Source organism: Prenolepis imparis, unplaced genomic scaffold (assembly GCF_030444845.1).
Source record: "Prenolepis imparis isolate NDT839.2.m4 unplaced genomic scaffold, iyPreImpa1.0 SCAF_7, whole genome shotgun sequence".
Taxonomy (NCBI): Eukaryota; Metazoa; Arthropoda; class Insecta; order Hymenoptera; family Formicidae; genus Prenolepis; species Prenolepis imparis.
The window spans coordinates 12,062,142-13,215,574 of NW_028141165.1; the positions used below are offsets into that span (position 1 = coordinate 12,062,142).

General features: G+C 36.1%; 19 protein-coding genes and 6 long non-coding RNA genes across 71 annotated transcripts in view; 10 read left to right on the top strand and 15 right to left on the bottom strand.

Moving 5' to 3' along the window:
* Positions 1–40,782, bottom strand: part of Trol (terribly reduced optic lobes) — a 157,158-nt gene extending 116,376 nt beyond the window's left edge. For 6 of the 8 annotated variants that reach the window (XM_083042631.1, XM_083042630.1, XM_083042629.1 and 3 more), the window contains exon 1: positions 39,638–40,782. In XM_083042631.1, coding sequence (XP_082898757.1) covers positions 39,638–39,715 — 78 coding nt within the window. In that variant the 5' untranslated portion in view covers positions 39,716–40,782. The remainder of the gene's footprint in view (positions 1–39,637) is intronic. The other 2 variants (XM_083042634.1, XM_083042632.1) reach the window with 1 other exon arrangement.
* Positions 40,783–45,914: 5,132 nt separating this feature from the next.
* Positions 45,915–51,384, bottom strand: LOC145939029 (uncharacterized). Of its 2 annotated transcripts, none has more exons than XM_083043064.1 (5): positions 51,251–51,384; positions 50,533–50,630; positions 50,253–50,457; positions 49,631–50,110; positions 45,915–49,532 (listed from the first exon to the last, which is right to left on the bottom strand). In XM_083043064.1, the coding sequence occupies exons 1-5, from the start codon at positions 51,324–51,326 to the stop codon at positions 49,408–49,410; spliced, it is 984 nt and encodes a 327-aa protein (XP_082899190.1). In that variant the 5' UTR covers positions 51,327–51,384; the 3' UTR covers positions 45,915–49,407. The 2 variants fall into 2 exon arrangements, with proteins under 2 accessions (XP_082899190.1, XP_082899189.1); XM_083043063.1 differs by having other exon boundaries at positions 50,848–51,366.
* A 165-nt stretch (positions 51,385–51,549) lies between these two features.
* LOC145939030 (putative rRNA-processing protein EBP2 homolog) lies at positions 51,550–54,102 on the top strand. Of its 2 annotated transcripts, XM_083043066.1 has the most exons (5): positions 51,550–51,657; positions 52,013–52,064; positions 52,144–52,230; positions 52,318–53,109; positions 53,945–54,102. In XM_083043066.1, the coding sequence occupies exons 1-4, from the start codon at positions 51,629–51,631 to the stop codon at positions 53,086–53,088; spliced, it is 939 nt and encodes a 312-aa protein (XP_082899192.1). In that variant the 5' UTR covers positions 51,550–51,628; the 3' UTR covers positions 53,089–53,109; positions 53,945–54,102. The 2 variants fall into 2 exon arrangements, with proteins under 2 accessions (XP_082899192.1, XP_082899191.1); XM_083043065.1 differs by lacking the exon at positions 53,945–54,102 and having other exon boundaries at positions 52,318–53,194.
* A 1,338-nt stretch (positions 54,103–55,440) lies between these two features.
* LOC145939027 (uncharacterized) lies at positions 55,441–356,360 on the top strand. 7 transcript variants are annotated; one of them, XM_083043056.1, is made up of 15 exons: positions 55,441–55,614; positions 74,207–74,499; positions 75,298–75,342; positions 112,600–112,645; positions 148,892–148,980; positions 242,474–242,548; positions 285,495–285,633; positions 316,481–316,548; positions 316,956–317,216; positions 318,996–319,226; positions 323,337–323,574; positions 343,826–343,968; positions 346,764–347,036; positions 350,712–350,915; positions 351,312–356,360. In XM_083043056.1, exons 6-15 carry the CDS (start codon positions 242,482–242,484, stop codon positions 351,419–351,421), a joined length of 1,734 nt encoding a protein of 577 aa, XP_082899182.1. In that variant the 5' UTR covers positions 55,441–55,614; positions 74,207–74,499; positions 75,298–75,342; positions 112,600–112,645; positions 148,892–148,980; positions 242,474–242,481; the 3' UTR covers positions 351,422–356,360. The 7 variants fall into 7 exon arrangements, with proteins under 7 accessions (XP_082899182.1, XP_082899181.1, XP_082899186.1 ...); XM_083043055.1 differs by lacking the exons at positions 55,441–55,614; positions 74,207–74,499; positions 75,298–75,342 and adding an exon at positions 88,155–88,606; XM_083043060.1 differs by lacking the exons at positions 55,441–55,614; positions 74,207–74,499; positions 75,298–75,342; positions 112,600–112,645 and adding an exon at positions 88,155–88,606.
* LOC145939033 (uncharacterized) lies at positions 243,098–243,785 on the bottom strand. The gene is made up of 2 exons (XR_014425775.1): positions 243,467–243,785; positions 243,098–243,279 (listed from the first exon to the last, which is right to left on the bottom strand). It is a non-coding gene; the product is annotated as an uncharacterized LOC145939033 (long non-coding RNA).
* On the bottom strand, positions 350,247–350,766 carry LOC145939036 (uncharacterized). The gene is made up of 2 exons (XR_014425777.1): positions 350,560–350,766; positions 350,247–350,488 (listed from the first exon to the last, which is right to left on the bottom strand). It is a non-coding gene; the product is annotated as an uncharacterized LOC145939036 (long non-coding RNA).
* A 319-nt stretch (positions 356,361–356,679) lies between the features above and the next one.
* Dnc (phosphodiesterase dunce) lies at positions 356,680–506,029 on the bottom strand. 13 transcript variants are annotated; one of them, XM_083043043.1, is made up of 13 exons: positions 494,061–494,574; positions 469,739–471,030; positions 420,481–420,669; positions 418,674–418,706; positions 417,402–417,422; positions 396,980–397,081; positions 396,827–396,891; positions 395,843–395,955; positions 366,865–366,958; positions 365,384–365,613; positions 361,231–361,494; positions 360,925–361,024; positions 356,680–360,823 (listed from the first exon to the last, which is right to left on the bottom strand). In XM_083043043.1, the coding sequence occupies exons 2-13, from the start codon at positions 470,701–470,703 to the stop codon at positions 360,006–360,008; spliced, it is 2,994 nt and encodes a 997-aa protein (XP_082899169.1). In that variant the 5' UTR covers positions 470,704–471,030; positions 494,061–494,574; the 3' UTR covers positions 356,680–360,005. The 13 variants fall into 13 exon arrangements, with proteins under 13 accessions (XP_082899169.1, XP_082899166.1, XP_082899171.1 ...); XM_083043040.1 differs by having other exon boundaries at positions 469,700–471,030; XM_083043045.1 differs by lacking the exons at positions 469,739–471,030; positions 494,061–494,574 and adding exons at positions 436,798–437,279; positions 437,374–437,510.
* Positions 386,498–388,055, top strand: LOC145938859 (uncharacterized). The gene is made up of 3 exons (XM_083042675.1): positions 386,498–386,656; positions 386,974–387,084; positions 387,175–388,055. Exons 1-3 carry the CDS (start codon positions 386,578–386,580, stop codon positions 387,432–387,434), a joined length of 450 nt encoding a protein of 149 aa, XP_082898801.1. The 5' UTR covers positions 386,498–386,577; the 3' UTR covers positions 387,435–388,055.
* LOC145939034 (uncharacterized) lies at positions 437,311–441,936 on the bottom strand. Its single transcript, XR_014425776.1, has 2 exons — positions 441,826–441,936; positions 437,311–437,566 (listed from the first exon to the last, which is right to left on the bottom strand). It is a non-coding gene; the product is annotated as an uncharacterized LOC145939034 (long non-coding RNA).
* A 7,191-nt stretch (positions 506,030–513,220) lies between the features above and the next one.
* LOC145938205 (uncharacterized) lies at positions 513,221–693,259 on the top strand. Its single transcript, XR_014425689.1, has 5 exons — positions 513,221–513,258; positions 522,384–522,417; positions 577,714–577,746; positions 692,883–693,041; positions 693,120–693,259. It is a non-coding gene; the product is annotated as an uncharacterized LOC145938205 (long non-coding RNA).
* LOC145938129 (uncharacterized) lies at positions 529,890–558,414 on the bottom strand. Its single transcript, XM_083041530.1, has 4 exons — positions 558,337–558,414; positions 548,450–548,510; positions 545,490–547,023; positions 529,890–530,258 (listed from the first exon to the last, which is right to left on the bottom strand). Exons 1-3 carry the CDS (start codon positions 558,412–558,414, stop codon positions 545,948–545,950), a joined length of 1,215 nt encoding a protein of 404 aa, XP_082897656.1. The 3' UTR covers positions 529,890–530,258; positions 545,490–545,947.
* On the bottom strand, positions 558,130–562,387 carry LOC145938130 (uncharacterized). The gene is made up of 3 exons (XM_083041531.1): positions 562,010–562,387; positions 560,915–561,453; positions 558,130–560,662 (listed from the first exon to the last, which is right to left on the bottom strand). Exons 1-3 carry the CDS (start codon positions 562,194–562,196, stop codon positions 558,446–558,448), a joined length of 2,943 nt encoding a protein of 980 aa, XP_082897657.1. The 5' UTR covers positions 562,197–562,387; the 3' UTR covers positions 558,130–558,445.
* On the top strand, positions 569,139–571,517 carry LOC145938364 (uncharacterized). Its single transcript, XM_083041885.1, has 2 exons — positions 569,139–569,595; positions 570,056–571,517. Exons 1-2 carry the CDS (start codon positions 569,581–569,583, stop codon positions 571,253–571,255), a joined length of 1,215 nt encoding a protein of 404 aa, XP_082898011.1. The 5' UTR covers positions 569,139–569,580; the 3' UTR covers positions 571,256–571,517.
* On the top strand, positions 598,375–604,024 carry LOC145938131 (uncharacterized). Its single transcript, XM_083041533.1, has 4 exons — positions 598,375–600,438; positions 600,664–600,735; positions 600,967–602,706; positions 602,878–604,024. The coding sequence occupies exons 1-4, from the start codon at positions 598,375–598,377 to the stop codon at positions 603,919–603,921; spliced, it is 4,920 nt and encodes a 1,639-aa protein (XP_082897659.1). The 3' UTR covers positions 603,922–604,024.
* Positions 640,795–691,253, bottom strand: LOC145939032 (uncharacterized). Its single transcript, XM_083043068.1, has 5 exons — positions 690,990–691,253; positions 689,848–690,854; positions 677,110–677,308; positions 676,248–676,362; positions 640,795–640,965 (listed from the first exon to the last, which is right to left on the bottom strand). The coding sequence occupies exons 2-5, from the start codon at positions 689,920–689,922 to the stop codon at positions 640,962–640,964; spliced, it is 393 nt and encodes a 130-aa protein (XP_082899194.1). The 5' UTR covers positions 689,923–690,854; positions 690,990–691,253; the 3' UTR covers positions 640,795–640,961.
* A 26-nt stretch (positions 693,260–693,285) lies between the features above and the next one.
* Rcd-1 (Required for cell differentiation 1) lies at positions 693,286–694,785 on the top strand. Its single transcript, XM_083043067.1, has 3 exons — positions 693,286–693,612; positions 693,996–694,390; positions 694,472–694,785. Exons 1-3 carry the CDS (start codon positions 693,286–693,288, stop codon positions 694,668–694,670), a joined length of 921 nt encoding a protein of 306 aa, XP_082899193.1. The 3' UTR covers positions 694,671–694,785.
* Positions 694,786–695,850: 1,065 nt separating this feature from the next.
* Positions 695,851–703,167, bottom strand: LOC145939026 (sodium-coupled monocarboxylate transporter 1). The gene is made up of 14 exons (XM_083043054.1): positions 702,942–703,167; positions 702,277–702,475; positions 701,250–701,409; positions 701,112–701,177; positions 700,677–700,796; positions 699,879–700,033; positions 699,524–699,664; positions 699,344–699,452; positions 697,662–697,771; positions 697,068–697,251; positions 696,857–696,943; positions 696,321–696,502; positions 696,065–696,251; positions 695,851–695,978 (listed from the first exon to the last, which is right to left on the bottom strand). Exons 2-14 carry the CDS (start codon positions 702,468–702,470, stop codon positions 695,928–695,930), a joined length of 1,746 nt encoding a protein of 581 aa, XP_082899180.1. The 5' UTR covers positions 702,471–702,475; positions 702,942–703,167; the 3' UTR covers positions 695,851–695,927.
* A 76,718-nt stretch (positions 703,168–779,885) lies between these two features.
* Positions 779,886–848,385, top strand: LOC145939077 (uncharacterized). Of its 2 annotated transcripts, XM_083043156.1 has the most exons (7): positions 779,886–780,123; positions 780,244–780,594; positions 780,703–780,761; positions 782,098–782,145; positions 809,815–810,025; positions 810,111–810,154; positions 847,501–848,385. In XM_083043156.1, the coding sequence occupies exons 2-7, from the start codon at positions 780,572–780,574 to the stop codon at positions 847,515–847,517; spliced, it is 402 nt and encodes a 133-aa protein (XP_082899282.1). In that variant the 5' UTR covers positions 779,886–780,123; positions 780,244–780,571; the 3' UTR covers positions 847,518–848,385. The 2 variants fall into 2 exon arrangements, with proteins under 2 accessions (XP_082899282.1, XP_082899281.1); XM_083043155.1 differs by lacking the exons at positions 810,111–810,154; positions 847,501–848,385 and having other exon boundaries at positions 809,815–810,107.
* LOC145938384 (tumor necrosis factor receptor superfamily member grnd) lies at positions 782,615–797,109 on the bottom strand. Its single transcript, XM_083041930.1, has 5 exons — positions 796,881–797,109; positions 790,814–791,277; positions 788,568–788,633; positions 787,469–787,623; positions 782,615–787,143 (listed from the first exon to the last, which is right to left on the bottom strand). The coding sequence occupies exons 2-5, from the start codon at positions 791,043–791,045 to the stop codon at positions 786,844–786,846; spliced, it is 753 nt and encodes a 250-aa protein (XP_082898056.1). The 5' UTR covers positions 791,046–791,277; positions 796,881–797,109; the 3' UTR covers positions 782,615–786,843.
* LOC145939075 (growth factor receptor-bound protein 14) lies at positions 799,381–1,044,746 on the bottom strand. 7 transcript variants are annotated; one of them, XM_083043150.1, is made up of 14 exons: positions 1,044,297–1,044,446; positions 1,009,536–1,009,659; positions 998,107–998,363; positions 966,036–966,214; positions 965,368–965,524; positions 964,056–964,186; positions 962,822–962,902; positions 962,593–962,724; positions 902,279–902,308; positions 839,153–839,380; positions 834,151–834,258; positions 808,425–808,693; positions 804,728–804,821; positions 799,381–804,390 (listed from the first exon to the last, which is right to left on the bottom strand). In XM_083043150.1, the coding sequence occupies exons 3-14, from the start codon at positions 998,351–998,353 to the stop codon at positions 804,121–804,123; spliced, it is 1,926 nt and encodes a 641-aa protein (XP_082899276.1). In that variant the 5' UTR covers positions 998,354–998,363; positions 1,009,536–1,009,659; positions 1,044,297–1,044,446; the 3' UTR covers positions 799,381–804,120. The 7 variants fall into 7 exon arrangements, with proteins under 7 accessions (XP_082899276.1, XP_082899275.1, XP_082899270.1 ...); XM_083043149.1 differs by lacking the exon at positions 1,044,297–1,044,446 and adding an exon at positions 1,032,968–1,032,983; XM_083043144.1 differs by lacking the exon at positions 1,009,536–1,009,659 and having other exon boundaries at positions 1,044,297–1,044,746.
* On the top strand, positions 981,974–1,135,323 carry LOC145939074 (protein-lysine N-methyltransferase SMYD4). Of its 9 annotated transcripts, none has more exons than XM_083043135.1 (13): positions 981,974–982,107; positions 983,999–984,359; positions 992,311–992,590; positions 992,732–992,780; positions 1,054,618–1,055,104; positions 1,055,878–1,056,022; positions 1,068,852–1,068,979; positions 1,079,338–1,079,569; positions 1,080,228–1,080,349; positions 1,125,915–1,126,382; positions 1,126,744–1,126,945; positions 1,128,920–1,129,135; positions 1,130,499–1,135,323. In XM_083043135.1, exons 2-13 carry the CDS (start codon positions 984,290–984,292, stop codon positions 1,130,818–1,130,820), a joined length of 2,721 nt encoding a protein of 906 aa, XP_082899261.1. In that variant the 5' UTR covers positions 981,974–982,107; positions 983,999–984,289; the 3' UTR covers positions 1,130,821–1,135,323. The 9 variants fall into 9 exon arrangements, with proteins under 9 accessions (XP_082899261.1, XP_082899262.1, XP_082899263.1 ...); XM_083043136.1 differs by having other exon boundaries at positions 1,079,359–1,079,569; XM_083043137.1 differs by lacking the exons at positions 1,079,338–1,079,569; positions 1,080,228–1,080,349.
* On the bottom strand, positions 984,351–989,939 carry LOC145939078 (uncharacterized). The gene is made up of 3 exons (XR_014425782.1): positions 989,897–989,939; positions 989,381–989,562; positions 984,351–986,680 (listed from the first exon to the last, which is right to left on the bottom strand). It is a non-coding gene; the product is annotated as an uncharacterized LOC145939078 (long non-coding RNA).
* Positions 1,135,324–1,136,520: 1,197 nt separating the features above from the next.
* Yps (Y-box binding protein ypsilon schachtel) lies at positions 1,136,521–1,146,525 on the bottom strand. 4 transcript variants are annotated; one of them, XM_083043152.1, is made up of 7 exons: positions 1,146,359–1,146,525; positions 1,144,375–1,144,438; positions 1,141,373–1,141,406; positions 1,141,027–1,141,288; positions 1,140,575–1,140,879; positions 1,138,333–1,138,395; positions 1,136,521–1,137,982 (listed from the first exon to the last, which is right to left on the bottom strand). In XM_083043152.1, exons 1-7 carry the CDS (start codon positions 1,146,417–1,146,419, stop codon positions 1,137,938–1,137,940), a joined length of 834 nt encoding a protein of 277 aa, XP_082899278.1. In that variant the 5' UTR covers positions 1,146,420–1,146,525; the 3' UTR covers positions 1,136,521–1,137,937. The 4 variants fall into 4 exon arrangements, with proteins under 4 accessions (XP_082899278.1, XP_082899277.1, XP_082899280.1 ...); XM_083043151.1 differs by having other exon boundaries at positions 1,140,569–1,140,879; positions 1,146,359–1,146,524; XM_083043154.1 differs by lacking the exon at positions 1,138,333–1,138,395.
* Positions 1,146,526–1,146,609: 84 nt separating this feature from the next.
* Positions 1,146,610–1,147,738, top strand: LOC145939079 (uncharacterized). The gene is made up of 3 exons (XR_014425783.1): positions 1,146,610–1,147,029; positions 1,147,182–1,147,240; positions 1,147,475–1,147,738. It is a non-coding gene; the product is annotated as an uncharacterized LOC145939079 (long non-coding RNA).
* A 1,692-nt stretch (positions 1,147,739–1,149,430) lies between these two features.
* LOC145939073 (uncharacterized) overlaps positions 1,149,431–1,153,433 on the bottom strand; it is a 5,854-nt gene continuing 1,851 nt past the window's right edge. Inside the window, exons 3-5 of one of the 2 annotated variants that reach the window (XM_083043134.1) lie at positions 1,153,031–1,153,433; positions 1,150,398–1,152,842; positions 1,149,431–1,150,148 (exon numbers count right to left, since the gene is read on the bottom strand). The exon at positions 1,153,031–1,153,433 is cut by the window's right edge and continues 143 nt beyond it. In XM_083043134.1, the coding sequence (XP_082899260.1) occupies positions 1,149,979–1,150,148; positions 1,150,398–1,152,842; positions 1,153,031–1,153,433 (3,018 nt within the window). In that variant the 3' untranslated portion in view covers positions 1,149,431–1,149,978. Of the gene's footprint in view, positions 1,150,152–1,150,397; positions 1,152,843–1,153,030 lie in introns of both variants that reach the window. The other variant, XM_083043133.1, reaches the window with a different exon arrangement.

Below are 1,153,433 nucleotides of genomic sequence, written 5' to 3' on the forward strand. Positions count from 1 at the left end.
CATAATCGCGCCGATAATAGTAGCAGTATATTTAAAGAATGAAACTACAATTTTCAATACAATCAAACAAGAAGATTGATAGATTGACTGGTTTTCTAAGGAGAAATCTGTGTTTATTGATAAATGGTATAATATTCAATCATATAAATAAAAATTAAAAAATTGAAGCAAAGACAAAAGACGCGATAAAAACATAAAGCAAATTGTAATCAGTAAAAAAAAACTTTTGTGGTCAAATTTATATAATAATACGTGACTCGAATTTTGAAAATATAAGCGCCTTCGGATTTTTTCTTATTCTTTTAATAAACAAAATGATATTAATTTATAAATGTTATTAATTAAATGTTGTTAATTTATATAATTACAGATTGATAAAACTTGACGTTTTTTATTCAGTGCATTATTTTTATTATTTCATTAGTTTAATAATTATGTAACCACTGTATGAAAAAGTGAGAATATCACATTACATGTTTTATGTTTTTTGTATTGATACTGATAATGTTTTGCAATCAAAGCACTTGCAATCTACAGGTCAAGCGTACAGCAGATAATCAGCGACCTATGAGAATTTGTAAATTTTTAGCACATAAAAATTAAAGATGATCAATTCAGAATTATAATTATAATTTAAATAATTATTACAAACGTAAAAAAAAGAGAGAGAGATTTTCTGTTTTTATATTGTATACATATAGATTTGAAATACATTAATAATTTATTATAAATACTATAAATGTTTAGTATTTTAATTATAATATTATATAATATATAATATTAATACAATGAAATATAAGGAAAAAGCGTGATATGCATAATATATATAATTCGATTCTCCATTTATTCTTATAGCATTATTTTTAATTAATTTTAAATCTCTCAATCAGATTGAACTTCTTGTCATGCAGATTGAACTTCTTGTCATGCAACGATATTTTTAGTAGACAGATTATATATATAAAAATTTTCCAATAATATCAGTTCCAATAATATCAAAACATTTTATTACAAGAGATAAATCTAATTATTAAATAACAGTTATTAATATCACTGACATAAATGTGTATGTATGGATGTGTATGCGTGTGTATCTGACGCCGTTTACAATACAATGGTAAACGTAACGCATTATTAATGTGACTAATATCAAACATCTATTCATCAACTGGCTTTTTAAACTGACTGTAAAAGTCACAGTGCCTGTATATAGAACAGCTTTGTGTGATTTAGTAGCGTCGAAGGCTGCGTCCCGAGGAGAAAAAGTGCTCAAAGGTCAAGATCCAGCACGTACAAGGCAGGTCGGAACGAAGAAATCCCTCCAATTTAAGGGACTCTTCTCCGAGGCTTTGACTTAACGAATATATACGTCCAGTTTCTCGCGTCCTCCAGGACGCGCGAAAGAGAAAAGCGATATGACGCAGGAAGAACGGAGTCGATAAGAAGAAGGGAAGAGGTGATAGCGAACGGAAGAGAGAAGGACGAAGGAAAGGGGAGCGAGATGTTGGCCGATCGTTCTTTGTCTTAAGCCGTGCTATATTAATGCGAAGAACATGTTACATGGAGTGGAATAAAGGGGTAGCAGCAGAGAGGGAAAAGGAAGGAGATGGGGAAAAGGGTGGCATCGTGGCGAAGGAAAAGAAGAGCGGCGTCACGCGGAATACTAAGAAGGGTCGCACACGCTCGTCGAATCTACGTCCAGGATGGAAGAACGGCCTACTCATTTAACCTCGCCTTTGCATTTTAACAGCTTCTCGTCGCAGGAACAAGTCCTTCGATCCGAAAGATACGGAGTCCGGCGAACGGTTAAATAATGTGTGAAATTGCATAACGCTTCGATCGCGTTGATTTCGATTGGAAATGACAAAGATATGTTACATCTCATTATTATTAATTCGTTAAATATGATGAACCAAATTATAGCGCAAACACTGACGGACGCGAGTTTTTTATTGCATTGGTGAACGTGGCAATAATTTTTGCACGTTATCCAAATCAATCGTGATGTAACTGAAGAAATGAAAATGAAGAAATAAAGAAACAAATATAAAACGAAACAATTAATAAAAAAGGGAGTACATTTTAGTTCAATAAATATCGACATTTTGATGTATTGTATGTTACACGGACAAGCAAAACAGCTAAAAATCGCGTGTGTCAGTAGATGTTAACAGATAACACACGCGCGCTTAATTCCCAACAAGCGGATCCACAAGAGTTCGTGGGACCACCGAAGCAGGGATGATCTTATATGAACCTTCATATCCCCCGTGTTTTAGAGGACACGACGCGGTCAAATAATTCCGGCTCGACCAAATATCTCAATCCTCTCTCGGCCATGGCCGCGAAATTGCGGAAATCATCTCGGTCCGATTTCCCGAGGAGAATGCGACGTCGATTCTCTCACAGCGACCGACGGAGCCGCGGGCTGCGGTCTGCCACTCGCACGTCAACCCCTCGACGCCGGAAAAAGCGCATTAACCAGTTTTCGGGAAGATACAGTCTTCGTCGACAGCTCTTTCGCGAGGAAGATCTTGAATGACGAGATATCAATTCCTCTACAATTGCAACGAAAATCGTCTCTCTCTCTCATATTATTTAATGCTTGACAAAATGTTGATAAATTTCGACATGTCGATGCGATGGCAAATAATTGTGCAATGTCTACCGAGAAAATTGATATAAATATCTCACTGCAAATAACGATATTTATTTCTCCAGTCGCGTCTGCATTTGATATTTTGTGAATCCGTAAGCATAATTTTAAATTCTTTTCCTTCTTAATTCTGTTAAGTTTAATGATAAGTACGAGGAAAACACGCAATTACATTTATCACAGACAAATATAGATCAGATTATTTGTTAACGTTAATTCACTAAAAAAATTATCTTGAAAATAACTTTTTATTCAGAAACTGCTGCATTAATCAATAGAATCATTAGAAATGATCAAGACGAAAAGATTCTCGAGAAAAAATTTAAAAAAAGAAAAATTTTCTCAATTATATTATCGTTATTATGTATGCATAAATTCATCGAGCGATATCTTAAATATCACTTATTCTTATACTAAAATTGCATAGTTAAATCGCATAATTTGTCTTTTTCTACCATTATTTTTATAAACTTGTATTGTTAAATAAAATTCTATTTTAAAATCGATAATATCATTATTTGATATTTTTATTTATACAAAATCAAGCACAATCGTTTTAATATATGCAGCAAAAAGATCAAAAATTTTTATAATCCGATCGATATCTGTCATTCTTCTCTTGTCGCTTAAGCGGTATCCGCCCGTTTTTCTTGCAGCGTGTCACGAATGAAACCCGAAGCGACGAGTGGCGCAACAAAGTACGAAACTCCACTTAACACTTACCACCCCAACGAGAACGCTCTCACGTGTCGTCTGTTACGATCTGCCGCGCACCCGTTTCCCTATAAAAGGACCGCGTTAAGCGTCATTTCGACCAATCGCGAGGGGTGAATTACAACTACCCCGATTACAGAGATTTCTCAAGATGTAATCCTCGACTACTAGAGGGGTTAATTCTTAGTAAAGTAACTTCTACAGTGTAGGTCCGGGGGTTCCGTCTATATTTTCTCAGTGAAATTTTATATGTTATATACATTCTCAAAAATATTCAAAAAGTTTCAATATAATTCCTACATTTATCGAATATAATTTGAATTTGTGAAGTGTTTGCTCGTAGCATTTAAATACTTGTTAAATATATTAAATTAGTCGAATAATCTCTGTTTATTAAATATGTTCTGTTTATAAATGTTATTCAAATAGTGTATAAAGTATCCTACACAATCGATGGAAAATTGAATAGATTATATTATCTCTTAAAATTTGTAATAAGCTACTAAAACTGAAGGACCATATTTATAAAAAAATTCAGCGAAAATAAATAATAGAATATTATTCTATTCTGAATAGAATTTTTGAATAGAATTGAAATATAATTTTAATTTAAAGTCTAGAGTCCACGCGGTAAAATGTCAAATTTAAAAAGTTGTGAAAAAATAATGCTCTTACATAATTCTCGTTAAGGTAAAATTATCGTCAAATCTTAAGAAAGAATGCTACGTGTACATTTATATATATATGTCAAAATTTCAACTTATTATGTAAATATAATATGTCGGCGAGACTAAGTATCTACGCTCATCCTATAATAACGAATGAGATTGATGATTATAAAGTGAAGTGAAAGGCAAGAGCTCTTAATGGATACCCACGAATCTCGTGAGAAATCAATCGGCTGTCCGCCGATCATCGCGCTGCTCTCGCTTCAATTAGCTTACGTAACATATCTCACGTTTTTATTTGCCCCAGCCAGCCTCTGAGAATAGTTGTTCCGACGGTCATTAACTCTATTAAGTCGTTAAACCATGATGCACCGACCAAGCATAGTCATCGCACGTGCTCTCATCGTATTTACGCGCGCGAGATGCCCAGCGGCAATTGTGCTCGCTTTACGTTTATCTTGGCGGACCTTGAAGATGCGCGATAACCGCCAAGTAATTTCGCAAGTCTTCGTATGCTTGTTTCGAGCTTAGTAGAAACCAAATATTCGATTTTCATTAAAATGCTAGAAGCTTTTTTACGACTACTGAAATATAAATCAGAGATACTTATCAATTAATTGATTAATTAATTAACTAGTATGTCTCTTGTTATTTCTTCATTCATTCATATTATCTCTTCCTGTAATATTTAATCATCAATGTCAACGCCGCTTCGATACCTCGAAATTCTCAGTATTGATAATACACATATACTTATGCACGAACGATTTTATCAAATGTGAATTCTATCATGTGGCCTGCGAGAGAAGTTACACTGAATACGTTTCACAATCCTCAAAACTAATCACTAAAAAAAACGAATAATTCATATGTTAATTACAGCACGACAGTAGAAATTTTCTGAAATGCAATTTCTTATGTTATAATATTATTAATGCAACTAAATTTTCAAAAAGATTAAAATAAGTCCGGCTCGCGAATCTAGTTTAATCTGCAATTTTGTGTATTATTTTTATATGTGTATGTATACATATAATAATAATAACAATGTTAATAGAGAATCTTTATATAGTAGATGTTATTTCATTAAGACAAACATACTTCGAAGCAAATATAGCAAAAATATGGCAAAAATTCCTTATATTTCCAAACCTCGTACGGCACGCACGAATGGACTCTATTGAGATATCCATTCAACGATTTCCTACTGCCGCAACGATACGGATTTCGTTAAATAATGTTCCAGCCAGTGTGTATGTGTGAGATCGCCGCGAACGTCTACGTCGACCTGCAATTCGTCGACCTAATCGATGGTGCCGCCCGCAGCATGAACAATTGTATCGGCGGTGTGTGTTTTGACGGGCGTCCATATATGCTTTCAGTGAAAATAATGTCTGAAGCGTTTCGCGATCTCACTGCCGCCTCTCGCGAGGGCAAATGTGCCGTAAGGAGTGAGCAGCTAAACCTCCGCAAACATTCGAAAATGAATACCAGGTGATCGAGAGGTCGCGAAAGCGCAGAAGAGGGTTTCGATGTAGTTCATAGTGTTTTAAAATATATATATCGCCGCTGTTTATATAATCTCGTTAGTTTTCCTGTGCTAAATGTTTGTCTTCAAAAAAACTATATTTTACGTATAATCGTATAAATTGTCAGAACGCAGATAAATATTATTTTTTAATAAGATATTCAATTGATAATTATTATACTTAAAAAAAATTTTTTTTTAGATAATTGTGTGAAATAAGTCGGGAAGAATCCATAAAAAATTAAGACTATTGAGATTTTTAATAATTAAGACTTTTAAGACGCATTGATATTATGGAACAGAATTTCGTATATGCTCTCGTCATAATTTTGCAACTTTTCTCTGAGACAAAAATACTTTTCGTGATATGACATTATTCTTTCTCCAAATGCGTAAGATAAGAAATAAAAAATTGAACATATATTTAAAATAGATTAAAGTTTCAAATAAAACAAATTGACACAAGTAAGCTTTCAGGATTCATTTCTGACAATAATAATTCTAAAATCTGTTGACAAAATTCTATTGATATTCGATAGATCTATAGTTGGTCAAAGATAGATCGCACCTGCTCAATGCAGAATGAATCGCGAGATTTTCAGGTTGAATGCACAGGCGGTTACATACAAGAAGGGCACTGTTCCCTGTCAGAACTGGTATTCGTACATCGCCCTGGATAGAGACCGTGTGGCCGCTTTGTTTGGCAAAAGCAAACAGTTCCCCGAGGAGCCCATTTCCGGGCGCGCGGATCGAGAATAGATCAACGAGAGAACTGGAGCGTCGCGTCGAAGAGAAGCTCAGAAGTAGCTTTCGCGTGTCATGTCGGCTACTTTAATCCTCCGATTGGCAGGTTGTTCGTTTCTCTACATAATTCGAGATGATCACATCAAGCTAATTCGCTAATGTCGACCGACCAGTTTCAATGGTTGGCAACGAAGATGTATTGTCTGACCAATATACGTATGATGCGATTACACAAATATGGCCTATACTTGTAGAAAAAATCTTTAAATAATTTTATCCCATGAAGAGAATTTATGTGTGATTTGACTATAAATATATGCAGCAGATATTGTCGTTGAAACGCATTGTGTGGCGAAATTCGTTGTGCTAACAATAAACGTCCGTAGCTACGCGGAGAATGACAAAACCACATACTATTTTACATCACAATCTTGGCGTCAACCTCATCTCAATCTCCTCGTCTCGGTTACCTCACCGAGTTTTCGTAACGGATATCTCGCGAAGCGCCGCGATTGTTCCCAGTTAAATTTTTGGCAGAATCGATTGTGTGAGAAATATACGCTTCTGTTTAATTCTCGCTCGCGCACCGCAGATGTTTGTTTTTACATCATCACGTAACTAACCGCATTACGACATTTAATTCAAATGGAGCGTATCGCTTTTCCGTAAACTTGCTACACAGCAAAAATAAACGAAATGCATTACACATACACATATATTGAATGGCACGAAAAATAGAAAGAGATTAACGAGACAGAGAGAGAAAGAGAGAGAACTTTCGACATCTTTTGAGAAAAAGAAAAACTGATGCATTTAATTAAAAAAAATAAGATATATAATTAGAAAAAAATAAATATATAATTGGAAAAAAATGATAGAGTAATGATACATCGTGAGATTTATTTAAATAGTTATTCAATGCGTGAGAAAGATTCTTTTTTTCTCGAGCAACAGTTTTGAAAAATCCATATCTTCGAACAGAGCTTAAGTTTCCTCTCAAGGCCGGAGAATTATACATTCATGTTCAGCTTCGGATTGAGTAACGGACCAACAATTATCGTATGTAATTTAATCATCTCACGTGAGTATCGACTTAATGCAAATAGAACACGTGTGCGCGTGATTGTAGTGCCCAGTTCACGAAAATTAATGAGCTGAAATTCGATATTGCCGTCCATATTGCTCGTTGTAAGTCATGCAGAAAATTGTTTTGAATATCCTAAGTATAAATCCTCAACGAGGATAAATATTAATAATAATTGTAGTGGTAATTAATTAGAGTTCATCAAAGATTGAGAAAGTTGACACTTTGATAGAATTTATTTACTTTTTTCTGCATAATTAGAATCATCGCGAAAAGTTATCGTAAAAATTATCGTGAAAATACGATGTTTAAATATCATGATATTAATATATCATAAAAAATTTGAAATTTGCGATGAATGTCTATCAGATTTGAGAGAATGCTAATTATGAATCTTCTATAAAATGCGTAGCTGACAATAAGCATATTTCATAGATAATCTATATTTATCAAATTGTTGAAAATTCGATCCAAATCTACCTCAGACCATCCATCGATGAAAAATTAAGCGGATGTCGCAAAATAGATGTACAATGGTCAGAAAGTGGGTCATCCAGCATCAGAGAAATTATTGAAACGCTTTATGATTGATTATAGTACGAGACTAGCTCAAATACAAAAATAATGGAGCATAAAAATTTATTATATCCACATCGTAAGAAACTTATTCACATTTATATGTCACATATAGATTTACTAAATTGACTAATTTAACTTTATAAGCAAATAGTTTCGTCTAGTTGTTTCATCATGAAATAATATATCAGTCGCACATTATGATAATTAGAATGAATGTCAAGACGTCTCCACTTCTTTATGAGAATGTATGTATCATTGATGAAACTGACCTTTGCATTAATTATCGTCACCTTGCATGGCGTATTATATCATTAGAACGCGCGGAATTTAGACAATTATGCCATTTCGATTCATGAGCACGTATCTTGATATGCGTAGGTGCTAAGGCATGCTAGAAATTATGGCAATTGACGTTGGTACAATGGATGATCTATTCATAAACTATGATTATATATTTATTAAAAATTGTTATCACAATAATTTTACCTTAAAAATTATATCTTTAGAATTGCATTAAGATATCAAAATTTATGTAAACTATTTTTATTTATACAGCTGACATTTATCGAACATTATAAAAGACAAACTCAACGATGACGATCAATACTTTATGATTTTTATCGAGTTTTATCTGTTTTGAAAATGTTGAATCTCTAGAGAGAGCGATACGTAATAGAGTTTTATATAAATCATATAATAGTAGAACGAAAAAGTTACATTACCTTTTTTTTAAATAAAACGAAAAGAGGGCACAAACAAAAATATTGCTTTAATATCTTTGGATTTAATATTTACACATACACATATACACATACATACAAAAGAAAAAATACAAATATTTTATGAAATAAAATAAAAATTATTCTCTTAAATCTCATTTTGTCGAAATAATATTTTATTTGTGTGCTGCTTTTTCAATCCCTAATTCTCTAATAGCACCCCATAATGATAAATATTTAATAAAGAATAAATAATGAAGCATTATTAGAAAATTGAAATTAGAAGATTGAAAAGAAGACACATAAACATTATATCGAGAAAAGTGACATTTGAGAGAAATATTTTTCTTTTATTTAATAAGATATTTTTTCAACATAATGACAAAAAAGAGAATAAATTTTTAAATAGGTATATTTTCCGAAAATGTTGCAAAATATCGAGCAGATTGATCATCATCCCTAAGTCAGTGCCTTTTCCTATAGAGACGAGTTTAAACCGGAAATCTCGCAACAATATGCAGACGTTTCCGCGGGGTGATGTAAAATCCGTCGATCTTTTCACACAAAGCGACGAATACCTTCGTCTTTTTCCTTTCTCGATGAAGTAAACAGCCATAGAAAAAGAGCGATGAATGTAGGCTGGTAAGGGTGTACGAGTGCTCTCTCGGCCACCCTCACCGCCATCCTCACCACTACTTCGCACCCCCTTGTAAAGAGAACTGTGGCTTACCCCAAAACTGCTCTAATAGCCCATTGTCTAACATCCGAGCGACAAATTCTCAACCGACCTTTCATTGTCGCGGTTTCATTTCGCAGCTTCGCGAGGACGAAAGTTTCGATCTCTCTTATAACGAATTCGAAGCTGTATTGAACGGAATATCATTCCGTTCGATTTAACACTAATTCAAAGTTGAATCATCGCTTAAATTCGATTCTATAAGTGAGTTGATTTTGTGAGTCACAAAATTTATGTCAACCGAGTTAATAAATATATGTAAACGTACATAAATCTTAGGAAAATAGGTAGATTAAAAGTGTCAATCGTAATTTTCTAATATTTTTCGAAAACGGAGGGGGTGTACAATAATTTATAGAAGTGCAAAATCAATGTGTTTAAGCGGCGAAATTTCCAAGTCTATTTGCGTGACATATAATTGAAATACAACAATGTCCCAAAACCGTCGCCCGTGCCTCGTAGTGATGTCTCAATGATGTAGTGAAAGCATGCCGAGACATGAGTCACCACCCACAAATACACTCTGAGGAAAAGGATAAATTTATCTGATTTCTATTTTATTCCGTATATTGAGAGAGAGATACCAAAATCGAATTATACATTTTTCACACGCACACAATATTAATTGCTTTGATCTAAACATTTAGATAGATTTCTAAAAAATTAAATCATTATTTAATTTTTATATCAAAAATAGGTTTTGCGCCGTCCAAAAAAGATTTCTTACAATATGATCAAATAAAAATTCAGTCGTGCGAGTGGACGTTTTTAATATTTTTCACGAGCAAGCGATTTAGTGAAATCTCTAAAACCGAAAAGCAAAATTATTAAACGGATGCCTTTTTTCTGCGAAGATATCGTGAAACGATTATTTATATCGAGATGTAAACGAGTTTTCATCATTCTTTTTCCGTCTGTTTCGTACAGTTTTATCCACATGCAACGCGCGACAAGCGCGTCGCTATAGAAAGAAAAGGGTCCTGTTAAAAGAGTCGACCGGGGAAGGAGAAAAAGACCGCGTGATTCAGACACGCGGTGTCGCACCGAGGCCAAATGATCGTCGTTCCGACTTTGGATGTGAAAAAGAATACACACACGTGTGATGGGATGTTGCGTCAAACATATTTCTTTCCCTCGACGTTCTTTTTACAGCGATTTTATTTCCAGACACCTAAAATATTCTAGAATCGATACCTCGAATATTCTAGATTTGTCAAAATATTATAAGGCACGATTGAAAAGAGCGATCGTTACATCGCAAATCGTTATACATTTAAATAATCGCTACATCGAAGCAGATTTCATATATTAATCCCGGAATCAAATACTATTTCGTACAACCCTATAATGCAGCAACCCATTTGAAGTTAGCGCGCACCCTGCAGACGAAGCTAATATACCGAAGAGTATCGAGTATCGAGTTTCCAATTAAGCGCCAATTATTCTAGCATTTTCAGCGCAACACTTTAGCCGCTGGTTCATTACCGAACCCATCGACAATTGATTATGAAGAACATGCACGAGGATATGCGCGCTTCGAAGACCGATCTCTGTACCAATCTCGCAGTAATTTGTGAAGGAATGAGGTCGATCGAGATTTCAGGATATAATTTTTTTCAGATACGATGAGGATTATACTATCAAGTAATTAAATTTTATCGAATCTCTCCCTTTTCTTGATATGATTATCAATTCTTTCTCCCTTCTATTCTTACATTAATATTACTATTCATTTTTATTATTTTGTCTAAAACGCGATAGTATCAACTTAACAAAAATAAAAGATTATTTAAATAATTGTATCATATTTGCACTCGTTTGTCTTATAGAAAACGAGAACTCCGATATTTGGAATACAAGATGATTAGTGACTCGGTTATTCCGATAATATTTCAGCAGTTTACGATATCGGGCTTATGTACAGTGTTGGTTGTTTGCATCTTACGTCATCATGTAGCATGACATCATTGGTTCAGCGACATCGTACTGTTTCGATAATAGAATATTCGACAATCTTTGAATGGATTAATCGCGATAAATCGAAAAAGATATGTGGATCTAATTTTAGAAAATAAAATTCTCGATGATAACATTAAATTAAATTACCTATAGCAGCTTCAAATTGTAGAAAAAAAGTAAATAAATATAATTTATTTAAATATATTTTAAAATTTTTAGAAAAACTGAAGCAAGTAAAACCGACATCTTGGAGAAGCAATCTGACTAGTTTTCAATCCTTGCATGCATTTTATCTATCGCTTTATGCATCACACGCTTCGCGTATTATCGCGGCGATGTTAATTGCTTGAACCGGTAATTTATTCAGACTCGGTCCGTTAGAAAACCCATAAACTTACAAAACCGACTGAAAAAGTTTCGTCCCTTCCTCCCACGAATCAACATGCCGAGTCCTTTCACTTTTTCCATCGGGCGAGAGAAGAACAAACGATCCGTTCCTCGGTGATCTCGCTGAGTTAAGAGTAAAACGGTGTTTTTCGGGAGGAGCCGCGAGAGTCTGCGGCCGCGGTGAAAAGAGCCGCGGGCAAAAAAGGCAAACAGAGGTCACACATAACGTGTCCGAGAAGTCGTCGCGGCGCGTGCCTAAAACCGGCTTTCCTTTCGAGCCAGTTTCTTGACAGTACACGAAGACGGAGAGAAACGAATAGCTAGCTGATCGGTCGGTCGTCCTCAAAGTCAAGAACGAGAAGCACGCTCTCGTCTGCGGCCTGCACGGTTCGTTACATCTTATCGGCGACGCGTGTTTCGCGCGTATGTGGTAAAGTCCCTTCTGTGATCGAAGAAATAAACGAGAACTTACCGCAAACCTGATAGAGGAGACCACTGTACATTAATGAAATGGGGAAGAGGGATCGGGAGGGTTGGTGACAGTAGAGCGACTGTGAAAATCGTTATATACAGTTGCACAATTTGTTCGATCTATAATATTCGTTTTTTTTTATAAATCGTAAAATATTTACAAACACTGAACAAGAAAGTTTTCTTTAGCCTTTAGCGATTATAAAACCTGGCTAGGAAAGAAAAGTTTACTTAATTCGAATAAATCCTCTATTCATGCTCGCGTTGGACCAATTATTATTAAACAAATCAAGTTGTAAACATAATATGACGAATCGAATTTTGTAAAACATATTTTACTCACTTTCTATAATAGCGTGAGCAGACTGTTTATTTTCGAACTACCAAGCCAATTACAAAGCACCAATAAATTTGGAAATACGATACGCGATAATACAAACAAGAGTGTTAAGTGCTTTAACTAATGGCCAAATGAGATGCGAGACGGTGTAGGTGATGAATCTAAATTAGTATAGTGGCGAGGATTCACGTAATGTCAGGGTCACGCGTGGTCGTTTCCTCATTATTATCGCATATATTCCCTTCAGGTCGCGTGGAAGTCAAATAAGAATAAAATTGAATGATTCTCCTCTAATGCACTTTGTTTAAGCACGATCATTACTTCTTCTTCGATCGTGGAATGTCTTTATCTGATCGATATTTGCAAAAGCAAAAAGATTAGATTCGATCGGGTCGCCAATGTATGGGACGACATCGCGTAAATAAATCATTTCCTCGCCAACGTGAGATATTTGATTTTATCTTACAATCGTATTGCTGACATATGAGAATTTTTTATAAACTATCAGTTTTCAAATACTTTATTTATTGCAGCGCTTCTTTTCTATACGATCTTTCACATGTTGATGCATGATATACTGCGATTGTACCAACTAATAATTAATCGCAAGAATAAAATCATTTCGAAAATAAAATTGCTCGCAGAACAAGACGATTCCTTTTCGCAAACGATTTTTATCGCAATCTACATTCCTGTAATTCGCGCAGATACTTACGTCTCGCGTGTCATCGAATTTCTATAAATCACACCGCGGACAATTTTATCTGCTAACGTCTTCGTTAGACAAGACAGACTTTCGAGGTAGAAATCGCGGATTCGTTTTGTAGTTCGCGTATGAGTGAAATGCTTGCCATCTGTCTGTGAGCGTAAACCGGAATTATTTATACAAAGGCACGGTCCTTACGCGTCAATATTGCGTCAACTATTATCCACATAAAAAGTTGAAAATTCCAATGTGGTCATTGAGAAATCATCGCCAAATATATGGTGATTGTTCTTAGAACTCTCAATATAACAGCGTTTTTATTTTGCAAATATACAAGTATAATAAAAAGTATATAATATTTTTTTTATCTTTCTTTTTTTATCTTTTTTTATTTTTTTAGCTTTCGATTTTATTTTCTGATGCATTTTGTTAGCAGAGGTCGAAATAAATTTAACAGTTGCAAGACACTATCGTTTTAAAAATTTGACATGTTAGAACAGTGAGTTTTGAATTGTATTGTCAAATATTATTAAATAAAATTTTTATAAACATAAATCAAAATAATCTCAAATGATAAATTGATAATCTCAAATAATTGAGCGAATTTATATTTCTATTTATCAATTAGAATGTATCGCGAATATATATATTAAATTAACATGCACCGCAGAGCACGTATAATTGCTCACATGTCTGTCATAATTTAATTTCAAAATGAATGTAAGCTTCGCATAAGATTCGAGGTGCCGCGTATTTTGCGACATACAATGCAAATTCGCGGCAAATTGAGAGAAACTGATTTCAAATATAGAAATAATCAATCGATGATTCAATGCTATTTCGCAGTTTGATTCACCGTTTTTTTAAGACTATTCTCTAGAAATATCGTTTTGGTTGCCAAAATCCACTATCGTTTATGACCTGTTCGTTTTCAACCTAAGCCGTGTTTCGTCGAACACCCAGATTTGACGGTTTCGCAGAAAAGTCGAGCAGAAATGTATTTTTACACCGTGAATATCAAATGCAGAAAATTGCATTAGATTCGGTGAACTATATGCACTGCATATACATTGCAATGGCGAAATTTTTATAGATATCGTGTCTCTCCATACACTTTAGTGAATTATTTCGTTTTGTTGACATATTTTATTTATTTGTGCTTGTTTTTAGCCGCCTTTTTATCAGTCCTCCCGCGATTATTTTCACCAATAAAATCTTGCGCTTTAAGGTAATCGTTATTAACGCTACATCGAAAAAAATCAAGCTTCGGCAAAACATGTTTTTTTAGTAGCAAATCAAACGTGTGCATGTATGATAGATAAGTAATTACAATTCTGCGCGAATAAAATTCTCTCGTCGCCGTGTGGTCTCGCGTTTATTATACCGTTTAATTAACTGTAAGAAAAACGAGATAGACAGAGATTTAAATTTTGCATTTATATTCACATTATTTCGCATTAAAAATTCATTAAATCTCATTGCAGTCTCTCAATTTTGCTCATATCACATTCTCAATCACTAAATCGAATCTGTTCAAATTTTGCGAATCGAAAAAAATTTTGATTAAAAGGATCAATTTTAGTAATAACAAAATAATTCTGCATAATATATTATATAATAAAATAAATTAGTTATATGCAGTTCTCTGCATATAAATAGAAATAAAAGAAATATTAAATTATTGAAAATCTTAATAATTAACTTATATTATATGTTTAATTGTATACACATACTTATAACATACTTATCATTATAAGATTTAATAGCACAAATTTTATATTATTAACTTTAATATAGAGATATTTTTTAAATAGCGATATATTAATATTTCTTATATACTCTTAATGTTCAGTATATGTGTGTGTATGCATGTAAATATATTAATATAAAACGCGAATGTAAATTTATCGCAAAAAGAAGAGAATTTGTTCGCAAAAAAAACTATATACTAATTAGTAGCGGATTAAAATGCTGATAATTACGAGACAAACCGAACGGAATAATCGCGATTACGTGACCCAAGTGTTACGAGCGTGTTGATTTTGCGATCGTACATGCGAATAAAAAGGGGCCAAGATATCCCTCTCGAGAGGAAGGAACGAGTCGAAAAAGAATCGAAACGAAGCGATAAGACGGTCGCCGACTAATTGATGGCAGTGAGTTCATAACGCGATCGATGTGCACACTTGTACACATTACACTATTCGCTCCCGTAAGCGCGTATTTATAGAGCATCGCTCCACAATCCGGTGGAGAGAACTTTTTCGGCGGTTGCGTGTGACGGGATTGCTGGAAATAGATGACGATGCCAACCAGTTTCTTCTTAACGCAGGCGTCGTCTCATCCCGAACGATTTTCTCCCCACCGACTTGCCACCCCTCTTTTATTAATCCCTCCGATATCAGCGGATAATCGCAGAAACGAGAGCGATTCTATAGTGTCTATGTGTATAATTTAGCTAGAGTGATTAGCCGACGATGATAAGATGCGCGATAACGTAAGCTTGTACGCGGGTACTGACGATAAATACTTGCTGTTCGATGTTCAATGAAATCGGAACATCGTGAAGAAGTTGATACTTATTTTTGCGATATTATATAAGGTCAGATTTATCGGGCTTGTAACAAATACTTGCGAGTTTTAAGTGGCAATATTCCGCTCAGACAGAAACTTCAACGTCTTCGCGATCGTGCGCACAATAACACGTAGCACGTTCGCTGTAAGTTTCTTTAAGTAGGTCGCGTTGCAGAAACTGAAATTAAGAGAGAGAAAGAGAGAGAGGTGTCGCCAGCTTTTTATGGTTTTCCATGTAACCATTTTGGTGTGTGGCACTTCTTAAAGAGAATTACTATAGAGCCTACTTGACTAAACTAGAAACATGCAAACGTAAAGCGTAAAACATGTCATTATATTCTTTATCATTTAGCTATACAAATGCGAAGAATTAACACGTGCTGAAATTGTCGTTAAAAAAATTTGTGATAAAAAAAGAGAATTTATATTAATATTAAAATATGAAACTTTCATCAAAGAAGTCTGAGAAAAAGCTTAAAAGGTTAAATAAGTGCGAAATATTAAGAATCTTGCAATGAGATGTAGCTCATGTCGATCTTGCTGCTCCTTGCTTTATAAATGACGTGCAGCAACATCTGCATTGTCTATCTAACTTACGGAAGCTGACACAGCTGTAAATGAGATAGACGGCTCTTTTGCATTACAAGGTATTTAGACCATTCTTTTAAATGAACACATGAAGGAGAAATTTATGAAATTCTTTAATTAAAAAATGTTATATATAAAAAGGAAAATTTATGTAAAATATTATATATAATTAATATAAGATTAATGCATAATATAAAAATATAAGATAAATGCATAATATAAAAATATATTATAACAGACTAAAATTATTTAAAATTATATTTATACAAAATATTCTCCAGAATAAAAAGAAATAAAAAGAAATAATCATAATTCTTGATATATTCTTATTAAAAACAAAAATAATTCGTTACTCTCACAGTGAGCCATATCCTTTTCGTCTCCTGTGTCAGACACGTTATCGTCCTCGACGATAGTGAAGAGAACTAAATTAAACGATGGCTAGACGCCGAGAATATGATGATAAAGAAAAAAAACAAAGGGAAAATGGAGCAAAAATTTCGATCGCCGGGGTACGCATATATGTATTCGGTAGTGTAGCGCGTGTACGCATATGCCCACGTGAGCAAACGTACAGGTTGGCTTAGACGCACAGATGTGTTATACGTAATCTATATTAACATCTGCAATTAACTTCGATATAGGCGAAAGATAAGGCTGACCTAAATACCACGCGTGTAGGAAAAGAGGATATTTTTCTCAAACGTGGAAGTGCTCGCGTCGCATTTCTCTCTTTTTTCCTCTCTATGAAAAAAAAGAAAAAACAAACTTCCTTCCGTCTTCTATTTTCACATACATGTTATTTTTAAAATGTTATTTTTGAAACATATTTATAACTTGGTTAAATTTTCGTTCAATATCTGTTTTCTTGTGGACCGTAATATTTCCTACGTTAATTCAGTATATTTCTGTGTAGATGGGAATAATTATTATCCCTTATTAAGTTTTTAATTCAATTATAAAGATAACGAAGAAAGATAATTGAACGTTTACGTTTGATATCTTTTAACTGATTTGATTATATTGCAAAATAGTGAGCGTGCACGAAGAAGTCAAGCCGATTCTGTGCACCCAAAGTACATTGACCGTCGCCGTTACCTAAGCAAGAGCTCGGCGCATATATCATACCACACGCGGCGCGAAAGCAGAAAACGGCGCTGACAAAGCTACGAGATAAAGAGAACTCTGGGCGTCATGTATTACGCTATTAACCTTCAGCGGCGCGAAGAGAAGTAGAAACCATGTTTTCACAGCCCTCAGGCGTACGGCGATAAAGAATAGGGTACATTGTAAATAATTGCAGCGGCGGGACACTCCATTTACCGTAATTCTCTCTAATAATTCAATAGCACACTCAGCAAGATGATTGAATAGTGAAGGAAGCTCGTCTGAGACGAAATATATGATTAAGCGGCGATAGAATGTGTGCGCTTTGGGCATACAAATTGCAAGTATGATTTTAGAAAATTCCGATTGCAATGTCGCAAATTAGAAATTGAAATCAAGATAATCTAAAAATCCAGGAGAAAATCTTGATAAAAAAGTCAATCTTCTTTTTTACTTGTAGATTTTTTCACGCCATTATGTAATTACACAAAATAAGTAAAAATTATTTTAACAAAATCCTGTCTCTCTCACATATACCACACATATACATATAAAATAAAGTAACATAATGAGATAGAAATAAGTAGAGAGTTAGAGAGACACACCCAAAAGAAAGCACTTTAATTTATATTTTCTATTATGTAAATTTTTCCTTTTATAATCCTGATTTATTTTGAAGAGATAACTTAATTAATGAGAGACTAATGCACACATATAGCCTAAGACGCGACGGTGCGGTATTCGAGGACTACAAGATGCGAAAACTAGGAAACGAGTGCGTCCGTGACGCCCTTCTATACTTGGAACGAATTATGCGAGACCACTGCATTAAGTCACGCGTGGCCTCCTGGGGGCATTCTCGCACACGTATATACATACATGCGCGTGTATAAATATCTACCTACAAACATTCATTTGTGCGGGATACTTTGAATATGCGAGATGCGTTAAACGTTTCGACAAGTAGTCAGCATTGCGTCTGATTAACTTCGTATTGCTGCGCGTGCATGCGCATCTCTAATGATCGCATCATGGTTCGTGTCATTTAAATCGACTTTTCTCGAGGACAGACTCTTTAAAAGTGCGTCTCTTCCGAGTACTTCCATAAAATTCTCCGATTCTAACAGTAAAATGTGATTTTCAGACCTGTATTTTATGCAATACTATTTTAATAAAATAATAATATAATAATTATAAAATATAATTATACAATTTTGAGCAAATATTTTGGGAGCATTGATACAAGTGTATCATGAATAATTATTGTTACGACTATCTAGTTAATCACTGCGGTCGAGTATTCTGCAACATCACTTTAGATTCTGGTCGGTGATTCACGCGATTTAGATACGTCGCGCCTTATCGAAGCACGCGCAAACATCGGAGAGAGAATATAAAGGAGTTACAAATAGAGGAAGAGCCGTTTACACGCTGTCGGTTATGTTAATCCATGTATCTATTCATAGATCTGACAATAATAGGTCCCGTGACACAAAAAACGGCGCTAAGTGATCATAGATTGTCGTAAGACGGCATTCTGTGCTATAAAATGCTAGTTTAAGATTATTGACACATATGAGATATAAAACGTCTATTACAAAAATAAAAAATATATTTTTTTATTATTAGTTTTATTTTTTTATATTATTATAATTTTTAATTATTAATCATTTTTCCTATATTATTGCAATATGGTTATTATTTATTAATATATAAAAAATATATAAAACTATTTAAAAAAATTTTAATAAATTTAATTTTGTATATTGAATTTCTCAGAATTATATAATAATCACGGATGACGCATATAAAGTGGCGCTATTACGATATATCAGATAGTAAGACTGATCTTTATACAGCGATAATTTTGCACTCAATTAAATCATTACTAATGATTTATTGACTGTTACATCAACCATGTGATGTAGAAGAACATTGAATATAATCACGCCTCGTGACTTTTAGATACCTTCAATCCTACATAACATATCGATGAAGTTACCGATTTAAATAAATCATACTTTTTAAATATCATATTTGCAATTTAAATTAATATGGCAATATTTACCTTAGGAATAATGTTATAATAATTTTTTAAACAATAACTTCTGCAAATGCAAAACGTATTTCTTTTTTAACCCTTTTTTGCAGATTATAGACAACTAATAAGTGCGTAATTACGAACGTCATTAATTATTTGCAAATGTAATTATCGTTATTATCGAACAATATAAATCTAAATATCAATCAATTTTTTTAACATTTTCACTGTCGTCATGCGATGCAGTGGCTGCACGTGCCACAAGCAATTGTAAATTAACCGGAGAAAAAACTAATTATAAGTATGCAATAATAAGACAAAATAAACCGGTTTATATTTGCAAATTTATTCGCCGCAGTACTACCGCATCGGATCGAACGCGATCGCGGATAAATCATTGTAATTTCATAAATAAACGATCAAGGCAGTTCATGAGAATACGCACATGATGTCACCGCCTACATTTGGATCGACGTCAGACATATATTATGTCATACGCGTATGTGTATGTACAATGGAACAAATAATATGCGATACGCGGACGCATATGCACTTCCAACTTTGTCGCCGAGATATAACGAGTCGTTTCGCAACTGCATAATTGTTAGATTGTATTTTGTCCGTAGCACGGGGTGATTTGTGTGATCAAATACTTGAAATTTTTATTTTTTATTTCAAGTACTACACAATCTTCAAGTGCGATGACATTATTTAATTATCGTTGCCTCAATAAACGATTCAACAAACGACAATGATTAATGAATCTCTCCTTATAACGAAAGTTAAAATAACGAGAACTATATCGCGCATGTCCCTTTTTCATTTCTGAACAAGCAATATTTGATCAGGTTTTAAATTTACAATAAGATTAACCCAAAATGATTGTAACTATATAATGCTGTATAAAAACGTGTGACTGCTATAATTTTCTCACACATTATTCTGATATTCTTCCTCTCCCGAATCTGAAAAAAGTGCGGACGAATACACAAGGTGAGATTATACGGTTGTAAGTCCGTCTGACGTTTCTCGTTAAGATCCCCTCATGATAATTGCCGCGAACGTATATTCGCTTTTCATTGCCCACAGTCTTGTCGGACAAAATTAACGGCAATTAACGCATTTCTTCGCTTCAAGATTCGCGCTCCTCCATCGGCATTCCATCGTATTCCGCTAATCGCGCATTCGTTAGCGGATTTACTTCGAATATAGTAGACAAAAGAATCGGCACTTGTCACACACGTTTCAAATCTCACTGAGCGAAATACGTATTAGATAAAATTATGTGTCAAAAGAGAAGAAATCGACAAATAAAAATTTTTTTCTATTTAAATATATTCATCGATATATTGAATAATTTTCTATGACATTAAAATAATTTTGCATAATTAATATTTTAGATTTGTTTGAATGTCACAGAAAAGACACACGTACGCACATATATTCGAGGATAATTTCATGTCGAAATTAATGTTATTCATGAGTATTTTAGCATGATTGAGTAATATATGCGTCAGTATATATCGATGAGAAGTTATCATTCTCATTAATATTTAAACGTTCATGTAACTCCCAAGTGCAGGTTTTAATTTTGCTCGATGATCGCATGTATCCCGCCTGCTCCATATGCAGCGCGACTAAACCGTTAACATTTTACGAGATAACTGTGCAAATCATCGATATGACATTGTCATCATTACGTAAGCACCGCGTTCGTCCACTATATACTAAATATGTAAATTACGTCTTGCATAAGATGCCGGTGGCCGCCACCGGCCAAGTCTTTTCCGGCGATTAGTTTTCAGAGATACGCCAACTCCGTCACTCGTACCGTGACATAGGTAGTCTTTTTGTGTCAGCTTGGGTGTTCGGTTTGCTGATGTTTGCACGCACTTAGTGGACTTGGCAGGTAATTTCTGCAATCGCGCGGCTCTCACGTATTCTCGATTATATCCCTCTTCGTCGCGGTGTACCGTTTGTGTGCCATTTTAATTTAACAATCGTAGAAAATTATTGGTATGACCTACAACTAATGTCGTGTGTATTAAGGACGTGCAATCGTCCAACAAAATAATGTGCAACATTTAACGGAGTATTACGGGCACGATCTTGTTAACAATATATGAATGAAAAAAATACTTGTCCCCCCAAAAATTGCAAATTTTTATTCTCGAAAAAAATGCGAATTCCAATTATTATCTTTTATTATTTAAATTTTTTGAAACTAATTAGAGAATATTAAGATTGTCGCAAAATCATAATCTCTGTATATCAGTTCGTTCAGGTGTTAAGCTCTAGCTTGACTTTTACAGATTGCTTATTTAGCATTGACGGAAATTCATCGTTAACCTTGATCAGTATATCTGATGTATTATTACATGGACAATTTAATAACGAGTAATCAAATAGAATCAGCAGCCAGAGTGCAACTTGACGGAAAACGCACGGATATCCTTACGTGTGTATATAAACGCGTGCCCGTGGCGAATACGTGCATACACGCAGGCTCCCAACAGTACGACATGCTTGCATGCTTCATCGAGCCTCAAAGGCTGGCGCACGGATTTATGGCGGCAGATAAAGCAGAATTTATTGACACCGTACTTTTTTCACAATCGACCCATTCTGCATCCACGTAACCGCGTACACGCCTCGATCTTGAGAAATGTTCGCCGGGATTCGATTGTAGCGATGTCTCGAAGTGATCGTAAGACATAGACACATTGTTTATTCCTGAATGATAATATTATTAATATGAATTTTATTATTTCGTTATCCATTACGAGATAAAGATTTCACTGATACATCAATCATTTCGTTTAATCGGTGCGAAAATAGGGCACAATGTCTTACTGTGTGAAGTAATATCGCGCTGATAAGGTTGCGAGAACACGATATCTACGCACATTGTAATTATAGAAATGATCGCCATGGAGTATGAAAGTATATTTATGATGCATTAAATATATTAAGAGCGTGGAGAGAGATTTGCTTTAAATAAAATATCTCATCAAAGAGAAAGAGACAGAGAGAAAAAGAGAAGAGAGGGGTTGAATCGATAGATTTTTTTTTCGAAATAGCTTTTATCATTTAGGGGGGGAGGTCTACATTTTCATTATTTGTTAAAAACTCAATTGTTGGAGTTTTTCAATCCATGCAGATTATACTCAAAATATGCAGAAATTTGTGTTATTAATAAAAAAAAAAAAATAAATTTATTTGACTTTTTAGACGTAAACACAAAAAAATTTGGCAACAATTTAACAATTATACATGGCGCGTACAAAAAATCATGCAAACATTGAACTCTTGAGTCTGTTGAAGGCAATGAATGAATGGTTTACTGATTAGAATCAGAGAAGGCTCATTGCACTCAAGAGACTGGAGGAGACTGCAGTTAATGCATGAGTTGTCAGAGTGTGTTCTGTGCGGGTGCTAAGCATGAATTCTTATTTTCACTGTAGCGTTGCATTACAATAAGAATCATAATATCAAATGATATAATGCAAAACAAGATATACATACACAATATGTGATAAGAATAAAAATAAACAAACGAAAATTCTTCTCGACAGACGGCTGGTTGCTTCAATATCGCTTTATATATTTTTTATAGAATTTTTGAACCGAATTATGTCATTTCATCCGCGTTAATTTCACGTCCGACAAGATTTGTCGATCATCAGTAAATGTTAACGTCGTTCCCAGAATCGTTGCAGCCTCCCTTTTGCGAGAAACGATCTCGGATGAGATCCTTCATCGACGTATCAACGGCAATAAAGATGCGTCTGGCTTCTTCAACGAATAGCAATAAGCGAGCTCGATTTGTTTAATAGTCGATGACGTGCTGCGTGATACGAGCAAACTACATTCTATACTTGTGTCGCAGCCACTTGCAAGATTTTATAAAATTTTTCTATAGTGTATATTTAATTATTAATTTCAGTTTCATTCATGCGTAGCTGTATATATCTTAAATGGGATAAAACAATTTATGATTCAATAATCGAGGTTTAAAAAAATATTCTTTAATAATTTAGCTTTATGCTTAAACATTATTTTTGTCATATATTTTTATCGTAATACCGCATTTTTATAGATCGAATCCAATTGTTTTAGTCATTATAAGTTTTCGTCTTTGCATATTTTCTAGCTCAAAAGAATAATATTTTAAGATGATATTATATTTCGAGATAATATAATATTTTTTTGCTCTTGTTCAACTTATTTAATTTAGGGAATTATTTTTTCAAATCTTTGCATGCGGTTCTCACATAACCGCGCCCAACTACGAATCCAATTGCGTTGCATGACGTAAGACTTTCTAAAAATGCGATTTATAGGCTGACGAGGAGAAAAAACGGTCGACTGGCAGTTTCGAGGGATAGTAGTCACACGAGCATCTCATAAACTTGATCGAGCTATAAATCTTAGACCATTCGGAGAAACGAAACGGTTCCTATCTGCAGGATTTTATTTGCAGTATGGTCAGAGATTGTTTAAACAAACGAGAAAGATGTTCGTTTGATCCTAATCGTAAAGTGTGTAAACTCTCCAGTTTTGCATACCAGCAAGACTTCCGGAAGACAATAAAGGTTCATTTTAGCGAATTAAACGGAATTTCAGCAAATATGGAAACACACACAAGTTTGATGAAATCAAACGCAATAAGAGTAATGCAGTAAAACATATTAATTTTACGAAATTCGAGACGTTCCAAAATTTATGATCTTAAATTTTTTAAATTTGTTTGACAAATGTAGGAAACAGAAAAATATATTCATTAATTTATTAATGTGCATTAATTTATTTGTAGTTTTAGTGCACTAATTTATTTGTAATAACTTTATAATACTCTCATGCTTTAAAGAGGAATGAATATTTGTGTAGAGAGACTGTATCTTAGGTTCACGTCGGGAAGGAAGGAAAACCTAAGGAAGATATCTAAGAATAGTCAAATATAACGAATCACGTCAGCTAATAATATGAATCTTTTATTTGATATTTTAATCTCATGGCGGATAGACTTCGCAGACAACGATTATAAGTTTGGAGACGTGCTAATTTTGGCCAAGGTAATTCGACTCTCCGACGAAAGTAAAATAAAGAAAAATTACAGAATATAAACTGAATATAGATTGTATTGTCTGCTTTCTATATGTTATAAACTAGCTTTTATTAAGGATAGACAATCACAGAAATACATATATATATATATATATATATATATATATATATATATATATGTACATTATATATTATATATACACACAGACATATAATTGAAAAATTACGACTTAAAACGATTTTAATTATATGAGAATAGTTCTGCGACGAAGCCCAATTGTCAAATTAAATAAACCTAGTCATTAGGTCATTATTTGCAAATGTTTATATCATTCATTTGCTGCTAAAGGTAACTTTTTCTCTCCTGATAATATTTTAATGACATTTTTAATGTATTTCAAACAATATAAAAAACATTAGGAAAAAGCTTCATAAAAGCACAAAAACAGAGTTTTAAATAAAATTCAAAATATTTTCTATATTGATGTATAAAAAAGATTTAAAATTTTAGATTTTTAAATAAAAAAATTTTTGTATTTTTGCACGAAACTAAAGATGTGTAACTGGTTCTTTTTAATTTCGATCATTGTTTTCAACAATCTCTGCATCTGACAGATAACTTGAATCTCGCGCGATGTTTTATCACAAATTTCTTTCCTCTTTATTGCTTTTTACAATGAATTTAACAATGAATGAAAAAAAATGCGTCAAAGTTTACGTTCATACATATTTTTTACATTATATTATTCACACTATCTATGAATTCAGGATACATTCTTGAGAATTTGAGTTTGAGACAGTGCAGCTAGTCTTTTCGAAAACTTTGTATGGGAAACACTGTTCTGCAAGAAAATTGCTCCCTCAATAATAAGCTCGGCGATAATTGCGATAATCTTGCATACACTTGAACCTGAACCTGACTTCGATTTTAAACTTAATTTTGATGCTACATTGTATTAACTTTGTACTTATAGTTTCTCTATATAATATGTACAGGATTTACTTCTTAGAAATTATATTATGATATTATTGCGCTATTTCTCAGAAATTTTATAATGCTATTGCGCAACAAATACATCACATCTTTTTTTATAGATAATAATTTCAATGGAATGCATTAACTATCAACTTGGAAGTTCTAAGCGTCAATTAAATAGTAATCAGCTGGTTGATAGGTATTTTAATGAAACAGCATATATGTTAAAATAAAACTTACTTAGGGATATCTTTACGCAATGAAATAATACGAAACAAAATAATTACATTTTTCGTGCATTATATATATATATATTTATATTTATATTTTAGATTAATAAAAAATTCATAAAACAATTAAATTTATAATATATTTTTCTTCCTTAAACAATTAGTAAAGAATTATCACTCCTATTTAGTAACATCAAAATAAAGTTGTTTACACATTCTAATACAAATCTGTTCTGCGGAATTTTTATTTCTAAAATGATTCTCCTCTCACAATCAGAAAGTTCAATGATCTATATTATGACGAAGCTCAGTTAAAATGTATCTAACAGTGCGAATTACGAGTTTAAACATTCGAGATGTCACAGAGGTTAATAAAAGAGCAAAAATATCAGTTATATCAGAAACAAGGAGCATGACGTCGTTTTCGTTTATACCATACATTAAACTCTATTTACGGACTCTTTCTTTCTTCATTTTCGCGCCCCATATTTTTTGATTGATATTAAGTAACTTAAGTGATGTGGTAATTTGACTCTCTCTCCTTCTACTTATTTCAATGGTGCTCTGTGAGCAAAACATAATGATCGCGGCATGGCGATAGAATCATCGAGTTTAAGATCAATATTTATCAGTATTATCGTAGATAATACCTTTTTTTTCTTTAAGAACTCCATATAATTTTGACTACGTTTTCTACGGTGCAATTAATCTCCGAGGTGGAGAATTCCAAAATGGAAAATTACTGTTCGTCCGACAGCAAGAAGGGAATTATTAACACTCTACATGCTAAACGCGAAGCCGCATATCGAGTCGCGGTCTCGCGGCAAGGGAGAAAAGAGAAGGAGAAGACTCGAGCGCGCGGGCCCCTCGTCCTCTGCCTCGGGCGCATATGCATACGAACAGGCCCACGTATGGGGGCACGTCTGACTCACATACCGGATCGGCACGATGGGACGGCGACACAACGGTGTTGCCATGAACTCGACTCCGGTTCGTAAGGCGACTGATCTTTGCGAATGCAGGCCCTACGGCACGGACCGAACAAGCGGATCACGTTAGAATCGCGACTTCGCATGAATACGTAGGGTGGGAAACACACGTGCACCTGGTTGACACGAGCACGGGTCAGCTTCTCTTTACTTCCTCCGGTGGTTTTCTCTGGTGAAACGAGAGAGATCTCATCTCTCAGGTAGAGACAAGGCGCTCTTTCTTCGTTTCTTTCAGTGGACACGCGAGAACCAGTTTTACCCGCCCACGTTTCAGACAAGACAGTCCTGATGGGACCCTTTCTTTTTGCCTCCTTCTTTCTGGGGCGGGATAATTCGTGCAGCGACACGGGCTCTCTCTTTCTCTATCATCTGTTTGATTCGTATATCTTTCTACTTAAATCAAATGAATAAGATTTGATTCACCTTTGGATGTGCGCCGCATGCTCTTGGATTTATTAAATTGCGTATATTTTATGTAATATATATAGGTATTTATGCAATATTATCATCGACATTTCATCCGTGACTAATGAGTACTATGTTTAGAATATTAAATAACTCATTTACGCGCGGTGACAAGTATCGTTCGATTATCTTGTTATATATTATAATTATTTCTAACATGTGACTCTAGACAAAAAATACACCTTTTACACTGACTCTAGACAAAAATACATTTTTTACTTTCTGCAATTTTAACGACATATATTATTTACATACATCAAGAATTCGAAGAATTTATAATATTACAAAAATTCACAAGAGAGATTCGTTTTTCAAATCGTTCATTTACTCACAAAAGCGAAAATAAGCAGAACCGACAGATGCAAATATAAGATTTATAAAATGACTAATATATCATGATTTAGCAATTGAGCCTAATGCTCGTGCCAGACTCTGTGCGTATTCGCGATTCATTTATAATTCATATATAGATAGTGTTGATGTAAGATTCTTCAAATTCGACTATTCAGAGTTCTTTATATTTTATAAATTACGAATAAGCGCACACACATAATTTGGCGCTAGTTTAATAATTAATTCTCTCATTATGCAATTTATATTCCCCAACTTCGCATCAGCTTTGAAGCAAGCATCGTATCGTATCGGCTAGGAAAATAGCCAATGCGGTGGCAGTCGGGGGCGGATGGGCTGGTGAATGCGCCGCACAAATACGTTATTTACCAGTGCATGCGTAGAGATGCGGCAAAAGCTCGAGCCGGGATCCTACCTGCCCGGGCGTCGAAGTTACTTTATTCAGGGGATAACGACCGACTTGACCAGACTAGAGTCTGACGCGCGAAAGTCTTGTTTCTACTACTCTGATAGTCTCGCTATATTTCTGTCTAATCACTAGTTAATAACGAGAAATCAGTTCTTTTGTCATTTTAATCTCTAAATAGCTAAATTATAGTTACAAATTAATTGTTATAATAATTCACACACAGGAAAATGATTATTTTACTTATAATGCCTTTAATTATTTAATTAACATTAATTATTTTTTTATTTTATTATTTTATTTTTATATTATTATTGCTATTCCGGTTTATTGCGGTTAAAAAAAATACTGTTAGAAATGTTAATTTTATGCGGATAAAAACGATCTAGATTGATTGAAGCAGGCGTATTGTCAGGACTCTGAATTTGACTATCCGAAAACAGACCTATTGTCAAAACTCTGAATTTAACTATCCAAAAATCTATAAGAGATAGAGATGCGTGCCGATGAATTCAATTCGTGCCAAAAATGGAAATTATTTTCGGTTTTATACCGGCGAATACATTCGATCGCCGTTTAATTTTACGGCCGACCGCGAAAGTCGGCCGGATATATCCGATTAATTTAATGACCAATATCGTAGGAGTCGCGCCGTTCGCCCGAGGGAAGATACACGGACGTACACATATTGTCGGGAGGGGAATGGTGAAGAAACGAGCTGAAAGCGACTGCGAGAATAGGTTCAGCGACGTTAATACTCCGATAAGGATTATATGAAAAATCGATTAGTCGAGCGAACCGGTCGGATAATATTTATGCCGTCCTGCAGCCGAACCATATTACTTGTTTTGAGGGTATACTTGTTGTGCGGCATATACGACCCATTATAACGCTTGTAATACGACGTACGTAATACGCGTGATGACTTTGAGCAACGGTATATCAAAATATTCTGCGCCAGAAATGTTTATTTTTATACAATGAGGGAAATGACAATATTTCTCCACGACGAAGAAGTTTTGTACTCATTGGTAATTCAATAAACTTTTAATTTATTTCTGAAATATCGGATATATTAAATTCAAACTTCCGGTACGGTTCTCTCTAAATAAATGAATGTTCTATACACGCGCGCGCGCGTAAAATTTAATAAACAAATCATATAATTTAATTTTCTTTTATCTCAAATAATGTAAAACAAAGGAGAGAGAAAAATATAGATCTTATTAATAGATATGTAAGCGAATAAATTTGTTTGGATGTCTTAACAGAGTAGGTACATACATTATCCAAATGCATTGCATCATTTAATTTCCTTCTCTCTCTCTATCGATCTGTTTGCACAGAACGTCATCAATAGCAAAACATACAGTTACAAAGGTGTTGCTTATGACACAGTTTTTTTTACGATAACAAATTGAACTAATTACCGCGTATTCAAGGCAATTTCATAGCTGCAAGCATTTTCCTAACAAACATAATTGTCATATGTCATGTATATGTATATAAAATTCATATACATTAAATGCATTGATAACTGATTTAAGATTTAAGTAATAACATTAATGGTATATATTATATACATATATATATATATATATATATATATATATATATATATATAAAGGCATAAAGAAAGAGAAACAAAACAGATACAAAATTAAATATATATGAGTAGAAATATCTTGAATAATTAAATCGAGCCTGATACCGTTTATTCGGCAGAGGCAAACTAGTTCGAGTTTGGATCTTTAATCCCGCAGCATTTCGAATTTGCAGGTGATATACTCTCAACATTCATGATGCAATTTCATGTATGTTACTTTTGGTCACGGTGCAGGTCCATTTTCGAAAGACCCGTCCGAAAAATGGTAAGAAAAGAGGGTTGACTTTTGGGAGCGACTCGACGGAGCGTGGATGAAATGATTTACGGAATCGTTTGCATAAAACTCCACACCCGTACATCCACGATTACGTCACATCCGAGATGCGTCAGAAACAAACGTCGCTGATTTCACCGAGCGCACGAATATAAACGTATTCGAAAAAAATGACAAGTTATCGTTGATCAAGATAATAAGTTTATATCTTAATTAGAATTTGCATAAAACAGTAAATAAATAATAGGATTGTTGAGTGTATAAATTAAAAATTTGCAAATAAAAATAAAAATCTTAAACAGAATATTCTTTCACTAAGAATATACACTAAGAATATTCTTTGTTTAAATATAATTATATTTGAGAAAATACTAGAAAAACTTTTCAGGAGAAAGTTAATTTTAAGGATATTTATTATATATGCAGTTTTCTTCGTAATTATAATAATTAATCAGGGCATCAATTTCCATATCGATTTAATGTCAAACTTGATTTGAATATTTTATCTGTTGTAAAATCACATTATTTAACATCAGAAGGAAGGCTTAAACAATTTTCGGTAGTCAATTTCAAACATTAAATCGGTAGTCTATCGGCTCGAATTAATATCATAAGGTATAACATACTGATCGATGCACTTATTCAATTGGATCTGAGTATAAATACTAATGCATTTATTTAAATTGCTCAAATATGAAAGGCCTTTCATATATGATAAGCATAATTCAATTTTTGCACAGTATAAACTGATTTTCGTCAGTAAAGTAGATAAAATTAATAAAGGCAAGATTGCAGACGATGTCTCACTCGAGAATCTCGAATTAAAACAAAATAAATTTTAATTCTCACTGTATAAATCAGGAATTTAAATGCAGGTCAGAATATTATATATATATATATATATATATATATATATATATATATATTGAAAGAGAGAGAGAGATATATATATCTCGCGCGATGTACTTCTCACAATGTCGTTGATTTTGAGTACATAAAAGCGCCTTAATTGTTCGGTCGGCACGGGACAGGCTCCGACTTTAATTAAAGGCACGCACTCTACGCGCATCCTCACGCAGACCTAAGTAGATGTTTATGTGCCTTCTCTCTTATCCATATCTATTTACGGCCGCTCCCGTAGACGCGAGACCGACGGCGAGACTCTTGCCTTCGTTATTCTGTCCAAGACACTTAATTGACCGCAATGAATAAGCTCCCGCGACTTCTTTCCAAGGGGCTGGGATAAATATGAAATATAGGAAGCGCGGGGTTTTATCATGCGCGATACAATCGCAACGATAGGCTATCGAAGATAGCCTTGGGCTACCGCACGATTAACCCATTAACTCATATACGTCGTACAAACAAGTTTGATCGCATAGAATCATTCAATATAAATGTACTGTTGGATACCTCCGTTCTATTGCATAAATTATTTAGAATCTCTGTTTAGTATCGTTATCATCAAATTCGAGACTTAAAGTAAGAGTAAAGTAATTGAAATTTTCTGAATAATATGATCTTGTGTTACTTAATCTCGAATTTTGATATTTCGTTACAGTACTTTAACTTTCATTATTAACTAACTTCGTAATTAAGAACTCAAGTTTCTCTCCAGACAAAATCGATTCATATTTATTAAGAAATTTATGTTCTGTTCGGTCGGATTCCGAATTCAGTAATATTATTAATATATCCATGAGCTATAAATATTAAATTATTCTAGCTAAAAGCACCGTATAACTTTTGAGGCAACCGTTTATAATTGACGGCGCATGATATCGCGTTGTATTGTATATTTATCTCCTTGCTGTGTGTGTGTGTGTGTGTGTGTTCATCATCCGCTATAGATGTAAAATATCCTGTTATACGAAAGGGAAAGAGAGAGACGGAACGATGTCCAGCGATAATTGCCGGTGGTAGACTGCATAAGTAACGTAAATGTCCTTTCAGCGCGCGGATATACTTATACAAGTGTCCGGTAAATAATCGTTCGTGAGGCCCGACGTAGCAAAAAGTAGATCCCTTCTGGCGATACGACACTTAACGTTTCACTCGTCGCCGGTCCTCGAGTACCCGCCGTTCGAGGACTAGAAGTAGTACTTGCAAACGACTTCTCTCGACAGTCTTTCGAGAATTCCAAAAGGCGTCAGCCAGCATGAGAGATGCGAATGATAGTAATGGTGCGAGAATATTGCATTGAGCATCGCATCCGTTCGTAATGAGAGTCGATATTAATGGAGAAATTAGAATATGTCTTTAATACATGATAAACGAACGCCATTCATCGTCCAATTACTGTCAAATATATTCATCGGTTTTTAAATACATAAAAAATTAATAAGACATTTAAATATGAGCATAAATATTAACTCGTATTATACTATATCTAATAGTATATTATATAATAGTTTTTGATTAAATTTTCGTCAAAATAAAATCGAGTTTTAATAGGATAAGTATATAGTCACATTACATAGTCACATATAACGAATACTCTGTGCAAACGATAGGTCCTGGCGTTTTTAATCTATCTCTGATCAAACCGATCAAATAAATTTTACAAAAAAGCGATAATTTTTTTTTCAACGCGTATTGGAATTCTCTAACGAAAAGAATTTAATATTATTCAGACAAGTAGTTTTCTGTATTTATGTTCTTTTGTATTACGTTCGATGAAATAAGATGAAATGTAATAATCGATAAGAGAAACAAACATTAATTAAGCAGATTTTAATGTTAATCTCAGGCGAATAATCGCGCTGTAACATGATATGGTTTCGCAATATTATCGAGAGCGATGAAATGGACCTGGGGCTCGTCTGAAATAATTAATTCGCTCCTGCGAACGCGCATAATGATGTGGAAAAAAGACTAAAGCTGCCGGGCACACCATTGCGGAGTTCGCACGGTTAGGTAAGCGATTTATCGTACATGCCTCTCGGATGAAGGTCCCTTCACGTTCCATCTGCTTGCATTATAGCTTTCTTGCGATCTTTTTTTCTTTCTCTCGCGTCTCCCCACATGCATCCCGATTTTTCGACCCTGACAATTTACGTAATATCAGATACCGGCCTGATCCTTTTAGTGCCATAAAGCGAGGCGAAAAACTTGTCGCGTTGCATGTCGTATTACTTCAATTGACGCGCCCAAATTATGTCGAAATTAGAAATTATGATTATAATTAAATGTGTGAATCATTAGTGCTTGAAACATGCTAATTATAACATAATTATTCACAAATCGACAATTATATTACATTGTGCAAAATAATAATGATGTAATGAATTAACTATACATTTTATGTCTGTGTAACATTTAAAAACTATCGTTTTAATTTTTATTCATTTTCATGCGCAATAAATGTTTTTCAAGATGATTGTGTGATAGTTATAATAAATTAGTTTGTTACAGAAATGTTAAAGAAGTGCGTCACACTAACAATAAGTGACACATATGCAATAAGATTGCACGGACGATCGTGTTGAATTATCATACCGAGGTTAATTTATGAGTTCCTTTAAATTTGGGTTAATTCGACGCGACAATCAATTAAGTATTCGAAATGCATGCACGCTCCTGTGGGAATCATCTGAAATATCCGTATGACTTCATTAGGGTCAACCGATCAAATTTACGGGGCTCTTTAATAAGTGTACTTGTGTAGTGTTAAAGTTATTATCCGATATATAATTTTCGAGTTATTTTTAAACTGTCCATTTTATATCGTTTTCGTGCACAGGCTCAATTACCTACTTAGAGAAAAATTTATGCGTGTCACTCATCGCTTCGTCACTTTTGCGATGCAAAATACTTTAGCCGTTTTCCATATTTATAACACATTTTTTCTTTCCTTCTTGATTCTCTATTATGTAATAAATAAATGCATTGTAATTAATAAATAAAGTTTCTAGAGAATACTTTTCTCCCGCATTTTCTGACATTTTGGAAAAATATTGTCATTAATTTACGTTCTTAATCATTTCTATTATTTTTTTAAAAATCTAATTTTTTATTCAATTTTTCCCGAGCGTAATATGTCACATATTTTGCTATATTATGCTTTACTATATGTATAAGGAAATTACATGTTACACGGGTAAATTACAGCCGCTGTAAGACTTATCATTAACGTGTGTATATTAAGCTTATGAATATGAAGGATAACTCTCCATAAAGATACTAATTTATTAGCAATGATAGAAATGATATAAATTTAAAACTTTCAAAATTTGAAAGAAGATATATCTGAATCGAATTTTTAACACAATTTGTATTCGGTAATTGTTCTCTATGTTCATCGTGTCTTTGGTATATGCGAAAACTTGCGATAATGTTAAACAAATGTTTAACACAAACTGATAATTTTTTTCATCGAAACCATCGTAATAAATCATTTTTATATAATATAATTATTCTAATTATGTATTTCATCTACCGATAGAAATCTTATTAATGCTATATATTTTTATAATATATATTTTTGCGAGCAGATGCTCGCACTTGTGGAAGCACTGTAACCGCAAGTTTGAAATTCTTCCTTACTCAATGAAGCCCTGCAAGAGTAAATGATGATCTCCATTTATGTAGGAACCTGAACTTTTCAAATTATCCGTACCATGCGATATTGCATGCACTTAAATGGGAAGACCCGTATGATTTTCTGTAAATATATTCTGTCAATCTTCGTATAACCGCGTCAGGTTGGACAAAAATTATACCGAAAATATGTCGACAAGTGTGCGCGTTTTTGAGATTTTTAAATAATAATTAATTTGCAAGAGATTCTAAATATTTTTCACTTAAAAAAAAAAATATATAGTTTATACACTGTTAAGAAAAAAAAATGTGAATTTCAATGGACTTTTTTACATAATATTTAATGTGAATCCTCTGGGACAGAGGAGCATTGCGGTATAGAGCAACAGTGCTGTATCGAATGCGCCGCCAGACCACAACACTATGTGCATTACCATATTTTTCATAAGATACAAATCTTTCAAATCCTTCGCCCGTGCGAATCCCTCGCAATTCAAGCAAGAATGGTCAGGAATGGCGGAGGTAGGAGCGAGAAAAAAGGGTGCAATAACAGAAGGACCGCGACTTTTTCTTTCGCGTACATCGTCATTTTTACGGAAGGATAATATTCCAGAAGAGGATTCGAAAAATCGTGACGGTCTATTCCTCTATATGAGAGAAATAACGAATACGAGAATCTCTCAAATCTTGCTGATTTCGCGATGAAATATTTTGACAAAAATAAATAAATATAAGCACTGAAAAAGCTTTAGCCGAGTTCTTCAGAAACGCTAACATACTAATTTTCATAATAATTACGAATTCAAAGAAAGCGATATTTTGTTTTGATATACATATATTAAAATAACTTTCACGGTTTTTAATTTATTTTTTAACACGAGTTATACGATTTCTGAATTAACATTTATTGTCATCTAAGATTTTTATTTATATTAAACAGAAATGTTAATTAAAGCAGAAAATTAATTAAATTGTAAAGAGTATTAATGTTTGTCCAATTTTGTCCTTATTTGAATAGTACTTTAAAATGCACTGTCAGCGCATATAAATTATTTAAGATGATAAAAAATGTCGAAACATGAATATTCGAGGTTACAGCTAAGTAAGACTTAAGTGATGAATTAAATTGTAGTATGGCCTCTGTTTTAACGATATTCAGAAGTCGTCAGACAAGTGTCGGGATTTAGCTTTCTCTCTGTACATATATGCACTGTATGTCGCAATGACACAGTTGGTTCCTTGATAGAGATTAAAATGCAGTAAAATCGCTTGTCGATAATTCGTCGAATCAAAAATTTAGACAATTACTTTCCGCAATATATTATAAATATAATAATAGTATTGCCTCTTTCTCTCTCTCTCTCTCATCTCTTCTTCTCTCTTGGATATGTATATAGCTTTAGAGAATCTAATCGACAAATTTGTGATAAGGTGAATTTATGCCAAGGGCGTCACTCTATGCGTACGTTGATAAATCGAGCACGATCAACTAACGCGAGTAATAATATCTTCAGACTAGTATGAATATGTGTATATATGCGTGTATATGTTGGAGCAAGATATTATTATCAAATATAAACTTAAAAAATTTATATTTGACACTTATAAAATTGCACAGTTATATATTAGTAAATTATATTATATTCTATAAAATTCGGGATAACGATAATTTAACTAAACTTGTTGAAAAAAACATCTGGAGGGAGATGCACTTGCATTCTATTTCATCATCGCGCTCATTTTCGCGTCTTATATCGCTTTACGACTTACAACACTTGTTGTCAAAATGTCGATTAGCAAAATGATCATCTATGCATGCAAATATATTTGTAAGCGCGGTGAAATAATAATTCGACTCCAAATCGAACGATTCGAAATTAATCAAGTTACCAACGAACCGTGGCGAACGTGCCGTTCCGAGAATAACTATTTTAATTCAATATTCGTCGACTCGCGATTCATCGAGTCAGTGTCTCGTGGATCAGGACGATTATCCCTAAAAAATTTCTCTATCGTCATGAAAACGCACGAATTGAAATCCTCACGTCTTTGACGAATTTGGTCTCGGAATTAAAAAAGAACTTACTATACATAGCTTACTCTCGAGATACGATTATATCGTACAGGTACACAGAGTTAATTCAATACTTTAAATTATTATTTCAGATTATTACTCCAGAATTACTTTAGACTTGTTTTCTCCCAAAACAATATCGATGTTTGCGATATTCTGTCAAGAATTAATAGATTTATCGAAGTTAAATTTAAATATTTTTACTCACAATAACTTCGCGTCATCGCTATTTACGAATGCAACGAGGATGCGACCCTGCGTGTTGGAGCAGCGTGTTGGAACTCAAATAGAGCCATTTACTATGCGAATAGCGCACATCGCGGAAGACACATGTGTCACTACAGGTTCCGAAGAGAGAGCATCACTTGTGATTCGTAATTTGCCCGAATAAAGTGTGAAAACTTTTTTTGCATCGTGGGTTACAATTTGCACATCTTGCTGCTTTGCCTTTCTATCGCTGATATCTCGATATTCGATACTCATGACGGAAGATAACGCAATCATTGTCAAGTTATTATGATAAATAGGTACGTATACTATAACGCAAGTCTTTCGATCGACGATATACCGAAGTCTCTCGATGCACATTTAGTGGTGACAGAGATGTATTTGTTTCAATCGATTTGCACACGCGCGAGATTGAAATACGTTTTATTCTATTATAATTTGATCATTTGTGTCGTCGAAAATTTTACTTGGGTTCCAAAATCAATTCAGCAACGCGATAATGATATCGTAAATCGTTTATGCGGCTGCGGTTGCATTTTGAAGCAGTATTACTTTATTTAGATCATGATAAATACAGTACGACGCCGAGCGATATTTTGTCTGGTTTTCAAATGGAACAATAAATAATTCCTTCTATATGTAAAATTAATTATATTTTTATTTTTGGTAAATTTTACTTTTCAAAAATAAATATTCTTAATTCTCGAGTCAAAGTTGGAATCTAAAATTTTCTTAATTGATGAAAAACATATAATATTTATATTTAATCCACTTTAATTTATATATATATAGCAATTTAAAGTACTAATTAAAAATATATAATATGACCTAATTATAAAAATAATTGCATAAAAAAGAGAAATTGAAAGAAAAACATTTCAGAAGATGCATATATATAAGATGCATGTATATCTTTATAAGATCTTCACGAATTTTGAATATTAAAGTTTTAAAATTGATTATAAAATTATATATATATAATTATATATAATATAAAGTTATATATTATATATACATATATATAAGAAACTTTTGACTGTAAATAATTTCTTAGCAATAATTCGAGATTGTCTTCATTTGCGCGCTATTATAGGCATGAAAAAAAATTGCGTTGTAGAAGTTATTATGAAGAAACTGACCTGAAGGATCGTCACGTCAGTCCGTCGACGAAATGTCGCTTCGGCGGAAATTCGCCCCGTGCGGAATGATATTTCGCTAGATTGGCGGGTTCCAGAAGCGATCCGAGTTCGCGATGACACAAGTTGTGTTGCTTATATCGTATCTACGGAGTTCGAGGTGTGATCGGAATATAATCGATTCACGCGAATTATCCTAGAGTGTTTCGTACCGGATTGTCGGACAAGTTCGGCGGTGTTTCGCATAACAATTCGATCTGTATTTTCCCAATCCTACCGAATCTTCGACGATTCACGGAGACACATTTGGTCCTCTTTCCCTATACCTGTTGATCGTCGTTAAATCGAGAGACTTTTTTGTGTAACGTAATCAATGTATCTTCTTCTATTTTAGAAAAATAAAACGGAAAAAAGAATATAAAATCCCCCCGAAAATTATAGAACTTTACTTCAAATGCTTTCTCGAGAAGAAGAAATCGAGTTTCTCATTTAAAATCCTTTTTTTATACGACTGGTTTGCGGAACAAACTTTAAATTATTGAATAATATTTGTAATTGTCATAAGATATATAGTGTTATTCATATAACACATACATTGTTATATTTTATTTTATTCTTCATGTAACGTGCATTTTAACGACTGCAAAGCATCATTATCAAAAAAATTCCAAAATTAACATGAAGATCGCAAACAGCAGGATATTTGAATATGATAAATTTTAGATGTTGAAGAAGTATAATATAACTATATCAATACAGATGGTGACTTAATGAATTTACAATGGTGCCTGCGTTGGTATAAGCAGAACTTTTAAATAATTAATCAATTTTTTTTCGACTTCTCATATCGGATTTTATTTCGACTCTTCAACCATCAAGAGCTCGAACGAAACAGAGCACAGCTGGAGCACAAAGAGATGCTCGGATCGTCTACGCAAACTTTCTATCACAAATTGCACACAAATGGAAGAATGTGACAAAGTGTCATGATATACAATCGAAGGAAGAGAAGATACCTTCGACATCTCTACAAAAAGGCGGGAGATCATTTGTAACACTCTAACATACGAATCGATCGTAACGATCTACGAGAACGATAAGTATGTTTCCACGTGAGGTATGCGGCGATTCTTATCATCAGACGTAAGTGAGATACATAACAGGTATAATCGCGGTAATTGAACCGCATGAACTATCTAATCATTATCGCGCAGAATTTCGGAAATTCTCCGCGAGTTTCCAACTGATAAATTCTCGCGAACGTTCGCAAGAATGATAACAAATTTATAATTTAACATAATTTTGAATTTTTATCATCTAATTTCCATCGTCAAAATAATTTTAAAAGTGATTATTATTTTTTTTTATATATTGAATTAAATGATATATTACTACGAGCTTTTATTTCGTAGCGTCATTTAAAAGTTTTGCAGTGATAAGTTACATTCTCAAAATTCTTTCCTGTCGCGCGCAATTAAATTGACACGAAATGTCAATTAATATCTCTTCAATCATCGTTCAGTAGCATTACACGTGCAGTTTTCCGAAAGGAGAACATTGTCGAACCATCACTGCGAAGCTTTTTTCGGAGCACCGTCCGCTTCAAGGAGGAATTTCGCGAGTTACGAACACCGGAAATTTGAGTTCGGGGACCAGATGATCGGATACCATGAACAATTTATTTTAAAAACTCACCTCGGATGCTGCCACGAGGACGTCCGCCGCGATCAGCAACAGGAACAACGCACTCTTTAGCAACACACGGTTCTTCATCTCGTCGCTGGTCGTCCGTCGCCGACCGGCAAGGAGTCACTTCTCTCGACCTCTTCGTCCTCTTCCTGACTGACCTTCCTCTCTTCCTTTCTCTTTTTACCGTCTCCGTTCCTCTTGCTCTTTCTCTCGATCGACACTACGGGACACCTCAGCGACGATGCATGGCGAGACGAGCGATGGAAAAATGATTCCTCCAAGGACGGCTGCTCTCTTCGTCCTGTGAATGACGCTCGTCGAGAGCTTGCTCGATGGTCCTCGGTGGTCCTTTCGCGCGAACGTTCGCGAGCGCGTGGGTGGACGAAACGGACGGAAGCTGATGCCGGAAGGACCGACCAAGACCGGAAATCGCGGCACACGACTTGGACTTTTTCTCTTCCTCTCTTCGTTCTTTGCTCCGTTTTACTCGTTACTCGTCGCCGAGGAGGCCGCGCGACCACGTCGTGGCCAACAACACCGTACCGGCGTTCGGTAGCGTCTGAGAGGCCGAGCGCACCGACAAGATAAAACTTTTTCAAAAGCCCCGTGGTTTCCCTCTCCTCTCTGATGGATCCGGCTCTTTCTCTCACACTACTTGCTCTCCTCGTCCCGTTCTCGCGGGTCGACTTCCTCTTTCTCCACGTCGGATTCCCTCTTGCAGAGGAGAGTTCGTCTTTCCCCCTTCTTCCATTCACTCCCTCTCTCCATCTCTTTCTCCCTCTCCTTGTATTTTGCCGCCGCGATCTCGCAGCCTCTCCCACTACTCTCTGAATCGGCACATTCCCACCCTCCGTCAGATTCTTCTGATCTGCCGTCTCGTTCTATCGAAGTTCACCCTCGTCTCGTTCTCTCTCTTCCCCTATCTTTCTCTCCGTTCCTCTCCTCTGCTTTCTCTCTCTCTTTTGATCCCCACCGCAATAAGGGTGGCTGCGTTTCTCCCTCGGACCAATATCCCCTGGGATTCTCTTCTCGTTCTCACCGTGGTCAAAGTCGCTCCCTGCTGCCGTAGCCGCTGAACAACGGGGAGATCGCTTAGGCAGCCAGCCCGCGAGTGAAGATCACGCGGTTGCACATTTGCACGCCCGCACACTCTGTAACCAAAAAATGTTCGTGATATAGTGATGCTTCGATACCATGAAAATAGAGATTTTTTAGTTATTGATAATAATAACAATAATTTTTCGCATGTCAATTACTCCATTTTTAGCTAAGCATATATCTGAATAATAGCAAAGATAGCCCAGCCAATTGAAGCCTAATTAAGATAGCAAGAACATTACGTAAATCACATAAATTTTCAATTAAATTAAAAATTTCAATTAAATTTACTGACATAACTAAAGATCATACAATAAGTAATTATAATTTTTGACACATATAATTGTTATCATTTAATTGACTTTATATATATGACATGTGCAGCCTTTTAAATATATATAATTAATTGCATTTTACATTTAAATTTAGTCGGTATATGATTGAGTATTAATTATACATATATACACATACACATATATACAAACACATATTCATAAATTTACATATATTATCATAATACTCTTAAAGATATTTAAATATTAAAAATAGAGTGTTTGCGATATTATGAAAGAATCGATTTATTATTGATCAATTTATTTTTGATATCGGATTTAATTTGCCTTTCCAGATATCTAATCTATTTTTAATTAATTTACATATCTAAATAATTGAATGCTAGATGTCATTTGAAACGTTATTATAATTGAATATTAAAAATTGGAATGTAATGAATTAGGTTTCTAGGACATGAGAAGATAATAAAATCTTGCAATTTGATTAATGATTTGCAATGGATTTTAACTTAATTGCTAAATAACTTAGTTATCAAAAGTTAATATACAAAATTTAAATGTATGGAAAAATGAACTGTGTTTGATTAAATCTTCACGCAATATTTTCAAAGTTTGACAAAATATGTTGTCATATATAAATAAGACATTTAATTTTTATAGGTCATCTTAATAAAAGATGCATTATAAAATTACTTTGTGTGACATGTACATTATGCGAATTTACATTTCGCACAAACTGGAGCCAGTCGCGACAGAGCGTTTTAATCGCCGGCCCACGCGTCTCGTCACTGCTGAAAAAGAGCATTAAAAAATAACGTTTCCTCGCAGACTGCTTCGCAATAGTCCTTTCTCTTTCTCTCTCTTTTATCGTCTCAACAACGTTCAACAGATGCAAGGGAGATGATATTTTTTAAACGGGTCAAGCGTCACCACGCAGCCGCACTGTCATCGTTATTCGCGCTCTGGCTATGCATTACATTCGTCCTCTGAGTTTTGCAAACTCTTCGACAAATGAGATGCATCTGTTCGTAAAACGTCATGACATTCTCAATATAAATTTAAGCCAGATACATGTAATGCCTCGACAATTACTATGACGATTATCTAGAAAAATGTTGTATAGTTTACATTGATATATGGTAAAACTTCACATAGAAGATTTAATACAATTAAAATTTACAATAATCATATAAGAGACACTCTAAAATATACTTGCATGCATAACTGCGACGAATTCATTATCATATAAATTATCGAGGAGGGAAAATTATTTTTTTTTAATTATTGATTAAAAATATGGAGAAGATTATCTTTTACTCATAATAATTTCTATAAATAAAAATTGTTATATTTTTTCATTTCTCAGAAAAAAAAAGTGTTAAATCAATACTTATAGACTCGTATATACGCAACAATATCTTCTTACAAGAATTTGCTAAATCTTAAATTTCAACAATATTACAGTCTTATTTCAATATTATAAGTGTCATCTGAAGAATATGAAAAAATATATCATTTTATATGAAAACATGTTATTTTCTATCCAACATTTTTCTTTTCCATTCAAGAAATTTATTCTTAAATAATAAGATTAATATTTTTCTTGGTTGAACTATATAAAATTTGCTTAAATAAAAACATTTTATATAGTTCAACCAAGAAAAATATTAATCTTATTATTTAAGAATAATTTTCTTGAATGGAAAAGAAAAATGTTGGATAGAAAATAACATATTTTCATATAAAATAATATATTTTTTCATATTCTTCAGACACTTATAATATTGAAATAAGACTGTAATATTGTTGAAATTTAAGATTTAGCAAATTCTTGTAAGAAGATTATAGCTATTGTTGCGTATATACAAGTATATAAATATTGATTTTACACTTCTTTTTTTTCTATAGAAACTTTCAATTATTTTCATTAGTTATCAAGACAATGATGCGCTTAAGTTTTTATGTAGCAAAATTATGATCGATAATTGAACGTATAACAGTAACGATTGCTACTGTTTGATCAGGATTTATACTTCAAATTAATTCAGTTTAAATTTTAGTATACTTCAATTGTTTTTAAAAATGCTACAAATTTCTCGAAATTGACAAAGTTATAAAATTATTTATACCATATTATAAACAATATAATATTGTGACGCAACTGTTTTTATAGTTATTATATTTATATATATATAATTATATAAAATTAACTTATATCTCTCACATAGATTATTCTAATTTTAAGATATGCAGGATAAAGTATCCTGAACTTGTTGAATTATATTATTTTTTTATTATTATTTCTCACTAGATTTAATCAAATTATGCTCATGACAGACTTTATTCTTTATATAATATATGCATCTCAAAATCGTACTAATCTTCAGAATGTCAATAATTATCACTTATAAAGATAAAATGCCTTCTGTGTAATTAATGTTTACAACTATAAAAAATATAGTATTGTTACATCAAGACTGAAGGAATGTTGGTGGCGATCAAACAATAAATTTTCAAACTTCTGTTGATAAGAAAAAAAAAAGGATTAATCTCCCCGAATCGAAAGATTAAGATACATGGACAGCACGTGGACAGAATCGTAAAAAAAGATTCGCGAAAAGATGCGACAAACACACATAGCTACAATCGTTGCAAGGGAGGAAAAGTTATATTAGGTAATACTAACAAATACTAAAATAAATCTTAGACGAAACAAGCCCAATTGCTCGGATAATTTACGACAGCCGTATGGTCCATGATCGCACGTGCCTTTCGCAAAATATCGAAGACGATTACCTCTTTTTTCATATCACCGATTTGCTCTGCCCGTTTATTTGGCAGATAATACGGCAGTCGAAATCGAACAGTTGCATATTACAACGCTAAAATAACGATGGCAATGATAACGAGCATGTACGTGACTTTTAAAAGAATGTGTAATTTATCATTCGGTGTAAATCAATCTTTCATACATAGATATAGCCACTAGCGGATCCTGACGTCGATAATTGGGGGGGGGGGTTTGCAAAATTATTTTATTTTATTTTATTTTATTTAATATTTTTGGTTTCATGATTAGCTTTTATTCCAGGATCAACGACATCGATAGCTCTTTAACGTTTGTTTTTCTTTACTTATTTATTTTATATTTTTATTATATATTTTTTAAACAAATTCAGCAAAACTGTTTTTTTTTTATTTGCAAGGGGGGGTTTTTAACCCCTCCTCCCCAGGATCCGCTAGTGGATATAGCATCTGCTCGATTATATGCACATTTATAAAAATATGGTCATATACATCAAATGCACATGTTACCGAACATCGTGCTTTCTATATGATAAGATTAAAATATTAATTCAATAAAATTTAACAAAAATAAGAACTAGTTCAAAAGAGAATAAAATCACACGAGAAATTGTTATATTTCAAAAATGGAGTTATATCGAATTTGATAATATATGTATGTATAAAATCATCCGTGACTATGTGAAGAATTATTTATTTGATTGAATAAAAAAGTGAGCGTTTTATCGTCGTTATGCATCATAGATGATCGATCAAAAATACGGACAAAACCGATTATATTCGCGTTTTTCATTTGCAAAAGACTTGAAATGCGATGCAAACATGGCAATAATTGTGATAAGCAACCGCGCAAATTACTTGCCTTGTCATTAATTCGTTGCAATGATCCGCCGTTTGTTTTCTCCATGCTCCCTATATTCTCGATAACTAAACTCACTCGTGATACTGATCAAACAACGAAATAATATCAAATATACGTATATTAATAGATTATTTGTACGACAAAACGATCGTGCGCAACTATCGCGCTTTCACTCTGAAGTGAGAGATTGAGCGGCAAATTGTCGCTGTATATCGTGACGTATGTCATACGTAGCGATGACGTATGCGCTCTTTCCCGCGCTTTATATAAGGGCGCGAAATTTGACTCTCCATGAGACAGTTTAAAAATAATGACACAATAAATGTGTTAATTTTTCAAGTAATAATGAATTTTGATTAAGAACTTTATATGTATAACATGTCAATATCTGCAAAATAATGATACATGGAACAGATTGTGTAAAAAAGTTTATATATATATGTATATATGTATATTGAAACAAGCGGCTTACAAACGAACACATCGATTGGAATCGTCTAATTGCTCAAGTTATATCATTGGTTCAAAGAAACTATTTATAGGGTCAAGTTGTTAATATTTCTTCCGAGTAAAAGCACGGGAACATTAAAGATGCCAATCTTCAAGCGTCATGCGTTCATTTATTTTTATTGAACACGAAATTGTTAGCGAAATATTCAGCGCCTATTTGTCTGTATTTAGACCTGTGAATTATATAGAAACAATAAATATAATTAATCTTAAAGTCTCGTTTTCGAGAACAAATCACTTGCATAATTTTGTAGTCACCATTTTTTATCAAACAATTTATGCATATTTAAAAATTTTGTATTTTGTAACGCACAATAATTGTAAAAGATTATATATATATAAATAATTAAACATAACAATTAGATTTGAAAATTATATTCTATATATATAGAATAATATAGTATATTATATATATTTCAAAGTTATTATCAAACTATATAATCGAAAAAAATGCACGACATGATGAGTATTATATGTATTTTAAACATTCAATTACAAATATTATTTTATCACATGTGTTGTTGATACACGTGACTATGTCACATCAATATTAGTTAATGTATGTTTCATGTGTATTGTGAAAATAATTAAATAAAATAAAATAAATTATAAAAATTCACTAGGTTTGCAAAAAAACTCTTTAGGCGTTAAGTAACACAATTAATGTGTAATAATAAATGATAAGAATTATATGTAATAATAAGGCCAATCAAAATACTTCTCATTGTTTATGTAAGTACAATTATCTGATCCTATATATAGAACTACACACTTACAATTTTTAGCTACATCTTCGATGTAATTGATGTTATCATCAAAATTTTTACTAACATTAAAGTATTTTAATAGAACTTAACAATTCACATCTTCATACAATTTTTATCTGTAAAAGAATAAGAGCATATGGAATAGTAACATATAATCGGAGTTTATCAAATCCGTCATATTCAGTTTACAAATCTCTTCTCAAAAATATATATATACGAAAAAAGGTACATTATATATATGATGGCTTTAAAATTAAAAACTAACTAGTCTTGGAAAAATCACTGTTTTTTTGCGCCAGAACATTAATTGCGTTATTGTATTAGTTTCAGTTTTGTATTAATATATTCATATGTCTGTCGTTGTATTATTTTTTATCAAAACTTGCATGTTGTGTAATAAATGCAAATGTAAATTAAATTAAAATATTTAAAACATTCAAGTAAAAATAAAAGTTTATTATGTCTTTTTATAACTTTATTGGAAGTTAGGCACGACCGAATTTTTCAATTTAATATATATTAACATATATATTTAAGATATATATAATATTAAAAATTAAATAATTAAATAAATACTAAATTTTTTTATTTATTGAATTTTCTAAATCGATCAATATTATCTGTTAAAATTAAAAGTGACGAGCGTGAAATAAAGAAAAATATACTTAGAGAGAAATAAGCAATTATATTCAAAATAATAAATCACTTAGAAAAAAATTTTCTCAGAATATCTATACATTTTTTTTTCGATGCTACCGATGTTAATCGGTCGTGCCTATTGCAAAGAAGTTTTGCCTTTTTATGTGATAATCCAGGAGGTGAAACCGCTTGTCTCTTTCTCACCAAACTGCATTGCACGCTTATCAATCTATATTAATTATAAAAAAATTGGTTTTGCATCAATTTGTTTTGGCGGTTCGCGAGTTCTCTGGTATTTTTTCTTACAATCAATACATACTTAGGCTGCAGCAAAGAATATAAAAGCTAAATAGTATGCACAAGCTAATTAGTATATTATATGTATATAATCGCATATGAATAATCACTTAAAATTACAAAAGTATGTGTATGCACAAAATCATTGCAAATTCATATTTCGCATAACAATCTGCAATTAAAGTAGTTTCATTTTGTTAATCGAGACGTAACCATTTCCATTTTAAATGCGCAATTCCTTACTGTTTGCATCAGAACTAAATGATAGATCAATATATATGTGTTATGTATGTTTGATCATGTAATGTAAAACTATTTTAATTCATGCAGTCCGCATATTAATCAGTGTCTTATCCCTATCATAAAACAAAATCATAATAGGAAACGAAATCTCACTGAAAGTAAATATATCACAAATATTGTGTCTGATGACCAGATTAATGGTAGAGAAAAAAGAAGAATCATAAAGATGAGTGTGACTAGTGTATGATTACATTATCGTCATTACAAAAGTATTAAACTTATGAAATCTATCACGCGCAGTTCAGTAGTTTTTATAGGATTTGACTGCAAAAACTTGTTAAACTAACGATTCTATAATTACCACAATGTCAATTCATCGGCATATATGTGAGAGTACCAAATTCAATTTTAAAAGATTCAAATATATAACTATTCTACGGAATACTCTATTATATATTGTACAAAAATTTTTTAACTGTTTGAAACTCATACTTTCTTAAACTTTTGTTTGTAAATTTTTTTGACATAATACAAGTACCTTTTTTTGACATGGTACAAATACCACAAGCCCATATCTTGTGCGTGTAAACGCAATAATTTATATATAAGATTAATATTTTACCATAACTGTGATATTTTAACGAATACAATATCAAATTTTACACTCATATACGTAATGCGATTTTCGTAATCATAAATTTAACAAGAATATAAACAGATTATTTTATAATATGGATAAGTATTTATACTCTTTTTTTATATAAGGTGTATGTATATATATATATAACAATTTTTTAAAATGCAGTGTAAAGTATATCACATGAATGGCGTTAATAATAAATTGTTACTGATGCATCTATATAAAGTAATAATATAGTATTAATGCGCAATGTACAACTCGATAAACACTGCTATTGTAGAAATAAAAATTAGAATTATAAATAAATACTATATACAATTAAAATATAGCCCAAATGCAATAATATCTATTCGCCTTAAAATATCATAAGAATAAATGTAATAATACAGTGTAATTATTTATATCAGTAATGATCTTATCTGAAACAAAAATGCATATATATTAATTATTAAATTTGTGCTTCCCACTTGTACAGTCTCTGTAAATGTAAATGGTATTTAAACATATTGGAAATACTTAACATTTAATAAAATTTGTGAAACATCAGCTTATAATAATACTTAAATATTTCTTTAAAAAAACTAGTAAGTGAAAATGTTAAATGTTCAAGAGCATCTTTTCGTTTAATAATAAAATCCAATTGGACACATATTCAGCACATAATACCACTGTAAATTTTTAACATAGTAAAAGAGTACGCGGATAATTTATAAAACGCTGTACATTTTCATGTTTATAATGCGAATACTTTTAATGTTACGGACTGTCAGAATTTTGCATTGAAAATTTTTCTTTGTATGTATATATATATATATATATATATATATATACACACGAAGATTATAATGATTAGAAAAAAACTTGTTACTTCTTAGTCCTTAGATGCAATCCTATCTGTAAACTTATTCTCTGGAATGCAGCATCTATAATACTTTTGGTTTGATTTTAATATATGTCAAGTTATTTTCATTAAAATGTCATTTGCTTTTATTATAATGCATCTGTTCAGTTGACAAGCACAATATTGATATAATTGGCATACAATTTTGTTATGCTAAACGTAAGAATGGCAGATTAGGCTGAAAAAATATCTCAATATAATACTTAACTACTTGTACAACCAAATTTAGAAATTGTAGAAAAAAGAGAAAAAACTATATAGATGGAAGAAATAATCTTAATAATTCTCTATCAATCAAATCACATTACTATAAACATTAATAACTCTTTAGTTTATCATACAAAAGTTCGTAAAAATTTGTATTTTTCTCTTTTTTATAAATCACAAAATTGTATAAATAAGGGAAAAACACGTTATAAAAATCTTAATCAATGAAGTTAATGAAGCGTATTAAAAAGCGTTTCCTTTTTTCGTTGTTAATACAAGTATGCAACTAAAACAATATAGTAAAATGAATGCAGAAATATATTCAACTCAATAATAGAAATACTTTATCTATAAGCGGATAATTTATAAAAAGCTTAAGTCTTATATTATACAATTGTTTTTAATATAAAATTTGTCAATAATTGTCAATGTCCAATGAAGAAACAAAGAAAAGAAATAATTTCATTCAATTCATAGCCTTTCAATTCATAGCTTAGTATAAATTAAAAGTAATTTAAACTTTTTCTAAAACTTCAATTGCTTCACCATTGGCCATTCTATTACTAGTTTTGTGTCGATGATTGTACATAGTCTGCAGAGGTACATGAAGTAACTCCACAATCTTTATAAAGTTAGGCTCTGTAACAAAAGTGTATCAATAAATCAATGTCATACAACGCTTTTTGCATATTTAAAAATTTTTTAAACAAAATATATGGAATCAAATGAAATTTTACCATTTTCCGCTGTGATGTATCCATGTCTAATTAAGAAGTCAAGAGCAACTGGTACAGATGTAGTCTTGAAATGTGGAGAAAGTATCCTCTCTAAGCATTCACTAACAGGGAGTAATTCGAAGGTTTCTACTTCCCCATCGCTGTTGTTTGGTACGAAATCAGGTGGCAATTCAAGATCATATACAAATTCCGTGTTGGGAAACAAACCCCTTTCACTTTCGAAAAAGAACGACACACAACCAGCACTCTTTAGCTTTGCAATAAGATTATTTGGAATACCAGCTTCCTCGCCAGCCTCTTTTATTGCAGTTTCATTTATGCCATAACCAACACTCAATCCACCGCTCACCATGCTATCCCAATATGCTGGCCATGTTTGTTTATTAGGACTACGTTTTTGTAACCATATTGATAAGCCTTTAACGGGATCCATAACATAGCCATTTATATCGACTCCATATTTCCGAATTCCAAATAAACCTATTATTTAAAAAAATACATAAAACATAGATAAAACATAACGTTGTATGACACACATAAAACATAGATAATTATTCATGATTCTTCCAATTATCATATAATAAATAAATAAATAAAGTAGCTATCTTTTTCTTATACATACATGTAGCTGAGCGATCCATCTTAAACAGCGGTAATGTATTGAACTGAGCACGCACTTCATGACATTCCTCCCTCCAGCCTCGTAGTGTTACAAATTTTCCACCTGCTTTCCATTCTCTTAATACTTCATCGACACGGGCGCTTCTTTCAGCATAATCCCGAAATGCTGGATTTAATTGTACATATTCGGGATGTACTTGAAATACCTTTGAATCAATGTTGCAATAAATATAAATGTATAAATTATATTGTTATAAAGAAAAGAACAAACACACACTCACTTGAGGGTAATTTAATATTTCTTTCATTACATCTGGACGCACAAGACCAATTTGTTGTCCATCGACAACAAAAGCTCTGCATTCTCCTGCATGTAGACCTAAAGAACAAATGTATTTTTGCGATTGATATAAATTTCATATTAATTATGATTCTGGCATAAAATATATATTACTAAAATCTATTAGTTACATAAAAAGCACTGAATGCTATTTAGAAAATAGTTTTTAAAGAACAGTGTATCTTAGATGATAAATTTATGTATTTATTATGTATTTTACAAAATTTTAAATGTAAATTTACTCAAATAGTTGTACCTTCCCTGAAAAACGCTACAAATTGCAAAGTTTTTCGATGTATAACGCTGTTTCCATCCTTAAAACAAGTATTAGTTATATCTGCCATTACAAAAAAAAAAAGTCAAGAGCGATTTTAGGAAGACTATGTTGTTTTTTTCGAGAGAAACTGATAACCCTGGTCGATGATCCGAAACACAACAAAAACGCGCACGATAATCGCGCGACACGATATGTATTTGCATGTTTTTTTTCACTATTTTGCTCCGAAACGCGAACGACAAATACACATAACACTCGAAATCAATATTCTTGTTGGCCCGCACGAACGGCAGCCGCGCATTCTTATCGATCATGCGACCGGGAGACGCGTCGATTGAGATAATACGGAGCACTGCAGGCGCGACTCATCGTTTTCGCTTACCTGACAGGTAGAAGCAGTTAAATTTGTTCGCGAGTTTCATTAAACGTGACATCGGCTTTTTATCGTTGTCCGCCATGATGTTACGTCGTTGTCATCCGGCCAGCTGCGACACGCTAGCCGCTAGACTCTCACACTGGCATCGAATATAGCATATATGAGATGGGAAACTTCGGTGAATATATATATATATATATATATATATAGGCATTGCGCAGGCGCGGAGCGTCGCGATTGATTGGTTCGTTTCCCAGCTTACTACGCTAACCAATCAGGAGCCGCAATTAGACTTTCGTTTATAGATCCCATTATAACGGTTGACGGTGTGTTAGTAGCTGGGAAATCGCAAGAATAACAGACAAGTGAGATAAATGATAAATCATGGATATTTCATCGCCAACTCGGAATCGGTAATTGTTTAATTATTCGTACTTAACTCTCAATTTTTCGCATTCTTTTATACTTATTGTATATATAATTCGCGAAATGATAATAATATCACGCAATAACACGCAGAGCAGAGATGAGAGAACACGTGTGTGTCTCACAAACATGTTGCATATTTTTTTCTTCGCAAAAACATTTATCGATGAAATAAATTTTGAAATCAATAACGGCTTTATAGATAGTCTTAATTATAAATATAGTTGAAGAGATATTTCAAGAGATTTTTTTCGTAACGCTCGCACGCTATTAAATTTAAGAGTTAGATTGCACACAGTATTAATTAACTTTCCTTTTTTTTCTTTTTTTTTTTTTTTACAGAAAGAGGTCTTCAGATACGTCCGAATCGGAATACAATTCGTCTGATGAAGAGGTAAAAAATATAATTTCCTTTTGTGTTCAAGATTATTGCGTGCCTATTTTAATTTCTAATCTTTTATTTATATCCTCAGCTGCAGGAGGCCTTCGCAAAAGGATCATTGAAACCGGGTCTCAATGCTGTGGTCGAAACGAATAAGAAGCAGTTCAAAAACTGTGTGGTAAGTAGTTATTTTGTTGTCGAGGAATATAATATTTTGGAATGATTTTCTAACCCTAACCTAATTTTTTCTGTAAACAAATTTCAGGGTCTCATGAAACAAAAGTTGAGTGATATAAAGCTAAACTTGCCATGGGTTGAAAGACTAGATATGGTAAATGCCCCAGCACCATTGGCACCAGAGTTAGCTCTTCAAATGCAGGAGCAAGAAGTGAGACGGGCCAAACAGTTGCAAGGAAACAAGAAGTTGCCTCAATACGAATTGTCTCAAGATCCTGTTTTAAATGACTTTCGCAGAGAAACCATGTTTCATCGACAAGCTCAGGGTGCTGTTATGGATGGTATTGCTAGATTAAAGAAACTTGGCGTATCAACATTTAGGCCAGACGATTACTTTGCCGAGATGGCTAAGTCTGATGATCATATGCAGAAAGTGCGAGAAAATTTGATGAAGAAACAAGTAGTAGCACAAAGATCGGAGAAGGTGAGACAATTGAGGCAACAAAAGAAAGTGGCCAAGCAAATGCAAGTAGAGGCAACTTTGCAAAAACATGCAGAAAAGAAGAAAATGCTGGAAGAAGTAAAAAAGTATCGTAAAGGTATAAGGCAGGATCTTAATTTCTTGGAAGATAAGAAGAAACCGCAAAATAAACAACCAAATCGTAAAATGAATCTAAAGGCACAAATGAAAGCAAAATCGAAGGCTGATAAATACGGTTATGGAGGCAAGAAACGTGGTAGTAAATGGAACACGAGAAGCAGCTCGGCCGATGTTTCCGAATACAAACGACCACAGAAGGGAAAATCAAGATTAGGTAAAGATCGCAGGAAACAAATAAAAGCAAAAAGAAAAATGTAAGAAGGGACTTCAGTAATAGCGGTAAGCTTAACTTTTATTTTATATGATTCTGTATACTTGAGTAACTGTGCGACGGGACTTTTCGTCAATAAATTGTATACAATTACACTATCGTATAATTAATATAAATTATATGATAATGTATTTATTTTCCTGTCTCTTCCAGAAATTATCCAAAATTTCCAACTAAATTTCAAAATATTATGACGCGCGTAATTTTTCATGATTAGATGCAAATTTTGCTACGTGAAAATTTTATATCGCTAGAATTCAGATTCATAAAATGCATCGTGCCAATTTGCAGCATTTGCTTTAATTCTGGTCTTACAATAGCATGATAATTAATATATAATAAGAGTAATATTAAATATTTTTACTTTGTAACAGTAATCGATAACATACATTTACATTTATATTGCGCATGAGACTCGATCCCATATCAACAGTTTTTAAATTAGAATTAAAATTTCAGTGATTGCATATTACCATATATTACGGGTTCCAACTAAAAATCGCACAAAAAATATATTTTTTTTCTCTCTTCTCCCCTATATCAGCATAATAGCGGGGAAAAGAGCGGCTTGACGCGGAATTCACGCTGCAGAATTCGATCACCTAACACATGTTCCGCATTAAACAATCCGTTGTATGTACACACGGTGCTACACGCGTAGGATGTCGATTACATCGTCTATTAGACCCTTCCCGAATCGTGCACACAGATACATACATACATACGTACACGACTGCGCTGCTCTTGCGATATCCCTCTCATTCCCCGGCGGTGGATCCATCGACATATATATATCCCGACATCGATAACGATCTAGTGAACCTGTCGTCGTTCTTCTCGCAGGCTGGGTCTATCGTTCGGACGTGCCTTGGCAAACATGGATTGAAAATTCGAAGGGCGCATCGTACGTGCACGTGTGGAAAACGTACATACAAGGTGAACCAGGAAGATGCTCCGAAAATTCCGAGTTTACTGTACAAATGATTAGAACGATATTTAGTTATATAAAAAAACACAACATTTAAAAGTAAAGAAATTTTTTTTTTTTTTTTAAATTTAAATTCCAATTTCTCTTTAAAGTAGAATAGAATGTTAACTTGCAATAACTTTTTAAAATGCGATGTATTTATATTGTTTTGTACTTTTATAACTACTGTTGTTGTTGTCAATCTGAAACGCATAAATTATTGAAAGAGCTATATGTCTCGGACAATAATAGTCGAATTTGGATGCATCTTGTCTGATTCACCCGGTATGGAACGCGAGTTTGTCGATGTTTCGAATTGTCGAAGTACGAGGCGGTTCGTAGAATACTGGATAATACGCGTGATTGGGCTCCGAATGTATACAACTTGTTATTTGACGAACGGAAATACCGCCGTTACGAGTTGCGTACATAAGGTTGGGACTCTCTTCTCCCCGCGGCTGTATGCAAGCACTCTATATACATATAAACACGTATATCGTATTACACGGAGGGCGCATATATTAAGAGACAATGTATATATAACTTCTCAAATATATATAAATGATGATCGTGAAAAAATAATAGCTATTGTCAAGCACTAGTGATTTTCTATGAAAACGCGTGTGGGCGATTTAAAGAATTTATGTATAATTTATATATAAATTATGAAATTTATTAAATTTATATATAATTTAATGTTTTAATTTATAATTTATACACAGGGAATTTTATCTTAGAATTTACCCTGAGAATCATGGTAATCATGGGACAATACGATGGTATGGAAAGAATTTTATGAGAAGTTCTCTAATTAATATTTTTGTCACAATAAAAATAATAATATCTATCACAATAAAATATAAAACATGTTTGATTAATTTTACTAAACTGCATAGTAAAATTAATCAAACGTATTTTATATTTTATTGTGATAGATATTATTATTTTTATTGTGACAAATATTAATCAGAGAAATTCTCATAAAATTCTTATCATATCATATTGTCCCATGATTACCATAATTTTGGAAATATTATTTATTACACGATTGTCCGCCGCAAGTTATTATATTTAAATTTCAGTAAAACATGCATCTCTCTCTCTGCTGACATGTCTTTCGTTTTCGTTGATGCGAGCATACGAGAGCTCACCCTGGGAATTCGTCTCCCAGGTAACAGCTGTTTTCGTAACACCTCTCGTGTTTTGAAATTTTTGTTTTTTCGCGCGGCAATTACGTAGGTACGCGTCAGCAGGGGGGTGGCGGCGCATGCGCAGGTTGGTACGCTTGCTTTCTTATTCCAACGGCTCGCCGCGTCTACGTTTCGTGTGCGCGATATTTGCTCGATTTTTAAAACGTATTCGTACCTTCCAGTGTGTGAACGTATGCAAAAATGCAACGCACGAAAAGCCGACATCGCGAGGAAAAGAGAGCATTAAAAAGAATCGACGCGGGAATTAAATTCGGACGCGAAATCGACGATCTTCGGAATCGCCAGCAAAGCGATCTTCGAGAGCGCCGAATGCCACCTTCACTTCTGTGTTTAAGGTACAGATAAATCTATATAGATAATCAATTTTGTGATATTTGCAATATTTGTAACATCGAAATATCATACTCATATCCGTAACTTGTCGCGATATTCTGTATGCGGAATAAATTCGAGCTTTTTTTTCTACCGCTCACGCATACACGCGCGCGCACACACATATGCGCATATTTATGGTGGGAATTAATATGGTCGCATCTCGCGGGCACAGATATTTGTATCGACAACAACTGCGGCGCGACACGTATCCTCCGTCGGTTGCTAATGGGCAAAATTTGTTTCATCCAGTGTCTGCGGGCAATTTGGCCGATTTCAAATTTACTGGAACCGTACATATCGTATCGTAGGTACAGCTATTTATGTGTATGTGTGTGTATGTGTATGTGTATGCATGTGTGCGCGCCCGAACGTACATATCTCGACACCAGACGGCAATGAGCCCACGGAAATGTGACGCGTCGATGAGTCAATATCCATCTCAATTATTCGCCTCCGAATGCCGTTTCTGAAATGATCTCGTATTACAGAACGTGATGCTCTCGTTTAATCGATATTCATTTCGCGGTTTACGATTATCGCCATCGTTAATTGCCGACTCTTTTTATAACGAAGCTTTTTGTAAAAGATTTCACTCTCGTTTGGCTATCAATTTTAATTGATTTCTCTGATGAAAATTATATAAATTCGAAAATTATATATAAAGTTATAATATAAAATATATAGATATATATAAATATAATACATGTATATATATTTTATATAATATAATTAATTATAATTATAATTATAATTAATTATAATTTATATAATAATTAATATATATATATACACACAGAGAGAATTTTCTCTTAAAATTTACTCTGAAAATCATGGTAATTGTAGGACAAAATGATATGGAAAGAATTTTATGAGAATTTTTCTGATTAATATTTATCACAATAAAAAATATCTCACAATAAAATATAAAATATGTTTGATTAATTTTATTATATAGTTTAGTAAAATTAATCAAACATATTTTATATTTTATTGTGATAGATATTATTTTTTATTGTGATAAATATTAATCAGGGAAATTCTCATAAAATTCTTTCCATACCACAGTCTCACGATTACCAAGATTGTCAGGGTAAATTCTAAGATAAAATTTTCTCTGTTTTGTAGATATATATAAATATAATATATGTATATATATTTTATATAATATAATTAATTATAATTTATATAATAATTAATATATATATACAGAGAGAATTTTCTCTTAAAATTTAACCTGAAAATTATGATAATCGTGGAACAATATGGTATGGAAAGAATTTTATGAGAATTTCTCTGATTAATATTTATCACAATAAAAAATCTCTCACAATAAAATATAAAATATGTTTGATTAATTTTACTATATAGTTTAGTAAAATTAATCAAACATATTTTATATTTTATTGTGATAGATATTATTTTTATTGTGATAAATATTAATCAGAGAAATTCTCATAAAATTCTTTCCATACCATATTGTTCCACGATTATCATAATTTTCAGGGTAAATTCTAAGAGAAAATTCTCTCAATGTAACATATATGTAACGATAATGAAAAAATATAAAGATAAATAACAGCTGTCTCGACATTGAATAATAGACAGGTTAAATTAGAATTCATTCAATTAAAAGATAAGATGGTCAATGTGAGCCAAGTATTTAAAATCATGGCCGAATTTTAATTAACAGCCGGTTAAATAACAACTTTTAAAAGGATATAAAGACGCTAAAACAAAATGATAAATATAATAAAAATCAGATCTTCACATCAGAATCTTCTCTTGCATTTTGCAATCTTTTTCCTTGGCATTTGAAAATATTTTTTCTATGTTTTCTCTATGTTAACTAAATTTGTTTCAAGTAGTATTTGTGCCAACCTCGTGCTTTTAAGATAAACGCGATTTATAAATATAGACGGAAACTGAAAACTATACGTATAAAAGCTATTTCTACACATAGAACAGTAGTTGTAAGAAAATATTATTAGTTTTTTTTTCTTCTATAGATCATAATATCTGAAAAATTCGACGCGTATCGAAATATATAATAATTTGAAATATAAAATTTCGTCGGGGAGTGTTACATTAATTTTTTCTTATTATAAATCTAAATATCTACGATATTTTTTCGAAATATATTAATATCCTACAAAGAAGAAAATCTCACACACAGAAAATTTTCTCTGTTTTGTAGATATATATAAATATTATATATATATTATATAATAATATAATTAATTATAATTTATATAATAATATATATATATTTTTATATAAATTATATAATATATATATATATATATATATATAATTATATAATATTGTATAAATTTATTAGATTACAATAGCACATTTCTACGTTCAATTTTGTACATCATTATGAATATTATTTTACGAGTATGCAAAAACGAGTACGAAGAGGAAACGGAATTCGGAACTGCGGACAGATTCCACTTCTCTCACCCTTGACAGAAATGCATGTTTCCCGATGCGCGTCAACGAGCTTTCCGTGGAGGAGAGCCTAAAAATCGTTGGTTGCATTACGCGTGTACGTTGATACGTGGGCGCGTGGCCCGGGATAGTTTACGGGGAATAATACAGTTGCCCTCCTGTGGTAGATGCGGGATAGTTAGCCGTAGGGTACTTCTGCGTGCTCTCGCACACAGTGTGTACCATAAAGCTCGTAGTAAATCGACTGTGCAGAACCCGAGCTCTCTCGTGTTGCATGTACGTGGAAAGAGGAGGAAACGATCAGGACGGAATGTAGAGGGGCGAGGGGGTGGATGAGGGAGAGGCAGGATACGCGGCGATGCAGTAAGAGGCGCGGAAAGGGGTGCAAAGGGTGAGAGAGAGAGAGAGACGGGAAACCATTATTGAAATGCAGTAAATGGCCGTGAGTTTCAATTGCCCCTGGGTGCCGGGTGCTTCCACTGTGCCCTACGAAAGAGGCAACGGAAGGGAAGTAGTGAGAGTCCCGGGGGGAAGAGAAAGGATAGATAGGAGCAGGGAAAGGCGTCCCCTTTCTACCCGCTACCCTCTTGCTGTTACGCCCTGTTCGCGTCTGACCCGTTCTGCCGCAGATGGGAGAGAATTACGATCGTTCGCCATGATTCGCTCCTGTCGGCACGCGAAAACATACTATGTCGGCTGATAGTCGTCACAATGACGATTAGCGCATTCAATTTGTTCTCATGAGACTGGAATGCGAATTATCTTTAAAGGGATGCGATCTCTTTATCTATTCACGATTATTTGTTTTGACAATAAAAATCTTGATGCATATCTTCAGTATATATTTTCGCTATGCGCTTACACATACGAATACAGATATACACGCAATGTCTAACGGACATCTAACATAAGAATAGCTATTGTGTAGCCATGATGTATAGCAAGAGGAACTTTTCCTCAAAAGTATAAATCGCGTTGACATTCATCTCTAGACATGCTTTCATATGCACCTTCATGTATTCCGCGAAGCAACATTCGACGGAAATGTCATGTGGTAAGGGTTGAATCTACTCCATCCTGTTTTATATTATAGAATCTATTGCACAAAACGGGGATCCATAGTATATGTTAAATATATTTGGAATTTTTCTCAAATTACGCGTTAATTACACACACATCATGACGCAAGAACTTTTAATTCTTAAGATTTTATAAAAATATGCAAATAAAAATTGCAACTATTAAGAATTATCTTTAAAATATTATATATTTTATATATTATTGCACATACATACAACGAATTCTCTTCTTCATAGCACGATCTAGTTATTATTATTTATTTATTTGTTCATTCAGAGAATTTTCTCTTAGAATTTACCCTGAAAATCATGGTAATCGTGGGACAATATGATATGGAAAGAATTTTATGAGAATTTCTCTGATTAATATATATCACAATAAAAATAATATCTATCATAATAAAATATAAAACATGTTTGATTAATTTTACTAAACTGCATAGTAAAATTAATCAAACATTTTATATTTTATTGTAATAGATATTATTATTTTTATTGTGATAAATATTAATCAGAGAAATTCTCTCATAAATAAAATTCTTTCCATATCATATTGTCCCACGATTACCATGATTTTTGGGGTAAATTCTAAGAGAAAAGTCTCTCTGTGTTGTTTTTATTAATACACACATTTTTAAAAACCCACGATGTCATAAGCATTAGATAAAACAAAAGTCGCCGCGCTTTATTGTTACGTAGTCACGTTCTCAGGGGAGAACAACGGGCACCAAAATGCGAGTGTTAGGTAATACAGTCAGAGAGACAAATGCGATATCACGCGTCTCATATCTATACCGGAATTTCAATGGAGTATATGATATTCGGCGATTCGCAGACACCGGTAACCAAATTGGACCCGTGTGTCAACCGGCATATCAATAAGCGATACTCGGCCGTCGTCGGTTTTATTTTCTCCGAGTGATCCATTCACGTGCAAGCACGCAATAATTCACGCTTCTGCGAAGATTCGCGAATATGTCACGCAACATAATTTTTTTCTATATATTTTATCCCTTGATTAATATTTAGCAATGTAAAACATCGAGATCTCTGTGTATCTTAACGCTTTTGTAAAACTGAATTGTATCGTGACGTGCATCATTATTGTGCGGTGAATGCTATAAAATATTATATAATGGATTCCTGTTTCTGGGATATCTGTTTTTGTTTAAAGCAAACGAGCCGCAATTTCGCACAAAATATTTATTATATATGCTTGACGTAAAAAATTTTAATCAGCTCGGTCGGAACTGTAATTTTAATCCATGCGCGTTTACATACGTAATTAAATTAAGCCGCAATTATTTGCATTTTTAATTAATGGCCGCATTGGAAAATATTATTAACGACCTACGCAATGCATCGGGCGCAAACAAAATTCTATCCTTTACGTCATGATTGATTTCCATTTTTTATGAAGTTCTGTGTATTTAATATCTCGTCAATAAAATTATAATTTAGAATCAATCAAAGTTTTTTTACAAAGAAAAAGCATCTTTGTGTTAATAAAAATATTAATTCTCGGTTCTAATTAGTTATACTAGAATAATGAGTGGGCGAGTTAATTAGCTGAATGTATGAATTGCAAATCAGCTGCTTTCTTCATGACTCGCATAGGTCCTGGTTCTCTCGCGGTGGAATTGTCTAGATAATAATTCGTCGAGATCCATAACTTCGATATAGAACTAACGAGCTTAATACCGGCGCTTTACTTTTGCAAGGGTAATCACGTCGCGCAACGCTATCAAAGAGATGCAATAAAAGAGGGTAAATATCAATACAAGATATCTCCGTGAAGGAAATGAACGGTGAAAAGGAGATCGCGCAAAACGGTAGGACGAAAGAAGTTCAGGGGAGAATGGGGAGAAAGTCAGTTATCCCTCTTCGAACTGCGCGTCATAGTGACGAGGAAATAACTCTTTGTTAGGACGAGCCTGCTAATAATGAAGTCGATATTAATCGTTTGCGCTCTCGTCTCCAGGAAAGCTGGACCAGCTCGTTCGTTACCCTGGATGAGTAAATACGTGAAACGTATCCGGTAAAGAGCAAAAGCGAGGGTGGCAACGGGAGGGCCCGTGATATTAACCGCGCGGATCGTCGTCGACAGACAGACAGTTGCATATATTTACAGTAAGAGCTTATTACGCGATCTCGAGGGCGTAATTTTTCTTTATAAATAGCCGTCGCGCGAATACGGGAAACTCGCCGAGGGAAACCCGTCGGGGTTCTGACGTATGGTCGGCATGTCGACCACGATAAAAACTTTAACTGGCCCGAAAGATGATCCACCTCATTTCGCCCGCGGCAACTAACAATAGATCTCTCGGTTTGCTTTTATTCTTTTCTTTTTCTTTTACTTCGTTGTGTTGGAAAGAGAGTTGCCATGAAGCACGCGAATTTCGATATTTCGTTTCTAGGTCTATCATGTACACAAAGAATTTGCCAGAAACATGAAATTATTGCAATTTTTACTGAGCTCATATTTTATTTAATTATATTTTATGAATGTTGTGTGTGTGCAATTTTATTTTATTTTTTTAAATTTAAATTTAAATAGATATTTAATTTTTTATATCAACTCAGTTAATGCAACAAAATTTTGGACATTTTTTTCATATTATCTGTGACATATTTCTTTATTCTCTCGTTTCTAATATTTAAATATTAAAAAAAGAAATTTATATGTATAAATCTAAAATCTCATTAAAAATATATTTATTATTTATCGAATTTTATCATTTTTGAAGAAAATAGGACATACTATATATTCTTATATTCATCCAATCTGTGTCATTCTAATCGTCGTCGCTGTCACAGTTACAAAAGTATACAGTTATACGAAATTGACATTTCAATTACACTGTAGTCGAGTTTGGTTGTAAATACCTTGTCAGTGCTTCTAGCTATTTCCTTTTGGTCCGATTGTTATGTATTGTTATATATATATATATATATATATATATATATATATATATATAGGTCTATACATAATCCATAGCCTATTTTATATATATACATATATGTATAACTGCATTTCGCTTCCTCTCTTTTGCTTTCTCGCGTGCATTGCTGCGTTTACATGTAGGTGTAAATATGAGATTTCCGATATTCGATAATCGTTAACCGCGAATGGTAATGAGTTCTCAGTCTGTTATGATTTCGTGTCATCAATATGCGACTGATTGTTGCAAGAATATCTTGTCTCTATATTACTAGATTGGTCATTTGATTACATTATAATTTTTCTCGCGACGCGATCGATGTCCTTTTAGATTGAAATCTCAAGTCGTTTTTCGTCCGCTCAACGATTCGACTCTTCGCGAATATCGTGCATGTTGATTTACGAATTTGGAGTTTTGAAGTACCGCGAGCGACGTGAGTGTATCTGACAGCGGATGTCTACGCTTAATTGCGGAAAGCGGCGGATTGAAACTTTTTCCGTACCATCCGTGTCAAAATCGTTTAAATCCTCGAAATCTAATTATTGTGCAAACGTAGCACGAAAAGTTTCGCTTTATGTTTTTATCTTTTTTTTATGAACTTTTGTAGCTTCTCCATGAAGCTGTAAATGATAGATTTACTGAAAGTAGACTGGCTGAGAAAGAAATAGATATAGAGAAATTAGACAAACACTATTTAAATAATTATACCTATTAAGGAAGGATGAATGATATCAATATATTATGTTTTGAGAGAACAACTAGCCACCTTGTGTGCGCTTTGTGTTTAAATAGTATATACATTTGCGAGAGCTCGTTTGTCGGAAAGTGGCCGGAATATGGAAATGGAAGGATACAATCGAGATTACGTTTGCGCTTTATGTTCCTTGAGATAGCACAAGAAACCTTTTCAAAAAAGATGAATAAAAAGCGCCAAGTGTGTGCATCGAAAAATATTTTATATAAAATAATATTGCTTTATTATTGATGATTTAAATCTGTCAAATTTATGATATTGAAAAAGAAATTGCACTAATTAAAAGTTATTCCTAAAAAATTAGGTGCATAACATAATATTTAATTCTTTTATTATTATATTTCGAAATTAATTTATAAATTTTATATTCAATAAAATACAGATTGTGTACATTCTATTTGAATATTGATATATATATGTATTTTAATACAAAATCAATAGAATTAATTAGAAGTAACGAACATTTAATTTAAAAAAAAACTTGGCATAAAAAAAACAACGAAGTAAAACAATGTGATCAACAAAATATATGAGTAATATAGTCAAATTATTTATAAAATAGTATCTAAATAATTAATATTTTAAACATTAATTATCACAGCCAATTAAATATTTTATTATTATTTGTCGTTTAAACAAATAATTCATAAAATCACACATATTTAAAAAATAAATTGTAGAATGCTTTACACATATATTATACAATGATGTAAAATATTTTAGAAGATAATTATCGTGCAAATAAATAAAGCACTTCATTTTTCAAAGAACAAATAATAAATTAAATAAGTTATAAATTACTCACTCCATAATTGCTCCGCTATTGTGTATAGATTTTGAGCCTTTCCTTCTTCTCTCGTTCTCTCTACTGCTTCTTTATGATACTAACACGACACTCACGAAAACACGATTAATTACGATCGCGCGCTAATCAGTAAAATATGACGATTGCACGAGATTTTATATCGACGTTAATTCTACGCGACGTGCACTTTATTATATTGTGATGTACAATATTTCAGGCAATTTTGTTAATTTTACCTTATGCTATAAGTGAACAAATATACAAGTTAAAATTAAAGATAAATATCTGTGAACTATAAAATTCAAAAATATAGTTAAATGTGTCGACTATTCATACAAAGAAGATCAAATAAATTTTGCGTCTTAACAAATTACAATCATGTATAAATTCTGAATTGTTTGCTACGCAATATTGATAAATATTAAAATCCATGCTATTTTAAAATGCGATCCTATTTCCTATAATTATTATAATTATTTTTTAATTAAACATGTTGTAACGCAATTTGATACGAGTCGATCCGTACTAATATCTTTTGGCATATTTTTATCTTGTAATATGTTGTATCAGGCCGGGGCGAGTTTATCGACTAAAAAGATTTCTTATTTTTACCTGTATTAGTATTCGCGCTACTGTATTCCGATAAATAATCTATGCGCGAAAATCGATGTGAATAGAATTTCGCGTTTATCTGTTACCGTTTTCTCTCTAAATAAGATGATGGAGAGGAAAAAATATTATCGATTTCATCCTGATATTGTATAATACTACGCGTATCGAATTAATAGCGAGTTAAGACGCGATCCATCATAAAAAATATATATATTTAAAATTCAATATTACAAACATAATAGATTTTTAACGCATACAATCCGACAATTGATTATCTGGCGATAAACATAATATTATCGCAGCTATTTGATTCAAGTAACAAAAAGACATAATATATCGATTATTGTTTATTAATAATATGTCTGTTTGTGATGGAATTCACACACGCGTTTGAAAATCTACTATTCTTGCAATATTAAATTTCGATTATAGTACATATTTTTGATGATTTATTGCGTTTTAACTAGCTACCATTATCTTGAATCAATGTTATTTTCGCGTTTTTCAGTTACTAACAAAATCGCGAACTACTGATTGACTCTGAATCAAGTCGCAATCATAACGTGTTTAATTAAAAAATACAGTATTTAATTATATTTTTAATGCTTGTAAATTAAATTATTGTGAGGAAAAGTTCAGCATTGTTAAGATGCGAAATTTATTCAATCGAATTTTGTTATACAAACAGTAGTCGATACATTTAATAATATTTTCGAGTATTGCAGTTTGCAGATTTTATCTTTATCTGTAACTTGTATCTTATCTCTCTTCACATTTATGCTATTACGCAAAATAATAAAATTGCTTTTCCGTTGCAATATAATAAAGTGCGCGTCGCGCGATTAACATCATACAAAGTGTTGCGCGATCATCATATTTTGTTCATTAGTGCTTGATCGTAATTAACCATATTTTCGCGAGTAAGTGCCATGAAGGAAGAGAACAAGAGAAGAGAAGAAGGAAAAAAGATTTCGGATGACATATACATATATCATAAGGTGAACAATATTTATAACTTATTTAATTAATTAATTAATTGTAAAATTTGCTTTATATTTTTACTTCTGCTTTATTTTTACGATTTATCTAAAAATTATATAAAATTACGGAATTGTATAGGTATTGATTACGTATATTTAATACACAGAGCGAAGCGATATTAAAAAATAATAGTAATATTTATTCCGCCTATACATAATGTAATGACAAGTAATATAATGCATCCGATAGCTATCCCCGTTGATCCTTTCATCGGACTATCGGCATAGCTTTTCATAAACTTGCCGGTGGAATAGGTTTTTTCCGTGAAACAACTCCTTTACATCTATTATGTATGAATCTGATACGCGGAATTGATTTCCATGTTAAAAACCGCCTGTAATATTCAGTATGCTACGTTAGCCCTTTAGGGTACCAATTTGGTGTAACGTGCGTTTCAAATTCATGCATGAATAATAGATCCATGTATACCCATCGTCGGTGGTACCTATATGCGGGTTGGTAAACGGGCGAATGCTCATTTCTTTTTTCGTCGATACTATCCGCCTCTATCTCGGCAAAGTGAAATTAAAACTGCTGGCTGCGCAGCCATGCGATTTTTGCCAAAGAGACGTTCGAATACGACCAATATATTTTTCGCTTATTAAACTATAATATTGAATCTTTCATATGCAATTTGTAAATTATTCAATTGGATTTTAATTTAAATATGCGACTGCCACATTATTGTGTTGTAGAAACAGTGATGCAAATTGTATCCTTCACATTTGAAAGATGAAAACGTAGCCTACTTTAGAATTCTGTATAAAATAAGGATTTGCGCGAAAAATTTAAAATTTCGTAGCTTAGGTATTATTTATTAATAATACAAGATATAAACGTCGTGTCGCGACATGATTTATAATTATAACAAAACGTGGACAAATATTAACGAAATTATTCAAAGTTGCTAGAGAGCAAATAATTTAAAAAAATTTGTCCCCAATCTTCGTGTAACATTGATCGTATATTTTCTCTCATTTAATAAATTTAAACACACGGTCCTTTGACGTATTATATCACTTCGTGAGGCAGCGGATGATTAAAAGACGGTTAAGTTTTATAACTGCTTCCACATAATAGCTTGCGTATCATTAAATTCTTTATTTCTGTAAATGCTGGCTGTAAATTCTATATCATTAAATGAAAATCTGTACTTTCGAGTGACTTTGCGCGAAGTTGATACACGATATAACTTAGCGATGCGGAAATAAAAATGTGGTACACTTTATTCGTTAGATATTAGTTTCATTCAGCGGAAAATTTGTTTCCGGAAAACCGCGTACTTATTAGAGGCAGTAATAAATGTTTCATGCTTTCTATAAAACATTTTACATATTTATCCAATATAAAGCTTTTTCAAATAGCATAAATTTAATATAGTTTTCTTTAGTACAGTCTTTTTTTATTGATTGATAAGAAGTTATGTGAACATTCGCAATAAATAGGTAAAACCAAATTTATAATATTTAAATTAAATTTATATTTGGATATAAGTAACTTTAATACCATCTGTACATTCTTCTATTAATCTCGCGCTTTATTATAAAAAAAGATTCACGAATTATTTCGGTATAAACACTTCACGGATCACACACGCGACGTCGAATATCGCGTTTATAGACACTCTCTGTATTAAAAGTTGAGGCAACACACCCCAGATAACTAACTTTCGTCTTTAAGACGCGCGAATGTGTACATTAAGATTCTCATAAGACACAGCTCGATTATACCTCTTAGGTCTTGTGCATCTTGCATCAGGTCTTCTCTTTCTCTCTTTCTTCAGGAAGCGGCTCGACTGCGCCGACTGATACAGTAGTACTTTCTAATTAACTCTCTGGATTTCCTTGCACGTCTCTTCCTTGCAGTGTCATTATCCTTGTTCTTCGAAGACTTGTAGGCATCGCTTGCACGCCTGCCGAGCGTAAATTGTATCGATCGATGGCAGTCTTGCGATTAGTAATAACCCTTCAATAACAATTAATAATTATTGTTAGTAATTATTTGTGCTCGAAAGGCAGAGAAATAAATGTTAAATTTTTCATGTTCGAAAAATTTCGAAATCGCGTAGACGCGACTTAAAATTAATTTTACTTTTAAAATAAATTAATTAAATTGCATATAAAATAATATAGATGCTAAATTTTCTTTCTTTTAATTAATGATTACGTTAGTTTAATTAAATCATCTTTTGATTAAAATATCTTACAAGAGATGTGATTTGAGTATAACGTAAAGCTCAAGCGACGTGTATAAAACTCCAAGATGATATCATTGAAATGCTTGAAAGTACGCAATTCGAGGAGGAGGAAGAGAAAAGAAAAGCTTGATTTTCCACACGATGAAGAATGTCCGAAGATGTTCAGTATTTCTAACATAGTTTCCCATATCCGGATGGAAAGTGAAGTCGCCTGGGATGACCCTCGGTCCGACGATATCTGACGCGCGGACGGTGAGTCCCATGAGCGTTTCACCCATCAAAGTGGTTTCATGTCTTGCAACTTTAAAGTCGCCGTCAGATGTAAAGTCGCCGTTCATTTTTCTTTCATATCGCGCTTGTTAGAGAATAGATACATCTTTGTATTACGCGCATCCATTGTTAGAGAAACGCAAATGTATATACATATACATATATAAAAAAAATCTTTATATGCGCATGCTAGGAAACAATTTATAATGCTTTGGGAGCAGCCCTTCCTTTCCCGGATTCTCGTTGAAAATTCCCGGATCATCGAACCGTATCCGGATTTGTCGAAATTATTTCGTCGTTGATGCCATATATACGAGCCGCGAGCGTGAATTAGGCACAATCTCAGGGTATTACATTGCATAATTACATACCCACTTCATTATTGCATATCAGAGGAGAGAAAGCCGGATCGCGCGCCTCTGCCGAGCCAGATCAAGCCGGATCGGACGAGCGGATGGCCGGCGGTTAAGCATTGGGCTTGGGGGAATGAAAATTCAGTTCGACGTGCAATCACCGAATTTCAGACACGTGTACGTCAGTAAATTGCCGCCGATACACGGAAATATCGGGTGAACCCATGAATCGCGAACACTCGTGTTCGCGCCAACGAGCGTGCACGCGCGTGCGTTCATCTTCCGTGTTACGATTATATATTTATATACACACGAGGGATTCGATTATACGGGTACTCGGCGCTTGCGTCGATGATGTTGAATGTTATAATTTTAGGGGATAATAAATAGCGCCGGGATTGTGCGCGCGGCGGATCTACCCGAATTCGATGTAAATATTCATGGCCGTGATGCGTGTATGCGTATGCACGCGCGCGAGGATTATTGTCGCGGATGAGCCGTGGCACAGCCTGCGTGTTACGCGTGTACACGGCCGATTTTAAGCGGCCTAACATTTTTCGCGCGTTAAAACTATTGACCAGAGTGGGTGTTGTGGAGTATTTCACCCTACAAAATTGTGGCACGTTGGTGGCTCCAATGCTCGCATTTTTATTCCCATCGCGCGTATAATACTGATTTTCGCTTATGACAATGCCGTTCGACGACTTGCAGATTATCTTTTTCCGTATATAGCAGACCACCACATGTTAATGCGATTTGCGACTTCCCTTCCTCCCCCAACACGTACATGCAAACATTTTGTTTCGTACTTGACTTTGGTTAGTTGTTTTTCATTAATTTTTTACTTTGCTGGAAGTTTCCACGAAAAGAGCTGAATATTAATAATGTTAAGAAGCTGAATTAAGAAACTTATTGATGTATATTCAGTTTGCACTAAGGCATATGCATTTCTGTAAATTATTTCGATATTTTTAATAATTAATTTTTAAAATGACATTTTAAATAATTATTTCGAATAATATATATTAGACAATAGTATAATAAATATTTTATAAGTTGCGATTTTAGCAGATTGATAAGCTGTTGCGATTCTTATTTTGTGATCTAATTCTTTGTATAAAACTTTTAAAATTTAAATATTCTATATAATAAAATTTATTTGATTAATGCAAATAATTCACATATGCCATACTGCCATACGTATTACAGTTTATTACAGTTTTCTTATTAATATCTCTCTCATATATATTATTATAGTTTCATTTCATTTTTTGTTATTTAATAAAATTATAATCATTGTTTTATAAATATTATACAACTTTACACTTTTCCCGAAACATAAAAATTTGGAAAAAAGTAATAATAATAAATATTAATTTTATTTATATATATTACATTTATAAAAGAAGAGTAAATTAATATTTATTATTACTTTTTCAATTTTTTTACATTCTGATAAATTGTAGAATTGTAAAAAATTAATAATTATGATTTAACTAAAAAGAATGAGTTTAAATTGTTGCAAAACATGTATCATGTGTGATTTATTGACATTAATGAATTAAATAATGAAAAGTTTATTATATATAAAATATTTATATTTAGAAAGTTCGATATAAAAGATGTCAAGAAGGATAGTTATAATAGCTTACTAATTTACTAAAATTGTAATCAATAAATTACTTATTATACTAATATAAATATTTATTATATTCTCTAAGATTTTATTTTATATATATATATTATTCAAAACTAAAGTAAATTTTATTCTGCAAACAAGCATTAGATTTAAAATAATATGAATCCAATTTAGCTATGTGAACCTAGCATACGACTTTTTAAAAATTAATTTTTTAAAACGGAAAATGATAGCATTTCGTTCGTAGTTGTTTGTAGTAACAATAATTTCGTTTGTAGTTTTATCAATTAATAAATTAAAAAAATTTTTTTAATGACTCGCACCCGACATTGAGATATCGCAAATCCGCTTGCACAGTCTTCTTTAGAATTGTTTGTAGTTGTTTGTAGTGATTTTCCTTTCGTTTGTAGTTGAGCGGTTCAAAAGTTATAAACAATTGTTTATTCGTCCAATAGCTAACTTCGTCAATTTTTAAGATTTTTCAAATCCGCTTGCGCAGTCTTCTTTAGAATCGTTTGTTAACAAATTGTTTATAACTTTTGAACCGCTCAACTACAAACGAAAGGAAAATCACTACAAACAACTACAAACGATTCTAAAGAAGACTGCGCAAACGGATTTGAAAAATCTTAAAAATTGACGAAGTTAGCTATTGGATGAATAAACAATTGTTTATAACTTTTGAACCGCTCAACTACAAACAAAAGGATAATCACTACAAACAACTACAAACGATTTTAAAGAAGACTGCGCAAGCGGATTTGAAAAATCTTAAAAATTGACAAAGTTAGCTCTTGGACGAATAAACAAATTGTTTATAACTTCGAACCGCTTAACTACAAACAAAATTCATTACAAACAACTACAAACGATTCTAAAGAAGACTGCGCAAGCGGATTTGCGATATCTTTAAAATTAACAAATTTACCTTTTGGACGAATAAACAATTGTTTATAACTTTTGAACCGCTCAACTACAAACGAAAGGAAAATCACTACAAACAACTACAAACGATTCTAAAGAAGACTGCGCAAGCGGATTTGCGATATCACAATGTCGGGTGCGGTCATTTAAAAATTTTTTTTTATTGATTAATTGATAAAACTACAAACGAAATTATTGTTAGTACAAACAACTACAAACGAAATGCTATCATTTTCCGTTTTAAAAAATTAATTTTTAAAAAGTTGGGTGCTAAGTTCACCTAGCTCGTCGTGTGCGAATAATATTTTATTACTTTATCAATAGAATTTATTATTTAAATATTTGTAAATAAAATTTAAAAAAATTGTAAGAAATAATAACATTATTAATGCTATTATCACGATATTTGTCAAAATTATTCGAACGAGGAATAAAAGCGTGCAGGGATGAAAAGAGTCCGGCGCGTTACTATTGTCGCTTATATCGGTCGGATAATCACTGAATCGGCTGACCAGTGCTACTTTCTATCCCTAAAAAGTTTTATATCATATGACATCATGTATATATGAGCGTTTCGACAAAATTATTTAACAAATCTCGCTCAAATGAGTCATATTATACGCGCATATAATATGCAATAATAATGAGAAAGTGATTTTTTCCGAGTCTGGCGATTAACCAGGGATAGAAAGTAGCACTGGTCAGCCGATTTCAGTGATTATTCGTCCGATATAAGCGACAATAGTAACGCGTCCGAACTCTTTTCATCCCTGCACGCTTTTATTCCTCGTTCGAATAATTTCGACAAATATCGTGATAATAGCATTAATAATGTTATCATTTCTTACAACAATTTTTTTTAAATTTTATTTACAAATATTTAAATAATAAATTCTATTGATAAAGTAATAAAATATTATTCGCACACGACGAGCTATGTGAATAGCACTCGACTTTTTATAAATTAATTTTTTTAAACGGAAAATGATAGCATTTTGTTTGTAGTTGTTTGTAGTAACAATAATTTCGTTTGTAGTTTTATCAATTAATAAATAAAAACAATTTTTTTAATGATTCGCACCCGACATTGTGATATCGCAAATCCGCTTGCGCAGTCTTCTTTAGAATCGTTTGTAGTTGTTTGTAGTGATTTTCTTTTCGTTTGTAGTTGAGCGGTTCAAAAGTTATAAACAATTGTTTATTCGTCCAAGAGGTAAATTTGTTAATTTTAAAGATATCGCAAATCTGCTTGCGCAGTCTTCTTTAGAATCATTTGTAATTGTTTGTAGTGATTTTCCTTTCGTTTGTAGTTGAGCGGTTCAAAAGTTATAAACAATTTGTTTATTCGTCCAAGAGCTAACTTTGTCAATTTTTAAGATTTTTCAAATCCGCTTGCGCAGTCTTCTTTAAAATTGTTTGTAGTTGTTTGTAGTAATTTTCCTTTCGTTTGTAGTTGAGCGGTTCAAAAGTTATAAACAATTGTTTATTCGTCCAAGAGCTAATTTGTCAATTTTTAAGATTTTTCAAATCCGCTTGCGCAGTCTTCTTTAGAATCGTTTGTAATTGTTTGTAGTGATTTATTTTTGTTTGTAGTTGAGCGGTTCAAAAGTTATAAACAATTGTTTATTCGTCCAAGAGGTAAATTTGTTAATTTTAAAGATATCGCAAATCTGCTTGCGCAGTCTTCTTTAGAATCATTTGTAATTGTTTGTAGTGATTTTCCTTTCGTTTGTAGTTGAGCGGTTCAAAAGTTATAAACAATTTGTTTATTCGTCCAAGAGCTAACTTTGTCAATTAAGATTTTTCAAATCCGCTTGCGCAGTCTTCTTTAAAATCGTTTGTAGTTGTTTGTAGTGATTTCCCCTTCGTTTGTAGTTGAGCGGTTCAAAAGTTATAAACAATTGTTTATTCGTCCAATAGCTAACTTCGTCAATTTTTAAGATTTTTCAAATCCGCTTGCGCAGTCTTCTTTAGAATCGTTTGTAGTTGTTTGTAGTGATTTTCCTTTCGTTTGTAGTTGAGCGGTTCAAAAGTTATAAACAATTTGTTAACAAACGATTCTAAAGAAGACTGCGCAAGCGGATTTGAAAAATCTTAAAAATTGACGAAGTTAGCTATTGGACGAATAAACAATTGTTTATAACTTTTGAACCGCTCAACTACAAACGAAAGGAAAATCACTACAAACAATTACAAACGATTCTAAAGAAGACTGCGCAAGCGGATTTGCGATATCTCAATGTCGGGTGCGAGTCATTTAAAAAATTTTTTTTTATTATTAATTGATAAAACTACAAACGAAATTATTGTTACTACAAACAACTACAAACAAAATGCTATCATTTTCGGTTTAAAAAAATTAATTTTTTTGGGTGCGTGGTTCACATAGCTATCCAATTTATCAAAATTAATTTGCTATATTAAGAAACATATGTATATTTATACTATTTTTCCACATGAATCTCGTCATAACAATACTACCGCATATTGGATTATATTTGTGGAAAAGTAGGAAGATTAATGTCTCTGTTTCTCTTGAAGTATAATCACGACAATTATTAAGAGAAATGCTAAACAATTATTATCTCTACAAATTAGACATTATCAGCTTGCAGAATTAATTAACTTTCGCGTAATTTATATATAATATTTATTATAAATAAACATTTTAAGTAGATACAACAGAGAATAAAAATTATAAATTATTATAATTTTATCACGATGCTTACGGATGATAATTGTTTCTTTAATGATATTTGGATTCGAATGTATCTCGCATCACGCGCTTTGAATTTTTCGCCGATTACATCTAATTTGTCTATCATTATCGAGGAATAAGACTACTACATGTACTACATGTTTCATCTGATCGACTGATTTAAATAATGGAAAGCTGGCATGTATCGAAAGTTTATCAGTATTTATTATAATTAATTTGATGTACATTGAATAACACGTAGTGAACATATGCTTACATTTGCCATTAATTGTATCATATAATTTTATAATATATATAATAATTTTTATTTTATTTAATTAAATAATATCTTATATCAATAAGGCGAATTGGCTGGTGCATTCCAATCAATTCACCGATGAAACCCTCCCACTGGGTACACTTTGACGTTAGTGGGAGGCTCAATACCCGGAGGATTTAATCTGAAGGAGAAGCAAAGTACCCAAATTTTTTTTATCCACATCCCTTTTCGCACTTTTAATTATAGTCGACGGTTGCACTTTTGATGCCGATGGAATTGCATGTCTGATTGAGACATTACTGGCCAACGTTTACATGCCAAGTGCTTCGTGGCCGACGAAGTAAGATTTCATGTATATACATCGGCTCCGAACTGCAATCGTGCGAAACGAGATATTAGTTCGCGATATTCATAATCATGAAATCTGTATAAAGTCATACATTAAAAATAAATCAAATGATAGATTTCGAAAACGGTTTGTTACATTTTAATTAATTTTAATTTCAGGAGGGCCGTATGAAGTGTCGCACGTCTATTTCTATTAACATGCCGCGAACGATCCGTATAAAGTGTCGTACGTTTATTTTTAACATGCCGTGGACGATTCGTCGCGTGTTTAATTTCAACTTCGGGAGTGCCGTATAAAGTATCGCGCGTCCGGGAGTGCCGTGTAAAGTGTCGCGCTTCCGGGAGTGTCGCGGATGGTTCGCGCGGTTGTATTTTCGCGAATGTGTGCGACAACAACCTGAGAGGAGGAGCAGGCCTAGGAGGCATCGGGCGACGGCGCAACAATCCTGAACGTAAGTAAAATTTATTGTTTGTACACCATTTGTTATATTTTCATAATCACGTACTTACTCTGATATATTTAAATGAGTTAAACAAGAATTAGTTGAGAATTAAACAAAATTTTTATATATATCTTGTAAAAGCTTATAATTAAAAAAAAGATAAAATTGGATATTTTTAGAAATTATATATTGTATATAGTTATTTCCGGTTATTTCATTAAATATCTACTTGTGATTGATAATTTGGCTTTACAGCTTTACATTAATTAAAGCAAAGTTATATTCAAATGACATGCGATTTAATAGATGTTTTGCCAATATTTTCATGCAATTACATTTCACATATATTATATGAAAAATAATAATTATAAAAAACAATTTTGATGCAATGCGTTGCGTAAATGTAATAATGAGATATTAATATTGATGTAAAATTTTATAAAAGTATATATGATGTGAAAAACATAAAATTATAATTGAGTTGTACACTGGTTGTACGGAAAATTCACTTTTTTTTAGAAATCTCATGTTATTTAAAAATTGTCTTAACGCTGAGATATGCTTTTAAGATGAGATTATGTATAATAACGATTACGAGTAGCGAAATATGAGCTTATGAATAAATATGAATATAAATATAGATTGTCGGTTCGCATTAGCAAAATTCGTTTATCATTTTTTAAACTTTATGGTTTCATATTTATAATGTACATATTTATACGAATATAATATCGCTTGATTAGGATAATTTATATTTGATAAAATTTTGTGATATTTTCCAACTTTAAATGAATTTCTTCTTTTCAGGTGGAAACGTGGCAGCGACAAGAGCAATTCGCAACGCTTCTTTCTGTAAGTAATACAAACAATTTTGAGATAAGTAGAGAAACAATGACGTTTAATAGGATACTAATGATACTATTTAAGAGATCAATGTGATATATGTTCATGTGGAAATGGATAACTTCCACAAACACAACGAATATAACATCTGAGGAAAGAGATATCGTGTATATATCAGATTTTTTTCAAATAATAGATACAGCGAACGCGAACATTTTCGCATATTCGCGTTCGATCGCGTGTTATTCTTATACGATATGTACCCCGATGCGGAACGGTGTATCGCGACCGTGTGGTAAATTCAACCAGAAATATCGCTAAGTCCACAAACGATATTCACGTGTGCGAGAAAAACAATTCGGGATTCGTCTCTTTGCCGAATGCTACGCATATGCACAATGAAAATGCAAATTTGGAAACAATATATGTGCGTATATATGTGCGTACGTGCATGTTCGCCGGGGATGTATTCGACAAACAAATGATACGGTTCAAAACACGATCTGCAGTGATTCGCAAAGCATAGAGAACAGCCGTCGATAAAATACACCGGAAATAGGATATTCTTGTCTCCCTTCGAGACTTTCTGTGTTATAGTAGTCAAGCTGGATGGATGCACGTTTGATATACTGTCTACGCCGATCGATCACGCACCCTATTCTACTCGTTTTGCATTCACAAACGAGCGAATGAGACAAACATACCTCGATTCGCGCCGAACGACCGTCGAAGTTTACGGCCGCTCGTTTAATCTAAAGAGTCTTTGTTGATTTTTAACGTGTAATCGTACATGATCTTTATAATATATACCGATGTCAATCATTGCGCAAAGTATCATTATTAACAGTGTAGAAGTAAAAAATAGCATGGCCTATATTTGAATAATTTTTCAAGGAGATAATTAAAATAATGTTTTTTTTTTAATTGGATTAATGAATATGATGAGTTTACTCTCAAGTAAGATGTCTCTTAAGAGTTCGCAGACTTACTAGCTCACACAATTTTAAGCCAACCACACTTCGCTGTTTCTCGCGTATTCTATACGCATCCGATTAATCTTGGTGTCCTTAAAGTATACATAAACGAGCGGCGTCGGTCGTCGTTTCAATTATTACTCAACTGCCTTCTGCCAGTCAGCCGGAAACATAGTAGCGGCGGCGAGCGCAGCTTGATTTTCCGCGTCGCGTATACTGCGCAAGGTTTCACGGGACTCAAATTCCAACACTATCCGCGAGGTCGGTCTCGAGTAGGATATGGGCCTTGCATCGTTTATGATGGGTTTCTGATTCGGAGATGAGTGTACGTGGGACGCATAAGATAGGGTCTCACCTCGGCAAATCTGCACGTGACCCTAATACGGGTTACCGCGTCATCCGGATTCGCACGTTCCCATGTGCATCCTAAAGTCTAAACACTCCTATATGAGTCGAGGCTTTGGTCGGCGGTACTATCGCGCACACGTGGTCGCACACGTATATACATACATATAGCTGAGATGCAAAGAAGCCATATAATGCATCGATGTACATCGCGTATGTACGAGGTACACGGAGAAAATATAGTAAAATTTTTACAATATACTTTTTTTGTGATCGTGGAACATAATAACATATGTAAATAAAATCACGACATTTTTATTCACGATAATATTATATCATATTTTATTAAAGAGTGTTACGACTTATGATTATTCAAATATTTTGATGCATAATCAAATGCGTAATCGTAATATCAACTGCATAATTTACAATTTCTATAGTAATAAATATCCTAATGTAGTTACACATTTCAGCTCTACAATAAACATTGTGAAAGAGAATATATTTTTCTCTCATATAGTTTGTACTGTAAATTTTCTCCGTGTACATGCATTTTCACAAACGGCTGCAATGACTTTTAAGAGATAAATTATTGAATCATCGCGATTTTTCAAATCAAATTGTTGTTTCTATAATCCTTTTTTTCTGCTCGATTTTTATTTGTCTCGATCTAAATTATTTCTTATTTTAATGTGAACGGTATACCGAACTTAAATTGGCAGCGTATCGATCGCTTGCATATTCCCAATCCCGTATCGCGCGTTACAATTTCTATGAGATCTCGCTGCACGGCGTGTTTATCAAGGCATGGACATGCAAGTGGGCTATCTTTTTCGTCGACAAGACGAATGCTGATGCGGCGGGGCCAAGATCTTTGGAATATACACGGTGGTTCGGGGGTCGCGGCCGGTTGGTCAGTCGCTGTTGTTTTATTCAAGAAGCTGAATATTGAAACGAAAACCAATACCGGCCATCCGTTTCCACACGAAGGAAAACGGATGCGCTTATATTCTCGCGCTTACATAAATGCGCCCGGAAGCGATGTCTATATGAGAATGCGTCGCGTCGTATCGGACCGCCTGCTCTCGACAGGCGTCTCGTCAGCGGCAAATTATCTGCTTGGCTAATTGATCAGTCGTCTAACGGTGGCGATTACGGTGTCGCTAACGAGCATCTACCGCCTAATGAGCGTCGAGTTGTGTTATCGTTTGATGCCGTTTATAGTTAAGTATCGATATATACGCGGAAACAGATAATGCTTTAATGTTTTATTAAAAATTTGGATACAAAATCATGGTAGGGGGTAAATTTTTTTATTAAAAATGGTACAACTTTTTCGCAACAATATGACTTGCAATAAGTTTATACATTAACGTTGAACTTCTTACTTTAATCGGGACATGTGACGTTGGATATCTAAAATTAGACGCGATATTTTTGACATTTATTGTCGATTTTTCCTAGTCTGCATTATTGTTTTAATCTTAATCGATGGTTTCTTGAAAATAACGAGCCATTGAAAGATTTTCTTGAAATATTTAGTCAATTTATCAGATTTCCGATAACAAAAGGTCAGATACTATATCGGACGTAACATTTTGTTTTATGTATTCATTTGCTTGACTTATTGTTGGACGATACTTTAACTACTTAACATGATTGATATAGCCGAATTCGTTTTTAAACACTATTAATTGAAGCAAACCGTTATACGTTTGATTAATGCATTAAAAAAAATAAGAATATATAAATTAAATTAAGTTTTTTTATAAATGTTATGAAATGAGTAATTAATATCGGAATAAATTGAACAATAAAAACAAATAAATATCTTAATTATCGAGATTTCCATGGTATATATGTATGTATATACATATATCACGATGTGTGAATAGACACAATCGATTTCATCATCAGCTATGATCGCTTAGTTAATTACCGATCAAATGTGGAATCGGTGAAACGCTCATCCCCGTTGACGAGGGTTTCGTAATTCCTACGACATCCTGCATTATCCTGCATTAATGGCGACAATAAGAGAACGTGCCGTCTGATAATATCATTAAAGGCTCGGTGACAACCGAGTTGCCTGAGGAATTAGGATGATTACAGAATTTAGTGAAATGTCACAGTCGGATCGTGAGCTTATAAATCTTGCGCAGCGAGCCGTCCACTTGTATCAGCGTCTAAATAGATTCGTACAGGACACAAGTCTGTTTGTATTATTTCATTTATATTTAAATTTTTGCATATTTATCTGCATCTAAATAAGAATTTTTTTTATTAAATTATAACGTTGAGGGAGAATAGAGTTAATCGTTTTAAAATTAAAAATTTCTTTTTGACATATCTGATATAGGAAATGCTTTACAGAAATAATGCACTTTGCGTCGGTTATATTTACATTAAACTCGAAATACATTTCAAGGGAAGAATATCGTACATATATTCAAGATATTCAGACAGCTGTGACGCAACACGGTTCAGGAAGAGTACTTTAAAAGACACTTACGGGAACTGTATCACATATGTCAACAGCGTGGATCGAGGAATTCACGAGGGGGATATTCCGATAGAGAGGGAGATAAGCAAGAGGCTAGTTATTCGAGGTTTCCTTCTATCCGCGAAAATCTGGAAAAACTTTTCCAGTGCGTTTTCTATAGAGTATGATTGATTGTTCGAAGTCGATAGTCTGTATCTCTGGGTGCGTTCTATCACATCTTTTTCGCTCGTCAGCGACGCGCATTACCTCGCCGCGTTTATCACACGCTTCTGCGGCCTCGTAGCGTAATATTGTACATAGCTTGCATGCGTATGTATGTACTTATTACAGCTATGTATTCGCCTTCTCGTCGCTGTGTATCTACATATCTCCGCCGCTCGGGAACTGTTGCGAAACGTTCCGCGTCTGAACACGGTAATGTAAGTTTAAGCACGAGGGTGTAGCCGTTACAAACATGTCCCTAGATATGTCCTTAGCTTTTGCCCCCCGTCCCCTTCCCTCCCCTCCCGTCAAACTCTTGGAGATGAGTCGCTTTGGACCAGGGTGGTTACCAATGGCGAACAACGCAACTCGCGGATGATAAATTGTAAATCTGTGTGATAAATTATAAAATGATAAATTGGCAATCTTGTGCGCGCGAAAAATACACCTCGCGACGTTCATTTGGCAAAATAAATGCACGATGCGCTGCGGTAAGCGCTATCTAAAAACATCATATGGATGTGACTCGCGTGAATTTTTTGGTGCACACGTACATATGTATATGCACATATAGTTATGAATGTACATATATTCGGGAGAAGCAATGTTCATGACTGTGCTTTTTTTACATAGTATATATGTAAAGTGAAATGAAATGCCCGGGATAAAAACAAAAGAAAACGCGATATACCGTTGTATCGACGAGTCCTTTTGACTTTGTCGTATCCGCGACACACGATAAAACGTACGAGAAGGCCATTTCGAAGCCGGCTACGTATACCTTTAAGTTCGTTAACGTTCAACCAACGCGGCTACGTAGGGCTACACTTTTGCCCGGTGTATTTTCGAGAGGCAATTTCCTTGCGATTGGTTCAGAATGGTTCCATTACACAGGGATATCGATGTGGCTGTGCGGCGCGAGAGATGGAATACTGCCACTGCGCGAAATTCGATCTACAATCTACGTTCTGTCGTCGCATACTTCCATATCCGGTTCGTACAATTGGTCAGGGATACAGTAAGCGATACGAGGATATAAAGATAATTTCTGCAAACAAACGTATATTGTTCACGCGTTAATTAAACATCGATCTTATCTCTTTAATTCTGTCGATATTATCTCCAGTCGGGGAAAAATGGATTTCAAATACATCAAAGAATTTATTCGAAAGCAGGAATATTGTGTGCGTAAAAGCGAAGTTACCTCGTCCGGATTAATTTTTGTATTATAATGTTATAAATGTGTTTCAACACCTTTTTGTCAAGAAAGTCCAATAGCAAGTAGCAAGAAGCAAGTAGTAAGATTTCCGCGATATTAAAATTAAAGTTGGTTGATTACTTTCTTAATTATTATTAATTCTCTACTGCAATCGATGTTTTTCTCTGACTGTCGGTTAAAACCGTCGGAATAATTTTTCGCCTCCCCGTTTAGACAAACATTAGTGCGTCGTATAATATATTAATCATAACTAGTTTTTACTATAATGTAAAACAAAATAAACGCGCTGAAAACCATTATATGCGGCTGCATTATAGCCGTAACGCGAATTTATGACGTGTACACCCTGCAATATTTGCAGCAAATTTGTCATTTTGCCATGCGGTTATTACTTTCTTGTTGCTGTTGTTCACGGCGGACAATGGCACAGTCACCCTTAAACCAAGAAAAACGAACTTTAAACATGCTAGATTCGAAACGGGAAAATCGGATAATACGTGGCTAGTGTTCCGAGCAAAGATAAATGGAGAAATTATTTCTGATATATGTAATATAATAGCATGCGCGTTATTATAAATTATAAAAAATATTAAATTTATATATTTATTTATATAATATTAAATTTATTATTTATTTATATATTTACTTTAATATATTCGCGTAATATTCATTTAATTATACGGCGGAGAATGATCAAATATTCAAATTTTACGCTTGATCGTTGTAGATGATCAGCTATATCGTTTAGATTGCTCGATGATGGGATATTCGCGTACGCGATTACGTATTCTCGTAAATTGTCTAATCGCTCTTGTCACGTCCTGCATCTCGTAAGCGCGTAGTTGACTGAAGACATTATCAACAGAAGCACTTTGCTAAAAGGCTCTTACAATTTTGCACGTGACACCGACTTTACGCAAAGTCGAGAATATGGGACCGTCTTTTACATGAGCGTCTATTACAGACGCCGCACTCGTAGTCTGGTATCGCCTTAGGAGATTGCAGGATCAACTTGAGATCTAATGGGGTCTCAACCTATCTACGTTATACTAAAGCGAATTGTACCAGCAAATCGGTCGTCGCATCTCTCCCCATTCGTTGCATCGCGAGCTTGATTATAAATAATATAAAATATATATTTATCAACTATAATATAATACTTATCTTTTACGTTATTAATAACAATCCGCGTAAGAGAGAGAAACTTTTGCGAAATATTATTATCGTTTAAATAATAATTCTTGTCGGAAATGGACTTTTAGAAACGTGTCTCTCGAAACAAAGAATCACGGTAGAGCTTGTTAAGAAAAGTTGTCGCGAACTTTGCGTTTAACGTCTGCGAATGAACTACGCTTCGAAATGTGACTGATAAAAGGCGTAGTAATAGCTATCACTTTGAGAAGTTTTACTCGTCACTATTCAAAATATATATATTTAATGTATAATTTACTATATTTAATTATAAATCTGTATTTAATTATGTGGCACTAAAAAATATCAGCAGATATATTCGTTTACAACTTTTATTGAGAATAACTTGTAAAATAAAAAATAATGTTAGTTCATTGGTGTAATCTCGCATTCAGTGACCAACATTCGCATTGACTAGTCTCTATAAATGAAGGACTCTCCGCATATGGACCGCCACTTACAGATAAAGCTAAAGGATCGATCCAAAAGGTCCCCACCATTCTCACACGCAAGCGCAGCAACACTGTCCTCGTGTTTATTTTACATATTTTATACGCGACAACCGACGAACAATTTGTTCTACTGTCAATTAACGGCAACTATTAATTTTGCTATTGGAAATAAATTGTATGAACTATTTATCTAATAATTTCAATCATCTTTACGATACATATTATGATTCATATTATTTTATTAAAATTTTTAAGTATTAATAATTAATATAATTCTTTTTTTAAGAAATTGAAAATTAGAGCGTTATGGGCAAGTCTTTATTTTTAGAGATTAGTTTTATATCGTTTTTAAAAGATTTCACCAATGAGGCACACATACATACGATTATTAAAAATTAAAAATTAACTTATTGAAAATAAATTTATTAAATTATTTGATATTAAATTATTTATTTTATTTGATTATTTTATTAATTTATTTGGTTAGATATTAGAAAATTGTAACATTATAACATTCACTTAAAGATAGCAATTAGTTCACATTTTATTCTCTTGATTGGCATTCACAAAAAAATGTGAAAAGATCTTAGCAAGTCCGCTTAAGAAACGGTTTAACTCTGCAAAACTCGGCGAATTGTGAAACTTTCGTGAATTTCTCATATGTTAAATCGCGAGTTTATTGTTGACAAGATATTTTACATGTACATATGTACATTTCGGACGAACGTATTTATCTAACCATCCACCTACGTTGCTCGGATGTTAACGGGTCACAGTCATAAGGTATTCGGGAAACGAATGCGGATTTTCTGCAGGATTCTCGCAAATTTCTCTATTTCACGGACGATTTGCTCGCGGCGGAGGTGAGCTTTGTCGCGCACAGGTCACTATACTATGGCAGAGCATGTTGAAATCGACCTCCGTTAGTCGTCATCATCATCGTCTTGTCCGTCGATTTGACTTCGCGAGTTGATCCGCAACATCGTAAATAGCTCATCGTTAAGTCTTTTACTCGTGAAGCCACTCGTCAGCATTGGATTTTTCTGGCTGAAGAAACACGCATTCCTTCTCCGTAAGAGCAGGCTTGCTAAGATCATTATTGAATCTCTGCAAGAGGAAATGCATGATGATAATTCTATCGATGCAATTTAGTCATTAAAGAAGATATGACCAATCCTCACAATAAATTATATATTTCTTGTAAACTCTTTTTTTCAATATTGGCTTTTATCTTCTTCGTTATGACACCAATGTAAAATTACATATTTTATATTATTTATTTATTATTTTTTGTTTCAATATACGGTGCTCATTATTTTACGAATCGATTAAATAATCGATCGATGCTCTAAACGGTTGTGAGATCTTCTTTCATGCAAAACATTATGTACTTTGCACGAAGAAAAGTCGAGAGTCATCTATCTGCCAATGGCGCTGCTTTCGGTCAGCTTTAAAACTTCTTTGGTGATAGTTTGTCGAACAGCGGGGCGAACAAGCGATGCTTAAGGTTCTCTCCGTGCCAACTTCGACTTCGGAAACGCCGACAGAAAAGTAGATAAATCAATTGCTTTCCACGCGGCTTGAATACGTGCGTTTTCGTCTAGCACATTTTTTTCAGAGTAAGATGCGAACTGCGAATGATTGAGTCATTAATTTTGGATAATTTCGAGAATACATTGTATTTAACAGTAATGTGCAAAATGTATAGCTTATACAATTTATGCTTTTTTAAACGAGATCTTTGTGAAGCGGTATTGCAATTTTAAAGTTCACTAAAGTTTTGAGTTCAGATTGAATAAGCTAGGATTAGCTCAAACTACTGAAAATTCAGATTATATCGGAATATCGTGGGAAAAAAATGAACGAAAGGTGACTGTTACTTGAAACTGTACAGTAATATACTTTGTATCAATAATTGCATTTAAATACTCAAGTATGAGATTATCTAATCAGGAATAAAAAAGTTACTTTATTTTTCGAAAAAAATTATCGATCTTTTTAAAGCTGAATCGAACTGTATGAGACGGCGCGTCGGACTATCGAGTTTTAAACTATCCAGACTCACAACAATGTAACTTTTGCTCTTTTCTCACGTTTCTCTTTTTTATTATCTCTTACTCTTTATACTTTATCATATCAAAATTCATCCTATACATTTTTTTCGGTTGGATAAATAATCCGTAATATTTATTGTCAAAAATACCTATTTTAAATTTTGCAGTTAATCTGTAGAGGATCTTAATGCTGACGCGAAACTATCGTAATAACATGGTATGATGTATAAAGATGTAAAACCCAGCCAAAGTTCGCGAAACTGACGTTCCTGTAATTAGATTCAACGGTGCGAAAGGGCGACGAAGGGCAGCGGAAACTTGCCCCGATCCAGCTCGATTAGTGATTATAAAATCCGCCTGCAGGCGGTACCGCAAGTTCTGATCTTTCACATCTTTTACAGCGCTATTTACATACGTTCTCGTACTCTGAATAACCTCAACAGATGCGTATTGTTTCAAATAATTTTACGCGAGTAGTGTCTCGAGCGCGATTGCAAAAAAAAATATTACGCGTTAGAGATGTAAAAGCACGATGTATGATTTTATGAATAGCCAAGATGTCAAACAAAATATTTCTATGTACAACGCGTGCAGCAATAGACAATCGTAGATTTTTCAGCTGAAATAGCGGTGGATATACGACAAAATCATAAGTCCAGAACTATAACAAAAATTTTAATTGAAGGAATTTTCGCGAATTGTTATATCATTAATTAAAGCGATTTCCTTGTCGAGCGCAGCTTAAATTACTCCGGAATAAATTTTCGCGTTTATATATAAATATGTCGGATGATAGAGACGCGAGCCCACGATCATCGTGGCCGCGGCACATAAATTTATGCTAAATTATAATGATCGGATGAATTCTTATCTCGATATTCCACGTTATATCGCGGCGTACGTGCGCGGAAGCGCAGGAAGCGCTTCACGAAGCGGGAGAAAAAAAAGTCGTTATACGTTGAATCTCCCGTACATCGTTTGATCCCTGGCTCCGAGACGGCGATGCGGTTTACGTATAGCGGCGATATATACGTCCGGAGAAAATGAAGGAAGTACCTTTGACGTTAATATTTCCCCGTCATCGGCGAGCATGTTCCCGTAAACCGTGAGGCATTAAAAGTAATACATAATTATTCACGGTTCATTTCGTTTTCCCATTTCCTATGTGATGTAGACGTGTACGTGTACATACGTTGCGCGGGCGTGTGCGACGAGCTCCGATCTCGCCATCACCGGTAGCTCGTATACCAAAGAGGGACAAAGGAGCGGTATGGAAAGAAAAAGAGCAAACCGGAGGTGGGTAGATTTAGAGGGAAAGAGGGTGGCGATGGTGGCGGAGACGAGATCTAACTGTCTGCAGGCTTGTTTCTGCGCGCTTTGAGTACATGCATTCTACTCTCCCCCGCAAACCGTGGACGAGAACCAGCTGCGCGAGCGCGAGTTAACCAGCTCGCGAGTACGGCGAAAATAACGCCGTGAAAATCCGCTTAAGCGGAAACAGCCCGTCATCGTATTGATCCGTACCGTTACCATCCCGCAGAAATGAAAGATGAAATGAAAAAAAAGAAAGGAAGAAAAAGATAAAAAGAGAAGAAGAAAGGGAAAGGAAACAACAAAAAGCTCATTTCGCCGGACGCGCGGTTGAATTTATACCGGGTGGGTGTGAGACGCGATGTATCGCGACAGTGAGATCTATACGAAGAATTAAACGACGGCTTACAAATGTATGTATGCGGTCGAGTCTCTCTTGCACTTCCCCGGCACGTAGATCCAATTAGCATAACTAATATCGAGTGCTGTTATACCTCTTTCTGTTATCACGTGATATAATCCCATACCGATATTTTCCGCCCGGCGTGGATTATAATCCTTTGGAAGAAACGAATTATACTTTAATTAAACAATTAGCTAATCCATTATTAATGGATATGTGAAACTCTGATATTTTAGAGAGAAGACTGCAAAAAAATATATACTTTGACCAAATATGATTTCTATATCTCCACGATATCATCGGTTCTCTTTTCCCCGAGAGAGACTTATTCCACTATTATGTCGGTGCTATTTAAAACCTCGCTACTTAAAATACTCTCGCGAGTCTAGTCGCGAATTTTTCGGTCGGTTAATTATCCCCGATAAAATCTGACGCTGTAGTAACGCAAGTGGACACATTATTGGCGCAATTTTCCGCGTTGAAGTATCGCCCGTGGATGTCGTTAAGTCGAGTTATCTCGAATGCGAATAATTTCGACAACGCTCGCGCCACACCGGCGGATGCTGCGCCTGCATTCTCTCGCACAACAGAGCGCGCACTACATTTCACTATATCTCCTGTCATAGCTCGCCGTACGTATGTATATGTGTACGTACATGAAACATACGTACGTACATACATGTGCGACGATTTCATGCAGCCAAAGACGAGATACACCCGGTGTATGTGCGCCGCATATACGAGGTGGGATACATCTTATGCTGCGGTCCGCCCACACACTATCTCAGATCGCTGCTTATGGCCAGACACGAACCTCCGCCGCACCCCTCACATTTTTCTTTTCGTAACCTTTTTACCTCGTATTCTAATAAATTGCAATTTGGGTCATCGATGCGCGTCGACGTACATTTTCCCGGTATCTTGCTGCGGGTATAACAAGTATAACGTACGATCGCGTTTCATTAAACAGCATGATGAAACCAATGTTATTTAACTAACGTAGAGCAAGTGCGTGTTCGGTATCTTGCGTGTTTATCTAATACGAAATAATTATGTGTTGTTAACATGCGCGAGTACGTTAAAGCTAAATTAATAGTGTATTTAATTTTTACGGATCAACATTATAGGCGATTGTCGGGCATTAATAGCATTTACATGATTGATTAATGCTAGCTATGTCATTAATTATCTATGGGTTCGATACTATTGTCAACCTAGAGAATTGCCGATAATACTATGCCAATGTATGTATGTAGCCCTATCGCATCTACATAATTAATGAATTGTATCGTGAATCTAATTTCCCGTTGAAAATTTTTTTTTTCTTTTAGTAAATATGTAATGTGATGTCTTGTGTTAATTTAAACATATTTCTGATCGATTGGCAGATACGCTGCCAAATTTAAAATACTTTTTATAAATACGAAATGGCAAAGTCTTGGAGATCATTTAAAGTGCGTAATGCGCCGAAGTGACACGTGTCAATGATGTATGTCATTGCTGATACGAGATGTACGTGCGGAACGTGAGAACGCGCGCGCATTGGGAAAAGGGTATATTGTTTCTTTTAAAAATGTTCCCGACGACATAGAGAGAGACTTTCGGCACTTAACTTATTCATTCGACTTATCTTTCGTATCTACATTTATCGACTACGCCGTTTTAACAAAGATTTCCAAGCACACAACCGAGAATATATCTCGTTTTGTGCATGTGTCAATAGTACAAGGCGACGCTAATACTTTTAAGTAAAAAGAGATTCGCGAAACAATTCTTTTCTCCACCCTCGCGTTATAACAGGGGAGGAACGCGAGACTCGATAGTCGGACGCAAAGCAGCAGCGATTTGCGACGCGCAGACACGCGTTTCGTCGTGTCACTCTTTCATTATCATTTAAATTTTCCGTCTTTGACACGTACCGGCAAGAGCGCATCCTTTTCTGGGAAAAAACACCGCCGGAAAAGGCACTCTGCCCTTTGTTGCGGACACTACCTTTTTCGAGACATTGTAAAAGCAGTCGTGATTGGCGGGCGAGGGGGCGAAGAAGTGCGGCAAAAGGGTGGACGACGGAGGGTGGCGGCGCATCTAAGGGTGACGCGCATGCGCGCGCCGAAGGGTTGGTCGCGTTGAACAACCGTGGACGCCGTCGCTGTCGCCGTCGAGGAACGTCGTCGGCAGTCGGCATCGGCGAGCCGCTGTTCGTACGTCGTCGTCGCTTTTCCGCGATCCCCGATATCTCGCGCGGTCCCCGGCGTCGCCGGCGAGCCAAGCATTTCTCTTACGCGGCCAAGTAAAAGAATTAACTCGTTCTTCTCCTCCGTTCGCGCAGCGTATCAGCGACAGCGCAGGCGAAAGCGCGTCGCGTGCTGGGCCCGAAAATTGCGCCCATTCGCACGTAAAGTCGTATTGTTCGTGGTTTCGCGCGTCCCAGGTGTGGTGAGTGAAAACGGATTTTTGTGATAGGACCTTCCAACGCGCGGACGACAGGCGCGCACACCACCGACCGATCCGATCCGATCCGGCGCACAACGGCCCTTTGGTCCTTTATCCCCCGAGCGAGTAGAATTCGTGACTAATCGGCGAGGCGAGTAGAGTTGGAGCATGTAACGGTGCGGATGGGGTGAGTAGTAGTCATTCTGTTGCGCGATCACGGTAACGCGGACCGTGCCGCTTTTGCGGCCAGTAATTGTTACTCAATACGTTGCGGTCGCGACGCGGAAGGAGCACCACCGCTGGCAAATTTCGAATTACACCGCTGACAACGATGACAATTTTATATAGGCACTAGTCGAATCCCCCGGAGAACATGCTTATTTTTATTGCACAGCATTGCTGAAACGTTTCTTTGAAATGTTGAAATTTGTTTCGATTGCCAGTTGTATCAACAGCCGAATTAAGCAGCACTTATTTAAGTCTTAATATTATTCAAAACTAGGAATCGAAATTTCCGATAATCAAATTTAATGTTAAATGTGCAGTGAAAATACTTGTTATACTTTTTAAACTTTTTATTGATCCTTAATCTTCTGCTTACAATAGTGAAAGCAATAGTTACGTTTTTCGGTTGAATAAATGTAAAAATAGATTTGCAACAGAGAAAATCTAATGTAAAAAAGTTTAGCGCTAAACTTAGAAAAGTCGGAAGACAAACTTCATTACTACGTAACATTCAAGTAGATATCGAAAGTTTAGATCGATCGACAAAAAGATTATTTAAGATAAAAGTCTATAGTTTAATTTTCTATGCACTTGAAATATAGTTTTCATACTTTTTTGACATTTTGTGTGTGTATATACATATATGTATATATGAATGACAATATCGAACAATTTTATGTAAAAGCATGACAATTGTATTATGCCATCACATAGATTGGCACATTCGAAAACGAGAGATTCATGTTTTTGACAACAAAATTGGATTTATATTTTCTAGAGTAACATGATTTTCTTTAATCTATGGAAACTGAGAAAACATTAAATATTTACAATAATAACGCGTTATTATACTTATTTTCTTATTAGTATATGTATAAAAATATGACGAAATATATTTCTCGCGTAAAAATCTATATAACATTCGTGAATATTACATGATTATTTTCGAAAATAAAAAGTTCACATTTTAATGGTTTAAATAAAACTCTTTTATTTCATATATATAGATAGATACATTTTTTTCTCTAAACTAATCTTTGTATTTTAATCTTATTTTCAATAAAAGTAGAGGAAAATTGAATTTTTAAAACAAAATATATAAATATATTGTCTGTTAATACGATTGATATTTTTCGTATGAATAACAATATTGAAAAAATTTGCTTGCAAAAATCTGATTTTGTTATTTATTATTGCAACTCGAAAGCAAGGTAAAGGATTCATATTTTCAACGATGGCTTATCAATTAAATTTTTATTTTTAATAGATTTTCTATGAAACAATATTTTTTTATTTTACTCTCACATTAATACTAAGAGAATGTCGAATACTAAGAGAACGTTCTCCTACAAAAGGCATAATACATTGTTATTTCTTGTACGATTAGCAAATATCGAGGAAATTTCGAAAGATCTGATAATCGCATAATGTCATTACATGGATTGCTAAATCGAATGCAAGAGGTTCATGTTTTTGGCGATGTCGGCACTCCATATTACCCACCGCATGTTCGATCGCTCGAAGTATAATAGGTCGCGAAATATAATCGGGCTGCGGCATCGGTATGGCCACCGTTGCAGTTTGTAATATACTGGCAATACAATACGGTGTTTCTCAAAACTTTGAAGTGGGCTGCGGTTGCAGTTGAATTGCTTCATTAGATCTTACTTGTACGGGGGTTAAGACCGTCTCGATATTACTATTCCGCGCGTAACAGCCGATTCCGCAGTGTGAGTTCGCACATCGAATTAGCCAAATTTCCGACGCGAATGCGGAATAGCAACTCCATCTTGAGTCGTTGAACAATCTTCTGGATGATATATGAAATGCGAGTAGTTTTAGAAAGAACGTTTGTTTCATAAATACGCTATATGTTATTACAAAAATAACCAAATTGTTTCGAAAAATATATTCAGCATTTTAATTATTGCGTCAAAACGAAGGATGAACATATAATAATTAAGGAAATATATATATAATCGTTGTATGAATATATGAAAGCATAGTTTTTTTTCGGATGTAATAAACAGGTTTGGTAATAAATCGCAATTGTTTAGACACGTAAAGACAGAATGTGCGTGAACAGTGCAGGTGGAGAACTTTTTCATTCATTCTTTTTCGTACTTTTATTGGGCAGACGTCGATTAAAATCGGACATGTTAACAAATTCGTAGAAGCAGTAACTATAGTCGTTCGTATTATGGTTTAGCGGCACGTGATTCCGTAGTAAAAGGGCGCGACAAATGGGCTGCAATTTTGTTCTCAATATCATGCGTAAAGTTTCAGAACTCGACGGGTGCGTTGTTTTATGTTTGGATGTTTTATTTGCGTCCCGAAAGGATACTAAAATGTATCTATTAATTATTGCTTAATTTGCACAATAAAACGCTAAATTGAACTAAAATTTATTATCTTTTATTGATTTTTAAATTAACAGCAATTTTTAATTTAATTAAAGCTTTTAATTTATTTCTTTGTTAAAAAAATTTGTTGAAAAAATTAATTTATATTTTTGTTAAAAAAATGTTTTTTATTAAATTACGTCTACAGAATATTATTTCTCTCTCTCTCTTAGCTTTTATATAAATTTTTTATAAATTGCGAAAAAAGTTGTATTTTACGTTTATACAGTTATACTTCAGCAATGTTCATTTTTAAACTAAAACATGAACTAGAATATTATAATGTAATTATATGTCAAGTTAATTACTTTTGAAATTTCTGAATACACCGAATGCAGAATAGTAATAATGGCTGACGCTAAATTAAAGCCTGGCTATGTATAAAATTAGTTTTAATTCAATTAAATAGTTATTATTTTGTTATGTATTAAGAATTCTTAATTATCGTGGAATCCGTGCGAGAATACGTATGAGTCTTAACAGGATACGTCATTGTTAAATAAGTGGGCTCGTTGTTGAATAAATTGGCCGGCGAGATGCGACGGTTATACGCAATGCACTTACGTTGGATATTCAGTGCGATGATGTGTAAATAAATATCAGATAAATTGACCATGTTAGCGAACGCGAACGAATAAAATTCCATTCGTCGCGGCGACCTTTATTAAAACTCAAAAATAGTGGTAATTTCTATAAATTTCCGACAAAGCGTTTCGCGCTCGCGGTTGATTGAACGTACTAATTCGATATTTAATATTAACCCGATGTATCGTTGAATTATGAATACGGCGGGCAACAACACGGCGCACAATAAATTCGACGTAAATTGATCCGCGCGTTCGGTAGACGCGTATGCGATTGCACGGACGCCAATATCGGAAGTTAATTAAATACACTTCTGCATTGTAACTTTAATAATATCAAGGCCGACGCGCGTATTTAATTACGCCTAAATTTACCCGCCTCTCTCTCTCTCTCTCTCTCTCTCTCTCTCTCTTCCTCTTTGCGATATCTGCGCAACTGCGATTGTTAGACGATCTGTAACGACGACGGTAACCATTATTAACGTTCTTAATGAAAAGTGCTGAATCGCTGAATACACATACGGTCGGATAGATTCGGATATTTTCGAGAGTAATTCTGCGTCTTCGCGATAAAAATGTTTATAGATCTCACCGCATTTTTTCCCCAAATAATTACAGGTAATGAAGCTATGCATTTTTTCCGAATAAAATGCATCAAATGACGAAATATATATTAGTTTGAACGAAAGGTTAACAATAGTTTTGCCGTTACGCGCACGCTTATCACACAGAGCAGCAAAGTAACTCCATTTGGCGGTACACATGAAGTCGAGACACGGCGCGAAGTAGAGAGCGACGGAGTGCGAGAAACAAGGTCGAAGGAACGGGAAAGGTGGAGAGGGAGAGGGTGCGAAGAGTGCCTTGAGTAGTCTAGTGGAGTAGTGCAAGGAAGAGTGTGCGGGAGGTAAGAGAAAAGGGGTGGCGAGGGGTGCGTCTGGGGAGAACCGAGGGTCGGACGATGCCTCTGGTTCCTCCACTTTCCGTGCATCTTTTGCTCCTTCTCTTCCTTCCTTTGCCGCCCTTTCTTCCTTCTTTCGACTCCTCCATCTCCGTTAACTCTCCTCCGCCTTTTCTCTATCGTATCCTTTCGCGAAACCTACCCCATCCCCGATAGGGAAGAAGCAGAGGCGGTCGAATGTCTGCCGGTCTACCGAACTCGCTTTGGTTTTACATGGTGGCGTTCGGGCGGAACCGGAAACCGCGCACGAGATTCGCGACATGTGCAGGGCTGTTCCGTGCATTTGCAGTAAGTTGCGTGTCATTTTATTTGCGCTTTCATATCCGATTGATCGTTGCATCGAATCTAGATTGTTAGGCAAAATTAGTATCATTTATAGCTCGAAAATATTCATATAGCATCTAGATAATGAATAATTTTTATATTATCTGTAATCTCTTATTTTTAATATTTTAAATTTGTAAAGTTAATATATAGTGTATAATTCAAATTTTCCGGCTTTTGGCTAATTACTAACAAGAATTTATTGTTATATTGAATTTGATAATCTCGAATCTGTTCTTACAAAATAGAATTTTTCCAAAACATTACGTTCTTGTAATATAGTCTGCAATTGTTAGATGAACATGTAGTTTGAAAATTTTCCAGAGTTTTCTAATGGCGGTTTCAGTACGATATAGACATCTATATATCAAGTGTATATACAAGTAAGGAGATGAGATAGCTAGTTTCATATTACACTGTCGCATAATGCTCTGCCATCATAAAAAGGGAAAGGATATATGAAACATAGGGTTTTCTTCAAAGGGGAGGCACCAGCAAGAAATAATGGATATAATGAGGTAGACGTTATTCGTTTATCGTGTCAGTCTAGGGTACTCGTAATATTCTAAGAGAATACCTTTTCCCTCTATTCCTGTGTAATAAAATCACAATTTTTGTTATGAATACGATGCTTCCTAGCAATTTTGACAAATATTTTTTTATTCTCCTAAATTTGATTCTAAAGATTTCGATCGAGCCATTGTGGTTTTTTTTTGGTCTGTTTTTTATTATAAAGTTTCGACTCGCGAAGATCGGTGCCATGATAGCTACATACGAGAAATTGATAGCACTTTGCCGGATAACGGTTAACGATAGTTTGATATTAGCACGAGACTGCTTTGAACGGACGCGAGCTTTTGCTTGTCCTAAACATTACCTCAACATTATTCAACTAACTCTCAACAACAATCGAAAATGCTGTTACACGATCACGCAGACTAGTTGCACCGTTGTCACTTCGAGTCTCGAGGCTCTATAGTGATATTTTACGCAGGTACATGTTAATAATTTAAGAAACACAAAATTTGTTCGATATGAATATGTTTGAAGAATATAAATCGCAAAGAATCTTTCGTTTGTGTGAAAAATAGCGAGAATATCGTGCGATCAATCTGATATGGTGAAGAGATTATGATCGCGGCCAATTTGCGCTTTATCGCGCAATCTCGATTACGATAATAGTATACTCGTCGGATAAAGCAAGAGTGATATTAGGTATTCACGGTTTATGTCATAATTTATGCACGTTATACTGCTGCACTATTTTGTTAGATGCATGGTTTCACTATGTTACCGCATATTATTTTGTCAGATACATGGCGTTCCCTCTCTCTTTCTCTCTTTCTCAATATCTCGATATTCCGCGGCGCGTAATCGAGATTTATATCATCCGATCGACATTACATTCGCGGATAATACTCTGCTTACCCCCTATGGTTCCTTGCTTTCATATCCGTTATTTCTGACCTCAAAAGCGCGTTTGTAAAATTCGATTTACCTACACGTGTTTATCAGATAAATGGCGAATGTATCGGTGAAAATATGAATCTCTGGTTTGTAACAAAGTAACAAAAGCCACAAACGCCGGAACGAAAACTATCAGTTTGTGCTGCGCGTTTGTGCGTATTATTTCAGTGACAATATCATCCAACGAATTTTAGATATATGTACATATATCGAAGCGAATGTGCTCTCTCTCTCTCTCTCTCTCTCTCTCTCTCTCTCTCTCTCTCTCTCTCTCTCTCTCTCTCCCTCTCCCTCTCTCTTTCTCTTTCTGTAAAAGAATTAAATTGTTGAACAAGGATATTCCTTTGCTTGTTGCAGTTTTACGCAACAGTTTTATTTGATAGCTCTGTAAATATGGAAAAAGCAAATAAATTTTTAAATGATAAAGAATATGAAAAAGTATTTCAATTATTGATGTAAATGTTCATGAATACACAAGCATTTTTACAAGAAGAATAAGAGAATGAGTTTTCAGAATAGATAAATTTCAAGTTATTATTTTGCGACATTGGAATTAAAAAAAAAGAAAAGAAAAAGAGATCCCTTTCAAAATATCTGCGGAAAATAATCAACAAATAGCAAAGGTTAATAGTCACGGCTAAAATTTTCGCGACTTTACTTTTTCTTAAATATTAATCGGTCTTGAAACTATGTATTCCACCGTGAAGTTACCTCGCTGTCGCCGGATGCACACTCTTTAGCCTACCTTTAGCCGTATAACAAATTCCGACCGGGCCTTGGCAAAATCCGCGACGTGGAATAATGTACAATTATCCGGTGAGAAAGCCTGTCCGTCGTTGGACGCAATTAGAGCACATCCGTCCGTCGTCGCCGTCTCGGTCGATTTCATTTTTTTTCATAAATCTCCGCCGCACTTTATAAGCGGTCTGATCCTAGATTAGAGTTAATTTTGAAACGGCGAACCGATGGCCGAGCTATAAGTGGATTTTTCTCTGTCGGCGGTTCAGCCCATCGCCACCGATGAGTAGGTCGGATTATGTATCAGCTGCGGAGCTGCGGTGCGGATATTTGATCGGGGAATAACGAATGATGTAGCGCGCTTCTAAATGCATCATCCCTCTCCGCACCCTCTCGAAATATCGATCCCTCGATCGTTACCTGCCGTAAGAAGATACCAAGCGGATCCGCCCAGTCGAAAATCTCGCGTCGTATACCACATGCATCGAATAACACAGGTTTAATTTTCCGTACATGTTGTTTCACATGCAACATATTGAAATGCATTGTCGAAACTGAACTGATTACTCGCTTCCTACGCGCGCGGACGCAAATAGGCATCTATCAAATGCCATAATGCCCCGTAATGCAGCCAATCTCATAATCTGCAAATTCAAAATGACTTATGTTCTCTGCGAGAAAGCAGAGGGACAAGAGAAAACGAGGAAGAGAGAGAAAGAGAGAAGGAATTAAATAAATTATATAATCGTCATGCTTGAAAGTTGGAGCGAAGAACCTTAATCGCCGATCTGATTTTACCGTTGCAATCGAAATATCAAACAAATCAGCTGATGTTAGTAAATGAAGCACCGCGAGTAGTTTCGCGACAGAGAAACAATGACGCTTCGCAAAATGCAATTTAGCTCGTGATTATTGATTGCCTTTGTGCCGACAAGCGTACGCGCACAGGATGTGTCTTCCTTTGATTATCGCTCGGAAGGATTGCAGCCTTTAACTAGATCTCATCTCGATGCACATGCATTTCTTAGGTAACATCCAAGGAAAGCGAAGCGATGAATGAAGCGAAAAATAACGAAATCTGAGAAGATTGTTTTCTAGCTTTCACGTGTCAGCGTGACATTATCATTTGCGTGATTAATTTCGATGAAATATATTCTGGTCCTGCGCCTTGCTTCGAACATGTGCGGAGAATGAGAAGAATTTGCGTCCCTTTGTATCCCTGTCCTCTCGTCGCGCAATAGATCGTGAAATAAAGTACGATATCGCCACCACCGAAATTGAGCGTTACGCGAAAGCCCGGTCGGAAACTAATGCAAGCAATAACGTCGGTTTAAGCGTGGCTTAATGACTATAACTATGGCTAGGATTAGCAGCTAACTTGGTCGTAAACGTTTCCTTCGGGACCCGGAAGGCTTACTTAGACTGGCGTGGATACACGGACCCACGGAATATCGCTAACCGAAAACGTGCTCCCGCACTCGTTGGCCGAAGTGTGAGATACGAGCTACTCGGAGGAATATTCTCGCAGATATTCAGTGGCGGATTTCCCCATAGATTTTTCTTTTGAAGAATGTAAACATTTTGACTGTACGTGGCAGGCTGTGTATAATTCACGTTCATATCGCTACACATTAAATCTCCTATATGTATAAACATTTTATTTTATGGCTTAATTCTCATATATCTATACTAGAGAGTGAGGAATATTTAAAAAATATTTATATCGCCAGTATCTCATATGTTATTAGTTTTTTCTTTAATTATAAAATGTTGATGTTATATATATATATATATATATATATATATGTATATAAATCGTCTCTTTCACTCGATAAACGAAACTTACTCATTTTCTCTCGAGCTATCGATCGTTTACATTTACGTAAATCTGCGGCATCGGTAAATCTGCCATTCACGGATGAAAACGAAAATCCAACTAGTCTTCGAGTACCATGGAGCTATATGTATGATGAAATAGGATTTAGTCATGCGCGTAGGAGTAGTAATACAAATTCATCGTATATATATAAATTACACATTCGCGGCGACGATTTTATTCTCCCCCGTCTCTAAACGATAAATGCGTTACACATCCTGCGTATCCCTTTTCTATATAATGTACATTAGAATTTGTCTGTATAATAGAATGCGCGTATATATGCGTGCACATTTCGATTTTAATCTTTCTTCCATGCATGGGAGAAAGTGTCAAGCCACGTGAAATGGCGCGAGAACTCAGTACACGCGCGCTCGGATACACAAAGTGGCATCTCGCTCCGGCGTAATCGTTTACCTTAATTGCAATGGTAAGCGACGAAGTGTCGGAATGCGGTTACTTCGACGCGGTAGTTCGAGTTGCTCGAGAGTAGTCACGGTGTCACTGGCACTTCTTCTCGCATACGTCCGTTGATATATTGTTCGAGTGTTCCCGCTGAGAAATCTCGTTTCCGCCGCGAGATAGAGGCGCGAGACGATGTTAAAACGCGAGATTCCGAAAGTTATATCTTGCCGAGTTATTTTCAATCTTACTTGGGGCATTACGGAGTACCTTGAGTGGCTAATTTATGTCAGATGTAAAATAAATTTTCCCTCGTTGACATTCCTCCCGTCGATTCCGATTAAACAGCGAATAACGATATATAAAAGTCTGAAGAATTTTTTTTAAAGGAAAATTTAAAAGAATTTTTTCAACGCGCAAAATTCTCGCGGGCGGATGGCGATTTTTTTTCGTGCGCAATCTTGTATCGACTACACTGTCGGATAGATTACCACCAACGCGGGCTGGTTAATTGCACGTGAACGAAAGAGCTCGTTCGTATTTTTTTTTGGCGAGCCGCGTCGCGCTGCTGAAATCGCAGAACCGTAGAAATATATAAAATCGCGCACGTTTGCGCGCGGTTGTTGAAAAAAAATCCCGTTTAAATAGTATGATCGATTAAATTATTTTGATGAACATACTTTAGAAACGACATCTCGCGCTGCCGTGAATTGTTGAATTTTTTAATCCTGTCAACGGGAGAGAGGCCGGTTCAACCGAAAACTGCGTACGCCGCTTCGCCATTAATCTTTCACACGTCTGTCGCGTACGAAGATCATATCTCCATATCGAAATGCATTCCCGGCATTGCGCATCGCGGTAACTGTAAAAATCGAGCGCTTTTTTTTAGAGGACTGCCGGGATATCTCTTTTACAGAGCCGATTATGATGCTTTTATTTCGCGTTTCGATGCAGCAGAAAATAGTTCGATTTTTGTTTTCTATTGTTACATCAGCGACCGCGTCAAAGAATCGCGAATTCTTACATTTTATATGGTGTTTTTGTTAATGACGGTGGTCTTTAATGGAAACGCTACCGTGTTTTACCAAGCGAAAATTTGATAGATGAACTTATCGCTATCGTTGCTGGTAAGGTTCTTTTCAGTTGTGCAATCGAACGCTGTCGATCGAAGGTATCTAATGATTGAGGAGATTGCAGGTTACTCGTTGAGAATTTCAAGCGGGTATCACAAGAGGATTCTCTGCAATCCAATGAACGTTTCAAGTAGATACTCTGATTGCGATATATTCCGAAGAATAACGAGTATGATAAATTTGCACTTTCGCTAACAATTGTGCTTGTCTATAAAAATGATATTATGTTTTAATGATGAAGTTGTGTGTGCAAATCGTTTTAAAAATAAAATTTTGTTATTGTGTGTGCTAGATTCTGCTCTTTTAATTACGATATATAATTCTAAATTTATATATATATCTAAATTGAAATATTTATATCTAAATTTTTGAAAGCAGTATAATTTTCCGTTTAAACGATACACAATGATACATAATGGTGTTAGTTTTTAGTAAATGGCAGTTTGTAATTTTACTTTGATCTGACTTTGCTTGTGCGAGCTTTATTTTCATAATTATCTCACTAATTGTATCGTGTATTATTCAACGAGCTCTTTCGCGCGATGTTGTATTACGGTGGCTCTTTTTAGAAGCGCTCAAATACTTAAAAAAAAGAAAAGAAAAAGAAGAAAAGCTAGAAAGAATGCGGCGCGCAGGAGAATCGTTTCAGGAAGGGAATATAAAAATATGTGCTTAAGCCTTCAATCGCCCCAGCTACGTCGCGATTTACATGAGAAGACAAAAACTTGCTTTCGAGGCGTCTCTTCCCAACCGAGTTTTCGCCGCACCCGTAGCTTCTCTCCTTTCGCTCTCACACAACTACGCACGCTCGTTCCACGCATACACACACACACACACACACACACATACACACACACACACACACACACACACACATATATATATATATACACAGGATTGCGTAGTGGAGTGTGCGAGCGCGACGCAAGGAAAAGCTGGCTCAGCGGGACTCTCTCGCGCGCCGGTACTTTGCATTTTACAATAGCAAAGATATTATGTAAAGCGTCTGTGCACGCGCAAGCACGATCACGCACGCGGCCTAACACAGCACGCACACGTATGTAGATCCGTAGGGCGTTGCGTGTACTTAGTATACCTTATAGTACACCTGGAGGAATACGGTATCGCTGTGCACATATACACATGTCACCCATATAATCTTTACATACGTACATATATATTTCTGCGCGCACTTGAGCATTTAAACTCTCTTCCTCCTTTTCTTCCACCGCGACACCGCCGCGTCGTCGTCACTTATTCCATTCTAAATTCTCGTCCGTGTACAAACTATCTGCGCGAGAGCCTCTGCGGGAGAATGCAGATTCTTGCATGTGTGCATACGACGCATCGGCAGAAAGACAGAATGAGAGAAAGGGAACAGAGAAAAGGGGAAGGGTAAATTATGTCGTTCGCGTATATGTATACATACACACACAGACGAACATTTAAATTCCCTCGTCTTTTTTCGCGAAGCGCTCAACCTTATCTTACGTAACATTTCCCGTCTATATCGCGAACATGTATATATGCGTGCTCAAGAGAGATATATTTATTATTCGATTAAGAGATGATAAGGGAAACAGCGTTCCGGGTTAAGCTAATACTCGAGATGTACTTAATAAATAATATTACAATGCGTGAATAATCTTATTACAATGGAATTAAAGAGGGATAAAGCGGTGCCACGTTGCATCGTATACGGACTTCTTATCGTTCCCCTCGTTTGCGTAATTGTTAATTAAAGCCGTGTAATAGATATTCAGTCTGTTATATAATAGCAGATCGCGATTATAACAAATTGAAAAATTCCATTTATAAATCCTTTCGCACACACGCGGTAATTCTTCTATCGCACAATCGGAGCAGTAGAGTATTTTTATGACGGTCAGACGCAAGAGGGATGCAAATTGCACCGCTCGAGCACGAGAAAGATGACATATTTCTTCCATTTACAATCCTCGGAGGACTTGGCTTTCGTGCCGGACTCAAAGGACGAAATATACGTTATGTACGAAGAAAAAGGAGGGCCGCGCCAGTATCGGGCTAATATAGGGGTCGCAAAAGGTGAAAGGATCTTGACGTCCTGCATCTACCTTCCTGACTTAGCCTCCCGGGCAGGGTTCCTGTCTTCGCCTTTCGTCCTTATTGCCAGTCGTTGCATTCCCTTTATTCCTTCCCGCCGACGGCCCGTAAAAGAAGAGCAGCCTAGCGCGGATATCGATTCTCTTCGCACGTGTATGTGTATTATGCATGTACGGTATGCTCCACCAGGGCATCGGGTTATCTATACGAGCCATTTTAACGCGGTGCATTGTCTTCCGTGAATTGCATTCCGTAGATACTGCCGCCCGGCTGTCGCTGCACCAAGCTATCGCTCGTTGTATCGAGGCTGTTATGCGATTCACGCACCGCCGCAATAGCGGCGCGTTGCGCGGAGCGGGTTTGAAAAAGTCGACGCGGATACAAAGCGCGAGGTCGAACGCACGAGCGAACGCGGGGCGCTTAACTCGCCGGCGACCGGCGACGAGCGAATGAATTTCGTCGTACATGGAAAAAAAATTCAATCAAAATGGCACATACGAGCGAGTCCCCCTTCGCTACCCAGAGTGCTTTTTTCTTTTCCCTTTCAATGCCTCTAACATATACCGTTCTTGCGAGAGCGATCGTCGGTCCATTATCGCTTACAATCCCGCGATACACGAAGATTGAGCTCGGCCAAAATTCAATTTTTGACGTAATGTTTTTCGAAATTGCTATTGGAACCGTTTTGTTTTCGTTCTCCGCATTCAACTTTAAACGTGCTAACTAACGCTATGCGTATTCGGATATCAAGTACGTCTTGGTTCTTTTTATCTGTTTGCACTGTTTTTTTCACAGACGCTATCTAGAGTCATTGCAATGTTTATAGTGTATTCACTCAGGGATGCATGGAATTTTTTTCCGTGAAAATTACATTGATTACTTCTGAGAATATCCGAGTACATACTTCTGTCGCGAAAGTTTGTAATAATTAATCATCAATTTTTCTCTAGTCAAGTATTGAGCGCCAGTTACAAAAAAGTCCGACAGTTTATTATGCTAAAATTAGTCTCTTTATTAAATCGTATAAAAACTTAATATTTCCGATTTTTAAAAATTTATCGTACAATTTATATGCAAAGGAATGTTATAACAATTTTAAAAAAAGAAAAAAGAATATATATATTAAAAATATATTTTATACAATATTTTTGTAGGGGCTTGACTGATATTTATTTTTTCAATTTAAAAATCGATTTTTTTAAAATTATTCTATTTATAATTCATTTTTCTTTTTATTTTATTTTTTTTATTTTCCGTATGCAAACGCTCGCGCAAATGAGTGCACGTACGTCGATGCATATGTATGGACAAAGTAGTAAATCATAATTAACAAATTCTGTGTACTCTTTCCTATTCGTATCGTCGCTTCTTCTTTTTTTTCGGAGTGAAGAGACGCGAGGAATTCGAGTAGCGTGGGATTACTCACGTAACTCGCGCACTTGACAATGCGGAAGGTGAAGGTTATTTATGTGGCAGTCCTTAATTAAGTTCGTCCTGTAATCGGCGTAATCCACTTTACGGGGAGAACGGTCCCGTATGTTCGCTCGATTCTCCAGTACGCCCACCGAACTGACCCAATACTGTGCAATGCGACGACATTGGTATATATAATATACGTACATGTAGATACACACATGTGTGCGAAGGTAAGGCTTATACGCGAGACACGCTGCTTTGTATTCATATCTCAATGGCGGGAACTTTCTAACGATATTATGAACTAGGCTAATCCTTTCCTCCTACCAGTTTCCACGTCGATCCTCGCGTATCTCCGCAATTTGTATCCCCGATACAACGATTCGGGTAATTGTGTTTTATTACCCTATGAATTCCCCCGCGTTTTCCCTATCAAATTATATCAGAGTTTCGAGGGGTAGTTGTGTACTAATGGTTGACCCAACTTTGATTGCTTACTTTATTAGTGCGTCGTTACCGTCACAAGCTTATCAAGCCACTCGGCAAAATCCAACGGATACGCGAATAATTATTTGTTACATATTGAAGTCTAAATCTCTGCATCGAGTCTCTGTATAAAGTACTGTTCGAGAAATTAACGAGAAAGTGACAATCTTGCGCTCCCGTAACATTAATAACGTTGTTGAAAAATGTAGATTTGAGGAGCTAGTGGCGGCGCTAGGTAGCATCCGAGTAGCTCTAAGTGATGAAAAACTGTGAGACACACGAACTAGGTTAAGCCCTCTACGGTCTAGATTTCGTATTTTCAATCTTCTTGGAGCTGCCTAGAGCCAAGACCGCGCCATCAAGTTGCATAAAAGCGCAACCTTTGAAAAGGGCACATGTGTGCTTCATCCAGCTTTCGACAAGAGCGACGAGGAGCACTTAGTTGGCGACGTAAGATGAAATACGTTCCCTTGGCGTTACACCAATTCCTTTCGAGCGGCGGTCAACTTTAAACACTCGAGTTGTATCTCCTATTTCAAAACGTTTCGCAAGTTATTAGGATTATGTGCGGATACTAGCGGCCGTAACATCTGACAGAAAGATACTACCGTGCTAGTAATTGTGCGGTTAATGTATGCAAAAAGGATGCAAATTTATCGCTTGTTGCGCGAACGATTTGCATATCTGATGACGGATGCTTGTTGTAAAACGTTGCTATGCATTATTTAAGTACGCCCGCCGCATTTAACCCTCGCGTTTGCGGCGGCATAATACGTATACCAAAGTACATCTCCTCTCGTCAAACGTTATCGCACGGTTACGTTGATTTAAGTTTATTTAGAGCACGTCGATTTATAATCCTCTCAAAATTGATCGACCATCTGCTCGATTTGCAATCCGGCGAGATTATTATCGCCACGTGTAACGCCCTGCCGCGCGTACGTTAATGTACTCGCAATATCCATCCCAGCGATTAATCAGATTTTGCCTGTTGTTCGTGCGTTTTTAATGCCTGACGCTAATCGCGGCTCGCGTTTTGTCCAAAACGCCCCGTGTGTGAACCAGCATCGTGCGCACCAGGACCGATAATGAATGTCGGCCCATGCAAATTGGGTTAATTGAGTTTCAATCCGTGCACCCGCGCGCGCGCGAATGCGGATCGCTTTTTTATCGTAAATTTTTATTCGTGGCTTTTTGCGACTATTAATTCCGGTGTACAAAATTTCAATCTAATGTACGGGGGTACAGCGATACAGCTGACACAGCAGCGATCATCGAGCGTGCATCTTTCGCGACTCGACGTTGTGTATGCGCGCACGGAAAATTATTAGATGATATATACGGCGTCACATCGTCTCGTCTCTGCTTAGTCTCTTTTTTTTTCTCCAAAGTTACCGCGCGATTTACTACGCTGTCATTTAACCGCTCTGTAACCGGTGGGTTTAATCTCCGCTCGTAGGGTGCGGGCTCATTAGACTCGATTAGTCTGCAAGCAGACACGCTTCTTGATGTTCTCCACGCGCACACGGGCGTGCATGTATACGGCAGCGGGACGTGTACACACCGGCGTGCAGTCTGCACAAACTCGATGTCACCATTAGAATTCAGGCAGCACGTTGGTATGTATTTCAATGTATATATTCACGTGCGTTATCCCGCCCAAATATATGCACTGCCAAGTGTATATATATGTACACGTAAATGCGGTGAATTGTCATATATGCGTGTACGCATGTGTATTCACAGAGGGTCTATCTTTGGTATTACATATATAGGGGGTGAATAATTGGGTTAAGCAATCCTACAGAAACTGTATCTAGAGAGAAAGAGAAAGAGATGAGAATTCTATTATATTATTTTGTACAAACTTTCGTTATAAATATATGATGATTTAGGTTGACAGTTTATTAAGACTGTTGACATTTTAATATTCAATTAGAATTCGATATATACTATTTGACGAAATAAAGCGTACTATATTTAAATGACAAGCCGTGTCACTTGTTATATTGTCACGATGGTTGCATTGTCATTACGGTAAGACATTCGCTTCGGCATAGTGAATATTTGGCATGCGGTACGAATAATAGGAGCACTCGTACATTTTGCGCTGGAATCACGCGGTGCTCCGTATAGGCTCGTTAAAATGTATCACGTGCCATGGCTCGCGTGTCGCACGAAGACCGACGCAAGTCTCTGGATTTCCGACTTGTAATGTCATTGGCATACGGAAATGGCACTTTAATCAGTTTCAATCAGTTTGTGCCATGTACGTGTGGACTTGTCGATCATCTGCACGAAGCTGAGTTAAGATTTAAGATCGGATCGGTAAAAAGAAAAAGAAACAGTAAAACTTTACGTGACGTAATATATCATAAATAAAATTATGAAATGAATATAAAATCTGTAAAATAAATGTAACTGATTTAACGCGTTAGGATTATCAGTTTAAAACTATATCGTTTGCTCTGCCGGCGTTTAATGTTAAATCTTCAACGACGTCTGTAAGATAATATTATTTTAAGTAATACAGATAGCATCTCTCAGAATCGCGACAATCGCGGCAATCATGTTGTATATCGCAAAATGATTTTGCGCGTGCGAGTTATTCTTCAAGTTCTTCAATTCCCGTTGCTCGTTCAACGGTAATAAATTAACATCGTAGCGGTGAAAATCACGATCGAACCCGATATAAATATTTGATAAAAAGGAGCAGCTCCAACGAGGCGCATACTGATGCGGAAGTAACAAAGTCAAATGAATCGTATCCGAATAAAACTTTGACCGGGTTCATTTAACTAGCGTCGTCTCTTGTTGCGAACTTTGCCATGATTAATCTTTCTCTTGCTGGTCGATGCATTCCTGACGTGTCAGCGAGTCAGCGCGAACGGTCAAATCTTTACAGAATGCCGCCGAAAATAGAGGTGGTCATTGGCCTTGAGCATACCGAGAGTGTTTCGCATTGCTCGGTGACGAATGTTTCGTTTGTCAGACCGAGCGAAAAACTTGGAGCGTGACACGAGACTCGGTCACGGTTGAACACGCGGAACTCAATACCGTTCGCGACGATTAAGCATGGCCGCCGAAATGCACATTGAAATCGAGACTATAAATACTCGAGTATCGAGTTGAATTATTCGAATAATTGAAATAAATTGAAATAAGAATTTTTTTTCCCTAACGCAAAATACGTGCGCGAGGTATCATTGGAAATATTCGAATTACACAATATATATTACCTCTCATATCCGTAAAAGCAGTCAGTTTGTCAGAAAATGCAATAAACCGGTTTCTTATATGTTCTTGTTATATATTTCGTAACATATGTATTGTCATATTGAGATAAATTTTTATTCTGTGAAAAGGAGGGAAAAGGTTGCGAACGTCGATATAGAAGCTAGCAATTCTCATATGGTCTTCTATGATCTTTGTCGCTACCCTAACATTGGGATAAACTCATTTTGTCGACAGCTTTCGGCATTCTTGTTATCCTCTTTACGCCTCAGTATTCTTTCTCGCTCGCTCGCTCACTCGTTCTATTTCTATATAATTCTCTTTTTTTTTTATTTTTATATCTCTTCTTTTTCTTTCATCCAGGACACCAGGAAGGTCCATTATCTCGGAACAGATGACGAGTAAGCGTTCGCTTAATGAAATCTTCGTAGTGATTTTACGAGGAAAGTTTTGTGAACCGGATGATAGGTGCGAGAGACAGAGAGAGAGGATTTTGAAAGGATGAGCAAACGAAAAGAGAATACTTATACTTCTCCTTTCAGCTTTGTACATGTAGTATAAACGATATTTCTATCCGGCGGTTTCCAAGATTCCGGAGATAAATAAAGCGTGCTTGAATGTCAAGCGGAGATATGACGGTGTTAAAATTTCACTCATTAAAATGTTCCAAATTATATGCGCACGCAAGAGATATATTATTTATTCTATAAAAATGGAAAAGAAAATCTGTTCGAATTAATCTGTATTCGAAAAGTTATTAATATTTTTACAGTTTACAAAAAAAGCATAAAAATTATCTAAATAATATTTCTTAATCGAGCATTGGTTCGTCTTTTCTATTTTTCGCAAAAAATATACCTACATCCTCTCTCACGAGAAAGGGTCAGATCTTCACTCGACAAACCCGCATTAAACGGCTCCTTCGTTACGACGGATGATGCTCTTTGCCGCAAGAATTACTTATATTATGCAGAGACCGCGCGTGCTGCGCGTTTAAAATTGTAAGCATCATTCGACCGAGTTTCCGCGCTCGCCGCGCCAAGAGAATACTGAAATAATTTATGTCGGTCAATTTCTCTCGGCACGACCCTGGTCTGAATCTTTCATGCGGTCGTCCCGCGCGAGAATGCAATCGCTGCACCGGCTGAATTTTAAATAATGAAGTTCAGATTACATCCGCGAAGGGAGTTAAGGCCTTTAATAAACCGGAAGGGAGGATCGTAAAGGATATAATTTACATTGTTTGGCGCGAGGATATTTTTGAAATATATGTTGAATATATACAATATATTGACACGCAAATGCTTCGCAAGACGTTAATTGCCGAATCGTGGTTATAATCAAATCTCGAACGAAACAGACACGTTAATTGAGAGGTTTCGAGACGAAAAGTGAAACGTCCGACCACTTGCGCGCGCGACCTTATTCTCGATCTAAATTTTAGAAAATCGAACACCAGGTACATCGCTCGGGCACTTAGTAATCTTTTATTAAATCTCATCCTTCGCTACCCTTTTGCTTCTCCCTCCCTCCCCCTCTTTCCTCGGAAACTTACTTCGGCCCCAATCTTCTTTACGCCCCCTTTCGTTCCTTTTCTCCGGCAGCCGGTTGCCTTCTTTTAACCCATCAGACCGAGTTCCGACTACTTTAAATCCGGTTTCCGCACCACTAATGACAAACGTCTGCCTGATTTCCGTACGTTTGCTTTCCGTTTCGTCGACCGCGAGATATAAGATTTTACAGGAGACAGAAATCTCGAAATTCTGATGCTTACACGATGTAGTTTTGATAATAGTTTCGCGTGCAATACGCGCGTGTACTTAAACGTGTAATTATACGGTTAATTGAACTCAATATTCTGCATTAGCGTTATCATTTACGATCGCAAGACAGTGCTACTCGGCAACAAAGATTGCAGAGCCAATTATGTGCGTTTTACGAGCTGCGCTATTGATGTGCTGAATCGATAGCGCATAAATGACTCAGGTGAAAATCGGTATCGGTTCAGATCGAATATAAGCCACGTATCTGTTCAGTGACATCGTTATTCCGTGCAAATAACAATATAACTGAATATTACGAATTGTTGATCAAAGTTATGATTAATTGGTTCAAATTATCAGAGCGCTAATCATTAGTCGTCACTGTTGCTTCTAATTAGCGGCAAATAGAACGCTGACTGTCCTGCGTCACACGAGATGGTTTATTACGAATGTTCGAAAATGCGATTCGGCAATAAATGTTGAAAAAGTGAAAATTATGACTATGTTAATGGAACTTCGAGTGATACATCTCAGGAACGAACAAAGTCCAGCCAAGACGTTATTATTAAATCCTCGGTTCTGATATTTAACGTGTTCAATTAATTTCGATATTCTCAAAAGGAAATTTAAACCTTCTCGAGTACAAAGAATTCAGATTTTGTAGAAATGTAAAATTCTCTCTCTATGCACACTCGTTTTTTTCTCTCTCTCCCGCGCATGTATTAGAAACTGTTTGATGATCTGACAGATTCTAATGATGATACATTGTGGCGTAATTTGAACCAAACGATCTCTTGAGAAATCTTTCACAGCGTTCTTTATTCTCTTCTTTTCCTTATATACGAGCTTTTATTTAATATATTATACTTACATAACGCAGAAATATCACATTCGCGAAGATAGCGCATACGAATAGAGGGAATTAAATCGCTCTCGTATATTACTCGGCAAAGGAAATTTGACAATTCTACGGAGGTTGAACATTTTAATTTTTTGTCAAAGAGATAATGATCAATATAATATGTGAAAACTTCTGGATATACGAATGTCTCGTATAGATATATTTCAGTCTTCGTACACGTAGCTTTTATCAAGACATCCTGTATAAAATATGCGCATTTCAGAATCGAAAGAAGAAAAGTCTTTTTCTGAACATTTATCCACAGAGTCTCATTCGAAGAGTTGTTTAGAAGAGGAATGCGTAAAGGATAAAGGATTAAGAGCGGTTTAAGAAAACAGGTGCGCCGAATAATCCGAGACTCGTCTAAAGAAAGGTCTTCGGCGGGTAGAATGGTATAGGATAGTTTAGCTCGTTCATGCGATCTTCCCGGTTCTAGTAGAGACGAAGTAGATAATTTTCTTCCGCGTCGCATCGGGACGTCGGATCTCTTCAATCTGTATCCGCCCCAATAAACTTACTGTCACGTCCGACAGATCCTCAAGGCAGCTTCTTCTCCACAGTGAAAAATCTCTTTTATCTCCACATCCCCTGACTTCCTGCCGCAACTAGTCACTTCCGACTTCTGCCTACCTTCGATCGGAGCACACGCGCACGCGAAGATTTCTTTTGCCAAATTGCCTTGATACCCATAATGGCTGCATTTCGGGCAGAGCCAACCATAAGAGCAGTGAGCAATGAGATTTCGAGAGTGACGTATGAGATTGTATGATGTTATATGTAACTTACTATTTTATGTAATTTTTATAATTACTTCATAATAATGCATTAAAGCTATTTTATTAAATTCTGTGCTTTTTATAATATAAAACGCGTGCCTTCATTATAATAATATTTAAGTTAATTTGTATTAGCCGAGTCCCTTCTGCTTTATGCACTGGATTCTAACTTAGCTTATTCATAAAAGGAGAAAATTGACTTACTCTTTTGACAACTTTGAAATCGATCGGTTTCGTCTTAGTGACTATTTTAATTTGAGGCCATTTGTTCCAACTTCTGAAAGTTTAAAATTAAATATCTTGATAATTAAATCAAACATTAAAATTCTATTAAGATAAACTTTCCAGTACTCTAATAGACAAATAAAGTTTTAATGCGTTTATACTTTTGAAAGTTTAATCGCGATATTAAGAAGCTCTATGCTCAGCTCTATGCTTTAATTCTTATCGGGGATAAAGTTGATTGTAAATATCGCGCGATACTGTATTAATTATAGTGCTGAAAGGAAAAAAATAATACTTTAATATATACTTTCCAACTTTGCACTATAGACCATACTTATCGCATTGGTTACAACGGCGACATTTATTTGATTCATCTATTTTTCTGTTTCGTTTGACTTTGAATGAATTGCCGCGTTCCTTCAATACTGCGAGAAAGAGTTTCGTGCAACGACTTTGTCTTTGCCCTCGGCTCGCATATAATATTCACTAGGAGCTGCGTTACTTTATATTCGTAGCGGCGCCTCTATCCGCGTCTCCGTCTCTCTCCCGGAAGAACGAACTTCCCGAGGGTTCGAGTACGTGGCGTAAAGGGTGTACGAACCGTCTGCCGGGGAAGGTTGGCAGGGTTTGTTGGTGACGCGCGGGGGAGTAGCAGGTATATTAGATAAGTTCTGTCGCGCGAAGTAGTGCGGTGGAAACTGCGTTCTCTCGTTGGGGGATGACGACAATCTTAGGACAAGGGGGTAGAGAAACTGGTTACCCGTGTCAAGGGTTTTCTTCGTGTCACCTTTCTCTCGTAGTTCGCGAGGCGATTCTTCATTACGAGCCAAGTGGAGAAAAAATTGAAAGTGCCGTATCAGGCACTAGGTGCGGCATTCTCAATGATCTTCGTTGCCAAGCGTGTGTCACTAAATTTATTTCTAATTAATTTCATTATCATAAGTATTCTCCATTTTTCCACACATTTTTAAATTTACATTATACACATCTTATTCAGCTTTGAATAAAAGTTATTAATCTTTTTTTTTACATGCTCTTTTACATGCAAATTTTTCTCTATTATTTTTCTTTTAATTTAAATGTTCTATCGCGAAAGATTTTCTTTTTCAGATATGAAAAAATTATTATAGAATTTATCGTCAGAAAATTCGAAGCGTTATTACATGATTTAGAAATACTTCATCGCACATTCGTTTCGTTCATTGCTCATCCTTGAGCTATGTACATATAATTGAGTGCGTAGTTAATGATTCGTTAAGCGAACCGATAAATCTGTATTTACGTACCGCACCGGGAAGACCGTTGAAAATTGCCTTTTCTGCTGAAATATTACCGGAAGAGCGGAAACGCGCGAGTAACCGTTTACCCGCGTCAAGGGTTTCTTCCTCGCCGCGCTTTGCTATAGTCGGAGGTAGGGCTGCTCTTCATTAGAACCTAAATAGAGAAAATTGAAAGCACCATATTGGAGCCGTTGCTCGGCGTCGTAGAAAGCTCAGTATACTGCTTAGTACGTCGACTGCTCTCGATGAAAATTCACGCGCACGCCAGTAATGTATAGAGATTGCGAAATATGATAAAGTTCAAGTTGCAAGAGAATGGAGGTATGTATTTCGAAATGAGTCTAACGAGAAAATCTCGTCACACGTGGAAAGTTGCTGGAATAAATACTTAAAATAATTTCGAAAAATTTTTTTCACAATATTAATTATATAAAATATTTTGGCAATAATTTAGGAGTAAGAGAGTTGGTTCTCTTAATACTATTATAATTGAAATCACAATCTATGAAAACAGGAATTAAACGTGATGAGCGTTTTGCAATTATCATCGTCATATTACCCGTTTTCACACTGTAGTTTTCTGCATCATTTCTCACTCTTTCCCTTCTTTCTTTTCCATTTGATAGTTCGCATTTAGAAAATTATCGTAGAGGATCTTTGTTTAATCGAGCGTTATTTTAAGAACGACGGCAATTAACACTCTCGACAGTTTAGTCGAGAATGTAATTCACGACAGAAACACGAATATTTTCAGCGCATCCTTTGAAAACTGAAAAATGGAAGACTTTCTCAAGGATCGGTCTTTTTTTAAATCCGGGAAAGAAATTTTTGTTCCTCACCAGTTTGGCTGCATGCCAAACGTCGCATTAGCCCTCTCTCAGCTCCTGCATTCGGAGTTTTACGTTTGCGAAGCAAAATTGAACCCGTGATTTCTGATTAACATATATGTATTATAAAATACCGATAACACATGTGCGATTTTTTAAACTAGACAACCCAAGCGCGCGCTACGCGCGCGTCATTCTTCGGTTTTGTATTGAAAAAAATGATATTTAAAAAAAAATAATATAAAGATTATTTAAACTCAAATAATATTTTTTTACAGAGATCAGTTGATTAAAGCGTTAATTTACTAATTAAATTTTAAAATAAAAATATGTTATAGAAATTAAAATAGTAATATGTTAATTGTAAATAATATGTAATACCTTATTTTTGATTAATATTTTTTGACAGAAATCAGCTGATAACTGTCAAAAATATTAATCGAATTTAAAGTATTATAACATATTATTTAAAACATATTATATTTTTCTAATTTTTATAACATTGTTATTTTAAAAATTAATTAGCAAATTAACGCTTTAATCAGCTGATTTCTGTCAAAAAATATTAATAAAGCGAAAATTTGCTAATTAAATATTCTAGCTTACATATTTATGGGTATATAATATTACAGGGTGTTACAAAAGCATCGGATTTGCTTAGCACCATGCGATAGCGAATGAAAATCTAAGAAGATTTTTCCTCAACGAAAATGTCGAGGGAGGTCATCATTTTTTGCAAGTTCCCAATTTTTGTCATCATATATCTTAGTAACTAAGCCTTAAATTAAAATTCTAAATTAAACTCGACCTGAAATTAACTGAAGAATGCAGTTTTGTTAATATTTTAATTCCATAAAGTTTATTTTGCGAAAAGCCCTTCATTTTCAATCACTTATAACTTGAAAATTATTGATGCCTCGACATTTTCATTGAGGAAAAATCTTCTTAGATTTTAATTCTCTATCGCATGGTGCTAAGCAAATCCGATGCTTTTGTAACACCCTGTATGTATATTTTGTGTATGTATGAGATATTCGACACACACACATGTATAGATATAATTTGAATATTTTGTTTTCAGATCAATATGTGTGCTGTGTACTGCAACTTCGCTATTGCACGTATCGGTGAGTGAGAAATTGTATATTTTATAACATTTTTATAGCGGTAATGGGGGTGTATACATATAATATGTTGAAAATATTAAAATAATATGTATTGAATAATATGTTATAATATCTTATCCACGATTAATATTTTTTGACAAAAATCAGCTGATAATTGACAAAAATATTAATCGGAATTTAAAATATTATAACATCCCTTTCTAAAAAAGGCATGTTAATTTGTAAATCGATTCTCGCAAATATTGTTGCATTTTTTCCGCGATGCTGATTGACTGTTTCGATTCGCATTGTGCGTTATATTCGTAGCATCGAGAGGCTGTCATCGCGAGGGTTAGTAATTTAACAGTTTGTTCAAAATAAAATTAAATAAAATAATGTTTTAAATAATATGTTATAATACTTTAAACTCGATTAATATTTTTTGACAGAAATCAGCTGATAACTGTCAAACATATTAATCGAGTTTAAAGTATTATAACATATTATTTAAAACTAATATTATTATTTTATTTAATTTTATTTTGAACGAACTGTTAAACTGCTAACCCTCGCGATGATAGCCTCTCGATGCTACAAATATAACGCACAACGCGAATCTTGACAGCCAATGCACATCGAGAAAAAGCGACAACAATAAACTTCGATATATGCGAGTATCGACTTTACATATCTTTTTTAGAAAAGGATTTAAATATTAAAAAGTTTCGAAAAAAAGACGATTAATTAAATTTTTCTGCCGTGACAAAATCGATTGAAAGCAAGTATTTGCTCGGAATAAAAAATCGGCAAAAATATATCGATGCTTAAGTTTTCGGATCGTTGCTCGCACGAGAGAGACCCGGGCATATACGGCGCTAAATCTCGCAGATACGCGCGTACATAAAGCTTACGCTGCTAAATCACCGGGGTGCCGGAGGGGATGGTTAATTCGTTCGTTTCAGGCGCGTGTTTCGCGTGATAAATTCGGTTCTTGCCCATGCCTAAAACTAAACTCCGTGAACTTTGTCGGCGCTATCGCGAGCCGGGGCAAAACGACGGACGGGGAGATTCTCGGTCAAAGCGTTTCGTTTAACCGGCAGTTAAGCCCGGCCGCGTGGAAGTCGCCACAGGAGGAACAAATCGCGTCTCTGTAAACGGTAATTCAAGGATACCACGAGGCGGACCCGTCGTCTGAATAATGCATCGCGCCGCAGCCGTGTGAGATCGTTTCCCCGATGCTGTGCAACCGCATGCATCGACGACACGACACGCCAGGCCACGCCACCGCGTGTGCGATGTTGCGCGGCAACAACAACAACACGACAATCGAAATAAAATGCGAGCGAAACCACTCCGGGCGGTTAATCAGCGAAGCCGCATCGCCCACACGCGACGAATACAGAATAATCGGCCGCCAGTCATCGTCGATCGATAGCGCTTTTAAAGAGTTGGCTACGCTGCGCGATTCTAGACGCATGATATTTCGCCCCCGCGATATCACTAGGCTGGACTGGACTGGGCGTTTGTTCGCGACAACGATTTTATCTGCATCGACACGATGTAAAACATACGCGATAAGTAATCGAGAAACGGTTAAAAGCTATGTCGATAGCACGTAGAGAAAAGATTTAATCATTTCCAAGTAAATTAAAGAGAGAGATAGGGGTGGCTTTAAAGCCGGCGGATTGCACGCCCGTGTGATGTCAACCACTCGAGTCACGATCCGTAGCTGAGAGAGAGACACGCGGCGATTGTGCACGCGACATTAGACAGGAATGCGCGCATTCGCCATTTCCAGCAAACAGTTTGCTTAATTAAAGCGGGCAAAGATTCGTTCCGGCAAGTGGAAATCGGTTGATAGATACCGTTGCAAAATATATCATTGCGGCGGCCCGCCACAAAGGGGCAGCGTTTCGCTTTGTGGCGCGCAATTATGTCTGAAACGCGTCACGGACTTTAATGAAACCCCCTGTCAGCGACAAGTATTCGACTATTTCCGTACTTTGCGCGTTGCGCCAACTATTGATCGTTATTTATTGTTGACGAACAGCGTTATCGCCGACGCGTTGTTTGTAACCCACCTTTTCGTATAAAGCGTGTTGGGAGAGAGAGAGAGAGAGTGCCTCCGATCACATAAAAACGATAATGCACGCGCGCGCTTTTACGACCTGTAAAGAAATTAATTGAAATTTTGCAAAGTATTCTAATTACGCGCATCGCACGCGGTCGCGCGATAACGCGAAATACCCGAAAGGTATTTCGATCGCTCTCGTGATTCGAGACAGGTAAATCTCTATCGAAACTTGTGTGTTTATCCGCATGTGTGAAAAAAAAAACACGCGTCGCATAAAACTATCAAACTTGTCCCGGAATTGGATAGCGCATTTCTTTCGCATTTTATTTCACGCGTTTCACGACTAAACTCGCGCGTCCCGACTTCCTCCTATCTCGCGTTCCGTAATCGATATCGCGAAATCACGGAAAATACAGTTTCAGTTTTAGTTTCCGAGCTTTCCTAGATTCCGCGGCTGGCTCAGCGGCAAATAAAATGGATAGACGTGGTTATGGGACAGTAAATTTTAATTGTGCGCCTCCATCTACTGCCGGGCAACCCCGGGTTCGCTACTACTGCGGCTATGATCTCGGTATCCTGATTCTGCCGTTGGCAGTCCCACCAGGCCGCATATTGCTGCCATGCCCGTGTACACACGCGAGTCCACACGACACGTTTATACACGCGCGCATATATACATGTATGCATGCCGTACCTACATGTACGTACGTGCACTTCGTTCTCAGCTGGCACGAGGACAGATTAGTTTGCAAACAATTTCATTTCTGTTGCTGTCGGCCATTCGGCGAGGTTGGATGGAAGGAAGAGGGAAAACCGACGAAACAAGGGCGGCGGGGAATTCATGTGTATGAGCGAGTACATAAAAACGAGAGAAAGAGAGAGAGAGGGGAATGGATAGTGTAGAGAAAAAAGGAAAAGAGAAAAGTTGCAGGGAAAAGTCCGTGGAAATCGGCAGATGGAATTTGCATACATCATACGATTTACGCGAGGACGTAAAACGTTTGTAGCAAAAGCGGCCAGTCTTGTCTGGGATAGAGAGAGGAAAAAAAAGTTGTATAACGCTTCTACAAAGTGGGCTCTCCAAGATTCTCGACGATAGTAACGGGCGAGTTGTTGCGCTTTATTAAGAACGCTTCTGATGCGAAGCGATTCGCACGCGAGAGGCTTTATTAAGTTTATTATAATAATGTTGAGCGTGCATGCAACACACACACAACATACACACATACAGTAGATTCAGTTGATAATTAATCCTTTCAGTCGCGCGGCAATATTTTTACATGCGATCTCTGTCCCTATACGTAAACGCGTTTAATTTTTGTTGGAGATAAAAATATGTAGGTAAGCAAATAGCGTTATTATTTTCCCAGTTTTTACTGACGTTTGTGCAAAAATCTTCTCCGAAGATTCATTATTAATATTTGCTTTAAATGTAATATATTTCTCTGCAAAGTTTAAATCAATTTGGAAATCGGAAGATTACATAAATGTGTGTCTCGACCTCCGCGTTTTCAAAGAGGATGATTTCAATCCGTGAAACATTCCACAAAATTAATAAGCTTTCGTAGAGAGATATTGCCGCGCTTATTTGCCGAATATCCGGAGTTGGAATTATTTTGAACAATAATATCGTTCCGCCGGTTGAAAGTTGCGGCGGAACACAATCGCGGTGCACGGAAGCGCACTAATATTCGCGTTTGCGCTCAATGGCGGAATAGAGAAGGGTTCTCGCTCGAAAAAGGGGAAAGGGAAAAGCGTAGTCGTATCGCGAGGAGCGATTTCCCTGGGAAATTGAGTCGACGGCATGCGTCCGCGGATGAAAAAGTTGTTCGGGAAAGGTTACATAACCGACACACTCTCTGGCCACTTTTCCGCGCGCGCGACGAAGGGCGGAAGGGAGGAAGAAGGGAGGGGGTGTAAAAATCCGCGCAATTCTGCCAGCGCACCCCGGTACTAGTTGGGCAGGCTTGATTTATTATGATAGCGCGTGTTGCGCCGGACAATTGTCCAGTCCCGGTGGCCGTAAGACGAGAAGTGTAATTTATCGCGAGGACCAAGGGATCGGAGAAGTGGGTCGTTTGCCGATCGAAGAACCGGCAATTCAAGGGAGATTTAGTGCTGTAATATGTTTGTTTAAATTCTCGGGGCACCCAACTTTTCATCGTGTCGCGTTCGTTTTACGTCTGCGGAAAATCGCACCCGTCTGACCATCGAGGACTTTTACTACTTGTCAGAATTATTATTTTTAGATTCGCCACGTAATTATATAAACCGTCATAAATTTTTTTTTACGTGCTAAAGAAAATTTTAATATAACGAGAAAATTGTAAATTTTTAAAAACAATAAATTAAGTAGAAAATATAGGGCAAAGCTTGCATTTAATTAAAATAAAATTTATTCACACGTACTCTTTTCTCTCTCGTTCTCTCCGCTGTAATTAGATAATATGCGCGCAGATAGCTCGCGTAGTTTCCGATTTACGTTCGATCATGTTAAATCTTGTCGGATCACGTTGGCATAACGGATGTGTCGATAAGCGTTGCATGTAGTATGTATACGGGTTTTATTTGATGTCGGGAGCTACGTCAAAGTTTCATAGAAGTTTCACACTTTCGGTGCTCCGCCCAACTTTGCTTCGACGGCTACGTTGAAACGCTGTCGTCATTGTGAAACGTTGCCAAAGGCTGACGTCGAGACTCCTCAGGTGTGACCAGGTAATTCTCCTGAGTCTGACTTGCTCGAACTATCGCGATCCCGGTGTGGGCAGCGAGATCAATGCATTATTCGATAAACGTCAGAGGGGTGTAACACCTGAGAAAGAGAAACACATCGAACTTTATGGATTTGCTCATTATTTATTCCCGCTTTTACTACCTCTCTTGTATATGTTTGCACTTTTCCATCTGTAATCTAGCTGAAAGGTCACGAATATAATACGAAGTAGCAAAAATAGAATTTCCCGGATTTTATAATTTTTTCATATATATATAGTATAAATATTCAAAGTATGAGAGAAAGTGACAATAATATTACAATATGAGCGAATCGAGTACTTCATCAGAAGCTGCGGGGAACGATGTCCGCATCGCGAAACAACCACCGTGTTTTGCGCAAGTGTTGCGAGATAGAAAGCTTTAATTTGCGGTGCGCAAGGAGAGGAAAATATTTCTTCCTCAACCTCACGGAGCTGCCCACGTTATCTCTTCTCTCCGCAGAATATTACGGATATCGTTTCGCGTATATAGTGTCTCGACTTTCTCCTCCTCCAACGTGCTCCAATTACCTACCTATCTTCTTCTTTCTTTCCCCGCCTTGTTGCGCAGAAGCTCCGCTTTCCACCCGCGCAAATCCGACGCTGTCCGGATGAAATTCATCAACCCTCGGCGGTAAAGAGCAGTAGAGCCCCGGGTGGGAGGGAGAAGAGGGAGAGACGGGAGGGTTAGTCGGTCTACCCTCCGGCCATGAGGGGGAGGATGGGGTTTTGCATTCCTCGGCTTGTACAGGAAGCACGCACACGTATGTACGTACACGCACAAACCCGTGCAATGGTGGCCGCATGGCGGGAACGGCGGCAGGGTCGAAAGTGGTGTGGTTTCATGTCTATCGTGTTCAACGGCTTCCGTCGTTGCATGCCGCGCACGAGATTCCGAAAGTACAGGTCAGCCGTGTTTCACGTGGCGACGCTTTGCTGACAGTGTGCCGCGGCAATGCCAGTTATTTCTCCCTTTTTTTTACCCTCCTGCCACCGGTTCCGTTGCGAATTACGCCTGGGGTATGCGGAATGTTTGTCGGATGCGCGAGAGGCGACCAAACAGAATTTCGTTTCGCGTTTTTTCGTCAGCGAAAGATGGAGCAAAAACTCGAAGCCCTCTCCCTCAAAAAAAAAAAAAAAAAAAAAAAATAGAGAAAAAATAAAGAAAAAGTTAAAACGGCTCGTTTCGCGCAGCGTAATACAATCTTTGTACACGGGGAACTCCGAGTTCTCGCACGGAGTGACTGTAAATGGAAATTTTGCACGCGCGCGGGAGAGAAAAGTTTCGGAATCCATTATAACGTATTGCGGCGCGGCGGGACGTTATCGCGATATCGTGTTTATCGGTAATAGAAAATCTCCGTCCTTCCTCGCACACGCGCTCACGAGGGAGTCGTCACGCGTACGCGCGCGGGAAGAAAAGCGCGTGACATCGTCGCGAGCGGAGTCGTCGCGTTTCCTTCGCCCCTGCGGCCTTTTAAAAGCCTTGGCCACCGCCAGCAAGAGCGGTGGGGGAGAGGACAGAAAAAAAGAGCGGAAGAGAGCATTTAAGAACGAACGTGGGTCTTTACCACTGAATAACACAAAGAGACCCCCGATGGCAGCAGAGGTTCCGTTCCATGGCGCCGCAGTTTTGTGGTGCGGACTTAATGGCGTAGATAGCCACTCTCTCGCCATGACCCACCTCTTCCTCCCTCACCACCTCATCCTCTTTATTCCTCAGAATCGTACTCTTTCTTTGCGTGGAAAACGCGATTGGTTCGGGAATCTGCCGTTACTCGAAATGTTCGTAGCTTCCGAAGCGAGCCTTCGGCTCGTTCGCTCCTTCGGAAATGTCTTAAAACAATTTTACCAGAAGCACTTCGCTCTCTTTTGTGCGCGCTAGATTAGATATCCTTCTCGAGAGTGGATGATAAGTATAATTAATTAATTCGAATTGCGGCGGAAACTACAATTGCGGGATAATTCGGTAATCCCGGCGAACGATTCTGCTGAGAGGTCGCGAACAAAATTGGAATTCACTGTATTATTGCGAATAACAATTCTCAATACTAAATTACGTGGAATAATGTTAATTACATAATTTTATCTTCATGAAATATTCTTCAATGCAAAAAGTTGTAAATACCTTATAATTCCACGGTTTTGACCTATCTTCTACGAAAAATTTACTTTGCAACTCCGTGAGCGCCATAAATTTTCCTTTACTAAAAAACGATGACGCAGTAATCTATCAGAAACTTTTAAGACGAGCACAAAATTTCGTTTATTAAAATTAAAAAAGTTAGATTGAACATTTTATAATAGATATTTAATTTTTATTATCATTTAAATGGTCCTTTGACATTAATATAATTACGTGTAATAAGAGAGATGTAACATAATATTATATATAACATAACATGAATGTGAAATTTATTTAAATTTTATTCATGTTGTTTGATATAAAACTTACATTTTGTGATGCAGCTAAAGCGAAATATATCGCTAAAAAATGATGTTGAGGTACATAGTTCAGTGGTAACAGTACATAGTTTGATAAATACAGATTCGGTTGTAATAGATTGATTTAATGAACTCTCAGATATTAATTTCATTAATGAGAAAGGTTATTAACAGTCATTCATTATGCATCTATTTCTCATAACAATATACGATGGACAAGTGTCACCCGATTTGTTAGCGTAACAATTATCATATATATACATATATATAATTGTATCAGAATTCAGTGCAATAGCAGTGAAGCGCAAATCAATCGATAGAAACCTGTCGGTAACGCTACAAGGTGCATTATTCTCGATGTACACAATACAAGACAGATAGCCCGCGCTATATAATTGTTTCTTTATAGAACGGAATTGTACTCGGAGAAAGAAGAAACTCATTTTGCGAGCACAGAGCGAGTAATAAGTACAGTCGCATTAACGGATTATCTCTTGTTTCTAAATCTGAATGTGTATTTTTTTGAGAAAGAGACGTAGACAATGAGATGTATTTACGAATAAATAATTTCTTTTGTTCGTCAAGAGAAACAGGCACGTACATTGTATCCTCCACCGAAGGAAAATTCAATATAATGTACTGTTGTATTTTCTTTGCCACATCTCCGCTCTCTCTCTTTCTTTCTCCGTCTCGTTAACGTTTTATTTATATCAACGATAATTAACTACAAATCGTGTTTATTCGCCGGCAGTTTTCCCGATAACGCGCGCAATCTTACTTCATTAAGCGAATCGTACCAAACACAAGCTCGATCGTGCCACTCATTATGAGAACGCCGTGCTCGTTACCGTTATACAACGCCAACCCCAATGTCGTATATACCCGGAATCGATGCATGCGACGACGGAACGCACGGTAGTAGTAACACAGTAGCGCAAATCAGCCGGTCTAACCCCGACGGTGTCGCCGTCGGCGCTCTGCTGCACAGAGTGCATTATTATCAGCACTAAAGCAGAGGGAGAGAGAGAGAGAGAGAGAGAGAAGAGAGTGCCGTAATGGGTGTACTGTCGAGACGGTGTGTCTTTCTGTTGTATCTTTGTCGGTCATACGCGAGACTATGGCTAGATCACCGCTTTGCGTCGTCTCCTCTTCCTTCCTCGTGGCCTTTTTTCCGCTGTCTCGCCGCCTCCTCTTTCAGTCCAGGCCACCCTTTCTATGCGACGGGAGGGCGAATGTCTCTTTTTCTCTCCTTCTTCCGTTCCTCTCGCGTACTTCCTCTATTTCCGTCAGAATCCATCCCTCTCTGTTAGGATGACCATCACAGAGGAATTTTATAGAGGCCGTCCGCGTTGCTCGTTGCTCGTTGCTCATTAAAGTATTTAGTATCTGCTTCCGGAGCAATATCCCGGCTCATTTTTTCCCATCTCCATCTAGGAGCTTCCATTTCCTTTTTCTCGTTTTTTTTTCACGTTGCGTTTCCGTGTGTGAACTTATAAATCTGCGATCCGTCAGTTGCGATTTGCTTCGCATGAAACCGGAATGACGGAATACTTATCGATAAAATTGTATATAACGAACATATCTCAATTATTTTATATACATAACGCATATATTCTTGGTACAAAATATTTTATTTTATAATCGTAACTTGTATAATTTATATCTTCTCTATGTGCAAAGTATTTTGTTCTATAATCGTAACTTGTTTAATTTGTTTCTTATCTTAATTATTTTATTGCAAATGCAAATTTTTGTAATATTATTTGTTAAAATATTGTTCAGATCATAGTGACTTATTGTCAAGCTTTTTAACGTAGATTATGTTCCCTTCTATGCTTCGAGATAATGCGTGTTTCAGCCGAGTTATGTGACGACAGAATTAGTGCGAAAGCAATATTCGCCCAAACGCTTTTTGTTAGTGACCCAATTAATTAAAATATCCAGCTTCGTCGGCAGTAATTGCCGGCACAATTTTGTAAGCTTTTAACAACATGCAGCGCAACAGTAATAATGCAATAAAGACATAATGCACGTTTGTTTTCGCAGTAGAAACGATTATTTTGTTTAATTATTACGGCGCTCATTTATCTCGCGAACGTATTATTAATATATTATCGATAATCCTACATATGGCGGACGTATTATTTCACCGCAAACGTGCGGCGTGTCGGAATGAAGTTAAATTTATGTAACCGGATATGTCGAGATGCAAACTATGCGTAATATAATTATGCGGAATTATTACATGCCAATAACATGGTTAACAGACGAGGGATGACGACATCTTAGCGTATCTCTGTTCTCTACGGAATAGATTTTATCATTTTCGAAATGACAAACTGACAGTTTGCTGGCGGAATATTACCAAGGAACTCACATAAAACGGCATAAAACGGATTTCGGAAACCGTTATTCTTATGGAGACAGTAGACGCGTACAAATATTCGTCCGGAACGGATATCGAATTCTGCAATAACAATAACGAGAGACTTCGGAGATACATCGATCACGAAATTTCTTATCTTTTTCATATTTCTGTTATCTACTTTCATACTAGGGTGTAATGTAAATACATAGACTGCATTCTGTGGACTTTTGTAGACTGTAGTCTCACATCTCAAGCATTGTCAAATATGTTATCTTCTGCTTTCAAGCTGTCGCGATTATGCTGCTACGGTGACGTGTTTTCTATCCATTTATTTTATTCAAGATACAAGATTCTATGTATGTAGCATCTGACGACGTCACGCGAGATCAACAGAAAATGTATACCGTACAGTGATTCAATATTCTGTGGGTGGACAGAGACACGTGCATTGTCTTGTTAATAAAACGTCAGGGAGACCCTCGCGTCTGTTGCGCGATTCGAGCGTATCAATGGGAATAAATTGAGTGGAAGGGGGGAAAAAAAGCTGAAGTGAAATTCGAGAGTTAAGTTACGCCAACTACGGTCGCATTGTGGCTCGCTTAACCTGGGGGTTATTCCATTCCTCCATTCGAGGAGGGACGCGCTTTGCATTGTCTGTCTCCCCTCACTGTAATTTCGACCCCTCGGTGTGTGTGTCGCGCGTGTTACACATAAAAGGTTTCTCTTTTTCCTTTTTTTTCGGCTTTCGCAGTCATCTCGTCAAACTGACAGGTCGGCCGCCATCCAGACACGGTATCGTGATACTACGGTGATCGACGTTTGATAACTCGGAATACCTTGGCAAAACCCGGAAAAGTCAATTTTATCGAACTGAATACCTATGCTCGCGCGCGTTTCTCAGGGGTTTTCCGGTCGATCGTAAGAAAACACGCTGAAAGACATACGTCGTCGACTCGCTGGAAAAATTTGCCAAGTTAAAATATAAGTATAAAATGTGTTAACTTAATAATTTTTTTCGCGACATATTGATCGGTATAAATATGTTTTCACGTATATTCGCTACTGTAGTATTAAAAATGAAACAATAGCCAATTCGATGTAAATAAAAAGTAAATGAAAAAGAATATTCTGCTAATGTATATATTATATACATATATACGAGTATATTATCACTACATGTTCTCTTATCGGTATATGTATATCCGCCAATTATCGATAGTCCGACAATAGCTGACTTTGCGTAAATAATTCGCTTAAATTCCATTCGAGAAGTTTATCCCACTGAAATTAAATGATCTCAATGGATGAACGCTCCATCGATATCGTTTGTTCGTTCCGGATCGGAGTATTCTTGGTAAGCACGGGGGAGCGAAAAGTGAGGCAAGATTCTAACCGATAATAGAGATGTGACTATATCTACCAAGCCACTAACCCCTGTTCTAATTAAGCCAGGCTAACCCGCGAGTTAGGATTATTACTCGCGCTCGATGGGTACAGGGAAAGAGAGACATACACGTATTCGCATATATACGTTAAACGTGTCGGTGTAGGTGAATGCGTTGATGTGGGCTCGTAAGTTAGCGGGAAAGAACCCGGGGTGTCGTCTGGCATGGTGCCAACTATCCGCTTCCGTTATCGTTCCTGCGGGAGTCTCCGACAGGAATTTAACACATTTGGATGTTGCGGGGAAAGAGCGGTTGTTCAAAAATTCCTGTAAACACTAATGTAAGCCTCGTCCGACCGATTTAATATAACACACGGGATCAATATTTAATATTTAATATACGCGTGCGTGATAAAATAGACAAACAGTTCACTTCTTTAGCTCTTTTACAATTACAATAACATAATATTCAACTTTGTGATAAATTAATCGATTCTCCGAAAGTCGCGGAAAAGCGAGTTTTATATATAGATAATGCAAATCAAATGCTTTTTATAATGCATCATATTAAAATTTTTTGTTCCGTCATATTTCGTGCGCATCGCAAAAATATAACAGGCAGTGGATATTTATACTGTGTCACATAATTTGTATAAAACATATCATTGCAAGTTAATGTGAGATTTATTCGTTTCTCACTATGCCTCTTAGCACGTCCATCTCTTTCATATAGGAAAATTTTTTGAGAGTACTATTTCGTTATTCTGTCATTAGGCACGGCAATATTTTACATGGAGTGTGGTCATTTTTTTCTGAAAGAAAATGGTTTATATAAGGAGAAGGTTAATGATATACTTTGAATTTACGAATGCTGAATAAAATTTGCATCAGACATTTCAGAATGTCACACGTTGTGAATAATTCTACGATTTACTTGCGACGGGAGAAGAGGTTGGTTCGATCGATCGGCGTTACCGTATAATGAGAGAGGTCACAAGCCATCAGCCGACGAAATTACGAAATGAATGACGTTAATCATTATCCGGAATGAATCCGGATTTAAAACCGCGTACTTTTAGCGGCAGAAAATGTTTTGTCAAATCTGAATTTATTATCGCGTGCCAGATAGCAGAGCGTATTTCAACCACAATTTTATTTGACCCACATTCTTCAAGAGATCTGGCTTTCCATTTCTCAAGAATCTTGCAGATAAATCATCTCTGCATCAAGTCAGATTATAATAGCGAAATCAAACTCATGGCCGTTTCATGACGGCGATAGATCTTAGCTGAAAAATTTGCAAGAACACATATATTATAATATATCATTTATCATTTCATAATAATAAATCATTTTTACTAAAATATTTATTAATTACGTTACACAATGCAATTCCTTAATTAGATCATATTATTTTATCACGAAGAAAATGACAAGTTTTTAAAATTAATTTGAACTTTACACTCACATTACGTTTAGACAGTTTCGCAATTTTCCCTGTAAGTCAAACGTTGTTTGCATCATACTATAGCGATCTGCTTGGATGGGAAATGAGTTAGACTTTGTCACATTCTGGATATCACGCGGCAGATTCGCGAATAGCGCGACGATACTCGTGGAAGCAATCCGAAAGTGAGAGATTTATGGTTAAGAAACGGCCACGTAAGAGAGCGAATCTCGAACAACGGAGGATCGGGAGATCTATGACCTCCTGCCGGCTCTCGCACTTTGTCTCGCAACGGATATAAACGCCACACTATGCTTCCATGGACGCGGACAATGGGACACCCGCTAGTTCCCGGCGGGATCGTCCACTCGTGCGAGAAGAAATCCTAGGAAATCGGGCGCGCTCGTACCTACATACAAACGTGGACGATTTTTCTACGATCACATTGCGCGCAGACAACTCGGAGATGTCTCGTGAAAATATGACATTGTCGAGTCGCAAACATTGATTACCGTTATCAACGTTACATCGCCAAGAAAGAAATATATGTCAGGCATTATATCCGCGTGTTATATACGGACGATCATTTAAACAACGTTGGTTAACAAGGGATAAAGGCGTTTATTGCATTCATATAATCTTATACGATAAATCTCAAATCTCTTGTGCATATCACGATAGATCTAAAATATTAAATTTTACTATTGTCACACATACACACACATATCCTGCGTTACACACAATGAGATGCATATGTATAAAATCTCTTTCAGCGTCTTGGGTAGATATTTAACTTGACTATGTCAGTTGAAACCGCCTAGACCGAGTCTCTCTTCTCTCGCGAAATGTTTTTCTCAGGATGTCGTCCGACGTGTGCGCTTCTCCGTCGTCGTGAAATATTAATCTTTGCGCTGAGGACTGGCGGAGGAGTACTAACAGGAACGCATGTAATATTTAATTATGTCACGAATGTCGCCGCCGCGCCGCCGCGCCGTAGGAAAACTCACAGATAAACTCACTGAGATTTTGCTAAAATTTTACTCGCCAGATTATCCATGCTTTGCCTCGAAGACACTCTGTGCCTCTATAAGCGTCAATTTAATTGCTTATAATATTTTCAGCTGATCGCGAGACTGTGTTTTTTGATAGATGAAAGATTTGAGAATTGAGAGACACTTTCTAAATAAACAACTATCTTGTCCTCTTGATCTGGTATGATTTCGCTCGGCTGTCATTAAATCAAACTCGATCTTTAGAATCTCGCGATATATAACATTAATTTCTCCATCACTTTGTCGAGGTATACTAATCTAACCAGCGGTAACGTGCATTTAGCTGTCGCTCGAATCGAACCGGAAGTGGATCACGCTTTTGGCAAACACTCGGCGATCACGTGCACACCCCGCGTATTGAACCTTCTCTCATGCTAATTGCAGATAGGCACACCGGGTTAAGCATCGTACCCGTAGCCCACCGCGCTTGAAACCGAGAACCTCCATTAGCTGCGATAGAGAGAGAGAGAGAGCCCGTGTTAAGAGTGTTAATGTGACTCCCGGGGCTCGTCGGGCTTCGTCGGTTCTAGTCAGGGTCGATTTCTAACGTAAGCTGTTCTTCCGATTAGCGAGCGAAAGTTCCTCCCCTATTGTGGTGTGTTCATTCTTAATTTATTATATGGCGTGCGTAGAGTTAAATTAACGAACAAATAATGGGAATAACAATCTGCAAAAATCCAAATTGTAATTTGGATAATTATATTATTTTAAAAAATTTTCAAGAGAGTAGCTCTTTTTATATAGTAATATTTATCAACATTTATCTCCGCGTACTATCGAATGTAATATAAATTGATTATAAGACACACGCGCACGTTAATAGATTATATTAATATTTTAAAATATTTATATTAATTAATATTATATTAATATAACAATCGTGTGCAGAAAAATACTTTGTGAAAGATTAAACATTTTGATAAATATTGAGAATATATTAGGAAAAGAATGTTTACAATCTACATTGTAATAGTGAATAATATTGAGATGATATCATATTATGACTGTTTTCGATTTCATAAAATTATTTCAATTATATATTTTAACATTAGTATTTATAACATATTTATTGACAAATATCCTAATTTGACACGAAGATGGCGAGGTGGACTGTTGGCTTGTTCGTGTGCGTACGGCGTGTTGGCTATGTTTAAAGAAGTTATATACGATGAGTCGAATCGAGTTATCAGGGCACCGAGGCTAATCGATATTCCGGGGAGGAACGAGTGAAGTGCATGCACGTCGGGACGTCGATTATTTGGATTACTCGGGCGTGTTCGACGAGTGGTTTCATCTTGAACTTCGTTCCTCCGGAAAAGTTGGAGCTGTTAGTAGCCCCGGCGCGGCTCGGCGCGGCACGGCAGCGCGCGAGCGCGTAGATCGGGCACGGTCCAAGAGTATCAAAGGCGAAAGTTGGGCTATACTTACGGAATATCGCTTTTAACGCTGGCAGCCTTCGTAAATGTCGGGGCGGAGTTGCCAACTTGTACGACGGAATTCAGTTCATACCGGTAAATTATTCCGCCTTTTCACTAGACTTCCTCTCCTTTCGCGAACTTGCGCGCATTGTACCGGCGCTGCCGGCAACCACCTCATTCCTCCCCTCTTCCATTTTACCACTTCTCGGTTATGCGTACGATTTTATACATGTAAAATGCTACGTAAACCGCGGCTTGTTCTCACAGAGGATTTATAATTACGTCGCTGCTGTATATCTCTGTGTCTTTTCTTATTTTTCCATATTAAAATTACAAAATCGCGTAATATTTCTGTACATTCTCGAGATACATGTACTGTATTTTAGACATTTTTTCGCTTCGAAAGAATTATGGGTCAGAGCAGCTTTTTACGTTGTTTCCGAAAGAATTAAAAGTTGTATAACTGAGATGAGAGTTTCCGCGGAATTGACCATCGAAATTATCCGTCTCGTTTTCTATTCTCTTACATGGTCCACTGCTCTAGTCATGCCGTCTTTAGTCTCGGGTTCTCTTTCCGTCCTTTATTTCTGGTTTTCGGTCAGCACTGAGACCCGGAAGTGCCCGTGGTCCATCGTAAGAATGCTCCGCTCCGCGTTGTCTTCTACTTTCCTTTCCTTACTCCTCTTTTTGACGTCTCTACTGCGTCTTTATCTCCTTTTCTTTCTCTTGCTCTAATACATTCGACGTAACGTTTATCTTCTGAAGCAAAAGATTTTGTCACGATACGTAAACTATGTCGATTCAAAGGGAACGCGAATTTTTCTGAAGAAGAATAGAAGAATCACAAAAGCTGTCGTCTCGTTTCGATTCCAACCCTTTATACTTATTACGATTTTACTTTTTACTACTACTCGTTCGATTCCTCTTTTTCCCAGTTCGTTCAGTGTAAAGTCCCGCCTCGTTGCCTGTCGAAAAATATTCTTCCCCTTCTCTTCCGCTCTCGCCACTGCCTTCGACAGTGTTCATCGAATTTCCTTCCTCTCTCTGCTCTCGCGCCTTCTCGTAGGCACGTTCAATATGTTTCGTGCGCGTATGCAGGGAAATTTAAATATTTACTCTTTGTCATAAAGTTTGGCGGAGCAAGTAGAATGGGAATTCTGCATAGAGATTGCGCGATGCAAAGGGATAGACCGAGTTTGTTTGTCCGCGGAAACGGCGATCTTCATATTGATCGCTACTTCATTCTTCTTCATTCCCGCACTTCGTCGCTCGATATATACACGCTTTAGCCTCGCCCCGGTTCGTCTTTTCCTTTCTATTTTTCGTTTCCGGTCAGTCACGAATCCCGCGGGAATATCCCTAGTACCCTTGTCGTGTTGAGAAACATTCTTGTTTTATCCTGCTCACCTTTTAACCTTTATATAGCTTTTTTTTTATCAATATCGTGCATTTCAAAAATCTCCTAGGACTCCGTTATCCATTTGGAGCTATATAGTATAAATATTTACGCAAAGCGACGAAAGCTCAAAGAGCTGACATAATACAATTTAATGAAGTTCTGAAAGTTTCTTTCTAGTTACAATTTTCCATTCCTTTATTCATTCTTTCGTTTTATTTTTTATCATTTCTCTTTTTTCGTCTTATCACGTCGAAAAAATATATTGCCGCCTTATTTTCTCGTTGAAGCTTTTATCTTTAACTTGCTACTATTTTTGTTTCGCGTATTCTTTTGACCTCCCTTTCTTTTCTTGACGTACCCAAACGATGTCCTTACAGCCACTTGCCATGAGAAACGATCCTCTAACGTAATTTTTCACAGTAAGCGCCGTGACGATTGTCGTAAAAAGAGAGGAAACGTCGATCGGAATTGTCGACGGCGACCCGAGGAAATGAGGAGAATTTCGTGTTTTTCGTAGGAAACTGCTGCTCTCGTCTCGATTCCTATTCTCTATTCCCTTCCACGCTCAGCTACTCCCGAATCGTATCGCTTTAGTCTCGTGTCTTCTTTTCTCTTATTTCTTGCTTCCGGTCAGCGCCAGATCCTGCGGGAATTCAGGTTCTCGTGATGCGTTGAAGGATATCCTCGCTTTACTCTCTTTGCCTCTTTTAATCTTCACTCTTGATTCGCTGTTGTTTTCGTATTCTTTTAATTTCATCTCTTTATGCGTAAATAATGTCTTTTAGTTACGGTGCAGATTAAAAAATTGATGCGAGAATATTATATTACATTATCTATTGTGAATTTTATTTATTGACAATAATTGCATGTCAATTATTATATCATTAGTTTCTATAATTATTGAAGATATACCAGCTTTATTACCGCAATATTAATCGTTTTCATTATTTGATACTAGAAATTATACATGAATATAATTAATATCGTATTTCTGTAACAATTTATACTATAACAAGATACATTTTTTATTCAAGATTTTTTCGCGGATCTAAAAATGATATAATTTTGTACTACTATAGTATCACAACGATCGCCGGAAGAGAGAAAAAAAGTTGTCGATCGGAATTGTCGACAGAAAGAAGAGGAATTTTGCATTTTTCCCTGCACAACGTCTGCTCTCCCGTTTCGATTCCCGCTTGCCATTCCCTCCTCCACGCTCGGCTACTCTCGTCGTATCGCTTTAGTCTCGCTTCGTCTTTTCTCTTCTATTTCTGGCTTTCGGTCAGCGTCAGATCCCGCGGGAACCTAGGTACTCGTGGTCCGTCGAAGGATGCTTCTCGTTTTCCGCCCCTCTTACCGGTTGGTACCTCCGCCTTCCATCTCAATGTCTCCTCCGTCTCTCGCCCTCTTGTCCTCCCTCATCCTTCTCCTTTACCTTCATACTTCACGGGATAACGTCGGGCGACGATGGCATTCCCGAGTCCAAGACCCGTTCGTTCGAGTTCGTCGAAATCCTTAAGGACGTCGTTGACCTCCTTTCCTCGACCGTTCTGCAGCTTCCACGTTTTCAGACTGTGCAACCTTCCCTTTCCCCTTCCTCCATTGACTCTCCCATCTCCTGCCGTTGGTCGCTCCACTCCCGAGGTTGCTCCTCTTAACTGGTCTGTGCAGATTCAATCTCGGGTACAGTGGATCCTGTCGTCGTCGCCATCATCCTTGTCGTCGTCCTTTGTCAGGGGTTTGAGTAACTTAGGATTCGGCACTCAACGGGAACCGCCACGCGGATGGCTTGTCAGGTTTCATCAACATATCCAACGTTATCTTACGATTCAGCAAGGTGTCGCGAAGTCGGAAGTAACATGCCGGATGAGCGGAAGGACTCTATTAAACTCTGAAATTACTGTCTCGAATTAAAGGAATTTCTATTGTTTTCTTTCTATTGTCTCTGAATGATATTATATACAATCGTATTTCAAAGATTCTATAGTTCAGCTCTATATACAGAACGAAAATAAAATTTATTTGCATAAGAGAAAAAAATAATAATGATGACGAAAGATGATAGAACGTCGTTCGATCTCTATAATAATGAATTTATGAAGGATTTTAAATTATTTGTTTGATGATTTGCTGCTATTGGGACAAGTCAGTCATCGCATTAAAAATGAGGAATTGTTTTCAATTTTGTACATAATTTTTTATTAGTCCATCTTCTAATAAATATTAGATAATTGGCACAAACACATGTTAAAACAATTATCGCAGAAATTATTGAACAAGAAAAAAATATTCATCTATCTTTAATTTCTATAGCTAGCGCATTAATAAGACTTGACACAAACTATAAATATATAATAGTAATTATATAGAGTATACATATAGAGTATACACATATATATATATATATATATATATATATATATATATATACACATTTTATATACTTTATATAATTACTTTGTTCGTATCTCAATCTCTGCGCCTTTTTCATCAATATCTGGTAACACGTATAATTATCTGTTAATAACTAAAATGCATTTAATGAACGTAGCTCGCGATACACAGGTCTAATTAAATCGCGCAAAATCTTTTATCCGAAAACGTATATTAATTCAATCACAAAGTCGCTGTGTCTGGTGTTCTCTCTCTCTATTTATGATAGAATATTTAAAAAATTGGACGATGTAAAATGCTATCGCAGCTGATATTTTGCGAGAGGAAAGGAGTGGAAGAGGAGAGGGAGGGGGAATTGTTACATTTATCTTATCGAGTTTCACGATCGTGACGCTCATTTATCTTACGCAGGCCACTCCGTCATCAACGACGTTATCGCCAATGGGGTAATTTAACTAAACGAATCGATTTCCGTACCGTGAGAGCATCGTAAACAGGACATCGATTGGATTTCGATAAATCCGCTTAATGAATAAGTTCAATAAGTCAAATCACGCCGGCGCATCTCCGCGCTGAAATCGTTTGTTACACAATGCGGCTAACGTTGCACCTGCGCCATATACAAATATTACTCTTGTTGTTTCGCGCGCTTGTTTGTTTGGGCCGCGCGTATACTCGCGCGAAATAATACACGGCTACTCTTACGCGTTGAAATATATTTCAGCTCTCTCGCAGATTAGTAATTATGCGCCGCGACCGACGATATACGCACGCAAAAGTTATTCGCGTAAATGGACATTAGCAATGCATCGCTCAGAGAACACGCGGTATTAATTCTTCTCTTTTCTCTTCTCCTTTTCATTATATTTACATTTCTCTCCGGTAAAAGAATTTTAACTGGAGAAGCGGAATTTTTCTTTCGCGCACAAGTACATACATAACGCGATATCGTCGAGGGTTGATGGTTTAACCTCCGCCTGGAATCCCAGCGTCGAGCACAATGGAGCTCCAACGTTTCAGAAATGCTCGCATGACGAGACGCCGCCACCGTTCGCACGCCACGTCTGCCCGCGAACAAATCTTCATTGTCCGATCTAACGAGTGTAACTTCCGAAAACAATGCGTCGACGAAAACGATGATAGAGATAGAGGTAGCTTCCTCAAATTCTCGTCGCTGTTCTACCGAGCGATTCAGCTGGTAGCTATCGTTTATCGAGAATCTCTGATTGCAGACCGTCCGTAAGACTTGCTCGATTCATTGAGAATTTCATCGGTATAGATGCGAGATATGCAAGGAAGATAATTGAAAGAATGAAATATCGCGCTTTGCGATTCATATTTCTCTTTTATCATTCGCGAAATATTCTGTCCGAATGTTCTTTTAATTTACTATTTAATCGATTTAGCGCCTTCGCGCTCGGAGACAATTAAAATTATTATGCACCGTCTCTCGTAAGGCGTTTGCGAATTCTTGGCTGACTCGTGGCGGAGAATACTACTTGTCTGGCGAGAGGCGGCTGTCGTCACTATGGCCGCCGCCGAGGTTGACAAAGCCCTGACCATTTCTTCGTGGCTTCTCGTCTTCGGAACGACGACGTGTCACCGCCACCGTGAAAATGCGGTTCATTACATCCCTGGGGAGGGAGGGAAGCCGCCATGACGGGAAGCTGCCGTTGAACCCCGATCCCTCCGGAGCGGGCGGTTTGGAAGGGCGCTGACAAATTGGCGCGACATTGTTGACGAACGGCGAGAGGAGGACGGGTAGCCGGTGTGTCTGGTCTGAATGAAACCGAGACAAAGCCGTATTCTTCCGCCTTATTTCGTCGCTTTAACGGTAACGCAATTTCCGCCATTTAAATAGCCGTAAGGAATCGTTCTTCCCGGTCGCTAGCTTCGCGATTAATCGCCATATTTAATGGGGCAGGGAATATAAAAGGAGTAAGACGTATTAATGAAGATACGACAGCAAAAAGAATATACATGTGTTTGATGATATAAACGCATACATATGTGGTAATCGATTTAATATGTATATATTGTTGATAAACCACCAAAGGGACTCTCGATTATGTCACACGCTACCGTGCGATAGTAATGTTGCCATATTCATCGCGGCGATCGTGATTCACCGACGACATGTTACCGCACCGTTCACCAGGGTACATATATATATACGTGTGTTCTCTACTGCATTAGGTTCGTGCGCGCGGACATGTCGTGCGAGCCACATAAATATCTCGCTAATTGTCCGCCATGAAATAAATCCCGCTATGTAGAAACGTTCGCCTCATACTTACACACGCGCACCACACGCTGTCCCGCACACTCCGACGCGGATGTTATCCGGACGCGTCGTGTAACAGAGCGAGGGAGGAAGAAGAGACGCACGGTAGCGTTACACGCGGCTACATCACGCGATACACATATGCACCCTCGTAAATCCGGCGACACGTGCGCGGGTGTGCGTTCGCGCGTCTTCGGCTTCCGGTCGCTGACACATAAACATCGCAACGCATTTGTCAAACATTCGTGTAACGCGCATAAGTCGGGGAAGCAAAGTGCGTAGTTATGTATAGTCGGACGTGACTCATTTATGAAAACCATGCGTATCCGGCCCTCGAAAGTAACGCGCGCGTTACATGTTACATTACGAACCGAATACTTGTAAACGCTGTATAACGGAGCTGTAATTGGCGCGTGGAGTAAAATTTCTCGCTGCGTTCGAAGATACGTCATTCACGATTCCGACTATAAATCGAGCTTTGGAAGCAGCGAGACACGGTCCATATGGCCCATATGCAGATTCCAAACGCGGAAACGCGATAATCGAGAGAAATGGTCGGATCGAGCGGGCGCAGAGACGCGAAGGGCGTCGGTTGAGTAACCGTCAGAATGAAATTGTCGACAGTTGGAAACGGACGAGTAGCTATAATAATCGATTTCTGTACCGGCAATTCATGGAGAAGTAACATTCGCTGTTGATTCATATGGATGTTTTTTTTTTTTGCGAAACGTCAAAAATAACATCTGTATATATAAAATATATATGTTGCTTGCAATTAATTAATTACTTGTTTGGAGAATTTACATGGGCGACGTAACTAAAACTTCTTTCGTGAAGCTTTTATGTACAGTTCACGCTTCTCTTTACTTTTAGTAATATTAAATGCCAACATTATTTTTCATTATCGTAAGGAAACTACAAATCTACAAATTTTATCATGTATATTTTAAATAGAAAGTAACGTAAAGCTAAACTCTACACAAATCCTTTTAAGATATTAAAAGCTTGAGAATAAAATTTACGAGCCGATCCGAAGTACGTCGTTTAATGAAATTGTTACAGACAATACACAGTTACAGAAAACATAGACACTCGCTTCCATCATAGACGATGCGATGCGAATTCCGCGGAAATAGTTCTCTCGATCGCGCCGTATTTTATTTAGTACCGCGTAAACGTGCTTTATTTATCGACGCGAACAAGCGAATAGTCCGGAACGGTATCGACGTTATGCCCGATAAAACGTTCGCCGTTGGAGAACGCAGAGAAAAGTTTGACATTATTAACATCTCTGATATTACGGAGAACTGCCCGGCGGAAAAGTAGAACGACCTGGATACACAAAATAGCTCCGACGCCTGTCGCCCTTTATATTAAACTCGACGATATTGAACGCGCCCGCACGCGGGAAACCCGGCAGGGTTCTTTTCTTAAAAGTCGCGAGTTTCGCTCTTTTATCGCCCGCCGAAATCTCTCGTCTGAAAAGAAATGACACGGGCTGGCGGAGAAGGGGTTAGAGCCGACGCGGCCCTTTCACCGTTCGGAATGACAAAGAAGCCGCAGCTATCCGTCACGGGGAAACTTCTTCACGTGACAGGAAAAACGTCGCTTCTAAGCTGGCGCACGTTGTGACAGCTTTCTGACAAATCCTGCTCGCAATTCTGAAACAGCTGATTCTCAAGCTTAAAGGTTCGAAAAAGATATCGATAGTTTTTGCTTCAAATTTGAGAAATTTATAATTTTGTTTATTATGTACAAAGAACATTACCACAGTGGAAAAAATAGACTGTAATCGTAATTAATAATAAATATACATATATACGGTATGCACAATATATTAATCATATATAGTAATAAATGTATGCATATCAATCTGTATTATTCGTGAAATTTTCGTGTACGGTCAATATTTGAAATTTTCGATGAAAAGCTCCAAGAATATCAATGCCATTATTAGATGCTGTATTACGGCATTGTTGAATAGCATTCATTATTGCGACAGGAGGGAAATCGAATGAAAAGAGAGACGGATTGAAAAGCAAGAGAGAAAGAGGGACAGGCGATAACGAAGGCGCATATTATGATTATGTCGGTTCTCATATCGAAAGGGTTGACCCAAATATACAATAGCGAGAGAACAAGTTACACGTTACATATGCGCGCTGCATCGATATATCTCCTCCGGCTTTTCGAGAGGAATGAAGAGGCCACGGGGGATCTAGGGTTCTCTTGTGTTCTTGTATCGCCCAAGTATGTCGAAGCCCGCGGTAGGCTAACAAAAAGCCATTGTTATCTGCCGACTAAGTTTTCCCTTCTTCTTTTCCACGTTCTTAGATGATAGACGCGCCCTTTTTCCGACCGACATCGTGACATGAATCTGCCTTTATAAAACTTTGACTGATCAACTTGACATCGATATTGTGTGTGATGTGTCGTAATTTAATTTCCATATAGATACCGAGAAAGATAGGTCATTACTGAGATAAAATCAATTATTTTCAAGCATAAAAAGGAAGATACGAATTTCTTGCATTTTTCACATTAATCGTTTAGATTTTTCCTCGCAAAAATTAATCGCATAATATTTCCGAAATATGGCTTTTCTGTATCATGAGATGCCAGTTATTGAATATCACTGCTAATTGTTAAGCTGTCCTTTTTAATGTATCGCCATTGCCGGAAGTAACGCGTAAATCACACTTTACAAATCGATCCTGCGTATATATGTGAATATTATTAAGTGGAAGTAACGGCGGGACGCGCGTGCACACTTATTCGCATAACGTGGCGATACATCGCAATGGTACATATTGCATGTACTGCAAGCCGGTATTATGGGCTTGTGTACTTCCTGCGGTACCCGACGTCCCGCGTGAATACGTGAAAGTCTAATGCCGGCATACTGGCGAAGCATTGTGTGCGCGGATGCATACAGTGTCGGGGAGAGAAACGCAGGTAACCCCCCGGTACACTCATCGTGCCGGTGAAGATGCACAGTCGCTACTGTCATGCGGCTCTCCTTGCAACGACGAGTAAAGTATTTCAGAAATGTGTTTATGGTGACAAATGTGTAACGATATTTTGCAACCGAGATCGCGCGACTTACAGAAAAGCGCGGTTCGAGTAAAAATACAAAATCGTGCATTTTGCTTTATTGTACCGTCGAAAATCCCGAATTTCAGAAAACGCAAAGGGGAATCTATTTATTCGAAGCGATGTAAAAATGTTTCTTGCGCTTTATAAATTTTAAGGTTTTTTTTTTATTCATACTGTATTTTGTGAACGAAGAGGCGCCCTTTCTTGGATGGAGGCGACATGCTGAGCTTCAATGTAGATTGATGTGCTATATTGCGCGTGCACTTTGCGAAGCTGTACATATTTCGGTGATTTTATTTTTCGCCAGGATTGCGTTCAAGATTTGCAAACTTTTACACAAAATGCAAATTTATGCATATTATTTGTCTAGAGTGCAGCCGCTTTGCATTTTGTTTGCCTGTCAAAATTTAAGATGACTTTCCTTCTACGGGTATTGCACGAATATTTTTCGCCTTTTTATAGCGTATTATGAAACTTGGATATTTTTCTTTCGATTTTCGCGAATAATTCTCAATCTTTACAATATGATTGAAGAAAGGGAAACGCGACAATAATAAGAAGCAAGGAGAGATTTTTGTAGACGTAAATTCATAATTGCGTACAAGCTTAACTTACATCAAGAAGACGATATAAAAATAAATATAATATTAATTGAAAAAAATATATCAATACATTTTGTCATCATATCAGAAATTTTCATCATTCACGTATATCCGTTCACTGTTTGATGATTCATTAAATATTTAATAATTGATATTTAAAAAATTTACTTTATTTAAAATCTAATGATAATGATGAAATTATCCGAGGATTATTCCTCTCTCTTACAACTTGTAATGTGTTTTCTGGGAAACATAAGCAGAGGGGAAGTATCAACCTTCCGTTTCACATACGATCAGTGATTCCCGCTATCTCCTCTGGTGCTCATCTCGAATTTAACCTATCAAGATTCCGCGCGAGATAGTGATAACGCCCCGACGGCATCTCATCTTTCTCTCTCTTTCCCTCTCTCTCTCTCTCTCTCTCGACGGAATGTCTGATATCGATTATATCACGCACATTATATCGTGTATATAAAACCACAGAGTCGCGAGAGAGGAGCGCCAAGGGGCTTCGACTCCCGCGGTGCCACGGGAGACTTCGTGACGAGAAGCTATTCCTGGAGTATTTTAGGGTTACAAGTTCGTTAGATTGCGGAGATAGGCCTCCACGGGCTTATTTATGGATCGAATTCGCGAGATTTCCGGGAAAACTCGTTTCCACCACCCTTCTTCCCCCGTGTTCGTAGTCACGGTGTGCCGCCCCGTCGATTATGATACGACCGTTCGATCGAGCGCGGGAACGTGATATCACTGACTAACGAATCCAGACTTTAGAAATCGGATTTAGGTGCTGCTGGTGGACCGCATCAGGTATATAAATCACGAGCTCGGATATCCCGACCTCGACTAGCTCGTCGAATGACCGCGTCGAGAAAAAATCGCGAGGGCTCATTTCGGGGGGAAAAAAAAGAAAAAAAACGCATGTCGAATTTATCAGTCGGCGCAAATTCTTCGCGGCTAAATGCATTTCGCATTTTATATCTAAAGCACAATCTAAATAATTACGCGCGACCCAGATATTTCATTTCTATTTCATCGGTGATAAACGTGTTTTGCGCTCGCTTTGAAATGCGCTTACGCTAAATCGGGCAACCGCGGTGTACATAAGTAATACATAAATGTCGCGAAATGGGAAGAGACAGGACCGAATTTCGTAATCGGATCGCGTCGACGAATGACAAGGCGCGTTCGACGACAGCAACGGAGCTGAGACGACGACGTTAGCGTCGGAGAACGCGGGTTCTCGCAGGTGTAGCGTGGCAAACGCCGCCGAGAACTCGTCTCTCTCTCTCTCTCTCTCGTCGGTTATGACACGAAGCTCTTGTAGGGTGTATCGTATCAAGCGGCAAACCAATCAAGTTGCCACAATGGGATCGACATAGCGGCGACGGCGGCTGTTGCCTCCGATACCGCTGTAGAATTTTCCTCCGGGCTGCTTCGGAAACGGTCCTCCTCTACTTGGTTGCAGTGCTACACAGATGATAGTGTACGTTCCACCGAGCCGTGGCGAGAGATTTTCACTAACAATAAACGCCATCTCTTTGTCTCTCTCTCTCTCTCTCGCTCTCTTGTCAGTAGTCGACAACGACCACCCTATACGTGAAGAAGACCGTCTCCGTCGCGCGGAAGGATGGAGAAGCAAATGGAGGCATCGATTTGCCATTTGTCTCGCTCTCGTCGAGCGACATCATTTCCTCTCGCCCGCTTTCCGTCTTACGTTTCTCCACGCTATTTACCTCGGAATTTGACACGCGGAATTTGCGTCGCCACGAGCTACAGTCCGTTTCTCCAATGGACGGTGTTCTACGCGATAGTATAATAGCACAAAGCTGCTACGATACGAGCTTGAGGAAACGTTTGAATTTCTAATGGCCTCGAGGCGTCGATGGTATCGTCGCTCGAGGATATCGACGTCATCTTTTGCAAACAATTTGCATTCGATTGTATCGGCTGGCCGAAATTATATCGAGCTTTTACTACGAAAACGAATGATCGTACAAGTTGAAAAAGATAAATCTCACCTACAATTTGCGAGAAGAGCTGATGAAACGTTCACCTACAGGGCGAATCTGGTAGAAGCTAACGTGTTACCGTGAAGTAATTTTTCTGAACGAAATAATTCAAGTATTAAGCTCACGACGCGAGTTTACGGCGTTGTTAAAGCACGACGCGAAGATTATCAACAGTTTGAAAGAATCACGATGATCGTCACGGAATGTCCGAGCCGTGGATTTCACTCTACTTAACGTAGGCACACGCAGCGCGGGGAGGGATCGGACAGAAAAGTCAAGGGGCTCTCGTTATCGCGGTCGTTACCAAGATAATATCGTCTCGTTGTAGTACGAAACACAGTACACCCGCGACATTCGCCAAGTGAGCCTGCATGCAACGCCGACTACGTGGTTACACAATGGTGACCTAGCTGTAAACCCGCTAACGAGGACGTACTTCGACACCTGGCGGTAGTTTACTTTGTCAGTGTACTCTTGGACTATATAAGCGAGGAATAACGAGGGATAACTGTTATTAGATGTAGTTACTCCATCTATCGCGTTAACGGTAACGCCTCGTGTCCCGGCTTATACGAGTAACGCAAATTCGAAATACACATAGTACGTTCGAGTTATGCCCGAACTATTATGCTTTCGGATTGATGTCCGCGTTGTACGGGATGTTTACTCGCTGTCGCAATTCGTACATAGAATGTATTTGATTCCTTTCAAAAATTACAATAATCGTTACGTCGAAATTTAATTAATACCGCCGTTCTCTGTGTGCAATTTCTGAAAATTCAATAATTTAGGTAATTAATAATTTAGGTAATTAATTTGAGAAATAAGATTCCATTAAAATGTGTTTACATAAAAAAATTAAAAAATAAGTATTTGCGATCTCTCTCCCCATTACTTGCATATTTTTCGAATTTAATTCATTAAAAATTATTGACACAAAATCAAGTTTTTTTAACCTATTGCCGGTACTCATGTTTCTCACTGCATATTTGAATTTTCGCTTGTTTGAATAAATATTCTCCGTTTGTTTGAATAATTGGAGAGGGAGAGAGAGGGATGCGTTCATGTGCGCCGTGGGCTAAACGCGTTGTGCATAAGTATTCGCATCGATAAAGCGGCTTGCATGCGCTGCGTGTTTTGAGAGCGTTGTCGCTCTACAATCGCGGTTAATTACTACCATATTCATGCACACGATACACGTTTCTTAGTCGCGAGGGTAGGCTGCACGGAGTGCCTACTAATCCGGCACGCAGATGGGACCGTGATTCGTTAGTTGTTCCGAACACGTACATTGAATTAACACTGAGCTTAATTAAATCGCCAACATAAACAATCATCGCTGCATTTTGAGTGCAATGCCATGCGCGACCTCAGGCGCTACCAAGTTTTAAAAATAGCAAAAAAATTTCTCGAGTTTTTTCTCTTTTTTCTTTTTTTTCTTTTTTTTTTTGCACATGCTATTATTACAGTTGTGCAGAATGCGCCGAAAGCTTTCATTTTTTAGATGGATCTGGGAGTTGAATTTTCCGTAGGAAATATCGGAAACTCGCCATTTATCACAGCGTTTTAATTTATGATACACTCTCTAGCAACTGAACCGCGAATTGTCATCAAGGCATATCTCGATGAACATCGCGATGACTTTAATATTAAAAATAAATCAACGTGAAAGAATATTCAGGAGAATATAATAACGTGAGACTGCTCTTCGGGCTCATATAACAAGGATCTGTATGATTTTTTTCGAGACACAAGCTCGAAAGAGTGGAGAAAAGGTGGTTTTTTCCCCTATGGTTTTTTCCTAACGGGAAATGTTATGACTCTGACATTTCCAATACGTCCGAGCCGCCGATACGGCGAGTACAGTAATGACATTTGACCGTGAAATATAATACTCGTATAGAGAGAAACCGGATCGACGGTATAGTTCTCTTTCAGCGGTCATAAATCCGGACCGGGTGAGTGCTTTCGCGAAGTGAATACTTTTCTCTCGTGACGGGGGTGTCGTTCTCACCAACGCGACGCGACGTATCACAATTTGATACACACGATACAGCGATAGGGCTTGGCGGAGAGTCGTAATCGTAAACAGCAATAGGTGTGAAAAAAAATAACGGTAGAAGAGATCGCAAGCTTCGCTCTTCGCGTTAACATTCTACATATACCGTATCGCAATTGACCGCCGTCGTCTAAGTGTTCCTCGTGTCGTCTTAATTAAACTTTAATCGATTCTCGCAGCTGCCAGCCGACGCGTAACTGATGTTTATACGCTTGTAAACATCAGTTGGTCGACAGTCGGTCGCTAGCTCGTCGTATTTCTATTGGAAATCACGTTCCAACTCAACAATTCAATCAAATTAATTAATTGTAATTAATTTGATCGAATTGTTGTTACAGAAGAATTTCATACAAGGGAGAGTTTGTATCGCTACGTGAAAAATTCCGACACGCCGTTGCCTCCCGTAAGTTTTTCCTCACTTACCGTCTCGCGAGCCGTCCATTACTGTCATTTGTCATGTCTAAAAAGGTTATACCTATAATGTGTTTCGAGATAAGAGCGGCGACCTATTTTCTCATACGTGTTTCGTGAAATATAGTTCTATGTGTGTAGAGAGCTTACATTTACTTTTTGAGTATAATCTAAGGTGCAAAATGTGCCCCAGGTGCGCTATACACGGTGCATGTGCACTTATTCGAGATACGCTATCAGTAATACGGTCGCAATCTCCATGGTGCTATATGTTTCTTGTGACATTTTCCGCGATTGTTCCGCGGATTCACATGGATTGTTTGCCTTTCGATTGTTAACGTATAAAATCTTGGGTAATTCGTATATCTTTTTATCTTAATATTGCGAAATAATTGCTAAAGCAGGACATTAACGATACGCTGCGCTGTATGCGGTGCATTAAATAAATGCATTAAAGATGTATACATATATCGATTAAAATTTCATCAAATATATTTTTATCGTATAAATTTTTATCATATAAAAATATATTCATTACTTATTTCATTAAATATTTTATAAAATGTAGTAATATCAAGACTGATACAAATGTTTGGTGTTTGTACTATGACATTTTATACAGTTATAGTATTTATATTTCTTTTTGTAAATGTAAAGCTAGAAATGTAAGGATGCAAAGCAAAATGTAGGAGAGACTTGAAATTTTATTTAATTCATTGTCAACTTTTTAGCAGAACGCGAATGTAAATCAAATTTAACACTACTTTGCAACAAAAACAACATTAACTATGAGAGATGTGTAATAAATATTATAAGTATTTTATAGTACGAGCATTTATTAACGATCTGTATCGATGTCTAATATAATTACGTGGATCTTTTTTAAAGAGAACTAGTCAAATTTTTTATTCTTTATTTTTATTTGTTAAATATAATATAAAATATCAAATAAAATGTTATATTGACGATATTCTTTTGCGATCGTTCTATTTTTAATGGCGTATGAGATAAAGGTGCTTGTTTGACATTACAAACGATTTTGGTTTGGCGTCGCTTATGTGATATCTGGTGGATTTGATCTTGGATGATACATATGGCTTCTCGTACGACGTAAAACACATATGACGTACAAATTGGTCATCACGTATAACTATACGAAGTACGACGGCCGAGTTGCACAGTCGATACTGCATATCTATGACATAACAATTTTAGAATTGGCACTACTGCTGACTACCAAAACAATGACAAGAGTTATTTCCTGTCTGACAGGTGTCGGTAAAACGTCGATCGCGTTTTGTTTTTCTCTTTCTCTCTCTCTCTCTCTCTCTCTCTTTTTTTTTAATATCGTTCGCTACAAGAGCAGGCAATTGGACGGACACAGTGTGTAACATGGCAGATCGAGAACCGAATATGTCTGCAGGGATGGGCGATATTTTGCGTATCAAAATTTTTCAGATGTAATGAAAGAACTATGATATAAAGAATTAATGCCAATTCATCTCGCCCAAAATGATTAAACATAAATTAAATATATAAATATGTTAAAGTAAAATATAAAATAATGTAAAAATAAAAATTAATTTTTTTTCTAATAAAAAAAAAGAGAGAAAATTGCGCTACAATGAAACAATTTCTTCACATATTAAGAATTTTATTATGACCTGTAGATGAAGATCAGAATGTATTTGTCGATTTGAAATGCGCTACGTCTCGCGTCCAACGTGAAACGTATTTTATCTAATTCGCAAAGTTCACGCGGTCGTGCAGTCACGTCGGCGATCACGTGAAGGACGTGTGCGCGTCGTAAATGCTTTCGTGTGCGATATAGAAAATTTTATCTGTGCAGCAAATATCAATTATCGTATGCTTCTCCTCGGCGCGGTCGACACGATTTAGATCGCAGCGTTTAGCTCGTTCACAGCTTAACGGCTTCCGCGACTAGTTTTGCTCTCTGGGCCGCGATACGAAGGGAAACTCGTAAAACCGGTCATATCGGTCACACCGTAAAAGCTGTGGTCGTCGAACTGGCTCGGAAAAGCGCGATTACAGTTACCCTGAAACGAGAACAAAGAGGTGGTCCAGATTAGACAATGTGTGCAAAAAAATTGTTTTTATTTTTTCATCCCTTATTTTGCGCGCGTTCGACGGGGAACGAAGAAAGATCCGGTCGGAAATGTTTAAAGAGGGCCGATTGGCTCATCCGTATCTGTATCAAATGAACCGAGTTCTCCACTCGGCTCTTTTCTTGCTTTCATTTTCTCTATCGCATATATTTTTATTATTTACAATCTGTATAACTGTCATCTCTATTCACTGACATACATCATGCGTGATCAATAGGCTTTTATGCGCGGACAAATTTTTTCATCTTCTTCCTTTTTCTTTTCTTTCCTCTTGCTCCTCGACAGAAAGTGTCGCGTTGGCAATTATAACTCCCGGACTTCGTCTTAAGTCTCTATTTTCTAGACGAAGCTCGCGTTACCGTCATCCAGCGAATTTCTCTCCTCTTTCCACGGTATATAATACTTAGGTTACATTCGGTATTTTATTTCTTTTTCGCTGTCACTTCCGCGTAAAATAGAAAACGACGCGTAAGAGTCGAGATGAAACGAGAAGGAAAATAAAAGTTAGCTGCGCGAATGGAGAAACGTTCTTCTCTACGTGAGCGTGTCCCTCAAAACGGAAAAATTAATTACTCCTGCAACTAGTTTTCTACCACATTTTTCTACGTACATTTATTGTACAAATTATTTGATAGAAAAATTATAACGAAAATCACAATGTAAATAATATTTTCAAGTTTCTTTGTGTGTGTGAGATTTTGTCTTAAAATAAAAGCTACTAAAAATAAAAGCTCATATTTCTTTTTGTACGGACATTTCAACAAAGTAAATCCAAATGCAACATAATATTCTTCTCATGTCCATTTATTTACGTTACATAAAGGAAGACTGTGCATTCTTCGTATAATTCAGTGCTATTGTTATTAGAGTGCTAGACTTGCTAACAATGATGCTCTCCTTTGATAGACTTCTGGTACGATGTTTTACTGATGAATAGTGCTTACATTATACTTTATTTGAACTCCAAGTATATTTAAAAGTCTATTTAATACATGCGTATATAATTTATAAGTATATATTTAAAATATGTGTAATTTATAATTAAAGTGTCCAATGCAATTCCTGGCAAAACGGTCTGACATTTTTCGAATAGAAAATGGTGGTACACCGAGGTTGATATTCAAAAGGTTAAAATACGCTTCTCTATTCATCCCAGTCGTGTATATTTCTCTCTTTTTTCTCTCTCTCTTTTTCTATCTTTTTCTCGCTAATTAAATATTACGCGTTATCGCGCATCATTTAAATTCAATCGCACGTGGAAGATAAAGAGGAGCCCTTACAATTAAAATCAGTGCGATACACGTTTTTATTTCAACGTGCAAATCATCCCAAGTGCTGGTCGAATTTCTAGCTGAATCCATCAAGCGCGGATAACTGCTTGTGCATCTGATGTTTCAAGCACTTCGTTAATCGAAATGTTTGATCTCTCGGGGATACTTGTTTTTTTTTTGTTTTTTTTTTGCATGCTACGCGATCGTTTTCCCATAGTGCTCTCGACGAGTCCGCTGTTTTTTACGCGCGTGAAACATACACTCTTGTATGTGATGAATTCAATGCTATTCGTTTTGTCAGACTCTTAACTTTTCGCGGATATACCCTCGGCTTGAAACGACGTATCGGATAACTTCCGCCCGTTTCCAGCGTCTTTTGCGTTTGACATTGCCTTAGGCAAATTTCATTAACGAAGTCTTTCCGTTGTCTTCAACGAATGTGGATGCTCGCTAATTAAGAATGCGACTTGACTAAAAGAGGCAACGTAATATGGCTCAAGTGACGGTATTCTTTTCAAATAGAGATATACTCATCTCGATATATATTGGATGATTGCAAAAGTTCGTGCCCGATTTGCATAGATGGTGGTAACTTCAAATCGGGCACGAACTTTTGCAATCATCCAATATATAAAACAAGTTTTTAAGAACATTGCGTTGCATTGCATCTTTAATGGATCGTTGATTTCAAAATTGATGTATCATAAAAACCAAAATTATTTTACGACATGGTGTGGATATTGTATTCTCTTTGTAATACGGCATGGCATTTCTTTTTAATCGGCATAGAGTGCGCACAATATGCAATTTATTATACTATTTTATTACTTGGCAGAGTGTTCAGTAGAAATAGAATCTCTAGATATGTCAATATAACTTGAAGAAATATATACGCTGTGTCATAAAAACTATTCTATCACATAGTAATATCGGATTTCGAGAACATCTGAAAAGAACGATTTTTTTATATCGATATCGGATACGAATTTATCGATTTTGAATCCGTTTTTTTTTATACAATATTATTTCGAAGCTTGTGTACGAGCTCGTAAAGAATCGAATGCAAACATATCAGCGTGTAACGTTTTCGTTATTTTTCTTGTGTTATTTTTCTCGTTCGTTGAATTTAACGCAAATATTTTTTGAATCCACGCACCACAACCGGTGTGAGTTTTGTTCTTTAATTATTATTGGTTCACACGCGTCATTTTTGTTCGCGGCATAATAAGGATGAAATTACGGAATCCATAGGATAAAAGTTTTTGCGACGCAAATTTGCGCGTCGAGTTTCTGCAGCTAACAGCGCTGTTTTTAGTTGCGTCAATCTAGAGTGCAATGTTTCTTACTCTATGCTCCAGAACTTTGCAATAAAAAAAATGATATTTTTTCGTCTAAAATTATTATTAAATTTGGAAAATAACACGTAATTTAAAAAAATTTTTAATAATTGGATTTTTTCTGTAAAAGTAGAGTCTAAGAAAAATATTTTCTATAATAATTTGTAAACAAATCTATATTAAATCAAATCTTATTTGTATGTGAAAAGTGCTGCTTTAATCTCTCTTAAACGCGAACTAGAGCATTTTTCAGAATTATTTGCGCAAGAAACCATTTTCGAGAGAGCAAGCACAGAAACGGGACGTGATGCGCGGATATTGACGTTCAAGATTTCCTTCAGGATGTATTAGTCGTAAACTGAAATTGTCGCGTCAAAATATATTCCGCTATTTATTCCTATCGCCAGTCTCTCAATTCCTTTTTCGCCGATCCGCGTTTCGTCTTCCTCATAAATTCCGTGACGGCCGGGAAACTGAATGTTATTCGTATGAATATCGCGTCTGTGGCGGACGCCGCTGCAAGGGATTCTCTCATAAAAGGAATACGCCGCCCCATCGAAACGAAGTAGTTCGCTCTAGGAAAATGCTCCTCCCTCACAGTGCGTAAACATAAAAATTACGAAGTCCATGGAAGACAATCTCGTAAAAATTCGTCAGCGCGATGGAATCTTTCTCGAGAAAATACACAAATTTCGTTATATTGACATTAAAAGAAAAAAACAAATTTTAGATTAATTTTATTCTGCATATCTAGTAGAAGTGGTGAATATGTTTTATCATATATTTTTTTACTTTGATTAGCAGTTGAAACCATTATTTTGGATTACATTGCAGCAGTTTATTTTCTTAAAATATATGAACACAATTATGCCGGATATAAAAAGGGACAGAATTATGTCAAGTATACAAAACTGCGATTTCGGGGATGCGATGGTATTCACGAATATCCCGAGAATTTGCGGTGGAAAAGTATTGCTCGTAAATTCTGGCCGAGCATTTCACTACTTATTCTCGCGAGGCGGCTTCGCACCTTCCTTTCTCCATTCAGAAATTCCGCTCAACTTTCTTCGTTTTAGGACACTCAAGTAAGGGAACATCAATGAGTGAACTTTGCCGAACGTTTACGTGCGAGTATCATTATTTTTTCTTTTAGAGATAATATCTCGGTATTATTACATAGCATAAGATTGTATATTTTACGCATATTTTATGTACTTTCAAAATCTCCACTTTTTTTATCTTTTTTTATCAGATGGCGATAATATTAATCTCCTTTTTACTCTTCTTTTAATTTATTTTTGACTATCTATTCATTAACTATAGAAATATGTCGAACAGATCATCTTTTTTTTATTTATTTACATATTAGATAAATGCAACGAGAAATGATCGATTTATCGACGAAATTGCAGACCTTCGGCGCGATGTCGTTTTGTAACGATAAAATAATTATACGAAGAATGCGCGGAATCGGAGGAGGAAAAGAGAGACGATCACGCGAAATTCTCGTCTAAGACTTCGTTCAGAGGATTTGCGTGAACTTCGGTCGCCGACTTGACGCTCGACTATTTATTCCCGCTGCTTTACGATTCGCTTCTTCCACTTCGTTATTCGCCCACCTTATCGGGCGCGTCCCTCCCCTCACGCAAAAGATTCGCACTCTGCAGAATGATTATTTATCCAAACGCTCCCTTCTTCGGCGATTTTACACGGCTTTGTAAAGGCGAGCGAGAGGAGTAAAATCCAGACGTTATCTCTATTTTTCTCCCCCTTCTCCCTCTTTCTGCACAAGTATCGATTTTAATTTCAGCAGAGTACACGCCGTCGCGACATCGTGCAAGAATCTTACGAGTATTCCTGTAAAGTTTGCGCGAACAAGATTGTCGATATTCGACGGACTCGTGAATAATGCCCGGCTCGTTCCTTTCTCGCGAAAACGCGTTTCGCTTCAATTCGCCAGAGAGTCTAAAGTTAAAAGTCCCCCGAGTTTTATTTTAATACCGCTGTTCTCTATACGCGCGTGAAATTATCGGGGATAACGGGATAACACGAGCGCGATTCAAATTTCTCTGCTATATTAACCGAATAATGATCATTGGATGTTTGGACTTTGAAACGATGAAGGTATAATGATTACTCGTTCGCGGTTATGCATCCAATTTGTGGTTTTGTTACGCGTAGACATGTGTATGTGTGTATATGTTTCATATCATTTGAATGCATGAATATTTAATCCTTTTAGAGAGGAATTTCCGCTAACTTTATATATATCGCGTGAAATTTAATGTATGATATTGTTGACTCTTCTAATCAATTTTTATTTTGTATGTTGCAGGAATCGAGGCGGAAGACTGAGAGAAGGCATCGTCGCCAGAATACGTAGTCGAGATAAATAGGATGATCAAATAACCGTTGGATAAAGATGTAAGTAACGATTATGCATGTTGGATTAGACTTTGCATGATATATAACGGGTACAAAGCTCGACGTGTAATTACATAACTCTGCATTAAATGTCATAACCGTAATTACGTTTTCCGATAGCTATGCATGAAAATCGAGCATAAATTGAAACATAGATATTTAATCGGTACGATCTATGCGTTTTCATCGCAACCCACTAATTACGCTGGCACATTTTGAATTACATTTAATGGCACCGATTCCCCGTCGAAAATTGTAATTTAAAATCAGCTACAAAGATAATACTTATTGGATTAATAAAATACAAGTTAAAATATCGTTAAGTTATCGAGCTGATAGAAGTAACGAAATTTACGAAATATTTACAAACTCAAGCTCGCACGATAGATGAAAAGAGATTTGGGAGATATGCATTTTTTTTCGAATCAATTAATACATATAAATTAATACATATTAATATTGACGAGCTTCGTTAAGCATATTTAACGAATAAAATCATCGCGATATATTTCGAAATTAAGATTTTACGGAGACACTTTAAAAGATTGCGACGATCATAGCAATGCGGCGTGTACGGAAAATCCTTATGCGTAGAATACATTTACAACACGTACGACGCAAGGTGTGGTTTAAACTTGCAAGCGGACTCTCCGGATATATCGCGGACTACAAAGTCGTAGAAAATCTTTGCCAGGCGGGACCGAACGTGATATCCGAAGTCACTCACGAATTCATAGGATATTTTTTCCCTCTCGCTCGATTCCTCATCTCGTGCGGTTCCCTCTGTCTTTTCCATCTCTCTCACCTTTATGTAACACATTCCCTTTCTTCATCTCCATCTTCTTTGTTGGCGCGACTTACTCCCGCTCACGTGCGCCGATTTGGTAATGTTTCCGAAGATTTTCCACAAGAGCATCTTCTCCTTTCTTATCCACTATAAATTTCACGGCAATCAGCTATAAGCTCTTTCGCGCGGTTCCACTTTCTCCGAGCCGCTCCGAAAAATTTTTTATTAAAAAATAGACGGCGAACGTATCCTTCCGGAATTTATTGTCTTCCACATTTTTCAAGTTTATGTTTTTATCTTAATTAATTAGTATAATAATTTGTTAAGATAAATTTTTATTACATTTTCAACAATATAAATTAACGAAGTAGGAAGAAGAGATCGTACAATCGAAATGAAAAGAATCGCGGAGATACCCAGGCAGTATTTCCTTGCTTCTCATGGTGTTGTTGCTTTCCGTAAATTTATTCCCCCAAAATGTTCGACATTCGTAAAAGCGCACTACGGGAAATTGTAGAATGTAGCGTTTGTGGAGCGACAACTTATACCGGTACGGATTTATCGCGCGTGTATATGTACTACTGCGAGTAGTGCGAGTCAACAATGTAGGAAGTCTTGTAGAAATAACTCCGGGGAATAGATGGTCGTAAGCAATTGAAAGTATCCTATTCTCGATTTGGCTACGACTCCGCGGAATCTCTCGAGCGTGATAATAATGCCCGTATCTATTCGTGCCTTAATGGTAGTTACATCTGAGGAAGATAATCGTCTTGGCGACCCAGTTTACAAACGCATTTGTCGCCTCACAGAGAGAGGTACAGAAAGCGGAAGAGAGAAATAGAGAGAGAAAGAGAAAGATAGAAGGCATGTATGAAGCGTTGCACACGTGCTTGCAACTCGAGCGTAAGGCGTTTGCGCTTTTGAAGCAGTCTTAATAGCCACTCCGTCGCGGTGCTCCAACTTTCGAGCGTTTTATTTGAAATTCTGAAGCACAAGTTCTTCTACTTAATCCAAGTATAATAACACGAATTCTGCGCTGACATAACCGAAACGTAAAGATCTCTGCGTGCACGAGCATGTCTCACACAGAATTGGCAAATGACAAGAAGAGCTAATCGGATCATCTGCCTTCGCAATCTTAATATATAATTATATTAATTTAGTATAATTATATTAATATTAATTTAATGATATTAATTTCGCGGAATTAAATATGATAGTTTTGATAGAATTATAATAAATCATCGCATCCACGTTACGCGAATTACGAAAATTTTCCAGTTTATATTTTCAGCATTTTTGGGTAATTATATTATTTATTTCGAGGCTCCGCTCGAGCTTTCGCTCCCTATCTTTTCCGAGAACATTGCGATTTCCAATCAATAACTGCAAACGGGTACGGGAACGATATTACAGATAATGCGGACAGAACGAGCGGCTGCTCGGCGACGAGCCTTCGCATTATTTGAATTACCAGATCACGAAAGCTCGCGCAACGGTTAACGACGATCCGTTAAATTCTCCTTCGTCGCGATGCGGAAAAGTACGCGAAAGCAGCATTACTGCAGCAGCTGCCGCGTATCGTCGTTCTATGACAACGACGACGACGACGACGACGACGACGACGACGACGACGATGACGATGGGTTTTGACTGCACTTCGGTGTCAAAGATGCAATAAACTCCTCTGCATCGATCGAGATGTTTAAGTGCCTCCGGAGTTCTACGAGTGCTTCCTCCGGAGAGCAGGCAGCCTCGCAATGACCTAGTTCAAATAAAAACATATTAGATATACCACATAAAATGATCAGCGAACGTGACTTTTCTTCACCGAGAAGCTTTCTTGCGGGATTAATATCTATTGACAGATTGAAACTTGTTTAAAGATTACGAGCTCGACGTCGCGCTGCTTACTGATAGCGTTTTCCTAAAATTGAAGTTAAGTACAATGTTGCGCGATAATTAAATTTCTTAGATGCGACATGAGATATTTTCAAGGATTGTTTATATTTTTATATTTTTACTTTCCGCATTACAAGAGGGGAGAGTTTTGATAATATATTCACATATTTCGCGATAGCAGGACGCATTGTGTACTTTGGACAGTATGCATAAACACCGGTCTTCGGTAGGTCAAACATTTTTCCTTCCGTCCCTCTTTGCTATCTTTCGCTTTTCATCCTCATATTTTGTTTTGTTTCTACATCCTCAACTACTTCTCTTTATTATCCCAGCCTTCTGTAGCCGTGAGGGTCCAAGAGTAGTTAGTTATGTCATCCGATTTGCATTTTAAAGAAGCACTTCGGAATTTTACGGCGACTAACGACGCGTATATTTTGAAATGGAAACAAATCTAAGGGGAGACGATAATTATTGCCGGATTATTCCTGCATATATGCATTAACGATGAGGAATGTTCTCGCAAAAATATTGGCTTCGATTTTATATAAACAAGTCAAATACTTTTAGAGATGAAAGCATTTTTTAAGTAATTTAAACATCACAATCTACGCTATACATAAATTATATTTATTCAAAATTTGTTTCCTGAAAGTATACGCGTGATTTAGAGACATTCGTAGACTCATACCGAGAGACGTCTGAGCTATTGTCTTTCTTTTGGACTTGTATCCATCTGTTTCTTAAGTACAGAATTATATTTTCTTCCGTTTTCTCTACCCTTTGCATCTGCGCATCGTGATTACAGCAGTGTCGAATTTCGCTCACCACCTCTGGTGTAGACGATGCTCTCGAAACGTGCACCCGACTACATAGGATTACGCGCGAGCATCTGCCGCCGCGTTCCCGACTCGTATTACGCCTCCCTCTATTACGAGGGCATTAATGCTCCCGATGGTCCCTGCGCGTTTTCGGAACGGGGAAAAACAATAGGTAATTCCCGAGACACTTGTCCGCTCACTCGCGCGCCCTGGTACCTGTCCATTGTTCCTGCAGACCAGGACAACTAGAAGTAGAGACAGAACGAAGAGAGGCAAGCGCGTTGAAAGGCGGAAGGAAAGCGGAAAGAGCGTACGAATGTATCGTTGCCCTCTGAAAAATTCGGCGCGCTTCTTTTTTTATTAGCAGCAACAATTATCGTCAGAAGCGTTGATAGAAGAATGGATAAAACGTGAAAGGGGCGGCGTAGGTATTAGATAAGGGCAGAGAGCTTTCGAAGAGTAAATAACGTCTCCGATAGATTCGAATCTTCGCGCGCGTTTCTGCGTCGTTGATAGCCTCTTTATCGGCACCATTACGCTCGGTTTGCCGTTATCCAAGTTTCCGAAATCAGGGAAAGCTTCGCCAAGTATTTCCGGCCATTCGTCTCTCTTCTTATGTATACTCTCTCTTTCTCTCTCTTTCTTGTTTAATATTCTTTTCCGATAATTCTCCGTTCCGTTTTGAAATCTGCCGTGATTGCTGATTTTACAACGGATAAAAGAGGGATGATCTCCTTAAAGAGATCTTATTATTGGTTTGAATCACTGCGGTCATTTCTGGTCATTTCGCGCGATGCACCAGGCGGCAGATTTGACGATTCATCGCGCGACACTGCAGATTAGCCCATTCTGCGGCAACACGTAATGAGAGTGGGTAGTTTCGAACCGCATGGTGAACCTGAGTGCGCCAAATTTGGCCGTGCGGGTTGCAGTTCTCATCAGCGTCATAAGCTACATCAACCGTTACGTTGCAACATGTTAGTTCCTAATGGCTGTTGCCATCGGACACGACACATTTTGATTCGGAAGAAAATTATACCAGATATCATTGAACTCCAAATATGGATATCAATTTCGATATACAAGAATAAGTAGAAAAAATGACTCTAGAACATTAAAATTTTTTTCTTTGTAACAAATTTATTTTTTACATGGTTACTATCATATAAACTTTTTAAATTAAATAATAAAATATAATAACATATATAATTATATTATAAATATATAAATTTAAATGTATAATATATATAATTATATATAAATATTATATTATATAATATGTGATATAATAAATTACATAATAATAATATCGCGTAAAAAGATTGCATGTAGAGATCTTGTCGATACTTGCTCAAAGATTTTATTTTTGATATCTGAAAAAGATAGAATTCTACCATCGTATATAAATAATATTTTTATATATAATATTTTTACTATATGCATAACTTTGATATTCCAAAGTCGTAATTGGATGAAACATCGTTCGAGAAGCGAGTAAAAAATAGAGCCTCCTTTGTTGAGAATTTTATTTCTCTTTTAGCACAATAGCGAGCACTAGATTTATTCATTTACACGCACAGCGACTAATTAGTGCTCCATTGTTCGCGGTTTTCGTTGGGCAGTTATCACGCCGCATAATTAGATGCTTCTCTAAATACCACGTTGTTACGTTTCTCACATCTGTGCATACGTGATGTACGTCATATATATTCGTGATATCGCATCGAGCGCAAGAAGATTCATCTAAATAAACGTTTGAATTATCGCCTAATGAATCATGTATTAGATTTGCATCGTTCGTGCAACGTATAGTAATAATAATAGTGCAAATAGTATAGTAATGAAATAGTAAATTGTGCAAAAATTAACACAGTCCGTATATCCGAAACTGCCTTTCAGCATTTCTATAATCAGACGATTATTGCGATACATTTATTTGAGAAGACGATTTTCATGCGATTTTAGGGAACCTAGCTATTAGGGGACTTATATATCGAGGAGAAAAAACTTGTCCGCACGCAAACTTTCCTGAACGACAGAGCTACTCCCCATTATCGGAGAATAATGCCGACGATCCTCGTGACCGAGCATCGGATTCGCATTCAAATTCGGAAGGCCATTTTCGCGGGATGAATGGTTTTCCGTGAAAGCCGCAAATCCCGTCTTTTTCATGCGATCGTACGGAATCGACCGTAATGATTCGGTTTACCGTGATACGTCTTTACTAACGCCAACGCGTGCAAAATAATTTCCCAATTATTCATTGATAGTGTATTAACTTATATATCGTTCAACTGGTCGTAATTTCACCAATTATCGTCGGAGACACCCCTCTCCGGTCGCATAAAATTAATGCTGATATCACCCGTTTGCGTTTCGCCGACGCGTATTTAGCACGACCGACGATGCGTGCATGCGAAAACAAACCTGTAGTAAGCCTGTACACGCTAATTATATTACCCGAATCGATGTTTTGGGAAGAGCGACTGTTTGCATTGAGAGAATTTCACTGTCAATTATGATAATGTATTCGCGCTGCATTTGATAGTGAGCGATCACGATCGGTGACAGCGATCTCGATTGATTTCATTGTTCGATAAATAGCACGATGAAAATGACTTTGGACTCCAACTAATTGTAAAATAAATACTTTTAAAAAGTTTATTCTCTCGATTACGCTTCCTCTCATTAGTTATGAAGCGCGCAATGTCACGTGTGCAGGTACATGCATAATTCTGGTACGGCGCGACATCCTTTTTCTTTCCGCCCTTTTGTAGGAGTACTCCGACCAGTCTCGCGAGAATTCGCGTATCGACCGTCACGTATTCGCGGGGCGAAACGACGAAAAGAGACTACGAGAAACGGCCGGAGTCGATGGATGGCGACGTGGGACACGCCGCGCCAGCGACGCAGTTTCTTGAGTAGATTTATCGCCCTTTAAGAACGGTCGATTCAATTACGGCCGGCTAGCGTCTCTCCCATAACAGCATATACCGGGATAGAGTCCGGTCGCTCCGATACCGTTTCCTCGTTCCTTCGTTCCGGACATCGCGCCGGTGACCGAACGAAAACAAAGATGTAAGCCGGTAATGTGGCGAATACTGGCCGAGTCTGACGGTATAATGGCATTACCGGGGAATTACAAGATGAACAGAGATTATCTCTTTTCATCGTTCTCCGCGCCGAGTCCCGCCCTTTTCCTTTCGTTCTCAGCCCAGCTTTTGTGCCGTCCGTTCGGCTTTTCTTTCTCCCTCCCTCCATTTATCCGTCTCTTGTCCCGTTTCTCTTGGCGTCGTTTCTTATCACTTCATTTTCGTGCCAACCGCGCGACAACCTTAGCTTTACTAGCACCAATCTCCGCCCCCGACATTCTCTTCAACGAGCCTCTTCAGGGAACGAAACGAGCTCCTCTTCTCCGTCGCTAGACGCTGTACACGACGACTCGGCGATGATGTAAATCGGTCTTGATATTCGTTACGGTGAAATTGTCTTAACGATAATCTACCGCGCGCGGCTCCGGTTTCCCGTTTCCGGTACCAACGCGCGCGCCACGCCCGTAATTTCGCGCTCCTCTCCGTCTCTCTCTCTCTCTCTTTTGCGGGGATTTTTTAAAATCTCTCCCCGCGTCGGTCGTTAAAGCTGACGGGACAATTCGAGTAATAACGTAAGAAGGATCGGACAATTTTTATCCCCGAGGCCGGTAAGTCGCTGCTGGAAGCGGAGCTGAGCGCCGTCGCTGGAATAAATTTATGGCAGTCGTCCTGGACTACTCGTGCGACGAGTAGCATCCGCGTTTCAGAGCGATAAATTATATACCGCACTTTTGCGGCTACACGGAGGATGATCGTTTGCGTAATCGAAAGAATTATTCTCTTCCCGAAAAATCCGCTCGCGTCGATTGGAAGGAAATTTGCCATTCTTGTTTCTCGAGCGATTCCATTCCATTCTCGCGTCACTTCGATTCGATAATAAGATTCGCGAAGCTAAGTAAATGATGCAAAGGGAGGAGAAAAGTAACTTTATACTTCTTCTTTCGCGGAATAAAAATATCGTGGGATCATTGTACCGCCGTTTATCTTGTCGTTCGTCTTATTTACTCGGCGGCACTCTTTCATCGCAAGAGAGGTCGCTATTTTTACCGTCAAATAATTCACAACGGCCATTTTTCTAACAGCCAAACTTCGACTCGCGCTGAAGGGATAATATTTATCCCTTATCTCGTTTCGAAAGAATTTGGGTGGCGATTATATGTATATATTTTTTTTTTTTTACGTCGACGAACTAATTAAACTCCTATAGAGACATAGAATTAATAGTATATCCGAGAATTTCAATGTAACGGACATGTAATAACATGATATTAAAAGGTGTACAAACCTGTGAATCGCGAGTATAAAATGTCTCATATTCCTATTTTCTCTTTTACGTGCTTTCATCGTGTTCCCGTCGTCAATTGTCGTTTGCCGCGCTACAGCGATTTTTATCGTCACCGGTGCATGTGTGCCACTGGTTTCCACAATTCGCCCCGCGTATCAACTTAAGCCAATGGCAACGTATGCAACGTGTGCCGTGCGTATCCGCGCATACGGATAATTATTTGTGGCACGATTGCCAATTAAACATTGTTCCGGCGCCCGGGCTCGCCTCGCAACCCTCTGCCTCGCCGCCTATCTCTCTGCACCTTCCCCCGAGAGAGAGAGAGCCTTTTCTCTCCTCCAGCTCGTATACGGGATGGTGTGGCTGCGACAGACGACAGCCGCAACGTTCGTCGCCGAACAAACTGTGTTCATTCACCCCTCCTCCCTCCGCTGACTGGTACAACCGCCGCGGCCTCAATCCTCACCCTGTATCTCTCTCGTCTCCCTTGCTCCCTTTGAACTGCCCATCCGACCGACGACTCGCGTTAACTTCACGCTGCAAATTCACGAATCGCTGGTCGGTGCAACTGTGTGCATGCAACTTTTCCTCTGCACCCTTCCCGTGTTCGGTTTAAAGTCCGAGTTGAACTATGACGAGTTGACGTTTTGTTCTTTCTTCTCACCGAGAAGACTACGTGGGTGGGGTGAAAACGATACGATTCTGTGAAGGGAATTTTTTTTTTAAAGATGTAATAGTATTAAAATGCATAAAATTGCATAAGAGATTTCATTATTCTCTCTTTGGACAGGGACACTTAGAAAGAATGACGTTGCTGCAAGGCTTTGACATGCAATGTATTTTTAGAAGAAAATTTTTTTAAAAAATTGCAAGGCATTAACGTAATCACAAGTTATACAGCAAATAATATTTTAACGCGAAATGTCACTTATTTTTCATACTAACGCTATAGAATTAATTAACGTGCCACAGCGTCGAGTTATGCCATTCAATTATCATGCCGGACGCGTCGCAAGTGATCTATATAGGGATGCCCCTATTCACACCCCGAACCTGACTATAATCGTACATATAATGCACATGCTATAGCCGCTAGTAATTAATCCGAGTTTGTCATTGTATACTATGACAACAATATATACACAAGAATATTCTCTCTCCCTCCTCTCTCTCTCTCTCTCTCTCTCTCTCTATTAAAATAAATAAATCTTTAAATTCGAAAGCAATCTTTTTCTTGCCGCTTAGAGCGCGACGTGATACTCTTCCGCGTGTAATTTGCGAAAATACCGAGATGCACAAACGGGAATCAACTCATGGGAGAGCGAAATAGAGAGTGAACCGACACTTATCACGATCCAGTGCGGCTGCTGGTGCCGGCGTCGCGACGCGGAGACGCCCGACCGTCGCGACGAGGCGTAACGAGTACACGTTGACGCCCGCATAATGCAGCGTGTCCGGCATGTACGGAATGAAAATATGTACCATCAGGCAGCATCCGCGTGAGCGGACTGTCGCGTCGCAAATGGTTGACGAAATTATTGCACGGCGAAGCAGCGAATTTATCGAACGCTCTGTTTCGCTCCGCCTAGCTCGAAGCTTTCGCATTATTGCGTCCAGAACGATGAAAATTAAATCCCTCCCCGACGCGGAGTCGATCCTCCCGCGGAAAAAGGGTTAATCCGAATGGATGAAAAAATGTCCGTAGGAAATTTATCTTAATTATAGTATATGCAAGAAAAATGGAATTTAAAAAACAGACTGCTTTATGCATAGGTATATAGTGTATATATGTATATTCAAAATGCACATTATCATCTATTTATTTTTTCTCGTGATTTTTTTTCGCTATAATAAAAACTAAAAGTAGAGAAATTATCGGACGAAAAGGACAAATTGGACGCCGTCTACTTTCGAGGACCAATTTAAATACTTAATTGTGTATCAGTATATATCTCCAAATTTGCGGTCCGCTAAGCCCCTGCGCGAATTAATGGCATTTGCGGCCGTCGTGCTTGCACGTAGCGAAATATTAATTGCAACGCTAATGTTTCACTCAGCTGCACGGCCATTTGCGAGCATTATCGATGTACATAGCATTCGGCGTGATTTTAAAGGATTTTCGTGTCTGCAGCGGGAAAACGGGGATTGGCGAGGAGAGAGGGTGCAAGATTAGTATTGTTGTATAAAACGCGGCGCTGGCTCTACGGTTGGTTACATTTATAACGTGACGGTGAAATTTCCACTTCGTCCATAGGACGTGTCTTCATTTAATGGCCGTTAATATCGATTCATTTATCGGCGTTTCGACACACGATCTTTACATGACATATCGTCGATTTAAGCGTTTATTTTTTGTTTAAAATACCGCGATGTGTCTCGCGCGATGCAATAAAATATTGTTAATTCGCGTTAAAAAAAACGTATCGTATATTTACATTTATCTCTGCTATGGCTTTATCGTAAATATTTCACGTCACACTCTTCATCGCGTTTAAGCGCACTGTGCCAAGTGCATCGAGTTTTAAAAAATCACGCTTTCCGTGTCGGAGCCACTTTAACATCGACGTTTCCTTCGTTTCGGCGAATACTCTCGCTTCGCGGATATTCGACAAACCGCGTGAAATATGCTAAAAGCATCGGATAAAAAATTCGATAGTACGAACCGAGTATACGGGGCGAATCCGCGACTTGTCTGGAGGGGGTGTGCGAGCGCAGTGTGTCGACTTGTAGAACGGCGGAGAATAAAGATCGATCGAGAGAGAGTGGGCCCTCGTCTCTCAAGAGGGCGAGAGGCGGAAGGAAGGAGCGAAGAAGGAGGGAAAGGACTTGCTGGATGCCTGACGGAGGCAAGGTGGCAACGACGACGACGACGTGGATGTTGAGGTGCCGGAGTACCCGCGTCTTAATAGCGATAGTGGCGTCGATGTGTCGAGGGAACGAGGGGGACGCGCGTGGGGTGATGGCGTCGTCGCTGAACCTCCGCCAGCCAGCCTCGGTCACGCCAATATTACTTACCTCCCCGAGAGGGCGATAACTTAATTGATGCACGAGCGACATTAGGACTTGTCGTCGGTATCGCGCCGTCATCGCGCAAGAGCTAGGCGCAATGTGTGCGCCGCCGTGTGATAATGCACGTCGGTGATAATTCGTCGGCCGGTCCGCGGGGAATTGTGATTACGAAAACAAACGGCTTCATCAGTGCTTTAATTTGCAGAACGGTGTATAACACAATTACGATTCTTTCGACGACGCTTAGATCAGATTGCTCCCTCCACGATCGAAGAATTGGTCCATTTAATTTAAATTAGCAGAGCTTTTGGAAACGTTTAATCTGCTCCCGTCGAAAGCGATTTAAAAAACTTCAACTTTTCTCGATAAATAATTTTATATTGATTTTAAATTAATTTTAAATTATAATTTCAATTTTATATTTTGTATTGGATATATCGAAAGGGATAATCGCGCTTCCCGATGATTGATAGATGCTTAGTTTAATATCTCCCGTTCTCCGGAAACGCGCGGGCGACTTCCTCTTTCCGTATATTAGATAAGAACGTAGTATGTGGGCACTCAAATCCGACATAAGTGTGCATAAGTGTGCTGCATCGGTCTTTTCTTACTTTCGGCTCTCGTAAATCCGTCGTTTTCATGGCCGTCTCTCTGTTTCTCGTACTACTGGCTGACCAAAGTCGGTGTATATCCCTACACGTAGTCCTCCGGAGTGGAGAAACGCTCATCGAAGGTCTCCAGTGTCCGGTTTATCTTGACGACATTCGTAGAACGGAGGAGAGAAAAAGCGCCATGAAGGGACGTAAATGTTACGTTCTTTTGAAGGAGATAAAAGCCTCCTGTGGTCAAATGTGCGATGCTTCGTGTCGCGTAAGAGTTTGGTTATAAGAAGAAAATATTTTTAGTAGGGTATAAAAAAAGTATTTTTTGTTTTGTTTCACAAAAGTTTCGATAATTAATTTGTTTGAGCAATTAATTAACATGAAATGCTGTTATTTTCAAATTGAAATACAAAACAAAGAAACATACTCTTTAAATAATTGTTATTTGTGTACACGTGTTTTTTTGATTATAAAGAAATTATGCAATTATCCTTGAATGTATATACATACATCCAATATTAAATGAATGGAATTAATTCCGTGCTGATAAGCTGATATTAAAATATGAAAAATTCAATGTATTTTGTCTTTATTATTTTCTATTCAATCACTTTTATTAGTTGTCGTGGAAATTATTAAATTCCTTCGAACATGCTCGGATTGAATGTATCGATCACGGTCGATTGCCCCGGTTCAGATCGGTTTCATCAAAGAACTGATGGGTTCTAAGGATGATATCCCGCGCTCGCGATTGTTTTCTCGGCAATCTTTTTTCTTTTCCTTTCTGTTTGTAGAACAACGTAGCCGGATGTGCTTCCGGTTGCTTTTTTTTACATACACGTCCACACGCGAGCATCGTAGACCGGCTCGCGATTACTACGAGCAGGAAGGCGGAGAGACAGAGAGATTTTCTCGATGACCGAACATCGAACCACGATCCTTTTCCTTTTTTCCGCAAGCTGGTACTCGGTTACCGAAGTTACAAGCCTCGAGACTTTGGATGGCATCTCCCTCTCCTTTTTTCTCTTTTGCCTACCTTCTCGTTTTCTTCCTCTTTTCATTTCTTCTTTCTCTCGTCGGTCGCCATATCCTCCTTGGCGAGATATATAGGCGCCCACTAAACTTCTGTCCTTCCCATCAATTTCGCCGTCTAAGAATCGCGGAACCAGGCACGATTCTGCCGCCCTCCTTTGCCAAACGCCTTCAGGCCTGATCTTTTTGTCGGTATACCACTCTCTCTTTCTCTCTCTTTCTCATTTAGTTCTTTCTCGTTTTCCACCATCTTTCGCGTTTAAAGGATCGTCTCCTACGAGAGTCATCTTTCAGCCGCTGCCGGCTCCTGGGGACCGATAGTCCATATCGATAAATTGCTTGGTAACGTCGCCTTCTTTATGTATGTAATATAATGAAAAACGGAGCATATAGATGACCAAATGCGCTCGTAATCAAACAACTATTATAGTTTAGTTCAATTAATTCTAATTTACTTGTCTACATGAATCTATGATTTTGCGATTGCATCATTAATCTTAATGATAGATTATGATATAATTGATATAATAAAAATATAGATAACAGCCGCTTTACAGAAAGATGGATATTTTGTTATATATAAATATTATACTGTTATTTTTGTATGCGACCGTTCACATTTTATCCGCTTTTGGGTGTCATATAAATTTTGGTTGAAACGATTGGTTTACAGGGAAAGGAAAAAAAATAAAACTCGGCGCACATCGACATAAATCGCACGTAAAGAGAAGGCAAACCCGTTTGAATAAGCCAACTAAGGGATCGATATCGCGTCTATAAATTGGAAAACTGTAACTTTGTACTTTCGTCGCGGTTTTCCTCCGAGTTGTAAATAATTTCACGGCGATGGCTGCCCACGTTATCTGATTATCTTGTCGTTATATCTCATGCAATGTCCCCCGCAGCCGTCGTACGCGTTTAAAAGATCGCCTCCTGCGAGGGTCATCCTTTAGCCGCAACTGCTTCCTGGGGAGCGATCGTACGTGTGTTTCTATGACTCTTTCAAACATATACGGTAACGCCGGATTACCGTGTATCCACGTTTATATATAAACAATCTAGGCCACACGCGGTTTCCATCGTAAAAAGTTTTCATTGTTCTATGGATAGATAGATAGATATCGCGAGGCGACGAAAACTTTACTGTACGCAATTGAAAAAGTAATCTGCATAAATCGTTCGTTTATGCATATATGTTTCTGCCATTTCGTAAAAAAATTTATATCATCTTGAGACACATCTCGAGACATGAAGCTGTAGATTTAAAATTTTTAACATTTGGAGATCGATGAGATATCGTTTCTTTTTACGTGCAAAAATATCGGTGAAATATTAAGAAAAATTTAAAGAAACTACAATTTCGAGAAATTTCGTGTATATATGAAAGCATCACTTACTATTTATTTACATTTTTGTCCCATTAGTCAAAGTATTTTATACACTCACGCGTGCACATTTATCTCGGCACGGAAATTGAAAGTGTTTAAAGGCAGATAGATATCTCGCAATATGCATCGAACGTGCAAACTTGATGTCGAAGCTACTTACAGTGCCGTAGCATGTGAAATACGCGCTCGACGTGTCGGCCGTCCGTTCGATTTTCGCTTACCGATCGGATTATTTCCCAACGTTGCAAAATTTCAGTTCTGCGTGGTTGGTTTCAACGCCCGTTCCGTTGCAATGGCGTAACGAGAGTTTAAAGCTAGACTTTGTAGACTTTGTAGAGAAATGCTCCGATGCTGCTAACGGGAGAAGAAAAAAAGATTCCGGTATTCCGTCGATTTCTAATGTACTTTTCTTTGACGATAACTATTCGGTCTTGCAATATTCTGAAGGCGTTGAAGAAAATTCGATCGTCTAGCGAGAATCATTATTTTTCGGATATTATTCTTGATTTTTAAGTAGTATAGCAGCGTTGAAGCTCAGACATTAAAGAAAATTTGAAAATCTCGAGAAAAATCTTGATTTAAGTGCAACAACTTAAGTTAATACTTTTTACAAAAATGATTGTCGATCTTATATTAGTTGCAGCTACGTCTTGCCTTATATTAGCCCGCATTTTTTAAAGCAATAAGCGATCCTGTCAGCGTCGATACCGATTCTCGGGCTTACGCCACTGAAATATTGTAGGGTGTGCCGATTATTTTCATATTTGTTCCGCGCGGCGACCGCGAATTGGAACGAGATTTTATCCCATATACCGTGGAAACAATAGGTGAAATCAAATTCGCCGCCGCATAGAACACAATGGATTACAGAAAGTCGAAATTGAAAATTCTCGCTCTACCCTCGCACGCTGCGTGACTCGCGAATCTATATAGTGATTTGTAAGGAATTATCCGTGTGCACAAAAGTATAGTGTAACTAATGCGTAAAGTTTATCTGGCTTTATACAACGGACGAGTTGTCAATCGAATTTGTTACTTTCGCGGCGAAATCTGTGATTTATTTATGCAATTGTGCTGGTACACGATTTTCAGAAATTAACGCCGTCTGCCTTTTACTCTCATTAGCGACCCGTCGATTTTATTCGCGCGAGCGAATTTAATCAATATTTTATTTCTGCAACTGTATATATTTTTGTCTTTTTATTTCTATAATTGCGAAAGAGAGAGAGAGGGAGATGAAAGACTTGAATGTAATAAGATAATAAAGCCGCATGTTATATGAATTACAAAACATAATATTGTGACGATTCGCCGCTCATTAGCAGTAAATTTATCGAACAATTTGATCTCTATTCGCGAAATAAACGTCCGAGTGAGTTTTTCTCATGCTTGATAAACGACGACTGAGCCCGCGTTAAACGTGTTGGTACCGCATAATCGAAATTCCAATTTGCAAAGCAATTCGAACCGCTCGTAGCGCTCGTATAATTCTCTTCTTACTTAAAATCGCTCTCGTTGTTCGCGTCAATGTTCCGTCGGAAATTGCTGCGAATTTAAACGACGCGAGAGATGTTCTCGAGATACCGGTCGCGTGGAATGATAGTTAAAACGCGGCCGATGGGACGCCGCAGTGGCTTTTCCAAGCCGGGATACAAAGGATTTAGCGGAGTTTGGGTCACGGATTAATGGGAATTTGGCAGCAGTTGCAAACAGCATACCATATACGCGAAAACCGGAAGAAAGCTAGCGCAGTGCTCGATAAATTAGAGCTGACTATTCGTGAGCGTGCAAACTACGCATTATTAATTATTAATTTATTGATAATTATCGTTTGGTTAAAGCAAATTAAATCGATTTTAGCCCCGGAGGCACCATCTAATTTGCGAAACGCGCCCGAGTTTTCATTTCCGCCGAATGGGAAACGAAAATGGCCAATTATCGCGAAAGTTTGTTTCGTCGTGGACGTCGATTATTATTATTCTCGTACGCTCAAAGAGCTCGCAGCGCGAATCTCTCTTCCTCGCATTAAAAAAAAAAAAAACAAATTTGAAGGAAACACCGAAATATCCACCTACGACGGTGATCCGTTATAAATGTGAGGGCAATTTTGTAAAAGGAAAAAGGGAGAGGGAGTTGCGATACAAAGGCGCGATTCAGTAGTTCGACTCGCGCGCGAATTAAAGAGAAATTCACTACCGCGGAAATTGCGTGCACGCATGCACGTATGCACGGACGTTTGATACAATGGTGCACTTTCCGCGGACCCACCCGTTGCTCATTCTACGACGGAAACCACACTTATACAGCCTCCGCCAACGCACTGCGGTGTACGGCATTGCTGTGCAAACTTGCAAATATTTCGTTGCAAACCATCGCCCCGTTACTATGCAGAGTTACAAATATTCTGCATTGTTACCGCACGGCGTTTCTATGCAAACTTGCCGATATTTGTGCATTGTTCGTGCATCAACATCAGAAAACGTATTTACTCGGAACGCAGTAAGCATCGGTCTTCTGACGATATACGCTTTTAGTATATTTTCGTAACGTTAATATGTGTAATGTTAACTTGTAATATTAACGTTACGAAAATACGTGTAATATTAACTTTTGTGCGAGGGAAGTTGTATCAATTTCCGACGAGATGTACGAGTTGCACTATAGATCGAATTGGTTTTGATGTTTAGATAATTAAAATTCTGAACGAGATACGTATTTTCTTATATTTTTGAAATTTGTTATTGTTATTCTATTGTTGCTCAACGAAGAAAGTAAAATAGCATTGTAAAGAGAAAATATCGTATATGATATTATGCTCCTAGGTAAATTCAATCACTGAAATAGAAAACCGATTTAAAAAATTTTAAATTTACATAAACTAAACTACATGTATGACATGTCATTATTGTAAAAGTAAAAAAGTGTCATCATCAGGTCGAATCTCTATCGACTCGAAGTCAATGCAGATTTAGTTTAAGTCCCGTCCAAGTATTACAATGGAAGCTACCAGCCGATTAATCGATGAGTCTCTGTCTAGTGGCTGAAAGTGAGAGTGCTTCTTCGAGACGCGATCGTTGAAAAGGAAGAGAGCCATATCGACGTTCCTCCTTCCGGTACTTTCTCTCTTTCTCTCTCTATCTCTCTATCTCTCTTTATCTATCTATCTTTCCTCTGGAACGGAGTGCTTCTACACCGCATTTTCCGAGTACCTAACGTCCGTGACACGTTGCTCTGTTCGTGGTTGTGGCATGTTTCATCGTATAGTGCCATTCAAGGGTAACGAATTTCATGTGATTTGAGATAATTAATTACTCTTTCGATATAGGTTATTATTATTTTCATAAATTCTCATAATCCAAAGTTATCCATACTCTATCTTTTTTACGACTTTAATAAATTAAAATTTAAAATTAAATAAAATTTTTACGTACATCGTTCAATAGTTTGATGTTAATAACTTTTGATGATAATAATGTTTATTGAGTTTTTTTTTATAATTTAATGTACGGACTCTGAATCTCGCAAATAATAATTTCCAATGCCGATTGAATGGACGGATTATCATAGTGCTGTACATTCTAATCATTATGAATTAATAAGGCGAAATCTTTCTCGAGATATTAACAAATTTCTTATCATCTGTTTGATCGTTTCATTTTTGAACGACGCGGTATTGTTCACGAAAACCATTGTCTGTGAGAACCACTGAAATTCTGTGCCTGTATCCTCCATTCTCGCTTCGATGAGGAGAAGATGTCCGTAGAACCGGGGACCATTGTCTTAATTGAGAGAGGTTAATTCGAGACGGACGAGTTCTGCGAGATATAGACGTTCTGCCGTGCTTAGCCGGAGCTTAGATGAGTTTCTCATTGCTTGATAGCGTCGAATGGGTATATACGTGTATTCTCAGCGATCGCCGAGATAGATCGCTCGTTGGGTAGAGTTTGCGATTATGTAAGGATTGTGTAATTGCGAGAAATCCATAGTAGAATTCAATACCAGCTCATAATGATAGACGCCATTCCCGATATAGCCATTGCGTTTAATACCAATTGTATATATAATCCGTTCTATTGCGTCCTATATATCATTTACGTACTATATGCACGTTTGTATCTTCGAGCGAATAATTACAATTTGATACACAACTGCACTTTGACATAACGACGAAATTTCGAGAGATTTTATAGGGAACTCTACCGGTTTAGCAATATAATTATGTATATAATATGTAATAAGTATATATAAAAAAAATTATTAATATTTCGGAAACGAGAGAATTTTTTTTATATCGATTTGAAATGGATATCCCTCCCACTTAATATAATGCGATGTCTATCGATTTTCGCCCATCGCATTTTCCCTCCCGTTGCGTATTTAGTCAGTCATCAAGGATTGCGCGGCACTTACGGTAATCCAATTTTAAACAGACCATTACTCGGGGGCGAGCAAGAAATGTTTCCGAGTCCGGGCGACCTCAGACACCCCAGCGCGTCTTACAGAAAGTACCCTTCGCTCCTCGAGTATCCTCATTGCATAATGTACTCGCCGAAAGGGGCTGGAGACGGAGCATGGAACGGTGAGGGGTTGAAACACCGTTCAGCGTACGCGTCTGTCGAGGCGCATCTCGAATCGAGGGCTCGTAGTGGCTAAGAGAATGACTCTCATACACGAGAGAGAGAGAGAGAGAGAGAGAGAGAGAGAGAGAGAGAGAGAGAGAGAGAGAGAGAGAGAGAGAAGGAAAGAGATTGAGAGAGAGAGAGAGAGAGAGAGAATAAGAAATATGCATATAGAAAGAAGGAAAAAGAGAGTCAAGTTTCGCACGAGAACGAATGTAAAAAAAAGCGTGAGAGGCGGAGAGAAGACGGAATCAGGATACCGCATTTTGCGGACGTGACCAAGCATAACGGAGATTCCATTGCGGAAAAGACAGAAAAAAGGATGAGTGGCGCAAAGTTAAATCTTAAGGAATTACGTGACACAATTAATGATGAATAATATATCCGGCCTGTCGGTGCGCCGGGGTTGCAATTCTCGATCTATTTTGTGGCCGACTCTTGACCGGATATCCTTATTAAAGCTGATATTTGCATCACCAATATTATTGTCTTTCTTATATTTATATATATTTATTTATATATTATATATACAGTAAATTATCTTATATTTACCATCGTGTCAAAAATATCTATTTATATCTATCTATATATATATATATCGTAGTACATATGTAATATTCAATTTATATGAGTTATAAAATATGTATAAATTTGCTGATTTTTTATTTATTATTTTTACAGAAAATATAATTTTTAAATATCGGCAATAATTTCTACGCATTGTAATCATGTTTCGTAAATTGAATCAATTTTTATTATATTCATTTTTTAGAGACTACAGAGTTAATACCTATCTGAGTGAAATATCTGAGTATATGTCTCGTATTATTTAAATTTGAAAATATGTTTCATATTGTTTAAATTTAAACGTGATAGATATAGATATTTTTTATCTTTGAAAAATTCAGATATATCAGTAAAAGAAGGAGAAAGAGTAAAAGGCAACACAAGATTGCAAAGACCTCGGGCGTGATCAGGCACGTGGCAAATTTGTAAAAGCGACAAAAGATCGAAGCGGGTCTTGGACAATAGAAAGCAAAAAAACGATGCAATGCTGCCTTCCTTCTGAAGTTCCGGAATTCTGAATATTTTTCTTACTGAGCTTAAGATACGAAATGCTTTTTATTCGCTTCGTTTGATGCGCCGATGCAGCCAAGCGAGAGCTTTCCTACGATGCACAAGTTTCTTTTGTAAATCGTTTGGATTGTGCAATATTTCGCATAAAGCTATTAAAGTTAGCTGAATCTAAATTAATATCTAATATTACCTTTTCTCATTGCTTAGTTAGCGCAATAAGAAAACACAATTGTTGCACCGATACAGGTAAAAATCTGTGCGAATTCTTTGTGATTTTATTTATATGTAATCGATTATATTAAAATTTTTTAAATTTATTTTAAAATAAATAACCAACGCGTAAGTAAATAACAGGTACGTGTATTTATTTATACTCGTTTGTTTATACGACAAAAATTTCTTAATTTCTAAAGTATAAAATCTATTTTTTTTGTCGTGTGGAAATAAGAAAGCAACAAAGGGTTCGAACGAATGTCAGTTCTTAATAATTAGAAGATTGGAAGATCTTAGAAGTAATTAGAAGATCTTGGAGGAGAAATGTATGAACATTGTAAGTTTGGTAAATTCAAAATGAATTTATCATTTCATTTTCGCGAAATGGACGTAACGACGCTAACTCGAACTCATAGATTGTTTTAAATGTCAGCTCCCGGCTCGTTTTTTAAAACCAATTAAAAGTTTCTCCCTTGTCCCTGTTCCAGTTATCTCCGTTTCTCGCTTCCCGTTTTTCCCGTCTTCGCAGGAGACGGTTGTTACAGAATACATCGGCGAAAGAGAACGTAAAGTCCCGCGACCGATAAAGATGTATAATTTAAGGAACATCATCTCACTCAGATCTTTAAGGAACATTATCTTAGAGATATGACCGGCTCTGAAATTTTGTTGTTCTATTTGCTAATTAATATAACGGCCGTTCGTTCGTTCGTTTATTCGTTCGTTACGGCGCATGGCGCGATAACGACGGCGCGAGTTCCTAATTAGATCTTCTCGAAAGGTCAGATTAAGAATAACTGTATTTTCGCGAGAGCATCTATTAAGTTGGATATTTCTAAAAGGAAAATGCTTTTCACATTTTGAATTTTCTGTCTCAAGTTATATAACGCACGAGAAACTTATTCTTTATTAGAACATCAGAATTTCATAATGTAATAACCGAGAGAGAGAGAGAGAGACCGGTTTACTCAAGTGCCGCTTAAAATTGATTTATTAAATACCCGAAGAATTCCCCTAGTCATCCTCGGAGACACCACGGGTGATCGTAAAAATTTCTAAATGTCGCCTCTTCGTAAGAGAGAACGTTGTATCGAGTATCATGCTGGGTTAATACTCTCAAGTCCTTGTAATCTCAAAAGGGCGCACAATTAAAAGTTTTCTCTTTAGCTTCGCCAATCCTTTTTCTCTCTCCATCATTCTTCTCCCTTTCCTTCTAACTCGTTCTTCTTCTGCGATTTCCGCGGCGTAAGGTGGGCGGATAAACCGCCTCACTCTCTCTCTCTCTCCGTCTCTCCCGTCACAAGATGTTTTGTTGCGTTAGGTTGCCCGGGCAGTAGGAAAGTTATGCGAGCGATGGAGACGTATAACCCAGGAAACGCGGCACACGGAAGACGCGACTTCGTCGCGACTTGTTGTTCTTCTTGCTAATGAATACCCGTTGACTTCCTGACGCCGCTGCAAGAGAGACAGCAGGGTGAGCCGTTAGTACCGTAGCTACCGCTACGTAATTATCCGGGCGACCTTTTGTCGGGATAGACACGACCCGGGAAAATAAGACACGGCAGCGCGCGCGGGAAACAACGAAAAGTACCCGGCTTAATATCTTTCTCTTGTTTTCCTCCTTGTTAATCTGCGTTTCCCCGACGTCGGCACCGGAAACGCGCGCTGCCCAAGTACGAAATCCTTAATGAAGATCTCACTCTCCGTCTCTCGTCTCTCGGAGTTTCAAGTGGTGTGCTAAAATCTTCGGCGAAAACGCGCGCGACCGGTTTATCCGCACAAGAAACCTCCCGAAATTATCGGAGAATTCTAGTCGAGTTTTACTCGCGCAAACCGAATTCATCGAATATCAGATATTTATTTATTTATATACTAAGTAAATGATTCAAAACTTTTTTTTAGAAATTACATATATATAATATACGATTCTTTACTTTTTAAAGTGAGAAATATTTAATAAACATTTTCCACTCTTTGTTCCGAATAAAATTATTATTGAAAGATAGTTAAGCGAACGCTTCGTAAATTTTATCACTCTTAATTGCTGGATGGCGATGCCGTCGTCGACAAAGAGCAAATCTCCTCTCTTGGATGAGTGGATCGTTGAAATATTGCCAGGTGGCGGGTATCAGCCTCGGCCTACCGAAATGGGTTCCATTCCTTTCCGGCAGCTGACTCCGGATTAACCGGCCCGCGAGGGTTCCTAGGGATAGCTGACTGAAGGGTATTAAAGGCGGGCGTTGCTCTGATATTGCTTTCTTCAATTTGCAACCAACCCGAATCGCATCGTATCGATATCTTGCAGTGGTCATGCTTTGTTACATCCTTTTTAAATTCAATATCCACATGAGTCATCGAAATCAATGAAATTTATTCCAGCGACGTTTACATTACAAAGTACAATATTTGAGAAAATATATAATAAATGCATATCTCGCGTGAATTAGAAAATAATTATTATACATATATGTATTTTAATAGTTTAAAAAAATTTTTTTAAATTCGTCAAGGATCTATAAAAAGGATAATACTTTGACAAGTTAACGTCCGTGATTAAGGTGCAGGTATTTCAAGTATGCTTTTGTGATGCTAAAGTTTCGTGTAATAGCCCCAAGTATCTAGTTGAGATTGCACGGCAGAAGTGTACGATCGAAGCGTTTTGCAAAACATCTCGGACATGTGTATTTTTGCGCACGACTTGTAAGAAACTTTGAAAGCGTACGTCCGCGCGGGGAGAAGCGAGGCAGCGCCGCAAACAACCGGCATTATTTTTACTTTCGCACTGTAATAACAACGGCGACGTCTGCTACTTCGCGCAGACGGCTTCCACTTTAGCGCAGGGGTGACGTCGTAACGAGAGTTGTTGCGAAACTGTGGCTGTGCGCGATGATTCAGGGAAGTTTTTTTTACGGGCTTTCTTCCCGGGCGCTTCGCCTCGCAGTTTCCAGGAACACGTCTTGTTTCTTCCACGGCTGGCTGGTGATCGTCCTTTTTCACTTACGCGATCTGCACGCATCGTTAACGTTATACGCGACAGATCCTAGAAACGCCGCGGCGTTTTTACGAGCTGCATCCTTTCTTCGGCAGTAGATTAAGTATGATGGATGAATCCAGTGTTTCTGTCGTCTATTAAGTGCGCGGCGAATTCTGAAGAGACGAAGACTTCATCCACCGTATAATTACGGGACGATTTTAGACGCTTACAATACGGCGAACGGTTTTCTCTCTTATCACTCTGTAAATTTTTAGAATATTAATTCGTATTAGCCAAAAAAGAGAAAGAATGAATTCGTAATGTAATAGATACTATTTTCGTAATTATAATTCTATATATAATTTGCGCGCACATAGATATTTCCCAATTAAATTAAACGAATCCGCGGATAAATTCGACGCGATTTTAACAAAGTCGGAAAAATCGATATTTTCATTGCGTCGCGCGTTCCGAGTGTTAATTGCAATATAAATATTTCGGTCACGCGCGAGGCAATTACATTTTCCACGCGTCTCCAAGGCGATGGCTGCCGGTATGACGGTATCGTGCAATTTCCCGGAAGTTCCCGACGACAAAGACGATGGAAATGTGCGTGGAACGAAGATTTCCGTTCAAGTCCGTCGGTATAGAGAAACTTTGCGGCGCGTATTAGACATTAGGAGCTCGTGCAAACTTGTTTGTTCAGCCGTTGACAGCGCGAGCGCAAACGACAACAGGCGGTTAGATTGGGCTAGGCTATATAACGTACGATCCCCGGATGTTCCGGAATTAGATTCCGGAATTCGCAATGTGGTTGGTGACGGCCTCGCCGACGACAAAGCGCGCCCGTCGAGTTTGAGGCAATCGCGCCCGAAGGAATCCAATTGTATGGAAAGAGCCAATTATGTAAAGTAAGCCGTTGAAAGAAACGCGGGTCTAAACGCCGGGACAACGGTGACGCAATTAATTCCGCGTAGCTTGGTTAGTAAGTTATTTTCCTCGAATGTATTCTCTCGCTTCCTCCTCTTCTCTCTTTATTCTCCATGTGAACATTCCGTTTGCATTTAGATGAAAAACGGACATCGCCCGATGTGTCCAGGCGAGAATCGTGGTCAGAAAATTGAGGACGAGAGACCGGAGCATCAGCAACGAAATAAAGGTCGGCTGCGTGTCAGTATCATTCGCATTGACCATAATTACAGCAACCAGACGTGTCTAAAAAAAAAAAAAAAGAGATTAAAGGCGACCGTAGAATTTACAATTACGTAGAATTTAAATAAAATTCGTCGAACCATTTTTTTCTCTCTCTACATGTAAATCGAGTGCGTTTGAAAATAATTTGCCAGCGTGCGACATTTGGTTAAAATACTAGTCGAAAAACGGGGGATGAGGAATGAAAAATCTCTCCGCATTGCTCCGGAGCATCGTGTCGACCGCATGTCCGATGTTGCTGCGGCAATTAGGGATTCCGTACTGTTTGCGGGCAAATGGCCAATCTGAAAGCCGGCGCGAAGTAGGGACGGACGCGATATAGACGGACACATCCCGCTTCCGTCAGGCTCGGATTGCGCGAGACGTTGCTGCTGCTACTGCTGCTGCTGCCGTCGCCTCTCTCTGCTGCATTATTCATTCGGGCGGCGTCAGCGACGTTCGATTAACAATGTTTCCTCGTGTTGTCGCCGCACGGCCTGTCGACTTACAAAGGATATCCCGTTGCACGCGCCGTCAGATATTTTACCGCAGGATCGGGCGGCCGTGACCGACGTTACGCGAGGTCGTGCGACGTGAAATTCGTCTCGCTCTAATATCGGGGATATTACGTGGAGGGGATTTATACATTGATGTCGCGACACCGTGAAATCGTAGAGAATATGCTTCCGTTATTGATTTTCCGATACAGAATTTATCTGCATGCGCGCGGACACTATCGTCCATCGATCGATGGCATACTAAGCTGTTATATCTTAGTCCTTGCGCGTAATGTAAGATGATTTTCTATCGCGAGAGGAAAACGAAGTTTCCGAACTATTTAGTATTTTATGAGAAAGTAACGTTAACTAAGTATGAATATAGGTCACTTCGAATTTTCGATTCTACGCGATCATTACGGTAATCCGGAAGTTTGGAACAAAGTTAACGCCATTTACAAAGTTGACGGGGAGGTTGAACGATTACGAGGTAAGGAGACATTCGCGAATTTTTTTTCACCGAATTTCTTATTCCTTTCGAACCTGACGTTCTTTCGAGGCCGCGAGAAAACTCGCGGGGGAATTTCTACTTTTTTTTTCCACGGCGAGCCGCGCGTGATTCAGGAACATTGCGGATCGATCATTTCCCGACTCGAAATTCGTGGCGTCCCTCGACTAGCTCGTCGAGGAGAGTCCTCCCGTGGCGAGGGCTCGTTCGTGCGGTGATTTTGCGCCTTTAATATCCAGTTTAAATATTCATGAGGCGGACAAGGTACGCACGAGAAGCGAACGGTGCTGCGCCACTCTCGATGCACACAGAGGGGTCTCGACCTCTCGTACTTTAGCCCCGGGTACTGTGTAGCTTGCCGGGGCACCAGGGATGCCCCGCGACATCTCTCCGCTTTCTCGGTTAAGGTGCGGCGAATATACAGTGAGGGACGTCGCACACCGATGTGCTGCCGGGTTGACTCTTTGTCAAAGTAACTGAAGTCGCTCTTCATTTGCCACGGCGAGAAGTCAGCTTTTTTGAGAACGTCAAGGGATACGAGCGAGGAGACTGTCATATTCCTTTGTCTCGAATATTTTCTCGCGTCACTTGACTCCACGATTCTTCCAGTCTATACTTTTAATGAATTTCGCGCAAAAATGCATTTTTTTAAAATATATGTATACGAGTGAAACCAAGAATGCGTATTATGCGTATATACCAATATCTATTTTTATTCTCGCATTGATAAATTAATTATGCTCGCGCGTGAAAATTAATTTTATATATTCAGAAATCTTCTCTCTCTTTGAATGTTGAAGCATTCGTAGCGATAGGAAAGACAAACAATTATTGTAAACACGAGTGCAGCGAACGTCGCGGAGAGAGCTCATCACTTTAGCGCGATTCAGCACTTTGCTATTCACTTCCGGTGAATTGCGCGTGACAATTTTTCCGATGAACGAATGGATTTTTGCGACGGGACGTAATGCGACGTTGTGATTCACTCGCGTCACTTCGTATATACTTTTATTCCCCCGCGTTCTTCTTCTACGTCATAGTGACTCACATCTCCCTACACTTACCATGGAAGACACGCCGGCAGCGTCGTCATTTAAAGGGTAGACAGAATTACGCCGTTGTTTTGCCAACCAACGCTCGCCGAGATTTAGACACAAATCTTCCTGACATGGGGGCTTTGTAATTTCTTGTCTCGCGGCTCCCGACTATTATTGGATTAGGTTCCTAACATGATTGCCACAGCACAGTAAACTTTGGAATATCATTACGTCGTTATTTGTTCTCACAAGAGCCGCATCATCGCGAGAGATAACTTTCCCGCGCCTTCATATTTCGCAGCGCTTCAAATTTCTTCCTTTTTTTCTTCTTTTCACGAAGAAGAAGAGTAAGTAAAGATTTATGCGTCGATAGTGCTTTGACGGTGAAAAGATGTTCGGTTCCAGGATACAGCGGCTTGAGAATCGCCGGCTTGATTAATGCCTATACTTTTGAAACCGGGATCGATCTCGATCGCACGGTCGTTACCCTCTCTTCTTGCTGCATTTTATTCGATCCCCGGGTTGGAAACTAACCGGCGAATTAGGTCGCGTTAATAGTCCGCGGGTTAATAGTTTCACTTGCATTCGTCCGAGGAGGGAATAATGAGGATAGCGAAAAGCGAATTGCTTGGGAGAAAGAGCTCGCAACGCGGCACATGGCGCTCATAAATCACTATTAAATCTTGAAAGGCACGGCGCGGTTTGTCGAGTAATCTATCAGGACAGTCTACCTAATATAACGGTCGAGTAATTGCGGCCGGTATACACGGCTGAGCGGCTCGATCGATCCGCACTCGTTGTGTGCCTAATGACCACGCAAACGGCGTGCCCCAACGTACGCTTCACGGTTTGGATTACAGCAGCCCCCTTGTAAATTAATAATATCGCCACGGGCTCTCGCCTATATATCGGCGCGCGCTAATTTTTCCCGCTTTATTATCGATCTCTACGTCGGGAAGAATATTTACGCGCCCGCGATTTAATCGAAAGAGGCAGAGCGATCAAAGGCGTCGAACCTTTAACTTTTAATGTATATCTAGTTCTTTTTTTACGAATTAAATTCTCAGATTTTTCCCGAACGAAATATTTCGATGCGGAGAAAGTCTCTGTTTAGTGGAAGTGGACAAGAAGAAGTGCCTGCATCGAGATTTAGCAGATTCGATGTTTCTTATCGAGATACGAAATTTCTGCTTGCGCTTCGCCAGTGACACATCGCCGCCAGCAAGCTTTCCAGATCGTGGAACGGGTCCATGTAAAAATAACCTTTATTACGTTATGTAATCAGTTAGTAAAAGCAATTTCGCTAAAAGCTTAGAGGGGGGCCGCGCGTCCCACGTCTCGTGAACTCTCGCGGCCTGCTTTTGCATAACCGCGCGGCGAATCTCTTCGGGTTCCCTCTCGCCTTCTCTCCCTTGCGTTGTCTCTTTCTCCCCTTGGTTTGGCAGCAATTACCGTCTACCCGTTTTTCGTGATCTTACGCTCAAAATGATAAGTTTTACGAGCGAAGAAAGCATCTTAAATCTTCTCGGCCGGAAGACGTGCCGTTGCTGATTGTAAATTCGAAATTTACGCCTCTTCCTCTTCCTTTTTGCACCGGCACGCGAATGCGTTTCGCGGATTAGCGTAATTGAAGCGCATAGAGCGCGCGATCGAATACGAGATAATTGCGTTTGCATTAGCAAATTTATGCGCGAACAAAGCGACTCTCCCATCCCACGTGCGTCTTCATTAACCGTTAGCTATTTACAGCGAGCAGTTACGGTCATTAATTTACAAACGCGAAGCTCTTTTCGCAATGAAATTTAACTTTTATATTATCATGTCGGATGAAACGTTACGTCGCATGCGCGCTCTCTTTTCGTTTTAAAATATTTATACATTATTAAACTTTATAGCTCTCTGAAAAAGCCTGGAGTTTGTGCGATAAGCCAAACAAACACCGGCAGATCTCATATATTTTCATGTATGCACGAAAACCGTTTCAAATTTCTTTGATGCTAACAGTAATAAACAATGTCTGTGAAAATGACATTTTATCAATTCATAACCACGAACATTGCGGCAGCCTATGGTGCCTTGGAGCTATAAATGTTAAAAAACACTACGCGGAATAACGAGAATAACAGCGCCTCGTTTGGAAGCATGTAAAATGAAAATATCCGAAATACAATACTGACAGGCTGTACGAAACAAATGTTTAAACTCGGGTGCGCGGTTCATTTTGTTTCGCAGCTAAATGCACCCGGAATGGAAACTCTCAAACAAAGAGATGACAAAGTGGTTTGGCGAATGCCAAGAGTGCGCAATCCATTGATGCCCGAGCGCAAGCCTCCGCGAAGAGAACAAAATTTCAAATAGCTATAAACAACGGGATTGTCGCTCGAAATACAATAACGCGTTTTTTTGTTCCGCTCGTAATAAGGGGTAAGAGAAAAAAGAATATTTAACGTATGGAAAAGAGTGTCGATATATCATTTCTCGCGCTTTCTTGATTGCGAAACGGAAGACGTCGCAAGAATCGAAGCGCGACGCTCTTCGAAGGGCGATCAATCTTGCCCGGCTTCGAAACTTTATCGGCGACAGACGGAGAAGCGACGTCGTCGATCTGATGCGCCGGTGCGGTGTGCGCGCGGGTGACAAAATTAAGTTGAGACAAATCGACGATCGGAGAATGTCGGCGGATTTCGCGGATGAAGATCGATGGTCAGATTCGGCAGGAGAAATAGGGATTATGGGAAAGGTCAGGAACCGAGGTATCTTTCATCAAGGATGATCCCTGGCCGGGGGCGAACGCTCGTGTTAGCAACCCAGTGGTCCAATAGAAAGAAGCGGTGGAGGGGGAGGAGGCAGATATTCGGAAGGAAGGCTATAGAAACGGGGGCAATGGATACAAGAACGCCATAAGTGTTGTCTGGTCGATCGCGATCACTTCCGTCCCGTCGTTCCGGCGAAGCGTAACCCGGTCGCCTGGCAACCACAACCCCAAAACATTACTTCGACCGGGAGATGGTTGAGTGGCGCGAGAGGTCGATGGGGGTAGGCGGACAAGAAGGGAGGGGGAGGAAGAGCTTAATGGATACATATTGATATCATTTGTACACCCTCAAAAGCTTCTCCCTCTGTGCCGCTCCGTTGCTCGCGCTCGGATCGTTCTCAGACTTGTATCATTTCGAGAAAGACGCGGCATTGTGCTGCACGCGAACGTTTGCAAAATAATCTTCCGTGCCTCCCCGAAACCTATCGCGTTTATTCGTCGAGAAACGCGAACACATGTTCCGCAAATCAGTGTCTCCCTCGCGCTAGTGAATACTACTTGCGCGCATACATCTTTTCGTATTCGTTTCCGGCAAACGTGGCTAAAGCATGAAGTATTATTATTATATAAAGCAATTTATATTTAGCAATTATGGAGCTGTATAAATATACAATTTTTATATTTTGTGCTCCCCCCGAAACCGATCGCGTTTATTCGTCGAGAAACGCGAACACATGTTCCGCAAATCAGTGTCTCCCTCGCGCTAGTGAATACTACTTGCGCGCATACATCTTTTCGTATTCGTTTCCGGCAAACGTGGCTAAAGCATGAAGTATTATTATTATATAAAGCAATTTATATTTAGCAATTATGGAGCTGTATAAATATACAATTTTTATATTTTGTGCTCCCCCCGAAACCGATCGCGTTTATTCGTCGAGAAACGCGAACACATGTTCCGCAAATCAATGTCTCCCTCGCGCTAGTGAATACTACTTGCGCGCATACATCTTTTTGCATTCGTTTCACGGCAAACGTGGCTAAAGCATGAAGTATTATTATTTTATAAAGCAATTTATATTTAGCAATTATGGAGCTGTATAAACATACCATTTTTATATTTCGTGCCCCCCCCCCCCCTTCGAAACTGATCGCGTTTATTTGTCGAGAAACGCGAACACATGTTCCGCAAATCAGTGTCTCCCTCGCGCTAGTGAATACTACTTGCGCGCATACATCTTTTTGCATTCGTTTCACGGCAAACGTGGCTAAAGCATGAAGTATTTTTATTTTATAAAGCAATTTATATTTAGCAATTATGGAGCTGTATAAACATACCATTTTTATATTTCGTGCCCCCACCCCCCTTCGAAACTGATCGCGTTTATTTGTCGAGAAACGCGAACACATGTTCCGCAAATCAGTGTCTCCCTCGCGCTAGTGAATACTACTTGCGCGCATACATCTTTTCGCATTCGTTTCCGGCAAACGTGGCTAAAGCATGAAGTATTATTATTTTATAAAGCAATTTATATTTAGCAATTATGGAGCTGTATAAACATACCATTTTTATATTTCGTGCCCCCCCGAAACCGATCGCGTTTATTCGTCGAGAAATGCGAACACATGTTCCGTAAATCAGTGTCTCCCTTGCGCTAGTGAATACTACTTGCGCGCATACATCTTTGTTTCACGGCAAACGTGGTTAAAGCATGAAGTATTATTATTTTATAAAGCAATTTATATTTAGCAATTATGGAGCTGTATAAACATACAATTTTTATATTTCGTGCCCCCCCGAAACCGATCGCGTTTATTCATCGAGAAACGCGAACACATGTTCCGCAAATCAGTGTCTCCCTCGCGCTAGTGAATACTACTTGCGCGCATACATCTTTTCGCATTCGTTTCCGGCAAACGTGGCTAAAGCATGAAGTATTATTTATATTTCTATTACAGATTACAGAATCATTCGGTACCAAACAGACACCAGCGTACAAATTTTTTAATTTGATATACATAAAATAAGGTTGCGTCGCATAGGGTCAGCGGTAAAAAGTATCGATTTCCAATATTTTAAGACGAGCCAAAAATTCATCGATTATACATTTTAATAGTACATTGCTTACAGAATCTTTTCGTACCATGCAGACACCAGCGTACAAATTTTTTAATATGATAAACATAAAATAAGGATGCATCGCACAGGATCCGCGTCAAAAAAGTATTGATTTCCAATATTTTAAAACGAGCCAAAAATTCATCGATTATACATTTTATTAGTACATTGATTACAGAATAATTTGGTACCAAACAGACACCAGCGTACAAATTTTTTAATATGATAAACATAAAATAAGGATGCGTCGCACAGGGTCCGCGTCAAAAAAGTATCGATTTCCAATATTTTAAGACGAGCCAAAAATTCATCGATTATACATTTTAATAGTACATTGATTACAGAATCATTTGGTACCAAACAGACACCAGCGTACAAATTTTTTTACTTGATATATTTAAAATAAGATTGCGTCGCATAGGGTCAGCGGTAAAAGGTATCGATTTCCAATATTTTAAGACGAACCAAAAATTCATCGATTATACATTTTAATAGTACATTGATTACAGAATCATTTGGTACCAAACAGACACCAGCGTACAAATTTTTTAATACGATAAACATAAAATAAGGATGCGTCGCACAGGGTCAGCGGTAAAAAGTATCGATTTCCAATATTTTAAGACGAGCCAAAAATTCATCGATTATACATTTTAATAGTACACTGATTACAGAATCTTTTGGTTCCAACCAGACAACAGCGTACAAATTTTTTAACTTGATATACATAAATTAAGGATGCGTCGCACAGGGTCCGCGTCAAAAAAGTATCAATTTCTAATATTTTAAGACGAGCCAAAAATTCATCGATTATACATTTTAATAGTACATTGATTACAGAATCTTTTGGTACCAAGCAGACAACAGCGTACAAACTTTTTCATTTGCTATACATAAATTAAGGATGCGTCGCACAGGGTCCGCGACAAAAAAGTATCGATTCCTAATATTTTAAGACGAGCCAAAAATTCATCGATTATACATTTTAATAGTACATTGATTACAGAATCATTTGGTACCAAACAGACACCAGCGTACAAATTTTTTTACTTGATATACATAAAATAAGGTTGCGTCGCATAGGGTCAGCGGTAAAAAGTATCGATTTCCAATATTTTAAGACGAGCCAAAAATTCATCGATTATACATTTTAATAGTACATTGATTACAGAATATTTTCGTTCCATGCAGACACCAGCGTACAAATTTTTTAATATGATAAACATAAAATAAGGATGCGTCGCACAGGGTCCGCGTCTAAAAAGTATCGATTTCCAATATTTTAAGACGAGCCAAAAATTCATCGATTATACATTTTATTAGTACATTGATTACAGAATCATTTGGTACCAAACAGACACCAGCGTACAAATTTTTTAACTTGATATACATAAAATAAGGTTGCGTCGCATAGGTTCAGCGGTAAAAAGTATCGATTTCCAATATTTTAAGACGAGCCAAAAATTCATCGATTATACATTTTAATAGTACATTGATTACAGAATCATTTGGTACCAAACAGACAGCAGCGTACAAATTTTTTAATATGATAAACATAAAATAAAGATGCGTCGCACAGGGTCCGCGTCAAAAAAGTATCGATTTCCAATATTTTAAGACGAGCCAAAAATTCATCGATTATACATTTTAATTGTACATTGATTACAGAATCATTCGGTACTAAATAGACACCAGCGTACAAATTTTTTAACTTGATATACATAAAATAAGGTTGCGTCGCATGGGGTCAGCGGTAAAAAAGTTTCGATTTCCAATATTTAAAGACGAGCCAAAAATTCATCGATTATACATTTTATTAGTACATTGATTACAGAATCATTTGGTACCAAACAGACACCAGCGTACAAATTTTTTAACTTGATAAACATAAAATAATGTTGCGTCGCATAGGGTCAGCGGTAAAAAGTATCGATTTCCAATATTTTAAGACGAGCCAAAAATTCATCGATTATACATTTTAATAGTTCATTGATTACAGAATCTTTTCGTACCATGCAGACACTAGCGTACAAATTTTTTAATATGATAAATATAAAATAAGGATGCGTCGCACAGAGTCCGCGTCAAAAAGTATCGATTTCCAATATTTTAAGACGAGCCAAAAATTCATCGATTATACATTTTAATAGTACATTGATTACAGAATCATTTGGTACCAAACAGACACCAGCGTACAAATTTTTTAATACGATAAACATAAAATAAGGATGCGTCGCACAGGGTCAGCGGTAAAAAAGTTTCGATTTCTAATATTATAAGACGAGCCAAAAATTCGTCGATTATACATTTTAATAGTACATTGATTACAGAATCTTTTCGTACCATGCAGACACGAGCGTACAAATTTTTTAATATGATAAATATAAAATAAGGATGCGTCTCACAGAGTCCGCGTCAAAAAAGTATCGATTTCCAATATTTTAAGACGAGTCAAAAATTCATCGATTATACATTTTAATAGTACATTGATTACAGAATCATTTGGTACCAAACAGACACCAGCGTACAAATTTTTTAATACGATAAATATAAAATAAGGATGCGTCGCACAGGGTCAGCGGTAAAAAAGTTTCGATTTCTAATATTATAAGACGAGCCAAAAATTCGTCGATTATACATTTTAATAGTACATTGATTACAGAATCTTTTCGTACCATGCAGACACTAGCGTACAAATTTTTTATTATGATAAATATAAAATAAGGATGCGTCGCACAGAGTCCGCGTCAAAAAAGTATCGATTTCCAATATTTTAAGACGAGCCAAAAATTCATCGATTGTACATTTTATTAGTACATTGATTACAGAATCATTTGGTACCAAACAAACACCAGCGTACAAATTTTTTAACTTGATATACATAAAATAATGTTGCGTCGCATAGGGTCAGCGGTAAAAAGTATCGATTTCCAATATTTTAAGACGAGCCAAAAATTCATCGATTATACATTTTAATAGTTCATTGATTACAGAATCTTTTCGTACCATGCAGACACCAGCGTACAAATTTTTTAATATGATAAACATAAAATAAGGATGCGTCGCACAGGGTCCGCGTCTAAAAAGTATCGATTTCCAATATTTTGAGACGAGCCAAAAATTCATCGATTATACATTTTAATTGTACATTGATTACAGAATCATTCGGTACCATACAGACACCAGCGTACAAATTTTTTAATACGATAAACATAAAATAAGAATGCGTCGCACAGGGTCCGCGTCAAAAAATTATCGATTTCTAATATTATAAGACGAGCCAAAAATTCGTCGATTATACATTTTAATAGTACATTGATTACAGAATCATTCGGTACTAAACAGACACCAGCGTACAAATTTTTTAACTTGATATACATAATATAATGTTGCGTCGCATAGGGTCAGCGGTAAAAAGTATCGATTTCCAATATTTTAAGACGAGCCAAAAATTCATCGATTATACATTTTAATAGTACATTGATTACAGAATCTTTTCGTACCATGCAGACACTAGCGTACAAATTTTTTAATATGATAAATATCAAATAAGGATGCGTCGCACAGGGTCCGCGTCAAAAAAGTATCGATTTCCAATATTTTAAGACGAGCCAAAAATTCATCGATTATACATTTTAATAGTTCATTGATTACAGAATCTTTTCGTACCATGCAGACACCAGCGTACAAATTTTTTAATATGATAAACATAAAATAAGGATGCGTCGCACAGGGTCCGCGTCAAAAAAGTATCGATTTCCAATATTTTAAGACGAGCCAAAAATTCATCGATTATACATTTTATTAGTACATTGATTACAGAATCATTTGGTACCAAACAGACACCAGCGTACAAATTTTTTAATATGATAAACAAAATAAGGTTGCGTCGCACAGGGTCCGCGTCAAAAAGGTATTGATTTCCAATATTTTAAGACGAGCCAAAAATTCATCGATTATACATTTTAATATTACATTGATTACAGAATCATTTGGTACCAAACAGACACCAGCGTACAAATTTTTTAATACGTTAAACATAAAATAAGGATGCGTCGCACAGGGTCCGCGTCAAAAAATTATCGATTTCTAATATTATAAGACGAGCCAAAAATTCGTCGATTATACATTTTAATAGTTCATTGATTACAGAATATTTTCGTACCATGCAGACACCAGCGTACAAATTTTTTAATATGATAAACATAAAATAAGGATGCGTCGCACAGGGTCCGCGTCTAAAAAGTATCGATTTCCAATATTTTAAGACGAGCCAAAAATTCATCGATTATACATTTTAATTGTACATTGATTACAGAATCATTCGGTACTAAACAGACACCAGCGTACAAATTTTTTAACTTGATATACATAAAATAAGGTTGCGTCGCATGGGGTCAGCGGTAAAAAAGTATCGATTTCCAATATTTAAAGACGAGCCAAAAATTCATCGATTATACATTCTAATAGTACATTGATTACAGAATCATTTGGTACCAAACAGACATCAGCGTACAAATTTTTTAATATGATAAACAAAATAAGGATGCGTCGCACAGGATCCGCGTCAAAAAAGTATCGATTTCCAATATTTTAAGACGAGCCAAAAATTCATCGATTATACATTTTAATTGTACATTGATTACAGAATCATTCGGTACTAAACAGACACCAGCGTACAAATTTTTTAACTTGATATACATAATATAATGTTGCGTCGCATAGGGTCAGCGATAAAAAGTATCGATTTCCAATATTTTAAGACGAGCCAAAAATTCATCGATTATACATTTTATTAGTACATTGATTACAGAATCATTTGGTACCAAACAGACACCAGCGTACAAATTTTTTAATATGATAAACAAAATAAGGATGCGTCGCACAGGGTCCGCGTCAAAAAAGTATCGATTTCCAATATTTTAAGACGAGCCAAAAATTCATCGATTATACATTTTAATAGTACATTGATTACAGAATCATTTGGTACCAAACAGACACCAGCGTACAAATTTTTTAATTCGATAAACATAAAATAAGAATGCGTCGCACAGGGTCCGCGTAAAAAAAGTATCGATTTCCAATATTTTAAGACGAGCCAAAAATTCATCGATTATACATTTTAATAGTACATTGATTACAGAATCTTTTCGTACCATGCAGACACTAGCGTACAAATTTTTTAATATGATAAATATCAAATAAGGATGCGTCGCACAGAGTCCGCGTCAAAAAAGTATCGATTTCCAATATTTTAAGACGAGCCAAAAATTCATCGATTATACATTTTATTAGTACATTGATTACAGAATCATTTGGTACCAAACAGACACCAGCGTACAAATTTTTTAACTTGATATACATAAAATAAGGTTGGGTCGCATGGAGTCAGCGGTAAAAAAGTATCGATTTCCAATATTTAAAGACGAGCGAAAAATTCATCGATTATACATTTTAATTGTACATTGATTACAGAATCATTCGGTACTTAATAGACACCAGCGTACAAATTTTTTAACTTGATATACATAAAATAAGGTTGCGTCGCATGGGGTCAGCGGTAAAAAAGTATCGATTTCCAATATTTAAAGACGAGCCAAAAATTCATCGATTATACATTTTATTAGTACATTGATTACAGAATCATTTGGTACCAAACAGACACCAGCGTACAAATTTTTTAACTTGATAAACATAAAATAATGTTGCGTCGCATAGGGTCAGCGGTAAAAAGTATCGATTTCCAATATTTTAAGACGAGCCAAAAATTCATCGATTATACTTTTTAATAGTTCATTGATTACAGAATCTTTTCGTACCATGCAGACACCAGCGTACAAATTTTTTAATATGATATACATAAAATAAAGATGCGTCGCACAGGGTCCGCGTCAAAAAAGTATCGATTTCCAATATTTTAAGACGAGCCAAAAATTCATCGATTATACATTTTAATTGTACATTGATTACAGAATCATTCGGTACTAAACAGACACCAGCGTACAAATTTTTTAACTTGATATACATAAAATAAGGTTGCGTCGCATGGGGTCAGCGGTAAAAAAGTATCGATTTCCAATATTTTAAGACGAGCCAAAAATTCATCGATTATACATTTTAATAGTTCATTGATTACAGAATCTTTTCGTACCATGCAGACACCAGCGTACAAATTTTTTAATACGATAAACATAAAATAAGAATGCGTCGCACAGGGTCCGCGTCAAAAAATTATCGATTTCTAATATTATAAGACGAGCCAAAAATTCGTCGATTATACATTTTAATAGTACATTGATTACAGAATCTTTTCGTACCATGCAGACACTAGCGTACAAATTTTTTATTATGATAAATATAAAATAAGGATGCGTCGCACAGAGTCCGCGTCAAAAAAGTATCGATTTCCAATATTTTAAGACGAGCCAAAAATTCATCGATTGTACATTTTATTAGTACATTGATTACAGAATCATTTGGTACCAAACAAACACCAGCGTACAAATTTTTTAACTTGATATACATAATATAATGTTGCGTCGCATAGGGTCAGCGGTAAAAAGTATCGATTTCCAATATTTTAAGACGAGCCAAAAATTCATCGATTATACATTTTAATAGTTCATTGATTACAGAATCTTTTCGTACCATGCAGACACCTGCGTACAAATTTTTTAATATGATAAACAAAAAATAAGTATGCGTCGCACAGGGTCCGCGTCAAAAAAGTATTGATTTCCAATATTTTAAGACTAGCCAAAAATTCTACGATTATACATTTTAATAGTACATTGATTACAGAATCATTTGGTACCAAGCAGACAACAGCGTACAAACTTTTTCATTTGCTATACATAAATTAAGTATGCGTCGCACAGGGTCCGCGTCAAAAAAGTATCGATTCCTAATATTTTAAGACGAGCCAAAAATTCATCGATTATACATTTTAATAGTTCATTGATGACAGAATATTTTCGTACCAAACAGACAGCAGCGTACAAATTTTTTAATATGATAAACATAAAATAAGGATGCGTCGCACAGGGTCCGCGTCAAAAAAGTATCGATTTCCAATATTTTAAGACGAGCCAAAAATTCATCGATTATACATTCTAATAGTACATTGATTACAGAATCATTTGGTACCAAACAGACACCAGCGTACAAATTTTTTAATACGATAAATATAAAATAAGGATGCGTCGCACAGGGTCAGCGGTAAAAAAGTTTCGATTTCTAATATTATAAGACGAGCCAAAAATTCGTCGATTATACATTTTAATAGTACATTGATTACAGAATCTTTTCGTACCATGCAGACACTAGCGTACAAATTTTTTATTATGATAAATATAAAATAAGGATGCGTCGCACAGAGTCCGCGTCAAAAAAGTATCGATTTCCAATATTTTAAGACGAGCCAAAAATTCATCGATTATACATTTTAATAGTTCATTGATTACAGAATCTTTTCGTACCATGCAGACACCAGCGTACAAATTTTTTAATACGATAAACATAAAATAAGGATGCGTCGCACAGGGTCCGCGTCAAAAAAGTATCGATTTCCAATATTTTAAGACGAGCCAAAAATTCATCGATTATACATTCTAATAGTACATTGATTACAGAATCATTTGGTACCAAACAGACACCAGCGTACAAATTTTTTAATACGATAAATATAAAATAAGGATGCGTCGCACAGGGTCAGCGGTAAAAAAGTTTCGATTTCTAATATTATAAGACGAGCCAAAAATTCGTCGATTATACATTTTAATAGTTCATTGATTACAGAATCTTTTCGTACCATGCAGACACTAGCGTACAAATTTTTTATTATGATAAATATAAAATAAGGATGCGTCGCACAGAGTCCGCGTCAAAAAAGTATCGATTTCCAATATTTTAAGACGAGCCAAAAATTCATCGATTGTACATTTTATTAGTACATTGATTACAGAATCATTTGGTACCAAACAAACACCAGCGTACAAATTTTTTAACTTGATATACATAAAATAATGTTGCGTCGCATAGGGTCAGCGGTAAAAAGTATCGATTTCCAATATTTTAAGACGAGCCAAAAATTCATCGATTATACATTTTAATAGTTCATTGATTACAGAATCTTTTCGTACCATGCAGACACCAGCGTACAAATTTTTTAATATGATAAACATAAAATAAGGATGCGTCGCACAGGTTCCGCGTCTAAAAAGTATCGATTTCCAATATTTTGAGACGAGCCAAAAATTCATCGATTATACATTTTAATTGTACATTGATTACAGAATCATTCGGTACTAAACAGACACCAGCGTACAAATTTTTTAACTTGATATACATAAAATAAGGTTGCGTCGCATGGGGTCAGCGGTAAAAAAGTATCGATTTCCAATATTTAAAGACGAGCCAAAAATTCATCGATTATACATTTTATTAGTACATTGATTACAGAATCATTTGGTACCAAACAGACACCAGCGTACAAATTTTTTAACTTGATATACATAAAATAAGGTTGCGTCGCATAGGTTCAGCGGTAAAAAGTATCGATTTCCAATATTTTAAGACGAGCCAAAAATTCATCGATTATACATTTTAATAGTACATTGATTACAGAATCATTTGGTAGCAAACAGACAGCAGCGTACAAACTTTTTCATTTGCTATACATAAATTAAGTATGCGTCGCACAGGGTCCGCGTCAAAAAAGTATCGATTCCTAATATTTTAAGACGAGCCAAAAATTCATCGATTATACATTTTAATAGTTCATTGATTACAGAATATTTTCGTACCAAACAGACAGCAGCGTACAAATTTTTTAATATGATAAACATAAAATAAGGATGCGTCGCACAGGGTCCGCGTCTAAAAAGTATCGATTTCCAATATTTTGAGACGAGCCAAAAATTCATCGATTATACATTTTAATTGTACATTGATTACAGAATCATTCGGTACCATACAGACACCAGCGTACAAATTTTTTAATACGATAAACATAAAATAAGAATGCGTCGCACAGGGTCCGCGTCAAAAAATTATCGATTTCTAATATTATAAGACGAGCCAAAAATTCGTCGATTATACATTTTAATAGTACATTGATTACAGAATCATTCGGTACTAAACAGACACCAGCGTACAAATTTTTTAACTTGATATACATAATATAATGTTGCGTCGCATAGGGTCAGCGGTAAAAAGTATCGATTTCCAATATTTTAAGACGAGCCAAAAATTCATCGATTATACATTTTAATAGTTCATTGATTACAGAATCTTTTCGTACCATGCAGACACCTGCGTACAAATTTTTTAATATGATAAACATAAAATAAGTATGCGTCGCACAGGGTCCGCGTCAAAAAAGTATCGATTTCCAATATTTTAAGACGAGCCAAAAATTCATCGATTATACATTTTAATAGTACATTGATTACAGAATCATTTGGTACCAAACAGACACCAGCGTACAAATTTTTTAATACGATAAACATAAAATAAGGATGCGTCGCACAGGGTCCGCGTCAAAAAATTATCGATTTCTAATATTATAAGACGAGCCAAAAATTCGTCGATTATACATTTTAATAGTACATTGATTACAGAATCATTTGGTACCAAACAGACACCAGCGTACAAATTTTTTAACTTGATAAACATAAAATAATGTTGCGTCGCATAGGGTCAGCGGTAAGAAGTATCGATTTCCAATATTTTAAGACGAGCCAAAAATTCATCGATTATACATTTTAATAGTTCATTGATTACAGAATCTTTTCGTACCATGCAGACACCAGCGTACAAATTTTTTAATATGATAAACATAAAATTAGGATGCGTCGCACAGGGTCCGCGTCAAAAAAGTATCGATTTCCAATATTTTAAGACGAGCCAAAAATTCATCGATTATACATTTTAATTGTACATTGATTACAGAATCATTCGGTACTAAACAGACACCAGCGTACAAATTTTTTAACTTGATATACATAAAATAAGGTTGCGTCGCATAGGGTCAGCGGTAAAAAAGTTTCGATTTCTAATATTTTAAGACGAGCCAAAAATTCATCGATTATACATTTTAATTGTACATTGATTACAGAATCATTCGGTACTTAATAGACACCAGCGTACAAATTTTTTAACTTGATATACATAAAATAAGGTTGCGTCGCATGGGGTCAGCGGTAAAAAAGTATCGATTTCCAATATTTAAAGACGAGCCAAAAATTCATCGATTATACATTTTATTAGTACATTGATTACAGAATCATTTGGTACCAAACAGACACCAGCGTACAAATTTTTTAACTTGATAAACATAAAATAATGTTGCGTCGCATAGGGTCAGCGGTAAAAAGTATCGATTTCCAATATTTTAAGACGAGCCAAAAATTCATCGATTATACATTTTAATAGTTCATTGATTACAGAATCTTTTCGTACCATGCAGACACCAGCGTACAAATTTTTTAATCCGATAAACATAAAATAAGGATGCGTCGCACAGGGTCCGCGTCAAAAAAGTATCGATTTCCAATATTTTAAGACGAGCCAAAAATTCATCGATTATACATTTTATTAGTACATTGATTACAGAATCATTTGGTACCAAACAGACACCAGCGTACAAATTTTTTAACTTGATATACATAAAATAAGGTTGCGTCGCATAGGTTCAGCGGTAAAAAGTATCGATTTCCAATATTTTAAGACGAGCCAAAAATTCATCGATTATACATTTTAATAGTACATTGATTACAGAATCATTTGGTACCAAACAGACAGCAGCGTACAAATTTTTTAATATGATAAACATAAAATAAAGATGCGTCGCACAGGGTCCGCGTCAAAAAAGTATCGATTTCCAATATTTTAAGACGAGCCAAAAATTCATCGATTATACATTTTAATTGTACATTGATTACAGAATCATTCGGTACTAAATAGACACCAGCGTACAAATTTTTTAACTTGATATACATAAAATAAGGTTGCGTCGCATGGGGTCAGCGGTAAAAAAGTTTCGATTTCCAATATTTAAAGACGAGCCAAAAATTCATCGATTATACATTTTATTAGTACATTGATTACAGAATCATTTGGTACCAAACAGACACCAGCGTACAAATTTTTTAACTTGATAAACATAAAATAATGTTGCGTCGCATAGGGTCAGCGGTAAAAAGTATCGATTTCCAATATTTTAAGACGAGCCAAAAATTCATCGATTATACATTTTAATAGTTCATTGATTACAGAATCTTTTCGTACCATGCAGACACTAGCGTACAAATTTTTTAATATGATAAATATAAAATAAGGATGCGTCGCACAGAGTCCGCGTCAAAAAGTATCGATTTCCAATATTTTAAGACGAGCCAAAAATTCATCGATTATACATTTTAATAGTACATTGATTACAGAATCATTTGGTACCAAACAGACACCAGCGTACAAATTTTTTAATACGATAAACATAAAATAAGGATGCGTCGCACAGGGTCAGCGGTAAAAAAGTTTCGATTTCTAATATTATAAGACGAGCCAAAAATTCGTCGATTATACATTTTAATAGTACATTGATTACAGAATCTTTTCGTACCATGCAGACACGAGCGTACAAATTTTTTAATATGATAAATATAAAATAAGGATGCGTCTCACAGAGTCCGCGTCAAAAAAGTATCGATTTCCAATATTTTAAGACGAGTCAAAAATTCATCGATTATACATTTTAATAGTACATTGATTACAGAATCATTTGGTACCAAACAGACACCAGCGTACAAATTTTTTAATACGATAAATATAAAATAAGGATGCGTCGCACAGGGTCAGCGGTAAAAAAGTTTCGATTTCTAATATTATAAGACGAGCCAAAAATTCGTCGATTATACATTTTAATAGTACATTGATTACAGAATCTTTTCGTACCATGCAGACACTAGCGTACAAATTTTTTATTATGATAAATATAAAATAAGGATGCGTCGCACAGAGTCCGCGTCAAAAAAGTATCGATTTCCAATATTTTAAGACGAGCCAAAAATTCATCGATTGTACATTTTATTAGTACATTGATTACAGAATCATTTGGTACCAAACAAACACCAGCGTACAAATTTTTTAACTTGATATACATAAAATAATGTTGCGTCGCATAGGGTCAGCGGTAAAAAGTATCGATTTCCAATATTTTAAGACGAGCCAAAAATTCATCGATTATACATTTTAATAGTTCATTGATTACAGAATCTTTTCGTACCATGCAGACACCAGCGTACAAATTTTTTAATATGATAAACATAAAATAAGGATGCGTCGCACAGGGTCCGCGTCTAAAAAGTATCGATTTCCAATATTTTGAGACGAGCCAAAAATTCATCGATTATACATTTTAATTGTACATTGATTACAGAATCATTCGGTACCATACAGACACCAGCGTACAAATTTTTTAATACGATAAACATAAAATAAGAATGCGTCGCACAGGGTCCGCGTCAAAAAATTATCGATTTCTAATATTATAAGACGAGCCAAAAATTCGTCGATTATACATTTTAATAGTACATTGATTACAGAATCATTCGGTACTAAACAGACACCAGCGTACAAATTTTTTAACTTGATATACATAATATAATGTTGCGTCGCATAGGGTCAGCGGTAAAAAGTATCGATTTCCAATATTTTAAGACGAGCCAAAAATTCATCGATTATACATTTTAATAGTACATTGATTACAGAATCTTTTCGTACCATGCAGACACTAGCGTACAAATTTTTTAATATGATAAATATCAAATAAGGATGCGTCGCACAGGGTCCGCGTCAAAAAAGTATCGATTTCCAATATTTTAAGACGAGCCAAAAATTCATCGATTATACATTTTAATAGTTCATTGATTACAGAATCTTTTCGTACCATGCAGACACCAGCGTACAAATTTTTTAATATGATAAACATAAAATAAGGATGCGTCGCACAGGGTCCGCGTCAAAAAAGTATCGATTTCCAATATTTTAAGACGAGCCAAAAATTCATCGATTATACATTTTATTAGTACATTGATTACAGAATCATTTGGTACCAAACAGACACCAGCGTACAAATTTTTTAATATGATAAACAAAATAAGGTTGCGTCGCACAGGGTCCGCGTCAAAAAGGTATTGATTTCCAATATTTTAAGACGAGCCAAAAATTCATCGATTATACATTTTAATATTACATTGATTACAGAATCATTTGGTACCAAACAGACACCAGCGTACAAATTTTTTAATACGTTAAACATAAAATAAGGATGCGTCGCACAGGGTCCGCGTCAAAAAATTATCGATTTCTAATATTATAAGACGAGCCAAAAATTCGTCGATTATACATTTTAATAGTTCATTGATTACAGAATATTTTCGTACCATGCAGACACCAGCGTACAAATTTTTTAATATGATAAACATAAAATAAGGATGCGTCGCACAGGGTCCGCGTCTAAAAAGTATCGATTTCCAATATTTTAAGACGAGCCAAAAATTCATCGATTATACATTTTAATTGTACATTGATTACAGAATCATTCGGTACTAAACAGACACCAGCGTACAAATTTTTTAACTTGATATACATAAAATAAGGTTGCGTCGCATGGGGTCAGCGGTAAAAAAGTATCGATTTCCAATATTTAAAGACGAGCCAAAAATTCATCGATTATACATTCTAATAGTACATTGATTACAGAATCATTTGGTACCAAACAGACATCAGCGTACAAATTTTTTAATATGATAAACAAAATAAGGATGCGTCGCACAGGATCCGCGTCAAAAAAGTATCGATTTCCAATATTTTAAGACGAGCCAAAAATTCATCGATTATACATTTTAATTGTACATTGATTACAGAATCATTCGGTACTAAACAGACACCAGCGTACAAATTTTTTAACTTGATATACATAATATAATGTTGCGTCGCATAGGGTCAGCGATAAAAAGTATCGATTTCCAATATTTTAAGACGAGCCAAAAATTCATCGATTATACATTTTATTAGTACATTGATTACAGAATCATTTGGTACCAAACAGACACCAGCGTACAAATTTTTTAATATGATAAACAAAATAAGGATGCGTCGCACAGGGTCCGCGTCAAAAAAGTATCGATTTCCAATATTTTAAGACGAGCCAAAAATTCATCGATTATACATTTTAATAGTACATTGATTACAGAATCATTTGGTACCAAACAGACACCAGCGTACAAATTTTTTAATTCGATAAACATAAAATAAGAATGCGTCGCACAGGGTCCGCGTAAAAAAAGTATCGATTTCCAATATTTTAAGACGAGCCAAAAATTCATCGATTATACATTTTAATAGTACATTGATTACAGAATCTTTTCGTACCATGCAGACACTAGCGTACAAATTTTTTAATATGATAAATATCAAATAAGGATGCGTCGCACAGAGTCCGCGTCAAAAAAGTATCGATTTCCAATATTTTAAGACGAGCCAAAAATTCATCGATTATACATTTTATTAGTACATTGATTACAGAATCATTTGGTACCAAACAGACACCAGCGTACAAATTTTTTAACTTGATATACATAAAATAAGGTTGGGTCGCATGGAGTCAGCGGTAAAAAAGTATCGATTTCCAATATTTAAAGACGAGCGAAAAATTCATCGATTATACATTTTAATTGTACATTGATTACAGAATCATTCGGTACTTAATAGACACCAGCGTACAAATTTTTTAACTTGATATACATAAAATAAGGTTGCGTCGCATGGGGTCAGCGGTAAAAAAGTATCGATTTCCAATATTTAAAGACGAGCCAAAAATTCATCGATTATACATTTTATTAGTACATTGATTACAGAATCATTTGGTACCAAACAGACACCAGCGTACAAATTTTTTAACTTGATAAACATAAAATAATGTTGCGTCGCATAGGGTCAGCGGTAAAAAGTATCGATTTCCAATATTTTAAGACGAGCCAAAAATTCATCGATTATACTTTTTAATAGTTCATTGATTACAGAATCTTTTCGTACCATGCAGACACCAGCGTACAAATTTTTTAATATGATATACATAAAATAAAGATGCGTCGCACAGGGTCCGCGTCAAAAAAGTATCGATTTCCAATATTTTAAGACGAGCCAAAAATTCATCGATTATACATTTTAATTGTACATTGATTACAGAATCATTCGGTACTAAACAGACACCAGCGTACAAATTTTTTAACTTGATATACATAAAATAAGGTTGCGTCGCATGGGGTCAGCGGTAAAAAAGTATCGATTTCCAATATTTTAAGACGAGCCAAAAATTCATCGATTATACATTTTAATAGTTCATTGATTACAGAATCTTTTCGTACCATGCAGACACCAGCGTACAAATTTTTTAATACGATAAACATAAAATAAGAATGCGTCGCACAGGGTCCGCGTCAAAAAATTATCGATTTCTAATATTATAAGACGAGCCAAAAATTCGTCGATTATACATTTTAATAGTACATTGATTACAGAATCTTTTCGTACCATGCAGACACTAGCGTACAAATTTTTTATTATGATAAATATAAAATAAGGATGCGTCGCACAGAGTCCGCGTCAAAAAAGTATCGATTTCCAATATTTTAAGACGAGCCAAAAATTCATCGATTGTACATTTTATTAGTACATTGATTACAGAATCATTTGGTACCAAACAAACACCAGCGTACAAATTTTTTAACTTGATATACATAATATAATGTTGCGTCGCATAGGGTCAGCGGTAAAAAGTATCGATTTCCAATATTTTAAGACGAGCCAAAAATTCATCGATTATACATTTTAATAGTTCATTGATTACAGAATCTTTTCGTACCATGCAGACACCTGCGTACAAATTTTTTAATATGATAAACAAAAAATAAGTATGCGTCGCACAGGGTCCGCGTCAAAAAAGTATTGATTTCCAATATTTTAAGACTAGCCAAAAATTCTACGATTATACATTTTAATAGTACATTGATTACAGAATCATTTGGTACCAAGCAGACAACAGCGTACAAACTTTTTCATTTGCTATACATAAATTAAGTATGCGTCGCACAGGGTCCGCGTCAAAAAAGTATCGATTCCTAATATTTTAAGACGAGCCAAAAATTCATCGATTATACATTTTAATAGTTCATTGATGACAGAATATTTTCGTACCAAACAGACAGCAGCGTACAAATTTTTTAATATGATAAACATAAAATAAGGATGCGTCGCACAGGGTCCGCGTCAAAAAAGTATCGATTTCCAATATTTTAAGACGAGCCAAAAATTCATCGATTATACATTCTAATAGTACATTGATTACAGAATCATTTGGTACCAAACAGACACCAGCGTACAAATTTTTTAATACGATAAATATAAAATAAGGATGCGTCGCACAGGGTCAGCGGTAAAAAAGTTTCGATTTCTAATATTATAAGACGAGCCAAAAATTCGTCGATTATACATTTTAATAGTACATTGATTACAGAATCTTTTCGTACCATGCAGACACTAGCGTACAAATTTTTTATTATGATAAATATAAAATAAGGATGCGTCGCACAGAGTCCGCGTCAAAAAAGTATCGATTTCCAATATTTTAAGACGAGCCAAAAATTCATCGATTATACATTTTAATAGTTCATTGATTACAGAATCTTTTCGTACCATGCAGACACCAGCGTACAAATTTTTTAATACGATAAACATAAAATAAGGATGCGTCGCACAGGGTCCGCGTCAAAAAAGTATCGATTTCCAATATTTTAAGACGAGCCAAAAATTCATCGATTATACATTCTAATAGTACATTGATTACAGAATCATTTGGTACCAAACAGACACCAGCGTACAAATTTTTTAATACGATAAATATAAAATAAGGATGCGTCGCACAGGGTCAGCGGTAAAAAAGTTTCGATTTCTAATATTATAAGACGAGCCAAAAATTCGTCGATTATACATTTTAATAGTTCATTGATTACAGAATCTTTTCGTACCATGCAGACACTAGCGTACAAATTTTTTATTATGATAAATATAAAATAAGGATGCGTCGCACAGAGTCCGCGTCAAAAAAGTATCGATTTCCAATATTTTAAGACGAGCCAAAAATTCATCGATTGTACATTTTATTAGTACATTGATTACAGAATCATTTGGTAGCAAACAGACAGCAGCGTACAAACTTTTTCATTTGCTATACATAAATTAAGTATGCGTCGCACAGGGTCCGCGTCAAAAAAGTATCGATTCCTAATATTTTAAGACGAGCCAAAAATTCATCGATTATACATTTTAATAGTTCATTGATTACAGAATATTTTCGTACCAAACAGACAGCAGCGTACAAATTTTTTAATATGATAAACATAAAATAAGGATGCGTCGCACAGGGTCCGCGTCTAAAAAGTATCGATTTCCAATATTTTGAGACGAGCCAAAAATTCATCGATTATACATTTTAATTGTACATTGATTACAGAATCATTCGGTACCATACAGACACCAGCGTACAAATTTTTTAATACGATAAACATAAAATAAGAATGCGTCGCACAGGGTCCGCGTCAAAAAATTATCGATTTCTAATATTATAAGACGAGCCAAAAATTCGTCGATTATACATTTTAATAGTACATTGATTACAGAATCATTCGGTACTAAACAGACACCAGCGTACAAATTTTTTAACTTGATATACATAATATAATGTTGCGTCGCATAGGGTCAGCGGTAAAAAGTATCGATTTCCAATATTTTAAGACGAGCCAAAAATTCATCGATTATACATTTTAATAGTTCATTGATTACAGAATCTTTTCGTACCATGCAGACACCTGCGTACAAATTTTTTAATATGATAAACATAAAATAAGAATGCGTCGCACAGGGTCCGCGTAAAAAAAGTATCGATTTCCAATATTTTAAGACGAGCCAAAAATTCATCGATTATACATTTTAATAGTACATTGATTACAGAATCTTTTCGTACCATGCAGACACTAGCGTACAAATTTTTTAATATGATAAATATCAAATAAGGATGCGTCGCACAGAGTCCGCGTCAAAAAAGTATCGATTTCCAATATTTTAAGACGAGCCAAAAATTCATCGATTATACATTTTATTAGTACATTGATTACAGAATCATTTGGTACCAAACAGACACCAGCGTACAAATTTTTTAACTTGATATACATAAAATAAGGTTGGGTCGCATGGAGTCAGCGGTAAAAAAGTATCGATTTCCAATATTTAAAGACGAGCGAAAAATTCATCGATTATACATTTTAATTGTACATTGATTACAGAATCATTCGGTACTTAATAGACACCAGCGTACAAATTTTTTAACTTGATATACATAAAATAAGGTTGCGTCGCATGGGGTCAGCGGTAAAAAAGTATCGATTTCCAATATTTAAAGACGAGCCAAAAATTCATCGATTATACATTTTATTAGTACATTGATTACAGAATCATTTGGTACCAAACAGACACCAGCGTACAAATTTTTTAACTTGATAAACATAAAATAATGTTGCGTCGCATAGGGTCAGCGGTAAAAAGTATCGATTTCCAATATTTTAAGACGAGCCAAAAATTCATCGATTATACTTTTTAATAGTTCATTGATTACAGAATCTTTTCGTACCATGCAGACACCAGCGTACAAATTTTTTAATATGATATACATAAAATAAAGATGCGTCGCACAGGGTCCGCGTCAAAAAAGTATCGATTTCCAATATTTTAAGACGAGCCAAAAATTCATCGATTATACATTTTAATTGTACATTGATTACAGAATCATTCGGTACTAAACAGACACCAGCGTACAAATTTTTTAACTTGATATACATAAAATAAGGTTGCGTCGCATGGGGTCAGCGGTAAAAAAGTATCGATTTCCAATATTTTAAGACGAGCCAAAAATTCATCGATTATACATTTTAATAGTTCATTGATTACAGAATCTTTTCGTACCATGCAGACACCAGCGTACAAATTTTTTAATACGATAAACATAAAATAAGAATGCGTCGCACAGGGTCCGCGTCAAAAAATTATCGATTTCTAATATTATAAGACGAGCCAAAAATTCGTCGATTATACATTTTAATAGTACATTGATTACAGAATCTTTTCGTACCATGCAGACACTAGCGTACAAATTTTTTATTATGATAAATATAAAATAAGGATGCGTCGCACAGAGTCCGCGTCAAAAAAGTATCGATTTCCAATATTTTAAGACGAGCCAAAAATTCATCGATTGTACATTTTATTAGTACATTGATTACAGAATCATTTGGTACCAAACAAACACCAGCGTACAAATTTTTTAACTTGATATACATAATATAATGTTGCGTCGCATAGGGTCAGCGGTAAAAAGTATCGATTTCCAATATTTTAAGACGAGCCAAAAATTCATCGATTATACATTTTAATAGTTCATTGATTACAGAATCTTTTCGTACCATGCAGACACCTGCGTACAAATTTTTTAATATGATAAACAAAAAATAAGTATGCGTCGCACAGGGTCCGCGTCAAAAAAGTATTGATTTCCAATATTTTAAGACTAGCCAAAAATTCTACGATTATACATTTTAATAGTACATTGATTACAGAATCATTTGGTACCAAGCAGACAACAGCGTACAAACTTTTTCATTTGCTATACATAAATTAAGTATGCGTCGCACAGGGTCCGCGTCAAAAAAGTATCGATTCCTAATATTTTAAGACGAGCCAAAAATTCATCGATTATACATTTTAATAGTTCATTGATGACAGAATATTTTCGTACCAAACAGACAGCAGCGTACAAATTTTTTAATATGATAAACATAAAATAAGGATGCGTCGCACAGGGTCCGCGTCAAAAAAGTATCGATTTCCAATATTTTAAGACGAGCCAAAAATTCATCGATTATACATTCTAATAGTACATTGATTACAGAATCATTTGGTACCAAACAGACACCAGCGTACAAATTTTTTAATACGATAAATATAAAATAAGGATGCGTCGCACAGGGTCAGCGGTAAAAAAGTTTCGATTTCTAATATTATAAGACGAGCCAAAAATTCGTCGATTATACATTTTAATAGTACATTGATTACAGAATCTTTTCGTACCATGCAGACACTAGCGTACAAATTTTTTATTATGATAAATATAAAATAAGGATGCGTCGCACAGAGTCCGCGTCAAAAAAGTATCGATTTCCAATATTTTAAGACGAGCCAAAAATTCATCGATTATACATTTTAATAGTTCATTGATTACAGAATCTTTTCGTACCATGCAGACACCAGCGTACAAATTTTTTAATACGATAAACATAAAATAAGGATGCGTCGCACAGGGTCCGCGTCAAAAAAGTATCGATTTCCAATATTTTAAGACGAGCCAAAAATTCATCGATTATACATTCTAATAGTACATTGATTACAGAATCATTTGGTACCAAACAGACACCAGCGTACAAATTTTTTAATACGATAAATATAAAATAAGGATGCGTCGCACAGGGTCAGCGGTAAAAAAGTTTCGATTTCTAATATTATAAGACGAGCCAAAAATTCGTCGATTATACATTTTAATAGTTCATTGATTACAGAATCTTTTCGTACCATGCAGACACTAGCGTACAAATTTTTTATTATGATAAATATAAAATAAGGATGCGTCGCACAGAGTCCGCGTCAAAAAAGTATCGATTTCCAATATTTTAAGACGAGCCAAAAATTCATCGATTGTACATTTTATTAGTACATTGATTACAGAATCATTTGGTAGCAAACAGACAGCAGCGTACAAACTTTTTCATTTGCTATACATAAATTAAGTATGCGTCGCACAGGGTCCGCGTCAAAAAAGTATCGATTCCTAATATTTTAAGACGAGCCAAAAATTCATCGATTATACATTTTAATAGTTCATTGATTACAGAATATTTTCGTACCAAACAGACAGCAGCGTACAAATTTTTTAATATGATAAACATAAAATAAGGATGCGTCGCACAGGGTCCGCGTCTAAAAAGTATCGATTTCCAATATTTTGAGACGAGCCAAAAATTCATCGATTATACATTTTAATTGTACATTGATTACAGAATCATTCGGTACCATACAGACACCAGCGTACAAATTTTTTAATACGATAAACATAAAATAAGAATGCGTCGCACAGGGTCCGCGTCAAAAAATTATCGATTTCTAATATTATAAGACGAGCCAAAAATTCGTCGATTATACATTTTAATAGTACATTGATTACAGAATCATTCGGTACTAAACAGACACCAGCGTACAAATTTTTTAACTTGATATACATAATATAATGTTGCGTCGCATAGGGTCAGCGGTAAAAAGTATCGATTTCCAATATTTTAAGACGAGCCAAAAATTCATCGATTATACATTTTAATAGTTCATTGATTACAGAATCTTTTCGTACCATGCAGACACCTGCGTACAAATTTTTTAATATGATAAACATAAAATAAGTATGCGTCGCACAGGGTCCGCGTCAAAAAAGTATCGATTTCCAATATTTTAAGACGAGCCAAAAATTCATCGATTATACATTTTAATAGTACATTGATTACAGAATCATTTGGTACCAAACAGACACCAGCGTACAAATTTTTTAATACGATAAACATAAAATAAGGATGCGTCGCACAGGGTCCGCGTCAAAAAATTATCGATTTCTAATATTATAAGACGAGCCAAAAATTCGTCGATTATACATTTTAATAGTACATTGATTACAGAATCATTTGGTACCAAACAGACACCAGCGTACAAATTTTTTAACTTGATAAACATAAAATAATGTTGCGTCGCATAGGGTCAGCGGTAAGAAGTATCGATTTCCAATATTTTAAGACGAGCCAAAAATTCATCGATTATACATTTTAATAGTTCATTGATTACAGAATCTTTTCGTACCATGCAGACACCAGCGTACAAATTTTTTAATATGATAAACATAAAATTAGGATGCGTCGCACAGGGTCCGCGTCAAAAAAGTATCGATTTCCAATATTTTAAGACGAGCCAAAAATTCATCGATTATACATTTTAATTGTACATTGATTACAGAATCATTCGGTACTAAACAGACACCAGCGTACAAATTTTTTAACTTGATATACATAAAATAAGGTTGCGTCGCATAGGGTCAGCGGTAAAAAAGTTTCGATTTCTAATATTTTAAGACGAGCCAAAAATTCATCGATTATACATTTTAATTGTACATTGATTACAGAATCATTCGGTACTTAATAGACACCAGCGTACAAATTTTTTAACTTGATATACATAAAATAAGGTTGCGTCGCATGGGGTCAGCGGTAAAAAAGTATCGATTTCCAATATTTAAAGACGAGCCAAAAATTCATCGATTATACATTTTATTAGTACATTGATTACAGAATCATTTGGTACCAAACAGACACCAGCGTACAAATTTTTTAACTTGATAAACATAAAATAATGTTGCGTCGCATAGGGTCAGCGGTAAAAAGTATCGATTTCCAATATTTTAAGACGAGCCAAAAATTCATCGATTATACATTTTAATAGTTCATTGATTACAGAATCTTTTCGTACCATGCAGACACCAGCGTACAAATTTTTTAATCCGATAAACATAAAATAAGGATGCGTCGCACAGGGTCCGCGTCAAAAAAGTATCGATTTCCAATATTTTAAGACGAGCCAAAAATTCATCGATTATACATTTTAATTGTACATTGTTACAGAATCATTCGGTACTAAACAGACACCAGCGTACAAATTTTTTAACTTGATATACATAAAATAAGGTTGCGTCGCATGGGGTCAGCGGTAAAAAAGTATCGATTTCCAATATTTAAAGACGAGCCAAAAATTCATCGATTATACATTCTAATAGTACATTGATTACAGAATCATTTGGTACCAAACAGACATCAGCGTACAAATTTTTTAATATGATAAACAAAATAAGGATGCGTCGCACAGGGTCCGCGTCAAAAAAGTATCGATTTCCAATATTTTAAGACGAGCCAAAAATTCATCGATTATACATTCTAATAGTACATTGATTACAGAATCATTTGGTACCAAACAGACACCAGCGTACAAATTTTTTAATACGATAAATATAAAATAAGGATGCGTCGCACAGGGTCAGCGGTAAAAAAGTTTCGATTTCTAATATTATAAGACGAGCCAAAAATTCATCGATTATACATTTTAATAGTTCATTGATTACAGAATCTTTTCGTACCATGCAGACACCAGCGTACAAATTTTTTAATACGATAAACATAAAATAAGGATGCGTCGCACAGGGTCCGCGTCAAAAAAGTATCGATTTCCAATATTTTAAGACGAGCCAAAAATTCATCGATTATACATTCTAATAGTACATTGATTACAGAATCATTTGGTACCAAACAGACACCAGCGTACAAATTTTTTAATACGATAAATATAAAATAAGGATGCGTCGCACAGGGTCAGCGGTAAAAAAGTTTCGATTTCTAATATTATAAGACGAGCCAAAAATTCGTCGATTATACATTTTAATAGTTCATTGATTACAGAATCTTTTCGTACCATGCAGACACTAGCGTACTAATTTTTTATTATGATAAATATAAAATAAGGATGCGTCGCACAGAGTCCGCGTCAAAAAAGTATCGATTTCCAATATTTTAAGACGAGCCAAAAATTCATCGATTGTACATTTTATTAGTACATTGATTACAGAATCATTTGGTACCAAACAAACACCAGCGTACAAATTTTTTAACTTGATATACATAAAATAATGTTGCGTCGCATAGGGTCAGCGGTAAAAAGTATCGATTTCCAATATTTTAAGACGCGCCAAAAATTCATCGATTATACATTTTAATAGTTCATTGATTACAGAATCTTTTCGTACCATGCAGACACCAGCGTACAAATTTTTTAATATGATAAACATAAAATAAGGATGCGTCGCACAGGTTCCGCGTCTAAAAAGTATCGATTTCCAATATTTTGAGACGAGCCAAAAATTCATCGATTATACATTTTAATTGTACATTGATTACAGAATCATTCGGTACTAAACAGACACCAGCGTACAAATTTTTTAACTTGATATACATAAAATAAGGTTGCGTCGCATGGGGTCAGCGGTAAAAAAGTATCGATTTCCAATATTTAAAGACGAGCCAAAAATTCATCGATTATACATTTTATTAGTACATTGATTACAGAATCATTTGGTACCAAACAGACACCAGCGTACAAATTTTTTAACTTGATATACATAAAATAAGGTTGCGTCGCATAGGTTCAGCGGTAAAAAGTATCGATTTCCAATATTTTAAGACGAGCCAAAAATTCATCGATTATACATTCTAATAGTACATTGATTACAGAATCATTTGGTAGCAAACAGACAGCAGCGTACAAACTTTTTCATTTGCTATACATAAATTAAGTATGCGTCGCACAGGGTCCGCGTCAAAAAAGTATCGATTCCTAATATTTTAAGACGAGCCAAAAATTCATCGATTATACATTTTAATAGTTCATTGATTACAGAATATTTTCGTACCAAACAGACAGCAGCGTACAAATTTTTTAATATGATAAACATAAAATAAGGATGCGTCGCACAGGGTCCGCGTCTAAAAAGTATCGATTTCCAATATTTTGAGACGAGCCAAAAATTCATCGATTATACATTTTAATTGTACATTGATTACAGAATCATTCGGTACCATACAGACACCAGCGTACAAATTTTTTAATACGATAAACATAAAATAAGAATGCGTCGCACAGGGTCCGCGTCAAAAAATTATCGATTTCTAATATTATAAGACGAGCCAAAAATTCGTCGATTATACATTTTAATAGTACATTGATTACAGAATCATTCGGTACTAAACAGACACCAGCGTACAAATTTTTTAACTTGATATACATAATATAATGTTGCGTCGCATAGGGTCAGCGGTAAAAAGTATCGATTTCCAATATTTTAAGACGAGCCAAAAATTCATCGATTATACATTTTAATAGTTCATTGATTACAGAATCTTTTCGTACCATGCAGACACCTGCGTACAAATTTTTTAATATGATAAACATAAAATAAGTATGCGTCGCACAGGGTCCGCGTCAAAAAAGTATCGATTTCCAATATTTTAAGACGAGCCAAAAATTCATCGATTATACATTTTAATAGTACATTGATTACAGAATCATTTGGTACCAAACAGACACCAGCGTACAAATTTTTTAATACGATAAACATAAAATAAGGATGCGTCGCACAGGGTCCGCGTCAAAAAATTATCGATTTCTAATATTATAAGACGAGCCAAAAATTCGTCGATTATACATTTTAATAGTACATTGATTACAGAATCATTTGGTACCAAACAGACACCAGCGTACAAATTTTTTAACTTGATAAACATAAAATAATGTTGCGTCGCATAGGGTCAGCGGTAAGAAGTATCGATTTCCAATATTTTAAGACGAGCCAAAAATTCATCGATTATACATTTTAATAGTTCATTGATTACAGAATCTTTTCGTACCATGCAGACACCAGCGTACAAATTTTTTAATATGATAAACATAAAATTAGGATGCGTCGCACAGGGTCCGCGTCAAAAAAGTATCGATTTCCAATATTTTAAGACGAGCCAAAAATTCATCGATTATACATTTTTATTGTACATTGATTACAGAATCATTCGGTACTAAACAGACACCAGCGTACAAATTTTTTAACTTGATATACATAAAATAAGGTTGCGTCGCATAGGGTCAGCGGTAAAAAAGTTTCGATTTCTAATATTTTAAGACGAGCCAAAAATTCATCGATTATACATTTTAATTGTACATTGATTACAGAATCATTCGGTACTTAATAGACACCAGCGTACAAATTTTTTAACTTGATATACATAAAATAAGGTTGCGTCGCATGGGGTCAGCGGTAAAAAAGTATCGATTTCCAATATTTAAAGACGAGCCAAAAATTCATCGATTATACATTTTATTAGTACATTGATTACAGAATCATTTGGTACCAAACAGACACCAGCGTACAAATTTTTTAACTTGATAAACATAAAATAATGTTGCGTCGCATAGGGTCAGCGGTAAAAAGTATCGATTTCCAATATTTTAAGACGAGCCAAAAATTCATCGATTATACATTTTAATAGTTCATTGATTACAGAATCTTTTCGTACCATGCAGACACCAGCGTACAAATTTTTTAATCCGATAAACATAAAATAAGGATGCGTCGCACAGGGTCCGCGTCAAAAAAGTATCGATTTCCAATATTTTAAGACGAGCCAAAAATTCATCGATTATACATTTTAATTGTACATTGATTACAGAATCATTCGGTACTAAACAGACACCAGCGTACAAATTTTTTAACTTGATATACATAAAATAAGGTTGCGTCGCATGGGGTCAGCGGTAAAAAAGTATCGATTTCCAATATTTAAAGACGAGCCAAAAATTCATCGATTATACATTCTAATAGTACATTGATTACAGAATCATTTGGTACCAAACAGACATCAGCGTACAAATTTTTTAATATGATAAACAAAATAAGGATGCGTCGCACAGGGTCCGCGTCAAAAAAGTATCGATTTCCAATATTTTAAGACGAGCCATAAATTCAACGATTATACATTTTAATAGTACATTGATTACAGAATCTTTTCGTACCATGCAGACACCAGCGTACAAATTTTTTAATACGATCAACATAAAATAAGGATGCGTCGCACAGGGTCCTCGTCAAAAAAGTATCGATTTCCAATATTTTAAGACGAGCCAAAAATTCATCGATTATACATTCTAATAGTACATTGATTACAGAATCATTTGGTACCAAACAGACATCAGCGTACAAATTTTTTAATATGATAAACAAAATAAGGATGCGTCGCACAGGGTCCGCGTCAAAAAAGTATCGATATCCAATATTTTAAGACGAGCCAAAAATTCATCGATTATACATTTTAATTGTACATTGATTACAGAATCATTCGGTACTAAACAGACACCAGCGTACAAATTTTTTAACTTGATATACATAATATAATGTTGCGTCGCATAGGGTCAGCGGTAGAAAGTATCGATTTCCAATATTTTAAGACGAGCCAAAAATTCATCGATTATACATTTTAATAGTTCATTGATTACAGAATCTTTTCGTACCATGCAGACACCTGCGTACAAATTTTTTAATATGATAAACATAAAATAAGTATGCGTCGCACAGGGTCCGCGTCAAAAAAGTATCGATTTCCAATATTTTAAGACGAGCCAAAAATTCATCGATTATACATTTTAATAGTACATTGATTACAGAATCATTTGGTACCAAACAGACACCAGCGTACAAATTTTTTAATACGATAAACATAAAATAAGGATGCGTCGCACAGGGTCCGCGTCAAAAAATTATCGATTTCTAATATTATAAGACGAGCCAAAAATTCGTCGATTATACATTTTAATAGTACATTGATTACAGAATCTTTTGGTACCATGCAGACACCAGCGTACAAATTTTTTAATATGATAAACATAAAATAAAGATGCGTCGCACAGGGTCCGCGTCAAAAAAGTATCGATTTCCAATATTTTAAGACGAGCCAAAAATTCATCGATTATACATTTTAATTGTACATTGATTACAGAATCATTCGGTACTTAATAGACACCAGCGTACAAATTTTTTAACTTGATATACATAAAATAAGGTTGCGTCGCATGGGGTCAGCGGTAAAAAAGTATCGATTTCCAATATTTAAAGACGAGCCAAAAATTCATCGATTATACATTTTATTAGTACATTGATTACAGAATCATTTGGTACCAAACAGACACCAGCGTACAAATTTTTTAACTTGATAAACATAAAATAATGTTGCGTCGCATAGGGTCAGCGGTAAAAAGTATCGATTTCCAATATTTTAAGACGAGCCAAAAATTCATCGATTATACATTTTAATAGTTCATTGATTACAGAATCTTTTCGTACCATGCAGACACCAGCGTACAAATTTTTTAATACGATAAACATAAAATAAGGATGCGTCGCACAGGGTCCGCGTCAAAAAAGTATCGATTTCCAATATTTTAAGACGAGCCAAAAATTCATCGATTATACATTTTAATTGTACATTGATTACAGAATCATTCGGTACTAAACAGACACCAGCGTACAAATTTTTTAACTTGATATACATAAAATAAGGTTGCGTCGCATGGGGTCAGCGGTAAAAAAGTATCGATTTCCAATATTTAAAGACGAGCCAAAAATTCATCGATTATACATTCTAATAGTACATTGATTACAGAATCATTTGGTACCAAACAGACATCAGCGTACAAATTTTTTAATATGATAAACAAAATAAGGATGCGTCGCACAGGGTCCGCGTCAAAAAAGTATCGATTTCCAATATTTTAAGACGAGCCATAAATTCAACGATTATACATTTTAATAGTACATTGATTACAGAATCTTTTCGTACCATGCAGACACCAGCGTACAAATTTTTTAATACGATCAACATAAAATAAGGATGCGTCGCACAGGGTCCGCGTCAAAAAAGTATCGATTTCCAATATTTTAAGACGAGCCAAAAATTCATCGATTATACTTTTTAATTGTACATTGATTACAGAATCATTCGGTACTAAACAGACACCAGCGTACAAATTTTTTAACTTGATATACATAAAATAAGGTTGCGTCGCTTGGGGTCAGCGGTAAAAAAGTATCGATTTCCAATATTTAAAGACGAGCCAAAAATTCATCGATTATACATTTTAATAGTTCATTGATTACAGAATCTTTTCGTACCATGCAGACACCAGCGTACAAATTTTTTAATATGATAAACATAAAATAAGGATGCGTCGCACAGGGTCCGCGTCAAAAAAGTATCGATTTCCAATATTTTAAGACGAGCCAAAAATTCATCGATTATACATTTTATTAGTACATTGATTACAGAATCATTTGGTACCAAACAGACACCAGCGTACAAATTTTTTAACTTGATAAACATAAAATAAGGTTGCGTCGCATGGGGTCAGCGGTAAAAAAGTATCGATTTCCAATATTTAAAGACGAGCCAAAAATTCATCGATTATACATTCTAATAGTACATTGATTACAGAATCATTTGGTACCAAACAGACATCAGCGTACAAATTTTTTAATATGATAAACAAAACAAGGATGCGTCGCACAGGGTCCGCGTCAAAAAAGTATCGATTTCCAATATTTAAAGACGAGCCAAAAATTCATCGATTATACATTCTAATAGTACATTGATTACAGAATCATTTGGTACCAAACAGACATCAGCGTACAAATTTTTTAATATGATAAACAAAATAAGGATGCGTCGCACAGGGTCCGCGTCAAAAAAGTATCGATTTCCAATATTTTAAGACGAGCCATAAATTCAACGATTATACATTTTAATAGTACATTGATTACAGAATCTTTTCGTACCATGCAGACACCAGCGTACAAATTTTTTAATACGATAAACATAAAATAAGGATGCGTCGCACAGGGTCCGCGTCAAAAAAGTATCGATTTCCAATATTTTAAGACGAGCCAAAAATTCATCGATTATACATTTTAATAGTACACTGATTACAGAATCTTTTGGTTCCAACCAGACAACAGCGTACAAATTTTTTAACTTGATATACATAAATTAAGGATGCGTCGCACAGGGTCCGCGTCTAAAAAGTATCGATTTCCAATATTTTGAGACGAGCCAAAAATTCATCGATTATACATTTTAATTGTACATTGATTACAGAATCATTCGGTACCATACAGACACCAGCGTACAAATTTTTTAATACGATAAACATAAAATAAGAATGCGTCGCACAGGGTCCGCGTCAAAAAATTATCGATTTCTAATATTATAAGACGAGCCAAAAATTCGTCGATTATACATTTTAATAGTACATTGATTACAGAATCATTCGGTACTAAACAGACACCAGCGTACAAATTTTTTAACTTGATATACATAATATAATGTTGCGTCGCATAGGGTCAGCGGTAAAAAGTATCGATTTCCAATATTTTAAGACGAGCCAAAAATTCATCGATTATACATTTTAATAGTTCATTGATTACAGAATCTTTTCGTACCATGCAGACACCTGCGTACAAATTTTTTAATATGATAAACATAAAATAAGTATGCGTCGCACAGGGTCCGCGTCAAAAAAGTATCGATTTCCAATATTTTAAGACGAGCCAAAAATTCATCGATTATACATTTTAATAGTACATTGATTACAGAATCATTTGGTACCAAACAGACACCAGCGTACAAATTTTTTAATACGATAAACATAAAATAAGGATGCGTCGCACAGGGTCCGCGTCAAAAAATTATCGATTTCTAATATTATAAGACGAGCCAAAAATTCGTCGATTATACATTTTAATAGTACATTGATTACAGAATCATTCGGTACTTAATAGACACCAGCGTACAAATTTTTTAACTTGATATACATAAAATAAGGTTGCGTCGCATGGGGTCAGCGGTAAAAAAGTATCGATTTCCAATATTTAAAGACGAGCCAAAAATTCATCGATTATACATTTTAATAGTTCATTGATTACAGAATCTTTTCGTACCATGCAGACACCAGCGTACAAATTTTTTAATATGATAAACATAAAATAAGGATGCGTCGCACAGGGTCCGCGTCAAAAAAGTATCGATTTCCAATATTTTAAGACGAGCCAAAAATTCATCGATTATACATTTTATTAGTACATTGATTACAGAATCATTTGGTACCAAACAGACACCAGCGTACAAATTTTTTAACTTGATAAACATAAAATAAGGTTGCGTCGCATGGGGTCAGCGGTAAAAAAGTATCGATTTCCAATATTTAAAGACGAGCCAAAAATTCATCGATTATACATTCTAATAGTACATTGATTACAGAATCATTTGGTACCAAACAGACATCAGCGTACAAATTTTTTAATATGATAAACAAAACAAGGATGCGTCGCACAGGGTCCGCGTCAAAAAAGTATCGATTTCCAATATTTAAAGACGAGCCAAAAATTCATCGATTATACATTCTAATAGTACATTGATTACAGAATCATTTGGTACCAAACAGACATCAGCGTACAAATTTTTTAATATGATAAACAAAATAAGGATGCGTCGCACAGGGTCCGCGTCAAAAAAGTATCGATTTCCAATATTTTAAGACGAGCCATAAATTCAACGATTATACATTTTAATAGTACATTGATTACAGAATCTTTTCGTACCATGCAGACACCAGCGTACAAATTTTTTAATACGATAAACATAAAATAAGGATGCGTCGCACAGGGTCCGCGTCAAAAAAGTATTGATTTCCAATATTTTAAGACGAGCCAAAAATTCATCGATTATACATTTTAATAGTTCATTGATTACAGAATCTTTTCGTACCATGCAGACACTAGCGTACAAATTTTTTAATTTGATAAATATAAAATAAGGATGCGTCGCACAGAGTCCGCGTCAAAAAGTATCGATTTCCAATATTTTAAGACGAGCCAAAAATTCATCGATTATATATTTTAATAGTACATTGATTACAGAATCATTTGGTACCAAACAGACACCAGCGTACAAATTTTTTAATACGATAAACATAAAATAAGGATGCGTCGCACAGGGTCAGCGGTAAAAAAGTTCGATTTCTAATATTATAAGACGAGCCAAAAATTCGTCGATTATACATTTTAATAGTACATTGATTACAGAATCTTTTCGTACCATGCAGACACCAGCGTACAAATTTTTTAATATGATAAACATAAAATAAGGATGCGTCGCACAGGGTCCGCGTCTAAAAAGTATCGATTTCCAATATTTTGAGACGAGCCAAAAATTCATCGATTATACATTTTAATTGTACATTGATTACAGAATCATTCGGTACCAAACAGACACCAGCGTACAAATTTTTTAATACGATAAACATAAAATAAGAATGCGTCGCACTGGGTCCGCGTCAAAAAATTATCGATTTCCAATATTTTAAGACGAGCCAAAAATTCATCGATTATACATTTTAATAGTTCATTGATTACAGAATCTTTTCGTACCATGCAGACACCAGCGTACAAATTTTTTAATATGAAAAACATAAAATAAGGATGCGTCGCACAGGGTCCGCGTCAAAAAAGTATCGATTTCCAATATTTTAAGACGAGCCATAAATTCAACGATTATACATTTTAATAGTACATTGATTACAGAATCTTTTCGTACCATGCAGACACCAGCGTACAAATTTTTTAATACGATAAACATAAAATAAGGATGCGTCGCACAGGGTCCGCGTCAAAAAAGTATCGATTTCCAATATTTTAAGACGAGCCAAAAATTCATCGATTATACATTTTATTAGTACATTGATTACAGAATCATTTGGTACCAAACAGACACCAGCGTACAAATTTTTTAACTTGATATACATAAAATAGGGTTGCGTCGCATGGGGTCAGCGGTAAAAAGTATCGATTTCCAATATTTTAAGACGAGCCAAAAATTCATCGATTATACATTTTAATTGTACATTGATTACAGAATCATTCGGTACTAAACAGACACCAGCGTACAAATTTTTTAACTTGATATACATAAAATAGGGTTGCGTCGCATGGGGTCAGCGGTAAAAAAGTATCGATTTCCAATATTTAAAGACGAGTCAAAAATTCATCGATTATACATTCTAATAGTACATTGATTACAGAATCATTTGGTACCAAACAGACATCAGCGTACAAATTTTTTAATATGATAAACAAAATAAGGATGCGTCGCACAGGGTCCGCGTCAAAAAAGTATGGATTTCCAATATTTTAAGACGAGCCAAAAATTCATCGATTATACATTTTATTAGTACATTGATTACAGAATCATTTGGTACCAAACAGACACCAGCGTACAAATTTTTTAATATGATAAACAAAATAAGGTTGCGTCGCACAGGGTCCGCGTCAAAAAGGTATCGATTTTCAATATTTTAAGACGAGCCAAAAATTCATCGATTATACATTTTATTAGTACATTGATTACAGAATCATTTGGTACCAAACAGACACCAGCGTACAAATTTTTTAACTTGATAAACATAAAATAATGTTGCGTCGCATAGGGTCAGCGGTAAAAAGTATCGATTTCCAATATTTGAAGACGAGCCAAAAATTCATCGATTATACATTTTAATAGTTCATTGATTACAGAATCTTTTCGTACCATGCAGACACCAGCGTACAAATTTTTTAATATGAAAAACATAAAATAAGGATGCGTCGCACAGGGTCCGCGTCAAAAAAGTATCGATTTCCAATATTTTAAGACGAGCCAAAAATTCATCGATTATACATTTTAATAGTACATTGATTACAGAATCTTTTCGTACCATGCAGACACTAGCGTACAAATTTTTTAATATGATAAATATCAAATAAGGATGCGTCGCACAGGGTCCGCGTCAAAAAAGTATCGATTTCCAATATTTTAAGACGAGCCAAAAATTCATCGATTATACATTTTAATAGTTCATTGATTACAGAATCTTTTCGTACCATGCAGACACCAGCGTACAAATTTTTTAATATGATAAACATAAAATAAGGATGCGTCGCACAGGGTCCGCGTCAAAAAAGTATCGATTTCCAATATTTTAAGACGAGCCAAAAATTCATCGATTATACATTTTATTAGTACATTGATTACAGAATCATTTGGTACCAAACAGACACCAGCGTACAAATTTTTTAATATGATAAACAAAATAAGGTTGCGTCGCACAGGGTCCGCGTCAAAAAGGTATTGATTTCCAATATTTTAAGACGAGCCAAAAATTCATCGATTATACATTTTAATATTACATTGATTACAGAATCATTTGGTACCAAACAGACACCAGCGTACAAATTTTTTAATACGTTAAACATAAAATAAGGATGCGTCGCACAGGGTCCGCGTCAAAAAATTATCGATTTCTAATATTATAAGACGAGCCAAAAATTCGTCGATTATACATTTTAATAGTTCATTGATTACAGAATATTTTCGTACCATGCAGACACCAGCGTACAAATTTTTTAATATGATAAACATAAAATAAGGATGCGTCGCACAGGGTCCGCGTCTAAAAAGTATCGATTTCCAATATTTTAAGACGAGCCAAAAATTCATCGATTATACATTTTAATTGTACATTGATTACAGAATCATTCGGTACTAAACAGACACCAGCGTACAAATTTTTTAACTTGATATACATAAAATAAGGTTGCGTCGCATGGGGTCAGCGGTAAAAAAGTATCGATTTCCAATATTTAAAGACGAGCCAAAAATTCATCGATTATACATTCTAATAGTACATTGATTACAGAATCATTTGGTACCAAACAGACATCAGCGTACAAATTTTTTAATATGATAAACAAAATAAGGATGCGTCGCACAGGATCCGCGTCAAAAAAGTATCGATTTCCAATATTTTAAGACGAGCCAAAAATTCATCGATTATACATTTTAATTGTACATTGATTACAGAATCATTCGGTACTAAACAGACACCAGCGTACAAATTTTTTAACTTGATATACATAATATAATGTTGCGTCGCATAGGGTCAGCGATAAAAAGTATCGATTTCCAATATTTTAAGACGAGCCAAAAATTCATCGATTATACATTTTATTAGTACATTGATTACAGAATCATTTGGTACCAAACAGACACCAGCGTACAAATTTTTTAATATGATAAACAAAATAAGGATGCGTCGCACAGGGTCCGCGTCAAAAAAGTATCGATTTCCAATATTTTAAGACGAGCCAAAAATTCATCGATTATACATTTTAATAGTACATTGATTACAGAATCATTTGGTACCAAACAGACACCAGCGTACAAATTTTTTAATTCGATAAACATAAAATAAGAATGCGTCGCACAGGGTCCGCGTAAAAAAAGTATCGATTTCCAATATTTTAAGACGAGCCAAAAATTCATCGATTATACATTTTAATAGTACATTGATTACAGAATCTTTTCGTACCATGCAGACACTAGCGTACAAATTTTTTAATATGATAAATATCAAATAAGGATGCGTCGCACAGAGTCCGCGTCAAAAAAGTATCGATTTCCAATATTTTAAGACGAGCCAAAAATTCATCGATTATACATTTTATTAGTACATTGATTACAGAATCATTTGGTACCAAACAGACACCAGCGTACAAATTTTTTAACTTGATATACATAAAATAAGGTTGGGTCGCATGGAGTCAGCGGTAAAAAAGTATCGATTTCCAATATTTAAAGACGAGCGAAAAATTCATCGATTATACATTTTAATTGTACATTGATTACAGAATCATTCGGTACTTAATAGACACCAGCGTACAAATTTTTTAACTTGATATACATAAAATAAGGTTGCGTCGCATGGGGTCAGCGGTAAAAAAGTATCGATTTCCAATATTTAAAGACGAGCCAAAAATTCATCGATTATACATTTTATTAGTACATTGATTACAGAATCATTTGGTACCAAACAGACACCAGCGTACAAATTTTTTAACTTGATAAACATAAAATAATGTTGCGTCGCATAGGGTCAGCGGTAAAAAGTATCGATTTCCAATATTTTAAGACGAGCCAAAAATTCATCGATTATACTTTTTAATAGTTCATTGATTACAGAATCTTTTCGTACCATGCAGACACCAGCGTACAAATTTTTTAATATGATATACATAAAATAAAGATGCGTCGCACAGGGTCCGCGTCAAAAAAGTATCGATTTCCAATATTTTAAGACGAGCCAAAAATTCATCGATTATACATTTTAATTGTACATTGATTACAGAATCATTCGGTACTAAACAGACACCAGCGTACAAATTTTTTAACTTGATATACATAAAATAAGGTTGCGTCGCATGGGGTCAGCGGTAAAAAAGTATCGATTTCCAATATTTTAAGACGAGCCAAAAATTCATCGATTATACATTTTAATAGTTCATTGATTACAGAATCTTTTCGTACCATGCAGACACCAGCGTACAAATTTTTTAATACGATAAACATAAAATAAGAATGCGTCGCACAGGGTCCGCGTCAAAAAATTATCGATTTCTAATATTATAAGACGAGCCAAAAATTCGTCGATTATACATTTTAATAGTACATTGATTACAGAATCTTTTCGTACCATGCAGACACTAGCGTACAAATTTTTTAAAATGATAAATATAAAATAAGGATGCGTCGCACAGAGTCCGCGTCAAAAAAGTATCGATTTCCAATATTTTAAGACGAGCCAAAAATTCATCGATTGTACATTTTATTAGTACATTGATTACAGAATCATTTGGTACCAAACAAACACCAGCGTACAAATTTTTTAACTTGATATACATAATATAATGTTGCGTCGCATAGGGTCAGCGGTAAAAAGTATCGATTTCCAATATTTTAAGACGAGCCAAAAATTCATCGATTATACATTTTAATAGTTCATTGATTACAGAATCTTTTCGTACCATGCAGACACCTGCGTACAAATTTTTTAATATGATAAACAAAAAATAAGTATGCGTCGCACAGGGTCCGCGTCAAAAAAGTATTGATTTCCAATATTTTAAGACTAGCCAAAAATTCTACGATTATACATTTTAATAGTACATTGATTACAGAATCATTTGGTACCAAGCAGACAACAGCGTACAAACTTTTTCATTTGCTATACATAAATTAAGTATGCGTCGCACAGGGTCCGCGTCAAAAAAGTATCGATTCCTAATATTTTAAGACGAGCCAAAAATTCATCGATTATACATTTTAATAGTTCATTGATTACAGAATATTTTCGTACCAAACAGACAGCAGCGTACAAATTTTTTAATATGATAAACATAAAATAAGGATGCGTCGCACAGGGTCCGCGTCAAAAAAGTATCGATTTCCAATATTTTAAGACGAGCCAAAAATTCATCGATTATACATTCTAATAGTACATTGATTACAGAATCATTTGGTACCAAACAGACACCAGCGTACAAATTTTTTAATACGATAAATATAAAATAAGGATGCGTCGCACAGGGTCAGCGGTAAAAAAGTTTCGATTTCTAATATTATAAGACGAGCCAAAAATTCGTCGATTATACATTTTAATAGTACATTGATTACAGAATCTTTTCGTACCATGCAGACACTAGCGTACAAATTTTTTATTATGATAAATATAAAATAAGGATGCGTCGCACAGAGTCCGCGTCAAAAAAGTATCGATTTCCAATATTTTAAGACGAGCCAAAAATTCATCGATTATACATTTTAATAGTTCATTGATTACAGAATCTTTTCGTACCATGCAGACACCAGCGTACAAATTTTTTAATACGATAAACATAAAATAAGGATGCGTCGCACAGGGTCCGCGTCAAAAAAGTATCGATTTCCAATATTTTAAGACGAGCCAAAAATTCATCGATTATACATTCTAATAGTACATTGATTACAGAATCATTTGGTACCAAACAGACACCAGCGTACAAATTTTTTAATACGATAAATATAAAATAAGGATGCGTCGCACAGGGTCAGCGGTAAAAAAGTTTCGATTTCTAATATTATAAGACGAGCCAAAAATTCGTCGATTATACATTTTAATAGTTCATTGATTACAGAATCTTTTCGTACCATGCAGACACTAGCGTACAAATTTTTTATTATGATAAATATAAAATAAGGATGCGTCGCACAGAGTCCGCGTCAAAAAAGTATCGATTTCCAATATTTTAAGACGAGCCAAAAATTCATCGATTGTACATTTTATTAGTACATTGATTACAGAATCATTTGGTACCAAACAAACACCAGAGTACAAATTTTTTAACTTGATATACATAAAATAATGTTGCGTCGCATAGGGTCAGCGGTAAAAAGTATCGATTTCCAATATTTTAAGACGAGCCAAAAATTCATCGATTATACATTTTAATAGTTCATTGATTACAGAATCTTTTCGTACCATGCAGACACCAGCGTACAAATTTTTTAATATGATAAACATAAAATAAGGATGCGTCGCACAGGTTCCGCGTCTAAAAAGTATCGATTTCCAATATTTTGAGACGAGCCAAAAATTCATCGATTATACATTTTAATTGTACATTGATTACAGAATCATTCGGTACTAAACAGACACCAGCGTACAAATTTTTTAACTTGATATACATAAAATAAGGTTGCGTCGCATGGGGTCAGCGGTAAAAAAGTATCGATTTCCAATATTTAAAGACGAGCCAAAAATTCATCGATTATACATTTTATTAGTACATTGATTACAGAATCATTTGGTACCAAACAGACACCAGCGTACAAATTTTTTAACTTGATATACATAAAATAAGGTTGCGTCGCATAGGTTCAGCGGTAAAAAGTATCGATTTCCAATATTTTAAGACGAGCCAAAAATTCATCGATTATACATTTTAATAGTACATTGATTACAGAATCATTTGGTAGCAAACAGACAGCAGCGTACAAACTTTTTCATTTGCTATACATAAATTAAGTATGCGTCGCACAGGGTCCGCGTCAAAAAAGTATCGATTCCTAATATTTTAAGACGAGCCAAAAATTCTACGATTATACATTTTAATTGTACATTGATTACAGAATCATTTGGTACCAAACAGACACCAGCGTACAAATTTTTTAATACGATAAACATAAAATAAGGATGCGTCGCACAGGGTCCGCGTCAAAAAATTATCGATTTCTATTATTATAAGACGAACCAAAAATTCGTCGATTATACATTTTAATAGTACATTGATTACAGAATCTTTTGGTTCCAAGCAGACAACAGCGTACAAACTTTTTCATTTGCTATACATAAATTAAGTATGCGTCGCACAGGGTCCGCGTCAAAAAAGTATCGATTCCTAATATTTTAAGACGAGCCAAAAATTCATCGATTATACATTTTAATAGTTCATTGATTACAGAATATTTTCGTACCAAACAGACAGCAGCGTACAAATTTTTTAATATGATAAACATAAAATAAGGATGCGTCGCACAGGGTCCGCGTCAAAAAAGTATCGATTTCCAATATTTTAAGACGAGCCAAAAATTCATCGATTATACATTCTAATAGTACATTGATTACAGAATCATTTGGTACCAAACAGACACCAGCGTACAAATTTTTTAATACGATAAATATAAAATAAGGATGCGTCGCACAGGGTCAGCGGTAAAAAAGTTTCGATTTCTAATATTATAAGACGAGCCAAAAATTCGTCGATTATACATTTTAATAGTACATTGATTACAGAATCTTTTCGTACCATGCAGACACTAGCGTACAAATTTTTTATTATGATAAATATAAAATAAGGATGCGTCGCACAGAGTCCGCGTCAAAAAAGTATCGATTTCCAATATTTTAAGACGAGCCAAAAATTCATCGATTATACATTTTAATAGTTCATTGATTACAGAATCTTTTCGTACCATGCAGACACCAGCGTACAAATTTTTTAATACGATAAACATAAAATAAGAATGCGTCGCACAGGGTCCGCGTCAAAAAAGTATCGATTTCCAATATTTTAAGACGAGCCAAAAATTCATCGATTATACATTCTAATAGTACATTGATTACAGAATCATTTGGTACCAAACAGACACCAGCGTACAAATTTTTTAATACGATAAATATAAAATAAGGATGCGTCGCACAGGGTCAGCGGTAAAAAAGTTTCGATTTCTAATATTATAAGACGAGCCAAAAATTCGTCGATTATACATTTTAATAGTACATTGATTACAGAATCTTTTCGTACCATGCAGACACTAGCGTACAAATTTTTTATTATGATAAATATAAAATAAGGATGCGTCGCACAGAGTCCGCGTCAAAAAAGTATCGATTTCCAATATTTTAAGACGAGCCAAAAATTCATCGATTGTACATTTTATTAGTACATTGATTACAGAATCATTTGGTACCAAACAAACACCAGCGTACAAATTTTTTAACTTGATATACATAAAATAATGTTGCGTCGCATAGGGTCAGCGGTAAAAAGTATCGATTTCCAATATTTTAAGACGAGCCAAAAATTCATCGATTATACATTTTAATAGTTCATTGATTACAGAATCTTTTCGTACCATGCAGACACCAGCGTACAAATTTTTTAATATGATAAACATAAAATAAGGATGCGTCGCACAGGTTCCGCGTCTAAAAAGTATCGATTTCCAATATTTTGAGACGAGCCAAAAATTCATCGATTATACATTTTAATTGTACATTGATTACAGAATCATTCGGTACTAAACAGACACCAGCGTACAAATTTTTTAACTTGATATACATAAAATAAGGTTGCGTCGCATGGGGTCAGCGGTAAAAAAGTATCGATTTCCAATATTTAAAGACGAGCCAAAAATTCATCGATTATACATTTTATTAGTACATTGATTACAGAATCATTTGGTACCAAACAGACACCAGCGTACAAATTTTTTAACTTGATATACATAAAATAAGGTTGCGTCGCATAGGTTCAGCGGTAAAAAGTATCGATTTCCAATATTTTAAGACGAGCCAAAAATTCATCGATTATACATTTTAATAGTACATTGATTACAGAATCATTTGGTAGCAAACAGACAGCAGCGTACAAACTTTTTCATTTGCTATACATAAATTAAGTATGCGTCGCACAGGGTCCGCGTCAAAAAAGTATCGATTCCTAATATTTTAAGACGAGCCAAAAATTCATCGATTATACATTTTAATAGTTCATTGATTACAGAATATTTTCGTACCAAACAGACAGCAGCGTACAAATTTTTTAATATGATAAACATAAAATAAGGATGCGTCGCACAGGGTCCGCGTCAAAAAAGTATCGATTTCCAATATTTTAAGACGAGCCAAAAATTCATCGATTATACATTCTAATAGTACATTGATTACAGAATCATTTGGTACCAAACAGACACCAGCGTACAAATTTTTTAATACGATAAATATAAAATAAGGATGCGTCGCACAGGGTCAGCGGTAAAAAAGTTTCGATTTCTAATATTATAAGACGAGCCAAAAATTCGTCGATTATACATTTTAATAGTACATTGATTACAGAATCTTTTCGTACCATGCAGACACCTGCGTACAAATTTTTTAATATGATAAACAAAAAATAAGTATGCGTCGCACAGGGTCCGCGTCAAAAAAGTATTGATTTCCAATATTTTAAGACTAGCCAAAAATTCTACGATTATACATTTTAATTGTACATTGATTACAGAATCATTTGGTACCAAACAGACACCAGCGTACAAATTTTTTAATACGATAAACATAAAATAAGGATGCGTCGCACAGGGTCCGCGTCAAAAAATTATCGATTTCTATTATTATAAGACGAGCCAAAAATTCGTCGATTATACATTTTAATAGTACATTGATTACAGAATCTTTTGGTTCCAAGCAGACAACAGCGTACAAACTTTTTCATTTGCTATACATAAATTAAGTATGCGTCGCACAGGGTCCGCGTCAAAAAAGTATCGATTCCTAATATTTTAAGACGAGCCAAAAATTCATCGATTATACATTTTAATTGTACATTGATTACAGAATCATTCGGTACTAAACAGACACCAGCGTACAAATTTTTTAACTTGATATACATAAAATAAGGTTGCGTCGCATGGGGTCAGCGGTAAAAAAGTATCGATTTCCAATATTTAAAGACGAGCCAAAAATTCATCGATTATACATTTTATTAGTACATTGATTACAGAATCATTTGGTACCAAACAGACACCAGCGTAAAAATTTTTTAACTTGATATACATAAAATAAGGTTGCGTCGCATAGGTTCAGCGGTAAAAAGTATCGATTTCCAATATTTTAAGACGAGCCAAAAATTCATCGATTATACATTTTAATAGTACATTGATTACAGAATCATTTGGTAGCAAACAGACAGCAGCGTACAAACTTTTTCATTTGCTATACATAAATTAAGTATGCGTCGCACAGGGTCCGCGTCAAAAAAGTATCGATTCCTAATATTTTAAGACGAGCCAAAAATTCATCGATTATACATTTTAATAGTTCATTGATTACAGAATATTTTCGTACCAAACAGACAGCAGCGTACAAATTTTTTAATATGATAAACATAAAATAAGGATGCGTCGCACAGGGTCCGCGTCAAAAAAGTATCGATTTCCAATATTTTAAGACGAGCCAAAAATTCATCGATTATACATTCTAATAGTACATTGATTACAGAATCATTTGGTACCAAACAGACACCAGCGTACAAATTTTTTAATACGATAAATATAAAATAAGGATGCGTCGCACAGGGTCAGCGGTAAAAAAGTTTCGATTTCTAATATTATAAGACGAGCCAAAAATTCGTCGATTATACATTTTAATAGTACATTGATTACAGAATCTTTTCGTACCATGCAGACACTAGCGTACAAATTTTTTATTATGATAAATATAAAATAAGGATGCGTCGCACAGAGTCCGCGTCAAAAAAGTATCGATTTCCAATATTTTAAGACGAGCCAAAAATTCATCGATTGTACATTTTATTAGTACATTGATTACAGAATCATTTGGTACCAAACAAACACCAGCGTACAAATTTTTTAACTTGATATACATAAAATAATGTTGCGTCGCATAGGGTCAGCGGTAAAAAGTATCGATTTCCAATATTTTAAGACGAGCCAAAAATTCATCGATTATACATTTTAATAGTTCATTGATTACAGAATCTTTTCGTACCATGCAGACACCAGCGTACAAATTTTTTAATATGATAAACATAAAATAAGGATGCGTCGCACAGGGTCCGCGTCTAAAAAGTATCGATTTCCAATATTTTGAGACGAGCCAAAAATTCATCGATTATACATTTTAATTGTACATTGATTACAGAATCATTCGGTACTAAACAGACACCAGCGTACAAATTTTTTAACTTGATATACATAAAATAAGTTTGGGTCGCATGGGGTCAGCGGTAAAAAAGTATCGATTTCCAATATTTTAAGACGAGCCAAAAATTCATCGATTATACATTTTAATAGTACATTGATTACAGAATCATTTGGTACCATGCAGACACCAGCGTACAAATTTTTTAATATGATAAACATAAAATAAGGATGCGTCGCACAGGGTCCGCGTCTAAAAAGTATCGATTTCCAATATTTTAAGACGAGCCAAAAATTCATCGATTATACATTTTAATAGTTCATTGATTACAGAATATTTTCGTACCAAACAGACAGCAGCGTACAAATTTTTTAACTTGATATACATAAAATAAGGTTGCGTCGCATGGGGTCAGCGGTAAAAAAGTATCGATTTCCAATATTTAAAGACGAGCCAAAAATTCATCGATTATACATTCTAATAGTACATTGATTACAGAATCATTTGGTACCAAACAGACACCAGCGTACAAATTTTTTAATACGATAAATATAAAATAAGGATGCGTCGCACAGGGTCAGCGGTAAAAAAGTTTCGATTTCTAATATTATAAGACGAGCCAAAAATTCGTCGATTATACATTTTAATAGTACATTGATTACAGAATCTTTTCGTACCATGCAGACACTAGCGTACAAATTTTTTATTATGATAAATATAAAATAAGGATGCGTCGCACAGAGTCCGCGTCAAAAAAGTATCGATTTCCAATATTTTAAGACGAGCCAAAAATTCATCGATTGTACATTTTATTAGTACATTGATTACAGAATCATTTGGTACCAAACAAACACCAGCGTACAAATTTTTTAACTTGATATACATAAAATAATGTTGCGTCGCATAGGGTCAGCGGTAAAAAGTATCGATTTCCAATATTTTAAGACGAGCCAAAAATTCATCGATTATACATTTTAATAGTACATTGATTACAGAATCATTTGGTACCATGCAGACACCAGCGTACAAATTTTTTAATATGATAAACATAAAATAAGGATGCGTCGCACAGGGTCCGCGTCTAAAAAGTATCGATTTCCAATATTTTAAGACGAGCCAAAAATTCATCGATTATACATTTTAATTGTACATTGATTACAGAATCATTCGGTACTAAACAGACACCAGCGTACAAATTTTTTAACTTGATATACATAAAATAAGGTTGCGTCGCATGGGGTCAGCGGTAAAAAAGTATCGATTTCCAATATTTAAAGACGAGCCAAAAATTCATCGATTATACATTTTATTAGTACATTGATTACAGAATCATTTGGTACCAAACAGACACCAGCGTACAAATTTTTTAACTTGATATACATAAAATAAGGTTGCGTCGCATAGGTTCAGCGGTAAAAAGTATCGATTTCCAATATTTTAAGACGAGCCAAAAATTCATCGATTATACATTTTAATAGTACATTGATTACAGAATCATTTGGTAGCAAACAGACAGCAGCGTACAAACTTTTTCATTTGCTATACATAAATTAAGTATGCGTCGCACAGGGTCCGCGTCAAAAAAGTATCGATTCCTAATATTTTAAGACGAGCCAAAAATTCATCGATTATACATTTTAATAGTTCATTGATTACAGAATATTTTCGTACCAAACAGACAGCAGCGTACAAATTTTTTAATATGATAAACATAAAATAAGGATGCGTCGCACAGGGTCCGCGTCAAAAAAGTATCGATTTCCAATATTTTAAGACGAGCCAAAAATTCATCGATTATACATTCTAATAGTACATTGATTACAGAATCATTTGGTACCAAACAGACACTAGCGTACAAATTTTTTAATACGATAAATATAAAATAAGGATGCGTCGCACAGGGTCAGCGGTAAAAAAGTTTCGATTTCTAATATTATAAGACGAGCCAAAAATTCGTCGATTATACATTTTAATAGTACATTGATTACAGAATCTTTTCGTACCATGCAGACACTAGCGTACAAATTTTTTATTATGATAAATATAAAATAAGGATGCGTCGCACAGAGTCCGCGTCAAAAAAGTATCGATTTCCAATATTTTAAGACGAGCCAAAAATTCATCGATTGTACATTTTATTAGTACATTGATTACAGAATCATTTGGTACCAAACAAACACCAGCGTACAAATTTTTTAACTTGATATACATAAAATAATGTTGCGTCGCATAGGGTCAGCGGTAAAAAGTATCGATTTCCAATATTTTAAGACGAGCCAAAAATTCATCGATTATACATTTTAATAGTTCATTGATTACAGAATCTTTTCGTACCATGCAGACACCAGCGTACAAATTTTTTAATATGATAAACATAAAATAAGGATGCGTCGCACAGGGTCCGCGTCTAAAAAGTATCGATTTCCAATATTTTGAGACGAGCCAAAAATTCATCGATTATACATTTTAATTGTACATTGATTACAGAATCATTCGGTACTAAACAGACACCAGCGTACAAATTTTTTAACTTGATATACATAAAATAAGTTTGGGTCGCATGGGGTCAGCGGTAAAAAAGTATCGATTTCCAATATTTTAAGACGAGCCAAAAATTCATCGATTATACATTTTAATAGTACATTGATTACAGAATCATTTGGTACCATGCAGACACCAGCGTACAAATTTTTTAATATGATAAACATAAAATAAGGATGCGTCGCACAGGGTCCGCGTCTAAAAAGTATCGATTTCCAATATTTTAAGACGAGCCAAAAATTCATCGATTATACATTTTAATAGTTCATTGATTACAGAATATTTTCGTACCAAACAGACAGCAGCGTACAAATTTTTTAATATGATAAACATAAAATAAAGATGCGTCGCACAGGGTCCGCGTCAAAAAAGTATCGATTTCCAATATTTTAAGACGAGCCAAAAATTCATCGATTATACATTTTAATTGTACATTGATTACAGAATCATTCGGTACTAAACAGACACCAGCGTACAAATTTTTTAACTTGATATACATAATATAATGTTGCGTCGCATAGGGTCAGCGGTAAAAAGTATCGATTTCCAATATTTTAAGACGAGCCAAAAATTCATCGATTATACATTTTAATAGTTCATTGATTACAGAATCATTCGGTACTAAACAGACACCAGCGTACAAATTTTTTAACTTGATATACATAAAATAAGGTTGCGTCGCATGGGGTCAGCGGTAAAAAAGTATCGATTTCCAATATTTAAAGACGAGCCAAAAATTCATCGATTATACATTTTATTAGTACATTGATTACAGAATCATTTGGTACCAAACAGACACCAGCGTACAAATTTTTTAACTTGATATACATAAAATAAGGTTGCGTCGCATAGGTTCAGCGGTAAAAAGTATCGATTTCCAATATTTTAAGACGAGCCAAAAATTCATCGATTATACATTTTAATAGTACATTGATTACAGAATCATTTGGTAGCAAACAGACAGCAGCGTACAAATTTTTTAATATGATAAACATAAAATAAAGATGCGTCGCACAGGGTCCGCGTCAAAAAAGTATCGATTTCCAATATTTTAAGACGAGCCAAAAATTCATCGATTATACATTTTAATTGTACATTGATTACAGAATCATTCGGTACTAAACAGACACCAGCGTACAAATTTTTTAACTTGATAAACAAAATAATGTTGCGTCGCATAGGGTCAGCGGTAAAAAAGTTTCGATTTCTAATATTTTAAGACGAGCCAAAAATTCATCGATTATACATTTTAATTGTACATTGATTACAGAATCATTCGGTACTTAATAGACACCAGCGTACAAATTTTTTAACTTGATATACATAAAATAAGGTTGCATCGCATGGGGTCAGCGGTAAAAAAGTATCGATTTCCAATATTTAAAGACGAGCCAAAAATTCATCGATTATACATTTTATTAGTACATTGATTACAGAATCATTTGATACCAAACAGACACCAGCGTACAAATTTTTTAACTTGATAAACATAAAATAATGTTGCGTCGCATAGGGTCAGCGGTAAAAAGTATCGATTTCCAATATTTTAAGACGAGCCAAAAATTCATCGATTATACATTTTAATAGTTCATTGATTACAGAATCTTTTCGTACCATGCAGACACCAGCGTACAAATTTTTTAATATGATAAACATAAAATAAGGATGCGTCGCACAGGGTCCGCGTCAAAAAAGTATCGATTTCCAATATTTTAAGACGAGCCAAAAATTCGTCGATTATACATTTTAATAGTACATTGATTACAGAATCATTTGGTACCAAACAGACACCAGCGTACAAATTTTTTTACTTGATATATTTAAAATAGGGTTGCGTCGCATAGGGTCAACGGTAAAAAGTATCGATTTCCAATATTTTAAGACGAGCCAAAAATTCATCGATTATACATTTTAATAGTACATTGATTACAGAATCATTTGGTACCAAACAGACACCAGCGTACAAATTTTTTTACTTGATATATTTAAAATAAGGTTGCGTCGCATAGGGTCAGCGGTAATAAGTATCGATTTCCAATATTTTAAGACGAGCCAAAAATTCATCGATTATACATTTTAATAGTACATTGATTACAGAATCATTTGGTACCAAACAGACACCAGCGTACAAATGTTTTAACTTGATATACATAGAATAATATTGCGTCGCATAGGGTCAACTGTAAAAAAGTATCGATTTCTAATATTTTAAGGCGAGCCAAAAATTCATCGTATATATATTTCAATAGTGTATTGTTTGCAGATTATCTTTGTACCATAAGCATACCAGCGTACTACCTTTTTGGTCCAATATACGTTATATAAATCTGCGCCGTATGGGATTTGCGGCTTAAAAATTTTAATTTTCGATATTTCAAAACGTGCAAAAAATTAATCTTATATACATTTTAACAGTACATTGTCTGCACATTATCACGAGTTATGCGTGACTGCATGCATATATTGCGGTAATATATGTCGAAACTCATTTCTACTGCGCATTCGGAATTCGAATTATATCAAGATTATCGAAAAGTGTCGGACGATATATATTTGTGACTCTAGTTAAGAAAATAATTTTTGTTTTAATAATTATATCTACGAAACCTTAATTGTAAATTTGTATTCATGTCTCACTTCTATTCTTAACGTAATAAATATACTACTTCTTAATTAAATAATTATATTAGAAAATATTAATATAGTAAGGTAATTAAATTTTAAAATAGTAATATGTTATAAAAATTAAAATAGCAATATATTGTAAATAATATGTTGTAATATCTTATCCTCGATTAATATTTTTGTTACAGAAATCAGCTGATTAAAACGTTAATTTGCTAATTAATTTTTAAAATAAGAATATGTTATAACATTTAAAATAATATGTTTTAAATAATGTAATATATAATTCCTTAAACTCGATTAATATTTATAACAGCTATCAGCTGATATCTGTCAAAAAATATTAATCGAGCTTAAGGAATTATATATTATTTTAATTTTTATAACATATTTTTATTTATAAATTTAATTGGCAATGTAATGCTTTAATCATCTGATTTCTGTAAAAAAATATTAATGAAGTTTAAACAAACTTTATATAAATACATCATACTTTTTTTAATAAAATCGAGGAATGGCATAACGCGCGCTTGTGTTATTCTAGTCTTTTTCTAAAAAAGACATATTGAGTCGATTCTCGCAAGTATTGTTGCCTCTTTTCCGCAAAAATATTAATCAAAATTTAAAGTATTATAACATATTATTTAAAACGTCATTATTTTATTTAATTTTATTTTGGACTAACTGTCAAACTGCTAACTGCTAACCCTCACGATGACAGCCTCTTCATGCTACAAATATAACACATAAGGCGAATGTCAAAAATATTAATCAAGTTTAAAGTATTATAACATATTATTTAAAACATATTATTATTTTATTTTATTTTATTTTGGACTAACTGTCAAACTGCTAACTGCTAACCCTCGTGATGACAGCCTTTCGATGCTACGAATATAACACAACGCGTATCGACAGAGAGCCAATCAGCATCGCGGAAAAGCGACAACAATGTCAATAACATGCCTTTTTTAGAAAGGGGATAATTATTCTTTTTTTCGATATTAAATAATACAAAATTTAACTAAATTTATTTTAATTATTACAAAAATAGATAATTCGATCGACAATTGATTAGATTGCCTTATATAAATCATATTCATCATGACATGTTAAAATTTTATGCATAATCTGATTAGTGAACGCTATCGCATCGGTAAGATCGACCTACATACGCGAGCAGAAATTCTTGTTGCGGTGGACCGGGTTGAATCGCTCGTCCAACGGGGTTAGGTTGGGCATTAAGGGTTAGGCGTTATCGCGAATAGGTACCCACGGTGTATACCGTGTCAGAGGGAGTCAAATTGGATCAACCGATACGGGATCGCGTTATGAACACGAGCTGTCCCACAATCCCGCTCTGCCGGCTGGCTAGTTGCCGCCGAAGCTCCTCTTCTCGCTTTGTGTGCGTTAGAGTGCTTTGTGTGTCCCACGCCGATTCTCTCCGTTTGTCTCTCCTCTCTCATCGGGTCTCCTCACCGCGAGACTTGCGCGCACGCGTTTATCGCGCTCGCTCGGATAGACAAGCGCGTCTGTCCATCCAAACATCCCAGAATGCGAATACATCTGCGAATAGACGTATGTGTGTGTTCAATGGTGCACGCGCGAATAGAGAGAGAGAATATGCACGTAAACTTGTATATTCTATAGCTCTCTCTCTCGCACTGTCCATGCATCGTGAGCGATGCACCACTTTCACTCTCCCTCCGCTGTCCGGTAAACGTCCACCCTCGAAGTGCGTCGTGCACGCGTGAATAGAGGGTGCTCTCTCGACACACGACCGAATTTCCTATCCTCTCTCGCACGGAGCGCGTCTCGCTGCCAATAAATACCTTGATCAATTATCCTCTAGGATATCCCGTACGATGATAACATGAGACGATAACGAATGCGCTTGCTATGGCTACGACGCGGAAGACCGATAATTTGACAGATGCGATCAGTTACTGGGATGATTCTGCGGGTACATCTCTCCTTCTCGTTTTCCTGCGCATGTTTGCTCGTGTCGCTACGTAGACAACCGCTGTCTTTCGCACTCAGGCACTATATCCGCTTGCCAAGAAGCGCTATCGATCCGTTGTTTCTGTCGAAACTTTGGCGTTGCATATTTACGCTGCATGAATTTGTATTCCACCCCTGCGCTCTCTTTCCTTCTTTCTCTCTCTCTTCTTTATCCATTTCCCTTTCTTCTTTATTTTTTTTTTTTAGAAAAAATCAAACAACTAGTAAGTCGCAAAATATATCATTCTACAATATCGTACAAGTATTTAACACTTATGATATACGATCGTATATTGGCAAGAGTGAATAATTTTATTTGATTTTTATCGAGCGAGACGATGAATCTCATGGCACCATTTACCCGACACCGTGTGCTTTTGATCGCGGCGCTGAATTATAAAGGTCGGATACGCACGGCAATCAGCCAATTTTCTTCATTTCTCACGTCAACCACATATATTTTCTGAATTCACGCGACGTGACAAACGTGAAGGCGAGACGGAGGGAAGTTTCCACTGCGCTCCGTTTCTCCGAAGTTGTTCATCCTTAATCCCGGTATTACTTGGAGATAGACTAGAGATAGACTCTCGGGTCTGTCACATCGGGAGACACGGCAAATTAGTTCGCATCGATCAGACGAGCCCTTCTGTCTGCAACGAGGATATACCGCGTTCGACATTGATCAATTCGTGACACGATTGATTAATTCTTTGATTAACAGCACGCCCGTATTATACCTAAGTATGAAATTATTAACCCTTTTCTCCACATACGCGCGAGATGTTCTTTACTAAAAATTTTAAACTTATTTTTTTTTGTTTCACAAAAATTTCGCGAACAAATAAATGTGTCGAATAAAACTTTACAAGTATAAGAATAAAAATTATATTTATATATGTGTATATATTTATTTCGGTATATATTTATATTGGCTACTTTAAATGTTAAACTGGACACCCTGGTATATTAAATGAAGCTACATGAAAGCCCTATATATACAGGCAGTATTTTATAACCGAATAAATGTCGCGCTGGCAAAGTTTCGGCTGTCGGCTCTCTATTTTGTCGATGCGTTTAATACGCAGGTCATGTAATCCTGCGCAATTCGATTGCTATTCAATTGCTGCATCATGACGTGCCGCGCAGGAATAATTATGCACTAGACTGGGCTCTATAATACTCCAATTTCGTGTACAGCGCGAAGCATAAAGGAAGTTTCTCCAATCCGTTACTTTATTGTGCGCTCATGTATCGCGAATATAAATCCAATGGATCGATACGTACTTTCGGCAAATTAACTATTATCCGCGGCGCGATAATTTCCTTGTGATAATTGATATCGATGCGGACTGGCGATAAGGTCTCCTGGTAGTCAATTACGATTTTCCAACGAGACGCCTCTTGTCCCTTTGTTCGCTCCCGTTCTCGTGACGCCGGCAAAGTGCTTACGATTATTCGTCAATGGCGAATCGATTTATTGCGATAGAACGACGGCAATAATAAATCACTCCGCCGGTCAACCTTATCTTCGCATCTATGTATCGCGCTTGTCGGAGCACGCTATTGTTAACCCGTTAACTGTAGAATCTATAATGCACCGATGATACATATGTGCGCGCGAGAGGATGGGATCGCTCGCGAGACGAAAAGGGAAAAAGGGAAGATGCAAGAAAGAGGTGCGGGAAAAGAAAGATGCTCATCAACATTTTACCCTTTCTTGTCGCAGATAATTTGAATTCGATTTTTCATATATTTTATTTCAACGTTATTTTATGTAGTATATTTTCATCATCTAAGCGCTCATTACATTAATTTTCGAAAGTACATAAAAATCAAGTTTTATATATATAGCAAATTAGTTTACCTTAATGCTCATTGTTTGTTTTTATTGTCAAATATACGCTCGCTATATAAGAGTTATATGGGGGCAGATGGTTGTACGAGTTAACGGTAATTCGGAGCATTACAATGGCCACGTTAGTAATAAATCATTGCCGAGGCCATTATCTCGAGCTATGTACGCGAGTGTACCGCTGGCATAGCACTCGCGCTTCTATATACAACACATTTCTGGCAATCTTTCGAGCTACCGATTTTTATCCACGAAGTAGAGAGAGAGATAGGAAACGCTCTCTTCGCGACGGAAAATTCGTGAACTCTCGGTGTGCATTAGCGTCGCTCTGATTTGTTTTCGTGTACACAGCACGCTACACGAATACAAAGTGTCGCGCGCACACGAGCACGATGTCGAGTAAAGGTACAAAAGAACGCGCGAAAGTTCCGGTTGACAAATCGAGCCACGTAGGAAACTTCGAGCATGTAAAAATAACCCGTGACATCCCGCATTCATGCGCGACTAAACGATAGTCTATGTCTATGAAATGTGAAACCACGTTGTAGATAATTAAAAAATGTGTATAGATCGAAATTATTCAAATATTATAATTGATTTTCGATAATTGGCTAAATTAATCATTTAGAGATTTCGTTTGTGTCTTGCGGATTATTGCTTTTTTCTTCTAATTATTAATTGAAAAGATTGAGATTATGCAATATTGAAATTATGAAAATTTAATAGCGAAAAAACATATAACTGATTTTAATTGGTAAAGAATGAAAATTATATAATACACTAAAAAAAATTAAGCAATTTATATAAAATAACCCATTTTTTATCATCTTTTTGTTCTCTTTATTTGTTGCTTACGAAATAGTTTTATTTCAATTTTTCAATTATAATACAATTCGCTTCATGTTATTGCATTTAGGAGAATGTTCAATATTTTTGTTACAATATATTCAATGAATGACGACATTGAAATTGTGTACATCAATCAAGCAAATTTATCTATTATATCGTGGATTTTCCTGATATATCAAATAAATTGAATACATAATGATTTTTGTTATAATATGCGCAACGATATAATAACAGTCGGGAGAATTCAATGTTTTGATGATTAAATTTGATGATGTGGCTGAAACAATGCGTTAATTTCAATTGCGACCATTTTCGTTAAATTATTACACAATATAGGAATCTCTATTAACTGGTATAACTGGGGATTTCTCTTGTTATTAACAGAAATCATCGTAATATTACAATTTTTATAAACTTTTCTTCTTTCTAAGCTCATATAAAATTTGTAATATATTCTCTGTAATTTTATATCCTAATTATCTTTCTCTTATTAATTATTTATTCAGACATTTTTTATTTTTTATTTTTCTATAATATATATTACATCATATTCTATATTCTCATATATATTTAAGGTAGCCAAGGCTAAATTACAATAATTACAAAATACCGAATTTACAAAAGAAAATTATAATTACTCATCAAACCGCCATTTATTAATTAATCGACAGTGAACGAAGCTTAATAGTAATCTGATATTCCATTCGGTCCAAATGCGGTGCATATGCGTGGCTATTTAAAGTCTTATCGGATCACCAATTTTCGTCTAAGTACCAAAGTATTTAACGGACTTTGGAGAGGGAAGTACATCATATTAAGCATTTAATGCAATTAATCGACGAGTAATGTTCTCTTATGGATTAAAAGGACTTAAGACTCTGAAATCGAGTGTTTTAACCGAAAGCTGTGGAGTTTAAACCGTGGAGATTAAAGTAAGCTGGAAGAATAAGAGACGTAAGATTCAGATATTATCGTAATCTCTTCAGTCGCTCTTCAGGACGGAGAGATGCCGGTAGAAAACGTCGAGAAGTGAACGGTCGCGACTTAATTATACGTCCGTACATTATTATCCGTCACGACATTAGATTGTGAACGCAATTATTTATATATATTTAGCGAAAATTTTTGCTTTGATACAAATTTCAATCAATCGATTACGAGTGCGCAATGACAATAATTTTAGATTATATATTAGCTCATTTTATATGCAAACTCTTCCGCGATTTCTTTAACGAAAGCATTCTTTAATTTTGAGATATTTTGTGATACTTTTCGTGCGCTAAAATTTGAACTTTATATTTCCGCAAATAATCATAGTATATATTTATGAAATAATTCGTAATATAATTATAGTAGTTTATTATAATTAAGGATTAATAAAAATAACTGCGTTTTTTTTTTTTATACAACTTTAACAGAGGCAAAAAAGAGATATTGTAGTGCGCGATCGTTATTCGCTAATCAATCTTCGATATCCGCGGAATTAAACCACACGCTTTTATTTCTCAAAGTTATCTCATTAAAGCTAGCTGGCATAGTTCGTTCGACGTTCGTTCTATAAGCCGATATTTAGTATCCGTTGTACAGGGAACAATAAGCGTTATAGATTATCAATCAACGTGTTCGTCCGCGTGCAACCAGTTTCATATTGTATTGCCTCTCGACGAAATTACCCTGATCAACCCCATTGTAGTTATTTTTATATCGTAACGCATGAATACATGCGTATGTAAATATGAAAAATACGGAAAGCGCGAATAATAATATTTTTTAGCGTATATTTTTTTACGAATGCGAAACGAGATCGATAGATTAGAACAACAAAAATCGCGATATTAGCGACCGATAATGAAAAATATGTATCCTGCACGCCTAAACATTTTTCTTGGCATCGTCTTTCTGGTCTCATCTTTTATTATCGCCACGATGTCCCTTGCTCGTCTAATGCGCCGATCTTATATGACGCCAAATCTCGTTGAAAATTTGAAGTTGCAGGGGTGAGAGACGGAGGAAGGATAGCTCTATAGCTTTTCTCAAACTTTTTTCATATAAAGTACTCCGTGTATCCTTTATTTTCTCTTTTTCGCGGTATCCCCTCGATAAAAGTTTACACACACGTGGGAATGGGTATTACCTGTATTACGGTATATACATACACACGTGCAATATTTTACGTCTCCTCGCGATGTGTATATTTTTCTCGCCAGCACATTCAAAGTACACATAGAACAAAACATTGGACGAAGACACACGCACATTCTCGATTTCCGTAGTGTTTTATCTCCGTTGGTGTCCACGGAATTAATTGAACGTTACAGTTTCCGAAGCATCGTTCCATCTACTGCTCTACACGATCCTCTCCCTCTCTCCCCCTGGTATTACACGGGAGAGAAATATACTTCGAGGAATATAAGGGCGGGCGCGCGCGTACCGCGTGTCGCTTAAAATCGATTTCCGGTGAAGATTAATTGAATATCCAGTCATGTCTCTCTCTCTCTCGCGCTCGCTCGCGCTATACTCTATATCGGACGAGAAAAATGCAGGATTCCCATGGCACTCTGGTATTTCTGTTCGCGGCGCCGTCCCTGTCTTTTCGTACGTGCCATCGGACTCGTATCATGGAATTCGCTGTCTCGATCGATGGGCGGATTTCAATCTGTACATTCTGCATGTACGTCGGAGTATGATATCGATAGTAGCGTAACACACACTTGCTTCCGAGTCACTTCAATCTGTGTATTCGTCGGATGAGCGTGCGATAAGGTATTATGTGCTTGTGTCGACGGTGATATTTCAGGATGAAAAGAATTCCAAGTTAACACCAAGTACGCCCAACACGTTTAAAGTGGAGAGAGAGAGAGAGAGAGAGAGAGAGAGAGAGAGAGAGAGAGAGAGAGAGAGAGAAAGACACGGTAATAATGATATAATTAAAAGAAACTTGCATAAATCTTGCGTAAATTAAATATATGTAAATATTAATTTATTTTTCAATAAATGGTTAGGTATATCTATAAGCAAAGTAGAACGATATTACACACATACATACACAAAATAATATTACAAAATTAAAATAAACGCAGAAAAAAAATTATAAATCTATTGCATCAATCTAACATTTCACGATTATATTAGCTGCAAGTCATAATTCACTTTTTACAACGTATTGCATCGTGAAATTGCTCACGCAATGTTTGCCACGCAATATAAATTCCCGATGCGCTGTACAATACAACGATACAATCCGAATCGTGACGTCAGATCATTACGGCATAGCGTCGTTAAAATTAATGCACGCTCGAAATGGGCCATACATCGCGCTGTTTTTCGATCGTTAATGAAATCTGGCCCCTGCACGAGGCATCGAATCACTGATCGGCATACGCCGAGTAGAAAGTTATTAATTTCGATGGGCGTGTAATTTCGATACATAATCAGCCTCGTATCTCGAAATGGCGAGAATTTCATGAAAATTTTGCGCGGACAGAATCAGAGTTTTGTCCAGAATTTTTCGCATCAAATTTTATATTCGAAGAGAGAGAGAGAGAAAGAGAGAAAGAGAGAAAGAAAATAAAATCCCCTATAAGTTCTCAAGTAAAGCCGCGAACATGCATACGTACGTTTGGCGATATTTCGATGTAATTTTTCACCGATGGTACTCGTAGCGAGGATTCGCTACAATTCGCTTCGAATGAAGCTCAGCAGCTAGCAAGATAATTATCTGCAAATTAAACTCGCTCCCTCATCCACGGTTCTCTCTCACTTATATTTTCCTCCCTCTTGTCTCACCCTTTTTTCCTTTCTCTCTCTTTTTCGTTCTTTCTCTTTCTCATGTTTGCATTGTATTATTTGTTAATGCGGTATTAGCTCGATGAATTACCGGTTAAACGTTGTACGAGAAGTGCCTGTAAACCGTTGCACTTTATTCGATTACGAGACACGATGGACGTGGTGAGTACTGTACGCTAGAAGGGCCTGGAGCACAAGTGCTTGCATATATACATATCGACATGATCGAATTATTTGTTTACAATTGCGGGGTTGAGGGGAGAGGGAGGGGAGTGGCGAGTGTAACGATGTAATCGAACGCTTAATATTGTCCGGTAGATTGTGGAACCTCGAGATAATATGCGTCGAATATTAACCGGTTCATCTTAACGATCTAGATTGGATAGGAATGAGCGTTATAATGAGCATTTCATCGCACAATTGAGCGTAAGGAAAAGAATGAAGGCAAAAGAAGGGCAGAGAGTCTTGGGAATTCATTTTTGTTCGAATCTATATAAGTATTTCAGCAGTTTTTTCGTGATGTTTGCATTCGTGTTTTATACGACGACATCGTATACATTTTTATAAATTTTGCTTGAAATAAAATATAGCATTGCGTACGCGCGATGTGGATTTAAGTTACAAAATGCTTATTTTTTTTATAGGAAAATCGAAAAAAAATTTGAAAAATTAAAATTTATTCATAATTCAAATATGACACGTGCAATAAATCGTTGTGCCGACTGTTTCGGTTTGTATGTCTATGTGACAATAAAATTTGACATTCTCTAGAATTCTCTCTTTTTATAATCATTTTACAAATTGAAATACAACGACAGCAATTGGTTACATTAAATTGCTTTTACAATTATATTGTAAGTGACAGTAACGTCTGTGTGAAAGATGATACCTCGATACAATATCGGATATCGCAACAATATCGCATTAACAATTGTTCTGTCTAAATAAGCTTTTATATAAAATTATATTATGTCATCTCTCATACGAAATATTCCCTTTATATTAACTGTGATTTCAAATAATTTCTAGGGAACGAATATGTTTAATTGCAGTAATTGCATATGGCCATCGTTCCACATTTATATCCAATGAAAAACTAATTAGGCAAATTTATTCAACAAAATCCGGAAATAGTCGGGATGTGGAAATAACTTTAAATTGTATTAGTCTTCTATGTTGGATTTAATGCAGTGACATTTTGAAATCCTTTATTTTTTCTATAACGTAAAATATGTAAATGTAACATTTTATGCGATAACTTATTTTCGAGCTAGTAATGTTATTTTTTAATTCAGATGTCTTTTTCTATGCTTAAAAAAGCTGGTCTCTCTCTCTCTCTCTCTCTCTCTCTCTCTCTCTCTCTCTCTCTGTGATATTTTGTTTGTATGATTAGATATTGAATTATTAATAAAAGCAAACACTCAACGTGTACAAATATTATACATAAAATAATTGTTCTTTTAACGTATAAGGGAAGAATATATTATTAATGCAATTAGTAACTTCAGCAAATAAGTTAATATTGAACTGAATAAATAATGATATAGTTTGTATAATATAGTCTCGAATAAATTGAATGTAGCGCATCAATAATCGAGCATCCCTTGAATTTATCATCAGATGCCTCCCCTTGTACATATCCCTTAATATTAACATACAGTTCCGATGTTATTATAGCAAAATTATGTTCGTGCTATTATTATAATGAAATAACAACCGAGTGAATAATCAATGTGAGAAACTGGCGAACATGATCGCGAACGAAGAACTCAACAATTACGTATATCTGCTCGTAATGACGGAAACAATGTCGGAAAAAAAGATTAAAAGTTTGGAGAACGCGTAAAAAACTCAACGATACGGTCGTTTCCTTGCATACACGCCCGTCATCAGAATTAGGGATTCGCATCCTTGAATTTCTCGACGTTTTTCAAAATCCGCGCATATGTGTGTATCATCACTGACGCGTGGTGTCATTGTATACGTGGAATGTAATATGGTGACCTGTAGTGTCACACGGCTATTTAGAGAAGCTGCAGGGTAGCCGAGAGAAACGAAGATCTCTCTCTCTCTCTTTCTATCTTGCTCTCGAGTAGGGTCGCTGAGAGCAACGATGCAACGGTGCGGCTGCAGGAAGTAAGGACACCGGGGGGAAAACGTAAGAGACCGGTACGAGGAGACGCTCGAGGCGATGCACCCTCTCTTCTCCCTCTTTCGTACTCTTCCATCCTGTTCCTTCTTCACCTGCTTCACCGTAACCACTCTGTACCGAGCCATTCCTCGCGTACCGACCCTACCGTTATTTCCCGTTTCCCTTTGTTCGCGCGGGCGACAGTGATATTCTGCGGGAATCCGCAGATGTGGCTCACTCGCATCCGTGCGGTCCACGTCTCGGTTCGCAGGCCTGGCTTGCGCGAGTTTGCGAAAAGCCAGACCAAGTGACACCGGTGTGGCGCGCGCTGAGCACGGCATTGTTGCTCAGTGACGGGCTAATAAAGAAAAATAGAGGCCGCACGGGATATTAGTTGTCTTCTGTGTTCGTGAGAGGACGGAATGCGCGCGGCGAGAAAAGAATAGACCGTCGATCTCCGACGAGGGAAAGAGGGAAAGGCGAAGGAAGAGAAGTGCCGCGAGACTTTATACGAGTTTCGTCGATGTTGATACCGATTACTTTGCTAGGATTTTATTCGAGAATCCTCAACGTCGCGATAAAGAGCGATTTTATTTGTCCACTACAGATAAATACAATAAATGAGAATACGTATACTCGCGCGTCTATGTTCTCATAGTAATCGATCGTATGAGATATCATCGTTAAATTTTACCCGATATTATAGCGCGAATAGGCGGCTATTCGACAGCTTCTGTGATGAAATTGGCAAATTGCGTACTTAAACCGAGAATAAATAAAAAAAGGAGAAAATTAAAATAAATTAATGGCATTGGAAAAGAAACTGGACCGAACTGGACTCAATGATTATGAATATTTTCTATAATTATTATATATAAATTTTAATATAAATATATAAATTTTTAAGAATAAAGATAAAAATGAGACTTCTCGCATATTAGCTCGCCATTATAAAAGATTACTAATAATAAAGACATACTAATAATAAGACCCAACTCTGTGCGACGAACGTTTTTATTCGCATGTTATTATTGAAAAATTTGTTTATTAATAAAAGCGTATTTTTATTCTCGAAGTCTCGTAGATACATTGACAAGATTAAACGTAAACATTATATATGTACACCGGTGCAAGCTCACTAAATAGTGAAGAGATGGGGGTTTATACTATGTGCCGCGTTTGTGAGAAGGCTTCGAGTTTTATTTAGTTAGTTGTCAACCTTTGGTTGAGGTAGATCTGAGCGAAGGAACTAGCATCATTACAGGGAAACGCAATATAAATACTATGAGAGACATATTGCAAGTACTTTGTAGCACATCTCGTATTAGCTTTCATGTAATTACTTGAGCTTTTATAAATTTTCAGAATTCTTATACGGAGCTTGTCTATCTGTTTTGTATAATCTTACGGCGCGCGTTATATCGTCATTTTTTTTTATCTATAATTATAACAAGAATGATTCAGTCACAAGACGAAGCGTTACATATAGAAAGTTTTGTTCGCGTTTCTAATGTTTATCACTCATTTCCTACGCTTGCGGCGATATTACATAGTCGCGCACAATACGCATTAAGATTGTTGGTTTATATTCCTATTGTAGGACTAAATATAGCTGGCCAGATCTCATTTCATGTTTACACTGGACGCATTCAACGGAGACAATGGCTCAGTAGCAATTGAATACGATCGGTATATGGTCTGAGATATTCAGCGAATCGGATTCCATTTGCTACTCAAGTGCTACACGATTGTTGCCTGCGCTGAATGCGTCCATTGACTGCGATATTCATATACAGGACGACATTGAAAACTATTATGTAGTACGTCACCTGTCTCAATTGTTGGCGATTATTGCAAGATATTGCGGGGAAAGCGCGTTCGTCCGGATTGACACGAAAGAATTACGCGAGTAAGTGCATATAATATCAAGAATGAAAATACTCGGTGAAAACGCAAATTTATTTAACGTGACGGTAGTAATTTACGTCAGGCGCGTTTACACGGAGAGCGTCGTGGCTTATATCTCGTACTTTTATCTCGCGACAAGATGTATATACGTTTTCGCACGTTTACATACATATTTCATCGCGCGTGCAGAATACACATACATATACTCGTATATTCCCTTTTACGTTGCATTATATCTATATGTCTTATCATGAACGCGCCAAGCGGAGAAGGCAACTAGTTCTTTCGCCCCCTTTATCTTGCTCGCATTGTTTTACTCCTTCCTCCGTTTTCCAGCCCTCGTGTATCTTCCTTTTCGTTTAATTCGTATAGACAGTGCCTGAATACCGCGAGGATCTACGAATCCAGTCGGTCGGCTGGCTCGAGGTCATTCAAAAGGTCAGGTCCGAGGAACATATAGCTAATGTTCGCTCCGTTAAATCGATAGAGAAGAAAAATAAAAGTCGAGAGGGTTTTCGGATATATTAGCTCGCGCTCCTTTGGATTAGTTTTGGAGGTGAGAATAAGAGGGTCGCTTGCTTCGAGCACAAAGACGAAATTTCTCGTCCGCGTAGTATGTGGCTTCCGAAAATTTGCTCGGAATGCAGGCTCCGTCTCATAAGATCGCGTCAGATTTCTCTCCGCCCCGCTGGAGAATGTCGATTCTGGCTCGTGAAACGAGGCAAATATATACGCTCGAAAGAAGGGTCTCTCCTTCCTCAACCATTCGGTGTATTTTTATTAGAGAGCCGAGGGGATCTTGAATCTACACAAATATTAACGCGATTCGATTTTACACAGGCACGTCGAGATCGAACGTTACGAAACTGTCGGACTATCACGTAATATTATCACGTATCCACGTATATATATATATATATATGTCGAGGCTATTTCGTGAATAAGCCACAGCGAAATTGAAGCCGAGACGCATTAGAGACAATGTTTTAACACGAGAATGTCTGGTACATTTTATCGCCGGTCTAATTTCAGAACGTGCCCGAGAGGTCAATAGGCTACTTATTCTCGGGGCTTTATACATGAATGACCCGCTAGAGTATCGATCCCTGAATTTCTCTCGTGCCAAGAGCGATCCATTTCCCTTCGTGACGTAGCCGCGGGCACATCCATCGGTATCGTATTATAACTGACCGAAAGAAGGATTAAGGGAACATTCTTTCGTATCAATATTACACGGGAAAAGAAGGGCTCTTTCCCCTCTTCTAATTGTGCCGAGCCGTTGTTTGGAAATGGGTATAGCACGCATTAATTTGCGTCGGGTGTGTGTTTTCTCACGGTTTCTCACGTAAGGGATAAGGAGGGATAAGTCGAAGTAGCCAAAGAAGCACAAAGAGGAGAAAATACCGATATTGTCCTGACGCTTGTTTACACAGGCTATTTTAGCAGTATTTGGAGACAATCGCCGTGCTTTATTAAGATGGAAAAAATAGTGATTTGTCGCGCGAATAGAGTTTTCCATTATACATACACATAGTCAGATATATTTCTTATATTTTGAATCGATGTAGTCCTTTGGCTGTTTGCAACAAATAACGCTTAAATAGTACTATATTGTTTAACGACTCTAATATTTCTTTTTTGTTACAGATTCGAAGATGAATTGGCCATTGGTGCTGACCTGCTTTTTGCTGTCGCAGTCGTGCATCCTCGGCGCGTCGCGCAGTAAGTCACTTTATTAAAAATTATTTCTGCCAGCAAGTATCTCTGAGATTATATATAAAGCCATTCTATGCGATAAGAAAGACAAAATATTCTAAAAGATAAAATATTTCTTTAACGCGATATATAAATTTAAACATATTTCCAAACATTCGCTATATTTCTTAATATTTGCATATTTTTAATTATAATATGGAAGCCAATTATATAAATATTCTATAATTTATAATAGGCTTATTTATAATTTTATATCGTTTACATATGTGCAAGAATGGAATTATATATAAAATTAGAAGGTATTCTATTTTATTATGGACAATGCGCGAGATACTTATAATAAATTGACAGACTCAGCTATATCTAACTATTAATAAACAATATATACGTGTGTATTTAATCTAAACTTGGAAGTTTATAAAATAATTTAAAAAATATTTATAAATTTAAACGAGGCTTTTATCTTATCGAGTCTCATTTTATATCTGAACGCTTCTCTTATATATTTGTCATAATAACATTTTGAAATATGGAAAGAAGTAATGTGTTTATTAATAATATGAAATAAAAAACATGTATGTGTTATACGAGAAGATGGAGCGCGCCGTACCATGTAAGAAATTTTACCAATTATTTTACACGAATACGCCGAGTAATACTACCAAGACTATTCGTTGCACGACCGCGTCGCCGTTACTGTGTCCTCCCTGTTGCGCAACGAGCTGCAAAAGCCGGGTCTGTAAAACCAAAAAAAGAAAAAACCACGAATTGGGTCATTTCTTTTTTTTCCCGTCACCAACGACAAGCGGTGGTCGGGAGGCAGGCGGAAAATCCTTAATCCACCTCGGTCGCTCGGAATCTGGCGTGAACCCGTGCGAAAACAACGCCGAGGGGTGGATTATGATGATCGTGGAAACAACGTACCGGAGCGTTGTTCGTGTTCCCCGTTATGTGGATGGGCGGTTTCCCGGATGTATTGCACACCCAAGCGTGACCCATAACCGCGTCTCTTTCCTTCCAGTTCTCCCCCAACTGCGCGCGCGGATAGACAAATTAGTCCTCTTTCACCCTTATTCGAGGCTATAGGGGCTAAGAAGCTGAGCGTTTGTACCAATGGAGCTTATTTCGTCGCTAAGCTTCTGCGAGCTCTTGGTAACAGATCGTCTTATAATGACGACGAAGATACGAAATATGATCTCTGAAAATAACGATTGATTTTGATGAACGATTGAAAATAACGAGAGAGGGAGGGGACCTTGGATTGACCTCTGTCAAAGACAGTTTTCAACTTGATGGAAAGTAAGATATTTCTCCATCTCTCATGCAGAATTCAATTAAAAATTTGCCATTTTTCTCTTGAAATTAATAACGTAATGCTTTATCGTACAAGCGCGATCACGCTTCGATCTTTTTGAAACGGCGCGTGCGACCGCATCCGTGCTGCGGTAAGCTCACTACCCTATTTGAAAGTTGTCCGGCAGTGTTCAACTTGTTTGGCCCTATCGAGGCAAATCTCCCTCCGCCCACGTACGAAGGAACGGACACAATCTCTCTCGAGTACGCCGCACCGACGACCGCGGACACGAACTTCGATTTCGAGTACACAAGAGACATCGAGTACGCGTCTACCTAACGCCAATCCAGGTCAGAGTGTATTTTCTCGGTCGCACTCTGACGGCGGCAAACGAACCGCAGCGGCGCGCACGCCTCGAAATTCGCCAAGGCGAAACTTTCCCCTCCCCTTTCGACTTAATTGGCGGCTTTCTCGCACGGGGACCGTCTTTGACTTTCCTTTCAACGAGCGACGGGGCAAGTCCGAAACTCGCCAATGGTCAGTGGCGCGTAACAATGGTAAAGACTCCCGAAGTAACGAGCTGCGGTAAGCGAACTATCATCTCAAAGATATTGAAAGCACCGAAGGCTCTATAGTGAGGTATACTAATTTATTCGATGCATTTTATTTACGCGCATCTGTCGATACGATACTAAATCGATAATCTTTTTCTCCCTCTTTTTAGTTGAATATATATATAAATTCTAGCAACTTTGAATGTTTAATTGACTTGAGAATCTCCGCCAGTCGTATATTATTTGATAGAATGATATAAATGATATCTTAAGATTCTCCGTTTTCTTGCTACCATATTGTACTTTTTCCACATGGCGACGGATAATAACTTTAAACCACATGGAAGCCGGCCGATCAATCGTAGACTTGTTCTACTTCTCGATTTTTCAATTTATTGGAGATATTCCCAGTTTTGCGTGAAAATATCATGTAGACGCGGAAAACCAATAAAATCGCCTTATTTATTTTTTGTCACGGTAAATTCTTTCGAGTTCTTGAATGTGGTAACTAACTTAATTGGCGGCTTCGAGATGGCTGCGGACCGTCTTTGTGGATTGAAGTGGTGCGGGACCACGACACTTCAGAGGGTCGTGGACGGCAACTAAGAAGCTCGAAACTTGTTAATGACATGGGTGTTATGGGACAATGGCATAAAGACCATTGAGATTACGAGGGGACTACAAGATTTTGCATTTGATGCAAACGACCAATTAAGTTGTTGAAGGAACACGTTTTTTCTCTCTTTTTTTTTAATCGAGTGCTAAATGTATATGGAAAATAATTAAATTCGACAAACAAAATGTATTTAAGATGATTGGAAATAATTTATAAATTTCCGAACGAAATCTGAAATTGATTTTTCCTTAATTAACAAGAATATCGGGATATGAATTTTGTGAGCGATTGAAAATGTCAAAGATGAATTAAGGTTTAGAAGTGTAAATGAATGACTACATTAAATTCGATGCTAGATTTCGTTTTTAGACTTTGCACATATTTAACAAATGACAGCGAAATACAGTATGGTAGATTGATCTGCTCAGTAGGTATATAATTCCTCGATGCAAAGCCATGTTCGTTGGTCAGTGAAAACGATAAATCTAAATGCTTACCTGAATACCGCGTTACGGGAACTACCTGCACGTTTATGCGAGTCGCTATTATTTTGGAATATCAATGCGGCATTAAGCCGACTATAAACTGGAAGTAAATACGTTCCGCACTCTCTTAGCGAATAAAATCGTTTGGCTACAGGTGTCATTTCCGACAATTTGGCCGCTGTTATTTTGATTTACATCAAATTTTACCATCATTTCGAGGACATTGTGATTTGGCAAAACGAGAGAGTTCGTAGTATTCTCCAAATGAATATCAAAGCATTTAGGTGAGAGTGTATTTTTAGCTCAGATCCAAAAAATACTCCTCATTAGTACAACTTTAATTTCGGTTTGTAATAAAAAATGAGTCAAATAAAAAAAAACTATGCACGCAAAATAATTTGCCATGTGTTAAAAATAAAAAATAAGTTTGCAGTAATTGGCAATTTTTTTTAGATACATTTCAGTGTCACACGAAATGAAATTTTCAATCTTCACGCGCACGAGAAAACCAATACTATAATTTTGATTGCTACGCAGAATTGCGAGAAATTTACGCGCGCGACAATAGCGTATTAATTTTTTTTTTTTTGTTTGGTACAATGCACGCCCGTTATTTTGCTCATATCACAGCAATCTTGCTTTAAACTGTGACGCAAAAATTCGACGGATTTAGTTATATTCTTGTAATTCCTTTGAACGCGCGATGAATATTTGCTTTGAAGTAATCTGCAGCGGAAAAGGATACGCGCCCCCTGATATGAATAACCTTTCTCATCGAGACAGTCGAATGGGAGGAAATGGGAGAAAGAGAGAGAAGGGGAGAGCGAAAAAGAGAGTTAATTTTACGACGAGAAAAATGCGCGTTTACTGGCCGGTCGTGAGAAAGGGGCGAGTGCCCGAAGCGAAGCGCTGAATTCGTTTCTTGTCCCTGGCGCGAGTGGTTTTGTACCTTTGTAATAAAACTGCATTTCCATTTCCGCGTACAGCACGCGCGCGTTGAAATTAACGTTACGCGGAGACGGGCATTACGCGGAGTTTCCGGTTAATGGACCGTAACGTTTATATCTGGCTGCTCTTGGTAATTTATCGGCGACGCGATAAACGCACGATAAACGTTACCCAGCCATTGACACTGACGAATACACATCGATATGTACTCATACTTTGTACCCTTATACACACAAATTATATATAAATTATTTATACATATATAATTTGGGTGTTTTTGTAGAGACTATCCGAAAATCTGACTATATATCTATAAGATACAAGATAAAGTTTTTCCCTGCTCATCTACAGCGAGTACACGAGCCGAAAATCACGGTAAAGGACGACGTTCTGATCTACCTATCTCCCCGTACTTATTTCTCTCTTCCAACCTCGCAATAAGTTTCCCTCTGCCGAGGTTCTCGGCTGTGTTTGTGGACGAGAGCGCGAGGACGCTTTTACGGAGGCAGACATAATTTTCTACTTGCGCCGTGGTGTGTCGAGGCGGGTTCGGTGGATCATCCTTATCTGACCGCCTAGCAGATACGCACGTTCCTCGGCCGAGATAAGGCGTATCCGACGCGGTAGATTTTCGTAGATCGTATACCGTATCTTAGATTGTGTTTCAGCCTCTCTCTCTCTGATGCCGTCCCGCGAGACACCTGATTTAGTGCCATAATCGCCCGCGGATATTTGCCCTGTGTTGTAACGCGCCGAATGGATAAGCGTGCATATCATTTAAGGGCGCATTAATAATTCGCCCCGAGTCTCGCACGTGCCGGCATTGAACCGTAATTTCTAACTTCAATATAGTTATTGATATTAGATTTGTGATATCGATTCTATTGATTATATTCCTTTGTCGCGATATATATACGAAAAGTGATTCATAATATATCTTACTTTTGAATCTTGGAACATTTGATTAATTTGTCAAATAGAGTGTCACGAAAGATATATAATAGATGAGAATACCTTTTCAAGTGGTTACCTACATAACGGAGACGAGACATTGGACATATGACAATGTCGCATACCGATTTTCTCGGCTCGGTGCGTCGCAGCGACATTAAAAAGCCATAATCGTAAAATGTAAGTGTATCGTTTCGTTGTATCGTGAATCCGATCGTGGGCGGGAAGCTGTGTGACGGCGGGCGAAAGCGTTAAATTTTCATATTCGCTGTATCACGCGGGTGCATAAAGCGATTATATACGGTCGTCTTCTCTCCCCCTACCTCTCCGCGATCGCCTCTCTCGTTTCCGTAACGTAGAGAGGAGCACCACGTGGAAGGTTAATCAGAGTCAAGGCAAATAAGCGGAGCTACTATCCGCTCGGTAATTAGCGAGGTCCGTTAAAGTGGATTCCGACACCGGGGGATGCACACGCGCTTGCGCGCACCCACCCCGCGAGAAGGGTGCAAAAAAGGAGCGTCGCGACGACGATTAAAAGCCAGCCCGACGACGCGACCCCTCGTAGTGTCTCCCTCCTTCCCTCCTTCTCCTCTCCCGCTTCTTTTTCGCGTTATGTGCTCTTTGTCTCTAATAAAGCCGAAAACGTTTTGTCGGGCATTAAATTTGGACGTACGTCGCCGGGGAAATACATTTAAGGCGGCGGGATCGGTGATTAAAGCGGCGGGATTGTTTCCTAGCTGAAATTGACACCGCGAAATTTTTCGCTTTCCATCCGGTTTATCCAAAGGTTTATTTATATATCGATACTCTTCAATTATTATTAGCGTATACAGCTGGTATATAGGTATATATACGATAATGGTTTAACACATTATTATATTTGTAATAGTAATAATATTATTATTCAATACATCGCATTGTATTGCAATTTGTAGATTTATTTGATTGCTAAATCGAATCATGTTTGTGACACTGATGCAATTTATTGTTTATTTCGACGCTCAGTGTTATGCCTCTCTCGTTCCGGGAGGGGTGTTCGCTCATTAATTCGCGCGCCCTCACGTTCTCATTAACCTCTCTCCCCTTTCTATACTCGCATAAAACACTCGAGGCATTCGTGTTATCTCGTACGCTCTATCGAGCATCCTGCGAAATCTCACCTGCGCGGCGGTAGAGGAAGCGACGTGTCGAAGAAGAACAGAAGAGCGCGCATTCAAGCTGCGCGCTGTTATCGGGGGATGAAGAAAAAAAAAAAAAAAAAGAACGGTAAAGAGCGACGCGATTCCGCCGGAGCGGAATAACGTGCGGAGAGAAGGACGCGAGAGATGAGTGGGGAACGAGTAATGGCGGGGTAGAGGGATGGTGGATGGGAAAACCGGAGGCTCAGCCCCGACCGAGTTTTTTGGCGGCATTACCGATTTATATTTTACGCCGGATTTACCATCGGATGTGTATGTTTTTAATATCCTGGATGCACCCGCGTGCGCGTGCGCGCACGAGCGCATCGATGCATCTCGCTCGATGCCGAACGCTCAACGGAGCACGAATAGCTACCCCTTCATCCCCCTCTCGTTCATCTCCTCTTTCCTCTCATTTCTATCACAAATCCGCGATCTTTTATCCGCTTTCCTCTCGCTATCTTTTTCTCTCTGCCTCTTTCCGCTTTTCCTCTCACTCGCTCTTCTCACCAGTGCCTTTAACATTTTCGTGCTTGTTCCGCGGGTGTTTCCTCGCCTTTTCTCGCTTGCTCACTTCGTGATTCTTTAAAATCCTTTTCTTTGTGTTTCCTCGGCTATTCATTTTCCTGAGTAACACCATCCCCTTGACTGGCCTCTGGCGAGCGTTAATTTCGTTTTAGTGCGCTCCTATGCAACGCTACTACGCTGTGCCGTGACTTCGTCTGGCGGGTTAGTAAGTGCATCCCCACGTCATTTGTACTTCACTTAATTTCATTTTATGTATACACGAGATGTCCACCGGAGGTGTTTTTCGCTCGCGCTCTTTTTCACGTGCGAATTCTTTGACCAATTTACAAGTAATTTCTTTAAAATAATGAGACAACACACAATTTGGGATATATATACACACAGACGCGGCTTTTACGACCTGCGCAAAAATATCTGAGACGCTGCCAGGAGTCCTCGCGTCTCTTCAATTTCGGCATCAAAAAAAGGAAACGCCGAAAATACATTCCTTCCCGTTTCGCTTCTTTACTTTCTCTCACCGCGATAATTAAAGTATCGACCTCCCCGTGCGAAAGATATTTCCGTCTATTAATATCGCGGGACGAATTGAATATTCAACGCACGTTTCCTCCAACACGCATACGAATGCATCTCAGGGATGCAGGCGCCATGTAACATGTAAGAGCCGTAGAGAAGAGCGCGATTAAATACGGGCCGGCCCGACCGTTTGTGTACGCGATCAAACCTGTTTTTGTTCGTCTGGACCGTACACAGGGAGGGTTTTCTCGGCAGCTCCTCTCGTCGGGAGAAGACGAGAGATAGCACACGGTAGACGCGATGAGAAAGAAAGAAGCAAATAGAAGGAAAGAGAGAGAGAGAGAGAGAGAGTAAAGAGGGATGAGGAGGGCCAGGGTGGGATTGGCGGCAACGTGTTCCGAATAGTCGGCGCTTTGTATTTGCCCATTAATAGCGAACTACCATCTCTATGCCTAGTCGGCGCTGAGAAATTAGCGGAAGCGCTAATTGTGTTACGTAACCTAGTTAGCGATGTGTGCACTTGGCAATTCGAAGCGAAGATTCTCTCCCCTTTCTCTTCCACTACTCCCCGGCTACCCGTCTCCCTCGGGAGAAACGATCATCCCTGAGTGAACCTTGAACCCTCGTACCTTTTGCGTTCCAGCACGCGAGCTGCCTACCGAACGAGCTTTTTCGTCCTAATTACCTAATCGTTGCCGTGTTCCTCCACTGTTCTTCTCCCGTACATTCGGACGACTATTTCTTTCTCCCCCTCGTCGCGCATCGTGATGCACGATGCCAAGTCGGAGCGTCGCTTTGCATAATGCGTACTTACATGCGAAACTGTCCCCTCGATTTGAAAATAACAGTGCGAGTCCTTGAAAATAATATTACGAACTAATTTGAATGTTAAATTTTATTGTGTAGATCCACTAGCTTTTGTCGTAGACCGCGTATATGCGTATGAGAATTTTTTCTTGAGAATTTTTTCTTGAGAAAACGCGCTATTATACCGTTCGTTGTTCATCGCACTGCGTCATATTTTGCAAAGTGAAACGTGTCTTATGAGAGAGAGAGAGAATGAGAGAACAGCTATATAACCACGGCATCGCCGAGAGAATTCGCCGGCGGGCTATTTTCGCAGAAACGAGTTTGCTAGAGAAGTTGGCCTCCGCTCGCGAGAACATATGTAAACAATGCAACGCGCAAGCCGACGAACGGAAACGAAATGATATTTGCGCGAATTAATCTTTGTGAGATTGAAAACCCGGCACGTCTACATTATTTCCGAGCTTACGGAGCTCGCGGCTGAGAGGACAAGCCGAGAGAGATGTGTTGTGCGTTAAGAGAAGCTTCTACGAGAGCGAGAAGACGTAAAAGTTGTCATTCTAAGTTTGTGTAACACGATTTTTGACAGCGCGATATTTGGGGGGGGGGGTGGAAAGGGAGGCATATCTGCACGTAAGAATATTATACGATTATATCGGAATCGCGTGTCGTTTCGGAAATAGTTCGCGATAGCTGCAGTTGGGGAGTCGCAAACTCTATCTCAATTAAAACTGATGGTTCCATATTGTTCAAGCGGGAATGGTTCGTTTGCAATTTGCAGTGACACAACACGGTAAGTGCGGAGAGTATACGCAACCCCGTGTATATATGCGTACATGAAACTGGAGTACATAAACCGCATTCGCGAGCCAGTTTCACCGGTGCAACGCATCTAACGCTCCTCGATATTATTATTCCATCGACGAGGGGATGAAACGATCTTTGTACATTTTAATGCGAATGTGAAACCGCAAACGCTGTTCACTGCAGTCGCCCCTCTCCGCGATAAAAGAGAAATCTCTTAGTCTTCAATGTCACGGTTTATCTTTCAATGTCGCAATATTGAGACATCCCTGACATCCGCAGGAGCGATTCGCGTCGTGACACGATGTCAAGTGTCACGACGACGACGACGACGACGACGAACGAAGACGACAAGTGAATGGAGAGGAACTTTATCAGACTTCTTACGCGCATAGAACAGGTTTCCCCCTCAATGGCTTATCCTCTCAAACATCGTGACACAATGCCAATGCGACCTGTCGTTTCGACACCCCCTTCACCTTTCAATCTGGCGCACGATCAGCTGTTTTCGAGGGAGAAAAAAAAGAGAAACGGCGGGACGCTTTTTTCTTCAAGAGCCCGTTCGTCGGGATAGATTCATCTCCCTCGCCACGTGGCGAGAGATGATTCCCGGGGATACATCGTGTCGCGGGAATTCTTTCTACGAGTAAACGAGGTGACCCTGAGCATATCGAATACCAAATATCGGCCGATATGTCGCTCGTATCAGTCGTGAGAGATTGAAAATTCGGTGATCTGTTGGATGTTCGAAATCCTCGTCCCTATCACCAGTAGATCCTCTCTCGACATTTTTTTTTATGAACATGCACGTACGCATGCGCGCCCGTTGTAACCTACCCAAGAGATTGTCCCAATTTTTTTATCGTCGCGTTTTTATTCGGCGTTTTATCGCGAGTTTACGTCCCGGCGGAGTTTGATGGACTTTCGCGGCGTCGCTTTAACGCCTGTATCAATTTCAGCGAAATCAGTCGGTGCGAATCGTACGAGGAGAATTTTCTCCTCATGACATTCCGATGAAAAATTACAAAGTACTGCAAAATTTGTGAGGGAGTCTTGCTTTTATTTCATAGTTTTCTTTTTATTTGTTGTTTGCGATATTAAAGTAAATTCTTTACAGAATCTTGCCCGATTTATTGTTCGCGCGAAAACTCGGGGCGCAAAATTCTTTCTCTGTTCTGTCTCCCCCTTTTTCTTTAATAATAATCTACTTTTGCTAGTATTTTTTTTTTCCATAAAATATGGAGTGCAATGATAGCAAAGGAAAATCCAGCATGGATACGGTCGCAGAGAGACTGAGATTCGCAAGTGTACACAGCCTGGAGATTTGTCTCCCTAAATCTACTCTATGTAACTCTGCAGGCTCGAAAGCAGCTTGCTCTAGACAAATGGTATATAGTGTACAAAAAGAGGCAAAATATCTAGCTAGAGTACAAGAGAGTTTCCTCTACATAAATAATACTTTAAAAGAGACATGTACAATCTAATTAATTTCAAATAGATATTTATATATAAATAGATGTTACGTGTAAAACTCTGTATATTATACTTATACGTGTCATTTAAAAAAAATATGACGAGAAGAGAGTTTGCAGAATATTATAACGCGAAATTTCTTTCGCTCTTCTCTGTATTTTTCAATTTTAGTATATATTTTTTGAATTTTTTATATGCGCAGAATATATTTATGCAGAAGATACTCTGTTCATTATCAGTTTCTTATTCGTTTCCTAATATGTATGCATATTGCAGTTGAATGTTACGAATATGCGTATGTTACATTCGTCGCGCAGCAGTCTCTATTAAATTGTATTATATATATAAACTACGAACTTTTGTTGCCATATTATCTCCGTTTCTGCATACGCGGCGGCAACGGTAGTTGCATTTAGCAAAACATTATTAAGTCCATACTTATTCGCTTTAAAGTGGACCGAAGCGCGAGGCTTGCATTAAACACGTACGTACATTTGTGTTCCCGGTACCCTCGTAAACATCCTCGCTAAATTCTGCGCAGATACGGAGCACGAACTTTCGGTGCCGCATTCGGCTATAATATTCTACACATGCTGATTTCCATACGGCGTTGTAACGCGTAAGAGTTTTAATCGCATCCTCGCGAAGATAGTCGTACGCACTGCATACGTATCGAGCATATGTGTGTATGCATTTCCCGAGAGTGGGTCACAAGCCACACAGTGCATTTCTACCCGCGATGTAAATATATAAATATACATTGCATCATACGCGCGTGTGTAAGGGTGCATGCGTTGCACGTACAGCATAAATGTATAAACCAACCCTGGATATGCGATGCCAAGTTTTACAATGCGAGATATCGGCTGACTGGAAAATCGTTTGTTAAAAAAAACACATCATCTATCATAAATGGAAAATAATATCATTATATTTTTTGTGATTAATGTAATTGTAAAAACGAAAAAAAAAAAAAAAAATACGAACAAACTTGTTAAATATTCTACATTATATTCGTAATTTTAAAAATGGAAAAAATTATTAGAACAATACAAATCAATAATTTTTTAGTATTCACAAAAATGTAAATATAAATATAGCAAAATAATTAACGATAAGTACATAAACTTATAACAATTTGAGAATAAATTCAAAATACGCGTAAGCATCTATTTTGGAAAATATATATTAATTTGTGCGAGGAAGAAAAAAGAAAAGAAGTGTTTTAATTAAACTCGAACAAGAATCGACACCTTCGTTGCCCTTAGTTACGCGCATCGCGATACTCATCGGCCGCCGATCGATAAGTACGAAGTCACCAAACTGTCGACTTACTTGCGTAACAATTTAATCGGCGAACGTCCACCCACGCCTCCTCGTCGATAAGCTTTAACGGGAATGCCGGCGCCAGAATGCCCGCGTCGGCCGATGCCGACTAAGGGAAATCGTTGGCCGAAGAATCAAACGCGCCATTCGGCCCAAAGCGGGCTTTCAATAGAGGCGACGACCAAGAAGATTCTTACGGGCGATTTATTATGTGATTGCTCATTATTGTTTTACGGGGACCGGCGAGTTAGTCAGCGATTGAAGTACTCGAGAGAGGGTGTCGCGGAGAAGATAGGATAAAGGGGAGAGAGATGGGGTGTCAGCTCTCTCGAGAGGAGGCGGTAATAAAATCAAAGTATTGATAGCTGTCTCGAGGCCTCCCCGTTGATTCTTTTACTGGTAATCGAGTATAGATAAAACGAGGCATACAAAGAAAGAGGGAAAGAGAGAGAGAGAGAGAGAGAGAGGAAGAAAGACCGAGGAACTCAGAGGGCGAGTAATTACGCGTCATGGCAATGTGTAAATTCCGGTGCACATTGTTCATTCCAATCTCGTTTATGCGGCACGGCCAGCGAATTTTAATCGTGTCGCATCCGACATAGCCCTTTGTGTTTGACGTACAAGATGTAACACATCCGATGGCATGTAATCTACCTGCTGCTGCGCGTAGATGCGCCGCTTTAATTAGACGCTTTATTTTTCGCGTCGCGCAAGCATAAATAATTCTAATTCAAAATTTTATAAATATTCGTTCGTCAGATCTGAAATCTTATCATCCGTCCGCGACCCAATTAGATTTTCGGAATTTCGTTTTAACTTCGCATTTCAGCGACCTTTAGACCCGGGTTAATGAGAAAAATCGCGGAACGTAAAGGGTGCTTCGCTCTTTTTTTCTCTCTCTCCCTCTCGTAGTCGTAAGGGCTCCTCGTCGCGGAATTGCATTCACGCAGGTGAATCGTGAATCTTTTTGTGTTGTTGGTTGGAGAGAAAACGAGGGTTGAGAGGTCGCCTTCGTTCGATGAAGACAAGTCGCAAGCGACGTCTCGCGTGGCGGGAGACATCGATAGGTCGATAGATGACGACGGCTCGTGCCTCCACAAAACGCTTTGGGTTCCAGGCTAGGTATCAGTTTCCGCGAACTCGTTTGCATCGCCGGTAGAAAATATGTACAAACGATTTGCCCACAATGCCGGTATATATGTGTAGTATACGGTAAACGAGGTCGTGTAAGCCCCTGCAAGCTCTCGGCGGCCACCCCCACGATGGAAATAGAATTCTGCATGCCGGTACACTCAATCATCCCCCATCCAATCTATTTCTTCTTTAGTGCCCTTTCGTTTCTTGCGTGTCGGAAATATTCTTCCACGCGAAAGCAGCGTTTCTCGATCTCTGCGCGTTGAAAACATCGTTATTTCGCAATTATAAACATCTTTGCGCGCGTGTGTTTGAACGAATTTTGACAGTTTGGAAGACAATTGCTTCCTTGCGCATGTCTCTATTTCTCGCATATTTTACAAACATCCGGGCTATGTAATATTATAAAGAATTGATCGAATTATTTTTGGAAAACGCACACCAATTATCTTCCACTTAATTAATCCTCCTTAATAATTCCTCTTTTATTTTACTTCCGACATTTATGTCGGATATATCGCGTTTTTCGAAAAAAAGGCTGATACAAACATACGAAACGCAATTTCCGCGTCGGGACAATAAATACCGAACAGTGGCGCGATACGGTTGAAATGGAGCGGAAAAGGGCGTCACTCCTCTCGTGAACTAATAAATATTCCGATAGCGGTCTTTATAAGCGGATAAACATCTCGATAATTCTTCTCGAGGATATATACGGGTCGGGACGAAGACGGGATGCGCCAATACAATGCAAGAGGAAAGCCTCTTTAGCCGCTTTCGACGAGCCTCGATATCTTCCAATGTCATCCGCAATTCCTTAAAGCTCGGTCATGGGTTTGATGTTCAGAATTGAATATACTCGCTTCTTTACACGAATGGATAATTCTTCGTTTGATCGTAAAATTTGGAAAATACTAACAAAACGCTTGTATTCAAAGTTGCCCCACCCTTTATAAAACTTCGTGAATTGACACATTAAAACGGACACGATAAATATGCTGTAAAATATTTTTGAATATTCGAGAAATGTTGAAAGCGCTTTATTGAATTGTAGATTTTTTCAATTAAAAAAAATATATGTATTATTTCTAAAAATAATACATTTTGATCTTTATTATATGCTTTTTTTTAAACGCGACATCTATCCATTTTTTGATCGCTGAACGGATTATTTAAACGTGAACAAAAAGATTGGCACGAGAAATTGTATCATTATTTAATCCGCAGTTAACGTTAAATTAAAAATACAAATTTTTGTCGAATTCCGTCCATTACGTGATGATAAGGAATGCCGTAATCAGCGTTTTATATTGACGCAAATGCACCGGCGCGGTGCAGACATCAACACAATGGAACGCGGAATGCTCTTTGTTGTCATCGCCGTCGTCCCGCGGATAATCTCCACGACTTCTCTGTCTCCGCTCAACAGTCCGCGTCCAGGATCATCCACTCGTCTTTTGATCTCGATGGACGTCACTCCACGGCGTCCCATTCAACGGGCTGCACCTCGACGTCAGTCGAGCCGAAGCTTTTCCTTCATCTCCATCAGTCGCCCGCCCTATTCATCTTTCGGGAACGGAGTGTTCTTGAGATATTATTTCATTTAGCTTGCGCCGAACGCAAAAATACTACATCAGCAATATCCGCAGCACGCGGCGCATATCGTCTTATTCCCTTTCACCGCCGTCGCTCATCAAGGAACGCTGCGTCGCTACTCGTTCATCAATCAAGCGCTGCGCCGCACTCGCCGATAAATTTCTGCGCGTAATTTATTAAAAGAAATGCAGGCTGCATTGCGGAAAATTGCAGTTCGCGTAAAACTCTCCCCCTTCCTCCCCTGAATTCGCTCGATTTCATGAATGCGAGCCGGATCTTGTGATGGCGATGATATCCTGACGATATCGACCACCAAACGTGTGTGTAGAGGTACGTCAACCGAAAAAGCGAGTTTCTCGCTCGTCCGCGGAACAATGCGTCTCCGCGAAATGATTCAAATTGGCAAAATTATCGGCGTTTTATTGCCGAAGCTCGAATTCGCGGCTCGTCGATCGTCGTCGGATTGTGCAGCTTACGGTCGATTTTAACGATCCGCTGGAACAGCTGCGGCAAATCGAGCTTTCTCGCGGCTAGGATTCCAACCGTCCTACTACAACGGCGGTAGGATGGTCGAAGGATACGCGAGGGAAAGGGAGAGAGGATAAATGTTGGAAAGAGGCAAACAGATGTAAGAGAGAGAGCGAGAGAGAGAGAGAAAGGATAGTCGGAAGCTTAAAGCTTGCCCCTGGACTTCGCCTCGATGCCAGGATCGGTAAAGTTCTCATCTCACGTTTATAAGTAGTCGATGTACGTGTGCAAGTCGGATGATGGTACGTAGGTGTGTATGTGCAAGAAAGTGCGCGCGCGCGCACAGACCTGAGTGTGCTCTGTCCCCAGCTGCCGAGAGATAACATCCAATTTGCGCGCAAACCGCCGGATTTCGTGTGGGGCAGATCCTCGACTCGCTTGCTCCGCGGCTCATCTCGTCTGCCTCTATCTTCTCCTCCTTCTTCTTTTTCTTCTTTTCTTTTTTCTGTCTCTCTCTTTTTCACGCGTTCCAACGATCGTTGATTCAGTTCCTTATCATTTACTTTATCGTACAATAGCGCGATAAATATATACTTTTCGTTTTAATCATAAGATTTTAAATATTTTCTGGACTTGGAACATGGAGTAATTAAAGTATATAATTGTATATTGAAAATATTGTATTATATATTAATTTATATTAATTATATATAATATTATTTAGTTGTGTTGCATTCTTATTAGCTTTTGAGAATAGAAATAGGCCGATATTAAAAAGGACAACGAAGGGTCTCTGTCACGTTGAATCCGCGCATTTCAGCCCCAACGCGGCGCGCAGATGATTTTACATCAAACGCGACGTGAAGTAGCCGAGGCTGACCGCCTGAATAATTAGACGTGGTTTTGACTTGCAAAAAATTCTCCGGCAAAGCGGAGAAGCCGGAGGAAAAGGCCAGATGCCGCGCACGCGATCCTTTCGGCTTCTTTTAAATGATACGTGCTCGGAGTACAAGATTCTAGGAAATCTGCACGGGGGTATGATAGCACAGCGGTATGTTCTCTGAATTTCGAGATGATTTTTCCTTTATCAACATTGAAACTGAAATCTAATTACGGAATTATTTAGTCTCCAAAAGGGGTTTTGGCGAATCAAATTTCGGAGAAGCAAATAGATAAACTTTACACCGGCAGAATTCCAGTTGGAGGTTCAGTTATCAAAATATTTAATGTTAAATAGTCGAAAATTCCAATGGGAGATAACAGTAAATTCAATTAGAGAAAATATCAAAATCTAGAGAAAGAGAGAAAATATTTCGTTTCTCGTCATCATTATATAGATTTTTGTCTTGTCGCCGTTATGTAGATATTCTCAAATATCCGATGTAATTGTAAAAAAAAAAGAGTACATGTTTTTCTCTGTACAAGGCTTTGGAGTTAGTTTCCACGGATTGCTGAGGTATTCCTCTGTAAATATGATATTTCTCACGAGAGATAGAATATCCCTCTCGTTATACTTAGCGGAGAGATTTTCTCTCGCGCGTTCACACGCGCATTTTCTTATCCGTTAACGAAGAACTTTTCACCCTTGGCCTTTTTGGCATTGCGTTTAACCGGTCGCCCACGATAACTTTATGAATAATTAATAGCCAACCACCACCTGCGGAGCTTTTTGCGTCGTTAAAATATCGCACTTGTTCGTTTAAACTCGGCGCTTTAAAAGGTGATCCGAGGCTTTGCCTCGGTTCGCGAGAGTGAAATTGCTTACTGCCTGATCGCTTCTTTATAGCGCTTACGTAGCATAAATACGTAAAACGCTTCACCGTCTACAATAATCAAGAGAGCCTTGAGCGATCTATTTTGCATACAATTGAAGCATAAGTACCTAAGGACGTTCCCGCTATCTATAATAATCGGTAGCCTTGAGCGATCCATTCTGTTCTGGTTCATTAAACCTCGCGCTATATTACTTCATTACTATCTGGATGCAAACATACAGTGATTTCTTTCGCGTTTCGACCGATGTGTTTTCGCCGCTTCTACAGCACAAGGCGATTAATCTTGTCTTTTATTTTAGAGCCCGTCTACTTACTCGAATTAAACTCTAATCTAGTAGCGATGCTCGAGCGAAGACAAGTTCGTTAAGTGTGCTTAATCGAATTACGACACACGAAAAGTGCTTAATAGACAGTGAACGATCTCCTCTCTTTCCGCATCGGGAAGAATGGCTTTGCGTCGGATTGGAGTGCTTTGCGATTCTAATTAGCATCTCCGAGGAGCAACGACGAGCCCCTTTCTTATGTCGAACTTTAAATCGTCGGCAAAAATCCGTTTCGACGCCGATTGCAAATTAGCGACACAATGTTTTTCCGGAGAAGACATCATTTCTTTACGATCCAATTCAAGCAAATTTCATCTCGACATAAATCAAAGTTGTGCATTAATTTTCAAACAATTACGTGTTGCACTCTTATATATATATATATATATATATATATTTCTAAAATTTAAATATGGATTTTTCTCACAAAACATCAATAACATTTCTTACGGTACTTGTATCTTTTTTTTCTCGCAAATATTTATCCCTTTAACGTAAACATATTAAATCGCAATATTTCGGACAATTATCGTTAATGAATTAAACTCCGTTACAAGTTTTTATCGCGCGCATAAAGAGCTCTTCATTGTATTAGAACAGCGGTAGATAAATTTCATTATGCGCGACGGTATGACAGCACCATCACGTCGCTGTTCGCGTCTGACCTTCTAAATTAAGGAGCAGTTTATACACGGTACATTGTAAACATAATTAAGGGTCTCGTTAACATGAGCAAACGATAGAGCAGATTTCAAGTTCTCATATTTCTCGGGGAGACATGAAACGTCGTCGCGTTGCGTCGCGTTGCCAGGAGACCACGAGTAGTAAAAACCAGCCTGTCGTCAGACGCCGCTCTGCTTATCTATGGTCCACATTAATGCCCTTTGGTTTATTCATAATTTATTTCTTATCGTTTCCCATTTAATATGCAATTCGTTCAAATATCCTCCACTTCCGAGCGTCTTCATAATATTAATTTATGATATAATTTTCAACGAATTTTTTTATCGTTTCTTTCACAATAGATTTTTAACCACTAAATCGCGAGTTAAATTGTAAAAAGTTTCACGTACAATATAAATATGGTTAGGTAAATGTTAATCGTTTCGCGATGAGACTCGGATGTTTCGAGAGATATACCTTTATACAGGATGGTAAAAACATTAGTGGTTTACCAGAAAAATGGAAAACCTACTTAAAATTATGGGGCAAATCCGGCGGTTACTATGAACTACTCTTGAAAAGTTGCGCCGAACTGTTTCTCTCTTCGAGAGACACACTTTCTTGCTGTTTTCAAATTGGCTGCGCCACTTCTCCTCTTGATAAATAGCCGGTTTCCTTCGGGAACTTTTGTATTCGCGTAGCGTGCCTCAATAGCTATTTTCACGATTTGCCGAATCGACGTTGTATTTTGTTCGTTCTTACTTCGTTTAACCCGTACATTTGCTCCGTCACTATCGGCCTCTATCTCGCGAGGAGAACAGAGAACAGAGGCAAACTTAGAGTTTGAGCTCAGTAATGCATAAAAGTGCCATCCGGAGAGAGAAATTTCCGCCGACAGTTTTTAGTTCGCTTTGTGCGCGCAACTTCCTTCGCGACATTTCCGCAGATGCATCGAAAGAAGGACGGCCTCGAAAATATTTTAATTGTGGCCAAGAGCCTCGGAATCCAGGGATGTTGCATTCCAGATGTTTCCGGGATTTATAACGTCGAACAAAATATTCCACATTGCGGCTATAAATTTACAATACGCTCTCGCGCGTTTATAGAGGAACGCACGGGATATTCGCCGCAACTGCCGCGACATAATTTCGCTCATGCACTCGCGTGTATATATACATACATATACATATATATTCTCTTTTGTCGCGCGACATAAGACGGATGACGTGACACGGTGTATGGCCGCACGCATATAATCCGAACCCTCGTGAATTTTGGATGCGCCCGTCAGGCGCACGTAAATAGAATGCGATATTTTGCAACGTGAAACAATAACGAGGCGGGTGCAACGTGCGCCGCTCTTTGTTCCGTGATACCAGAAGTTGGTGTGGCGGCGTGGTCCACCGTCTCTCCTCCCTGTCTCTCTCTCTCTCTCTCCTCTCTCGGGGCAACTCCTGGTTTCCCTATCCGGCTTTTTCTTTTTATTCGCTCGTAAAAATCACGAGGGCTTTCGAGCATGATTTGCATCCTCGAAGGTATCAGTACGATGCGGCGCTCTACAATCCGAAAACTTTTTAAAATCACGTATATATTGCGTACATATTGCGGAAGTGGTGAGAGAGAGAGAGAGAGAAAAAGAGTTGCGTATGCGGGCGTTTGAGCGAGTTTATTTCGCTCTCTCTCTCTCTCCCTTTTTTTAACGCTGCCAAACGGTAAAATTCTTTGTATCTTTAATGCATGAATTACGGAATTGTATTGCCCCGCGTTTACCGTGCACCCCCTGAAATTTCATATTCCCATACGCGTTTGCAAAATACAGTCTCCGCTTTTATCCGCTTGTAAAATTCTCCGCGGGCGCTCTCGCAATTTGCATTTTGCGAAAAACCGAAGCGAGACGACAACTGCGCTAAAATTGTTAAATCGCATGAGCATGTTCCACGATTTTTTTTATTTTTACCTTTTACAAAGCGGACTGTAACTGAAAAAAATGGAGTTTTCACTGGGAAAAAATTGATTCTTTTATGAATGAAGGAGGGTGGAGAGAGAGAGAGAGAGAGAGAGAGAGAGAGAGAGAGAGAGAGAGAGAGAGAGAGAGAGAGAGAGGGGCGTCATAATGGATGCTTCGTGGATAGGACATTAGCTGTTGGATTGTTATCATTTTTTATTTTTTTTTTTTTTTTGCAAAAGCTATGGATACAGCGTTCGTTGTTTCGCATGCTTTAGCGAGAGCCTGCGTGTAATATTATTGATTAACAGTCCGCGGTACGTTACAATGACGCGCATCCCCGATAATAGAAATTTAGTTCCGACAATGTAATAGAATTTAACTACACAATTTAATACAGTTTAACTAAACCTATCGTCTATGTATAAATGGTATTCTCTCATCCGAGATTATATTATTTAATACACGAGATAAAGAGACGCGGATTAAATCGATCGAGTTTTAAAAATTAAAAATAGCATATGAGTCCATATAAAATTTTTATTTAGAAATACAGAGTCAATGATTAAACGTATTTTAAAATCGTAAATCTGTAATCTGTACTGAAAATAATCCATATTGATTTTTAGAGTGTACATATAATGCGCGGCGTAATATATTTCAATTTATAATTGATATATTACTCGGCTTTCAAAATTGGTATAAGAAGATTGGGATTTTTTGTTGCTTTCCGAACAATTCGATTTTTCTGCATTGTGTCATTGCAAGATCGCACAAAAAGCTGGTCGATTCAATTAACGGTCCTAGCGTATTCCGGGAGCTGAAGAATTCGAGTATTCGTGCTTAAGGGAAATAGCTGTCGGTTCCATTCGTAATCCTACGTTTCGTGTCATGTAAACGTTTAAGCGGACATCGAGACAGGCACGGGATGTTACACATAAGTGTATTCGCTTAGTACGAGGCAAAAAGACGAGTAAAACAGCAATCATTGGTTGTAAGTGACATCGGTGACAGTATTAAATTTGCAGAAAAATTTTCGTCGAAGAATAGATTGCTTATAAATGTGTAAGGGCAGAAACTTCTTAGATATAAAATGGAATTCTTTATGAAATGAGTCGAAATATCAATTCTATTTTATGTTGATGTAATTTTATTCTATGATAAATTTAAACTTTATTTCTAAACTCTCTTAAGACATCTAATATTAAAAATTTAATATTGTTTACATTCTTTCATATTATCTCGCAGATTTAAATAAAGTATTTGTTCTTAACATTTCATAAGATAATTTCTCGTTAACAAATCTATATGTATATGCACAGTCAAAATTTTGAATTCAAAATTCATTCAACTCGAGCTCTTTTATTCATTAAGAATCTTTTTTGAAGAGAAGGAGGATTGCAGAGAGGGATGGAAAGGATTGTAACTTTTATGAAATGTTCACAAATTCACAAATATCCCTTTTTGTTTGATATATTATTTAAACGCTCTTTAGCCTAATTTTCATATTTAAAAAAAAAATAATTAAGCGTCAGCATTTTGATATTACATTCTTGATGAAATCTCCGAAATAACAAGCATCAAGTCTGCCTTTTACCTCGTATAATTGAAGCTGTCCACTGCCCTCTTCTTTTTCCCGACCACTCTCCACAAACGCTCGCGATTCTTGGAACACCGTTATTCCGGAATCGCGAGGACAAAACCGGATATGCTCGAGGAAGAGTCACGAAGCCTCGAGCGCCAGACTCCTAAATTATTTTCCCCTGGGCGAAAATTATTCATGGGCCATCTCGATCTTGGCAGAAATCTTGGCTTCGCCCGTTAGTTTGCTCCGTTTTCCGACCCTCTTTATATTCCTCCTTCCTTCTTCATCTCGTTAACCAATGTCGTAAGTCATGTTATTTCTTCGTACTGTCCGTGAAAGGGAAGGCCGAACCTTTCCGCGTCGCGATCGTATTTGTCAAGTTCTTTTTCGTACTTAAAGAGGGAAATCTTAAGACTATTTGTTTCGAGCGCAAAGATTTAGGTCTATTCAATATTTAAATGTCCCACGATCCATCTGTCCGCTCTATTGATTCAAGTCGCGCATGTAAACACGACCGCGCTTTATTTCCGGCGGGCAACGTTGTTGTCGACGACAAGCCAGACATCTGATTCGTGTCCGGCCACTTTCGATTTCGTATCACTCAACGTCGTTTTATGCCTTATGCCTTCATGCTCCGTATGTGGCATATCTCTTCGTCTCTGTTCACCGATCGATCCTCCTGACTCTCTCGTCCGTGATCCGTATACACTTTGTCGTCAAATGTCAACCGTCAAGCATCCCGTGTCGGAAACACGTGTAGATACTCATGCTCGATTCCTTCAATGATTCACGTTAGAATATAACGTACCTTAATCTTATAAACAGGAATAAACTTACATAAATTTCTGAAAAAAATCGGTAACCAGATGCGCTATATTTTATTGCAACAAAAATTGAGAAATTAATTGCGAATAATCGTAGCGACATTTGTGGAACGTCAGCAACTGCAAAAGTCTATTTCGGGTCTGTCATTTTTACTAACAGTTTAAAAGCTCTCCATTTCGCGTACCGGGTTACGGGACTCGAAATACAGTTCTTTTTGAAGACGGCGGAATAGATCCTCTGCGTTGTGTGTGCCTATCGTCTCTCAAACTTCTGTTCTTTTACGTTTTGCGTCTTGCTCAAACAATGTCCTTCTCCGCAAGTTTTCATTACGCTGGCTCGAACAAAAGAGAGAGAATCAGAGGGAAAGACAGAAAGAAGAGAAGATGTCGACGAGAGAGCGGGCATGCGGGGAAGGAGAAGCTGAACTGACAACCGCGCGAATGAATAAATAGAATGAATTTAATTTCCCTCTTGAAACGTGCATTCAAAGAGCCCGGAGATACTCGGCGGCCTTGGTTGCAACGACGTCAATAGCAAATACGTGCCGCTACGGAGACGAAGAGGAAAAATTGCATCGAAGGGAAGAGGGAAAAGAGAAAGAGGACGACGAGAAGACGATGGAGAAGAAGGTGGCTGGATGGTGAAAGACCGATTCGTGGCAGGATAAAACGGCCGAAAGTATGAGAAAGAGAGAGAGAGAGAGAGAGAGAGAGAGAGAAGGAGAGAGCCGCTATTACCGAAGCCACGGGGTGAAAACACGATAACACCATTACCAGGGACATAATGAATTTATCGCTGGCAACTTAAGGACAATTAATGCGGAACTTTTGACGTATTGTTTCGCCTCTTCGTGGGTGGCATCCGAAAACGGCCGACGGAGTCGACTATTTTCCGTCCTCCGACGAGGCCGCTTCGCTATCTATTGTTCGCAAGTTCTCGGTGGAAAAGACGGGAAAGGGGGCAGAAGAGAGAGAGAGAGAGAGAGAGAGAGAGAGAGAGAGAGAGAGAGAGAGAGAGAGGGAGAGAGAGAGAGAGAGCCTGGGTCTTTTACCGCCGGTGCATCGTATTACAGCGCGAACCGTGCGCCATTTGCACGGTAAGCTTTCGAGCGCGATACCGTGATTTACCGTACATTTCTTGCGTTTCTTGTTTATGAAGCTCACTAACCTGTCCTAGTTGTAAGTTAACCCGTGAGTGGTTACACGCAAGAAACGTTCAGATAAAAAATTGTTTTCTTCTTGCACAGTCATTGCACAATTTGCCATCTTGAAAACAACACTGTGATCCACTTAGGAAGATATCTCAAAATACGCGATTAATTATGTACCTATTACATTATACTGAAATTGAGTCATTTAATTATATAACACAAATATAGAAAAGCACACTCGATAAAACAATTCGCGTATTTGTAATATCTCGACATATTATTTATGGTATCTAGGATAGGCTGATCAGATTATTTAAAATTTATGGGTCCTCCTTTTCAATTTTAGGACGGTTAAAATGACATCCCTATTTTCTCTGGCAATTATTTGAATCCAATGGATACGGAATAGAATTGATAGAAAGGAGTGTAATTTCCTGAGATGCACAATAAAATATATAAGGACGGAAACCCTTCCTTCCCGTCATACCTACATAGAGAATATTGATATACAATATGCTGTAAATTGATAACGCGTGTATATAAAGCGCGTACATGACAATTTGAAACGTTTCTACATACAATTACATCGCGACAGCAACTATTCATCTGTTTGCGATACATCGCGTCGCAAGAGTAAGCTTTATTAACGATTACCGCAGTAATTAATGTTATTGATTTTGAACTTTGCATCAGAGAGTGGCATTAATTTCTAGGATCATTAGACGCATTAATATTATATCACCGCTCTGTACGTATGTATGTAATATTGTGTACAAAATAATTTCAAATTATAATTAACATTGCGAACTAACGCAACATATTTCGACCTCGATTCCGTGTACATGTGTGTATTGGCGGCGTATCAAATTGTACTAAATAATATGGGTAAATTGATAATGTTAAAATGTATTAAATCATGTGCAATATCACGGAAAATTACTGTTGACAGTTACAGTACAGCCCGAAGCTATATTTGCGTATCCATTCGATAAAAGGAACATGAGATGCGTGGTCATTAATTTTACTGCCCCTTAACCGGAGCTCATTGAAAAGTTAATCCGACGATAGTTTGGAAAGCACGACTTTATATGGATTATTGTAGCAATTATAATGAATTTTGAATAATGGGTAATGGTAATGGTTATGACAACGAATACGCGGGAAAAGAGAGATAGAGGAGAAACGGAGCAAGACAGGTATAGAGGAAGAGAGAGAATTGCGTGCACACACGCTCGTCGTATGTGTGTAGGTATGTGCGTATGTAGAAATTGCGTACGAGCTTCCGGCGCCACCGTTCGACCTGTCATTGGCACGCCACCGCGCGCCGACGATATCCAATTAATTTGCGGCCATTATTAAAATTAAAAACACATGTATCACGTGTACATCGATGCAGTCTCGAACGTGCGCGATCGCGTGAGTCTCCGCCGTCTTCCTTTTCGAAACCTCGTGTTTTTTATTCGATAGCGGCACAAATGGAGCCGTTTCTTGCTTAATTATTAGACAGCCGTATATATAATGGCGAAGGGAAGGAAGCCGCGCCGTAACACGCTATCGTATTTATAAACACGGTCCTGCAATTTGTACGAATTACACGCGCGTGCAATTTGCGATAATATATATATATATATCGAATTGAATTTTTATCTGTTCTTCGAGAACGCAGGAATTCCACGTCGTATCTCGACTATATAATAATAATAATATTCTCGATAACTCGCTGCTGAATAATCATTAGGAATTTCCCGGATCCCTCATCCAACATTAATCATAAGTACTCTCGGGACGGTTCGGGACAATGTATAGTTTTTCGATAAGGGGCGCCCGACGTGTCGGAATGGAAAAGTGCAATCCGCACGCGTTTCGGTGATTATTATAAATATTTTATTTTATCGTCGTACGCGTGCACGAAAGAGAGACGGATGATCCCCGTGCGGAGTCGTTTTATCCCTGGTAATTCGGTGATTATGAACACGCGCGCATCTCCATCAGAGCACTGCGCGCAATCAAAAATCGATCGAATACATTTATTTTCAGTAATAATCGCTTTAATGGCTTTAATGACCGTCGCAAATGCAATTTACTTCGCTAACCATAAACTTGGGCCGCTTTCATGACGTCTCTAAAAGCTTTGCTCGACATTTATAGCAGTAAAGTAGTTTTATGATATGCGGATTACATTTACTGACGAAAAAAATAGAATTAAAAAAAAACTTTAATTGAATGTTATGCACACCGCTAGGATTTCCTCTGTATATGCTTGAATTGCATGTGAAATGAAGGAAGAGCTTCTTAACGGATTGGAATATTTTTGCAGCGACAAAGGGAATTTAAAACCGCGCTACGCAACCCTCTACGAAGCGGTCTCGCTTCATAAAGTGTTTTACAAACGCGCAATATCAAATGTACATCTCGCGTTTGTTCGCGATCGCGAAGGTGAAATATTACGCGGGAGGCTCCCGCGTCCTTCTGAAATGTCAACGGCTGGGCATCTGTGGAAATCCTAACGTGCGCACACGGAAGCGCTCGCGGAATGGAGATGTCAGATTTCATAAATAGCTGCATTTACATCTGACCCGGATATATTCACCGAGAGATTCAGCCCAGTATAATGCGGTTACTCGCAACGGAATACTTTCAAGGAAATCGGATTTTCCTTTTCTTTTCCTTGTCTCGCCCGAAATAGCGCGGTCCAAGTTTATCAAACAATTATCGCGCTAAAATGACCAGCAGATTTTAACATGAATTATAACAAGTCTTTAAGAGGAGAATATTCCAGTTATATAACATGTATAGTCGAATTTAAAAAATTTTATTATTCTCGGAGAAATGTTTTCTCGGAAAATATACCGCGTTGAGTCAACACGAAATCGTATAAAGAAGAAATTTTATGATTCATCTTGTATTCATCGTCAAGAGTACGAAAAGGGAGAAAGACAGAGTTTTGTATATTTATCTAGCAATTCTTCTTATTGTGCAAATTGTTTGATCGCATATGATTCTTCAGCATTTCAGAGAGAGTAGTCCAGTGGGAATGTGCATTTCGCTCTACAATCAGATATCGCGCGAGCAGCGAATAAAATATCGCACCTCCACCTGGAGAATCATATACCTGCGGTATTCTTTCAACTACAGCTTCTTTTCTCTCTCTTTCTCTCTCTCTTTTCCTTTTTCTCTTGTATTTAAACTCTTCTTTCGTTGGTGAAAATATAGCGGCACCCCCCCGCGACCGTTTTCACGTCGCTCCGTCGCTCAGCCCCTATACATCATCATTAAGTCTCTCTCTCCCTTCTCTCTCACCCTCTTCCTCCCCTCCGCCACGCTGGCACGCAAATCGCATAAAACCGGAATAAAAATTTAATGACCGCCACGGCGCAACCACCTCTGCCCTTTTCGACCACGTGAACGCGACCGCCACGCTTAAGTCGGACGGGGATATATTGCTAGACGTGGAGGATCGTTTGTCACACGCTACCGTGTATATATAGATATGGCCGTTTCTGCAGAATTGAGCGGAATAAGGCTGTATTTCGACGTTCACGAGAGCGTCTTGCGAGCTGAATCATCAGACGGTTATATTTATCCAATAGAGGGGGGCCATTTTTCATTTCTCCTTTAGCTCGTCGCTAATTACCCCTGTCTAATTATGCGATTATCGTAGTTTAATGGCCACTGACGAAGGCAAGAATTTTCATTATACACCGAAAACGGGATAATCAACCGTAATTAGACACCGAGTCCCAAATGTACTCTTTGCCCGTCAGCTGTGAAAGGCAATATTGACTGTATATATTTATCCGAGGAATCCGTCTGTAAAATATCGTTCGCGCTTTTCGAGTGCTCTGCACGTCACGGCCGGGGATTCAACCGAATATATATGAACGCAGACGAAAGAAATACACCCCGCACCGCGTCAAATTCCCATACCGACAAAAATATCACAGTCCGTCAAGGAGTTTCTTCTCTCTTTTTTTTTTTTTTTCTTTTTCTCTCTCTCTCTAGCCTTCGTGTACTGTCGATCGAAACGCGTAGAGCGAGATGGAGCATCGGTTCGGACAGTGAAAAATATCATCCGATACACTATTCATCATGCGCGAAGCGCGATCGACCGAAATAAATCTGGATTGTGCGCGTTTCATCCGCGTTTCGTGCGCGATATTATCGTATCCGACGAAAGCTCGTGCGTTTATCCAGTTCCGCTCGGAGGGACTCCTTACGAGGCGAATCCGGCGGCCTATTAGTCACGTAATGGAACGCGATTAATTCACGACGACGGATTACGACGGAATCCCTTTTTACGGAAGGGCTTCCTGTTCCTCGATGGGGGGAAAGAGGATCGGGGGGATCGATCGGTCGGTCGGCAATAACGGTCAACACACGCCGCATCGAATCCGGGAGTCACGCAAATCGTTCGAGCCCGGTTAACGAACTCGCCTCGCAATCGCCTTAATCGGGTTTACGGGATAAATGGGGTAAACGCGCGGTTAATCCCTCCAGTTGGCCCTATAAAATTCGGGCGAGTCTCCGTATAGCGCTTATGCTCGCGAAAAACGATCGAGTATCTAATACGACGAAAAAGATATTGATAAGCTAGTACATCAGCTCGTCAGTCACCCATAACATATGTATATCTAGGGCGTATATCAGATTTACGCTTTGTTTTATGGTAACTGTATCTGTATAGGTCTTTTTATATAGGATAAGTGCGGATTATATATATTGAAGGATAATTATTATTATTCCAGTTCTCTTTCATACGGTGAAACTTTAACGTTTGTCCGTACTCGAAATTTTCTCGCGTGTGTGATACATAGCGTTTCGTATAATATTTTAACAATTCCGCTCGAGCGAATATCCTTTACAACAGAGGCGCATTTGTTTATCTCTCTCGCATTGTTCATTTCGGTCGTAATCAAACGATCGCATATATTTAAACTCTATAGCAACTGCTCATTTATCGCGTATTAAAACACAATAACATGTGAAATAATTAAAACGCGAGAAAAGTGCAAATTGTAACACGATGGCAGTATAATTTTGCTCCAATTTATACGTGAATTATTTCGTTATACTTAATAAAATATAGTATTTCGATCGTATGTCAAAAAGACTCATCGAATCCCTCTTGTTTACCGGGTTTTAATTGTTTCAAGCGTCGATTATATACGAGCGACACCGGGTTCTGTTAGATATCCCATCTTAATTCCCTCTCTTCGCGGCGCAGTTTTACGATCGTCATAAACGTAACTTAAAGCGCGATTACACACAATTACGGCATGCGGGTTTCTTGACATAACCGACGCGTCCTCCCAATGTAGAGTGCACGTCTATAGACCACGATCGCTATATTCGCGAGATTAAAGTGGGTTTAACGACCTCGTTAATCTATTAGTAGCTATATAGTGTTTCGATATTGCCTCCAGTTACGTCTTGATACGGCTCCGGTGTGTATTTTACAGCTCTCTCTCTGTCGTCTGCTATAATATCAGAGCCGAGATATTATTGAATACCTATTGAATATAATAAAAACTATTCTTTCTCTCCGCGTATATATACATAAATGTACGAATATGAAAAGCATACGCCGTATATATACTATTATAGAGTTCTTTTGTGCAATAACTAAAATCCACCGAGCGCGCGCCATGATTTTAAATAACTTTAAAATATATGCGGCAGCCGCCCATTTCTCTCTTTGAAATATCCACAAATGAAAATGGCTAATTACAGTTGCAGCGGAAAAAAGAAAGAAAATGGAAAAATGACATTTTACGGAGGACAATTGTTTCTTTTACCGGACAAATTGGATGAAACGGTGCGTCAAATTATTCCATCGATACGCGCGTCTGTGGAATATACTGTTTTTATTTTTCGGTCGAAACATTTGAATTTTCGCAAATTTACAAAGCGACAAATCGCATATATGCGTCATCCGATTCTACGTTTGTTGAAATTATTGGAGGGCATTGTTTATCAACATATTTATATCCACGAATGATATATATATAAGCTGACAAACGTCTGGCCTAGATTGTATTCTCGCACCATTATTATTGTCGAATAAACACTACTTTGTAATTTAAAACAGAATATACATCTAGAACGAGGAAAAATAAACATTTACATATTGAGATCTTAATTGAACGTAATGTGTCGAGCGTTTTATATATTTATATATTTATACTCTTTATCAAATCGCAAGTTTATGCATATTTTCAAGTATATCTTTGAAACAAAGTAAATGAAACGCAATTTAAATTTCTCAATCGGTCATACGTGTTACTTAATCGCTGACAGTTTGTTGACATTTTATTGTGCAAATTATCTATCTGTTTTATAGATTTATGAAAAAAACATCCTCCTCCCTCCCTCCCCGCGATTTATGGACCGACCTGTGATGTTCCTAAGATTAATATGTTATATTAATATGTCATATTCGTGTAAATAGCTCGGGATGCCTCCTTCTCCCTTAATTTTCTTGAGAAACTGAAAACGTCGCGCGTTTCCACGACGTTTGCCTTCCGCGCCTCTACCGCTCTTCCTTTCCTCGCCCTCCCTCTCTCGTCCAGGACCTCGTTCGTTAACTCAGTTAAACCAAGTTCACCGTCGCCGACTCACAAGCATTATGGCACGCGAGCGACATTTATAATATTCACTTTGTGTCTACCGTGAAAGAGAGTGTGAGAGAGAGAGAGAGAGAGAGAGGAGGCATGCGTACAATCGCAACACGCCCGGAAGTTGCGGCAGGAAGTATCGCCACGCGCATGTCGTCGTAGAGGGTCGAAGAGGGATGGGAGACAGGGCGGTTTTACGCCGGTGGGACAACGGGAACGAGAATTGAATTTACGATCTTGGGCGTACAAAGCGGATGCTCCAGTTACCTCGGGCCACCCGATGCCGCCATCCAGATATTGTCACTCAAGCCTTAACTCTAACAATAGCGCGGTGTATTCAGCAAGGAGAACAGAGGGAGAGAGGGGAAAGATACGGAGAGTGTGTGAAAGCGCTCTTTAGTCTCTACTCCTTCGAAGAGAGGGCAAAGTATTACCAACGTCGTATAATTCCGCGCGTGACTGCGGCACGCGAATACGGCTTCGCGTGAAATAACGGAAAATATATATGTATATATATGTGTATGTGTATATTAGGGGAAATTCGCTCGCGCTACGGCACAATTATATTCTCAGCAAATTCACCGGGAGATCAAACGAACCGCCTTGGGCGAGTTGCGTTTTTTTTTGTTTTTTTTTATTCAGAGTTTAATGCAGAGTTCGCTCTCGGTCTCGATAACCGAAAGTGCGAGGTAAAACTTGACGCTAGGAGTAGTAAAAGCCGCGGAAAAATTTACGGATGTACTAGTTTTATGCGCGCGTGTTTACGGCGAAGAAACAAGTGTAATATAATAAGCGTAATACGCCCTCCCGGAAAGTTTTCGCGCAACTTTCGGCCTAACTCCGTATTTCTTATGGCCGCTTGTTTCCGCGCTTAGTTATGATAAATGGCGCGTTACGCGCGTAAGATGAATTGGAGAACCATAAAAACTATCGCGCTTTAACGACCTGGCGAGGAGAGTCGCTTTCTCGACTTCCTCTCCCTTTCCCTCTGCGTGCGCTTATCTTTCTAGCAACTTTATAAAACGGATATTGCGTTTCTATCGACTCGCTACGGCCGTAAACCCGACACCGGAAAGGTTCCACGGAGGGTAAACGCAATAAATTGTTCGCAGAGATCATCCCAACGGTTAATACCTTGGCGAGCCCTTGAAATGCCCGTCTATAGGCGTCGGCTGTATCTTTTACGATTTACACGTTTCATCGAGTTAGTGCGCTTACGTGAATTTAGCTGGCCGATGTCTGAAACCTCTTTATCGTGTATGCGCTATTGCGGCCGGATCGTAAAGAATATCGATCCCATCCGTAATTTATATACGCAACACACACACACACATATATATATACCGGATGAAACAGCCATTCCGAATGTTTACGGTGATTCGTGCGGCTGGAAAACGATAAGTCATGTACGCTCGTGAAATTATCCAGCTATTTGGATTTCAGCTGCGCGGAGAAGAAATCGCGTTTTGTTTTATCGGCGGGCAAAAATCACTTTATCAACGATACGCGCGATACAAGTGACTTCGAAAGCGAAACTAGCTCGAATGCACTTTCCGCTCTCTCGCTTCTCCTCTAACGTCTTCATAAAAATTCCGGCTCCCTCTCATTATTCTTAAAAATTTTGCAGAATATTACAGATAATGATATTCATCGTGGAGAAAGCATTCTACTAAGACGCATCGTCGGGTGCACTTATTTTTTCCCTTTCAGCCTCCGCGCAATGAGTACGAATTGCGGACGCCCGGAGAAACATATTTCAATTACGCGAGAATTATAACGCGCTTCCGCGCTAACGGCGATTTATTAGCCACCGGAACGATCCGTGAATTTCTTTTTCCTCATTTCGCGCCTGTTAACGCACCGGACGATGAATTATGATTGTATTAATAATTTATGATGTGAGTTATACGCGACGACGTCCGTTCGCGTCCGTCTATAGACGAAAGATTAAATTCGCCGCGAAAGAGATTGGACAGCATCTGGCGCCATCAAACTGTAATCACGTTACATACGTTGTGCACGAGCTGTCGCCCTTACACGCGATATCGTTCGAAAATTGCTCCGTATAAATAAATCTTTATCCACACAATCGCGTCTCTCTCTCTCTCTCTCTCGCTTTCTCGTTGCGGATTCTCGGCGGTAATCACACTCGACGGGAATACGTCATTTCGTTTCAAATCAGAAATCTCATCGTAATCCCAGCACCAGCGCGATAACTCGTTGACCAAAGGGTCAAACGTCTCCCGCGGCGACTCGTGGCAAGATTACGGGCTACGTGCTGTGCAGCTGCAACATATTTTCGGATACGCTCGTTTCCCCGACGCTCGGTCTTGTCTCCCCCGGCCTATTTGACGGACCACCCTCTCTCGGGGCGCGCCGAGGGGATTTCTTCTCCCTACTCCTCTCTTCCTCCCCGTATAAATCGGAATATCCCGGCAAGGCGCGACTAGGCACGCTTCCCAATTCGTATTTCACGGCGGATCGGTCTCGCGGCTTTTCTCGCTCTACGTCCTTGGCCGATTCTATCCACGAAGTGATATTCTATCCGGTCTCGCCGTTTCTCTATTCTCAAACACTCGCTCGCATTTTGAAAGAGAGAGAGAGAGAGAGAAAGCGACTCTCTCGCGTAGGCGGCACCCGGATTCCACCCCCTGATGTTTGCAAAGTTTTACGATGTTTGCATCCACGTGGAGATCCTTATTGTTATTTATAACGATGTGCCTTGCCCCCTGTGCGCGTCGCGATACCAACAGCCGGGTTAATGAAACACTCGCGGATGATCTCCCGCGAATTATTCCACGCGAACTTTCATCTCGCGCCCGATGAGAAATGAGCGAAGAAAAGAAAGAAATTGATTCACGTCGCGAAATCTATTAGCGACGCGCGCGATATTCTATGGGTTAATTCGATTTCCTCTCTTCTATAGACGGGGATTTCGTTTGGAGAGAAAACGAAAATCGGTAATTCATAATTAATTGAACCGAATCATCAATCAAACTCGATCAATCCGACTATTGTATTATCACGCGTTATTGTGCGAGATTTACAACACGCGGGATTTCTAGCGTCACATTGATCGCTTAATATTACGTAGCGCAAAATAGTAATAAACGTTCGCGTTCGCGCTTTTGTGGCCGTAAGTTCTAACCCCCGGCGGCGACGCCGCTCGCGAAATCTCGCCCAAGTATCTCTCTCGCAGATGCGTATAATTCGCGTTTCGACGCACAATTCGAGGAGATATTTGGAATCCGTGCTGGAAGATTCTCTTCTCGCGTTTTAGTCGGCGATTTCATGAAATATACAGTTATGGGAAGGAAGGCGTATTATAAACTCAAGGGTGGATGCCGAGATCGGTGGGATGAGCGAATCTCTTCCATACCTTGCCTCCCCTTGGAGCTTGACTGCACCGCCGTTACTCGAACTTCATAACGAATACCGTCAGTGAAACTCAAACTTGACGCTTCGGAAGAGAGAGAGAGTGAGAGGGAGGGAAGGGAAAGGGGGAGAAGAGCTTCGAGCGAATCGATAAGCCCTGTGAACGATATGAGGAATCGCGAGGAACAGTTTAAAACGATAAATCATACACCCGAACAACTGTACACTCGGAAAAAAATAACATTACTATCGCGGTATTGATTACAGGCACTACAGATTTGTTACTCGTCCAATAATCAAAATGACACGCGAGGAATACAGAGCAAAATACAACAATTAAATGATACAGATAAATGACAGCTTCTTCTAATAAATTAGAAATTATTGACTGCAGTGAACGAATCATCGAATGAAAAAAAATGTTTGCATGTATGCTTAAAAATCTTTTGTTCAACGCTATTTTATCGTAATTCGTGTAGAGTCGATAGCGTATTTTTTTTTTTTTTTTTTTTTCACGTATTTCAGAGTATGTTCTATTGACGCTCGAATGTTTTGGCATTTTCCGATCTGTTATCGTATTGTATCAAGTGGCGTATCGAAATCAATTGAATACACGGCTCGTTGGTGTTCGCGTGTAAAGTACGACAGCTGTAAACAAAGAGAAATCATTAAACTGATTTTATAACGCGGAGCTCACGCCTCATCGACCCCATTGTACGCGACGATATCCCTTTTACCCATTTTGATACTTCCACCAAGGGAATCATATCTCAACGAGTTACATAGAATTTTCCAAATTGACGCGGATAATTTAACACCGATCGATACCGGCTGTCATCTCGTTACATCGCGGGAAAATGTCGCATTCCAGTTTACGATGATCAATTTCAAACGCATATCGACGCAATGACAGTTGAAAAATTATAAAGTTAACATTTACATGTATTTTCGAGAAAAAATACATGTAAATGTTAACTTTATAATTAACGGCTCCATTTTCCATCTCTTTCTCCGCCGTCACCCTCAAAAAAACACGATCAACGCATACGCGCGGTACTTCGTATCTTTAAATTATAAATTAACGTTACAATTATTAATATCCCAATTTGCGTAGAGATGTAAGCGCTCTATAATTGCCGGTGGGACCTGTTTGCGGTGCCCTTTATGACCAATAAAATGGCGTCAACGGGATGTTTTATCGGTTAAGTTGAGCACAGCTGGGCGAGTAGGGCGGTATCATTGAATCCTGAAATATTAAAATGTAGTGACAGGGGGCGTACAATGTTACCTCCCCCGGTAGATATCCAGAGGGTGGAAACGGCAGTGGCGGAAATATAGTAGATATTGAAAATGCCCTTCCCTTCGCCTTCGCAATTCCCGGTATCTTTTTGGGCGAAGGACGTCGACGATGCGACGCGGATAGAGAGAAGGGAAAGGCAACCAATGCGGGATGGGCAGGGGGATGGAGGGTTAGGCATTCACGATGCGGAATCAGGTACAGAGAAAGAAGGGATATAAAAAAATACTCGTACCTATACTCGACCGCACGACGGCAGAGATATCGCTCTGATGACGGGCAGGAAAATTGTCTGGTGCCGCCTCGCTAATGATACAACCTCCGCATATATGCACGCATACGTGCGTGAGCGGCGTCGTCAACGCGCCGGGGGTGAAAATAATTAGCCATTCCCATTTCTCAACAACGGAACAGTCGGGTACGATGGAGCCGTAATATTTGATTGGCTCTGGCCGTAATAAATTTCTCGGGACCGATATTAAAAGCCACATACGATTACGCGGAAATATGGCTGGACTCGTCAGGACGAGTTGAAAATCGATGCTAATTACGCGTTGATATTATGTCAGGTATATTTAACATCTTACATTTTGTCTCATTGTATTTTATCTGTTATAGCTACTTTTTTCTAGAGGGAAAAATGTTCAATAAGAATATCTACTAAGAAAAATTGATTTAAGAAAGCGTGCTTTAATCAATTCATTTTTATCTTGTAATTAACTCGATCGGGTCATATTTATTTCTCAAATCACTTTCATTATCATATGTATATATTCTGTTCTGCGATGTCGCAACGGCATTTGTATTTCAAGTGTAAGTTTGCGAAAGAACATGGTACGGAATTGTTTCCACCTTAACTTTCCTTCAACAAGTAGGTGGGTGGTTATCCAACATAATAGATACACGGTTGTACATGTATAAATGACTGGTGTTGCTTGCGAGGGGCTTGTGTATTTAATTTCCGACGAAAACGAATGAAATCGGAGGCTGCGCCATTGAAACGAAAGATCGAGAAGCGGAATGAAAAGGGAAAAGGGGATGAAAAAAAGAACAGAAGAAACGGGGAAAAAGTAAGAAAGCAGGAGAGAAACTTGCGCAATCGTTTCCCGGGTGCGCCGAATCCGCCCTAGCAACAGTTATTCGCCGGCATCGGTTATTCGTATATATATATAGGATTCTCTATCTCAATTTATAATACGCTGCATGCGGCGGCGGTAGAACGCAACTCTCGCCGAGCGGAAAATGGTTTTTCCTGGGAAATGTGTGACGCGTACAATACCTAACCCATCAGCGATTCGATGATATCGCGAAATTGAAACGCCAGGTCTTAAGTGGACGGATAAAATCGGCCGGACGCGAAGGAGATCGTTCTCGCTATGTTTGGACATCGCGTAACTTTATGTACGACGTATATAATACATGTACAGTATAATCTACGCGAACGATCTTCTCTCAGCAAAAATGTCAACTGTGACTAATTTCGATCGAACACACTTTTTTATATATTATCTGCACCGATAAAATCGAACAAGAGAGCGCGTTGTAAATGCCGTTCGAATTAATCATGGTAAAATGAATATTTATCAGAAACATGACACGCACGCGCACACAGATATAAATGTTGAAATTTTATTCTGCTGCGACGTAAAACGCACGGAAGTTTCATCGAAAAGCGGCGCACGCGAAATTTAATTAATGTGGGATTTATAAAATACGACCGTTTTATCTAATGTTCCGCGTACAATTTCGCCGTTGGAAAATAATTTGCAAGACAATGGAGCGAGTAATTCTCATATGGTTATCCAGGTTTCCGGAGCGCGCGCTTTTGTATGTTGATGATTACATAGACCGGATGCTCCGCAACCGAACTTAGGAATTGAATGAATGCAATTTTACTCGCCGCGCTTCACGTTGAAGGCGCATTACGTAAACACGCGTTATAAAAACATCTTTACGGCGGAACTCTCGTCCGCTTTTATATTAAAATCCTGAGCATCCTTCTTTTATCCGCGCCGTTAATAACGTTAGGCGCTCCCATTTCACGTCTCGCGGCATGCAAATATTTTTTGTTCCGGAAACTACTTTAAACGTATAACAATAGAAAACGTGCAACAAAGGCTCGGATAATCACTGACCCGGATATGTATTGATCACATGTAAGCGCACCACTCGTACTCATATACACATATACTCGCATAAGCATATAGACACGTTCGCCCTCGCGTGGGGATATTTCGACGTTTCTTGTATTTAATTAAATATTTACTTTGTACAGTTCTCGGTAAAAAGGAAATTTTGAATAGAGATGAAAAGTTTTTGTCCTCTTTTCGCTCCGCTTCTCTTGCCGTGAAAAGGGATATCTCGTTGACACGTGTGCGTGTTTGAGAGAAGAAATCTTCAGTAGGGGATACATTCCGAAAAAAGCTTTCTGATGTACTGTCAACTTTCCTTTTTACGAGAAATCAATCTATCAATATATATGATGTTGAAAATCTGTCACTTCAAATCACTTTTGTCATTAACTTTAAGAAATATTCATGATAAAAATTTAAACTAAAAGTGCATTATTTATAGGAATTAAATAAATATAATTAAACAGTACAATTACAGACTATTAATCCGAAAAAGAAAGAAAAATGGGAAAGAGAGAAAGAGGGGGACAATAAGACTAGCTACTAGAAGATACGTCTTTTTTTTCGAATGAACCAAACTCGCTGTCATGTACAATTCCTTCGAGATGATTGGCACATTCGTCTTCGGTCCGTCTCATTGGCCGTATATATGTCGATCGGTTTCCAATACGTTCCCCTAATTCCTATATATCTGTGCTGGACGTTGTCACTCATATTTGACGTGTTTCTCAGGACGTATCTCCGCGGCATTTGCACGCACGATGTGCAATCACCGCTGACGTATAATAATCGCAGTCTGCCGGATTAGAATGTCCCATAGATCGAGAAAAATTATTTTTTATTGCGCTTCATTGTGTCTCAAATTTTTGTCACAGTTGCCTGGGAATCGATACGCTTAGACGCTACATAAACGCAAGTTCGATATCATTGAGAATACTACTTATTTTCTGTGACCACTAATTTCGGATGTATTAACTTGGAATGAAAATCTTTACATACGTAATACGCGTGTACGTGTGTACGTGTGTGTTTTTCGCGTGTATATATTTACGGATATTTTATGAAAAACCTTTGAATATTCGTGTCTTTCTGTAGGCTCCTTGCGTACGTCTGACCACATCGCGCTACTACTACTGCTCCAGACGCGCGTATGCTCTTTTTTGTGTTTTCAGCCGCCATAACTGTACGTATATGTTCACGGACGTTGTAATATCGTCGACCAGGTGCCGATGCACGATATCCATTCCTGTAATATTCATTTCCTACGGTAAAAGCCCTCTCAGCGACTCTTTCAAGCTCGGATATCGGGAAAAACGAGGCATTTCCGTTGGTAAATGTCACGTAGGTTGGTAGATGGGCAGTGCCCACATATTACCAATCAATTTGCCTCTGTCGATACAGAGGTGGAGAGCTAGCTAGGAGAAAATATCTGGCTAACTGTGCGAGCGAGCGAATACGACGGAATGAAAGAGAGAGTGATGAAAAGAAAGAGAGAGAGAGAGAGAGAAAGAGAGAAAAATATATAGGACGCTTATGTGCACGAGTACAGAGATGGCCCCTCCATCATATTTAACTGAGATAGCCAATCATCCCTGTCACTAGCGGGGAGCGGAGGAATGATAGATTATTTTAATCAAGTTATTTCATCCGAAACCCGATCATTCTCGGCGATAGATGCTCGAGGACGTGTAGGTATGCGCAAATGTATACAGAAAAATCGAATTAACCGTTTGAAGAGAGAAAGTCACAGTGCTCTAACTCGAAAACAATCGATGAGTGTCTTTCCCATAAACGTAATAAATTTATTGGTTTCACGCTTTTCTTGCAAATTTCTCTTTCACGATTTTATGTCTGACAACAACTACAATTATAAACTTTATGTATTCTCTTACTTAATTATTATTTTTCTTAAAGAAACGGCACTCTACCTATTTTATTGGAGTACATTCTTGAGGATAGCGAGATACATTATAAAGTTCTCTGTACGTACTGAATTATTGTTGTTATATCTTGCGCCGTGCGAAAAGTTTATCTCGAACTATCTTACACTTGAGTGATTTTTTCAATAATTCTCAAACGTCGGCGAAGTATAAATCGCTAATCTCTGTATGTAGTCTTCTACTTTCTTTTTCCCCTCGTGCTTCTTCGATAATCTATTTTTTAACTCCTCTGATGACGAATTGATCGACGGACGGCTGCGTGAGTTTCCAAGTTTTTATCAAGTTTTAAGGGACTTTTGATTTCTCTCCAAGTCCATTTGTAAGAATCTCTTCTTTTTTTTATTACTTTATTGTTAATATTTATATTTTGCAGCGATGTTTTATCATGGAGTAAGCCGAATTGAAATAAAAGAAAAAATTTAAATTAAAAAATTACAAAAGATATACTTACGAATTAATTATATGCAGCTCAAATTAATTTTAATACACTAATATTTAAATCCATTATCTTTATTTTATCAGTGCTGGTAATGTGATAAGAGTTTTATGAAGTGTTTTATAATATTAGTTGAGAAACGTTGTTAGAAACCGTAATTTATCGCTTCGAATGTCTATAAAAATTCATACGGGGTTTGTAAAATATGTTTACGAGAAATAACATACAGGTGAATTTTATATGCGCGAAGCTGGCGTTTCGTAGAAACTTATAAATTATTAAAGTTTTACTTTTACTTTTAATATAAAATTCTACAATTATTCTCGATAATTTAAATAGATATAGCTTCAACCATTAAATGGCAGAAGAAGTTGTCACAGAACAAAGCGAGATGCAGTGTTTTGCGAGACTTTCCATATTACTTTTCGCCAAATTTTAAGAAATTTATAATTGTATACGTATTCTAGAAACACTTTTGTCTTTTAAAAGCGAAAAGCTTTAATTAAAATAAAATAACGATAAGCAAATGTTAGCATATATCGAGATAAAACTTACACATCAAGGAGATTTCTTTTCATTTTAAAGTAAATTCCCGTTTAATTCTGTACATACACCAATCCTCCGAAAATAATCATTATTAATCTTCATTCGAGTCTCCCGGTTATCTTTCAATTCCCAGTATCATTGAATTGTATAACAACAAAACAGAACCCCTTCGATAGAATATTTCGGTCTTGCGGTTTTTATCGTGATGGTCGAGATAAAGCAAGAACAATAATTTAATCCCGCCTGGGGAGATCGATTTCGGATTTCCTGGTGGATTCGTGGGTCGTTTTTGAGGTTTAAGTGCTCTTAATCCCTCTATCTCGCTACGCAAGTCTTCTTTTTGAACAAACCTCGACCTCCCCACTTTTGCGAAGAAGAAGTTTACGCAGTTTACAGAAAATACGAGTGCTCGGCCGATGGTGGGTCGAGCTTTAATCCGCTCTTATTTCCCGGAATCGTTCTCTCCCGTGGTGCGATCTTTATGACAAGATCGTACCATACGTAAAGACGTTAAATGTGTTGCCGTCGCGCAAAAAAACATCGACATAAAGAATGTCCCACGAGCCGTGCAATATGGTATTCCCTGCGGGCTCGTAAGACTCCGAGGAATATAAGTTGTATTCGTTATTTCTCGACTTGAATGAATTACAGAAAGGCAAGAATTTGCCGGAAGACGTTTTATAGCGTATAAATGGGAAAAGTAAGTAGGGAAGATGAAATCGAAATTCGCTCTCTTTAATATCTTAAATGCCTTTCCTGAAAGTCAACTTTCATAGTCTTCTTTCTGCCAGATCGCTTTTCATCGACGCGTGTCGATACGTCGCGCTAAGATGCGAGCTCCCGAGCTTGACTCTCGCAAGGAAAAACAAAAAAGTCTGTCATTCTTGAAAATGAAAATAGTCGTACGGCACGCTTGCGCAAACTTTGTCGTTTTATGAAGAATCGACTAAAGCCGCGAGCGTGACGTCGACTATTAAAATAGTCGCAGCCCGGGGACATGCAGCATCGACAAGCTGTTATAATGGACGAGCGTCGGTCCGATGCGTAGAATATCGCTCCGCTTAGAGCCATCTGGGAGGTAGATTATAGTTGCTTCCGTTTTCCTGTTCGTACAGTATCCTTTTAAGCGCGCTCGCCGAAACGGCGCGGCAGCAACGGTAATTAATTAGTAATTATATCAGCGGCTGCCCCGGAAAAAGCTAATCCGCCTGCGCGAAATGGTTGCCCTGCGCTCTCTTTCCATCTCTCTTTCTCTCGACGAAACTCTCCCCGATAACTTTGCTTTCTGACCTAACTCCAATTTCCGTTAATTATACCGTGGCTGCCTACTTTCTCTTTCTCTCTTTATCCTCTCACCTTCCCTCTAACTTTCTTTCCTCAGTTTTTTTTTCCTTCGTTTTCCTTAATTCTTTCCTCCGTCCGGTCTCCGGTAAAGGTCGGCGATACCTCGCACACGTCGCTATAATATCGTAATCCGAGTCGAAATTTTTGTCCTATTTTGGCACCTCGATTTTCAATTTAACGTCTGTCATTTAAAGGCTTTAAATATAAAATCAAATCGGTTTCTTTTGAAACTATTTAATCTATAGTTTTGGCAAAAGTTTCTCTCTTAAACTTTCTCTCTTATTTGAAGTACAAAGTAGGAACTCAATTTCTATACGGAATAATTTGAATAATAATAGGAAAAAAAATTCGGTTCGGATAAGTAAGTTATGCCCTTACTTTTGGGTTGTATAGCGCAGATAAGTTTGACAATTAAAATAGAAAAACAGCTGATCATTTGAGAAAAGCAATGCAATGACAAGTAGATAATTAAGAAGCACAGTTTCAAACTTTTTTCAAACTGATTTGCTGAAGTCTTTCTTGAATGTTGTAATCTAGATAACATATGATTTAATCGTCATTAATGAGGAGATGGAATTCTTCCGAGAACGCAGCGCAGAGCTTATAGACATTACATTAATGTAACTGAAGACGCAATCGCGACTGGAAACAACGCAGACATGCGATATACCTGCTATTAGACACTGACAAATACGGGGATACTCGATACGCGTTGCAGTTCTCCGAACGTAATCTACGGGAGCGGGTTGGAAATTAAGAGCCGCGGTAATGGCCGAACGTGTCCGGAACCAATCCGGTTTCCGAGAGGGAGAGGAAGAGGAGGAACGCGAGATGAGGAACTCGCATGAAACACCGTTAATACAAAACATTCAATTCTCTTTCTCTTCCCAAAAATTTCTCTCTTGAATATTAATAAATCCCATCTGCCTATCGTTCTCTATCAACTCCGCTTTCGCAACTTCGAAACGCAGTCGCGGGAGGAAGGAAGTCGGGGTATCTTCTTATAGCGAATTCGCAAGATTCCTCGTCGTCTTTCCTGTTCCCCCGCCTCTCGTACCCCCTTTTCTCTCCCAGTCTTCGTCGATTCTCCGCTCATCCGGGATTCCGAAACACTTGGACTTATTAAATGCAAAATGCTTCCGGCAAACAATGCTTAATCGCAATGTCGCTCCTCATTGTAATCCTCGTTGCTAGAGATGCAAACGTGAAGAAAGAGAGAGAGAGAGAGAGAGAGAGATGGAGGGAAGACCAAGAAGGATGAACGTGACGAGGAGAGAGAATCGGCAGTTCTTTCTCTCTTGCTCGCTTACGTTTTCACGATAATCCGATCTCTCTAAGGAGATTCTCCATTTTTACAACTTCGTTTGAGCTCGCGGCGGACTCCCTTGCCGAGGGGAATCCGAAATATTCGCGGAATCTCGGATTTACGCTCGCGGCCCATAAAAAAAATCGGGCGAAAAAGACGCTCATCCGGAGATAGGAAGGAAAAAAAGACTCTTCCGCAATGGCGGAGCAACATCCCCATGACCGTTTGGCAACGAGTCCCTATTTTGAGTATTTAAAAGTATGGAAAAACGGGGAGGAGGTGGGCGAGCAATTTCTTATTGCTTCAATCCTATATCAAATCGTACGAGGGCACGGAAAATATTTGAGAAAAATATTATTTTATAATTATATTTCTCCGTGTTCTCTACTATTTCTCAGATGTTGAATTCCGGAACTTTGAAGAGAGCGAAAGATCCTGTATATTACGTTTGATATAAAGATTATATTTTATAACTGTATATACAGATCTACAGATAAACACAGAAAAGTTGTAATCAATTTACAGCACGGATCATCGTGAAATAGACAATAGATTGTATAGCTACCTTGCCCACCGATATAACGTTACACACATTACACTAGTATGTATTTTCTTCTTTCGGACTCGAAGAGAAACACGGACTTTTGAGCTCGCGCAATGGCCGCGCGTTTCGCGGAGAAAATAATTCCGCGGGTCTCGACATTTTCTCTACGGTTCGTTTTCCGAGAGAATAGGGGCAAACGGAAAGAAACACCAGTTACAATTGTTTCATTACGTTCCTCTTGGCCGGATTGTTGAAGAACGGTAATCCTGACGCGTACAAGCCCGCCGGCTAGAAAATATCGTAGGGCACGACTGTATATGAATTGTTTTGCGTTTCCGGCGCGCGGACACAGTTTCAGATCCTCAGATTAAAATCTAGAAACTTCTCGACTGAGCGAGTACATCGCCCGCGGGCAGCCCCAGGTTTTGAACCCCCTCTGCCTTTCTAAACCCGCGCGTTTCTTTCTGTTTCCAGTCTGCACGTTCCCGGAGGAGTGGTACGGCCGATGGTTCCAGTCCGGGAACACGGATCTGGTGGTCGTCAACGGCTCCGAAATCACCAGCAAGGGCATCTGCAGGGAGATGAACGGCGACAAGTTTCTCGTTCAGGACATGTGAGTGATCTCTCGTTTGAATTGCAAGTAGAGTTTGACCGATCGAACGATATGAAACGATAGTATAGTATTCTATTCTTTTACCATCCCATCGCGTATATATATATATTCTCCCCTTTCCTCTCCTTCTCTCGAATCAACGCCCGGCTGCTCCCGTGCGCGCTCCCTTCTTTCCAGCTTTTATTAATTAACTGCCCTCCGACAAAGCGCTCGAGGCGACGTGCCAGCCGAGAGATAGAGAGCGAGAGAGAGAAAGAGAGCACTCGCCGTATAAAACGTTTCTCCTGAAATTCCATCCGTGAAACCGGAGCAGGGGTGGCTTTGAGATCGAAGAGAACGAGCGATCCGGCAGCGCACGCGTGCTCTCGTGTATCTCTCATATATATATATATATATATATATGTTACCTTTACTGTCCGCTGCTGCATTTGCTGCACGTGTGTATGTAGTGACGGGATTTACGACGAATGCATAGTCGACGAATGCACGGGACATATGACTAAATGTTAAATAGAAACCGCGCTCTCTCGCGAACGAGAGCCCCGAGGCGAGTACCGGCGAGAACCGGCCTCCCCCGGTTTTTCCATCCCACGGTCCACCGCACGAAAAAGCGCTGCTTTTCAGTTCGTTATAAAAGTCGCGTGTAAGTTATAATTACGATCGCTATAGCGCGCTAACTATCGCGTGCGGCAGTTACTTCCAGAGTTCCTCTCTCGCAGAGAGACTTTGTACGACTCATTTCGTGAAAAGTGGCTCGTAAGACGTAGAACGACATTTTATATCGAGTATTACATTTTATATGTTACTTTAATGAAATATTTGACGAAAGTTTAATGATATAGAAAATCTGATTGTTCTGTATAAATATATAATTGTCTCTGGTTTGAATCTTTCATTAACGTTAACGAAATAAAATTTAATTAAAACAGAGGGAAGGAATATTAATGTTTTTTCTCTAGCAACTGATATAAAATTAACGAAACGAATTATTCAAATATTTCTCGATATTTTCGGTAAAAACTTTTCATATTGTATGTAACGAGATTATCTCATATCGCCATGTTTCTCCGACGCGAATCAACAGAGTTGAAAAATAATTGAAACGACTAGTTCTCCGGTCACGTTATGGAAAAGAAAACATTTTTCATTGGCCCGATCGTGTGCTTTTCCGTAACCAGAATTTTCCCTATATTTCCATTTGCACAGTTTCCGCAAAATCCGCACGTCGCGCACGTATATATACCTATATATATGTATAGAGAGATCCACATGTTATATTTCGTCGGGGGATAGACCGCACCATCTGTCTGTATACTTTTGCCGTAGTTTCTAGTCAAACACGATCTTTTATCCCGCGTTAGAATTACAGAAACGATATCGCAGCCCGTCGGACGAGGGTAAAGTTCCGGGGCGAAATCGTTCGCGACTGTGAGAAGCACTCATAGAATCGGCTCGTTCGCGCTCGAAGCGAGAGTTGCTTTGTTGCAGCTCTCGCGCGGAGAACCCAATTAATTTTGTTTGATCGGCACTTTTTCCAATTTTGCTACAGTTCATCGCCTGCCTCCCAATCCCTCCCCCGTATATATATCTTCTCGTCCAAGGTAAAGTTAAAGTGCGGGTTCATTTCGATCGGACAATATGCGCGATATATATAATATATATATATTGTATATCGCGAGATGTCTTGCGATAGAACGTTCATAGCTCAGAGTTAAACTTTTACTCGATAATTAAGGTAATTTTCGAGCGAATCTGATATAGTCCTCGATTTATGGATATTCTATCGCAAGCTATCCTGTATATATCGTTATCGCGAGCACTTGTGTCGATCGTTCGACTTGATTGAACGTACGGCCATAATCGTAACATTAGCGGGCAGGAAAGCTGTTTTTCGCGGTCGTTATTGGCTCTCCTGGGAAGATGAATGTATGAGCGAAGAAAAATAGACGGGGGTGGGACTCTGTGCGATAGAATCGCGAGAACGATCTATTTCCTTTCCATTGATATCGCGCCCGCGCTCTTATGTGTAATACAATTCAACATTCAATATAAATATCATTATCAACGGTGCGATCGGTTATTTATTCGCAATTCGCGTTCTGCCCTTTATTTCTACAAAAACTCACGGATATACGACCCTCGAGTAGGGATTTGCTCCGGATGGGCAAAGCGGTTTTACAACATACAAATTTTTTTGTGTGTAACGAACATTCTAATTCGCGGATTAATTCTGGCGATATATACTCGCGATTCTTGTTATTGAATATATATTGATTACGAATACTATAAAAAAAAAGAAACGATTATATTGATAGCCGTCAATATACAGCGGTACATTTTTATCAATATAATGAGAGACACTAGCGGATCCTGACGCCGATAATGGGGGGGGGGTTGCAAAATTATTTTATTTAATATTTTTGGTTTCATGATTAGCTTTTATTCCAGGATCAACGACGTCGATAGCTCTTTAATGTTTATTTTTCTTTATTTATATTTTTTAAACAAATTCGGGAAAACTGTTTCTTTTAATTTGCAAGGGGTTTAAACCCCTCCCCCCCTCCGCCAGGATCCGCTAGTGTATATATATATATATTATATAGATATAAAGAATTTCTCGCCTAATTATTTTCATGCAACGAAATTATCTCATCATTTCGTCCTATGTCTGACTTAATCTATACTTAACTCCTTGAATGCGTAATGAGTATAATTTACAGTGTATCTTATACATACATATTGTATATATTATATAGATATAAAGAATTTCGCCTAATTATTTTCGTGCAACGAAATTATCTCATCATTTCGTCGTATGTCTGACTTAATCTACACTTAACTCCTTGAATGAGTATAATTTACAGTATCTTATACTTATATATATAATATATATATAAAATATATATATAAAATATATATATATATAAAATATATATATATAAAAGTATAAGATACACTATAAATTATACTCATTACGCATTTAAGGAGTTAAGTATAGATTAAGTCAGACATACGACGAAATGATGAGATAATTTCGTTGCACGAAAATAATTAGGCGAAATTCTTTATATCTATATAATATATACAATATGTATGTATAAGATACACTGTAAATTATACTCATTACGCATTCAAGGAGTTAAGTATAGATTAAGTCAGACATAGGACGAAATGATGATATAATTTTGTTGTACGAAAATAATTAGGCGAAATTCTTTGTATCTATATAATATATATTATATCTATATAATTTTTTCTATATCTATTATATTATCTATATATATATTATATAGATATAATATAGATATAAAGAATTTCACCGTCCTATGTCTGACTTAATCTACACTTAACTCCTTGAATGCGTAATGAGTATAATTTACAGTGTATCTTATACTTATATATATAATATATATATAAAATATATATATAAAATATATATATATATATAAAAGTATAAGATACACTGTAAATTATACTCATTACGCATTTAAGGAGTTAAGTATAGATTAAGTCAGACATACGACGAAATGATGAGATAATTTCGTTGCACGAAAATAATTAGGCGAAATTCTTTATATCTATATAATATATACAATATGTATGTATAAGATACACTGTAAATTATACTCATTACGCATTCAAGGAGTTAAGTATAGATTAAGTCAGACATAGGACAAAATGATGATATAATTTTGTTGTACGAAAATAATTAGGCGAAATTCTTTGTATCTATATAATATATATTATATAGATATATAATATATATTATATAGATATAATATATATTATATATCCTATAGATATAATATATATTATATAGATATAATATATATTATATATATATTATATAGATATAAAGAATTTCACCGTCCTATGTCTGACTTAATCTATACTTAACTCCTTGAATGCGTAATGAGTATAATTTACAGTGTATCTTATACTTATATATATACACTAGCGGATCCTGACGTCGATAGCTCTTTAATGTTTGTTTTTCTTTATTTATATTTTTTAAACAAATTCAGCAAAACTGTTTCTCTTAATTTGCAAGGGGGGATAACCCCCCCCCCCCCCCCTAAGATCCGTCAGTGATGAGAGATATATGTAGAATTTTAAAGAGAATCGATATACCTATTTACATTCTTTACAAATAAATATCTAGTTAAAAATTTGTGTACTTTAAGCTTTGGAGTTTCGCAATTTGAGAAACAAGTCTCAACAGTAAATCACTATGGGACATGGGGACATAAGAGTAGACGTTGAGAGTAATTCTCAAACGGTATCCATTTGAAAGTGCAACCCTTGGGAGTAACTTCTGAAAGCAAAACTCTCGCGAGTAATAGATAGGAAACACAAACTAAATAAGTCTTAATAGCAGTACTTTTACTAGACTCTTTTTATTGCATTGCTAAGATCGATAAGATCGTTGTCTATTTAAATAAAGTTTCTAATCTTTCTTGGTTAATTTTGTTTTCACGAAATTGAGATAATTAATTATAAGAATAATTTATTTAACAAGAGAATTGTTTTCGTTAAATATAAAAAAATCTCAATTAACAAATACGCATAATTAATCCATCCAACAAATTATGTCCCAACAATGTTCTAATTTCGTAATACCTTTCTTTGTCGAATGTAAAATACTTTTTTTTTTCCTGAAAAATTGAACAAAATTCTAAATTTGTTGGAGGATGGATTAATTATGCGTATTTGTTAATTGAGATTTTTTTTGTATTTAACGAAAACAATTCTTTTGTTAAATAAATTATTCTTATAATTAATTATTTCAATTTCGTAGAAACAAAATTAGTCCAGAAAAGTTAGGAACTTTATTTAAATAATGATATAACGTGAAAGAAAAAATAGACAACGATTTTATCGATCTTAGCAATGCAATGCACTATTTATTAAATGATGCCAGTGACAGAGCAGGCTCATCGTTTATTCATATCCGTTCCTTGCTGGAAGCAACCATGATTTTCTTAGCAAGCGTTATATATACAAGCGCTGGCATACGTGGATAGGTAGACGAACGAACGGAGACAAAATGATCGCGAGAACAAGAGCAGGATGAGAGGAAGAAAAGGACAACGCGGATGGAATGGCGGGTGACGTGGAAGCCGAGTAGAGTTGAGAGCTAAGTTTTAATTAATGTAATGGAGAGTAGCGCGTGATTAGCTTCCCAATCAGCAAGTTCCTCCCGCCACCATTGCGGCTTCGGTTAGAGAAGGATGAATAACGGAAAAAGAGATAGAGATAGAATTTGTGATAAAAGATATGACAAGAAGCAAGAGAATGGAGAATGAAAATAATTGTGAAAAATTTAAATAAATTATTCGAGAAATGCTGTCAAATTTTTGCGAGAGAGAAAAGTTCTCTTTAAATGTATTACGTGTTTAAAATCGTTACCAAGTGTAACATGTTGTTAAAGGAGTCACAAAAAAGCATAGTTAAGAAAAGAAGCGAATTTTTATATCATATGTCAGGTTCAAATAACAATAAAAATATATTTGCAATTGTTCAATGCAGATGCCAATTTACACGCCAACGCTATATAGCTAAATTGTTTGCTTAATATGCATCTAATTATACTGTTCTGCATTAATGGATAATGGATAGATATAGGTGTAAGCATCACAGTTTGTTTGTTGTTGGTAACATGGATGTTATCAAACTAGCAGTAACTTGTTTATCTTAAGATAACTAATCTAGCGAATCTCGAACATCTAGGTGAAAATTATTCCGAGAAAAGCTCTGCCCGAGAAAACGGACGTTTATGTAAAAAAAAGAAAATTATATATATAATATTTATTTATTAAAATGCAGTCGCGCAATGATACGACTACTGCACTATATATTCGATCAATCGTTAATGCATCGAACTTCATAATGAACAATCGGTGAGCCGGCAAACATTTTACACAACACGAGTCCGATATATACACGGCATGTCAATTAATTGATTTACGGGCAGCGATATTTATGAAGCGTGATACACTATCCCACGGTTTTTCCGTTAATTCTTTTGTTCGATTCGACCGATCGTGTTATTTCTCACCGTGACAGGTATCGTCGTGATATTCGTCGACCCGATAATAGTTTCGATCGAGAACAGACTGCACGATACATTGCGCTCGACCGTCAATTAACGGTAACCGATAATCCAAAATAATGACAGGCGATTGCAGTTTGCGCCGCGCGATAACTGTTTGTCGATTTAAAAAGCGTAGAGAGGATTTGCAATTTATTTTTATATTGCATGTACAATTAAGCTCATCTTGCGACAGCAGTATCGTTGTTGAATACGTCAATGAATACGAGAGTACAAACAGGGGATGGAGAAACAAAAATAAAAGTGGTATAGAATTAAATTATAAACAGTAAATTTTTTCCTAGGAAAACGAAAGGAAGATTTAAAAAACTTTAAATAAATTGACGTTAGCTTGCTATGCTATATATTTGACACTATATTTACAAACTATGGACAGTATTAAAAAATAGTATAAATAAAAAATTATTACGCCAACTGAAGTTTGTAATTATCGTTATATAATTTCAAGCGCTCTGAATTATCAAGGATGCGCTTTATACTCCAGCGAAGTTATTGTGATCATATTAATTGATTTTATAAGTGCTATGAAGTAAATTTGTAACTGCATAATTAATTTTCCTACATTGGATACGAAATGGGTACACTCATGTTAGTTCGCGATAATAAAATTGGTAGTCGGCCCGTCATCATTAATCCTTCTTAGGCGATAAAGTAACCGACACGTTGTAATAATGGAATATTAAGTCTTATTATTGCAGGATAATTGGAAAATGGTGAAATGGCGCGGAAGATGTAGGTTACACAAGTTACGTATAAATGACGTGGACGAGTACACGATAATTGAATTGTGCGCCCGTGTGTGAGGACCCGAAATTTATTAACGAAAGTTCATTAATTTATCATCATGCGCATTTTTTTTTAATACTAACCGAAATCTGTCTAAGCCAATCCCCACTATATCCATGCGATGAAAGAGAAGTTAACAAGTATACGAGACACAAGAATAAAACCATAAATTCCGAAAAAAAATCATTTATTATCGCGTTAATGATTCCCATAAAATTCGAATCGAAGCTAATTTGTGTCTATTAAAATCGCTGTGATCAGGATTTTCCGGAAAGGTCGGTCTTCTCGCAGTACGATGTATTGCATCAATTATCTTAGAGTCATTAACGAGACGCTGTGATATGATAAGGTAGCGATATTACGTTACACTTAACCGCGCTTCGGCATCGCTGTCTATCAGAATAGGTAAAACGGATTATCTAGTTACGGTGGATGCTCTCTCCGTTGATGTAAGCTTAACGATCTCGCAATGATGATTAGACCGTGCGTACCGCACATACGCATTCCGGTATAATTGGCATAGACAATTAATTACCTGTATATTCGTAACAATCAGTCAATTACTCGTAAGTCATTCCAGATCATCCTTTATCGTTTTCTTTTATCCTCAAGTAACGAATTTAAAAAAAGGGGGGGAATAATAATCCTGTTACGTTCAAAAAGAGTGATGTCTGAACTATGAACTAACATATGTCCGCGACTAGGACATATCGGAAACCGCGGTTATACGCTTTCGTACCCATCGTTCGAAGGGAAAAGAGAAAGTATTCGCGCGATTCCGCGTGCCGACCGGCGTCATTTCCGGCCGCGCGTGGCTGCGGCGAAGAGCAGAAAAAAAAGGGCCAGACAAACACGGATGTTCGAACTCCGCACCATCACTGGAAGGGCTCGGGAAAAAAAGTTATATTGCCACTGCGTCCGGAGTGACGAGCCAAATGCGTCGCCGGCATATGAATAATATCGCGCCGCGACATACAGCGGCGTTTCCGCCGTGACGTCACGTCCTACGCGACCGTCTCGACGGAGTATTCGCTGATTGGATTCAAATTGGAAAGGGTAGTTTATGTCTCCGCGTCGCTGCATGCATATTCCCTTCCGAATTATGTGCTCTCCTCCAGAAACGTGCAGCGTGGAGGAAAATCGAACGCGATTTAATCGCGCGTCGATTTTGCCGGAAAAAAGGGGGATCGATGAAAATCAAATTGTCGTGCGAGTAGTTTTGGATCCCAATTCCGAGCATCGAGGAAGAATAAATAACAAGCGTCGGACGATGCACGTTTCGGAAAATCCGATCGGCGGAGAGAGAGATGTATTTGTTGTGGTGCAGTAAGTTAAGCGAATGAAACGGAAGCTGAAGACGGAGCATCGACGAGGTCTCAGACAAACGAGCGTCCGATATTCCATTTACTGTAGAACGAAATGTAGAACGAAAAGGAATTACCTCTCAGGTCGCGCTGAGACAGCGCGATAGAGAGAGAAAGAGAGAAGGAGAGAGGGCACAGATAACGAAAAAGGGAATAAAGAAAATACATGGAAAGAGGGAAAACAGAGTGGATAGAGACGTCGAATGGAGTCTTCCTTTCCTCGAACTATAGTTCTCCATTTTCTCCGTCTGACTATCGCTCTCCGTTTCTACGCGGGACGGTCCTTATCCCATCTTACTCGCGATTGTCTATAACTCGATGGTTTCTTGCGCCGCGACACCCGCAGTAAATAGCTTCCTCTCTCCTCTCCTCCTCTTTTCTCGATTCCCTCCTTTGTGATCCTCGCGACGGAAGTGCGAGAATTCTCCGTCGTCCTCGAAACCGCCAGCCGCCATTCGGCGTGTTTGGCTGTGCATTTTGAAACTTTCAAGACGGATGCAGGTAAACGCGGACCAAGTTTCGAGTTTACTCGGATGGGCGACGTTGGCGCGTCACTTTACTAATTGCGTTCAGGATTTACGGGACCCGAGGGCGCGCGAGAGGATTTTGCCGATGTATTACCGGCGTCTCTCCCCGAAATCGAATCGTTTCTTTCCCCCGTAGAAAAGGACGGCGCGGCGAGATAAGAATGTTTATTACGAAAGTGCAAGCCCGCGATGCGGAATGCGGAGTTGCATCGAGTTTAGAGATTTTCCGGAAATGCCACGAATTTTAACATCGAGCTTACGCGTCGCGGTTTAAATTGCATTTATTCCGAATTTGTCCAACACATTTCTCTCATGCTCTTGATTCACCCGAATCAAGAAGGACGAAATAATTTTTAGCAAACGCTTAATATTCATGTGCATATGTGTGTCATACATACATATATAGATTGGAGTTTCGTGTTTCGTTAAATATTTTATAAATCGCAAAATATATGTGCCACAGGTCGTTTCGCATGAATGAAAGATGAATGAATTCACTGCCGTGTTCATAAGGTTTCCGGACGTCGCGCTTTTGGTGAGCGAAACATAAAGAGGAGAATCATGGACGGCTGACGCTGAAAGTTTCAGTCACGGTTTGCGATCTTAATTTCTTGCCCGCTCTTGCTTTCCGCCGGCGTGGCCTTTTTTTCCCCCCTTTCATTTTCGACTCACGGAAGCGCCGTCTGTAGCGAACACAAATGCGGAGGTAGAAACATTCCGACGCGATGTCGGTCCCGTCCGAAGTAGAACTCCTCCTCCTTCGCCCTCCCGCACCCCCGTAAATTTTCGTCCGACTTGAGAGACCGTGGCGAAGTGAAAATTGTTCAGATTCAATGACCTTAAACTCGAGGGAACGACGCGAATAGGGTAGCGGATTTTCCCAGGCTTCGTCCTAGACGCTCGGCTTCATCGAATATCGCGCCACTGATACTCGGACTCGAGGTAAGCACGGGATATTTTGGAAAATTCCGGGAATGCTCGGAAGGCAAATAACATTTGAAAGCAACGATCTGTAAATCGCTGCCGTTGCCGAATGCATTTCAGCGAGCTTTCAATGTAACAATCAAAAATACAATGATGTACAATTTTTTTTTATAGTAACCGATCGACGTTTGCGTCAATGTTTCACCAAAGTTTTATTATTCCATATTATTTATTGTTTTACTTTTTATTTATATGTATTTTAACAACGTAATGTATATAAAGTTGGAAACATTCAGTGGAGGGGCTACAAATATATTCTTGTACCTGCTTTAAGTGCAAAAGATGACCTTAATCTCCTTCTCTCGGGTTGCTTCCTCTTGGCTTTCCGGTTTTGTGTCGGTTGTTGTGAAAAACAACGTTTAAAATTTAACGAAGTATAATACGATGAGATTTTCACGATCCCGAAAAACTGAGTGATATTTAGAACTCGTCGAAACCGGATGGACCAGCAGCAGGCAACGTTGATGATTTTTCCGCATTTCTCTCTTTCTTTCTCTCAAATACGACGACAAAGTCCCACGTAATTTTCAAATTCCATTTGGACGGGCGAAAAAGAGACGGTAGGAAGGAATTGGCGCTGTTAAAAATTTCAACTCCTGGTCGCGACCTTAATTTCTTCTCCCTCATGGCTCCTGACTTCCGCTGCTCGTTTTTAACCCCGCGAAAATGGCCGCCACCCGGTCGGTAGCGCGTGTTGTGGACGACATGAATAAATAAAAGAGCCGCACCGCGTCGAGGGAACAAAAGAGAAAGAGAGAGAGAGGGGAGGGGGGGAGAGAGAGAAAACTTACGGGGAAAAATAGACGGAAGGCAGAGCGAAGTGTCGGAAACTCGCACGGTGGCGGTTCGTTCGGTTACCGCCGAAACTTATCTAATCAATCAGCCGACTGATCAACCTTTCATTGATCGCTGTAATCCATCACATGTAGCGCCGATACAAACCGGGCGAGCCCGCCCTCCTCCTCCCCCCCGTTCGTTCTCGCACGGCCGCCGAGCTCTCACTCTCTCGATTTTCCCTCTGAGTTATAACGCTAATTATTTTTCGCCCGAGCGATCCATCTCTCCGCGAGCTCTTCCGCGAGATACGCTGACAAATCTTCGAGAAATCATTAAAAGTTTTAACCAGTGGCAGGGACGATATCGTTACGCCGATGGAAAAGCGCCTTTTCCGCGGCCTCGCGTCCCATGTTAATTCCTCTGATAGAGTTTTTTCCCCTCTTTTCCTTTCCCGCGCGCAAGATTTAAGAGCGTTATATAAATCCCGCGATCGGAATTACGATATTACCGCGTGAGAGTCTACCGCGTTGTCGAATTAATAGAGAGTAGTCAAGTGTGTGTTAATAATGAATGCGACTCGCTGCTATATAACTTTCCGAACGCCTCTGCGTTATTCCTCCGAGAATTGCATTTTCATGAGCCGGTAATCATTAATAGATCGTCGTTCTGTATATATGTAGCGCGGTGTAACGCAAGATGCAAATTAATGAATGAAGGAAGAGCCGAACATCTATATATATATATATATATATATATATATATAGAGACCGCACCCCTGATTTGATATTCAAGGGCGGAATATGTATGCAACGGTGTGTAAGTATATACGTGGGCATAGCTGCGTAATCCATGTAATGCAGTTTGGAATCTAATTAGGTTTTATTGCAGAAATGTCGTTCGCTGTTTCTTTGATGGAACTTTCGTCAGGTATGCGTCACGCGCGGTACTCTGCATAATTAGAATGTAATTCGACCGTTCTCAGCAGGTAGCATACGGGAGCGAATTATCGCGAATTAGGTCTCCGTGTGTGGTGTAAATAACACTGTTGTTGACGCACGTGCAGGTTTTTCGCAGTCCGCGGCCAAAACAGCGCGCCGTGTATAATTGTATGTATTGTACTCTCTGCTTTCATCTCGTAATTAACGCACTAATCTAAAGCCATTAAAGTGACCCGGATAGCGTGACACGTCTTTGCAATATAGTTTACACGCGATGCCGTAATTAAATTACGGACAACATGGTCCAATTGTAGAGAATCCTTGAAACTATAATGACAGATTCGACATTAACAGCGAGGCAGACGTTGGTATGAAAAAGTTTAATGATTCAGCTGTCTGTTATCGCGCGTTCGATAAAAGCTGTTTCTATATATTTTAATTTTAACGACTTGGAATAAAAGTTCAATTAAATTTTTTCTCAAAAGAATAATTACCGCTTCTTTTTACATATATGTACATAATTCAATATTAATTTTTTTATATTTTGTAAATCTTCGTGAATTTTATTCTCGTCGCTATATATATAGGTATATATTTGTGAGTCTCTCGAAATTTATATTCGTGCGATTAAAATCTCAAGCGTATAGCGTGCGTTGGCAGAATGCCCAGTTTTAGACAAATTTGCACTATAAAGTGTTCTGATCCAATATCGGATTACGTTTCATGCATAAAGAACGAATGAATCTCCGTGATTAAATCTGTTTCTTTTTTTTTATGTCAGTTCTAGTTGAAAGTTTTCTCCGCGCTTGACTTGAAAGTGGAGAGACCCACAAAAATGCATACGCATACGTTATCCGAGAGATAAGAGAGAGAGTCCGATGTCACAACTCATTTAACGCAATCGAATAAGGACCCGGAGGGTAGAACTTTCAGGAATTACGCGAACTGACGCTACGTCGAAGAGATAATTAACCAGAGTTAAACGAACTCTATCAATTTTAACGCGATAACTATATCGGCAATTAAGTGCAGACTTAAAGCGAGAAAATTAATTCCGAAGAACGTGTATTATCTCGCAATACGCTTATAAATGTCGTGTAAATCGTAAGACAAGAGAGTTGCGGATTTTCTGTCGCGTAATGAGACTCCTCGCGAAGGAATTCACGCGACTTCAAAGCCGCGACTTCTTAACTGTATTTAATTTACCACCATCCCACCTTCCTCCACCCTTCGTTGGAACGTGTTTTGCAAACTCAATGACGCCTCGATGTGTTTCGCGAAACCAAAGGCGGTTCTTGAAGAAAGTACCTTTACACAGGGCAATATACGCAACAGTTCAGCCATTTGCCTCGGCTTCCCGACGCTTGGCATTCCCATTCTCGCTATCCCTTTGTGTCATCGAGGCAAACGAGGCGATTAAAACGTAGATTGGCGTCGGGCGTCCGCCGAGGATTTAATGCCGAAGCCAACTCTGACCCGATTGAATATAAAGATCACGTCGATTGTGTACCGGCTCATCTCGTCGCGTTACCTCAAAGCTGCATTTTAATCAGATCTATCGTCGAAGGCAAGAATTAATCGAATTATCCGAATTCTTCGACGCTGCAAATATCCGCGTCCGCGAGATTAAAGAAGATCTCGGTCATAAAAGCAAAAACAAGAAACACTATAACGAAGTTATACTCTCATCCGAATGAGATGAGTCTGACGAACTTATTTTATCCTTTTCTTCTCGCTGTAATAAATATTGTAATTCTGATATAATTGGCTTTATTAATTATTATTAGATAATGCAAAATAATGTCATAAAAAATTGATTGAAAGAATTTATCTATTAAAAAATTTTTGTAAAAATGTTTTAATTTTACACAAGTCGCGTGCATCGAGTAACCTAGAATTAACATTCTAAATTATTCATCAGTTTTTTTTATTTCGAAGCGGGCTATATCTTTATTTAATTTAAATTAATCGAATATCTTTATTTAATTTCCGATTTTATTCGTAGATGTGTCAATTTTTAAAAATAAATCAATAAAAGATAAATCAATTTTTTAAAAATAAACGATTATATATCGTTGTACGAAATGTAAAATAAATGTCACTCTATAAATGAGCGAAGACACTAAAATAATTACAAAATATAAATCAACTGCTGAAAAAATAACTATTTCGAACTCTCGTACAATGCGACAAAGACAATACCATGACGTGAAAAGGACGTCTGACACATTTTTTTTTCCTTTATTTCTACATTCGTGATAAAGCCTTTGTTACGGAATATAGAACCATTTTATCGACTGACATTTTTGCAATACATATGTTGAGGTACATGTTTGACATACAAACTGTAACAATAGTTATTTTTGATTGTTTCTAATGTGAGGTCAAATATCACTTAACCCATGCTGTGTAAAATTATCTAATTTATCAAAAAACATATCAGTACTATTTATCAAAAATATAATATTCTATAATGTAATAGAAATAGTATATGTTAATGTAATGGAAACCGATGACGCGTTTTTTTCTCTCAATCATATATAAATGTTTCTTTATTCGGTTATCATTTATGTCAAAATAAACTTTATTTTAGAAATGTCGAAAATGGGTTCTACACGTTTTTAGATACATTTGCGTTTTAGAAAAGATTTTATGCAATTATTATCATATCCTTTGATCTTTTTCTAACGTTTTTGTGTTTCCTGAAGAGAATACAAATGCCGAATTAATTTTATCTTTTTTTAAAACGATCGATTCGAATCGAAAAAAATTAATCAGTACACGGCATCATGTGGTGATATAGTACGTCTTCGAGAATCATAGCAATTAGATCGTCTCGCTCTTTTTCGACGCATGAATGCTATGTATCCAGGATGATCTCTCTTCGGGAAACGCCACAGCGCTATCCCTTTCTCTCTCTCTCTATCCCGAATGGGATGAATCGTCGAACGGTGAGCTTCTACAAATAGAGACAATTAAGCGGCTAATATGAGATGCCCTTGCCTTATGCGTTGCTCCCACGAGGACGAGACCGACCCGCGGGGGTGGCGAGAGTGTGCATCGAGCAACAATACTACGGGACAGTGCAAACACGGGCAGGGAAAACCAACAATGCGCCTCGACCCGGAGGCCGTCTGCAGCGCTGATGCTGCGCTGGACCCCGGGGCCGCACACACCATCTCCCAACACGTGCGTGTGCGTTGATCGGAACCCGACAGACGGCTGGGCCGATCGTGACCGCGCATACGCTCCTGAAATTGCATTAAACGGCCGAACGGAAGCGTTAAATAATGCGACAATTATAAGCGATAGCATATTATGGAGACGCGAGCCGTTTAATAAACTTTTACCAGAGCAGGATGTGATCACTAACATCTATAGGTTTTTAATTAACGCGAATAAATAGTGTCTTCGGAGAAAAATGAACGAGATGAGTTCGCGCGCGTCGGGGAATCAGTTGACATTATAAAGGTGGCCTCGAAAACTTGATTTTAATACCTTGCACTCATATATGCATTTGTGTTCTGAATTTCAGTCGTGAACTCTAAAATTCCGAGGCTAAGATTGTCGACACAGATAAACGTTTGAATTGCATGTATCATGCATTCTTTCTGTGCATCGGAAAGATTATTCCACTTCGGAAGATAATCACGCGAAAAAACTGAAAATCGCTGGAAAAGCTAAAAAACGTAACATATCGTTTTTCATGATGTTTCCATTTTTTCGTAAAATATAAAATTCGTAGTCCATTAAAAACGTTTCTTCTCAAATTTCCTACGCTCTGTTCTCGGTGGAAAAAAAACTAGGAAAAGAATATGTATATATAATATATATATATATATCGTAGTGTGTAGATATCATGTTGGTATTGCGAACGTTGCACATGCTTGTTACTCACGTTCTATTATTCTGAGAAAAAAAAATATCGTAGAGATATTGCTCTCTTATTTTAAACTTGTATTAAATCGCTCTTCATGAGCTTGCATGTGGCTCGTTAAACAAATTAAGCGCACCCTTTGTTTGCCGCGCGTGTGCACTCTCATTTTTTAAATTCTACAATAGAAAGTACCACAGAGATAAAGCAACCCTAACCCGGACCGGACTGCTCGCGCAGTCAAAAGACGATCTGTCTTTGAAACGGAGTTAGTCGTCGATTAAACGCGGAAGCGAAAAATCGCCTCTCTTCTTCAATGATAATAACCCCCGCCTCCCCCGTATCTCTAACGAAAGAGCTGTCGAACGCAGAGAGAAGAGCGTCAGGGAACTATCGCTTTGAGGCGAAGACACGGTTAATAAAATAATTGAGTGGAAAAGGATATTCGCCGCGGGCAGGGCACGGGCGCGCAACCGCGTTCGATGCAATGAAATGCATAACAAATTCACCCCTCTCTCCCTTGCACGTGGATGCCCTAGGCGACGACACAGGGGCGAAAGGGAGTGGAGAGCTAAAACGCGTGTGTATTACCTGAAACGGATCACCGGAGGCGAAGTGGAGAGTTGCGAGAAGAAGGAGGATAGACGGAAAAGAATCCTTGGAGAGAAGGACGGAATCGGTGCACAGCCAAGAGAGGAGAGAAAACAGACTGGCTAAATCAACAGCCTGCGGGCGGTTCGCTCCCTCGCTCGCGTTCGACCACCGCTATCTCTCTTCTCGCGCTGTCATTTACGCCTTCGTTTTTTTCCTCTTTTTTTTATTTTTTATTTTACCGCGTATTGGTATAAAAGGTACGTAACGCCGATATTGACCGGCGCGCGATAACTACGTCGAGGGGATGGTACTGTTTCTTTCGCTCACATTTCTACGAGGAATGGTACTTCATACAATCAATATAACCCGCTTTCATTCGCGTTGTCTTCGCATACCTAACATCATTAATTAAACTGCACATGTAGTTGATCCCGGTGCTCCTGCGGCGGAAAATATAATTACGAGTTACGTTACATTTATATTTAATGTATCTTTTATTAATTTAAAAAGAAATGTTTTTCCTCGACCATGAATTCATGTATTCGCGATCTGAAAGTGGACGATCGTCGTTTTTCGCAGCAATGCGAAAATATCGCGCGAAACAAAGCAACACGAGGGAGATTCCCTCGACGGGAAGTAAAAGCCATGAAGCTAATTCCACAAAACGGTCAACAATTTCGCAACCGTTCCGCGTCCACCGGCGCTCTTACGTCCGGTAACGTCAGTCCACCGGTGGATTTTTTTGCGGAGAAAAAACACAGATGGGGGCGGGATGGAGGGACCACGCAATTTTCCATCTACGGCTTATCAGACGCTACAAGGTTTCCCTTTTCGTCCGTCGACTTCGACGGACGAAACGTCAAATTCGGATCACTTGGAAATTAATTCTGCGTCGCGCGCGATTGTGCGACGTTCACGCGCATCTTGAATATTTAGTGGCGCACGAGGAAAGATATTCCCCGATCTTTTTATCAAAGCTTTCGCCTCCCTCCCGACAGCGTCAATCCTGCGATACGCATCGCGCAAACGAGACAGGAAAGGGAAATATCCGCTTTTCCCGTCGCGGTTTATATCCTTTTTGTCGCTTAATGTTTTCCCTGCATAATGCAACGCACAGCTTACGCGTCATCGGCATATAGGCAGTCCCCTCGATCATGGGCGATTTATCGATCTGCGTGCCCGCTAATATCGTCGATGAACACGTTTCGCAATAATTATCCACGTGGATGGACGTAGGACGGCTTGGGCGAAATATTTCGCCGTTGAAAGGTGTTTTCGTCCCTTTTGTAGAAGCTTGCCGCTTCGTATCTCTCAGTGTCCATTTTGTCGAGCTTCTCTCGCAAGAAAAGGCAGAAATACGGAGGAAAACGTGAACGCCATGAGCTTCGGACATTTCAATGCAAAAGCATCTCGCCGCGAGCATCCTGGCTGCTTATTTTCCTGCTGCTTTCGAATCTTCTCCATTAGTCTCGAACGTTTCTTCCCTCGTCTCGCCTCTCGCCTCCCTCCTCGCTTCGTCCTTTCTTTTTCTCGTGGCAAATAACCGACGGGTCTCGTACTGCGCGCGAAGAAGAAGAGAAAAGCGTGGAAACCTTACGATCCTCTCTCTTACGATCCTGAATAGATCTTGCGGGTATTTCCGGGTTCGACGTTTTTCGTTTCCCCGTTGCACATGATAAACGAATTATGATAAGTACGGGCGTACGTGAACTTTAACAATCGAGTGACTTTTATCGTAGTTTTTTTCCATTCTTCTCGTTATACTGCCTTATTTATATTCGATTAATTTTATAAAATATTTTTTTTATTTTTTCATCCTTCGTTCTCGGTAACGCGTTTGTAAAAATATACAAGACGGGCGCGCGAAATACTCGCGGCAAAGGTGGTAAGCTCATAGAATCGTAAAGATCGTAAAGAACGTGCGGGATTTATATCGAGAAACACACGGACTCTCTTCTTTATACAAGCGAGCTCATCTCATACATCTTTATCTCTACCCTAGTATTTTCCGTCGATGTCGATCCAACAACATTTTGAACAACGCCGGCAAAGCCTCTTACGAGAAGTACACCACGAGACATCCTTGAATTGCCGTTGTATGTAGCTGCAAACGCGTATATGTTTCATTAGAGTCGCTTTCTGAAGAGCTGCAGAAGATGATTTTTATGATTAAACAAAATATATATATTGTCTAATAATTAGAAGCGATTTGCCGTCCGAATTATCGAGTCTTGAATAATAGATCATCTTGCATATTATAGTGCGTTTTGCAGGAGAGTGACTTTTGAAAGGATCCGCCATAGTTATTTTGCGCGCAGAATGTTTCTCAGCTTCGAGGACCCCTTTCTCCGCGATATTTTCTCCACGAGGAGTCGCGATGCAGTCTGTGTGTGATGATAATCTTGAATTTCCACCCGTATCTCCACTCGCATCTGAAGACATCATCCCCGGAGGAAGCTGTATTCTATCCCTCTCATAGGATAACCGTCTCTCACGACGTTTACACCGGCCCGGTTCATAGAACGCATCTTGCATCTTGCGGTAATACAGTACGAGAGTAAAGCTCCTTAGGGATGTCTCTCAGGATGCCGCGAGGCACTTGAGTTCCCTATTGCATGTGCATCTTACCCGTTGGTCGAAAATTCGAGTAAATAATGCATTAATTGACATACATAGCGTAATTGTGCCACGCTTCTCGAGTGAAATTTTTTGTCGTCTATTATACAATACTTTCTGATAACGATAAATATTTATTCGATGCACGATACTTGTGTGTTTGATAATTAGAAAGTATACTTTTAAAAAACATTCACGAAATACGAAATTTCCACTCGAAGATAATCTGTGTAACGAGTAAATAGTAAAGCTCAGGCTTTCCCATTACATTAAATCGACACGCGTGCGCGAATAATATAAAAAAAAGATTCTTTTTAAAATACACGCCCCGATTAATATCGGAATGTCTCTCGCAGCTATTTGCACACTGCGGCAATATGAACGTTCATATTACATATCGATGTTTGAGATCCTATAGAAAATTTTTGGATGGCAGTTAAATATCTGTCGCAGCCAGACGCAGAAAAAACACCAGCGACGACTCAATTGGCGGGATGCAAAAAAAAAAATAACGTTTCCATTCGCTAATGCTCGACATCGTTACCTCCATCTCGCGCTTCTTCCGAGCGGAACTTTTTAGCAATTTGCGCGCGTGTAGGCATAAGGTCCATAATGAGTTGCACCAGGATGGAGAGAGCGAGATGGGATAGCGAGAGAGAGAGAGAGAGAGAGAGAGAGAGAGAGAGAGAGAGAGAGAGAGAGAGAGAGAATATAATAAAACTCGTGGCGAAATTAGTCCTCGAACGGAGTGGCGAACCGGTTGGGAAGCGGAAGCTTTTTAATTATGATCCCATCGGGAGCGCGCGCAGAGCTCGACCTCGTTAATAGATTTCTTTTTCTACCTGCAAACTTTATAACGACTGGTAACAACTCGCCCAAGAAGAATTCGCCGTTTTCGGATTTGCATAGGTACGTAAATGCGATACGCGCGGGATTATTTATGTAATGTTCGCACCGCGGGCGAGAGCGATTTTACTGCATAAAACGCATTTTTCTACACGAGTACGGAAAATGCAGCCGTTTATCGTTTTTGCAAATGTTTCTTTTCTTCTCATTATCGTGTTGCTTTTCTATGAATTTTCTCTCTTTCACTCTTACGTTTATGTGTGTTTGTTACATTTGTGTCGTTTGTTATTATTTCTTTTTCTTTTTTTAAGTAGCGCAAGTAGCTTTATGTTTGAAAGATTTAGAGATTACGCAGTAATTTTTATTATCTACATATATCTCTCGTATTTCAAAATTCGACTCGTTTTTTTTTGTTTTCACGAGAGAAAGAGAGAGAGAAGCTTGCTTCAGGGTAACGAATTTCTGTTTCCATCTCACCCTGTGTATTGTGTATCGCACTCCCCATATCTCTCCCCTTTCGCGGTCGTATGGGAACGTCGGATCGGGGCCGTATTGAATATTTGCGTACTCGCCAAAACAAAACTATGTGAATTATTTCGATTCCATGTACGCCGTACCTTTGTAACGCGATAGGTTTTCGATGTTACGCCGATGCTTGCGGCGGATGTAACATCCTAGGATTTCCGGTCCCTTTCTCTTTCCTTATATAGCTTCGTTCGCGCTTTCGTGTTCCCTGCAAAGTACCCTGAAGAACTATTACGGTCGAATGTGTAAAAAAATGAGTATTTATTCGTAAATCGTAAACCACGATATCACAACAAATTGATAAAATTAATTGATGAAGAAATATTTCATGAAGATGTATTGCAATAAGGCAAATAATAAATGAGAGGATAGTATTTTTTCAGAATTATACATGGCTGACTGATATTTTTACAGTTTATTTATCAAAATGAGAAAAAGAAATGAGGACTGTGTGTCCCTTTCGTTAAAGAAACTAACCGTGTTATTCGACATTACGCCATTCGCTTATCTCTCTCTCTCTCTCTTTCTCTCTCTCCGCTAAGTTTCAACGAATCATTTTCTAATTAACTCTCAACCCCCGGGTGATATTTTCCGCTTGCTATAAAATTAAAGAGAAATAGGAAATGAGAAAAACGGACATATTTTTAATACTTGACTGAATGTTTAATCTAGCTGGATTATTAAAAAGTATAAAAATAACGAATATAAATATATCTTATTACATATATTTTTAAAATGTCAATTATATATATATATATAAAGATTTTCTATAAAAGAGTGAACTCTTAATGAATGATAAACGACACAGTGCGGAAATAATAAAGTTTCCATTTATTAATCATTATTTTTAATAGAATAATTAATTGATTCGACATTTGTGCATTAATATTTCGGTCTTTAACGAATTTAATCGTTCATATTTTTAGCGAATCTAAAATAAGCAGTAAATGCAAGTAAAAATGTGAGACAAGGGAGAACCGATCGCGAATATATACCTACAACAGACGTTACGAAACGTTACAATAGAGACAATGAAGGTGCTCGCGAGAACCACTACACACATCCGTTGCGACTCTTCGCCTGCGGAGAATATCAATAGGAATTTCATCAATCGATCGATGGTGCTCGAAATCGGTAGTCGGCGAGCGGCGCGAAAATACAGTCAACCAGCCGTAGCATTGACTCGCGCCCGAATTATTTCGGTTTTGCGTACGACGCGGCTTTGTAACGTAATAGGTTTTCGACGTTACAACCGCGCGTCCGCGGCTGAGATATCGGGTTCCCAAATTGTGCTCGTACGACACAACCGTGATACTAAACCCACCCTCTCTTTGTCCCTCTCGCTCTCGTTTTTTCTCACCCTCTCTCTATCTTTCTGTGTTTTTCTCTTTCTCTCTCTCTCTCTCTGTAGTTTTTTTCTGGCCGCTCCATTTTATCCGAACTGTGTTGTGCGGAGTCGCGCGTACACAAACCGGAAATGCGGCCGCCGCGTAGCGACATTCGATTCGGAGTCCGACGCTCATGATTTAGTGAGACCTTGCCGGGCATTTGGTCGACCCAGACTACGTGTCGTCGGTTCAGATGCGTCTCTTTCTACTGTGAGAGGAACTAGAACTGTCGCGGCTTGTATTTAATGGCTTGTATCACGTGGAGCAACTTAAAAGTTTATTAATTAGCAATATATATTCATATTAGTTATCTAAATTATTTATATTATAGACTATAATAACCCTCCCAGAGAAAAGATCAAAATGATTGAAACTATTATAAGAATGATAGGAGATGTGTACGAAAATAAATGGCTTGTGCCTCACGTGGAGTAACTTAATAGGTGCCTAATTTTATTCATTAGCAATGTATATTCATAGTTTTCTAAATTATTTATATATATTATAGATATAGATGATACTAGAATTATCAGAAAAAAGACCAAAATGATTGAAACTAATTATGAGAAAATGATAGAAAATGTGTACGAAAATAAATGGCTTGTACGTGGAGTAACTTAATAGGTATCTAATTGTATTCATTAGCAATATCTATAGTTGTCCAAATTAATTATATTACATAGACGATACTATAATAACCAGAGAAAATAATAAAATGAAATTACTATAAGAACAGTAGGAGATGTATATGAAACCGCTCGAGTCTTTTTATTGACAAGTACATATATAGGAGTATTTTCTACAGAGATCACGTAATATAAATTTAGATTGACACTTGACATAAGTAAACGCGTGTAAAAGCCCTGTTAACAACAGGCTCTGCTCCAAAAATATTCATTTCTAAATTACCTATATTACAAAAGGATGAGAATAACGGCCAGGGATTCTGGACAAACCATTTTTTATGTTCGGCAGGCTTTCATTTGCTCAGTGAGAGCCTATACTATGCGGAAAATTTATGTTTTTAGCGAAAAACGCGCACGCGAGAGCGCGCTAGAGTTATATGAATGCGCCGGATTTGTCCGGCAGCATTTTTAATAAATGGCGGTCACACTTGCTCGTGCAAGAATGTATTGCTCGCGTAATCGTTTCTACCTGTTTTAAAAAGTTATAGTTCCTTCCTGCATCAGAAATTTGCAGGATGCGGAAACGTCCGAGGTATACAATTACATAATTTACGGCGGAAACAAGAAAGCGGGGAAACTCCTTTTTTAATCCCGTCCGGCAGGTAGGGAATAAAAATTCACGTTTTAGCAAACACGCCAGATAATATATGGGACTGAAAACGCGAATTTTGTTTTGTCGCTAAGAGTGCTCTCGCGAGAGCTCAACAACATGCGCGTGATTTCAAACTCAGGTGCCTTTACACAAAAGCCACTCCATAACCCTGTTTCTAAACAAAAAAATCCCTCATCATTATAATTACCCCTTCCCCCGGATCAGCCACGTCTCTTTCATTAAATAGAAATTTTGCAAAGAAATTACACAATGCGCGCACGCGAGATACAGTCGCTCACGATTTTTATTACGTTCGCGCAGCATACTTAATTTTAACCGAGTTAGCGACATGCATATTTAAACATTCCCGTAATGCTGCAGGCTACAAAGTAATGTTTTATCAGTTCGGTTGCGCTACGTTGAATCAGTATTACGATTCTCGAATTTTATCAGTCGGGTTACGCTGTTTAAACAGCGGTCAAAATTTCGAAATTCGTGCATTCCTCATCTTACATATCGCGTAATCTCTTTTAAAACGATCGTGGACATTCCCTTTCTAAAAAAGGCATGTTAAATCAATTCTCACAAGTATTGTTGCCTCTTCTCCGCGATGCTGATTGGCTGCCTCGATTCGCGTTGTGCGTTATATTCGTAGCATCGAGAGACTGTCATCGCGAGGGTTAGCAGTTTGACAGTTTGTTCAAAATAAAATTAAATGCTATAATATAATGTTTTAAATAATATTTTATAAAACTTTAAACTCGATTAATATTTTTGAGTTATCAGCTGATTTCTGTCAAAAAATATTAATCGCGCATACAATATATTTACAACATATTACTATTTTAATTTTTTACCATATTATTATTTTAAAATTTAATTAGCAAATTAACGTTTTATTAATATTTTTTGACAGAAATCAGCTGATAACTATCAAAAATATTAATTGAGTTTAAAGTATATTATAACATATTATTTAAAACATATTATTTCATTTAATTTTATTTTGAACAAACTGTTAAACTACTAACCCTCGCGGTGACAGTCTCTCGATGCTATACGAATATAACGCATAATGCGAATCGAATCAGCATCGGAAAAGATGCAACAATACTTGCAAGAATCGACTTAATGTGCCTTTTTTAGAAAAGGATGTTATAATATTTTTAATTCGATTAATATTTTTGACAATTATCAGAGCTGATTTTTGTCAAAAAATATTAATCGCAGATAAGATATTATAACATATTATTTAAAACATATGTTACTATTTTAATATTTTCAACATATTATATATACCCCCATTACCTCTATAGAAATATTATAAAATAAACAATTTCTCACTCACCGATACGTGCAATAGCGGAGTTGTAGTACACAGCACATTGATCTGAAAACAAAATATTCAAATTATGTTGTATATACATATGTGTGTGTCGAATATCTTATAAACAGTTTAGAAAAAATGTTTTATTTTGCATACCTCATAGTTGCCCCGACGTCGCCCGATGCCTCCCCGGGCCTCCTCCTCCTCTCTTGGTCCATGGTAGCACTCACGATACTCGCGAAAATACAAATAATTACGATCGCCCGACACTTTACACGGCACTCCCGACACGCGAAACTTTATACGGCACTCCCGACACGACGCGTGAATCGCACTGTGTATCGCAATGCTACCTGTAACAAATAAAATACATACATATATTAGAATAATCTTATTATTTCGCATTATAACACACACAATATAAATATGTAAGCTAGAATTAACGATAGATATATCCCACCACATTCGCGCGCCCGAAAACAGATTAAGTTGGGTTATGTTGGCAAGAGATTTTGCATCGAATTTTTCGCGAAATATGTGTTTCGAACAATTACGACTACATATTAACGTTGAAATTATGACATGCGATTGATAAATATTACAATACAAAGGTTAGAAATCGTTTCTAACGATTATGCTTACTAATTAATCACAGCGGGACGCAGCTCCAACTGCCTGATACTCGCGGCGTTTCGGTAATGGCCGAGGCTACAAACATCGGCAACTTCACTCTAATAACGCGCGCGCGATACTATATACATGACTTATATAATATTAATAATTAATTAAAACTCGAAGGAGATTCGTTCGAAAAGATATAGCTTTAGAAAGAAAAAATATTAATCGAGAATAGGGTATTATAACATATTATTTACAACGTATTACTATTTTATAACTTTTATCATATTATTATTTTAAAATTTAATTAGCAAATTATAATATACACAATATACATAAATATAAATAGGTAAGCTAGAATATTTAATTAGCAAATTTTATTAATATTTTTTGACAGAAAAATCAGCTGATTAAGAAACATTGAGAGAGAGAATATCTCTTTCTCCGCAATAATATTTTCTCTCTCGTATTCATAGAAATGTTTTCGAGATGTCTTGTGTATTTGAAGCTTGATTATTGTAAAAAATAATTAATTTGTTATATAATTAATTTGTTGTATAATAATTAATTTGGATAATTTGTCAGTGTATCTACCGAGCAATCACGTCTGATTAATGTCTTATATTACTACTGAAAAAAAATTAATTGAAGCTCTACATGACATATATGATTAAAGCGTCAGCTGATTAAAGCGTTAATTTACTAATTAATTTTTAAAATAATGTTATAAAAATTAAAATAATATAATATGTATTAAATAATAGGTTATATAATACTTAAAACTCGATTCAATATTTTTACAGTTATCAGCTGATTTCTGTCAAAAAATATTAATCGAGAATAAGATATTATAACATATTATTTACAACATATTACTATTTTAATTTTTTAATATATTATTATTTTAAAATTTAATTAGCACATTAACGCTCTAATCAGCTAATTTCTGTGAAAAAAATTAAGTTTAAACAAACTTTATATTATTTTTTTTTTAAATATCATTTTTTTTAACATAAAACCGAAGAATGGCGCGCGCGTTTGTGTTGTTCTAGTATAATAAAAATAAAAAAATGCCGGAATAAATTCTTTCTTTTTTTTTTCGGAAATAAGTGCGCCAATTTCCAAAAACGGTTTTCCGCCTTACATCCTGCGTCGAGAGTATTCTTCATTGTGCGCCTTTGATCGACGTGATCCACATTCTGTCTCTCGGAGCTCTTCGTAGATGCCAAAACTTTTTCGTCGTAATGTCGTAAGCTCTCGTGAAAAAGTTTCCGCTTTTCTCGGCAGGAAACGACGCGACGAAGTCGTCGCAGCCGTGCAAGTCGTAAATTCGCGATTTTGTTACCTCATTATTTCTTCGCGCAAGTTTGCGCTTCAATCGCGATGAGGAAAGTCAGGCTTAATGCTGCCCCCATAAAATTTGGCCGATTGTCTTTACGATAAACGCGAAATCTTATTATCGATATTCGACATATGATGTTACATATTTACTCTAGACAGAAATTATATCATTTTATAATATAATTAATTAAATACTAAAAGATGGAGAATTATACTGTGCTTTCATCATTAATAGTTTTCAAGATAAATTTTCTTATTATTATATATAATACTATATTTAATCTCGATGAAAAATCTGCTGTGCAGAGAGACATCCTGCGTTAAACTCAAAAGTTTTCTTGGGTATGTAGCATGTGTATTTATTCCCGCAAAGCCCCGCGTCGTTTCACGTTATCAGTGTAGATAGTCCGACACGGTACTGCTTCTGATGCTGTGTTCTCGCTTAAAATTTAATTCGAGCTCAAAGCCTTGGCTTTATGTCAGTTCGGCGGTCGTGATTGGTTGCTACCTAAGTTTAAGCTCATAGGCTTTGGTTCACTCCCGGACAGAGTATGCGCGCGTGTATGTTGTGTGTGTGTTTTATATATGTATGTGTAGGTATTTAAGGGGTGTGTGACGCGATGTACAGTAAACCAGGTCACCCCGTCGATGTTCGTAATCCGCCTTCCACAATAAATTTGCGTACGCCCGCGTGATTGTTCAAAACAATGTTGTTTTCGCGTGTGAACGTGCTCGTTGGAGCTGACAGAAATACGAGTATTCGCGAAAGATTTGTTGAAGCGCGCGGAATCGCGCGTTACCTTCAACACATTAATACTTGCCAATGTTAAATCGCGAGCGTCAGTTTCCTCGTGTGTGTGTTTTTAGACGTTGAAGAAAATACATTTATCTAACAAAAATAAAAAAAAAATAATTTAATCGTAATTTAGCGAATTATGTCTCGAAAATTGAATTTGTAGGGAGAAGAAGGATTGTGTAGTTTAATTATATGCGTAACGTAAGTAAATGTGATCAAATTATGTTTACAATAAACAGGTTTAATCACGTTCATCGAACCGTAGTCATCGTAGAGGGGTATGCGACAATAGGATTTGCCAACGCAAGGACGGAGAGATATTATATAATCGCTAGATAATGTATTGCGTGAAAATTACACGGGGTACTCGGTTAATTTTACAACGCTGGTGTAAACCCATTTGAAAGATCTCATTGCAGATACCGCGAGGCGATAATGTATGAACAGATTGCTTTTGTTTCTCTCGCCCGGTTTATTTTCGCCCCTGTGTTTTAGTACAAAGAATCTTCTTCAGTGTTTATGTACTATATGTATGCAGAGGTCCAGTCGTTCTATTCTATATTCCTATTGTCCTCGTGTTACTAACTTTACCTCGTTTTAAGATACTATATATCGAATATGCGCTCGGCAAGATAAATATAATTTCGTAAAATTGTGAAAACCATTATCTATAGTTTTACGAATCGAGATAAAAAAATTGCATCGCTGTAATCTCCGATAAAAAAATAAATATAAAAAAGTACAGAATAATTTATAATTTATATATTCGATTTATAATATTTAGATCATTCATAATTACAACAAATGTAGGAGAGATTGAATTGAAGCGAATTTGAAAGAGCATTCAATTCCGCGACGTTGAACACCTAATTTTCCAAAATCGTGCATTGATTTCGGTCCGTTCGCAAACAAATTCTCACGCGGTCCCCGGGTTCGTTTGCGGTTTGGTTTTCCGCTTCTGTGCGGACAATTTGCGTATAATGATCGTAACAGCGTGGTCAGAAAGTTCGCCGCACACTCGACGGAGAGGAGGTAGGGCGCGTCGCGACCAAACGATAATTTATGAAAACGTCACTTTTGACCGCGCGGTCCACCCGCGTCGCGACGCTCTCTCTCTCATAGGCGTCGTTAGCGGAGTGCCGTATGTGCCATGTATTTACGCACTAGAGAAATCAATAAACCATGTCCTGGGGAAGCGGGTTTAGGCGAGCGAGACGGCGTCAGACGCCCTTCGTGGCAGACAGAGAGGGCGCGAAAGGGGTAAAACTGTCGGGTAACTCGCTCCCTTCGCACGCTATCCAGCTATTAGACAATGCAAACAGTATCATTGCCCTGTGATCGGCAATTTGGATCTCGATACCGTTCCTTTGATGAAACGCCTCGCCATATATCTTTATCGCGTCTTTCTTTTTTTGCGTAATTATGATGCATTACAGGACACACCAGGTTTCTCCTTCTTTATTTTTTTTGTCTCGAATCGCGCATTTGTCATTCTCTTATCCGGTATCTCTTCTTCTTCGTTGGAGAAAAAAGTGCATTCGAAAAATTTTACGTGTTTCCGCAACTTCACATCGAGTTTTTATCTTTCCGCGATAACAAGATAAAAAAAAATATAATTATCCTGTAATATCAGCGGTTTGCAATAATCCGATATAAGCGAAACCAAATAGAGCATGGATTATACTGTATGGATATTTATACAATGCAACATGTCAACAGTGTGAAAACGGAAGATTACGAATTTGCATTCTGAATGAAATGTTCGTCACTAGATGCAAGGTGTAACGATCGGATTAAAATACAAATGAAACACGACAAGCGGATTATGGAGAGATGTAGAAACGTTAAAATGTAAAAAAAAAAAAAAATTCACCGTTAAAAGTTGTTATAAATTAATATGTATATTAAAATATACAATATTTCGTCACAATACGCGGCGCAAGATAATCGCGGAATCAGACGAATTTTATATTAAGTTTTGACCGAAATTCTTTTATTTGCGAATCATGTACATATGATACGCGCAATTATATATATGCATTTGATCGATAACACATTTATATTCCGCTGATTATACTCGACGAAAATAATTCTCGCGTTAATATCTCGTGATCATTAATAACTCACGCGTAATGAAAAAACCATGATAGATTTATATATATACAGACGGATCTTTGGAGACATCGACTTCGAGAGGCGATGCAGGAATGACGGGAAAAACGAGAAACGAATCGCCATCTCGTCTCGTTTCGTCTCGTCTCATCTCGCGTTATTAGTGCGAAGTTCATCGAGCGATGAAGCATCAGAATTGTTGAGGGTCGACGAAGGGTCGACCTTTAACGGCGGCTCTCTCGTTAAAATGCGAATACTCGATTTAACGTAAAACCATTCGGTTAAGTAAATATACGGCCGGCCAAACGAGTGGCATGATTGATCGAGCGAAGGAATCAAGACGATTTATGGCGACACGAATCTCGTCATTAACACATGACTACGCAATGTATTCAAGGAAGTCACGTAGGATGGCAAAAATGTTTTGTGTTTAATTGTGAATCGGTTGCGCTTCCAAACTCTTATCATCTACCGTGAATCATATCGCGGAAGAGTCAATGTTCGGTCCATATCATTTTGCAAGTCCCAAGCTCGCGTCGACATGCAAAAACAAACTTCGCAAAGTGATGAACTTCGCAAACTTCGTTTCGTGATTGCAGATCACGACCGGCGCGAGTTTGCACGATTAAGCATTTACGCATTTCCGCATTACGATGGAGATTACGTCGACAAGCTTAAACTTATTATGTTACCCGTAAGATCCGGAAGATTTAGTTCGAAATCGATTTTTCTCTATTGATGAATCGCTATCGCGAAACAACCTACATCTTCATCGAAGATTGATGACGTTTGGGGGCGAGACGAGATGCTGGGAAATGCGTTGCGTGCATCCGTAGATGAGCGAAAAGACAAACACAGTGCAATGATGACGTCAGTGGAACAGATAAAAGAGAGAGAGAAGAAGGAAGGGAGGGAGGGAGGGAGAAAGAGAGATAGAGGAGTCCAACGAGTAGTATCGCGCAGCTACTTAAAACTTTCGGAGCTTGTCTTGTGTCCTTACTAGTTGGCACCTTGCTTACTTAGCTCAGGTCTGCAACTTACCTTCTCCCGCAGCTTCTCCTACGTTTCCCACTTCATCCCTCTTTCCTTCTCCCTCTTCTCCCCTTTTCGTCCCTTCCCTTCCACTCGGTGGCTTAAGTCGAAGTTTACCTTTGTTCCCGGCTGTCAGTCCGATATAGTTTCCGGCTACTATCGCCGCTCCACCGTCGGTTGCATCTGCTGCTATGTACACCGCGAAAGCTCCCGGGTTGTAACGATATTAATCCGCTTTAACGATGCATTTTGAAAAGGACGATAATCGGCGAAATCGTCGTGTTCGTCGGCGATGGCGAACGCGATGGCGACATTCGTGGGGTGTCGTCGCCGCGCGACAGAAATTACTTCGGTATTTGGCTTGTAAATTTATGCGATATTCAAATATGACGACCCGCGAGCTCGCAAGATGGTTTATACCTTTTTCCAGAGTAGGAAATCAACGTAAATGGAGTGAGTCCGCGGTGAGAAACGCGACGAACAATCCTTGTGTGTTTGCAATTTGCGTTTGAAACAAATCGCTCAAAGTTATTGAATAAAATATGCTTTTTTATTAATTTTATGAAATAGATCCTTTTTTTACGTTAGGTTAAATGGAATCTAAAATATAAACTTTATTCGATATCTGATTGATGATTCACGATGCTCTTTAGCACGATGATAATTTTCTTTCACGATGATAATTAAATTATATGTATATATGAATATTACTTGAAAAAAAAAAAGTATATTTTTCGTAGTTTATTCGTATATTTTGTTGTCATAGCGGAAGGATATATAGCGATATATCGCAGATTTAATTTTTTGGTTTTTTTGATACGTAAATAGATAAAGCCTATGACATATCGAAAATGAAACATTTGGGGGGTACACGATAAAAGGTTTGCACAAAAATAAAATAAAACAATTATGCATGTGTGTAGCAATCTACAAATTTTTAAACAACAAAAGCTGTGTACGTTGAGAGTAACATATAACATTCCCAATTGTTTTTTTTCCATTTTTGTTTCAGGAAGTTGAAATGTTACCGGTGTATCGTGATGCATGCACAACATGCCAACGTGCTGCAATACAAAGAAAGTAAGATGCATTTTAAAATATGTACACATCATTAAGAGATATTTAGGATTTGAGCTTCTTAATTTAAAGTCTCGTAACAATTTCTTCATTAAATCTCTTATAATCTTTCATGTTCTGTAAAATATTATCTTACATTATTTTATCATCTCGTCTCTTTTTGTTTAGTTCCATTTCTCAATCGTTTTTAAGGAAAATTTAATTTTTAAAATAGAACAAGAATCTCTAACTCATTCTCATCTTGTTGTTTCTGTTTTCTTCTTTTCACCATCTGTTGTGCTCTCTCTCTCTCTCATGTTAAAATTTTATTTAAAATCTCACGTATGTCGAAATAATAAATCTTATCAATCTCATCGTCATATTTGTATAAGGAATAGTGTCGCAACGTTACGTTTCACTGTTTTTATTAGCTTATTGCACGAACGAGCCAGCGGAACCGAGTCTGCAGTTCCAATGCAGCATATTGACCAGCGACGCCATGCTGGTCTCTCTGTTTCGCTTCAATGCAGCACCGCTGCCCTGTCCCATTAAGGGGCCCTTGGAATTCACATACACCTATCATGATCACGAGTGCAATATGCCGCCATCACAGGCGGAAGCGTGCACGCAGGAGTCACGTCTGCTTCTGCGCTATCAAGCGTGCGCCAACGTTCATTCGTCTGAAAGCGTAGGTCAGTATTCTCCCCGCGTCATTATTACCCCGTGCTGACACATGTGACAAACTCATTTTACACGAACGGGCCAGATATCAGCGATAGTGCCCGCTCGAACGCGGATACGATCATCTGAGCCCTTGAAAACGCTCTTCCTGACATCTCTTTTAATAAAAATATCCAAATTTATATGGCTTGAATATATAAATATATATATATGAATATTTTGAAAAAATATAGTTGATATCAGTAACATTCCGTTTGGAAAGTACAGTTTAAAAAGAAAAGTCATAAATGTGAAGGAAGCGAGCGAATATCGAAATCCGATTCAATTTTCGCGGACCAGATGTTTTCTCTCTTATATTATTTTCTTCTCGGCGTATAATACAAAATAAACCGTTGTACAAATTATTTATTATTAATTAATATATGTAATTCTTTTTGAAAAGGCATTTTCCTTTTTTTCATTAGACTTTCACCTTTAATATATGTATACAACGTATAATAAATACCATACAATAGATAGGCACCATACAATAAACACTACATGTAAAATGATATTGTTATACCAACATGCATTGTATAATATCCATTTACGCGGCAATTGTGTTTACACCTGTTTACATACGCTCACAATTTGTCAAATGAATACCCAAACAATTATGAATTATACAACATGGCAGTCCAATCACTGCCTAGTGACATTTTGTTATTGGCCCATAATTAATTCGCTGCAATCTACGCTTATAAAGCGCTCGTCGAATATCTCGATATATCGATGCAAATTGCGAGGTGTGTATGCCGTGGATGCAAAGTTTCAATTCGTAACTCTATTGTCGAATTTTCCCCCATTTCCGCGTGTTTCCACGAAATTTGAATATTTAAATTATTTTAAATTTATTTATATCAATATTTTCTCCCTATTGCAAAATATATTTATCGAATGAATATAAGAATCTTTGCGGAAAGGTAGCCCTGATTGTTTTTAATTCCGCTTTAATCGCGAACGACAAGCAGCCTATCATCCGCGATATAAGTGTCCCGTCGACTCATCATTGTCGTTGAAACGCGCGAATTTCGCGGCGAGTTTCGATGCGTAAAAAGGAATTATGACGTCGCGGCGCTTCCGCGGTGACGTTAACATCCAGCTTGACATTAATTAACATGACGCGCAAGGCCTGTAACGATCAATAAAGCTCGCGGCTGCGGAATGAATGATTAATGGCCTTGTCAATTACCATTTGTTGCTGGGCTTGTCCAAACGATTTTGCGCAATTATCATCGGCCCGAGTCCTGATCGTCCATCTCGATACGCGAGCGCGAATAAATGAATACACGGGCGCGTTCACGCACTCGCGGGTGTCCCATGCGCTACGTACGGTGTATAATGCGTTTTCATGAACATTCATATACATATATCGTTTTACCCTCGTTTATAACTTCTACAGATAGCTTTATCCGCGGGACAATGTGGCAGTAAACCTCTATTTACGATTCGGTTACTAATAGGCTCGTATAGACGGAATTTCATTCGCCTCGACGAAATATACTCTCTCGCTGCTGTGTAACCATCAGCTGAGGATACTTCAACGTATTATACAATTTAACGTATTACAATTTACGCTTTCCCATTTCTCTGTATACGTACATGTTACATATACATAGATATACGTCTCTCGCGCGTCTCAACACACAGCGGCCCCCGCGCGTATATTCTGATGGAATAAAAACAGAAAAAAAACAATGGTTATTATTGGATACATACCAATTTGCAGTTGTGACGGTTTGTTTTTCTAGACGTAGAAATGGTGTGCCTGGCTCATTGGAGGGAGGGCAGCACAAATTACATGGTCGCGCGTTTGAACAGCGATCGTAACGATCGTAAAACAAGCGACGAGGAGAGCTACAGATGCTTTATTTACACAAATTCATCGAACAACACGTGGTATCTCGGGCAGAGCTCGGACGCCGCTTGCAATGGATTGCTCAGCGTCACCGAGGCTGCTAAAACATTCAAAATGACGCAAAGTAAGTCCTCTCTTCCTCACTTCTTTAAAAGGTAGTTGGAATTTTTTAAAGAATTAAATCAACTTGAAAAATATCGAAATGTATATTTTGTGCGATTTATTATAAGAGTGTACGCTATCTGAATATCAATAAGACGTATTTATATTGTACACACATTCGCGTGAGTAGATTCAGGCTCTTTGGAGAATTCTAAGCTAAGAAAATTGAAAAATCCCGTTAAAAGATCGGAATATCGCGATCGCTCGTTGCGCGAGCCGACCGTGTTTCCGGCGTGACAGGAAAAATCAAATTAACGATCGAAATTCTGCGGGAAAGGGCGGTTTAATCGATAGCGAGAGGTGGCGGATCGGCGCGTATAACTCGAAGCTGCTCATATACATGTGGAGAGGTCGGCTCCCTGAGAACGAGAGCATGTAAACTATGAGAGTGCCTGCGGACACCAGATCGGATGCTTGTCCGGCATACTATCATAACCCCCCTGGCTGGTGGTCAACGCCAGGTACTTGGGGTATTCCATAGGTATCACATAGCTACACATAGCCTTGCCTTGGATTGGGACGATCTTGTAGCAGGATTCATGGTTAACCAAATTGAGGGCAACAGACCGGGCGCGCCGGTTTGATCATTGAGTCAAACGACGAGTAATTTACGCATCGAAAGGATCGACATAACCGAGGGTGCATCCATTTTGAGAAAAAAGCCTCTTATCGCGGAGTTAAATAATCGAATAATCGTTCGTTAAATCCGGGGATTTTCTATTAAGTCCGTCCGCTTTTGATTTTTGCTCGAAGCGGAAAGTCAAGCGTATATAAATTGAAATAAAACTCGAGTGTTCTCACGATTATCTCACTGTATTAATATCATTGTTATTCTCATTTATCGCGCATGTCGATGAATCCGTGTTATCGAGGAATTACAAAGCTGCCGCTTTATATACGAGTATTTCGAAATATATATGTGCGGCTCTGCTACTCGAGCAAATTCAACTCGAGCGTTAAGTAGCTTAAAAATTTTTCAGCGACGCCCTTGGCACGGCATCGCGAATGTTTCGTTAACCCCCTACCCCGATTCCTCGTTTCCATTTAAACTTTCCAGGAGGCAGATTAACCCCGGGATCTCGAGCTACGCCGAGCTTCCCGCACCCAAGTGCCCGCCCATGGATAAAGAGAACATTACTCGCGTTTCAGCCAACGCGCAATAACTTCTATCTACCCTAGTCGATAAATATTCACGTGTTCTTATTCTTTCTTCAACTGTTTTTCTACATTTCTATAATCGGTTCTTCAAAAATGCATGCAAATCTGACACCGATACAGCTTAACTTTCAACGAGATATTATATTCGATGATGATTCATCGAAATATGTTTTTTAATCTGTTTCGCTGAAGAGGAAATTATTAAAGATCCGTTAGTTTTTTCTTTTTTTTTTTTAATTACAGTTTGTACTCTCTTACGTTGCTTTAAAAATCTGCGATGCATTAAGAGATCATCTCGAGAAATATTGTATAGAGTAAGAAGCAGAGAGCCAGAACAAATTTGCATAGCGGCAAAAGAAATACCGTTACGCGAAAAACCGAGAATACCATTGCACAGTAAATGCATATACATAACTACAAAAAGCACATATATACAAATATATAAAATTGTAAATTGTAAAATAAATACTATATTTTTTAAACATTCTTACATATTCCTGACGTATAGTATTGTTAAACTTTGTGTAATTTTTTTATTGAAAATAATGTTGTTTTTAAGAAACTTATTTTTATATATCTCAGATTTCGAATAATTTCTTTATACTTTATATAATGAAATAATTAAAAAATTGAATTTGATGTGAACAAGCATATTAAATCAAACCAATGTGAGAGAATCGCGCAAAAGTGTTTTCTTTCTTCTTTTTATGTAACAATTTACAGTATTAATTAATTTGATCGTTGTTGTAGCAACATTTTCTCTACGAGATATTATTTTCGCTATTTCCGTTAAAGATTGAGGTTGCAGTTTTCAAATAACCGCGGCCGACATACTGCGGAATTACAATCTTTTCGAGGTAATGTAACGGCATTACATGCGGTCTGACTAAGGAAAGATATAAGGGGATGGGTGTAAAATTTACTTTGAACAAAGCATGCATTTCCTCTTCTATTCCGCCGCGAGCGTGACTCATTTTAATACGCATTTTGTTGTACGCTTCGTGCTCGCATACGTTGCAAAATTTTAGTAAAGCATTAAAAAAGATCTTTTTTTTTGCTTTAATTCGAAACTATTATTTGTGATAATTTGTGTCTGAAACACAAAAGTTGACGATAAAATCGAGCTTTTTAAAATGATTTCGGTCCCTACTGTGTTTTGTTTAAAAATGCAAGAAGTATAAATTTGCAAGACACAAAGATGCTAATATAAAAATTATTCCACTGTCAATGTATACACAAATAATAATAAATATGAAATTTTTTTTTCCTTGAAGACGAAACAAATTTTAATCGAATAATCAACGCAAAAAATATATATATATATATATATTACGAGAATATCACGTATAAAGTAATAATATTACGAGGAGCGAGTGGTTCTCGCATAATGAAACAATTACGTAAAATTCCGGCCGTTCCTTTATCGCCATCGTTATGCCATTCTCTTATCATCGACGACGACGTACACGATAAGTTGCGTAATTTCGGCCAACTATAGTGTTACAGTGCACGCACACACTCGATTGAATTATCGATTAGCTTTTAGTTGCACGCAGGTTGGATGCGGCATGCACGCAGCATACTTTGTCGCTCGTGCATTTTTAACGGCCCATTAATTCACGGTATACGGTGATTGATAGCCATGAGCAGCCGACCATTGACATCAGAATAACTGTTCACTGGCGACAGAGCCGACGCGCATTTATAACAAATTATTTTGGCGTCGATCCGACACGCGCGAATCAAACTTTTCGGCTTAACTTTACGTCTTTGCTCGATTTCCGCGATATAAATTTTTTTCGTAACGTAATATCGATATATATATATAATTTTTACGCAATGTTTCCCACTTTACGTGTAAGCACGACGAATTTTAATATTTCAATCAATAATGTCGGGAACAGTGCCGGATTATTATCGCAACAATGCAGTGCATTATGCGTTGTAAGTTGTAATGCATAACTTGTGCGCGTGTTAATGAAGCTAATGAGTTGGTTAATATATACATCACATTTACGTGTGATGTATGTTATTCGCATGTAATTATTACGCTAGTTACGAATATAATGCCATTGAAAGCGTATTGTAATTAACGCAGAATTCGGGATGAAGATCGGTCTAATGTCGATTCGATTTTTATTTGCTCCGAAATTCTTTGACGGAAGGATGTAAGGACCTGATAATGCACAGGAAACATCCAGTATGCCGGGGAAACGAAGTTTACAACATTGAGAAGGAAGAGAGAGGTCAAAGTTTACTTATGCTGGATTATCTGCTCGAGGACCCCGTGAACTTAAAGAGTCGGGAACCAGCTTACAGTTATATTATGCATTTCGAGTTTGAAATAACTGCGTTAAGAGCGCGGAGTTACACAGAGAGCTCTCTAAGAATAAAGCCGCGGCTATTTCTTGACACGTAATTACATTCGAATTTAACAGTCGTCCGAATTTGCAACGCGGAGATGAAAATTGCAGGAATTAAACTGTTGGCGTTGCGGTGATAATCAACTTTGCAATTTCGTTTTGTCGTTTTATTTCAGCGCTTTGAAAATGCCAAAATATTTTCAATAATTGCGAGCACCAATGAGAGAGAAAAATTCCTAGAATTCTGCTTAAATTACATCACTCGCCCAATTCTCCTCTGCTATCCTCGCTGTTAAAACCGTAATTGTTTTTGCGCTTTCAAATTTTAATCTGTGTAGCGGATGAAATGAGGACGGATATTCAAGGAGATATCGCAACGAGAATACCTCAAATATTTGCAGTTCACAGATAATTTCGCGATTCGGGGTTTTAACCGTTGAATACATATATATCGCACAAAAGCGCGAAAATTTGTGTCGCGGGGCAAAAATCTCTTCGACGACAAACAGAGATCCACTCTTACCATCCATGGCCATCTTTTCACGTTACAGAAAAGCTACCGAAATATTGCAAGTATCCGTCCTGGGTGACCGATAAATCGTGGGTGGCTTTGGATCGAATGGCGTCCCGGCTCCTGGCGTCGCCTTACAACCTCACGATCCTCGATCAAAACGAGACCCGCCTTGTTTGCCATTCAGCTGTCCCTATTGATGATCATCGTCATAATTATTCCATGCCAATCGATAGGGAGAACCAAAAGCAGTTCATTGCGAAGGCGACGCGAGATTGGTAAGTCTATTCGTTTTATCTTTATATATACAAAAAAGAATAGGATAATATGAGATAATATTCAACATGTTATCGGAGAAATATAAATTGCGAAAAGTAAACTTTATCCTCTCCTTTTCTTTTTTCTGCGAATTTTTTGAAAAAAAAATTATTTGTTTATTATTATTAATATCTGCATTATTAGAAGAGCGAAAAAGAGAAACGCATTTTACGGTTTGTGATAGCGAACATAATTGTCAGAACAGCGAGTAATAGAATAATCGTGAGCTTTCGTCAAGTTTCGCATACATGTAAATGAATGTGCATGAACATCGAGAACCTCCACTTTGGTCTGTGCACCGCTCAACCTTTCCTCGCCTCGCGATATATACCGGAATGTCAATATAGGTCCATATACCCATCCAGGTACTCTCATTAAAGCATTCGTGCGGGCGAGTTCGCGCGACGTGACGTATCGCTTTTAATCGTTCGTGTACATGTACATGAGAGGCCCGGATTATTCGCGCCCCACTGCCACCGAGAATACGATTCATCGTTAAAAGCTGGGATAAAAGTGCTTATTGGAACGTGTGTTTGCCGGACATATCCGCGGGAACAGCGTTAAAGTGTTTACTACTCGTCGAGGCACACGGAAGAATCGGTCCAGAAAACGCGCCAAGGCCGATTTGGGTTTTTTTTTATTTTTTTTCCTCCCTTTTTCCCTTCGTCCATTCCGCAAAGCTGTGAAGCGTGTCCAAACATCCGTTGTTTGCCGAGCGAAGATAAATTTCTTACTTCGTTTCCATCGCGGAGATGGTACGGGGACGGGTTTAAAAAGGAAATTTTCTTGATTACGACGAGAGAGAGGTTTTATAAACTCGGCTATGTAAAATTACGCAAGTATATAAGTTTAAACGATGGCGAATTCCCGCGCCTATCTGGAATATGAATTTTGCATTTAATGTGTTGTACAATTTTCGATATATATATATATATATATATATAGTGTTACAATAAATATCTAAATAATTAAAAGAAAGATTAATGTGAGAAATAAAATGCAGACTGATATTCGATAAATATATTATATGATTACGTTCAATAGAGGGAAACCGTACTCTCTTCATTTACCTATCCCAAAGAAATTCGGTCGACCGTAACTTCTTAGCGACTAATATCCTCACTTAGAAAGGTTCCGAGAATAATGTCGCGGTACGGGTGCGACAGCTGCTCGAAGAATTCCTTTACTTGGATATCACGATATTAAGATGACGCAGAGTGGAAGAGGGAAATGAGGGAAGAAAGAATTACTTTTCTCTGACATCAAACTGCGTCTGATCGGGCGCAAAGCTTTACTACTTGGATGGCTCGCAAATAGGGTCATTTCGATTCACATTTTAATATCCTGTAATTCTTGTTTCTCATGTATAAATAATAGCATCGAAGTACAATAATTACAGTATTATACTGTATATACCTATTATATTTATGCGTAGAATTGAGGATTAATTTCCGAGTTATTTAATATATTAAAATAGAGAATATTACGAGAGACATCATTACTTCACAAATATCTTGCTAAACAAAATTTGATACGAAATTTATTACACGCGATTATGGTTTGTCAGAAATGCACACACACAGGCGCTCTTAAAAATCTTACATTTCTTTTATCAGAGTCGTCTTGAGGAGATTTTTTATTTCTCTTTACGTCGCACACCGACAAATGCCAACAATAAAAAGCGACGTGCCATTTCTTCCGACTGACTTACATCTTATTTCTCGGCCGACGTTCTTCACTTCAAGGGGTTTTTATTATCCCCTTTAAAATTCTCGCAGGCTGATGCGCGGCGAATAATAATTATTGCGAAAGACATCAACGTGTTAAGCGTTTATTTCTTGCGAGACCGCGAGGTTGCTAAGCGCGCGAAAAAGGCACATGAAGAAAAAAAATGCAATTTTCTCTCCTCGATTCGTACGTCCGTCTCTCGACACCTAAACACTCGTCTTTCATCGTTTTTCGATTTAAACGTTTCTTCGTATAGCTCTCGCGCAACAACTCGGGCTTGGTTTTGTTACGTGGTCGGAAAGTTCTCGCAAGAGTACGAAGACTTTCATAGTTTCATTGTCATCTTTCATCGGCTATAACCGATGCGTTTCCGTTATATACTCGCAGAAACATCGAAGAAGACAAACGTCGATTCTGACAGACATTCTCGACATGCGCGAAGAAACCTCTTACACATTTCTCTTGTCTGCGATTCGATTTATTCCCCGGCGCAAAAGGGTAAGTAACGATATATAATGAATCGGCCAATATAATTATATATCAAAGTTAAGGATCGCCAACGACGAAAATTCTTGGAATCGAGCGCGATGGACAGTGATTATGGTTAATCGTTTCCATGAACGTCGCGATATCGCACCTACGTCATTACCTAAATGTCTAAACGATGTCGGACAAAGAAAATAAGTACATGACACGACTGCTGACATTATGCTAGGGAAATAACCTACAATCTTCCCATCCATCGATCGCTATTTCTGTGCCTTGCACGGAACAATCAGCCGACCTTATATCGTATATATACATTCACGTAAGTGCAGAAGTGCCGCAGATATTACGCCGTTCAGGCGTATTAATATTATGGTAATAAAAATATGATAGAATATAAGCGTATGAATTTTTCATTATTCGATAGATAAAACTAACGAGGATATATAAATTTTTCATGGAACGGTGAATAATGTGCGAACGGATTCAAGTTATTACAGAGCAAAATAAATAAATTACTGTTAACTACTGTTAATTTATATACAGATTGCCTTTAACGCTGCTATGAAATGTTGCGAAAATTGAACACATATCATTTTCGAGACGTTGCTCGCGAATGCGCGTGAATTTTCGTTTGACGCTTGCCTCCACCGTACTTATATGGTATGTAAGTGTTCACCGACGGAATTCTCCTTATTTCGCGAAATCTTCCCCACGCTGCTCTTCCTCGCGCTTTAATATACCCGCGATTACGCGCCAGCTCGCGACTTTATGAGAAACTCCGTCCGGGATCCGCGTTTCCCTGCTATGCGCGACAAGAAGATGAAGAGGGAGGCGGCAGTGAAGACGGGTGGTTCAAAGGAGGTAGGGGGTATTCTTTTATACCAGGCAAGCACAGATTTCGCGAATTCATATTTTCGTGACGATTGCGGAAAGAGGAACGTAAGAAAAAGCGGCTCGTCTGCGGAAAATTACGCGATCGACAAAGATTCTCGGTCGCGAATCAGCCGGATCTTTATATATATTTTTAATATTGATATTTGTAATGTGACAATGTGCGTTAACGTTGATAATTCGTATTTTTGGCACAAAGGAACAATCATAATTTTTAATACTTTAAGAAAATCGTTAATAATATAACTATCTCAAAATTATCATTTTATTATCAATTTTATTATCTTAATGTAGGTACATAAAATAATTTTAACGACATAATGCTACGAATGTCAAAAATATATAGTCAGCAAAACGGTGAAAGAGAATTTATCAAAGTGCTCGGAGATTTTGCTTTTCCGACTTTGGCGTGATCGCGATTTGCGAGAACGCCAGTTTGAAGAATGAAACCCTTGAGGGCGGTAATCGCGCTGACTGTTACAAGATTGAATATTTTGCGCCGATACTTCACACCGACGCCTGGCACCACGACAGCTCTCGGCCGAACGTTAGCAAGGACTCGGTATTTCAATTAAGGCCAAAGCCTCGGCCCGAAGTAATTAGAGGCGAGTCGAGGAGCAAACGCGAGCGCGGGGCAAGACGATCGTGCATTAAACTATAAATCTGAGAGCACTTATCGCGACCACCCTGAAATTGCATAGATAACCCGGGAAGGGAACGGGCACGAATCTTTTCTTGGAACCGACTCGAAAGAGAATCGCGGAAATTAAGACGTTGCGAAATCAAAATGTCTATTGCAGTCTTGATTGAAATTATTAAGCGCATTTAATAAAATACGACAAGTCACGATTAATTTGTATATCAACTGTGTTCCTTTTAATTATAAAATAAGACTGAATTTCTATACTAAATTATATTGATTTCAAGCATAAAATATACAAGTGTAAAATTATATAAATAAATCAAATGTACTAGCTATTTATATATATTAGAGTAGTCCTTATTTTTCGACTTTCACTTAAATATTGAATTTTCAAACATTGCATATATATATATATATATCTTTCTCATTTTGTTTAATCGAATATAATTACGCGCGCGAAGCTAGGTTATGTTTTAATAATAAAATATTCAAAATTACAATGCATGCTATAAAAATTATTATTGTAATTGCATATGTGTATAAAAATATATTATTATAATTAATTATACAATGGCATAAAAATTCAACCTTTAAATCTTCAACAGGAAATGCGAACAACAAAATAGAATTTTATACAAGAACCTTGATCAAAATATCTGCACTTCCATTAGACTCGCGCGTCTTCATACGTCCGCTACGCCGTGCATCTCGCGCGAGACTGATGACTGACGCTCAACTCTCGACTGTAAAGTTACTTTCGCCGTCAGGCGACGACACGGTTGCGCAAAAAGTCCTGTGGTCGGTGGTGGGGATCAGTCTTGTGTTAGACGTGCAGCATAGCGGACACATAGGACACACGAGTCTAATTGAAACAATAGAAAGAGAGAAAGACATTGGAGCTGCTTCGCCGAGCTCGGTTCATTCTTGGTAGTGAAGTTAGGTTTCGCCGTTAGATGGCGACATCGTAAAGTTTCACGGTCGGTAGTGGACATCATAGTCATCAGTTTCGTGCGAAACGTGTGTGGTAGACGTATGGAGATGTGCGAGTCTAATGGAAGCACAGGTATTTTGATCAAAAATTCTATTTTGTTGTTCGCATTTTCTGTTAAAGATTTAAATATTGAATTTGTATGCATTGCATATATATGCATATTCTCATTTTGTTTAATGGAATATAATTACGCGCGCGAAGCGAAGTTTTATTATTCTTTGATAATAAAATGTTTAAAATGTTTGCATAAAAATTATTATTGCAATGCATGTATATATGAAAATATATTAACTAATTATGCAAAAATATATAAGGACCTCCCTAATATATATACTATTCACTTTTTCTGTCTTCTTATCTATATTCTTTTGGCAGAATCGTGCATACTTTCACTTGTGCACGCGAGCAAATTCTGTCTGTCTGTATCGATGTCAGTAACGATTTATATCATTGCATCTCAAACAGAGCATCCATATTGATCGCAATGATGTATCCGGGACACGCATTTTATAACGAATTGTTTCTACATCGAATCGCTACACTGATTGTGAGAGAATTTTCTCTCAGAATTTACCCTGAAAATCATGGTAATCATGGGACAATATGGTATGGAAAGAATTTTATAAGAATTTCTCTGATTAATATTTATCACAATAAAAATAATAATATCTATCACAATAAAATATAAAACATGTTTGATTAATTTTACTAAACTATATAGTAAAATTAATCAAACATATTTTATATTTTATTGTGATAGATATTATTATTTTTATTGTGATAAATATTAATCAGAGAAATTCTCATAAAATTCTTTCCATACCATATATTGTGTCACGATTACCATGATTTTCAGGGTAAATTCTGAGAGAAAATTCTCTCTGTGTACCCTGTAAAAGAATATAGGATTGTATAGTTGAAAAAAATATTTTGAACAAATATGATAGGAATTACGAGAAATAGAACAGAGTTTGGGCGTTTAAATTGGAAAGAGATTCAAATTATTAATATTTTTTTCATTACATTCGCATATTTTCCCTTTTTGAGAAATAACGAGCTTGACGAGCTCGAATATGACGCGCATTCCGATAATGATTTTATGTTTCAAATATATACACTCACACATACGTATATTTGTTGTATTTAAAAATACTTAATTACGAGGAAAATTAATCACAATTCTCTGCAAAGCACATTGATTTTTATGTTAATTTCCGACGCAGAAAACTCGCGATTATAAAATATATAATTGTTTCATGATTATGAAATCTTCACGTCTGTCCTGAATCTTCTTCTTTTAATTTTTCTTGTAATTATTTTCTTGTCGTGATTTAACCGAATCTCATTCCGCTATCGTGGCTAAGTATTTACAAATCGATTAAAATGTCAGCCATAAGTATTCTTCGTGAGAAATGGCTTTCTGTCACGAAAGTCTCGTGTTTGTAACGATAAGGGACACGATACCAACTCTGATAAATCATTGTAAATTCATATCTTTTTTTCTCTACGCTATTTCATCCTGCGTTCGAAAGCTGCGTCTTAGGGAGGCTCGTCTGCCGTTTCTGTTTCGACCTGTCTCGACCTGGAGCTCGCAATATTTATTGCCCAATCGAGTCGCACGCCGTTGAACAATCTAAATTAGATCCACTTAATCATAATTTATGTAAAATTACATTCTAATATTCCCTCTTCCCCATTTCCCCCTGCAGATATTAATTTCCTTTTTTCTTCTTCCTCTTCTTATTATTATAATACTATCATTATTATTAGTACCCGTCAAAATATTCGAGGTATTATAAATATCTTGGTCGCGATCGATATCTAGTCGGGCCATCGTTATAATAGTTATTATCAACTCGCGAAAATGGCGTGCAAATAATTTTCCAAAAATATCTTTATATAAATAATCGAATGACACTCGGTCGCGCGTTATATATATATATATAAGTTATATAAGTTATATATATATATAAGTGCAGAAAAAGACTTGAAAATTTAGAAACTAAATATATATATAAAACTTTAATCGGGTTATTATTAGGATTGCTATCAAACGTCGTATATTTCTATGAATATACATATATCGTATTACGATTTAATGCGATTCCGAAATTAGGTCGCGATAACGAAACAGATGAGGGATTCAAAATCTCTTAATCCTGACGCGGCATAAACGAGATGTGACCGCTTCTATATCTGGTAACGGGCTCGACTTCTCCAGAAGCTATTTCGAGAAAGTGGTCCTGATCGCTACTCTCGCAGTCAGTGCAATAGGATGTCCTTATTGGAAAAACGTGCTTATCGTGGTTGTACATCGAGCCGGATACCTTCGTGTACCGCATAAAACTTCCGCGTCTCGCTTCTAGCCGCGCCCAGCCACGACGGCGGTGGATTTCACGACGCGGAACGACCCGGAGATTCTATTTCTATACGATCCACCTTCCCCCGGCTTCGACTTTCGACATTGTTACGTACATTATCGTGACTTTCCTCTCGCAGTTCCGTCCGTTGGCACGTCGACGTCTATAAAGCACGCCCGAGACACGCCGGGCACGTCAAATTTACCGCCTTATTTCTCGCGATACATCGTCGCGTTCTTCATATATGTATACCGGGCTTCTTACACCGTGTAACTCAATTCCGTATCGATATATTTGAATGCATTCCGGAGAGGTAGCTACATACGTTCTTCCCGCTGTAAACTTCGCGCCGGTTCTTTGCGGAGAGCTTTATATATTCATTTCAGTTCATTTTAAAACTCGACCCAATATAGTCTATATATAAAATTTATATTTATTTCCAAGTTTGAGATTTTTTACTTTCTTTATATAAGTGTTTATATTAGAATTTCTTTAGACACGAGATTTTAGCCATGTAGCCGAGATTTGGCTTTATTGGTAAATTAAAATTTTATTAATGCTATTGATATATATAGATTTTTTTTTCTAATTTCTCACTCTTGTAATTGATTCACATTCCCTGTATCTATGTATATCATTCGAAAGTGGATATCAGCATTTTACTCTGAAGAGCAAAATACCCTTCAACCTATTAATCATTTGTCGCTGTCGGAACATGCGCGACTTCGACCTCTGCCTGATCGATTATTCCGACATGATGAATAAACCAAATTTTGGTCGAACGAGTGTTACATCCTGGTGTTGACGAGACTCTCGAATTAAATGACTTTGATAAACGCGACATACCTGCAGCGTAGACGCAATTCACCGTGAGATCTTCCGTAATCCAACACATCGAGCGTATTGTTTATTTGTCGATGCTTCAACGCGCGAATAAACGTGAATTTTACGCTTTTCGAATATCCTCTTTTTTCCTTTTCCCTTTTTTTCTATCCGCGCATTCTCGCGTCTGCTTTTACGTTTACGCAGCTTCTTTTTGGAATTGGCAGCTTCTTCGGAATGAGCTTCTGGGTCTCTCGATCTTTATTCTTACGACGTTGCTGGCTTCATTCTACGACTATTCTGTTATTACGACAACGATCGTATACCGGATGATTCGTCATACGCGAACGTTGACCGACGCGACGAGGAATCTGTCGGTGATGTTCGTGAATTTAGAGCTCGTAATCTTTCGACCATGCTGTAAAATATTCTTGGCGAACGGAAATTTGACCGAGATCTAAAATACAAAAAATATCCGGAGGGAACACTATGGTCATTTTTTATCTCATACGTAACTTTTATGTGCGTTTATATTTTAACGAGATTTTATGCATTATGTTAGAATTGTCTATCTATTTTTTTTTTAAATAAATGGGTACCACGATTTACTTTTGCTCGGAGACGCGGTTTCTGATCCGTGAAAATATTTGTGCGATAAAGAAGTACATACCGTATATTATGAGAAAGATGCGAGTCGATTAGACGTCAAAAACACACAAGTAGAAAGAATTTTATGGTGCAAAGTGTATAATATTGAACTTTGCGAAGTACGTAAGCTGGTATCTCAGAAAATATAGGAGTCAATAACTTGGAAGAAGTGTTCTTTAACAACGTCGAAATGCACTTCTCCCTGGAAAAAATTCGTACTAAGGGCTTTATACATCTCGAAATCTTTTGGCCCTGTAAAATGCTCCAATTAAAATATGTCTTTATTAAGATAAAGTCAATTGCAAATTATATATATTTGGTGAACCATATTTCGTTTAATTAATTAAAATCAATTTAAGGTTGTTATAAATGTTATTGCGTTACACCATTTTCGAAACTCATTTACTGTCACTCATATATATCGCCGATGTACATATATATATTAATATTTATATAAAATCTATTTTCGAACCTATACGCGCTTAACAAAGTCGCGACTTGAAACAGAAGAGGAGAAAAAAGCTTTTCATCTCGCAATCTCGCGATTTCCGCGACGCGGCCGGCCATTACGTTACTTGTCGGGGGTATAAAAGGTCGTCTATGTCTACCCGCAGCTAAAGGGGAACCGTTAAGGGCTCTTCGCTTATCAAGCGAACATTCCACGAGAAAAGAAAAGATCGTCGCATCACGTGCGCGCGCGATCTAATAACGAGCTTTTAGAGAGTACGGATACCCACATATACTAACGTCGTGTATATATCCGGCGTGATGCCGCTGCAGTTCAGTTCGACACTTCGCCGCTGGTTGATGATCGGTCCGGCTCGGTGCACCCGATCAAAGCTCGTTTTTATAAGGCCCGCGCCACATACTGTGCGCGATTGAAAAAAAAAAGAGAGAGTGAAAAGCAGGGGAGGAAACAGGACAAGCAAGATAGGTTTAACGAAAAAACGAGTTATGAATTACTCGCGTCCGTAAATAGTGGCCGGAGTCATCTCCCCGGGGAGGGAAGGATACACCATCCCTCTTTCCCCCGTTATCGTGCTTATGCAAGTGCATATGAACCCGGGGTAAACATAATCCGCACATAAGCAGGTAGCGCATGTATAACTTCGCCGGAGAGTGACATAGCGCGGTCTCTCATCCCGGTTTTGCTTTGTTTTTTTTTTCTCTTACTCTCTCCCTCCTTCCGTCTCTCTCTCTTTTTTTTTCCTTTCTCTGTGTCATTTTTTTTGTTCGCGTACGTCCGATACAGCGGTGGATCCTTGTTCATTTCCAGCGAGTCGCTCCATTGATCACATCGTGTATATGTATTTGGTGTAGCGCGTATACAAGTATCGGGTATTTCAAAAAAATTGTCGTATTGAAATCCCACGAATTCTCTTTCGTCGGTCGATTTTTCTCTTAGCGGCAATTTAATTTTTCAGTTGTACAGTACGTAGTTTGAAAAAAAAATATATATATATATATGCATACATTGAAACGTTAACAATAATGTACGTTCTTCTGTATCTGCCTACTTTGAACAAATTGTTGGCGCTCTTTATGATGCTCGACGGAAAATGCAATTTATGATTGAAATACTTATAAACTACCACATCGTTAGAATATTTCAGTTACTATTCACCCTGAAAGAGAGGGGAAAGGGGTACGCGTATTTCGAATGTTTCGGCGAACCACGGAAAATCATTCCGATCATTTCCGGAGGAAAAGGAACGAGGGCGGGAATGTTCTGCATTTATTAGAATACTATGCACGGTTGAATGCGGTTTTAACTTTCATATACGTTAACTTGGAGAGTTATGCAGTGCGGTCAGGTCGTAATTTACTCAACATTCTCGTTGATATAACTATGATATATGTTGATTAGAATTTATACGAACGCGCGACAAATAATAATCAAACTAACACCATATACCTCACGTAACATGCGCGCGGACATTTGTTTAGTGTATCGTGTATAATTGCGTCTAATTAAATGAGTAACACAAGACACAGCGTCCATACCGCGTACGATCGAGTCGGAAATTTACTAGACGTACTAATTGGTAAACGATGTCTAATATGTGACGGCAAAGGAAATACCTATGGTATACAAGAATCGAGGTTACCTTCAACCTGAAGTAAACAACAAAATCGATTGCTAGGAGAATGTTGGACCCTCCACGCGAATGTTTATATTTCCACCTTAAAGCATGTAACTCAATAAAAAAAGTTGTTGAATTTTATATATGTATATATTATAAATATTAATAACTTTTTAAATTATATTATCTAAAAATATAATTCAAAAGTTTTAAATACAGATACATGACAGAAAAGTCGAGAGACCTCTTTGACGTCATTTCTGGCGTCAATACCATATGGTATCATTCATGTTAATTGATAATATTCAAGTGATAGGATCCCTCCGATGTAAGGGGGAAAAGGGTGCGCGTAGAGGGTCTCCACTCCCGGCATGAAGTAAACAAGCGTGTCTCTTGCTGTCGGTAGAGATCGACTTGGAGCAAGTTCGACGTTTCACCGACCAATCGGCCGGAAAATTGCTCGTTGACCGGGGTCCTACCAACCGGAAGTGTAGAGCCTTCGTGCTCGAATCGGCGCACAAGACGGTGGAAAATTATCGTGTATACGCGCTGCCAAATCGACGATCGAGTCGAAGCCGCGATAGCACATCCACCAAGTTGAAAGACATACTTAACCGCAAATTTGTTCGGCCAACTCTCTAAGATCGATTTCAATTTGATCCCTTAAAGAACGTTTAAAATATCGCAATTTAAAAAAATAGATATTTAATTATTTTCCAACATATTGAATCATATATTGGCAAAATGTGAGAGACTATAAATATTTTTTTAAAGCCTTTTAAATTAAAATATATCTTTTTATGAAATTAAAATGCGCTTGTGCATCATTAATTTAAAAATACGATTTTATTATTTATCCGCTGTGCTCAGAATCAGATTGATTCATTAATAATTTCCAGTTGCATATATAATTATCGATTCCCCGATGATTTTGTAGAAAAAAAAAAATTAATTTCACAATCAAACAATTCGCAGTGAGAGAGAAACCTTCATATATCTCAATAATCAAGTTTTAGATCGAACCGTCGTTAAAATAAAGTTCTCTTGAAATTCGCGCTGAGAACTAGGTTTTATTCTCTATTTACATTTTCAAAGTTTGCTTCGCTTCTAATTTTCAATCGACTGTAATTCAAAAACTATTGTCCTTTGAACTTTAAAAGCGTTATTTTTCTTGGCTCGCGTTCCAACATCTGCGATCGAAAGTTCTTGGATACCGGATATATACGATAGTTTTTAGATACCCCCACGCTACACATACATATATCAATAATTATTAATTCTTTCTCGCTCCGTGCATAAGCATATGCTTTAATTAAGTTCCAAAAAGATTACACGATATAAAAATATATACATATATCTCTGGAGAATATATTAAAAAATTAAATTATTTTATAGAGTGATTTCTCCCTCATATATCTTTCGAATTTTAATGCTTTTATTCTCGATACATAAAACTTAGTGCACATTAGAATGGCTAGCGTACAGAGTTGCATGTTTTTAAGACAATTCTCCTAGCATGTGCGACGATGGATAGTCTGGAATACAGTCGAGTTGTTAAATCACGACAAATTGCACGGTATTCTTCGTGCTGACCCGCACACACGTTGCACATCCCTGAGTATACGAAGTAGCGGCTGAAACTAATTGTAAGTAGTAAAATAAATCTTTGCGCCAACGCGGGGAGGAATAGGTAGGGATAGCAAACGAGGACATTCAAAGGAATAGCGGCCACAAACAAACCGAGAGAATAATATACGCGAGCCAGTAGCGTGCTATACCATAAGAATTATTTTGTTGAGGATCGCGACTGTATTACGTCGTCAAATGTTAGGAGATAATGCTGACGGACGGGATAAGCGGGGGGGATGAATAAAATCATTCGCGTATGAATAAAATCATTCTCGTGGAGATCGGCCGACGCGCATATCTGAGCGCAATATCTCTCTGTCCCGAATATCCCGCTGCAAATCAGGAATTATTTCCATAGCGTTAAAATTAGTCTGTGTCTGGCGTTATCGGCAAGTAGGTCACGTCTATCTGCAAATAGCCAAATCCAGCACAAGCGCCAATCTTAATTTACAGCTAACCAGATCGTTCATTGCAAAGCACCAGCGGCATATGAATATGCGATATCCTATCATGGAAATGTATATAACTGATTTAATTGCAAAATGGCTCGTAATTTCAATCAGCGTACAGGATTATTCGAAATCTACTAACGTTATAAATATAACAGTTCAATAAGAATGATAAAATTCTTTTAGATATGTAGTCACCACATTTTTATTATAATTCCAACGAAGAAATATTTCGATACAAAAAATATATCGTAAATGTGCGACGAGTCACTATATGATGCGTATGATGTTGAGTGAAAAGTCGCATAGGAATTGTGAAATATTCTACACAGAGATATATAATGCCTTCATTTCGCCCGGTTCGTGCATTTTCCAATAAATAGGTATATGACTGTTTTGTCACGGATGAAACTTCGTCAATACTCGCGTTACACGTAACATTTTCATCTGTAAATGACATCAAGCAGATACTTCTTCGCCGGAATACAGTGTGCTGCCACTTGCATTTTACTGTCCTCAACGCGGACAGTAAAACTGTGTTATTCGAGTGGCCGTTTGTTGAAATAGCATTGTCGAAACCGTTTTGGGGAGAGAGAGAGGGAAGGAGTGCATATTTAGTCGTCTTCTTATTTTGTCGTTATATTTTTTATTAAGCGAGTTATTTATAAGCTCGTTTTAGTATATACGCACGAATCTCGTGTTAAGAGTTATATAAAGAGAGGAACGAGGAAAAATGTTTTTACATCCTTTTACAGCTAGTTTAATTTCGCCAAACCCGAGAGCTCCATTTCTTCGTTTTTCCCCTTTCTCACAACGCGCAGATAGATGATTAGCTTCGTAAAAGAATAACGTTCGCATTCGCGATGGCAGCTAGCTACATTTCCTTGAATTTTCGACACCGTGAGTTTTACGGCAGACACGCGATATCGCTTTCCGCATATTCGAGAGAATGCTGCGGTATACGCTTTCATCACAATGATACTCAGCGGACCGAATAAAATCGGAAAAGAAGCGGAAGGAGAAAAAAAGCGGAAGAAGAGGAAAAAGAAAAAAAATGAGAGAGAAAGAAGAGAAGAAGCGTAACGGTCGGTACTTTCGCTTTGCTGCTCATAGTTCCTACGTGGTGGTCGAAGGTATATTCTCTACTCGCGGAGTCAGGACTCTAAGATATCGGTCTCGATCCTTGAAACGCCGCTGACGAGGACGACCTAAATCCAGGAGATTCACAGAATCGTCTCTCTCTCTCTTTCTCGAATCGGAGGAGCTTCTTTTCGCCGGAAAAGGCGAATTGGTCGGATGAACGCGTCGCCCGAGTGTGTGAATGGTTTAACGAGCAAATATAAATTAGATTGAAAAGTCGATCGTGAAAAATGTCCTGCTCGATTTAGGATACTGTAGCAAAAGAAGGCAGTGGTAATGGCCATCCACGTCGCGCCATTGACACGTCGAGCATGGAAAAGGTTTAAATCAACGTCACCTGCCCGCAATATATCGTCATCGATGTTGCAATAGGTCATATGTCAAAGGGCTATTTCGTTTCGGATAAACATTTCAGCGGCGATGTATTTTTAATCGACAACGCGGAGGCTGTAATTATTACGTGTATAGAAGAACAAAGATATTCAGTAGTCGAAAAGAAGTAGATACGTGTTCAATCAATAATAGTATTCCAATGACAGACTTGAAAATCCGTATTCGATCAGAGATCAATTTGCATATAACATTCATCGAAATATATATATCATACTAATTTTCTTAGATAATTCAGACGTATCGCTAAATTAGTGCAAGTTTTAATTAAGATATCAACGTTACGATGAAGTGCGAAAGAATCTTCGGGAAGGAGAAAATGAGGAATTCGATCGTTGCACGCCAAGAGGAAGGAAGAGAGAGAGAGAGAGAGAGAGAGAGAGAGAGAGAGAGAGAGAGTGTGTGTGATGCAAGTGCGGGTGAAAGAGAGACAGAGGATGCACACGATCTCGTAAGAAGACACCAGTGCACGCTGGGGAACGATAACGGCGGTCGGGCGTTCCCGGATGCACGCCAGAAACCGAATGTAAACGGCTGCCGCACAACTTAATTAATTAAGTTGTGCCGCGCTCTTTACGTTATCGCGCCGCCGCCTCCGATACATTATCGTATCGGTTTTGAGTATGCTTCTCCGTCGAGAATTTCAGGAAACGCCATGTCTTGTGCAGCGCATATATTAAACCAAATTTTTGTTAAACCAAGCTCGATACCAAACTCGTCGATGAATACTACAATTATCGATTTATCAATTGCTATTGTGTGATTTTATAATTAACACAGACACAAAACGTACGCGATCTTCGATGCGTTTCGTTAAAGCTTTCGTGAAAAAAAGTACAAGTTGCTTTATTTTGTGATCCTTTGATTGCTATCAAGTTTTCTTCCAAGACTTTACACCAAAGGAATACAAGGCCGTGATGCATAGCACGATTGCACTGCACGTATGCAAAGGCACTTCCTAAGAAAATTCCCCGAAGACGCAGTAGACAGTTTTGAAACTTTTGCTATTATATATTTTTTTATTTATAACGAGCGACGCCTGCATAAATATTATCTCATCGCACACACTTTGAAGTTTTTAAAAATATTTATGTATATGTATATATTTTGGCTGTTTAATCTCACATTCTCCGAGTAATTCGCGAAATTGGATTCTATTTCCGGCACGTCCGATTATAATCAATCGCTATTTTACATTTCGTTTTAATTCGCAAATGACAGCAATGATAGAACCGCAACGATAAATGTGATGCGGTTTTAACGTCATTTCTATATATACTTTGGCAAACATTTTCGGATATCCAATAACCACGCGCGTCTCGAATGCGTCGGCATCGATCACTATCAAAAACAATTTTTTACTTATTTTTATTTTATCGAATGCATAATGATTGAGTACCGCCGATATTTGGTTTAGTACCGTCAAGATGTTGTAGTACTTTCATCAATCTCGTAATATCCTACGTAAATAATTGGCGATAGTGTCTTAGCTTTTTTAAGGAACTAACTGATTTCAAGAGAAGGCATTTTTTTCTATTTTTAAATCACTAGAATTTAAATATTAACAACAAATTTCTTTCCGCATCATCTACAGATATTTTTTTCTGTGCTTTCTTTTTATTTCATTCTGTTAATTTTTTTCATTTGCTTATTCTTTCCTTTTTTTTATTTCTTTATCTTTTCTATCGTAATCTCTCTGCTATTAATTTCTTCTATTCGTCGTGCTTTTCATTTTAAAGCCACGCTATATGAATTGTTTAACGCTGCGTCTTCTGGTATATATGTTTTCATATACGGACACGATATCGGCGAGGGTTGGCGAATCATAGCGTATCGTGATTCGCCCAGAAAACTGACATCGATCAATCATATCGCAGATGAGTGTCGGTTTCCACGAAACCTCCCTTGACGTTCGTCACGTTTTATTACAATGCTTTTATACGCCCGAATGTGCACACAGCTCGTTTGCGGGATATTTTTCGAAACAAAAAAAATGCTCACTCTGCAAATCATGGTCTGCGACGAATAATGAAATTTCGGCGTCGCGAGCTTATATTTTTCCTGTTGAAAAAAAAAATAACATAGCACGACGGTCTAAATGCGCGGTTGAATATTTGAAGAAGATTGTATGTTTTTTTGCCTTGTACAATTTGCCTATCCTTCCACATCGGCTCTGAAATAGCCACTTGAAAGTTTTATCACACTCTGACCTGGTTCTTGTTGTAACGATGTTACGGTAAATTGCTGCTAAGTGATGTCTCCGTCTTGAAAAATGTACCTCGTTAATTTTCAAGAATAGATTTAGATACATCTCGCAAATTTGCACGGACATATATTTTATTGAACGAGTTTAATGAGCATGAAAATCGTTAACGTGACAGTAGAGAAGAGAGTTAAATATAAAATTTCGCGGTTAAAATTTATACGGTTATATGTCGTGTATTTATGACGCGCATTAGCCGAGGGATATGGTTCGTAAAAATCATAACTTTCAGTCATCAAAAGCCTCCGTGTGAGTTACGACTTATAAATTCACTCGAATTTTTATAAATATCGCGAACAGAGTTCGGCTAAACATAGAGATCGAAACTTATATGCAGTAAAATCCCATGAATTATAATATTTCTTCTTGATGTAATTAAGCGAGAGAAAGAGAACACTTTTTCTTTCGCGCAAACTTAAACTCTTCCACCGTGAACGTCGCTTTTTCTTGTTCCTCGCCTGTTCAATGCCGGAACCCCAGCGCAATTAAATTGAATCTTGCAAAAAATTGGTCCATAATGCTGGATCGTGGAATCCCCCGGTCGCGATCGCGGAAACTAGTTTCGCGAGAGAGAGAGAGAGAGAGAGAGAGGCGAGCTATCGAGAAGTAATATAAACTTTATATCCCTCTTCACACGGACGGGGAAACTCGTAAGACAAATATATGTCGAGACCGTCGTTTCCGGTTCGCGCAATGACGGCTTACGACGGCAATGCTCCACGGGGCTACAATGTAAACATATATCGTCAAAGATATGAACTTATATGTGACGCGTCTATACTACGTGTATATGACGCAGTATATATGAATATACATATATACGCGCGTAGAGAGTAGCCGAGTTTTCAGATTCCGCCGTAAAGGCGGACGGCCATCGTAAAAGAATTGCGTTAAACTTAATGTTCGGCCGTTAAGAAACGTCCTGATAAAATAAAATCTTAATCCCGTGCCCTATCCAGAGGAGAAGATTTAGGTTTCTCTCTTGCCATTATCTTGAGCAAAAAGGGCTCGTCCCTTTCTCATCTTCTCGAGATCAGTCTTAATGGTTTACTGGACCGGCGTATCTCCCGCCCTTAATCCTTTCGTACCCAAATTTTTATTTGTCCGCGGGAAATTTTATTTTTACAGTCTAAAGGGACCACTAGCGGATCCTAACGTCGATAATAGGGGGGGGGATTGCAAAATTATTTTATTTAATATTTTTGGTTTCATGATTAGCTTTTATTCCAACGACATCGATAGCTCTTTAATGTTTGTTTTTCTTTATTTATATTTTTTAAACAAATTCAGCAAAACTGTTTCTTTTAATTTGCAAGAAAAGGGGGGTTAACCCCCCCCCCCCGCCCCCAGGATCCGCCAGTGTATATATATATATATATTATATAGATATAAAGAATTTCTCGCCTAATTATTTTCATGCAACGAAATTATCTCATTATTCCGTCCTATGTCTGACTTAATCAATACTTAACTCCTTGAATGCATAATGAGTATAATTTACAATGTATCTTATACATACATATTGTATATATTATATAGATATAAAGAATTTCGCCTAATTATTTTCGTGCAACGAAATTATCTCATCATTTCGTCCTATGTCTGACTTAATCTAAACTTAACTCCTTGAATGCGTAATGAGTATTATTTCCAATGTATCTTATACATATTGTATATATTATATAGATATAAAGAATTTCGCCTAATTATTTTCATGCAACGAAATTATCTCATCATTTTGTCCTATGTCTGACTTAATCTAAACTTAACTCCTTGAATGCGTAATGAGTATAATTTCCAGTGTATCTTATACATACATATTGTATATATATTATATAGATATAAAGAATTTCGCCTAATTATTTTCATGCAACGAAATTGTCTCATCATTTCGTCGTATGTCTGACTTAATCTAAACTTAACTCCTTGAATGCGTAATGAGTATAATTTACGGTGTATCTTATACTTTTATACATATATATATATTTTATATATATATATAAAAGTATAAGATACACCGTAAATTATACTCATTACGCATTCAAGGAGTTAAGTTTAGATTAAGTCAGACATAGGATGAAATGATGAGATAATTTCATGCACAAAAATAATTAGGCGAAATTCTTTATATATATATAATATATACAATATGTATGTATGAGATACACTGTAAATTATACTCATTACGCATTCAAGGAGTTAAGTTTAGATTAAGTCAGACATAGGACGAAATGATGAGATAATTTTGTTGTACGAAAATAATTAGGCGAAATTCTTTGTATCTATATAATATATATTATATAGATATAATATATATTATATATATATTATATATATATTATATAGATATAAAGAATTTCACCTAATTATTTTCGTGCAATGAAATTATCTCATCATTTCGTCCTATGTCTGACTTAATCTAAATTTAACTCCTTGAATGCGTAATGAGTATAATTTACAGTGTGTATCTTATACTTTTATATATATATATATAATATATATAAAATATATATATATATGTATAAAAGTATAAGATACACCGTAAATTATACTCATTACGCATTGAAGGAGTTAAGTTTAGATTAAGTCAGACATAGGATGAAATGATGAGATAACTTCATGCACAAAAATAATTAGGCGAAATTCTTTATATCTATATAATATATATATAATATATATATAATATATATTATATCTATATAATATATATTATATAGATACAAAGAATTTCGCCTAATTATTTTCGTACAACAAAATTATCTCATCATTTCGTCCTATGTCTGACTTAATCTAAACTTAACTCCTTGAATGCGTAATGAGTATAATTTACAGTGTGTATCTTATACTTTTATATATATATATATATATATATATAATATATATAAAATATATATATATATGTATAAAAGTATAAGATACACCGTAAATTATACTCATTACGCATTGAAGGAGTTAAGTTTAGATTAAGTCAGACATAGGATGAAATGATGAGATAACTTCATGCACAAAAATAATTAGGCGAAATTCTTTATATATATATACAATATGTATGTATGAGATACACTGTAAATTATACTCATTACGCATTCAAGGAGTTAAGTTTAGATTAAGTCAGACATAGGACAAAATGATGAGATAATTTTGTTGTGCGAAAATAATTAGGCGAAATTCTTTGTATCTATATAATATATATTATATCTATATAATTTTTTCTATATCTATTATATAGATTATATTATATAGATATAAAGAATTTCACCTAATTATTTTCGTGCAATGAAATAATCTCATTATTTCGTCCTATGTCTGACTTAATCTACACTTAACTTCTTGAATGCGTAATGAGTATAATTTACAGTGTATCTTATACTTATATATATATATATATACACTAGCGGATTCTGACGTCGATAGCTCTTTAATGTTTGTTTTTCTGTATTTATATATTTTGAACAAATTCAGCAAAACTGTTTGTTTTAATTTGCAAGGGTGGGTTTTAACCCCCTGTCTCTTTCTTTTATAACGACCCTCGTAAGTTTGCTTAAAATAGTCTCAACATTAGGAAATTTACTTTGTAATAGTAGATCTAAGTTTGAACAACTTTCCAACTTTGTAAATTTAACTTCCGCAATGTCGTTCTCGATTCATTTCGAGTGTCTAACGCTTTTGCGTATTCCTTTTCAGCAAAAACGGATACGTATGCGTCATGTTCCACAGGAGAGACGAGCACGTAATAGAGATGCAACTGTCGGAATGGCGCCAGCAGGCCGACGATATATGCAACTCGAGTACGTTCAATTTGACGATGCCATACACGACGTTCATCAGTAAGTAAATTCTGACCTTCTAATCGAATTACGCATTGTCGGCGCAATATCACGTCGCAATAGTAAAGTAACTAATTGGGCTTTAATGCGGGATGCCAAGTTTCGAAGCGAATGTAAATATACGCAAATCTGATTACGCTTAACACAATGTTCAGTTGACAGATCGTGTTATATATATGTATTTGTTACTACGGCTTTTAATTAACGCAGTTAAACGTGACTGTCCCACCGTTAATACGTTCCAACATTTTTGCTTTGTCGGCATTATAACCGTATAATTAATCGGGTAAATTAATTTGCCGATATTCCGATGGAAGCGGCTCGTAAATGAAGTTGCAGTTTCTTTTGGAAGTTGTCAAAGAGCGATTCTTTTTCTCTCTCTCTCTCTCTCTCTCTCTCTCTCTCTCTCCCTCTATTAGAGAGCAAGTTAACTGCATTATCGTTCGATTAATATTCGCGGCTTCTTAATTTGCCATTCATTCGACATGGCTTTCGTTCCGGAGAGAGAAGCGCGCGAAATAATATACATATTCCATAAAACATTCCTCCGAGGGTGTAAAATTTCTTCTTACGATTCGCGGGAGAGATTTATTATCATATTCATAAAATAATATTTTCATTTCTTTTTTACCGAGATTAAATAGATTGGACGCTGGAAATTCGGCCACGAGTCCGGAAACCGGAATCAGAAACGAACAGTTTGCTCGAAGGTGATTTCCGGGCTCGCGCCAACCTCCCTTAGCACTTTGGTGCCAACTCGAACCCTCCGTTTTTGTTCCGATTCATTGCCAGCGTCCCCTGGTTTGTCTCGATCTTATCGAATTACTCTGACAGAAGATAAGCGAGCCTTGGAGGAGATTCGCGCGTGAAACGAAACAATATCTCGATATATCGCTTGACGACGCATTTATAAACATTGTTGACTTATTATTTATAAACATCTTTTGCCCTTAAATAATTGCATATAATGTCCATTTTATATTGACGTATCGCGTTTAATTTTTTAAATATTTGATAAATTATGCTATTAATACAAATATATTGAATTGTAGAGTCATATCGTAGCTCTCGCAAACTCTGTTGAGACTTGACCGATATTCCGGAGTTTTGAATAAAATGTGATTAAAATAAAAACGCGCTCTCTCTCTCTCGGATAATTCATTCAAATGCACATATTCGAGTTCGTTATTTGTTTCGATCTTATAAAGTTTTTCCGAATCTTATCCGTATATTTCGCATGTACGCTATATAAAGTCTCGAATTCTTCGCTCCATCTACAGATTCCTTGATCAATTTGAAGTCGATTTTTCCTTCGCGAAAGTTTGATGAAAGTTCCAGTAACCTTCCTACGTTCGACTTTAAATACCCCTTTGTATAACTAATCCTCAACTTTCAAGATTCTTTCAAAGCAGAGTCTATTTAAAATTAAACGGCGAGGGAGATTTCATCATCTATTTTTATTCCGATAAGTTTGTTTCACGAAATTTTATAAATCACACAAAAATGATTGATGCCTCGACATTATCATTCGGAATAAATCCACCTAAATCTGTAAATCCAAAAGAATATTCCGCATCTAAGAAAAAATACGAATAAACGCGCGTGAGAAGTTTGCAAATGACGGAGTTTAACAATCAATTCGCTAGGCGCGACTTTACGAGCGCGTAAAGCATCATATGCCGGATCCGTCGTAAAGTCCCACTCCTGCCTTCGGCTCGTCTCCCAGTTTCTCCCTAGCTCGATTCCGTTAACGTTGACGAAGAGGCGGTGTCATTCCGTCGCGGTGCGGAATTTATCGCGCGTCGCCATTCGCACTCGTCTCTCCCTTTTGTACGTCGCGGCAGGCTCTCTCGGTCTGGCTACACGTGGGTGTTATTGCGTTATCACCGGAAATCGTCCGGCTGAGAACTGCATCGTGTAATACAGCGTTTCCCAACCTTCTCGGCGCAAGTTTAGAATTAAAACAAAAAATGATACGTGTTTCTTTATGCCCAGGATTTTCTTGCATCTTGATCTCAACTCTTCGTTCTTTAACGACAGATACTGTAATTGAAATTAAAAATCCAAATGGATTATAATATTGTACGGATTAATATTATATTATATTAATTAATATTTAATTACTTGAATAAATTTAAATAGTATTACCAGTGAAAATAAAACGCTTTACACTTCTCTTGTTTTGCTACACAACTTGAAAACTTATCGTCGGTTGGGAAACACTGGTGTAAAGTAAGCAGGTAGTTCGTCCTCGAGGCTTTTAGTCCCGACCGCGTGGCTGAAGTAGCAAGTATAAAACCGCGATAAAAAGGCAAATATAAAAGCAAGATTCTTTCACGTCGAACTTCTTGAATAGGTACCTACCCTTCCTGCCTTTCCCCGGGAGAGAACTTGCCGTTCTGACTTTGGACACAATGAACAGCGGGCTCTCACCTCGACGCGGATCGTGTTGCGCTAATTTCCTACAGGAACAAAGTAAAACGCATTTATCTTAGCGTGTGAAACACGTCGACACGTGCGTGTCGATCGCGTATCAAATTGCTCGGCTAAAAGTTACACTGCAATGTAAGCACGAGCTTTTGTCGCTCGCCGGATCGTATAAAAATTAATGGCTCATTTTTGCACGTGGGAGGAAATTTAATTCATTTGGATAGTTCACACATTTTTTTCGCATTTTATCCCAACGATATACAAATGCATTTTTTTTCTTTTTATCAAGTATTTAATTTGGCGTTAATTTCGCAATTTCATTAAAAGACAGGGTGAAACAAATAAAGGATCTTTGCATTTTTCAGCGTCCGATCCGACAACCAGACAATGCCCCAATCTCGGTCGCTACGAGATCGTGTCGTTATTTCGGCCACCGCATGTCGACGTCGAAAACCTGTTGGCCGCCGATGGTGAGCAAAACGTTGCCAACGCAGCGGAGGTGCACGATGTGAGGGTGCCATCCACGCCGTTCCCAAGCCAGTGTCATCACGGCTGTGTTCACGGCAGATTGGACATTGGTTGCAGGGCACCCGATCGCATGGAGTTTGCTACGTCTTGCAGCGACGAGGCGTTATCCGGTAAGAATTGGTCTCATTATATTGTATATCACTTTTCTTCGAAGACGCAACGTTAGTAAATGAAGAATAAATCGAATCGTTCATAGATGCTTTCACGATGTGTGCATATATTCCAAAGTATATTTTAGAACTGATTTACTATTTAAAAAGCTGATAAAGATAGATATTGCGATATAGACTGTGTCACCTTATATTAGATTGATTTCGTACGACAAACATTTTTTTTATTCTGCATTTTGTGCGCCCTACGGAGATATTTCTCGGCCCTGTCACTTAAGCGACCGTAGAAAGTTAATCAAAGAGATGTTTGATAAACGACAGAGAGAGGATTTCATTCGGACGACGAGTTTCCTAAAGCGTTTGGAAACTTCGACATGTGACGTGAGTCAGGACGGTTAACAGACGTAGTCATCGTCGTCATCTTTGAATCTTTCACGCTAACTTTTCTTATCCTCCGCGTACCGAGAATTATAATGGATTTTTATCATAAAGCCTCCGGTAAACGAGCTTCCGGGGACGCTGTCTTAACAATGTGACGGTTCGAAAGACTTGATGGACGCCGTCCGTTGTCTTCGATAGCGTATTTGGAGAAGCTCCGTGGTTCAGCAGAATGTTCAGTGTTCGAGAGAAAGAGCGAGAGGGAGAGAGAGAGAGAGAAAGAGAGAGATAGGAGACTCGACACAACACGGGCTGGAGCACGTCCGCCTGGAACATCTTATCGGATTACCCGTACTTCCTTCTCGTTCCGTACCCCATCCTAGTTCGCGCAAAGTTATCACAAGTGGTGATAGTTAGTTTGCGGAAAGGCAGCAAATGTCATGGTTGCCAGAGAGTATAGAGCGCTTACTTATGTCTGCGCTAACTTTGTACGCTTCGTTTGACTCTATACATAAAAATTGACACATCGTCCACTGAATTACGGCGTGATTCGCTCGGTCATTTAGATTTGCGACTTTTATGAGATCTCATCTCTCTCCGCCTCTTCCCTCTCTCTCTCTCTCTATTTATTTATCCCTATATTTAATGTATATTGAAAATAATTAATAATATATTACACGCTGCAAACATTATTATTATAGAAATCCATTAATTTTGATAAGATATCCATTTACATATTCATAACAATCAATCAAGATATCCTATTGTATCGGATTCTATGTGAATATCTCTCTGTTTATATATATGTATATATATCAATGTCACACTGTAAGCCGTATGTTTATCACGATAACAGAGCTACGATAATAATAACTGAATAATTTCAAAATAATTCCGGATGATTTCCGGATTAACTGGATTTCGGGAAAGATATAGAACGCGGTTTATATTCAGAGTCTCCCCTACAAGAGAATATAAACGATACGATCGCGTAAGACGTGCGAAGCTGATGGTGTATCTTTGTAATCCGCGAGAAATACGTTGATACATTAGAGAACCGGGACGGTGAGGAGCATTTTGTCAGCCGGGAATTATTTTAGTGACGCGAGTTGTACCGGAACATGTTGACACAACCGAGGGATTTAGACACTCGAACCCCACGTCTCCCGACAGTCGACATGGGATTGTATTCCGAGACACGGATACCAGCGATGAGGACGACGATGAGATGGCAAAATAGCCATTAAGACGTCGTATAAATAGCCTCGGTTTGCTCGCTTCGCGATTTATATCTTACGAGCATCGCGAATGCGATCTTTAATTAATCGCGCCTTGAATAGCTAAAAATCGTACCATCGGAAATCAAGATTTCTAAAAGAACGGTAGAAAACACACGTGTCCTAATTCTTTGAACGAATTCTTTCATGACTAATTATGCGCGATGTCTAATGCTTCGACGAATTTAGAGCCGAATATATATTTTAAAGCTTTCAAAGGTAATCTATTTTTTAAAATCCACGTGCACGTGTCTTACAAAATTAGCGCTCATTGAAAAAATATTTAAAGCACGAAATCAGTATGAATTATTTTATCGTCTGAAGGAGCCACGCGCTATTATTCGCGAGGATTTTAATTTTTATCGAGCTCGTTCCATTTCCTCAAATAGATGCTTCGACGTTCAATTGGTGGACGCAATCTCCGAATTGTTTCCGAGACGTCGTAGCTTTTCAGAACAACAGGTAGAAAATTCTACATTTATTCTGATACGTCAACGTCGCTTACCGTGATTTTTTATTTTTATTTTTTTTATTTTTTACCGTTGATAGGTGCCATCACCTATCGTTGAACACGATGCGCGGTCTCGCGTTTCCTCTTTACGCGAAGTCACGAGCTGTCGAGCGACCGCAGTAAATTCTCATCTTACTATCTTGCAAGTACGATCGGGTATCGTCGCTCGAAACGTCACGCCTGATATCGATGTGTCGGCAGGATTTATGGCTCTCGTTTATTCCTCTTCCGTTCTCGCGCATTGTTACGGAAGGCGCAGGGAGCAAGTGCCGTAGAAATGATGACATAAAAGTAGCTTTCGAAACGATCGAATCACATTTTTTTCTCGCTTTTTATCGGACACGTTAATAGAATGGTTGAGGGGATTATGGTTATCTCATCCACTGGGAAACGAAACTGTTATAAAAAGTTACGAGCGATAAATTCAGCATTTGATGAAACAATTTATTTTCACAACTTTAAAGTAGTGTATTAACGTTAAATAACGTTAAATAAAAAATTTGTACGCTGGTGTCTGCTTGGTACCAAAATTTTCTGCAAACAATGTACTATCGAAATATATAACGAAATATATACGAGCTTACAAATTCTTTTAATTAATATAGATAATTTATATATGCGCAGTATAGGGTCCGCGGCAACAAAGTATCGATTTTTAATATTTTAAGGCGAGTCAAAATTTCATCGCTTATATATATTTTTATATATTTACAACATATTATTATAATTAAAATAATAATATTTTGTAAGTAATATAATATGTTATAATACTTTATCCGCGATTAATATTTTTTGACAGAAATCAGCTCATGATAACTGTCAAAAATATTAATCGAATTTGAAGTATTATAACATATTATTTGAAACATATTATTATTTTATTTAATTTTATTTTGGACAAATTGTCAAACTGCTAACCCTCGCGATGACAGCCTCTTGATGCTGCAAATATAACGCACAACGCGAATCGAGACAGTCAATCAACATCACAGAAAAGAGGCTTCAAAGCTTCGATACAAATTGAATTCACTCAGTTGACATGCCTTTTTTAGGAAGGGATAATTTATTAAACTTTTCAATATAATAATTGTGTGCATTTTCTCTTCCTTTTTCATGATAAATATAACGCAGATTCACTTTTCTCTAGGTCGAGAGATAAACTTGACAGTAGCAAAGAATGATGTCAAATAATCTCATTGACAACTTATGACCTTTTTTCAGCTGTCTCTTCAGATTTGCATCCGCATAATTTAGCATGTTATTGTCGTCAGCCTTCTTTAAATCGTCTTAAAAGAAAAAAAAAACTGTCTCCATACCATAGCGCAAAGTTATTACCGTGTTTGTAATCATACTCTACCTAGCGCCACTTGAAAAAAAAATCAAGGAGTTTAATGCGACTTTGCGGCGACGTCCTTCTTAGCTCGGCGATCTATCGCGCGGAAAATAACTTGCGGCCGTTTCTTCAAGCATTTCTCGCTCCGCTCACAGCCGATGTCGTTTCGTTTCCAGAGTACTTATGCCACGGAACTTGGGTCGAGAACGACACCGCTTACTTGGTAGCCAGTACCGATGTCGGACGTTACTGCCTCGTTTATAGCGCGTCCGCCGCGACGACAGGAAGTCGTGAACTCTCGGTGACGGGCCATCTCGCTTCCTGTCCGAGGGCCTCTCATCGCCATCCAGTTTCGTGGCAGGTCAACCTCACGTCGTACGGTGAGCATTGTTATAATTCTGAATGCAACGCGCGCCACCCACGTGCGAGAGTTTCGCCGTTTGCGAAAATTCTTCACAACAGTTTGTCCGCGTTTTTTTAATTATCATTATTAAATGACGCTATAAACCAACTTCGTCCAACATTCATTAAGGAGAAAGTCTTGCTAATTTAAAACTTGGTTCTAAGAACATTTTTAAAATTTTTGTTTCTTGTCTTAAACTCGAGTTAAAATAATTTTGCCCATTCGGCTCGAACTTCTATCTCTTTCTATATTTTGTAAAAAAATATTAATTATATATAATAAATATATATATTTTTAAAATTAAAAAATATTAATTATGAAAAGAATTATTTAAAATATACTTTGAAAAAAAAATATTAATTATATTTTTCAGCCCATTGCGACGATATCTCGTCTGCGACCACGTGGACGCTTCGGATGCAGGCGTCTCTCCTTTACATTGTCCTCTTCGGCGCCCTTCTTGCCAGATATATCGCGAGGTGATGCCACTGAGCCGAGACGCGCCACACACCCGTGGCAATATAGTTGAAAGAGACTCTTTTATTGCGATCTTGCGTTTGTGGTGATTATACATAACGTTCTGGGAGACGGTGGGACACAGAAAGGTAAAACTAATAATCAATCTTATAGAATATAAGTGAGCGCGGTGCGTGAGGTGAGTGAAGTGATTTAAAAAAAAAATAAAAAAATAAAAGAGACAAGTCGGAAACGGGTAAGGTATATATACATAATATATAGATGCATGTGCCAGCCCCGCGAATGTGGCAGAGCCGAATCCGGAAGCGAGGCTTTACGAATGTACATAAAAAAAATAAAAATCGATGCATCCACGAAATACGATCTCCCTGTGCACGTTCCTACGCTAAGAGAGAGATCGATCGAGATGACGATATTATTATTGAAGAAAGGCATCATTACGCGAGAGAGAGAGAAAAAAAACTTTGTTATCTTATTACGAAAATAAGAATATTACAAGAAAGGGTAACATAATCATTTAATAAACTTCGCATTATTGTGATATAACGATACCTATTCATAAATTGTAATTAAATAGGAATTTACTGCCAGAGAATGTGATTTTATGCAACAGCTACAAAATATATTCATCCTCCCTCTCATTCCACTCCTGTTAATAACTGCAATTACGGAAATTAGCTCTTGTCATTACCACGCTCGAATACCGTGATTGCTGCAGCACGTTAAATATACCGAATTCATTCTCTTCGTTCATTGCGTTCATGTATAATAGAGAACTTGCTGTACGTTTCTCCTGATGGCAAGAACGCGAAGCGAGAGCGTGTTGCGTGGTGGCTGTTTTCATAGATAGAATCGGCGTGGATTTGCGTTACTATATAATGGAATACGTTTGCCTTTGAAGATGCGAGAAACGACGACTTTTAATGATGCAAATATTGAGTTTCGCGAAAAATATGCTGCCTTCGAGGCCGCGAGACCGGAAATAATGGACAATGCACTCGGGCCCGAGATTCTTTATGCTTTCATCTTTCAGAGAATCTCATTACGAGAGAGATGTCACCGTCTAATCTTGTTTTAATAACAGCTAAACATTGCAAACTACTTCTATTCGGTCTCTCTAGATACATACACAAGCTTTTTTCTCGAAAGAAAATTATTTTCGTGCAAAAACTATTTACAGTACTATCTAATTTTATTCGATATAACGCAATTTTTTTTTTTTTTTTGCGCTTGTAGTCGTCGCGTGAGATGATATAATAATAAAAGAAAATAATAAGGGTGCTGGGGCCAATATTATACGATACGAGTGTTGCTCATAGATTTGAGAGGGAGTAAAAAAGCGAGCGAAAAAGAAAGAGAGCGCGAGAGAGAAAGAGGACGTGATGATAGACCTATAAACTATTTATTTAGAAGTAGCTTCACAGCCACTGCCACATTCGCAGGACACATTCGACGCTTTTAAGCGCGAACGAAACATGTACTTATTTAGGGAAGAATAAAAAAACTGCCACGTCCAACTTGTAATTATGTACGCATTTCCATTAAAAGCTTCGTGGCGCGAATCTCTCTTTGCCGTGAAGCAGAGAACTGTAAAAAGAAGATGAAAAAAAAAGGAGAAAAAAGCCGTACGAATGATTATTACTGTAATTATTACTACTATCACTGTTAGTACTATAAGACAGACTAAACGGACGAAGAAACGGACTCCTTGCTCCTATAAAGAATCTCTCATTTTCTTTTGTACATCTCGCGGAAGAGATAGTTATCAGAGGAGCGTTTAGTCTGTAAGTTCTCTGTAAAAACGTTACATTGATCCGCTATTGAACTTTAATCCTCGTGCGATAAATGTGAAGTCGAGACTGTACGCCATCGAAAGTTTCTGTAAGCTGAAATCGAGAAATCTCGGCCGCGCGATCCTATTGCGAATATAATAGTAACACGAAACGAAAATGTACCAGCGAAAGGATTTGAGATGGTAACACACAATATGTGAGATAAATATAAAATATTATTGCTATCAATCATTTTTTTCTGGATATAAAAATAGGAAATTTGCAAGAAATAATTACAATATGTATGTGTACGCGTGATTAATGAAGCGGAAATAATTACGCTAATTCAAAATTTTAATCAACAAATTTAATAAATGATTTTAACAAATGCTCAGTTAATGTTTGAATAATAATTTAATTCAATCGGAATATTTTCGCAAAAAGAATAATTTGTTTTTTTATAAGATACTGACTAAAGTATCGAAGATATAATATAAAAAAGTGCAATTTAAACAACTAATATATTATTCGATTTAATTATTAAATAATGCGACAGAAATGTGTGCGACAGAAAATCATTGCAATACAACATATCGTTATCGAGAGAATAAAGAAACAGTAGATTAAGTTGTGCATGCGATAAATAACGTTTAAATTTCTTTTCAGAAATTCAGATTTATAATTTTGTATAATTTCTAAAAATAGTTTTGACGTATTCTGAAAGAGTCTATAATTAGCAAAATAGATTCTAAATTTTCTGTGATTTCTCAGAATTGATATCCAGTAAGGGACAAACTTATCTGTCAACATTATATAGAGAATCTTTCGAAAAATTAATTAATTGAGCTGATTATGTATCGATTATAAAAAAATTTGGTTAAAATATATATTAAAGCATTGAGAGTTATTGTATAAAAAGAAGATAGAGAGTTATAAGACGGTGACAGTGCGATCGTTTGATACGATCTTCGAACGGAAACCAATATGTGTCGACAAAATATACATATTTTTTATTCGAAATATTTTACTTACGGACTCTTCGATCGCAAAACGGAGAGCGGGAACGGTATATTCGATCGTAATATAATAATCGATTATACATATACATACTTGTGGGGGCGCAGCCAGATATATATATACGCAAATAAATATACAAATATAAATACTATAAATAAATATACTACGCGACAATTCGATGTTGGCTATAAATTGTACACTATTAGATAAAATAAAGAACAAGCTATAGGGAAACAATGAAAGAGATAAGGATATAGTTGATGATCAAAAAGAGGCAGAGTTCAATCAGCATTTGATTGCTTCTACACTATGCTTGATTCTTTGCCGAGGATATATGCGACAGAAATTAATTTTTTTAAATGTTTTTTTTTTACAGTAAGGGATTATACAATGTATATTATGTCCCTAATATTTGGGACGAGATTGCATCCTCTCTTTAGTCGGGGATGGCAAACTGCGTGCGAAGTTTCTCCAGAACGTTATCGATAGATTTCAGAGTGCCGGCTGTTCTAACTGCCGTAAAGATACAGCTGTTATCTTTCCTTAGATGCAACCGTGATCCTCGAGATACGTACATTTACGTTTACCCTGTCAGTTAGTGTCTTATATTATATTATACAACAAGCACTATCTTGGCTCTATGAACTAGCTCTGGTATTGTACAGCAAAACACGAAATATACGTCTTGCGGACCATCATTCAGGTTGCATCTTAGGATTGAAAGCTGCGGGAAATTACTTGTACATAGTAGACTTAAAGGATTCGAATAGTGACAAATACGATCGAGTGTAATCTCGCGTCGATACTCGAAGAGAGATACTCAAGTGTAAAAAAGAAGGGAGTAAATGAACAGGCTGGAGGTGAATTCAATTTTATGATAGATCGCGAGAGTGTAGATTTCAGGGTATTTATATCGAAGGTTACATAGTTATATATATAAAATATACAGAAATATTTAAAGATAAATTATATTGTGAAAAAATATATATACTACGTTTTTATTGTTGTAAAGTTGGAACCGAGACGTCGAGACGAGAACAGAGACTCTGTTCTTGTGATTACCTTGTATAGTCCGTGTAGTTGCACTCGTGTTCGCTATTAAGTTGTGCCTCTGTTATCCTGTAATTCGCGAAATAATCCTTTTTCGAATCAAACGCGTAAGATGTGTCGCGAGAGAAAACTGTCACCATTTCTTCATTTCATCCCTTGTTTCGAATTTATTAGATTTTTAAGAGATTTTTTTTTTTATAAAATGAGACAGGCAAAACATGCAATGTATTTAAGAAGACTGTCAAAAAGAAATTTCCCCTAATGTAATTGAACACGCGCACACGTTACTGCCTGTAGAGAACACGACACAACGACTTACCGTCTCTAGTCTTAACGAGAGAGTTACTTGGTAATTTAAATCGTTTTTCGTAAGAAAAAAAAAACGACAAGACGCCGCTAAATACTTATTAAGTGAATCGATTCGCGGAGTCGAGGATGACGAAGAAATTTCTCCTTGCGGCCTTCCATTCCTCAAGAATCGGGTACTGAGGTTCGATCAATTTAGGCGAATACCAGGCGTTTTTTATTCGCGTGAGAACGAATCCAGATGTATCCCGAAGCTTCCTCTTTTCGTTACGATTCACGACGATGTTATCCCTATCGATAGCGTACGGTTCGGTGATTTAGCGCTCTTGGAGTCTCAATAATTCGGAGCGTTACTGTACACAACTTAAGGCATCTCGATATACCCGCAATAATGACGATAGATTAAGAATAATCATCTCTCATGGTGTATAAAGTCGCCCCGAATACACTTTTCATTAAAGAATGTCGACTTATGGGCGGCATAATAAAGTAAGAAGTTAGGGGAGAGACGGTATCGATCTTATTGAAAGAAATTACTATTGTATTGTAATTATATGGAGGGGAGAGGGAGAAACAAACAGAGACAAACACGACGAAAAAAATGTTTTGCACCGTGATCATGCGCGATCTGATGGTACTACTACTCTAAAAAAAATCTCCACACGCTTGAAAGCTATCGAGAATCTATACATAACTGAGTGTTTTACTATTGGATTAAAATATTACAATGATACCTATTAATGTAAATGGTTTTTCATTATTATATTATTATTATTATATTATAGATGTTATACTTAATAATATATTTACAAATAAATTAAGATGAATCCGTGGTTTTATTCTACTCCATCGTCTCCTATTCTTTTTTCTGTAAATTGCAAATTGATGGCAATTAAGATATATATATAGATGTATATAAAAAATCTAGATATTTATTGTATTATCATTTAAAATTATTTATAAATTCCACGCGATAAAATCTTCTGATAAATGTTTTACATGTTCATATCAAATCTTCTTTATAATCATATATATTCATATATATTTTATAATCATATATATTCATTTGTATTTTTTTTAAATTGTTGAATGGCAGAGAAAAGAAAAAAAGAGTATGAGTTCCGACAATAAATATGTTTTATTACACATATATCTCGTACGACGATTACACGATATTAATACATTCATTTAACTGTCCAGCAATCAAACAGATATTTTTATTTTTCTCTCCTCATCATCTCATCACCATTATATAATTCTATTATTACTAAATATTGTTACACACATCTCATTGAATCACAATGCGATTTGTTATATTCGTAAATCATCGGATCGCTTTTCGCGTGCTTTGTATAATTTTATTTCGCGCCTCTTCCTCTCTTTATTATTATTTGTCTTTTTTTGAATCTCTAACAAACAACCAACAGACCCGCTATATACTGAAGACACGCTCCAATTGTTGTTCAAATAATCATGTTTTAAAAATACGATAAACCGCGACAATTCAATGAGATTTGTGTGACAAGTCATATTTTGTGGCGTGTTTCTTTCTTTTTATATTTGTACCTGCGCGCATACCCGCGAGATCCATCGAGACGAGCGACAAGAAAACGTTGCGGAAAATAAAGAACGAGTGCGTTTCCGCTCGTTTCCAGTCAAAATACAATCAAAGGCGCACCCGCACTAAATTAATTAAAAAGATCACCGTTTAATCGAATACTTTCGTCGAGTTTCCAATTCGACGTCAGTGCAGAGGTACATCATCGATAACACTTGATCGTCCTTTTCTCGTTCTTTTCCTTTTCTTCTTCCTCCTCATGCAAACGATTTGTTGCCCTCCCCGTGAAGCGAACGTAATCTCGATTCTCGTTTGCGTAGTGTGAGTGTTATCGTTAACACTAATTAATAAATCAGTATCTTTCTTATCGCGCTTTAATCATTATTATTACTGTTAATATTATGATCATTATCAGTAATTATTACATAATATTATTATTATTATTATTATTATAACCTCGTTGCTTACGCCCTAAAAACTTCGTTAAGTTAACTCTCCCTCTCTTGACTTAACAATTGTATAGTCGCGGACTCTCGTGAACCTCGGAGTTTTTTCTTACAAGCTAAACTTGGTGGCCAGCACCAAAACACTCACTAGATCACTGTCTACAACACACATAGAGATTTTGCTTTCTCCGTAGTATTTTTTTCTTTTTTCTTTTTTATGTTATGCGATTATAAGGTAATTACCTTAACGTGATTAAGAAATGTATGATTACATGAGCCCGAGCTATCACCGCTTGTACGCGCCTATTTAGACTCGTATGCCGAATTTCTTACTCTCCGCGCAGTCGATGGCAAGCTTTTTTTTACGACTTAAGTAGTTATATAATGTTAATTTTGTTTTAGGCTGATCTTCGGTATACACTCGGTCATTAAAAAGACGTGTTTTTCACATTCATTTTCCCTGATATTATCGAGGCGCGCAACTGTCGCCATTTCACCAATACGACGAAATTAAAATTATGTTCGTGCGGCTTACTCAAAAAAGAGGAAGAGAATATAATCTTTCGTGGGGATGTCGTCAATTTTTTTTTGTACATTAAGAAGCACGACGGTTGACCTTGGACGTTCGAGCCTTCAAACGGCGTGATAAGATTCCAAATTCGCTTGGAGCGATCGCGCTTTTGAATTCGAACCTAACGAATTTGCACAAATTTGAGCGATTCACGGACATCCCTGGCGAGAGGATGACTTCTTTCACTTCTCACGTTCCACGCGAGATTCCAGAACGATTCGTTCACCGTCGCTGGAATATATATTTGTCGCCAAAGGACGTATTGGTGAACGGCACGCTCGGCAATCGACTTAACAATCACTTATATTACTCTTTGGTTAAAAACATCTATCGATATATATATCCTCGCGCGCATTGTAGTTGTACGTATTGCGTTTGTGTCATGTGTCTGTATATGTGTGTGTTTCTTTATGTATATTTTTGTGTATATATCGCAAGAAGAAAGCGTCTCGGTAATTAATTTTAATACAAACTTAAAAGGCCAGCTCTCGACATAGTTGTGTATTAAAATTAATTGTCCTCTTATCTCGATGTCTCCCTTCCTCCCTCCTCTGTTCTGCTGCTCGGTGCTCTCCCACTGATTACATGATTTAGGAAAAAAAGAGCGAATTTATCTCGCTCCTTCTTCGTAAATCATGTAGATGGTGAGTAATACTTTATTATTTTGCTCTAGCATTTCCTTTATAGACACGCGGCTACTTCTGGATTCTCGTTTTCGATTACGAACAATTCAATTACGAATTTCTCTACGTCTACAAAGCGAACATGACAAAATCTTACGATTAATAAGACAGGTATCCTTCTCTTTCTACCGATAAGTAGGTGACTATTTGAATAACCGTCGAAGAACCAAAAGAATGAACGCCTAACTGTAACTGAGTATCCGTTTAATTGTTTTTCCCATTTTGTCACTTATTTCTTTTCGTATGTAGCGTGTATATCGGATAACATGTGTTCGATCCGTTCGATATCGCATGTATAATTTTGAACATAAATTATCGTGGGACATTTCGGTTATTTGCAAAATTAGATACATTACTGAATTTACAGCATGATGTCATATCGTGACATAAAAAACAGATTGATGAGCGTATTTAAAATTTCCGACGTATGCAAATAAATTTCAATTAACTTACGTATCACGCAATATAATTTCTGTGCGGCGTTTGAAACGTTCAAGAAGAAGACAGTGACATCGATCTGTTCGCTAATATGCTTCGGCTAGAATTGTATATACTGTTGATATGTTGTTGAGGATCTCTTGCATGGTTCTGGAAGAGAGGTTTCTTCCAGCCTTCGACGGCGGCACATCTTCATCATATGTCGAAGAAAAAAAGATGATGGATTGATACACGATGGACGATCACCGTCCCACAATCGTCATCATCTTCGGTGTGTGCGTGTGTGTATAAGAAAAAAAAACATCTTGCCACCCACTCGATATATATCGCAAACATGCAGCTGCCGCTTTCATTTGCGCAGGTACTTTGTGAAGAGATTCGCCCCTCCCGCTTGATAGAATTCAAATGAGATGCGGAGACGAAACTAGAACGACGACGACGACGACGACGGCAAAACGTGCTCCTTTTGCGTCGCTCGTTTCGGTCCAGCCGAAGCGTAGCGATTCCGACGCATTTTCGCACCTCCGTCATTGTTCCGTCGTCGTCGGAACGTTATCTCTTGTTGCCCGATCGAGATGGCTCCCGTCATCTCAACCGCTTCCTCCTCTCGTGGTCCGGCCAACGCGGCATAGGTCGATACAAAGAGACCGGCGGCTAGGCGCGGCTAAGTGCAAATGTCACTGACGCACGCGCCACCAGCTCTGATGCACCTTCTCGTGGAACTTTCTGCAAATCCCGGCGAGCCTCCGTCACATCCCAGCATCCGTGGCGTTCTCCTCCGCCTCACCGCCCGCGTCCTCGCTGGAAAATGTCGTCGATTCACCATCGCCGCCACCGCCACCGCCGTCGCCGCCGGTATCACCACCCTCCACCGCCTCGCCGGTCTCGTCGCCTTCTTCCAACGTTACTTGAAAGTGTATCCTATCTTGCTGACTTTCGTTCGTTGCTGACTGTTGCGTATCATCGGACGGCGGTGAGGGCGGTATCATCGATTGATACCAATCGCGGTTTTCTTCGAGAGTATCCAAAATGTCTTGCGCATCCGGATGCACCAGATCCGCCCAGGTCTCCCACAATGGATGCACGATATAGTCAATGAAGCCGACCTGCGACTTCTCGATTGTGGCGTTATGCCGATCGCACATCGGACTTATGTCCATATTCTGTTCTCGTTCGCGATCGCCCTGTAGGAAGAACTCCTCCATCAGCAGACTCACCCATCGTCGATAGAGCGGCAATGGTTTTGTTGGATTGGACAGATCGGCGCAGTGCACCAGGTTCTCCAGCACCTGAATGCGATCGGTGTAGTTGTCGAGCAATAATACGCCGGACCCGGCGACCTTCTTCGTCTCCACCATAGTCTTCAGATCGGCCAGCAACGACATGTGCTTGGACATGTCCGTCGAAAGGACCATGTCGATGACCATCTTTCGCAACGTCTGCCGCTGCTTCTTCGTCGTGTTCACAAATATGTCGCAGCCCTCGTTTTGCAGAAGCTTGAATGCGACTGCCAAATGATGGTTCTCCAGCACCGACTCGTCATTGTACATTAGCGCGAGTTCAGAGCCTGGATAAAAAGAAAAGATGGATCGTTAATTATCTCTTCATTATCATAGAAATAAAGACTAGGAAGATATAAAAAATTTTTAATAAATGGTCGATATTTACTTGAATTAATGAGGAACTGATTCGTGAGTCCCGGATGATCTACATCATGGATAGAAGCCGCGAATAATGCAGCGGTGATCTCCAACGGTGTGAACACGGACTGTAATACAATATACAACACATCATTATGATGGATTATTATCATAGAGAATTATCGATTCTTCCTTTTATGAAAAATAAATATTTCGCACTGATTAATGGAAAAGATATTTATAAGCAGTTTATCATATAGACAACAAGCTATTTGAGCTCGGATGCGAACGGCAATAATACATAAAACGAAATATGTATTTCTTTTATACTGACCTCTAGGGCAGGCGTGTTGAGCAGAGTGTGAGTAGATTGAGTCACATCAGCTGCGTGGAGACTATTGTGAAAGGGATTATCCTTCACGTAATGATCCTCTAAAGTCATCATAAAGGTAACGAAGGTCTTGGGCGGTATTGCCAGCGATTTGAGCAGATCTCGACTTTGGAAGGCCGTGTACGCCACGCAAGTGAGGGGTCGGTTGCTGCTGAGTTCGCCTATCCTGAAGATGTCGATGCCCCACTTATCGATGTCCGAGACCAGCTGTAATTACGTAAAAAACATTAATATGTGATATACGACAATGTGTAAAATACACTAATTAAATATTTCCTTTCGAAGTGATATCACAAGAGAAGTCGATGGGTTTCGGCATAAAGATAGTAAAGGGTTATCGCCAAGAGGTCATACGTAGACCTGATTATGAACAATATTGCACAGAGAGTCCCGAATTATTTACAACAGCGATAAGGAATTCGATAAAAACGAAACAAGAGCACATTAGGTGACTGATTCAAGAAGAAGATGCACAATTTGATATACTAAAACTGTTTGTAAATATATAAAATGTGATCTTAATTAAGTAAATAACAACATCACGATTAGCTTCTATCATCTCGGTTTTGTAAATAATACAGTCTCTTGTTTCTCGAACTCAACATACATGGGAAGCATCCAAATTAAGTATTCATGACGCATTAAAGCAGCGTTCTGAGACAGTTGAATCACTATTGCGTAGGCATTAAAAAAATGAGTTCGTGTCTAGGAAAGCCTGCAGGATCACGTAGCCATTTAAGGACACGTCTGCGTCGCATTTTAGTTTGGTAAGCGTATCGCCAACAGTCTTTCTATAGAAAATCCGATTAATATGCAGAATAGCTTAATACACCCCAGTTGCCGTTCTTTTTCTTTCTTTTTTTTTTTTTTTTTTTCATTAAAAAATTTATCTTCATTACCATAATGGAAAAGACGAGCTCTTTCGTTGCTTATTTCCCCGCATAAATAGATTTCTAAGAAATAATGCATAAAGTAAAACGACGAAGAATAGAGTTTTTAGAGCAGAAAGAACACGAAGAAATTTTCAATGTTTATTTGACGCGATATATTTAATCGAAAGCGATACTTTAAAATATTTGTCGAATCTCGTTCAAGTTATCACGGATGACCTCAAGATCACGATGTCTCTTTCAGCGTTCGTAAGAAGAAATCAGTTTCTCTTTCTCGTCTCTGCCGCAAAAGACGAGTCGCTAATCGCCCGAGTTATTCAGGTTATCGAAACGATGCGACCTCGGCCCAAATGTTTCTGTATATACCGGTTAAAATACAACCAGCCTTGTAATCGGGATAATCGTTCACGCCATAGAGTAAACATTTTACTTTCTACAAATCTTATTCCAGGGAGACCGACACGTACTCCCCGGCGAAAACCAGATAATTCGCCGAGTCAAATAAAAAACACATCAATATGCACGATATGTGTGCATTAAGAGAGAATACTGAAGATGCGTGTTTAAGCAAAAGATCATCTTCGGCGAATTATAAATTCTGATGCGCGCATTTACATGGATAAATTTTTTTCAAGCTCTTTATTATATGGGGTCCATTTAAACTAGAATGGGAAATATAAAGTTCCGTTTATATATTCTGGTTAGTCGAGCTTTAACTCAAGTCATCCATTAAACTTTGCTGCTAAGTGATTTCGTCTCACGTGCCTCGATATTAAAAACAACTTCTTATTCTTTCCCGGTTGGTCCCCAGCGGATCCCTAATGGTTCAGAGAGGATGACACTTGGCTCTCTGGTGAGACTTTCTTTATAATGAATAAAACTCGAATACATTCAGTGAATTTCATCCATATGCCCACGCATGAAAGCGACGTGTGAAAGTGAAATAATAGCAACGGTGATTTGCTCGGAGAATAAAATTTGCGACAGTCGCGTGACACTTTATTATAGGATACAGAGGTATCTAGAAGCGCGATGAAAGTTCGGCGAGCACATTGCACAGTCAATATACACTCGACACAGTTAATGACATAGCGCAAACTTTGTGCGCGAAACGCATTTAATTATCGGTCTCTCTAATCCGCAAGATCTTGCCGCTGTTGATCTGTGATCTAATCCTTTTCTCTCCCTCCCTTTTTCTCTCTCCCTTATTCTCTTTTCGTATCCCTTATTCTGTATCGTTATATCGCTCTTTCGTGCACGCTAATGCTTTCGAAAAATCGAATGTGCTGTCAATATTTGGTCCATGGATGCACACATGTTGTATCGAGGATGCTACTGGAATTTTCCGAGACCGATATTGTCGCCAATTCGTGAACCGTGATGCAGTATTGTACAGTATAGATATTGAGATCCATAAGTCGCAGATAAAAGTCAAAAACACTGTGGAATTCTCGGTTTCGCGATGAAAATGTCAACATAAAAAAAGTCGATCAAAAAGAACGAAAAGAAACGGAATCACTGATGATAAAAATAGTGAACAAGGTCGTTTACCGCGATAAATTTACCAAATCAAAACGTTTGCGCGAAAAAAAATTTAGCGTATATTATATTTAGCAGATCTCGTCCTTTGTTAAAAAAAAAATCTAGGGATGACCTAGTTGAAGAATACGATATACTCCAAAATTTTTATTTCTTCTAAAAAATGTAACTATACTACAAAGAAAACGAAATAATTTTATTTCCTATAAAATTATTATTTTTTTTATATTACTGTCAATGTGTTATTTGTATGAAAGATTATATTTATATATCTATTAAGAAAATATTTAAATTATACGTATAAATATCGAATTAAAATTTTTTCATTTTCCTAAATGTTTAACCTTTTGATTAGAGATTAATTTTGCTTTTCTTTTTAATTATAAAACCAGCATAATATCATACAAAATAAATCCTACGTGACGTGACGTCAATTGTTAAACTTACTTCAAAATTAGTTTTTTTTTCTCTTGAAGAATAAATTACAGTTTTCGTAAATTGCGTGCCACATCACGTATTGTAACATCTCCATTGTTAATAAGAAAGACAGCACGTGTAATCCATTATACACCGCTTTCGATATTGGATTTTAATTGTTTAGTCGTCGGAAAACAGAGCAATTGTTAATAATTATATAGTGCATAATTTTAATAGGATTATCGCGATAACTGATTATTGAGATTCAATAGGATTATATTATGTGTGTGTGTAGTTATTAAAGATTCTCTTAATAAAATTTGCTTTTTATTCAGAACTAAAGCTCTTCCAATTATGAAACTAATTATCAAGCAATAATCGTATTAAAACCACACACACACACACATATCATATACATATATAATTGTAAACATTCTATTAACAAACCTTCTGTTTCTCGAAGAGTTTTACGACCATAATCAATAATATATAACAGATTACACGTGCTTTCTCGTTAGGCTGCGATTAATAACCCTGTATAGTTAAATAAATCTCTATTCTATCGTGCTCTGTAATCAGTTTAGCATCGGCACGTGGGTGAATATCATTCTATTAAAAGCCACGTTAGTACCTCTGACGATAATTAGATATTTTCCAAGAATATAATATATCTCTCGTGGGCGCAATATCCCAACTCATCGAATCGGATAGAACTGAATATGATAGAACAGATATATGTATATACGTAGATTAGCTTCCATGAATACCAGTGTTCGAATGCGGTAATGAATGTTCATATACTATGTGTGTGACATAGTCACACACCTGACTTAAATGCAAATTGTAGTCGATGTATCGATCGCGTTATTAATGCAAATAGAAAGTAATATATATTATCTAATCGACACGAAAGACATCTTACTTTCATTTTCTGAGATATGTGCATCAATAATTTTTTGTGAGCTACTAGATTATAAAATCCTATAAATTTTCTCTCTGTGACTGATTGTAAGACAGCTCTCAAATTTTACGATAACTACGATATCGTGTTTTTACGCGATGTGTGTATTTTTGCAACGATTAATTTTGTTCTCCATTTTCTGGTATCTTGTCGCGTTTATTAATTTACGAATTCTCGATTCTCGATTTCCGGCTGAGCCAGCTGAGCGATGCTGCCTGGCATACACGTGAAAGAGAGACCGGAAACACCGTTCGCGGTGGTGACAAAAGCTAAAAGGTCAAAGGATTACCTTGCCGAGGTCCTCCTCGTTCGATGTTTCCACCCCGTGAAGCGGCACGCGCTCCCCGGTGAAGCTGTTTGTGTGTGTCAATGGCCGTTTCACGCCGCTGATGTGTGACATAGCGGCCGGGCCCCTTTGCGCGCGATCCTTCTTCTTCGCCGCCCGTGTATCCACGCTACCCGTAGCAGCGACCGCATCCTCGATTCGCAGAGATGGTAAATCCAGCTCCTGCTGCTTGTCTAGGGAAGAGGGCAAAAAATGACGGAAGCGTGATTAAACAAGCGTTGTAATCGGTCAACTCTCTGATCGACATTAAACTTGGCAATGAACTTCCATATCACGATAAGAAATATGATGTCAAAGTATATTGTGTAAGAATATCTCGTAAAAGAACTCTCTATAATGCATTTCCAGAATTAATATAAAATCTAAATCGGGCGAATAATCGATATTATGAATATCGTTCGTTAAAAAGAATGTTGAAAGAGAGATTTCCTTTATATACACGAAACGATATTCTCTCTATCGCGTTTGCCACTGCAGGATCATCGTTGCATCTGAATGCTCAATCAAGTGACAATGCATCTGTATTATGTCTCTGATTGTAGATTAGCTGACGCGTTTATTTATCAGCTTGTAGTATTTATGGTCAGATTGACCGATAAGTTCGCGCTGAACATCAGATGGTTGATAATCCATGTCGTGTAACGTGACGTTATTAAGATGATTAAGAAAATTCAATCATCGAACCGTAAGATCATGCAATCGCATCATCAAACGTGTTCGGTCCATCGCGTCTCCTCTTCCGATTTCTTTTCGTTACGATTTCAGAAAACTTTCGCTTTACAGCCGACGATCAAACGGAGAACTCGTTAGGAAGCTACGTAACGAAACTCGTTAAGGAAACTACGTAATGAAATCAGCACGTCGTAAACGGAGAGTTAAGAAGCGCAAGCAAGGATTACTTCGTTAAGGAATAAGCAGATGGAACGATATTCAATATGGTAAATCGCGTCGTCTCGCGAGAATCGTATTTTTCATCACACGGTGATGAAAAGTGTGTCTTCTGCGAAACCCTGGTCTCGAGTACAAAGGGATCGATCGGTGGTTTTTTCGCTTATGATAAACCTTGCGCGGTCACAACCGACCATACCTCGGACAAAGAGAGCTAACCAGAATGAATGGTCATGGTGGTACCGGTTACGGTCTTTCAAGGGCTTTTAATGCGTAAGAGCACTCGTTTTATTGCACCCATAAAACTCGCTTCTGGCGATGACCTCGTTAGACGCAATGTCACGAATTTCTCGGTATTTGTTTCCTCCGGTATATATTTCGCGGAAACTTATGCAGTTTTTTTTTTCTCGAAGAATGACATACGTCAATCTCATTAACCCCTCCCTTTGTCCTACACAAATTTATAACTTATCGGTTTATATATTATTGCAATAATCTCTTACGCGCGACCAAGTTCAAGAAAGCATTCTACTTACCAAGGAAGGTGCTGCAGATATATTCCGAAATTTGATTGCCAGATTTGGACGATTCTGAGAAATGCGATAGCTCTTTGTTCAGCATTCTCTTGAACTGTAATCAGAAAAAAATAGTAATGAATCATTAAGAGAGTCGGATGAATTTTAAAGAGTAATCAAGAATGTACTTTGCGCTTCTGTGATATATGAATTAATAAATTATTGCGATAACACGACGTATATTCATTCATTCATCAATTGTATCCGTAAATCAACTATATCGTATTGCAACTTTGATTTTAATATTCTACATCATCGAAAGAATCCCTACAATTTTCTACGACTTGATGAAGGGAATTAAATTAAATTACCTGACATCAAGCAAATCTATTGTTTCTACTAAACCGATTTCAGATATATACATTTGCGAGAAAAAAAAAAGAAAGCCACGGCTATATATCGGGGATTTACGATTACATATGACGAAAACGTGGATAATGATAAATTAAATTAAATTACCTGACATCAAGCAAATCTATTGTTTCTACTAAACCGATTTCAGATATATACATTTGCGAGAAAAAAAAAAAAGAAAGCCACGGCTATATATCGGGGATTTACGATTACATATGACGAAAACGTGGTTAATGATAAATTAAAAATCTAAAACAAGAGATTTACGAAATAGGAGAGAGGAAAAAAAAATAAAGAACCGAGGGAAAGTCCGGATTTCAGTAATCTGCCAGGGCGAAAGTCTTCTCTCATTCGCGTGATTTTCTACCCTTATCTCGTCACGAATATTTACGATATTTGTGCGTATCGCACGCACGATTGCATGGGGAGCGCAAACGCAAACTCTCACCAAATAATGCCGGTCCCGATTGCTTTCTGTTCTTATCAGAGCCACTATCACAGCATATATCATCTTTCCGACAAATGCAAATAAATGTATTTACGCAAATATACACAAATATATACATTTGTATATACTTGTGAGCCGCGCGAGCCGGAGTAATGACCCGCGGAATATTATTGAGTGTAACGCTAATTAAGCATCCTCTGTATATCCAATAAATTTTGGCTCGCTTCGTTCCATCTATCACCTTCATTATCTTGACCAAACAAAAAATGGCAATTGTCAATTCTACAAAATTGAAAATCGTCACGCATTCCTTTCTCAAATAATTTTTGGACTCCTCTGCATTCGACAACTGCCCGATTCCGCATATTTTGTTTCGAAATTTTATTGTTAACATTCGACCTTCTTTCGATCGCGAAAATAAATAAATGCCTCGTATTATCGGACTAATTAATTCAGTTATCGCGCGTCTGTGTAGCTTGTTTATTATGCATATATTTACCAAATGAGAATTAACGAGCGAGAAGCTCATCGTCGGATTTTTTTAAAATATAAACGTATACTTTTGTACGGCAATTATTACTGTTGTCTAACGTAGTTACGATTATAGTTGTCGATGTGTACGATAATTCTTACAATTTAGCTCTGAAAAAAACCTTCAAATAACAAAGGAATAGGAAAAAATTGCAACAGCCTTGTCAGAAACAAGAACATAAAAGAGGCGTGTCAGATTAACTCAAAGGTACTTTTACCAACAATTTTACACGTGTATGTACATGTCACGTCTAGTATTTTTTCATCTCCTTAAATGACTTTAATTTTCGTCGGATTCGAGACGCTTTGCAGATCAATGTGTTTTGTTTTGCCATTTCGTTCTCAACAAATGATATGTTATCTCGCGAAACTTTGAAAGGAGAGCTATTACTACGATTCAAATTGTTTGCTTTCATAAAATATTGGCATAATGTTTATCACATTGTCTCTCACTCGTTCGAAACAATGATGTGTTTCTTTCTCTCTGCGCGGTACCATAAAGATAAAGAGGATTTTGAAAGGTTTCAAGTAGATGGATGGAAAAAAACTAAATGTAAAATGTGCTTGCTCGCGTGACATACGTATGTGACATACATATATTATATTATAAATAATAAATTGACGCGCGCGCTTACATTCCGCTTGTTTGAACGCGGCAATGCATATCCCCATTCAGGTGCACAATAAGATTTTCTTAGGTGCGACGAATCCAGCGAAAATCGAAATCTAATTTAACGACGTGGTACGTGTCGAACACGTCGCGTTATATCGCGAAACTAACGCTTTTGGCTCGCAATCTCGTTTCAGGTAGTCACGTCGAGATTTCGCGAGCAAAGCAGTCATAAATTCATGGCATTATTTGCGGAATATAAATCTTCTCTTGCGATAATTCCTAGTACATTATAACTATAACGAGATGCTTCTGCAATAATATTCCGTTATCTTACAATTTGTCTATTGTAAGCATTATCGAGAATTTGAACCACATTCGTGTACCTAGAGATATCTAGATATCGAGATTCTATTTCTAAATTCTAAACTTGACAAGTTCACGCGGATAAATCTGGTTTATCTCGTATAAAAATGAGATTAATACAACCGTTCTGGATATTATCGAAAGTGATTGCGTCATTAAAAATTACGTTGACGCAAATATAAATCGGTTTTTAAACCGAATCGACGTAATCAGATAAATGCAAAATAAAAGGACGATAAGATTGATAATTACGTATGATTAGTACGTTTTACAGAGATGAGATAAAAATCGTTTAACGATATTAAAAGCCCGAATATGATAATGATTTCTGACAATCACAAGGATGATATCAGGATGCAGAAAATGTTCTAACGTAATCTAAACCCTGCATACGATAAAAGGATTAACCGAACTAATGTGACAACGCCAACGTTCTATTTGCAAGTTCACCTTTCCTTCGTAATATAATTATCAATGAACTTTCATTGAAATGTCGCAAAAGGTCAAGCTTGCGTCGACATTCCTTACTACTTTGGATTTACATCGGTTTTATTAATTAATCATAGTAATTAGACCACGTTGATTCCCATTGCCTTCTAAAATTCTATTGAATTTTAGTCCTAATCTCATTTTTTATCAATCATTCATTATCAGTCATTCAAGATGACTAACAAGTAGTCAGTAATTTAAATTAATATCTGATTCAATAGAAACTTTCTCTTTCTTTTCTCCTTATACGTATATCCTTCATTACTTTTGTGATAATGTAATTTTCTCTTTTCTATATTTTCACCAAATTTTTATTATATTTATTTAATTTTTATATCCTACTTTTTATACTTCAAGAAATTTTTATATACTCTAAAGCTATACAGATATTTATCTTCTTCTACATGCTTCAATATGATCTCTATAAGATGAAATCTTGCTACTATTATGAAAGTAAAACAAGTAATCGCATCCGGCGCGCCACATTATTGTGTCCGACACGAACATATTCCATCAAACTTGATTGAGCTCGCATAAGAAGCACATTTCAGTACTTTCATCCGTGTACATATCTGCCAGTACAGAGAACCGTGAACGGATAGAATATTAAATCGGGAAAAACAAATCTCAATATTCCGCGAGTTTTTTGTGACGTGAACGCAAGTGCAGTTTCATTATTACGGCGACGCGGACGAATCGACATTAATTAAGGTCCCGGCGATTGCTTGACCCCGCGATATAACTTTATCTGCCCTATCTCCCTGAGTCGACGATAGTACAATCTCCCGTTTGTTCATGTTTCGTGGATAATCACATCCGCAGAAAAGCCTACATCGTTCAGTTAGTTTTCGTTATATCTCTTTATATTAGTAGAACATTTTAGCTTCGCGATTTAATATTCAGTGAAAAGTATCTCTTAGCATCTCGTTATAAGAAAGTACCACGCAATAACCGTGTTTACAATATGTATCGACGTATCAAATTCTCAGTCAAAGTTCAATTCTTGAGAAACGTCGCGATTAATCAGTGATCTTTGCTCGATATATCTGTCGAGATGAACGTCGAGATAAACGATTTCTCCATGCTTTCTACGCAGTCAAACTCCGAGTTGAACCATTTGTTAATTATTTCTTTTGCTAATTGCTAATCGAGATTAAGCGTCACTCTCATCCGAGATAATATTAAATGCCCCGAGTTTTCGCATAAGGCTGTTTTCGCAGAAAACTCCCTCGATAAGATTATTCCAAGTATTGATACCGTCTGACAGCTATTAGATAGAAGACACGTGAGGCTACCGATAACACGATCTATAATTGGACAATGAATATACCTGTCATCTCGCGATACGTCTGTCATTCTTCATATCTCGGTGTATGATTTTGCGATAATTTAGAATTCAGGTCGCACCATGAAAATGCATCGCCAAATGATTTCACCAGCCATTCGTTATCCTCTGCCGCGACATACGTTGGTTACGACGACAACAGTAGTAGTAAATGAATGTTCTCGCACGATCGATCGTCTTTCGAAATTCTATATATGGTAGCGCTTTTATTTGTCCAAATTACCGTGACAGATGGCCGCGTCGGTGAAATCTATCGAGACCCGTTGATAAAATCGGATATCATAAATACACACTGGCATATTGCGTTTTCTTTATTTACTTCCTCGATTATATATCCAATTTAATTAATTAAATGCTACGTAATCAACTGGCTTGTTAGAAGTGATTACGACCCATCGAAATTGATGAACTTGTGTCAGATTATGATAATAAAATATAATAAGCTCGAATAATTATTAATATACTATTTAATATCCCTTCATTCTTGCTGACTATATATTGTGAGTAGAAATACAATATTAAATTTATATCACTGTAATTTCTAAAATTAATCGAAATATACGCCAGAACTCTCGGAAGAAATCTCGGAAGAAATGTCTCCTCGGATACGTCTCTTAAGTTGATTAAGTTGATTATCAAACAATCCTGAAATTACCTGCACCGCCATGATACTAGCTATTGCCGTAAGATCCGCCAGAGTTCTCAGATAATTGAAGTTTTTAGCCGATCTATCCATATTGCTCGTCTTCACTTCACCGTTCGTCGTCTGCGGTATCATCGTGCCGGCCTATTCAGCTCCAGTTGCCGATCACACAGCTTCACACTTGACAATTCTCCCGCAAAAAAACTCGAGGAAGGGTCACTGCGTTTGCGTGAGACAACTACTGAGAGAACAAACGTCTACTTTTGACACGACGCGAAAGATACGCGTTGCGCTGACTTTCACGAGGTTCGATTAACAGAAACGGGTCTCGTGGATGATCGGATCGAAGCTGCTCCGATTCCAGACTACCCGATGAAAGATCCTCGTCCGAAGAAACAGTCGCGAGTCGTCAAGTATCGGTAAGAACTGCTCCAGTTCCAAGGCTCCCCCGGATCGTCACGAGTTCGTCGACTGATGTCGTCGATTCGGAGCGTGACGCGTGAGAAGAGTCACGTACCGAGCACTTTCTGATCCACCGACACGTTTACAGCTCACTCGTAAAATCGCCTGGCAAGTGGCGGAGGCTGCGAGCCGTCCGACTGCTAAACGTGGTCTACGCGCCTGAATCGGGACAGCCAGGCTTTTTATCTCGGCCGGCGCTTCTCGTGTCGGTCCCGTCTCCGTATTGCTTATTTTGGCTCTCCCTCCCGCTTGTATTTTGCACGTGACGGTGTCTCTCTTCGCTCCACTTTGCATTGCCGCAAAGAGAACGGCCGCGCAGTGGGGAGCGTGAAACGGGGAACAAGCGAGTTACTACTAACAATAAGTGTATGTACATACAAGTGCAGTGTCACAATGACAATCGCATTCCTCCTGCATTTATCCCACACTGCACTGAAGCGAATGTGTAAATTCTGCGAGGCTTTAACACTAATCTAATACCGACAGCCTGACACTGAAGGAAACAATGAAGGTTTAGGCTGTTCCCCATCTAGATCGTAGTTTTATTTCCACGATGTAGAGAATGAGAATTCATTTATTATAATATAGAAAATCAAAATTATTTTATCAGGGTTATTTATATCAGAAGAATTTTTTATTCATTTTGGTTCAACAGTCTTTAAAAAAATTGTAGAACTCTAATGATAGAATTAATAAAGAAGTTTTATTTCCATGACGTAGAAAAAGAGAATTTATTTATTATCAAAATTATTTTATCAGAGTTATTTATATCTCGAAGAATTTTTAATTCATTTTGGTTCAACAGTCTTTAAAAAAATTGTAAAACTCTAATGATAAAATTAATAAAGCCAATTAAAACTTGAAACTTTGAAATGTAACATGTAGATTTTAACTATTTCAGTGAAATGTGTAATTCTCGGTATTCAGATAAATTAAAATTTGAAAACAATTTTTGAAAATGAAAAGAAATTAAAAGTAAAAAGTACTGTTCACTTTTACCGTGTGTGTTTTTACAAAAGAAATATCAATACATTTATAGTACAGAGAATTTGACGCGCGTGGATTTTCCAAGATCGTTTTATATGAGGAGGAAATTTCAGTGTTGCATAAATTGCGAGAAGAAGCTAATTGCACAGAAGCAATATCTAATTCATATCCTGCTGCAATAATCTCCCAATCCTGCTACAGAGGGAATGCAGTTGAAATGCAGAATAGTGCAGCGTAGTCTCGCACAGGAATCAGTTTCAAAGGGATCCGTCAATAGACACGTGTCAGTTGACACGCGCCAACTAACACGTGCCAGACTCGTGAAATTATCATTATGGAAAATCTGTTTCGATCATTATATTAATTATTTTATATCTTAATTGTCTGGATAAAATATTATATAAGAAATTATTTTGTTAATACAATATATAGAAATGAATATAAATGTTTTTGTTCATTATATAATGAATTCTGTTCGTTACAATATTTTCAATGCTGCTTAAGTTTGTTTTAAAAACTCGTTCCACTTCTTAGAGCTCGCACAATGAGTGCGCAGATATATTTGGACTTAAGACGAAGTCAGCGTGAATGTTGCCAACTTATTACCTCGAACCTGTCACCTATGTTATGAGATGAATCTTTACTTCGAAGCAAGTTACATATCGGAATTTTTCCCTGCCATTTCACACATATTGTGAAATTCTAGGTATATTCCGAAAATATTCCAAAAGATGTGTCAAGGAAAAAAAAATTCTTCAAAGCAGAAAATATTCTTCTTTCTATTTCAAATCCAACTGATATATTTTATTTTTTCCACGAGATTTTTTTTTACTTTAATTTTATAGAGATATATATTTCACAATTCAAATATATAAATTTAAATAGGATATTAGTAATTGCGGATTTTCGATGACGTCTGCGAAATTTATTAAAAAAAAAAAAAAAAAAAATTATAATGTTTCGTTGCGCAAGAGATGCCGATAATTGTTAATTAGTAGTGATACTATAGCGAGAATACGTGACACGACGCGCCATTCAATGGCCGCGTTCAGCGGACTCAACTGTTAAGTAGCAATCGAACGTGATTTGTTCCTACTTTAAGATCCAGCCAATCAGCATGGAATGACATCGGAAAATTGCTCAACTGTTGAGTCCGCTGAACGCACCCATTGGCTCGTTTAGAATTGATGTCCTCGTTGTGCTATCCAACTTTAATGTGCGTTTTTTTCTGATTTTATTTCGATACGATAGAATCCAACCTTGGCGCTAACATAAACCGAAATTTCTTGTGCATACATTAGCTTAAGTGATTAGGGGTGACATTCGCAGTATACATGCATCGCTGTCATTATAGCATATGATTAAGCAAACGTTACGTTGGCGTGATTAATGTTTAACGACGTATAAGGTCTCATCATGCTATCCTTTGTTCCGAGATTGAGATTCTAAATCACTTGATGATGAACATTTAATTAGTTGATTTCACAAGAAAAAGATGTGTAATTTTTCTTGTAATATAATTTTCTCTCGGGTAAGTTCATTCAAGATATATAATGATGAGTGACATTTACATTTATATATACGTTATTATTATTATAAATCTATAGAGTATCTATCTATAATATATGAATCTTTATATATCTATATATTATACGAAGAAGAGATACGCTATAAAAACCATTCACTTCTTCCGGAGCAGCGATACGTAATAACGTACTAGAGATACGGAAACCTATATTATGCTTATGCTTTTATCAAGAACGCACGTTTCTCGAGATTCGTGATGGCGTAGATAAAGTTTGTTTTAAGTATTCGGAAAAGTTTGAGATAGACCGGAAACTAACATCACAGACGTCAAAGATCGCGTGGGTGTGGATTCGGTAAGACGCAAATAATTTGCAATTCCAGATTTTCTACCCCAGTATCGCAAATATAGTTGTAGACTGTAGACATAGTTTATGATGAAAACCTGTATCAAAGTCACGTTTATTTCAAGCGATGAAACGCAAAATTCTCTGTAATGAAAAAAAAGAATTCAAAGGAATTCAATTTTGTACACACGGCGAAAAACTGTGAACTCTTTTCTCTTTAAATTTCTCATTAAATATAAAATTTTTCACAGAAAAAAAAATAATTTATAATTTTCAGAAAAAATTAACTGAATATCTACTTATCAATAATAATAGTTTATGTCGAAGTATTTAAACTACGTGTGCTTCCACTTTCAGCTTCGCTTTCATTTCACTTTTATACCTTTACGTCATGACGCCTCGAGAAATATGTGTAACAGAAATATTTATCACGAAAGTGTTGTTATACGCATCTCCTAAAGATTTTCATGAAAAAGAATATTTATACAATTATTTGCCTTCTGCGCGAGCATAATCACGGAAAGATCCAGGTAAATATAAAGCGCCTTCGGGAAAAAACTGACTAATTTATTTTCACGAAAACGAGCATCGTCTTCTTCGTCATCTCTCGGGAATGACTCGAGACAATCGCTTTACGTATGTTACAACGAACTTTCTCGAGTATTAAAAATAGAGCTTTAGCACAGAGTAATGCCGCATTCTCTCGCCTGGCGAGAGAAGCGAAAGTGACAATTTCGCAAGCGACAATAATGTGCATCCCGCACATTATGCGCTCGCCCGCGTGCGAAGACGCTTGTGCATGGCACGCATTCGCGCATTAACGCGCAAACAAACAACTACTAGTTGTCCTAGCTTGAGGAAACACCTCGATCGATGTACCTAACGCCTCGGTGACGAAAAACATGAATGTCCCGCGCGAGAAGCGACGGATTATCGATCGTTGCAGAGCTGATGCATGTGGGCTCTGCTGTCGTCAGAAATAGCCCAGTTCCTCCTTCTAATGGGTGAAAGAAGGTCACGATAATGAACTATTTTACTTATTTTTAACGCTCTCCGTTCTATCCGGTTATCGGTGGTGCCGTTATCGCTGGTGTTTTTTAATATGACGATCGTTCGCGGTTAAAACGCGATTTTAAGTGTTACACGATTGTAATGTCACGTTTCATTTTTATATATATGTTTTCTTTATTACGTCATCTACAAAAAACGGACAATATTGATAAATTAACGATTAAAGAAACAATATACTCTCTCTGATAACATACTTATATTTTTGCAGTACTATAAAACCTGCGCAAAATAATAATCGAGTTTATGGCTTACGTAAACCTAGATTAAAATGATATCGCATTGATATCTGCAATTGATATCTGGATTTAGAAACAGTTCGTTAAATAATCATTAGATATTCATGAGTGCCATCATTATATATCAGTAATAACGGTATTCTTGAAGCGCACACAATACAAGATAGCATCTTGAACCAGTAAATTCGATGAAACTCATACATTTTCCATTAGAGTATAGATATTTCTCTGCCAACATTTCATTCTGACACATTGTCGGTAATAAAATGCAGACGTTTCAATTTTCCAATCCGTTACAAGATTACACATTCAATTCCGACACCAGAGAATATAACTGCGGTATTATTAAACATATACAAATTTGATGCAGTTACATAACGATATTGCGAAATATATATTTTATCAATTATCAGTCATATAATCTTTATATAGTTTCAAACACAGCATAAATTTAGAGGAAACTCAAGGAAGTTCAAGCATGTACAATTAATCTTCGACATTTATCTTCGGCATACTTTCAAGAGGATAATATATTTCTTCTAGCATCTTTCTCTCTCTCTCTCTTTTTCTGAAAGAGAAGGGATAGAGTCTAGAAGATATGTCTCTTCTGTCAACGATTAACCTTCATAAAAATATCAATCCCCGTCAAACTGAAATTGTAAAGAAGATTGACCATCAGCCAATCTTTGCCATCGTAATATAAGTCTTCCTCAATTTCTAGTTTCTCCTTGAAATGTATCAATGTATTGATCGATAATCCTTCGACAAGCGCTGGCAAAGAATCTAAAGTAAAACGAATTTTCTGTATATACAACGCGGCATTTCGCCTCCTTAATATCTGATTTCCGCTTTGCCCGTTGACGTGCACATATGCAAATTATATAATAAATGAAACCGACACAAAAGATACAGGATAACGCAAGCGTGATTGATGATTTACATAGCTACGTTTCAATTTATTTTGAAATATGTCCCATTTTCTCGAGATAGGCTTCTATATACGTCATCTTTAATTTCTCTAATTTTCTCTTAAGATAGAGATACAAGTTACAAATCACGTCGACAGTCGTTGAACAAAAAAAAGACGGTAATGCAAATATTATTGCGCGAAAAGCTACAATTTCTGAATGTATTCCAATATTTCAATACGTTTGATCGTGTATCTGCATGGACATGTAAAAAAAAAAAAAAAAAACTTTCGAGGATGCAATGATTAAATTCAATGTCTCTCTTTCAAGGAGATCTTTTTTCGCGGGTGTTACATAACTATTGACAGAACTCGTTTCGTTTTCCACTGGCTTGCCTTTCGAATTGCCGATATTTTAAAAACTCTCGAAATAGACATTGATAGACGTTCATGTGTGTGGAGAATATGAATATGTCGCAATTACAACAATTTAACAACAACTAAAATGTTCAGATAATCGCGACAAACACGCATATTGTAATATCTCTATTGTCAAGAAACGTTACGACATTCCTGCTGGTAAAATTTTTTCTCTTACTACGCTATCGTTTTTTATAGCGCAGACGGAAAAATTCCAAACGTGCTGCATTGTCTGCGTAATTGAACATGCAATTTTATTCTCACGCAAAGATGCAACAAAATATTCGCTGCGGTGATCTCGATAGATGACATATCGTGAATGCAGTAGAATCAATCACTTTAGCAAGTGTGGCAAGTATCAATAATCTATTTGCTTTAGCTATCTTGTATTATAATTTATTGGAAATTACTGTGGACACTCACTTACTTAATAACGCTGTCTAAATCTGGCGCATGAGAAAAATAAAACGATGGTATATCAATACATCTCTATTATAGTTCTGCTAGCTGCTGCTCACGAACCAAACACGTGCCGCGTGCGGACATCGGCTTATTATGTACAATCACTAAACAAGCATCACGAGGTTCATAAATATGATCAGATTGCGATGTGTCTAATACATCCGATCACGCAATCTCGCTCCTCGATATGTTTTGATTGGCCATGTCGAAGGGGGAAAAAGAAAGTCGCATCGAGCTGTTCGATAAAGCTGCTCATTTTTACGTGATACCAAGTACAAATAATTTCGTCATATATATTTTTTATCTTTCAATAAATTTGGAAATAAAATAGTAAAATTAGTAAAATTAATTTAATAATTTTTTTATTATTCTTTTTATATATGCCTAAAAATCAAATTGATTAATTTTATGGTTTGATCATAGAGATTTTGCTCCTTTTTACAATCCTACTTTCCTCTTTCATTTTTTAATATATTAACTTTAAATCTTCCTCAACAGAAAAAAAGCATTCCAAACATTTACGTAATGCCTTGATAATTACATTTGACTTTTCATAAATAAGAATCTGTATTTTCTCTGTTTAATTGTAAATAAAATTATTTTGTTAGAGAATTATTATGAAACAAATTTATATTGACTTTGCACAATCTTTGAATAATGGAAAGCTTTCTGCCTCTAGACAAACTTCTTGCATCTTGCAATAATTGCACCTTATAGTTGACCTTGTTCTGATAAAAAAAGCGAAAACATAGTCAATCGGAATGAGTCTAACATTGTAAATCTTCTACAATCATCTCATAATAAGATACCACAAACAGGTCTTTCAATTAAAAGATGCTGCTATGTTTAGAAAGATATTTCTAATATGTCCGCTTAGTAGAGCATCACAAGAATTTAATATTTATAATTTTCATATCGAGTCACTCCTGCATAAATACCAAAAAATTTCAAGCATCTAGATACAACAAAAGAGAAATCCGTACATACTAAAATTTAGATACATTTACATTAAACATTAAAGATAAAGAGATATTAAAGAGATATAATTTAAGGATATTAACATAATTTGTAGGTCCAAATATAATTTAATAAAATAAAATATAATTTGTAATATATCAATCGTGATAAGATGTAACTATTGAGAGCAATTCCTTGAGATATATACATCGTAACCTGACGAGAATTCGAGAGAGATTCAGAACAGATCTTGACTATTTCGAGAAACATAGCTGTGTGATTTTGTATGCGGTTCGAGTAGATGATTTCTTCTCGTAACGGATTCAGAGTAACAACACCGTTATAAATTAATCGTAAACCCTCGCGAGACTGACACGCAGTCTCGGTGCAACAATCATGTTGAGAGATAAGAGCTATCGCGTGCATGTCGGTATATATTCAGAAATTATAGCGCGCATACACAATAGTGTGCGGATGACGATGATGACGTTGGTCCTTGAGACGGAAGCGACCGGAAGGTAATGGATGGTTGGATAAAACCATTAACGTGAACGCATAAATGAGATAAGCATGTCGTGCAATTTCTAATTCAAATTCTTTATATTACATATTAAAAAATAATCTATAATCATGTAAATATCTAAAAATTGTTAGAAACTGTGTGACATATGCTTGTTTGACAATTGTTATTCATTATTTGCTAAGTATAAAATATATCATTGTTATTTACAACCTGATTAATACTTGATTAAATTGATTAAAGGAATATGCAAATTGTGTGAGACAAAGCAGATTGAATATGCAGTTTTTATATTCGATTTAATTTTTATTTATTTTTCCATTAATCATTATTTGCTTCTATCAACAAGGCATTGTATCGATTCGTTCGATGCCCGCATCATTGAAAAATTAAATTCCACGCTTCGAATATAATTTTCACCCTATCAATAATTAATAACTATTGTATATAAGTGTATGAATACTATCATTATATATTATTAATTATATATTAATTAATTTAATTGGAAAACTTGCCAGAATTTAATTTACTTGCTATAACTGGCGATACCAAAATATTCTTCACGACTACATCTACATTAAGGGTATATACTGCTGTACACCCTTTCCACGTGTATCTTTCACGTGGCCATTATATAGTCCGAATTTCCAACGCAGTTTCCATTAAATGGTAGAGCATATTGTACGTGAATAAAGGGCGACTGAAAATAACTCTCTTGTCATCCAAATAATAGCGATATGTTCAAGGGAACTAATTGTATATTTCATTATTTTCCCAAATCCTTTCTACAATTCGCCAAACCATTGACATTTTGTATGCGATGATATTTAAAAATACTCATTTATAGCAAACAAATTACAGAGTTCAATAAACAGCTAAAGCAAAATAAAATTTCTCACAAAACTGGTATTTCCAGTTTATACAGAAGACGTACGCATACAAAAGCACTTGCAAAAAAAAAAAAAAAAATAATTAAACGTCTGAATTCAATTTCTCCTATTCTACAAAATTTTTTCCTGTTTACTAAAATACAGCGGCAATAAAAAAAAACAAAAATAACTCTATAAATAAAACTTGTTTATGTTTATGAAATTTATAATATTAAAAAAAACATTGCGTGTCTGCGAATAATATAATCGACTTCGAAAGTTGATTAAAATTGACAATTCTGAAAAACAAATTTTATATGAATACGCAAGAAATATTTTATCGGAAAAAGATTGAGTGATTTCCCTCATTGATATCTACTATTGATACCATTGATATATCTATGATTTAAACATCGTCACGCAATCCTATTACAAATTCCCTTCGTCGAACTGTATGAATGTGCTCTAGGTTTGCTTTCAATGCAACGACAAAAATCAGCGTGTGATAAAATAGATCAATCTTTGAAATTCAATAACAAAGATATATATATATCTATTGATGCGCGTAATATAAAACCAAACAGCCTATAATCCCATCGACTTATTACAGTGATACGTGTGCACACATATATTATATATACGCTAAAAAAAGAAAAGTACATACACGAAGAAAGCCAATCTTTTTTAAAAAAGATGAAAATATGTATCTGTTTATATAACTCAATGACGTTTGTTAGTTCGACAACAATATTAAAATCAATATCCAAATTGTTGATAGCAAGAAAATAGTAGCAAGAGAATGGACAAAAATATTATTACAAACCCATAAGGAGGAAAGATATTAAATTTTCAAAAATTTTAAATAAATGATTCCAAATTATTGGGATAAAAATAGAGATATAGAAGATACGATAAAGCTGGGACAGAGCAGATGAAGGCAAACAATGATACAAATAAAAAGCGATTCATACGAATGGAGATGGAATTCGTTATTCGGTAAGAACAGCTCTATCGATTTTCCTATTTATGTACCGTTCGTCGTTATCTTCGTCCATGTTATATAGCCACACACATCGCCAGATCTGTTTACGAGGAACGATTAATAACGCTGTATCCATGTTACATGGAACATCTCTCAAAAGACCCTCCTTTATCACCGGCATAAGTGATAAAATTAATCAATCGAGCATAACTAGAAGCCATTGATTGGTCTTGCCTATATAAAGCCAAGAATAAATTACTCTCATAATTTTTTCTCTTACATCCTCTCTGATTTTTTACATAGTTTGTCATATAATTCAATTTTATATGCATTTATATATTGCATCCTAATTGATATTTACGAATTTGAATAAATAATATATTTTATAATGTTATAGTTAATACACATTATATAAAGACAAAAATAAAAAAAATAATGTACATCCTTGAGAAGATAAAATCAGCTATTCGAGAAATTTTGATTATGTAAAGAGGAGCACATTTGCTTTTTACGCTGCATATGCAGCTTATGTGTACTCTCACATCTCTCTTTCTCTCTCTTTCTCCGACATCACTTAACGTCGCTAAATTTACAGATAATAATTCATCCACGACATCAAAGTCATGAATCTTACAGCGGAGACAGTCAGTTCCCGAGCGCAGTTTTCAAAGCCAAAAGCGAGCACGATCATATATCGCCTTTTCCATTAATATTATCTAATAAAAGATCTCAGAAAGCGTATCTCCCGCAATATGCTTCCTGCTTTTATATAATTTTTTGAAATATAGGAGAAAAAGAAAAAAAGAAAAAAACGAAAAAAAAAAAAAATTATTATACCAATTTATGTGTCATAATTATCAAACTAAATAAACAAGTAATTAAAATGCAGAAGACCTTTCTATAAAAAATTTTTCGAAAAATTTCTGCAGTTATTCATGAGATGATATAACACACACATTATGAGAAATTTAAATCTTACATTATAACCAAAAGAATAATCTATATATCTATATGAATTATACAATATCGATTTTTGCTGTTCAATTACAATATTCGAAAACGATCGATAAAGCATCGCGTGCAAACTATATATGATTGTCATGTCTTTAGAGATGTGAATCTGTCATGACTTGTCATTTACAACAATGTGCTGCATGTACACTTTACATTTGATCCGAGCATCCACTCGCACGGAAAACGCAGATGATAGCAATAAATCGATGTATCATAAAGATAATCACAGTGATTTGTCCTGAGGATGAGCGCGCCACGCTCGTATCTGCGAATAAAGTTCTCGTCCCGAATACGTCAAGCAATATTTACGTCATTTATCGCGTATTTGCTACTCTCGTTATCTTTGGTCTGCAAAAGTCTTCTATGATAATAATGTCTGGAAGCTGATAGCTCGGTTATGTCTAAAATAATTTTGACATGTTCTTACATTTTGGATTAATGATAAATTTCATGCAAAAATTCATTAAGTCTATATAAAATTACTAGAAAAATAAAACAAACACGAATGTTTTTTTTATAGAATTTTCTCTCTTCTCAAATAATAAAAATCTCTCATATGATAAAAATTAAACTTAAAAAAAAAAAAAAGTATTTATAATAGGGTATAGAGAATAATTTCTTCTTTCTGAATACTTAAAAAGATTTAGTCCAATTTATTACTAACGTTTAACTGTTGTTTTTACGATTTTCCGGATTACTTCGCAATCACATAGCGAATGGTCAGCATCAATTCCAAAATCATCAATGAAACAAGTAGTAACATCCGGCCTTTCACACGATAGTAAAAATAATTTCTTGTTTCAGAGAAGTAAAGGCGATTTATACAGACTTTCCACGAATTTTTCCCCGCATCTGTCAGACATTTTTCTTCGATCGAGAGCGGATGCTACTTATTCCGCTAATGACTCGTCAAAACAATATGAGACAGCTCTTACTTTTGCGCCAAAAGAAATATCGGAGTCAAACAAAACTAAATCCAGAGGTACATATGATAACATAAACGTCTCGATCAATGTTTAAACAAATTGCACTGTACGAGTCTCACGAATTATAAATCTAGTCTTGAATATTTTGGATGCTTGTATTAACGATCTTGGCAACAATTTTTTCTCGGGTAAAGAAAAATTCATAAATTTACGATAAAATTGGGAATTGCAGCTAACCCTACTTGAAACTTTTTACGATTTCCTGTTTTTCATAAATTGAAATTGTATTATCGTTTCTTTGTTGCATTTATGGTCTGCGATAACAATGATATTATCATCCCACAACAATATTCAATCATTTATTCGCGCGTGATATAAAATTAAAAATATTAATAAACATAATACTTTTGACGACTCTCATTAACGAATCATTTATTTCGTTTTATCAAAACATATTATCAAACAAAACTTTTCGCGAGGAAATTGTAATATGATGCATTTTCGATAAAAGTGTAGATGAACAACAGCACAGATCGTATATCACAGTTTTCTAAATGTCAATTGTACCAGACTCATATGCCACAAATTAATAATAAACTATAAAAAAAAACTATACTGAATTTATTATTTTTGAAAATATTTCGTAATATTTATGAATTTATGATAAGAAAAATCTCTTTGAGATATAACTGTTTACATTAAAATTATCATAATTAAACATGTGTGTTCTTGACATGTGTGCTTTTGATATGTGCGCTTTTTTTTAATAGAGAACGATTTCATTAATGGTTTCACTGTCGTGTACAGAAATCACAAAGTGTTATATGCACAACATGCAAAATTTATATCATGTATTTAAACAGTGATATCATAATCTGCGCACAACATTCAGAAATTTTAAGTATGCGCTTTAAAACGCAATTGGATGAGGCTCTTCTTATATACATGACAACTCATATTCCCTCCCCTTTTCTTATTTAGATCCAAGATGTAAATAAAACAGATAAAAATTTGATAAAAAAATGTACATAAGGATATATTTCTATTCGATATTTAATGCAGCACGCGCGTCACTCGTTATGTAATCAGCTATTACATAACTAATCATCTCAAAACCCAAAAATACGAGATGCTTGCTTGCAAATATCGATATTCGCAGAGAAGCTTCTTATGATACGTTATCATAAGGCATTATTGTCAGAGCTTATCGTCGCTGAACACATTTCGTTTTGCATACGGTGATATCAGGATATAAGTCGCATTTTATTTTAACATTGGGACCGTTTATCAGCGTGACTAAGGTACATGCGCTTATGCTACGTGTGCATATGCTCGTTTAAAAGACGTAATAGACACGCAACATAAACACACGAACGTATCGACGACAGACGACGACGAAGTTAATAACGCGAGACGCAGCAATGATCGCGCCTAATAATAAAAGCCGCTGACCCAATGTTTGCATAAAAACGTATATGAAATATGTCAATATATGAGATATATGCCAATACTTTTTAAGCCGTTCTTCTGCCACGTTACACGTAATCGAATGCAATCAAAGTCAATTAAATCTTTCAAATGACAGTTTTTACGCTCGAAACGCTTTGTCCGAATTGCACTCATCTGCCTGTATGAATGCTTATATGAAACTATTGTATTTTTTTTCAGTTACAAATTCAATCTATGAAAAATTGTTCAATAAATGTTTCTCTTTAACGAAAGCGATGATAGAAATATGATGACTTTTGCATGCAAAGTATAAGTTATACAAAATGAAAAAAGGGGAAAAAAATTAATTTTTCTTTTCGGTATATTCAATTTGGTAAATATTGACAAAAGGGGACCCAGTCTCAATCACCTTGACCTTAACATATGTCAAGGTCATAGGCCTGAGTAATCTCCAACAAATTTTAGCTTGACAACATATGTCAAGGTCAAGGTGATTGGGGCCTGGGTCCCCTTTTGTCAATATTTACCTTCAATTTATTGAAATTAAAGCAAATCGTATTTTAATAGACCTTTGCGATTTGAGGCGCAATTATTAAGGAGATTTCATGTTAAAAATATATACACAAGCTTTACTAAGGAAATAAGTTCATCATATATGAAGCGTCGCGACGCCAGGCGCCACGTCTCTCCTGGCGAGACGCCAACATTATGGATTTGGGAATATATACGACCAGAGATGTGTTTTTCTCTCAATTTCCCCTTTTCTAAGTTGGTCAGCAAAGAAATTGACCTCGTATTTGAGTCGCTATTGTCCAGTTTACTTTCAAGGATTATCAAAGCCATGGAAAAGTTCCTATGAAACTCTTAAACACCGGAAGTGACGTCTTTCGTCAGAGTTCGTGAAAACAAGATTTCGAAACTGAGATAAAAAATTTTCGCGTAAGCGAAAATTTGATGAATAATGTATCTGATAAATTATTCAATATTTTATTTACATTTAAAATTTCTGTAATTGTAACGTGTATCTTTCTTCTGTAATTTCTTCGTAATATCTTGTCAAACAAATTTTACAAAAAAGTGTGTAGAAAAATTTTTCCGACGGTTGATTTATCAAAAATACGAAAAACGGTAGCGTTGATAAGAAGTCCAAATTAATCCAAAGTTTCGAGTTTAAAATAGCGTAGAAAAGTTGATAGAAACTGAATTCCTGACTTTTCTGTCGTTTACAATTTTCGAAGAGGAAATTTTCGAAAAGTTGGATTAAAGAAGAAACTACTTCTCGATCAAGATGATAATATTTAATTATAAAACTTAAGTATATTTTATATATCAAAAAAGGTACAAAAGATATTTGAAATATATCGCGTTTATACAAATAAAACCAAATGCTCACAGAGAAAATACTCAAAATGGCAATATAAACAAAATAAATATTTCGGAAATAAAAATTTTCAGTTCTCATAATTAGTTGTCAATCTTTTGTTACCAATTTGTGAAATTGCTTTACAGAACTCGGAATTTATTTATAGAAAAGGAGAAATTATGAAATATACCTTAAATATTTTTGCATGAAACGCGCAAATATATGCAGGGACAAATATCGCATGCCACGTATATGTAGTAAAGCGATATGGGCAAGTAATTGTTTTGCATTATAATTATCGGCATTGTTATAAATGCGCCGAGTACGCGCCGCGGAGTCCATTAGTGCAGTACGTCGTTGCGCCAGTGTTTACGTTCGTAATAGCGAGAAACATGGGGCTACAAGGATGCTTGAATACATATATGCTGATCTTGCTACTGAGTGCAATTGCTGCAATCAATGCTCAGGCTGGTGAGTTTTCGAAAAATAATAACTGTCTTGTGCAATGCTGAGAATTTTCATTCGCAATTTTGATACATCAGAAAAACATAGGTTTATATTAAATATTATTGTGAGATATAATAACTTGCGTCACAAATTTTCACTCATTTCAATAAAAAAGATTAATAAAACAGATTTTATTACATATAAAAAACTTTGCAAAAAAAATTCATATATATATTATAAATAAGAGATTTATTAAAGTGTTATTTGTAACATATCTAAACATAACATATTTAAAAATTCGACTGCGTACGCACTTAACTGCTTTTCAATACTTTTTTTAGCGCGGACCAAAAATGATACGAGTATTGGCATTGGCGACGGTGATAAATATAATAGTACCAATATCAGCATTTACGATAGTGAAAATGATACCAGTATTAACACTGACGATGGTAATAACAAAAATAATACTAGTTTCACTGGCAATAACGATAGTAAAAATGATACTTGTATCAGCATGAACAACAATGACAACATTACAGGTGATGACGTCAAAGATAATATTCGCAATATAACATCATGTATAATGCATACAAAGGTCATAGGAACTCTTATAACACAAGTTATTCAACTTACTCAGCTAGTTTTCATTTTTATACCCGGCTTAAGAAATGTATTTCTAAATTATTTCAATAATCTTTCTGAATATGTAATTTATCTGCTGGTCGAACTCAGCGAGGCATTTCAAGTAATTGTAAAACTTTCCGTACCGTTTATACAGTTCATTTCAATATTTATATAATAAAGGTTTAAGCTCCAAAATTATTCAATCTTGTCGAATTTAAATACGACACATTGAAATAATTAAATATTCACTTATATTTCCTCGCATACTTCGTTATATTTTAATATATTATTTTAATTTATATTTTAAGTATATATTAATACAACACGATATAAATTAATTGTAACGATAAAAGATGACGGTAAATATAAATGATGCGTAAATTATAATATTAAAATATATTTCTTATAGTATTAAATGTGTAATTAAAAAAAAATATTTTTAATCGCGACAAATTATTTGCTATATGGAATCGTGATTATATGGAAGCTCGGCCAAGTAGTGATAAAACTATTTGGTCAGACAGCACATAAATCCTTGCGCTCAGGCACTAAAAAAATTTCTGTGATGAGACAAGTGAAAATTCCTTCTTTTCCTCGACAAATTCATCGAATTTCACGCAAAATGGAGTTATGTAAAATTGGTTGAGTCATGTAAATGTATTATTCATCAAAAGTATTATCGTTTCACGAAGTTTTACTACTTAAGGCGGTCGCGCGCGCATCCGAGAATACTACTTATTTCAATTTAAAATTACTAGTTTAATTTCCTGCAATAAGATATGTATTTATGTCTGCACTTTTGTCGAATATATTGATGCATTGTATTATATGTCATAATTGTATTTACATACTTTTAATAAAAATGTTTCGCGATTAAGGAAATAATTATGTTTATTACACATTTGATTATGTTTATTTTACCTATCAATTATCTTGTATATTTTTATATTATTTGTTATTTTTATCAATAATCGTCAAGAGTATGTATGTACATTTATATGTACGTCGTAAATTATAATTTGTAAACTATCTCTAATATGATCTTATCCTGGCTATTTGGCAAGTTGACAACTTCAACAAAAATGCGCATGTACATACATGTATGTACATACATACAATACGTATATACACATATGCTACGATATACGCGATTATTTCCTGGGAACAATAAGCGTGCGAATTGTAAACGTGATAGTACAGGAATTTGTACATAGAAATGAAAACTATGTCTGTGTTGATATGACATAGTCGACCGGAAAAAAAGCAACGGTCAAACTGACATACGTCGCAACGATAACATTTCAATTTCGTGTATTTTCGAGACTGCATTCGCTTGCGAAAAATATTTGAAATGTGTCCTTCGGTTTTACTTTGTGCGGTTCATCAAGTTTTCATTCAATTATAGAATCGATACAGTGACATATTAAATTGTACGCGTTGATATACAGATTTTGAAGACTCGATCATTGAAAAAAAAAAAAGAAAACATTTCCCATTAGAGCATTAAAGTGATAATAATCGTCGTTGCTTATCACGAACGAGACTGAGAAAGACTGATAAACTCAATTAGAAATACTTTCTGATCAGGTCTGAAAATATCGCGACGAACAGATCTCGTTAAGATCTCGACAGATCTCACGCACAGCGTCGTCTCCGGACAGTATTTCGATAAAATCGAATTTATTTACGTCTAACAATCATGCGTGATACACGTGATACACACGAGTCGGCTCGGCGATACGGGAACACGAGATCCCTTGAACCTGCGTGGAAGAGGTTAAATGGCCGTGATAACGATTATTTCTCCTCTCGAAATGATCAATGTTGTTAACGTCAACAATCTCTATTAATCACGAAATTATCATTCGAACAATCAGACAGGCACAATGTATTTTTAGCCTTTCTATTCTGTAGTATTATAAAATATCTGGTTGCGTGAAGGACGGGATTGATATCGCGTTTGACTTTTCTATGCATAAGCCTTTCCCTTAAAATTCCAGAATCATTACAATTAGACTGATTCGAGGATTCAAATTTTAGAGAAAATTCAATGAACGATAAGGCATTGTACTGATAATTTCTTGCATGTTGTTCTATGCTTGTTATATATCTATTTACTAGATTGCTAACTCTGCCAGTTGTTCCTTCTCAACGAGAGACTTTTTGCACTGTGCGTTCGAACATTAAACGACAAATAAGACGAGCAAGATTTTTTACGCAACGAACCGTGAGCAACGCTAATTGGTTTCAAAGGCAGAGGAGCCTTTATGAAAAGTTTAATGGACAAGATTGAGTGCGAAAACGCGAGTAAATGTTTGCCGTGAACATTTCGAAAATGAAGAAGGTGAATTAATACTAAGTTATACACAGTCGCTTAGTCCGATGGAAAATTTTTTATTTTACCTTCTCGTTCGTGTTACAAGACATTCTTGAGATGCTCATAACAGCGATTTTTTAATAACGGAATGCTATCATAATAATATATTAAAAATTGTCTTCAAAACATTAAAATTTTTATTGCAAGCTAATAAAAAATATAAAATAAAATAAAATAATAAAAATACAATAAGACGGAGTAATATATCTTAAAATAAAAGGCCAATTCCCTCAGCAACGTATTAAGCAAATTATTAAATAAAAAAAGTAAATTAAATTAAAATAAAAATTAATAAAAATATCTAACAAATTTTATTAGAACATTATATTAAAATTGAAAGAAAGAGAAAAAGAACATTGTATTAGATATTTATAATATCTATTGCAAATTATCGCAAACTATCGCAATTCCAATGTTTTGCAAACATATATATGTTGTATATGTTGAAACAAGTGTTCAATCATATCCGCGTTAAATATTGATATTATTATTAGCACATATGTTGTAGCGTGTTATTTCACTGTAACCACATATACATATATACCGATCGGTTTATTCATATCGAGCCTAATGGTGAAGTCACGTGTCCTCGATCTCAATGTAGGTCAATTAATTCAAAATATCGATTTTCTTTGAGGAACAACCGACGCTCGCAAGGGCATCCCTTCGGATCAGTTCTCAGTACCGTTGACTATTCTTTTCTCATGAAAATAACGGAGCTTTGTTACGTTCGATTAATTCAGAATTACACGAAAAATCTACAAAGATTTGTATATAGTATCGCCATAAAAACATTTTCTCTTAAAAGCAACCGGCAGTTTCGAAGCATTCAGATACATGTTGAATTTTCATATGAAATAAAATACATTTTTATGTGTTTTATTCAACCTTCCAGCGCAATTGCCATCAAATGGGGGTGACTTTACGAGCGCCATTCTTTAAAAGATACGATCGTATGCGGTAAATGCAGAATTTCGTGAAATTGCTAAATTTGAGGGAAGGACAGTGGATAGTAAAATACGAATACAAGAAATCGCTATTTTCTGATTGGTCGACGGATGCTTTCTTGCTGATCTCTCAGCTGCACGTGTGCCAAGTGTATGAAAACAAACCGTAAACATAATCCACTCCAGACGCATAAATATAAATCGGTATAAATCTGCTCAAGAGAATGTATTTCAGTACAAGGTGCATAAGTGCTCCTTTGGTGCTCGATAAGTAATCGATCGCAACTTTGATCTTGGCGATTTTGAATATGCAAGTGGCATCAATTATAAAAATATTAATTTTTAATAATTATTATAAAAATATTATTTCTTTTTAAATAAAATAGCGTGATATTTTAAGAAAATACAAGATAATAAAAAATTCTCAAGTATAAACATAAATTTCTTCGTATATATTTTACGTCGTGATATTGAGAAAGACGATGCGTTGTTTGATTTTTAAATCATAAAATGTAATTGCAATTACATTTGTGACGGGAAGATGGTGCCGATTCACGCACAATGGAATGAATTCCGGCTGAAGTGACTCTATCATCGGCAGTCTCGCAGAATCGATGAATTTATGTACACACGAACGCTTCGCAACTCCTGCCGATCTCCAGAAATCGGCCTCTATGTGTAATCAACAAGCGCAGCCTCGACGGTTCGGTCACGCGTGCCACTGATATAAATCTGAAACCCTGGTGCTCAAATTTATCGCGTTTGCTCTCGTCCGCGAAACGAACGCATTTTGGACGAATTCTCGATAAACACGAGGGATTTCGCGAGGATAACGAGTTCGTTCGTTCGCCATAGAAGGATCTGTTAGGAAAATTCGCAGGTCCCTGTGCTTTCGGAAAAAAAGCGCGAACATCTATCTCACGACGTCACGTAGCCGGATCAAGGTAGTATATTTGTGAGACGAAATACTAGCGGATTTAATGAAACAAACGCAGGAGAGACGACAAACAGCACCGCGGGAGCTTAAAAACGAATGTATCAATTTGAGAGGACTAGTTATTTTTTGATCGCGATAAAAAATATTGTTAAATATCTAGATTAAAGTAGATTGAAAGAGAAAGACTGCAATGTGTTTACATGTCTTATTTTCTTTAAAATAATTCTCTTAAAAATTATAAAATAAAAAAAATTGTGAAAATGAGAGATCATAACTAAAAAATTAATAGTATAACTAATAATGATAAATAGAAAGAGTTTAGTAACATAAAACAGAGAAATTTATTAAACTAATTTGAGTGGATAAACTATAAATAGAAATATAATATATGAAACTATAATGGATTTATAAAGTTACACATTGTTTTGGGAATTTATGTAATACAAAAGTTTAATATATAAAATACGATATAATTATAAATCTTTAAATAAATTCTTAATTTATATTAAGAGAGGAATATATATATTATATAAAAGCTTACTTGTATATATTTCCTCTTTTATTGATAATGATTAAGTAACTCTGTATGAAGTAATTTTACAGAACACACATGATCCTTTCTAATTATATAATTTAACTTTTACGACAATATTAAACTTCCGCCAAAACTTACTTTTCGATTAAAGAGCAATTCCAACTTTAACGGGTTTTTCATAGTTAGAAATAAATCTTGTAACGGCGATGAAAAAATAATACATGACTTTTTTCGCGACAATAAACTGCATTGATTCTCATTAAGCTTAAACGTCAAATTAAAACTGAGATACGATTTTACGGTGAGTTATTAGTTAACTTTGCGCGTTTAGATTTGTTAGTTATTTGTTACCAAAAAACGTCGACCGATAAATAAATAATAAGGTTTTTATTAAAATATTGTATGATAGAATAACAAGAGATTATAGATTTTTACTGTACCATAAAATTCATTAAATAAAACAGAACTGTGATCCTATTTTTAAATAAAATAAAATTTATAACATAACTGAACTGATACAATTTCGGAGTAACTCATATTTCCCGGAATAAAGTAAAACACGATTAAAACAAGTTCTAAAAATCACATCATTAGCCTCCGTTATTATTTGTTAATAAAATGTTTTAACGTTTCTGTTAAAAGCATTTGGATATATATTAAAATTTGTTTTCCTTCGTTAAAATAATTTTTTTTCAGTTCTTTATTTTTAAAGAATTCTCTAATTTTTAAATATGTACCTTTTAAAGCATTAATTCGAATTTTAAGTAAATTTTACTTATAAGGAACTACAAGCTCTTTCTCTTTCTCTTTATATCTCTTTCTCTCTCTCTCTGATAATGATTGTGTTAATTTATCAGCGCACGTATAGACTTCTTTTTACTACATTAACGTGTCATTTTGCTTTCAGCACACATTCACGTGAACGTCACTTTGACAAACAAGGAGCATCAATATCCTTACGTATATCACGTATGTTCAGAACAAATGGATGACGCGTCTTTTGTCAGCGAAAAGAAAGTAACTATAAAGCTGACGTGATGTCATGTAATCATGCATGTTACTTCGGACTGAACGCGACGGTCGAGATCATGTAACGACTGAAAATGATACGCATTTCGCTCGTTCGCCTTATGTATATGCAAATAAGACGAATAATTCATAAGGTGAGAATATAAGCATGAGATATTTGGGCCGCAGTACAGGAAGAGAAAGGTCGCTAATCTACGACCGAAAAAGCGTATGGAGAAGGTGCACTTTATTTTTGCACACATATATATAAATAAGTCTGCGAATTACGTGCGCCTTAATAAGAAATTAAATAAGCTATTATGTGAGCGGTTCTAATTAATTACTTTACCGAGAAAGGGCCTAATATAAAGGAGACAAATAATAGAAATTGTAAAATATAAAAAAAAAGTTTTAATCGTCTTGCGCAACTGCTTACATTAAGAAGAATCGCCTCATTATGTCACATTACTTCCCTAAAAGTGCTAAATCAGAGATATTTCTTTGCATTTTCCATCCTTTTTCTTTCTAATTATAAAACAAGAGTTTTGTGTAAAGTTGATTCTTAATTCTACGCTTAAGATCAAGTCGAGTATGTGGTTCGTAACGAGTCCAAAGAGCTTACGAAACTCAGCATTTCAGCTGCATTTTAACACTTTATCGCGCAAATAGCGGCAAACTACAAAGAGCAACGGAAAATTCATTTAATCTCACAATGACAATTAAGCGAGTCGCGAGAAAGAGGCAAAGTCTTTAATAATGTCGAGAGGATGCTGGTGACTTTACGGAGGAATAAGATTTCTGTGCTTATGTTACCTTTCAATTACGCTCCTTACATTAAATTCTTATTATACTCAGCAAGAATATAAAAAATATCGAAACTTTTTAATGAAGAGATCATTTTAAAAAATAACGATAAATGTTGTAATATACAGATACACAGTGTTGCTTGCACAGCTCATTATATTTCGATTTCATTTAAAGGCCTCATTTAATATTATCATTCAATTTTCTTTAAATCGAAACAAACCTTTAAAAAGGAATTCGGGTTAATTGAACACCTACACGGGGTTACACGGGGTTACACGTGGCGCTTCTAGGTCAAAAAGGGAACGAAAAAAAAAAAATATCGATTCAATGCTATAGCGAAAGAAAGTAAAATTGCGTCACCGGAAAGTGCAAAAGGCAAACAACGTTTTTTTCAACATAGGTCCCCGGAGAGTAAACCGAGCAGATTTGCTTTCGGAAAATTACAACGTTGCAGTCGCTTCAAATTTTAATAACCAACATTTTTATCTAACTATCTTCAAAGAAGTTTAATTACCGTACACGCGTTGCATCTTGGCGGACAGGTTATTCAACAAGCAATCTAAAAAAACATCTTTTCAGAAAGTTCAGAAGAGTGCATAAAACGATTAAGAGCAAAATCCTTTACTTCCCCGGAACTATATCCTTGCGCATGACGTAAAAAAAATTGAACTCAATTGGAGCACGTCAAACCTCGCAATAAATAGCTCAAGCGCATGAAAGAATATTCATATTCACGCGAAAGCATGACTTCCCGTTTATGCGGGATAAATGAGAAAAGTCTTCCCGAGATTTTGTTCCGTCGAGAAGCAACCTTGTAAACTTTCTTGATAAAACATCGATCATTAAAAAAAAATCTGAGAGAAATAATCCCCGTTTTCGTAAATTTTTAATTTTTCTCGCAACTTGTACTATCCACTTTGATATCGCAAATGAAAAATTACGATTCTTCTCGTACCTCAAAAACGAAATTAAATCGCATTCGGATGATTCTGTTCTTGCGCCGACTTCGCCGACTTGCAATCGTGGAAATTGGAAATTCCCGCGGCCGGAATACAAACGATTAACGATCGTCGCGGAAATTGCACGGCCAGGATGTCGGGGAGCGTCATCGAGAAACGATTGTTTCTGTCCGAGTATAATAAGTGTCTGCGTTATCCGCCGGCAAATAAATACAATCGCGTTTACAACGCGTAAACGAGATCGTAATTCTTCGATATCGCAAAACAACGAATTTATCTTTGTTTAATATTTATACTTCGGGATTTCCCGAGGGAATGAATAATCTCTTTACGATCGCAATTTGGCTTCGGTCTTAGCGATTGCGCAATTCCCGCACACATACAACTGTTCGTTATAATCGAACAATACCACATTGTCAATCCCGCGCGAATTTAACGCTGATTTACGCGCAAATAAAAGAAATTTTATTCCATTTAACGCGGAGGTAGAAATTATTAGATAAATCACTAGTGACTATAATATGAATCATACACACAAAAATCGAGAAAAAATATGTATAGACATTTTAAATGATTATTTCAAAAAATAAATAAATAACATTATATGTACTTAAAAATTATCGTCATTAAAATAATTTCAGGTAATGCTTTTCAATGTTTGTTCGTCCTCTATCAAATGTAGTTTTTATTTATATTCACGTTACGTGTACTAACTGTTTCGTTTAATTTATTTAAAGATACGAAGAAAACAATTTATTTCAGAAACGCAGTGACCTTTACGAATTGTACTAACATTCGCATAATTTTTTTCTGCTTAAAATCATTTGAATAATACATTCCTATGCATTCCTATATCTGACGGATTCCTTCCGTGATTTTGTATATGCGCGAGTATAACGCCATGTAGAAATTCTTTGAGAAACTTGCAACATGTATGAGAAATGAAGCGTTGAGAAAGCATGTCGCGAAAAGGTATAGAGAGAGAAAAAATATATAAGCGTATAAAGTCCTACCTTTAGGGATGCCATGTCGGACACGGATCGATGCGTCTGAATGGTCTCCAGCTGATCTAAGCACCAGTCTAGTTCCTCTATCGTTTCAACAGCCAGTTTCATGAAGGGCTCCTCTGAAAAATCCGGAAAAACAAATTTTACTTAATACTATAAAAGTGCTCGTGCTGGCAAGCAATAAATCAACATTGAAAAATGTTATCCGCCAAGGTGGCTGTAATCTGAGTTTAGTCGAACTTGGAAAAAATATCCTGAATCTTTGATCATATTATTTTTTTGTACTTTTAAAGTTTCGTAAAACTCTTTAAAAATGAATGAGATGCGAGAAATATTTTTAACCGCTTTATGCGAGACAGGTGACAGTTTGGAAAATAAATATTGATATTTTACAAATAAAAAAACACGAAATTCATAAAAAATTACCTAGAAATATACATTTGGCAATTGTAATAACGAATGCGTTTTTTAACAAAATTGGATTTAATAGAATCGATGGAGAACTTTTTTTTCAATAACCGGAGATAAATATATAAAACATGTTTGCGTAATAAAATTTAAACAAACAAAGCGTAGGAAATACTTGCACGAAAAAATGTTTGATAGAAATTAAATTTAATATAAGCAATATTTAATCTAAATATACATATACGAAAGTACACTGCGCTTTGATTAAAAAATCGCTAGAAATAAATAATTAATTTAATAAATTTAAAAAGCTACATATATTCCTTGCAATAATTACTCATCGTCGTCAATAATCACTAAATCTCGTTTAGAGAGAGCAAGACGAAATTTTCCGCGAATTACCGATAGATTGAAAGAAAGTAATTAAATATATTGTCAATTACGTATATTAAATTAAAAAAAGATTTTTAAAAATCGCTAAAGATTTAAAACAAAAATTCTCCGCAGATATGAAAATTAAAAGATCCATTTAAAATCAAAATAATTATAACATAATGAAATGTAATATTATATCATCTTTACCTCCTGGCGCCAAAATCCGTGGCTGTGGCGTACTACTGCCCTGTTGGCCACTACTCCTTCGTGATCTGTAAAAAAAACGGGTCAGAAATTAATCGAAAACTCGAGCCAATCACGTATCATAATAATCAAAACGACCGGCGTTAATATACTTACTTATTCGTCGGTACATTCGTGAGCGACAAGAAATTGTTCCTGACCGAGCGCAGAGAAGCAAGAATCTGTGCGAAGGGTGTAACGATGAGGTCCTCGCCATGGCTGTAATTGAAAAAAAAGGCATAGTTCATCATCGATATCTCGCTGATCCCCGCGTATCGGTAGGGCAAGGTTCAACGGCTTTGGTATAAATCTTTTGCCGAGAAATCAGTGTCTACCTCGCTTCGCGTGTAAGTTGCATGCAAACGTGATAGCTCGATAACGTTACAAACCAATAATTCCCATTCTGTCTTTCTCTTACACGCACACATGTACACACTAAATATATACATAGACACGATCTAGCACATTTTTGCACGTTTTATCATGAATATCCAAGAATTTAAAATCTGGAGAAAAAAAAGATCAAAGCATAAAGCACGAAATACGCAATTTCGCACGAAAATCTTTAATTCAATAAATCTTGATGTTTTTACGATGAAAGAAGTAGTATACGTTTTGTAAGATTGAGCACACATGACATCTAAATAAACTATATTTTTGAATATTTTAAAGATAAAAGAGTGGATCACAAAATATGCAGATATGCAGAAATATTTATTTATTGAAAGACACTGGGTAGCTTCTCGCGCGTGTTTGCGATTTCAAAATCGAATTCCAAATAATTTTTATAATATACAAAATAAATATTCTATAGTTATAATTGATGAAAGATTCAACTTCTACACCACGCTTCTCCAAAAAAGCTTCAACATTTTTTTCATACATTTTATGATTATTACTTATGCAACTGTATGTGATACAGCTTTCGTTTATATAAATATCACCGCCCCAATTTCTATAGTGAGTATCTAGTTTTATCCGAATGGAATCCTATATACGCGAATCTACTAAATGTCACGTCGACTTATCGCGCATTGAATTTTATCCTCTTCTGTTCCCATGAGCATTCAATACTTATTCCAGTAGATATATGAACCACTTTTTTTATTCGTTTTTTATTTGTCCCTGGAGTTAAGCGACCTCTTGTTTTCAAACCCCAAGCATCCATTATTTTACGTATATGTATACGTTGTATATATATTTCACAGCGTTACCGTAAAAATTGATAGCACATGTGTACATATTAACAATTTAGTATACTCGGAATTTAGTATAATTCAGGATGAAAGGTATATCCATGTGTGTGTGTGGGTGTATGCACGGTTACATGTTACATCGCTGACAATAATATTACGGAATACGCGGGTAAACGTACGTGCATATAATAAGCAAGATTACAGACATCAGACAAATCTTTCACGGAAGACTGCATGAAGTCTTCGTAAATGCATAATTCTCCGTACATCCCAGTAACAATGAATAAATATCCACAACAGTATTATCTTTATTATATGCGTACACTAGCGGATCCTGACGTCGATAATGGGGGGAGGGGGGGGGGGGGTTGCAAAATTATTTTATTTAATATTTTTGGTTTCATGATTAGCTTTTATTCCAGGATCAACGACGTCGATAGCTCTTTAATGTTTGTTTTTCTTTATTTATATTTTTTAAACAAATTCAGCAAAACTGTTTCTTTTAATTTGCAAGAAAGGGGGGGGTTTAACCCCCCCCCCGCCCCCAGGATCCGCCAGTATATATATATATTATATAGATATAAAGAATTTCGCCTAATTATTTTCGTGCAACGAAATTATCTCATCATTTCGTCCTATGTCTGACCTAATCTATACTTAACTCCTTGAATGCGTAATGAGTATAATTTCCAGTGTATTTTATACTTTTATATATATATATATAACCCCCCCCCCCCGGATCCGCCAGTGTGTGCGTATATACACAAAATAATGTAAAAACTTACATCTCTGTAATCTCGATAAGAACGAGGCAACAGATTGCAGCTTCGAACAACCAAATTGCATTGTTTCATCCGTTACAATCTGTTACACTCTACTTCGTTAAAAAAAATGTATCTCGAAGGTTGCAACATGCGTCATAATCGATCGTTGCTCCGGAAAAAGAAAAAGGGGAAAAAAAAAAAAAAAAAAAAAAGAGTAATATCGCTCCACATTTGTGTATTTTCCCCCTTTCGTTTCTGCAGTTCTTGCAAGAATATGTTACTGACAAATTTTTGCATACGCAAGGACAAATTCGCATACGACATAATCAACGTGCAATTATTATTCAACCCCATTTTCCTTCTCATCCCGCGAGAAAAAATTACGTTTCTTCTTCGCGAAGAATATCACGACGGAATAATTTTGGCAGTTACCCATTCCACCTCCTAGCTAAATTACCACGAATAACTCTCTTAATGCAACAAGAATCTTTGAGAATAAACATCGCCATTAAATAATTATCAATCAACCTTGTTTGTTCGGCGATATTGTAAATAGCGATATAAATAAATTGCACTGCTAAAATAACAAAAAAAAAAGATGTTGAATACTAATAACTTAAAATTATACTGCAGGTCGACATGCATTGCCTAGCTAATTTACATTATATAATGAGATTATTGTACGAAGATTAAAATTGCAGTATCGCTTATAAAATTTCATTAATAACTTCATTACACTCTTACAGTTATTCATGAGTATGTATACATGTAATTAACTTAATAATATTAAAATTGTCAAATGTAATTACATATAAAATAAACTTGTCCTCAAATACTTTTACATATAATATCTCAATTTGTTATAATTAAATAAAATATAAAGATTGTGATGTTGCACAATATTACGTATATTAATATTGCATTAAAAAATATATGCGCATTAAAAAATATATATACACATACTATATGTATATATCTATTAAAAGATTAATATTATCAATTATTGCGTATAATTATAATACAAACTATCTTCAGGTATTCTTAGATATAATATCTCAAAGCGTTTTGAATATCACGTCATAACATGCGTACAAAGGTCTCGATCTAAAATTGGACGTCACAAGTGGCAGCCAAGAGAGAATCACGACACGCAAAAGCTTAATATCATCAACAACTAGTGACGTACATCTTCCCTCTGTAACACTAATGATATTAATATGCTGATTAAGTTGGGATATATACACGATTCCAAAATACAGAAAAGAATCGTATAAACGGATAATCTTAATTAATTTCCAACATCATATGAGATACCTGATAACATCAAAGGGGAGGAATGTAGATTAACAGATGCAGATAAATTAATTAATTCAAGCACAATATGTATGTACGCGCGCGCATGCAGATTAATTACATTATTTACATGTAACGTAAAAATTTGTGGAAAATAATTTTTTCGCAAAAATAGAAATACCATTTAAAAAGAAATCTTTTACAATTAATATTTTTTGTGAAAAATATATCTAATAAATTATATCCGCGTAATCATTTTAATTGCGATATTACACAAATTGGCACGTTCTAACTATCTTCAGAAAGATATAATATATTTTAATACTCTTAAAAAAAAAATTGGTACGGCTTTTTTTGTGAGAAAAACCATTTAATATATTTAGTATATTTTAATTAGACTCGTCTTTTCCTCGCGTGGGACTACGCAGGCAGATACATCGATATACACACGTGCGTTATAGAATGGGAGCTCTCCTATAAATATTGCAGAAAGGTCATAAGCTACGAGAAATGACGACGGCAAACCGTTTTCTTTATTAAACAAAAATTCGCACTATTAATTATCACTGGTCAACACTAATTTTGTCACAAAAGGAATGACAGGTGATTTTGATAGGATTTTTCCCGTAGATTACGAATCTGAAATGCAAAATGTTCCATCACGTCACGTTTTTGAGAAAAATGGGGTTAAAATGTCGAAAAACCCGTTTTCGGTACTTTTTGAACCTCTGTCACAAAGAAACGGGACGTGATAGAATATTTTCTGTTGGCTCAAATTAAAGCTTGAACCTTAAACTTTAATGTTATGAAGCAAAAAAACATGTGACAATACCGTGAAGTTGTGTAGCACAGGTTTTTTGACCGGGCGCGCGCCAATTTTAATCTTGTAAGTAGAGTCCTAGTGTGCTGGCTGACTACTGTTGGACACTTAAAAGACTTTCCTGAAGCAAAATACTCCAGAAAATCATAAAATTATAGCCCTAAATTAGTTTGTTTATTCGATTTTTTTTTTTTATTTACTTAATAAAGCACCCCGAGTAGTGAGAGGCGAGAGAAATCATTTTATGATGAGACCCGTAATTTAATTACGGGGCTATAATTTTATGATTTTCTGGAGCATTTTGCTTTAGCAAAATCTCTTTTAAATGTCCAACAATAGTCAACAAGCATATTAGGACTCTACTTACTTACGAGATCAAAATTGGCCCGCGGCCAGTCAAAAAACCTGTGCTACACAACTTCACAGTATTGTCACATGTTTTTTTGCTTCATAACATTAAAGTTTAAGGTTCAAGCTTTAATTTGAGCCCACAGAAAGTATTCTATCACGTCCAGTTTCTTTGTGACAGAGGTTCAAAAAGTGCCAAAAACGGGTTTTTTTTACACTTTGACCCGTTTTCTCAAAAACGTGACGTGATGGAACATTTTGCATTTCAGATTCGTAATCTACGGGAAAAATCCTATCAAAATCACCTGTCATTCCTTTTGTGACATAAAAAAAGTCGACAAATGTTGACCAGTGTTATTTAAGAAAGTAATACTTTCATGTCAATCACAAATCATAACAATAAAGAATCAAAATTTAAAAGTCAATAAATGTTATAAACAAGTGTTATGAGTTTTTATATACTATTTTGACAACTTAAATAGATTGACCTACTATAAATTTACTACAAAAATCTAAATAAAATTCATTTTCGCTTTATAAAAATTTTTATTATCCCAGTGCACTACTAAAAGTAAAAAAACACTGACATAATGATATAAATCTTCTTTCCACAGAACGTGAAAAATTTCCATCGTGATATTTGATGGTTAATTGTATTTCTTCTGTTTTGTTAACTGTGAAAAAATAAAAAAGAAATAAAAAAACACTGATGCTTTCTCACGCAATGAGAAGGATATAAAATGGACCGGTTCTCTGAGTAGCAGAAACGTCATACACTCTTTCTAGAAATACGTTCTATCATTCCTGTAATATCTGTATTGCGCGAGGAAGTATCGTGGGTGGTTAGAGAAGGAAAGTCATAATAACTCATTTTACTCGGTCTAGAGAGGAAAAAATTTGCACGAAATGAGTGAAATGGGCTTTCCAAAATATATACTTTATAAATAATTTTAAAAAATTAAATTTTTACGTGTCTGACATACGTTATACTGATGTACCATATAAATATGTAAGAATACTTTAATAAGGTTAGCAATATAAGTCAGGAAATAATTGAATATGATGTGAATCGTCCGAATAAAATCTTAATAATGTGCTGCTGGTAAAAAGATCACTCCGATGTATCTCAAAGAACTTAATCTCGTAATCCTCTTTAAATAAGGAAAAATTAATAGCTATTCGAGGAAGCTATCGAATATCCGATACGCGTCTGAATGAAGTCGTTGAAAGGACTAATGAGCGCAAAAATGTATGAGATCGACGTTCCTCGCATACCCTTTTCATCTTGTCACGGGTCAGACACGAGCAGCGATCAATTGTGACGGATGACCATACAATTGTGTTCGACTGTGAGGGGACTCGAAATACGGAGTTTAATATCGGTATACATACATGTGAACACAAGCAAAACGTTAAATGTGACAAAATTCTCGTGCGCGCTCAAGAAAACAACTTGGCGCCACATGAATAACGACAATGATACAGCAGAACGACGATGGTGTTTGCCTCTTTTCTCGTCTTGGTTTCTCACCATTCTATATGAATGCCTGCGCAATAAAGCTTGATTAAAGTGCTACTGTTCACGATTGCTGAACATGTGACGATGTAGTTTCTCTCTCTCTCTCTCTCTCTTCTTCAGAAAAAGAAGTAAAAAAATCTACAAATATTATGTAAAAGACATGTTTATTCTACGAAGTTTTTCTCTCTTTTGTAGCAAGAGAGAATTTTCCTATATCCTCTTTCTATATCCTTTATATTTTATATTTTCTATATTTCTATATCCTCTCTCTCTCTTTATCGAGTATTTTCTCTTTTATCTCTTTTATCGGTAATACAATGCGTATTTCCAATTTTAGGAAAAATAAATTTAAAAAAAAAAGAAAAAAAGAAATTAAAAAATTTTTAAACTATACATTTTCTCTCTCTCCTGTCGATTCTTCAATAATTTTGAGATCAATTTTTATAGGAAAATTTAATATATATAAAAGCCATCACTTTTCAAAATTTGATTTCTCGAGATCTTATTTGTCAAATTTAATGTCATTATTATTGCTTTCCCTATAGAATAAGATAATGCAAAAATTATACAAATGAAATCATTCTATTATTTATCTAATTTAGCTTATGTATATAGTTGTGCATTCTGTTAAATAACTTGGTTTTTTTCAACACTGTTAAGTTACTCTGTAACAAATCGAAACATTTCATTATAAACAATCAATGAATAAATTAATAAATAAATTAGTTGAAGGAAGTTTTCATTTGAATACTTCAATATTCTCATTGTTACTTTATCAACATTAGTTACGCAATAAATTCTTGCATATATTTAACACATTAATGACAATATTATTACGTAACATTATTAATTAGTTATCCATTATCTACGGTTATCAAGAGGTAATCAATCAAATTTCAAATTATTATAGTATAAAGTATTAATTACCTGTCACTTTATACAATTATTAAATAGTATCAATAGAATGCTCCTTTCTTAATTGCTCTTTTCTAACACTTTAATCTACAAGCGATTTTTTGTACAATACAGCCAAAATTGCAGAAACGTTTATTATACGATTAACGTTAATAGGAGCACTAACGCGTACAACGAAAAGCAATTTCTCTTTCAACGCGAAAATAGTATTTTTTTTTCACACGATCGCGGTGAACCATTGAATGGTTTCTTTTATATACGTCAGAATGGTTACCGTGATGGTTATTTTCCGCGATCAATATGACCGAGATCCTCGACTATTGCAAAGCGCGAGAAAAAGATGCGCATTCGCAATAAATTCAAACAGAATATCACGCACCCACTCATGCCACAATTATATAGACTTACGAACGTGAAATGTTTGCAGAAACGAATATGTAAAACTTAAAGTAGAGAAAAAAATAATATCGAAAAAAGGGAGAGAGAGAGAAAAATTTGTCACGCAGATATGAGTAATCAATGGAAAAATCATCATCATCGTGTATATAATATTTTTGCGTAAAATATGTACGCTATTTTGCGGAATATTTAATTTGCGTAACATGGCAATGCATAGTGATATACATATGTTTGATGATTTAATAATGTGGATTAATTAATTGCTGGCGTGAACGATCCCTCATTGCATGAAATGGACACATGTGACGCAATAATAATGAAATTATTTCGAACACGACGCGACGGTCGATCTATGAGAATCCATCTATATAATGTAATTGTGATGGCAGATCAATAACTCGCCGATATTGCAATAAAGGGAAACCGATAGCCAAATATTATGATTACGTAAGCCGGTATAAAAATGGATTTTGGAATGCAGGCAAGGTTGAAACGTACGTAGAAGAGCCACGTCGATTTGAGGCCAGATAACGTCGTGCCGCGTTGACAAACTGACAAGCAAGCAGAATATGAAACGCAATATTCGTTGAATAACAACTGATTACCGGCGAGCAGTAAATGCTGATGTTCCCAAACCACAGAAATTTCAATTCGCATCATTCGCCTGCATCAATACGAAATAATTTACAAAACAACTTCCGCTAAACGATTGCGAAAATAACATAATATTTCCAAGAATATATCTTATTAAATTCTCAGTATATCTCTTCTTGAGGAAAAAAAATTTAATGATGCAAATTTCTCTCAGTTTAGGAAGTTTAAGTAAAGTATACTATTGTAGATTGTATATAAATACGTAATATCCGGTGAAAATTACTTAATGAATGCGTTGTTAGCGGAGTTCTTGAAACTTTCATCATTTTAACAAGTCTAAATAACAAGTAGCGTCGCGTATAAATTTCTAACACAAAACTTGCAAAGAATATACTCGTGCTCGGTTACATGAACCCTGAGGGTTTCACATTTTGCTTTTAAAGTAAAATACTTTTAAACTAAATCGCAAGCTAAATCATACAGAATCTTAATAAAATTCGCGTTCTTGCAATTTAGTTTCGCTGGGAAGTTCTTAAAATTCCGGAGAAACTAAATCACACAATCTCTTGATATAATCGAATAATTTTGAATGGTCCACTGCAAGTCCTTAGCATAGGTCAGTAGGTCAGATAACATATTCAAAAGTTTTCACAAATCTAAATAAAAATGCAAAATGTCACGCTGAATAATGTTTGACGTACGCACGGTTAGTGAACCGTTCATAATGTCACGTTTTTTCGGTCTAAATATTAATTGGGAATTTTATTTTTATTTTATCCGCGTTTATATAAATATTCAAACTCTAAAGTTCAGCCAATATATCAATTCGAGGTCACTACCCATAAGCTAGAAAGTATCTCGATCATATATATATATATATATATGTATATACATATACATATCCCGTCAAAAATTCATTAATTAATATTTCTGCAAAATTAAAACATTTTGTTTTTAATTACGACTGATGCAGAATTGATATTCGTAAACGTGAGTTTACGAATGTTTTCTGCTACAGAAAAGCTGTGCTTTAATTAGCGTTATGAAACGACTGAAAATGTTCTAACGATGAGAAACAGTATACCGTTATAATTTGCCTCTAAATATCAAGTTTTCGAAATAAGCAATTCTCATCTGTACGACACATAAAACTATAATCCTAGCACATCATCGTGTATATACGTTTTCCCACAATGACGTAAATCTTTTCCTTGACCTCCTTCCAATGTACGTTCTCATTTATTCACGCATTGATTCAGCATAATTATCACATAATCGTCGTGTCTTGTGTAGTCTAGCTTAAGGGTCCCGTTAAAATATCACACTGTCTCAAAATAGAACTTAGATCGCATATGCGCTCCTTAAATAACGATCTGATAATCAACTTGTCAGGAAATAACGATCGATCCGCGTTATCCCAGTCCCGTGATTGGGACACAAGCCAGCAAAGCGACGTGATTCACGTGTCTGAGGGAATCAAGCGTCGCGTATGGTCGCGGAATTCCGAACGACGAACGATATATGATTATTGGCCGTTCTCCAAAACGCGCATCTACCCTCATCGCGATGCTCGTTAATCAGATTTAGCTTGTACTTGCGAATGGCGCGCGCAAGTATACCAAATTCATGTACTGCGGACTAATAAAATTGAGCGAGTTTCCGTGAGTTATTTTCTTGAACGTTTGCCAGAGCTCTTTTATGTACCGCGCATTGCGCAATAATTGAAAGACTTGACATGATATGAAAAAAATGTATAAGCGTTCAGAAATAGATGTCTGAAAACAAATTTCTTTCCTAAAAAAATTATGTTAATAACCATCATTTTTACATTTTAGACGCAGCTAATAAATAATACGTTTTACGATAAAATATATATGGAAGAAAATCTTTGCATTGAACAGCCAACACATTAATTCATGATGCGATTATACATACTATGTGCGATGTATCGTTTTATTCAAATTTATCAGCTGACGCGGACGCTCATATGATTCGTTGAGGCACATCGAATCGTTTTGATAAAATATATTATTGTGCGTATTGTGTATCGTGTGATAGAGTTTCAACTCAATCAAACTCAGATATAACTGTAGCAAGGGATCGCGCAATGGATCCATCTCGCATGTTCAAGCTTTACGTCATCTCGCTTCGAATGCAATCTCTCGAATGTTCGTTGTTGCATTTCGAGATTATGTTTCAAATACATTCGTTTGATATCTTTATATGCACGTTTTATTATATGCAAAACGCAACGCTGAAAAAAAAGATGGATTTTTATCTTTACGCATTACTCGTTAATTTTTTCGAAATCTACCCTGCAAATCCTCTATACTGACGCACGCGTAAAATAAAAATAACAAATATATATATATATATCTCCGTTGTTTGCGTAGATATGACGTAACGTATTCACAATTTATATATAAAAAAAAAGAAGAAATATATTGTATTGCAAAATACGTATGCCGGATTTAATCGCAAAATTATACACACTCTCACACACAGAAAAGAAATCATTACGAGACAGATTCCTCTGTTTTCACTCGACGCCGGAGAAATCGAGATGGTCGAACGCAAGGGGAGGACTTACAAGTCTCTTTTGTCGAAACATTGTTCCCAGAAGAGCGCCCTCCTGGGCGGTCGAACTCGCAGGGCGGAAGTCGACATGGTCCTGGGTAATCCGCCCGTCGCCCCGATGCCGGCATTCAAAGAGGGCGAGCTCATACCGCCCCCGCATCTCTTCAATCCGCCGGCCGAACCGACGAATTCTATCAAGCCGCCGCTGGAGTCGGACATGGCGTTACACATTGCTCGTGTTGCTCCGCATCCCGATCGATCGGCCAAACGCCATTCTCGCACGAACCCCGATTTCAATATTTGCACTGCGCGTTGCGTTGCGTTACGATTCGTGCGACCGTAGGATCCTAGGTCTCTTCATCGCGCACAGACGAGGCGCGGACACGATTCATGATGCCCCTACGCCACGTAAGGGAAGGCCAAGGAAGGGACGCATATTTATACGGACGGATGTCGACGCGATCGATGGGGGGTTGCCGCGAAAGGGCAAGGCCGCGTCGCGTCTCTCCTTTGTTCAATATCTTCGGGCCGTTTCACCCGATCGGAGGAAAGGGACCCATCGAGGAGGCGGACGAAGAGGCGGTTGAAAGATGCGCCGCGACCACACAAACTCGGAAGGTCACGAATACGTCACTCGGATCGCAGCGATGATGCGCTATATCGAGGAAAGTGTCGTGATATCAGTGACCAAGTACGATCTCGTCCATCTCTATTGTTTTGGTCCCGGGTTGCGAGACTCCGAACGAATTTTGCTAATTAAAATCGAATGAGATGTCCGTGACGCAACGAAGAGTCAAAATTTTATTATTCGAAACTTGCTGTAATCAAATTTAACGCGAGATTCGCTCTATGTGAGATTATAATAACGCAGAAATATATATCTTCTATAACACATATGATTTATTATCCAATATCATTCGGAAATGATATATGTCCTTATGCCAAAACACCCCATTATCGTGCAAAGGGAATTTAATTACACTAAAATTTCAATTTAATCAACTACTATTAATTATCAATATCAATGTCAATTCACTAAAATTTCAATTTAATTTAATCGAGAGTAAAACACATGTTATACTGTGATGTACGTATTATTTTATTATACCTCGTTACATAGATAACTCGTGATACGACGTAAGTCCCTGATTAGAGCACAGATTACCACTCAAGGTTGCTATATTAAGTAATACCGTACCGTTGATCTCGTAATAGCGATAATAATCGACGTGTAGCGTCATAGTAATATATTTGCGCGAGCATAAATGTACGGTTATTCAGAAAAAAGCATGAAGCGAGATCATCAATTTCCTTCTTAAATATCATTTGTTTAATTTATGCAAAAATTAAAATTACAATCACGTGTCACGATCTGTCAAAGAATTTATGTATAATTTAGAAATAAGTTCTCTTCGAAAAATGAGTATGAAATTCCTTTTTCGTATTTCGTTTCAAGTAATAAAGACTTAACGATAAGAGATTATGTACTGTTGCTCGGAGCGTTGACTACTATCGAACGGTATTGCGTAAGGAACAATGGACGAACCGTTTTATCAACCATGCTATCGGCTGCACGGCAATAAACCAGACCAAGTGCCAACTTATCCAAATTAGACTAGATCCTCCCGTCACTGCCGTTTGGCTCAACAGTCCCTTTATCTCGAAAATTAAGCTGGCAGTGGAAAATTGGCGCGCAACGCCTTGACCAGGTTACAAACGACGTAACAGTTCGATCGAGAGTATGATAATGCGAAGGCAAATATCGAACTATCTCATAAATAAAGTCGGATTAGCGAGAGACATATCGGATGAAATATAACGTTTCTTACGCGACGCAAAAGAAAAATCAATAAAAGTATCTAATATAATGTTTTTAAGTACAATATATCTAAATAAATTAATAAAATTCATTTTACTTTAGATTTTCGTGTTTACTATCAAATTGAGAAAATTAAGAAAATTAATCAACATATTTTTGACGTCTCAATCTTCTCGCGTTTTCTCGCGATAAGCGGAAAAGTAACGCGAAAATTGGCCGGGCGCTAAAGTTGCTGAACGTACATAATTATACGCCGACGACGACTTCTTGCCGATGAATTAGCATATTAGCCGCGAGCAGAGACTTATTACTCGAGGAAAACCAGCACTCGGAGTGTTATTTTACGCGACGTTGAATGTGTCACTCTAACGATGAATATATAAACATATTTCCGTTACAAAGTATGCAGTGTGTTTTATTTAAGAAGACCGCAGTGTTAATCTTTCATCCGCATAGCGATCGAATGACAATAATGCGGAAATGAGTCGGCAAAAGAATGTTAAACGTCCGCAACGAAAAATGTTATTTCGCACGTTTCATCTGGTATTTCATTATTAACATTGGCGCGCTTCTCTTATGCTCCGATTTACGCGTAACTGAAGGAGAGAACAATATAAAGAATGTAAAATTTAAAACAAATACGGTACGAATTAATAAGAGCCAAGCGCAGGAAATGGAACGCGAAAAAATTGTATAAAAAATTTAATTATACACATAAAACAAATTCTATGTGCATAATTAAATTTTTGTGAGAAACAATTTTTGCATTCCGCTTTTTGCGCCTCTTATTAGCTCGTTACTATATTTGTTTTACAATGTATTATTAAAGTCATATCTATTTGTCCTTGGCTAATATAAAAAAAAAAAAAAACAAAAAAAACGATTGAAAGAACGCTTTTATGTCCGTTAGACTTCACTGCATTTAATTCATTGCATCTCGATTCATGCATACCTATATAAGGTCAGTGTCACTTGAAGATATATACTTCGCAAAAGAAATATATATACTTTGTAATTTAAATAGCCACATTGATATTACAATAAGACTACGAATAAAAATAGATAATGTATTAAGTAATCCGAATAGATTATAGAATAATCTGATAAGATAAGGATAAATATAAAAATATCGAGGATTAATTTCTCATATGTTTACGAGCAAAATAACAATCAAGTTCAAATGTTTAAAAAATAAATTCAAAAACATTTCGCAAAAATATTTTTAAGATACTCTTATATAATAGGAAAATAAAATTTATATAAAAAATCTAATCTTTTCTTTAATAAAAGATTCTGCAATAAAAGCAGTTAATAAAACTTTACGCGATGCGTAATATCACTAAGTAATATTCAATCTATATTCGAAGGGAATCTCTCTCGATATATGAGTCCTTCGCGACCATCGAATCATATCCATGAATACAAATAGCTTTTCGCGTGGAGGTCAAAAGAGGTACTTGACACCCCTTCGAAATGTCGATGACTGCATTTCCGATAATCCCAATAATAGTATGTGGAAAAGTTTCAGCACACGCGCGACTACTTTTTTTACCAATCAAATAGACACATCTCACACAGGTTTTCTCCGAAAAACCTCTGTTTAAAAAATCTAGAAATCAATCAACGTTCGATATCTTATCTTCGTAGAGGAAAAGGTATAAGTATATATATCTTTCAAATGAGAAAATGACGTGGCGATACGCTTCTTGCATATTTATAGAAAACTTGTAAACACATTACAGATAATAATGTAACAACGATGATGCACGATGTTTTCAAGTTTCTTGAAACTTTAATTACAAACCCGTAAAGATAGGTCTCTGAGCGGAAAACACTCAGAATGAATACAATTACTGTCACACTACCGATAACACATAACTCATTTTTCCACGATTTGTCATATTAATTACTCGCAACTGCGGTGTCGCTTAAAATGTAATAATTTTGCGCGATTGCTTCATCATATCTGCGAGGATCTCGAAAAGTCTACATTATATATATCGCTGACGCGCAAAAGCTATACGAGATGCGGCATCGGATTAACACAATAGCGGGCTATATTACGCGCAATCCACCGAGATTCCAACGAAATACTCCGAAATGTCATCGTTACATAATAACGTTTTGCAACTTTTATTTCATGAAATCCGAGAGAGTGGTGCTGCTTCTTTTTCCTTTTCTCTCACATATGCACTGGAGACATCGAACGATAAAACAATCTAAATGCAGATGCTATCGCATTAGCTAGCATCTGTTTAGATTCAATTAGTTTTTATCCCTTTATCAGATTATTCATGCATTAATTTGGTTCACCTACGTAGTAACAAATATTGTCAGAAAATTTTGATCTAATCAGACGTTTCGTTATAACACTCGATGTTAATGCCCCTCCCCGTTTTAACAGAAAAATATGCATGTCTCAAAATTATCGGAGCATTATCGATCAATCGATGTTATGCGTCACGGACAATCAGCCGAAGGATTAATCAAGATTTTCGAAAGTGGGTTCACGCGTCGCAATTCTTTATGACGCGTAAAATCTTCTCGTCTCGAGATCTCTTATATCTTATAATCAGCGGCGTCATATCGATAATTGATAAAAACATATATGTGTCATCGAAATAACGAAATCTTGTTTCTACATACTGCGATCGCGTACGCGATAAATAATGATAAATTGCATTCAAACAAATGTCAAATCAAAAATTAAAGAAATGTCAAGTAAACGTGGGGCGCTTTCGTAGAGGGAGGGATCCGCACATATTTTGGGGTGGGCCGATCGATGAAAAATTATTGTTTGTTCGCGGACAGAATTTCTCTCTTCGTCGTGCGTCACGCACAAACAACATCACCGTTTTCAGCGAGAAACTTTCGATTGACCCGGCAACTTGTCGTACAGTTTCGCGTGTGTGCGACTGACTATCTCGTTAAGCGAGCTGTCCAGCTTCAAAGGGCAATTTGAAACTCTTGATATCGCCCAATGAGGAGTCGATCGTGCGCGAATTCCTCCCCGGAATAACCGGAGTAGCAGTGATACTTTTTTTTTCCACTGCCCAATTACTTGTCTAATGAAAAGCCGATATCGCGCACGCGGTTTTGTGTCGCGCAACAGCGTGGTTAAATACGAACATGTGTCTTCGTGTGTAGTGAAGCAACACTAAAGCCCGACGATATACATTCCATAAGATATATATATTCTCACTTTTCACTGATTAAACTTATCTATGTGCTTGCTGAGGTTTTTACCTTCCTCATGAATTATATAAATTGTATTTACGTATTTTTCCATGTAATTATGATAATATATTGTTCAATGCATAATACATTAAATATTTTATTTATAATTATATTATGATAATTAGTTTTTTTATATTTTGTAAAAAATAGAGAATCAAGTACATTGAGAAAAGAAAGGAAAAGTTTTCATCAAAATTTGCTGAAAACTATTAAATTTTGTGTGTTCAGATTTATTATTATAAGAATTCGAAGTTTATTATTTCAATTTTACTAAATTTAGTATCTCCACGTTCGTTTCTTTAAAGAGACGTAGGAATTTCGACGCGCACCGCTTGTAAAATCTTCGCCGCAGTTTCTAAAATTATCCAAATCTCCGACCGCGTTAGGCAACCTCGCGAGGAAAGTCCGTTTATCAGCGAGTCTCGCACAAAACACATCCGGAAACTTTCCCTTTCTCCGGCTCTCGAGAAACTTTGATCTTTACCTTCTTACGCGCGCAACCGGCTTTTGTTTCTTTTCTCGCGGAACGATACGCGCGAGACTTCCGGCAAATTCGGATGCCAAAGAGAGAAAAAAGAAAGCGAAAAAAGCTGCGAAATTTTCGCGAAGAAACCGCGTCGCGCGCGTGCGAGAGTCGATCCTGTATTGTCGTGGAACACCTCGTGTTTGCCGCGATGTCGAACTGGCCGGGGTGTTCTGGTTTCGCAGAGATTTCCCCCCGGATCAGGGGATGGTGAGGTGGGGGGATTTCCCGACGGTGATGATTTGAGCGGGAAGCATGCGCGCGTGAACACTGCGCAACCCGGGGCTCCCCGTCAACCCCCGTCGTCCCCTTCCGCTTTGCGACCGGCTACGAGAATGGAGCCGTCGCTCTTTCAAGTGATAGAACGAATGAATAAAGGTAGACTTGGATATAATGCTTTACGTGCCACGCGCGTACGTACATCCGGTATGGTTGCAGAGTTGCTATTATATCGAGGGCCTCAAGTTTTTTAAAAAAAAGGAGGCTGATATTCCCGAGAAACACATGTTTTATACACGGAGAGAATTTTCTCTTAGAATTTACCCTGAAAATCCATGGTAAATCGTGGGACAATATGGTATGGAAAGAATTTTATTAGAATTTCTTTGATTAATATTTATTACAATAAAAATATCTACACACTAAAATATTAAACATATTTGATTAATTTTACTAAACTGCATAGTAAAATTAATCAAACATATTTTATATTTTATTGTGATAAATATTATTATTTTTATTGTGATAAATATTAATCAGAGAAATTCTCATAAAATTCTTTCCATACCATATTGTCCCACGATTACCATGATTTTCAGGGTAAATTCTAAGAGAAAATTCTCTCTGTGTACAGGATATCCCAGACAATTATAGATTCTTTGAGCATTCATCTCTCGTCATCAGTTAAATATTATTTAGGTGTGTTATTCGATATAAAATCCCTACGATTATTAATTTCACACGAGACAGAGAATTTCAAAGTTATAAAATATTTCAAAGCAATGGGAACACGTATCGCTATAATCTCTTTTTACTAGCGATCCTCGAATATATGCGTCATTCCAATGCCTCTTCATCTATTTACGGTGGATTTTACAGTTGTAATTATCACAACAGGTACCGCAATGCATAACCGACAAACCATTTTAATTATGACTGCTCAATCTGCATATTGAGCGAAACACTCGCCGGATGATCAATGTATTTTAATTCGCGATATATGAAAATTATATTAAAAAGGTATCTATGCGCAATATAAAAGCAAATATTTTGGCCGAGCAATGTCTCATCAAGTTTAATGTTACTATTGAATTTCAAGATAATGAGCTAAAGATGATTCGATCATCGACTTTTTGGATGCAAAAAAGAGATTTTAAAGATAATTAATCTTACAAATATTAAATAATATACATATATATATTTAACGAATGAATACATACTATTATAAGAGATTCAGAATATGCTAATGATGTTAACGTTGTGAACGTCATTGCTTTGATCACTTTGCAATAATATTTCACGCTACGTCATTTCGAATGCTCAAAATTTCGAGTCTAATAACAAACATTTAAATAATAAAACGCTTTACGTTTTATTAGGGAAAAAATACTTCCTTTATCGTCTTACGCAATACGTCATTCGCGAGAGATCAAACGCGTGATATTGTATGTCGAACATCGTGCAAGTCACTGCAAAGTGTTTTTCTCTGTTGCAAAAAGAATTCACAGATGTGTTGTGCGTACCTCTCCGACGTTAAGAGACATTATTAATGATCACGAAATCATTAAGATTCATCTAAGTGTATTTAATCTTTCTGGCTTAGATAAAAAGATAAACTTATCGGACAACATCGTGTAAATACGATTATAATTATCAACAACTTTGAACATTAAAGAGATACTATATATATTGTGTTTTTTTTTATACGTAAATCAAGTTTTCTTTAAAGTTGCATTTCTTGCAGAGAGATTATTATTTCTTAATTAAGACGCGGATAAATAGATTTGCATACCCTTACGAATATAAAACATGTTAAAAGTTATAATACTTTTGCTTTTACATTTTCTACGTACGTGTCTTAAAGTATAAACAAATGCGCAAACAATTTACATATGCTAAGACGCTCTTTGCACCTTTCAAAAATTACATATTCTATCTTTCTTTTTCTCATCACAGCAAGTATTACGTAAAAGATTACAAAAATAGACCTATCTATGCATAGACTGAAAAGATACGGTTGTGCTATCTAAGCCTCTTAATATTATGCGCCGATCAATATTGATTTGCTAGATGAAATTTGCATTCGGCAGATATATCACACATGTACATACCCTTCTTTACATGTACAAATGTTTTTCTTTTCTTCGCGTGAAGCTATCAAGAATTATGTAACCAGAAACCTTCGAAAACAGCTGTCTGCTCGTAGAACGATCACTCTCAATTTCCGCAATTGCACAGTGAATAAATAACGTGTCGAATAAAATCGTGTATATAAAAATATAATAATATAAAATATAGAAACGCGCGCATTAATAAAAAAATAAATAATATTTCTGATTTTATTTTTTAGTCTATTTCTGATTCATTTATTTAAATATGTCTTCGGCATTTTAATATGCAATAATAATATATTTTGGGATGTATTATTAATGTATATTTAATTGGAAAGAATTCTCGAATAAAGGAGCAACGAATAACAGGATTGCAGTCCAAAATTGTTCGTAACAAGTAAACAATTCTATTGAGTTCGTAGTGTCGCGTAAAAGATAAAACAGCGTAGAAAGCTAACGAATGCCATAATTAAGCGCATTCAGTCTGTCTAGTTTATATATCGTCGGACAGGTCACGGGTCGCACTGAGCCGTGCGCATGCAACACAATGTGGCCAATTATACGTTTCTCTCTTTTTCTACAAATGTAGAAATCTTGTCGCAAGCAGTATCAACCTCTCAAACAATGAAGCAAAATTTATTAGGAACGATCGTAACAGATCTATTGTGACAAATTTCTGCTAGACAATTATCAAATGAGATCGCTGACGTATTTGGAGAATTAATTCCATCGCTTAGAGATGAGCCATTCAGCTATTTTCATTCAATCTGAGAAGTTTAAATTGGACGTCCTCCAGATATACAGGGTTTGAAACACATGACTTTGATAGATCGTTCTCGCGTTACTCTGGCAACCTTACGAACGATTTATGCTGATAATTAAATGAATTTTCCTGTACTTTATCCGATTATCTTGAATATGTTATATCCATGAATGACGAAATTTCCGCGGAGGAAGAAAGTATGTTGTTATGTATCGAAGAAGACAAAGTTTATACATATATATACTGTTATAAGAGACGTAACCCTAAGAGCAATGTTTCATTGTATTTTCGTGCAGCAAGACTAGCGGTGTTTTCCTACGCGATCGTAAACGGAGCTAGTAGTTAAAGTTGTTACATATACTACTCGCGTGTACAAGCACATGCCCACGAAGTGTCGTTAACGGTGATCGAGTCGTGACGCCAGAAATAATCGCCGCGCTCATCGGAAAATCTAATTTCAAGCCTGTCAGACACAATTTCCGCGGGCCGCGTTTAGCAATCTTCCATTCGCAACAAATAAAAGACTTAAATAATTAAATTCTTAATTTACTTTTTACTATTTTAATATTTTTAATCCTGCAAAGTTATTATCAAGTTACCGTTTCTGCTTTATATAACAATTGATCCGGAAAATAATAGATCGGAAAAGTGTGCTTCAATCTCATTTGTATTGATTCATTGAGATATATTTTTCAAATATATTGTGTGTGATGAAGAGAAATTTAATAATTTAATTATGTATCTTCGTTTACGGAAAGATATTTTTACATTATCATGTAAAGTATAAAATTTTTAGTGTAATGTAAAATATGTACAAGTGTTTCTGGAAGACGGTAGGCGTTTATGTGTCATGACAGATGCAAGTGAATTGCGTCCTATGCTATCAATCCGTGCGCGTTAACGCCACTTTAGATAAAAATATTTGCATAGTCTGCAGTCCCTCTCTGTGCACTCGCGTTGCACTCATTCCAATGTAAAATGAGATCCATGCGAAACTCTACCGTCACAACGGAGAATGATAACTGATATACATGCTGTATAGTAATCGCGAAAAGAAACATATAATTGCATAAAACATTATCAGTTCGTATCTTGCTATGTCGAGAAATAATTTCCTATTATTATTATTGTGTAACTGTATAAAAAAATGCTTTTCCATTAGATCGGCGTATTCGCAATTTATCATTTGCTCCTTATCATTATGATGTGCGAGAAGCTTCCGCAATTTTAATTCTCTCAAATCGTATCTTTCCGCTGAGGTGAGCATAGATAAAATTCGTTAATATTTCTTTCTTGTAAAATAGAAGATTTGATGCAATTATATTCTGATAGATTTAACGTTAATCACGATAATGCACGAGACACGCATTCTTCCAATCATACAGTTTGTAACGACATCGCGAATGAATACGCTTAAATTACGTGATGTGATGCAAACTTACCTGTACTGATCGGTAAATATCCTGAAAATAAGAATTCATATTTATTCGACAACGTTCAACTATGTTCAGCATGCGGTTAGTAATACTTATGCTTAACTCACAAAATACGAAAGGTTACCATAATCGCGCTCGCAAACGTTACATCGTATTATAGTCACGCGTAGGATGCTCGTTTTACCGCGTATAAAATAAAAAATTTACAGGCAAAGAATAATAGACAAGTGTATCGTCTAATTTTGCATATAATTTCGCGATATATTCGAAACTTTTAAAATGAAAAAATTTTGCGATATTAGCAGCGAAAGAATATTATTATACGCAACATATAATCTTTTTTAATCATATTTTTGCGATTCAAATATGATGCACAAAAACTCAATACGAATTTTTCCCATTTTTAGCCAAATCTACGCTATAAATATTAGCAATGTAGCTATATTATAGAGTATGTTATATTATAAACAATGTTGCTGTTAAATATATATATATATATATATATATATATATATATATAAGCGCATGATCTTATGCTCTAAAGCTGTGTTTGCTGCAGTGTATATATATGTGTGTGTGTGTGTTTGCTACAGTATATATGTGATCGATGCGATCTTGTAATGAAGTTTACTCGGTCCCGTAATTAATGGATTATCGAGAAATAATCGGGGAAATATTCAAATGGATAATATAATTTAGAAACAATAAAAAATTATTATAATATGTCTCGATATATAGTCGTAAGCATAGATTATATTGCCATAATTCTGCCATTTCTTCTAATCTGACAATGAGCTTTAATAGAGTAATCATAATCAGAAATCTCAAATTGAAAATAATGATCGCGCATCTTATCAAGTTAAATTTTTAAAATTCACACTTTTAACTCTCTTTCTTTTGACAGACAATTATAGCTGCAATTTTGATGACAGTGTGGCGCAAAATCGTGTTTCTAAGTAAGTGACTATATACTACAGAGAAATTGCATTAAGTTTGGCATTAATTAAATTTAGCGACAGATAGACGACATCCGTAAGAATGTTAAACATAAAATCCCATAATATAATGATAAGAACTCTACACGAATAAAGTATAACATGCATATAGAATTAATCGAGGAGCGAGCCGATTGTCCAATTGCGTATTAGTCAAGTATTATTTGATCGTCGTATTACAGCGATGATCGTTATGCACGGAGGATACTGAACGACTTTGTTAGTGTAGAGTCCGAATGTAAAATAAAACGAGATGAGTTATATAATAGGATCGAGTACATACGCTCGCTCGACAGGAAGCTCTGTCTCTTTGAACCTGCAACCCAAGGATCACATACATCATATCGTCACATCCCAACATCCACTAGCGACGATAAAACACTTAAATACAATAGATGATAGCGTGATGCTTCTAAACTACAGATTGCATAAGTATGGAATTATCGTAGGATATCAGATTAAAACTTTGCAAAAAATATATATTGTACAGTGACTAATGTAACATTAGTCTCTTGCATGCATTGAAGAAACGGATAATCGCTTTGATAAATAATTAATATTATATTATCATCACAAAGTTATAACGCGTTTTCGATAGCATAGAAGCATCATCTTGTCGTGGACGATAGAATGCAAGTGAAATAGTGATATGAAGAAAAAAAACCAATAAACATCATCGTTTCAAAAGGCTAGGAAATTTATCAACATAGAAGCACGAAGATGAATCATGGATTGTTTGCGTACAGTTGTGGGACTATAGTGGTAAATTCCAATTGCAGGCAACGAAGAGATCGTTCATCTTAACTAGTTGCAAAATTGTAAAGTCAAGTTTGTCAAACACGTGTCATAATTAGTATGCATTGATACGCAACGTATTAATCATCTTAATACCCATCTAGATAGAACGTGGTATCTTGCCGCGATAAGTAATCCCGGCGCCACTGACAAGAATCTCCTGTGTTATCCACCAGGAAATTCATCGAGCAATCTCTCTACCAAAGTTCCAACCAGCTCTAACCGTAGTGAAACTTCAGAGAGGCACCTGCATTATCGATACGCGTTCTCTTCGTTGCCGCAAAAATGTCCTCACAACCACCAACGATACTACAGACTGGTACTAAAATGATCACCAGCTTGTTTCTCTTGCCACAAGTTCAGATATGATAAATATCAGAGCAAGATGAGAGAGAATTGTGTATCGCATGATTCACACATCTTTTTCAATAACCGAAATTTCAGGCGCGAAAATGTAAAATTACAAGAACGTGCCGTAATGTGTACATGCATAGAAATTTTATATAAAACATGTGTATATTACAATGTAATTTTGAATTTAAGCAAACAATTCTTGTAAATCAATAGTTCAAATTGCGATTTAAATGAATAAATAAGGCAGAATGGTTCTTTGTACACGAAATATTATATTAACTTGCTATGTATTCACAATCGTGTGAACGCTGCTTCGACGTTCATAATCTTTTCAGCGAGACGGGTTTTAAATGAAATTCTGAGATTTATAAATTTTCTCGTACCTCTCTCGTTTACGTAAAGAATAGGTGTGGAGAAACTTGTTTAGTAAAATAATTCTCACGTAAGTATCGATTATTATTTATTACGACTTGAAGCAAAGTATAGTGAAGCATCCAACAGAGAAGCTCATGAATAAAATTTTTCGCCAGATCGGAGATAAAAGAAAAATATAAATCATAAAACTACTTGATTAATGTGTCAACTTATAAACGCGCATCCAAGTGCAACGTGATAAATATCATTATAATAAGATCACACGCGTAATAAATAAATAACCGAGGCGCGTCATCATAAATCATGTGTGACTTTCGACTCTTTTCCCTTTCCAAACTCGATATTCACTATAATATCAATAAATCCTCTTCTAACGCGCGGTTAAAATGGGTATTACAAATTTTTCACCCGAGTAATATCGAAGCAACTTTCCTTCGATACGCGCTATCTTGGCGTTACTCACATAAGCCCGATCGATTTAGTGATAATCGATTTATAACGCCGTAACACCGTATCGCACGCGCGGGGATAGAGATAGATATCCATTGAAAAATAAGGCTGCTTACCTCTCGCTGGCGATGGAACTGTTTCGAGACATCGACTTCGGCGACATCTCGAAGTCGCTGTCGCTTCGGTACAGGAAGCTCTCCCTTCTTTGGGGCAGTGCCTGAAGAACGAGCCCCGCGCTCGGCGAGGCACCGCCACCGCCGCCGGCGCCTCCGTCCAATGTCGAGGCGCCATTTTCCACGTCGAAACTGTAATGAGAAATTAAACCCTCATTAGAGAAGCGAGCTACAAATTTTTCACCTCGTAAAACTCGCGGCGCGAAAAATTGTCTTTCCGATAAACGGGGGATGAACAACTTTGTATCGATCTTTTTTTCTTATTTTATTTTATATCAACGATGAGAGAAATTTCGCGCCCCAACAATTCTTGCACAGTTGAAATTTATATAAACCGTAATGAATTTTCCTTCACCTGGACTGATTGATACGATAAAATGGGTTTATGAATCGCACCATGTCATCATCCTAGATCATCGCGTGGAAATACAAAATATGGCTTTCGCTTCATGACCGCGTAGGACGAAGAATATGGCTATAATATAATACAGCCTCGATATTTCGAGCATGATGAATGGAACACGCGCGCATTGAAATATATCGATAACAAGTCCGGACAACTTGATGAATTTCTATAGTCTATAAATGTGTATCATATGCTTGGCACTGTATAAAGTAATAAATAAAATTGATTAAGCTTTTCTCTGAAACGTACCTATCTATATGCGAAGATATATTTATAAATTTATAAAACGCGTTGATTTTCATTGTTTCAATTAATATCTTGTCTCTTAAATTTTTTAAAATTTTTTAATGAAATGTATTATTGACTTATATATGCACTTCTCACCGCAGAAATAATGACCGAGATTAACTTTATCGTGTCCAACTTTCATCGGGATTCAATGAAAGCAGCTATTCGAGGTTTTCAACAAATGCAGACTCGAACGCGAACCAAAATAGATGCATTGGAAGTTGAGAAACATAAGTGGAATAACGCTTTTACAATAATAAATATATCTCTGAGATACACGAACGCGACCCATTTCGCAATAAAGCAGCGCGAAACGAATGCACTATTTTTCAACGTCCTGGAAATGATTCCGCGTTTACGTTGTGCCTTTGTTCCGTGAAACAATTCGATATATCTCGAACTTTAATCAAATTTCGGAAACCAACTCGAAAAAACTAATACCACGCCTTAAATAATAGAATCAAACTTCCCCATATGTAATTATTTTTATATTATAATTTTAAAATAAATTAATTACACATTAATATAAAAATAATTTGTTTTCAGTATTATATATATTACGGTACTTAAGATTTAAAATTCAAATCGAAAAGAAATTTATTATGCGGGATATCACAACCGCCGGATATGCTCAACATGTTGCAGGTGGAAAAAAAATTTGTCGGCAAGGCTAAATCTAGATGAAGCGCAAAATGCGTGGTAAAATCTTCCTCGTTATACTAACGATGGCAAGCATCTCCTTACGATGCCAAGAGACGTTGGGTTGTATCCTTTTTTGGCTCACGTTACGTCATAAATATATCTAATTAAGGCTTGGGAGAATTATTAACTGGAGCGAAAATTTCATACTTGAAAATTTTCTTCTGTACTCTTATTTATTTCATATATGCGTAAACCGACTTTGATATTATTTTCAAGAGAATTTAATATTTTCATGTTCAATTGATTAACAATAACCCTTCGTGTACAATCTTTATGCATTTCTGTAAATTCCGAGGGGTTGGTCACTGAGGTGATTTTTGTACAAGGGCTAGGTAATTCAGCGGCAATCCAAAGGAAATTTTGCGCAATCCAAGGTAATTTTTGGTAATTCTAAATAATCTTTAGCATTCTCAGGTAATCTTGGATAATTTAATAGGAAATCTAAGTAATCTAAGGGTAATATCAAATAATCTGTAGGTAATCTAAGGTAATCTTTAATTTTTGAACTTAGTGAATTGATGAATTGTATCTTTTTACAATAATATACATTTACAATAATATCGATTTTTAGAGTCGACGCTTCGTAAAAACGCTTTTTTATAATTTAAGAATTATCGTGGTTAGGTTTTCGCGGTACCACGTCTTTCTCTCTCAGGCCACGAACACACGAGCATTTAAAAATTGCGAAATGCATTCTTATCTACAACTTTTGATAAGCCATCGTCACTTAACGGTAAAACAAAACCTATATTACAATTTTCATGTATTGAATATTCTGCCGGTAATTCCGGTATTATTTTCATTTTTGCCGCACTTTATTTTTATGGATGTATTGCAAAGAAAACAACTAACAGTAACAAAAATTAAATTTTCATTCCCAACATTTTTTAAAATATTTTAAAAATATATCAAAAAAATTTTTTTAAATGTTTTAAAATAGGAAAAAATTTTTACTGTTTACAACAAATCAATTAAAATATATATTAAAAAAAATTCTTTAAGAATAATTTTAAATTAAAAAAAGGGAATATAAAATCGAAAAAGATATCATTCTAAATTCTAAGTATGATGGGCATAATTTGTATTAGGTAATCTTAAAGTAATCTGAGGTAATATTAGGTAATCTTAAGTAATCTGAGGTAATTTAAAGGTAATCCGTATCAAGGGTAATTTTTGTACACTATAACCATTAGTGACCAACCCCTCGGTAAATTCTATAGAGTATAGAATATAATTTTTGATAATTTAAAGCAAACTTTATCTGAATAAAAAAAAAGTGCGAAAGTTATAAAAAGAGACGTGTCATATGATTAGATATTTATAGACGTAAATTCAATTTTTCTTTAGAGAAAATCGATTCGATCAAACTCTTGAAACGCGAACACAGTTTAAACGAAAATAAAATAGCTCTGGTGTACTTTGACACGCGCCGTTGCATTTATAACATTGTCATGAAAAAAATTGCATATTTTGAAAGAATCTATAAAGTCGGAAGCAAGTAGTTACCGTGGTCACGGTAGTCCGCCTGCAATAATGCTTCCGTCATTTAATTAAATTTTTTTCGTTTACTTTATGAGAGAATATTGTGAGCGCGTTTATATATCCACGACGTTTTCCTATCCGATAACAATATTACGCCGTATTATGTAAACTATGATTAATCTCGTAACCTTGCCATTCAGTGAGTAATAGCCCGACATTGTTGATGATAGCGGTCGCGGTTGTAGCTCGCGCAAACTGATTATGAATGCAATTGATAAATAGAATGTATCGCAGAACAATCGCTCGCGTATTTACGATTTACGGAAGCGAGCGAAAAGATTTGTTTCTCCAGCTTGAGGCACGCGACGAGACGAGGCGCGTTTTGTTTGTACATGATAGGACCAAGCCTAGACAGCTAATATTTGTTGCTGAAATATAAATGTCATTAATAGTCGCTTCCGCGATTCCTAGGCCGCGCCTATTTGCTTGGAAAAATCTCTGACACGCGCTTCACTAAGCTACGCTTTTTTATTATATATAATATATATACATGTAAAATATCGTTACAAGCTTGAGCTCGAAATATACGATGTTAGAGATTGACAGCAAATTTTAACGATCACACGTAACGTTCGACGTAATGTAATACGAGATAAGAACCCTTAAAAATCTAAACAATTTATTGGTTTAATTTGCAAAAATGGCAACTGACATTGCACAATCCATTTTTGCCAGTTTGGGGTTTGTAAAAAAATTCGTTTGCAGAAAAAATTATTTTTATTCCTACCTAAAAGCTGTTTCGTTGTTTATCGGAAAACCGTGTTTGCAAGCAAGCATTGTATGCGATCCATCGATTGGCGAATTTGCACGCATTTGATAGATGTCATACGCATGAACCAATCCGCCGAGTAAGCTATGATTAATCTTCAAACGTATAAAAACGAGTGTATATATTATTATATCTCGGTAAATATATTTAAAATTTTTTATCATACAGATCTATCATAATTGATTGATCAAAATAGAGTGTAATTAAATAAGGGTATAATTATAAACTTACAATTTATTATCCATTTATCAACTGACAGCTGATATGATTAAAATTAATTAAATCCAATGCGTTTGCAGATATCTGGGGGGAAAGGGGATGAAAGCTAAGATCCAACGGCAAAGGAATTGCATAGTTGAACTGAACTGTTTCGAGTTCGATTGACAGTCGGATCCGGCTATCGTTTTATGAGTCTGTATCGATTACGTCTTGTTGCACCTCGACGAACACGTCCCTCATTAATTGATCGCGTGTATTGACTAATGATTAATCATGCATTTCGACGTGCAATTTAACGACCGTAATAGTGCTATTGATTGTTTACCGAAATTCCTAATTGGTACCGCATACCGGTTAATTCATATCGCTCCACCTGCGCGCATCGGCGTCAATTGTGCGTTACATGCACGAGTGCATCGTTCATATAAACGCATTACATAAATTGTACACATGCACACGCGTGCGCGCTTCTTCTTCGGATCATCCGCGTGGCCCGTGATAGTTGACGGTCTGGTTATCGATTGCGGAATGCGAGTTCATTTCCTGTCGCGTTTCACGCGGTTGAAAAGTAGCAATAAATGACGAATTTCCCGTCGCGGTTTAACAATGCCGCGTATTTTTCATTGGCCGATAGATAATATCGAGAGACATAAATTAACGCTCCTCGAAAATTCTCTGCATTTCATTAAGACAAATGAGTACAATAAAGAACATAGAAAAATCATGTTGGAATAAACTTTTCGTCAGAGTAAGAAAAAGTTATTTAGCCACTTGAAATTAATATAAATAGTTCTTATAATAACAAATATATGTACACATATACACACAATGAAAATTCGTTTTATGATAACTAGTAAATGCCAGTGTTCGTCCTATCGCATGAATGCATTAAGGTAATTGCATTGAGGTAATGTCTGCTTTTATGGCATCCGCGTATAACCGTGATTGCTGAATTATCAGCCGCTGTCAATTATCCCCATTTCCTAATGCATCTTTCCTTTCACATCAGACAAAACGCTTTGAACGTGTAAAACATCTTCAATTTACGGTATACCGACACTATTATTATTTCGAATAATAAATCTGTTTACACAGATTTCGGTACTTTCTTTACTCCGCGAGAGCCGCAAATTAGAATTGTTAACAATAAAAGGATTGCGGAAAACTTACGGGACTGCGACGTACACCAATTTCGGATGCGGCTTAGCTCGTGAAAGCGTGGAGACGCATCCGCTGTGCCTCCTGAACGAGGTCAACGGAAGAGTTACTTTCATGGTTCCCGAGTCCCTTCGCGCCAGTCTGGGCGCGACTTCTGGGTGAGATATAACGAGGGCGTACTCATTCATTTTGAGAAACGTCCGTTGCTTCCCCCCATCCAACTTCCACCGGTATTTATAAGTTTCCGTTTATCTCTTTCTCTCTCTCTCGTCACAGTAACATCTGAACCGGAATAGACTACCTCTGACCGTTATTTATCGAAGATGTGCGTGAAGTGCGTTTACATCGTGGTTGCATAACACTTTTCGGGCTCGGATGTTGCTAATAGATTGTTCATTCTAATTTCTGACTACTGCTGCTGTAGCAGTTGGATCGCATCGGGTATACGACATTATTGATCGACGGATGAATCAACTTGTTTATACGATATTTACGATCACGAAATTATAAAATAAAAGTAATTGCGCTCCCTTCGTTAAAACTTTTACGAATTGTCTTGCCGTTACAGTCTCTTTGCAATCGATCCATTTATACATAAATGTCTTCTAGAAATTCTTTCAAAGATATATCTTTAATGGTTTGTATTATTATCATAAAAACGAACATGGCTCTTCGGTAGGAAAAAGACCGCGCGAAAGGCCGTTCTTCAGAAGATTCAATCTTTACGACATTGTTTGTAAAAGACCATTACATCGAGTAAGAAAATAATACTTTATATTACGGCTCACATCGTAAAGAGAAATGTAGCACATATCACAGTTTTATGAACAAGTAGTATTATCTCCGTGTCGTAAAATATCGTATCAAAAGAATTTCAGTATTTTATATAACTCGACAATTTAATGCTTTAGGTCGCATCTCAGCAGTTGCGTAAAAATGCCGGCCGTTATTTACTAAATGTAAGTATAAGCTAGTATAAACTATTCTGCTAGAACCCAAGTTTCTATCTGAGTCAGGCTTTCAATTAATTAGATGAGGAATCTTTCTTATTACGGTAATAAAATTTGAAATAAACCTACAAATGTATCAAATTTAGTACTACAAATAAATAAACGTAATATTATAAAAAACGCAATAATTCAAAACGGTCGACTTACTCTTCGCAACAAAGGTCGTGCCAATTAATTCGCGATTCCTGAATTAATCGAGATATAAACATCTTATGATCATTACACAACGCATTTGAGTCGCGAAACTTCCAGGGCGTGCTTTCCTAGCCAATTTAAAATGTCCACAGCGGTCTTTCAGAGATTGCGAGTCTTCTGAAGCAAGAGAGATTGAAATACCAGCGGCTATTCGAAAAATTTGTTTCCCGCATGCTCCTTACCAAGGATTCCGAGAAATCGAGAGAGCAAACGGTCACCGATATTGCCGCGATACCACCGTCGAATAAACAGAGCGGGAAACGGATGCAATGTCAAGATGGGAATGCATCATTCATGAAGCGACACGGGAACATCGAGCAAGACGCGCGCCCAAGTCTTAATGGAATCTGTAAAGTTCCCGTAACGAGAATACGCGACGTTATCTTTGAAGTAGGCGACAGTTTGTTACGGCCTGGGTTCTCTCTCGCGTCTCGCCGGACGATTAATTCGCTTGGAGTTAACTTAACCGAGTCCTAACTGACGAGATCGATTCCTCTTATTAGTCTAACAAAGGCTGCATTAGTATCAGATTATATATATGAGCTTTTCAGAAGACGGAAACATAATTATTACATTTTTATTGTAAAAGAATTTATTGTAAATCTTCCGATTATTTCTTTTTTTTCGTTTATTATTTTCATCACGTTACTCAAAACTAGATATGACAGGATAACACGAGACAATTTAGTTATCTCCAGTCATCTTCTTATATTTTATCTCCATCTTTTATCTCTGATGTGATTAACAGAGAAATTCGTTAATTAGATATTCTGATTCACTTTAATTGAAAACTCTCGAAAGATATGAAGTACTTACTTAAAAGAGCAAAAAGGAAAAAGAGAGAGAGAGAGGAGAAGAGAAATGAATTAACTTGGAGATGCGAATGATGTCGAACATTTTCTCAGTAATGGTTCTATCATTGCCATCATGTTCTTTTAAAAGATAAAAATATGATTTTGTATGACCATTTTATACTGAAAATATTTTGTATAGTAGAAAATATCTTACTCTCACGCTCTCTCTCTCTCTCTCTCTCTCTCTCTTTCTCTCTTTATTTCTTTCTCTCTCTCTCTGCACATTTTTAGACTATCTAAAATTATATATTTAAAATTATTATATAAGAAGACGTTATTAAATATCGTTTTCCAAAATAAAAATCTCAGTTGTTAATGTGATACGCTAATTATCGTAATACGAAAGTTTGCGCTCGGTACAATAAAATTGACGTGCTTCCTATAAAATGTAACTAAAGATTAAAGAGAACAGAAAGAAAGTACGCAAATAGCACATTGGAGAAAATAGTCGATGCATTGTGAAAGAATAAGAGAAGACACGCCCTGTCTAGAGTAAATATGTAATGATGCTAGAAAGGTCGCGAGAAATTAATCGCTCGATCCCTTGACGGATAAATGATGCAAATGAAAAATATAAAACACGGTATATTAAAATTAAAAGCGCGTTAAAAGAGTGCATAAATGAAGAATCTTGAATTTATATACAATTCAATTCTGCATATAAAACGAAAATTTTCAAAGTTATCGTTTTGATTCTTTCGCGTTTCATTCTCATTGATGTAATATTTAATATTATTTATACACGGAGAGAATTTTCTCTCAGAATTTATCCTGAAAATCATGGTAATCATGGGACAATATGGTATGGAAAGAATTTTATGAGAATTTCTCTGATTAATATTTATCACAATAAAAATAATATCTGTCACAATAAAAGATTCTATCAACTGCATGGTAAAATTACTCGAACATGTTTTATATTTTAACGTGTAGATATTATTATGTTTATTGTGATTAATATTAATCAGAGAAATTTTCATAAAATTCTTTCCATACCATATTTTGTCCCACGATTACCATGATTTTCAGGGTAAATTCTAAGAGAAAATTCTCTCTGTGTAGCTGTTATTCTTATAGTAATTTCAAGATGTTATAATTATAATTTATCTTTTAAGATCTAATAATCCTTTAAGAAAGAGATATAATAAGAAAGAGATATAAAAGGATTTTTACAAATCAAAGAAGATAGAATTAAAAAGTGATCCCGAAAAATTTACGGAGTCAGCGTCCTTTCCGTTCATAACACAAGTTAAACTACCCCTTATAATTCTGTATAATATTTTCGTTCCGTATCGGGAGATTGCTGTAACTTATTTATCGAGCTCAATTACACGTATCCTGTAGACCTAAGTTTATTACAGATGCACTATACGTGGCGACGCCAAATTCAATGAAGTTCCAAATTCAATGATAGCCAAGTCTAGCGCGGATATCAATCAATGAAATTGATTATTACGATATAAAATCGATTTATCAAAATCAATACCGGTGATAACCGGTCGCGTATGCGACTCATCATTTATCATTATTTTTTCAAATAGAGATTCTATCAACGATTTTCCTTTTCACACATACGACGCGCACATAATTGAATATTTTTTAGCAGTAGAAAATAGTTGTAAGAGTGTTCGTCGTAGGAATGATTCTATGTTTCGCAACAGGAAATGCAATCATATAGTCGACAATCTGCTCACTGATATACGTATTGACGCGATATAGATATAAATTACAATTCGGTTACAATAAATGTTTGAATGGATATAGAAAGCTGACAAAGTCAATACACAAGATGGAAGTATCCCAGGCTGCTTTTAATAAAAAAAAATGTCTTTTTTCTCCAACATCTGTTATTTTTTCACGTTCTATCCCATCGACAAATATTTTTCATTCTCCCAATACGCTTTTTCAACGTTGCCTTTGACGTAAAAGAATTGAATGCGCTTGGCTTCTTTAAATACTAGAACATTAAATACGTGTTCTCGTGGTCATATTTCCTTTATACGCATACTTTCTTTCATAAAAATTTTTGGTGCTCGAAATACTTTTTTTTAAATAATGCAACTTTGATGTACACGCACTCACGACGCACACGACACGAAATTACCTAATGAAATTTTGCTCGAATCTTTCGCATTCAATCGAGGCGCATTACGGCTAGATTCATCACTCCGCACTTGCGATACGACTCGAGATCTCGTGCGCGAACCCGTCATACATCCAACGATAGTTTGTCATTAAGTTGTTAAACGTTTAAACCTTAATACGTCGATATTGTAGCACCGCTCACGTCACGTGCAAGCGAATGTCCAAGTTCATATGCGCGAATCGAGAGCGAGAATCGCTCTCTGCACACGACACATATCCCGATCAATCTTTAATCGCGAATTAAACGAGCGCCGTTCGCACAAAATCGACGTTTTGCATCATCCTGATACGGTTATCCCGTGTCACAAGGCCAAAGAAACACGTCGATACACTTCGAAGCTAATCTTACTTTACGAAGAAAAGTTACGAACCTCGTCGGTCGCGTGCCGGACGCAAACTGACTCTTGCCATGCCGGCGTCTGTTGCTTATACCCGGTATAGCTGCGCGCATCATGCTACAAAGTCTACGGTCATTTTTGACGAACAAAATCGGACGGTTGTGTGTATGTGTGTGTGTATTGCGTATATATATTCCCTCCATCGACTATCTAACAATGATAGAAGCTCTCTCCCTAATCCCATCTCAACAAAATCCTTATGTTTTTTTTCTCTTTCTCTCTCTTTTTTTTCTCACTTGCAGATTCTTCAAACAAATTGAAGTAAATATTTCTTTAGCGAAAATTTGATCGGACATACGACGCACGAAAGAAATTGCGTTTCTCTCAATTTTCTTTTTCACATTATTTCAAATGTTTCTGCCAACCTTACAATTAAAATTCTATTATTTTCTGCTAAATGCAGAACAAGAGAGAAAGAGAGCGCGAAGTCTTGTCATCTTGTCATCGATATTTGAATAACCTTAATTGAATAATCAATTATCAATCGATATATCAAGAAAAAGGCAAAATATAGAAAGAATTAAGAAGATTCAGCCTTGATGTTAAAAATAGAATCAATGTATCTCTTACATCTCTGTGTTACACATCTGTGTTTTATTGTTACAAATTTTATAAGAGCACATATAGGTGCAAAATTAGCATCTTGCGCAAAACTGAAAAATGGCTTCGCATGAATTGCATAAACGTATTCTATAAAAACACAATAAGAAGTATTATAAATATAACAAATATTAAAGCACGCATTAATGTTTCCATAAAACATGACAGAAGCCAGACGCATATAGTCTCACGTTTATTTGATTAACTCTCTTTCTCTCTTCCTCTCTCGACGATGTGGCAGACATTCGACATAAATTTCTTTGTACAAGAAAAATGCAAGTTATTGTAAAATGATTATGAAAGCTCAGGTCTTAATTTGATATATGCGGGAGATAATTGCAGATTCTTCATCCCTATACTTTATGATGATGAATACAATGTATAGAACAATGACAGACAAAACAATACAATTTTATTTGCGACCGCATTATTTCGAGCGAATAAATGGCGTCTTGATGTCGACCATTGTCAGAAGAATAAAAGAATTATCAAGGACTGGATTAAAAAAATAATACACTAAACTTTCGATGATATATATAATGCTATACCGCATATGACTACTAAAAATTAATCCTATATAAAAAAGCATTATGTACGCTAAATCTTATAAATAAAATATTTTTTATAAATATTTTTAAATCGTATAAAAAAGTTTTAATATCGTATAAAAATTGTCTAACTATTTTAATTGTAATGATATTACGCTTCTACATCAATAGCATCGTTGTTTGATAAAATACCGCGCAATCATGAACAAGAAGAAGCACCGTGAAAATTTAATAAATCGAAACTGATGCCAACCTCGATTTATATTTCATTGGCGTAAATTGAAGAATCAACACGATTGGAAGGACGAGGAATAGAAAACCGAGTGACGTTCGTCGCGTGCAAGGAAAATCGACGCGTCGACTAATTGCACTTCGCGAAATATGATTGTATGTAATTAGTCGTAAAATATATTGCATAATGTAATGGCAAAAAAGAAAAGTAAAACTCGCACTCGTAATATAGATGCGATAATAACAAGTCGATAACAATATCATTATAGAGAAAATCGAAAGTTTATACGCTGCGGTGGTATAAGAGAAACTGAAGTATATCAATTTATCAAACCCATATATTTATTTTATAATATTTTATATATATCTATATGTATATTTTTTATATATATCTATATGTATATTTTTTATATATATTATATATATTATATATATATAAATATATAAAATTATATATATATATTATATATATGAATATATATAAAATATAGATTCATTACAATTTAAAATAGTTAGATAATTTTTAAACGATTAAAAATATTTGTAATACATATATGTGTATATATATATATATATATATGCACAAATTGTAAAACATAAATTGCAATAACATGCAATAAATACTACAATCGTTTTCATCATCCAATTGTTTTTCATATTCTAGTAGTTCGATATATAGACACAAGTGAACACATTGCATCGTTTAATTGTTAAGTCGAGAATTTTTTTCGTACATGAATAAAGGATTCATTTTTATCCTTGCTGATCGGATTATAATCAGTCAGTTATGATCTTAAATAAAATATTCAAAACTTTAAAAAATTGTAAGCTTTAGCAAATATGTTAATGAGACAAACCATTAGGTCTTGCGTATATTATAGCAATTAGATAAAATGTGCTGAATATGTCAATAAAAGAAGTCATTAGGTCTCACCATTAGATGATTACTTATCGAATACGCCTGATATCCTCCAATTAATATTTGATGCAAAGTTATTATATTTTCGGAGGCCGAAAAGAAAAAGAAATCGACGCCTGTAATAAATTTTTAACGGATATGCACAGCTACCAAAATAACTATCGGCATATGCAAGTGAGAGACGTTACAATGTTATAAATTGCAGGCTGCGCCCCGCTCTAACTTTTACACTTATCTTATAAACTCGGTGTATATATTTATCTCACCAGTGTAAACTCTGACGCGACTTTGCAGTTTTATTAACGCCACGCCGTTTAATTTAATATGAACTTTTATAGTCTGAGTTTACTGAAGTATTTATGGAGACGTACGCGACTTTTATCGATTGTAACGAAATATTGTGGCGATAAAGTGCGGGGGAGATGCAACAAAAAGGAAAAACAAATAAAAAACAAGCTACTCCGGTACTAGCAGAAAACAAATGTAACAATTATAATCGAACAATTTTACTGTAAATTTCATATTTCATACAGACGCTGCTAATGCGTTTTGTGTTGATTTGTATAAAAGATTACTCGATATATGCGCTACATTTTGTTAAAATTTATTAATATAAACTGCAAACACACATATCCAAAATGTAAAACTTAATTGTCACAACGCAAACTGTATCCGGCATGTTTTTTGATTTGAAAAGCTTTCAAACCATTCAGATATTTGTCATGCGAGATACAATATATGTATGTGTGCAGAAAAATACCATAAATATAAATTTATACCGCTTCAAATTTTTAACGAAAACACGCTGCAAATGTGCGAAAGCACTTTTTAATCATCAATATAATTTTTTAAAAATATATTCTGCCGTTTTGTTTTTCTTTTTTTTTTTTTAAGTAAAAAATAATTAATTTTTATTGTGAATGTTTGAAAATTCATACGCGACACTGACATCGTAAATGCTTCTCTCCTCTGACTAATTCTTGAAATAACATTACGTTGATTAAAGTCGTTATCACGTAAATTATCACGTGGGAATAAGACACACTCTCACGATTACACATTAATTCACGAATGAGTGCAGTATCGATCGTCGGATTCTGTTTACGTGCGAATGCAAACCAGTCGACGGTCATCTCGTTTACATGGAAATCTAGAATTGGCATGCAACGGTTTGGAGGTGATATACGGTTAGGGGAAAAAACCGCTTTCAAGGAGACGTATCGGTGAGTGATGGATGATGAAAGAGGGGCCGAACAAAAATGCAACGTGCGCCTCGATTTTCCGTAAACGAGTCTTTGAAAAAGATAAGAACTTAAAATTGAATTTAAGCTGCATTCGCTGTCGCGCGCGATATCTGTGATTCCGTTTTACTTTTATGTCAATCGTAGAAAATTGATATTATTTTCGCATATATAGGTACTTTAATTTTATGAAAATATAAAATGTAACTCTCTCACGTGACGAAATTATATGCGTATCGTATATCAAAAAACATTTTAATGCAACTGATAACAAGTAATTTCGCAAGAATACTAACGTGAGCAAACTTGTAAATAAATTATGTAATTTAAGCTCATGAGATATTTACAAAAAAAAATGTATTTACTTGTCATATGTCCATTTAAGCGTTAATGAGCAGAAATATTTGTAACAAAAAATGTAGATTAAATGCATTATGCAACTTTTAGCAAGTTAAATGAATTGGAATAACATTCTGTTCATACATCGTTTTCACGTTTATGATATAATTTTATATTTGATAATTTAAACTTTTTGTAATATATAAATATTTCTTTGAAATTTTTTCTTACAATTACAATTATATTTTATATTTTACAAAAATGTATCCTAGAAAAATCAGATCTAAGAAAAAGATCTAAAAACTTTTTATTTTTATTATCTTTGAAAATATTATGAATCCGGTTGTATTTTCCATAATATAAAGTTCAACCTTTAGCTTTGTATAATTTTACTAAGTTTTAGTGTAAATATTAAAACAGAGAATGGACTTCGGTCAAATGACTCAAGTAGAAATAAGTCGCTCGCACGCGAATATCGCTCTGGGGAAGGTAAAGACAGATTTGTCGAAGAAATCCGCTTTCCTCTTGCAGTTTTACCACGTAAAGATGAGCAAAAGGTCTTCGACGTATGAAATCAAAACACATAGAGAACATAGAAGGAGGTTTTATCTAAAGTTCACATCGGCATCAATTTTAATTTAAGTCTTTCGAGATAATATTGAACTATTCGAAAAGCATATGTCGATTCTCCAAAGAAACTGCAAAAATAATATTTTTTACATTTACATATTTTTTACTTATGTTTATTTAGTTAGTTTTATGCTTTTGTTCTTTCGCTATTTTCTATGCAAGTTAAAGATTTCAGCTTCTTCTCAAAAATTTCTCGGCAAAAAGCTTCTCGAGAGATGTGACACGCCGCAGAAATAATAAGAACCATAAGTAAATGAAGGTACATCCGCTAATAATAAGAAGAACGAAGCTTTTTCCGTCATGACTTCGCGACCGATGGAGGAGCAAATAGAGGGTGTTTTATCAGTTTGAAGAGCAATCGGGATTTAGCGAGATAAAACGTCAGGAAGCTGCAAGAAAAGCCCGAGGGATGAGAGTCGATTACGTGTATCGATTTTCTTCGAGAGTGCTTGTAAAAAAAAAATTGTCTGATGTATCTTCATTCGACATGCGAGGCTTGCTCTCATCTGAATTGTACCGAACGACCAGGGTTTTCCATCGAATGCACGATTTAAACCAAGCGCCATTTGCCGGAGTCTCGCGAAACGAGATATAATAACTTTGCATTAACGAGCATCAACCTGTATTAAGTCATTATACATTGATTTTCCACGTGGGTGTCATTTTTTCGCGTGCATTTTATGTGTATGAAAATGCATCACGTCACGGCAATGAAATTGAACGATAAAACTTGCACACATGCCGCAAGAAAAAACTAAAATAAAAATTCCGCGGGATATAGATGTATCTATAATAAATGACTATATCTATAATAAATGAACATCCCAGCGATTTTGACGCGCGAGAGTGAAACGAAATCAAATTCTCCATTTCGAAAGTTTGGACCCTATTTAAAAGCGCAGTATCGATCCCGAAAGAGTTGGCGTGTTGTGTGGTTGTTAAGGGTGTTTATCACCTACGTACCCTTCAGGGTCGCCAGATTTGTGTCAAGAACTCGCGCGCTCGCAGATACGGTATCCGAGAGCGTTGTGAAAAAGACAATCGATGTACTTGCAGTGCGCCGTTTATGATGGCGTAAATGCAATATTATGCAAATGATCACGTATATGTAGAAACAGGACGCGGCGTTAAAATCCGGTTTTTTTGCACCGTACAGATGCTCTCAGAACGATAATCCGGGAAATATTGCGAGTGCGATCGAGAGTATGCAAATGAAATGACTCTCTGTTTCACACAAACCTGTGCCATAAAAAAAACGCGTCCGCACAGAATGTTTTTAGCATGTAAATTTTTTTCCTCTTAATTCCTATTTATGTCACAACGGAAAAAAGTTAGTCTTATTGTAATAAAGTTATATATTACATTTAACCACGCATGTGTATTTATTACGAATGCATATCATTGCACAAAACATTTATCGATAGACTGTATTATTAGATGAAAATTACAAATAATAAATCTGGCTCTGAATGTAATTGTAGAGAAAAAAAAAGAGAAAAGCGCGCTGATAAAAAATTCACACAATTCATGATAACTCGTAACGCTTAAAGTTTAGTCATACAATGACCGCTACTATTTAATGCATTATTTCGCGATTCCATATTCCATCCAGCTCTATTGGACAGCGGATGGTAATTGATTTTCATGGTGTAGCCGAGCATAAGCTCTTCCGGGACCACGAGAGTACATCGATTACATTAGCATCAGGGTAAAAAGGGATCGGGTTTAATAAACCTCAGCGGATATAATCTTAAAGTGGTATTAAAAGCGACTACGGGCTTATCTCGATGAGCTTGCTTCATAACATTTAAGAGCGCGATGGCAAAAAAAAAAAAAAAAGACGAATGTATGTATATCTCTCTTAAGCGCAATATTTTATACCTAAATTATACAACACTATTATTAAGTCACGACGCAATATTTAAAAGTGAAAGCGCCTCTGCATTTTTATTTTCTGATTATCCGTAAATTATTAATCTTATATCGTTCCTTCAATTACTCTCTGCGCGATTCTTACCGATCCGGTCCAGATCCGGTCGATTTGTCCGACATCGCATGTCACTCACCTCTTGTTTCGATCGACATAATAACGACGCGAGTGTCGTCGTGGACGGTGCCGTCTACGGTCGACGATGGGTATCCCGATCGTCGCCGTTTCCTTGGAGTTCCGCCTGGAATCAGCACGTTCCCGATCGTCCCGACTGTGCAGTGAGTCCCTGCGGGAATCACATCTGCTCCCGGATCCAAGTTCCGATCGATTTCGCGATCTGGTTATCGTCCAAATAAACAGCGGCACTATAAACATCTTCGCGCGGGTCTCTCTCGCTTTCGCGCGCCGACAGTCCTCTTTTCATCGAGGGACGATAATAATTACGATAATTCGACGTCTCTCTCGGAAACTATTCTCGCGCGGATTCACTTCGCTCGCGACATCGATAACTCGGAACGCGAGACGCTCCACGGCGAATTTAAGAGACACATTCCATTTCTTCATCCGCTTGCGCGTGAATCTCATCTTATGGCACGAGGCCATGATGACCTCATCCAGCTGTATCATAATAGATGACAAAATCAAGGCGTTATTTTCTGCAATCTATATTTCATTAAAACTTTTTCGTCCATGAAATGCATGAATCTCATACCTCGGTAAAGTTTTCCCGAACATCACGTATATCCGATCTTATTTTGGATAAACTTATATAGATTTCCTTCGGGATTCTCAAGTTTTCCTCTGCTAAGAGAAATTTTTCGATACTTCGAAATTATAAAAGTCTTAGCGATTCAATTTTCCTTCACTTCTATCTTATCACTCTTATTTACGTAATGTAATTTCCGCTGAATCGTAAATTATCGTATATATTTAGAATGATTTTACAGAAATGATGCAATTCCAGAAAATCTGCCTCTGTCTTATTAAGAATACACAGAGAGAATTTTCTCTTAGAATTTAGTGTAACATATATGCAAAAATAATAGAAAAGATAATGAAAAAATATAAAGATAAATAACAGCTGTCTCGACATCGACTAATAGACAGGTAAAATTAGAATTCATTCAATTAAAAGATAAGATGGTCAATGTGAGCCAAGTATTTAAAATCATGGCCGAGATTTTAATTAATAGCCGCTTAAATAACAACTTTTAAAAGGATATAAAGACGCTAAAACAAAATGATAAATATAATAAAAATCAAATCTTCATCAGAATCTTCTCCTGCATTTCGCAATCGTTTTCCTTGGCATTTGAAAATATTTTCTCTATGTTTTCTCCATGTTAACTAAATTTGTTTCAAGTAATATATTTGTTCCAACCTCGTGTTTTTAAGATAAACGCGATTTATAAATATAGACAGAAACTGAAAACTACGTATAAAAGCTATTTCTACACATAGAACAGTAGTTGTAAGAAAATATTATTAGTTTTTTTCTCTTCTATAGATCATAATATCTGAAAAATTCGACGCGTATCAAAATATATAATAATTTGAAATATAAAATTTCGTCGGGGAGTGTTACATTAATCTTTTCTTATTATAAATCCATAAATATCTACGATATTTTTTCGAAATACATTAGTATCCGACAAAGAAGAAAATCTCACACACATGTAACGCAACAAGAAATAAAAATAGGCCACGTTATGTGACAAGCTTTACACTACACGAGAAACTGTCATATGGGTGTTGAACAAAGCTGACAACGCAATAATCCGACGTCATTTAAATTGATCCACGTGCTACTTATTATGAGAGAGCCAGCCAATAACATATTATCCAAGAACAATATTTATTGTTCGAAAGTTGTCGACATAGAGCTACGTGACGAGCTAAACAGAAATGCGTATCTGCGAATAGGTTAACACGCGAAAGCGTTTCGTCTTTGAAGAATTACGAAGATATCGCGCAAGTAATCGCCAAAGCTTTGCGTGCTCGAATGACCAAAGTAATTTATATGTACGGCGTTTGTGGCAAAAAAGAATAAATATTTATAATACGAATAAAAGATTCTATTGAGGAAGAAAGAGATCCGCGCAATTAAAAATAATTTTTCTGATACGCGAAGTATTCCTTCAAACGAAACGAGCACGGAACGAAGTCTATGTGTAACGCGTGTTCCGTTGTGTTAGTGAAACACAATAGAAATGTCGCCGTTCATGACATTTCTTTTCTGCTATTATTGTACTAACGAAACATTTACGAATAAAAGCGCGGCGTTGTCGACAAAAGGAAGAAAAATTAAACCTCCAGCCTTGAAACTGTGTCAATATATAATATAAATTTATAATTTATCAAACTGCACTCTCATGATAGCTTATTGATATCACTAATTAATTAGAGTTTAATTTCGAAATATAATTCGGCCATGTGTTTTTTAGATCACGTTATTCAAAAAATTGTTTCGCTTCGTATACATAACATAAAATTTAATTAAGGACATTAAATAATTTCCATCATAAATTAACAATTAAATGGCCCGGACAAATGACGTAAATATGCTGCACGAACAACGTATATATTTCTCTGATGCCATAACCATGAACGAATCTCTCTTGTCCCGATTTTTAGTATTTAAATTTATAATGCTCAACGAGTGTGCTCGAGTTTAATGGATCGTTAATAGATTGTTTTATCGCCTGTGAGATACGGAATGACGTTACATGTTCTTTCTAATTGTAGTTTACATTTCTAACAACATATAAAATTTCTTCAATTAATGAGTGAACATAAGACATGCGAAAAGATAACAACTTTACTAAATATCATTCGTCGAACGTACCGACACAACAATTAATTTATACCGATGGTTTTAATAATATGCTCATTTCTCTGCTCGATATATTGATTATTATTCATCATTACCTGCCCTCATCTAATCAAAATATCATTAATAAACATAGGCGTGCCATTATTTATATGCAAATTTGTGAAGATTGTCAATTATAAAGGTTTAATATAATAAAATTATAAATTTAAAGAAATGAATGTGTAATTTTGTATGTTTTGTAATAATAATAACTTCATTTTCATGTTAAACACAAAGTCGATTGAAAGTGAAGTAATTAACCTCGGCTGGTAGCTCGATTCTTTGTTTAACTGCGACCGACCATGACTCGTGTCGTAGACCGATGACGTCATTGCTCGAGTGTATAATACTCGAGCGAAACTAACTAAGTGCATTATAAAATCATGTTCCTCTAAGAAAATTAATATCAATATCCGATAGTATGTTTAACGAATATTTTATTTAGGAAAGGAGGTGTTAGAAAAAAATTTCGTTTCTCGAAAGAAAAATCGTTCGCTCAAGAAAAATTTTGAACGATACGATTTAACCAATCCATTTTATATGTCTATGAAATTGATATAATATGTGCGAAAAAATATATTCTTTATAAAAAAGAAGGGGAAATAATAACAATACTGATGAGAATTCGAGAAGATAGAAACAAATTTCTCGTCATTGTGAGCAAGATAAAACTATGATTTTTTGTTTCTGAGCATCACGGTACAAGAATATTCACAAGTGCCCTAAAATTCGCACAATGAAGGCAAACGAAAGCGAATGACTGGTTGGAAGATACCTACGGACTATGTCGAGAGTCGATAAAGTCCATTAAGAAAATTGCATGCCTCGACCGCGACTCAACAAGTATTTCGGCCGATCGATGATGATTGTTCGGAACAATTACGCGGTGAAATTTTTCTAATGTTGCGCAAATAATCCTGATGCACGCATATATATCAATCGCATGTGCATTGCATAAAAAGTTTTTAAAACGACACGAAAATAGAATTTGAAATGGGTTAAGTATAAGGGAAACAAAGACCATAAGAAGAAAAATATTCGCGCATTTCTCTATTTCTTTTCGAAATTACAAATCAGTCTCATATCCAGCGATATATATATCCGGCGCTGATTTGTCCACGTCACTGTTCGGTCAATAACACCGCGATAACATTGAATCTTCATCTTAATGACCGGTTGATAAACCGTATGTATGTTCAAGGAGCACGCCGGACTTCCTGGCGTGCAGTCGAACTATTTCACGGAATCCAAACGTCATAAGAAAGCAACACGTGCAACGTAGTAAAAGGAATATTTTGATCATTGTGTTTATTGTTGGCACAATTATATGCATATAATTTATTTTGATTTGTCATCAAAAAATTCTAAGAAATAAAAGATATTTTATTTTCTAAATCGTCCTAATTAATTTTAATTTAAACAAAATGCGACAGCCTCCAATTTAATCATTTAATAACTTACATATAATATTGTATACATATATAAGTATTTTCATTGTAATAATTAATTTCGAATTTCTAATATTCAAAATGGAATTTCTAATATCTATAATCGAATATTCAAAGTCTAATTATCATTTAGATAAGATAGGGGTGAATTAATGAGGTAACGTAGTATTCCGAATGACTTGCAACTACAAAGAGACAAGAGACAAGACTGGGAACCTCGTTACTGCTATAGCTACACTTAAATTATTTACGCGGCTGCATGCACATGCACAATGTGGCGCAGAAAACAAAGTCGATTCTCGCGACGGAAATATTACACCTTGATAGATATAGAACGTATCGCTGTGTAATTTGAAGAAAATATATCTCGCCTGCCGTAGATATTTATTCGAGTGACTTTTAAATATTAAAAAAAAAAAAAAAAACTTCACGTCTTCCTTTTTGCAAACGTCAACAGGTAAAATTGCAAACGTTAACAGTTTTAATTAGTGAAATAACAATCGGCAAAAATTTTTCAGGTATACTTAATAGCCTTTTTTCTCAAATTGTTTCTCCTAAATAAAATCACTAAATTTCATCAAATTGTTTTTTATGAATATACGTCTTCGTTTTTATTTATGTGTTGTAATAAAATTTTCCACTACACAATTGATAAAACAATCTTACGTTTATTAAGAGCATAGATACATTTATTATTCATACCGACGTTCCAATAAATTTAATCCACCGTTAAATTTGTAACGGCATACGCACCGATAAAACTGAATTAATGGACGAGCAAAATGGGTAAATGCATTTCGCGACAGCTCGCACGTAGCTCCAGGAGCAATCGATAATCGTGTACCGTTTCGTGCGATAATACCAAGGGGAAACAGGAACTAAAGATCTGCGACGCACCATGAGAACCGGCTTTCGTCCTTGACGAGGATACCTGAATCTCAACGGGATTAAACGAGCGGCTCGACAAACAATAGCGCTCGCTCGGCAGAAACAACACAGCGGACATAATTAGACTACGTAACCGCGCGATTAATTAGCACACAATCGTCGTCGCGCGATACAGACAACGCGTGGGAGGGGCACAAAAAAAAACAATGAGGAAAAAAAACAAAACCGCGCTCTCTCGCAACACCGCGTTTGCGTTTGCACGTCCACGTGAGTCGACGCCAACTAAAGTTGACGGCCGCGATTTCGCGGTCACGCGACGAACGCGGCGCGCGAGTTGCATCGCGGCGTCGCGCGCATTTCCGTGGCCGGAGCGTTCGTGCGACATCGAGCGACGAGCGACGAGCGCGGATTCGTGCGCGAGAAAAATCGACGGATGAATTGACGCTCCTCGTTCGTATCCCTACTCTCGTCCTCGTCGCCTTCGAGCGGCCCCACGTGTCGCATGAAAATGATAGCGACATTAACGATGGCGATAAAACGCGAAGGAAGGCGCGACGCTCTCTCATCTCGTAATCGACGCGGAGTAGTAATTTACATTTAGTCGAATAGGAGGGACATAGCTACAGTTTCCTAACATTACCGGGCTCCGATAGGAAAGTCAACATCGGCAAGGTCGATAGAATGGCTCTGACAACTAATGGCGCTAATGGTCGGCTTTGATTACTCTGGTGGTGAAGGTGAAATGCAAACACTCCAAGATTCCTTGTTTACTTCTCGATTGATTAATGAGAAACGTTAAATAATTCTGCTGAAAACTCTCCGTTAAGAGAAAAATATGGTAGCCTCTTTAAATTAATAATATCAGATGATTAATCGAGGCACTTTTTAAATATTTATTTCTCGCTATGTTATTATTCTCTGATGATTACACATCGTGATGTTGCCTTTTTAAATGTTAAAATATTGTACATTCGAAAACTGAACTTTAACGACAAAGTTGTTCGAAATTGATAACAACCATCCGTAATTCAAATACGTAATTCCGTTTTGTCGATTGACAAAAGTCTTCTTATCTAGACAGGTCATCAACCGGTACCGACAACGTGCTGCTCTTTCTAACAATAACTGATTCAAAACTATCTGTTGCACAGGAGAGAAAAGAAATCTATGCCACCGTCTACAACGAATAATGATGTTCTTTTGTTCTATTGCACAGCAAAACCTCACGTCAAATCAAGTATAGTAGAGGATTTAATTAATTCCACCGCGACGATCCTCACTATGCGCTATCGCAAAAAATCTACGTCCGTCACCTCAACATGACTTACGCGTCATATTCGTTAAAATCTTCGCGAAAATTGCGCGCTAAAAATGTCACTGATCCAAAAACTGTCTTCCTACGAAAATCTCCTTTTCATGGATTTTTCAAGAATCCCGAACGATCCTCTTGATTTGGAAATTACGCATTCACAGTCTGACGCGAACGAATCAATGCGAGGTGAAGAGGCAGCCCGCTCGAATGAAACTGTCGAAGGTTGTTATCGGCGGGAGCAACGAGCAGGACAAGGATCGATTGTTGATGTTTATGATAGCTCTTTCGAGAGTGTTTAAAGGCCGGAAAGTTATGTTAACCACAGGCGTAACATCGACACGCGGTGCCCGCGTTTGTAATCTACGATCGTCCTTTCACGGTCGGACGACGGCTGACTTGTCATCGATCACTTTCACTTAAAAGTCCAGCCGCGAGGATGTGCATTAGGTACTGCGATAAATAACACATCGGAGTGTGTATATATTTTTATTATATATATATATATATGTGTGTGTGTGTGTGTCATGTATACGTCAATTATTATGTTATTTCTACGATTGCAAATAAAATAATAAATGTAATATACAGAGCGAACAACATCGATATCACTTTTTCACCTACTCGGGAATTTTTTAGAAAGTATTTAATTAGCCTATTTATATATTTTTTCACTATATATATATTGTATATATAAAACAAAACAAAAAATATATATATATAGAAAGAAAAAAATATATAGACTAATTAAATTCTTGTATGTGTATTCAACATAAATATCAAATTAAAAACTTTGATTATAAAATTTTAATTAAATTCCAGTAAAAGTTAAACTCCAATCTTACTGTGAATATATAATAAAATCTACTCTTGAAAATAGCTTCGAGTTTGCGAAAATATCGAGCAAAAAAGGAATGGTTATTATTATTTTATTCCATTTTGTAGAATCGAGCTGTTAGATAATGCGTGTATTTTCCGAGGATCTAAATATAATCTAACCAAATGTGCAGAAATAGTTTCACCTGTCGCATACCAAATAATGTGCGGAGATGTTAGGTATGCAAATCACGCAATGTGTTTTAGCATGTTTGAGCCGTTAAAGAAAAACTTGGAAATAGTGACGCGGTGAAATTAATCTATAAAATGCAACATCCACAAAATTGATCACATACTGAACATTCATGGTTACACGCCAAATACCTATATCTCGATGAGTATAGCTATCTAGATGACACTTTTAGAGCATCTTTTTGCGTAATACATGGGTAACTTTGGCATGAAATATCAGCGTACATAGTTTAAATTTGTGTTCACTGTGCGTCAGACTCTACATCAATATATTTAAATTTTTATTTTTATTGTGTATTAACAAAATAAAATGGGAAAAAAACCAAATATATGCTATATGTAAAAATATATAAAGAAAATAAAGCAAGAAACAAATTTAATTTCCAGAAAGTTCCTCGATTTTAAAAGCAACGCAATATTCGCACAAAAGATAATCGAATAAACCCTCGCCTTCGTTTGTTCAACAAATCGATTGTAGACGCGCAAATAAATGTTCAAATTAGCAAACGCTCGCGGATCAAACGTTCAATTTTACGTAACGACTTGTCACTTGGAAGGACCCGCTAAATATTCCGGCAATGTCCATAGAAGAAAAAAAATGGCAACGCGTAGAAGTCTCTAATCCGGTTAGAATATCTCCGAGGGTGACAGAACAAACAGCGAGGGATCTTCGCGCCTCCGCGCGTAAACACACGTTTTATGTCGCACGTCCCTCTCGCGTATGAGTCGATGTCTGCTCGTCCCCTTTTTAGTACGTACGATATCTACGTGTTGCTACGTAATACCGTGCATGCATGCGTGCGTGCGTGCGTGCATGCGCGTACATATAGTGTACATACACACATTGGGACACGCTGTGTGTGTATATGTGTACAAATCAGATTTGATCGAACCTGACGATAGTTCGGTAAACATTCGCGCACTCATCGCCAACGCGCAGACTTTTATTGCCTTCGAAGTGGATGCGACGCGGGGGCATCGCACGATATTGGAATACGGTCGAATTTTAGTCATGAGCCTCGTATATTTCAACAGAGTATTTCTCTCATATAAATGTTCTTTGTCGACAAATAATTCAACATTTAATATAATTCTGGAGTATATATGTGCATACATATAAAATAAGAACACACTTCTCGGTATTCATAATGGCAAATTATAGTAAAAAATATTCACATATTTCTCTACAAGTTTTTAGTAGAAATAAAAAGAAATAAAAATATAAAATATTATATTCATCAATTTCTTCTTTGTGACAGGCTTTCTCTGTCGTATCAAAATTTGAAAAATGAATGTAAAAACTTTTAAAACCTGATGCAGTATAAATGAAATCAATAAGAGTGCTGCTCTTGGCTCAAGTGTTTTATCCTTTATATATATTTGTATATATAGGACATTGCTCCTAATATGCAAAATATCCAACAGATTATGATGCATCCTAATTCCACACGAAAAAATAAATGCAACGAGTAAAACAGGTTTTTCTCGGTTCGATTGTCTATAATTTTCAAATAAAATTATAAATGTAAAAGTAAAATGCGAGTCTATTAACTATGTATCAACTATGCTTTTGTGCATCTATTAACTATATATAAGATATACCTTGAAATTTATTCATGACATTACGTTTCAAATGTAATATCATTAATTTTCACTGATTTGTTAAAATAGTATTGTATAGATTTTTGCACGATTTGTTAGAAATCTGTAAATCTCGCATCTATCATATATGTATATGCACTTTGCATTTCTTAAAAAAGTATAAAAGTAAAAGAATTGGAATAAATCCAGAGTAGTAAAACTGTAATTCCTCATTGATAGAGTGTAACAGCTATTGGTACGTATCTAAGTACCTGTATCTAAGCTGATATTTTGTTATGCAGAGATACAGCAGTGTTTGTACATGTACATATATGCATAAGATGGAAACAACACGATTGCATGAATATCGCCAAGCCGCTGAATGTATATTTTTCGCGCAATACGTAACTTACGTAAACTCGTGCTACGCTGACCTTGTTACGCGATTGACCAACTTAATAATAGCACCATCTGGACTTACCTATAACAGAAAAAAGAACAAAACTTTTATTAAGATAAGCTAATATATTTTGAGACAGTTCAATGTGATTTTAACGTGTATCAAGATAATCTATAATTTAAAAATCATACAGAAAAATTGGTTTTAAGAACATGTGCACTTTGAAGAATGGTTGAATATAAAATTTAAAAAATATTAGAATTATATTTTAGAGAGAAAATAATTTTAGAAAAAAAAAACATAGGCTATATGCAGTTATACATGTTATTATTAAACTTTTCATCGTCATAAGCTTGTACACATCGCATCGTTTATCGGTCGCAGATCGGCATCGCGTATACAAAACAGCCATGTCATCCAATAACCGAGTTTCGCATCCGTTACGCTAATTAAATAAATTTTACGTCATGGGTTATTATCAGATTATCATCAATGTCGATAGGTCAACTTAAAGTGGAGTATCTAAACTCGAAGCAATGGCCCTTTAAATCACACGACACGTGCGTGAAAATATGCTTCATGTTGTACAAAGAAAAAGCAAGTAGCGTTAACTAGATATCTCCCTTTTTACTTAAAGCATTTTAGAGACGCATCAAATTTTTCTATAATACCTACATAATTAGCTAAACTTAGCAAAAGAGTATGATAGTATCTCATATTTTAATTATTATAATTTAAATTAAGAAAAAATACATCAGAGAAAAAAAGCAGATTTCAAATAAGCTTTCAATTTCTACTATCTCGTTCTTGTTCGTATCTAGGTTTAGTGTATTGTATCATATTCAAAAATGGCAATAGAGGATTTCTTGCATCAAGTCGGATTACATAGTACTTGTGCTGTGTTCACCGCTTTAGAACTTTAAAGTCTTTGAATTCATATCTCTCGATCTCTCAGAATGCCTTATTCAAATATTACATATATAGAACATGGTTTTAGCATGCTTGACGTCATGCGTGACCGTAATGAAGGTAGTGGCTTTGTAGTCCATCCGAGTTCTCGAGGTTATCAGGAAATATCAGGAATTTGGGAACAATGTAGGAAATTTCATATATGTATACATATATGGAAAATCAATGTTTGTACGACATCTTCAATCATGTGCATATAAAACATTAATTCGTACGTCATATGATTATAAAGTCAACGGTATATGTATATGTATAAAAGATTCACATCGCATTCCTTTCTGTTCTTAAAGTAGAATATATTGTGTGAAATAAAGTTTGTTCCATATTTTGTTTAGCTGTCATGTTACTTGTAATCAACTTTATTGTGGAGATACAAGTGTGCAAGACTTGTTCCACATACGTTCTTAGTTTTACTATGTATAAATTATATATAAAATGATGACTTACTCTGACTACTAGAAACTGATCATCGGATTTAACAATCAATTGTATATATCAATTAATATCGGGGTCATTGGAGCAAACATTTACGATATGATACAGTGTCAATTTGATAAGTTATGGACAGAGCTATGTAAAATGAAGCAAGCTCTCTGGGTATACACACAAACCAACGTTTCAAACTTTACAGAACGATGGTTGCAAGCTGAACCAGCTAACCATCGATAAAGAAGGTTGCTACAAACCGGATACTGATCGATGTATTTCTACTGCCTACGTATTTTCCTGTTCTACTGCGAACCGTTTGGCGGCAGCTGAATGATAGTCTTGTATCACTTGAAAAATCTCTTTTATTCGATAAACTTGTTTCAGTGTTGTTCAAAAACGAAAAATCTTACACAGCATATAATTAATGCATATCATTGTATAATTATTAATAAAATATAATATAATAATTATTAATCAAATTAAGTAACAAGTCGCTAGACAAAAAAAAATATCGTAAAGCATTTTAGAGGCGCATCAAATATTTTTCTATAATAAATTATTATATTAAAATTATTAAATTATATTATATTGATTAATTAAATGCTAATTATACTAATATTTATAACTCTACTGAGTAAAAAACAGAAGATAAAAAAATGCATACACAATTGCACGTAATTTTCGATGCGGAATTTCAACGTACAAATGCAAGCCAATTATACAGAAAATCTTGAGCTGTCCATATTGCTTATGACGCGATTGTAGAAAGGAAATTCTTAATCTCGGCAAGCGTGGCACGAGCGAGCGAAAGAGAAAAAGGAAATCGATGAGAGTCCTCGTGCGGAGAAACCGCCCTTCAACTAAACAATGGACCAGCGCCAACTTCGACTGGATAAAACGCTACGGGGATGAGGTTGTCCCGGGAATTCTTCGGATATGTACTCAGAGAGGAGGAAAACTAGTTCGCAAAGTAAAGCGGCAGTCTGAATTTAATCGCCAATCGCCGAATCATCGAGTACGCCGACACCGTTACTGCGTTCTCTACAAATTGCTTCAATAAGCGTACCAGAGCGTCCAGTAACGGCACACGTTTTTTATACAGGATGCCATAAAAAGAGTACGAATACGAATAGATTTTCCGTGAAAAAATATATCAAGAGAAACTTTATTTTAATCGATAAATGTATGTATATATTCCGATTGTCACAAAGAAACCTTAGAAGTTTCTTTTTTCTACTGATTAGAATATAATAATTAAGCACATATTTAAATTGAACTTAATATTAGTAGCGAATTAAAATTCTACAAATAACTCGCACGAAAAACGGCTGGCGCAACTCTTGGCATAATTAATGCAATTCGTTAGGAAAATTGAGCGCGAGAGTGTCTAATCAATATAGCAAACTGCAAAGTGAAATGTTGTGTCTGTATTATTCTGCAAATAAATGGAAATAATGTAAACTCTAAATGTAAATTTTACTTGCATTTCGCTCATATATAGGTATGTATATATGATACTGAAAAACTAAATTTCATTTACAGGTAATTTAATCAGTTAATTTTAGCGACAGTTTAATCAAAAGCTATCTTTTTTAGAATTTTTAATTTTTAACGCAAGCAAAATTTTATTTAAAGTTTACTTTAAATTATACCAAGAATAAAAATTGTCATACTGTTATTTACTTGCATATCTTTTTCAGTTATTCATAATTAAAAAGAGAGAAGCCTCGTCTCTCAGATCCATATTTATAAAAATGTTTTCATTTCTAAATCCTGAATATAATTCCAGAAATTATATAATATAATTGTTTTGCACTCTAACATAAAATAATATAAAAATGATAATATCTAAAAATAATTTAAAATACGTGTTGTAAATTCAATTATTATAGTTATGAATAAGAAGTATATAATCTGAGGAATTTATTTATTATTCATATAATCTTCCTTCTCTCTACACTACCTCATATATCCTTCCTTCAATTTGAAATTTAATCCGTCTTTAGTAAGGATTTACAGAACGTCGCTCCATTTTTCTAAACGGATGCATGTTGACGACGGCGGGGCCGTCGGCTGAAGTGCTTCTAAAGTACGAGGAGAGTGCAACGAGGGATCACAGGGGACACGGGGGAGATGGAGAAAGACGGAGATTCTCGCTGATACGCACCTGACCACGCGCATTTGAGGGCATCAGTGACGTCAAGGCTTGGGGGCGGAGGTTGCCGATTACGTCACCAGCCCAGCCAGCCAGCCTCCACCGCCACGACATCGATCAGCGACACTCGTGGGAAAGACAGGATAGAACGGCGAAGGGAAGACGGGGGCTGCCTTCCGAAGAAGGAAATATCACTAATAGCCGCCGCATCGCACCGCGGCCTGTTAATTAAATTCCTGATTATCAGCCGATATTTCGCCCGATCGTTTTAGCGGTCCGCAGTACCGATGAGCGATCGAGAAATTCAATTTGAATCGTTCTCGAGCGAACTAAGAATCGTGGCGGTGGTCGTCTCGTCATTTTCGCGCGATTTATTCTAGGCGAGAGAAATAATAACTCTCCTTTTCTCGTTATATAAAAATTTAAACGGTAATGAAAGCTATGAAAACTGCATTGATGCTGCAACGTTCCTTTTCATTCGTCTGGCGCTATTGATTTTTTGAGAATTTAAACGAGATGTCATATATATGTATTATTCAATCTTTAATTCGTTGAAACTCTCTGAATATATATCAAACGCTTATAACTCAACACCTGCTGAAAATGGATGCTAAATTCTTGTTTGAAAGAATCGACGAACTTGGTTCATGAAATCATCTCTAACCTGAGATACTTTCTATAAAATGTACGAATAAGAAAAGTTCTGATTTCTCATCTGTTTACCTTAGGACTCTAATAACGATCAATAAATGTGAAAAGTTAAGATGACGAAATGCTATGTAGTAGGCGGGAAAACATTGAACAGCAAATATCTTTAGCTTCAGAAATCGCCTTCGTGGAATGGTGAGGATCTCCGTGGAAACGCCTAAATCGACCCTTATGGAAACGATTCTTATATATCTTTTATATGACGCTAATAATTTAAGATCACTTTTGAATCGCGATATTTTCATCTTATACTTCGAATTTATCAATGAAAATTGACAATCTTATTTTATTTCAATCTCTCATAATTGTGCACATAACATTGCTTTTCAAATATTATAAAAAATACACATATTAATAAAAATTTGATAAGAAAAATTTATTTTTATTAATATGTCATCTCATCGACACAGTTATTTAATTGTAATTAATTTTTCCCTATATAATCCCCGCTCTTTCTTTAGAAGTCGATATTTTGTCTTGCGAATTAGTTAGCAGAACATGTTATCGCATAACAATTAAATCGCATTCAAGGCGCGCGCGAGGACTTCGGAAACAACGTCTAAGCCATCCGATTGTACATTCGCTCGCTTGCATAATCTGACTTTCAATTATATTGCAAAATCAGGACGAGACTTCCTCTCTCGACTCGTATCGACGCGCGAACACATCTCCGGGCAAACAATGTGAAACAGTTGTAATTGGATATTTGCCTGTACGATCCCTTAATGAGTGCTCAACGTTCGTCAAGGAGTCAGCCGCTTCAACTTTCGCACGCGGTTTCGCGTGATATAGTTGTCATTGTTGAATTACATTTATAATGATGCCGTTTGGTTTGGTCGTGGACGTGTCGTGGGCGAAATGTCGCTCACAACTGCGTTACATGAAAACGCACAAGCACATTTATGCAATGATCGAATTCAAACGATGATACTCTTACAAGAAGTTTCAACGTGAAAATTCATTACACACTGCTCCCTTTGTCAGTTATAAAAGTCTGTCTACTATTATTACTAACTTTACTGCGATATTCACTCAACTGTTTTCCGAAAGAGATAATTAAGGAATACATAACATATTTTTGTGAATTTATTTCAAAGAAATTATACACATCTTTATATCAAAAGTATATTTCATCTTATTAGTTCTTTTATTATTTTCCAATTTTTCATTATTATTAAAATCTGATTACACAAAATATGTTACGAACAATTAACCGAATGATGAAAACTCTCGGAAGTAAATGTCTCCTTTAGAATCTTTTAACAAAGATGCTATTGTTTTCCACGACATTATTATTCCTCTATTTAGGTATATGTCAAAATACAATTCTCGTTACTATCATCATATAACCATTGAATTAACTTGCCTTCCACGGTTACGGAAAGCTCGGCGGCGCATCAACCAGCTGGCCGATTGTTCGTTTACCTCCACCACTTAATCGGACTCTCAATTATCGCGCAATCAAGTCGACCTAATTTCTCGTTTGATCTCTCTCTCTCTCCCCCTCTCGTTTTTCTGCAAAATGCCGGATGGAGGACAAAATGTAACGTGTTTGGGTCTGACGTGCGCCAACAGACCGGTCTCGCGTGTTTGCGAAATTCTCGCGCGCGCTCGCCGTGCTCAACGGTCACGCGTTACGTGCAGCAGCGTTTAATGTTGGCGTTAACATTTCGTCGGAGCCCGGGTCGCGCCGCCGAGACCTTTAGAGAACCGAATTGACTTTCTTTCAATGCCATCCACTGCTCGTAACGGCGCCGGCGACGCGGAAATGGAAATTGCATACGCTGCATCGCTATGCAGCGAACGCAAAGAGCGGCGGTAGATGGATCAACGCGAGGACTGATAGAGCGATATAATTTTATTTAAGAGGAATTTTCAATGATTGAAGAAAATACGAAAAAAGTTTAGCGTATATCTTGCGCGTTCCATAGAGAGTGCACTGAATGAGTGATAAAAGTACAGAATTGTCGCGCAATAATAAAAATAGAAAAATTATAAAATATAATCATTCCAATTTTTCTCATATCGGACATTACTTCAAGAATTTCTTTTTATAAATATGTTGTTTTTTTTCATATATCTCGCATGACGTGTTCTTTAACGGTATAAGATAATGCCATGAAGAGCTTCAGAAGAAAAAAAAAATTTGTGGAAGATCAAGAAACAATAAAAAATATGTAATAGTTGGGCAAACAGTTTCCACTTTTATGAGAACGCAGTTAACGTTAATGGAATAACTCTCTGAACTGAAATCGTTCCCATGATTTTTGCGCATTTCGAATGCGAGCATATTCGAAATCGTGTGTACATACGAAGAAAGTTCATTGTAATTAAATTAATTCTCGATAGCTTTTTTCCCGATATGGAACGAATAACGAAAATTATCGAATTGGACTTTCGTATGCACGTGAAAGGTTACGCATAGAAACATCGCGCTGTTATAAATTCCCTCGATATATTACGCTTCCTGGTTGCAGCACCGGGCAAATGGTATTGACCTTTGACACGATTTTTTTGCTGCAATGTATACGCAATGCTTAATAAATAATGCAAGCATTGCATACTAACAATGCCTTTAATTTACAATAAAATAATGATTAAATAATCATCAGGCATAATTTACTATCAGTAAGTTACTGCAGCTGATATGACGATGAATGCAAAATTATAATTTGATACGAGTATCATCTCATATATTCATGTAGCGATGAATATTTTGTATAAAAATGAATAAAAAATATTTTTGAAATTTTGTACGAAATATACTTTTCTGCCACTTAGAACGCCATCATCTCAGATATTTATGAATTTTCGTCGCTCAGCGACTGAGCACTTACGTCATTCGATTTATCGGGATAACCTCGATATTTTAAAACCTTTTTCTCCCCTTTCCGCTACAAACGGCCTCTTATTTTACTCGCCTTCTAATGACGATTTATCGAACCACAAACTCAAGCAGCAATTTCTGTTAAAAAAAATTTCTATCGAACGGACAGTTTTTATGCGAGTAAAATAAATACATTAATTACATGAATTACACTTTCAATTTACACGAAAAATCGATTGTAGAATATCACTAAAAACTTAAATAAAGCTTAACACTGAATTTGCTGTAAAATTACCGAGACCGCGTTTCTCGAGGAAGTTTTTCGAAATTATCACTTTCGTGTATCTCGCTTCGTTGATTTTATCGAACGGCAAACTTATAGCTTTGTTAGAAATCCAGCGCTACTAACTATCACGCAACCTATACAATTTATACGCTTTTAAAATTAAATCCTAAGTATTGTAAACTCTCCTTTGTGTTTCCCTAAAGCGAGAAGCATGTGACGTAAATCATTCTTCCATCAAATGGCTTATTTAAAGTACATCAAAGTTTCGCGTTTACCTCGCTGAAAATATCCGAACAACTACTCTAATCATGAATATCCGCGAAGCACGCTTGTTACGTATTAATATCTGACGCCTGGTAGCTCACTGACCTATTTGAGGGATGAACACGTGGTCCGCATGGGCAGCAACAATTGCTCAAACGCTTACGTCTACGCGTGCACCAATCCTGGCCCATCGTCGTCACCTTCGAGATCGTAGCTTTACATTTTCCTACGGGTCACGTAAAGAGTTTCGTCCGTTTCAACGCGTCCGTTTCAAATCGAAAACGTCCTACTAACTTCATCTTCGAGTATTGGCAACATTATCACATGTTACAGCTTTGTTAAAGCTCACATGAGTCCATTTGTTTCGTTTCATACTAACAGCTCGATTGAGAAACACGTCGCACAATTTTTTTTATGCCGGAAAAAGAAATTCCCACACTCTTGCATCTTGTTCCCGTTGTGTCGCAAGCGATAAATATTTTCACGCATTTTATTTTTATTTTGGGGATAAATATCTCCGATTTGTTCGCACGAACCGATCCGCAAACCGGGAAATTTCCGCGCACGATTTTCCACCTCAGGTCGCATTTCTCACTCAGATCCAGAAGCAGCCGAGAAACACGCATTGATCTCCTTTCAAAGGACACATATGGCAAGACCTTCGGAATCCAGCGTGGAAACGTTAATATCTCTCGAATATCCGATTGAATCCGATTGAAGCTCCGCAACGAAGATGCAGCATTACGTTAGCTTTCAATTTCGCGGATTCTCTCATTCCTTCGAGAAATCCCGGTAGCATTTGCTCGCTCGTCATCATATCGATTACTTTTCGATGGACGTCGATGATGTTCGAATGACGTAGCCCTCGATATTGCAATAATTTCTCATTATCGTTAACGAGTATTACAACATTATGTCGATTACGTCCGTTATATGATCATTATGTTGGATGTAAAGTCGTCTTTAAAAATGAAATGGTCGAAATTGCACAGCGAATAACAACCCACAATCCAGGCTTAAGCGGAAAGACAATTTGCGGGACGCTTTTTATTAAACTCGACGGTATTAAAATTTCCTCGGGGAAGAATCTTGGGCACTCAACATCCTGCCTATAACCGGGCAATTTTATTGTGTATCCCTTGACGAACTTCAAGCGCGCCATAAAGGTGTTACTTCTTGTGTAAATGAGAAAAATATTATTTCAACCTTCCTCCCCCTCCCCCCCAAAAAACATTACGTTGTCTGTCGAGTTGTCAGAACTTCCGGTATGTACAGATGTAAAGGGAAGAAAATATTCGTGCGAGCTATTTCCGCATTTTATTCCGTGGCTGTTGGAAGACGTTAAAAATCGCGAAATCTTCGTTTAAAACCAACGGGCAGGTTGGCTGTTTCTTCCTTCATTTTATCGCGCTAAGTGGGGCAAACAAAGTGCAATTTAAAGTAACGGCTATTCATTACTTTCCCCTTCTCTTGTTCTATATCTCATAAATATTTAAGTATAGATGTGCTCGAATTATATCAAGAAATTCATCGGAAATTTAGAATTCGCATTCTTCCGATCTCGTTTAACAAATGTCAGTCTTGCTTATAATGTATCGACGTATTTCCTTTTTCTCTTAAAGAGAATTGAAAAATTTCACAATAGATATATAGCTTTTGGTCTCGTATCATTCAAATCTGCGAATTTATATAAATCCACATTTTGTATACATGAAGCATCTATGAGTACACGAATTCGTCGTATGGCCGATATAATGCTTGACTTATATCACTGCGTAATTTATTCGGAAAACATATAGCTATTATATCTCAACTGCACACATAAAATTTTCTGTTTATATATGATTAAAAGCCACAATCGATCTTCAATTATTACCACCGCATTGTTAGTTAAGTTTCACTTTCAAAATAATTAAATTACATTGTAAAAATTCACATGTCCTCTGCTTACGACGTACGCGATAATTCCTCATCTCGAAGTACCTTCCTCTCAAGTATCAATTTTAATACTTTCTGTCATTTAAAAGTAAACGCCTTCTTCGTCGTTATTTAAAGCTCCGTAGACAGGAATCAATATATAACAATCAACGTGTTATCTCCGAGCACAAAACTTCAACGTTGTCGGAAATTACAATCGATCGATGAGCGAAATCTAACGCGTTTTCCTAGAGAGTTAAAAACACATGTCAATTCCAAGCACCACCTGATATTTCACCGAGGCGCACCGAGAATCAACACTGGCAGTCGTAATCGAAGATTCGTCAACAATCATCGTCCGCGTGGGAATACCTCGTACACGGAACGTCATTACGCGACCTGGTCACGCTCATCTCCGACACGTTTCACAACGGCGTGAGGGATCTCTTCGGCGTTGGACCGTTCACGGCACGCGGATCAATCGGGTGCACATGGCCACCCACATACGCACGATGCACTCGCTGGTACTTTTTCACGTCGCACATGGGACGACGACGATCCATCGATGATCGATCGGCAGGGACGCGCGTCAACCTATGCGTTCGCACCCGAGGCGAGCGCGACAACCTTCTGGCCCTTTGTGCGACGGACGGATCCGCGCGCGGAATGCCGGAGGGCGCGCGCAGAAACGGAAGATCTAGCTCGGAATGATCGCAGCGGGATCAGAGCGACGACGGTCGAGGTCGGCTACGAGGATGACGCGACGCGAGAAATTTCGTGCGGGCGAGCAAACCGCTCCAACGTGGCTGCAGGACCGTGGACGTAAACCCACGGATGGGTGGAATGTAATGATAGAAAGAGAAATAAGAAGAGGGGAAGGAGAGAGAGAGAAGTAGAATGGCAGGGGAGGAGATGGTAGAGAATACTACGAAGGAAGACCGAGTATGAAAGAGCGACGGAGAGGAGTGGCGACGTTCTCTCGTGGCTCTATCGACGCGAGCGCCTCCTTCGTCGACTTCCGCGCCGAAAACGCCGACGCTCGCGGCCGTCCGCCCCGGAGAGCAGAGGGGGTGGTAATTAGAAAGAGAGAATACGCTGCGCGAGTGGTAACTGATTACGGAATTAATTAAGAGGCTCGACGCGTTCTGCGCACATCGCGCCGGTCGCCGAAAGAATAAACGAGCAGTAGATGTACATAGTTGTAATCAGACATGCGTAATTAGAGATAATGAATAAAAAGAGGATTTTTTAGGACGCAAATTTTGCAAAAAAAAAATAGGAAGGATAAATAACAATAATTTGTGGCAGAAATAAATAAGCTATAACTGAAGCGCGCGTTGGCGCGGGCAATGTGAAAGAAAAGCTGCACAATCTATACAAAAAAAAAACAAATACGAGAATAACAAATGCAATCGGTTCGCAAATAAATAGGAAAAAGAACCATGAATACGTCGGGGAATACAAATGAAAATTTTCAACCACACAACTATGATGACGAACTTTCAACAACGAAATATGAAAACGCGACCCAGATAGAAGCAAGAAGGAAAGCAGACTTCTTTATCTTCTCTCTTCAATTTTCTCTCCGGCGATCTACTTTTTATTGTATTATTATTATCGGATACCGACCGACTTTCTCATTATTTATCCTTCTTTTACTACAGCCGATAATAAAATAAACAATAAAATAAACAATAAAATAAACAAACATAATGTAAAATAACAGATTCAAGATAAAAGATATCATTTTTATAACAATTATTGATTTAACTATTAGCGTTTATTAAATATAATAAGCTTTATGAGATCCTATGCAATTTTCAAATGCAATATTTCAAATGTAAAACAATTGTTTACTCTTTCATGGTTAATTGGTGTTTGCAAATAACGAGAAATTTAATTTTAAAAGATTAAATTGATGTATCGCGAAAACATTCAATGAAATTCGACAAATAAACGTTAATTGACGATGTAAATTTTTGACTCCGACACCCCAACTAAGGGGTCAACGCGATTTTCAAAACAGCGAGAACTCTCGGTAGGTTGACTCGATTATCTAAATGATTACACAATTAATCGGTATAAAACCGTGATCGAGAAAATCGATCACCAAACGTCGGGCCACCAAACACGAGGGAGTTGTCCCTAAAATGGCAGGCGAGCCGTGATCGCGGAAACGCACGCTCTAAAATCGGAAGAGGAACCACGTGCTTGGAAGCGACACACCCACGTTTCTCAAAATCAATGGAGTACGACGAGAACGTGCGGTGTCGTTCGAGCGAACGTGGGTCTGAGTAAACGCTGCAACAGGATACATTTGTCGGGGGACGCACGAATGAACGACGGCCATGCAAATGAAAGCATTCCGAGGTGCAAGTTTATCGCAATATTTACATTAGGACGAGGTGCAGTTTGCGCAGGCGGTTAGCAGCCATAAATCTCGAGCTTTGTGTTACTTCGCACCGAGCTCGCATCGATTGAGATGAGCGATGATTATTAGCAAATGTCGTCGATATTATCGCGCGTAAAATACGGTAAAGTATATGTTGAACGGATTTATCGATGCCGAGAAATTTTCGTATCTTTCGTACGATCCCTGAAATTACGCTATACTTTCGAGAGAAATGGAGCACTTAACGTTACGCGTGAAAACTATCAGCTGACGATAGCATGGACAATCAATAAAACGCAAAGACGATATAGGCAATAGAAAGCTTGGGGGAGAGTAATGATTTGTCGAGTCGTAGAGAGTTACGATGGTGTTACGAGAAGACTAACAGAAAGAATAAAGAAGTGGAGAAGCTGATAAAACATATGACGCGGTGCAATAAAGAGGAAGACGCGGACGCGAATCAACGGAGATAAAATTATTTGCACAAAAATATACACGGATCCGTGACCTGTACAATATAGAATGCATATAAAAGCATGGTAACAAATGTGCCATGGAAGCAACTGTTCACCCATGACCTACGTCTATAGTGTTTCGTGATATTGATCATACGCACGCGACTTCAATTTAAATAACGTAACACTCGGAAGGGGTAAATATACATATTGCGATTCCTTCTATTTTTACGACACATATAAGGCTTCGAAGGATAACCTCCTACTGAGAATTATTTCGAGGCATCCTTTTATCAAATTCCTTTAGTCAACATATATCAGCGATATTAAAATTCGAGAAACGTCTATACTTTAACATTGAAAATAATTAAACATTGAATTCCTTTCATTGGTGAATTATTATTTGAAATTATGAATTTTTTTTTCGCGGATGATTTTAATTTCTTTCGTCAACAATGCATTCGCGAGATTAATGGTGAAGCAAATGTAACATTGCAAATTCGGTTATTTCTTTAATATAATGACGATACACATGCTTCCATGACACACCCACGGCGCAAAATCAATGGCATCGAGGGCGCCGGTGGCTGTGTGCCCACAGTAGCAGAAAATTTAAAAGGACGCGTTTCCTCGGAGAGTTTCCAACGAAAAACGAGAGAGAGATCATGTATCGAACGCTTCGTCACACTTGTCAAAGTAATAATAAGGTTGTGGTACGATAGTAGAAAAATAAGTCAACTGTAAATATAACTGACAACTGATATACAACGTCATGTAGCCCGATGATTTTTATAATATATATTTTGTTCTTTTATAATATATTTGATAAAATAAATTTTTTAAATATAATGTTAAATCGTTTAAACTTTTAATATTTTTTCTAAACATTTTATCGATAAAAAAAGCTGAAACAATTTTAAGATTAACTGTACCGAATAGCATGTTATATTTTATTGAATAAGGAAAATTTTTCCTTTTTTACGAATCGCACAGAAAAAAATGAATATTTTAATAGATATAATATGCAGCTGCTGCATAGCAAGGAGATGTAGATTTATTGATTGCAAAACTATTGGGAAGAACGAGCTAAAAGAGAGAGACAGGGAGAAAGAGAATATGAAAGGTGGGGAAATATATCTCGAATGAAAAATCGATGAAAAACTAATTTCAAAGACAAGAGGTCTGCAATCTGATACCGACGATCAATCGATTGAAGTGGCGCTTGCAATGGGAAATCAATAAATGTATTCGACGAACACTCCGATAAATACGGACGAATATTTTCGATGGGAGAGTTTTCAGAGAAGCAGAACCAGAGCAATAACACAATAATGTTATCGCATGATGTTATTAATGCAAACGTATTAAACCCGCATTATTCGTAAAGCGAAATTCCATCTATCTTTTATAAAGCTAATGCACGAACAACATTTTCATCAGTATTAATGTTGCGATTCTAGTTTCATATATCATACTAACATAGATTAATATCTGTAATGTAGAGAGAGGGGGGCAATGGAATATCAATTAACATTACAAAATCAAATGTCGCTCGTTGTGCGTATTAGCAGAAAAGATGATCGAAACTTAGTTATATGATTAAATCCGTCTAGATATGTATAAAAAATTATTATGGACATGATAATATTCTCAAGTAATAGTTACGATTACGATTAAGAGTGAGAAATTCTCTTGCATCTGACGAAAGATTTTAAAGCAGACTAAAATAATTTTTTTTATTTACAATGTTTTTGAAACCCAGAGAATGCATCCGCATATTATTCAGCGCACTAGAATGCATTCCGCGATGACATTATTTTTCACCCGCTGAATCTGCATTACCGGACCACGTTTCAATTCGATCTTTCCACATTCTAAGAATGCAAGTACTCCCCAATGACGCTTTTAACCCTCGAGAGCATTTTACTTTCTCATCCATCCTTCGCAACGTCCTTGCGATAAAGGTCTAATAAGAGACACTACTATTTGGCCTATCGTTTTAATTTGCAGTATTCAGTCATTGCACTGTTGATTAGATACAGATGCCATAATAACTGCATGCAGAGATATTTGATAGCAATCTATATTCAATGGTTTAGATTAGAATTTTACCTGAACGAATATCAGTAGCTACTTTATATGTATGTGAGTATGTACATGATGAAAAATCAAATTAAATGTACATTAAAATTTTGAATAAAATAAATTTTTAGTTTCTCAATTTTATGAAATTAAATTGGAAAATATTGGCTTTTAATAAAAATGCTAAAAAATAAAAATTGTTAGATAATAAAATATCTTGTACATATGTATACATAGTACATGTTTTGTCATGTAGTATTAAAATTTTATATTTCTTTGACTTTTCCTTACGTTTCTGAAAGTATAAGGGGGGAAAAGCCATATAATACACTATATCAAATAATTTGTAAATGAAAACAAAGTTTGACCTGACTCATTGATTCTACGAGCAACGCATCGTGCTGCCACGAACTGTTCATCTGCTAAACTTTACGTACACCCTATGGATCGATTTTGTAGCCGGTAAAGCAGACGACAGTTAGCTTCAGTGGTGAAAAGCTACTATGATATTTCCACGAAAAGCTCATACAGGTTTGTAGATTTTCCGTCACTGCGCTACTAAGAAAATTGCGATCCAAGAAAGCGCAAGATAGTTCCCGCATTGCGGGAAACTCAGAATAACTTATATGTATATAAGAAAAAAAAATTGGCCTCGCCCAAATCAAACGCACGACGTTTAGAATTGACAAATATATACAATCTGTCTTTGTAAAAATTTTGTTGCCAGAGGCAGTTTTATTTTGATCTTTAACGCGTTTTCAAGTAGAAATAGGTACAAAAATATCTTACGGAATAAAATCTAAAGTGAAATCTTCACATTTCGTAACAGAAAGTTGTACAAATAAAATTGCGTATTTTAAACAAACGTGCTTAGCAGAAATCCGCTTATATAAACGTGGCAATTTGGCAGCTAAGTGTCGTAATCTTTCGGAGCCTCCGATGACAAATCTATCAGTAACTGACGGTTTGACAATCGTGCGTAAAATGTCAACGTGCATACCTTCTTAATTCACGTTGGCAACGGCGCAATTGAAATAAATTTAGATATGAATATCTGGCCTTCAACATAGACGGATTTACTTACTTAATTTCGCGAGAATGATTTCTACTACTAACGTTGGAAAACAACTTGAAAAATATCACAAAGAAACATTTGAGAATGCTGTAAAAATAAGCCGAAAGATCTAGGATGTTCTGATCGCGATGGGAATAAAGATCCAACTCTGAATTCCACCAGGACTAAACTACTTTGAAAAAGCTCGATTAATCTCAAGTCTTAAGTTTTGACTGGTCTTTCTGTTCCTACGTGGTAAGACTATTTATCAGATCTAGGTGGGCAAAGATTCGTAAATAAAGCAGAGAAAAAGAGAAAGAAATGAAAGACGAAAAAGGACATAATTAGCTTGACATATAAAGTTTCCTATAATTAAATTATATAGCTGCGCTACGAGCAGCGTAACCGAATAAGAATGCAATTTGGCACGTCTCAAAATTACATCGTTTTTCTTAGAACAATTAGTCTATTGCAATCAGCCTAAAACCAGCCAGGCGGCGGTAAATATCTTTGCACGAAAAAAAAAAAATATATATATATAAATTGCGCTAATAGCGAGAGAAAATAATTAAAGTTGTATTTATTACGTAGGCGACTCTCGCATCAAAATTAAATTGATTGAACATGCTTGTTTGCGTTAACATTAATATTATACCGCGTAATCTGGACTTATAACGCAATCACGTTAATTAATACAACGTTATTGCGTAACTGTTACCGTGTTGTATGTCGTCATCGATAACAAGTGGGCATACATTGCCGAGTTTGCGAATAATAACAGAAATGCGAGGAAAATCCATGTCCGTTGGGCAAACGGAAAGTCCTAGTTTCAATATTTAAATCGCCGCGCTTTGTTATCGTTATAATATCAATTTCATATACTCCAATGTATTTTTTTAATATATCAATATACCGTTTATATATATATATACACAATAGTTCGACATTTCTGCTCGTGCGCCCGTGCTCTTCCCTCGTATTTGCCAAAGTTCATATCGTGAACAAACATACGCGGCATTAGCGCGAGAGACCGCGAATCAGAGACGGAACAATATACTGATCCGCGATTCCCGGGGCGTCGCACGAGCGATAACGGCTTATTGTGCGCGCAACGAAATGTGCAATTTCACCTGGAAGAACTGGCACATCGGCCGGTATAATGTCAGTCAGTACTATAACCCAGTAGTATCGATCCAGAAACACACACATACTCTCCCTCTACCTCTCTCTCTTTCTCTCTCGTTTAAATCACAAAATATTACGTTTGGTTTCCGCAACGTATATTGCAGTGGCATACAGTAACGATATCGAATGAAGAACGTAATTTACGCGCGTCGTATAAGAATAGGAAAATCTTTAAAAAGATATAACAGGAAGCTTTGAAGGGAAGATATCCGCAATAGATTGGATTTAAAGCGTGCAATGAATCACTATATAGTACATAGTATAAAATCTCTCGCGTTATTGTATTTTTTTAAGCAAAGATTATTTTTGTATGAGTTAATAGAATATCTAATTTTATTGAAAAATGCGAAAATAAAATGGTCAATTTTGCGCTTCGATAGATAATATAGAAGCTAAATATAAGATATTTATCGATAAATTATTGCGATCAAGAAACGGAAACTTGGCAAGTAGCCTTGAAACAATTTTCTACTCAAGAGAAAGCGATTACAAGTGAAACTTATCGTGTGCGAACTATCGTCGATTGTCATTCTGCACGCGGGCATACTTTAGAGTACACAGTTTGAAAGTAATTTAGGTTTAGGTCAATATGCAGAACTCGGTGACTAGTGCTAGGTCTCTGAGAAATCAAGGTCACCGTACGGCTACCTTGACTGGCCATATTACTATCGATCTTACAGAGGAATCGTCGAGCTAACAGCGCAAAAGAAGAGGCTCGATGCGAGTAAGGGTTACATGTCAAAATAATCGATCGCGTGTGGAATATTAAAATCTAAAAGGAGCGCTTTAAGCTTCTATTAGTGATTTGCACGATATTTGTAAATTACACGCCAAGTAACCATTTAAGCATTTACTTGTCTCTTCGACGTTAATATTGTTGTCGATGAATTATTCATACCGCGTACGTATAAATAATGTAGCTCAGAAACTTTAAATTAAAACAGCATTTAAGTCTTTAAATGTCTAATTAAGTTTCAACAATCAGCTTTGAATGATATAAAATAGATCAAATAAAACATTTTATATTTAATATAATATTAAATACGATACATACATAATATAAGGTGTAGAATATATTTCAAAATTAGATGGACACCAGACTTAAATGATGTTATTTTAAATATAGTCACGTTGTGTTTTAATGTTACGTGCTTCGAACGCAAAAAAGTTTGAAATAAAGTTTGAGATTGCCTATTTCCAACAACATAACACTTCGTCATTGTTGTTTCTAAATTAACTTCAGCGATATACAACATAATAAAACACATTAAAATTTCAATATTTTGCCAAAATTATAGACAGACAGAAAATAATTCAAAATACAATAAAGAATGAGAGAAATTGATTACATCTTCTTTTCTTTTTCTTTTTCCCGTGATTAATAAAAGATCTTTTTATTTTTACAAAAAATTTATAATTGAGCTAGATAAGAAACAAATTTGAAATATACACGTCAAGTTTTAGTATCAATATATGATGTGTAAGCTTATAAGAAACTGAATTTCAAATCACTTCAAAATTTAAAACTTAGTTCAAAACTGTAATATTTTATATTGACTTAAGATCTTTGCACGAGTTGCAAATTGTATAGCAATTTATCGTACCAAATAGTTGTTTAACGAGAGACAGTAACTGCATGCAAAGTTGAATTTGGAGTAGCAACTACTCGATAAACAACGCACTGCAACATTGATCGATTAATTAGCATGTAACGTTACGTGCGTACGCGAGAGTAAATTCGAAATTGCTAAAATGCTAAAATGGAGCAAGTGAATAATCTCATTCTCACTTGTAAAATGTATCTTTTCATAAAAATATGCTGCTACTTTAACGTATATCTAAAGAAAGCGTCAAAACGAACATGAAATTATTCATATTTACAATTCACGAGCAGCATGCTCTTAGTGTATTGCGTATTGCAGCTACTACATCCATTCATTTGGATACAATTAGATGATTACTGCAAAGCTATATTGTCGTACAACACAGTGTACCTTAAAAGTAAAGTAATTGATGGGAAATTATTGCTTCCTCGTCCATCACTTGTAACAGTTGATAAATAACTAACTAACCATTGACTAAGTTGATTTGACTACATCGTATCATCTTTTTAATTAATGACACGTTGATGTTGTCGATGTTACGATATTTCGACGACTTCGAGAACTTTTATTTATAAATTAAATCATATAAAAAATATCAGCATTTTTTTCAAGTTATTTAAAATAAATGGATATCACTTTTAAAGATTAATTCAACTTTTTTTCTTCTTATTGCAAACTGTCCTTATCGCCAATTCCTTTTTTACGCTAGAGTTTGCCTCTAAATGTGCTTTCAACTCAACATAGATTAATAATGAGTCTAAAAGAAAACGATGGTCACTAGTTACTGATAATATATCACAGTAACACCACGTATGTATCAATGTCGCATACAAGTTCTTCGTGTGAGTAAAAATATAACCGAAGTAACGCTGAAAAATAGCAATACAGGCGAGACAATAAAATTGTCCGAAGCCATCGATATTCAATGTCGTTGAAATCACTAAATGATATTTAAGATTTTTTATACGTTTTTTCGCTAGATTTTTTTCTGTAAAAAAACAAACATTATAGAAATCAATATTATTTAGTAATTAAATAAATTACTGTCTTTACTATCAAATAACAAAATTTAAATGTACAATATTATTTAAATAGAAAACAATAATGAATAATCGACTAAATAATTTTGAATTAATGAATGCATGTTTTTTTACTATTATATGTTAGTGTATATTTTTTAAATGTAGGTATAATTATACTTTTGTAACATGGATATAGGGTCGTATTAGAGTATGTCTGAATATATTTAAAGTAGTTCACTTTACTTAATTTTGGCCTAATCTAAAAAAGTAGCGTATATAGGTACAATATATGTAATATCGTAATTCTCTTATAAATAAAAAAAAACTCATTTTCTATAAACAAACCACGTTTTATATTTTGCATTTCACTTGTCGAGTGTGCAGCAAAAGGTATTCTTATTTAATGAGTTAAGGGTTGATGGTGCACTTTACGAATGACGTCACAAGATTTTAAATGCAGGTAAGAGAAGAGAAAACAGAGCCGCGTTGTTACACTACAGCTATGATATGCAAAATGAAAGGCTTTTGTGCAACATGAGGACTCTATAAACGATCAAGCTTTAACCTGCGATGCTTAAGCACGTTTCGACCTTGTATTCTCTAGTATTTCTAGTCATGACGTACACTGTAAAAAAATTTAGTAAATTTACACAAATAATAGGTGTAAAAATTACATGATTAGTCTTGTAAATATAAGAAATCATGTAATTTTACAGAAATTATGTAATTCCACAAAATTATATAGATTTATCTTTTATTATGTAAATATATCTTCTTTTATATGGAAACTTACGAAATAATATGATATTTTAAAGATTTTATGTAATTATCTAAATTTTTGTAATATTACTCAATACAACAGTAATATTCTATATATCGTGTTTAATAATATGTTTAATAATAATATGTTTAATAATATGTTTAATAATACAATTATAAAAAATATTTTTATATTATCGTTTTATAATTTTACATACATATTGTAAATTTATTTTTGCAATCAGCTTAATTACAAATGAAGAAATTAATTTTACTTGTATATACTGCAAATTTACAAACGCGTGGAAATTTACAACTATTATAGTGGGTCTTAAAATTACCCACTATAATAGTTGTAATTTTACACAAAATTTTTTTACAGTGTACAAATTTCTATCAAAAGTATTATAGAGTACAATTATTGTACATTTTACGATTATTATATCATAATTCTATTTAGTATTATAAAAAAATAGCTTAGTATAGAATATTTTCAGGCGACAAAAGCTTTCATGAGATTGAAATCAATTTTTCATTAATGGAAACGTTGAGTAATGCGAATAGTTTCTGTATTGTAAAAAAAATAATCTTCGTATAATCTTAACTTGCTGATTTAACGCAACGTGACAAAAGAAAATTATCTCATCTATTAAAAATTATGTAGAATATTCAATCAAGTAAATTACCGCGATTTAATATTTTAACTGCAAAATAAAACCGTATCTTCCAAACGGCCGTTGAACGACCTTTAACAAGACTTGACTTTAATGAAGATTCGTGCGAAGCCATAAAAAAAAACTTTTAATCAACCGCCGAATTTATCTCAGCGAGCTTTCACTCGAGAACCCAGCACAAGTTAATTATTAAACTTCGCCGTTTTTTTTCGTCGCAATAGATTGAGAAAAATAAGTAGCAATTTTTCTGGTATAAAGAGAAGTATAAAAGAGAAAATTAATAAGTGATATTGGAATGTAGATAATTTTGCGAAATCACTTTTCAAAAATTTTTTCAACCATTTCCACGCAATTTTAACGTCAACAATATCAAAGAAGACTTATAATTCTGTCTTTAAAAAAAATCAAACATGAACAGAGGCTGCGCCAAGAGTATATTTACCAAGTCATATTTTCGCTCATGAATAATTCGTATGTATGCATCATAGGTGGATACTTTTCGAGTATACATCAATAGAGATAGATTAAGGGTCGTTTTACATTCAATTTGGAAAAATCCAGCTGCGTTGAATCTTTTTAACAAAAATATTTTCTTTTTCCTTTAATTCACGAAAGCCTGATTTCTTTTTAAAAAGCTATGTCGTTACGAGTATGCTCTTGAAGCATCTGAAAAAAAAGTTTGCTACTTTGCACCATCAAGATGGCACGTTCGCATCGAGTGAACGAATGTAACCTTATTCTGATTGGAGAACGCCTTAATGGTTTCCAATCCCGTTAGATGTAAATGTTTCCAATCTCGAGGAAAAAGCAGCACGAGGAAGATTTTCGCATCTTCCTCGTTCGCGTCATCTCATGCTACATTCATTGGCCGACATTTTCAACTCTTGAAAGCATCGCGTAGACACGCGCAATCTATTTTCGAACATACGTCCCAGTTGAAAGACGTTCGGTAAACTCTCGCGTACGATCGACAAACACATTCGCAACTTAAAATATGACATAATTATTGTGATTTATTGAATTGCCACAGATTGTGACCCGACAGGCAATCGCTATAAATGTACGATGGTGAGAAGCATTGTTTGCCTGTTTAAATATCCCTGATGTAAAGTAAGAGATGCATGTGCCCGTTATATAATCTTGCGCAACATGCTTCTAATTAAGGATGCATTTCTAGAAAGCAAGAAATTGTCGAGATGATCGTTATTAACGAAAAGCGAAATGTAACATGTTTAATGAACCGCGTGGAAAGTGGATAATCGTGCTTTTAGTTTTGTGCGTCGAACAAAACCAAAGTTAAGATCATTAACGGTCAAAAAAACTCAAAACGATTATTTCCAAGAATAAAGCATTCGTGATATTTTGCATCATCTTCACAAAAAGTAATTAACTTTTAGATCTCTGTGCATAACGATTACATTAACATTTTATAACGTTTTTTTTTTTCGTGATCTTTATATACTTTCAAATTACATTAAATAATATACTTTTTTTACATTAAATAATATACTTTTGCAAAGATGTTATGTTTATAAATGATACAATTTTTAAACTATCGAACATAATGTGTTCACAAATTATTATTTAATAAATAATTGTATACAATTGTCTATTCAATTGTATAATTATGTAATTGATTTATTATCATAACAAAGTAATAGTAATAATAAATATATACGCATAATATGCATAGCAATCGCGGAATATATATTTATTTATCGAATTTATTCTAAATCCGTACTCAATTCACATCATAAAGGAATGTTTTCCTGTGACTTCTATCTCGAACGGCAAGAATAATTACATCTAACAATGGTGCTAACGTTTTGTCGAAAAGAAATATTGTCATTAAGATTGTAGTCACATAAAAATAACATTATAACTTCTCTCTCTCTCTTCTTAATATTATAATAATAGATCTTTAAATAAAATCTACGATTCTATTTTTTCTTTCGTGAAGAAAGTTGCAAGATTAATATTGATATCATCCCGGTTTTAGTAAAATAATAAAACTTGCAAGAATTTTTTCTCTGCCTCTCAAAGAAAGAAATCTAAATTATTTTAAACGTCTCGTATTAAATTACCATTTCTTCAAAAAATTAAAAATTTCTATTCTGAAATAATAAATCTCGATTGTATTTATATCTGTAAATTATTAAAATTATTCATATATAATTGTTGGAAGATCAACAGTAACATCGTTGCAAATATCGTGCAACTATAGATTTCACACATGCGATATGGATTTCTACCAAATTAATTCTTAATCATAATGAAATAATCATTCGAGCCGTAATATAATTACTGCCCTGAATTAGTATGGTGTACATATAATGTTAGTTGATAAATATTAGAGATATGTATATATCTCCCATGTATATATCTCCACGATGTCAAGTGACTATAGTAATTACAAAACAAAGCATATTATTCGGTTCTGCTTAATACATCGCGTATCCACATTGGTTTATTCATCTCGTTTAGCCGACAACGTTTGCGCGATGAATTCTTATTAATTTTCCCTCGTTTAATTTTAAATTTTTACAAACCGGTACGGCGGAGTCTGGAAAGGTCAATTAATACGATGGCAAATAATAAAACCAGGGCGATCCGCCTCGAGCGGTTCTACTTGGAAAACACGGACCACAATGGCAAAACAGAAGAGGAAATTCGATCATTCAGCTACTCACTCTAGAAAGACCTCGGATTCGCTTCGGGGCAACACCAACCTCGGCAATACGATGGCCTTCTTGCGCCTGCTCTTGAGCGTTTGCGCGGAAAATTGAAACTCGGACGTTTGCATAGGCGAATGCGGGCTGAGGATCATGATCTTGCGATCGCTGCCACCCGGACTTGTCAAAGAGAACACGTTGGACGGCGGCGGCAGACTCAGATACTGCGGTATTTTTCTCTCCAAGCCGGTATTGGCGAAAAGGCCGCGTTTGACCTCAGCGTTCATGCTCTCCTCCCGATGGAGATTCTCGCTGCTCTTCGACTCGACCGTTACGATTCTGCGCACGTCCTTTGTGGACGACGTGAGGAAGCTCCTGTAGTGGCCTCTTGAGGATGAACCCAAGTGCATTTCCGAGGACGAGGACAGCGACTCCATCGATTTCGAGTCCTCGATGTAGCGATCGTCGGCGCTCAGAAAGTTTCTCGACGACCGCAGACTCTCCATCGACCTGGCGGTCACTTGGCCGACATCACCGGCCGTCAACAGATGCTGCTGCTGCTGTTGCTGTTGCTGGCGTTGTTGTTGCACCTGCAGTCTCGAGATGCTTTTGACCTCGGGTTCATATTCCTCTTGGCTGGAGCTGGACTGCGCGCTGCGATTCGTCGTCACGAAGAAGTGACGTGAGCCGGTATGCTTGGAGTCGTCGCTTACGCGGAGAGATGACGGCGTCGTCATCCTTTTGCGCGTCAAGAATTCCGCTTCGTCCGGAACGTCCAAGGAGTGACGGCTCCTTATTATCTTGCGTATGTTAACCGACGCGTCTTCGTCCTTCGGCAGATTATCAACTTCGTTCTCGGACGCGCATTCCATCGTGTCGGAATCCTCGGCCGATTCTTGCGTTCGCAGACTCTGCCGGTTAGTATTGGATGTAAATTTCGCAGAGGATGTGGTGACTTTCGTGGTGAGTCGATTCATCAGCGTGACAGACTCGCGCACGTCCTCGGTATCGTCTTCGTCCATCTTCGATGATTCGCTAAATTGCTCGAGAAATACGGACGAAAGCCAGTTACGGCCGAATTACGAGAAGAGTAAAACAGTCTCCACTGTGACGTCGTCTGAAGAAGATTGTCGGGAAATTATTCGCGAGCGGTTAATCCGACGGGATTAAACTCGTCCGTCTAAACTTTCTAGACGACGCACTCGGATCGTCAAATTTTCAAGCAATTCGCAGTTCCAATAGTAGACGTTTCTGTCGTCAGATTGAAACATACCGTTCTCGGCATTTCTTTTTTCTCGGCTGCATCGCGTGTTCCATCTACGCGATCTTGCCGCTTAAAAGCCAACAAGCTGAAAATTAATGATATTCTTCAATATTTCTGAGACGCATTTTCAGTTTATTTGGAGAGTACTTGGAGCCACTTTCGATGTTATTTTGCATTGCACCTCTTCATTTCGATTTAATTCCATTAACAATTCGTATAGAATCAATAAATAATTATCAAGCATTTTGTTTTAATAATCTATCTCTTGTATTTAATTCCTAAATCTTATTTCCGTGTTGTGGAAATTGTAAATAAAAATGATATCTATATATTTTAAATATTATTACTTAAATATCATGTAAATAGGATGAAAGAGAAACGATCAAAATATTCGAGCGTATAAAAGAAAAATTTGACTGTCAATAGCTACGTTCAAAAAAAATTTTCACGAATATGAAACTCGTCGCCGATACCTAAATACCTCGTAACGACTGTGCAATTCTTTCGATTACAAATAAATTGATTGAATTGGAACTACGCCAAAAATCAGTTATTTTTTCCTGTCGCAAGGTGGATCAAAATTGCGTAAAAAAAATCATCGTATTTAACAAATTTTTTCCCTACAGCCTACAAAAAGATTATTACCATTTATAGAGCAAACGAAAGACTCTTATATTTCCGACAAAGTTGCACGATTTACGAATAATTTAGCGTAATTCGCGATTTAACCTCGCGACCACTCTTTCGACGGTAAATATTTGCATAAGATATTCTCGTGAGTAAAAGAAAACAGATGAAAGATAAAAGACATCATCGGAAAATCCGAAAACGCAAGCTTCAAACTGCAAGGGCGGATATTTTTATTCCCGAGTGTAGAATTCTCCGTTTTTTTTTTTTCTTTTTTTCGCGAAAGATCACTTCGTATATACCGAGGCGCGAGTATTGATTTTCCTATAAATTCGATTAGCGGAACGACTGTAATTCGCATGGCTAGTTTACAACAATAAAATCGCGCGTGCCACCGACATAACTTTCCGAGCGCTATTTCTCTGTGTTAACCGCAACATTTATAGTTTCCGCAAGAGCTGTACTATACGCCCATACGGCGAAATTCATGGATTAATTCATGGATTCATATGTACAGGAAGGTGTAGTTTCCCGGAACTTCGCTTTGAAGTAGCTCGTGCAATTGGCGTACACGATCGTGCAAACAAGAATTCGTTACGAGCTCGCGACAATAGTCGAACGATAAAGACAATGGGTCCATTGCGGTAGAGTTATATTCGATTGCATCCCCCTTTAAGTTGAGCGTAGCATCTGGTTTTAGCAGTCACATCGTATAAATGAGAAACGGTCGAACGCTTCAAGCACCGACTGTTACCGTATTTAGAATTAATAGCGATAAGTAGCAATAAGCAAGAGAATATGTTGAAGAGAAGTGTCTCAAACATCATAGTCTCTTCCGTCTATATATATCGTCGCATAATACCCCGTGTTTTGTTTGACCACACCGAGATTTTTTTCGGATTTGTTTCAATACTAGAAGCATTTTCCAGACAAAGGTTTCCACAATTTTTAATGCTGCAACAAATGCGGGAGAATAATGCGCGCATTCTTCGTCCACGAGCGTTTTAATTCACGATATTAAGAACCACATATGTAAATCGCATTAATTAATACGTACAAACGTGCGCATAAATTATTTCTACCGATAGTGAATGTAATCGGGGCGAATACTGCATACCGTAGTTTAACGCAAATGAATTTATTCCGCACATTTATCAAGCTAATTGTCCGGCTCGCGTCGGATAATGACTAATATTGAGCGGATTGAATCACGCTGCGCGAATCGAGCAATTAGGCTATACGCGTCGAATGTAAAGATCTTGACTGCAATTTCGATCGAGTGGATGTTACAGCATTGTAATTGGACAGTAGTTATAGTAGTAATGTAACGAGCAATTTCGAAGATTCGAAACAAGTTTTGTCAACTCCATTATACAACCGGAAGTTGATCCGATGGCTCGATTCCAAACAAATTATTACAACAGATTAAAAACAATACCATCTAAAATAAAATCGTATAAAATTGTGAAATAATCAAAACTATAAATAAAATATTATAAATATGCTAATCATCAATGTAATATCTGTATGTGTCTTTTATATAGCATTCTATTATTTTCTTTTTAATGACAAAAGTTTCTTTGGCAAGTTTCAAATTTAGTTTTCACTGCTTGCGATGCTTTTATCGCAAACAACGATCTTTAAATCGCAATTACAAGGTAAATCTTTGTTATTATATATAGAGTTACAATTCATTTACATCGATCTACGACGTTGAAAATTGTTTGCCTAAATATTCTAACTATGCCGAAAGTGCACTGATACGTCGCCGCTTTTAGCAGATCGATCAGTTCTTTCATAAATAGCTGCCAAGAAATTTTGCCAAATATTTGCGAAACATCTAGTTATCTATATCAAAGTACTGCCCGTACAGACAACCTTCGCTAATTTAACGCTTTAAAAGCGTACTTAGTATGCTAGTTAAACATTCAATATTTCACATAGTTTATTATTGAATTTTTGAAATGGAATTTCCTCTTCTCCGCGATGCATACGATGCATCTCAAATAAATTGACAATTTATTTATTGCGTATTTATTTTAAGAATAAATGATGCGTTACGTGTATCGGATATCTAAAAATTCATCTCTGGGCACGTTTAACAATATATATTTTTATTTTAATATCGGAGTTTCGAGATCTCACGAACTTTACCCGAGTTTTTCGCGCTCTACGAGATTTCAGTGTTCTTCTCTTCACTGATCCTGACACATGACATGGGTGTTTAATCTTGTAAACGAGATTAGCACGATGCCGCCGTAGCTCTAATGGAAAAATAGTTTCCGTAATTGGACACGATATCATGAAAGCGCTATTTTTCCGGACTGATTCTTTATTCTAACTAAACTATCAAGGGCGCCCACGTTGAAGCCATTCAAGCATATCTACAAGCTGGAGATTACGTGGCCGATTGCACACGAGGCTTTACCAGCATTTTACTTATCGATCGTGCTTTCACATTGCACAGTTGAGCTTTCGCGAAATTATTGGCAGTGAAAATTTGTGCGATGTTCGCTAGAGAGTATACGTCTACTATAATACTGCGATGAAATTGGAAATTTAGCGAGATCGCGCGCAATTATATATTGTAATACCGAGATACATTGCCGTGATATTTGCATTATTTATCAATGCATCTGATGTTACAAATGTCGTATGCGATAATTGATTGCTCGTTAAGAATATTAATGGCCATAATTAAGCGTATAATTTGGTATAGAAATTGTAATCGTATTTACTAGAAGATGATATGCATTATTAATAATCGAGTATTAAAATTGATGACTAAAATGTCACAAATAATAATGTAAAGTATATTACACGTGTAATTCATTAATATTTTCGGAGATCCCCGAGCATCTTGTGAATCTCATAAATAAATATACATAAATACATTTGTTATTAAATGACGGGAAAAATATTTTGTAAAATATAATACACTGATATTGTTAAGGATGTGTGCTGGAAGCATTCAGTAACCGATCACGAACTGCGTTTAAGTCGTTATATAAACTGTAGCTTAATTTCTACAAGCGGCGCACATGCCACAATCAGTCGCGATTGTGGTTTATCCCGAAAGCGGATTATATCGATTTTAGGGAAGATCGTACGAATTTCTACAGATAACCTTGTTCTCTAATGCGGCTTAAATGAATGGGCGATCCGGTAATTCCTCGAAGGATAATGACGGCATAGTTGATACTATCGGCGCGAAATCGCTCGCGATGTTTCGCCACATATGAAACACGTATACGGCAAGGCTAAACGTTATCGATGCGATTCCGGCAAACACGCCACTTCCGGTCGGAACCGTTTGTCGGACGGTATGACGACCCCATCGATTCCAACAATGCACCAGCTGGTTCACCTAGATTAGGCGGGTTCTAGGTCGAACGGACTGGATTCGTCCGGATTCATCACGCCACGCGATTTTGCAATTTCGGCAGACCAGTGAAATGCTTCATCTCGAACGTATCCATTTAAATAGAATCGGCGAGCGTGGATCGTTTTCGCAAATGTTTTCCCGGTGATAGTAACAAACAAACGAGGTTCACGCGAATAAATGGTTTTTCTAGTTTATCTAGTTTTATAATCGTTTAAAAAATTTATGCTCCATCACGTAAAAATAACGAATATTTTATGATAATCTATCGGAAAAAACAACTTACAGGCTCTCGAAAGATTTCCACAAGAGTTGATTAAAAATTCTTTGCGTATGTTTGTGTAGTATTCGTCAAAACAGAATTTCAGAATCCGCGGATTAAATTAATTTCTCTGCATGGGAATGATTTAATAACGAAACTGTCGAGGCGGTTGAAAACTTGTTTTACATTAATGCAAATTAAATCAGAAGTTTCGCTTAAATATGATACAGAATATCTGTCTATCCGCAAACGGCTGGTTGTCTGTCTTTCCATTAATTGTAATATTCACATGATAGCAAAAATATCTAACTTTCTTATATGGAGTTTAACACTTATTTTATATATATGTAAAAATTCAAAAAGATATGCATCGATATACATATATACAAAATAAATCAAAATAAGAAAATTGTTCAGAAATAAAAGAGTAAAACCAGAAGAAATAAATCGTTAACAATTGTAATAAAATGTATATGTTCGCGTGTTGTAATATTTTTCCAATACATTCTTATATAAAAAAAGAGCAAACACTAAAATATAAAATCAATAAAAATTCCATTTCCAATAAAATCAGATGACTTTTTACATTGACGTATTGTTCAAATTGTTACTACACATGTATAAATAATGCTGATTACAAGGGGCACGTATGTACATGTGTATGCATCGTTGGCAGAATTACTGATATACTGATATTACAGGGAATACAGGTATTTATATCTATTTATAATATCGCGGAGAAACCAACAGTACGAAAATCAGTTACAAATCCCACATCGCATATATTTATTTATACCTGATTTCAATTTTCCATAAAACTATTCACAATATCACGCAATCCATTTCAAAACATCCTATCTGATAAAGACGCGACGATATCGCAAAACAAGCCAAACTATAATTGTATATATGTACGCATGTGGATCATCCGGAACGTTTGCGTCTCACGTTTCTGCGCGTTTAAAAGTCTTTAGAGAAAAAGCTCCGGAGTATTACGCAATACCAGCAACGAAAACCGGAAACGATTGCATAAAAGGTTATATGGCTGCTTTCGCAACATGTGTTATCGGCATGGTTTAATTAATTAAACACATCGCACTTGCGTTATATAGTAAGCTTGTAACAGTGCGACGCGTACATCAATTTCACATAGTTTCGATCTAAAATTACACAATAAATCACGGTATCGTTAACGGGCTGCATGTAATTAACAGCGGCCGATATAATGCAGTGATAAGTAATATTCTATCACGCATTTATCGCGAACCTACAGATATTTTCCGTTCTGTTTGCATAAACATATATCGATATACAATATAGTTTCAGTTATAAAATTTAATAATGCCTATATCAACTTCTTCTAATTATATATGCAATATTGCTAATACAAAGATAAAAAAAAGTGAATAAAATTTCAGATCTTTTCTCATGCATATACATATAATAGTATGCTACTTTTATATTTATTAGTAAATTCGAGACATCGTGATAATGTTCGTTAATGGATCTAGGTAATCTGATTTTTCTCTCTTTATTAATTTTCTTAAAATAAAAAATTTCTTCAAATAAATTTTCTTTATTAAGCAAATTTTTCACATATGCCTAACAGCTCGTATTAGTCCTGATATCACTTGAACTTTATTAATGCGATTTTCATGTAGTTTTCAAAAATGAGTTTAAAAGAATTTGCGTCATCTGTCTCTTCTTTTTAACTATTCAACAAGATTGACCAATATTCCATTGCTATTTTAAAGAGAACTGCGATCATTCATTAACTTGAGCTCGAAAGTAATTTGCACGCGATGAAGAGAAAATTAGTTAGTTTCTCAACTTCAGTTTTCACTGTCAACAAATAGCAATTTTATTTCATTCACTCTAACTCGGCATAGCAAATTTACGACAAATTCGCATCATATACTTCTTCTAAATAAAGCAATACGTTATAATCGCTTATTTTATTCGTTTTAATCAGTAATTTAAATATGTCGGACTTTAATCGAAAAAACTTGTATTTTTAAAATAACATGTACGTTAAAATAACATGTAGGTACGAGTATGTTTATTTTCGCGCGTGTTATTTTTGTCTAAATGCAAAAATATTTTTTAAAATTATTTTTGCATGCATTAATTAATGGAATAGCGAAGACCACATTTGTGTTCTGTTGTTCTGTTGTATGCGTGAAATCACACAGACGAATGGTTGACAATGTCAGCACTCGAGGACACGGTAATAATTATGGAAATGGTACGCACAAAAATATAATACTTGATAGAATACTTTCATATCTTCAGAGAAGATCGGAATAAATTTGTTTACCAGAAATACTTGTTAATCGGAATAAATACTTGTTTATCTCATATGACGCGCAAAATTAAATTTCAAACTCTTGATGCATCGTAATAATAACGTTCGCTTGCGACAATGCAGCGGTTTTGTCGATAATGACTGTATAGATTGAATCATAATTAGTTTCTTAACAGTTTTGCTCAAAATAAAATACGTGAAGTTTACATTGCCGCCAGAAATAGATTGGCGACGAAATGACGGATATCTTCCTGACAGATACTTTCTGATTTGAACCGAGGAGTGTGCTATTTATAACCGTCTGACAATCTCACCTAAAATCTCTTCTAGCATCCCGGCAAGTTATTGCAATCGATAGATGATCCTACGGTATCTTTTGCTTTTGAAGTAAATGATATATACTTTCATACATTTCACTTTTTTAAATTTCGTTCCGTCTATAAATTTCGTTTTCATATCTCATGTTTTGCATCAAGAAACGTATACAAAACATACATTTGGCATCTTTTTAAAGATTATATATATAGTTGCTTTATAAATAACTCTATGGTGTTTCAATTCACAATGTTAGAAAATTTATATAATGTCATCCCCCCCAAAAAAAGATTTAATAAAATATATCAAATATTCGAGAGAGAGAGAGAGAGAGAGAGAGAGAGAGAGAGAGAGAGAGAGAGAGAGAGAGAGAGAGAAATATAAAATACTTTATATCTTATCCTTTCTTTAATATCATAAAAAATGCAGTACTAGCAGCTAATGCACTCTGTACAACTTTCGGACAATTTGAAAGGAATATTGAATTAAAGTCAATGATAGCATCACATGATGAATAGAACAATCGACATTTTGATTCTCAAAATTACATTGACTTTTACAACTTCAAATACAAAACCAAAGTATCTCAATAAAATGGAGAGAATGATATGAAAAATTGTATTCTGTCGGTATATTTTTAGCAGAACATAAAGCATTTTCTAACTTCATTAAAACGGTAATGAGAGGTCAGAACTTTATACAATACTGTTACGAATTGTGCAAGATCGTAAAATGCAGATGTTAAAAGAGAACTGGCAGATTATAATTAAATTAATTTGCAATAAGACAGATAAGTAAAAAACTCTGCAATGTCCAAGTCACTTCGGAGCGCAGTAAATCATAATTAATTTTAGACGCCCGGAATAAAATCAGGGAGCACCTTTTAATATTACCGTCTGGATTATATATTCGTTATTAAGAGGCAGCAAAAAATCAATTATGGAAGTTTTATTTAAGCTTCGTCTCCCATTTTACTAATATGTCAAGTAGATATTCGACTTGCTTCATTACGTCAAGTTCTTTCGAGAGAATTATTTCACGAGACAAGAACGCAGCAAATTGTACAGGTACTTACACGTAAACGCAAGAGGAATCACGCGCGTGTCATCAGTCACAGTGAAAGTTTTCAACTTCGAAACATACTACGCGAAGTTTCGAGATTTAACAATCTGGATAACATAAAAGAACATGAACTGCAATTTCCGTTACATTGTTAATTAAGAGCTGAAAGCTTTCGTTGTGACTATCGGATGGTGCAAAGTTACATTTTATATTTGTATATAAATTATATCTGTATTATCCTTATAAGAATATTAAAAATATCTTATAAGAATATTATCTCTATGAGATTTCTAATTTTATTTATAAAATTTATATTATCTTTCTAACATAAATCTTTTTATATACATATTATCAACGAGCTCTTTAAATGCATGTTATATGATCATTCAAAAACAAAAAACAACACTGTCTCAAAAAGTAAAATAAAATCGAGTTCAGGAACTGTACGTAGCGATACTTTATACGTGAGCGCAATAGCGATTATTGGCTACCAGGAAGTGAAAAAGAGAGGCGGAAATCCCCCGAGCGTAGTTTCACTCATTCACGTAAAAAAGAATCCCTAAGGATAACTTTATTCCGGAAATGTGTATAACTGTCATACAAAAATAAAAGAGATTTTGGACGCAATGTAGTAAATTCTCTAATGAGGTAATCTCTCTCTCTTCTTTGTTTAGTATCCACATACACACAGACGTAATAAAATGTTATTTCATTTAATATTCTCCCTCCCTAATTAAAATTTTCTAGACAGATATTTTCTTCAATTAATTTTCTTCATGATATTAATCGTTAATATATAATATTTTAATTAACATAATAATTAGATACTTAAAAAGTCGCTAGTAAAATTTTAAAAAAGGAACGAAGTAAAGTCGACCCAACTAGCCAAAATTATATTTATTTAAAAAACACACAACGTTTCGACCATATGGATGTGGTCCTTATCAAGTGTAATACTGAAACAATACAGTTTTAAATCATAAGTGTGAGACGGTTTGATATGTCAAAAGTTAGAGATTTTTTACATACTTCATTAGTAGAGGTGCAGCCAAATTAACGATAACGTCAACTTTTCCATAATATAGTTACATATGTAACTATATTATGGAAAAGTTGACGTTATCATTAATTTGGCTGCACCTCTACTAATGAAGTATGTAAAAAATCTCTAACTTTTGACATATCAAACCGTCTCACACTTATGATTTAAAACTGTATTGTTTCAGTATTACACTTGATAAGGACCACATCCATATGGTCGAAACGTTGTGTGTTTTTTAAATAAATATAATTTTGGCTAGTTGGGTCGACTTTACTTCGTTCCTTTTTTATTTTAATTAACTATCATTCTAATATTTAAAACCATATTAATTACAATCAAAGATGTGAGATCCGAGAGATCGATTGACAGCGATAAGTCTGTGATTTTGATTGCATTGATCAGAATTAATATGCCGCCGGCGTGCATATTTTTTTAAATTTTAATATCATCGAATAATTTACATTTATAATGAGAAAGTCAGAAAGAAGAATGGATTTTTAGTTTTTTTTTCTTTTTTTCGGAAAATACGAAAAATCTAACCACAATCATACTTATATAATAATATAATTTATATGTTTGAATATTGTTAAATATATTAATAAATATTAATTTTTAAAGACGCAGAAAATCTTTTGCATTCTCGAGTTTAATGCAGGATGCATCACTCTGTATGCATATTTTTCTTTCTTATCGATAATACTTTTAATGTAATTTTCAAAGAATTCACGATGAAATTCCGAATACGTTCTCGACGACAATTAGGGTGGGAATCCCCGAACGGATATTAAACCTTGAAGTTTCTGAGGAAAATGGACCAAGGAAATTTGACTTATGCTTGTCTTAAATCACGCGTTCAAGTGCCACGATGCATCATAAAAATGAATTGTTTCGATTCTCGTTAACGACCGAGGGATTTGCGATATTCTGCATATCGAATCGGGTCACGGGAAATATATACGCCCGACAAGCTTTATAGACACTCTAGATTCAAGTGACGAATGAATCTCGAGTGGAAAACAGACATCTGCAATTGTCGCTAATGTCACATTTACAGAAGAGTTTTCTTCAGCATCACAAGTAATGTATATTAATAAAGTTCGTAACGACATGTAACATGCTTGAGAAATATCCTGCGCATTCTGTTCTGATATTCTTTTCAGTTATAAATAAACGCACTTAAAGTGGATCGGCCATTTCTTAGCACGCTCGAGAGCAATTCTCCAGAAGCTGCTCGTTTTGTGATATCGCAAATCTTGGCGCCCAGCCAATATTGTATGTACATCATCCCAAATAAGACAGCGCGAGGATAAAAATGCGAGATATAAGAAAAAAAATCAAGAAAAAAAGGAAAGAACTGAAAGAAAGAAAGCGGTCGAGTTTTTAAAGTTAGACCTTCTAATGATGCCATTTCTGGGTTGGAATTTGAAATTCATACCGCGCTGCACGAATCGCACATAGGTATGTATATAAAGAAAATATGCTACAACGACAACGATCATTAGAGAAATATTCATTTACGAGAACGCACGCAGAGAAGAAATTGAGTAACGGCATGAATTATTTCAAAGAGACTTGTTTTAGAAAAATATGTATAAACTCTACTCTTGCATATAGCATTCTTTTGAAAAAAAAGGGGAAAAAAAAAACGCGAGCCAGGTTTATTACAATATTGCGCAAACAAATAAATGCATATTATGAAGCCTTTTAACTTTTAACTTTTAACTTTTAAGCGTGATAGAAAATGTAAGGGAACAATTTCTTTGCGGAATGAGAGGATTAACTATCAATGATATCATATAAAACTTTTGATTAACATCTATCCTTCGTGTTTGATATAAAATAAAAGACTAATTGGAACAACTTGTGTAAATGTCACGTTGGAAAGTGAGTATCGTTGATCTCACAGTGCATTTAGTAAAAAATCCAAAGGTATCCTGTATAATCGTCTATATATCACGGTCAATTAAGCGGATGGTCATTCTATGGGTTTTCCGACGCAAAATAAATCATACGATAATGATCATACGATATGATTATATACACAACAACAAATAAATCGCTACCGATCACCGTTAATCATTACGTAAATCTGTGCATAATATTGTTAGGCAGAACTATGAATGTTAAACATATTCAAAAGATGTAAATGCATAATAGGTATCTCTTCTATTTTTCCACAAATAATTTACCATATATCAAAAAAGTATATTTAATAATATAATTTGTGCTTTAACATACGAATTTTTAAATTAAATATAAACGCGATCTTTTTCATAATATTCAAGTCTAAAAATAATTATACTGTTTAATAATAATAATAATTCTTTGTATTCATCTTTTTGAAAAATTTTACATGAATAATAAGCATTCAATATTGTCATCCAATAAAAAACTTGCTGTTAATGATGATATTTTCAGACTGAGTGAAATATGAAGAAGCTAAATTCATTAGCTTTTGACATCAGCAAAGTAATAATAAAGACAAGATAGTAAAGCAAAATTCCCGAGTTTCTTAGAAACGCGTTAATTAGAAACTGGAATCCTTACAATGAAAGCGAAATGTATTCAAAAGGATAAGTAAATTAGTGCACATATAATGCACATTTCACGATAACTTATTTATTTTAATTCATTTATTTCGATCTCGTAGCAGTAAATAACTATGTTTACTCAAATTTTTTTATACAATATGCATTATATAAAATTACGCGTTTTTATGTAATATTTCAATCTCGATAAGAATAAAATGTATGATACACCTTTGTATTATATATATTTTAATAATCAAAACAGCGTTTGATTCAAATAGTCTCAATTCAAATCGATCGACACGTTAGATAAAATAATCAATATAATTGAAGTATTTAACTAAAAGTGACATCGTAATTGAGTGAACCGCAATATTCATGAAAATGATGAAAGGATGGCAGGACTATACCATCCCAAGTCCCACACACACATGTGCGTCCGACATATTCATTGTCGTTAACATAACACTGTCTATATAGCCGGCCCGTTAATTAATCCTGCAATTGTGCCGCAAAACGTAGTCAGTATTTCATTACGCAAATACGTAATCTATATTCTGTCCAATTCGTATTAACACCAAGTTAACAGCAGATTAAATTTTGAGACTTACACGTGTTACATTTATAATGCACATCACATCTATAACTTAAGTAAAATCTTAATATCCGTAAAAGCTCGAAAATGTTTCTCGCCGTTTTAAATTTTCATAAAACGTACGACTTTAATATTTAATATCATAAATGGATTTGTTCTCGACACTGATTTTTATTTAAATTATTTTGTCTCTAAATGGATTTTTCATTAAACCTATATCATTAAATATAAACAATAAAATAATGGTACTTTATTTTTAAAATACGAACTAATTTATAATTTAAAACACATGATTTGTAATTACATCTTCATATTTCATATATGGAATATGAAGACACTTCTACTTCTGATCATTGTGTCCGCGTTAAATTACCTTTCATTATTCCATTTTGAACGATTATGCCTTAGCAAAAAATTGGAAAATGTGAATAAAGGAAAAAATTAAATTGCTAATTCGATATAACAATCATTAGATAATCAGATATAGATTCAAATTGGAGTTTGAAAATGAAAAATTAAAAATATTTCATATATTGAATGTGTGTGTGCGTAAGAGATATTTATACATCAAAACAAAAAAACTCATCAATAAAATACAAATGAGAGCCACGTTGAAACGGACAACAATGAATGTATGAATGCGGAAACACATAAATTATTTTTGCATATCTCTTAAATAATAAGTCTTCGGATGAAATATTGTAATTGATTGCGTCCAATAACTTATTTCTGCACAGAGAAAATTTTCTCTTAGAATTTACCCTGAAAATCAAGGTAATTATGAGACAGTATGGTATGGAAAGAATTTTATGAGAATTTCTCTGATTAATATTTATCACAATAAAAATAATATCTATCACAATAAAATATAAAATATGTTTGATTAATTTTACTATGCAGTTTAGTAAAATTAATCAAACATATTTTATATTGTATTGTAATATAGATGTTATTATTTTTATTGTAATAAATATTAATCAGAGAAATTCTCATAAAAATCTTTCCATACCATATTGTCCCATGATTACCATGATTTTCAGGGTAAATTCTAAGAGAAAATTCTCTCAGTGGTAATTCTGAAAAGGATTTAGCCCGTTTACTATTACTTGTTCCGCTTTTATAGACAATTAGCTAGGTCGTATTTCACATTTTGAAATTGGAGCCGTCATCGAAGTGGGCTACTAGAAGCATCACACTTACACGATATTCGACTACAAGTATTACATGTACCTTAAGGATCGTATCGCCGAATAAATCGACGTAAACACGACGAGCGACCAGTCAACTGACGCAAAAGTTTCTTACATATGTGGGATTATAGCTCATTCAGAATTGCAGCCAGTGCGACGTAGAAACACACCTAATTGTATGATGGATTATTGTGCTAATAACAATTGATTAGTAATTAGCGCAATTTGTCATATCTTTCGTGGAATGTTAACTGATTGTTACAAGGACAATTAACCAATTAGTGTAACATATCGTACTTTAAAATGTCTATTTACTGCTTCATTGTACTAAAAGAACACCTGTATTTTACGTAATCCTCTTGTACGACGTTACATTAAAAAATAAAATATTCAAAAAAAAGTGAAATAATTTTAATAAATTGTAAAATTCCTCATAAAAATAATTTTCAAATTAAAGTTTGTCAAGACTTTGATAAATAAAAAGATTTGAGATATTTTACATATAAGAACGTAAGTGTGTTTCCACCGATCGACTGAGAGGACTATGAGATTGGTTACATGTGCTGCGTCAACTTGTATGCAAAATATCGCGTCGCGTAACCACCATAGAATTTTATTCGACATCATTCGCTGGCATTGAGTAAGAACTTTTCATATATACATTTCACCCCGCGTTAGAAAATTTATGCGCTGCCTTTATCTTTTTATTAGCATAAATTATTCGGTAATCCCGATATCTTGTCTCGTCACGTTGGCAGAAAGCCTCGCGTGAATCTGAGAGGAGATGAGAAATATATCAGTTATGTAATATAATAAACTTCCTAATCGAGAATTTTTACCGTTGATCGTAGTAACATTTGCTAGCAAATGCGTCTCTCTTTCTCTCTCTCAGCATAATATATTTTAATCTGGAAATCGAGCGGCAAAGGCATCAAGGGATCGCAAACAATAGCGCTATATAATCGGAATTAAAATAATTCTCAAACAACGTCCCTCGCGCGCACAGGAGACAATAGAATAAATTATGAGATGATATCTTATGCACAGAGATATATAAGAAAATGCTAATTGTTTGTCGGCGGACATTAAAGCGAACCTATGAAAAATTATTTCATGTTTATGTTCGCGTATCGCGTAGTTATGCGAATGCCATTAGATGTAGGATAAAAGGCACAGAGACCACACATGGTAATTTTATTGTCTGGCACACTATTCGTATGCATAATAAATGTATATCAGCTAAGAGATGAGACGACAGCAAAAATTCTAACTGACATTAGATAAGATAGCACAACGAAAAGGCACGGACGATTATTAAGAGCACAGTAGTTCGATATTAACTTTGCATCAATCATTGCACATTTCATCTTTAAAATATCCCAGTAAATTCTTATTCAAGCTTTTAATCAAACATATTTTTAATAACTGTATAAAATATGTCTAATATATTTTAATAATTATAATAAATTTCATAGAATCTTAATTCAATGCTTAATTTTCAAAACATTTAATACTGAGAATTAAAAAATCTAAAATAAACAGTTTTTTATTGCTGAAAGAATAAACTAAATATTAAAAAGATACTTTGTATAAAATATTTTATTTCAATAATATTAAATATTAATGAGAATTTTATCACGATCTACTCCTCACATATATTTTATAATATCTTCGCAAAATTTCGCGTATAATTCCATGCAGAATTGACTAACATTATAATACCCGATTTATTCAATCTTTTCAAATAAAAAACCTTGACATATATATAAAAAAAAACACTTCATTCCTCTATATCCTCAATAGTATTTCCAACGCGTACATTTCATCATTGCCTTTCGCAATAAACAGCAGCTATCGTAGCATAATGAGCAAGCTTTAAGCACGTATCTGATCATCAAACAACGACAGAGCTTGTCGAAGCCGAGTTGACTCTAGCCATTAGAGTACCATGCATTGGGATCACCCACTAGCAGGATTAATTACGTCTTCCGCAAACATAGACATCGTCACGGCACTATTCCATACATATCGTGAAATCCGAGTCGAGAATTGCGAGCTGTGCCCGAATAAAAAGAATAAAAAAATTGTGTATTAAAAATTTTATAAATGTAATAATATATGTAATAATAGATGCCCTCTTTTTCGATGATAATGATATAAACACTTCAAGTAGCATTATTATCGATGCCATAATACAATCAGATTTTCCGACACGCGTTTGATGATTTAATTCAAACAAATAAATATTTCACGAGTAAAATTAATTGCACTGTAATCGTATTAAGGGAAATTGTTCGTTACAAGTTGGCGAATTGCTTTCGCAGTGTATTGTAATTAACCGAAATTCGAGTTCTAAAACTGTTCTAAAAGTCGTTGCTGCAAAATGCAACCAACAATTGGAAGAGCCTGACTGACAGGCATTCTGCGACGTCGCATGTATTCCATTGAGAGGTGAATATCGAGAGCTAGATGCTCTCATGCATAAAACGAATTCTATCTATATGAAATAAACGCAATAGAGGCAAATCCATATGTCATTGAATATTAATCAAATATTTTAAACATCTAATATATTATTTAATTAAATGAAGGAAGATTATTTTTTAAATATCTTCTTATTAATTGCGTAATAATGATTTATTAATTGTTTCGTATATATTGTCAATATGCTTGCGTTGCTTTGACGTTTGCTAGTAAATAAATCGCGTTTACCTATATCTCTGTGCGTGAAATATTATTTCATAATTTATTTCATTACTCCAACAGAAAGTGAAAGTTTTGAAAAACACTATAAGAAAAAAATAATAATTTTGATTCCAATTGTATCATATAGTTTGCTATTTCCTGACGCATTCAATTTTCGCCAAAATAAAATATATTATATTAATAATGATATCAAAACGCAAATATTTGCGATTAACGGTGAAAAAAATTTTCAATTAAAAAATCTTGTTATATTATCTAACTAGTATACAAACTAACTAATACAAACAGATTATAAAATAAATATTTCATTATGCGTGAATTAACATTTTATATATATTTTTTTATTATTTTTATATGCGTGTAGCATATCAAAATACGTCCTTATATGCTCAATATATTTCTTTGTATAATGTATGAGAACACATAAGAGATAAGAATATATATCGTGTAAAATTAATCATCAAATAGTTAGCTGCCAAGTGCACGTTTTTCGTGCATCCATAATATATGCGATATTAATGCGATTAATAATAATTAATGATATGACGCACGATATACAAGAATCAGTGACAAGAGATATCAGAATGATGAATGTATTTCCAAAAGTTCGAAAACCACACTTCTGATATAAATGATTACGATTAAGCAATAGGATAAATGATCAAATTTTTTATGTAATAAGAATTATCGCACATTAATGCTCCTTATCTGGAATGTAAGCCTTTAAAGGCGACGGTTATGCACTGACCTTTTAACGTTAACGTATAAAGATATCTTTCTTACAGAGCTCGCGCTTCGTACATAAATAAATTATACATGTGAATACAACACTTTATATTTAATGATCTACTCGAAAAATAAAAATTTATCTCGAAATTTATGTACATAAAAAATATTCCGTGTATTTCTTTTATAAAAAAAAATATTCTCCGATATAAAAAATTTATTTCGAAGCAATATGCTTTAATATTGCTGAATTTATATTGTTCATGGAAATATGATATTAATTACGTAAATCGAGATATTTTATGATAAAAAATATAGCATTGATAACTTTTACAATATTGCAATATTGTTTGTCTACTACCAATTTTTTTTTATCTTGATTCGTAATATGCAACATGTCTTTAACACGAACTCGATCTGACAGTAGATTCAAAAGAAAATATGCAGAACACAGAACGGATCGATGGACGACGCAATTTACCAAATGTCAAGTGAAACGATTGTCAATAATAGATAATCGGTTAGCTACAATTTCTTTTGAAATTGCCGCGGTGCCAAATTGTTTGTTAAAGGTCTTATCGAGCAGAATTTTTTACATTTTTCAAATAAAAAAAACAGAATGCGATTTAAGACTAGAGGCTTTCCTAAACATATTTCCTTCGTTAATCCACACCACATTATCGCGACTTTGTCAATTAAAGGGATGACGCGCAAGTAACATATTTATAGAAATGCATTTCCTTAGGTACGGTTCGACAAGTTTTCTAATAAAACCATGCGGCTATATCATGACATATATAATTAGCTGTCGGATCGAATATAGCGGAATGAAGTATATCCAGAAAAGAGAAAAATTGTCTATTACATACACTATAAAGCTGATGAAAGAAACCAAGAGAAACAAAGAGATGACTTAGATTAGGCCTCATATATTAAAAATAAGAGATCACACAATTACAAAAGATTAAATTTATAAACAATAAGAAAAGATGTAAAAAATCAAAAGTAGTTATACATATGAGTGATAATAAAGTCATATATAACTAAGAGAAAAAAATAATAAATATATATAATTAACGTTAACACAACAAAAAATCGTCAAGATAACGTATCAATTGAAATTCTCGATAGTTCAATCTCTTCAGGTTGCAGAGAAACCGCAAGTTAAGTATTAACCAGCAATTTTCCAAACATTATGAGACGGACAGGCTAATAATTCAACATCCATTACCTGCACATGATCTGTTTAGATTTGTCGCTGCTACTGAAAGCATTCTAATATAAGCCGTAGTTGCAATATGTTTGAATAATATTGCGCGATTTAGATTCCTTTTGAATTATTATCGAAACAAAGTAAATCTGCAAAATCTTTTTCAATTGTTAACTGCAATATAAAAAATGTAATAACTTTTTATTGCCGTAATTTTAAAAAATTAATTAAATTTTAATCAATTTTGTAACGAGCAAGTTAAATTTTTCACAATATCGCACTATACAAAGACGAAATATTTGCAATTTTATCTTCGTTTAATACACAGCTAATACACAGAGTCTTACTTTCTCATCATTTGTAATAAAATTAATGGAAGAGTTAAGAAATTTACTTCCTGTTTGCTTATTTTTCTTACTGACCTCGTGCAGCTAAAGTTAGAGAAGTTTGAGAGCACCTGTCTTAATCAGTCTAGTGCTGTGGGAGTAGTCGAACTTCGAGTTGAGATGATGCTTTAGAATATGCTAAAGTATATCTCTCGCGCCTGAAGAGATTAAAATTTATCTTGTCAAGATGAAAGAAATGTGGGAAATAACATCAATTCTTCAGAAGTTAAAAGAAAAACCGTGTCTGAAGAGAAAAGACTTTATTAAATGCGTTTTTGTTTAGCGAATACGGTTTTAAACACTTTGACGCATAATATTGTATTCTATAAAACTTTATAAAGCATGTAAAAAATGTATGCAAAATTCTATAAATTCGTTATCAAAACTCTAAAACTGCTTTTACTACAATTCAAAAATTTAAAACATTGGCTTTAAAGAATAAAATTTACAATACTTTAAGACATCCTATACGTATTTCATCCGATATATTTGTTATCTTAAAAAGTTGCTCGCGATGTAATTATCGTATCCATTATTATTATACATTATAATATTTTCGATTAATTACTACAAAAGAAATAACCATGAAAAACTGTTACATATAAATTGTTAAAATTAACGAGCCGAGATCGTTAGTAAACGCAGAGAAATTCTGTTCTTTTTTTACTCGTACAACCTTTTTTCGCTTTACGAAGTTCGTGAAATCGCAGACAATTTGCACCGATGTCACTGTGTTTCCGCATCTCCAAACCGCCGCAGGTTACATCGGCAATATCGTCACGCGTAAAATAGAACCCTTTCGTACGTTCTATGTTCTCCCGAAAAAATTACTTTAATATTATTGTATAGAACTTTCCACGAAAAGGTAGCAAACATTTTATTAAATGTAAATGTTATCTTTATAAAAACAAATTCCTATATACATGATTAATTGCATTAATTAAATCGTTGGCTATGAGAGTTGAATTAATTAAATCGTTTCATTTTAAAAAGAACTTTATTCCAAAAAAAATGTCGAAATTAACTTTCTATTATACATAATTTCCTTTTATATTTACATGCGCTTTAGCATATTATACTGAAAAAAAAAAATTAGTTAATTAATATAGTTATAATTAATAATGTTTTTGATGCCAATTATATATAAGTTTATTATTATATTACGTATAGGAGGTTATTACCAACATTATAATAGTAATAACTATAAAAATAGAAGAATCAACTATAATTATTTTATATTATACAATTATAGTGACAAATGCACTTTACTTGCAGTATAAAATATAAATTTTGGAATAAAATTCTCTTTCTCCCTAAAATATTTGACTCGATTAAAACGTGATGCGATTACGATGTCGCAATGTTATATCACACGAAAAATTGTTCTCTTCTTTAAACAGACCTTTAAAATTTCGATCGAACGAGAAGTTTCCTAAAGCACACCTCGCACGTCCATCGTTCAATGTCATGAAAAAACAATCGACCGGCAAAAACGTCGAATTGATCGTTAAACTTTCGAACCGGGGAGAGATAAAAAGAAAGAGCGCATGTCGTGACATGAATCGAGAAATATATATTCGTAATTCGAGCTTCGATGTGCGCGAAACGCGCCAAAGCAATCGACGAGAGCGGTATAACATATTTTTTCTTTCTCGCACAGGTGCGACTTTTCTCAGTGTGTCGCAGCAGTCTACTTTCCTATGTTTCAACGTCAAGGAGAACGACGCCACGTCGATGCATATGCATCATGTGATTGTTGGCTGTTGCGAGTGTCAATGTCGACTACAGCGGTTTGGCGAAAAACAAAGTTAGTTCTGGCACGGGTTCGACCGCCTGCGCGCGCTGCCATCACCGCGTGTTTTTCGGGTAAAATTAAATTCGCCGCGACACACACGAGAACGCGAGTTCGGAGGTTCATTGTCACTGGACCGGTGACTCTCGCATGACACGTAAGTGAAAAGAGTACGACGAAAATAAAACGATCAACGATATTGATGGCAAAAATCGACGACCAGCGAGCTCAATTGAAACAACCGAACATTCTAGATTAATTAATCCGAGTAGAAGGATTTCGTGTTGAATTGACGTCAATTCTGTCACATCGGTAAAATTTTAGATAAACTGTCTCATTAACGGAAATAATACATTTTATGTGTCCAATAAAATTAAAATAATTAGCGTATTATATGATATTTTAATATTTCATTCGATTTATAAATGCGTTAATGCATTCAAGTATATTTTGTAAAATGTATGTAATGTAATTAATACATTTTTCGCATACTCAAAATAATTTAATACATTTTTTGTGTTTAAAATTTGTCCAAGCGATAATTTAACTCGCACTGTTTATAAATGGCTTGTGGATAAAATATGATCTTTTCAGCTGCATTTAAGCGCGATTTTTCAACATGTATCGGAGCTATTTTTATTTCATCAAATTTTAATTGTAAAGCCGAGTACAAATATGCTTGTAATATCGAAACTGCGTCGTTGCAGAGGGAATAATTCAGAGTGTAACGAAGAAACATTTTGCACAACCAAAACGAAATTGCAAAACACTCAATATTATTGCTCTAAATAGAGCTTAAAAATTTATTTTAATTGGATCTAATTAAAATCGTCGTTAAACGCGATTTTATGCTCTGTCTAGTACGATTTATCGATCAACTTCAGAAATACCTTTATACAGAACGTCCAGTATTTTTTTTTATCGATTTCAAGAGGTTTCTTTTAAAAGATGACAAGACAAAAAAAAATTCGCAGAAAGGGTAAAATGTCGATGGATGTCTAAACGACGAATTCTAATATCGAGATCCGTATAAAGCCTCATTAAAAAAAAGTCAATTTTCTTACATCAAACCTGACGACGTTTTATTTACACAGTTGGTACGCAACACTCGGTCTTCATTCTCTCTTCACTTGCCCTTGAAATAAAAGCTTTTCCAAAAACAAGTTGTACCCTCATTATCGCGTGAGTTTTACTACCACGGACAGAATTACATTCCCTTTATGCCTTCGACGGGACCTTCTCGGTGTCAGCTTTGTAACGAGATAAAGGCAAAACAAAAAGCCCGTCTATTCCTTCTGGTTGTACTACTACTATGTGATGATCGCCCGCAGGTGAACAGCTGACGGGGGAAAAGATCGCTCCCGATACGTCGCGAGAGCTGCGACGCCCGATATTTTATCAGCTAGATAAACACGTCTCTTTGAATAATTAAAGACCGCGTATCGCGGTCAAATGTCACGCGAAGACAATAAATTATAGGTATTTCTTTTTTTTCCAGACTTCCAATGTGTTGCGAGAAGAATCGATGAATTTGCGAAATATATGATTCGGTGACACAAGATCGAAATTAAATGAATTTTACATAAAATTCCGTTCGATATAGAGATTAAAAGAAATCTAGTCTCGCGATTATCACACGTTTTATCCCATTACGTTATGATAGCGTGAAAGGGTTATCACGCTCGCGTGCGCCGCTAATTAATGACGTCAGTTTGTCGCGCGCTTATTCTCATTACGTTCATGACACTGAATGCTTTCCTTGGTTAGAGATAACGCCGGGAAAATGAGATGGCATTCGTCCCGAGATGCATATATTCGTATTCTGTAGTTATAAGGAGACGAGGAGAAGATTATTATATACGAGCATATATAAGATCCGTAATTATTTACACGCTATGACGACGAATCCGAATTTCACCGCGCGATTATTATTCGCTCAAGTTACTCGACAACTCACGTAATCACGAGAGACAATAGATTTAAGATTTTCATTGCCGGCGATAAAATCGCTTGTCATTCCCTTACGACGTAACGAGATAAACTGAAATTCTTACTGTGTTCAAAAATACTTTAATCGTTAAGAAAACTTTGTTGTTTTGAAGGTTGATGGTAGAACTGTTACATAAGTTCTGTAAAGTGATTTAAAATTATTGATTTAATAACTCGCGTCGAAGATTTTAAGAGACAAAAAAAAAAAAAAGAAAAAGAATAACTCCACATTATAAACTGTATTGCTTTTGAAATTAAAACGCTTTTCGATGGCTCCAAGTACTCCAAAACAGAAAAAACTCGCGATAACATATATCTACATACATCAATATTATCACAGTATTATCTCTTAACGTTTATTTTCCTATCGCGAATACATAAACGCATCTATTTCTCCTAATTAAACATGAGAGTATCTTAATAAGCTCGGGAAAAATTTAAAAGTTATTTTAATATTTTTACAATAAATACCTAGTATTCGCATCGTTCGCACGATTATTGAATTATTCCAGTAAATTATATTTCATCACAAAACAATCGCAAGTCGCCACTTTAAAAGCAATTAAATTGGATTTTGTGGCTTACATATAAGCACAACTCGTCAAACAAGCAATATTGAGAATTGTTTTCTCAATCTCTTCTTTCTATAAAGAAAGCGGCATTGTATCCCGATCTCATTTCAGAAATTTCCACGCACGTCGACCTCCGACGATTTCGAAGTAAAAAAAGGAAAGCTTTATTTGGTGCTTTAATAATTAATAAAGATTCGTTTCCGCGCGTATTCACGTATGCACCGCTAATTAACGAAACTTTACAATACCGCGAAGCTCTCATAATATATACGATTAAAAAAAGCAAGAGAAGTCCGGGTAACCTTCATAATTAAAAGTGAATTCCAAATCGAATTCAAATCATTCGAAATCAATTCAAAGTAAATCCGTGCAAACGATGCGCATAATCATAACTGGTATCGAGAGATCTCTCCAATAAATGCTCACCGTGAATGCTCGAGGAACGTATCTCTCCGCGATGCCCTTTACACTAACACCGCCTACACGCTGCGGAAACACACTGAGAACACAAGAAACACCGTGCACGTCGGTCGCAGCTAGTTGATATTCCTAGGATACTAAGATTTCTCCTTCCTTTGTCGGCAACGAGAGAGAATTACAATCCGCAGAAAGAGAATCACTAATTCGGAACTAGACAGTTAGCAGCTTGATTAAAACTAGTTCCGCGAGGAACTTCACCAAACATAGTTAATTCCAGTCAATAGTCAAACCGCGAACGTCTTTGCATCGCTTCAACTTCCGCTTCAATTTCGCGGAAGTAACGGGGGAGGGAAAGGAGCCGGCAGAGAGAGAGAGAGAGAGAGAGAGAGAGAGAGAGAGAGAGAGAGAGAGAGAAGAAAAACCGAGAGATAGCTTCGCTACGCGCGCAGAAACGAGGACGAGCACTCGGAGCACGGGGTTGTATGAACCTCGCGAGGTCGCGTGCGCTATCGGACTGAGAGAGCGCCGACGAGCTGCCTCCCTGCGAACCCAGAACTGGCGGAGTAGCGAGGAGCGTCGTTCTCGTCGTCGTCGTCGTCGTCGTCGTCGTCGTCGTTGTCGTCGTCCTCGTCGTGTTGTGTTCGCCCGCTAGCGCGGGCATGCTCCCTGCGAACGTGTACGTGTACGTGTATATGTACGTGCATGTGCGTGCGTGCGAACTGCGACTCGCCATTCCTCCGGATCTGTCACTCGCTTCACAGCTGTTTGTCTCTGTCTCGCTCGGTATGGCGTTTCAATACCCGGTTCCCTAGCTGCGCTTTGGCCGGCGCATCTGACGAGAAGCGTCGTCGTCAATCATGCATGACAGGGAGAGAGCGAAAGAAAGGGAGAAACCGAGAGGTTTCGAGTATTAAATCGGAGTATAAAATCGTGACGATATCGGTTTAAAATAATGGATAGTATTAGTGTGGAAAAAAAAGAAAAAAATTTCTTAAAGTATGCTGCCCCGAGAAGCATAGTCCACGTTTCAAATTTTAATTATCCCTTCGTCAATTTTTTAATCAAATTATTCGAATTATTATTAAATTCTTGCAATGAGAATTAATGATAATTCATACATAATTAATAATGGTGTGTAATAAATTTATTTATATTTATTTTATATTACATTGTAGGTTAATTAATAAAGCTACTTTCATGTCATGTATTTCAAAGAATATAATTTCTTTTTAAACCTTTGAAAGTACGTATTTTTAACAAGATATATCTTATTCAAATTTTTAATTTTTAATAGTTTTTATAGTCAAATAAAATTTATAAGATAAAACTGAGAAATATTCAAGTGCTCCATACAAATAGAGATAAGAAAATAAAGCTAACAGCATTAGTAAAAAAAAAAAAAAAAGAAAAAGATATCAGATCCTCTCATATCAATATATAATACGTTATCAAATAAGAAGAGACTCAGGAGATACGCCTTGCAGATGCATAATCGATATTATAAAAGTCTCAGTTGCTATGTTAGCGAAATTTAGTGCTATAGAAATTGATTTATTCAGACATCTCCATGGATGGGTATCCTGGGTGGAGATTCAACGCGAATGCATTACTGGATGAGATATAGAAAGGGCAGCCCTTCGACGGGCGTAAAAACGAGTTAGAGTAAGATGTAGTCCCCGAGGGGGACGAGCGTTTCTTCCCACGCTCGTTTTAGAGCTTCATCGAGATGAAGCGAACCCGCTTATCCAACATATTTCGCTGCAGACGTAAAGTATCTCGTCGAGTCCGCACTAATCTTCCAGACCTTGAGCGAAAACGAGTTTTGCGATACGGAGATTCGTGATGTAGTCAAGGGTAAGAGAAACGACAAAAAAGTTTACCCAGATTAGTATGTTTACAGAGGGAATTAATATTCTTAACTATGATTAAATGAATCTCTGAGGGAATTAATATTCTTATCTGATATTGATACGGTCACGCGATACACAAGATTGCTTAAACATGGAACAGTGTGTGAATATGTGTCAATTTATCTAGCTCTCGCATTCTTCTCAACAGCGTTCTGCAAAACTTGCCAAGAATAAATATTCCTGAGCGAAACAATTTCCGCTTGACTGTGCAGGAAATGCATGATTTGCAACGGCAACGTGTCAATGATAAAGGCGAAACGTTAGGAATTTATTATTTCGTCATTATTTCGTCGTATTTATCGGCTCAAAATGTAGAGAAAAAACACGATCTAGTTTATAGAGCAGATATAATAGTTAATTAGAGATTATATATTAATGTTGATATTTTATTAACTATAATAATTAATAATTAATAACTCCTGTGTCGACTATGTACGTAGAACATCGCAAAATTTCTCACATATCAAGCGTATCAATTTCGTATAACATCCCATCTATGCAAATTGAATTTACGAAATAAAATCTATTCCTACTGATAAATATGAAATTTTATCCCGTCTATTTCTAAAGAGAGATGTGGAAACATTGGCCGTAATTTGAGCCACGATTGAGGTACAGAATTACACTTTTGATATCAATTTTATTTATTTGTAAAAAAAACCGACGAAGTTGTATTATTCTAAAATTTTATTGATACATTCAACGTTAATCAAGTTCGTGTATTTTTCTTCAAGTGAATGATGATATCGTCCAAAAGGATTTACTCATGTTAGATAAGAATAAAAAGCTTAAGTTAGCGTGAGTCATTGTCTGATTTAAACGTCTCGATTGACGAGTAAATTATTCAAAATTGGCTTCGAATGTAAGCAGAATGTGCGAAAAAGGAATCTAAAAGACACGCGATATATATCGATAGAAGGAATTCTCCCTTTCACATTTGGCATGCATCAATGCAGCATCAGATTATTTTAAAAGTGGAAGAAGAGTATCGAAAGAGTATTGAAAAAGATAGACATACAAGAAAGTTATTTCAAAAAATTTGCATACATTATTTTCGCCATAATAATGCCTGCAAAATTTTTTAAAACACATATTGTATTATCTATATTTATATTTGTACTCTGCGATAGTATATAAAATTGCTTAAGTTTCGAATTTCATTGATATATTAAATAAAAATGCAGCATCAGATTATTTTAAAAGTGGAAGAAGAGTATCGAAAGAGTATTGAAAAAGATAGACATACAAGAAAGTTATTTCAAAAAATTTGCATACATTATTTTCGCCATAATAATGCCTGCAAAATTTTTTAAAATACATATTGTATTATCTATATTTATATTTGTACTCTGCGATAGTATATAAAATTGCTTAAGTTTCGAATTTCATTGATATATTAAATAAAAATGCAGCATCAGATTATTTTAAAAGTGGAAGGAGAGTATCGAAAGAGTATTGAAAAAGATAGACATACAAGAAAGTTATTTCAAAAAATTTGCATACATTATTTTCGCCATAACAATGCCTGCAAAATTTTTTAAAACACATATTGTATTATCTATATTTATATTTGTACTCTGCGATAGTATATAAAATTGCTTAAGTTTCGAATTTCATTGATATATTAAATAAAAATGCAGCATCAGATTATTTTAAAAGTGGAAGAAGAGTATCGAAAGAGTATTGAAAAAGATAGACATACAAGAAAGTTATTTCAAAAAATTTGCATACATTATTTTCGCCATAATAATGCCTGCAAAATTTTTTAAAACACATATTGTATTATCTATATTTATATTTGTACTCTGCGATAGTATATAAAATTGCTTAAGTTTCGAATTTCATTGATATATTAAATAAAAATGCAGCATCAGATTATTTTAAAAGTGGAAGAAGAGTATCGAAAGAGTATTGAAAAAGATAGACATACAAGAAAGTTATTTCAAAAAATTTGCATACATTATTTTCGCCATAATAATGCCTGCAAAATTTTTTAAAACACATTGTATTATCTATATTTATATTTGTACTCTGCGATAGTATATAAAATTGCTTAAGTTTCGAATTTCATTGATATATTAAATAAAAATGCAGCATCAGATTATTTTAAAAGTTGAAGAAGAGTATCGAAAGAGTATTGAAAAAGATAGACATACAAGAAAGTTATTTCAAAAAATTTGCATACATTATTTTCGCCATAATAATGCCTGCAAAATTTTTTAAAACACATATTGTATTATCTATATTTATATTTGTACTCTGCGATAGTATATAAAATTGCTTAAGTTTCGAATTTCATTGATATATTAAATAAAAATGCAGCATCAGATTATTTTAAAAGTTGAAGAAGAGTATCGAAAGAGTATTGAAAAAGATAGACATACAAGAAAGTTATTTCAAAAAATTTGCATACATTATTTTCGCCATAATAATGCCTGCAAAATTTTTTAAAACACATATTGTATTATCTATATTTATATTTGTACTCTGCGATAGTATATAAAATTGCTTAAGTTTCGAATTTCATTGATATATTAAATAAAAATGCAACATCAGATTATTTTAAAAGTGGAAGAAGAGTATCGAAAGAGTATTGAAAAAGATAGACATACAAGAAAGTTATTTCAAAAAATTTGCATACATTATTTTCGCCATAATAATGCCTGCAAAATTTTTTAAAATACATATTGTATTATCTATATTTATATTTGTACTCTGCGATAGTATATACAATTGCTTAAGTTTCGAATTTCATTGATATATTAAATAAAAATTATATAATAAAGATAATAAATAAAAAGAGAGATGACACATGTCATTCTTCTTTAAAAAGTTAATTGTTTTTCTGGTGACTTAATAGAAAAATCTTATTTCTACGAATCTCATAAAATGAAAGAAAAATTTTATCGAGCCGAGTTAAACGACGTGATCCTTTTCCGATATCTCGGATCACCGCGCGATAATCCGGTAAGAAACGAAGATTGAAGCACCAGAAGTTAGTTAAGATAAATATTTCCCCGTAGTAACTGGTCACCAAAGTTGGCAACCAGCGTATCGTGAGATGTGAAATAGCTTTCTATTTCTCTCTCTTTCTCTTGGACAGAATCGATTCAACTGGCGCGATGTTCCGTATATCAGTATTAGCATGAAGAGATTTTGCAATAACTTCGATTATTAATCATCGAGTTAGAATAATTTTAGACATTATCAATTTATATGTGAATTGCAAGAGATTACGCAGTTAGGGCTCGCATGACGTTGTACACGAATATAAACGATGATCCTGATGACGCACAGAAATAATCAATTTCCATACTTTAACATAATATCTCGTAAATAAAGCACCTTGATATAGCTTGGGGAGATAAATGAAAAGAGATCCCATATGCGACTATGAAACCTTTTTTCCCCGAAAGCTATAAAAATTCTATTTTATGTGCAAAATATTGATACCTTTCTCTCTTTCGTTATATATTATATAAAATATTCCGCAATATCTCAAATAATGTTTTCATATTTTTCGACAAAATAATATGCGAAAATATTCTAACGATGGTTGTCTCATTTGTTGTGCACAAACAAATTATATGTATATATATGTATATGTAAATTATAGAAAATGGTTACAATAAATAACGGTTGTAAATAATGTTTGTTATGTTATTACTGGTTCATTGTCAGATCGACATTACGTTAGTATTTAATATAAAGCAAATAATATAAAGTAAATAAGTAAAATTGATTTTATGCGTATTTTTTTTTATAATATAAAGTTTAATGCATCAGAGTGTATGTTATTTCCATACTAATTATTTTCAAATTCTGTAAATAACGATCATGTAAAAATTGTGGAAAAATATATATAAAAAATACATCTCACTCTGGACAGATATTTTTTTTAATAATTTTTTATCGTGTTATTAAGCATATTTCAATCATGTATCCATAAAGAACAAATTCATACAATTTTATGATACAATTATTATGCACATTGTATCAACTCGCCGCATGTAAATATGAGAGATCCAATTAAAGCCATTGTTATAGACTCACCAACCGTTATCTCATTGTTCCTTTCCTCGTCTAACCCCCATCTTTCCGTCCGAAGCTTTAACCATCGATGAACGATGATCCATCAGCACAAGCAGTCAATATCGCAATTACTATCACTCACTCGTAATCGCGATATTAAAAATTCCACGAGCACACGCGCGATACTTTTTCCCGGTACACATTTATTTATTCGAATATTAACAGTCGTAAAAAACATCCGCGATACGTGATCCTTTCCCGAAAATCACTACACGCGACTCGATTTACTTTCGACCGAATATCGATTACTGCTATCGATTAATCGATATATTTGCCGCACTTACACTCGCGTAACCGCAACGCAACAATCGCTCGATGCTTCTATTCCGCGGTTAGGTTAGGTTAGGTTAGATTCTCGCCGAGCGTCTATTTACCCTGTTTACATTTATGCACCAGCGAGCCATTCGTCGCATCGTATTAATCACTATCCCTCGCGACATTTATATATGTATATAGAACACGATCATGTATATATACTCTCTCGCTCGATACTTTTTTTATGTCGCAATACTCGCGAAATTCGCGCACACCTCATCATCATTCCACGAAATGCGACGTGTAAATGCGCGTAATTCGCAATAACAGCACATAATTCGTAATAACAGCGCGCAATTGTACGCGATGATTGCTTTTCGATAATGGGAACATGCAAAAATCACGCGCCAAAAAGTTGACCAAAACAGAGGCTCGACGAGACTCTAACCTAACGCGCGATTCACGCGCGTTTATTAAATATAGATGGATTATTACTTACGAGAAACGTAACCTCAACGTAATCGCGACGACTGCACTCCCGTCGTCTCCCGTCTCTCGTATTTTCGCGACACGAAACGTTATTACACGACTAGAGAAGACGAGAAACGGAGCGGTTCGACGCGACGCTCGTCAGGGATCAGGGATGCGAGTCGCTCACAAGCGCGCCAAATTCCGCGTCACGTGTCAGTGCTGACATCACGCGGCGATATATTCACGCGATGCTAACGGCTAACGTCAGAACAGTTCATCGATCGAAAGATAATTACTGTAGTTAGGTAGTTAATACTTTGCACTATATGTATGCGCAACATATATATATATATATATATATATATATATATATATATATATATACATTAGTTTTCTGTGAACAAGAACAATGTTTCGACGCGCACGAGCGACTGATCCGGACTGACAGACGGCAAATACATCGCTATTATGTTTGTACGGTGCGAGCGAATTTGCATCACTCCAACTATGAATTTCGGGAATCCTTCGGTATGTCCTGTCGCAGTAAACATACGGTAAGAAAAGCATGTGTATATATAAATATATGTGTGTGTGTGTGTGTGACTTTTCTTCGTAAACTTTTAAAATAACATGAATAAAATATAAATATAAAAATTTTAAATATATAAAATCTTGGAACACAGATGCACAGAGAGAATTTAGAATCTAACCTGAAAATCATGGTAGTCGTAGGACAATATAGTGTGGAAAATTTTATGAGAATTTCTCTGATTAATATTTATCACAACAAAAATAATAATATCTATCAGACTGAGAATTTCTTCTTAAAATTTACCCTGAAAATCGTAATCATGGGACAATATGGTGTATGGAAAGAGTTTTATGAGAATTTCTCTGATTAATATTTATCACAATAAAAATAATAACATCTATATTACAATACAATATAAAATGTTTGATTAATTTTACTAAACTGCATAGTAAAATTAATCAAACATATTTTATATTGTATTGTAATAGATATTATTATTTTTATTGTAATAAATATTAATCAGAGAAATTCTCATAAAATTCTTTTCAGAGTAAATTCTAAGAAAAAATTCTCTCTGTGCACAATAAAATATAAAATATGTTTGATTAATTTTACTAGGCAGTTTAGTAAAATTAATCAAACATATTTAATATTTTGTTGTCATGAATATTATTATTTTTTATTGTGATAAATATTAATCAGAGAAATTCTCATAAAATTCTTTCCACACTATATTGTTCCACAATTACCATGATTTTCAGGGTAAATTCTAAGAGAAATTCTCTGTATGTGTGTAACTTTTCTTCGTAAACTTTTAAAATAGCATGAATAAAATATAAAATATAAATATATAAATTTAAAAGATATAAAATCTTGGAACAGATAGATAATTGATTTTTCTATAATTATTTTTCTCATTCCAATCAAATGCAATGAAATACAAAATTGAAATAATCTCTCAAGCATGAGATTTGAAAGACAGAAAATTCTCTCGTACAGAGGATATAATAATAATTTTCTTGTACATTTTTTTCTCGAAATAAATAAATTAGATACTCCAATTCTCGTAGAATTACGAGAAGAGGCAGCAAATATATTCGATATTAAATTATATACGATATTTAATTCGCATCACATAGTATTCCTTCAAATATATACATATATATCGTTCAGTCACCACTCGGTGTGCATCGAGTGCGACATTCATGCTTTACGATGCGTCGTTTCCACGTGTGATATTTATGCGTGCGCTGCGAACGATAAATTCTCGAAATGAAGCACGTGCATTATAAAATCTGAATACCATACCGGAATAACGTGAGCCGATAAAATTCTCGAGCGTTACGTTGTAGAATACGTTATGCATAATCACTACGTGACCGCGATAAAGTTTGTTTGTTCCATCTTAATTCTTTAAATATAAATTATTTTTTCCAGGAAATTTAATAAGTAGAACTTAATCTACTTGTCAATTTTTTTTTCATCCCGAAAGTATATATAAATAAGCTATTTACAGATAAGTAAATAAATGTCAATTAATAAGAAAATCAATTAATAGAAAAGTTTATTTTGTAACCTGTCGACTAAAAAACAAAGCTCTAATATTAAATATCGAATTAACAGGCTTAAATATCTAATTAATTGCGCTTGGCTCTTAATAGCTCATTTCCCATTAGTTAAATAAAAAATTAAAAATTGCCGATTAAAATAAAATAATTTTTTTTTTATAATTGGCAATTTTTTGTGACATTTATTTATTCGAATTACTCGAATAAAATGACTCACTATGAAATTTCGCAAACTTCTGCGTCTTAATAATAATATTAATATTATTTTGAGCCACTTTTTTTCCCGCCCGAATCACTATCTATTAAATTTGGATTATGCAAGAGGATTCGCAACAATCATGAATAAAGCTCCCTCTTGGGAAACCGTTGCGAGCTGAGAGAAAAAATATTTCAATATTGGTGATCTCTTGTATGCGTAAGGGGGTTGGTATCATATATTATAATATAACAAATTCTACATATATATATATATATATATATATATATATACATTTTCGAATGTAAAAGTAGAATCATATACATATAACTAAAATAAAATAACTGAAATAATATATATGTGTATGTATATATAATAATGTAATTAAAACGATATATACATATATTGTTTTAATTATTACATTATTATATATCGAATATAAAAACTGGAAAAACAATAATATTTCTTTCAATATTCACAGTATAAACAAAATAAACAATTTAAGAAAATATTCAGAATAAATCAAATTTGATGTAATCAAATAAAAAATATGAATATATGTGATGTGTGTATGTCGATATAAAATAATTTTCTTCAAATTTATTCATGAGATTTTATTCACGCAACTAATATGTTATGTTTGCCCTGTATAGCATGCAAAATTTTTTGTTTTCAAAGTGTGCGTATAAGTTTGATAAATCATGTGACAGATTCGAAATATTTAGTTGATTGTACACGATATTCATTGAGTCGTAATCGGTTACAAAATGATCTAAATTCAAATTGTGCAAAATATTAATTGGGCGACTACAATCATCACAACAGAATAATTTTAGTCATGATTATTATTGCGCATTTTTATTGCTGCATTATTTTTCGATTAATTCCATCAAATTTATGCTTCGACATCACAATCTCTAAATATTCATAAAAGAATTAGTTATATATTATTCAGTAATATCTTATATTTGTGTGTGTATGTGGAAATGTGATGTAGTATGGAAATCTTCCTAGATATTTATTACGAATGTGTGTGTGTGTAGGGTGTAATAATGTTATTATCTATTGAAATTTTAAAACTATTGGATGATTGCAAAAGTTCGTGCCCGATTTGAAGTTATTACCACCATCTATGCAAATCGGGCACGAACTTTTGCAATCATCCAATATATCAAAAGATCTCTCTCCCTCTTTCAAATCGATCAAAAGTATATGCAAAAATTATCACTGATACTCTGAACATTATATTTTAATTGTAAAATGCAGAAATTGTGAAATAAAGTAGTTATATATGTGTATACACACATACACACACACACACACAAATAAAAACAATAATTTTAAAAAACTATGTTTTACTAATAAAATAATAAAACTTCACTATATTCTTTTTTAAGATATGTATACACAGAGAGAATTTTCTCTTAGAATTTACTCTGAAAATTATGATAATTGTGGGACAATAAGGTATAGAAAGAATTTTATAAGATTTTCTCTGATTAATATTTATCACAATAAAAATAATATCTATTACAATAAAATATAAAATATGTTTGATTAATTTTACTATACAGTTTAGTAAAATTAATCAAATATGTTTTATATTTTATTGTGATAGATATTATTATTTTTATTGTGATAAATATTAATCAGAGAAATTCTTATAAAATTCTTTCCATACCATATTGTCCCACGATTACTATGATTTTCAAAGTAAATTCTAAGAGAAAATTCTGTCAGTGTACATTTAATATTTAGCTTATTTACTGTGTTAAAATTATTGTTAGAAGAACTGCGAATTTTTAACTATATAGAATATTTACAATATGAAATCTAGCTTATCGACTTTCTTATGTTTAAAACTGGAAAATGAAACGGTAACCCACAGTATCGATCTACTCACTAAATATAGCACAGAAGACCAGTTGCATAAAATCCAGACAGTATCGCGAAAGATGGCGGTACTATGGTCGTTTTATCAGCTGATAAACATTTACCGATAACTTACCGCAATAATCAACTTAAATAAATTATAAATTTTCCCAATGGATCACCTTATTGCTCGATAAGTCATTTGCTAAAGCCCCAATCCTGACAAAATTATTTAGAACAATTATATACAAAAGATCTATAAGACGAAACAATTTTATTAAACTCTACTTAACGAAATTTAAAAAAAGTCTCATGATTATGATACCCCATATAAAAAAAAATTAAAAATTCTTTGACTATTTTAGAATCGATATTTGCTACGTAAAAAGTTTGATTAAGTGTTATTCTTTTCCACTTTTCGTTCGTCAAAAAATAGCTCTGGATTAATCAAAGAATCTTGTAGATTGATCAATTGTATAAAAATGGTGCGTCCTGTTTTCTTTTTTGCAATAATTATCGATGCATTTTTGAAAAAAGGGATCACTTTATAAAACCACCTCGAATACGATGCAATTTTATTTTCGTCCCTGATTCCAAAGCGCGTTTTGGCTACAGCCCGAAACATTTTCCTCCTGCCGCACATGCGGCTCTCGATGACAGTCTCAGCAGCTGACCCTTTATTTCAGCTGACGAGAAATATCTTATCCCGACAGAGAGCGACCAAATCACGTGATTTGTCACACTTACCGCAATTCATGTCCGACCACCGTCCATCCCCTGCGACGCCTCCTATCCTTTCGGCGCAACATTTCCGCCACGCTAAGCCTCTCCATCATGCGAAGCGAATAGTTTCGCAGATTTTTCGTGGTCACTCTTAAAATGCACGCACTTTGCGAACCGTGTGACCGTCGGTTTGCGGCACAATCGCGCGCGAAACCGCGTTAAAAATGACACGCGATACGTCTCGCCTCATCTAAAATTGTAGCACAGCCATTTATTCCAGATTCTCACTGTACATTCCGCAAACAAGAAAAAGTACAAGATTTCTAGGGCATTGCACGCGCAATTATATAAAAAGAAGATTGTTCGTGAATTTATTTGTTTATTAATTATTTATTAAAAATCAGTACGTGTGTACACTTTATAATTAAGCTCGCATAATGTCATGTGAGATAAAATTATAACTTCAAACTTTAAACTAGTTGTTGAATGATTTTTATTGAAGTCAATCATTCTTTTCACTATCAAACGTTGTATTTCAAAGTGACTCGATCAATTTATTTATTTATGCGTAGTACATAATTGCGTATGCATCGTCGGTTTCAATTGTTACGCCGGGATACGATTAATTGGCAGAGATGTCAATAAACGTTTCGTCTTGCGCAAGAATAAATCGCGATCATCGATTGTTACTCGCGATGCGTACATCACCAATTTCAAAACGTTAACAAGTGTGTTCGAAGTATTCTGCAAATATATTCATGAATATGCACTTTTTCACGACATATCACTTTGTTGTAAATGTAATTTATTACCCTGTCTTCGAGCAGCAAAACGTGTGTGTGTTGTTTGCAACAACAATCGAATTTCAGATATACAAACACTGATATTTCCTAGCATTTAATGTATTTTTACATACAAATCATCGATCATGTGTCAATTAATCTGATAAAATTTGTGATTAAATCAACGATTGTTGAACGAATAGACGTCGTGAAGCATCTGGACATCGCGACGCGCCACATACGACTGAATGTCGTATTGTATTTATAGAGCGACTCGAATTATTTTGAACGCCGTCGCGCGCTTTTCTCATACGTATACGTAGTTTGTTCGATTTTCAAGTCACGACACACGTAAATATATCGTAATATTTTTTTAATGCCTATTTTTTTATATTATTTCGTGTGTGATATAAATATGGCCTTCCGGATTACTCTAATTTTGTCGCTGTTCTTTCTTTTCCCGTATATTGTTTTGGCACTATTAATCATTCTTTGCGCGACTATTATTTTGCGATTAAAATATTTAATCAAAAATACTGTGTATTAACATATATATTTTATCTTATCTCTTGTACAATATTATTACAACGATAACCGCAAAAACCGCTTAATAAAGACATCATATCTGTGTTTTGGCAAGAGTACAAAAAGCATTATCTAAATCGCAGTAACTTTAATCGCGTATTTGTTAATCAAATGCACGCAAGATGATACACCAAGATATATATATGTATATATATACATATATGTATTACATTATGTATATAATAGGCGAATTGAGGACAAAAACTTTCTCTCAAGAATGATTGATTTAATATCTGTCTACCACATACATTCCTTTCATTTTTAACTTTTTATGCACGCTAAAAATAGTTTTTACATAAATTGCCCATTTTCTATATTTAAGAATTGGCACATATCCATAAATTTTGAATCATATGTTAAGTCGCCAAACTATAAATATTTTTTTAACCATGCTGTAGAATAAAATTTTAGTTTACTACGAAGCACGTGCTTCGCGTGCAAGCGTTGGAGCATCCGGCGTATATTGTACTAATATCTGCCAAAGTTGTGACAAATATTAACTAATGACAGCTATCAGATTCAGCTATCAGAGCTATTATATCATGACTCGGTTAGAAAATGAATTATGTCTTAATATCGATCTCTTATGAATAGCTCATGCAATTAATAAATCTTGTAATTCAGGACATAAAAAAACGAGTAGTAGATAATTATGTTTTTTTTTTTATCAACCTGTTGAAAGAGAAAAAGTCGAACGAGACACAAGGCCGCCGGTTATTTATTATAATCGAAAATTCTCGACGGCGGACGACGCTGCCTCCATATAAATCGTGGGTGTCGGCTGGCCAATTATAATGTCCGTATTTTGGGAATCCAAATATCGCGCACGCGGTGACCAACTTCAAACGATGGAAACGCAAAGCATTGCGCCATTACATTTTTCTCGCATTTATGCACGAATTTGACATGATGCAAGACAATACGTGAATCATAAACTGTTATGAATTACAAAAATTGAAATAATCGTAAAATTTTTCTTAGCAACAAAATATTATTCTCTCAGATAGATAAAGACACTTCGATATTATTATTATTATTCAACCCTTAATTTATAAAGATAAAGTATAGCTTATAAAACATAAGAAAAATAAGGGAACTTGGGATAAAACATAAGAAAAACAAGGGAAACTTGTAATTATAATTAATAGAGGATTATCGAGTAGAATTTTGATATATCGAAGAAAATAGTAGCTTATATAAGTAAAAAATGATGTGATTTTTTCTAATCAGAAAGAATTTATTAAAAATCTATTTAAACTTTTATAAGACATTGTTAACATCATGCTCCCTGTCTGCTATGTCGCAATTCTATATCGAGGGCATTTGTCTTCATTATCATAAATATAATTTTATCATACAAATGTTGGAACAGAATAATATTGTTCATTAACGCCGAAAAAAAGTTATAAAAATGCATTGAGTAATAATTTGTGAAATTGTGAATGTGATTTTAGAAAGCAATTAATTTGTAGTTTTATACTTTATGTTTAGATGTAATCGCGGTGACATTTCGTTCTTAAGTCTAGATTAACACATATCAATTGCTTAACGACTAAAACTTCGATAGTTAAAATCGCAGTTTTCGAAAGAAAAAATAATATCCAAGCCACAACTTCGTCGCAAGAAAACACCGTTATTTCGTAATAAAATTGCTATTTTTTATCACGCGAGACGGCTAATATATATATCCGTAAAATAATGTCTTATTCCGAGTTGACATATTCGTGAAATATTGGCCCCGTTCCAAAATAATAATATTAATACTGAAGCACACAATATATAATTGCTCTTTGCCATAAAACACGATTATTTTACAGGATTACTTGGCTAATCGAATTAATTTATAAATATGTGTAAATTATTTTCTATAATTTATAATAAATTCTCTGTCCTAGAATTTTTCATAAACACAACATGTTTTCTACATTATTTATAAGATCTATCTTAATTGTTTAAAAACATGTTGTGCAGAGACTAACATACAAGAGCCATACGATGCACGGATAAAAAAGGTGGTGAAGTTTATAAAAATGAAAGTAAAAATAATTAATCGATATATTAACCCTTTGGCGCAACATCTTGCCCTGACTCCCTTTGCTCGTGCAAAGGGAAACAACCACAGCGGAAACAACTATGTAAAAAGGATGACAGGGTGAATCAATCTTTTCCCGCTTCATTAAGCAATCGAGAAGATTACTTTCTGCTTTTTAAATTGATTTGCATAACAAGAAAAAAAGAAAAGCAATAGATTTATTAAAAGAAATTATTAGGAACATAATATTGGCATGAAGAATACACGGCTAGGCTCTTTTTTCATTAGAATTTTTCTATAATTTATAATGATTCCTCTTCTCAATAGAATATTCAATGCAATAATTATATATATATTATGCTCAATGTTCATATTTCATCAAATGTGTATATTGTCATAATGTTAACAACAATTTACACGTATATTTCGTTACATCAGCTATCGGTAAAGGTGCAGCAACGCGATGCTGCCATCCGTGAATGGCCAACAAATTTGCAGAAGTAGTAAACATTATCATCTGTAGTAAACCTTTCACAGTTTCAAATTTAATTAAATATTTATATTCACGTGTGCTAAAATATTCAAAATATATCTTGTCAATGCAGAATAGGGAATCGTATCCTTTAATAAAATATATTATAACAAACAATTTATACACACGCGGAACTCGCTGTTAAATATTAGTGTTTCATTATGAATTTTATTATAAATTCATATTTTAATGCTTGCTAATTATTGCTAAATATATATAAAGGTTATCCTCACGCGGAATAACACAACATTTTTTGCATGTGCGTTGAAAGTAAGTAAGCACGATGTAGCACGGTGTCGAGGTGCAGATTTAATAGTGGTATAAGCAGCTCGTGTGAAAAAGAAAAATAAAGAGTTCACGCGGTCACGCTGGCGATAGCGCACGAGCATTAAAATGTAAATGAAAGCGGCACGGAAAGAGAAGGATACCAGACAGGTCAACCGCTATATGCGATATATAAAGAATTCTTCCGCAACTTTACACAATCATTCCGCTTCTAAGAGCCTCGTTGCTAATACGACAGATAAATACAACGGATATTCGGCACGAATTGCTCGATTTTGTCTTTCGTTGGCTGGCTGTAACGGCAAACACGATACTGTTTGATCTTGCTCGAAAAAAGAAAATCTAATATTGGTTTATATAGTGTGTTCGATCGTATAAGTTATAACAGGAAATATATGTTATCAGTAATCGACATGGCACATATGATTTTCCAAACATTGAGAATTTTTTAAATAAATTGTGTTACAAAACACATCATATATTAGCTTACGTCTTTGAATTTTCATTTCTGCAGTTTCAAAAATTATAAAACAAAATTTATTTTATGATAAAATCCAGTTTAAATAAGATTGTGTAAAAGGGAGGCGTTAAAAAAATTCTATTAACTCTGAATTAATTAAGAAGAGCGATGTTTCTAGGATGTCTTGCGCACGATTTTCTCTATCTAGCGTTTAATTTAATATCACAATCGTCCGCGATGAGAATGGCTCGCACCTCCAATCTTGATCTTTGTCGTCAATTATTCTTATAAAGGAGGGAACAAGATGCATTTCATTTTGACGGGTCTTTCTTATTAGAGATCATTTTTCCCCGCCTGTGCAATTCTCCCGCAATGACCCCCACAGATGAATTTCTAAGGACTTGAATTCGAGTCACGCGCGGCAACATCTACGGTGTTATACATGTGTTACACGAAAAGCCACTCCGTGTCGCGACCCATTATGCAAATTGTACCTATGACCAGCAAAATGTGTGCATTTGCACCTTGAAATAATCATGGCAATGACGATGCGGAGCTGGAGCCAAAATAACTCCAACGACACACGCTGCGCAAATAGTAGTAGTTACCGTTTTACTCGAGAACGTGAATTAATTCGACAATCGAAAAGCTTAACGTGACTGAAGACTCGTTCGCGAAGATCTCCGTAATCGTCGTCACTGATATTGGAGTTTCGCATAAAATTGTGTAAATGTGTAAAACACAAAGACTCGCTCTGCAAGATCTCGGTGAGAGGAGAATAGAGAAATACTTGGCACAATTCCGCAAGACACGCATCGTCGCGAACTATTCCCATGATTACAATTCCGATGATTACTTAGCGTTAAGTCTAGCTATAAATGCTCTAGTTAAGAATCGCATAAGTATTATGTAGCGTAACGGTTTATCGTGGACAATGCTTGCAGAATATTGCGAGACTCTTCGCGAATTTTCTCGCGTACATGCTACGGCGATAAATTAAAGTATGCGTTATATTTATTATAAATTTTTATTATATATTTATTAGTAATTATATTTTTAAAAAATTTTTTAATTTAAATGGAATAAACTTTAACGAGCTTAATCTGTTTAATCCTGTATTTGAATATTATAAAACAAAATATAAATATATAATATAAATGTAAAATGTATTTTAAAAAATTCGAAAAACATTTACAATGTAATATATACGCATAAAAAAAAACAAGCAACAACAAAAGATAAGTTAGCGTCATATTTGTTTTAAATTATACTAGAACAACACAACGCTACGCGCCATTCTTCGGTTTTATGTTAAAAAAAATATTTTTAAAAAAATAATATAAAGATTGTTTAAACTCGATTAATTTTTTTCACAGAAATTAGCTGATTAGAGCATTAATGTGCTAATTAAATTTTAAAATAATGTTAAAAAATTAAAATAGTAATATGTTGTAAATAATATGTTAAAATATCTTATTCTCGATTAATATTTTTTGACAGAAATCAGCTGATAACTGTCAAAAATATTAATCGAGTTTAAAGTATTATATAACCTATTATTTAATACATATTATATTATTTTAATTTTTATAACATTATTTTTAAAATTAATTAGTAAATTAACGCTTTAATCAGCTGACGCTTTAATGTATGTCATGTAGAGCTTCAATTAATTTTTTTTAGTAGTAATATAAGACATTAATCAGACGTTTGTGATTGCTCGGTAGATACACTGACAAATTATCCAAATTAATTATTATACAACAAATTAATTATATAACAAATTAATTATTTTTTACAATAATCAAGCTTCAAATACACAAGACATCTCGAAAACATTTCTATGAATACGAGAGAGAAAATATTATTGCGGAGAAAGAGACATTCTCTCTCTCAATGTTTCTTAATCAGCTGATTTTTCTGTCAAAAAATATTAATAAAATTTGCTAATTAAATATTCTAGCTTACCTATTTATATTTATGTATATTTTGTGTATGTTATAATTTGCTAATTAAATTTTAAAATAATAATATGGTAAAAGTTATAAAGTAGTAATACGTTGTAAATAATATGTTATAATACCTTATTCTCGATTAATATTTTTTTCTTTCTAAAGCTATATCTTTTCGAACGAATCTCCTTCGAGTTTTAATTAATTATTAATATTATATAAGTCATGTATATAGTATCGCGCGCGCGTTATTAGAGTGAAGTTGCCGATGTTTGTAGCCTCGGCCATTACCGAAACGCCGCGAGTATCAGGCAGTTGGAGCTGCGTCCCGCTGTGATTAATTAGTAAGCATAATCGTTAGAAACAATTTCTAACCTTTGTATTGTAATATTTATCAATCGCATATTATAATTTCAACGTTAATATGTAGTCGTAATTGTTCGAAACACATATTTCGCGAAAAATTCGATGCAAAATCTCTTGCCAACATAACCCAACTTAATCTGTTTTCGCGCGCGCGAATATGTTGCGATCCGTGGATATATCTATCGTTAATTCTAGCTTACATATTTATATTGTGTGTTATAATGCGAAATAATAAAATTATTCTAACATATGTGTTTTATTTGTTACAGATAGCATTGCGATACACAGTGCGATTCACGCATCGTGTCGGGAGTGCCGTGTAAAGTTTCGCGCGTCGGGAGTGCCGTGTAAAGTGTCGGGCAATCGTAATTATTCGTATTTTCGCGAGTGTCGTGAGTGCTACCATGGACCAAGAGAGGAGGAGGAGGCCCGGGGAGGCATCGGGCGACATCGAGACAACTGTGAGGTATGCAAAATAAAACATTTTTTCTAAACTGCATTGTTTATGAGATATTTGGTATATACATAATTTGAATATTTTGTTTTCAGATCAATGTGCTGTGTACTACAACTCCGCTATTGCACGTATCGGTGAGTGAGAAATTGTTTATTTTATAATATTTCTATAGCGGTAATGGGGGTATATAGTATAATATGTTGAAAATATTAAAATAATAACATATGTTTTAAATAATATGTTATAATATCTTATCTGCGATTAATATTTTTTGACAAAAATCAGCTCTGATAATTGTCAAAAATATTAATCAAATTGAAAATATTATAACATCCTTTTTTAAAAAAGGCACATTAAGTCGATTCTCGCAAGTATTGTTGCATCTTTTCCGATGCTGATTAACTGTTGCGATTCGCATTATGCGTTATATTCGTAGCATCGAGAGACTGTCATCGCGAGGGTTAGTAGTTTAACAGTTTGTTCAAAATAAAATTAAATAAAATAATATATTATAATATACTTTAAACTCAATTAATATTTTTGATAGTTATCAGCTGATTTCTGTCAAAAATATTAATAAAGCGTTAATTTGCTAATTAAATTTTAAAATAATAATATGGTAAAAATTAAAATAGTAATATGTTGTAAATATATTGTATGCGCGATTAATATTTTTTGACAGAAATCAGCTGATAACTCAAAAATATTAATCGAGTTTAAAGTTTTATAAAATATTATTTAAAACATTATATTATTGTATTTAATTTTATTTTGAACAAACTGTCAAACTGCTAACCCTCGCGATGACAGTCTCTCGATGCTACGAATATAACGCACAACGCGAATCGAGGCAGCCAATCAGCATCGCGGAGAGCAATAATACTTGTGAGAATTGACTTAACATGCCTTTTTTAGAAAGGGATAATTTTTTATCTAATAAAGCAAGTAACATGTTAAAACGGAAGTATTTAAAAATGAAGCGATAACGGTACAAGTATATTTCTGATTCCCGTTTTTGAAGAAAGGATGTTACCAATCAAAACCTGGATAATTGCCTAATATCCGGAGTCTAATATCGAATTCTCTAGCTATAACTCGATCAAATACTCGTATGCCCTAGGCGAACGGTCTACTGAGGCGTTTTCGTAAGTTTGCTTGCACCGTAATACCGTAATACCGTAATTCACTTTACTTTACGTGGTGACGGCCAAAGTTGTGTCCGTTTTTCCTAAAAGTTTAATACGCTGTGAAGGAATTTTTCGCGAAAATTTTACAAAAATCGATAGTAAATAGAGAGTTTATTAGAATTCATCGCAACCAGAATGCATCAATCATCTTTTTTTCATCGTCCTATAAACTAATAACAGCATGAAGTAGATATATAGATACATACACCATATTAAATTCTCTCTGGAAATAAATCAATTTTCACTCTTACGAAGGAAATTTCCGCTGACTTGTTCCCTTAAGATTTCTTTTACGTCGAGTGGAAATTAATATCCATCTTCATATCAAACATAGTGAGAAATAACCCAAGGCTTTTCGGCCAAATTAGAGATCCAGCCAGAAAGTAGGGAAGTCCAAATTTGACCCCTGACTTAAGTGATATATTTTCTCTATATATAGAGGAAGATATAATATTATCCTCTAATAATAATATTAATTTAGCCGATTATCTGTCTTATAACTGATAAAATTCTATTTATTTACTATATATTATACATATACATTGATTTGTTTCTTTATAAATAATTATATAAAAATAATCTCGCTATTGACGTTTTATGATTGCAAAAATATATAACTTTGATTATAATTTAGATATATTTATGCTATCTAATCGAATAAATCTAGTAATTGTGTATGTGTGTTTGTAACAATTGCGTTGCAGTAACAGGTAATTAAACGATATGTGTAAGATCAAGTGTAATGTCGCATTGCTAATATACATTAAAAGCTTTCACGCCATTATCAGCGAGCCACATCTACTCCACAAATATCGTTAATATCATAACAGCGCACGTTAATTGCACACCTCATATACAATCATCAAAGGTACAGGCTTGTATCGACATGTAGACACTAGAATGTTAATCCTTTCAGTGCTTCCAGTTGGCAAATGGCATCAAAGGAACAAATATAACATGACGCGATCGCACTACGTCCGTGCTCGTATCAATGTTTCCCAGGTTAGTCGTAATCGAAATGGGTTTTGGGTTACGCGTACTATCAATGTCCGCGAGAACGAACCTATCTGAACGAAAAAAGCTAAAGCGTAAATCGAGAAGATCTCGCAATAAAGTGCCAAGAAAATAACAACCGTCCAGTATCGTGAGCTATTAGGCACACCGCCAATCTGCGTCATGCTTATTTTCAAGGACCGTGGAAAAGCGGGCAGGCAGGGATGCAGGGATGTCGATGTCGCGGGTAAGTCAGCAGGGAGGGGTAGGGCTAGTTATGCGATGGGGTTCGCGGCGAGGTGGGGCCAAGGTACATTTCGGGGTCGGTCGATACCGTTGCCCGTCGAAGCGCCATCGCCACGTGCTTCGCACCATGATTATGCGATCGAAAATGCATATACGATTTGAGAGAATTATTTTTCCCCCAATTCTCGCGTGTGTCCTCTACGTGCGTTTAGATTAATTCGTTCGCAAATAATCGAATCTCCATTCTGTGATTCTCGCATAACTTTATCAAACCTGATGGATAAAATCACGAATTTAATTTTCCGAGTATTATTAATGCAACGCTTCGAAAAGTTCGGCGTCGAAGATGAACGAAGTAATTCAAAAAGTGTATTTAAATCGTAAACTTTGTTTGTAATATAAAGTCACATTATAGGTATATAAAATGATATAAAATGATATAAAGTCAGTTAAAAACTTGTAGGATATATACGCTTATAAGCTCACTATATCATTCAGTCCTTTCACAAAAGTCTCTCTCGTTAAATAGAAAGAGAAAAAATTTATACGAGAAATATACGGACCGATCGATATTACCCTTAGAGTTCAATGCGTCTCTCGGATTACTACCTCGGAAATGCAACGACAAAACATTCGCGAAAGCGACCGATATCGTTAGATATGAGCGCAACATAGCATATCTTTGTAATCCTTGACATTTCACAGCCCTTTTGTATACGATAAATAGGCGCATTGAATACATCGTATTTCACATTAAACTTTACACAAATCACTTTACACAAATTTGCATTCTCCTGCGCACACTGTGGGACAATTCTTTTTGTATATGCGCATAACATATTCCTGAGAATGACCTGAACAAGATACAAATTTACATATAATTACAAAATGGAAGATTAAAACATGATAAGCATTATATCTATCAAATATGACAGTTTAGATGTCTTTTATTGTTTTCTCATTGTTTTCTTTTCTTATAAATTTATTTTATTACTTTAAATATTTAATTTTATATATTTTTCTCTATATTTCATCTACTTTTATGTTATAATGTAATATCTCATTAATTTAAATTATTCATTGTTATACCCAAAACATATTATTATATATTATAATTATTATAATCTCTTTTATGCCACAATTTAATTTTCTTATGTAGAGCAATATTGATGATAAAATTGGAGGCAAAATTAATTGCCCCATTTTCAGCGCTTGCCAAAATTATTATTAAATTCTGTCGTAGTAGTAAAGACGCAGTTTATCTGACGAAAACGCATAGCAGTAAATCTTATTTTAGATAAGAGACACTTTCGAAGTTTACCGTTCGACATTGCAAACAACTTATTGCGAATTACTTGCATGTTTCTCGATCTGTATGAGTCTTCTTTTAAGAAAATTAATGCGCGATACGATTAGAGCTTAATCTTTAAGAAACAAGGCATGCCACCTGTCTACGATAAGGGATTCCAAGTTCGAGGTATTAACCTTGATTAGTTTAATCCTCCCTCTTTCCCCCCCTCGACAAAATCTCTCGTATTTATAGCTAGGGAACAATTTCCGAGCGAATATACGTTAGATAGTCTCGCGGATATATTCGGCCTCGTTCCGAAGCACAAGATCGCGTGCAGCCAGTACATTACTACCGCCGCGAAAGCTCGAGCCGCGAGCTTTTATAGGTCAAGTTCTCGTTTCGTCTTATAGGGAAGCTTATGCTCACCATCGATGTGTGTATTCACCAGCAAAACCATCGTGCGCGCGATTTGCCCTCGGCCTAGACCCAACTCGAACTCAGGTGTCTCGCGATAACTGCTTTCTAACTAATGCATCATTTCGCCTCGTCATGTCTTAATTGCAATGACGTATGATAAATTGACGATACTAAACTCTAACTAAACAGTGTACATGGAGAAGGCAGAGAGATACAGAGGAGTGAAAATCGCCCTATATTCACGAGATTAGAAATTCAATATGTTGCGCAAGAGAAGTAATAAAGGAAGGTTTAAACTCGTAGTAAAGTTGAAATAAAATTCTAGTCCATCTTCGAAATAGAGATGAATACAATGAAGTATAGCGAAGGCAAAAAGATGAAGAAGTTGCTATCTCGAGTTGAATTCGGATGTATCGCGGTGAACAGGTTTATATTAAGTTGCGAAACGCTTCTCCGAACAAACCGCCAGAATTATCCCGTTTTTAGTGCAAAGTTTCTGCCACTTCAACCTGACTAGCGAGAGTTTATAGATAAATTCCTTCAGATACATCCTCTCCTCGTGTCCATAGATCGAAATCGGACACGTGCAGCATCGCTGCCGTTGAAAGGAGCAATTGTGCATTTGACTCGTATTTCGACCTAAAATATCCGGGTTTAAAAATAAATTTATTCTTAAAAATTAAAATTAAAACTGAAATTCTTCTGCAAGACACCTTCGTACACGATACTATAATTCCACGAGTGATATATCATCTTCATATGAGTTAGTTATACTAAAAAATTACAAACCATGAAATGGAAAAATTCGCGGATATATCACGTTTCGCGTAATACACTAGACAACGTTAATTATGCGCGACGTTAATTATTGAATTGTACAAACAAGCGTTTCACCGCAAATCATTGTGCGCCGGTGGTAATACGAGCAGGTAGAATGGTGTCGCCGGTGGAAATCGCGAAATTTACGATAATCGGTGTTATGTAAATGTAAAGACCAACAACTAAAATTTTAATGCATAACCGCACTATATATACCCACGTTATTAGCTCGCCAATGCAGCAAACGTAGCAAATAAAATATGTGTTTTAATAGTCGCGTAGGTACATATTAAGATATAATTAATTGTAAATTACTGCAGAAAAGTCACAGAATGTAAATAATGATAATTTATAGTATAATGGCAATTTACAATATAAAATAAAGAAAGAAATTTAACAAGTTTTGAGTTTGAATTTTTTTAATAAGATTAAAGGTTGTGAAAATTATTTAAAAAGTCCACAATAGGACATTGAGTATAATATACGAGCAAAATATATGTGAAAGATAAAGAGATAATTTACATTCTCTCAAGATCAATTTAGCTTGAAAATGCTAAATCGCAAAAGCGATTCCGACCAATGTGATGGAAGGTTTTATTTCACCAAATTGAATCCCAAGTGCATCATCCTTACATCTGACCGAATTCTGTCGAGTTAAAAGATCCTTACTATCTTTGCTCTCTTGCAATTTCTTTCAAAGAGAATTTCGTATGTATAAATATATCGCCACTTGTCGTTAAAAATGTATGTTAAAAAAAATTCATAAAATAAAATTAGCTGCATTCTTCTTCGTAATAAAAGAGAAATATTAAATTTCTACAAAAAAAAGAAAGATTATAACTACATATACCAATAGTGGATTTTTTATCATATAAAAAATTACTTTTGTTTAATTGACGAAAGAAGAAGAGGATGTAATTTAATTAATTGATTCAATCATATAAATCCACTTCTCTATTAATTCATTTAATAAAATCATAAAGCGACTCGAGGCATAATTATAGTAGAGTAAATGCAGTATTTTGTTAAAAAATTTATATGCGTATAGAAAACCACAAACTCAAAACCATGTACCGCAAAGCATGTACCGCCAGTTCAATGTAATAGGAAAAGAGAGATCGTTAAAATGTATATCTACATGTATACTTATAATACATATATGTATATATAGAGTATATATAGAATAACTGTATTAAAATTTTTGCAAATAACAAACAGCCCAATCTCTGAATTAATTTTTTAATATAAAAAACAGTTTGATATCTATATAGCGTAATAAGAAAAGAATATAAATTTTCTTCAAATATCTGATCTGCATTTCGATATTAACATTAATAAATAAGTTATTCTATATCTCTGATATGCTATTATTTCTGAAACATTCTTCTTGCGTGAAAAAGATATGAATATTAATATTATGTATCCATTCTAACATCTATCGTAAATTTTTTATAATTTTATCATTTTTATATTGACATTCGATCAAGATTTAATGGACGGAGAAGTAACGAAAAAAAAACTTTTACACGCTGGCTTTTCCTTTAAAATAATAATCTTATAAGTAACTTTATGACAGCAAAAGAAAATTTGAACGCAAAAAGCACCAGTTGAAGTTCGGACAAATGTCCCGACCCTCGGCAAGCCGCAATAATTACGGGAAAATCGTAAAGGGACAAACACAGAATGCATGCGCTAACGAGAAAGGGTAAAGGTGAATATGTAGCATATTCTACGTGACTTTGGCGACGTGTGTAACGAGTCTTTTAGTCTTACTGAAAATCACCCGAGAGTTGCTCGACCGACGGTACAACACCAGTTATAAATCCCTTAAATATATCATGCCCACGCGAGAAAAAGTAAAAAAAGTTATAAACTACATGTGACCACCATGACTCGTAAATCTAACAATAAGTGTATTTCGCGTGGATGTACGTAAGCCGTATTGTGCAAACGTGGACATATTATATTACACGTATATCACAACATATTTGTTAGTGTAAGCAAATTTCTAATATGCGTAAATAAATACTGCTGCAGAAATGGAATTTCATAAATATCGAATTTCGATATATAGAAACGAATTCTTATGAAATAAAAAAAATTTCCGATCTTAAAATATTCATACGTTTAAGTAGAAACATACATTTGTGCTACTTGTAAATTCTGTTACTTTTTAACATTCTCAAACTAAAGATATGTAAATGCGTAAAACAATTCAGGGAAAATACAAAATTATTTGACGTTTGCAGTTGGAAAACTTTAATAAAATGATACCGGGAAACATCGTTATACACATCGTTCAAACATAATTCGAAAATGAAGTTTTAACTTTGCGACGTCTATCACGTAATTGCATTCGAACGTTGCGTTAGTCTATCACAGCTTCTGCGAGTATTCTATTTCGCTTCAAAGTTAAAACGCCTTTTTCAGACGCTCGCAATAATGCAGAAACATAAAGATTTCCCTGAGGAATTTAAAACGATCGAGAAAATATTGCGTTTTATTTTTATGCGAGACATTTAAAGAATTACAGTAAGAAAATAGTGTAAAAGTATAAGAATTAAAACTTTAAAAATTACGAAGTTGTTCTATATAAATCATAAAATTAATATCCTGTATAAAATAAAATATACGTACTCTGTTTATTAAAACTTACTAATCCATTCCGACTTTGTGCATTTCAAACAAACTTTAATTACGACCAAGCTTCTTAACTTTGTTTCAATTAAGAAAAACTATTAAATTTTCAATATTTGAATAGAATAAGAGATGCACGCAGGATGCATTTAATTAAAACTGTTTTCCTTGCACGAGCGATTCCGCTTTAAAAAAAAACAAATTGACTCATCGACGAAAATGTAATCGAAAAACGACACGAAAATCGGCTGTATCAATCCGCGAGCATTACTCGCTTTTTGCACCAAGCATAATTAGACTCAACGAGTAGACACAAATGGTAATTCAATTCTGCAAACATTACACTTGCCAGCGTCAGCGTAGCTGTGTCATGTATACGATATTACAGTATAATTCACAGAATACAATCCACGAGTGCGCATGTATACTTGTTTATGTATACATGTTTGTGTATATGCAAACGTTGAAATGTGTTACAAACGAGGAAAATTCGTGATAAAGTTTTCTCGAAATTCTTCTTCAATAGTTTTATCGAGTTTGAAATATTTATATTACAGTATCTATTATAATTTGTAATATAAAATAATACGTTTGTAATATAAAATTATACGTTTGTAACATATAAATCATAGATTCAGATAAAAATATGCAATTTATATGTATATAAAGTATTTATACAAATCAGACATAATCACATGTAATCATATGTTTTTTACGACTGATTTGATATGCCTTTATTTGATTGATTTCTTAGAAGAATAATATTAAAATCGTAATAAAAAAAACAAAGACGTAATACGATTCGTTTAGAATATTACATTTCTACCTCATTAGCCACAATAGCCACTTGCATTTACGATATACTCGCAAAGCAATTATTCGGCCAGAAAAATATTTTTCTTATATGATTAATTATTTATCATTTTCCGTGCAAACATTGCCTTACTTGCCGATATCGCAATGCAAAACAGATCGGCGAATCTCTCGTCGCGCATCATAATTCGTTGTGAAAACGTAGCGTGACGAATGCGAATCATCAATGATTAACATCAGGTAGCACTTTTGTCGTGAGCTGACATTACGACGCGGCACGCGATTCTTCGATCGCAAAGCGACAACATATGTAGGTATCACGCGTGTATTAAGCCAGCGTGTATTAAGCAGCCTCGGTACAACGAGCTGCAATCATCATTAACTTGGACGCATGCAAACGATACGGAGGGATCAGTCATTGAATTAAGCCACTTATTATAGGCAACCATTATCGTAATTAATTGACTGTATATAATTCGACAGAAAGAATGAGAAAGATATATGACATGACAAAAAGACGTATAGATGTAATTAATTTTCTACTGATATTTGATGTAAAATTGTAACAAAGATCATCTGGAATAATATTTCTGCTTCTAGTCGCACGCAATGTAATATTTGTTATCCGTTTTGTGAAAGAAAAAAATTATAATTGATAGCTCAAAGAAGATATCTATCTTTATAATGTAATGTATTCTTTAATTATTTTATCAATATAATTTTTAGCATGCTATGATATATTTGAGAAGTACATTAAAGGAGGTATTTCCGAATAAAAAAGATTTGAATTTTTTTTTAAATGTTATTTTTTAAATGTTATTTAATGTAACATAATTTTATATGCTTTATGTTTCAGATACTTCCGACGTTCGTGTTTCTTCTTTTATTATGTGAGTAACAATCTAAATAAAGTATATTTCTGTGCTTCTAATAACATATATACATATACGTATATTTTACGACTCTCGAGTTAAATATGTCGCGTTTTTGAAGCGAAATTTTTTACATATAAAAAGCAATATTAAGCGACATATCGGTATGAATATCAATGATAAATTAAAGCAGTTTTAATGGCGTTTAATAGTAACAAAATGTCATTACAAAAATTAATACTTTTTAGTTGGTTCCGATAATAAATATATGAATTATGCATTTTGCAGCCGAGTATAAAATAAAAAATTAATTTTGCAGAATATTTAAATAACAATATATCTATATACTTAATTTTACTTACATAAATACACCAATATGATTCACGTAAAATAGCGACATAACAGTTGTACAAATGTTTTACTGATCTGTATATATTTATTAAATGCATTCTTTCCATTACGCTGTCTCCGCGATGAAACAGCTTTTTATATCGAGAAGATGAAAGGCTAAAGATTAGGAGCATTCTTAGTTTCCTTCTTGTAGAAAATACGAAAACCTTCTCTGCCGGAATGGCTCATATATTTTTGACGTCAACACGCGCAAGAACTTCAGCGCTGTTGACGTTGGTATATGGGGGGGGGGGGGGATAGGTCACTTTTTTTCTTTTAAAGAAATATCAAGTTTTTACGTAATACTCAATATTACAATTATCTTGCCAATTATCAATGCCACAAAGTTTTACATCGCCGATGACGCCCACGGAATCCATCGATTATATACGCGGCAAAAATGGTAATTATATGCATAATGTGATGACTAGGTAATAAACTTACAAATGGCACTTCAATGGCAAAGCGATACGTTTCATATAAAAATGTCAAATATCACATTAATTTGACGGATGTATCACTCTAAATCCGAGGAAAAATTTTAAATATTTAAAATTATTTTTCTATAAAAAATATTCCCGTAACAGTTGAAAAGTTTATTATTCTTAATATTTTAATGACTAATTTTTTATAATAATTTTCTCTTCTAAAAGAAAATATGAGAGAAGATTTGTGTATAAATTCTAAATCTCTTTATATATGCCACATCAGAAACGTGAATGTATTAATAGAATTATGAAAATGCATCGTGTACAAATAAGATTTCAGCATATTCTCGAATCATCACATTTCAAATACATAAATCTATTGTTTTATTAACTTCTTATAGTCAGACATGACGAGTTTTCAACTTCTTCTTCTCTCCTTGTCTTTCCATTCCGTATGTTTCTTTTAACATTGAGAGATAAATTTATTTCAATAGAAATATTGTAGAAAATACTTCGCGGAAACCCCGACAAAAAAACTTGCAAAAATGGTTTTTGGATGTTAACAATTTTTATACAAATTAAATTTAGATTTTTTTTTTAATTTAAAATATACGATTCATTAAAATACATAGTACACATCTTAAGACAAACAATTTGAGAATTGCTATCAATAGCTTAATCCTATCTACATATACTCACACACACCGTCATTATTTCATAATAGTTTATATATATTAAAGAAGATGTACCAAATATATATTTTATCAATGCATTTCTCTATCTTCCTGTCACGTAAGTTTTAAAGAAATACAATAATTTAATGCGATATATGTAGCGGAAATGTTAATCTTATTACATTTCTCTTGAGAGCTATAATACTGTGTCTTTCACGATATATCTCGTATTCGATTTCTCAAGCTGTAACGCTACCATCAATTTATCGTGGACATATTTCGTTTATGTTCGTTTCTCCGCTGTTACGTAGAGAAATGCACCAACATTATTGCATTTTGCGATGGAGAAGTTTGCGAGTTGTGTTATTCTTCGTTCTCAAAAAGAGATTAATTGCGCGTGCAATAATTATTATTCACCTCATCGTTAAAAGCAAACTCATAAATATTATTCGACGTTAGAATAAAATATAAGGTATAATGAATAAATATATTTTTTTTAAATATAAACTGTGGAAGAAAGAAAATTAATATAAAAACAATGTACCAGATATAATAGAGATGTAACAGAAAGAATGAAAACTGTTTCCACAAATTTCACATCAAATCTTACTCATTAAACACGTGAGCTATAAATCATCAATTAATGCTATTATAATAATTATTGATACATAGTTTATTTAATAGAACATATATACAGATGACGATATTAATAATAGTTGTGCGAAACTATAACCGAAGATCAAATGTTTCATAATTTGTAAATAATGTACGCGCAAGTTGTGCTATAATACAGAAACTTACGTAAAGGCTATCAGCAAAATTATCGAGAAAAGAGAATTTAGAGAAGAATGAAAATCAATCGCGTCAGGTAATGAAAATAGTTTATCAGTCCAAGGCGAAAAACCACTGATTTGGAAACATTTTCATTATCCCGAGCGGAATTTTATATGATCGGCGAAGATGTTTTTCTACTTTCACATTCTGAATTACCTTTCAATCATATCCGACAAATAATGAAACGATAACTTTACCGCGGAATCTGCGTTATAATAACTTTGTAACGCACTTTGAAATTCAAATTGAAAAGCTCAACTTTTTAGTTATTATTCTCTTATTAGACGAATGTATAATTTTACGAGAATATTCGTCTTATTTAAATATTTCATTTCATCCTCGTTTCAAAGATAAGTGGTCAAAATAAAATCTCTACTGAATGAGATTCAAAAACAATAATGCATTTCATGCACATGATGTGTCTTAAATCACTGAATGTTTATTCGTTTTATTATAAAATATCTTGCGCACAAAACCGAATTTTGACCACCTTGTAGATGACAAAGAGAATGCAAGGCTAGGGTAGAGCTCTGGTCCTGAGGGATCGATACGAACCGTTGCCTGCTGCTGCTGCACGGGTCTGCACATTCGCCAATAGGCGACAACTTAGCAGTTCTGAAACGCATGCACTCTTGAATATGCACTCTTGAAAGTCTTACAAAGTTACATGGTTACTTTATCTAGAAAATTAGAGTAATTCGAAGGAGCTTGTCAAGCTCTCCATCCCGATTAAAAATGTTTCGTTAAAATTCAATTATCTTTTACGACTCGTATAAAAATGTATAATATATATAACGTGGACGTAATGTAATTTAAATTTAAAGATAAAATACAATTTCTTTTTGTTAAAAGCAGAGCAGCATTAACAAAAGCAGCAGATTTTGACAAAACATTAATACAGTTCCACATTGTAAAATTACTTTAATAAAAAATACCGGCTTATTAAAAGTGAAATTATTTAAGTGTTTAAAAATTGTAACAAAATGTATCAAAATTCACTGTAGCGAGAAGGAAAATAGCCTATTAGGATTATGTATGTTAATCGCGATTTTTATGAATATTATATGTAATGCATTTTGGCACAATGCATCGTCCAACGCCTATTTATTTTCATACGTTTTAACAATCGTTGTTAACGACCACTTCGCTGTCTTTACGCGACTATAAATAGTACCGATAGAATATTCTTGGCCATTAGCCAAGCCGAACTACTGTTTATCACAAATACGTGTAATCATCAAACGCAACAAACCTACCTACATATCTTTTAGCATTAGTCATAATGGAAAATAATATAAAATCGAAAATTCGAAAATAATCTCTGTAAATTCATCTGTTAGTATCCGTTATAATTTATTACTTTAATCAAAATGTTCAAAAATAATATTTAATATAGCGCGCGTATCCCGATTTTAAAATCTTAATCCGTCACAAAAAGTGAAGAGAAAAAGCATGTAGAATAAATAAGAGAAAAAAGTAATGCGGAAAGAGTATCGTACTTCTGTGTTATTTCAAAAGTCGATACTTTCGGGGATATATTGTACAAAATAATTGAAAAAAATCTTTCGGAGAAAATCAGTTTTTCTATTTCTATCTTCGTGATTCCACGATGAAAGCTTTCAACGTCAAGTGCGCGGGCGGCATAAGTATAAAATATATACGGGATGAGATACATCGTTTATTATCTCTCGCTACAGACAATAAAGTCGACATAAAAACACGTGGACGAAAAAGAACGAGGATACAAGCTGCATCGCTGCGACCTGTAATAACCGGATTCTCCGGTCTCTCGGTTCACGCAGGTTCGCGCAGGTGTTGTCGGGAAATGCAATTTAAAGACATTCACCTCTAGCAAGAGTGTTTTTCTTTCTTCACTTAGTAAGAAAGGATAGATTCTGGCGAGAAAAAAGAAATGATGCAATTTCTTATGAAACGCAGCTACTGTCTTAATAAAACCAGAGCACGCGTTCGTTATATAAAAGAGAAGACAAAATCATTAAATTATGGAGCTATCAACAATCTATGTATCAGGAAAGCATTTCAGAAGTCGCATCACAATCATATTTCAATTATCCGCAATAAAATGCGTATAAAAGTAAAATATTAATGCGCGATGTGAGAAACAATTATAAGTTGTCAATTAGCTAAATGTAAATCGCGGAAAACAATAATCTGTTATTCACGGCAATCGCGCAAGAATCTAATAGCACGCAATTAGGGTATTAATAGTCAATTGTTATCGCTCTACGAATGTCTTACACAAATGTGCATGATGACGCAACTCACCTTTTGCGGAGTCATTTGCACATGCCATTCGCGTATTTATGATTCTACATCGTTTTCTTGCCTCCTTTAACTGCGGTTAATTATACGTTCTTACGAATTGAAATGGTAATAAAAATCATAAACTACGTAGGATATCTCTTTTATATTGGTATAAAAAGAATTCTTACGGGTGTAAAAAATTTCAGAAAAAATTCTGAGCTCTTAAACGTTAATTAATTAGAAAATCCAAAAATAAACATCGATGACAGAATGAGTTAGAGGCAGAAAATAATCACGATAGTGGACACAAGCGGATTAATTTAACGAAACCATCGCAATCTACACGAACGTTTCTCGGATGGCTATCCGGAAGAAAAACACGGTCATACTTTCTTTTTATTTTCAACAAGCGGTTCATAATACCTCTATCTATGGTGTGTTTAATCGTCTTATAAAGCAGTGCCCCAAGCTTGCCGCTTGGCGACGACGAGAAAGTAAAAATAAAATGTGAAAGAGAGTTCTCCCACGTAAGGAACCTTAATCGGGTCAATGAAAAAAAAATTTCTCCATTCAATTTTATATCGTTTAATTTGAATATAACCGATTATAAAGAACCGCCAATTAACCATTTTAATCATTTTCTCTCTGCTTTTATGTAAAAAAAGTATCAATTTAAAATCAGTACACGTAGATACATAATTTATATTTCGGTAATATACTTGATTGATTTTTTCTTTTTATCATCCGATTTGTACATTTTATAAGCAGAATACAGAATAGTACTGTGTTACGCAAATATCATTGCTGTATAGGATGCAAAAAAATTAAATGGACATATAATAACAATAAAATTAATTAGAACGATGATATACGCTGGCCTTTGCTCGTAATATATTTTATATTTTGTCTTCATTAATAATAGCGTGAAAAGAATTTATAATAATAGACAATAAATTGCATATAAAATTTATTACATTGCTTTTAAGCAGAGCAAAATTTCAGCATAGCCAATTTTATTTAATTCTTATTGTAAAATTTTTAAAGTTGAAACTTGCTTGATATAGAAAGTTTACAAAATATAACATAAACGAGAATTAAAAGAATAGTAATAATCATATGAAATAAGTTTAAGTTAATCGATTTTAGCTCTCTATTTGAAGTAATGAACCAATTCTCACAGAGAAATTTCCCATTATTGGTACAACCTAGCCTATAATATGTATGGTACTGTACAATTATCATAGATTAAAGTCCCTTTGGGGAAACTAGTGCCTACTAATTATACATATATGAATAGTCGAAACTTAATCACTTTGTACAAATATTATTCAATGTGGAATAAATATAAAATAAAAAATAGTGTTCATTAGATATACATATAATAAATAAATTATTCATATGAGAAATAGATGAGAAAAACAACAATTTGTGCTTTAAAAACAGCTTAAAACATCGCTTTCTATTTTCATCATTTTTTCATAAATTAATATTGATAGCTGTAAAGATATAAAAAAGATTTAAAAATGCTTAATCTCTGCTTTATTATTTTCTCCATTTTTAGCCATTAAAACTGAAGGAGAGCTCCTCTCCGATTTTGTTCAAACTTATCAATATTGTGTATTTTTGTGCGTAGAACAAGAATCTGTAAAGTAAAAATGTCGCTCTCAATTAGGAAAAAAGTTACAAAGTGTTAAAGTGGTAGTTGTGAGATAAGGAAATCGGAACCTCACTTTGCGTGAAAAGTTGCAAACCTATGTGGAACCTCGCTTCGCGTGGAAAAATATGTACATGCGTGGATTCAGTGGGTTCCGCCCCCCTGCGGGGGGCTCCACTTCCGGAAAATATCACCTAACCCAAACCCTATTTCCAATTTAAAATTAAAATAGGTTTGGGTTAGGTCAGGTTATATCTTCCGGAAGTGGAGCCCCCCGCAGGGGGGCGGAACCCACTGATTCCACGCATGTACTTTTCCACGCAAAGCGAGGTTCCACATGGGTTTGCAACTTCTATACTCACTCTACTCTTTGGGTGTGTTCCAATTCTATAGTTTGTGTTGCGTACACTATAGATTTTCAGCACTGGTAGTAAATTTCGGAACGCAACTTTTGTCGGCATGACAGATTTCCTTACCTCACAACTACCACTTTAACACTTCGTAACTTTTTCCCTAATTGAGAGCGACACTTTTACTTTACAGATTCTTCTTCTACGCACAGAAATACACAATATTGGTAAGTTTGAACAATATCGGAGAAGACGGAGCTCTCCTTCAGTTTTACCAAAAAAAGTTTTGTATATATGTATATTTAGCATGTTATAAAGAGAATAAAAATTATTATAAAATATTCATCAATATCTTACACTTCTCGTACATTTTGAGAACATTGTAACATGCGTTATTCAGATAGTTGATGCTCTATACATTTGATTACGATACATGCGAAATGTTATATATTTGCATAATGGCCACAGCACTATCTATGCTACATCTTATCGAATGAAATCGCGGAGAGTGAAATCACATTTCCATAAAATTCACGAGAATTCACCTGAAGAGTTACAAGCGCATATGAAACATTTCAAGGCATGTAACATAAATTCGTCCGCGCATATGAGAGACACGAGTGTGCGCAAATAAGCTCCAGAATCTAAGTTCGCGTGAAACGCATATTAAGTGGTTAATTAATAATTTTCCACACCCTATTCATACACTCATACATACACACTTCCCTCGACTCATTATCCGAACCGTGTTACCGTGTACTCACCCACAAATCCAAGAGTGCCGTCTCCTGGGCACGTTGCTCGGCGGAACCAACAATAGGGGGACCGTGCCCCTCGCACCGCCATCGCCGTCGTCCGCCGTAAGCCGAAGCTCCGGTACTTGGAGACTGCTCATCCTCGACACTCAGCTTCAGTCGAAGCTTCGCGTCATCAGAACGTAAGTCCGTCGTCGCGATGGACGTCTTCGCGTATCACACGTCGACCGGACATCACCGATCTTCGCGCTTCGACGAGCTCGAACAGGCTCTCGGCGACGCGATTTCACGCAAACTCGAGCATATTCTACACGTTCGCCTTTGTCAAAGTAACATTTTCAGAATCTTCACGCACACGACCGCGATATTCTTCTCTATCCTCCGGCGAATAACAAAAATGTCGTCGCGGTTGCTATATCGGTTATTGTATCGGATGTACGTCCAAGCGCAATTGAAAGAATTTTATCACAATTTATTTACGGTACGCGGCTCTTAAATAAAGTTGTGCTCTTAAATGGGATCAACGACAGAGATGGTTAAATGATTGATAAAACAATCGCCTAATGCCTAATGAATCAAATGACGTCAAAGATTTAACGAGTACGCTCTTCATCAATCATCTATTTCTCATTGAATCAGACTTTCCTGCATTAACTATTTCTTGTCGGTAATAAGACGGCACAGTCAACCTTGAAGCGTTCGCATAAATCAATTATACGTGCAGATTGTGTGGAGAAGGACTTTGTTGTGCCAAGAATGTGTTAAACTTTATAGGTAAGAGATCGTAAATTATAAAGTCGTAAATATATAATATATGTCATCTTTTATGCATGTTATTAACTCGATTCGGTCAATACTGCGTTCCGATACGTTCGAGCACGGTTTGTCATTTTCAGACAAAAAAAAATGTCCATTCAAGGATTATACGAGCGCAGATAGCAAATGTTTCATCAAGAGTTTTTCCATCGTTCTCTATGTTGCACTTTGTCGGCGTGCGCTTATCAATATGCCGATCGTGTCGCTTTTATCGAGCAGTTTCAGCAATCGCGACGAGGCGCTGAATGAAATCACAATGCTGTAACGTGAGGCGCCTTTTATCACGGCCGTTATAAACGGTTTTGCGCTTTTGAAAGCTCGAAAACTCTGCTGCCTATATTGAGCCACGGTAAAACGCGTTGTGGTGAGCAATGCGCCACGCAGCGCAGATGAGCGACACTCTAGCACGTCAACGTAACACAAAGCGCCCGCGGGGATCACTCATTATGTTCAAAGAGAACAATTTCAGAACTCGACTCGGCCATAGGTTCAGTTCGGTATAAATTGCGCAATAGCATTTGTAACGATTATCGTGCGGCTTCGTTCTAATGAGCGCGCGAAGAGAAAAGTTACTAATTAATTTTACAAATCCATAATATTAACGTAATGTGTTACGTAATAGAGTTTCGCGTCTGCCGTTAATTTATGATTCATAAATAAAAGAAGTAAATCTTTAATTTAATAATGATATAATCTGAAAAAAATGGTCGGTTTCCGAAAGAATGTAATATAATATGCAACGTAAAGAAACGTCGTTAAGCTCGACATCCAATTTGAAAAAGTCAACGTAATCAAGGTGGGAAAGACGAGACGAAGAGAAATACTATCGCGAACAAGTTTCCGGAAACGTCGTTGCTGCAACATACCCCTTGTCACATCACGAAATCGGCAGAGCATTTGAAATTCAAATGACGGAGCAGAAGCGCGCGCTCTGCCGAAACTTTTTATCTGATGTACAATAAAAAAAAAAAAAATAGAAATTTACGTCGCGCTTTGTGCGATATACGTCGCAACGATTTCTATCGCATTTGTATGAACAATATCATTCGAATTGCATAACTATATTCATCACACTCGCCGTTTATCTCGATTCGAATAAAGCATCGACTCTTTTTTTTTTTTTTTTTTTTTTCTTTTTCAGAGCGTTATCGAATACAAAGGAATTTAATCAGATTATAATAATTTATTAGATTTTACTTCAGATACTTTTATTTATGCAAGATTGTACTATCATCCACTGCTTCTTTTATTTAGCCTTTATTTTAATTCCGTTTGCATTTCCCTCGACAACGGTAAAATATTCTGTAGAGAACCGGTTAAAAAATTATCAACGGATCAATATCTCTACGGAGGTAAATCTCAAGGGACAAATCAGTATATCCGGTAGGAAATTGGCGGTTCGTTAACTAGAAAAATGTAGTGGCAGGCCCAGAGGGGATCCTTGTGATAATAACGTGCACGAAGAAAGATTTCCGCATGTTTGATCGTAGTCGATAAACGCGCGCGCACGTTCATCAAACGTTACATGAAGAGTTATAAGAATTTAATGAAGAAGCTTAAGGTCGCGATTATAACAACTCTACGGCAGAATTTTTTTTTCCGCTCGTTGTGCAATTACATCGCGCGATCCTAATATTCCGCGGCAAAAATTTACATCGCATTATGCGGAGAAAAATTTTTAACCTTATCGAAAGTTAATTTAAAATTAAATTTCGACGATACTAAAAATTGAAAGTTAAGAAAACCTCTTGTCCCACTAACGATTCTTCACTAAACTTTAGCCGATGAAAAAACTTTGAAATTATGGTAGACTTTCCATCAGATAATATCAGGGAGACCTTCTGCCTGAACACACATTTACCTGGACGATTACTGCCCTAAGATTTCGAGGAAATAACGATCCATCAAGGGCAGGTAACAAGTCCGTAATAACGCACATTTCAACGATGAGCTACGGTATTGTGGGGAAAATACGATGGTGAAATGCGGAGGAACTTCGTAATGTCGGAGGTAACGAAGAACTGGAAGAAAAACTGCCTCGAGTGTTTATTGCGCGGGCTTGTACGGAGGCCGGCGTGTAACCTGGTGGAAATAGCGTCGGCATGTAAGTCGAGTATAATAGCGGCATTAAAGCGGAATTATTTCGATGAAGGTTGAAATATATATACGGGCTCGATGTGTCGTTAAATCGCTGCGCTATACACACCAAGCTTCCTTTTAATCGCGTTGCGCGACGTGTTTTATTGTTTTTAAAAACGATAAAATTAACCTTCGGATGAGAGTGCAATGTCAAAAGGATGCGGATTTAGCTCCGCGACGCGATTCGCGGGGATTACTTTCCCGCACGTGATGCGTCTCTACGTTTGCGGGCCAACAAACGTTAATTAAACAGATTGAACGAGGAACACGATGTCGCTAACCTAAGTCAAACAGCGGCGCCGTCATCAGAAGCACTGTACACACAAAGGATAGGCGCACTATAATAGCAATGACATCTTAATTAAGCGACCGTCTACCGAAAATATGAGAGAGCGCATAATACACACTTAAAATCACTTAATCCATACTGGAAATTTGCGTAGTCATTTGAGATTCTGTCGATATCTGCATACAATTACATTATAGCACGATATCATAAAACAATAACTCTTGATATCTCGATATCTTACTCAGGCAAAATTGACTTTCCCGCAATTATTCCCCCCGAAAAAATATATATTTACAATAATAAACTGACGTCCAATTAAAAAAAAATATGTATCTTTAACAAAATTAGAAAATTCTCCACATAATAAAACTGTTGCGCACAAGCGTAATGTAAGACGGAATTCTTTCATTAATAATACCGTGGAACGATACATGTGACATTGTTTTCTCGCGCAGACAGAGTAAGCCAATAATGCTGTAATTTAAATTGTAAAATGCACTCTTACGTATACGTTCAACATTGTATCGAGTGCGCAGTTTGTCGATGCGAAATGCCGACTTGCCCCAACAGGAAACGCCTGTAATATATTCGTCACCGCAAGTGACCAATCTCAACCAATTGCAGCTCAACGGAAGTTATCATTCCTAACTGAGAGTAACAATATTTCACAATAAACTGTTTACGCGTTTGTCACATTCTTATTATAAAGGAGAAAAAAAATATTCCGACACGTGAGCGTGAATCACGTGTTACCAGAAATGACAAATGAATATGTCCTTGACTCGCGAAGAAAGAACATGCGTCGAAGAGTATGCAGAACGTTCGAAACGCACGAACCATGTCTTCTACGCTGGTAGAAATAACCACAGTTTACACATGACCGACGATGGAGGAGAATGGGGATTATGAACGAGGGATCCATGTGTATAAATGGAGCACAATGAACTCTGCATCATGCTAAAAGCTAGTTTATAACGATCGTGTGTTAGACTATTATATCCGAAATATTTTTCGACGATTCGCGGACTATTCGCCATTTAACAAATATCATCATCATCGTACATCATAAACATTTTGAAATTAATGAGCGAATAAATCAACGACGCGGGATTCATCAATTTGTCGTGTGAAAAATCGCTATACGAATACGTGTGTTTAATATATTATTACATGATACGATAAAAAAGAAATAAATAGAGTTAATAGAGGAACGGGAGAACCAAATAGCAATTACGAAATCGGCTCGCGTACGCGAATCGCTTGACCTTCGCTTTTACGGCACAAAACTTCTCGGCTCGTTTTCGACACGACAATGGCACGCACGCACGCACGCATATGCAGACGTATATTTCGCGACGGTCATCAAGCAAAAATACACATACGGCGCCAAAGCACTCGTCACGATAAATAAGACGGGAATCCGACGAGTATTCCGTTATAATTCAATCTGACAGAGTTGAATCTGCGTCATATGGATTTGATTCCAAACATGAAAAAATGCTGCTCCGAGATTTAATAATATTCTGATACAACATGAAATACGTGTGTGTCCAGTATTTTTTTCCATAATTTTTCATTGATTATCTTTTGACGAATTATAATAACAAATAAATTTCATTAATCTAAATAAAAAATAAATTTAAATTTAAAAAATAAAACAAATTTATTACACAAATACGATATATTTTGCGTGTGTTTATAATGATAATATAATAATATAAATATATCGTATTTGTGTAATATAAATTTATATTTTAAATTTATAAATTTATTTTTTATATAGATTATAATGAAATTTATTTATTATTATATTTCGGCCAAAGATTATATAAAATATTATATAAAATTATATATAAAAAATATATATATAAGTTTTACATATAACTTTATATGTGTATAATTGCTGGTTTTGATATTTTAGATAAATTCTTTTTTAAATCATATGGACCGCTACAAAGTAAGCTTTTCTTTAGTAGAAGGTCAGTCTCGTTGATATAAGTCTATGTCAACAACGATTTTAATCAGGCGAGTTTGCCTTTTAAGAGACTGTATATTCTCGACATCGAAGCGAAAGTGTATCTATTCATTCCTCGCCACCTTTTCCTTGAAATGCTAGCCTTACAAGCGAAGAAAAATGCCGACGTCTAACGGAAACGATCGATAGCAGCCTCGTATAATTTACTCTTTTAAAATGCCGCACGCGCATTACAAAATCTTTTATTAATTACAAACAAAAACGGAAAAAGAGAGATAATTGATAATCCCGCGAAAACAAGATAATCATCATTAATAGAATCGATAGTATTAATTATGATGCAATACTTTACAGCTTCTTATCGAGTGTATCTCATTAACGCGGTAAAAAGTAAAGAAGCGATCCGATAAAGAAGATGTCATACATGTATTTAACATTTTATTTAAGTCAATGAGATTGACAGCTCTATTACAAGCACAAGCAAATACGATAATCACGTATCTAAGCGTTGCGATCGAGGCAAAGCTCACCGCAAACGCATTTCTCACATTCCATATATGGGAAGGAATTCGCGGAATCTCGATTAGCTGATCTGGCGTAGAAATAAATATCGGTATACATAAACAAGATGCGAGATACGCGATCGATGGCTCTTGGATATTCAGAGACTAATGTAGATATTTATATATCTAAAATGTATCGACTTACATTGGCCAATTTATGGAAAGGAGAAGCTTTTCTGCATCTTCAGAACTCTTCAAGTTCTGCCTGCTGTACTCGAGAATCTCAGAGTGTCATACTAGAAATCCTTCAAAGATAACATCGAGAGAAAAAGAGAGAGAGAGTTGTCACTGAAAGATAATCGATTCAGCTTGACTGTAAAGTAGGTAAAATCGAGAGGCTGAATGCAATATACTGAACCAAATAATACTTTGTAAGAGTACTTTAGCCAATACACACACTAATGTACTGAAACGTAACAGTAACAAATTTCCACTTTCGCACGTAATAATAACGGTGAAATAAAATTGCGAGACGCGCAATTAATCTCGTGATAAAATTACTGCAATGTGTGCATAATGGAACACCGTCGATGCATGTTAAACAAGCAGACAATCAATACTTTCACTTTATTTCTTTCCTAACCATTTACATCGATATTCGTTGTTACTGCTCCATACGTCATTACATCGATTGGCAATTACATTGTGCCTGCTAATTAAGCCATTGGGATAGGGATTAATACCACATTACGATTGCCAGTCCCAGAGCTCGGGCGGCTTCAACTCAGCGAGTGTTCTAATTACTCGGTTGAAACAGTACAATTTCCGATTATCCTGTCAATAACTTAACGACAACGTGAGTAGATGCGGAACCGGAAACGCGAAGGCGCGATATACGCGCATGTGATACTAAATTTCTATTTAATTTCCTGTTACAATTAGGAACGTTAGAAACATCAGATGCAGAAATAATGACATAAATCTTGACATAAATATTTCGATACTTTCGCGTAAGTCTTATTATACGGAGGATGTTCATGATTTCTGTTGAAAAATTTTAAAAAATAATTTTCTGCACAGTACAGTTGTAAAGAGAGAATCTGGTTTTTCTAAGATGTACAATCTCACGGCAAAATTGCTCATTTTTTCAAAAAGACACCGTAATTTTCTCTATCATATGGCTTCGCCATAGATGCTTTTGTGTCTAATCCAGCTAGATAATCCGAACCCTTTGGAAGCAATTCGACGCGAGCTTCTATCCATCGCAATAACGATCGCTGTAACATAACCCTGTAATCCGAGTTGTATTCGCCCATATATCACTAAACTATACTTTTGTGGTAACAAGCGTTTCCCTTATACAATACCAATATCGTTTTCTTGCACATAGTCGATAGTAATACGAATCTCGTCGTAATATATATCACGGAGATCGACTGGCGGAACAAATAGATTCTCCATATCGTATCCAGTGAATTAATTGTCGCGACTTAGCGAGCCATTCTATCTTCACGAATCCGCGTTTCCCAAAATTTCGAGACTCTGATTGATACCGATGTAGACATTTGTTCCCCTCCTCCCGAGGGAGTTTCGTGAAAGGCTATCAACCGCGACGTGAGATCGACGATATGGCACATATAATGCATGATAAAAAGGACTTGGTCGATGTTCCGCGTAGGATTGTGCTGAATACGAAACGAGTTCTGAACGGATTATCTCAGATGCTGGTTAAAAAGTACTGAGCAACGCGAGAGAGTATCTTTAATCTGTCTGTGAACTCGTTCTACGAGTATACGATGAGAAACGACTATAAAGCAGAACTGAAGGTAAGGAGGACAACCGGCACGCCAAACTCTTGCAGCGGATAAACAGATTATGAAATAAACCACGAGGCGAACGATTACGAAAGCACGAGAGAGTTAAAACAGTAATAAATTATTCGTGTAATAATTAATAAAAAATGGGAAGAACAAGTTTCAGTGAAGGATATAAATAATTTTCTTCATATTACAAAAGCTTTAAGCTTTTTGTTCTTGTCTTGTCTGAAAAAAATCTAATGTAACTACGTCTAATATATATATACACATTTAAGCGCAAAATTCATATACGCGATTTGCATAGCAAAATATATTTTCGTATATATGCATATGCATATATTCCCAGTAGAGCGACTATAGGAATTAACGTGCGAGGTAAGGTATGTTGTAGATGAATAACAATTTTCCTGCAACAACGAAGCAGCAAATAATTTACAAGACGCGCCATCGCATCATATAAGCGTAACACAAAAAATCCATCTTATCCAATAATCGAACTTCTCGCCAAGGACGCCAAGTAATGCGCGCAAAAAAGGGGTGTCTCGGAGGAAGAAAAAAAAGAGGGTTTACAGCTACCCCGTTCCAATTTTTCCGCACGACAAGGCGATTATGTGTGCACCGCGTGCCGACGACGTTCTAACCGCGCTTTTACATTTTTGTCCTATCTGGCTATCGATCAAGTCTCTTTTAATTTTAATTTTTTTTTCTTTTTTTTTCGCGCGGATTAAAAATCGAGACGCGTGGAAAGTGCCACCTAACAACATATCCCCATAAGAACGAAAAGTAATAACGCGTGTCGCTATAAGCAATAGAAAAAGTGCAATATACTTCCATAATTCGGTCAGCATTATTTGATTTCGTAATAGAAATGGCAATTTTCTGAGGGAGCGGTCCGTATACGCGAAAATTTATAAAACTCGCTACACTGTTTATCCGGTTACGTTTACTTGTTGTCCGGATGGATAGCGTTTGTTTAAACGAAACTGCTGCTGATCGACAGTTTTCTCTCTCTCTCTCTCTCTTTCTCTCTCTCTCGCTCTCTCTACAAGAGATTCGCTTCCCAGTAATCACGATAACTACGCCGCATATCAATTTGAAATTTTGATGCCATATACGCCTAAAATTTGATGCACGAATGGATTTGAGATTAAACACGCTCCAATACGTCTCGTCGATTCTCGCGAAAATTAGCATGATTAAATGCAATCGGCTAGGGAATAACAATTTGTTTGAAAATACAATCGTTGTCTATCCGTTTGGAATTAACACAATAAAAAGATAGGTTTTCTTTCGTATTCGAATGATTTTGTTAACAAAATTAGTTAACCGAAACCACATGACGAGATAAGATTTTGATAAATTTCCGTGAATTTGCGGCCGAGCATAATGAGAGTGCAATTTTTTTATAATTTTTATAATTCATAATAAAAAAAAGTTAAACTTGAATAAAATGAGACAGAACATAGACTTTGCCGCGAAAAATCTACACTTTGCAATGACAAGAAGTATATTATCTTAATGTGTAATGTGTTGCGACCTGAATAATTACAGTCAATCCTTGACTAGTACTTATTATACTCCAATTATCAAGATTATTTCTTCACTGTGATTAAATCAAATTGTTTATGAAACATCACCGCTCATCGTGAGATATTTATAGAGACAACATATATACTTAGCAAGGATATAATTTCACGCGCATTATTTCATATCCTTTTTATGTTTTGCGATGATTTAAAATACCTATATATTACCTATAGATTTTGCATCTTATAAAAAAACTAAACTGCACGTGGAATATAGGGTAATTTTTATCAAGGTAAACAAGAAGTATATAAACGAGAAGTATATAAACAAGTATACAAACATGAATTATACATGCCGCAAATTTATTTATTCATAATGCTTTAATAATTTCCATAAAAAATGTTTTAACATTCTATAAAATTCAACATGTTAACGAACGGATGCGTAATTTGGTTATTTGTAAACAGGTAATTGAATCAATCAGTTGTTTCTCATAAAAAAATTTAAGAGAGATTAAAAATGAATCTCTGCATAGAAATGATGTCAGTCGTATAAAACTCAGCATTGAATGGACAAGTTAATCAAATTGACAGATGTTGAGTTTTTCGAATTTGTTAATTTGTCAGATGATAATAGCGATATAAGCGCATATAAAATTCTATAATAGTGGTACTAATAAAGGTAAAACTCCTAGCAAACTTTGGTTTTGGTGGGCAAAATAAATGAGGAAAGCAATACGCGATAAATGTGGTGAAAAATTACTTGAATTCTTCGGGTAAACATATCAGATAAAACAGTGATGCGCAAGCGGAAAGAGATAGAATAAAAAAAGTGCATTGCAGGATAGACACAATCGACCGTATAAAAAGTATATTTTGACAGAAAGACAGATGTTATAATTCCCATTAAAATATTGTTTTGTCATGCTAAAATATCGTAAAATTTATTGAAAATGTACTAACGATCGCTTCGTGCATTTCATCAATGAAATGCACGGAGATGCATCGCTGAGATGTAAATTATGGAAACGCATAACGATGCCGCTCGTTCTCTCTTTCTCTCTCTTTTTTCTCAAATTATGTCAAATATTATTTACATAACGTATGTAAACTGTCATTGTTGAGAATTCGCGCAGTCGATTACTTGAATCATGTGTCATCTTGCGTACTGTATCGGTGAATCGAATGTCACAATAAGCACTTAGCCATCGATCAGGCAATTATATGATATCCCAGAGCTTGAAGAGGTTTCTGCCGATTTATCCATTTTTTCTTTATGGTCGAAGTAATAACGATCCAAAATAAGCATCGACATATTTGAAGCTAAAAACCCCTAGATGCAATTTTTTTAGAATTACAATATAGTAATTGATATATCAGGAATTATAAAAAAATAGATATATTAAGATATTGAAACTACTAATATAAAAGAATTAATTTTTCGTTTTTTGTTGCTTATCTCTCTTTTGAATTATTTATGTATTAAAAATATTCCCTTTACGTTATTATTAAAAAATATGTTTTTTCGATATTTCTCAACAACTAAAGCTTTAAACAACGATTGGTCGACAGATGGCCGTTACAAGATGAAAATTGTAGACAAGATGAAAACGCTTTCAGTCCTCTCTCGTCGAGCTTCATGCAATTCGGGAACGAAGTTGAATCACGTATAAGCTTTATCGATCGCGCTTCAAGAGAAAAATCCTTATCACCTTTCCGCATCATAATGGTTTCTCCGGTTGATAGAAAAAGCGAAACTCTTCGTAAGAAAAGAAAATTCTTCCGAGAAAATTAATTACCTTTCTCGCAGAAATAGATTATGCTAATTTTCATTATGCACGGTAGTTAATATTTTATTTGTGTAATAACTTTTACAAAAGAGCAAAAAGTTTTGTATCATAAAAATTGCAGAAAATCTTGTTATTCTTGAAAATGTGTTGCTAAGAAGACCGATTAAAATAAAAGTTTAAATAATTTAATTATCAAAATATCATCAATTTAAAAAAAAATCCAAAAAATATTTTAATAATAATAAATAAAAATTTTGTCTTTCTCTCTCTTTCTTTTTTAAAATATATTAAATATTTCCATATAATTTTAATCAAGCTTATCTGCGCGCATATAAAGAGAGAGACATTTAATTAATATATAATTTAATTAAATAATTTAATTAGATAGTAGATAACTTATAGTAGATTACACTATATCTTGATGTAAGATACATGTATCAGGTCTTTGGTATAAAGATTCAAAGTAGTCGCACCAAAGCAAGGGTTATCCAGTTTCTGTCGAAAGGTATGCAATATCAATCTTGTACAAAACAAACCCATCAAACCTGCATTACGGTATAACTTCATTATCGAGTTTCAAAACTGGATCATAAACGCGTTCAATACCATACCTACATAATTATTATGAAGCCATTATTAGCGCGTATAATTGTTACCAAATCGTCATAATGTGTGTAATTGAACAATAAAAGCCAAATGCTAGCTAATTACATTTAAAATCGAACAAAAATGATATTTTAAGTTACAATAAATAAATATTTCAAATTTAAATAAAATATTTACGTAAAATACATAAATATGAAGTTTAAAATTATTTTCATATAAATTACGCTATTATATTTCATATAATTAACTGAATATTTGAACCACTATAGTCTTTATTTATAATTAGATAATTCTAATTTATTAAACTTTCATAACTGTGTAGTGATGCTAGATATATCTTTATTTATCTTTGATAAATCAACTTTTATCTTTGTTATATCAATTTCTAATATATAAAATATATAATTCTAAATTCTATGATAATATATATATATATATATATATATATATATATATACACATATATATATATACACATATATATATATATATACACATATATATATATATATACATATATATATATATACACACATATATATATATAAAACACATTATTTTCCACACGTTATTTATTTTTCCAAATAAAATAAATCTAATTTTCTATCAAATGTAGTTTTCATCAAATGTAATATGATCGCGTTTTGTATGTCAAAAGCGAGCAGTGATCCGATTATACCAAGTTTCCGGATTGTTCACTCATGAAGAGTTGTGAATATTCGCGACCATTTCCATCTCTCTCCACCTCGTTTAATCGTGTTTAATATACGCGTGAATTAATAGCAAATTAGATTAGCGTCACGCTCTATGGTAAAAAGCATGTTTTACGAAACGTTCGTCCTATATAATTTGCAAATGAAGGTTTATATTAACTCGAAACATGTGTGTATATAAAACAAACTTTAGATATATTGCCATTACCATCCCCTTTTAACTATAAATTTATATTATATTAATTGCACACAAATTCGGAATTATATATAAACAGTAACTTTACACGTTCCTTTACGAAATAAATCGATTCACAAACACTGTTTTACTTTCTTGAATTATAAAATAAAGAAATGCGACAGAAAACCCCGAAAAGTCACACTGTACGCTGGTTAAATAGATTGCTCTGAAAATAAAATGTATACGAGATGTTATTTATAATGAATAGAGCTTCGACTAGTTTTCCTTATAAGATACGCGAGTAAAGATTCTTACGAAATTAGTAGACGCGGTTACAACATAGAGTTTTTTCCGTCTCGTCAATCATGCTCTCTACATCTTCCCGTTTGTTCCCCACATTGTAACAGCAAGGAAGAACCAATGACATCGCGGACGGCCATCTACTTTATGAGATCTACTTTATGTGATCTACTTTATATCTACATGATTATGGTCATGATTTTAACTTTCTATGTCTCTTTTCTTCTGTTGAGGAACTAATAATTGGTACTGCCCTTGACATGCAAATTTTTTGTTCCGCAATAACAAAGAATCTCATGATTGACAGATAGCATTAAGGTTGAATAAATTTCGCGAGTCCACATTTTACACAATGTCCTTAATACATTTGTACAGAAGAATTTCAAACACAAAGGAAAGACTCGCTGTACAAAGAATAGTTTGAAACGTACAAAAATTAAGTGATATACTGAATCAATACATTAAATTAGGCTAAAATAATTGTATCTCATTTCACTGGCTCTTTTCTTAAAATTGAAATTTTGAAGACAGAAAGCTCTGCAAGAAAAACGACGAAATAAACTTTAATACGAAGATGTAAAAATCACATAAAACAGTTAGTTAAATAATTGATGATAATATCCGCGTATAATTATATAAGTATTCAAAGCTTTGCTCGCGCTCGCGATAATTTTAACGCAACCATATAATAGTGCCTCTTTAAAATTAATTGTAAGAATATCTTTAGTACACAGAGATAATTTTCTCTTAGAATTTACCCTGAAAATCATGGTAATCGTGGGACAATATGGTATGGAAAGAATTTTATGAAAATTTCTCTGATTAATATTTAATAAACATAATAATATCTACACGTTAAAATATAAAACATGTTTGAGTAATTTTACCATGCAGTTTAGTAAAATTAATCAAACATGTTTTATATTTTATTGTGATAGATATTATTATTTTTATTATGATAAATATTAATCAGAGAAATTCTCATAAAATTCTTTCCATACCATATTGTCCCATGATTACCATGATTTTCAGGGTAAATTCTAAGAGAAAATTCTCTCCGTGTACGTTTTGATATTGAGATATAATAAATATATCTTATATAAATATTTGGGGAAATAGAGATAGATAAAAAAGAGAGAGAATTAAAGAGAGAGAGAGAGAGAAAAAGAAAAACCTATTTAAATGCTGAAAAGTATATTTAACATAACAATAAATTGATTTTCAATGTATAAACACTGCACAATTTCACTAACAACGGGCTTAATAAAGCTATGCTCAAACTTATAAAATAGCCTGAATGTTAAAGATAACGGAGGATGCAAAGCGATAATACTAAACGATTCTCTCTACCGCTGAACGGATTTTTGCAGTTTCCATACATGAAGAGATCAGGATCTGCCTCCGCGTGGAGAGACGCAAATATTTGTTTCGTTCTACCGCGCCGAGATAGAAGAGCGACTTCTTGTTCCTGCGGAAAGCGTGGTAACGCGAAACGATTGTCGTTCTCCTCGTTGACATTTTGCCGATACGTTGTTGTACGTTGTCGGAAAGCGGAAACAAATATTACTCAACGAAGAGAAATAGCCACGTTCGCGAACACGAGCGCCTACTATACTTCACACAACAAATCGCGTTTATCTTCGAACGATTTGGCTTTAATAAAATTTCCTCTTCCTCCAGGGGAATTCCCTTGTCACTTGTGCGCGCAAACGAAAAGCTACTCGACAGCTCCGTTAAATCTTCTCCTAATTGCTACCGAATTTCGCTCCTGCGTTTGACGCAGCCGCAAGAAACCTCGCGAAGTCCTCCTCCCTTCGATGAGCAATTTGCTCGAGATAATTACGCGGAAATAATTACGACGATTAATTCGCATTCCTATACATATATCAATCGAAATGTCTATTTATAAACCGAGCATCTCCTCGTACGTCCACGAAGTTATGAATCACATTGATCATACAGTGATGTATACCGCACAACGTCGCGATTCTATTGCTCTGCAATATGTACACGATGTGCTCGGCACAGCATCCTGACGCGCGTAGGTGGCTTTCAGCCACGAATATACTTTGATCTTTGATGCGAAGTCTATTTCGAACTTTTGACCACTTTGAAGGGGAACGTTGCAGCTTCTCGATCGGTCCAAAGACCTTTTCGCTTCTCGCGCATTTTCAGAGGGGATCTTTCTTCAAAAATTACACGTATAATAAAAAAAATGCAAAGAGAAATAATAAAACGTTCTTTATTTGAGTTAGAGAGTGCAAGATTTGCTCGGCTTTTTTTACGCTTTCTTATATTCGTAGACGCGACTGGAACAGCGAACTTGATCACCCGAAAGCCACGTTTCGTAAAACCGACATTGATTGATGAAGAGTCTGGCGACGATATAAATATAAAATATAAAATTTATGTATATTCTCGTGCATATTCTCAGAGGAATGCTCTCGTGACGATAGATGCGTAAGACCTGTCGTCTCTTTGTCCAGAAAAAGAACGTTACAATTAATGATCGATCGATTAACTTTGATTTTCAAAGAGGATATTTATAAAAAAAAAAATTGTATCTGCGATGAGAATAAATTTCAACATCGAGCATTTTTTCCTCTGCAATAATAATTTAAATAAAACCGCGCATATTTAATGCGAAAACGCAACTTTATTGCGAGTCACGCGAAACAAATTTTTCTACGATTAAAATCTGCGCGATTTGAACTCGTATCTTGCGAAAGAGAGATCCTGACTAGATACGTTTGCTTTACATATATGCTCATTCACTTGAATAATTATATAATTGATTTTTTAAAGAAAACTTGCAAATACATCGGGAAACGCCATATATCTCTACACGAGAATGAATGAATGAATCGTTTTAGCTTTCAACAAAATAATTTTAATTAAGCCGAAGAAAGAAGACTGTGAAACTCCGCCAGAACAATACATCCGACGTGGATAAACACTCGAAACACCTGAAACACTCGTAGACATTCGAACGCCTAATCGCATCGTTGATGCATTCGAGAGGAGAATGAAATCACTCTTCGGCAAACATCTTCGGGGTGGCTCGCTCGCATTCCTCCGCGATACTCACCAGGTCGTTCTCCTGGAAAACGAACGTTTCGGAGCGAAGGAAGAGATCACTTGGCCTAACGCGATCGAAAACGTGTAGTACGAGGAACTAAAAAACGCGACGAGGCAATTTTCTACCGCGGCCGTAAAACGCGGCGGTTTTTACCGCGCGCTCTCACTCTTCGGAATTTATAGGCGCGCGAAACGCCACGACGAGGGCATACGCGCGTAAACAGCACTCGCGAATGACGCGGCTGCCTCTCGACGGAGCCGGAGTCGAGGAACTGCAGAACGTACCGGGAACAGTCGGTGTCCTCGATAACGGCTCTCGAGGAGTCCTCCTCGTTTCGCCAGTCACACGGCCGTCCGCTTATCACTGACGTTACGATGCGCGAAAGCCGGAGGACGGCGACGGTGATGGCGGAGCCGCGAAGGTCGTCCGCGGGCCGAAATTTCGGCAAAGCGCAAAACCTCACGCACCTATCGCCACGAGAGCACCTGGTCGACGTATCGTCGACGTCGTCGCACCGATCGAAGTATCGACGCGTCGCGACGCGATCGGGATCGCGACGCATCGCCGCGACGAGGAGCTCGTCGCCGCAGCTCGTCGTTCCGAACGATGCACTCGGTGAAACAACTTTCGACCGAAACGTTGTCGCCCCGAACTGAACCGAACAAGCGTCGCTCTTCGTGTCCGTGTTGGTAGCTTCCCGGGTGCGCCAAGCGACGCGCACACCAGCCGGCACGAAACGCGACTGACTTTGCTTTCCGACTGACGTAGAAATGAGAAGGAAAGAGAGAGAGGAAGAGAGAGGATACTACAGGCGGAGGTGGAGTGGCAGATAGAGGGAACAGAGATAAAGACAGACAGGGGACACACACAGACAGACAGACAGACAGACAGACAGACAGACAGACAAACTGATAGACAGACAGACAGACAGACAGACAGACAGAGGTGGGAATCGCGCGCGGGCTGATTTGCGACCTACGCACGCACGCACGCACTATGCTTGCACGCACATACGCACCGCACACGCGGCGGTGCGCGCTGTGTGACGATGAATGAAGCCCGCACGTAGTCGGAGCGCGTACTTGTAGGAAGAGCCGCGTGCTAAACTCGCGCAACTTCGGCCGCCTTCGTCGGCGCGTTGCCGCCACCGACGAACGTCGACGACGACCGAACGACGGGATGGTAGAAGCGGACGGGATGGTAGGTCGAGGGGTAGACGGGCGCGAAACTACCCTCGCGTTGCCTGCCGACCCCGAGCTACGGCGCACGAGCGACAACCGGGGAGGATGTGGGAAGGGATTGGGGGGAAGTCGGGCCGACCCCAGCGCGGCAACGAAAACGTACGAGGGCTGACGGAGAGGAGCGTTCTCTCGCTCGAGTCCGGGTTCAAATTTGTTCTCGGGCGTGAAGGGTTCCGAACCGTGATATTGGGAACCGCCACCACCCTGGCCCTGGCGGTCACCGCGGGCAAAACACCGCGCCGCGGTTGCGAACTTGCGCCGTGAAAATTTCTCTCCTCGACGGTTCGCCAGAAGAGCCGAAGCTAAACGGCCTTAGCTCGACTTTTCTATCCGGTTGCGAGACAATTTTGGAGTAAAATTTCATTCGACTGCGATGCATCCCGGAATTCTCTCAGCTGAAAGACTCTCTTTCGATATTAACATTCTACATATCACTAGTAGATATTAAAATAAAATCTTTTCTGCAAAACGATATTGAGATATGAATAATAGATATGTTACACATATATCCATATATAAGAAACAAAGTATATAAGATATTATTTCATTTCTGCAGAACGTATAGAATGCATAAATGTATAAAGAAATATGCTATGATTACGGAGCTTTATCACAATGTATTGTTCTGTATATTTTCTCTCTGATTTTCCCGGACACGGCAATTTATCTAGGTAGGACTCGCGGAATACTAAACTTGTTTCCGGCACAACTGACTCTCCGGCGAACTGAGATGAAACTTTTTGATCCAAGTTAGATTTAAGCCCGATGACACAACTCTGGCGTGATTTCATCAGTCCATTGATACGGACGAATGGCACCGATCGTATTCTCCGCAAAGTATAACATCGCATGTGACATTTCTGCCGATCAAGATGGCATTTAATATATATTTTAGCATCATGCATTACGTATGAAAACATATTTCATTCCAGTCTGTTAAATATACATTGAAGATATATATTTTCAATCTTTAACATCTTAAATCTAATGAAACGAGTTTCGATAAAGTCAAGCATTTTTGAAATTCAATTTCGATTTAATGGATGCACGTACGAAGAGTTTGCGGCACGAGTACGTCGCGTCAAACGCGTTAATTTTCCGATAATTGCGCAACTCGTTCTTCAGAGTGAAATAAGAAGGAAGGATAAAAGAAAACAAAACTAACAGAGCCTCACACGGGTGATCTAATACATAATACAGCTCGTTATGCTCGCGCGCGACGTGCTTGTTAGAGTTTTCAAAAGCGACTCCGGATTGCAAAATATGATAACGGAGGTGTTCGCGATCGGAAACCGACGTCACTTTACGGTGCGGATTTTTACGATCCACCGATAAGTCTCGTACAGTTTTTCGAGGCCGGTGCAACGATAGCGATGATATTTCCGATAATATATCGCGAAACAACGTGGACTCTTTTCCCGAATTAAGATCAAGGATTAGAGTTCGATTCGAGAGAAAAAAGTTCGATAAATTCAGATTTCAGTCTGTCACAAATATAGAAACATTAATATAAATACAAATAATATCTTTCACTGAATAAAATTATATATATTTTACACGCGCATGCTTATTCGCGGAAGCTGTTTTCACAAAATGGTCATATATAAATCATGAACTTTGCTATAGCAGCTTAGAAAGTTTCAGAAAATCTTAAGAGGGGAATCGAGAAAGTTTTCTTTGATATTGCGTAATCATGTTGGACAAATAGGTCCTTAATCCTTAAGTTACGAGTATTTCTGAGCATCTCTGGTAAAAAGTGTGGCTCGTGATATTTCATCTCTTCATAAGTCTGAAGAAAATATTAGAAATATGTCGACATGAAATAAAAATATCAATTGCGTTTAAAAGATAAATAGTTCTCTTCGTTCCGTAAGAGAGATGCTAAGATGAAATAAAATATTTGAATACTATTAAAAGGAAAATTTAACATATGTCAAAACTATACTTTGATTTCAAAAATTAATCTTACAATTAGTCTTTCTAATTAAACTGTGATTTAATTAATTAAAAAAGTCAAGTTTTTCTCTTTCCCTTCCCTCCCCTCTCTTTCGTAATTAGTCACGTGACAGACATAAAAAAGATTTCAATTATAAAATACTGTTTTCGAATAACTATACTATTAAATAATTAAAGATGCTGAAATCTAAGATCAGAGATATTAAAATCAGAGTGATTTGAATTTACAGGAATATTGTAATAATAATAACAGTGAGAGATATATGAGAGAGCGGATATTCTAATCTTTTAGAAGCAGACTCTTGCAATATGTATTTTTGTTCCATTGTATTCCCGCTGATTTCGTAGAAGCATGTGATAAAACCTAGAGTCTTTTCTGTGTGTACTAAGCTTATCAAACTGCCCATCCTCACGTTCTCCAAATCCTCAGACCTTACAAAACCTTACGATATCTTCAGACTCTATTTCCTTTCGTATATTAAGTATCGGACACATCTTTGAATTTACAGTAAGACAACAATATTTTCGATCTGTTCTTTTTTTCGTGATTCTTCGCTGACAAGAATTCGCTGCTTCTCGCATATCGAGCAGCACAAGTGTGACTTATCGGTATTTTTCATGTTTACACGTTCGAACTACGTCCATATATATCGCGCACCTGTATCGATGAATATTTTTCGGACTACCGTGCTGAGCGTTCGTCGTAAATGACAGTGACACGATTACAATAACGGCATGAAAAAAAGTTATTTACATAAATACAAAAATGCATACAGTGCACATATACACATACAGAAGATAAAAAATATTTGAAGATACTCGGGGCGCACGCAATATATATGAAAAATTAAATATTGTAGATAGAGTCATCAGAAATATATCAATATACATAAATAAAATATATATTAAATTGTTACACGAATTAAAAACAATTTTAAATCAGTTTTTATCAATATTTGCATATGAGATATAACAATAAGATAACTTTTATATTGTAAAATAAAAATCGGTGTCGAGAGAAAATTGCAATTGTCCGTTTCCTTTGAAACGAAAAAGGATTTACATTTTCGTCGTATAAAATTGTGAAAGTCGCGGTGCGGGCATCACGAGACCCCTAAAGAAGGTTCAAAGAAATGGAAAAAATTTCTTTTCCTGCCCAATCCGGCGGAAAATCGTGCGCGCGCGAGGGATTCGTTTGAAGAATTTTAAGTATATACTCACACAGAGGAAACTCATTTTTTTTCTATTATTAAAATAACGGAAACCCCGAGTATCGATTTCGAGATACATAAGAATTCAATTGCGGTACACACACAGACACGTACAAATATACGCACACACATATATACATATGTATATATGTATATATGCATTTAAATTCTCCAGGAATCTCAGATCTGTCAAGTGTGCGATATTGTATCTCGATGCAGCATAAAATACTTTTGTGTCACGTAACGTTGTTCGTTATAGCGAGTAGGCGCACGTTACATGACATGCTAATTAACGCCACGAGTCGGATTGCGTAAGAATACAAATTACGTTTCTCACGTGGCCGTAACTAATTCTACTAAATATATATTGTATTCTCCCACACACAAAGAGAAGAACGTGTCTAACTATTTATCTGCTTTGCATCACGTTATACAAAAGGAGCCACGAATAAATTTACATATTAAACAATGATATGACGGATGGACGAAAATAAATTTTAGATACATATACCTTTGTTAAGGTATATATCTCGCATTCCATGAGTTTCGATGTCACTAACGTACGGATAAAAAACATACACACTAATAGTTACACATTCATTTACATAGTATCTCGGAGAGATTTAGAATTGCAAAAAGGAGAAAAAAATGAATTTTTATTCGAGTTATCGTAACAGGATCTTATCACGATAAGCTCGATAAATTTACAATCTTTAATCGACAATTTGTCGCATAAAAATTCAAGCGATCAATTTCACTTTCCGTATATATTACGAATATTCCGTATATATGTTTAATTATCACACACAAGTGCACATTACTTTTTGCCATTAAATTAATGTGCAATTAATACAAATGTATGTATTTTAAGACACGACGCGATATTCAATATCGCCATTTACAAGTGTTTGTATATGTATATATTAATATATAATTAATTCTTCTCGCCCTTATTATAGTCTCGATAAAAACCAGTTATAATTATACATTCTAATCTAGTATTACTTTATTATCTGCGGTTTTACTTCGCGAAACAGCTACATATAGCGTCTGCACAGTAATAATCCCGGAGCCGAGTTACGACACCGATGCGGAGACAGAATAATTTGTCATATGATGTCACGCGTGCACACGCATACGCACCGCGAGAGCGCGGTTATGGTTATAACATCTGACAAGTGTTAAGGTGCGTTTAAACTTATGCATAATGCTCTAGTTTTTTACCGCGAAGTAATTAAGGAGATCGCGTTAACGTTATGATTTATTGTTTATTCCATTGCGTATCTATTAAACCCTATTATATAATTCAAATATAATTATACAACAGTCACGTCAAAAACGTGCGCGGAAAAAATTTACCGTAACGTAAACTCTTCGCTAATAATTGATTTGCAACCGTTTCATCTTTTTGTAACCTACCGCTTGATAAATTTTACAGAGATACAGGAAAACACTTTCCCTAGTTTTTCTGCGCGTTCCTCGAGATATCCGCACGAAATATCTCGAGGTCAGATCCTGGGAGGGTTTACCTATTTAAACTAAAGTTCAACATTATTTGAAATTACCCGACGTTTCTCGAGAGAGGCAGAGTAATGGGGTTTCAATGTTTAAGAAATCTTTTCTAAAATGACCGCTCTCTTCATAACCAAGCTAAAATGATTTCCTCGATATATGACTTCATCTCTAACAATATTAAAGTAATATACCACACACAAACGCTCTTTTCAAAGAAGAAATTGTTCCCCGACCAAGTTTAATCCACTAACGTAATTCAACTTTCTTTAATGGACGGTGACGTTTCTCTGGGGAATAAGCTAGACATTATCGATGCTTCCGATTCATGAAATTTCTAAGTGCAAATTTAATCTCATTATTTGTAGATTGAACATTTCCAATTTACTTAAAAGTTTTTTATATTGTATATAAACATTTACAATTATTACTAACTAATATCAATATAATAATCAATATAAAAAAATATTTGGTGGTAAAAATAATAATAGATAGAAAACAAAAAATAATTATTAAAGTATTATTTGAGAATGCAAAAGAAATATTTTTTTTTCTAGTAAAATAAAATATGTTTAAATATATCTAAGTAGCACTTATTAATGACAAACGATACTGATGAAAACATATTAATGTTCAAAAATATAAACAATAATTTATTATTGTATCGTCATTATAAATTAATTTTAATCCAGAAAGAAAGATATATTTGTAGTGTAAAATATATTTTATATAGAAAACTTCTTTCCCTCTTTTCATCAATATAAAACATATTTAAAATATAAAACATATATCTTAAGAAAATGCTTTAAAATTAATGATTTCATAAAATTAATCTTCTAGCTTACTGTAAAACATTTTACGAAAATGAATGAACAAATCATTGGAACATAAATTCCATATAAATTCTATACAAATGTAATTTGTATTAAAATGTTAACTCCGAGCAAGTTTAACATTTTGATTTAATTTAATTATAATTAATATTACTGTAGTGTTATATGTAATTCGATATTGAAATATCAAAGTGCACTTGCAAGAGCTACTCAATGTAAATCAAAGATCTGACGCGTTAATTTACGCTTCTCAATCATTGTTCATGTTTCGACGAATGCATTCGCTCGTACGACATTAACACGTCGTCTTAGAAACGCATAAATTCCGGATAGATGCCGTTGAATGGACATGAGAAATCGATACTATTGATTCACTAAGAGAATTCATGTGTGGTCGGATCGGATTAAATGTCGCGCGAACATATTAATCCGTCTGAGCTGTGCGTTAGTGATGATAATGATCGCACATACGATCAACTCGCGAACGCAACAATCGAATAAAATACGATAATGATTTATCGCGAGGAATCCCGTGTTATCGAGTAAAACATCATTCGGCCGAGCTAATATTTGCATTACACGAATAATCAATCGTACGGTGGCAAAAGACGCGTATGCTTCTTTTTCTTCGTCAAATTCACTGATGATTCGCGACGTTCCACGACGCAGTTCTCTCTTCTACAAAAGATATAATAATTACGTATCGCACTTTTGAAATATCGGCCTGATCGATAAACCCCGATTCGACTTATGTAAAAGACTTTTAATTTTAATATTGATTAAAATAAACATTATCTTTTGCGCGATAGTAATTTCATTTTCATTGCACAGTTTGGAATTTTAGCAACCTGATTTTTCTCTACCACTTAAACTTCTTTCGCACAAAGTATATTTTCAGAGACGTTATTTTAATGAGATCGACGACAGCTTTGAATTCACAATGAAAACGACAGCGACCTTGCAAAGAAGAACTGTGGGAAAGATTGATCAGACTTTTAAATAGAGACCGCCAACTAAAATCCCAAACTAATGTTAATTGGGTTAATTGCCGAGTATTATTCTTTCGAATTGTCGAGATCATGCCTAATGATGAGACAGGGCCAAGGAAAGCGAGAGAGAAATAATCTCCGTTCTTTTTTTAAATTCTGCGAAATTTGCGAGCCTCGCAAATATTGCGTATATAATGACTTTAATTATGTTACAAGTTTGGAAAATGATAGCGGCATAATTCGTATTCTAATATAATTAATTGCTCCAATCTATCATTAAAGCACTCGTTCATGATTCTCTCTCATGTTCGTGTATGTATTATATTACAGGGATTACGAGATTTTGTAAAATATACCAGAGACAGATATGCGCGATGCTTCTGTATCTTTTATTAAGATATTCCAATAAGAGTCCTCAATCTTTTCTTTAAATATTACGGCGGAAAGAAGAAACAAGCACTTGATCTCTATTTCAAAAAAGCTTTTACTCCTCGTCATATTAATATATTTAATTTTTATTTAAAAAAATTTTTTAAATAAGACCGTAGATCTCTTTCGGGCACATTTAACGAAAATACGATGTAATCCGCTTTGTGAATCTCGGCCTGAAAAATATAGCTGCCTTACTCATTTCAACTGACAATGAGTTTGAGAATTTATCTGCCTGATAAAATAAAGGATTTGTCTGTAATTAAACGGCATCGAATTCAAACAAAAGTTCCGTCCTAAAACGCTGCGCGTTTATTAGCCGCTGCAGTGACGCGAATGAAACTTTATCTTGCATATCCAATCAATGGCAAATTAAAGCGGAAACTCTAAAGCTCTGAACACATGGAACAGCTAATATCCATCAGTGGGATTATAAACAGTATTTTGCATATACGAAACCAAGCATGAATTATATAACTTCGGTCGCGAGGAAGTATTTTAAGATCGTCTCATACGGTTCCGCCACTAAAATTGACGCACATGTGGTGAGAACATTTCGCTTTTCTTAGCGACGCGTTAAATTTTGTCATTTTGGAATTCCGTAAATATATTATATGATGAAGCAAACAGACGTAACAAATTGACGGTAATTTTGAAAAGCGCTGCGCATATGCATCGCACTCTATTTCAAGATAATATTTAACCCTGAGATATATTATTAGGAATAAAAATTCACGTCAGCCAAATTTCCCATCGTTGCTGCCAAATGTAGCGATATAATGTAGCACTTTTAATGCACCTTGTATGCATGCAATTCAGTCTTCGACATTAGCCCGAGAGTCGTTGAATGATTATACACGATATACGTAACAATAAAGCACTGCGTTATTATTTTGATTGAACTTGGTACCACTCGCGTCATTTATTTTAGAGATATGTATGTTTGTCTTGCTAGCTTCTTGTTTAAAACCCCAAGAATATTACGATATCGCGCTTTAAGGTTGTCAAGAAATCTTGAGAATGTTACATGAAACAAATACGTGTTTGTTTTCGTGACAATCGCAAAATACAATGAAAAGTGCTTTCAACAACATTTCGTATATTTTTCGTAAAATTATTCAAATCATAAAAGTGAACGAAACTGGATACTTCGACTTTGAAAACTGTTTGATTGAATCCTTTCTTCTTTATAAAATAATAACAAAATTGCGGGTCACATTTATATAAAAGAAATTTTTTAATTAAGCATTAAACTAAGTTAAGGAATTTTGTTACGTATAAAATCGCTGTAATATTTTTATAACCAATATTCACGTACGATAATTGAATATTATTGTTAATAGAACTTTAAAAATTATTATGAGGTTAAAGATGATATACTAAATCTTGTGCTAAATTTTTTTTACGTATTATGTAAGAAAGTTTAAATTTTTCAGTGCCCTTATATAAATATTCAAAAGATGAATGAAAAATAACGATATTTTTATAATTTAATTACTTCGATGGGAAAGTCTTGCGGGAAAATTCGTAAGAAACTTTTTCAGTTTACATTTGATGAGAAACCAGCCTTCGCTTTTTTGCATAATCTCTAAACACTTCGGTTCTGTCAAAACTTTCAAACTTGATTGAAATAACAAATAAATCATTGATTGATTTTCCTTCTTAATTCAAGTTCGAAATTTAACAAAGAAAATATCGACTTTTCTTTTCATTACTAATTCCTTACCTCAATAATCCACAGAAGATTACAATTTTTGGTGATATCAACAACACCTACAATAAATGCAATTTAAGAATTTTTGTTAATATCTGTTATTTTTTAGGAAAATTCAAATTGTAAAATATTTACATCTATCCAGCGATATCGCACATTGCAATGATATGGAAATACGTTTGAGTCGTAAACTTTATCAGGCTATGCATGAAAAAAATGAACGTTTCTAAAGAGAACTTCATACTTCTTTGACAAGACGCTTTCGTTCGTAAAACGTATAAATCTCTTGGCATGGAAACGGTGTCGAATACTCGACGACGTATGTAAGCGTGAATACTCCAAACTCGAGAAGTTAAAACGCTTCAAACAAATAAAAAAAGATGTGAAAATATGATAACTTAATATTAAATCCTCCTGAATAGAATCAAAATGAAACACGAACATGATTCTATCTTCAGAGATATTTAATTAATAAAATATATAAACTAAAACTTTTTTAGTATTTAAGAATAAAAAAAATATTCAATGCTTATATATAAATGGAAAATTCTCTTTAATCATAAATTTTAGAAAGAAAGAATTAATTCAAATGCGTTGAATATAATCGATATTAGTCGACTAAAACCAGCTCTATAAGACACATCGGATTCGCACAGTTAAATTATAATGAAAAGAGCAGATGGTAAGAAGTCAACAGTGATCTCTTGGCATCCCATATAACCACGCGCTCGCGAGAGGCAAAATTGTTTGGAAGATCGCCAACGACGTGTTTATAATCGTAAATTATCGTAAAAACGTGTATGCATCGAGTGTGCCAGCTAGATATCAGAGCATCTAAACTCAGTGATCCGTCAAAATAGCGCCTGCTCTGTGATTTCAAGTGACAGTATGATATGGTGGCAGAGATACTATAAATTTTATGTTGCGGAGAAAGAAAGACGGTAAAAAAAACCATTCTCGCGGCGCGCGTACAGCATTATGTCACGTTTACTGTCAGCTCGCTATATATCGTAATAAAGGTGACCGTTAAAAATAACGTAACGACACATAGAAATATAATGGTCGATAATATCATCAAATAGAGTAAATTTAATATTTATGGGATAAAACGCCAACAGAGTAATATGATAACGGTATTATCTGACCACGTATTATAGATTGCCCATGTATCATAGAATAATGATGAAAACGAGGACATAATATATACACAGAATAACGCTTAAAAATTTTTCACATGTGTGTGTGACATCAAATGACACTGTGATAAAAATGTATATAAAAATTAATCAAATACACGGTTATTGATAACCCCCGTGTGGCTTGATAAAAACTCGCGGCTCTCAGATGTTTTTATCGTACGAAACGTGAGGAAAACATCAGTTACGTATCACTCGTCGATGAAAAATGCGCGAATAATACGAAAAGAAATTCTTTCGATGTCCAAAAAAATATGATATACATCTCCGTGACTTTCCGCTGAATGAGATTAAGCGAAATAGACAATGGAAGCGGGAACTAGAAAAAAAGGCATGCAAGAGAGAGAACTAACCGGTAAATAAGTGACAGGTGGAAAAAAAGTATCCCAGAATTTGCGAGCCAATTTGCGAGATCGCAATTTTGCAGATTTAATTTTTATTAATCATCCGCGATCGCTTTTCCCGCAAATATTTTCGCCCTTTAAATATATCGAAAGATGAATCTTAAGTAGGTAACTTTCTATTAATTTCTATTAATTAGGGAACCCGATCGTGCGAGGCAGAAAGGTAAAAGCATGTTGCATCAGTGAGCTAAGTAAAAATAAGTCAACGAAGGTCGATGAGACTGTTTATGAAGCTCCACACGCGTAATCATTAATTATGTATTATCTTAGTCCGCAATTATAACGAATTTGAGTATCGCGAATGACATATAAATCGTGTCGGAAATTATTTATTAGCAAAAACAATTTAACATTCAATAAAATGTGCTCAATTGAAGAGAATCTTACGCATCGGTAAGATTAAAAAATCGGTTTGCCAAGACATGCCGCGGCAATTCTTGATGTTCTCATCACTTATCACATACTTAGTTGCGCGTCACTGACACCGCGAAGATAACCAAATCCGTTTTAGCGCCAAACCATGTATAAAAGGCATGAGGATAAAGTGTATTTACGTACGATTAGTATGGCAATATTGTGTCGCAGTCTCTTCGCGGTTTGCACTCTCGAATAACCGAGAATATAAGTTAAATCGTCAGATAAGAAACTGTTTTCGAGGAAAACTTTAACGACTTATCATTCGCGTATGCTCTTTTATATCTCGTCAAAAAATTTATCAAATATTTGTAATAAAATTTTTCTGTATAATTGTGCAATAAAAAATATACATACATATATATATAGCAATATTGCAATATTAAAATATTATATAAATTTACTTTGCTACACACTTGTTTGCTGCTTGAACTTGTAACAGCAGTATGTACAAAGTGTTTTACGACTGTACTTGAAATAAAATACATCAAAAATAAAAAAATTGCCTAATATGCATATAGAAAGCGCTTTATAGGCTGTAAGCGGAAGAATCTCTCGAACAATTTTATTTAATCCTTATCGATTCTTTTCTTGGCGATTTCTCGCGTATCCTTGAGATATTTACAATTATTCAACTCTAATTCTCCAACATTTAATAAACATGTGTTTCTTTCTCGATACAATCGTACGAATGTTTTTTTTTTTTTCTATTTTCGGCTGAATTTCAATCTTGTTTTGTAAAAAACCATAATTCACTCAGTGGAATAAACCCCCGGGAGAATTTTCTACCTCACGTTTCCTCTTCGAGAGAGATATTAGGACGCCGAACTTGACGACACACATAAACTCTTATAGAAAGCGTCGCGGAAATCCTATCTTAAGAGCGGTTTGTCGTTAGCGAGTCAAATTTAAACTTTCCGTCGTTTCTCTTGAAAGATTCTCGCGCGAGAAACTTACTTCTTGAATGGCTTCGAGAAATTCTGGAGATGAGTTTATCGCTTCTTCGCTAAAGTGCTTTGCGTACTCGAAACGCATATTTAAGCTCACTTGTGTGCGGTGCGGGGAATCACGTCTCGCAAAGAAAATCTTCCGGCGAGCTCCTCATACCGGGTATTGCTTTCGAAATCGATTTGTAATATTCGCGCATGTTCTCGCCGACTCTCGCATTTGAAGTCGTAACTCGAGCCGATCGTTTCGAACTTCTCGCGACGTTCGAAGTGTGTTCTTCCTGAGTATACAAGCTATTATGACTGGCGCGCGAAACGGATGTCCTGCATATTCTCCAGCATTTCTCGTTCACCGCTCTTAATTTCTCGTTTAAACAAACGGAATCCGTAACACTCCTTAGAGATATTTCTTTATCTCTGTTCGAAGACGATGGCAACCTTCGAGACTTCCTTGCCTCGAACGGTACGACCTGATAATTTAATTGTGGTGCCATTTTATTAATGTATCTCGGCACTGCAAAATCTACGTCCGCGATTCTCGATGGTTCCGGAATGCCGTCAGTGAGAACGATAGGAACGATCGTGATTTTTTCTTTTGTATCGGCGATAGATTTTGATAGGCAAAGATGCTGCGCTTTATTATGTTCCGTCATCAAGTCTGCCCGATCTTTCTCGAATTCAGGAAATCTCGATAAATTTTCTGCATTGTCTCGTTGAGTATCAACCTTCTGAACGCAAAAATCGCGTTTGCACGTTGGATTATTCTTCTTGTCGATCTCGACAGAGCGTATTTCCGAAGGAGGCTCGATCTTTCGTACTACTTTCGTCGCGGAATCGGCATGCACTTGTTGCATGTAAATGCTAGATACGCTAGCAGTGACTAACATTTTATTCGGAGACGTCGTTGTCGATAAAAATTCCCGAATGGGACTAATGGCCCTGCTAATATAACGTTTTTCGACGCAACGTTTTTCGGTGCAAACTTTCGTGTTCAAATTTACGCCGATCTGAGGAACGCAAGTCGACGCAGAAACTGCGCGTGATATTTGCCGGTCGCGATCTATACAATGATCGATTAATTTCGATCCGAATTTAGAAGAAATCCGATCGTTCTTGTCAACGCATTCTGTCTCGGATAAACTACTTTTGAGGTGATTACTATTACGAGTGGCGAATTCCGTTTGAATCATCGTTTGATTTTGATCGTCGGGAAGAACCTCAAAATGTTCCTTCAATCGTTTATTCGTTATTTCTCCATCCACGGTGGGCCAATTTTCGTCAATCATGATATATACCGAAGACTTCTGTTTTCGGACTTGGAAGAAATTATTGCGAGATGGCCGCGAATTTTCAACGGTATGATTGAGATATTGATACGAGTTGTATTCTGTTCTGCAAGGAATATTCGAGGGATTCGTATTGACCCTTTGGTGAACAGACCAGTCCCACGCAGAAACGGTTCCTTTTATTACAGCATTAGACTTGCAATGGGATTGAGAATTGTTATTGGAAATGCATTCGTCACAAGAGCGTTCACCTGGAACGTTCTCTTCCTGAAATGCATGGATGCTGGTCGTTGGGAGGTAAGATGCGCTCTCTCTAACCCGATTATAAGATCGAAGAGCATTCAAACTCTCAGCTGTACGTGAGAGGTCGCGAATGGTAAAACTCAACGCCTTCTGCCGAGCATTCGAACTGTTCTCGTTCAAGCAGCTCATATGAGAGCCTGTCGGTTTACCGACCATGGAGAAAGACGGAGACGGCGAAGTATTATCGACGAGACGGGATCGATTTTCGAAGTTACAGCTCGCCGCAACACGTCGGAGGAACGCCTGGTCGCGATCTAGAAGATAATTGGATTCGTTCGGCGACAGCACGCATCGGTCGAATTTATCCGGCCGATCCAGACGACAAGAAATGCCAAGGTCGAAGCCCGCGTCGCTCAAACCCAACGCCCGAGTCTTTCCGATGATCTCGCTATATTGGTACCGAAGTGGACTCAATTCATAATCTATTTTCAGCAAAGCTTCCACGTCGCTGGATATTCGCTGATGCTTCTTCGATTTGGCAAAGTCGTTTGGTAAGGCAGGTGGGTCGGATGGATTCGGCGGAAAGTAGATCGAGTTGATGGAGGAGCACGGATTTCTAGCAACGTCAACGAGGTCACCGTCATTCGTCAAATTGCCAACACTTTCATCATTGACAAATGTTGGAGTCGCATCGCGATAAGGATCCCAATCCATTGTGCGATGGTTACTTTTCGTTTTGTGAAATGTCACTTCCGCTACGAGTTCTTCTGACTTCTCGTCATTAATCACTGCCGTAGATGTCGTATCCTACGGAGAATGAAACCTATCGTAATCGTGGGAAGAACGATCGATTTATCCCTTTTATACAATCCTCTATATCTTATTTATCTTGATAAAGTTAAGTTAAATTCACTATTCTAAAGAATAAAAATACAAGAATTTTTACGTTCAACTGAACAAATTTTTATACTACTATTTGTTTTTCCGTAAATATCATTATAAATATTAAACTGAAAATTAAACTTGATTCATTACTAGTAAATGCCTATATAAACGTACGCAAAGTATAGGCAGCATCGTTCTCGACTCGTGTTTTCTCGTCTCATATTGTTGATCACAAAAATTGGTCGTCGTGTCATTCGTTAAGAAGACCGTCGAGGAGATAAACGGCGCCATTCTCTTAACAATCATGGACATTTTCTTTTCACGCGCAAACGATGATTCGGATATTAGCGCGACATCCGTTGCTTTGAAGTTTGTGGAAATATTACTTGAGATTTCGTTTTTCAGGATTGGCATGGACTTGGATTTCCCCAAATTCTCAGATACAAATATAAGGCTACCATGAACGTGTGTGGTTTCATTTTCGATACTTATTTTCTCCGTTAATCTATTTTCCATAAATTCGTGCGACGAATCGGAAATAACTTCTTTCTTTACCAAAGGTACGTTTTTATTAAATGCGACGAGTTTGCTCAAGGAAGTGCTTTTTTTCTTGAAATAAACGCAGAGAGATTCTTTCGTTTGTGTTTCGCGAATTTTAGTACTGCTTCCTTTCAAAGGGATCATACCTTCGCTAGATGTTTCATAATCTCCTTCTATATAAAATGGAATATTTGGATGTCAAAGAAGATACAAGTAATAGCGTAAAATATATTAGATGCTAAAATCGTTATCAAAGATATTATAAAATTAAATTATAAAATTATTGAAGATTTATGAAAACTTGACAAACTAGAATAGAAAAAAAATATTGAACAAATTAAAAAAAAATAAAAAATGATTAATAAGCTATAAAGCTATAAAACTATTTAATATATTCCATTGTGTGAAAACCTCGTAATATTTAAAAATGTAATATCTAAAATAAAAAATATAATAAAAAGTAAAAGCAACTCATCTCTTCTATTAATTTCTTCTTTTTAATTTTAATTAAAATTTAATACACAACAGTTCAACCTACTATTTAAAAACTTGAGATAATTAATTTTCTTAACTTTAAAATTAACTTTTCGAAGTAATAAAAAAGGGCAAAAGTCCATTATTAAAGATCCACTGAATCTTTAAATTATTGATTGACGTTAACGCGTGTACATAATTCCTGCAAATGCAAAGGCTAACAATCCTAGAAATAATATCCTTTTTCAAACCAACCATCCGTGTCAGATGCGTAAGTGATCCCGACGGAATTCGTCATAGATCGAACCGATTTTTGCCAGTCATCCGATTCGTTCGACTCGTCTCGTTTCGTATGAACAGGAAAAAACGACGCGGACGGAACGAAAGGGGCTTCAACGCGTCCCTGACAATCTGTGTAACTGGTTTTCGTGTCACGCAACATTGTAATAATAGGAGGTTAGTTAAAAGCCGTTTCGCATCCCGCTGAACCCCGTCGTTCTCGTGAATGTGTAATCGTCACTAACAGAAAACACGCGACACGACGCCCTTTGATATTCACGCGGCGCATAATTTCGCGAAACAGGAATACGTATCGGCCGAAGTTGTCGAAGGAAGCTGAGCGAGCAGACGTTAGCCCACGACGAACCCCAGTGACAAACGAAATGGCAACACTATACTCGAAAAATGAAATAACAATATTGTCCTTATATATATTTATTTTTCTCTCTTTCTCTTTTTCAAAAAATATTTTTCCGGCATATTTTAATTTTGTTTGTTTCTAAATTGTTTCTAAAATTGTTTATAAAAGATTTATAATGTATTTTATAATTTGCACATATATATTTAAATTTAAATCGCATAAATATTTCCATCTCATCTGTGTGTGTGATATTTTTTTTACTTTGTTATTGCTACATCTTGTATATTTTTGCACGAATATAAAAAGGTAGCTTGAAAACTGGCAGTACCCGTTTAGTATTGTTTTTTGCACAAATCGCAGAAACGATTTCGATAAGCATCTGTTGCGAACTTCTATACTATCTATGATACAATATAAAATCCAATAGATTTTGAATAATAGGTTCTCCTTCTATTGCAACACTCGGTGTTATCGATAGTAAATTAACGTACAAAATAACGAGATCAAATTGTATAGAAAACACTGTAAAAGCCACGAACGCTTGCATTGGATGCTGCGGTTACGCGTGTAATAAAATACGACAGATATCCTAGCGATAAAGTTCAAAAATTGTTGCAAAAAATTCAATCAAAATGAAAGATTTGGTCTTTCGGATATAACGAAAACGATGTAATTTTATAAATAGAAAACACACACAGATGATGATATAATTGTGAAAGAATATTTATCTTTTTATTTATTCAAATAAATAGTATCTGCTCAAATTACAAGATATACCTATAATGTTTAGAATTCTCAAAAATAATATAAAAATTAAATCGCTATATCATAGATATAATTCATATATGCTTATTAAGTCAAGGAAATTGAATAAAAAGAAATAATTAATATTCGACACAATAATAAACAAATTATAATTAAAAAATAAATTCGATCATAGAATCGATAAATTTTCAACAATGACGTAAGAGGAAAGAAAAAAAAACAATGCAACAGAAAAAATGAAAATGTCCATCGATATGATGTAAGAGAAGAGAAGAAAAAAAACCGCGCGAAAGGAGTATGTTACATCCATGAGAAGCATTTTCAAACTGACATGTGAGATAAGAGAGAGAGAAAGAGAATACGTTAAGTAACCCTACTGATTACATTCACGAAATATAGGCAGGCGAGCGAGTTTTGGGAGTCTGACCGCAGATCCAGTACATGCAGATTCGGCGAAAGTGTAAAGTATTCGCGTGTCGACACGCGCCAATTTCGATCGTCGCATAAGTAGCGCTCCTCGTAAAGCAGCCGAATTTTCATGAGAAGGCGTTGTACATGTTGATTGATACTTATGTAGCAGAATCCGATGAAATCGTCTTGCTTAATCGTATGCTAATCCTAAGCATCTAGCAAACTATAATTTACATAATAATCAAGGCTCACTCGATTTGGCGGCGTCCAGGTAATTAACAAATAAAAAATATATGTGCAAAGTTTTATTACATCATTTATAGTGTGTTTACCGAAGTTCCCCCCATTTCCTGTGATATATCAACAGGGCTTATTAAGGTATTTCAAATATTTACTTTTAATATACACCTAGCATCTTTCATATAGTTGCACGAGATATTTTTGGATAAAAAAAAAACGAGTCCTGCAACTTTTGCGTGTTTCATAACTTTTATATCCGCCTTTCTACATTTGTGTTGTAAAAGATTTGGTCCTCTGATGTAAGTTACGACATTCTGATGTAAGTTACGACTAGATTATAAATATTCTATTTTTCACTGATGATAATGTGAATCTGCAATACTAAATCTCGACAAGTTCTCGACTATTTGCATCGCCTATTTATATACAATATATATATGTATTTGTATATATATATGTATGTATTTGTAGTTTAATATTTCAGTCACATTTTAACAGATATTCTTATATCTTGAAAATATTCATTGCACCGAAAAGACACTGCGCACTTTGCATCGTATTTGATCCTACAATCCTCGTTTTCTCCCACGACATAGTGCATTGCTGTATGCCACATTAGCTTTACCAGAGCGCGGAATTTGCCGGTGCAAAAGCCAATCCATTTTCCAAAGAATTTATTTACAACAAAATGTAGAAAAATATTTGATTTTTTTCTCCAATTCCAGATTTAATATAATACAGAGCTAGATAAAACATGGTAATGTTTGCAGAGCAAAGTTTATACAATGCAAAACAAAATTAAAATAAAAATATTTTTTTAGAAAAAATATTAAATTACAAATATTATACATATAATGTTTTATGTGCTCTATTTATATTAATTAAGAAATATAATATAAAATTGTAACGTCATTTTTTAATTATGTTTTTTCGAGAATTAATATATCTGTGAATGATAAAACAAAAGGATAAACTCGTTATATGTCATGTGACGATTTATTCACACATAATTCTTATATATTACGAACTCCGGATATATAATAATTATCGCTACTGAAAGTGCTTATACTCGTAATTTCGAGATGACTCATTTCATTTGACTGAAAAAAAAAGGAAGCGGAGAACGAGTGAGAAACAAACCGGCTCAGTTGTTGCATTCGTTAAGTAACGTATATCCTCGAGCCTTTTTATTTTTTTTGAGAATACTCGCGAACGGAACCGAAAAGTCGGAGATGCGCAATGACAACCGGTAGAATCGTGAATCTTTTCTGTAAAAGGGGACACTTCCCGTTTTCTTCAGGGACACATTCGTCGATAAATTCCTCTTTCTTCGATAAAATTTTTCTTTACCGTAAAGTGCGACCGTCGACAGATTTTATGGCGATTGCGCGTGATAAACGTACAATTTATGCAGTTGTGAGACATGAAAAATAAAGTCTTGCAAAAATTCACGTATAGGTGTATGTGTATGCGTGTATGCTACTAACAATAAGTACTATTAAATATTTATACATGTAAAATTTGTATGACATTATGACATAGGATAAAAATTACGATAATATCTTTCTAATTATAATTTTATTAAAATTTTGTTAAACAAACTAAAAGGAAAAAAATTATTTATTTATATAACAAAAAACAATATAAGAAGATAATAATGCTCCAAACAAAAAATTTATTTTACTATATTTAAAATTATATGTTATACGCAATACTCGCGTAATATTCGTAAAATTCCGCGAATTCATCAAGAGTGATCTTTTCTACTCAATTCCATATAGGTGCGATTAAAAATATGCAACTGAAAATTATGATTATGGGTTTCCTGTGATATTTAGAAACCTCTATTCGATCGATCACGGACAGATTATTCATTAAACGTTCCTGATTCGAGGCCGCGAGCTTAAATCGAGTATTGAGCAATCGTAATGCTGAAACTTGTTCTATCGTGATTATTAATCAATATGGCCAGTGACGAGAAATTTTCATATTCATGAACTTTGATTATCACATTATGCGTCTATTGTCAATGTATCTACGTTTCCGTCTGATTGATTGGCACGGGCGATTCAATCCTTTCGGCCTTACGATGTCGATCACATCACATCTATTACATTTCGCGCGTATGCCGGTCAATTCGTCTACAAAATTAATAAACTACATATATGCAAATTTTTATTCTCGATTAAAAATAAATTGAAAATGTTTTAAATATCGAAAAGCAAAAATTGTTCGATGCTTTTACCGAAAATGTTTTGTAAGTACATGAATGCAATAATTACTTTGTATAATAAACGCAAAATCGTCACGTTAAATTACGCATGTATTTGTATTCCTTCATTAAATATAATGCTGCAATTTGTACTTTGAATAATAATTTATTCCACGCAAAGCGTTATTCCAAGATATTGATATTTCAATTGTGGAAGTTGTCGAATGGAAAACAGAGAAGACTAGCTTATATAAAATAATATATCGTAAATATATAAAAATAAATATATAATATATTCGAATGAATAATTTTCGCTTGATATTTGAAGTGTCGATTAATGTTTAATTAGTGTACAAATTAGCCAGCGAGATTTCCTTTCGACTTGTATTCGAAATTATATTTCTTGTTAACAAAATAATTTAAGTGTGTATCATAAATATCGCTCTATTATAACTGCACAATCCGATATTACGTCTATTAATTTAAAACCATTTATTATTTCAAGAGAGAACGCTGAAATTCAATTATTATTAGTAAAAGCTTGCGTTGCTCGAAACAACACAATTCCTATTTAATGAAAAGAATATTAATTTCGCTCAAAGAAATCATTAAAAGAGCCTTCCAACTAAGGAGAGAAAGAGAGAGAGAGAGAGCTACCTCAGATATACTTTTAGATAACGAGCTTACTTAAAGCAACGTAGGCGGCCAAAGAAACGTAAGAGAACAATGACCTCAGTTAAGGAGCTACCGGAAAAATCGATTGGGCCAATCGCGACAATCAGTCGATGTCATAAATTTTATCGAGATTCCCGTAGGAAATCAAAAGGTGGATCAGGGATAGGGATGGCACGGGAATAGCGGGGAAGAAAGAAAGAAGGACAAAGCGCTTCTTTTATCATTCTCGTATTTTTCCGTAACATGCCTCTTCCCTTCATCTCTTATCTTACGGCTATTTGCAACATCCAAGGTAGACTACATGGGAAATTTTATAAGCGCGCGCACGCAAAAAAAAAGAATATATAAAAGTACTAAAATTGCAGAATATTTTATGATTATTATTAACTTGCAAGAATATTGATCTCTTTCTGTAATACGCAAAATCTATCATTAAAAATCAATCATATATAATGCATATTATTATTGAATATGCTTAATAAAGAATTCATGAGAATAATTAATATTTATATATTATATATATAAAGTTACAATAAAAGGAAATAATCTGTTAATATTCCAAATAACTATGTTAGCCATTCGTTTCATTTTTAATCACAAATTAGCAAATCATTCTCGAAATTAGAATAAATCTATCTCCAAAGTACTCGTTTATCCTTGGAAACCAGTATTTTATTCCAATGATGTCGGAAAGCGATCTTTAAGTTAACATTTTTGTTTTATCGTCTGAACTCAACACGTAACATCGCAAAAAAAAGTAACTATTTTCGTTGGACGATTCTCGAATATCTTAATTGTTTTTTTCCACAAAACTCTATGTTAGAAAAAAATTTGATAAATGCCAAATATTTTTGTTCATGTTTGCAACTTGGTGAGATGTTTGATGATCACGTTACGCGATGCAAATTTGCAGCGCATCCATTGTCCAATTTAAATAAAATTTTCGTGAAGACTCGCGTCATGAATATAAAGCACTCTGTGAAAATCAGTACAATCCATTCGAAAGGACGTACATCTTCGTCAAGACAATTCTAAAGATGAAAATCTAGTTACGAAACTCCGAACTTGCGAATTATTTCACGCCACAGAGATTTATGTTGTGCTATAAAACGGAAACGGTTTACATCGGATTGTACAATGAGAAAATACGCTATGCCATGAGTGACTTTTAAAAACACGAGCAATGTTTTGTGACGAATAAACTGATCTTATGTTGCGTCAATTTCTATCAAATAAAAATTAGACATAGCATGTTTTTATAGTTGTCACACATCCATCGCTCCGTTATAAACGTGAAAACAAAAGTTTATAGATTGTCATTACAAGTTAACTGGATTTTGGTCCACTCGTGTTTTTCATCGTCGCATCGATCGTCGCATCAGAACGCGATAATAAATACTTGCGGGATATAGCATTAATAAATATTTTAAAAAGCAATAACGTGTCTTTTCTGTCCCCGGATCCTTGTTATATGCAAGAATCAACTAATTTATATGGTTATATTTAGAATGATCGTTATTAAAATGGATAACCTCCTGAATCATGCGTCGGCACGATATATAAAATGCCACTTTTTCAATGCGTCCAAAAAGAAGCTATTAAAACTTCGAAGGTATGCAAATTAGATGTCGTAGAATAAGAGTGCAAAAAATATATATATATGTATGTATGCAGAAAATTCAATGCCTGAAGAGACTTCAGTACACTATGTAATTGTAAATTAAATATAATTTGCATTATATAATTACGCAAAAAAAAGATTCTATATGCGAGTAAAAAAGAAGTCAAAACATTAATAGAAAAAAATAAAGAAAAATAATTTTAAAAAAACTTTCTTTTTCAACAATGACGAATTCAAAATATGACGAATATTAAATTACTTGAAATATTTTAATAAATATATTGCAGATAAGACAATTTGTACATAGAGAGAATTTTCTCTTAGAATTTATCCTGAAAATCATGGTAATCGTGGGACAATATGGTATGGAAAGAATTTTATCAGAATTTCCCTGATTAATATTTATCACGATAAAAAATAATATCTATCGCAATAAAATATGTTTAATTAATTTTACTATGCAATTTAGTAAAATTAATCAAACATTTTATATTGTATTGTAATTATTTTTATTGTGATAAATATTAATCAGAGAGAGTAAAATTAATCAATCATATTTTATATTGTATTGTAATTGTATTGTAATTATTTTTATTGTGATAAATATTAATCAGATAAATTCTCATAAAATTCTTTCTATATCATATTGTCCCATGATTACCATAATTTTCAGAGTAAATTATAAGAGAAAATTCTCTCTGTGTATCATTCTACGATATACAAAATGTGTAGATTAAAAAAAAAAGATCTCTATCTTTAAAAAATACCATTATATTATGTGATAATATAATATATGATATTTTCATCCGGAAAAAAAAGTTTGTTAGATTTTTATTGCAGATTCATTCATTTTGATGCATTATATGCCACATTGATCGCGTACTCTCGCCTATATGCCGATGACGTTGCGATATTTTGTAAAAGTTGGCCCTTTATAAAAAGAATAACAGATAAACGGACGGCGTATACTGACACCGATATAGACAATTACGCGTATTACAGTCGCGTAATAATGCGGAATCGAACTCGTTTCGGGAGCAAGTTTGCCGTGGCTCTTGCTGTTACGTCAGATCGGAGAATCGGATGGACCAAGCGAGACTGGCTGTGCAGAAAAATAATTGGGAGGTGCGCGGACGCGCGAGCAGGGCGTGTTCCTCGTTTCAGTGAAAGTAATCGCATACATCGCGAACCGGACATTTCCTATAAAAACGCCGACCAACCGCACTAAAGGCACACTCGATCCGAAACCACCATCAGATACAATGAAGAGCTTCGCGGTAAGTATTGATAAGGATATCTCTTGTGCATATACGCCGATGCATAAAGACGATTATCGTTATCTTTTTCTTCTCTAATAATATCTCCATTAATTGCTATCATTTGATCGTGTCGTTACTTAAGAATTGTTAGAAAAATGCAACTTTTTTTACCCTCATAAAAATAAAATTGTAGTTACTATATTTATGTGATGTTAATTGTGAGATTGTAATATTGGATAAATAATGATGTTCGGGATTACAATTTATTCGTCTAATTGTACTAATTAATCGATATACATAACGACAAAATTAAAAATTAATGACAGTATAAAGTGTATCGAGCTTAATTGAAAGCTAATTATTAGCTGTTTAATTTGACTCTATTTATAACAATTAATCTCATCACAAAAATTAATTTGAAGTGATATTTTCAGTACCATAATGAATATCTATTTTTTAATTTTCCAAAAATATACAGATAGTACTGTTGGCGACTGCCGTGTTGGCAGCCCCCAAGGAGAACCCGAAGAAACAAGATAAACGAAGCCTGACGGGCGATCTCGGTTATGGTATTTCGAATTACGGTTATGGCATTCCGAGTTACGCGTCGAATTTAGGCCTTTCTGGATATTCAACTGGACTCGGCACAAGACTAATCGGGTCAGGACTATCGGGAGCCACCCTAGGTAACAGCCTGACCTCCGCCTACGCATCTGGACTAGGATACGGAAGCATCGGCGATGCCGGTGTCATCCTCAACAGCGGCATTCCCTCGAGTGCGGTCGGTCTGGGAGTGCTACCAGCTCCAAACCTCGCGCACGCCAAGACTGAACGCATCACCGGGGTCACCCTTCATCGCGAGGTCCAAGTGCCCGTCCCGGTGCCGCAACCCGTCCCATACGAAGTGACTAGGCACGTACCCGTCGCACAACCCGTGCCCGTCAAGGTAGACCGTCCGTATCCAGTCCCGGTGCCGCAACCGGTACCCGTCGAAGTCACCCGTCACGTTCCCGTAAAGGTTGACCGACCCTACCCGGTCCCAGTACCGCAACCCGTCGAGGTCCGTGTACCACAGCCAGTGCCGGTGCCAGTGGCCCACCCGGTGCCCGTTCCTGTCTCTTTCACGAGGCACGTGCCAGTATCCGTGCCATCCGTTAACGTCGTACCGTCAACTGTCGGCGTCGTGCCATCAACCTTTGGCGTCGTGTCATCACCGGTCGGCGTCTTGTCGTCGCAACCGATCGGCGTCGCAACTACTGGCCTCCTCTCATCCGGACTCTCATCCGGACACGAATACATCGATCTGGGATCCAGCCACCTAGGATCCATCTCGAGCGCGACTCTCGGTAGCGGACTTAGCTCCGCGACTCTCGGTAGCGGACTTAGCTCCGCGACTCTCGGTAGCGGACTTAGCTCCGCGACTCTCGGTAGCGGACTTAGTTCCGCGACTTTCGGTAGCGGACTTAACTCCGCGACTCTCGGTAATGGACTTAACTCCGCGATTGTGAGTAGCGGACTTAACTCCGGCTTAGACAGTGGTTACATCTCCAGCGGCGCCTTTAGCAGCGGCTTGGGATCCACCTTAGGATCCAGCGGCACTATATTGGCACCGTCTCACGATAGTCTCGAATTCGCATCCGGAGTACCCGTTAAACCAATCGGTTTGAAAAATTGGTAAATTCAAGCCAAAAGCTTAATTAAACATGTATTTTTAAGGCGACTCTCGAATGCAGTTTACAAATTGAACGTGCAGAATATCGATTGTGTCATGTATGTTGCCGAATAAATTTATATTTTTCTACCCTACATATCTTCGTAGTATCGTTATTTGATTGTGTAATGTTGATTACAATTGTGTAATTATGCTATGAGATACTTTTGCAAACTCCTAATCTTCTCTAATATTTTAGATTTTCGATTTTCTTGTTAAATCATTATTTAAATTTCTTGCACTTTGAGATCTCTTCAATATATCTTATAATTTTTCAAAAGAAAAAGAATTATTATCGGTATTTTTCTAGTCTTATAATTTAGATACGCCTTTATAAATTTATGAACAAAATAAAGAGAATGAAAAAAAATAGTAAGTACCTCAAAAATTTCCTGTCCAATAAAAAAAAAAGAAGAATGTAATATTGAATAATCTCGGTGGTACAGTCATGTAGCAGTGCAAAATAAGCGATAAAAATCCAAGCAATGTATTGGTATTAAAATTCCAATAGTCTCAACAACGTATCATTATATTCAACGAAAGAATACTTATGGTTTTTTCTTATATAATAATAGATATAAATATATCACATTTATATCTATTATTTTTTAAAAGCGTGTAAATGCAATGTTCGTCTATTAAAGATTTCTTAAATTACGGATTTAGTCGACAAATATATTGAATAAAAATACTAACAATATGATATAAGCTAAATATTATTGCTTACATCATCCATCAGCGCTCGCTACAGAGTAAAAATGGAATTGTCTTTGCGAGCACACAATACACACAATAAAGTCGATGCAATTGACTATCACAACAGCTCACCAGGTAGGAGAAATGACGTCACGAAAGCTTTTTCATATTACAAGTGCTTGCAAGCCGGACATAAACCAGAGCTTTGCGAATAGATAAAAGGCGAATCGATTTCTTTAGTCAGTTAGGAACAAGATGACCAAAGAGTTGGTTCGATTAAGTTATATATGTTCTAATAATATTTAGTTTTATATTTCATACTTATATATTAAAATATAGATTTCTTGTCTGTGTAAAATAAAATTATATGAAATTTACACTATCATACACACACAGTTGTTATTGCTCATTTTTAGTGATGCTAATACACAAAAAATAGTTTTAATAGCAATGCAAATTATAATAATGTAAAATATAGTAAATAGGAAAGATAAAATTATATTCCCTCATAAATAATTTTTAAAAAATCTAATTTTGATATAAATCAAAAAAGGTTTCGACAAAAATTTCAATAAAATAAAGATATTTGATATAATAAATATCGTTTGATGCGTAATAGATTATGAATTACATGTAAGGCTCTCTCTCGACCAACTCTTTATATCAATATTAAGAACCAAAAATTAGTATTGATAAAACAAGCACCTACTGTTCTTGTAAATGATAAAAATGGATAAGAAATTATGCTATTAATATATTTTAATTTCAAAATATAGGAACAAAATGGGAATTTTTCAACATTAACAGTTGAAATTTTCGATAAGATTTTTGAAATCTTCTGTTAATTATTTGTAAGCAATATCATCGATATAATTCAAGGGCTACCTGGTGCGGCTATTATCGTAGATAGCTTCTTTCAGCAGCGAAATGTTATCTATGTTGAATAAATTTCACTAGATATGCAGTCTTTATATACGTAGAGAGTTTGATAAGTCACTACAGCTGATAAGAGATTGTAACCGTCGGTACTCTGTGATACACACACTGGTAACTTTGTGAGGCATCTATCGTACCGACATAATATTGATAAGGAGAGCAGAAGCATTCCTTATCAACGGCAAAGTGACGAATATTTATAATTTTTAATCCTAAAGTTTAAAATAAAAAAAATATAGACTTACGATACGATGAGCGGCATTTAATAAACGTTGAAAATAGCTTCAAACTCACCTGAAACAATGAGAAGTCAATATTAGTTATTTTATTTTTTTAAATAGTAATTTCTGTTAAAAAAAAATTGTCATAGAAGAATTACATATATAACATAATGAGGAATTTCTGCTTGATATAATAAAAATATGGAAAAACAATCGCGTGCAATATATTGACAGATCGTTACTCTAGTTTACTTTGCAGTACAATTTATACTTTGTTTGCGTATGTTGCTTTATCTGATGCATTTGGCAAGATAAATTTAATCGAGTAAACAATCGATTTTTCGTACAAAGTTGTGTATAAAATCGCACAGTTTTTCCACAACAGCAAAGCGAAGCATCGAAAAAAAAATGCAACGCAGTCGCTGAGTTCAGTGAATTCATATACACAGTAGGTGAAAAAATATATTTGTACACTTCATCTTTTTTGAAAGAAATTTAAATTAAAAAGAAAAATATTATACCGCGAAATAGCTAAATTACAATACATTGCATGTATTTGCATTAATGTTGCCAATTATTTTCCTTCTTTTGCAAAATAATCCTAAAGGAATAGAATATGATATGTAAATATCTCTTTATATCCTATTTTATATTTTTTATTTACGCTTGGTCTTCGAAATTTTCCATTCCAAAATAACATCAAAAACGAATTACTTCATCGAGATTTTGTAAATACATTTATCCCGCTATAATTTGAAGTCTATGTAAACTATGCTATTTAGTTTGGCGAAATCAAAGCTGCGCGATTTCAGCCATGTCAATATAATACACACGCGATTTCCGTACAATGCATGCCTAATTCTCGTAAAGCAATGATTTTATGTCAAAATTAATCCTCATATTCAAATCACAGTAATGCTTGACAATTCTCGTACGAAATAATATTCTGGGATAAACAAATACTCAACTTGCTATATACATAGAAAATTATGTAACTTGATTATTCGGTTCGTCTCTTCGTCGAAGATCTATGTAAATTGATTTTACGATATATATTTTCAAGCTAACAGCATTTTTCTTTTAATAAAGATATTTATTATTAACATTTATTAAGTGCAATTTACATACTGCATGCTTAATATTGCACCAAGTGTATATTTAACATTACGTTTTTTGAATGTTATAGAATAACATTAAGAGAACGAATAGCGTAATATTAAGATTTTAGGTATTCTGCTGAAATCCTGATTGATACATCCTTGAATAGCTCTAGATTAGATGTACTGACACTGTCTATCGTCCTCGTGTGTATGCAGAAGCAACCCCAAAGGACCATTTCACGATCTTGCGACATCCCTGTCGACCCTTCCATAGAACCCTTCCATAAGACACTTCGCATAGCTATCAACTAGGCGATCGAAAACGCATATGTCATTTAGAATGATTAATTAATCGAATCGCGATGATTGACGATACTCTGGTTTAGTTCAATAGTTATCATGGGAATGAAACCATGGGCTGGCTCATTTTCAACTAGTAGACGTGTTCATTGATTATAGATACATGTCAATTTGACCTATTGATTCGAAATTGCCCATTGTTCCAATATTAGCCGTCTTGATTGTCTAATATGTCCTCGATGAATATAGGATATGCTTAATGACTATTGAGCTATCCTCTACGGTTTTGAGCTGTCCTCTTAAATACTAAATCGATTATTTATAAATTATTCAATCTCATACATATCTAAGAATCAACGTTGCGAAAATGAGCATGTAATAGTAAGCAAAAGTGTTTTCAATAAGTCGGTAAGATTGACGTGGCGCGTATCAATTATCGCGAAAGTTATGTGAAACGGAGCGCTTCAAGTTGTACGCTTTCTTTATACCATCGCGTATCTTCGACGCAATAAGAATTCTCGAAATTCCGTCTTCACTCACACCGAGAATTTCGGTACGTAACTTGTAAAATAACTATGTGGATTCAGTGCACTTATCGACAAAGCTTTCAAATTAACCAGCCGTCTGTCGATGTGCGACATTTTTGAGACTATACATAGTAAAAAATTTCTACAATTTCGCGAGAAATTTGCTCCTGGAGAATGATTCGAGAGAAGAATAAGTGTTCGGATTTTCAAACTCAACAAAAGTGCAGTGCAAAAATTTGAAAACCAACAACTTAAAAAAATGATATTATATTTATACATAAAGATGTGTTGAAGCACTGTTAACTTTTTTAAGAAAAGCTTTTAAAAATTTTATAGAATTGATAAAAAATAAATCAATTTTTATTTATGCACGTTAAATTTACGATAAATAAAATTTATAACTTAAAACATGCTATCAAATATATAAGTAAATGGTATTATAAATTATTAGAAATTTTAATCTTATTATAAAAAAATATTACATTGAAATTAATGGAAGCAGCTGTTCTTCAAAGTATTTTATGTTTTAGTGTTGAATGTTTCTCAAGTATTGTAGTTAATTACATTACATGTGTATATATAATCAAGAGATACGGTTATATTTCGTGTCAAGTTCATACGCAACAACAAACTCATGAATAGCAAACACAACAAAGAGGACCAGCACACTCTATCTATTATACATTCGAAATATTTTGTATGTATCCTTTTACATAATATTAATTGATACAAAAATTTAATTATAGATATTTTTTTAAATACCTCAAAATATAAATCTAGAATAATTTTTTGTATACATTCTTTTATACTTTTTATATTTTTATTAAATTTAAAATATATCATTTTCTACCGAGGATAAATTAATTTTACAACAAACAAATAATAAATATAACAAGTTATAAGAGTTATAAAAGTTAAGTTATATAAGAGTTTTGTTTATCGTTGCTCTATTGTCGCTCGATGCTACTTTGAGCTTCCTCCTTCTCTCTTCTTCACCCTTTGCTGCTGCTTCATAGCATTCACTCGCAAAGATACACTAATTGCGATTACGCACGCATTAATTAATAGAATATAATAATTGCATTTTGCACGACAATTTTGATATTAATCGCATACATGCGGTACGCACTTTATTACATTGTATATAAAAGAATAATACAAAAAGTATAATCTGATTCGAAAAAAAGTTATGGTCAAAATCATGCTGCTCTATTCTTGTTAACGCTAGTACTGCACAATATTGTGCAAGTAATGTTAGTTAAGACGCGTCTAATTAATATTTGTATAATCGAAATGTTATATTGCAAATCTAATGTTTCCTACCTACAAATGCGCAACACGTATACTATTAATAAACAGTCGATTCATTAATAGACTTTTTGTTGTTTAAATCAAATAGTCGTGAAAGTCTTGTGTCCTTTATTGCAGGAGTTAATCAATTATACGGATTGATCGCTAATTGTAATTAGCAGGAAATAATCGTATTTCGAAAAGTAATATGTCGGAGCGATACGTATTGCTGCCTGTTCGCTGTGTGACTGACGATAAGATGACTACATGTAAACAACAGCGCTGTAGTGTTTATACGCGGTCGTCCTATTGTCAACCGCGTTGTCAGACGAGCGAGCGCGGGCAACATGTACTCCATGACGACATACATTCTATTCCTCGAAATACGATCATACTCTCTCATTATAACCATTAGCGATGATCAGCTCGATTATAGATAGCAATTGATGATTAATTGTCGCGATAAACGACGTAAGAATGTCGCGACAATAGCTATTTGACTCAAGTAACGAATAAATATAATGAATCGACTGTTTCTTAATATTATAGTACATGTACTTTGCGGCATTTATATTGGAAACAATTGTAACTATGTTTGCATGTGGAATTTTAAATATATATGCTTTTTGATAGATTATCGCATCTTAACTAACTATTTTAGCTCAACTTGTATAATATCACGCAAATCCCAATATCAGCATTTATAAAAGAGAGGCTTGCCCCGCTGCATATAATGCCTGAATTAAATTGCGTAGTTTTCAGAGTATTGAGCGGATCATAATTCTCGTATTATTCTTTCATCGTAATATAATAAAGTACGCGTCGCGATTAATAATATTGGAGTGTCGTGTAAAGTGCCACGCGATTGTAATTAACCGTGTTTTCACGAGCGAGTGCCATGAAGAAGCAGTAAAGGAGTATATAGTAAAGTCAACAAGAGAGAAAGAGAAGGCCTGGGGTGGTATCGGGTACTGGCGGAACAACCACGGTGTAAGCAATTTATAATTTATATTTGTTAATTGTGACATTAATTGCTCGTATTATTTTCGCGATAATGACCCATTCAACGTTTTGGTTTAATATATATAAAATATATTCTAGATTTTATTTTGAAATATATATTTAAAATATTTAATAAAATATTTACGAAATATTTATATACAATATATATATTTATTAAATATTTCAAAACATATTGTGTGATATGTATGTACTTCAGATATATATTACAAATATATATTATATTATATCAAAATTAGATTTTTTAATATTTTTTCTAAACATTCATTTCTAAACCAATTTTTTTCAATAATTATTTTACATTATTTTAATTTCGATATATTTATATTTTACAGATCACAGCTTGTGTACAATTCCGCATCGTACTGGTGAGTTAAATTATTTTTTATTTTATAATTTTGAGTAGATAAAGCCAGATCAAATTCCCATGAATAATTCCATAGGAGAATAATATTTAACTAAATTCGACAAGTTAATAATTCGAACATATTACGAAGCACTTATGAAAACTAACTCATAAACCTCCTTAAAGAATATGCAATACTTGACTTAAACGATCTTGAAACTTATACGAACAACATACTAATCTTTACGATTCAAACGGCGCAAAGTAGACTTTGCTTATTCATTTCATTGATTCGCATACATTAAAAATTTTACACGATCGTATAAACCGCGTATTCCGCGATTAGTCTGCCATTATGATCTGGTGACCATGCGCCACACCCTCATCTCGGATTGTAAATTTCAAAAGCCTAGATAGTCCTGATCGGTCACGACTCATCAACCCGAACAAACAACCATCATCCGCCGAGACTTCGCTCGTGGACGATAACAAATCTTTCAACCTGTTGAATCGACCACGAAATAATTGAATTGGATATCCGCGATCGTATTCGCAGAAGATATATAAAGAATCATACGAAAAGAACAATATAGTTTCGAAAAAGTATATATATATATATTCATAAAGCTGCGCTCTAAAGAGATATCTCAAGAGATCGTATCATTTTTTAAATTCTCGATGCATGCGAAAAAAAACTACGTTGTTCTTCAGCAAATTGCAAATCTCAAGACTCTTTTCATCCCCCATTATGTAAATGTATTTCACTCTCGTTCCCGTAATGTGCGTTACGCGCGAAGCTCGATACTCCGAGGCGTCGTAGAATTTGTCCGTAAAATCGTAGACGAGTTTATCGCGACCATTCCTTTTGTTCCGTCGCGTAAAGTGCAAACGAACCGCCGTTAAAGCCACTCTTCGAGCGGCACTTAAATTGCGGGATTTCCACGGGATACAAAGGCGTCGGCAAGGAACCACTGTGTCAACGTGTCCAACATTATTATAGGATCTGCGGGGACAATACTACTATTACTACAGGTTGTAACGCGACCGCAGAAATAGCGCGCTGCGAATAATAATTTTCACTTTACTTACGAACGATAGCCGAGACAATTATATAACCATGTTCCGACAAGATCCTATCAGTTGTAATTTTACGCGAACGGTTCTCACAATTTTCTTCGCGATGAATTTTCTTCTCCGCGGGAAAGATCCTCTCTCTCGTCAGAGCTCTCTTTTCGCGGACAATTTTATACTTCGCGAGAGATATTATGTCGTCCGATAAAATAATTGAAGAATACGAGAAGAGCGATAGGAAATTTTCATTCATACATCAATATTACCGTGAATATTTTCATTTTATCGGGAAAGGAATATTGAAGAAAATGTGAAAATATCGATCCTTTTATAATAATTACAGATAATTGACAGATAATTAAAGTATTACGAGGTGCAGTTTATCGAGAAATAAAGTAGATTTTCTGGTAGAGATAAATATCTAAATAATTTTAGAATTAGAACAGATAAATTAAAATCAGAACAGATATATTAAAACCATACATTCACGCGCGTTTTCATTTACAAAATTATTATATAAATATAAAGTCAATTGCCTCTTTAGCATACTACGAGTGTTAGCGATAATAAATCCGGTATCTTACACGAATTATCTGGATTGAATGCCAAATAACAACAATCGAACATAACTATAGGTTGCCATCAATATAGGATTACCTAAATGTCTATCTAACGTGCGAGGCTGATATGAATTTATCGCATGACGTATCACAGAGCAGCGATGGGTAGTATATATGCGTTTATCAAGACAAGGGGGTGGTATGCTTCTAGCCTCGCTTGTAACAACATGCATATATTGGTATGAAACTACGAAGATAGTCGGATACCGTGACACGATGAACAGAAACTAAACTGTTAAGAGAAAGTTCAATATTTTGTAAAAAAAACACGTAGATAGAGGAGGTTTTTGCATTTGATTTAAAAGTTATTTAACTTCAAAACACTTTTACTGAACACAACAGTTTAAGAAGAGTGTAGTTTTATTTTTTATTATTTCTGTTTTCATAAAAAACAGACAAAGATAATCATTCGTGTGAAAATAGAGAAAGCTAAGAATATATTTTTTTTTTACAACTTATATAAAAGTTTCATTTTGTGTTAAAGAGCTATCATATCACCATATATCGCATCGCAGCAGAGTTAGGCGTTATACGGCGACGTGTGTAAATTTTTCGCAGATTTAAATTAGCGTGCGTCCAGCACGGTCGGTTTCTATCACCTACGGCTGATGAACTCTGAAAGACTATTTTCCTCGAACGAGAGGCAGCCATACTATCGCGTGGGAGACTGCACGTAACTTCGTCAATATCGATGAGTCTACGAGCGGCGTCCTGCATAAGTGTTGGTCCACGTATATGCACGATATACACAAACACGCGTGTCGTCGACAAGATTATTATTTTCTACGATCGAGTTTACCACCGTTACTTGCTACAAACGCTTCTGCGCCCTCGTGAATGCAGGCTTCTCGGTGCAGATAGGTAATATGTCGCTAGCAAACGCGCACGAGAAAGGCAAAGAACCCATTAAGGCAAGCGATATAATGATGTGGTATCACCGATCAAATGGGTAATTAATAAGTTCGAAACACACCGAAGATACATTGCGATATGAATACACCACTTCCTCGAAAATTCAAAGAAAACTTATACAAACACGCGCCACATATTTGCAAGAAATTAATTTTTATTAAGAAAAAATCGAGGACTATAAAAAACGATAGTAAAAGTACTATAAAAAACAACAGCCTAAAATACTTTTTATATTTTTATATATTTTCCTTATATTTCTTCAGAACGAGTTAATTATTTATTAGGAAATCGAAAATTATAAGAAACTTCGATATTCCAAAAATATATTGTAGAGTTTGAAATTGACATTCTATGGACAAGAACATTTTAATATAGAATAGATACATCAATATCTCGACGTATATAATGAAAATGAACAGGGCGTGCTGACATAAATCCCTCACGTTACCTTCGTAATCGTACCGTACATGACGCGACTTAATTAAAGTAACTGTCACGTCGCATGAATGCGTCGTCTATCGACATCCGCGCTATCCGATTCGAGTCAACAACACATGCAGCCATTTCACTTAAAACGATTTCAATAATGATGCGTCAGCGAATACAGACGCGTGTGCATGACGTATAAGTTGGCAATTGTTCGCGATCTACAATTCGAATTTATATATTGAAAACTTCTAACGTTGTTCCTTTGTTGAAGCTTTACAGCATCGCATCGAGTAGTCTTGAAAAGTCTTTGAAAGCGTCTAAGTTATACTCGCATGAAATTTACATATGAAAACCCGGGCACTGTTTCTCCGGGCAATAAAATGTGAGAATTGTTACGGCCGTTATATATACGCACAATATAAACGCGAAAAATTTTAATTTTACGCAGCATATTGTGCGAGCTATTTCATTTTTCGCTTTATCTTCCTATTGTGTATACCTTCCTTGTAGAAAAAAATTTTAACGCAAAAATACAGTAATAAAATAATATAAATAATAAGATTTCTTTCGCGCGATAAAACGTGACAATATTATGCACTTAAAACTTTTTTAAAACATAATGTAGCACAAAATTATCCTCTGACATGAGACGTTTGCTTGACGTTCATAAATCATGTTTTTTTTTTTTTTTCTTTTTAAGATCGAGCGACTTTATAGCGACTCTTATTTCCGACAGAAGATTTATTCACAGTCGCATTTTAGAGTGTAACTCATGAAAAATGTTTCGCGGATACGCGGATCCTGAGTGTGGGAAGTTGTGTAACAACTTTCCACATAAACTGCGAGCTTTGGAATGCGAAACTCGCAGGGTTTCCTCTTTCGCCCATCTGTGCCGCGCGCGCGGATTTCTGTTTTATTCAAGATGTAATTTCTAACCGAAAGCTTATAAACGCTCATATAATATCGATATCTTCTTTCTACGTTAATCGCTATTTTCAAACGGAAAATCACGCATTTTAATTTCGCTAAGCTAAGCTGATATTCGTTCTTCTCTGCGATTGCGAAATAATGTGTGTGCGAGAATCTTCTCGCACATTAATTCGAAATCATGCGGATGAAATTGGCGTTTATCGCGATTACGCGATAATTCTTCATACTAACAGGGAGAAATATACGTATGAACCGATAATTATGTCGTCAATACCGTTAATCTGCCATTCAATGACATTCGCCGGCCAATAAAATTTCGTTCGCACAATTAACAATTCCATCTGCACGAAAGGTCTATTAAAGTCAATTGCCAAGTACGATGAAAAAACACTCAAATAATGTTGCATGTACAATCGCGAAACAATGTTTCGAAATAAAAATAGTCGCGTAACGTGGAATATTCTTTTCATTTAATGAACAGTTTTATAATTAATATGAAAGAATTAAAATTCTCTCATATATATTATACGGTAGATGCATTCAAAGGCACACTCTTTGTTATCATTCATAATTTAATTCGCACGGTTTAAATATTTGTATTTAATTTTTTAAGTAATGTATATATCGTGTAATTTAATTTTAACAAAATTATTCGTTAAGCGATATTACCGAAGAAATGATCTCGTAAAATCGTAAATTATAAGAATACTAGGATAACGGTCAACACTGTTATTCAATTTCCACGAGTTTCGTTCAAACAGATTGAATACTACAGTTGGTTCACAAAGCTCATCTTCTTTTTTCTTGTCCTGAAGGAGGGATTCTTTCATTCCAACCTTTCTATCTACGACAACGCTGTGAACGCGACCACTTCAATAAGAAATCTCACATTTCCTGCCTTCGTCCGGAAAAGTGCGATCAGCACTATACAAATCTTGTGTTTTATTACACATGTTTCATTTTATATCAAGATCAGTTCTCTCTCAGAGTACAACAGATAATAATTGATCATTTCTGATCATTTTAATAATTATTGTATTATATTTTATATTAAGATTATAATAATTTTATTTTATGCGGAATTTTACTTTTCGCGTTCGTGAAATCTAACTCTTTGGAAGATAGTAAAGAACTTTTTATAGAGTATATTTATTAAGTTTGCAATTAATTATGTATGATTAGAAATTTCATCTAAATATTGTAGATCAATAGCTTTCTAAAAATTATAAAATCCAAATAAACATGCAATCTTACTTAATTAAAGTTTAACAATTAAAGTTTAACTTGTTACAAATAATGGCGTAATAATTTTTCTTCAATAATAAAGAGCAAACGCGAATGTTGTAAGTCTGATAAAAATGCGAAATAAAACATGCACTGCAGCATAAAACATGCATCTAAAGAAAACAGGGGCGTTCGATGCGAACCGTATTCTTTCGCACTTGTTCGCTCTTACTTCACGAGCATCGACTCTTATCCTTTTTTTCCCCATCTACTTTTCAAGAATTGTACTTTCAGAAACTGCTCTCTTCGCTCTCCTGTAGTAGTGCGTTCAGTATCCGCACACGAAAGCAGATGAAACTCTATTTCTTCTAGTCTTATTCTTTTTTATCGTGGAAAACAAGGCCATTCCTGAGGGCAAGAATACGAGATATAGAACACGAGGGAAATTGCAACGGAAACTGCATGCCGCACTTCAAATATGCAAAATGAGTATTGTAGATCTCGCGTAGAGGTAGTATGCGAAAAGGTAGTGTGCACAAGACAGAGAGAGAGAAGCAGAGATTTTAATCAACGCAACGACGACGGAAAGATTATTCGGACTTAATTATGATTCTCGCGGTTGTCCGAGTGGAATTCGGTTAAACTTAGATTATCATTTGTATACTGTTGCAAAATTTAATCTAACAAAAAATTCTGCAACAGCATTTTTATAAAAATAAAAGACAAAAAATTTTTAATAATACCACAAATAAAAATCCTCGTTTTTTGACTAGTGAAATATATGCATTTATGGTGTTTACTTTTGATTGAATTGATTTCATCGAAAGTGTAATTCTTTCGTGAAAAAAAAACCAATTATTTTAAAAAACAAACTACAAATTTCTCTTTCTCTCTTTCTTTACTATATTTCGAAATGATTGAATTAATATTCTAGAAAAGATGCTGATATAATTCTTTGCCGTAATTAGAATGGTCGTTACATGCTTTCCGATTTAGTATGCATGCAGAGTTCAAGTAATGGAATGCGTGATACCTGAAATGCATTTCGCGAATATCAATAACCTGCCTGAAAGATTTAGACATGCATTTCCTAAAAAAAATTCGAAGAAAAAATTCAAAATCAGATTATTGACGGATATAGTAGCTATGTATATACACTTGTCAAAACTTAAAAGAAGTACTACACAAATATTACTATAATTTTTGTCGTGTCTAAAAAAAAATATAACGCCAACTTTAAAAAAAGAAAAAGTATGATAAAATAATATATTATCGTATATAATGTTTTACGAAAAGAATTTTATTATATTTTTGCTCTCCTTAAATAATGATTTAAATATGTATTATGTGTAATAATATATTTATATAATATATTATACTTTTAACACACGCAACGCAATTATGTCGGATTATTGGCTTATATAATCTACTGGGGGTGTTTCTTCCGCAGGAAAAAAAACATTTACTCGCAATAATACGAAAAGTATCAAGCGGTAAATTAAATTTGAAAGCACGACCCATAATTCCGCGAAAAACGATTCATGATTTAATTAAGCCTCTTCATTATAATGGTTTATCATTATCACATTATTATACCTCGCCATTAATTCACAGTATATATAAAACGTTTCTGATAGTGTTGGAATTATTTAATAAATCCACTATTTTAAAATTAAGCAAAAATTACTTTTTTTTACATATCTTTGCAGTAAAAACAAAACTCAAACTGATCGAAACTATTAATATTTCCAAGGCTTTTAACTTGTGTCTAAAATCAATGCCATGCAAAATTATAAAAAAATCTCAATTGCTAAGATAATAATTGAATCGAAGTATAAATGGCATCCTCTTTAACATAAACTCGCGTTCCTTGGACAAATGTCACCGAAATATCCTATCATCTGCGAAAGTGCACCAAATATACGTAACCGGGGTCACGCTGTTCTAAGAAGACTAGAAAGGATTCCCGACCTATACGTGCCACATGATATATCCAGCTGGTCGCCAACAGAGCCAACCACCCTGCCGGAGAGCCCCACTTGTTGGACGCCTCCGCCGGAAGGGGTTGAAAACCGGAGCGACCTCAAGCCACCTGATGCTACGCTACTGGCGGCATCGATCCCCCAAACCTTCATCGAAACCCCTCCATGGTAGCCATGGCGACCAACTTCCCCTATCGCCGTTACCTCGAATGAACGAACTAACGAACGAACGGACGGATGGACGGACGGACAAACGAACGAACGAACCTGCGAACACAACATGCCTGTTCCCACCCTCCGACCGGGAGACCTTCTCGTTCGTCGGAGGGTGGTAGGTGACGTCAAGTAATAAACATTAGCGATATAAGCGTGCACCCTCTCGAGCAGGTTAAGTTACCTACGAGGATATATCCTGCAATCAGGTCACATCGAACATTACATTCGATCAGCGTGATTTCGCGCCAACTGATTCAATTTTCAGTGATTCGCTTAACCGTCCTAGTAACTATCGAATCGACTACGGAGTCGATTTCTTCACGTAGTTTTAACAAATCTTTCACAAGTAGATGGTATTAATTTTGCAACACTTTTGTACACAATATAAAATCTCTCAACCCGAACATTTGAAGAGTTGGATAAATCTTTTTGGATTAAGTAGAAAAAGTGCTAAGATTCTTAAAGGATTAGTAAGATATATTATACTCTTGAAATATTACGTCTATAAAATAAAACAGCAGCATAAAAGGATTCATTAATATAAAACAAAATTACGAATAAATAAGACAATATTGTTCTTATGATTGAAACGAAAAGGTAAATAAATTATGGCGATGGCTCCCTAACACGCATTATCGTTGGTTTTGTGCTATCAGCTATGCTTAATATCTATATTACCGGAAAGAATCAATTTCTAGGATATTAAATTGTCCATTTTCTCTCGTTGATTGTATCTGAAACGTGCTTAAAATATACAGGACATCTCTAAAATAAAAAAAAAATTAATAAAACTATTTTTAATATAAAACTGAGATCGAGACGCTAATTTAATTACACAGCTGTTAAATAATAAACGAGAACTTATTTTTTCTATATTAAAATTTTTTATTTTAATTTAAAAACTCGATCGATGTCACTTTATTTTAAATGTATATAAAATTGCTGCCTCAATTGATCTCGATATTTTTAAAGTTTGATATGAAATGAAATGCTGATTGCAAAATGGTAAAAGCTGCGCACTTTAAATGTCCCGTGGGAAAATGATTCTGCCAATAAAACAGGGGTAATACCAATAAAATATTATTATATCGCTTATATCACGAGTTTTATTCGATAGCGTTGCATCTTGCATGACTAGATACAATTGTATCACAATCATACATAAATAGAATGCGCAGTAATATTTACGTTCAATTCTTTTACATTTTCTCGAAACGCAATTGTTTTCAAATTCTCTATTTCTTTAAATATGCGAATTTATTATGTTGTTAAATATGTTACTTCCCGCATATAAATAAAAAATATAAAGGTAAAGAAAATCTTTCCTGTCTTATCCTATACTTCTGAGAATTTTATAATATATTAAACATGTGAAAATATATACATATATATCTTCTAATATTACTGTTTCATCAGTAATTACCACATCAGTTTATGAGCCATAATACATCGTGTCGATCAATTCATCAACACGCTAAAGTAGCGATATTTATAAAAATAAAAATTCCTCGTTTATATATATACAAATATACATATGTATATACAGATATATAAATGAGAAATGTTTATCGCGCGTACAACTATAAATATATCTTTAGATATATATGCTGCTTTAATTTAATCTGAATCAAATAGAACTTAATAGCATTTTATAATTAAGCTTTCTGATTTTTCCACATATTCTCTAAATACATCATCGCTTCTCTGCGATGCTCATGTCTGACACAAATCTCTGTTTTACGCGAAAGCACTGTCGAAAATCATTTAGTCTCTAAACGTGCGCGACGAAGCGCATTATTCGATGTATTCTCAGCTCGAGTTAAGGTACAATAGACCAGTTAAACAGACGACTTAGTTCTGATATTGTTCATACGGATTTCTGTCTCGTACAAAGACAGGATTGAAAATCAGTTAGCCTCTAAACACGATCAACGACACTCGTATTATTCAATGTATTTTCAACGTTTAAGTTGGCACTCAGAGAGTCAATTAAACGTTATATTGAAGGAGTCTATAATCGTATTTCTAACTTGTAATTATGCACCTACAGAAAATTCGCATCCGTATATACATATATGTATAGTACAGAAATACAAAAAAAGGATGCTTCCACAATTACAGAAGAAATTTCCTTTTTCAAGGGGTTTATTAATTAATTAACTAGATTTAAAAGTAAGCCAAAATTATGACTCGGAACAATTTCTCAAATGAATTCCTTTACTCGTTGCAATGAAGTTAAAAATTCGTTATGATCCGTCATCGAGAGATTTTTCTACGTAATGATAGTAATGCTATCGTCGCAATATCTTTCTCGACCCGACGTATTCATGATCGACAATTTGACAAGAAGAGAGCTTGATATCGGTGCCGTCTTCTACTTTATCGAATATAACGACCGCGCATGTAACCGTCACAACATATGACCGTATAACAGCGCGTGTTACGATAATTGTGCGGAACTATCCAACAGCGCGAGCACGATGATTACCGGGACTTTGAATATTACATAACTACACGGTAATAACGAAGTGTACCCGTAGGAATTTCTCAACAACTTCATCTCAGCTCGGGCATTCCAGACACGTCACCAGGGATCACGCGCTTATCTTCGTTTCGAACGAACAATATAGAGTTCATTAGACAGACATATATTATAGGAAATGCAAAGCGCTCTTTATTACGTAAATACGTTATTAATTTTCTTCATGATTAACTTTATATCCGTTATATTATTACAATAACGAATCGCTCACTTTGAAAAATACGACATTAAATACGTATTTTGAATTAAATAATAGACAATTTGTATATATATAATTTTATTTCAATGTATCCCATATAATAGATGTAAAAGAAATTAATTATCGCATATTATATATATGATTTGCAATAAAACGTCCAATTTAAACAATCTAGCAAAGATACTTTAGTGGCAAAAAGAGAGCATCGTCGGAAAAATTGTGAACTCTTATACGAAAGTAAAAAGCCCTGGAGGCGGAAGCGCCTTCTAACACGTTCATTCGCACGAACGGCGCACAATCGCGTATTTTACACTCGAGCGAGTAACGAAACGCGATCGAACGCGAAGGCCAGGTACAATATCGACTGAACGTTATCGCGGAGATTGCAACCGGTAATCGTTATTGGTCAAAAAATTCTATTTCTAAATTAGTTTTGTCGCGAAAAGTGTTTTGAAAACAATAAACGATTATTTATCGATCAAGATACTACTATAATAACGTAAAGAGCTTTCGCGCATTTAAAACCATCAAAATTGTTTTTATTAAATACGCAAATATATATACATCGATATATTGATACATATGTATGTGGCAGACAACGATTTCAAGATTCCACGTAGTATATTTCAATATGAAGCAAAAATAGAAATAGAATGTTCGTCAATACTGCAGGTCGTCACGTCGGCGAAATTTCATAAAGTATTGAGCATCGTCTCTTCGACGCGCGCTGTTTTTATTACGTGACTATATAGTAATCGATAACGTAAATGGAAAGTGTGTGGACCTTAGCACGCAGATGATGTTTCATATCGTCTGATATAATATAAAACTGACAATTCTGGTTTATTATAGATATATTTTAAATATTAATTCAAACATTTTATATACGCATACACATTTATATGTATAATATATAGAATTCAACTTAAAATAAATTTCAAATTGACACTCGAGAACTTTTCTCTTTAAAAAAAACTGCCTGTTAATTACAATTACTACAATGTCTTTTTATGATCGAAATGAATAATTACAGTATGTCAAATCGACAGAATTACCTCGAGAAAAAATTGCATCCGGCCTTATAACGCAAGGATTATAGAAAACGGGATGATGAAAAAAAGAACAATCTCCATGATTTGAAATATAATTTGCCGGCCGGTGGCGAGCGAGCGTGTAAAAGTGCCTTTACATCAGAGGACAAACTTGTACGTGCATAGCAAGGAGAGTTAGAATGCATACGACACAAAGAGAGAGAGAGAGACAGAGATAGAGATAGAGAGGAGAGGGAAAGAGAGCGGACGAATACGAGCTTTAAAGCTCACTGCCGCTGCCTGCTGACATCGCTTTGGCCTCGGCGATTCATTGTGGGTGCCAATGACCGCGAGGATACGAGGGATGCTCGAGTGCATCGCTGCATATTTCACTCGAGGGTGTACGTCACAAGGCGGGTCATGACGTCATGTCTAACCTACATACTTTAAGGGAACGGAATCGCGTCGATGCACCTCTGCGTCATTATACGCGGTCGAGCTGCTGCAAACATGAGATACGATTCCGGAATCACACACATACTCGTAATGTCTCGTTTATCGGTATCCGACAAAATTTGTCGGATACGTATATGCACGGCCATTAATAACATTGCAATTGAGAATCGAGTCGGCAGGATTTTTATAAACTTTATTTAGGTCGCGCGTTCTCTCTCGATGATGCCGTATTTATACCGAGACATAATCAATCCTCGCAAGACAGGTTTCGCACATCCCTAATCATCGACTGTCAGCTTAATCTTTATAGAATAAGGGAAAATGAGGAATTTATATAGATAATATATATATATATATATATATATATATATATATATATCCATATTTATACGCGGCCTAGAAACCAGAATTCAATAACGACTGCTTTGACGAATTTATACTTAAACTGGAGTCAATCCTTCTTTCGCCAAAATTTCAAGAACTACCGCTACGATGATAATATTAAATATTTCAATCTGACAAATTAATTATGTGCGCATACACTACTTGTCCGCCGAACGCTGTCAAATATTACATGTCATATTTGCAGTGCATCGTGGAAAGTTATGAATATTACGTATTAGATTCCACAGACCGTTCCATTCCTAAATTGAAAATTAGTTTGCAATGCTAATATATATATAATATATGTATTATATATATATTGCGAGTTTTTATACCTGCTAAATCAGAAAAATCTTGAAAAATTAAGAATTTAAGACAATGAATATTTTCTATGAATTATATAATATATTAATTATATCTCATTATTACTGTATTTTTTAAATATTTTCTATTCATTTATTTATAATTTTCACATTTATGATTTCTAATGTAATTTTACAAGCTACCATAAATTGAGATATTCAAAAGATTCAACGAATAAAATTCATTTTAAGATCTCGACTTTGCATCATATTACATATCGGAATTACAAATGTATGCAAGTTTACTGAGAACTAACATCGCAGCATATACGATGTGGAATATGATGGAAAACAGTACTGTTCTAGTATATGAGAATGAGTACGCAGAACTTTCTAGGTCCTACACTATGGCGTGATGTCGCGTAGATCAGATGAATGTCCCGATTAAGTTGCGATACTACGTCATCGTAAATTGTTAAAGAATTATAGTTGGTCGGTAGAGTATAATGTAACGTTATGACCCGTACTTATTCTACTCCTGCACATTTATCGGAAAATGTTAGCCGTTGAATTCTTCGTTCAAAAGAACACACAATCGCATATACATACGAATAAAAAATCAATAATCAAGTTGTATATTATATAATTTAAACATCAGACGATTATTAATATTTTAATCTATTATTCAAAATCTATAGTTACACCTCACATCGAGAGATACTGAAACTTTTCTCCTCAAATTATTGGAAAAAGATATCTTATTTTTCATCTTATAGAGAGTCTCATCTGGGATTTCATACGTGACAGCAGATTTGATCTACAGTCTCTGAAGCGAAGACGAAAAATAGACGCCGAGACAAAAGTTACTTTAATTCATTAGATAGGACATAAATAAACGAGTACGCATATGAATCCATATCATATCGTATAATCATAATCTTAACTCATACGTTCATTCTCATAAATGTATTTGGTAAAATTTTATTAAACATTATCAAAGAGAGATTGTATCAAATTTTATCGAAAAGAGAAAGAAAAAAAGAGAAAAAGCCTTAAAATGAGTTTTTTTTTAATCAATCCAATTTCTTAAATTTAGTTGGTAACATAAAAGCAATGAGAATTTTCCAATCAAGATGCAATGTGAAAAGTCGAATCTTCAACAACGACAATGTTGGCTTATTTCCGTTTTGATGGAAAACGAATGACTATCGCTTTGCCAATGAACGGTTATACGAGGATTATCTAAATAAACGAGTGTGGAATTCTATACCTGCGAGAAATTTTTCGGAAGGTATCAATCCAAAGCATTTTGCATCGAAAAACAAAGCAACGAGAATTGCACGATCTCTATGCTAGTAACATACATTTCTATGTTGCAGTGATTTTATTTCATACTGGCAATCAATAAAATGTAACTGACTGTTATATTAAATAATAAACGAAAAAATTGTGAAAAATTAAACTTTAAGACAAAGAAAATCTTATTTTTTAATTAATTTCACGATGACTGCTTTGAAACGATTATTAAATTTAAAATTAATAAATTAGTTCATGCTAATATGTTTTGAAATGTCAGGCGAGTAATAATTATTGCTAAAATTTTAAGAAAAGATCTTTACAGTAAGTAAGTATTTTTTAATATTATCTAAAGTTATATTATTGTATTGCAAAGTTCTCTCGACTACAAACAAATAGAACATATATTTTATATAGTATATTATATATAAAATAGAATTTTTGACACTTATTTAATTAAATGACTGAATGAGGCCAGTTCATAAAGATAGAAACGTGGAAAAATGTCTGCTAGAATATCGCGATAGTTTGATCATTAAAAAAAATTGTACGTCGACTTCAAGGAGTGGAAAACTCGTTAAGGAGTTGAAGAAAGAGGGGTCGGTTCTCTCGCCGCAGCCAGTATTCTGTCTAAGACAGAATTATTTGAATAATCGGATCCTACCTTTGTATCTTGCATCCACTGCTGGAAACAAGACGAGAGAAAAAGTTTAGTACTCCAAGAGAGAGATTCAACTGCATTCAAACGACCAAAAGAATTTCCAGTTATCATGAATTGAAATGCCTCGATATATTCTCTACACTCGTCGCTATATATATATGTTATAGACATACATATGAATATGAAACATATAAGAAATCAACATATAAGACACGTTTTCCCTTTAGATGCAAATTCTACGAATTTAAAGATGATGTTTATCATGCGAAAATTCACATCAAAAGCATCATATGAGCCATTTTACATATTTAATATCGAGTAATCTTGTGGTTGTAATTTATTTGAAGTAAAATATATAATTTATATTAAAAATAAATCTTAACAGGAATCATTTAATATTCTTTCAAATTTTTCTACAAATACCTATATACTAAATATTTTTATAATTTAATATACATTAATCTCATACCCGTAAATAATTATTAATAGTGTGCTTAATTATTAATATTGTGTAAATTTTATTTAATAAGAATGGATCTTTAACGTGAAAATTTATATGCAGAAATTTATGTATATCTGATAGCGCCTTGTGTGCTTTTTTGTTACAAGAATCTTCTTTTTTCCAGTTTTATAGAATGGCAATACATGTTTTTGATACGTGATTCTCCGGGGAAATCAGAAAGCTGATCAAACTTGAATGGAAATAAAATCGATTAAGAATTTGGTGGTGATACATTCAGTTGATAAAATTTTCTATCGGAAAAAAGACTAAATGTATATACAAAGGCAGTACGCACAACAGAGAGAAAATATCATAAAACAAGGCAGACAAGTCAAAACTCTATTTAAACATTTAAATTATATTCCCGGTTAAATATAATTACGTTTCGTGTATGTAATTATCTCTACTAATGTAAGACAGAATATTTTATAACTAACATTATTAAAGACAGATATATAAATGCTTCGAAATGCTTTAGTTGAAGTCGGGAAAACTTAGAACTATGAATCTGTGTGCCTAAAACTCAATTTAGTGAAATTTACTAAAATTCAAGTCATTGGTACTTCGTACGGTTAAGTGAGCATAATTCGCAGGTATATTCTCGGAATATTCGACGCAGTTCGGTAAAGTTTCCGCGAACGCTTAACGCAGTTTATGAAGTTCCTCGGGCATTGAGCGTGCCAGGCGGCGATTAATCGCGAAAATCTTTCTTTAGATTGAAAAAGCACAGTCCCCAAAGTTCAGGATCAATTGAAACTTTCTGTTAATCGAATGAAATTACATTAGCTCTCAGAAAAAGTTTTATTGGGTCAAAAATCGAGTAAAGGGCTTTCATAGGTGAGTAAAAGAACTTCGCATTCTTTCATCTCCGGTTTCGATCGTATCAAATTTTGCTTTTCCTCGAGCATAAGATAAGCTCGGCACACCGACGCTATTGATTTTGTGAAGGACGCAGGGGAGGTCAGAGAAAGAGAGAGAGGACAGAGAAAGAGACAGAGAGAATGCGTCAGAGAAAATCGAGAGTAGGTAGGTAAAGTCAACCCGTTATTTAGATGAATTTTTGCCTGATAAAACCTGCGATATATAGTGCATCTTTTCCGGATTTATTCAGGGTTATCCTTGAACGCTATTCTGCGCCACTCTCATAACGGGGTAAAAATCGATGTGTACTTTAGGCTAAAAAGGTTGATACATCGCGCGAAGCTCGTATTATTCAACACAGATAAGTAGGTTCCGTTAAGTAAAGGTTTGGCGTGTTGGTTCAATATCTCGAACCTTTCGAGATTATCGGGTATTGAAATTTTTGCATCGTTTTGTCAAAGAAGCTGATTCAAAACTATTATGTTATATAATCGCTAATAAAAGTATTAAAATTACACATTATATAATAGTAAGATTGATAACATCAATCATTTCAGCTAACAAAAATTTCAGATTGTAATTTAATGCAGTTACAGTTATTTTTTTTATTGTACTAGAACATTTCATTTAAAACACATTATTATTTTATAATTTTTATTACATACTATTATTTTAAAATTTAATTAACAAATTAACGTTTTAATCAGCTGATTTCTATCAAAAAAATATTAATCGAGTTTAAAGTACTTTAACATTTTATTTAAAACATATTATTATTTTTATTTTTATGGCAATATTAATTTAAAATTTAATTAACGCATTATTAATATTTCTTGACAGAAATCAACTGATTAAAGCGTTAATTTGATTTACTAATTCAATTTTAAAATAAGAATATGTTATAAAAATTAAAATAATATGTTTTAAATAATATGTTATAATTTTCCTTAAACTCGATTAATATTTTTGACAGTTATCAGCTGATTTCTATCAAAAAATATTAATCGCAGATAAGGCATTATAACATATTATTTACACATATTACTATTTTAATTTTTATAACCTATTACTATTTTAAAATTTAATTAGCAAATTAACGCTATATTACAGTTATTAGCTGATTTCTGTATCATTCTTTTTAACATAAAATTGAAGAATAGCGCGTGCTTGTGTTCTAGTCCTTTTCTAAAGAAAGGCATGTTAAGTCGATTCTCGCAAGTATTGTTGCCTCTTTTTCACGATGTTAATTAGTTGCCTCGATTTGCGTTGTGCGTTTCATTCATAGCATCGAGAGACTATCATCGCGAGGGTCAGCAGTTTGACAGTTTATCCAAAATTAAATTAAATTAAATAATAATATATGTTTTAATACTTTAAGTTCGATTAATATTATTGATAGTTATCAGCTGATGTATATATTATATATACACATGTATACATAAATGTATATATATATATAAATGTGTACATAAATGTATATAAATGTGTACATAAGTTAATAAAAATATTATCAATCAATATTAATAACAATAAATAATAAGAAATATTAATTAATTTTGACATCATAAATTAAAAAGTTAAATGCAAAATTGTGACATAAAATAATGTAGTAAATGTAAGTAGTATAGGTCAATGAAAGTAGTGTACATCAATGAAAGTGATATAAGTTAATAAAAATACTATCAATCAATTCATATAATAATAAATAATAAGCAATATTAATTAATTTGGACAGCATGAATTAAAAAGTTAAATGCAAAATGGTGACATAAAATAATGTAGTAAATGTAAGTAGTATAGATCAATGAAAGTGATATAAATTAATAAAAATACTATCAATCAATACTTATAACAATAAATAATAAGCAATATTAATTAATTTTGACATTATAAATTAAAAAGTTAAACGCAAAATTGTGATATAAAATAATGTAGTAAATGTAAGTAGTATAGGTCAATGAAAGTAGTGTACATCAATGAAAGTGATATAAGTTAATAAAAATACTATCAATCAATTCATATAATAATAAATAATAAGCAATATTAATTAATTTGGACAGCATGAATTAAAAAGTTAAATGCAAAATGGTGACATAAAATAATGTAGTAAATGTAAGTAGTATAGATCAATGAAAGTGATATAAATTAATAAAAATACTATCAATCAATACTTATAACAATAAATAATAAGCAATATTAATTAATTTTGACATCATAAATTAAAAAGTTAAACGCAAAATTGTGATATAAAATAATGTAGTAAATGTAAGTAGTATAGGTCAATGAAAGTAGTGTACATCAATGAAAGTGATATAAGTTAATAAAAATACTATCAATCAATTCATATAATAATAAATAATAAGCAATATTAATTAATTTGGACAGCATGAATTAAAAAGTTAAATGCAAAATGGTGACATAAAATAATGTAGTAAATGTAAGTAGTATAGATCAATGAAAGTGATATAAATTAATAAAAATACTATCAATCAATACTTATAACAATAAATAATAAGCAATATTAATTAATTTTGACATTATAAATTAAAAAGTTAAATGCAAAATGGCGATATAAAATAATGTAGTAAATGTAAGTAGTATAGGTCAATGAAAGTAGTGTAGATCGATGAAAGTAATATAAGTCAATAAAAATACTATCAATCAATAAATATAATAATAAATAATAAGCAATATTAATAAATTTGGACATTATGAATTAAAAAATTAAATGCAAAATGGTGACATAAAATAATGTAGTAAATGTAAGTAGTATAGGTGAATGAAAGTAGTGTAGATCAATGAAAGTGATATAAATTAATAAAAATACTATCAATCAATACATATAATAATAAATAATAAGCAATTTAATTAATTTTGACATCATAAATTAAAAAGTTAAATGCAAAATAGTGATATAAAATAATGTAGTAAATGTAAGTAGTATAGGTCAATGAAAGTAGTGTAGATTGATGAAAGTAATATAAGTCAATAAAAATACTATCAATCAATAAATATAATAATAAATAATAAGCAATATTAATTAATTTGGACATTATGAATTAAAAAATTAAATCCAAAATGGCGATATAAAATAATGTAGTAAATGTAAGTAGTATAGGTCAATGAAAAAGTATAAATCAATAAAATATTACAAGTTAATATTTATAATAATAAATAATAAGCAATATTAATTAATTTAAACATCATGATTAAAGGATTAAATCAAAATAGTGCAACAATACATACGAGAATCGACTTTGCATGCACTTTTTAGAAAGGGATACTTTCTTGCAAATATGATATTAATATTATATAATATTATTATATAATATTATTATTGTTAGTAAAATAAAGTAATTTATATATTTAAAATAATTTGTACATTTTAATCTGCCTATAATATATATCTAACTGTACATTTTATTTCAATTAAACGTTTAACAATTAGTAAAAAAAATTATTCAAAATATATATTCGCGAACATTTTCATTTAAATTACAAAGAAAATTTATTAAAATATAAAATAAAAGTTAATTAAATTATTTAATACAGTTATTAAGAGAAATCCATTAATGCTGCAAGTTCTATAAATTAACAGAAAATCCTGATTTTGTAATAATTTACACTATTTACAGTATGCCTTAATATAAAAAGTATAGTTTTATCCTGATAATCTATTCAGCGTTGGATAAAATAAGAATTAAATTGACATATTATAAAGCTTTAATAATCTTCGATTTACTCATAAATCATTTCAAGCGCGTTTCTCATCTTGAAACAAGTTTGCCCAGGCAAACTATCTTGAAAAGTTTCATTAAATATGAAAACTATCTGTATTTCTCGAATTGAGAGATAATGAAATATAAACTATATTTTTCATTATGTTCTCAAACAGGTTGATCTAAAAATGTTTTCTGCAAATTATAGCATTCTCTCAATCGATGTTTTTGATATGACTTATTAATAATGATTAATAATTATTTTAATAAGTTGCATATGAAATATATGTACTACTAAAATATTATAAAACGTCATGATATAAATATTTCTATAATTTCATATTTTATGACAGTTTAAATAAGTAAATGAATAAATAAAGCAGTTAAAGCATATAAAACTTTAGTAAAGCATATTACAAAAATAGTTTGGTGAATATCCGTAATAAATACGAAAAATAAATCTCATTTTAATGAAAACGTTGAGTAATACGATCTTAATTATTATTATCTCATGTCAGTACTCAAGATAGCTAATAGATATATAGATATATTCGTATCGATGACCGAGATTTATGATAGAGGGATATCGAAAGCTGTAATCGCATACCATGTGCCAAATCTCATAAACGATTTGTGGCAATCCGCCGACAGAATCTGGTCGCGTTGGAACCTATCCAAAATTGATGGTAAATTTTCGACGAAAATATGATGCGTAATTCGCGCGTGAGAACAACGAGCATATCTCGTATATTAAGTTATGAGTTATGAGACATGATTTCACAAAGATAATGTATGTGTACGACGACGCAAGAGCAAGTTGGCCAGGTAAACGCGTTTGAAATCACATAAAATCCTTTAACATGATTAATGTATATATTTTTAACATAATTTTTAAACACAGAAATAATCACAAAAACGAAAAATGATTTTGCAATTATTTCGCGTAAAATTGTTAACCGTATAATAAAATTTGTAACGAAATGACAACAAAACTGTACAAATAGATGTATATTTTATAATTGCAAATATAAATTTTTGCAATTACAATTATACGTTTTATTACGTTGGTAGGTTATTTTTTTGGAAGATATGTAATGACAAACGAATTAACCTACGTTTTAATGGATAGATTAAATTCGCGGCATACTCAAATATTTCGAAGATATCATTAAATCTTTAGATGATCTAATTGGATGATCTAAAAGAAAAGTTTGCCGAAGCGTATTATCGAAAAAAATGCAACAGTAACGACAATCTTTCGCCGAATCAAAGATTTTATAATCAAAATTATATCGGTAGAGGAAAATTTCGCAATGAAAGAAATGAATTCTTCTCGAAGAGAAATAGTGAAAGAGAATAATGGAATATTAAAAGAGACGACTACGCCAGAATCCCATTCTAAGGGAGTTAGTGACATCGAGAAAGAAGATAAATTGGTTTGGGAACATGAAGAAGACACGATTACCTCTGTCGATCAGCTTGACAAGATGTATTCCTCTCGAGACGAATGCGAAGCATCAAAACGCGAGATTAAAAATCGGGAAAAAATCAACAACGTGGCAATAACCGGTAAACGTGTACATCAACGTCCTCTCTGCGACATAATCGGCAAACGAGAGCAACGTAAAGAGGAATTGGAAAAAATGGAAGGAGATCTGCGAGAACGCCTGGATATGCTTGAATGTTCGATGTCGGCGGTGATGGTATGGAATATCTGTAAGTCGCAGGGTGCACCTGTCTGCAAGATGAGACGCATTCTGGAGAAACAATTTAAAGACACGAGAGAACTCTCTTGTCACAGCACGCCGAGCTGTCATTATGATTGCAGAGTACGAGAGGTCGAGGCTGAAAGAAAATTGGCGTTAAAGAAAACGGAGGAGGCGCGAACTCTTTGGTCGGAAAAACTCGCGACGTTAGAGCAGAGAAAACGAAAACTCGAGGAAGCCAGGAGGATTCAAGAGGAACAAAAAAACGCGATGGAACGGTTAAATGAAGAAGCCAAAGCGCTGCGAGAAGCGATAGAGAAGAAGACGATGGAGACGGACGAATCGTGTCAATACGGCGAGTGCGGCGATATACAGTGCAAGAAGAGATGGCTCGACAGAGTCTCCAGTGTGACGTCTATCGAATCCGAAGATATTCAGTGCCTGGAGAAACTGCAGCAATTAGCGGAGGAAGAAGTGATTATAAAGCGAGGCATCGCTGAACTGGAACGTCGCGAAGAAGCTTACATGAGGACGCTTCAGCAAGCCGACGAGCTTTGGTCGAAGATGGAAGGCGACGCGACAAGCGCGTTGCAAGAGCAACTGAACATGAAGATCGCGGCGAATCAACAGCTGGCGGATCGCGTATGCGAGCTGGAAGACGCCCTGGAAAAGTGCCGAGCGAGATTGACCGCGTGCAGAGCGGAGCTCGAAAAATTTTTAAGTATCGAGAAAGTCGAAGCTACGATAGGTCGCGACGATGACTTCGCGAAAGTGACGGATAAAGCACTCATGGTAAAGGCTAGAGTTGTGCATCGGCCTATCGGCAGAGTAGACGATATTGCGACGGTGAAGGATGGCGAAGTTCTGGCGAGAGTCGAAGTTGCGGACGAGGAAGCATTGGCGAAAGTCGACACAGTGGACGAACAAGTATTGGCAAGAGTCGAGGTTGTGGATGAGGAAATGTTGGCGAGGATCGTGTTGATCGATGCCGACGCGGAAGTTGCTCTCGTCGGGGATGATAAATATGTCTCGGTCAAACCCGACTTGGCTGATCTTGCCGTCGATCGTCCGGCGGATCTCGTGCAAATCGAGGACGCGGAAAGCGTAGTTCGCCCAGAAGATTTCACTTACGAGCAACAGAGATTAAAAAAAGTTCGGGAATACTTAACCAAGTTAGGTTCGTTAGAAGAACTGTATAAAGATGGTGAACCATGCGCGCCTGATTTCGTGTGCAACGATGTAGTATCCTCGCCTACTGGAATGACAGACGAGGAATTGATTGCGTTGGGCGTGGGTCCTCCGAAGAAACTTGATGAAAAATTAGTCGCGGATGAGGCGGAACGTGAGAGGCAATTTCGAGAAGAATTAATAAAAGAAGCGAATGACGTCGAGAAAAAAGAAAAAAAAGCGGATGAGATTTCTGGAGTCAAAATCGAGAAGAGAATTGTCACCAAAGCAAAAGAACAGATTATAGAGACCATAGATGTGCCGGTTAGAGAAATAACGCGTCAGGAAATTCAAGAAGTTGTGGATGATAAGCCGATAACAATACCGAATGACGTTAAAGCGCCGGAAATAAGAAAGATCGAAACCGACCAGGACATCGTTCTACAACGAGATACGATCCTATTGTGGATCGACATGATCGATACAATTCGCACGTCAGCAGCGGTATACAATTTGTATTATAATTTAAATAAAGGAATATTGCAATTATATAAATATACAGAAATTGTGCATTAATAATTTAGCTAATATATTATGTATATAATATATATTATTGTATATATAGTATATTATACATTTTATATATATAATATACATAGCATAATAAATGCAATATTTCCTTTTCTTAATATTAATAATGATAATGCATCTATTTTATTTTACATTTAGAAACATCCTGACTGTCACATAGTGAAAAAAGATGCTGATATCTTAATCGAACAAGTCGGCGCTCATGTTGGGGTAAGAAATTAGGGTAATGCGATTCGTAATTCACAAATAATAATAATGTGAATAAATGCGTGCGGTATATAAAAACATAAATAAATAAATATAAACGCGCAATAAAAGTTTTAGCACATTATTTGACAATTAAAGATTAGAAGAATTTGCAAAAATTTGAGAATAAATTAATTGCAGTATTTAAGCTATATACAATATTTATTAGAAATCTAATTATATATATTCTATCAGGTAAGACCTAAAAAAGTGGAAGAGGAATACATAATAACAATCGCAGAAAATAAGCGGGAAAAGATGATTGAGAAAAACGAACTAAAAGTGAAAGAAGGAGTAATAATTGAAACTAAATTGCAAGACGAATTAATAGTACCGAAGGACACAAAAATGGAACCACAGACAAAAAATGAATCAATACCATTAATACCATCTCCTCGCCCTGAAGAAACATCAGTGGAAGTAAAAGCTCCGATAGAACCAGTAGCTGAATTACCTACTCTTACGAAAGAGGAAATATCAGTTGGCGTGGAGCCTCCTATGGCAGTTTCAATAGAAAATTTCTTTCAGTTTCCTACTATTCCCGTCAAGAAAGATTTGAAAAGCGTCCCGTCGATTGAACCTGTGCCGCATAAAATAGAGATCGAAAAAACAGAAATTAAAGAAGAGACACAAACCAAGGAAATCATACATAATGCAAAAGAAATTGAAATATCTCAAGTTAAGGAAGACGCAGCATTCGAAGATTTGATAGATAAGAAATTAACAATTAAAACAGTAAATGATAAAAAAATTAATTCTATAGATAAAGAAAAAACATTGATTGTTCAGGAAATAGAAAAAGAAGAAGAAATATCTGAACATGTAAAAAACAATGAAAAAAAAGTAGAAGACGTACCAGTAAAAGAAGCAGTAATAGAAAAAGAAAAAGTAATAGCAGAAGAAGTAAGAATAAATAAAATATTAGCAGTGTCAGAAGAAATTAATGAAAGTAAACATGCAAAAGACATGGAAAAATTGAAAGAAATTCCACAAGTTGACAAAATGGCAGACAGAGAAGAAACACGAAAAGCAGAAATCGTAGAAATGGAGAAGATTTCAGAAGTACCGCCTGATGTAAAAATAACAAAAATAGAACCAGATGTAGAGGCATTACCGATGGTTGAGGTAACAGAAATAAAAATTATGCCAGAAATAGTTTCACCAATCGAAGATTTAATTGAGAAAGAAAAAATCGAACCTAGCAAACTTCCAATTGTGGATGTTAAAGAAGAACCGGTTTTAGACATAATAAGAGAAAAAATTACAACTGAAGAAGCTCCACCAATTGTGAATGGAACAAAAGAATTATTAATTTTAAACGCAATAACAGAAAAAAAAGTCGAAATCGAAGAATCATCAACAGATATAATACAAAAAGAAATTGAAATCGAAGTGCCAATGATTACGGATACAGTAAAAGAAATAATTGAAGTGAAAGAACCTATTGAAGAGATAATAACAGAAAAAGAGATTGAAATACAACCAGTAAGAAAACCAATGATACAGAAAGAAATGGAAGAGATAGAAGAAATCAAAATGATAAAACAAATTGTGCCTGAAGCAGAAATTAAAAAAGACGAAGAAATTGAAGAAATGCTGGAAAAAGCTATACCGCCTGTCAAATTACTCGAAGAAAGAGAAAAAGAAGAAATACCAGAGTCAGTAGAGAAAAAGGAAATATTGGCGAAAATTGCATTACCCACGAAACTAATAGAAGACAAAAGGGAAAAAGAACCAGTCGAAGAAAAAAAGCCAGAACTCATCGAAATAGAACCAAAAATTACTGAAATAAAACCGGACGAAATAGAGATGCCAGCAATACCAATCGATCCCCGATTATTCGCGCAGCCATACTTGATCATAGCGCAAATAAAAGAAAAAGAACTGTTGCAGATTGTACCCCCGATGAAATTACCCTGTATAGAATGTTGTACGGTTAGTAAAAATTATCTACATTCTTTTATTTCATCTCGATAAATTCTATAAATTAAATTCTGTCGCACGCGTGCACAAGATACAAGCAGTTTTCTATCTTGTTCTGAGACATTTTGTGTATTAATAATAGCTGACTAATATTTTGAATATATATTTCTTCTTCACTTGCAGCAACCACCAGCAGTCAAGACCGCGCAGCGGTTAGAGATCATGCAAACCAATGTCACTCAAACCGAGATCGAGCAAACCAAAGTCGTACAAACCGAAATCGTAGAAACTGAGATCGTACAAGTAACCACGCAACCGGTTTCGATCCCTAAACCGCCCCGTACGCCACCGTTACGTATTATTAGTGAATATTTAAACCCAGCCGAGTTAAAAGCACTATCGAGCACCGAAATCGCCGACGACCATCCTGAAATAACCGGCCGAAAAATGCTCTGGCGCAAACGCTTAAAGGACCAATCGACCGTCACGACCGCCAACATCGGATCACAGACGGATAAAACGAGCCACGTTAGCCACGACCGAGTTATAAGGGATGAAAGAGAACGCGCGAGAGTGACCACAGATGAACTTTTACGATCTATCAAGATCGCCGCCGGGTTAGCGCGACCGGATGCAGAACGCGAGATCAGAACGATTAATTATGGCGAGAGATCCGACGAAACGGGAAAGGTGGCCTGCAACTGTTGCCAGTGCGGTAAAATCTCGACACCGCCATCGACGAGACCTAGATTGAAGGTTCGACCGCAGATTGATGCGAAAACTGCAACGCCTCCGGCGGTAGCTGCGTTCAAGCGTATATTTATTCCCCCTAAAATCGATCGCCCAATATCGTACGATAGATTGTGTCCCGATTGTAAAGCGAAAATTCAGGGCAGGATGCCGCACGAAAAGCATCACATCGAGAAAATCGTCGAAAAGATTTCTCGCGATCAGGAAAGCTGTGGCTGCGCGCTGTCGATCGATAAATCGTGTCGCGCGGTATCGCGAAAAAGAGAGATCGAGAAAAAAGATCAGGGTTGCTTGGCTAAAATGCCTAGGCGAAAGACTAATTTAACCGAACAAAAAAGAAGAGATAATGCGCAATTAATTTCAGAGAGTCCAAAAAAATTTGATGTAGAACCATTATCTCCAAGTTGCATTTGTTACAAGTTGGAGAAAACTAGCGCAGAGCCAATTAGAAAAGGAAATTGTTATTGCGCGGATTAAAAACTCTCACGCATGATTATTATTATTCTATTGAATATAAAACACATAATAATATGTATGATTCGTGCGATATAAAATTTGAGAGTAGAGTATCTTAATATCTTATAATGTATATTGTTAATAAACTTTCATCCATTTAACCATAATATAATATTTTAAAATAATGAATTCATTACAGTAGAAAAAATTTATCACAAATTATAAAAAATAAACTATAGCATATTATTAAATATTACTATTGCTATATACTTTTGATAGCTATAATATTTAATATTATAATATATTATATTATTATAATATTAATAATGGTGAGAGAAAAAAGAAATAAAAAAAATAACTAACAACGAAATGAAATGAAAAAATGAAAAAAATATTTCATAAGATTTAATCGGAATGTACAAATAATAATTTCTCAAGTTAGATTTCTGATTGAAAAATAACGCGAATTAAAAAAAAAAGAGAATAAAGAAGAGATTAATTCTCGATGATATAATTCTTACAATGCTATACGAATAATTCCATTGTATCAACGAATGCTTTTTCAATGCTTTTAATTTTGCATTGCTTGCATTTGCTGTATTGCAACATACACACACAATAAATAAAATCAAATATATTTATTTTTTCAAAAGCATGTACATGGTATTGTACAAAATATATCAGTTAAATTCAAAGTAAATAATTTCTTAATCTATAGATGTGGTTTAAAATGTTTTGAGCAACTCATTATTTAATCATCCGCATAATGAATAAATTGGTACAATTGTACATAGAGGCAAGATTTCTTTCGCTCTAATACTAATATTTTTCGAAGAATGATTTTTATTAAAACATATAGAAGTCGAACGGCGCAAAACTTCAAAAGAAAAAGATATTTGAAAATCTCGAAATACATCTCTCAGACGTGTGCACGACATCTTTCAGACATATGTTTGCTACCTTAATCGAGACGTTTCATCGGAATAAAAATTGAGGAGAAAAATCGTGGCACTCACCGTACGTTGGCCAAGGTGTGCCTACGGGAACGCAGGTTGTGATAACCACGTAGTTCGCCGATGCTACCCTGCTCGGCCTGCATCCTAGCTTGCGCCGTCGCGGCGGCACTAGCGATCACCTGGTGCACGTGCCCGCCGGAGGCGCCCGCCGTCGTGACGCTCCTACGAAAACGCCAACCGCTTCTGCTACCGCTCTGTGTGGGCGACTTTTTAGGTAGATAAGGTCTGAAAATGGCGTTGAAAAAATACGCTGGCATACGGCAACGTATTTACCGTATCGAGCGACGCAACAGACCATATGGATCTATGCACGGCTCTAATTAAAAAAAAAAATCTAAAGTTATTTTATCTAAATGTAATGCGCCTAAACTCACCTAAATCGCCAATAAGCTTGTTATTTATTTCACGAGTGCACTTTGATTTTTATGAACACTATAGCGTGACAATCTGTTGTTGCGTTAGAAAAATCTCACCCTTATACATTTTGTTTCTTTACTCTTCATTCTACATCTTCCTCCTTTCGCCATGTTCATGTTAAAAAAATTGACAAGAGATGTTTAAACTTTTAAAATTTGTATAAAACAAATTTGCAAAGTTACTAAAGAATCCGTCGTTAAATTTAGTGTGATTTAAGCGTGTGACATCTAAATGTGTGTACGTGTGTGTGCGTGATTTATAATATAGTATACTAGAGAATTTTAAAGAATTTTTAATAATTTTATCAAATCATCTCTCAGCCATTTGAATATTCACAAATCACATTCTAGCATTACAGAACTAATACTGTGACGGCAAAGATCGACTTTTTCGGTACTGTCTCCAGATTTTTGAATTAATTACAATAATTAACCAACTTCAATCATCGTATTAAACTGTGTAGGTGCCTAGATTAATATCTCGTATATTATAAATCGCTGATTGCAATTTAATCATTATCTATCTCATTTATCTCACAAAACAATAGAATACAGAATATAGGTTCTCAGAACGCCAATACTTTTAATCTGGTCTCAACGATTATTTTGATCATATAATTGTCAAGCAGATTATATATACATATAATACGTAAAATATGACGTAAAATATGACGTGATATTTGCGTAATCGTCGCGCAAGATTCCTACCACTAGTTTCGGTGATCAAATGTATATATACATATATTTAGAAAATGAGTTACGATAAGGGTAACTTATTATTATTATATATTATGTTAGACCCGAGACCTCCCGAGAGATCGTCACAGAAATCTTCCGTCGCGTCTTTTATACCTTTTTTTATTTGCGCTTGTCGTAGCACGATGACTGAAATAAAAGCGAAAAGGACCATTTGGTCCCAGAAGGCCTCACCTGATATCAAGTCCCCGTTGGATAACAAGTAGTAATAAACTTTTAACAAGAAGAAACAAGAAAACGCGAATATGATCAATCGTGAAATTGTGCCTTACACGTGCAATCCATCTACAACTACACAGAGAAAATTTTCTCTTAGAATTTACCCTGAAAATCATGATAATCGTGGGACAATATGGTATGGAAAGAATTTTATGAGAATTTCTCTGATTAATATTTATCACAATAAAAATAATTACAATACAATTACAATACAATATAATATAAAATTACAATACAATATAAAATATGTTTGATTAATTTTACTCTCTCTGATTAATATTTATCACAATAAAAATAATTACAATACAATATAATATAAAATTACAATACAATATAAAATATGTTTTGATTAATTTTACTAAACTGCATAGTAAAATTAATCAAACATATTTTATATTTTATTGTGATAGATATTATTTTTATTGTGATAAATATTAATCAGAAAAATTCTCATGAAATTCTGTCCATATTGTCCCACGATTACCATGATTTTCAGGGTAAATTCTAAGAGAAAATTCTCTCAGTATAGAGATGATTTGTGATCAAAATAATAAAAAAGGAAAATAATTCGGCAAAGTAAAGATGTGATTCAAAATAATAAAAATATCACAGCACGTACGATCCACCCACGTACAAAGATAAATATATTTCAAAATGACAAAAATATATAACGTACGAAAACATTTATCGTAAATATATCATAAAACGAAAATAGACATAAAACAAATGAGTTAGTGATAGAAACGAAGTGACTTAATACTGGCGTATTGCCCGGTTAACTACGGGATAGACATAAGACGTAAGTTGCTAATTATTTCTCACGGTTCACGGTCTATCATAAATTACACACATTACACGCGGCGGAAACACTTATAATGAATTATTAGTTGGCAAAGTTTCGTTTCGATAATTTTGCATTTATAAGCGCGATGAAAACCGCTCAAGATTGCGAGTGAGAGAAATATCCTGCATAATAATTCATAGAAACGTAATAATAACGCGCAGTTGAATAAATATTTAAAAAAGATATTTGATACATAAAATTCGGAACTTTTGTAATGACAAATAATTCAATAAACCAAATGACACGTCGTATCGAAGAAAATAAACGCATCGCGCTTGTCAACAATGACTGCGCAATAGCAAATCATTAATTAATTATTAGTGTCATTCTATTTACGCTTACTTGCGAATAACAATCAAATCAGGGCGAATTAATCTGCGCGGTATTAATCGAATCGATCCGTGGCAAAGCTTTCTGAATATTAGCATTCATACGTTACCCTCCTCCCGTTGTTCCCGTTCGCGTTTGTATGCGTTCACGCGTAAAGGCTTATGTCCTACGTCGGCAAATCCTGAGTTATTGTCGACGAAGCAGCTAGCCAGCCTCTACGACATTACGTCAATCCCGGGTGATGTTTCCCGCACGCGTGTGCGCGCTGCTTTTCACCGGTGAGCATAATGTTTAGATATGGGAATTCTCGACATACATATTTGTCAAAGTAACAGGCATATGCGCGTCCACGAACGCGTCAACGTAATCCGCGAACACAACGCGTGCAACATATCGCCGTGCGATTTTTTTGCCCTTGTCGTTAAATCGATCCTATATCTGCCGGCTATTGTGGCCGATCGCGAAACATCAACAGGTTGCCTTGCAACGCAGAATAAGTCGACGTACCGAACGATCGATATGCGTCGAGGCACGCGCGCGAATTTCTGATTTATCTCCGATTCACTGTACACGTGAGCCAATCGCGAAAGAGAGAAAGAGGGCGAGAGGGAAAGAGAAAGAGAAATTCGAAATCTAGTCATCCTGATATAATTCCAAAATCTCTCCCGTCGACTGCATCACGCTGCGTTGCATAGCGGAGCCCTGCATATGCACATATGTACCGGCATACAAAGAGCTCGTACATACCTATATATAGGCGGCTAATACTGGAACTGAAATCTCGAATAACGGAACTGAAATCTCGAATAACGTCGAAGGAAATAGTCACTTTGTACTCGCGCGCTCCACCTGTCATATCTACCGATATAGTTGCACCGTTGACTAAAATTCGGCCTCGATTCGACCTCGGAATCACACTCGCTACTGCACCGAGGCGCGATGAAGAGATGTATGCACCACCTCCGGTGCTTACTCTTCACCCTTCTCTATAGAGATTCACTTCTCGCGTGTTCTAATTATACGAGAGATTCGCCTCGGAATTAACTTACTAGATGATCTATCTCGCGGCGAGCAGGATACAACCATTATGGCGTTGTAATTTAAAATCTTGTTCTCTGGCAACGACTCTCGCTCCACATTCTCAGATCGAAGATAGACAACATCGTGAATACGGCGTATGAAATATAAAAACTTACGCGAGCGAGGTTGCGCTTAAAATAGTTTATCCATTACTCGATTCCGCGCAAATCGATACGACGTTCTTCCATGAATTAATCTTGGGGCCTTATATATGCAATTTCGCGAAAAAAAAAAAAAGAAGAACAAACAATCAGAACAATCGAATATTTGCGATATCAACGAGTTCTCTACTCACGTATCTTATTCGCAAAACCGATTAAACCGATTTAGCTATCGATATACATATAAAGCTGCACCTGCATTTAATTTTGCAATGATGGAAGAGAACGGCAAAATAATTTCCGCCTTAAAATAACCATCGTTTAGATCTCTTTCAAAACGGCAGTGCTGGGAAAAATTTGAAATAAATTTGATAGAAATATTCAACAAATATATATTCTATACAAAATATTATTTATAATAAATATTATGAATATTATTTATATGATAAGCAACTAATATCTAACATTTGCAGTTGCATTCACTCAATATTTGAAAAAAAGTGTTTTATGAAAAGCAAATAAATAAATTATGTAAACTTGATTGTATCATTAGAAATTGATAAATAATTATTTTAATATTAATTATTTTTATTTATTATTCATTTACATTAATTATATATTATTTAATATTATTTACATTTATTTTATTTTAATAATAAAAATTCCTATGTATACTGAAAAAAATGAGCATTCATGAAGAAAATGATTCATGTATAAATATTAGAAAATATTTTAAATAGTTTGCATAAATGCAATAAATATTATTATCGATTTATTTATGAGTTTAAAATAATATTCAACTTAAAATAGTATTTATATATATAAATAATACAATTTTTATTTGAACTATACTATATGTGTGTTAAATACTTACAATGTAAAATATTATTTCAGTCGAAGCTTTTATAATCAATTGATGAAATTAAAATATTTTATTCTTTTCTATTTTAACCTATTTTTCTCAGCACTGTAAAATGGCATGAATAAAACAAGATACTCGGCTATTGTGAAATCAATATGAGAACTATAGTTTGAAAAAACACAACTTTACGTTTATATTTAAATTCTTTGATAATCGAATTTAAAATATCCGATTTAATTTAATGTTAGTACGCAATATTTAATACAGAGAATCTCTTTCCCTCTCAAAAAAGAAGAAAAAAAAACAATGAACAATCAATTAATAACTCACGATCGTCAAGTCTTCAGTCTTATTCAATCCTTAAATTCCTCTTTTTAAGTATACATTACGTTTTTAAGTATTTAAGATCTTACATTATAAGGTAAACGTTTTATAAATATTCCCTGCGTTAATTACATCAGTCGCTTTAGCTTTCTTGAGACAAGTTAATTATTGGTTCAATCATGTTTTCTTAAGTAATCTGAGAAAACTTGCCTGCAGCTATGCCTCAAGTTTACATGCCTACTTTAATCATTTCCATCTTCGTAATAATACAACATATATAGTGTAAATATTATAATCTTATAAATTTTCATAAATAACATATACGCAAAATGCCGAAAATTATTAATAAACCACATAAACTAATAATAATAAAAATATCTCTTGAGCTGAACGCATTGATGTCACAGACATGTAATTGCGTACTTATCGATCATTTCGCATCTAAATTAGCTAATAGTCTGATAATCCACGTATGCGCTTAGATGCTTAACAGCAATGGCCATTAACGTAAACCGATGGATACTCATCATTAGTGTTAGACCGTTATGAACTGCAAAACCACAATCAATGCTAAACAAGTAATATCGAATCGATCGTTTTCTGAGCGAATATAGACGTATATATGTATATATGTATATAGACTAAAAAAAATAATAAATTAAAAGGTGAAATATTAAAACGACCCAACTGGCTAAGATGATCTTTATTAATTCGACATAAAACAAGACTACGTTTCGACCTTTGGTTCAGGTCCTTTTCAAGTCTAAAATTAAATAAATTAATGTTCAAAATATGAAAAATAACGGACAAAAATAATTATAATTTTGTAATTTTTTTAATAGAAATTTTTAGACTTGAAAAGGACCTGAACCAAAGGTCGAAACGTAGTCTTGTTTTATGTCGAATTAATAAAGATCATCTTAGCCAGTTGGGTCGTTTTAATATTTCACCTTTTAATTTTTCTTCACTGGCGACACGAAATACTTTTAATAAAATAATAAATGTTTCACACAAAAATAATTTAAACGATGGGAAGATTTAAAAACAAAAAAAAAATAAAACTTTTATGCAAAGTTTAATATTTATTAAAATTAGTCGAGAAAATGTAACGCTCACCTATTTAAAAATGTAGAATAATTAAGAAAACGATAATCTTGTCCGAGTAAAGTGTGACATTAAGCAAGCAGACGCGCGGATACTGCGGTTTCGCCTCATATCGCGCGTTATCGAATAGACATTTAACTAATGATCCTTTCACGCAGTCGTGTATTTTACGCAATTATCGAAGGGAATATCCCGGCAAATGATAAGATCTACCGGCAGGCTTTGAAGCTTCGCACTCCCGATACACATGTTCCTGTTAGCCCGCATCGCCTGCATCTCCGTAATTCCATTTAGTAGGATCTACTCGGAGGAAATTTCGGGCATGGTCTCGATGTTTCCTGCGGCTGATTGGATAGTCATGACGCGCATATATCACCCCGACGATATGAAGCTATTGACCGCCTTTCACGCAAGCGAAGCGTGCCCTCCCGATATTCTTCCATTATTTCACGAAATCATTATTCGAATTTCTCATATTTGCGCAAATAGTAAACTTCATTTCTCTTAAAAACATCTTCAATCACACAATATTAATTAAAAAAGAAATTTATTGATTTTTATACGCTTAATGCTTAATTAATTATCTGTTTCAATATGTTCAAATACCCATCTATTTCCGATTTGTGGTCTCTCATATATATATATATATATATATATATATATATATATTTCTTATAAAAAAATTCTAACAAGAACACAATATAAATAACTTCAAATTAATGATAATAAAATAAGGAATGTGTTCTATGAAAGATTTGGAATAAAACATAGAGAAACAAACGTAACAACACTATTATAAATATAATACCTATATAATACAATTACATATTTTTGTGATGAGCGAAAAAAAACTACATTTTTTTTTCTTTCTTTACTGTGCGTCAGATGTCTCTTTCACATTGTTAACGTATCCGATATTAAATGACAATGGAACTTCACATGAATACATACATGTGCGCAATATTTATATATCACATTTTGATTCAACACATTCGTACGAATAAAGGTCTATAGTACAGCTCACAATATCCAACGGGCAAATCAATGAAGCCTTAGTCTCTCACAATACATCCTATTTGCTTTTCCCTTCATTCCCGTTATATTAAATCCTGCATTAACGCGCGATACATTCCGTATTTATCAATTACTAATCCTCAATATATAGATTATTTCGTATAATAAGTAAAAGAATATTACGAAAGGCAGAAGTTATTTATTTCTTTCTCTCAATTTTTAAATAAATTATTTTTGAGTGCTTTCTCCAAATATAATATTATAATATTATTAATTATAATATTTTTAGCATTCTTATTTAAAAAACGCGTATTAATAGAATTTGTCTAAAAAAACTAAAAGACTATTATAATTTTTTCATCATATTTTTCACAAATTTCTTCGCATTGATAAAACATTTCAGCGTGAATAATTCAATTTAAAATCTCTTGCCATCGCGCATCCTTTCTATTCTCGCAAAGCTTTCGTATTATAAAGAATTGAAAAAACAGTTCGTTCCTCGCATCTATTTCCTACACTTTCTTCAATTTTCATTTTCAAACAATATTTGTATGCACGCGCACGCACGTGATGGAGGGGACTAAAATATGTTCGTTGTTAAAGAGCTTTCAAAAAGGAAAGCCCAAGGCGGGAGAGACGGGAACGCGGCAAACGATGGAAGGAAATAGTCCGAAAGTTGGATATAGAAGGTCGATGAGCGGTCGCCCGTTCAGGTCTCGCTGTCTACCCACAGGCAATTACGGGTCAAGAACGCAAAGCAATCAATGCGCGAACTACAGTTCATTTAATCGGATATAGAGTATGAATAGCCGACCGGTACAGATTAAATTTCCCCATCCTCGAGATGATCTTTCCCCGGCTATCGAAGATCTTGCCATTTTCTGCGAGCACAATAGCCGCGTAACCATGCTAAATAAATTGAACCAGATGCATCAATCGGTATATCGATACATGCATTTCAGTATTAGCAATAAAAAGTCGGATCTTTAATCAGATATTTGGTATATAGAATTTCCGCGATTCCGCAGATTTTATTTAAAATGAAAAGAATGGGAACAATATTGAACAAAATGCATAATAAAGATAAATTATTATTGGCGTTCTGAGTTACCTAGTATATGAAAAGATATACCTATTTTGTTTTACCATAACTATATTGTATTACATTCATGCTGCTACGAAAATATATAGGACAGATTTATCTCATCGTGTTACTGATTACATATACTCGTATTTATTTACTGGCGCACGATCGCTTTCGTGACGCATAATAAGTTTCTCTTTTCTTCCACCAACATTTTCAGAAAGTGAAACTAATTCAAACTGTTGCAATAGTAACGTATAGTTAAATTGAGTGAATAGCATAAAGTCAGACAAGTAAATGCGATTCGCTCTCGACGTCGATACGTGAAATGGACATAAGTTTGATCGCATATGTTTGCAACGCCAAAATATAGCGCATAATATTGAGAAATGTGTCAGTTTCGAGGCAGTGAAATTGTAACGTGTTCACATATGACCCTGGCGAGAAAGTTTGTTCTCTAACTAATATAAATTTTCGCAACAACAGATCTCACAGGTCTCACAAAGGAAATAATGCATAAAGAGAGAAATATATTTCTGTATGTGAATAATTTGTAGTTAATTGTAAATATAACCGCGAAAGTTTTCCCCTACAGAATTTTGTATATCAACTGTGTTTAAATACGTAAATAAATTTAATCGCAGAAAATTACAAGATGAATATGTTACATTGAGTGCGTGAAATACTTAACGATATTAATACGTAATATAACGATAATAATGCATGAATTACGCGTATATACATACCGCGAACAGTTAATTCAAGCAATCATAGAGGAAAGCGTCATTAATTAAATGCATTAACGAAATTTAATGCATTCTATCGATATCTCATAGCAGAATATTTAATTAAATCGGCAATTAACTACTTAAAGCCTTGTTTACATCACACGATATGTTTACGTTAATGAGACATGCAACAATTAAGCACTGTTAAAAATCGATGTCTATAAACCAATAATTGTGCGCCAATTGAATAATAATTGAACGCGTTTAACGGAGAATATAAAATGAATATAAAAATTTAACGTGACTTTTCTAAACGGTAAACCGTCTCTAATCGTGTTTAAATTCGCTCAATGCCAATCTTCGTTGAACATATCTATTGAATTCACGTAAATCGATTAAATAAATTCACGCGCTGCAATTTTAATACGATGTAGTCGATCTCGCTAAATATCGTACAGCGTAAACACCTTTAATGAGAAAGAATGATCGAGATGACGAGATACTAAACTGAACGCCGAAACGCTTAGCGCAAATGAGATGGAAAAAGCCACGAAACTGGATTAGCAACTGACCTCTCTCGAACGTGACGACCCTCTTCATCATCCTCCTCCTCAATGTCCTGCAGCCGCGGGCTAAGCCGATGCTGAGTGCCGCTTTCCCTTCCGCAATCTTCCTCTTCATATATCCTTAACTCGCACTCCTTCTCCTCGTCGTCGAGATCGTCCTCGTCGTCCAAATCCTCGTCGAGATTGCTAAGCGGCGCACGTTGCTTAATCTGAGCCACGCAGATACGTTTCGGCTGTTGCAGCTGCTCTTGCTGCGTATTTCTTTGCTGATATTCGTGCTGCTGGCCCTTCTGCTGCTGGTGGGGCTGCTGATACGGCTGATATTCTTTTAGCGAGCCGGAACTTTTATTAATCCCGGGGGTGGTCCCCGAGACAGCGACACCACCCCCACCCCCGCCGCCGCCGGCGCACGGCAGGCAGCAAGACCACGCGCCCCCCACCTCGGCACCCTAACGCACTCAGTGTCAAAACATTTAGGGGGGCCAGTTGCAGCCAAATTGTTCCGTTCTAGTAGGGGCAGCGTCCGCGATGCTGATCGACGTACTCGCTGGGAGTTTGGCGGCCCCCAGATTCGAGCGAAGTGAATATTCGTCGCTCGAGCACGACAATAACTCGATGCTATTTCCTCTGCAGATCCTTCCTACCGCCGTCGTTGCATAAAATGTGGAAATATAGTTTCGACATACGTGTGGATGTAAAATACTCTTCGCTCGAGAGAAGGCCGGCTGAACGTCATCGTTCTCTGGCGACTTCTAGTACACATCTGTCGCCTCGAGTGCTCTGGAAGTTTTATAGCATCCGTGCAAGCAACGAGCGATAAACGATTGTCTCGTGAAACTCGGATCGTTGATTCAATTTTTTCTCAGTCGCTCCTCATTTATCTTATATATTTATACTTGCCAACATTTCGCGAGTTACGTTGTCATTTCTCTTTCCTCGTAGTTTTTTCATGATGTGTCGTGTGAATTTCATATTTTCAATTTGCTCTTGCAAACTGCGTAAACATCCTACGTCGATATAAATATAAATACGTAAAAGATTGTCCTTGCCAGCAGACTTTAGTTCTTTTTTTACATAAACAGATTTAGTTGTACATTTAGTTGTACATTTTGCTTCGGTTATTCTCGCTTGCTTCGCTTACAATGATCAGGATATGTTTCATAAGATTCTAATATGCAATGTTTGCATAAAGCACATGATTTTTTAAGTTTCACAAATATATTCATTTTATAGATTCTTTATCTATTAAAAATAATAAGTATAAGAAAGCATATATTTCTCTTTCTCTCATCATCCATAATTCCGTGTGATACAATTTCAGTGTTAAAAATTCACATATAGTGTTAATTTTTTCTTTGTTTCAATTTTTTCTATCTCGTGTAGAATATTTTAATTCGGCGATTATCAGAAAATTGTCTCTCTCTCTGTATGCTGGTAAAATCAAATTTACACGAATCAACTGAATATCGAACAGCTAATAAATCATTTCCATCGTTTAACATGGTACATATTAAACAAATTCATATTCAAATTACGCTCGACATCATACTTAGGTCGTTTTAATATATAAATTTATTTTTTAGATATGACCATGACAAATTTCCTGTCGCACTCCGTTAATTCAAGAAATCAAAAACACGTAGCCTCAAAAATCGTCCATAATTTTTGCCGGAAAAATTCCTGTACTTGTTTCTAAAGGATTTAATTATTTTTTATATCAGTATAATTCACGCACATCATTGATAAATCATGTTCTCAAATATTGAGAAATCTTTAAATCTTCCTTGTTTCTAAATATCGAGAAATCTTTCAATCTTCCATTTTTCAATGAATATCCCAGTTCATAAATTTTATTTTTACTCTCGATGTTGATCGCTTCGCAGAGTTCATTGTTGTATATCATCTCGTAACAGTAGCATAGAGTAATGAAACAATTATTAGCACGTTACCCTCTATCTTAACACTTCCTTTGATGTAGCGTTATCTTCTGTGTCACTCTTCGCCACTCTATCCTCTTGCCCCTACATGATTAAATCTGCAGCTTTTTCATCTCTGCCCCTCAGCTCTTAAGGAAATTTTGAACGCTAGCTGCCCGAGGTTGTTAACCGCAAGCAACTTTGCCCTTTATTCCAGAAAATGATTAATGGAAAATGTCTGCTCTCAAATCCTTGCCTTGCATGTCATATAAATTCATCCTCTCTTGATACTCTTGATTTACACTTATGCGATGTGTTCAGTATATTAACAAATTAATATTATCGAGTCTTAGAAAGATCAATACTTTTTATTACTACGTTAGTCTCACGAAAATTTTGACTTCATAAACACTTTCACTAAATTATCTTAAATACTATAAAATAATGTTAATGCGCATTCCTCTCTTATATTTATTTCCCCCTGCGTAAGAAACTGAAAATTAATAATACTGTTCTCGCGCACGAATTTTCATATCCATCTTATTTCTTCATTTCGGCGACATTCACGCACATTTCCACTCGGCTATTTTCGGTCCAAAGTAACCCCCAAGTATATAACGAGGTGTAAACTGAGCATACGGAATTTTGTCGTCTAACAAGTTCGCTCCTCGCTCTTAATTTGTCTTGTACTCGTCGGCTCTCGTACTCTCTCTTGTGCTCAAATGCGGCTTGGTAAACTCTAAGGCGAAAAACCGCAACTAAGCTAACAACTAAACATTTGCATGTTCTTTCGCGTACTTTTTGTAATATAATTTAAAAGTTGCTGATTATTTGCATTATTTGCATATATATAGACATCGTTACGTTACTTTTCTTTTCATGAATTTTATAATCTATGTATTATTACTTGTTGAATCTACTGTATTATTATTGATTGTGTTTTCCTTCCTCCTGTGTAATAATGTATAAAATTATGTTAACTACAATCACACCATATTACTTCTTTATATTTATATTTTAATCGGCGTGATCATAGTTTCTTTATATCGTATCGAACAGCTGTTATTATGCAAAATATTTTGATGTAGCGAAGTCAGAGTCGTTAGAAATTCTTTTAATAAATTTTTACTTTCATACACTAAACATTAAATTATAAAATTAATTAGAGAGCAGTTTATTTAAAATGTCACATATTTATTCCGATTTTTATTACCACACTGAGATTACGGTTAACGATACGTCGAAGTTTTAATCACTCCAATCGGTCTCGTTAAATAATTCCTATCCACATCAAGCTAAAAACACGCGACACTATAGCATCGCAAAAGATTTTAGAAGTTTCAGTCTATAGTCAAAGAACACACGTAATTTTTTACACCACGCAATCGTCGGATCGAATGTACTCGTACGCACAGATTTTCCATTTTGATACGATGTATGTACGATAACTCGAATCAGTGCGAAAAAGTTCACGAGAAAACGAAATTGTTATTGTCGATTTTTTCGCTCATTACGCATCACGATCAGCTGATACAAATAAAAGTTTAATTTACACTCCGGCTAACGTTATTCGATTACACGCAGTCACTTACACCAAATTGCGTTTCGTTTTCATTTTACGAATTCTAGAAAATATCTCTTTAATATTGTAGAAGAATGGAGCTCATCAGAATGTACTAATATCAGGTGATTTCCGGTAACGAAGAATATATCGGCTCTTGGAGCGATGATACAGGACAGAACACGAAATTGATTGTCGATCGTTGAGAAGTATGTGCTCATACAAAAGTCTCATAGAATTATTATACATTTGGCTCGCACTGTTATACATCGATGCTCTGTAAAAAATTTTGTTTAAGATCCATGAGATGCTCGTACAAAATTTTCTCATTTTGTATAACGGAAATAACTATTTCGATATAATCGTACACGCGAGGGAGATATGCAAAAACAAACATTATATAAAACCTGTATCTACATGTCACATATGGTTTTTTTTCACAAAATCGACGTATAATATAATGCCACATATTGAAAATATTTACGTTGAGATATTAATTTTTTCGTTCACTTGTATCTAGCATTTAAATAAAGGCAATATTTAAATGAAAAAATAAAATGTATGCATTATATATAGTATAGCAATATTATTTCGCATTTCTTTATTACATTGTTCTATTTTAGGATAGGCCACCGTTATCATTTTGGATTTTCCGCGCGCAATCAGGAGATCGTTATAATTAAGAGGTTGCATCGCGCGCGTGCACTTAATTTTAATAATGGTACTTTATCAAGGGTTTTCTTTAATCAGGAAGCGCTAGGTCGTAAATTAAATGCAAAGGTTAAGGCTGTGACTCCCTTGAGAAGGCTATGCAAAACGAAAAGACGAACACGCAACACAAGATCCAATCGCGTTTCTCGGATAGCGGCGAATCTATGGTTTTTCATATCCGGCGAGAAATGCGTTCGATTTCGCCGATGAATCGATGAACATGCGCGTATTTATGTCAACGTTATTTTTAATCGCCGGTCACATGATATTTATGCTCTATAATAACGGTTACGGGCGCAATAAATATGTTCACGGAGATTATTTCGACGTGACGATAAAAATGCTGATTACGTATACTTTTCTCATTTTAGAACTCTTGTTACGTGCAAAGTAAAAGCTGACTGATTATTTTTGAAGATTTTTTATTTATTGCTTTTATTGTGTGTACGTGTATATGTGTACATTTTCATCAATAGTCGTTGAATTAATAAATTTCGATAACTTCGATAAAAAAAGTGTCAAATCGCGCATCGTCTTGCTATTTACTATTGAGCTTTATCTCAAACGCGTATGTTAAATCAATGAGATCGATCGCTACAGCCAATGTGTTTTAATGTCGTTGCGCATTTTCCCTCACAGCTATAAATCCTGTACACGGAGTACTTTAACGTAATGGAATTTGTAAAACTACTGTAGAAGGATTAAATCGAACAGAAGGTCTAAATGGTATATGTTGCATATATTGAACACATCGAATAAAGGACATTAATAAATAATTTAAGGCTCAGTTTATAATCATGCAAAATATTCCAATAACTCCCAGTCAATTGCAATATAATTTCATGCTTAATCAGTGACTCAAATACAATCATATATGTCACTATAAGACATATATATATATAAATATAAATGCAAATGTAGATACTTAATAATAAATTAATAATTCATTCCATATCTCTCAATTATGTGAAAACGTATTATTAAAAACACCGAGATATCTGATAAAATTTAATTGGCATCGACTACTATTAAATTATATAAATTTTTATACGTATATAATAAGTATCTGCTATGCAAATCTGTAATATAATTTCAAAATAAATAACAAATGAAGAAAATAATTGAGAAGAAAACCAATAACGACAGAAATGTTGATAGTCAACGATTATGAAACTCCAGCCGCGAAATACTAGAGATGAAAGCATCTTTAGAGATTGTAAATTACATTCCTCTCCCGAGAATATATCGCTACCAGGCAGCTGCATCGAGCAGCAGAAATACAGAAATGGCTGACGCCGACGAAATAGCAAACATCCCGCTTAAATTACAAAATAATCAATGCTACGAGCGAAAGTTGCAAAACAATCGCAATTTCATCGAGTAGCAGAGATTGAAAATGTTAATTGGCTTTACGCTTCATTAAATTAATTTAATTTAATATACACAAACCCGAAATATTCCTTGCACTCTACTTAATTGAAGTGAATCATAAAGATCTCGCCTTATATATTTAATTTAACTGCGCCAAATTCATTAACATATATAAAATTCTAACTAATATAAATAAGATAAGCATCATTATTTTGTATCATTAAAAATAATTATAAAAGATAATCGAAATAATTTATCGCGTTTCCATTTTGCTTCTTTTATCCCATCTTCGTTTTATTATTTTATTCCTGTTAATATTATATTTTATGAAAAAAATTTCAGCACGTTCGCAAAATGTAAACACAAATTCCCTGTACAATTTTCCGTCTTCTCGGTATTTCTGAGTAAGAAAAAAATAAGCGAACTTTTAGACGATTACTACCGTAATCAGGAACAACGTGACAGCGCTCTTCTCTAAATCGAGAATTTTAATTTTCCCGCAATCTACCAGAATTTTTCCTAAACCATTAAGTCATAAAATTGCTTAGAAAGCAAACGAATTTGAAATTTGTAGTCGATGCGTTTAAATTAAGGTTACTAGAATATAACGTTGTGTTGTGTTTCATAAAATATGCTCTGATAATTGTATTTTCTCGTATGGCGATATAAATAATAATTGCAATAAATATTTCGAAAAATATACATTTTTAATCCTATTATGTAAATGTCTTGGAAATTAAAATTTATGGGAAAATATTTTGTTTAATCAATTAAAATATATATAAATTGTATATATAAATTACAATTAAATCAAGAATTTTAAAAAAAACGTAGATGAAAAATTACAGAGTAAAATGTTTGCGTATGAAATGTAGCATAATAACAGAATCCAATAACAATAGTTCAGAAGAGAATGCGAGTAAGCCGCGATATATATTTACATTAACGTTTATTTGGTGAGAAGCAATTGAACATAAATCATTTATCTCGTACAATGGATTGCAGGTTACAAAATGCACGGGTATATAGTATCCTGAAATTAAATTAAATATACTGTATTTGATTTTCATTTCTATATTTTCTCAATTCACCACAAATCACTTCTTAAAACAAAATGGTTGATAAACCATTATTTTACTTGTGAAAAAGCGTAGGAAAAAAGGGCGTAACGCAAATAAACTAGTGAATTCTAGATATCGCGACCTACTTTCAATTTCTATATGCATAAACAGGATAATTTTACCAAATAATATATACCTAACTATGTACGTAACAATAATATTAATTATATTCATTAGACTTTGCGAACAAAGAAATTCAAGAAATGTTACATTTCATCAGACAATGAAATAATATCGTACGATATTAATGAAGAGAATAAAACAATGAGCAAAATATTTTCTGCTATACGTTGCTCTGCACAGCATCAATGCATTACGAATGCATCTATTGTTATCAATTATCGACGCGCCAATGCGCATGCACGGAACGTTTACGACCATTATACCAAGTTCATCTACAGAAATCATGAAGTTGCCAGCATTGGCATCTTGGATATGTGTAATCGCTTTGGTAATACTTTGAACAATGCAAGATCAAAGTATTCCCGAAACTGTTAAATTAGAGTTATCCCTCCCTCTTTAAATTATATCTTTCATTTATTTTCTTACTTGTGTAATTTTATAAAATATTATATAGCACACTCTTTACAATTTTACCAAGAATACTACCCAAAAATTAAAGAAAAATAAATTAAATAAAATAAAATAATTAAACAAATAATTAAATAAAAAATTAAAACATATTCTAATGTCCAATAAAAAAATCAAAAGAAAATAATTTATGTAATAAGAGTGTTATGGTAATCTAAATCGTAACTAAAGTTTTTGCAAAAAAATATAAAATAAAATATATATCATTGAACGCACAAAGTTACAGGATTCTAAAATAACTCAAAGCGCTTGATTATGCGAACCTATTTAGAGAGTGAAGAGCATTTTTCAATAATGGGTAAACGATCGCGGATAACACGTAATATTGAGGCAAACTATATGCGTGGCGGGATAGGTTATCAACGCTTATGAATAGATTCAGGTAAATCAATATACGGATTATTAATAGTATGCGCGCGGATTGTACGGTAACAAAAGTGTCGATATCGTAAATATTTTCGATGTCGACCTTTCAAACTTAATCGGATTAGTTTTTCAAATAAATATTCATATTTTTCTTTCGTTTAACATCATTCGAATGTTCAAATTCAATCATCCAGCTTTCACGTGCGTAATTATTTCTAATTCACACAATCAGAAATCTTTTTAAATATTCAAAAATTATTACTCACGACATACACTTAAAACAGAAAAGAATAATTGTTTATAAAATAATTTTTTAAATTAAATAAAACTATATTATCATGCTTTGTGTGTGCGTGTGTGTGTGAGTAATATATAACTATTAAATTGGCCAAATAAATTACACAACTAGTCGAAATTGTAAATTGAATTTAACTTCTTGTTAAGTTTATGTTTATCCTTCCAAGAATAATCGCGACGACGTAGCACGCAGAGACGAAACTATGTGACGTTGCGTGACGTTTGTTTCTACTGAGGATGCATTTACTGCATCGGCGTCTGAACAAGACCATCCTCCTTGTTCCATGTCTCGTCTGCGGGCTTTAAATTGACATTTATCTGTCGACAGCCATAGCGTCTTTCTTGTATATAGATTATATCTCTGACACATTTGTAGCTACATATTATTGAATTTCTCGGTGACGCGTTTCCGCTCGGCGAGTTTGAGAAACGATAAACCACGCTGGGTTTTGAAAATTTTATTACGATTCAAATGAAGGTTGAATTGCTAATAAGTAACTTTGTTTTAAGATAGCCACCGCTAAATATCGTTCCAAACGTGTATCGATTAAAAAGTTCATGTCTACTTAAAGTTTAATGTCAGTCGAATGATTTGCAATCGGCAATTTAATGCATAAAATAATCAAATATCTCAAATATCTCTTAAAATTATAAATATCTCAATATGTGACAATATATATAGTCATCTATGATTATTTGGAGAAAATAATACATTTCGAATGCTTCGTATGATGTTTATCCTAGCTTTAAAATTCTCTTTGATAAAGCTAATAGTCGAAATAATAACATTGCGTGCCATTGTTGTAACTTTAATAAAAGATTATCCGCGTTTTAAATGTTTACGTGCAGATGTTCAATAGCATATAAAATTTCTCGCTAATAATTTACGATAATTAAAAGGATTCGAGATTACAGTGCATAACTTCGATAATATCGTTAGAATTTCGAAGATATTTCTCAATCAAAAAACCTCGAAAAAAATACGGATTAAAATGCGATGTCATGTACAAATAATTTATGTCACTTGGATCGGTATATGTATATCACGCCATACACACACATCCGGTCAGTACCACGAAAAGAATATCTTTTTTTCATGCGCTCAAAAATTTAACAATTTCGAGTCACGAAACAACAAAACGAGATTATACAAGAAATATTTCCACTCGAAAGCACACGGATTGAAAACTATGTTCGCAGAGTTTTAGAGAGAAAAATAAAACATGAATAAATGTATAACTTCTCTGGATCCTGAATCGCGGCAAAACTTGCGCAATAGCGAACGCACGCATGCTGCAGTTTTACTACAGGTGTGCTTGTGAGATCCGGCTCTATCATCTCGCTGCATCCGCGACACTGACTTGGCGGATCGAACGTACGTTTGTTTCACTTGCACAACTGTTTCATTTGCAACCTGTCGATATCGCGCATTTTTTCTATGTATGCGTATTTCTATGTGTAGCGATATAAAAGTACAAGCAACAATAGCCGTCCTTCGTGAAAATTAAAAGTTGATAGAATTCTGTCATCGCATTATTATAAGTATCTTGTAATTTTATGCCGTAAATGTGTAATTTTATATTTGCATATTTTATTCTATAATGTATTAATAATTCCCGTGTGCGCACGTTAATAATACTGTTTGATATCTTATTATATTATCAATAATTTTTTCATATATATCTCCATTTTAAATAAAAAAAATCCATAATTCTAATCCCCCACATTTCAAAATGCACGTCGTACTTTTACACGCTTCTCGCGTTGGATAAGATTTCTATAGCGTTGGATAAGATTTCTATAGCGAAACATCTATTATCCGTACTGCCACTGAAGTGAGAAGAATATTCAATTTCGCAGACAATCAAGTCCCAAATCTCACCGCGGAAGAACGTAATGCACACACGAATGCACGGGAAAGAGGAATGTTGTTTCACAGACAGGCGACGAAAAACACTTTAGATGATGATAGAATAGATAGATGAATTTGAATAAATTTGGTAGAGAGAGAGAGAAGAATATAGAAGAAAAAACGCGCAAAGAAAAGACACAATTATATGGGTATGAAAATTTGAAAGGAGCAAACAATAGTTCTTATCCGTTCGTAATCCGTTTAAATTATTCGTTATTCATTATAATGGAAAATTTGTATTTAACACAACTGTAGACACACTATCGCATTTCTAAACACTTAAATAATCCTTTAATCCTTTATCGATACAATCAAAAAATTTTAGATTATAATAGAATATAAAAGAGTCTTGCGGTTTCCAGAAATAATTCACCTACTTGCGACGTTATCATATTGCGAGTGTGTTCTAACGGACAGAGAAAAGTAATGGTTCCAGGAATAACTTGAAAATGTTTTCGGCGCTTTCGTAAAAAGTTCGGAGTGACGAAACTAAGAAAACTTTTGTTCATCGTGCATCGAAGCGAAGACGAACTGCTAGATGGGAAAATCGATAGAAGAGAAAATCAAGTTTATATCATAATTTATAATTGCGGGTCTCGTGGCAATAGATTGTCAATCACATCTTTATGATTTTATAGTCATAATAGCAGTTTCATTACGATGATATATCAATATTTTAATAATTAAATAATTTAAACAATTTTAATAATTAAATAATTCAAACAATTCATTTAATATATATAATATATATGTATATAGTCACAATTTTTTTTCAAGTTCATCATTTTTATTAAATATCAATACAAACGCGCAAGCATACCTTTTTTCAAGAAAAGAGCATTCAAAAAAGAATCAATAATTTTAGTTAAAATATGTTTCGCGATGTATGAAAGCAAACGATAATATTTCAGCATGTCTACCGTGTTTCAAGAGAAAACAGTACGTTGTTTGCAAAATAAATTTGTTTATTGCTTCAAAGTCACGGTAATGCAGCAGCGCGTGCGTCTCGTTAATCTCGCTCGCAAATAAAAAACTCGAAACGTGTATGAAAAAGTATTATGAAAAAGGATACCACCGTCCATTTATCTGACTTTTCAGAAGGCTAATACAGCGCTTTCTATATCGCAAGAATTGTTACGCAAACGCTTTTTTTTATTATTAAATTAAAATATTCGCTAGAGGATTCAGTTTCGCTAACAAGGTCGCTACAATATCCATCGAGAATAATCAATTCTCCCGAATAAATCTTTCAATACATTCCTAAGAGCGTTCAAGAGAGTGTCCCGTTTTTCTTTTCGTTGAACGAAATCTAATGTCGTGCACAAAGTAAGAAAAGAACGAAATCGATTTTGGAGTGCGATTAATTTCTTTTTCGTTTAAAATTTTACTTCGGCACCGTACAAATTTTAAAAAAGTTAAAAAGAAAATTAATTTAAGAAAAATAAAAAAATATATGAACTATCATTTATTTTGTATAATATCAATGAAAAGAAGTATTGATCCATAATCGATAAACGTCGCAATAATTGCGAGATGTATATTTTTGTATGTTTTCAATGAAGAAAAGATAAAAAATCCAACTTTCGTTAAGACAGTTAGGGATAAAACATAGTTTATCGTATTAAGATAGGGGAATCTAAAAAGAAATAATTTCTCCCATTTCTCTCTTCCTTTTGTACTCTCTTTGACCAAATCAGTTCGTTTATTTGATTCGATACCTTCTCGTTATTCAGTAAAAAGTCGAATATCGCAACGCGTTCTCGCGCCACTTATCACAAACGCGAGAAACGTTTAATTGCTTTTACGTAATTTTAACTAAATGTCCATGATAACGCACATAGATTACAAAGAGATAGAGTAATTTTGCACAAACAAAAAAAATTTACATTTCTTTCATTAGGTGAATCAAAAAAAGTTATTCATCAAGCTTATAACGTTCGCACACAACGGTAACATAAAAAAAGAAAATCCCCCCGCACATTCCTTTTGTTCCTTCTTCAAAAGCGAACGAGCAATATAGATTTGAGCAATTAAATTCCTTCTCGTGCTTGTTGAACGAAAAAAAAAACGGGCAAGAATTTGCTCGATCAATGATCACAAAGCGGAAAATCTAATTGCCCGCTTGACGCCGCTCGAAAATTCGCGATAGCGTACACATACGCGTTTGTTGTTACAACAATGGCACGTGAATTTGCACAAGTGACGACGGATAAACAAATGTTGTGAGCCTCGACAAAGCCGTGCATCCATCTCCCTCCCGGTGAGTATAACGCGAGTAGCGTCGATACTACCTACTATAACGTTGAACATTCTCTCTTCTATTCACATTCCGGCGTGTTCGCCACCGCCGTCGCCGCCGTCGCACTCGGAGACAGAACTCGCGGGCACTCCCATGAGGATCATACCAAAAGAAACATAGCAACCACCGGCCATACCCTCGCCGGCAGTACACTGCATCAAGCACGCAAATCTAGCAAATCTTTTTATCAATCACACCCGAACGATGGGTTCTCCACTACGTGTTATCATCCACTATCGGCGCCACTCACGATGCACATAAACGCAGTACCGTTTGCGATGCACCGGTAGACTGATGTTGGAACGTGAACGTATTGAAGTGCATAAAGGAAGTTAAAGAGAAAGGAGGGAGAAGAGAGAAAAAAATCGCGAAAGAGAGAGAGAGAGAGAGAGAGAGAGAGAGAGAGAGAGAGAGAGAGAGAGAGAGAAAGGGGAAAAGAAAGATGGAGTGTCGGGATCGGAAAATGTGTTGAAAAATACGGAAATACCGGCAAGATGCAATTGGGGAAAGAGACGTAGCGCGAGATGTGCGAATGGCCAGGTTCCTCGCGTTCCTCCCGTCGATGAACGCCGAGTGTGCCTCGGCGCTAACCGGAGCCGAGGCGATGTACTCTCGTGCGCCTTCGTCGTATTGACGTTGACGGCGGCCGAGACCCAACTGACGAAAGGGTTCTCTCTCTCTCCGGCGGCGACGCCGCGGCACAGTGCCGTAGCATCCGGAAAAGCGACGGATTTTCCGTATGTCTGGACGATGAACAACGAGGAGGGGAAGCGGGCATCTATGCTACCGACTACCACCACGACTACCACCAGCGCCGCTACTAGTAGTCCGCGGACCGGCGGCGGATCCGCAGCCCCGGCTGTTTTGCAAAAATTAGGTCACCCGCACACACACACCCCCGCCACGCATAACCACCATCGACTCTGTACGGTATGGTTCACGCGGATACATGCGCGTCTCTTCTGCCTCTCTCTCTATATATAGATACAATCTATCTATTTATGTCTGTCCATGTATCTATCTATCTATCTATCTATCGATTTGTTTATCTATCTGATTCCTTCTCTCACGCTTCCATTTGCATCGTGAGTGCTCTCGTGATGAGCGATATTTTTTTTTCGACCAATCTCACCCGATAGATCAGAATACGATTGTCGAATGGCATCGCCACTGATGTTTCCACCTCTGATATACCTAGTGTCACCATAAATCGATAACAGTTGCCATATCGTGTGATAAGATGGAGGGTAAGAAGAATTTTCACGGAGAGAGTACCGGTAAAGTATGATTATACGCAATTTCTATTGTATTTTACCTTTACTCACACACATACGCACGCGTAAACGTATAATTTGTCAAATTCGTGGTTTAAATAATCCGAATTAATTACGTAAAATGTATACGCAGCCTTCATTATACATTGCAACTAATTAATAATAGGACAACGAAACTAGAATAATAATTAATAATGTATCTTTCCGTTGCATACTAGCGTAAAAAATATGTATGTCGGTGATATGCAAAAGATATGATTTTATGACACTTTCGACCACAAATCAATAATAAACCTTGTCCCATTTTATTATAATCATATTTTTAATCGCATTTATTCTTAATCCACTTTTAGCTACGTCCTCCATTTAATTCAACAGTCGAGAAATACGTTTCTTATTGCAATGTATACGTATACGTATCCTGCCAGAGTTAATTTCTTTGCCAAGCCTTTGATGGGCCAATTACACTGGTCCATGATAAACGTTAGGCACAAAGCAGCAAAGTTTAATTACTTCCAAGGCTGATAATCGCCAACTCGCAAATCGGTTCTTTACTGCAATGGATGAGATGTTATGTTTGTCTTACGTGTTTTTATATATGCGGCGTTTCTTTCAAAAAGACGACTAAACTAATATTTATTTGTCTACTTTACGTGCTCTTTCAGTTTTAGAACTTGACATTTAAATTCGAGGAATATAAGGGTATATTCTAATTATTATAGTAATTAATATCACACATGTATCATAACTTGATTAAAATGTCTCGAAATACAAATAAATAGTTAGCGTATTATTTGATGTGTATAATTTATTAAATTTACTGCGTATTATTTGTGCGATAATTAATTAATCTTTAATTAATTGCGTCTTAATTAATCTTTCGATATTGTACCAAATGTAATATGTTGTTTCTCCTGTCAACATACTTATATAACTGTACATTACAACGCAAAAAATTTTTGCGAAAGAGGGTTGACTCGCGCATATCGATTACCACATATTATGCCGAGATATTTTCCATAAAGCGTTCCCTTCTATTCACGATCGATTCTGTGGCAATACCGTGCACCATAAATCACAACGTTGTTGTCCGTAAAGAATAAACGGCCATCATGATTTTATCGCTTCTCTTAAATTTTCAACTTTGAACATATTGCTTGGCAAAAATTAGTCATGACAATTTCTCACACACACACAACATACACAAACATATCTCCAATAAAATATAATTAGTATTAAACATGCTAAATTAAAATCAAAACGCGAAAGTACGTGTAATATTATATAATAATTATTCTTTTTCTCTCTTCCGCTTTCTCTCTTAATTTATCTCTCTTTATGTTACATTATTACGATCGACTTTATGTTGCACTATCAAGATCGGCATATATATTTAAATATCAAAGATACAATTGTTATTATATATCAATAAACTTTGCCACTTTTTATTGTTTCAAACCTCATCCAAGATCAAAGTACTTCACTGAATATATTACAATCATTTTATCTCATTGTTACAGTGTATCGGGAGCTCCTAAATATTGCATTCCGCGTTCTTCGTTATCGTTCAATAATTGAATCCTTTATATTATATAGACTACACAAAGATCACAGCGATGATGGCACTTCAGCGTAATATTCCTACTATCATTCCCAGTTAATCGTCACAGTAATGATATTTGAATGTCCAAGCGAATCGCGAGTAGCGAAATAAACAAACTTCCTGTCGGAAGGGCAATGAGTGCGGATTGAACTTCTCCACTACAAAAGCAAGCGCGATGCATCAAAGTGCATACTCGATGGCAGGAAGAGCGCTTTGAAAGCTTGTAAACGATCCGCGCGGTAATTTATTGATCGCAAATCGGCATTTCGATACGGCACATCCCGGTACAATCCTTCGAGCTGCATCTCACAATCCTCTCGTTTCCTAGTGATTACAGATGAGTGCCGAACAAGTAGATAATTAGCGTACGCGGACAGTCTAGCCGTTAGAGTCACGTAAGTGTCACTTGAACAGAAACGATCGTTTCATACGTAACTGCGTATGTAATGCCAGTAAATCGCATTTGGCACACGCAATGTCGCGCACGCGAACTGTCATCGATAATAAGTGACTGTTTCAAGACCATTGAAAGTGTTTTACGAAGGATTATTCCCATAATTATAAAAAAATATCGGATATATTTTTAGATTTAACATTATATTCTAAATCGCGATTTTCTATACGCGAGAAATAATACGCGCCTGATTTATATACATATACGCGCTTCTGCATAAAACTCTATCTATATAATAAAATGTTATCCATTTATATTTTAATTGTGTTAGTGCATAATCATAATCAAATAATTGGGAGATTGTAAATGCCGCGTGTGTGAGAGCTCTAATGAGCAAATGACGGAGGCAAATATTGTATGTCAATGATCTCCGTCGCCCATCATGTAGATATCGGTGCGTCTCAAAATCGAATCGACCTGATTACTACAAGTCGACAGAAAAGAGGGAGAGAAAGCTTTTAGAGAAATTTTCTACATTTCATTCCCGCGATTTCTCATCTCCACTTTTAGCTCTTCCATTAGATTGACTTGATGCTGGTAAAGCGAAAAATAAAACGAGAGCTATCGTACGATTTAGGGGATGATATTCCCGCGGTAATCGTTTGCCTTATAGGAATAAGAGTTACCACCGATAAAAACCGGTTAAGTCCTAGACATGTGTTTCTTATGACACCGAAGACCTAGGAGAAGCGTTACATTTTTTTCTTTACGATATTGCCTTTTTATGATCGTTCCGAGAAAGTTCGTTTTAGTAAAGCATATGCGATTACTTATTTACTTATATAGTTAATATAGAAATGTGTGTGTATGTGTGCGTACGTGCGTTAATATAAAATAACGCATTTTTTTGACATCTTTCAATATTATTGTTTAATTCTCGAAAGCGCAATTTTACAAGCGTTGTTTATCGAAAAAATAATGCCCAAACAATAAAATTTCCTTAAACAGATTTGAGAATACTTTTGAAAAAATGTCTACTTTCTTTTTCGTCGAGATAAAAATGTATAACATTTATCAGAGATTATATATATATTCAGAGGATTATACTGATTTTATTGAAGGAAATATATTAAAGAAAAATAGACAACATGCGTCACCGACACGTCCGCTCCAAGATTAATGTAAAACTTATTATGTCCAACATTATTAAATATTGAAGAGTCGAGATTTTTCTTTTTACTGAGAAGCTCACATCGAAATGTGATATTGACAAATCAATTTTCTAAATATAGATATCCTCACCTGTCTCACAATGAAGTACATTGCATTGTTTGTATACCGTATATTCCTGAAAGGGCAAACCTCGCCGATAATTCCGCGTATATGTTCTAATCCTAGAAATAGAAATTGCTTGGCGATTTTGCCGACAGCGATTTATCGATATATTGACACGCAACCTGTCCGATAAAGAAGATAATAAAGAGTAAATAAAGACTAAAATAGACTACGTTCTCGTCGCGTTGCAGAAAGAACTGCAAGGGGAGTGGTAAGCTCGAAGGGCTGATGAAATACAACGAACGAGAATGCAAGTAATGCACAAAATAATCCTTGCTTCAATAATATTAAAGCTTAATAAACAATTATTGACATTCCTAATATCGAGGTTAATTATTAAAATAAAATAGCCTTGGTTGATGAAACTGTTATTCTGTTCTGCAAATTTACGAATTGCACGAAATAATCACGAAGCATAATTATAGTGATAAATGCATATTATCAATGAAAAGAGTAATAACGGCTTGAAACATCATCGAATGCTAGATCGTTAATGATTCGGCATTATAGCAATATGTGTAATTAGCAAAATATAATAGACCGTTCTTCATGTAAAGCGTATATAGAACGCGATATAAACCCACGTACGTTGCACATAATAGGTCGATGTGCATGCGCAACAACAGAATATTTATGCATAATGCATATGATGGGTAAGTTTGTTGAGATCCAAGATGCCTCGTGCGCAAGACATTCGCATCCCCGATGGGGCTAAAAATTTTTTCCTTTCCGAAATTCGTTCCTCACCGAAACCTGATCTGCGAAGTTATATCTCTCACCGACGTATAAATATATATAACGTCGCAATAAGCAATGCAACATCAAGTTTCGCCTCGAGAGTATTCACAACCAACCATTGTTACCAAATTTACTTTGCGGTCTCTGACAAGAGAGAAATTGATATTCCTTCCATGACTCTGCATTCTACATTATTCGCGCTCATTTTTCTAGCATTCAATATGTAGCAGCATCTTATACCGCCATTTACATATATTGATTTGTATATATATCCGGAGAATATATATTATTATTATTATTATATTTTTCGTATTCAATAAATAAACTGCTTTTTAAAAACAATTGCACCAACGCTGAATTATTCTTGTGTGTGTATATGTGTGTGCGTGTGTATATGTGTAATTCTCCCTTCTTTTATATTACAAATAAAATTATCTCAAAATACAAGCGCAAAAGGATTTGTTAAGCTAAGTTTACTTAATCCATTCTGTTGATGCAATCGATTTTTAAAGTCTCAAGCTCATTCTTTAAGTGTTATTGATTTTATGATTTAATACGGTAATATGAAAAATGTAGCTTTTCAAAAATAAGCCATGAATTTACTATTTGTTTAAATCGTAATTATATGATAACAGAGATTATTCATATCATATAAAACATATTAAAGTTTGATCAACAAAAAACTTTAAAAATATTTTTTATATTTCCGCAATATGGAAGAGATGTGCTATGAGAAATTCATAAAGCAGCTGACGCTTGCCATTAAAGACGGATATTCACCAGAACGCATTGAATTATCTTAAATTATCGAATATAACTCTGTTCTAAATGAGGTAATACGGCAACGCGAGAATGACTGTCTTTGTACGAGTGCAGACAGAATAGGTCTCTCTGACTGTTTCCCAGCAGGAAATTCGAAAATGTTAGTCGGTGAAGAACCGCGAACTTATATTTAATCAAAAGGTCGGACTGGGGACAAACTATAATTTGATTTCTTTGCATGCGCATGAATAAAACATTTCAGCGAAATTAATAAAATAATAAAATTAGAATACAGCAAACTAAAGAGTCGGAATGTATATCGCTAAGATTTTTCTTCTCGTGCGCGCTTTTTTTCTAAACTAAAATTATAAAAATATATTTGCAGAATAATTGATAAAAATAATGTAAGTTTCTCGCTGTCATTAGATTTTTGTTTAATATAAAATGCTTTATTTCTATAGAAAAACATTAGCATTTAAAACCAAACCGAACTGCAGGATTTGCATCAATTTCTAATTTATTCTGGAAATTTTGCATAGAGCTGCAGACATGATCGTGAGAACCATGAAAACATAAAAATCGCTTTAACGATTACCTCGCTTTTATGATCGGAAAATGCAAAAAGCAGTGACTTTCTTTCATTCTTTTATTCGACGTGAGAAAAAGATAGAAAAGAGATAAAAAGAATAAAAGGAGAATGGAAAAGAGAATGGAATCGGCATTGCCAATGAACGAATAATGATCCAGAATACGATAAGAAAAAGTAAAATAAAATCCGATATATCCGTCAATTTTCGCCTAATATTCATCGAGAGAACATTTCAAAATTCATCGATTAGATTTCTTACGATTCTTCTCGTGCTTTATAAATGTATTTTAATCTATCACATTTACTAATCTTTATTCGATATTAATATTTACTCGATAAATGCAATCTATCAAGCAAAAATAACGTCGAAGACTATCAACGATAACATTCTTATATACGATACATTACAGCTATGTGAACCTAGCATCCGATTTTTAAAAATTAATTTTTTTTTAATGGAAAATGATAGCATTTCGTTTGTAGTTGTTTGTAGTAACAATAATTTCGTTTGTAGTTTTAACAATTAATAAATAAAAAAAATTTTTTAAATGACTCGCACCCGACATTAAGATATCGCAAATCCGCTTGCGCAGTCTTCTTTAGAATTGTTTGTAGTTGTTTGTAGTGAATTTCGTTTGTAGTTGAGCGGTTCAAAAGTTATAAACAATTGTTTATTCGTCCAAGAGGTAAATTTGTTAATAAAGATATCGCAAATCCGCTTGCGCAGTCTTCTTGAGAATCGTTTGTAGTTGTTTGTAGTGACTTTCCTTTCGTTTGTAGTTGAGCGGTTCAAAAGTTATGAACAATTGTTTATAACTTTTGAACCGCTCAACTACAAACAAAAGGAAAATTACTACAAACAACTACAAACGATTCCAAAGAAGACTGCGCAAGCGGATTTAAAAAATCTTAAAAATTGACAAAGTTAGCTCTTGGACGAATAAACAATTGTTTATAACTTTTGGACCGCTCAACTACAAACGAAAGGAAAATCATTACAAACAACTACAAACGATTCTAAAAAAGACTGCGCAAGCGGATTTGAAAAATCTTAAAAATTGACAAAGTTAGCTCTTGGACGAATAAACAATTGTTTATAACTTTTGAACCGCTCACCTATAAACGAAAGGAAAATCACTACAAACAACTACAAACAATTCTAAAGAAGATTGTGCAAGCGGATTTGCGATATCACAATGTCGGGTGCGAGTCATTTAAAAAATTTTTTTATTTATTAATTGATAAAACTACAAACAAAATTATTGTTACTACAAACAACTACAAACAAAATGCTATCATTTTCCGTTTTTAAAAATTAATTTTTAAAAAGTCGAGTGCTATTCACATAGCTCGTCGTGTGCGAATAATATTTTATTACTTTATCAATAGAATTTATTATTTAAATATTTGTAAATAAAATTTAAAAAAAATTGGTGTAAGAAATGATAACATTATTAATGCTATTATCGCGATATTTGTCGAAATTATTCGAACGAGGAATAAAAGCGTGCAGGGATGAAAAGAGTTCGGACGCGTTACTATTGTCGCTTATATCGGACGGATAATCACTGAAATCGGCTGACCAGTGCTACTTTCTATCCCTGATTAATCACCAGACTCGGAAAAAATCACTTTCTCATTATTATTGTATATTATATGCGCTTATAATATGACTCATTTGAGCGAGATTTGTTAAATAATTTTGTCGAAACGCTCATATATACATGATGTGATATGATATAAAACTTTTTAGGGATAGAAAGTAGCACTGGTCAGTCGATTTCAGTGATTACCCGTCCGATATAAGCGACAATAGTAACGCGCCGGACTCTTTTCATCCCTGCACGCTTTTATTCCTCGTTCGAATAATTTTGACAAATATCGCGATAATAGCATTAATAATGTTATCATTTCTTACAACAATTTTTTTTAATTTCATTTACAAATATTTAAATAATAAATTCTATTAATAAAGTAATAAAATATTATTCGCACACGACGAGCTACGTGAACCTAGCACCCGACTTTTTAAAAATTAATTTTCGTTTGTAGTTTTAACAATTAATAAATAAAAAAAATTTTTTAAATGACTCGCAGCCGACATTGAGATATCGCAAATCCGCTTGCGCAGTCTTCTTTAGAATTGTTTGTAGTTGTTTGTAGTGAATTTCGTTTGTAGTTGAGCGGTTCAAAAGTTATAAACAATTGTTTATTCGTCCAAGAGGTAAATTTGTTAATAAAGATATCGCAAATCCGCTTGCGCAGTCTTCTTGAGAATCGTTTGTAGTTGTGTTTGTAGTGACTTTCCTTTCGTTTGTAGTTGAGCGGTTCAAAAGTTATAAACAATTGTTTATAACTTTTGAACCGCTCAACTACAAACAAAAGGAAAATTACTACAAACAACTACAAACGATTCCAAAGAAGACTGCGCAAGCGGATTTAAAAAATCTTAAAAATTGACAAAGTTAGTTCTTGGACGAATAAACAATTGTTTATAACTTTTGGACCGCTCAACTACAAACGAAAGGAAAATCATTACAAACAACTACAAACGATTCTAAAAAAGACTGCGCAAGCGGATTTGAAAAATCTTAAAAATTGACAAAGTTAGCTCTTGGACGAATAAACAATTGTTTATAACTTTTGAACCGCTCACCTATAAACGAAAGGAAAATCACTACAAACAACTCCAAACAATTCTAAAGAAGATTGCGCAAGCGGATTTGCGATATCACAATGTCGGGTGCGAGTCATTTAAAAAATTTTTTTTATTTATTAATTGATAAAACTACAAACAAAATTATTGTTACTACAAACAACTACAAACAAAATGCTATCATTTTCCGTTTTAAAAAATTAATTTTTAAAAAGTCGAGTGCTATTCACATAGCTCGTCGTGTGCGAATAATATTTTATTACTTTATCAATAGAATTTATTATTTAAATATTTGTAAATAAAATTTAAAAAAAATTGGTGTAAGAAATGATAACATTATTAATGCTATTATCGCGATATTTATCGAAATTATTCGAACGAGGAATAAAAGCGTGCAGGGATGAAAAGAGTTCGGACGCGTTACTATTGTCGCTTATATCGGACGGATAATCACTGAAATCGGCTGACCAGTGCTACTTTCTATCCCTGATTAATCGCCAGACTCGGAAAAAATCACTTTCTCATTATTATTGCATATTATATGCGCGTATAATATGACTCATTTGAGCGAGATTTGTTAAATAATTTTGTCGAAACGCTCATATATACATGATGTCATATGATATAAAACTTTTTAGGGATAGAAAGTAGCACCGGTCAGCCGATTTCAGTGATTATCCGTCCGATATAAGCGACAATAGTAACGCGCCGGACTCTTTTCATCCCTGCACGCTTTTATTCCTCGTTCGAATAATTTTGACAAATATCGCGATAATAGCATTAATAATGTTATCATTTCTTACAACAATTTTTTTTAATTTCATTTACAAATATTTAAATAATAAATTCTATTGATAAAGTAATAAAATATTATTCGCACACGACGAGCTACGTGAACCTAGTACCCGACTTTTTAAAAATTAATTTTTTAAAACGGAAAATGTTAGCATTTCGTTTGTAGTTGTTTGTAGTAACAATAATTTCGTTTGTAGTTTTATCAATTAATAAAAAAAATTTTTTAAATGACTCGCACCCGACATTGTGATATCGCAAATCCGCTTGCGCAGTCTTCTTTAGAATCGTTTGTAGTTGTTTATAGTGATTTTCCTTTCGTTTGTAGTTTAGCGGTTCAAAAGTTATAAACAATTTGTTTATTTGTCCAAGAGCTAACTTTGTCAATTTTTAAGATTTTTTAAATCCGCTTGCGCAGTCTTCTTTAGAATCGTTTGTAGTTGTTTGTAGTGATTTTCCTTTCGTTTGTAGTTGAGCGGTTTAAAAGTTATAAACAATTGTTTATTCGTCCAAGGGGTAAATTTGTTAATTATAAAGATATCGCAATTTGTTTATAACTTTTGAACCGCTCAACTACAAACGAAAGGAAAATCATTACAAACAACTACAAACGATTCTAAAGACTGCGCAAGCGGATTTAAAAAATCTTAAAAAATGACAAAGTTAGCTATTGGACGAATAAACAATTGTTTATAACTTTTGAACCGCTCTACTACAAACAAAACGAAAATCACTACAAACAACTACAAACGATTCTAAAAAAGACTGCGCAAGCGGATTTGCGATATCTTTAAAATTAACAAATTTACCTCTTGGACGAATAAACAATTGTTTATAACTTTTGAACCGCTCAACTATAAACGAAAAGAAAATCACTACAAACAATTCTGAAGAAGACTGCGCAAGCGGATTTGCGATATCTGTATGTCGGGTGCGTCATTAAAAAAATTTTTTTTATTTATTAATTGATAAAACTACAAACGAAATTATTGTTACTACAAACAACTACAAACGAAATGCTATCATTTTCCGTTTTAAAAAATTAATTTTTAAAAAGTCGGGTGCTAGGTTCATATAGCTATACATTACAAGATACGTAATAAAAGAGAAAAAATGTGATATTATATCTCATTGTCAGTAGTAATATAATATATGAGAATCACAAATATAGATATAGTCATAGTCATAAAGATTATTTAAAGTTAACAAAAATTTAACTAACAATAAGTCTCCATCCTTTAACTAATATTAAGTTAAATAAAACGGCTTTGCTCTTTGTCTGACTTCGTCATCCGTTTCTACTACTAGCACGCGATATCGCGCTTTTTATCGTGACGCATCTCTTTCTAAATATGTAAAATATATATATATATATATATATATATATATATGAAATTATAAATATATATACATACATCAGCCCACGTATCACTATGCGTAAAAATTCGATAATCGTGCGAGCCTCGATGAATTCCCAGCCGCGAAAAGATAGATTTCGTGCAAAAAGACAGCCGGTGGTCGATATAGAAAGGAGCTTGCGCATTTCGCTTTCCTCCACCGCCGTTATTATCCCACCACGCGGATTCACGCGCGCATCACTATAGGACCGGCAATTGCATCCCGAAATTACATTTCGCGTACTGTTCGCTAACTGTGAACTCGCGGACGATACGAGACTATCGATAGGCACGATCCAATTTTAACGAAAATAGATTTCGATGCGCGTAATAAGATTTTTAATGGACCGCCACATCGTAGTAAACTTGTGTGTAATCTCGTAAATCGTATACATACAATGAAATCGTAAGATATCGTACGCGTTCAGATTAAGAAATTGTCGCAAAATCAAAAGCAAATGTACAAAAAAAAGTTAAAAGATTACGATGATAAACGATCTATGAAGAAGAGATAATAATTCTACATATTTCCCATCATCACAGGACCCTTTTTTTCCTTCCTTTATAAACCCCCAATTTTTCCCCTTTAAACGTTGCACATTTATTTCACAGATATCCTCACAGATATGTTAAGCTGCTCGCTCGAATAGCACGCAATTTCCATTAAAGGATTACTTTGACAATTTTTCGACAACTTCTCGATTGAACCAGTTGATGAGCAGCACGACTCAAGTTTAAATTGAAAACCCCCACGATAAATTTTAGTTAAAAATCCACAATAAATAATTATTCTAAATTACGCGACGAGTTAAATCGGTATATGGAGCAAAGATTGTCGTCGTCTATCGCGACTGTCTGTCAACTAGATGGATAGCGCTTTCGATTCGCTTATCCCGAAGAAAAACAGCCGCGGAATTGATTCCGCGCGAAACAGCTCGGTGCTCCATTATAAAAATGTCGATAAACTCGCCTCGGAGATTTACCGCGTAACCAACGCAGAAAGTAACATTGGCTATTATCTTAATGTTCATTTAGCTTCATCCCACGCGATATCTTTCTAAAGTATTATATTGAAGAGAGAATGTAAACGAGCAGAGAAAATACGATGGTATGAGACAGCGAGTGTCTCAATAGCACAATGGTTGTCTATTATAATTGGTTGAAAAGGAGATCCTAGGATCCGCCTTCCCTTCCTAATCACTATATTTTTTCTCCACTCGGGGAAGATTTATAAATTCAATAATATTCAAAAACAATCACGCAAATTAAATATCAAAATGAGCGAGCGATTAAGAAAATCTTTTATCATGCTGCAATAAAAATTTTTCAGTCTTTTTTTTCCTTAACAATATTTGGTACTTTATTTGTGGTATTTTATTCTTAATTGAGAAATCGACCGTTCATCTTTGAATATTTTTTTGCTTTTGAAGAGTTCAAGATTAAACATCAAATAATATAATGGACGAAATAATTTTGAATTACCACTGCAGAGACATATATATTAATAATAATGCTGTTTTCGTGTGTTATTCAGTCTGCACGCGCGGAACGAAATATAAAAAGCGAAAAAAAAAGAGAAAAAGAGGCGGACAGAAACAGAAAAGAAGACGAAGAAAAGCGAGAAAAAAAAACGAAAAAAAAATCAAATATAGGACAAAGTCAGAAACACAGAAGATGTCTAAATGTGGATGTGAACAGGATATCCATTAGTCGACTGAATAGAGGGTAAAGTCGAAAGACAGAAGGGAAAAGAACGAGGGTGTATAACCGCAACTGCGACAGGGCTAAAAGCAACAGGCAGCCAATCAATAACCGACCTTTTGTCTAGAGTACGATCTCGCTCTATCCTTTTCGATCTCATGGAGCTAATGCTAACGGATCAGCGATTATTTGTTCAAAAAAAATTTTTTTTAAACATTGTGTGACCATTCATTCGAATAACCGAATTTATCGCATCCATGAAGCGCCAACAAACTTGTCGTAAGAGTTAGATACAATTATATCGTTTGCAGTGTTCTATACATATATGTTTACCTAGGAATAGTACAACGTGAAGCAAACGAAGCAATTAACAAAGTTCGTTAAACAAGCCGAAGGCGAAGAGAGAAACTCATCTCGCACTGTCGTCTTATAGCTTCTTATAGTCAAATTAAGTTCAAGAAATTTCAACAAAGTGTTTAAAGACTAGTTAACTAGCGATATATCTTTATCGTATAAGTATTAAAATTTTCAGAAATATGAAAAATGTATCTAAATATAGTAATCCACACCAAACGTTATATTGCAATTATAAATATAACCATAGTAATATCCATGATCTTATTTAAGATCCGTATAAAATTTTCGATAAAGAAACTTTTGTTATTGGGAATAAGAAGAGAGTTGGCAACAAGAAAAGATTCTTAATATGCTTCTCTGTCTTACTTCGATATTGGAAATATCTATAAAACATTATTTCACACAAAGCTTTTTTGGAAAGTTCAAAATAAGCTCTGTAGATTTTCTCTGCTTTGCTGAATACCCGTACAAAAATATTTCTTTTAATAAACGCGCAAAAGCTAAGATTTATTAGTGTTTAGCTCATTAATTATTAAAAGACAATTTCATAAAAGAATTTAGATGGTATTAATTTTATTGAAGAAGTGAAAAGTTCAGATAAAAATTTTTTAAACTCTTTTCAAGAGAGTGATGAGAAAGGATTTTTTACTCCCTCTATTTTAAACTTGTAATATGATATAATCGTACATGAAAGTTTAGATAATAGTTTTATTTTCTGCGTTATATTTTATAAAAATAGAAATATTAATGGGCTATTCCTTTTACGTATTGCAAGCTAATATTGAGGGCAGACAAAAGCATATCATATACAGCAAACTCACCTATACATCGCCGAAACCATTACATGTGAAGTAGCATTTATCATAACTGAAACTTACCTGAAACAGATACAAAAATTTTATATTAGAAATACATACGATAAAATGATATTTTTATGTCAGTAATTTTATAAAAATTAGGATATAATCATATGGATAAATTTACAAATACATTATTAACGTTTTATATAGCGCAAAATTTCGTATTGTCATCAAACTTTCCGACAGTCGGCCTTTCGTAAGAGATAAAATGAGATATTTAAACATCACGGAGCTTATCGATTGCCATACAAAACCAAAAGCTTCACGTAAAAGCTTCGTACCGACGCAGGGATAAGGAAGAATTCTACAAAATCATGGAATCCCTTAACTAAACCACCCTTTCACGTTCATAGGACTTAAATCAGAGCGCACCACTGATATATTTAATGTAAAAAGAAAAAATTTTTGTACATTTTATAGCTATAAAAGTACATCGAAAAAATATTCAGACTTTAATACAGTGATTTAAAAAAACAGCAGTTCTATAATCATGCATTAATAATCCTGAAGATTATAATAATTATTAAAGATCACAAATAATATAAAATGTCCTAAACTGATTAATACGTTAATGTTTCGGTTAATTTTAATTAATTTTTCTTTTCAATCAGAAAAACAAAAATCGAATATGTATATCTTTGTTTCATACATAAATGCGAATATTGTTTGCGCTATCTTTGCAAAAATTACGATAAAAATGTGAGGTGACAAATCTCGTACTTTACTTCAGTCCATAAAAAATTGTAACGTAATGTTAAATGGCATATATAATGTGTATAATTACATATGTCTTGTTTACACATTTTTGAAATTATAGAATCTATAAATTTTCCCTAAATCTGACAATTTCGTCTCAATTATTGTACAACTCCCTTTGAGTTTTAATTAATAAAGCAGAATGAACGTGTGAAAATTAGCATTAAGTCATACTGCGATTTCTCATTTCAATAGAACCGTTTGTCTAGATGGACGTTCATTATTTTTATTTATTCCTAGATAAAGCAACGCTACTTTATCATTTTTTTAAAATTTATACGACCTGCTAGGACGCAACTAGCTATTTATGCTAGGAAAATTTTACTGCTTTACTTAAGGTTTAACGTTCCACAAGCGCGTCTCCCATTTGCGACGACATTTATGAACGTCTTACCATGCTATATATAAAGAAAATATATTTCGAAACATGCATGATTGCAATGTGATGCAAAACATAAATCATGTGGCATGATACAAAATAAACTGTTTTGCTCGTCCTTGTAAAGCGTTTCGCGTGCCATAGATAATAAATTATATATTACGAATCTTCGACATTGTCTATACGTAAGATAACTGACTTTCTTATGTATGTACATATATGTATATATGTATATATAATATGACTTGTTGCATTAGGCCTGGTCTACAATGAGTCGTTAGTCGTAAGTCGTTAGTCGTAAGAAAATTGACCAACCACAGTTGATTATTTTAAAATTATATGTACATTTATTAAATAATTGAATTATTATTTACCTTCTTTATTCAATGCTGAAGGATGAGTGGTTAAGGCCTAGTCTACAATGAGTCGTTAGTCGTAGGTAAGTCGTAAGAAAATTGACCAACCACAGTTGATTATTTTAAAATACTTATTTTATTTTATTTTAAGTTATTTTAAAACAATCAACTGTGGTTGGTCAATTTTCTTACGACTTACCTACGACTAACGACTCATTGTAGACTAGGCCTTAACCACTCATCCTTCAGCATTGAATAAAGAAGGTAAATAATAATTCAATTATTTAATAAATGTACATATAATTTTAATAAATTTGAGATATTACGTAGTGAGTACTCTGTTTATCTTACTTGAGAAAATGTCTCTTTAATGTATCATAATTATATATAAATTAAAAATGAGGACATTAAGAAACTATTTAGAATATAAGTCACCCAACATAGAAAAATCGCAGAATGAAAATATATTTGTCATAAAAGTGGCACATGATGAATTATTGTTCAAGTTTTATTTGATGAAGTTTTATATGAATGTAATAACATATGTCGAAGAAAAACTTTAAATAAAACAAGCAAATAGATTTTTATTATACATATAAGTATTTCTTCTATCATTATTTTCATATTTAAAATATGTCTATTATTGATCTAAACATGTATTTTATGATAGTATTTAATATTTTGCCGCTAGAGTATTCCGTAAAAATTATATACAAACCCCTGTTATGATATTACCACTTTAAAATTAATGTGTGTGTCGAAATTAATATATTATAATAAATATGTAGATGGAAGAATGTTGTAATTATGTTAATATAAATTTGCAAGTAATTTAAAAATGTATAAAATTATAAAATATTGACATTAGCCGCACATTCGATTACTATTTGCCATTGATTACAAATTCATATCATAAAATTATACGAATTTTTATTATTATAAATATACGATATCCTGAAATTAATGCACATCGAAATTAATGTATTATAATGAATATGTGGGTTTTATAATTTCTCTGTAAGCTCGGTTTATAAAATGTAAATACGTATACTCGTGATACCATTATAAAATATTGGAGCCTCAATCGCGCAATTCGACTATTTACGACTGATTATAAATTCGAATATGCATTATTAAAAAGAGATGGTTATGTGTTTTAAAGCCCTTTAATATTCCGTGATAGAATTTCCGAGGGAAATACCGACGGTTACGGCGCGACGACGGGGCACGATCAATTCTTCCTTCGCCGTTTACGACATACCTGTATGTACACACTTACCTACCGGCAGGTTGATGACTGCCGTATAACAGGTCGATACGAACCCGTAACTCCATAACTGCATTGCAGACACATTGACCACTTGGCAACAATAAGTTACGCGAAAACTTTGCACCCATTATGTCCGCGATTCTTAAGATTATAATCGGTATTTCTGGTTGTTCTCTATAATAAAAATCTCAATATCCTTTATCGCGTAAAATAATTTCTTTTATATTATTATATAAAAAATTAATGGATTAAGTTGAAGTGATGTATAATTTTCATAATTGAGCATTGAATGATTAATATTCGATGTGTGTATTACTTTAAAATTCTTATGTTAGTAATTTATTGTATTATTTTATTGACTATACATATATCTTTTTAATTTTCTTATTATATTTTCCCTTTCTATTATATACCTACCAATATACACATTTAGTGCATACATTAATTTATGGACTCTAGTTTCGTTTATATTATAATTGATTAAATACGCTTTACATTCTTCGCAAAGATTTTGTTCGTATAACACGAATACTGTACGATATACGAAATATTCTAAACTCTATCGCGTGACCTAATCAAAAGCAGATACCTATTCTGGGTTTAATATATGCTCTTATTAACGAAATTCATGCAGAATTGGATTTTATGCATCGATAAAACGCTTTCTGTGTGGCAAGAGTTGCGCTTGATGTGTCGATTTAATAAATGAGACTGAATGGACCGTGCTTACACTGACGCATGCATGTCAAATTTTTATAATAGCATCAAGTTGCGACGCAATAGAATCGAGATAGTACAATTTGTCCAGTTTACCCAATTTTCCCCGTGTTATGCACGGTTGCTAGCCGAACGTGTAATCGATGGTCATTCTGTACGGTTTAATCAGCGGCCACTCGATGCTCACGACATATTACGTCACACTTATGCAAACAATGTATGGCAGATTCTCTCCGATATTTTATATAATAACACTTCTGCCAGAGACTCGTCATTTGCTCGTGCATTGAATATTTTAACCTTGTCTAATCACGATAATAGAATCGATTGTATAATCGCTTTATCATCGTGAATACACTTTAAACTAAAAGGTTTAAACAACATTCAATGTTACTCGACGAAGAAGTAATTAGAGTTTAAACTATTAATACCATGGGGTTTCTGTGCATTGGACAGGAAATGACGCGTTGAAAGCCATATGCAATTAGAAAGAGCTGCAATTACGTTTCATAAACTACATAAAATAATATATAAAGTTAAAAACTATCGTTTGAAATGGATCCCTTTACCACGTTCAACGTAACTAAATTAAGTAGATAAATGGAAAGTTCAAGTTTAATTCAACAGATTCAGGAAAACAGGATTTCCATGCATCCGTTACTAATCATTGTTTAAGTACAGTTTATATCTAATTTTCCGGGAATTATAATTGTAAACACAAATGACATTCCCAGATTTGTAATGGTCGCTACGTGACACGTCTAATTCACATATTCTATTTTATACATTATCACAGAAACAAAATATATTAAAAACTGAAAATTTAAAAAAAGCAATCTAAAATGCATGTGAATGTTAAAATTTAACACAAAGACAACACGATTTGTATATGTAAAATATAATATAGATTTTCAACATTTATTCTTGAAGCTATTTTTTCCGTAATTATATTCAAGAGAGACTCAGCTAGAGTATCCATCCTAAACTTTATAGAGTTTGTTCTTGATTAAAGCAATATAAACTTATCGAGATTCATAATTTTAAACTCGTACGCTGCGATGTAGAATTGTATCGTTATATAAAAGAGAATCTCTCATTATATCACACGTGAATCTATTCGTGATATCACATAATTCGATTGTTTAATCGAATTTCCAAGTACGAACTTAAATATCACGTTAAAAGTAAAGAACGCGAAGAACCGCAAATTAATAGGCTGCCGATAAATGATATTTGCAAGGGGTGTCTCACTCATCAAAAATTTGTACATGTATATTGCGAATTACCAAGAATTCTAAGTAATTCGCCGTATAATTCTATAAGTAATGCGCCGTATAATTCTATAAGTAATGCGTGTAATTATGTTAATTCTTTTTTTTTTTTTTTTTTAAATAAAATACAATATTTAAATATTAGTACTGTTAAATATTTAAATATTAATACTGTAATTTAATAAGAAAAATGAAATTAGAATGATTATAAAAAGAAATGTTAAGAAAAATAAATTTGAGATATTGTAAATCATATAGTACCAATGTATTATGCAAAAAATTTAAAATTAATATTTTTTAAAATTAATATTGCAAATATTTAGTTGGAATATCTAAATTAAAATAATATAATTAAGATATAACAAAAGTTACGCATTCCCAATTATAAATTTAAAAAAATATCTTATTTTAAACTTCGTGATTAAATTTCGCGACGAATTAAAAAATTCAGAAATTTTTAAAAATCAACTTAAAATTTCTTTTATATAAATTTGAACACACACACAAAATACAAATGAAATTAGATTAGATCTGAACAAATAAAATATAAAATATTAATAATTTCATAAATTATAATATTTAATAAAATATGTATATTTAAAAAACGTCATAACAGCATTATTTTTACTTTTTAATCTTGTCTGGGTTATTATTGTTTTATGCTTGCGTAAATCAATGCGAAGTAATGCGTAATTCCAGAAAAATGTACATGTATTGCGACTGTGAGACACCCCTCGGATATTCGTTATCATTGGCATGAGCAAAAGATCGAGATTTTTCGAATATAAATTCCGCGAACAAACTTTGCTGGTTCTATAATCATTTAGCTGTATGGAATACTGGAAGCACAGCTCGAGATATACAGAGATATTTGACAACTGGCACTTTACTCTCGAGGTTTACGGGCATGTGGAAAAAAAAAAAAAAAAAAAAACACTTCCACGTGGAGGTGAAAATATCGGCGCGAAGGATATCGACTATACGACATGTGGACAAGTGGACAAAACTTTCGCTGTCGTGCGCGGACATAGGGGTTAATACACGCTAAAGTGGTTTCGTGCTTCCGTCGAGATATGAACTAAAAACGATCGCTGCACGTTGCGGATCGCAAATTCTTGACCTGCACTATCGCGTATATAATAAAGTACAATCGCCTATCCGTCTCTAGCCTCGTCGTCTCATTTCCCGAAACGTCGCCCGATAATCGCGCACGACGTGAAACATCGCGAAGTACAGAGATATCAGAGACGATAAAAATGTCACAAATGAGGTTCGTGTATATCTGATCGAATCGATGTAACTTCACCATCTCACTATGCCGTTTATTTTTCATTCATCTATTATCGAATTATCAAGTGTTTTATCAAATTGCCAAAAATATTCAAATTTCTCATTTGCCTTAACATAATATAGAAGTAGCAAAAAAAATGATAAAACAAATCGCGCACAGACATTCTACGGATATTTATCATATCGAACTTTATAAGAAGTTTATAAATATTTTTAGCTCATTTTTTGAAGTCTCTTCTTTTATAAGAGAGTACACTTTTTTTATAAGTATATGTGTATACAAATGTTGCCTTATCGTGAAAAAATAGATCTTAATGCTTTAATTTCGCTAAAAAATTAAACAATGTAATATTACTAATAAGCTTATATCATCTTTCTTAATCTGTCCACAATAAAAATTTTGACTACTATGTGATAAATTAAATTTATCAAACTTTTAATCAAAAGATAAACTGGGATAGAGATCAATGTTCATACTTTTTGCTTAGAGCGTAAACTTAATAACGTATTTTTTATCATATACACGCATAAATACCCGTAATTCAAAGTCCAAGGGAGACCACATAGTCCATTTATTGAACATACAGAATACGTAGTATGCACGCAGCTACATACTCTACTTAATTGCTATGTGCTCTAAATCCAGTGTTTCTGTAGTGGTAAATACTACAGTGAACGGATAGAGATACAGTAGAGAACCAATTTCCTCTTGTAGCGAACATTAACACAAGTTGGAACAAATAGTTATGCCGACAAAGAGTATCATGCGCTTATTATACATACATAATCTTTAAGAAGGAAAGTAGAAGATCTAAGAATTAATAATACAATTTTTTTGTAAGAAACAAAATCGAAAATAAAAACGTTTTTATTAATTAATAAAATTAAAAATAAAAAAGATAAACACTATATAAAAAAAATGCTAAACAATTTACAATATTATTTCAATAAATTAAATTAAATTCTTGAAAAACTGTTAAAAATTATATTTTATTAAAAACCTAACACAAGAATATAATAATTAGTATCATTGATACATTTAATACAGTTTAAACTTTCCGATAATTAATACTGAACACGAAAGGAATTATCTTTCGAGCAAAGGAACGACAAGTTTCTGTGCTATCCTCTCACTGTCAAATGCAGACAAGCAGACAAAGAACGGAAAGATTCACGTATTTCAGTTCAACATTAATATATATAATCTCTCAAGATCTCCATGTCTCTCGCAACGACTTTCTCTTCTTTATTATCCTTCTCAATCCAACATGAGAGAATCTACAGTCGGATCTCGATTTTTAACAAAATGTAAGTTTTTTAATCAAATCTAGTTGGGTAAAATTCACAAAAATAATCAGAGCAAAAGAAGCGCGTATATAAGAAAAGAAAATAATATATCTTATTTCTAATGTGTTAAATTTAATTTAAATAAACGTAAACGTTCGCAAAACCTTGGTTAAATTAAAAACTGCAACTATTGCTTTAATGCCAGGTTTAATACAGTATAAAAATTAATTGTCGAAATAAGTGTACGCATAAATAAGTTCTCCACTTGAAAGTTGAACGATTGGATTACCGCATAGAAAATTTCCGAGATGCAATTGAAATATTGCGACGACGAGATTAAATATTTAATAAATCTATATGCTAACTCTTTTCACATATACATGCGCGCGTGCAGAGAGACATGCCCGATCGATGCACGGCATTCGCAGAAAGTAGTTCACGACACAGGAATATTAAAATCTGAATGTGTCGTCTTGAATTGCTTTGAAAATCTACCGTTAATCATCCTTCAAGTACAATAAACACGAAATTCTAATCAAATCAATCTTGAATAAATTTCGCAGATTACATTTGACCGTAAAACTTTTTTTGGATATATTTTTGATGGAAGGGAGAGGTGCGCGAAAGTCAATTAAAAGTTAAATATTCATCCCTTACTGCAGAATTTTTTAAATTCAGTTATGCGAAATCCATTTTAAAGTGTTGCATCAATATTCAAATTAATTATAAAAATCGAGGGAAAAACATAAAATGCACATCAATTATGTACAGAAGAATGATCAGAAACTCTGATTAACTTGCATAACACTTCCATAAAAAAATATTAAAATAACAAAAAGTTTTAATATATAATAATTGGTCTCATAAATTCTAAGTCATTCTGAGTAAATATATTCCTACTAACATCTAATTTTAATGCATTCAAATAATTACTATGACTGAAACAAAGGAATAATAGAACCTTGTACCATAATAATTAAAACATCACTCTTGGGTATACGAGATATTGCATAAATGTGACAAGTACAAAATTGTGTAAAATAAACTTTTTACAGGGTCACTCTTTTATGTTTGCAAGGAAATAAAATTTCAATTTAACATGGATTATTTGCAGCTTGTGACATTTTCCTACATTCTTGCAAATAAATGCAGCGTGTTCATCATCGATGTTTTCACAGTTCCTTCGGAGAAATGTCTATTCACTTTGATACTCTCTCGTTGCAGAAATGTTTCGTAAAAAAGGGGGGAAAAAAACGTTTTCTCTATATGTATGTGTAAAACGTATTCGAGAAAAATATCATATTTCCTCTAGACTAGTCTCAAAGAACGATGTTTGTTTCTACAAACTTAGCAAAACTTTTTGTGTCCTTACATTAACTGAAAAATAAAGATCTTTCGCGAGAAATGCTTCAATAGTATATATGTATGTATATATAACAGTTAATAAAATCTCATCTTTTCATGCATACCTATAATTCCAAGCAGATTTCACTCTAACAGAAATTTAATTTGAAATTTGATTATCAAAATTGTATTAATTGTATTGAAACACAAGCGTATAAATAAAATTTTAGTTGCAATAGATAAACTATGCTCATTAAATTTAAAAATAGAATATAAATTATATTTTATAAAAAATATTTGTTATAATATTTTATTAAAAAAAGAGAGTGAAAAAGATCTAAGGTATTTCCTGTGAACCTCTTTTACGCAAAACACACAAACAGGGCTGGTGCGTTGTGCATACACACATAAAAAACCTAACAAGAATTTATTTCGCGCGAACTAATTTCCCTGCCATAAAGAAGACTAGAGGAAAAAAATAAAGAATGAAAATCTTGTTTTGATTATAATTCTGTCCGCGAAGAAATAGATAATAATGCTGCATAAAAACCTGATGAAAAGATCATATTCGAAAACTCATTTTGTTTTGAAATATTGAGATCATAATAACTTGAATAATCTGAAATATTCATCTGTACTACTTTTAAAATAAAAATAGAATTTATTCTACACTCAGAAATCTGATGATATATGAAACATCAGATTACATTATTAATCCATTCCAAAAATGTGACAATAAAATATTTAAAATATTTAAGTTTACCAACGATAATATATCGTTAGCTCTACTTTAAAAAAAGCTGTACTTTGCAAGTGAATCATATCCTCTTCAATAAAATTCTAAAAGAAAGATTCTTGGTAATTCCTGTGCTTAAGCTGCTTTTAATGATGTAAACAAGTTTACTACGTTAGTTCGCGCAATGCTTGCAGCTAAATATAATAAAAAGTGAACATATATATATAAAATACATACGAGAGACAAACAATTTTAAATTTTATATTAGCAAATTATATTGTTACTTAATCTCTCCACAGATTACTACATTATAATTTTTTATTGCTTGCATTTAAGAAAAAAATCGAGGCTTCTTGTTTGACATCGTACAATATTTTTTGCTATGTAAATGTGTACTAAGCTATTATTTATTTATCAGTCACTCAAGGAAAAAGCATTCTGCATTATGTAGTTATATTTGCTCGCAGAATACTTTTATTCTATTCTAACCCCGCGCTAAAGTAAAAACGAGAAAGAGAGAGAATACATGTGACACGTCTGTCTATTTTATTAGATGTTAACTATCATCATATAATTTTGATATGATATATTTTGACGCAACATTTGCCCTTTGCTCTTTGAATAAATATAACTCTTGCTATCGTAAGAATATTACTTTCCAAGGAGATAAAGTCGGCGCTCTTTACTCTTTACAAAAGCACTAGGTCATATCACCATTAATAATTCATAAGCAGTTAATAATCATAAAAGAAGACGATACAAGGTATCGACAAGAGGCGCCAACGCAACGAAGCAAGAAATTGTAAAGAGCTGCAAAACGCATCGAGATTAGCATTAAGTAATTTAAGTAATTATACGCCGAAAGTGTTCATTTCTACAAAATATCACGAAATCCAAATACACAATACAACCATATCATTAAAAGTATTAATCGCGTAACAAAATACGAATAATCAGATGCAAAGCCAAAGAAATATCACCATATATTTAAATTTACATATTTGAATGACACTTAATTATTTATGACGTTGCACAGCACAATTTAAGCAAAATACCAGCCGCGTATCGGTTTGACGTGATGTAAGTAGTATAGGTAAACGCTTGTGCAAACAAGCAGCCTTATTACCTACTGATGCATGGCATTTTTAAGATTACATATAACTTTTCAGCTTATAGTGCAGTAACATTATACGAAATCATCAACAATGAAAAAGCTGCGTTAAAAACAAAAAACATCTTTTCTTGGAATAGTTATCTCTCTCTCTCTCTCCTTTTTTTTTTTTTTTTTACATTTCGCTCGGCAAGAGGGAATCGCTGCAAAAGCAATTATCAACCTGTCTTTCTATTACCCGGTTACTTGTATACAACTGAAACAAGAGAACTGCAGATTTCGAGAAAAGACGCAATTTCACTTCAAGGATTGCAATAATGCCGTTAAACCCTTTCTGTCTACGCTCAACCGAATAGAAACGAGAAACCGCGACAAATCAGGACGGCGTCAACAACAAAATCGAAGAAAGTATAAAGGCGTACAGACATGAATATAGCGAAAGATGGAAGAGTCCAATGACTTAGAGAAGAGTCGTCTTATTCACGTATTCATATCCGTGTTTCGGGATGAACATATTCCTATAATACGAAGAAAGGGTACAGAAAGGGCTATAGTTTCTGCTCAGGCCGTAAAATACATCTAACGACCTTTCGGTTCGCCGACAGATAATTAATCCCAATATGTCGTTCCATCCGAATATCGGATGAAGCAAAGGAGGATATATAGTACACGAGGATAAGCAGGACTTTTTACTTGTATTAATAAAGCGTATCAATATCGATATCGATTTTGTAACAACGGAACGAAAGTTCACATTGAAGCACACACATACACACATATATACATCTTTTCTTATTACCTATCGTAGCGCGATAAACAACATGTCTCGTTCTGTATTTAATGTTGTAAGAATAGCATTTCTCTATTGGGATATGCAACATCTTTATTGTGCCAACATGCTATACATAGATATATTGCAACAAGTGTTATTTTGCAAGCATAAAAAATGTGGTATTAACGTACACAAAGTAAAATAGACTATTAAAGTTTCGCTGTGAAAATTGTTCTTAAAAACTTCTAAAATTTATATATTTATAACATCAAAAGTATTGAAATTTTGATTAATTACTTATTAGATGATTAATGTACGGAACTTATCTTTATTTTATTTACTCGATCCGATTGTTTTACTGCGCGTTTTCAATTCGAATTATACATTTAGATCGTCGAAAAGTGAAACGATAAAACATTGGATAAAATATATTTGACTCTTTGTATTGCCCCCAAAATATTTTACGTGCTATGCATACACATACACGAATATTAAATTATAGAAGCATTTTAAAATAATCGATTGCACGGGCTGATAATTGCTAATTATAATAATTATACGTAATAATCACAATTCGCATGATATTATGCATGATAATATTATATGAAGCCTTCTCACTCGAGTTTCACTGTGCAAATGACGACGAGGCTGTGAAATGTATCGTACAGACTGTGTATGTATATGACTACTATAGTACGTAAAATATTTCGACAATGAATTATCAATAACAGAAGTATTCGACCTTGGTATCTAGCGCGCTTGTTGATATGCTGCGGCTCTGTATATCATTCGCACGCCGACACTCGAACAGGAAAGTAGTGATGCGAGACGTTCCGTCAACTTTTCGACGATCGATATTACATAATTCGAATGAAGAACGCGCAGTAAAACAATCGAATCGCAGAATCGAGTGAATAAAGATAAGGATAAGCTTAATTAATCGTCTAATAAATAATTAATCTCTATATTTTTAAAATATTTGTATACTTTAATATTCCGCATATACACAGGATGTCAGATAATAATCGCTGCATCTCTCATGTATGTACAGATAGAGCGAATTAAATTGAGTAGAAAGTCCGTGCGCGGATTAGCTGAATTAATCTTATTAATTATTGCAAAGATCATAAAACGATATAGAATTTCTTATACGATTTAACTCGCTCTATCTCCACACGATGAGTGAGCGATTATTGCCAAATATCTCATATAATTGTTCAATTTTTAGATTTACAAATATTTATTCTATAAAATGTTCAATATTTTCTCTATAGATAAGATCACAATTTCAGATTAGAGAGCAATTAATTGTAATACGTTAATAGAACAATTATACCGCACAAACCGTATTATATATATAAATTTAATAAAATAATCTAACATAGTTCCCCCCCTTCTCTCTAAAATAAACTAAAATAAACTAAAAGTTTTTTTATTATATTTAGTTTTATATCCGGAAAATATATCCACATCGCGTATTAACTGAAAATGGTCGATATATCCATCAATTTCCAACAAATCTTGAAGAAATAAGAAAATGAAACTACTCGAGCCACAAGCTTCAAGGTACAAGTAACTATTCACATCCACAAACTCGTAAAGTAAAGAAACTTGGTGTGTATTTTATTCTTGCGGAATTTAAATTCAACTGTTTAAGTTAATCAAAAATCCATCTATAATTTAATGTCAAAAAACCAGGAACAAAAATAATGTCTAATTAAATTTTCGATCAAACCTCTCAACTATCGATCCAAGGATACGCAAATGAAAGAGCGAATGCGTCGGCTATCCGTGTAACACGAGGGAGGTCGAGAAGATCAAGACGAAGCGAGTTAGATCGCTTACCTTCGGCAGTGTGTGGGCGCGACAGGCCAGCTCCTTCTCGTCCTCAGGATTATAGCGGTCGGTTTCACGTGGCCGACAACCGGCGCCGAAGTGCGTCCTTGATTTTTTTTCCCCCAGAGATGTCCGCCAACGGGTGCGTTACCGTATCCCGGTATCCCGGGATGCGGCCCGCTCTCGCTGCAAGCACGCCGCGAGAACATCTCACGCTTTCTCTCGTCGCACTTCATCATCATGGCATGGATCTTCCGCGCTCACTCGATCGCTGATCGAGCTCTGTAGCGGAAAAGAAACTCGCCGCACGTGGAATAATCTCGCAGTACGAGAAAGTGAAATGTACCCGGATAACTCTTCTCTGCGTGACGGCGCGCGCACGTTAACAAATCCTCTTTGCAACTGTACTGATCGATAAAAATTTCTCCTTTGTTTGATAGTTAATTTTACGCATGCATAACACCATTATCTTTTTAAATAAGCTTTGACGGATTGTCATTATTGTACATCGCGCAAAATCCATCAATGTGAATAACGATATATCATAAATAAATTGTCTCTTATTCGATCAATGTATAAAATAGATAACTAATTCATTTTTTTTTCGTAGTATCACATTCACGATGAAACTGGTGCATATTCACAATCACACATCACAATCAAGTTTTCCCACCCTATGTTTTTTATGTCTAAAACTTCGGTACAAGTACAAACACAATAATATAAGTTCGTTTTGAATATACGGCTATGAAATGATAAAGAATACATCGACGTATATTCCTGTGTTAAATATCCATAGGGCACTTGTCGCTTGCTTCAAAAAAGCTTCTGTTAGTCGTTCAAAGTTTAAATTCAAAACATTGATATCGGAGAAAATCTCAATGTCGAGTCAAACTTCAATCGTTGAAACTATTTTAAAATGTAAGAAATATCAGTATCTTATAAACGATAAATTTTCACTAACAATAAGTAACACTTGAAAATAATGTTATGAAATTATTAATCATAAATCGCTTTCTCTCTCTCTCCCTCTCATCACTGAAATAATGTCATTTACGCGTGAATGTCGTATGTCCGCTTTCTCTATCGTTCCTAACGATCAATGGCATCACTTAATATTTGCATGTAGTTAACATAACTGGCATCGTGCGTTTCTGCAGCGATGTTCTTGTCCTCGATGCTCTGGAATCGTACAATCGGAACTCTCGTGAATGTCACGCAAACATTTTCAGTGAAATAAAACCTGGCGCGATAAAAAAAATCCTAACGATTATTATCGCAATGTGGAACCTGCATTCTCATAAATTTTAAATAATTAAATTTAAATTTCATTTCATTTTAAATTTCAGTATTTAATTTTATTATATTTTGTTGAAACATATTAAATTGTTTTATTAATGCCAGATATATATCCCTCCCGATATAAATAAAGATAAAATAATTTCATAAATATTTCTGTAATACATTTATTATATTCTGCCACGTTTCTACTTTTGCAATATATTTATCTAAAAAAAAAAAAAAAAAAAAAGATTTTTTTTACGCGGAAGAAATATAATTTATATTAAATGTATTCCCACGCGAGAGTATAGTATAATAACGCGATGCTTCGCAATGGAACAGCGTGAAGTGTAGTAACGCAGAGTGCACTAGACTAATATAGTTTCTAACATCGCGAAGCTTTTTGTAGGGAGCATTTTACGCTTTAGGTATGTGGCACGGTCGGAGACTAAAAAAGCCCAATACATTTGCCTCGCGCGGTAATGGCGCTAGGTAAGATGAGGCTATAGAAAATACGATCCTCTACAGGGACGTTCTTCTCGTTTCAGCATCGTTATATCGCGAGCTCGGTAAAAGCTATCAATACAGAGAACTCTCGCAACTTGATCTTTCCCCGAGATATTCATATGATAAATAGATTCTAGAGACACATGGTATTAATTTCACATCTTTGCTTAGTGATATATTTACATAGCATAAAATATGACTATCCAATTCTCAATCTTACTCGCATTTTAAATTCATGAAATATAAAACGATAATTACATTTATTCATTTAATGAGTTAGAAAAATTCTGAAAAATTCAGATCACACAAAGAAAAATTCGTATTTCTCGCACAAAATTAATTTCCGATGTGTCGTTGCATTCATTTTCGCAAAAGCCGAAAGTATAAAAAGATAATTAATTGTACCTTGAAATCAGATTAAAAAGTTATATTATTTTACATATGAATAAAGTGCCAGTGGAATTTTTCTTAAAATAAAAACTCCCACGATAATAAAATAATAGGAATAAAATAGAATACTTTATATAATATACATATAATTATATCATTCACAGATATCTTCGATTACGATACTGTGTCCGCAAGTGTTTGATTTTATTAATTCTTTTTAGATTAGTATAATGATTGATATAATGATACTTTGATCCTAATGTTTAGAGACATACGATAAAACGCGATAAGGCTGAAGTAAAGGTAATCTAGAGAACAGTTTCTCCTTATGGGACATTCTCGCGGTAGGTTTTTTTTAAGATCGCGCGCGATCTAAGGCAAACTATACCACACGGGCGACGCAAAAAAGATCTCGGGGTGGTCGTAAAAGACGCTGCTGTGGGAGAAAATATCTTCCAGCTCATAAACCTAGCTGACTTGAGAAGCACCGCTAGAAGATTATACCCCGACCAACTTTTATTACAAACGATTCGTGGTTCGTTATACATTGAAAAGAAGCCGTAATTCCGATTCGATATAAGCCGCAATCTAGTTAGTCGTCGCTAACTATATCGGTAAACAGAGCTTTTGCCATGAATAGGATTACTGCAACCCGCCCGTCTGACAATCAGCAGGTGAGACCAAATCAAGCAGACAAAGCACTGGATATGGCAAATATAATCGCAAAGCAGCACAAGAGAATTTCACTGTACAGCTCTTGTGTGAATATTGTGTGAATATTCTGATTATTAGAAACATTGCGTCCGTTATACACCGCATAACCTTTGTAGGTATAAATCAGAGTTTGCCATCGTTTGATAGCGTTACATTTGATATTCGTATTATTATCGTTTACGAAATTCAATGTATTTAACTCATAAACATGAGAAATTTGTTCGTAGCACACATATAATATATATTGTAGAAAACGATATTTTTCAGCAAATATTAAAATTTATTATTATCGATAAATGTTTGCGTTTAATGCTGAATGCAATCTTTGTGTATATTAAAAAAATATATAATTTTAAAAAATTACGAATGTGTGTGTATGTAATATATATATATATATATATATATATATATATTACATACACACACATTCGTAATTTTTTAAAATTATATATTTTTTTAATATACACAAAGATTGCATATATATATATATATATATATATATATATATATATAATACATAATATGTATTATATTTGTTATACGTTTCTCTTCTTAGTCATATAATTTTGCTCAAATATATTTATTAAAAAATCATACACACCCCGCGTAGGATTAAGATATAAAAAAATTTCTACCATAAAAAATATCTACAATACTATCTATTTAATTAGTGCATCACATTTAACATACATAATATTGACGATAAACGTAAATTCGATAATTTCTTTACAAGCGCTAATTTTAACTAATGTAGACATCAATTACGTAATCATTTTACAAGAAGATTAATATTAACAAGAGATATTACGAAAAAAAGCACGATAAAACATTCTAATAATATATTCAAAAATTTCTAACTAATATAAGCACTAACTTTATAAAAAGAAAGAATCTCTTATAAGGGGATTAACATCAATAGATGTTGAAAGATAATGAAAGCACGATAAAACCGCACGATCGATCGAAATAATTTCCAGACGTTGGTATCACTCTTCCCCTGTGTAAAATAATTGGAAGGATTCTTAGAAATTTTTTTTCTCGTAAGTAATCTTGTTCGTGCATATTATACACGCAGAAATGGGGGTCATTAGTATTCGTCTGGTTCTCGCGCTCTCTTTTCCTTAACCAACGAGATTCATTCGAACACATCCGCGCGTGCAGAAATGCCCCCTAGACTTTAATTAAGATTATAATTTATTGCAAAGGAAAAGCGAAGTTGATGGCGAAACGACACAGGGAACATCGACGATTGTAGCATTTCAGATAAATTCAACTCGGATTTTGATATAGTATAAATTAAATTCTCTAAATGTTAAAATTTGAAAAAACTCCAATTAAACTAAAATATTACACAAGATCTAAACAATACTTTATCATTAAACATTAAACATTATTTTCAAGGAAGAGTATTATAATTATATAAATATTTGTAATATATAATTATCTCTCGTGAAATATAAATCTGACTAATATATCCGATAGCAACAAGTAGCAGCGACAGAGACGAAACGAATTCTAATTTTACATCAAATGAATTTAAATAGTTTGAAAAAGAATATTGCATAATTTAGAACATGGACACAACATTTCATTAATAAAGTGAAAATAACAGGAAAAAAGAAATAGAGATGTGCTGAAGATTTTGCAACTTCATTAAAACCACCCACTATATGTTATATCGTCTTTATCATAGAGGAATAAAATATACGGCTTGTGAATCAGAGACGGCATCATATTTCTACAATTTTATAGGATGAAATACAAAGTAAGTAGGTAATAGGAAAAAATACATTTCTATAAAATCGCGCTTAAAGCTTGCTTGCAAGTAAAAATGTAAAATATCTCTTTTCATACCAGCTAAATTTATTATCCAGAATCATTACTACATTATTACATATATTATTAATAATTTAATATTTTAAAATATTATTCCTCTACACGCGATGTAATTCTACGCTTTAGGATTATTCTTTCGATATGTAATATTATTAAATCACAGATCTGAGTATGTGAAAATTAATTATAAACTGTGTAATCCATTTCCATTAATCGCTATGCGTGTCACGACGAAGGCTAACAAACCCCTAACTGTTTCGTATATCGATTTACTCTCTTCCGACCCTAATTTGAGGGTAGCTACCATCAATATCGTGGCAACGATCCACACGAACTTATTGAAAGAGTGACGCGTGGAGGGACGATAGTCTTCTCCACTCTCATTCTCTCTTCTCCAGACGTTCAAACATTTATTATCCCGCACGAGATAAGACATGCGTGAATACGACTAAAAGAAAGGAAATACGAGGATACATTTCCGTGGGAGATATAGAAAAATGATCATGTGGTGTTAGTATATAAATTTATATTCGCAATGTATCTTCCCTATAGAAAATCTCATTAATTTAAGAATTGCACTCAATCTTTTATATTTTTTATTGCTTATGACATCGTCGACATATCATATATAGAATATAAAATTTCTTTTCTATTAAAGTAAAGGCACAAATGAGACATTTAAAAACGCGTACATTTATTTCAGTATTTTAATCGGCAAAAAACGCGTAATTTTTTTTAAACAAGTGCGCAGAATATATAATAATGTTTGTCCATTTAAATTAAATTATAATCTGCTTATGTAATAAAGTTCTATTAAATAGATGGAAAAAGCAACAACAACAAATAATAGAAATAGCATATTGTATAACAAATATATAGAATTTTGCGCGATAATGATCACTTTGTGTCATTGTTATCTCGAGAAGATCGCGTCACGGACTGAAATCGATACCAGCCTACACACATGAGTATTGTTCGATATAAAAAGATTTCCTTACTAAAAAATAATTATTATTTCTCTTAATTCTTTCCTTTTTATTTATTTAATTTTTCTTTCTGCAACTTCAAACATATTTTAAAAAATAATAGATATTCCTATCTTATAATAAACTTTTTGAAACAAAATCTGTTTTCAAAAGCATGAAGCATAATTCTAAAATAATCACAAAGAGAAAGAAAGTTCACTGGAAAAACTTAGTGTTCACTTCAATGGATTTTGCTTTCCACCTGCTACAAATCGCAATTAATTACCGACGATTTTTTTATTTACACATTGTGTAACTCCGCGTAAAAAAGAAACTCTGAAGAAATTTTCCTCCTTCCTCATACACATTTACAAAGAACATGAAATAGAAAGAATAGAAAGATGATCGAATTTGCCTTTAAAAACGAAAAAACCCGTGAACAGCAAAAATTAAAAAAAAATTTTCTATTACGTATCGATTCTTAGATATTGACCTTGACAAGATGTCACCTATGCCTACGCGATCTTCCAAGTCAATCTTCGACCTAATTCTCCTCGATCAGATCCAATATAACTCTCTAGCTCGATGCAATGAGCTGAGCCCAATCATCGTCTAATCGGTCGCCGGTTCATTTCAGAGCCGGCAATAGTTAGGTCGCGCGGTACGGCCAGATAACGGATATCCTGCGGACGCTAAAAAAGCAAGATGACGAGATGGCGCATTTCTTGAAATTATTAGCTCCTTAAAAAAGGATCTAGAAAAATCTAGAAAAATTGAGAAGAATATTAAAGACTCTCGAACGATGAGACGAAAATATTTTTCACGAAATATTTCGCGAATATCAAAAACTTCACCTGTGATGGACGAAACTATTTCTCGTGTGAAAAAATATAGTCAGAAAATAAATACAAAGCATTTTGCTAACTTTTCACTGCATCAACTTGTAACAACTTACTTCTTATAATAACTAGCATCCTCCTTTACAAAGCGGAAATGTATTCGTCTTGAATGGCATATCACAAAAAGAGAAAAGTGGCCGAGAAAAAAGAATCTTATAGACTGTGTCTCTCCAATTAATCGAACAATACAGCGACACAGAATTATATCGGCTATCTTGCTTCAACGAACTGGCACAAACAATTACGAGATATCTTAATTGAAGATTGTTTTAATTGCCAATCGCAGAAATCGGTTGCAACAATTTAAATACAATTTGAATAAATGATTTGAATAAAATAAAATAAAACTGCTCTCACGATACAACACGTATCGCGATTTCGATATTTCGTATAAAAGATTTACGATGTCTTGTCGTGTACAACAACTAAAGACTCAAAATATTGGACATGCTGTTACAAACCCTTTATCGCGATTGATTCTAGATTATCTTATTTAATTACAAATGATTCGCACGGTATAAATACTCAAGTGATTAATTTTCTAAAATTCATGGCGCGTTAAGAATATCTAGAAATTAATAGAGATAACGAATAATAAATGTATTTTTTATATCACCAATTAAAAGCATATTAAATACATATCCTTAATATGATTTATTTCGATTGACATCTTGTACTATAAGAAACTTTGTAATTTACATAAACGTTGCTCGTCACAGAGACAACATCGATCTTCGGTGTGTCTCTAAAATAGAAATTCATCCATAATCTATCTCTCCGTATGGCAAAAGTGCTCGCTGGAGCTTGCAAGAGTTCATCAAAGTTTTACCTACAATATATACTCGACGGTGCAATTGTGATAATTTACATATAAACGCAAATATCGCGAGCGCGACAGATTAATGGAAAGTAGAATTGTGATTTAAAATCAGTCGTCAAACTATTATGACACGAATGATTCAAGCCATTTGTGTATCGCTTTAATAATTGATTTAACAGATCCATTTTTTCGCATTCAACAGATAATTTGCGACGACATTCACTGCTCGAAAAAAACTCCAAACGTACGTTAATTATAGGGCTGATTGAACTGTATAGTTACTTATCATTCTAAAACAATGCTCCCGAACCAGATACGAGCTCTTTACAGCCTACGACAAGATGCATACCAATGAGTCACTACAAAAGCGAATGCCACATCGTTCGAACCTGTATGCTGAACGCAACTTGAGAGCAACCTGTATTGTAGCTAGCGCGTTAAGGTCGAACGTATTCAACGGAGTTACGATAAAGTTCGTACACAGTACGCATGAATGAAGCGCTTAATGACAATTGGCATTCGTGACTATGGTATTTTGTTAGAAAATTGTGTAATATTATAACATACACACAGAGAGCTTATATGTATGTCCAAGATATTATAATATTATAAGTCGTGCAATTACTTGCGATTATTTAAAAGACAGGACGAGTTTTAAACGCGCACATAAGTCAGATTATTCAAATTCATTTGCGATTGATATACAGACTATTAAATAACAATGTTAAAAACTATTAAACTATCATGTAATGACATATTCTAATTAATTAAAGAAAGCTATGCGCGTTTGTAGCATTTGAAATAACAGTAAAATGATAAATATATTTTTATATTTATTTTATATTTTAAATTTCCTCAAAAATCTCATCTATAAAAAAATATTATTTAATTCTTTTTTCAAAATGGAACTCTAATTTTCATAAATGTAATTATATAATTTTATAATTTAAATTTATCTTTCGTGAAATTTTTCGCATAAAATGTAAACTATCTACATAGAGTCTTATTCTTTCTCTCTCTCTCTCTCTCTCTTATAATCTTACTCATAATGTTCTCTTAATATATTTTTTATATAAATCTTACTATTTTATAATCTTTTTTAATTATAAATCTTTTTCTATTCTATCTCTATTTTTTTAGAATATTTTTTCCTTCTAATTTTCTTTCTTGTCATCTTTATATTAAAAACTATCCGCGAAATATTTTATCAGCGAAAAAACCATAATTAAATTTATTTAAGTAGACTAGGTCTAACCATTGTCAAGCTTCGCTTACTAAAGTCATTTGAATCTTTCACATACAACATGAATATATGTGCTGAATCGCTGATGACGCGACTTTTCTCCTGGTACTGTAACCGAATCAGTTTCGGAACAAAATAACGCGTCAGTCAACGTTCTTTCCACCGTCTTGGGAAAAAACTACGTAAATCGATAAAAGACGCAATGTTTCACATATTCATTATACCGCACATTTCATGATATTTTCTGTCTCATATCATCGAATTTACATTTCAATGGAAGTCTGCAACTACTAATGCCTAAAGCTCGCACGTCACAAAATAATTAACGCCGCGCCTTGATTAAACGTGCTTTCCTATTGTAATTCGCTTATATAATACCAGATTAGTTATATGACTGTGTGATAGATGTACTTATTTAAAATCTCATAAAAGCGTTCGTTAAAATTAATACGTCACGATAAAAGCTAAAGTTACTTGCTATTATATAACATTAAATCCTATATATTTAAAAATAAAGACTTAGATTTTTTCGCTCAAAAATATTATAAATATTATAAATATATTTTCTTAAAAAATAATTAAGAAGTTATGAGAGAAATTAAGAATATAAGTAGATTAATAAAATATATATAGAATTGTTTAATCTCTTGAGATATATTTAATTTTATGAATCATGTTCATTGTACTGTGATTTTATGCAGAATTCAATAATACACACAAGCATATAAATTATATGGACTATCATATATTTAAATTCTTCATATTCTTGTATAAGAAACATACGTCGATATTTTATATTTTCATCGTATCTTATATCTTTACTACTCCTTCTAATTGCCATACAAATCTGACTTGCTCATTCTTAACAGATGCTTCGACAATAATAAAACTCCGAACTTTTCAATCACTCATTTCGATATTATCACTATGAATTTGCTATTTGTTCAAAAAAGTGACACTCCTCTCGGGAAATCAAACAAGTGAACTAAAACGATATCATTTCGAATTTCCTAAAAAAAAAAAGGCTAGTGGTCCATCGTGTCGTGGGTTTTCCATTTTCTCAACAGTGAAAAGGTCATAAAGACAAAATGTGTCTTCATAAATTGCTAAATAATAATATACGTGGCATACACTGATCCACAATGATGGCGAAAAAATAATGAGACCGGCTTTGATTATACATCTACGGCAGTCTGATATTAAATATTTATATTTATACAACACTAATTAACTATTTAAAGTAAAATTTTATCATGTACAATCATTGTGCAATTTGTGAAATGTCAATTTTTGTTGACAAACGACACAAATAATTGTGATTAATACTTAATCTTCATTAAATAATAATTAATGACATAAATAGAATTATTTATAGTATTAAATATATACATACATATGTATATATAGCATAACTACTCAACTATTTAATATATAATTTTGCTATTATCAATTATTCAATTATTTGAGCACGGTATAATTTGTAAAATAAATATGTTTTATCACTATTATCGATGTATTCGATGAATTCTCCATCGAAACTAGCAATTGCATCTCTCGCGGTACATGATAGTTGAGACATAGCACTCAGCAATTAACCATCCTACTGCCAGCCATCATCATTCATTGCAGATATCAGCGACGATTGCCACGTTAAAGAGAGCAAGATAGACGTGCGAGTAGTGTATTAAAAAAATTTGAAATCGCGACATTACAAAATTAGCTAAGCAGTAAAATTTTATAAATATGCACAATATTATGTTTTTATTAAAGCACATAATATGTTATTTAAACAGTTAATTAGGAAATAAAATAGCACCTTGTAAAATAACATCTTGTATAAAAAAGAATAATATATACTTCGCGACTGTGTAGATTTCCGCACAATTTTAAAATTTTTACTTGTACATGAAAATATCATCGCATTTTCTTATTATTAAATTTTGAAGAATTCAAATATATATCTACTCAAAAATAGTTCAAAATGTTTTAATTAAAAGAGAGAAAGTAAGAAAGAGACGTTATGAAAACGTATTATAACAATGAGAAATATAACTTTAATTTTATTATTTAAAATCAACAAAAAGATGACTGTTTCTGAGATCAGCATTTCCATAATCAATTAAGATCAATTTGTTAATTTTATATTTGCTTGCTATGATGCATTACTGCGTTAATATCATATATTCGGAGTAAACAACCTGTACAAGTTCCGTCTCTTCGACAAGCAGGCATATAGGTATGTACGAAGCTTAAAAGCCTCACCCAATATACCGAGTATCTAAGCAAGATGCATCGTTGAACGTACATGTATTGGATTTTAGGCACATTTAGAAGCTAGAACTACAGAGCTTCGTTTAGCCATAGCACACAAAATAGTTCCATGTATATAATAACAATTTCTTTACACGATATCTGTATACTGACATATCTATATCGTTGCGGCAAATAGATATACCTACAATATTATTACGTATTTCTGTAAATAAAATGAACGATATATATCATGCCGTGGCGCTAAATTATCTGACATTGTATCGACAGACGAATACATAATGTTATTGTTTTATGGAAGAATGAATTGTATAAATTGCGCTGCTGCTGCTACTTCGAATGCCAATTGTGATCATTGTTTTTGCAGTAGCGATTCATATTGCAAATAGCGAACAAACGCGTCATTGCCGCAACCTGGAATTACAGGTAGAGTACCTACTCTTTATTATACACACGCGCTACGTTACATCTATTTTCAACACATGAAAAATAAAGGATATATGATTCACTAAAGATCTAAAAATATCGCGTAACGTAAACAATGTGTATACATAAATTAGTTGATTGATGTAACATCTAAAGATGTTTCGAGCGAGAGTTAAGGATTGTATAATACTAAGTATTATACAATCCAATTAACTGCATTAAGTGACGTAGCATCATATATGTGTGCTATGTTAGGTATGCAATTGTCAAAACAGATTGAATTCTCAAGCGAAGAGCCACGTGCTAGAATCTCTGCACGTGCGTTAAACAAGCTTTTAATTACCGTGAATGCAAAGAAAATTATATTAAGATGGTATATGCAATAATAGTTATGCGGCTTGAATGCATCTCATCTACATGGAATCGCGACTATCAAATGAAAATTACTGCAAGGCTAATAATCCAAATTTCTGTAGAACATAATAACTGATAATAAACTAAACAAGTTTTTTAAATAATTTTTCCAAATATTTTGTAATGTATAATAAAAAAATTCGCAATCTTATAATGTTTGTCATAAACTTTATAATTAAAATAATCTAGAGATAACCCGCAAGTTGTAAAATTAAATTAAATTTCACGAATAATAAATTTTAAAGATTTTCGTCAAACAGATCGTGACAGAAGTAAAGATTTATTTTTTTCTCTTTATATACGTTTTCTCTCTTCTCAGTACGCGTTTACGCATTCTAAAGATTCGATCTTTGCAAAATTCATGTGGAACCTATGACTAAGAATTTAAAATACAGAAAAGACACTATTTCTGTAAGAGAGAATGTGCGAAAGCTTTACATAAAAGAAACGGAATTTAAATGGGATACGCACAAAACTATATTCGATCTCATAGCAATCGTGTGCATGCAACGCAGCTAAAAAAATAAAACAATGTAGATTCGCACAGAACAGGAAGCAATTAACGCGTACAATCGGTGCTAGAGAAAGAAATCAAATTGTTTCACTCAACTACCCGATGATGAAAACTCTTTATATTAATGAAAAACTTCCTTTCCGATTTATCTCAATAAAAATGCTCTGACTCGATTAATACGATCAATGTACTGCTAATATATGATTACGTAAAATAATAAATCTTTAAGTGTTTTGTAATCCGCGAAAATCATTTGAAATTCAAATAATATTATAAAATATTTTATTATTATTTATATATTTTGTACTAAAAAATAAACGTATTATTCTTATCACTATTTTTATAGATTTACAGATTTTTTTTCTTTAATAAAGTATACTATTGCATGTTCAGAATTAATTAATATGTCAAACCGTAGGTGTGTTTTCCCTCCTACATGCTTTAAAATATTCATATGAGTAGAAAATACATCCAAAAGTGCAATATTATTAACTATTGTTTCACTACAACTTTTATAACCTTTACAAAATTATATATTAAAATTGAAAATTTTCTTTCTATGAAAAGCACAATAATAATTTTATATGACTTATTTCGATATTGTCCAAAAACTAATTATGCTACATTTGATTCCTCTTTACCCACAAGGCATATTTATGAGAGTAAGCTGATCTATTTTATGTATCTGTGTTAAAATAAAAGATACACGTGCATATAAAACAAAAATAAATGATGCACGTGGAATTGACAAAAACAAAGATATTCCAAAGCTTCAATAGCGCATGTCAATGTTGCACAAATCCTTGGACAATGTCACATATTTCCACGCCTTGTTAAATTGTAATAATGCTACATAACAACCGTGTCACGCGATGTTTTTACGTTGTCGGATATATGCGATTCATGTCTAATTCACTGCGCAATTTTTTACGTCCTATTCTGATTCTAAATTCTTTTCGTTTGTCACGCTTGTTCGCACTATTTCATTTCTAAATATGTACTTTGAGAAGCGCTCCCAAAGCGTATACCTACTTAAGTAACAAATTGCTGTGAGCAATATCGGACAACGGAGCAATCTCGTTAAAACATAATGGATTCTCAAGTTAGATCTTGACCCTTGCGACTAAATTGGACAATACGAATATGCGATAAAAGTTTAATAAAATAAAAATTAGATTGTTTTTATAGTGGATATCATCAATATTTAATTAGTTAATTTCTAGTTTTTAAAAAATGAAGTTATTATTACATGTGAAGTTATACATGTGTGTGATAAATTAATAAACACGGATTTCATTTAAGAAAATAAAAAATATTGTGTGTGTGTGTGTGTGTGTGTGTGTGTAGAAATTTTACTAGAAAAATATAAAAAAAGTAATACAATGTGTGAACATATATATTATACTGTCAAAAGCATCGAAGATTTTTAACCATTTCCAAAGAAATACTAGATAAAAGATGTCTTATTGATTTATTTTTGAAGTACAGTACAACCAAGACCTTTGTATATTGTTTTCATGTATTTCTGCATTTTTCTAACGTTCAAAGAAACAAAATAAATTGATTTACGTCACTCCATCGTGATCCATAGCTTGAAAGATTCGAAGTATGTGATGAAACACACGTATCGAAAGCACGTATCAGCACAAATCTAACAGAAAGTACTATACTTTTTTCAGAATAGTATAATCAGCGTCGCGAAAACTCGGCGAACGGTTTGCCATCACGCGATACGTAACTAACGATATTTTTTACAAGTAAATCCGCAAACGACGAAGCGTAATTCCTTCTGAAAAAAAAATTACTAGAAAAGCAGCGAGCTATCTTTACTGCCACGAAATAATGCATGCTGCGTTTATCTCGTGACGGGTGAATGTGCCCGTTTTATCACGACCAAAGCTGAAGCGACGCGAAAGCTCGATATTTCCTTTCCGCGTCGAGACGAGAAGATCAAAAACGAAACACAATCTACACGCGTGTCTTGAAGAAACGCGTAATTATATTGCACACGATGAAAGTAAATTCTATTTCTGGAATTTATTAATAAAAGAAATGTCGCCTGTTATTAAATAACATTTGCTCTTTAACGAAGTATGTCAAGAATCAAAAATCTATCTCATGTGAAAACTGTTCCCTTTTACAATTTTATAATATCCGTATTTTACATGCAACAAATTTTGACACAAATATCAAGAAAATATAAAACTCTTATTACGAAATGTGTCCATATCGATTTCTAATAACTATTCATTTCCATTTATAAATAACCCGATATAGTTCAGTATAATAAATTGAGCTTGAGTAAATTCAACTATTGTATTTTTTATTGCAGGAATATTTTTCTGTGCTTCACTCTATATTAAATCTCTCGCAACGTTCTCGCAAAATTCAACGACGCTATTATAAATTTAATCCGCTGGAAATATATAGCGTAAATATGTATATTAGTCTGAAATTGTTTGTTGTGAAATGTAATAGAGCCGTCACAATTAGCGCGAATCATGTTACAACAAATATTTCGTCGCTATTTTCCCAGAATAAATAATTAAAATTTCAAGCTTTCGAGTTTGATGCTTGCCCGAGTTTAAATAACTGTGGGTTTGTTCATTGTGAACAACTTTTTTTCTCACAGAGAAAAGTTACGCAGATTAAGGCATTTTTGTGATAGGATTCCAGTGTTCTGCTCAGAATTTATAAATGGATCTTTGATAGGTCTGGAAAACCATCAAAAAGAGAATCGTATAGGTATCGTTTTCTCGCACGGAAATGGTCAGCTGTTTTTGCCGATCATCATATATCTCTCATGAACAACAATAAGGCTGCTCAAGAAATTGTCTTTTTCACAAAAAGATGGATGGATAGCAAACAGTATGAAATAAATGGGCGTTCAAGTCACAATCAATTTCACAGATCGAATCGACGCCTCGAATATGCGAGGACAAAACATAATAGCGTATTAAATTTTGTTTTTGTAAAATAATAAGAAAAAATTTTTTTGTATATAAAACAATTTGAAAATATTGTTTTATCTTTATATTCTAATATATATAAAACGTCTAATTTCTAGATTATAAAAATTACAAATCAAATAATTATTATATTTAAATAATTTATTATATTAATTATTATATTTAAATAGTGAACCACAATAATATAGGCTAATTATAAGCTTAATTAATCGTAAATGGTATAAATTTAATTAGAACTTAAACCTCATTTAATATTTCGGAGAATTAAATTTTAATTTATCAGTGAAACAAAATCGACATTGAAATTTTCGCGATCATGTATTCGACAATTATGCCACTTTCCCGCGATGTATACATCATAACTGTTGCCTACAAAGCAATGGTTGATAAAAGCATAAAACACGAGGTTTTGAAATGGCACTGTGCCGCAATCGCGACTATAATTCATTGCGTTTCAGATCACAGAAAAAAAAATCTTTGTTCCATTACCCCGCTAGCAAAAAAAAATAAACAGAAACAAAAGAATTGTGAGTCTTTACGTGTAGGCAAAGCAGAAAGAAAAGCGAAACTTTTGACTACTTCTTAAAGAAACTTTTTCCCGTTTGTTCTCGCACTCCGGCGGGACAAGAAACGCAAATAATTCCGACTATCATCGCACTGTAAGAAAAATTCGCGAAACGATAAAAACAAAATTTTTGTTAAACATGTTAAACAAGCATAAGCAATTCTGTAAGTGTGAAAACACGACGTAATGTGCGCTGGCACACAAATCTTTAGATACATTATAATGAAATACATTGACTTTTCTTTTTTAAAACAATTTTTTTTCCCCAAAAAATATTTGCATCTAAAATTTTACCGATTGTCACAAAGACTTGTCAAACTCATTGCTGTACTCTGAAATTGGAACGTGAGAAATATTTTCAATACTTTGTTCAAATGTTTCTATGCTGTCATTCAATCGTTCTTATTCTGGAAGAGTTTTTTTGCTTCAAACGTTCAAAAGCAGAACGACCTGATTTTAAAAAGCTTACTACACGGTAAACTCCTATTTGTGTCCTAAGTGCTAAACTAATATTTGTGTCCGACATTAGTAGCAGTGTAATTAAATTACTAACTTTAATTGTGCCGCTATCGACTTCTTTATATAAAGAGGATTTTATAAAGTATGTCAGAATTTCCCTTTTCCTCTCCACAGTTCAATTTCTTTCGATATGATCATTTCGATAGAACATGAAAAATTATCCTATGCAGTCTAATAAACAGGGTCCACAATGCGACATACTTTGTTAGCAAAGTATATTTAAAATTCAACTTTTTAATTGCAGAACTTTGTCTTATTTATATGTTAATTTGTGTGTAAAATCGAAATTTATCCCTCTTTAAAAAAAATTGTTTAAAGAAGTTTATAAGATAGATATATTCTGTTAATAATTAAGAAAAGCACACATCGACATTCAAAAACAATTTCTTTTTAAATATAAAAACTTGAAAAATAATGAAGAACTTTGTGATATTTTTGGGCTCTTGAAATATATCAAGATCAATTTTCTTTGCTTGTTCTTAACGTGAAAAAAAGAAGATAATAATGATCGCCGAAGCGAAATATGAACCCAATTAATAAAATGTCAGAAATAATAGAGATAGGGATTTCTTTCAAATACTGTGTTAATTTGTTCGCTTTCATGCCCCGAGGTAGTTAAACCTGTGCCTACCGTGCAAGAAATAATAAAGTCTCTCTCCTAAGCGCAAAGAGTGGACGGATTAAAAAAATCAAATAAAAAAATTAAAATTAAACAAGGTCTACATAAAACGTGCATAAATTTGCTATCTAAATTTTGAAATAATAAATCAAAATAATAATAATTCGCGCCGTGTTACGATCTTTCAAAGCAATTCACGCTCCAAAAAGTTGAATCGTTGCATCGAGTGGCAAAATCACGCCAGAACCTAACTAGACGCTTTGTCTATCTTACTTACGATGCACACAGTGCACTTCCAGTTCGCATTTGCGCGGGAATCCACTTCTGGGAATGCGCAATTACACAAATCGGATTTCTTCCGTTTTATTCCACGCTCGATTCGCTCTCTATGCACTATATAATGTACTCCCGTGAAGGAAGTAATTGAGCTTTCGCACTTCAATGTCCGGAAATCATATCCTCTTTGTGCGACAAGATCGTAATACGTTTACAATCGATTCAGTTTATGATGAAAGTAACATACTTGCACCTTTTCTACAATACAAACGCCGCTTATTACAGCATTCTATTGTACAATCGCTTTTCGATATCTTCGAAAAATGGACAATCAGATCTTTTTTTTAGCACGTCGCACTTTAATTTACTCTCGTACTGGATTGTCAAAACGCGATAACTTTTTCCACTTTCTCTTGCAATATAAATCATATATTAAATAAAAGAAATATTACGCAACTTATATTTATCGATGAAATTATTTCCAATTGCCGACCACGAGAAATATAATTTCCGGAAGAAAATTACGCATGAGAGAATCTTTGATGTTTATATCTCAATTTTTCGCACAAATCGCATAAAGTCTCCCTCAAGACGATCGTATTCAAGCATCGTGCAGGTCCAAGAATATTGATTCCAGAGATTTTCAATATAATTTTTTTTCTCGCGAACTATTTTTCAAAATTTATCCGATTCTAAAAAAAAGAGCAAGTCTCTCCATAGCAAAATTAAAAAAACAACCTGCGGTTGACAGCAGTCGGGAGAAAAATAGAATCGTTCCGGATTAGCGTCGCAATTTTTCCAAATAATGAGAATAGATTCATGTTAGAGAAATAAAATAGAAGTTTTAAACAAAAGTAAGAAAACGAAAGAAAAACTTTAATGTGTCGCCTATAATAAGAGAAAGTTGAAAAATGGAGTGGAAAAAATTAGCAATATAAAGTTATCGAGGTATAGAAAAGGTGTGCGCTACAATGTCTACACGTGACTCCTTCTCATTGATTAACGAGTCAGGCAAGTCATAATACAAAACTTATTCGAAGGGGCTCTTTTCTTCCAGTCTCTATCTCCTCATTCTAAATTCTAATTAACAAAAATGAATACCGATAAAAACTCGAAATGCAAGCAGAGTTCACCACGAAATTCTCCAAAATAAAAAAACAAATAGGTCTCTGGCGAGCTACAACTGTGTGGTCCGACAAAATTGCATCAATCACTTTTTCAACGCCGGCGGTGAATCAGGATCCGGCAAAAATCGAATCCGTGAAACGTCAAAACGTTCGCGTATCGCAATATTTACTATCCTCTTCCTATCGCAAGCGCTAAACTGTCAGGACACGTTGGCTCACGTCTCGCTTGTTTCACGTCACACCACTCGAAATTACAACGGTATACCCGGCGCCGATCTCCAATATGACCGGGAAAAGCGCGAACGTATGCTCTCGATGGGCGCCGGGTGTGACGCACCTGACGATCGAATTCCGCGGTATTTCCGAGCACCGGGGCAACTCCGCGTTATTTTGACGTTGAGGCTCCGGAAACTTGGTCGGCGCACCGTGACAACGTTTACGCGCGACTATCAGTCTCTCGGCTGGAAAAGCACGCGCGACACAACGCGTCGTCGGCGAGCGCGTGCGTCAGACTTCCCGACGTGAAAAGCCCGACTTCCGAAGCCGGATTCGCGGAGCGAAACGCGCGTGACCGTCTGCAAGGCCGTCGCGATCACAACAAACGCGTAAGACTACCTACGGGGTACCACGAGGAGTGGCAGCGACGTGTCATCGACTCCTCGATTATGGCGACATCTTGGTGCTATACCATTTAACCGCGGGCTCTAAAGGTGACCTGGTTGACAGGTGTACCAGGAGTGGTACCAGGTTAATTTCTTCGCGATCGTTTGATAAATATTTATTTCTAATAGGGAAAAAAATTACGCACACATTTTATATGGATTAAAAAATATCGGAAAATTAAAGAAACTTAATCTATCAAAAAAGTTCTATCGAAGAATCTCAAAGAATTATCCGTTATATTATCGGAAAATTCCGACGATTACATTCAAAATAATATCCGTGCACCAGAGAGCGGATCCACTCGAATATAACAAAATTCATATCCAGTATAACATCCTAATATTCTCCCATGATACGATCCTTACTTCTTCACGGATTTTTTATATTTATATTAATTTTTCTATAAGTAATTTTTCCAATCAAGATAAATATTTTATATAAATTAATTTTTATATAATTATATGATAGAAATAATAAAAAAGAATTAAAACTCTTTATCTGTTTGATGTCGCGATATTCAAAAAATCATTTAATGCAGAAATATACATAGTATTCATAAAACAAATATCTCTATCTGGGAAGAAAATATTAGTTAATTTATTAGTTATATATATTAGTTAATATTAATTAAGATAATCCGACAAAATCTATAATGCAATACATTGAAGGATTAAAAAATCAGTTACCATTTTTAATAATTTTATCAAAGTATTATTAAGTATATCATACACACATTGAAAAATATTTCAATGATCTATATGATAGTCTCATAATTATCCTAATTCACTTTACTTGCAAATATGTATATTAGAATGACATAAATAAAAATGTGTTGACTTTATTAAAATTAAATCAATAGATTAAATAAAATCACGGCCAATCAAATTTTTATTTAAATTAAAAAATTAATTATGTCAAATATTAAAATGTAATATATTTTATACTATTAACTGTTTCTTATTTAAAAAAATAAAATATATAAATAATAAAAAGGTTTAAAATAAAGGCTGCCTATATAGGCCTATATAGGCAGCCTTTATTTTAAACCTCTTTATTATTTATTTAAAATATACTATGTACCATAAATATATAATGTATCATATATAACTATACTATATATTTATAAAAAGAAATTAATCTATTATTTTATTATTGTAAAATTTGAGATCCTGCGCTTATAGTATATATAACATTATATTATGTGCGACAAGTGTTTGAGAGCATCGCCAAAATCGAGAAGTTTTAATTGCATACTGCGGTGCTTTATCTTTCCTGTATTTTTTTCTTGCACATTATTTCTTTAAGATTTTCAAATAACTGAGATGGATACTATTCTAACAAAATGAGAGATGATAGCTTCTTTACCAATGCTTCATTATTGCATTATTGTAGTCAAAATATAAATTCATCTTTTCTTGCCAATACAAGAATATATATATATGTGTGTGTGTAAATGTGAATGCCAAATATGGAAATTAATTTTTTAGTCGAGTATATCGAAAAGACACGAGAATAATTATTAATATCGACAAACGAAAACTAATGCAAGAACAACTCGTTTGGTACAAGGAAACATTGATTTGTGCGGATCGATGAAAAGCTATGTAAACCTTACAGTCGGTAACTATTCCATACAACACGAGAGATGAAACCATCGGTCAGATTCTAAAAACACCTAATACGACGGAGAGTTTTATATACTTGGAAAAATCATCCTGAATTATCGACGAACAAACTAACAGGAGCAACAACAACAAGAGCAACTGAAAATTTTGCGAAGATATGTATATTTAAAGATTCGCGGTTCGACTCTTTTTTACGTCAAAAAAATTCAGAAGCTAATAATAAAGTACAATATGTATGCACGAAATTACGATAAAAGAAATTAGAAAATAATCAATGATAAAATATAACATAATTGGTAAACTCAAATAGCAAGCGCCGATCCAAATTATCAGAAAATTCTTAGATTATTTCACATAAAAATGTGTCAATCCACAAAAGTTTAGATTTTAAATATTTAACATCAGATAAAATAAAGCGCATTATTGGAATGATACGATAGCAAGATATGAAACGAGATATGATAAGAGTAACGCAAACAGCGTTTAATACATCTCATCTTACTCAGATGACTCGCGATATATTTAAAACATTTATTTCCCTATTTATCTGTATAATACATCGACTTGTTAATTATTTAAAAGTTATTTTAATCATACACTGAGAGAATTTTCTATTAGAATTTACCCTGAAAATCATGGTAATCGTGAGACAATATGGTATGGAAAGAATTTTATGAGAATTTCTCTGATTAATATTTATCACAATAAAAAAGTAATATCTATCACAATAAGATATAAAACATGTTTGACTAATTTTACTAAACTGCATAGTAAAATTAATCAAACATATTTTCAAACATATTTTATTGTAATAGATATTATTATTTTTATTATTGTGATATAATCAAAGGAATTTTCATAAAATTCTTTCCATACCATATTGTCCCACGATTACAATGATTTTCAGGGTAAATTCTAAGAGAAAATTCTCTCTGTGTAGTTACTCGATCGAATTAGTTGGATTTTCAATGGATCAGTGTCCATTCGCATCCGTGTGCGAGACAAAGATCGCCTTAAGCATGCAAATTTATGTTAACGGTGACATATACAATCAAATTACCATGAGAATAACATACATATAGATCTATTTTCTAGTTGGCCCGCATGAATTTGTCATCGGCAAGAAGAATTAATTATTCATGCGATGATGTACATAAAAAAAACATAGCGCGTCTAATAACATCATTAATTTTTACAGTACCTTTAAACCTTTTTGCGAAATAACTGTGAATCGTCATAACAGCTTTCAGCGTATCGATTTTGCAATATTATACTTTAAATATACGATATGAAACACTTTTGTGTTTCGTGGAAAAAAATTGTTCCATATATATGTATAATCATAATTTATTATGCACCCGATTTTTAATTTACGATAAATTCTCACCGTATTCGAAATATGATTTTGCAATGCAATGGCACTATTATTTATCACGCGCCCAATTCAATGCGACAAGGTTTACCGCAACCAAAACACGTTGTTACGGAAACAGAAATTGCAGGAAACAGCAGAGAGATTCTATTAGACTCACCTAAGTGCACGCCATTCCTCGTCAGTGGTTGTGGTTGGTGCGGATGTGCTTCTGCTCGGAAGACTGAGACGAGGGCCGATGCGCAATGTCATGGGTCGTCTTCTTCGTGTGTAATCTGAAATAATCGAACGCTACAGAGAAATCTCCGAAGCGAGTTTATGCGTCTAACGTTTCCACAGTGCACGCGTACGTAATCTGTTTCCTCCCTGGGGGGGCAACATTGTACCGCGCCTGTGGAAGCCAGGTGTTTGCAGAGGAAACATCGATTTAAAGGGATTACCGCTGCATGGGATTGAATGGTGATGATGATAAATTTCGATCTCGTCACGTGTACGCAATACACAACGCGTTCGGTTTTTGTGCAAAACAAGTTTGATTGCTAAGCGCCATACAATATTAACACAATGAAGCACATTTATTGTTGGTATTATATTGAATGTAAAAACAAAACTAAAATATTTTAACTCTAATCTTTTTCAAATAGTAGATTAGTGTGTGCTATTCTTTTTATATTTTATTGTATTTTATTGTGCATTATTTTCAAGGCAAAGTATAATTTAATTTTAAAAAGAAATTCTCTCTTTTTTTTCTTCATTAAGTTAATTTTTAAATATATGAAAATCCAAGGACGTCCAAATCCGCATGACATACATATATGTTTCAGAATTTTCTGTCATCACAAATTTTCGAGAATGTGTATTTACAATATATTATATTTCTCAATGAATATACAGTAATATATTTTTTTAACTTATTATTACGTTTCTCTCGTATTTCGATTGCAAAAAAAAATAAGAATCAATGGAAAAATATAGCTTTTGTTCAACACGCGCATTTTAAAATAATAACTGAAAAATCTTACCATTCGCAGAACAAAGCGAATTCCGCCCGTGAAGGACATGAGGCGATAAGTAGTGTGGGTGTGGATTTGTAGGAGTCGGCGGGGTGGTTCGACTCGGAGCCGATGTGGTAGTCCAAGGCGGTGCTGCATCTGGTATGACATTTATTTCCGTCGAGACAACGGGGATCTCGTTGGTCACCCGCACTTCTATTCCCACGGACTGTCAACAAGAATAATAAATATGAAAAATACTTATGCATTTGTATAGAAAAGTAATATATGGCATATTTGTCTTCTGAGTACATATTTCAAGACTAGTCCATTTATCAAACTCTTTAATATTTAAGGTTAAACATTTTGATAATTAAAATCATTTAAATTATGAAAAGTAAATAGATTTCCTTAAATTTAAATGGAACAATAAAGTTTTGTTATTTAATTATATATATGTATATATAGGTATATACATATAGAGAGAGAAACTTCTTATATACTCGTATTTTACATTATTTATAATTTAAGACACGTTAATGTCTTAAATTATAAATAATGTAAAATACGAGTATATAAGAAGTTTCTCTCTCTATATGTATATACCTATATATACATATATATAATTTATAAAAAATGTATTCAAAGAAACATTGAGTTATATTTATAGGAAGAAATAAAAAAAGAACTTTCCGATGAATTTAGTCATGCTTATTATATCTACGATAAGATTGTCATATGTGATAAAGATGTTAAAGAAATTAATTTTTATTTCATGATGACACATTACTGAAATCGTAAATTTCGTTAAACTAAAGTTGATTCGAAATTTCATGGGTCACATATGGGTATATCGAACTAAACTACTATTATATTTCCTATTATAATATTACAAACTAAATTATAATTTGCGAGCAGGCATCGCGTCGAGTATGTCTACGATGCTATAAAATATTATTATTCGATGCAAAGATAAATATTTATAATATGATTGAGAACATTAAATCGAATTATAAATATTACAGCCTTGCTAAGTGACTCACATATCTATCACTGATCGATGCATATTAACTATGCTCTGTAATGCAATCATTATATTTTCTTATAAAAAAAGAATAGGAATGAGGTTCTAAACTATCTAAAATACATGTACGCTTTTCCAAAATTTCTGCGCATTTGCCAAATTATATTAGTACAGCATGAGTATAATGTAATATTTCCACGGCAAACCAATACCACAGCAAACGATTGAAATATCAGTTTAGAAAGGTATAACAGAACATATTGATAAAATTAATTGAGCACTTATCGAATTAATAATTAATCGTTAATAAATCTTTTATTTCTAAACTTCTAATTTTTTAATAAATCGGGTATTAAAGTATAAAGAATGTTTAACAAAATCTAAAAATTATATAGTTGTACAATACAATATAAAGTAAAATATAAAATATATAGTTGTAAAATAAATATGTAAAAATGTAATAAAAAAATAAAAGTTCTTGTATTTATTTGTATCAGTTTCATATAAATATAAGAAATTTGGCATCATTAGTTGGTAATATTACATATATATGCAAAGTCGTTAATGAAAGTGTAACAAAAACTGCATGTAGAAATAATTGGAAAGATGATTGCATACTGGATTCTTCATCAACGGATTGCGAGTAAATTGTTTAAATGATGAATCCGTTCCGTAGTCGTGGAAAAATGACTTCGTTATCGCAATCACTTTTCGATTAACAATGAGAGAATATCGCGTATTTGTATTAGATAAAATTAATATATAGAATTATAAAGATATGAAATATATTTGTTAACCACATATGTTTCTCTCCGCTTCTTCAAAGTGACGCAAAATTCAATGTAAGCTTAACATTCGTTCCAAATAGTATTAAAACTCGCGTAAAGCTCTTATTGAACATACAATGAAATTCCATTGCAACGAATACCGACATTTTCGTTATAATGAAATTTCATTCAATATCCAGTCTCCATTCAATAATCTTGTTAATCCTTTTAATATAGAGAAGCAAAGCTTAAATATTAAACGAGAGATCTAAATTTCACAAACTGTTTCTAAAAATAATTGTATAAATTATTTAAAATATGTATAAATAATTATAAAATGCTTTTAACAATATAAATTTCAAAGCATGATTAGAGAGATTTAAGATTATATCTACACATATAACTAAAAAAAAACTATGTTTACTTTAAAATTGAAAAAAACTATGTTTACTTTAAAATTGAAAAACGTAGCATATAATAATATAAAAATCTCTGTTGGGATTTATACGACAATACAATATTTCTATGTCAAGGCAACTTCTTGCGTATGTTGGCATTAAATATCGCCACTGGCTATGTGAACTTGTCGCAGACTTTGAACTTCTCGTTCAATGAAAATAGGTCTCTGTTCAAGGACACAGATATCGATTGAGAGAGAGAGAGAGAGAGAGAGAGAGAGAGAGAGAGAGAGAGAGAGAGAGAGAGAGAAAGACCAATTATTTTGCCATTAATGATCACGGAACTTTTTTCGACAGATACAATTCTTTTAAATGCCAACTAGTCACACGCAGATTGACAAATAATCTCGTTATATTTGATAACAGTGTTTTATAAAATGTATTTTGATGAAACTACAAGTTTTACAAAAATCATTGCAAAATTAATTAAATTTGTAATTCTATAAGAATTTTTCATAAATTTTGTAAACCCATTTATTCTACTTTCGATAAATTTTTTAATATAAATATCACATTACATTGACAAAAGCAAAAAAATCGTAACGAGTAACGATTGAAGTTTTTTTCGTAGTAAAATTAAATTAAAACTTATAAACTCCTAAAATGTATCTATAAAACTTTAAAGTATTATTTTCAATTTTTACAATATTAAAAAATTATAAAAAGTAAAAATTAGTTGAGGTTATTAATACTGCTTAGCAGATCAATACATTATGTCCAATCGCGAGATAACTTTCGATAATACATCATTCAAAACATATCTCCTCCACGTGTTTAATTCGTATCCTTTTCCTTTGAATCAAATAAACGCACCGTGAGCAGATGTTACTCTATCGTTTATTTACTGCCGCAAATATTTATCCGCGACGTACAACTGCTATATTGCCCCACGGACCACAAACCATAATTGCATATCGATCGAAGGGTTTTCTCTGTGTCTTCTTTTCTTAAACTAAAATTCGCGGTCGTTCTCGACGAGGTGAATCCCAATAACGGATAACTGCCTTTTTATTTGCTATTTATTCAGGCTATTGTCCAAACAGATTATCTTTGATATCGCCACCGTTCCCTATGATCGATATGAATTAATATTGAGACTTGACATCGGACAAAAAATTTCAAAAAAAAGAATTAACTTCAAATCATGCGTTAAACATGTATATACACAGTTTGAAAATTTGTGTTTTCTTGTTAAAAACGGTCCCCGTTAAAATTTTTGTGTTAAATATTTAACACATTCATGTGTTAATTTAACATATTGCTGTTATGTTAATTGAACTCAAATGTTAAATTATTAAAACAATTTAAAAAAAGTGTAAAAATAACACAATGTATATCTATTTTTAATTTTACACAATAAATATGTTCCGCATTATTAGTGACAAGATTTATCTGTTAATATTTACAGAAAAAAATGTTAATTTTACTTTATAATATAAGGGGATGATAAAATGTAAAATTAACAATTTTTTTAGTTAATTTTTACATTAAAACTATGTTCATTTTACACAAAATTTATTTTAACTTTATTTGAAGTTTACATTTATTTTATGTTAAAATATTAACACAATATTCGTGTCACCATTTAATATATCCGTACTATGTTAAATTAACACGAAAATTTCTGTGGACCGTTTGGGACATGTAATATTTGTTAAATTTAACACAAATTTTTCAACTGTGTATATATGTAACACAATCAAAAAATATATATATATATATATATGTATATAGTGTGTCTTTTATGGATCAAACAACCATTTTAAAGTAACAATTACGATGTGTGACATGTGTATGCAATATTTAAAATTGTGTTTGTGTGTCAGCTAATAAATTTTATTTATGAACTTGAATTACATGTGCGTGTGTTATGTGTATTCGCACACGCAATTCTTTCAAAACCAGATCATAATGATATTTGAATATTCAAAGATGTCTGTAATTAGAGATCACGCTTTATACATTGCAAAACGATCCACGGCTGACAAAAAAATCTCATTAGATTAGTACTTTACTTTGGCAATCTCGTGACAGAAACAAGATTTATCGCTTATTACATAAAAATTAAACGGCAGAGTTTTTATTTTGGTAAAAAGATGTATCTCCTGTTGACAGTTGCTTAAAGGGACTCCAACGAAATGAGCTTCATCGAGAAGAAATTAACGAAGGGAAAGAGTTTCAAACTTCCTCCAAACACAGCTACAGGATGATGCATAATTTATTTGACCGGAATTATTTATCATATATCTCACAAGTGTAAACCGTTCTCTGTCACACTTGTTATATGTAAGAAAAGAACTACCGTTAAATTTTTTTCCTTGCATCGAGAAATGTATGTAACTTGTAATATTATGGAAAAACCAATCTTATCCAAGCTTATCAACTAATAAATGCTTCTTCGAATACGATATTGACAAACATAAAATTTTCAAGATAATTAATATATATTTCATTGAGGTAATCTCTCCATATATATATTGCAGTATAAAACAATACAGTGCTCGTCAAATGTAACAGATAGATGTAAAAAAAAAGAAATACATATTAATATGCAATCCTAGAGAGAGAAAGAGAGAGAGAGAGAGAGAGAAAAAAAATCTAAAATGTTGATTAATTTATAAACGCCGTAAAATAAAAATTTTATATTAATTGTAAAGAGAAAAATTGGACAAAGTGATAGTATGTGTGATTATTTTTGCTCTAGAATAAGAATCATTGCATAAAAAAAGCACAAAAAAACAGAGAAGATATTATCACATCTACTCGTATAATAAAAACAATACGATTGCCTAAACGTCGTCGACAACATAACTAGCAAAACGACGAAATCTACAGGTGTTTGTGAAGCATATAGCGAAGCGTCACTTGGTATATTCAACCTACACGTACTCAATCTTGTCTAAAAATCGATGTAGTAACAACTTATGCATATGTAATCACTCGTTATTTCCCGGTTGGGTAATAAAAGGTCGACCCCTCGTTATAAAAATTTTCCTTCTACTTCTCACGGGAACGTTTTTCTTCCGAATCTCTTTCTCTTTTTTTCTCTTTCCTTCCCTCCTTTCTCTCTCATCAAAAGATATATTTATCATTTCTCATGTGTTGCGAATAGATTTACACAAAGAGCATATATTGTAAATGTATAAAATGACACTTGCTGACCGTAAATGAGGAAAATTGGAAATTCAACGATCTAACTATAATTGAGATCTGAGAACGCACAATAAAACAATCGGACCAAATAAATAAAATAAGGATAAGTTCCGTGATATACATCAATCGTCCTTAATAAGTAATTAATTTAATAATTAATTTAATTAAATTATACATATATTTTTTTTTTAAGTTATAAAGTATAAAATAAATTTCTGAATTTTAAAATATTTTAAAATTAATTATAAAAGTAGATTATATATAACATCTGAGGTAAAAGATATACTAATTTTTTAAAGTTTCATCTGATTTCTTTAAATTAAAAATCATGTATCTTATTTCGGGAAATCTCAAAAAATCAACAATGTCACCCTATACAACGAGAATAATACTTAAGATTTCATTATCGAGTGTATCCAAAGTCGCTAGCGCACGAAATCTCAAAGGGATAAGCCGAGATCCTAATATCCTCGCACGTACGAACACAAAAGCGAGGCATGTCTTCCGTAATCAACAAAGATAAATCAAACTGCTGCACCTGACAGAGAATTCGATATCAACGCGTGAGACATATTGCATTAATGCACAATCTATTGACAAGCGAGAACTACACGAGTCAGTTTTCAAATAAGAATATTGTTATATTTAATCTTACTTTATTCTACCTTTCTCTTTCTCTTACTGGTATTTATTTTTTTATATACGTTTTTGAGATTTGAATTCTTACAAGTAGATAAATAAATGTATTTTCAAAGATACAATAGTAACTTGATCATTTTGAGAAGTTAAAAAAATTAATTTAAATATCACTTTTTTGTCCTCGCATCGAGATTAATCTTTTTAAACTCTTAAACAGTTAAATCGATTAATATAATTTTTTTTAACATCTCGATTATTTTTCTCAAATTTGTAAAAAAAAAAAAGAGTTAAATCATTATTATATATTTCCAATTTAAATTTTATCATATTTATAAATAATGATGTGTTAATTTATAAAAGATATATACTTCTCACAGAGGATATTAGCCACATATGTATAATTTCCTCTATAGAATTCCTTACTAAAATATGCAGAAACATGTAAACAATATCAAGTTTATCGCTAATTAGACGAGGTTTCTCTTTGAATTTCTGGACTTTCAATTTGCCTTCTTTTTACTTTGGGTCTTACTTGGTACAGTTTACAAATACATCCCCAAAATAAAGGATCCAATTACAGAGAGAGCTCTACCTCAATCTTTCAATTCTTTCTACCTTATTTCGCCAATAGCGATCTCACAAGGATGAAACGAACATCCATCTCACACAAGTGAGTCCCCCTTCAGAAACGCACGGTCTGTTGTACGCGATCTCTATACCGGGGAGATAAATTCTCGTCCCAGAAATACACCTCTGGCTACGTCGGACATTATCGCTATACTCGTCAGCATCCTAACTTTTTAATTAAATACAATATCATGTCGCCTATATATGCGAATGATCATTGCGCGGAAAATCTTCCGACTCGCTGCAACCGGGAGCGACCTTTGGCCTTCCGCTGTTGGAAACTCGATACTATCTCAAGAACCGTCTATTCTTCAAGCGATGTGAGAAAACGGATATAAAAAAAAATAATAACGAAAGAACGACGCTATTCTCTATCGCATTCGCTAAATTAGTCATAGTAAAAATAACCATGAAAATGCGAAATTATAAAAATTAAAAATGGCAAGTAAACAATACGCGATGATCAATAATTTGTTTAACATTTGATTCGATATTCAGCAATATTGATTCGAGATGTGGTGTTTAACACACGTTTAACATACGTTTAAGAAAAGAAGGTGCGCGTCACGTTCTTCAGTATACTCTCTCTTCTACAAACTTTTCACATTTACTCGGAACTCAGCGGAACCCTGTCGAAACGAACTTCCTTTGCCATTCATCTCGTAAATGCATTCTTCAAGATAGATCGGTAAATGATGTAATAGCTCATCAACGGTTATCTATATAGATAGATGTGCGCGACGTAGCGGTACAAGATATTTCGACTATATATATTCTAATTAAAGAATAATAACAATCTAATTAAAAGATTCAACAAAGTAACAGAAAGAATATAGAATGATTTCTCTGCTTTAAGAAACACAGAAAATTCGCACAAAAAAATACTCTCGATACCACTGACGATTAATTAACGAGCAATGTTAATCCCTGTTGTTTGGTAAATTTATCATGCTAACATAAATCAAACCGATGTAAATTAAATTACAGAACAACAAGATACAGATAATAACGATTACAATAACAATGCATTCCGCTGTTTGGAAAGCTTGAAACTTCTCAATAATAATTTGCGACATCAAAAATTATAGATACGACAACTTTATTGATAATCCATATCCCATATCATTAAAAAAATGCTACAAGCACATAACTCTGGCCAAAACTTAAAATGTGCAAATATTTGTTATAAAAGTTTGTTATAATATATGGTTTAATGGATTATAATAAAACAACTTTAAAAAAGTTACCGCCACATCTGCACGACGGCAAATATTTCAACACCGCGAATATGTGCAATTTTTTTCTTGTTATTCGGATAAGAGAAGCTTTATTGAGTCTTATTACAGTGAATTATTCTTGAGCGATTAAATGAAAATACGAGACGCGCAATATATATATATATATATATATATATATATATATATATATTAGCTACAAACAGTAAAAATGATAGCAATGCAAATAAATAGCGAGCTATCAAATAAAGCTTTATCTCTCGTTAACAGGGAAGGAATTCGGTATTATTTAACACCTGAGAAAATTAATTTTCGTGACATTGAATGGAATTTACAGAACGTCTACTTACTGCAATGGGGAATTATCTCTCATGTAATGTAATCTCATTTCATACTAATTATAATTTATTTGCGACACTAATAAGTTCTGTGTGACGCCATCGAATTTATGACGTAGCCGCGTCACATAATTTGAGTAGAATATATAAGAATGAAAAGCTTTATTTATTAATCTTTTCCTTATAAAATTATTCTTCTAACTTAAAAATAATACAATTGAATAATTGAATAATATAATTGAAAATCATCGTAATTCTCATATCGTTTTTTTATTTTTTTTCTGAATGTATATATTCTAAGTATGTATCGAATTCAAGTACCAATATTATCGAATTTTCTTTATATCTCAGGTTGATTTCAACTCAATATTCAAACAAATTTATCAAAGTAAATTATAAGTAATCGAGTTAGACTTTATGAAAAATTGACAGAGAAATATGACCAAAATATAGAGAAAAAAAACAATAAAATATACCATCGAAACTGATGTGATATTAAAGTAGTATTAAATATGATACAATTGAAATATTTAGATCAATAACTATTAAGGAAATATTTATAATTTTATTGCTGGTACCCCACGCGACTTACTCGCGATATTCTCAACAACATTATTTGATATCATTTAAGCTTAATGAGAAATCAGAATTCAGCAGAAATTAACTAATAGATGAAACTAATAAATTATTTTATCAATAATATAATGCATACAGATTCTCAATCAGTAACAGTAATTATTTCACTGTATCGTGCTTAGAGTCATAAATATTTTCACATCTTGTATATCAGCACAGCAGAAAGTAAACATATTCGTTCGCTTTCGCGTAAATATATGAGCATGAATTAATATCGCTCATACATGATGGATGGCTAAATCGCAGAATTAATATGGAAATTAACGTGAATATTAAATTGCGAACAAACTTCACGAGAACCGCGTTTGAAGCATTATAATCTAATCGCTTGGAATATATTCGAAAAAGTTGCATAATCCCCGATCGTGTTTCTCGCACATTTATCCGCAATTTATCGAAACCGCATTGACGTTTTTCATTCAACACAGCTCTGTAATTACGCTCACTTATGCCTGTGCAGATCTTCATATAAAGTGAATTATCATAACCTGTACGTTATGTGTATCTGTATAATATATCTATATATCTAATATAATCGAAGAAAAAAAATAATCTTAATAATCTCAGGAAAAGCCTAATATAATCATTTTTTTAGAAAAATGCTATGATAAAATTGCATTTGCATTTTCGATTTTACATTCGAATCGTATCGCGTATGTTTTTCAATTTGTTATTTTATTTGTCAGTGTGCTTTTTCAGTTTTATTATAACATCGTTTCGAAACAAAATTTATATTCAACGAGCAATACACAATAATAAGCCACGCATTTGAGAAGTCCATTTAACTAGAACGATTTTTAACACAAAAAAATCAGATATATATATAATATAATACCAGTTTATATTTACGATTAATTAAATATTAAATATTCAATAAGAATATAATTCCTCAATTTTTTTAAATATGCTTTGTTTAATTAATATCATATCATAGCATTAATTCATTATACTAATAATAATAAAAATAATGCATTTTCATGCTCGTATGAAGTTCGTCTCGTTAATGATACATAAATGAAGCCAAAATTATAACTACATTAGCCTGAAGGGCACATACACATGTGGGTAATTTTACGGAAAAGGGTCAAATAATAGGATGGCGGAGAGGGGCGGAGACTCATAATTAGATTGTTAACTAATGGGAACCACCGCATGCAAATAAGTATACGCGTGATACTACGCACAAGCTGGCGTAAGGCATTCACGTGAGACCTTCTCAAGAAACACCTCTATCCGAATCTATTACACATGTGCGCGTAAAAAGTGAAATGCGGCAGTATTTTGGATAAGCAAAATTTAATCAAATTGTTAACTTAGATATTGAAAAATCAGTAGTAATAAAAGCTAAATCAAGTTGAAAAAAATCAGTATTATGAAAAAAAATCCAGATAAATATTTTATGAAAATATATAAGAATATCCAAATATAAACAACCAACCATTACTTTTTTATAAAAATTTAATTCTTTATAGTATTCAAAAAAAATGAATATATTTGTGCATATTTTGGTATATAACACTACTAATCTCGTATAACATTATATTTTCAATTTAAGATTTAGGACAGACACATTGAGAACAATAAGAACTAACATAAGAAAAAAATATAAGGATTTAAACATAAAGAATTAAACATAAGATTAAATATATTGTAAAAATTAAGCCCATATCTGACTGCATTAAAAATTAAGATTAAAAATTAAGAGATTGAAGATTAAAATATGATTAATAAAGACAAAAAAAATTTAGTTTTTTTGCTCTAATTAAATTAAATAGTAATAAAATTAAATTCTAATTTTTAATTTTTAATTTTTAATCTGATGCCCTTCTTTTGTAATCCGAGTAATCTATTCTAACCGTGCATGAACATAGATTGTGATTTAAAAGAATACATAACAGCAATTACAGTAGAGGAAAAACAAGCAAAAAAAATTCTAATGTAATACTTTAACAGTAAATCTTATCAGATCTTTATTCTCTAGGTAAAGCGTCCTTCAAAAATGGAAATCTTAAACTCCGCCGGGTATATTAAGATGAAACACGCTTCTATATAATTTTCAATTTATCTCGCGGTAAACTTATCTTGACGTTTGCTCACGGGTAAAAAGCAAGAAGAATGAAGTGAAAAGTGAGAAAAACAACCGCAAGTAAACTTTCAAAAGTATTATCGCATCCTAATAAGAAATATTAACAAGTGACAATGTATATTTTTCATTAAACTTAAAAAATTGCAAAAATTAAAATTCACCAATATTCCTATACCTAGCAATTGTATTATTGTTGCCATACTTATGAACATGTTCTGCAAAGCAATTAAAATAATAATTTTAATAATTTTTCAAATTCTTCCCTCTCTCTCTCAAAATCTACTAATAAAGCAGAATTATTTAACAAAGTTAGAATTAGGAAAATATCCTAACAATATTTGTATTTAGATTTTTAGATATTAGTAAAAATACAAATTCAATAAATCAAAAGACATGAGAGATTTACAAACAAATAATAACATGCCTCACAATTTTCACTCATCTCTAGAAAAATGGAAATACAAATTGCGTCTACAATTTTTTTACAGAAGCTTGCGTTTTAATATGTCAAATGTATATATGGATATAAAATGTTATAAAAACGGTTATAATTGAAATGAAAAAAAAGAAAAAGGAGAAAGAAGAGAGACAACCGTTACTAGAAAGTATTTTCATTTGCTTTTGATGTATGCCTGTCTTTTCGCCAGCCCGGCTTAACAAAACAATCCGAAAAACAATCAACCGGTGAAAATTAAATATTCGATTGACAATCCTTTCAGTTCACAGCTTTCCATTGCTGATGCTCTTTCGCATTTGAAATATAAAGTTATCGATACATTTAGAGACACGATTTATCAAATTTAATAAATCAGAATAAATCTATTAATTCAAGATGCAATACGAAACGATAACGTTGATATTCGATTTCTAACAACTAACAACTATTTACCATCATAATTTATATGACATGAAAGAAATGATTTAATATAATAATTACTATCACATACACAGTTGGAAAATTAGTGTTTTCTTGTTAAAAACGGTCCCCGTTAAATTTTTTGTGTTAAATATTTAATACATTCATGTGTTAAATTAACATATTGCTGTTGTGTTAATTGAACTCAAATGTTAAATTATAAAAATAACTGAAAAAAAGTGTAAAAATAACACAATATGTATTTACTTTTAATTTTACACAATAAATATGTTTGATATTATTAGTGACAAGATTTATCTGTTAAAATGTACAGAAAAAAAATGTAAATTTTACTTTATAATATAAGTGGGGATGATAATGTAAAATTAACAATTTTTTTGTTAATTTTTACATTAAAACTATGTTAATTTAACACAAAATTTATTTTAAGTTTACTTGAAGTTTGCATTTATTTTATGTTAAAATATTAACACAATATTCGTGTCATCATTTAACATATCCGTATTATGTTAAATTAACACAAACATTTCTGTGGACCGTTTGGGACATGTGATATTTGTTAAATTTAACACAAATTTTTCAACTGTGTAACAATATAATCTTCATCTTGTAACAATAGTAAATAAAAGTTCTTTATGACTAATATTATCGAAAAGGTGAGAAAGTTTATAATACCAGAAAATGCAATTTTATATATATGCATATAAAATATTTCTCTATTTTACTCTCATCTCTTTAACGTTACACATGTATGTTATTTTATTTTATATATTGTAGGAGAGTTGAAAAAGAAAGAACGCCTGAGATATGTATGTAAACACATTTCATCAATTATTATGCAACTCTAAATCTCTCTCCGGGCGTTATTGTATTCCTTTCACTCTCTGCTATATTAACGCGAGATTAGAAGAAGCTAATATCAATTTACCTGTTGCATCGGGTATGCTGCGCTACCGACCAGAAGATCCCATGCCCACGCGAAGATTCGCGCGCAAATGTGCATTGACGTCACCGCCACTTTATAGAGCCTGCTCTCGTCCTTTTCTGCAGGTTATGTCCATCTCCCTCGACGTCCACGCGTCCACGCGATTAATAACGCCGCCGAAAAAACGCGCCATCACATCCTCGAAAATCGTACCGCACTTCACTCCCGAAACCGGAGACGATCCCCGGCATTCTCCGACTTCCCCACGCGAGATTGATAACGATCACGATAACCCGATACGGCGTCGTCCGCGCACTTTTCCGCCCGAGTGTTTAACGGTGTAGCTCACGCCGGAACGTAATGAAACTTGCCGTGCGTCACAGCGTGTGGCCACACTGCGACAAGCGTCATCCTTCACTTGGCACCCCGAAAAAATCCTGCCTCCATTTAATTCCGATCACTAAACTCGCGACGATTTCACTACTCGACACGTTTTCGTTACGCTCTCGTTTCTTGTTACACACTCTCCGTCTCTTTCCAATGGCGAAAGTCCGTGTCGGTTCGCGCTATTTCGGCGTCCGAATGAACGTTCGTTGTTCGAGAAGGAGAGAGATGGATTGCCGATGTAATAGTCGCGTATTCGTCACCCCGACGCGAGGAAATCGCGCAAACGACGTCTCGTTTGCAGCCACGGCGCGGTACAAACTACTTGTTGATCAGCGCCCCCGAGAACGACTGTCGCGCACGACCGCGTCGCTATGAAGTTGCCGCCAATTCCGATAGGTTAATCGCTAGGCGTTAATATGCTCGGCCGTTATGGCTGACGAGTTCGAATTGCCGTAGATAAATCTCGTATTTTCTCGCGACGACAGCAACACCACGATCGATAGCTACCGCCTCAAATGATTCAATCTCCATCTAAACTGCATCGATCTCGATTAATCGTATGTAGAATAGCCGACTTGGTTCGAATTAAAGCGAAAGTATTACAATTACAGCGTGGAGAAAAGCTGAAAAAAGGAAAAATGTCGCGATTGGAACACAGTTGCGTAGAAAGAAATACACGAAAGGTCGTGGAAGATATAGACGAAATACGTCATATACGAGAGTATTGGAGTTTTTCTAATGAAATTTTTAGAACGTACCTACGCTGATAACGAGATCGCAGACAAATGGACCGTGCCCATGTCGGCTGTGTGCGTAGAGAAAAGATCTCGTCCTCTGATAATCGATGCAATAAACGTAGATCCAGTGCGAGATACACTACTGCGTCGACGGTGTGTAGCGACTCGTCCGATGCCTTTACCCGCAAGTGGAATTTGAGACGATTTGCGCGGACGCGGCGAGATTCCACTGTTCTCGAATTGCGTTTATCCAGATGCGACACGCTGCAACACACTCCGACGAGAGACCGAACGATACTGAAACGTGGATCGCGCGCGAGCCACCTAGACGCGCCGGAGACGCGATTACGTTGCGTAGGTGCCAACGTGCGACATGTAAAAATGAAATTTTTCAAATTTAAAAAAAGTAAAAATATTTTCCATCTCATTGTACGTAAATATATATAGACGTGATGTTTAATTATTATGTACACAGTACGTACATATGTGCATATATAGTTTCACAAGCTTAATAAGTTTGAAAATGTTTTAATGTATATTTTCATTTAATTTACATGAAATTTATTTACTTAATATTGGTATTCGTATATATACATATAAAAGAATTCGTCGAATAAGATAACACACCTTAATTACTATTTTTCATGGTAATAGAAATACTTTAACTGCTTTGTATCAATTTTGAAATGAGATAATAATTTAATATATGTTAACACTATCTAAACAAAGTAAGAGCAGAGCTAATAATAATAGTTCTTAATGTTATAAAATCTTTGCTATATATGTATTTACTATATAACTATATGTTTTATAACAATTGTTATTAATTTAAAACGATGCACTTTTCTTATATATATTTATAATTATTCGAGCTTAACTTTTCTCTTTTTTAACGTAATTCAAAATCAAATTATTTAATTAATATAATATTAGGTTTGTTCTTTTTAACTGCGCACTGGTGCAATATAAGTTAAAGTAAGACAAATATATTTTGTTTCACTCTAACTTATTGCACTAGTTCATCAGTGCAGCTAAAAAGAACAAACCTATTAGTTTTAGAGATTGTTGCGTTATACACATATATCTTAATAAATATATGTAAGAAATTAAATTATTTTTTGAGAAAAGTGTAATTTTCTCTTTTCTATCAGAGAATAAGAAATATCTACATTAATTTTTAATGTGCTTTTTATTCTTTTTATTAGCAAAACTAATCTAACAATTATCGACGTTAACAATACAAACTATTATAATCTTGTAATTAAAGATTATTGTATGCACTTTTATGTTGGCAATATAATCAAGTGTGGCTTATTCTCTGAATAAAATACAAACTATGTATAGCAAACTAATGAGAAAGAATTGATTAAACATACATTATTAGCAACAAAGGGCGACTATGGCGAATAATAAAGTAATCTGCTCTTCTCTTTTAAAATATTTAACTGAAATCAACCGTAACAATTGTAAAAGTATAAGCAGCCACAACAAAGAATTAAAAAAAGAATTTGCATATGCAGGATAAATAAACTCTGAATAATGAAATTTGAAATCTTTAAAGGTGAGCTTTTATAAATAGCACTTTATTTATGAATATTTATGAATATATATTTTAATTAATGCGCATATAAATTGACTAACGTGCACTATATTAATTCATCGTCTCTTTAAATAAGTAGTTGTGTGCTAATGAACTTTATTTAAATAACCCTCATCTTTATATATCATATACTCGTGAGTTAATTGTTAAGCAAAATATTTTTATAAAATTATATACATGTAATAATCGCATTCTAATTTATTAATTATCAATGAAATTCCTATAATAATCGGATTCTAATTAGATTCAAATAATGGTTAAATTCTATTCGTTTATTTCTATTTGTTTGTACTACACATGTTGTGTCATTGTAGGTAGCTGTGACGTCACAATGCGAGCATGCGTATGTAGAAGGAAGGGGGAAGCGCGCGTGCGCATACGTCACTGTACATGTACCGGTGCATAGATTGTACGAGCGTCCGTTCATCCCAGTGAAATTGATTCCAAATTTTATCAGACGTCGTGGACATACGGTAATAAATTAATGATTAAATCATAGAATTGTGTGACGGAAAAACGACTACGCATGTTAGCGAATAACTATGTTACAGATATACATTGTCGAGCTCGTACAAACGTAGAGAGGTTAGATTGTTGGGTTCGTCGTTACAAACGAACGAGGAACGAGAATAGCATAACTATTCACGGACGAGGGAAACGGAGTACGAATCGCGAGTACAGTTACGTCGTGTCGGATAACATCAGAGAATAGTATCAATGAGCTCTCAACAAAGCCCAGCCGCCCTGCAAACTACCGTCGACCGCGAGAAAGTCTATACATGGATAATCGAGTTGTCAAATCCGGACACCCGGGAGAATGCTCTGTTGGAATTGAGTAAGAAGCGCGAAGTGGTGCCCGATCTGGCACCGATGCTCTGGCATTCGTTTGGCACTACGGCTTCTTTGCTGCAAGAGATTATCAACATCTATCCCGCAATCAATCCTGCAACTCTAACTGCTTATCAAAGCAACCGGGTATGCAATGCCTTGGCGCTTTTGCAATGCGTAGCCAGCCATCCGGAAACGAGGTCTGCTTTCCTACAGGTAAGATTACGCTGCAATTTTTGAAAGTTGCTTCTAAGAAACAAAAAATTGATATACAACAGAGTAAACAAATAAGACCTTGGGTCATAGATTATTGTATAAATGTGAAATTTAATGTATAGTTTTCATTAAAATCTCTTATTACATCTAAATTGATTTTATTCATCGATTTGATTTTTATTCTTGGGTATGCACATTTTAGAATGAAAAAATTAATTTGTGTAAAAATAAAAATTAATATAAAGATACGCATAATATTTGGCTTGCTCTATTTGTGTTTTATTATTAAAAGTCTTATTTATTGAAATTATATGATTTGAAATTATATTATTGATATTGAAATTATATGCAAACTGTATATGTGTTTGTATATTTGATTTCAGGCTCATGTTCCGTTATTTCTGTATCCATTTCTGCATACTGTAAGTAAAACAAGGCCATTCGAGTATTTGAGATTGACCAGTCTCGGAGTGATTGGTGCACTTGTCAAAACAGATGAGCAGGAAGTGATTACTTTTCTGCTCACTACGGAAATTATCCCACTGTGTTTGCGAATTATGGAAAGTGGTTCCGAATTAAGTAAGACCGTAGCAACATTTATATTACAGAAAATACTGTTGGATGACAGCGGCTTGTCATATATCTGTCAAACATATGATAGATTTAGTCACGTTGCTATGATCTTAGGAAAAATGGTTTTATCCCTAGCAAAAGATCCTTCTGCAAGATTACTTAAACATGTTGTGAGGTGTTATCTGAGATTATCTGATAACCCAAGGTGAGTACAAAAACAAAATGCGTGTAAAACAATGTGACAGAATTTTTTAAAAATAATTTGAATATGACTTTTTGTGTGCAGAGCATTGTTAGCCTTGAGACAGTGCTTGCCAGATCAATTGAGAGATAATACATTTGTGACATGCTTGCAAGAAGATGCATCAACGAAGCATTGGTTGAATCTACTTCTTAAAAACTTAGAAACTGGCCCACAACCAGGTCCGCCGATTCAGCCGGGACAAGATCCGCGGACAATTGGCATGTCGCCACTCACTTCCTGAACTCTTCAAACTTATGATAATTGTAAGGTAAATTGCATATTGCATATAAATTTATAAAAACGAACGTCGAACGCATCTTTCTATGAATTGTTCTATATTTTTTCATGACAATTAATGGCTATGCCATCTACATATTATTTCATAAATCGTGCTGTGAGAACTAGTAATAAGTATATCGTCGATTTGGATTTCATATACATGATAATTGTAAATAATTGTACAGATGCTTATGGCAAGATAGATCTAGCAGTTACAATTTCAATATAATTTAAATCTGATAAATGTCGATTTGTTTTCTTGGAAGTTAAGACTGTCGGCTAATAGTGTTGACAACAAGTTTATACAAATCAAAAGTGTTTTGTACGAATAAGACATATGGTATAAAAAATTTAATGAGAGATATATATTCATACATGATATGCGTACCTTAATATATAAGAATTATATGTAGAACCAAGTATGATTATTGTATTTACGTTTAACTGCCAGATATTCTGATAAATTTTACAAATGCATTTTATAACATAAATTCAAGCATTATCTATTGCTTGAAAAATATTTGATTGCACAAAAAAATCATTCTTCAAGAAATGTGTATACAAGTAGTCATGCAAAAATTAACATCTAACGTTCATTCATTTTGTATATTAGTATGGGCCTACTTAAATTAAATAGATAATATGTAACACATATGAAATCATGTTGGCAAATTTATTTTACTACCTAAGTTTGTGTATAATGTTTTATACAGGTAAGATTTAATATCCAGAGGATTATACGATTATAATTTTAATCGTTTTGATCCAAATTTTAGATTTTAGAAGCTTGTAAATCGGGTCATTTGACATTTGTGGCGAAAACGATTAAAATCAATTGCGTAATTTTCCGGATATTAAATTGTTAAGCTTTACGCGGACTACCCTGTATAAGATTAATTTGCGTGCGTGCGTTTAATGAGATATATATATTCGAGAAAATTAGTCAATTTTATATCATGATTGATAATAGGGTACACTATGAGAAAATTAAATCATTAAATAATTACATAATACACCTGCATTATTTATATTGACAAATAATTGCACGAGTCATAGTTTTATTTAATTTAATTTTGATGAAAAATTAAGCTGTGATATTCATATAAATATCAATTTGAATACATAAATATAAATTTGTATAAACACACTTGAATACATTTTATTCAGTTAAACTAAAGTTAAAAAAAAAACAATCATTAATATTTTGAAAAAGTTTGCGTTATGTAATATTGCTTACATTATTCGTCATTCTTGCGAGTTCAGCTTCACTCTATAAAAAAGAATAGTAAATTTTAGCATAATTAGAATAAATTTAGAATAAATAAGTAATAATTGAGGACCACAAAATATACATACCGCTTTCTGAGGATTCTTCGAGCGTAGAAGGCCGTGTATAATGGGTGTAAATAATCTTTTATTCGTGTGACTGTATTTAGATGGTCCAGTTAACCATGAGACTAGCAGACCTACTAAAATCGTAGTTAAAAAACCTACCCACGTGTACCAGAGATATGACATTCTGTATAAAAAGAAGGGTTGTTCTCTGAAAAGATAAAGTTTAAAGGTTTAATTACGCAAGATATATGAAAAGAGAATATTTCGATAAATGTACCTGACAGCGGTTTCGACGATCGTCGTCAGATTTCCGGCGGTACTCTTCAGCAATTCGGAACATCCCTCCACTGATACTGGTTTCACCGGGAAGTAGATCAATCCACTGGAGATCGCTGCTTGTGTACCAAATGAGATCCAAGCAACCAAGTTCAGACTAATCAGTCCACCGATGAATGCTCCCTATTCAGGTAAAAAAAATAGAAACAGAAAGATCGTTCGACGAATACAAAATTTCTTGGAACCAGTTTAATGTTAATGTTTAGTATAAGTTTAATTAATTTTAACTTGATAGGGCACTTGTATCGCAAATCTGTCAGCAAAATTAACAAAAAGTATCCTGATTGATACTATAATAAAAAGTCTAAAACTTTCATATAAATTAAATCTTTCAAACAAATTATTAAAGAATAATTCAGGTATTGTCTATATATAAGCGATATAAAATTAAAATTATGTTCTATCAATGAAATAAACATAAAAGTGTTTGCGATGCAGTCTACTAATTTCTTAACAAATTTTTATGTATATCCTTACCATAGAATTAGCCATCGGAAAGAACATGCCCAATGTAAACATTCCGAGTAAAGGTCCGGCAGTTATTCCAGACAAGCTCTTGCCAGCCTGAAAAGAAAATTAATATGCTCACTGCGATTTAATTGGAAATTAATTTATTTCTCCATTAAGTTAGTTCTCCAGTGACCCAATATTTTTCGAGTAGAATATTCGCATACGCGTATCCTCTTACCTGGATTAGACCGCTCAGTTTCTCTACCATGAAGACGAGGCCCACGCAAATGACTCCTATTATCACAACTGTGGCTTTCATTATGCGGCTTGCGCCAACGTTGGAGATCGGTTTACGGAGACACGGCTTAATCATGTCTACGTAGATCACGCCTGCCATGGAATTCAATCCGGTCGACATTGTGCTACAGGTCAACGAAGGAGCATATTACAGAATCACAAAAAGAAGAAATAATCTGATATATAAAACATTAATAACATTATTAAATATTATATAATATAACAAGTATTTCATCTCTTTAGAGTCTACACTGTAAAAAAAATTTAATGTATTACATAAAAATTTGTAAAATTACATGAATAATAAGTGTAAAAATACACGACAAATAATGAAAATGTATACATTTTTTTATACTTATTATTATGTAATTTTACATATTTTTATGCAATACATTACATTTTTTTTTTACAGTGTATGCTATCATTCTTGCTAATTTGAGATTTGTTTTCATTTTGATACAAATAAATACTGCAAATGTCTCGAATTGATTTAAAAATTTTTTTAAATGCAATATTTTATAATATTTCACAGTACCTCAATGCCGCACTGAATACACCGGAAACAAATAATCCTGGCAAGCCTGGTATTGTGTGTGACAATTCCATTACGAAGTATGGTAACAGCTGATCGGGTTTTCGTATTTGCTAAAACATTTTTTTACATATTTACCACATATTACAACAATTATCACATTATATTTTATTAAATACAAAATAAGGAGATATATATATTGTTTTATTATATGTGATTGTTTTATTTATGGAGTCAATGACGGCCTAATAATATCGAATCTTAGGTTAAGGAATATTATAGCAAATAAGAATAGAAGTGCAGAAAATAGGCATAAAATATATATATAGATATATTTTTTTTAAATTTAATAGCAGCAGGTTCTCTGACATTTGAAAAGAAAGATTTTGGGTCTAATCGCGCGAAGAAACCTCCGCCGAGTACAGCCACATACTGTGGACTGTGACTCGGCTCTTGGCTTCGTTCCTTGTCTGTGAAGGTTTCGCCGTTAGTTGGCGACACCGCTGCGGAATTTTGTGGTCTGTGGTGGGGATTAGTCTCGTGCGAGACGTGCAGCGTAGCGGACGTATGAGCCGCACATGTCTAATGGAAAGGATAGAAAGAGAGAGATATTGGGTCCAGTCAGGCGGTGCTCCGCTAGGCTCGGCTGTGAAGTTGGGTTTCGCCGTCAGATGGCGACACCGCAAAGTCTTGCGGTCAGTGGTGAGCATCAGGCTCACGCACGCATGTAGCATGGTGGATATGTGGATAGATGCGAGTCTAATGGAAGCGCAGATATTTTGATCGAACATTTCTTGTAAAACATATTTTGTTCGCATTTTCTATTAAAAATTTAAATATTGAATGTTTATGCATTACATGATTCATATATTTTTATGCATGCGTTGCAATTTTTAATATTTTATGAAAGAATAATATAACTTCTCGCTTCGCACGGCGCGCGTAATTATAAACGAAATAAGAAAGATATATATAAATCTACCCAATCATTCACAGTTTATCCATAAAATAAAAAATGGCAATGTATAATAATGTAGTCAGTCATTAATTGATGCAGTCGTAAGTGATTGTTTGATAAATAACCTCCCAACGATTCCAATCGATGTGAAATGAGTACGACAAAGGCTGTACCCTACTTATTCTTCAAATGATGATTCTAAGAGAATGCATTCCGTCTAATAAAAAGCAGAAATTAGTAAAAATGATTAGACTAGAAAAGTTTTAACAACTACAAGGCAACTCACCAAACAGTATCGCCAATTATAAACGAATAAATCAGAACACGCGTTCATCTACATGATCGTTATAAATTTGAATGTCGTTACGTTAAAAATAATAATATAGATTAAAGATTTTGTTTTTGAGCGTTTCTTTGATATCACTAGGTGCTTTCCATTTACATCAAAGCTCAGATAAATCTCACTTTTGTCTTTCTTTAACATGGATGTTGAAGAAAGACAGAAGTGAGATTTATCTGAGTTTTGATGTAAATGGAAAGCAACTATTATTAGAACGATGGTAGAGTAAAGCTCGTACGCATAGCAAGTTTAAACTATAAATAAGCTCTCTACACATATTGTATTAATTTTCTTTAAAATTAATTACGATTTTACGAGAGTTTTTTACTCAAAATATTTGATTTTATTTTTTAAATTATTATGAGTCAAAATCTATTTTCTTTTTACCTTTGTCGTAACAGGATCACAATCGTAGAAGGCCGCATAGATGACGATTCCCGTGTAGCAACATAACGAGACAATGCTGATTATGCCTACAGCCATTATCATAATCGCCCTAGATATAAAGGGGAATTAAATAAGCGAGACGTGCACCGCTGTGCGTCATGAAGCATGTGTGAGACTTACACATTGGATTTCTTTAAATTCGGCATTGCTAGACATCTCTGCACCATCGCCTGGTTCACCGAGCATGTGGCCAACCAGTTTAAATAATTGCCGACCACCACGGCCCAGAAAGTGTGTCTTATTGTAGGATCCGGATCCATACTGATTGAAACAATAAGACAATTTACCATAACATTTGTTACTTGATAGTCAATCGATGATTTAACGGAAAGATAACATTATATAACTGAATACTCGTTGCAAATAAGTAATTTTTAAAAAATTAATGATACAGTTAAAAGATAAAAAAATGGAAAAATATATAATACGGTAAAAAAATGGAAAAATACAAGACGATAGAAGAATTGGTTCGTACTTGAAGAATTCGATTCTCCCAGTATCATCATTTCTTTTCCACACCTCCGCCACGCCGCCGACTCTCGCTGTACCAAGTATGGCAACAGCAATGATAGCAACGAACATCATCGCCGTCTGAATAGTATCCGTCCAAACGACTGCCTTCAAACCACCCTGGAATAAAAAGATCAGATATTTTATTATAATTAATTATGTTACATTTTATCGACATTACTTTGAATATGCGATAATGCGATATCATTTCTTTAGATTGTTTTTTTTTCTTTATTCAACATTTATAAGTATTTTTTATTAAAGATAGTTAACTTTTATGTCTCATATCTCCCTTATATGTATAGTAGGTAAATAAAACTCCGAATCGGGTATATACTTAGTACACTGCGAGAATTTTCTCTTAGAATTTACCCTGAAAATTATGGTAATCGTGGGACAATACGGTATGGAAAGAATTTCATGAGAATTTCTCTGATTAATATTTATTACAATAAAAATAATAATATCTATCACAATAAAATATAAAACATGTTTAATTAATTTTATTAAATTGCATAGTAAAATTAATCAAACATATATTATATTTTATTGTAATAGATATTATTTTTTTATTATGATAAATATTAATCAGAGAAATTCTCATAAAATTCTTTCCATACCATATTATCTTACGATTACCATGATTTTCAGAGTAAATTCTAAGAGAAATTTATCTCTGTGTATCGTAACAAGTTTAAAAATTCAATGTATCTCTTCAAACAAAAACGATATTGCTACTTGAATTTATGAACGATGTCCTTACTAGTGTCGTGTAGAAAATGCATACGGCACAGACCAGTAACGCGATCGTGTAAAGGTCCATTCCGGTTGCTTGATTGAAGGCTAGCGCCGGCACGTATATCACCAGCGGTATGTAAAGCAGCTGCAAGCGCATAATTAATGGACGTGTTAAATTGCACACGGGATTGACGCGTACCAAGCTTAACACTTTGATGAATTCTTAGTATGATAGAGACTTGTGTTATATATTAAAGAGACATATTGTCTAAAAGAAATTTTGGCAGTTTAAATAAGCGAATTTAGCAAGGATTTTTTTATGTATTTGAAAAAATAAATTTTAAAAACGCAAACTTGCTAAAATCATATTTTTGCAACAAAAATTATATTTTTCGAAATTAAAATTTCTCTCTCTTTATTTGAATTTCTTTCTCTTATTTAATTAACAAATTTAGCTCACCATCTTGATAATGAAAATAACAGATCCCATGAGTCTGACCACTCGATTGAACCTTAATTCTAGGTACTGCGAAAATGTAGAAAATTAGGCACGAAGTCTAAGGATTATTGTTCTATAGATTCAATAATGTGATATTACCTCGTAAGACGATGTAATTCGGAGTCCATAAAAAACCGGCAGATATACGATTGCCATCGTAAAAGATACAAAAGTGTCCGCAATCACGATTGCCCATAATTGCGTACCGTAAACGTACATTTCGGCCGCCAATCCTAACATCGCTATGCCCGACACATAACTGCAATTTTAAGATCCTCTTTAAATTAACTTGTATAATGGTGTAACATATCTGTATAACGCGCAAATTTAAGCCGTATTAATTTGCCAACTAATCTGTGATAAATGAATGAGTTATGAAAACTTTGACTATTTTAACTCTTACATATATCATTGATAGACCATTGTGATTTGCAAAATGATAAGTCAGATACTTAATGACAAAATTAAAATTTTATATTTCTTAATGTTTTAAGTTTTTTTCTAAAAATTTAATTGTAATATTATACATGATATGTACACTAATTTACAGTGACATTTTATTCCAAATAAATTGTACGATGTGCCTTATCAAAATCATAAAATGAAAATTATATACATCTTAAAATAATTCTTTAAAAATTCAATTTTGCAGTTTTATCATTTTGTAACACAATATATTTAAATCCGAAATAAAGATTCATAAGCAGTTGCCGTCAATAAGATATTAATGGTTATGACTAAGATGGGGCGCTTAAAACGAATTTTCTTATTTGAATATCTCGCCACATGGACCTGTGACTTTAATAATTACAACTTTAACTAGAGAGCCTTGACAGCCAATTGTGACAAATGTCACCTAATGTGTCCTATACATTTCCGGTTCACAATTCATAGAACAGTTCTTTTATCAATGTTCTATATTTTTTTTATTGTAGCTTTTATTAAAGCTACGAATAAGTAAAACTATTTTATATAATGTTTTTTTACCAAGCACATAAAAAAATACATATTGTTAGATCTTGTAAAACATATATTTCTAATTTTTTGCAACTACTACAACTTTTAAGAATTAAACTTATACGAAATACTTGATAAAGTTCGAATAAATTAAGAATAAATTTTTTACCTTGCTATCAATGACATGCTTATCGGAAATACAGCCATCTTTTGGCCACCTACAAGGTACTCTCCCACAGCATCTGTCTTTTTTCTGGACGCATAATACTGGTAGATGCCTACGAGGGCAGAAACGCTTAGCATACCGATGAACACAACTGAATCGATCAAGTCGAATGACGGGCGATTTTCTGTCATATCCATTGTTCCTCAAAAATTAATTTTAACAAATAAAAATATCCTAATCAGAGATATTCACATCCGCTCAATTTTATATTTTAATGCCACGGTGCACATTCCAATATTTTTCAATTACTAAATATTTTTCAATAATTCAATATTAAAGGTACTTATAAAAGAATTTGTAAATTGACACAGAAAATTAATAGGTCCGCAATTATCTTTCGTCGCGTATGAGTTCTTGCACATCACAGAATTAAGTGCTAAATCCGCATTTAGAACAGATTCAGTACTTTAAAAAATTTATTTTTATTATAAAAATTTGCGTAAAATTAATCTGTGCTCATATAATTGAAGAATACATCAGAGAAATGACATTTATAACAATTATAACAAATTAATTTGTCTTATAATTTATTTAGAAATATTTGCAGAAATTCACGGACACACACATAACACACATTCAAATTTTATAAATTCTTCTTAAATAAATACTTCATAAAATATCACGTGTAACAGACGTGCTTGCCAAATCTTTTGAAGAGATACGACGATAATAAATTACGATCGATGGAATTGATTGAAACCACGAAGCTTTTGCAAGATTAGAAATCCGCGTCGTTTTGATTTCTCTGATCTCGCGCGAAACCGAGATTTCGAGATTAAGTAGAGATTACGACCCGCGCGTCGCTTGTTCTGTACGCTCTCTGAAACGTCTACGCGACGGTGAAAGAGCAATATGTTAAGCACGACTCCACGAGTCACGATTGAATAATTGCGGATTCTCCGTCGTCGCTGCTCTATATCGCTCTCGGCCACTGCCTTTCATGATGACTTTTTATGCGAACACGAAATATATAGCCTAAGGAAAAGCAAAAGCTATTATAAATAATATTTTTAATACTAATTATTATTCCATTGTATATTCTCTCATTACTATATGCATTGAACATAAACCTCAATATGTACATTAACAATTTTTTTAAATATTAATTATTTTTATTAATTTGGATTTTATGTTACAGTTGAACTCAAAGCTGACGACCCTGACAATCCAAAAGGAGGAAGAGGTCTCGAAAAGGCATCGAGCGCCGGCGAAGCAATCTTAGGGTGAATATCATTATTTGTTTATTAACTAGAACTAGAACAACCTAAGCGCGCGCTTCGGTTTTGTATTAAAAAAGTGATATATAAAAAAAAATAATATAAAATTCATTTAAATTTGATTCATATTTTTTTACAGAAATCAGTTTATTAAAGCGTTAATTTACTAATTAAATTTTAAAATAAAAATATGTTATAAAAATTAAAATAGTTATATGTTGTAACTAATATGTTGTAAATAATAATACCTTATTTTCGATTAATATTTTTTGACAGATATCAGCTGATAACTATCAAAAATATTAATCGAGTTTAAAGTACTATAACATAATATTTAAAACATATTATATTATTTAAATGTTTATAATATATTATTTTAAAAAATAAATAGCAAATTAACGCTTTAATCAGCTGATTTCTGTCAAAAAATATTAATCAAGCGAAAATTTACTAATTAAATTTAAAATAATAATATGTTATATAAATTAAAATAATAATATATTGTAAACAATATGTTATAGTACCTTATCCTTGAATAATATTTTTTGACAGAAATCAGCTGATAACTGTCAAAAATATTATAATCTAGAGAGTTTAAAATATATATATTATAATATATTATTTACATAATATTTTAAAAATTAATTAGCAAATTAACGCTTTAATCAGCTGATTTCTGTAAAGAAATAATAATAAAGCGTTACTTTGCTTAAATTTTAAAATAAAATATGTTAAAAATATTAAAATAGTAATATATTGTAAATAATAAGTTATAATACTTTATCCGCGATTAATATTTTTTTTCAGAAATCAGTTGATAACTGTCAAAAATATTAATCGAATTTAAAGTATTACAACATATTATTTAAAACTAATATTATTATTGTATTTAATTTTAATTTGAACAAATTGCACATTACGATGGTACCATAAGCATACCAGCGTACTACTTTTTTGGTCTAATATACGTAAAATAATTCCGCGCCGTATGGGGTCAGCGGCTTAAAAATTTTAATTTTCAATATTTTAAAACAAGGCAAAAATTAATTGTATATATATTTCAATAGTGTATTGTTTGGAGATTATTTTGGTACCATAAGCATACCAGCGTACAAACTTTTGACCTAATATACGTAAAATGAATCCGCGCCGTATGGGTTCCGCGGTTAAATAATTTTAATTTTCAATATTTTAAAACGCGCCAAAATTATTCTTTCATATATTTTAACAGTACATTGTCTACACATTATGATGGTACCATCAGCATACCAGCTTACAAACTTCTTGATATAAAATACGTAATGTAATTGTGCGCCGTATGGGAATCGCGGCTTAAAAGTTTTAATTTTCAATATTTTAAAACGCGCCAAAAATTATTCTTTCATATATTTTAACAGTACATTGTCTACACATTATGATGGTACCATCAGAATACCAGCCTACAAACTTTTTGATACAATATACGTAATATAATTGTGCGCCGTATGAGATTCGCGGATAAAAAGTTTTAATTTTCAATATTTTAAGACGTGCAAAAATTATTCTTTCATATATTTTAACAGCACATTGTCTACACATTATGATGGTACCATCAGAATACCAGCCTACAAACTTTTTGATACAATATACGTAATATAATTGTGCGCCGTATGAGATTCGCGGCTTAAAAGTTTTAATTTTCAATATTTTAAGACGCGCCAAAAATTCATCAATTATACATTTTAATAGTACATTGATTATAGAATCATTTGGTACCAAACAGACAGCAGCGTACAAATTTTTTACCTTGATATACATAAAATAAGGATGCGTCGCACAGGGTCCGCGTCAAAAAAGTATCGATTTCCAATATTTTAAGACGAGCCAAAAATTCATCGATTATACATTTTATTAGTACATTGATTACAGAATCATTTGGTACCAAACAGACAGCAGCGTACAAATTTTTTACCTTGATATACATAAAATAAGGATGCGTCGCACAGTGTCCGCGTCAAAAAAGTATCGATTTCCAATATTTTAAGACGAGCCAAAAATTCATCGATTATACATTTTATTAGTACATTGATTACAAAATCATTTAGTACCAAACAGACAGCAGCGTACAAATTTTTTACCTTGATATACATAAAATAAGGATGCGTCGCACAGTGTCCGCGTCAAAAAAGTATCGATTTCCAATATTTTAAGACGAGCCAAAAATTCATCGATTATTCATTTTATTAGTACATTGATTACAGAATCATTTGGTACCAAACAGACACCAGCGTACAAATTTTCTAATTTGATATACATAAAATAAGGTTGCGTCGCATAGGGTCAGCGGTAAAAAGTATCGATTTCCAATATTTTAAGACGAGCCAAAAATTCATCGATTATACATTTTAACAGTACATTGATTACAGAATCATTTGGTACCAAACAGACAGCAGCGTACAAATTTTTTAATATGATAAACATAAAATAAGGATACGTCGCACAGGGTCCGCGTCTAAAAAGTATCGATTTCCAATATTTTAAGACGAGCCAAAAATTCATCGATTATACATTTTATTAGTACATTAATTACAGAATCATTTGGTACCAAACAGACACCAGCGTACAAATTTTTTAATTTGATATACATAAAATAAGGTTGCGTCGCATAGGGTCAGCGGTAAAAAGTATCGATTTCCAATATTTTTAGACGAGCCAAAAATTCAACGATTATACATTTTATTAGTACATTGATTACAGAATCATTTGGTACCAAACAGACACCAGCGTACAAATTTTTTAATTTGATATACATAAAATAAAGTTGCGTCGCATAGGGTCAGCGGTAATAATTATCGATTTCCAATATTTTAAGACGAGCCAAAAATTCATCGATTATACATTTTAATAGTACATTGATTACAGAATCATTTGGTACCAAACAGACAGCAGCGTACAAATTTTTTACCTTGATATACATAAAATAAGTATGCGTCGCACAGGGTCCGCGCCAAAAAAGTATCGATTTCCAATACTTTAAGACGAGCCAAAAATTCATGGATTATACATTTTAATAGTACATTGATTACAGAATCATTTGGTATCAAACAGACAGCAGCGTACAAATTTTTTAATAGGATAAACATAAAATAAGGATGCGTCGCACAGGGTCCGCGTCAAAAAAGTATCGATTTCCAATATTTTAAGACGAGCCAAAAATTCATCGATTATACATTTTATTAGAACATTGATTACAGAATCATTTGGTACCAAACAGACATCAGCGTACAAATTTTTTAATTTGATATACATAAAATAATGTTGCGTCGCATAGGGTCAGCGGTAAAAGGTATCGATTTCCAATATTTTAAGACGAGCCAAAAATTCATCGATTATACATTTTATTAGTACATTGATTACAAAATCATTTGGTACCAAACAGACAGCAGCGTACAAATTTTTTACCTTGATATACATAAAATAAGGATGCGTCGCACAGTGTCCGCGTCAAAAAAGTATCGATTTCCAATATTTTAAGACGAGCCAAAAATTCATCGATTATTCATTTTATTAGTACATTGATTACAGAATCATTTGGTACCAAACAGACACCAGCGTACAAATTTTTTAATTTGATATACATAAAATAAGGTTGCGTCGCATAGGGTCAGCGGTAAAAAGTATCGATTTCCAATATTTTAAGACGAGCAAAAAATTCATCGATTATACATTTTAACAGTACATTGATTACAGAATCATTTGGTACCAAACAGACAGCAGCGTACAAATTTTTTAATATGATAAACATAAAATAAGGATACGTCGCACAGGGTCCGCGTCAAAAAGTATCGATTTCCAATATTTTAAGACGAGCCAAAAATTCATCGATTATACATTTTATTAGTACATTAATTACAGAATCATTTGGTACCAAACAGACACCAGCGTACAAATTTTTTAATTTGATATACATAAAATAAGGTTGCGTCGCATAGGGTCAGCGGTAAAAAGTATCGATTTCCAATATTTTTAGACGAGCCAAAAATTCATCGATTATACATTTTATTAGTACATTGATTACAGAATCATTTGGTACCAAACAGACACCAGCGTACAAATTTTTTAATTTGATATACATAAAATAAAGTTGCGTCGCATAGGGTCAGCGGTAATAATTATCGATTTCCAATATTTTAAGACGAGCCAAAAATTCATCGATTATACATTTTAATAGAACATTGATTACAAAATCATTTGGTACCAAACAGACAGCAGCGTACAAATTTTTTACCTTGATATACATAAAATAAGGATGCGTCGCACAGTGTCCGCGTCAAAAAAGTATCGATTTCCAATATTTTAAGACGAGCCAAAAATTCATCGATTATTCATTTTATTAGTACATTGATTACAGAATCATTTGGTACCAAACAGACACCAGCGTACAAATTTTCTAATTTGATATACATAAAATAAGGTTGCGTCGCATAGGGTCAGCGGTAAAAAGTATCGATTTCCAATATTTTAAGACGAGCCAAAAATTCATCGATTATACATTTTAACAGTACATTGATTACAGAATCATTTGGTACCAAACAGACAGCAGCGTACAAATTTTTTAATATGATAAACATAAAATAAGGATACGTCGCACAGGGTCCGCGTCTAAAAAGTATCGATTTCCAATATTTTAAGACGAGCCAAAAATTCATCGATTATACATTTTATTAGTACATTAATTACAGAATCATTTGGTACCAAACAGACACCAGCGTACAAATTTTTTAATTTGATATACATAAAATAAGGTTGCGTCGCATAGGGTCAGCGGTAAAAAGTATCGATTTCCAATATTTTTAGACGAGCCAAAAATTCAACGATTATACATTTTATTAGTACATTGATTACAGAATCATTTGGTACCAAACAGACACCAGCGTACAAATTTTTTAATTTGATATACATAAAATAAAGTTGCGTCGCATAGGGTCAGCGGTAATAATTATCGATTTCCAATATTTTAAGACGAGCCAAAAATTCATCGATTATACATTTTAATAGTACATTGATTACAGAATCATTTGGTACCAAACAGACAGCAGCGTACAAACTTTTTAATTTGATATACATATAATAAGGATGCGTCGCATAGGGTCAGCGGTAAAAAGTATCGATTTCCAATATTTTAAGACGAGCCAAAAATTCATCGATTATACTTTTTAATAGTACATTGATTACAGAATCATTTGGTACCAAACAGACAGCAGCGTACAAATTTTTTACCTTGATATACATAAAATAAGGATGCGTCGCACAGGGTCCGCGCCAAAAAAGTATCGATTTCCAATACTTTAAGACGAGCCAAAAATTCATGGATTATACATTTTAATAGTACATTGATTACAGAATCATTTGGTATCAAACAGACAGCAGCGTACAAATTTTTTAATAGGATAAACATAAAATAAGGATGCGTCGCACAGGGTCCGCGTCAAAAAAGTATCGATTTCCAATATTTTAAGACGAGCCAAAAATTCATCGATTATACATTTTATTAGAACATTGATTACAGAATCATTTGGTACCAAACAGACAGCAGCGTACAAATTTTTTACCTTGATATACATAAAATAAGGATGCGTCGCACAGTGTCCGCGTCAAAAAAGTATCGATTTCCAATATTTTAAGACGAGCCAAAAATTCATCGATTATACATTTTATTAGAACATTGATTACAGAATCATTTGGTATCAAACAGACAGCAGCGTACAAATTTTTTAATAGGATAAACATAAAATAAGGATGCGTCGCACAGGGTCCGCGTCAAAAAATTATCGATTTCCAATATTTTAAGACGAGCCAAAAATTCATCGATTATACATTTTATTAGAACATTGATTACAGAATCATTTGGTACCAAACAGACAGCAGCGTACAAATTTTTTACCTTGATATACATAAAATAAGGATGCGTCGCACAGTGTCCGCGTCAAAAAAGTATCGATTTCCAATATTTTAAGACGAGCCAAAAATTCATCGATACATTTTATTAGAACATTGATTACAGAATCATTTGGTATTAAACAGACAGCAGCGTACAAATTTTTTAATAGGATAAACATAAAATAAGGATGCGTCGCACAGGGTCCGCGTCAAAAAAGTATCGATTTCCAATATTTTAAGACGAGCCAAAAATTCATCGATTATACATTTTATTAGAACATTGATTACAGAATCATTTGGTACCAAACAGACATCAGCGTACAAATTTTTTAATTTGATATACATAAAATAATGTTGCGTCGCATAGGGTCAGCGGTAAAAAGTATCGATTTCCAATATTTTAAGTCGAGCCAAAAATTCATCGATTATACATTTTAATAGTACATTGATTACAGAATCATTTGGTACCAAACAGACACCAGCGTACAAATTTTTTAATTTGATATACATAAAATAAAGTTGCGTCGCATAGGGTCAGCGGTAATAATTATCGATTTCCAATATTTTAAGACGAGCCAAAAATTCATCGATTATACATTTTAATAGTACATTGATTACAGAATCATTTGGTACCAAACAGACAGCAGCGTACAAATTTTTTACCTTGATATACATAAAATAACTATGCGTCGCACAGGGTCCGCGCCAAAAAAGTATCGATTTCCAATACTTTAAGACGAGCCAAAAATTCATGGATTATACATTTTAATAGTACAATGATTACAGAATCATTTGGTATCAAACAGACAGCAGCGTACAAATTTTTTAATAGGATAAACATAAAATAAGGATGCGTCGCACAGGGTCCGCGTCAAAAAAGTATCGATTTCCAATATTTTAAGACGAGCCAAAAATTCATCGATTATACATTTTATTAGAACATTGATTACAGAATCATTTGGTACCAAACAGACAGCAGCGTACAAATTTTTTACCTTGATATACATAAAATAAGGATGCGTCGCACAGTGTCCGCGTCAAAAAAGTATCGATTTCCAATATTTTAAGACGAGCCAAAAATTCATCGATTATACATTTTATTAGAACATTGATTACAGAATCATTTGGTATCAAACAGACAGCAGCGTACAAATTTTTTAATAGGATAAACATAAAATAAGGATGCGTCGCACAGGGTCCGCGTCAAAAAATTATCGATTTCCAATATTTTAAGACGAGCCAAAAATTCATCGATTATACATTTTATTAGAACATTGATTACAGAATCATTTGGTACCAAACAGGCAGCGTACAAATTTTTTACCTTGATATACATAAAATAAGGATGCGTCGCACAGTGTCCGCGTCAAAAAAGTATCGATTTCCAATATTTTAAGACGAGCCAAAAATTCATGGATTATACATTTTAATAGTACATTGATTACAGAATCATTTGGTATCAAACAGACAGCAGCGTACAAATTTTTTAATAGGATAAACATAAAATAAAGATGCGTCGCACAGGGTCCGCGTCAAAAAAGTATCGATTTCCAATATTTTAAGACGAGCCAAAAATTCATCGATTATACATTTTATTAGTACATTGATTACAGAATCATTTGGTACCAAACAGACATCAGCGTACAAATTTTTTAATTTGATATACATAAAATAATGTTGCGTCGCATAGGGTCAGCGGTAAAAAGTATCGATTTCCAATATTTTAAGTCGAGCCAAAAATTCATCGATTATACATTTTAATAGTACATTGATTACAGAATCATTTGGTACCAAACAGACAGCAGCGTACAAACTTTTTAATTTGATATACATAAAATAAGGATGCGTCGCATAGGGTCAGCGGTAAAAAGTATCGATTTCCAATATTTTAGACGAGCCAAAAATTCATCGATTATACTTTTTAATAGTACATTGATTACAGAATCATTTGGTACCAAACAGACAGCAGCGTACAAATTTTTTACCTTGATATACATAAAATAAGGATGCGTCGCACAGGGTCCGCGCCAAAAAAGTATCGATTTCCAATACTTTAAGACGAGCCAAAAATTCATGGATTATACATTTTAATAGTACATTGATTACAGAATCATTTGGTATCAAACAGACAGCAGCGTACAAATTTTTTAATAGGATAAACATAAAATAAGGATGCGTCGCACAGGGTCCGCGTCAAAAAAGTATCGATTTCCAATATTTTAAGACGAGCCAAAAATTCATCGATTATACATTTTATTAGAACATTGATTACAGAATCATTTGGTACCAAACAGACAGCAGCGTACAAATTTTTTACCTTGATATACATAAAATAAGGATGCGTCGCACAGTGTCCGCGTCAAAAAAGTATCGATTTCCAATATTTTAAGACGAGCCAAAAATTCATCGATTATACATTTTATTAGAACATTGATTACAGAATCATTTGGTATCAAACAGACAGCAGCGTACAAATTTTTTAATAGGATAAACATAAAATAAGGATGCGTCGCACAGGGTCCGCGTCAAAAAATTATCGATTTCCAATATTTTAAGACGAGCCAAAAATTCATCGATTATACATTTTATTAGAACATTGATTACAGAATCATTTGGTACCAAACAGACAGCAGCGTACAAATTTTTTACCTTGATATACATAAAATAAGGATGCGTCGCACAGTGTCCGCGTCAAAAAAGTATCGATTTCCAATATTTTAAGACGAGCCAAAAATTCATCGATTATACATTTTATTAGAACATTGATTACAGAATCATTTGGTATTAAACAGACAGCAGCGTACAAATTTTTTAATAGGATAAACATAAAATAAGGATGCGTCGCACAGGGTCCGCGTCAAAAAAGTATCGATTTCCAATATTTTAAGACGAGCCAAAAATTCATCGATTATACATTTTATTAGAACATTGATTACAGAATCATTTGGTACCAAACAGACATCAGCGTACAAATTTTTTAATTTGATATACATAAAATAATGTTGCGTCGCATAGGGTCAGCGGTAAAAAGTATCGATTTCCAATATTTTAAGTCGAGCCAAAAATTCATCGATTATACATTTTAATAGTACATTGATTACAGAATCATTTGGTACCAAACAGACAGCAGCGTACAAACTTTTTAATTTGATATACATAAAATAAGGATGCGTCGCATAGGGTCAGCGGTAAAAAGTATCGATTTCCAATATTTTAAGACGAGCCAAAAATTCATCGATTATACTTTTTAATAGTACATTGATTACAGAATCATTTGGTACCAAACAGACAGCAGCGTACAAATTTTTTACCTTGATATACATAAAATAAGGATGCGTCGCACAGGGTCCGCGCCAAAAAAGTATCGATTTCCAATACTTTAAGACGAGCCAAAAATTCATGGATTATACATTTTAATAGTATATTGATTACAGAATCATTTGGTATCAAACAGACAGCAGCGTACAAATTTTTTAATAGGATAAACATAAAATAAGGATGCGTCGCACAGGGTCCGCGTCAAAAAAGTATCGATTTCCAATATTTTAAGACGAGCCAAAAATTCATCGATTATACATTTTATTAGAACATTGATTACAGAATCATTTGGTACCAAACAGACATCAGCGTACAAATTTTTTAATTTGATATACATAAAATAATGTTGCGTCGCATAGGGTCAGCGGTAAAAGGTATCGATTTCCAATATTTTAAGACGAGCCAAAAATTCATCGATTATACATTTTATTAGTACATTGATTACAAAATCATTTGGTACCAAACAGACAGCAGCGTACAAATTTTTTACCTTGATATACATAAAATAAGGATGCGTCGCACAGTGTCCGCGTCAAAAAAGTATCGATTTCCAATATTTTAAGACGAGCCAAAAATTCATCGATTATTCATTTTATTAGTACATTGATTACAGAATCATTTGGTACCAAACAGACACCAGCGTACAAATTTTTTAATTTGATATACATAAAATAAGGTTGCGTCGCATAGGGTCAGCGGTAAAAAGTATCGATTTCCAATATTTTAAGACGAGCAAAAAATTCATCGATTATACATTTTAACAGTACATTGATTACAGAATCATTTGGTACCAAACAGACAGCAGCGTACAAATTTTTTAATATGATAAACATAAAATAAGGATACGTCGCACAGGGTCCGCGTCAAAAAGTATCGATTTCCAATATTTTAAGACGAGCCAAAAATTCATCGATTATACATTTTATTAGTACATTAATTACAGAATCATTTGGTACCAAACAGACACCAGCGTACAAATTTTTTAATTTGATATACATAAAATAAGGTTGCGTCGCATAGGGTCAGCGGTAAAAAGTATCGATTTCCAATATTTTTAGACGAGCCAAAAATTCATCGATTACACATTTTATTAGTACATTGATTACAGAATCATTTGGTACCAAACAGACACCAGCGTACAAATTTTTTAATTTGATATACATAAAATAAAGTTGCGTCGCATAGGGTCAGCGGTAATAATTATCGATTTCCAATATTTTAAGACGAGCCAAAAATTCATCGATTATACATTTTAATAGTACATTGATTACAAAATCATTTGGTACCAAACAGACAGCAGCGTACAAATTTTTTACCTTGATATACATAAAATAAGGATGCGTCGCACAGTGTCCGCGTCAAAAAAGTATCGATTTCCAATATTTTAAGACGAGCCAAAAATTCATCGATTATTCATTTTATTAGTACATTGATTACAGAATCATTTGGTACCAAACAGACACCAGCGTACAAATTTTCTAATTTGATATACATAAAATAAGGTTGCGTCGCATAGGGTCAGCGGTAAAAAGTATCGATTTCCAATATTTTAAGACGAGCCAAAAATTCATCGATTATACATTTTAACAGTACATTGATTACAGAATCATTTGGTACCAAACAGACAGCAGCGTACAAATTTTTTAATATGATAAACATAAAATAAGGATACGTCGCACAGGGTCCGCGTCTAAAAAGTATCGATTTCCAATATTTTAAGACGAGCCAAAAATTCATCGATTATACATTTTATTAGTACATTAATTACAGAATCATTTGGTACCAAACAGACACCAGCGTACAAATTTTTTAATTTGATATACATAAAATAAGGTTGCGTCGCATAGGGTCAGCGGTAAAAAGTATCGATTTCCAATATTTTTAGACGAGCCAAAAATTCAACGATTATACATTTTATTAGTACATTGATTACAGAATCATTTGGTACCAAACAGACACCAGCGTACAAATTTTTTAATTTGATATACATAAAATAAAGTTGCGTCGCATAGGGTCAGCGGTAATAATTATCGATTTCCAATATTTTAAGACGAGCCAAAAATTCATCGATTATACATTTTAATAGTACATTGATTACAGAATCATTTGGTACCAAACAGACAGCAGCGTACAAACTTTTTAATTTGATATACATATAATAAGGATGCGTCGCATAGGGTCAGCGGTAAAAAGTATCGATTTCCAATATTTTAAGACGAGCCAAAAATTCATCGATTATACTTTTTAATAGTACATTGATTACAGAATCATTTGGTACCAAACAGACAGCAGCGTACAAATTTTTTACCTTGATATACATAAAATAAGGATGCGTCGCACAGGGTCCGCGCCAAAAAAGTATCGATTTCCAATACTTTAAGACGAGCCAAAAATTCATGGATTATACATTTTAATAGTACATTGATTACAGAATCATTTGGTATCAAACAGACAGCAGCGTACAAATTTTTTAATAGGATAAACATAAAATAAGGATGCGTCGCACAGGGTCCGCGTCAAAAAAGTATCGATTTCCAATATTTTAAGACGAGCCAAAAATTCATCGATTATACATTTTATTAGAACATTGATTACAGAATCATTTGGTACCAAACAGACAGCAGCGTACAAATTTTTTACCTTGATATACATAAAATAAGGATGCGTCGCACAGTGTCCGCGTCAAAAAAGTATCGATTTCCAATATTTTAAGACGAGCCAAAAATTCATCGATTATACATTTTATTAGAACATTGATTACAGAATCATTTGGTATCAAACAGACAGCAGCGTACAAATTTTTTAATAGGATAAACATAAAATAAGGATGCGTCGCACAGGGTCCGCGTCAAAAAATTATCGATTTCCAATATTTTAAGACGAGCCAAAAATTCATCGATTATACATTTTATTAGAACATTGATTACAGAATCATTTGGTACCAAACAGACAGCAGCGTACAAATTTTTTACCTTGATATACATAAAATAAGGATGCGTCGCACAGTGTCCGCGTCAAAAAAGTATCGATTTCCAATATTTTAAGACGAGCCAAAAATTCATCGATACATTTTATTAGAACATTGATTACAGAATCATTTGGTATTAAACAGACAGCAGCGTACAAATTTTTTAATAGGATAAACATAAAATAAGGATGCGTCGCACAGGGTCCGCGTCAAAAAAGTATCGATTTCCAATATTTTAAGACGAGCCAAAAATTCATCGATTATACATTTTATTAGAACATTGATTACAGAATCATTTGGTACCAAACAGACATCAGCGTACAAATTTTTTAATTTGATATACATAAAATAATGTTGCGTCGCATAGGGTCAGCGGTAAAAAGTATCGATTTCCAATATTTTAAGTCGAGCCAAAAATTCATCGATTATACATTTTAATAGTACATTGATTACAGAATCATTTGGTACCAAACAGACACCAGCGTACAAATTTTTTAATTTGATATACATAAAATAAAGTTGCGTCGCATAGGGTCAGCGGTAATAATTATCGATTTCCAATATTTTAAGACGAGCCAAAAATTCATCGATTATACATTTTAATAGTACATTGATTACAGAATCATTTGGTACCAAACAGACAGCAGCGTACAAATTTTTTACCTTGATATACATAAAATAACTATGCGTCGCACAGGGTCCGCGCCAAAAAAGTATCGATTTCCAATACTTTAAGACGAGCCAAAAATTCATGGATTATACATTTTAATAGTACAATGATTACAGAATCATTTGGTATCAAACAGACAGCAGCGTACAAATTTTTTAATAGGATAAACATAAAATAAGGATGCGTCGCACAGGGTCCGCGTCAAAAAAGTATCGATTTCCAATATTTTAAGACGAGCCAAAAATTCATCGATTATACATTTTATTAGAACATTGATTACAGAATCATTTGGTACCAAACAGACAGCAGCGTACAAATTTTTTACCTTGATATACATAAAATAAGGATGCGTCGCACAGTGTCCGCGTCAAAAAAGTATCGATTTCCAATATTTTAAGACGAGCCAAAAATTCATCGATTATACATTTTATTAGAACATTGATTACAGAATCATTTGGTATCAAACAGACAGCAGCGTACAAATTTTTTAATAGGATAAACATAAAATAAGGATGCGTCGCACAGGGTCCGCGTCAAAAAATTATCGATTTCCAATATTTTAAGACGAGCCAAAAATTCATCGATTATACATTTTATTAGAACATTGATTACAGAATCATTTGGTACCAAACAGGCAGCGTACAAATTTTTTACCTTGATATACATAAAATAAGGATGCGTCGCACAGTGTCCGCGTCAAAAAAGTATCGATTTCCAATATTTTAAGACGAGCCAAAAATTCATGGATTATACATTTTAATAGTACATTGATTACAGAATCATTTGGTATCAAACAGACAGCAGCGTACAAATTTTTTAATAGGATAAACATAAAATAAAGATGCGTCGCACAGGGTCCGCGTCAAAAAAGTATCGATTTCCAATATTTTAAGACGAGCCAAAAATTCATCGATTATACATTTTATTAGTACATTGATTACAGAATCATTTGGTACCAAACAGACATCAGCGTACAAATTTTTTAATTTGATATACATAAAATAATGTTGCGTCGCATAGGGTCAGCGGTAAAAAGTATCGATTTCCAATATTTTAAGTCGAGCCAAAAATTCATCGATTATACATTTTAATAGTACATTGATTACAGAATCATTTGGTACCAAACAGACAGCAGCGTACAAACTTTTTAATTTGATATACATAAAATAAGGATGCGTCGCATAGGGTCAGCGGTAAAAAGTATCGATTTCCAATATTTTAGACGAGCCAAAAATTCATCGATTATACTTTTTAATAGTACATTGATTACAGAATCATTTGGTACCAAACAGACAGCAGCGTACAAATTTTTTACCTTGATATACATAAAATAAGGATGCGTCGCACAGGGTCCGCACCAAAAAAGTATCGATTTCCAATACTTTAAGACGAGCCAAAAATTCATGGATTATACATTTTAATAGTACATTGATTACAGAATCATTTGGTATCAAACAGACAGCAGCGTACAAATTTTTTAATAGGATAAACATAAAATAAGGATGCGTCGCACAGGGTCCGCGTCAAAAAAGTATCGATTTCCAATATTTTAAGACGAGCCAAAAATTCATCGATTATACATTTTATTAGAACATTGATTACAGAATCATTTGGTACCAAACAGACAGCAGCGTACAAATTTTTTACCTTGATATACATAAAATAAGGATGCGTCGCACAGTGTCCGCGTCAAAAAAGTATCGATTTCCAATATTTTAAGACGAGCCAAAAATTCATCGATTATACATTTTATTAGAACATTGATTACAGAATCATTTGGTATCAAACAGACAGCAGCGTACAAATTTTTTAATAGGATAAACATAAAATAAGGATGCGTCGCACAGGGTCCGCGTCAAAAAATTATCGATTTCCAATATTTTAAGACGAGCCAAAAATTCATCGATTATACATTTTATTAGAACATTGATTACAGAATCATTTGGTACCAAACAGACAGCAGCGTACAAATTTTTTACCTTGATATACATAAAATAAGGATGCGTCGCACAGTGTCCGCGTCAAAAAAGTATCGATTTCCAATATTTTAAGACGAGCCAAAAATTCATCGATTATACATTTTATTAGAACATTGATTACAGAATCATTTGGTATTAAACAGACAGCAGCGTACAAATTTTTTAATAGGATAAACATAAAATAAGGATGCGTCGCACAGGGTCCGCGTCAAAAAAGTATCGATTTCCAATATTTTAAGACGAGCCAAAAATTCATCGATTATACATTTTATTAGAACATTGATTACAGAATCATTTGGTACCAAACAGACATCAGCGTACAAATTTTTTAATTTGATATACATAAAATAATGTTGCGTCGCATAGGGTCAGCGGTAAAAAGTATCGATTTCCAATATTTTAAGTCGAGCCAAAAATTCATCGATTATACATTTTAATAGTACATTGATTACAGAATCATTTGGTACCAAACAGACAGCAGCGTACAAACTTTTTAATTTGATATACATAAAATAAGGATGCGTCGCATAGGGTCAGCGGTAAAAAGTATCGATTTCCAATATTTTAAGACGAGCCAAAAATTCATCGATTATACTTTTTAATAGTACATTGATTACAGAATCATTTGGTACCAAACAGACAGCAGCGTACAAATTTTTTACCTTGATATACATAAAATAAGGATGCGTCGCACAGGGTCCGCGCCAAAAAAGTATCGATTTCCAATACTTTAAGACGAGCCAAAAATTCATGGATTATACATTTTAATAGTATATTGATTACAGAATCATTTGGTATCAAACAGACAGCAGCGTACAAATTTTTTAATAGGATAAACATAAAATAAAGATGCGTCGCACAGGGTCCGCGTCAAAAAAGTATCGATTTCCAATATTTTAAGACGAGCCAAAAATTCATCGATTATACATTTTATTAGTACATTGATTACAGAATCATTTGGTACCAAACAGACATCAGCGTACAAATTTTTTAATTTGATATACATAAAATAATGTTGCGTCGCATAGGGTCAGCGGTAAAAAGTATCGATTTCCAATATTTTAAGTCGAGCCAAAAATTCATCGATTATACTTTTTAATAGTACATTGATTACAGAATCATTTGGTACCAAACAGACACCAGCGTACAAATTTTTTAATTTGATATACATAAAATAAGGTTGCGTCGCATAGGGTCAGCGGTAAAAAGTATCGAATTCCAATATTTTTAGACGAGCCAAAAATTCATCGATTATACATTTTATTAGTACATTGATTACAGAATCATTTGGTACCAAACAGACACCAGCGTACAAATTTTTTAATTTGATATACATAAAATAAAGTTGCGTCGCATAGGGTCAGCGGTAATAATTATCGATTTCCAATATTTTAAGACGAGCCAAAAATTCATCGATTATACATTTTAATAGTACATTGATTACAGAATCATTTGGTACCAAACAGACAGCAGCGTACAAATTTTTTACCTTGATATACATAAAATAACTATGCGTCGCACAGGGTCCGCGCCAAAAAAGTATCGATTTCCAATACTTTAAGACGAGCCAAAAATTCATGGATTATACATTTTAATAGTACAATGATTACAGAATCATTTGGTATCAAACAGACAGCAGCGTACAAATTTTTTAATAGGATAAATATAAAATAAGGATGCGTCGCACAGGGTCCGCGTCAAAAAAGTATCGATTTCCAATATTTTAAGACGAGCCAAAAATTCATCGATTATACATTTTATTAGAACATTGATTACAGAATCATTTGGTATCAAACAGACAGCAGCGTACAAATTTTTTAACTTCATATACATAAAATAAGGTTGCGTCGCATAGGCTCAGCGGTAAAAAGTATCGATTTCCAATATTTTAAGACGAGCCAAAAATTCATCGATTATACATTTTATTAGTACATTGATTACAGAATCATTTGGTACCAAACAGACACCAGCGTATAAATTTTTTAATTTGATATACATAAAATAAGGTTGCGTCGCATAGGGTCAGCGGTAAAAAGTATCGATTTCCAATATTATAAGACGAGCCAAAAATTCATCGATTATACATTTTAACAGTACATTGATTACAGAATCATTTGGTACAAAACAGACAGCAGCGTACAAATTTTTTAATATGATAAACATAAAATAAGGATGCGTCGCACAGGGTCCGCGTCTAAAAAGTATCGATTTCCAATATTTTAAGACGAGCCAAAAATTCATCGATTATACATTTTATTAGTACATTGATTACAGAATAATTTGGTACCAAACAGACACCAGCGTACAAATTTTTTAATTTGATAAACATAAAATAAGGTTGCGTCGCATAGGGTCAGCGGTAAAAAGTATCGATTTCCAATATTTTAAGACGAGCCAAAAATTCATCGATTATACATTTTATTAGTACATTGATTACAGAATCATTTGGTACCAAACAGACAGCAGCGTACAAATTTTTTACCTTGATATACATAAAATAAGGATGCGTCGCATAGTGTCCGCGTCAAAAAAGTATCGATTTCCAATATTTTAAGACGAGCCAAAAATTCATCGATTATACATTTTATTAGAACATTGATTACAGAATCATTTGGTACCAAACAGACATCAGCGTACAAATTTTTTAATTTGATATACATAAAATAATGTTGCGTCGCATAGGGTCAGCGGTAAAAAGTATCGATTTCCAATATTTTAAGTCGAGCCAAAAATTCATCGATGATACATTTTAATAGTACATTGATTACAGAATCATTTGGTATCAAACAGACAGCAGCGTACAAATTTTTTACCTTGATATACATAAAATAAGGATGCGTCGCATAGGCTCAGCGGTAAAAAGTATCGATTTCCAATATTTTAAGACGAGCCAAAAATTCATCGATTATACATTTTATTAGTACATTGATTACAGAATCATTTGGTACCAAACAGACACCAGCGTACAAATTTTTTAATTTGATATACATAAAATAAGGTTGCGTCGCATAGGGACAGCGGTAAAAAGTATCGATTTCCAATATTTTAAGACGAGCCAAAAATTCATCGATTATACATTTTAACAGTACATTGATTACAGAATCATTTGGTACCAAACAGACACCAGCGTACAAATTTTTTAATATGATAAACATAAAATAAGGATGCGTCGCACAGGGTCCGCGTCTAAAAAGTATCGATTTCCAATATTTTAAGACGAGCCAAAAATTCATCGATTATACATTTTATTAGTACATTGATTACAGAATCATTTGGTACCAAACAGACACCAGCGTACAAATTTTTTAATTTGATAAACATAAAATAAGGTTGCGTCGCATAGGGTCAGCGGTAAAAAGTATCGATTTCCAATATTTTTAGACGAGCCAAAAATTCATCGATTATACATTTTATTAGTACATTGATTACAGAATCATTTGGTACCAAACAGACACCAGCGTACAAATTTTTTAATTTGATATACATAAAATAAGGTTGCGTCGCATAGGGACAGCGGTAAAAAGTATCGATTTCCAATATTTTAAGACGAGCCAAAAATTCATCGATTATACATTTTAACAGTACATTGATTACAGAATCATTTGGTACCAAACAGACAGCAGCGTACAAATTTTTTAATATGATAAACATAAAATAAGGATGCGTCGCACAGGGTCCGTGTCTAAAAAGTATCGATTTCCAATATTTTAAGACGAGCCAAAAATTCATCGATTATACATTTTATTAGTACATTGATTACAGAATCATTTGGTACCAAACAGACAGCAGCGTACAAATTTTTTACCTTGATATACATAAAATAAGGATGCGTCGCACAGTGTCCGCGTCAAAAAAGTATCGATTTCCAATATTTTAAGACGAGCCAAAAATTCATCGATTATTCATTTTATTAGTACATTGATTACAGAATCATTTGGTACCAAACAGACACCAGCGTACAAATTTTTTACCTTGATATACATAAAATAAGGATGCGTCGCACAGGGTCCGCGCCAAAAAGTATCGATTTCCAATACTTTAAGACGAGCCAAAAATTCATGGATTATACATTTTAATGGTACATTGATTACAGAATCATTTGGTATCAAACAGACAGCAGCGTACAAATTTTTTAATAGGATAAACATAAAATAAGGATGCGTCGCACAGGGTCCGCGTCAAAAAAGTATGGATTTCCAATATTTTAAGACGAGCCAAAAATTCATCGATTATACATTTTATTAGAACATTGATTACAGAATCATTTGGTACCAAACAGACATCAGCGTACAAATTTTTTAATTTGATATACATAAAATAATGTTGCGTCGCATAGGGTCAGCGGTATAAAGTATCGATTTCCAATATTTTAAGTCGAGCCAAAAATTCATCGATGATACATTTTAATAGTACATTGATTACAGAATCATTTGGTACCAAACAGACAGCAGCGTACAAATTTTTTAATATGATAAACATAAAATAAGGATGCGTCGCACAGGGTCCGCGTCTAAAAAGTATCGATTTCCAATATTTTAAGACGAGCCAAAAATTCATCGATTATACATTTTATTAGTACATTGATTACAGAATCATTTGGTACCAAACAGACACCAGCGTACAAATTTTTTAATTTGATATACATAAAATAAGGTTGCGTCGCATTGGGTCAGCGGTAAAAAGTATCGATTTCCAATATTTTAAGACGAGCCAAAAATTCATCGATTATACATTTTATTAGTACATTGATTACAGAATCATTTGGTACCAAACAGACAGCAGCGTACAAATTTTTTAATAGGATAAACATAAAATAAGGATGCGTCGCACAGGGTCCGCGTCAAAAAAGTATCGATTTCCAATATTTTAAGACGAGCCAAAAATTCATCGATTATACATTTTATTAGAACATTGATTACAGAATCATTTGGTACCAAACAGACATCAGCGTACAAATTTTTTAATTTGATATACATAAAATAATGTTGCGTCGCATAGGGTCAGCGGTAAAAAGTATCGATTTCCAATATTTTAGGACGAGCCAAAAATTCATCGATTATACATTTTATTAGAACATTGATTACAGAATCATTTGGTACCAAACAGACATCAGCGTACAAATTATTTAATTTGATATACATAAAATAATGTTGCGTCGCATAGGGTCAGCGGTAAAAAGTATCGATTTCCAATATTTTAAGTCGAGCCAAAAATTCATCGATGATACATTTTAATAGTACATTGATTACAGAATCATTTGGTACCAAACAGACAGCAGCGTACAAATTTTTTAATAGGATAAACATAAAATAAGGATGCGTCGCACAGGGTCCGCGTCAAAAAAGTATCGATTTCCAATATTTTAAGACGAGCCAAAAATTCATCGATTATACATTTTATTAGAACATTGATTACAGAATCATTTGGTACCAAACAGACATCAGCGTACAAATTTTTTAATTTGATATACATAAAATAATGTTGCGTCGCATAGGGTCAGCGGTAAAAGGTATCGATTTCCAATATTTTAAGTCGAGCCAAAAATTCATCGATGATACATTTTAATAGTACATTGATTACAGAATCATTTGGTACCAAACAGACAGCAGCGTACAAATTTTTTACCTTGATATACATAAAATAAGGATGCGTCGCACAGGGTCCGCGTCAAAAAAGTATCGATTTCCAATATTTTAAGACGAGCCAAAAATTCATCGATTATACATTTTATTAGAACATTGATTACAGAATCATTTGGTACCAAACAGACATCAGCGTACAAATTTTTTAATTTGATATACATAAAATAATGTTGCGTCGCATAGGGTCAGCGGTAAAAGGTATCGATTTCCAATATTTTAAGACGAGCCAAAAATTCATCGATTATACATTTTATTAGTACATTGATTACAAAATCATTTGGTACCCAACAGACAGCAGCGTACAAATTTTTTACCTTGATATACATAAAATAAGGATGCGTCGCACAGTGTCCGCGTCAAAAAAGTATCGATTTCCAATATTTTAAGACGAGCCAAAAATTCATCGATTATTCATTTTATTAGTACATTGATTACAGAATCATTTGGTACCAAACAGACACCAGCGTACAAATTTTCTAATTTGATATACATAAAATAAGGTTGCGTCGCATAGGGTCAGCGGTAAAAAGTATCGATTTCCAATATTTTAAGACGAGCCAAAAATTCATCGATTATACATTTTAACAGTACATTGATTACAGAATCATTTGGTACCAAACAGACAGCAGCGTACAAATTTTTTAATATGATAAACATAAAATAAGGATACGTCGCACAGGGTCCGCGTCTAAAAAGTATCGATTTCCAATATTTTAAGTCGAGCCAAAAATTCATCGATGATACATTTTAATAGTACATTGATTACAGAATCATTTGCTACCAAACAGACAGCAGCGTACAAATTTTTTACCTTGATATACATAAAATAAGGATGCGTCGCACAGGGTCCGCGTCAAAAAAGTATCGATTTCCAATATTTTAAGACGAGCCAAAAATTCATCGATTATACATTTTATTAGAACATTGATTACAGAATCATTTGGTACCAAACAGACATCAGCGTACAAATTTTTTAATTTGATATACATAAAATAATGTTGCGTCGCATAGGGTCAGCGGTAAAAGGTATCGATTTCCAATATTTTAAGACGAGCCAAAAATTCATCGATTATACATTTTATTAGTACATTGATTACAAAATCATTTAGTACCAAACAGACAGCAGCGTACAAATTTTTTACCTTGATATACATAAAATAAGGATGCGTCGCACAGTGTCCGCGTCAAAAAAGTATCGATTTCCAATATTTTAAGACGAGCCAAAAATTCATCGATTATTCATTTTATTAGTACATTGATTACAGAATCATTTGGTACCAAACAGACACCAGCGTACAAATTTTCTAATTTGATATACATAAAATAAGGTTGCGTCGCATAGGGTCAGCGGTAAAAAGTATCGATTTCCAATATTTTAAGACGAGCCAAAAATTCATCGATTATACATTTTAACAGTACATTGATTACAGAATCATTTGGTACCAAACAGACAGCAGCGTACAAATTTTTTAATATGATAAACATAAAATAAGGATAGGTCGCACAGGGTCCGCGTCTAAAAAGTATCGATTTCCAATATTTTAAGACGAGCCAAAAATTCATCGATTATACATTTTATTAGTACATTAATTACAGAATCATTTGGTACCAAACAGACACCAGCGTACAAATTTTTTAATTTGATATACATAAAATAAGGTTGCGTCGCATAGGGTAAGCGGTAAAAAGTATCGATTTCCAATATTTTTAGACGAGCCAAAAATTCAACGATTATACATTTTATTAGTACATTGATTACAGAATCATTTGGTACCAAACAGACACCAGCGTACAAATTTTTTAATTTGATATACATAAAATAAAGTTGCGTCGCATAGGGTCAGCGGTAATAATTATCGATTTCCAATATTTTAAGACGAGCCAAAAATTCATCGATTATACATTTTAATAGTACATTGATTACAGAATCATTTGGTACCAAACAGACAGCAGCGTACAAATTTTTTACCTTGATATACATAAAATAAGTATGCGTCGCACAGGGTCCGCGCCAAAAAAGTATCGATTTCCAATACTTTAAGACGAGCCAAAAATTCATGGATTATACATTTTAATAGTACATTGATTACAGAATCATTTGGTATCAAACAGACAGCAGCGTACAAATTTTTTAATAGGATAAACATAAAATAAGGATGCGTCGCACAGGGTCCGCGTCAAAAAAGTATCGATTTCCAATATTTTAAGACGAGCCAAAAATTCATCGATTATACATTTTATTAGAACATTGATTACAGAATCATTTGGTACCAAACAGACATCAGCGTACAAATTTTTTAATTTGATATACATAAAATAATGTTGCGTCGCATAGGGTCAGCGGTAAAAGGTATCGATTTCCAATATTTTAAGACGAGCCAAAAATTCATCGATTATACATTTTATTAGTACATTGATTACAAAATCATTTGGTACCAAACAGACAGCAGCGTACAAATTTTTTACCTTGATATACATAAAATAAGGATGCGTCGCACAGTGTCCGCGTCAAAAAAGTATCGATTTCCAATATTTTAAGACGAGCCAAAAATTCATCGATTATTCATTTTATTAGTACATTGATTACAGAATCATTTGGTACCAAACAGACACCAGCGTACAAATTTTTTAATTTGATATACATAAAATAAGGTTGCGTCGCATAGGGTCAGCGGTAAAAAGTATCGATTTCCAATATTTTAAGACGAGCAAAAAATTCATCGATTATACATTTTAACAGTACATTGATTACAGAATCATTTGGTACCAAACAGACAGCAGCGTACAAATTTTTTAATATGATAAACATAAAATAAGGATACGTCGCACAGGGTCCGCGTCAAAAAGTATCGATTTCCAATATTTTAAGACGAGCCAAAAATTCATCGATTATACATTTTATTAGTACATTAATTACAGAATCATTTGGTACCAAACAGACACCAGCGTACAAATTTTTTAATTTGATATACATAAAATAAGGTTGCGTCGCATAGGGTCAGCGGTAAAAAGTATCGATTTCCAATATTTTTAGACGAGCCAAAAATTCATCGATTATACATTTTATTAGTACATTGATTACAGAATCATTTGGTACCAAACAGACACCAGCGTACAAATTTTTTAATTTGATATACATAAAATAAAGTTGCGTCGCATAGGGTCAGCGGTAATAATTATCGATTTCCAATATTTTAAGACGAGCCAAAAATTCATCGATTATACATTTTAATAGTACATTGATTACAGAATCATTTGGTACCAAACAGACAGCAGCGTACAAATTTTTTACCTTGATATACATAAAATAAGGATGCGTCGCACAGTGTCCGCGTCAAAAAAGTATCGATTTCCAATATTTTAAGATGAGCCAAAAATTCATCGATTATACATTTTATTAGAACATTGATTACAGAATCATTTGGTACCAAACAGACATCAGCGTACAAATTTTTTAATTTGATATACATAAAATAATGTTGCGTCGCATAGGGTCAGCGGTAAAAAGTATCGATTTCCAATATTTTAAGTCGAGCCAAAAATTCATCGATGATACATTTTAATAGTACATTGATTACAGAATCATTTGGTACCAAACAGACAGCAGCGTACAAATTTTTTACCTTGATGTACATAAAATAAGGATGCGTCGCATAGGCTCAGCGGTAAAAAGTATCGATTTCCAATATTTTAAGACGAGCCAAAAATTCATCGATTATACATTTTATTAGTACATTGATTACAGAATCATTTGGTACCAAACAGACACCAGCGTACAAATTTTTTAATTTGATATACATAAAATAAAGTTGCGTCGCATAGGGACAGCGGTAAAAAGTATCGATTTCCAATATTTTAAGACGAGCCAAAAATTCATCGATTATACATTTTAACAGTACATTGATTACAGAATCATTTGGTACCAAACAGACAGCAGCGTACAAATTTTTTAATATGATAAACATAAAATAAGGATGCGTCGCACAGGATCCGTGTCTAAAAAGTATCGATTTCCAATATTTTAAGACGAGCCAAAAATTCATCGATTATACATTTTATTAGTACATTGATTACAGAATCATTTGGTACCATACAGACACCAGCGTACAAATTTTTTAATTTGATATACATAAAATAATGTTGCGTCGCATAGGGTCAGCGGTAAAAAGTATCGATTTCCAATATTTTAAGACGAGCCAAAAATTCATCGATTATACATTTTATTAGTACATTGATTACAGAATCATTTGGTACCAAACAGACAGCAGCGTACAAATTTTTTACCTTGATATACATAAAATAAGGATGCGTCGCACAGTGTCCGCGTCAAAAAAGTATCGATTTCCAATATTTTAAGACGAGCCAAAAATTCATCGATTATTCATTTTATTAGTACATTGATTACAGAATCATTTGGTACCAAACAGACACCAGCGTACAAATTTTTTACCTTGATATACATAAAATAAGGATGCGTCGCACAGGGTCCGCGCCAAAAAAGTATCGATTTCCAATACTTTAAGACGAGCCAAAAATTCATGGATTATACATTTTAATGGTACATTGATTACAGAATCATTTGGTACCAAACAGACAGCAGCGTACAAATTTTTTAATAGGATAAACATGAAATAAGGATGCGTCGCACAGGGTCCGCGTCAAAAAAGTATCGATTTCCAATATTTTAAGACGAGCCAAAAATTCATCGATTATACATTTTATTAGAACATTGATTACAGAATCATTTGGTACCAAACAGACATCAGCGTACAAATTATTTAATTTGATATACATAAAATAATGTTGCGTCGCATAGGGTCAGCGGTAAAAAGTATCGATTTCCAATATTTTAAGTCGAGCCAAAAATTCATCGATGATACATTTTAATAGTACATTGATTACAGAATCATTTGGTACCAAACAGACAGCAGCGTACAAATTTTTTAATAGGATAAACATAAAATAAGGATGCGTCGCACAGGGTCCGCGTCAAAAAAGTATCGATTTCCAATATTTTAAGACGAGCCAAAAATTCATCGATTATACATTTTATTAGAACATTGATTACAGAATCATTTGGTACCAAACAGACATCAGCGTACAAATTTTTTAATTTGATATACATAAAATAATGTTGCGTCGCATCGGGTCAGCGGTAAAAAGTATCGATTTCCAATATTTTAAGTCGAGCCAAAAATTCATCGATTATACATTTTAATAGTACATTGATTACAGAATCATTTGGTACCAAACAGACACCAGCGTACAAATTTTTTAATTTGATATACATAAAATAAGGTTGCGTCGCATAGGGTCAGCGGTAAAAAGTATCGAATTCCAATATTTTTAGACGAGCCAAAAATTCATCGATTATACATTTTATTAGTACATTGATTACAGAATCATTTGGTACCATACAGACACCAGCGTACAAATTTTTTAATTTGATATACATAAAATAAAGTTGCGTCGCATAGGGTCAGCGGTAATAATTATCGATTTCCAATATTTTAAGACGAGCCAAAAATTCATCGATTATACATTTTAATAGTACATTGATTACAGAATCATTTGGTACCAAACAGACAGCAGCGTACAAATTTTTTACCTTGATATACATAAAATAACTATGCGTCGCACAGGGTCCGCGCCAAAAAAGTATCGATTTCCAATACTTTAAGACGAGCCAAAAATTCATGGATTATACATTTTAATAGTACAATGATTACAGAATCATTTGGTATCAAACAGACAGCAGCGTACAAATTTTTTAATAGGATAAACATAAAATAAGGATGCGTCGCACAGGGTCCGCGTCAAAAAAGTATGGATTTCCAATATTTTAAGACGAGCCAAAAATTCATCGATTATACATTTTATTAGAACATTGATTACAGAATCATTTGGTACCAAACAGACATCAGCGTACAAATTTTTTAATTTGATATACATAAAATAATGTTGCGTCGCATAGGGTCAGCGGTATAAAGTATCGATTTCCAATATTTTAAGTCGAGCCAAAAATTCATCGATGATACATTTTAATAGTACATTGATTACAGAATCATTTGGTACCAAACAGACAGCAGCGTACAAATTTTTTAATAGAATAAACATAAAATAAGGATGCGTCGCACAGGGTCCGCGTCAAAAAAGTATCGATTTCCAATATTTTAAGACGAGCCAAAAATTCATCGATTATACATTTTATTAGAACATTGATTACAGAATCATTTGGTACCAAACAGACATCAGCGTACAAATTTTTTAATTTGATATACATAAAATAATGTTGCGTCGCATAGGGTCAGCGGTAAAAGGTATCGATTTCCAATATTTTAAGACGAGCCAAAAATTCATCGATTATACATTTTATTAGTACATTGATTACAAAATCATTTGGTACCAAACAGACAGCAGCGTACAAATTTTTTACCTTGATATACATAAAATAAGGATGCGTCGCACAGTGTCCGCGTCAAAAAAGTATCGATTTCCAATATTTTAAGACGAGCCAAAAATTCATCGATTATTCATTTTATTAGTACATTGATTACAGAATCATTTGGTACCAAACAGACACCAGCGTATAAATTTTCTAATTTGATATACATAAAATAAGGTTGCGTCGCATAGGGTCAGCGGTAAAAAGTATCGATTTCCAATATTTTAAGACGAGCCAAAAATTCATCGATTATACATTTTAACAGTACATTGATTACAGAATCATTTGGTACCAAACAGACAGCAGCGTACAAATTTTTTAATATGATAAACATAAAATAAGGATACGTCGCACAGGGTCCGCGTCTAAAAAGTATCGATTTCCAATATTTTAAGACGAGCCAAAAATTCATCGATTATACATTTTATTAGTACATTAATTACAGAATCATTTGGTACCAAACAGACACCAGCGTACAAATTTTTTAATTTGATATACATAAAATAAGGATACGTCGCACAGGGTCAGCGGTAAAAAGTATCGATTTCCAATATTTTAAGACGAGCCAAAAATTCATCGATTATACATTTTAACAGTACATTGATTACAGAATCATTTGGTACCAAACAGACAGCAGCGTACAAATTTTTTAATATGATAAACATAAAATAAGGATACGTCGCACAGGGTCAGCGGTAAAAAGTATCGATTTCCAATATTTTTAGACGAGCCAAAAATTCAACGATTATACATTTTATTAGTACATTGATTACAGAATCATTTGGTACCAAACAGACACCAGCGTACAAATTTTTTAATTTGATATACATAAAATAAAGTTGCGTCGCATAGGGTCAGCGGTAATAATTATCGATTTCCAATATTTTAAGACGAGCCAAAAATTCATCGATTATACATTTTAATAGTACATTGATTACAGAATCATTTGGTACCAAACAGACAGCAGCGTACAAACTTTTTAATTTGATATACATATAATAAGGATGCGTCGCATAGGGTCAGCGGTAAAAAGTATCGATTTCCAATATTTTAAGACGAGCCAAAAATTCATCGATTATACTTTTTAATAGTACATTGATTACAGAATCATTTGGTACCAAACAGACAGCAGCGTACAAATTTTTTACCTTGATATACATAAAATAAGGATGCGTCGCACAGGGTCCGCGCCAAAAAAGTATCGATTTCCAATACTTTAAGACGAGCCAAAAATTCATGGATTATACATTTTAATAGTACATTGATTACAGAATCATTTGGTATCAAACAGACAGCAGCGTACAAATTTTTTAATAGGATAAACATAAAATAAGGATGCGTCGCACAGGGTCCGCGTCAAAAAAGTATCGATTTCCAATATTTTAAGACGAGCCAAAAATTCATCGATTATACATTTTATTAGAACATTGATTACAGAATCATTTGGTACCAAACAGACAGCAGCGTACAAATTTTTTACCTTGATATACATAAAATAAGGATGCGTCGCACAGTGTCCGCGTCAAAAAAGTATCGATTTCCAATATTTTAAGACGAGCCAAAAATTCATCGATTATACATTTTATTAGAACATTGATTACAGAATCATTTGGTATCAAACAGACAGCAGCGTACAAATTTTTTAATAGGATAAACATAAAATAAGGATGCGTCGCACAGGGTCCGCGTCAAAAAATTATCGATTTCCAATATTTTAAGACGAGCCAAAAATTCATCGATTATACATTTTATTAGAACATTGATTACAGAATCATTTGGTACCAAACAGACAGCAGCGTACAAATTTTTTACCTTGATATACATAAAATAAGGATGCGTCGCACAGTGTCCGCGTCAAAAAAGTATCGATTTCCAATATTTTAAGACGAGCCAAAAATTCATCGATACATTTTATTAGAACATTGATTACAGAATCATTTGGTATTAAACAGACAGCAGCGTACAAATTTTTTAATAGGATAAACATAAAATAAGGATGCGTCGCACAGGGTCCGCGTCAAAAAAGTATCGATTTCCAATATTTTAAGACGAGCCAAAAATTCATCGATTATACATTTTATTAGAACATTGATTACAGAATCATTTGGTACCAAACAGACATCAGCGTACAAATTTTTTAATTTGATATACATAAAATAATGTTGCGTCGCATAGGGTCAGCGGTAAAAAGTATCGATTTCCAATATTTTAAGTCGAGCCAAAAATTCATCGATTATACATTTTAATAGTACATTGATTACAGAATCATTTGGTACCAAACAGACACCAGCGTACAAATTTTTTAATTTGATATACATAAAATAAAGTTGCGTCGCATAGGGTCAGCGGTAATAATTATCGATTTCCAATATTTTAAGACGAGCCAAAAATTCATCGATTATACATTTTAATAGTACATTGATTACAGAATCATTTGGTACCAAACAGACAGCAGCGTACAAATTTTTTACCTTGATATACATAAAATAACTATGCGTCGCACAGGGTCCGCGCCAAAAAAGTATCGATTTCCAATACTTTAAGACGAGCCAAAAATTCATGGATTATACATTTTAATAGTACAATGATTACAGAATCATTTGGTATCAAACAGACAGCAGCGTACAAATTTTTTAATAGGATAAACATAAAATAAGGATGCGTCGCACAGGGTCCGCGTCAAAAAAGTATCGATTTCCAATATTTTAAGACGAGCCAAAAATTCATCGATTATACATTTTATTAGAACATTGATTACAGAATCATTTGGTACCAAACAGACACCAGCGTACAAATTTTTTAATTTGATATACATAAAATAAAGTTGCGTCGCATAGGGTCAGCGGTAATAATTATCGATTTCCAATATTTTAAGACGAGCCAAAAATTCATCGATTATACATTTTAATAGTACATTGATTACAGAATCATTTGGTACCAAACAGACAGCAGCGTACAAATTTTTTACCTTGATATACATAAAATAACTATGCGTCGCACAGGGTCCGCGCCAAAAAAGTATCGATTTCCAATACTTTAAGACGAGCCAAAAATTCATGGATTATACATTTTAATAGTACAATGATTACAGAATCATTTGGTATCAAACAGACAGCAGCGTACAAATTTTTTAATAGGATAAACATAAAATAAGGATGCGTCGCACAGGGTCCGCGTCAAAAAAGTATCGATTTCCAATATTTTAAGACGAGCCAAAAATTCATCGATTATACATTTTATTAGAACATTGATTACAGAATCATTTGGTACCAAACAGACAGCAGCGTACAAATTTTTTACCTTGATATACATAAAATAAGGATGCGTCGCACAGTGTCCGCGTCAAAAAAGTATCGATTTCCAATATTTTAAGACGAGCCAAAAATTCATCGATTATACATTTTATTAGAACATTGATTACAGAATCATTTGGTATCAAACAGACAGCAGCGTACAAATTTTTTAATAGGATAAACATAAAATAAGGATGCGTCGCACAGGGTCCGCGTCAAAAAATTATCGATTTCCAATATTTTAAGACGAGCCAAAAATTCATCGATTATACATTTTATTAGAACATTGATTACAGAATCATTTGGTACCAAACAGGCAGCGTACAAATTTTTTACCTTGATATACATAAAATAAGGATGCGTCGCACAGTGTCCGCGTCAAAAAAGTATCGATTTCCAATATTTTAAGACGAGCCAAAAATTCATGGATTATACATTTTAATAGTACATTGATTACAGAATCATTTGGTATCAAACAGACAGCAGCGTACAAATTTTTTAATAGGATAAACATAAAATAAAGATGCGTCGCACAGGGTCCGCGTCAAAAAAGTATCGATTTCCAATATTTTAAGACGAGCCAAAAATTCATCGATTATACATTTTATTAGTACATTGATTACAGAATCATTTGGTACCAAACAGACATCAGCGTACAAATTTTTTAATTTGATATACATAAAATAATGTTGCGTCGCATAGGGTCAGCGGTAAAAAGTATCGATTTCCAATATTTTAAGTCGAGCCAAAAATTCATCGATTATACATTTTAATAGTACATTGATTACAGAATCATTTGGTACCAAACAGACAGCAGCGTACAAACTTTTTAATTTGATATACATAAAATAAGGATGCGTCGCATAGGGTCAGCGGTAAAAAGTATCGATTTCCAATATTTTAGACGAGCCAAAAATTCATCGATTATACTTTTTAATAGTACATTGATTACAGAATCATTTGGTACCAAACAGACAGCAGCGTACAAATTTTTTACCTTGATATACATAAAATAAGGATGCGTCGCACAGGGTCCGCGCCAAAAAAGTATCGATTTCCAATACTTTAAGACGAGCCAAAAATTCATGGATTATACATTTTAATAGTACATTGATTACAGAATCATTTGGTATCAAACAGACAGCAGCGTACAAATTTTTTAATAGGATAAACATAAAATAAGGATGCGTCGCACAGGGTCCGCGTCAAAAAAGTATCGATTTCCAATATTTTAAGACGAGCCAAAAATTCATCGATTATACATTTTATTAGAACATTGATTACAGAATCATTTGGTACCAAACAGACAGCAGCGTACAAATTTTTTACCTTGATATACATAAAATAAGGATGCGTCGCACAGTGTCCGCGTCAAAAAAGTATCGATTTCCAATATTTTAAGACGAGCCAAAAATTCATCGATTATACATTTTATTAGAACATTGATTACAGAATCATTTGGTATCAAACAGACAGCAGCGTACAAATTTTTTAATAGGATAAACATAAAATAAGGATGCGTCGCACAGGGTCCGCGTCAAAAAATTATCGATTTCCAATATTTTAAGACGAGCCAAAAATTCATCGATTATACATTTTATTAGAACATTGATTACAGAATCATTTGGTACCAAACAGACAGCAGCGTACAAATTTTTTACCTTGATATACATAAAATAAGGATGCGTCGCACAGTGTCCGCGTCAAAAAAGTATCGATTTCCAATATTTTAAGACGAGCCAAAAATTCATCGATTATACATTTTATTAGAACATTGATTACAGAATCATTTGGTATTAAACAGACAGCAGCGTACAAATTTTTTAATAGGATAAACATAAAATAAGGATGCGTCGCACAGGGTCCGCGTCAAAAAAGTATCGATTTCCAATATTTTAAGACGAGCCAAAAATTCATCGATTATACATTTTATTAGAACATTGATTACAGAATCATTTGGTACCAAACAGACATCAGCGTACAAATTTTTTAATTTGATATACATAAAATAATGTTGCGTCGCATAGGGTCAGCGGTAAAAAGTATCGATTTCCAATATTTTAAGTCGAGCCAAAAATTCATCGATTATACATTTTAATAGTACATTGATTACAGAATCATTTGGTACCAAACAGACAGCAGCGTACAAACTTTTTAATTTGATATACATAAAATAAGGATGCGTCGCATAGGGTCAGCGGTAAAAAGTATCGATTTCCAATATTTTAAGACGAGCCAAAAATTCATCGATTATACTTTTTAATAGTACATTGATTACAGAATCATTTGGTACCAAACAGACAGCAGCGTACAAATTTTTTACCTTGATATACATAAAATAAGGATGCGTCGCACAGGGTCCGCGCCAAAAAAGTATCGATTTCCAATACTTTAAGACGAGCCAAAAATTCATGGATTATACATTTTAATAGTATATTGATTACAGAATCATTTGGTATCAAACAGACAGCAGCGTACAAATTTTTTAATAGGATAAACATAAAATAAAGATGCGTCGCACAGGGTCCGCGTCAAAAAAGTATCGATTTCCAATATTTTAAGACGAGCCAAAAATTCATCGATTATACATTTTATTAGTACATTGATTACAGAATCATTTGGTACCAAACAGACATCAGCGTACAAATTTTTTAATTTGATATACATAAAATAATGTTGCGTCGCATAGGGTCAGCGGTAAAAAGTATCGATTTCCAATATTTTAAGTCGAGCCAAAAATTCATCGATTATACTTTTTAATAGTACATTGATTACAGAATCATTTGGTACCAAACAGACACCAGCGTACAAATTTTTTAATTTGATATACATAAAATAAGGTTGCGTCGCATAGGGTCAGCGGTAAAAAGTATCGAATTCCAATATTTTTAGACGAGCCAAAAATTCATCGATTATACATTTTATTAGTACATTGATTACAGAATCATTTGGTACCAAACAGACACCAGCGTACAAATTTTTTAATTTGATATACATAAAATAAAGTTGCGTCGCATAGGGTCAGCGGTAATAATTATCGATTTCCAATATTTTAAGACGAGCCAAAAATTCATCGATTATACATTTTAATAGTACATTGATTACAGAATCATTTGGTACCAAACAGACAGCAGCGTACAAATTTTTTACCTTGATATACATAAAATAACTATGCGTCGCACAGGGTCCGCGCCAAAAAAGTATCGATTTCCAATACTTTAAGACGAGCCAAAAATTCATGGATTATACATTTTAATAGTACAATGATTACAGAATCATTTGGTATCAAACAGACAGCAGCGTACAAATTTTTTAATAGGATAAATATAAAATAAGGATGCGTCGCACAGGGTCCGCGTCAAAAAAGTATCGATTTCCAATATTTTAAGACGAGCCAAAAATTCATCGATTATACATTTTATTAGAACATTGATTACAGAATCATTTGGTATCAAACAGACAGCAGCGTACAAATTTTTTAACTTCATATACATAAAATAAGGTTGCGTCGCATAGGCTCAGCGGTAAAAAGTATCGATTTCCAATATTTTAAGACGAGCCAAAAATTCATCGATTATACATTTTATTAGTACATTGATTACAGAATCATTTGGTACCAAACAGACACCAGCGTATAAATTTTTTAATTTGATATACATAAAATAAGGTTGCGTCGCATAGGGTCAGCGGTAAAAAGTATCGATTTCCAATATTATAAGACGAGCCAAAAATTCATCGATTATACATTTTAACAGTACATTGATTACAGAATCATTTGGTACAAAACAGACAGCAGCGTACAAATTTTTTAATATGATAAACATAAAATAAGGATGCGTCGCACAGGGTCCGCGTCTAAAAAGTATCGATTTCCAATATTTTAAGACGAGCCAAAAATTCATCGATTATACATTTTATTAGTACATTGATTACAGAATAATTTGGTACCAAACAGACACCAGCGTACAAATTTTTTAATTTGATAAACATAAAATAAGGTTGCGTCGCATAGGGTCAGCGGTAAAAAGTATCGATTTCCAATATTTTAAGACGAGCCAAAAATTCATCGATTATACATTTTATTAGTACATTGATTACAGAATCATTTGGTACCAAACAGACAGCAGCGTACAAATTTTTTACCTTGATATACATAAAATAAGGATGCGTCGCATAGTGTCCGCGTCAAAAAAGTATCGATTTCCAATATTTTAAGACGAGCCAAAAATTCATCGATTATACATTTTATTAGAACATTGATTACAGAATCATTTGGTACCAAACAGACATCAGCGTACAAATTTTTTAATTTGATATACATAAAATAATGTTGCGTCGCATAGGGTCAGCGGTAAAAAGTATCGATTTCCAATATTTTAAGTCGAGCCAAAAATTCATCGATGATACATTTTAATAGTACATTGATTACAGAATCATTTGGTATCAAACAGACAGCAGCGTACAAATTTTTTACCTTGATATACATAAAATAAGGATGCGTCGCATAGGCTCAGCGGTAAAAAGTATCGATTTCCAATATTTTAAGACGAGCCAAAAATTCATCGATTATACATTTTATTAGTACATTGATTACAGAATCATTTGGTACCAAACAGACACCAGCGTACAAATTTTTTAATTTGATATACATAAAATAAGGTTGCGTCGCATAGGGACAGCGGTAAAAAGTATCGATTTCCAATATTTTAAGACGAGCCAAAAATTCATCGATTATACATTTTAACAGTACATTGATTACAGAATCATTTGGTACCAAACAGACACCAGCGTACAAATTTTTTAATATGATAAACATAAAATAAGGATGCGTCGCACAGGGTCCGCGTCTAAAAAGTATCGATTTCCAATATTTTAAGACGAGCCAAAAATTCATCGATTATACATTTTATTAGTACATTGATTACAGAATCATTTGGTACCAAACAGACACCAGCGTACAAATTTTTTAATTTGATAAACATAAAATAAGGTTGCGTCGCATAGGGTCAGCGGTAAAAAGTATCGATTTCCAATATTTTTAGACGAGCCAAAAATTCATCGATTATACATTTTATTAGTACATTGATTACAGAATCATTTGGTACCAAACAGACACCAGCGTACAAATTTTTTAATTTGATATACATAAAATAAGGTTGCGTCGCATAGGGACAGCGGTAAAAAGTATCGATTTCCAATATTTTAAGACGAGCCAAAAATTCATCGATTATACATTTTAACAGTACATTGATTACAGAATCATTTGGTACCAAACAGACAGCAGCGTACAAATTTTTTAATATGATAAACATAAAATAAGGATGCGTCGCACAGGGTCCGTGTCTAAAAAGTATCGATTTCCAATATTTTAAGACGAGCCAAAAATTCATCGATTATACATTTTATTAGTACATTGATTACAGAATCATTTGGTACCAAACAGACAGCAGCGTACAAATTTTTTACCTTGATATACATAAAATAAGGATGCGTCGCACAGTGTCCGCGTCAAAAAAGTATCGATTTCCAATATTTTAAGACGAGCCAAAAATTCATCGATTATTCATTTTATTAGTACATTGATTACAGAATCATTTGGTACCAAACAGACACCAGCGTACAAATTTTTTACCTTGATATACATAAAATAAGGATGCGTCGCACAGGGTCCGCGCCAAAAAGTATCGATTTCCAATACTTTAAGACGAGCCAAAAATTCATGGATTATACATTTTAATGGTACATTGATTACAGAATCATTTGGTATCAAACAGACAGCAGCGTACAAATTTTTTAATAGGATAAACATAAAATAAGGATGCGTCGCACAGGGTCCGCGTCAAAAAAGTATGGATTTCCAATATTTTAAGACGAGCCAAAAATTCATCGATTATACATTTTATTAGAACATTGATTACAGAATCATTTGGTACCAAACAGACATCAGCGTACAAATTTTTTAATTTGATATACATAAAATAATGTTGCGTCGCATAGGGTCAGCGGTATAAAGTATCGATTTCCAATATTTTAAGTCGAGCCAAAAATTCATCGATGATACATTTTAATAGTACATTGATTACAGAATCATTTGGTACCAAACAGACAGCAGCGTACAAATTTTTTAATATGATAAACATAAAATAAGGATGCGTCGCACAGGGTCCGCGTCTAAAAAGTATCGATTTCCAATATTTTAAGACGAGCCAAAAATTCATCGATTATACATTTTATTAGTACATTGATTACAGAATCATTTGGTACCAAACAGACACCAGCGTACAAATTTTTTAATTTGATATACATAAAATAAGGTTGCGTCGCATTGGGTCAGCGGTAAAAAGTATCGATTTCCAATATTTTAAGACGAGCCAAAAATTCATCGATTATACATTTTATTAGTACATTGATTACAGAATCATTTGGTACCAAACAGACAGCAGCGTACAAATTTTTTAATAGGATAAACATAAAATAAGGATGCGTCGCACAGGGTCCGCGTCAAAAAAGTATCGATTTCCAATATTTTAAGACGAGCCAAAAATTCATCGATTATACATTTTATTAGAACATTGATTACAGAATCATTTGGTACCAAACAGACATCAGCGTACAAATTTTTTAATTTGATATACATAAAATAATGTTGCGTCGCATAGGGTCAGCGGTAAAAAGTATCGATTTCCAATATTTTAGGACGAGCCAAAAATTCATCGATTATACATTTTATTAGAACATTGATTACAGAATCATTTGGTACCAAACAGACATCAGCGTACAAATTATTTAATTTGATATACATAAAATAATGTTGCGTCGCATAGGGTCAGCGGTAAAAAGTATCGATTTCCAATATTTTAAGTCGAGCCAAAAATTCATCGATGATACATTTTAATAGTACATTGATTACAGAATCATTTGGTACCAAACAGACAGCAGCGTACAAATTTTTTAATAGGATAAACATAAAATAAGGATGCGTCGCACAGGGTCCGCGTCAAAAAAGTATCGATTTCCAATATTTTAAGACGAGCCAAAAATTCATCGATTATACATTTTATTAGAACATTGATTACAGAATCATTTGGTACCAAACAGACATCAGCGTACAAATTTTTTAATTTGATATACATAAAATAATGTTGCGTCGCATAGGGTCAGCGGTAAAAGGTATCGATTTCCAATATTTTAAGTCGAGCCAAAAATTCATCGATGATACATTTTAATAGTACATTGATTACAAAATCATTTGGTACCAAACAGACAGCAGCGTACAAATTTTTTACCTTGATATACATAAAATAAGGATGCGTCGCACAGGGTCCGCGTCAAAAAAGTATCGATTTCCAATATTTTAAGACGAGCCAAAAATTCATCGATTATACATTTTATTAGAACATTGATTACAGAATCATTTGGTACCAAACAGACATCAGCGTACAAATTTTTTAATTTGATATACATAAAATAATGTTGCGTCGCATAGGGTCAGCGGTAAAAGGTATCGATTTCCAATATTTTAAGACGAGCCAAAAATTCATCGATTATACATTTTATTAGTACATTGATTACAAAATCATTTGGTACCCAACAGACAGCAGCGTACAAATTTTTTACCTTGATATACATAAAATAAGGATGCGTCGCACAGTGTCCGCGTCAAAAAAGTATCGATTTCCAATATTTTAAGACGAGCCAAAAATTCATCGATTATTCATTTTATTAGTACATTGATTACAGAATCATTTGGTACCAAACAGACACCAGCGTACAAATTTTCTAATTTGATATACATAAAATAAGGTTGCGTCGCATAGGGTCAGCGGTAAAAAGTATCGATTTCCAATATTTTAAGACGAGCCAAAAATTCATCGATTATACATTTTAACAGTACATTGATTACAGAATCATTTGGTACCAAACAGACAGCAGCGTACAAATTTTTTAATATGATAAACATAAAATAAGGATACGTCGCACAGGGTCCGCGTCTAAAAAGTATCGATTTCCAATATTTTAAGTCGAGCCAAAAATTCATCGATGATACATTTTAATAGTACATTGATTACAGAATCATTTGCTACCAAACAGACAGCAGCGTACAAATTTTTTACCTTGATATACATAAAATAAGGATGCGTCGCACAGGGTCCGCGTCAAAAAAGTATCGATTTCCAATATTTTAAGACGAGCCAAAAATTCATCGATTATACATTTTATTAGAACATTGATTACAGAATCATTTGGTACCAAACAGACATCAGCGTACAAATTTTTTAATTTGATATACATAAAATAATGTTGCGTCGCATAGGGTCAGCGGTAAAAGGTATCGATTTCCAATATTTTAAGACGAGCCAAAAATTCATCGATTATACATTTTATTAGTACATTGATTACAAAATCATTTAGTACCAAACAGACAGCAGCGTACAAATTTTTTACCTTGATATACATAAAATAAGGATGCGTCGCACAGTGTCCGCGTCAAAAAAGTATCGATTTCCAATATTTTAAGACGAGCCAAAAATTCATCGATTATTCATTTTATTAGTACATTGATTACAGAATCATTTGGTACCAAACAGACACCAGCGTACAAATTTTCTAATTTGATATACATAAAATAAGGTTGCGTCGCATAGGGTCAGCGGTAAAAAGTATCGATTTCCAATATTTTAAGACGAGCCAAAAATTCATCGATTATACATTTTAACAGTACATTGATTACAGAATCATTTGGTACCAAACAGACAGCAGCGTACAAATTTTTTAATATGATAAACATAAAATAAGGATACGTCGCACAGGGTCCGCGTCTAAAAAGTATCGATTTCCAATATTTTAAGACGAGCCAAAAATTCATCGATTATACATTTTATTAGTACATTAATTACAGAATCATTTGGTACCAAACAGACACCAGCGTACAAATTTTTTAATTTGATATACATAAAATAAGGTTGCGTCGCATAGGGTAAGCGGTAAAAAGTATCGATTTCCAATATTTTTAGACGAGCCAAAAATTCAACGATTATACATTTTATTAGTACATTGATTACAGAATCATTTGGTACCAAACAGACACCAGCGTACAAATTTTTTAATTTGATATACATAAAATAAAGTTGCGTCGCATAGGGTCAGCGGTAATAATTATCGATTTCCAATATTTTAAGACGAGCCAAAAATTCATCGATTATACATTTTAATAGTACATTGATTACAGAATCATTTGGTACCAAACAGACAGCAGCGTACAAATTTTTTACCTTGATATACATAAAATAAGTATGCGTCGCACAGGGTCCGCGCCAAAAAAGTATCGATTTCCAATACTTTAAGACGAGCCAAAAATTCATGGATTATACATTTTAATAGTACATTGATTACAGAATCATTTGGTATCAAACAGACAGCAGCGTACAAATTTTTTAATAGGATAAACATAAAATAAGGATGCGTCGCACAGGGTCCGCGTCAAAAAAGTATCGATTTCCAATATTTTAAGACGAGCCAAAAATTCATCGATTATACATTTTATTAGAACATTGATTACAGAATCATTTGGTACCAAACAGACATCAGCGTACAAATTTTTTAATTTGATATACATAAAATAATGTTGCGTCGCATAGGGTCAGCGGTAAAAGGTATCGATTTCCAATATTTTAAGACGAGCCAAAAATTCATCGATTATACATTTTATTAGTACATTGATTACAAAATCATTTGGTACCAAACAGACAGCAGCGTACAAATTTTTTACCTTGATATACATAAAATAAGGATGCGTCGCACAGTGTCCGCGTCAAAAAAGTATCGATTTCCAATATTTTAAGACGAGCCAAAAATTCATCGATTATTCATTTTATTAGTACATTGATTACAGAATCATTTGGTACCAAACAGACACCAGCGTACAAATTTTTTAATTTGATATACATAAAATAAGGTTGCGTCGCATAGGGTCAGCGGTAAAAAGTATCGATTTCCAATATTTTAAGACGAGCAAAAAATTCATCGATTATACATTTTAACAGTACATTGATTACAGAATCATTTGGTACCAAACAGACAGCAGCGTACAAATTTTTTAATATGATAAACATAAAATAAGGATACGTCGCACAGGGTCCGCGTCAAAAAGTATCGATTTCCAATATTTTAAGACGAGCCAAAAATTCATCGATTATACATTTTATTAGTACATTAATTACAGAATCATTTGGTACCAAACAGACACCAGCGTACAAATTTTTTAATTTGATATACATAAAATAAGGTTGCGTCGCATAGGGTCAGCGGTAAAAAGTATCGATTTCCAATATTTTTAGACGAGCCAAAAATTCATCGATTATACATTTTATTAGTACATTGATTACAGAATCATTTGGTACCAAACAGACACCAGCGTACAAATTTTTTAATTTGATATACATAAAATAAAGTTGCGTCGCATAGGGTCAGCGGTAATAATTATCGATTTCCAATATTTTAAGACGAGCCAAAAATTCATCGATTATACATTTTAATAGTACATTGATTACAGAATCATTTGGTACCAAACAGACAGCAGCGTACAAATTTTTTACCTTGATATACATAAAATAAGGATGCGTCGCACAGTGTCCGCGTCAAAAAAGTATCGATTTCCAATATTTTAAGATGAGCCAAAAATTCATCGATTATACATTTTATTAGAACATTGATTACAGAATCATTTGGTACCAAACAGACATCAGCGTACAAATTTTTTAATTTGATATACATAAAATAATGTTGCGTCGCATAGGGTCAGCGGTAAAAAGTATCGATTTCCAATATTTTAAGTCGAGCCAAAAATTCATCGATGATACATTTTAATAGTACATTGATTACAGAATCATTTGGTACCAAACAGACAGCAGCGTACAAATTTTTTACCTTGATGTACATAAAATAAGGATGCGTCGCATAGGCTCAGCGGTAAAAAGTATCGATTTCCAATATTTTAAGACGAGCCAAAAATTCATCGATTATACATTTTATTAGTACATTGATTACAGAATCATTTGGTACCAAACAGACACCAGCGTACAAATTTTTTAATTTGATATACATAAAATAAAGTTGCGTCGCATAGGGACAGCGGTAAAAAGTATCGATTTCCAATATTTTAAGACGAGCCAAAAATTCATCGATTATACATTTTAACAGTACATTGATTACAGAATCATTTGGTACCAAACAGACAGCAGCGTACAAATTTTTTAATATGATAAACATAAAATAAGGATGCGTCGCACAGGATCCGTGTCTAAAAAGTATCGATTTCCAATATTTTAAGACGAGCCAAAAATTCATCGATTATACATTTTATTAGTACATTGATTACAGAATCATTTGGTACCATACAGACACCAGCGTACAAATTTTTTAATTTGATATACATAAAATAATGTTGCGTCGCATAGGGTCAGCGGTAAAAAGTATCGATTTCCAATATTTTAAGACGAGCCAAAAATTCATCGATTATACATTTTATTAGTACATTGATTACAGAATCATTTGGTACCAAACAGACAGCAGCGTACAAATTTTTTACCTTGATATACATAAAATAAGGATGCGTCGCACAGTGTCCGCGTCAAAAAAGTATCGATTTCCAATATTTTAAGACGAGCCAAAAATTCATCGATTATTCATTTTATTAGTACATTGATTACAGAATCATTTGGTACCAAACAGACACCAGCGTACAAATTTTTTACCTTGATATACATAAAATAAGGATGCGTCGCACAGGGTCCGCGCCAAAAAAGTATCGATTTCCAATACTTTAAGACGAGCCAAAAATTCATGGATTATACATTTTAATGGTACATTGATTACAGAATCATTTGGTACCAAACAGACAGCAGCGTACAAATTTTTTAATAGGATAAACATGAAATAAGGATGCGTCGCACAGGGTCCGCGTCAAAAAAGTATCGATTTCCAATATTTTAAGACGAGCCAAAAATTCATCGATTATACATTTTATTAGAACATTGATTACAGAATCATTTGGTACCAAACAGACATCAGCGTACAAATTATTTAATTTGATATACATAAAATAATGTTGCGTCGCATAGGGTCAGCGGTAAAAAGTATCGATTTCCAATATTTTAAGTCGAGCCAAAAATTCATCGATGATACATTTTAATAGTACATTGATTACAGAATCATTTGGTACCAAACAGACAGCAGCGTACAAATTTTTTAATAGGATAAACATAAAATAAGGATGCGTCGCACAGGGTCCGCGTCAAAAAAGTATCGATTTCCAATATTTTAAGACGAGCCAAAAATTCATCGATTATACATTTTATTAGAACATTGATTACAGAATCATTTGGTACCAAACAGACATCAGCGTACAAATTTTTTAATTTGATATACATAAAATAATGTTGCGTCGCATCGGGTCAGCGGTAAAAAGTATCGATTTCCAATATTTTAAGTCGAGCCAAAAATTCATCGATTATACATTTTAATAGTACATTGATTACAGAATCATTTGGTACCAAACAGACACCAGCGTACAAATTTTTTAATTTGATATACATAAAATAAGGTTGCGTCGCATAGGGTCAGCGGTAAAAAGTATCGAATTCCAATATTTTTAGACGAGCCAAAAATTCATCGATTATACATTTTATTAGTACATTGATTACAGAATCATTTGGTACCATACAGACACCAGCGTACAAATTTTTTAATTTGATATACATAAAATAAAGTTGCGTCGCATAGGGTCAGCGGTAATAATTATCGATTTCCAATATTTTAAGACGAGCCAAAAATTCATCGATTATACATTTTAATAGTACATTGATTACAGAATCATTTGGTACCAAACAGACAGCAGCGTACAAATTTTTTACCTTGATATACATAAAATAACTATGCGTCGCACAGGGTCCGCGCCAAAAAAGTATCGATTTCCAATACTTTAAGACGAGCCAAAAATTCATGGATTATACATTTTAATAGTACAATGATTACAGAATCATTTGGTATCAAACAGACAGCAGCGTACAAATTTTTTAATAGGATAAACATAAAATAAGGATGCGTCGCACAGGGTCCGCGTCAAAAAAGTATGGATTTCCAATATTTTAAGACGAGCCAAAAATTCATCGATTATACATTTTATTAGAACATTGATTACAGAATCATTTGGTACCAAACAGACATCAGCGTACAAATTTTTTAATTTGATATACATAAAATAATGTTGCGTCGCATAGGGTCAGCGGTATAAAGTATCGATTTCCAATATTTTAAGTCGAGCCAAAAATTCATCGATGATACATTTTAATAGTACATTGATTACAGAATCATTTGGTACCAAACAGACAGCAGCGTACAAATTTTTTAATAGAATAAACATAAAATAAGGATGCGTCGCACAGGGTCCGCGTCAAAAAAGTATCGATTTCCAATATTTTAAGACGAGCCAAAAATTCATCGATTATACATTTTATTAGAACATTGATTACAGAATCATTTGGTACCAAACAGACATCAGCGTACAAATTTTTTAATTTGATATACATAAAATAATGTTGCGTCGCATAGGGTCAGCGGTAAAAGGTATCGATTTCCAATATTTTAAGACGAGCCAAAAATTCATCGATTATACATTTTATTAGTACATTGATTACAAAATCATTTGGTACCAAACAGACAGCAGCGTACAAATTTTTTACCTTGATATACATAAAATAAGGATGCGTCGCACAGTGTCCGCGTCAAAAAAGTATCGATTTCCAATATTTTAAGACGAGCCAAAAATTCATCGATTATTCATTTTATTAGTACATTGATTACAGAATCATTTGGTACCAAACAGACACCAGCGTATAAATTTTCTAATTTGATATACATAAAATAAGGTTGCGTCGCATAGGGTCAGCGGTAAAAAGTATCGATTTCCAATATTTTAAGACGAGCCAAAAATTCATCGATTATACATTTTAACAGTACATTGATTACAGAATCATTTGGTACCAAACAGACAGCAGCGTACAAATTTTTTAATATGATAAACATAAAATAAGGATACGTCGCACAGGGTCCGCGTCTAAAAAGTATCGATTTCCAATATTTTAAGACGAGCCAAAAATTCATCGATTATACATTTTATTAGTACATTAATTACAGAATCATTTGGTACCAAACAGACACCAGCGTACAAATTTTTTAATTTGATATACATAAAATAAGGATACGTCGCACAGGGTCAGCGGTAAAAAGTATCGATTTCCAATATTTTAAGACGAGCCAAAAATTCATCGATTATACATTTTAACAGTACATTGATTACAGAATCATTTGGTACCAAACAGACAGCAGCGTACAAATTTTTTAATATGATAAACATAAAATAAGGATACGTCGCACAGGGTCAGCGGTAAAAAGTATCGATTTCCAATATTTTTAGACGAGCCAAAAATTCAACGATTATACATTTTATTAGTACATTGATTACAGAATCATTTGGTACCAAACAGACACCAGCGTACAAATTTTTTAATTTGATATACATAAAATAAAGTTGCGTCGCATAGGGTCAGCGGTAATAATTATCGATTTCCAATATTTTAAGACGAGCCAAAAATTCATCGATTATACATTTTAATAGTACATTGATTACAGAATCATTTGGTACCAAACAGACAGCAGCGTACAAACTTTTTAATTTGATATACATATAATAAGGATGCGTCGCATAGGGTCAGCGGTAAAAAGTATCGATTTCCAATATTTTAAGACGAGCCAAAAATTCATCGATTATACTTTTTAATAGTACATTGATTACAGAATCATTTGGTACCAAACAGACAGCAGCGTACAAATTTTTTACCTTGATATACATAAAATAAGGATGCGTCGCACAGGGTCCGCGCCAAAAAAGTATCGATTTCCAATACTTTAAGACGAGCCAAAAATTCATGGATTATACATTTTAATAGTACATTGATTACAGAATCATTTGGTATCAAACAGACAGCAGCGTACAAATTTTTTAATAGGATAAACATAAAATAAGGATGCGTCGCACAGGGTCCGCGTCAAAAAAGTATCGATTTCCAATATTTTAAGACGAGCCAAAAATTCATCGATTATACATTTTATTAGAACATTGATTACAGAATCATTTGGTACCAAACAGACAGCAGCGTACAAATTTTTTACCTTGATATACATAAAATAAGGATGCGTCGCACAGTGTCCGCGTCAAAAAAGTATCGATTTCCAATATTTTAAGACGAGCCAAAAATTCATCGATTATACATTTTATTAGAACATTGATTACAGAATCATTTGGTATCAAACAGACAGCAGCGTACAAATTTTTTAATAGGATAAACATAAAATAAGGATGCGTCGCACAGGGTCCGCGTCAAAAAATTATCGATTTCCAATATTTTAAGACGAGCCAAAAATTCATCGATTATACATTTTATTAGAACATTGATTACAGAATCATTTGGTACCAAACAGACAGCAGCGTACAAATTTTTTACCTTGATATACATAAAATAAGGATGCGTCGCACAGTGTCCGCGTCAAAAAAGTATCGATTTCCAATATTTTAAGACGAGCCAAAAATTCATCGATACATTTTATTAGAACATTGATTACAGAATCATTTGGTATTAAACAGACAGCAGCGTACAAATTTTTTAATAGGATAAACATAAAATAAGGATGCGTCGCACAGGGTCCGCGTCAAAAAAGTATCGATTTCCAATATTTTAAGACGAGCCAAAAATTCATCGATTATACATTTTATTAGAACATTGATTACAGAATCATTTGGTACCAAACAGACATCAGCGTACAAATTTTTTAATTTGATATACATAAAATAATGTTGCGTCGCATAGGGTCAGCGGTAAAAAGTATCGATTTCCAATATTTTAAGTCGAGCCAAAAATTCATCGATTATACATTTTAATAGTACATTGATTACAGAATCATTTGGTACCAAACAGACACCAGCGTACAAATTTTTTAATTTGATATACATAAAATAAAGTTGCGTCGCATAGGGTCAGCGGTAATAATTATCGATTTCCAATATTTTAAGACGAGCCAAAAATTCATCGATTATACATTTTAATAGTACATTGATTACAGAATCATTTGGTACCAAACAGACAGCAGCGTACAAATTTTTTACCTTGATATACATAAAATAACTATGCGTCGCACAGGGTCCGCGCCAAAAAAGTATCGATTTCCAATACTTTAAGACGAGCCAAAAATTCATGGATTATACATTTTAATAGTACAATGATTACAGAATCATTTGGTATCAAACAGACAGCAGCGTACAAATTTTTTAATAGGATAAACATAAAATAAGGATGCGTCGCACAGGGTCCGCGTCAAAAAAGTATCGATTTCCAATATTTTAAGACGAGCCAAAAATTCATCGATTATACATTTTATTAGAACATTGATTACAGAATCATTTGGTACCAAACAGACAGCAGCGTACAAATTTTTTACCTTGATATACATAAAATAAGGATGCGTCGCACAGTGTCCGCGTCAAAAAAGTATCGATTTCCAATATTTTAAGACGAGCCAAAAATTCATCGATTATACATTTTATTAGAACATTGATTACAGAATCATTTGGTATCAAACAGACAGCAGCGTACAAATTTTTTAATAGGATAAACATAAAATAAGGATGCGTCGCACAGGGTCCGCGTCAAAAAATTATCGATTTCCAATATTTTAAGACGAGCCAAAAATTCATCGATTATACATTTTATTAGAACATTGATTACAGAATCATTTGGTACCAAACAGGCAGCGTACAAATTTTTTACCTTGATATACATAAAATAAGGATGCGTCGCACAGTGTCCGCGTCAAAAAAGTATCGATTTCCAATATTTTAAGACGAGCCAAAAATTCATGGATTATACATTTTAATAGTACATTGATTACAGAATCATTTGGTATCAAACAGACAGCAGCGTACAAATTTTTTAATAGGATAAACATAAAATAAAGATGCGTCGCACAGGGTCCGCGTCAAAAAAGTATCGATTTCCAATATTTTAAGACGAGCCAAAAATTCATCGATTATACATTTTATTAGTACATTGATTACAGAATCATTTGGTACCAAACAGACATCAGCGTACAAATTTTTTAATTTGATATACATAAAATAATGTTGCGTCGCATAGGGTCAGCGGTAAAAAGTATCGATTTCCAATATTTTAAGTCGAGCCAAAAATTCATCGATTATACATTTTAATAGTACATTGATTACAGAATCATTTGGTACCAAACAGACAGCAGCGTACAAACTTTTTAATTTGATATACATAAAATAAGGATGCGTCGCATAGGGTCAGCGGTAAAAAGTATCGATTTCCAATATTTTAAGACGAGCCAAAAATTCATCGATTATACTTTTTAATAGTACATTGATTACAGAATCATTTGGTACCAAACAGACAGCAGCGTACAAATTTTTTACCTTGATATACATAAAATAAGGATGCGTCGCACAGGGTCCGCGCCAAAAAAGTATCGATTTCCAATACTTTAAGACGAGCCAAAAATTCATGGATTATACATTTTAATAGTACATTGATTACAGAATCATTTGGTATCAAACAGACAGCAGCGTACAAATTTTTTAATAGGATAAACATAAAATAAGGATGCGTCGCACAGGGTCCGCGTCAAAAAAGTATCGATTTCCAATATTTTAAGACGAGCCAAAAATTCATCGATTATACATTTTATTAGAACATTGATTACAGAATCATTTGGTACCAAACAGACAGCAGCGTACAAATTTTTTACCTTGATATACATAAAATAAGGATGCGTCGCACAGTGTCCGCGTCAAAAAAGTATCGATTTCCAATATTTTAAGACGAGCCAAAAATTCATCGATTATACATTTTATTAGAACATTGATTACAGAATCATTTGGTATCAAACAGACAGCAGCGTACAAATTTTTTAATAGGATAAACATAAAATAAGGATGCGTCGCACAGGGTCCGCGTCAAAAAATTATCGATTTCCAATATTTTAAGACGAGCCAAAAATTCATCGATTATACATTTTATTAGAACATTGATTACAGAATCATTTGGTACCAAACAGACAGCAGCGTACAAATTTTTTACCTTGATATACATAAAATAAGGATGCGTCGCACAGTGTCCGCGTCAAAAAAGTATCGATTTCCAATATTTTAAGACGAGCCAAAAATTCATCGATTATACATTTTATTAGAACATTGATTACAGAATCATTTGGTATTAAACAGACAGCAGCGTACAAATTTTTTAATAGGATAAACATAAAATAAGGATGCGTCGCACAGGGTCCGCGTCAAAAAAGTATCGATTTCCAATATTTTAAGACGAGCCAAAAATTCATCGATTATACATTTTATTAGAACATTGATTACAGAATCATTTGGTACCAAACAGACATCAGCGTACAAATTTTTTAATTTGATATACATAAAATAATGTTGCGTCGCATAGGGTCAGCGGTAAAAAGTATCGATTTCCAATATTTTAAGTCGAGCCAAAAATTCATCGATTATACATTTTAATAGTACATTGATTACAGAATCATTTGGTACCAAACAGACAGCAGCGTACAAACTTTTTAATTTGATATACATAAAATAAGGATGCGTCGCATAGGGTCAGCGGTAAAAAGTATCGATTTCCAATATTTTAAGACGAGCCAAAAATTCATCGATTATACTTTTTAATAGTACATTGATTACAGAATCATTTGGTACCAAACAGACAGCAGCGTACAAATTTTTTACCTTGATATACATAAAATAAGGATGCGTCGCACAGGGTCCGCGCCAAAAAAGTATCGATTTCCAATACTTTAAGACGAGCCAAAAATTCATGGATTATACATTTTAATAGTATATTGATTACAGAATCATTTGGTATCAAACAGACAGCAGCGTACAAATTTTTTAATAGGATAAACATAAAATAAAGATGCGTCGCACAGGGTCCGCGTCAAAAAAGTATCGATTTCCAATATTTTAAGACGAGCCAAAAATTCATCGATTATACATTTTATTAGTACATTGATTACAGAATCATTTGGTACCAAACAGACATCAGCGTACAAATTTTTTAATTTGATATACATAAAATAATGTTGCGTCGCATAGGGTCAGCGGTAAAAAGTATCGATTTCCAATATTTTAAGTCGAGCCAAAAATTCATCGATTATACTTTTTAATAGTACATTGATTACAGAATCATTTGGTACCAAACAGACACCAGCGTACAAATTTTTTAATTTGATATACATAAAATAAGGTTGCGTCGCATAGGGTCAGCGGTAAAAAGTATCGAATTCCAATATTTTTAGACGAGCCAAAAATTCATCGATTATACATTTTATTAGTACATTGATTACAGAATCATTTGGTACCAAACAGACACCAGCGTACAAATTTTTTAATTTGATATACATAAAATAAAGTTGCGTCGCATAGGGTCAGCGGTAATAATTATCGATTTCCAATATTTTAAGACGAGCCAAAAATTCATCGATTATACATTTTAATAGTACATTGATTACAGAATCATTTGGTACCAAACAGACAGCAGCGTACAAATTTTTTACCTTGATATACATAAAATAACTATGCGTCGCACAGGGTCCGCGCCAAAAAAGTATCGATTTCCAATACTTTAAGACGAGCCAAAAATTCATGGATTATACATTTTAATAGTACAATGATTACAGAATCATTTGGTATCAAACAGACAGCAGCGTACAAATTTTTTAATAGGATAAACATAAAATAAGGATGCGTCGCACAGGGTCCGCGTCAAAAAAGTATCGATTTCCAATATTTTAAGACGAGCCAAAAATTCATCGATTATACATTTTATTAGAACATTGATTACAGAATCATTTGGTACCAAACAGACAGCAGCGTACAAATTTTTTACCTTGATATACATAAAATAAGGATGCGTCGCACAGTGTCCGCGTCAAAAAAGTATCGATTTCCAATATTTTAAGACGAGCCAAAAATTCATCGATTATACATTTTATTAGAACATTGATTACAGAATCATTTGGTATCAAACAGACAGCAGCGTACAAATTTTTTAATAGGATAAACATATAATAAGGATGCGTCGCACAGGGTCCGCGTCAAAAAATTATCGATTTCCAATATTTTAAGACGAGCCAAAAATTCATCGATTATACATTTTATTAGAACATTGATTACAGAATCATTTGGTACCAAACAGACAGCAGCGTACAAATTTTTTACCTTGATATACATAAAATAAGGATGCGTCGCACAGTGTCCGCGTCAAAAAAGTATCGATTTCCAATATTTTAAGACGAGCCAAAAATTCATCGATTATACATTTTATTAGAACATTGATTACAGAATCATTTGGTATTAAACAGACAGCAGCGTACAAATTTTTTAATAGGATAAACATAAAATAAGGATGCGTCGCACAGGGTCCGCGTCAAAAAAGTATCGATTTCCAATATTTTAAGACGAGCCAAAAATTCATCGATTATACATTTTATTAGAACATTGATTACAGAATCATTTGGTACCAAACAGACATCAGCGTACAAATTTTTTAATTTGATATACATAAAATAATGTTGCGTCGCGTAGGGTCAGCGGTAAAAAGTATCGATTTCCAATATTTTAAGTCGAGCCAAAAATTCATCGATTATACATTTTAATAGTACATTGATTACAGAATCATTTGGTACCAAACAGACAGCAGCGTACAAACTTTTTAATTTGATATACATAAAATAAGGATGCGTCGCATAGGGTCAGCGGTAAAAAGTATCGATTTCCAATATTTTAAGACGAGCCAAAAATTCATCGATTATACTTTTTAATAGTACATTGATTACAGAATCATTTGGTACCAAACAGACAGCAGCGTACAAATTTTTTACCTTGATATACATAAAATAAGGATGCGTCGCACAGGGTCCGCGCCAAAAAAGTATCGATTTCCAATACTTTAAGACGAGCCAAAAATTCATGGATTATACATTTTAATAGTACATTGATTACAGAATCATTTGGTATCAAACAGACAGCAGCGTACAAATTTTTTAATAGGATAAACATAAAATAAAGATGCGTCGCACAGGGTCCGCGTCAAAAAAGTATCGATTTCCAATATTTTAAGACGAGCCAAAAATTCATCGATTATACATTTTATTAGTACATTGATTACAGAATCATTTGGTACCAAACAGACATCAGCGTACAAATTTTTTAATAGGATAAACATAAAATAAGGATGCGTCGCACAGGGTCCGCGTCAAAAAAGTATCGATTCTAATATTTTAAGACGATCCTAAAATTCATCGATTATACAATTTAAAAGTATATTCATTATAGAATATTTTGGTACCACGTAGACACCAGCGTACAAATTTTTTAATATGATATACATAAAATAAGAATGCGTCGCATAGGGTTAGCGGCAAATAAGTATCAATTTCTAATATTTTAAAACGAGCCAAAAATTCATCGATTATACTTTTTAATAGTACATTGATTACAGAATCATTTGGTATCAAACAGACAGCAGCGTACAAATTTTTTACCTTGATATACATAAAATAAGGATGCGTCGCACAGGGTCCGCGCCAAAAAAGTATCGATTTCCAATACTTTAAGACGAGCCAAAAATTCATGGATTATACATTTTAATAGTATATTGATTACAGAATCATTTGGTATCAAACAGACAGCAGCGTACAAATTTTTTAATAGGATAAACATAAAATAAAGATGCGTCGCACAGGGTCCGCGTCAAAAAAGTATCGATTTCCAATATTTTAAGACGAGCCAAAAATTCATCGATTATACATTTTATTAGTACATTGATTACAGAATCATTTGGTACCAAACAGACATCAGCGTACAAATTTTTTAATTTGATATACATAAAATAATGTTGCGTCGCATAGGGTCAGCGGTAAAAAGTATCGATTTCCAATATTTTAAGTCGAGCCAAAAATTCATCGATTATACTTTTTAATAGTACATTGATTACAGAATCATTTGGTACCAAACAGACACCAGCGTACAAATTTTTTAATTTGATATACATAAAATAAGGTTGCGTCGCATAGGGTCAGCGGTAAAAAGTATCGAATTCCAATATTTTTAGACGAGCCAAAAATTCATCGATTATACATTTTATTAGTACATTGATTACAGAATCATTTGGTACCAAACAGACACCAGCGTACAAATTTTTTAATTTGATATACATAAAATAAAGTTGCGTCGCATAGGGTCAGCGGTAATAATTATCGATTTCCAATATTTTAAGACGAGCCAAAAATTCATCGATTATACATTTTAATAGTACATTGATTACAGAATCATTTGGTACCAAACAGACAGCAGCGTACAAATTTTTTACCTTGATATACATAAAATAACTATGCGTCGCACAGGGTCCGCGCCAAAAAAGTATCGATTTCCAATACTTTAAGACGAGCCAAAAATTCATGGATTATACATTTTAATAGTACAATGATTACAGAATCATTTGGTATCAAACAGACAGCAGCGTACAAATTTTTTAATAGGATAAACATAAAATAAGGATGCGTCGCACAGGGTCCGCGTCAAAAAAGTATCGATTTCCAATATTTTAAGACGAGCCAAAAATTCATCGATTATACATTTTATTAGAACATTGATTACAGAATCATTTGGTACCAAACAGACAGCAGCGTACAAATTTTTTACCTTGATATACATAAAATAAGGATGCGTCGCACAGTGTCCGCGTCAAAAAAGTATCGATTTCCAATATTTTAAGACGAGCCAAAAATTCATCGATTATACATTTTATTAGAACATTGATTACAGAATCATTTGGTATCAAACAGACAGCAGCGTACAAATTTTTTAATAGGATAAACATATAATAAGGATGCGTCGCACAGGGTCCGCGTCAAAAAATTATCGATTTCCAATATTTTAAGACGAGCCAAAAATTCATCGATTATACATTTTATTAGAACATTGATTACAGAATCATTTGGTACCAAACAGACAGCAGCGTACAAATTTTTTACCTTGATATACATAAAATAAGGATGCGTCGCACAGTGTCCGCGTCAAAAAAGTATCGATTTCCAATATTTTAAGACGAGCCAAAAATTCATCGATTATACATTTTATTAGAACATTGATTACAGAATCATTTGGTATTAAACAGACAGCAGCGTACAAATTTTTTAATAGGATAAACATAAAATAAGGATGCGTCGCACAGGGTCCGCGTCAAAAAAGTATCGATTTCCAATATTTTAAGACGAGCCAAAAATTCATCGATTATACATTTTATTAGAACATTGATTACAGAATCATTTGGTACCAAACAGACATCAGCGTACAAATTTTTTAATTTGATATACATAAAATAATGTTGCGTCGCGTAGGGTCAGCGGTAAAAAGTATCGATTTCCAATATTTTAAGTCGAGCCAAAAATTCATCGATTATACATTTTAATAGTACATTGATTACAGAATCATTTGGTACCAAACAGACAGCAGCGTACAAACTTTTTAATTTGATATACATAAAATAAGGATGCGTCGCATAGGGTCAGCGGTAAAAAGTATCGATTTCCAATATTTTAAGACGAGCCAAAAATTCATCGATTATACTTTTTAATAGTACATTGATTACAGAATCATTTGGTACCAAACAGACAGCAGCGTACAAATTTTTTACCTTGATATACATAAAATAAGGATGCGTCGCACAGGGTCCGCGCCAAAAAAGTATCGATTTCCAATACTTTAAGACGAGCCAAAAATTCATGGATTATACATTTTAATAGTACATTGATTACAGAATCATTTGGTATCAAACAGACAGCAGCGTACAAATTTTTTAATAGGATAAACATAAAATAAAGATGCGTCGCACAGGGTCCGCGTCAAAAAAGTATCGATTTCCAATATTTTAAGACGAGCCAAAAATTCATCGATTATACATTTTATTAGTACATTGATTACAGAATCATTTGGTACCAAACAGACATCAGCGTACAAATTTTTTAATAGGATAAACATAAAATAAGGATGCGTCGCACAGGGTCCGCGTCAAAAAAGTATCGATTCTAATATTTTAAGACGATCCTAAAATTCATCGATTATACAATTTAAAAGTATATTCATTATAGAATATTTTGGTACCACGTAGACACCAGCGTACAAATTTTTTAATATGATATACATAAAATAAGAATGCGTCGCATAGGGTTAGCGGCAAATAAGTATCAATTTCTAATATTTTAAAACGAGCCAAAAATTCATCGATTATACTTTTTAATAGTACATTGATTACAGAATCATTTGGTACCAAACAGACAGCAGCGTACAAATTTTTTACCTTGATATACATAAAATAAGGATGCGTCGCACAGGGTCCGCGCCAAAAAAGTATCGATTTCCAATACTTTAAGACGAGCCAAAAATTCATGGATTATACATTTTAATAGTATATTGATTACAGAATCATTTGGTATCAAACAGACAGCAGCGTACAAATTTTTTAATAGGATAAACATAAAATAAAGATGCGTCGCACAGGGTCCGCGTCAAAAAAGTATCGATTTCCAATATTTTAAGACGAGCCAAAAATTCATCGATTATACATTTTATTAGTACATTGATTACAGAATCATTTGGTACCAAACAGACATCAGCGTACAAATTTTTTAATTTGATATACATAAAATAATGTTGCGTCGCATAGGGTCAGCGGTAAAAAGTATCGATTTCCAATATTTTAAGTCGAGCCAAAAATTCATCGATTATACTTTTTAATAGTACATTGATTACAGAATCATTTGGTACCAAACAGACACCAGCGTACAAATTTTTTAATTTGATATACATAAAATAAGGTTGCGTCGCATAGGGTCAGCGGTAAAAAGTATCGAATTCCAATATTTTTAGACGAGCCAAAAATTCATCGATTATACATTTTATTAGTACATTGATTACAGAATCATTTGGTACCAAACAGACAGCAGCGTACAAATTTTTTACCTTGATATACATAAAATAAGGATGCGTCGCACAGTGTCCGCGTCAAAAAAGTATCGATTTCCAATATTTTAAGACGAGCCAAAAATTCATCGATTATTCATTTTATTAGTACATTGATTACAGAATCATTTGGTACCAAACAGACACCAGCGTACAAATTTTTTACCTTGATATACATAAAATAAGGATGCGTCGCACAGGGTCCGCGCCAAAAAAGTATCGATTTCCAATACTTTAAGACGAGCCAAAAATTCATGGATTATACATTTTAATGGTACATTGATTACAGAATCATTTGGTACCAAACAGACAGCAGCGTACAAATTTTTTAATAGGATAAACATGAAATAAGGATGCGTCGCACAGGGTCCGCGTCAAAAAAGTATCGATTTCCAATATTTTAAGACGAGCCAAAAATTCATCGATTATACATTTTATTAGAACATTGATTACAGAATCATTTGGTACCAAACAGACATCAGCGTACAAATTATTTAATTTGATATACATAAAATAATGTTGCGTCGCATAGGGTCAGCGGTAAAAAGTATCGATTTCCAATATTTTAAGTCGAGCCAAAAATTCATCGATGATACATTTTAATAGTACATTGATTACAGAATCATTTGGTACCAAACAGACAGCAGCGTACAAATTTTTTAATAGGATAAACATAAAATAAGGATGCGTCGCACAGGGTCCGCGTCAAAAAAGTATCGATTTCCAATATTTTAAGACGAGCCAAAAATTCATCGATTATACATTTTATTAGAACATTGATTACAGAATCATTTGGTACCAAACAGACATCAGCGTACAAATTTTTTAATTTGATATACATAAAATAATGTTGCGTCGCATCGGGTCAGCGGTAAAAAGTATCGATTTCCAATATTTTAAGTCGAGCCAAAAATTCATCGATTATACATTTTAATAGTACATTGATTACAGAATCATTTGGTACCAAACAGACACCAGCGTACAAATTTTTTAATTTGATATACATAAAATAAGGTTGCGTCGCATAGGGTCAGCGGTAAAAAGTATCGAATTCCAATATTTTTAGACGAGCCAAAAATTCATCGATTATACATTTTATTAGTACATTGATTACAGAATCATTTGGTACCATACAGACACCAGCGTACAAATTTTTTAATTTGATATACATAAAATAAAGTTGCGTCGCATAGGGTCAGCGGTAATAATTATCGATTTCCAATATTTTAAGACGAGCCAAAAATTCATCGATTATACATTTTAATAGTACATTGATTACAGAATCATTTGGTACCAAACAGACAGCAGCGTACAAATTTTTTACCTTGATATACATAAAATAACTATGCGTCGCACAGGGTCCGCGCCAAAAAAGTATCGATTTCCAATACTTTAAGACGAGCCAAAAATTCATGGATTATACATTTTAATAGTACAATGATTACAGAATCATTTGGTATCAAACAGACAGCAGCGTACAAATTTTTTAATAGGATAAACATAAAATAAGGATGCGTCGCACAGGGTCCGCGTCAAAAAAGTATGGATTTCCAATATTTTAAGACGAGCCAAAAATTCATCGATTATACATTTTATTAGAACATTGATTACAGAATCATTTGGTACCAAACAGACATCAGCGTACAAATTTTTTAATTTGATATACATAAAATAATGTTGCGTCGCATAGGGTCAGCGGTATAAAGTATCGATTTCCAATATTTTAAGTCGAGCCAAAAATTCATCGATGATACATTTTAATAGTACATTGATTACAGAATCATTTGGTACCAAACAGACAGCAGCGTACAAATTTTTTAATAGAATAAACATAAAATAAGGATGCGTCGCACAGGGTCCGCGTCAAAAAAGTATCGATTTCCAATATTTTAAGACGAGCCAAAAATTCATCGATTATACATTTTATTAGAACATTGATTACAGAATCATTTGGTACCAAACAGACATCAGCGTACAAATTTTTTAATTTGATATACATAAAATAATGTTGCGTCGCATAGGGTTAGCGGTAAAAGGTATCGATTTCCAATATTTTAAGACGAGCCAAAAATTCATCGATTATACATTTTATTAGTACATTGATTACAAAATCATTTGGTACCAAACAGACAGCAGCGTACAAATTTTTTACCTTGATATACATAAAATAAGGATGCGTCGCACAGTGTCCGCGTCAAAAAAGTATCGATTTCCAATATTTTAAGACGAGCCAAAAATTCATCGATTATTCATTTTATTAGTACATTGATTACAGAATCATTTGGTACCAAACAGACACCAGCGTATAAATTTTCTAATTTGATATACATAAAATAAGGTTGCGTCGCATAGGGTCAGCGGTAAAAAGTATCGATTTCCAATATTTTAAGACGAGCCAAAAATTCATCGATTATACATTTTAACAGTACATTGATTACAGAATCATTTGGTACCAAACAGACAGCAGCGTACAAATTTTTTAATATGATAAACATAAAATAAGGATACGTCGCACAGGGTCCGCGTCTAAAAAGTATCGATTTCCAATATTTTAAGACGAGCCAAAAATTCATCGATTATACATTTTATTAGTACATTAATTACAGAATCATTTGGTACCAAACAGACACCAGCGTACAAATTTTTTAATTTGATATACATAAAATAAGGATACGTCGCACAGGGTCAGCGGTAAAAAGTATCGATTTCCAATATTTTAAGACGAGCCAAAAATTCATCGATTATACATTTTAACAGTACATTGATTACAGAATCATTTGGTACCAAACAGACAGCAGCGTACAAATTTTTTAATATGATAAACATAAAATAAGGATACGTCGCACAGGGTCAGCGGTAAAAAGTATCGATTTCCAATATTTTTAGACGAGCCAAAAATTCAACGATTATACATTTTATTAGTACATTGATTACAGAATCATTTGGTACCAAACAGACACCAGCGTACAAATTTTTTAATTTGATATACATAAAATAAAGTTGCGTCGCATAGGGTCAGCGGTAATAATTATCGATTTCCAATATTTTAAGACGAGCCAAAAATTCATCGATTATACATTTTAATAGTACATTGATTACAGAATCATTTGGTACCAAACAGACAGCAGCGTACAAACTTTTTAATTTGATATACATATAATAAGGATGCGTCGCATAGGGTCAGCGGTAAAAAGTATCGATTTCCAATATTTTAAGACGAGCCAAAAATTCATCGATTATACTTTTTAATAGTACATTGATTACAGAATCATTTGGTACCAAACAGACAGCAGCGTACAAATTTTTTACCTTGATATACATAAAATAAGGATGCGTCGCACAGGGTCCGCGCCAAAAAAGTATCGATTTCCAATACTTTAAGACGAGCCAAAAATTCATGGATTATACATTTTAATAGTACATTGATTACAGAATCATTTGGTATCAAACAGACAGCAGCGTACAAATTTTTTAATAGGATAAACATAAAATAAGGATGCGTCGCACAGGGTCCGCGTCAAAAAAGTATCGATTTCCAATATTTTAAGACGAGCCAAAAATTCATCGATTATACATTTTATTAGAACATTGATTACAGAATCATTTGGTACCAAACAGACAGCAGCGTACAAATTTTTTACCTTGATATACATAAAATAAGGATGCGTCGCACAGTGTCCGCGTCAAAAAAGTATCGATTTCCAATATTTTAAGACGAGCCAAAAATTCATCGATTATACATTTTATTAGAACATTGATTACAGAATCATTTGGTATCAAACAGACAGCAGCGTACAAATTTTTTAATAGGATAAACATAAAATAAGGATGCGTCGCACAGGGTCCGCGTCAAAAAATTATCGATTTCCAATATTTTAAGACGAGCCAAAAATTCATCGATTATACATTTTATTAGAACATTGATTACAGAATCATTTGGTACCAAACAGACAGCAGCGTACAAATTTTTTACCTTGATATACATAAAATAAGGATGCGTCGCACAGTGTCCGCGTCAAAAAAGTATCGATTTCCAATATTTTAAGACGAGCCAAAAATTCATCGATACATTTTATTAGAACATTGATTACAGAATCATTTGGTATTAAACAGACAGCAGCGTACAAATTTTTTAATAGGATAAACATAAAATAAGGATGCGTCGCACAGGGTCCGCGTCAAAAAAGTATCGATTTCCAATATTTTAAGACGAGCCAAAAATTCATCGATTATACATTTTATTAGAACATTGATTACAGAATCATTTGGTACCAAACAGACATCAGCGTACAAATTTTTTAATTTGATATACATAAAATAATGTTGCGTCGCATAGGGTCAGCGGTAAAAAGTATCGATTTCCAATATTTTAAGTCGAGCCAAAAATTCATCGATTATACATTTTAATAGTACATTGATTACAGAATCATTTGGTACCAAACAGACACCAGCGTACAAATTTTTTAATTTGATATACATAAAATAAAGTTGCGTCGCATAGGGTCAGCGGTAATAATTATCGATTTCCAATATTTTAAGACGAGCCAAAAATTCATCGATTATACATTTTAATAGTACATTGATTACAGAATCATTTGGTACCAAACAGACAGCAGCGTACAAATTTTTTACCTTGATATACATAAAATAACTATGCGTCGCACAGGGTCCGCGCCAAAAAAGTATCGATTTCCAATACTTTAAGACGAGCCAAAAATTCATGGATTATACATTTTAATAGTACAATGATTACAGAATCATTTGGTATCAAACAGACAGCAGCGTACAAATTTTTTAATAGGATAAACATAAAATAAGGATGCGTCGCACAGGGTCCGCGTCAAAAAAGTATCGATTTCCAATATTTTAAGACGAGCCAAAAATTCATCGATTATACATTTTATTAGAACATTGATTACAGAATCATTTGGTACCAAACAGACAGCAGCGTACAAATTTTTTACCTTGATATACATAAAATAAGGATGCGTCGCACAGTGTCCGCGTCAAAAAAGTATCGATTTCCAATATTTTAAGACGAGCCAAAAATTCATCGATTATACATTTTATTAGAACATTGATTACAGAATCATTTGGTATCAAACAGACAGCAGCGTACAAATTTTTTAATAGGATAAACATAAAATAAGGATGCGTCGCACAGGGTCCGCGTCAAAAAATTATCGATTTCCAATATTTTAAGACGAGCCAAAAATTCATCGATTATACATTTTATTAGAACATTGATTACAGAATCATTTGGTACCAAACAGGCAGCGTACAAATTTTTTACCTTGATATACATAAAATAAGGATGCGTCGCACAGTGTCCGCGTCAAAAAAGTATCGATTTCCAATATTTTAAGACGAGCCAAAAATTCATGGATTATACATTTTAATAGTACATTGATTACAGAATCATTTGGTATCAAACAGACAGCAGCGTACAAATTTTTTAATAGGATAAACATAAAATAAAGATGCGTCGCACAGGGTCCGCGTCAAAAAAGTATCGATTTCCAATATTTTAAGACGAGCCAAAAATTCATCGATTATACATTTTATTAGTACATTGATTACAGAATCATTTGGTACCAAACAGACATCAGCGTACAAATTTTTTAATTTGATATACATAAAATAATGTTGCGTCGCATAGGGTCAGCGGTAAAAAGTATCGATTTCCAATATTTTAAGTCGAGCCAAAAATTCATCGATTATACATTTTAATAGTACATTGATTACAGAATCATTTGGTACCAAACAGACAGCAGCGTACAAACTTTTTAATTTGATATACATAAAATAAGGATGCGTCGCATAGGGTCAGCGGTAAAAAGTATCGATTTCCAATATTTTAAGACGAGCCAAAAATTCATCGATTATACTTTTTAATAGTACATTGATTACAGAATCATTTGGTACCAAACAGACAGCAGCGTACAAATTTTTTACCTTGATATACATAAAATAAGGATGCGTCGCACAGGGTCCGCGCCAAAAAAGTATCGATTTCCAATACTTTAAGACGAGCCAAAAATTCATGGATTATACATTTTAATAGTACATTGATTACAGAATCATTTGGTATCAAACAGACAGCAGCGTACAAATTTTTTAATAGGATAAACATAAAATAAGGATGCGTCGCACAGGGTCCGCGTCAAAAAAGTATCGATTTCCAATATTTTAAGACGAGCCAAAAATTCATCGATTATACATTTTATTAGAACATTGATTACAGAATCATTTGGTACCAAACAGACAGCAGCGTACAAATTTTTTACCTTGATATACATAAAATAAGGATGCGTCGCACAGTGTCCGCGTCAAAAAAGTATCGATTTCCAATATTTTAAGACGAGCCAAAAATTCATCGATTATACATTTTATTAGAACATTGATTACAGAATCATTTGGTATCAAACAGACAGCAGCGTACAAATTTTTTAATAGGATAAACATAAAATAAGGATGCGTCGCACAGGGTCCGCGTCAAAAAATTATCGATTTCCAATATTTTAAGACGAGCCAAAAATTCATCGATTATACATTTTATTAGAACATTGATTACAGAATCATTTGGTACCAAACAGACAGCAGCGTACAAATTTTTTACCTTGATATACATAAAATAAGGATGCGTCGCACAGTGTCCGCGTCAAAAAAGTATCGATTTCCAATATTTTAAGACGAGCCAAAAATTCATCGATTATACATTTTATTAGAACATTGATTACAGAATCATTTGGTATTAAACAGACAGCAGCGTACAAATTTTTTAATAGGATAAACATAAAATAAGGATGCGTCGCACAGGGTCCGCGTCAAAAAAGTATCGATTTCCAATATTTTAAGACGAGCCAAAAATTCATCGATTATACATTTTATTAGAACATTGATTACAGAATCATTTGGTACCAAACAGACATCAGCGTACAAATTTTTTAATTTGATATACATAAAATAATGTTGCGTCGCATAGGGTCAGCGGTAAAAAGTATCGATTTCCAATATTTTAAGTCGAGCCAAAAATTCATCGATTATACATTTTAATAGTACATTGATTACAGAATCATTTGGTACCAAACAGACAGCAGCGTACAAACTTTTTAATTTGATATACATAAAATAAGGATGCGTCGCATAGGGTCAGCGGTAAAAAGTATCGATTTCCAATATTTTAAGACGAGCCAAAAATTCATCGATTATACTTTTTAATAGTACATTGATTACAGAATCATTTGGTACCAAACAGACAGCAGCGTACAAATTTTTTACCTTGATATACATAAAATAAGGATGCGTCGCACAGGGTCCGCGCCAAAAAAGTATCGATTTCCAATACTTTAAGACGAGCCAAAAATTCATGGATTATACATTTTAATAGTATATTGATTACAGAATCATTTGGTATCAAACAGACAGCAGCGTACAAATTTTTTAATAGGATAAACATAAAATAAAGATGCGTCGCACAGGGTCCGCGTCAAAAAAGTATCGATTTCCAATATTTTAAGACGAGCCAAAAATTCATCGATTATACATTTTATTAGTACATTGATTACAGAATCATTTGGTACCAAACAGACATCAGCGTACAAATTTTTTAATTTGATATACATAAAATAATGTTGCGTCGCATAGGGTCAGCGGTAAAAAGTATCGATTTCCAATATTTTAAGTCGAGCCAAAAATTCATCGATTATACTTTTTAATAGTACATTGATTACAGAATCATTTGGTACCAAACAGACACCAGCGTACAAATTTTTTAATTTGATATACATAAAATAAGGTTGCGTCGCATAGGGTCAGCGGTAAAAAGTATCGAATTCCAATATTTTTAGACGAGCCAAAAATTCATCGATTATACATTTTATTAGTACATTGATTACAGAATCATTTGGTACCAAACAGACACCAGCGTACAAATTTTTTAATTTGATATACATAAAATAAAGTTGCGTCGCATAGGGTCAGCGGTAATAATTATCGATTTCCAATATTTTAAGACGAGCCAAAAATTCATCGATTATACATTTTAATAGTACATTGATTACAGAATCATTTGGTACCAAACAGACAGCAGCGTACAAATTTTTTACCTTGATATACATAAAATAACTATGCGTCGCACAGGGTCCGCGCCAAAAAAGTATCGATTTCCAATACTTTAAGACGAGCCAAAAATTCATGGATTATACATTTTAATAGTACAATGATTACAGAATCATTTGGTATCAAACAGACAGCAGCGTACAAATTTTTTAATAGGATAAACATAAAATAAGGATGCGTCGCACAGGGTCCGCGTCAAAAAAGTATCGATTTCCAATATTTTAAGACGAGCCAAAAATTCATCGATTATACATTTTATTAGAACATTGATTACAGAATCATTTGGTACCAAACAGACAGCAGCGTACAAATTTTTTACCTTGATATACATAAAATAAGGATGCGTCGCACAGTGTCCGCGTCAAAAAAGTATCGATTTCCAATATTTTAAGACGAGCCAAAAATTCATCGATTATACATTTTATTAGAACATTGATTACAGAATCATTTGGTATCAAACAGACAGCAGCGTACAAATTTTTTAATAGGATAAACATATAATAAGGATGCGTCGCACAGGGTCCGCGTCAAAAAATTATCGATTTCCAATATTTTAAGACGAGCCAAAAATTCATCGATTATACATTTTATTAGAACATTGATTACAGAATCATTTGGTACCAAACAGACAGCAGCGTACAAATTTTTTACCTTGATATACATAAAATAAGGATGCGTCGCACAGTGTCCGCGTCAAAAAAGTATCGATTTCCAATATTTTAAGACGAGCCAAAAATTCATCGATTATACATTTTATTAGAACATTGATTACAGAATCATTTGGTATTAAACAGACAGCAGCGTACAAATTTTTTAATAGGATAAACATAAAATAAGGATGCGTCGCACAGGGTCCGCGTCAAAAAAGTATCGATTTCCAATATTTTAAGACGAGCCAAAAATTCATCGATTATACATTTTATTAGAACATTGATTACAGAATCATTTGGTACCAAACAGACATCAGCGTACAAATTTTTTAATTTGATATACATAAAATAATGTTGCGTCGCGTAGGGTCAGCGGTAAAAAGTATCGATTTCCAATATTTTAAGTCGAGCCAAAAATTCATCGATTATACATTTTAATAGTACATTGATTACAGAATCATTTGGTACCAAACAGACAGCAGCGTACAAACTTTTTAATTTGATATACATAAAATAAGGATGCGTCGCATAGGGTCAGCGGTAAAAAGTATCGATTTCCAATATTTTAAGACGAGCCAAAAATTCATCGATTATACTTTTTAATAGTACATTGATTACAGAATCATTTGGTACCAAACAGACAGCAGCGTACAAATTTTTTACCTTGATATACATAAAATAAGGATGCGTCGCACAGGGTCCGCGCCAAAAAAGTATCGATTTCCAATACTTTAAGACGAGCCAAAAATTCATGGATTATACATTTTAATAGTACATTGATTACAGAATCATTTGGTATCAAACAGACAGCAGCGTACAAATTTTTTAATAGGATAAACATAAAATAAAGATGCGTCGCACAGGGTCCGCGTCAAAAAAGTATCGATTTCCAATATTTTAAGACGAGCCAAAAATTCATCGATTATACATTTTATTAGTACATTGATTACAGAATCATTTGGTACCAAACAGACATCAGCGTACAAATTTTTTAATAGGATAAACATAAAATAAGGATGCGTCGCACAGGGTCCGCGTCAAAAAAGTATCGATTCTAATATTTTAAGACGATCCTAAAATTCATCGATTATACAATTTAAAAGTATATTCATTATAGAATATTTTGGTACCACGTAGACACCAGCGTACAAATTTTTTAATATGATATACATAAAATAAGAATGCGTCGCATAGGGTTAGCGGCAAATAAGTATCAATTTCTAATATTTTAAAACGAGCCAAAAATTCATCGATTATACTTTTTAATAGTACATTGATTACAGAATCATTTGGTACCAAACAGACAGCAGCGTACAAATTTTTTACCTTGATATACATAAAATAAGGATGCGTCGCACAGGGTCCGCGCCAAAAAAGTATCGATTTCCAATACTTTAAGACGAGCCAAAAATTCATGGATTATACATTTTAATAGTATATTGATTACAGAATCATTTGGTATCAAACAGACAGCAGCGTACAAATTTTTTAATAGGATAAACATAAAATAAAGATGCGTCGCACAGGGTCCGCGTCAAAAAAGTATCGATTTCCAATATTTTAAGACGAGCCAAAAATTCATCGATTATACATTTTATTAGTACATTGATTACAGAATCATTTGGTACCAAACAGACATCAGCGTACAAATTTTTTAATTTGATATACATAAAATAATGTTGCGTCGCATAGGGTCAGCGGTAAAAAGTATCGATTTCCAATATTTTAAGTCGAGCCAAAAATTCATCGATTATACTTTTTAATAGTACATTGATTACAGAATCATTTGGTACCAAACAGACACCAGCGTACAAATTTTTTAATTTGATATACATAAAATAAGGTTGCGTCGCATAGGGTCAGCGGTAAAAAGTATCGAATTCCAATATTTTTAGACGAGCCAAAAATTCATCGATTATACATTTTATTAGTACATTGATTACAGAATCATTTGGTACCAAACAGACACCAGCGTACAAATTTTTTAATTTGATATACATAAAATAAAGTTGCGTCGCATAGGGTCAGCGGTAATAATTATCGATTTCCAATATTTTAAGACGAGCCAAAAATTCATCGATTATACATTTTAATAGTACATTGATTACAGAATCATTTGGTACCAAACAGACAGCAGCGTACAAATTTTTTACCTTGATATACATAAAATAACTATGCGTCGCACAGGGTCCGCGCCAAAAAAGTATCGATTTCCAATACTTTAAGACGAGCCAAAAATTCATGGATTATACATTTTAATAGTACAATGATTACAGAATCATTTGGTATCAAACAGACAGCAGCGTACAAATTTTTTAATAGGATAAACATAAAATAAGGATGCGTCGCACAGGGTCCGCGTCAAAAAAGTATCGATTTCCAATATTTTAAGACGAGCCAAAAATTCATCGATTATACATTTTATTAGAACATTGATTACAGAATCATTTGGTACCAAACAGACAGCAGCGTACAAATTTTTTACCTTGATATACATAAAATAAGGATGCGTCGCACAGTGTCCGCGTCAAAAAAGTATCGATTTCCAATATTTTAAGACGAGCCAAAAATTCATCGATTATACATTTTATTAGAACATTGATTACAGAATCATTTGGTATCAAACAGACAGCAGCGTACAAATTTTTTAATAGGATAAACATATAATAAGGATGCGTCGCACAGGGTCCGCGTCAAAAAATTATCGATTTCCAATATTTTAAGACGAGCCAAAAATTCATCGATTATACATTTTATTAGAACATTGATTACAGAATCATTTGGTACCAAACAGACAGCAGCGTACAAATTTTTTACCTTGATATACATAAAATAAGGATGCGTCGCACAGTGTCCGCGTCAAAAAAGTATCGATTTCCAATATTTTAAGACGAGCCAAAAATTCATCGATTATACATTTTATTAGAACATTGATTACAGAATCATTTGGTATTAAACAGACAGCAGCGTACAAATTTTTTAATAGGATAAACATAAAATAAGGATGCGTCGCACAGGGTCCGCGTCAAAAAAGTATCGATTTCCAATATTTTAAGACGAGCCAAAAATTCATCGATTATACATTTTATTAGAACATTGATTACAGAATCATTTGGTACCAAACAGACATCAGCGTACAAATTTTTTAATTTGATATACATAAAATAATGTTGCGTCGCGTAGGGTCAGCGGTAAAAAGTATCGATTTCCAATATTTTAAGTCGAGCCAAAAATTCATCGATTATACATTTTAATAGTACATTGATTACAGAATCATTTGGTACCAAACAGACAGCAGCGTACAAACTTTTTAATTTGATATACATAAAATAAGGATGCGTCGCATAGGGTCAGCGGTAAAAAGTATCGATTTCCAATATTTTAAGACGAGCCAAAAATTCATCGATTATACTTTTTAATAGTACATTGATTACAGAATCATTTGGTACCAAACAGACAGCAGCGTACAAATTTTTTACCTTGATATACATAAAATAAGGATGCGTCGCACAGGGTCCGCGCCAAAAAAGTATCGATTTCCAATACTTTAAGACGAGCCAAAAATTCATGGATTATACATTTTAATAGTACATTGATTACAGAATCATTTGGTATCAAACAGACAGCAGCGTACAAATTTTTTAATAGGATAAACATAAAATAAAGATGCGTCGCACAGGGTCCGCGTCAAAAAAGTATCGATTTCCAATATTTTAAGACGAGCCAAAAATTCATCGATTATACATTTTATTAGTACATTGATTACAGAATCATTTGGTACCAAACAGACATCAGCGTACAAATTTTTTAATAGGATAAACATAAAATAAGGATGCGTCGCACAGGGTCCGCGTCAAAAAAGTATCGATTCTAATATTTTAAGACGATCCTAAAATTCATCGATTATACAATTTAAAAGTATATTCATTATAGAATATTTTGGTACCACGTAGACACCAGCGTACAAATTTTTTAATATGATATACATAAAATAAGAATGCGTCGCATAGGGTTAGCGGCAAATAAGTATCAATTTCTAATATTTTAAAACGAGCCAAAAATTCATCGATTATACTTTTTAATAGTACATTGATTACAGAATCATTTGGTACCAAACAGACAGCAGCGTACAAATTTTTTACCTTGATATACATAAAATAAGGATGCGTCGCACAGGGTCCGCGCCAAAAAAGTATCGATTTCCAATACTTTAAGACGAGCCAAAAATTCATGGATTATACATTTTAATAGTATATTGATTACAGAATCATTTGGTATCAAACAGACAGCAGCGTACAAATTTTTTAATAGGATAAACATAAAATAAAGATGCGTCGCACAGGGTCCGCGTCAAAAAAGTATCGATTTCCAATATTTTAAGACGAGCCAAAAATTCATCGATTATACATTTTATTAGTACATTGATTACAGAATCATTTGGTACCAAACAGACATCAGCGTACAAATTTTTTAATTTGATATACATAAAATAATGTTGCGTCGCATAGGGTCAGCGGTAAAAAGTATCGATTTCCAATATTTTAAGTCGAGCCAAAAATTCATCGATTATACTTTTTAATAGTACATTGATTACAGAATCATTTGGTACCAAACAGACACCAGCGTACAAATTTTTTAATTTGATATACATAAAATAAGGTTGCGTCGCATAGGGTCAGCGGTAAAAAGTATCGAATTCCAATATTTTTAGACGAGCCAAAAATTCATCGATTATACATTTTATTAGTACATTGATTACAGAATCATTTGGTACCAAACAGACACCAGCGTACAAATTTTTTAATTTGATATACATAAAATAAAGTTGCGTCGCATAGGGTCAGCGGTAATAATTATCGATTTCCAATATTTTAAGACGAGCCAAAAATTCATCGATTATACATTTTAATAGTACATTGATTACAGAATCATTTGGTACCAAACAGACAGCAGCGTACAAATTTTTTACCTTGATATACATAAAATAACTATGCGTCGCACAGGGTCCGCGCCAAAAAAGTATCGATTTCCAATACTTTAAGACGAGCCAAAAATTCATGGATTATACATTTTAATAGTACAATGATTACAGAATCATTTGGTATCATACAGACAGCAGCGTACAAATTTTTTAATAGGATAAACATAAAATAAGGATGCGTCGCACAGGGTCCGCGTCAAAAAAGTATCGATTTCCAATATTTTAAGACGAGCCAAAAATTCATCGATTATACATTTTATTAGAACATTGATTACAGAATCATTTGGTACCAAACAGACAGCAGCGTACAAATTTTTTACCTTGATATACATAAAATAAGGATGCGTCGCACAGTGTCCGCGTCAAAAAAGTATCGATTTCCAATATTTTAAGACGAGCCAAAAATTCATCGATTATACATTTTATTAGAACATTGATTACAGAATCATTTGGTATCAAACAGACAGCAGCGTACAAATTTTTTAATAGGATAAACATATAATAAGGATGCGTCGCACAGGGTCCGCGTCAAAAAATTATCGATTTCCAATATTTTAAGACGAGCCAAAAATTCATCGATTATACATTTTATTAGAACATTGATTACAGAATCATTTGGTACCAAACAGACAGCAGCGTACAAATTTTTTACCTTGATATACATAAAATAAGGATGCGTCGCACAGTGTCCGCGTCAAAAAAGTATCGATTTCCAATATTTTAAGACGAGCCAAAAATTCATCGATTATACATTTTATTAGAACATTGATTACAGAATCATTTGGTATTAAACAGACAGCAGCGTACAAATTTTTTAATAGGATAAACATAAAATAAGGATGCGTCGCACAGGGTCCGCGTCAAAAAAGTATCGATTTCCAATATTTTAAGACGAGCCAAAAATTCATCGATTATACATTTTATTAGAACATTGATTACAGAATCATTTGGTACCAAACAGACATCAGCGTACAAATTTTTTAATTTGATATACATAAAATAATGTTGCGTCGCATAGGGTCAGCGGTAAAAAGTATCGATTTCCAATATTTTAAGTCGAGCCAAAAATTCATCGATTATACATTTTAATAGTACATTGATTACAGAATCATTTGGTACCAAACAGACAGCAGCGTACAAACTTTTTAATTTGATATACATAAAATAAGGATGCGTCGCATAGGGTCAGCGGTAAAAAGTATCGATTTCCAATATTTTAAGACGAGCCAAAAATTCATCGATTATACTTTTTAATAGTACATTGATTACAGAATCATTTGGTACCAAACAGACAGCAGCGTACAAATTTTTTACCTTGATATACATAAAATAAGGATGCGTCGCACAGGGTCCGCGCCAAAAAAGTATCGATTTCCAATACTTTAAGACGAGCCAAAAATTCATGGATTATACATTTTAATAGTACATTGATTACAGAATCATTTGGTATCAAACAGACAGCAGCGTACAAATTTTTTAATAGGATAAACATAAAATAAAGATGCGTCGCACAGGGTCCGCGTCAAAAAAGTATCGATTTCCAATATTTTAAGACGAGCCAAAAATTCATCGATTATACATTTTATTAGAACATTGATTACAGAATCATTTGGTACCAAACAGACAGCAGCGTACAAATTTTTTACCTTGATATACATAAAATAAGGATGCGTCGCACAGTGTCCGCGTCAAAAAAGTATCGATTTCCAATATTTTAAGACGAGCCAAAAATTCATCGATTATACATTTTATTAGAACATTGATTACAGAATCATTTGGTATCAAACAGACAGCAGCGTACAAATTTTTTAATAGGATAAACATATAATAAGGATGCGTCGCACAGGGTCCGCGTCAAAAAATTATCGATTTCCAATATTTTAAGACGAGCCAAAAATTCATCGATTATACATTTTATTAGAACATTGATTACAGAATCATTTGGTACCAAACAGACAGCAGCGTACAAATTTTTTACCTTGATATACATAAAATAAGGATGCGTCGCACAGTGTCCGCGTCAAAAAAGTATCGATTTCCAATATTTTAAGACGAGCCAAAAATTCATCGATTATACATTTTATTAGAACATTGATTACAGAATCATTTGGTATTAAACAGACAGCAGCGTACAAATTTTTTAATAGGATAAACATAAAATAAGGATGCGTCGCACAGGGTCCGCGTCAAAAAAGTATCGATTTCCAATATTTTAAGACGAGCCAAAAATTCATCGATTATACATTTTATTAGAACATTGATTACAGAATCATTTGGTACCAAACAGACATCAGCGTACAAATTTTTTAATTTGATATACATAAAATAATGTTGCGTCGCGTAGGGTCAGCGGTAAAAAGTATCGATTTCCAATATTTTAAGTCGAGCCAAAAATTCATCGATTATACATTTTAATAGTACATTGATTACAGAATCATTTGGTACCAAACAGACAGCAGCGTACAAACTTTTTAATTTGATATACATAAAATAAGGATGCGTCGCATAGGGTCAGCGGTAAAAAGTATCGATTTCCAATATTTTAAGACGAGCCAAAAATTCATCGATTATACTTTTTAATAGTACATTGATTACAGAATCATTTGGTACCAAACAGACAGCAGCGTACAAATTTTTTACCTTGATATACATAAAATAAGGATGCGTCGCACAGGGTCCGCGCCAAAAAAGTATCGATTTCCAATACTTTAAGACGAGCCAAAAATTCATGGATTATACATTTTAATAGTACATTGATTACAGAATCATTTGGTATCAAACAGACAGCAGCGTACAAATTTTTTAATAGGATAAACATAAAATAAAGATGCGTCGCACAGGGTCCGCGTCAAAAAAGTATCGATTTCCAATATTTTAAGACGAGCCAAAAATTCATCGATTATACATTTTATTAGTACATTGATTACAGAATCATTTGGTACCAAACAGACATCAGCGTACAAATTTTTTAATAGGATAAACATAAAATAAGGATGCGTCGCACAGGGTCCGCGTCAAAAAAGTATCGATTCTAATATTTTAAGACGATCCTAAAATTCATCGATTATACAATTTAAAAGTATATTCATTATAGAATATTTTGGTACCACGTAGACACCAGCGTACAAATTTTTTAATATGATATACATAAAATAAGAATGCGTCGCATAGGGTTAGCGGCAAATAAGTATCAATTTCTAATATTTTAAAACGAGCCAAAAATTCATCGATTATACTTTTTAATAGTACATTGATTACAGAATCATTTGGTACCAAACAGACAGCAGCGTACAAATTTTTTACCTTGATATACATAAAATAAGGATGCGTCGCACAGGGTCCGCGCCAAAAAAGTATCGATTTCCAATACTTTAAGACGAGCCAAAAATTCATGGATTATACATTTTAATAGTATATTGATTACAGAATCATTTGGTATCAAACAGACAGCAGCGTACAAATTTTTTAATAGGATAAACATAAAATAAAGATGCGTCGCACAGGGTCCGCGTCAAAAAAGTATCGATTTCCAATATTTTAAGACGAGCCAAAAATTCATCGATTATACATTTTATTAGTACATTGATTACAGAATCATTTGGTACCAAACAGACATCAGCGTACAAATTTTTTAATTTGATATACATAAAATAATGTTGCGTCGCATAGGGTCAGCGGTAAAAAGTATCGATTTCCAATATTTTAAGTCGAGCCAAAAATTCATCGATTATACTTTTTAATAGTACATTGATTACAGAATCATTTGGTACCAAACAGACACCAGCGTACAAATTTTTTAATTTGATATACATAAAATAAGGTTGCGTCGCATAGGGTCAGCGGTAAAAAGTATCGAATTCCAATATTTTTAGACGAGCCAAAAATTCATCGATTATACATTTTATTAGTACATTGATTACAGAATCATTTGGTACCAAACAGACACCAGCGTACAAATTTTTTAATTTGATATACATAAAATAAAGTTGCGTCGCATAGGGTCAGCGGTAATAATTATCGATTTCCAATATTTTAAGACGAGCCAAAAATTCATCGATTATACATTTTAATAGTACATTGATTACAGAATCATTTGGTACCAAACAGACAGCAGCGTACAAATTTTTTACCTTGATATACATAAAATAACTATGCGTCGCACAGGGTCCGCGCCAAAAAAGTATCGATTTCCAATACTTTAAGACGAGCCAAAAATTCATGGATTATACATTTTAATAGTACAATGATTACAGAATCATTTGGTATCATACAGACAGCAGCGTACAAATTTTTTAATAGGATAAACATAAAATAAGGATGCGTCGCACAGGGTCCGCGTCAAAAAAGTATCGATTTCCAATATTTTAAGACGAGCCAAAAATTCATCGATTATACATTTTATTAGAACATTGATTACAGAATCATTTGGTACCAAACAGACAGCAGCGTACAAATTTTTTACCTTGATATACATAAAATAAGGATGCGTCGCACAGTGTCCGCGTCAAAAAAGTATCGATTTCCAATATTTTAAGACGAGCCAAAAATTCATCGATTATACATTTTATTAGAACATTGATTACAGAATCATTTGGTATCAAACAGACAGCAGCGTACAAATTTTTTAATAGGATAAACATATAATAAGGATGCGTCGCACAGGGTCCGCGTCAAAAAATTATCGATTTCCAATATTTTAAGACGAGCCAAAAATTCATCGATTATACATTTTATTAGAACATTGATTACAGAATCATTTGGTACCAAACAGACAGCAGCGTACAAATTTTTTACCTTGATATACATAAAATAAGGATGCGTCGCACAGTGTCCGCGTCAAAAAAGTATCGATTTCCAATATTTTAAGACGAGCCAAAAATTCATCGATTATACATTTTATTAGAACATTGATTACAGAATCATTTGGTATTAAACAGACAGCAGCGTACAAATTTTTTAATAGGATAAACATAAAATAAGGATGCGTCGCACAGGGTCCGCGTCAAAAAAGTATCGATTTCCAATATTTTAAGACGAGCCAAAAATTCATCGATTATACATTTTATTAGAACATTGATTACAGAATCATTTGGTACCAAACAGACATCAGCGTACAAATTTTTTAATTTGATATACATAAAATAATGTTGCGTCGCATAGGGTCAGCGGTAAAAAGTATCGATTTCCAATATTTTAAGTCGAGCCAAAAATTCATCGATTATACATTTTAATAGTACATTGATTACAGAATCATTTGGTACCAAACAGACAGCAGCGTACAAACTTTTTAATTTGATATACATAAAATAAGGATGCGTCGCATAGGGTCAGCGGTAAAAAGTATCGATTTCCAATATTTTAAGACGAGCCAAAAATTCATCGATTATACTTTTTAATAGTACATTGATTACAGAATCATTTGGTACCAAACAGACAGCAGCGTACAAATTTTTTACCTTGATATACATAAAATAAGGATGCGTCGCACAGGGTCCGCGCCAAAAAAGTATCGATTTCCAATACTTTAAGACGAGCCAAAAATTCATGGATTATACATTTTAATAGTACATTGATTACAGAATCATTTGGTATCAAACAGACAGCAGCGTACAAATTTTTTAATAGGATAAACATAAAATAAAGATGCGTCGCACAGGGTCCGCGTCAAAAAAGTATCGATTTCCAATATTTTAAGACGAGCCAAAAATTCATCGATTATACATTTTATTAGTACATTGATTACAGAATCATTTGGTACCAAACAGACATCAGCGTACAAATTTTTTAATAGGATAAACATAAAATAAGGATGCGTCGCACAGGGTCCGCGTCAAAAAAGTATCGATTCTAATATTTTAAGACGATCCTAAAATTCATCGATTATACAATTTAAAAGTATATTCATTATAGAATATTTTGGTACCACGTAGACACCAGCGTACAAATTTTTTAATATGATATACATAAAATAAGAATGCGTCGCATAGGGTTAGCGGCAAATAAGTATCAATTTCTAATATTTTAAAACGAGCCAAAAATTCATCGATTATACATTTTAATAGTACATTGATTACAGAATTATTTGGTACCAAGCAGACAACAGCGTACAAACTCTGATATTTGATATACATAAAATAAGGATGCGTCGCATAGGGTCCGCGTCAAATAAGTATAGATTTCTAATATTTTAAGACGAGCCAAAAATTGATCGATTATACATTTTTATGGTACATTACAGAATCTTTTGGTACCACGCAGACACCAGCGTACAAATTTTTTAATATGATATACATAAAATAAGAATCCGTCGCATAGGGTTAGCGACAAAAAAGTATGAATTTCTAATATTTTAAAACGAGCCAAAAATTCATCGTATATTTATTTCAACAGTACATTATCTGCACAATATGATGGTACCATCAGCATACCAGCGTACAAACTTTTTGTTCTAATATAAGTAAAATGAATCCGGGTCGTATGGGGTCCGCGGTATATAAATTTTAATTTTCAATATTTTAAAACGAGTCATAAATTATTCTTTTATATATTTCAACAGTACATTATCTGCACAATATGATGGTACCATCAGCATACCAGCCTACAAACTTTTTGATCTAATATACATAAAATGAATTCGCGCCGTATGGGGTCCGCGGTTTAAAAATTTCAGATTTCAATATTTTAAAACGAGCCAAAAATTATTCTTTTATATATTTCAACAGTACATTATCTGCACAATATGATGGTACCATCAGCATACCAGCCTACAAATTAAATATTAATTATAAGTACAATCTGTTTAAATGCTAACGAGCATGATATATTACGATATTCATAATTGCATGAAATATTGATGGACGATCATTGGAATATTACTTAATACATTCAATCGCGATTAATATCTTTAATCAGTTTTTCGAAATTTGAAATTAATATGTATGAATGTCAAGTTCCGTACACACACATATAAATGACACACTTGAAATTACAATCGCAGTGATTACGAAATCGAAATATTGAATCGTATATAATATAAATTTAAATACACAGTAATAATTTAGACGATGGTGCAAGTACAAAAGTTACAGCCTATAATGGTTTTTGAATTTGGCGCGCGGCGCGCTGAGTGTCGATTTACGTAGTTACTACGTCACGTCCTTCGTCCCTCGCGTCCTCGCGCTAGTCACGGTATCGCGCTCAATCGGCTCCGCATTTTTCACGCGTTTTTCCCGTTAAGAATGAATTCCGCGTACAAACGAATGTCGGGAGTATTGAATCGTGCCACGGGCAATTAGCAGGAAGTATTAATTAACTCGTGCGATCGCGGTTAATCAACCTACGACAATCTGCAACCGCCGGGCTACGCCGCTTTGCCGCTTTTTCTCCGAATCGATCGATCTCATTGAACATTCTGTTTATTAAGAGGTATGTATCATTTCACATCATTTATTTGTACGAATCGCATCGCGTTCAAGCTTTTGTGCTTTGGCAAATCTATATTTTGGATGTGAGATATTTAATTAATACATAATTTATCGTTTTCAGATGATTGTGTCGCGCGCGAACCGCGCGAAGTTTGTTGCATTACGTCACGACATACTACGTCACGACATACTACGTCACAGGGTACTACTTCACTGCATATCGCGAATATCGAAAGTGGCGGATGGTATTATATATCGTCGTTATTTATCCGTTGTTATTTATGCAATCCGGCGCGTAGTGCGTGCAATCGGTGTCGAGAATGCTGTACAAAGTAACGGGCGATCGTTCTATCGTATTATTTAGTGCGGGAAATCGAAATCAGTAATGCCTGGTCGATGAAAATGCATCTCGGCGAACGATTTCCGAAACTACGCAACAATCAACGAGAATGTGGCAGCGTTTCAACGACTGGTGAGCAAATTGATTTTATTTACCTGATTATATCATCGTCATTTACCTGAAATATATAGCTAGCATATAAAAATCGCTCATATAATAATAATATAATATTATTTATAGGAACGACTTTCCGAAGCGACGCAACAATCAACGAGAATATAACCGCGTTTCAACGACCGGTGAGTAAATTAATTTTATTTAACTAATTATACCTATCATCGAATTTATATCATCGCCATTTACTTGAAATACATATTAGCCAGCATATGAAAACCGCTAATATAATAATAATATAATATTGTTTAAGATATAAATTGATTTTTGAGATTAGCTCAAAAATAAATTTGCATTATATATATACATATATTTAAATTATGCAATATATATTTTTGATAAGCACTCGCATTAAGAATTTTATAAATATCTTAAAGTTATTCTTTTTTTTTTTTTTTTTTAAAACGCAATAATGTAACATTGGTTAAAAAAATATATTTTTGAAATTAGCTCAGAAAGAAATTTAAATTATACATTATATATTTTTTCAATAAGCATTCGTATTAACAATCTCATGAATATTTTAATATTATTTTTTTTTATTTGAAAGACTATACTTTAGATACTTTGAGCAAAATATAACTCGAATTTATTTTTCTTATTATTCGCGAAATATATAGCCAGTATATCAGAAAACACAAATGTAATAATAATACAATATTGGTTAAAAAATCTATTTTCGAGATTAGCTCAGAAAGAAATTTAAATTATGCATTATATATATTTTCAATAACTATATTTGTATTAACACAATCTCATGAATATTTTAATGACTTCTAAAGAGTCTCTAATGAAAACGATTCTATCATTTGTGAATCTGAACACGATGCTCAAAGTTGCGATCCTCTCTTAAAGTATTATAATTTTGATTATATTCGATTGAAATAAAGGCGATGCGATGCATAAAGTTTACAATGCGGATAAAAATAGTAATATATTTAATAGTAATATAATTAAAATAGTATTATGTTGTAAATAATATGTTATAATACCTTCTTCTTGATTAATATTTTTTGATAGAAATCAGCTGATAACTGTCAAAAATATTATAACATATTATTTAAAACGCACAACGCGAATCTTGACAGCCAATGAGTATCGAGGAAAAGCGACAACAATAAACTTCGAGATATTCGAGCAATCGACTTTACATGCCTTTTTTAGATATGGATTATTATAAATAGCACATTCATTAATTTGGTTCATTTATTTGAATGATTTAAACACGAGACACTCTCAGAGACTTTTATATAAAACTTATAAAAGTGTTTCTCTATTTTATATAAAAAAAATTTATTTCTAAGATTTTTCGAAATTATTCCATCTTTATATATTTGCTTGTTATTTTAATCATCGAATGTAAAATTCGGCGCGTTCAATAATAATAATAATAATAATTTCTTGAAGTGTTAATTATTTCCGGCATTACTATAATTTGGATTTTATATTTGTATGTTACAGACAACGTAGCTTCAATTTTAATAACTCCGCTGTTGTGCATCAGTGCCGGTGAGTGATAAACTTTTATTTAATTTTGAGGTTTTAATTTTGAGGAACGGGTTTATAGAAATTGTAGAAATAGATTGTTTTGTAGAAATAATTTGTAGAAATAGATTGTAGCTAAGTCCGTTGCCTCAAAATGGATAAGTTAAAAGATATGAAATTAAATAATTTATAATTTATAATAATAATTTTTAATAAGTTTTTTCGATATGCATTGCATCTATTGCAAAAGTAAATTATAAATTATAAAGTGTATATGTTACTACTAAATCAATAATATATAATATTTAAAATTATTTAAATATAGAACATATAATTCTCGAAAACGGAAGACAAATATTTATAATACCATATTCTTTAGCACATTAAATCAAAATATTTAATAGAATCAATCATTTGTAAGAGAGATGCTGTAATCTTCCAATGTAATGTTCGAAAATGAAATAATTTTTTTCTATATTTATTATTATATTGATATCTCTTTATTTACAAGAAATGAATTTTGCTGCTCGGCAAAACATTTTAACATATTTCTCTGAGCTACTACAGTCAAATAATAACGCTGAACATTCGTAATTAGTACAAAAATCACGGCATCAGAAATACATGTTAATTAAAAATAACGCATAACTCTTTTTTGAGAGTAACATGATAACAGCAAAATATCCGATTTTCGCTTAAAAAAAATATATAAATATAACTCGACAACTAATATATTTTTTTAAAATGTACAATATATATCCTAATATATGTTGTGTCAATTTTTCTCAACTACTGACACTTATGGTAAGTAAAATGTGCATGATATAACAAAAAAATATTTTACAAACATTATAACGTTTACAAATTCTGTAAAATCGACGTATTAACGAGTATCAATGATTTTAATCGCCTTGCTTAGTTTTGCGATTAAAGTCAAGCTACAACTTCTTATTTATATCTTGTGATGCGACGTAGTGACTGAGTCAATGAATTATACATATACTATATATATCTTATATGTCAATGCTAACAATATCTTTCAAAAAACGGTACCCTTATACGTACGTAAAGTATGTAATTCCAGCAAATGTTTCATATAATATTTTTAATTAAACAGTTATTATATTGACATAAGAATAAAATATTAATTAAGCAAATAATTGACAAATCTTAAAATACATTAAACAAACGTACGCATATATATACATATATATATATATATATATATATATATATAATACAAAATTTTAAATAAAATTTTGACAAATGCAGTAACCAAGTTCAAAATTTCTAATATATTAATTTGAATCATTAATTAATACTTTACGTATGCACATATGGGTCGTCATATTTCTGGATTATATTTACATTACAGAAATACATTATTTTCTATATTACAAATATATTTCAATTCTATAAAAATCCGTCAAAAAGGCACACCATATTAATATTATTTTTTTAATTAGGTATATTTATCTCAGAATATGCTGAATACTATCTCAGAACATACTAATACATTCAGAATAATCCAAACATATATGCATATATATATAAAACAATATATGTATAATATTATTATTATCAAAATAATATAATAACGAAGATGTTTTTAACGAATATTGTTTTAAAATTATTTGAAATATTAAGAATATTAGAAGCAATATGATCGTAAAATCGGCTGCTTAATGGCCGCGTTCAGCAGAAAAAGCAGCTTTGCAACTGTTGTAAAATTCGTGAATCTGATTGGTGTATTCTCTTAGGTTCAGCTAAGATGAAGAGAATACACCAATCAGATTCACGAATTTTACAACAGTTGCAAAGCTGCTTTTTCTGCTGAACGCGGCCAATATCGTTATTATATAATACTCGTGTATATATAATATGGGACCTTTGAATTATTAAAACGGAATAAAAATATCTCTTTCGCGTTCACTAACATTAATAAGATAATTACAATTAAATCAATTTTATTGAAGTAACGTTGGAAGGAAAGTTGAGAAAAGTTTGCTTGTAAGATATCAAGATATTGTCGAGTACTTTTTTAATTTTTAATTTCGATTACGCGAGAGAAAAACAGGAAGTTTCTTTTACTTAAACTTATCAACGAAGAAAACAGAAACTTAAAAGACTATCAGGTATATTTACAATTCGATTCGAAAACTTAAAGTTAGGAGCTGCCTCTGGGCCAAGTTAATATCTTCGTTTCTGGAAGACGTTGATTCATCTTTAGATGAATCAAATAGAAAAGTGAAAATTGCGCCATAGTGAAGTTATTGCTAATTCTATAATTGCTAAGAATGGTGAATTGGTGTAGATGTGTAGATGATTAAATCTAAGGTCAGTGGTTGCTGCGAGACATAGGCGAAATAGTTAATATCTTCAACTAATATAAAAAAATTTTTCGATTAATTCCATTATTGAAATAGCTATCTTTTTTTTAACTTCATCTAAATTTTATAAGTTATAGAATGAATGATTACAATCTACTTGAAATCTAATTAGAGAATCAATCATTTCTCTCTCAATCTGCAAGAATGTCATCATTTGATTATATTTTTTAAAAAGATACATAAAAAATGTTATTGTGTACTTAATTTTCCCTCTTTCATATAAATGAATATAGTCTGATATATAAGAATTTTTAATTAAAATTAAAAATTGAAAATTTTTAATTTAAATTTGTAATTTAAATTTTTAATTAAAATTGATAATTATTTGAAAAATTATTAATCACAAAAACATTTTTTTATTTTGAGCAACATTCTTTCGTTTATCCATCAAAACTGATAATGAGCATTAATCGAACACTTTCTCCTAGTGGATAAATGTAAATTATTTTTCCAGGGAGCAAGTGATTTTGAGCGTATTTGTTTTGAGCAAATTGCATATCATGTAAAATTTTATTTCCCCCAGTAGTAACATCAATATTTTCAACACTTCTTGAGTCAAAAATTAGGTAGATGTAATTTAAAAAAATTTTCCAGAATTAGTAGCAAAGTAAGTACAATTTTGTACTTGTGTGTATACACACTCCGTTAAAGTCATTTGAAATTACATTATCGCGGAATTTAAAAACGTTAAAATATATATATTGAGCGTTGGCGCTCGTCGGTTCACGATAAATTTTATTATCGATCTTCTTTCGCGTCCTCGCGTGCAACGTCACTGACCTATGCAAAGTGCGCCTTGCGCGCGTACGTTTGCTCGGAAGGCCTTTCATGGACGGAATGGCTGATAAGGATGCGATTCTCTCTTAAGATAATTATTGTACTTATTACTAAAGGCATATATAGATGCACGCTGTGTATAATTTGCAAAAGTTTGAACTCTGATCGTCGACTTTTAATTCGTGCTTATGAAATCATTTTAGTGATTATGTTTAACATGAAAAAACAATTGTAAAAATATCTTAAATATCCGCTAAAGTGCTTCTCGCTGTATATTATTAGGATAAGAAGATTCGACATAAAAAGACAATAAGTATCAAAAGCAAAAAAAATGCCAAAAAGCTATTTTTGTAAACAAGAGATATATTTGCTCGGACAATATTGAATTTGTTTATGATTACTATATTGATGCACAGTGTTTTCACTAACAAGAAGATAATTATAAAAGCTACTAAAAGAAACTCAATGTAAGAATAACTTTAAATTAAGGAAAAAATAATTTTAAAGGCACTTACAGTCTTTTTCATAATACAGCGAAAGCATTGGATTTAGTATTGCAATTTTGTTGAAGCGAGTTGTTTTTCGCCACAATGGCGATAGCTTAAAATCGAAAGCATTAAGTCGACGAGACTGCACTGCGCGTATCTATGTAAGTCACACAAACATTCGTATTAATTATTATTTAATTAAGTCACACAGCCGCATGGTTCGCGGAGGCTTGATACGCATTCACGAGTCACTCCAAAAACTTACGATACTACATTAATAATACAAAGTAATTAAAGCGATAATCACACAATCTCGAATGTTACTTTTCTAATTTTGAATGGAACTAATTTATAGTTGAAAATAATCACACGTTATTTCTAAGTTTTGATTGAGATTAATGGTCATTAATATCAAATTCTGTTCATGACTCGACATTTAATGATTCAGAGATTATTGAGAAATAAAATAATTATGTAGAATTATTTTATGCGAGGCTGTGGTTATTCATAGAATATCAATCATCTGTGACTATCGTTTGTAGAAACTCTTTAAAGTATATATAGAAAGTTGCGCGAGCACACACATTTAAGAAAGACAAAGTGACGATGAACGATCTTTCTTATTTGATCGATCTTTACTCCAATATGCATTTATATACAATATCTTAAAAAATTCTCGTTCATAAAAACTTCTTATGAAATACTTGAATGTGCAATCGCAAAATAGGAAACAATAGCCACGTCATATTTCATTCATATACACTTTGCCACATCTTACTTCCATTTTCCTGCTTGAATCAGAATCGTTCAATATTCGTCCGGTAAAACAATTTTTTCTTCAATATTCTTTGATTGAATATTTTTTTTTATAAAAACAATTACTATCACAAAGTTTGTTCTAACTCATTTCACAGTAGAACTTTAAATCGTGTTTTTTTTAACGAACAAATATATATGTATTTTCATTTACAAATGTTTCGTTTTAAGATTTACTTCGAGTATACAAAGTCAAGAACAATCTTATGCGTACCTTCTTATGATGTGTTTAATGCTCAAAACCTGTAATCTTAAAACGAGCTCTCGCGAGCTTTCGCTCTAAGCTGCGCGGCTTCTGGACTCGGTGTCATCGCCGGATTATCGTAAGCATAATCGAGAGTGGTGTCTTCGCTAGGGTATCGCCGTGACAGAGGGGTACTCGTGGTATTCGGTGTAGTGCTATTCCCGTTATTATTACTACTATTATTATTACCATTGTCGGTGATTTTGGGTTCTGATTCAACTGTGGCACTTATGCTTGGTATAGTCAATTTGAGACCATTTTGTTTATTCGCAGCGGCTTCGACGTCATCTTTATTCTTATCAGCTACCTGCAAAATTTATTGTTAGAAGATTAAAATACTCGCGACCGCCTCATCAAAAGCGCGCACTTTAATTTTGTTAGAATAAACATTCATGGCTTTTTAGAAAATTGAAAAAACAATAAAAGAGTAAAATGAGAAAAATTTCTATTTTTTCTAATAGAAAATTTATATATTTTAATTCATATTTTAATTTGTTACTTAGCTAAATTTAATTTATTTGCCTCTCGTTCTCCAGACGAGCTCGTTATACCGAAACGTTTAATAGAAAGCTATAGTAAGACTTTTATGAATTTTTTGAAAAAGTCCATTCTCATAAATGATCGCACCTTACCTTTACAAGATTCCTTCTGAATACGGTTCGTAAGCTATTTTGGATCCTTTCCCACCGTATTAAGGTCCTTCCCAGCAGGTACAACATTCCCAATAGTGAGAAACAGGTCAACGTTGTTGTGACCGCGAACCAATTCTTGAGTTTTTTCATTTCCTCTATAGTAGAAAAATAGGTTTTAAGAACACTAATATAATAATAATTATATTTATATACATCCGCGCAAAAGGAATCGAAATGATTAGTGTAGTATATTCAATTTATTTGGAGAATTAAAAAATTCTTTTAAATTATTATACATTAAATTATTATAAACACATTCTTATAAAGAATAGCAATTTCATAGAGAATATATTAATATTGTAATTAATATATATATAAATTATAAATATTTTATGCAATTTTATTTTAAACATTTTATATATAATAGACCTAATAAAAATAATCTAACAGAAATAGCTAATTATTAAGATGCAATAACATTAATCGCTTTTGCATAATGCTAATTTAATTGCTTCATAACGTATCATTGATTTTAAAAGATACGCAACAAACACTTTCAATATCCTTTCTCGGTTAAACTTCAAAAATGATAGTTATGGTACATCTTAAACTACAAATTGCGTTTTGAAATAAAATCTCAATTTCTTGCAGAAAGGAATAATTATTCGATATATTAAAACGAATTACAAAAACCATTACAAAACGCTTACGTGTGTGATTGCTTTTTTTCTACTCACAGATTACGTGAAGTCGACAGAATCGCATTAGTAAAGTACATATTAAAACTTCTCGATAGTTTTATTGCAATTATTTAAGAATTAAGAATATTTATATTCTGCTTATATTCTTCTATAAGTAATTATAAAAAAATTATGCTTCCATGATATAATTATAAAATTATAAGATTAACAAATTATAAATAACAATATCAAGTTTCTCTCATAATTTTGCGGCAATCGCGTGAGAATTACGAGCGAGTGTACAATGCTTATGCGAGATTTACGTCGTTGAAATCTCCGACTTGTCCGACTTCTCTCAAGCCTGCGGTACTTCGCGACTAAATTATGTGCATATTCTATTCACACCTGAGCCCACTCACCTCTGAGATCATCGTACTGTCTATTTGAATCCACACGCTCGATATAGCGTTGATCATGAAGATAAACTGCAATCAAAAGTAATCAATAATTATAATTAATTATTTTACACATTTACATCGGCAAAGTTTCTTACTTTTCAAGCAAACTTTGCCAATGTGCGCAAGAATTTTAAAACACGTATATTAAGTGTATATTTCATTAAGACTACGAGTTTATCAGACATTTACTTAGAAAGCGTTACGGAAAATAATCACATTAGCGCTATACAGCTCGAAGATTTCTCCAACCATGACTCTGGCGTATTCTATTCTGTGGCGTATTCTATTATACGCCAGGTGCGTGAGAGGGAAATTCGACGTTATTATTCGTATGAAAGTTGAATCAATTATAGTCTCAGGAATACGAGTCAGCTACAATCGCTGTAATTATTAACAATGCAATGTCTCTTTAATAATATTATTATAATATCAACACTTATTAATCCATCAATATACAATTTATCAATATAAAAATATATTTTGTTCTAAGATCTTTTGATCTAAAATAAAGAAGTACAGAATATTTTTATGAAAAAAAGATATAATTTTAATGCAAATTTTAAAAAAATAATCTTATTATATCTGTAAAATATATATCTACTTTTAAATACATCATTACATCAAAACAAGTACTTGCTTCTTTCATGTTCATTTGTTTTCTACAGCAAGTTCTACTTTGAAGACTGCATTCCATAAAATTGATTCGACTTACGCGCGATCGATTTATTTGCTATCTTCATATTTTTGTACTCTTTTCCTCGACGCTCCCCATTTTTTCTTATTCGAGTCAACGATCTACCTGTCAAAAGACGCAGATTCTCATGCGCTTGCGTAAGACAGGAGAGGTCGGTCGCGATAGCAACTTGCGGTGCAAACAATTCCGACCTACGGTTGCTTACTTGTAGCACGTGGGTGCGCGTAATCGCACACCCTTATCGCTATTGTAAACGCGAGATGACCCCATTCCAAACCGAAGAGGGACGCAAATGTTAGTGCCAGACCTAGGACGGCGAGCTCGCGCGGATCGATTCGTAACCGCGCAATGGATAAAATTCGCAAATAAAGAGTGTTCTCGAATCGAGATACGTAATTTATAATTACGTAATTAAGCCAATTTACCCCGATAGTCTCAACAAATTTCATTATATCATACATTTTATATATGATTCCAATATAATATAACAATCTATTCAAATTTTTACATGACGGATTAGAATATTCCAACAATAAAACAAATGTGATCTGAAACAATCTTGATTCATCGTGTGTTGTAAATCTCTCGATTATTTATTTAGATATAAAAGAATTGGTCCCTGTGTCCTTCCCATAGCTCCTATTTCATAGGATATTTTTACTGAAACGTTTAGCAGCGCGCGAGAATTTGTACATAAGCCCGACAGGAGTTTACCGATATAACGTAACCGGACACCGTAACGAGGGTTCTAAATGGAGAATCCGTTGGGCCCATGGGTGCCCAACGGAACTCCACATGGACAATTTTGTACTAGCTACGATGTCAAATCCCGTCACGCAAAGGAGCATCTCCTTTGATGTAGAGGCAAAGAATTTCATTCTACGCGCGTCCCCCGATGCCGAGGAGCGAAGCCGCGGTTCCTCCTACCTGTCGGAGCATGAAATACATCTTCCCTTCCTCACCGCGAAACCGACGCTGAATCCCAAGCAGGAGTAAAAAAGAAAAAAAAAAAGAATGATGCAGAGGAGAGGGACTGTGAAAGAGGCTGAAAGAAAAAGGACGACGGAAGGGAGGAAGAAAAGAAGCTGAGGTGACTCATCGACCGCGTTCGCGTGTGGGAAGTCGGTAGGGATAGTCAGGTGCAAAGTCAACGGACCCGAGAACCCGGGTTGGCTTGCCCGCTCGACAGAGGTGAATGATGGCACCGCGTATCGCTATCCGGTTTCCCGTACGCATGTTGATTCGCATGAAAACGAAAAACCGGAACGATGCGCCGCGATATACAACTGGTTCTGAATAGAAGCTGGCCGAGTTATAAATTCAAGTTCACGAAATATAAGCCAAAATATTGTAAAATATTAGAACGTTAATCCGATATGACATTGAAGTTTGAATATATTTAATGATTTGACATTCGATTAACTGGGAAACCTCCTACATGATGAGTTTGAATTAATGATAATTGTCTTTTGATTCTTTTCAATCCGTTAAAAAACCGGTATCGATGACTCACCTTGACAGTCTTTCGTGCACTCTTCTGGTTGGTAATTGTGGCTCTCCATGTCGCACGCGACCGCACAGGGTCTACAGTGCGTGTCGAAAGAACTGCAATATTCCGATACATTGCAACGTTTTTCGCCGCACTTGGCACCTCGAAGATCGAGATCGGCAAGCGAGAACCTAGTCAAAACGACGATGACTATCACCAGCAATCCCATGCTGTTTATGGTCACATCCGGAAACATTCGGTTAAGATTTTATTTTGCCAATTCGATGCACGATGTCGAAATGGCCAACCGGTTCGGTGCTCTCTTCTCGTCCCTTTCGTAATTCTCCTTTTTTTGCTTCTCTCCCTCTCTCCTGCGTCTCGAACCACAGATTTAGGACACGATCGTGACTCGTCCGACAATCGATTCTTGCGGCGATTCTTAACGGCACTCGAAAGATATGCCTCGAGCAAGCTCCATACTCGTGGCGCTAATCATTGCGAAGAGAGTATTATTACATTTATATCGCCGAAATTCATAAAGAAAAAAATAGACAAAAAACAAAAGAAGAAACATGTTCACACATCACAAAAAAGAACCGATAGTATGCAAAATATACTGGGGGAGGGAAAATCCTGCTTTTTTTGTATCATAATCTTTAACTTACAAATATTAAGAAAAATCGATTCCGATTTGGCCGAAGAATCCGTTTGTAACGTAGAGGATATAATTATATATATGCATGTTACTGCTAAAGAATTTTGTAAAAATATATTATAATATGATGGTATTCCAAGAGTGAATCCGTATCTATTATTTCGCAAGTAAGCAATACTCTCGATTAAACAGATTTTCTTGATGAGAAGGCAATATAATATAGAAGACAATATAATATTTAGGGAAAAATATATTAATAGTAATCGAGAATCGAGACAAAAAGAGATTGAATGCTCAAAACATGCATACATAATGTACAATTTAATAATCTTTAAGTATTTGTTTTTTAATTGCTATTAAAATTAAAATGATTTTCGAGCATCTCATAAGAAGATATTTTTTATTTATAATTCTTTATAAATTATTATTAAAATCAAATATAGTCATAGAGAGTACAATAAATACTTGGGTGCGTGTGTTTTATTTTTGATGGGACTATATATCAATCAGTATGAGCTTTATAATTACATTTTACAAATAATCATCTATATTTTAATATGGTCATCTATCAATATAAACTGTATATTTAAAAAAATACTTATAATGCATCTAATATACATATGACAAAAAAATGAATAACTAATCTCTTCCAATCTAGTTCCTTCCGATTAAAAAGAAATCTGAAAATTTTATAGATCGTCACATATACATATAGTATAAATATACATATATATAGATTTTTATTTAAGTCACACCATTAACACATTAATACACACATTAACATTAATACACAATTAAAATCAAGGATTCAAAGAAAATCTTTGATCGACTAAATATGGGCGAGTTTTTTAATTCACCGATTAATCAATCGCATGATTTCAAAAATGCTGCAAATGCTTGATAAAATCAATTGATTAATCGGTGAATTAAAAAACTCGCCTATATTTAGTCAATCAAAGATTTTTTTTGAATCCTTGATTTTAATTGTGTATGGTGTGCCTTAAATAAAAATCTATATGTATGTATACCTATTCATACTATATATGTGACGATATAATCTATAAAATTTTCAGATTTTTTTTTTAATCGGAAGTAACTAAATTGGAAGAGATTAGTTTTTTTGGCAATCGCGCAAAACAGAATTTATGTATAAATTTTATATTATATGTATATTAGATGTATATATAAGTATTTGCTGTATTTGCACATCGATTGATCAATCGATGAATTAAAAAATTCGCCCTATGTTTCGTTTCGTTGATTACATTCGATAGTGTCGCGATACCAGAGATGCGTCGTGTCTACAAAGTATTACGTATCATCTCTACATTTGAACACCTGTGTTAACGCATACGCGGGTCCGGATGCATCGAAGTGGTCTCCGATGTGTCGCGCAACAGTGAAGATACTTTCGCGGTTGCCATCGACGACCTCGTTTTATTGTCACCTCGCGGACTATGTTTTATAAATTATTCGCAGTCTGTTTTGTTATTCTCTTCCGAGAGTTATATATTTATTCGATTGCGTAATGTTTTCGCGCTCTAGACGACAGAACGTACTTTGAATGCTAATAACATATGATTCCAACTATGATTACGTCTATGACAATATCAAAAATTGCAGTCTATAAATAGATGCTTATATGAATTTTAAAAAATGACTAAAAGCACAATCTTTCTTTAGAAATAAAATATAACGTGGATAATGAGAGACTAATATTCTCAGGGCCGCGTCGTATCGCGTTTGTGACTCATTCCTCATATCAAACGACGAAGTAAATGCTTACTTCGTGCCGTTTTCTACATACTACATACCTCTGCGAAGCGAAGGAAAATTGTTGTTCGCGACAGCGACTTTCGATCGAAGTCGCGAAGGCTAAATTATATATTCCGACTAATCGATATACATATTTCATCATGTTTTCGTCAATATTTTGTTAATATTTTTGAATAGTTCTTTCGGGCAGGATTCTTCAATTAAAAGATTCAATATGATAATATGATGTGTAACCTACTTTCTTAAAAAGAGGAAATTAAATCGAGATTTAATTCTTAATTAAATCAAATATCTTTTAAATCTAAATTCAAAATGTAATCAAAATTAAAGTTCTCAGTTTCGCGAGATGAATTGTTCCAGTTGTTTGCAACTCGCTGTAATTGCAAAACGATTGATACTCCGAACAATACATTGATGATCGATAACTTGATAATGTTTAACAATTAAGTAACATGCAATAGTCAAGTTATTTTGATTTTTTTCGACCAAATGTCTCGAAAAATGTTCGTGCCTTTCCTTACGTTACGCGACCGGTATTACGACATATCGCGTGTCTTTAGGACACATTCATGCCATTCGGTTACCGGATATTATGTGTTTTCCATAAACCTCACTCGTAATCACACGCGGATGTAACGTCGTAATGCAGATGCAACGTGCACCAGCGAGTACATCTGGTACCGAACCACACAATGTGTCAGGCACACAATGGTTTAGGGTGTTGCCTTGTGTTGTAACAAATGGAAATCGAATGTGAATAGTATAGTCTCGAATGTTTGTGGCACGAAATAAAGCGATGATCTTATGTGAGTTATTATCTTTAAAAGGTACGAGAGCAGAATTTAAAATTTGATATATATTATAAAAAAATTGAAAAGTTGGTATCTCCTTCCGTTACTATTATTCTATATATATGTAGATTATCACGTATCTGTGTTACACAAAATTTCCGTACTAAAAAACCGATGTGCATCTAAGGTTTAAAGTTTAAAAAACATTGATAAATTTTTTAATTTAATAATAGCTTTTCACATCTTACAATTACATGATTAATTTCGTATGAAAAAGTTACTCGCGTTTCAAATTTCTTAAAATTTCATAAAATATTAATATATATTAACAGCTTTTATATAACATATACATATACAATAATTTTTCTAAATTTCTTTATCTTTTTAAAAAATTGATTTCCTATCGATATCCGGTCATTAATTGTTGTTAATATTTACGAGTCCAAATCTCAATGATAATACATATCTTTAGCAAATAAAGAGAACAAGTTTTTCTTTTGTAATATTGTTTTTATCCCGCGATATAACGGAAAGCATTGTTAACGGCTCTTGCTGGATACAGCGACATTTGCCGAGGAAAGTCCGAACAGAAGTCAGAGGTAGGCAGTGAACGCGCCAGAGGCAGTCTGGACGCAGGAATGTTGTTCGACTGGTTCACGAAGAGGGCTTTTACGCATGGCGAAACATTACGGGTCGAGCACGTCGTCGATACTCGTATGCTCGAACTCCGATCACGATCGATGAAATGAATCATGAATCAAAAAGTCATATTTCGGATATTAACTTATATTAGCTCAATGTAGAGTGATTGTACAATCTCGAAGATTCAAATGCAACAACAACATAAGCATACATTTTTCGCATGAATTTTATTTTCGAAATCTTTGGACTTTCCTTCGAATCAGACACCGATGGCTCTTAAATTATGATTAATTGAAAATTAATGTCAACCGATTAATAAAATCTTAAAATTAATATTAGATTAATCGCTCATAATTTCAACCTTAGGTATTAATTTGACAATCTTCTAGATCTCTCGGGTTTTGAAATCTTACGATCTCTTATAATCTAACATATAAGCGAATATCATCAATCAAATTTTCTGAAAGTTAACGAATAGCAAATACTACTAGAACTGTCAAACACGTGACACGGTTATTCTAATTAGAAAGAAACTGACTCATATCGCCACGTACCCGGTATCTCGTTTCTTGTAACATCTCTCGCGGATTGATAACGCTATGCAATATCCAGTCTGATAGTCACGTAATTTACGTCAGAATGAATATTATCGCGCGCGAGAAGACGCGTCACACGCGCGATCATCTTTCTTATGACGAAACATCGTAAATCACTGCGCTGACGTTCGGTCCCGAAGAAATTGCGGTTCCGCGTTTCCTATTCTCGTGTAATCAACACGCGGTGAAGTAGAACAAACGTTACTCGACGTTGCTCTGCCCCGTATAATTATCTACTAATTAGCCGCTTATTATGAAGCCGTCTAATTGTCGGTTCAGATATTTTTCAAGCGATTTTTTCACACAGATTGCGATTGCAACGCTACAACATCATGATACTCATTGATTGTGATGTGTCCTTGCTTGAATGAGCGAGCTCGTATCCGGAAATACATGTACATTATTGGAGCACGTTATATGGGACGATGAGCGACATAAACTTTTGAGCTATAAGAAAGAAAGTACTAGATAAGAAAAAGGAGAAATCGGATTCTTCGACCGTTTCGAATCGATTATTTCTTAAGGGAAAGTTTTTGTGATTGAAATATTACGATCTTTCATAACTTATTACACGTGCTAATTAAGCACTGACACAATTGACATTTTAGCGAAACGAGAAATTAAATTTGAAATCTTGATAGCTTAAAATTTGAAATAAAATAAAAATTAAAAGATTTTTTACTACTCTCTCTCTCTCTCTCTCTCTCTCTTTCATATTTATATTATTCAATTCATTTTAACAATATATAATTTAATAGAGATTAATTATTTTCAAAATCTAATATTAAACGACAATTTTGTAAGGAGAAATTGGCTCAAAATTTGTAACAACATTTCTCCCGATTATCGTGTAAATCCTAGCATATGGTACCGGCGGTTTCCAAGCAGCAAAGATCAATATTCGCGTAGAGAAACAACGGATCGATGTCGCGATAAATCGTGAAATTATCACACGACACACGTCAAGTCCACTCGTCTTATCTGCAACCGTGATCGTTAAAGTCTCCGCGGATTCTCCTTACAACGTCGCGTCGTCCAACTGTTCATTACGAAATATATTCTACGCTCTTCGAATATACGCACTTCGCTATTGCTTCTATTCGAGCAGCTTGGTAACCGGATTCTCGCGCATCTAATGACAATGATAAACTCGACTGCAATCACTGACAACGATATTATTTCGATGGTAACGATATTCGCGAAACTGAAAGCGTTCGCAACGAAAAGGTCACCAAAGACAGAAAATTTAATTTACATAACATCTCATAACATTTGAAGAACCTTAAGCCCTTAGAATGTCTTTTAAACGTTTTTATATTTATTTATTTTATTTATGTAATATCCATACAGCATACACATTCAAAAAACATTCAGAAGATATCCCGAATATATCTTTAAACGATAAGATATCTTTAGGATATCTTCTGAATATTTTTTGAATATGTATGTAGACATGTCCTTGGTTCGTTTTTCTCTGATCGAATTTTGAAAATAAATTGTGAACTTTCTGCGTTAATTTTTGAGAAAATGACAAAGAAAAGATGCATAAATTACGGTAAGAAAAATGTAATTTTGCATAATTTAATGGGTACCATCGTGAGAAATCGATGATGAGAGATTTGCACGCTTACCGAGGTCATCCGTATAATGCAATCCGCATCGCGCGCGCGCGAACGCGCGCATCCAACGCACGCACCCACGCACGATCACGCGCGATGCACTTTGACGTCCTCGAGTTCCTGCATCGCGGAAAATGCAAATGCTAAACGCGGTTAGAAGGATAATCGCGCACTATCGACGGCTTTCCGCGCTTGACTGTCGATCGCGCGGACGTCAAACCGAAGCGAGTTCAGGCTTCAGGTTCTCTTGCAACTCCCACCTCTCTTGGAGAAGTCGGAGCCATTTCGTCCCCTCCAGTCGTCGCACCTGTGCCTCTTTTCCCCTCACGTTCACTCACCTAATCCTCCACATCTCTCTCCCTGCGTTCCATTCGCTTCTTTTTTTTTCTTACCTGCCATTTACCTGTTGCCAGCTTGCGCGCGCACTCGCATCAACAGCAAATCGTGGTCGACACCACGGATGGCGGGCACATGTTGACGTGTCCATATGCAAGCACGTGATTCCCGAATTGCGAAACAGACGCATCCATATTGGGAGATTAATGGGACGAGACCTTTAAAATATCTATCAAAAACAGGGGGGAGTATAAATTTATTTCTTCCATATAAAAAAAATAGATAATTAATCACGGATGCATAAAGTACTATTTGAAAGTAGAACTTTGACGCGTAATTGTAAATTGTCATATAATTATCTACTTTATCAAAATAATTTAAAACGTTTAATTAATTATAATAATACATGTAAGACATGTATAATATTTATCATCGATGAAATTTTTATTTGCAAAACGAAATCAATAAAATAACGTTACAGACGTCAGGATAATAAAAGTGCACCGCAGATGTAGTGAGATGACGACATACATATTTATTGCGTATTAAATGTTCATACAAAGATATAACAATGACTCTCGGCGCTACGGGTGCTAACATTATTATTGCGGATTAATATTGTTGTTTCAGAGGAAACGAGTTATTATTGCATATAAGAAGAGGTTGATTGCATAGGAGGGGCGATTTGTCGGGCGGGAGGTCGATATGTCGAACTATTTGGTGCTGTCGCTTTTGCTTATATACGGAACGGATATTGCGAGTCGTAGAGAAACACGTTCTCGAAACGATAGCGCGTTTCGGAAACTAGAAAGGCGAGAAACCTCGCGGCTTTATTCCGCTAGTCGACTCTTCTTCGTTAGAGTTTCGGTATTCGCATTGCACGAGATATGCGTAAGAGAGTGCTATTAAAAAAAATTCTAAGTCAAAAAAAAAAAAGATTCTAAAACCTCATACGACACCCCTGATTGAGTATATTACTCACTGACCATAGGTACCCGTCGATTTTATCACACTTATGTGTTGGTCCCTATAATCATTGAAGATATACCCAGCGCATTTTATAGCCCTCCCAATCATTTGTATATATCACTATTAAACAATAGCGCACACGAACGTAACCGAATGGTCAAAAAATCTTCTCCGTAAGACCATGGGTACCAAGAGCACTTCCAGAAATCTTTTTCAACCAGGGACGTGTGTGTATATTCGCGGTACGGACAATGAGAATCCAGAGAATCGATGAATGATCGAGAAAGAGGACGGTGATGATTCGTAATGAACAGAAACGACTTGCTACTTAATTCTCCGCCATTCGCGAGCGGATTCTTTCGAAAAATCTCTAATCGTGTCCGGTCCCGTCTCTCTCTGACAAAGATAAAAATCTCTATGATAATAATTGGAGATCTTGAGCTAGGTCCGGCAATTTGTGCGTTTATTGTTTTTGATCGTTTGTAGCTTTTAACAAATAATTGTCGTGAACACTCTGTATAAAATATGCTGCTTTCGCTCTTGTTTTTCTCGGTACTTCTCATGTTTGTAAACCAAGAACACAACGCGGATAATTGTTCTTTTTCGATCCGTTTCGAAGTTTCGAAACATATACTTTAATGTGCGTCTGTTAATATTGATTGATACATTCTATTTGTTAAACTTGGTAAACTGTATCGGGCGCATCCGGCGCGCCATATTTACGCACTCAATTCATGCACACGCAATGACACACCTTTTTTTTCGTTCGATCCACCTCCATCTCGAGCGAGTTTATCCCGGCTGAAACCTTCCCGTGAGGAATAATATACCGTTTTATAGCTGACCTATTTTCAATCCGTGAACGCATACTCGCTGACCACAGGTACCCGAGATTGTCATCATACCGATGGTTCCTGCAATCATTGAGGATGCCCCCGGCGATTGTCCATTGACGGAACATTAGTCCCTTTGATTATCTCAGCACGAGTCGTTGGGTAAAATGAATTGAGTAAAATGAAATAAATTGGTAAAACAATACATTGTCAATTTTTCGGGGAAAACGTGATATCCAAAATCAATTTTATTTTTATTTTTTAAATATCTATATTATTATATTGTTCTTTAGTATCCAATTATTTTTTTTTTTTTTTTGACACGAAAGTTTAGATTAAAAAGGACAACATTGAAAAATAAATACTGATAGAGATAACTATATCATATCATATTTAATTTTATCATACCCGACGACTCACACGTCGCAAGTGACTATATTTGGATCATTCTTTTATAAGGGTGTGGTATGTTTTCGTAATTTCGTAATTTTTTTTTCAACCATAGCAATCATCTCATACGTACACTCTTTCTTTCATTCTAAATCGCATTCGTTTGCGGTGCACGTCCGTCGCAAACGCAAAATCGCGATTGATTATTATTATTACGATTGTAATTTGTGATCGGCGAACGAGGAGCGCATGATAGTAGATTCAATATATATTTTTTGGACGTGATTGCGAGAAAAGTCTTCGCGTTAGATTCTTATTATTTCGAATTTTTTCTCATCACGAGATTCAACTAATATGTCGTTAATATGGACTAGTGGGTATATATATGTATCTTTATATATAGTTTAGTTTCTATGTATATACCCGGGTACCCACTCTCGTATTCGCGAAATTAAAGTTCGAAGTAAGAACTCGCGAAAAGCTTTTCGTATTAAAATCGCTTGCAACAAGAAACTTTAATTCAGAAAGATCGACACCAAATTGACAACATCAAGAGTTTAAAATTCTGTTAGAATTAAAATTTTATCGAGCAATTGTGAGTTTTATAATGAAGAAATACGTCATCTAAAAAATTAAATCAACAATAAATTAAATAAGCAATATCGAGAGATAATAGTAACAGCCATTCACACACACATTTCTCGCTTTTTCTCCCATCGAAATTCACTGTCGACAGACAAGTAATCGCGACGGTGATATACATAATTATCGTATTACACATGTATGTTCTACGATTAAGCTGCCTTTGCATGTTGTAAATTGCACGAGAATGCAACAGCAAAAAGCCTGGCCGGAACTTGTACGTTTACTGATTTTTTTCTTCTTCGACTTTAGGCTTCCACTAAATATATGTTTGTTCGGATCTTTATTTCGCTCGGTTAGCGAATTCAAATTGAATCTGTGTACCACTTTTATGTATACAATCGAACTCGTGCGATTGATTGAGTTTGAGCTGACACAGGATCGAGCTCTGCATCAGACTATTCGCTTGTCAGGAGTGATAATGTGAGTTTCATCAACGTCTGCGGATAATTCGATCGCATAGCACGAGTGTGGTCGAGTTTGATTCCTTGTGACAACGTACTTCAAGTTGTGGCCATAGCTTTTACAAAGAAGAAAGGGAAAATAATCTCTCGAGGGGATATACGGAAAATGAATTATTAAATTACAAATAATACGCGCAACTAACACTTAATAATAAAATAAACGAAATAGAGTAAAATATAATGTGTGTGTGTACCAACGAAAAACAAAAAATACTGTCCGGGGATAGAAATAAAAACACAATAGTAAACGTTCCGTTACCTGATCATTTTATTGTTCTTAACAGACGTCGATGAAATTCGCACAGGACTAATTTGCGTTCTCTTATTTAGGTTCAGTCTTCACAGACCACTGCGTTTGCCGTATTAATTCGTGACTACATTAATACAAAATATATTTTATTATAATTTATGTAGTTAATTAATCATCATAATAATATTTATAGCTTCTTTTACGCCGGTGGTCACGAGGAACTCGGCGTTAGTCTCGTTTTCCGTTCGTATTGTAAGGAGAAAGAGGAGGAAGTTGCCGCGCGGTGTCGACTTGAAAAATCAAGATTGATTAACCGCTATCAAAGTTGATTTTCAAATTGTCGACGGGCCACGGGTAGACAGGATGATCGGGATAGGGTGACACGGAATTTTGGCCTAAATAGACATATTTACATGAAAGGCCGAAAGGACAATTTCTTTTCGCGCGATAAGCGTATTCCAAGAGGTAATTTCGTTAATTCGACTTTAACTTGAATTTTGCGAGGGATGAAGGAACTTCACGCGAACGGGTCGGGGATGAACGCCGCGTTTGCGGACCACCGTTCTACAGAAGATTGTTTTTTTCTCATACCCATTCACGAAGAATTTGTTATCCTAATATTTAGTTCTATAAAGCGCTACTATTCTAAAATTTAATGCAATCTGTGTCAATGATTCCTGTGTGTGTGTATATGTGTACGTGTCAATTGTTGTGTTACATATTTGTATAAGATCTGCACTTCTTCGAATTACGTACTCAAAAAGTACCACTTCAAGAGATGACGCGTAGGCGCTACGTTCGACATTAAATAAATATATAATCGATGAAAAAATATATTATTAAAAAGTAGGTACGAATATAAGGGGCAAGGGCTTGGTACTGTTTTTTCGACGAATCGTAATACATTGCGTAAATAATTTCTATCGCGTCCATACCCTGCAACGCTCCACAACTTCCACCGATTCGTTTTTTATATCTTATATGACTTTCACATATTATTATTTGAAAAACATTACGTTAAAAACTTCTGTATTATAAATCTCTAGAATGCACGACAACGTTCGTATCCGGTGACGCTACACCCACGAACTTCACACCATCGATTTTTTCCGCGATCGATAGTAATATATATATCCCGAATACAAAATTAAATTGTATAATTTAGAACATGCATATACATATTATGTATGTACTTTTTTTGTATTTAAATATACTTCTTTCTCTTGTGTTTTATCGCGTGACCAATCTCCTCGCAACTTCTTTCTCATTCTCCTCTTCATACACATTGTACACACACATCCTTTTCTCACTCATTCTCTTTCGTTCTCTTATTTCGAAATGTTACGCGCTCTTAGCACAGTTTTATAATAATTAATTGAACCTCTCCGAATTCGTATTAACCAACAAATGCTTCACGCAACTGAAACATCTGTGAAATATGAGATCATATCTGTCAAGAGACACGCTTCCATATTTTTTGGTGCTTTACAGTACCACAAGAATCCGCGAGCGTGTTCCTCGGCCCTCAACGTTTGAGGATCCTTACACTAATCGTATTGTATTTCTTAGATTCATTAATGTTATGTGTGCATGCTGCTTCTCCCCTATTTCGTTCCGCAGGGAGAACTCGCATCGCGTTTCGGTTTTTCGGTAGTATCGTAATAAAAATTTTGCAAACAAGACGCAAGACAGCTCTACGAAAAGCATATGTCTCTTGTCCTCCCGTAGACGAGGCTGCCTCGCTTAATTTTGAACACCTTGGATTCGAGAATTAATTATGAATCTCAAAACTATTGTTTCCAAGTAATCATGTCTGACACAGCCTTACAGCTAATGAACGGAATACGCGGACGCTTCATACCACTCTCCTCTCTCCCTTGTTTTGACCGATTCTTCTCTTTCGTCGTTTAAATTCGTCATCGTCATTGTCGTCGTCGTCATCGTCAGGCGACAAAGTCGTGTGGTAGCCAGTCGCGCGGTTGATTCTGTCGCGCATTCTCTTCGGAAAAACGAATAAACAGAAGAAACGCTCGATACGCGCGTCAAAAAAAAGGAGAAAAAAAATGGAAAAAGGGGAGACCACGTGTCACTTCTTTCGCATATCTCTCTGTCAAACACGCATACGTACTCACACATACATACATACATACATACATACATGCATGCATGCATGCATGCATACATACAGCCACACATACACAAATACGCGCACGCGCTCATGCCTTGCATACATGAAAGATCAAACTTTGTATTCCTCTTATATATTGCTAATTCATTTCGATATAGTGTAACAACTATATCGTACTCCGCGGCAACACTTACCTATCCACTTTCTTTCTCTCGCATCCAAATAATGCACATCACGCATCATTATGCATACACACACGTGCGCGCAATCCCGCTTTTCCCTTCTTCTTACGGAATAACTTTGCGAACAACAATGTCGTCGCGCGCGATTAATAATCTAGTCATACGCGCCATGTTTGCGCAAACGTGGACATGTGAAAAGAAAATGAAAAGAAAAAAAAAAGAAAAAACGAATACATGATGCTTCTTTGATCGTCTAGACGCGTTTATCGTTGAAAATCTTAAATGAAAAGAGAACATAAAGGGAAAAGGATCTTTGGGAAGGTCTAGACGACAAGATGGTTCCTTTATTACGACGACTAACACAGTAATGTACGATTAAAAACACTGAAGAGGTTTTCATTTCCATATGAGGATCGCTGTCGGCGGATATCAGCGCCGCGCTACTCTGGACATTATCTGCGTGAGCAGAAACAACAGAATGAACATGAAAAATAAAAATAAAAATAAAACTTCTCTCGTACCACAGCGATCCTACGCTTTTTCTCGCGACGATCATATCTTCTTTGTCATTATCTCGCGCCCAAAAATTGGTCATTCTGTTGCACAGGTCAGCCGACCCAGTGACGTCACACACACGTTGCGCAGCTTATTAAAACAAATCGCGATCCGAGGATGATGCTCAAGCCGCACAGTTTCTCTCTTCCCCGTTCTCGTTTCTTTCCTCGTCTTATCCGTCTTGGCGACATAACAGCCATCCTCTTTTTCATGCGTGCTCGAATATCGCCCTGCTGCTATAGATCGCGCTACAAATCCCACTTGTTATAACTGCAGAGACATAGGCTCCAGCAACCCGACCGAGTCGCGCGGACGTCGCCGCGGTTTCCGTTATCGTCACCACTACCATTGTTCCCCAGGTGCTTGTTATTGTTGTTGCTACTATGATGATGCACCATCACGATGTTGTCGGTGACGGGGACAAAGGGTCCGTTGCTGGTGACGCATACGGTTGGCAGACGATCGCCGTCGACAACACCGACGGGTCGCTGGCTGTCCTATACTCAAATGCTGCTCGGTTTGCCGCACGGCTCGGCAACCTTGTCGGTGCTGTTGACTCGCTGACTGCTACCCTCAGGCGGCGATGGCGAGGCACCGCCATCCTCCGGCTTGTGAAGTGGTGGCTTCACCCCGTTCTGCACGTAGTGGGTCAACCGGGTGGGTAGCGAGCCCGCGTTCAGCTGGTAAAACTCGACCAGTTGCAGCAAGTCGTAAAACTTGGTCGCCCCCTTGTCGAGAGTATATAACCAGCAGTTGCGACGTTCGTCAAAAATCTAAAAAGGAAAATTTAATTCACATGAAGATGTTGATGCATTCGAGCGAAATGTTTGAGAGATATCACGAGGTCATTTAAAAAGTATGTTTCAAATAATAATTTGTAACGAGATTAAAAAACTAGAGAGAAAATTATATCATCAAACTGTTATAAAATATTACTTATCGCATTAGATAACACTGGTAATGTTGAAATAAAAGCAGAGCACAGTTTAATATGAATTTATTCGAGAATTGATCTGTATAGCAAAAAAATTAAGCAATTAAAAAAAATTTTTTGTTATAAAGAAATCAATTAGACTTGTCGCTAATTATCGATTAGGTGCAGATACTTACGGGCTGAATTTGCGCGTGAAAGACCTTGTCGTTGTACTTATAGGTCAGAACAAAGGCTCCCGGATTGCTCTTGCTCTCTCTGACCAGAAACACACTGCAAACACATAAAATAAAATGTTTCGTGAGAATTCGTGATAAATATTAACACAGACTTAATCAAATTAATTAATTCAGCTCGATTTATTTCACATTAAGCTTATCTCTCACATCGGAATCGCGATGACAATTTGACACAATCAAAATAAATAATTGATATTGTTATACGATATAGTATAAAATGGCATATTCATAAAAAGTGCATTGTTATGCAAACACACTATCGTGCACAATAATTTTCCAGTCAGTCTTTTAGAAACATTCAAGTGATACATACGGTATCATCATGTATACGGGAGTCGTAAGAGAAAAGGTTAAAAACCGCTGAAACGAACGATATCTGAATACAGGACTAGTCGGGAGATGCAGGAGAGATAGGTTGCTTTTTTGTAACATGCAGGCCTGCACAGGGTGTTAGATGTTTGATATCAGGAAGGACATACACAACGGCTCCAGGGTATATCGCGGTATAAATTAGTATAGTCGTAAAAAGCAGCGGGACGAGCGAAACGGTTAAAAAGAAACAGCAGAGACGAGTGGACGAAGGGGAGGGAAAGGATGGAGGTCAGGGGATGTAACAACGACGACAGGACCGACCGGTCGGTCACGAAGCAGGTTGGCTGCTGCAGCGAGAGAGAGACTCGCATCGTAAAATGCTCGCAACGCGGCCACGCGATCGTAAAACTCTGGCGAGTGGAAGAAGCGGTTCCCTTCTTCTTTCCCGGTACTTTTATACTGAAGAATCCCGCTGCCGTCCCCGAAGAGAATAACTCCCTTTTCGATAAAATTTTATCAAACACGTTGCTCTCTTTTCAATTAAGATAAATACCTTGGTATTACGGTAATACCTTGGTAATACTTTTGGTATTACGCGATATAATTAATGACGTATTGTTCAATCCTCGTAGCTGTGTTTATAAGAAAATTCATTGCCACGTACGAAGCGATTCGCAATTTCGAAAGAGGAGATGCTTGTCAAATTATTTTAACGATTGACGTTCCATAATAACATCTTTACAAAATAGTAAAATCTTTTACCGCACAAAATCGAAAATACATTTGGTTGCTCACTTTATTGCAAGAAGCTTTTTTATCTATGCCGCGTAACCCAGTTTTTTTAATCATCTCGCCCGTATTATTCATATACACACGACGGTAATGTTTGCAAATGTCCGGCATCGCCTTCCATCAACCCTGATGCTCACCCAATAGAATATTCATGCGAGTGAATATTCCGCGTCGGTCAGGCAAGCAGATAACACACCGACGCGACGGTAGTTTCAGCTACGGAACAGTAATGTCCAAGGACTATCCCGAGTTAGGATAACGACGTTACAGTTCCGTACAATACAAAGGAGCCCGTCCATCGGTATAGGATATAGATGGCCTCCTCTATCTCTCGAGCTATCCGAGCTAACTCGTAACGTTGAGAGAAACAAAAGACGATTAGTAAACAATGTTTGGAGTGGAATCGATTAGAGGTTTTTCGCGTGTAACGACAACGACCACGATGAACGTGTGCCAGGTAGAAATGGTACGAGACTCTCTCTCTCTTTCTCTTCCTCCTTCCGTTTCTTCTCGTCTCTTCTTTCCGTCATTGTTGAGAGAAAGAGAGAAAGAACGAGGAAGAGAATACGACGAGAAGGCGGTGAGGCGGCTACGATCGAGATTATGCAAATTTATGCAAGGGCCCCCTGAACGAACGTAAAACCCGGAGACAACTACGTGATCTCCGAGCACTCAATTACCCGAAGCTAAGCGCGACGAGATAGATGGAGAGAGTCGTTAATTAACCATTTATCCGCGATTGCCGACGCTGGTACGGCGAATAAAAGATGAGATCGAAGAACACACACACATACACACACCGACATACAGAAGAGATAAGAGGATAGAACAAGCGAGAAACCGTAACATCGGCAAAATGCCGCTGATCACTCGGTTAGGGTCGAGAGAGGAGGTCATCGATAGATGATCAACGTCAACTCGATCGCTACAATGCAAGACTCATTAGGTTGAAACAGCCAGAGATACAAGTGGGAAAATATTAGCGAGACATAATGTCGGAATCGTTAAAGCGCGTTGATGCAAATTATTTACTTCAATTATATAGTTTTCAGAGTTTTTTCTCAATTTTTACAGGCAAATATTTTTCTTATATATATTTTATTAATTATATTTTTTTTATTATTTAATGATTATATATCTTTATATTACTCTTAGTATCTAGTTACGCTGTGCGATTTTGCCTCGCTAAATATGTAACGCACTCTGGAGAGCAATGTCCCATCTCAAGAGTGGCTATGCGAATATAATGAAATCTAATTTAGGATATTAATAATTTCTAACGTTTCAAAGACGTGTCTACACGTGTAATGCTCGCTGGGATTACCACGAGGTCAATACGGGTTAAATGCGAAGGTCAATGTGGTCGCACTGACGGATTCGGACAAGGCGGTACAGTTAAAGGCAAAAAAAGAAAGGGGGGCAAAAAAAGAAAGGGGAAGAAGATGAAAGGAAGAAAAAGATTTATTATACTCGAATAAATCTATTTGAGTAATGAGAAACTATAATTATTAATATAGCAAAAAGAACTGCAAATAGCGATTTGTATTCGCTCCATCTCTTGTCAATGTCTTTTTTTGCATTTTTACACATGCGAAGCTGATCTTTTTCTGTAATTTTTTTTATATTTTCCCAATTGTGAAAAAAATACTAACGTATTATTATTATTATTATTTAAATGTGAAACATTACGCATAAGCAAACACAGAATTCGTGAGGCAACCTCAAGTATCGCCTTTGAAATTCAAATACGTGAGCGACCACAAGTAGATTAGCAAATAATAAGATATTAACAAAGAGAGAGAAAGATGAAAAGCAAAGATGGGCGAAAGAAACAGAGGATGCTCGATAGGAATTCATCGTGATTTACGATCGCTCGTAATAATCGCGATGAGGATTACGTAAGCGTCGGTCAGGCGTGTCGTTCGCGCCGGCATGTTCGAGGTCGTAACTCTCAACCGGTTCGAGGCGGACCCTCTCCGGATGATGACGGTTATCATCGCTAGAATCGATGCGATTGGGATTTTGGAAGGAGGGGAAAGGGCATCTTTACGATGCCGCAGTTGTAACCCGCGATGATACTCTATCAATCATCCCGCGGGCGTGATCGAGCGACTTGTCGAGGAGAAACAATCTAACTCCGGAAAAGTAGCTTTGACATAATTGTGGTTGAAGATTCTACAGTCTTTAAATATACGTAAATTTACTTTTTTTGTTATAGAAATTCGTAATTATATTTTTAGAGTAATTTAAAATAGAGTCTCTCATAGCGAAAGTTTGATAAAGAAAAAGATCTCTTCTTATATAACTTGCATATTTTTGTAAATTTTGATATTCAATTTTATACAAATTAATTCTTCAATAATGTAAATGCAAGAAAAGATTCATTAAAATTTTTTTCGTTTAAATTCCTTGGCACGATTAAGTCGAATTTTCTAAAAATAAAGTTTACGTGAAGCTAAATGTAAAGATTTTTCACTTACAACTCTGACAATATAGTTGATATTTTTTTCTACAAATCGATAATAGAACTTACCCGTCAACACTGCCGTGATCCCTTATAATAGCCGCTGCGACATCCCTCTTGAGACCGCCGTGAAACCAAGGTTGAAGGACATGTATACCACTGTCGAGTCCATGCAGCCTCATCATAGCGCAACCGGGTGGTGTGCGCGAGAACGGTCGCCATCTCCGTCGCCAAACCATACCCTCATTCTCGGCTATGTCTTTAGCTTCCTTAGGATCCTCGACTATTCTGCCCACACTACCAGTAAAATCCATCGCCACGCGAGATCGTATCGACTCCTGCAAGGAGAAAGGATCAACCGTTTATAAATATTCGTCTCGGAAATTAAAGCTTGAATTAAGCTTCCGCTTAAATGTACAGTCCATTTAAAATTAATTGAGAGAAAGAAAAAGAACTATTATAATTCTTTCGGAGAAGAAGTCAATTTTATCGTTACTAGAATAACCCAAGCACGCGTTACGCGCGCGCCATTCTTCAGTTTTGTATTAAAAAAATGATATTAAAAAAAAATAATAATATAAAGTTAACTTTCATATTTTTTTACAGTTGATTAAAGCGTTAATTTATTAATTAAATTTTAAAATAAAAATGTTATAAAAATTAAAATAGTAATATGTTGTAAATAATATATTATAATACCTTATTTTTGATTAATATTTTTTGACAGAAATCAGCTGATAACTGTCAAAAATATTAATCGAGTTTAAAATATTATAACATATTATTTAAAACATATTATTGTAAAAATTAATTAGCAAATTAATTATATATTCTAGCTTACATATTTATAGTTATATTGTGTATGTTATAATTTGCTAATTAAATTTTAAAATAATAATATGATAAAAGTTATAAAATAGTAATATGTTGTAAATAATATGTTATAATACCTTATTCTCGATTAATATTTTTTCTTTCTAAAGCTATATCTTTTCAAACGAATCTCCTTCGAGTTTTAATTAATTATAATTATTAATATTAAGTCATGTATATAGTACCGCGCGCGCTATTAGAATGAAGTTGCCGATGTTTGTAGCTTCGGCCATTACCGAAACGCCGCGAGTATCAGGCAGTTGGAGCTGCGTCCCGCTGTGATTAATTAGTAAGCATAATCGTTAGAAACGATTTCTAACCTTTGTATTGTAATATTTATCAATCGCATGTCATAATTTCAACGTTAATATGTAGTCGTAATTGTTCGAAACGCATATTTCGCGAAAAATTCGATGCAAAATCTCTTGTCAACATAACCCAACTTAATCTGTTTTCGCGCGCACGAATGTGTTGCGATCCGTGGATATATCTATCGTTAATTCTAGCTTACATATTTATATTGTGTATGTTATAATGCGAAATAATAAGATTATTCTAATATATGTATGTATTTTATTTGTTACAGATAGCATTGCGATACACAGTGCGATTCACGCGTCCTGTCGGGAGTGCCGTGTAAAGTTTCGCGCGTCGGGAGTGCCGTGTAAAGTGTCGGACAATCGTAATTATTCGTGTTTTCGCGAGTGTCGTGAGTGCTACGAAGAAGCAATGACGGTCAACCAAGAGAGGAGGAGGAGGCCCGGGGAGGCATCAGGCGACATCGGGGCAACTGCGAGGTATATGCAAATAAAAACTTTTTTTCTAAACTGCAATCTTTATGAGATATTTGGTATATACATAATTTGAATATTTTGTTTTCAGATCAATGTGTGCTGTGTACTACAACTCCACTATTGCACGTATCGGTGAGTGAGAAATTGTTTATATAAATATTTCTATAGCGGTAATGGGGATGTATATAGTATGTTGAAAATATTAAAATATATTTTAAATATGTAATATATTTTAAATATGTTATAATATCTTATCCGCGATTAATATTTTTTGACAAAAATCAGCTGGTAATTGTCAAAAATATTAATCGAATTAAAAATATTATAACATCCCTTTCTAAAGAAGACATGTTAAGTCCATTCTCGTAAGTATTGTTACATCTTTTCCGCGATGCTGATTGACTGTTTCGATTTGCATTGTGCGTTATATTCGTAGCATCGAGAGGCTGTCATCGCGAGGATTAGTAGTTTAAGAGTTTGTTCAAAATAAAATTAAATAAAATAATATGTTTTAAATAATATGTTATAATATTTTATCCGCGATTAATATTTTTTTTACAGAAATCAGCTGATAACTGTCAAAAATAATAATCGAGTTTAAAGTATTATAATATATTATTTAAAACTAATATCACACATTATTTTATTTTATTTTATTTTGAACAAACTGTTAAACTGCTAACCCTCGCGATGATAATCTCTCGATGCTACGAATATAACGCACAACGCGAATCTTGACAGTCAATGAGCATCGCGGAAAAGCGGCAGCAATAAACTTCAATATGCGAGTATCGACTTTACATATCTTTTTTAGAAAAGGATATGCCGTTATATAATGTTCCGGTCAAAAATGCGACACACTTAAATTTCGACATGCTCAATGGTCCTAGGATAAATACGTCTATCAATAACTCAGCTTAAGTGTGAGTTTGAGCATTTCGACATTTATTTCCGCCAAAAGCGGAAGCCCGTCCTTTACGGACGGGCGTGATGAAGGGAGACCCGTTTCCGGGCTGCCATGCTTTTATTTGGAATTAGAAACGCGGATAGTTTTCAGTCCGGTAAATAACTCGTCTTGCAAAAGAGAGAGAAATTCTCTCTTCCTGTTTCCTTCTCTTTCACGGTGATCCACGATGAACAAACTGCGCCTCACAAATCTCTCGTAAAATTATGGTTCGGATGCGATACACCGGTAAAAATCGCAGACGATAACTCATAGCGGTTCGTGTTCCGGCAATAATTTTGTCCGTGGACTTTTCTTTCCGCAAATCGCGATTTAGCAATCGACGATAAAAAACATCGAAAATAAACCTCGATATCATCAGTGAGATGATCGACAAAAACTCGAGAGAGATATTATAATTAAAACACTTTAATTTAGTATAATTTTGACGTATTGTGAAGATGCCTGTAATCCACAATTTTACGAATGTATCCTAACATCATACTTATCAAATTCGCAGTTTAAGTATTAGAAATTGTGGTTGCCAAACAAGCACCTGCGAAACACCTGGTTTAACACTATCTATATAGATTAGAGTGATAAATATTTAGTATACCTATATATTCCGATATTTCAAATAAATTCGGAATATATTTAAAAGATGAATGTATTGAAAGACCGATGTTTGAGCTATATCCCGAAGGATAATTTAATATGAGTAAACCTCTCTCCTCGCTCTTTAGGTTTAACTGATAACGAGCAAAAAACCGAAACGCACGTAGTGGATTAGTTAAAATAAATAGACACTCGCGGCGTAAATACGTCCGGGGAAGAGAAGTACGAGAAAGAGAGAGAGAGAGAAAGGGCTCGGAGTTCCTCATCAGCGAATTATCGTGGAGCGAGAATTCGAGGGTGCTTTCGGGAACCTCGCCGGAAACCAGGAAAGCCGATGCGAAATCCAGCTCTACGCCGTAACGTAGCCGCGATCGATGTTCAACTAGGCTCTTTCCTTTTAGTTTCGGCTTACTTCCCTCTTACTCTCTGGAGAGAGGAACAGAGAACAGAGGAAGATTCTCATGATAGGCTTTCGTCCTGGCATGACCTTGATATCGCAGTGACCTGATGTTTCGACGATTAGAAACTATTCTCTAGCATAAAAGAAATGGTATTCTATTTTGTGTGAGAAGTATCTTTTCTTCGTTATTTTTTTTTACGATAATTGCGCTAACTTTCTGGAAGCACGTAGAAATTTTTGAAAAATATATTGTCTATATTTTTTTTTATTTTTCTATATCAATTCTCCTCAGAGAGAATTTCATTCTAGAGCGTGATAAAATATGGCCATTCGCTTGCATTAAAGAGTAATAAAAAAAGAAGTTAAGATATATCATAAATATAACGAGAAATTAATAATAGCGCGTATCGAGAGAATTTCCGCAAATAAATTGATTTTTAAACGATGCGCATCGAGTGATACCAGGGCGAGCGTTTAGCGAGCTTGACGAGCGCAGCCGAGACCAATCTAAGTCCGGCCACGTGTATATAATATTTTAAGGGATGTCCGATGAGCGAAGTTAACACGCTGCGGGCGTCCCGGTTTTGAGCGAGTTTACAACTTCCGGTCTAACTTCGTCGGTTTGAACATATACAGTGAAGAGAGCGTGCACGTGAGAAAGAGAGAGAGAGAGAGAGAGAGCTTTTCCGCTCGGCCAGGCTTCCTCATCGTGTTTTATCGTTATTACAAGCTCCTTCGAAGTTTACGACTCTGTGCGGCGGATAACGTTCTCCGTCTCCTTCTCTTTTTCCCTCATCAACCCCCTCGTCTTTCGATCAACTTCCACCCCGCTTCGTGAAACGCTAGCCGTCGGAAATGACACGTCCAGGTTGCACAACTACCACCATCGCCGCGTTTCTCCTCGTAAAGAAATTATATTACGTCATTTATGGAAAGTCAACGTTATAATTTTACATCCAAGGAACATAATAATCGTCGTTAATATATACATTACAATCTCTTCGCACGGCTAGATTTTGACGTTAAACACCTCGGTAATTAAGTCGAGTTTGATATCTGTTGAAAATTCGCTTGAAATTCACCGATGAGATAAAGTTATGCAATTTAAATGCATCTCTAAAGCTTTATATAAGTATTTTCTGTTTATAAAAAATATCTTTCTCGTGAATCTAGTATTATTAGCAATAATGCTACGTGGTGTAATCGTTTCTTTGCAGAGTTGTCATTAAAAAAAAAAAAAATACAATCGCCTATTATATAATATAAAATAACGCAAAAATAAAATTTTGTAATTAACCAAAAATGATCAGCAAGACAGCTAATCGTTAAGTACACATCACTTTACTGGATTTCAAGTTGATTCGCTCCATTTCGATATCATATTCGTGATCCTCGGGATTACTGTTTTTTTTAACAACATTTCGCTATCTCGCGAAATCGCCAGCGTTTCGCGCGATAAACATTCTTATCCGCGTATCACCCCATCGCCTCGCGCTTTACGACATTTTAAATTGTCGCTGATATAACGTCGGTGATATTATGAAATTGCGAGATATGGTATCGTCAACAACGACATGCACGTTGTATGCGTATACGCGTCCTTCTGAATATCGCCTGTGTGCGCCACCAGCGATTGGATTTCCCTTCGCTCTCTCCTCCGAACGTTCCGTTCCCGCGGCATTTCGCGACTCCCTCGTTATCGTGAATGCCTAACGTTGTTTTACGACCGATAAAAGCATCCCTCCCTTGTCTGCCGGTAGCGTATCATTTTACCCGAGGCTAGCTGCTTGTCTGTCGAATACTATGTACGTGAGAAATCATTGAATTCGCGAATAAAATAAGTTTCTTCGCAGATACATGTGTCCAACATTCGCATATGCGAACAACGCATGTATTAAATAATTCAATAAAAGTAATACGACATATCTGAGATATTGCAAGTAATAATTTTGACATAAAATGTTTAATTTGCTATGCAGTCAAAAAAAAATACTGTGAGGTAGTAACTCATTTTTTACGTTAAATATTTTAAACAAATATTTGATCGATTCTTTTTTTGTCATCATAGCGTTTAGATGCTCTATTTATAAAGACCCCAGTCTTTAAGACGATACTGATAAATCATACGATTAGCAAATGAACCTGAATTATTTTCAACTCGCGACTTTAATCACTATCACAAGAGACATCCCGCTAGTCGCCAGTTAAAAACGCATCAACCGATCAATAGTCATTCCTTCTGCATGTTACTGGGTTACTATCTTGCCTGGTGACCGAGCGATAGCGTAATTCGTCGAGAGATCACTCTCGCGAACAGTTAGACGATTATGAAGAAGCAAGATCGATGAACGACATATATAAGAATAAAGAAATAGGATATGCAATCAATTTAAAAAATGTAACCAGTTAAATGAAGATTTGCTATATCGGAACATTTCAGAGCGTATACTTGGTTACATAAAATTTCATTTACATGCATGGCAATATTGTCGGACGGAAAACGATCTTCATCGGGCTTCCGTGAGTGTCGCGAGTTCCAACGCGGGGGTCAACCACGGTCGAAGTAAAGAAAAGGAGGAGAAAGTGGGAGAAGTTGCACCTGGAGACTCGCGGCTACTGTTATCGACCCGACTCACGCGGTATCGATTCCAGGTGACCAGGCCCTATCGCTATCAGCCACGTGGGCACATTGGTTGCACACGACCAAAGAGATAAAAAGATTCCTTCAAAACGGAACGCACGCGCAAGAAATTTTCGCATAATTTCCATTATACATATATATTTACTCGGAAAACACCTGCAAGGACGGAAAACGTCGTGCAAGACACGTCGGGAAGAGCTTTATCGAGTTGGATATGCTATTTCCGGTAGTGTACCGCGGGAGGTTTTTATCGCTGCTCGTCACTCTCTCCCCTCGTCTCATCGAGCGACGCCAGAGATGGCTAATATTTTGCAGAAATAAAGAGAAGCCGCACCGCAACGCTTTATTTATAGGAACTTAATCCGACAGCATTCTTCTAAGCCTGCATAACATGGTTTTTAATTTGACATTTTGCACGATTGGAAATTTCTCATCTGTGATGTTTCTCACGATTTTTTTAAATTTGGAAATATGTAGATATCTAAATATATCAAAACTTCAAAATATATAATTATTTTTGGAGAACAATAAGATGGTTTTTTGCGCCATGGAAATATTGAAGAGAACAACTATTTGCCTTAAAATGTATAATTAACAACAAACAAGATTCAGAAGAATTTCACCGTAAAATCAGATACGCGATCTCTTTTTTTACGTCTTCATTGGCTAATTAAGAATTCCCCTGGAAAATCGCGCCAAGGTTTCATTAATTCATCGATCGAATTTCCAAAATGCGTTTGCGCGGTTAATGGCAAGCAGCAGCAGCAGCGATTGCGAGGAATTTCGTGGGACAGGGTTGACAACCCCTGACAAGCCTGTTGCTAAGCGCTCATCAACTGTCCCTGTGCAGGGTCGAGTAGCCAAGAAACGAACGAACGAACATGGGGCCTGCCTCGCTTCGCACCGATCGACGCTATTGCGCATGCCGCTCTTTGTTCCCCTCACCCCCTCATATCACGATGCCCCTTTCCACCCCTTCCTTCCTCTATGTCCTTACCTTGCACCCCTGCTCGTCCGCGTGCCCCGATACGAGTCACCATGGTTCGAAATCGTCTCCCAGTAATCAAAATAAAAAAATTAAAAAAAAAAGAATGAGACCACTACAGTCAATGTAATATTCACACAAATATCACATTTTTTACCCTTCTCATTACATTATTTGGAAAACTCGGCAAATCTAGAATAAAATAAAAAATATTCTTAACGAGTTTTTTCGTTCGTGTTGCCGATGTGGTCACGCACTATTCTTAAGAGTTATAATCGCTGTGCTGTATTGGAAACTATAGAGGAAAAGTATTTTTCATAGGAAAGTTTCGCAATAAAAAAGTGCTCTAAAAGGATGCTCGGAAATTAAGAAAGTTTTTGTCCATCAGGGACGTCTTTTATCTCTAAACTCGAACATTAGCGCCAGCAAAAAATGTCGTCAGTATTTTATTACGCTAAATTACCCAACGAAACTACCAAGTTTCGTCGAAACTGGGAGACTATAATCCGAAATTATTCGCGAGCGAAAGAAAGAAAAACAAAATTACAATACAGAAAGGAATTTGTGACGGGTACGAGAGATTACACCTCGAATAATTGATCCGGACCAAAGAGAGATTCGAAGCTAGGTAACGCGCTTCCGACATCGGCCATCGCTTGGCTTACGACATCCCTGTGCAGGGATGTTACACAACACTCTCGCCGGCAGCAACGAGAGCCGCTGTCGTACGACTGCACAATGACGCACGTAGAGCAACTCGGTATTAATTGTCCGAGGTTATCGGACAAAGGCAAATTTATACTGTCACAATGCCGTCGTCGGTGCACGTCTTCGTCGTCGTTGTCGTCAACGGTGCAGCTTTCGCGAACCGCTCACATTGTGGAGGGCACAGTCGCACGGTAGAAGAAGAGGACGTCTCCTAAATTGCATCGGATACGCTCGGTCTCAGATAGCAGTCGACCGGTAGTTTAGATAGACGTTAATTGTGCCTGGCGATTCGCTTGGGAACATGTCCGGTGCAGAGGAAGAGAGAGAGAGAGAAAGAGAAAGAAAGGGAAGACGAAGTTTGTTCTGTGAAATAATGGAAGAACGGCCGTCCGACGACATTAGCCCGGTCACATCGTCGAACAAAGACAAATTACGCGGACGACCGAGCTGTGCGGTACCTCGGCTTTTCAAGAGATCCCTATCGTCGCGTTACGCAACCACCCGAGCTCTCCAGCCGGACCGATGATTGACGTAAAATTATGCAAAAACTGTCGTCCCGTGCTCGAGCGCGAGCGGGAAGCGCGTTTCTTTCGCGCGGAGTACTTCTCCTCTTTATGGCAAACGCGGATAAAAAACTTGAGGCAAGAGCAGTCTGACATCATCCTCTGGAGATACAGTCGATATACAAATTTCTATAAATGTGCTAATAAATATATATATTTTTTTAATTACGTCAATTATCAGATATTACGTCAAATATCAGATATTATTGAATCTTTATGCATGAAAGAAAAATCTTGTCAGTAATTTGTAATTCATAAATTTTTATCACTCTATAAACACGCAATTTCTCCAAAAAAGAGAGCAGAGATGTTGGAATCATCATTCATTATAATAATCAAATTACGGGCTCGTCGAGTCTTTCTTTTTTCGCCGTAAAATATACAATTTGCACCATGATCTTCTCTCAGTGACTCTCATGCCGACGCGTTAATAAATAATAAAAAAGAAAAAAAAGAGGAACGTTATGTATCTTAAAATGCTAATAAGCTAACTTGCCATTCTCGTCGTGTCGTTAACCAGCACCCCTAGTCGAGTTAAATAATATTCCAACTTTACGGCGCCTGCAACAAGTTTCCCAACAAGTTTTAAACAAGCTTGTACTACTGTTGGGAAAAAGAAAGAAAGAAAGTATCGTGCGCTTAAAGCACACGTCGGTCGTTATGGGGGCATTGCAGATGTAGACCGATAACTTATGTGCACCCTTGCACTCCGTCACCGACGTCGCGCGAGCGTATAATGCGTCGCGTGGGCGTGCACCGGCATTCAGATGCGTTCGATCTCTCGCATCCTCTCGCGTGGTTGTACGTGCACGGCGATTATGCTCAGCCTTATGTGTCGCATATATATATGCGAGAGCGAGAGAGCGCGAGAAAGCGAGAGGAGAGGAGAGTGATAAATCGACTCGGTCGCGCCTGTGCAATTTAAATAATAAACGACACGCTCGAAGCGGTTTCGAAACCCGAGAAAAACCCGAGGCCCCGTATCCGCGTTGCAATTACGCGCTAATGCCGTGCCGAACTAATTTAATTCTCGCATTTTCAAACTAACGTTGCTCGCCGTCAATTTTACAATTTATCAAGTCGCGAGCAAAAGAGCGATAAGAATTATTTTACATTAACGTCGGACATATTCTTTGTTCGATCACTTATCAATAAGCTACCGATAAAATGCGAGTGAATCATACCGAGTTATATTTAACAAATCTTTCTTATCTATCGTTCTATAAAGAACGTTCTAATAAAATATCGCACCGATTTGAAACAATATTTACACGATATCGTGATGAAGAAATTACTTGAGGAATGTATGGTCCTTGAACGAGTCAAGTGTGTCTCTCTCAAGGTGCACTATCGCATCTTTTAACACAGACACCCTCGGTGGTACCTAGAGTGGGATACGGAAATCTGAAGGACGTAGAGGCAACGAGAGACGACGAATCGTGCACACAATGGCTTGTTGTGCCGCATAAGCCCCACTTCGGCTTCTCTTAGAGCTCGGTCTGAACCGCATGATAGCACCAGATGACTCGCTTTCTCGGGGGGATGTGCGACAATGCACGTCGCGACGCATCGTCGTCTTCCTTGGAGGAACCGAAAATTGCGCCGGTAGGCAAAGGCGGAAGTGCGCAAAGGCACTCGCAGCTATCGATCGTGAGTTATTCGCGGGAAATGGCTTGTTAAGAAGATTGGGAAGGACCCCGAATGAGCTTCGCGAAGGAGCATGAAAGCTTCTTGGCTTTCTCGGCGTAAAGCTTATACACGGCGAATCGACGAGAAATACATTGGTACAAGAGACTGCTTGAGACTACGTCTATTAGACTATCTTGCTAGAAATCTTGATATTCAATTTCTACATTATTTTAAAAAATTATAATTTGAAGTAATTATAATTCTTTTATCAATAATAATAATTTTAAATAACAAATATTCTTCGCTATAAAACAATGCCCACATTTTTATATTATTTATGTATTAATATAAATTGCGCAATTAATGAGATCCAAATGCGTTTATTTATTAAATTTCTAATGTACACTCTTGTTTATAAACTTATCTGATTAAAATTTAATTAATCAGACAATATATGATGCAGTCGAAATTCATGTGTCAGAATTTGCGCTCGATATGGTTTATGTATCCAACGGGCGAAATATAAAGAGTGCAAGACGGCAAAGTGCCAGCGCGCATAAGATAAAATTAGCCGATCGGTCACGTGTACAATGTTCCCAACAGAAGTGTTAAACAATTTTGCCAGAGGCACGCTCCAGTGTGAATAAAAATAGATGCGTTAATTCTGAGCGGAAGATGGAAGAGTTGGAGAGAAAGAGAAAAAGGGGGAGGGAGGGAGGGAGATATAGCAAGAGATGAACGCCGCGGGACAGTCGACCGATTATTGACATCAATGCACCTTTTAACTTGCTCAAACGGTCTTCGTTATTTCAACATTAAATTAACTGCCGGGGGCCAAGTGTCACGAATTCCCGTTCTCTCACAATGTATCATGAAAGCCAAAATTTTCACGGGACGCTCATCATCGAATCCTAGAATATTTATAATTTTTTTCAACCTACTTTTTATTTCGAGAGCACTTTTAATTGCGACACTGTTTCTCTTTTGGCATACATGTCTAGAGGCATATCCCTGTCAGTTTCTAATAAAAAAAAAAATAAAAAAAAGTATAAATAAATTTTTAATTTAACATCCGGAAGAGAATCAAAATATTAAAGCTTATCCGCAATTGCTACAATTAAGAAAATAGACGAGTCATCGAGACTCGTCTATTTTCTCAATTGTAGCAATTCATTGAGCAAGATGATATTCAAAGGCAAGTTCTCTTTTCGAGGAAGCTAGTAGGGTCAAGTCTCGAGAGTGCAGCGGCCTAATGACGTTTGCGCCGAGATTAATCTTCGGTCGCGCGCGACTTATGCAAAGTCATACTTGAAGTAACTCCGACTTCGCTCGCCGGTAAATTAATCAAGATCGGAATTAGCGGTCCCGCTGCAGCCTTGCTGCACGCTCGCGTCAATAATGGGTTATCTGAGGCTGAGAAGCATGAAAAAATAAGTTAATTCCCTCCAACGATTACGTAACGAAAAATTTCTTTCGAGAGATCTTACGTTTTTCTTTTTTAAATAATTTAATTATATATGATACCATTTTTCTTAAGTAATACTCTATCAACCATAAAATACTTTTACTTATTATTGAGAGAGCTAATTATAAAAGAAAGAATAATAAAAACAAAATATTGAATTATTTATTAAAACTTATTATTTAATTATTTAAATTTAATAAATTAAAAAATAATAAATACGTAATAAAATACGAAATTTTAGTAACAAGAGTGTTGGAAAAATCGCGACCAGTTGAATGTTTTTTTTCTCGTGTCTAAAAATAAAAAAAAATTACAATCGTTCAATGTACTAAAATCATTGGTTCACCACATCATTCACTAATTTACGCGTGTCAGCCGCCTGCGGCGAACGAACCGAAAAAAGGGTTTCTTTTGACGGCTGTCCTTGGCCGTGACTGGCTCGTCCTCGACGTGCACGTGATTACCTTGAACAAGAAGTCCCAAAAGCTTACGTCATCCGACTCGTTTTGATACTCGTCAATCCGGTGCACGTGAAAGCATCGTTCAACTATATACATCCTTTTTTTTATCATAATGTCGAATCATATGCTTTTCTAAGCGATGCATCATGATGCACGATGTGCAAATTTTGTATATCAATTCGAATTGAATTTCGATTTTAATTTAAACATATAGTATTAATCCTTATGTACACTGCGCCAATCATTAATTTGCGTACGTACACACTCGTCAAAAGAAGAGCGAGAGGATCGAAATTATTAAACAAAAGCAATCTATATAAATCAAGTAGATTAAATCTGAACTTGTTAAAAGCTCTGTAATTTTCAAAACAACTGCAAAAAAAATATTAATGATGCCGCGAGCTTTCGGGTTCGAGCACGCAATGTAAAATACTTGCGTTAGAAAGTTCTTGTTTCAAAGTGCGTGTCTCGTTCTTTCCAAGCGAGAATTACGTTCTTGCGCATAATTGACGCTTATAACTCCTTAACAGGCTAGAGAAATCTATGCTCTCGCTCTTGCTCGTACTTTTTAAATACCTTTTGAAGAACGCGTCGCGTAATCTCTGGCCATTTTCGCTTCCGGCGATTATCCTGCCAAGTAGAAGGAGAGGAGAGAAGGAAGCAGAGGCAGAGGAAGCTCGAGAGAAAAGCAACCGCGAGAAAAACCCCCGGGGGTTGAAACTTGGAGGGCGCAGACGAGAGGAAGCCTCGATTTTACCTCGAGGGTAAGATTCGTCGTCGCGCCCCGGAATTATTACCGCGGCCTATAAAGTTATACCTAGTACGCGCACACCTGGCCAAACACAGCATCGGTGCATCCGCATAGTAGTAGTGTGTATAGCATGGTATTATACGGGCATAGCCGCCGCGCTTGTTAAGCGTTTATACGTCGATCGTAAAACCTAAGAATGCCTACCGTCGTCCTCGTAAATACGCGAAACCGGGCCCTCACAGCGGCGCGTCGCCATCGCCATCGCCACCGGTGATTGTCTGGCGGTTTTAGAGCGCGCAAATGCACAAACTCTCGGGTGCCACTGTCGACTCTCTCCCGTGTAATCATGCAAATTAGGCGTATCAACTATTTCGGTCGTTTGTTCGTCCTGGTGTAGTGTTCACCTTTTCCGTCCGTTCCTTTCTCCTCGACGATGACAACGATGACGACGATGGCCCTGAGATTCGATCGACGAAACTTCTATTCCCCTCCTCTGTCCCTACCCTCTCTTCCCTTTTCCATTGTACAACGTTATGTAATACGCTGGTAATTACCACTCTTCGCGAGTACAATGGAGAACCGGTGAGGCGGCACCGGAGAGCGAAGAAATCTAATGTATGGCCACTTTAGAGGGGTTTTAGCAACCGTGAAATATGTGCGTAAGCAGTAGCACTTTTAACGTCGACTAGAGAAGCACCGTTACGGAATGGAGATGTGTTTTAACAGAATTCTATATAACTTTAGATTCGCAATCAATCTTTTAATAACAAAAGGATAAAAATTCTTCATATTTCTCCACGCTTTTATCTATGATTTATAATTGCAATTCGTTTTTTAAATCTGTCCTTTATATCTATAAATACTTTTCATTTTCGGTTTCACATTTAGTAAATTTGAATTTTGCCAGGAATATTATATATAAACTCTCTGAACAAAGAAATATTTAAATTATAATAAATTATAATAATTTACATAATATCTATGTAAAATCATATCGTGACAGACAGTTTATCGAATTTTGCGATTATTCGCGTTTCTCTTTGCGGCATCTAAGAAATGCACTTTTATTCTCTCCTCTCAAGAAAACTTTAGTTTCTCTTGCCTTACACCACCGTTAAGTAAATTAATGTTCATACTCGTGTTTGGCATGGGCGACAATATTCTCGGAACGCTTCGGGATTAGGAATGTCGCGAAAATACGGACGACCGCGTAGATTATGTAATAACTGATGATCGCGCGACTCCAGAGTCGCGGCAGCTGCGGAATTACGACGAGCGTTAGAGGATGAGGACGAAGGGGGACGAGAAAAGGACGTGAAATTTGCTAAATGCGGAACGGAACAGCGGACCGCGTCCGAGCTAGCTAAGCGGGGGTTAAACGAAGTTGGACGCGCGCCAATCTGAGCTTGCATCGGCGATATTTATGACTGGCGCTAGGCGATCTATATGATTAAGGTCTTTAAAGTTCCTGCCTTAACTTGTCGGCGCGAGAGAGAAGGAAAGGGAGAAAGACAGAGAGAAAGTGCGAACTCGATGTAGTCGTAAAATACCGAAAGAAGGACGATACGAACGGGAACGAGTTATGACTCTGTCCTGATTTGCGATTATATCGCGCCCTTTTTCTTTTTTTTTTTTTCTACGCGATTTCGGAATATTCGTTTTAACAATAACACAATATTTATTAGATTTAATAAATAATCAATAATTTTAGAAATATCGTAATTGCGTGCATCTCAGCTACTACTTTAATCATATATCTTAATAATCTTGTGTTAGAAAATTAAGAGAATTTGTCAAGAAAATAAGAAAGTGAAAGATTACAGTGACTATCATTGTTTCCTCCGTGTCACTAGGTTACGAGAGACCCCTGTTCTTGTAAACGACCGGTTGGACTTGCGTAACCGGTTTACTGCAGAGAGATAATAAATCAATTTATTTAGACATTTGAGTAACGGATAGAGATCAAGCGATATATAGTTGGCCACAAAAAAACAGAACTTACTACTCACGTATTTATCATTGAAAAATACAGCGTCAATACTGACATTTATATAATAGAACAAGTTATATGAAGTATAAAGTTCTTGCATAAATTGGTGCCAATTTTTTAAGATATTTTTTAACATATCCATATCCATAATATCCATAAATACTCTGAAAAAATTCTATCTTCATTCCACGCAATTTGCGCAATCTAACTTCATCTTATCAGTAATCTGCATTTTACATTCTCACCGTATTTTATCAGATTGTCGCATTATGCAAAACCAGGCCACGGTAGCTTAATCAGTGTTAAGAGAAATAAAAAGTTTTTTTTTAATCTCAAGACCTTTTCATATTCCTATGTATTTGTAATTTCAACGACTCACGCTGAAATCGCATAAATTATATCCGTAAGAGAAAAAAAAGAAAGAGGAAAGAAGAATCGGTCTCTAGCGTTGGCCGCGTCTGTTAGGCCAGACATTATATGCCGTGTTACATAATGCAGCGGCGATTAGATAATCGTAATTATAGGTTGCGCAGGAAGTGCAACGGAGTCCCCGGGGCCCATAATCAGACCCACCCACTCACGCGCATGCTCGCGTACACAAACACATGCACATCCGCCGTATACCCTCGCATGCGCTACATCATCTTGTCCTCATACTCGATCCGCATCGCGATGACGTCCGTAGAACCTTGCATGCAGCTGATGCGTGGCACATGTAAAACTTCCAACGGATCGAGTTTCCTGGTTACAGCGAGACATTCGAGATAGAACGCAGGATTATCCGAAGAATATATCGAAGAGTTTCATATAGTATCGAAAGGAAAGTATCTCGGACGATATACCGGAAGATACCGCCTCGGCAATACTCGAGATTATTGGAAACTATTGAAGGATCTCGAAGAATATCCAAAAGACTGGGAGAAGAAGAGAGACGGAGAAATAGCTTATCTGATTTATCATACTGGAGACGCGTGAACCGCGAAACGTATCCGCGAGTTTACCGGTGCCTCCTATTTTTTGCAAAGACCTTGAAGAGACAGCATGGAGAACCAGCGCGTTTCTCCGGATATCGGATGTGTCAGTGGCGCATCAGCGGGAGGGTCTGACAGGAGTGGGCGTCGAGGCCGACAAGCGCGATTCACTGTTATTTCATTTTATCTGCAATTTTTTTGTTCGGATTCGCCAGGCGGATGACGCGGATGTCCGCCACAGAGTTAGCCAAGAGGAAGAGAGAAAGAGGGAGAGAGACAGAGAAAGGGCTACTAGGGTTGGTGGTTGCAGAGGGGAGCGATGCGGCAGGGAGAAATCGTTCAATGTCAAGGTTACATGGGCGCACGCGCATAGAATCGACCATACGCAGAAGAGAAACAAAGACGGAAGCGATGACAGGAGGAAGGGAAGTGACGGCGGAAAAGGAGGACCTGCTAGCCTTGGCAGGATGCTCCCCAATGGGGATAAGATGCATCTCCCGGCTGCATCTGGTCGGCGAAAATATATAATGCCAATTGCGTACGTCGCCGTTTGCCCGGGGTTTACTAAGCAAGCACGCGGAATTTATTTGGATGAGAACAGCTGCGAGCGAGATTACCACCATTCGCTATGCTGTTTTGTATTCGCGAAAATACGTAAGAGTGGAATGTCCCATTACGTGGTTCGTGGTATCTCGAGGGAAGATTTAGGGGACGAATCATTAAAACAAATAAAAGAGAAAGAGAATAATTCAGTCACAATTCGGCGTAACATATAATCCTGTCTGATCTTCATTCCGTTGCGTACGAGATTTTCATGCAAGAAAAATAGCATTCAAAAACACGGCAGCATTATTTAATCTTAAATATATAGGATTAAAAATATAATCATTTGTTCTTTATACACACTTATAAACGATGCACATCATTCTTATGACAAGATCTTAAGAGAAATAATAAACAACTGGTAAATTTGCGAGCCCACGATTGCCTCAAGCAACTTGTTTCGGTACCGACTTTAATGCACTTCCTAAACGCGAGGAGTGAGGGAAGAAGGGAGAGAGATAGAGAGGAGAGTTTCGAATGCAATTTAAGTTATCCTGAAAAGTAACATCGAGATGCGAGGCACAATTTCCAGAACGCGAATGGCGTTTTCGGCAATCCCTGTTGTCGAGTGTTCGTTAATTGTCCGCGGTAAGACGAAGCATGTTCCATTTAGTCGGGAAATTGCGAGCCACCGCCTCTCGGAAAATGGGGAAGCGGAATCGACGGCGAAATTCGTATCGTCCGCGGAAGAGTAATCGTTCGCAAAGTATCGAAAAACGATGGGGAAAAACGAAACACCCCGCCGAAAAAATGGCGCGTGCGAGCGCAAAGTCTTTCCCGATGAAAGTTGACATCCGCATTTTCGTATTACCGACAAATTTTTGAGAAATATATTCACTAGAGAACATTTATTATTCCTACAAGAGAAAAATTGGAGAGCGGCCTGTAACAACTTTTACCCCCCGAGAATGAGAGAATCGGAAAACCGTAGTTCTTTCGAAGAATAAAAAAAAAATAGAAGATGAATCTCTCTCGCATACGTATTTTCTCGAATCTTTAAACTTCTTAGCCAGTTAAATGTTGTTTGATCTCAAAGCAAGTTACTGTTTTGAAGACATTATAACGTCTCTCCCCGTTTCTTTCTTCGAGAGTTAAACAAATTTTAACGCTAAGGGAACGCGCGACGTCGACCAGCTCGATCAGCGGTATTTTCAGAGTTTGTCGCGACATAAATGTTAGACGAGCGAACGGAAGAGGGATATTTTTCCCTCGGTCGTCTTCCCTCCCTCCACCGCACTCGCTTCCTCTCTTTGGCCGCGGACGACCAGCGTTTTAATTTATACCCCGTGTGGCCCCGTCCTTTTCTCTCTCGTTCGCTTGAGCCACGAATAAAGCTGCCGGCGAACTTTTTTTACTGCTGGTCGCGCACTTTTCGAAAAGCACCGACCGTAGCACTTGCACGAGCTTTAAGCGACCACGTATTACCATTGAGAAGGGTCATAAAGACGGCGAGGCAACTCGTCTGAGGTACGAAAGAAAAGAGACCGGGGTAAGAAAAACTCGTGTTTCGTTTTTGGACGATACTCTGACGAGGAAGATATTCATGTCGTAAGTGCACCATTTCTAAATATATACTCGCTGGTCATATACATATATGAAATCACAATCATCTCTCTCTCTCTCTCGAAGAGAAATGAAAAATGTTATTATTAAAAATCATACGCTAACGTTTATATAAAATTTGACAAGATTTCACATTTTAATTAGCGGCGCAATTTTTTAGAGACTGTAATAGACGAATTAACAAACACACGGATTATAATAAATTACTACATACGTTATCAATTTATTTAAATTTAAATAATTATATTTTATTTAAATTTCCAATAATTATACAAACGCGAGGTTCGAAGAATAATAAAATCGTATAAGAATCTCTCTCTCTTTCTCTCTTGGAATATAAACGACACCCGCTGTCAAAGTCATTCTCTAGACAAAGATCGCAGTTAATCGCGATCGCGGTAGTAGATGGGGTGCAGTTTCATCACCGTCGTTGCGAGCGGATCGTTTAACCGGGAGTGCATTCGATTACGGGGTAACCTGGTCGCCGCGTATATCCGCCTCGTCTGGGGACGACGAGTTATCAGAGCAGACGACGGGCAGCGATAACAATGACGGCGGAGATGGTGCGACGGAAGCAACGCGGGAACGTCCGGCTTTATACCCGCTGGCGATTTAGCTAGTGCATTCTCTTGCGAGCAAGTCAAAGATCTATATATGGAGAAAACTTCTTTCCACTGCTACGGCTCCTATCGCGAGTTTATCTACGAAATTTCCTTCCCTAAATAGCTTTACTCCATTTCTCTATTGCTCCAATATAAAATTAGCAAATTAGTATAATTTTAATATTATTTATTAACTACATAACTCTTAAATTTTTGTATTTTTATTGTTATTAGTAAAAATTATAATTAGAGATTTTTGTAATATAGTCCTCTCTCTCTCGACTTTCTAATTAATTTAATATCATTTTATAATAAGAGAATTGTATTATTACTTTTAAAACTCATAGTAAAAAAAAATCTTATTAATTTTAAAACTTAATTAATAAAGATACGGGAATAAGTAAGCTTTAATATAAGACCCTACATACTCTGATTACGTCACTGTTCGCCGACTATGCAATCATTTCATTCCGGCTATGCTGCTTTGTGGTGTGACTCCTCAAACGTTCCCGTCCTTTTCACTTACGGCGATGCATCCAATGATGCAAGACAGAGATGAAGCAGTACGGGGAAGACAAAGGGAAAAGAGAACGGAGGCACAGTGTCTCGGCGGAGTCGTAAAGTTAAATTAAAAATTTCCATGCGACAGCTTGGCGAAGAGTCGGGGAGGGACGCGAGAGAGGACCGATAAGGAAAACGTCGCGCCCGGAAATTCCCTCGCGCTCCTTGTTGTCCTTGCCTGTCTTATCCCGTGGTCGTCTTATTTCCTGACGAGTTTCGGGAAAATGGGTCAGTTCGATCGTTCATTAGTCTTAGCCTCCAGCCTTCGAACTAATAGATACGCGTCTCCTCGAGTTTCTGGGTCGTCGCGATTAAGATATATCGTGACGACGATTCACAGATTTGTATCTCTTAAATAGATCGAATTAAACTTACTTTTCGTTACATCCTTCAGCTTTAATTTTGTTTAATGTATTTTTAAAAATCTGATTTTATATGAAAACGGTAAGATATGAAAATTGCATTGATTTCTTTTAATATCAGAATATTGTTGATACGCGTGAAAGCTGGGGGACCCTCCGGCGTACGCTTCGGAAAATCAGCGATTGAAAATAAATTTTTAACGGAGCACACAACCATGCTTTTAACGGAACATCGTACGCCGTAGTCGCGTACTGTAATAAAAGGACTCGAGAGGCGGCGGCGAGAGGCAGGGAGGAGAGTACGTGAAAGTTTCATAACCGGTGTATCGTGACTATTTTCGGCGGGCGCATATTTCGGGACGAAGCGCGGCACAGCGCGATAGGCAGAGGGAAGAGAGAACGACGTCGGGGGAATACCTACCCAAGAGTTTATGTCTACCTTTACGATCCAATTTTGCAGCGCGCAAATGTCCCTTCTCGGCTTCGCGATTCGCCGTATGCAAACTCGTTGCGCCGTTCCTCTCTCGACGTCGCGGTGGGAAAAAAAGCGGAGCGACGAAGATAAGATGGTGAGAGACGCGTACGAGAAACGTGCGTTGGGCGCGGACGACTTGGGGATATTTCGAGAAAGCTTCTCGAAATAAAGAGTATAATGAAAGTGGAAGAATAAAGGCGCGGAATAAAGTAATCGCGCGCGGGGCTACGAAACGATACGGCGCGCGTTTTGCGCGTTTCAGGGTGGCGGCTAAAATATGAGAGCGCCGAGGAAGCGAGCGCAAGAAAGCCTCGCGTCGAGCTTCTCGTCAGTCTCGCGCATTTGGGTGATGTGCCTTTTTTCCTCTTTCTCCATTCGTCTTTCTCCGAATCCCTCCTTCCCTCCGACATGCATACACACACACACACACACACGCACACACTGTTATTCTCCAGACCCACCCGGGTACACCGAGAAGTGCTCGCGCGCGCGCGCACCATCGCTCGTGTACCATCTATAGCTCTTCCTCCATACCCCAAGAGGGCTCTCTCTCTCTCTCTCTCTCTCGCGGATATATAGGTAGAAGCCGGGTTGGTCGATAGTTCGCGCGTAGCAACAGCCGGCCGGGGCTTTTTGCCCGACTTTTAAACCCCTGACTGTAACCGAGGTACTGCACTCCCGGCCTTTCCACCCCCAACCCCCTTCATTCCCACCCCCAATGAACGGAATCCTCCCTATTCAAGTCTGATACCCGACCTGGCAACGGATGAAAATGATAAAAGGCGAGAAAAAAGAAGACAATCATATGACTGATGATCGAGAAAAAGATCGACAGGCATTCGGTAGGGACGTCGGATGATTGAAAACGTTACGGTCGGCTGGAGTCAATTGTAACAATTTTTGCAACATCATGTGACTGTACCGAGACTCTGAAATTTTAGAGAAAGAACTCTTCGTACATAATACCTACATATGCGCATGCGTATCATTGTAACAATCATTAATAATGGATGTAGTGAAGAATCCGCACAGCTCAATTTTAATGACGTACTGTTCACGACGACTTTAGCAATCAATGATAGCTTAGAAGGAAAGCTTTATTTTTTTTTTACAATTTGTTGAATTCTTGCGTTAAATCTCAATAATTAACGCTCGCATTGAAATTCCAAGAAAGTAAAACCCACTTGAATTTAAATGAACGACGAGAGGATCGACCGTGTAACAATGCCGAGCCTTTCCGCAGTGGAGAAACGGAAAAGAACGTCGTTGTTAGATACTTCCAACATTTCCGGTATCCAAGTCGGCTATCGCACCATTAAGGGAAATATAATGTCTGACTAAAAGCAGAGCGTGACTACGCTTTCACGTCAACCGCGAACGATCTGTTAAACGTCGTGGACACTCGTTAAGTAGTCGGCTGGACGAGATGGCGTAATGATGGCGAATAGATTGGTAGACGACTGAATGATCGATATTGTCGAGTCGTATTGTTGAACAATTCCAAAATCAAAGTTTAAAATCAAAGTTCATAACAAAGAAAAGTTTGCAAATCAAAAATAATATAAAGTGTTCATTTTATTTATGCGAATGAGCTTTTGAAAAAAAATCTTATTGAGAAATTGATTTAACGCGGTAATTTATATTCACAGATGTTAAAATCTATAATGTTTAAAATTTATATAACAGATCGAAATATACATACAAGCGTTAAATACATATATACACAAGTATATATGTATATATATGCAAGTTGTTTATTTTACAAATTTAGATTATATTTATATCTATAATCCGTATTTTTTCACAAGTTTTTGTCAATATGTAATGCCACGTGTTTAAGATATTTTTCTATTTTACCCTTCACTAGTATAAAATCTTTTCAAATTCAGGAGATTGAATCCGCGTGCGGCTACATTGGCACGAAACTTTACTCCCGAGTTTCAATCTATCAATTTGAATGTGCAATTACGTGAAACGTGAAGAATAGAAACAGTGCGGGAGACGGAAAATGCGAAGTTTGCCCTGTCGGTTCGACACGACGCGAGGCGCACTTTTGTTTCCCTACGAATAAAGATAAAAGCCGGGACACGAACAAACGCGATATCCATGATTGAAGCTTTCAACCGAAACGAAGTGCAAGACACGTTCGCGCTCTCTTCCGTGCAACCCCTTCGCTAAAATGTACAATGCACGAGACTTCGAAGAAGATCGTTCCAAGTTTCATCTTCGCTTCTCCACCACGTGCACTTCCCTTGTCGTCTGTTTTTCTCGTGATGATTATTTTTAGACCCTCCCTCAATCTCCATTTCCTTTTTTCGGTATCTTCATTAAAACATCGGAACCGTATAATTATAAAAAGATTCTCAAATATTGTTAATTACTTGATACTAGAAAAAAAAATCAGTTGTCTTGCGGTTTACAATCATCTCTCAATATTATCTAAATATCTTTATAAACAACGTAATTTATGTTATTACTCGAGACTGTCGTTAAAACATGTCAGACCGCCCCTATCAATTACGTTTATTTTGTAAACCAACTATCTTTTTCATTGCACTTTCGCGCATTAAGCGCGTAATACCAGTTATTTTCCATACTAGGCTTTAATTGTCATCCTCCGTGCTACTTCGGGTAAGGTAATTTATAACCGGTACGAACGATAATTTATTACCGGAAGCTTGTTAAGATCGCTACTTCAAAACCAGTTCTTCGAAACGACTCGACAATATATATCTAACACCCGCTTCGCCTAATCAATATTTCTTTCCTCGTGGAGGTTTGGCGGATATTATTGTAACTGTTACACGTTCTACAAAAAAAGAAATATAGTCAAAAAGTACGTTCTACAATTACGCAAGATTAAAATATTTCGATAAGTTGCCGATATTGTGTGCAGAAAAAAGAAAAATTCGTATATATAAAAAATCAATATTCATGAAAATCAATATTCATGAAAAATGTTGAAAGCGGATTATATAACTCAAAAACAGTATCTCAGTTTATACAAGAAAAATAAAAATGTAAAAAATAAATATTTAATAATTACACACTTTAAAAATATGCACTTGCAGAGAATTGTATATCTTCTTATGAAAATTTCATAACTTCATCTTTAATATAACATTATCTTTTTTTCTCTTTACGTATCACAAAGTCTAAGAAAACGTATATTTTAATAACTGATAGAGTTTATCTCGAATCACTTTTATTATTCATGCAATTCTGGATGATGCAATTCTCGCGGTTTAACGATAAAGTGATAAAATAAAAAATATTTCCCCGAGAAACGCCGGCTACGGAAATTATAACGAGAAGAAGCTGCATCTTTATCTCTCCGACGAGAAAAAAAAAAAAAGAGATGGAAGAGAAAATAAGTCAGTCGATGAAAGGGTGAACGAGGGGGGTGGTAGACCGGTACGTGTCTAGCTTCGAGAGTACACACCGACGAGGGGTTGTCGTCCCTCTAACTGGCTGGCACGACCTTGGAATCAGCTGTGCGATACGAGGATGAAATTTCCTACCGGGCGAGACGTCTTAGCGCGTAGGAGGACGCGAAGAATATCGTAAAGGGAGAAAGAAAGAGAGAGAGAGCCTATATCTCGACGAGGTCGGGGACGGCACGACAATGAGGTCAGTAAGATTCGATGGGGATGGATCCTTCTTGGCATTCTTTACGTAAGTTATGACGGTACTTCTCGGGGAAAATTTGCTTTCCAGATCGCGTCTCGTAAAAAAGATATGTCAGTGTTCCTTTAACATCTTCGCTTTTAATTTCGTTTAACGATTTCCCTCAAAGTTTCTACTATTTGTATGTTGAGATACTTATATATTATATCAGTCAAAATATATGTCGTGAATAACAGATATTCGATAATTAATGATAATGTGTCCGATAATGGATGGCTGCTAAGCTTTTATTAATTTTCGTCGAACGAGAGATACACAAAAATTATTCATAAACGCAATTATAAAGAGAAAAATACCCCTTCCGTAAAGTCTCTTTTTATGTTTTAATCGATTCTCACATATCTGTTTTATTATTGTCGGTTTACATTACGTTTCATTAATTTTCAAGATAATTTTAACCGACACGCTAAAAGTCAATATTATTTATTTATTTAAATTAAGTTGTTTAAGGTGTCTCAAAATTTATATAATATGACAACAATATGTCTGAAAATTCTTCATCAAAACCATCTCTATTCACAATTGATTGTGAGATAACTGTAAATTCACACTTATTAAATTCCATTATTTCTAAATAGTCTTATTTCGTATTTCCTGCAATTTCTAATAATTATTTCTCATAACAGATTTTATATAGATAATAACTTAATTGCCGTAATAGTTAACGAATCAAACAAAACATAATAACCGACGACTCAATTAGCTGATAATCTTTTATGAAAAATTAATTTGCGTGGTTTTTTTTCTCTTTAGCGAGGAATCGCATATGTGAGAGAATCAATTGCGGCTCGGCGAATTTATTATCGCGGCGATGATAAAATCGACGATATATGATATCTGTTAGTCGCGGCAATTGCGGTGATTTGCGTTGCCATAGTTTAACCATTGTATAAATAGGACGTATGAGAGATGGCAAGAGATAACTATGCGCCTGTGCACTCGAAGTAACGAACGCACACAAGCGAAGTAGAATCTCGACCGGGAGTGGCTCAGCAATTCCCGCATATTTCGCGCGGAATTTCGCATTAAAGATCAATAGCTAACGAGCTATTTGCTATAATTATTTAGCCGCTAACAGCATCGTCAGCGAGCGCGCCACATCGTTATGCTCTGGCCGGTGTTCTCGTGTTCTACTCTTCGTTCATTCATTAGCAATGAATTTCCTTATATTTCAGTATGTCAATTAGAGAATCGCACGCGGTCGTGGAGAACAATAATGCAATTTGTTTGCGAGCGATATTTATCGGAATATTAATATAAATTATTAAATGGATCTATTTATTTCGCTTGTAAAAGGGGATAATTTCGCTAAGGAATTATACACATATGTATATAATTATAATTAAATATACAAATATGTATAATTCTTTGTCGAAATTATTTCTTCACAAGCATATATATATACGTATATATATGTACGTATGTATGTATAATTAATAGGTAATATAATGAATGTGTAGTAATGTGATAATGAAAACAATTAAGAATCGAATAAGAGAGAAAATAAAGAAAGGCAAGAAGGTGTTAATCGAAAGAAGACGTTGAAAAGGTCGGAATTGCGCGAGTTAATCAAGATCCCGTAGACGCTATGAAAGTTCGACGAGAGACGACGGCTCGTGCAGGGAAAAGGGATGACTGAAGGCAATAATCGAACGTGGCGTGACCCGGCAAATTACTGTCACTCGAGGTAATTTCAACGTAATCGCCTCTTCCATTCCATTTACCACGTCTAAAGCGAAATTTACCTTTCGAGCATATCCGAGGCCGAGAGAGTGGCCCATCGAAAATACATCGCGCGCGACGTAGAAATAATTCTCGCCACGAGACACACAGTCTCGTATAAGTATTTTACTTATTTTACTTACGTCCTAAAATTATCTACTAACATGCACTTTTTCTTACGCGCTCTGTTATTTCTTTTTGCGAATTTAGTTCCGCAATTATTACGTATTAATTAAAGTGCTAAGAACGATACAAAGACTTGAGCCGTACTTGAAAAAAAAAAAAAAAAAAAAAAAAACTGAGTAAATAAATTATTCATTTGAATCTTTTAATTTTTAAAATTTTCTTTTCGCTCTTCTCCAAAATTCGTTATTCATGGCTTAGGTCCTTGCATCTCTCAGCGCTCGAAATCATATACATATAGAACTTACATTGGAGACATTGTAGCTGCTGTACTGTTCTTTGGGGCTGCCACTGCCGTTCTGCTCGCACTGCTTGTTCTTGAAGGCTCGGTAATTCTCTCGGAGCTGTTTGCCGTACTGGAACAATGCAAAGCAGAGCGAGCACCATTAACGCGCGCACTACAATTGACGAGATGCACGCACGCGACGAACAAATGCACGCACGCGCGCGCCGCATAAATTGATTCTACGCTTCGGGCGCATCGCAATACATTCTAGGCTGATAAAGCCCACGGCAGAGGAAAAAGATAAATAAACTGCATCCCGCGATTTACATAATTATACACGCGTTCCTTTGTCGCCGTAATACCGGGCCGGTCGACCGGTCAGTCGATTCGCGCGTGTTGCCCAGCTGTACGAGGCTGACCTCCGCGATCGATACATCGCCTGCCGAGGTATCGCACTCGCCTAGATAAGTTCAACGTTGCCGTGCAGCCAGAAAATTCGAAAGTATTCCTCAGGTTCATTTTTTTCGACTATTATACTACCTTCCTTCTTGACTTTTTGATACGTAAAGCTCTGAATGTAATTGTAATATTTCAGGAAAAATAGAGTAAGCAAAGATGTAGAAGATACGTAAAAGAAAAGTTAGCTTAAATATTATATAACATGATTTTCATTAAAAATAATTATATATTATTTCTCGTTACTCATACATATGATGCCTACAAACGTAACATGTGATTCGAATTATATTGAAATAGAAATAATAATATCTTGGTGACTATATACGTGTACTTAACTTTTTCAACCAGATTAGATAATCAATTTTCAACTTGAACAAACTATAATCCCATTCGTCACAAGCGGCTTACAAATGCAAGGAAAATATTCAATCGAAACAATCTATTTCATCGAGAAGTATCTATATACTTGGAGAGAATAGTTTCGTAGTTGAATCAAAGATTATTCCTGCAAGCTCTTCCAAGTTTCTGATCTCGCCGACATGTCGAGGTCATTTGCAGCACAGTCATTTGCAGCAAATGTGTCTTATGAACAGAGTTTACTTCCTTGTTCAATTCGGAACTCCTATAAATCTCGTCCATTCGCAAAATTGCTCTTTCTCCTAAATTCAGTAAAAGTAAAAAAGACAAAAACAGCTCTATATTTATAGCTTTATATTAAGAAGAAAGAGAGTTTTATTTATTACAATACTTGATATCAGAAAAATACCAGCCAGTTGTTTTAAATGAAAAATCCATCAAACTTCTAAAAAACTTTACCAGAAAAAAAATTAAAAAATTTTTGAAAGCTAACATGTACTTTGACGTACACGTTGGTATTCGCGCAGGTTGCAATTCACGATGAAATAGATGTGAATGTGAGGGACGAGACGAGACGAGACGAGACGAGACGAGAGACGAGACAAGACGAGAGGAGCAGACGGTGCCACGTGAACGTGTGCATAACCATGGACCCGGCAGTAGTGGTATAGCCATCGTATCGACCCACAAGACAGCCGGGCACATCTACGCTCGAATGACTGCTCACGTACACGCACGCACCCACTCATACACGCAAGTTTGACGTGCACGAGCAACCCATACGTACACACGGATTGTTAATATACCAATGCGGGCTGTGTAGCTTGCATCTCGCGGTACGAAAATTATGCCGGTGAGCTTTGCAATCGCCGAAGGCTCGCCTGACAACAGCAAAAATAGACTCTCCGTTCCGCATGTTGGAGATTCTACATTTTATTACGTTTATATAATGCATACTTTTCCTCAATTATTCCGCATTCGATAATAATTTTATCAATTTAATTTAAAAAAAATTTTAATACGAGATTAATTTAATAAAAATTTACGAAAATAATACTCATTTCTCTGTCTCGCGATGCTAAAATTTTAATATTAAAATTTTTTAAATCCGTACACCACATATCCGTTTGCGCTGTCAATTTCACTTACGTCAGTCGCACATCTCGCTCGACGCCTCGCGCACGAGGAGCAAGATAAATTAAACCAAGTCCGAATTCGCCGTTTCCGCGTTTCGGCAAAGAACGAGGTGGAAGAAGGGCGGCAGCGACTAATTGAAGACGGCCCTAGAGCCGGGGAGCAAGAGCGCGCATTTGGAGAGATAATTACGTAATTCAATTATTCGCAAATGTAGACGGAAAACCCGCCAACGTGGAAAGCGGTAAAGCGCGAATGTATGCTAACACTAATCAGCGATAGGATAACGGAAAGCGATAACGAGGTACTACGCTGAGTCTCTAAGTAAACGAAGGATAATGCCACGTCGAACCCTTCGATATCGCGTAAGATTACATCTCCGTGAGCCAAAAGCAAACGTATTTCCCTTATAATTGAATGACACTGCAAGTTAGCACAATCTTTCTCGTGCGTGTGTGTGTGTGTATGCGTGTGTGTATGCGTGCGCGCATGTATGTGCGACAGATTATAATTCTCGGATCGCTATTTCTTTCTATAGCAAAAAAAACTCTCGAGGATATAAAGCTCACTCGATACGTACAATCGACTAGAAAGCGACTCGATATTTACGGCTTAACTTTATCTGAAACTATCATCGCTTTGCAATCTATTCGCTTTCTCATTTCTCATTCTCATTATCATTTTATGCGTGACAGACGGAAACCGAGAATTGTATTGTCAAACAACAATGCTTTATTAATGCTCGATAACGGTACAATCTTCGCAACCTCGATATCTTCTCGTCTCGCAGGAAATCTGATTTTAAATTAGTAGAACGATTTTAAATTGATCGTACGAGAAACATGTTATTATTACTTTCATCGTACATTAATAGAGAGACATGTTAATCTTCGTTTTTATTTCGACATTTACTCATGCGACAAATTTGATTACAGATAATAGATTCTAATATTTCTTCAATTTTTATACAAAGAATGTTAAAAAAAGCTATCTTTCGTCCAGGATTCCGACCCTCGCGAATCAACAAAGACGGCTTTACGCATGCTAAACTTAGACCTCATAGATTTTCATTGAGGTGAAGCGAAGATTTTCATTGAGGTGAATCGGGAAGATTGAAATGCGACGAAGGAAAAGGAACGAAGGGGAAAGATGGACGACGACGGTAGAGAAACCAAGGGAGTACAAAGGGGATAAGCAGGAGTGTCAATGTCTTCTCGATCAAAGCGAGTCCTGCAGGTTTCTCCGAGGGTCTCGTACCCGCTCATTTATTCTCTCTCTATCTTTCTCTCCCTTCCGTCTTCTACAATGTTTCTCGTTCGCCGCATCTCATCACACTCCTAGCTTTTTCTCGGATGAGAGAGTTACAAAGGCCTCTCGCGCTGAGACACGCGTAAGTACTACCTAGAGTTACCGAGACCAGGACGGCGTCGTCGTCTCGTCCTTTTCCCTTCGGATAAAAGGCAGAGGAGAGAGGAAGAGAGCACGCGCATAGTAAATCCGGAGCGAGATAGACCGCAGGAGACGTAGACAGACATGGACGGCCAACGAGGCCGATAAACACTAGGCAAGTCTGCCTGGCTCGCCAGCGGCCACACGGTAGTATAGACGTATGGCTCTGGAGACCCTCGAGGATGCATCGGGGGAGATTGGCTCGCGATCCTCCGGTGCAAGGGCTCCCCAAATTACGTCCCGCGGCAGATTAGATTGCTATCCCGTCCCGACGAGTGTTACTCGGAATGGAAGCAAGTTATAATGATGAAAGAAACCCTTGTCATATAGCGAGATAGCGCGATGTAAATCTAATAAGATTATTGAGATTGTTTGTGTTAAGAGAGATCGATTAATTAATTTAAAAACTAAATGTGCAGTATAAATAATTATCGTGACATTATTAATTCTTTACGATATATAAACCTATAGATGTTACTTTTTTTTTATTCTTAATTTACTTTGCGAGGACGATTATTATTCCGGGAGAACGATAGAGCGATGATGATGCCGCGCACTTCCTGAAGACCGGCCGGATTTGAAAGACAGTCTGAGCAGGCACTTGAGCTCGAGGAAGAATAGGCCTCCAAAGAGTAGCGTAATGTAGAATAGGCAACCGTAGTCTGGTGCCTCTCTCTTTCTCTCTCATCGGCGTAACTCCCGATCGCGCGTTGCCAGCGAAAACCCGTTACTAACCACGAGTTACTCTTCCATCGGCGAGCACTTGGCTCGATTGAGAGAGAAGAGAATAGAGAAGAAGAGAGAGAAATAGACAGGAGAGAAAGAGAGAGACGACAAAGGCTGTCTGCGCTCGAGAATAAACCGATATTATCGACGACGATGGGAAACGAGAGCCCCGGTGTCTCACGAGCCCGATCCTCGTCAAAAAAAAATCCAAGAAAGAAAAGTGTACGGTGTCAGTGGCATGGCTACTCTTAAAAAAAAAGACAAGAAAAAAATTTCGCCATGCGAAACGTGCCAAGCCTGTGTGGCGTATAATATGTACACACGTCGACGGAATGAAGTGTTTCTTTTTCTCTCTCCGTTAAACACGAACGACGCGCGAGTCACGCAACTTCTTTGAGCTTCACGAAGGAGTTTCGACATTCGAGTCGGCGGGCGGAGAAAGAAGGAGAAAAGGAAAGAAAATAAGGCTCATTATACCCGGCTCTCCATCGCGGAGCTAATAATACCCACGGCTCGTCCGCAGAGGGATGATCACATTGTGGTGGAAGAGAGTCGAGTCGATCGGACGCAGAATCGGCTGAGAAACCGAGTGTCCTAGCGATATTGTATGTAAGCGCGATTATCTTTGCATTTAAATACTCGTTTCTCCGATTAATATTGGCTTGCTCTTCGTTTTTAAATTAAAACACTTATTTATTACATCTACATGTTTGTGTGAGATTGTCATTCCCTCGACATATCGTTGATCTTTAATTTTCAAGAGAATGTTTCATGTAACAAAGTGGCATTTAAAGGTTCGAATACTCCAAGCTGCGATGCACTCGAATCGCTAAATCGTATTATATTCGAGTGAAACACGTCGATTCGACGAGACGAGAATGAGGAATCGTGTCACTTACCTTAGCGAGTCTCATGGCTGTGAGCCAGCAGGCGCGCGATTTTTCGTTTTCGAAAGCAATGACCTTGATCCCGGGCTCCCCAGCCTCCGTGTCCTCAGCCTCGGCGTTGCTGTTCGGCCTCAAGCAGACGCCCCACTCGAAGGGTGCACCGAAAACTCGCTTGGCGTTCGGTATCCTGTAGACGTTGTAGTCTGACAAGTGCGCGACCGTGATTAGATGTTCGCTGTCCTGCAACGAAAAAACGATGACGTATCGTTAAAAACTCCGCCTAGAGAGAGAAACCTTTATCTTTGCAGAAAATTATTATATGTCTCTTCCTGTAAAACAAGAAAGATTTTCGATGATTTAATATTCCCGAAAGTTTGCTGGTTCAGGGGAGCGACAGTTATATTTTCAACGTATTGAACGGCCAATGGGGAGCGGCTTTGCAACAATCGCCTCGGTTATTTGTTCTCGATGATTATAACGACCGTCGTCGCATCGGTGTGATAATTGGCCGGTACGTCCGGCGAGTACGTGCTCACGATGAGGATGAGCCGATGACCAACCGCGATTGATATTCTCGCGGGAGCATCTCGAGCAAAGTAGTAGTATAGGCGTATATACGAGTCGCCGTGTGCGCGCACGAAAAACAGTAGTAGCGGGATATTTTCCAGTGGACTTCTCGTCGTCCTGTCGAGTCTCTCACTCTCTCACTCTCTCTCTCTCTCCCCCTCTCGCCGGATTCAGCAGGAAACTTTCTTACGCCACGTCGCCGGGAATCGCTAAAGCAATTTATTATACGCCGGGATGATTTTTACGGCGCGGCGCACATCGCGCGCTTTGCAGGAAACGCCACGATTTTACAGCTCTTATCGTGGAGTCGCCATTATTTGCCTGCAACGGAGAAGGGCGGGAAGGTCGCGTTTGTCGAGTGATTCCCGGCAGTAAATATTCATAGGCGTTGAGTGCGTTTAGTACTCTCTTAAAACGAAACACATCGAGAGAAGTGTTTCGCGCGAAAAGTGTGTCTTTCCTCTCTCCCTCTTTCTCCCGCGACATTTCATAAATCGAGAGCTAATATTACTCTCGTTTAAATCTCTGGAATATAATCCAATATTCGATGTCTAGAAAAAGGCTACCAGGATCAAAAATAATAGCCACGTTTTTATAAATATCTGTCGTTTCTTTTTTTAACGATAATTTATTAATAACAATTCTTTTCGATACAATACCGCATCTCTCCTACGTGCGTTACTTTGAGCCGTGCATTGCACGGACTTCGGTCATTAAATATAAAATTATCAACGCCCAACAGAGAAACAGCGTGAATAACGAGAGATGCGTACACGTCGGCGTCTAAACAATTTCACGCGCAGCCGGTGTCACACACAGCGCTTTTATATTTAACTCGACGTGTTACTCTCCTATCGCGAGAGGTGCCCGTCCACATCGTTCTACTCTCTGACCTTTATCCGCTTATCGGCACCTGTACGATAAGCGGCCAACCGTGAACCGACGACTTGTCGATTTTCAAAAACCGAAGCGTAAACCTCGTTTTCTATCATGTCGCGTATATCTTCTATTAATAACGACACATTATGTGTATATATGCACAAGTATTGAATGTTTTTATCTAAATGCTCCGTGTCACAGAATAGCCGATAAAATGGTAATCTTTTTATGGGAAACTAAAAGAATTATTAACTGAATATAGTTGAAATTATTTAATAAAATTATGCCGCTGCAGATATGCTAATGTATTATGTAGGCAATCATATATATCTTTTAATATGTGTATAATAATTAAAATCTCAGAGTAAATCATAATAACAATAACACAGTTATGTATATTATTTACTTAATTTTTTGTTTGTCGTAAAAAAAATGTCCTGTCCGACACATGTTTTTTCGAAAGCACATTTCTCTCGAGCACTTGTGCCACCGTTCTTGTCTACCGTCCAGAGGGTGGGTGGGTGGGTGATAGTACGGTTGGTCAGGGACTCCTCGAGAAAATTCTGTTGGCCGTGGTCGTCGTGCTTGAGCGTACGATGACGATATCGTTCCGCTGCTGCTGCGCAAGCATTCGTCACGCGTGCACAAACAGACGGATAAGACAAGAGGCGGGATGAGCGTGTGTAAGAGGCGCGGAGCGAGATAGCGGCGGGAACGTTGCAATACAGCTCAGCAAATATTTGACGATTAGCTGGTTTGCACTCTGCACCGCGCGCGGAAGAGCGCGGGGCTGCGTTGACGGTTACGTAACTATTATCCGGCTAACCATAGAATTACGAACGAAAGCGAATGGGAAGAATCATGAAAAAAGGGAAGAGAACGATCGCACGATTTTCAAGAAACAACAATGCATGTACGATATGTTACATTAGTTACGTACATGTAACATTTATATTCGTTACGCATAACGAATGTCAAGATACGAAAATAAAAATAAAGATGGACGGAAATAAAAAGGGAAGAGGACGTATATCGGGATCTGGGAAACCCGACGCGATGTCTCCTGAGCGATGTCTCTTTATATTCTTCCGAGTAAATTGCTCATGCGAGATTTATGCCGACGCAGCTCTTCTTTTCGCTCCGCAGGCTTTTGGCAAAGCGGACCGGTGATTCTGACACGTGTAGCTGCCGTTGTCATATGCATGTCAGAGCGTGCCCGTGTCACCGTCCGTGATTGATCACGATGTGATATCACGCAAAGATTGTGTTTCTACATATGCAGCAGATAAAAATACGCGTCAAAATACGAACGAATTAATGTCAGATGAAAGAGGATTAAGGGGGGCCTCTAAGGTGAAAAGAATCTAGAGCCCGTTATTTAAGTCCCGTTTCAGTTACGCTATCATAAAATGTGTTTTAACGGAGAGAAGAAGTTATAATTAAGATTAAAATTATTTCTTATAGCGCGCACAGCCATTTTTATGATTAATATAATAATTTGTGTGTTTTTCTTAATTATTGATTCCTTTGAATTCAGCAAGATATATCTATACTTTAACAAATCATACTGATATTAATATTTCATTTTTCCATCCAAGGAGAGATGCTTTTACCTCATAATTAACAAATTAAGTGATGCGCGAATCGATAATGAGAAATCTTAAATGCGTCTGAGAAATTTTGCGGTAATCAAATGTTTTCATTATGAGAGATTCCAAAATTGTATTTGCAAAAATACCTACATTTCTGAAAGCTTTGTCGAAGGCAAGATTAAAAATTACCAAGAATATATATACATCACATGAACGTATGATTGTGAAAAACGAAAATTTCGTCAACTTTAATAATTAAACTATATTTATAACGGTATGACTGTAATTATGCTGTGTTTAGAACATGAATATTATTTTTTCGTGAATAGGTATTTATTATGAAGCTATCGTAACTTTGAATGCAGCGAATTGCATCATTCAGAGTTGCAACTAGATGTATTCGATTGCGAAATTGGCAAACGCATTACGATCTGCATGTTTCAAGTCGATTTAACCGCTGTATTAATCTTCCAAAACTTGTTTCGATATTTCTATTCGAAGGTAAAAAGATAATACAACAGTTGTCATCATGTTATTTCAGCAGTTCGAATTTTAACAATGTGATTTAAGATAATTAATATATATATGTTTTGCTATAAGTTTCACAACTTTTTCGATTATTTTTATCATCAATATAATAATAATAAAAGTAATAATAAAATCACTTTTCATATATGATAAAATTATAAAAATTCATATATTTTTAAGTCTTTTTTAATTTCTTTTAAATTATACCCATCAAAAAAAAAAGTCCATTTATTAAATATAATAGTATTATTCAATCTTTGTAAGTTGTCAAAACATTTTTTACAAAGTTCAATATTGGCTGTTAAAATTGATGAGAACTATATGCGAGGGAGAGACATTATATCAAAAATTCAAAACGGAGGCAGGGAGAAAAAAAAGTCTGAAATGACCTAGGTCAAGCTCTTTCTTGATAAGAACGATATCTCACCACAGCGAAAAAAATGCACAACGGTATGACGATAAATATAGAGATTGAATACTCTCAAGTGCGAGAGATTCGTAATAACTTCGCGAATCCTGTTTCTGTGCTCGTCGCGCATTTTTTTCGCGGGAGAGATTGCTGGCGGAGTTATTGACGTTTCCGTCTACATATACACCGGCTTCAGAAACGAAACCGGTTTACACATAATTTCAGAAGCACATTTTCGATTAAAGAGAAATAAAAAGAAAGTGACACACACACATACATATACGCTCAGGAAGCACTCGCGCAATTGTCAATAAATTTAATCCCGCCGTCGTTTCTGTCCTTTTCACCGGTGTCATCATCGTTTTTGCGATTCCTTCGTTCGAGGATATTTCACGGTCGACTTCGAGTCTTATTATAAGCATAAGTGTATGATATTTTTAGAATTTTGCAATTGTAAGCGCATTCTCTGTTACATTCGTTCCAACGAGTCACGTTCGAGCCAAAGCCCGAACCGCATATCGGCGGTCATTGGCCCGAAATGACATCGTTAAGTTGCCGCTCGCGTGGCAGTGAAAGGATTGACTCCAGGGCGGCGTTAGACCGGTGTTAGAGATCGGAGGAAATAGAGAGAGGAGGCTAGTGTACGATAGGTCAGGTTTTTCTTCCTTCGAAGGCGGCGGAGAGAGACCCGCCGTGCTGCAAGTCAGTGAAGAAAGACAAATGCGGAAAGACTAAGAAGACGCAGAAGGTGGAGGGATGCAAGAGACTTGCGTGCAACAAACGCATTGAAAGTCGCACGGAAAGGCTTTCTCCCGAGTTTCTTCAGTTTATTTATTATGCCCATTTTACTTAAATTTATAATAATTACATTTAACACAAATTTGCAAGACTCAGGAAAGCGTAAACTCGCAAGTTCGCATTTCATTATATATATCTGTGATGCAATTATGAGTCTCAAATAAGATAAAAAAACATACATTGCTAAAATCTCTCTCTCTCGCTCTCTTATCAAATAATATATGTATCTTTATTAAATAAACTGTGTTATTCCACTTAATAAGTAAAATAAATATTAATAAAAATCATTTAAATTTTAAATAATGTAAGGCGCAAAAAGGATTTAAATTACGAGAGGCACAGATCATTCACAGCGGTAAAGAGAAGGGGGAAGAAAGAAAATAATAAGAATCATTGATTATACATTGAGAGAAAATATAGGCCATGCTCCTGGGGCGTCGGACTGCGCTATGATTACGATAATAATGCGAGAGCGTATAACGGTAAGCATCCGTGAAAGGCGAGCCAGAGAGACAACAGCCGACTACTGCTGTCGAGAAAAAGGAGTGACCCATGAAAGAAAAGAAGAGGTAAGAAGAACAGGGAAGACACTAGACTTCTCTCGACCCACGTACGAAATGACTTCCGCGTAGGATCCTTGTCTTTGCGCTCTATCTCGTATTATCCCATCGATCGTTAAAATCACGACGCGGTCTCGAACGCTAGTTATATCATATAATATACTCTCCGTAATAACCAATAATAATAGAAAAATCACTTTTTCCATGTCTTCTAAAATCTTTCACAAATTAGAGAAAGCTTTTAATAATGATTTTATACCATATATTCTTTCTTCAAATAATGCCTTTATTTTTCCTTTTACTTTTTTTCGTGGTAACGCTTGCCAAAAATCTAGCGCGCGACCGGACTTCATCTCTTCGATCTTTCGATAATCCGTAGAGAAGGAAACCTCGCGTGGACATGTGAATGCAGGTGGTCGCGCCTCTTTATTGGATTCGTTCTAATAGAATTTGCACCGTCCGCTCTCGCGCATCTACAACGATGCCCGCTCTTGAATTTTAATGCCCGAAATGGACGAGGAGAGCAATTTTTTTTTTTTTTTCCGACTCCTTTTCTTTCGCACGGCAACTCCCTTGCCTTGGCCGAATTAAAATTCTGCCGCTTCGCTAGTGCAGATAATTAAATATTTGCTGTACGCGCGCACGTTATGGCGTCGCGTACAAAATTTCGCACCGCGATCACACTTGACGTACCAGTCGGAGGAATCGATGAAAAATTTAATTTTTACTTTCAAAGGTACAGATTTTTTCTTATAAAACCATTTTGTGTAAAATTGAAGAGAAAATATAAACGTTTAAAAAATATATATTAATTCTTATTTATATATTGATTTTCTATTATGATAGATTAAGATGCAGTTTATTACATTCTTTCTCTCTTTGAATGCATAATTCTATATTAATGAAGCGAATGTAGAAATGCTTTCATTTTCTTTGACTGATAAATAGTACTCTTTTATCTGAAATAATATTTTGCTGTTTAATTTTTACTGCATTTAATCCTTGGATATCTTCGGACTAAGAAAAAATAGTATTAGAGACTCTGAATCGAACACGCAGACTCTGACAACATCCCGGTTACCCCACGCCGTGCCTAGGGGCGTTATAGCGATTAAAAACGACGTGCGCGAAATCGAGGTCGTCGTTGAGTGATTCTTTTTTTTCATTTTTCTTTTTTTATTTTACGTCTCGTGTGCGAGACGTGCGCGAGAGGAGACGGTGAAATGTGATGTAACTCGCAAATCGTACCGTAATCTCTTTCGACAATACTGACTAATTTTGTAACAAATTAAGAAGCCACGTAAAAAATAGAGAAAGAAAAAAAAACACAACCACATAACAACACAATAATAACAGAAATATGTTATTGAATTGTTGTTATAATATTCCTCGAGAGCATTGTCGATAATCCGCGAAATGAAATCAACTGATTGCGAGCAGAAGATAAAAGAAAAATAAAAGAAATTAATAACAATCCAATTTGTTCGATTTTAAATTAAATTAATAAGCGCTTAATACATCAATAAATTCATTTTCAATTTTCGACATTAGTCTACTGGAAAATCTTCCATAACATTTTCGAAAAAATTTACCTTTGGGTGTTTAAGAAATTTTTTGAAAGACTCTATATAAAGAAAGATGAATGACTTTTCAGAGTTCATTGAACGCGAAAGCTTCGCTACACGGATTTATTTCTCTCATGCTATTCGTTTATCGCGGTGATTATAAATTGATGTTAAAAAAGAATTTATAAAAAAAAAAGAAATAGAACAAAACATAAATACATTTCACTCTGTTCTTATCTCCGTCTGTTTTTACTGCATCAACCAACGATAACGAGAATGTCACAACTCTTCAAAAGTAAAATGAAAGAAAAAGAGAGATAGAAAGAATATATATTATATACAGAACAGTCAAATCTCTGAAAATACGCGATGAATTGCATTCGCGAATTGATTAGTGTATTCTGTCGAGATGGAGGGAAAGAGAGAAAGTTGGGATTAAGGGAACGAGTGGGACGGACACGAGTCATGAGTCCCGATTGTGAAAACCGGTAGCTAAAACGATTCCTCGCCTTCTCGCGCTTGAGAATCCCCGAACGACGGGAGTGAAACTCGGTGTACGCGGCTCGCGAGCAAGTCGGTCAGATTAGACAGCAAAAGACAGTGATTCTCAAAGCGAGAATGAACAGTCATTCGACATTATTTGAAATTGCTACAGCTTTAATCAAATTTTTTTTTTATCTTCGAGCTTATTCTTATTGATCTTACAATTGTCATTATCGTGAACAAATGTAAATGTCAACTTTTGTAACTTATACATTTAAACTTTGCTTTCTGCTGAGTTTTCTTTATTTTTATAAAATGGAGAAAGATGCTCAAAAATATTTTATCTATACATTACTTGTTTCGACGAAACTGGCTTAAGAAATGTTACCGATTTTATACAATATGGGGAATATATAAATTCATCGAACCGAATTTCGCCGAACGCGCGCAGGATTAAATCGCCGAACCGAATCATACGATTTCTCAGGAAAGCCTGAGCTGCATTGCTCGCTGCAACGACAGTGCATCGGAATGACGATGGATCGCTGTTTGTCCCATGAGAAATGCATTGATCATCCGAGAGCTAAGTTTGGATTTATGCGAGTTAATACACTTTGGCGCGGCTTCAAGCGACTTTCAATGGCGAGGTGAATCGCGACAGAGTTTCCTGAAGTACGTTAATAAACGTCCTAGTCCTTAATCACATCAGCAAATGAAGGCCGCATTCTAACTCGCATTTATCTCGTTTGGAGATACTCCAATTTATAACTTTCAGAATTCTGTCACTTTGCGCAGCTGGCAATTCTCAACAAATTTATTTATTATATGTACATATATCTATACATATTTACATTCAATAATATACAAAATGGCGCAATTTCGAGAATACAGGTTGAAATATAAAACGAGATAAAAAATAATTTAAAATATCTGAAAAATTTGCTAGTGTCTTCATTTTTCAAAATGCATTCCTTTTCAGACAATACAATCGGTTAAACGAATTGGAGAGATAAATGCAAGTTTAATGCCAGTTTGAAGGCCACTCCGATCCGATTGATAGAAGGTGCCCGATAACGACGATGCAGATTATGTTGCGCGAAAGAAAGTGGCAGTCATTGGTGATTACTCGCTTCGTAGAATCGATAGTGGAAGCGGTGATTAATCGGAGCTTGGAAAAAAAGCAAGAAAGAACAGAGAGAGAAAGATAAAGCGGAACGAGAAGGTTCAGGGAAAAAAGAACGAATAATAAACCACCCCGAAGGGGAACGACGCAACCATGTCCGACTAAAGACCCGGCGAAACAAGTCCGATGATCACTGGAAAACGAAAAAAAAAAAAAAAAAAAAGAAAAAAAAAAAAAAAAGGACGAAACTCCAATACTATGTTCCTGCATCCCTTCAGAACAGCAAAAAGAATTACGATCGTCTCTACCGCTTTATCCAATCACGGAATTAGTTCTCTACAAAATCCCTACAAGAGATTGTATGACATGTTGTATATCAGTCAAATATTTTATTGTTTTTTATTTATTAACGCTATATTAATGAAAGAACAATAAACCCTTTGATACGCAACACAATTTACATTTAAATAGAAAACGATGTGTAATGAACAATGAAATATAAATGAGTAAAGTAATATTCGTTCGAAAAAAAAGAAAAACAGTAATTAAATAACGCTTAAACGCGTATAAGGCGCGTAATCGCCGCGAAAATCTGCAATGTTTCTACTTGCAAGTACGCACATACGGTTTATATAAATAAATGTATCATAACTTGATACATTGCGATGAATTTTAAACATTTTATTAATTATACAAAAGTTTATTCTAAAATTTCAAGACGTGCAATAAAATAATAAAGTAACTTGTACGAAAAAATTTAAGATTAATCATATTTCCTTTTAAGTCATATTAAATAAATGCAATGTCAATCTATTTATTTAAACGATTTTCCAATATGTATGTGTGTGTGTGCGTTATATCAATATATTAAATTAGTAAACATATTAATTAAAGCAATCGAAGGGATATATTTCAAAATGCTAATTTTTTTCTCATTTCTTTTTACAAAACTCATAAATCTCGCACGACTACATAGCTCGAGACTTTTCTGGGATATCGACCCTCCGTTTGGGAAACTCTGAGACGAAGGAAAGAGCCCGTGCGTTAAAAGCGAATTGCCCGGAAGATGCGAGAGAACTCGTACAGAGAGGAGAGGAGGCGCCGTTCGGGAAGAATACCGTTGTGTACGCGGCGATAAATTTCCGGAAAATTTATCGCCCGACCGAGTATAATTCAGCCGACCTATCGTGACGCTCTCGCGAGGTTCGCTCCGCTCGCGAGAGCGTTTCTATCCCCTACCGACCGTGAAAAATGGTTGGACGATTCCAGCGATCGCGAGAGATCGGGCAGAAGCTACGCGCGATCGTGCGCTCTTGCGGCGATGCTGAATGCGATATAGAGGTGGATGATGTCCTACCTTCGCGGAAGAGCGGAGCGCGCGTACATACATATACGTGGCGTACCTACGTAAGGCAAACCGGGTTGTTCCTCCCGTAACTTAAGGAGCTACGACCTCGTTTCTGTCACACGCGACTTCGTATTTCACGCCCTGCGGCGAAAGGGGGGGAAGGAACAACGAGCCGCGATGTCGGCGGGAAAGGAGAGTGGCAGGGAAAAGGAGGAGGCGGTGGATAAGATACGAGAGGTTCGCGATAGAGAGCGAACGAGGAATGGAATGAAGAAGTTTATGACGCTCAGCTGGTGCGATCGCGAGAGAAACAAAGGGAGGAAGAGAGAGAGAGAGAGAGAGAGAGAGAGAGAGAGAGAAATGGTTCACCGACATCGTCATTGTCGTCGTCGTCGTCGTCATGTATCCTCTCTTTGGGCTATTCTCGCGGGATAGGTCGGTACCGATGTCTGCGGCTACTAACTGTGACGATGACGTTCTCGCACTGTGGGGATACCGTTATCACGAGTAGCCTGAGAAACACGATACTTTTATGCGCTATAAACCGACAGAGAGAAAGAGAGAGATTCTGTGCCACGAATTCATAGAATCGTCGCCTGGTGATATGGAGAATTGCGACATCGAATGCATATCGCTAAATGACCGCGGAACATTGTTACGCTATCACCGATACGCTTTACAAACATTTTGTTCATATTAATTTTATTATTTATATGGCATCGTTCGCACACAAAATCGATCGAATAGGATACAAGAAATTTCATTTAAAAGACTAGACTCTAATCAGCTGTTTTAGATTCGAGTTTCGATTTTAAACATAGTCGAGGAAGTAAATTAATTCTACAAAAATCCTGTGAAATATATTTTCAACTTTTTCAGACAGAGAGAACACTCTGTTTTCGTTACGGCTCGTGCTTGGCAACAGGGGCGCGTATGCATGTGCGGTGCATAACCGACGATAACGAACTTGTGACGTGAGCATAATAAAGGCGCCTCCACGTAGTGGATCGAGACGCGACGCTATTTGTACGACATAAAACATGCCGCGTAAGCGGATTGCGTCCCGTAATGCGTTCGCTGGCGAGAATCGACGGAAAGCGAACTCGATTAAGCGGCACAAAACCGGACGACAATGCACACAATACGTCGCAGGTCGGTGTATATCGCGAAAAAAAAGGAGCAGACGTCCGATAATGTACGGCGCCGTTGAAAATAGCGAGTAATCGATCGAGCGATCTTTTCGCATCGCTCAAAGTCGCCCGACAATCGTTTTGCTCGCCATCGCGAGCTCAACAGGCCTGACCAATCCGCGGATAACGAGTAAATCCATATTTTACACGCTTTACTACCTAAAGCAGTTGCCTTTGAATGGCATAGTAACCTCCTGAGTTATTCATAATCGCTTTATGCAACATTCAAGATAGTGTTCTTCATACTGATTATTTTCTATCGACGTTATTTCGTCTTTTGAAACTATCACAAGTCTTTTAGAGTCATTGGCAACAAATTAAATTTCTTTTTAATTATTTTTATTTTATACTTTTATTACTTTCTTTTATTATAATAAAAATTAAGCAAAGCGAGTCTTCCGATATCGTGAAACATGAATATTTAAATCTCCTATTTAAATCTTCCCGAACATGTATAATAATTATTTTATCTTTAATTGCCCCTTTCTACCTCTTTTCGTAATCTTTAACCCTCGCAACATAATTCCTGTTCCTTGGAGAACCTCGGATCTAGGAGTACAAGCCGTACAAAGACGAGGTCGCGGCTTCTATGTCGACCTAACACGCGAAACATCGGGTCTCCGCTGGCCGGGGATCAATTCGCGATTGCATCTTCGCGAGTAACACGTATACGTCGCGCTACTTTCCCGGCGAAAATCCGTGACGAAGGTGCACGCGGCTGTGCAGCAACCCATCCTTCGGCGGAAAAAGCCGTCCCCCGCGTGCTCGGGACGAATTGCCTCGATAATTGCGGTCGACGTGCCCGATGTCCTTCTACTCGCGCGGGACCGACACGTCGATCCCCTGTGCCGTGTGCGAGATAGAAACGGGAGAATGCATGGCGCATGCACTTTCAGCCGTTGTTACCTCTCCCCACGAGCTGCATGCTACTCGGCGGCGATGCGGAGATACTCGAGTCAAGCCGAAGAGCATCAGAAGCATACAGGAGCTCGTATCGAGTGCATCACGACGGAGATACGCGAGACCCGGGCGCGATTAAGACGCGGGGCCCCTTCATAGTGATAACACATTTCCTACGATAAAACGGTGTCATCGAAAGAACCTCTCGCTGATCTCGCGCGAAGTCGCGAGAACGAACGATACGAATCTACAAGAGAAATTGTCGTAAGGAGAACACATGGTTTTGCCTCGTCAAACTTGTGAAACTTTCACGTTTATCGTGTTCGAAATTGTACTGATAAAATCTTTCTCTTATCGATTGTGCGTTATTGGAAGATAACGCGAGTATTGAAGTGCCGAAGGAAGCTCGCCGAAAGAGTTAATTATGTAATATATCCGGGATGTCTCTTTATCCGCGTTTAATATAATTCAAATCACATTTGAAGTTGCATAATTGGAGATCTATTTTCGGTGCAAACTATAAATCAAAGATATCTAAACATATCCCTCGGCATTGCACGGTAGCCGAGCAGACTCCAAGTGTCGATAGCGAAACGCGAAATAGTAATAGTCCGCGGAGTGAGCTCGCAGCAATTTGTCGATGACAACTCTGTTCTTCGTCATTACTTTCGATTAGATTCGGAAATGACACAGAATGAGCACAAATTCACGCCCACGTTTCACGTACGAAATTCTTCAAACAATTTAAAGTTTATAATATCTTGTCTATTCACTGACCGCTCTGTGTGTGTGTGTGTACATATACGTGTGTTTATGTGTAATTGGAATTATTAGATTAATTATAATTACATTTAAATTGCATCTGCTCGAAAACGTTTTCATTATTCAATTACTTCTGAATATTAATCCTAACAAATATAAGAATTCTGTGGCTTAATGAAATAATTTACAAACAATATTTATTATACGAATAAGATTTTTAATTACTGTCAAAAGATCGCAAAAAAAACCCAGAATTGTTTCTATCTTGAAACCCGTCGCACTCGTGTCTCCTCTCTTAAACGATCGACATGCACAATCGCCTCGTCTTTCATGATCGATTGCCCGTTCGAGAAAGCGACGAAAAAATGGGGGAACGAATCGAATGCGTTTTCTGCCGATATCTCGGTGCTAAAAAAAGCCATCGGGAGATTTAGACAGAGGAGAGAGAAAGACACAAGACGCGGAGAAAAGGTCCCTCGATGCGTATCGTCGGCTTCGCCGGCCTTAAAAACGCTATTTCGGCCGCGGTCTTAAAAATCTCCACCAGTCGCGTGACTGGTTCGTAAAATTTCACCCTGCCGTCCTCGGCCGTTTGTTCGTCCCCAACGCACACGTCTGCGACGTACCGAATTAAATCGACGGCGGTCTGTAATCGTGATAGTATAGTCGACCGAGGCTCGAGAAACTTTACGATCGACCGAAAAAAGAAACGGCTCGGCCAATAAAAGGGCAACATTGAAAGCCGACCAAAGAGCGGATAAAGGTTTAACGGGGAGTCTCGCGTGATATACTGCGCGGACTGAAATATACTGAATTATGGCATAAGCAATCGAACCAGTTCGAGAAAAATGCCGGGAATTCGAGACTCGAAAAGCATATTAAAATAAACTGGAGTAAGACCGGAAAGAATAAAAACTTCGATAGTACGAATAAAAAAAATTTTACGAGCGACTTTAATACTCGCTATTGAATGCGATAAACGCTCGATACGCGTCGCGGGGGTTGAATCAAGAAGGTTGTCGATTCGAAAGCAATTTCCGCCGAGAGGCTGCAGGTCGACCGGAAAAATTCACGCGTGATATGAAAGACGCGATGTCCTTTTCTTCGCGGAAAGTATAAGCATAACTGTAATGTGTAATGTCAATTGGTAATAGGCGATCGGAAGTCGCGATTAGACAAGCAAGTATAGAACGTACTTGGCTTTTGAACCTTACGTCGAGGCCTCAATAATTTTCCCACAAGTATAATTTCGCAACGCGAAATGTCACATAAATTGCTACAACTATTCAAAATCACAACTTGTGCAACACTTAATTGAAATAAGGAAAATTATAGATTTTTATCCAAGGCACAGCTCATTTAAATGTTAGATATTATGCCTAACCGCCTACGGTGAAACTCCAAAGCGTTCCCCTACGCATTATGAAAATCTCTTCTGCGAATGCATATCGCGAGAGGGATTACGCGTCAGAGAGGGATCGCTATCGGTCGCCGTCACGCGAATGCAGTTTATAGCGGGTCCATTACGCGCTTCTTCACCACTGGCACGCTGACCGTGCTATAGAAATAGATCGTCGGCCCCTGTACGTCCCCCTCGGGCATGCCAAATCGCGAGGGAGACGAGCATGCGATGGCATCGGCCGGCTGTCGCGGATCTCTCGGATCTTTCTCCGTATATCGGCTTCTTCCTTCGCCCGCCGGAGACTCGTCTTTTTTGCCCCGATGAAAACTTCGTTAAAATGTCTTCTCTTTGAAAGGAGGATGAGAGAGAGAGGGAGAGAGGAAGGAGCGGGTGGAACGTACAGGAACGAGAACGTTCGATCGAGGGTTATATAAAGCTTTCCTCTCTCTTTCTTTTTCTTGGCCAGCCAGCAGCCACCCTCGCGATATATACTCTCTCTCCACGACCTAGGAGCTTTCATTTATTTATCGGCCAGACGCATTTCCGTCGATGGGTGATTAATGGCGCGCGCGGACCCGTTTAATAAAGTTTCTCTGAGCTGTAAGTCGCTTTACTGAAAAGCTTCGATCGCGCTATTTATATAGATCGCTGCTCGCGTTTAAACGCGCGAACGCATATCGCGCGGATATCGATGCGAGGATTATATAATGCCGCTGATTAATATCTAGAATCTTAACTGGAATTTTAACCGACTAAAACACGTGTCGGATGATATCTCGGACTTGAATCTAAATTTCGAGGACGAGAATCTACGAGGAATTTCGAGCGTTCGATATTTGACATTGTCGACATTCCGCGAGAGCACGTTGCGCAATTTAATGACGTTCGCGCGATAATTGCGCGATTCAAAATTTTAATTGAGGTTTAATCTTGTTTTTCTTTTTCGTCGAAGAAACTCCAAGAAAGATCACGCGAAACGTATGTATGTATTATTCGCGCGATCACATCGAGAAACCGTCATGTCATTCCGAGCGCAAAACCGATTCGCCGAGATAATTCGCGCGATCGAGAGAAGAAGCATTTCCTTCCCGATGACACCCTTCAACCGCGATCGTACGTGCGCATCTGGAAAATCGCCAGAAGCCGCGATACGAGAGTATGTTGCACGTAATCGGAAAACCCGGCGTCGACTTTTTCGGGGAAGAAAAGTACTAAGGAATACAGAGGGGGGGAAAAAAAAAGAAGACGAAGAAGAAGGGAAGAGAAATGCAGAAACGAAACGCTGTACCGATATGTATCCTCCCCGTCGCCGGAAGCTAAAATCGAATTCAAGGCCTCGAAAGAGACCGATCGATCATCATCCGCCTCTGCGCCCGCGCTCTCTCGCATTTCAATTCGTCCTTTTCGTCCCGGCATGATGCGCGTTCGCCCATAGGCAGCCTCTGGCCTTTGCCTCTCTTCCTTCTTTGTCGTCTCATCTCCTCTCGTCTCGTGCGCCTTTTTTTTTCCTCCCTCGGAACGAAACCGTGTAACGATCGCGAGCGCAAATCACATTGGCGTTTGCTCGCGTGCTAAGAAAATGCCCGCCGGTGTAACAGAAGGAGCAAGAAGCGAATAACATTAGCGAGATAGAAGGAAAAGGGAGAGAAAAAGAGAGACGCAAAGAAGAAGAGAGCTCTCTCGTGATTACCAATCCTCCGAGAAATCGTAGAAATTCGATGAAAAAGTTTTGCAATTAAGGCGTACCGTCGAAAAGGAGAAAGATGAGACGGGAAGGCGAGAAAAGGGAAGAGGGCAACGCCGTGTGCATCGGATCCAAATACAGGACCCGAATACAACCCAGGTATATATATATATATATATATATATATATATATATATATAATACCGCGCTAAGGCGGTAAACCGGTTTTTAACCTACCTGACATTTTCTTTTGTCTAGTTGACTTACGAACCATTTCAATACGGCCAATTAAATTCGGTGGCTGCCGTACAAGCGGCTTATACTTATATTTCCTCTCGTGTATCATCCAACTATAAAGGAGTACAATAAAGCCGTACAAATAACGAGAAACTATTAGCTCCGATCAGAAGGTATTAAAATTTTTCGATAAGCTATATTTTAGTTATTTAATTTATAATTAAAAAACAAAATTTTAGATTAAGAAGAAACGAAATTGCCAGTTATCTCTATTTTTATCCCTCTTGCGTTTAATTCCCGAAAAGCCGCTTAGGTTCTGTTTTCTGTATTCAAAAGCCATCGTTGCCTTGACAGTTTTCGTTAATGAAAAATCCACCCCAAACACTGTCGAGGGAATAATTAAAACTTAATACAAAAGGGAATGTCCGTCCCACGCAATAATGTTACACGCAATTTCCAATGAAACGACAATATGCAGAATACGTGATACCGAGAGATCCTGAAATTGCGACGTCGCTTCTCAAGGCGCGCGAGAAAGAGACAGGGAAAGAGAGCGAGATGGAATTTATCTCGTCGATTTTTGCCACGCAAGTCAGCCGACTTTGAGAGGCATAGCAGGGATACACAATGCACAATGCGAACATCGTGTATGTCTTTTTGGCGAAGCGGGACGGAGAGGGAAAGCAAAAGCATCAGCGGAAGCAGGGAAGCTGCAATCGCGACGGGAGCGACCAAAAGAATAATCGATGCTTCCGTGCTTATGGCATCGCCCGTCGTATATTACCAACGATTCTCGCGTTGTGATGCAAATGCCGGGCTGGAGTCGACGCCGCGCGAGAAAGCTTTAAGAATCTATGAGCCGTGAATAGAGCATGCTCGATACGATAGAGGCTTCCCCCGGCGATGACAGGGAGATAGAGGGTGGAGAAAGAGAGTCAGACATGCACTTTCCGGAATTTTTATCATTACTCTTCATGCTCTACATTTTACACTTTCCCATCTGTTCTTTAGTGTAAAATAGGCAATCGAAAATGTCATAATTTCGGCAATTCTTTTCATTTTCGATGCTCGAAGGTATCGCAAAAAATGTACTGCTGACACTAATTGAATTAATTTGCTCATCGAGACCTGAGCTTTACTAAAAACTATATTAGCATTCATGGTTCGTATTTTCATTTATTTCATACGCGTATACGGATATGCCTGATCTCTGCAATTATATCCGTAATCTGTATACTTGAATATCGAAGAGATAACTTTTATACAACGCACATCTCTGATACGCTGCCGTCTTTAGGCGATCGCCAGCAATTTTCGTCGGATGGTGATTATATGACGTAACGACCTTACGCGAACGGCCATGGCCGACTTTCGACTTCGGACTTCTTTTTTCATCAGCGTGGATGACTGCACGCACGCATAAAATCACCACGCGATATTCGATTTTATGTGTGTAGGGGGAAGGGGGAGGGAATGATACTAAATGAGATTCCGCGAAGAACACTGGACCGTTTGCGACGAGACTTCCGTGTCAAGTCAAGACAAATGTCTCTCGTTTTGACAGTTCGATTTATTACTATTTTTTATTTTTTATTTTTTATTTTTTATTTCTTTTTACGTGATTATAAAATATATAATTATATGTAATTTTAAAAATTTTAAGTAATTTTAAATACAATATATAAAAACTTATAGAAAATATAAGAATTAATAATCAACTTTAATTATTAAAACTCTCTACTATTGATTCCTTTGAATTCAGCAAGATACATCTGTACTTTAACAAATCATACTGATATTAATATTTCATTTTTCCATCCAAGGAGAGATGCTTTTACCTCATAATTAACAAATTAAGTGATGCGCGAATCGATAATGAGAAATCTTAAATGCGTCTGTGAAATTTTGCGACACGGTAATCGAATAATCAAATGTTTTCATTGTGAGGGACTCCAAAATTGTGTTTGCGAAAATACCTACATTTCTGAAAGCTTTGTCAAAGGCAAGATTAAAAATTACCAAGAATATAATATATATACATCACATGAACGTATGGTTGTGAAAAACGAAAATTTCGTCGAATTGCAACTTGCGCGCACGTTATGCATATTCGACGGGTCGTTATCTGAAAAACCTTTTACGCGATAAGAGTGGACCCTCGATAACGCGTTACAAAAAGGCAAGCGTAACGTTCTGATAATGCTTCGCCGTTTCTCTTTCTTCTCATATAGCGCGGCATGATAAATCATCGTGATCGCGCGATCGAAGATCGAAAACTCGCAGCGAAAAGCTTTAATATTATATCAAGGTATCGGCATGGCAGCTGATGTAAGCTCTAGACAGTCCATTTTTCTCATCGGCAAAAAATTCAATAAGAATTTTTGATAAGCAGACATTACAGAATATTATAATACGTGTTATATATAAATGTCACTATTAATCGAAATATATAATTATTATAATAGTGTTTTAAGATTATAGCAAATATATAAACAAGATATACATGCCGCAACTTTCATTCTGTTTGCAAATAAGAGATGAAAGCACATTCAAAGCTCGCAGCTGCTCGGACACAGATTATTAACTAAAAGTTCGAGCAGTATCTTGGAAAAAGCAAGGCAGCGCTAATTGACAACTCGATTAGCGATAGAAAATTTAACAACAAACCGATTGACCGGCAAAGATTTATCATCTGTGAAAGCGTTAACCTCGTGGAGGTTCGTGCTCATTTCTCGATCAATCGTAACACATCATTAGGCGCGATAGCTCCTTAAGCGGGCATTAGCTGGTGGAAAAGGTCGCCTTGATAACTCTCGATGACTTCGAGAAGAAACTTATGATACTCGTGGCGCGCGGAATGGAATTTCGCCCACTCCACCGAGCGTCCCGATGACGACGGCTACGACGACGCATCGAAGAGACTAACGCAATAAACGATGCATTAAATAGAAGCGATCCAGCAATGACTGCTAATAAGTTGCGAGCAACGATCTCAGGAACGGCACGACGGTTCGCGAAGTCGATGGCGTCACATTCACATAAACTTTTGTTTAAGAAGAAGCATATATTTTACGTCTAAAAATAAGATGTTCAAAAATTTAATCTAAAATTTAAACAATTACGAAAAATGTCTTATATCAATTTCGAAGTTTATATTTCAATTATCGATTAAATACCCCCCACAATCATTTCGATCAGAATTTTCTACTGATAAAACTGCGATATTAAAAACTTTTAATTGAAACAATTCTCGATCTATCAAATTATAATTGAAATTTTCGAAATTTACCTAACATCTACAATGGAATGGTGCATTTAAAGTAAAATCGAAAGCAAATTAGAAGTAAATAAAATCTGAACGTATCGAGCTCTGTAATACGTTTTCGATCGAAGTGTCATTGATCAAAAAGAAAATTTACCGAAAGGAGAATTCACAATTTATTATCAAACGTCGAAATTTCTTCGGTATCGCGCGTTCCAATTAAAACCGTCGAATCGACGTATCAAACTTTGAAAATCCAGTTGGCCAAACGCCTATCAATTAACCTCCGACAGTCAACGTGCCAATAAAGGCGACTCGTGCAACGATGTACAGGTCTCTCTCCCTATCGAAACGCGACGCGACCGCGCAATTTCCAGGTTTTCATGCGCATTCGCTTCGCAATGAAAATACATGCGTAAAATTACGCAAGGACAATTTAGTATTATTACATATATACATATATACGCGAAAGTGCCAGACTTCCGCAGTAATATTTGCCCAGACCTTGCGTCAATGAAAACAAAAAAACCGAATAGCAAACATTTCCCTTTAATTATTAAATTATTAAATTTACACGTTTTGCACATCATTCGACTTTATTGCAATGCAATTTTGAACCCACTCGTGCAACGTGCAATATTTCGAAGCGTCGAGACAAATGCATAACGATGTAGCTGTGAAAATTTTAAACTGCATCGCGCGTGTGGTTTCATATATTTTTTACAAATGGAAATTATTGCGAGATTTTTACAAACATGCTTTTAACATGCGACATTAGAGTATAAATTAAAAAAAATATATATATATAGCTGTATACGGAAAAAGTTTCGAAGGTAACGAGAATGGTGAAAAAGGTTCGCGTTGTAGCGAAAATAGTGGGAGCAGAGACACGGTGATCGGCAAATAAATTCGATTTAATTTGAATTCAATTCCATCGAGAGAGCCGGTTCGAACGGCTCGCTCGCGTCGAATTATCGCAGTGTTCTTCATTTCTCTCTTTTTATGCGCTCATACAGACATGGAGAATTGACGAGCCTTTCCTTTCGCACGTTTTTTTCCCACATGTTTCATTAAACGTTCCTTCTAAAGTAAAATCGCGTAGAAATAATAAGTAAATTATTTTATTTTTGCACACATCTCTCGTTTCTCATTTCATTACTCTTCAATCTCATGTTTTATTCTTATCGTGACAAATGAGAAAAGAACCTATAACAATTACGTAACATCGCCGATCGGATTTATCGATCGTGAATCTGAAAGAAGCAAGTTTACATAAGCGAACACAAAATGACTAAACTCTCCTCGCATTATAGATACTTGACACGTACACACGTCAGTGCTTATGATACGTGCGGGCGGTATCATAAAATTACAAGGATCCTATTCTCTCTTCGACTATATAAAAGGATTTTCAGAGAAAACGGGCAAACGAATGCAGCAGACTCGAACGATAACCAGCGGATAGAACGTAACTTGCACCGTGGGCGAAATTCTCTCTCTCTCGTGTCGCCCACTTTATGCATCACGAAGTACATATAGTACGTAATAAGGCGCGCGCGATCGCGCTCGCGTGATCGCGAAACGTGACGAGGAAGATGCGGACGCACGTGCGTTCAGCTCGTTACACAAGCCCGGCCGTTTGGTCGGCTATCGAGCGTCTCTCATCGACTGCCCTTCTCGACTTCCGAGGAGGTGCTTCCCGGAGAGAAACTGGTCGCGGTAAATATGTGCCTCGCGACCGCGCCTCCTCGCGTGCGCATAATAGAATGGTCCCTTAAATCCTTTAATCTGAGGGTGCGAGCGAAGCTACGTTACTCTGCTACCTGTATTCGCACAATGAGTGAGAGATATAACTAACGCTCGCGAAAATCTCTCGGTCGCGTTAATTTTCTCCGTCGTTGGGCGATCTAAATTTTCAGACCTACCTAGAAATGGCGCAAAAAAATAATAGAATTTGTCAGCTTATTTCATCCAAATTTATCCCCGCTCCATCTGTCGCTCCGCGAAATGTGTACAGAGTAAGATAGAGAACTCGTGATAAGCCGATACTTATAAGAGTCGCACGTCGCGACTTTAAGAGGGTTACGCAAATCGCATTAGAATGCATCGGAGTGCTATATTTGAGATGCGAGAAGAAGTCCTTACTTTCGAATCACTGGCCTATTATATATCGTAATTCTATGACTCTATACGATAGAGCAACAGTCGACTATCATATCGTCGTCGTCGTCGATCGACAACGGGGGATCGTGTGTGCAGCGGACTCTACGGAAGCTAATTCTCTTTAAATGGGTTAAATAAGCCGTCGCGTTCGAGACTATTAAAATTTAGGATGAGAAACACGTCGCGCTGCGATGATCCATCACGCGATGCTGCGCGGCATAAAATTTCGTACGCCACACTAGATTTCCCTCTCAAGAAAATATTGGACACGTAAGAGAGCTCTACCGCGACAAACTTCCGTATTCTCGTCGCTCGTCTAAGGCTAAATTGCAGTCATCTGATTTTCATTTTACGTTGACATTGAACACAAATATTCAAGTATTCGGACTTGGATTCGAACGGTGACATTCGACGGAAAAAGAAGGATTAAAAAATACAAGTATATATAGATAAAAAAAGTCCCGCAGGTTAATTCACTTGACAAGTAATCGATAATTACAGGCTATACATATACACGGACCGATTAGATGAACGATTGCCTACGTAGTTAACGATAGATTATACAACGCATATATGTACGTATTACGCAAAAAAAGAGTATCGAGTCGTATGATTGCTTAATAAGCCGAACGAATAAGAGCCAACTTTGCAAAGCCAATTTCGATTGCAATTTCGATGCAAATTGCAGACTGGAAATGTTAAATGCCATGCAAGTGCCGGCGGCAATTTTCACGCTTTCAAATTTTTCACGCTTTTCTTCGTAATATGCGAACGCATTTTATTCGTTATTTATTGCCAACGCGCCATTATAAATTTTCCTCTCTTTTTCATCCTACACTTATAAATACAAAAGATTTTTTTTCACGGTAAAATCTTTTCACGTCTCTTTCAAATCTATTTTCTTTTTTCTATTCAATATTTCGGCTGTTCAATCATTTTGTTACATTTCACGATTTATTCCTATAAACTTTTTGCTCCAATTTTTTCGTCAGTTTAGATGCTGCGTTATAAAATGTTTGCGCAACACACGTCGGTCGCTAATGGGCTAATTTAACGATTTTACAATTGCACAATTGCTCGTCATCGCGCTGGGAAAAAGATTCAGACTCGGATAACCGGTGGCAAAGGCCATTCCGCCGGTTAGGTGCAACATCATTTTCGCGAAGTGCACTCGCCGGCCATCGATCGTTCTCTCTCTCTCTCTCTCTCTTTCGCTCTCCGTATCGGGCAGAGCTCGTGTCAGGGACGAGAGAGAGAGACCGGCGCACGATTTTCGTCGAATATCAAAGAAGCGAACGGATATGCTGGCGACTTACCGAACGAAGCCGAAGTCGCAGTCGTCTTCGTCGATCTTCTTCAACCAGCGACGTCCGTCATCCGGTTTTCCGCTTCCGAAATTTCCTCGCCGATAAATTCCCCTCCTCTTCGTCGATCCCTCGCGACGTCACGTCGATTCGGACGAGCGAATATCTCGGCACGCATATACTACTAACGCGACGTTATCCCGAAAAACGCGAGCGCCTCTCCTTGCGACTCCTCGCGACGGCGTTATATCACAGTCGTCATTACTCACACCCGATTGTGCTTCGCCTCTCGTCTTCTCGTTGCTTCCGCGATTTGCAATCCCGTCCGGCACGTTTGTCGGCACCGGCGATGGCGATGGGCGTCGAGCTCCACCTCGATGGATACCTGGGCCCTCGACCTAACCTGATATGTCGAGACGGCACCGGCGAAATTCTTCGGCGAGATCGCGATGAGATGTTGGTCGCGACAAGAGAGGAGAGAGGGTGTCCCGTCGATCTTTCCGCGATGTTTCTTCCGCCGATCGTTAATTTCCCGATTCTACTCTTGTCAATCCTCTCTCTCTCTCTCCCTCTGTCTTCCTCTCATTCGCCACTCTTTCCACTTTTTCGGTCTGTTGTTTCTTTCCCGGTCCGTCTCGCCGCCTCCTCTCCGCGCCACCTTCCTCCTGTTCCTCTCCCTCGGCGGTGCTAGATCGTTCCTCGGAACGGCACCGTTCCTTTCCTCCGGTGTCACAGCGCCAACTGACAGCGGCTGGTCGCTCGCCGGTACCCTCGTGCACAGCGGCGGACAAAGATCCGACAAAGGCCGAATTGATACGGAAATACTCGAGCCAGCCAGTCAGCTGGCTCCCCGGTGGCAGCCGACTGCATCGGCCGTGTGCGCCGGTGCTGCTATTCTCCATTCCTTCGGTTCGATGACGGTCGTCCACGAACTTTCCCGAATCAGCTGGCTGTTCGCCGTGTGCGTCCTCACCTCCTATCCTTCCTTTCCTCTCATGCCGCGTCCTCGGCATCCTCGCTTCTACATCGTCCTATCAGTTTCCTCCTTCTCTCTCTCTCTCTCCTCGTTTACCGTGCACCGACGTCCTCTTCCTCTTCTCTACGTGCAACCGCGGCTCTTCTGTCCTCTTATTCTCCAGAGCCAAGCGGAAGCTCTACGAAAGTCCTCTGCTCGTAGCGGCCGCTTTCTTGCGCATGCAATATTCTCGCGTCGAATCGAGCCGGAGTCGAGAACCTTTAAAACGGCAGCTCGATGACACGGATGAAACCTTCCTGCCAGGCTCATGCGTTTTCCTAATCGCGCCGCATATCGGCCACGGTCAGCGGCGACTCGATGCCAACAAAGGAATAAAAAAAACCGGGGAGAGCGCGAAAATTATGCACCAGGCGAAACAGGAAACGACGATGGTCGACGACTTTTCCCGTCGCAGCGCAATCGCGAGCGTATTTCCGAGAGTCGATATATCGTTCCTCTTTCGCGATTTCGTCATACCGCTGATGGACGGAATTTATGCAACGCGCAGCACGTAGGACGGATTTATTAGTCACAATTTATTTTTATCGCAATGTGCATGACGGCGAACGCATATGCGACACAGCTCGATCGCGATGTCTGATGACGGATAAAAAAAAAGGAGCAGAACGTTAATTTCTCGTTATCATTATCAAGAACTGTAGAGTGGAAAATTGCACGAAGCGGCGTTGAAATAGTATATATTTTTCAGAATTCTTATAGAACTTGTGCAAACGACATTATAATTACTGTCTCTGTTTTACGATTATCTGCATCGTGTGCAGGCAGAAAATATAAGAGTCATTAATTTGTTATCATGTTGTCATACAATATATTCTCAATGAATTTTTTTTCACTCGCTACTAGTGTAACTCTAAGAAATTTTTTAATGAAGGAGGGAGAACGAGGAAAATAAAAGAAATAATAGAAGGAACGGAACAAGAGTCTTTGTTAAATCGATTAGCCTCGCGCGATTTCTTCTTCCCTGTCCGCGTAAAACTGCATGAGAATTGGTCGAAATTATACCGCGACCAGTTGCAATTTGTCTGCTACATCGCGGACAGCGATCGATAAGAGTCGTCGGTTCTACCAATAGAGAATCTCGAAGGCCAGGGCCTCCTCTCGCGAGATGGACGATCACGTATAAACTTCGATCTCCCGTCATCGATATTGCGGGAGCTCATCTTAGCGCGGGCGAGATGTTATCGCAATAACTGCGCGCTGCCTCCTCCTTATCCGATTCGGTGCATATCGCACGATGCACACTGACCGATAAGCGAGAGTGATCGATCGATCGCGATTGACGCATCGTACGATTTATACGATTTGTACGCGAGTACTTTTGAATTTCTTTACTCTGTCGGCGACGCGAAAAAATATACATCTAGCAGCATTTGCGTCAATTCGATTTTTTTCCCCTATTGACGTATTAATTTTTTATCAGTGTCTTACAGCGATTTACTTGATACACACATATATCTTCCATAAACGGTAAGATCGATATAAAATAGTCGCGTAGTCATGATGATTTGCGCAGATTCATGGCGCGCCTTCGCGCGAGGAAAGAAAAGACAGACACTAATTATTTACAGGAAAAAAAATAATTATAATTCTTCGCTACGCGCGTTCTTACAATTTTATTCATTACAGCAATGTAACTTTAAGCTCGCTTATACGACCGTATTATATAAGAATGAGTAATAGGTAGGGAGGATAGCGCAAGGGAAAAGGGGGAGAGAGAGAGAGAGAGAGAGAGACTCGCAAATAAAAAGTCAGGCCTCATAAATGCGCCATCGCACCGGGAGACGATGATTCTATGTGAATTAGAAGGCTTCCCGCCGCGTGTGTTGCGAGGAAAGAAGACAAAGCATAAAAGAGAAGAGAACAAAGTTTTGCGATAAAGATCGCGGCGACTCGTGTCTGCGAACCGGGGAAACTTTCGGAATCGAGGGACGACAATGTTCTTCCGGTGTCGTGCGGCGCTGTCTAGTCGTAAATTGAAACTGCGCGAACAAACACAACGCGGAGGCTGCGCTGGAAATTAATATCGAGTCGAGTTTCGTCGAGATTGCGCGGCGCGCGAGAGAGCACCGATTCAATTAATCGCGACGCGAAAATATAGACGCGTCGACGACGATTGGTTCACAAATAATCGAAGTGCCGACAGCGATATAGACGTAAATCGCGAACCCGGGGGGGGAAATTTTACAAGATAACTTAGGAAAGAGTTGTAACTCAAGTAAATGACTTTAATCAAACTATGTTTTGCGCAATGTTTCACGTTTTATTTCGTTTAATGGTTTTGGCAAAAGTATACGTCGAAAAATTACTCTCTGGCAGGATTATTATATCGAGTCGGTTTTATCGCAAGGATAATATATATTCATATTTCGAAATTAAAAATATATTTTCTTTCAATTTGTAGATATGTGAAAATAATTCGCGATAAACAATCTAAATATTCCTACTATTAACATCATTATGATTTATATTTAGATCAATTATGTCCAAAAAATATTTATTAAATTTTTAATATGATTTGCAAAGAATCAAACTTGACCCAGAGTTGACCCAGTTTATCCCTTATGCTATTGTAATCAAGTTGTATTAAGTAAAACCTCAAAAAGAGATTGAAACTTTTCCTTTCAAACACCCTGCGTATATTATATTCAGAATATCTCCTCTCGAAACAAATATTCAAGCTCGATAATGTAAATCGAAAAATCGCGAGAAATAATCAGAGAAGCTGAATCTCGATTAATTTTGACAATTTGACGCTTATGGGAACGCGCAAGTCGTTGGCGGTGCGAATCGGGATGAATCCAGGAGAGAGAATAAGGGTCGGATGTGATTATTGCGAATACGGGGAATCTACTCCCCCCAGCAACGGTACAGTAAGTCGTCTCTCTCTTCTCTGGTGCGCGCATGTAGATCTGTGTACGCGAACACAGGGGGGTTGCTTTCTATAAATCCCTCCATTGTTCGCGGGGAGAGCGGTCAGCTACGCCCCTCTGGAAGCGAAAGGATTGTAATTTTACGACGTAGCGGAGGATCGACCACCGGTCCCACCGGTCCGAACCCCTAACTAAGGGGAAGGCGACAGAGGTTGGGCAACGTTGCCTGCGCATTGTGTCAGGGAATTTGAACTCTACACCACCTTCCTAACTGGGTCGACATTTTTCCTCCACTTCTCTCTCCCTCTTTTTTTCCCTCCTCTTCTACATCTCGTCCTAACGCTTCTTTTCTCTCTCTAATGTCGATTGTGTTCGAGGGCTAGGGGCTCTCGCGCGAGATCACCGCGGGAAAGCGCGCCAAGGTCGAACGAGTTTCGAAACAGCGACCCAGTCCTGGTTAGAGCGCAGGAGGACACGTGGCGAGAGAAGAAAATTCGGAAAAGGATTTTTTTTCCTTTCTGACGTGCGACTACCTATCTCGAGGAAACGCGCATCAGTCTGGGAATTTTCGAAATTGACAAAAGTATCCGTAAAATACGATCTAATGTCATTAATTGAACGGTATTTCGAGCAAACGAATATTTGGGGAAAAAAACGGAGATGGAGCTTATAAACTTCTCTGATTCGTTGAATATAGATCGATCAATCTGCGTTAATTTATATTTCCGCTGCAAATTCGTGCATCGTTTATTAGCTTCGTTTTAAATAACCGTCGCGTTGAAAAATAGCAGGCAAAAAACGGAAAAAAAAAGAAAGGGACATTTATTTCCGACACATCGCTTCTTTTAAACGTCTCCGCTGCGAATAACGTGCGTGAAAACCAACATGACGTTACACGGGGACATACGTGTCGTGATTACGCAATGTAACGTAACGCAGAACAAGTGCAATCGCCTCGTCACTCGAAGCAGACAAACTTCCACGAAGCGCGTTTCCGCGAAACCGCGTTTTTAACTGCAACATGCACAGAAAAATTGCATCGGCACGATGCGTCGATTACGTCGTGTCTCCTCGGGAACGAAACGCGAGCACGCGATCCATCCAAAAAGTCCCGACGCGATGGTTTCTTTTCCGTGGCGCATTCGTGAAGGGTTTCATGAAACCCGGTAAACGCGGAAGGGCTCCAAACCGCAGCGAATTACCGACTCGGGTCAATGACAAAATTCCTGCGTCAAGTCATCCGAATGTGGTAAGAATCCGCGCCCAAAAGATTTCTAAAGAATCTTCTCACGACGTTGTTCGAAAAATACTCGAATTATATACCGCGAACAAAAAAATGAATAAATAACAAAGGACAGTACGTAAAGCAAAAGGCAAAAGTAAATTGACGTAGAAAAAAAATGCGTTCGTTTTTTCTCGTAATAATTATAAGATAATTATTACGAGAAAAAAATGTAAAATTGTAAAATAATTATTACGAGAAAAAAATTAAGTAAATAAAAAGTTGTATAAGTTTTAAATAAAATAACAAGTGATACGAAAGTATAGATTCGCGTTTTTAAAAACTTGGAGAAACTTAAATATAAAAGTTGAAAGTTCTGTATAAATGACTTAATATCGTGCGCAAAGATTGATTTTCTTAAAGTCGGCGGAGAATTCAGCCGCTCGAAAGAATGACAGGCGTTTACAGTTGCAAACTGAGGTTGCACGTGAGGTAAGCCTCAGTCACAGAGCGTTCTAACGTTAAATTTACGAGCGTCTCGCTTTACAAGGTAGCTTGATATCGGATACGCTACGAGTGACGCAAGGATTACGAGCTTTCTCGGGATCCGACACGCTTTCGGCCTATAAAAGCGGGATGACTAATTTCGGTGTCTAGAGATTGTGTGCAGGTGTTGTCAGGATCGATTCAACGGCGAGATGTTTCGGTTTAACGCGAAGCACCATCTTGCACGAACACGTTCCTTCCCCTCAACCCCTTTCTCGTGTAACACGGCACGCGTGTGCATAGCGCGTAATAGTTTACCGATAAAGTGCAGACCAGACCAGACAAGCAAGGAATATCTCGAGCCATACGCAGCCATCTCTTATGTTTTAATTCATTAAAATAAAAATCTTGTAATTAATTAATTCTGTAATTGGTTGTCTCAGAAGGAAATAATATATAGGCAGTTTTGATAAAAATCGCTTTTGACAAATCTCAGATAAATATATGTACATGTAAATGAAGAGACGACACGAATTGGTATGTATGCATTTTCGTATCGCGCGAAACGGATATTTCGACACCGTTTCTCGTAAAGAGACACCGCGTACCGCGCGTCTCGAAATTCAATGCACTCTTTGAGAGGCTCTCGCACTTTCAAGCACGCTGACGCAATCGCTGGCGAAACAACAGCTGGACTCGCCTTCGAGTACCCTTCTTCGTACTGCGGCGAATAGCGAGTGTCGCCACACAGAAGAACTCTCTACACACAACTCGTATTTCGCAAGGTAGGCGACGCATGTCAGACTTGTCTTCAAACGTCGCGTCTAAATAGAAATTGAAACTGAAATTTCAATGACGGATATATACGCCGGGAAAAAAAAATCTCCCCGGCAGTGATTGGCGTCGGAAATATTCCTCCCTCCCCCAACCCCATAAAATAATCTCCGCGTTCATTCATGATTCACGGTGACGATTGGCATCTCTCCCTCTATCCATAGTAACCATCGAAATGAACACGGGTGGTTTCACAATCCCCGTCGAAAAGTTTTCGCGAGAACCTACCCACGAGACCGAAACTCGATAGAGATTTCGTCCCTTCGTCCTACCCCCTTCCGCCGTTCCGGAAGTTGCCTTACGAATTTCCGTACAACATGACGGTCTCATGACGACCGGGAGGATGAATCGCGGCGACAGACGCGCGCGATTCATGAATATTCACGACGCGCCTCGCCTCGGAAAGCGACGAGAGGTAGCGGCGACTGAGAATCAGGGAAAAAGAAGGGAAGCTGAGAGAGAGAGGGTGCGGGATAACACAGTTTCTTCCGTCCGTTTCTCCCTCAAACACGAAAGACACAACAGCCGCTGTGCGCATTCTTCCCTCCTTCTCGCATCCAAAAAGATTGCAAGTCTCGAACGGTGTCATCCGAGTAATTCGAATAAAATCAAATACGAAACTTTCGCGAGATATATTCGAAGGTGGCTGAAGACATTCGATGAATATTGGAAATGCATGTCCTCTCCAAAAAAAAAAAAAAAGCCTCGCGTTGTTTGGAGAAAACGAAATCGACGACGATAAAAGGGTGAGGGAATAAAGAAGAAACTGAAAATGTGCGTCTCCTTTTTTCCTTCCTCGCCACCCTTTTTCCGTCTTTTACCCTCGTCTTTTCTTTGCCCGCGCGGCGCAAATTGGCGTTAATCGTGTTAGGGTGAGACCACCTTTCGCCAGCCCCGCACGCGCAAGCTAATTCCGCTCCTACGCGACTACCGGAAAGACCGGAAAGGAGCAGCCGGAAGCGCGCGCGTTCGTGGATCCGCGCCCGGCAAGTTTCTTCGGTCGTCACGATCGCTTAACCCTTCGCCGTCACGCTACTCGCGCCGCATGATAGCGTTTCAAACGTTAAACTTGGGGTTTCAAACTGCAGGAATTGAAGTTAAAATTATAGCGCATATAGCCAGAAATAAAGACATTTAAAAATAATTGAAATCTCGGTACTTTAGATTAATTTGTACAGAGTTTCTTTTTTGTTTTTAATTTTGCTTTAAACGCACAAATAAATATACTCTTGTCAGATAAATTTTTATATATAAACTTAATAATTATGACGCATTCGCGACCAATAATCTAATTAAACTCGTCGTATGCACTTATGAAAGACTCAACTGAATAATCGAAATTGCCTTCTTGCACGCAGTGCCTCTTCAATGATAAAGTAATAAAATATCATCGTGATAAAGTAAACCATCGATAAGGTTTTCGATTTCATCGAGCTCAAGAAGCACTCATCGTAACATTATCTCGTAAGCAAATTATCAACGAAGTACTCGGATAAGGATTTTTACTCTCCTCGCGAAGAGAGTAAAATTTAATTTTCGCAATCGCAAACACATATCGTGCACCAGAATAAAAAGAAAAACTTTCCTTACAATGCATCTACGTTCACAGTTTCTAAATGTGAAATATATGCCGCGACAAATATTTGTAATACATATGTATATATTAAATTATATATAATTATACCAGTGATTATATCACGTTTAATGAATTAAACATCGGTTCAAGCAACACACGCTCAATTAAAATAACACCTTTCCACAGACAATGATCGGCATAGATAAGAAATTAAGTATTAACCGTCGATATGCGTATATTTATTCAACACATTACGAGAAATGGCTTCGTAACATAATTAATACTGCAATCGCGAAATTAGCGAAGCAAGGTAGCTCGAGCGATTACCGTATCGTTACCGATATCTTGATCGTAAAATGATGTCAAGGAACACGGCACTTCTTTTCCTCCCATTAGCCGCTCTTATTGTCTCCGAAAGCGATAATAGTCATTCTCTCCCTCGTCGTCCTCGTCTCGGACTGCGCGCGCGGCCTTTTTTCTCTCCCTTTTCTCTTGTTCTCTTTTTTTTCTCCTTTTTGCGGCCAAGTCAGCCGCGCAAGGCGACGAGCGCGCATTAAACGCTTTTTAAATCTTTTTTCTCTCGTTATGAAATTTTAAATTGCCACTGTCTCGCAGAGGTGGAAAAGTAGGCAGACAGGAGGAGAAGATGGAGGAGAAAGGAGGAAGCGCGCAGGATACGCGTTAACCTTCCGCGCGGCTACGTGCCAGGACCGCGGGACGTTAATGCACATTTTATTACGCGTCTCTTAAATGGCGCTTTTACCGCGCGCGATGCCTGGTAAAAGGCCAAACTCATCTAGAATTCGAGCAGACATTACCGGAAAATAATGACCCTCGGGGTGAAAGCGATGACCCAGATCGTCCTTCGTGTTTCGCGAGCGCAGCGCGCGTATCTAATTCGCGACGTTATATTCCTTTTTTCTCGCCGAAAGAAAGCACAGTCTGCTTCTGCTTCCATTTCTTTCTTGAAATCTCGAATCATAATCCGCGAAACGTCGAGCGAATGCCTCGATATCCTCGAGAATAAAATCGATAACGTTCGTAGAATAAAAAATGAAGTGTAATCATGTGATTATTATAAAGATATTTTTCTTCGATCACTTTAATCGCAATCATATTGATCGTATTAATCTAATCGAAAAATATGGCTATGTAAGAATAATTTGCAAAAGATATCGCGCGTCAAAACGATACGGAACGAATTTACTTTTTATTTCTTACTTTGATATTATAAAAAAATTTTATGTAAAGGCAAGTGGAAGATTGAAACACGAGATTTTAATTTTTAATAGAAAAAAGGGAATCGACAAACTCGCGTTTGTAAAATTAAATATTAGCAATACCGAATCTTTCTCTCTCTCGTTTACACACCGACATCTACGTTATTGGCCCTTTGATTTCCATCTTTTGAAAAGTTTTTTTTTACTCTCTATACTATAACATATTTCCTTTCCTTTTATAAATCTCTCTGATCAGGTTCCAATGATCGATCAAACATTTCGCGTTTATATAGATATTTGAAAAGTCAAAGTGACTTTTTGGATCCGGATCAAACGATACACAAACACCAACGACTATAATGATACACTCTTTGGGCTACTTTACACGTCGTATCGCATTAAATTCACTCTTTCCCTCCGTCCCTTATAATTCGGCCGTACAATGACATACTACTATCGTTATTGTTTCACATAAAACAATATTGTTTCGCGAGGCGACGACGGCCAAGAAGAAGACGAGAGAGCCAGCGCTCGTTCCAAATGCGCGTCGCAAATCCAATCGCCGCCGACGCGTATACATACATATACGTATCGCGATAACGCGTGGAGCCGGAATGGCGACGACTATACTGGAAAGGACCACCGTTAATTCTCCATTCGCGAACAAAGGAGGAGAAGACGGTGGTGAATCTCGCATGAGCGCGAGAGCGAGCGAGCGCTCGCGTATCGATCGTCCAGGAACAAAGAAGCAAGCCCGGGAACGAAGTGAGCCGGACCAAGTTCCCACTCTCGATTGCGTATACGCGAGGTTTGTCTTGAAATGCTACTCTCTTCCGTTCTTTTTCCCTTTCTCTCGAAAAGGACATTCTCGCCCGCGCGATTATGGATTTGAATAACTCGCGAAAATTATATCGAAAGAGAGAATGTCCATTAGGGTTTCTCGGGAAGGGGAGAGAAATTCAGACAAAGGCCAAAAATATTTGCCGGGATTTTGGCAGAAACGAGAGGAGGATTTTGACGAATGAACGAATCAACGGGGGAGATGGCTTCGAGCGATCAATGTTAAACGGGCTAAGGGAACTTCAGAGAGAGAAAGAGAGGAGCGCAGAGAGAGGTAGTGCATATTTATGCGAACGCGAATTTTAAATTGGCGCTAATCGCTAAAGATGTAACTGAAAATTGCGTACAATGTGCTATTTTATTAATATTATTTTTTTTTTTAATTACATTCTATTCATAGGTTTTTATAAAATTCTTTGGATTTACGAAAAGAAAAATTAACAAAATTTTTGTGAAATGCGCGTCCTCCTCTCTCCTTTTCCAAACCCGGCAATCCTATACTGTTCTTGTCAATTCGACATTGCGGTATCGATTACCAAAGTCGTTAGCGCGGTGGTCGCCGGTTTCCGGTTGTTTCCGGGGGATCGATCGAGCGAGCGTACGAAACGCCGAGTCGGAAAAATCTCCCGCCGCGCGCGCGGATGAAATATCGCTTGATTGATGAGACATCGATTTTTCAAAAGGCGCCCGCGGTAGCTAGCCGCCGTCCAAATATCCGCGCCCAATATCTCGCTATCGGGGTGTACAAGAGCGCGATAGGAGGAGGAGGAGAGGTTGCGGTGGGAAACATGGCGTAGGGTGAAGACCGACGATGGGGATTCGCATTAAAACAAGGCGTTTTATCGATTGGCGCGGAGAAGCGTGCTTCTAGGACAAAGAGGACGGAAGGCCGCGTGCGCCACAGTGCCACACAAAGGACTTCGCATCCTGCCACGGTGTTTCGTCCCCCCGTCGTCTTCGCGTCCACTCTCTTTCCTACGCTTTTCCCGACGTCTTTCTCTCCACGAGTTATTTCGTTTCGGCTAGATTTTCTCGTCGAAGAACGAAACTCTCGCGGAAATTCCTCGACCGTCTTGCGCGACTTTAAATATTTTTCGTCAGTCTGACTGAAATTAATGAATATTCTCGGGTGTCTTTGGCGAGAAAATTAACTGCTTACGTAGCGATATAAAAAAAAATTATACAATAGAAAGAACGAGGGATTTGCTGAAAAATTTATCAACTTTGTAATTAACATTTATTTTTAAATGTCAATGTCGACGACGTTTACGGACGTTTTATGTTCAAGAATATAAAAATATAACGATCGCCGTTAATTCACGCGCTTCCGCGATTTGCTGAGCGATAGATTGTGCAATTATTTCGATTGAATCACCAGATGGATTCTTCGCGATATGCAATGACTCATCGATGACTCATCGCAATTTGACGTCTAATTCTTTTTATCAATCGTCTGACCTAAATTCGCGAAGGCGTTCCGAATTTTACTATAGTTACTGCCCGACTTGGAACACCTGAGTACACGTCATTATTTCCATAAAAGATTGGTTGAAAAGAAGAAATATCTAATTTTGTGTTGTGAGGTAACGTCACGTCTAACTCGAGGATACAATCGGTACGTCATCCACACTCGATTAACGACCCCTGTGTGGCTGACGACAACGGTGAGAAGCGATAGCGTAACTTCCTAAACAAAGGAAAAGGGAAACGCGCGCTAGAGAGAGTTCAACCACCACCGTCATCACCGACCAGCATACTACCACTATTTTAGAAAGGATATATTCCCCCTAGAAACCATGGCACGTGGTCGAATTTTGTGCGACAAACAGTATCCATTGTTCCTTTGAGAGCTTCTTAAAGCCGAAAGTACGGGATCCTTCGGAACAAAGGACGCACCCCGTTGCGAGAAATAATCGATAGTGAAAAAAATTATATATTTGCGATTCTTGGACAGCTTCGAATCGTGAGACATCGTGAGGCAATCGCGAGAATAAAATATCCTTGCGATACAATCGCTTGAATGATTATTATCGTATATATATAAATATATAAAAGTTACCTATCGGTACGCGCGAACAGTCGGGATTAATATTTTATTAAGGGAAAGCCATTGGGATTACATTAGTTGATCGTAAAATTAGTTCATCGATGAAGAAGACAGAAGCTGTTATTTTAATCGGGATAATATTCTCAAAGACATTTCTCCGGGAAAGAACGAGGTTGCTTTTCTAAAGTCAATTTTCTTCCGCGGCGGCGCCGCCATTTTAACGAGCGACTCTACGAATAATGCAAAGTACACACTGAAATACCCTCCCTCTTTCTCTCTCTTCTTCTCTTATATCTGTACATCGCCGAGAGATTCGCCTCCGTGCGCGAGATTGCGCCGAGATTTTTGCGAGCGCAGCGATACGGGATTTAATGGTGGAAGCGGGGAATTGATTTCTCTCGAGTGGCCGAGACAACGCTCTCGCGTGTGTTTCATTGCTTCGGGTGGATAACAAGGGGCGAATGAGAAATCGGGTGCCCGAATAAAACACCAAAAATAGCCGGCTGCTGCTCGGTGGACAAATGGCGCGAGCGAGAACGAGGACGTCTCTCCGCTAACGTCTTCGCCGTCACGAAACGAGGTCAGCTCGAATATCGTCGTCGAGGCGACGACATTCTTCAAAGACTATTCGTTTCTCTAACGAGAGACGTCGGGATTTCATTACGTATCTCGATTGGGCCGCCCCCAACGCTGGCGTTTCATTTTGTCGCGCGCATTTTCATTAATCCGGGAACGTATATGAAGATTGAACTTTGCCTGCTAGCTTCGGTTCATCTCCTATCGTGAGTCTTGTTTATAAGAATTAATAAATAATTGAAAGTATTATTTTTTCAATGCACGAAAAATGATACTTTTCTCCTACTTTGTGTATTCTCTTAGACATATTAGATAATAGATTTAATTAATTAATATTACGTTCGCAAAATCATTCTTGGAAAATCTAGATAAAAAGTATAATAAACGGTCTGAGAGAAAAAGTTGTTTATCTTCAATTGTGTCAATCTTTTTCCGCGTCACCAATTAAGGATTCATCTCTGCCGCGGCGCGTTCTAAAAATAAATATTACCACGCGCGCGATACTGTATCATAATTAATTGAGGTTTAATTAATCGTACGCGTAGACATGTGTGTCTCTCAATTTAACATTATTATAAAACAGTTTTAACACAAATATTCTGTAACTTTTTAACAATGAGTTTAAAAAATTAATAATGAGATATCCACTAAGAGTTGACTATGTAAAACCGAATTATATAACACGGCGGTGATTTACATAAAAATAAACGATTATATTTTTCTCATGTAAATCGCAAGTTTAAAATCATTTTCGGATGGCAAGATATGGTGGCCGTAAAACGGTAAAATGTTTTATTTTCTTCTGACTAGAATATTCTCTTTCTCGCGAGAAAATAAACAGCAAATCGATGTCGATCTTAGATCAAGGCTAAATGATTATGCACATTTTGCACATTTCAAGATCGTATCAAGAAAGAAATAAAATATTATTGGAAATATAAAAGCCTATACGAGATATCAATATCAATAATGATTATCTTGAAAGATACGCTTATTAATTGAGGCGTAACAACATTATTCGCATAACTTAAGACGTGAATCGAGCTTATTGTTAGCCGCGAGAACAACGAACGATCGGGCGAGGAAAATTCGGCGAGCGCCAAAGTTTCGTCATTTCTTCGCGGAAAATAGCGGATATAAGGACCCGAGACGAAAGTTGTCGCTCGATCCGCTCTTGGTTTTACGAGACAACTTTTTCACGACCGGATGGACGCAAAGATGTCTTTCTGGCATTCGTAAAAATCGAGATACAGAGAGAGAGAGAGAGAGACACACAGTTAAACGGTGTCGATCTGCTACGTCGCAGCGTCCTTTCCGAAGGACGACAGAGACGATCCTACATTTTTTTTCGAATCGCAAAACGAATAATTTGATAGAGACGATTTCGCGCGATTGTGCTCCGCGAATTCACGACTTTTGCCTCTCGATTTCGAGCGAATTCGTAATCTGTAAATAAATCTTGAATTATTCGACGGTGATTTAAATAATGCATTTTGCGAACGTAAAATTTCACGAATATGCGATCGGAAAAAGTAAAGGATGCGCGGGTCGCGATCTAGTCGACGAAAGGACGAAAGCCGGAAGTGACGGCACAAAGGAACGTAAAAATGTTACGATCTGCGGGGAGGAAGAAGGAACGATCCTTGGAAATCCACCTCGTGATTGCACGAGATCAACTTCGTTCTCTCGATCGATCTCGTGGGATTAAAGCCATAGCTGCAACCCCGACGATGATGCTTAAGCTAAACTCTGGATAAATTTTCTGCAAACGAAAGCAACAAGGGATCTCAATAAAAACCCGCAATAAAACTGCTGGCTTTGCTCGAGCCTTTCATTACGGCTTTCTGAAAACGAATTTTTACTAATTTTCGGTACAGTCTGTTTTTATGGTCCGGTTGCACCACCGACGCTCCGAGATAAGTAAGCTCGGCTCGGCGATTATCTCGGGACTAGCTGTCGGGCCTGCAAACGCGATCTCGCAGTCCGGGGATCGATACTCGGAAACGCCCCAAGTACGTCTCTACGAAAGGCAAAGTCCCTGCGGCTCGGGATGGATTTTACGATCGGGGCAGGGCTACCGCGGGAACGTTTCGGGAAGGGATCATTCTCCCTCCATCGGGCCACTCATAACCTTCCCTCTATACCCCCCTTGCGCACGTAACTACCGTCTCTCTCGGTTTTACGAGCGCACCAAATTTTACGAACGACTGGGGGGGATTATCGTGATTTTCCTCGGACGTCGGGTGTTGGCTCTGCCGATGATCGCGTCGTCCCGCGCAATGAGACAGAAAGAGAAGCGAGTAATGGTGGCAGGCAGAGGGGAATAGCTCGGCAGGAGACAAACTGGCCGAAGGATGCTTTTAAAAATTTTACGAGCAGCGCAGCCACGAGAGAGAGAAAAAAAAACCAAAGAAAGAAAGAAAAATAGAGGACTCTGTTAAATCTCTGGGCCTGCTGGAAACAACGGAGAGCGCTACTTTGAAGGAGAATGGGAAGAAAATTGTACCGTGTCTGGAAAGAATGACGAGCGGTCTGAGACTGACGAGGACGAGGAGTCATTTTCGACTCATCCTCTCTGAGAGAAGAGTACAAAATTAAATGACGCCGCGTTGTAGTCTAATGTACAATTTAGAGGAGGCTTCATTATAGCGCGCTTAAAGGGGGAGAAGCCGACCCTGTATACACCGAGCACTTAGGAATTTAGTGCGCATAGGAATAATTACAAGAGAATTGAACCAACCGGCATATTGTCGCTCGCCGACCAGAATAGGCTATAATAAAGACTTTGTTTTACATATAATAAGATTATAAATGGATTTTAATCTAAATTATGTCATGGAATATAGATTATCTAAACTAGATATAAAAATGAGAATTAGTGGGTAAAAAACAAAATTAAAAAGAAAACAGGATTAAGTTAAATCAGTCAAATTGACGTTGCGACGTTCTTACAAGATCATCTACTTTCCTTCCTTTCTTTGTCCTACCCCTCAGCGATTTCCATCACCCCGTTTTTTTCAAGCCCTAGCCTGGCGTTACCTCGCACCCAGGCCATTGTTACCGTTTTTTATTGAGCCCGTCTCTTCTATACAGACCATCTGCATGCATCGCTGCTTTATCAAAGGATCGTTTCAACAGCAACTGCGACGAAGACGATGACGTCGACGACGTCGAAAGGAAAAACTTGCGTCGCTCTGGCCCGGGTATGGATTTTCTTTTTATTTTCCGTATTGACTCACCGGGGAGAGAAGACACGCTTGGGTTCGAAGAAGGAGTAGAGAGGGAAAGAAGGGCAGGAAGATAGCAGCGAGCAGAAAGAATGTATCGCGATGAGGGAGAGAACCTCGTCCCTCGTTGCATCACCCTCACCTTCCCACTAACCCGTAAAACGTGAATAAACGAAATGATGTTGCGCTACATATGATTTAGATGCGATATAATTCTTCCTCTCGGTTCGACTTTGTTCTTCTCAGCGTTTCTTACCCTCCCCCGCCTTTCGAGGCTATTCTACTTCTTCTCTATATCGTCGTCCGGACGACGGGTGAACCCGTTTATAGGCCGAAGAACATACGAAGGTTTCTCGGGGAGAGAGCGGCCGAGAAGGGAGAGAAAAAGAGGAAGGGTGGATGACGGAGGTTCACGACGCAAACTTTTTCTTCCGTGGGTTTTGCGGGGAAAACACGGTAACCCAGTGACACGCGAGGAAATAAGTGCGTTATTTAAAGAGGCCTCGAGATATTTCTAAGTTTCCGCTCTGCCACTCGCAATGTCGTTCCATCTCTCATTCCTGCGATTTTGGCACGCGGACACGATACGTCGCAAGAACACGATCGCAAATTAAGGTCGCAAATCTCTCCCACGGTTTTAAATGCCTTTGAGATTCCTGAATTCCTCGAACAAATATTTACAGCATTATTGTCATTTTTTAATTTTGTCTCTTTCGCAAAGACTTCTCTCACTCGACAAATAAAGCTTTATTCATTTACTGTAATAGAGATCAGAGAGCGAGTATAGACTATTAAGATTATAATTGTTCCTTAAGAATTGCATATATATGCAACACATATCTCTAAATAAAAGATCCCTGGTAAATGATATTTAATTATATATTTATATTATAATAATTATTATAAATTTGTATTTCGCATAGACTTCTCCTCTTTATTTTAAAAACCACTGAACCATTTTATATTTTATATTTCAAAAATGCTATTAATTTGCAGATATTTATAAAAAATGTCTCCATATATAACGATTAACTTTTGATACAACAATTAACTATGTATAAACTAACTTTTGATATTTGCTGAAAAAGCTTATTAAAGTCGCGCTATAATCTGTGACATTGTAAAAAAATATGCAGCGTTATCGAACTGAAAAGACAATGCGATGGACAGCTCTAGATAATAAAAATGAATAAGAAGAAAGAGAGAGAAAGAAAGAGAATCAATTTAGAACGATCGAATTTTACTTATCAGCGATAATATACTTTTTATGCTTATACTGCTACGAAATTGCGTCACGCTACCACGTCAGTTATATCAACGCAACAATTCATAAAATTTCTTACTTCCGGCGAAAAAAACTATTTTTACATACACATATGCGAGATGCTATTTTGTGTGTGTACTTTTTGTTTCCGTGCCAATTCGTGTAACATTCCCTACAGCGCATCGTTCATATTTTCATACATGCATCTCGTATCGAACCAGCTAGTTCTCTCTTTCCAATTTTCTACATTTTTCTTTCCACATATTTATTACGTCAATATTGAAATTCACCATTTACTCTCTATATTAATAATTGTATAATATGAAATTTCGTTTATCAAAGATATGTTGAGGAATATCAACAAGAATATCTTGTCTTATAATATAAACTTTAGCGTTCGCACAATAAACCTGCATATAAAAAAGAAGTAAAAGCAATTTGTATATTTTTGATGACACTACTGCACGTCATGTGAATAATAAATCGCGCACAATTTGCGTTATGATAGTATATACGCGTGCTAATCTCTCATGATGTGTAATGAGCATGTTCGCAGTTCGTTTCGTATCAGATTATAGCAACAACAGCAAATTTTATGACTAATACAGTAGAGCAGTGTGACGTCAACACTGTTTCCGCGCAACTGAAACAAACATAGGTGTAAAGTGCGAGTCGATGATGAAGTATTAGTATTTTTCTAAAATATGTGTCGCGAATATTACTAACTATATCGCAAACTTTTGTAGAAAATAAATTATATATGTAATATTCAATATTTTGTACATATCTCTACTCTCGCACAATTCTATTTAAATAATTTTTCAAAATTGCTCGCATGGCATAGCAACGATCTAAATTCGCTTGTATCGCAAAGAACGGGTTCCTCCAAGCGGATTCTTTATTTTTCTATCAATCGTCCCTGTGACACGCGAGGTAATATGCAAATAGCAAAGCGCTTTGCAAAGGACCCGGAACTCTTTACGACCACGGCGGTATTATTACGCTATTATTAATCGCAGCGACAAGTAATTTACATCTCTACGGGGATCGTAAAACTTTATTAAGAATTACGACGACACGCGACGGCGGATCGTGGTTAGCGAAGACGCGTGTATAAACATGGCCGCATAACACATAATCGCACAACTTTCCTCTGTACTTTCTATAGGGGGTCCCTTAATTGCATTTTTTTCAAGCTCATTATTTAATTTTTTATTTATTTTAGAGCAAGTTCTTCCTTTTTAAAGGAAAACATAGAGTGAAAGTTTTTCAATTTTAAGTGACTGTAAAAAAATCTTTATATATCTTCGTGAGTCTCATCTTAAGTCGATTAAGTAAATAAAATTTTAACTGGAAATTTATTTTAATAAAAATTCAATTCAAATAATAGTCATAGATATTTGAAAATAAATGTAAAAGTAATATATAAAAATAATTCATACTCTCATTAAGGAAAATTGAATTTTACTTTGCTAACTTTGATATACTTTTAATATATTTTTGGACTTGAAATTCGCCTGCACGTATAATTTTCTTATCATATATTTTTATAAATATTGATTTACCGAGAATTTAAAATTTTATAATATTGAATATTATAAATTTATCGCATTATATTGGATAAAGATATAGGTATCCAATTATTTTAAATTATTAACGTACAACTTTTAGATGAAAAAAATCTGATCCGATATCGGAAGAATATCCGAAACATAACACGAAAAAAAAAATACAGAGATCCGGGGACACCGTATATGTATATGTTTCATCAGCAAGGGGTACAAACGCGAATATGTACCGCCGTCCACAACCCACCTCCACTACTACTAACGTTGTAACTATCGTGATCACGGAGGCTGCTATAAATCACAGAGACGAGGAAGAGCCATCGCGCCAAGACACCGTAGCGGTCTCGCTGATCTTCTCGCTAAAGGGGAAACCCTACATCGAGATACGAGCCGCGCCGCGAAACCTTGATATCTTACGTTAGCGACTCGCAAAATCGATACTATCATCCCTGCTTGCGTGTTCGCTATCTCTCTCTCTCTCTCTCTCTCCCTCTCTCTTTCTCTCTCAGAGCGTTTTCGCCAATGGGATAAAATTCGCAGAGACCAATGTATCATTTCCTGTTTATCATGCCCCACATTCACGCGGTTTCCGCGCACTTAATGCTAAATGTGAACGTCCAATTCCAAGTTTCATTGTTCGAGCCGGCGAGCAGTCAAGATTTACGACAAATTGCTCAACGTTCGTCGCTTATGAGTGCTGTACGCAGCGTTACTATTAATTCAAAGACGTCATCGCTGGTAGCAATGTGCGATGTGCTCGCAGATTAATATGCAGATCGCGCTCGACGCGAGATGAGAATTTTGGATGACGATGGTACACATAGAGTACGAAACATCGGAGACACAGATTTATCTTTATCGAGGACGACAGGGTTCCTCCTGTTCTCGCGAGCGCGAATCGCGGAAACACTTCGCGGCGCCGAGTATCGATGAGTATTTAATTGAAACGGGGAGAAAGATTCCTTTGTTCGCGAGACTTATCCTCTCCGTCTTCCTTTCGTCGAAGAGCGGCGATGGCTCTTTGTCCAGGATATAGCTGCTGGTACAAAGGGGAGGCTCGACCGGCTTTCTCCTTCCCCTTCCTCCCCCCCCCTCGAAGGGGTGAACGGCGTGTTGGCGGTGAAGAGACAGCGAGGGGAAGGGTGGAACCAGCGGCAAGGGGAAAACCACGCATGCTTGCTCTGGATGGTTCGTCGGCTGGGCGCTTTGGATGGTTGGGTTAGTCGACACTCTCCCTCTCTCTCTCTCTCTCTCTCTCTCTCTCTCTCTCTCTCTCTCTCTCTCACCCTCCCAACCCTGCTTCCATCACGGGGTTCACCCCGCTCGCTGGATCGATATGTCCCACTGAACCAACTGAGAGCGAGCCTCAGAGAACTCCAGCGGTTCACCCCCCGCCGTCAACCGCCCCCTTTCACGCCACCCCAGACTGCAGAGACGTCGTGTCCTCCACTATCAAACGGGCGGCGACACCGCTTCCTCCTGCTCTCCTTAGCAACAAGCTGCGGATCCCGCGCTCTCTGTTCGATCGGATTCTATCTTCATCGTCTCCGAATCGTTCCCCGAAATAGACTGCATTTCCGTGGAAATATCGGCGCCGCGTAAATACCCATCTTTTCGCGGTTGCAAAATCGATACCCATTCGACTCCCGCCAATCGAATCTTAAAAAGTATCGGCACTCGGTAGCATCGCGCGCGCTGCGAATGATGCAAGATGCATTCGTTCGGAAAATGCGAATCGATTTTCGTCGGATGCAATTCCTCGATGAGGCAATTCAATTTTTAACACCTTAAGAAGAAAAAAACGCTCGCGAATTTAATTGCGCGAATCCATCTCATTTGTGAATCGAATAGATTCTCTTCCATCGAACACTTTGTTGACATTTCCACGATAGAACAACAAACAGTGGTGTTACTCGCGTTCTCGGATTCTCGAGGAGAAAAAGAAACGACAGACGGAAGAGAAGGATCAGAACTAATGAAAGACGGTGCGGAATTGATTATCCATAAACACACGAACAGCCTGACGGCGGTCGGTATCATCGCGCATCCATTGCACGAGAGAGAACAATGGGCTGGCTAATGGTTCCCGGAATCATAATTAGCGTCAGTTAACTAGGACGAGTAACGAGACGAGTCGATTCTATGGGATTTCATTGTCGGGAATAATGAGGGTTTCGTAGTAACCGCGGTTGCGATCGCGGTTCAGACCGACGGACAACCCGAAATATTCTACGTTCGAATATTGGCCGAATGCCGGGGACCGTGAATAGCGGCGGCGCGTTAATGAAACGCGTGCGGACTCGATTTATCGACAGATTATATATGTATATAGGATCGTTTGTTCGCGCTTGTTACGCGCCAAGCATCCATCGAACCTTCGGCGTTCAACGACGTCCGATTTTGATGATTTTTGAAATTCGAGCGCAAAGAATTCGCGGGTCAGCCAGCGAGATACAGACAAAGCAGCGAGAAGAAAAAAATCAGAATCAATTCGTCCGCGTCATATTAATCCAATAAGGATCTTTAGAGGGACAAAAGGGGGGGAACCCCCCCATTTTTATATATATTCGAAGATAGAACACCGCGACGCGTTGCACCTATCTACGTCAAATCGGGAAACATTGCCGGAAAGTTTTCGTCGCCGGCTTCTCCGTAAGAGTTGGACGATATTTCCTACGTGCCTGCCAAAGAAATTTCCGACTTGCCGGGAACGCGGCTGCCGCTGACGACCGCGAGCGAAAACTTTCGTCGTCTCGGAAGGATTCGATACGCGCGCGAGCCGTCCTCATCCTCGTCGTCTCTCGTACGTGATTTCGTTTTCGCCATCTCCGAAGCGAGTTTTCGCCATTCTCGTTAAGCGAGTTTTCGCGAACGCTAATGTAACATTCCCGATATTCCGATACCTCGCGGTGCACTCGAAGAAATATCGTCGCGTTCGTGCAGCAATGCATTTACGTTTCTACCACCATGTCTGCCACACCCATCTCTCTCTCTCTCTCTCTCTCTCTCTATCCCTGTGTCTTTTCATTTAATTACATATATATATATACAATTTAATTTAGCGCCATTAATCATATACGATAAATGTCACGATAATAAAATGATATAAAAATATAGAAATATAATAATAAAAATAATAATTATACACACGTAAAAAAGAGAGAATAATAATAAATTCGATATTAATTTATACAAGTAATAACGTAAATTATGCAATATCGTAAAATGTGTAAAATATAGAAAATTAAATAATATTCAATTAGAGTATGAAACGTCACGTTTGCGATACATGTTCTTTCACGAAACAATTGTATTCCAAATCGTCGTTATTTCAGCATCGGTCTCCCGTATCGACGAGGGAGGAGAGACAAAGCCCGTTTAAGCCTCGTAGACTCATTTTCGCGGTATTGTAACGCGACTGCCGTATGTCGCGAGGTCGCGAAATATAATGAACGCTAATAACGGCACACTGGCGCAACCGCAAATGTCGAGACACTTAATGTCATGCGAAAATGGGCTTTAACTGATGACTCGGAAACTCGGTAGAGAAGAGAGAGCGTTTATGCCTCTATTCGCGTAAGTAGCTGAGCTGCTTCTTTCAGTTTTACACGGACCAATTTATTCTCAAAGTCTTGCGTAACCCAAGTTGCACGTTAAGGATATTAATCTCGATTAATATGTAACAATGGACCGTTCCTTCCTTTGTTCATTTCCCGTCGATTTCAATAGAAATTCAAATTCATTCGAAGTTCATTTGTCGATAAATAAATCGTGAAGCCAGGTGAACTAACGAGCTCGGATGAAATTATACATTCTTTTATAGCTTAATAATTCTAAATTGCATAATGGATTTCAGAAATGTAAATGTAAGACTTCTCCTTTCTCCTTCTGCTCATTTCTTCTGCCGACTTTACTTAGGCAGAAAGTTGGAGGCTCGCTCTTGGTTGATAAATTAATAACGATGAAAATTATTAAGTCGCGAAAACCGACGTGCCCTCGCTGATCGAATTATACATTCCCGCGGCCAGTGGGTTAATTATATTCCTCGGTAACGTGGCTATTTCACGATAAAGAGGCCGCACGGGTGTTGGCCGAGCGAGTCCGTTCCTATCCGCCGCTATCTGCTCGCGCAACGTGGCGATGCGAAGAGAACCGCGCGCACATGCATGCATGTGCGTGCGTCATCATGAGATATCGGCATGCCGCCGAACTGTCTGTCAGGCGAAGTTGACGACGAGCGCGTTCCATCAACGTGCGAGACGGCTGTAATATATGCGTTGCGTCCGCTCACGTGTCCGTGCACATACGAGCGCAATAGAGCGCGAAACTAGAGAGAGGGTCTCGTGTCGGGCAAACCCCAGGAGGAGGACGGATGGTGACGCGGACTGCGGGAAATCGCGGACCGATGGGAACGAAAAGAGGTAAAGAAGAGGGACAGGAAGAAGGCCGCGGAGGAGAGAGAGAGACGAAACCGGCGATTAGGTCGCGGTGGCGTGTATATATCCCGCATCATCGCTATATATAGATCGAAACGCACTTGTCGCGCGAGAGGCTCGGAATTAGTATGTTACGAAACACGCGCAAGCGTTGCACTTTTTTCTCTTCTCCTCTGTGTTTTTAGCTTTCTTTTTTCTATTTTTTTTTTTTAAACAATTAATCTATACGACCGCGATAATAGTAATGGTCGGGAATTACGCGATTACGCATACTCTAGGCATCTCCCTATGGTATTCTAAACATAGAGGTCGATAAAAAAATTGATACGAGTGAATAATATTGATTCATATTAATAATATGAATAATAAATAGTATTAATTAATAATATCGAGACAAAAATTGTCACAATAGGACCCCCGCAACAAAATACATAGGATTTTGGCTTTCAGTGGAATTGGTTGAATTTTTGATATAGTTTAAGGCATTCTGATCAAAAGTAATAGCCTCAAAGCTAAATAATGGACAGTTACTGAGTTACAACCAGTCAAACAACTCGCAAAGTCCTAATTTTTCGTGTTTGACTGGCTGTAAATCAGTAACCATCTATTATTTAGCTTTGAGCTTATTTCATTTTTTGTTCAGCAAGTCATAAGTTTCAACGTGTGAGAAAATCAGTTGATTTTATTGGGATTCAATTTCATCTAGGATTTTATATAAGTTCAAAAATCCCGTACTAATCATATAAAATTGAATCTTAATAAGATCAGCTGGTTTTCTCTATGTTGTAGCTTATGATCTGCTGAACAAAAAAATGTAATAGGCTCAAAGCTAAACAACCGACTTGACTGGTTGTAACTCAGTCTTTTGATTAGAATGTCTTAAACTACAACATATCAAAAATTCAGCCAATTCCACTGAAAGCCAAATTCCTATGTATTTTGTGCGGGGTCCTTTGTCAATCTTTCAGCCTATGCTCTGTTAAATTATGCTATCGAGAGACATGTTAATGTCTCACGCCAAGTTATAATATATGCTACATTGTTTGTCATATGCTGGTTAGACATACGGTCGAGGGCAATCGCGCGAGTTCGCTGTGCGAAGGATTTAACGTCGGAAAGGACGAGAGAAAGAGAAAGAGCACAGCTGATCGTGAATCGCGTTAACATCGCTTATCTTGGCGAACGGCTCGCGCGCGACTATACGCGCGATTACACGCGACCGTATAATTGTGACGCGGCACGCTAAATTTCACACCGCGCCGGAGCATCCGTCCGTAGTATAATTGCGAAAATATCGGCGAAATGGGCTTTCGGTGTAACGCGCGCTCGTTAATCGCGCCGGCGGTGCCGTCCGCGGTGATCCACGATGTATTTTTCGCCGATATCCGACCGCGTGCATTTATTGCGTCCCCTTCGCCCCCGGGTGTCCTCGATAGCCACCCTTTTCGGTACCCTTCCTCTCTTACCGTGATTAACTTGATAAAATGTATTTTACGCTGATCAGTTCCCGGGATCGCACGCTCGTTCCGATTAATGGTGCGCCCGGAGGAAAATTCCCGTGTCCGTGCACGTGCGGCGTGCAAGGCCGACTGGAGTCGCCGCAATTACGCGATGCGAGCGCAATTTTGCCGCGGATCACCGACGAAAACCTCTCGTAACAGCGTTCGGGATAATCGCGAGTCGCGAGTTTTGTGTTCGAGAAGAAAAGTAAAGAGATCTCATCTGTCAAAAAAATAAAAATAAAAAAAGAGCACGTATTCCTTCATTCGGGTAAACAGCTTTTTCCCCTATCATTTTATTGCTGATCGAGAATGTATCAATGAAAAAGAGAGAGTCGCATGGCAGTTTTCGGAAGAAGAGCGCAGCGAAAGATAATTCACTTCAAAGTGGACCCCATAACTTCTTCCCTCGGACACTATCGAATAAGTTTTCTCGATATTATTGCTGTGCACGTCCGCGGGAAAGGGAAGGTTCGCAGCCGCCCGTATCCTATCGCTCGGAATATGAAACGTGCCGCGTGCCGGAATTTACGAGCCAACTTTGTAGAGCGGCATGGCCGTTAACTTGACATGTATCACGAACGCGTCGTCTCATCGTCGTAGTCACGCGCGTGCGTTTCGTTATTAACTCTTTCCAGTCCACTAGTACCATATGGCACTAGTTGGCACTAGGTTGGTAGACGACGCGCGGTTTATTTTCGGCAATAAATTTGCCGTGCAAACGAACGGACGGACAGCCGTAGTATAGGATAGCAAAATATATTCGTCCAAATCCTACTATCCGTCGATATTGCTATAATCGTGCATTTTATAAGCCTTTAGATTCACCGTTAATCAATCGCGACGGCTACGATTTTTTTTCTCTCTTTTTTTTTTTAACATCGTTAACGATGCCGGATTTAGACACACGCACTTCTTACCGCGCATGCGAATATGCAACGTAACGCAGGTCACGGCTATAGATTAATGAATTATCGTTATATTCCGTCTGATAAAATATCACTCATTTAAAAAAAAAAGAATGTTAAAAAAATTAATTCGCGAAACAAAAACAAAGCGAAACTGACCTCTAATACACAATATGCGGCTATCAGTTTTGAATATTCATATTGCAGATTCACATATGTGGGATGTTAAAACAGAATAAAATTTTGTAATATACTAGTTTTCCCCATTTTTATCCGCTTCTCTTGCACCATTATTTTTAATTCGTACAGAGCGCTACGAATTTTTATCTCTTTGCAATTTCGACGAAGAAAGGTGTCGATTATCGCGGAAACCTGTAACCTGTAAATGACGGATATGCGGGCTTTCCGTTGCTGGTGAAACGCTGTTAGATGTGTTCTTTATAATTTCTTCCTTTCTATATGCTTCGTGCAATTCTTCCATTCGACACTCATCGTTTCTTTCGTCGCTCGCGGCGTCACGCTCGTCGGTCCTTTTGTCTTCTTTCCGTTTGTCATGTCATCGGTTCTCGCTGTTTCTTCGACATTTCACAATGTCATTCATCAAACGTGCTGAATCGTAACAATTCGATGTCCGCGGAAGTGCGTACTTCCGGAGCAACATAGATTATATAGAGCGAGATATATAATTACCGACACCTTTCCAATACGAGTCGTTCTCGTGCGTATATCGCTACACGTGCAATTTACGGTAGTGTTAGTTCTGCGTCGAATATAAAATACAAGTATTTTTTCCCAGGAGATTTCATATTTTATTCGGTATTTAATAAAAAATCATTTATGACATAATTACTGATATTTTAAATGATTTATTATTCGATTTAATATTTGATGTTTTGACGTTTCTCTCTCGATGGGGTGTCAATAAAATACAGCAGCAATTTCGCGCTTCTCACTTTAAAACAATGTACATCCGTAAATTGCTTTTTTTCGTTTCTTTTTTATCTGCTGCTTCTCGTGTCACGTCTTCTTTCGCTGCTTTCTCGTGTTCTACCAAGGCTCTTTGAATTACGAACGGACTCGGTGCTCTCACGTCCAAAGAAAGGGACGAGTGCCAGTTGCGCGTAGCGGAAAAGCGCCGTGGCGATTTTCAGAAAATATTTTTGTCGCAGGAAGAAGCCCCGAGCGAGTTTGCGAGAAAGAACCTTCGCGGTTACAATGCCGTGTCATTGTGCAACGACCGGTGCTTCATTACGTGAGCGAATTCTAGCGAAAGAAGCGTCCGCGTCTTTCACCAAAACTTGATTAAAAGTATTTTCTCCGTAGAACCAACATTGGAAAAAAAAAAAAACAAATTTATCTCTTGATCACCCGATACATTTCATGCAAAATATATATAAAATATCAAACGTCAATATACGAATTCTAAAAATAACTGATAAAGTTTCTGAAGAAAGAAGCGATGTAAACAAGCAGAGCTAAATAATTATTTTTTATTAAGTAACTCTTTTTTATTATTTAATATTTAACCAAAAATTTATATTTGTGCAAAGTATATCGAGTAATCTGATAGAAACGACATTATTGCCAAAACTAATTTCGGAAGCATTGAAAGAATTATAAACGTTCTCCGTTAAAGCGCGAATGAAAGGGACGGCCCTTTAAACGGCGATAAGAAATGAAAGGGCAATGTACTTTACGAGGATTTAAGCGGCCTCGGGCCAATCCTCAAACACTTTTTCACGGATCGTTCCTCAGATCGGAATCGAATGGCGAACGGTTTCCTATCGACTGTCACGTGTTGTCCCAACAAGCTTTACTATTTTATTAGGGTGGAAGACCTCTCTATTCGCAACAGGGAGAGAGAAGAGAGAAGAGGGAGAAAATCGGGTAAAACAGAAAGGGAAAAGACGGAAAAGGAAAATAATCTCGCATTCTCTCTCTGTCTTTCTTTCCTCCTCTTGTATATAGTTCAGTCTGTAGTACTAAAAGCAGTGGTTACGCGCCCGGGAAACCCGCACTTTTTGGACCCGAGCCAAGAAGTCCGTATAGCGAGCATTCCACTCTAGATATCCTAACCCAGTAAACTCAAGCGCTAAAACAATACGTTACCGGTGTCGATCAAAAGTACGAAGCTGCTCTACCTGTGCACCTGCGAAATAATCGATTTCCTACGCATGTTTCTAAACCGCGCTACTCTGAAAGATGTAACAGACTCGCGGGAAATCTCGTAAATTAGCTCGCAGGTAAAGCCGTCGTAAAAAAATCTTCCCGAGACACATAACGGAGAAAATAGCGACTTAATCCTCCGCTTAAAAATGGTACGAACATGTTAAATACAAATTTAATATAAATCTCCAGTTGCTATAATCGTAGCTCGACAGAAAAAAAAGTAGCGAATATCGACGAGAGCAGATTAATATCGGCGTCTCCAAGCTTCTCTAAAATAGAAAAATCGACGAACAGAAGAAACGAGAAGGGACAGGTCGAAAAAAGAATAAGATGTCGACGATTTAAAGAAAATTATTTTACGGATCGATCGGATTCAATACTGAATTATACGACGCTATTTATGTGAGTGAAGATAAACGATCGCGGAATAGAAGGATATGATTACGATATCGGTCCTAATCCATATCAAACGACGACGACGGCTGCTGCTGCTCCGAATACCTTTTCTCTCTCCGACTTCCGCGACTTTTCACGCGTCGGTCACGCGCGGTTTTACGAGCGACACGTTTCTTCGCCGGGGTGATCTAATTGGGGCATAAATTAGGACCCGGTAACGTAAGAAACGACCGACACTTACGACCAGTCGCTGTGCATCTCGCGGCCTTTCAAATTGCATCCGGGCTCGATTTACCTCGTCAGATATCTGAACGGTAGACTCGCTATATCTCTCAGCATTGTCTCGCTCACTGAATCACTTCGGTTGAAATAAGACGATGCAATAATAAACTTTCGATTCATTTTCTGAACGAAGAGCTTGCTGCGCGCTGCGTAATCTCAGCTGTGTGCTAGATGATCCATTTCAGTGCAAGTTAAATGACGCAATGATAAACTTTCGATTCACTTTAATCTTGAAAAAGTCTGTCGTATCTAATATTTCAATTATTCAACAGCGAATTCAATTGAGCGTACCATTGCGAATTAAAACTTGTTGTACCAATCCAAGTATAAAAACATGATTTAAGTATCTTTCGAAATATATTTAAAAAAAATTATTTATTGAATAGCATGATAAATTATACAAAAGATCTCACGGTATAAATTATTTCAGTTTTATAGAATAAATGAATATACGCATAAGAAAATTTAATTAATCAGCGATAAGTAAATCAAATTGATTTGAATCGAAGCCGAACAAAAATGCAGTTTCCTGTCGTTCATAGCACGACGCGGACCGAATTTTTGCACGCGTCACGAACAAATTCGACGCGATAAACGAGGAGAAATAAACCATCGACGAGCATATACCTCCCATTCGCCGTTCTATTTTCTACCGTAATAAAGATCGATATCCGCGCGCGATTTATTGGTCTCCGATGGCCTCTGCCCGGCGATCGCGCACGATGGACGCGACACGACCGTCATTTCGAGAAAATCTACAGCCTCTGCTCGGGTCTCTGCGCGATACGGACTCGTCCTATTACGATGATACGAACGACAGTCGTCTCGAAAATGCGTTCCTGAGAGTGAAATCTTGAAACTATGGCCTTTATCCAGAGAAATGTTCTCCATAGTATATACATCTCCTATAGAGAACCTCATCTTGTGATACCGTAATCTCCCTTCATTATCTGAATTATTCGCGATGCGATTCATCAATTTGCATTAATTTAAATGTAGTCTAATAATAATTATTGTTTTCCAGCGCACAGACAAATTTTAATCAAAGCTTAATCAAAGCTTAATCAAAGATTCAATGCCAAGAAATATAAATTAAAATAAGAAAATAGAAATATATTATTTTACTCTTGTCTGCTGCTAGTATATATTTATAATAATGATAAAATTGGCATCATTTATGATCATGAGCGTTTCTAGACAGTGAGGTCTTCAAAATTTAACAACACGGTGGCTTTTGCGATAACTTTGTCGCGACAAATTTGGCTCGACGCTCAAAACGAAATGTTCTTTGACACATGTCTTCACATGTTTCATGCAAATTGGCATTTTGTAGCGATGCCTGTGCAATCCTTTTGACAAAATGACAATGACTATTTCGTGGTAGAAGGTCAAACGAGTTATAGATGCGTTATTACGGCATTCGTCGAGATTCCGCGGTTATCGATGTAATGATCTCACACGCTAACCTTTCTTTAAAAAATTAGTATTATGCAAGACTGTTTGTGATGCCGATTGCACGATATTGAGAAATCACGTACCGAGACAGATGGAATAGTAACTATCGAATAAACTTTTGATTGTTTGCTATATTGTGCAAAAAAATTATCTTCTTTAAATTACGCGTCGCAGCGATAAATTCGTTCACAAAAAATTAAATTTTAATAAATTTCAATTGATTAAGTAAAATATGACACATTACCTCTTATATCCTCTTAATTAAAATGAACTCTTTTGACTGACTTTTAGAAATTATTAAAAAGCTGTACATTCTCAAAAAATCACCATTCATCCGTCGATCCCGTACGATATCTCTCTATGTAGGATTCCCGAAATGATTTAATATCCGCACACGCCGATTCCTCCGTCATTCCTTTAGAGCTTATCTATTTCTACGGGACGTCAAAAGCCGCGCGACGACGGTCATCTCCTGAACGGCAGGATGAAGCTTTTCATACTCTGGCAACGAGAGAGAGAGACGGTAACCGAAATTCGATCGCGAGCCGACACACCTCGCCGGCTGTGGAATTCTTTTGAGCGCGATCACACACGCTTTTCACGACCATTATATCCCCGGTCGACGTCATTCACTCGCTGCCCTTTGATGTTCTTCGCGGAATTTTAGCGAAGAAAAAAGCGCGTTTGAAAAAAGACGCGGATGAGGCGGCCGAAAAAGTTTCCGCGACCAATGTTACGTAATCTGTGACTCGCACAAGCTATATTTTGCATGTATTTCCGCTCACGCGTGAGAACGTTCGTTATATTAGGTATATATACTATGTATGGCATCATCATGCCTAGTTTCGTCAACTTTTTCTAGCTTTATTCAAAATTTATTAGTTTACTCGATTTATTTGATAAAATGTAAACTTTATAAAGTAACAAGGCTCACAAAGTCAAACGAGAGATGAAACGACTTATAATGGAATTAATTAAAAATCGTGCAGACAGAATCATAAAATGTCGCAATTCTAAATTAAAAACTAAAATTGTATCCTAATGCTTACTCAATTCGCTGACTCTTCAATATTCCAACAACCCATTTTATATTATATATAATATTGTAATAATTCTACATCGATAATTTGGTAAAATAAAGAAATTAAATTTTTATAAGAAAATTCTTTTTCTTTGCAAAAGGCAATAATTTTGCTGGAACCTAAAAAGTCCGAGGAGATGAAATTCGGCGACTCTCTATCTATATATTACGCGAGCGATACTTTAGGAGTTTCCGCGGCGAGATGATGGCGACGAGGTCGACATCCGCCGCCGCGAACTAGAGAATAAGGGAGGAAGGGAAGCGGTCACGCCCTGGCGTTAATTATTAATTATTCCGGTCGATTCGGTTCCCGACTAGGAAACGAAGTTATCTTCTTACCCGGGCGGCGCCAACGCCGCCGTCGCCGTCGCTGCCGCCCCATCATACCGTCTCCGTCTCTGTCTCCGTCGTTTTCACAACCGCCGCTGCTATCTTGCGTTCCCATAGTAGACGAAAAGTCGTTACTCACGTAACAACGTGGACGTCGCGAGAGCGATTCGGTATGCAAAGCAGCAGACACCTCATACCCGCCCGTACTATTACGTACGTAAACTATCGCGACCTATTTCCATCCCACGTGGATTCAAGTTGAATCGGCCGAAAGATACCGATATTTATTTAAGAAAGATCTCTCGGTAAAGTGAGTGCACTAAGAGAAAATGTATGAAACGCGAGATATTTTGCAGATGCGTTTCTTGTATAAATAAAAACAACGACATGGTTTATATTTCGCGCTTGATCCAGAGAGATAATTATTTTTATATTTTATTTGTCGTATCATTTACTTCATTATTATTATTTATACATGCATACACGAATGCAAATTTCTTTGTGATATGAATAAAAAGAAATAATTTTTATCTCAACGAAAAGAGAGATTCTCTTTGCTAGCAAAAATATAATTCGATCTCTCGAGAACGCAATTTTGCAACAAGTTCGTCGTCCTTTCGGATCTGGTTTAGAAAAGAATCCCGCGTGCCCAAGAGCCGTAAAAGAAAAGGAACGAGGGGAAAATGTCAAGCATCGGCGAAGTGCATTGTCAGAATTCTAGGAAGTACCTCTCGCCCTCCCGTAGTACTTTCTTTTTTTTTTTTTTTTTTTTGAAAGCGCGATTCACCGGACGAGACTATTCGTACAAAGGAAAAGCGTATTATACACCGACACAGTCCAACCTCATCTCGAGTAAGTAGGTAGATAGGTAGGTAGGTAGGTTGCCTCGGGGATGCGCGAGAGAACGAAGAAGATATGTAACAATAACGATGGGGACGCGGGATAAAGACAACGACAATGACGACGATAGCGTTTCGCGTGGAGAAGCGCAGAAAAAAAAACCAACGGAAACAAAAGCCGGCGTTTTTCGCTAATCTCGAAATTGCAACGCGAGAGAGGACTTGGTCGGCTTCTCTCGGTCTCTCGATCGTGGAAAGCGGCGAGTCGAAAGTCGACGTAACGGAATAACGCCTCGACTTCTCGCAAACACCTCGGAGAGTCTCGCGCGCGAAAAAGGGACGGGGGAGAGAACGGAAATTTGGACGGAACGGAAGAGACGGACGGCAGCATCCGCGCGGCAGAGAATCCGGGATACTTAAGATGCCGCCTTCGGCGGCGGCTGCGTTCGCGAGAGCGAAGGAATTCATTTCGTGCGCGCGGAAGCGGCGAGACGCCGCGTCGTTGCAAAAACACGCGATAAATTATATCCCGGAATCGCTGCGTCGACGATACCATCCATGCTGTATAAGTGATAAATGGTTGCTTTCGAGTATCAACCCCCGTCCCCTGCCCGGACGAACCGGGGCTCGTAAGAAGAGAGATTCGCGAAAGAGAAGAAAACGCGGGGGTGACTTCTCCTCGGGAAGTCGGTGTGCAGTCGGGAGATCCTCGTCGCGTATCGGCGGTCTCTCGATGCGCGAACTAACGAAATCAGGGGGTTCGTTCCTTTGACGCACGCTCTCCGTTATCGATGTCGGTCGGGAACGTCGTCGCCGTCGCCGCGTGACGTCATCGCAAAAAACGCAAAAGCGAGAAATGGAGAGAAAACGCGAGAGCGTGAGAGAACGTCCTTACGAGGCACACACAGTCCTCGTAAACCGACACGAGTGGCCTCTTTCACGCTCGCTCGACAGCATTAACAAGACATCGTTATTCCATATGGCGAGACGACGGTCGGGAATCGAGCCGATATCGATTATCCGTCGATTCCTCGACGGTACCGCGTGGTCCTCCCGGCATTCGACGACGACGACGACGACGACGACGGCGAGAGAGATCGGACGGACGATCGATCTGTAACGCCCGCGCACCGCTTCGTTATTCCGCGCGGTTGAATTCTACGGGAGGCTTCCTTCCCTTTAATCGTGCCCCGCAGGGTACACCATGTAAATAGAGAAATATCTCGCGCCGAAACGCTCGGAGGGAGTTTAAAAGCCGGCTTCTCCGAAAAGGAAGCGAGTTAACTTCGGTTTTGATTCAATCGGTACTTTGTGTCGTGCCAGATCGCATTATCGATTTTGTATTATTATGTAATTATATGTTAGATATTGATATAATATTTAATTATATAATTTTTAGATATAATTATTATTATTTTTTAATATTACATACGATAAAAAATTTTATCGCTATTTTAATCATTGTTGAAACAAATAAATATAAAAGATGAATGCACATAACAGGCGACAGACGTTTGAGTATTCTAAAGATTTTTCGAATAAAAGTTTTGTGATTTTATACAGTTATACATTTTACATTTAGACAATGTATATTTATATATTTCATGCTAGAAAATTAAATCGAATTGCAATTCAATTAGAATAAGATTATTTTAGCAGGACACGTGCCATAAAACCATCATCGATTATGAGATTAGATTTTAAAAAACAATGGACTTGGAGCATACAAAAAAAAAGATGAAATAATTTGAAATTACTAAAAAACTCGAATCTCTAATTTCTAAATATATCAGAAAGATGTGTAAGTTATTAATCTATCGTTATGATAATGTAAATTTTATAAAGTATACAAAGATAGACGTTTCTTATGTTTATTGTTTTCTTAATACTTCCGTAAAGGAATACTCTTATTCTCTCCTTTTATTCTTTATTCATCTTTTATTCTCCTTTAATCTCTTTTATAAATGTATATATCTTGTTTTACATATAATAACATATGATGAAAAGAAAGAAATAAGAATTGTATAGAATATTGACAAGAAAAAGTGCAACTTGTTGTTCCAGAGAAACCTCACTATTGTACCGTAATAATTAAGAAATAATATTCAAAATTCTCTCGGGATCACAGTATAAGCGGACGCTCCGAGCATTTTACAAGAATTTTACCGTGATTTAAAGGGCCGCAAGGCTTCCTTCCTCTCTCTGCTGGCCCTTTAAACTTTAAAGGCTCGAGAGAGGAGAGAGAGAGAGAGAAAATGACGAGAAACCTTAGCCTGCCAGGAAGAGCAAACATTCTTTGTCGCGCTCTATGCAATACATAACCGGCGCTATCTTCGACCGAGCAAGTCCTCGCCCGGAAATTTCGGAACAAATATTATCCTTCGTCCTTAGGAAAGGAGGAAAGGAGGAAACGAAGCCCGGAGAGAACAGGGCTTCTGCAAAATTAAGAGTAATATGTGCTGGCGACGAACAAACGTGGCAAATACGGAGACTTGGAAGGAGCGACGAGAAGAGACAGCCACTCGGCTTGATTAAAATTTTCAGAACTCTTGCGTTGCTAATTACCAGTACTCGGAATACTTTTCGCATTCCCTCTCTCGTTTTCTTTTGTTAAATCCGAAAAGAACGCAACAAAAGAAAAAGTGTATGTTGATAATTCATAGTGAGAATTCCCTCGAAGAGCGTGAACAAAAAAGGTTTTAAATGCATTGGAAAAAGAATTTAAATGCATTGGCGGTCAGAAATCAAGTACATCAATCGATATAACGTTCGATATAAAATAACTAATTAATTCGCGAATTTATTCGCGCGCGAATAAGGTGTGTCAAAAAATTAATAAAAATTTAATTATTTTATCCATTCCTATCTTTTTTCGTTCATGTTTTCGTTATTTTACTTATATTATTTTATATATGACAAAGAAAAAAAAGAGGCATACGTTCAATATTGACCGACTCATCTGTCCTGTCCGGGGTTTCAATCCGCAAGTCACTCGGTCGAGTCGAACGAAAGCTAGCGTAGATGAATCGACTCTCTCTCGCGATCACGCCGTTCCTGCGGGAACATTCCAAAACGGAAACAGTTTCCGTTGCCCCCCCCGACACTTTTATCCCTTGCAATTCGATTTCTGTCTCGTCCTTCGCGCACGCGAAATCCAATTTGCCCGTCGTAAGCTGACCCGCTCGCGTGCGCGTGTGCGCATCGCACCACAGAGTGGATTTTCACAGTTTTCTAAATTCAAGGAAATGATCCCGCCGATTCTATCCCCGGAGTCGGAAACCGCTCTCCCTCGCTTCATCTCCTCCTCGATATGCGGGCTAATCACCGCATCTCTCTCTCTCCAGTACGCACGCTCGATGATCGAATTTTCAGGGGAAGCTCAAAAATTGCCACGGACAAATCGGAAGCTGCGCGCGTGTTCCGAAATTCGCGATGGACCAGCGAAAGCGATAATTGGAATCTAAACTCTTTCTGAAAATGTTTTAGCAGCTGTTCTTCCATTAGTAGTACTTTAATCCCCAATGTAATTATAAATATATTTTTTTTCAAATTTATAATATAATCTACCTTAATGGATCCTGTCAATCATACAAAAAAATGTGATAAAATTATAAACTGATTTTTAAAGACAGTTTTTATCCTCCTGTCACAGTAGAGTTTAGGCTGAGTTGAGAGAACTCACTTGTAATACAAAAAGAAAATTTCGCGATGATTTCATCATCGGCACCCAATGATGAAATTCTTTGACGTCGTGATTCCTCAGCTTGGTGCATTTTATACAGCTCGTAAATAGCTCAATTCGCGGCAGGATGCACGACTTAACGGAAATGCAAGTCGCCACGCTTATCGAGCAAGGTTATCGCGGTGGTATCGCTACACTACCAGCCCTGACCCGCTCTACGTGCCAAGAAACATTGCGGCCAGCCAGCCGGTCGACTAAGAGAGAGACGCTCGTACACGTAATAGTGTGTTCTTGGTAGCTAAGTCTAACGGTTTCGCAAATAAATAAACGAAAGGCCGCGCGAGAGAATATAATATACTAAATAAGTCGGAAGAGAGCGCGATAATAGAGAGAGAATCGTGTCGTTAGATTTTCCCTCGTTCAATGATCAGAAGACACGATTGACTGTACATGATAACGCGTGTCGAAAATAGAGCAAAACGTAGAAACGAGATCAATAAACGGAGGTTGTGTATACTTGCAACATCCCACCCGATTATTCTTCGATTAATCTAATTTATTTCTGCAACAAAAATCGTCTTATAATTCCGTGCGTGTAAAATCCGCTGAATTAATTTCTCTATTCTATTCAAATCCGAATTGTGTAATTAATTTTATTTTTGTTTCTAGAGAAACCGCGTTATGTGTATAAATATTATATATGCGCAAGTGTCTGTTTTTATTATATCGACCGCACTTGCGATTTGCATCCGTTGCAACGTATACGCAACAGCATCCAGTGTCGAGTTGACCCGTGAGATTCCATCGGCAGCGATCCTCCCGGGTGTTCCGTTATAAGCGACCTCGGGCTCCCGACGTACAAAGAAGATGATTTTCGATTCTCGCACATGCGAAATTTCATTATCTTCCCAGGGGAATCCTGGCCCGGAGCGTAAGCCTGTTGTCGGGTTTTACACACGTGTCACACGCGCGATTGTTCTTTCGGTCCCGCGCGTCTCTAACATCTTTATCGGGCGACAATATTCTGACATCGAGATCACGTTACTGGTTCTTTATTAGCATATCAAAGCCGCTTGTCGCGGTAATAGGCACGCCTTTCAGGGTAGTCATACGCGTTAATCCTTTAAGTCGGTAGAACGAGTCAACTCGCTGTTGAAGGGCTTGATGTAGAATCGATCGAGGGAATACTGACATCGCGACTGTAAATTCTCTGACACGCAAATATTTCCCGATGTCGTAAGAGCGTCTCATTATTTCCTAATAATTTCACGACATCTACTATCGTTTTCAATAATTTTGCGATTGTCATTCAATTCATGCTATAAAAAAAAATACGCCGACGATCTATTCCTCGGCATCGGAATTGCGCAAACAGCTGACACGCCGTGTTCGAGATCGCGTTTTATTATGAATCCGCGAAATGTTACGTCTTACGTCCATCCAAATTGATCATATTTTCTGCAGCTGTTGGTCGATGAAAACCAAAAATGTCTTATTTTTTTGCAGCCAGGCGCGAGCCTGGCGAAAGCAAACTACCGAAGAGAGCGTATAGGTACGAGACCGCCGGTTCATTCACCAAATATTGGCGCTACTCCAATCAGCTGACAGGCCTCTCTCGTTTCCTCGTACAAAGCGAGGACGCGCGTGCCCGCAAAGTCGTCTATTTTCAGACTCGGTTCCTCTCTTCGCGTTACGAAATCGTTCCGCGACCATCTGCTTTCGAACATCGTTTCTCAAAGGAACAACGTTTCAGAATAATCGTTGAAATAAGTTTTGCTGGCAGAATTGTTTGACTTTCGATTATAGAAAAGAGAAGAAAGTGATACATTTGAGAGAACATTATAGCACATCTAAACAATTTAAATATCCTCCAGTATAATAAAAAGAGAGAGAGAGAAACTTTTCGACATCTTTTATGTTTCTAGGGAATTGTCTGAATAAAAACAAAAGTGCTAAAAAGTTTTATACCACGATGCCTAACTTGGAAATTATTCAATATTCTTGATGAGTCGTGTCATATAAAAACATCTCATGAAATATACAAATTTTTCTTTCGATATAAATATACACAGACCTAAGAGTTTCAAAGAGTTTATATCCGCGCATATCAAACTGCTTACTTGAGTATACGACATCGTATAGTTTCCTCTAGCATTAGAGGGTACGTTAAGTATTTAATATATATGAGAAAGTGTACAATGTTAGTGATCGACGTGGTACAACAGATGCACCGCGATGCATTTTACACGGAAAAATGTCAGACAAGTAGGTAAAAACAAAGTTATGCATGATCGCAGTCTATAGACTCTCTTCTCTTGCCGTTACAAGAGAAAGAAGCATTAATAAATCTCCGTTTAAAAAAAGCACGATTGGTAGATTCGCCACGTCGCTCCCATAAAGGTTAATCGATACTCGCGTTTTATAAATGTGGAAAAAAAAAGTTTCGAACGGAAAGAATCGCCGTTTAACCCCCTTCGAGACTTTTCTGTCGCGTTACCACGAAGGGCAGAGCGGAAGACGAGAATAGCAGAAGAGTTCATCGTAAAGTCCGATCTCCCGACACTTTTTGACGTATGTCAGCGCGCTCTCGACTAGCGACCGCATCAAAATTATCGTAATTTATCGACCAGTTGCCAGACGTTAGCGACAAGGCCAAAATTATCCGAAATAAAGTATCGTCCCTTTTCGCGGAGTTACCGTGCGCGGGATCGTTGAACTCTTTCGCCCCCCTGTGCCGAATCGGCTCAAATGCACGATCGATTCTCATTCGTGAGACACAAGTCGCGAGTTTAGCGCAGCAACGCCGATATATAAATCCTGTCCATTAAGAGAGCGGCGACAGATACGTAAATACGAGTTTCCTCTCGGGGTAGCGAGAGGGAACGAGGATGGCTGCTATAAGGGTGGGCGAGATTTAAGAGGGAGGAACACGAAGAGAGAGTGCCGAAGAGATGCGTCGAGCATGCGCATCGTCGCCCGGCAACCGGCAAATCAAATATTAACACCGGCTTTATACCGTTGCCAACCGATGGCATGGTTGATGCTCACAACGGAATGGATTAACTTCGCGTCACGAAAGTCTGTATCGTGTCTCGAAATAACATACATATATATATATATATTTTGCAAACAAATATAATTTTAATCCTCGCGCTAAGAAATTAAAGAAAATTATCTCCCCGCGAGAGCTTTCGTCCCATCTCATTTCATATCATCGTGAATAATCCTCATTAACATGTATCGAAACATATATCGAATATGTATAGACGAAAATAAGAAGAAAACATTCTGGATAAATAATAGATAATTATGATTTAATTATTTCAAAGTCCTAAAGTAATAATAAAACAAGAGAAGTGTTATCTCTTCGATATGCATCCATATGATGCAAATAATTATTAAAATTTTACAAAAAAAAATTCAAAGACTAACAACCGCAATTAAAAAAAAAGTCGACGATATATAGGTATTCCTGCTTATTTATCGGAGAAGCGATCGTGACGTCGATCTTCGTCGGCGTCGACCTGGTAGTGATACGGCGAGTCTTTTAAAAGTTTCGTGCCGACGAAAATCCGGCGGAAGACAATCGTCGCGCATGCTTTCCGGAATAAGATGGAGCGCGCCGACGAAAACAGGTTGACAGGCTGTTGGGGAAACTTTTGAACTAATGGCGGTACTCTTTCTCTCTCTCCCGGTGTTCATCTCTCCGGGTAGTTAAAGCTGATCGCGCGCGCGCATCAAGCCGTATTTCCTTTCTCTGGTCCGCTCCGGTTTTCGCATCGATATTAAACTCTATCACACTCGCTCGTTAAATGCCCGTTCAATCAGCCACGGCCGCAATATGGCTTTTTGTTAGCATTCGTTTGTCGACGATATAACTCATAATTTCAACATTTAGATACTTTCTCTCGGTCGTTGCGAGTGATTTTACGCTATCAAAGGTACGACGTGTGGATCGCGAACATGATTTACATTCATATTCTACAAGTACTCCATAAATATACTCGTAGATGCGACACACATAGTCGTTAATGGGCTATCAAAAGCATCGGAATACTCGGCGTATATTGCTCGAGATGCGCCGAATTCTCTCGCCGCGAAATTTGCCTTTTTATTCGGCGATTATTTACGATATTTCCTTGAGGGTGACGAGTTTTATGCGAAATTAAAAACGAGTATATGCAAATTCGAACGGCAATCGATTGCGTTATATCGTCTGGAACGTTTCGTTTTACGCGCATCCAAGTCGTAAATTTTTTAAGACGACCGGTTTTTTGGGAACGCACGTCTCTATTTTGACGCTTCTTCTACCTCGGATCAAACAAAAGGCGCGACATACTAATTTCATTCTTGTTTTTCTTTAAATCGCGCACGTGTTTAATCCTCAAGAAAGGACACATCGTTAAAAGACACATATCATTTATATACAATGTATATTCAATATTATATACGATGTGATTCCGATCCCTCGCATATATATCAATCAAGCTACCATATCATTAAAAATAAGAAATGTGTAAGATAATTTTGAACACTCACCAAGGGCCGTTTCGGTAGCGTGGCGATAGTCTGAAACAGAAAGAGAACGTTCTGATAAGTATCATTCTTCACTTGCGACCGCCGCGACGACGAAAAATTAAAAAATTGTTGAGCGCGTAGTTGGAAGAAATTAATTTAAAAAAAATAAAATTCTCCCGGGAAATGAGCGCAAGGCAAAATTCCAACGAGAAAACTAAAGTTCGGACGAAGTGCGGTGCGACGTAGGTCGGTCGAGCTAAAATCCGCCACACTTATTATGTGAAAGTACAGTAATTTAACAGCGTACGGAGAATTCCTGGAAACAATTTGCGAGGCAAAACCGGTAGCTGCTCATAAAATACAGCGAGAAAATACCGCGAATTAACGGGGGAGGAGGGGCATTTACAACAAAGCGCAGAAATTATTGGAAAGCGTCGTATCCTCCCTCCCCTCTGCCCCCTAGTCTTTCTCTTTTGTCCCACACTTTCTCTCGCCCCGCATACGTATGCGCTATCTCTCGAATACACTAATTGTAAGCCACACATGATACTATATGATTGCAAACAGTCGAATAATTGTATTTGGATGCTTCGAGTAAATTCGTATATGAAAAATTCCCGATCGAAAAAAAAAATTCGAATATTTTCGTATTAAATTGGAAAATTAATAATTGTTTTAGTTTTTTTTTTAATATAATAACTTTGGCATCACGTTTTATGCACACAGCAAAAACTTGTGCGCCATTCTTAATAATAATTAATTAATTGATTTAAATTTGTTTTAATTTGTACAAGTTATGTAACATTTTAAGATTGATGATGTTTCCTTTCATTTTTTGAATAATGCAATTATAGTAATGTAATGATGTTATTTTTCACGTATATATAGCCTCAGTGGTGATTCATTAATACGTCTGTTTCACGTACACGTGCTGCGAGTCTTTTAAAAGTAGTTTAAAGAGCGCCATCGTGGAAAATCAACTGAAAGCTGTGTAGCTTAAATTAGCAAACTGAAGTAACGTCGTTATTTCGTAATCTCTCGTATGAAACGAATCTCAAACTATAAAAGCTAGCACGCCTCGTGCCGTTGAAACGGTTGTTTCCCCGTGGCGCTTTTAATGACAGAGAGAAACGAGAAAAATTCTTTGCACGATCGTAAAAGCGTCAACTTAAAATGTGCAAACAGTAAAAATTGATCCGAATACTATCTCTCTGAATACATTCTCGATGATGGATTTTATATGATATTCAGAAAAAAAAATCGTCCCTTTATCGCTTTTTCAACAAACTGAATATGAATGATTTTAAGTAGCAGTTTCTTCATATTTCAAAGATAATAATGAGGATCGTTTGTTTGTTCGATTTATTCTCTAAGCCTCAAAGCGTTTCACGAAATTCTTTTGTTTTTATAAAATTTTAGAATAAAAGCTTTTAGAACATGTGACGCAATTTTAACGAATTAAAACAAGCTAAATTAATCATTCATATACATATACACAATTGAAACATAAATAGCGAAAACAATAAATTTTCTCATTAAAAATTAAGAGACAAATACTCTCTAAATAAAAAAAAAGTATTAAAAAAATTTATCACAAGACTTTTAATATTTATAAATGCTAGAATTATTTTGATTCGAAACAATTTATTAAAAATGCGCGGCATTTTTCATAAACATTTATGTATTTAGAATTAATGTTACAATAATTTATCTTATAGTGCGTGTGTACGTACACGTGTCATGTGGAAAATGGAAAATTGCATAAATAAATATAAATGTATCATCGATTCGCGCCGATCCGTGACGTTCCAATGTCCGAGTTTTTATACGACTGTCGCGGACGGTCAAAATTTCTTTTCAAAGCGAGATATATGTATATATATTTATTTATATATATTTCTTCCTCATTTATTGATATTTATCTCACTTTAAAAGAAATTTCGATCGTCCGCGAAAGTGGTATAAAAATTCGGACATCGCGGAACGTCAGGGATCGGCCATGGGCGAGAATCGATGATGCATTCATATTTATTTATGCGATTTTCCATTTTCCACGTGACACGTATGTCCGAAACCGTGACATTTGGTCGCGAGGTCGTCGCATATGCACGTCACCTCGCGGAATACTATAAATGCACAGCCAGTGAGTGCCGGATTGTTTATTTATTCAAGTTGCGCGCACAACATATACACACATCTCGACGGTATGTGCATCCGCCCCCGCCTCTCCTTCACCGAACAAAGCCAGACCAGACCACCTATTAAGACAGATGGCACCGAGATTATTTACGAGGGTGTGCACCTGAGCTCGCGCATTTTCAATTTTCGGGCGTCGGTGCTCGCTCGAGAGCGCAAAATACATCGAAATTACATTACACGAGTTGCAATACGCGAAACACGTATTCGGGACGAATTATCGTATCTCGTGAGCGTAAAAACTCGCCAAAAACTGATCGCGCAGCGTACTTTGCTCATCGGCGATAGTAAATCCGGATCCCACGGATAAATCGTATGAAAAATGTTTATTTTGACAACACACACATACACGTGCGTGTTTGTCGTATCGAATAATAAAAATGCACAATATATGGGGGAATCATAAAAAAATGGCGAAGCAGTAAAAGCGCGCGCGCGACAAAGTGTGCGCGTTCGCGCGAGAAATAAATAAATATCGCTTCTGTAAAATACGATATCGGATTATGACCTCGCCTCTCCGCTCAATACGAGATAGAGGAAATACGTCAGAGGATAATAATAATTTTTCCATCTTCCATATCGGGCGCCGTGGATCTTTTCGACCTAGCTGCAGGAATTTATTAGCTTGCCGGAGGCGCGTCGCTAAATCGTGAGTTATCACGACGCTGTTATCTCTATCGACGACAACGACGACACCGATACCGAGCCGGGAATTGGGACAACGACCTCGCGCTCGCTCGAAACAAAGAGCCAGCGTGACTATGGCACTGATGTCTCTCTCTCTCTCTTTCCCCTTTCCTCCCCCTCTTTCTCGGCACAACCTGTGTACTTTTACGCGTGGCGCAAGGTTCCCCTGGCTACGAACGTGACGTGTATATATGCACTTTCCTCTATCTCGCGTCTCCGTTCTTAAACGGCGAAACACGTCGAAGTCGACGACGTAAGACACGAGGAGGCGGACGGACGGGGGGCGGATGGCACGGCAATTCCGCTAATATAGCCCGCTCCCAAGTGGTAACATTGTCGCAACTCAACGTCAGAACTTTGCGTTTAGAAGCGTAATGTCAGTTAGTCAGTATCATTTAGGGTAAAACAGTGTAATTACATGTAGAATCCCACCGTATTTTGCGCGACGTTGTAATTTCGTCCATAATTTATGCGGCACCGTAATTTCAGCGCGACACGAAGAGCGAACGGCCGCGGAAATACGCGCCGAATGCACGAAGAATGAATTATTACGCGGCGCATCGACGGCGCATCCGAAACGTTTATACTGACGTATGACCTCTCGCGCTGGAAAAAAAAAGGGAAGAGGAAAGCTATCCGAAAAGGTGCGTCAAATTCTACCTGAGCGAAAAAAAAGAGAGAGAAAAACGCGTTAATTCCGCCGTGTTAGCCAAATTTAATAGTCGGGGGATTAAAAAACGGCGACGACCCGCGCGAAATTTTGGAGAACGAAAGAGAACCGTTGCGTCACGCGGACGTATTGGCTTTTGGCACGAAAGGACGCGATTAACGGTTCCCCGGTGCATTGTGCGACGCCCTCGGTGCCGCGCGGATCCTTGCAGGAGTCTGCGAGGAGCAGAAGAAGGGAAGCCAGGAGCGGAAGACATTAAATTTTCAGCGCGGTCGTACCCGCGGCCAGGAAATATGCTTTAAATGGCGATAACTATAAATAAGGGGACGCGCATTAATTCTTTAGAAAGCTATAGCCCGTGCTTCGTGGACGGGAATCTCCTTTTTTGTCCTTTAAGTCTCGCCCCAATTTCCTTTTCCAACCTAGTTCACTCCATTAGAGTAAATAAAGGTAAAACTGCCTATATGCCTATACAGCGTCGCGAAATATAACAAATAGTGCAGTTTTTCCCCGGAAGGGTATTGTAATAAATCCGTGATGAAGAAAAAAACACGGTAGAATCAGGAACATGCACATTATAATTTATCTGCAATTTTTCGAAAAAGAGATAATGAAAGAACGCGAAAACTCGCGCTGCACTTTGAAATAATTTATATTTCTGCGACAAAGAGTGATAAGAAATATAAATGAGAGGTAAAATGCACGATACATCATGCATTTCTGCAACGACCAATTCGATTATCGCGGGTTAAAGTTGATATATCGTAATCTCGCGACACATTTCGCAAAATTAAGTATAACCCACTTTAAAGATGGTGTTTTGTACGTTAACTTTGCCTCTCTGTCTAATCCTCTTTGCCCGAACTCTTCGGCCCGATTGGTTTGCCTGCGACGAGAAAAACGAGCACGCAGAGAGGTCTCGCACGTTCGACGATAAGTGCATCGTCAAATGCACTCCGGCACCACCTCCTCACGAATTCGATTGATTTATTAGCGAAAGAAGCGAGCAAACAGCGAGGCGCCTCATCCTCACCCAAGACTCGAGCGACTTTTTCGCTACGGCGATAATTAATTGTGCCTGCAATCTCCCGCGTTGCACCTCTATTTGTCCACGTAAAAAGTTTTAAATGACACGAGCTTTCTTCATCCAAGGCGCATAGTACACCGCGGCGCATTCATGCAACTTTCGCATTTCAATCGAAATTCTACTTTCGTTCTATTTACGAAAGACGTGCAAAAATTAATGATATACACTTATTTTTGTTATCATACACAAAGTTTGTCTTTCTTTTATAACATATTATTATTTCAAAATTTAATTAGCAAATTTTCGGTTTATTAATATTTTTTGACAGAAATCAGCTGATTAAAGCGTTAAATTGCTAATAAATTTTTAAAATAATATGTTATAAAATTTAAAATAATAATATGTTTTAAGTAATATATTATAATACTTTAAACTCAATTAATATTTTTGACAGTTATCAGCTGATTTCTGTCATAAAATATTAATTGAGGAAAAGGTGTATTATAACATATTATTTACAACATATTACTATTTTACATTTTATAACATATTATTATTTTAAAATTTAATTGGCAAATTAACATTTTATTAATATTTTTTGACAGAAATCAGTTGATTAAAGCGTTAATTTGCTAATTAATTTTTAAAATAAGAATATGTTATAAAAATTAAAATAATAATGTTTTAAATAATATATGTTATAATTCTTTAAACTCGATTAATATTTTTGACAATTATCAGCTGATTTCTGTCATAAAATATTAATCGCAGATAAGGCATTATAAGATATTATTTACAACATATTACTATTTTAATATTTTAAACATATATTATTAAAAATGGTTAAATAGAAATATTTTCAATATTATAAAAATATAAAATTATTGTATATTTATGAACTGTTCATAGATATATTGATATTTTCAATATCGGGATTCGAATGCGCAGCTCATTGGAAAGCATCGAGGAGAACGCGTGCGAAAACGGAAGGAAACTCTAGAGAGTTTTCAACGAGTAAAGCTAGAGACTCTCTGCTTCCACAAACTGCCGTTGTTTGTTCGAATGCGAGGTACAGACGGCGAAACCGCAGGACGTGACTCTTATTTCGCTGCTTCCGCCCTAAACCGTCGTCCGCTGTCTCCGTTTTCATCCACATAAAAGCCGGTATCGGTGCGACATAAATAGAAAACGAATTTCTGGGGAAATACCTTTCCTGCGTGTGTATAGGTGTGCACGTTCGTACAACCGGGATTACTTTGCGCGTTCGCGCAAACGTGACTTTACAATATTCGCGAAGAACGACTTATACACGCGCGTGTGTAAAAAGTAATCGATAGACAACGACGACGTGTATTTTTCATAAACGTCGCAATTTACCTTTATAACGCAACTCTCTATCAGACATCAGAGAGAGAGAAAGAGATTGACTCTAAACTATTTCTTTGTCAGCACACACAAAAGTATGCAATTGGATAATTGTCATCGCGACAGTTTGGAGAGACGAGCCATTACGAGCGTATTGAAAAACAGTTTAGAAAAGCCGACGTGCCATTTATCTTGTCGCCTTGGGGACGCGCCATTCTACCAGATAATCGAGGTGATAAATTTCACCAGGACACGCTGTATACATCCCACGTGTGTATGAAGCCTGCCGCATATCGTTCGGAAAACAATCAATCTACCCCGGAGCTTATTGGACGGGCTTTGTGGACTATAGTCGCGATTTTGTTCGGTCCGTTCATCCGTCGAAAGTCAGTCCGAGTGATTGCGACCCTTTCCTCCATATTCATTCTTAGCCGTATTCATGTTCCCGCTGCGTTCGATGACGCGGGATGTCATCGCGACCCTTTGCATTATTGTCCGGTGCAAATCTTACGGTTGGTTTCACCGATATCAATTTTGATCCTAATTTTGAACCGCGCGAGACGCTTCGATCATTTTTATAGTTTCAGAGAAAAATGTAAAAATTTCTTACAAAAATATCTCGACAAAGGAATAACGGAAAAATAAAGAAAAATAACGAAAATAAATCAATTTTATTTCTCTTGCACGCGCTTTTGCGTCTCGTCGCAGAATTTTGACAAAACCAGTACAATCGTGTGAAAAGAGTGAAAAGGCGAATTGACACGACGGCGGTGTCGAATTTTACGGGCGAAATAAACGCGCAGAAACTGGCGGAAATCGGACGCTCTTTATTTCCTGACGACGGCTGGTCGGTAGCAGAACGAGACGATGCCCCTGTCACGAAGAGATCGCAGCTGCGCATCTGACACACAGAGAGAGAGAGAGAGAGAGAGAGAGAGAGAGAGAGAGAGAAAGAGAGAGAGAGGCCTCGTTTTTCAACATCTTTGCGTAACCCCTTTGACATGAAATAGAAGACGCCCATTGGTTCGGGCCAATCGCCCGTAACATAAACACCGATAATGATCGAAACGTTTCGGTTTCGTGCGCCGAAGCAAACGATTCACCGGTGAACGAATGCCTTCCCTCGCCCCGAATTTCGACACTGTGTGTTCGTGGCCCTTCGCACTCTTCTTCGCACATTGATAAATAATTTAGAAGATGAGCCATCGAGAGACACATTGGAGACATTGTGCCAAAGATTCGACTTTTAAAGATTGATAGTGTATATATAAATTAATTAAGAATCAATAGGCGATAATTTTCTCAATAATAAAAAAAATATTCATTACTGAAAAAAATTATTAAATTATAAAATTGGTAAAAAAATCGAGATTATAATAAAATAATTATAATGGACAAAAAAGTATGTAAAAACCATCTATAGGAGAATTAATATATATCTGCAATATGCAGATATATTTTCTGCACGGAACAAGGAAATTCCTAAATCCACCGCAGATCCAGGAAAAGGATAATGAACAATAACTCGCTCTTGACAGAGTCTAAAATACGTCCCTCGAGATACGTTTCGCCTAAACTGCATCGAGGCCTCTCCTTAAGCGTTCCGCTTAAAGACGGCTGGATTTTGAATCGGTGTAAACAGGCGACAGGCACTTAATTTCGATCCCCTCTCCCTTTCTCTTTTCCCTCCGCCTCCTAAAATTTACCGCTGGTCAAACGAATCCGCGGATATTTAGGAGGCCCTCGCCGTCTCTCGACGCAACGCAAGAGCGAGCTTAGCCCGAAACTTCCGGCCCTCTCTAAGCCGCCGGTAAAGCCGCCGCGAAAGTTTGGCGAGATATTACACTGGCAGTGATTAATTGCGAGCTTTGAAGTTTAACTCTGCTCGGCGCACCGGCGATCGTCGAGGGTAACACGCCTGTCCGGTTTCGTATTGTTATTGAGCAACCCTTCGTTCTCGCGGGCTTTAACGAGCCCGAAGCCTGGGATTAGCCATCGTACGAGCATTTCGCGCTGATTCGATTAAGTTCGCTACGTCGAAAGTGTTCTGCTATTGACGACGGAATGCGCTTTTAATTCAGCCGAGACGTGACTTTTTGCCTTCCACGTGAAATGTAATGATTAATCACTCTGCTAGATCGAAAACCGACGGTAATCGAAGACTCGATGAAAAACAATTTCAATCACGCGTGGATACGCAAAGATTGATATTATAAGAATCATCTAGATATAATGAGCATTTTAATAATTATATTTTCTTAATTATATTTTTTTCGACCGATATTTTTTTATTTTGTGGCGACGAAATTGTAGACGACCATGTAGTTAGTCGCCAATGATTCGTCGAGCGAAAACAGAAGACGCTCCGACGCCGGATGTCGCCGAGAGAAACATCTTGTAACCAATTAAAAAAGCATGCGACTTCCTCGAAAGCGAGCTTCTCTGAGAAGTCCGTTTTCTCGCGTCGTACAACGTACATCTTTCCTTAGTGTCTTTTTTGTCGCGTCTAAAAAAAATAAAAAAAAAAAAAAAAAAATGCAACGCTCGCTGTACGCATGCAGGCTGCCACGGATCGATACGATTCCCCGAGAGCTATCCCCCGTTCCCCAGACAATATCGACGGGATCGCCATTAAAGTCTATCCTCGATACGAGAAGCTCCGGCCAACTTCGGAGAGGCATCGAGTTTCGTAATATCGGACGAAATCGCCTTCGGTGAGATCAAAGCCGGGTTTACCGATACAAGCCACGGTGGCAGATTCCGCGCGACCGGTGTCTATTTACTCGAAACACGCCTTTCGCGTCTCTCTCTCTCTCTCTCTTTCTCTCTCTCTCTCTCTCTCTCTCTCTCTCTCTCTCTCTATATATATATATATATATATATATATATATATATATATTCTTGCAAACGCATTTTAAGAAATAAAAGACTCGAAATAAAACAATCCACGCAGGATCTAAATAGAGATCAAATCTAACCGATCTGTATCTCTCAACTGGAGTTAACGCGAACGAGGTGATTGTATTATTCGTAATTTATCTAGTTGCACCTACTCGTTTACGTTCATTTAAATACAATAAAATACCGTCGGTAAGTTTCACGGGAAAATGAACGCTTTTAGACGCGAGAGATATTCGCGATCGCGAAAGATTCCTCTCCTCTCTCTCTTCATTTCATGAGATGTAATTGTGCATGCACCGTGACGGGTGTATCAAGATAGTCGCTACCTCTACTACGTTCAACACGCGATTATTTCACGGACAAATAATTGCGGCTTTATTTCGCCAAGGAGCCATCGTCCTCCGAATTTTTTCGTCCACCGGGAGATCATCGCGATTACTTGATTTATTCTCCTCGTCGAGCCTCGCTCGAAATTTAATAAAACGAAAGGAAAATTTCAACTTTGTATGTGTGTGTGTGTATATGTGTGTTGCCATTTCCTGCTTCTCGGGCCAGAGATACAACATCATCGAGGACCGTGCGTGAAAGAGTCCGTGGAAGAGGCAAGCCGAAAATGTCTGGGCTCCTCCTCTCATTAACGAAGGAAGCCAGCGTGACGACGAGACACTGTAGAGGTTCTCGCTTGACGACGTTACTTTGTCGACGTTTCCTCGAGATATCCGCTCTGCTCCGTCTTTTGCTCTCCTTTTCTTTCTCTCTATCTCCTTCTCTTTGAGGATAAGGACACGTTGCACGATCTACCCTAACGTCTCTTTCACACTAAGGACGAGTGCACCTGCTGGCTGGCTTGTTTCCAAAACTCGATGACACGACTGTACGCGCGGCTGCGTGGCTCTCCTCACTTGATCTCGTTCCTGCCCGACGTTGCTGAGGCAACTCTGGAGCACACTCGTCCGTCAATCGAAATAACGAGAGAAAAGAAGAGAGAGAGAAGAAAAGAGAAACATTTTACGGAATCCAAAGACATCGTCGTTTGTAAGGTAGATATAGTAAACGATCGATTAATTCTAAATTTGGCAAAGCTTTGAGAAGGAACGACCTTCAAATTGTGTTTTACGACGAAAAAAAGAAAAAAAATTTAAAGAAATATACGATAAAAGTTACGAATATGTCGTCCACGTGATTTAAGCGTGTATTTTAATTTGAATCAATGATTATGCCGAGGCAAAAGGCCATTTTTTTTTAGACTTTCTTTACTAAAAATTCTCTTTGTGAAATAAGATAGAGGAATAATGCGACTGTGCTCTGTCAAAAGCATTTACGTCAATGTAATCGATCTGCGATTGTGAAGATTTCAAAGACGAAGCTGCCCGCGACTGACACGCGTGACCGAGCACACGCTAGCGATTGTTGGAATATCGTAAAGATCGAATGACGTTTGATTAAACAGACGGGAGAATTACATAACACGATGATCGGTCGGTCTCCCAGGCATCGTCGCGGATAGAGTTTCGATATCGATCTTATCGGTTTGACACGTTGACATTGAGCGAGACGTTGCGGCGAAGCGACATTCTGTCTGTCTCTCGTCTCGGGAGATACTGTATTTCATTATACATCGCATTAGAGTTGGCACGAAAATACTCAGCGGCCGTCGCACTCGGTGATAGCGAGAATATACCGTCTCGCATTAAAAAATCAGGGTCCGCGAGACTGTCGGAAAGCGGAAAGTCGATTATGAAACACGTCGAGAACGCATAGATGGGTCGATGCAGAAAAAGGTTTGTCTAGTATTACCAAATTATATAATTCTGTATACATGCATGTCGTCGTAAATAAATGATCATTAACGATAAAATTAAATTACCGAATAGTCTCTCGAGTGTATTTAGTCAAAAATAGAAGTTTATCTCGTGTGTTTCGACAGATAAACGCGTATGTACCTATATACTATAAATTGAAATTCGTATTAATATATTATTGACGTTATCACACATCTTTTATAGATACGATAATTGTGAGGCCCGCATACACTCTGCGGACATTCCGCGTTCGCACAGATAAATCATCGATATACAGAAATAATAATGGGGTATAATATCCGCCTGTGTGTGCCACCGCTGCCGGCTCAAAAGAAGAACAAACCATAACTCACATGTAGGGAATATGGCGGATATATATTCTGGCGCTTTTTTCCTCCCCCTCCCCCTCGTCTCCTTTTATCCGCGATCGCGATCGACGTCCGTAAACTCGTATCCGGCGAAACCAATATGGCGATTGAGATTACGGTGCGCGATGCCGATGGCGACGAGACCGATGCCGCCGATCGAAAACGGCCGGCTGATACGTTATCTTAATTGCCCGCTCCGAATACGACACGACCCGGGCTTCCAAGCCGTCGAGAACTGCTCGCCTTTTAATGGCGCGAAAAAAAAAGATAAGCTCTATTCACAGTCTAGAGTCTCGATTGCATCGAATGCATTGCGATGCATCGAGTAGATCGGACGGTGCAATTCAATTTTCAGGGGAATCATGTCGATCGAGCGCATCATCGTGATGCAAGCAAAGATTTACCCCCCTAAAATGTCTGCCTATATTAATATAAATTAATATAAACATAAATTATAAAAAAATCTTTTGGAATCTGTTTTCGTTAAAGCAAACAAATCAGATCGAAACATCTCCCTAGAGAATAATCAATTTCATAATTTTGAAAGTGCTCTCTGAGAATACTAATAATCATTCGCGAAAGTTTTTTAGATTGGAAACTTGGCGCAAACTCTCTTTCTCTCTCTCGTACGAAATAACCCAGTCGTCTTTGCACACCGGCGCGGAAACTCCTCTGTTTTATCCGGTGCAGCGCGGAAAGAAGTATCACTGTATTAATATGAAATAGACGGCGGTGCTTTCGCACGAACGTGATAAATCTCTCGCGTCTTCGCCTCTTTTGCGCGTTGCCTCGACTATTCTCCTACTCCGCCTTTCTCCATTCTCGCTTTTTCCACTAGCGAGCGAGGAAGCCGCGGCCCAGGTCTCGGACCGTGTATTTATGTGCCATGGCTTATTTATTCTCGCGCGTACGCGCTCGATAAATCGCGCGCGCGACGGGGAAAGAGAGAAACGGGCAAACGAGAGATGAAGTGAGGGAAAGAGCTTTTTCCACGCACCCTACTAAGCGATGCGAACACCCCAAGCACCGTCGTCGTCGTCGGCGTCGGCGGCGAAGCGTCGCAGCTGCACGCGAAACGCAGCTGCGACTAATGAGAACCGTCCGTTAAACCTCGCACGGTCAGCGATGTCGATATCTCGATAGGCAGGCGGGGGCGAGCGGTAATTCTCTCTCGTCCGGTTAATTACCCTGTTACAGGGAGAATCCGATTCGCGCGGTACGGAGAAAAAGTGAATCGCGAATAGAATCGATCGGAGGAAATCCAATCATTATATACGCGAGCTTTCAAGTTTAACGATGCTTCTGTAAAAAAAAATTAATTTCTTTCCAACTTGTACTTTCTCCAATAATTATTGATTATTGCGTTGTCGAGATCTTCGAGTATCGAATTAAAAATTATTCGGAAATATGACGATGAGATAAATGCAGCGGCGCCTGGAGAAATCAGACCACTCCGGTGAGAAGGGATTTATTATAGCATGATATCGAAGCGCCAGCTGAAAGTCGAAACGAGCTTTCCGCCCGCTCGCAGACCATCGTCGACCGTCCAGTTGGTTGCGCGCACCGACTTCCTCGGCGAGCAATTTGATCAAGGATGAGAGAAAGAGAGAAAGAGGCAAAGGAACGAGGAAAGATCCTCGAGATCGTTTGGAACGTGGGGAATGAGGTCGAGTGCGGCAACCATGATCCCGGGGATCGAAAAAAGGTTAACGACCGCCGCTCAAATCGCGACCCAGCTTTTGGACTTCGGCAAAGAACGTCGTTTCTCTTCCTCCCCTTTTCACCCCCTTTCGCCCCCATGTCCTTATCTCGTTTCTTCCCATCCGTCCTAACCCTGTCCGACAGTGATGAGAGAGAGAATGGAGACGAAGAAAGTTTAACGACGACGGAAAAGGAATGGAGATAGGGGAGAAAGAGGGGTGTGTGAATTTGGCACCCCTATGTTATGCTATCATAGTTCTCTCTTAAGAGTTCTGAATTATTTAGAACCATAGGAAGAGTTCTTGATAATTTTTAGAAATAGTTCCGGTCATTACGAAAATTTCTAAGTGTCGATGAATAAAAAAAATCGATACCTCGAAAACTATAACAGGTAGATGCGGTTTTCACTTTTTTTCTTGTTTTATCGTGTACAATTCAAAACTCCAGCATTTTCGACCAAAACTCGTAAATTTTTTAATGTTTCGTAAAAGTAGATTAATTTTAAAACATCGATATCTCGGAAACTATAATAGTTAGAGCCATGCGGTTTTCACGTTTTTTCTTGTCTTAACGATTACCTACGATTCAGAACTCTAACGTCTTTCACCAGAACTTGATATTTTAAAAATATCTTCAATATTGAAAGTATGTTTTTTGATCTCTCCAAAAATTGCAAAACTTTTTCAAAAAATAATCAGGAACTATAAAAAACTATTAAACTATTAAACAATTTAAATTTACTCACCTCACGGTTGCTCCTTTGTTGCCCGATGCCTCTCCACGGGCCTCCTCCTCGTAGAAGTTTCGAAACACTTGCACTCGCGTTAATTTTTTTCGTTCGCGACACGCGGCGACGCCCGGGTTTTAGCTATCACAATCTTCGACGCGTTTCGGTAAAACGCGAGACTCGCGAGAGTTTATTCGCGCACGAATAAAACCAAAGCTCCATTTTCGCGTCGCCGCTTTCTTCAAGACCCACTTTTCGCAGGGGTTTATCGAACGAAGATGATCAAGAGAGCGACTTCGCCGCGACGCACTGAAGTCGCCGAAGGATGCAGCGAGACGAACATTGAGCGCGATTCACGATCGACGAGATCAATTTCACGTGTGCGATCGCGATTACGATGTCGGTACGTGCAACGCGATCGGATTTATACGATAATTAATACACTCGTCCTTTTGCGGACCGGCAAGAAGCGCGCGACCGTCGATCACGAATAATCGAAGAAGAGCACTGGAGGTGGAGCTAGACTGGCACTGCCAGGTTCGAAACGCGCAACGATACGTCGCACCGAGTCGTAGTGGTGGGGCATTGTAGGGATCGCGACGTGGGACCTCGGTGAATCACGTCGCGACTACATACCCCCACCAGGTCGTAGTGGCGTGATTCGCTGAACCTCGCACGTATACGTTGCGTCGCGAGCCCTACAATGCCCCACCACTACGACTTGTCGCGACGTATCGTTGGTCGTTGCGCGTTCCGAACCTGGCACCACTACGACCTGGTGGGGGATATGTAGTCGCGACGTGATTCGCTGAACCTCGCACGTATACGTTGCGTCGCGAGCCCTACAATGCCCCACCACTACGACTTGTCGCGACGTATCGTTGGTCGTTGCGCGTTCCGAACCTGGCACCACTACGACCTGGTGGAGATATGTAGTCGCGACGTGATTCGCCGAGCTCCCACGTCGCGAGCCCTACAATGCCCCACCACTACGACTCGGCGCGACGTATCGTTGCGCGTTCCGAACCTGGCAGTGCCAGTCTAGCTCCACCTCCAGTGCTCTTCTTCGATTCTTCGTAAGCAACGGTCGCGCGCTTCTTGCCGGTTCGCGAAAGGACGAGTGTATTAATTAGCGTCTTTGGCGGTTAATTATCGTATAAATCCGATCGCGTCGCACGTACCGACATCGTAATCACGATCGCACACGTGAAATTGATCTCGTCGATCGTAATGAATCGCGCTCAATGTTCGTCTCGCTGCATCCTTTGGCGACTTCAGTGAGTCGCGGCGAAGTCGCTCTCTTGATCATCTTCGTTCGATAAGTCCCTGCAAAAAGTAGGTCTTGGAAAAAGCGGCGACGCGAAAATGGAGCTTCGGTTTTATTCGCGCGCGAATAAGCTCTCGCGAGTCTCGCGTTTTACCGAAACGCATCGAAGATTGTGATAGCTAAAACCCGGGCGTCGCCGCGTGTCGCGAACGAAAAAAATTAACGCGAGTGCAAGTGTTTCGAAACTTCTACGAGGAGGAGGCCCGTGGAGAGGCATCGGGCAACAAAGGAGCAATCGTGAGGTGAGTAAATTTAAATTGTTTAATAGTTATATAGTTTCTGATTATTTTTTGAAAGAGTTTTGCAATTTTTATAGAGATAAAAGAACATACTTTCAATATCGAAGATATTTTAGAAATATCTTTTCAACCAGAAAATATTAGAGTGGAAACGAAGAAGGATGGTGATTATTTCAACAATTACGAAAATAATATGAAGAATGAAAAAGTATTTCAACGAATTAAGTTAGAACAATTTATAAAACTTATATTGTTAAAAAGACGTCCTATGTATATATGCAATTCACTTGCTTTTTGACGGGAAATTTTTATACCGTCATCAATTCCCGGAAGACATTCATATGATCAATGACGGACTGACTGAAGCGACGAATCGAGCCGAGTTGTACAGTGGTACGCTCCAATTAATTCATTAATTCCCCGTGGATCGCCCGAGGATTCTCGGAATTGTAACAGTCAGCAAGAGTCAAGTGGTAATTATACAATTACATAAGCGGATAGTAATTAAATACGCATCAGTACGACGAGATAAGCTGTGATAAAAAAAAAAATAAATAAATACGAGAAACGCGGCGCGCTTATTCATTTATATTTCCAGTTACCTTAAATATGATACATATCATCTATTTGAGAAATCATTACGTAACGATAAGTGTCGAATATCAGAGTTAAAAAATTTGTCGACTGTTTTCATTAAAACGTTATATTCATTCAACTATAGTAAATGTAACTTATTTTTAAATATTTAGCTTGTATCTATATCCCGCGAATTATATTTCGTTCCGTCGTACATTTTACAAGTATACACAGCCACTTTGGTGTTCCCGTTCCACGAGTGCCAAATCAAATTCATTCGTTACTCGATATCCCAGCGCGCGCGTATATATGCATATACGGTTCCATGTGTCATAATTCGGCGAGATCTGCATTTTTCAGCATCCAATCCGCCCGACGCTTCCCTACGTGCTCGCTTTTATCCCGACCGGTCCGCAGAGAATCGTGGAGATTTAAGAAGCGTGAAGAGGAAACAGGAAGCCGGTATTGCCTTCACAGAGAAGCAGCAGTCGCTGCTGGTTCCATAAAGAGGATCAAAGCCGCAAATCGGGAAGCGGAAGGCAGACATCGTCTTGGCTTTTCGTCCTTTCTTTCGTCCCGCGCCCGATTGGTTCATTCGCCGCTCACCTTTTATTCGAGAGGCAAGACGGTTCGAGAGTCCGCGCTCGTAAAATCTCGCACAATCGTTTTCTAAGGTCAAAGGCGAGCTGAGAAAAATCTTAACGATGAAAAGGAAGCCGATTTAGCTTTATATTGTTCGTAGATAGAGACCGAGCGAAAGAAAAGCTAATTAATCAACGCGCATTAGTGGCGAAAAAAAAATTGTAATTGACAAATGTCAAATTTAATTTTAAGAGATCTCAAAAATTGGGATCCGCACAAGACTCCGCAAGATGTAGCTGTCTCTACGGAGAGAGTTTCTTCATATATTTTCCGTTCAAAACGTCGAAATTCGTTGCTCGAAGTCCGCATTTACGTAATCAAATGTTTCACGGAGACACGGGGATTCACGAAGACGGATTCTTCAGCATCGAGCGGAGGCGAGGCGCGGTGAGAGATCCGTTCGGCGAAGTTGAAACTCCCTTCGCCGAACTTCGGAAACGAAGTATTTGCGGAATCATTCTTGATTGGCCACTGAATTCACGGTGTAGCAAAGGACGCGGATAAAGTTTTCGAAAAATATCTCCGGCAAGTCCGAGGAGACGTCGGCCTCGCTCGCTCGAAAACATCAAGCGCGAAAATTTCTCCTTTCCGCTTCGTAATTCGCGGAAGAAGATAAATATCCGGAAATGTGATTAGAAATTAATCCTAAATGCATTTTTCGTTGAATATATCGCGTTGCTTATTACCAGTCATATATTATTTTTAATTAAAGTTTGATCGTTCATCTCACAATCAGTCTAATAGCACTCAATAGAATAGAATATTATTCAATCAAATTTAGCTTTGAATAAAATTTATAAAATAGAGCAGAAATGTATATTTAAATTTATAATTTAATTTTACGGATTCACACATTTCTGTGTCAACGATAAAGTGTTGTGTAAAAGTTGTAAGCAACCGCTGACGTACTACTCTGCTCTTGGCTACCGCGAGCTCGCGATCTTTTTCCTTTTGTTCCCTATATTTCAGCGCTCGGCCATTTCTCTCTTTCCGCTAATATTACTATACGGCGCAATAAAACCTCTTCCATCTATTTTCCTCGCGTTTCCTCTTTCGCGGTTATGCCGGGAGCGAACTCGGTATACATCCGTTACCGGAGCTGGCTCTTCAGCTATCGCATCACGAGAGAATCGATCGACAGCTGGTGCCGCCGCCGCCGTTGCGATATCTGTCGCACATTCGCTAAAGAAACGTGGCTTCGTGCATGAAGGAGAATATTCGTAGATCGCATCGCCGGAATATGATTCGCTTCGCCGACGAGAATTTTCTCGCGATTTTCGCGAACCGATGTACACTTGCTCGATAACGTCGCGCGATACATACTTGGCCGAATGTAGTATTAATTTAATGTAATATCGAGAAAATAGAACACATATGTGCTTCCAAAATAAAAAAGATTACGTTGTTACTTAGACATCTATTGGCATCGATGAAAAAATTCACAGAAGATGAGATGATTCAAGATTTCACAGAAAGATCATTTACAACCCTCTTAAATTGAGTCGGTGAAAATATTATTCATTAAAGTAGTGATGCAAGAATTCACGAAAAATTCAGTGATTATTTCGCTTTAATGAAAACATTCTCCCATCCATTATATTCCGTTGATTGAGTCAGATAAAAAAGTTCAGTGAAAAATCAACAATAATCGTATATTTGCAAGATATATTTGTAGCTTTCAAAGCTTTTTCTTTTTAATTTTTGATTGTTATTTTTGGGAAGAAGCGTATACATATATATAACGAAACGCGTATAATTAATATTCAATAATTCAGAATTACATATATTACTTTTTCATTTTAAAGGTGTTCATTCTTAAACGCTTTATTAATATTTTTTGACAGAAATCAGCTGATGAAAGCATTAATTTGCTAATTAATTTTTTAAATAATAATATGTTATGAAAATTGAAATAATAATATGTTTTAAATAATATGTTATAATTCCTTAAACTCGATTAATATTTTTGACAGTTATCAGCTGATTTCTGTCAAAAAATATTAATCGCAGATAAGGCATTATAACACATTATTTACAACATATTACTATTTTACAGTTTATAACATAATGTTATTTTAAAATTTAATTAGCGAATTAACGCTTTAATCAGCTGATTTCTGTCAAAAAATATTAATCAAGTTTGACAAACTTTATATAAAAACATCATTCTTTTTTATATAAAATCGAGGAATGGCGCGAGCTGTATTGTTCTAGTATATATTATAAGATGCATTTTAAAACGTCAACGATTGAAACAATTATCAATTCTAATTAATTCTTTAAGTGATATTTCATTATTGCAGTGCTATACTTAGAATTGAGAGACCGTCGAAGGCTGTTCACTGTGCTTTTCAATGATAATATACTCATATAATTTAAGAGAGAATCTATCTTTCTCGGATCGATTGAAACGATAACGGACTCTAGGTTGACAACTGGCTATAACGGCGATCTCGGAGAGTAGCACAGAGGCGGATCCTGCGATTCGTACACGCACGCATGCACGCATGCACACGTACGCGTGTATGTACGACGGCCGTCATGCATCGCGACTGCGAACAATGACATGGATGCAGCGGCGGACGCGGTAATATTATGCATCACGAAAATATATCGTGCTTGCCCAGCACGTCGGCTGAAGGGAGAGGAACCCCGAAGGGAGAGAACGAGAGAGAGAGAGGACAGAAAGCGTGGACAGAGGGAGCGGCGGACAAGGAAGGACAAATGTTTATTACGGTATAGCGAGAAAGAGAGAGAGAGAGAGAGAGAGATATGCGTGCGTATACGGTAATTGCGATGCAATGGGAATAGCACGCGGGACAACACAATGGAGGAGAAGGTGGTCCGCAATTTCCCTCCCGCCCCTCTTGGCCTCATCACCCCCTGTCCGGTCGCGGCGCGGCGTGTCGCTTTTGGCCATTTTCGGGGGGCACACCTCCGGTGCACGTACGCCCGGATGTCGTCCGAAACCGCCGTTCTGGAACCGCCGACGCAGAGCCGGCGGTTGTTACGATGTGCCCCGGGGGTCAAAGCGGCCCGTGTGTGTTGCGCGTCCAGGTCGCGCGTTGTCGGCGCAGGTGTAATTTACCCGATGGATATATGTATACATATATATACACTGTTACCATGCCGCACGATTTCCTGGCTTCCTCCGCTTGTCCCACCCTCCCACCTTCCCGCGTTTCTCGTTTGCCATCATTGCCGTCGACGACAAAGACGACGACGACGACGACGAGGACGACGAGGACGAATGAGAGAGGCGACTGCGCGGCATTCTTCCTCGTAGTATATCGACGACGAGAGAGGAGGCAATCGTGTATCGCCCGCGGCTGGAAAGCTACTTGCCATAATTGGAAAATTATGTAATGCCAACGTCGCTGTAATTATACGACGCACCGGTGTGTAATCGATACAACGTGTACGGCGACCTCGAGAGCCGCGTGGCGGTTTCTTCTTCCAGGTCGCCGCACGAGCGGGCATATAAGAAATGTCTCGCCCCGTATATGTATATCGATGCATTAAATTAAATTAATTCGTCGGCGATGTTATCTCGATCGTATTCTGGTAAACTGTAACGGCGATCGATATTCATCATTTGTGTTGCACCCGCGTGTCCTCGATTACCCACATTAATACCCTCGACGTTACGGCACGTAAACGTTTCTCTTAATATATCAACAGGGTGTATACTCAAATTTTGTAAAAAAAAATTCCCTGATCTTCCCAGTATTTTCGTTTAAAATTTCAGGTAAAATAAAAAAATTTGTAGATGCAGCTTTTTAAAAGTTCCTTTATTGTATATGCTTTTTAATGTTTTTTATTCATACGATTGGAAAGTTATCAAGAATGCAATTTTTCTAGCATTTAATATTAATTTATTAATTGTAAAATTAATTTGGACAATAACAAAGTGCGATATGTCATTATATCTAAACACTAAAAATATATGCAATATAATATGAAATAAAAATAGAAAACAAAAAATAATTTATTATAACGTGTTAAGGAATATTAATTTATTTAAATTAATTATCTATTAAATTATGTATTTATTAAATTATTAATTTAATTATATATTTATTAAATAAATAAGAAGTACCTAATTTTTTAAAATATTACCTGTTAAAAAATTGAACAATTTTTTATGAAACTTACATAAGTTCTTGGTAGTGAAATAGATCGTCAATAAAAAAATCGCATAAAATTTTAATAAAAACTTAAATATTGCAAAGATGTGTTAGACATATGTTTCTTAAGTGTTAAATAAGAGTAAAATTATCAAAAGAGCAATTTTTTTTTAATTCCCTGAATCCCCAATCAACGAGAATTCCCTGATTTTTCAAGGTAAAACAAAATTCCCTGAGAATACTAGGTTATCAAGGTTTTTCCCGGGAGTATACACCCTGATCAAGTTTTTAATGCGACGTCGACAAACTTCAGCAAACGTCAAACGAAAAAACTTTCGCGTCTTAATAATAATAATTTCTTTGCACAGAGAAGAAAAAAAGATGACAAATCGCGCGCGGTACACAAGTCATAAACTACGAGTTACACTGGAAATTCGTCATCCTGTAATTCCAGACGGATTCGTTCGGGCGTGTGCACGACGGGTTACATCCGCCCTCGTCCACGAGTCACTTTCCTGCGACCATTATTTCCGGCTGTCACGATCGGCCAACCCGAGCGTTCTTTACTTCGCATCCCGTCGTCCTTTAATTCCGCCGCGCGATATCCTTCGTCCTCCCCCTAACCCACCCCTCTGAGTGGCTCCTTGTCGTCTTAGCGAAGGATGCGTTTCCGCTACCGGGCATTCGTGCGCGCTTGTGTCTGTGTATACCGGAAACGATTTATCATACTCTTTATTCCGTCCATCGATGCAAGTATCGTCCTCTACCGCGTCGAGAGAATCTATTACTACCGTATTCGCTCTCGTTCGCTTTCTTTCTTTCTTTTCGCGTTCAGTTTTTCTCCCTCACTCCCGATAAAAAGAACGTGGTAAACTATCGCTCATAAATTTCGGCCGCAGTTCCGCACATTTCGACTCCCACGCGACCCACAAACTCGTAAACGCTCTCGCGTTTCGTATAGCGAGGACGACGTAACGCGATTACGCGAATTCCCGCGGGAAAAACAGTTACATGAACGCGAAAGAAGCTTCACGGTTCGTCGCGTCGCACTTAAAGTGAGATTACATCGTCTCCCGGGACTTTCGCAGATAGCATTCGGAAATCTCAGAAATTTTTTAAGATTTTTTTTTACTTATGCTAACACACACGTAAAGAGAAAGTGCGTATATTTGTCGTAAAAAAAGTATATTCGAAAAGTCATCGTTGATTAAGCAATACGCGAAAAGAATTCGCGGTTAATCTTTCAATATCAAACACACAAGCTTTTTCATATTAACTATTACATGAAATAAAATTTATTGTTGTCAGCGTTCCAAATAGCATTCTGTTATTTATGGAGGACTTTTCTCTTCGCGCGAGAGCTCTCTGTCGTTAAGATTAAATTAACCTAGATTAACTTAAACTACGCGAGATATATAGAAGATTCGTAATTCCACAAATGATGCCGACTCCGACCATCAGTATTAACGGTTTGTCCGTTCTCCACCTTGAAAACGGGTTATATCCCGGGCATGCTGCGATTTACTGATATGTACAGTGCCGGGGCATCATTAATGACACGGAAGGCAGGCATATAATAACGGGGATTAACCTTATTACTACGAATACTATTATCGCTCGAGAGAGGTCTTCTTTACGAACCCGGTGATGCGTTTCCTCGGCTAATAATTACGCGCTCTCCCTCCCGACGACGACGAATGTTGGCGCGAATCGGCCATTTGCGTGCGCGTAACGATTAGCAAATAATTAATTGCTCTGTCCGCGCGTGTACATACAAACGTGTGTGTGTGTTACGCCTTAGTCAATAGGCGCGCGCCGCATCGGTCAATGCATATCGAATGCATATGCGCGCGCGCCGTTCGATTAATATTATCGCGAGATAATCATCGTTTCTCTCCCTCGCCCTTTGCGACCAATTACTCGTCTCTAAAGCTGCGTTTGTAAACATCTTACGAAATATATACACGCTAATTTTAATCTTCCCTCCTCCGGTAATTCAAGTCTCGATAACCTTCTCTTCGATGAAAATTTTATTTATTTATATTAGAATCTTATGATTTCTATCTTATTATTACATAGAATTTCTTAAAATATTTTTATATAATAGATTATTAAAAAATTGGAAGCTTTTTCTTTAATATTTCAATATTTAATTTAATTCTCTCGTTAAGGGCTAAACATCTGAAGAATTATTTTCCATTTTCGAAATTCGAAATACGTAAAATTCCTTCGATTGTTTATTAAAATTCACAAAATATTAAAAATCACAAAAATTCACCGTATATCCCGATTTTACATGCATCCTCGAATTAAGTCGGAGAGAAACCTGACAACCCCTGGCGATACGTATACCTCAGCACCGGGTATATATATCCACATGCGTAACTAATTTCCCATCCGTTGCATTAGCATCTCCCGATCTAGATTGCGACCCGCTCTCGTTACCGAATACCTGGCTCCGGGAAAGTGACCCGCACTATTGACACAGGAGTCGACTGAATACGGAATCCCTAACTTCCGGTAAGGCGTGCAAACGGGGAAATTGAGATTCGCGGTGAATTTCGCCGTAGTTTCCGCGGAATTCGCGGAATACCCGTCCGTTCTCGCGTATTCTAGCGAGTAAGGATCTCTTGAGGCGAAATTTGCAGACGCGACGAGAGCGTTTAAAGCTGTCGTCGGTGATGCCGTAACGTTTGCATTTCGCCTACGAAAGACGGAAGAAAAGATGCGCGATGACATCGTGTTCGAGTCGAATGAGCTTCGTGTACGTCGTAGAATATCTCGGGATAAGAGAAAAATGTTTCTCTCTTTATAATACCTGTCTCTTATTGCAACTATCTATGTCGAGATGGATATATTCATGGTTGATAGGAATCGGCGAGAGATCGCGTTTTCTTTTTTCGACAGCGCGAACCGCTCGATATCGCCGGTTTGACAGAACGCAACGAAGCGAGAATTATCGGCGCGACGTTTCACCTTAAATCAGCTGCGTATTGGTTAATTAGTTATTCCGTAACCGTGATACATTACATTGACAATAATTTCTAGAGCGGAACCTATACGCGTTTCCTGACCATGCGCTCATTCACGCGTACAATTTTTTTCTTTCTTCTTTTTTTATAATAAACGGTGCACACGCTGGGACACAGAATGAGGTAAAAGCACATTGAACGGAATTATTTGATTTTTCAATTACGACCTGATTAATTTTAAATAATTACACAAAAGGAGTTTAAAAAAATTGTATTTTCTGCTGGAAAAAATTTGCTTTAAACTTAAAGGGCCGCTGCAACTCTGTGCGCGTGTGTATGTGTGCAGATTTTAAAAGTTAAAAGTTTTCTCACTAGCTAAAAGTGGTAATCAATACAGAGTCGGAAATTCGCAAAGTTAACACGAAGGGCTCGCGCGATCCCATCTAAGTTTCAGCACCGAGTCTGACTATAGCGTTTATCTACTATACGGATCGCCTTCTCTTTCTTTCTCTCTCGCGATGAGAATCGCAAGCCGATCGCTTGCATTTTTCGCCGCTGTGAACGTCGCTTAAATACAAGCAACGTCGGACTCTCTTGAACCGAGGCTCTTGATTTCACGCATACACGCATCTTAACCGCGACTTGGTACACGCGTATATGCACGTGTGTGCCGGTTGACAAGGAGGGGGCGGGAGGTGGAAGGCGAAGCCGGGGTCGTTGACCCGGTGAGCACTGTTTCTAGCAGAATAGCTCTTTTGCCAGAGCGAATGTGTGTCACGTGTGGCACACTCGCCGTGCACGGCCGCGTGCGTGTGCGCGCGGTTTACACCGGTGCGTGTAAGAGCACATGCGCACTCCTCTCTTGCGTTACGTTTGCCGCTTCGTGTCGCGAACACGCGAGAGAGTTTCCTATAGCGACGCGAGTACCGCGTGTCACGTTGCTGCGCCGAACGCATGTATACAATACCGACTCGGATATTGTCGTATGAGGGACGACAATCTGGAGAAAAAATCTAGAAAGTTAGTTTCTATCCGAGCGAAAAGTTTTTTTAATTAAATTTGTTTTGTGCGTTTTTCACAGAGACAGACATTTTAATTTATAATTTTTAAATATAACTTTTTTTGCATTCTATACGCTTTCAAGTCCAACTGTCTGTATAGTTTAATTTTATAACACAAAAATCTGTATGTATAAAATAAAATAATGCAATAATTTTTTAACAAGTTTCTCCAAAGAAATAGAAGAGTTTCGCATCCTATATAAAAATTTCTACCTCGTGTCTACGGTGCAATCCCGGATCACAGCGATATGAGAAATGTCAATCACTCTCAATCAAGGAACGACACGTTTCTACTTTGTCGGTGGAAATGTCATGCACGAGTCTTTACCATTTAAACGCCTACACACTACTGTATCTGTTCTCTTTCGGTATATACGCACAGCCCATTAATATATAATATATGCGATCATAAATCTGCGAGGCGTTGAGCACTGTACAGGTTGATCCTAAGCAAGGGTAAACCCAGGAAATTTAGGAGCGTACAGCACTTGTGCTCGATTTAAGTAACAGAGCTTTAGTAAACATATATGCGCAAGTAGACAGAGCAAATTTGCAAGTAGAAATGTTTCCGAAAGTCCATAATAATTGACCCGTGTGGATACATGTTAAACCAAAGCTTTTTACTTAATGCAGTAAAAATTATTTGGAAAAATATACTTGTGTATTAATAATATCTTATTCAAAATATATTTTATTAGATAACATTTACTGCGTTAAGAAAAAATGAATAAATACATCTCAAAATTATACTCTTTCTCTTTGTCAAAATGCACGCGAGAGTAGTACGTAGAGTTGCACATGGGAAAGTCTTACGAGTGACAGCTACTTTTGGCCAAATAACCGGCACGGTAACCGGTAATTCTCGTCCGTCTGCCAGAGTAGGTGAAAAGACGTGCGGGCAAACAAAAAAGAATAACTCGGAGGAGTTTGATAACTCGGAAACTTCCTGATCGGAGAAAGGTACCGCCCGAGATTTTCGCGTTTCGCGAGGGAGAGAGGGGAAAATCGCGGGGATATAGATCGTTCTGGCATCGATCCACGGACGAAAGTGGACGACGAGATGAACTATTAGCACGTTGGCGTAAGAAAGAGATGGAGATAAAGCGAGAAGTATATAAGTATATCGCGCGACACGGATCCGCGCGAAATAATTGCCCGCAGCCTCGACGGAACCGAACAATTATCGCCGAGTAGAGAGAGAGTCAGTGGCCCGCCGACTTTTCTCCTTGCGCAGAAATAACGCGGCGTTTCGTAGATTAAGAGTCCGCGATAGCGAGCCGCGCCGCGCGTATATAATTGCTTCTTAGAACAGCTCGTCGCACTTTTAATCGTCGCTCTTTTCGCGAGAGCGCTCGCGGAATCGCGAGATTTATTCGTCGGCCAAATCGAGAGACTATAGAGGATAGAATCGTGCAATTCGCAATCTGTTCAAAGTAAACGACGCCCTTATCTAGAGTCTGCGAGACGCTGCCATCTCGATAAAACGTCGAAAATCAGACATGACTAACCTTTCCTTTCGTCTGCAGACGTTTCCTCGCTCAAAAATAGCTCTAAAATCAATTTGGCACAGATATCCGCGGCTCTCTTTTGTCCACAGTCGCCTCACACAGTCTCTGTGTTATAGTAATGCAAATTTCCGCGATTACCGCGAAGCTCCCGTGACATTTTGCTTGGGATACACGTCGCGTTGCGAAACGAACGTAAGCGAACGTAAAAGCATCACGCTTTAACGAAAAACACGAAGGTTTTCTGTAGCACGAGCGGCGACTCCGCGAGTCTTCTCAAAACGACTCCTCCTCTCTTTTACACGTAATAAAGCGCGTTGCCGGCTATTTATAACTTGGATAAACTTCAAGCGCAGACTTCGACTTCGACTGCACTTTTTCGACACGCGTCGCCGCCTGTCGAGATAGAGATGAAATATGAGAATGTAAGATTTTTATTGGCTACATTTTCTCTCGATATTTTTCCAGATATATTCTCCTTGATCTTACTTTTTTACAATTTTAACGCGAGATTTATTTAACAGAAAATATATCACGTTTGCCAGAAATTATACGATTTTGATTAAAAAACTGTAATCAATTTTAATCGCTAGAATCTTTTCTACATATAAATCAATTTTATAATTTCGTCAAACTATTTAAAAGATATATATGTGTATTATAGATATAATTTAAAAAGAACTAATATTGAAGCTCTCTAAATTTATGGCGACTTGTAAAATCAAGCTGTGCTCTACGTTTATTGTCAATAAAAAACTCTTAAATCAATGTATTCTATAAACACTAGACTGTCACATCTATATTTCAACGGAAATTTAAATATCTCTCTGAAGTTAAAAGTGCGAAAACATCATCTAGAATCTAGGCCAAACGATGTAACATCACTCACAATGTATTGTTAAAGATGACAAGGAAGAATCCGTACGATTGAGAAATCGATACGGTCGTTAGACATATATAAAATCCCATCTCGTAAAAGAACAGGCACGAAAATAGTCTCTTTGTTTGTCTCTTCGATTTAGTTCTCGTATAAACCTCACTTTCCGCGATAAAATTTGCTCTAACCAAGAGTTATGCTTAAACATAAAATCTAATAATATATCAGATACTATTTAATCAAGAGTATATATATAGTCCTAGAAATCATATGATTTTTTAGTACGTTCGTACTATTATAAAAAAAAGTAATTATTCTCTCTCTTTCAATATTAATAATAATAATCGTGCAGTATAAAAAAATAAATACATGTTATATCAAATATCTTATTGCAAAGGTAATTATAATTATGTTAATAATAATTACTGAAGCAAAAGAAATAGACGAGGTCGAGGTCCGCGAGATATCCCTAATCCCTACCGGGTCCACGAGCGCAAGAGGAAAGTAGGTGTGGTACTCTCGAGTTCATTGCAGCACAGAAGCGAGTACAGAAGCACGTTTTCTCATCGTCGTGCGAGTCACCGTCGACTTTCACGCGCGGCATTCCGAGTCGGAGGATCGAATCGCCGCGCAATGCGTCAGGGAAGACGGTGCCTTACCGGACTCGGTCGTGGCAAAAAGCCAAAGCAGCGCACGCATACGCGATCGTCAGCCAGCGAGTCGTGCAAGTAACGACGTTAAGAGGATGTCAGCCTCGAGCACAATGCCGCCATTATACGGCCCTCCCTCTTCTTTCCTCCTATACCCGGGAAATGCACGTGCATCACATTGTTTCCAGGCACGCGTTGCATCGAAGAGCGCAATTTAACTCGCGAGAAACGCGCAATCTCGGATTTGGAAGCGGACGAAATTAAGGAAGCGCGCATCGATAGTCGATGCAGCAACAATGTTTGTATGTTTGTATTTGTTTCCCTATAGCAGTCATATCAAAACAATTTTTTTTTCTCGAATTCAGCTTCCGTATTCAAAACGAAACGTTTCGGAAATAACATATATAACATACATAAATTTCAAAACGATCGGCGCCAAAATGTTGTGCCGTATATTTGACTTGAAAAAATATCGAAAATCGAGAAACGTGAGAGTTTATATTGTATATAATTTACAATCACAGTGTTTAAAACTGTCAAAAAAAATTTATTTATATATAACGAGCACGCTCTCTATAGGTGCCAAAATTTTATATTTACCAATACATTCTACGCTATTTTCGTTAAAATAGCCGGTCGACGACCTGCTGGTTCGTGATCCGGTGATAGAAAACACATGTTTCTCGCGAAAACCTCGGAGTGTGCGAACGAAAAGTAGCAGCTGCCGCGTGCCTGTCATTAAACGCGGATTAAACTTGCAAACTTGCGCGATGATCGTCGGACGACGATGACGATTCTCTTCCGGAGCGAGTTCGTTAGCGATGGAGAACGGAAGCGCCACGCGACGCGATGGAAATGAGAACACGACGATCACGTAGGAAAGAAAAGGCGGATCGCACCGCCGAGGAGGCCGATCGTAAATCGGTGAAAGCGTCGAGCATTCCCCTCCGGTGTGACTGACCTGCGCAATATATAACGCTTATATATCGCACTTATATACGCAGCTACGCAATCATGCGTAGGCGCCCGCTCAGGATCGTCTTTTCAGCCTCGAGGACCTGGGACAATGAGCCTCAGTTGATATCCCAGGGCCTAGGGTGTGTTAAAATTACCGCTCGTTCTTCCGTCTCAAGATTTAACTCTGCGACAAGCAGACCTCGTGATAAACGATTCATTCACAGCAGGAGCTGTACAAGTCCTAAATAACTCATAAAGCTTTGCTTTATACGCGATTTTTATATTCACCAATATCTTCATCCGCGATATTCTGTACATTAAAACAATAATTTTCTTCATTTACGCTCTATTCATATTTATTCGGGACACTTTCCGAGAGTGATTTTAAAATTCTTATACATTTCTGAATACAAAAAGATTCTTTTTGATAGAGCTACTTATTCTCGTCTCTAAAAATATCACGCCTGCCAAAGTTACTTCGTACTTGCACGTTCGTATATTGCAGATGCGGGATATGTGTCTGTGCATGTACATATACGATGGCGCATATTCGTGTGCGTTGCCCAACCACTGAATAGCCCGCAGAGAGCCCCGACAGTATTTTGCAATTGTCAACGGTTGCCTTGGGCAGCAAAATATTTTATGCGACACTATTATACGCGTTCATTGACTACGCCCATAAAACGAACGACATTGCTGCTACCCACACCTACATTTTTATTTTGACAATGGGGTACACAAGTTTACTCGTTGATTTAAAATTATTGGTTACTATAAATCGTATATAATTGAGAAAAGCACCAGAAACTAAATATCGTATGTTTAAAAAAAAAAAATATTTCGCGTTGTTTTAAATATAAAAATATCGAAAATTTTTGCTGCCGTTATTTTTATCGTCCATTATTATTATTGTTTTATTTTTTCTATTTATTAAATTATTTTTCGTTAAAATACACACTTTGTTCGTAATTACTTAGAATAATTAATCGTATTAAATAGATTTTATTACGTAATTACGGTCCGTCGAATAATAAAATATTGCATTACATCACGACGCAAAGCAAAGATATCCACAGAGCCACTTTTAATCAAGGCTACGAATTGTTTGAATAACATTCAAGGCGCGATTTATGTTCCTGTTTTAGCCGCGAAATGAACAAACGGAAAATACTCGGCGTGAAAAGACGACGAAACGCACCTGTTGCTAAACGCGATTTTCAGACGACTCGAAAACGAGGCATGAACCGAGCACCCTCCTGTCCAACGCTCCGAAAGACGCTTGTCTTTCCGCTCGCAATCGGAATCTCGTAAACGTCGAAACGAACGCCGAGACGACGTTTGCCTCGAGAAAAGAGAGGAAACAATGTCACAGCGAGGTGCAAGACGAAACACCTGTCGAGTCGCTCGATGGACGTGATTTAATCGAAGTCGCTCTTCCGATCGAGAGAGAAGAGGAATTAATTACGAGTCACATTTCATCCGCGTGGTACGTCTTGCTAAACTAGAATGACGTCATTTTTGTCATAAACATTACGAGAAAAACGAAAATTACTATTAAAATCATTGCCTCTTTCTTCATTTTCTATAAATGTTTCGAAGCAGATTTATTTAGAAATTCTTACTAAAATTCTTTAATTATTCTAGTCGTGTAGAAATAATTGCTAAATTTGGTTTAATTAAAAAAAAATAGATAATTTTAAACAAAGAGAAAGAGAGAGAGAAAAATTCAGATATAAAAGAGAGTTAATAAAAATAAAGAGATACGAATCCGTGCTGTTTGCAACAGCCCGTCCGATCATTCTAAAATATTCTACAGAGCGAGAAATTCACATCGAAACCGTTAATGGAGCTGTCGGTGCATTACAATAACATTTGTGCAGCTGTGCGCCGCGCGAAATGAAGACATTCGAGAGCGAAAAGAAAATTAACGTACAAAAATAATCGACGTCGCGCCATTGGATATTAAATTTCGAGGCAACATTTTAGCAAAGCTGTCGCGAAGTCTCGTTCGACGTCTCCTTGTAAACGTACGAATTGATTTAGGAGATGGCCGAGAGAGGAAGAGAGAGAGAATGAGAGGCGTACATACAGGAAGGGGACGGAGGTCGCGCGAGGATTACGGGCTCCCCGTGACCGCGCGTTTAATTATTGCACGGCGCGTACCAATTTACGAGCGAGCGGTCACCGATGTCGAACGCCGGAGAACCAATTCCGAGGGCGACATATACAATCTACGAGGGCGGAGGGTCGAACGAAATGGAGTAGAGCTCTATTTCCGAAACTCGGCTCCAAAAATACTTGACAGAGTTTTCTCTTTCCAAATAAATACAAATATAAGGGGTGCAATATATGCGATTTACGCCGCATAAATAATGAATAAAAATAAAAATTTTTATACATAACTATCGTCTAATCATAATTATTCTTGCATGCGATCAATAAACTCGCTCTGACAATTCTAAACACAATGTGTGTCATTCATTGATCAAGAGAGAGAATTTTTTTTAGATACGAGTCGTTTACTTTACGGAAAGGTGAATGATATAATCACCGACGAAAATTGATATTCTCCTAGCGTGAAATTCAAGTCTGAATATAGCCGCATTGTAAACATATCGGTCTACGCGAGAACGATTCTCGGAGGGGATTAAGAAAATAACGAACTCTCGCGGAGAGTGATCGTGCTCGCCAGATGTGATCGGTTGATCAACTGGGACGCGAAGGAAACTGGAACAAAGCCAGAAAATTTCCGACAAATTTCGTAAAGACAGACTGTCTCAAAAAATACGAAAAATAAATGCAAAGTTTCTCTAAAATATTTCGGTAAAACTATATAAAATATCAGTGTATATATTATAAATTATTTTTATTAAATAATATAATTTTATATATATATATGTGTACATTAAAATTTTTTTCTTATATTCCTTTCTATAAAGTAAACAAAATGGTACATTTGTAATCTTTCTTATACGACATAAAATACACGTTATGATTATTAGTTCAGCATATTATATATTATAATGACTGAGAATAAGAGATCGCGATATAGAGGTATGTGCTTCAGAAATTAACACCGATTAGCGAAGAAAAAAAAGGATAAAAGTACAAAACAAGTCGCTCTCGATCTTACATTTACCGAGCGTATAGCGAATCTAACGATTCCTTACTTTTCCGTGCGGCTGCTTTGCCTAATTGAAAAAAGGTGCCCATGTTACATTTACCGTAATCTATTCCAATCTCGACCCCCCGGTGCGTTTCACGATTATGTCAATGAAATATCTCGGTCCTGTGATGCGAGGACATTCTGTCGCGCGATCCTTGAAAATCGTGATTTTTCTCGACGCTCCGCGAAGCTGTGATTGCGCACGAGATGAATAAGATAATCAATTTGCAAGCGAATCAACTTTCTCCCGATGCTGTCAACTCTCTCACGATGTAACTTTCTTTGCGTATCGAATCGAGGAATCGTGCCGCACACGTCAAATTGACATTAAATGGCTAACAATAAGTTGTACGCGCGGTTATTAAAATACGTGGCGTGATTCATCCGACATTTACAGTAAGAAATTATTTGATTCAAGAAAGTTGCGGAGAATTAATTTCAACAGTCTTTGTATTCGCAATTTATTTTCTACCGATCTCTTCTTCGCTTTCGCAACCAGAGTCAGTTATACGTTCGTAAGAGACAGTTGGCGGGATAAATGCGAATGAGGATGAGAAATAGAAATGGTTTCGTTTCGGCGATTTCACGGCTGCGACCAGGGTGAATATTTTTGCCGAGGGCGTCGTAATAGAGGGCGGTCGTAAAATACGGACCTCGGAGGACTGGATAAAGTTCCGCCATAAAGGGGTTAATTCCTGTTAATCCTTTGATACGTACCGCGGGGCGCTGGTTGGCGGAATAGGGGAATATAGGTACGCGCGAGGCGAACTTTCCAAGTTTACGCAAAGGTAGATGAAACTGGTAATTAAAGTGGATTCCCTCGCGGAGGAACAAAAGCCCGCGGCCGCGTGCGCGAGAGATGTAGGGCGAAAAGCGAGCGACGAGACATATACACGCGTACATTCCACACGGTCGCCGTTGAAAAAAATAATTTAGTTACGACGAGAGACGGCACGTGAAAACTTCAAATTAAGCCGAGTAAAACGAGAGAGCAAACGCGCGGTTTTTGCATTTTTAACGCGAGAGTCTTCGCTAGAAATTGTAATCGTTGTAATCCACTTTTCATTACCCACCGACGGGTTTTCTCATCTAATTGCTACACGGCCCAACGTAGGACGCGAACGAACGAATGACAATTTACAACGAATGACGTAATTCTTGGGAGCGTTCTTAAAAATCCATTAATGCGACATTTAATCGAGAGCGGTTGACAGCTGTTTGCCCCAAAAATAATTACACGGTACAACATTCGATTTTCTAGTATATATATTCAGAAATTTTTAAACAAGCAAATCTATTTTTTCACATTCGAGAAATATTTTACTCCAAACGCATAAATATCGTATATAAATATCTCGAATCAGACATTTGAAATTTTTTTTCGGAAATCATTTATCTCAAATATCCCAACATTTAAGCCTGAAAAATTTTCATCATTCCGCTATCAACCATCAATATAAATATCTTATTCGTTCTTTTACGTCCCTTCATCGCCGTTGAACGTTACGATCTACCATGTGAATAACCGCGCGAGCGTCGAGCGATTTTACGAGGTGGGAGATTATCTCGAATCGATGGGTCGCGTATGCACGAATGACGATTCTATTTCGAGTCCCATTATTACGATATTATACATCGCCGCCGGTGAAATTAATGTACCAAATCGGTGGCTGAGTTTCCTGTTGATTTTAATTATGTTAATTCTGTTTCTCTTTCCACTGCGCGACGTAACGTAAACAACGTAACGTACCTGCGCGGATCCTTTATACGATGAATATATTCATTCAGCATAGCGTACTTCCTAAACGGAAATACGAGATTACAATCGAAAGAAATGGGGTGAAGAAAGAAAGAGCGTGTGTGTACGTAAATATCATTTTTTTAGATTCTCGAGTAGTTGTTCTCAAAGTGGATCATATTTCTCCTAGGATAAACTCGTGGAGCGAAGGGTCGTCGCTAACGCGCGATGTCTCACACACATCTCTTCTTCTATCGTTTACCCTTCGTTTTTCCGTCCGCATTTCGCCATCTCGTCCCGCTTTATTTTCAAGATAGAGAGCTCGGGGAAAAGGCGATAGGATGGAGGTAGGATAGGCAAAAGTAAAGCGCGCGATTCGCTCGCGGGTGGGTAGTAAATTGCGCGCCGTAAATTCTTTCTGCTCGTCGTAACGTCGTTAGTCCGGTTTACTTTACCGCCCGCCCCGTCGGTGATCTCCGCAGTTTTTCCGCGGAAAAGAATCCGCATGGACGATAAAACCCGTCTATTTGTTTGCGACGAGTCGCGAATCTCCTACTACGTGTACCCACTTACTCTTCGCGCGAGCAAGATCGATATCCGGCCTTAAGGAAGAAGCGCCGCGTATCAGCCCGAGTCGAGGTAGGCAGGTAAATATAAACGATTTATTGGCTACCTTGCGCGCAAGCAAAAGCGCTTGTTGTTGCGCGCGAGTACTCTCGTCCTCGCATCTTCGAGGCGCCTCGTAAAACTTGTGTACGTCCGACCTCGCCGGACCATCTCGATTCCGCTTGTTTTTGAACTCTCGCGCACTCGCGGACTTGTCAACCTTAGCGCGATTTTTTTATCGGCCATTAATAAACAAGAGATTTACGGGCAGTTAAAGCTTCAATAAAGATGAAGGCACACATGCGGATTGATACCTTGTGAAAAAATTCAAAATCACATCTCTCTATGTCTCTTTCTTTATTCACATTATATTGGTATAGAAGAAATAATTTCTCGAGACGAGAACTTTTTCCATTTCATAGCTGTACGATGTCATTTTTTAAAGACGATTATTTCGCCTTGAGATAGATGTACGAATGGAATCGAAATAAGGACGCGTGTCCCAAAAATACCGGTCGATTGTCGTCGAAACCTCGCAGAATTATCGGTTGTTTCGCAAAGCGGGAAAAAGGAACGAATCAACGAGCAACTTCCAAGAGTCACAAATACTGGCGAAAAACCTTGAGAGACGAGTTTCGCGGATTTAACGATCGGCAGTGTCCTTCGTTGTTTCCGTGAGTCACGAGCGATTGATTCGCGAGCTAAATCACGAGGAAGGAGCGCATCGTTCTTCGCGGGAATATAAGAGGGAGAGAGACGCGAGACTCTGATGATATCGGCGCCGAGATTCCGAGCGTGTATCGCTTGAAAATAAGTCCGAAGGCCTGGTCGGCCGGTTTCCGAGAGAGTGCGTTTAGCGCGATCTAAATCGCAAAGTAAAGCAGCGCACTGGCGCATAACCGCCGCCGCTACCGTCGACAGTACATCGCGCAATGTGCGTTATCCAGGGTCAGCGACCTCCCACTCTACCTTTCTAATGATAATTATATTCGCATTAGGGTACGTGCGCGCACGTACTGCCCGCTCGTTCATCAGCTTAGACGCTCGCTGCTTGACGGCGGTATAAAATGCATCAGCACGATCCGCTTTCCTTTCTTTCCCTCCTCATCCATGCCCTCTCATTCTCTCTCTGCCTCTCACTCTTTGCTTTTTTCCCTTTCATTATATCTTTCCTGTACATCCATCGCCGCGAACGTGAGAGACGTCAAAGAAACTCCCCGGTTTGTAAGAGGCGACCTGTCTTAAGGCGCAATGTGTGCAGAGAAAAGTATCGAGGGTGTATGAGGCAACGATATTTCCGGGAGAAATCGTTTATAATAAAAAAGTTACGTGAAGAAATAAAAATGAGAATAATGTATAAGACCAAACCAAGCGATTATGATCTATTTGAACGCGATGCTCTCCTCAGCGTCGTCAAATTTTCTTAAACGATATTGCGATACCGCTGCAAAATTGTTCTTATATATGTAAATCGCGCCATGTAACATGTGCTATGCTCGACGTTAAGTATAGCGTGCGAATCATTATTTACGCTGTACCCGCTCTGATAAAACATTTATGATGACTGCACAATTGCAATTTAATGAAGATACAACGCAAGGCTAAATTATCATACATGTATACGAAGGACGATGCGCAATTTTTATGTCGTTTACGCGCTACAACACGATGCTGCAGTTGCATATAATTATCTCGCGTTCGCGATATACCGTATCTGTGTTGCTGTTGCCGTATTCCGAAAGTAACGAGGAGAGATTTACGCCCCCAGTCGCGCGTTAACTCTCGTGCATCGGAGTTTACTGCTGTTCGATCGTGACGCAAGCTCGGTATAAGCGCCGTCTTGGCAACAGCCTGCAAGCACCAGCGGTGCGCTAGAGCGCGCTCGATGCCGTTGCATAATCGCATCGCTAATATTAGCGAGCACTAAAACCACTGTTATAAAATCGATTTTATCGCGAACGTAGCAGGGACTGAGAGAGATAGAGGGAGAGACGGTGTATAAGGGGAAAAGTCTCGCGTCTCATTGATCACATGAAAGCGCATTCAGCAAAAGCTCACCTCGTCGATTCTTACTGAAGGCAAATTTCGATCGATCGCCCGATATATCTATGCAGTAAAGACGATTACTTTTTAAACATTTAAAAATAGCAACAGAAAAATCAATTCTTCATCTCAAAAAAATAATTTCCTTTCGAATATAAATTAATAATTAATAAAAAATGGTCAAGTCTTCATAGAAAAAACTCTCCTTTTTCACCACCTCCAAATTAATTAAATAATAGCTAAAATAAAAGTTTATGACTAGAATTAATCCTTAGAAATATTATGTTGAGGCAAGTAAATGTTCTAAAGAAATAAGTGATTAAAAACATTCAACAGATAATGATACTTAAAATTACTCCAAATCGAATAAAAATAAAATTCGAATTTTTCTAAAATGTGCTTCTAGAAGTTCTATTTCTTTTTTTTTCTGTTCGATCTATTAATCATAAACTTTCATTTAAACCATCATTTAGCTCAATTGGAAATGGTAAAAAAAAAGGGAGAGAAATATGACCGTACTCTTTCTACCAAAAAATATTATTTTACTAATTTTATTTCAAATTAATCTTAGAGTTCTTTTTAGACTTTTTAGACTTACTTTTTAGTTATTTAGATTTTTATAAGCAAGAAAAAGCTCCGTGCTTCAAATTAATTAAAAAATAAATATATAATTTGTAAAAATTGTTTCTTCTCTATATACCTATAAATGCATAAAAAAGTACGCGATTAAAGAAGATAGATATTTTCGAGTATCGTTCAATGAAATGTTCGAAAGTCTGTTGATCGCAAGAATCGCGGAAGAAAGCGCAAAAAGCGAATAAAGAAAATGGAGAAATTTGTTTTCCTATCGGAAAGATTGACATTTGATCGAAAGAAAGACAGTCAACGGTGGTAGATGGATAGGTAGCAGCAATATCCATGGAATCTCGATTCAATACAACAGATGTAGCTGTACACGAAGAAAAAAAGACAAAGAGAGAGAGAGAGAGAAAGAGAAAGAAAGATATCTCTCGAGCGGAATTCCCGCGTTTCGTGATAGAGGAAACGATCGTTCACAAAGGAATCCGTTCGCGAGTCCCGCGACCGGATTGTCGACGGAATGCGTATGATAATAAAACCAGTATGTATGTATGTTACACCGTTGGCCAGCGACAGCAGGGTTGCGATAAATCGGACTTCGTGTTTTGCGTGAAAAAGGACTTTGAAAAACAATCGTTGTAGCATAAACGACGAAAACAGATTCCGCGCGATCTCCTTTGAATCCTCTCTTGCAACAATGCAATGGTCCACGAGAGTTGCAGCAAAGGGATCGAGCAAGGTATTGCGACACAAATATCTCGAAGATGCAGCAAAAGAGTATTATCATCGCTTCGTGAGAATAATGCTTGGCTGCTCGAATGCATGTGTGTGTGTGTGTATTGTATATGAAAAAAATATTGGGATCAAAGTTCGCGGCTTAATCGCGCTGAAAATCTCTGCGCGATGATGATTGAATTATATTGATTATCGACAATGTGTATTTGCGTTATCATTGTTGTTGACAACAAATACTTCTTTTAATCATAGATAAAATTCGTATTTTTAAATTGTATAAATAGGAGAAATGCTAGTCATTATTGTTTAGCTATTGCCCCGAGTAAATAAATTATTTTCTTGTAGCAGTAACTCAACAATTTAATGTTGACAAAAATTAGAAATTATCTTGCTCAAGCCAATAAAATTAATTTCGCATCAAGATCAATCCACCTTTGGTACATATTTGTATATTCGTTGAAAAAGGATGTCATTTCGAGAAGATCAAGAGGATGTGCTGCAGGATACGCTTGTAAAAACTAGACTGTTTCGTGAAAAATGGGACGTCTCTGTCCCCGAAATGGGACAAGTCTGTTTCTGATCGCAATCGTGTAACGAATTCGATATTAACGATTGCCGTTAATATGTCGAACGAATGAGCGGATGAGAACGGCAGTGGTATTCGTCAATTTTCATGCCTCACGTGACGCCTGACGAAAAATGAAGCGTTGCAGAGAACGGTATCCATTAAATGAGTCCTCGTTTCTTTCTTTTACGAGCGCTCGCGTTCGCGTCGCCGCCTTCGAACGATCGAATAGCTGACCGATGCCGGTTCAGGTATTCGATATCAACTATGCGAGAGCAGTTCGTGAAATAATGCGCATCGATAGAGTAGGAACGCGCAAAAAATTATTAATTATCTTCGTAACCGTGGCGTCGGACAATTGGCCGATAATTTCGTGATTATATGAAAAATTATATTGTTATATAGTTTAAAAAAATGAAAATACCAGGCAGATAAGATAGAACTTTTAAATACAGCGAGAACTTTGAAGCTTTCAAGGTGAAAAATATGAAAATATTTTATATGCGATAAACTATATATTTATATTGATATCGTTGTGAGAGGAGAAATGCATATAAAATTCGTTACTTGCAGACAATTAATGGATCGCATCTATTTTAAGATTTCTTAGCAATTAGTACGTTACTTCGCGACTTTCGGGGAAAAAGTTATCGATCGAAAATGCAATACATATAGACACATATCGTGTCCCGGAAAGATCTTATCTCCAGCTAACGCCCAATCATAAGGAAACTAAAAAGAAAAATAGAGAGAGAGAGAGAGAGAGAGAGAGAGAGAGAGAGAGAGAGAGAGAGAGAGAGAGAAAAGGCTAGATCGATCAAGGATACACAACGTGCTCCTTTCGGAACGATGCCAGAAGCGTCGAACGCGTTTCTACGACGACGGATGGATCGAGGTCTTCGAGACGAAGAGCACGACTAGAGAAAGAGAGAGAGAGAGGAAGGACACGATCGACGAGAACGTAGACGAGATGTAGGCGACGTGGTGAAGCGCGCAGAACGCATGAGAACGGAGAAGAAGGGAAACGGGGTTCGTGTGTACGGTTCTCCTCCTCTCCCCGCACATTCGAACTGGTCATTTACATGGGCCAGCCATTAATCTTCCTGCAGCTCGCTAAATGACTGATGGACAGACGTACAGGTGTACAGGCCGCACTCTTTTGCACGGAGCACGCCCTGCTCGCCACACTGATCACGAAACTCGCGTGCACTCGCGTGCACTCGCGAACTGAATATAAGCGCGAGTGCATATCGTATATAGGTACGAATTCGTTCGTCGACACGGGCTACAATTTTATGGGAAGAGATGCGACGGAGTGAGGTAGATTAGTATCTCTCTAACACCGATTCGAGTAGCGCGGCATGGTTGTAATTTGGATACTTATGACAAATAATATAATATGCATTAAAGATCTGGAGATTCTAATTTGCAAAAATTTTAATTTAATTCGAAAGAGATGACGGTGGGAGTTCATTCAATAATGAATATTAAACGCACATGCTTGAGATAAACTTTAAAGTTTTCAAAAAATTATTCGATTATGTTAAAATATTAGAATCTCAAAGAGAGTGGAACACGTGAGATACCTAATTTATTAAAAACAAAAGCTAAATGCCCTATGACGAATTCATATACTTTGATGTAGCAGTTGATGCTGCGCGATCAAAACTCGTTCGACATCTCGGAAAGATGCGGCGGCGAAATTTCCAGTAGCACCGTTCGCCGGCGTTTCCGCGGCTTTCTCTCGTAAACCATCCCGGGAAACTTTCAGGTCGCGCCGTTTCGCGATTTCGTAGATTTCAGTAATATTTCGTTTTGCCGGAGCATAGCAGAAAATACGAGCTGCTCGTTACTCTTTTTCGCCTTTATCACAGGTCCCGGTATTTAATGGCGCAGTTAGAGAGCGGCTAGCAGCGCGGAAAGCAGAGAGAGGGATGAATATCCTGAAAGAAGGAAGGGAAGGGAGATGCAAGGGTAGTCGAGAAGAGGTCTCTCGTCAGAGTGGTCGGCGGGTAATCAAATACTTTTTATCTCCCTCCGTACGGCGCTCCTCTTTAATGATGGCGTCGGCATAACTTTATGGCTTGCCGTCGATGGAAAACTCTTTACGGTCTCTCTTGTGGTCAGAAAAAGAGAAAGAGAGAAAGAAAGAGAGAGAGAGGGAGAAAGAACGAGTAATACAGAGTAACGCGAATCGATGCGGACTTAGCCACGCGTATTCACGTGTACACGTTAGAGTGCGACTACGGTATCAAAAGGGAGGAAAAAGAGAGAAGTAAATGCGCGCGAGGCGTAAAACTAAAGGTAATTTATTTTGTTCTTGAATAAAAATGTCGTGAAGTCGAGTTGTTAAATTTACGCTCGCCGAAAGCCCTAGAGAGTTGCGAATGCATGCGTCCGTAAAGAGGAAATAACAAATTATTATCTGCGCGCGAGCGAGAGAATGTTCCGAAGAATTTCTACGGTTTTCTCAGAATCATCCGCGTGCGGATTGTAAAAAAAAAAATCGTGTCGCAATTTTCTCAGATTCAGAATCTCCAACTTTTTCTAGTACACTCTGCGGAAATAAAATAATAATAAAAAAAAAAAAAAAGAAACATGCTACAAAATTATCTCTTTAGAATGCCTTTAGAATAAAGAATAAAACTCTCTTTGCATAGTCTTTTACGCCGAGTAAAAATAATATCTGTACCAAGGATTTCTCTTACACAAGATAATATATCATACTTTTATTATACAAAGGAATCGACAGGAACGGACAGTACTTATGCAGCGGCATTACTTAATATATACGATCAGCGCAATTCCACCCTCTCTTCTTCTCACGCCATTTTACGCGCGACTAATCGACAAATCGCAGGCCAGCGATTCTAATCCGCATTAATTCCCAGCGCTGATTAATTCCGGGATTATGCGAGCGTTATCTTCGCGCGATGACAACCGTTCTAAACATATCTCTCCCCCGACCCACCTGAACCTCTCTTATCCCAGATAGCGCGTCAGGTATTAACCCAAATACGTTCTCTGCCTCTCTTTCTCTCTATGTTACTCTCGCGGTCCATTCCCACGTACGTATATACGTATATGCGCCATGTACTCGCGAGATCATAGATAATCCCCGACATTTTTACGACGTAAAAATGGCAGGCGCGTCTTTCCCAACGAGACATACATTGCCGCGCCTCCGTCGCTCGAAAAATAAGACAGTAATAAAAATCACCCGTGTCGGAGGTCGCGAGCGCAAGCCGCGTGATGCAACAACCAACGCGCCGAGAAAATGTTGCCGAGTTCACGAATCCGCGTCGTTCACGAAGCTCCTTTTTAGGCGATCGCCCAGATTCCGATTTCGCAGGTCGCTAGAACGAGCAAACTATCGCATTTGTCGCATCTCGAGAAAAATACCCCCCTTTTAAATCAAATTGCTCGTGAGACAAAATTCCGTGTTAAAATTAAAATAAATGTAAAATAAAATTATATATTATTTTTTCATTTGTATCTTTTAGTTTTAGATATAGAGATCCGGTCTCATCTCCCGATATTATCATTGAATTCTTACATTTAATCTTTGCTCATTATATACATATTTCACTCTTACGATTTATCGTGTCTCTGTCTTCACGAAAGGGGCGCGGCGAAACATATTTATGTACTCTCTGCTTATCTTTTCTCGCATATCACGAATGCGCATCGGGCAAGGAAATCTCCGTTTGAGAGGCGCGGGATGATTTACGGCGCTTCTTTCACCTATCTCCTTGTCGAACCGTCTCGTTCAACGACGAGTAGACCGCATTGAATGTCAAAATTTCATGGACGGTGAATGTCGAACATGCAGTAAATTATGTATGTACAAGATATCGCAGAAGACTTCCGATCTTAACTTGAATGACGAAGCAATTTTAAGGACAAGATAATATATAATATATTAGATATAGTAATTTGACAAGATAATTGGCACCTAATGTAAATCTTAATTATTCAATATGCATTGGTTAAGTTTTCATTATATATTAACAATAAAAGTAAATCAAATGCACTCAGAGGTGAAAACAAATCAGAGATTCCATAATTTCAACATTTCGTCCGTGAGATCGCGAAATTCCTATTTACAGATTCCTCCTGACAGGGCGGCGATTCACGCTATTCTCATCCCGTGTCGTTTCAGTGTCGCAATTAAAATTTCAAATCGACCATCGATGTATGCTAATACAGGATCGATCACCCACGCGCATATACATGTTCGCGAGCACACTCGGAGAACGTGTATAATAAATGAACCATCCTGCGGCCTCTCTCCTTCTCTCTTCGATCAGCGTTGTATGAATTAATATGCTTCTATATACTAATCCCTGTTACGACTATGTGCCGATCTCATGTACTCGCGTATTCTCTCTCTTTCCCTCGTTTGCACACGCGGCCATACATATTACGCGAACGTTACCGTAAACGTCAGCTTAACATAAAACACGGGAATAGGTTCCAACACTAGACGATAAAATTTCAAATTCTGCACGCGTATTCCCCGGTATGTTTAACCATCCCTTCATGCACATATTCAATGAAGAAAACGTTTCATTAATGATTTCATTCGAACTGCCGTGTTCGTTATCTTCCAACTCTGATTCATTAATCATAGATTATGAATTAATAAATTCGACGAACGGGATTATTTTAATAATCGATTTTAATAAGCTGCTTTTCTCGGTCTCCTTCCGAATGTCCTATGAAAATTTTGCAACATCGGGGAAAAAGTGACAGAGCGCGGCGATCACGACGGTGAGCGTTTTTGAAGAAACAAGTGGTAACTCCTTCTCGGGGACACGCGGGCGGTTCTTTTTAGGGTCTTTTTATCCGCCGTAAAAAGTTTCCCGCGGATATATTCCGCCGTATAATAAAAACTTGCTGCTTGACCGCGCCGGCTCCACTGACCTCCGCAGTTTTTCGCCGGCCACTAAACGTCGGATCGGACATTCGGAAAATCGTAAGTAAGGAAAAAGCTTCCCTAACGCAAAATTGTTGTTCCGAAGGGAGGGTCAACAATAAAACCGTGCGCGTTCCTCCTTTCCCCTTTAACCCTTATCTACGACTCTGTAGAAAAGGGCAGGAAACGGCAGAGGGGGTATCGCACATCCAGTATCACTCATAAAACGCAATCACTGCCATAAACGTAAACACACGTTGCAATTTTTCCTAAATCTATCAAAAATTATAGCGGTTTTCAAAAATGCAATTTCGCCAAAAATTTTCCCGACGTATCTTCTCCCAAATTTTTATAAGATATCTATATGTGTATTGTTTTCTCTCAAAAAGTCGGAAAATAAGAGACACGCACTTTATACGAGTCTGTCAAATCTCGCGACATACCGGCTATGTTATTCATTATAGACGTTGCTCCCCGAGAAGCGATGAAAAGAAAAACCATCGAGACCTCGCTAGCTTGCGCGCATCAGCACCAACTTTTTTCATGTACCATCGAGAGTTTGTCAACGCTTATATGGTATTGTCGCTATTTACGAATGAACATGAGCAAAAACATTTGGCACGGACAAATCGAGGCGACGGTCGCAGCTCAACAGATTTTGTTCGCCGCGAGTTTAGAAATATGAGGAAAAGGAGAAAGGGAGAACGAGAGAAGATGGGCAGAAGGCGTTCCTTCTTGTTCGTAACGAAGAACAGATAAATGAATAGAAAAGCGCAATGTACAAGAGCGAGAGGCAAAAGCAAAACGACCATCGCATGAAACGCGAAAGCGCGGCTGCAGAAGAAGTTACTTGGAATGATGTCAAGAAGTTGGGACTTGGCCGTATATATCGCTATGTCGAGGGTACTCGATACACGAAATCGTACAGATTCTTCGAGGGGACTCATTCGCTGCCTCTCGCCCAAATCGCGATAGAAGAATAAACTTTGCCTCAACGATATCGTTGACGACGTTAAGTTGATCTCGCGCGTCTTTCGCGTTTTTCGACGGTAGAGAGTCGGCGGCGACGGAAAGCGTAGAAGACCGGAAGCGCAACTATTTCTCCAACAGGAAGTGTCACTTTCCTGTTTACACGACGAGTGTGCCAGAGGTTTCTTTCTTTCGGCCGATTTCGCGAGAAACGCGACAGACATTTTTCGACTAAGAGCGCGAAAAAATTTTCGACAGCTGATACACGTCGGATCTATACTCTATATAGACTAAAAAGATAATGATAAATTAAAATTTTTTGTATACATATAAAAATATATCAAAGCTATTTCTACTTCTGAAATAATATAAATAGCTTACAATTAGAAATGCTTCTATTATACATATGTTAATATTTTCTATTCGTTTTTTATTTAATCTAAAATTTCTCATTTTAATTTCTTATCTTTTAAAACGTCCAAAATATACTTTTATGATATATTACGTTTATACATCCTGCTATTCTCTTAAAAACAATTTTTTTGACACTAAAACTTCAATTCTATTCTTGATTAAACGATCGCTCGATGATGGGCTTCTATTTCTGGCTGCTGGCAACCTTGTTAGTCGAGAACGATGCAAGTTCCGCATTTTTAAGAAAATTGCCGTCGTAATTGGCCGACGCCGATAACGAAATTAGAGTCTCGACCGCCTGTCATCCTATACGCCGGTGTGTCCGAAGCGATTGTACGAGGAAGAACATCGATCGCCGCCGCGTATATGTTTGTACGTTGTCACACGATCTCATTCCACGTTGGAAAAAAAATTAATTAATATTTTATCACCGAGAGTATATACAAGATAAATGAAATAGACGCGCCTGTAATCAATCGACAGAAGCCGACTCGCGATTAAATCAAGCGGATGTGTTTTACTCGATAAATTTAGCGTGTGCGGATTATCTCATGTCGCGTCATTAAAGGATATGTCCGGCCGCGGCAAAGATTCTCGTAGATTCTTTAAGAATTTGCTGGAAAGGGGTGGACGCTGCTTGGAAAGGTGGAAAACTCTAAGATTGATGGCGGCGCGACTCCGCTGACGGTCGGGTCGCAGGGTAAAATGCGAAGATACTGTTTGAAAATCAATGGCGCCGAGTGTCGCGAAAAAACAAGCAAGCAGTCGGCGGAGAGTATCTCGAGGGCGGCCGCTGAAGAGTGACTCGGCGAAACCGAGGGGTCCGTTCCATCACAGTCGCCGAAGTCACTCCCATGCGAGAAAGAGGAAACCGTTTCTTTTTTTTTTTATTTCTTTTTTTAGAAAAACACCGCGAGGCATACATCATATCTCACCCACTTTCCTGACTTTCGTTAAAGCTTTTTTCGCGTTGCTCTCGGTATGCGGTTAATTTTAGATGAAAAATTGAACAAGGCAGCACGCGGACAAGGAACTTTATATAGAAATGTCGTGCAATGTATTTGCCACTGTCAATCTAACACGATACGAAAAAAATGTTGGCTAACTAAAAAGAAACTTTTTTCGGCGGTACAGCGCACACTATAATAATGTATAATAATAGCTACAGCATTCGCTTTAATGGAAGAGCCATATTTTTATCATATATGTTTATAATAAAAGATAATTGAAGTCTCGCTCATTTGAAATCGAAAATTCCTGTTAAACCAACAAAGGTCATTACTTTGCGTGCACGCAACGCGCGTTCAGGGCGCGAGGATATCAAAGATTGTATTCCGAGCAGATATGTAGTAATTTGTTGGGAATATGGAGAACACGTAGGGGTCCGTAGCTCGCGAGAGCGAGTGGAAGAGATAGGGAGAGAACGCCTGGGGCTAATTAACTGTATAATTAATCGAGCGAGCGAACGAACGAACGAGCTCTCGGGCGTAAGTAGCTCTAGGCTGTCAGACGCAGAAGAGCCGTCTGACCGATGTCTCCCTGTCGACTTCCTCATCCTGCCGCGCCCTGCTTTGAGCCTTTGTCACGAATCTCATGAATCGGGAACTATCCTCGAAACAATCACGATCCGCTCCGCGAAGCCTCGATGCATTTTCCCGTCACCGCTGTACAACGATTCAACGCGGCTACTATATACATCTCATATATATAGAGGCTATTTTAGAATTATCAGCCTTATCGCAGATGTCAGACATACCGAGGATAAAGAGGATTATTAAAAAGAATGGTATCTGATAATGATTAAAAATTTATAAATTTTCAGAAATTATAAATATCTCGATTTCTACAATGTTTTTTACCCTGCCCTCTTTTCCAAAGATCGATAACTTAATTGAGTTTAACTTAATTAATACTTATTTAAAGTTGAATTCAAAGAGTAATATAAAAAGAGAAAAAACAGATCAACACAGAAACATTTTTCTCCTAATAAATAAAATAATTTTAATTGGACACGTGAAAATGATAAAAAAAAAAGCAATGAATACGTGTAGATGTTAGGAGGAAAAGAGAAAGAGGCTAATAAAATGAATGTGTAAACACGTGAAAGAAAATAAAATGAGTAGAAAAAAATCTCGCAGTTGTACATTTCTTCTAATTAAGGCGAGCTGCCTTGTAAATTTGTCATGTGCGGAAGATAATCTCGCGAAAGTTAATTCGGACTAATTTACTCACATAAGTAATTCATTCGTCTTTCTGTAAATATTTGCAGCATTATTAATTCTTTCATTCTTCGTTTCGTATAATGACTTTGTTTGGTATTAACCTTAATGAAGAAATATTTTTTTAAATTTCTCAAAGGCTTAGAGAAAAAGAGAGAGAGAGAGAAAGAGAGGAACAGATTCCACGTGAAAAATCAATCCCTCCAACTCCAGCTGGTACGGATGACCTGTATCGACCGCACATCGGGGGCTGCTCTGAAGGGAGATAGATGTTGAGAGAAAAAAAGAGAAAGAGAGAGAGAAAGAAAGAGCGAAGGCAATAAATGGAAAAGCAATAAATGGATATGCAAATTGGAAAAAGAGTTCCGATTACACGGAGTGCATTACCGGATAGATTATTCGGCTTTTCAAAGAGAAACTGCGCGCGTAGAATGAATAACAGCGAGAATACCGAGAGTCGGAGAGGGGAACGGAACAAGTAGATATAGAAAGAGGGATAACGCACACACAAACATATATATACGACATACGCGCACCACTAACGAATAGAAGGGCGGATGCTGCCGCTGTTGCCGGGCTAAGCCGATTCCGCATATCTCTTGCAATTTGCAAATGAGCGACGAAACCGGATAACCTACCTCTAACTTCGACCAATTTTCAAATGCCATTCTCTCCCTACAAAGTACACCCCCGTGCCGCCGGGCATATGGGAAACGATCGATACCGCATACGTTTCGACATATGTATATACGTAGGTATTCAAATAACGACGATCCGGCTTGTCAAGAAATGATTCTGGAGATCGCGATAGCTGTGGGTGGAAGGGTCGCCATGGATTTGCAAACAAATACTTAAAGAGTCAAGAATATGTATATACAATGGCATCTATGACAGTAAACACGAAATAATCTTGAAGTATAATTTTTTATGCAAATGCAAAAAATTAATACGCGCGAGACTTCTCAAATGATTAGAGAAACGTTGGAAAATTATTTCGAGTTTCGCTACGATTATTTTGCGCGCGATAATTCCAAAAAATAGCTGAAGGAGAGAGAGAGAGAGAAGCGGATCGTTAACCTTTTATCGAGGGAAAACCGGCGATGGGCAGCTGCCAGGATCGCGTCGCGCGAGCGACACAACGTGTCCGGTATTATTCTCGCGTCGGACGTATCGCTCATTGTGCGTGCTGCGTGCGGATCGTCCGTCGTGGCATCGCGAATGCGCGTGTGCGTATTCCGCTGTCAGCTGCCGCTCACAATAGAGACGCTTCGCCAAAAACGGAGGCCTATTGTTGGGCTCTAATTGGCGTGCGCAATCCACGACAATACCTGGCTTTCTCCTTCCCCCCTGTCCTCCTCGCCCCGTTCACCCTTCTCTTCCACGCTCCAGCTCGATCGATCCCCGGATCGATAAGCACACTCGTGTCCGCGTTCATCGCGTATCTATATAGTTATTTATTAATCTATTCCTCTCTCTCTCGTCAACCGTAAGGCCAATAACAGAAAAAACTAAACGTGACACAGCAATTTAACGTTGCAACGCTATCATTAGATTAATTTATTTAATTAGCCTAATATACAAGATGACCCAGACTTGCCGCGTCACTTTCCAATTATGAATGCTTTGATTAATACGAAATCGATTTGTTTGTAATAAAAATTTTGTTAACTTTGAAAGTTTTCATAATTTTTGACGTGTGACATAAATATTATTAATCCTTAAATATTTTTGGTAAGGAAAAATGATCGCAAATAAAATTCGATAAACTTTTGATACTCTATATTAATGTGAAAAAAAAGAACAAATAAAAAAGAAGGGTAACCGACAATTTTTGTCTACTATATTGTCAGAGATATCAATATTATTAAATCATCATTCGCTAAAACGAGTTATAGAAAAATGTCTAGCAGCGAGTGATCTCGTATAAATTAGCGATTATTATATAATCTACGCACGATAAATAACAAATTTCGAAGATTGCCGTGAAAATCTAAACCGAACATGAATCGAGAAAACGTCGATAGATTTTCGTGGATAACGTGAGTTCAATCTATCGTTAGTACAGTAATCAACGGTCTCATTTTTCGAATATCGGGGGATACCGGCTTGAAAACAAGGGAGACCCATCTAGAAAAAAAAAATTGTTGCCGCACTCCCTCGAGAGTCGAATTCGACGAATACAATGGGCCGATACACGTCACTAGCCAGCGTAAGTTTAATATACATACGGTCGATCGTCGTAATTCCGCAACGATAATTATCGGCGAAACCACCGTAAATTATCTTCCAACGATGACATAGCGCGACGGTTTATTGCTAATATTTTCCCAGACGAAGGACGAGTACGACAGACTAATAGTCACTTTCGCAACGAAACGCCGCGCCGCCAGGATAATTAAAAAGAAAGAAACGAGAAGAGGAAAAAAAGGAAATAAATAAGCGGTGCCCATTGTAAAAAAAAAAAAAGAACAAAACAATCCGCCTTGTATTCACCGTATGATTTATAACGAATGAAATTGCATGTCGAATATTTTCTTTCGGCCTCGTCAAAATTCGTAGACAAAAAGGAACGCGTTTCCCTCTTGAATGTACTCGCGAGAGTTTCATATCTTTCGTCCGGATGAAAACCAGTCGTTTGTCTCTATGGCGCGATGAGATTACGGAAGTTTTGTTGGAAATTTCCATAAGCGGATTACTCCGCTTAACGCCGCGACAGAATTTAAGGGGGGAGATAAGGAGAGTTGGACGATTAAAAAAATCGAAATTATTTTCTCCAAAAGTAATCTTGATAAAGATACTACTAATACTATCAATTTGCGATCAAGTTATATTTATATTGCATTTAATACAGAAAGTATAATACATGACATCGTGTCTGAAAAATGATTTTTACCGATTAATATAATCGATATCTGTATATTCGCGCAATCAATAATTAATTTTTAATTTGAAATTTATATCGCAAGTCCCAAAGTCGGAAGATTGATAAAAGCAGCGAGATAATCTACTTGTAAAAGATACGATGTCACAAATGGAATAATTCCTTTCCATTTAATATCGGTCCATGCCAAAGCAGTTCAGCGAAGAAAGGAACGATTATACGTTAGTTGTATTTGTCAAACTAGCCCTCGCGCGCAACACGTTCTTTGCCGCCCGACCATTCAGAGAAACCGGTCCAGCAACGAATCTCAAAACGTTCGCGCACACGGATGGGATCCTTTCAACGATGACACGTAAAGGGTCGTTGTACCGAGTACTGACTTCACGGCTACGAATAGCGGTGTTGACAGCTGACGCGTGCTCGTCGCGTGCTGCATATAGCAAACGCAATTGTGTTTCTGCGAGTGTTACGCCGTTATTACTCGTGTGCGCGATGCAAGAAGACATTATCGATGCGCGACTAACAAGTTTCGTAACGTCGCGGAAGAAAATCTTCCTTGGCTGAATAGAATGGCACGAGGAAAACTGACGATCAGCGCGAGAACATATTAGTATTACGCATCTACATTTTTTTAAATGCATTCTAAATATATCATTTGGTCTTAAAATTGAATTTTGTATTAAAATAGATTTTATAAATTATTTGGAACACTTTGGGCCTAGTATTAAACCCTTCTATTGCAATCTACGAATTCGCGAAATTAGTCTTTGGCGTGTACAAGAAACCGTGTAAAAAATGAAAAAAGAAAGAAGTAAGAACAATGTTGAGTGAAGAAAAAAAAAAAGCAGCGTCCTCATTCTATTTCTGTCATTCTCTCTGCCCACCCGCGAAGAAGGGAACCTAGACTTCTCAGGGACTAATAGTACACAAAGAGTCGCCCCAGGAAGGCATTACGAGAAAAAGAGCACCATTAAAGGCGAGTTTAGGGGGAGACGAAACGACTTAAAGTGCACGCTTAACCTGTGGCAGTTGTTAAACCTTTCGATCTCTGCGTAAAAAGGAGAAAAAGATGATGATAATAGCGAAGGAGGCAGCAAGAAATAGTAAGTTTACATTATTCGCGTCTATCTTGAATTTTGTTTCGTTGCAACAAAAAGAGGATTATTTTTTTTTTTAGATAAATTCAGATTCCGCGACAATCTCGAACCTCTGCGAAGCAGTTTACAACTTGAAAATTACCGATGATCTCGTCAAACAAACGATCGATTCCGCATTTCTCGGAGAGTTTCGCTCGCGTATTCACGATCATCCCTGTACACGCGCGACGCTATGTACCCCCGTATGACCTCCTTTATGTCGGCAGAAGTCAGGGGGGCCTTTTCCTCACTCTTTCTCTCTCACTTGGTCCGCTCGGAAAATATACCGGTGAGCAAGCTTATCGTGTTTCACAAGGAATTTAACCCGCTTTTTTACTACGGACACGAGTACGCGGGCAGCAACGGAATTTATCCTCTATAATATGGCGGGCCGTGCGATAAAACATTGGCGAGGATGACACTTCTCCGGCTCTCGGAGCGCGGGGCTCATTTTTCACAGACGCCACCGTCGTCGTCGCGTGATCCGGTGCATAGCGCGTAACGATTTACTAAACCTGTTTCACTGAAATATTTCATTGCCCCGAGTATTATAAGATAAATATAAGATTGCATTGACCACAATAATAACTTCGTCAAAAAGTAAAAAATTTTACAATTAAATTAAAATTCAAGATATTTTATACACGCGAGTGGAACGCACATTTATTTATTTTTATATTACATATAGAATCTATCTGCAGAGATAATCGATTTTAAATTGAGCGCATAATTTTCCTTTAAATATATTTTCCCTTCTTTTATTTAATATTCTGCATTTTCATGTATGATACTTTACGTTTATATATTTATTATCGATGGCATTATTTACTATTTTATCAATTCGCTCAAAAAGAAAGCTGCAATGAATATAATATGTCCTTAGCATACTATATGCATAATAAATTCTGTTTCATCTTGTAGATAATTCAACTCTTTCCTTTTACTTCGGCATAAAGTTATGGCTATTGGTCTGACTTCATCTCGCGTACCACTTCTTCGCGTCATCGGCGCAGTTATTTCGAGGCGCTTTCCCTCCTTCTAGCTTCATCTCTCTCATTTGAGTCGAGCCTCGTTAAGTGCCTCGATAACTCCGCCGCGCGAGAACAAGCGAGCCCATGATTGAGCGCGGCGAGGAAGAACCAGTTTACTGACACGGGGCTATCCGCCTCAATTTCCATTCATCGGTCAGAGGGAGGGTAAGAGAGAAAAAGAGACAGAGAGGGCGGGAGGGAGAGAGAAAGAGACGATCGGTCTTGGTTACCGGCAACGGAAGGTCCGCCCTCGTTGCCGTAGCTAATCTAACGCGTCCAGACGATGGCCGTTAGTCGACGTAATCCATCAAGCGGCTCGCTCTTCCGGAAGAGGAGCCACGGCCAGGTCGCCGACGGGATGGACCACCTCTCTCAACAACGAGAGCTCTTTCGCTGGGTTTCCACCAGCTTTTTCGGTCGGTGGACGGTTCCGTCGTTAATTGCGAGGAAGGGTGAAGCTGGAGCGAGAATCATTCGCGTGGCGCCCGACAACGGCGACAAGTACCATGGCGATTATCTTTTTTTGCGTATGAATGACTAGGACAATTAACAAAGACGGTACAGTATATTACAAGGAAACTGTAATCTACAGAACCAAAGTTTCCAGCAGCGACAACTACACCTTACCCGAGAGATTAAAGAGTATTAATTATTGATTCCCATTAAAAAATATATAATCGTAGAAAAAAAAAAGAAAAATAAAGACGGATAGGAGAAAGCAGAAGAGGAAGAATATCTCGTCTTGCCACACCCTCGCTCGACTTTCTCGCTCGACTCTCGCGAAAAGGATCCAATTCTCGATACGGGAGCGCGTATCTAATTATCGAATCGTTCTTTTTGCGCGCGCGTATCGCGCTTCGCCCACGGATCATCAGTCACGGTTGTTTGCCGCGGAAAACCGTCAGCCCCTTTTTTCCCGTGCCGCCGCCGTCGACGTCTCTCCACCCTCGGCTTTCCACTCCTGAGAATCGTCTTTCGATTCTTGCAAGCGAGGCGGTTCTAGATAAAAAGCTTCTCTCGCGCGCGAGGCAACCGCGACGTCGCCGTTCTCGACGTCGTCGTCGTCGTCGCCGAGAAGTCGATAATAAATGCAGAACGATCGCTAGCGCGTCTAACAGCTAACGACCGGAGTTCCAGCTCTTCTATGTAAATCAGCCATCGTTATCTTTCGTAACGGCGCCGTATCTACTCGCTAACGTTCCCCGTGAGATACAAGATATACCCTTACTCCCTTTCCCTTGGTCGCTTACGCGAAACTTCGATTACGGATGGAAACTGCGGAAAACTTGGTGAATGGACCGGGCGCGCGCGGACCAAAGTTACAGCCCCGGGGCCTCCAGAAATCGGATGAAACGATAAACAGAACAATGAAGGTCTCCGGGTTCCGTGACAGGACACTGATCTTACACAGTGTGTGACTGGAGACAAAATACACCCGAGTATCTCTCGGCTTCGCCCGGCCGGCCGTCGCACAATCACAATGTACCCGACTACCGTACAGACAATTTACTCAACCGTTATACCCCTTTCCCCCTGAATTACATTTACGTCGTCGAACGTGCGCCTATAATGGCGCAAAATGTGCAAGCGTACACGGAGAGAATTTTCTCTTAGAATTTACCCTGAAAATCTTGGTAATCGTGAGACAATATGGTATGGAAAGAATTTTATAAGAATTTCTCCGATTAATATCTATCATAATAAAATATAAAACATGTTTGATTAATTTTACTAAACTGCATAGTAAAATTAATCAAACATGTTTTATATTTTATTGTGATAGATATTATTATTCTTATTGTGATATAATCAAAGAAATTTTCATAAAATTCTTTTTATCACGATTACCATGATTTTCAGAGTAAATTCTGAGAGAAAATTCTCTCTGTGTAGCGAACATAGATACGATAATAAAAAAATGTAGAGCCTTGCGTTAGAAATGCAAATTATAATGCAAAGATATATATTATGATGTTTTCGGACTTTAGATACAATAAATTTCAGATGCGTACAAAGGGAAGGCAAAAGTAAGAAATACGAATAAAGTTTATACAAACATAAAAGACTCGAAATATCCCTTCTTGTACTTTTCCGAAGATATTTTATATTATACATATATGTATGTATATAAGAAAGATATTTTTATATTCCATATTTAAAAAAATGGAGACAAAAAGGGATCAAGAGATGGAAGAAAATTGGCGATAATGAAGATAACGACATATATATCTAACGTTAAAAACAAAACACAATATAGTTTCGTACCGAGTGACAGGCTAATATCGTACGCCGTAATTTATGTCTTGCGAAATGCGTTCTTTATGACCACACGGGGTACAGTAAACGCAGTAACGCGAACGGTGATCATCTTTCTTGGCGAGGTGTAAGTAACGCGTAAATAATGACGGCCGAGAACAATTGCGATCGTTAACGTTGCGGCAATAAAAGCAGTCACCACCTCTCTCTTTTGCCTTCCTTTTGCAACGTTAAGAATAAAAGTATCGTTGGAAAATATATCGTACACGCGTACTACAATATGTGCGGACCCGCATATATTTACTTTGAATTCAATTCGCTTCGCGGCGCGATCGTACTAACTTATCGGATCAGATCGAAATTATCTATCGTTCTGAGCGTGGATGTTATTACGCGTAAATCGGGATCGACAGCGGCAAGGTTCTCGTTCCGTAACGTCAAACGGGTTGGTGACGGCAAGCGAACGCCCTGAGGATTAGCCGCGGCGTTACATAATCTTATTGTTCACCGCGGGCGTCATTGCACAAGACTCGAATAAAGAAAAATTGAAGTGAACGGCAAAACGTACGTATTGTCCAGAAACAAATCAAGCTTCGTCGTTCTTCGTAGATAAAAAAATATAACAGAATACACAATAATTCTGAAAATTGTTACTTGTATAATTTTTCTCCCTCTCTCTTTCTCCTCTCTCTTATCAAATATTTTGTTAAATAAATTGCGTTAATCTCCGTGTAATATTGGAAAAAGTGGCACGGCGCTCGTGATATTTTTTCAAGGATCTCTACGATCGGCCATTTCTCTCTCTCTTGGGACTTAACGGCACCCTGCATCACGTGTTAATGCAATTACCGTACTTAGGATGAATTTACAGAGAGAAGTAAGGACAAATTGGAAGAGTGAAGCATCGCAATCGTAAAGCACGAGCTCTCCCCTATACCGGCAATATCACCGGCCCTCCCGTTAGTCGATTCACGTGCGAGACATTTTCTCGCGGCAGTGTTGCACGGCAATTATGTTAAGTAACGAAACTCATTTAAGCCCGCCGATAGCCCAGCGAGCGCGAAAGAGTATTTATATTTTTACGGGAAACGCGCGCAATATTTCTCTCCCGAATCGCCTCCCCCCCACCCCCTGCTCGGAAGTTTTTTGCCGATAAAATTGATCGTACGTAGCGCGGACAGAGAATTATCCTGCCGTCGCGAGTACGTTTCCGCGATAACGGGGCCACGCCCGTTACTGCGAGGGAGGAAATGAAAAAGGGGGTTAGCGGGGATGAGGTCGGACTCCGCGGGGGTAAAGCCAGAGGGTTGAACGCAGTCGGGATGGCGAATCCTGAGAGTTGCCTGGCAATAAAAACGTCGGACATCGGCGCGACTTTCAATAAATCGAACGTAAACGTCTATGTTTTTACTTAATACAAGTAATTTATAGACGCAACTAATCTCGTTTAATACGGCCGTTCGAGTTCACGAACATGATTTCTTTCGAAATTCAATATTAATTATTATTTTCCTAAGCAAATGTACGTCTGTCAATACTAGTTTAGATGCAAAGTTAAATCTTTTTCTTTATTTTATTTAAAAATTATATGTAATATATATAGTTTACAATGTAAAATAGAGAGAGAACCTATAAAACCTTGTAGTATTTGGGCAATTGATGCACAAGTAATGAGCGTAAACGTAAAATAGAAACCGCGATAAATCAATATCTTGAAAGATGTATATGTGCGACAAGAAAATGATAAGAGCACGCGGGTTTATTCTGGCTCTCCAAAGTGCATCAACGTATATCGAATGTGCATATTACTTAATACAAGTAATTTAGAGACGCAACTCTCGTTTAATACGGTCGTTCGAGTTCACGAACATGATTTCTTTCGAAATCCGATGTTATTATTTTTCTAAGCAAGTGTACATCTGTCAATACTCCTTTAGATGCAAAGTTAAATATTTTTCTTTATTTTATTAAAAAATGATATGTAATATAGTTTAGAGTGTAAAATAGAGAGAGAACCTACACAGAGAGAATTTTCTCTTAGAATTTATCCTGAAAATCATGATAATCGTGGGATAATATCGTATGGACAGAATTTTATGAGAATTTCTCTGATTAATATTTATCACAATAAAAAATAATATCTATTACAATAAAATATAAAATATGTTTGATTAATCGTACTAAAAGTATAGTAAAATTTACTAAAAATATGGTAAAATTAATCAAACATATTTTTAAAATTCTTTCCATACCATATATTGTCTTACGATTATCAAGATTTTCAGGATAAATTCGAAAAGAAAAAATTCTCTCAGTGTATAAAATCTTGTAGTATTTGGACAATTGATGCACACGCTGTGATGAGCGTATAAACGTAAAATAGAAACCGCGATAAATCAATATCTTGAAAGATGTATATGTGCGACAAGAAAATGATAAGAGCACGCGGGTTTATTCTGGCTCTCCAAAGTGCATCAACGTATATCGAATGTGCATATTACTTAATACAAGTAATTTAGAGACGCAACTCTCGTTTAATACGGTCGTTCGAGTTCACGAACATGATTTCTTTCGAAATCCGATGTTATTATTTTTCTAAGCAAGTGTACATCTGTCAATACTCCTTTAGATGCAAAGTTAAATATTTTTCTTTATTTTATTAAAAAATGATATGTAATATAGTTTAGAGTGTAAAATAGAGAGAACCTACACAGAGAGAATTTTCTCTTAGAATTTATCCTGAAAATCATGATAATCGTGGGATAATATCGTATGGACAGAATTGTATGAGAATTTCTCTGATTAATATTTATCACAATAAAAAATAATATCTATTACAATAAAATATAAAATATGTTTGATTAATTTTACTAAAAGTATAGTAAAATTTACTAAAAATATGGTAAAATTAATCAAACATATTTTTAAAATTCTTTCCATACAATATATTGTCTTACGATTATCAAGATTTTCAGGATAAATTCGAAAAGAAAAAATTCTCTCAGTGTATAAAATCTTGTAGTATTTGGGCAATTGATGCACACGCTGTGATGAGCGTATAAACGTAAAATATAGAAACCGCGATAAATCAATATCTTGAAAGATGTATATGTGCGACAAGAAAATGATAAGAGCACGCGGGTTTATTCTAGCTCTCCAAAGTGCATCAACGTATATTGAATGTGCATATTACATGCGGCACTCTCGTTGATACGCTACCGTCCGCAAAGAACAATAAACAAGACTCGTTCGCCGCGGCGAACGACCGTCATAAAGGGCGGTCTAACGTTAAAGCTTCGGTAACGTCTCTCGATGACACCTCCCTGAGGAACGGAGTGCACGGCGCGGGCTAGAAATTAAGAGGAACGGGCGCACATCGTGTCCGGGGATATCTCGAGTTGCTCGAGATAAGGATACCGCGCGCGGCTAGAGTTCATAAATTATTCGCCAAGAGGACCGAAAATAACGGCGCGCGAACGCTAAGGTTAGTAAGGATTATTCACGGCGCTCCTAAAGCTGTATCATTTAGCATCGGTACCTCTCTCCGGCCTCGCTTTCGCACACAATTGTCGCGTTCTTCTCCATTACTTCTCTCTCGCCCCCGAGAACTTCTCCTATTCACCGCACTTTATTCAGCATCTTTTTACGCATCCGCGAGAAACCAGACGCGTCGCGCATTCAGACCTCAGTAATTATAATATTTCATTTTTCCTTTGCTCGTCTTAATCGCGAGGTTCGTGGTTTTTTCTTGCAAAGTTGGATAAAAAAAAAAAATAAATTATACAATGAATTCGACGTCATAGTCCTTCCCGATGGACTCCGCGTATTAGAGAGAGTTTAACTACTAATGAATGAGACAATTATTTCAAGAACAATGAAATTCCGCGCAATGTGCTGCAATTTGCAATTACAATTGAACGAGAGCGCATACACGCGCGAATATCCATACAATGCCCGCGATTCAGTCCGTGCGAACGATTAACGTTCGCACGTGGTCTTTAATGTATGTCTACAATATCGAGAGGACGACGGAGATGACGTCCGGCGAAGAAATTGGCGGAAAAGCCGTCTTTCGGCGAGAGAGCAATTATATCGAATCGATCGAGCGCGCGCAATAAAGACAGACGGAGAGAGGCGTGTAGCAGTAATTGCGAGCGTATTTCGCGAGGCATTTCGCCTTGGCGTTTTGGTCGAGAAAAGATATAGTTGAGAAACTTTTCAAGAGTAATTAACCCTTATTCGAACAAGCCGAGTTCGCTGAACGTCTCATAAAATTTCAACTAAACTTACTTTCAGAAATAAACTTCTAGGATTCGCAGAGAGAAAAAGATCGCGTCTCTCTAAGGGGATATATAAGAGCGATATCGAAACGCCTTACTAAGAGGTAGGATAAAGTGCGGAACGCGCGTTAGGAACTCGTATCTATGAAGAAAATCCGATTTGCAAGAAACTGCGAAGCTTGCGCGGGGTGTATATATTATATATATGTATATGTATAAGTGTGTGCTGCATGTGTGATAGTCGTCGTAATCGAGGACCGATAAGCTCGAATCGCGATACGCGGCTATCTTTTTCTCTTCACCGAGAGATTATATATCGCGTATCGTATTAATGACGTACTTGCGGGACCTCTTGTGTCGAGGTGTCGGAGCGAAGCGGTAACAATGATGACGGATCGGGGCTTTTTTTACGGGACAACGCTTTCGTGCGCGACAAGATATTAGCCGCTGATATCGGGTATCGCCGGAAGCGATGAAGCTCGAAATAATTAAATCATATTCTTAGCTGCCTCTCAACGCCCAGACGCGAAACCAATCAATTCGCGTCTCAAACCAGTTTCTCCGGCGAGGAGAACGAAAGAAAAAGGCCGCATTCCCGCGCGTATATTCCGCGAAAGAAGTTTCATTAATAATTAATTTCGTTAACGATACTGCTAATAATTCATTTGGATAATAATACCTTACAGAAAATGCATAATATGCGGTGTATAAAAAAGAAGAAATACGTGCAATCAATAGAGCCGTCACATGTCAATATCCTTCACTTCGGAATAAATATCGACAAAATTGTAACAGAGTAAATTATATTATATATTTTTATTCGGTAGCGCGTAAATAGAATATTAGCGAACATCTATCGAAGCATTGATATACGCAAATAACGGGTGAATATTCAGCGATAATATTTCACGTGCGCGGTCGGACTGTGTGTATACGAATGTGTCTGTAATAATTCGTCGCGCTATCGTTATTTAACTAGATGTATCACCAGCTGTGAAACGATCGCGGTCGTAATTCACTCGATATTTTATATGCGCGTGACAAATGGATTTTTTTTTCTTCGGGATATTCGAATAATCGCTCGTTCGCCGATACGATACTGACTTTAATACGTGGCGATTAATGACGCGCGATTCGGAAGCGCGTCCGCGAAAACGATCATTCCACGCGTCAGTTTTAACGGCGAACGCACCATCAGTGGCTGCTGGTCGTACGCGCGGAATCGATAATCGAATAAAATTAATTTTAAAACAAACGATGCCGATGCGCCACGCCTACGGGCTGAATTCAAAATCACCGTACATTAACTAGCCAGTTATCTCGAAAATGACTGCTTTGCGGTTAGCGAATGAACCGCGAAGGTGTAGCGCACGGTGTTAATTATGCAAATGAATTGATTTAATGGCTGAGCCAGATATTAAATATTATCATCAAACTCTAGACGTATCGTGGAACAATTTCGCGAAAGGCAAGAAAGAATAAGGTGTTCATCTTATGTTGGATTTCTTAAAAAAAATAAAAAAAATATTGCATCATATGATGAATAAAGCAGAATTAAATTAAATAAACATCAACATTAAACTGTCAGAGAAATTTACTGCTTAATTTCGCAATGTATTTATACCGCGATGTTTTTAAATAAATAAATATATATATTGATAAGATTTTTTTTCTTTTACTTCGGTCATAAAAAGACCGTAGCGCATTCTTTGTGTCATATCTTTACTACAAAAGCGTCCCAGCTGTTACATGTTAATGTGGCTTAATGACTTATAAATAAATTGCCGACAACGTCGTGACTCATCCATAACGGATGGCTCCGCAAAGTCCTTGAGAAAAGTATTAGCACCTGCGAGAACGATCGCAAATGCACGTACAGTCTGACGAGTGTTTATCACCTAGGAATCGCTTACGCGGACTTTGAAGAACGTTTCACCGACGATGAGTCAGTAAGAACACGATCTCCTTCGCGAGATTTTCTACCGTGATCGCATAAAGATAATCGAGCGTACGAAAGAAGAGAAACTCTCCATCACTTTATGTTAACATATTAATCATCGTAAGCGGAATATGTGTTCGCTTATTAACACCGAGAAACAGTGCTTCTTTATGTAACGTCTTCCTATATTCTGATACGTTGGCTGACATGGCAGATAGTATGGATATATTTAAATTAAGCGACTAAGTAATGTAAAGTAATTTTCTTTTTCATCGCAAAACATTTAAAACTCGTAATTTATATTCAAAACTATACGTGATTCACATAAGAAGCACAGTTTTTCATCGAAAATTAGCAAATGCATACAATGTATTACAATGTATACGTATTTCCATTTAAAAATTCCAAGGAATTTTTAAAAATGCGACATAAAAATTGCAAATTATTTCAACGAACACGTGAATTTTCATGATGAAGACTTACCTTTTTCGCCGTGTAGAGTTTCCGGCCTTGAAGCAGCATGTACATCTTTCTCCAACCGTTCGAGTTCACATGACGCATCCACACCATGCTGAATACTTGTGGACACTCGCTGTCCTCCCGTAACAGATAATTCTGCAATGCAAATAAAAACATATATATGTATTTGCTCCATTTCAGTCAGAGCACCATTTTGACTTTTTGCGATCACATTGGCAAGGAAATTACTCACCCTTAACGCACTCTCAGCATCGGCGAATGTGCTCCTGTCCTCTCCACAGGGAAATATAACCATATCAGCAGGGAAGAATTGCTGCAAAAGATTAAAATATCGCCCTTTTTATATTTTATAATAAATATTGAAAAATATAAATTTCGAAATTTTTTTTAAAAATGGGAAAAATAACTTGAAAAGAAATAATGCGGAAATGTTATTTCTATGGATCTAAAATATTTCGAAAATAGAAAGTTTCGTATTTTTGCAAATATCTCAAATTCAGGAAATAGTTGAACAGTTATTAAAAAATATTTAACAATTTTTATGGATGAAGCACAATTATTAAAGCACAATCTATCTTTTTATTGAAAAATAAAAATGTTCCAAGAGATGTGTTCTCCCTGAAGGGCGTTGACTACGATGCTCAGTTTTCGAAGGTTAGAATCTGCGCTCGTTAACCTTTAATTGGCCAATCATCGGCACGAAGGCCAAGTTACAAAATTTATGACCTCACGGCTGACTGACTTTTGAACCACTAATTGATATCAGTTCAAGTATATACTAATTAGTGAATCTATTTCCGAAACGCCACTAAATCGACATCGATCTAATAGCGATCGACATTAAAATTTTAGTTCTTTTAACAAGATAGAAACAAAATACCTATGCGAGATCTCTTACATTCAACTTCTATCGCCATTTGTATCCTCCTTGTATCTCGATGCGCGTTGAATTTAAATGATCCTACGCGATTTTAATTCTGTAAAATCCTAGCACACGAACGCGTTCAATCAATACTACCGAATTCTCGAAACTGTCGTTACTTCCGTTATTCGTGAAAAGTATTCCTCGCGCCATCTAACAACAACCTATCCGAACTTATAACTGAGAAAATGCACTACTTGTCGGTAAACGCGAGAGCAGAAATTTCACTAGGTTGCGTACCGACATTTTCGCGCTATATACACGGTGACGAGATAATCACAGACTGCCGAGCTTGGATAAATTTTCGTCGGTAATGTCAGGACTCTTCAGTTATCTCTGAGACTCTACTATTCATGAAAATATGTACACTGTACAGAATCTGGCTGATAAATCGTCGGCAAATTATCACGTATAATGTCATTTAATTCAGTAAATAATAACAAAGAACATAAGGGATTTTTATTTTTTACGGATTTATTTATGTGCCCCCCTCTTGTAATAATTTTTTAAACAAAGTAATAAAATCAATTATCTTCTTGCTTACCTTAGGATCGACGAATGGTTCGTATTTCAGGAAGTCTTCACTGAAATAAAACCTCCTCTCGTAGCGCGAGGCGAACATCTCGAGTTCTCTATGAACAGCAAAAATGTCTTCATGGTCTTCTAACGTACGTTCTGTAACAGAAGCGTTCATTTCGATTACTTGTGAGAGCACGTGTAAAATATTTTTAATAAGTAATCTCGCGTAATAATCAATCTCTTATTATCAGTCTAAAAAAAATCTTTTATCGTAAAATTAATTTTTTAGCGTACAATAAATATAGTTATAATTTTTATTGTCAAACTTTTTTCTTATATCAAGAAAGTTTTATCAATCCTTTATAGCGAGTTTCATATCTATAAATACGGCAGATCGGTTCGTCATGCGATCAATTTGAAAAACGATTTCGTGGAAAGCATGTTAAACTAAAATAACGTGACATTTCAACCGAAACTTTAAACAAACATTCCGTACGAAGACACGGTGAATCGCGCTCTGACACTCTGACCTGCACCAAGCTCTTGGAGGTTCGCCCGCTATTGATTCTCGGCTGCATTATAGAGCCCTGTGCCGTCTTTACGACCCCTCCTTCCCTTCTCCCTACTATGCACGCGTTATTTCCGATCTTGTTCCGAGTCAATATCATAGAGAAAATTTAGACGATTGAAGTTTTCCCGATGCATTAGATTCATCACGTTACTTTATAAGAATGACACGCTGTCTCGTAATTTTAACGAATATAATCCACCTTTTACTTCGTACCAATATTTTTATAAATAAACTATTCATCGCACAAGAAATATCAAACCTGATAAATTGTCGAGTTCCAAAATAACTATCGAAGCGATAATCGCAAAATATGCGCCAATTTTTCGTATTTCCTTATCTATGCATTATATTTGTCTTTGTATAATTTATAGAAAATCAGTTACAACAATCAGTTATAACAATCCAAATATTGAAATAAACATTCAATTTTATGAGCACTATGTTTATGACAAATTATACAATGCATTTTAGCAGTGTAATATAAATATAAAACTGTAAGACACACAAAAAAATAAAATACGAAATATTTGTATTTCTCTAAAAAATATAGTTCGGAGAGGAACTAATAATTTCTCGATTAAATATAATTAACAAATAATCATACAAAAGATAATACTCGAGAGTTTATTGATTAATCCTTAATTACATTCCTGAGAAAATGTTTAGAGTTAAAGTCCGACTAAAAAATCACGCGATGATAGATAATAAGTATTACTCGATAGCGACACATCGATATCTATAATAATTACTTTGTGTATGTACATACCGATTCCCAATTTCGGCCACGTCTCGATTATTGACCAGGCAAAGCCGATCGCGTTTCTCTTGACTTTGAGCAACTCGCATAAATCGATCGTTCGCAGATTCTTCTCCACAGCCACAGTGGTAAAAGAATGATCGTTGTTATAGAATTGCAATTCTTCCTAGTTAAATAAACATTCAAAACATATTACTTGCACATAATTCACCAAATGAACTTAACTAAATTAAATTAATTTTACTTTAGTTAAGTCTATTTGATCAATTGTGTATAAATAATATCTATCTTGTGTGTTCCTACTAATTTAAAATATTTAACTACATTGTAAATAAATTATAAATATTTAGGTATAATTTATATTAATAATCAAATATATTGTATGAATTACCAAAGTGCTAATAATAAACTTCTATTTTAGAAACAAAGCGAAACTACGTTATTAAATAAAATATTTTGATTACTCCATGATGGTATATACGAGCTATACCTATATTTCTTTTCATTTTCATTACATATATTATAAAACTCATATATAGTATATCACGTATGTATTATTTAATTAAACCCAAAATAGAAATTTTTACTATTTCAAATTTACTTTCACGAATTGTTTTCCGAACACAATTAATCGAATTATTTTTCGAATATAGCATAAAATATACTTTGTCACGAACCTGTCTTTCCCTGTCGATTAAATCCTGGTTTTCTCTTCGACTTCTTCGCATCGGGGTGCTAAGTTCGAAGATTGTCAGATCGGAACCTAATCGTTCATAACTTGCAGTCCGACCAACCGCTCGATTGTTTGGTAGCGTAGAACTGCCATCGATGCAGGAGCACATCTTCGGGAACCAATCTGTAAAAGCCCAAGAAGAAGGTAGAAAAAAATCGGTGCGACGTATCGCGGTCGACAAAGAAAGGAGAAAAAAATCACACGACTAAAAAATTAGAAAAAGATCGCTATTTATTTATATTAAATATATATTGCAAAGAGGCGTAAAGAGAGCGCGCGAGCCCGCTGTACTAAAATCTATTTTACAACATAGGCTTCGCAGGAAATGGGGATCTACGTCAAAATAGAGCCACTACATTATCGGTGAGTAAACGTGGCCCTCTCTCGTTTTAAGAAACACAGAGGAAACGATAAAGAATGTCGAAACATTACGGACAAAACGACGTGCTAAAAGATAGCAACGGATTTCGGACGTATTTCCATATAGAATACAATAATCATATGTCTTAATATCGAGGCACAAGGAGATAAGATAGATAAATAATTGTGTGTGCTATGACATTTTGAAAATACATTATGTGTGCGTCGCATTTTATGCAGAGAAATTGCAACCCGAATATTTACATCTCGCGAAGCTTGCGCGCAATTTTTGCCGGCATTCGTCGTTGCGCTGATTTTTCCTTTCTTTAAATTGATGATAATGCATCAAAAACGCGATACACATAAAGCTTTGCGAACTCTTAACAAGGAAATCAGCAAAAATATTTATGTATAAATGTTAATCCGAGGAATCGCCATACGCAGCAGTCAGATAGAGATTAGAAGATCCTTTGTATATATCATGTTTGTGTTGTGTGCAGATCAAGTTTCTAATATAAACCGTTGGGCGATCAAGTATCTCGCGAAACTCAGCAAATACCGATGTTGTATGGATGAGTCTCGGTCTGTTTCGATTTTGATCCCTCATCTTTCACTCTATTCACCCATAATCCATATTGACATAGTAATTTGTACAAATTGATTATTTATACGAATGGAAAAAATTAAGAGATTTCACATAATTATTATCAATTTCTTTTGTTCGAGATTTTGAACTTGTTTGTAAATTAAAAAGGAAATATATAAATAAAATAAACAGAAAACTTATTTTTAATATTTTGATAAACAAATCAACACACACACACACACACACACACAGAAGTTTCTATTAAATCTTCCTCTAATAAAAAAAATTTAATACCATAACACTAATATTTTGCACGAAATTTATTAATTTTAAAGTAATTTTATGATTCTTTTGTTTTGCAATAATTAATAATTGTAAATAAATATTTTTATATAACAGATATGAATATAAACATATATCTAATGCAAATGAAAAAAAAAAAAACCATAAACACTTTTTTATCGTGCTATCTACAAAACTTTATAAAAAATTAGTTTACCATTAAAATATGTATATTAATTGCCTCGTTTTAAATGAAAAAAATATATAAAAAGTATATAAACGAGTGTGTAAACGATTTACAATTTTTATTCCAATTTCATATAATTAATGTTACTGACTTATAAATATTGAAATTTAAATATTCTTTTAAAAAAATGTCCTATCTCTTGAATTTTTCTCAAGATCTTTATGTCTTGTGGAATATCTCAATTACTCAGATTTATTTACACGATTTTCTATGTTCATTCGTATAATGCGCGATTACGACCTAATCGAAGGAGACTCTCCTCCGGCTAGGTCGAACACGCAAAAGTCGTCGCAAAGATACCTTGAAGCGGTAAATAGCGCTTTAATAACTAGACTCGTCTGTCCCGTATCCGGGGTCGTGACGATGCACTAGTAACGAAAGCCCACATGTATATGTATGCCAGCGGCGCCGATACTCGATGTACATATCCATCGAATTCGCTCGTTGTGGATCGTTTCACGAGCAATAGTTTCCACGAATCAGAAGACGAAACAAGAGTAGAGAAAGCTGTATCAACGGCAAAACTAGTAGACACAAATAGAATTCAAAGATTCCTGTTCTCTTTCAATTTATCTGACAAATAAACTTTTTTCCCTGACTCCTTCCCCTTTCATGAATTAAAAATTCGACATAATTGCGAAACTCTAAGAATAACAAATAAGTAAACAAAGAGGAAGTCGATGGGCACCGGTATACACGGAATAATTTTTAAGAAGTTTGAGAAATGACCTCATCGCTAAATTTTTAATACTAAAGCAAAAATTTGCATCGACTTTCGATGGAAAAGAGATCAACTGCAATCGAGTCATGAATTGCGCTGAAAGTTTTTATCGCGAGATGATGAGAATGTAAATTGTTTTGCAGATCATCTTTTGCAATGTTTAAGACTGTTGCCGATAATAGTCGGTAGAAACGTCCATTCGTGTTGCAACTTAAACGTATGCATTCGCACTTTGACTTTCGTTGAGTCAGCATTTCCGTTAAAGGTAAATTCAATTCGAATCTGTCATGAAATAAACGCTTTATGACACTCCATACTCGATTGCTACACAGTTGGAAAATTTGTGTTTTCTTGTTAAAAACGGTCCCCGTTAACATTTTTGTGTTAATTTAACATATTGCTGTTATGTTAATTGGACTCAAATGTTAAATTATTAAAACAACTAAAAAAAAGTGTAAAAATAATACAATGTATATCTATTTTTAATTTTACACAATAAATATGTTCCGTATTATTAGTGACAAGATTTATCTGTTAAAATTTACAGAAAAAAATGTTAATTTTACTTTATAATATAAGTGGGGGTGATAAAATGTAAAATTAACAATTTTTTTAGTTAATTTTTACATTAAAACTATGTTAATTTTACACAAAATTTATTTTTAGTTTATTTGAAGTTTGCATTTATTTTATGTTAAAATATTAACACAATATTCGTGTCACCATTTAACATATCCGTATTATGTTAAATTAACACAAAAATTTCTGTGGACCGTTTGGGACAGGTGATATTTGTTAAATTTAACACAAATTTTTCAACTGTGTATTAATATTTTGACCTCTTACATTAAAATTTCCTAGAGAGAAATTATCTGTCTCTCGATCAAAATTTATTCTTGTTAACGTTACTTTACTTCATATCATTTCTTTATAAAATGTTTACTTTCGGAGATTTTATTTGAGCCTCTAGTCAAGTTTTAAATGGACGAATTGCAACAGGTTTGCAATTTAACAGAAATAATATAATGAATATAATAGATTCCTTGATATATTTTGCAATCAATCGCGAAAGGCATCTCTGTCGCGTTGTCGTAGATTACGAGAACGTCGAGGGATCGTAGTCAAACTGTAACAGGACCGAGTGCGAGGGCAGGCTCTCGAATTAGCGGGCCACGTTGACCGTTTATTACGGCAATTAATTAACCCGCAATCGCCCGGTATGCGGTACGCAAATGCGCAAAGCGCGTAATGTTGAGCATCGCCGATTGCAGCTGCCTCCGCGCGCATTTCCGGATTACACAAATAAAATCAGTGGACAACATTTGGTAAATTCTCTAATAATCAATGTTTATACTTTAATTTTATTACTCTCTATACTTAAAAAAATTAACATTGTAATTATAGAGTAATGAAATCTTTTTTTCTAATTGCGATACTTTTTAATCGATGTGAATTAATTTGAATTAGTTTTTTTAGAGTTCTGGCATTCTTTTGAATAGTTCTAGAGTTCTATGTAAGTATTTTAAATAGTTTCAATGATTAAATACAAAAAATCGAATTTGAAAATATAGTGCGTCAAATTCACGCAGCACACCATATCATAAAAATAAAAGACGCACCATATTTTCGAATGCAATTTTTTGGTATTTAATCATCGGAACTATTTAAATACTTACGTAGAACTCTAAAACTCTAAAAAAATTTTTAGATTTTTAGGTATGATGTGCCAAGTTCACTCGAGTATTGATTTGACCAAGATTATAAATTCATTTACTTCTCGTTCGAAGACCATAATTACTAAAAAAATAGAAAATTGTTACTGGCAATAAAATATATACTGTAAAAATAATTATGCTTTCTCTTTCTTTCTTTGAAAAGGAATCTGATTGTGTCAGAGAAAAAAAAGAAATACATATCTTCTTGGAATCAAGAAAGGTATATACATCTCTTCTTAATTCCAAAATATACATATGTAATTTTCATTATATATAGTAACGCAGATCACGAGTTTCACAACCGCGATCGCAGCCTTGGCCTACTCGCGTTTCTACCTATATCTACAAACTAATATATGCATACATATATGTACTATTTCATCCCGTTACGATATTTTGCTGCTCCCTTTGTAACAATCTGCCTATTGTCACACATATCTATATTCGCAACCGTAATCTCTCTTTATACGAAACACATCTAATTTTGCGAGGACCGAGCGTAACGTAAGAAACATTAACAGCGCACTATTGTGTATTTCTTCTACTGTTATAAAATTTCTCGATTAATTAAATGTTATATATAAAAAATAATCAACAATTTTAGATTTATTCCCAATAAAAATTTAGTCAACCAAAGTGACACAATTAGCTCATCCCTAACTATATCATGTAGAAACTCGAGATAATGCTCGACATATAAATTGTTCTATATATTGACAACTGCTACGATATGTATTTAGATATATCTGCTTGTTCAGCGAACAGTTTTCGCTACTTTGCGAATCAAACTGAAACAATTTCATTGATAAAAATTATCTGTATGAAAGTGCAAGAATATTTCATTTTATTTTCGAATCTCGAGTGCCATGATTTCGAATGTCTATATTTACAAGGTAACGGATTCCTAATCACTAATCACCATTGTCAAAGTGATAACGCATTATCTCGATATCGTAAAAACGCTTTGGACACTTCGGTGTCTGTCGTCTACCCCGGGTGACGTTTCTCTCAGTCATACACGCTCATAAGTTACCTGATATGCGGGCATCTACCTGTCACGATGACGAAACCAGGTCGTTTCATAAGCACAAGCCGGAACGTGCGCGCAGTCGCGTCGAGAAAAATAACACAGGCAATAATAGGGGGAGAAACTTATCTCTCATATCCTATCTCGTCATTTATCGTTTATCGCGGAATTTTATCTACCACATGATCAAAGCGATTTTAACAATCGAAGGAGGGAATGGGTAAGTCATGCGTTAGAAAAATAATGGTTGTTGATCATCGTCGTACCATGATAAGCACAAGAGTGCGAATGATCTTATCCTTACAGAAAACTTTATTGGAAATAAGAAAACAATGAGACATATATTATCGCGAGAGAATACAAAGATATCGATACCTCGTGCAATGAGAAACGATGACTGTATTTCGTAGAGTAAAACCGCGAGAGAATACGAAGATATAGATGACCTCTGTGAAGTTGGCACCCATTTTTAAAAAAATCAATTTTTTTGGAAGTTCTGAGTGCACCCCGAAGAGTTCTAGAGTTCCTTATTAATTTTAAAAATAGTTCTGGCGAATTAAGCTAAAAAAACAACTGATGAATTTTGGGGGTGCTAACTTCACAAAATGAAATCTTTAAATCAGCGATAACATCAAAAGTATTAAAAATAATTAATTTTGTCATTAGGATTTCTTTTAGAACTCTTGAGGTGCTATCCAGAACTCTCAACAGAACTGCCATAACAAAAAAAATTTTTTTTTAATATTCAAAATAAGAAAATTTGCGATAACTTTTTATATATCGGTCCTAGCGCTTCGAGTATTAATAGTTATTGATAGAACTCGTGAAGTGCTACAGAACTGTTAACAGAACTGCCGGAACTTTAAAAAAATTTTATTTTTAGAAATTTTTAGATCTGACAAAAATTTGCGATAACTTTTTAAATATTGGTTCTAGCGCTTCGAGCATTAATAGTTTTTGATAGAAGTCGTGAGGTGCTACCCAGAACTGTTAACAGAACTTTAAAAAAATTTTTTATTTTTAGAAATTTTTAGATCTGACATACAAAAATTTGCATAAATATTTTTTTGAAGTACCGGTAGCTCTGTTAACAGTTCTGGGTAGCACTTCACGAGTTCTATCAAAAACTATTAATGCTCGAAGCGCTAGGACCAATATTTAAAAAGTTATCGCAAATTTTTGTACGTCAAGGCAAAAAATTTTAGTTTTGACGAATAAAAAAATTTTTTTAAATTCCGGCAGTTCTGTTAACAGTTCTGGGTAGCACCTCACGAGTTCTATCAATAACTATTAATACTCGAAACGCTAGGATCAATATTTAAAAAGTTATCGCAAATTTTTGTATGTCAGATCTAAAAATTTCTAAAAATAAAAAATTTTTTTAAAGTTCCGCCAGTTCTGTTAACAGTTCTGGATAGCACCTCACGAGTTCTATCAAAAACTTAATGCTCGAAGCGCTAGGACCAATATTTAAAAAGTTATCGCAAATTTTTGTACATCAAGGCAAAAAATTTTAGTTTCGACGAATAAAAAAATTTTTTAAAGTTCCGGCAGTTCTGTTAACAGTTCTGGGTAGCACCTCACGAGTTCTATCAATAACTATTAATACTCGAAACGCTAGGATCAATATTTAAAAAGTTATCGCAAATTTTCTTATTTTAAATATTTAAAAAAAAATTTTTTTTTTTATGGCAGTTCTGTTGAGAGTTCTAGGTAGCACCTCAAGAGTTCTAAAAGAAATCCTAATGACAAAATTAATTATTTTTAATACTTTTGATGTTATCGCTGATTTAAAGATTTCATTTTGTGAAGTTAGTATCCCCAAAATTCATCAGTTGTTTTTTTAGCTTAATTCGCCAGAACTATTTTTAAAATTAATAAGGAACTCTAGAACTCTTCGGGGTGCACTCAGAACTTCAAAAAAATTGATTTTTTAAAAAATGAGGTGCCAACTTCACAGAGGTTATAGATGCCTTGTGCAACGAGAAACCACGATTGCATTTACATTTGGAGTAGAACAATTTCTTCTTACGTTTTCGTGCGATAATGATTCTATATAATTATAATAGAATAACAAAATAAATGCCATACACAAATTGAGGCATATACCATTTATCCACAAAATATTTTAAAAAGAATCTAAATCCTCTGATATCTTTTAAATAATCGAAATATGTTGGCAAAAAGTTTAAAATGAAAGATTCGAATCGTGCATCAAGATTTATCGAACTCGGCTACTGAAACTGCAATAACCATCTCGCCGTTATCGTGGCGAGGCAAATATTTCGGAAGAATGGATACAGCCTATGCAAGGTGGATCGATAAGAACCAAGGCAGGCCGAGCTGACTAGGTCGAGCTCGAACATGTTTTGGCGGCTGCCCCGATTCGCACTCCCTGCACCTACACGGCCAGTGTAAATTTTTCAGCGTGTTTCCGCTTCTTCTTACAACGTGGAATAAAAACAAGAAATTCTATATGATTTCGAACTGTAAACAATCGATTGTGACGACAAATATTTTCGTGACAAATATCGAAACAATTTGTATTTTAACATTTATCTAGTATATATTGTTAATATATTTCAGAAATCATTCGAGATAAAAAACCGATTTAAAAATTTAATTATTCAATTTATTATTACAAAAATGTGAATTTTGCAAGCGTATCAACTTTGATTATTTTTATGCAAAAAATTAATTTTGAAGAAAACATAATAGTCCAAAAATTCCTAGAAAACCTCAAAAGTTCCTTATAATACATAAAATATAAATATAAAATCAAAAATTGCGACAAAAAAAATTCAATTTAATACACAGAAAAATTTTCTCTTAGAATTTACCCTGGAAATCATGGTAATCGTGAAACAATATATGGTATGGAAAGAATTTTACGAGAATTTCTCTGTGTGATTAATATTTATCACAATAAAAATAATATCTATTACAATAAAATATATAAAATATGTTTGATTAATTTTACTATGATGTTCAGTAAACAAACATGTATTATATTTTATATTGTGATAGATATTATTATTTTTATTGTAATAAAAATTAATTAGAGAAATTCTCATAAAATTCTTTCCACACCATATTGTCCCACGATTACCATAAATTTTCATGGTAAATTCTAAGAGAAAATTCTCTAGTATATCAAACCAAGAAATATCGAGAAAAATTCGAGTTGACCTATTCAAATTCTCCAATAGTCACCTAATCTTTTCAATGAAGAAGAAACTTCTACAGAGTATTCTCGAGTTTTCAGAAGAACGATAACACATAATACGATGAGCCGCTGCATACGAGACGAATTTGATTCTTGTGAGAGTAAGCCGTCGCTTTTTCGCAGCGGATTATAAAAGTATCCGGCGTTATAACTTAGCCGTGCATCTCTCGCGGGTTTGCATAAATAAAGGGCGATGGCCCGTTAGAGAGGTGTAATCACGAGCCATAACCCGATATCATTGCTAACCGATCGCGGACAGTAATATATCCCGCTCTCACTCTTTCTCTACCATCGGGCCTCGTAAATGTGTGCCTACGTCGACTCGCATCGCTCGTTATTTCGCTCGTTTGACCGACTGACGTTGCTCATTAAGCTGCCCATCATTCCACCGATATTGTTCGACGAGGAGAAAAGAACGGAATTGAATGTCTTGTCGGCATCGAATGTTTTGACTTGTGAATTTCATGATAAAATAAACTGCAAGTTGTAAAAACCTTCCGATATTCGTCATCAGATGTTTAATAATATTATCAAATATATGAAGACTATTAATTGTTCAAGCAACGCTCCAAGACGGGAATATAAAAAGAAGAAACGTGCCAGTCGATCGAACATTAAATCAGCATCGCATAGTAATCTGATAATCGAGTAAGGCATTTACGAGGCAAAGTCAATTTTAATCTTGAAGATGCTTTTACAATCACTTCCATCCCCTCAAAAAAAATCGCAGACCGATACTCTTCTGGCAACTAACAAGAACGACTGGCCATGCGCCAAGACCACTATCTGTCTCGAAGAAAAAAAAAAAGAAGCGAACCGTTCAAGTCACCAATGGTCCTCATCGTCTTCGTTTTACAAACCGTGCATTGTCGACTTTCGGAAACAAGTCGGTCTATATAGATACTCTCGAGAGCTCTGCGCAAATTGCGTTTCCGAGCTTTTCAAATAATCTAACAATAAGTATGTAATCGTAAAACCAATGTAAAAAAAAAAAAAAACTAAACGTTTGTCAAAATTTGTCAAAATAGATTTTGTTATTTCGATATTAATCGAAGCGATGCGATTTGACGAGATAAAATGCAGCTTTTCAGCAACAAACTCATCATCTGCCCTTTACCGTCTATATCAACCATCAATTTTACAAACGAGTTTCACGTTCCTCAAGGACGTATTACGTGAAAACTTCGATCGCGCATTATTCCTAGTCGCATCAACAAACTAGAAAGCCACCTCGTTACGCAGCGAGATACGTAACAAATGTCTTTGATAGATGTGACTTTCTCTAATCAGAACTAACGTAATAATTAATCGCAAAAAATTAGATCCCTGCGAGAGACTGCTCCATTCAAAAAATAAAAGCAAATTATAAGAAATTCATATTTCTTTCTTGTCAAAGAAGATTGTAATGTATATATAATCAGGAATTAATTAATTTTATTACTAACAAAAAATGCCAAAAATTTTATTTTTATATTTATATTCAAGATTTGTTTCAATTAATTTCTCATTTAAAGAATTTAAAAATATCATATAAATCTTTTACCTATACAAATTAATTAAATATTATTTGTAAAACGTATTTAAATAATAATTATAAAATCTCTCCTTAAATATAAAATTCTAGAGAATAATATTTAAAAAATAATTATAAAATCTCCCTTAGATTATAAAATTGAAGAATAATTTTAAAAATGCAGGAAAGTTTGCGTGTTCGATCCTAGCGGAGGATTTAATGATCGTAAAATTTCCGCGCGACGATCCCTCGAAAATACGCGGACATACGAAACATCGATCGATTACAATCCCCACGTGAAAATCAGATCGCTCTCTACGCAGGAGTGCGACGAACCGGCTATTAGCCAAAGATGCCGGTCCTTATTAAAAGACCATCAAAAGCTACGATAACCGGAGATCCCGTCGTTGCGAAAGCCAGCTCAAGGACCACCATGGAGTATATCACAAGGAGCTCTTTACGCAACGACCGATCTACCCTCTCTGTCTCAAATCTGATACTCCACGCGATACTCGAGCCGTATTCGAAAATTCGGCACGGAAAATATATGCGCGGTGTGCAAAAAGCATAACGAGTGATCGGGTGACGCCAACGGGATCTCGGGGTCGCAATCAAATGTCCCGTCGATTCCCGAAGTCGCTACTGCCGCGTTACTAATAATAAATCGATGTTCGCGGAACGATATAAAACTCTTTACTAGAGAAATGCGAAATCATGACTTTTCGACCCATTCGTATCATTATTTTTATTTAAGAACATTTAGATTTATGTGCTATATTTATGTTATATAAATTACGAAAGGAAGATAGAGAAAAGAGGAAAGAAAGATGTAAGTCGATAATATGAATGAAAATAATAGATACGAATGAGTTTAAGGTTCAGAAAAATAGGTCCTTCCCTCCGCAGATAATTTCGAAAAATATGACAATAGAATTGACAATAGAATTGAACTACGAATGTGTATGTGTGCTATGCACTACAGAATTGAAATGTCATCAAATATGCGTGAGTTTCTGTGAAAGCACATTTGTAAGATCAAAGGAAATCTTTTCTTCGACAAGAAACGCTGCATTGATATCTAACGATATCGACATATCGAATTGACCCTGTCCTAAAATACCACGAGAAATCTTGCCGTACAAGAGAACATTTCGAAATATCGTGGTCCACCTGTGCCAGCAATTCTTACGGTGGTGCTTCGATATTCCGAATCTAAGATACCGAAAATCTATAAATGAGTATCAGTCACAAATCAAGAGAAATCATGTATGTAATTACTTACCCAGATTTTGATAATCTTATAAAATTAAAAAAAGTTTATAAAATATAAAGAGAGATAGAAAGAGTAAGAGAAAAGTAAAAAATATTAACAAATATTCTATTGTAACATAAAATCAATCAAGAGAGAGAGATTAAGCATATATTACTAATATTTACACATTAATCCTATTTATTAATTTTTAATCTAAATAAATTTTATCATTTAACACAATCCTAAATAAATTTTTTATAAATTATTCAGGTTTCCTTATAATAACGTATCTATAACTGAGAGATCATAAATAAAATACATTGCACAATATAGTACATAAAAAAAGAAAAAAAGTTTATCAAAATCCGGATATTCTACACTGAATTTTCTCTTGGAATTTACCCTGAAAATCATAATAATCGTGATATTATTATTTTTATTGTGATATAATCAAAGAAATTTTCATAAAATTCTTTCCATACCATATTGTCCCACGATTACCATGATTTTCAGGGTAAATTTTAAGAGAAAATTCTCTCTGTGCACCTACAATCGCAAGATAATAAATCGTGCAAGGAAAACACGACGCACAGTTTGGTGCAAGAAGAGTGGGACATCACGTCGCCCACCACGACGTTGATCGACTTCTCGTTCACGTGAGCTGACTACGCTGATGGCGAATAAATCAACCGTTCGCCAGTGTATGGCCAATGTATTTACGCATTCAAGTTTGCACGTAGGACTTTACTGTGCACGCTCCATCTCGCCGTTCATTGACAAAAGCACACGGTAAATAAAAAGGTAGAAAACAGGTACGCGCAGCGTGCTAATTGCGATCAAAGATAAAGCTATAAAAGATAAAGCTGCACTCTCGAAGGCTTTCGCAACGAGATGTTTTCTCCGATAGTCGGACGAAATTAGTACAGTATCATCCGACCGCAGAATGACGACGATAATAATAAATGTGCGGGTGCGTTTCTCTTTTCCCCTCAAAAAGCGGTATCCGACAATGCGCGGTATCTTTGATAAAGGTGCTCGAATCTGAGATATCATTACGCCACGTGTTGAGTGACGAGACGAGAAATGATTATGTACTCACGGTGGTGCGTGGGATAATTGTTGTTGTTGTTGTTGGAGGACAGGAGCCGCTGGTAATCCATGTTGCGCCGGATGTCGATGATACTCCGTGATAAATAGTCGTCTGCTCGTAATTTCGCGCACAACAATTCGCACACAATTCCACCCCCGTCAATTCGGTGCACCCTATACCGGCGCGACGAGTTCGCGGAACGTTCTTATCGTATCAAATGCGACCGAGTAGGTTTTGTCATCCGTATCGTTTTTCGAGAGGCATCGGCTCACTCGCGCGCATCGTCTAACGAGCACGTGTGTTTCTTTTTTACGAGAGAACAAAGGCCGATTTCGTCTTTTCGATCTACCGAATCAGGCGAACGTCTCGAACGACAAATTTAGGATCTAAAATTTATACGTCGAAACGATGTAAACGACGATGACATTCGCTGCGCTTATTAAACAGACTTTCTGTTGGATTAGATAATATTGTTGACTCAACCATCGCAGAGGTCGCAGATTAGATAATGTTATAATGTATTAATTATTAATAACCGTGAAAAAAACATGTTCGCGCACGTGGAATGGTGGGAAGCGCGTAATCATCGGATAAACTATCAGAAACGAACGTCAATCTTTCGTGTAGATAAAAAGTATACACAAGGCGAAGAAAATTCCGGATCGCGAACGATGTCTATATTTGTGTCGCAAACAGCGCGCAATTTTTTATCGATTAAAAATATAATCCAATAAAAATTGCGTGAGATATAACAGTATAGTTTCCACGTGAGAGAAGCGAGAGAAAGTAATGAGATTGTCAAGAGAGTACGGCGAGTTCGTCGAAAATATTAATTTTACCTTATTAAAAATAATGTATTAAAAATAATATATTAAAAATAATATATTAAAAATAATATATTAAAAATAATATATTAAAAATAATATATTAAAAAGTTACGCGCGCGCAATTAATAAAGACGAATTGAATCGTGCGTGTATATATGTACACGATGTACAAACTGCGAAATAAAATTTTTATAGAGTAAACATAATTATCATTAACGATATTAACGATAATATACATTCAATAAGGACGTTCAAATGTTAAATAGCCGATCGAAATTAAATGCGGACCACCCATAATGTGGCCTTTAGTTTATCCGGTTGCTTCTCGAGGAATCTCATAAATTTTCGCGTTCCAAGAATGTAGGTTTGTCCCGATCGACCGATTAAGCAAACGATTTTTATCGGTTCCGCGATTTTAAAAACTTGGATCTTTTCCGAGCAAATCGTGTTATAACATGTCTGCATTCGATTCGCTAAACAATCAGTATCATTAATAATTTAAATTCAATAAGGAATCTACAGAGAGAATTTTTTCTTAGAATTTACCCTGAAAATCATAATAATTGTGGGACAATATAATATATGGAAAGAATTTTATGAGAATTTCTCTAAATAATATTTATCACAATAAAAATAATATATATTACAATCAAACATGTTTTATATTTCATTGTGATAGATATTATTGTTTTTAATGTGATAAATATTAATCAGAGAAATTCTCATAAAATTCTTTCCATACCATATTGTCCCACGATTACCCTGATTTTCAGAGTAAATTCTAAGAGAAAATTCTCTCAGTGTACGATTCGCAAGATATAGTTTATGTAAAAAAATATCTCGTATTTAAAAAAATTAATAAATTTCGAATCTATTTCATCTCTGCATTGTATTTCTAAACGTGATGTCGCGGAATCGTTCATGTTTCTTATTTCAATCACATTATTATTCCGTATTATTACTCTGAAATAAAGCGTTGCGTGTTGTATAATTCGTAACAACATCGGCGGATATGCGGGTAAAAAATGCATTCGCACGAATTTGAAGCCAGCAAAGTCATCGACTCCCACACGTGTGACAGACGCGTAAAGGAGGTAATCAGGGCGCATTCTTGCACGTGTAAACCCGTGTCTAGAGCCACATGTGATTAACGACGCGTTCCCGGAAATCGACCGCTCGCAAACGACTGACGAAAAGTTCAGTTCTCGCGTTATAGACAGTAGATATATCAATTATTCAGTAATCGTATTTAATGGCTCAAATTGATAGCACGCGTGTGTGTATCTTTCCTTTTATACATATCCTCTTTAATTTAATCAATATTATGTTTGCATTATCTCTGTGTACGACGAATAGGAATGAGAAAGAGTAAGAGGAAAAAAAAAAAAACCGATGGCGTGAAAATAAACTGGTTAGCGGATCAATGGATCGCGACATTTCAATTTCAAAGTGCCACGTATCGGGTTAATCGATCGAGCCAATAATAATGGAACATTAAAATGATTAATGTTACGATACCGCAAAAAATTCTAGCGAAACGTCTCGCGTTATCTACTTCGTTCTCGGCAAGGTCAATAAACGTAAGATTACGCAATATTGATTCGTGACGAAGTGTGCGAGGTGTACTGTATTATTTCGCGTTACTACGCAGCGGGCACAAGAAGGAAAAGACTCACCGGGGCATCTCGTGTCGATGTAACGACGCCTTTAGGTCGCCGCAATCGAAACTCGCCGCACACTCTCGAGACATACGTATATACGTACGTAAATACCTACATGTAAGAGCCGAGTGAGATTAAACCGATGGAGCGAAAACGCGATGACACGCACGAATAATCCACGAGCGTCCGTTGCCACCCCCATTTTTCTCCCGGACTCGAAAGCGACGCGAAGATAGGAATCGTCGTACGCGGCAAACTTCACGTTCCAACGCGTGGCACCGAATGGCGATGCCGCCATGGGATCTCCGACCGAGTTATATCGCGACACGAAAGAATCGGACGGACGAATCTAACCTCGTTCGACGCTGCATCCCACGGGAAGCTCCACGAGGTACGTCGTATCCAACCTTCGACGAGGAACGCGACGTCACACGTGCTTCCGCGAACGTGCATAGTCGCATCGCGCACATTTCATCACACTGCACAACCGCACGCACTGCGTACTTTCCACCGACGCGATCGCGGTACAATTTCGGCGTAGGATATTTCCAAGAGAGAGAAAGGGCTACGTCGCACGATACGACGTGCACGTGCACATCGATCGAGTCTCTCTCTCTCTCGCGCACGCCGCACCGAATTCTTATCGCCGAACGTTACGACTCACGGTGAAAAACGATGTATTGCGTAGCGACGCGCCGGGTCGACTAACCCTCACGAGTTTCGTACCGTAGGCGTAACGCGGCGCGGCGCTGTCACGACAATTGCCGAAAACTGCCGAGGACCTGCGACGCGACGAGCCGATCCGATCCGCCAAGGCTACCGCTGCTAATAAACGGCAACTTCGCCCGACAAGTTCGTCTTTGTTCGCGAATCGTGTCTAACGCGATATACCGGTGTGTGTTTCGTGTATCAAGTGCGCGCCTTCTCTCCCCTTCGGCTTCTCACGATAAACAAAACAAACCGAGCGCGCGCGCCGCACAAACGTAAACACGGAGGAGGCCTGGCGACTCTCGCGCCCCCACCACACCGTCCTCGTTGGCGATAACGAACGTCGCGCGCGCTTCCGTCCGACCACTTCCGCGTATGTAATTCTCTCTCACAATCGAATTCGCGTGTTATTGTAGTGTGTAAATCGACCGCGTCGAAAGATCGCAACCTAACCGTTCGCGTTTCCGTGTAGTACTACTACGGGAGAGGGACGTTCCCGCCGCGTACGGCCTCCCTCACTCACACACGCACGGGCACAGAGACACAGTACATAGTCGAGCGTCTCGCCGCGGCGTGCCAGAGTCGCTTTCTCTCTCTCTCTCTCTCTCGCTCGTTCACTCGTTCGCTCGCCCTGCGCGTCGCAAGTGCGCACCTTCAATACGTAAACGTACTTCGCGAGGCTCCCCCGTCTCCCCGTTCCTTCGGAATCGCTTCATTGGCATCCAACATAGCGCAACTTGCTTGTCTTTGGACTCTTTTCTTTGTCTCAGGGGTGGAATTGCGACGCAACAATGATCACAGGTAAGAATCGTTTTCTTAACGAACTTTCTTGAGTCATGAATTTGCAAGGTTAGAGTTGCGACATACGCGCCAGTGATGCGTCTCTTATCTCGGCTTAAGGGCCAATTTCACATGAATCGACGCCAATGGACAAATTCATGCCGTTCATAGAAGTGAGTACTTATTGTTAATACATAGTTAATGCTTGGGTTGGCTACCCTGCTAGTTTTAACTTTAACCGTCGTCGATTCGTCTTGTCTCGCACTTGTGAAATTGTTCCGCTTTAATATGTGTGTATCTGAATTCCTCTGGATTTATAATCAACTAATTTACTACACGGCATGAAAACTCGCAAGTGATTTTGATACGCTTTATAAGGTAATCGAAATTCTTTCACATATATCAATCATATTTTTATCGACTCGAAATATCGGGAGCGTCGTGAACATAACCGAAAATTCATTTGCCTCTTTATCATTGTATTTCTCCCCATCAAGGAAATTGACTAAATAATTTTTGAGTAAACAATGTCTTATGAACATTTGAGAGGAAGCTCTTGATAGCTATAGATTATCGCGAAAGATTCAATCAAATTGTCCGAGAGAGTGAAAGTTTCGAAGATATCGCGGTGAAGTATCGCATTACACGGCCGAGAAGATATCGTATTTCGTCTCGCGTCGTTTTTGCGTCTCTTTCGTTTACAGGTCTGCACCTGTGTGTTTGTCGAGAAAAAGACCGGGCAACGAGGCTTCTAAATCCGGCCTTGTCTATCGTTTCTCTGCCTCCATTTCCTCGCCAACCCTCGCGAAGCAAGGCTTTTTCTCGGATGCCGCCTACGCCTTCCTCGTTTCCGATCCGCGACTTCCTCTCCCCCTCTCGACGGTTCTCAATCCGACGTTACTCTCCTTCGTCTCGGTTCGCTCTTTCTCCGAGTCTCCGATGCGATGGCGAGTCCTTCGGCTCGCTTAACGCACGCGAAATCTCTTTATTGCGTCGTATAAATCTGCAGAGATTAAGTCGCGGAGAAACGAAATCGTATATCAAAGCATATCGGCCGTTACTGCCGCGAACGTATCAGATAACAGATCTGCTGCTTCTAACATCTCGCATCCTTTTTTTTTTTTTTTTTTTTTCACGTTTCGCATGCTTTTTCTCATTAGCTCATTGTACGATGATTCCAAAACGGAATAATATAACGATTAATTTGCAAACATTTATATATATAAAATATATATATATAATATATATATATATATATATAATTATATAATTATATATAAAGTTAAATTTTATTGAAAAAGCAATATATATTAGTGGAAATTACTATGTTTTTGGTTTCTTTGTTTCAATTTGCAAAAGTTTAATTTAAAATTATATACATGAGATATGCAATATTTTAAAAATAATTAAGATGCATTTTATATATATTAAAAATTAAAGAAATATATCATTATTACATCATCTTTTCAAGGTTAAATTAAGAATTTCAGGTAGGACCCCTATGTAATTTAGTATGTTATTGCTTAATTAATTCTTCTAGTCCTAATTAATTCTTGAATTGCATCGAGGGATCGATGCAGCGACACGTGCGATTCCTCAATTCTTTCAAAGTCATTCCGCCCTCGATATATGAAATCTAATATCGCGTTGTCTAATAATAATTCCGCGAAATTATAGAAAGCTCGATTAATTAATCTCGTCTCGGAAATGCGCGGGCGATATTATCTATCTACGATTCCAAGAATATAAAATTATATGCACGAAAACAAATTTTCCCGCGCGAATACGGCAAAGCCTCCAATATTCTACATATTAGTCATATGATAAATAATAGGTGAATAAAAATAAATTCTTGTAACCAGAGGGATTAATTTCGAAGTTGTTATAAACTAATGGTCTTTGTGGTTTTCAGGGTTCGATTCCGGTTGCGAGAGAACATGCCTAAGACCCCTTGGAAACGAAGGATTCGCACGACTGAAAGCAAGGTGAAGCCGTGCGAGACAGGACAAAGGGGAGAGACCTGAAGAAAAAAATATACACACGGAACATTCACACGCGGGTAATATCGCGTCGCGTTGTGTTGCATCTCAAGTAATTGCGCTCGCAAGTTTGTCGACATGGTGCCACATGACGCGAGACGAAAGGCAACGAAGAAGAAACGTAAACGCTACCGTCAACGAAGCGTGCCCTAGATCTTGGTTCTATGTACACTCGGAGTGCCATTTCGCCCTTGCTGCCGTACGATGAACCACGAGGATCTTCGTTGTGTACAGGTGAAGCTTGTATATTGTTCTGTCGCGCAGGCGTGCACCAGGAGCGGAATCGACGCGGATCTCATCAAAGTCTATATTTTGTTATTTCTTCAACTAGTTCGATCCTATTTTTATATCAATTAATATTGTCGATTCGAGATAAGTTTCACACATAAATTGTTCAAAATTAAAAGATATTATTTCTTCAAATGGCACGAAGATATTTGAGAGGCTGTAAATTTAATTCGGTTTTATACAAGTATATTTGTATATAGACATTTATTTTATTTATTTACGTTGTAAATTTATTACGGTTATACATTCTATTTGATATAACGTTTTGTGCCATATATAAAAATGAATGTCGCGTTGCGTTAAATCCGCTCCTGAATCTACACACCGGCGTGATGTTTTGAGTTCACCGGCATTCTATCCCGCCGCCCCCACATTCCGCTCGGGACCGGTGACGTAGCGTGACGTCACGGTAGGCGCCAGTTCCCGGGACGGACGATCGATCCTGGTCATCGTGCACGACCACCACTACCATCGCCATGGTGCGCGTGATGGGAAGGAATACGCGAATACGCAACTGCGTCGCGCGGAAAGTCGAAAATCTCGACGCAGATTTCTGGACCCGCGACGATGGTCCACGTGTTCTCGTAACGCGCGTTTGGTTCAAGGTCTCGCTAAGCTAGAGTTAAGGTCAAGTTAATACGCATCTCCAATTGCGTTGGAGACAATCAAAGTACAGGCATTAATTGAAGCGAATGACCTTCCTGCGGTAGGATCGAATGATTAATTCGTACACGCAATACACACACATGTATACATAAATTCATTCATAAGAGGCTTCATTTCTATGTTATATATGTTGAAGAACGAGATGATTAAAAATTTGCGCAAAGTTCACGAGGAAAAAAAATCTAAATTCTGGTACAACGTCGGCTTCTCGCCTGTCACGTCAACGTTAAAACGCCGTACTTATTCAAAGACGATGGGCTAAATTTACATGGCCGGGTCGCGACGTGTCTGACGTCGAAATGTTCCAAATATATAGAAACGAATGGGAGCGTCAACGGACAGAAAGAGAAAACGCAAACGAGGAAAACTCGTGAGAAAAGGGTTAGAAGGGGACGGAAGGGGGATGGTAGCAAAGACGAATTTACGAAGGGGGAATGACAAATGGCGAGCAAGCAACGCTGAGGCAAGGATAAGCGACGGGAGGACGTTCTCTGCGACGAAGAACGAAATCGGTTCAATAAATGCAGCGCTTCGGTCGTCGACGATGAGGCGAGGGAAACGCGGCGCGAAGGGAGCGAAAGAGACTGGGGCGGGAAAGTCTGTCTGCACGCGCATGAGAGAGAGAGCATATAACAAAACGAGCGCGACGTAGAGACAACAAACCCACGCCTGCGCCACGTGGAGCGAGCGTAGTAGTAATAATAGTCTGAACGAGAAAGAACCGGTTATATAGAGGAGAGAGACGCGGAGAGGTAGGGATAACCAGGGCGAAAATACTAGAAAATATCTAAGCTGAAAGAAGCGAAGAACATGTTTAAAAGTAACTTTAGTAGACGGAGAGAAAAAATATTTTGTTTCGATTGCGCGGCACCCCGTTGTCCTTTCTAAGGATTCGTTTGTATAAAGCGGTTCTGATGAAACAAAATACGAAAGCGAGACGATTAGAGGGGACTCTTGTCGGTCAATAACTTTGGATCGAGCGCGGGAAAGAAACCGGATTAGAGAGAAAGAGACAGAGTGATAACAATGCAACGTGCTCTGCGTGATCGCCAATACATCGCCTGTCTGTTACTGTTATTATTATCATCATTAATAATACATAGTGCGTCTCGTTCATTGTCGAACTCTGCAGGTTGTACGTTTCTACGCAATGAATATTTTACGCAATGATATTAAGTTTATTAACAGTAGTCTTTAATGATAAATAATTTATTATCATATTAATCATCTTTTTGATTAATTATTTTTTCAACATAATTTACTTAAATTTATTTTTTCTATTTTTGAATTATTATTCAGTTTATACAACTTATAGAAGACATTCAGCTTTCTGTTAGAAATTTTCACATTTGTAATTATTAACGACCTTGACGGAAAAAGATGAACGATAACAGTAATTAGTTGGTCGACGGCTTTCACGTTAACTATGCTAATGAATGCGGAAAGCAAGAACTGTTCGTACAAGGTGAACTTATTACTCAGTTCCAATGTAAATTATTCCGCGAAGAAATGTTCGACAAATGTTTGTGCTACATTCGATAAGACGTTCCATGTCTCGCTTTTGATCCATGTAATTTCCGAATAAGTAAAAATTACGCGACCTGAAAATCACATTTATCAAAATATAAAATCGCTAATTAGACAGTAATTTTTAATTTTTCAATTCGTGATGAAACAATTCAAAGAATAATGATCATTCTTCTCTAACATGAAAGAGAGAGATCGCGCTCGTAAATAATGTTAATATCGATAACTCATTTTGATATCGATTCGGAGGAATACGATTCTCAACTAACAATGCCACGCCTGCAGATGTCGGCTAGATGAACGAGGACAATGAGGAGGACGAGAGAAAGGGATAGATAATAGGGAGAAAGGACGAAGGGGAAAGGGATGAATGAGAGGGGATGGACGAGAGAGGGAGATAGAGAAAGAGAGACAGGATGATAACAGAAGAGGCATCGACCGGTCGGGGTACGTTGCCTGGACAACACAACGAACGTCGACTTTAGCCGAATTATTTGTTAAGCCGCGCTCACATACACACACACACACACACACACACACACACACGAAATGCGTTTATTAATATTGGATGAGAGTTGCATCGGTTTATCTCGGAATTAACGTTGCGCGAATATGCTGCAAGCCTAGGATATTCGCATCGCTTAAATGAAATTCCAGGATATCGTCGAATTTCCTGTATTTAGTTGCTAATTGAGCGAACGTATCAATTGAGAGTTTCAGAGACAATTTTGTTACTCGCCCTTTATACTCTCTCAACGCTTAATTTGATAAGATTCTTGAATTTTCAAATAATTCTGTTGATACTCCGGTATTTAAGCGATTGTCTTTTTTTCTATTCTTTTTAATGTCGAAATTTGTGCATAAAAATATGAAAAAAAAAAAATCACTGTCTAGATAGAGATATCACGAAATAAAAAGAATACGATTTGCCGCGGAATTGGACACGAGAGAAATGCCTTTACGGAGATATTGCGTTAACTGGAGCCTTTATAAACTCTCGGTAATTAAATTAAGCGCAGTTACGAGCACGTAACGACCAGACGGGGCTTCGCGAGATGCGTTTTCTACGTACGTTACTGAAATGCAATTCACCCTCGCGTTTTAAATGACACGCAACGACAATTATACTAGTTGTGCTTCCCTTTCTCTTTCGTGCATATTCTCCCTCGTCTGGTGTCTCTACGAGAGATTGGTTGGGCAAGGTCCGGGACGCTTTTCAAGCCACGACAGTCGCTCCCGAACGGGGGTTATTCACCCCTATCCCGATCGAATTTTAGGGTCTGTCAGGATCGCGAAATAATACACAGTTCTGCGAGAATCAAGTGAGTTCGCATGCAGCCAATTGAATCGGAAAATAATGCTAAGAATTTGTTTTTATATATAATCCATTTATTTACGCGGATGCGTTAATCAATTCTTAAATTTTTTACATTAATAATATAAAGCTGATTTAATAAATTTTTTATTATTAAAACAAGAGGGAAAGAGAAAATACTAATTTTTAAATTATTCCACATAAAGTTTCATCGTCGCGTACGTCACCGTTTATTTATTGTTACAAAATGTGTAAACCGAATTTTCCATAAATTATTTTCCGCAAGTTAATGGGCAGAATGCGAAACATCCGAGTCCGGTAAAATAGTCAGTGGCCGAAGGTTAAAATATGCATATATCGTGGAGAATGCAGAAGAATTGCATGCAAAAATGTCGCGCTAACGGCGTGCCATTAATCAGCAGGAAACCGCAGGCGCGCGCGCGTCTAGCCACGCGCAATTAAGGTAAACACGTGGTGGAAATTAATTAATCGATGCGCGATGCTATGCGTGGAGAACGACGTTATTTGTTGCACAAACCAGTCGTCGTCGCGCGAGCGAATAATGAACAAAGCCAACTAACGCATTTTTCAACACGACATTGATACAAGATTATTATGAAAACGTATAATTCTATCGTCTATCGTATCTGATAAAAATGATCCGATAAAATCTGTGCGTAATCAAACTTACGCGTCAATTGTGCCGGAAACTATTCACGACAGATTTTTTAATTTTTCATAATAGCACAGAGAGAATTTTCTTTTAGAATTTACTCTGAAAATCATGGTAATCGTGGGATAATATGGTATGGAAAGAATTTTATGAAAATTTCTCTGATTAATGTTTATCAAAATAAAAAATAATATCTATCACAATAAAATATAAAATATGTTTGATTAATTTTATTATATAGTTTAGTAAAATTAATCAAATATTTTATATTTTATTGTGATAGATATTATTATTTTTTATTGATAAATATTAATCAGAGAAATTCTCATAAAATTCTTTCCATACCATATATTGTCCCACGATTACCATGATTTTCAGGATAAATTCTAAGAGAAAATTCTTTCTGTGAAATCAAGAAATCAGAAATTATGTATCATTGAAATTGCGATATTTAGGACATTGGATATGAAGAGGCGTACTCTTTGTAGGATGTCGCAATCTGTACGACGCTTTATCTATGTACACGAATTTTTCATTGAGTCTCGTTTATCTCGTTAAAGCAGAATCTATCACGACGATCGATCGTGTTTCTGACACATCTGTCCGTGCTAGAAGTCAAGAAATATACTGGATGTAATCCTATCGGTTTCTGAGATATAACGAGCATATCGTAAAAATCGAGGAAACAAAGTATACCTCATCACGCTTGTGTCAATAGCGCGGCGATAACAGCTGGCGTTAGTCATAACACGAGGTGCGGGATTCATTTTACAGTACTTCACTAACCTCCGCGAGCCGAAGGTTGTCCAAACAAGTTTCGCTCGAATTATTCGCGCAGAGTCTTTTGCTTCCTCCTATCGCTTGCTTGAAATCTTTATTCTTTGTTTTGTATGGAATGTATGTAGTATCTCTGGAAATTTCACCGCACTTCCTTTTCTCCATCGATTTAATGATCAATTTGCGATTAACTTGCTTTTTAAATCAAAAGATAAATTACATAATTATTGCTTGAATTAAAATGCAATTAAAAATCACCTTAAGAATTAAAATGAAGAAACATTCATTTTTAACAGTCCAGTTCAATCTGAATAATCAATTACAATTTTTTCAATATTTATTTCTTTTTTATATTTGCAAATGAAATATTTCAATAATTGAAATTTTGTTATATAAGCTTGTGAATATACTTGGAATTGAAAGAGGATTAAAATGTTTTATTCGCACATGTAACAAAAATTCCATCCTGAGTCGCCAAAATAAATGGCTTTAATCAATTTAAAAATAATCATTATGTTCATTCACCTTTATAAAAGAGGAATCTCTGCTCCATATTAGTCAAGAAATTTGGAGATTAAAGAAAGTTGCGGACCTGCTGATCATACTTTCATAAGAGGAAAATTATTCAAATCAAACTACCTCGAAAAAAATCCTTCGTTTCTGATGCAATTTACTCGCTCAATTCGTTGTCAGGCTTGCAAATCCAAACCGGAGAAAATCATTCCGTCTTAATTTCACCGAAGATTACGAACGCGCGATAATCGAGCTCTCTCACCGAGCCGTGTCATTAACAGACAACCGAATATGACTGACTGACAATCAAAGTGTAGGACGCGACGAGAGTCTCGCGTACGCACACGCACTCACGACCGTTCACTCGACCATCGTCGCGTCGGTCGAAGGAAGTATCGACGAAATAACGCCGGAGACGAAAGCCGTTTATGACACACATTCTGACGAATGAGCGCCGTCTGACTGACGTAATGGACGATCGACATATCTTGGAGTATGACACGCGCATGGCAAACTATTCCGCCGTGTAATTTCGGTTCGCGGTTACGTCAGTCGACAATTTTGTCTTAACCGTATTAACATAATAACAGATATAATTTGACAGTTCTTCGAATAAAAAGGACGGTTCCAGCGTTGTACAACGATAGGAGGCAAAGCGCGTAAAAGAAAAAATGATCGATGTAGAACAGTAATGCTTTATAATTTCATCTTTTTACAAATTTTTGCGAGAATCTTACAATTTCAGAAAATTAAATTTAGATTTTCTAAAGCTTTTAAAAAAATGAAATTATTTAATTTGGATCACTATTATTATAATAATTAAGAGTATATATTTTTTATTTATATTATAGAATATTCTTTTCGAATGGGGAAGGCTAAAGCGGGATTGAGATAATTTTAGAATTAATATTGCAGTGTCGATAATAAAATATAAGGAAATGATTATTTATTGAAATAACTGTAGATTTGGTCAGAGCTACAAATTTCAAAACGAAACTGCGAAGATACGCAAAGGAGCGACATGTGTATGTTGATTTTGAATTTCATGTCATGTGCATAAATAATTCCGCAAAAATGTATGGGTCAGAAATATTTTTAAATTTCAATTTTACACTGTCTTCTTTAGTAAAATTTCGATAGGAAAAAAAAAAACATAATTATGAAATTATATAATATGAAGAAACATGGCAGCGCTCGTTGTTATTTTTTAAATATATATTATAGATCAGACGCTACCGCGAATCGCGAGATAATGCATGGCAACGAATACGCGGATAAAATTACAGAGAAGTTCGGTTCAATAAAACGGAAATATCGATGACTCGCGCGATCATGTATGCTTCAGATTCGAACGATTACGAATTCGAATACACGTTGTATTATACACATTACACATACATATATGTACTCGTATATTATATTTCATAAGTAAAGCTTCGCGTCCAATTATTCTTCGTATGAAAGCACATTTCATTATCGCGCGATAAAAGTTATCGTGCCAACGTTATCAACTTTATCCCCGTTTCGCAATAATCGTCGCGGTGGCAATCATAAAAAAGCAATCGTACAGGCAGGAAATGAGAGACGCCAGGTGTTTCGAGTTTCGAATGAAGCTCGCTGAAGGCGAGAGCTTTCGCAATAAGAAAGAAGTTCGTAAAAGTTCGCGCGATCCTCGATATTTTCACTTGTTGCGCGATAGGGACAACGAGGATGATCGATGATCTTCCTACCGTATCGTTTGATAACCGCAAACCACAGAACATCGTGCGGTGCTTATCGCTGTTTATTACCATTTTGGCATCTGATATCGATATTTCTAATAATACCACTTTCCCCCTTACCATGTGTTTGCGCTTTGCATTTTGTGTGTGTGAAGCTGGCGTCTGATTTCGTGAAAACTCATAAATAATTAAGAGCTCTGGCTTTATTTTCAATAATTCTAGAGTTCTTGATAGTTTAAACAAATAGTTTTGGCAATTAAAGCAACGAAAATGTCTTTGAACAAACTGAAATGCTAACTTTACTTCTCGCAGTGTCTCACTTTGTCCTACGGCATTTTCCTTATCAATAATTATCAGGATTAAAAAAATTTATAGTTTTACATGACTTCTAAAAAGAATTCTGTCTTTTAAAAGCAAAAAATATTAATTAACTAAAATAAAGACAACCGGATATCTACAGATATTGAGATGAGACGGCAGTCGATTTTCGAGAATTATAATACTTATTCTAAAGCTGCTATATCTTTTCGAACGAATCTCCTTCGAGTTTTAATTAGTTATTAATATTAAGTCATAGTATCGCGCGCGCATTAGAATGATATCCATCTTTTATTCTAATTTACATATTTATATCATGTATGTTATAATGCACAAAAAATAATAAGATTGTTCCAACATATGTATGTATTTTATTTGTTATCACAGGTAGCATTACTGATCAGCTGCGCGCGAGTTTAACTGCGAGATTCTCGAGTGCCGAAAAGATTGTTGCTTCGCGCGATTCGCGTTTTCGCATCGTTTATTCTCATTGCAAGTGCAATACGCGAAATACGCGTGTGACTCACGCGTCGCGTCGGGAGTGCCGTGTAAAGTGTCGAGTGATCGTAATTATTCGTGTTTTCGCGAGTGTCGCGAGTGCCACGAAGGACCAAGAGAGGAGGAGGAGGCCCGGGGAGGCATCGGGCGACGATGGAGCAACTGTGAGGTATGCAAAATAAAATCATTTTTACCTAAACTTAATTGTTTATGAGATATTCAATCGTTTCTAAACTTTGTATAAAACACTGTATATACACACGCACGCACGCATGTATACATATACATAATTTGAATGCTTTGTTTTCAGATCAATGTGCTGTGTACTACAACCTACAACTCCACTATTGCACGTATCGGTGAGTGAGAAATTGTTTATTTTTTAATATTTATATAGCGGTAATGAGGGTGTATGAAACTGGTGTCTTATTTCACTCACTTTGTTCTACGGCATTTTCTTTATCAATAATTATCAGAAAATTAAAAAATTATTTGTTTAAACTATCAAGAACTTTAGAAATATTGAAAATAAAGCGAGAACTCTGAATTATTTATAAGTTTGCACGAAATGAGACGCCAGCTTCACATACACTTGCATTTTCGCGCAAGATTGTAAATATAAATCACGCCGAGTTTTAATTGAACCCTCGTGTGTTGTTCTACATGTTTATGACACTGACAAATATTAATTCTAAAATTTTCACAAGTAAATCATTATTAAAATATTTATTTTTACATATGACAAAATCACTCTTGTATTTGTCAATTATTTATTGTTACGTTAGCACGCGAAATTAAAATAATTATTCTTAAATGAGATACTTGTTAATCTGTCCGCCTCTCGCGTCTCCGTGAGCTTTGCGTTTCGCAAATGACGGTAGGGATGTAACAAATAAAGTCGGAGGGCAAAATGAAAGGAAGAGACAACTAGAGAAGACGGCAAAACGAAAGGAAGGCTCGCGGGAGATGAATTTATGATTAATGCCACGAGACGGCCAAGTAGTAAAAAAAAGCGCTCGGCCGCCGCGAAAGTAAAGGGCCGTAAAATCTAATGAGATGAGTTCCATCGGGATCTCCGAGGGAGACTGGTCTCTGCGCGCATGGACCACTCGGCACCAATATTGGCTGCGTGCCTCTCGGATGGCCGTATTATACAGGGTGTTTGAAAACAGTCATATATTTCAACAAATTATTTCTTATTGAAAACTAAAATGATTTTTTCAAATTATATTCTATTCTATATTTTTTTACATTCTTGTTCAATATTTGTTTTCTTCAATAATAGAGATTTTATTACATTATCATTGTCTCTCTCATTATTATGATTTAGTTAAACGCAATATTTTAAAAATTTCTGATTAAATTCATCGTGCCGACAGTTTTTTAATTTTTTTTTTTTACTAATTTTGAGAGACGAGTATATTAGTGTCAATTCACTACATTCGAACCAATGGGTATTCAACACCTTGTATAAGAGCGAAAGTCGGATGTAGTCGGTGTGGTACCGATTAGCCCGAACGAAATTGCCTCTGCAAAACGACGATATCACGATTTCTCGTTCACCTTTCCTTTGTCGTCGTGCACCGCTTACGCGACGGTATACAGCGAGATTCGCGACCTTGAAGTGTAACATGAGAACGTGGAAAGTAACTACGCCAGCGAAGATAATAATAAACACACGCAAATAATAATGACATGCCATTATTCGTTCGTCGAACAAAAGTATTTTTGCGATTATCTCACTCTTCGCGAATGATTGTATTCGTGTACGATAAATAGAAGCGCCGTACGCGCGAGAATGGATTTTAATCACGCTCTCAAATTAGCGAATAATTGTCGGCGTAAAAGGTGTGCGCAAAAAATTTGCAAATGTCCCGTTAAAAGAGAGCGTTCCCATTCGAAGAGAAAATTGAGAAGCAATTGCAAAGCATATCGGATATCTTTATGCGCCGGTGCATAATTAACTCGCAATTTATGTTGTCCCGAGTAATCAAATGTGGATGACTGTCCTCTTCCTCCATTTCGCCTTTTGCGCGTTTATTAGCGAGATAGCCCCCCGAGAAATAGTACACATCGCTACGCGACGCGACCTTGATCCTATCCGTATCTGGTGATAGATCGCGATGATGAATTCACACGGCCCGTAACCTTTCGTGCCGAATTCTGCGGTCGAAGTTTCTATTCGATTAGAATAGTGGCGAGTTAATACGCAAAGTGTGCCAACGTATGACGCATGAAAAAAGCAATAGATTTCGATCAGCATCGAAAATTTCGCACAGAAGATATATATAAAATTGTATACATATACTTTGCATCGGGAGTTTAACAAGAACTCAAGGATGATTATCGCGATAAAGAAAACACGTCAACTAAATATTTTATGAACAAATTAAATTATCCGCAAAAATTGGTCATATATATAATATGGTCATATTTATAATATTTAAAATAAATATGACCATATTATATATATGACCAATTTTTGCGGATAATTTAATTTGTTCATAAAATATTTAGTTGACGATTATATATAATTATATAAAATATATAATTATATATAATTATATTAAAAATATATAATTATATATAATTATATTAAAAATATATAATCATATATAATTATATTAAAAATATATAATTATATACTTTTTAATATACATTTAGCAAGATGTGAAATTATTCACTGATGCTTTTTTTTATTGATAGAATATTAATATAAAATCATACTCTCTCTCTCTCTGCATCATAACGTATAGTTTGAAAGTTCAGTTGCCTTGTCGCGCGACAAATTTTATTTGCGCGTCAAGTAATACGGCGCACACCACGTTTTGCCCATTTGAAAGATTTGCTAGCGTTAACTGTAAAACGCCAGCGTTTTTTTGGCACGGTCGTTCACACTCTCGTCCGCTCTTCCTCGTCTTTCCTGTCGCGTTCGCACTCAAACTGCGCAGTAAACAAACCCAAAGTACGTTTACCTCGCACTACCGGCTTGTTGATCCGCTCGATTTTTCCCCCTTTTTTTTTGTCATTCTTTCTCCACTCGCTCTAAATCGCTCGAGGTGATGCCGTCATGTGTATTAAACAAATAATGTGTATTTAACAAATAGTCTTTCATCACATCTTTCACGCGCTTTCTCCATGCGAGTTCTCTAAATCGTGTCCTACGTGCAAACCTCAATAGACGTAAATACTTGAAATTATTATTGAATCAAATTCCATATCATTGAATTAAGCTCGAGTCGTTCTCAAAAGCAATGTGATTAAATACCATGATACAATTTTTTATCGATACGTGCCCTAACAGTGTGCTGCCAATGCAATGACGTGTTCTGCAATTATCACGATATCGTGATTGTGAAAGATGACAGTGACAACCTCCGATAAAAGTACAAATAACGATAAGGATATGATTGAAGAATAAAAACTGTCAACCTATTTGCAACTTCATTTTTCGATGGATTGATATAAATTTCGATGACATGCGTGATTTGTGATCTATTAGAATGATAAATATGTCAAATGTCTTTTTAATGCGTTTATTGCATCATCACAAAGTGCTTAATACTTCAGAATTTTTATCTTATCAATCTGACTTCTAGTGCCTTTATTACATCTTTTCGCCTTTATATAACATTCTAATCTTTATATAACATAACTTGCAATTTTAAATACGGTAATATCAGAATCTAAATCACTGATTATTCACGGAAGCCACATCCTCATATCTCGGTATATATGTACATATAAAAATATAAAGATTTAAATATTAAATAGTTGATATATCATACGAGATTATTAATAGTTATATAAATATATATATGTTTAATATGCAAAAGTATTTATATATATATATATATATATATATATATGTATATAGGATATAAGTTGCTACGAACTTTCTTTTACGAAACATTTCTTTTTATATAATTTCTAATATATAAATAGATAAGAGAAAAATATTATAGATAGAAATCGATTAAAAATATAGAAAAGTTGATAAGTATATATTTAGATTATTAAAAAATTCGTCTTTCTCTGAATAAAAGCTTTCAAAAATAATATATATACATATCGTATATATAGTATAGATAATATACAAAAGATATAGAGGCGCTTTTTTTAGATAAAAAAGATAAATATAAAAGAGGAGAGGCGCATTCTTATCGCTACGATATCGTGCAGGACATACATATAAAAATAAAAAAATATAATCCACTCGTGCACATCTACTAATAAATCGAATCTATAGAATTTCAAAACTTAATCAAACAACAGCTATTACAAATACAAGCACACGTGTTAGTAAGCCTAACTTACCGTTTCTTGTTGATTTAAGCTTAGATTAAATATCACCATTCAACAACTATACCAGAGCTGTCCACGTTTTGCACTTTTCGGCCAATTTCCGAGGCTCACCGCCTAGCGGCCCCCACTTACGCTCGAGACCTTAGCAACGCGTTACCCGGTTGGCCCGATAACCGTAGTTGCTAAGGTCTCGAGCGTAAGTGGGGGCCGCTAGGCGGTGAGCCTCGGAAATCGGCCGAAAAGTGCAAAACGTGGACAGCTCTGAACTATACGATCGTCCTATCACGTTTCCGTGAATGGCGACAGAGTTAACTTGTCACGAGGAAGCCGGAAGCCTGCGTTAATTGCGCAGTACAAAAGCGGAAAAGTATGAGAATTTGCTAACATTATTGCACATTAGAAAATTAATAAAATTAATATCCTTGTATTTAGATGGTTTAAAAATTGCATAAATAGAAAAGTTTAAAGTTGTATAAAAAAATGTTACAAGTATATATAATCGAAGTGCAGATATATATATACGAAAGAAGGGAACTCGCATAGAGAGAAAATGCATCTTACCTTAGATGGACAATATATTCATATATCCAAAGCTACACTGCAAACATATGTATAAATGGCATAATATTCAAGAAAGAGTGGGTTAGTAAGAGACACGAACCTTGATCACAACAACGTTCGACATGTAAGAAAACATTGATTAGTAAACATTAATTAGTTACAGATACATTCGGAAGAACATCCGTCGCGAGTGTGAATGAATCCGATAGATGCTTTCCGCGTTGCTTATAAGCAGAATTTACATATAAAGTCAGAGATAAACTCAAAAAGGAGCTTATCATCGCAATAGCATCAAAAACAGAACTTATCAGACTTGCTCGTTAAAGCTGCGACGTGTTTCGACCACACGAGTTTATCGAGTATCGACGATAATTAAGTGTAACATCTCGATATCAACCGTGATGTCATAATAATTATCAGAAATGCGATTATTCATTAATAAGCTATCTCGCGTATGCGAAATGTCCGCGATGTAACGCGATCGTTTCTTCTTTGACAAGCGCGACGCGAAATATTAAGTCGAAGCGATTCGATACATGAAAAATCGATTTCGCGTTGAGAATCACGTAAGTCTCCGTCTCTTATGCGAGTTGGCGCAATCGTTAAAATCGAGATTTTTTTTTTTAGAAGCGAATGCATTGCCAGAGATACGTCATTTGATAACGCATCGCAATTAAAGTCATTTAGCAACAAAAAATTCTTCTTTTTCTTATTATTATCGTCGCTACCGTTCTTATCATTCCCCACATCGATTAATCGTATTATATGGACAAAGGTGTAGAGTTTACTTGAGATAAAAATGCGCGATGTCAAACTTACTGCAAATCCTCGACAACCAGATCTGAGTCAAACTGCAACAATCGATGTAATCGATAATGTCATCAAAGTCCGACAATAGCGCGGCGTTTCGATTTTCATTTCTGCGCTTCCTCGGAGCATCCTTGATGGGGTGATCATAGCGGGAATGAATCTCTGATCGTTCCGGACATTCTACATTTGGGCTCTCCGTAGAATCTTCTTCGATGGCGCTTGTTAGCAAGGAAGCATCAGCTGAGTCTCCTGCCATACCGACGGCACTATAATCAGACGATGGTTCAGCTATGATTACAATCACATTATAAGGGCGAATAATAATAACGCCGCGTGTATTTTTGGTAATCGCTAATCGATGCATTTAATTCACTTTGCGTCAAAAACGCTAAGAGAATATGATGTGCGATAGATTGATAACGTTAATAAATTAAAGCAGAGTGTCGCGGTACGTCGAGATGACGTCACGAAGTATTGATAAATGATCGATGAAAGTTTATCGCTTTATTACGCAAAATTTGCGAGAGAGAGCCGCGCTGAGGAGATTCCGAGGTATACCATGTTCTTCGGCATTTCGATGAAGTTAGCTTAAATGAATGTTGATAAGTACACGAACGAGATAGCACTTATCCGAAGTTAATACAATTCTGCGAAGTAAGATGACGAACGTCCGCTCCGCGGACACATCCCGGCGCGTTATCATCTAGCGCATTTAACGCGCGATAACCCAGATTGCGGCACGTACAAAGCGGGTTATCGCGTCGCGCGAAAAAATTGTCCTTATCGCTGATATTACGCGGTCGGAATTCGCGCGCAAAGATAGATATCGCGCGATACCCTTTGACCTCATCCCGAGAGACAACGACGATGAGAGTTTACTATCGGCGCGTAATCAATCGACGGCACCCGGTTATCGGTTCACGGTACGCATTTACGGTACAAGCATCTCCTCGCCCAAGCGGTTCCGAGTACTGTTTTATCAAAGGCGGCGAAAAGCGCGCGCGGTCGTCGTCGGCAGCTGCAGTTGCCGCCGCGGACAAGGACGTTTGCCCCGAAGACGAAGACGCGCGCCGCGTTCCCGAAGGAGTGGACCCGCCGCGGGCTCCTAACAAAGGGCAGCACGGGTTTTCGTCATCCGCATGACGACGACGACGACGAGGGAAAGGAGGTATCGATCCGACGCGTCGGGCTCAATAATTCCGGCAAGGGTCCCTCTCTCGGTCCTTTAACGCGAGAATGCAATTTGTTAGCTCCTGCGCGCGCGATGTCCACCGCGATTCTCCTCCTTACACTTGTCGTTCACACACGATCGCGAGGATTCGGTCTGCGGGCTCTCTTTGTCCTCCTCCGCTTTCGTTTAAGAGCATCGATCCCATCATTAATTCTGGAGATGAGCGCGAAGATGAGATCGACCTTTGACATCGTCGATGCCTCCGACTATAAAGATTCGATAGCGACACATCGATTGTTAACCGGATCGTGTTAGGAATGAAATTATTTTTCACGAGCAAACAACAAATACCAATATAGTGAAAAAATATATATTGAAAAAAAATTATTCAACCATATAAGATAAATTACGTATTGAAAATTTTTCGTACTTGCGAGAGAGAACTGTTTCACTTGGGCGGAATATTTTGGGATCTGTGAATCTCGGTATGTGCGATCAGCTGTGCCAGAACTCGTAAATATTCGCCTGCGCGCCGGCATACCTAACTTTATGGCTATTATCGCCGCGCTTGTTGGAAACCTATTCTTCATTGCAACGCAATTCGAACCGATAGAGAGAGAGACGAAAATTCGCGCCGCTCGCATCGATCGATTCTACTCTGATTAAGCAAATCCGATATCAATATTGATACGGAATGGTGATAATAAAACGATTTCATGAGTCGTTGCATGTAAGTCTCGTTTTCAAAACGACTTCGAGCAAACGCGCAACTTTATAATTTTTTAATTCACGGTTGCAATATCTAAAAATATACGCTTCAGAAAATTTTCCGATATGTAATTGGTCGTCATTCTATATTTTACCATATAACATCTGACAATTAGTGAACTAATCGGATCGGAGAGGCAGCTTCGAGAAATATGCAGATTTTTTTAAACGACAATTTTTTTACAATTTTAATTTAATATATATATATATATATATATATGTATATTTATGTGTATATATATTTTTTTTATTTATATTCGATCAATTCGACCATTGATCGCCCGTATCTGAAGCTATGAAAGCTGAGAACCCAGTTTACATGTACGCGACAAACACGATATCGCTTTTCCATGCATTAAGGAACGATAATATCTAACGAACTTGTCGTCCGGTCGCATGGACCATCGAGGTCCGAACGGGGGCGAGATGTCAAAAAGGACAAGTGGTCGTAATACAAGCGGAGAAACGAGTTTCATACTAGCCAGAAGTTTCCCCGAGATTGCCAGTTACAAGAATAGTACCTCCGGTTTATCCTAGCGCCACCCCCGCCCTCCACAAAAACCGATATCTCGTCCGGAACAAAGTTCGAATAAGTTGGTGGAAACGCAGGAAATGCAGAGGAAAAAGTTGATACCACGAAATCGATACGAATGTCACTGTTTTTTCAAAACAGGTGTCACCAATTTCGCGATAAATAAAATCGATTATACGTTTGCATACTCATGTATGCTTGCATCCACTTTAATCTTTGATTAGTATTTTGCGCAATTTTCTATCGCAATTTTTTATAACATACACATACATATTTGTTTGGGAACGCAATATATTATTTAGTTGTTATTGAATTGGCGAAGTGAGTTTATTTCGCCGTTATCATGCCACCTGTCAAAACTTTAATTTCCGTAAGAGCATCGTCGAAAAATTTCTTCTCTCTGAATTTTCTCTAATGTCTCTTCCATGCTGCGGCGTTTACGTACGTTGACGCGAGCTCGCTTGACACCGACGACGTTGAGGGACGTATACACCTTCGGCCTTTTCCTGCCTTTTATTTCAACAACAAAAAAAAGATAGGATGTTCCCTGCGCGTCGACGCTCGATATCGGAGGCTCGCAAAAATTTTCCTACGATAATTTATATTTTTCGGTATTAATCAAAGATTCAACGGATCGAAAACGAGTTCACGTCTTACGACAATCAATCGCACGACATATGTAACGATATAAAACACAAGCAGAATGCGCGTCTTTTTTTCATCTTTTTGAATACAAATTTTTCTAAAGAAAGATTTATATTTTTTTGTTACATTTTGACAAATAAAGAATTTTTAAAAATTGTTTGTATACAATTTTGAGTTTTAAACTGTTTAATTATTACATAAATTGCTTCCGGGGCGATTCATATAACAGTAAAGAATAAATTCGAACAAATGAAGAGAAGACTGAAAAACTTTCGGACAACCTGTTCGAGTTTTCGTTTACTACTCGACGAATAGGACTTATAGGTTCGAAGTTAAAACTGACCGAAAGTTTCTTTGCGATGACTCGGACGGTTAAAGACAAAGAAATAGAAAGAACGAGCGGTAGCACTCTCGACTTTACGGTAACGCCGTTCTGGAAATCAAGAGTTACGCAAAACGGATACTTCCGCGAGATATGTACCTCGCATCGTTTATCGACATTTACCGGCGAAAGGAGAAGGTAAATTACGCGCACACGTATTTCTCGTTCATTACACGAGTTTCTACGCGCGCGCGATAAAATTACGACAATATTTTGCTTTCGAGTCGGTGTTTGTTTTCAACGATCCATTGAGCGCTCGATAATGGATGCAAGCATACTTTTTTATTGGAAGTTGCAAGAGAAATATTTTCCGGCGAAATCCAATCTTATCGATATCATTTTATAATTGTGATTGTAAGTTTAATTAGTTTTGCGAAGGGATAACAAAAGGGGACCGATAAGAAACGTAAAGGAAAAACGTACAATGTCGCGCTTTCATCGATGTTTTTGCCCGCGGCACTCACCGACGTATGATCGATTCCCCCGCGATTCTTAACGCAAAACCGCATTGATGGGCTCGGCCTGTCGCCACCTATTTTTCTACGCGATGATAAATGCGCTCACAATCTGTCCCGATCATCGATCTTATCTTTTCCAAGTTTTTTTCTTGGAAGATTAAAAATATAACATATCCGAGATGACTAATGTGACGCGCGCGACACGTGTATGTGTTGAAAATAACAGAGCTATCGAATATCTTATAAAAGTATTTGAAAAATATTTGCAATATTTTTGAAAAATGTATTTTTCTCTTGTCACGCGAAAAAGAAATCGAAATCTGCAAGGTCGGCGAAAATGAAACAGTTTTCAACCGATTTTATATTTTTGTTATTTTTATTCTCGTTACACACACACACATATATATATATTTTCCCCCATATTACGCATATATCGGCGTAAATATAAACTTTATCGATCGTTCACCCTTTCACCCTGTTAAAATCTGGATTCGCAGTTTGTCGTAGATTACACAATTTCTGAATTTCCAGTCGACCGTACAATCGGCAAAATTATTCACGAATGTAATAAGGACGGAAATCGGACCGATGAAAGACTTTATCAGCGTAGCTTTATCGCGCGCGATGTAATCCTCACAAAGAATTCGTTGTACCTTTTTTTTTCCCTCCCTCGCACACATATTGCCGCTACTGTCGACCGTCACGTTTGAAAGCTCTCGCATGCGGGGATTATAAATTCGGCGGTGGAAACTCTCGCTGGCGATACACGAACGCGCAACCTGTATGAACATTCCGCGGCGATCGACTTTACGAAGCCAATTTCGCCTGGTAACGTTCAAGCGAGGGTTGTAGCCTCGGGGAAATTCACCTCGCCGCCCTTTCTCTCTCTCTCTCTCTCTCTTTCTTTTTTTTCTCTCTTTTTCAAGTCGCCATCTCTTATCCAGAATTCGAATCCTTTATATCGATGCGTTGGTATTTCCTCTCTTCCTCTATTATTACGGAAATCCCCGCTGAAACACTCGTGTAAAAAGGCCGTTTGGAGTAAGGTGACAAATGGTCATACGCGCAAACACTGGATCCCCGAGATTGCGCGGGAAATGTATCGAATGTTTGCCGCTTCTAACTCATTCATGTAACTCGGCTCCTTTCTCTCACTTTCTCTCTTTATCTTTCTGTAAGCTTTTTTCGCTTTTCGCAGCTTCCGTTTCCGATGCGCACAGACGTGTAGCGGTATGAACGATTTGCCAGGAAATAACTTTAATTGTTCGAAACGGGATTTTATAATACGTCGTATCACGAAATTATATTATTCACTTGATTGCAAAGAACAAGTTAACCTACCAACCAATGGTTTGTATAGGTATATAGATTCACATCTACGAACAATTGCAATGTAACGCGATCGATCGATCTCGCGTCTTCGGTGACGTCCTCGACAAACATTCTCTTTTTCTCTCTCCTCCTCGCGATCCGCAGTCAATTTCCCCGGGTACACAATATCGGCGCCAAAGCTGCCAATCCGAAACGCGAAATCGGATAGCTCGTCTCGCGAAGACCTCCACTTCCGCACTCGATAACAACCGCGTTCTCCGCGTCCGTTAAAGGTCGCCATCATCATCCCCCTTGTCTAGGAACGCCGACACGCGATTCTATATCGAGAGAGAGAGAGAGGGAGAGAGAGGGAGATTCTGAGAGATTCGCACTCTCGATTCGCGGATCTTTCGCTCGTCTTCCTCTCGAGACATTAATTCATCTCGGCCCTCACGGCAGCTGAAATAATCGCGCGTTTCATCGGGTAGTATCGCGTCGTGAATCACTCGAGCCCGTTTCCTCACACGCGGCCCGTATATATTAACCCCGGGAGTTTCCCTCGTTGGCGGGGCGCGGAGATACGGCACAATTTACCGGCGCCGACGAGTCTGACATACGAGAAATCTCCCGTGTGTGCGTTTCCATGGGGGGAGGCTAATAAAAGTCCCGGGTTTATGCCTAACCTAGCCCAATACGCGCGCCCATCGTGCATGTTGTGCGCGTCAGCGCAGAAATTCTGACCTTGGCACTGGTACCCAAGGCCTTTCGAAAACGTTACCACCGTCGTAATCGTCAACGTTGATACCGAGCTCTCTCCAACATCCGATCGATACGCGCGAGATAAAATTAACATATCATTATCCTTTTTTATAATTTTCATCAGATTTATGTATACAACATTCTTTAATAATTTATTATAGAATTTATTAATATGTCATTATATAATTATATATTTATTAGCATACATGTCGTACAATTATATTAGCATGTTATATAATTATTAGCATATCGTATATAATTAAATTATATTAGCATGTTATATAATTATATGACTCAAAATTTTTTTTCTTTATTTTTCTGAAATTTTAACATTCTTATTTCACGCTTATCTCGCTCGCCGTGTTGTACCGGTCCTAATCGTGTGCATCGGACCAGCACGTGCGCACATACGTATCTCTATAGTCGGTCACGTATATGCGTATACATGCTGATAACATTTAGGAACCCGGCCAAATAGCACACTGTGCATAACCGTGTCATATTTTGAATGGCGACAGAATAACGCGCGGCGGACAGAGAGAGAGAGAAAGAGCTCGTCCAAAACCGAAGGCATTTATTCTCGAAGCAGGTTTATTTCGAACAACTCAAAGATATTCTCAATCCGCGGGGGAAATAAAAACACAGCACCGACAGTCGTTTCCACATTTTTGTGGCCTGTAAATTCATGGACGTGACTCAACTCGACTCGATATTGGAGCAGAAAAAAAATAGAGAGTAACATCGGGAGAGTTTGTGCAAAAATTCGATAGTTTTGATTACAGTTCCAGTTTGTCTTCAAAGAGTTTAGGATTTTCAATAACATCGATAAAAGTTTCAGTTAATTAAAATGCATTAAAATCGCATTTGAGAGAAAAAAAACGAGTAAACTAAATATACATAGTCAAAGTAAGCAATTTTCCGTTTCTTTTTCACGAAATGTCGAATTATAAAGCATTGGGTCGTTAAAGAATAAATCTTTGCGATATAACACTGCAGCCTCTCGTGATCGCCCGCGCTTTTATCCCGCACGAATAAACCGGATTCTGTTTGTGCCTTGATTTTTACGAGCGCGCATGATGTAATCTCCGGAACCGCTACGAAAGGATGTGTATCTATTCGTGACAGTCGGCATAAAGGCACAACCATGCTCGTTCAATTAATCTGTATAACGAGCTACGAGCTTCAATTTTATAATACGTTTATAATACTCGTCGAGTTCTAGACTGTACTCGCATGTGCTCATAATACATAATATATTCGCGTCACGTCGCCGTACCGGCGTGACTTTAATTACCGCGTACGACACTTATTAACGAGTAAATTTCATTTTCTCAAACTGCAGCTATGACGTACTCATAATTAATGCCAAGTCGATTTACCCTAGACAATTCCACACTCGTATTACACGAGTTCTTTCTCTCGTCCTTCTCTCACGCCGACCCGTAATATAGATAATGAGGCACAATAATTATTTTTAAAAATAATTAGGCAAATAATTGATACAATTACATATATTATTTTTTATTTTTTTAAGGAACTTTATATCGTTTCGTTTTATTTTTTGTAATACGTATACTGAAGTTTTTTTTACACACGTGCCAATTTTACTTATCTCTCGAGAAAGCTTTAACTGAAAACGGATTGGAGTTGGATTCTGAGTGAAGTACGTATAGGAATCTGCGCTTCTAACGTTAATATGATTACGTAGAAACAACTGGACACCTTTTCGCAATTACGTGTTCAATTTTCGAGTCGCAGAGCCATTTACTTCCGCTTGTGTTTATCGCGTTGTACTGTTGTGCCCTGCGGTAATTAAGGATAAAGGCGTTTATTGCAATATCTATCGTCAATTTGCGCGGAAACGATAGACGAGACCAGACATTTCCGTGCAGAAATCGCGTCGTTACCTGTACATTTCGAGTACGTGCTTTCCTCGGAGCCGATGAGATCGGGTTTTCGACGAGAGATCAGGTGGATTCTCGGGTCAGGTAATATCATAGTCGTATCCTACTGCATATGAAACTCGCTAACTAATTTCGCTCGCGTGTGTATTCTGCTCGTGGAGCACGCGCTTCAAGAATAAACTCGTTTCAAACCGCACGCTCTGCGAAATCACCCCGCGCGATCCATCGTACAATTTATATATGTGAAATGAAGTAAAAGTGCAATAATACAAAGAATTATGGAAAAGGATTCCGCGCGGAAGCGAATCGGTGATTTGGAGAGGCCGCTACTTTCCGGAGAATGATTGAAACACGCTACTCCAGAACAATCATTTCACACACTGCAGCAACGGTATCGTCCGTCCCTCGGTATATATATTCTCACATGACCCGCTGCGCTGAAGAGAAAGAGAGGAAGGAAAAAAAAAACTGCAGGAGAAACGTAGATGAGAAAAAGGAAGAGCACGCGGATACTATTTGTCGAGCGGAATAGCGGCATTCCCAAATGGAACGCGAGAGCACTCCGGTTATTAGCGCACTTAAGTGCCGACAGAGAACTTCGGGTCCCCGGTGTCGTCGAAACGAGGAAGGGCGGTCGATATCCATTCGGTGCGCATTCCCCTTTCCCACACCGATAGTCCTTCCCCTGTACCGCGATATGCATAATATTTACACTGCCCCCAAGTGCCAGGCACGTCAATTTCGCCAATTTCAGATATATGTACGCGAATGCACGAGACGCTCCGTAGTCTCGAGCATGCGGTATCAATAGGGTGTCCCGCACTTAATACCTCTATAATTCTGGTTCGATATTATCTGATGATAAAAATGGATAAAAACACGTGGCTCTTGAATTATAAGCGACTTCATACTGTCGAGATAAGTTTAAACCTTCTTCATCGAATTTCAATTTGGACACCTTAGATAGAATTATAATATTTAGAATTAAGAGATATTTGTGAACTCAATTAATAAAAGCTCGCTAGAGAGAGGAGGACGATTCGATCGAATTATTCGTTCGAAGGAGATCAATTTCACATCGATACATAGGTAAACGGAACACCCTGTGTACGCCAGGCGTGCGCGGCAATTCCGAAATTTCCAATCCCTCCTCGGGCGAGCCAAGCCCGGCGAGCGAAGCGCGTAAATGCGAAACGAGTTCTTGAGTGCAAGTTAAGCCGCGGGCTTACGCGCTTATTTAGCCAATTATGCTTCGGCTCGCAACATCCGGTTGTTCGCGGTTCGAATTCAGTTTCGCGAGAGGAGCCATAGCAATGTCTCTGTTATCGAGCGCGTTTAAACCGGCCTTGAAAATGGCTTCTTTTCAAGTGTCCTCTGCGCGACAAAATTTATAATATATAAATCTAAATATATAATATAAATTAATTTAAATAGAAAAAAAAGAAAAAAATTATTACAAAAGTAAAAATTACAATATATATAAATTATATGCCGCCTTTTTTCTCGTTTAAAATATAGTTTTTTCATCTCTTTGATTTATTCTTCTTAATTTCTTTATAGTCCTCGCCGCTAAAAAGCTTCGTTTCACCGCGATCGAAGTCTCCGCAATCAAAACTATCGGACAAGCGAGCTCGATCATCACGAGCCGGTTCGTTTAAATGATATCGCGCTCGTAATGAGAAAAATTAAAGCGATTGAAAGAATAAAAGAGGGAGAACGAGATTAAAGCGGGGAGGGAAAAGTTGGGGTGGAGTGCGGGACATTTGATTCCGCTCTTTCTCAATGAGTTTTCTTCGACGACGACGTCCTACCCACTTCGTAACTCGAGATAAACTTTTGGCAGGTACATGGGAAAAACGATATAGCGCGGGCGTTTCTCCACGCTCTGTACGCTACATCGTCGAGTACACTCGACTGTTATTTCAGACTCTCGTTCTCTCTTCCTTCTCTCCTCCTCTATGTTTCACCCTTCTCCCTAGTTTGAGTTGGTACTCGGATAGCATCCCGCGATGGCAGGCGGTATCATCTTCTCTGTCAGGCGACCGCGGCGCAGCGAGATGAACTTTATGGAAATGGTCAACATTATTTTTCCATACACGCGTGCACAGCATCCACTCGCTTGTTGGCCGCTCACCGTAAACAATATGAACCCAGACGAGTACGTTTCCAACAATACACGCGTAATGTTGCATTTTACGGTAAACAGATCGCCCTCCATTATACATATATATGTATACGTGTATACATAATGTTATCGGTGTCGGACGTCCCGATCGCGTTTCGTGATTTTAACAATTTCGCTGTGCCGCGCACGTCTGTCAAAATTTCTCTCTTCAACATAATGATAAAATAATAAAACTTGTTCTTAAAATATCACATTTTATTTTTCGCCTGATAAACTGTGATGAAAAGTGTAAACATATAATCATAAATATTATTAAATTGCGAAAAATAATGAAATTCGAAATATCTTGTTAGAGAAAAAAATCGATTCTGAGAAAAAGAGAAAATATTCTCGCACATTTTTCTTTCTCTCGTCATTTATGTTTGGTCGCTGCTTCGACAATGTCGATCTGTCGGGCGAAGAAGGTCGGAGCGATATGATATGATATCATCGTCCGCTTAAAATTTCCCTAACAAGGTACGATTTCGCCCGTTGTACTAGCTTCCCCGTGCCATTGTTTCCCCGGATACTCATTGTTCAGCCCGCGAAAATCATGGGGAAGCTGCGGCGTTGTCAGGAGACGGGCGGGGCTCTCTCTCTTTACCACCCTCTCCCTCTTCTCTTCTCCGCCACGCTGGAATGTCGCATTAGCATGCGCAAAGTTAAGGGCTATCAACGTCGCGACGTCGGAGTTCTTCGTGAACAGTCAGGCCGTCTGCCTGTCACTTTCAATGATTCGCAGTTTACGATGTTTACGAAACGCGAAAGGGCCATCGCCGTCCAACTCAGCCGAGATTCGAGCCGTCATTTCTCGTCGTCGTTAACGTGCCGCACGCTAAACTCTCTCCCCTTCATCCCCCTTCCTTCCCTTATCCGTTCTGATTTCCGCGTCGGAGCTTACCGGTCAAGTCGATTTAGCGAAGCGGAGGAACCAGCGAGACGCTTTAATATTCCACCGCGTAATCTGACGCAGATGCTGGGAAGTAAGTGCGGGATTTACGGAGTACACCGCGGGCGCAATCTATTCGTAAAATTAACTGCGTTACTCTCTCCCTCGCGCGCGCGTTCTGCTTAAGGTCGGAATTTACGAGCCCGAAATAATCGATCGTTCCGCGCGCGCACACCGCGCACACCGCCGGCAGGTGCAGCCCGGTATTAATCTTCGAATTTCGCAAATGAAATTTAATGCCGGCCCTTCCGTATCTTGCAAACGCGGGCGCATGTCCGAGAATGTTTCAATAACAATTGTTAATACCGCGACGCGAACAATCGAGAGACACGAGCCTCGTTTCCGCAATACACTAAACGCGATCAAAGTTTGCTGGAAAATTTCGCATTACTCACGCTAAGTAGCACGACTCGGCATCGCACACGGGATTGCCTCTCTCGAGCGGAGTATTTGTCGTTGCCGGTAGTTTCTCTCGAGAGTAGGAGCTTGGTCGGTTTTCCAAAGTCCCGGAGTCTGCACCTGGAAAACGCAATTAGCCACGCGTCAAGACAGCCCCAAGGCCAGTACGTTGCGGATAGGCTACTGTTTATCTAATGTGCGGATGCCGAGAAGTTAAACGCCCGGCTGGCATGCAAATTCTTCGCCCTCGCCTCCTTGTTGTTGTTTCGTACCTTATGAGACGCCTCAAGGTATTAATCCACTTGGAATTTCTCGCAAAGTCGGAAGAGCTTAATCGATCGAGCTATCCTTCATCCTTACGATTAATGATAGCGACAAAAGTTTAACTATCAATCGTGAGATTAACGCTGACAGTCTATTTATACCTTTAGCCTGCTAAAATATTAAACGTGATTATATATTAAACTACTAAATAAAAATCTGTTTCGAGAACATAAGAATGTATTCGCGCGCGTATAATCTGGTTTCGGCTTTGAAACGTTGATGTACGTCAGACATTTATTCCCATACAAACTAGCCCATATTATCGAGCACCCTGTGTATTATCGCGGCGAAAAGAGCGTGCACTCTCCACTGTATTTCTTAAATACCGTTTAAACTTGTAACAAATTTCCGTAGACGCCGGCGTGCCGCTCTCCGCAATGTGCTAAAAGTCGCTGCAAATTTAATTTTGAGATTGTTGCGCAAAGTTTATGCTCCAGCTGCGTCCATCAGCTGGTAAATTATGCAAACGCATCGTGCGCCTCGCGGAAACACGATCTTCTTCCCCGGCTCCTTCCGCGAGAGGTCGATCTTCGACTTCCGCCACGCGGCGGCAGTCATCTTATAACGAACTCCTCCATCAAGAGAAGAGGCGAGGGGGAGATCGAGAAGTTGGGTGTGTGAAGTTGGCACCCTTATGTTATGCTATCATAGTTCTGTTAAGAGTTCTGAGTTATTTAGAACCATAGAAAGCGTTCTTGATAATTTTTAGAAATAGTTCCGGTCATTACGATAACGAAAATCAGTTTAAAAAAATAGGGGTGCCAACTTCACATTTTTTTACACATCGAGTTCTAATAGTTTTGAGCAGAGTTTTAAGGTTCTTTTAAATAGTTATATAGTTCCTGATTATTTTTTGAAAGAGTTCTGCAATTTTTAGATAAAAAACGTACCTTCAATATCGAAGATATTTCTAAAATATCTTCGATATTAATAGTATGTTTTTTTATCTCTATAAAAATTGCAAAACTCTTTCAAAAAATAATCAGAAACTATGTAACTATTAAACAATTTAAATTTACTCACCTCACGGTTGCTCCTTTGTTACCCGATGCCTCCCCGGGCCTCCTTCTCGTAGAAGTTTCGAAACACTTGCACTCGCGTTATTTTTTTTTCGTTGGCGACGCCCGGGTTTTAGCTATCACAATCTTCGACACGTTTCGGTAAAACGCGAGACTCGCGAGAGCTTATTCGCGCGCGAATAAAACCGCAGCTCCATTTTCGCGTCGCCGCTTTTTCCAAGACCCACTTTTCGCAGGGGCTTATCGAACGAAGATGATCAAGAGGGCGACTTCGCCGCGACGCACTGAAGTCGCCGAAGGACGCAGCGAGACGAACATTGAGCGCGATTCATCACGATCGACGAGATCAATTTCACGTGTGCGATCGCGATTACGATGTCGGTACGTGCAACGCGATCGGATTTATACAATAATTAACCATCAAAGACGCTAATTAATATACGGGTCCTTTCGCGGACCGGCAAGAAGCGCGAAGTCGATCATCTTCGTTCGATAAACCCCTGCGAAAAGTGGGTCTTGGAGAAAGCGGCGACGCGAAAATGGAGCTTCGGTTTTATTCGCGCGCGAATAAACTCTCGCGAGTCTCGCGTTTTACCAAAACGCGTCGAAGATTGTGATAGCTAAAACCCGGTCGTCGCCGCGCGTCGAAAACGAAAAAAAGTAACGCGAGTGCAAGTGTTTCGAAACTTCTACGAGGAGGAGGCCCGTGGAGGCATCGGGCAACAAAGGAGCAACCGTGAGGTGAGTAAATTTAAATTGTTTAATAGTTTTATAGTTTTATATTTCCTGATTATTTTTTGAAAGAGTTTTGCAATTTTTAAAAAGATAAAAAAACATACTTTCAATATTGAATATATTTTTAAAATATCAAGTTCTGGTGAAAGACGTTACGAATCGTACTCGTTAAGACATGAAAAAACGTGAAAACCGCATGGCTCTAACTATTATAGTTTCCGAGATATCGATTTTTAAAAATTAATCCACCTTTACGAAACATTTAAAAAATCACGAGTTCTGGTCGAAAATGCTGGAGTTTTGAATTGTACACGATAAAACAAAAAAAAAAGTGAAAACCGCGCATAGCTCTAACCTGTTATATGTAGTTTCCGAGGTATCGATTCACAGTTGAAAAATTTGTGTTAAATTTAACAAATATCGCATGTCCCAAACGGTCCACAGAAATTTTTGTGTTAATTTAACATAATACGGATATGTTAAATGATAACACGAATACTGTGTTAATATTTTAACATAAAATAAATGCAAACTTCAAGTAAATTTAAAATAAATTTTGTGTTAAATTAACATAGTTTTAATGTAAAAATTAACTAAAATAATGGTTAATTTTACATTTTATCATCCCCACTTATATTATAAAGTAAAATACATTTTACGTAATTAACATTTTTTTCTGTAAATTTTAACAGATAAATCTTGTCACTAATAATATCTAACATATTTATTGTGTAAAATTAAAAGTAAATACACATTGTGTTATTTTTACACTTTTTTTCAGTTATTTTAATAATTTAACATTTGAGTTCAATTAACACAACAGCAATATGTTAATTTAACACATGAATGTGTTAAATATTTAACACAAAAATTTTAACGGGGACCGTTTTTAAGAAAACATAAATTTTCCAACTGTGTTATTTTTATTCATTGGAACATAGAAATTTATCGACATACCTATGTCAAGTCGACGTATACATACAGAACTCTTCCTATGGTTCTAAATAACTCAGAACTCTTAACAGAACTATGATAGCATAACATAGGGGTGCCAACTTTACACACCCCGCGAGAAGTTACTTTCCTTCCGATATCGACGCGTTCTCGCGGCGCGGCAAAAATGATCGTAAATTGAGTTCCGCGTTATCCGACGTGCATTCTCGTAAGTGTACACCGGCAGCTCGTTGAATTATGCAAATACATGGGACTTTGACAAACTGCATCTTGACACGTCGACGCTGATGAAGCGAACTCGCTTCGCGAAAGTACCGAGAGAAATCAGTCATTGTGTCTGTTCGGCTCGAAAATAAACGTATCGATGCTAAATTAACCGCGGCTGTACGGTAAAGAAAGAAATATTGCGAAAAAGTGACAAATGTGCGTGTGGTAATTCAGTAACGCAGGTATGAATATATGTTTGTTGAAATATTTGAAAATTTCGCGACGAATGAAAATGACGAGTTTCTCTCGTGCGGAAAGATTAATAGAGATATAAATTCGCGTAGATATAAAGTATCAAATCTGTTGCGCGCTCTCTGTGTGGGGCATTAGAGAATAATCGTCGAAAATTTAGCGCCGACTTCTCTGCTCGCTTAATACTCTGACGATGTGCTCCCGCGGCGTGAGAGCATGATTAGTATGCAAATGAGTTGCGTCTTGACAAACGGCGGTCCCAAACGTAGCAAGTTATTGCTTGTCTTTGATCCACGCCTACGTTAACAACATGCACGACGAGGAGACGATGGTATAATACATATATATATAGTATAATATATACACGCGCGAATGTACTTTAGCGCCGCGCATAAATAGGATTACGAATTTAACGGTTCGCCTCGGTATTAGCGGCGTATTTAGCAGATAACACGCGCAAATTATGCTGGTTGACGAGCCACTATAAATTACTCGGCTGCGCGCACAGGTAATGCAGAAGTGGAGAGAAAAAGGAGAGAAGCCAGGATGAGAAAGAGAGACGAGAGAACGTTTGAGCACTTGGCTGGTTTGCACCTGTCACGTATACACAAGTGGAAATCGTCGTCGAAGTTTTGCTTCGACTTTATTACCTAATGGATACGCGCATAATTATTCGGCGCGCGCGGCAATTATGCAAATGCATCTCGCTTTGACAAACTACTCCTTGGCGCGTCGCCGCTAATGGAGTACCTGGCGGCTTAAAGCCTCAATAACCTCGCCTCCTTCGTCGTGAATTGCCGAAGGAGAAGATCGAACGATTTCTCCTCTCCCCGCGCGTCGTCGTCTCATTCTCTCGAAAGACGTCTCTCGTGCGATTTGCATTTCGCTGTCGCGCGAAACGCAAGGTCGCGACAAATATTATTACGCATGGCGGCGTAAAACTGTTCGCTGCAGCTTCGCCGCGGATAGAAATTGCCCCGCGCGGATCCCGGGGCCGAGGATCAGACGATAGCGAAATATATAAGGAGAGCGATGCTTATAAAGTATTCATAAGCCCTCGCACCGGGGCTATAGCCGCGGCTTTATACTTTGCAATGTATTTTCGATATATCCGCCGCCGCTCGTAACTTACTTTACACTTTTCGCGAGTTTGATGGAAAACTCGCGTTTTTTTGTCGGTTGGTAAGCTTAATCTTCGCATTGCCCTTTTCTTCTACGTCCGCTATTAGTCCGAACTCGCTCGGGCGTATCGATAATTCACGACGCGTCGTGAAAGAGCCGAGATTATTATTTCTACGAAGTGGGGGGGGGCGTTAAGTAATAACGATTAAAGAACGATTTATCGATAACGAGTTTAACGGTTCATGGGATTAACGAGAATCTCTGCCTGCCTCTCCCTCTTTCCTCCGATTATTGTCGAAAATTAATATAATTATATTTACGATTATATGAGCGAGCAAATGTAGACGGTGATAATAATTTATGCATAGAGTATATCTTTACATTTCTTTCTCTCTCTCTCTCTCTATTCGCATCAAGATATACAATATATTTTTTCCTCTCTCTCGAAAATTGAACACGTCGAAAATTATACCGGTTTCAATCCTTTATGGCTTTACGGCCCTGCACCAGGCTCCGAGTCTTCTGAGAATTCGTGCAACAGGAATATTAATGCGGGCGTGCGTTGCCGCGCGCGCGCGAAACGGAAGGTGCATCCGAGAATCTATTTCCTCGTTTCATGCATGATTCATTCGCTTCACTTTATTGACGTCACGGTTTAATGTCCCGTGAAAGAAATAAAAAAAGAAAAGAAAAAAAAGAAAAGAAAAAGTTGTTTCTCTCGTTGTAATTGAGGCACTTCGACGAACGATTTGTCGAGGGAAGAGCCTTTATTGGCTTCGATTCGCGAAGAGACTCGTGGGGGCTAATCGGGGTTAACTCGCCTCGACGATTGACGTTGTGTCTCGTCTCTCCCTATACAAACGATCCTCTCTATACGCGCGGTTTATGCCACGCGGGTGCGCATTTACGCGCGGAGTCACGTAGAACAAACGGCGACGGCGCAACGGCGTACAAATGTCGCGACTTTGGAGAACTCGCGTTCGGGCATGGACGAAATTACGGTGCTACACATAAGCAAATTATTGCGCCGGAGCGTAATTGAAATTCATTACGTGGCTTGCGCGCGTTCCGGTTATTTCATCTAACTATGAACGGCGAATCCGCTCCACCGTTATATATGTAACTCGGCGCGAAAGAATTTTGTAACTAGTATACGCGAAACAACGTCTCGGTAATTAAATGATGAACGATTAATCGACAATTGATAAAGAAGTCGAATAGCGATACAAAAATTCCAAATAATGAAAGAGAGAAAAAGAGAGAGAGGAAGTAATGACTCTATATACTGTGCAGGATTTAATATTGTAATTAAATTTTAGGCTTTTCTAAAGATTCCCTAAAACGAGGCATTTTTTTAAAGAATGCAATAAAACATTATTTTACAGATAATTTTATTAAATGGCCTTTACTTATTTCAAAGTTTATATCCCGTGATGCTGTATAAATTGTGCGTATAAAAACATATTACCACATATTAGTCAAAGTTGGCAATTCGACGAGGATTTCCATGCGCGACTATCGATATAGTTATTTCTCCATATACGCGAAATTTATTCATAACAACATATATAACATGGCGCGTTTGCTTTCTCATACTCCACTTGCCCGCGTTCTCGAGATGCTCGTCGCGTTTCGGAATGGCTGCTAGTCAGTTCTTACATGCGCCATTGTTCTGCCTACATGCCATCGAAAATCCTCTATTTAGTGGAACGCGAATCCAGCGTATCTCGCCGGAAAAGTCTTCAAGTCAGATAACTTTTGTCTCCGCGTGACTTCACCCAACGCGGGCGGCCCGCAGCAAGTAAAAAAGAACTCGAAGCCGAAGCGAACAGAATAAACGCCACGTTATATACAGATACGTCCAAGATTGAGGCGCTATTTAAGTGTGAATATAAAATTTTTACCGGCTCAGTGAGTCGATTGTCGTTGAAAGGCGTCAGAGAGCGAGTTTTGCTCGACGTTTTCATTTCTCTCGGAACGAAGAAAGATAGCGAAAGTCTCGCGAAACGTGACTTCGTTCGCTTTTTTTTTTTTATTGATTACATGTCAAAAGACGAAAGACATTGTTAAAATGTGTAAGCAAGCAAAAGGCGAATTTATTGAATTTTTCATTATGACACTTTTGCCTAATGTTTAAATTGAATTATCGGAGGTACGTGTCATTAGCAAAAGTCGAAAGAGCAAAATTTTTCGCCCGCGAGACATATTGTGATCAAGCGTGACGAAAGTTTTCTTGTCCAACAGATTCGATCGCAGTCGCTTTTACATGACAGTTGTGAGATTCCGTGTGACCAAAATGCGATGTTCGCGTATAGAAACTTACCGTGCAGATCTTCGCGAAACAGTTGTAACATCTTTCAAATTTCTTTTCTTCAAAATTCTGCTCTTTGTAGTTATATTGCAGCTGTGGAACTCAGCTACTTCTTACTCTTTTGTGCTGCTCCATTTTAATAAACTCGAATCCTGAATTTTGTAAATTTAACATTTAAAATCTCAAATCCAAGATAAATAATTCAACGAATTCTCGTCGAGAGTTTTTCGTGAAAATTCCGTATAACATGAAAGACGGACTTAAAAAAAAAATTAATTCAATGAACAACATTGAACAGCCACTTTGATCTTTTAATTAGAGTCATCTTTTAATTTGACTCATATTAAACGCGCAATCAATAGACGGAAAAAACGGGCGCATTCAAGAGAGCAATACATTTGAATATGCTTTTCAGCGAGAGGGAGAGAACACGCGCATATGAAAAGGAGGGAATTCGAGAGGAGCAATAACAAGAAAAATATACGGTTGGCCTTGCGGTATAAAATACTGTAGGGAACGAGACTGTATACCTCCGACAAAAATTCTAAAGCCCCTTTTGAAGCTAATGGCTCGTACTTTACCGGATTAATGCCAAGGGTTTCGCGCGCGAGATTTGTTTTGGCGCTTTCGGTTTTAGTTAAAGAGTGCCCCCGGCACACCTGTCAGATATATGTTGTATATATGTATATATATAGAGCACGCGTATATACGGGCGCACAAATTGCCCGGATTCTATTCGTTTCTGGAACCGTGGAAAGTTCCTTTCGAGTACCCCGGCATCGATGTAGTTTCGACTGTTGTACGTAGCCGAGAGCAACAATGGGGACGTATTGTTGTATCGAGCTAAACGTCGAAACTTCTCTTTAAACATCATTATTACATTTACTCCCACGGAGATTCCTCTCCCGGCTCCACATCTTTCAGTCTATACCAACCCCTATCTCTTCACCCTCGCCTCACGTGGAACTTTTCAAAGCGCCTCATCCCTTTCAAGTATATATATATATATATATATATATATATATATATATATATATAAGCACGAGCGCGACTAACCCATACATTAGCGGCTCGTAAATCTTGTACGATACACGTATAAATAGTTTTTCGAGGTGTCCTCATATTTTCACGTCGAACACCGCACCGTCGCCTCGGCGAGAGATCGTTCGAGTACTTCGTATACTTGACTCCGTTCCTTCTTCTATCGAGAATGTCTCTTTATGTGTACGCTCTTCTCTTCTCTTTCTTCTTCTGTTTTGAAAAGTTCTTACCGCCAATAATGGTTCTTCGCACTTTTCCAGCTTTGCGCACAGCAGTGAAAAGTATTATGGTCGAGTGCGATCTCGCGTCGCATTCAGCGACGTTGCATCTTCGGTAAACACTCTCGACACTCGTTCATCGTGATCCCGGGTATTGTGTACAGTTGAAAATGGAATAAAAAATGAACAGACAACCGTTATAAGTGTCTTTGCTTTTTCGCCGTATCACCGTGTCGTGTGTCTAGAATGCCTTTAGCAAAATTTGCAGACCCTACTGAACGGACGGCACCCCAACAATATTACTTTGTAAATGTATTATACTGCATGCGATACTGCATATGATATATTAGATGGATGGTCAGAGGCAAGTTGCAAGCTAATTTTCGCGACAGGAAACAAAGTTAACTGTTTGACGATAATCGATGTGGCAATGTGTCAAAACTGCTTCGCCCTTAAAAATTCTTGTATTTCAAACTGAAGAATTCACTGAGAATCCTCCTTTTTAACTTAAATATAAAAGAGGTTTTTTTCTTTTTTAAGAAAAAAAATGAATGAAAAACGAAAATTTGATTTACCTTTAATGAAGCTGTTAAAGTAAAGAATCGATCGTAGACGCGTCACTCGCGAGTACTCAGAAAGTATCTCCACGTCGATAACAGGCGAACAATACCGAAATCAATTCGCCGGCCGCTGATATTCCGATATTCCGTATCAATCGTCGCTCCGATATTGTATACTCAATAGCAGCAGCAAGCCGCAACAGATGCCTGATTGTGGTTTCGTGTCACTTACACGTCGGTTAACTGTGACGGCCGGTTATAATTCACGAGAATCCCCACCGTGAAAGGTTCTTTATTAACGGCACGACCCCATTCCCCCCCTGCCCGTCATCCCCCATCTCGCCACTCTACCTGTCACGCTTCGCGTAATGCGAATTTGATTGTCGAACGCATTCTCGATATTGCAGCCCCATTCATCTCGCGTCGGCGACTCCACCGTCGAAAGTATTTTATACGCCAAACTCTACCCGCCAACCCAGAGACTGGTGTAGGGTCGCGATACCGCGCAACCGTGATGGCGTTATGTACTACAATTCACCCTCAAAGCAACTAGGCGGCCGAGGTCCAACGCGCAATCGTCGATAATCGAATCGCGCGAGACGCGAGAATAATCGGGAGATATTATGGAATTAATTAAAAGCCATTATCTTGTTCTCTTTCTCTCCCTCTCTCTTCCATCCTCTCTCCCTCTCGGGTCATTGGTCGGTCCTCACGGGAATTGAGAACGATAAAATTAGAGCATTTCCCGCAAAGTGAGAGACTATTCCACGTAACGCTTTATTCTTAACACTTGACGCAATTTTTTACGGTTCGAGAATTAATGTGGTGTTTCTGATTAAATAGTATGCAATGAAATTATTTGCCACTTTGCAGGGGATTAAAAGTATAAATTGGCATCGGGAGAAAAATATATTTTTTAATTGTCCTTCGAGAATCGAGCTGCGAAATTTGTCTAATCTTCCGTGAATCGAGTGGAGGGCAAAGATAGGAAGATCCGTCTTTCTCTACGTTCTATAAATTTTACGCGACAAGCATCTACTCTACGCGGCGACTTCATCGATGTAGAAATATACGCTATTTTTCTTGGGAGAAAAATGTAAATGATTTGTCGATCGGCAGCGTCCGCGCTGTCGTACAGCGCGAGCGTTCATCCGGAAGACTTTAATTTCGTTGTCGCGGCAATATAATTTTACCAGACGTGGAATAAATTTCGCCGGGTGGAGCGCGACGGCGATAAAGTCGGCGAAAGAGGAATTTGTATCGACACGGATATGCCGAGCTACGTGATTTGTTTGAAATTTTCGTAATAAAATGTCGCGTAGCACAGCGCAACGCGAACGAAACGGAAAAAGAGGGAATAGAGAGAAGTGTTTCGAGAGAAATTTTCTCTCTCTCCCTCTCGCCCTCTCTCTTTCTCTTTGCGTAGAAATAAATCCGGACTCGCGCCGCATTCGTAATGCGAAAAAAGCTCCGCGATATGATTTTATTACGATTACTTGCGCGAGAGATGCACGCTTGGGTGTCGCGAAAAAAAACGCTGATAAGGCCGCGAGAGCGCAATATCCGCGACGGACTCGAAAAAATTCCGACTTTGCGTATTCCGAGAATCCCTATCAATTAAATCGCGTCGTACATTGTATTGGATTTGCGGTGTGGTGCCTTGAATACAGATACGATCGTTCGCCTTGTTTTCAGAGACTCTCGCGCTGGATTTCTGCGGTTCTTATCCGCATAGGAATCTAGCGCGACGGGGGAGAGAACAGGAAGAAGAAAGGGATGGGAGAGGGATGAAGAAAGAGAGCGGATAGATTAAAGGGGATTTTTATTCGTCGCATATCGACCACGTCCGGGGGACGCACGGATTAATCTATGGTAAAATATTACGCCATTCGCGCGCGGTTTTAGAATTTCGAACGCAGACGGCTACTCGGGAAAGCGGGGAAATAATGGTCGACGTAGCAATAAATAAATGATCACACGTTCACCTCTGGTCAATGAGCGCGGGCCAAATATTTATGGGGACGCGCCTGCGATATCGGATAAATAGGCGCAATAAGGGGACCGTTTAATTTACTCCCGATAGAGAATCCGAGTGGCTCTTTCGCCCCCTCTTGCAGAGGCTGTCGCGCCCGAGTCTCGAATCTCTGAACACTTCCATTGTGCGGAACCAACACCCATTATCGCGCTATCGAGAAACGTTTTCTTCGATCTTTTGCGCGTATAATAACTGGTTGCCGCGACACGACGTACAACAACGTCGCGCGCCTTTGTCGTTTTTAATCATCGCCCTCTCCAAGTCATCGCTGCAATTTCGCGATAACGGAAATACACCGCGCGAAATGTCTCGTGGAAAAAAACATATGTACCGGAAACGATGAACGAACCAATCCCAATGTGACGATCAGGGATTGATCTATCTGTTTTCCGTTCGCCGTGATTTATCTCGGGTAATTAGCGATTCTAATTATATACCGACAGATTCCCGAAGCGGTTTAGAATCGAAAACTCTTCTTAATCGTCGTGTCAACACGATATATAATTTATTATATTCTTTTAGATAGAATAATATGCACTCTTTCCTCCCTTTTTTCCCCTAAAACTTTAAGCTTAATTAGTTCTCTTCTCGATATCCATTGATAAGTTTGATTTATCAAAGTTGTATCCGATATGAATACCAGGTTGATAAACAGCGGTTGGTCGTGGTTGAGACAGGAAAGAAGCATAATTGTGACCATCTGTTTACTCGTGTAAATTGCCTTATCCGCGCCGCAAAGGACGACAACGGAACAGCGATGGAAGAAAAGAAAACGATGAGGGAGGGACAATTTTAATTTCGCATCGCATAGTTCCATCGTCTCCTTTTCCGTGCGAAAGTAATATGCGTCGGGCTATGCGGAATTGGAAAATGAACGAGTAAATAAATGCAGGGACATCTATAAGGAGCCATGTACGCGTAAAAAAAAACATAAGCCGGCAATCTGGAAGAGCTATCTGCCGATAAAAACTCGACGGCGGATTTATATCTGCATTTGTCTATTATATTCGCACGAGAGAATTTATAGTATTATTCAAAACGTCATCGCGCAAAGTGCTTTTTTTTTTTTTTAGAGAAATACATAAAATATTATATTCCGCGCGAGCGTATCATTTATATTTATATTAAAATGCGCATAAAATTCATGAGATAAACGTAGCGAGCGTAATATATATACCTATATAACATTAAACGTCGAATTCTATCAAGGCACATTACAAAATGGCTCATCTTTCTCTCTCGATGTGGTAGCAATTCGCTGCTGTTCCGCGCCTGCGGGGATACCATAAATCCACCTGCACTCGGTTCGTCGAGTAATCGATTAGACGTCTCTTCGTTAATTCGTGCGGTGTCTTACGAAGCCATCGTCGTCGTCGTCGTCGTCGTCGTCGTTTTCGATTTTGTCGAAGAGCTGTCGATAGAGCCGGATAAAGTATCGCAGCGTCGAATATGCGATTGGGAGAAAGTGCAGGCTTAACCGAAAACAGAATGACTGTCAGAAAAACTGGCTTTGGATTTACGCCAGTCCAATCCCGCGCAGATATATAGATATATCTTATCGAAGCTCGCTCAGAGATTTGCATAGTAACGCGAAAATCGTCGAGAGCTCTATAAGGCAGCACGCGAGCGATGAAACGTTTCGCTTTCCGAAATTTTAGGACCCTCGCCTTACAGAGGACAAGGTGCGCGCGTCGCCGTTAATTCCAGAAAGTACTCGATCCACAAAATTTACTTCTTATCGTCTAATTCTCACCGTCTACTTTACGAGCACCGATATAAACCGGAGGGCGCGAAGATGGCAGAGCGATTCTATTCAGATAGAGTCGACCACGACAAGCGGTTTCCGTGCTTCTCAATGTTTCTGTGAATCCCCGCATTTTATAAACCCGATGTGTAGAAAGAGAAAGAAAAAGGACGAGAGAGCGAGCGGCAAAATTGGCGGGGAAAGGAAGACGAGAGACGTGCCATACGAGAACCCCGAAGACGAGCCCGGCAAAAGCCCTCAAAGAGCTTCTCAGTCCGCGATGGACCTCCATTATACGCGCGCGCACGTATATTAAATAATATCCTTTTTCGTTGATTTCTCAGCTTTTCCCCTCGACCGTCGTTCGCTCGCTCTCGCACATTTATATATATATAAAACACAGTCGTATTACTGTCGCTTTTTTTAGGGGAAGGATTTGTCCGTTTCTGGCCGCTAATGGCACGTCTCCGTGGAAACTCGTCTCGCGTCTCAATCGCGATCGCTTTCAAAGCTCGAGGACTAGAAATCGATTGAAAGATACGAATTGCTCCCGCGTTTCATCTCTGCCTCTAGTATCGAGTATGCGCGAGCAGACACTCCTTAGTATACTTTATACGTTACATCGGTATTGCGCTGTTGTTTCATCGCGCAACGGGGCTTACCGGGATTCTTCGCGACGTTGCGCGAAAAAAGTTTCGCTGCCCTTGTTATATCCCGCGCGACCGGAACAATCCCTGTTGTCGAAAGGCGTTATCCTTCGTCGAGTCTTTGCGCGTGATCGGAAAGCGAAAGAGACGCTTCGCCCGTTGACTTTAATCTGTATTATACTTGCGATGATTGCCGACGTTGAGGAACGAGATCCAACATCCAACCCCGATCGCGATATATCTCGGATAACGAATTCCTTTGATTACTTTGCCATTTTTAATGTAAAATTCATGTAGGAAGAGAAATCTTATTTCTCTCTAGATTAATTGTCTTATTAGATAAAATAACAAATCGCCGTCTCTGGATTTTTAAGAGCACATGATAAAACCGCGAACTAATTTTTTAAAATATTTTGTACTTTAATCTTTATTTTAATTATTATCACTCCACTTGTTTCAATTATTTCGATCAAATTTGATTCTATTTTATTTCATACTTTGAACTTTTTTTTTTACATTATTTTATAAAAATAGAAGGTGATCAAATCTCGATTGAAATGAGATCAAACTGGTACACGGAACTGAATCGAGAGAACCGCGAATATGTGTATGTATCAACCTGATCCCATCCCTAACGACGACGAGAGCCCCCAATCGAGCGTCCAGACGAAATTCGCGCGCGCGTTCGTGACCGTCCGATACATAGAAAACCGTAAGCTCTCCCATTCGGTCAACGACCGTCATTTCGATGTGCGGCCGCACCAAAACCTCGGGGGCGGATATCGTCGACGACAGCCTGTAATCAACAAGAACGCCGACAACAACGTTGCACCACGATGTGACGCACGCGCGTGGACATCGCCTGACACGAGCCAAATTAATTGCGAGCGCGAGGTGGGATCAATTAATGCGCCAGGGACATCGAGCAATCATGGCCGAAAGAATCCTCACGAGGATAAAAGGATAGAGAAGACTTTTGACAAAGTATTCGCCTTGCCATACGTGTCCTTTGCGCGTTCGATTTTGATTAAAGAGCGAAAACTGTCGAATCCGCGCGAAAACAATACATTGATAAAGGATTGATAAAATACATAATCGACCACGCAAGGAAATAAACGACACCGTCTCTTCGAAATTTACTTATCTGTGCGATTAAAAAATCGAGATTGTGCTCGATGCGGCTATAATTTTTGACTAATCAAAAATACAAAAAAATTGCACATTTATTAACATTTCGAGATATTAAATTGTCGAATCGATGGCGAATCTTTGTGAAGAAAGGTCCTTTTTTTCCCCACTCGCCGCAGAGCGGTGAATATCTTTGCTGACGCGCGGAATCTCATATTTCATCGAAATCAGCCGGGTTGACAGCCCGGGCGAATGTGATTTCTCGCGCGTTATCGACACGGATACCGTGGAGAATCCGCGTACGAGAATGAACGGCGACATTCCGACACGCGTGTGATTCAGACGAACGACGTTATACACGACGAGAGAGAGAGAGAGAGAAAGCGTTACATGCCAGGCGTATTTAATCGAAGAGAGAGAAAGGGGGGCGGCTGCCGGTATCAATTAATTCCTCGGCTCGTCATTTCGATACCAGCGTGAGATGAGCACGTTGTCGTACGCGCGTGACGGAAGTAACGTGATGGGACGGAACTGGAAGAGAGGAGAGGAGAGGAAGGAAAGGGACGGGGGAGAGGTGTAAAGTTTTGACTTCCTCTTGGCACCATACCAGGTCGTTTGTCTCGAAAATGTTCTCGATTCTTTGAAAAATTGCCGGGTATAACGAACAACGCGTAAACACGTCGATGATACTCTGTATATTCGGTTGACCCAATCCCAGCGGCATCAAAAACCGGAATACGAACGGATTAACTCCCTCCCCATCCGTCCCGTAATAACATAATCGCGAAATAGAATTAACGTGGCATATAGATTGTTCGGTATATTTATTTCATCTCTGAATTGTTACAAAATAACACTTTTTTCCTCCTTTTCTAAAAATATTTACGAGACTTGGAAATATTTTCTTCGCGATAAATTCAGCTCGAAATAATCGGTGCTTCAAACTTGCTTCCCTTCGCGTAAAAGTCATCCATATAATTATTGATCCAATCCACTCTATGGTGGATAGCAAAACGTGGCTCTGTCGCATGTTTTGAAGCGTCGAAAAATATCAAAAATTACGTGGAAAAATACAAGTGCAATGTTGCGAGAGCGTCACTCTAGCCATAGAAACAAATAACGTGGAAATCCATGGTAATTGTTTTAACGGGAGAGAAAGGACGCCAGAGAGAGAGAGAGAGACAGAGGACTATTAGATTCGGTATGCTCGATGAAAGTTTCGAAACGGTTACGCGAAGAGCAAAGGAAACTGAGAAACTGCATTAAATCAGTCGTTCGAGGCAGCTTCGCCGATCAGCCTCGTTAATTCCATCTTCCCCGGAACAGCTTGTGTAACCCTCTTCCTCCTCCTCCCCTAGCTATTGCAAGGGTAGGTCTCGCGAGACATTCAGAGAGAGATGATGGCTGCTAATAATTACCGCGTTTGCCCGCTTCAAATTTCTCGTATCAAGGATTAATTCGCGACAGAGTAATCCCGTGTATATATATACGTTCGCGACCGTCTTTCGACTTGGCAGAGCCAAAAATTTCGCAGTTTGCGTTAATTACCATCTCGCGCGTGTTCGTGTAGCTTTCCTTCCTCCCGCCCTCTCTCTCGGTTTGTTTAATGTCACTGCCCGCTGAAATTACTTTCCCGGGGTGCGCACTAACCAGGATATTAAATCATCCGGAAAACTTTACAGACTACGCTCAATCGATCTTGTTTACGCTGCGTGTTGCGGTCGCGAGAACGACGCAGATAAATCTGCGAGAGGAGGGAGAGAAGGATCGGAGGGAACATCGACAGATTTATTTACGCACGTTTAGGTTCGAACGATAGAATTAGAAGTCTTTGCGGAAAAACGTGCCGTCGCGAGGATTCTCAATTTGCTCGATCGAAAACGCGCGCCTGTTTCATTAAAAAAAAATCGTACATAATTCATCCGTCGACGATAGTACGATTTTTTTTATTGAAGAGTATCGATGAAAATTGAGAGTAGTGGAGCAGCGAAAAGGATGTGACGAGAGAATGCATCGACGTTTCTAATGACATCTTAAAGGAAGGATAGACGATCGACTGATGGCTCTCGGATCTCCTCGTCGCGTTTCGCATCCGCAAATTAATATCGACCGGGGCGTAAAATAGGGGCGTCAGCTCGGGGAAAACTGCGGAAAAACCGGCTCTCTCTCCCTCGAGAAAGGGGTTTATCAATCGCATCGCGCTAAGCTAACCGTCATGCCGTTCCGCCTCTTTCTTCGCATACTTCTGAGCTATTTCCACGCAGCCGCGCGTGTTACGTAACTCGACTTGAGAGAAGAATTTTCGCTCACGTCACGCTCGCGCATCCCCTTCCCATCCTGTCATTCTCGCCGCGTTATTTACATTGAATTTCTTATCTTTCGCTCGCGCCTATGCACGTATGTACTTATGTTCGCGGATTACGGTAACGATGCAACATTCAGAGCAGCGGTGCTGAATGCTGCACATAGCCTTGAATCTCTCGAGCTTATCTATACACTTTGCGCGAGAGACGTTCTGTTTATTAAAATTTACATATATATTTCCTACTTATCTAACTAGACGGTTAAAGAGAAAATCCTAAAGAGAGTTAACGTCGAGAAAAATTGAGCCTTTTCTCGATAAAGCCTATGCAATCTAGGAACAAGGAAGGAGAGAAATTAAAGGAATTTTACGCGTCGTTGATAAATCTATAATAAAGGTATAAAATTTAATTCTCTGAGGATAGAGGATTAATTAATTCGCAATTGACGCGAGATATTCCTCTTACGCGCCAACGATTCGGCAGGTGAGAAAATTTGAGAACCGCTGAGGAATAGGTATATAGCGAGCTTCGCTCGCTCCATCGACTCGCGGGAAACGTCTGCCGGGAAACGAAGGTACCGGGAAAGGTACATATCTTAAATCTTCGAAGCTCCGCGACGCTTGTTAACGCGCTACAATACCTTTTCGCATAATTGCCCGTCGCCCGCCTCAAATATTTGTCGGTCTCGCCTCCAAGAAAGACAGATTCGCGCTTAAAATATTGCGTGTCTACACGATAATTGACGTAATCGCGAGCAGCACCCCGGTAACGATCCGTTATGACTAAACGTTACTGGGAAATAACATCGAGAGAGAGAGAGAAAGAATGTCCGGATGACAAGCCTCTGCCGGGTACAGCAGCACCAGATGCAAGTGCAACTCTGTTTCTCTTTCTCTCTCTCGATCAATTCGAGTGCACGCGGCTGCATAATACATACGATTCTCAAGTGCAGGTTGCATCCAGGGATTCATTAAATTCCCTCGACAGTCCTAAACGGTGAAACAACGTTTTCGCTTAATTCTCTCGTATACCCCTGCCGCGGTTATCCCTTATTTCTTCCACGACGATTTCTCCGACGCCGTATCGTTTGTATCGTTCCGATTTTGATAGATAAATTTCAAAACGCGCCGATACATCTTTCTCCGTTCCTCTATCTCTCGATCATTTTTTTTTTACAAAAAAAAAAAATAAAGTACTCGCGCGTTCGATCACTTTACTTCTTCCATCGACGTTCAAGGAGCTCGCATAATTCATGCGGCCGGATAGTAGTACGTGTTCCATTAAAAACTAAAGTAAGTTACATTGGTGTTCTCGGGGGAATGATAGATTTCCTCGACGGAGACCACGATTGCACCCCTTCGTCATTTTTCAACCAGACGTTTTCGACTTTCCTTTTGCCTCTCCTTTTCGCCATAACGTGTGTAAAGTGAATGTTTAGTACCGAAAGGAGTTGTGAAAGTGATTCCTCTTTTTTTTCCGCTTTATTATATATGTATATATAACATATTTTTATTTTAAATAAATCCGTTAAAGGGTAAGATAGGCTTTATTTACGAGCGTTAATAGGTGAATATGTATTTAAATTTTAATTATACAATGTACATGAAAGATAGTTGATATAATATGTACATTATAATTAACAATAACGTCGATACGTTTCGACACTCACTTGTGTCTTCTCAATCGTAAGTTTAATTAATGTGAAACAATTATTCTACATTATATTTAGTAATTAACAGTTGCAGTCGAAAATTAAGACATCTTAAAGGTTAGTTGTTGTAGTCGGAATTTCTTTAGTCAATCTATATTAAAATGAGTGGAATGTGTGAGTTACAATGATATGTATATATTTTTTAATGATACGCAATAACACTTACATATTATCATATTTTGCTCGTGGAACTTGTTGTTCTTTTCCATGATGTTTTACATATGTAGAGAAACTCTCTGTTGCTATTTCTTTTATTTATTATTCTCTTAGAGTGAATGTTTTTTACATGTTGTTTATTTTGTCGAGTAACGGAAAGTATGTCTTATCTAATAGATCTGTATCCTCCATAAGGTTAAGACCATTTTTTTGTTGTTTGATATGAATAGTTTCAAATATTAATCGTTTGTAATAATTGTTTTCATGATCTAAAATTTGAACGTTGTCCCACCTCATAGAATGATCCATATCTATTCTATGCTGTGAAACAACCGACAAATTTGTTTGATATATATCTATAATGTAGAATAATTGTTTCACATTAATTAAACTTACGATTGAGAAGACACAAGTGTCGAAACGTATCGACGTTATATTGTTAATTATAATGTACATATTATATCAACTATCTTTGTATATTGTATAATTAAAATTTACATATTCACCTATTAACGCTCGTAAATAAAGCCTATCTTAACGGATTTATCTAATAACGACGAGCTATATAAAATATTATATATTTATTTTATTTTAAAATTTAATTAGCAAATTAACGCTTTAATCAGCTGATTTCTGTCAAAAAATATTAATAAAGCGTTAATTTGCTAATTAAATTTTAAAATAATAATATATTATAAAATGTAAAATAGTAATGTGTTGTAAATTATATGTTATAATGCCTTATCTGCGATTAATATTTTTTGAAAGAAATCAGCTGATAATTGTCAAAAATATTAATCAAATATTAATCAAGTTTAAAGAATTATGACATATTATTTGAAACATGTTATTATTTTAATTTTTATAACATATTCTTATTTTAAAAATTAATTAGCAAATTAACGTTTTAATCAGCTGATTTCTGTCAAAAATATTAATAAAGCGTTAATTAACTAATAAAATTTTAAAATAAAAATATGTTACAAAAATTAAAATAATATGTTATAATTCCTTAAAATCGATTAATATTTTTGACAGTTATCAGCTGATTTCTATCAAAAATATTAATTGCAGATAAGGTATTTTTATAGCGTATTTATTTTTATACATATACATATTCACATTTATTATTATCGATATATTAAATCAACATATTTAATCATCGTGCGATTATTATGCTTCGTCGATCAGTAAATAATTACTAATTACCATTATATATATGTATAAGCGAAACAAATCATGTAACACGAACATCTGATATTTTATTCAATATTGTCCACACTCGCTTTTGGCAATTAAAGCAAGAAGATAAAATCGTTGTACATCTGCTTTTGGAATTAACTCGACATAAAAATACGCAATGTATACACACAAAAACGTCGTACATAAACTCGCACCTTCCCTTCCATCAGTTTCGAGTATCATATATTTTATTTCAATAAAGTAAAGAAAGTATATGTGTGTATATATGTATATACAGACACTGCGAAGCGTTCACTAGGAAGAAAAAACACCGCGACTCGGTAGACGATTTCCGGTATTAGAGGAGGGGGAGGGGGGAGACGCGAGCTCGCGCCGCCGGCGACCGTCACGAGTAGTTGAATTTCGGACGTGTCGAGTGAAGTATCGCGCGATCGGCGTGACCTTCGTAGAAGTTAAGTGCCTCGCGATCGATATTTAACCGGTGCGTGAATCGCGGTTAGCTTTGCCGAGTGTCTGCGAAGAAGGTCTTCACCTTTGGTCAAGTTTGCGTGCGAATCCTCCGTACATCTGTGCATTAGCTAGTCGTCGAGCGATAATCGTTGCTTACCATTACGGTGAATTAAGATGGCGCCTTTTACGCGTCCGTGTTCGTCGTCGCAGTATCGTCGTGTTTGTACACGAATTTCGAGGGTCGAGAAAAAGTATCGAGTGAAAGAACATCATCTGTGTGCTAATAAGTGTCGCGAATTATAGAATGTGATGCAACGAATGGATTGCTGCGCATAAATGTTGTCGAAAGTGCCGAATGAAAGTATCGGGCGATTATATTATTGCGGTTATGTGCGCGAGCATAAACGTTGCAAATATACATATATCGATATATCGATATATCGATATTCGATCGAAAATACATTGCCGCGCGTAAAGTGAATATCGAAAGAAAGTATAAACATCGCAAATGTGTTTTTTTTTTTTTTTTTTTAGTGCGATCGATAATTGCTCCGGATAAAAACTGAATGGATTGGATAATAAGGAGAAAACGGCAAGACAACGCGACTCCGGTGAGTCTATATATTTATATTTTTTATACACATATATTAAGGATATGTGCTTGACGTTATTTTCACGTCGAAGCGCAAGATTCTTCGCCCTAGTCCATTAAACGAAGCGAAAAAGCTTCGAAGCGAATATGGCATGAAACGAAATGCATCCTGAGATGCACTGAAAAATTTTTATTAGCGATATATAAAAATTTTATAAATATGCATGAAAAATGAAATGTATTTTTTACATATGCATATTTTTGCACAATTTATATCTCGCGTTATTTATATGATAATGATTAACCTGTAAATAACTACTGATGCATATCTCGCGTTTTATATCGTGAAAATGTTTTGTACTGCAAAAAAGGTACACAGAATTTTTATTTTTGCACATCTGAAATGCAGATTTTAAAAAATTACAATTATTATATCGAACGCCTTAATATATATAAGTATAATTGTCAATATTTTCTTAACCTGCTATGCAGTGCTAAAAATATGCTTAAAATTCAATTGTCTACCCCGCGAAATTTCTAATTATTAAACGCTCCCCGGCGATATTCTCTTGGTAAATTCCACGAAAGGGCGCGAGGGTACTCTCTAACGTTTACGACTCGCCGGAAACTCGGATACCATTTGGCATTATTGTTAAGCATTAAGGAGTCGTTCAACGTATACGGCGCTTGGATAAGGCTCTAATTAAGTCGATTCGGCGGGGATACGTCGTCGCCGACAATCTGCTAAATTCCTCTCTCTCTCCCTATCTTTCTCTTCCTCCTCCAGTACTGTATATTCTAGTGTACTCCGCGAACTCGTTGACCGTTCAACTCGAGGTCGTAATCGCACGCGACAAGTATAATTGCGAAATGGGAGCCGTTATTTTTAATTATTACGAAATAACACTTATTATTATCGTTCTGTATCTATCGAACCGCCTTCTCTCCTCGCGAGACGATAGCGGATCCGCGTGAATTTTCAGTCCGCGATACCGAAATCACGTTTACGCCAGAGTGTACTTTACATTCCGAGCGGGTTAAGCTTCGATCTACATCTCAAAGGTTTTTACGCGGCAAAGCGAGATAGGACCGGGCGAAAGTTTCTTGCGGCGGGACGAAGACGTGAGTAAGGAGGAGAGAATAAGGGACGCAAGAAAATGCTGAAAGGCGGAAAGAGCGGCAAGGTGTATTCAAAGGTCGTTAGGAAGTGGGGCTCGGTAAGCGGAGCTTCGTGTTTTCGCAGGCGATGGAAGAATATCGCGAGGTTTCCACGTCGAATCGGTGAAACGGCATACGCAATGAGGATTACCGTTTTTACCGGGAAAAAAAAAGAGAGAGGGAAGAAAAAAGGAGAAAAAAAATACAGCGAATACAGGATGTACGGACGCGCGTCTATATGGTAGTCACATCCGTGCGGAAGAATTAAGCCCGGTTTAACATCCGAAGTCGATCGCTCGTGCATTCGGTACGTACTGTTCCGATCGAGGATTAAGTCGCGCGAGATTATCCGACTGAAAACTTTACGGGGACATACGCGGTGCTCCGAAAATTCGCGCCCATGTTCCGCGTAATGAGGTCTCCTTTAGCTAATCCGGCGTTCGAGTTGTGCCGTTAACGTAAAATCGTGGATGGAACGTTACCGCTTTTTTTTTTTTCGACAATGATAGAGATTTCTGCGAAAGAAAAATTGTCTATAAATCTATGATAAGAGTATTATCTTCTTTTACACTTTTTGCGAACCAGTCTGTACGCGGACAAAAATTTTCAGGAAATGCAATCGAAAACATGAGAATGTATTATAATAATTTGGATATTTGTTTTAATATTTGATATATTATAATCGATTGAATTTTCGAGTTCATTTCTTAGATAAATAAGAAAGAAAAGAGAAAGAGTAAAGCAAAATATAAAATTGTAACAAGTAAGATACTAACAATAAGTAATACTTTTCGAACAAGAGTTTAATTTTTTTAACACAATTATCGATCGTGAAAATCACAGAAACAGGGAACTCGGGAGATCTAGAAGCACCGCAAAAATATCTACAAAGTATTGCGCGAGATTTTTAATTCCCGGACAATGTCTCAGGAAAGAGTCCGCGTTCAAAAATATAACAGTGCAATTAAGATACAAGTAGTAAAGCGGAAAAATATTATATGCATACACAGAGAAAATTTTCTCTTAGAATTTACCTTGAAAATCATGGTAATCGTGAGACAATACGGTACGGAAAGATTTTTATGAGAATTTCTCTGATTAATATTTATCTATGCAATTTAGTAAAATTAATCAAACATGTTTTATATTTTATTGTGATATTATTTTTCTTGTAATAAATATTAATCAGAGAAATTGTCATAAAATTCTTTCCATATTGTCCCACGATTACCATGATTTTCAAGGTAAAATTTAAGAGAAAATTCTCTCCGTGTATTGCAACATTTATGATAGTTATTTTCTCCGTGCGAAATGATAATGTTTGATGCAATTATATCGGTGCAATTTTTTAGACACACAATTTAAATCTTGAATCCCACTTTGAGCGAACAAGAACGGATAAATACATGCGAATCGCCGCTGTGTGCGTTATCTCTCGCGATCAAAATGTGTAAAAAAAAAAGAAAAACGATAAAAACGAGAGGGAAAGAAACACCAAACACATACATAGATACGAGACGTTGAATTATTCGTTGACGGTGACGCGCGAGGTACATACCTGAACAGCCTCTTCCCGCGGAGTAAGTACACCCAGAGATGGGACCCAACGTGAGAGGCGCCGGAAATCGCGGTCTGCGCGGGATAAAATCGTAATGAGCATTCGCTTCGGTATGTCGTCCGTCCTGCCGGGTGACGTTTACGACACCCTCCGCTTTTTCGCCTCTCGAACGTGTCAGTTAAGCATTCAAATGCGCAGCGTCGTTAAGCATTCAGCTCCCCCAGCCCAGCAGCCGGGACGACGGGATGCATCCCCAGTCGGGTGCATTATACATTCGCCGCGCCCTCGAGAGCCGCCTCGCTCTCGTTTGAGCGGTAATAATAATTACGCATCGCCGACACCGATGATGTATCATTAATACGAGCGACGCGCGATCGCAAGAATTTTCCCGAATAATCCCATAACTCGGGGAATCGTTTTAATTAATATTGGAACAGGATCTCAGATTATATGACGATTCATTATGAAAGAGAGGGAGAAGATTCCGTATTCTTAATAACGAATGAATAAATTAACATTTTTATTCGCGCGCCAACAATTAAACGAAATGTCGCGGGCCGATAATCGCGCCTCTCTCGTACCGGATATTCCTCGACGAAAGGCGAGTATATATATATCGGCGCACTTCCGGCGTTTTAGCTAGATGCTAACGAAATCCACTCGGACGCAGCTGCGTCTCGTTTTGCCGGTCAAAATGAAAATTCCTCCTCCTTTCTCTCGCTCTCTCTCTCTCTCTCTCTCGCGGTAGCGCCGCTGACGTTTATGAATAGCATTTAAATGTCATTACCATTTCGGATATATCCCTGCCCAGCGATGTAGCCGGGCGGCCGGCGGCTCGTTTCTCTCCGCGCGTTACACCTTGTTTCGAATCAAGTCTCGCTCTTGCCCGGGGAGAGAACTATTGAAATCGCGGTGCAGCTGCTTTACTGTAAATCGCCGTTCCATCCTCCGCGCGCGTCAATCTCGACGCGAACTGACGCGCTCGGCTCGATGTACATATATCCCGCCTCAATATTGAATAAATGGAAACGCATTTCGAGGGATTGCGAGCGTTCTCGCGCGAGCTGCGCCGGCTTGTTTATCTGGGACGCGAACTGGATACCGGGTCGTGTGAATAGGGTCGAGTTAATGCTCTCATTGTTATTGTTGTTGTTTAGAGACTGTTTTCAAAATATTTTATGAACAGATATACACATAGCTTAGCACAATTAAAATTCAATTTTTTCTCTTAAGTTGTAATCTTTTATATCTCTACAGATTCTATATACGATATTCACTTCAATAGCGCGTAAATGATGTTTATTCTCTAATAAATGAGATGCCGCGATGAATATTACGAATAAAAATTACTTCGTTACGCTCATCGTTTATTTCGCAGAAAAAGATTCAACGACGTCCTTGATTTACGTGCCGCAAGAATGTAAAAATCGCGAACCATTCCGTCATACGTGAGCATCTCGCGTCGCGACACGAGAAAATGAAGACATTGCGGAAAATTATCGTCGCTTTCCCGTTGCGCGATAAAGGACGACGTGTTTCCACCGTCTCTTGCCCTCTCGCGTGCATTAAGATCTCCCGATTCCCGCGCATTATCGTAAATCCCGGCGTCTCGCCGGAGCGCATCGCTTTAAAGAATCGTCGGCATTTGTCGTGGCATCGGAGAACCCTGGCCAAAATTGGAACGCGCCCGGATAAGGTCGAGACTCTCCTCCCATTCTTCTCTGTCATCCGCCGCCCGCGGATTTGGTACTCCGTTAAGGCGGTGCAAAACGAACGAGAAGTGGTCTCATTGAAACGAGGAGGAAAACTGTAGAAAGTGAAATTAATAGGTTCCCCGACGCGGATTTCAGCCAAACCCTCGGTGCTCTTTTGAGATTCGCCGAACGATAACTTTGCGATATCGCGTTTTCCGAGGGAAAAAGGTCGCCTCCGAGCGGTTGCGTTTGTTTCCGGCCGTTATCGAGATAATCTTCGTGCGCGATACTGAAGGCGATAAAAAAAGAAAGGGTGAGAAAAAGACAGAGAATATCGTATCGCGATGCAACAGTCGCTAACCGACGACATAGTGATGACAACCCGTACATTGGCTCCCGTTCCGAGTCGCGCGGCTTTATTTTATTTATTTATTTATTTTTTTTTTTTCACCATTACTTTGTAACCCGAGAATGCACTGTGAATAGACGTCACAGAGATAGAATACGCGAAGGCCCTCGTCCGAGAGATCGACGCCGGGGTATCCGCAGGTAAAACGTGCTCTCCGCGACGCAGAAAAATAATATAATAGTAACGTCGGCTCGTATAAATATCCTATTATCCGTTATCCGCGCGCGCGAAGCACGGCGCGTGATTTTTCATTTTAATCTTGAACGATGGACGCGCGGATCCCTCAGCGCGCCGCCGCCGTCGATGGAAACGAATAATGAGAAGATTTACGAGCTACACGCGGAGAAAAGGAGAAGAAAAGAAGCCGGGGCGCCCCGGCATTAGCGTCCGGGAAATTTTTCGAATTATCGCCCCTTTGCTCCCTTGACATTTACCCTTCGACAGAGAGACGGGGATAGATAACGACGCGAGCGCGCGTCGCAGAATAAACGGGGGCCCGAAGCGTTTTTAAGCTCCTTTCGCGCGACGCGGGTTCTTTTTTTTTCCTTCAAACTACCGCGCGTTTCGGGGGACGAAATGCACGCAAATTCTCGCCGAGGAAACCGAGGAGCATGTGTTGTGCGGTGGCGAGCCGTCGGCAAGCGGCAACGCAGATTTACGGGAAGAAAATCGCACGAAATGGAGCGCGAATAAATCCAACCGTTCTCGCACTCTCCCGGTGAAAAGCATCAAGAGAGAGAGAGAGAGAGAGAACGGGCGTGGGAAGGCGAAATCTCGTAAACCCGAGCTTTTGGGCAATCCTGCGCGCGTATATAGTGTATATGCGCCATATACGATGCACACGAGGCTACAAACCATGCTGTTTCTCGCCCGGAGGCAGACATTACGGCATTCATCATCGCGTCGCGGTGAAAATCGACCCTGCTCCCCATCTCTCTTCTTTGTGTGCCGCCACTCGACGAAGCAAAGAGCGCAGGGGATGACGAGCGAAGAAAGGAGAGTCGGATGGTGTCGGGGCGCGAGAATAAAAATTCGCACAAAAATGACATTTCGCGGTCGCGAAGAAATCGTCATCGTGGGAAAAAAAAATGGACGAGCGAATAAATATCGTTACCGATGCTATTGAGGCGGGAGAGACAATTTCTGCGAAGCTTTAGCGGAAAGGGTAGATTTCACACCCTATGTGTTATTCAATCCGTCGCGCGACACGGCTTTCAGCTTTTGTTTCATTAACCTCCGTTTCGCGTCGCGAGTTCTCTCGCGATTCGACATGGCGATGCTGCTGCCATTTCGAAAAAAAAAATCTCAATATTATACATTTATCCTTTCTCCGTTCGTGGGGGAGGAGGAAGGGGTTTCGTCGCAGAAATGTAAATTATTAAAGCGCAACGTCGCCGAATATTCTCACGCGAATTTTCCGGTGCATGTTTCGGTCGGCGGAGCCGACGTACACATACGGCCAATAAAAAATTATATAAAACCACTGGCAACGTGAAACGAGGAACCCGAGAGGATAACACACTTTATGCCGAGAACACAGCCCGAATAACATTAGCGCAACCAAGGGTGGCGGGAGACGAGACGGGGGAGGGATAGAACAAGCGACGAGAGAGAGAGAGAGAGAGGAAATAGCGATGTCCTAGCCGTATCAGAAACTACCCCATCGCGAAACCTCGACGAAGAAACTTTCGAGTGTACCTCTGACGAGAGAGGGTGGAAGAGGGGAAGCGATCATGCGGTGAGAGACACAATGCGATCGATCGGACGACTTCTAGCGAGTTACTTCAGTTTACAGTTTTTCCCGCTTTTTTTCGCGTTATTCCAACGTCGTTCGTGGTTCGGGGGTGAAAAGGCAGGAGGGAAAATGCGCTCGTCACGTAGCGGCGGAAACTTTCGTCATTCGTGACGGCGCCAGCGAAGGTCGAGTTTTCGCAGCGCGAAGAATGTCCGGGGGTGGGTTGACTCTCTCCCTCTCTCTCTCCCTTCGAACGCGCTAACACACGTCCGTCCATCGTACCGGATGTTTCCGGAGTTAGGGGAATGTGGGAGAGATACGTGCTTTTTTATTTTCCCCCCTCATCGTCGGATATAATGTATGACGGTTACTTAAATCGAAGTGATAATTTTAATGCTTAATTTTTTAAGTCACACGTTAACGCATTCGACTTTTGATATTTAATTTTCTTTTTCTGTACGGGCAAATATTTTTTTGTTTGCCATCTGTTTCCTTCTTTCTAGATGATTTAATTAACGGCAGGCATTTAATTAACGAACATTGTGGAAAAGGTGCGCTTTCACAGATAAGTTATTTGTGTTGAATAAACTGTACAAACACTCGCAGCGTTTCATTAATTATATCTTTTATCCGCTACAATGAAATATATATATTTATTCGAGATGCTTGCGTTAAACGCGTTAAAGTTTAACGCCAATCAATACGGAGTTAGTAATAAAACTATACCGTTTAATGAAATAGCGGACTTTAAACTTTAAACTTTAGTTTGACAAAGACGTGGATATTTCACCTCTCCTCACCGTTTTCCGGACACTTCTCTCCGATTATCTCTATAATGCTGGAAAAGCTTCATTTGTCGTATCGCGTCGTTCAATTTTAAGTCTGTGTTCTAACTTGAACCAACTAAATTTCCGCTCTATGCGCGCGTATCGAGGATTCATATCTTACACCGACGCGTCTCACTGGTCTCGGCTTCGCGTCATTAAGACGCATTTATTATTCCCTGTGCAACTGGAGAAGCGCGCGCGATGTAATGCGGGGTGGAAAGCAGAGGGTAGATGGGAGGGAAGAAGGGACGAACGCGCTCGGGAATGGATTATCGAAGAAGCGAGATTTCCAAACGAGATTTAGAGTGTCAGCAAGGGGCTGAAGGAACCGGGCTGCGCGCCTGGAAAAGCTTCAACTCTTCCCCGGTGAAAATGACGGCGAAGGTACAGCGAAAGACGCGACGGGGTCCTTTCAAGCCCGTCTGTCGCGTTTGCTCGCAGACCCCAGGCAGAAAACTTTTATCTGCCGGCGATGATTTATGTATGAGCCGCGCTAAATTGTTTTGTTAGCATCTCACGGAATTAGCATCGCTGAAGCGCTCGTTCTCTCAATTACGGAGCTCGAAACGAAGAAAATCTCGGCGTCTCATCGGGTCAATCTTGTCGGAAAGGACCCGCAAAACGATCATTAAACGTACCGGACGGGATTAGAACGATTTTGCGGCACGACGGTATTTTAGCGCGAGATTCGTAACCGAAATGGACCGTCCACGTGCTCTTAATACATGTCGTTATCGTTTCGTTGCAATGCGCGAAAGAGAGAAATTGAATTTTCGTCAAACGAACATTATAACTAATAATTAGAATATAATTCACGCGAATTTGTTTTGTCGAAAAAAAATTATTTGTCACGCGAAGCGACTTGAAAGAATTTTTCCTTCGTGTAAAATTTTCTTTCAATTTTAAATTATCGTAGATCTCTCTGGCAATTAACACGTTCATAAATTAATGGCTGGATACTCGTAGGTATTGTAATATGCATGTGCTAAATTTCTTTAATACGAAAAATCGCGACGGTCATTTTATTCGTAATCTGTCCTTCGCGAATTCGTGCGTCGCATCGCTAACGTTTTCATCAGGAATTATTCATCGCCAACGTTTCGCCGTTCAAATGGGTTAAATGAAACGCCGTTACGCGCGAGATGGAGAATGCCGAAGAGAGAGAAGAGAGCGAAATAAAATTTACAAACGAATTTGTATATGTACGTGTGAGTGCGAAACGCGTGCTTTGCTAAAGAGAAAACCGAGAAAAGCTTCAATGGCGAGGAAATAAGAGATTCTCGGGTGTCGTTCGAAATCCATCGAGATTATTGACAAAGAAGGAAAACTTTCGTGCCCGTGAAAGAGAAGACGAGCTTCGGCGCGCGATTATCCAGGGAAATCCCTACGATTTTCAGTTTTATCATGCTCTCCGCAAACCAGACCTTTTACTTCCGCGCCATTACGACAGTCAAGTTATGCCGCTTCTCGGGTCTTCCAAATTGATGAAAATAAAGTTGTCACGACGGGTATAGGCTACGAATGCTCCCCCGACATTCTCCAAGTTTGAAACTTGCAGAAACGTGACTCGATCTTTTCTCATAAAACCATATAAAAGATTCCAAATGTATAATAATCAATATAATTTGTATTAATATTATGCGGAATTCACATAAAATTCGAGACGCAAAGCGTGTGGCGTGATGTAAGCGTGTGCGTGACGTAATAATGCAGGATTATATGTATATCTAATTTTATGGACCGAGTATACAACAAGAGAGATGTCTCGTACTCCTATACCTGCTTCTCCGTTGGAAGGATAACTGGAAAACGTCGAGAAAGATCCGGGATAAATCTGGCAAATAAAATTACGCTTTATGTGCCGGTCGGTGATTCGCGAAACATCTTGAAAAATCACCGCGGATTCGAGAATGCGGGCCAAGAGAGAAAGAGCAAGACCGTAGGTATACTCGCTACCACCGTCGTACGGTCGAGGTCACCGCGATGTCGCCCAGATTATTGGCAACGCACCCCGGGCTCTAGGAAAGGAGGAGACGACGGATGAAAAGTTTTCATCGGCGCCGATAAGGTCGCCCAGCTGTGATCTGCCAAACGTCGGAAAGGGACGGCAGAGAAAGAGACGAGATGAGAACCAACGATTCCTGTAATTTAGAGTTCCGCCGTACTTTCGAGGGGCCGGGGCTACACTCCTCGCTGCACCTGAGTTCCGCCGCGCGCGAGCGCACGTCTAAGAAATCCATTAGGGGCCATTTATTTCCCACCGTTCCATGCCACTCCGACTGCGACAGCGAATCGAAGAGCGGCGGAAGTGAGAGGTGGGGCGGTGGGAGGAAAGGAAGAAAAAAAAAGAAGAAAAGAGAAAAAGGGAGCGAGAAAGATGGAGAGAGGTAGAGGTGGGAAGAGGGAATGTCGAAGGGGGTAAAATAAATGTACAAACGAGATTCCGAGAGTGCCTGCGTGTGCGCTTCGATGCTAGGGACGACCCTGAAGGAACGACGACGACGATGCGGCGGGCGCCGCGTTGATGGAAGAGTAAAGAATGCCCCGGGGTAGGTCGTGCGCGCCGGGAAACCCGCGCGAGGGTGATGACCGACGATGTCGTCGTCGTCGTCGTCGGGGTTAGGGATTCGGCAGACGAAGGGGAGCGAGAGCGATTACTCAAAACTGCTAGCTAGATAGACAACAAGACATTGCCGGCGTTGCTGCTCCAGCAGTCTTTTCCTCCCTCGCGAGCGTGTTTGCCCGCGACACTTTTAATTACGCGCTCGATGTCGTTTTTATGCGAATCGCGGCGCATTAAAAAACAGATTAAAGTAAGGATATTGGATGCTCGAAAAGTCGATGTAAAGATTCACGGTTTCAGTTTCGGAAACATTGAGATATCGAAATGACAAATGAAGCTTTTGCGAAATCACAGTTGAATAAGTGACTTGTAAGCAAAATATTTTTATTTAAATCGTTATTTTTATTTTTAATTTGTTCCCAACTATCTGCCCCTTGTTTGTTCTTTTGTTTTTTTTAACATGACGTGGTCACCGTTCGTTGTAAAATTATTTTATTGAAACGATAAAAGTTAAAAATAGGAAGATAAAGAGAGTTTATAAGGTCGCATGTATCAGTTAAGGATTAAATTTTTTCTCGATTTTGACAATGCTAATTTTGTAAACGCTCATAAATTAATAACGATATCGCGTATCATACTCGGCGGTTCATCTCCTTGACAGCTTCGAGAGTTCCTTGGTCTATTTTTCATCGTACGTACGTCTTGCTAAGAAAATTAAACCTGGCAGCGGAAAGAAATGTCGGGAGGTGCGAGATAAACGAGGCGCGCGCGCGGTGATATAATTCGGAGGGGTGAGATCTTCCTCGAACGAAATTCGTTGGACGGTGAAAATTCGAGAGGAAGGAACCTTCGATGACGGGAAAATGAGAAACGAGTGGCCATTATCACGCTGCGCATTGCGAATCCGACAGATTATTAGCACAAAGTTACTTGAGCGCACACGCAAAGCTCATTGAGAGTTCCATGGCGGAAACATCAGAAAACGCATTAATGCTTTCCGACAATCCTTTGTTGTATCCTTGATTATCCCCGTTATCTCGTATATTATCGAGATTTATAGTCTGTTACGCGTCGATTAATTGATTCGAAATAGTATAGCAACTATTGTATGTATCTAGAATTGAACTGAATTGAGGTATATGATAATTCTGATAGATACTAAGTATAATTTTATACATACACAACTTTTGATGATAAAATACATAAAAGCAAAGCAGGGCGATGCAAATGTAAAATATTCTAATGACTTCGAATCATGAATAAATCTCTGAGCGATATAAGTTTATCCGATTATACAGTAATATTACATGCATAAATTACATTCGATATAATATATATATAAAAACATTAAAAAACAGTTAACTCGACTTGTAGAATGAAACTTTGTTCACTTATTCCGTAGAATATATAAACTTGGTCGTTTCCTTGTAAAATCCCAGACCGACGAAAAAATTATCGTGGAAATCCTATCTCCCGTGGCGTGTTTGCACCGTCGAAAATTAATCTCGCACGAATTATGGCCCCTAATTTAACCGCGTCGTCTTCCATGACATGCGGTGCATTCCGTAGGCTCGGACGCCTTGCTCGTCCATTCGCGCCCAAGTCGCTAACGAGAGTCGCTTTCTCGTGGTGTATGAGTAATTTGGCAAATTAGTAGCCGAGGATCGATGAACAATTATTCGCGCCGTGTTTCGGGCGACGCGAAGGATCGGGCGTATAATAGCCACACCGGAAACCGTCCTCCATGGAATAAGTGCTTCCACCGTTCGGGCAGGCTTTTGTACCCGTAAAATCCCGGCAAAACCCTTCGTGTTCGAGAGAGAGAGGGAGAGGGATTCGCTGGACCGATATATATGCGCATCCGATAGGCCAAGTTTACGAATAACAGCGTTTGTCGCGTGTTTGAAAAACGATCCTTTTGAAAGCGAAACTGCAATCGAGATCATACGTTATTTTTTAGGCAATAAATCTTTTTTACGAAAAAGAATAATAATAAAATAAAGTTTATACATAAAGCTCTAGTTGTAATTATATGATAAAGATGAAATTGCGCGCACACTTAAAGGAGCAAACATACATATTTTTAAATCTGATCTAAAATAAAAGAATCTACACAAAAATATATAAAAACAACAGACAGAAATAAAAATGTGCAAAATCTGATTAGACAAAATGCAATTACAATTTATATTTTTTTGCAAATAATGTGCATTGTGTAAAAATTATTACAGAAACAATAATGATACTAAAAAATTATAATAAAATTGAAACCGATTTCCAAATTCTTTTGCACTTTATACCTATATCGCACACGAGACCCTTTCATTTTATATCGAAACACTTTACTCTAATAATGTAATTGTAAAAGCTATAATTTTGACGTTGATATCGCATTATATTGGACACAGTCTCTCGCACAGTGTGACATGTTATGATGAAACCTCGCGTCTACTAAATTCTCCGACTATTGTTGGTACACTGGTGGATTGACACATTGGCCAGCAGCACTTCGCACTGCCATTCTGCCAGATCTAAAAAGTTAAAAGCTTCTCTGATTTTCGGCCGATTCCGCGAGAAACTTCCGACGATCAATAGGATGAACTCTCGGCGAATTATCGGATAGTTAGGAAGGATTTAACCTCATGATTTTTCTTTTATTTACTCGCGACGCTTGTGAAAAGGATCTCGGAAATTTAGTTTACACACCTGCACAAAGTACACACAATACAAAGTTACACATTACTCAAAAAATTGTAATCAAATGTCATAAAAATTCTTAATATTTTTAAATAGATAATTATATTATTATATAGATATTCGTTGTTATAGCTATCGGTTTTTCGTGCCCGGTAAAGATTTTCGGTATTTATAGAGAGATATTTAAAGTAAACAATTTATTCAAATTTGGAAAGGAACTCGAGTAAAGCGATAGGTAAATAAATTGCGGTCGGGATGGATAGAGAAGAAAAAAACGCAATCGCACGATTGATGGACGATTTGCGGGAAAAGAAGAGAGAGAGAGGGGAAGAGAGAGGAACATTAAGCGCGAACTAAAAAATTGAAGTAACGTTTAGCAAGCGTCAACGGTCGGATTAGCCGCTGATCCGATTAAACCGACCAACCGTCGATCGATGCTGTTTACAAACAGTCAGGACGGCGGCTCGGTGTTGCGCTTTCGAGACGATCGTCGAGAGAAACGCGCGCGTGCGCGACCGCGATCAATCTTTTTTAAATCACAAACGTTTCAAAAAGGCCGACTATGACTCGCGATTTCAGTACCATGAAAGTTATATAACGGACGAGCGCGAAAAAGAGACAGAGAGAGAACTCGACTTTTAAAAGAGGTTCTCGGGATACGAAAATAACGCGAACCTGATGCATTCGCGAATGCAAATGTGGCGAGTTGGAGAGCTCGTACGAAGCAATCTCTTCGACTAGCCAATTCTTACGATTCGATGAACGGATCGATCGAGCTGTAATTTACAAATCGAAAAGACGAACAAATAAATAAACGATTACGATTCCGGTGAGCGAGCGAACTTAAATTCTTCGGAAATTTAACTTTATGTTGACACGAGCCGCGACCGGGAGAGAAAGAGCCGGGGTCTGTCCGAGAGGAAGCTTCTGTCCTCGAGTAAAACGGTATCCTGCGGAAAGTTTCGGAGAGACCCTGTCGCGCGCGTTTACCTCCGCCTGACCCCCGGTCGCACCGCTAACGACCTGAAAACCACCAAGATATATGGCGGGCTCGCATATCACCGTAGAAGAATGCCCGCGCGCAGTCCGGAGAGATAGTTGAAAGTGGAAAAGGTCGTGCAGAGTCAGACGCGCGGGCGGGAGAATCTACGGCGGCTTCCTAGCGGCCGTATAACTACTCGGCTCCGCAGGATCGGAATATAATCGCATCGATTCCTCTTCGTTTTTTCGTCTTTTTCTTTCTCTCTCTCTCTCTCTTTCTCTCTTTCTAGATTCTAATGTAATCGTCTGACATAATACATGCACACCGCTGGCCAGTTTCGCGCTCGCATATTGCGTCATCGCGCGAAGTGCATGATATCGCGAGAGCGAATTTACATTACTTTTTCCTCTTACAACACTCACTCGTTCTCCCTTCGTCTTCCTTTTCTCTCTCCCTCACGGCCGATCGCGATCCAGGATCTATCTTGGCGCGTCTCGTGCAAACTCTCTTGTCAACTGGAGAACTGCGAACTCGTTTCCCACACTTCACCACTTTTTCCCCTCGTCGTATCTCTCAATCTACACTCGAATTATCGATACCGATTACTGTCGTGCGAGGCGCGTTTTTTTCACAGCGCAACTGTGTCATCCTCTCGACCGTCGCGCACTTCCGATCGCGAGTGGAACGCGAATATATATCCGCGGGCCGTATTTAAATGCCACAGACAATCGTGGCCGCGACACGTGGCCAGTTTCTTTTTTTCCTCGATTTCTTAATTCGCCGAGGCCGCCGCTGTTGTATGTCCAGAGACCGGCATGACCCCGCCACGTCGCGTTTCAAGTCTGCCGCGCGATCCTGACGGGTCGAGATCGCGTCGCCTACTGCGAGACGTCGCGCTGCCTCCCGTCGCCGCCGCCGCCGCCTCTGCCGCCGCCGCCGCCGACGTCGCGTTCGTTCGTTCGTTCGTTCGTTCGTATACGCCCGAGTGCTGCGTGAAGTCGCGACGCCCACGCAAGAGAGATCGGGCCGAATGCGCGCGCGAATCCGCGAGCGCTCTCGCCGCGATTAGTCGCGATTTCGCACGCTCCAAGACCCGCGTCCAACTATGTGTTTGTGTGCTGCGATGGTCAAATGAGAGGGAAGAGAGAGCGAGACGGAGAGGAGGGCGCAACAATCAATCATCGACCATCGTTTGCGCGATCGTGGTAAAAAAGAACCTTGCGATGTTCCCTGTAAACAATTAAAACGCACTTAGCTGAAATAATGCTGCGTCACGCGCGCATTTTACGAATCCCCGATGAATATCGCTGGAAGAGAGCGCGAGCATCAGGTAAAGAGAGCGTAAAGCACGAGAACACTCGTCTTCAAATTACTCGACGAGTATCGGTATCCTAATGACATGAATGCGATTTTCCGAAATGACGCAGCGTTATTCCAGCCGATGCTTTCGTTGTCGGAGCGCTGATCGTCACGTCGCGCTCGCATCGTAAAAATTTTTTGTCGCACTCCACGTTGCGCGTATGACGAAGCATGGAGCGGATACATTATTTCGCGGCGGATTATGGACGTATGCGTTAATTATTAATCGTCAATTGCAATTAGCGCCAGTTGCAACGCATCCGATCGATAACGCCCGCCTCAGAATACATCGTGCGCGCGGCTCATAATTTTATTTCGCCGTACACGAACATCGATGGAATTATAATCTACGTGAAATGACGCGCGCGTATATATATGCATATATGTATCCATTTCTCTATCGCGAATCGCGGATCTCTCGGTCTTCGAACGGTCTCCGCGGAATAAAACGCGCGAAATGGATGTATCGCGACGAATGAATCTCAATATAAGCGACCGACCGGCATGGGAGAGGAAGTACGGGTGGTAATCCTACGGCGTCGTTAATAATTCGGAGAGCTGTCATACAGAAGTTCAGATACGCTGATGTCCCTCCGAGAGAAAATTCAGGGGATTCGTTAATCAAATTTCGCGGCGACCGGGAGATTCCGCAGGCGACATCGTGAAACATTTATATCGCCGCAGTTACCTCGGGGATATGCGCAGACTTAAAAAAAAAAAGAAAAGAAAAGAAAAGAAACGAGCACGGGGGAAAAAGGAAGGAGAAAAGACTACCTTAACACGCTGTTAAGATAATTGCGAGGCTTGAAACTTGAAATATTAACAAGCGAAATAGCGAATTTCGTTGCGATTGAAGTACACGAGTCAATTGCGCGTGGAATAAAGAAATCGCGAACCGCCCGGTCGTTTTGCGAAATTACGTGAATTCACATTTCTGTGAAAATCGCCAGTTATATAGCAAAGTAATGGCTCCATTTCCTGCTCAAATAACATTAGTTCGGGCATTCCCTCAGCGTTTTGTGGTCGTTGATGTGTCGGCTCCATAATAAATACACATTGAACGAATGAATGAACATTGAGCGACGGTAGATTTATAGTACGAACGCGAAAAGAAACGAAAGAACATATTCGCATTCGTTATTTGTCGTTCATTCGCTCAATGCGTACATAATACTCAACCTATAAAAGTGAATAGAAGAACGATATATGAAACGAGATGTATATCGACAACTTGAGATTGAATCCACATCCTTAAAATTTTAAATATTAACAATTCAATATCTCTCTCTCTCTCTTCTTTAATTTCTCGTAGACAGATAATTTTGTCTGAACGGTAATTTTGCCTTACATATGTATTTTGCGCACAATAAGCAAATATCATTTCGGATCAACGGCTGCCGTAATAGATACGGAGCGACTAATTAGATCGCATGGGAGCTCCGATTCGTGTGTCTTCGCGAGCAAAACGGATTATCGATTTCGCTCGCGGAGATAATAGCGATTCGCCGCCTTATGGCCTTCGAAAGAGACGGCGATGGTATAGATTCTCTCAGCTTGTCGTTGCCAAGCTTGAGAGAAGCTTGCGACAGAAATTCAGATCTCGCAGACCTATCTCGGTCGGCGAGTGTCCGCGAACTTCCGTAACTTGGTTCTCTGCGGTGGATAGAATGGAGTTTTTGCGGTCCGAGATAAATGGCTGCGAAGCGTCTAGCTCGGGATATATTATTTTCAATGTCATATTGACTTTTGATAAGAAGGCTAATACTTGGAGGCTCCCCCCGTTCGTTTCGTCCGGCGAGATAAAAGAAGTGACACTCGTTAATCTGTAACGCAATGTACTCGTATATGATTTTGTTAGACTTTAACGTTCGTATTACGCGCGTCTCTGTTATCCTAATTGAAACTCGTCTCTCTGCGTATATATGTGTACCTAATTAATGAAAACAGCGAATAAAAATATGAAATTTATTCGACAGATCGAGCTTGGGCAATTCTGCTCCGGCTCGAATTTTTGCCAAGCAATCCAGGAGCATTCCATATCGCAACTTCCAAGTAACAATCATAGCGGGGTCGAGGAAACATTCAGAGAGACTCGTTGAACGACTCGTATCTATAAAATCTCTTGATAAAGAGAACGAAACGGGAGAATCGGAAGACATTCCACAAAACATTTTTGCTCGCCGTTTTCCACGCGTAAGAGGATTAAATTAAAACGCTAACATCGAAAAATCGCTTTCATCTTTATGAGATTGCCCGGCGTGCGCTTTGCAAGCAAAAGGGAAACGCGGGAACGGAGGGGATCGGGAGAAGGGAAATGCAGCGCGGACGCCCGTCGTCGGGAAGAAAAGGGGGAGGGAGAATCGATCGATCGAATAATCTCGCTAAATCTGCGCGAGCAAGGGAGAACCGATACGCGCAGCAGTGCTCTCGTTGAAGATTTCCGCGTCGCGAAATGCAGTCACGAAGCCCCTCCCACGTCTAATTGACTTCGTTAACGTTGCCGATCCGTAGAAGGCAAGAGAGAGATAGAGGGGGAGAGACGCGTAATTTACGCTGACAATTGATGACGATTTATCCTCTACATTCGATATCATTATCGGTCCAGCCCGTATAATGAGATTCGTACGTGATAGGCGATTACCGATCTTCGGCGAAATCCCGAGCGGAGCAAGAGAGGACGAACGGGCGCGCGCAAATAAACGCCGTAATTAACCGGCTTACAATTAGGCTTACGACGACAAACACGCGTGCAAACTGGGCAGTCCTGCCGCGGTCGCGCGGTGAACCACCTGATGATTCGGCAAGATTTTCGCGGCTAATCGCGTCATGGACGATTTACATTCCGCGGCCACCGCCATACTTTACTCTCGCGTTCGCATACATGTATAATACATGTATATCTATATATCAGGGAAGGGGATGAAAGATCGTTCGCATAATAATATCGTATTTCCATTAAATGGCGCAAATAAATATGTCGAGCGCGTTCGAGGCCAAACAATCGATAGATGGATGCTGATATTTTACTCTGCTCCGGGAATTAAATTCCGTTAAGCCCCCGCGCAAGTAAAATTTGAGTAATCCCTTTTATTTCTCTTCCTCTCACTAACTGGATTTATATATGAAAATGAGAAGCGTGCTCGCGCGCGCAATACATTACGAGATAGAAGATCAATCGTCGAGAGAAACGAAAATGGAGGGAGAGAGAGTTCGGGGTTCGTCTTTTAAAAATCGATTCTTGTCTTCGCGGGGGGTGGCGGGGAGGAAGGCGCGTTTTCTTCTCATTTGCGTAAAGTGCTTTCCGCGAGCGTGTCCGGCGCATAATACATCGTGAAAAGCGGTCCCGGAGGGGCCGTTCCACGATAATTTATTGCACGGTTCTCTCGGCATAAACTAGTTTGCGGAAACGCGACGGTTTCGGTCCGGAACTGCCCACGGATAGCCCGGATTACATATGGATGCTGCGCAAAATCGCTGTCTGGAGTTCCGAACACTGTCGTTGCACAATAGGTTAAAGTAAATTTAAACGATACATTTTCAAATAATTATATCTATAGGTACGTAATCTTATTCGATTCGAGAGCGTAGTTCAAATTATTTCAACTTGTAACGAAGAAGAAAACGACTGCTCGACGAAAAAAGAAAGATACAGATAGACAAGTGCCTCTCTCTCAAGAGACACTCCGTCGAAAGTATTAAAAGTCATCTCGCTAATTGAAATAAAAAATTATCACAAATTCTCGTATAAATATAAAATCAACGAACCGATATAAACTTGTATCTTTTAAATACGATTTAAGATGTAGGACATTGAGATTAGAACATAAGAAGATTAATGCGCGCTGGCAATTTTATATGCACATTTAACGTATTTTATCGTATTTTTTTTTTTTTTTTTTTTGGAGTTGACTTATCAAACGTTTCGAAAGAAGCTCGATGGATTCTCCGGCTGGCTCGCGGCAAGATTGATGACTGCGCGCTGACGCACTAGAAACTCTTGAGAAAGAATCTGCAACTTATCGAAAGAGAGGACAAAAATTCCCGCTTATGTCGCGCGCGCGCGAAAGCCGCGACGAAAGAAAGAATCCGCTTGCGCACGATGAGTTTTACACGCACGCTCCGGTCACGTTCGGGCGTTAAGAAGGTCGGGTTAGTTAACGTAACACCCGTGAGTACCACGATATCGTACGATCGCCCCGACTGTGGCGGTATATTGATAAAAAGAAATTACGAAAGAGAGCGATAAAATGCGCTGACCAGATGGGCGTCATCGAATTATGTTGTTAAAAAGAAAACTTTTGATATGTCGCGTATCTCGCGTCTACAGGTATCGTTAAATAAATTTGCAGTATAGGGAAAATTTGGATTATGGCTGAATAAAAGGGGTAAGAATATCTTTGTTGAAGGAAGCTTCTTATCAATTGATTGCGCGCCCTCTCAGATAACATATTGTCTATTTTCTTCGTTGAAATATCGATGATTAATTTAAAATCATTTTTCTTTTTACGTTTCGTATGTGTATAGTTGTTTTTTTATAGATAAAAAAAAGTGCTTATCTAATGAAGGCATTTTATTTTTGTCGCTTAAAGCACGAGCGATGCAACACGTATCGCTCGGTGTCATATGTTTCCGAGATCGGATTGCGCGTGGCATATATAAAAGACGATTAATATTTAACACGCGCTTACATAAGCGGGAATTGATCCAGTAACATGTGAAAGCAATCAGGTTGAAAATCTACGTTAATTAAGATTGACTCAGCTCGCGGGAGAATATCGATAATGCCGTCAACTATTTATCGATGTAATTGCCACGGCGAACGAATTTTTCGAAAACAGTTTTGTTGTCTTGTTTCATGCTCAATATATATTCGTTGACGAAACATATGTACAGGATGTATTTTATGCGGAACCACTGAAACACACGCAGGCAATTTGTAGATATACCGAGTCCGCGATGAATCCCGGCCTGTTCATCGCGGGTAATCATATGTTCCGGAAATACATCTGTTCCGCTTCTCTAATCGGCAAGAACGCTTCACTAAATACGGTTTAAACTTTGGTCTCCAGTTGCCCTACTGGCCGCGCGAAATTTGCATTTAATGACACGTAGTCAGCGGCGCCGGACGCTCAGAGGCAAAGTGAGGTATTTCGTCGAACAGGGTGCGATGGTAATTTCGCGCCTTTATAGCCACGGTTAAGAGAGACGAGGACACGCACGCAGGGAAAATTAATTTGAATAGCTAATATAAAAATTAACACGATTCGTCGAAGAAAAAAAAAATGTATTCCGCGATACGCGTCTAGGGTGAAGGGGAGGAAAAGAGCTCTTTTCTTGTCTCGGCGTTTTTTTTTTTTTTTTTTTTTCAAGACCACCGCGCACGAACATCGTCCCTGTCGCGCTGGTAAGAAAGTCGATAAAAATACCATTAAGATCCCTCGGCGAATATTCCGCGCCGGCATTATTGTGCAATTTGCTCGAATTACGCGAATCAGCCGCGTCTTTCTGCCCTAACACGCGAAATGGCTTGCCTCTGTCCGACGAAAAGAAAGAATGCCATTTGGCGTCTGTAGGAATTAAACGGTCGCCGCGAAAACTTAACTGCGAATTATGCGATATGCTTTTTATTTGGTGCACGCGAACATTCCTCGTTTTAACGCGCGATAACGACGATATTGCTGCGTCTGGTATTAAATATATATGGCGCATAAGCTAGCGAATTTATTAATTACTAGGGGTACACTACACGAATGAATGAATATCTATACCAAACATTGCTTTCCCTGTATATAGAGTACGACAAAAAACTCCAGACCGATAAGACTGCCAATATTTTGCTCCGCCAGTAACCTCTTCCCATCTTGGTTCATAAATCGAGCGATTATCGCGCAGATATATTGTCAGCGAACGTTCTCGCCGAAAAAAAAAAACTACACATGAGAAACGACCGCACGAGAGTCGGTTTTAAAAAAAAAGAGAGATTACCCGCAGAATTTAATGTATCTATCGGAATTGGGCTAAACCACTCGACGGAAGGAACTTTCGTTACGTTCGCGGCTGCAATTGCGAAAAATGCTGCGGAAATAAAAAGACCGTGTGTCGTACACGAAGAAATATCTAACTCAATAAGTACCTTTACATATAGACACGAATACACCGGAATCGCTGCTTGTCACGCGATATTATTATTTGTTTACCGCATGATGGGCTGTTTCTAGCAAAGAATTGGACGAAGAAACGAGGTCATTTCTTTATAGAATGAAATATAAATTGCTTTCGCACAATCTACCGTTACATTACTGAATAACGCGGCAGAAGCGAAAAATCTCTTGTATATAATAATTTAATGCGAATGCTAGAATTTGGCGTCTATTCCGGCAAAATCTTTTCCAGCGCTCTCGCAACAGTATAGGATATAAGGGGATGAATCGCGCGCGACGACAATACTGAAAAATTCATACGTTCCGAAGAAGAATATGAGCGGGATTGCGAATAGATAAGGCGAGGGAGAACCTGACACGCATATGACGACTAACGGGGCATACTTGGTCGGACGTTAAATCGATACAACTGCCGGCGGTCCTGTCGGTGATCCTTCGGGAATTTCATATGACGTTACCGCGCGCGAAAGGTTCCATTTACTCCAAGAAGTCAAGTGTCGATATTTCATCAGAGCGGCAGCATCGATACTTTATATTTTCGAGGATGGAAAACGCGTCGGTGTCGGGCACAAATTCTCTCGGGCCAGATGGCCGGACGGATGTATATTTGCAAACTTGCTTTTAAAACGTGCCAAAAATATCGTTACTTGCGTTATAAGAAATTGAAAAGGAATTAAATTTTGAATAATTATACAAGACTATATTTTTCAATTGTAATATTTTTTTATCATTTTATCTTGATACATACATGAGGAAACAATTTTATTGCAAAGATTTTAATTTATCGCACAGAATGAGTATTTCAATTATAATATTATTTTATTATAAATATTAGAAAATTATTGATGTCTTGACATATTATTTGTTCAAGAAAAATCAACCTCGAAATCTTTTATATTTTTGGCAATTTTGTATTTTAATTTAATGATACGAGATTACAAATAAAAATAAAAAAGCGAATGAAATAACAGTGATGTAATTAAAATTACATTAGTCGACGCGATCCGAAGAATTAAAATTTGTCGCCGGGAAACGAAGGTCGAATCTGCTTCTCCATTAAGCGGTCGAGGGAAAACCACGTAAAAACGTGGTCTCTCGCACACGAGACTGGAAGATTTTGCCTGACATAGTATGGCAAAAAATCACAAGGACAAAAGTCGTGTGGAAACTCTGTAGGCGGAATCTCCCTCGCGCAAGGAACATCACGGTACGACTTTATTACTCCGACTAGTTCGATTTACGAGTTACTCGAATCCAGGTATTTTCCTTTGCGAGCGAGAAGGAAGTAAAGAGGGTGGTATTGGGGTTGATGGGGAGGAAAAGGAGACGTGGGAGGAGAGAAGGGGGATCAAGGACGTTCGGTGATAAATTTTCTCGACTATAATGGGGCTCTATGTGGTAGAACGGCAGTGACGGGGTAAGATATCGAGGGTAGGATTTCCGCGTCGACTCGAGAGGCGAGGTAAGACCGCAAGGAACATCGACGAAAAAGAAAAAAGGATGAGCGAGGGAAAGAGAAAACGAAGTGGTCAGACAAAGAGTGGAATCGCGAATGTCGTTATCGGCGAGAAATTTTCGCGGCGTTCGCGATTACTCTACGCTTGCGAATAAACGATGCCAGAGGACTCTGCAATGAGGAGAGACTGCCTAGTTTAGGACCGGAATAGATCGCGTCTAAAATTATTTCTCTAGCTTGTAGAGAAGGAGAGAGAGAGAAAATGAGAAAGAAACTTTCCTTCTTAAGCGCATTCTGTCCTCGTCCCTCTTCCCATATATATTCGCTCCTCCCATTCGTCCGCATTCTAGCGGCGCCTTCAGTCTAATACCGGTCTTTCGTTCTAATACCTCGTTCGTGTCTGTAAAGTAAACCCCTCATAAAGCATCGAACCGGTGCGAGAGGCGTGAAGAATCCCCGGGTGCTGCGGTTTCCGCGGTGAATGAGAGTGGTCGAGGATCTTTAAAGTTTTACTCGTCGAGGGGAGAACGGTACGCCACCGGTAATCCGTTTCAGTCATTTTGTATGCACTTGGGTGTCTCGACCGATAGTGCTTCGAAACTGCGCGAATCGGCGCGAGCCGGGGAAAATTGAAAAAAAAATTCGAGATACAGACTCGATAGATGGTTGAAGGGAAAAACAGTGAAAAGTTTGCATGAAAAATAGATTGTGAAGTGATGTACATTATTTAACGATTAGAGGGCAATGCATAAAAATTAAACGGTATACAATTTAAAAAATATAAAAATATAAATTTGAAGTTGATATTATATTTGGTGGCAAATAAAGGTGAATGTAAATAAAGAAAAATAATAATAATTAAGCAAAAGGGTTGAAAAGAGTATATAATATGGGACTTTAAATAGCGGAGAAGGACTCGTCTGACGGGAAAAGTTTTTTATATTCGGGTCTCGTCTCTGATAGAGGATTCCCGAGTGGCCATTTCTCACGGGCGAATAGAGTCGTTTAATTCTCGAGACGAGAGGACAGGGATCCGGACCGCTTTTTATGATTCAGTACTGCGGAACATCTTTTTCGGACTCGCACAAAGTCGGACAAAGTATACGAAATTACTACGCGGATTTAACGAAATTTTTTTCGACAAAATATTTGCACGCAGCTCCTTGATATTCTGGTCGGTGCACTCAAATTCGTGTCGCAGGCCCCTTCTTAATCCTTAAAGTTCGCGAAACGAGGTCGCGTGTTCGATGAGAAGGACGGATACAAAATACCACTAGCTCCTGTAATATTCAAAAGGATCGGTCTAAGGAAACACGACGATGCAACCTTGGAACGTCGGACTTCCATAGTCGTCGCTAGCGTATAAGGAAATCGAGAGAAAAAGAAATTGTACATTCCAGGAGAATCTCCCTCTTACATACAAGTAAAAATATGCAAGAGAATTTAAAATCAAAATATATAATTATAGCATATAGCTAAGAATATTAAGAAAACTAAAGAAACTGAACAAGAGCGCGAGAGGTAAATTAAGATAAGAATCTTTGGAAGAAATGTTTCTTCTCGAGAAACCGTATAAATACAAAAGACAGACTAAGGAAGGTAATAAGTAACAGGAAATAATTATACTTTAAGTAAAACGGAAAATACAAATAGACGAGGGAGAAAAGAAAGTCACTTATGTATATATAAGAGCGACGCGCAATCGTAACAACTAAGCTAAGAGGGTATATTAATCCGCGATATAAAAACGGACGGACCGTATTTCAGTCGTCTAAGGGCGATTCACACACATACACCCAGGATCTCGTTAACGAAGCGCGGAGTCGGGGCGGAAGAAGGGGGACGACGGCTTCGTCGACGGGGTGGCACGCGAGCGTCTTTCCGCGCGCAGGAATGCAGGATCGCGATGAAATTTACAGAACTCTCTGCTCGTCGGAGACCCTGCGCTCCGGCAAGAAGGGATTCTTCCACGATTTCAGCGAGTCCGTGATGCGAACCGCGGGCGATACCTGGACATCTAGGATATTCGGCCGAATCGATGACGACTTGGGGCGGGTGAGGGCGGTCTTCAGCGATGCGAAAATACGGGACGTTGTGGTCGACACGCTCGCAAAGGTGAAGCCCCTTTTCAGGGACAAGGATGCCGACGTTTCTAAACGCAGACGAGTCGAGGGATACCAGCTCGCCGCCGTCGGCCAATACGACAAGGCTCTTTTGCTGTTCAGTCAGGCCGTCCTGCGTGCTCCTCAACTAGGTCGCTACAAATGCAGGGGAACGCCAATTATTCGAGTAGTGATTCTCTCTGATGATGAATGTCCGAACGTGTAAAGAATTTATTTTTAATTCAATTAAAACAATATATATTTAATTTGATATTTTGTTTATATTTTTTTTCTTCAAGAGTTTTGCAAATATCATATTATTATTATTACTCCAAATAATTGGCGTCTTACTGAATTAAAAATAATTATTCGGACGAATCATTAGCGATCGATTAGTGAACCTATACATAGTTTTGTATTCGTACAAAATAATACAAATGATATTATTTCACTAATTAGAACGCAATGCATTTAATTATCATGTCATTATTTATTACAATATAATGTATACTCTATTTATACTTGATTTAATTATTAAATGCTTAATTTAATTGTTAATTATTAATTAATTTAAATATATTCAAGCAACAATTTACTATAGGTAACGATGATATTTATAAGTTTTTCTAAAATTAAACACCGTAAAATTTCCATGAATTACACGGATTTCTAAAATAAGCTTTCGGCGAGCCGATCGTATAGGCACCGCGCCAAATGCACAACTAGAATAAATAGTTTGCTCAAGTTCTGCTTACTGTGTCCTGCCAACGCGCATCAATCGTTCGAAAGACTTCCGCATTTTCATAGCTTCATTTAGACGATATATAAATTGTTCGCTCGATGGTGATCGATCGATGAACAAAAAGCTCGAGACCGGATAGTAGTATTTTCCCAAATAACACGATATCGACGACTTCTGTTTCAGATGAGAACAAGACGGTCGATCAGGGTATGTCGTTGCCCCTGGCGCTGTTAGGAAGAGCCGAGATCTTTATGGCTCTCAAAGAACACCATTTCGCGTTGGAGGATCTGCGACTGGCCGCCGAATATGACTTGCCGGATAAATCAATGTAAGTACTCGCATCTCAATTCATGAAACCTCGATTTTGGCAAAAACCTTTAACATCGTTTAAAGCACTACGATAAATGCTGTTCCCAAAATTCGATTCTAAATAAAATAAATACATCTGCGCACTTTCTCCTTTAATCTGGCATAGAGTTATAAAACGATTTCATTCTATAAGAAGCTCTCGTTTAATTCTCGATATTGATTTCGCGATTCGGGGACACGATTGTGCGTCTCCAATTTCATAGACGATAAGAAAATCGCGACTTTTTTGTTCATACGAAATTCACGCGCTTCTTCGTTTTTCGCAGCGGCGGCTGAAAACGCCGCTTCCGGCTGTTATTTATAATTCTCGCGCCCTCGCGCAAGCGAGTTCTCCAATGTATTTAATCGCGAATGCATCAGGACCCGGGCGTACCCGCTCGTCCGGGTCCACCGGCGACTTCTCGAGCCCCGATATATATAATATAGCGGGGCTGGAGAGGCAAAGGGAGGGATACATCGCGCGTACTTCCTAAAATATTCAGAAGGGATGGGCACTTACCGAGACGCTGGCGGCGAGCGCCACCGAACGAAACTAGACTCTGGTTTTAGCCTATCCTCTCTGCGGTACCGCCGCTAGGTTAACCTCGTGAAACTAGCCGTACGACTACATGAGCGGTCCTTTGAGTAGATGAACAATAAACATTTAATGTGGCGCTTTTGAGGACGGCTGCTCGGCCGATACCGGGCGGAAATTAAGCGTCACGAATATAAGATTTAAATTTTTAAGTGCTCCTTAACTTACGCGAATTATTTACAATTTATTAACGAAGGGAGGATTTAATCGCGATTTAAAAAAAAAAGTTATACTCGTTTCGATACACTGTGCCTTGATGAGAAGAGATTCGAGAGAGTTTCGGAAATTGCGCAAAATAATTTACAAAGATCGTAAGATTTCATGTTCTTGTTTGTACATACATATAGGTATATATCACAAGAATTCCCTCAGTAGAAAGGAGAAGAAACTTTATAAGATGCGTTATTTATAATATTTTGGTGAAACAGGATTCAAGCAGGATCAATTTAAAATTACATATTTTGCGCAACTTGACCCCGGGCTATCTTCCAACTCGTCTTTATATTATTTCCGGAATCGAAAAGAGATACGAATCACAGCCGATTCTGTCTCGTATATGACGTGTGCGCGAGGTACGAACTAAATTGCCATTATACATATATTTCCAGAGGAAAATATCAATAAAATTGCCCACGGCCAAATAATAACGAGGGTAATTTCGATGACAATTAGCGAGATTAATAATATCTGTTAACAGCTTAGCTACATAAAAAAAAAAGAAGGAAAAAGCAGCAAGATTTATTATATCCTCTAAATAATTTAACTAAGTTTGCACAAAAGGAATTTCTTAACATATTCGGAATCTTTTCGTACCAACCTTTGGACGCGTTTTTTTAAATAAAAATTTGCAAAAATTTAAACAACAGAGAAATATAGTTTCATTAAATTGAAATTGGTACTCAAAAATGATCAAAAGAGATCACATGAGGTTTCTTTAAAATATTATTTAGAAGAAGAAGAAAGATTTTAAAAAATATTAAAATAATAGATACAGATTTTGTGTGCAAAATCTCTTTATGCGTTAAAAAAGTGCTTTCTCATGCGTTGCTTCTGCACAATCACATTATAATTCGATCCTACCTAGCGAAGTTTCCGAAATTTCAGTTTTGCTTTAACGATATGCGTCCCCCCTCGGTTTATTGTTACAGACAAGCATATTAGTTATCATTGCATCATTCACATAGACACGGGTAAGCCGCGCTCATCACCTGGTCGGTGGTCGGTGAACGTTGTGTAAAATCGATAATATAAACAATATGCAAGCCGCGAGCGAGCGAGTTGGCGAGCGGAGTAGCTGTTCTGTCAATTAAAATCGCAACTGAATTAATGACGGATAAATGCAGACACGACGGATTACGCGGGATGGGTTTTACGTGCGATTCTCGTGCCACTCGTACAGTATATCCGTCCCCCCGTATATTGCAAACGGCGTTATATTTGGTAGTATATTAGGGGAACATTCTAATTATAATTACTGCAATTATCGACGGATATTTGGAATTCTCAAACGCGCGGGTAAATCATTAGAAGACCGCGGAACGCGAACATTAGCGTACATTAGCGATATGGATATTATGAAAACATTTTCGGCGATTACGTTCAATCGCGTGTGTTTTCGCGATCGCCTTAAAAATTTATATCGATAATGCGTCGCGTGGAGAGAAAACGCGTATTGTGTATAACAAAACAGAAATTATCGGGTTATTCTCATCGAGAGATTGCGATGTCTGGTTGTGAAACGATGTTCTATCTCTCTCTCTCTCTCTCTCTCTCTTTTCTGCCGCAAAATACGCGGATTTTTACGCGAATCGCCCTCGTAAACAAAACGAATGATATTTTGTGGAGGGATGGAACGTCCGCGCATCGCTCGGCCACATTGCAAAATAATGTTTGCGAGGGATGACACGCGGGGAAACACGTTTGCTTTATCACGAAATAATAGTCATTGCATTTTATGCGAGTGTAATTGCGAGGGAAATATTTCGCGAGAACAAAGGCAGAGGGAGAGAAGACAGATTCCACAGACCCGTATCAAATATCATTTTATTGCCATTTTTATGTCTCGCGTTTTTATCCGCATGTCATAGTTAAGAGCCGCAAGAAGGAGAGTTAAAGTTAAAACGGAAAGAGGGAACTTCTCATGGGCGAAATGCACCGTGTTGAATTTAAATCGAGCAAAGCGATGCGTAAGATAATTTTTCCTTCCTCGCCAAGAGAGAGAAAGAGATACAGACGTTCAACGGTGCAGTATATCTTTTACTTAACGACTAAAATGTATATCAGCTCGATTTTTACATTGTAATTATTATCGTAATTATATTTCCAATTGAAATATCAAAAACAAATGATAAATTACAAGTATCAGATTGATATGAATTTAACGCGATTCTTAAGACGAAAATTAAAGCGAACATTGTTGAAAAAATACTAGAAAAGAAAATTCTTACATTTCGTCACTCTTCTTTCGTGTTTTTTATCGGGAATCGCGCTCTCGGTTAGCTAGAAGAGAAAGATAGAGATTGACCAGATACGAGATCGAGCCATCAGCCAGAAATAGAAGGGGCTCCTCCAAGAGCTTCTCCTCGTCTCGGGATCGCGCGCGAAATTAGATCGACCCCGATCTTCGCGCAGGCAATCCGCGGCTGGATAAATCGTGGATACGAGCCACCGATCGCAATGAACCTGGTTTTTCCTCGGGATTCTGACCGGACCCGCGTTCTCGCTCACGCGCGCGGAGAAAAAGAGGCAAGATGTTGAACATGATCAGGGCGGGAGAGGGAGAGAGGAGAGACGAGAACGAGCCGAGCGAGAAAATCTCGTACGTTCGCCTGTCAGTTCGGCAAGAAGGATTGCTCCTCGAGCCGGTCCTGCACGTTCCTTGCAAGGGCTTTGATCCAGATTGCGGCGGTTTTCGAAGGATAAGCGACGCTGGGCGACGCGACGCGATTATCGGGATAAACATGCACGCGGGAAGATCTGTTTTGCATGAATAAAATTTTGTCCGTCGTGTTAAGTGATTTATTATCGTATATAATTTTATTTGATATTTTAAGCTTGGAATATAGCGAGATGTGCGTTGTCTGCATTCATCTGATTTAAAAGAGAGTTATTTTTAATATAAAAAAGAGAGATTAGAAAACAGATTAAAAAGGTTAAAAATTCTTTCTATATCCGGACTCATATTTTCGTAACGAAAAGTCTATTCTATACAAACTATAAATGTATATGCAGTTATTCGCGATATTTTCAAAACGCTAATCACAAATGAATGTCATTATTATATTTTATCAAGTATAACAGTCACTTGACTTTTTTTTGTAAATTATATAAATTAAAAGTTTCCCGGTGTTTTATTATTCCTTCAACAGGCGAAATGCCTTGGGCTTTGATCGCAGACAATGCAGAAGAGAGATTTAATTATCGAAATAAAGAGGGAGCGGATAGAGGAGGGGATGATGAAAAGCTCGAGGAACGCTTTCGTGCTTGAGATGACGGAAAGATTCTCGTCGTCGTTACGAGGATACAATTTATTAAGCGGCCAGCTAAAGCGTAAAAACGCATTAGATTTATTGCTCGGGGATTTTACAAAATAAAATAACGCCCGTACGCGGCGTCACAGTATCCAAGATAGTCGTGTTGAATTAACGCTACGAAGGGCTAGCACTCGGCTCCACCGTTCGACCCTTAAACCTTTAATCCTGCCGCGAAAGCTTTAAATCCGTTAAATGTCTCGAACTTGCGAATCACGATCCGTGTCGCAGAAAGGTCGACCGACAATGATGATTTTTATTAATTTACGAGATTGGTTTCGCAATCGAGAAAATAACGAGGCGCGTTAAAAAAATATTTAAAAAATTTGAGCCTTCGTGTTAAGACAAATTGAAGGTAGGAATTAAATACGATTTGTTTAATACTCATGTCAAACTTAAAAAAAAAAATATTTTATATGAACTAAATATGTTATTTTATATCAAAACATCACACGCATATATATATATATATATATATATATCGAGCTAAGCGCATCGGTGAACGATCACGGAAAAAACCGATTATCTACCGGGCATCACAAAACATTTCTCAAAGCCTGTCCCGACAAGAAGATCCCTCACGAGCGCAAGGTGACGCGTCGCGTTTCCCGACAAAAAGCGGAAGCTCTATGGGCGCAATCTCGTGGGAGTGGATTAGCCGTCGATGCGAATACAAGCAGGAGACGGCTCAGGAGGAGAGAAAGAAAGATCGAGGGCACCTTTGGCCAGGCTAATTAATGAAGTAATCGACGTAACCCCGCCTTGCTTCTCCGCTTTGCTTAGTCACGGCTGTGAAGTGGTCTTGTTTCGACGTTGCTGACGCGTGCTAGATTACAGTCTACCTACCGTTGCGCATCGCAATGATTCGACATTATGTCCGTTCATCAGACAGCTCTCCGCAATTAACAAGTTTCCGGTTCGATTTCAATCCCGTATCTAGAGTATCCGTAGGGTGTCGGGGAAAATAATATAAATGCGTGAGAGATACTTATACGAGGGCAGTTCGATAAGTCAGGGACTTTTACAAGATATGGCACTCAAATCGCAATCTAATTTTATTTCTGATATTTACCATCTTATTTAAGTATACACACCAAGTTTCAAGTAGATCTGTCAAATAGAAATTTTTTGACAGCGTTCTAAAGCGGATAAGTTTGTGTTTTTTGCTAAAATGGAAAAAAGTGAATTTCGTGTGCTAATAAAACATTACTTTTTGCGTGGAAAAACCATTAAGGAAACTGAAGAAAAGCTAAAAAAGTATTATGGGGACTCTGCTCCGTCGCATGGAATGGTTCACAAGTGGTTCACTGAATTTCGTTGTGGTTTTTGGTCGATTGTGAGCAAGCGCGGCACCCATCTGGCCGACAGCTTCTTCATGCCCAAATGTTTATGCAAGATATTAAAAACACAACAATTCGTTTGAGATGTTTACCATCTTGGCTATCTCGCGTATCTTCACTCGACGGTCGTCCAATACAATATCATGGATTTTATTGACCGTTTCTTCAGTTGTGACCTCATTCGGACGTCCCGGGCGCTCAGCATCATTCGTGCTTGTACGACCACAACGAAATTCAGTGAACCACTTGTGAACCATTCCATGCGACGGAGCAGAGTCCCCATAATACTTTTTTAGCTTTTCTTCAGTTTCCTTAATGGTTTTTCCACGCAAAAAGTAATGTTTTATTAGCACACGAAATTCACTTTTTTCCATTTTAGCAAAAAACACAAACTTATTCGCTTTAGCACGCTGTCAAAAAATTTCTATTTGACAGATCTACTTGAAACTTGGTGTGTATACTTAAATAAGATGGTAAATATCAGAAATAAAATTAGATTGCGATTTGAGTGCCATATCTTGTAAAAGTCACCGACTTATCGAACTGTCCTCGTACACTGAGAGAATTTTCTCTTAGAATTTACCCTGAAAATCATGGTAATCGTGGGACAATATGATAAATAAACTGCATAGTAAAATTGATCAAACATATTTTATATTTTATTGTAATAGATATTTTTATTGTGATAAATATTAATCAGAGAAATTCTCATAAAATTCTTTCTATACCATATTGTTCGACGATTATTATATATTGTTCGAATGATTTTCTAAATTCTAAGAAAATTCTCTCTGTGTAGACTCTATATAGGATTAAGTTGAGAAAGAAAATGTGAATAAAAAAAGAGAGAGAGAATTTTAAAAACTACCTTTTCGAGTTTATTTATTACTACAGATCCAGCATTTTTCGAGTCGGTTTTATAAGGCTTTTCGTATTTCGCACGTGACATTTCGTATAACACGCGAGAACGCGTCTCGATATTCCACTCCTCGTTTTTTCCTCGTCCATTGTTGCGACATTAGTATTGTTATATTAATTGCTATAGCGGAAGAATTAGTCGGTGCATCTCGCGCGTCGGGCTTCGACGCGAATATAATAAAATGGGAATCGGTTAGCCGATATATCATCCGCGTAACGAAGAATAATTGGATACGTTGTAATTAATGGCGCGCGCTTTTCGTAGATCTTCGTATCGTCCCGTAGCGAGGGGGCGAGAAAGGGGGTGGCCGGAGGGATGGAATACGTTGCGAAAAGCGAGAGAAAATCCGGAGAGGTGGCCGCTCCCCGTCGATGTAGCTGGACCGCAGAGAAAATAGCTGCCGGATCGACCATATTTCTATCCGAGCGTAACGCTGGAAAGAGAAATGTCGCGCGCGTACAAACGTTACCTGCCCCGGGCTCGATTATTTTTGCGGGCTACGTTTCGACATTGATACCGACATCGAGCGATTCGACGCAAATAATTTTCTCTGAGAATGGCCCCCCCCCCCCCCCCCGAGCGATTGTACAAATGTACCGGAAAACTCGGATCGAACGATATTATTTAACGTCGAAAGAAGAGAGAAATAGCGACAAGATGATGGGACATGTCACATTTTCCCAATTTTGAATTTATTTTATAATTCATGATTTGAGAAGATAGATTCTGTCACACTGAAAAAAATGGACAAATGTATATTGCTATTATTTTTACTGATTTGTTTTTATTATAGCCAATTTCGAAAAAGATATCAGATTTATTTTCGAGTATTTCTTTCACAGATTGTGTTGAATTTTAACTAAATTAGAGAGAATTCCGAGAAATATACATAAATAGAATAATATCTTCGTATATTAACGTTGAATTTATGCTTTCATATGTACGACATATCTATCTGATCCTCATCTTATCTCGCGTATACATGAGAGATGAATATGTTCTCTATATCAGATAAATAGAGGGGCTCGGAATCAGACATGTACGCGGTGGATGAGCAATGTCCTCTCCTCTAACCTTGCAATTACAATGCCGGTCCCGCGCGCATTACCCATACAGCTGCGTTGGGGTTCTTTCAAGAAGATGGTTAACTTTCCTAGCCCCCATCTACTGGCGTATCTCACTTATCTAAATGAACGTATACACGGCAGCTTGGAGCCGTCTTCTTTGGAGACGCAATTTCTTATGAAAATATTCTATTCTGCAATTTCATCTCATATTTTTTTCATGAAGGATCACTTGCTTCATGGTTATATCATAATTTTTGTCATTCTTTGTACTGATAAGAATATTATTTCTAAGAATATATAGAATATGGAAATATTTTCATATTACATTGACTTTAATAATTATTCAGACTTTCCTAATTAGCAATCGATTAATGGATATCTCGATTAATTGATAATTGTAGTAAAATAGATGTAAAATAATTGCAGAAATAAATAATTTAATTCAAGCTAGTGAACTGTTTGAACACTAGTTATATAAAAAACGAAATAAAAAGCCAGAAAGAGACAATAATATCGCAATGAGGAAGAGTAGCAATACTATCAGTGCTATCGATTAATCTTGCTAGAATATTGTCCCTTTTAGAATGATGTCTGTGTCGCGACATTATTGCGGCGCATTAAAATTTATAAAACTCTGTTATTACTTTGCAAACGTTTCTAATGTATCGCGCGTGCCAAAATCGACAGCGTACATACGCGAATAAAAGCCAGTTACTTTGCCAACTTTTTACGAAAACGTCCGTTATTAATATTTCATACGTTTATGCTCCTCAACATTCGCCGTAAATTCACTAATGACGAAAGTCGGAAGGGATCAATTGAAAGTTTAAACAGACCGCTCGGTGACCCTTGGCCACTCGCGGCTTTAATTAGATGATCTCTCGCTGATGCTCGTCGTGCTCGTTTTTTGATGAAAATTTCCCATTCCTGTTTTTCCCTGTACAAATATCTGCTTTGTGTAACTTGTCTCTTTTTCCCCCCTCGAAGCCACAACGAAACCAACTTTCAACGCGATCGATTCGCTCGATATCGAAAACCTTGTGGTGGTGCGCCGGGTCTTTCAAAGCGTAAAATAATGTCTTGGTCGAAAAAGTCACCTCAATTAGCCCTAAGGGTTTCTTACGAAACTCGCGATTAGAGTTTAAGCGGCCATGGAACCACAGAATACATACATACATACATACATACATATATATATAAAATACCGCAGCAATTCTGGTTCTTGCGGACAAAGTGTACCGTTTAAACGGACTGCCACGGAATCCGCCACGCTCACCGCGAACCATGGTAAGAAATTTAATATCCGGGTCCAGAAGAATTATTTAAAATGCCCGCTGGCTATGCTATCGGTAAAAAAGTTTTTCAAGTAAACCATACCATACACCCATGCTCCCTTCACGTCAACCCAAGATTGCTCACAATTTTGCTACTCATCCCTGCGCTTTCGCGGTGGGTCTTTCTCAATAATACTATCGAAATTATATATAAAGTTATTTGCGAAATTTATCAATTATTTATCAAATTTATCTTTTATACACGAAATGAGAAACCATGTTTACATACATGAAATGTAAAATGTAAATTGCGCAACGAATATTATATTATAAATGAAAATTACGCGCGACAATTGATATACATATTACAAAATAATGAAATAATCTTGGAGAGAAAATTTCATTTCAAGATTTATTGTTTAAATTTGAACAAAAAGAAAGAAAACGTATGGTATTTATAGTTTGCTCGGGATATTAAACGAAATCGATTGCGGGATTATGCGGGATTGTCTCTCGTTTGCGGTTGTCTCGAGAATTCCATTACGTCTACACAACGATGAAGCCATTATGGTGAGGCAAATATACGTCGAGAGTAGTTTTCTATCGACGCGAAGCGTCTTTGGAAGCGTCAACGAGGTGGCGATGAGTTCCAATCGATTGCCACTTGTCATTCGCATATTCGTGTAGCAGCTCCACTCATCCGCCGAACAAAGCGTGCGGCCTAACGTGTGTACGTGCCGAGACGAGTGCAGAAAAAGACAAGGGAGGAAGGGAGAGAGAGTAAGAGAAAAAAGAGAGAGAGAAGGAATCAATAAAAGCATTTACTCTGCCTTCAAAAGAATCGGCGAAAGGAGGAGAAAGAGAGGAATAGTCGGACCGAAAAAGCGAAGGATGGCGATAATGAACAAGAGGAGCTGGGAGAGAAGGAGGGAGACAGGCTCCAGTAGTATCAGGACAGAGTGATGCAGGGAAAGAGGGAACAAGAGGACGAACGCGCCGGCCCGGCTTGATTTTACCCGATAGGTTCGCAATAACAGTGCAAATTATTATTCCGCTCCCGTCCACGTCGATCGATATGTCGCTCCGGATCTATATATTGCATGGCTATGATCTGGAAGCCGACACCGCCGACCTTCCCTACCGAGTAACCCCGGAATTAATCCAGGCAAAGCAGGACGATAGAGAGGTGGGAGACGATGAAGGGACAGAGAGAGGCAGACAGAAATTCCCAAAGTGAGTGTTCATGGAGCAGAAAAATATCGACAGATATCGCGCGCGCACACACGCACATACGTCAAGAACGACTCTTTTAATAACCGATAATATTTAACGTGCGCCGAATTCAATTTATAGGAAAAATAGAGCTACGCTGTTTCTCCTCCATCGTGGGATATTCGACAATCGTCGGCCGCAAAAATCGCGAAATGTACCGCGCCTCCGCTCCGTTCTTTCTCGCGCGCGATGTAAAAAAATTTCCCCCGGTTTATTTGCTGACAATAGATAGACGCCGAAATGTCGACGTGCATCCACGATATTTATCCCCAAATATCGCCGATATTACGTCAGTGCGCGCGTTGCAACGAGCCGGAAAATCAGAGCGCGCTCCTTTGACATTTCAATGGTTTTCCGAAAAAAAAATTTATAACTCGCCGATGATTATTTCAAGGAGCAATTGTTTCAACATTTACATGGTATTTTCAGATATCAAGTTCTAGGCAGGTACAATTACACAACGATACGTACATTTAATTTTTAATTTAATTTCAGATTGATTTATGCAGATATATCGCTCATTTGCTGCGACAAAAATAAAAAATTTTTAAGTTATTAGTACAGGGAGAAAGGTTGTTGCAGCAAACAAACGATATAATTTAAGAAAATTTCGGAGAGCTCGATTACAGAAATACATCCGATGATGTTCATCATTGGGCCTACATGGCCCGATTGTATATATTTTCTATAATTATTATTAACTAAAAGTGATATGCTTAAAATCGGACACGCGACACCAGGGAATCTACACGGGCGAATGAATGATATCGTATCGTATCGCGCTGTGTATCACAAAGGTAACGCGCGAATTTATCCCGATACACCATCGTTACAATAGTGGGATGAGTGACGGTGCGCTCTGACGTTCGAAGCCAGAAAAATATTGAAAAATTGACGGACGCGCGCTGCTACGGGCCTGTTGCTCTGTGTGTAGTGTTTAATAATGGATATAATATTTGATACCAGATCCGCCCGGGGGCGGATATCATCGGTGCCCATTTGTCAGCGCCATACATCCCGCGCGCGCGAAAAACAGTTTTGTAACAAAAAATCTAAAATATATAATAAATTGACCCCTTTCACGATTGGTTAAACCGCGTCTCTCTTACATAAAAAATTTCATATCGATATACAATCGCCAAGCATATTTTACTTATGCATATTTATTATCCCGTTTTATATTACATGTGCATATATATTTATTCCTACATTTCCTACATTTAAAACTGAATAAATTTTGGAGAAGAATTCTTTTCTTAGCCAAGAGAATATAGATTTCAGAAGAGAGGAAATTTAGGAGAGGTTTTAACGGAGACTAAAAAGTGGAACAATATAATGTATTTCCAGTGATAAAGTAGCACAGCTACCAGTTTCACGCATAGCGAGTATTACGTGAATTATATATCTACATCTTTTTTAATGATGTTATAATAGATATTTTATCGTTTAAAATTGTTTCGTCCAGTTTACCGATCAATGACTTTTACTCATCTCATCCGATTTTCTATCGTCTTTTCGCGAACTAGCTAAATCGCATTATTATAAAATAACGATGTCACTAATTATTTGTATAGTATCAGGTCTTAATCGGGCGGGGATATTGACATATTTTGTATCATCATTATATATATATCATAGCATATATTTATTGCAACCGCAAGTGTTATCTGCAGCGAAATAGTACCCGCGGTGTAAAAGCGAGATAATTTTCTGGGCATCGAGATAATAAATTATTCTTGGACGCAGAGAATAGCGTGCCACTTCCTTTTATCGAAATGAATATTGTAATTTCTAACCGACTTTCTCTCTGCTACGCGCTGCATTCTTTTTTTTCTTTTATTTTTGTAATTTTTTGTTTTTGTTGCGAAACTGCATGATTTATATCGTGTTGCTTTCTCTTCGGTTTGCAAAAAATTTACGTACACGTAGCAGGAAGTTGCAGTTTCCCGAACGGGGGATGCGCGCGATTTTTCTTTAATAACAATAATTATCGTCCGTGTCGGGAAAATTTCAGACTGTGAATCCGACAAAAATCGCTTATATTTGCAATTTTTTTCGCAAAATATAAAATTTTTAAATATTTTTAAATATATCTCTTATTATTAATATTTTATTCAGATTTCGTCGAGTTTCGAGCATATTTAAAAAATATATTCAATATTTTAAAACTGCGGCAGCAGTTTTTTTTCCAGCGAATAAAGCATCGCATCCGATGAATTTACAATACTTTTTCGCGAAGCGCTTTTCAATTATGAATACTACGTACACATATACATATCTCTCAAGTCTCTGTCCCTCATTCTATATCGATCTTTGAATATGGACACGCATATGTACATATGCATATGTATATGCGCGATCTTTGTATCAATAGTACTTACGTCACATCAAACATTCTATCCTATAGATTGCCACACCGAATATGTATTGCGTGTACATCGAAGGAGGATATCTCTCTGGTAGTCGCGAAACTCTGTAGTATTTGCGTCTACTTCGTGAAACTCGAGAAGATAGTAATTTGAAGTCGAGAGAGAGAGGGAGGGTTTGGCGAGTGTTTATTCCGGAAGTACATATCGCGCTATCTGCGACGTACGTGGAATATTCATAACGCTCTTGCGCCTTCTCACCATACGTTATAAATGACTTGCAAATGTTTCGCTAATTACAATACAGAGCCGTGCGGGGACAGAGACTCGCTCTAAACTCGGCTAATGAGATAAAACAGCGAGAGCGACGGAGATGTAGATATGTAGTGAATGACTATTGGATCTCGTTATATTTATTTGCATGTTGTTTTTTATTATCATTACAGGGAGGAGCTTCGACAAAGGAGGGAAGAATGCGAACGTTTCCTGAGAGTCAACGAGAAATCTCTGATGCCCATCGATCCCGCCAATAAGATCAACGAGGTGACTCGATTAATCTTGAACGAGCAGAAAGGTATGTTGCATTCTTGCATATATATATTTACCGAATTTATAATAGAAATCTCTCTTTTTTAAACATATATATCTAAAAAAAAAAGATCGTGTAATGTATAATATGTACGTCTCAATTCGAAATGAGACTCGTCCAAATTGCCCAAACCCAGCTTGATATATAAGCTGCTGATTATCCTCAAAACGGCACCGTATGTTGACACATTAGTTGCTTTCCATTTACATCAAAACTCAGATAAATCTCACTTCTGTCTTTCTTCAACATCCATGTTAAAGAAAGACAAAAGTGAGATTTATCTAAGCTTTGATGTAAATGGAGAGCGCCTATTATTGAAAGTCGTACTCGATAGGAGTAATATTACGCAAAGCGTGTAATGTTATCATGGACGCGGTTTTACGTGTAATCTGCGGGGATAACAAGAGGTTAGCGAGGCAAGATTGGCGTCAATATCGTTACCGACGTGCTCATGTGTGAGAGAGACAGAGAGATATGAAGAGGTCGAGAGAGATCTGCAATAAAGGCGGAGTAATATAATGTCGCGCGCGCAATATCATCCTTCTCTCTCTCTCCCTATGTATCCGACTTCAAAATGCAGGAACCATTCCCGGATTATGCGCTCCTCGGTATTGTCTTGTGTCTATTGACTGCCTTAGAATTGTACTAGAGAGAGGGGCTTCTCGAAATATGTCATTTTCGAGGACGCCGAGTGGAATAAGGAGCGTGCGCTGAAGGGGAAGGAAGGGGATGGGATTCCTTTGTATATAATAAGATTTACAGCGACTGTTAGCTTAGTCGTCCGTATAGATCTTACGTGTATCGAGGCACCGACGATATTATCGATAAACGAAAGCGAATGATATCGCGTAATGTGAACTTAATCAATCACCCGAGTAGAAATTCATCCAGTTTCTAGCCAGTAACTGGCCAGGAATTCTGGTTACTAGCTAGTTTTTGACCAGTCAAACTGGCCAGAAACTGACAGGTTTGGGCGACGCTTGGTTCGCCAATAACTGGACAGTAAAACTAGTCAGTTTTTGACCAGTTTCTAGTAAGATTTTGATCAGTGGGTTTGTTCTTTATCGCTGCACTGATGAACTAGTGCACACTGGTGCAATAAGTTAAAGTGAGACAAATATATTGTAGTTTACCAATGCAGCGATAAAGAACAAACCCAGGGTCTAACCAGTTTCTATGATAATTTAATGCATTCGAAAAGGACGCGTGAATGAATGATTATATATATACAAGCGGGGGAAGATTAGAGACACATGTGCATACGAAAGGAGAAATATGACGCGCAACGAAGCGCATGGTAATTAGATACTCGCGCGCGCGCGCGATATTTCGATATTGAATCGCGTCTCCTCCTTGAGTTAATTACTCGCATTCGCAGAATACACCTGCCGATGTAGAGAGACCGCGCCTATTTTACGTCGCGTCATAAACACACGCGTTGTGCGCGGCAAGTGCGCGAGAGAAGAGGGTGCGCGATGATGAGTCAGGCACGTATTCTTCGCGGAAATTCTGCCGCGCGCGCGGCAGTGACTTTGCGAACGATATCGAGTTTCGCCCCGTCGTAGAGTTGTCGTGGCATTGTCGGCGAAAATCCTATTCACAGAGGCGTTGCGGCAAGCGCGCGATTCCCGCGTCGCACAAAAGCCACCGTCGCCGCCGTCGCCCCGCAAAATATGTGATTCGCGAAGCCCGGGCTTAAGACCCCGCGCTCCGTGACGTCGCGTAAACTTGCATTATCACCATCCATCGCATTTCTCCGGCACGACAGCCACCCTTTCTTGGATAGATTTAAACGTTACTCTGTATATAAACCGCGTCTCCTCTCTCTCCGTTTCTTCTATTTAATCGCGAAAACTGCGACGATTTATCGCGAGCAATCGCTACGCGATTATTGCCCACGTGTGTATCTTAATAAAAGAGCGAGACAAATAATTAATGAAAAATTATCGCGCAGAATTGCCAAACAGTCTGCTTCTCGAGTGCTCGATAAAATTGTAACACTTGATCTCGCGATCTCTCACGAGTGTGAAGGACGACGGAAATTCGTCGCGTTATTCGAGTGACTCATCTTCACCTAGAAGACGCGTTCCAGCTCATAGCTTATTCGATATTTTCGCGCCAGCACGAAAGCTCGCGTTCGTCTTCTCGCGTAAGCTCGTAATTCCATCTACTCTCCTCCGGATAGCGCACACCCTCGCGTTTACCGAGTCGACGGATGCATCTAACCGCGTTCGTTCGTTCATTTGTCCCCGAAGAAGCTGCGTCATCGTCGTCATCGTCAGCGGGAGTCGATGCGGGAGCAGGAGGGAACGACATTGTCGGAAACGCGGGGGAGAATAGCAAATTGAATCCCGCGAAAGCGTGTCCCGGCGTAGCTCGGAAGGCTCTCCCTGCGGAAAACGACACCGTGTCTCCCTCATCCTTCCACCCGAGATCGATGGGGAATCGAGTTATCGGCCTTGGTAGATCGAGCGTACCCGCGCCGCGTTAACCCACGAAACTTTATTGGCGATGCACCGCGTCGCGCGAACCCACGCGTGCCTGGACTCGCGATCGTCGCGAATTCCAGGAAAATCCACTCCCTCTAGCCTCTCGTCCCTTATTTCGTCTTTCGGGTGCGCAGGTATACTCGCGATCGTGGTAAACCTTCCCTCTTCCCGGAATGAGAAACTTCTTCCTCTCTCGCAGCTTTCCGATTTCCGGCGAGCAAGAGACGATCGGCGGAAGTGATCCAGCCAGCTTTCCCAGGCATTCACGACGATTCACGAGAGTACCTTGATGATGAAACTCGATAGGCGCAAAAAAATGAAACGCATCTCGATACTTATCGATGTGAATAAATTTCGAAAGTCGATATACAAAGTTTCTATCATCGCAGCTGCAACTTTTCTCTCACGAGAATCGTCTATATATTTTATTATATTGTCTATATAAAATTGCATGAAAGGGTTTAAAGATCGTATCATTGAAAAAAATGCATATTTATCAAAATTTAATCATAATCATAATAAAAGCATATTAATCATAATTATTTCTAATCATCGCCGATTTGACGGAGAACAAAACACATTTTGAATGTTCTCTGACAAAAATATCGACTATATTTCTAAGCCCCATTTGTCTTTGATGATATATAGATAACGCGTGCGGTTAACAATGTGAAAACTCGATACCGCGGTCGGATGTAAAAGGTCGACGAAAAATTGCAATTCTCCGCGGATTTTCTTTTATCCGCCCTTGTATTCCCGATTAAAAATTGTCGGACCATAGTTCGGTAACTCAGTTTGACAGTCGAATATCCAGCCACTCATCCAGATGACGTACGGTGGAAGGGTAACCGATTGTTGACGTCGGGTCTCAAACGGTGCGACGTTTATACGAGCGGCGCCGAGAAGCGGGAGACAAAAGCGCGCGCTTTATTCCATATCGAGTGGCGGATTCGAGTTTCTATGGTCGGATTAACGCTGCACCCTCTCTCTGGCTCTCCCTCTCCTTTCTCTATCTCGCTCTTCGTGGTATCGGTGTACGGGCTTTACGTTTGATTCCCCCCGAAACTTCTGGCAAGTTGCATTAGAACTATGCGCGCGAGCAGTATTGATCCTTGATAGTTTGCAAACGCCCGGCAAGAATAATTCGCGATACCGAGTAACGAGCTTAATCTGGCAAGTCACTCTGGCGGCTATCGATCCCACGTCTCCTGTTGTTTTGTTCGAGGTATTAGCGTCCGGTGTGCATTAGACGGGCCGAAAAAAAATCTCGTATATAAAGCGAGAAAAAACGGCAGTATCGGAATATAATAGAATTTATGTGATGAAAAAGATACAAAGAGTCACTCTTGTGAAAAATGAAATAATTATAATTATAATAAATTACAATATACTCGTATTTTCTCTATCCGGATCCCCGAATTGGCTCCAAACTGAATCCTAGGCTGGTCCAGGCCGTGGATTGAATTCGATCTGACGTAATCACCGCAAGAGAAAGGAGATGCGCTATCTCGTCGGCCTAAAAAAAAAAAAAAAAAAAAAAAAATCTGCGAACCCGTATATCGGAATGTTTGACGGAACGTCGGTCGACGATCCGGTTCCGATTCCGAGCGAATGTCGAATCCGCACGAGAATGCGGCCGCGCGCGCCGGGTTGAGAAGCGAAACACGGGGCCGGCTATGGTTTCCATGGTAACCCACACAGTCGATTTTCCCGGGAAACGCTTAATTCAATATTCCTTTGGAAGACGGGCCCGCCGCATATATATGCAAACATATAATGCGTGCCGCGCAAAACGACGAACAGAAGTGACGAACGGACGGGGCTCGGACCGTGAACTCTCGACGTGTCTTGACAAAAGAAGACGTTTTCGGCTACGATCTCGCATTGTAATACTTTAGCGATTGTGTGTGCGTATTACACATACAATACGTATCTTTTAACACGCGTATCTCGAAGATCGCCAGCCGCTCTTCATTCGTCTCCTCGTAACGAGATTCGTCTAGACGCGGATAATTCTATCTTGGCTTTCCTGCTTTTTTTTCTCCAATGTTAAACATGGTATCGCGCAATTTCGCCTTGTTTATCGAACAGAGGCAGCACGCGGAATAAAATAAAAATAAATTCGGTAAAGACAAATTTTCTCAACAGCATTTCTTTATTAAATTTACCTCCGCGCAGTTTGGTATAATCGATGAAATAATCATGATTCATGACTTGAAAGGAACTTGAGAAAAAAAAAAACGATCGTAACAATTTTAATGAAATTTTTAGGCGCACTTTTTAGACAGTTTTCAGTCAGCGGGGGAAGGATTTATCTCGCGTTAGTGCATCGAATTTTATATCGATGAAAATAGTTCTCTTCGACTCTGATTCGTTTGAACGGCGCTTTTAACGCGAATGCAATCACGGGGGTGGGCGCGATAAATCGGAGCGGAACTCTTTTGGGTTTTCCCCGGATTCGTTCTACGTAGGAATGCGTCGATAGTGTTTAAATCAGGTGCACCATCGACGTAACAAAAGAGAGAAAGAGAGAGAGACGGGGTAGATAGGTAGATGGGTTACAAACTTTGCAAGACGGGGGCGGAGGGAAGGGATAAATCGAATAGAAGAACAAAAAGACACTTTCCAATTATGGCGGAGGCCCGACCCGGTGTGTCTGACGGCCAGTTAGGTACAAAGAGACAAATCGACGTCGATAACTTGGCACGCGCATCATTTGAGCGCCAAATACCATGTCGGAAAATATCGAATTTCCCGCGTAAACGAGGCGTGCCATCGAGAGCGAGAAGGCGGAGAGAAAAAAGAGAGAGAGAGATGGGACACAGGGGACGACGTCGAACAATTCTATGCATTTGTGAACGTGTGCGCGACGGATATATATGCGAAAACGATATTTTATTTCGCCGACGCGATCAGCTGGACCGGACCTCGATCGAGGGATGACATCTCTCGATCTGTTTTCCTCCTTCGCTTATCCCCCGACAAACGCTGTCCAAATCACTGTCTTATCGTACAAAATAATGTTTGACAAGTTCTCTTTTGATCTAAAATAATTTAGTAAAAAACAATCTTATTTTCCATAGTATATTTTTTAAGTATATCGCTCTTCAAAATTTGCACGCTTGAAAAGTTTTTAATTAAACTTATAGCATTCGTAAAATATTTGTTTTTCATTTATATATACAGGAAGAGAAAAATGTATATTGCAGTGTTTTACAATTTTTTAGCATTATTAAAAATCCTTACACTATACTTTCAAATAAACCATTGTAGATAAACAGGGAGAGACTAGGGGCATATCTACATCAAATAACACTAATCTAGATTTGCTTTTGAATCTGCTAGATGCTGATTTACTGCATAACGTACCCAAAGGCACGAAACATGTTCCCTGTTATTTCACGAACGTTTCATGATGCGAGCGATACGATTATCGAACTCCGGATATAAAAGCACTCTGGGTGCACAGTGAGTTTAATTAGATTTTTATTCGGCCGCTTTATCGCAGAGTAATAAAATAACTGCGCGCGAATATTTAGCGATGGTACGTATTTAGCATCGGAAAAGCGGCCCGGCCGGATTTATTTACACGAATGGCCGGTATCGCAAGGCTGGCAATTAGCGATCAATCGATCGGAATTAAAAAAAAAATGAAATTTTGATCTCCGGCCGATAACTGTGATTAATGGCGAGTAACGCGCCGATCATCATAGAGAGCCGGGAATGATGGGTTTGCTATAGCCAGGATTGATTGCATGCGCTTTCCGTTGCATATTTTATTCGTATAAATGCCGTTTATACGCGTCACCGCGAGGGGCTTTAAAAGCGCTAATAAAGGTAAAAAAGAAGCAACTATTTTTTCAGCTTTATTTTACAGCAATGGCGGTGAACTGCCAAGCCGCGCTTTTCAACGCGATGCTATTTTCTCCCTCTCTCTCCCTCCCTCTCTCTTAGATGAACGAATAGCGGCTTGACTCGCGGAGATGAGATGCTTGGAATTTCTCTCCGACAGTGGCGAAACTTTGTTTGCTCCGTGAACTAAGAATTAAATTAAAAGACGCGTCGTGACGCAGCCTCTTCCGGCCGTCTGGTCCCGTCGCGGCGATACATTACTCCCATACCGTTCTTTTAATGCTCATCAGAGATTGGATTCATTCGTCTTTCTAAACTTTTTTTTAGAAAATCTTTCCGATTTCGCCGTGCCGTTAATGCTAAGCGGTGAGAATAAATTGAAAATCTTTTCGGCCAGAGAAAAGTTTCGTCCCCCGGAGTGGTAACTTTGCGTGCATCAAACTTCGGTAATTAGCTTTATATTAATTAATAAATTCCTCCCTTGTTACGTGTTTCTTAGTCACATGCGTGCTATATATAATTATTAATGACTTAATTTTCTTCCAAACGCTCATAATCAGAAAGAATCTCTTTTGATACTTAAAATTTAATATCTCTAATTAAATCTTGCGAGTCAAGATTCTCTCAAACTTGGATTTGGATTTAAGCGAATCTGTCTTCTTATAACATCTGTTTCCTAGTAAAATCTAGAACACAATCTTGTATTTTCAATAATTATAAAAAAGATAAGCTATATATCGTGAGACGCACATAAATCGTTCCGATAACACGAGGCTTTATTTCGTGCTTGTCTAAAGACTGAATGCGAACCGAGGTTATACTCTCGTCTAATTGATCGTTAAGAGCATCCCCCTAACTGAGGCAACCCGGACCGTTTCGCCCGTTTCGAATAGAGACAAGCGCTTCTTTGTTTTCGAACGTGGAATTCTAGCACCGCAAAGCGCCCCTCGAGGGCTCGCAGCTTAAGCCGGAAACGCGCGATTCTCGAGGATTGCCGCTGCAGGTGCGGCCGTTCGTAAAGCTAAACTTCATTTACTTCAGCACCCCGCTCTCAGTCTGCAACCACTCACGAGACGGCACAATCAAATTAGAAGAGCGTTCAAAGTATCAGCGCTGCTCCCTCGAATAGATTCGACTTCTCAAGACCGATTGCGAACATAATGGAGCTTATAATTATTGAATTGAGTCGGAAATAGCGTATACTTTTTTTTTCTGAACACACATAAATGACTCGGTATTGATAATTTACTTTCCATCAATAGACAAGATCAGTATATTAATAAAACTAATAAATATTCGTTATTTATAACTCGATCACCATATATTAGTTTATCACAGCGCTGCTATTATCTTCAATTAATTCTCAGCCCACGATACTTTCATCATTTAAGGTAACTTTGATCTAATCGACATAATTTTTTCAAAACTATAATAGCATACGGAAAAGCAAAATGATTTTTAATCTCAAATTTTCTAAAAGCATATAATAAGCGAATGTAAAATCGAAAAGAAGAATAGACAGTATGTTTCCAAGATGAAATTATTTATTAAACTGTTTTAAATATAAGATATATTTTTGAGGTATTAATTGAATAGCAATCTCGTGGAGCGTATTGAATAAATGAACTGAAATTATTAATTTAGCAATCTATTAACTTGAGAATAATGAAAGAGGAATAATCATTAAGGTTCTCAGATGTCAGTCTAAAGTTTCGCGTCAGAGACTTATTAGAAGTACATACAAGTCAATATAAATTCATGTTATCGCTATATAGAAATTTTGAATATTTTCACCATTCATCCCGCATATACCTCGTGTTGTTTGCGGTAATCGGCTCGCCGGATCGTAAATTAGTAAATGGATCCTGCAATTTTAACGCGCGCATTTTCTCCGTGCACGTCCACGAGCATTATTTCCTCTACATATTTTTTTTTTTTTTTTTTTTTTTTTACCGGCGACGGACGTCACGTTACGTTAACTATACAAACGTGGAAAATTCGAAGTCGCGAGAATGAAATTTGCACGAATGCGACTTCTGCTTCCCGGTGATTATTCCGCGACAATGACAAGCCGGAATGTTTACGGACGTGACAAATGATAAATAAAAAATGAGAGTAAGCATAATTTTTTTTAGTTACGTACTCGTGAGTACAGTAAAACGAATCGTTATTTTTATATAATGCGAATAAGATTGCTTATATATTTTTCTTAAAATCAACGTCAAACAAAATAAATTATAATTACAATATATTACGCAAATCTATTACTAGCATGTCAATATAATTTTACAAATGCTATAAAACACGTTTTAAAAATATTAATTAATTTTTATTTATCAACTGAACATGAAAGTTTTCAGAAAGTTTACAATTTCATTTACATTTATATTCGATAATGCGATAAAAGTAGAAATAATAATATACCGGCGAAATACTGGAACTTTGTACGATATCGCGCCAAAATGGACCGTGATTAGTCGGTTCGTGTGTGCACACATCCCCTTCAGACCGCAGTAATTTCTTCCATTCATTAGAGCACCCCATAGTGGGCAACATGATGCTACACATGCGAGCGAGCGAGATAACCGGAAATGATTTCAGATGGAATTGCAGTTTGTTTACACATTCTCATTAAACTTGGAATTTCTTGTGGAATTCTTAAATTGCAGCAAAATTCTGCGCCGCATATATATATAGTAAAATTTTAAATTAACGATAAGGCGAAGACGCTGCTGCTTCATTAAGATACTGAGATATGTCGAACAACGAAGGAATCTCGATTTATCACATGATTGAATCTATTCCCTCGATATCCTCGCAAGGCCTATCAATATAAAGCAAACAATCTCCACATATTAAGAATTTTCTTATTAAAGCAAAATTAAAAATCCAATTGGAAACAAAGACAAAAACTACAGAAATTATCGCACTGAAAAATATATAAAAGAAGAAATACTTTATAGTGTTTCTTTTCCATTTAATCTCATTCAATCAACGATATTTCGCGAGTCGAGCGAAGCGGTTTCTCGCGCTCATCGTGGAAGCGCGAGAATCTTAGCCTTTCGATACGATTGGCTTCGATTTCGTTGCGATTTTTTTGCGGAATGATATCGGCGATAACAGAGAGAGAAAGAGGAAGAAAGAGGTCGCGATTTCGATCGCGGGACTAAGGCCGTGGCAAGGCCGCCGCGCAGTCGCGCGATACTCTTCCCACCACTTTATTCTCTCTCTTCCTTTCTCTGTCTCTCTCATTCTTCTTCCTTATCGCACACGTGTCTCGCCGTGATAAACTGCCGCGTCAGGCAGCGGCGCATCGTACTACGTCGCGTAGTAGGCCGTAGTACGCGACCTTCCCTCTCTCCCGCCATTCATTCATGAATGACGAAGCGCGGCACAACTTTTCGCGCCGCTACAATCTGCCGGGAAATCGACGTAGAAACGCCGGACAAAGAGTGGCTTTGCCGTACGCGTTCACGCCTATCTCTCGAGTACTCTCAAAATAACGCGTATACGTATATGACGTACAAAGGGAACAATGTATAGCGTGTATACAAGATGTGCCGGAATTGCGAGATAGTATTCGAAGCGCTCGGAAGTAGGAGAAACAGCGCGCAAACTCGGAGAACAGTTATTCTCCTCGTACCGACAACCGCAGCAAAAAAAATAAGAAAAGAATCAAGCTTCTCTCTCTCTCTCTTTCGCACATTTTCAATATTATTCGCGGGATACCACAGCGACAAAGTTGAATATCATACGATATATTATCTCTTCGCTCTTTTCTCCTATGATCACCTCGTATAATTTCCCAAACGGCTTCATGTTTATTAAAGTCTGTCTCTAAAATAGCATACGCTCCATATACCCAAAGTATATGTATATTGTAATAGAGTTCAAACAACCGTCGAGAAATCTCCGCGCCATATGATCGTCTGAAAGAGATACCTGACATTCTATTAAACTCGTCCAGGCGTGGGAAACTCACCCTAAGAAAACACACTGTAGGTATGCATCGCCCTTTCGCAGACGATGGCGCACCGTTAAATAGCGCTGTTAATTCCGAGCCCCGGAGCTGGTCGTCCAGCGCCCTGGAGATCCGTGAGACCGCGTTAGAGGGTAAACACGCCGTCGCAGCAACGGGGATACAGCCGGGCGATACTCTGATAGTCGAGCCACCGCTGGCGGGCTGTCTCCTACCCGAGTTCTACGGCACCCATTGTCAGCATTGTTACGCGAGGTGAGGAGAAAATTGCCGCCTCCGGTCTCCCGAATTTAATGGGCACGAGCCGGAGAACGGCGCTGCGACGCCCGCTGTAATCCTCCGTATGTAGTTTCCGCTTTGTCTACAGTTCCCCGGCCCGTGCTAAGCCCTGCCCGTCACATCATCCACGGCTTTTTACGGATAAACTCGCTAGCGAGAAAGAGAAAATAGATTTCATTAACCCGAGCAACGCGGACGGAAACCGCCCCACGTTATTACGTATAAACCGCATGTTAACCAAGCTGCGAAAAATCTCCAAACATAAATGTTTAAAAATATTTATTATAGAAAAGACATGGAAAAAAACCTTTGGATTTTCCTGAGATTTTAAATATTCTCTTAAATATTTTGGTTTTTTTAAAATTAATTAATTTTTTTTTTTTTTTAATTAAAACACGTACTTTAGATTCACTTTTTACACAAAGCGACTTGTTTGTCAGATCCGCGTTTGTGTATATTATCATAAAATTGTTGATCGATAGATTTTAAACTTATCTAGATTGAATCTCGTCGCTTTCACGCGCGGAAAAAGTTTTCTTACACTCGGCTTTTATTCGTCGATTTGCATAATTCACTCGCACGGCTAACCCCATTTTCCTTTCGATCGATCTACGAATATCCGGGAAATTTTTAGACTGAAAGCGCCGATCGGATGCCCGAATTGCAGCTGTGTCGCTTTCTGCGGGAGAAAATGCAGGGACATCGCGATGGCGACGTATCACAAGTACGAATGCAAAATACTTGCATTGCTGATAGGTAAGGATATAAATAAACAGTATACTTTATACAGTATTGTTGTAAAGTATTATAGGTGTTTGATAACATTTTCTTTGGTAAATATCATGATGAAATTCGAAATAATCTTTTCTTTATTAAAGTTTAATTAGACACGCCATAACTTTTTGCGATATTTTTGATATCTTAAGATTAGCTATAGTATTTTCAATATATCCCTTTCTAGAAAAGTTAAGTTGATTCTCGAAAGTCTATTGTCGCCTCTTTTTCGCAATGCTGATTGGCTCTGTCGATTCGCATTGTGTTTTATATTTATAGCATCGAAAGGCTGTCATCGCGAAAGTTAGCAGTTTGACAGTTAGTCCAAAATAAAATAAAATAAAATAATATGTTTTAAATAATATGTTATAATACTTTAAACTTGATTAATATTTTTGACAGTTATCAGCTGATTTCTGTCAAGAAATATTAATCACGAATAGAAAATATTATTTTAATTATAATATTGTTGTAAATAATATAATATATTATAAGCCTTTCGATGCTATGAATATAACGTACAAAACAAATCGAGGCAACTAATCAACATTGCAAAAAAGAGACAACAATACTTGCGAGAATATTGACTTCACATGTTTTTTTTTTTAGAAAGAGACTAGAACAACACAAACGCGCGCTATTCTTCCATTTTATATTAAACAAAATATTTTTAAAAAGATAATATAAAGTTTATTTAAACTCGAATAACATTTTTTGAAAAATCAGCTTATTAAAGTGTTAATTTGCTAATTAAATTTTTAATTAAAATATGGTATAAGAATTAAAATAATAATGTTGTAAATAATATGTTATATAATACTTTAAAATCGAATAATTTTTTTGACAGAAATCAACTGATAACTGTCAAAAAAATATTAATAGAGTTTAAAGAACGATAACATATTATCAACGCTTTAATCAGCTGATTTCTGTCAAAAAACATTAATAAAGCGTTACTTTGCTAATTAAACTTTAAAATATGTTATAAAATGTAAAATTTAATTAGCAAATTAACGTTTTAATCAGCTGAGTTTTATCAAAAAATATGAATCAAGTTTAAACACACTTTATATAAAAATATCATTTTTTTATATATACTAGAACAACACAAGCGCGCGCTACGCGCGCGCCATTCTTTGATTTCATATTTTAAAAAATAATTATTAAAATAATAATATTTTTTTGACAGAAACAACTGATAACTGTCAAAAAATATTAATCGAGTTTAAAATACCATAACATATTATTTTAAACAAATTATTATTTTAATTTTTAAAATATATTATTTAAAAACTTAATTAACAAATTGGCGCTTAAATCAGCTGATTTCTGTGAAAAAATATTACTAAAGCATTCATTTGCTAATTAAATTTCAGAGTAATAATACGTTATAAAAATTAAAGTAGTAATGTTGATAATACTTTATCCTCGATTAATACTTTTTGACAGAAATCAGCTGATAACTGTCAAAAATAATAACCGAGTTTAAAGTAGCTAATTTCTATAAAAAAATATTAATAAATCTTCTCGTCCATAAAATCGTAATTAGTCTCGACGTTGTGATTATCTCGATTATCAAAACAGTCTTACAGAAAATTCTATTTTTTTTGTTCGCACTTGTTTTAGATTTAAATACTGAATTTTTATGCATTGCATAATTAATTAATATATACTTCTTTATGTATTGATTGCAATGCATGCATAAAAATATGTGAATTAATTATGCAATGCATAAATATTCATTACTTAAATCTTTAACAGAAAACCAAAAAAATAGAATTATATACAAGAATCTTTCGAACAAAATATCTATGCTTCTATCAGATTCATGCGTCTGTACACACACATCCAACACACTGCAGTCTCGCGCGAGACTGACCGCAAGACTCTGAGCAGCGGTATCGCCAAGCGCACCCGACACCCTACACATCCTCCACGCTGCGCATCTCGCGCGAGACTGATTCTCGAGACATTGTGATTGCGAGACTGATCGTCAGTCTCGCGCGAGGCGCGCAGCGTGGTAGACGTATAGGCTGTGTTTGGCGATACCGCTGCACAGAGTCTTGCGGTCAGTTTCGCGCGAAACGTGCAGCGCGATGGATGTGTGTGTATGTACAGACGAACGAATCTAATAGAAATGCAGATATTTTGATCGAAAGATTCTTGTAAAAAATTCTATTTTTTTGGTTTTCTGTTAAAGATTTAAGTAATGAATATTTATGCATTCGCACAGAAGTGCGAACAAAATAGAATTATCTATAAGAATCTTTTGTGAATCATAACGTCGAGATATGATTTTATAGACGAAAGTATTTATTAATATTTTTACATAGAAATTAGCTACTTTCGCATGGGGTCAGCGGTAAAAAAGTATCGTTTTCTAATATTTAAAGACGAGCCAAAAATTCATCGATTATACATTTTAATAGTACATTGATTACAGAATCATTTGGTACCAAACAGACACCAGCGTACACATTTTTTAACTTGATATACATAAAATAAGATTGCGTCGCATGGGATCAGCGGTAAAAAAGTATCGATTTCTAATATTTAAAGACGAGCCAAAATTTCATCGATTATACATTTTAATAGTACATTGATTACAGAATCTTTTGGTACCAAACAGACACCAGCGTACAAATTTTTTAACTTGATATACTTAAAATAAGGTTGCGTCGCATAGTGTCAGCGGTAAAAAGTATCGATTTCCAATATTTTAAGACGAGCCAAAAATTCATCGATTATACATTTTAATAGTACATTGATTACAGAATCATTTGGTACCAAACAGACACCAGCGTACAAATTTTTTAACTTGATATACTTAAAATAATGTTGCGTCGCATAGGGTCAGCGGTAAAAAGTATCGATTTCCAATATTTTAAGACGAGCCAAAAATTCATCGATTATACATTTTAATAGTACATTGATTACAGAATCTTTTGGTACCAAGCAGACAACAGCGTACAAATTTTTTAATACGATAAAAAGAAAATAAGGATGCGTCGCACAGGGTCCGCGTCAAAAAAGTATCGACTTTTAATATTTTAAGACGAGCCAAAAATTCATCGATTATACATTTTAATAGTACATTTATTACAGAATCATTTGGTACCAAGCAGACAACAGCGTACAAACTTTTTCATTTGCTATACATAAAATAAGTATGCGTCGCACAGGGTCCGCGTCAAAAAAGTATCGATTTCTAATATTTAAAGACGAGCCAAAAATTCATCGATTATACATTTTAATAGTACATTGATTACAGAATCATTTGGTACCAAACAGACACCAGCGTACAAATTTTTTAATACGATAAACATAAAATAAATATGCGTCGCACAGGGTCAGCGGTAAAAAGTATCGATTTCCAATATTTAAAGACGAGCCAAAAATTCATCGATTATACATTTTAATAGTACATTGATTACAGAATCATTTGGTACCAAGCAGACAACAGCGTACAAACTTTTTCATTTGCTATACATAAAATAAGTATGCGTCGCACAGGGTCCGCGTCAAAAAAGTATCGATTTCTAATATTTAAAGACGAGCCAAAAATTCATCGATTATACATTTTAATAGTACTTTGATTACAGAATCATTTGGTACCAAACAGACACCAGCGTACAAACTTTTTCATTTGCTATACATAAAATAAGTATGCGTCGCACAGTGTCCGCGTCAAAAAAGTATCGATTTCTAATATTTAAAGACGAGCCAAAAATTCATCGATTATACATTTTAGTAGTACATTTATTACAGAATCATTTGGTACCAAACAGACACCAGCGTACAAATTTTTTAACTTGATATACATAAATTAAGGTTGCGTCGCATGGGGTCAGCGATAAAAAATTATCGTTTTCTAATATTTAAAGACGAGCCAAAAATTCATCGATTATACATTTTAATAGTACATTTATTACAGAATCATTTGGTACCAAGCAGACAACAGCGTACAAACTTTTTCATTTGCTATACATATATTAAGGATGCGTCGCATGGGATCAGCGGTAAAAAAGTATCGATTTCTAATATTTAAAGACGAGCCAAAAATTCATCGATTATACATTTTAATAGTACATTGATTACAGAATCATTTGGTACCAAACAGACACCAGCGTACAAATTTTTTAACTTGATATACATAAATTAAGGTTGCGTCGCATGGGGTCAGCGATAAAAAAGTATCGTTTTCTAATATTTAAAGACGAGCCAAAAATTCATCGATTATACATTTTAATAGTACATTTATTACAGAATCATTTGGTACCAAACAGACACCAGCGTACAAATTTTTTAACTTGATATACATAAATTAAGGTTGCGTCGCATGGGGTCAGCGATAAAAAAGTATCGTTTTCTAATATTTAAAGACGAGCCAAAAATTCATCGATTATACATTTTAATAGTACTTTGAATACAGAATCATTTGGTACCAAACAGACACCAGCGTACAAATTTTTTAATACGATAAACATAAAATAAGTATGCGTCGCACGGGATCAGCGGTAAAAAGTATCGATTTCCAATATTTTAAGACGAGCCAAAAATTCATCGATTATACATTTTAGTAGTACATTTATTACAGAATCATTTGGTACCAAGCAGACAACAGCGTACAAACTTTTTCATTTGCTATACATATATTAAGGATGCGTCGCATGGGATCAGCGGTAAAAAAGTATCGATTTCTAATATTTAAAGACGAGCCAAAAATTCATCGATTATACATTTTAATAGTACATTGATTACAGAATCATTTGGTACCAAACAGACACCAGCGTACAAATTTTTTAACTTGATATACATAAATTAAAGTTGCGTCGCATGTGGTCAGCGGTAAAAAAGTATCGTTTTCTAATATTTAAAGACGAGCCAAAAATTCATCGATTATACATTTTAATAGTACATTGATTACAGAATCTTTTGGTACCAAGCAGACAACAGCGTACAAATTTTTTAATACGATAAAAAGAAAATAAGGATGCGTCGCACAGGGTTCGCGTCAAAAAAGTATCGATTTTTAATATTTTGAGACGAGCCAAAAATTCATCGATTATACATTTTAATAGTACATTTATTACAGAATCATTTGGTACCAAGCAGACAACAGCGTACAAACTTTTTCATTTGCTATACATAAAATAAGTATGCGTCGCACAGGGTCCGCGTCAAAAAAGTATCGATTTCTAATATTTAAAGACGAGCCAAAAATTCATCGATTATACATCTTAATAGTACATTGATTACAGAATCATTTGGTACCAAACAGACACCAGCGTACAAATTTTTTAATACGATAAACATAAAATACTTTTGCGTCGCATAGGGTCAGCGGTAAAAAAGTATCAATTTCTAATATTTTAAGACGAGCCAAAAATTCATCGATTATACATTTTAGTAGTACATTTATTACAGAATCATTTGGTACCAAGCAGACAACAGCGTACAAACTTTTTCATTTGCTATACATATATTAAGGATGCGTCGCATGGGATCAGCGGTAAAAAAGTATCGATTTCTAATATTTAAAGACGAGCCAAAAATTCATCGATTATACATTTTAGTAGTACATTTATTACAGAATCATTTGGTACCAAGCAGACAACAGCGTACAAACTTTTTCATTTGCTATACATAAAATAAGTATGCGTCGCACAGGGTTCGCGTCAAAAAAGTATCGATTTCTAATATTTAAAGACGAGCCAAAAATTCATCGATTATACATTTTAATAGTACTTTGATTACAGAATCATTTGGTACCAAACAGACACCAGCGTACAAATTTTTTAATACGATAAACATAAAATAAGTATGCGTCGCACGGGATCAGCGGTAAAAAGTATCGATTTCCAATATTTTAAGACGAGCCAAAAATTCATCGATTATACATTTTAGTAGTACATTTATTACAGAATCATTTGGTACCAAGCAGACAACAGCGTACAAACTTTTCCATTTGCTATACATATATTAAGGATGCGTCGCATGGGATCAGCGGTAAAAAAGTATCGATTTCTAATATTTAAAGACGAGCCAAAAATTCATCGATTATACATTTTAATAGTACATTGATTACAGAATCATTTGGTACCAAACAGACACCAGCGTACAAATTTTTTAACTTGATATACATAAATTAAGGTTGCGTCGCATGGGGTCAGCGGTAAAAAAGTATCGTTTTCTAATATTTAAAGACGAGCCAAAAATTCATCGATTATACATTTTAATAGTACATTGATTACAGAATCATTTGGTACCAAACAGACACCAGCGTACAAATTTGTTAACTTGATATACATAAATTAAGGTTGCGTCGCACAGGGTCAGCGGTAAAAAGTATCGATTTCCAATATTTTAAGGCGAGCCAAAAATTCATCGATTATACATTTAAATAGTACATTGATTACAGAATCATTTGGTACCAAACAGACATCAGCGTACAAATTTTTTAATACGGTAAACATAAAATAAGGATGCGTCGCACAGGGTCCGCGTCAAAAAAGTATCGATTTCCAATATTTTAAGACGAGCCAAAAATTCATCGATTATACATTTTAATAGTACATTGATTACAGAATCTTTTGGTACCATGCAGACACCAGCGTACAAATTTTTTAATACGATAAACATAAAATAATTTTGCGTCGCATAGGGTCAGCGGTAAAAGAGTATCAATTTCTAATATTTTAAGACGAGCCAAAAATTCATCGATTATACATTTAAATAGTACATTGATTACAGAATCATTTGGTACCAAACAGACACCAGCGTACAAATTTTTTAATACGGTAAACATAAAATAAGGATGCGTCGCACAGGGTCCGCGTCAAAAAAGTATCGATTTCTAATATTTAAAGACGAGCCAAAAATTCATCGATTATACATTTTAATAGTACATTGATTACAGAATCATTTGGTACCAAACAGACACCAGCGTACAAATTTTTTAACTTGATATACATAAATTAAGTTTGCGTCGCACAGGGTCAGCGGTAAAAAGTATCGATTTCCAATATTTTAAGGCGAGCCAAAAATTCATCGATTATACATTTAAATAGTACATTGATTACAGAATCATTTGGTACCAAACAGACACCAGCGTACAAATTTTTTAATACGGTAAACATAAAATAAGGATGCGTCGCACAGGGTCCGCGTCAAAAAAGTATCGATTTCCAATATTTTAAGACGAGCCAAAAATTCATCGATTATACATTTTAATAGTACATTGATTACAGAATCTTTTGGTACCATGCAGACAACAGCGTACAAATTTTTTAATACGATAAAAAGAAAATAAGGATGCGTCGCACAGGGTCCGCGTCAAAAAGTATCGATTTTTAATATTTTAAGACGAGCCAAAAATTCATCGATTATACATTTTAATAGTACATTTATTACAGAATCATTTGGTACCAAGCAGACAACTGCGTACAAACTTTTTCATTTGCTATACATAAAATAAGTATGCGTCGCACAGGGTCCGCGTCAAAAAAGTATCGATTTCTAATATTTAAAGACGAGCCAAAAATTCATCGATTATACATTTTAATAGTACATTGATTACAGAATCATTTGGTACCAAACAGACACCAGCGTACAAATTTTTTAATACGATAAACATAAAATAATTTTGCGTCGCATAGGGTCAGCGGTAAAAAAGTATCAATTTCTAATATTTTAAGACGAGCCAAAAATTCATCGATTATACATTTTAGTAGTACATTTATTACAGAATCATTTGGTACCAAGCAGACAACAGCGTACAAACTTTTTCATTTGCTATACATATATTAAGGATGCGTCGCATGGGATCAGCGGTAAAAAAGTATCGATTTCTAATATTTAAAGACGAGCCAAAAATTCATCGATTATACATTTTAATAGTACATTGATTACAGAATCATTTGGTACCAAACAGACACCAGCGTACAAATTTTTTAATACGATAAACATAAAATAATATTGCGTCGCATAGGGTCAGCGGTAAAAAAGTATCAATTTCTAATATTTTAAGACGAGCCAAAAATTCATCGATTATACATTTTAATAGTACATTGATTACAGAATCTTTTGGTACCATGCAGACACCAGCGTACAAATTTTTTAATACGATAAACATAAAATAATTTTGCGTCGCATAGGGTCAGCGGTAAAAAAGTATCAATTTCTAATATTTTAAGACGAGACAAAAATTCATCGATTATACATTTTAGTAGTACATTTATTACAGAATCATTTGGTACCAAGCAGACAACAGCGTACAAACTTTTTCATTTGCTATACATATATTAAGGATGCGTCGCATGGGATCAGCGGTAAAAAAGTATCGATTTCTAATATTTAAAGACGAGCCAAAAATTCATCGATTATACATTTTAATAGTACATTGATTACAGAATCATTTGGTACCAAACAGACACCAGCGTACAAATTTTTTACTTGATATACATAAATTAAGGTTGCGTCGCATGTGGTCAGCGGTAAAAAAGTATCGTTTTCTAATATTTAAAGACGAGCCAAAAATTCATCGATTATACATTTTAATAGTACATTGATTACAGAATCATTTGGTACCAAACAGACACCAGCGTACAAATTTTTTAACTTGATATACATAAATTAAGGTTGCGTCGCACAGGGTCAGCGGTAAAAAGTATCGATTTCCAATATTTTAAGGCGAGCCAAAAATTCATCGATTATACATTTTAATAGTACATTGATTACAGAATCTTTTGGTACCATGCAGACAACAGCGTACAAATTTTTTAATACGATAAACATAAAATAATTTTGCGTCGCATAGGGTCAGCGGTAAAAAAGTATCAATTTCTAATATTTTAAGACGAGCCAAAAATTCATCGATTATATATTTTAGTAGTACATTTATTACAGAATCATTTGGTACCAAGTAGACAACAGCGTACAAACTTTTTCATTTGCTATACATATATTAAGGATGCGTCGCATGGGATCAGCGGTAAAAAAGTATCGATTTCTAATATTTAAAGACGAGCCAAAAATTCATCGATTATACATTTTAATAGTACATTGATTACAGAATCATTTGGTACCAAACAGACACCAGCGTACAAATTTTTTAACTTGATATACATAAATTAAGGTTGCGTCGCACAGGGTCAGCGGTAAAAAGTATCGATTTCCAATATTTTAAGGCGAGCCAAAAATTCATCGATTATACATTTAAATAGTACATTGATTACAGAATCATTTGGTACCAAACAGACACCAGCGTACAAATTTTTTAATACGGTAAACATAAAATAAGGATGCGTCGCACAGGGTCCGCGTCAAAAAAGTATCGATTTCCAATATTTTAAGACGAGCCAAAAATTCATCGATTATACATTTTAATAGTACATTGATTACAGAATCTTTTGGTACCATGCAGACAACAGCGTACAAATTTTTTAATACGATAAACATAAAATAATTTTGCGTCGCATAGGGTCAGCGGTAAAAAAGTATCAATTTCTAATATTTTAAGACGAGCCAAAAATTCATCGATTATACATTTTAGTAGTACATTTATTACAGAATCATTTGGTACCAAGCAGACAACAGCGTACAAACTTTTTCATTTGCTATACATATATTAAGGATGCGTCGCATGGGATCAGCGGTAAAAAAGTATCGATTTCTAATATTTAAAGACGAGCCAAAAATTCATCGATTATTCATTTTAATAGTACATTGATTACAGAATCATTTGGTACCAAACAGACACCAGCGTACAAATTTTTTAACTTGATATACATAAATTAAGGTTGCGTCGCATGGGGTCAGCGGTAAAAAAGTATCGTTTTCTAATATTTAAAGACGAGCCAAAAATTCATCGATTATACATTTTAATAGTACATTGATTACAGAATCATTTGGTACCAAACAGACACCAGCGTACAAATTTTTTAACTTGATATACATAAATTAAGGTTGCGTCGCATGGGGTCAGCGATAAAAAATTATCGTTTTCTAATATTTAAAGACGAGCCAAAAATTCATCGATTATACATTTTAATAGTACATTTATTACAGAATCATTTGGTACCAAGCAGACAACAGCGTACAAACTTTTTCATTTGCTATACATATATTAAGGATGCGTCGCATGGGATCAGCGGTAAAAAAGTATCGATTTCTAATATTTAAAGACGAGCCAAAAATTCATCGATTATACATTTTAATAGTACATTGATTACAGAATCATTTGGTACCAAACAGACACCAGCGTACAAATTTTTTAATACGGTAAACATAAAATAAGGATGCGTCGCACAGGGTCCGCGTCAAAAAAGTATCGATTTCCAATATTTTAAGACGAGCCAAAAATTCATCGATTATACATTTTAATAGTACATTGATTACAGAATCTTTTGGTACCATGCAGACAACAGCGTACAAATTTTTTAATACGATAAACATAAAATAATTTTGCGTCGCATAGGGTCAGCGGTAAAAAAGTATCAATTTCTAATATTTTAAGACGAGCCAAAAATTCATCGATTATACATTTTAGTAGTACATTTATTACAGAATCATTTGGTACCAAGCAGACAACAGCGTACAAACTTTTTCATTTGCTATACATATATTAAGGATGCGTCGCATGGGATCAGCGGTAAAAAAGTATCGATTTCTAATATTTAAAGACGAGCCAAAAATTCATCGATTATACATTTTAATAGTACATTGATTTCAGAATCATTTGGTACCAAACAGACACCAGCGTACAAATTTTTTAACTTGATATACTTAAAATAATGTTGCGTCGCATAGGGTCAGCGGTAAAAAGTATCGATTTCCAATATTTTAAGACGAGCCAAAAATTCATCGATTATACATTTTAATAGTACATTGATTACAGAATCTTTTGGTACCATGCAGACACCAGCGTACAAATTTTTTAATACGATAAACATAAAATAATTTTGCGTCGCATAGGGTCAGCGGTAAAAAAGTATCAATTTCTAATATTTTAAGACGAGCCAAAAATTCATCGATTATACATTTTAGTAGTACATTTATTACAGAATCATTTGGTACCAAGCAGACAACAGCGTACAAACTTTTTCATTTGCTATACATATATTAAGGATGCGTCGCATGGGATCAGCGGTAAAAAAGTATCGATTTCTAATATTTAAAGACGAGCCAAAAATTCATCGATTATTCATTTTAATAGTACATTGATTACAGAATCATTTGGTACCAAACAGACACCAGCGTACAAATTTTTTAACTTGATATACATAAATTAAGGTTGCGTCGCATGGGGTCAGCGGTAAAAAAGTATCGTTTTCTAATATTTAAAGACGAGCCAAAAATTCATCGATTATACATTTTAATAGTACATTGATTACAGAATCTTTTGGTACCAAGCAGACAATAGCGTACAAATTTTTTAATACGATAAAAAGAAAATAAGGATGCGTCGCACAGGGTCCGCGTCAAAAAAGTATCGATTTTTAATATTTTGAGACGAGCCAAAAATTCATCGATTATACATTTTAATAGTACATTTATTACAGAATCATTTGGTACCAAGCAGACAACAGCGTACAAACTTTTTCATTTGCTATACATAAAATAAGTATGCGTCGCACAGGGTCCGCGTCAAAAAAGTATCGATTTCTAATATTTAAAGACGAGCCAAAAATTCGTCGATTATACATTTTAATAGTACTTTGATTACAGAATCATTTGGTACCAAACAGACACCAGCGTACAAACTTTTTCATTTGCTATACATAAAATAAGTATGCGTCGCACAGTGTCCGCGTCAAAAAAGTATCGATTTCTAATATTTAAAGACGAGCCAAAAATTCATCGATTATACATTTTAGTAGTACATTTATTACAGAATCATTTGGTACCAAACAGACACCAGCGTACAAATTTTTTAACTTGATATACATAAATTAAGGTTGCGTCGCATGGGGTCAGCGATAAAAAATTATCGTTTTCTAATATTTAAAGACGAGCCAAAAATTCATCGATTATACATTTTAATAGTACATTTATTACAGAATCATTTGGTACCAAGCAGACAACAGCGTACAAACTTTTTCATTTGCTATACATATATTAAGGATGCGTCGCATGGGATCAGCGGTAAAAAAGTATCGATTTCTAATATTTAAAGACGAGCCAAAAATTCATCGATTATACATTTTAATAGTACATTGATTACAGAATCATTTGGTACCAAACAGACACCAGCGTACAAATTTTTTAACTTGATATACATAAATTAAGGTTGCGTCGCATGGGGTCAGCGATAAAAAAGTATCGTTTTCTAATATTTAAAGACGAGCCAAAAATTCATCGATTATACATTTTAATAGTACATTTATTACAGAATCATTTGGTACCAAACAGACACCAGCGTACAAATTTTTTAACTTGATATACATAAATTAAGGTTGCGTCGCATGGGGTCAGCGATAAAAAAGTATCGTTTTCTAATATTTAAAGACGAGCCAAAAATTCATCGATTATACATTTTAATAGTACTTTGAATACAGAATCATTTGGTACCAAACAGACACCAGCGTACAAATTTTTTAATACGATAAACATAAAATAAGTATGCGTCGCACGGGATCAGCGGTAAAAAGTATCGATTTCCAATATTTTAAGACGAGCCAAAAATTCATCGATTATACATTTTAGTAGTACATTTATTACAGAATCATTTGGTACCAAGCAGACAACAGCGTACAAACTTTTTCATTTGCTATACATATATTAAGGATGCGTCGCATGGGATCAGCGGTAAAAAAGTATCGATTTCTAATATTTAAAGACGAGCCAAAAATTCATCGATTATACATTTTAATAGTACATTGATTACAGAATCATTTGGTACCAAACAGACACCAGCGTACAAATTTTTTAACTTGATATACATAAATTAAAGTTGCGTCGCATGTGGTCAGCGGTAAAAAAGTATCGTTTTCTAATATTTAAAGACGAGCCAAAAATTCATCGATTATACATTTTAATAGTACATTGATTACAGAATCTTTTGGTACCAAGCAGACAACAGCGTACAAATTTTTTAATACGATAAAAAGAAAATAAGGATGCGTCGCACAGGGTTCGCGTCAAAAAAGTATCGATTTTTAATATTTTGAGACGAGCCAAAAATTCATCGATTATACATTTTAATAGTACATTTATTACAGAATCATTTGGTACCAAGCAGACAACAGCGTACAAACTTTTTCATTTGCTATACATAAAATAAGTATGCGTCGCACAGGGTCCGCGTCAAAAAAGTATCGATTTCTAATATTTAAAGACGAGCCAAAAATTCATCGATTATACATCTTAATAGTACATTGATTACAGAATCATTTGGTACCAAACAGACACCAGCGTACAAATTTTTTAATACGATAAACATAAAATACTTTTGCGTCGCATAGGGTCAGCGGTAAAAAAGTATCAATTTCTAATATTTTAAGACGAGCCAAAAATTCATCGATTATACATTTTAGTAGTACATTTATTACAGAATCATTTGGTACCAAGCAGACAACAGCGTACAAACTTTTTCATTTGCTATACATATATTAAGGATGCGTCGCATGGGATCAGCGGTAAAAAAGTATCGATTTCTAATATTTAAAGACGAGCCAAAAATTCATCGATTATACATTTTAGTAGTACATTTATTACAGAATCATTTGGTACCAAGCAGACAACAGCGTACAAACTTTTTCATTTGCTATACATAAAATAAGTATGCGTCGCACAGGGTTCGCGTCAAAAAAGTATCGATTTCTAATATTTAAAGACGAGCCAAAAATTCATCGATTATACATTTTAATAGTACTTTGATTACAGAATCATTTGGTACCAAACAGACACCAGCGTACAAATTTTTTAATACGATAAACATAAAATAAGTATGCGTCGCACGGGATCAGCGGTAAAAAGTATCGATTTCCAATATTTTAAGACGAGCCAAAAATTCATCGATTATACATTTTAGTAGTACATTTATTACAGAATCATTTGGTACCAAGCAGACAACAGCGTACAAACTTTTTCATTTGCTATACATATATTAAGGATGCGTCGCATGGGATCAGCGGTAAAAAAGTATCGATTTCTAATATTTAAAGACGAGCCAAAAATTCATCGATTATACATTTTAATAGTACATTGATTACAGAATCATTTGGTACCAAACAGACACCAGCGTACAAATTTTTTAACTTGATATACATAAATTAAGGTTGCGTCGCATGGGGTCAGCGGTAAAAAAGTATCGTTTTCTAATATTTAAAGACGAGCCAAAAATTCATCGATTATACATTTTAATAGTACATTGATTACAGAATCATTTGGTACCAAACAGACACCAGCGTACAAATTTGTTAACTTGATATACATAAATTAAGGTTGCGTCGCACAGGGTCAGCGGTAAAAAGTATCGATTTCCAATATTTTAAGGCGAGCCAAAAATTCATCGATTATACATTTAAATAGTACATTGATTACAGAATCATTTGGTACCAAACAGACATCAGCGTACAAATTTTTTAATACGGTAAACATAAAATAAGGATGCGTCGCACAGGGTCCGCGTCAAAAAAGTATCGATTTCCAATATTTTAAGACGAGCCAAAAATTCATCGATTATACATTTTAATAGTACATTGATTACAGAATCTTTTGGTACCATGCAGACACCAGCGTACAAATTTTTTAATACGATAAACATAAAATAATTTTGCGTCGCATAGGGTCAGCGGTAAAAGAGTATCAATTTCTAATATTTTAAGACGAGCCAAAAATTCATCGATTATACATTTAAATAGTACATTGATTACAGAATCATTTGGTACCAAACAGACACCAGCGTACAAATTTTTTAATACGGTAAACATAAAATAAGGATGCGTCGCACAGGGTCCGCGTCAAAAAAGTATCGATTTCTAATATTTAAAGACGAGCCAAAAATTCATCGATTATACATTTTAATAGTACATTGATTACAGAATCATTTGGTACCAAACAGACACCAGCGTACAAATTTTTTAACTTGATATACATAAATTAAGTTTGCGTCGCACAGGGTCAGCGGTAAAAAGTATCGATTTCCAATATTTTAAGGCGAGCCAAAAATTCATCGATTATACATTTAAATAGTACATTGATTACAGAATCATTTGGTACCAAACAGACACCAGCGTACAAATTTTTTAATACGGTAAACATAAAATAAGGATGCGTCGCACAGGGTCCGCGTCAAAAAAGTATCGATTTCCAATATTTTAAGACGAGCCAAAAATTCATCGATTATACATTTTAATAGTACATTGATTACAGAATCTTTTGGTACCATGCAGACAACAGCGTACAAATTTTTTAATACGATAAAAAGAAAATAAGGATGCGTCGCACAGGGTCCGCGTCAAAAAGTATCGATTTTTAATATTTTAAGACGAGCCAAAAATTCATCGATTATACATTTTAATAGTACATTTATTACAGAATCATTTGGTACCAAGCAGACAACTGCGTACAAACTTTTTCATTTGCTATACATAAAATAAGTATGCGTCGCACTGGGTCCGCGTCAAAAAAGTATCGATTTCTAATATTTAAAGACGAGCCAAAAATTCATCGATTATACATTTTAATAGTACATTGATTACAGAATCATTTGGTACCAAACAGACACCAGCGTACAAATTTTTTAATACGATAAACATAAAATAATTTTGCGTCGCATAGGGTCAGCGGTAAAAAAGTATCAATTTCTAATATTTTAAGACGAGCCAAAAATTCATCGATTATACATTTTAGTAGTACATTTATTACAGAATCATTTGGTACCAAGCAGACAACAGCGTACAAACTTTTTCATTTGCTATACATATATTAAGGATGCGTCGCATGGGATCAGCGGTAAAAAAGTATCGATTTCTAATATTTAAAGACGAGCCAAAAATTCATCGATTATACATTTTAATAGTACATTGATTACAGAATCATTTGGTACCAAACAGACACCAGCGTACAAATTTTTTAATACGATAAACATAAAATAATATTGCGTCGCATAGGGTCAGCGGTAAAAAAGTATCAATTTCTAATATTTTAAGACGAGCCAAAAATTCATCGATTATACATTTTAATAGTACATTGATTACAGAATCTTTTGGTACCATGCAGACACCAGCGTACAAATTTTTTAATACGATAAACATAAAATAATTTTGCGTCGCATAGGGTCAGCGGTAAAAAAGTATCAATTTCTAATATTTTAAGACGAGCCAAAAATTCATCGATTATACATTTTAATAGTACATTGATTACAGAATCATTTGGTACCAAACAGACACCAGCGTACAAATTTTTTAACTTGATATACATAAATTAAGGTTGCGTCGCACAGGGTCAGCGGTAAAAAGTATCGATTTCCAATATTTTAAGGCGAGCCAAAAATTCATCGATTATACATTTTAATAGTACATTGATTACAGAATCTTTTGGTACCATGCAGACAACAGCGTACAAATTTTTTAATACGATAAACATAAAATAATTTTGCGTCGCATAGGGTCAGCGGTAAAAAAGTATCAATTTCTAATATTTTAAGACGAGCCAAAAATTCATCGATTATATATTTTAGTAGTACATTTATTACAGAATCATTTGGTACCAAGTAGACAACAGCGTACAAACTTTTTCATTTGCTATACATATATTAAGGATGCGTCGCATGGGATCAGCGGTAAAAAAGTATCGATTTCTAATATTTAAAGACGAGCCAAAAATTCATCGATTATACATTTTAATAGTACATTGATTACAGAATCATTTGGTACCAAACAGACACCAGCGTACAAATTTTTTAACTTGATATACATAAATTAAGGTTGCGTCGCACAGGGTCAGCGGTAAAAAGTATCGATTTCCAATATTTTAAGGCGAGCCAAAAATTCATCGATTATACATTTAAATAGTACATTGATTACAGAATCATTTGGTACCAAACAGACACCAGCGTACAAATTTTTTAATACGGTAAACATAAAATAAGGATGCGTCGCACAGGGTCCGCGTCAAAAAAGTATCGATTTCCAATATTTTAAGACGAGCCAAAAATTCATCGATTATACATTTTAATAGTACATTGATTACAGAATCTTTTGGTACCATGCAGACAACAGCGTACAAATTTTTTAATACGATAAACATAAAATAATTTTGCGTCGCATAGGGTCAGCGGTAAAAAAGTATCAATTTCTAATATTTTAAGACGAGCCAAAAATTCATCGATTATACATTTTAGTAGTACATTTATTACAGAATCATTTGGTACCAAGCAGACAACAGCGTACAAACTTTTTCATTTGCTATACATATATTAAGGATGCGTCGCATGGGATCAGCGGTAAAAAAGTATCGATTTCTAATATTTAAAGACGAGCCAAAAATTCATCGATTATACATTTTAATAGTACATTGATTTCAGAATCATTTGGTACCAAACAGACACCAGCGTACAAATTTTTTAACTTGATATACTTAAAATAATGTTGCGTCGCATAGGGTCAGCGGTAAAAAGTATCGATTTCCAATATTTTAAGACGAGCCAAAAATTCATCGATTATACATTTTAATAGTACATTGATTACAGAATCTTTTGGTACCATGCAGACACCAGCGTACAAATTTTTTAATACGATAAACATAAAATAATTTTGCGTCGCATAGGGTCAGCGGTAAAAAAGTATCAATTTCTAATATTTTAAGACGAGCCAAAAATTCATCGATTATACATTTTAGTAGTACATTTATTACAGAATCATTTGGTACCAAGCAGACAACAGCGTACAAACTTTTTCATTTGCTATACATATATTAAGGATGCGTCGCATGGGATCAGCGGTAAAAAAGTATCGATTTCTAATATTTAAAGACGAGCCAAAAATTCATCGATTATTCATTTTAATAGTACATTGATTACAGAATCATTTGGTACCAAACAGACACCAGCGTACAAATTTTTTAACTTGATATACATAAATTAAGGTTGCGTCGCATGGGGTCAGCGGTAAAAAAGTATCGTTTTCTAATATTTAAAGACGAGCCAAAAATTCATCGATTATACATTTTAATAGTACATTGATTACAGAATCATTTGGTACCAAACAGACACCAGCGTACAAATTTTTTAACTTGATATACATAAATTAAGGTTGCGTCGCACAGGGTCAGCGGTAAAAAGTATCGATTTCCAATATTTTAAGGCGAGCCAAAAATTCATCGATTATACATTTTAATAGTACATTGATTACAGAATCTTTTGGTACCATGCAGACAACAGCGTACAAATTTTTTAATACGATAAACATAAAATAATTTTGCGTCGCATAGGGTCAGCGGTAAAAAAGTATCAATTTCTAATATTTTAAGACGAGCCAAAAATTCATCGATTATATATTTTAGTAGTACATTTATTACAGAATCATTTGGTACCAAGTAGACAACAGCGTACAAACTTTTTCATTTGCTATACATATATTAAGGATGCGTCGCATGGGATCAGCGGTAAAAAAGTATCGATTTCTAATATTTAAAGACGAGCCAAAAATTCATCGATTATACATTTTAATAGTACATTGATTACAGAATCATTTGGTACCAAACAGACACCAGCGTACAAATTTTTTAACTTGATATACATAAATTAAGGTTGCGTCGCACAGGGTCAGCGGTAAAAAGTATCGATTTCCAATATTTTAAGGCGAGCCAAAAATTCATCGATTATACATTTAAATAGTACATTGATTACAGAATCATTTGGTACCAAACAGACACCAGCGTACAAATTTTTTAATACGGTAAACATAAAATAAGGATGCGTCGCACAGGGTCCGCGTCAAAAAAGTATCGATTTCCAATATTTTAAGACGAGCCAAAAATTCATCGATTATACATTTTAATAGTACATTGATTACAGAATCTTTTGGTACCATGCAGACAACAGCGTACAAATTTTTTAATACGATAAACATAAAATAATTTTGCGTCGCATAGGGTCAGCGGTAAAAAAGTATCAATTTCTAATATTTTAAGACGAGCCAAAAATTCATCGATTATACATTTTAGTAGTACATTTATTACAGAATCATTTGGTACCAAGCAGACAACAGCGTACAAACTTTTTCATTTGCTATACATATATTAAGGATGCGTCGCATGGGATCAGCGGTAAAAAAGTATCGATTTCTAATATTTAAAGACGAGCCAAAAATTCATCGATTATTCATTTTAATAGTACATTGATTACAGAATCATTTGGTACCAAACAGACACCAGCGTACAAATTTTTTAACTTGATATACATAAATTAAGGTTGCGTCGCATGGGGTCAGCGGTAAAAAAGTATCGTTTTCTAATATTTAAAGACGAGCCAAAAATTCATCGATTATACATTTTAATAGTACATTGATTACAGAATCATTTGGTACCAAACAGACACCAGCGTACAAATTTTTTAACTTGATATACATAAATTAAGGTTGCGTCGCATGGGGTCAGCGATAAAAAATTATCGTTTTCTAATATTTAAAGACGAGCCAAAAATTCATCGATTATACATTTTAATAGTACATTTATTACAGAATCATTTGGTACCAAGCAGACAACAGCGTACAAACTTTTTCATTTGCTATACATATATTAAGGATGCGTCGCATGGGATCAGCGGTAAAAAAGTATCGATTTCTAATATTTAAAGACGAGCCAAAAATTCATCGATTATACATTTTAATAGTACATTGATTACAGAATCATTTGGTACCAAACAGACACCAGCGTACAAATTTTTTAATACGGTAAACATAAAATAAGGATGCGTCGCACAGGGTCCGCGTCAAAAAAGTATCGATTTCCAATATTTTAAGACGAGCCAAAAATTCATCGATTATACATTTTAATAGTACATTGATTACAGAATCTTTTGGTACCATGCAGACAACAGCGTACAAATTTTTTAATACGATAAACATAAAATAATTTTGCGTCGCATAGGGTCAGCGGTAAAAAAGTATCAATTTCTAATATTTTAAGACGAGCCAAAAATTCATCGATTATACATTTTAGTAGTACATTTATTACAGAATCATTTGGTACCAAGCAGACAACAGCGTACAAACTTTTTCATTTGCTATACATATATTAAGGATGCGTCGCATGGGATCAGCGGTAAAAAAGTATCGATTTCTAATATTTAAAGACGAGCCAAAAATTCATCGATTATACATTTTAATAGTACATTGATTTCAGAATCATTTGGTACCAAACAGACACCAGCGTACAAATTTTTTAACTTGATATACTTAAAATAATGTTGCGTCGCATAGGGTCAGCGGTAAAAAGTATCGATTTCCAATATTTTAAGACGAGCCAAAAATTCATCGATTATACATTTTAATAGTACATTGATTACAGAATCTTTTGGTACCATGCAGACACCAGCGTACAAATTTTTTAATACGATAAACATAAAATAATTTTGCGTCGCATAGGGTCAGCGGTAAAAAAGTATCAATTTCTAATATTTTAAGACGAGCCAAAAATTCATCGATTATACATTTTAGTAGTACATTTATTACAGAATCATTTGGTACCAAGCAGACAACAGCGTACAAACTTTTTCATTTGCTATACATATATTAAGGATGCGTCGCATGGGATCAGCGGTAAAAAAGTATCGATTTCTAATATTTAAAGACGAGCCAAAAATTCATCGATTATTCATTTTAATAGTACATTGATTACAGAATCATTTGGTACCAAACAGACACCAGCGTACAAATTTTTTAACTTGATATACATAAATTAAGGTTGCGTCGCATGGGGTCAGCGGTAAAAAAGTATCGTTTTCTAATATTTAAAGACGAGCCAAAAATTCATCGATTATACATTTTAATAGTACATTGATTACAGAATCTTTTGGTACCAAGCAGACAATAGCGTACAAATTTTTTAATACGATAAAAAGAAAATAAGGATGCGTCGCACAGGGTCCGCGTCAAAAAAGTATCGATTTTTAATATTTTGAGACGAGCCAAAAATTCATCGATTATACATTTTAATAGTACATTTATTACAGAATCATTTGGTACCAAGCAGACAACAGCGTACAAACTTTTTCATTTGCTATACATAAAATAAGTATGCGTCGCACAGGGTCCGCGTCAAAAAAGTATCGATTTCTAATATTTAAAGACGAGCCAAAAATTCGTCGATTATACATTTTAATAGTACTTTGATTACAGAATCATTTGGTACCAAACAGACACCAGCGTACAAACTTTTTCATTTGCTATACATAAAATAAGTATGCGTCGCACAGTGTCCGCGTCAAAAAAGTATCGATTTCTAATATTTAAAGACGAGCCAAAAATTCATCGATTATACATTTTAGTAGTACATTTATTACAGAATCATTTGGTACCAAACAGACACCAGCGTACAAATTTTTTAACTTGATATACATAAATTAAGGTTGCGTCGCATGGGGTCAGCGATAAAAAATTATCGTTTTCTAATATTTAAAGACGAGCCAAAAATTCATCGATTATACATTTTAATAGTACATTTATTACAGAATCATTTGGTACCAAGCAGACAACAGCGTACAAACTTTTTCATTTGCTATACATATATTAAGGATGCGTCGCATGGGATCAGCGGTAAAAAAGTATCGATTTCTAATATTTAAAGACGAGCCAAAAATTCATCGATTATACATTTTAATAGTACATTGATTACAGAATCATTTGGTACCAAACAGACACCAGCGTACAAATTTTTTAACTTGATATACATAAATTAAGGTTGCGTCGCATGGGGTCAGCGATAAAAAAGTATCGTTTTCTAATATTTAAAGACGAGCCAAAAATTCATCGATTATACATTTTAATAGTACATTTATTACAGAATCATTTGGTACCAAACAGACACCAGCGTACAAATTTTTTAACTTGATATACATAAATTAAGGTTGCGTCGCATGGGGTCAGCGATAAAAAAGTATCGTTTTCTAATATTTAAAGACGAGCCAAAAATTCATCGATTATACATTTTAATAGTACTTTGAATACAGAATCATTTGGTACCAAACAGACACCAGCGTACAAATTTTTTAATACGATAAACATAAAATAAGTATGCGTCGCACGGGATCAGCGGTAAAAAGTATCGATTTCCAATATTTTAAGACGAGCCAAAAATTCATCGATTATACATTTTAGTAGTACATTTATTACAGAATCATTTGGTACCAAGCAGACAACAGCGTACAAACTTTTTCATTTGCTATACATATATTAAGGATGCGTCGCATGGGATCAGCGGTAAAAAAGTATCGATTTCTAATATTTAAAGACGAGCCAAAAATTCATCGATTATACATTTTAATAGTACATTGATTACAGAATCATTTGGTACCAAACAGACACCAGCGTACAAATTTTTTAACTTGATATACATAAATTAAAGTTGCGTCGCATGTGGTCAGCGGTAAAAAAGTATCGTTTTCTAATATTTAAAGACGAGCCAAAAATTCATCGATTATACATTTTAATAGTACATTGATTACAGAATCTTTTGGTACCAAGCAGACAACAGCGTACAAATTTTTTAATACGATAAAAAGAAAATAAGGATGCGTCGCACAGGGTTCGCGTCAAAAAAGTATCGATTTTTAATATTTTGAGACGAGCCAAAAATTCATCGATTATACATTTTAATAGTACATTTATTACAGAATCATTTGGTACCAAGCAGACAACAGCGTACAAACTTTTTCATTTGCTATACATAAAATAAGTATGCGTCGCACAGGGTCCGCGTCAAAAAAGTATCGATTTCTAATATTTAAAGACGAGCCAAAAATTCATCGATTATACATCTTAATAGTACATTGATTACAGAATCATTTGGTACCAAACAGACACCAGCGTACAAATTTTTTAATACGATAAACATAAAATACTTTTGCGTCGCATAGGGTCAGCGGTAAAAAAGTATCAATTTCTAATATTTTAAGACGAGCCAAAAATTCATCGATTATACATTTTAGTAGTACATTTATTACAGAATCATTTGGTACCAAGCAGACAACAGCGTACAAACTTTTTCATTTGCTATACATATATTAAGGATGCGTCGCATGGGATCAGCGGTAAAAAAGTATCGATTTCTAATATTTAAAGACGAGCCAAAAATTCATCGATTATACATTTTAGTAGTACATTTATTACAGAATCATTTGGTACCAAGCAGACAACAGCGTACAAACTTTTTCATTTGCTATACATAAAATAAGTATGCGTCGCACAGGGTTCGCGTCAAAAAAGTATCGATTTCTAATATTTAAAGACGAGCCAAAAATTCATCGATTATACATTTTAATAGTACTTTGATTACAGAATCATTTGGTACCAAACAGACACCAGCGTACAAATTTTTTAATACGATAAACATAAAATAAGTATGCGTCGCACGGGATCAGCGGTAAAAAGTATCGATTTCCAATATTTTAAGACGAGCCAAAAATTCATCGATTATACATTTTAGTAGTACATTTATTACAGAATCATTTGGTACCAAGCAGACAACAGCGTACAAACTTTTTCATTTGCTATACATATATTAAGGATGCGTCGCATGGGATCAGCGGTAAAAAAGTATCGATTTCTAATATTTAAAGACGAGCCAAAAATTCATCGATTATACATTTTAATAGTACATTGATTACAGAATCATTTGGTACCAAACAGACACCAGCGTACAAATTTTTTAACTTGATATACATAAATTAAGGTTGCGTCGCATGGGGTCAGCGGTAAAAAAGTATCGTTTTCTAATATTTAAAGACGAGCCAAAAATTCATCGATTATACATTTTAATAGTACATTGATTACAGAATCATTTGGTACCAAACAGACACCAGCGTACAAATTTGTTAACTTGATATACATAAATTAAGGTTGCGTCGCACAGGGTCAGCGGTAAAAAGTATCGATTTCCAATATTTTAAGGCGAGCCAAAAATTCATCGATTATACATTTAAATAGTACATTGATTACAGAATCATTTGGTACCAAACAGACATCAGCGTACAAATTTTTTAATACGGTAAACATAAAATAAGGATGCGTCGCACAGGGTCCGCGTCAAAAAAGTATCGATTTCCAATATTTTAAGACGAGCCAAAAATTCATCGATTATACATTTTAATAGTACATTGATTACAGAATCTTTTGGTACCATGCAGACACCAGCGTACAAATTTTTTAATACGATAAACATAAAATAATTTTGCGTCGCATAGGGTCAGCGGTAAAAGAGTATCAATTTCTAATATTTTAAGACGAGCCAAAAATTCATCGATTATACATTTAAATAGTACATTGATTACAGAATCATTTGGTACCAAACAGACACCAGCGTACAAATTTTTTAATACGGTAAACATAAAATAAGGATGCGTCGCACAGGGTCCGCGTCAAAAAAGTATCGATTTCTAATATTTAAAGACGAGCCAAAAATTCATCGATTATACATTTTAATAGTACATTGATTACAGAATCATTTGGTACCAAACAGACACCAGCGTACAAATTTTTTAACTTGATATACATAAATTAAGTTTGCGTCGCACAGGGTCAGCGGTAAAAAGTATCGATTTCCAATATTTTAAGGCGAGCCAAAAATTCATCGATTATACATTTAAATAGTACATTGATTACAGAATCATTTGGTACCAAACAGACACCAGCGTACAAATTTTTTAATACGGTAAACATAAAATAAGGATGCGTCGCACAGGGTCCGCGTCAAAAAAGTATCGATTTCCAATATTTTAAGACGAGCCAAAAATTCATCGATTATACATTTTAATAGTACATTGATTACAGAATCTTTTGGTACCATGCAGACAACAGCGTACAAATTTTTTAATACGATAAAAAGAAAATAAGGATGCGTCGCACAGGGTCCGCGTCAAAAAGTATCGATTTTTAATATTTTAAGACGAGCCAAAAATTCATCGATTATACATTTTAATAGTACATTTATTACAGAATCATTTGGTACCAAGCAGACAACTGCGTACAAACTTTTTCATTTGCTATACATAAAATAAGTATGCGTCGCACTGGGTCCGCGTCAAAAAAGTATCGATTTCTAATATTTAAAGACGAGCCAAAAATTCATCGATTATACATTTTAATAGTACATTGATTACAGAATCATTTGGTACCAAACAGACACCAGCGTACAAATTTTTTAATACGATAAACATAAAATAATTTTGCGTCGCATAGGGTCAGCGGTAAAAAAGTATCAATTTCTAATATTTTAAGACGAGCCAAAAATTCATCGATTATACATTTTAGTAGTACATTTATTACAGAATCATTTGGTACCAAGCAGACAACAGCGTACAAACTTTTTCATTTGCTATACATATATTAAGGATGCGTCGCATGGGATCAGCGGTAAAAAAGTATCGATTTCTAATATTTAAAGACGAGCCAAAAATTCATCGATTATACATTTTAATAGTACATTGATTACAGAATCATTTGGTACCAAACAGACACCAGCGTACAAATTTTTTAATACGATAAACATAAAATAATATTGCGTCGCATAGGGTCAGCGGTAAAAAAGTATCAATTTCTAATATTTTAAGACGAGCCAAAAATTCATCGATTATACATTTTAATAGTACATTGATTACAGAATCTTTTGGTACCATGCAGACACCAGCGTACAAATTTTTTAATACGATAAACATAAAATAATTTTGCGTCGCATAGGGTCAGCGGTAAAAAAGTATCAATTTCTAATATTTTAAGACGAGCCAAAAATTCATCGATTATACATTTTAATAGTACATTGATTACAGAATCATTTGGTACCAAACAGACACCAGCGTACAAATTTTTTAACTTGATATACATAAATTAAGGTTGCGTCGCACAGGGTCAGCGGTAAAAAGTATCGATTTCCAATATTTTAAGGCGAGCCAAAAATTCATCGATTATACATTTTAATAGTACATTGATTACAGAATCTTTTGGTACCATGCAGACAACAGCGTACAAATTTTTTAATACGATAAACATAAAATAATTTTGCGTCGCATAGGGTCAGCGGTAAAAAAGTATCAATTTCTAATATTTTAAGACGAGCCAAAAATTCATCGATTATATATTTTAGTAGTACATTTATTACAGAATCATTTGGTACCAAGTAGACAACAGCGTACAAACTTTTTCATTTGCTATACATATATTAAGGATGCGTCGCATGGGATCAGCGGTAAAAAAGTATCGATTTCTAATATTTAAAGACGAGCCAAAAATTCATCGATTATACATTTTAATAGTACATTGATTACAGAATCATTTGGTACCAAACAGACACCAGCGTACAAATTTTTTAACTTGATATACATAAATTAAGGTTGCGTCGCACAGGGTCAGCGGTAAAAAGTATCGATTTCCAATATTTTAAGGCGAGCCAAAAATTCATCGATTATACATTTAAATAGTACATTGATTACAGAATCATTTGGTACCAAACAGACACCAGCGTACAAATTTTTTAATACGGTAAACATAAAATAAGGATGCGTCGCACAGGGTCCGCGTCAAAAAAGTATCGATTTCCAATATTTTAAGACGAGCCAAAAATTCATCGATTATACATTTTAATAGTACATTGATTACAGAATCTTTTGGTACCATGCAGACAACAGCGTACAAATTTTTTAATACGATAAACATAAAATAATTTTGCGTCGCATAGGGTCAGCGGTAAAAAAGTATCAATTTCTAATATTTTAAGACGAGCCAAAAATTCATCGATTATACATTTTAGTAGTACATTTATTACAGAATCATTTGGTACCAAGCAGACAACAGCGTACAAACTTTTTCATTTGCTATACATATATTAAGGATGCGTCGCATGGGATCAGCGGTAAAAAAGTATCGATTTCTAATATTTAAAGACGAGCCAAAAATTCATCGATTATACATTTTAATAGTACATTGATTTCAGAATCATTTGGTACCAAACAGACACCAGCGTACAAATTTTTTAACTTGATATACTTAAAATAATGTTGCGTCGCATAGGGTCAGCGGTAAAAAGTATCGATTTCCAATATTTTAAGACGAGCCAAAAATTCATCGATTATACATTTTAATAGTACATTGATTACAGAATCTTTTGGTACCATGCAGACACCAGCGTACAAATTTTTTAATACGATAAACATAAAATAATTTTGCGTCGCATAGGGTCAGCGGTAAAAAAGTATCAATTTCTAATATTTTAAGACGAGCCAAAAATTCATCGATTATACATTTTAGTAGTACATTTATTACAGAATCATTTGGTACCAAGCAGACAACAGCGTACAAACTTTTTCATTTGCTATACATATATTAAGGATGCGTCGCATGGGATCAGCGGTAAAAAAGTATCGATTTCTAATATTTAAAGACGAGCCAAAAATTCATCGATTATTCATTTTAATAGTACATTGATTACAGAATCATTTGGTACCAAACAGACACCAGCGTACAAATTTTTTAACTTGATATACATAAATTAAGGTTGCGTCGCATGGGGTCAGCGGTAAAAAAGTATCGTTTTCTAATATTTAAAGACGAGCCAAAAATTCATCGATTATACATTTTAATAGTACATTGATTACAGAATCATTTGGTACCAAACAGACACCAGCGTACAAATTTTTTAACTTGATATACATAAATTAAGGTTGCGTCGCACAGGGTCAGCGGTAAAAAGTATCGATTTCTAATATTTTAAGACGAGCCAAAAATTCATCGATTATACATTTAAATAGTACATTGATTACAGAATCTTTTGGTACCAAGCAGACAATAGCGTACCAATTTTTTAATACGATAAAAAGAAAATAAGGATGCGTCGCACAGGGTCCGCGTCAAAAAAGTATCGATTTTTAATATTTTGAGACGAGCCAAAAATTCATCGATTATACATTTTAATAGTACATTTATTACAGAATCATTTGGTACCAAGCAGACAACAGCGTACAAACTTTTTCATTTGCTATACATAAAATAAGTATGCGTCGCACAGGGTCCGCGTCAAAAAAGTATCGATTTCTAATATTTAAAGACGAGCCAAAAATTCATCGATTATACATTTTAATAGTACTTTGATTACAGAATCATTTGGTACCAAACAGACACCAGCGTACAAACTTTTTCATTTGCTATACATAAAATAAGTATGCGTCGCACAGTGTCCGCGTCAAAAAAGTATCGATTTCTAATATTTAAAGACGAGCCAAAAATTCATCGATTATACATTTTAGTAGTACATTTATTACAGAATCATTTGGTACCAAACAGACACCAGCGTACAAATTTTTTAACTTGATATACATAAATTAAGGTTGCGTCGCATGGGGTCAGCGATAAAAAATTATCGTTTTCTAATATTTAAAGACGAGCCAAAAATTCATCGATTATACATTTTAATAGTACATTTATTACAGAATCATTTGGTACCAAGCAGACAACAGCGTACAAACTTTTTCATTTGCTATACATATATTAAGGATGCGTCGCATGGGATCAGCGGTAAAAAAGTATCGATTTCTAATATTTAAAGACGAGCCAAAAATTCATCGATTATACATTTTAATAGTACATTGATTACAGAATCATTTGGTACCAAACAGACACCAGCGTACAAATTTTTTAACTTGATATACATAAATTAAGGTTGCGTCGCATGGGGTCAGCGATAAAAAAGTATCGTTTTCTAATATTTAAAGACGAGCCAAAAATTCATCGATTATACATTTTAATAGTACATTTATTACAGAATCATTTGGTACCAAGCAGACAACAGCGTACAAACTTTTTCATTTGCTATACATAAAATAAGTATGCGTCGCACAGTGTCCGCGTCAAAAAAGTATTGATTTCTAATATTTAAAGACGAGCCAAAAATTCATCGATTATACATTTTAATAGTACTTTGAATACAGAATCATTTGGTACCAAACAGACACCAGCGTACAAATTTTTTAATACGATAAACATAAAATAAGTATGCGTCGCACGGGATCAGCGGTAAAAAAGTATCGTTTTCTAATATTTAAAGACGAGCCAAAAATTCATCGATTATACATTTTAATAGTACATTGATTACAGAATCATTTGGTACCAAACAGACACCAGCGTACAAATTTTTTAACTTGATATACATAAATTAAGGTTGCGTCGCACAGGGTCAGCGGTAAAAAGTATCGATTTCCAATATTTTAAGGCGAGCCAAAAATTCATCGATTATACATTTAAATAGTACATTGATTACAGAATCATTTGGTACCAAACAGACACCAGCGTACAAATTTTTTAATACGGTAAACATAAAATAAGGATGCGTCGCACAGGGTCCGCGTCAAAAAAGTATCGATTTCCAATATTTTAAGACGAGCCAAAAATTCATCGATTATACATTTTAATAGTACATTGATTACAGAATCTTTTGGTACCATGCAGACAACAGCGTACAAATTTTTTAATACGATAAACATAAAATAATTTTGCGTCGCATAGGGTCAGCGGTAAAAAAGTATCAATTTCTAATATTTTAAGACGAGCCAAAAATTCATCGATTATACATTTTAGTAGTACATTTATTACAGAATCATTTGGTACCAAGCAGACAACAGCGTACAAACTTTTTCATTTGCTATACATATATTAAGGATGCGTCGCATGGGATCAGCGGTAAAAAAGTATCGATTTCTAATATTTAAAGACGAGCCAAAAATTCATCGATTATACATTTTAATAGTACATTGATTACAGAATCATTTGGTACCAAGCAGACAACAGCGTACAAACTTTTTCATTTGCTATACATATATTAAGGATGCGTCGCATGGGATCAGCGGTAAAAAAGTATCGAATTCTAATATTTAAAGACGAGCCAAAAATTCATCGATTATACATTTTAATAGTACATTGATTACAGAATCATTTGGTACCAAACAGACACCAGCGTACAAATTTTTTAATACGATAAAAAGAAAATAAGGATGCGTCGCACAGGGTCCGCGTCAAAAAGTATCGATTTTTAATATTTTAAGACGAGCCAAAAATTCATCGATTATACATTTTAATAGTACATTGATTACAGAATCTTTTGGTACCAAACAGACACCAGCGTACAAATTTTTTAATACGATAAACATAAAATAAGTATGCGTCGCACAGGGTCAGCGTTAAAAAGTATCGATTTCCAATATTTTAAGACGAGCCAAAAATTCATCGATTATACATTTTGATAGTACATTGATTACAGAATCTTTTGGTACCAAGCAGACAACAGCGTACAAATTTTTTAATACGATAAAAAGAAAATAAGGATGCGTCGCACTGGGTCCGCGTCAAAAAGTATCGATTTTTAATATTTTAAGACGAGCCAAAAATTCATCGATTATACATTTTAATAGTACATTTATTACAGAATCATTTGGTACCAAGCAGACAACTGCGTACAAACTTTTTCATTTGCTATACATAAAATAAGTATGCGTCGCACAGGGTCCGCGTCAAAAAAGTATCGATTTCTAATATTTAAAGACGAGCCAAAAATTCATCGATTATACATTTTAATAGTACATTGATTACAGAATCATTTGGTACCAAACAGACACCAGCGTACAAATTTTTTAATACGATAAACATAAAATAATTTTGCGTCGCATAGGGTCAGCGGTAAAAAAGTATCAATTTCTAATATTTTAAGACGAGCCAAAAATTCATCGATTATACATTTTAGTAGTACATTTATTACAGAATCATTTGGTACCAAGCAGACAACAGCGTACAAACTTTTTCATTTGCTATACATATATTAAGGATGCGTCGCATGGGATCAGCGGTAAAAAAGTATCGATTTCTAATATTTAAAGACGAGCCAAAAATTCATCGATTATACATTTTAATAGTACATTGATTACAGAATCATTTGGTACCAAACAGACACCAGCGTACAAATTTTTTAACTTGATATACTTAAAATAATGTTGCGTCGCATAGGGTCAGCGGTAAAAAGTATCGATTTCCAATATTTTAAGACGAGCCAAAAATTCATCGATTATACATTTTAATAGTACATTGATTACAGAATCTTTTGGTACCATGCAGACACCAGCGTACAAATTTTTTAATACGATAAACATAAAATAATTTTGCGTCGCATAGGGTCAGCGGTAAAAAAGTATCAATTTCTAATATTTTAAGACGAGCCAAAAATTCATCGATTTTACATTTTAGTAGTACATTTATTACAGAATCATTTGGTACCAAGCAGACAACAGCGTACAAACTTTTTCATTTGCTATACATATATTAACGATGCGTCGCATGGGATCAGCGGTAAAAAAGTATCGATTTCTAATATTTAAAGACGAGCCAAAAATTCATCGATTATACATTTTAATAGTACATTGATTACAGAATCATTTGGTACCAAACAGACACCAGCGTACAAATTTTTTAACTTGATATACATAAATTAAGGTTGCGTCGCATGTGGTCAGCGGTAAAAAAGTATCGTTTTCTAATATTTAAAGACGAGCCAAAAATTCATCGATTATACATTTTAATAGTACATTGATTACAGAATCATTTGGTACCAAACAGACACCAGCGTACAAATTTGTTAACTCGATATACATAAATTAAGGTTGCGTCGCACAGGGTCAGCGGTAAAAAGTATCGATTTCCAATATTTTAAGGCGAGCCAAAAATTCATCGATTATACATTTAAATAGTACATTGATTACAGAATCATTTGGTACCAAACAGACATCAGCGTACAAATTTTTTAATACGGTAAACATAAAATAAGGATGCGTCGCACAGGGTCCGCGTCAAAAAAGTATCGATTTCCAATATTTTAAGACGAGCCAAAAATTCATCGATTATACATTTTAATAGTACATTGATTACAGAATCTTTTGGTACCATGCAGACACCAGCGTACAAATTTTTTAATACGATGAACATAAAATAATTTTGCGTCGCATAGGGTCAGCGGTAAAAGAGTATCAATTTCTAATATTTTAAGACGAGCCAAAAATTCATCGATTATACATTTTAGTAGTACATTTATTACAGAATCATTTGGTACCAAGCGGACAACAGCGTACAAACTTTTTCATTTGCTATACATATATTAAGGATGCGTCGCATGGGATCAGCGGTAAAAAAGTATCGATTTCTAATATTTAAAGACGAGCCAAAAATTCATCGATTATACATTTTAATAGTACATTGATTACAGAATCATTTGGTACCAAACTGACACCAGCGTACAAATTTTTTAACTTGATATACATTAATTAAGGTTGCGTCGCATGGGGTCAGCGGTAAAAAAGTATCGTTTTCTAATATTTAAAGACGAGCCAAAAATTCATCGATTATACATTTTAATAGTACATTGATTACAGAATCATTTGGTACCAAACAGACACCAGCGTACAAATTTTTTAATACGGTAAACATAAAATAAGGATGCGTCGCACAGGGTCCGCGTCAAAAAAGTATCGATTTCCAATATTTTAAGACGAGCCAAAAATTCATCGATTATACATTTTAATAGTACATTGATTACAGAATCTTTTGGTACCATGCAGACAACAGCGTACAAATTTTTTAATACGATAAACATAAAATAATTTTGCGTCGCATAGGGTCAGCGGTAAAAAAGTATCAATTTCTAATATTTTAAGACGAGCCAAAAATTCATCGATTATACATTTTAGTAGTACATTTATTACAGAATCATTTGGTACCAAGCAGACAACAGCGTACAAACTTTTTCATTTGCTATACATATATTAAGGATGCGTCGCATGGGATCAGCGGTAAAAAAGTATCGATTTCTAATATTTAAAGACGAGCCAAAAATTCATCGATTATACATTTTAATAGTACATTGATTACAGAATCATTTGGTACCAAACAGACACCAGCGTACAAATTTTTTAACTTGATATACATAAATTAAGGTTGCGTCGCACAGGGTCAGCGGTAAAAAGTATCGATTTCCAATATTTTAAGGCGAGCCAAAAATTCATCGATTATACATTTAAATAGTACATTGATTACAGAATCATTTGGTACCAAACAGACACCAGCGTACAAATTTTTTAATACGGTAAACATAAAATAAGGATGCGTCGCACAGGGTCTGCGTCAAAAAAGTATCGATTTCCAATATTTTAAGACGAGCCAAAAATTCATCGATTATACATTTTAATAGTACATTGATTACAGAATCTTTTGGTACCATGCAGACAACAGCGTACAAATTTTTTAATACGATAAACATAAAATAATTTTGCGTCGCATAGGGTCAGCGGTAAAAAAGTATCAATTTCTAATATTTTAAGACGAGCCAAAAATTCATCGATTATACATTTTAGTAGTACATTTATTACTGAATCATTTGGTACCAAGCAGACAACAGCGTACAAACTTTTTCATTTGCTATACATATATTAAGGATGCGTCGCATGGGATCAGCGGTAAAAAAGTATCGATTTCTAATATTTAAAGACGAGCCAAAAATTCATCGATTATACATTTTAATAGTACATTGATTACAGAATCATTTGGTACCAAACAGACACCAGCGTACAAATTTTTTAATACGATAAACATAAAATAAGTATGCGTCGCACAGGGTCAGCGTTAAAAAGTATCGATTTCCAATATTTTAAGACGAGCCAAAAATTCATCGATTATACATTTTAATAGTACATTGATTACAGAATCTTTTGGTACCAAACAGACACCAGCGTACAAATTTTTTAATACGATAAACATAAAATAAGTATGCGTCGCACAGGGTCAGCGTTAAAAAGTATCGATTTCCAATATTTTAAGACGAGCCAAAAATTCATCGATTATACATTTTGATAGTACATTGATTACAGAATCTTTTGGTACCAAGCAGACAACAGCGTACAAATTTTTTAATACGATAAAAAGAAAATAAGGATGCGTCGCACAGGGTCCGCGTCAAAAAGTATCGATTTTTAATATTTTAAGACGAGCCAAAAATTCATCGATTATACATTTTAATAGTACATTTATTACAGAATCATTTGGTACCAAGCAGACAACTGCGTACAAACTTTTTCATTTGCTATACATAAAATAAGTATGCGTCGCACAGGGTCCGCGTCAAAAAAGTATCGATTTCTAATATTTAAAGACGAGCCAAAAATTCATCGATTATACATTTTAATAGTACATTGATTACAGAATCATTTGGTACCAAACAGACACCAGCGTACAAATTTTTTAATACGATAAACATAAAATAATTTTGCGTCGCATAGGGTCAGCGGTAAAAAAGTATCAATTTCTAATATTTTAAGACGAGCCAAAAATTCATCGATTATACATTTTAGTAGTACATTTATTACAGAATCATTTGGTACCAAGCAGACAACAGCGTACAAACTTTTTCATTTGCTATACATATATTAAGGATGCGTCGCATGGGATCAGCGGTAAAAAAGTATCGATTTCTAATATTTAAAGACGAGCCAAAAATTCATCGATTATACATTTTAATAGTACATTGATTACAGAATCATTTGGTACCAAACAGACACCAGCGTACAAATTTTTTAATACGATAAACATAAAATAATGTTGCGTCGCATAGGGTCAGCGGTAAAAAAGTATCAATTTCTAATATTTTAAGACGAGCCAAAAATTCATCGATTATACATTTTAATAGTACATTGATTACAGAATCTTTTGGTACCATGCAGACACCAGCGTACAAATTTTTTAATACGATAAACATAAAATAATTTTGCGTCGCATCGGGTCAGCGGTAAAAAAGTATCAATTTCTAATATTTTAAGACGAGCCAAAAATTCATCGATTATACATTTTAGTAGTACATTTATTACAGAATCATTTGGTACCAAGCAGACAACAGCGTACAAACTTTTTCATTTGCTATACATATATTAAGGATGCGTCGCATGGGATCAGCGGTAAAAAAGTATCGATTTCTAATATTTAAAGACGAGCCAAAAATTCATCGATTATACATTTTAATAGTACATTGATTACAGAATCATTTGGTACCAAACTGACACCAGCGTACAAATTTTTTAACTTGATATACATTAATTAAGGTTGCGTCGCATGGGGTCAGCGGTAAAAAAGTATCGTTTTCTAATATTTAAAGACGAGCCAAAAATTCATCGATTATACATTTTAATAGTACATTGATTACAGAATCATTTGGTACCAAACAGACACCAGCGTACAAATTTTTTAACTTGATATACATAAATTAAGGTTGCGTCGCACAGGGTCAGCGGTAAAAAGTATCGATTTCCAATATTTTAAGGCGAGCCAAAAATTCATCGATTATACATTTAAATAGTACATTGATTACAGAATCATTTGGTACCAAACAGACACCAGCGTACAAATTTTTTAATACGGTAAACATAAAATAAGGATGCGTCGCACAGGGTCCGCGTCAAAAAAGTATCGATTTCCAATATTTTAAGACGAGCCAAAAATTCATCGATTATACATTTTAATAGTACATTGATTACAGAATCTTTTGGTACCATGCAGACAACAGCGTACAAATTTTTTAATACGATAAACATAAAATAATTTTGCGTCGCATAGGGTCAGCGGTAAAAAAGTATCAATTTCTAATATTTTAAGACGAGCCAAAAATTCATCGATTATACATTTTAGTAGTACATTTATTACAGAATCATTTGGTACCAAGCAGACAACAGCGTACAAACTTTTTCATTTGCTATACATATATTAAGGATGCGTCGCATGGGATCAGCGGTAAAAAAGTATCGATTTCTAATATTTAAAGACGAGCCAAAAATTCATCGATTATACATTTTAATAGTACATTGATTACAGAATCATTTGGTACCAAACAGACACCAGCGTACAAATTTTTTAACTTGATATACATAAATTAAGGTTGCGTCGCATGTGGTCAGCGGTAAAAAAGTATCGTTTTCTAATATTTAAAGACGAGCCAAAAATTCATCGATTATACATTTTAATAGTACATTGATTACAGAATCATTTGGTACCAAACAGACACCAGCGTACAAATTTTTTAACTTGATATACATAAATTAAGGTTGCGTCGCACAGGGTCAGCGGTAAAAAGTATCGATTTCCAATATTTTAAGGCGAGCCAAAAATTCATCGATTATACATTTAAATAGTACATTGATTACAGAATCATTTGGTACCAAACAGACACCAGCGTACAAATTTTTTAATACGGTAAACATAAAATAAGGATGCGTCGCACAGGGTCCGCGTCAAAAAAGTATCGATTTCCAATATTTTAAGACGAGCCAAAAATTCATCGATTATACATTTTAATAGTACATTGATTACAGAATCTTTTGGTACCATGCAGACAACAGCGTACAAATTTTTTAATACGATAAACATAAAATAATTTTGCGTCGCATAGGGTCAGCGGTAAAAAAGTATCAATTTCTAATATTTTAAGACGAGCCAAAAATTCATCGATTATACATTTTAGTAGTACATTTATTACTGAATCATTTGGTACCAAGCAGACAACAGCGTACAAACTTTTTCATTTGCTATACATATATTAAGGATGCGTCGCATGGGATCAGCGGTAAAAAAGTATCGATTTCTAATATTTAAAGACGAGCCAAAAATTCATCGATTATACATTTTAATAGTACATTGATTACAGAATCATTTGGTACCAAACAGACACCAGCGTACAAATTTTTTAATACGATAAACATAAAATAAGTATGCGTCGCACAGGGTCAGCGTTAAAAAGTATCGATTTCCAATATTTTAAGACGAGCCAAAAATTCATCGATTATACATTTTAATAGTACATTGATTACAGAATCTTTTGGTACCAAACAGACACCAGCGTACAAATTTTTTAATACGATAAACATAAAATAAGTATGCGTCGCACAGGGTCAGCGTTAAAAAGTATCGATTTCCAATATTTTAAGACGAGCCAAAAATTCATCGATTATACATTTTGATAGTACATTGATTACAGAATCTTTTGGTACCAAGCAGACAACAGCGTACAAATTTTTTAATACGATAAAAAGAAAATAAGGATGCGTCGCACAGGGTCCGCGTCAAAAAGTATCGATTTTTAATATTTTAAGACGAGCCAAAAATTCATCGATTATACATTTTAATAGTACATTTATTACAGAATCATTTGGTACCAAGCAGACAACTGCGTACAAACTTTTTCATTTGCTATACATAAAATAAGTATGCGTCGCACAGGGTCCGCGTCAAAAAAGTATCGATTTCTAATATTTAAAGACGAGCCAAAAATTCATCGATTATACATTTTAATAGTACATTGATTACAGAATCATTTGGTACCAAACAGACACCAGCGTACAAATTTTTTAATACGATAAACATAAAATAATGTTGCGTCGCATAGGGTCAGCGGTAAAAAAGTATCAATTTCTAATATTTTAAGACGAGCCAAAAATTCATCGATTATACATTTTAATAGTACATTGATTACAGAATCTTTTGGTACCATGCAGACACCAGCGTACAAATTTTTTAATACGATAAACATAAAATAATTTTGCGTCGCATAGGGTCAGCGGTAAAAAAGTATCAATTTCTAATATTTTAAGACGAGCCAAAAATTCATCGATTATACATTTTAGTAGTACATTTATTACAGAATCATTTGGTACCAAGCAGACAACAGCGTACAAACTTTTTCATTTGCTATACATATATTAAGGATGCGTCGCATGGGATCAGCGGTAAAAAAGTATCGATTTCTAATATTTAAAGACGAGCCAAAAATTCATCGATTATACATTTTAATAGTACATTGATTACAGAATCATTTGGTACCAAACTGACACCAGCGTACAAATTTTTTAACTTGATATACATAAATTAAGGTTGCGTCGCATGGGTTCAGCGGTAAAAAAGTATCGTTTTCTAATATTTAAAGACGAGCCAAAAATTCATCGATTATACATTTTAATAGTACATTGATTACAGAATCATTTGGTACCAAACAGACACCAGCGTACAAATTTTTTAACTTGATATACATAAATTAAGGTTGCGTCGCACAGGGTCAGCGGTAAAAAGTATCGATTTCCAATATTTTAAGGCGAGCCAAAAATTCATCGATTATACATTTAAATAGTACATTGATTACAGAATCATTTGGTACCAAACAGACACCAGCGTACAAATTTTTTAATACGGTAAACATAAAATAAGGATGCGTCGCACAGGGTCCGCGTCAAAAAAGTATCGATTTCCAATATTTTAAGACGAGCCAAAAATTCATCGATTATACATTTTAATAGTACATTGATTACAGAATCTTTTGGTACTATGCAGACAACAGCGTACAAATTTTTTAATACGATAAACATAAAATAATTTTGCGTCGCATAGGGTCAGCGGTAAAAAAGTATCAATTTCTAATATTTTAAGACGAGCCAAAAATTCATCGATTATACATTTTAGTAGTACATTTATTACAGAATCATTTGGTACCAAGCAGACAACAGCGTACAAACTTTTTCATTTGTTATACATATATTAAGGATGCGTCGCATGGGATCAGCGGTAAAAAAGTATCGATTTCTAATATTTAAAGACGAGCCAAAAATTCATCGATTATACATTTTAATAGTACATTGATTACAGAATCATTTGGTACCAAACAGACACCAGCGTACAAATTTTTTAATACGGTAAACATAAAATAAGGATGCGTCGCACAGGGTCCGCGTCAAAAAAGTATGGATTTCTAATATTTTAAGTCGAGCCAAAAATTCATCGATTATACATTTAAATAGTACATTGATTACAGAATCTTTTGGTACCAAGCAGACAACAGCGTACAAATTTTTTAATACGATAAAAAGAAAATAAGGATGCGTCGCACAGGGTCAGCGTTAAAAAGTATCGATTTCCAATATTTTAAGACGAGCCAAAAATTCATCGATTATACATTTTGATAGTACATTGATTACAGAATCTTTTGGTACCAAGCAGACAACAGCGTACAAATTTTTTAATACGATAAAAAGAAAATAAGGATGCGTCGCACAGGGTCCGCGTCAAAAAGTATCGATTTTTAATATTTTAAGACGAGCCAAAAATTCATCGATTATACATTTTAATAGTACATTTATTACAGAATCATTTGGTACCAAGCAGACAACTGCGTACAAACTTTTTCATTTGCTATACATAAAATAAGTATGCGTCGCACAGGGTCCGCGTCAAAAAAGTATCGATTTCTAATATTTAAAGACGAGCCAAAAATTCATCGATTATACATTTTAATAGTACATTGATTACAGAATCATTTGGTACCAAACAGACACCAGCGTACAAATTTTTTAATACGATAAACATAAAATAATGTTGCGTCGCATAGGGTCAGCGGTAAAAAAGTATCAATTTCTAATATTTTAAGACGAGCCAAAAATTCATCGATTATACATTTTAATAGTACATTGATTACAGAATCTTTTGGTACCATGCAGACACCAGCGTACAAATTTTTTAATACGATAAACATAAAATAATTTTGCGTCGCATAGGGTCAGCGGTAAAAAAGTATCAATTTCTAATATTTTAAGACGAGCCAAAAATTCATCGATTATACATTTTAGTAGTACATTTATTACAGAATCATTTGGTACCAAGCAGACAACAGCGTACAAACTTTTTCATTTGCTATACATATATTAAGGATGCGTCGCATGGGATCAGCGGTAAAAAAGTATCGATTTCTAATATTTAAAGACGAGCCAAAAATTCATCGATTATACATTTTAATAGTACATTGATTACAGAATCATTTGGTACCAAACTGACACCAGCGTACAAATTTTTTAACTTGATATACATAAATTAAGGTTGCGTCGCATGGGTTCAGCGGTAAAAAAGTATCGTTTTCTAATATTTAAAGACGAGCCAAAAATTCATCGATTATACATTTTAATAGTACATTGATTACAGAATCATTTGGTACCAAACAGACACCAGCGTACAAATTTTTTAACTTGATATACATAAATTAAGGTTGCGTCGCACAGGGTCAGCGGTAAAAAGTATCGATTTCCAATATTTTAAGGCGAGCCAAAAATTCATCGATTATACATTTAAATAGTACATTGATTACAGAATCATTTGGTACCAAACAGACACCAGCGTACAAATTTTTTAATACGGTAAACATAAAATAAGGATGCGTCGCACAGGGTCCGCGTCAAAAAAGTATCGATTTCCAATATTTTAAGACGAGCCAAAAATTCATCGATTATACATTTTAATAGTACATTGATTACAGAATCTTTTGGTACTATGCAGACAACAGCGTACAAATTTTTTAATACGATAAACATAAAATAATTTTGCGTCGCATAGGGTCAGCGGTAAAAAAGTATCAATTTCTAATATTTTAAGACGAGCCAAAAATTCATCGATTATACATTTTAGTAGTACATTTATTACAGAATCATTTGGTACCAAGCAGACAACAGCGTACAAACTTTTTCATTTGTTATACATATATTAAGGATGCGTCGCATGGGATCAGCGGTAAAAAAGTATCGATTTCTAATATTTAAAGACGAGCCAAAAATTCATCGATTATACATTTTAATAGTACATTGATTACAGAATCATTTGGTACCAAACAGACACCAGCGTACAAATTTTTTAATACGGTAAACATAAAATAAGGATGCGTCGCACAGGGTCCGCGTCAAAAAAGTATGGATTTCTAATATTTTAAGTCGAGCCAAAAATTCATCGATTATACATTTAAATAGTACATTGATTACAGAATCTTTTGGTACCAAGCAGACAACAGCGTACAAATTTTTTAATACGATAAAAAGAAAATAAGGATGCGTCGCACAGGGTCCGCTTCAAAAAGTATCGATTTTTAATATTTTAAGACGAGCCAAAAATTCATTGATTATACATTTTAATAGTACATTGATTACAGAATCATTTGGTACCAAACAGACACCAGCGTACAAATTTTTTAATACGATAAACATAAAATAATTTTGCGTCGCATAGGGTCAGCGGTAAAAATGTATCAATTTCTAATATTTTAAGACGAGCCAAAAATTCATCGATTATACATTTTAGTAGTACATTTATTACAGAATCATTTGGTACCAAGCAGACAACAGCGTACAAACTTTTTCATTTGCTATACATATATTAAGGATGCGTCGCATGTGATCAGCGGTAAAAAAGTATCGATTTCTAATATTTAAAGACGAGCCAAAAATTCATCGATTATACATTTTAATAGTACATTGATTACAGAATCATTTGGTACCAAACAGACACCAGCGTACAAATTTTTTAACTTGATATACTTAAAATAATGTTGCGTCGCATAGGGTCAGCGGTAAAAAGTATCGATTTCCAATATTTTAAGACGAGCCAAAAATTCATCGATTATACATTTTAATAGTACATTGATTACAGAATCTTTTGGTACCATGCAGACACCAGCGTACAAATTTTTTAATACGATAAACATAAAATAATTTTGCGTCGCATAGGGTCAGCGGTAAAAAAGTATCAATTTCTAATATTTTAAGACGAGCCAAAAATTCATCGTATATATATTTCAATAATGTATTGTTTGCAGATTATCTTTGTACCATAAGCATACCAGCGTACTATCTTTTTGGTCCAATATACGTTATATAAATCTGCGCCGTATGGGATTTGCGGCTTAAAAATTTTAATTTTCGATATTTCAAAACGTGCAAAAAATTAATCTTATATACATTTTAACAGTACATTGTCTGCACATTATCACGAGTTATGCGTGACTGCATGCATATATCGCGGTAATATATGTCGAAACTCATTTCTACTGCGCATTTCGTATGACAAAATCTGCATCACGATCATTTTACGATTGTTGATTGATTTTCGAAGGGAAAGAATAGTTTTCGGACTATTTTAAAAGTATGCTAAAGCCATCTGAAGTTATGTTTCATCAAAATTTTTTTTTATCTAAAAATAGCACGCAATAATTTTTAGCGTCTATTTTCTCACCTTCGACGTCAAAATCCAACATGGCCGCAGCAAATGCTAAGGAACCTTAAAAAATTAAATAATATAAATAATATAAATAATATTTAAAACTTATTAATTATATTTACTAATATATTTTATAATTCTGAAAAAATACTACTTAATATTATATTTCTTCTTTCCTATTTCAGTCTTTTTCTCTCTTTCACCCTCTCTTTTATTTATTCTCTTTTTCTTATTTAATTTCAAATAAAACTTCCTCCTTTTTTCCTCTTCATTTTCCTTTATCTTTTTTTCTTTTCTTCTCTCTCTCTCCCTCTCTTTCTTTCTTTATCTATTAATAATATAATTAATAATATACAATTCATCTCTTTAACTTTAATAAAATATTTAAAGATAATTTACTTTATTTTATATTCCTTCTCTCTTTTTCTATAATCTTTTTTTTCTCCCTCTCTTTTGCTTAATATTTCTCTTCTTTTATTTTAAATAAAGCTTTGTTTTCTTTTTTCTCTGTATTTCTATCTCCCTCTTTTTCTCTCTTTCTATTATTCTTTATCTATAAATGATAAAATTAATGATATAATTAATAATTATAATTCGTCTCCTACGCCCTTACACGACAAAATTAAAATAATTCAAATTAAAATGAATTGTACGCTGTGATTAGTGTGCTGTGATTGATCAAATCTGAAATTATGATGATTCTAATAAAATTTCAAATTTAACAAATCATAGCCACGGATCATTTTAAACTGAACATTTTAATTCTGTCACGAAAGTAGCCCATTTAACTTTAAATAAAATATTTAAAGGATTATTAAAATTACAATAATATTCGAACAATTAAAAAATTAATACCTAATAATTATTATAATCTGATATATTCCTTATTCTCTCTTTTCCTTCAATCATTTACCTTTTTTCTTTTATTCTCCATCTCTTCTTTAATTTTAAATAAAACTTTTCGCTTTTTTCTACTTTTCCTTTTTCTTTCTCTCTCCTTTATTCATCTTCACTCTCTTATTTCCTTTTCTTATATTTTAAATAAAACTTTCTTCTCTTTTTCTCCTTTTCTTTTTTCTCTCTTTTATTTCCACTCTTTTTCTCTCTTTTATTTCCACTCTTTTTCTCTTTAGTCTCTTTCTTTCTATTCTTCTATATCTACTAATAATATAATTAATAATATAATTTATGTTTTCATTAAGAACTTTATAAATAAAACATTTTAAAAAACTATAATATTCAAATATTTAAAAAATCTAATAAAAATATTATTACCTAATTTTAAATTCATTCTTCTCTTTTTCTTTACCCTTTTTCACTCTTTCTTCCTATATTTTACTTATTCATCCTCTTTTCTAATTTTAAATAAAGCTTTCTACTCTTTTTTCTCTTCTTCCTTTTTTCACTCTTTTCTCTCTCTCTCTCTCTCTCTCTCTCTCTCTCTCTCTCTCTCTCTCTCTCTCTCTCTCTCTCTCTCTCTCTCTCTCTCTCTCTCTCTCTCTCTCTCTCTCATTCTTTCTATTCTTCTCTATTTATTAATAATATAATTAATAACATAATTAATAATTAATAACATAATTAATAATTAATAACATAATTAATAATTAATAATTAGGTTCTTTTTTAACATTAATAAAATAAAACAAAAACAAATTAATTAAAAAGTTACTAAAATTATAATACTATTGAAACATTTAAACAATTCAATAAAAATTTTATTACTTAATATATTCCTTCTTCTCCCTTTTCCTTTTTCTTCTTTTCTTTTCTTCTTTTTCTTTTGCTTATTCATCCTCTTCTTTAATCTTAAATAAAGCTTTTTTTTCTACTCTCCCTTTATCTTTTTCTCTTTCTCTTCTTCTATTTTTGTCTATTAATAATATAATGCATCTCTCCTTTATATTAACTATAAATAAAATATTTTAAAAATTATTAAAGATATAATAATATTAAAACATTTAAAAAATTTAATAAAAATATTACCTAATATTATATTTTTTTCTTCTCTCTTTTCCTTCAGTCATTCAATCAATCCTTTTTCTTTATTTCTTTTGCTTATTCTTTCTCTTCAGTTTTAATTAAAAAGCCTTCTTCTCTTCTCCTTTCTCTTTTTCTCTCTTTTTTTTCCTACTCTTTTTTCTCTCTTTCTATTCTTCTCTATCTATGAGTAATAAAATTAATGGTATAATTAAAAAAATAATTGGTCTTTTCTATAACTTTAAATAAAACATAAAAAAATTTATTAAAACTAATAATATTTAAACATTAACGAAGTAATATATAATTTAGTAATATTTTAATATTTTAATATTCTATAAGTAAATTAAATAATATTAATTATCAATAAAATTAAATAACATTAATAATATTTAACTATAGTACTTTATTAATAATATCTACACAACAATAACGCATAAAACTCTTGATAAAATAATGTAAATTGGATTAAATAATGCTTTATTTATTACATTTATAAAATATATATACTTTACTACACATACCTTTCTCTCTATTCTTTCCTACTTCCTCTTCCTCCTTTCTTCGTCTTCTTTATCTATATTTTCTTTAATTTAATTTAATGATATGTACACATAATATCATGTATATCATAATATAAACCACAATAATTGCATTCACAAATTGAATACACTATTAACCTCTCAATATATACATTTGAACTGTCAAAATGCGTATATACATTTGAACTGTCAAAATGCGTCGCTCAACCTTGACAGGCTTTTATCAATATGAAGTAATGTACAACGCAGCACACATCGAGATAACCAATCAGCATCGCGGAAAAGAGGCAACAATACTTGCGAGAATCGACTTAACATGCACTTTTTAGAAAAGGGATAAAATCGAGGCATGGCGCACGCTGTGTTGTTCTAGTTTTATAAATATAAAAAGAGGGATTTATCAAAGAGAGTTAAAGAGAGATTCGTCAAAAGTTCTTTATCTTTAATTTTACGCAACTAGAAAAACTATTGATATCTCTCAATTAATGTCTTTTCTGTCATCTTAAGCATTTTAATTGAACAAAAAATATCGTGTAATAAATTCGTTCAATACACTAATTAATCAAATCGGCGATATAATGTGTGAAATAATGAGCTTTGTCATATTCCTCGAGAGAGGCATTCTTTTCAAATAGCTCCATTTTATACGTGCAACTAGGCGTATCTTGAGCGTCGTAATTGAGGTTCTTGCAGGGTAATTAGGAGACGCTCTTGAATTCCCTCTTTTAGGCTCTGGCATGAGCGTACTCAGCACGGTCGCCTTTCGAATGGTGACGCAGGAGGGTCTGCGGAAGTGTTTGAAGATCTACGAGAAGTTAGAGAAGAGTGGCGGCGAAAAGGTCGCGACACCTTTGACGGCGTCTACAACGACGACGACGACGACGACGTCGATGTCGGAGACGCACGATGCAAAATCGTCGGCAAACAGCAAGTCGGCCAGGAGAAGAATCAGACGGAGGAAGCTGCAGGAATCTAAACGAGGCGAGAGCAAAATCGAGTCGAAGAGGACAGAGGGTGAAGACACAAAGCAGCCCCACGAGGGCGACGACGACAATGTCGACACGACAGCGTACAATCTGGTGACGCACGCGAACAAACGGACGGGGAAAGACTTCTTGGAGAGAACGCTGATGGCGGCCTTCCTGCTCAGATGCCTGCAGAGAGTCGGCTTCTTCGCACGTCCCACGTCGGACGACGGTACTTATCCTCGGTCGTTTTACACCTCACAACAGAGAGACTACTCCTCTCTTCTTCTCTCTCCCCTACCCTCTCTCGGACTGTATTTAACTTGGAAATAATTTTCGTCGGTGCGCGAATATAGTCGAGGAAAAAAATGTGCTTGCCCGCGCGCGCGGAGGACCAACTTTCGATTCAGCAAATTCTTCACTCGCGAGCCATGAAGCCGTAATTTTAACAACGCTCAGCGGAAAGAGTCGCGGAAAGTTTTTGCCGAGAAGCCGAGAACGGCGGAGAAAAAGGGAGAGGAAGGGAGTGAGGGAAGAATGCGCAGAACGCGGGGGAAGCTATACTAATATCGGAAACTTTGGCGAGTTCGCAGAGGTCCCGGGCGCCGAGGAGATCATCGTGGCCGCGCTGCTGCTGAGGAACCTGCAGCTGCTACAATTCAACGCCCACGAGTTCTTCGAGACGCGGCTAAGCGCGGAGCATCGATTCCGCGGCAGCCGTCCGGTCTACCTCGGGGTGGCGATTTATCCCACGGTCGCTCGTTTCAATCACGACTGCTATCCCGCAGTGACGAGGTGAGTAGAGGAAAGAAAAAGCGAGCTAAGATGATTATCTCGTACAAAGATACCTCCTACAAATTTTCTGGAAAATAAATCGAACAATGAGAAGTGTAATGTCAAATTGGTACGAATCACTGATTTATCATTATTCTTGCGAAATAACAAATTATATCTCTGATGGGAAATTGTTCTCTTTATGTAGGTATATATATAATATTTTCTTCTAACTTTTCTCATATACATTCAAAATACACGAAACACATATACATACAATGTGTGCTTCAGTTTTACATATTACGCACGCATAGTACCGCCGAACTTTGCGCTCTAGCAAGCGTCTTCATTTGCATATTAATAACGTGGTCGTGTAAAAGAGTAGACTGCCACGGTAGACGGGAGCTAATTAGTATAACCAGACGGTACACAATCGCCTGTGTCATCGCGCGAATTATTAATCAACCCGCGACCGCCGTAGTATAGTCTGTTAAGCGAACTTCTTCCTTCAACAACTTGGCGCGCTTTGTTAGCAGAAAACCTTTATTCTTCGTCTAAATAAATCTTTTAACTCTTACCGAGTTTATGCGAGCACTTGAAGAAAATTGACAAGGTTTTATGTAAAATAATTTGCGTGAGCTAAAAATTTGTCAAATAAAATTTGCAATTATAATTATTTCGTTATCCAATTTGTTTTTTATTAAATCGAAATAGATAGCGTAATTCGAATATTTTAATATCCCCTTCAAGAGAATTTTGTATCTAAGGATATAATCGCGAGATTTCTACCGAGGTATCTATTAACGCTAATTAAGTACGTGGATTTGCGTGTATTTCGGGCAGCACTAAAGCGCGTTTGTGATGACTTCGTGGGTCGTGGCCATTATACGCGAAATTACACCAGCTCGCTCATTATTCGGTAATGTCACAAACTCGTCTGCGTTATTCGGTGCACGGAAATTGTTACTGTTCACGTTATTAACGTCGCCGGAGGTATTGTGATGATTACGATTATTATTTCATGGCGAAGTAATTGCGTCGTCCCTTATTCCCTCTTTTTCGATTTATTAAGTTCCGTACTTGATAATAAACTTTCCCCTTTCGGATTACGACTTTTAATTCGATATGAACACGCGTGTGTCAATGACTCAACTGACAAATAAAATATCTAAGTAATGAGAAGCCAAAAAAAATTGTTTTAGAAAAATAGGATACATATAATAAATATATTTAATAAAATATTGTTATGTAAAAATTCATAAAACGAATTAGTTCCTAATTAGCTGATGCAGTTATCGAAATATATCGAAATACGACTAGCAGTGTTAATCAAGGGTATATACTTCTGAGAAAAACCTTGAAAACCTGGTATTCTCAGGGAATTTTGTTTTACCTTGAAAAATCAGGGTGATTTTACTCTTATTTAGCACTTAAGAAACATATGTCTAACATCTTTGCAATATTTAAGTTTTTTTAAAATGTGATTTTTTAAATTAAAGATCTATTTTTCAAGATATTAAAATCTTATATAAGTTTCATAGAAAATTGTTCAATTTTTTTTTATAATAGGTAATATTTAAATAAATTAGTATTTCTTAAGACATTTATACTAAATTATTTTTTGTTTTATATATTTATCTTATATTTTTAGTGTTTAGATATAGTGATTTATCACACTTATTGTTCACAGTAATTTATGTCCAAATTAATTAATTAATTAATTAATCAATATTAAATGCTAGAAAAACTGCACTTCTGATAACTTCAAAATCGTATGAATAGAAAACATTATATAGAAAGCGCATGCAGCAAAGAAACTTATTTTAAAAAGCTGCATCTACAAATTTTCTTATTTTATCTGGAATTTTAAACAAAAATATCTGGAAGATCAGGGAATTTTTTTACAAAATTTGAGTAGACACCCTGATTAATTTATCATATTAACGTGCATTAATTAACGAGAGAGAATTATCAGGATTCTTTTTTTGATCGCAGATACTTCGTTGGACGGCATATAGTAATAAGGGCAGTTCGCGGTTTACGGGCCGGCGACGTTATTGCCGAAAACTACGGACCGATATTCACGAAGATGACGCTTGCCCAACGTCAAAGGACACTTTGGGGAAGGTATTGGTTTCGATGCACATGCAAGGCCTGCCAAGAGGACTGGCCGCACTTTGAGAATCTGACGAACGATTCCGTCAGGTTGAGGTAAGTCCGTTTAAATTCCCCGACATCACACATGAACTGAGTAATTTGACTTAATTAAATGAAAGATATTATCGGTATCTCTCTCCTTCCGTATCTTCCCCAAGTTTCTAACTGCGCACGTGTTTCTATCCTTAACGACAGATTAGCATAGAGTAATATCGATCGGAAATAAAGCAGGATAATTTATTAGCGACGTGTCTTTAACGCTCCGTGTCTTGTATATTGCGGCTTCTAACTAACGCAACTAACATTAATTCCTTCGCGTTTATCTATCCGAGAAACTTAAATTAACTAATCTCTTCTAAATAAAAATAAAGAAACGTCAAGATTACGTACGTTAACATAATAAAAGTATAGGGAATGTCGCGTGACAAAAATAATGAGCGATCGAAAGAGAGCAAGCAGAGAGAAAGCAGATGTTTGCCGAGGTCGTTAAAAACTGCAAGTCCCGACGAGGTGAGCTGCCTCAAAGAGACGTCGGTGCCATAAGGATGCTCCTGTCGTCAAAGGTACTTCTGTGTTCGTTGGTCGTAAGATTCTTATACCAACTCCAACGACACGACCAGGTGCTTTCATCAGTTTCGCGGTAATTTTCTGATAGTAGTACTACCCATTACGTTTAATCTTTTCACGTCTTTTACGTCAACAACAACGAACGCGTGTCTGTATATGTGCGCCGACGACATTTCTCTTTCGGAGAAATAAACCACGAAGCTCCTTTGATAACGTCAGTTTATCCCGCCGAACAAAAGTTCCATTATAAGTAATTATTTCGTCATCACGCTAAAGTCTTTTGAACGGATGTTTTCATCCTAATGTCTCAACTGGTTTTTAGGAAGAACAATTTAATTCTCGTTAGGACGTTGTTAAGGTTTTCGGGATCTTTTTAATTTGATGTTTTATCCTTGATTATATCTCAAAATGTTAGCCAATCGAATAACAAAACTGCAATTCTTTAATTAATTTCGAGACTTTATTTTATTTCAACTCGTTGGCTTAATTACAAAAATATAAAAAGATAAAAAAGTTAAGTAATAACTCTCATTATAGTTTCTGTACGAAAAAATCAGGTCAAAAAATTTGACATTAAAAGAAATCCCGATAGCATTTAGAACATCCTGTGTAAGAGTTAGAGTCAACAAAAGAGGATAATGAAAGATTAAAACTTACATTAACGATTAAAACCATTCTTATCGTATTTTCAATGTAGAAATAATCTTGCAAGATCAATTTACGAAACGATACACCCCAAACTTTCTGTGACTGTAGTTCTCTAATGATCTAACTTTTATTCCCGTAATGTTATAACGCGAAAAATCTTGGACACGAGAAAATTACGAAATATTCTTTGTTTTTCCTCTAGGTGTCCTACGGCAGGATGCGGCAGACTGCATTCGCGAGCTCAGCAACGGCCAGGTGAGCCGATAAAATGCCCGGGTTGTCGGAAGAAAATCTGCCTGGAGGATCGGCTCGCGTGTCTGCAAGAGTGCGAGACGCTCTACGCCCGCGGATTGGCCAGCATGGAGGACGAGAGGGTCGATGAAGCGATCTCGACGCTGTGCGCCGCCTTGAAGAGATTTCACCAAATCGCCTGTCCACCGCATCGGGACACACACCTGGCCGAAATTGCTTTAAGCTCCTGTCTGATTGACTACGGGAATACTTGGAGACCAGCGGTGCTTTGAAAAAGAAGAGAAGAAGGAAGAGAAGAAAGCTGGCTGCCAGGAATCCACGTCGGATGACCTTCGAATAAAAGACGAGGGTGTTTGTAATCCCTTAACGTAGGCACCCTGTGGAACAATTTACTCGTAGCACATTGTGATATTTTAAAGACATATACTCGGCTAATATTCTCAATCATTTTTCAGACAATTTATAAACTTTAAGAAACAAAATTGATTCGCGTGCTTTGTTCTAATAATTTTAATATATGTAATGACTCAATTTTGCCGATTGACTTTAGAAAGTTGAAACGGTGATATTTTACTCTGAAAATATTAAAATTAATAAAATTTAACAATATTTTATTCTTATCAATTCAACCAGTCGAAGACTATTTGATATATATACGATATATACGTGATATTTGATTCTTGGTAAGTAGGTTTCTTTTTCTCAGATTGCGACCATTCGGATCAGACTTGGCGCGAGAAGAACGTTATCCTTATTGCCTTTATAACATCGCCCAGTCCCAAGTAACGCAATAAAACTCCCCATGGGGGAATAGAATAAAAAGATTCCGCTCGCTGCGCGAACGATGTCACGTCGCGCCCGTAACGTCGTATAATTTGCACGCGTTATTATATATGTGCCCATACATGCATCCTTATACCTTTGGCCGCTCATATCCCGACTAACATCGATATATACACGAGAAACAAATAGGCGATAATTAATATTGCGAGCACGAATCAACTGTGCGCGAGTTAGGTATCGATATCGGGAAATTAGAGGCCGAAGCGTTTACCGAGGCGTCGACCTGGAAGTCAACTTTTTTAATTTCGCCTGCACACAGAGAGCGCGAGCAATCAATCGGTTCATCCGAGATCTCTCTTGATTGCCTTCGTTGTATGTGTGTATACATATATGTGTGTACGTGCGCACGATGTATCGTATCTCTATCTGTGAAAACATACGGTCGGGAGTTTCTGATAAGTCGTACACGTTTTTCCCCTACGTCCTCGTTCACGAAGAGCATGGAATTCTGCCAATCTTAACGTTCGTTTAGAAATCCTGTCACGCCACGTAAACAACTGTGTATATAAATATATATATATATATATATATATATATATATATATATATATATATATATATACAATGTGAACGAAATGAGATATCGAGATTGTTGTAAAAATTAATAATAATTTTTCTCTTTGAGACGAAGGAAGTAAAAAATGATTTTTTCTCCCTTTGAAATAGGCAGACGACGCTTTCGCGTGATAGACTAGTATATTTACCATCATATGTGGCAAAACTGCATACAAACCGTCGAATTTACACAGTGATTGCATGGTCACGTATTGTATCGTATATATTCGAATTGAAGGGTTTCAAATCCGAACACGATCCGTTAACTTCTTTCAACGTTTGACACAAAAGAGAAATGCGCGACAATTGTACTTATAGACACGTTAAGCTGTTATTTTCGAGAATGCACTGCGCAATGCACCGAAATAATGCTAAATTCACTAGCGATTTTAAATTTTCAAAATATTTTTTATCTTCTCTCTACGCAATATAAATATAAAATATACTGAATATATGTATATATATATTTTTTTTTTTTAAATCTAACCGGACACTATTGATATTTAATTCATCTACTGCGACTATAAATCAACGCTTTATTTTTCAAAGTTATGATTTATTCACCGATATTTGATCAGATTAATATGTATTTTTTATTTACTTTTAACGAACTGTGTATATTTTTAAGAATAGCAACGCTCGGAAATATAGTCTGTTAATATTTCGAAAATTGTACGAGATAAAAATACTTGTTTATTTAGCGAAAAATTTGCATTCCAGTCCAGCATCCAATTTTTTGTAATTAAGTATTCTTCGGCGCATCCTGAATGTCGATGTAAAGATTTTCCGGTGGAAAACCTGCAAGTTTAACGCGAAAAGTTTCTGCAAGTTTAAAAGCAAGTTCCGATATCAAAAGCATGGTACTATCTCCCTAGGTAATGCGTTTCGCGCTGCTGTGAAATGTAAAATTTAAACGTATATCGTTAAACTATATATGTTCGAGCGCGTCGCTCGATGCGCGCGATCCGTGTAATTTATAATTCATAATGATGAATCTGTAATATCGGGACCGAATCCGTTGTGTCAATTATGGTGCCAGGTACGGTTACTGCTGATCGTTGCTGTACGAGAGATTAACGCTAGGACGGAAAATTAATTTATATACCTCGCGAAAGGTGATTAAGTGCCGCCGTAATGCCGGTATTATTGGAAATTCTCCATGACGGGAATGCATTATACCTATATAACTTCTCTCTCTCGGCTCCGATCAACTTCGTCGCGTGAAATTATGCGTATATGAAATATACGTTCGTACATACAAGTCCACCGAGAGGAGACTCGCCAATTGCATTACCTCCCCGCAAAACGGAAGATAAATAGCAAAGATTAAATATTTGATTTATATTCGGTAGCAAATTTACAATATTTAGATCGTGCCGCTTCTACCTAAATATGCTGTAAATGCTCGGACTTTCATAAAAAGAGATAAATCGATACGGATAATTAAATAAAAATATTTACACATATTGCAACTATTAATTTAATTAAAAATTGTTTTCTTACTGGCTCGTATTATTTTCATTCAACTCAATTATACATTTTTAAATAAAATTATAAATTCTTCGTTAATATATTTGTAACAATATTGAATTATTCTCTAGATAATTGTTTTGTTTGCACGATGATATAATATTCGATGGGAAATAGAAAACGTGGGAATAAATACGAGGAAGTGAGATAAAACGCACGTTTGGTTTCATTTGACTTTTGCAATTTTTTTGGTAGATTTATTTTTTATAATGCACATGTTTCTCGTGAAAAAATTAAATTCCGTGTATGAAATTAGCATTTAGAGCTTTCGCGTTTCGGTACAAAATTCATTGTGTGTAGGGGAAGGGCAGTCGACGGACGACTGTTATAATACTCGGGACACGCTCGGACGACGACGACGACGGCGTCGCGCCCTGCGTTCGTCGAGGTCTTTTGATAGATTTTCTCTTCTTTTTTTTTATCTTTTTCTTTGTCTCTCGAAAGTTGAACGTCTCCTCGATCGGGATTTCGGTTCTTTTTCCCCTGTTTTTTACCTTTTTTATTTTTCGTCCACGTCGCCGTCTTTCTTGTGATATATATATACATACACACACAAACATATATATATAATATATATATATCACTCGAGATAGAATCGCCTTTTACTCGCGTGAAACCCGAATCGGATCTAATTGACTGTCGCGACGTGATACCCTCTTTTATTGCGATTATTTTCTTCGGTAGACACGCGACGTGAAATTTCGAGCGAAAAGGGACACACAAGTGTCAGGGCTTCTCTTCCTTCGCGAAAAACTCTTCCTGAAAGGATGAATTTTTCGTTATATTTTCTCGATAGGCGGTAACTTGAGCTCTTTTTTTTTCGACGAGTGGAGAGAACCGAAAGAGATGCCAATGACAATCGCGAAATTTTGCGACACGATACCAGCCTATTAATTCGCAAATGCATTCGGGGGACTGTAAATTTTCGTTCGGCGAAAGCAATCTACATACGATCGGACGCTCTTCGTATGTCAAATCATTTCGAGAATATATATGTGGGTCGATATTCATCTCTGAAGAAAAGTATTTGACATACAAAGAACCGGCTTATGGAGATTGCGTACAAAATTCCGCACTTTTCTACTTTATTCCCCGCAAACGTTCGGGAACTAATGGACCGAGCGCGATGTGTATCGAATTTTCCCCGCGAGAAACTTTTTCGCCCGATCGTAAACCCTGAATCTCTCTACTTTTGCAGCGAATATAACGTATACACGTTTCATGACCGATCGCGATTGACTTGGCGGCTGCGTGCCAAAAACTTGCGTTTCGACGACAGCGAATAATCCGAAGGACGAAGTACGAACTGCGAGAGATCTCGGTTACTATCTTAGGTACCGTTTTCTTTTTTTCTTTTTTACCGCGTTTAAGTTTAACTGCTGGATTCTTTCGTCGTTATTCTTTCTTTTTGGCTTTACGACTTTTATCGCTTTAACTCTGATATTCACTGTTAACACATGCATTGTTCTTTTTTTGCAGTTACAATCACGCGCCTGTTTCGGCGCGCTTGCTTGCTTGCTTGAAGTTTTTGCTTGTTTCGCGCCTCTTCTCTCCTGTCTCGAGAGGCCGGTCTCTCTTGTGTGAATTCTTTTGTTGTTATATTTTTGTTTTATTTCTTTCTACCGTGTTTTTTTTTTTTTCGTGGGAACGCGCGGTTACGTTAGACAACAGAGGGTGATTACGTTAAACAACGCGAGTCGCCACGATTTTGTCCCAACGGACGCGGATTGCAATTTAATAGAAAAGCGGAAAATACGCGAGAGACACACGTATGCGTTGATCGATAACATCTCGTGTCCGCTGGGTTTTCTTACGAAATCGAATAAAAAAAAAATTAAAAAAAAAAATTTGGCGACTATCGGCGCGGATCGATATTCTCTCGATCGATTGCTTCGCTTATATATATATATATATATATTTTTTTTTTCTTCTACAGTTGTAAAAGTATAAATAACGCGCACTTCTGCGTAACGTAACCGCGCGTTTATCTCTCTCCACTTGGCACCACACTCACGCACACACATTACTCCTTCTTCTCATCTTCATTATTTCCTTAAATCGCTTCGCTTATACTAAATCAATCGGATGTTTCATATTTCTCAAGTACCAATTTCTCGATCTTTCCGATTTTTGTTGCTACACAAACAGAGATATTATGCAATTTTACGAAGACACACTTGGGTTGCGGCCAGACAAAGCGCTACTTCACAAACGGGATATAGGATAATGAAACGATTAAAAACGATCATCGTGATTTATATTATAGGATATTATCTTGGGCGGAATTAATCTGCTGGCGCCTAGGCAGGATACGACTACCGCGTGTCAGTGAAAGTGTTGGACAAAATATATTCGCGAACAAGGATTTTGAATACGCTAATTTGTTTGATGCATTGGCGTGTATAAACTGCACGCTAATACATTTTTTTTTATAATGCGAAAATATGTATATTCTGTGTGTATATATATTTTATGTACGCTATATAATTATTACCAATATATTTATATTCGAGATCATTTTAGTCGCAAATATATCTTGTGCAATACTGATAGTTTTTTGAGCGACGAGCACAGACGACGGAAACAATAACACCATGTAATATCTGTAAACTACACCCAAACGACACGAGAAACATTTGGCAAATTATTCTTCTCGTACATCTCCGTGATATCTCGCAGAGACGTGTGTCGTCTGGATATAGATTTTAATTGGAAAAGAAATACGAATTTATATTAAAGAATTTCGCCAAATTATAAAGAGTTTTCTTGTTTGTTTTTTTTATCTTTTTTTTTTGTACAGAAAGTAGACGTATATATTTCTTTTATTATCCGTCGACGATACTACAAACTAAAATTTTAAAAATTAGTTCCATGCAAAATTATATAAAGTATGTTTCTCTCTCATATTCTCTCTCTCTCTCTTTCGTACTTTCATGACAGTCTACGTTATTCGTATTGTCAATCGAGCCGATGTGTGTGATACGCCCGGCTCTTGTTTCGAAAAGTCAAATCGAGTCGATTGCCGCATGCAAACGTTCAGTTAGTTTAATAAAAAAACGACTTGCTCGGTGCAAATAGTCGATCGAATGTCAGTTTCAGAAACGACCGGACGATTTACTCACGCTCCGAACGAACGCGAAAGTTTGTGAGATGTTACTAGGTATCTTTTTCAGGATCTGCAGTAATTAGAACTAAGAAGGAGACTAATAACGTCAATGATGCAGATATACACTTCTGTCCTATCACTATTCTCCTTATTAGTCCTATTTACATTATCGGATCATCATCGAATACATACTCAGAGTAGCCGGAATCTCACCAACTTCCGCGTCCTAATTCGCGATTAATCAATAATGCGTAAAGTCAAAATAACAATAATCGCTAATTAATTGTACACCGCGGGACCCGCCAGGGGCTAGTATTGATAATTATAAAAAATATGGCCAAGATAAATGCTATTACAATAATCGTTTCTACATGTAACAAATCGCTTGTAAAGTATAAGAAAATTTGGACTCGACACAACCACATCATCATCATATTTGAGGCGCGTACCTCAAAATTGTACTATATTTACGCTACACGCTTATTGATCAACGCAAGGTAAAATTGCGACCAAAAGAGCGAAAGCAAGAACGGTAATTAATTTTAAGATATAAGCCAAAATTAAACAATGATTTCGAGACAGACAAAAATTACAAGTGCTACTCCATTCAATATATCAATCGATTTTTCTTTCGAGGAAAAAAGTCGCCGAAAAGTGAAGAAAACTCGCGGAAATATATAGTAATAATAAACTCAAATATATCGCACATGAAACGATTTATAATGCGTTTTACCGGAGAAAAATCAGAAGTAATATAACAAGAAATACACAAAAAACAAAAAAACAAAAGTATATGTATATATATATTTCTCTCTTGTCGCGCTCGAATTCATCGCTCTGTACTCCGTAATTGCTTTACTCTTCTCTCTGCTGCTTTTCTCTATTGATTTTTATTTAATTAATTAACCGTCGTACAACGTGGTTTAATCATTACGCGGTTTAATTATTCCTCGATTAAATTATTTAAATAAAAGAACCGTTTAAAGCCGCGAAGAATTTCTTCTTCGCCTCTCTATCGTTTCTTCGCCGTTATTATCCGCTGTGCGTGAAATTTTAACAAAGTACAAAAAAAACTGAAGTTTTACTTCGTTTAAGGCTGAATTTTCTTTCGCCGCACGCTTTCTTAATCGACGCACTCTTCGATTTCCATACATATCTTAATTGTAATTTGCGAGAGTGTGGAGTAGTGTTTGTTGATTTCTTATATTTTTTTTTCTTTTTAATTTTTTTGGATTTTTTTTTTGCAATTGTTTTATAATTGTTGATATTGTTGTTGTTGTGTGTATAACGGGTGTTGGTGTTATATATTAAAAGTAGTTTCTTCTTATGGTAGCAGCGCGTTTATTCTTTCTCGGTTAAGCGGTACTTTCCGTGGTGGTGTTTTGCACTGGTTGGCTCTCCTGCAAATATATACATACACCGAACATTAAATAAATGTGGAAAAGTTGCAAGAACAATATATATATATTATGACGGCAGTATAATTATGCAACGCGTGCTAAAAATATATATCTTTGCTTTCGGTACATCTCTTTTTACGATGCTGCGTAAGAAACAAAAAATGCAAATTCTTTCTGGAAGAGAACGAAAAGTATAAGAGAGTGTTGAGAAACAGCGCAAGAAAAATAAATCTTAACGTCTACTTTGTCGATCACACCTAATGCTTGAAAGTGTAAGTGCGTAAGAACTGCGATAACCGAGACGAGCTCCTGCAAGATCGAGAAAAGAAGAGAATATAAAGCGCCGTTACCTGGGGAGCAGGGGCCGCGGCAGGTGCATCTGAATCTTTAGGTGCATCCGACTTCTGCTCCGACTGAAAAGAGTACAAAAAGACACGTGCAAACAGTGTGTGCTAAGCGCTACCGCTCTGTATTCGTCGTATAGATTGCGTTCGGAGTCTCAATAATTAAAAAAGCTTTCGTAATGTCGAATGAAAATAAAAGCTGGCGACTACTAGGATTTATTGTTTCAATATTTCGCGCAAAGTTATATATACATATACATATATATAGTTTTATATATCTATTGTATAACTATATACGACCTCGTACGACTTTTATATATACATATATGTATATATATGTATATATATGTATATATGTGTGTATAAAAACTTTTGATAATTCGTGTTAGGGTGTCTTGTCGAATATATATAGAAGAACAAAAAATAAATGTCAAGCATTGATACAGAAATGGGTATTTATAAATGTAATATATAGATGAAATTAATTATAAAATAATGATGCAGATTTTCGTAAAGCAAGCGTTTTTTTAAAGAGATTGTAGACGTATCGTCATTGTAATTCATGAAATTATATTTATAGATATGTAAGTTAAATCCGTAAAATCGTCAGTTATATTTTTCATAAAGAAGTTAAAATGTGTTGACGCGAGTTGTACTGTCTCGAGTAGGAAAGAGAAGAATCAATAATACCTTGGTGGAGTTATCATAGGATTCAGGAGGAATATCGATGACTGATCGAAGGGAAGTGGGATTGGGAGACTTGCGATTTGTGCCCGAGGGTGGCAAGTTCTCAAGTCTGTTTGTCTGTTGGCTCGAAGTTGTACGAGGTCGTCGTATTAATCGTCGTCTGTAACGCGGTCGTGGATTCCTTCGCGAATTATCGATATTCTCGCTAATAGCCTCGCCGTCGTCGGTCACCTAATTTTTTTTACAATATATATATATATATATCTAATTAAAATGATAGATCGAAAATGCTCTGATATTCAAATACAAAACACGATATAAAAAGGACTGGTAAGAGTCAGGCACAGATATTAACTGCAAAAAAATTATTTTTAAATTCCTGTATACTTATTTTGAACGTTTCGATCCTTTCTTTGGATATTCTCAGTATATGAAGGGGAGGGGGGACAATAACAATAGTATTATTTGTTTATTGCGCAAGTCAGGATGTCCACTCGTGTTCTCGTTTCCCCCTTTCCCTTCTTGATATCCTGAGGATGATTCAAAAGGACCAAAACGTTCTAAATAAGTAGAAGAATTTAAAAATAATTTCCATCGCGCCTAATATCTGTGCCTAACTCTAACTAGCGCTTTTTATATATCTAATTTTTATTAGCTATCCGAACATTTTGACGATTACAGAAAATTCGTGTCTAAGTTAGTGGCTAAGATATTTCTGCTTTTTTTTTGTACAAAGTGCAAAACGTGAAACAGAAATGGTTAATAAACAGCGCAGAACACATACTCCGTGCGTGAATAATGCATCGTCTATTACACAAGGGGAGAAAGATTACAGAATTTCTATATATCCTTGCTAAATATATAAACATAATTTAAAAAAAAAAAAGAAAAAGTGCATCTAAGTAAACTCAATGTCCTTGTATATTTTCTTTACAAAATTTCTTTTTTTATAATAAGGATATTAGTCCGTGCAAATTTAAACAACCAAGTTCAAACTTGTATAACTCTGTTCATTAGCTAGACTAAAAATACAAAATTGAAATAAATACGCGTCCATTTACAAGTCCATTGATTTCATGTAATAATACACAGCACTGCTGCGAGAGAAAAATGATAAAGGGACAATATGCCGTTTAGACGTAAGCAACTGAGGATATAGTGAATCCTGTTGTGAAATGTGATTAGTGTGTAATAGAAGTTATAACATACACCAAAACTAGTTTTAATAGAGTTGCAGATAAGAGATGTGTACAGAGAATATATCACCCAAAATTTCGAGATAGCGTATCTCGAAATTTCATCGCCTTGATGATAATAAAGAATGTTATCGCTATAAAGAAATCTTCAAAGATACGATATTTTCCAAAGTCAAAATATATCATTTCTTTATTCAAATCGTATAATACCTTGAAATTTTTTCTACACTGATTATAAATGAAAAAAATTAAAATTAAAAAAAATTTTTTAAAACGCGAATAAATTTATTATTAGAATTCTTTTTATTTACTAAAAAAATAGCTCGAATGACCAGTTAGACAGAGTTAGAGATACTAACCCTTACCTGGCCATCCTGGCTGCGAGGACGTCGTGGTGGACCACCACCTCTTCCTCCGCGGAAATTACGGCGGAAGTAACGTCGTGACGGACCGCCGCGTCCACGACCTCCACCACGCGGCGGTGCGTTCCCCTCGCCGTTTCCTTCCGCTTGTTCACCACCTTCGCCTTGGTTTTCCCCCTGCTGTGCGGGACCAGAACGTCGTCCTCCACGATAATAACCGTCATACTGACGCCGCAACCTATAGCGACGCTGATGCTGCGGTGCTTGGCCCTCGGGAGCATTTGCGTCGTCACCGCTCTTTCCCTCGCCTAATTTATACCCAAAAGAACAAGTTATTCTCAATACATATTTTTATATATTATATTATATTATATATACTTATATTCTTATTATATTCTTAATAATTCTCGAAAGATAAACCAAAATAATATAATAGATAAAAGTGATCCGCGTACCTTGATCGTAACCCTCCTGGCCTTCGCGTGGTCTACGATTTTGAGGTCGGCCGTTGCCGCGTCTTGGATATACCCAATGGATACCGCGATACCCACGACGCTTGTCCGCGGCATAGGGTGATCCCTTTACTGCTTCACCTGCTGGACCGGTGACGTTTGCAGCTTCGTGACCCTTCTCGCCAATGACGACGTCGAATTCCACGACCTCGCCATCTCCGACGCTACGCACAGCCTTCCTTGGATTATTCTTAACGATGGCCGACTGCAATTACATACGTCACATTGAAGTACACATCGGTGAGATCTTGAAAATTAAATATCGTAATATTAAATGCAAAAAGCTTACCTGATGAACGAACACATCTTCCTTGGTATCATTTCTGAAACAATCAAGACGAGTAATTGCATTAAAAACAATCATATTTTTAATGCAAATTAAGATTGATTATCCAAAATATTTATACAAAAGTCAGTTAATTTCTTTAATAATTTTTTTTCTAATCTCTCCATAAATTCTATAATCATTAATTTTGTAATAATAGTGAAAAATCGCAATGTTATATTTCAAACAATTTTAAATTTAAATTTCCAATTCGTTTGCAATTTATATCTCTGTAAAAAAAACCAGGAACTTTATTAAATCGTTGAAAAGCGAAATAATCACGTCCATCTGTTTATCGTGCATGTATCACGGCATATAATGGAAATTTGATTTAATTGTATCAACACAGGTTCGTGTTCGCATTCTCTACAAAGTTTCACGCGTGTACGCGTGATACACCGCTCGCATCGCGAATATGTATGTCCTACGCATGAATTCGCGAGCGTGCGGACGTAATCGGAATCCATGAAGCTGCGTAGCAAAGCATGGAGTTGAAAGGTCGTCGAACCCCGCGATGTGCACACAGAGACAAGAGAGAGAAATACACAAACCCATACACAATTACCAGCTGCTACAACTATAGACATCCCTCTCCTCCCTCTATCCGTTTGCGCGCGATTAACAAAAGGTGAATAAAGTAGTGGAGAACACGAAGATCGCGAATAAAATTTTCAGTTTTTTTTAAATCACCGAATTAATGGAAATCGATATTTCCAAATAAAAATTGCAACGTCGCGCACTTTTATCTTTATGGGGAAAACAATATATTCTTGTGGATTTACAATCTTCAAAAATTAAAAGCGACACTCTTGTGTTCAAATAAATATTTTTTTATTATATATATACGATTAATATATTAATTTATTGTATTAATGAAAGATTTAAAGTTTGCATTATAGTCTTTTACAATTTCTATATCAAGTAATATCTATACTGCCGAATTTTGATGTACGTCTCGAAACATGGATCGATAACGATGGGTATCATCCAACGGGTATCGAGACGGAACGTTGCTCTTCCATTGTGGTAGTCGAGTTCATCGAAATCGAAGATGAACACGACGAATGAACAATGGATTCGCGTCGTTTCGGTGAAGATTATTAACTTTCGATGAACCCTGTACGGTGATAGAATTACAGATTCTTCAGTTTCATTTAATTAATTTATTATTTTCCAAATTTGTCCCGGAAACTCTCTGAATAATTTTCGAATAAGACTCTAAAACACGTTCGCTTCTAATCTCATTTATTATTAGACATCGTAAAATATGGCTTCTTCTTGTGAATTTTAAAATAATTGTATATATGTAATCAATACAATTGTACATTTTTTATATAATTATTTTAATAAATCTGACATCTTTATAAAAAAATACGTTCTCACAAATAAATTTGAATGAGTAAGCGAGACACATAAAATACAAAAAGTTGAAACCACAAGATATACATGGATTAAATTCTCACTGTGAATAAGATATATCTTTTAGAAATATTCTTCAGAAATATTCACAATACGTCATGCGTTTCTTTATTACGAACAAAAAAAAGGTTTAACTATTATATTTTTTCAGAAAAGACGAACTGAAAATCGATTAAAATACAACGATCGTTAGGATAGAGTGACAAAAGCGGTCTGTGTTTGCAAATAGTTGTATTGAAACGACCGTTTCTAATATTTTACGATGCAGGTAAGCGTTCTAAAAAAAAAACAATGGTGCGAAACCGTTTTCCACCCCCTGGCGTGAAAGAAAAGAATCTAAAGTATCTAAAGAATCTGAAAGTAGACGAGAATTTCTTCTTCTGAATCGTTCCGACGTAATTTTTCTTTCCTGCGCGGAACATCCGGAAGACGTCATTGTCTTCGCGCAAAAGTTCCGCGTGTACAATACGCGGTAAAACAGCTTCTTCTGAACGGAGCATGCGCGAAAATTTTCTGGCCCTCGGCCAGATGAATAGAGAGACCTCGAAATAGCGAGGAACCGACTTTACGGTCCGTACACGTGCCGAATGAAGCGTCTATTTTCCGTACGGCAGAGTGCCAGGTCGAGGTTGCAGGTCGAACCTGTAGCAGAGATAGAGAGAGAGAGACAGAGAAACGATTTTCCTAATATTAGAGACCGCTATTTTCCCCGCATCCGCTGAAATCGTTATCAGTCTTGGAAGTCTGTCTCGCGTTCTAAATTTTACATTCGTAGCGCGAAGACGCGATATGAAATAATTAAATCGAATCAATAGAGAATTATTTCACACATACATACATATATCACGTTGACGAGTTTATCAATAATGGAATAGGAAAATTAAAAAAGCAGTATGTTCGATATTGTTGATAAGAATGGAATGTCTTGTTCATTAAGAAAGGAAATATGTTTAAAAAATGATGCTTTAATCTTTAATAAATCTTTGATAAATATTAAATAAGTCTGTCTGTTAAATAAATATCTTCCTATCTTGTTTCAGAATGTTGACAAAAAAATACATGTCAAGTTATCAATGACTGACCCGACTCATTTATACTGTTATACAGACGCAGCACGCTGACTTATAATTAGATTTAACACGTGGGCAAAATTTTTCCCAAGAAATAATCGCAAGCATCAGCCAGTTAATTTATTCTTCTTGAATAATTTAATGTATGACGGAAATTGCAAAATTTATTCGGAAAACGCGCGATTTGAACGGAAGGGAATACAATTCTGGACACAGAGTTCACAAACAAAAAAAAATGAAAAAGATAATTTGATATTTGCGATGTGTATGTGTGTGCATTCACAAGGAATTTCCAGAAAATGGAGTAAAATGCGTGTTTAAATATTAATTAGTATATGACTAATTCTTAGACGAGACACCCACACAAGCAAATAGATAGTGTTCTCCATCTGAGTGTTGCATAAAATGACGAATATTCCAAGTAATAAAAAAACAAATAGAGAAAGAAAACTATAAGATAAAATAATAATTACTGACCTATTAATGAATCCATATCCACTCTTGACGTTGAACCATTTTACAGTCCCTGTCACTTTGTTTGCTGAAATGAAAGAAAAATGTATGATTTAAATGCTATGCAAATATATATATGTAAATATATATTTTCATAATAAAAATTTCACACGATGCCTAATTCATGATTTTCGTTAAATTTTTTGAAATATTTTTATATATTACACTTTGTGTGCATCATATTATATAACATATAAATTAAAAATAAGAAAGAAATTTAACTATAAAAGAAATTATTCAAAATATTCAAAGCACGAAAAAAGAAAATGTTGAGTCAGAGATATCATCTATACTTATTATTATTTAAGTGTGAAAGCGACCTTGAAGAAGAAAATAACACGTTTAACGAAACGAAATTATCACGTATTTATTCGAACACGTCACCGTTCAAATCGAAATATAACGACATATATTTTTTTAATATGCTGACTAATATTTCGAAGAATAATGCATTAGAGGTAAAATAGAAAATTAGGTAAATATTCAATCGTGATAAAAATAATAATTCTTAAGAACGGTGGGTTGTAATTCAAATTATAATTAATCTACACTTTTTCATAAATTTCTAAGTAAATTTGTTTCTAGATTTTAAAATTAGAAAACAACTGTTTAAAAATTTATAAATTTACGAAATAAAAATAATTTTCGTTTAAAAGTAATATACATATATTATCATTATATATATATAATAATATATAACTTGATCTTGCTTCTTGGCGAAAATACGATAAGACTATCTTAATAACAGTTACACATGACCTTGAAGCAGCATAACCCAACAGAGGTCGAAATTAGTATCACAACGATAGATCCAACACGATTGTATTCATGAAATTCCTCAAACCGAAAATCGGAATAATTTTATTCACACATTTGAATAATATAGGATTTATAAAACGCTGAAATTAATTAAGCGTTACATTTAACAAGATATATCAATTTACATAAAACTGGCATCTATTTTAAACAGCATGAATTTCAATGAGATGCGCATATATTTCAATATAAATATATCAATTTTTGGCAATACATTTTTTAAAAATCTTTATATCATATTTTTATATATAAATTTTCATATAAATTCTTTAAAAAGGTAGAATAAAAATGTATACAATTTTTTCAAAATAAGCAACGAGTCACGAGTGATTTTCGAACATTCTGGACCAAATTTAACCTTCAACAATATTTTTGTTCCAGGGAACAAAGAGCGATATACACACAATAGAGGGTTTCTCGAATTTGTTTTCGTTACTCCGTTACAGGAATTTCTCTCGCATATATCGAAAGCCTCGTTTTCGAAATAGCGCCAACTAAAATACCTCACTCGGGGAGATACGCGAGATCGATCATCCAGCTCCGGTTTGCAATTCTCCGTGCGAAGCACGCTCCGATGAGAAGCACGCGGTCGCGACGCGCTTACATAACGAAAACGTGGAGAGCGCGCGCGGGACACGGGATATTTCAGATCGGCGCGAGAGAGAGAAAAAAGATCGATAATATCGCCGATGGACCCCTCGCTCCGAAGAAGCTCCTCGCCCGCGACGTCGACTCTCGCCAACAATTGTTCAGTACCGTACCCGAGAAACACGGCGAGAGATGACAAACGACGCGACATCGGGGAGGCGAAAATCGATGGCCGGACGGAAGAGTCTGTCTCCACGGAGGAGGATCCTCCACGCGAAAGGGACGAAATTCGCGAGGAGCATCAGCTGATGGAAAATGGAGGACGGCGCGGAGCCGCGAGGTCCAACGCGAGGAGAGGGCTTGGAAAGAAAAGAGTCGACGGGAAGTTTGGCGCGATTTTCCGCGCCGGCCACATGGCTTCGTATCGTAACGCCGCGAAGCGTGGACGCCATTACGGGCGGAGGAACGCGCGGCGGATTTTTTCCTCCGCCAATTTGTCGAATCGCCGCGCGCGATAATAATAATAACGCGAGCTCCTACTCACCGATGACCATCTTCTGCTGGACAGCCTTTGGTTGTTCCGGCTGCTTCTCGGTCTCACCCATGGTGGTAAAGGTGGAGTGTAGACGCGCGAGTACGTCCTTTCCTTGATGTTACCTTCTCTCCGGTAATGATGTTAATACTACTCGCACCGCCAGCAATGGACGTGCTTCCAGGCGACCGGGTAAACACACCGTGCCTGGTCTGTGTCGCGTCCCCTGATTCGCCGCCTCCCACCGATTAGACGCCGCGTCGGCCAATCGGGCGGCTCGAGCTTTCACGAAGAGCCTCGAGCGCCGCCGAGCGCCGCCGAAGAACGCCGCGCTTGCGCGGGATTTTCAATCTTCAAATTAACGAATTCTCCAAAGCCTTTTCAATTTCCAGGCCCTGATGACCTTTGAATTGTTTTCCGTCTTAAAAGATAAATGGAAAATGGACAATGAGAAGAGAAACCCTGCAGCACCCTATGACCTTTGAATTGTTTTCCGTCTTAAAAGATAAATGGAAAATGGACAATGAGAAGAGAAACCCTGCAGCACCCTAACGCGGGTGAGAAAATATCTATTTGTGAAAAGAAGAATGGAAAGCGAGAAGTCGGATAGCTTTAAGCCAAAAAGCATTGCAATTTTTATATTTTTCATACAATAGAGAAAAAGGACCCTGATGCTGTCGCAGGTAAAAAAAATCAAAAGAAAACTTTTCTGCTCTTTTTAATGTATACATGTTATGTCTAATAAAAAATATGATTTTGTATACATGTACACATTATAATTGTTAATTACTAAAACATTTTATTAATGATTTTTATTATTTTAAACATGCTTCAGATTTAACAATTTCTACATACAATAGAAAAAGGAATACAGAATCTCTGTCTTTGTCACAGGTAAGAAAAACATCCATTTGAAAGATAAAGAAAATAAAAATCAAAAGAAAACTTTAATAAACTTGTGCTCTTTCTAAAATGTATATACATTTTGTTTGATATAATGAGAGAGAGTATGATTTTTCATATATTTATAACCATACATATTATATATTATAATTGTCAATAACATTTTTTTTTTAGTATTAATAAATAAAATTATTAACAATTTTTATTATTTAAAACGTGTTTCAGATTTAACCATTTCCACATTTTTCATACAATGGAAAGAGAAATGCAGTTCCTGCTACAGATAAGAAAAACATCCATTTGAAAAATAATAAGAAAAATGATAAAAGGACAATGTTTAGGTGTAAGCAATCGAGTGAATCCTGCTGTGAAATGTGATTAGTATATATAGAAAGTATAACATCAAAACTACTTTTAATATGTTGTAAGAGTTGTGTGCACAGATAATATATCATCTAAAATTCCGATTGCATATCTCGAAATTTCACATCGCCTTGATGATAATAAAGAATGTTATCTCTCTTAGAAATCTAATTCAAACATATTTTCCAAAATCAAAATATATCATTTCTCGTTTCATTTTTTTATTCAAACTTTATATCTTAATATTTTTATTACACTAATTATAAATGAAGTAAACGCAAGTAATTTTTTTTATTAGAACTATTTGTATTTATTAAAGTTAGCAAAAATCACCAGATAGAGATTAGAGATACTAATCCTTACCTGGCCATCCTGGCTTCGAGGATCTTGTGGCGAATCATTATCTCTTTCTCCGAAAATTACGGAAATAACGTCGTGGCGGATATATATTCACAATTCTATACAATTATACGCTTTTCCTACATATATAGTTGCTGTAATATATTTGTCTTGCATTATAAAATGTATAAGAACACATATGTTGAATACGTAAAAAGCAATGATACTACAAATAAGAAATCCACATGTAAAAAATGCATTATTGGAATGAAATAAAAACATATATAACTATTACATTACCATTAATTCATTATTGAACTGGTGAACAATCTGTCATAAATAATAAATATAATTTATATTTTATTCTAATTTTTTATACAAAAAGTTTCCGCCATACATACTTGTTTTATTCTCATTGAACTTTCATTTATAATATTATCATATTCACATTAAACATTATCTTTCTCCACACGCATAAATGGAAGAACATTTGCTTACACAATTTTCACTCATTTTAAAATAACACAATAACAAAAATTTGGGAAGGCAAGAGATAGATGTGTCGCTTATAGGAAACGCTAACTTTCTATTACTTAAATTAAAACTTGTGTATTTCTTTTCAGAGATATTCGATATGCACAGCTTGTAACGATACAAAACTTTCTATAGGATAAGAAGTATTATATGCGTAGGAACAACAAAATAATCGCGTTAATGTACGTGACAATAATAAGAGTATCGTATGTAGCAGTTGAGTTACATATATTCAGAAAGAAATATCTGTCGATGGAACTTGAGATAAACTGATATAAACAAAAAAAGAAAATTAAAATGGTAAATTAGCATAATCATAAATTCTATTAATCTGTTATCTGTTAAAATCATAAAAGGTCATGACACGTAAAAAAGTTCTAGTCGTAACTGTAAGACCTTAAACAAATCGACCAATCACAGTCAAACATTTTTACTACATTGTAATTATTTATTATGTTACGACTAAAATTTTTTCCCATGTTATGATCTCAAAAGACGAAAAATTGTCTACACAACTGTTTCATTATTCGTTAATTACAAATGTACAGATAAATAAACTCGTATGTTGGACTTCTGAATCATATGTTGCATTATATTGCGCAACATCAAAGTTCCGTAAGCACAATCTGTTGTGTGAATTTGAAGCATTTTTTGTAAAACTTATGTAATTTCTTTCTAATAATTAGACTGAGCTAAAACATTAGATGTTACTATACATATGGGTTGTTTTATCTATATAATTATTTGATGAATACCCTTATCAAATTGATTTAATATGGAAAAATGAATATATAGAGCAGAGAAACTAATTCGAAAAAACTAATATTTCATAAAAAGAAAAAAAATTTTTATTTATATAATAAACATATATATATATATATATTTTATATATATATATATATGTACATAATGCTTAAATATATATTTATAGGCATTTTATATCTTATACTAGAATATATAAAAAATATAAAATCATAAAGATATGAATCTTTTAGGATTTTGCATGTGCAGGGTACTATATATAAAAAAAAAATTAATAAAAAATGTAAATAAAAAAATTTATTGATTATTAATTATTTATTAATTATATTTGCCTTTTTGAACTAATTTCTTTCTTACTCATTTTTCCATATCGAAAGATATTTCAGATAATCAAAATTTTTAATTTAAATTAGACAAAGCACCCAATACGTATGTACTTATTATATATATATATACTTATATATGTACAGAGTAGAGACATTTAGCAATCCCGTCACCGAACATACTTTATAAAAAATGCGGCAACGAACCACTTATTACTTATTATCTTCACAATATATAATTTGTGTCATATATGATTTATCAAATTTATCGAATGCGATATGCGCATTAGTGTTTTACGTTTCATACGCACGCGAAACTATATATAAAATAATATAATTGAATAAACACTCCAAATATATATTTCAAACAAAAATATGCACTCGAACGAGCGACATTTACATTCTCCATCATCTTGGTTTTCGTGTACGAATTGTCCTAGATCGCGGTGCGGTGGATCCACTTCCGATGTTGAACATACCAGGCGTGGAAGGGTTGAAGGTCGAAGGTTGTGCTGCTGGTGTTCCGAAATTAAGGGCAGGAGTCGTTGACTGTGGTGTGGTAAAGTTAAATCCTGTTGCTGCTGAAAATAAATGATTTTACAATATAATTCATCCAAAATGTTCGAAAGAAGAATTACATTATATTATAATATAACATAATAAATATAATAAATAATATAATAAATAATATAATAAGAATAATAATGATATTTCACAAGAGTTTACATTTTCGTCTTGCATCTGAAATTTAATTTGCCACATATAATTCAATGATTTTTATACAATTATATTAGTAATAAAATAAGTTATTCGAAAATACTTTATACCTGATTTAGCAGATGTAGATCCAAATTGGAAGGGAGCGGACGATGCAGCCGTAGAATTATTATTTCCAGCGTTGAAATTGGAACCGAAAGGGAATCCAGTGTTCTGTTGCCCATCCTTATTCTGATTACTTCCAAAGACGAACATAGCATTTGTGTTATTGCTCGCATTATTAGCGTTGTTGGTCCCGAAGGCGGGAATCGAAGACGATGTAGATGTACCAGCAAAGCCCGCCGTAGTCGCGGATGTTGCGAATGGAGATTTATTATTATCCCCGAACGTAGTAATGCCGCCACTTGCTGCGGATCCAAACGTGTTGAGGCTCGTAGGATTTTGCGCGCCAAAGGTGCTTGTCGTCGAAGGGGGGCCAAAGGCTCCACTAGCAGGCGTAGAATTCGTTCCGAATATGGGTACCGATGTGTTTTTATCGGTCGAACCGAATATACTGGCCGAACCGCCGAAACCCGATGTTGCCTGCGATGTTCCTACGCTCGATGTTCCAAACGCGGGCGTCGCGTTGCTCGTGCCACCGAAGCCAGGGGTACCAGTGGAGACGTTACCGATATTAAATGTGGACGCGGTCGGGGTGCTAGCTTGCGTGGTTGAAGTGAATAAGGGTGATGTGCTACCGAACGGTGATGTCATGCCGCCTGCTGTTCCGAAAGACGGCGAAAGCTTCGTCTGTCCAAAAATCGGCGTGCCGCTACCAAACATCAAAGGTGCGGTGGTCGTCGAAGTCAAATTGGCGTTTGTAGTACTGGCGAACAAACTGGAACCGATCGTACTGTTCGACGAAGGCGTAGTGTTGGTCGTCGTAACGAAGATCGAAGGCACCGTGGTCGTCGGGCTGTTAAATATGCCAGTAGTTCCAGTAGGTACCGCTGATGCAGTTCCGAAAAATGATTGACTATTGCTCGTCGAACCAAAGATATTTGTGCTCGTCGTTGTATTCGACGTAGTGGCGAAAATGGACGTGGTGGATACACCGAATTGTGGAACGGCGAGTGTAGATGTGCTAAATTGCGGAGTGACGCTCTTGGTAGACGCGCCAAACGCGAGAACGGCATTGTTTTTCATCGCGCCGAAATGGTTTGTACTGCTGGCAGTTGTAACTGGTAGAACCGCAGCTGTAGACGTCGCATTTGAAGTGTTGGAAGAGCCAAAAGTAAACAAAGATTTGCTGGTGGATGGAGTAGACGTTGAGGAAGTAGTGGACGTGAGCGAGAACGCAGGTGTACTCGATAATCCGGATATCGATATCGGTGTTACTAACGATGTGGTATCCGTGGTATTCGTAAATGAGTTACTTGCGGCGGTCGTCACGGCCGAAATATTGGATGCAAAATTGAACGGTTGAGTTGTAGCTTGCGACAATGATGTCGTCTGGCCGCTCGAGGGACTTCCGAAGGCGTTCACTTTCGATTGAATGTTACTATCAGATTGGCCGAACGCGAAGGTATTCGACTTTGGAAGTTGCGAAACGGTACCGTTGCTTCCGAAAGCGAACAAAGGTGGAGCCGTGGATATTGCTGTTGCAGGGCTATTCAACGTATTCGCAGTACTGTTAAAACCGGACGTGGTGGCATTGATGATCGATGCTGCAGTTGTTTTAACTGGCAATATCATCATCCCAGGAGACGATAAACTTGACGTTGTAGTTTGAGCCATCGTAGCCGGAGACGAAAATGATTTGCCGCCGCCGAAATTGAAGGTAGGACTAGCCTGTGTAGTTTTGATTGCGGCAGATGAACCAAGGGTTGCACTTGTAGTAATACTAGTGTTATTCGTCTGAATATTCATGTTTGTTGCAGCGCTAGGATTTACAGATGTGAATGCCGAGCTCAATGGCGTTTTATCGAGCGCTAGGAAATTAATAGACGTTGATGAAGACGTTGGTGTGGTAGTAGCTAGTGCAAAAGTACTACTGTTGGATATACTAGTAGTACCAAAGTTCGGCAATGAACTACTCGACGTTGTAATTGTTGTTTTCGGTTTGCCAAAGGTAAAAGTTGATGCTGTACTTGGAGCTGAAGATACAGTTTTTTGTAAGGATTCTGTATTCACGATCACGGGCATAATTGGTATAACTTTCGCTTGACCGATTGTTCCTTTTGTTTCGGAAATACTTATCGGCGGCATGTTCGATTGCACTGTAGTATTCGGTATAAGAGTCGATGTAGTATTCGGTGTAGTACTCAATGTAGCATTCGGTGTAGTATTCGGCGAGCTAAAAATGGTGGCTGGTTTTGTATTGAGTTTCGCGTCGAGACTCGACGAAGAGAAACCACTTGGAACAATAGCTGCGGTGGATAGTGGTGTAGTATTGATGTTGGTCGTGGTTGTCGAAGAATTGAGAGTCGCGCAAATGACTGAACACGTGATTGGTGGCGTAATTGCGTTAATATCGTCCGCTTGAATAACAACGTCCGGATTGATTTTGTTCTCCGCTGAAAGCACAAATAAGAAAGTTGTAATATAAAATAATAGGGAGAAAAAGAGGAGAATGCGTGTGTAACAAAATTTTTTTCTGTTAAATCTTTGAGTCAAAATGAATGATAAGCATTTGTTACGTACATAAGAAATTATTTATAATTTACATAATATACTTTCATATGTAATATTATATGATATTTACCTTTTCCTGATATTGCATCGAACATACTTTGGAGTCTGGCCTTCATATTAGTTCGTCTCATATTTCGTATGTCTTCCTTCTTTATCTCTTCCACATTATCCGTTGCAAACTTGACCTTTATATTACTTGGTTCTTCTACGAGCGACTTCAACTGTTCGTTACGTTCGGGTTCGGCTCTCATAAATAATTTTTCTGTCAATCTGACAGAACTTTGACAGAGTCTTGACGGAGAAACAGATTTGGCGTCATTAGTTTCGGTGGCAACCTTTTTTGTAGCTTTGTGAGTCACTGCTGACACTGCTTTGTTTAAGTTGGTTTTTAATTCTCTGTTCGATGACTTCAATATCCCCTTCATCAGAGGAAATTCTTCCATTTTGTTAGAATTAAGTGTCTCTAGATTTCT

Excerpts from the sequence above, each read along its gene's own strand:
- Rcd-1 (XM_083043067.1), top strand. The coding sequence starts at position 693,286 with ATGAGCTCTCAACAAAGCCCAGCCGCCCTGCAAACTACCGTCGACCGC. Across the intron at positions 693,613-693,995 it reads CGAGGTCTGCTTTCCTACAG|GCTCATGTTCCGTTATTTCT; the intron begins GTAAGATTACGC and ends ATTTGATTTCAG. Across the intron at positions 694,391-694,471 it reads AGATTATCTGATAACCCAAG|AGCATTGTTAGCCTTGAGAC; the intron begins GTGAGTACAAAA and ends TTTTGTGTGCAG.
- LOC145938384 (XM_083041930.1), bottom strand. The coding sequence starts at position 791,045 with ATGTTTCCGGATGTGACCATAAACAGCATGGGATTGCTGGTGATAGTC. Across the intron at positions 787,624-788,567 it reads ACAGTACGATGATCTCAGAG|AGGAAATGAAAAAACTCAAG; the intron begins GTGAGTGGGCTC and ends TTTCTACTATAG. Across the intron at positions 787,144-787,468 it reads TCAGAAGGAATCTTGTAAAG|GTAGCTGATAAGAATAAAGA; the intron begins GTAAGGTGCGAT and ends TAAATTTTGCAG.
- LOC145939027 (XM_083043056.1), top strand. The coding sequence starts at position 242,482 with ATGAATTGGCCATTGGTGCTGACCTGCTTTTTGCTGTCGCAGTCGTGC. Across the intron at positions 285,634-316,480 it reads AAGTTTCTCGTTCAGGACAT|GAAGTTGAAATGTTACCGGT; the intron begins GTGAGTGATCTC and ends TTTTTGTTTCAG. Across the intron at positions 316,549-316,955 it reads CGTGCTGCAATACAAAGAAA|CTTATTGCACGAACGAGCCA; the intron begins GTAAGATGCATT and ends TGTTTTTATTAG.
- LOC145938129 (XM_083041530.1), bottom strand. The coding sequence starts at position 558,414 with ATGCGTTTCGAGTACGCAAAGCACTTTAGCGAAGAAGCGATAAACTCA. Across the intron at positions 548,511-558,336 it reads TTCTCGAAGCCATTCAAGAA|ACTTATGAAGAGATGAAATA; the intron begins GTAAGTTTCTCG and ends TATTTTCTTCAG. Across the intron at positions 547,024-548,449 it reads AGAGATGCTCAGAAATACTC|CTTCGGCTCTTCTGGCGAAC; the intron begins GTAACTTAAGGA and ends AAGGCCGTTTAG.
- LOC145938131 (XM_083041533.1), top strand. The coding sequence starts at position 598,375 with ATGAAAGAAATGAATTCTTCTCGAAGAGAAATAGTGAAAGAGAATAAT. Across the intron at positions 600,736-600,966 it reads AAGTCGGCGCTCATGTTGGG|GTAAGACCTAAAAAAGTGGA; the intron begins GTAAGAAATTAG and ends ATATTCTATCAG. Across the intron at positions 602,707-602,877 it reads CCTGTATAGAATGTTGTACG|CAACCACCAGCAGTCAAGAC; the intron begins GTTAGTAAAAAT and ends CTTCACTTGCAG.
- LOC145939026 (XM_083043054.1), bottom strand. The coding sequence starts at position 702,470 with ATGGATATGACAGAAAATCGCCCGTCATTCGACTTGATCGATTCAGTT. Across the intron at positions 701,178-701,249 it reads GAATTACATCGTCTTACGAG|TACCTAGAATTAAGGTTCAA; the intron begins GTAATATCACAT and ends ACATTTTCGCAG. Across the intron at positions 696,252-696,320 it reads ATCGTCGAAACCGCTGTCAG|AGAACAACCCTTCTTTTTAT; the intron begins GTACATTTATCG and ends TTATCTTTTCAG.
- LOC145939029 (XM_083043063.1), bottom strand. The coding sequence starts at position 50,935 with ATGGCAGATATAACTAATACTTGTTTTAAGGATGGAAACAGCGTTATA. Across the intron at positions 50,458-50,532 it reads AAATATTAAATTACCCTCAA|GTATTTCAAGTACATCCCGA; the intron begins GTGAGTGTGTGT and ends ATTGATTCAAAG. Across the intron at positions 49,533-49,630 it reads ATACATCACAGCGGAAAATG|AGCCTAACTTTATAAAGATT; the intron begins GTAAAATTTCAT and ends CTTTTGTTACAG.
- LOC145938859 (XM_083042675.1), top strand. The coding sequence starts at position 386,578 with ATGGGGCTACAAGGATGCTTGAATACATATATGCTGATCTTGCTACTG. Across the intron at positions 386,657-386,973 it reads TGCAATCAATGCTCAGGCTG|CGCGGACCAAAAATGATACG; the intron begins GTGAGTTTTCGA and ends TACTTTTTTTAG. Across the intron at positions 387,085-387,174 it reads CAGTATTAACACTGACGATG|GTGATGACGTCAAAGATAAT; the intron begins GTAATAACAAAA and ends ACAACATTACAG.
- LOC145939074 (XM_083043135.1), top strand. The coding sequence starts at position 984,290 with ATGTACACTCGGAGTGCCATTTCGCCCTTGCTGCCGTACGATGAACCA. Across the intron at positions 1,055,105-1,055,877 it reads CCTGCGTGCTCCTCAACTAG|ATGAGAACAAGACGGTCGAT; the intron begins GTCGCTACAAAT and ends CTTCTGTTTCAG. Across the intron at positions 1,080,350-1,125,914 it reads AATACTTGCATTGCTGATAG|GCTCTGGCATGAGCGTACTC; the intron begins GTAAGGATATAA and ends TCCCTCTTTTAG.
- Dnc (XM_083043040.1), bottom strand. The coding sequence starts at position 470,703 with ATGGACGAAGACGATACCGAGGACGTGCGCGAGTCTGTCACGCTGATG. Across the intron at positions 366,959-395,842 it reads CCGACATGGCATCCCTAAAG|TTCAAGAGAATGCTGAACAA; the intron begins GTAGGACTTTAT and ends TTCTGATTACAG. Across the intron at positions 361,025-361,230 it reads TCAACACGCCTGCCCTAGAG|TCCGTGTTCACACCGTTGGA; the intron begins GTCAGTATAAAA and ends ATTGTATTACAG.
- LOC145939075 (XM_083043144.1), bottom strand. The coding sequence starts at position 998,353 with ATGGCAGGAGACTCAGCTGATGCTTCCTTGCTAACAAGCGCCATCGAA. Across the intron at positions 962,903-964,055 it reads AACCATTCGTCGATCCTAAG|CAATTCTTCCCTGCTGATAT; the intron begins GTAAGCAAGAAG and ends AATCTTTTGCAG. Across the intron at positions 962,725-962,821 it reads ATGCTGAGAGTGCGTTAAGG|AATTATCTGTTACGGGAGGA; the intron begins GTGAGTAATTTC and ends TTTGCATTGCAG.
- LOC145939032 (XM_083043068.1), bottom strand. The coding sequence starts at position 689,922 with ATGCACATTTGCGCGCGAATCTTCGCGTGGGCATGGGATCTTCTGGTC. Across the intron at positions 677,309-689,847 it reads CAGCATACCCGATGCAACAG|TCCGTGGGAATAGAAGTGCG; the intron begins GTAAATTGATAT and ends TCTTGTTGACAG. Across the intron at positions 676,363-677,109 it reads TTCGCTTTGTTCTGCGAATG|ATTACACACGAAGAAGACGA; the intron begins GTAAGATTTTTC and ends CGATTATTTCAG.
- Yps (XM_083043151.1), bottom strand. The coding sequence starts at position 1,146,419 with ATGGGTGAGACCGAGAAGCAGCCGGAACAACCAAAGGCTGTCCAGCAG. Across the intron at positions 1,140,880-1,141,026 it reads CCAGGAGGGTTACGATCAAG|GCGAGGGAAAGAGCGGTGAC; the intron begins GTACGCGGATCA and ends GGTATAAATTAG. Across the intron at positions 1,137,983-1,138,332 it reads CCGCGGCCCCTGCTCCCCAG|GAGAGCCAACCAGTGCAAAA; the intron begins GTAACGGCGCTT and ends ATATATTTGCAG.
- LOC145939077 (XM_083043155.1), top strand. The coding sequence starts at position 780,572 with ATGTGGCAGCGTTTCAACGACTG. Across the intron at positions 780,762-782,097 it reads TAACCGCGTTTCAACGACCG|ACAACGTAGCTTCAATTTTA; the intron begins GTGAGTAAATTA and ends TGTATGTTACAG. Across the intron at positions 782,146-809,814 it reads GCTGTTGTGCATCAGTGCCG|ATAGCATTGCGATACACAGT; the intron begins GTGAGTGATAAA and ends TATTTGTTACAG.
- LOC145938130 (XM_083041531.1), bottom strand. The coding sequence starts at position 562,196 with ATGTTGCGTGACACGAAAACCAGTTACACAGATTGTCAGGGACGCGTT. Across the intron at positions 561,454-562,009 it reads TTACGCATCTGACACGGATG|AAGGAGATTATGAAACATCT; the intron begins GTTGGTTTGAAA and ends CATTTTATATAG. Across the intron at positions 560,663-560,914 it reads CGATGCTGCCTATACTTTGC|GATACGACATCTACGGCAGT; the intron begins GTACGTTTATAT and ends CATTCTCCGTAG.
- LOC145939030 (XM_083043066.1), top strand. The coding sequence starts at position 51,629 with ATGGATATTTCATCGCCAACTCGGAATCG. Across the intron at positions 51,658-52,012 it reads TCATCGCCAACTCGGAATCG|AAAGAGGTCTTCAGATACGT; the intron begins GTAATTGTTTAA and ends TTTTTTTTACAG. Across the intron at positions 52,065-52,143 it reads ACAATTCGTCTGATGAAGAG|CTGCAGGAGGCCTTCGCAAA; the intron begins GTAAAAAATATA and ends TTATATCCTCAG.